The sequence below is a fragment of the Carcharhinus amblyrhynchos genome, chromosome 24 (genome assembly GCF_965287045.1).
Source record: "Carcharhinus amblyrhynchos chromosome 24, sCarAmb.v2.hapA, whole genome shotgun sequence".
Lineage (NCBI taxonomy): Eukaryota > Metazoa > Chordata > Chondrichthyes > Carcharhiniformes > Carcharhinidae > Carcharhinus > Carcharhinus amblyrhynchos.
In genome coordinates this window covers 38,768,842-39,802,174 of record NC_137347.1, presented here as the reverse complement: position 1 = coordinate 39,802,174, position 1,033,333 = coordinate 38,768,842, and the positions used below count along the sequence as shown (strand labels likewise).

Here is a 1,033,333-nt window from a genome sequence, read left to right as displayed (position 1 = left end):
ATGATGAGTGGCTTGGAGGGGAACCTGCATGTTGTGGTATTTCCTTGTATCTGCTGCCTTTGTCATGTGCACTTCATTCTTTCAGAACTTTTTTGAGATGTCTGATGATTGTGAAAGGCACTATATAAATGCAATAGGGGGAGGCAATTGCCTGGTGGTAATATTGCTAGACTATTAATCCAAAAACTTGGCTAATGTTCTGGGGACCCGGGTTCGAATCCCTCCACAGCAGGTGATGGAATTTGAATTCAATATAAAAAAATCTGGAATTAAGAATTTGCTGATGACCATGAAAGTATTGTCAATTGTCAGAAAAATCTATCCGGTTCACTAATGCCCTTTGGAGAAGGAAATTTGCCATCCTTACCCGATCTGGCCTCTATGTGACTCCAGAGCCATAGTGATGTGGTTGACTCTCGACTGCCCCAAGAAATCCCTAGCAAGTTATACCAATTGCACAAAAATACAACTAGGGGTGGGCATGAGAAGCTGGCCAGCCAGCAATGCCCATGTCCCATGAATGAATAAAAAAAAGAAGAATGCAGAGGTATTTGTAAAGCATCTCTCACACCCTCAGCCAACAGAGTGATGTTAAGAATGTTGATGAGAAACAGACAGACAACTGCACACACCTAGATGCTGCAGTCATCAGTGAGTTCAATGACCAGACAGCCTGTTTTTATTCATAGATTCATAGAGATTTGCAGCATGGAAACAGGCCCTTCGGACCAACTTGTCCATGTCACCATTTTTTTTTAACTACTAAGCTAGCCCCAATTGCCCACGTTTGCCCGTCTATACCCATCTTACTCAATGTAACTGTCTAAATGCTTTTTAAAAGATAGAATTGTACCCCACCTCTACTACTACTTCTGGCAGCTTGTTCCAGACACTCACCACGCTCTGAGTGAAAAAAATTGACCCTCTAGACCCTTTTGTATCTCTCCGCAATCACCTTAAACATATGCCCTCTAGTTTTAGACTCCCCTACCTTTGGGAAAAGATTTGGACCATCTCGCTGATCTATGCCCCTCATTACTTTATAGACCTCTATAAGATCACCCCTAAGTCTCCTACGCTCCAGGGAAAAAAGCCCCAGTCTATCCAGCCTCTCCTTATAGCTCAAACCATCAACTCCTGGCAGCATGCTAGTAAATCTTTTTTGCAATCTTTCTAGTTTAATAATATCCTTTCTATAATAGGGTGAGCAGAATTGTACACAGTCATGTCATGGCATGTCAGCTATGATTCTCACCAACTTTTACAGATGTACTATAGAAAGCATTCTTTTTGGCTGTATTACAGCTTGGTATGGCTTCTCCTCTGCCCAAGACCGTTAGGAACTACAAAAGGTTGTGAATATAGCCCAATCCATCAAGCAAATCAGACTCCCATCCATTGATCCTGTCTACATTACCCGCTGCCTCGAAAAAGCATCCAGCATAATAATTAAGGACCCCATGCACCCCAGACATTCTCTCTTCCATTTTCTTCCTTTGGGAAAAAGATACAAAGGTCTGAGGTCATGTACCCACCGACTCAAGAACAGCTTTTTCCCTGCTGCTGTCAGACTTTTGAACGGACTTACCTTGCATTAAGTTGATCTTTCTTTACACCCTAGCTATGACTGTAACACTACATTCTGCTCTCTCTTGTTTCCTTCTGTATGAATAATATGTTCTGTCTTTATAGCGTGCAAGAAACAATACTTTGCAATAAATCAAATCAAATCAAATCAGTATTCCAAGTGTGGCTTGTACAATGTCTTGTACAACTTCAACAAAATGTTCCAACTCCATATTCAACGTTGGTTGGAGGTTAAAATGTTGGCTTCAGACAGTGGGATATATTCCTTGAACTCCTATCGGCAATTGCCATTGAATCTTTTATACCTGCTGAAGGAGCTTCACTTTCATATCTTCCCTGCTGTTTACCCTGGACATTGAAGCACTCAGTCGCTGCTCGGGAGATTAAGGTCACAGGGTAACAGGCTTACTGAGGCATTATAAAGATGAACACAGATAAAAGAAGTGGATGCAGGAGTGACTTTTCCAATTGATTTAGAAATATATTATAGCTACAGATGTTTATCATGCAAAACAATTTCATGATCCACAGTAAATGTCAGAGTAGGAAACTCACTTTCCCCAGAGTTACAGGGAAATGGTAGAGATATCACTGGTCTAATAATCCAGAAGCCCTGGTGCATAAATTCAAACATTGGCACAGCAGTTATACCAAAGATCAAAGAACAGTACAGCACAGGAACAGGCCCTTCGGCCCTCTAAGCCTGCGCCGATCATGTTGTCCTACCTAGACCAACACTTGGATCTATTCCCCATTTGTTCATATGCCAATCCAGATAAGCCTTAAATGTCGCTAATGTATCTGCCTCAACCATCTCATTTGGCAATGCATTCACGGCACAACCAGCCTCTGTTAAAAAACTTCCCCCGCACATCTCCGCTGAACCTTCCCCCACTTATCTTGAACTTGTGCCTCCTTGTAATTGTGATTTCTGCCTTGGGAAAAAACTTCCAATTGTTCCTCTTAATTATACCTCTCATAATTTTATAAACTTCTATCAGGTTGCCCCTCAACCTCCACCTTTCTAGGGAGAACAATCCCAGTTTATTCAATCTCTCCTCATTGCTAATACCCTCCATATCGGGCAACATTCTGGTAAATCTTTTCTGCACTCTCTCCAAAGCCTCCAGTTGGTGGAATTTAAATTCAATTAAAAAACCTAAATTCATAAAACAAGTCTCGGTAATGGTGACCATGACAGCCTTTATTAATTGTTGTAATGAACCTTTATTTGGTTCACAGATGTGCTTTACTCGAGGTTCATGCCAATATCTTTGACGCTTAACTGCTTTCACAAAAAGCCCAGCAAGTCACAAAGTTCGAGGGTAATTAGGAATGGGCAACAAATGCCGGAGTTGCCCGTGACGCCCATATCGCATGAAAGAATAAAGGAAAAAATACTGTCAAGAAAATTTGCATTTGTGTAGCACCTTGCATGATCACAGGATGTCCCAAATTGCTTTACAATGAAGCAGTTTTGAAATGCAGTGACTGTTGTAATGCAGGAAGTGTGATAGCCAACTTGCACAGAGCAAGATCCCACACACAGCAATGTTATAGTGACCTAATAAGCTACTTTGTGCTAAAAACAAAATACTACACATGCTGGAAATCTGAAATATGAACAGAAAATGTGGAAAAGTTCAGAAAGTGGTGCAATGGTTAGCACTGCTGCCTCACAATGCCAGGAATTCTGGCTTGATTCCCGGCTGCGATCACTGTCTGAGGGGAGTTTGCACATTCTCACTGTGGCTGTATGGGTTGCCTCCGGGTGCTCCGGTGTATTGTCCATGCTAAATTGACCCTTGGTGACAGGGGAACTAGCCAGGGTAAATGGGTGGCATTACAGAAATAGGACCTGGGTAGTATTTTGGTCAGTACAGACTTGATGGGCCGAATGGCATCCTTCTATACTGTAGGATTCAATGATTCTATAAAAATCTGACAGTTTCTATGTTGAGAGAGACAAAGTTAATAGTTCAAGTCCATATATCTCTCTTCAGAATGAAAGACGGGTAGAAATGTGATGGACTTTATACTGTTAGAGAGGGGGCATCACAAAATAGAAGGTCAGTGATAGTGGGAGCTAGGAGCTACGGCACAAGAGAAATGAAGTGTTAATGGCAGTGTGGAGGGTTAGGGTTAAGATGCTGATAGGGGTACAAAGGTAAGATAGCAGAATGTGTTAACAGAGGAGAACAAAGGTGAGGGCACCCCGAAAACAACATTTAAGAATAAGTGACAGATGGCCCTGTGGGGGAGGGGTTTTGCATAGGGACAAAAAAAATCTCTTTTTTAATTTAAAAAAATGGACCAAGATGGAGGAGAAAGTTCACAGTCTGAAGTTGTTGAACTCAAAGTTGAGCCCTGAGGCTGTAACATACCTAATTGGAAGCATAATGGCACAATGGTTAGCACTACTGCCTCACAGTGCCAGAGACCTGGGTTCAATTCCGGCCTCGGGTGACTGTCTATGTGGAGTTTGCACATTCTCCCCGTGTCTGTGTGGGCTTCTTCCGGGTGCTCCAGTTTCCTCTCACATCCAAGGATGTGCGGGTTAGGTTGATTGGCCATGAAAAAATTGCCCCTGAGTGTCAAGGGGATCAGGAGGGTAAATATGTAGGGTTATGGGGATAGGACAGTACCTGAGTGGGATTATTGTTGGTGCAGGCTCAATGGGCCAAATGGCCTCCTTCTGCACCGTAGATTCTATGATTCTATGAAGTGTGTTCCTCCAGCTTATGTTGGGCATCCCTGGAACATTCCAGCAGGTCAAGGGCACAAATGTAGAGCAAAATGGAGATTTGAAATGTCAAGTGATGGGAAGGTTAGGGTGATGCCTGCAGAGTGAGCGAAGGTGTTCCACAAAATAGTCAGCCAGTCTACATCTAGTCTTCCCAGTGTAGAAGAGACTGCATTAGGAGTCTCAAACACAATAGCCAAATTGAAGGAGGTGTAAGTGAAATGATGCTTCACCTGAAAGGAGTGTTTGGGGCCTTGGAGAGCAAGCAGAGGGAAGGTAATGGGGAAGGTGCTGCACCTTCTGCAATTACATGGGAAGGTGTTGTGGGAACGGGTTGGAGGTGATGGAGGAGTGGGCCAGGGTATCAGGTAGGGAACAGTTCCTGTGAAATGCTGACAGGGAGGGTGAGAGGAGGATGCACTTAGTGATGGCGTGCTGGAGTTGGTGGCAACGGCAGAGGATAATACTTTGAATGCGGAGACTGGTGGGTTGAGAAGTGAGGACAGGGGGATCCTATCCTGGTTCTGGGGAGGAGTGGGAGGGGTGAGGGTAGAGGAGTGAGAAATGTTTCAGACGAAGTTGAGTGCCCAGTCAATGGAAGGAAACCTCAGTGAAGGAAAAAGGCAGAGATGTGAGAAGCGTCGTTTTTGAAGGCGGCATCATTGGAACAGATGTGACAGAGATGGAGAAGCTGGGAGAATGGGATGGAAACCATACAGTAAGCAGGGCGTGAGGAGCTATAGTCAAGGCAGCTGTGGGAGTTTGAGACTTTTTATGAATATTGATGGTCAGTCTCATCAAAAATAGAGACAAAGAGGTCAAGGAAGGGCAGAGAAGTGTCGGAGATGAACCACGTGAAGGTAAGAGAGGAATGGAAATCGGAAGCAAAAATCGATGAATTTTTCCAGGTCCAGATGAGGGTATGAAGTGGCATCAATACAATCACCAATGTGATGGAAAGAACTGCGGTAGCAAGTCTGAGTAAAGTTTAACATTTATTTATTAGTGTCAAAAGTAGGTTTACTTTTGAGAGTTTGCGCTCTCTCCTTTCCTTCTCTATGAATGGTATGCTTTGTCTGTCCAGCACACAAAAAACAATACTTTTCACAATACATGTGACAATGATAAATCAAATCACATCAAAGAGGAGGTTGTTAGGGTCAGGAAACTTTGCTGAGTGCAGAACGTTTCAGGGAACTAAGGTCGGAGGGTGTAGTGAATACACAGCAAGGGCTGGGATAGAGAGCCAAGAATGTCCTGGAGAGGTGTTGGTATCAGTAAGTGATTGGAGCTTGAGTCCCTTATTACCTGTATGGAACAAAAAAAGGTTCTTGCTAGGGTGTCTAAAGTAAAGCTTATTTATTAGTCACAAGTAGGCTTACATTAACACTGCAATGAAGTTACTGTGAAAGTCCCCTAGTCACCACACACCGACTGTCTCCCTCTCTGACTTACCCCATTGAAACAACTCCTCAGAGGCCAATTGAAGCTTCGTTGGGTACACTGAGGGAAGATTTAGCATGGCCAATGCATCTAACCAGCACATTTTTGGAGTGTGGGAGGAAACCGGAGCGCCCAGAGGAAACCTATGCAGACACGGGGAGAATGTGCAGGCTTCTCACAGACAGTGACCCAAGCTGGGAATTGAATCCGTATCCCTGGCACTGTGAGGCAGCCGTGCTAACCAGGTGTTGGGTAAGACAAAGGATTAGATGGAACTGGAGACAAGGACAGCAGAGAGTGAGTCGATGCTGATGGTGGACCATGGCACTGAGTGAGGATCTCAGGATGCAGCAAGAACAGCAGTCCCTGGAACACTGAATGTCCTGGAAATACCTGTAATCCTGGGTGGATCCAAACATGAGGGACGGAGCTTCAGTTGGAATCCACATGGGTGTAAAGTCCTCAACTTCATGGACCTCTTGGAGTATGAGCTCTCTGATTGAGGCAATGATCTCCTGCCCAATCAGGGAGCCTGACCTGTGTGTATATTGAGTTCAGTCGGGCAGCATGGTCAGTGCAGGCTTGGAGGGCTGAAAGGCCTGTTTTTGTGCTGTAATTTTCTTTGTTCTTTGAGTGTCAAGGCTGCTGCCAATCTGGATTCTGACTGTGTACCTCAACAGGAGTGGAATTGAGTTTGTAAATAAAAGAAATCAGATGAAGGGACACTGGCCTCTGAGGAGATGTTTCAATGGGGTAAGTCAGAGAGAGAGAGAGACAGTCACCGAGGAAGAAAATCAGGCTGTGAGAGTGAGTTTTGATAAACACCTTGTGGAGCACCTGGAGGGGAATGGAAAGCATTGAAGGGGAACATGGTAAAAGAGGCAAACAGAAATCCCGTCAGAGAGAAGAACCGTACTTCAGGGTAGGCATTCCTGGAAGACAAGCGGCAGTGAATTAAACACTAAAATAAAAGCAAAATACTGCAGACCCTTGTCCCAATGCAACCTGCCCTCTCCCACAGGGCCTCTGTCACTTATTCTGAAGTTTTGTTCTCACTGTGAACTGATTTTTCTTCACCCACTAACACATTCTGCTATCCTGCCTTTATGCCACTACCAGCATCTTCTGTAGTCTATCACACTGCTATTAATACCTCCTTTGTCCTGTTCTCGAAACATAGAAGATGATAGTGTTTAATTTACGTGACAAATTATGAGAATGCATGTAGCTGTAGAGGGAGGAGCATGCTTGTTCTTAAAGGTAGCAAGTTCTGGGAAAGGCGGGTTGAAGTTGTTCAAACCCATTAAAAACCCACGGCTTCATTTCTCAGTGGGAATACTGAAAATTACCTGCTCTTTGTAACCTTTCACAATGCCCCAATCCGTCACACTTTGTTTCTAACTAACCAACTGAATAACATCTTTGTACAACGGACAGCACGGTGGTGCAATGAGTGGCACAGTAGCACTGTGGTTAGCATTGCTGCCTCACAGCATTAGGGATCTGGGTTCAATTCTGGCCTTGGGTGACTGTATATATGGAGTTTGCACATTCTCCCTGTGTCTGCATGGGTTTCCTCTGGTGCTCTGGTTTCCTGCCACAGTCCAAAGGAGTACAAATTAGGCTGATTGGCCATAGTAACTTTCCCCTTGGTATCAGGGGGTTTAGCAGGATAAATACGTGAGGTTACAGGAATAGGCCCCAGATGGGATTATTGTTGGTGTAGGCTTGATGGGCTGAATGGCCTCCTTCTGCACTGTAGGGATTCTATGAATCTCTCTGAGCTCACACTAATCACTGACCTTCCATTTTTTCCACCTGCTCCACCCTCTCTCTATCAGCGTATCATTCATCACCTTTCTCCCTCTCTTTAGCTCTGAAGAAGTGTTTGATATATTCAAAACATTAACTCTGTTTCTCTCTCCACAGACGCGGCCAAACCTGTTGAGTTAACCTTCCTCCTGATGTTGGTCAATAAATATTGGCCATGACACTGCGGCTTGCTCCCCTGCATCCACTTCAGCGGGTGGGTGGTGCCTCGGTTTAACATCTCAGATGGCATCTCTGACAGTGCTGCACTCCCTCAGCACTGCATCGGAATGTTAGCCTGGATTTTGGTGCCCAGGTCTCTGGAGTGGATAAAAATAAAATGGTGTGTAAATGTTAAATAAAAATGATCTGCAACTTGAGAATTTTTTGCTACAGTTTTAAAGAATTGAAGTCATATAAGCATGCAGTTAGCATTGGCTGTTATTCTTATCCTCCACATTAAATTGATTTTTAACTTGAGAATATCATTCAAAGGAAAAGCTGTCAGAATGATGGCATAGTGGTTAGCACTGCTGCCTTATAGCACCAGGGACCTGGGTTCAATTCCCGGCTTGGGTCACTGTATGTGTAGAGTTTGCACATGGTATTTGCATGAGTTTCCTCTGAGTGCTCCGGTTTCCTCTGGATGCTCCAGTTTCCTTCCACAGTCCAAAAAATGTGCAGATTATGTGGATTATCCAGGTTAAATTACCCCTTGGTGTCCAAAGATGTGTAGTTTAGAGGGATTAGTTGCAGGGATAGGAGTAGAGAGGGTCTGGGTGGGATGTTCTTTTGGAGTGTCAGTGTGGGCCAGATGGCCTTTCTCTGTGCTGTAGGGATTCTAAGGTTTTATGGCCTGGGATCCATTACACACACCAATGAGTGTGTAATGACTTCATCTGCTGAAGGAGCAGCACTCCGAAAGCTTGTGATTTCAAATAAACCTGTTGGACTATAACCTGCTGTCATGTGGCCTCTCATCTTCTATACTAATGGGTGTGAGATTATCCAGACTTCAGCGCAAAATAAGGACATGGTTATAACCAAATCTCTGAACTGATGATCACACTACAAAAATGCCGTTTAATTTTCAGAATATTAAAAGTAGGAATCTGCACATCCATTGGCCAGAGAGTGAGAAACAGAACTGTGGCAGTTCCAGTTTTTGACAAATGAAGTTTGGACTCCACCTGTTGGTGAGAAGTAAAATTGTTCCTTAATTCCCTGTCCATAAATCCATGGTTTATTTGCCGTAAGGAAATTCAATTAAAATATCACCGACCAACAACAAATAGGGGATCCCGAAGGTTACTCAATTTTAATAATACTGAACGTGTTCATAAACAATCTAAGGTTTGTAATTTGCAAAGAAATTGAAGATCATTGAAGTCATGTAGTCCACACTAACTGATTCCAAACCAGTCTCCTCACATCCAATACTATCAGTATATTTTTCCATTCATTGACCTCTCATGAACCTATTTAGCTTTCTATTAAATGCACTAAATAGTGACAGTAAATCAAAATGTAGAACATAAATAAACTCAGTATTATTTTGTGATGGACCTAGCAAAATTTCTAACCAAGTTAACGCTTTATGGGCAATATGGTGCTACAGTGATTAGCGCTGTTAGCTCACAGCGCCAGAGATCTGGGTTCGATTCCCAGCTTGGGTGACTCTCTGTGTAGAATTCGCACTTTCTCCCCGTGTCTGCGTGGATTTCCTCCACATGCTCCGGCTTCTTCCCACATCTGCAGGCTATGTTGATTTTCTCCCCATGTCTGCATGGGTTTCCTCTGGAGGCTCCAATTTCCTCCCGTAGTCTGAAAGACATGCTGGTTAGGTGCATTGACCGCACTAAATTCTCCCTCAGTGTACCCAAACAGGCACCAAAGTGTGGTGACTAGTGGATTTTCACAGTAATGTCATTGCAGTGTTAATGTAAGCCCTACTTGTGACATTAATAAATAAACATAAAATTTAAATGTGGCAATAATAAATCAAATTCCAACCTTTTACTGAAAGAAGTTTTCCTTAATGTTGTCTCTGGTCCCTTTCACAATCACCTTTAAACCAAAGCGTTCTGGTTATCAGCACCCACAACATTGACATTTTTTTTATTATTTTACGTTAACTAAACACTTCGTGATTTTAAATATCGCCATCAAATCCCCTTTGAGTCTTCTGTGCTGTCAGAAACATAGAAACTAGAAGTAGGAGGAGGCCATTCAGCCCTTCGAGTCTGCTCCATCATTCATTATGATCATGGCTGATCATCAAATTCAATATCCTGATCGCCCGCCTCCCCCCATATCCCTTGACCCCGTTAGCCCCAAGAGCAAAGTATACTTTCTTCTTGAAAATCAGACAACAGTTTTGATCTCAACATCTTTCAATGGTAGTGAATTCCACATATTTACCACCCAAGAACAACTCCAGTTTCTCCGGTCAATCCACCTTGCTGGGATCTCTCATTCCTGAAGTCATTATATGAAGACTCTTCTGTATCTTTACTTCTTTCCTAAAGCATCACGTCCAGAGCAACCCAGAGCTTCAAAAACTTTCAAAGCAATTCTCCGCAGGTAGGAAGTTAATATTAGCACTGTGTTGTGAAATTTGTTTGCCTAGTATTTTATGCCTTCAAAAGAAAACCTTTTGTTTGCGCAGGTTGATGTATCTTGCCAAAATCTGATTACCTTGCAGGTTATTTGCTTTCTGGATTTCTTTGACCGAGCTTTCTTGGCAATGATATGAAGCAACGAATTATTAGTTTGAACTCCACTACCCGGCCAAATGTGAATAACTAGTAATATAAAAGAACAAAGAACAGAGGAAATTACAGCACAGAAACAGGCCCTTCAGCCCTCCAAGCCTGCACCGACCATATTGCCCGTCTGAACTAAAGCCCCCTACCTGTCTGGGGACCACATTCCTCCATTCCCATCCTATTTATGCATTTGTCAAGATGCCCCTTAAAACACATTATCGTATCTGCTTCCACCACCTCCCCCGGCAGCGAGTTCCAGGCACCCACCACCCTCTATGTAAAATATGTTTGGTACTGGGCACCTACACTTCACAGATGTCACCTTTAAAGATGCATGTAACTATCTGAAGGTGCCACAACTTGACGTGAACCAGGTACGACCTAGTGAGATCTCAGGTTTCATTTAATTCTGCATTCAGTTTAGCTGACCTCAGGCAGAGCAATTGTAATGATGGTAGAATTGACTAAGGTAGAGAGAGGGCCCCATTGTATACATATAAACATTTTCAAATGTTAGATGCTGCCTTGGAAGACATTAAATGTCACTTTGCTTTCAAGTGTTATGCAGCAGGGTGGCACAATGGTTAGCGCTGCTGTCTCATAGCACCAGGGACCCAGGTTCGATTCCCAGATGGGTCACTATCAGTGCGGAATCTGCATGTTCTCCCCATGTCTGCATGGGTTTCCTCTGGGTGCTTCAGTTTCCTCCCACAGTCCAAAAGACGTGTTTGTTAGGTGTATCTCCCTCAGTGTACTCAAACACGTGCCGGAGTGTGGCGACCAGGGGATTTTCATAGTAACTTCACTGCAGTGTTAATGTAAGCCTACTTGTGACACTAATAAATGAATTTTAAACTTAGAAGGAGCAGCCCTATCATCCTCAAATGAAGATCAGAGAATCTCTACAGTGCAGAAGGAGCCTATCAAGTCTGCACCAACCACAATCCCACCCCCAGGCCTTACTCCCACAGCCCCACACATTTATCCTACTAATCCCCTGACACTAGGGTCAATTTAGCATGGCCAATCAACCTAGCCCGCTCATCTTTGGAGGGTGGGAGGAAACCGGAGCACCCAGAGGAAACCATGCAGACACAGGAAGAGAGTGCAAACTCCACACAAATAGCGGCCGGAATCGAACCTGGGACCTTGGAGTTGTGAGACAGCAGTGCTTACCAATGTGCCACCGTGCTGCCAACAAATGCCACCATCCCCCCTTGCAATTAAGATCTGCTCTCCTCAATGGGAAGAAAATCACATTAAATAATAATTGTCATGACGCTCCATTCTTTTGTAAACCCCAATAATACATTAGTCAAATCAACGTGAATAGCATCTGCCTGGCTGCAAATCAAATCAAATATTTGTCATCAATTACATTATCGAGACGTGTTGGCCAATGGTCATGTTAAGACTAGATGGTAATTTCCAGGCATTCACATGGTTTACCGAATATTATGGGTGTAGACTCCCTCTTTTCCCTGTTTTTCACTTTTTGTGGATCTTTTCTTTCCTGAAACAAAGTTTATTTCCTGAATTTAGGCCTACAGGGTCAGTGTGATCGATGGGAGCAGATGTGGAATCCACACCTGGCCACTATCAGCTTCTAACAATTAACTGGTTAACTGGTTAATTAATTAGCTGGACAATTACCTATCGGGCCAGTGTGAAACACTCACTCAGAGAGGCTTACTGCTATTCCAGTGGGGGTGGGGCCACAGGGAGAGGGTGGATGCTGGGTTGTCGCAAGATGCAGGAGGTCCCTGAAGGTTCACAATCATTGTGCGTATCTGCTCTAGAGAGATGCCGAGGGTCAGAGTACTGCTTTGAGAGCCAGTGCTGCAAAGTGTGTTTGGAATATGTCAACCCCATCCAGAGCCCATGCCAGATGTGATGGGAATGGACATGGAGCAGCAACGAGAGGAGGCTAACATGTTCAATGAAGAAAGCACGTGGAGGTGGTAACACTGCTGAAGACAGAATCCCCAGGCGTGCAGTCAGAGGATTGCTGGGAATTAGGATGATGCTGGCCTGAGTTAGATGTGGAGCTTCTGGAGTTGTCCATCATGTGGTAGATGCTGGATGTCCAGTGGGACATGTATGAAGATCTAACAGAGATCCTGGAGAGTCTGCCTGCCATGGCAGCAGTGTTGGATGAGGAGTGTGAGTGCCATGTTAGCCCAGAGCTTGGAATGCATAACTTCCTCCATAGAGACAGTGGTGACGTTCATGGAGAGGCAGATCCAGGGACACGTTTAGGGGTTTCTGGGGTTGTGTTTAGACCTGTGAGCCCCTCAGTAGGTCACCTCTAATGTGAGTGATGGATGAGGGGCATGGTGACTCTGTCAGCTGACCATCCAACTGTGGTGAACAGACTTTCCGATGATGGAGCAGTTCAGTTGAACAAGTAAATGATGAACTCCTGTAGTCAGTAAAGTAAGCAATAAATGCACAATTATCTATGTAATTTATGAAGGGGCAGCATGGTGGCACGGTGGTTAACACTGCTGCCTCACAGCACCAGGAATCAGGGTTTGATTCCCAGCTTGGGTCACTGTATCTGTGTGGAGTTTGCACGTTCTCTCCATGTGTGCACTGGGTTTACTCCAGTTTCTTCCCACAGTCCAAAGATTTGCCGGTTAGGTGCATTGACAATGCTAAATTCTCCCTCCGTGTACTCGAACAGGCATCAGAGTGTGGCAACTAAGGGATTTTTCAGTTATTTCACTGCAGTGTGAATGTAAGCCTACTTGTGACTAATAAGTAAACTTTACTTTTAAGAAAGATTAGTTTAAGGAATAGGTTAGGCAACTTTGTCTTTTTATTGAGGTGGTAATTAATACACTTTTTATATTTGCAGTGCACATACTGCTGAAGTGTAATTGTTAATATCCTTATTCATTTGAAACAAGTGCAGTAAACAGATCACATTGCTGTAAAGTATATCAGATACAATATCCACAGAAACAAACTATGTACAATGATAGACTTACTGTGAGAAAATAGGTCGATCATTGGGGTTTTCTTTCAATTCATTTGGTACAAAGCTCCATTTCCAATCTCAGGTTGCTCTTAAGTATGAGATCTGCCACTGTTGGTGGTAAACGCAAGGACCCTCAGTGATACTGTCATTGCAGCTAAAGGCAGTAAGCTACCTTGTCTCCTGCAGCCTGCATGGTCAATCACGCGGTGCTGACCCCATTTTCGGCATTTCCCTGTCAAAATTTTCCATTCACTTTTTTATATGCTATTTTCTTGCTGGATTTACCCCTGGAAGGAGCTGTGCATTTGAGTGGGGTGGGGTGGGGTGGGGGGGGGAGGTGGGTACAGCTCCACAGGAGGCAAGCTGTGCCCAGCACCCCAGCCAAATGTGCATTCTTCAAATGGGAGCCTTGATGGTTAGAACTAGGGGGAAATGCCGCTGTAGCAGGCATCACAGTTGGTTCTGATCCTGGAGTGATCTAGAGTCAGAGTCATCTCTCATTGAGGTTTACAGCATGGAAACAGGCCCTTTGGCACGGCTTGTTCATGCTGTCCTTTTTTTTATTTCCCTAAGCGAGTCCCAATTGCCTGCATTTGGTCCATATTCCTCTAAAATATCTTCCTCATGTAACTGTCAAGTGCTTTTAAAAGACAAAATTTTACCCATCTCTACTACTGCCTCTGGCAGCTTGTTCTAGACACTCTCACCACTCTGTGGGGGGGGGAAAAAAATTGCCTCTGTGGATCTTTTTGCCTCTCTCCCCTCACCTTAAACCTACGCCTTCTAGTTTTAGACTCACCTACCTTTGGGAAAAGATATTGACCATCTAGCTGATGTATGCCCTTCACTATTTTATAGACCTCAGAGGTCAGCCCTAAGCGTCCTACGCTCCAGAGAAAAATGTCCCAGTAAGGAACCAGAAACGCTCAGGCCAATTCCTGGACATCTTAGACTTAGATCGGCCAATTTAGCAAAGATGCAGGATTGATAGTGGGTAGTTCAATTACATATAAAGTTTATTTATTAGTGTCACAAGTAGGCTTCCATTTAATAATGAAGTTACTGTGAAAATCCCCTAATCGCCACACTCCGGTGCCTGTTTGGGGACACTGAGGAAGAATTTAGCATGGCCAATGCATCTGACCAGCACGTCTTTCAGACTCCAATGTGTACTTCAATCGGCTGAACCACTCACTTCCAGTTCTCTCTTTTTAATTTGTTTATATTTTTCCCATCTCTCTTCACAATTGCCTGGCTAAGGGATATGAAACATTGATGTGACAGTTTTGATGTGCAGCTTTACCCCAGCTTTTATAATTGTAGTGAATTTCTTTGGTAACCTGATACTGATTTGAGAATTACAGGCACAATCCAAACACACACAAGACCACAACCTCTAGTGGCAAAGTGGGAGATTGCAGGGTTGAGTCTTCAACTTCAACCCACAAATGAGAGGAAAATGGAGGTAAACCTTGCAGAGGGCTGTTAAAACCCAATGTACCTGTAAAGGGAAGAAATCCTCATAGATTAGTAAAGTTTTTAATCCACTCGACATTAAGACACTGACAGAACTACCAGCATTGTGTTAAATGACTTTAAAACAGACTTGTAAGCTAATAAGTTTATATACATATGAAATGCAGCAAGAGATTTAATCAAGTCATTATGATTTTAAAAACACATGCTGATATTTTGAATGTACTCATGTATTTTTTTTAAAGAATCATTGTTCACTTTAGCCAAAGGAAGATTGCTGCAAAGCATCATGGTAAAGGGTATTAGGACAAAGTCATATTCTAAGGGAATACTGAAGCCTTGGAAATGTGCAAGTCTTAACAGCAGACCTTCTAGTGGTAAGGACATTCAGAACACTTAATCAAACTTCATGAATGGCATTTATTCACTGTGTGGAATCATGTGTTAATCTGGTTTGGCAGTGACCTGAGGAGAACTTTTGCGGAAACATACGCTTTGAACTTTGTGGCTGGCATCCGGTTACTAAGAGATGCAAGATGTTGAGTGAACCAAAATGGTAGAAAAGGTCTGGATTCTAAGGACTAATGAAATGCCATTTATGCCAGAGAGTAAGCTGCAATTGGCTAAAGTATATGACAGGTATTATTGCTGATCTATGTATAATGAAGATGATTGATTTAAAATCAATGAAAGACAGGAGGAATTGATAAAATCTATAATTGATCTTTTTAAAATTGTATACATTAGAATTCATTGGAAAGGTCTAGTTACTCCACCATAGGAGCTGCCCTGACCCTTTGACAATTTCTCCTAGCGGCCACAGGTCAAAATAAATGTTCAGTCTTTTAAACGACACACTGGCTTTGTGAATCTTGCCTTATCTGAAATCCCTGGTACCCAGCCAGTGCAAAAACTGCCCTCAACAGTGGCCTTTGACAAATATGAAATAACTTTAAAAAGAGTCAGTTTGTATTCTAATTACTAGCTGAAGGTTAGGTTAGTTTGACTTTCATCAGTAAATTATTCAATTATTCAAAGCCAGTCTTTGGGAAATGTTACTGTTCCATTTAAGAATAAAAGTGAATGTGCAATTTATCACACTAATGAAGTAATTACTGTTTGTCACAAGAGAATAATTAACGTTCGTTATTAACCTTCCATTCTCACATGGATTCGTTTTCTTCGCTGAGAAGCAGTTTAGTCTCAGGACACCTTCTTACAGGAGCAAAGGATGAAAATGTCCAGAGTTGAAATTTGGACAAACAGTGATTTATTTAAAGAAAGGTTTATGTTTATAAAACCTGTCGCATCTTCAGGATACCCTTAAGTTCTTTGTGGTTAACGTCAAACTTTAGAAGTCTAGTCAGTGTGCCTAGGAAACACAGCGGCTAACTTGGGAAATGCATGGTCTCTCAAACAGAAATGAGATAAATTGATACCCACTTGAGATGAAAGCCGCTGTGATCTATAGATATAGAAATATTGTATGTTGGGGCTTGGGGTGCAGAGTGCCCCTTTAAAACTATGGGCAGGATTTTGTAGCCTTGCTCATCCCCAAACCAGAAAATCCTGCCCAGGATCAAAGGATGTTTCCATATCTGCCCCCTTGCCTGCTCTAATTCCTGTAGTAGGTGGGCCAGTAAAATTCCAGCCTATGGTTGAAGTGAGCCCTAGGCTATTATTTCCACACAGTATGAGACACTATTGGGAAGTCTTAGGCTTGACTGTGAATGAGTGCATGTCTTCAGTAAACAACTCCCAGTATTCAAGCTTACCTCGTGATTCTTTATGCCCCTTAGTCCACAGCAGTGTACACAATAGCTAGGACCTCTTACTAACATCATAACTGGAAGACAGCACCTCTGACAATGCAACGCTCCTGGCACATCTGCATTTTCAGCCTTGGTTTTACACTCATGTTCCTGATGTGGGACTTGAACCTATAACAATTAAACTGAGGCCAGAATCCATGCTGCCTGCACTCCAGTTTAGTAAATTATTTACTGGTGAAGTCTAGGTAGAGAAAGAAAGTCTTGACAATAAAGGTGTCAGTTGGATTTTGGACCATTGAGCACCAAGTGGACTACTGATTTGATGATGTGCTATTTAATAGCCCTCCTAAAAAATTGAATTGAATTATTTTGGAAAAGGGGAGGTCTTGTGGCACTATGATAGCATCCATGCTTCTGACCCAGAAGCTCTGGGTTCAAGTCCCACCCCAGGACTTGATAGCCAAGGAGAGTGCGTTCATAATGCGGTCGTACAGGTTGAGTGTCAAGCTGCAAAATCCTTCCAATATGCCAATGGCTAGTGGTAAGAGCTGGAAAGTCTCCTAGTCAGCCATGTTTGATGTGGAGTGGCACACCTCGAGCCATAAGACCCAGCAGCAGCCTAATGACCTGTTCCAGGAATTACCAGCAATGGAAGGTGGTAGAAGTCTGCTTTCGTGCACCATTAATTGTAGGAACAGAATTGGGATTTTCAAAAAAAAATTAAGTTATCATTAGTGGGAGTAGTAATGACCTATCTGGGCAAAAGCCTCAGCAATGGCTAACTGGGACTGTTAGAGCCCTCTGCAGGCAGTCCTCAATGATGTGAGCCATCCACAATTGCAGTCCAGATTGAGTGGCATGGATCAGCATTCACACAATGCCTTTCCAGTAAAACCCGGGGAAGCCAATGATCCGACAAGTGAACCCAATTCAGCAAACTCAGGCTTCAAGAATCTTGGTGGCAGCAACAGGGATTCATTTTAACTGTGGAAATACATCGAAGAAGGCACAGTTAGTTGATCACTGACTTTAAATTCACGCACCAGCTTTAGAATTTGGGGCCCTGGCATATAAAATTGAAACATTGGTATTAGAACAGACAAAGATCAAAATACAAAAGCCTAACTTGAAAAAAGTGGCAGCCTAGGGAGTTTAAAGTTTATTTATTAATGTTACAAGTAGGCTTACATTAACACTGCAATGAAGTCACTGTGAAAATCTCCACAGAGTCACCACACTCTCGCACCTGTTCAGGTACACTGAGGGAGAATTTAGCACGGCCAATGCACCTAACCAGGACACCTGTTGGAGTGTGAGAGGAAACTGGAGCACCTGGAGGAAACCCACACAGACACGGGGAGAATATGCAGACTCCACACAGACAATGACCCAAGATGGGAAGCAACAGTGCTAACCATTGTGTCATCCACAAGTTGAAATGATCATCTTGATAGGGAGCAGTGGCACAGTGGATACGATCCCATATCCATTTCATATTCTGTGATATCGGGAGCATGGCAGATCGACGCAGGAAATTTGCGTTTAAAAGGTAAAGTTTAGACAAACAGTTAAAGAAAGGTTTGTGTTTATACAACACTTGTCACAGCTTCAGGATATCTCTAAGCTCTTTGTAGTTAATGTCAAACTTTAGAATTCTAGTCAGCGTGAATAGGAAACAGAGCGGCTAATTTGGGAAATGTCTGGTCTCTCAAAGAGAAATTAGATAAATGATGGATACCCACTTGAGATGGAAGCCACTGTGATGTATTTGTAGATATATTATGTGTTGGGTCTTGGGGTGCAGACTGCCCCTTTTAAGACTATGGGTAGGATTTTACGGCCTTGCTCAACCCAAAACTGGAAAATCCCGTCTGGAGTCATAGTCCCAGATGACCATAGGCTGCTCTTCCCTTTGAGGGATCACTCTGCCATGCTCCCTGATCTCAAAAGCACTATTTGCAAATAATTCATTATAAACTATGTTACAGAATAGGAAATGGATTTGAAGATAAATTGTAAATGCATATCGGCAACATTAAGTGCCTGAGTACATCTTTCTCAAAATGGCTGAACCAGTCTGTTCTCAACACTGGTGTCACATTTGATCGCAAGTTGAGCATCCAACCACACATTTTGCACTATCACTATGACCACTTGTTTTTACTATAAAACAACCCAACTTAGTCCCTCCTCAGCTCAACTGCTGCCCAAACCCTCATTTGTTCCTTTATTACCACTGGACTTGACTAATCCGATACACTCCTGACAGGCCTGACACATCCTACTCATCATTAACTTGAGACCATCCAAAATATCAGTGTCCTTACTCATACCAGGTCCGCCCATTACCCCTGTTCTTGTTGACCTGTAAGGAGTTTGCACGTTTTTCTTGTGCCTGTGTGGGTTTTTTCTGGATGGCAAACATGTGTAGGTTAGGGCGATTAGCCAGGCAAATTCATTGAGTTATGGAGATAGGGCCTGTGTGGGATGCTCTGTCAAAGAGCTGGTGCGGACTCAATGGGCCAAATGGCATCCTTCTGTACTATAGAGATTTTATGAATCTGTGATCTACTTTGGCACCCAGCAACATTTCAATCTTAAAATTCTCATCCTTGGTTTCGAATCCCTCCATGCTCTGGCTCCTCCCTACGTCTGGAACCTCCTCCAGTGCAACAACCCTCCCCAATCCTGTTAATCTGGCTCCTTAAGTAGCCCATTTTAATTACTTCACCATTGGCAGTTGTCTCTTCAACTGCCCAGACCTTGATTCCAGAATTTCCCCCCTAAATCACTCCACTTTTTTTTTACCCCTTTTACCCTCCCCAACTAAAGCCTACCTGTTTGACAAAGATTTCCACCATTAACCTGCCATTCACTGCGTGTGGCTAAGGTGAGAGAGGGAAAGTGCTTTTTGCGCAGAGAGTGGTAGGAACACACTGCCAGGGATGCTGGTGGATGCAGATACGATAGGGACGTTTAAGGGGCTTTTAGGTAATCACATGAATATGCGAGGAATAGAGGGATATAGTCCAAGGGCAGACAGTTTAATTTGGCATCATATTGGGTACAACACTGTGGGCCAAAGGGCCTGTTCCTTCGCTGTACTGTTCTATGCTCTATGTTCCTTATGCCGAATATCTCCTTGTGTGGCTTGGTGCCACATTATGTTCAGTGACACCCCTGTGAAGTTAAGTCATACATTTTATAATGGTAAAGGCATTTTATAAATGGAAATTATTATATGCGCCTCAACTACATTTCTATGGCTTGTTGTGATGGTGTTTGGTAACATTCCAAAAAAATATAAAGGAGAACCCAGTACATTTATCTTGTTAAATTGATATTTATTTAATCTGAATCTAAACTGTTGATCACTGATACAAGCGTGGCAACAATGCTTACAGATCCTCAACACTAGAGGTCCCTGTGTCATATCTCAATCAAACAGATAAAACTAATTACAGAAATGCTCATTTCATTTCTATTCAAATAAAACAATGAAGTCAATTATTGAGCTTGAGAATCAGCTGCAGGTCAAATCCGAATTTCTTTTTATTCATTCATGGGGGGTGAGTGTCGCTATTTAGCCCAACACAGGTTTAAGATGCAAGGGGCAAGGTTTAAAGGAGATGTAAGAGGCAAGTGGGTGCCTGGAACTCGCTGCTGGGGGAGGCAGTGGAAGCAGATAGGATGGTGACTTTTAAGGGGCGCCTTGTCAAATACATGAATAGGACGGGAATAGAGGGATCTGCTCCCTGGAAGGATAGGGGGCTTTAGTTCAGTCGGGCAGCATGGTTGGTGCAGGCTTGGAGGGCCGAAGGGCCTGTCCCTGTGCTGTAATGTTCTATGTTCACATATTGCCCATCCTTAATTGCCCTCAACAAGGTGATGGTCTTCTTGAATCTCTGCTGCTTGTGTGGTGTACGCACACCCACAGTGCTGTTAGGGAGGGAGTTCCACTCTTTTGACCCAGGACCAGTGAAGAATGGTGTCTGACTTGGCTGCATGAGTTGTAGCAGAAAACGGCCATTCAGCCCATCGAGTCTGCGCCAACAGTATCTACCACTAAAGGCACGCAAATCCCATTTTCCTGCACTTGTCCCATCTCCTTGAATGTTCTGATATTTCAAGTGCTCATCCAAATATGTTTTTTAAGGTTTCTGGCCTCAACTACCTTCCCAGGTAGCGCTTTCCAGATTCCCACCACCCTCTGAGTTCAAACAAAATTCTCAAACCCACTCTGAATCTCCTGCACCTTACCCTTGAGCTATGCCTCCTCATGATTGACCTCTCAACCAAGGGGAACAGCTGCTCCCTACTCACCTTGTCTGAACCCCTCCTAATCTTATACACCTCAGTCATATCCCCCCTCACCTTCTCTGCTCTAAAGGAAACAATCTAAGCCTATCCAGTCTCTTATTACAACTTAAATGCTCCAACCCAGACAACATCCATGAAGATCCACCTGACAAATCTCTTTGACTCTTTTCAAGAGCGTCATGGTGGCGCAGTGGTTAGCACTGCTGCCTCATAGTGCCAGGGACCCGGGTTCAATTCCGGCCTTGGGTCACTGTCTGTGTGAAGTTTGGACATTCTCCCCATGTTTGCATGGGTTTCCTCCAGGTGCTTCGGTTTCCTCCCGCAGTCCAAAGATGTGCAGGTTAGGTTGATTGGCCATGCTAAATTGACCCTAGCGTCAGGGGGATTAGCAGGTAAATAAGAGGGGTTATGGAATAGGGCCTGGGTGGGGGGTGTGGTCAGTACAGACTCTGGGCTGAATGGCCTCTTTCTGCACTGTAGACACTCTATGATTCTATGCAAACAAGTGGAGAAAACCCACAAACGGCACGTAGAATCTTCTGATCTGACTTGCATCTACTCCAGGAGTGGAAGGACTCCACTGGAAGGACTACAAGGTGAATTGGAATTGGCCAATGGTTGGTCTCCAGAGGTGGGTGTATTTAGAGAGTGTGGCCACCATGTTGGAGGAGTGAGAGCCCATGGAGCTGTTGGAGGCAGCAAGGATGAGTGTACATTGAAGATTACTTATTCAATATTTCATTTTGCATTTGCATTTCTGATTCTCCAAGTACATACCCTGCAATTTCTAAACTTCAACTTATTTGTCACTTAGATTTCTAAATGTTTTGAAAAGTCAAGTCCACTCTTACACAATTCAGTTTCCCCAATTCTTTTGTCCCACTTCCTTGACTGAAGTTGATTCTGGCTGAGATGTGGAGCTGTGGGTGCTGGCAATCTATCAATATATTTTCCATGTGGTCACTTTCTATATCCAGGTGTGAATGTTGGCAGTCTGTATGGCGCTGGAGCTGGCCCCTTTCTTTGAACTAATGCACACTTTCTCCCCTCTCCCGAAATGACTTTGCATGAGCTATTGACCTGGCTATTGATCAGTCAACAGCGCAGACCAGGTTTTGAACCTGGGAGCTTCAGGTTTGTATTGCCATGGTAAAATACTGAAGAGCACCATAACCTACTAGGATGGTTATATGTTAATAATCTAGCAAAAAAATCTTGCAGCTGTGTGTACTTCTTGTTTGCCTTCTATATTAAACTCCTGTAGCCACACTTATATAAAGGTCCTACCTTCCAAACCCAAGGCCATTTCCATCTCTAAGGACAAGGACAGCAGATACATGGAAACACCACCATCTGCAAGTCCCCCTCCAAGCCATCCTGACTTGGAAATATATCACCGCTCCTCCACAGTCACTGGGTCAAAATCCTGGAATTCCCTCCCTAATGGCATTGCGGGTCAGCTCACTGAACATGGACTGCAGCGATTCAAGGAGGCGGCTCACCACCACCTTCTCACGGGCAACTAGGGATGGGCAATAAATGGCCTGCCAGGTACATCCACATCTCACAAATGATTAAAAAAATCAGGGGAGTGGTTTCAATCACAAAATAAGTCAGCTGACCTCTGGCAGCCATCTTCTGACATTCTTTTTGTTTGGTTTTAAAGCATACAAAATAATTTAAAATTCAGACTATAATGCACTGCTTATCAGCACCACACTGCAAACATGCTGAAGGTATTTTTTTTATTCATTCGTGGGACATGGGTGTTACTGGGTGGGCCAGCATTTGTTGCCCATCCCTAATTACCCTTGAGCTGAGTGTCTCGCTTAGAAATTTCAGAGGAAGTTGAGAGTCAATGACATTGCTGTGGCTCTGGAGTCACATGGTGTTATGAAACTTCTTCATGGGCTTCATGGAAGACATTGCAAGGCATTGCCAAAGTTCAACATTTGGGCATCTCCTTCCTACTGTAAATGTACCCTTTGCCAGGCTTCTGTACCAGCATCATTACAACCTGCTCGTAGAGTGCATTGGGGTAGTGTGCACTTATTATGTATGTTGCATTCCACAATGGAAACATGTGACACCACATTCAAGCTGTCAAGTGCTGGGTACAATATTTCCGATTTGTTTTTGATTAATATATAATAACCATTGGGGCCTCAGGGTGAAACGGCTAATAAGGCGTTCTGAAGTGCTGTCTCAGAAAGATTTAATTATCTTATTCACGAAGTAATTGTGGATGAGGAAAGCTTTTCAGTCCATCTTAATTCATTCATTCAGAATTGTCTAAACACCCTTCCCTCACTTGCAAAAACCAACTGTTTTTATCAATGATTTGAGGATGTTTAACCTCCACTTTCTACCTGAGACTTTGTTCCATGTCTGTGTGCAGACAATCCTCCCAACATTAGTTCTACATTTGTCTTTAATGATCTGAATCTGTGGCTCTAAGCCCTTCTCTCACTGCCTAATTTAAAATTATTTCTGGGATTTCCCCTTTCCTTAACTACCTTCTGAAGGTCTGTTTGGTCATCTCTCAGATGCCTCCCTTCATACCTGAGAAAAGCAAGTGCCTTTGGTCTTACCCAAAACTCAAGATTTGGACACCAGAGATCAGCCATCTAGACCTGGTTTGCCTCCTACTTCAGAATGTCTCCCTTTAGCCTTGTGACCAGAAATGGATACTGGATTCAAGGTGTAGTCTGACCGGAACACGACATGGTTGGACCACAGATTCCTCTGACATATATTTTCCTGTTTGCAATATAGTTGCCATTTTATTGACTTTGTTGATTGCTGTTGTTGAATACATTGAATGTTAGATCAACGACTCCGGGATTTCTTTAAGCTTCATCCTCAACTTCATCACATTCCATTTGTTTTTTCTTTTGGAGCCTTGGAATGGAGTGTTCCACTGTGTTTGGATTTGGTAAGATTCAAGATGCTCTGCCTCATACATTTTACCCCAGTCCAACGCCGGCATCTCCACATCATACATTTAACTATGAGGGACTGATCTGCCTTGCATCTGGAATGTTATCTACATCTCAGAAACAGCTTGCTGACCACTGAAAATGTAAAGGTCTGGAATTTGTGATAAGTCCAAATCTTCCAGTCTCCAGATTGTTGGAGACTGGATGTCCGACTGAAGATACATTTCCTGACTCTGTGGAAGCCCTGACAATGTGGGAATTGCTTGCCAAGTTTCAATTTCTAATGGACAATTCCCTTACTCACTGGGACCCTCCACGAAAGTTTCTTGACTCCTAGTTAGAGTCAGAGACTTTGGATAGCTCTGATGTACTTACCTGAATAGTTAGCCAGGGAATGTTAGATACATTAGTTACCCAGGAGCTAGACTAGGCTTCAAAGGATTGACCCCAAATACTCACACTGACCCTTGTCCAGCCCCCTGATCACCTGATAAATCACCCGAATATATGACTGCTCCCCAGACACGACCCAAATAAACTTGCAACCTGACCACCTGACGATACGCTCGACCCCTCAGTCCAGACTACCACCTCATCCACCTGCCACTCTACCCACATGTCACCTCAACCACCAAGTAACTACCTCACTCACCTATCATCTGACAACTCCCCTAACACCTCACCCAACTGCCAGCCTACACATCTACCACTCCACCCAACAGCCACTTACACCTAACCACCGACCACTTAGCCCAGCCACTAACCCAACTCAACCACCCTACCCACTTTCCTCAGCATTTATCCACCCTACCCTGTATCCATTCATTCATCTACTTGCTAACATTCAAACCAAACCTTTAATTTTACTGATTTGATTTATTATAGTCACATGTATTAGTGTACAGTGAAAAATGTTGTTTCATGTGCGCTACATAGGCAAAGCATTACCATTCATAGAGGAAGAAAGTAGAGAGTGCAGAATGTAGTGTTACAGTCATAGTTAGGGTGTAGAGAAAGGTCAACTTAGTGCGAGATAGGTCCATTCAAAAATCTGATGGCAGCAGGGACAAAGCTGTTCATCAATTCTCACCCACTTTTACAGATGCACCATAGAAAGCATTCTCTCTGATTGTATCACAGCTTGGTATGGGCTCCTGCTCTGCCCAAGACCGCAAGGAACTACAAAAGGTCATGAATGTAGCCCAATCCAACACGCAAACCAGCCCCCCATCAACTGACTCTGTCTTCGCTTCCCACTGCCTCAGCAAAGCAGCCAGCGTAATTAAGGACCCCACGCACCCCGGACATTCTCTCTTCCACCTTATTCCTTCGGGAAAATGATACAAAAGTTTGAGATCATGTACCATTCAACTCAAGAACAGCTTCTTCCCTGCTGCTGTCAGACATTTGAATGGACTTGCCTTGCATTAAGGTGATCTTTCTCTACACCCCAGCGGTGACTGTAACACTACATTCTGGGCTCTCTCGTTTCCTTCTCAATGAACGGTGTGCTTTGTCTGTATAGCACGCAAGGAACAATACTTTTCACTGCATGTTAATACATGTGACAATAATAAACCAAATCAAATTAAATCGAATCAAATCTTGAGTCAGTTAACATATGATCTCAGATGTTTCTGTCCTTTTTCCATGGAAGAAGGTGGAGAAGAGTAAATGCTAAATATGTGCGAGTCAATCAGGGGAATTCTTCATTGTAAGTGGTACCTTGTCAAAGTAACATGCCAATTAGGAATATTAATGTATACAACAAAATGAGGAAGAAAGTTCAAAAGGTCTTCTGATCTGACAGCAACTGATCCATTCAAAATTCAATCTGAAGGTAAAGAAGTGTAGGGCAGGATTCTAATTAGTTCTTTTACAATGGATTAGGAGGTGGGAGAGTTTGTAAGGTAGCGGCAGAAGGAATCAGGAGAGGAGCCCAAGTCTTCCTGTAGCCACGGAGAGAACCTCAGTGGCGTGGCTGCCCTTGGATTGTCAATTATACCAATTAATTGCCCAATTATGGGCCATCTCCTACCCCCCACTGGAAATTTACTTGTGTTAGGAGATAGTGGGATAACCACTGGGTAAACCCTGGTCGCTTCCCAATAGGTTTCCAGGGGGACTTTCCTATTTTGGTACAAGTGGGGAGCCCCCATGACCTATAGCCATGGTACGACTGCTGGAAGCAGGGAGGCACCCTCTTCTTCTTCCTGGAGAGTCAGTCGTGGCCACTTATAATGGTGGCATTGTCAAGGCTGCAGTGCCAATCACCCTGTAATTGGGCCAACTCCTCTGGAACGAGGGCTGCCATTTTCAATTGGATGGCGCTTTTGATGGTGTCCCAGCAATTGGCTGCCACTGGTAAAATGTCGCCAGGGTCCCGGGGGGCACATTTACAGCGTCTGGTGCTGCTTTTGGTCCTGGCAGCGGGGCTACTTGGTAAGAAAACTCCAACCATAGGATGATAAAATTAATGGAAAGTTTAGCGCAGTAGGGAGGCCATTCCACTTGGTACGGGGGCACCAACTAAAGTCCCAGATGTCTACACTGGGAGCAAAGAAGCCTTCTGCTTGTTAAGAAGGCAAGCAGCTGGAAAACGTTTATTATTTTTTTCAAATAAACATCTTTTCCTGCCACTTATTTTGTTATGTAGTGACGTTAGTTATTCAGATAATTATGGTTTTCAATTAATTTTTATCAGGTAAACATGAATCCCTAAAATCAAACTATGATTTGACTCTGTATTTGATCTATGTCTGGTCTTGGATTTGACAAAGGATAGCTACACTGGCATCTGTCCTGTCTTACTCAACCTTAGAATCATAGAATCACAAAATCCCTACAATGCAAAAGGAAGCCATTTGGCCCATCGAGTAAGCATTGACAGAATCTTACACAGGCCCATTCCTATCCTATCCCCATAACCCCATGTGTTTAGCCTGCTAATACCCCTAACATTGAGACACTAAGGGGCAATTTAGTATGGCCAATCTACTTAATCTGTACATCTTTGGACTGTGGGAGGAAACCGGCACAACCGGAGAAAACCCGTGCAGACATGGAAAGAATGCACAAATTCTACACAGTTACCCAAGGTTGGAATTGAACTCTGGTCCCTGGTGATGTGAGACAGCAGTGCTAACCACTGTGCCACTGCACCACCCATGATTGCCTTAATTATGAGTAAGAAAATAAACAGATTGCTTCCTTCATCACTGTATTTGTATCAGAATCAATGAACTCATTACATACCATTTATCCATTATTCATCGTGCTGCTGACTGCTTTTGAAGTGACACCGAGTTCCACGCACACATCACCCACTGTGGTCACTGACTTACATTAGATCTTAGTTAAGCAACATTCTAAGGCCTCTTTAGTTCTCATTCTCCTAAGATGCATTTTGACCAAGCTGAGGGTTATCTACCATCACCTTATGCAGCTGGGTGTCACATCGTGCTTTACATTGCTATTGTGGGACATTTGATAACATTAAGGGTGTCATATCACAGAAAAATCACAGAATCACAGAAACCCTACTGTGCAGAAAGAGGCCATTTGACCCATCGAGTCTGCACCGACCACAATCCCACGCAGGCCCTACTCCCATACCCCTATATATTTTACCCGCTAATCCCTCTAACCTACACATCTCAGGACACTAATGGGCAATTTTAGCATGGCCAATCAACCTAACCCGCACATCTTTGGACTGTGGGAGGAAACCAGAGCACCCGGAGAAAACCTACGCAGCCAAGAGGAGAATGTGCAAACTCCATGAGCCGGGAATCGAACTCAGGTCCTTGGAGCTGTGAAGGCGCAGTGCTCACCACTGTGCTACCGTGCCATTTTGTTTATAAATACAAATTGTTGTACTATCCAAAATTAATTTACAGACCATTATCTTGGACACACATTTAAGATTTGTGTCCAAGATCTTAACTTATTATGAACTTCCAATATTAAAAAAGAACTTCGGAAACCACATAGCAAGAATGCGTGAGACAAAAGCTACTGCAGACTTGGCCTAATGAGGTTATTCACCAGAAGTGTTTATCATATGCTGCTAATAAATAACACAGCATATGGCCTTTGCATTATTCTGTGTATTTATTGTCTTTTAAACAGGCCTGCTCCCTTTCCAATCAGTTAACTGGAATGCATGTATTTTCTGAGCTTGGATCATCCCATCTATTAACGCTGAGGCTATTTCTGAAGGTAAATTGTGGTTAATTAGCATTAATGGTCATGTGATAAACTACAATTTAACATATTTTAATGTGCTGCCAGGTTTAAATTAAATTGGAATGTTTGATGGGACTGTGTAATTAAAGAATTTAACAACTGGAAGTGAATCACATGGTTATGACTTGGAATGATTTTCTGCTAAGAGTAAACAAGGGCAAATTGACAGTGAAACCTCACAAAGCCACATGTTCCACCTTGAGTACATCCAAGCTTTAAATTTCACTGAGAGGAGTCACAAAAAAGGAAGCAGGAAATTATGTCAACAAATGCTCTTACAGGCATTATCTTGTGGACTGACTGGTTATTCAAACTCGAACTGGTTCTGTTTCATTGACGTACCGTCAGATAGTGCTCATTGAATAAAAGTTAAAGTTTGTCTATTGTCACAAGTAAGGCTTACTTTCACACTACTGTGAAAATCCCCTAGTGGCCACACTCCGGTGCCTGTTCGGGTACACTGAGGGAGAATTTAGCATGGTCAATGTATCCAACATGCACATCTTTGGACTGTGGGAGGAAACCCACGCAGACACAGGGAGAATGTGCAAACTCCACACAGGCAGTGACCTAAGCTGGGAATCGAAGCCGGGTCCCTGGCGCTTTGAGGCAGCAATGCTAACCACTGTGCCACCATGTGTTGTTTAATGCTTATATAATAAACATTGCAGTAAAGTATTGGAATGTCTTATCTAAAGTTGTACAAGTAAATGAAAGCCCTCCTGCCCTCTTTCCCTGATACTCACATGACGCTCTACTCTTGCCTTCCCCACATCTTTAGAACGGAATGGCACAGAGGAGGATGTGGATGGTACTATCTAATATGTCAATAGCAACAGCAGTAATACGTGTGCATTACTCTTAGTGAGATGCAACTGCACATGTGCAGACAGATGACTTCATTGGACTGACTGGCAGCCAGAAGTACCAAGACTATATCAGTAATCACAGTGAAATCCAGATTGACACTTTAGTCTAATGAACTGTCTGCTCGGCTGAAACATAATACCGATGCCTCATCTTCCAAATTCGATGAATGTAAAAGATCCCATGCGCTATTTTGAAGAATAGCTGTGAGGTTTCCCCCAATATCCTGGTCAAAGTTTATCCCTCATCCAACACCCATAAAAACAGATGACCTGGTTATCATATTAGTTTTTGTAAGAGATTACTGTGGGCAGCTTGGCTGTCTTGTCTCCATATTACAATAGCGACGATACTTCAAAAGTATTTCGTTGGCTGTAAAGTGGTTTACAACATCCTGAGGCTCTGAAAGGTGCTACGTAAATGCACATTCTTTTCTTTTTTTCCCTAAATTTCTTCCTAATTTAAGTTACAATTTTAAGACTAGGCCCACATATTCTGCATTCCCCATCCAGAGGATTGTTTACCCTTACCTATCCTGCTAAAATCAACTTACCCTTTTCAAGACTAATTAACTCACTCCTCTAAATATCTAAAGTCAAGACAATAAAACCCAATTTTCGAGTAAGTTAAGGTAGGTAAAAGTAGGGGACATGAAAAAAAAGGGACTAAAGGAAGAAAATATGGTTATTTAAAGTCATTTTTAACCAGAATCATATCGATGCTACAGCAAACAAACAGATTATTCAGCCTAACTGGCCTTTGCCTTTTTTTTAATAATCTCTTTCTACTCTGATTGCCATGTCTCACCCTGCTGCCCTGGATCCTGCCTTACACTTCCCCCTTATTTATACATCCAGCCTCCCCCCATATTTAGAACAGTATCTGCTTCAGCCGTGAATTCCAAATCCTCACCACAATCAGATGTAAACGTGATTCTAACTTTGCATGTCACATTTTCACCTTCAGAAGGTGTGCTTAATGGAATAATCATGTGTTTATTAAACACACATGCTCACAGTCTCCCATGGCATTGTTTCACAATAACTGGTTTTAGACACCTCATTATCCAGATATGTCCAAGCCATATGTGACTTCATTGTCTTCTGTGGGCCCACTCGTGACTGACAAGCCCAATGTGAGATTGGCACGGATGTTCATAGAAGTGGCAGTTCATGTTGTTTTGGGTGGCGCTGTGGCAGAGCATCTGCAGCTGTGTCACCTCTGACCTTCCTGTAGGCACTTGGAATGTTGAGAGTTTGACATAGATAGTCCTTGGAGCATGCCAACTGTCAATGTTTACCTCACCGTATGTTGGTCGGCTGTAGGTTCTCCCTACAATAGACGTGGTCCGCAACGCAGAAGTTTTAAGGCTATTTTTTTAAGGGTGTTCCTGCATCATTTGTATTCACCATCTTGATGTTGTTTGCCCTGAAACAGCTCACCATAAAAGATCTGTTTGGGGATTCTGTTTAGTCATCCACGTGAGAGACAGCAGCATCCCAAATTAAGTGCATTACACCATCAGAAGCACAATGTGTTATGCTGTTACTAAAGTGCAGCTGTGTTAAAAGTGGCCAGCTCCTTTATGGCCACAAGTTTAATGTTGTTGTAGACTTCCAGGTCTGAAGAAATTAACATGAAATAATAAACTGACACTTACATTTTTGTAGGAACCTGTAGATTTCTATCCACAGGATGAAATAACTGTCTTTATTTAAGATAATGTCATTTTTCTCATTAAAAACTCTCACCAACTTTTACAGATGCAGCATAGAAAGCATTCTTTCTGGTTGTATTACAGCTTGGTATGGGCTCCTGCTCTGCCCAAGACCGCAAGAAATGACAGAAGGCCATGAATATAGCCCAATCCATCACGCAAACCAATCTCCCATCCATTGACTCTGTCTACACTTACCGCTGCCTTGGCAAAGCAGCCAGCATAATTAAGGACCCAACACATCCCAGACATTTTCCCTTCCAACTTCTTCCATCAGGAAAAAGATGTAAAAGTCTGAGATCACATACCAACTGACTCAAGAACAGCTTCTTCCCTGATTCTGTCAGACATTTGAATGGAATTATCTTGCATTAAGTTGATCTTTCTCTACACCCTAGCTAAGACTGTAACATTACATTCTGCACTCTCTCATTTCCTTCTCTATGAACGATATGCTTTGTCTGTATAGCGTGCAAGAAACAATACTTTTCACTGTAAGTTAATATATATGACAATAATAAATCAAATCAAAAAAAATTAAAGAACAACATACATCGTGGCAAATCCATGCAATATTACTTTATTTTGTGCTTACAATGGCCATTGGGAGTGATCAGAAGGATTTACTCAAAGTTGTTCTGTTATAGCCAGCCTTTATACAGATCTAATCATACGAGCATATTCAATTCTGTAAAGTCAAATCACATTTCCCAATACAATGGATTTCCTATCTTGTTTACCCATTAGGTCTTTACCATAATACAATTAGACCCATAATTAAATCACTAATGTAGTTTTAACTTTCTTCCTAGAGCATTCCATTCTTTGTGTGCCTTCATTTTATTTTTATTTGAGTCATGCTATCCTCGCTAACCATGCTAACCCATATTTTCTGAGTTAACCCTTTATTTATATTTTACTTTCTCAGTCTGACTGAATTTGAAATGAGACATCTAAAATTTGACAAGACTTTGAGAGATTTAATTTCAGCATAGAAATTTTTTTCAAAGGGTTAAGCTGAAAAGAAAACCTCCCACCTAACTTTTGCTGTGAATGTTGGTCTAAGTTAATCGAATGGAACAACCCAGGCCATGTGTTAAGATAATGCCCCATTCTTCAATTTGGTTGTGTTTCTTTATTCCTGCTATGGATAATTTGGCTTTTAGTAAGAAAAAAGCAGTGGCTGCTAGCCAGGTTTCTATTTCAATACAGTCAGGAGTCTAGTTGTCTGAAGAAGGTTGTGTTACATTTGAAAAGATCTCCCCAGCACACTGGTGCTGCAATTGGCCACAGATAAGGTCTAGATGAAACCAGGTCTTATCTGAACACAGAAAATGCACACAACAACAAAATGAAAATAAACCCCAGGCAAACAAAGAGTCTAACATTCCACCTTCCTTCTGAGCTCCACCATTAAAAGATTGAAAAATGTGAAAGATCTTGAAGAAAATAGTGTGAAATATGGCTGAATGTGCAAGTCGGGCAAAAGAAATTATTCAACTCATAAAAGGGTAAGATTTGTGACTTCACTTCTAATGAGTCAGCAAAAGGGGTGGTAGAACTTGCGGATCCATTAGCAGCAAGCGATACATTTCAATTCAGAGATCAAAGTTTCCCTCATTACGCTCCAAACAGCATCTGATATGAATTGTTTGAAGTTTTACTGTTAATCCTACGCCATGTGTATCTACATCAGTATGAAGTCCCTTATCTGACAGAGGTTAGACATTTGTAAACACAGACTGTGTACGGTGCAGGTAGTCTGCAGTCAAAATATAAGAGGACTACATTGCATGCAATGTTCCACTGTCACTGATGATAGATGATGCGTTTCCTTTCAGTAGCTCTTTAAGTTGGACAAAGTGCTTTGATTGTTTAACAAGGGGATTTTTTTAACCTTTTTTTTGCTACTTTTACCCAAATGCCATTCAAACCATTTTACAGCCAGTTTAAGCCTTTATTCTTGTACATTAATCAAGGGGACAATCAAAAGATCACAGTGAAGGAAAGTGAAATTTTGGTAAATCATTATTCAACAACCAGCAAGGGCAGAAATGATGAACAGCGATTTGGACTATTATAACTGTCTGAAAATGAGAAAGAAATGGCTGAGTGTTTGTGTCAGTTGGAGCTGATATTACATTCCAATATCTGCCCCACCCACAATCCTGCAAACTGATTTTTTTTGTTGTATTTTTGGGAAAAGTTTCACCTGGGTTATGAGTCTCATGACTATTGCCCTGCACGCTTCTTGGTGATTCCAGTTCACAATATTACAGATGGGGCCACAGTTCTGTTTGGAGGGAAATGATACTGCGTCCACTCACCTGTGGTCTGGTTACATGATGATTCTGGTATACTTGTGAGTTCAATTTCAATTGTGACAAGTTGTGAGACTGAATTCCATAAAACAAATAATTTGTTGTCTGTCTCCCGGAAGAATAACCATGAAAATAGCTGTGTTATTGTTAAAAAACTGCTTCATTTTTCTTGGGGCAACAGAAATTCTCTCCTTTCCCAAATCCAGTCTGCACAAAACTCCAGTCCTACACAATGTAAGATGGCACTGGAGTGAAGTGACTTCTTGCAAGATGTGCCCAGTATACCTTCTAATTCTATCTTTTACTCTTGTTCTATGCTTCTCTCGTTTCCTTCTCAATGAACTGTATGCTTTGTCTGTTTGGTGTGCAAGAAATAGGACTTTTCACCGCATGTTAATACATGTGACAATAATAAATCAAATCAAAAGTCACACTTCTTAAATTACATCAATGTCTTCATCTTAAAAGTACTTCAAAGTGATTTGGGACTTTCTGAGGTTAGGAAAGGCACTATCTGAATGCAAATCTCTCATCCCTTAGGTGACTAAATCCTAGCATTCTATGAAGAGGTTTGGCAAACCAGTCAGTTGTAAAACAATTACGATGAGCCAAGGATCATCTTTGCAGGGCAACTAGGCATGGACAACAGACGCACCCTTCTCAATAATACACCCATCCTGAGAATGAATATGGAAAAGAACATTTAAAGCAGAAATGAACAAGGCCTCTCCTCACAATGGAACAATGGTCCTACTTGATGTTCAACTTGTTCTGATTATACATCTGCACATATACCAAATAACAAAACCTGAATTAGAATGTAATTGATATATAAGGCACCATAAATGTAGCTAGTCCAATTAATGTAAAATTAGATCAGTGTTAATAGCAGGATAAAAAAAAATAGGCTCACAGGTTGGTAAAGTATGTTGTCAGTCAACTATCTGTTGTATGTAGCTACACCATTTTAGTTTTAATAAAGTGTAAATTCAACGCCCTTGTAAAATATATACATCCAAATGTTAAATGTAAACTTTTCTGATCAATGTACAGATTTCAGTCATAAAGAAACATTTTATTTTGACAATTTGTGAGTTTATAAGCTTACATATTTATAATTTTATTGGTGGACAGATCGAGAATGACAGGGCACAGAGTTAAGGTAATTGACAAATGAAACAATGGTGATATAAGGAGAAATGTTTCCACACAGGGTGGTGGTTAGGATCTGAAATCGAGAGTGGTGGAGGAAGATTCAATGGAGGCATTCAAGATGGAATTGGAATATTAGCTGAAAAGGAAGGATGTACAGAGTTACGGGAGAGCTAGTGCAGGCATGATGGGCCAAATGGTGTGTTTGGTGCTGTAATCATTTTGTGAATCTGTATTCTGTAAAAAGAAAATCTGCATCTTTCCTTTGCAATAATGATAAAGGAAAATGTCATTTGACCCATTAAGCCTATTCACACCAGTATAACTCTATATAGTTTACATTGCCTTTCAACTTCTTCAAATTTCCTGAGACAAATGATCATGCACAGGTATAACATCCAACATCTCACAATCTGATACGTTTTCTCCAAGTTGAAAGACAAAGGTGGGTAAACAGTTGGCCAAGTATGATGGATGCTGCATATTCAAGTAATAAAATGCCTTTTGGTATAACCTAGAGATGCAAAGTTCCCATTCTATTTCTAGTCACATTATGCTACAGTCGAATAAAATGATTAATTTGCATTGTAATAGAAACACCTTGCTTCTCTTCCAAGAGGAAGAACACAAAACATTAACAATTAATTCATGAAATAGAAATGGATGACAAGAATAACCCTAGGTAGCTAAATTCATTCTCATATTGTTGTGTTTATAATAACACACTGAATTCAGATGTCTTTCTTATTTAACACACTTGCACTGCACATTAATCTGGTAATTTGTGCTCACACTGCAGTTTAGTTAGCCTTAATAATGAAACTTTAGAAATTGCCTAATTTATAGTCTTAAAACATTTTTGTTCATTCAAATCAAACCCATGTAAATTACTTAAACCCTTTATTAGTCATGCATGTCACAAGCTTTCCTTTCCTTTTATGTAGGCAATGAAGGCTTAGGGTACTTGGTTAAAAGAGTTTCATGGCTCTATCCTATTGCTTTAATAATCCTATTATTCAAAAATAGCACCCAGCTATGCTGCCAGATCTTTACCAATATGAAATCGTTTTGGCTTTGCGATGGCATGAAGCTAGTAGAATCATAGAATTCCCTACCGTACAGAAGGAAGCCATTCGGCCCATCAAGTCTGTACTGACCATAATCCCGCCCAGGCCCTATTCCCGTAGCATAAATCAGAAGTGAAACTGCCAAACCAAGAAGGTTTAATATTCTGACTAAGTTGTGTGTCCACATCAAACAGTGTCAGGTTTTCTGCTACAGTTTATTGGACTATAATAGGATTATTACGCTTGCTCTTTCGACAACAAAAATAGAAATTGCTGGAAAATCTCAGCAGGTCTGACTGCATCTGTGGGGAGAGAATAAAGCCAAGGTTTTGAGTCTAAATGACTGTTCGTCAGAGCCACTGAACTATTCCTGTTGTGGAGGAAGGGAAGCAGAATAGAGAGAATAGGAGTAGCTAATGGGAAGATAGAAGAAGCTGGAAGTCTTTGACAACAAGCCGGCTGGGAAGGAACATTATAGTTTGTCACGGTAGTGCACAGAACAAATCTGCTTCAGTGAAGAGTGGCACGGTAGCACAGTGGTCAGCACTGCTGCCTCACAGTGCCAGAGACCTGGGTTCAATTCCTGGCTTGGGTCACTGTCTGTGTGGAGTCTGCATGTTCTCCCCGTGTCTGGGTGAGTTTCCTCCCACAGTCTGAAAGACTTGCAGATTAGGTGCATCGACCATGCTACATTCTCCCTCAGTGTACCTGAAAAGGTGCTGGAGTGTGGCGACTAGGGGATTTTCACAGTAACTTCATTGCAGTGTTAATGTAAGCCTACTTGTGGCATGGCTAAAATTTTTAAGAAAGAACATGACTGGTCCAGTGGCCAGTCATAATCGACAATATTGACAATCACCATGACTACAAACTATATTAATCAAGAAGATTAGATGTAAACCTCCGCTGAACCATTCAAGCAATCATGCAAACAGACAAGAAAGCTACGAAGAATATTGCTCCTTGAAATCCAAACAGCAGCGCATCCGAGACAAAGGTTCACCAGATGCCATGAACACCATACCTGGAGTCATTATAGATATGCAGAAACTTGTGAATGCTGATAAAATACTTGGATCTAAATTATTTGTCCAATTATCCTTCCAATATCAGTCTCCATAACATAAATATTGTAATATTAACCAGATTGAAGCAAGTTGTATGATGAAGTAATTTTTTGATCTTCATTACAGCTTTACTTTTAAGGAAGAAATTCAACTGAGCAGCCTTGTGCGCTGGTCACAAACCACTGGGTCAATTTAAATATCTGATTCAAGTTAAGGAACTAAAGGAAAATACTTGTATTTATATAGTCCAAAAACGTGTGGGTTAGGTTGATTGGCCATGCTAAATTGCTCCTTAGTATCGGGGGATTAGTAGGTTAAATATATGGAATTACGGGGATAGAGCCTGGGTGGGATTGTTGTTGTTGCAGGCTCGATGGGCTGAATGGCCTCCTTCTGCACTGCGGGGTTTCTATGATTCTGGTGCTTTCTGCTCTAGGTCAGGATGAAGGTGAAACTTCTTCATGCCAGATGGTTTGAGGCAGCATGGTGTTACTTGGGTGTAAAGCACCAAGCCGGCTGGTTGTGGGAATCCTGCAGAGCTTTGGGAAGTTGGTAATATTAGGAGATGAAAATCTTATTATTGGCACACCATGTATTCATAGACATGCTGTCACATCAAGATTGAAATATCAACGCACACTCTATTTTGGATCTGCTAGTCCACTCGCTGATAGCTCTTGCTTTTACTTATCCCTTTAATATCTTGATAAGCAAATAATGCAGAAGATTCATCAGTTAATCTGCAAAATTGAAAACCATCTCAAGCAAAACAATTATTCTTCTGGCTTTAACCTGCACTTGGGCAGATTTGTGTAATTTCCTGATCATGGTTTTGTTGTTCATTTCGACTGATCTTCCTCCCCCAGTCCCCCACCTCACCTTTTGTTTCTCCCTGGAGTCTCAAGTTTCAACTGTGCCTGACTGTGCTTTCCAATTTCCAATTAAATTTTCTACATTTGCATTCATGACAAACGTGATACAAGCTCCAGGTTGCCAATCACCCCCCCCACCCCCCCCCCCCACCCCCCCACCCCACCACCGCCCCCCCCACCCCCCCACCCCCCCCCCCCCCCCCCCCCCCGCCCTGCCCCGCTACACCCCAGAGTTCTCAGGTGTCTATCAGAATTTCATAGAATCCCTCCATGTGCAGAAAGTGATCATTCGGCCCATCGAGTCTGTACCGACAACAATCCCACCCAAGCCCTATTCCCGTAACCCCCGCATATTTACCGTGCTAATCCCCCTGACACTAGGGTCAGTTTAGCATGGCCAATCAACCAAACCCGCACATTTTTCAGACTGTGGGAGGAAACCGGAGCACCCGGCGGAAACCCATGCTGACACGGGGAGAAAGTTCAGACTCCACACAGACAGTGATCCGTGGTCAGAATTGAACCCGGGTCCCTGGCGCTGTGAGGCAGGTGTGAGGCACTGTGTTGTTTACTGAGACAACTGCTGTTCACAGTTCAAGAGATGTTCGTGCTTTCAATTATCCCTCAGAGCAGCACCCACCCCTACACTTTGCTCCCTGAGGCTATTAGCTACCTCTACAGAGAAGATACCAGCATGGTGATTTTGGAAACATAATTGTCTGGTTGATGAGAGGATAAGGGTAGGCAGATAGAGAGATAGAGCAGGGAGAGATGTGGGGCAAGGAATGGGGGCAAGAATTTGGAAATGGGGTGGGGAGAGGAAGACTTGGCAACTGGAGGTCAGGAGAGAGAGAAAGAGGGGATTGAGGGTCATGGGCACTGTGGTTTGGGCAGCAAGAGTGAGGTAACCTGGGGATTGGGTGTCAGAGGATTGGAACTCAGGTGGGAAGGGGATAGAGATGAAGACTTTGGAATGGGTGGGTGTTACCTGCAGCACTTGGAGCAGCAATAATAAGATGAGTGATTGTGGCTGCCAAGAGAGGAACAGGCCATCGAGAGGTGAGTAAAATCTGGGGATTTGATTATGGGCAACTGGTGAAAGATTATTTCTGCTGGTGGCTGAATGGGGAACAAGGAGGCCGGGATACAATTCTCATTGAAAGCTTTCTGAATCATGGACTGAGAGACCTTGAGATACTTTGGATGTACTTGAAAGGGAGGAATCTTAAAGGGCCCGGGTGGAATCTGTTTACAGGAAAGACTGTAAGAAGTCTAACACCAGGTTAGAGTCCAACCAGCTTATTTATTCCAACCAGATTATATCAAATATCAAATAAACTGGTTGGAATAAATAAACTGGTTGGACTCTAACCTGGTGTTGTGAGACTTTTTATTGTGTTTACCCCTGTCCAACGCTGGCATCTGTACTACAGGAAAGACTATCAGATCAGCATAGGCATTAGGGCTGCGTAGCCTCCTCCTGTCCTGTAATCTATAATTTGATAAATGTCTCCTTTATTGAATCTAAGATGAGGAAGGGGTTTAGGAATGTTTATTTTGAGCTGAGTTCAATGTTGATGCCTCCTAAACATCAAGCAAGCTGCCATTTGCACATTCACTGAGTTTGACCTGATTATCCACACCAGCCAATTTTGACATGTAAGTCCAAGTAAAGATTGTCTCAGGCTAATGCTTCCAGTTTAGAATTGATAGCTTCACACAGAATCAGGGTCTAAGGTGATAAGCAATGAGATGGGGGCATATCAATGTAGAAACCTGACTGTACATTGTACAGTGCAGCGGTGTTTTGACTGTAGTTATGATGGTGGGAAGCAGGGATTATATTAGCAAGTTTTATGATTACTACCGGTCACAGGTACAATATTGGGGCACTGCACCTATCACTACCAGTTAAATGGGTGGCAGAATGGGCAGCATTGCAGCCTCACAGCGCCAGGGACTCAGGTTCAATTCCGGCCTCGGGTCATTGTCTGTGTGGAGTTTGCACATTCTCCCCGTGTCAGCTTGGGTTTCCGCCAGATGCTCTTGTTTCCACCCACAGTCTGAAGGTGTGTGGGTTAGGTTGATTGGCCATGCTAAATTGTCTCTTAGAGTCAAGGGATTAGCAGGATAAATGTGTGGGGTTATGGAAATAGGGCCTGGGTGGGATTGTGGTTGGTGCAGACTTGACAGGCCACATAGCCCCTTCTGCAGTGTGGGAATTCAATGATATAATCTAAGTGTTACCAATATTACAATGGATTTCAGTGAATTTATGAATTACCATTATTTATTGGTAGAATCAAAGTTCCCATTATGTCTGGTTTTCTCCTGTGAATCCTTCTCCCAATTTTGTGTTTCTATCTTCCTCTCCTGGTTCTCTGGGGCTTTCTCACACAACAAATTTTCGGCAAACCCAGGAATAACTTACCGTGAGAAATAGGAGCAAGAGTGGGCCATTCAGCCCGTTGGGGCGACTTCACCTTCAATAAGATCAATATGATCCAGAATCAGTAGATTCTGGCTTTAACCCTTATTTTCGACCTGCCCTCCATAACCTTTGACTCTGTTGTAGCTCAAGAATCTAAGTAATTCTTAAACATATTCAATGACCCAGCCTGCACTGTTCAGTGGTGCAGAGAAAACAAAGATTAACAACCCTCAGGTGAGAAGAAATTTCTTTTCATCTCCATCTTAAATGCACCTCACCATCTTATATTCTTCTGAATCCCAATGAGTGTGGAGCCAACCTCAGAAGGCAAACTCCTCACCCCAGGGAGATAGACTAGCTGAACCTTCTCTGAACTGCTTCCAATGAAAATAGGTCTCCTTAAGTAAGGAGGTCAAAACTATACGCCATATTCTAGTTGTGTTCTCAGCAACAGTTGTAACAAGTCTTCCCTATTGATGGAGACTTAACTGCCAGCCTTCCGTCCATTGAGTCTGTCAACACTTCTTGCTGCCTTGGAAAAGCAGCCAGCAGAATCAAGGACTCCATATACCCCAGACACTCTCTCTTCCACCTTCTTCCATCAGGAAAAAGATACAAAAGTCTGAGGTAATGTACCAACGGACTCAAGAACAGTTTCTTCCCTGCTTTTGATAGGACTTTTGAATGGTCCTGTTACACATTAAGCTGACCTTTCTCCTAAACCTATCCGTGACTGCAGCACTTCTGCACACTATCCTTTCCTTTTCTCCTATCTACTCTATGAACGGTCTGTTTTGTCTGTATAGAAACATACTTTTCACTGTATCCCAATACATGCGACAACAATAAATAAATCAATTCAACTCAATTCCATGATAAGGTAAATGTTGTATCTTTGACAGAAGTCATAATCGAATCTACAGCCAGTGTTGGGCACTCTAACCACACTCTGTGTCTGGCTGATCATACTTGATTTGTCAATGAAACAATCCGAACAATTTATCATGTATTATCTTCAGAAAACGAGATTATTAATTCGTCTCCACTACCTGTTGCAGTCCTATATATATATATATTCCTGGTACGGTTATAGTATACATATTGAATCACCTGTTTTTATAAATCGCAGTATTATTTGCATCACTGTCCGTTGCGTGTACAGTAGTTCCAACTCTTGGATGTGAAGTGAGATTTCTTAGCAAAATCTTTGGAAAAACAGAACCCAAAGAATACAATGTTCCACTGATAAGGCGTCAAGTGTTATTTTTTTCCTTTAATCACTGCGAATTCTTCACATCAACAAAAGAATAAAACACCAAAAGAGAGGGGAAAGTAAAATTCAATTGCATAACGATAAAAACCGCATCATTTCTTTTCAGTCCTGCTTCTCTGGGTTAAGAGACGAGGAGTCACCTTGAGATTGTTTAAAAATCCTCCCCAGGCATAACCACATCGAGTACTCTTCTGTGTAACCTTTTATGCTGGCGTTCCTCATTCAGAATGTGAGCTAGCCTAGCCCCAAGTCCGTGGCTGACAGGGAATATGCACAAACAGCTGTGGGGATTTTTTTTTTGTGTGTGGGTGGAAGTCCTCTCGTCGTAGCCCCAAAGTCTTCCGGAGATCAGCCGAGGAGAGGCCGGCCAGGTAAACAGCAGTGTCGAGCTGTAACCGAGATCACAGTACACTATTACAGCCAGAACACTTACTACACGGGCTGCCAGCTATGTCTAAAACCAGAACACATCCTTGGCTTTGTCGTGGTCCTGAAGACCTGATAAGAAAGAAAGACGGGGGAGAGGGGGGAAAAGACAGAATGAAAGCAACCAGATAAAGGAATGAGCCTCATCCCAATGGAAGCAAACAGCCCGGGTGCCAATTTGTAATAATCAAATTAATTTGTACTCTTTTCCCAATTGCAGAAAAAGGGCCTAATTCCACAACTGTGAATCACAGAGCTTTACAGCACAAAAAGAGGCCCTTCAGCCCATCATGTCTGCACCAGACATCAAGCACCTATCTCTTCTAATCCCATTTTCCAGCACTTCGATCCATAGCTTTGTATTCTATGGTGTTTCAAGTGCTCATCAAAATGCTTCATACTGTCTCACAGTACTAGGGAGCCGAGTTTGATTCCTGGCTTGGATCACTATTTGTGCAGAGTGTGCATGTTCTCCCTGCGTTGGCTTCGTCTGGGTGCTCTGTTTCCACTCACAGTCCAAAAGACGTGCTGGTTAGATGCATTGGCCCTGCTAAATTCTTCCTCAGTGTACCCAACAGGCGCTGGAGTGTGGGGACTAGGGGATTTTCACAGTAACTTCATTGTAGTGTTAATGTCAGCCTACTTGTGACACTAATAACTAAACTTTAAACTTAAATGTTGTGAGGGTTCCCACCTCTACCACCCTTTCAAAGAACAAAGAACAGCACAGGAGCAGGCCTTTTGGCCCACTATCTAGGCTAATCGCTTATAGCCCTCTATACCCCGCCTGTTCATATGTCTATGCTGATAAGTGTTAAATGTCGCTAATGTAACTGCCTCAACCACCTCACTTGGCAATGCATTCCAGACCACCCAGCCTCCTCTGCACAAAAGAACTTCCCCTGCACATCTCTACTAAACATTTCCCTCCTTACCTTGAACTTGTGCCCCCTTGTAATTGTCATTTCTGCCCTGGGCAACTGTTCACCCTAACTATGCCCCTTATAATTTCAGGTCGCCCCTCAGCCTCCATCTTTCTAGGGAGAACAATGTCAGTTTATTCAATCTTTTCTTGTAGCTAAAACCCTCCATAACAGGCAACATCCTAGTAAACTGAGTTCCAGCTTCCCACCACCCTCTGGTTGAGAAGGTTTTTTTCCTCCAATCCTCTTTAAATCCCCTGGTTATCGACCCCTCTAAGGAGAAAAGTTCCTTCCTACCTACCCAAACCTCTGATGACCCTCATAATTTTGCACACTTGGATCAGATCTCTCTCCCACCCCCGCCCTATGGGGAACAATGCCAGCCTAACCAACATCTCTCTATAGCTGAAATGCAGAGGGATCCGTCACTTACAAACAAGCCTTTTGTCAAATGGAAACAATTCACGCACCATTATTAAGATATGTCCCGAATAAAAAAGTCTCAATTACTGGATGTCATCAGGTTATAAAGTTAATGAGCGAATGAAGAGCAGGGGAATTAATGGCTAAAAAAAGGTCCAATTTTTAAATTGAAAGCGACCTTTAACCGAAACCTGAGGAGTGTTTAGTGCTGTAATGGTGAATGGTCTTCATGATAAAGATGAGCAAACATTAGGAAGTTGAGACGGAAGCAGGCAGGGAAAGGTGGATGTGAGTTTTTACATTGCTAGTACAATTTTCAGAATCAAGTCTCTCCACCAACGGCACCGAAAAAAAAAGTGGATTCAGTGCTTTTAATTCTGTCGAATACAAGTATTATTGAGCAGAAACGTTGTCCAAATATTGTGGGCTGTTGACTGGTTCCTCCACCTTTTATTTCCAATCCGACTTCCCCCCCACTCTTGCGGAATGGGCTTTCCTCCCGGGTTAAAATCGCAAACAAAGTCTTACCTGCTTCCACGTTTAGGTTTAGAGTCTGTGCCACTTCAGCGGTCGGGAAGACCCCTGTCCAGGGGGAGGTTCCTTCCTGCCCGGGGATGGCCGGCTGCAGGCGGCCGGAGCGGAGGGCCGGCAGGAGTAAGGAGCTGTAGCGGGGGTCCAGGTTGGGGTTGACCGGGTAGAGTTCGTGTATGGTCCGGGGGTGGTGATGGTACGCCGAGCTCTGCGGGCTGAGGGGGGCAGCCAGCGGGTAGTGCCAGTGTTCGGGCGGCTGGGCCAGGTGCGGGTGCAGTGCCGCCGGGTAGGGCTCCGTGGAGCCCAGGTGGAGCTCGGAGGGTGGGGAATTGATGCTGCCACCCGCTCCTGAGGCAGAGCCTGAGGCTGGCCCCGGGGGTGCTGGTGCCTGGTAATTACAGTCCCAGAAAGATGCCGGGAAATTGCGTTGAGTCAGAGAGGAACCCTCTGGAAAAGAGAAAATAACCCAGGAGTTACTGACTGACACAACTTTACATTATAGTTTCACACAAAAACATTCACTTAAACCCAAACTGATAAAATACAACTTCATACATTATAATTTTATATAATAATATCCATTTAACTCCAAACTGATAATGAATTAACTTTATACATTATAGTTTTATATAATATCCATTAAAACCGACTTTAATATTGAGGCGAGACTGATAGCTTTATATTTTATAGTTTTACATCCATTAAAATCCAAAATGAGAAAAATGTATACGTTATAGTTTTATATAATAACATTCATTAAAACCCAAACTGAGAAATTTTAACTTCGTAGTTTTTTTTTAATATCCATTAAGATCGGCTGTAATATTGAGGCAAAACTGATTAAATATAATTTTATACATTATAGCTTCACAGAATGGTATTCATTAATATCTAAACTGGTCAAATTTAATTTTATACATTATAGTTTTACATAATTACATCCATTCAAATCGCCCTTAATACTGACACGAAACTGATAAAATTAATTTGACAAAAGAATTACCCTCCTTCCTTTAAGGATCCGTTCCAAAAAAAAAGTGTGGAATTGTTCACGCGTAGTAATCAAGTTCTTGGACACATTCCAACCTTCCTCTGATTGCACCAATATTGGAATAGGATTTAATTGTTAACATTGTAAATATTGATACAACCCCTGGACCCCACCCCCCGCCCCACTAACCCTGTCCTATATAAGGTGTCAGTTATCTACAGAAAGACACGGCACCGAGAGGGGAAATAAATCAGTCTTTATTCTTGCACAGTAGCAGGAATAACAAGCTTGTGAGTCAACAGAGAGCAAATAGAATATCGGATCCTCCAGACACTGTTCCAGGCGTTAAACAAATCCCTGACCCCAGACAGGCAGCAATGCGATGAGCTAATGACCCGTCGGGATATCTTTGTGAATCTTTCAGGGTCTGTGGGCGCAGGTTTGAAGCTCTAAATCAGGGATCCTTTAACTAGGTTTGGATAAATTTAACTGTTTTGTGGATAATTTAACTAGATTATCGTTATTTTCACAGGGTTAAGATTAGTCTGACTAGTTTGTGGATAATTTAACTAGGTTATCGTTATTTTCACAGGGTTAAGATTAATCTGACTAGTTTGTGGCTAATTTAATTAGGTTATCGTTATTTTAACAGGGTTAAGATTAGTCTGACTAGTTTGTGGATAATTTAACAAGGTTATCGTTATTTTAACAAGGTTAGGATTAGTTTGACTGGTTTGTGGATAATTTAACGAGGTTATCGCTATTTTAACAGGTTTAGGGTTAGTTTGACTGGTTTGTGGATAGTTTAACTTGGTTAACGTTATTTTAACAGGGTTAAGATTAGTTTGACTAGTTTGTGGATAATTTAACTAGGTTATCGTTATTTTAACAGGATTAAGATTGGTTTGGCTGGTTTGTGGATATTCAACTGGGTTGTTGTTATTTTAACAAGGTTAGGGTTAATTTGAATTGATTAAGGATATATTAACCTGTTTGAGATAGTCTAACTGGATTAGAGAGAATTTGACTGCATGAAAAGTAAAGTTATTTATTAGTCGCAAGCAGGCTTACATTAACACTGCAATTAATTTACTGTGAAAATCCCCTAGTCGCCACACACTAGTGCCTGTTCAGGTGCACTGAGGGAGAATTTTTATCATGGCCAATTCACCTAACCTGCAAATCTTTGGACTATGGGAGGAAACCGGAGCACCCGGACAGAACACACGCAGACACGGGGAGAACGTGCAAACTCCACACAAACCCAAGCTGGGAATTGAGCCCAGGTCCCTGGTGCTGTGAGGCAGCAGTGCTAACCACTGTGCCACTGTGCCACTCCAAGTTAAGGAGGATTTGTATAGAAACGTTGAAAATACAAGAAGGAGGAGATCATTCGAGCCTGCTCCATTATGATCATCCAATTCAATATCCTGATCCTCCCCTCCCCCCATATTTTTTCACCTCCTTCACCCCAAGTGTTAGATCTAATCTCTTCTTGAAAACATTCAATGTTTTGATCTCAGCTACTTTCTGTGCTGGTGAATTCCATAGGCTGAACACTCCCTGGATGAAGAAATTTCTTCTCTGTCTCAGTCCTAAACTATTTATCCTGCATCCTTAGACTGTGACCCCTTGTTCCAGACACCCCAACATTAAGATCATCTGCCTTGCATCTACCTTCTCTCGTCCTGTTGGACATTTAGAGGTTTGTATGAGGTTTGCCCCCTCATTCTGCTGAACTCCAGTGAATACAATCCTAAACTAGTCAAACTGTCCTCTGCAATTGCTCTAGAGCAAGAACATCCTTCTTCAGATAAGGAAACTAGGCCAGAATTCTCCCAAAACAATTGTAAGTGTTGAATTTGTGTGAAAATTGGAATAATTCATTTTTCAGTGGGAGTTTAGAGAAGACTCTCTCACACTCTGCGCACTACAGAAGTCACTAGTATGAATATCATTAAAGATCAGGGGACGGGGTCTATCCCCATCTAAGAGGCCGGCAGCATAGTGCTGAGCAGATCACTGCACATACACTGATCGTCAGCGCTGAGATCAGCACATGTGCAGTGGCCCCACACTGCTGGCATTCTGATTGCTGGCTAGCTCAATCACTTGGGCCTGTGACACCCGCATTGCCAGCTCTCTGAGCCCCTTCATGGCACGGTCACTGGCCCCCTGACCATTCCCGGGCTAGCCCTGAACACTCCCTCCCTGCCTGATCTCCAGCCCCGCTCTCCAATTTCCCACCCCCTCAGTCCCGACTACCCCCACCGCAATCCCAACCTCCTCTCACGGTTCCAAATCCCTCCGCAGTCCCGACTGCCCCTCCACAAGCTGAGCCCCAGCCTGATCACTGGCCTCCCTCCTTCCCTAACCGCTTGTCTCTGCAGAGTGGCAGCGGAACCCCCCCCCGCACCCCCTCCCACTCCCACCGATCACACCACCAGGCTCTGTACCCATAGACCCCCTGCCTTTGGCACTGCCTCATGTCAAATGGGCAGTACCAAGGTGCCTCTTAGGCATCGCCACTTTGCCCATTGCGCAATGCTGGGGGCACAGGCTGGTACTGTCAAGGTGCCAATGCCCAGGGGGCACTCCCCTGCTGCCCAACCCTTTGGAGGCCCCAATTGTCCCCATTTCACACCAGTGGGGTTAGACTGCTAGTTCCCTGAAAGTGGGCACTACAGTATTTCCTGCGGGAGTGAACCACACAGGCAGGGGGCTAGCGGGCCCAGAGACTTCAGTCCTGGGCCCACTAACCACAGTCAAATGATATTAAAATGAGCATTTAAATAGTCTTCATGCCTCCCCACTGATTTCTGGTACAGAGCATACGCCACCGGAAATCTGGCACTGGGAAATGCTAGCAGGATGCAAATGCATGCATGAACCCATGAATTGGCTGACGCGAGAACTTCCTGGCCCACTGCACTCAAAGCATTCTCTTCAGAGCTCACCCTCCCACTCAACTTTGTGTCATCTGCAAATGTAGAGATATTTCATTTAGTTCCTTCATCTAAATCATTAATGTATATAGTGAATAGCTGGGTCCCAATACTGAACCCTGCGATACTCCACTAGTCACTGCCTGCCATTTAGAAATAGACCCTTCTTTTTCCCCTACTCTTTGTTTCCTGTCTGCCAACGAGTTTTCTATCCATCTCAACACACTACACCCAATTCCATGTGCTTTAATTTTACACCCTAATTTCTGAAGTGGGACTTTGTCAAAAGCCTTTGGAAAGTTCAATAAACAACATCCATCACCTCCCCTTCATCAACCCTATGAGTTATACCCTCAAAGAATTCCAGTAGATTTGTCAAGCATGATTTCCCTTTTGTAAATCCATGCTGCCACTCTTTCCCATGTGTTTTGCTATAAAACCTTTGATAATGGATTCTGGAATTTTTCCCCCTACTGATGTCAGGCTTGGTGGTCTATAATTCCCTGTTTTCTCTCTACCTCCGTTTATGAATAGTGGGATTACATTAATTTCCTCCAATCTGTAGGAACTGTTCCGTAGTCTATAGAAACTTGGAAGATAACCACCAATGTATCCATTATCTCTCGGGCCACTTCCTTAAGTGCTCTGAGATATAAATTATCAGGCCCTGGGGATTTATTTGTCATCAATCTCATCAGTTACCCAAACACCATTTCTCTACTAATTCCGATCTCCTTCATTTCCTCCCTTTCACTAAACTCTGCGTCCCCCAACATTTCTGGTATCTTATTTGTGTTCTCCTTTGTGAAGATGAAATCAAAGCATGTATTTGTCAGCCATTTAGATGAAGATTTGATTAGGTTAGGGAGAGTCAGACTGGATTAGGGAGGAATTAACTGGGTTTGGGAGAAATTGGATTGGGGGGGATTTGACTGGTTTAGTGATGATAATTTGACCAGGTTATGGATGATTTGACTAGGTTAGGGAGAATTTATCTGGGTTAGGGAGGATGTGACTTGGTTAGGGAATATGTGACTAGGTTATGGATGATTTGATTAGGTTAGGGAGGATTTAACTGGGTTAGGGAGAAATTGATAGGGTTGGGCAGAAGGGATTTGGCTGGTTTAGTGATGGTAATTTGACTAGGTTGTGGATGATTTGACTAGGTTAGGGAGGATGTGACTAGGTTAGGGGGATCAGATGGATTAGGGATGAAGATTTGTCTGTTGCTATTACTCTTTCTCACCATGTAAAGATGAGGAATTAGTTCCTGAGTGCACATCGGCGCAAAACACAAGCCATCAGATCCAGCATCACCCGAAATGGACCAACCACCGCCACCCCATCACCCCCTCACCACCCCCACCTCCCCCCCCCCCCCCCCCGCCCCCACAGGACACCACCTCACACCAATCTGTGTAATATCAATCCAGACTCTGTCTACACTAATGCCAATGTATCTAGCTTAAAAAAAATACAGCAAACCCTCCTGTTTGCATTTTGACATTGATACCTTGGGAGCGTGGGGTCAAATCGCGGGGCAGCGGTGAAAGAGCGCAAAGGGAAGGCCATTCGGGCCATCGGATACATGCGGATTCTTTGAAGAAAATGTTTTGACAGTTCTTTCAGCGGGGAGCCCTGTTTAGCGGATGGGGTTATATTATTTTGCGAGGAGAGATTGGATAGGAAGATCTCTGATCCGCGAATTAAATGCCGCGAGTGTAATGAGTGTAGTAATAACAATACTGGGAAAGCGCTGTGCTCTCTCTGGGATCTCCTGCTATATTGGGTGGGCACTATAGGAATTCAAAATGTAGAAACGAAGCATTCATCAGTATAACGTTTAAAATAGGTTCAAGTGCACGAGGGTCCTATTATTAGTCAGTATTCAGAAGCCAATGCAAGGTCAAATGAGGGTCTATGAACATAAAATCTTTTTTGGAAACTCGCGTTATATTTAGAGGCGTTTAGCTTAAAAATGGCTAATTCGGGATGCTGTGTGGAAGCTGCTAACATTAACTCACCGTCTGTTTACCATAAAATAACACGAGAGGCCACCAAATAATGAACAGGAGGGGGAAGAGTTTGGAGTGCGTTCGGTTAATCAGTCAATCTCCGGAGCCCTTCATTCTGAAACTTGAGCTTGTTAGTGTCTTGCGTTATATTTCGCTGATTTAGATTCGGTCAGGAGGGGAGGAATATCCCGGAGCAGGGGATATTCCAGTATTTTATTCCTGCTGAGGACGGTGAGCGTGAATTTCGTGAGATATTTCCAGGAGGATCCACGGGAATCTCAGAAACATTAACATTGTGGAATATCTGTGCGGATTTGTGTTTTTCCGTAATTGGGAAATTTGGAATCCGGCGCTTTGGGGAGTTATTTCTGCCCATCCGGTATAAACATCGGTGACTGTCTTCACTCAGATCATAGAAACCATACAGTACACCCTCTCCAATATTTTCCAATGAATGCCATTGGTTTACTGCAGATTGTGTGAGGGATTTTGATTTTTGAATGCCGCATCTCAGCAAAATAAAAGTCATTAAGGTGTCAGGCTTTAGTTCCTGCTTTTAGTTCAAGCAACGTCAATAACGATTAGTAAACAATTATCTGCTGTTTGCGAAAGAGTCCTTGCGAGACATTGGCACAGTAACCCCACTTTAAAGATGTTTCATTGTGAAGCAGGTTCCAATGTTGTGAAAGATGCTATTTAGATGCTAGCACTCATTTAGCCCGGTTTCCTTGTTTAGTCTGATTCCCACTGGCAGAGGAATGGGCAGTTTTACATTAAATTTATTCGTCGCAATTACATTAACACTGCAATGAAGTTTTCTGTGAAAAATCCCTTAATTGCCACGCACCGGCGTCTATTTGGGTCAATGAACCAAGCAGCACACCTTTCAGAATGTGGGAGGAAACCTGAGCACCCGGGAACCCACACAGACACGGGGAGAATGTGCAAACTCCACACAGACAGTGACCCAAGCTGGAAATCGAACCCAGTTCCCTGGCGCTGTGAAGCAGCAGTGCTGACCACTGTGCAACAGTGCCTCCCATTCCCCAGAAGGCACTGAAATCAACAAGTTTTTTTAATTCAATCGTTATGGCTCAGCCTGCATTTATTTTCCCTCCCTAAATAGCCTTCAGAAGATGGTGGTGAGCTGCCTTCTTGAACCACTACTGTCCACCTGCTGTGGATTGATACAACTGAGTGGCTTTCTAGGCCATTTCAGAGGCTAGTTGAGAATCAACCACTTTGCTGTGGCTCTGGAGTCACAAGTTGGCCAGACCAGGTCAGGATGGCAGATTTCCTTCTCTAAATGTGATTAGTGAACCAGATACGTTTTTCCCACAATCAACCAATGGTTTCATGGTCATACTCTTAATTCTAGATGATTTATTGAATTCAAATTCCACCATCTGTTGTGGCGGGATTCAAACCCGAATCCCCAGAACATTAGTGAAGTTTCTGGATTAATAGTCTGGCAATAATACCACGAGGATATCGCATCCCTGCGAACGTTACCAGAAAGAACCGTTTAAACTTATTTAATCATCACTCATTTAATTTAAAAACCCAAAAGAACTGCCATTAGGTCATTGTGTGGCTTTAAGACAGAGATAGATAAGTTGTTGATTATAAAGGGGATCGGAGTTATGGGGAAAAGGCAGGAGAAAAATGAGAAAAATATCAGCCATGATTGAGCTGAGCAGACTCAATGGGCCGAGTGGCCTAATTCTGCTCCTATGTCTTATGGTCTTATTCTTTTAGATATCGACTGGCAATCTGCAATTTTTCATTCATATTTAGAGTATTCGTTTTTCTTAAGGGGCTTATGGCTAATAAAACCTGCCTGCGCTTGAAGCACAGAGTCCTCACAAAAAACCTGACAAATAACTCACTGCTCAGATAGACTGTCTAAGCGATAAAAACAAAAGTAAGTAAAGTTTATTTATGGGTCACAAGTAAGGCTTACATTAACACTGCAATGAAGTTACTGTGAAATTCCCCTGGTACAATTCAATATAAAAAGAGCTTTGATGAGTACTTTGGAGAAACATTAGGCACGATGTCAAGGGAACTGGCCCCTGTTACATTTTACCTGATAATCCTGAGCTAGGCTTCCTGGGTTTGCAGTTCCTGCTTTCAGGCTTGTAGTTACTGAGCGCCCGGGTAAAATGTTCATCCACCACACTGCTGATATCCCCATTGAAATAGGTGAAGAGGACACACTTGGAGTTGATGTACTCTGCCTCGGGTCTCTCCTTCTCTCCCATGGCATCTTCCTTGCTGGAGGTTGAAGAGTGGGAGACGGCGCAGGGGAGAACTTCCATCGCGACTTCCTGCACTCGCGGGTAAGCAGGGAAAGTCTGCAAGAATGGAGATTGCAGAATGTTAGGGTGACCAGAACGAAATGGCGAGGTTTGGGCGCACATCACCCCACTGCTGTCAGAGCACAGAGCGGCCTCGAACTGCATCCCCAATGTTAGAATAAATGAGGAGTTTTTCAATTAGATTTCCAATACTCCAATCGCACAAACCTGACTCTCACTGCAAGGTGTTTATTAATGAACTGGAGAGGGATTTATGTGTGCGGATATATGGCTTCATATCTGGATGAACAGACTGGTGGGTTCCAGCCTCACGCAGGGTGTTTAGCTGCTATAAGGAAGGTTTCTCCTGAACACTTCTCCCCACAGGAGAACACCCCTCCTGATTTTACTCTGTCCCGAACTCCTTTCGATAATGGAAAGAATTCTGTGTCGAATTCGAGAAATTCTTTCCGATTAGAGAACCCAGTTTCCCTTTTAAACAGCGGCGTGTCGGATCTGACATAATCTGATTCCATGAATAAAGATCTTGGCTTTAGTACAACTTCTCCCCCACCCCACACCCAGCTGCCAATGCTCCCCCTCTTGACCCCTTCATCTCCTCACTCTCACACTCCCTCACCCCCACACCTCACACCCTCTCACTCACATCCCCTCACTCCCACACTCCCTCATCCCCACACTTCACACCTCTCACCTCACACCCCCACATCCCCTCACCCCTCAACCCACACCCCTCACTCCCACACTCTCTCACTCTCACACCCCTCAGTCCCACACCCCCTCACCCCTCAAACCACACCCCTCACTCTCACACTCTCTCACTCCCACACTTTCTCACTCCCACACCCCCTTACTCTCACACTCCCTCACTCCCACATCCTCTCACTCTCACACTCCCTCACTCCCACATCCTCTCACTCTCACACCCCCTCACTCCCACACCCCCTCATTCTCACACCCCTTCACTCCCACACCCCCTCACCCTACACCTCCTCATTCCCACACCTCACACCCCTCACCCCGCACCCTTCACTCTCTCACCGTTAGCTCCTCATTCCCTCACCCCCTCACTCCCACATTCCTTAAACCCCATCCCCTCACCCCTTCACCCCCACACTCCCACACACCACACCATGCTGGATCTCAGTCTTTTCCACAACCAGATATTGACTGGGAGACAAAGCTAGAGAGATCCCACAGAAACTGTCACAGTCAATATAACACCACCCCCTCCCTCCCCCGGGTTTCCCCCACTGGGGAAAGGAGCTCCTGTGGCCCACTGTCACTGTCACCGTCACATCGCTGCTTTGGTTTGGTTTAAATGTTAACTTCAGCACAAATCGAAATCAGAGGTTGCCCAGAGCGGTGAAGAATACTCACTCACCAAGATCAAAGCGGTGAATAAAACCGAGTCAAAGCAGCAAATTCAAGTGGGAAAAAAATAAAACAACAAGCGGGAATATTATTAAAACAAGTTTAATGTAAGGGACGTTTAGAAAGCGGAGCGGTTTAGTTAACTTTCCGTCAGTTTGTTTTTTAAGCAGTGCCAGGGTTTATTCACAGCTCCCGCTGCCAGTTGCGGATTTGCTGCTGAAGGGGGCTGAAACTGAAGCAATGGTTCCTCTGACCCGCAGAGGTAGCTCTCACTTCATGAGATCACCAAGTTTAGGCGAGTTTGTGAGGGCGATTTCTCACCCCCATTGGCAGCAGAGATTACAGATTGCAGACACCAAGAGCAGTAATAGCCCTCGCAGGCCCTGTAACCAATTATATCTGTAACAAAAGCAGAAAATGCTGGAATATCTCAGCAGCTCTGACAGCATCTGTGGGAGGGTACAGAACCAGTGTTTCGAGTCTGGATAACCCTTCGTCAGAGCCCCTCCAGAGCTCCTTCAATTACCTCCATCGCCCCTCCAGTGCTCCTCCAGTTACCCTCCATCGCCCCTCCAGTTACCCTCCATCGCCCCTCCAGTGCTCCTCCAGTGCTCCTCCAGTTACCCTCCATCGCCCCTCCAGTGCTTCTCCAATTACCCTCCATCGCCCCTCCAGTGCTTCTCCAATTACCCTCCATCGCCCCTCCAGTTACCCTCCATCGCCCCTCCAGTTACCCTCCATCGCCTCTCCAGAGCTCCTCCAATTACCCTCCATCGCCACTACCTCTCACACACACACAAACACAAACAAGTCTCAAACTGCAACGCTGCAATTGCTGCAAGCTCTAGTGGAAACATTTCTTACTATTTCAAGAAATATTGCGGTAAGCATTTTTTAAAAAAGAAAAATCAAGGGACCGACTCTGCGAGAAGTGACCCATTCCTCTGTCTTACCTGAGTAGCATACGCTGGGGCGGTTGTAAAGTAAGGATGATGCGCTCCATACGTGTGGTACATAACATCCAAACAGCTCATGGTGGGACACCCAATGCATGTACTGGACAGGCTCCAGATTCAGACAGGTGACAGCTCCATGGTCTCACAGTGTCTGAGTGACAGCAGCGAGGCCAAAACAACTGTGTGTGTGTGTGTGTGTGTGTGTGTGTCCCCACCCGCCCCCCCGGCCAGGAGCTGGAGTGTGGAAACAAGTTTTTACTCCCTGTGTCCAGTCATTCACTCCTCCCCAAAGTGAGTTTACCCACAGCCCCCAACCAATAGAAGTCAGCAGAAAACACACACACACACATATGCAAATCTTTAACTGTGTGAGAGGTTGGGGTGGGCTCTTAGCAAAAAGTTCCTCCAAAGTCAGGGAACAGACGCGAACCTTTATTGAAGTGGTCGTTTTTTAACTCTGTCCCGGCATCACAAGCCCAAACAAAACGCAACTCAGGAATCTTGTTTGTTCGGAGGAAGATTTCTACTGGGAGCTTTGGAGAATCATCGCCCCCTCCACCCACCCCCTCAACAAACAGTTGTGTTTTTTTTAAAGTACTTAAAAGTTTTTAAAAGTTTATTTATGAGTTACAAGTAAGGCTTACATTATCACTGCGATGGAGTTACTGTGAAATTCGCCCCGTGTCTCTGAGCAAACGAAACATTTTATATAAGCGACCGAGCGATTATTTCCTGAACCTGTTAGAGGTTGGATAAAATTTTCACAGTAGCTTCATTGCAGTGTTAATGTAAGCCTGTTTGTGACACTAATAAATAATAATAACATTGATTAAACAGATTAATTCCAGTGGGAAAAATCAATGCATTATTTTGCTCGCAGTTTTGTAAACTGCGGGATTTCCTCCAACCTCCCTACCACCATATCCCGCTCCCCCCACAAGTCTTCTCTCTTCCCACGTCAGTTTAATACACTCAGTACTCCCAAGTCTAGATGGTTTTCACAGTATTATTTTCCTGAAATTAAATAAAATGTTGATGCGGGCAAACTCCCGAGCTCCCACTCTTACTTCGTTTGAAAGGACATTTTTCTCCGCACCTTCTAAATTTTAGCATCAAGTGGTTAAAAAATGGTGTTGATTTACGTTCAGTTTATGCAGGCAGCTCATTCTGATACCCTCGGCCGCCGGGACTCCTAATCTGGTGACAGAGTCTCTGCTTCTCAGTTCCAGTTTAGCTTCAGAATCCCAGAAACGGTGGTTTGTGTGAATCGCTGCTTCACCTCAAAGCTATTGCTGTAATGCAACTGTTAAACAATTACAAATCTTCAGGTACCCCAACTTATTGTATGCGCTCCCACGCAATTGGAAATCTGTGGGTTCCAGCCCCATTCCAGCAGTTAAATCAAGGTTGACACTCTAATATAGTTCTGGTGGCGGGGTTGTACCGTCCAGCAGGATGAGATTAAACCAAAATCCTGCCAGTTCTCTCAAAACGATCCCTTGGCACTATTTGGAAGAGGAGTAGTAGAAAAGTACCCCCAACCCCACCTCCCCCCACTCCCCACACCTGTGTTCTGGCCTTAAGGTGCTGTGGCCTGGGGTGGCACAATGGTTAGCACTGTTGCCTCACAGTGCCAGAGACCTGGGTTTGATTCCTGGCGTGGGTCACTATCTGTATGGAGTCTACACATTCTCCTCATATCTGTATGGATTCCTCTGGGTATTCCAATTTCCTCCCACAATCCAAAGATGTGCAGGTTAGCTGGATTGGCCATGCTAAATTGACCCTTCTGGGCAGGGGTAAATGCATGGTGTTATGGGGATAAGGCTTGAGTGGGATTGTGGTTGGTGCAGATTCAATGGGCTAAATGGCCTCCTGTACTGTAGAATTCTATGATAATTTTATGAATTTATCATTCAGCCAACATCTATCTCTCTTGCAAACACACAAACAAGGTTATCTGGCTGTCATGACATTGCAGTTTGATTTTGTTTTATTTGTTATTGTCACTTGTATTTTAGTATATAGTGAAAATTATAGTTTCTTGCGTGCTATGCAGACACTCATTGAGAAGGAAAGGAGAGAGTGCAGAATGTGATGTTACAGTCATAGCTAGGGTGTAAATAAAGATCAATTTAATGTGAGGTAGGTCCATTCAAAAGTGTGATGGCAGCAGGGAAGAAACTGTTCTTGCGTCGGTTGGTACGTGATCTCAGACTTTTGTACCTTTTTCCCAATGGAAGAAGGTGAACAGAGTATGTCTGGGGTGCATGGGGTCTTGATTATGATGGCTGCTTTTCCAAGGCAGCAGGAAGTGTAGACAGTGTCAATGGGTGGGACGCTGGTTTGAGTGGTGGACTAGGCTATACTCACAGCCTTTTGTAGTTTCTTGCAGTCTTGGGCAGAGCAGGAGCCATACCAAGCTGTGATTCAACCAGACAAAATGCTATCTATGGTGCATCTGTAAAAGTTTGTTTAATTGGCTGTAAAGTGCCTTGTGATATCTCCAGGGTGTGAAAGGTGTTATATAAATGCATGTCTTTTTTCACAAAATGTCCCATGGATTAAAGACAAGATAATTGAAATGTTTCTTTATTTCGTAGAGCACTTCTCTGAAAGGTTAGATTCCTTGCTTTGCAAAAAAATCATAGAATCCCTGGTGCAGAAAGAGGTCATTTGGCTCATTGAGTATGCAGTGACTCTCTGAAAGAATATCCCATCCTGGCCCTCTTCCCTGCCCTATCCCTGTAACCCCACACGTTTAGCATGGGGTTAATCCAATTCACCTGCACACCTTTGGACACTAAGTGGCAATTTAGCATGGCCAATTTATCTAATTTACATTAAGGGGCAATTTAGCGTGGTCAATTCACTTAATCTGTACATCTTTGGACACTAAGAGACAATTTAGAATGACAATCCACCTAACCGACACATCTTTGGATATGAAGGGACAACTTAGAATGGCCAATCCATCTAACCTGCACATCTTTGGACACTAAGGAGCAATTTAGCATGGCCAGTCCACCTAACCTGCACATATTTGGAAGAGTTGGCTAATCGTATAGAATCATAGGATCATAGAATCTTACAGTGCAAAAGGAGGCCATTTGGCCCATCGAGTCCCACCCAAGTCCTAGCTCCATAACCCCATGCATTTATCCTAGCTAGTCCTCCTGATACTAAGGGGCAATTTTAGCATGGCCAATCCACCTAACCCACACATCTTTGGATATCTGCAAAAGCTTGAATCATTTTGAAATTAATGAATACATTTTTGCAAAGAAAGTGGCCAGGAACTGTACTAGTACAACTGAGGCATTAGTACAAGGAGGAAAAGCAGACACCGGTAAAAGGACCAGCCATCATTTAAAAAACAAGCACAATGTGTAAGTAGGAAGGTAACAATGGCTGAGGTTTGGTGGAATTCTTGTGGTGATTATTACAGAGACATTGTAGAATAGTTCACAGAAGGAACTGATATAAGTATAGGCATCATTGTTAGGTGAATATTGCATAACTTATCTTTGAAACCAAAGTTGTAATATTATGTTTTAAAAAGGATAATATTGACCCAAAACAGCATCTCATGGATAAAAGCTCTATAAAATAAATTATCCTTTGAAGTAATTCTAGCTTTGCTGATGCTTCACATAACACTTAATGAAATAACACAATCAATTAAACATCAAACACTCTAGAAATATTGGACAATATTTATTAAATTAATAAGCATCGATTGTTATGAAACTGGAAAAAATATTTTGATGTCCAACCAAGATTACAGAAAGTATGATTTTCTGTTGGGGTTGACACAATTTATTCCACGCTTTTAAGATTTTTGTCTGACAGGTTGACACACTCAGTATTGAGTATTGTGTGTTAAGTTGTCAGGGGGATTACTGTGAACCAGAAAGGTACCTCCCTACCAAGCTGAGGAGTGTGAAATATCCAGGATTTGTTTGGAATGGTCTCAGCTTTGTATTACTCCTGATTTAAGACTCAGTGACAAGAACATCTTTGCAGCTGCATTCCTGTCAGATTATTAATAAGGGTGGGTCTTCTTAACGTCTGAATTTTACTCTCCAAATAAAGGGCTAAATGTCTGCTTCCAGTTGCTAATATTTTTAAGAAAGGGTAAACATTACTGCAGACACACCCTACATGCTTTACCACTTCATTGCAATTGCAGTTTTGAAATCAAAATGCATTCCCCTCTTTCCTGTTCCAACTCAAATTGTCTCATTTTCTCAACACTTCAAATCTCTCAATTCCTTAATTCCAGTTTTTTAAAAAAACTCTTTAAAATGTATGGGTTTTTAAAAATCAGGCTTGAAATTACTCAACGTCTTTTGATGTAGCTTGTCATCATCAAACCTTTTCCAAACTTGGGGGTGTTCCACACAGCCCATGGGACTTGAATCTTCATCTGAGTTCCTCAATTGAAAAATCATTGCATAAGCCATATCTTCCCCTGCCCATTCTGTTTATTAAACAATGCGCTCACAAGTTTCTATTCTCCACAACTTGGGCTGAGCTTTGGATCCTGGAACACTGCATCAAAAATATTGCTTACCATAACCATAGAAACCCTACAATGCAGTTGGAGACCATTTGGCCCATTGAGTCTGCACTGACAACAATCCCATCTAGACCCTATTCCTATAACCCTACTCCACTAATCCCGCTAACCTATGCACCCCAGGACACTAAGGGGCAATTTAGCATGGCCAATACACCTCACCTACACATCTTTGGACTGTGGGAGGAAACCAGAGCATCCGGAGGAAACCCATGCAGACACGGGGAGAACATGCAGGCTCCGCACAGGCAGTGATCCGAGTCGGGAATCGAACCCCGGTCCCTGGAGCTGTGAGGCAGCAGTGCTAACCACTGCGCTACCGTGTTGCCTCTTTATTCTTCCTTCCTCCATTAGTTCATATGCTACCAAAACCTTTCTTCATGCTTTTGTCACTTCCAAATTGACCATTCAAATGCTCTCGCTCTCTATGAATTTCAGTTAATATGCTTTGTCTACCCAATTCCAACATACCAATTCCTTCACCTTTGTTCCTTGGTGCATGGTTTTCCCCCCTCTCCACATCACCAACACCCCCACACCCACACAGCCACCCCCCCACCCCCCCGCCCCGCCATGCCTTAAATTTAAAATTCTCATCTATACATGTAAATTTCTTCAAGACTTTGTTTCTCCCTAATCTCTACAGGACCTCTTTCCCATGAACTCTCCATGCCAGGGAAGTCATGTTGGAGTTGGATAGAAGTTTGGTGAGGCCTCAGCTAGACTACTGTGTGCAGTTCTGATTGCCACATTATAGAAAGGATGTGATCACACTGGAGGGATTGCAGAGGGGATTCACCAGGATGCTGCCTGGGATGGAGCACTTAAGTTACGAAGAAAGGTTGGACAGGCTTGGGTTGTTTTCATTTGAGCAGAGAAGACTGAGGCCGCGACCTGGTTGGTCATGATGGGACATAGGCTCAAGGTGAGGGCAGGAGGTTTCAAGGGATGTGAGGAAAGAGCCTTTTACCCAGAGTGTGGTGGGTGACGGTCTGGAATGCACTGCCTGTGAGGGTGGTGGAGGAGGGTTACCTCGCATCCTTTAAAAAATACCTGGGTGAGCATTTGGCACATCATAATATTCAGGCCTGTGGGCCAAGTGCTGGCAGATGGGATTAGGTGGGAGTTCAGGTGTTTCTAATGTGTTGGTATGGACCTGATAGGCTGATGGGTCTTTTGTGCCCTATATGATTCTATGATCTGATTCTGTATCCTGATTCCCTTCGCCCAACATGCACAGCCAATGTTTCTGCTTCCTCTAGAACTCCCCCCCATCGCCACTCCTGATTTCTACTCCTCCTTTAGGATCTTCCTTTTCATCAAGCCTTTGGATACTAAACTTTTCATCACCTACCCTGAGATCTCCTTTAACTCAACTCCTATGGTTTTTTGTTTGCACTATGTGATGCTCCTTGAGAATTAAATGCAAGTTGTTACTGCATATAGAACCACAGGAGGAAGCTTTCCTCTGCATTATCATTTGCTAAACATGCTGATGAAAATCTCCCTGATCACTATTCTGAGTGAATTAAAATTATGTTGTATGATTTTGCTCAAAATCAGTTGTAAATTTATTATCACATTAGACAAAATTTTCCCCAGAAGAAAGAACCTGAAATTAAAAAAAAGACATTTTTATCTAATGTTTTGTATGACTACATAGAGTCTCAAAGCACTTTATAATCAGTAAATACGCCTTGAACTGTTGTTACTGTTGTAATGGAGGAATCGTGGCATCTGATATTCTACACAGCAAACTCCCACAATGTGTAAGTGTGTGTACACTGTTTTTTGTGATCTTGATTGAGAAATAAGTACTGGCCAGGACACTAGGGACAGCTCGACAGAGCTCCTTCAGAATCGTGCCCTGGAATCTTTTATATCCATCTGAGTTGGGAGATGAGGCCTCAGTTTAATATCTCATCCAAAAGACAGCACCACCAACAGTGCAGTGCTCCTTCAGTACCTCACTAGAGTGTCAGCCATGGGCCAGGAATTTCTGGCTCCACTGCGTTGAGACCCATTGCGGGTGGGACCAGAAAATGCGACAAGCCAGCCAAAATTCCATTGACTACAGTTGCAGCGATAATCCCACCCTTGATTTGTCTTTAAACTCTAGAGTGGGACTTAAGCCCAGAACTTTGTGATTCAGTGGGAAGTGGGGTTGTGGCAGGCACACGGATTGGCCACATCATAAACCAGTTTGAATTCAGCAAACATATTCCTTTATTAATGGAACTAATGGAAACATGGGACATGCTAAGCTGCCCTTTCTTTTAATTGACGAAACTATTTAATATTGGATGAGTTGTGGATAATTGGAAAGGGAGAATCTCTGCCGAAGATCGGTACTATTTTTGACAGTAGATTTTCTGGTCAGAATGTATCTGCTTTCACGGCAGTTTTGCAGAAGGTAGGCATCTGTTGACTGGTGTGAATTTGTGTGATATGACTTTTATTTGCTCATAGTGTCACATGAGTGTCAAACTCTTTGCATGTTCCAGCAGGCGGTTAGTATTCAGCTTCATGGTGGTCTCTGCACTTGTTTAGTCATTGCTGGTTCCTCTGCCTAATAGAGTTCATTTTAATTTTATCCCTCTCTGCATGCATCATTTTCATAGAATCATTTAATCACTACAGTACAAAAGGAGGACATTCGTCTCATCAAACCCTCCCTATCCCTGCAACCAAACGTATTTACCCTGCTAATCCCCCTTACACTAAGGATCAATTTACCATGGCCAACCTACCAAACCCGCACAGTTTTAGACTGTGGGTGGAAACTGGAGGAAACCTATGCAGACCCAGGGAGAGCGTGAAAACTCTACACAGAGTCAAGAAAAATTATCTGCTTCCTGTCTATTGTCATATTGAGTTGTATTATCCATGGTTCTCTGAATAATGTACTCACCACTGAATGGGAAGGTTAGGGTTCAAGTTAGGACTTGAGTACAATAATCTTGGATAGGCCGACACTTTAATGCAGCACTGAGGGAGTGCAGCACTGTCAGCACTGAGGGAGTGCAGCACAGCCAGAGGTGCTTTCTTTCAGATAAAATGTTAAACTGAGTCTCTGCCTGTTCTTTCAAGTGAATGTAAACTGAATGCAGAGGAGAAGAATCATAGAATCCATACAGTGCAGGAGGCCAGTCAGCCCATCGAGTTTGCACTGACAACAATCCCACCCAGACCTTATCCCTGTAACCCACATATTTGCTCTGCTAGTTTCCCTGATATTAAAGGCAATTGAGCATGGCCAGTCCACTTAACCTGCACATTTTTGGACTGTGATTGGATGAAGTTTTTGACCAAGAACAGATAGAAACTTCAGGTTCTTTTTGCTGACTTGGCAAATGCTCTTGACATGCCTCAAATTTCCTGACAATGATTTCAATGTCACTGTTCATACCCAGCCAGTAGACTATCTCTCCTGTTAGTCTTCCCCATCGGCTCTATGTCCATGTGTGAGTGTTGAAATTGTTGAAGAATATCCGGTCGGAAACATTCCGGTATGATGGCCTACCTGCCTTCAAAAATGACTCCCTTGGGGATGCCTGTCTCATCCTGGTGAGATCAAATGGTTTTACATGCTTGGGAACATGCTGAATTGAATCAGGTTATCCATCAATGATAATTTTCCAGTTTCTCTGGGGGTTTCTTATAGTTGTTGCCATTTGCATTGCACACAATGTACCAGATCAGTTTGGAGAACATCTTCCAGTTTGGTGTCAATTAAACCAGCTTGTAGATCCAAGGATATATCTTCTGCTTCTGCTGGGTTAGGCAACCTGCTAAGTGTATCTGATGTGATTATTAGGTTACCCCGGCTTATACCTAATCTCACATTTGTAACTTTGTATCTTTATCAAGAGACATTACAATCTTGGCAGTGCACTGGTTAATAGTTCTTGCCAAATCCTCGTTCGTGACCTGTGGTCGGTCTCCACCACAAATCTTTTGCCAAAAGTGGATGAGTCCACACACTAAAGCTAATATTTCCCACTCAGTGTTGGAGTAGTTGGATTGTGTTACAGGCAAACTTTGAAGCAAATGCAATCGATTTGCCTTTTTGTAGTATCCATGCTCCCAGGCATTTGTGCAATGCATTTATCTCCAGGGTAGTTGTCTCCTTAGGATGGTAAAATTGCAAAGTCATTGCTTCTGATATTGACTGTTTCAGTGCTTTGATGGTCTCCGGGCCATAGGAAAGATGCATCCTTGCTCAAAAATGCCCTTAGCGATGAAAGTTTTTGTCAAAATTGGGAGTGCATGAAGACAAGAAATTAAAGAGACAGAGACATTTCCAAAAGAATGACCTCATCTTGAGGAGTTGGCATGATGTTAATATCCTCTCTTTAAGTTGGATCGGGACATATGCCAGCACTGGAATAAATAGAAGATATTGATCTGATGTACATTGATGTCAGACTTCTGACTATTGAGCACCAATCCTTCATTTAGTGTGGTTTAAGTTTATTAAGGTTATTTTATCAGTATCACAAGTAGGCTTACATTAACATTGCAATAAAGTTATTGTGAAAATCCTCTAGTCGCCACACTCTGGCACCTGTTCGGGTACACTGAGGGAGAATTTAGCACGGTCGATGCACCCAATCAGCACATCTTTTGGACTGTGGTAGGAAACCAGAGAACCTGGAGGAAGCCCACGCAGACACGGGGAGAACATGCAAACTCCACATAGACAGTCACTTAAGCAGGGAGTTGTAAGGCGGGAGTGCTAACTATTTTGCTGCCGTGCCACTCACAGCTTGAATCAATAAGACAGATTGTAGTCATGTTCTTGCTTTGTTCTACCCACAGTATCAATGTCATTGGTGACTCAGATAGTTATGACCAGTCCCAGGTGAGATTCCCAAAAGTTGTTGATCTGGGCGAGACCCCTCGATTTGTCACTGCCCAGGCTGGATACCCCCAAACTGTTACAAATCTGAGTGAGGAGGGGTTACTAGATCTGTGTCTTCATTCAACTTACCCTCTGTTGGTCACAACAGAAGTTTAACCTAGCAAGGTTCCATTTCCCTTGGATACCTTTTCCAGACTCAATAGTTATGTTTAAAAAAGGAATCAATTTTGCCAGCCTTTCTTGAGTGAAAATAGTTTAATAACTATTAAAAAGGTGAGGATAAATGGTAAAACACAAGCATTTACATTCAGATGGTTAAAAGTTAGAATGGAGTCAAATAGTAAGTAAATATAAATAAAAATGATATACGGAGCAGTTCTTGAGCTAGAATCATGGAACCCCTAAAATGCAGAAGTAGGCCATTCAGCCTAAACCGACAACAATGCCACCCCTTCCCCATAACCCCACATACTTAACCTGCTAACCCCCTTGAAACTGCAGTCAATTTAGCATAGCCAATCAACCTAGCTCACATGTCTTTCAGACTGTGGGAGGAAACCGGAGCACTGGAGGAAATCCATGCAGACTTGGGGAGAATGTGCAGACTTCACACAGACAGTGACCCAAGCTGGAAATCAAACCTGGGTCCTGGGCACTGTGTAGCAACAGTGCTAACCATTATGGCACCGTGAGGAATAGATGATGAGCATTGCGACTGATAAAGGCTGATTTCAGTAGAGTTGACTTCTGTAGACTATTGGGATGGATTCCATTGTCTTGCTAGGTTTGGGTGTTCTAGTGAATGCGTCAACAATTGGGGTTGTAATTAGGATCTATAAGCTTCTTTGATTTGATGTAGAGTGTTGCTACGCGTTCATATCCATTCTTGAGTAACTCTTCAATGTCATCCTTTCAGCTTACCTCCATGGGAGTGGATGCAATCACCAATGAAACAGTTTTGTCGGATATCTGCATTTGAAAAGATCACAGCATGTACCCAATTCTCTGTACCAGATGAAGTGGGCTTTGAATTATGTAGGTTGTTGTTGAAATGGCATGAATGCTAGTCAATGAGTGCAGAGGCTGATAAAATCAAAATACTGTGGATGCTGGAATCTGAAACAAGCTCTGACGCAGGGTCATCCAGACTTGAAACATTGGGAGCAATCTTACCGCTTGTTCACGTCATGCTCCCACTGCAGCGAAGACGGAGATTTTGGCAACAAGCCAAAAAGGATTGGAAAATCCCAATGGCGTGAACGGTCAGAAAATTCCCGCCGTTACTTCTGTCCTCTCTCCACAGATGCAGGAAGACCGCTGAGATTTTCCAGTGTTTTCTGTTTTAGTACAGAAGTTGAAGCTGATTCTCAACCAGTCTGTCAATGTTGTCCAATGTTGTTTGCAGATCCTTTGGCTCTTCTTCTGTCAATCCTGACATGCTCCGCTCACCTAGGCCTTCATTCGCAATTGCTAGACAAACATTCTTGACTTGCTTGTCTGGTTCAGACCAGAAACCACAGGCAGTGTTTTAATGCCCCTTCCTGTCAGCGATTTTCCGCTCCCACTGAAGTTAATGGATTTTTGAAAGGCTTGCTGGATTTTCTGGCTCTGCCCCCCACCCCACCACCACCACCAGCCCCCACCCCCCCCGCCCCCCCCACTACCCCCGCGATGGATTCATAAAATTCCGCACCGCGTTTCCATACACTGCTTACACATTTTGAATTTAGATAGTAGATCAGCCACTTCTCAATCCAAACTGGAGGAATTTGTAGATGTTTTGACAATATCCCTTCCTTTTCCTACAGAACCTGGGATGACTGTCACTGCTTTTGAGTTCTTTTCCAGAGCTCTGCCAGTTGTAACTGCAACCTTCTCTGACCAAATTTTTATGATTTTTTTTTCACTCTGTTCCCCCTTGCTCACTATCGATCTAGCCCACACCATAGTCACACGCCTTTCCCTACTGAGCTAACCCAGTGCTGCTCCTCTCAATGTGCTGTCCTACTCACCACGAAGGATCTATCTGCTTACCAGCCCTATAATTGAACATTATCCCAGTGTAGAATCTTCAAAGCTTTTCTATGCAGTCACCACACTGTGACTCCAACGCTCCCTGATACTTGAAATTCATTGTGGTCTGATTAGAATGTTGAGGGTTGTCTTCGACTTTGTAATATGATGTATGTCTATTCACCATGCTGTTTCTGTGCTTAATCTTGCTGCCACCTGTCCCACCACCGCTGATCACTCTACCATGTTTTTCTAATGAGATAAACATCAATTACTCTTAAGATATTGGGTGAACATGTTGTGGGTTTCTTTATTACACCAGCATGGTGACACAGTGGTTAGCAAGTAGTTAATACAATTTAATTATTATTAGGGGGCCCCGGGACGGAAGTCTCTGGGTCCACCAGGAATGGTTCACTCCAGGGGGGATTTCTATTGCTCCCCTCTTGTGGGGAGCTGGTGGCCTGACCCCACTGGAGTGAAAGGGTGGGGGGCACTGAGACTCCCAGAACGTCAGGCTCCAGGGAGTGCCCCCTGGGGATTGTCACCTTGTCAGTACCAACCTGGGCCCCCCGCATTTCTCAAGGGTCAAAGTGCCAATGCCTAGAGATGCCTTGGCACTGCAAGATGCCCAAGTATATTAGCCATGGGTTCGATGCCCAGCTTGGATCACTGTCAATGCGGAGTCTGTACAATCTCCTTGTGTCTGTGTGGGTTTCCTCCAGGCGTTCCGCTTGCCCCCCACAGCACATAGATATGCGGGTTAGGTGGATTGGCAATGCTAAATTCTCCTACAGTGTACCCGAGCAGGCGCTGGAGTGTGGCGACGAGGGGATTTTCATAGTAATAGTGTTAATGTAAGCCTACTTGTGACACTAATAAATAAGCTTAAACTTAATTAGACTAGGCACGTGAGAGCATATATACATTAATAGAATGCAGAAGAGCTGTGTGTGTGTGGTGCTCTGCTCAAAGTGAAAAATGAAACAAAAACTGGATCACATGACACACTTCCCTCCTGGTGATGTCATGCTTAAAGGCAGATTATAGAATTGTCCTTTGGTGATAATTACTGGAGATTAGTAACTGATTGGAAAAAAATTATGAGTTAGATTTGCTGACCAATAATTGGCTACTGATAAAGGTATTCTGGTTGAAAATCAGTTTATAATGTTTTAAAATTTAGTTGAACAGCAGATTAGCAGAGCCACACCCATTGGGTAAATTCCTCATTCCTGACCAGTGGCAGAGAAAGTAGAATTTCAAACAATCAATTCTTAAATGCCTACTGGAATGAACAAAATATTTGGTTAAGGACGCAGTTATATTTCTCCAATTGAGTTTGCATTGATGTCTGACAATAGAAATTATGCCTAGGTGCAACTTGTATGGAAGTTATATTTATTGTGTAAAGTGTCAAAGCTCCCAACTCTCTGTGTGTGCAGGAAAGCTGTCCAACATCCGAATGCAGGGATCCAGAAGAGAGTGTCAGAGAGCCAGCAGTTAATCTTTACCTCTTATATGTGGGCTTAGCATTTGCACAGATAATTAACCTTTAAAACAATGTGACAGATTAATAATAATGCCATTTTCCCCAAATAAGATTATTAGAAAGCTCCCTTCAATTAGAAAGGCGTGGCAAGATATTAAACAAAACAGCTGCTGGATCGTACACAATTCTGAGGATGCAGAGGCTGGAGTAGCAGTGATTAGCTTGGCATTTTGACCGGATAAAGACATTACATATTGGGTTATGAGATTTGGACAATTGCCACCAAATTGCCAGAAACCAGATGGCTGCCACTTTAATTCTGTTTGTGATTGGGGTTAGAGCTGCGCTGCATTGAGGCACTGCCATACAGTATTATAATCTCTTATCATTATTAACCAGTGCAAACACTAATAATAACACAAAGAAAGGAAGAGAGAGGACAAACATTAACTCAGGAAACATAGAAACCAGAAGCAAGAGTAGGCCATTTGGCCCTTCGAGCCTGCTCTGCCATTCATTTTGATCACGGCTGCGCATCAAATCCAATACCCTGATTTCCTCCCCTTCCCCCCATATCTTTTGATTTCTTTAGCCCCAAGAGCCATATCTAATTTCTTGAAATCAGACGACGCTTTGGTCTCAACTACTTTCTGTGGTAGTGAATTCCACACATTTGCCACTCTCTGGGTGAAGAAATTTCTCCTCATTTCAGTTCTAAAAGGTTTATCCATTACCCTCAAACTATGACCCTTAACCCTCCTCATTGTGACGCCCTGCTGCTTTGGTTCCAATACATCTGGTGGACTCCATTCTATCTGGGCACCACACCTAAAAAGGATTTATTGAAAAAAGAACTGCCATTATCTCCTCTGAAAAAAACCCAACCTTGAATCTTTTGTCCTCTTCATTTCAATAGCACCTTTCTGACCACAGGACATTCAAAAGCAGTTTGCAGCCCATGAAGTACTTTTGCAATGTAATCACTGATGTAATGTAGGAAATGTGATTGCCAGTTTTCACAGAGCAAGCTCTCACAAGCAGTAATGTGAAAATGGTCAGGTAATTGATTTTTCTGGAGTTGATGGATAGATAAATATTGGCCAGGACACATGGGCTAACTCCTTTGCTCTTTTTGAAATAGTTTCATTCACCCAGGCAGAAAGCTGGGGCCTTGCTTTAGAATCTGAGCCAATATTCAGCACTCTGACAGTGCAATATATCCTCCCTACTGTTTTGGTATGCTAAACTTGATTTTTGTACGGACGCCCTGGAGTGGGACTTTTACCCAGAACCTTGCAACTCAAAGGTGACATTGTTACCCACTGAGCCACAATATAGAGCTTTGTAAGATTTTATTCATAATTTAGAAGGGCGTTGGTAGTCACGTACAACTTGATAACCTAAAAAAAGACCCTTATTAACGTTCCATCTTTCAAACTGTAGACTGTTCATCTATATTTTAGAGAAATGAGGGTCACACCTTTAGGTAATAGCACAGTAATGCATTTCAGGCAAATGGCCCTTTTTTCACCTAGTTTCTCACGTAAGGCATCTGTCCCTTTAACCTTCATGAATTCTTCCAGTTGCTTAGTGTTTGCACATTTTGAAAACCCTGATTGACTTCCAAAAGCTTCTTCTCCCTATGATGAAGTGTACCCCTCTCTATAACCGACATAATGGAAGCATATTGCCCAATCCCCAAAACTTATGCTTGACTCATCTGGACCTGCTGAAACGCCAAGCAGTCTGTGTCCATCCTGGAGGCCCACTCAACTCAAACTGACCTCTCCCCATCCACTGATCATGAATGGCACTGCCTCAAATCAACAGGACCAGCAGTACACTTGACCCACCATCTTTCCTGTACTCAGGCCGAACTATTAGATCCTCAGAAACTATAACTAAACAAGCTACCTCAACTCTTTCACTCACCTTGCATCTGACACATACAATAAAATGTCAAGAAAACTGGATGGATTGGCACACTCCTAGAGGCTCCATAGAATCAAAAATGAACAAAGAACAAAGAAAATTACAGCGCAGGGACAGACTTCTTATTCACTCTTGGGGCATGGGCATCACTGGCTGGCCAGCATTTATTGCCCATCCCTAGTTGTCCTTGAGGAGGTGGTGGTGAGCTATCTTCTTGAATGGCTGCAGTCCACGTGCTGTGGGCTGGCCCACAATGCCATTAGGGAGAGAATTCCAGAATTTTGGCCCAGCAACTGTGAAGGAGCAGCAGCATATTTCCAAGTCAGGATGGTGAGTGCCTTGGTGGTGGTGTTCCCATGTAGCTGCTTGTCCTTCCAGATGGAAGTGTTTGTGGGTTTGGAAGGTGCTGTCTAGGGATCTTTGGTAAATTGCCGCAGTGCATCTTGTGGGTAGCACACACTGCTGCTACTGAGCGTCGGTGGTGGAGGGATTGAATGTTTGTTGATGTGGTGCCAATCCAGCAGGCTGTGTTGTCCTGGATGGTGTCAACTTCTTGAATGTTGTTGGAGCTGCACTCATCCAGGCAAGTGGGGAGTGTTCCATCACATTCCTGACTTTTGCCTTTTAGATGGTGGATAGGCTTTGGGGAGTGAGGAGGTGAGTTACTTGCTGCAGTATTCCTAGCCTCTGACCTGTTCTTGTATCCACTGTGTTTATGTGGTGAGTCCAGTTGAGATTCTGGTCAATGGTAACCCCAGGAAGGTTATCAGTGGGTGATTTAGTGATGGTTATGCCATTGAATGTCAAGGGGCAGTGGTTAGAGTTATTAATGGGTCTCCCCATCACGTAATCCGCCCCCTCATTAAATATTCATACCTTGCTGATGTGGCATACAACAGCTTCATGAGAATGGGTTTCAGTCAATGGAATCTTGCTGGGGGTGCCAAGGTAAGCAGGATCCATGGGGAGGCAACAATAGTGAGAGGGACATGACCAGGCAGTGCCCTGGCAGTGACTGGTAGTTCCAACCTGGCAGTGCCAACCTGTGCTGGGGACCAGTGCTAGCTTGGGCCCCCTGGGGAGCTCCTTTCAGGGAGGGGAGTAGAGGGAAGGGAGTATGTCCCCATTCTGTTTGGTGGGGGGAAAGGGCCAATGCCTGCAAAGGGGGGGCAGGGAGGGTAGTGATATCTATGGGGGAGACAATTCTTGTGATATTGCTGCAGTGGTTGGGTGGTGGGGGGGTGGGATGGGAGGGAGGGGAGGTGGGCAGGAAGGAAGAGAGCCCCAAATACTTGTGTGGTGGGGGTTCACTCTATTTGTAGGTGCAGGAGGGGCCGGGGCGGGAGTTCATTCCAGCTCTTTAAAGATGGTGTTCTGTTGCCTTTGGAGTTGGCCTTACGGGCTTTTTCAGGCTCCACCCCACCAGACTGAGGGTGCTAACCACGCCCCAGATCTTTTATGCAGTGAGTGCCATGAAATCCGGACTGAATTGTGCATCCGGAGAGGAACACACCAGTTTGCAGTCAGAACCTGGCACCCTGACAAATGATGGTTAAAATTCCACTCAAAGGAACAGGAGAAGACCATTCAGCCCACTGACCCCCTTCCAACATACAGCAAGATCATAAAAGCAAATCACTGCGGATACTGGAATCTGAAACAAAAACAGAAAATGCTGGAAAAGCTCAGCAGATCTGGCAGCATCTGTGGAGAAAGGATAGAGCCAACGTTAATGAGTCTGGGTGACTCTTCATTGGAGCCAGTTAAATGATGGCTGACTTGCATTGTAACTGCAATTATGCACCAAGTTCCATATTCTTTAATGCTTTTGCCAAATAAAACTTATCAATCTCAGTTCTGAAAGCTTCAATTTATTCTCAGCCTCAATAACTTTGAAGAGACTTCTAGATTTCCACTCCACTTTCTATGAGGAATGTTTCCTGATACCCCCAATTGACCCATTTGTAATTTTAAGGTTACTGCTGCTTGTTCTGGACTCCCCCACCAAAGGGAATTGGTTGTCTATCAATTTGTCCATCGATCGTACCCAATGCTTTAATCATTTCCTAAACCTCAATTAGATCACTCATGGGGATATAAGTGTAGTCCATGCAAATTATCTTCAGAGTGTAACCTTTTGAGCCCTGGTATCATTCTGATATATCTCCCCCTGTCAGCAGGAATCACTGAATCATGATCTGGAATAAAAATCCTGGCAGAGACCAAACTGCAACATGACTCGAGCTCCAACCAAGTCAACACGAATTAAGGGATCCAGGAGTTTGAAAGGCTATGATCTGCTATACATTTACTTATGCAAGCTGTAAAATAAAGAAAAAATTGAGTGACCAAAGATCAAACATGCAATAGCAACATGGTATGCTCACGGAATCAGAGAAGGAGGCTATTTGACCCACTGAGTCTGCACTGACTTTCTGAAAGAGCACCTTACCCAGGCTCACCCACTATCCCTAAAGCCCCATGCATTTGCCATGGCTAATTCACTTAACCTACATATCTTTGAACACCAAGAGGCAATTGAACATGACCTAAGCTGCACATTTTTGGACACTGGGAGGAAACCGGAGCAAACCCACGCAGACACAGGGAGAAGGTACAAACTCCACACAGACAAACTCTACCCAAGGCCGGAATTGAACCAGTGTCCCTGGCACTATGAGGAAGCAGTGCTAACCACTGTGTAACACTGGAAAATTTCATGTGAAACCGAAATGTGTTGCTGCATTTATGTTCAGCCTGTCTTTTACACCATTAGAAACTGGCCTTGTGCAATGTAGGAGACCTGGAGAATGTAGCTCTATATATTTTAGTTGCGTATCCCATTTCCAAAAGCTTACAATAAAAACATAAAACTGCTTTCGAGGCACGCTATTAAATGTAGTTTATCAGTTCAACATTCTCTCGCCACTCTCTCTTTAAAAGTTTGTAAACTGGTTTCCTGCTGTGAGGTATGTCTTGAGCCATGTTAATGGTGCTTGAAATTGACATTATTACTAATTAAATGCCTCATATAACATGCACAAGGTCTTGTAATTGCGTTGCAAAATCTTAGTAAGAAAATGGTCTTTGGACTCAAAGAATAAGTATTTCAATGTTTGTTAATGCAACAAGACAAGTGTCCAAGAAACTCCTCCAGTCATTCTAATGGACTTGACAGTGTGTTTCAGAATTGTAAATAATCTCAACCTTAATTTCTAGCTGATACCAAATTTGTTCATAGAATCTCTACAATACAGAAAGAGACTATTTGGCCCATCGAGTCTGTACCAATCACAATCCCACCTAGGCCCTACCCCATATCCCTACATATTTACCCACCTACACATCTCAGGACACTAAGGGGTAATCTTAGCATGGCCAATCAACCTAACCCGCACATCTTTGGACTGTGGGAGGAAACCAGGGCACCCAGAGGAAACCCACACTGATACAAGGAGAATGTGCAAACTCCACACAGACAGTGACCCAAGCCGGGAATCGAACCCAGGACCCTGGAACTATAAAGCAGCAATGTTAACTACTGTGCTACCGTGCTGCCCAACCACTGTGCTACTGTGCCAGATATTCTGATGCAGCTTTGGCAATAACGTGGCAGAAGCCTGGACAATATGCCTATATTAACTCTATTAAATATATAAAGCAGCATCATTTGATATTTACATACTCATTTGTCAATATAATACATTGAAATATTAATTATATTGAAAATCCAGTGGCAGATCCCTATTGTCAGTTGGAACAATTGGTGCCCAGGTAGAGCTGTGTCATGCAGGTGACTTGTTACACGGTGCTGGTCAAATGACAGTGGAGGTGGATAGAGATCCTTAATTGGTTACGTAATTGGCTCAGTTGGATTCTAGGTGGCTGAACCGTCTGCCAACTTTCCTGAGTTGGCAATCTGGCAAGACCATTGGAAGACAATGGGCACATCACCCAACACTGTCCTGTGGCACTTGACAGCCTTCCCACCCACCTCTCAGCCCACTCCTGCAGAGTGGGTACAGTTCAGCTGAGTGGCTGATTTACACATTGCACAAAAGTACTGAATGAAAACACGGTTTTAGAATCCACAGGAACGATTCTCTGGCCCGCGTATCAGCGGGGTGGGAGGAGGGCCAGGGGGGAGCAAATCGCATTACTGCTGGAGAATCTAATGGGAGCGGCCGAGCATGATTTCTGCCGGGGAACCTGTTTTGAGGTTCTCCCCCATGCCGTTCAGCAGCGGAATATGGTCCACATCCTCGATTAGCTTATTTAAATATTCATGTAAATATGCAATTCTGGGCTTCAGCCGGGTTCACCTGGCTCCTGGTGCAACGGGAAGCTGGCAGATTTCCACAAAAAGGTCCAGGTATGATAGCCATACACAGGGGGGCCAGAAGCCATTGAACACCCCTGGGTGGTCAAAGACATGACTGCTAAGTGCCCAGGAAATGCCAAGGGGTGGGAGCTGAAGGAGGACATGAGAATGCCTAAAGGGAGGGGAGAGGGAGTGCCTTTGGTGACCTCGTATTGGAGTTTCAGTCACTTGGTGGGGGGCGGTGGAGGAGCGGGGGAGGTGGGGAGAGGGGTAGGTGGATTGGGCGCTGGCAGCAGCGATTGAGAGGAAGAATGCTGGGGGTATGGGGAAAGGGTCTATAGGGTTGTCTGGAAATTGGAACGCCCTTTAAGAATGGCACCCAATCAGAAGAACCAATCATGCCGGTGTCTTTGGGTCTGGCACACGTCTTTGCCGAATTGCCCCAAAGGAATGTCTAAGTGTGGATGGATTGCGATCTGGATTGTGGCAACCGACCCAACTGGACTGGCACTGCGTTACCCGCTGGGGGCAACTCTTTGAGTTTTTTTGGGAGAAAAGGCTCACAAGGCTACATAGACAGTTACAGGGACAAAATACAACTGCCGGCATAAACAATCGTTGATAAATTTAAGGATATGAGTGACAGCTGTTGACAGTCGCTCAGACTGGTGGAACCTTTGCAGAAATGTAGCAACAACAGTTGCAATGACAGTAAACTTATTAATGCTCCAACCTATAGCCAGTAACTCCAACAGCTGCCTCCAATCATTTGTCTTTGCTGTGTCATTAATTTTTCATAAGGACTGGTTACCCACAAAATGTCCAAACTAGGAAACAAGTTTAGGGTGGTGACAGACTTTTGAAAAGTGGGAATCCGATCTGAAGCAGATCAAAACTAACTCAGATTAAAAATAAACCAATAAACTAAATCAATGGATTGAAAACAAACAACACAGCTTCGTAAGACAACAGAGCCCAAGACAAGTTAGCAGTTACAAATAGCTCTTTGACAGTTTGCTAGCAACAGAACGTGTTCCCAAGGATAAATGTACACTAGCAATTTTAGTACTTCACTGATTGAAGATTTTCAATTTAACTTGAAAGTGGAAGTATTTGAAATGTGTGTGGAATTAGTTCAGATTGTTTATCAGTAATGAGCTGCACAGGGATACTCTGCACTAAGATATCTGCTGGTTATAGTGTTTACATGTCTAATGTAGTGGTTGCAATTTGTTCACTACAGCTTGGTTGGCACTGTAAAGTTCTGTTTAGGAGAGTATAATTGTTCATTTGCATTTTACATACAATGAAGATTAATTGAAGGGGAAATTCTGAATTAGTCACGTATGTGATGCATGATCAGATTAACAGTTCCCCAAAGGATCATGATTTGAACAGTTAAACAATAGACACACAATAATCATTTACAACACTGCGCTACTACAAAAACCTTTGTCTGTGGATTGCCACCCTGACACAATGGCGAGGCCTTTATATTCCGATGATCTCTTGAATGATATGTCAGGAACTCCCTGCTCCTGATATGGCCACCCATGTCAGCAAGGTCAGGGGGAGGTACCAGACAAAACGTGATCTAAAAAGTCATCAACGTCTAAATAGGTAAATGAAGGCTGTTGAATAACGAAAGGGTGAAAGATTATCAGGAATAGGGGTTAAAGTTACAATCAGATCAGCTCTGATCTAATTGAATAGTGGAGCAGGCCCAAGGGGCCAAATGGCCTAATCTTGCTCCTAATTTGTATATATTCATCTCAACAATGATGAAGGCGGAAGAAGCAGCTTTGGCAAGATGCTCCTGGTTTGACACCTCATCAAATCCGATTACCAACCCATCAAGATCACGTGGACAATCGTGTCATCCCAAGGTCCCCATGTTAGACCTTACGGCCATAAGATATAAGAGCAGAATTAGGCCCATTGAATCTACTCCACCATTCAATCATGGCTGATAAGTTTCTCAGCCCCACTCTCCTGCCTTTTCCCCAAAACTTTTGATCCCCTTAACATTCAAAACTTTAATCAGTGGTCAATAATTAACCAAATCAATTAAGCTCAGTAGAATCCCTACAGCGCAGAATCTCTATTCCTATAACTCTGCATATTTACCATGGGCCACCCCACCTTAGCTACACATTTTTGGACAGTGGCAGCAAACTGGAGCACCCAGAGGAAACCCACACAGATACAAGGAGAACATACAAACTCCACACAGTTGTCCAAAGCCGGAATTGAACTCAGGTCAAACAAAGTCACTTCTATCAGGGTCAATTTGCTAAGTTCTGTGGTGAAGAAGGATTGGTGATCGGTACAGGGCTGTGAGCTTGGCTGTCCCTACTCAAGAATCTGCACACAGGAGACCGATGCAGGAAGATTGTTGGACATCTGTGTTGGCAAAGAGATGTCCTTGGGTAGCAATACCTGTAACTAAGAAATCCTCTTCAGGATACCCTCTGCTCACACAAATGGGGAGGGGGCTGGGAAAGATGCCCTAAAGATAAGCTGCCCACTTTCTGTACACCTTGCAAGATCACCATCTTTCTGATCAAAGAAAACATTACATTTTGCAACTTGGAATGTCAGAACAATCACAAATAATCCCAAAATTGACCAGATAGATAAAAGAAAACTGTGATTGTGTCAGAGGCTAACAAGACTCCAAACTGACATCATTGTCCTTGGTGAGACTTGCCTTCCTGAGGAGAGGCAGCCAAAGGAGGAAGCAGAGCCATCCTTCCAGTGGGAAGGAAAGACTGACAAAGACCTCATATCCATGGAGTTGGTTTTTCCATCTGGAATAGGATCAGAGAATCATAGAATCCCTACAGTGCAGAAGAAGGCCATTTGGCCCATCAAGTCTGCACCGACCACAATCCCACCCAAGCCCTACTCCCGTAACCCCACATAATTACACTACTAAAGCCCCTGACACTAGGGTCAATTTATCAGGGCCAATCCACCCAACCTGCAACATCTTTGGAGTGTGGGAGAAAACAGGAGCACCCCGAGGAAACCCACGCAGACACAGGGAGAATGTGCAAACTCTACACAGTGACCCAAGGCAGGAATCGAACCCAGTTCCTTGACGCTGCGAGGTAGCAGTGCCAACCACTGTGCTACCATACTTTTAGGTAAGGAAATCTTCCAGCTTTATCTGGTATGGGTGTGACGTTAGTGTACCTTTAAGAGACGTGTTTTTTTTAAAAATCATTTTCTCTGCAGCTGTCATTGTTAGAAGTTTCACAACACCAGGTTAAAGGTTTACTTGGTAGTACACACCACTAACTTTCGGAGCACTGCTCCTTCATCAGGGAATGGAGAATTCTGATCACAAACAGGGCATATAAAGGCACACACACAGTTTACAGAATATTGATTAGAATGTGAGTCTTTACAGCTAATCAAGACTTAAAGGTGCAGACAATGTGAGTGCAGATAGCATTAAGCATAGGTTAAAGAGATGTGTATTGTCTCCAGATAGGACAGTAAGTGAGATGGTGCAAGCCCAGGCAAGTCATAGGGGTTACAAATAGTGGGACATGAACCCAAGATCCCGGTTGAAGCCGTCCTCACCTGTATGGAACTTGGCTATCAGTCTCTGCTCAGCGACTCTGCGCTGTTGTGTGTCATGAAGGCCGCCTTGGAGAACGCTTACCTGAACATCAGAGGCCCAATGCCTGTGACCGCTGAAGTGTTCACCAACAGGAAGAGAACAGTGTTGCCTGGTGATTGTTGAGCTGCGTTCATTCATCTGTTGTCGTAGCATCTGCATAACCTCCCCACTGTACCATGCCTCAGGATATCCTTTCCTGCAGCGTATCAGGTAGACAACATTGGCCGAGTTGCAAGAATATGTGCCGTGGGCCTGGTGGATGGTGTTCTCACATGAGATGATGGCATCAGTGTCGATGATCCAGCATGTTTTGCAGAGGTTGCCATGGCAGGGGTGTGTGGTGTCGTAGACACTGTTCTCCTGAAGGCTGGGTAGTTTGCTGCGGACGATGGTCTGTTTGAGTTGCGCAGTTGTTTGAAGGCAAGGAGTGGGGGTGTGGGTCTGCGAGATGATGGTCACGGGGATTTGGCCTCTGATCTTCAGGTAAGCATTCTCCAAGACGGCCTTCACGACACACGACTGCGCAGAGTCACTGAGCAGAGACTGATAGCCAAGTTCCGCACACATGGGGAGGCCTCAAATGGGATCTTGGGTTCATGTCACACTATTTGTAACCCCCATGACTTGCCTGGGCTTGCAACATCTCACATACTGTCCTGTCTGAGACAATACACATCTCTTTAACCAATGCTTAATGCTATCTCCATTCATATTGTCTCCACCTTTAAGATTTGATTAGCTGTAAAGACTCGCATTCTAATCAGTATTCTGTAAGCTGAGTGTGTGCCTTTATATGCCCTGTTTGTGTTCAGAACTCCCCATTCACCTGACAAAGGAGTAGCACTCCAAAAGCTAGAGGTGTTTTCTACCAAATAAACCTGTTGGACTTTAACCTGGTGCTGTGAGACTTCTTACCGTGTTTACCCCAGTCCAACACCAGCATCTCCACATCATGGCTCTCATTGTTGCCAGGTTGTCTACAGAAGCCCTTTTATTGTTTCTTCAATTGTTTAAATGGGGTTTTGACCTTGGATGCTTTGTCAAAACTCCCCAGGGGTATAAACAAAAAACTCCTGACACTTCACCTAAAGCCCAGCTGTAACCAATACGCCACCATCATCAGCACTTAATCCCTGACTCTGTACTCTGATGAAGGTATCAAGGGAAGATTTTCTATTCTGACTTTGATGAAGTCCCCGGCTGGAATTTTCCGACCATCAATGCCAACGGGATTTTCCAATCCTGCTGCAGTGAACAGAGATTTGGCTTGTCACCAAGTTCTCAATCTTTGCTGTAGCGGGAGTGTGGCACGAACAGACAGGAAGATGGGACCCGTGTCCGACAACCCAAAAGCAGAAAAATGTCGTCCTTCTGAGGGAGTTTAGTGCCGGGGTGGTTTGCGATTCTGACGGCTGGAATGAAGCCATTGGAAAAATGGGAATGGGGAAAGCCAATGCCTTCTGCTGACAAATTGTCCTCAGTACCGCCAACTTTATTATAAAAAACAGACTTTCCCACTGGAAGGACAAATACAAGACTGCATCAGTGGGCTGTGCACTGTGTCCAGATGGCCGAAAACTGTCTCCACTGCATTGTCCTGTTTTCTCAACTTTCAAATGGCCAAGTCCCAAGGGAAGCAGCACGGTGACACCGTGGTTAGCACTGCTGCCTCACAGTGCCAGGGACCAGGGTCCGATTCCCGACTTGGGTCATTGCCTGTATCGGGTTTGCACATTCTCCCCGTGTCTGTGTGGGTTTCCTTTGGGTGTTCTGGTTTCCTCCCACAATCCAAAGATATGCAGCTTAGGCGTATTGGCCATGCTAAATTCCCCCTCAGTGTACCCGAACAGGCGCCAAAGTGTGGCAACTAGGGAATTTTCACAGTAACTTCATTGCAGTGTTAATGTAAGCCTACTTGCAACACTAATAAAATAAACTTTAAACTTAAAAAAAACACAAGCACTTCAAAAACACTCAAATTCTTCCTTGAAGTACAACAGCATTAACATGAATGGTTGGGAGGAACTTGTCACCAATCATTCAAAATGGTGACAACTTGTCCATCAAGCTGCGTCGTGCTTTGAGCTGCAATGTCTTAGTGATGGGAAAAGGAAGCAAATCCGGAATTGAACCCAAGTGCCTGGTGCTGTGAGGCAGCAGTGCTAACCGCTGTGTCACCGTGCCACCTCCATCCCAGGCAACATTCTGGTGAACTTCCCCTGAAGCCCCTATAGCGCTACTACATCATTCCTATAGTGAGGTGACCAGAACTCCATACAGTACTCCAGCTGTGGCCTAACCAACACTCCACAGAATTCCAACATTACCTTGCTCTTATATCCTATATCACAACTGGTGAAAGCCAGTTTCTCATATGCCTTCTAAACTCTCCTATTCACGTGTTCTGCTGACTTCAGGGATCTGGAAATAGTTAGCCCCAAATCCCATTGTTCCACTGATCTTCCTGCCATCATTAAATATTCCTTTGTCTGGCTGCAATTCAAGAACATGGCTCACTATCACCTTCTTGAGGGCAATTAGGGATGGAAAACAAATGCTAGCTAATTCACTGATGCCCACACCCCATGAAAGAATTTCTTAAAAGTTCCAATAAGATTTCACATTTCAGGGTTGATAATACATTTGTAGGCATTGGGTTTGGAGACTTGAAGTTTATTTATGTGTCACAAGTGGGCTTATGTTCACATGACGATGAAGTTACCATGAAAATCCCCTAGTTGCCACATTCTGATGCCTGTTTGGGTACACTGAGGGAGAATTGAGCATGTCCAATTCACCGAACCTGCACACCTTTTGGACTGTGGGAGGAAACCAGAACACCTGGATCAAACCCATGCAGATACAGGGAGAACATGCAAACTCCACACAGACAGTGACCCAAGCTAGGAATCGAACCTGGGTCCCTGGTGCTGTGAGGCAGCAGTGCTAACCATCGTGCCACCCAAGCTTTACAGGGATCAAAGTGTTTTGTGCGGCTGAAGTTAGCCGGATTTCATGCGCTGGGAGCTTTTATTTATTCACTTGCACCTTTACACCTGCCCCATATTGTAACCAGAGCTCCTGATGCACACCATTTGCTCAAGGGAAAATATAGAAAAGGTCACAGGTCAGTCACTAGCCTGACCTCAGGTGTTCTCTATTGGCTGTCGACACCAAGCAGGGAGAGTGTGAGGTCCAATAATAATGCAAATATGAAAAAAGCCACATTCCTGTTTGTAATAATGAACAGAGAAGTGGTATCACTGAGAGGTTTATTGAATATAGAATAGTTCAGCACAGGAACAGCCCACGATGTTGTGCCGAATATAGCGCCAAGTTGAACTAATCCCTTCTGTCTGCCCTTAGTCCATACCCACCTATTCCTGGCATATTTATGTGCTTATCTTAAATGGCCCCATCATATCTGCCTGCACTACCACCACTGGCTGGGCATCCCAGACACTTTCCTGCATAAAAAACCTGCCTCTCACATCTCTTTTGAACTTTTCCCCTTTCACCTTAAGGGCATGCCCCCTAGTATTAGACATTTCAATTCTGGGAAAAAGATTCTAATGTAAACTCTGTCTATGCCTTTCATAATTTTATAGACTTCTATCAGGTCTCCCCCTATTGCATCAAGAACATTTAAGAATTCTTTTTAAAAGAGTAATACTGTCTTGCACAAGCACTGTGCAAGATGAAAAGCCCCTTAGTCAAATAGTTACACCAGCAGCTATAGATTGTTCAATCCCTGTCACTATGCTGGGAAACGTATTTGCTGCAGGAATTCTTCATCCATCCAGACGTTTTAACAAGACAATCTCATTATTTTGTGGACTGTTTTAGTACTAATAGATTCCAAGTTTGATTTCTGGTCTGCACAGAATTAGCTGATGCGAGGCGCGATCGCATTTGGGGTAACTAATTGGTCCCTGCACAAGGAAAATAAAATATCTGCCAGAGCTACTGGTCCAATTTATTATTATGGAAAGGGAGGATCTCAGTTAGAGCTAAGTTCTGCTTATACGTCCCATATATTCAAACAGCCTGGAACATTAAATACCTCGACTCAAACACAATAAGTGGCCATTTGCATAAGATACAGTGGGTCTTTGAACACCCATGTAACTACTGCAGAAATAAACGCAGCAGACAATACCGGGAAGATGAAAGCGGAGAAAAAATGACTTGTATTATGGTCACTGACCATGATTTAAGGATTCACAACAATTCAATAGACCGTCAGGATGCAATAAATACTGAGCAACTGGACACCGTTCAACAATTTCTGAAAGCAATCCCTGAAAGATGACTTCATAGTGGGCAACAGTCAATGCAGTTTGTCTGCCCAGAGACGGACTGGGCTCAGAACATTGCCATCTCCAACAAGTGAGGGCAAAGACAGCAGGTCATGAGTCCGCCACAACCTGAAGGGGGAATTGAATGCCATGCTCAGAGAGATTTCTGGCCCACACCAACTGGGTCAACCAAGGAATCCAGTATGGTGTGGCAGCATACACTGCTACATGCATGGTGATTGTGGAAGTTCAAATTGCTTTCCATCGCAAAGTTGAGCAGGAGTCTCTCCCACCCTGTCATTTGTGTGTATGTTGGATGCATTTACAAGTTGATAATCGTAAGTTCGTATGACATAGGAGAAGAATTAGGCCTTTCGGTCTGCTTGACCATTCGATCGTGGCTGATATGCTCCAACCCTTTTCAAATTTGCTACTCTTTATCCTAAGACTATGACCTCTCAACATAGAATGTCCCATAAGAGGAAGCATCCCCACCATATCTATTATATCTTCTGAAATACTTTTATACCTTTTTGCATCCTTTTATCATCTTGTATACCTCAATTTGATCACCTCTCGTTCTTCCAAATTCCAGAGAATGTAGGCCTAAACTGTTCAATCTCTCTTTATATGACAAACCCTTCATCTCTGGAATCAATCTAGCATTATGAAGAGGCAGGAACTCACTGCAACATAAGACCTTATGCAGTTACCCTCCCGTAAGATAATAAATATCATACAGAAAATGGCTTAGAATTCTGGAAGATGCAGGTGGGATTAAGTACTTTTTTTTGTAACAAAGAATTTGATTTCTAGAAAATTTGAGGAAATTAAACAACCACTTATCACAGGCTGACTTCAACACAGAGAAACTGAAAAACTCTAAAGAAGTGTCAGTTAGACCCAAAATATTAACTCTGGCCAGAATTTTCCGGCTGTTCTTGGCCAGTGGAACCTTCCAGTTTCACTGACAGCAATGCCCCCAGCTTGGGTTTCCTAGAGGTATCGAACAGAAGATCCCACTGCTGACCAACGGTGGGCTGCTTTCGCTGCCATGAAACAGTGCATGGGGGACGTGGAAAATCATGGCCAATGTTTCTCCCTGCTGGACCTGCTGAGCTTATCCAGAATTTTATGTTTTTATTTTACATTGAATCTGAAAAGCTATCCTACAAGCTATCACTTTCACTCCTCACCAATCCCAACACTTTGTGCTCATAAAGGGCATATGTTTAATGGTTTGGATAAATCTTAAGTGAGTGTGTTTACTATCTTCGAAAAGCAAGTCTCTCATTTTGGGCAAAACCAAATATACTTTTCAGCAAATCATTTCATCCAAATGTTACTTTCGTTTGAGCGTCAATTTTAAAGAATTGCACATTAACAGAAGCAGAGAATAATTCTGAGATGATGAAGAACATGGAGAAGTAACAATAGAAAATCTTAAATTTCTAACATCAATAGGCCAGTTGCTCCCTTGTGGAAAGCAAATTAAAAGATCTGAAACTAGCTGCAAAAGTACAAGATCATAGAATCCCTATGGTGCAGAAGAAGGCCATTCAGTCCATCAAGTCTGCTTCAATCCATATTTTTTAATCTTATCCAAGCCCTATTTACGTAACCCTATTTATTTACCTCACTAATCCTCCTAACCTACATGTTGGGACACTAAGGGGCAATTTAGCACAGCCAATCCACCTAACCAACACATCTTTTGGATTGTGGGAGGAAACTGGATCACCCAAAGCAAACACATGCAGATATGAGGAGATCTTGCAAACTCTGCACAGTCACCCAAAGCCAGAATAGAACCAGGAGCTGTGAGGCAGCAATGCTAACCATTGTGCCACTGTGCCATAATTTTAAGATCAAAACTAAATTGACAGACACCTTCTATTGAAGACTCTGTGACAGACACTATAATGAACAGATATCTTGTCCAATGGTATTTGCATCTTTGGCCTCACCAAACCATCACTTCGCACTCTGTATACTGGACAAGTGTAACAACTAATTGTTCCCCTCCTTGCAATGAGCAAAGTCAGAACTACAAAATATTGTGAATGTAGCCTAATCAATCACGCAAACCAGCCTCCATCCATTGATTCCATCTACACTTCCCACTGCCTCGGCAAAGCAGCCAGCATAATTAAGGACCACACACACCCTGGACACTCTATCTTCCAACTTCTTCTGTCGGGAAAAAGATACAAAAGTCTGAGATCACGTACTAATCAGCTCAGGAACAGCTTCTTCCCTGCTGCTGTCAGACTTTCGAATGGACTTGCCTTGCATTAAGTTGATCTTTCTCTACTCCCTAGCTATGACTGTAACACTGCATTCTGCACTCTCTTGTTTCCTTCTCTATGTACGGTATACTTTATCTGTATAGTGCACAAGAAACAATACTTTTCACTGTATGTTAATACATGTGACAATAATAAATTGGACTGTGGCATATGTATCACTTTTTATTTGACAGAATATCCAGATCCCTGAGAATCAAATATGTAGTGATAATCTATTAATTACTGTAGCTGATGTTAGTAAGACACAATTGTTTGTCATTCCAAATTGTTGCTGACCCATTTAAAAAAGCAACACTTTAAAACTGCAATTACCAGGGAAATAAAATAATGGATAGATTTCTTACAAGTTGAGCACTGGGTTAGCACTCTGTCTTGTACATTTATAATTGTGCGAGACAGGGAGGATTTAGGTTTGATGTCTCATTAAAAGACGGTAACGTAAATGATAAACTAATATGTGACTGAACAGCAACATCTAGAAGGGTGTTTACAGTTGTCGTGTGTTTTTCGAAATGCAGTTTTTCATGTATCCCGTTCTGGCTTGTTAAATGTGTGGTTGTACAAGAAACCAGATACATGACCTGCGGCGAAACATTTGGCTTTGGATAACAACACAATCAATTTTTTTTTGCCAGCACACAGAATGATCTTGGCCTTTGTTACAGGTTGAAATCAAGGGCCTGGGGGTAAAGAAAAACTGTGGCAGAAATAGTTCTCCCTATCCCACAGAGAGCTGGGAGCGGGACTGTTTTAGTATCCAGCCACCTAACAACAGGAATTATATGGCTCAAATAAAACTGGAAGCTAATCTTGTCCCAACACAACAAGTACAAAATATTTTCACACATAAATCAATGCAAAATAGAACATGGTGCATACAGTCTGAGAAGTTGATTGTCTTGTTAAAGCTCTACTGACAAATACTTTTATAAATAGAGGCAGAGTACAAAAGCAAAGACTTTATATGAACCTTCACTATATACTGATTCAGCCTCAACCAGATTATTGTGTCCAATTCTGGGCACCGCATCTTAGGAAGAATGTAAATGTTATAGAGAAGGTGCTGAAAAGATTTACCAGTTTGGTTCTGGGAGTGAGAACCTTCAGTTACATGGAAAAGGCTTGGTCTCCTTAGGGAAAAGTTTAGTTATTAGTCGCAAGTAGGCTTATGTTCACACTATGATGTGAAACTCCCCTAGTTGCCATATTCTGATGCCTGTTCGGGTACACTGAGGGAGAATTTAACATGGACAATTCATCTAACCGGCACCTCTTTGGGCTATGGGAGGAATCTGGAGCACCTGGAAGAAACCCACACGGGCATGGGGAGAATGTGCAAACTGCACACAGATAGCGACCCCAAACTGTGAATCAAACCCGGGTCCCTGGCACTGTCAAGCAGCAGTGCTAACCACTGTGCCATCCCAGAACATTGAGAGGAGATTTGATGGAACTGTTCTAAATCATGAAGGGTCTGGACTGAGTCGATAGAGAGAAAGTTCCCATTGACAGAAGAGTCAAGAACCAGAGGACACATATTTTAGGCGATTGCCAAAAGAATTTAAAAAATGACAAGAGGAAGAATGTTTTTAAATAGTGAGTGGCTAAAATCAGGAATGCACTGCCTGAAAGTGTGGTGGAAGCGGCTTCAATCATGGAGTACAAAAGGAAATTGGGTAAACACCTGAAAAAATAAACATTTGCAGGGAATAAGTGGGAAAATAGAACCAGCGGAATTGCTCTTGTAGAGTACTGATTGGCCAGGTTTCTGCTTAGGTGTAGCAGCTTTTCTGTGTGATTTTGAACATGATAGACAGTAACATCTTCCTTAGTCCTCTGCCTAAAGGCACAATCAACCCAAAGTGACATAGAAAGGACAAGGAGGTGGCTTCCCACAGCACCCCAACTGGAATGAGGATTGAGAATAGGAATAAATGGATCATCCTCACATGGGCAGGCTGTGGCTGGTGGGATATTGCAAGGGTCAGCACTTTGGCCCAAGCTGTTCACAATTTATATTAATTAATTTGGATGAGGGGACCAAGTTTGCAGATGATACAAAGCCAGGCCAGGGGGCGTGTTGTGAGGAAGATGTGTAGAAACCCTACAGTGCAGAAGGAGGCCATTAGGCCCATCGAGTCTGCACCAACAACAATCCCACCTGGGCCCTATCCCTGTGACCCCACATATTTACCCCACTAATCCCTCTAACCGATGCATCGCGGGACACAAAGGGGAAATGTTGCATGGCCAAAGCATCTAACTCGTGGCTTCTAGATGACTGGACAGATTTAGTGAGTGGGCAAGAACATGGCAGATGGGAATATAATGTAGGAATATGTGAAACCATCTACTTTGGTAGGAGGAATAAATGTACAGAATATTTCATAAATGGTAAGAGGTTAAGAAGTGTAGATGTACAAAGGGACCTGGGTGACCTTGAAGGCTAACATGCAGCAAGCTATTAGGAATACAGGAGTAAAAATTTCAATTGTATAGAATCTTGATTAGATTGCACCTAGAGTACTGTATACAAATTTGGTCCTGTGGCATGAGAACGGGTATTATTGTCATAAGAGGAGTGCAACAAAAGTTCACCAGGTTCACTCTTGGGATGGTAGCATTGTTTGATTTGATTTATTATTGTCACATGTCTTAGTATAGAGTGAAAAGTGTTGTTTCTTGTGCACTATACAAATAAAGCATATTGTTCATAGAGAAGGAAACGAGAGTGCAGAGTGTGACAGTCATAGCTAGGGTGTAGAGAAAGATCAACTTAATGCAAGGGCAATTTAGCATGACCAATGCACCTAACTTGCACATCTTTGGACTGTGGGAGGAAACCGGAGCACCTGGAGGAAACCCATGCAGACACGAGGAGAATGTGCAAACTCTACACAGACAGTGACCCAAGCCAGGAATCAAACTCAGGCCCCTGGAGTTTTGAGGCAGCAGTGCTAACCACTGGGCCACACATGATACATTTACCCAGGAGCAATGATGGATGTGGGTAGGAACGCATTCACATCACTGCCCAACAGCAAACAATATGGTACCTTTTCAAAAGGGGGAACATTCCAAGGTGTTCTACAAAAAAACAAACATCAAACAGGAGCTAGTTGTGGTTAGTCGAAGGCATGATTGAAATGATTGACATTTTGAGGTGAGGAAAGATGTAGTAGAATTTAGAATCATAGGGTCATAGAGGTTTATAGCATGGAAACAACCCTTCAGCCCAACCTGTCGATGCCACCCTTTTTTTATACCCCTAAGCTAATCCCAATTGCCCGCATTTGGCCCATATCCCTCTATATCCATCTTAACCATGTAATTGTTTAAATGCTTTTTAAAAGACAAAATTGTACCCGCCTCTACTATTACCTCTGGTAGCTTGTTCCAGGCACTCACCACGCTCTGTGTGAAAAAATTGCCCCTCTGGGCACTTTTGTATCTTTCCCCTCTCACCTTTAACCTATGCCCTCTAGTTTTAAACTCCCCTACCTTTGGGAAAAGATATTGACTATCCAGCTGATTTATGCCCCTCATTATTTTATAGACATCTATAAGGTCACCCCTCAGCCTTCTACGCTCCAGAGAAAAAAGTCCCAGTGTATCCAACCTCTCTTATAACTCTATCCATCAAGTCCCGGTAGCGTCCTCGTAAATCTTTTCTGCACTCTTTCTAGTTTAATAATATCCTTTCTACAATAGGGTGACCAGAACTGTACACAGTATTCCAATATTGAACAGTTCAGAAAGTGAGTGAGTTCTGGATGCAGAATGAGGTGGTGGAGATTGTGTACAATTCTAGTTGCCATGTTGTTAAAAAAATATAAAGGCACTGATGAAAGTGCAAAAGGATGTACAAGGATGATTCCCGGAATTTCGGGTGTACTGATCAGGAGAGGTTGAAGAGGCTAAGCCTCTTTTCCCTTGAGAAGAGAAGGCTGCAGTTTAATGTAATAGAGATCTTCAAAATTATGGAAGGTTTTGATGGAGCAGATACAGAGAGAAGGTTTCTGGGGAAACTAGCAAGGTTCAATATCAGATTCTCACCAAGAAATCAAATTGGGAATTCAGGAGAAATATCTTTACCCAGAGCGTGGTAAGAATGTAGAAGTCGCTTCCATAGGGAGTGGTTAAGGCTAATAGCACAGAGATGAATGTGTGGTGCCCAGAACTGCTGTCAATATTCCGGTTATGTTCTAACCTTTGAATTTAGATTTAAAAATTAGAAGCTAAGGCATAACTGTGGAGCTCTTTCCTCAATTGTAATTCTCTATCTGGGCAAGCAAATTTATTGATACTATCTTAATAATAATTTAGGTGGCTAAATGAGTAAGCAACATTCTTGTAGGATTGATTATTTTATGTTATTCCTGATGAAAGTTGCATATCACAGAAATAATTGCAGGAAAATGAGGACCATCTATAATTTTGATGGACGGAAATAAACAGCCATTTAACAAAAAATGAAAAACTATTTCCTGCCAGAAAGGTAAAATACCTCCCTAACACATAAGGTCTAAAATGGCTGTAGCTTAATATCATGTGAATGCCTTGCTGTCTATTTTAATGAAAGTGTCATCTGCCTAAAATAAATGGGTTAATTTTGTGTTAATAAGTATTAAAATAGTGGAGGAAGAAATGTTATACCAATGTTCTACACAATTAGCCCATGGTGTCATTCCAAGGCTTGAGATAGTTAGGCGCTATTTTCGACTTCTGACAGGAAATATTCTTCAGGTTTTCTTGTACTTTTTGTAATGTTTGCCAATCAAAATGGCAGCTGGTTCCAATTTTCTGACAGTTCTCTCTGTGAATCATTCCAAGGCTTCCTCATTCCAAGGTTCTGATCACATTTACCTGCCCTATTCCCACATCTCTGCAATTCCTCCATCTATTTTTCCAATCAAATGGAGTACAGGAATGAGATACAGAATCAGGTGAACTGGTGCGACAACAATACTCTCTCCCTCAATGCCAAGAAAATGAAGGAGATTGTCATCGATTTCAGGAAGCATAGCGGAGGGCATGTCCCATCAATGGAGACAAAATAGAAATGGTCGAGAACTTCAAGTTTCTTAATGTCCAGATCACCAATAACCTGTCCTGATCCCTCCATGCTGAAATTATTGTTAAGAAAGCCCACCAATGCCTCTCCTTTCTCAGGAGACGAGGAGAATTTGGCATGTCAGCTATGACTCTCACCAACTTCTATAGTTGCACCATAGAAAGCATTTTTTCTGATTGTATCACAGCTTAGTGTGGCTCCTGCTCTGCCCAAGACCGCAAAAAACTACAAAGGGTCATGAATGAAGCCCAGTCCATCACGCAAACCAGCCTCCCATCCATTGACTCTGTCTACACTTCCTGCTGTCTCGGAAAAGCAGCCAGCATAACCAAGGATCACACGCATCCCGGGCATACATTTTTCAACCATCTTCCACTGGGAAAAATATACAAAAGTCTGAAGTCACATACCAACCGACTCAAGAACAGCTTCTTCCCTGCTGCCATCGGACTTTTGAATGGACCTACCTTGTATTAAGTTGATCTTTTTCTACACCCTAGCTATGACTGTAACACTTTATTCTAAACTCTCTCCTTTCCTTCTCTGTGAATGTATCTGTATCTGTATAGTGTTCAAGAAACAATACTTTTCACTGTATACTAATACATGTGACAGTAATAAATCAAATCAATCTAATATCAAATGTTGACATATCTTCTGCTTCCACCACTAAGTTGGGAAGGTAATGCCACAATGAGACTAACTATTGGCCGGAATTCTCTGATCTCGCCTACAAACTGGGATTTTCTGGTCCCGTTGCAGTGAACGGAGATTTGGCTGAACATTAAATTCTCCGTAATCACTGCAGCGACGGCGGAGCATGAACAGCTGGACAATTTAAGACATCATTGTCTTTTTTGACCAAAACGGCTCTTTCTCCCAGCTATACCACCCTTATCTGAAAGTAACAATGAGCAGAAACAGTTCACAGATATAGCGAAGCTCACACTATCATCACAATGATCGTTAAATGCCACATTAATATTTTGGCTGATATTCTCTGGCCATTCAGGTCTTGTCATCGCTGCCATCAAGAGCGGTGAACGTGGCACTCAGCCAAATCATCATTCACTGCAGCGGGACTGGAAATTCCCAGCTGCTGGCAAGATCGGAGAAGGCAGCCCCCTGAAGCAAGTCAAGACAAATTTTCAAGACAGGTGTTTCTTCCCCCCACCCCTTCAGCAGTCTGGACTCGTTCCCACCTGGGAAATGCTTATAAATTCATCCTGAGATGAAGCCTTAGCATTTTTACTGGGCTGGGGTGGCCCTGCTGCAGTAAAAGGGAGAAGGTCAATGAGGAATTAGCAGTGGCAACAATGCTGCAAGGAAGGCTGGAATACGAGGAAATAATTTGAATTATTTTATTTGTTCGTGGGACCTGGGCGTCACTGGCTGGCCAGCATTTATTGCCTATCCCTAGCTGCCCTTGAAACTGAATGGCTTGTTAGGCCATTTCAGAGGGCAGTTAAGAGTTACCCACATTGCTGTGGCTCTGGAATCACATGTAGGCCAGACAGGGTAAGGATGGCAGATTTCCTTCCCTAAAGGGCATTAGTGAACCAGATGGGTTTTTCCTACAATCAACAATGGTTTCATGGTCATCAGTAGATTCTTAATTCCAGATATTTTTTATTGAATTCAAATTTCACCAGCTGCTGTGGCAGGAATCGAACCCGGGTCCCCAGAACATTAACTGCGTTTCTGGATTAAAAGCCTGGCAATAATACCGCGATGCCATCACGGACGGGGAGTCTGCCCTTAGCTTATGCTCCAACACAATGTTTCATGCTGTGATCTTTCATCAGAACCCATGAAAAGGTCATTGTTCTGAAACATCCCACAGATGTCGTCAGATCTGTGGGGTATTTCCAACAGCTTTTGTTTTCATTTCAAATGTCCAGAATTTTGCTTTTGAACCTTTTTTTTATCCTGGTTGGTTTGAATTTGGGTTAGAATCCCTATTAGAACAGACAACTATTCACAAAGAGAATAAAATATATTCACCTGAGATCATGCACCTCCATTGAACATATCTTGCCTTCAGAGCAAGCTTCTCAAATGTCTTGTTAGATTATTAGACTTGATGGGCCGAATGGCCTCCTTCTGCACTGTAGGATTCTAGGATAACCCATGCTAACTAACCTGTGCATCAATTTTCAGGCAAACGAGGGAGATCCGGTCTAATTTTAATTTTGACTTAATGAGTGGGCTTTGAGTGAGTTAAAATTGAGCCTTCTAAACAGCTCCCAAAATTCCAAACTGCAAGGACCCAAAGCCAAAAGCAGTTCCTTGGGAGTCAATTTCACATTTAAAGTAAAGATCCTGTTGCAAAAGCTGTAGTTTAGTGCCCAACATGAATACATTTAATACAACGTTACCAATGCAAGTGTAAGTTAATGTTATTTCTTAGCTACAGTTATGGAGCTACACCTGAAACAGCTGATACAAAAGATGTACAGTACCTTAGGCTTCCAGTATTCGCAAACAAAGATCTCAGCACCTATTTTTCAATTGCCAATGGTATCCTAGGATTCTGCAGCAGATCTTCCGTGCACAAGCAAAGGAATCCTTGAAAGCAAAGTTAACACTTTGAAAGCATAGCTAATGGTTGTATACTTTCAGTTGTAGGAGAGAAAAACAATAAAAATATGGGTGGTGATCCTAAAGGATCCACTCCATTTTTGATAAAAACTGTCTGGACAAGTGTACAGGGTTAATATGAGTTCATCCAGTACTCAAGGCACAGTAAAATGGTAAACATTAATGTGAACTCCGTTGGGTAGATATAGATTGTTTAGTAAATGTGTACTGGCATACATTAGACTGGTAATTTGTGATGCTTTAAATGTCATATTCATGGGAGAGTTACCTCCATAGATGGGTGTCACCATATGACTGTGTGCTTGAATGAGGTCACCTTCCATTTATAAGTAGAGGCTTGTTGCCAGCTCCTCAGCATCTGCCTCTGATGTGACAGCACTGTTGGTGTTCTAAATCACCCAGTCATGTGCTTGCATCCTGGTGACCTGAGGCCCAGGCGTAAACTTAGAAACTTGCCCTGTAACTCTAGTCGAGTGGCATTGGTGGGACAGCTGAAGAGAAATCACAAGGACATGATGTAAGTCAGTGCTGTGAATATGTTTGACAGCAGTTAGACAACTTGGCAGCCCAAGTTATCACCTTTTGATTTATTGCAACAATCACGTCATAATGTAAGAATGCTTATTTTCAATGTCGGGCGTTTCAGCATTCGTAAACTGATTTAAAATATCTGAACGTGTAACCAGTATAATGGGGGAAAGTATATAACATGTAAATTAAATTTCATTGTAATCCAACCACCTGTAATAGATCAACCACGCCCCCGCCACTCCACTTGCCTTCCATCTAATCATACCTTTCAGTCACAAATCCACAGTGGCACAGTGGTTAGCACTGCTGCCTCACAGTGCTGGGTTTGATTCCCAGCTTGGGTGACTGTGCATTATGAGTTTGAACATTCTCCCTGTGTCTGCTATTCCTCCGGGTGCTCCGGCTTCCTAGCACAGTCCAAAAGTCTTGTTGGTTAGGTGCATTGTCCATGCTAAGTTATCCCTCAGTGTACCCAAACAAGTGCTGGAGGTGGTGACTAGGGGATTTTCACAGTGACTTCATTGTAGTGTTAGTGTAAGCCTACTTGTGACACTAATAAATAAACTTTTCTTTCCAGAAATATGTTCGACTGTCTTTTGATTTTTACAGAAATTAGTCCACATCCTATGTATTGCAGATCAGTGAGCTGCACCGAGATGTTGCCAATCGAGGCACCGTGTTCTTAATGACACACTCCTCAGTATCAGGAAACACACTTATCATTGTACGAAATGCAACAAATGTTTTAAGCAGTCTTATAAACAGGGGAATGTGTAATGTTATGGTCCACGTACTTCACTACTAGTGTGCGGCACTTCTGACATTGATGCAGTACTCTGCCAGTGAATGGCATATCGTGCAAACAAAAGAGGTGAAATTCTACAGTTCAGATGCTGCAACCTTTGGTGGGGCCAGAGTTTGGAGGTGAAGGAAGCAATTGCTATTGACTCTTCAGCCAGCACTATTGCAAGGCAAGTTAAAAAAGAGTATTGGCTCAGAGATTGTAGCTCTTTCCTCAAGCACCTTCCTCTGGGGTCTAAAAAGCAATGTAAAAGTGTCAGAGTTGTCTCACTGATACTATCATTCTGCTGATTACAGCTACCATCATAAACATCTAAAGTCTTGCAAAACTAACACATTGCAAACATTCCTAATGACTGAGGTGTCACTCTTACAGATCACCAAAAAAAACTCTTCTTAGAGTCATAGAATCAAAGAGAACTGTAGCATGGAAACAGGCCCTTCAGCCCAACTGGTCCATACTGACTACGGTGCCCTCCCAGCTGTTTACCCATATCCCTTTAATCCTTTCCCATTCATGTACTTATCCAAATGCTTTTAAAATGTTGCTATTTTACCTCAACTGCTTTCTCTGGCAGCTCATTTCATACGTGCACCACTCTCTGAGTGATGAAGGAACCCGTCAGGTCCCTTTTAAATCTTTTACCTCTCACCTTAAACCTATGCTGTCTAATTTTTAATTCCCCTTCCCTGGGAAAAAGACTATGTGCGTGCACCCTCTCTATGCCCCTCGTGATTTTATATATCTCAATAAGGTCATCCTTTATTCTTAATAACTTATTGATATCAAGTTATCAATAATTTAAAAATGATTACATGACAATAAATGGAACAATGTTTGTTATTGACAATCATCTTCAGTAAATGTCCACACAGTTAATTAATCATTAAACAGTCACTCTCAGGATAAGCTGCTAGCATGCAGACCTTCTCCCGAATTTTCTGATTTAGGTCAGTTTTTAACATGCTGGAATTATATGAAAACATGAGAATATCAAATTAAAACTAAGACCAAATAAAATGCAAGTTGCAGAACCGATATTTAGGTCAGGAATGGCAAACCAGTCTTTACAGAGGTGTATTGATAACACAGTAATGATCCCATAGGGCAGGATTTTACACTAACCCATCCCACACTCCTGTCCCCTCTCCTCCCTGGGACCCCTGCCATTTACCTGTCCTCTGGGTCCTAGGACTTAGTGTCAGGTAGTTTCCTAGAGTGCTTGGAAGGACCAGAAAGGTGGGACTCCCTCCTGAATGAGGGGTGGAAATCGCGACTCCAACCAATCAATGCTCGTTAGAATGCAATATAGCATTGGGGCTGGTGGAGTCGGCAAGAATGTGACAACTCTTTAGACAGTGAGTTGGTTAGGGTTAAGGTTAGAGTAGAGGTTAGGGTTTGGGTTAAGGTGAGGGTACAGATTTAAATTAGGGTTAGAGTTAGGGCTAATCTCCTGCCATCCTAAAAATTCACAGAGCAAAGAATAGTATAGCACAGGAAAAGGCCCTTCGGCCCTCCAACTCTGTGCCGATCATGTTTACCTATCTAAACCAAGTGCTTATATCCCTCTGTTCCTCGTTTGTTAATATGTTTATCAAGATAATTCTTAAAAGTGACTAACATAACTGCCTCAATCACATCATTTGGCAGTGCATTCCAGGCACCCACAACCCTCTGTGTAAAAAACTTACCCCACACATCTCCACTGAACATTTCCCCTCTTACCTTGAACTTGTGCCCACTTGTAATTGTCATTTCTGCCTTGGGAAAAAGCTTCCAACTGTTCACCCTATCTATACCCCTCATAATTTTATAAATTTCTATCAGGTCGCCCCCCTCAGCCTCCACCTTTCCAGGGAGACCAATCCCAGTTTACTCAATCTCATCCTGGTAAACACCATAAAAAACCTGGAATGTGTCTTTAAAAGCAAGAACTTAAGAATTAGGAACAGGTGGTAGACTATAAGGCCCCTCAAGCTTGCTGTACAATTACACAAGATAATGGCTGATTCTAGGCCTCAACCCCACCTTCCTGTACAATCCCCACATGGGGGCAGCATGGTGCCGCAATGGTTAGCACTGCTGCCTCACTGTGCCAGGGACCCGGGTTCAATTCCCAGCTTGAGTCACTGTCTGTGTGGAGTTTGCATGTTCTCCTCATGCCTGCATGGCTTTCCTTCGGGTGCTCCGGTTTCCTCCCACAGTCTGAAAGACCTGCAGGTTAGGTGTATTGGCCCTGCTAAGTGGACCCAAAAAGGCAACAGAGTGTGGTAACTAGGGGATTTTCACAGTAACTTTATTGCAATATTAATTAAGCTGACTTGTAGCACTAATAAATAAACTTAAACTTTAAAAAAAAATACATTGATTCCAAACTCGGTTCCCTCCTCCAGATCATCTATATAAATGGTAAATAGCTGAGGCCTCAGCGCCGACCCCTGGGGCACTCCACTAGTCACCATCCGCCAATCCGAATAGCACCCATTGACCCCCACTCTCTGCCTCCTATTTGACAACCAGTCCTCTATCCACGCTAACACCCTACCCCCAACTCCATGCCCCCTGACCTTCTGTAATAACCTCTTGTGAGGTACCTTGTCAAACGCCTTCTGAAAATCCAGAAAGACCACATCCACCGGCTCTCCTCTATCCACCGCCCTAGACACATCCTCATAGAACTCCAGTAAATTTGTCAGACACGACTTCCCTTTAAGGAAACCGTGCTGCGTCTGCTCTATCAAGCAGTTCCTCTCAAGATGCCTCGCTATTTCCTCCTTGATGACGGATTCTAACATTTTACCTACAACAGAGTGTAGGGTGTCGAAATTTGCTGATGACACCAAAATTGGTGGAAAGGCAAATTGTGCGGAGGGTGGGGAGAGTCTACAGAAGGATCTAGATAGGCTGGGCGAATGGGCCAGGAAATGGCAAATGGAATTTAATGTTGGCAAGTGTGAGGTGGTCCACTTTGGTAGGAATAATGGTAGGAAGGATTATTACTTACGTGGAGAAAAACTGCAGCAGGCGACGGTGCAGAGGGACCTCGGGGTCCTTGTGCATGAGTCGCAAAAACCCAGCTTGCAGGTGCAGCAGGTGGTCAGGAAGGCGAATGGGATGCTGGCCTTCATCGTGAGGGGGATTGAATATAAAAGTAAGGAGGTCTTGCTGCGGCTGTATAGGGCATTGGTGAGGCCGCAGCTGGAGTACTGTGTGCAGTTTTGGGCGCCGTACTTACGCAAGGATATTTTGGCCTTGGAGGGAGTGCAGAGGAGGTTTACTAGGCTGATGCCGGAGTTGAGGGGGTTGAGCTATGAGGAGAGGCTGAATAGATTAGGCTTGTACTCATTAGAGTTTAGAAGAATGAGGGGAGATCTCATTGAGATGTATAAGATGATGAATGGGATGGATAGGATAGAGGTGGAGAGACTCTTCCCGCTCAGAAAGGATAGTAGGACTAGGGGGCATAGCCTCAAGATAAAGGGGGGGTGGTTTAGAACAGAGTTGAGGAGGAACTTCTTCATTCAAAGGGTGGTGAATCTCTGGAATTCTCTGCCCGTTGAAGTGGTGGAGGCTGCCTTGCTAAATATTTTTAAGACGCGGGTTGATGGGTTTTTGATGAGAGAGGGGATTAAGGGTTATGGGGAGAGGGCGGGAATGTGGAACTGAGCCACGACAGATCAGCCATGATCTTATTGAATGGCGGGGCAGCCTCGAAGGGCTAGTTGGCCTACTCCTGCTCCTATTTCTTATGTTCTTATGTTCTTAAAAATCTACCACTCAGAGTCCTGAATATACTCATTGACTGAGCGAGAACTGGAGTTTGCTCGAATCTCTCAGTGGGTAGTGGCTCAATAATCAATGGGAGAATATGCGATTCTGCATACTGGGTAGCGGGAATGGAAAACTGGTGTTTCTTGCTGAGAATGTAATACCACTAGATGGATATTAAGGTGCACAGAAGCAGACATTCTCCTAAGATATTCTAGGTAAAATATAGGAAATCAATGCTGAAGTGAGTCACTGAATCCTACAGTACAGAAGGAACCATTCGGCCCATTGAGTCTGTGTCGATCACAATCCAACCCAGATTCCATCCCCAAAACCCCGTGCATTTACCGAGCTAGGACCCATGACACCAAGAGGCAATTTAGCATGGCCAATCCACCTAACCCGCACATCTTGGGAGGAAACCGGAGCATCCAGAGGAAACTCACACGGACACGGGGAGAATGTGCAAACTCCACACAGACAGTGACCTGAGGCTGGAATTGAACCCGGGTCTCTGGCACTGTGAGGCAGCAGTGCTAACCACTGTGCCACCGTGCCATTCCAGCGTACTCTGACTGCTATGATGATTAGAATGTGAATTCCTCTCACCACAATCCAATGGAAACTTGAAGCATTACATTTATTGCCAAAAGACTATGACTGGATACAGTAGCGAACACAAATGGACAATCCCTTCAGCCCAGTTGGATTAGCGTCAAGTATTACGCTGGGTCATAAATGGTTGGACCTTGGGAAACGGGACAATAAGTGAAAAAGACTGGGTTGGCAGATTTGTTCCTGGCTGGTTTGGCTGCTGGGTGAGTTCGGTTTGAATAAAAATGTCACTTCATTCTTGGGACCCTTTTGAGAGAACTTCTCTCTTAACATGATTAGCATCAGATTTTCCTCGCTGTCCTGATCCCTGCGGAACACATGTTTTCTCAGATGCTCCCCCGTCTATTTTTAGATCCCAGCTTCATCCTGCGCAGGATCATTTTACTGTGCATGGACATTTGTTGCTTTGGCAGCCCTGAGTTGATGTTGACAGGGATTCACTGTGGTTAAGCTCTGAAAACATTTGGCTCCAGCCGCAGACAAATCTCTGTCTGACAGAAGTGACTATTCGAAAAGCCCGTCCTCACCAAATTTCACCGAGAAGCAGCTCCACAGAGTGGTCATAACATGAGACACAGTTTACATTTTCAGATCCCACCCCACTGTCAGGACAGTATCCAGGCTTGGGCTGAGAAGTAGTAGATGATATTTGCATCACATAAGTGCCAGGCAATGAACATCTCCAACAAGAGAGGACTTAACCAACCCCCTTGATAGCCAATAGTATTACTACTGCTGAATCCCCCACTATCAACATCCTTGGGGTTACCATTGACCAGAAGCTCAACTGGACCTAGCCTACAAATACTGTGGCTACAAGAGCAGGTCAAAGGTTGGGAATTCTGCAGTGACTAATTCATCTTCTGACACCCCGCCCAAAGCCTATCCACCATCTTGGAGGCACAAGTCAGAAGTGTGATGGAATACTCTCCAAATGCCTGAATGAGTGCAGCTCCAGTAACACTCAAGAGATTTGACACCATCCAGGATAAAGAAGTTCCAGGAGGCAGCTCACCAGCATCTTCTCAAGGCAATTCGGGATGGGCAAGGAGTGCTGGCCTGGTCAGTGACACTTGCTCCCCATGAAAGAATTTAAAAAAAAGAGGACAAGCAGGTCAGATTCCCACAACATGCCAACATCAGGATACAGAAGGGGTTTTTAAGGAGGTCGGTGAGGGAGTAACCACTTCCGGATCCTCAATGGATGGATTGTGAGCTCTATTGGTAGGAGGGACGAAAGGAGGCTTTCCAACACTTAAAGATCAGTATCCCCACTGTCAGAGGTGGGAGCTGTCAGTGTAAGTAGTAGAATAAGAGGGTGCCTTCAGATGGTGGTGCCCTTTGGGCACAGTTGCTGGACTGTTGTATTGGAGGCTGGAGTGTGGCTCTGTGGCAATCATGGGGGGCTAAACTCAAAGAGGCATCGCTAGCCCCCTAATTTTATTGCTGGGAACCAACCTCAATTCTTTGGCTGGTCTTTGTTCTCAGCAGGAACCCAGTTTAACTGCACTCAGTGGACAATTTAATTGGCTGAATTGGCTGCCTGCCATTTGGGGGCGGTGGGGGGGGGGCGCAGACGGACTTACAGGTGGATAATGAGAACTGGTGGACTGCCACCCTGGCACCCTGGCAGTGTCAACCTGGCAGTGTCACATTGGCTGTGTCAACCTGACAATGTCACACTGGTGATGCCTACCTGGCATTGCCAACCTGGCTGTACCAGTGCTAGGTTGGGACGGCTAGTATGTCAGTACTAGGGTGCCAGGTTGGCAGTGCTAAGTGGGGGGTGGAGGGGTAGGGAAGTGGTGAAAGGGGGAGCATGGGGGAGGGCTCCTGAAGGGGGAGGTCTGGGCGTCACTGAAGGGGCACCTTTGGTGATCACATAGTGGGGTGTTGCTCACTTGGGGAGGATGTGCTGGTATCAGCAAGTTGGGCAGGAGAGAGTGCTGATGCCAATAAGTGAGGGAGGGTCTTAGCCAGCAATTAGGAGGAGAAAGGTAAGCGGTTGTCAGGTGATTGGGATTCCCTTTGAAAAGGGCGCCCCAATCTCCGTGGATCTGGCTTTGACAGGATCTTTAGATCCTCATTGCAAAGAAATTGTAAAAGTGGGAGAATTCATAGAGTATTTCCCCAGACTCCAAAGAAAATTCCTAATTAAACCACCCAGCTAGAATCTTATCAGCTCCCCCGTAGGGGACACCAATTAGAAATGTTTGAGAGAATTCCGCCTGATGAAATGACATTTATTGGGTGCCCATTTCACATGGGCTGTAGATATTATTAGAGGATGTGTAGTGGAGATATCAATGATTTGCCCAGGTGCAAAATAACTGATTCCTGTACAGAATGAGTGAGTAATAACTTTGTGCCAAAAATGAGTCCTTATTCACTTCAGACTCTTCAGTAGGAGATCTTTGCCCCAATAATTAGCTTTTTACAGACTCTTTGGAGGTTTCTATCAAAATTACAGTGAGGAAGTGTTTACAGTGTGTGGAAAAATGATCGTAAGATGCTGTAACATGGCAGTTAACCTCATTATAAACCAATAAGTAAAGCAGGGCTGTGCACTGGGACTTGCTGTAAACCAATAGAAACAAAGTGAATGATGAAATTTGCATTTCCAGAGTAACTCCTATTTGACAACTACAGTAAAGATATTGAGGAGAATCATTTACAGGTTTCATGTACATATCACTGCCATGACCATAAATGTGAGAGGCAATTTCTTAATATTGATTTGATTTGATTTGCTTTATTATTATCACATTTATTAACATACAATGAAACATATTGTTTTTTGTGTGGTATACAGACAAAGCATACCATTCATAGAGAAGAAAAGGAAAGTACAGAATGTAGTGTTACAGTCATAGTTAGGGTGTAGAGAAAGATCAACTTAATGCAAAGTAGGTTCATTCAGAAGTTTGATGGTAGCAGGGAAGAATCTGTTCTTGAGTCAGTTGGTACCTGATTTCAGGCTTTGCATCTTTTTCCAGACAGAAGAAGATGGAAGAGCAATGTCCGAGGTGTGTGGGGCCTTAATTATGCTGGCTGCTTTTCCAAGGTAGTGGGAAGTGTAGACAGCATCAATGGATGGGAGGCTGGTTTGCGTGATGGGGTGGGCTACATTCACGATCTTTTGTAGTTTCATGTGATCTTGGGCAGAGCAGGAGTCGTACCAAGCTATGAGACAACCAGAAAAAGAGCTTTCTATGGTGCATCTGTAAACATTGATGAGAGTCGTAGCTGACATGCCAAATTTCCTTAGCCTTCTAAGAAAATAGAGGCATTGGTGAGCTTTCTTAACTATTGTGAGGGCATGGGGGACCGGGACAGGTTAATCTGGAGACCTAAAAATGACCATTTCTTTTGACCAATTCTACTTCGTTTCCGTTGTGTAGACAGTGGCATATTCTCCTTTACGCTTCCTGAAGTCAATGACAATCTCCTTCATTTTGTGGACAATGAGGGAGAGATTATTCTCGTTGCGCCAGTTCACCAGGTTCTCTATCTCTTTCCTGTACTCCGTCTTCTCATTGTTTGAGATCTGACCCCGTAAGATGGTGTCATTAGCAAACTTAAATATATCAAGTTGGAGGGGAATTTGGCCATACAGTCACAGGTGTTTAAAGTATATAGTAAGGGGTTGAGGATACAGCTCTGTGGAGCATCAGTGTAAAGGATGATGGTGGAGGAGAAGTTATTGCCTTCTCTATTAAACACATAAAAATTGGACACAAGACTGAAGGATCAATGCTTTCTGCACACTTTGCAGCTCATCTCCTGAGTTTGAACATATTCTCCAAGTGAGATTCTCCGGACTCTGTTTTTCTCAGTAGCAGAGGCAACACGCCATCTACTGGCACCCCCCCGCTGTCAATGGGATTTCCCAGTGAAGCCACCCCACACTGCTGGGACACCCATGGTAGTGGGTGAGCTACTGTGGAGTTGGAGGAGACTACAGGGATAGGGAGGGCTAAATTTCCCATTAACTGAACCCCACACTGTTGGGAAACCCGTGGCAGTGGGACCAGAAGATTCTGCCGGCATAAACTGCCAAAAAATTCCGGCCTGTCTCTCTCGCACTAAAGTTTATTTGTATCTTTTCAATCTCAACTGCATCTTGAATTAAAATTGGGCTTAACGTTAAACCCTCAGTATTTACACTGCTGAGACCTATTCAACAATGTTCCGCAGCACTCACCTTTATGTTGCTTTGCACATTTCAAGGTGTTTTTAGCTATTCCCTTCCACTAGAGCATTCTTCTTGAAGCTGGACCCTTGACCCCACTGATCTCAGGTGTCCGCTAAAAGCACAGAGATAAGGAACTTTAAGCATGTCACTAAAACTATAGCTTCCTGTAGTAACATGCTTCACAGCCCAGTTAGAAAAGATTGTCTACAGACTATATCAGATTACCTTGCAGTTTGAATAGGGGAGGAAGTCCCAGCACTGAGATTTATTCCAGCACTTTAAGCCTTAAAACACTCATCAATGCCAGACTCAGCCAGCCCACATTGGCTGATAAACAACTTCCCTGAAAGTGGATCAAATAAGTCTTAACACGACGGACTATATGTCCACATAACTCTAGCTCCTCCTTTCAAAGGAAAAATATCTAATCGGTGTTTTTTTTACTGGAAGCTCCAACACAGTCTGCCAATGAGAAGTTTAGCTCTTCATAGACAGAATCCCTAAAGTGCCAAAGCAGGCCATTCAGCCCACCAAGCCTGCACCAACCACAACCCCACTCAAGGCCTAGTCCCACAACCTCTCATATTTACCCTGCTAATCCCCTTGGTACAAGGGTTAATTTAATCTAACCTGCAGATCTTTAGACTTTGGGAGCGTACTGGAGCACCTGGAGCAAATCCACGCAGATATGGGGAGAATATGCAAGCTCCACACAAACATTGACCCGAGGCTGGAATTGAACCTGGGATCCTGGCGCTGTGAGGCAGCAGTGCTAACCATTATGTCACCGTGCCGCTCCTGAGTGTCATAGAGTAACATGCAGCTTGATCTTATTTTCAAAATATATTAAAAAAAAGTGATGGAAAGAAAATGGAATAGGGTTACATTACATAAGATATACAGCAGTAGGATGTCTGGGTGGCATGGTGGCACAGTGGTTAGCACTGCTGCCTCGCAGTGCCAGAGACCTGGGTTTGATTCCAGCCTCGGGTCACTGCCTGTGTGGAGTGCTGCCGGGGAGGGCGGGTGCTGAAGAAAGGGAGGCTGTTTCCAGTGTACTCCGTCAGGGGGATTGTCGCTGCGGTGCTGTCTCAGGGAGCTGCAGACCCATGAAAAATAAATAGCAATGGACAAACCATACAAGGAGTGTCTGGGCAATATATTCAAACACAAAGCGCAGTCCCCAGACACATTTGTTAATTTTATTTCAGCCCTGACATTTTATCCTGCTCTGGATTGAGGCGATGGCTTAAGCACAAAGACCGGTTGGTCGGTTGACCTGCAGGCCAACCGTAAAGGCAAACGGGCTACGTGAAACTGCAGTCGATTAACCCCTTAATGGGTTAAATTGCCCGCTTGATTGTCAGTGTGCACACTTCTGACTGCTGCGTGCACTCGTAGGCGGAAATATTGCATATGTGCCCGACATCTTCTGGCACGATTTCGCCTATTTCTGGATCAGACACACTGTAAAATTCTCGCTGCTATCATTTTTAGGTAACCTGAATTACATGCACTACTTCAGGTGTGGTCTGACCAATGTTTGAGACAAGTTTGGAAAAACTTCGAAGAAATGGCAGATGGAATTTAATCCGGACAGATGCGAAGTGATACATTTTGGTTGATCCAATTCAGGTGGGAGCTATAAAATGAATGGCAGAACCATCAGGAGCACAGACACACAGGGAGATCTGGGAGTACAGGTCCACAGACCCTTAAAAGTGGCAGCACAGGTGGAAAAGGTGGCGAAGAAAGCATATGGCATGCTTACCTTCATCGGACAGGGGCATCGAGGACAAAAGTTGGCAAATTATGTTACAGTTATATAAAACATTGGTTAGGCCATATTTGGAATAATGTCTCCAATTCTGGTCACCACGCTACCAGAAGGGTGTGGAGGTTTTTGAGAGAGTACAGAAAAGGTTTACCAGGATGTTGTCTGGTATGGAGAGTATTAGAAGAGAGACTGAATAAACTGGGATTGTTCTCCTTGGAAAGACGGAGGCTGAGGGGCAACTTGATAGAAGTTTATAAAATTATGAGGGGTATGGATAGGGTGAACAGTTGGAAGCTTTTTCCCAGGACAGGAATGACAATCACAAGGGGACACAAGTTCAAGGTAATTGGAGAAGGGTTCAGTGGAGATGTGCGGGGGAGGTTTTTTACACAGAGGGTGCTGGGGCCTGGAATGCACTGCCAAGTGAGGTGGTTGAGGCAGATACGCTAGCCACATTTAATACTTACCTGGATACTCACATGAACAGGCGAGGATTAGAGAGATACAGGCGGTTGGTCTAGATAGGACAATGTGACTGGTGCAGGCTTGGTGGACCTAGGGCCTGTTCCTGTGCTGTACTGTTCTTTGTTCTTTTCAATTCTACCCCTCTGGAATTAAGAATAAAATCATTAAACGTATTATAATTTATTTTGGCCAGATTATATATTTTTCTGACTGTGTCAGAAACAAAATTGTTAAACAGCTAAATAGAGTAGGCTATGCACCAATTCATCAGAAAAAGGCTTGTTACATCACTTTGGCCTGTTAGGTAACAACATAGTTAACATTGTCAGAATATATTTCATAATTTGTCAGGTTAGAACCTGACAAATTCCCAAAGTTTTGGTTTCTGTGCCATATATGTTCCAAAGTAAAAGAAGCTCATTCTAATATCCACCACTCGCCACATATATTTACAAATTTTACGAGAACCATTTGAACAGTCCCATCTGACCCAAGTCTCTGAGACATGAATTATTGCTGCATTGTACTTCGCCTGACAAGTATTTTCTGGATTTTGCTTTCGATGGGGTTCTGGGACCAAGGCCTGCGCTAATGTTGTTTTGAAATCAGCTGCCAGAAGGCAGACAATTCTCTCCACTTCTTGTGCTTGGAGGTATGCACAATGTTGAGTATGGGATGGAATTGGTAATAACTATTGGACTGACCTCAACAATCCTTCAGGCTGCAGTTACAACTTCGAAAATGTTGCAATTTTAAAGTCTGTATAAACAGACGATAGCGGCATGGTGGCACAGCGGCTAGCACCGCTGCCTCATAGTGCGAGGGACCTGAGTTCAGTTTCTGGCTTGGGTCACTGTTTGTGCGGAGTCTGCATGTTTTCCCCATGTCTGAGTGGGTTTCCTCCAGGTGGTCTGGTTTCCTCCCGCACTCCAAAAGATCTGCTGTTAAATTCTCCCTCAGTGGACCTGAAGAGATGTCGGAGTGTGGCTTTTCGCAGTAACTTCATTGCAGTGTTAATGTAAGCCTACTCATGATGCTAGCAGACAAACTGGAGTGAGAATTAAGGATTAATTATCTAACTTGAAATCCTTTTAATCAATCTTTCGCTGTCACTAAATATCGCAATGTTAGTTGAAGTTTGTAGTTCATCAGTTGGAAACCTCTGAATCTAAAGTCTGTGTTTTTAAGCTGCCTTTTATATTTGTGAGGAGTATTGCAATGCGAGAATCCTGCACTGCCAAAATTTCTGCGCTGCCTTTGAGATGTTAAGTGGAGGCCCCATCTGGTGGCTCAGAATATTGTTGCATTATTACGGTCCCTCAACCAACCAGAGATAATTTGAAAGGAGGAAATCATACTTCTCTTTTTAAATCTTTGCGAAGAAATTATACTTTCTTCATTCTTTGTGTATGTGGCAATTTACCCTCTGTCATTCCTTGAAAGTAACTTCCCCCAAAAAAGCATGAGACTAATAACCAGATTCGTAGGCCAGAATTTTACTCAACGGCTGTTAGTTCACTCAAAGTGGGAGGGAGTTCCATTATTAAACAGGAAAGAGTGCAAAAGAGATTTACAAGGATATCACTGGGTCTGGAAGATTTGAATTATAGGGAGAGGCTGGATAAAGTAGGACATTTTTCCCTGAAGCGTAGGATGATGAGGTGTGATCTTATAGAGATCTATAAAATCACGAGGGGCACAGATAAAGTGAATAGCAAAGATCTTGCAAAAATAGCAAAGAACAGCTTGTCCTGTTCCTCAGTGCCAACACTATAGTTAAGAAAGCCCACTAACGTGTCTACTTTCTCGGAAGACGAAGGAAATTTGGCATGTCAGCCAAGACTCTCACCAATTTTTACAGATGCACCACAGAAAGCATTCTTTCTGGGTGTATCACAGCTTGGTATGGCTCCTGCTCTGCCCAAGGTCACAGGGAGCTACAAAAGGTTGTGAATGTAGCTCAATCCATCACGCAAACCAGCCTCCCATCCATTGACTCTGTCTACGCTTCCTGCTGCCTCAGCAAAGCAGCCAGCATAATCAAGGATCAAGCACCCCGGACATACTCTCTTCCACTTTCTTCCTGCAGGAAAAGATACAAAAGTCTGAGGTCACGTACCAGCTGACTCAAGAATAGCTTCTTCCCTGCTGCTGTCAGACTTTTGAATGGACTTATCTTGCATTAAACTGATCTTTCGCTACACCCTAGCTATGACTGTAACACTACATTCTGCACTCTCTCCTTTCCTTCTCTATGAATGGTATGCTTTGTCCGTGTAGTGCGCAAGAAACAATACTTAACACTGTATGCTAATACACGTGACAATAATAAATCAAATCAAAAGCAAATGAAATCTTTTTTCCACGGGAGGGGGAGTCAAAAACTAAAGGGCATCGGTTTAAGGTGAGAGGGGCAAGATTTAAAAGGGACCTGAGGGGCAACCTTTTCACACAGAGGGTGGTGCGTGTATGGAATAAGCTGACAGAGGAGGCAGTAGAGGTGGGTACAATTACAGTATCTAAAAGGCATTTGGACAGGTACATGGATAGGAAAGGTTTAGAGGGATATGGGCCAAACGTCGACAAGTGGGGCTAGTTCAGATTAGAAAACCTGATCAACATGAAAGAGTTGGACCAAAGGGCCTGTATATCTCTGTGACTCTATTGAGAGATGTTACCAAGCAGACGACTGGCAGCTTTCTCATCCCACCAGCACGAGTGGGAGATTGGGCTCTGCTGGGTCTACAGGTAATCCCTGAAGTAGAGAGGCCATGGACCTAAGACTTAATTGTAAGGCTGGCATTTTGCCATGACTAGTATGGCAGGTACACAGAACCTAGAACATAGAAAAACTACAGCACAAACAGGACCTTCGGCCCACAAGTTGCACTGAACATATCCCTACCTACTGGCTATAGAAGGCGTTAGCAGTGAGGTAAGGGGGCCTGAGTCATCAGGGTTAGGGGGCAGGGGGAGGGATGGTAACATGACCATTGACTACCTTGGGAAGAAGAGCCTCTGTTTAACACAGGGTCTCCAAACAGGAGGGAGACTGCCTTTAACCTACATAAAGGCTACCAAATACCCCTGGAGATGGAAGGACCATGAGGAATACAACAAAAAACAACTGAAGAATCACACACTAGGCTTTGGGGTCAGAAATGTCCTGGAGCAGAGTGCAATGTAAGAAGTCTGACAACACCAGGTTTAAGTCCAACCGATTTATTTGATAGTAAACTCAGTAAACCAGTAAACAAGCTTGTGAGTTTACTATCAAATAAATCGGTTGGACTTAAACCAGGTGTTGTCAGACTTCTTACTGTGTTTACCCCAGTCCAACGCCGGCATCTCCACATCATGGCAGAGTGCAATGGACAGAGGGATCTTTTCTGGATAAGCTGTATTCATGCTTTTAAAATTATAAATTAAATGAATTTAACACATGGAGAAGGAACATACATTAGAAATCTGAAAGCGCAATAGAAATACTGCAAATGTACAAGTGAGGTAGCATTTGAAGGAAAATGATGTGAATATTTTGGGTGTAATCTTTGACCAGGACTACCATTTGCTTTTCCAATTATTAGTTTACAGTATGTTTTATTATCTGGATGGCTGGATTAGTTTAGGGGTTGTACGGTGGCACAGTGATTAACATTGCTGCCTCACAGTGCCAGGGACCTGGGTTCAATTCCAGTCTCGGGTGACTGGCTGTGTGCAGTTTGCACATTCTCCCCATGTCTTTGTGGGTTTTCTCCAGGTGCTCCGGTTTTCACCCACACTCCAAAGATGTGCAGGTTAGGTGGATAGACCATGCTAACTTGCCTTTTAGTGTCAGGGGGATTATCAGCGTAAATACATGGGTGATGGAGTTAGGGCCTGAGTGGGATTTTTGTCAGTGCAGGCTCAAGGGGCCAAATGGTCTCCTTCTGCACTGTAGGGGATTCTATAATTCTATGATTTTGCTTCTTATCCTAGTTTTATGCTAATTTCTCTTGTACATAAAACATTCCCAACATTAGTCCAGATCCATCAGTCAAAAGTATACTATTTTTATTTCTGTAAATTGTGTTGACAGCAGATGGAAGGAACGTAATCTATTTGAGGATTATGACAGCAATTTAATTATTCAAAAATTGCAACTCCATTGATACTCCTTAGATTAAATTGGGAATTTAATAATTCCCTCCAGTCCCCATTCGCAGACTTTAACCCTTTAAGAAAGTTCACAAATGAATCCTCACATGGGATCTGTTTTGAACCTACCTTTTGATCTGCAATAAGTTGAAAGGATTAAATTTGCTTCACTTTTTGGGGTAGGGAAATGGTTTTCTGTGGAACTGACTCTGAACTGATTTTATGAGCTGGGTATCTAACTGTTGCTTCTGCCATGTCGAACAGCTGCGCTGTTCATTGTCAGGAAGTTCCAATTGTTATGAAGTTGCATATATAGGGTTAAAAATATAGAGTTTGACAAATGTAAATATTGAAAAGAAATGCTGAAAGCAAAAGAAGAAATCATACAGCATTGTCTCTTTAAAAAGCACGTGTCTTCCTGTGGATTTTAAACTGCAGCAGCAGTTTTGCAGCATTTGTATCCAAAGCAGCAGTCAGTGTTCCAACATAGCAAAACAGGCTTTTGAATTGGACCATTGAGTTTAAAGCCAGCACGCAGAGACAGAAAACCGATGGAATTCAAATGTGAGGTTTGTTGACAGCTTCAAGCCACTCAGATTGCAGGAATACTGTATGATAATTTAAACCAAAAGAAAAAATGCTGGAAAATCTCAGCAGGTCTGGCAGCATCTGTGAGGAGAGAAAAGAGCTAATGTTTTGAGTTCAGATGACCTTTTGTTGAAGCTAAAAGACGTAGAAAGTGGGAGATATTTATACTGCAGGGTGTGGGAATGAAAGATGAGTCATAGCCACAGAAAACAGGGGAAAAAGCTGCTAATGGCAGCACAGAGAGAATAAAGGGTGTGAACGGCCAAACGACAGAGAAGCTGAAATCAGAGGGTAAGCTGTGACAGGTGAAGATATGGGGGGAGGTGGGGAGTAATGGGTGGGAGAGAGATAAACTTTAGAAAAAGGGGGAGAGGGGAAGCAAAAGGAGAGAAAAAGTAAGGAAAGGGGGATAAAGTAAAGGGAAAGAAAAATGAAAAAAGTCAATAAATCAGATTCTAGCATAACTTAAACCCGAACAAAAGAAATAACTGTCAGAGTAAGCTTGCCACCTCTTTGGTCAGAAGAAGGGAGAGGTGGGGCTCTCATATAGAATCCTACAGTTTAATATTTATATTTTTTTTTCTCAGAAAATCACCAAAGAGATCCTAACTTAGAAAATATTCCAGACGGAAGCATCAGAAGAAAGTTCATATTTCCAACAGACGCCTGGTATTATATCATTTGAGAGTGACTATATTCTATAGGGATTTATTTCACTATTCCTGAATGAGCCTTGTAATATTTGAACAGCATTGTACTGGGGAGTTAATTCAGTTTGTTAATTGCTTTAATAAGATTGTCACCAATTTTAAAATAAAGAACTGTTAATTGTCAATGATAGAGAGTGTCAGATTGTGTTTCAATTTACCGAAACCAGTAGCATCCTACTACCTCACACACATTTGTATAAGATGACAAGGTGAGATATCGCATTGGGTGGCTCCAAAATCGTGCAGAGGGAAAAAAAAATCACCTCCCTGTTGTAACGCAATTAAAAGGGAACATTACAAACCAAAGTTAGGGGCCCAAAATATTTTAACATACACGGGGAGTTATGCAGCTTCTTTCCAAATAAATTTGCATATAATTTATTTGTGCCAAATTTATACCGAAGTCTCCACAATGTATCAATTAAGTCTACCAAAATCCCACTTATCCCATTAACATTATTCTGCTTCCCAATGGTTGTGTGTCAAACAGGTCGACATAATGCAGCTAACGTGGGTGAAGAAAGTTAGAATGTGTTTCTTGCCTTTCATGCGCTGGTTCACTTCCTGTTTTTGAGCCTAGACCATTACCTAGTTGCAATGAGAAAAGAGATTCAGATATGTAAGTCTCTCCATGTCAGTATACAGTTTTTCCATATGCTGCCAGTCTACTCCCACTGGAGATCTGGCAGTATAGTGCTGAATGGACCATTGCATATGTGCTGATCTGTCAGCGTCAAGATCAGCGCATGCACAGCAGCCCTGCGTTGCCGGCCTCCTGATTGCTGGCTACCTCTGCAGCCCCGATCGCTAGCCTCCTAGATATGTCAGGGGCAGTTCCGACTGTTTCCCCCAACCCCTGACCCTGGCCCACCTCGATGTCCCTCCCCCCTTACCCTCCTCAGCTCCAATCTCCCCCCCACCAGCAGCCACAACTCCCCTGCAGTCCTGTCCGCTCGAGCAGGATGACTCCAACCACACCCCCCCCCCCCCACCCCCCCAACTTTGATGGCCAGCCCCAATCACTGGCCTCCCTCCCTCTGTCACAGATCTCAAATGCAGAGTGGCAGCAGGGCCACCCACCCCCATCAATTTCCCCCCCAGAGGCTACGTCCCCCCATTAGGCCCCACCCCATTATGCCCCATCTCTTTGGCACTGCCTGCTGCCCATTGGGCAGTGCCATGATGCCCCTGGGCATTGCCGCTTTGCTCCTTGGACAGTGCTGTGGGGTGCAGGCTGACACTGCCACGTTGTCAATGCCCAGGAGGCACTCCCCTTTACTCCCAACCTCTTGAGGAGGAGCTGCATGGCGCCAGTGTGGTCTGGCCGCCAGCTCTCTGTTAGTGGAGAGCTGTTGAAAACCCTGCTGGAATCATCCACTCCTGGCAAGGGGTGGAGAGGGGGACGCTAGGGGGCCCAAACACTTCAGTCCCAGGCCTGCTAACGATATTTAAATCATAACTTAAATAATTAATTCTGCTCCGATTTCCAGCGGGGAGCTGACGATACTGGAAATCTGACGGGAGGAGACGTGCGGAGGCCATGGTGCCCAGTGGGAAGGCCGCAACACGGCCTCCGTTTGAGGCTTCTAGCTGCATTGTTAGAGCAACTCAGCGGGCCGGGAGAATCCCCACCCCCATAATTTTTCGATATTCCTTTGGACCCAACTGGGAAGGTTGAGGGGGGACCTGACATTTGAGAAAACCAGTGCCTCCGCTGAGCTGAGGGAAGAATCTCCAGTTTAGCTGAATATGGAGTTAACCATAAAGGAGCAATCCATTGTCCCAGGAGATAGATGGCACAAAAGGAATCCTCTGTAAATAACCAGGGAAAAACAAATTTCCTGGCTTTACGCCTGTTCTCAACAGCCATAAACCCGGTCTCAAAATTTTACTTCTGCAGGACCCAGTTATTATTCTGGGGCCTGTGGAGAATTTTAGCCTCACTGAGGCTTGTATTGTACTTTCTGTATGTTTGACTGGGCTTTTCTTCCCCATCACAAATTTAACATAGAAAAAAATTTTCAGTGCCATTACATTTTCTTAAATATGCTACTCTTAACTTGTATAAATATCATTCCGATAACTTCAAACTTTGTTTTTCATAACATCTAAAAGACAAGGAGAGAGTGAAAGAGGGATGAATATGCGTTTCCTCACTTTCCTCAGACCCAGGTTTACTATTACAGTGATTTTTGCTCATTTTAACAAATTGTATATAAGTTTTTTGTTCCTGAATATAAAGTTCCTACAAGATTTTGTTGGAAAAACAATGCAAATCTGGGTGTACTACCACCTAGCTACCATCAAGAATTTTTTAGCCCAGAGTTCTGTGAATGTTTAATTTCAGAAACAAATGTTATATTTTGAAAGTTAGATTGGAACATCGCAATTGAAAGGGTTCTAATAATACCCATCATAGTTCATAGACGTATTTAACATTTGTTGACCACGGTTGTTTAGCAATTGTTCTGTAGTACTTGGCTGAACTGTAATAGAGAATTCTGTTTGATTTGTATTGGGTGTTGGAAACTGATTTGAGCAGGCAAATTTTATCAGTTCAAACAATTTTTTTCTTTCATAGAATCACTACAGTGCACAAGGAGGTCATTTGGCCCATTGAGTCTGCACCGACCACCATCCCACCCAAGCCCTATCCCTGCAACCCTACACCCCATACCCTGCTAATCTCCTGATGCTAGGGTCAACTTCGCACAGCCAATCAACATAACCATGGGAGGAAACTGGAGCACCCGGAGGAAATCCGCACAGACACGGGGACAACGTGCAAACTCCAAATAGATGGTGACCTGAGGCTGGAATTGAACCCAGGTCCCTGACGCTATGAGGCAGCAGTGCTAACCACCGTGTCACCGTGCCAAGTGCGTACAAATTAGCTGTCAAAACAATGGTGATACCTCTTTACAGGTCAACCATTCTCTAAAGGTGGTTCATTTGTAAAAGAAAAATAAGTTGAAGTTAATTTATTAGTGTCACAAGTAGGCTTACATTAACACTGCAATGTGAAAATTCCCTAGTCGCCATACTCCGGCACCTATTCGAGTACATTGAGGGAGAATTTAGCATGGCCAATGCCACTAAACAGCGCGTCTTTGGACTGTGGGAGGAAACCGGAGAACACAGAGGAAACCCACACAGACACAGGGACCCCACACAGACAGTGACCCAAACCGGGAATGGAGTACAAGACCCTGGTACTGTGAGGCAGCAATGCTAACCATCTTTACCACTGTGTCGCCCTTACTTAGGTGGGATGTGGAGGGATGTTGGAGGGTGGAATAACCTGGATTAATAAAAAGAATAAATGGGGATCTAAATTCTCCCTCTACTCCCTCAAAAGAGCAGAGGTAGAACTTCCAGCTGTTTGGATTGCACACTTTGGCTGTCCATGTGGCATCCTGTCCCCACGGCAGTGTACAAAGACAGTGTTAGGAACAAGTTTAATCAAATGCTTTTGCAGACTGTGGTTATTTTAGGGAGGTACCAAGATAAGTCAATTATCTCATCTACTGTGGAATGAATTGAGCCCATATAAAGAGCTGGGACATTGAGGGCTCCAGCAGAATTTCAGTAATAACACCAACCACTTTGAGGGCCATTAACACTTTAAAACATCAATATGTAACTTTCAAAAACTTCACATTAAGTAGAAGGCTAATAACTTTAAACTTACTTTTCACTGTCATGTAACTTCACCTTCCTCGTGTTTCGGAGTCCAAGGCAAATAAAATATTTGCATCATTAGTCAGATTACACTGGTTAATCACAGCTTGTTACCAAAATTTGTCCACACAAGGTTTTGTGATCAAGTGTCTGTTGTTTGTACAAAACGACTTTGAGTTATATGTGGACAGAGTCCTCTAGAAAGCAGCAGGGTAGAGGGACGACACTGAACCTTCTGCAAAGCAGCATGATAAGAGCAATAGAAAATCATGAAGACTCAAGCTAATTAAAACTACTTCAATAGCAAGCATATAAAATTATTACTGTGATATTTAAATATTTCAAGCAGTGGTTAGCACTGCTGCCTCACATTGCCAGGGATCTGGGTTTGATTCCCAGCTTGGATCACTGTCTGTGTGGAGTTTGTATGTTCTCCCCGTGTCTGTGTGGGTTTCCCCCGAGAGCTCCAGTTCCCTCCCGCAGTCCGAAAGACGTGCTTGTTAGATGCATTGGCCATGCTAAATTCTCTATTCGTGTACCTGAACAGGCACTGGAGTGTGGCCAGTCCGGGATTTTCACAGTAACTTCATTGCTGTGTTAATGTAAGCCTACTTGTGACACTAATAAATAAACTTCAAACTTTATTTCATTGATAGACAGTTGATTAGTTTTTGTTTTGCTTAATGACTTAATGGGATTGAGGGTTATAGATAGGCCTGGTAGGTATGGATATGATCGGTGCAACTTGAGGGGCGAAGGGCCTGTTTGTGCTGGAGTGTTCTGTGTTCTATGTTATCTGGGGTGAAGAATGGCTGCTGAGGAATGGAATATTGTCAGGATAATTACATTGTTTTCACAGGTTGGTGCAACATCGAGGGCCGAAGGGCCTGTACTGCGCTGTAATGTTCTATGTTCTATATTATGCACTTCCGTTTTCTAAGCTAGCTTTCAGAGTAAGATTGACCGGTTGGTTATGGAAACTATGAATGACTTTTTGTCGTGCATTTTCATCTACCAAACCTGTGATAGGAAATGCCAAAATCAATGAGAGTCGATCTCTTATAACTGATGGAGACAAAGGATGGAATTTTCCATTCTGGAGACTAAGGCTGGAATTCTACCAGCACGCCTGCCCTGGAATTGGGGCGGACAAGATTCGCAGAACAGCATTCCCTGTTGGGTGGGATCTTACGAGCCTCAGGTGGATATGCCAGTAAAATTCCATCTAATGGGTGGGATTTTCCCACTGTGTTCACCCCAAGGCCAGAAAATCCTGCTCGAGTTCAATGGGCCTTTGCTTGGTTCTGCCCCGTCTGATTCCCGTGGTGGGCATGATGGGAAAATCCCACCCTAAATGCGGTGGCAGGCAGGAAAGTAGGTGTAATTCCCATTGGTGGCGAGGAAGATTACTCAGCCCAATTTTCCACTATTCAGCTCATTAATCATGCATCAACCAGCAGCTCATCGAAGCCTGTGGCAGGGGTTTGTCCAGCCCGTGAGGCTGAGGTACTGGTGCCATATTTAAACAGCACCTGCCCAGACTTTCACTCACTACAATACAGGTGTGTTATTAAGGTCAGCTACACCCTGGAGCCCAAAAGGACGACACTCACTGCTCCATGGGTCAGTGTAGCCTCCCTGGGGATTCTCCTCCACGCTGCCCAGGAAAGGCAGGCGGTCCTCCCATCTGACCATGATGTGAGGAGGTCACAGGGAGGTCAGCACCTGCGGCCAGCAAAAAAGGACTGCCCTGCAGCGCAGGGAAAAGGATGAATGATCTGATGTGCTTCGCCAGGGTAAGAGAAGTTTCTACTCTCTCCGAATTCTCATTCCCATCAAGGAGTCTAAGGGTTAAAGTTCACATGGATGTCACACACAACCAGCAGATGGGATATCAGCACCCAATGTCCGTTAGCCTCTGTAAGGTCACCATCTCATATAACATTGGAACAGGAGTAGGCCATTCAGCCCATCAAACCTGTTCTGCCACTCAATACGTTAATGGCTAATTGGACATTTCAATGGCTTTACATCCCCATAACCCTTTACGATCCTGCACAAATTGACATCTTAGTCTGTTCCTGGGAGTGCTCAGCGCACACAGCAGATAGACATTTATACTTCTGAACTGTTCTATCACCTATAGGGCTCTCAATCTATCTTTCTTTATGCCGGACAAAGTCACCCACAACAGAAGAAAGAGAGTGAAGACCGTGGGGGGAGCCCTGAGACGAGGACACTCTCCTTCCGTGAGGAGCGGGCAGCAGTGCACGCTGGAGAGGCTAGAGGTTGTTCCAGCGTGTAAGTACAGATCGGCTTCCCACAACAAGCCAGGGTGGCACATTCCAGAATCTGGTGACCATCTCCCAGACCTGGGTCCACAGCAGGCAGAGACAATGGCAGCCAAGATTGAATCATGGAATCCTACCGTACAGAAGGAGGCCATTTAAGTTTGCACTGACCACAATCCCACCCAACCTCTATCCCCAAAACCCCCTGCATTTACCCCAGCTAGTCCCCCTGACACCAAGGGGCAATTGAGCATGGCCAATCAACCTAACATGCACAGCTTTGGACTCCACAGGACACTGGGCAGTATAATCTCAGTCAATTGGACATAGCAGTCAGCACGCTGCCTCCACCTCTGCTGTGGATATTGGGGCAACACATCAACTACTTCATAGTGGGATTAGTAAAATTAGGAACTTTTGAAGACACAGTGGAGGCGCAGGTGTTTTTTGACTGTATATAATTTGTACTATGGTAAATGTAGTTCACATTTATCCCTTTTTAAGTTTCAGGTCTTGAATGGCTAATTGACATGATGCAAGATCCTACATTTGTAAAAGTGTCCAAAATGAATCTCCGCCAATTATCTTCCATCTGGATCCTCAGTCCCAGTAAGTCACACTCAATCTTATCGCAGTGATTCACCTTTAGGTCCATATCTGTCTCGTGGGAAAATGAAAAATGTCTTTTTTATAATTCACTCAATACTGCTAATCCTTGCTGCTGTATTGATGAGACATACAATTTCAATAATAGTTCTTCATCATGAAGTTCATTGTGGATTGAACTACCCCAGGTCCAGCTTTTAACTACATATCACTTTTAAAAAATCATTTGTAGGACATGGGCCTTGCTGGCTAAGCCAGCACTTATTGTCCAACCCTAGTTGCCATTGTGAAGGTGGTTGCTGAGCTGCCTTCTTGAACCACTGACAAAGTGGCAGCGCGCCTAAAGCTTGTGATTTCACATAAACCTGTTGGACCATAATCTGTGCGATCTCTTATCCAGAATTAAATAGTTGCATAGGGACAGGAGTAGTTTATTTAGTTCTGAGTCTTTCTGTCATTGAATGAAATCTTGACTGTTGTGTGACTTTGCTCCCTGTCCTTTAATACCAATCGTTCATAAAAATCTATCCATTGCAGGTTTAAAATTAACAATTAATCTAGCATCAATTGTCATTTGAGGAAGAGAAGTTCATACATTTATTGCCCTGTGTGTGTAGAAGTGCTTCCTCATTTCACTGCTGAGAGGCCAGAATGACCTGTATTTTTGGAATGTGCCCATTTGTCTTTGACTCCCTGACCAGGGAAACACATTCTTTCTAACCACCAATCTGTTTCTCGTGATATATATAAAAAAAACTTCCACCCAATCCCCCCTTAAACTTCTAAATTCGGAGACAGAAACCCTAGTTAGCACTTTTTTAACTTTTAGCATAGACCCTTCTGCTTCAGGTACTGTTCTGCCACATTCCTTCTAAGACCGTTGTATCCTTCCTAAGGTGTCATCACCCAGAACTGCACATAGCACCTCTGAGTAAATTGGGAACCAATTTATCTTGTGGATTTGCTCTTTCAGCAGGTCTCTATCAATGACGGCAACAATAGCTGGCATTTATGTAACATCTATCACCTGGAAAGAAAATAATTCACAGGAGTATCATCAGATAAAATTTGACATTGATCTTAGGGAGGTCTTAGGACAGATTACTTTTCGAACATAAGAACATAAGAAATAGGAGCAGGAGTCGGCCATCTAGCCCTTCGAGCCTGCCCCGCCATTCAATAAGATCATGGCTGATCTGAAGTGGATCAGTTCCACTTTCCTGCTTTCTCCCCATAACCCTTAATTCTCCTGTCTATCAGAAATCTATCTACCCGTGACTTAAATATATTTAGCGAGGTAGCCTCCACCACTTCAACGGGCAGAGAATTCCAGAGATTCACCACCCTTTGAGTGAAGAAGTTCCTCCTCAACTCCGATCTAAACTGCCCCCTTCTTATCTTGAGGCTGTGCCCTCTAGCCCTGCTATCCTTTCTAAGCAGGAAAAATCTCTCTACCTCTACCCTATCCATCCCCTTCACTATCTTACACGTCTCTATAAGATTCCCCCATCATTCTTCTAAACTCCAACGAGTACAGGCCCAGTCTATTTAGTCCCTCTTCATAGGCCAACCCCCTCATCTCCGGTATCAGCCTAGTGAACCTCCTCTTTTGTCAAAGGGGTAGATTCTAAAGGAGTAGGGAGAGATGTGGAGAGATTTAACAAGGGATTTCCAGACCTTAGGCAGCTGAAATTATACCCAGAAACAGTGGAGCGATTAGAATCACAGTGCATGAGTCAGATAAATCATTTTGTGGAATCTCTATTCAACAAAACTGAATATCAGATTTTACTCAAACTTCTCAGTGCTATATTGCTGTTGCTTTAGTCCCGAGTGTTTATAGTGCTGTCTTGAATTACAACATCTCCTGCACTTCTATTTTCATTCTCAATCTGAAAACAGCAGGCTTTATTTTGACAGCTATGTTTGTGACATTGTATTTTCTCCCAATTAATTGTAGCTTTTACTTTGCCTTGTTATTTGTTCTCCAATATAGGTCAATTTCAGACCTATGATTTTCAACTCTTCAGTTTTGGCACAGTTCCTGAAGATTTGTAATGCCATGTTGATTTAACTGGAACATTTTTATTGGATGGCTTGTCTGGGGAATTTGATTGCTGACTATTGTTTTTTCTAGTTTAATCTGTGGAAAAAGTAAAATCCATTTAAGAAAATTGAAGAGTTTCGCTGGGCGTGGCAATAACATTTAATTTGACCTTGTGTTGCTTTCTGAAATGGAACACCTAGTACTCTAAGGGGCAAGTCAAGTGTCAAGCTTAGTTACAGAGCAAACTAAGAACAACTCTCCACAGATGTCACGAATGTTCGCCTTGAATAGTGCAATATAGCCCATATTGTAGAAAATAATGCCTTTTTGGCAACCGCAGATAATGATTCCCCATATTGAACTTTGTAAAACATCGATGGATCAAACCATGGTCTTAGTAGCTAGGGATTACTTTGAAGAGGGGATAGTGACTTCTACATGGTGGCACAGTGATTAGCACTGCTGCCTTACAGCGTCAGGGACCCAGGTTTGATTCCCGGCTTGGGTTAACTGTCTGTGTGAAATCTATATATCCTCCCCGTGTCTGTGAGGGTTTCCTCCGGGTGCTCCGATTTCCTCCCAGTCCGAAAGATGTGCTGGTTAGATGAATTGGCCATGCTAAATTCTCTCCCAGTGTACCCCAACAGCTGCTGGAGTGTGACGACTGGGGGATTTTCACAGTAACTTCATTAGTGTTAATGTAAGCCTACTTGTGACACTAATAAATAAACTTTAAAATGGAAAATAATAGCTCCATTATTTAAGAAATAAGTGTGTGTTTCATTATGTTTTTCTTTTAGATGTTATACTTTTCAATCAGCTGTTTCATTCCTTTATTGTCAAGAGAAAAGAAAACAGCACAAAGAGTACAGATTTGATCAATGAGTCCTCTTATACTAGAGACAAAGGACCAAAACGTAAGATTGCAAAGATGGAGGTGTTGGAATATGTGAAACCTAAAGAGCTCATCAGTGGATAATGGGATAATAAACCAAAAGCAATGGATGAGAGATGGATTTGCCTAGTAACAGCAGGAACATGAATGTAACAAGGAATGCTCAAATCTGCTCTGCCCAGCAACAGGTATAAACCTGTCAAGCATTCAAAGTGGATGATGAGATAAGGCCTTTCCCAGTAATGAGATTAGCAAACATCCAGACAATATTCAGGTATAAGTAGTCATATCATCAGGGAAAAGCTTACCTGGATGACTGAGAGATCAGTGGAGGTATACGGATGTTAATTTCAAAAGTCACGGAATGTGAGACATGTAGACGGTCCAAATATACAGAGCAAAAAATCAAAGAGGAACCAGGGTGTAATTGCCAGCACATGCAGAAGCGTGTAATACCAGGGCTGAGAGCCCAATTTAATATCTCAACCAAGAGCTCATTTTAACATCTGAGAGGTCTTCGGGTCAAGGTAATGCCAAAACCTTCATAAAGGCAGTTTAGGTATCTTTGTGGGACCAGGAAATGATGTTTTCTAGACTTGATCATCTGTCTTGTACGGTGTGATAACTATAACCTGGATTTGACTTAGAAATTTATGTAATTTGCATGTTGTTTGGGAATGCAAAAGTCTTAAGGAGTTCACGGACTGCAGATATATCTTAGAAAAAGGTGTAATTTCCATCTAAACTGTGTAGCTGTTTAATAATTTACATACTTAATTGTCTTAGAGTATTATAGTCCTATGTGTGTGTATTTGTCTTTTTAATTTAATAAATAGTGATTAATAATTGTTACACAATAACTGGGCTGGTTATTCTCCCTGGAGGGGTTCACGTGATTTCCTCACACCATTCCAAAAACTATACACTGCCACAAATCAACATTTCAAGTTGGGACACCTTCGCAGATAACATCAGTGAGATTCATGACAGTATACGCAAATTTGACTCTGGTGTGCTTGGGGAAGAGAAGGCGAGGGACGATCTCTGGACAATCTATTGATGATTATAGCAGAGAATCCCTACAATGCAAAAGGGACCATTTGGCCCATCAGGTCTGCGACCAACTCTCTGAAAGAGAATCCTACCCAGACCCACCCCTCTACCCTATCCCCATAACCCCGCACATTTCCCATGGATAATCCACCTAATCGACATACTAAGGCACTAAGGGAAAATTTAGCACGGCCAATCCACCTAACCTACATATCATTGGAGTATGGGAGAACACCAGGTCGTCTGAAGGAAACCCACACAGACACGGAGAGAACATGCAGACTCCGCACAGTCACATTATAAGACAGTCACACGTTAAGTTAGCAAACTGGATTTCGCTCGCCAGCACAATGGTCACATCTTCCTACAGAGCAGGAATTTGGGCTTGTGGACATTTCTTAGTCAGGGGGAATGACATTTGGCCCATTGTGCCTGTACCAGCTTTTTGGAAGAGTAATCCAAATCTAATACCACTGCTCTATCCCAATAGCCCTATATATTCATCTGCCTCAAAACTTTCTCTCTCCTTCCTGAAAGAAATAGTTTCTGTGGCAAAGAATTTCCACTTTTACCCATTTAATTCATATATCCATCCACCCCTGCTTCAATACACTGAGAATCCCTGAAGTATCTATCCTTGGTTAACTTTATTTTCTCACCCTGGCTACACCGTCCAAAGACATCAGATTCTAACGTGTTTATTAATGAGGCCTGGCTCTACAACACTACAGAGCAAAATATTTCAAATGCTGGAAATCTGAAAATGATGCAAATACTCAGCAGGTCAGGCAGCATCTGTGGAGTGAGAAACTGAGTTAACCCTCACTGAAAATATCCTCCCTTTTTTGTAAATATTGATAACAAGGATCGTGTTGCTAGGCCACAATGATTTTTAAGCAATCACAGCATACATCATCATTGGACTCGAAGAATTCAAGGGTGGCGTGGTGGCATTATGGTCAGCACTGCTACCTCACATTGTCAGGGACCCAGGTTCAATTCCCGATCTTGAGGGATTTAGGTGGGATTTGAGGAAGATCTGTTTTACCCAGAGGGTGGCGGTGGTCTGGAGTGCGCTGCCTCGGATGATGGTGGAAGCAGGATGCCTCACACCCTTTAAAAAGTACCTAGATGAGCACTTGGCACAACATTACATTCAAGGCTATGGGGCAAGTGCTGGTAAGTTGGATTAGGTGGGCAGGTTAGGGCCTTTCATGTGTTGGTGCAGACTCGATGGGCAGAAGGACCTCTTCTGCACTGCAGTATTCTGTGATGGTCAGTCTGGAGTTTACACATTGTCTCGTATCTGTGTGGGTTTCCTTCGGGTGCTCCAGTTTCCTCCCACACTCCAAATCATTGTGAGTTAGGTTGATTGGCCATGCTAAATTGCCCCTTAGTGCCAGGGGGATTAACAAGGGTAAATAGGGATTACAGTGTTAGGGCCTGGGTGGGTTTGTGGTCAGTGCAGACTTGATGAGCTGAATGGCCTCCTTCTGCATTGTAGGGATTCTATGATTATGTCCCAACTTTGAATGTGCTCAAAAATAAGTTATTGTAATTTAAGGCAGAGCAACACGCAGGCATAAGAACATAAGAACATAAGAAATAGGAGCAGGAGTAGGCCAACTAGCCCTTCGAGCCTGCCCCGCCATTCAATAAGATCATGGCTGATCTGTCATGGCTCAGTTCCACATTCCCGCCCTCTCCCCATAACCCTTAATCCCCTCTCTCATCAAAAACCCATCAACCTGCGTCTTAAAAATATTTAGCGAGGCAGCCTCCACCACTTCAACGGGCAGAGAATTCCAGAGATTCACCACCCTTTGAGTGAAGAAGTTCCTCCTCAACTCCGTTCTAAACTGCCCCCCCTTTATCTTGAGGCTATGCCCCCTAGTCCTACTATCCTTTCTGAGTGGGAAGAGTCTCTCCACCTCTATCCTATCCATCCCATTCATCATCTTATACATCTCAATGAGATCTCCCCTCATTCTTCTAAACTCTAACGAGTACAAACCTAATCTATTCAGCCTCTCCTCATAGCTCAACCCCCTCAACTCTGGCATCAGCCTAGTAAACCTCCTCTGCACTCCCTCCAAGGCTAAAATATCCTTGCGTAAGTACGGCGCCCAAAACTGCACACAGTACTCCAGCTGCGGCCTCACCAATGCCCTATACAGCCGCAGCAAGACCTCCCTACTTTAAAAAACACAATGCAATGCTCATGAATCTGATTCTTGTTACTTTGAACTTGACATCTTTACAAGGCTGTTAGTAGGGGAATTCTAACTCGGAATGGGTTTCAGAGGAATAAGGTGCCCAGGCTACCATGAAACCTACCTGACATCATCAGTGTGAATACTTCCCCATGTTAATTTTCCTATATGGAGTTGAGCTTCTATAGAAGCTTCAGTCAGTTTAAAATGACAGATCAGCCCCGACAATTTCTTGAAGAGAGTTTTAAATTAATTTATACTTGGTGTTATATTTGATGAAGTTAACAAGTCCACCATCGCAGCGAAATACGAGTGTATGTTCCTCCTTTGAAAGGTTTGGCAGCAAAAACAAATAAAAACAAACTTCAAACCGACGTGTGGATACTGCAAACAAACTGGTGTCAGAATTCACGTAACAAAATCTGCAGCCACACAGCCAGTTAAATAAACCCATTCCTGCAAAGCAGCTGCAGAGGTCTATCATTCTGTCAATTTACCAAAACAAAGTCTCAAAAGACATTGATACCATGTGGATTATTGCATGCTGACTGGGTCTTTCTGACACAGGACCTCAGCAGATGAGGCAATCCTACCCATTCATTCCTCTATGATATCGATGAGCTATCTGATACCCAGTCCAGGTGTCTGTCAATCACTAGAGAGGTGGGGATTTGTTACCAAGACCATTTGCGCACAGCGCATTGCAGACTCTGACAAACCGTTGGGGTTCCCTACTTTGGTGTATTTATGTCGTATATAATAAGCGCTGCAGGTGTTGGCAGGTGTCAAGTTGGTTCTCATGCTGAACACTCAATGCTCAGTAAACAGAGCACTCCCTCACAATTCTTAGAACTGCAGAGATGCCTGGCTTTGAAGTGGTTTTGCTAGAACCATGGGGCGGCACACTGGCACAGTGTTTAGCACTGCTATTTCACAGCACCAGTGACCAGGGTTCAATTCCGACCACGGCTGACTGCCCGTGTGGAGTCTGCACATTCTCCCCATGTCTGCGTGGGTTTCCTCCAGATGCTTCGGTTTCCTTCCATAGTCCAAAGATGTGCGTGTTAGGTTAATTGACCATGCTAAATTGGCACTAAGTGTCAGGGGGTTAGTAGAGTAAATATGTAGGGTTATGGGGATAAGGCCTCAGTGGAATTGTGGTTGGTGCAGACTCAATGGGCTGAATGGCCTCCTTCTGCACTGTAGGATTCTATCTTTATTATCTCAGTCTCTGTACAATCAGTGATAAATGAAAGAATTGGCATATAGCCACAATTCAGACTCATATCCTCCCAGCACCTTCATTGCCAACACCCATACTTAGTGTGTCACATTTTATTACATGTACTGTGGTCTTTTTGTCAAAAATTCTTGATATGGTACAGAGTAAACTTAACTGTCTTCAAATGTAGATTTTTTCCTTACTATTGGAAATTATCACATTTGTTTCTGAGTGAACTTCAATTTTGTATCATCATTTCCATTTGATTATATACAGGAATCTAACTGTCAAACCTAGCTGGGACAAACTGGCCCATATCCTATGGCATTGTTTATGATTTAGGCAGCACTGGGGAGATAATCTAACTTCCACACCTTTGATGGGTTGCTGATTTGCATTGTGCCAAATGTCAGAAGTATCCATAATGAACAGTAACACATACAGGGCTGGCATGGTGGTACAATGGTTAGCACTACTGCCTCACAGTGCCATGGATCTGGATTTGATTCCAACCTTGGGTGATTGACTGTCTGAGTGGAGCTTGCATGTCCTCCCCATGTCTGCGTGGGTTTCCTCTGAGAGCTCCAGTTTTCTCCCACAAACCAATGACATGCGGGCTATGTGCATTGGCCATGCTAAATTTTCTATAAAATCATAAGACCATAAGACATAGGAGCAGAATTAGGCCACTTGGCCCATCGAGTCTGTTCTGCCATTCAATCATGGCTGATATTTTGCTCATCCTTATTCTCCTGCCTTTTCCCCATAACCCCTGATCCCCTTATTAATCAAGAATCTATCCATTTCTGTCTTAAAGATGCTCAATGACCTGGCCTCCACAGCCTTCTGCAGTAGAGATTTCCACAGATTCCCCACTCTGGCTGAAGAAATTCCTCCTCATCTCTGTTTTAAAGGATCGTCCCTTTAGCCTGAGATTGTGCCCTGTGTTCTAGTTTTTCCTACTAATGAAAACATCCTCTCCACAACCACTCTATCCAGGCCTGTAAGTTTCAATAAGATTCCTGCTTATCCTTCTAAACTCTAATGAGTACAGACCCAGAGTCCTCAACCATTCCTCGTATGACAAGCTCTTCATTCCAGGGATTTTCCCTTAGGTATGTAGGTTAGAGGGATTAGCGAGGTAAATATGTAGGGTTATAAAGACGGGGGAAGGATGGGCCTGAGTGTGCTGCTCTGTGGCTGTGCTCAATTCCAGACACCAATCACCTTCTTTGTGGTGCAGATGGATACTTTAGATATTGGTGATAGACTCCACACTAACATTAGACAGCCTTCCATGCCAAGAAGCATAATTTCCTGGGGTGACCAATAGATCTTTATCTCTGAAATGAATCCACTTGGCAGCAATGTCTTGTACTCTTCTAAACTTCTTGACTGGCAGATGTGCCATTATTAATGACCCATTACAGCAGTGTAATAAATTACATCACTTAACTTGCAAGGTCTGTTTCAAAATAATAAAATGCCTCAGAAGTTTCTACAGTCCTTGTAAGTTCTGTGAGGGAAAGGCTCGACATGTAATCTGGCATTCTAGGAAAGGTTCCTCGCTCAATCAGTATGGCAATGCAATAGGTCTTGAAAGAAATCTCAGAAACAGTGCCTCAGCTAAACCGTTTGATACTTTGAAGGTTAAATTGCGGCAAATGAAAATCAAAGAACATAATTATATAAAAATGAAAATGAAAGTAAATGGCTCAAAGACACAAGTCTACTTGTGTGCCATTCTGATCACTACATTACAGGAAGGATGTAATTCACAGAAACTCTACAGTGCAGAAGGACGCCATTTGGCCCACTGAGTCTGCACTGACTGCAATCCCACCCAGGCCCTACCCCCTTATCCCCACATATTTACCCGCTAATCCCGCTAACCTATGCATCTCAGGGGCAATTTTAGCATAGCCAATCAACCTAACCCGCACATCTTTGGACTGTGGGAGGAAACAGGAGCACCCGGAGGACACCCACGCAGACACGAGGAGATTGTGCAAACTCCAAACAGACAGTGACCCAAGCCGGGAAGCGAACCCAGGTCCCTGGAGCTGTGAAGCAGCAGTGCTAATCGCTCTGTTACCGTGCTGCCCCAATTGCTTTGGAGAGAGTGCAAAGGAGGTTTATAAGAATGTTGCCAAGGCTAGAAAAGTGTAGGTATGACGAGAGATTGGATAGGCTATTTTCCTTAGAACAAAGAAGGCTGAGGGGGTGGCTTGATAGAAGTGTACAAATTATGAGGGAAGAGATAGAGTGGTCAGGACACAATTATCTCCCTTGGAGAATTCTAGAACCGGGGGATGTAGAATCAAGACAAGTGGCAGTAGGTGTAGTGGGGACATGAGGAAGAACATTATTACGCAGAGGGTGGTGGGTGTCTGGAATTCGCTGCCTGAGTAGATAGTGGAGACAGAGACCTAAACTCTTTTAAAAAAGTACCTGGATCTGCACTTTAAGTGCTGTAAGCTACAGGGCTATGGACCATGTGCAGAAAGGTGGGATTAGAAAGGGCACCTGGGTTTCCTCAGGCTGGCATGGATAAGATGGGCTGAATGGCCTCCACCTGTGCTGTGACTGTTCTATGTTTCTATGGTTCTATGGATTGAATTTCATGTCCTTCCAGCTCTGAGACAAAGCAGCTCTCACTGAACAAGGTTGTTTTTCTGAGCTGTTGATTGAGAAACCCAAATACTTGGCTCGATCTCTTTTCAACATCAAAGTAAGACGTGCCAATGTCTCTACAATCTGTATGGCCTTGCTGTCGTGTTTAGGTCCCACCACAGGGAAGTAAAAGTGAAGTATACGGGTGGGATTTTATAGCCTCACTTGAATGAGATCAGAAATTCCCACCCGAGGTCAAGGGGGATTTCCATTATCAGATCCTCTCCCGTTCCGATTCTGTGGCAGGCGAGGTGGTAGAGTTCTGGTCGATATCTCTTATTGGATGCAGAGTTGGAAAGAGTGTATTTTGCATTAGAGGACTGAATGATATGAAGAGCAATTTTCCAAACAGGAAATCCTGAGGATACTATTACTCATAGAATCATAGAATCCCTAAATTACAGAAGGAGGCCATTTGGCTCATCGAGCTGACATCGACAACAACCCTACTCATGCCCTATCCCTTTAAGTCCACATATTTACCCTGTTAATTTACCCTGACACTATGGGGCAATTTAGCATGGCCAATCTGTAATGGAAGCATTACTGTCTCACAGTGCCAGGGACCTGTGTTCAATTCTGGCCTTGGGTCACTATCTGTATGGAATCTACATGTTCTCCCTGGGTCTGCATGAATTTGCTCCAGGTGCTCCAGTTTCCTCCCACAGTCCAAAGATGTGCAGGTTAGGTTGATTTGGCCATGGTAAAGTGACCCTTAGTGTCAAGAGGACTAGCAGGGTAAATGGGGTTACAGAGGTATGACCTGGATGGGATAGTGGTTGGTGCAGGCTCGATGGGCCAAGTGGCCTCCTTCTGCATTGTCGGGATTCCATGATTCTAATCAACACAACCTGCACATCTTTGGACTATGGGAGGAAACTGGAGCACCCGGAGGAAACTCACGCAGACAGAAGGAGACTGTGCAAACTCCACAAGTCAGCCAAGGTCAATATTGAACCTGGGCTCTTGATGCTGTGAGGCAGCAGTGTGTGAATGATTGGTTGGATTAACATACAGAGACTCACTTAAGAAATAATCAAATGTGGTAATGGGGGAAGATTTGGATTTATTGTGGTGGGCCCTATGCCAAGCATTATGAAGACTGTAAATAAAGAGCAATTAAGGTCATATAAAAATTAGGTATTAGGATCTTCTTATAAAGGTGTCTCGTGCTGTCCTTGATATCTTGGCATGCAATACAGAGCTGTGCTGTATGGCCACTGTAATAAGCGCTGTAGCATTCAATTACAGCAGACAAGGTGGGATCTACAACTGCAGTGGTGTATAATAACAAATAAAATTAATTTGGCTAAAGGGGTCTACACTGATTGGAGGATGGTGGCCAACACAGTCAGATGATTAATGCCAAGGACACGATAAGCTTTCCTCATGATTGATGTGACAATTCCTTCAAGCCAAAAGATTGCAATAAAAAGGCTGAGAAGCCAATAAGGTACAAAAGATCTACAAATGGAAATTGAAAAGATGTGGCCGCTGGAGCTGAGATTACACCTGTTTCTGGAGCCAGAGAAACCATCAAAGAAGAGATAGAATCAGATATGACTGCAATACTTGGCAACACCTAGCCACAATTACAGTCAGAAAAAACATAGGAGGCATTTGAAGTAAATGCTGTTAGCATACAGTTGCAAGGGGAATATTTGATCTTATGCAGAAGAAATCAAACAGCAGGTGCTGCACAAACAATTTCTTAAACTCTGTTGGTAAATGTAACTTTTGCAACTGTGTTATGTAAAACATATATTTTTAAAAAATGGAGTCTAGAATGAGAATGCAAGATTTAATGCTCATACTGTCAGAGAATGTATGTTTGTCTCTTTCCTTAATTGCAAAGTTTTAGACATCGGGGGAAAGGTTACCTGGCCGCATTCATCCAAAGATTGGAAAATCCCACCAGAGGTCGATGGTCCTTTGGATGGACCTATCCCGCCTGCTGTGATTTCAGTGGCAGGTGCGACGGGAAAGTTCTGCCCCGGATATTTTTATTCCATTTCACTACCCGTGCAGTTTGGGTCTTGTAACCAATTGGCCAACATCAAGTTTGAGTGACCACACTGGGGAGAATTCCTCTGTTCATCTTTGAATCATATCTGGGAATCTTTTACCTCCATCTGAGAGGACGGATGGAACCTAGAATTTCATTTGAATTCCAGCCCCTCTGATGGTGCAGCACTCCCTCAAACACATCACTCAGACTCTAATGTAGACGGAGAGCAACAATGTCCAAAGTTATTAAAACTTTGCAAGTTTCAATTTCCTTGCTGATATTTATTTTGAAATTTTGTTTTTAAAGTTGATTTCCCAACTTTAGAAAAAAAACTGCTTAAACGTCAGTTTAATTAGGATATTCTACACATGAGCATCACATCAATTAAGGAGATTATAAATTTACCAGCATGTTGGCTGGGATTCTCTGGCCGCGCTCGCCTTAAAAACCAGAATTCCCATCTGGCTTCAATGGAGTTTTACGTGCCCACCTTCCCCCACCCCAGTGGCAGGCGGATGAGAGAATTCCAGCCATTATGTGCAAGGATGAAAAATCAGGCTTAGTGAAATAATATTACAGAATAAAATAAATTAATGTAGTTCTACAGAGAATAAAGATTAAAAAAATTACAGCACAGGAACAGGCTCTTCGACCCTCCAAGCCTGCACTGACCATGCTGCCCAACTGAACTAAAATCCCCTACCCATCCGGGGACCGTATCCCTCTATTCCCATCCTATTCACGTATTTGTCAAGATACCCCTTAAAAGTCACTATCGTATCCGCTTCCACTACCTCCCCCAACAATGAGTCCTAGGCACCCACCATCCTCTGTGGAATAGGTTTCAATCTTAGAAAAAGACAAATAATTGAGCTACAGTCGAAGCAGCCCAATAGTCAGGGAAGTAGATACTAGTGGATAATTGGTAGTCACCAAATTTTTTTTAACTATGTTAGGAGTCAGAGGTTGCATAGGGCAGTTGGAAGATTTCTCAGCATTTTGGATCAGATCCATGTTTTAAATTAGCTGTATATATCAGTCTTCACTACAGAAGAAGATGCTCGGCTATGAATAATGCATTGTACAGTTGATTGCAGCAATGTATGTGTGCAATGTGTTTGCAGATATAGTCCTTAGTAGAATAAAAGAGACCCTGGATGTTGCTCCTGATGACATGTACCATCACAAATAAATGGGTGCTGCGCTCAGCGAATATTGTTCATATATTTAATTGCTGATTAGGGCCTGGGATGGTTCCAGGGTGTGCTGGTCAACCTTTCTTCCACAACCTACATCTTTAACTAGATTCCCTAGTCATTATCACATTACAGTTTGTGAGAATTACACTGTGCGCAAATTAGCTGCTGAGTTTCCTACATTACAAAGTGACTTCACTTCAAACTACCTAATTGGTTGTGCAGTGCTTTGGGACAACCTAAGTTCAGGAAAGGCATTAATACAAATAGATGTTTTGTTCTTTCTCATCTGCTGGAGGGAGGACCAATGTTTGAAAAGGGCAACAAGTCAGAACTTGGAAGTTATGAGCCAATCAGCTTAACTTAAGTTTAAAGGTTAGTTGCTCAGTTTATTAAAGATAGCCTGTGTGAGTATGAAACACTTCAAATGGTTTTCAGGCCACATCTTACCAACATGATACAATGTTTTGGAGAGGTTTCTGGGCTGTTGGATACAGTCACCTCGCTGGCATTGCACACATGAATAGTTGCTTTTGCCACTAAGGATGTGCGGTTGTCATTTTTTTGCACAGCTTTCAGTCTGTGAGAGGAGACTAGAGCACCCAGAGACATGGGAAGAATGTGCAAACTCCACACAGACAGTGACCCAAGGCCAGAATTGAACCTGGGTCCCAAGCTTTGTGAGCAGCGGCGCTAACCACTGTGCCACCGTGCCATCTACTGAATTCAGCACTAAATTCTCCGACTTTCAGTGAAGTGGGCCCAGTGAGTAAATACTCTGTGGTATTTTGGGAAAGTGTCACCAAATCTATTTGAAAAATGGTTTTCCGCAAAACTCCATACATAGATTGGGTATGGCCCAAGGAAGAATTGCTTAGGTTTTGGCGGAAAATATGAATCTGGATCCTGGCCCTGAGCTTCTTTAAGGTACTGGGAGATAGGGCAAATTGACCACTAATCGAGAATGTTGTGAGTTGTTTTGTTTCAAATGTTATGGATCATTTTAGTATGTTGTGGACTGCCTCAGCTGCTGTGATGGAATTCATCACAGCCAATCCATCAAAACGTGAGCAGAGCTTTCAGAGCAGATTGTTGGAAGTGAATTGGCTGAAAGCCTCCTCAGTCAGAATGTCGGTACAGAGCCTCAAACAAGCAGGGAAAGCCTCAAGGAAAAGCTGCGTGAACTGAGTGCCTGTTTCACATGTCAGAAATTATTTCAGCTGCATAAGATGTTCAGTTAATAAGATTGCATCTGGTGGGAATTGAGGGCAGATCTTGGTTTGGATAAGGAAGTGATTGTGTTATCTTACATTAGATAACTTTTATCTTGAGGCTGTGCCCCCTAGTCCTACTGTCTTTTTTGAGCAGGAAGAGTCTCTCCACCTCTTTTCTATCCATCCCATTCATCATCTTATAAGTCTCAATGAGATCTCCCCTCATTCTTCCAAACTCTAACGAGTACAAGCCCAGTTTATTCAGCCTCTCCTCATAGCTCAACCCCCTCAACTCCGGTATCAGCCTAGTAAACCTCCTCTGCACTCCCTCCAAGGCCAAAATATCTTTGCGCAGGTGCGGCGCCCAAAACCGCACACAGTACTCCAGCTGCGGCCTCACCAATGCCCTATACAGCTGCAGCAAGACCTCCCTACTTTTATATTCAATTCCCCTTGCTATGAAGGCCAGCATCCCATTCGCCTTCCTGACCACCTGCTGCACCTGCAAGCTGGGTTTTTGCGACTCATGCACAAGGACCCCGAGGTCCCTCTGCACCGTCGCCTGCTGCAGTTTTTCACCACGTAAGTCATAGTCCTTCCTACCATTATTCCTACCAAAGTGGACCACCTCACACTTGCCAACATTAAATTCCATTTGCCATTTCCTGGCCCATTCGCCCAGCCTATCTAGATCCTTCTGCAGACTCTCCACACCCTCCGCACAATTTGCCATTCCCCCTATCTTGGTGTCATCAGCAAATTTCGACACCCTACACTCGGTTCCCTCCTCCAGATCATCTATATAAATGGTAAAAAGCTGAGGCCCCAGCACCGACCCCTGGGGCACTCCACTAGTCACCATCCGCCAATCCGAATAGCACCCATTGACCCCCACTCTCTGCCTCCTATTTGACAACCAATCCTCTATCCACGCTAACACCCTACCCCCAACTCCATGTCCCTCGACCTTCTGCAATAACCTCTTGTGAGGTACTTTGTCAAACGCCTTCTGAAAATCCAGAAAGACCACATCCACCGGCTCTCCTCTATCCACTGCCCTAGACACATCCTCATAGAACTCCAGTAAATTTGTCAGACACGACTTCCCTTTAATGAAACCGTGCTGCGTCTGCTCTATCAAGCAATTCCCTTCAAGATGCCTCGCAATTTCCTCCTTAATGACAGATTCTAACATTTTACCCACCACAGACGTTAAACTAACCGGCCTATAATTCCCCACCTTTTGCCTGGCACCCTTCTTAAACAACGGCGTAACATTAGCTGTTTTCCAATCATCCGGCACTTCCCCGGAATCCAGCGATGTCTGGAAAAAACCACCAAGGCATCCACTATCACCTCCGCCATTTCTTTCAGAACCCTCGGATGCATTCCATCCGGTCCTGGGGACTTGTCCACAATCAGTCCCTCCAGTCTGTCGAGCACCGCCTCTCTAGTAACAGTAATGTCATTAAGACCCTCCAGTCCTACCACCTTTCCATCGCTAACACCCGGCAAATTATTCACGTCCTCCTCCGTGAAGACAGAAACAAAGAAGTTATTCAATACCTTAGCCATATCCTCATCCCCTACCACTAGGTCCCCTTTCTCATCCTCTAAAGGACCAACATTCACCCTAGCCAGCCTCTTCCTTTTTATATATTTATAAAAACTCTTGCTATCCTTTTTTATATTAAGTGCTAGCCCAGCTTCATAGTTTCTCCTACCCTTCTTTATCAACTTCTTTGTCAATCTTTGTTGACATTTAAACCTCTCCCAATCCTCATCTCGCCCACTACTCTTAGCTACTCTAAATTCCTCCGCTTTTAATTTAACACTTTCCTTCACCTCCTTCGTTATCCACGGCTTATTACCTCTCTTCCTACTATCCTTTTTGACCATCGGAATAAATTTCCGCTGAGCACCAAGAAAGATCTCCTTAAAGATCCTCCACTGCTCCTCAGCAGACCCTCCCTCCAACGCGCTCCCCCAGTCCACATTCGCCAATTCTTCTCTCATCCTACCGTACTCCCCTCTATTGAATCTCCGCTATCTGTGTAATGCGGAGGTGATAATTGTGAATATCATTAAAAACCTGGGCCTATTTGCGCCAGAGTCTGACGCCTTCAGAACTCTGCTTGATTGCTGGCCACTCGGGACTCCCACAGTGCTGCCCCTCCAACACCCATCCCCACAGGCCAATAGTGGCCCCCATGACAATTTTCGGGCCAGCCCTTCCAGCCCCTCCCCCAATCCTGGATGGCCCTGAGAGTCAGCTCCCTGCACCTAGCAGTGACGTTCCCTCCACCCCCCTCACCCCAACAGACCTTCCTCCCCCGCTGTCTCCCCTCCCTCTCCAGGGTCAGAGCCTCCCTTGGGAGACAGGCCACCCCTGGCAGACCAATCCCGCCCCAGCCTGCCCCTATCACTGGGCTCCCTCCAGCCCAGACTGATCCCAATGCAGGGTGACCAGCAGGATTCCCCCTACCCCCCTGACCGCCCCCTAGGCACCACCCACAATAGGACCCATCCCTTGGCACTGCCCCATGCCCAGTGGGCAGGTCCAATGTGCCCCCTGGGCATGAGCACTTTGCCCTTTGGGCAGTGCCAAGGGACACAGGCTGGCACTGCCAGGGTGAACATGCCAAGGGGCACCATCCCCCACCACCTGATCCTTGGGAGTGTCCTGATTGTCCCCACTTGACTCCGGCGGGGTCTCCTAGTTGTTCCCCGAATGTGGGGAGCTACTCTAAACCCTGCTGGAGTGAAGTACCCAAGTTCCGTGCTGGGCTCAATAATCACATGTAAAATACATCTAAAATATATTTAAAACAGATTGAATTCACTTACCTCTCTTCCTGCCAATTTCCAGCATGCTCCCGATTGTGACTGTTCCCTGTCTCTGGGAGATACGCATGTGTCAGGAATGCATGCACAAATCCCACAAAATGGCCAACACACAATTCTCTGGGCCGAACCTGCCAGAAAATTTGCGGGTCGCGATGGGAGAATCGCCCCCTTAGTTTTTGAAGGAGAGTCATATTGTTTTCAGAGGCTTTTTCCCAGAGTGGAAGGGTCAACTACAAGAGGGCAGAGGTTTGGGGTGAGATGTGCTAAGTTTAGGGGAAATGTGTGAGGAATGAATTCCACAGATTCACCACCCTCTGGCCGAAGAAATTCCTCTTCATCTCGGTTCTAAAGGTCGCCCCTTTGCTCTGAGGATCCCAGTCTCTCCAACTCATGGAAAAATCTTCCCCATTGGAACAAATGCTTACTTGTGTATTGGACTCATTGATAATTGTTCAAAAAAATGTGTCCGAAGGGAAAGGAAACAATTTACATGTATGTTGAGCTTTTTGCAATCTTAAGAATATTCCAAAGCGATTTACGGTCAAATTTGTAGTGATGTAGCGTAGGAAAGCTGGTATCCAATCTGTGCTCAGCAAGGTGCCTCAAATAACAAGATGGCAGATAGCAAGATCGCTATATTAAAGCAAAATATGGCGGATGCTCTGAAGACTTGAAACGTTAACTCTGCGTTGAGATTTTCCAATTCCAGCACCCTCCTCCCACCCATTCCCCCACCACCCACCCTTGCCCCCGACTCACCCTGTGGTGGAGACAGACAGCTCACCACTGGCCAGTGGCAGGATCTTCCAGTCTTGCTGCTGTCAATGGGTTTTCCCACCATTGGAGACCCCATGGTGGGGGGTGGGGGGGAGGAGTGGGAGGTATGGGGGGGTGGGGTACCATTGGTGGGATAAGAAGATCCTGCCAGCGAAAACTGCTGTCAAACTTCAGCCTCTGCTTCTCTCTCTTCACAAATGCTGCCACAGCTGCTGAGGTCCACAATGTGGCCCTCTTAGAATATGAGCTCCCTGATTGAGGCAATAATGGCTTGTCCAAGCAGGGAGCTCTGCAGGTGTACATAATGTGGAGCCGGGGTTACTGGCACTCTGGGTTTGTACTCCATACAAGGAAGCGTCTGTCTCAGTGTTGCTGACTACATAAATAAACCTAAGTTTGGCGAAGGCAGGTAAATGCCTTGGGGGAGTTAGATCACTGAGTTTATCTAGCATTTTCTGATTTTATTTATTGCTTAGTGATTACTATTTAGTGATGATGGTTGTCAGGACTCTTTGTTATGTTGTTCTTTGACAGGATGGGTCAGAGATGATGGACACAGTGGGCCTCTCCTCGCTATTATCGATGGATTCTCAGAGGCTTTTTCCCAGGGCTGAAATGGCTGCCACAAGAGGATAAAGGTTTAGGGTGCAGGGGAGTAGGTAGGGAGGAGATGTCAGGGGTAAGTTTTTCACTCAGCGGGTGGTGGATGTGTGGAATCGGCTGCCAGTAGTGGTGGTGGAGGCAGATTCGATAGGGTCTTTTAAGAGGCTTTTGGATAAGTACATGGGACTTGGTAAGATAGAGGGTTATAGGTAAGCCTTGTAGGTAGGGACATGTTCAGCGCAACTTGTGGGCTGAAGGGCCTGTTTGTGCTGTAGTTTTTCTATGTTCTACTTTGTTTGCCGTCACATTTGCAGAGGCTTTTAGTGAATATAATTAGGTTTCTCACATCACAACGGAAGAGGGAAAGAAATGCAAATTTATGGCAATAACTTATCAACACCTTTGCTTTGCCAATTTCCCATTAATGAGGTTTCAACAACAACCTTTTCCCCGACCAAAGGGAAGGGCAGGTGAATTCAGACTTTTTGTGGTGTTTATTACACCCTGTTAAATAGGTAAAGGTTTCAGTGCTGCTGTTCGTTGTTTCCCTATAACATGTTACTAAATCACATTTCAGAAAATGCTTTTAGCATGTAATTAGCAGCTGAATCCGTTTTCAGGACTAACAGCAGGGAAGTTCTACTCAAACATGCAATTTTTGCTTCGTCCCTCAGTTACATAATCATTCCTCACGCGCAGATACCGACCAATTTCATATCAGGTGAACTGTATGAAAGCACTGACTGCTAAAGATGGTTCAAGCGCACCCCACCCCCACCTAACAGCACCCCCGCCCCGCCCCCCACCCCCACCACCACCCGGAGACATTCTTCCTGTAATTTATTGAATCGCTGCCACTGCCTTTTACTCTGCGCTGTTTGATTTACTGTTGCGAAGGTTGCCAGGAGGACAAGTGAAAATCTAGAACAACAAAATCATTAGCAACTCAGAGTCCGTGAGTGACACAGAAATACATTCCTGTCTTGAATGACTGCAAGGAAGAAAAGATCATTTGTGAAGGGTTGTATTTTGAGTCAGATAAGTACCTGTGTTAATTACTGATCACTTCATCAATCAATTATTCAGATTACAGTGGGGAAAGAGGTGCCGCAGTGCAGAAAGTAATTTTCTTGAAAGAAAATTGATGCCCGTTCCTTGCCAGGCATAGCTAGTTGGTAGCACTCTCCACCATTGCCACCACCCTCTCGTCTGTCAGCTTATTGCAAAGAATTCAATCCAAAGATGTGCGGGTTAGGTTGATTGGCCATGCCCCTTAGTGTCCTGAGATGCGTAGGTTAGAGGGATTAGCGGGTAAGTATGGAGGGATAAGGGGGGTAGGCCCTGTGTGGGATTGTGGCCGGTGCAGCCTCAATGGGCCAAATGGCCTCTTTCTACATTGTAGGGACTCTATGATTTCACAAAACTGTTTTTAAAAAGAGCAGGGAGTTTCCCCCCTCCCTGACCAATATCTATCCTCAATCAACATCCTGATGCAGATAATCCGGTCACTACCAGTTTGCAGTTTATGGGATCTTGCTGTGCATAAGTTAGCTGTTGCATTTCCTATTTTTCCAATGGCAACCACATGTCAAAAGTACACAATCGGCTGTAAAGTTCTTTGGGGCATTGGGAGATCTTACAGGTTCCCATACAAAGGTGAGTCTTTGTCTATTCTGAACTCTCTTGATCTTTCCCAAGGTTAAACGATGATTAAGATCTCTCGCTAACCCCGCAATCCCCCAATCAAACAAAATTCTTTTCAGCACAAAGGAATCCCATTAAACTGACAGGGAACCATACTCTATAAATAAATCAGGTACAAGTCTGTTGATGCACATCTTCAAACTTCACTAAGTGCCTTTGTGGTTTTTTTTGTGATGGATGTGAGCAGATAACATTGCATTATTATAAAATACCCTTCTCACTGATACTGAGCTTGTGTCCTGCCAGGGGTACTTAACTCCAGACCTCCAGCCTTGGTCCAAACATTGACAAAAGAGTTGAACTCAAGAGGGGGCTCAGGGTTCTATCAAACCAGCAAATACTGGAGTCAATGGGTGCAATACTCCCAAAAAATTTCTCTAAAAATTTATTTAATAAATGGCAGCTAAAGCGACCCAGATCATAATCCACCCACACTTAGACATTTCTCTGGAGCTTGTGGTGAATCCTGCCGGAAAACAGATATGTGGGACTGAAAGACACCAGCAAGGCCAGGCGCCCCAATCTCCAGACAACCCTGCAGACCACCAATAGCTCCCCCCTGCCCCACCCCAGCCACTACACGCCACCAAAGACCAACCTCTGTCCGCTGGCATCAGGCCCCTGCCAAATTGCTGCACCTTCCCCCCTCAAGTGAACAGAACCCCACAATGGGGTCACCAAAGGTCCTCCCCTTCAGCAGCACCCCACCTCTGCCTTGGTAGTGCCAACCAAAAGGTTGAGGCCAAAACATTGTCTGATTTCAACAATAAATTCGATAAAGCTTTAGGGGTAAGTGGGTCAAGAGATATGGGGGAAAGGGTGGGGGGGGGTTCAGGATATTGAATTCAATAATAAGCCATGGTCAGAATGAATGGCAGAGCAGGCTTGAAGGACTGAATGGCCTACTCCTGCTTCTAGTTTCTATGTTTCTATGCTTCTCTGATCATTGTACTCTAACTCCGAAATTGCTGAAAAATATGATCATCTTCAGACAGCCATCCATCAGCAACCCTGTCTTTGTATTGGAATCTGCATTTAATATTTTGGCAGTTTCTAAATTTGGCCACCATGGAGCTCTTCATCCTTTGTTTTACCACAGAATTGCTCGCGTGATACAAAATAGCTGGAACAGCCAGCTGTCACGTGCTCTGGGGGAGAGTGTTTCCCATGGAATTGAACTCCCTTCAGTATCGAGTCTTGTAAGTTGTGTAAATAAATCGTTTATAGACATTCTACATACTGAGTATCTCAAGTCCATCATAGAATAAACAAGATGCTATCAAGTTATGGTAAGACTACAAGAAATAATAACAGATTGAACAAGATGCCATGTAAAACCTTTTTGAAACACAGTGGCAGTGCAGGAAGCCACAGCTTAGGAAACTGAGGTCTCAGGTTGGAAATCTATCTCCACAACCTCAGAACAGGTCAACGTCATAATGACGAATAATTATACCAAAAGGTAACTCCGTGAGCACACAGCGTGACTTTCAACAGCTGCTGAACAGCCACTACCCCTTCCACACCCATTCTAACACACAGAGCGTCCGCCGCAATGGGAGTTCTGGAAGAGACAGTTTGTGGGGTACTGAAGGACTTCCTGTTTATAGCGAAAAACACAAACATCAGGTCTGTATATGTAGTTGGGACTGTTGCTGATGATGTCTCAGTGTGACAAGACATCAGACGACCAAGTTATGGGAGCCATCAGTAAGAACTTCAGACAGTAGGACTAGGGGGCACAGCCTCAAGATAAAGGGGGGGCAGTTCAGAACGGAGTTGAGGAGGAACTTCTTCACTCAAAGGGTGGTGAATCTCTGGAATTCTCTGCCCGTTGAAGTGGTGGAGGCTGCCTCGCTAAATATTTTTAAGAAGCGGGTTGATGGGTTTTTGATAAGAGAGGGGATTAAGGGTTATGGGGAGAGGGCGGGAAAGTGGAACTGAGCCACGACAGATCAGCCATGATCTTATTGAATGGCGGGGCAGGCTCGAAGGGCCAGATGGCCTACTCCTGCTCCTATTTCTTATGTTCTTATGTTCTTATGTTCATAATAAAAATTGAGTCATGAAACAAGATTCACCCAGAGGGGCCGAGGAACAGGGTCCCGAGGAGGTTCACAAGAATGATCCTGGGAATGAAAAGCTTGAGGTAGGAGCATTTGAGGACTCTGGTCTATACTTGATGGAGTTTAGAAGGATGAGGGGGCATCTCATTGAAATTTACAGAATACCGAAAGGCCTTGATTGAGTGGACATGAGGAAAATGTTTCCGTGCGAGCGAGAGACTAGGAACTAAGGGCACAGCCTCAGGAGAAAGGGATGACCCTTTAGAACTGAGATGAGGAATTTCTTTAGTCAGAGGGCGGTGAATCTGTGGAATTCATTGCCACAGAAGGCTCTGGAGGCCAGGTTATTGAATGCATTTGAGACAGAAAGATAGGTTCTTGATTGGTCAGGGGATCAAAGGATACAGGGAAAGAGTGGGAGAATGGGGTTGGGAAACTTATCAGCCATGATTGAATGGTGTAACAGAGTCGATGGGCCGAATGATCTAATTCTGCTGCTATATCTTATCATCTTATATTCAATTGATTCCTTTATTAATGATGTATATTGATTGGCTAGTCCCAAGATATATAGGTTTGGGGGATTAGGGGGGGTAAATACATTTGGTTATGGGGTAAGCTTGGGTAAGCATCGGTGCAGACTCGATGGACCAAATGGCCTCTTTCTGCACTGTAAGGATTTTATGATTGTCGCGATCAAAGAAATTAAACTCATGAAGCATTAAACCATCACAGATTATCACTGGATCCAAGTGACAACTGCATTAAAGACACCGACTAAAAACTGAACTCGAGACTCAACCCACATTTTGCATTTCCTGTTCTATGTTTAGTGCAGCAATAGGTTACGGAGAACAACATCAACACACAAATCTCAGTTCTCCATACTGCATCGAGGTTGCGTTTCAATGAAATCCCACGCTTTAAGTGTCAAAAAACGTGAACCGAAACTTTCAACAGAACCAGAAATACGTCTTTCAACATTAGCAGCAGCTGAAAAATAACATTAAAAATGCGGTTATGTCAGTTTGCAATGTAAAGTGGGACAGGAATTCTCACTCGATAACCAAGGTGATGGTGCCCTCTGGTGTAAAGAAACTGATTTTCTAAACTTGTAAACCAAAATGCCTTTATCAATTTCTGGGATCCTGCATTGTATAAATTAACTGGCATCTTCGTCAAAGTGATATTGCTCATGGTTCTGGATTGTTCATGAGGAGAAGTTTGATTGCCTTTGAAAATGATTAGCTGTCATGTGACAGCCTGAAAATCAAATCAGCCCAATGAACCTCTCACAAAGTGATAATCTTGTTTGTCTTCATTGGATCCCTACAGTACAGAAGGAGGCCATTCAGCCCATTGAGTCTGTACCTACAACAATCCTACCCAGGCCCTATTCCCGCAACCCCTTTTTAACCCTGCTAACCCCCCTAACACTAGGTTCAGTTTAGCATAGCCAATCAACCTAACCTGCACATCTTTGGGTCACTATTGCCATATTGGTTTGTGCATGACCCAAATATTCGCAGTCTTGTTAAATTTACAGTGTGCACCTTATGAAAAAGGCACCAATTTGAACAGGCGTACAGGCCTAAAGCAGTCTGGAAATGCTGCCTATCACCACTTCAAAGCTCATAATTCTTCAGTGAAGTGCTGACTCCTTGCCTTTTCCCTAAGGCATTATATTCTTTCTTTCCTTATCTTAGTCATCCATAAGCAATGCACCATTCTCAGCAGCAGCCAAATATGATTCTATAATTGTGCAAAATGGACTTGGAGAACAGCTTAAGGTGCATATTTCAATTTCTCTCCAGGGAAAACCAGGTCCCACTCTGTATCTCCTCATAACGGCTAGTTGGAGTCAGTGAACCACAGAGTAAGAAACTTGAAGATTATAATGACGTTGGGCCAATCAAGCAGAGGTAGTTCCAATTTATGAGACAAAAAATGAAAATTAATTAAAATAAGACCCCAACTACTCATTTCCATTTAGTTTACATTTGCTGGTGAATTTCCTGCTCGTCAAGCTGAACATGTTGATGTTGGGAAATGGAATTCTTCACACTTTCGACAACCTGTCATGAAGCAGCCCAAGTAAATTGTTATCTACTTCTCAATAAAATGTCTTATTCTCAACATCAAGAGTCTAACTATTGCATCCATGTCACACTTTACCATCTCCTCCATCAGGCCAAGTGAAATTACCCAAGAAATGGTAATAATATCTAATGTGGAATTTGTAAGACAATGTTCACAGGAGTTTTTAACAGTTAAGGAGTCAGATGAGGTCACTCAGATTTATTTCTGAAAAGCACAATGCCTTGTTTTTGGAAGAGATTAAACACAGTCAAACATACAACAAAAGTGGATATAGGAGACTTGTAAACTGCAGTAAATTTGGATGTTACGGTGGATCTGATTAGGTCCTTTTGCCTCTGCAATTTGAATGCAAATCCAGATGGACATCTCTCAGTGTCACATGAGAGAGAAATGAGTCCAAAGGCTGAATTTTACCCTCCCCCAAGACACATTATTGAGACAGGGTGGGGAGTGTAAAATTGAATGGATTGGGCTCCCCTGGGAACCTGCCTGCCCAAATTCAGATGTGATTTCACGCTTTGGGGAGCATGGTCTCGGGACAGGAAACCCACCCATTCACCTAGTAAGACCCTTAAGTGACACATAAAGGTCTGATCCCGCCCAGCCTCAAGGGATGGTGGGAAAGTGACATTTTCACTTTTCCTCATCTGGAGTGGGAAGGGAGGGGGTGCCTCACTCAGTAGGTCCCCCTCAGAGTTGAGGTGCCCCCCCACCCAAGACATTGGAACCCAAGGACCCCTTTCCCCAGCACTCCCCACTCCCTCACCAGCCTACCCTCAACACTGCAAATGCCCCTTTTCTGGCAACACCCCCACATCACCCCCAGGGCATCTCCTCATCCTCCCTTCCCCAGGAATTATCTCTTCGAAGATCTCAGGACTTAGTCCCAAGCAGAGTGCTGCAGTACCGCTTCTGGCCACTGCAGCGCTGCATGTGGCTGAGTTGAAGAGCTGTTGGCCAATCAGGTTGGCCAATGGCTCCCAGGGGTGGAACTTCCTTCCAGAGGCAGAGGGAAGTCCCACCCACGCAAACCAACGCTCAAGTGAGTGTTAAATGGCGGTGGCATTTGAGGTGGCGAATGTGTGTTAGGCGCCCACTCTCAGAATGGGTAGTGCCAGTCACTCAGCATCCTTAAAATTCTATCCCAAGAGTCTATACGTTATCTTATGCAATAGGTCAGGATTTAATTGCATTATATGCATGTAGGGAGGCATAGGATCACTTATGGTGGTACATTTGGAGCTGAGAAAGTCGGCAATAAATTGGCAATATTTCTGGATTCCTTATATATTCCAATAAACTTCAGCACATTGTGAAACTAGGAAGCTCTCCTTCATGCAAAGGATGACCAAAGTATGCAATTCTCTCACAAAAAAGAACAGTAGTTACTAGCTCAATGGATATTCTGAATTGGAATGGATTAATCTTTTCCATTATAGTAAGAGTAACTGACCCAAGATGGGTGGAGTTCTGATTCAGACCAGCCATAATTTCATTGATCAGATCCAAAGGGCTGAATAGTCAATTTGAGTTACCATGTTCCTTCTTTAGCTAGCAGCCCCACAACGAATGAAATAGTTCCACTCCCCATTCATTGAAATGTCACGACAATATTTGCCAAAATCAAGGAGCCATTTTGTTGAGTCAACCACAAAACAAACATCCATGACGGAAGGAACAGCATTTCCCCCTAAACAGGGAATCTCTTCCAGCTGGTTTGCTGACAGCACATTGAGCTAACTGGTGATTGCTCTAAATATCTCACAGTACATGAGCTGATGAAAGGAGTATTTTCATATTAGCACCTGGAATCCTGTGGTCTCCTTACCTAAGCAAGAATATACTGGCATTGGAGCCAACCCAGAGAAGGTTCAATAGGTTGATCCTGGGTATTGAGGGATTTTAGTATAGTCAGAGCTTGACTGGGTTGTGCCCAGACTCATTGGAGCTTTTAAGAATGAGAGGTGACCTTAGGTGGTTAGGTGGATTAGCCATGCTAAATTGCCCCTTAATGTCCTAAGATGTGTAGGTTAGGGGGAATGACAGGGTAAATACGTAGGATTACGGGAATAGGGCCTTGTTGGGATGCTCTGTCAGAAATTTGGTGCAGACTTGATGGGCTGAATGGTCTCCTTCTGCAGGAATTCTATGATTCTATCATCTTATTGAGATTCTCAGGGGGCTTGATATGATAGATGTTGAGATGTTGTTTCCCCTTGTGGGACAGTCTAGGACCAGAGGACACGATCGCAGAGTAAGAGGTCACCCATTTAAGACAGAGATGACGAAGACTTTCTTCTCTCAGAGAGGAGTGAATTTGTGGAATTCTTTACCACAGAGGGCTGTAGAGGTTGGATCATTTAGCATGTTCAAGGCTGAGATGGACAGCTTTTTAATCACTAAAAGAATCGATGTTTATGGGGATAAGGAGAGAAAGTAAAGTTGAGGATTATATCGGGTCACTAATGATCACATTAAATGATGGAGCAGGCTTGATGGGCCGGATGGCCTACTTCTGCTTCTGTGCCTAATAGTCTCATCGCAGGTCAGGCTGCCACATGAGAAGGGAATGGTTCTTTTTAAAGGAAATTTGCAGCAAGAAGAAATAAATAGAGAAATGAAAGCAGTTGTGAAATTGAAATGAGCCTTTCTTTGGGGATTCTCCACATTAAACCTAAAACAAAACTGAAAGTTGAAGAATGAAAACAACATCTGACTGAAAAGCAGAGAGAGAATCTTAGCTGCTTTGGATCTAGTCTTCTTGTCTTATCACTTTGCAAATTATTACTTTGCGGTAGTTTATCAACAAAATAGTTTAGCTAATCTGTAGAAGATAAAATTGCTGATATTGTTGATTGAAGCAGTGCAGTACAGAGAGGGCATGGTAATCTAAATTAAGTTATCTAGCACTGCAATGATTTATTGATCAATTGGGCCAGTGAGCTGATGAATGGTAGATGGAGTTTAATTTAGACAAATATAAGATGACGCATTTTGGTAGATCAAACCAGGGCAGAACTTTCTCAGTTAATGGTAGGTCTTTGGGGAGTTATAGAACAAAGAGATTGCGAGGTACAGGTTCACAGCTCCTTGCAAATGGAATCACAGGTGGACAGAGTGATGAAGAAGATATTCAGCTTGCTTGGCATGCTTGGTCAAAACATTGAATACTGGAATTGGGGTGTCTTGTTGAAGTTGTACAAGACATCAGTAAGGCCACACTTGGCCGACTGTGTAAAGTTCTGGTCACTCTATTGTAGAAAGCATATTATTAAACTGGGAAGAATTCAGAAAAAGTTGACTAGGATGCTACTCGGTCTTGATTGTTTGAGTTATGAGGAGAGGCTGGATAGAGTGGGGCTTTTTCCCTGGAGTGTAGGAGACTTCGGGGCAATCTTGTAGAGATCTATAAAGTAATGAAAGGCATTGATCAGCTAGATAGTCTACATCTTTTCCCAAAGGTAGGGGAGTCTAAAGCTAGAGGACAATAAGTTTAAGATGAGAGGGGAGAAATACAAAAGGGTCCAGAGGGGCAATTATTTTCACTCAGAGGGTGGTGAGGCAGTAGTCGAAGTGGGTACAATTTTGTCTTTTAAAAAGCATTTGGACAGTGACATGGGTAAGATAGGTACAGAGTGATATGGGCCAAATGTGGGCAATTGGGACTAGCTTAGTAGTTAAAAAAAAGGCAACATGGACAAGTTGGGCCGAAGGGCCTGTTTCCATGCTGTAAACCTCTATGAATCCGCGATACAGGTTCCTAATCAGATGCAGTACAGGCCTCAAGGTCCATTCTTTGTTTCCAGGACAGCTGCAACTTGGATAAAACCTGGCAGCTGTGTCTGTTTGCCCCTGTGGTTTAAAGTTTATGTGGGGGAGAGAGTACGCAACTTGAAACTATAAATCCATAATTCTTGATGTTCTTTGACCTTGAGGAGGTTTTGAGAACAACTGCTGGAGTTGGGGTGTTACAATTAGTTTTGGCACTGGAGGTGGTCCTGTTTTTGGCAAAGCTATAATTCTATCATACCGCAATGGGCTGCTAGAGCACGGGGAGTGCTTTGATGCCAGCCATTACTCTGGACAGGGTTTGGTCAACACTATTGTACAAGGTTAAAGCCACAGCTGCCTGATACAAGGCCTGACAGCACTGGATGAACAGATCCCCCATATATTGCTTTGTGACCTTCCATAGGATCCTGAAGAAATAAATTTGGTATTTTGCTAGGGTAACAAGTTAAGCCGAGTTCCTATTCTTGGTCAGTGCTCAGTGGTCTCTCCTAGGCTGTGTGGGTGTTTGGATGTTGGTTGGAAACAGGTCCATGCTCAGCTTGGCACCCACAAATAACCTGTCAACTCGCAGTAGCGAGATTCAGACACAAAAAACAGTCACTTGGAGCAGCAGTGAAAGAGACCCCAGAATCAAACCCAAGAACCAACTGGCTGGGTTCTATAGCTGGATAGATGGAGGACAGGGTTTGGATGGTTGATGGATGGACGGGGGCAGTGGAGGTGGGGTTGCTGCTCGATAATGCACCCTTGGTGGTCTTAACAAGCTGAAGGTTGGTCTCCCACTCCATGATGGAAGGCCACCCCTACCCTCAATACTTGCAGTCCCAGCAGCGCCAGAAGAGAGTAGTGGGCACTGTTGGAATTGCAGAAAAGTCCCAGGTAGAAAACTTAGAAACCGTGGGTGGGATTCTCCAGCCTTTCACCCTGGTGATTTCTCCCGTCCCGCTGCAGTGAACGGAGATTTGGTTGAGCGCCAAACTCCCCCTCCCTGCAGGCAACAGCAGTGGGGCGTGAACAGCCAGAGAATTCTGGTGATAGGAAATAGAAGTAGGAGGAGACCGTGGATGTCAGAGACAGGTGAGTTGAACCTTAATGGTTGAGGAAAGATGGACCACCTGCCAACGGGGTAGGGATTGGGCTTTAGAGGCCAGGTGGTGAGGAGGCACAAGCGGGAGGGTTATGAGCTTAGGGGGTTCCCAAAGACGCTACACTCCCAAACAGAATGATGGATGTATTAGTGGGCACCATTTTATGGGAGCAGGTCAGAGGCTGGCTGGAAGGCAGTTGTCTAGTGATCTGTCTCATTTATATTCCCCCTGCTCCGGACAACCCACCCACTGTCTGTGGTGGGGGGGGTGTGTTGGGGGGCAGGGGTTGGGGGGGTGGTTGGTGGGTGTAAAATCCCGTTCAACATTTCCAGGACACGAGTGGGAATTTTATTTAATATCTCGAAGCTTGAAGTGAAACCAATATAGGAGAATTAGAAACCATAAAACCTTGTGAAACTTGATAAATGGTTTAAAGAAGCCCCTTTTTTTAGAAAAAGAATAGCTGAATTTAGAGTTTTTAGGTCAGCCTGGAAATAATTTATTTTACCCAATTGTGGTGACTTCAGCCAGGCTAATGAGGTTGCCTTGCTAGCGAACGAACTGCCTGATGAGTCCTTGCTTTTGCCAAGTGGCGCAGCGGGAGCGTGCTAGGCTCATAACCCAGAGATCAATGAATCAAAACCATCCTCTGCCATTCCTATTAACACTGATAATAAAAAAAATGATGACCGCTATGAAATATTTGTGACTTTTCCCTATGTTAATTTGAGTTAGTTTATTTTGGTTAGTATGAAAAGAGATGCCTGATGTGTCCTAATTGATGGTTAAATCAGAGAGCCTCTTGCAGGGAGCCACTGGAGAGCTGGCTGTCTACAGATGTATGGTGTAAATAAAGCAACTTGGTGACGAGACTTTCACCTCCGTGGAATTATTACATCAATCTAACGATGTTTCTTGTAATTACTGTTCCACAAGTGCAGGGAACCAAAGTGAGATGGAAATCATTGCGTTTAATTTCACTGCCTGGGAAACTGACATTTAAACAGCAACTATCTGACATCAGTAACAGCAGAAACTTCACCCAGGAAACAATAACTCCTCCACAACGTCGTCGCTCACTGCTTCGAAATGATTATATTCAGTGCACAAGATCTTAATGAAGCAATCGATTGTGATGTAAGTAACAATTCCCGAACACACAATTCAAGAACCAAAAAATGGGGGAAATGCGGGGTCACTTTTAACACTTAAGAAAAGCTTGGACGGGTTCATGGATGAGAGGGGTGTGGGGGGATATGGTTCAAGTGCAGGTCAGTGGGACTAGGCAAAAAATGGTTCGCACAGACAAGAACAGCCAAAAAGGCCTGTTTCTGAGCTGTAATTTTCTATGGTTTAATTTATGCATACGAGACAGAGTACAGGAATGAGATAGAGAATCTGGTGAACCGGTGCGACAATAATAATCTCTCCATAATGTCAACAAAACGAAGGAGATTGTCATCGACTTTTGGAAGCGTAAAGGAGAACATGCCCCAATCTACAACATCAGGACAAAGTAGAAATGCTTGAGAACCTCAGGTTTTTAGATGTCCAAATCACCAACAACCTGTCCTTGTCCCCCTATGCTGGCATTATAGTTAAGAAAGCCCACCAGCACCTCTATTTCTCAGAAGACTAAGGAAATTTGGCATGTCAGTTACAACTCGCACCAACTTTTACAGATGCACCATAGAAAGCATTCTTCATGATGTATCACAACTTGGTATGGCTCCTGCTTTGCCCAAGGCCACATGAAACTACAAAAGGTCATGAATGTAGCCCAATCCATCAAACAAACCAACCTCCTATCCATTGACACTGTCTACACTTCCTGCTGCCTCAGAAAAGCAGTCAGTATAATTAAGGACCCCACGCACCCCGACGTACTCTCTTCCAGCCTCTTCCATTGAGAAAAAGAAGTCTGAGGTCGCATACCAACCTGCTGCTGTCAGACTTTTGAATGGACCTACCTTGCATTAAGTAGATCTTTCTCTACACCTTAGCTATGACTGTAACATTACATTCTGCACTCTCTCTTTTCCTTCTTGACGAGCGGTATGTTTTGTCTGTATAGCGCGCAAGAAACAATACTTTGCACTGTTTCCTAATACATGTGACAATAATAAATCAAATCACATATAAACATTTAATATATCCAACATAACAAAAAACTTTTGTATACAACTTAAAACAAAACTGACAACATAATGATAAGAACAGGGTAGGCCATTCAGCCCTTTGAATACCAATCTATGAAATCATACAGATATGATTATGGCCTTAACTCCTCTTTTCTGACTGCCCTCCATAACCCTTGACTCCCTCGTGAATCGAAAATCTGTTGAATTCAATGTTGAATGTATTTAATGACCCAGCCTCCACTATTTGTTGGAGACATGGGTGGCATGGAGGCCCAGTGGTTAGCATTGCTGCCTCACAAAACCAAGGACCCAGGTTCAATTCCTGGCTTGGGTCACTGCCTGTGCGGAGTCTGCACATTCTCCCCGTGTCTGTGTGGTTTTCCTCCACGTTCTCCGGTTTCCTCCCACAGTCCGAAAGATGCGCTTGTTAGATGCATTGGCTGTGCGAAGTTCTCCCTCAGTGTACCCAAACAGAGTGTGGCGACTAGGGGATTTTCCATTATAACTCCATTGCAGTGTTAATGTAAGCTATTGTGATTAAAAAAAAAATTCAAAGCACAAACAACCCTCTGACAGAGAAATTCCTTGACATCTCTGTCTTAAATGGAAGAGTAAGAAGTCTCACAACACCAGGTTAAATGAAAGGCTCCTTATTTTGAGCTGTTAAGTAATCATATCTTTTATCTCTAAAATTGTACAGAAACAAGGCAATAGCCAATCAGGCTGTTCAAACAAAGTCTACGCTACCTATTCTTAGATTCAAAATAGTAAAACCTTATCTATCTTCCTGTTTGCTGTTCTAGAATTTTTAGATACAGTCATCAAGTCTTGTATAATCAAAATGAAACTGTTATCCAAACAACCTCATTCAGATCATCTGCACTAAATGTAACCAATTACAAGAAATAAAGTGTAGGCAGCAGACAGAGAGAATGTGGATCTGCTTAAGCAGCTGTGTTAAAGGAACAGGGACAGAGATGGGAAGTCAGTATCCAGAGTTCCTCGCTCACTGACACAGGCACATTGATGAATAATGTTCAGGAGAAATCAGGGATTTGTTACGGGACAAGATTCGGTCAATTGGAAGGAGTTAAAGTTGGTTCAGGCAAGCTGTTCTCCACAGTGAAGGGTTCGAAAACCAGGTGACCCAGTTTAAAATGAAGTCTTTGGTAACAAGGGCAGAATTTTACACTCCCCCACCCCCCCGGCAGTTTCTGAGCGGTTGGGGGGGGAAGCGGTGAGGGTGGAGGAGTGTGAAATTGCACGTACAGGACGCTCTCCCTGTTCCCACCCTCCTTTCAACTTCAACGCGATTTTACACTGGGGTGGACAAGACCTTGGATAGGAAAAAAGTAAAGTTTATTTATTAGTCACAAGTAGGCTTACATTAATGCTGCAATGAAGCTATTGTGAAAATCCCCTAGTTACCACACTCCGGCACCTGGTTGTGTACACTGAGGGAGAATTTATCATGGCTAATCCACCTAACCAGCACATCTTCGGACTGTAGGAGAAAGCCAGAGCACCCAGAGGAAACCCACACAGGCACGGGGAGAATGTGCAAACTCCTTACAGACAGTGATCCAAGCTGGGAATCGAATCCGGGGTCCTTGGCACTGTGAGGCAGCAGTACTAACCACTGTGCCACAGTGCTGCCCCACTCTTACCACTTCTGCCCCAATTGAGGCCCTTGACTAGTTGCTTAATGGCCACTTAAGAGCCATGACAGATGATAGCCTAAGGGGGAAGGCCAACAATGAAGGGAGTTCGATCTTGGTTGAAAAGGGTGGGGGCCAGCTCCATCAGAAGCCCCATTCTGACTGGGGGTACCTTCCTCTTAAGGCCCGGTGACTTGTAGATGTCCCTGCCCCCTTCACTCTCCTCCCCCCCGGTTGTCACCTGAGACCCCGATGAATCCCACAGACAATCCACAGGTTTCTTCTACCCCCACTGCCTGGACCCCTGACAAATTTCTCTGGTTCCCTGGACTTAAGGTGGAGTTTTCCCATCGAGGACTCAGTCCCATGGCAGGGACAGGATTGCAACATGTTTTCCATTGGGGAGGCTGTCAGAAAATCAAGCCAGATTTATTGCCCATCACCAACTTTCCTTGAGGAGGTGGTGGTGAGCTGCCTTCCTAGACTCCTGCAGTCCCTTAAGTATGGGACACCCACAGGGCTGTTCGGGAGAGAGTTCCTGGATTATGACCCAGCGACAGTGAAGGAATGGCCGATACATTTCCAAGTCAGGATGCTGAGTGAATTGGAGGAGAACTTTCAGATGGTGGTGTACCCATGTATCTGCTGGTGATGAGTCAGATTTATTCTTCATTTTTTAAAGTTTCCGGCATTATATCATTGCTGAACAAATAAATTACCGTAACCAACTGTAAATTATTCCTTATATGAAGCTATAAACATTCACTGGAGGCAGAGAAAAACTGGGGATTTTTAGATTTAAAACATGGCTACCACCAGACTTATAAAAGGCAGAAAGACAACAAAATTACATGATCAACAAACATTTGTACAAAAGTCCCAGTGCTCGTGTCGAGATGGACTCAACTTCAAACCATTGTGCCACCATGGAGCAGCACGGTGGCACAGTGGTTAGCACTGCTGCCTCACAGTGACAGGGACCTGGATTCGATTCCCAGCTTGGGTCACTGCCTGTGTGGAATTTGCACGTTCTTCCCGTGCCTGTGTGGGTTTTCTTCGGGTGCTCCGGTTTCCTCCCACAGTCCAAAGATGTGCAGGCGAGGTTGATTGGCCATATTAAATTGCCCCTTAGTGTCAGGGGGACTTGCATGGGGTTGTGGGGGTGAGGCCTGGGTGGAACTGTGGTTGATGAAGACATGATGGGTCGAATGGCTTCCTTCTGCACTGTAGGAATTCTATGTAAATCGACGTAAACTTGAATAAATGGTAACAAAATCATTAAGGGACTGGACTGACAATCCAGGAATAGTGAGTTTATGCCCTACCATCGCATGCTACAAAAAGGAATTTGATAAACCCAGTAAGTTTTAGACTAAATTTGGAAAACTAAGGTGGAAAGTTTTGAATAATTTTTAAAAACTCATTGATTGATGTCCTTCAGGGCACATATCACTCTACCTAGCCTGGTCTGTATGTGATTCCAGCCTCACGGTTCCCTCCTCCCCACCGCCACTTGGTTAACTAAAACATAGAGCGCACAACATTTTGGACAGTCATGTTGGACTCCAAACGTTAATTCTGTTTCCTCCTCCACAGATGCTGCCAGACCTGCTGAGATTCTCCAGCACATTAGTTTTTTATTTCAGTTCTCTGGTATCCTCAGTATTTTGCTATTGTTATTTTCCCTGAGCTTGCTGTCACTTGTTACTTCAGTTCTTCACCTCATTCCCACGCTGACCTCTCTGTCCTTGACTCTGCAATGTTTCAATGAAGCCCAAAACAAGTGCAAAGAACAAATCCCCACCTCCTGACTCAGCACTCTCCAGCCTTAGAGACTCAACATTGAGTTCCATCGTTTTAGACCAGAATCTCTGCCTCCATTTTGTTTTGTATTTTTTTGCTTGTTATGTTTTTCTAATTTCCTTGGCTTTGCTTTTGGATGACTGCTACCCAATCATTCTCACCTCATCTGGACATATATTTTGTTTCTTTGCTTTATTCATTGTCTTTTGTATCAGCAAACTTTTTATCAAAACCTTTTACTACAAGCCCACTGACCCTCACAACTAACTTGACTACAGCTCGTCACACTCCACACCCTGTAAGGACTCCATCCCATTCTCTCAGTTTTTTCGCCTCCATCACAACTTAAACTTTATACTTTAAAATGTCTGCTTAGATGAGGCCACTTTCCAAAATAGCACTGCCAATATGTCTTCTTTCTTCCTCAATTGTGGTTTTCCACCCACTGTGATTGACAGGACTCTTGATTGCGATTCACCCATCCCCTGGAGGAGGTAAAGCGGCAAGTGTGGCACCTTCTACAATTGCATGGGAAGGTGCTGGGGGCAGGCGATGAGATGTTAAGTGTGATGGAGAAGTGGACCAGGATGTCCCAGAGAGAGTGGTCCCTGCGAAATGCTGACAGGCGGGGTGAGGGGGAAGATGAGTTGAGTAGTGGCAACATGCTGGAGTTAGCGGGAGTGGCAGGGCATGATCCTTTGAGCGTGGAGACTCATGGGGTGAAAAGTGAAGACAAGGGAGATGCCATCCTGGATCTGGAAGGGGGTGAGAGCAATGGGCTGGGCATCAGGGACACGGATTCGATTCTGGCCTTGGGTGACTGTCTGTGTGGAATTCGTACATTCTCCCCGTGTCTGTGTGGGTTTCCTCTGGATGCTCTGGTTTGCTCTCATAGTCCAAAGATGTGCGGGTTAGGTGGATTGGCCATGATAACTTGCCCCTCAGAGTCCAAAGATGTGCTGCTTAGACGGATTGGCGATGGTAAATGAGCAATGGGGTGGGGGGGTAAGCTGAGTGGGTGTGGACCTGATGGGCTGAATGTTACCTTTCTCCTCTGTAGGGATTCTGTGGCTCTGCTATGGTTTTATGGCGTGTTTAGATTGGATCTAAAAACGTGCATCACTCAGTGACCTCAGCTCGAACGTAAATCATTTATCTTGTGTCATAGAGGGAATTACAGAGGGCAGTTCCCTTCACTTGTTGAATGGAAAAATCTCAGTGATGTTGCTGGTCAGGCTGTGGGGGAGAATCACTAACTGGAAACACAGACCACCACTTTGGAGACAGCTTCCCATTTTATTAAAATATGTTTTATTTAAAATAAGTACGTCTACTTCATAATAGATATTCCACAACCTTATTTTCACCTTCACTGCGCATCACCTCACACAGGTTCACATAAAAACCTCAGCCTCACGACACCTACCTCACCTGTTCGTGGCTGATCCCACACCTCTGAGAACGTTGCAGTGTTTCTTAAAATGGCACAACCAGCGTAAGCAGCTGGTCAAATACTTCTGCCTCACAGTACCAGGGACCCGGGTTCGATTCCAGCCTCAGGTGACTGTGTGCAGTCTGCACATTCTCCCCATGTTTGCGTGAGCTTCCTCTGGGGCACCGGTTTCCTCCCACAGTCCGAAAGACAGGCAGGTTAGGTGTGTTGGCCATGCTAAATTCTCCCTCTGTGTCCCCGAATAGGAACCAGAGTGTGGTATCGAGGGGATTTTCTCAGTAACTTCATTGCAGCGTTAATGTAAGCTGACTTGTGACGCTAATAACTAAATTTTAAAACATGTTTTTTTTCAAATGGTCTTATCCACCTTAAGCGGATAAGGAGAGACACAAAAAAACTGTATTTAGTTCCTCTTACCGCACACACACACAATTACACCCAATTACACACACACACCCACAAACACACTCATATATACACACACACACATACACTCACACTCACACACACACCCACAAACACACTCATATATACACACACACACAATTATACCCAATTACACACACACACCCACAAACACACTCATATATATACACACACACATACACTCACACTCACACACACACCCACAAACACACTCATATATACACACACACACAATTATACCCAATTACACACACACACCCACAAACACACTCATATATACACACACACACATACACTCACACTCACACACACACCCACAAACACACTCATATATACACACACACACAATTATACCCAATTACACACACACACCCACAAACACACTCATATACACACACACACACACACACACACACTCACACACACACACACACACACAATTATACATACATACACACACAGAGTAAAACAGGCAATAGAAAAATGTGTTTTGCAATTATGTACCTATGGACAGTAACAGTGCAAGAACCACAGAAATGAATACCAATTCAAGTGAATTCTAGAATCCAAAGTCAGAGTTCAGTGAAGAATTCTTTTGTATGAGTTTGAGTTCAACTGCCTGAAGATCAGATTGTAGAATTCGGGTACAGTTGGTACTGAAACCATAGAATGAAACAGGTACACTCACTTGGTCAGTCTCACAGGTAATGGTATCATAGAATCCCTACAGTGCCGAAGGAGGCCTTTTGGCCCATCAAGTCCGCAGTGAAAACAATCCTATCCAGATCCTATCCCCATAATCCTCTCCTTCCATATTTACCCTGCTAATCCTCCTAACACTAAAGGATAATTTAGCGTGGCCAATCCACCTAACCTACACATCTTTGGAATGTGGGAGGAAACCTACACAGACATGGAAAGAACGTGCAACTCCAGACAGACAGGCACCGAAGGCCAGAATCGAGCCCAGGTCCCTGGCGCTGTGAGGCAGCAGTGCTAACCACTGCAGGAATTCTTCCAGCAGAGACTGGTTTGAAGGACAGGCTGTTGTTCTGCATAGAGGTCTGCTTCTTGGTGCTTTACTAGTTGGATATTAAATAGCAAACTGCTCCTGAGGCTCAAGGTGTAATGTTAAAATTGTCCAAAGAGGCCAGAGGCATTGGTCCTGTGACATGGTCCATTAATAATTCATTGCAGCTTAACAACCAGTTTCTGCACTTTTGGCCAGAATTCCATTGTTGCTGCTTAGGACAGAGACAAAGTGGTTAACACTTCTTCCAGTCAAATGGGTTTCAATCTTTCCCTTTTGTGATAGTTCAGGTTTGATTGCACTTTCTCCACTTACAATTACACGATTTGTTCAATGAGGTGTGAAACTTCACAGGGTGAATGAAGAATTATTTTGCTCTTGTCCTGGTGAATCTTCGCTGTATCCCTTCTAGTGCAATCACATCCTCCCTACAGTAAGGTGACCATCACTTTGCCCTCACCCTCACATCTAGGTTACTAGATGTTCAGGTCACCATCAATCTGTCCTGGTTGCCTCCCACCACCACCACCACCACACACACACACACACACAAACACACACACACACACACACACACACACACACCCCACCCCCCCCCTCCCGGCTGATGACATAGTTAGGAAAGTCCACTACCACCTCTAGTTCCTCAGGAGACTGAGGAAATTTGGCATGCTTGTTACGACTCACCAGCCTTTACAGATGCTCCATTCTTTCTGGTTGTATCACAGCTTGGTATGGCTCCTGCTCTGATCAAGACTGCAAGGAACTATGAACGGTTGTGAATGTAGCCCAATTCATCATGCAAACCAGCCTCCCATCCATTGACTCTGCCTATACTTCTCGCTGTTTTGGAAAAGCAGCCAGCGTAGTTAAGGACCCCAGGCACCCCAGACATTTTCTCTTCCACCTTCTTCCATTGGGTATCACTTACAAAAATCTGAAATTATGTAACAGCTGACTCAAGAACAGCTTATTCCTTGCAACCATCAGTCATTCGAATGGGCCTACCATATATTAAGCTGATCTTTCCCTACACCCTAGCTATAACTGTAACACTACATTTTGCACTCTCTCCCCTATGTACTCTAACAGTATCTTTAGTCTGTATAGCATGCAACATCAATACCTTGCACTTTATCCCAATACACATGACAATAATAAATCAAATCAACATCTCTCTCCTTGGCCTGCTGCACTATTCCCAGTGGAGCTCAATGCAAGCTGGAGAAATAGCATGTCATCTTCAGATTGGGCACTTTACAGCCCTTTACTGAGTTCAACAATTTCAGACCATGAACTCTATTTGCCCCAATTTGATTCTATTGCTTTGCCATGTTCATGCTTTTCATGTTTTTGTTCTTGGAGTGAGCTGTTTGTTACGCTGGCGTTCAGGCTCACCCTGCCCAAATATTTGTTTATTTTCTCCAACCATTACTACTCCTTTGTCATTTTCTCCATGACAACTTCCCTCTTAACCTCTTCTGCTCTCTACCCTATCCCAGACCTTCCCTTTAGTTCTTCCACCCTTTCCCTTTTCAAAGGCAGGAAACCTATAACATTTCAATAATTGATTCAAAATGTTAACTCTGTTTCTCTCTCCACAGATGCTGCCAGACCTGCTGAGTATTTCCAGCACTTAGTGTAACTAATAAAACGTGTTGTGTTTGTAGGGTGATAATAGGTCAACTATACATGTGATAAGTAGCAATCCCTCCAGTGTTGTGAGAATACATATTCAGCAGATTTTTCAATAAGTTCCAACAGAGAGACACTTTGAACAGTTCCTCATCTTCCTGGGGTTCAGCTGGAAAGTTCTGCTTTGGAAATTGCAATTCTGGACTGGAAATTTCTGGGTTTTGCTGTTGACTCATTTCCAACTACTGACTGGCAATGGTCTGAAGTTACCAAATGTTTTACATATAGTGGTATCATACCTGGTTGCTAGACTGGAAAAATTGGCTCTATTCTCTCCCCACAGAAGCTGTCAGACCTGCTGAGATTTTCCAGCATTTTCTATTCCAATGTAGTTTATCACGTGAGATATATCACGGATTTATCTTGGTTGCTTTTGGCTGAATCAACTCCTATATATCCATGCTCCTTTGAAGATAAACTCAAAAGTACTGTACAGGTGCATGCCGGAACAGAATTAGCACTTATCTTATAAAAACCTACCAACTGATTGTTTAACATCATGGTCATTAATTATTTCCATATCTGTCCTTTATCAAAAATCAATTACATTAATCAAGCACAATCTGCTTTTTACAAATCTTTCCTCGCATGGTGACACAGTGGTTAGCACTGCTACATCCTGGTGCCAGGGATCTGGGTTTGATTCCCAGCCTTGGTCACTGTCCGTGCAGAGTTTGCATGTTCTCCTGGTGTTAGCGTGGGTTTCCTCTGAGTGCTCTGATCTCCTTCCACAGTCCGAAAGATGTGCTGGTTAGGTGCGTTGACCGTGCTTAATTCTCTCTCTCAGTCTATCTGAACAGGTGCCGGAGTATGGTGACTAGGGGATTTTCACAGTAACTTCATTGCAGTGTTAATGTAAGCCTACTTGTGACACTACTATATAAACTCAACCATTCCACAAAATGCGGCAATGGATCTCACTTCATGTTTTTAATTTGAAATGGGGTCACTTCACCCCATAAATATTTCATTTTTCTGTTCCTGTTGACTTTATGTCACATTCATATGTGATCTTAATCCAAAGATAAGTCAAAGATAGGTTAAAGATAAGCGAAGGGGATTGGAGAATATGGGGGGAAAAGCAGGATCAGGCTATTGAGTTGGATGATCTGCCATGATGATAATGAATATCGGAGCAGGCTGTAAGGGCTAAACGGCCTACTCCTGCTCTAATTTCCTATGTTTCTATCTCCTTTTATTCCTGTTTTAGTAGTGATGAGATGAAAAGGATCGTGTATCAGAAATCATGATTTCGAACCTTACCCAACATCCAGAGAAATATTTGAAATTTAGTGTTCTGTATTAACCTTCAGTTTCTTGATAACAATCTTGATGCAAGAGGATGTCTCAGTCAGGCAAATTTTGACACTCTGCCACACTTAACAATAACATGTAAACAGGTAATGCTTAAATCAGCAAATTGTGTTTCCTGAATGGTAAGAAATCACATTGTTTTGATGAACTACATTGGAACAGATTTTGTTCTTGTGACTTTGTTTTTTGATTCATATATAGTTTCAACATGACTCACGTAGGGCTCTGTAGACTTTTATTGCATGGAATATATTCGACTGCAAGACACGTAAATATCTTTTACAGAAGTGTTTTTCTTGGAATAAATTTGTGTTTTTAGTAATAACTTTTTTTTGTGTGGTTTCATCAAAGAATTAAGGGGCAGCATGGTGGCACAGTAGTTAGCACTGCTGCCTCATAGTGCCAGGAACCCAGGTTCAATTCCAGCCTTGGGTGTCTGTGTGGAGTTTGCACATTCGCCCCATGTCTGCATGGGTTCCCTCGGGGTGCTCCGGTTTCCTCTCACAGTCCAAAGATATGGTAGGTTAGGTGGATGGGCCATGCTAAATTGCCCCTTTGTGTCCCAAGATGTGCTGACTGGTGGATTGACTATGCTAAATTGCCCTTTAGTGTCCCAAGATGATAAGTTACGGCAATCAGCCATGATACAAAATGCGTGAGGTTATCAGGATAGGGCAAGGGAGGGAGTCTGGATAAGACATTCTGACAGAGAGTCAGTGCAGACTTGATGGGCCAAATAGCCTCCTTCTGCACTGTCAGTATTCTGTGTGATTTTTCTTCTTCCAAAGAGTGCTTACCGGATTTTGCAAATAGTGCTGTCAATTCTTGGAACATTTGGTTTGTAAATTTACAGAACATCACATCATAGTTTGAATTAAACTGAGAGGAAACAACTATTTCCTCCTTTTTTGGCCAGTAAGCACAAACCTCATGATGAGTCGGTGACAAGGGAACATGTATAAATTCTCTGCATTTTCTCAATGCTGATTTTATTTTACTGGAACCTCGATAGATCTTTGGTGAGAAGGAAAGCCCAGGTGAGAATTATATTTGCACGGTTCAGTGCAAACACCCAAGTCTCAATGTTTATGCTTTTCTAAACTTTTGAGATCATTAACTGACCTTCGGAACTTCAGTTTAGGATGAAGTTTCTGATATTAGTTGGTGCTGTGGCGTTGGCAAGTGCTGCCAGCTTCTCTCCTGAAGATTTGGAATGGCTCAATTGGAGAAAGAAGTTCGGTAAGTTATTTGGCTTACTTTGTTTAGTAAGTGTTGTGAAACATGTGCTGTGCCTGCTGCATTTGCAATGCATGTATCTAGTGAGCTGGAACTGCACTACAGCTGGGAATATTGTATTAAATATTTGAGCTTTTTTTATAGTTGTTAGTATATAATTACAAAATATTTTGGTGTTTTCTAACTTGGAGATGAAATTTGAGGGCTGTTTGGAGACAGAGGAATGTTTGAAGTTCAATTAGTCAGCTAAATATTTAAAGAAGCAAAATTGTGTTTGAAAAACAAGAAGGGATTTCAGAAAGAGGTTTCCACAAGATTAACATTCATGCCAGACAATGACTATTTTCAATGAGAGAGTCTAATCACATATATTTGACATTCAATGGCATTACCATCATAACAGCATGGGCAGCACAGTGGCACAGTGGTTAGGACGGCTGCTTCCCAGCGCCAGGGACCCAGGTTCGATTCTGACTTGGGCCATTTTTTTGCTGAGTCTGCACATTCTCCCTGTGTCTGCGTGGGTTTCTTCCGGGTACTCCGGTTTCCTCCCACAGTCTGAAAGACGCGCTGGTTAGGTGCATTGGCCATGCTAAGTTCTCCCTCAGTGTACCTGAACAGGTGTTGGAATGTGGCGACTAGGGGATTTTTGCAGTAACTTCATTGCAGTGTTAATATAAGCCTACTGTGACACTAATAAACAAACTTAATTGTTAGTCACCATTAACCATGAGCTTAATTAAACCAGCCACATAAATACTATAGATACAACTAGAGCAAGTTTACTGGATTTCAACACCCAACACAACCCAAAGCTTTCCATTTATTGAAGCATAAATTCAGCTCAGTGTGGATTACAAACATCACAGTGTTATTGTGATGCCAAGTAGTTACAAGATTATGAGTGGCATGAACAGAATGGATGGTCAGATACTCTTTCCTAGGGTAGAAAAGTCAAGTACTCGGGGACATAGGTTTAATGTGCATGGGGTAAAGTTTAGAGGAGATGTGCGAGGGAGGTTTTTTACACAGAGGTGGTGAATATCTGGAACTCACTGCCCAGGGAGGTGGTGGGAATAGGTATGAAAGTGGCATTTAAGGGGTAACTAGTCAAATACATGAATGGGATGGGAATGGAAGGATATGGATTCCGTAAGTGCATATTGTTTTAGTTTAGGCAGGCATCATGATCGGCACAGGCTTGGAGGGTCGAACGGCCTGTTCCTGTGCTGTACTATGCTTTGTTCTTTGTTCAGGTTCTCAGTCAGCCAATAACTGATAATGCTGGAAAATCTCATCAGGTGTAGGAAATCAGGGGTTATGGGGAAAAAGCAGGAGAATGGGGATGAGAAAAATATCAGCCATGATTGAATGGTGGAGCAGACTCGATGGGCCAAGTGGCCTCATTCTGCTCCTATGTCCTATGGTCTTTTGGTCTTATATTTCCTGATACTTAAATCTCACTGGTGAAGCAGATGCCCCGGCGATTGTGCTGTCCACTCAGGTCCCAGATGCCTTGGTTCTCTCACTGCACTGAGATCAGCAACCTTGTAGATAAGAGTGGACAGAGCCGCAGAGTGCATGGACAAATCCTATACCAGATGCTCTTAGATGCCCCATTGAGGCAAAACCTGTCTCATTAATTTATTTCATTCTGATTTTTCTGTGAATATTATTTTCAATTAATAAATAGTAACCATTTATAATGTGGTGAAATTTGTTATTCTGTTTTATTTTGGAGATATTTGATGTGTAGTATATTTCATATTGCTACACTTTTCACGTCCACGTGTCTATATTTCACATTGAAATTTAAACGTGTTTAATGCATTGGAGAAATGTTAATTGGCCGTGGATCAAAACTGGATCATTCTTCTAATTCAATTCAAAGTATCTCACCGAATTAGGCTTTACTCAGGAATTGAGAATGTTGTTCTTTAATTCAAGGTAAATCATATTTTTCTTCTGAGGAGGTAGCCCATCGTAAGGAGATCTGGCTGGCTAACCGGAAGATTGTTATGAAGCATAATGTACTGGCAGACCAGGGGCTCTTTACCTATAGATTGGGGATGAACATGTTTGCTGACCTGGTAATTCATTGTTTACTAGCTTCTTTATAGATACAATGCAACTTTAATGTTGGGGCGAAGTGATTTCTGTTTTGAAATCATAACTGGGGTGGCACGGTGACACTGCTGCCTCACAACGCCAGGGACTGGGTTCGATTCCTGGCTGGGGTCTGTGGGGAGTTTGCACATTCTCCTCCTGTCCACGTGGGTTTCCTCCTGGTGCTCCAGTTTCCTCTCACGATCCAAAGATATGCGAGTTAGGTGGATTGGCCATGCTAAACTGCTGCTTGGTATCAAGGGGACTAGCAAGGGTAAATGCATGGGGTTATGGGGGTAGGGCCTGGATAGGATTGTGGTCAGTGCAGACTTGATGGGTCAAACAGCCTGTAGGAATCTATGATTCTAAGCTTGGATTTGGGCCCTGACTTGTCTTCAAAGAGAAGGGTATAATACACATATGTAGTGATTCCAGTGCTCCATTGCCATGAGGAGGTGGTGGTGTAAAGGTGTTGCCACTGAACTAGCGATACAGTGACCAAGGCTAAAGCTCTGGAGACCAAGTTCCAAATCCCAGATGGTGAAATTTGAATTCAATAAAACAAAAAAAAATCTGGAATTAAAAGTCCAATGTCAACCGTAAAACCATGGTGACTAAAAACCCATCTGGTTCACTAATGTCCTTCAGGGACGGAAGTCTGCCATCCTTACCCAGTCTACCCTACATGTGACTCCAGATCCATAGCAAAGTGTTGTAGTCTCTTAAATGCCTCTGAAATGGTCTTGCAAGCCACACAGTTCAAGGGCAACTAGGGATGGTCAATAAATGCTAGCCCATCCAGTGATGCCCACATCCCATAATAAATTATTTTTTAAATTTAAAAGCCGTGGGATTTTTTTGAACCCCTTTGATATTTTACACTTGCATATACTGTCCTCACCAAATGTTTTACAGTCTCATTGGTGGGAGAGGCATGTTAACTCTCAATTCAAGTTCCATTCTGGTAATATGCATAAAATGTAATCTGGTGGTTACACCGTTCCTTCCACTTTGGTGGTGGCAAGTTACAGTTCACTCACTGAGCCCAGGCTGCTGTGGCAAAGTGTAGTCTGCAGCTACAGAGAGTGATGGGAGAGACACCAATGTTCTTTCTATCACGCAGCTGACCAGGAATCTCTCCCACCCTTATTGCCTGCCATTGGCCTTTAATGGAAAGATTCACTGGCCAATACCCAACCTGTTTGGCCACGTTATGAACATGCCTTCGTTGGCCATCAGTTCCTGAACCCAGAACTTCTGGCTCAGATGCAGAGATGTGACCCATTGCCAGACAAGATCTTCAAAGCTGCATACAAGGTTCTAATCAAATGTTCTTGCAATGAATTTTAGAAATCCCTTTTAAAAGCAAAATCCCTTTTGCTTTTCTATACCACTGTGCCAGAGTGGCACAGTGACACAGTGGTTAGCACTGCTGCCTCACAGCACTAGGGACCCGGGTTCAATTCCCAACTTGATAGTGTGAGCTTTTGCTGCAGCGCTCCAAAAGCTCGTACTACCAAATAAACCTGTTGGACTTTAACCTGGTGTTGTGAGACTGCTTACTGTGTCTACCCCAGTCCAACATGGCAACTCCGCATCATGTGTGGAGCTTGCACATTCTCCCCATGTCTGTGTGGGTTTCCTCCAGGTGCTCATTTCTTCCCACAGTCCGAAAGACATGCTGGTTAGGTGCATTGGCCATGCTAAATTTTCCCGCAGTGTACCCGAACAGGCACCAGGAATGTGGCAACTCGGGGATTTTTACAGTATCTTCATTGCAGTGTGAATGCAACCTACTTGTGACGAATAAATAAACATTACTTCATATGGAGTCACTCAATAAGAAAAACATTTTTATGGAGATGGTCACGAATCAATAGAATTTGTCTCTCACTCATGTTAAGTGATCTGACGAGTCTTAATTGTGAAGCTATTGCCTCATGCCCTAACCTATGAATACTAAAAGAGTTCACAGGTTAATCATTTTAATGACTTTTGTTTGCAGAAAAATGAAGAATATAAAAAAATGGTACTTGGCAACTGCTTGCGAAACACCACTGCCACAAAGTTTACACCAGACACTTCTCTGTCCTTGAAGAACATTAGCTTCCCAGATCGTGTGGACTGGCGGGATAAAGGCTATGTAACCCCTGTGAAAGACCAGCAGCAATGTGGTTCCTGTTGGGCATTCAGTGCTGTAAGTCTGATGTATAAGTTGTACAGTCATATATAAAGGTGAAAATTGCTTGGCCAGAGTAAAGCACTACATCCTGGTCCATTGAACATGACTAATGTAAATCTTTGGCTTAACTGAAGGAGGAAGTAGTAACTAAACTTTGGCTAAAATTATTTAAACTTTGTCATCAAATTCTGCAGCTGCGAAATCAGTGTTGGGTGTGGTTGTGTAAAAATTCCAAATTTGCGTATTGCAAGGCTCTGCAGTTAAGCATCTTGAAGTGCTTTCAGCATTAAAGAAAAGATAATAGTTAGGATTAGGACGAGGCCATTTGGCCCCTCAAGCCAGCTTCACTATTCAATAAGGTAATGGTCAGAATTTTATCTTTGTCCAGCTCCCCCTGGGTGTTATGCGAAGGGTGGGGTGAAATTACATGGAGGGAATTGCCTTCAGGTTCCTGCCTTGACCTGGTGCAATTTTGCACTGGGTCGGATAGGCCTCGGTTGGGAAGCCTGCCCTTGACCTAGTTAATTTTCTTATGGGGCCACTAAAAGGTCATTTCCTGCCCAGCCTGATGGGTGAATATGGTTTGCGGTAGAGAAGGCCAAAAAAGAATAAAGTTCAACCTCAGGAGGGAAGGGGGATGCGGGGCAGCTCTTCAGAAGACCATTCCTGAGTCGAGGAGCCCATCCCTTAATGTGATCTCTAAACCTCCCTGCCCCACCCTCTCATAAGAACATAAGAAATAGGAGCAGGAGTAGGCCAACTAGCCCTTCGAGCCTGCCCCGCCATTCAATAAGATCATGGCTGATCTGTCGTGGCTCAGTTCCACATTCCCGCCCTCTCCCCATAACCCTTAATCCCCTCTCTCATCAAAAACCCATCAACCCGCGTCTTAAAAATATTCAGCGAGGCAGCCTCCACCACTTCAACGGGCAGAGAATTCCAGAGATTCACCACCCTTTGAGTGAAGAAGTTCCTCCTCAACTCTGTTCTAAACCACCCCCCCTTTATCTTGAGGCTGTGCCCCCTAGTCCTACTATCCTTTCTGAGCGGGAAGAGTCTCTCCACCTCTATCCTATCCATCCCATTCATCATCTTATACGTCTCAATGAGATCTCCCCTCATTCTTCTAAACTCTAACGAGTACAAGCCTAATCTATTCAGCCTCTCCTCATAGCTCAACCCCCTCAACTCCGGTATGAGCCTAGTAAACCTCCTCTGCACTCCCTCCAAGGCTAAAATATCCTTGCGTAAGTACGGCGCCCAAAACTGCACACAGTACTCCAGCTGCGGCCTCACCAATGCCCTATACAGCCGCAGCAAGACCTCCCTACTTTTATATTCAATCCCCCTCGCGATGAAGGCCAGCATCCCATTCGCCTTCCTGACCACCTGCTGCACCTGCAAGCTGGGTTTTTGCGACTCATGCACAAGGACCCCGAGGTCCCTCTGCACCGTCGCCTGCTGCAGTTTTTCTCCACGTAAGTAATAATCCTTCCTACCATTATTCCTACCAAAGTGGACCACCTTGCACTTGCCAACATTAAATTCCATTTGCCATTTCCTGGCCCATTCGCCCAGCCTATCTAGATCCTTCTGTAGACTCTCCACACCCTCCGCACAATTTGCCTTTCCACCAATTTTGGTGTCATCAGCAAATTTCGACACCCTACACTTGGTTCCCTCCTCCAGATCATCTATATAAATGGTAAAAAGCTGAGGCCCCAGCACCGACCCCTGGGGCACTCCACTAGTCACCATCCGCCAATCCGAATAGCACCCATTGACCCCCACTCTCTGCCTCCTATTTGACAACCAGTCCTCTATCCACGCTAACACCCTACCCTCAATTCCATGCCCCCTGACCTTCTGTAATAACCTCTTGTGAGGTACCTTGTCAAACGCCTTCTGAAAATCCAGAAAGACCACATCCACCGGCTCTCCTCTATCCACTGCCCTAGACACATCCTCATAGAATTCCAGTAAATTTGTCAGACACGACTTTCCTTTAATGAAACCGTGCTGTGTCTGCTCTAGCAAGCAGTTCCCCTCAAGATACCTCGCTATTTCCTCCTTGATGACAGATTCTAACATTTTACCTACAACAGACGTTAAACTAACAGGCCTATAATTCCCCGCCTTTTGCCTGGCACCCTTCTTAAACAACGGCGTAACATTAGCCGTTTTCCAATCTTCCAGCACTTCCCCGGAATCCAGCGACGTCTGGAAAATAACCACCAAGGCATCCACTATCACCTCCGCCATTTCTTCCAGGACCCTCAGATGTATTCCATCCGGTCCTGGTGACTTGTCCACAATCAGCCCCTCCAGTCTGTCGAGCACCACCTCTCTAGTAACAGTAATGTCATCGAGACCCTCCAGTCCTACCACCTTTCCATCTCTAACGTCCGGCAAATTATTCACGTCCTCCTCCGTGAAGACCGAAACAAAAAAGTTATTCAAGACCTCCGCCATATCCCCATCCCCTACCACTAAGTCCCCCTTCTCATCCTCTAAGGGACCAACGTTCACCCTAGCCAGCCTCTTCCTTTTTATATATTTATAAAAACTCTTGCTATCCTTTTTTATATTAAGCGCTAGCCCAGCTTCATAGTTTCTCCTACCCTCCTTTATCAACTTCTTTGTCAATCTTTGTTGACATTTAAACCTCTCCCAATCCTCTTCTCGCCCAGTACTCTTAGCTACTCTAAACGCCTCCGCTTTTAATTTAACACTTTCCTTCACCTCCTTCGTTATCCACGGCTTATTACCTCTCCTCCTATGGTCCTTTTTGACCATCGGAATAAATTTCCGCTGAGCACCAAGAAAGATCTTCTTAAAGATCCTCCACTGCTCCTCAGCAGACCTACCTTCCAAAGCGCTTCCCCAGTCCACATTCGCCAATTCTTCTCTCATCCTACCGTACTCCCCTCTGTTCAAACAAAGGACGCGTGTCCAGGAACCCACTGTCTCCTCCTCCATCTGCACCAGAAACTCCACCATACAATGATCACTCTCCCCAAGAGGATCCTTCACCACAAGTTCCCTAATTCTACCCGCCTCACCTCATTACATAGCACCAGATCCAAGATAGCTCGCTCCCTCGTCGGCTCCAACATACACTGTTCGAGGAAACTATCCTGGCAGCATTCCAAGGACTCCTCCTTGAGCCCACCACGTCCAACATGGGTCGACCAATCAATATGCAGATTGAAATCCCCCATAACCACGGCCGTCCCATTCCTGCACGCCGCACTTATTTGTGCGTTAACAGCCCGCCCCACCTCCAGATCATTATTGGGGGGCCTATAGACGACACCCACCAGCGTCTTCCTCCCTTTGCTGTTCCTAATCTCTACCCACAACGATTCCACCTTCTGCTCCTTGGCTCCAATATCATCCCTCGCTACCATCCTGATGCTATCCTTAATCAGCAGAGCTACGCCCCCCCCCTTTTCCCTCCTGTCTATCCTTCCTAAACACTTGATCTCTCCCCCAGCCTAACCCGCAAGACCCCAATCACCCCTTTCCCCCCTCCACGCTCCCAAAGATTTGCTGGGACCCCTGCTGCTTACCTGTCTTCTGGGTCCCAGGAATTAGTTATGGTTAGGATCGAGATTAACCAATTGTTAGCTAACCAATTCTATATCCATGCTAATATGTTACCCCCATGCCATGAATTCTTATTTTGTGAAAGAATTTTTGATCTGACATCTTGTCAAATACCTTTTGGAAATCCAAGTACACCACATCTACAGATTCTCCTTTATCCAGATTAATTTTACTTCCTTAGTAAAAACAATTGCCCTCTCACAAAGCTATGTAGACTCTGACTGATTTGCTTTTGATTCTCTAAATGTCCTGCTATTACCACCTTAATAATGGATTCTAGTGTCTTCCCAATTACAGACATTAAGCTAACTGGCCTATAGTTTTCCTGTTTTGTGTCCTCCTTCTTTCTTTAATGGAGGTTTAAAGGTTAAAGTTTATTTATTGGTGTCACAAGTCAGCTTACATCAACTCTGCAATGAAGTTACTGTCTTTTACATAGTAATTTTTCAATCTGCTGTGACCTTTCCAGAATCTAGGAAGTGTTGTAAAATCACAACCACTGCATCTATTAACCTTGCAGCCACTTCTAAGATTTTAGAATGGAAGCTGTCCAGTCTAGGGACTATGTCCACTTTAATTCTAATGATTTTCATAATACCTTTTCCCTAGTGATTATGATTGTTTTAGAATCTTCTTTCTTGTTTACCACTTTGTTTTGTGTCTTCCATAGTAAAGACAAACAAAAAACATCCATTCAAAGCTCCTACCATTTCCTTGTTCCCCATTATTAAATCTTCAATCTCACCATCTGAGGGACCAGCATTTATTTTAGTTACTCCCCTCCTTTCTAAATACTTAATAGAAGCTCTTCCTAGTCTATTACGAGCTAAATTGCACTCACACTCCAATTTCTCCCTCCTTTTTGTCTTTTTAATCGTTCTTTTGCTAATTTCTGTCCAATCTTCTGACTTAAAAGTTAAAATTTATTTATTAGCAAGGCTTACATTAACACTGCAATGAAATTACTGTGAAATTCTCCTAGTCGCCACACTCTGGTCCCTTTTTGAGTCAATGCACCTAACCAGCACACCTTTCAGACTGTGGAAGGGAAATGGAGCACCCGGAGGGAACCCACACAGACACAGGAAGAACCTGCAAACTCCACACAGACAGTGACCCAAGCCTGGAATTGAACCCAGGTCCCTAGTGCTGTGAGGCAGCAGTGCTAACCACTGTGCCATCGTGCCACCTTACTGACCTTCCCAGTACTGTACACTTTGTTTTTCAGTTTGATACTACCTATAATTTTCTTAGTTAGCTATAGCTGCTCAATCTTTCTTCTTCTTTCTTTCTCAATGAGGAATATCTTTGCTGGGAATTATGGAATATTTACTTAACTTTTCTCTACTGTCCTACTATTTGACCTAGTTTCCCATTTCACTTTTTCCAACTCTATTCTCATATCCTTGTATTTGTCCTTATTTAAGTTTGAGTTACTAGTCTTTGTCCCACACTTCTCGCCCTTCATTTGTTCAAACTGAATGCAGAATTCAATTATATTATGATCACTGCTACTGGATTCTTCTTTATGTTAAAGCAATTAATTAATCTTCCACTTTGCACTATCAGGTGGAGAAAAGTCAATCCTCTTGTTGGCACTAGAACATGCTGCTCTAAGAAATTGTCCTAAAAAACATCAATGAACATATCTTCCAGGCTACATTTACTGATGTGATTCAGTCAACCTATGTGTAGAATAAAATTACCCATGATTACTGCTGTGCCTTTCTTGCTTGCTCCTGTTACTTCTTGCTTTATACCTCGTCCTACAGTGTAGCTACTGACAGGAGACATATTAGCCACTCCCACAAGAGAATTCTCACCTTTGCTAATTCTTATCGCTACCAAATTTGATTTTATATTTTGATCTTTTGAACTAAGGTCATCCCTCACTAACAGAGCTAATCCTAGGTTCTTGTCCTTCCAAAATTTTAAATACCCATGTACATTAAGGTATTAGTCTTGGTCACCTTGCAACTGCATATCTATGATGGCTATTAGATCATGCATATTTATATTTGAGCTGACAATTCATCTATCATGAACAAGTGTCTATAGTGGTCTTGCATAAAGCAGCTTATAGCATGTTTTATTTTGTACAAATAAGCCTATAGCATGTTTAGCAGTGATATTAACTTCTTGATGCTTCTATAGTTTTAATGGTTAGAATTTTGCCATCCCGTCCACCAGGGAAATTAGAGCAAGTGAGGGGCGGACATTGAAAGATCCATTGACCTCAGGTGGGATTTTCCAGTTTTGGGGCAAGCGAGACTGGAAATTCGCCCAGTGTCTCTCCTGAGGGAGGAACTGATTGTTCATTCTTAGATGAATTTTGATTCTTAGCTGAAGCTTTCTGTGTTATTTTTGATGTTTTGATCTTTTGCCTGTATTTAATTGGGTGGTTGATTTCTAACAGACAGGGTCTTTGGAAGGACAGCACTTTCGGAAGACTGGAAAATTAGTCTCTCTGAGTGAACAGCAGCTTGTCGACTGCTCAACTGGTTATGGAAATGAAGGCTGTGACGGAGGACTCATGGATTATGCATTTAAATATATAATTGCCAATGGAGGAGTTGACACTGAAGAATCATATCCATATACAGCACAGGTTAGCCAAGATAACCTTGATAAAGTATTCCATGTTAAGTTAGTGCTTTAACGCAAATAGGCACAACCTCTCAAATACATATAAAATCTCAAATGAGAGCCAAATATTAATGTAAAAATGGCATGGTGGCACAGTAGTTAGGGCATTGCGGTGGCACAGTGGTTAGCCCTGCTGCCTTCCAGTGCTAGGGACCCGGGTTCCATTCCAGCCTCAGGTCACTGTCTGTGTGGAGTTTGCACGTTCTCCGCATGTCTGCATGGGTATCCTCCGGGTCCTCCGGTTTCCTCCCACAGTCCAAAGATGTGCAACTTAGATAGAGTGACCATGCTAAATTGCTCTTTAGTATCCAAAGATGTGCAGGTTAGGTGGATCGGCCATGGTTGACTAAAAAATTCCCCTTTAGCGTCCCAAGATGTGTAGGTTAGATGGATTAGCCATGGCAAATATGTGGGTCATAGTTTTAGGGTCATTGGGAATGCCTGGGTAAGATACTTTGGCAGAGAGTTGTTGCAGACACAATGGGCTGAATGGCCTTCTTCTGCACTGTAGGGGTTTCTATGAAGAAAAGACACTGTCTGATATCATCTTATCTGTGTTTTTTGTTACCATGTTCTCAAATACTAAGCGCAATAACCAGCACAGCAACAGTGAAAAATTAGTATTATTGGAATGAAGTGCACATAACACCTTAAAACAAAGAATAAATTAAGTAGATTTTTAATGGTCTTTTACATCAGCATATTGGATTTGAAACATTTACAATGAGCTAATCACTTTACATCACCCAACATGGGTGCCACAGTAGTACAGTGTTTAGCATTGCTACCTCACAACATCAGGGATGCAGATTCAATATCACTCTTGGGTCACTGTCTGTGTTGAGTTTGCACATTCCTCCCATGAATGCGCGGGTTTCCTCCGGGTGCGCCAGGTTCCTCCCACACTCTGAAAACGTGTGGGTTAGTTTGATTGGCCATACTAAATCGCCCCTTGGTGTCAAAAGGAACCAGAGGAAATATGTAGGGTTATGGGGATAGGCCCTATATGGGATTGTTCTTGGTGTGGTCTCGATGGACTGAATGGCCTCTTTCTGCACTGTGGGGATTCTATGATTCTATGAACACGTTTAAAGAATTGATCTTCTTTGAGGGTGAGGCAAAAGAACATTTTTTTTCTGTGAATTGCAACTGATTTGCTCCCCAGTCCATTCTGTTCCTGTCAGTCACAGGAATATCAAATTGCTTGATGCAAGGATATCAAGATCCTTCTATGATCCAGGTCATTGTTTGTACAATGACATTGAAGATGTGACTAATCACAGCCATTAAGTGCTCCAGTGACAATGATGGAGCGATTGACCTCAGCATTCTTGGATTATAAGGGGTTATCATTTTCCTAAACAAGTGACTGTGGCTGAATGAACTGGTATCCAATAACTTGCCATTTAAGCAGCGCATCATTTTCTTTGAATTTTTATTTCACACAAGCAGTTTTATCACTGAGGTAGGGAAACATTGGGTTCACGTTCCACTCCAGGACTTATTGGCCATGCAAGGAGCATTTCTGATAAGGTGCTAAATAAAGGGTTAACAAATGGAAATGCCAAATTATGACATAAATTATGACATACCTCCAACATCAATGAGGCATGTGTCACACTCTCAAGAAAGAGAGAGGTTCAGATCATGTGTAGGAGCAATGTGCCTACTCTGTATCCTGTTTAGATGTGGGACTAAAAAAACAAGTGTTACCAGATACCAGATTCTGTCTACAATCTGTCCCGTGCATCAAATCCAAGGTAGAAGAACGTAAGAACAGATTCAAAAGGTAGCCTGCCAATCTGTCCAACATTTCCCCATTATTTGCCAAAGGAAGAGAAAGTTTGTGCAGAGATACCAAACAAATTACTGTCTTACACTTTTCCCCAATTCTCATTTTTTCCTCACCCTCGAAGTTAGTTTAATTTGATCTCAGGCTGCAGGTGATGCTGAAAACACTCCATTTATTGGTTACTCTAGTTGCACTGGGAAAGGTAGGCCTTCTTCTGGACTTGCTCGGCCAAATGGCCTGATTCTATCCTGTAAATGTTTATACAGCTGCTGCAGTCCTCATGGAGTCGGTGCTCCCACAATAATAATGGACACGCTGTAGGTGTGTAAATACAAAGTATATTTAATCAGAAACATCTAGGTAAATGTATTTTTTTATCATGCGGCACGGTGGCAGAGTGGTTAGCACTACTGCCTCACAGCGCCAGGGACTTGGGTTCAATTCTGGCCACGTTCTTCCTGTGTCTGCATGGGTTCCCTCCAGGTGCTCCGGTTTCCTCCCACAGCCCAAAGATGTGCCGGTTAGGTTGTTTGTCCACCTTAAATTGACCCTAGTGTCAGGGGAACTAGCAGTGGGCTACCAGGACATGGGGTTACGGGAATAGGGTATGGGTGGGATTGTAGTTGGTGCCTCCTTCCACACTATAGGGATTCTATGATTCTACCTCTAAAGAAGATATTGGAATTTCTAAATTTGTTAATACCAAATTTGGAGATGTGGCACACAGTAAGGATGATACCAGTCTCCTGCAACGGGACATAGGGAGGCGAAAAGAATGGGCAGACAAGTGGCAGATAGAATTTAATACAGAGAAATGTAAGGTAATGCATTTTGGCAAAAGGATAGGGAGAGGAAATATAGATTAATGATAAGGGACAGAGGGACCCGGAGGTTCATGTACATTGATCTTTGGAGGTGGCAAGAGTGTATTGAGACAATTATTAGCAAAGAACATAAGAACATAAGAAATAGGAGCAGGAGTAGGCCAACTAGCCCTTCGAGCCTGCCCCGCCATTCAATAAGATCATAGCTGATCTGTCGTGGCTCAGTTCCACATTCCTGCCCTCTCCCCATAACCCTTAATCCCCTCTCTTATCAAAAACCCATCAACCCGCGTCTTAAAAATATTTAGCGTGGCAGCCTCCACCACTTCAACGGGCAGAGAATTCCAGAGATTCACCACCCTTTGAGTGAAGAAGTTCCTCCTCAACTCCGTTCTAAACCGCCCCCCCTTTATCTTGAGGCTATGCCCCCTAGTCCTACTGTCCTTTCTGAGCGGGAAGAGTCTCTCCACCTCTAACCTATCCATCCCATTCATCATCTTATATGTCTCAATGAGATCTCCCCTCATTCTTCTAAACTCTAACGAGTATAAGCCTAGTTTATTCAGCCTCTCCTCATAGCTCAACCCCCTCAACTCCGGCATCAGCTTAGTAAACCTCCGATGCACTCCCTCCAAGGCCAAAATATCCTTGCGTAAGTATGGCGCCCAAAACTGCACACAGTACTCCAGCTGCGGCCTCACCAATACCCTATATAGCCGCAGCAAGACCTCCCTACTTTTATATTCAATCCCCCTCGCTATGAAGGCCAGCATCCCATTCGCCTTCCTGACCACCTGCTGCACCTGCAAGCTGGGTTTTTGCGACTCATGCACAAGGACCCCGAGGTCCCTCTGCACCGTCGCCTGCTGCAGTTTTTCGCCACGTAAGTAATAATCCTTCATACCATTATTCCTACCAAAGTGAACCACCTCGCACTTGCCAACATTAAATTCCATTTGCCAGTTCCTGGCCCATTCGCCCAGCCTATCTAGATCCTTCTGTAGACTCTCCCCACCCTCCGCGCAATTTGCCGTTCCACCAATCTTGGTGTCATCAGCAAATTTCAACACCATACACTCGGTTCCCTCCTCCAGATCATCTATATAAATGGTAAATAGCTGAGGCCCCAGCACCGACCCCTGGGGCACTCCACTAGTCACCAACCGCCAATCCGAATAGCACCCATTGACCCCCACTCTCTGCCTCCTATTTGACAACCAGTCCTCTATCCACGCTAACACCCTACCCCCAACTCCATGCCCCCTGACCTTCTGTAATAACCTCTTGTGAGATACCTTGTCAAACGCCTTCTGAAAATCAAGAAAGACCACATCCACCGGCTCTCCTCTATCTACCGCCATAGACACATCCTCATAGAACTCCAGTAAATTTGTCAGACACGACTTCCCTTTAACGAAACTGTGCTGCTTCTGCTCTATCAAGCAATTCCCCTCAAGATGCCTCGTTATTTCCTCCTTGATGATGGATTCTAACATTTTACCTACAACAGACGTTAAACTAACCGGCCTATAATTCTCTGCCTTTTGCCTGGCACCCTTCTTAAACAATGGCGTAACATTAGCCGCTTTCCAATCTTCCGGCACTTCCCCGGAATCCAGCGACATCTGGAAAATAACCACCAAGCACACGGGATATTTAGCTTCATAAAGAGACGTTGAACACAAAAACAGGACATGTTGTGCTGAATCTGGTCACAACTAGAGTAATGCATCTCATTCTGGTCACCAGACTGTAGGGAGGATGTTGAAAAGTTGCAGAGGTTTACCAGAATGGTTTTGGGGGGAAGAGATTTTAACTGCAAGATTAGGTTGGAGAAACCGGTGTTGTCCGCCTTGGGGATATGGAAATTAAAAGATTTGGTAGAGGTTATGGCAGATTTGGAAAGGATAGACAAAGAAAAGGTCTCCCCATTAGTTAATAGAGCAAGAATTGGATGACACATTCATGGTTTTGGGCCAGAGATGTGGGCAAGATGTTGGGAAGAATTTCTTAAACAACCGGTAATGATGAGGGCTTTAGAAGCAGGCACAATGATTGATTTTAAGAGAAAACCTAGATGTTAACTTGAGAATGAAGTTGTCTGTCTTCAAAGGTGGTATGCAGAAATAGGGGTGACTGGCTTGCTCTCGAAAGAGCCAGCATGGAGTCAATGGGCCTAACGGCCTCCTTTTGTATCATTATGACTCGACCCTAAGAAAGCAGAATGGCATAGTTGCAAGTGATGTCTGTCAAAAGGGGCACATCTGGTCTAAATAGCTAACCTATTACAACAGTAAACTTCATTTCAAAGGCTCAATGTAAAAGAAAATAATTTGAATAATTGAAGAGTGGTTCTTCTCACAGGCAGTGGTTAAGAATTCCCCTTATGAATAAATATGTATTTTACTTTTTCACTGAGGCTTCAGCCAGCAAAGAATCATATCACATTCTGAAAGATCTTCTATGTATAAAATTGTGATTAAATTCAATCTTTCAGCTAAATGTAGTCACTAGTTGTTTCTGTTCCAGAATGTAAAACTGCATCTAATTAACACCCACATAATGGGGCTTTTCTGCATTCTATCAGAGCATAATACTGGCCACACTAATCCACACTGTTCTCTTTCCAAAGTACCAGATGTGACCAATGTGCCAAGTACTGTTAAAATGTGTAATATCATCACTTTCAATTCACAACACTAATGGAACTAACCAAGATGATATAATTTGGCGAGAATATTATTAAATATGTAAAATTCAATTTTATTTCATAACACAAACTGTGCCGGACTTCAGCACAATTACCCCTGTCATTTTTATCCCATTTATTCAGGATGGACCCTGCAGCTTCAATCCAGAAACTGTTGGCGCAACTTGTAATGGATATATTGACCTTCCCAAGGGAAGTGAGGATTATTTACAGATGGCAGTGGCCAAGAATGGGCCAATCTCTGTTGGCATTGATGCTGGTCTACCATCATTCCAGCTGTATTCCTCAGGTAGATATCTGTGATAATCCCCGGGACCTGCATGGGGAAATTACTAATTGACCTCCCCTGAGGACTCATTGAATATGAGCTCCCTGGTAGTTGGTGATTACCTTGCCAGGTGGAGCTCATATATTGAGCCCTGTATAAAGCAGGGCCTGGAGTGGGTCCATTGTTGTATTGTTCTGTTTGGGACCTGTTTGTGTTCATCACAGGGTTGTGGTTTCGCTTTGCTTTATTTTTGCAGTAAGGTACCACTCCTTACAACCACCTCCTGGAGTTATTGGCCAGAGTTTTACCGCCCTGCCCGCCACAGGAATCGATGTAGGAAAGGGGCAGACAGTGGAAAGGTCCATTGACCTCAGGCAGGATTTTACGGTCTTGGGATGAGTGAGGTCATAAAATCCCATCCATTATATCTAAATGGAATATATTTCTGTACCTATTTGTATGGTTCAATTTTATGATTTACCACCCATGGCAAAAACTTTTGCTCCATATATATTTGGAATGTGGGTGCAGTCAGAGATCAGTGCATTGGATTTTTGACCTATACACAATATAATGGACAAAAATTCTCAGCAGTCACTCCTGCCGAACAAAACTACATCCTGAGGCAATGGAGTGAATATTTTTGCCCTATTATCAAAGGAACATAGTCATCACTAGATGTAAGAGGAGCAAGGTTTATAAACTGTCGCTTAGTAGCCCAGATATTTAGTATTGCTGATAGAAAGACATGTTGCCAAAGCTTTTCATCTTGTACTCATCAGAACAAATGCAAGAACATCAAATTTCACACCATCATCACATGTTGTACTACAGAAGGAAAGGGTGTTGATTGGCCAAGAGGTTGCAATTGTGAAAGCAAATGGGGAACTATAGACTCCCCAAGTTCCTTCATAATTCACCAAAGACACAAGGCTTGAAACTATTCCTTTTGTTTGCTGAGTATGGGTCCCTGTGTATGAATGTATGTTGCTTGTAACAAGTGTAAAGAGAATAAACGAGCTGTATCCATTTTTTGCTCAGATCAGATTATTACAGATCACTTTTTAACAATGTAAGTGTTTGTTGAATAACGTGAATTACTTATCTCAGGTTTTCAGACATCTTAAACAGGGAATTTGTAAGTTTACAAATCCTTTGTGATTTCTAAGCTCTATTATTGGGAAAAACATTGGTATCTTTGTTTCAACTAAATGCAGGAGTCTATGATGAACCATCGTGCAGCAGTGAAGATCTTGATCATGGTGTTCTAGTTGTTGGATATGGAACATTATATGGAAGTGATTATTGGTTGGTTAAAAACAGGTAAGACCATAGACCAACGTCTTGCAAATATTATATAAAATCCATAAAATTTATTCAACCCTGCTGCTGTTAGTCCATGTAGTGTTAGGGTGGAATAGTCCCAAGTGTCAGACTGGAAACCGGTGTGTTTCTCCCCAGAGAAACAGGCAAGTTTTGCCTCCCGATCCTCCCACACTTTGCTATTTTAAAGGAGGGAGGGCATGTTTTGGGCCATCATCTTGAGGAGTGGGGCTAAATATGCTGGCAAGCCCAAGTCCACAGAGGTACTGCCGCTAATTTAAATAAGCCTTGATCTCAAATCAGTGTTAAAAACCACCCCCCCCCCGCCCCCAATCTAGCATCAGGCTCTCTATTAGCCCCTCCACACGTGAAGCAAATCCCCACTATGGGGTAATCTACAGTCCCCCTGCAGTAGATGCAGCCAGGGTACCAAGCACTGTCCAGCCATGTCCCTGACCACCCAGGGGTTACACCGGCCTGCAAACCCCCAGCGTGACCATCTCAACTGCTCTCCGTTTTTGCGGATCAGCTCTGGCCAGCGTGATGTAATGCCAGCAGGTGGGAACATAAGGGCCAGCCACTCACGTTCCGTCACTACTGCAAGCAAAGATGGAGAATGTGGCGCTCAGCCAGATCTCTGTTCGTTGTAATGAGACCAGAGAATCTCACTGGTGCGAATGGCTGGAAAATTCTGGCCATGATGTTTCTGGAAGATACGGCGCTAGGCCAGTTTTGAATGTGTAAGCATATTTAAAGGAACGGCAACCAGACTCACGACCTCACTGGGTGTGAATCTGATGATGTTGTCAGTCAGGGGCAGGGGAAATCTCATTCTGGGATCTTCCTGGCGCAAATCCCATCATGGTCTTCTCATGAGAGTTCCCATCCATAACGGGATTAGTGCCTGCATCGACCAGAGCTGGAAAAACAGGGGCCGGAGCTGGCCCCTAAAACCGGAGAGCAGTTGAGATGGTCACACCGGGGTCTTGCAGGCCGGTGTAACCCCTGGGTGGTCAGTGACATGGCTGGATAGTGCTGGCACCCTGGCTGCACCTACTAGAGGGGCCCGTAGATGACCCTATAGTGGGGATTTGCTTCACGTGTGGAGGGGCTAGTAGAGAGGCCTCTGTTCTCTTACTCTTCACACAATGTTGGCATTTGGCAATGATTCTTCTTCATTATAAATGAAGAGACCATTTGTATTGTTCATTTATATTGGCAGAATGAAGTAGATAACTAAAATTAGTGGGATTAATCACTGAGGTGACATTTTCCACTCTTTATTCCAATAAGGTAATGACAAGAAATCCTTTATCTACCAGTTTGAGTTTTGTACACTAAATGTAGAAATAAGGGTAAAACTATTCTCTCTGATGTCACCCACCAATAAAGATCTGCTTGGCAACAAACAGACACTTGGAAACAGTTTCAAATAATAAATTCTAAGAGTTCATTTTCTCCCCTTTCATTTCTTTAAATATTTCCTCTTCCAGGATCAGTGTTTGTATTATTTTTGACATTGCTACTATGCACTGCACCATCTGTCTGCTTTCTCCCACCCACTGACTTCTGTAGTAGCAATCACAGTGGAATTCCAGGGGATATTTCATCATTTGGGATCCCTCTTCGCAGTCACTGTTGACAGAATTTGTTTGGCTCACTTCTGCAAAATATTTTGCGGCTCTGAGCCGATTGAGCCACGTTCAAGCAGGCCGTGATTCACTGGCTCCTGATGGGAAAGCTTTCTCTGGGGCCATTAGACAATGTGTGTGCCTTTGCCTGTCGATTGGGACCGAGTGGTCACATGATTACGTGATGACGCGGCTACAAAAGAGGTCACGTGTTTGGAGTGCAGGGCAGAATGTTGAAGTGGCTGCTAAACTAGTGAATAAACTACTGTTCATTATAAGTCCTTGTTGCCCGTGATTCAAGGACCCAACACATTTACATTTTGACTAATTTTGACTAATTGACTGGGGATTCCAGTCAATGGGTTAGATAAAGTTTAAGAAGCTACCTCTTGACTTGAGTCTCTTAGTTGCTGGCTTTATATTTCCAGAATATTGAAAGGCCTAGATAGATTCGATGTGGGGAAGATGTTTCCATGAGTAGGCAAGACTAGGCTCCGAGGGTACAGCCTGAGAATAAAGGGACAAACTTTTAGAACTGAGATGAGGAGGAATTTCTCCAGATGGTGGTGAATCTTTGGAATTCATTGCCACAGAAGGCTGTGGAGGCCAGATCACCAAGTGTATTTAAGACAGAGATAGATACATCCTTGATTGACAAGAGGGTCAAAGATTACAGCTAAAAGGTGGGAGAATGGGGTTGAGAAACTTATTAGCCATGAATGAATGGTGGAACAGGCTCAGTGGGCCGAATGGCTTAATTCTGCTCCTATATCTTTTGTTTTTAAGCCACAAGTGTTCATGTTGCAGTCCCTGTCAGGCTTAATTTAAACGTGAATCTTTCTATATTGTTACATCCAACTTTCTGCCACCCAGATTTCTCAGTCTTATGTCAAATGGACTCCAGCGGTTCAAGAAGGTAGCTCAACACCACCTTCTGAAGGGCAATTAGGGGTGGGTAATAATAATGCTGGCCTAGCCAGTGACACCCCCATCCCATGATAATTAAAAAAAGAAATTGGAGATGAAAATCAAAGTTAATCATGTAATCATAGAGAATCCCTACAGTGCAGAAGGAGGCCATTCTGCCCATCAAGGCTGCACTGATAACAATCCCACCTGGGCCCTATTCCCGTATCTCCATGTATTTACTCTGTTAACCCTCCTTGACACTAAGGGGAAATTTAGTATAGCCAATCAACACAACCTGCACGTCTTTGGACTGTGGGAGGAAACCTGAGCATCTGGAGGAAACCCACGCAGACACGGGGAGAATGTGCAGCCTCCACAGGGACAGTCACGCAAGGAATCGAACCCGGGCCCCTGCCATTGTGAGGCAGCAGTGCTAACCACTGTGCCAAGGCAAGAAAATCACCTCCATGGACTAGAAGAGGAAAGAGAAGAATATTTAAAGGAAAACAAGTTTATTTCGTGGTTCAGTTTAATGTGCTTCTCAGTCACTCATTTGACAGTACACAGTGCAACATCAACAAAATAATGTTAACACAAGCTTCTGCTCAATGGACTGTGGAAGTCGGAATCTAGTGCAATAAAAGGTTTAACACGATGGCATGAAATTTCTTTGTCTTCTATCTTAACATAGGTATTTATATAATTCGAATCATAGAATAATTCTGTTACATGTGTTAAATATTCATTGGCTAATAATGCCCTGTATAATTTGAGGTCTTTTTATGTAAAAACAGGAGAAATTTGAGCTGGAATCAGCTATTTGTTGATGCTGATTTTAACATTTCTAAATATTCATTTCATGATTATTTTTGTCAGCTGGGGTACATCCTGGGGTGACAAAGGATATATTTACATGTCAAGGAACAAGGATAATCAATGTGGAATTGCATCGCTTGCCAGCTTCCCTTTGGTGTAAGTCTAATTATTTGTTTTGCCTTGTCAAATTTATTTCAAAGTGAATTGTGTGCTGAATTCATGCACCAGACAACATGAGATAAATCAGTGATGTGTGGTGATGTGGGGTTGGAGCCTGGTAGAAATTGTTTGGTGTTTGCTTCTTCTTCAGATGTAAAATTAGCACAATGATCTGTACATTAGCAGTGGAAAGTCCACAATAAATCCATGGTGGCACAGTGGTTAGCACTGCTGCCTCACAGTGTCAGGGACCTGGGTTCAATTCCTGCCTTGGGTCACTGTCTGTGGGGAGTTTGCACATTCTTCCTCTGTACGAGTGGGTTTCTTCCCACAGTACAAAGATATGCAGGTTAGGTGGATTGGACATGCTAAATTGACCCTTAGTGTCAGGGAACTAGCAGGATAAATATGTGGGGTTATGGGAATAAGGCCTGGGTGAGATTGTGATTGGTGCACACTTGATGGGCTGAAAGGCCTCCTTCTGCACTGTAGGGATTCAATCTGCTTTTGGGCAACTGCTAAATTTGTCCTGTACATTTTTTAGGTGATGCAGGTGACTGCCTAAATCAAAAAAACTAAGCCCTTTTTTTATTCATTCAAGGGATATGAGCATTATTGCCCATTTGTTGCTCATCTCTAATGACCATTGAGAAGGTAATTGGGAGCCTTCTTCCTGAACATGTTGGTATGTCCATAGTGCTCTTGTGGGGGAAGTTCTAGGATTTTGACCTGTGACACTGTAGTCCCTTTTTGACAAGTAAATCTGTCCTGAAGTGAGGAGGTCAAAGGTATACCCAGGCTTGGTCTCAATCTGGCTCTATATAATTGCAGTAAGACACTTTCACTGCTGCACTCAAATTCTCTTACAATGAAGGCCAACGTACTATTTGCGTTCCTCATTGCTTGCTGTACCTACATGTTGGATTTCAACGACTTATGAACAAGGACACCTAGGTCCTTTGTGACATAAACATTTTCCAATCTTTCACCATAAATACTCAGTGAGATTGAAGATTTGAAAATTTACATAACAAAACTAAAAAGGCTATTTGCTTCTCAAAAAATCTGCATAGAATGTTTGAAAAACAGAGATCATGCAGGGTCAGATGACAGCAGGCATCAAGAGCTGGTACACTTTTCAGTTTGAAATGCAGTTTATTTTAAGGCAGTTATCAGAAGTCACATAGAAGGTATATTTTATTGACTGATATTATTTCCTGCTCATTCAGGTTTCAATGCCCTTTGACAGACTCATATTTGTGACCAAGAATTCACATTTTAGTATTTGAACATTATTAATGCAATTTTAAAAAAATGTTCATTTCGGACAGCACGGTGGCACAGTGGTTAGCACTGCTGCCTCACAGCGTTCGATTCCTGGCTCAGGTCACTGCCTCTGTGGAGTTTTTCACATTCTCCCTGCTTCTGCGTGGGTTTCCTCCAGGTGCTCCGGTTTCCTCCCACACTCCAAAGCTGTGCAGGTCAGGTTGATTGGCCACTCTAAATTGTCCCTTAGTGTCAGGGGGATTAGCAGTATAATATGTGGGGCTAAGGGGGTAGGGCCTGGGTAGAATTGTTGCCGGTGCAGGCTTGATGGGCCAAATGGCCTCCTTTTGCACTGTAGAGATTCAATGATCTATTCAATGTAGAGCCTTTCATGAGCTGAGCATGTCTTTATACCTTTTCTGAAATACTACTGCAATGTAAGAAATGCGGCAGCCAATTTGCGCACAGCAAACTCCCACAAAGAGCAACGTGATAATGACCTGATCATCTGTTTCAAATTGATTGAAGGAGAACATAGACCCAGGGATAGTCCAAAGGTCATGCTGGTTAGGTGCATTGGCTATGCTAAATCCCCTCTTAGTGTACCCGGACAGGTGTTGGAGTGTGGCGACTAGCGGATTTTTACAATAACTTCATTGTAGTGTTAATGTAACCCTACTTGTGACAATAATCAATAAGCTTAAACTTAAATAACTCTCATGCTCTTCAAAATAGCGCCATGGGATCTTTTATGTCCATCTGTGAGGGCAGACTGGGCCTCAGTTTAATGTCTTACTTGAAAAACAGCACCTTTAACTGTGTAGCATTCTCTCAGCACTCGGGTGGAGAGACAGCCTCGATTTATGCGCTCAAGTTCTGGACTGGGACTTGAACCCACATTAAATGTTAATGAGAAAATTGAATGTCAAGAGAAAAAGTTAGATATTTGTTTATTAGTCCGAAATAAGGCTTACATTCACACTGCAATGAAGTTACTGTGAAATTCCCCTAGTCGCCACACTCCAGCACATCTTTCTGAATGTGGGAGGAAACCGGAGCACCCAGTGGAAACCCACGCAGACATGGGGAGAACATGCAAACTCCACACAGACAGTGACCCAAGCCAGGAATTGAACACAGGTCTCTGGTGCTGTGAAGCAGCAGTGCTAACCACTATAGATGTGATATATCAAACAATAAAGGGTAAAAGTAAAAATATTATGGCCAGAATCACCATGCAAGGCTCTTTGTGTATCCTACTTCTGAGTTGCTGTTACTCTGCACCAATCTTAAACTTCTCTATTTTCATTCACAGATACTGAAATTCTCACCATCCCGAAACAAGTGGCTCTGGTGGGCACCAGAGAATATGAATAAAAAGCATTAGGTTACATATATTTTTGAACCCAATCACTTTCAATGAGTAATATAATGAATTACATTTATGGATAGATTTCCTTTTGTAAATTTAATTTTTCACTAACAGTGACACTGAAAAGACTAAACGGTGTAATTTGTAACATGTATAGAACATAGAACATAGAACATAGAACATTACAGCGCAGAACAGGCCCTTCGGCCCACGATGTTGCGCCGACCAGTTACAAAAACAATGACCCACTAGCCTATACCAATCCCTTTTCGTCCATAAACCTATCCAGAGATCTCTTAAACGCCCCCAAACTAGACGCATCTACAACTGCAGCAGGCAGGGCATTCCAATCCCTCACCACCCGCTGGGTAAAGAACCTACCCCTGACATCCGTCCTGTAGCTACCCCCCCTTAATTTAAAGTCATGCCCCCTCGTGCTAGCTTTCTCCATCCGAGGAAAAAGGCTATCACTATCCACCCTATCTAAACCCCTAATCATCTTATATGTTTCAATAAGATCCCCTCTTAGCCGCCTTCTTCCCAACGAAAACAACCCTAGATCCCTCAGTCTCTCCTCATAGGACCTCCCCACCATACCAGGCAACATCCTAGTAAACCTCCTCTGCACCCTCTCCAACGCCTCCACATCCTTCTTGTAATGCGGGGACCAGAACTGCACACAGTACTCCAAGTGCGGCCGCACTAGAGTAGTGTACAGTTGCAACATTACACTGCGACTCCTAAATTCAATCCCCCTACCAATAAACGCCAAGACACCGTACGCCTTCTTGACAACCTTATCTACTTGATTCCCAACTTTCAGGGATCTATGTACACACACACCTAGATCCCTCTGTTCATCCACACTATTCAAAGTCCTCCCGTTAGCCCTATACTCGACACATCTGTTGCTCCTACCAAAGTGAATTACCTCACACTTCTCCGCATTAAATTCCATCCGCCACCTCTCGGCCCAGCTCTGCAACCTATCTAAGTCTCCCTGCAGACTATGACACCCTTCCTCACAATCTACCACACCTCCAACTTTGGTGTCATCAGCAAATTTACTAATCCACCCAACTATACCCTCATCCAGATCATTAATAAAAATTACAAACAACAGTGGCCCCAAAACAGATCCCTGAGGCACACCACTCGTAACTGCACTCCATGATGAATATTTACCATCCACCACCACCCTCTGTCTCCTATCTGATAGCCAATTCCTGATCCAACTTCCTAGATTACCCACAATCCCATACATCTGCATTTTCTGCAGAAGCCTACCATGGTGAACCTTATCGAACGCCTTACTAAAATCCATGTATACCACGTCAACTGCCTTACCCCCATCCACCTCTTTGGTCACCTTCTCAAAAAACTCAATAAGGTTAGTAAGGCACGACCTACCTGCTACAAAACCATGCTGACTATTTCTAATCAATTCATTACACTCCAAATAACTATAAATCCTATCCCTAATAATTTTTTCTAAAACCTTGCCCACAACAGAAGTAAGACTCACCGGTCTATAATTCCCGGCAAAGTCTCTGTTCCCCTTCTTAAACAATGGGACAACATTCGCTATCCTCCAATCCTCCGGGACTACACCAGAGACCAATGACGACCTGAAGATCTGAGCCAGAGGCTCTGCAATCACCTCTCTAGCCTCCCAGAGAATCCTAGGGTAGATCCCATCCGGACCAGGGGACTTATCTATTTTCAGCCCCTCAAGAATTTCCAGCACATCCTCTTTATCAACCGTAATACTTTCTATTTTACACCCCTGCGACCCAATGTCCTCCTCAGCTATATTCATGTCCCCCTGCGTGAACACCGAAGAGAAATATTGGTTCAATACTTCTCCAATCTCCTCCGGTTCCACACACAACTTCCCCCTGCTGTCTGTAACTGGCCCTAATCTTGCCCTGACCAACCTTCTGTTCTTGACATACTTATAGAACGCCTTAGGATTCTCCTTAATCCTATCAGCCAAAGTCTTCTCATGTCCTCTTTTAGCCCTTCTCAACTCACTCTTCAACTCCCTCCTAGCCAATCTAAAGCTTTCTAGTGCACTATCTGAGCCCTCCAATCTCATCCGAACATAAGCCTCCTTTTTCTTTTTAACCATCGACTCAACTCTTTTAGTGCACCACGGTTCCCTAGCCCTACCAAATCCACCATGCCTGACAGGGACATACCTATCAAGGACTCGCAGTAGCTGCTCCTTGAAAAAATTCCACATTTCAGATGTTCCCAGTCCCTGCAATCCCCTAATCCAATCCATGCTTCCTAATTCACTCCTGATAGCCTCATAATCGCCCTTACCCCAGCTAAAATTGCTGACCCGAGGTTCACGCCTATCTCTTCCCATCACTAAGGTGAACGTAACCGAATTGTGGTCACTATCACCAAAATGCACACCAACTTCCAAGTCTAGCACCTGGTCTGGCTCATTTCCCAGCACCAAATCCAATATAGCCTCACCTCTAGTTGGCCTGTCTACATACTGAGACAAAAAACCTTCCTGCACGCTTTGTACAAACACTGACCCCTCAAGCGAGCTAGAACTATAGCAACTCCAATCAATATTCGTAAAGTTAAAGTCCCCCATAACAATTACCCTATTACTTTCACTCCTAACCAGGATTGTCTCCGCAATCCTTTCCTCAACCTCTCTAGAACTTTTAGGAGGTCTATAAAAGACTCCCAACAGGGTGACCTCTCCTCTCCTATTTCTAATCTCCGCCCATACTACCTCAACTGACAAGTCCTCATCAAACTTTCTCTCCGACACTGTGATACAGTCCTTGACTAGCAATGCTACCCCACCCCCCCTTCTACCTTCTTCTCTACTCCGACTAAAGCATTTGTACCCCGGAACCTGCAACATCCATTCCTGACCCTGCTCTATCCAAGTCTCAGAAATGGCCACAACATCAAAGTCCCAGGTACTGATCCACGCTGCAAGTTCATCCACTTTATTGCGAATACTCCTCGCATTAAAGTACACGCATTTCAAACCCTGCTCCGCCCCACCCCCACTATGCCGTGCCTTGCATTCCCCAACTATGCCCCCCTCACTTTCACCCCCTTTCCTCACTATCCCTCCCCCCCTCCGAATCAGTTTAAACCTTCCTGCATCGCTTTTGCAAATTTACCCCCCAGGATATTGATTCCCCTCTGGTTCAGGTGTAGACCATCCCTCTTATAGAGGTCCCACCTTCCCCAGAATGAGCCCCAATTGCTCAAGTACCTGAACCCCTCCCTCCTGCACCATCCCCTCAGCCACGAGTTCAAACTTTCCCTCTCCCTATTCCTCTCTAATCTATCCCGTGGTACAGGCAAGAGTCCAGATATAACTACTCTTTCTGACTTCGCCTTAAGTTTCCACCCCAACTCCATAAATCTTTGCTTAATATCCCCTTCCCTTAATCTCCCTATGTCATGTGTCCCCACATGAACTATAACTTGGGGTTGATCTCCCTCTCCCCTAAGAGTCCTGAATACTCTGTCCGAAACATCCTGGACCCCAGCCCCTGGTAGGCAACACACCAGCCCAGAGTCCCTACCCTTACCTCCAACTCTCCTATCCGTCCCCATAACCGTGGAGTCCCCAATCACAAGGCCCAATCTCTTACCCCTAACCACCTGAGGCTTGCCAATAGGCTCACCCCCAGAGACCTGCTCCCTTTGGCTATCCCCAGTTGATTTCTCCTCAACTGTAGCCTCCAGGACCGAGAACCTATTTTGGAGGGGAACAGCCCCAGGGGATTGTCCCCCCAACTGCTTTTTGCCCCTCTTCCTGGCAGTGACCCAAGACTTATTCCTAGGAGTGACTATCTCCTTATAACTCCTTTCTATGTCCTGCTCCACTTCCCGAATTATACGGAGCTCCTCTAATTCCCCTTCCAGCTCCTTTACACGCTCCTCCAGAAACTGCAATCTAACACACTTCCCACAATTAAAATCACCTGAAACACTGTGGGAGTCCCTCACTACATACATCCCACAGGAGATGCAGCTTACAGCCTGAACTGCCATCCCTGAATCAATTACCAGCAGAAAAGTAAAAATATAAAAAAAAACTTCCCTCACACTTATAATTAGGTTAGAGGAGGTGGAAGGGTGGGATTCTCTACCAGTGTAGAGAATCGGGAATCCTCTCTGCACTAATTTATAGTGTTAGGGGCACGAGAAAAAAAAAACTACAACTACCGGTAAGCGTCCTAGTGACGACTTCCGGTTTCTAACTAATTTAAAAAAAACGCCGAAACTCGCGACTTAACACTAAAAATAAAAAGTTAAACGGAATAAACAGAAAATTATACCTTATTTTTGCCTCCTCGCACGCCCAAAAATCGCTGCCTCTCGACTCAGCTCCACAGGAACAATGAGGCCGAGACACGGAGGTAGGTGTTTTTAAACCCGAAAAAAAAAACTACAACTACCGGTAAGCGTCCTAGTGACGACTTCCGGTTTCTAACTAATTTAAAAAAAACGCCGAAACTCGCGACTTAACACTAAAAATAAAAAGTTAAACGGAATAAACAGAAAATTATACCTTATTTTTGCCTCCTCGCACGCCCAAAAATCGCTGCCTCTCGACTCAGCTCCACAGGAACAATGAGGCCGAGACACGGAGGTAGGTGTTTTTAAACCCGAAAAAAAAAACTACAACTACCGGTAAGCGTCCTAGTGACGACTTCCGGTTTCTAACTAATTTAAAAAAAACGCCGAAACTCGCGACTTAACACTAAAAATAAAAAGTTAAACGGAATAAACAGAAAATTATACCTTATTTTTGCCTCCTCGCACGCCCAAAAATCGCTGCCTCTCGACTCAGCTCCACAGGAACAATGAGGCCGAGACACGGAGGTAGGTGTTTTTAAACCCGAAAAAAAAAACTACAACTACCGGTAAGCGTCCTAGTGACGACTTCCGGTTTCTAACTAATTTAAAAAAAACGCCGAAACTCGCGACTTAACACTAAAAATAAAAAGTTAAACGGAATAAACAGAAAATTATACCTTATTTTTGCCTCCTCGCACGCCCAAAAATCGCTGCCTCTCGACTCAGCTCCACAGGAACAATGAGGCCGAGACACGGAGGTAGGTGTTTTTAAACCCGAAAAAAAAACTACAACTACCGGTAAGCGTCCTAGTGACGACTTCCGGTTTCTAACTAATTTAAAAAAAAACCGCCGAAACTCGCGACTTAACACTAAAAATAAAAAGTTAAACGGAATAAACAGAAAATTATACCTTATTTTTGCCTCCTCGCACGCCCAAAAATCGCTGCCTCTCGACTCAGCTCCACAGGAACAATGAGGCCGAGACACGGAGGTAGGTGTTTTTAAACCCGAAAAAAAAAACTACAACTACCGGTAAGCGTCCTAGTGACGACTTCCGGTTTCTAACTAATTTAAAAAAAAACCGCCGAAACTCGCGACTTAACACTAAAAATAAAAAGTTAAACGGAATAAACAGAAAATTATACCTTATTTTTGCCTCCTCGCACGCCCAAAAATCGCTGCCTCTCGACTCAGCTCCACAGGAACAATGAGGCCGAGACACGGAGGTAGGTGTTTTTAAACCCGAAAAAAAACTACAACTACCGGTAAGCGTCCTAGTGACGACTTCCGGTTTCTAACTAATTTAAAAAAAAACCGCCGAAACTCGCGACTTAACACTAAAAATAAAAAGTTAAACGGAATAAACAGAAAATTATACCTTATTTTTGCCTCCTCGCACGCCCAAAAATCGCTGCCTCTCGACTCAGCTCCACAGGAACAATGAGGCCGAGACACGGAGGTAGGTGTTTTTAAACCCGAAAAAAAAAACTACAACTACCGGTAAGCGTCCTAGTGACGACTTCCGGTTTCTAACTAATTTAAAAAAAAACCGCCGAAACTCGCGACTTAACACTAAAAATAAAAAGTTAAACGGAATAAACAGAAAATTATACCTTATTTTTGCCTCCTCGCACGCCCAAAAATCGCTGCCTCTCGACTCAGCTCCACAGGAACAATGAGGCCGAGACACGGAGGTAGGTGTTTTTAAACCCGAAAAAAAAACTACAACTACCGGTAAGCGTCCTAGTGACGACTTCCGGTTTCTAACTAATTTAAAAAAAAACCGCCGAAACTCGCGACTTAACACTAAAAATAAAAAGTTAAACGGAATAAACAGAAAATTATACCTTATTTTTGCCTCCTCGCACGCCCAAAAATCGCTGCCTCTCGACTCAGCTCCACAGGAACAATGAGGCCGAGACACGGAGGTAGGTGTTTTTAAACCCGAAAAAAAAAACTACAACTACCGGTAAGCGTCCTAGTGACGACTTCCGGTTTCTAACTAATTTAAAAAAAAACCGCCGAAACTCGCGACTTAACACTAAAAATAAAAAGTTAAACGGAATAAACAGAAAATTATACCTTATTTTTGCCTCCTCGCACGCCCAAAAATCGCTGCCTCTCGACTCAGCTCCACAGGAACAATGAGAATGTATGGAACACTCACGTTTTCAGAACTCATTTCCTTCAACAGGTTTTTAATGTATATGTGTTGCAATCTGTGTTCAAGGCAGCGTATCCATTTAATAGCCTTGTATGCCATTGTGCAGTACACAGTGCGCTAAACCCGCCAATATCTTCTGGAAAGATGGTCAGGGCTTGTCTGTCCTACCATTAGACTACAAGGCAATAAATGTCACCTTTCCCTTCAACATTTGGTGCTTCTCATTTGTTGTGAATCACTTGCCTGCATATTCAGTGTCCTCCAGCCATTTTAAGGTTATCAGATATTGAACAGAAGAAGCAGGAACAGGTCATTTGATCCCTCAAGACATGGCTGGTCTGATGTGGCCTTAACTCCACTTTCCTGTCTGTCCCCCATCACTCCTGACAACCAAAAATCTGTCTAATTCAGTCCGGAATATATCCAATGAGCCTCCACTGCTTGCTGGGAATTCCAAACGCAGCAAGAATTGTCACAACACCAGGTTAAAATCCAACATGTTTCTTTGGTAGCGCAAGCTTTCAGAGAAGAAGGAGCAACACCCCGAAAGCTTGTGCTACCGAATAAACCTGTTGGACTTTAACCTGGTATTGTGACACTGCTTCCTGTGCTTACTCCAATCCAACGCCGGCATCTCCACATCATTCCAAACACAAATAGCCTTCTGAGAAAATAAATTCCTCCACATCTCAGCAGCAGCGTGGCACGCTGATTAGCACTGCTGCCTCAAAGCACCAAGGAGCCGAGTGGTTCGATTTCCAGCTTGTGTGGACTTTGCACGTTCTACCTGTGTCTGGGTTTCCTCCGGGTGCTCCGGTTTTCTCCCAGAGTCCAAAAAAGCGTGGGCTCGGTTGGCCATGGCAAATTGACCTTAGTTTCAAGTGGACTAGCAGGGTAGTCTGCGCAAGTTTTCTTCAGGTGCTCCAGTTTCCTTACGCAGTCCAAAAATGTGTGGGTTAGGTGGATTGGCCATGCTAAATTTCCCCCTAGTGTCCAAAGATGTGTAAGTTGGAGGAATTGGCCATGGTAAATTGCCCCTTAGTGCCAAAGATGTGCAGGTTGGAGGGATTGGCAGGGTAAACGCTTGGGTTTAAGTAAATGGGGTGCAGTTAGGCCTAGGTCAGATGCTCTGTTGGAGAGTCAATGTAGACTTGAAGGGCCAAATGGCCTCTTCCAGCACTGTTGGGATTCCATGATTGGAAATCCGATTAAACAAAGTGTAATTTAGTTAAGAGTTTCTAACAGCAATATGGAGAAGGAAGGTTGAAATTCTCACTGAGATTGCCAACTCTGGCTGGTGGGTTTACAATGCAGCCTCTGATGGAGGGCTGCGTGATGGACCACAGATTCTATATTTCCACACAAATCAACCCCCCTCCCATCCATCTGTCCCAATCCATCCAACACCCAGGAAATCCAACTCATTATGTTCTCAGTTCCCCTAACATTTTACAGGAGATCATGGAATTCTGGCTTCAGAGAGGGATGGGGGGTGGGGGGGGTGGAGGGGAGATGAGGGCGAGCGGATTGAAGAAGTACAATGGACAGGGAGGATGAAAGCAAGGGTCAGGGAGAGGGTAGGCAGGGGGAAGTGGAGTGGTCAGGGAGAGCGGTGAGGGGAGAGGTAGACAGAGAGAGAAAGAGAGAAAAGAGAGGGAGTGGGGAAAAAGAGGGTGGGAATGGGTTGTGGTGGGGATGTGGATGGAAGTATGTGAGGCTGTGGGGGAATGGCAGTGATGGGTACTGGGGGGGTGTTGTTGGGGTGAGTAGTAAAGGTGGGTAAAGGGAGGGAGAGAGAGAATGGGGAAGCGTGATGATTATCCAGTAAGTTTATTTTTAAAACACATTTTGTATATATGTTCTGCTTAAACTGTCCTGGGCCTGTGGCTGTGATTAAAAGAACCAGGCAGAATGGTGTAAAACTCTGGGCAAGTACACCGCATCAAGCTCAAGTCTCTAGAAGCAGTACCAATGTTGGAACAATCCAGAGTGGGATGTGGGCAACTATCTCTTCCCCCCCGGAAGTTGAAGCTTGTGCACAAATTCCTTGCTTTGGGACTTCCTCCTGGTCCTGTTCCCACTGTCTCAGTGTTCACCACCGCCTCCATTGGAAGCCTGGGGCCATTGTCTGTCTGGATTATGAGCTGCTGCAACACATTTAAAGAAAGTAAATTCTTTTCTCAATATGGTATGACGTATGGAGAACATCTTCTTTCTTGAGCACTCTTTCGATGTCCCAGCACTATTTCAGAACCTTCAAAAATCCTTCTGAGCTTCAGGTCCGAGATACAGAGGGATCTGGGTGTCCCAGTGCATGAATCACAAAAGCTGGTATACAGACACAAGTAATGAGGAAAGCTCATCGAAAGTTATTGTTTATAGTGAGGGGAATTGAATACAAAAGTACGGGGATAAAAACTTTGACAAAAGGCCATCTGGACTCGAAATGGCAGCTCTTTTCTCTCCCTACAGATGCTGCCAGACCTGCTGAGATTTTCCAGCATTTTCTCTTTCAGTTACAAAAGTAGGGAGATTATGCTCGAGTTATATAGAGCATTGGTGAGACCACATTTGGAGTCTCCCCAAACTTTTCCAGCCACAGAACCATTTTGACTTTTCAAGAGTACCGACAGAACCCCGGAGCAACATTCTTAATGTCAAACCACAAAGAATGAATGTTTTTGTGCAGTAAGTATACATACGCAAAATCCCCAATGTATAGATATTTTTCCTATTTTTTAGATGTATAAGTTTGCTATAATTAAGTTATTGTTTTAAAAAATGTGCTTTTTGTCATTTTTAATGAGAGGATTATTGTTATGCCTTTGGTTCTCATGCAGTCACTCTCACCTCTCTCCAAAGTCCAACTGCTGCACTCTTGATCCGAGACCTGACTACACCACTCTCCTCACTCTCAGAGGCTCTGTTTTCCCCCTCATAGTGGCCCATTCTCCCTCCCCCCGCAAGCTCTATTCTCCCCACTTTCAGAAGTCTGTTCTTCCCCCCTCACAGGCCTGACTTTCGCCCCCTCGCAGTCTCTGTTCTTCCCACTCTGAGGCTTTGCTCTCCGCTCCCCTCTCTCTTGTTCTTCCCTCTTTTGCAGGCCCCACTCTCAGAGTCCCTGCTCTCTCCTCTCTGACAGGCCCTGCTCCCCTCTCACGGGCTCTGCTGTCCCACATTCTCACAGGCCCCATTCTCCTCCTTCTTACAGGGCCCGCTCTCAGGGATCCTGTTTGGTTGAGGGTTAAATAATAACCATAATACTGGAGAGAACTTCTTTTCTTTCAAGTAAAGCCATAGGATCTTTTAAGTTAATTTGAGAGGGTAAAAGAGGCCTTTAATTAATGCCAAATTAAAAAAAAAGCACCTCCAACAGTGCAGCTCCCACTCAGTCCTGTACTGGCATGTAAGCTTATTGTGTAGGGTTCTACCCACAACTTTAACCTAAGTGCATATACGTTTGTGTGTGTGTTTGTGTACATGTGTGTGTACATACGTGTGTCTGTACATGTGTGTACGTGTCTGTGTGTACGTGTACGTGTCTGTGTGTGTACGTATACGCGCGTGTGTGCACGTATACGCGCGTGTGTGTATGTATACGTGCATGTGTGTACATATGCATCCAAAAGGGCTCTGGTACACATATATGATGCAAATCAGAACCAAAACCTGTCTCGGTTCTTAACTACCATGCCTACACGCATTTAAAAATATTGTGTGCAAGTGCAAAACTTCCCCAGTGTTAGTAACCTGCACTACAGAAAATAACAATGAAGCTTTGTCGCGTTAACTAAATGATTTATTGCTTTGGAAAGGCGAACCAGAGCTATGGAAACTTTGCTAGCAATATACGGATGAATAAAATTATGGTTGCCCCTAGGAGTGCAAAAAGCGCAATAACTATACAACTCATCAAACCTACAGTCACGAGCAATTCTTCCACATCAACAGAATTGTTTACATTATCCTTACGGGCGTATAAACACCTGCAACCCATCAGCAGAACAGAGACAACAAGTGCCAAGTGAGCGGCCAATAACACAATAATATCGCGTTCCAGGTGGCTTTGAGGCAGCTCTGGTATTGGCTCCTCTACTGGCTCAACTTCCTGGATCACTGTAAAACAAAGCAAAGATCAGTAATATCTTCAAATAAATCCAATTACAGTGAATGAACGCAACATACTCTGCAGAGCTAGCAACCAACAAATCCAAGCTGCAGCTGAAGGGTGACTTTCGTTATTATCTGAGGCCCCAATGTGAACGGTACAGAGAATTACTGAGCAACTGTTGTAAAATGGACCAGGAAGTTCAGCAAGCGTTTTGTAGACAAGGGCTTGCCACAAAAGGCAATCATACTCATAAACAGCCATTTTCAATGACTTCAGGGGAAGGAGGTTCATTAAGAAAGTACCCATTGCTGCCTGAGTTCAAGTGCATGTTAAAAATCCCAGGATGGAACAATTCCACTGTCCATCACTAAAAAAATTCTGTCACTTTAAAGACAAATTTCTAATCGAACCTCTAAGGTACAGCCTTCTGATTGGACTTGTAAAGAACAGTAGTGTTGGGACAGCTAACGTCACAATTTTTCACATCCCTGCCACTATCAAACAGTTTAGAAATGAAATTAATGGACGATGTAAAATCTACAGGAGAGACGCAGACCATTTTGTCCGGTTGGCCAACGTCAGTTTCTAATCAACTCTCATTGCTTCATCCCTCTATCTCCCTCTTCTTCATGAAGCCTTCACTCAGTTGTTGCATCTTCTTCAATCATTCTGGGAGTTCCACATTTTCACAGCTCACTGGATTAAAAACACGCTCTTAAATGTGTATTTGATCTGTTTGTCACTGTCTGGTATTTCTGTCTCTTTGTTCTGGGGTCCACAATGACCCTACTGGACTGCCCCCAAATTCCAGGGGACATCCCCTGCTTCCCAAAGACTGCCCCACCCCAGGGAATTCCCCTGACCCAACACCTCCCCACTGCCCCCACCCATGGGACTCCCCCAGATTAACTCACCCCACTGAACTACCCCCACTCATGAAATTTTCCCCATTCCCAGTTGCCCCTCCCACCCATGGAACTTCACTCACTCCCACAGGACTTCTCCCACCCTACCTACTCCATGGGGACTCATTCCCTAATCCGAACTCTAACTCAAACCTTAACCCTAACCCCAACCCTGATCCATGGGGTTTTCCTCAACCTCATTGAACTCTCCCTCTGTTTGGGGACTCTCTCCTTACTGTCTCCTCCCCACCCCCCCTTGAGGGCTGACTCCATCCACACCCTAAGAACTGTTCCGACTCCTCCCCCCCTCCGTCCACCCCACACTGAAAACGCCCACCACCATCCCCCCGCCCACAAATTCTACCCTCCCCCCTGACGTGTCAAATATCTTTAAATTTGATGGACCTTTAGCCTACCTGGGTGATGTCACAAAAAAAGGGGGCGCAGCCTCTTATAGCCCTCTACACTAGGCCCCAGGGATGCACTGCACAGATCCCACCCAGCTGGAGTTGGAAAGTTACCAAGATAGGATAGAAACACTATCCAGGTCAGAAAGTGTGAGTGCAGCGGCAATCTGACTCTGAGTGTCACTCAGCGAACGTACAGTCCAATATTCACCTCAAGGAAAGCCATAATCAGCTCTTCAAGCCAAGTGGGATTTGCTACATGTTCTGGCTTGCATTAGAATCATAGAATCCTACAGTGCAAAAGGAGGCCATTTGGCCCATTGAGTCTGCACAAACAACAATCCCATCCCAGTCCTATCACTGTAACCTCCATGTATAAGAACATAAGAACATAAGAAATAGGAGCAGGAGTAGGCCATCCAGCCCTTCGAGCCTGCCCCGCCACTCAATAAGATCATGGCTGATCTGTCGTGGCTCAGTTCCACTTTCCCGCCCTCTCCCCATAACCCGTAATCCCCTCTCTTATCAAAAACTCATCAACCCGCGTCTTAAAAATATTTAGCGAGGCAGCCTCCACCACTTCAACGGGCAGAGAATTCCAGAGATTCACCACCCTTTGAGTGAAGAAGTTCCTCCTCAACTCCATTCTAAACCGCCCCCCCTTTATCTTGAGGCTATGCCCCCTAGTCCTACTGTCTTTTTTGAGCGGGAAGAGTCTCTCCACCTCTATCCTATCCATCCCATTCATCATCTTATATGTCTCAATGAGATCTCCCCTCATTCTTCTAAACTCTAACGAGTACAAGCCTAGTTTACTCAGCCTCTCCTCATAGCTCAACCCCCTCAACTCCGGAATCAGCCTAGTAAACCTCCTCTGCACTCCCTCCAAGGCCAAAATATCTTTGCGCAGGTGCGGCGCCCAAAACTGCACACAGTACTCCAGCTGCGGCCTCACCAATGCCCTATACAGCCGCAGCAAGACCTCCCTACTTTTATATTCAATCCCCCTCGCTATGAAGGCCAGCATCCCATTCGCCTTCCTGACCACCTGCTGCACCTGCAAGCTGGGTTTTTGCGACTCATGCACAAGGACCCCGAGGTCCCTCTGCACCGTCGCCTGCTGCAGTTTTTCGCCACGTAAGTAATAATCCTTCCTGCCATTATTCCTACCAAAGTGGACCACCTCACACTTGCCAACATTAAATTCCATTTGCCATTTCCTGGCCCATTCGCCCAGCCTATCTAGATCCTTCTGCAGACTCTCCACACCCTCCGCACAATTTGCCGTTCCCCCAATCTTGGTGTCATCAGCAAATTTCAACACCCTACACTCGGTTCCCTCCTCCAGATCATCTATATAAATGGTAAAAAGCTGAGGCCCCAGCACCGACCCCTGGGGCGCTCCACTAGTCACCATCCGCCAATCCGAATAGCACCCGTTGACCCCCACTCTCTGCCTCCTATTTGACAACCAGTCCTCTATCCACGCTAACACCCTACCCCCAACTCCATGTCCCTCGACCTTCTGCAATAACCTCTTGTGAGGTACTTTGTCAAACGCCTTCTGAAAATCCAGAAAGACCACATCCACCGGCTCTCCTCTATCCACCGCCCTAGACACATCCTCATAGAACTCCAGTAAATTTGTCAGACACGACTTCCCTTTAATGAAACCGTGCTGCGTCTGCTCTATCAAGCAATTCCTTTCAAGATGCCTCGCAATTTCCTCCTTAATGACGGATTCTAACATTTTACCTACCACAGACGTTAAACTAACCGGTCTATAATTCCCCGCCTTTTGCCTGGCACCCTTCTTAAACAACGGCGTAACATTAGCCTTTTTCCAATCTTCCGGCACTTCCCTGGAATCCAGCGACGTCTGGAAAATAACCACCAAGGCATCCACTATCACCTCCGCCATTTCTTTCAGAACCCTCGGATGCATTCCATCCGGTCCTGGGGACTTGTCCACAATCAGCCCCTCCAGTCTGTCGAGCACCGCCTCTCTAGTAACAGTAATGTCATTGAGACCCTCCAGTCCGACCACCTTTCCATCGCTAACACCCGGCAAATTATTCACGTCCTCCTCCGTGAAGACAGAAACAAAAAAGTTATTCAAGACCTTAGCCATATCCCCATCCCCTACCACTAGGTTCCCTTTATCATCCTCTAAAGGACAAACGTTCACCCTAGCCAGCCTCTTCCTTTTTATATATTTATAAAAACTCTTGCTATCCTTTTTTATATTAAGCGCTAGCCCAGCTTCATAGTTTCTCCTACCCTTCTTTATCAACTTCTTTGTCAGTCTTTGTTGACATTTAAACCTCTCCCAATCCTCTTCTCGCCCACTACTCTTAGCTACTCTAAACGCCTCCGCTTTTAATTTAACACTTTATCTATCCTCCTAATCTCCCTGACACTAAGGGGCAATTTAGCATGGCCAAACAACTTAACCCACACATATTTGGACTGTGGGAGGAAACAGGAGCATCCAGCGGAAACCCACGCAGATACGGGGAGAACATGCAGACTCCAGTCAGACAGTTGCTTATGACCAGAATTGAACTGGATCCCTGGGGCTGTGAGGCAGCAGTGCCACCATGCCACCACTGTAGCTGCTGACCCTGAGCGCATTAACAGCAATATTACCCTCTAAAACCTAGAGTCACATATGCAACAGGAGATCAGCTCAAATGTATGTGGTCTTCTTCATTCATTCATGGGTCATGGTCACTGGCTGGGCCACATTTATTGCCCATCCCTTGTTTCCCTTGGAGGACAATTGAGAGTCAACCACATCACTGTGGCTCTGGGGCCACATGTAGGCCAAACTGGGTAAGGACAGCAGATTTCCTTCCTGAAAGGACATTAGTGAACCAGATGGGTTTTTCCGACAATGGTTTCATGGTCATCAGTAGATTCTTAACTCCAGATTTTTTAAAATTGAATGCAAATTCCATCATCTGCCGTGGCGGAATTCGAACCCAGGTCCCCAGAATATTAGCTGAGTTTCTGAATTAATAGTCTAGTGATAATACCACCAGGCTATCGCCTCCCCAAGTTGTCACTTATTACATCTGTTTGTGGAAATAAAATGAACAACTTTACATAGAGCATTTATCGCAAATATACACACATTAATTCAAATACAAAGATACAAATTAGGGGCCATTCGATCCTTGAACCTCTCTGCTACTTGATAATGAACTGATTTGATTGCGGCCTCTACTTTCCGGTCTACCCCTGATGCTCTTTGACTCCCTTATCACTCAATAATCTATCTAATCGCATCTTAAAAATATCCAGAGACCCTGCCTCCACCACAGAGAAAGCAATCTGCTCATGGTGAACTGTCACAGCCTTGGCATCAACGGAGGGGCGTGTGTATAAAATTACCTTCCTCTGTTAAATTGACAGTTTCGTTTGTTGTAGAAATATTTTCAGGTACCCCCAGGCTGATGACTTCAGTGACCTAAAAGACAAAAGTGTTTGAGATTAACGGACGTCATCAATAATAAAAAGAGGTGATTGCAAGGGTAGGATTCAGGAATCCGTGTTTCAGCTGCAGACCCTCAGACAATGGGAGCACAGACTAAGAGTTAGTGCTGGAAATGTGGATTGTTAGTCTTGCCCACGTTAAATTTACGAGACAGAAAATTGTGTTGGGTTAATCATTTGAATGACCATGTCCACTTCCACTTTGCAAAGCTGTGTAGCGGGAGCAATAATTTCTGAAATCTTCTCCCTTGCATGTAGCAGCTCTCAGACGTTCTGTTACCCATCCCAATCAACAATTCCACCACCTTCATTGTAGTAAGCAACACACTGTTTTTGTACTCCAATGCTCAATGTTAGAAAGATGTTGGAATCAGCAGGGTGAGGGTCATTGTTCTCCTTACAATAAATTCTAGGTTTGGCCTCCAGGGACAAGGTGCTGCACAATAGCAAGGACCGCAAGGGGAGAAAATGCCAATGAGCAAGTCACAGTGACACACTTGTTGGCATCCGTTTCATATATTCCTCACCCTGCTGTAAAGTTCTTGGGACAGAAACGGATTCAGTCAGAGACATTTAGAATCAGTGCTGCAAGAGTTGTAAAACACAGATCATGTATTATTTATTCCTAGCAAACTCCCTCTGCTGGTACATGTGTGTGTGATCGCCTCAAGTAGATGAAATGTACAATGCGACTTTTAAAATACTACACCTTAGCATAAGGTAAACCAACTTTTCACCCTCCCACTTCAAGGATTGAAGTGTTGCCCTCTTGTACAATCTGCCGCTACCTTAAACAAATTTCCATTGTATTCACATGTCTGGTCTAAGAGCTACATGGTGAAATAACGTTGAAATCTGCTTACTGCAATAGGAAAATGCAACAAGCAATTTGCACACAGCATGGACTCACAAGCAACAATGAGATAATGACCGGATAATTTATTTGAGTGATGTTGGATGAGGGATAAATATTGGCAGTACATTGCGGCTTCCACCTCCTATGCTCCAGATAGCACTATGCAATCTTTTGTGATAATCTGAGATTTTAAACAGAGCTTTATTTTATCATCTCATCCAGCTGTGCAGCAGCTTTTCACCACTGCACTGAAATGCCATAATAGCTTGGCTTGCTGTGTGGCCAATGTTGTGATGTGGAGATGCCGGTGTTGGACTGGGGTTTACCGCAGTCCAACACCGGCATCTCCACTTCATGACTACCATTGACACCGCAAACTGTCGGCTCCAAGGGGAGAGGATCTCCAAGAAGATCGCGCATATCGATACAGACATCAAGTTTTTACAAACCTGTTGGACTTTAACCTGGTGTTGTGAGACTTCTTACTGTGGCCAATGTTATAACAGCGTGCACACTTCAAAAATATAAAATTGGTGCAAACCTTCACTGGGGTATCCTAAGTTTGTGAAACGATGTACATAAATACAGGCCTCCTTTCTTTTTTATGTTTTCAAGTCACTGGATTAGGACCTGAACACACCATCCCAGAGGCAAGAACATTGCCACTGAGCCAAGGCTGGCAACTACTGAAGGAACTATCTAATGATAATGAGGGAGACAGTCTAGCAATTCAAAAGCACTTTTGATGTTACATTCAACGAATATAATGAGCGTGTTCTGAGAAACAGGAATGGGTCATCCAGCTCTTCAAACATATTCTACTTGTAATATAATTCATTAGCTCACCCAGGAATGAAAAGTAGAGTAAGACTATAGGATCTAGGTGAATTTAGCTTGCTCTAATCTGATAGCAGGTTTCAAAAAGGCCAATTAAAGTCCCCCTGTTGCTACACTAACTCACACCCATTAGTGTAGATTATTACGGGGATGTGCTGACAAGGGATCGTATCCGAGACCATTTTCACCTGCCTGTCTCAGTGCCTCCCTAACATGCCTAATTGCCAATTGAGCTATTGTATGAGTGACTTCCAACAGTAGCTTTCATTCTGTGCAGCACTTCAGTTTTAGAATACGGCTGGAGTTAATCAGAATCATTCAGCTAATCTACCTTTAGAGTTCATTGTCAGCTTGGCGCTATACTTGCAAATCTGTCAGCATAGTTGTAATTTTAGTGCAGGAGCCATCATTGGGAATACACATGGTTTAGCTTTGTTTTGATGCAGGAACTGATTTGTGAACTCAAAATTCATGAATTTATATTGGGGCAGTACTGGTTTCGGATACAGCATTAAAGTTTGTTTATTAGTGTCACAAGTAGGCTTACTGCGGTGAAGTTACTGCGAAAATCCCCCAGTCACCACATTCCGGCACCTGTTCGGGTTGACTGAGGGAGAATTTAGCATGGCCAATGCACCGAACCAGTACGTCTTTTGGACTGTGGGAAGAAACACCAACACCCGAAGGAAACCTACGCAGATACAGGGAGAAGGTGCAGACTCTGCACAGTCAGCAACCCAAGCTGGGAATCGAACCCGGGTCCCTGGCACTGAGAGGCAGCAGTGTAACTACTGTACCACCGTGCCACCCTCATTACAATCACTTTGTGAAAATCTGGGCAAAATTATAGTGATTAAATCATTTGAAGGTAATATAAACCCTGGGGTTAAAGGGTATTGGAGCTGTTTCAGCAACAGGAGCCCCAAGGACTCTGTGCAATGCTTATGGAACCCAACACAATCTATCTATATTCAGTAGAAGGCACTTTACCTTTATCTGTACAAAGACACAGTGTGCTTGGGTCCAGAATGGATTGTGAAATCTGTGCTGCTTGTTTTAAAATAGCTTTGAACATATGAACAAGGAGCAGGTGTAGGCCATTCAGTCCCTTGAGCCTATTCCGTCATTTAATAAAACCATGACTAGTCCAATAGTGACCTCAAATCTGCATCCCACCTACATCTGATAACCTCTCACCCCCTTGCTTCCCAAGAATCGATCCACCTCTGCCTTAAAAATATTCAAAGCTTCTGCTTCCACTGCCTTTTCAGGAAGAGAGTTCCAGAGACTCACCACCCTGAGGGAAAACACTCTGACTCATCTCCGTTTTAAATCATAGAATCCCCACAGTGCAGAAGGAGGCCATTTGACCCATCAAGTCTGCATCAACCACAATCCCATCCAGGTTCTATCCCCGTATTCCCACACACTTACCCTGCTAGTCCCCTGTCACTAGGGTTAATTTATCATGGCCAATCAACCTAACCCTCACAACTTTGGACAACTCCTTATTTTTTAAACAGTGACCCTCCCTTGATCTCCATTCTCCCACAAGAGGAAATATCCTCTCCACATCAACCCTGTCAATATCCCTCAGGATCATGTACTTCTCACTTATCCAAATTCCAGTTGATACAATCCTAGCCTGATTAACCTTTCCTCATAAGACAATCCCCACCCATTCCAGGTATGAGTCTGGTAAATCTATGAGATAAAAGCACACGTCCCAGTAAGGATTTATTGACCTCTAAGATGATACATTGTGTTCTTCTCAATATATCTGGTTAAATGATATGGGGCTCTGCTTGTCACCAGGCCATCCCATCCCCAACAGCTAAAAGGTTCACCAGTGGGGAAAGCTGTCTTCCAGTCAATTAAAGGCCAATCGGTAAGAGGTAAGAAGTTCTGACGTTTAAGGACAGGATGTCCTACCAGAGAACTGCTGGCCAATCAGAGGCCAACCATTCTCTCCAGTGCTGACAGCACCATTGGAGGTAGTGGCCACAATCAGTATTGCACCTGCCTGGTGGGGAGGCAAAGTGCAATGGATTGGAATTTTGTAAGTATTTGGACACTTACGAAGGTGGTGAGGGCTGGGGCTTCAGAGATCACAGGGAAGGGGATCCTGGAGCAGGAGGAACAACAGCTTTGGTGACAGCCTTCGATGGGCCAGTTCTGGAAAAATGCCACCCCACTCCTGCCAACCACCAGCCCACAAATTCTGGCACATGAAGCTCAACTTCCATCATAACACTTGTACAAGTGATGCAAATGTCCAATGAGATTAATGTGGTACAACCAAACCACAAGAGTATGAATTCCAGAAACTGGCAAAGCCCAATCCGACAGTGCCTATACTTCCCCAGCCTCGCTCCAACATGGCAGTCCCACGATTGGTTTCTGAAGACTACCCTCTTGCCCTTCACCTCAATCCTCTGATTCCTTTTCCAAACCCATATTTCCACAGCAAGCACATTTGAACCTTCTTCCAGACCCCCTCTAGCCTCCTGAACTCCCATCTTTGGTCTCTTACTTTCCTTGGCTGAGTGACCCTTGTCCACAATACTCAACGACGTTCTCCAGCCCCAAAGTTTATCACTCAATAACTTCCAATACCACCTGGCCCCTTCCTGCTTTATGAAAGAAATGATTGCCTTAATAAAATAGATCTAAATTTAATCACCATTCATGTTAAGGTACGGTGGGTGGCAGGGTGACACAGTGGTTAGCATTGCTGCCTCACAGTGCCAGGGACCCATGTTCGAATCCTGGCTTGGGTCACTATCTGTGTGGAGTCTGCATGTTCTCCCCATGTCTGTGTGGGTTTCCTCTGGGTGCCCACATTCCAAAGATGTGTGGGTTAGGTGGATTGTACATGCTAAATTGCCTCTTAGTATCTGGGGGATTAGCAGGGTAAATGCATGGGGTTATGGAGATAGGGCCTGAGTGGGATTGTGGTTGATTAGGACTCAATGGGCTGAATGGCCTCCTTCTGCACTGTAAGGATTCTATGATTCTAAAAAGAAAAATCAAAATTTGGTCACCATTTATGTTAAGGCACAAAAGTAAAGTACATTTATTAATCACAAATAAGGTTTACATTAACAGTGCAATGAAATTGCTGTGAAATTTCCCTAGTCGCTCCAGTCCAGTGCCTGTTTGGGTCAATGCACCTAACCAGCACATCTTTCAGAACGTGGGAGGAAACCGGAGCGTCCAGAAGAAACCCACACAGACATGGAGAGAACATGCAAGCTTCACACAGACAGTGACCCAAGCCGGGAGTCGAACCATGGTCCCTGGCACCGTGAAGCAGCAGTGCTAACCACTGTGCTGCCCAAGCGCGCATTTGAAAATAAGATACAACAGTTTGTTAAATACACAAAGTGCGATATATTCGGCGGTCAACATTTTTTTCCTTCAAGAATTACTTATATTAAACTGCGGATTGTAAGCCAAATAGAGAAGGAACACATTTTAAAAATGTCTGGGAAGACAATGAAAATAATTAGGGGATAAAATAATTGATGATAATCAATACTGTTTCTAATAGTTTAAAATTAGAATTCCTTTTGTCTGTGAGCACTGCTGCATGAGATCAGCTAGTTATTATTTGTTCATTTATGTTTCATTTAACACAAATATAATGTTTAGGAAGCACAGCGATTGAGGAACAATTATCTTCCTCCCAGTGGCTGCCTCATTACTATTTGCAAAGGAGAATAGCAATTTAACAGTTATAAATGCAAAAAGGAAATCAGGTCAATTGCACAAGTGTTGTACTTGATTTAAAAAATATATTAAATCTAAAAAACCCAGTTAAGTTTCATGTTCCATTTACACTGAATACTAAAAAACCATTAACTAGCCCATGAAGAAATGAATGCAGTTGATGGTAATTGTTTTAAATGTATTTGTTCAATGTTTTTTCTAACTTGGAAATCCAGAGATAAATCCACTTCACAAAAGAGGTTTTTTTTAAGTGAGGTTTAAAGACGCAATAAGCCTAAAGCACAAAACCGGTTATGAGAAATGACAGCAATGTCACACAAGTGCATTAGAAGATGTTTCCTCCCAGGTTGGAGACGAAGCATGTTGTTGAAGCAGAAGGAGTTTTATTCTGTGATTAACAGGACTGTACCTGGTTTGGAGCAACATTGCAATCAAGCAATCAAGATTGCTTGATTTTTCTGCAGAAAGCTGTGGAGGCCACCTCATTGAGTGTCTTTAAAACCGAGATAGGTGGGTTCTTGATTAACAAGGGGATCAGGGGTCATGGGGAAAAGGGGATGAGAAAAATATCAGCCATGATTGAATGGCAGGGCAGATTTGATGGGCTGAGTGGCCTAATGCTGTCCTATGTCTTATGGTCTGATTTTGACAGTGCATGCCTGAAAGGGGAACATGTTCGATATTTCACAACACAAAGAGCCTGATCAGGGAAAATAACATCATTAAATATTTGACAATAGTAAATTGGGAGACAACATTCAAACCTGGGGGTGGTTGGGGGACCACCATAAGTAAACTTATGTTTACTTAAACATAAGTAAGCCTTAAATTGCAGCTTGCAACAGATGGATAAGCCAGCAGATGCTGTCTATTTGGATCTAAAATAGTCTGAAGACTTGAAATAGTCTGAAGATTTTGACTATCTGCTCAGCATGTTTGATTCTCTGTGACAGGTACATCAGCACCCAGAGGAAACTGCGAATCGCTCTCTCTCAATTAATATGGTAATGGGAAAAATTGAAAGAACAGTCAAGAGAAAAATCTCAGATTGGCACTTGTCAGTGATTGACTCCTTAGTCTGTGATGCCAGTTTATGACATGAGAGTTTCTATACCCGATATTTTGCTTCTGTATTTTATTGAACATTCTGCTGCTGCTTCACTACTCACAGTGAAGGCATCCAGTGTCAGTAACCAATTAGATATTTCTCCAGCGTCTTTGTGAACTTATCAATCAAACATCTTCACTGTCACCTTCTCCTTGTGCACATTCCTCAGGTGATTTTGTTTTTAGAAACTCGTCCCCAGTTTGAGATGGGGTGATATGAGTCTGAATCAGTGTACTCCTAATGGTGATGAGTAAAATAATTCACTTAAATCAGTGAAGGCCTGATCTTTATTCTTCTTCAATTAATACTTTATTCACACCAAGTTTGATCTTCAGTATCTTCACATAACATAGCGCCTAAAAACTCAATGGGCAGGGTTTTCCCATTGGTGGGGTGATTCCGATCCTGCCCTGCCCCGGGTTTCCTGGTAATATGGGGCGGACTCAATTGAAAATTCCATTGACAGTAGCAGGACCAGAAGATCCTGCCACCAGCCAAAGGCAGCTGCTGCCTCCTGTCACTGATGATCCTGCCCTAAAGCCTCTGTTACCATGTCTATTGTTTGTGTCCATAAGACCATAAGACATAGGAGCAGACTCGGCCCATCGAGTCTGCTCTGCTATTCAATGATGGCTGATATTTTTCTCATCCCCATTCTCCTGACTTTTCCCCATAACGCCTGATCCCCTTATTAATGAAGAACCTATCTATCTCTGTCTTCAGAACACTCAATGTCCTGGCCTCCACAGGCTTTTGCGGCAAAACGTTCCACAGATTCACCACTTTCTGGCTGAAGAATTCCTCCTCATCTCTGTTTTAGCATGAGGTTGTGCCCTCCGGTTCTAGTTTTTCCAACTAGTGGAAACAATCTCTCCACGTTCACTCTACTCAGGCCTTGCAGTATCCTGTAAGTTTCAATAAGATCCCCCTCTACTTCTAAACTCCAACGCGTACAGATCCAGAGTCCTCAAACGCTCCTTGTATGACAAACTCTTCACTCCAGTGATCATTCTTGTGAACCTCCTCTGGACCCTTTCCAAGGCCAGCACATCCTTCCTTGGATATGGGGCCCACAACTGCTCACAATACTCCACATGGGATCTGACCAGGGCCTTATACAGCCTCAGAAGTACACATCTGCTCTTGTATTCTAGCCCTCTCGACATGAATGCTAACATTGCATTTGCCTTCCTAACTGCCGACTGAACCTTAAGAAAATCTTGAAAAATGACTCCCAAGTCCCTTTGTGTTTCTGATTTCCTCAGCATTTTCCCATTTAGAAAATAGTCTGTGCCTCTATTCCTCCTTCCAAAGTGCATAAACTCACACTTTTCCACATCGTATTCCATCTGCCACTTCTTCACCCACTCTCCTAACCTGTCCAACTTGAGTGTCCTAACTCATGCTGATCCATCATCTATGCTGCAGACCTACTCTCTGTATGCCAATACCTTTAAATTTCACTCATGGCCTTACCCCTCCCTATATCTGCAACCTCCTAGATTCCTTCAATTCCTTCCGCACAGCTGCCTCGCAGCGCCAGGGTCCTGGGTTCGTTTCATGGCTTGGGTCATTGTCTGTGGAGTCTGCATGTTCTCCCCATGTCTGCATGGGTTTCCTCCAGGTGCTCCTGTTTCCTCCCACAGTCCAAAATATGTGCTGGTTAGATTCATTGGCCATGTTAAATTCTCCCTCAGTGTAGCCGAATAGGTGCCGGAGTGGGGGATTTTCACAGTGACTTCATTGCAGTGTAATGTAGACCTACTTGTGACTCATAGAATCCTTACAGAGCAAAAGGAGACCATTCAGCCCATCAAGTCTACACCAACTACAATCCCACCCAGGGCCTATCCCCATAGCCCCATGCATTTACCCTAGCTTGTCCCCCAACACTAAGAGGCAATTTAGCACGTCGAATCCACCTAACCGGCACATCTTTGGAGTATGGGAAGAAACTGGATCACACGGAGGAAACAGGGAGAACGTGCAACCTCCATGCAGACTGTGACCCAAGCCAGGAATTGAATCCCGCACTAATAAATAAATAACTCTTAAAAAGAAATGTTTTAAATTGTTCCCACTGCCTAAGCCCAAGTTCTAGAATTCCCTCTCGAAACCTCCTTGCTTCTCTCTAACCTCCTTCAATTTGGTTCGTCTTTGACAAAGCGTTTTGACATCTACTACAATATCTCATCTTTTAGTTCCGCATTAAATGTTATCCGCTTACTGTCCTTGGAGTGTGTACTTTGCAGACAAGGCCAGTATTTATTGCCTATTCCTATTTGCCCTTGAGCAGGTGGTAGTGAACCATCAGCAACAAACTAGCTTTGCTGCTAGTTAATAATCACCTGACATGGGGGCCTGGAGTTACATGTAGCCAGACCGGATATAAGGAAAGTAGATTTCCTTCCCTGAAGGAGAATAGTGAACTAGATGGATTTACACAACAATCCGGTAGATTCCCAATCATCATTAATGATACATGAATGTTATTGTGGATGTAGTAATTAAATTCCCAAACTGTCATGGAATTTGAACCCATACCTCCAGAACGTTACTCCAGGCCTCTAAGTTACCAGCCCAGTAATATTAGCAAAATGCTACTGTCCTTGCTGAGTTGCTAGATTTAAAGGCGTTTTAAAAAGGCAAGTTATTATTTCCTTGAGAGACTTATTTAAAAATCTTTGTCCTTTTGAAGTTAGAGTGCTCAAAATTTCATAGATTGCTCCTAACTATAATCTCCTCACTGACATACAATGTCATATATATTCAGATGCCCTTGGACTACTTTCTAATATTTAATTGATTAAATTGCTCATTAATATCTTGATTAACAGGCAAGCCTTTGTTTAACCGGCAGTTAGAATCCTCCAGTAACAAGCAAAACTAAACAAAAAAAACTTCACAAAGTAAGGGTTTAAAAAAGAAACTTCATCACACAACCACTAGGGCCACACCTTGGGCTACAAATACTCTCTCCCCAATCCCCATCTGCTTTCTATTTCTACTGAGTCAGCTGTCCACCACAGCATGTGGCTATTGGTTAAAGTGTAACAGGTCAGTTGGTCAGCTGACCCCACAGCATGTTGCGAAGTCTCACAACATCAGGTTAATGTCCAATAGGTTTATTTGGAATCACAAACTTTCAGAGTGCTGCTCTTTCATCTGGTGTGTGGAGAGTCATAGAGGTTTACAGCATGGAAACAGGCCCTTTGGCCCAACTTGTCCATGCCACCCCTTTTTTTAAACCACTAAGCTAGTCCCAATTGCCCACATTTGGCCCATATCCCTCTATACCCATCTTACCCATGTAACTGTCTAAACACTTTTTAAAAAAGTTTACTTACTTGATGTAGGAGCAGCGCTCCAAAAGTTGGCACTTCCAAATAAACCTGTTGGACTTTAACCTGGTGTTGTGAGATTTCTAACTGTGCCCACCCCAATCTGACACCGGCATCTCCACATCATGACCACAGCATTGGTTACAGTGTAACAGGTCAGCTGACCACCACAACATGTTGTCATTGGCTACGCTAACAACCTCCCCTTTTTTCCAACTTTGCTAGTGGGAAGCCATAATTCCCACTCACCCGGTACGTTTATAACTCTCCACTGTTCGCTCTGAAAATTGTTTCTCACAGCTTTCTGAATTCATCGAGCTGAAGGAGAAAGTTTTGGGGTTTTTTTTGTAGAGTGTACAAGAAGAAGGGAAAATGTACTCCCTCAAATGGGGGAACACTTGAAGCAGTGCGGATGAGGAGGTCAGGTCCTAACCCTGATGGAAATCTGATGAAAGAAATAAGGAATCTGGATTTCAAATGGTGGCAGGTTAATTCTTGGCAGTGGATATCTCTGTGATGCCCAAACTCACATCTAAAAACCAGATACTTGCCCAATTCATGCATCACATTTTTTCCCAATTGGCATCATTTGCTCAGGTTGTTGTTGACGGCAGGTATCTTGATTATTGGTACAGTAAATGTCATGTTATGCCATTTTCTACCACTGTGTCTTTTTTACAGCTGCAAGCTCATGTATTTCCAAAACACAGATTCCCGAAATCATAGAAACCCTGCATTTGGCCATTTTGAGTCCAGATGACCCTTTGTCAAATGAGTTTTGACAAAGGGCCATCTGGTCTCGAAACATCAGCTCTTTTCTCTCCTTACAAATGATGCCAGCTCTGTTGAGATTTTCCAGCATTTTCTCTTTTGGTTTCAGATTCCAGCATCTGTAGTAATTTGCTTTTTTTTTTACCCAAATTAAAGTAATCCCTTCTGCCTGCCCTTGGTCCATACCCCTCTATTCCTTGCATCCTCATGTGCTTATCTAAGAGGTCCTTAAATGCCCCTATCGTATCTGCCTGCACCACCACCACCCCTGGCAGTGCATTCCACACACTTACCTGTTTCTCTGTGTAAAAGAACTCACCCCTCTCACTTTAAGTACATGCCTCCTGGTAATAGTGTACAATAATCCAGTAAGATTTCTTGCCTGGGCTTAGGTTTTTCAATTTCATATCTTGACATAATAGGTTCGAACACTCAATGTTAGAGACACCAAGTCCGGTGCCTTCAGCAGTACACCAGCATGACTAATTACTTATCATCCTCAGGAGAAAGAGAACATTATCCCTGAATGCAATCAGCTAGTTCTTAGTTTCTATGATGGAATACCTCATGACATGGGGCATTTACTTAGTAAGCAATCTATTTTCCTCTACATTTACATGAAAACCGTGTCACCACCTCATCATCAATTAAATGAGAGTTAAGCCAGTAAAGGAATATTATCAATTAGAAACACTTACTGGTTCTGGAATTTCTTCTTCAACCTTTATTTCAACTGATGCAACAGCCTTTGCTGGACACGTTTGGAGTTTTAGTTCTGATAGATCCTCATCTATGACTGCCTGACTCAAAAAGAGGAAAGGAAAGATTGTTAAACTTAAATGGTCTCAAATGCCAGAGCAGTGGTAAGCACTGCTGCCTCACAGCACCAGGGACCCGGGTTCAATTCCGGACTTGGGTGACTGTCTGTGTGGACCTTGCACATTCTCCCTGTGTCTATGTGGATTTCCACTGGGTGCTCCGGTTTCCTCCCACAGTCCAAAGATGTACGGGTTAGGTGGATTGGTGATGCTAAGTTGACCCTAGTGTCAGGGGCATTAGCAAGAGTAAAATGAATGGATGTGTGGGGATAGGGCCTAGGTGGAATTGTGGTTGGTACAGACCCGATGGGCTGAATGGCCTCTTTCTGTACTGTAAAGATTCTGTGACCTGGTGTCACTTTTCATTTCTATTCTTATCTTTGAGCTTTAATGTTTCAAAAGATGACCCTTAGACAAAATAGTGAATTAATGAAACTTAGCTACAATCTTTTTGTTGTTCCACGTAGCAATGAATATGTACGTCATCATAAGGGATTTGTGCTGCTATCAGTGACTGGAATTGTTTTGTTGTAATGTCTACTCAGCACATTTTTCTCTAATCGTGGTTTAATCGGGAGATGCTGCCAAAGTTTCAATCACAAGCCCTGTATGTTGATACTGTTATCGGACAACAAATTTTATGAAATTGGGCACACAGAATGGAAGCAAACTAAAGCTATCCTCAGAGCCCTCCACTAAAATCACAAAGTAACAGACACTGATCAGCAGGCAAGAGCATACTTTTAGAATGCAAATGAGGGCTAGCACATAAGGGAAATTGGACAGGATAGCACCTATACGAACTAAATTAAAGAACACATCCCCACCCCATCAAAATCAGCACTTCTAAACCAGTCAAACAACCCACGGAGACACCTAAAATTAACATAGTTAAGGAAACGTCCCTGGCCCCTCAAGATCAATAACACACCTATGGTTCAAACCCCAGAGATTCTAGACCATTGATAACCAACCAGACAAAAACGATTAACACACACTTAAAACAATTGCTCCAACACTCGAAAACATCGAAACAGGATGGCTGAAGTCAAATACTGTAAATAAAGGATTAGCATTTGAAACGCAAAGTTCAGGTATAACGGTAGCCCTTTGTTGGGGAGTCTTTAGAGCACTTTCGGGACAGTCCAATTGTATGTCCTGACTGTGCTTCTCCGTCGACGTAAAGAAAATAAAGCTGTGCTGTTATTGAACTTCACCCTGAGTCCGTAGTGGTCGTTTCACCCACTCGTGCTAACAATACTCTCTTTAAGTAGATTCTGTAGACTGTTTGCTGCTGTGCGTTGCTTAAACAGAATCTGCCACGCTATGAGTCTCACCATTTTCCCTGCCGTACTTCCAGTTTATTAGCTGATAGAATGGCAGCTCTGCCCATTTACTGCCTGGTCTGTGGAGAGATACCAGCCACGTTGGGGCTTAACAGTGAATGGGGCTGGAATGAGCCTCAATGCTCCCCCGATATTCACCGTGCTTGAATAGCACTGGAATGGACATCAGAAGATGACCAAATCAGCCTCACTCTGATATCACACCCACCTCTTCAGATGAATGACCAATGACAGTCACTGTAAAACCCATAAGTGAAGAATAAACACCTGCAATGAAGTAGTTAATGATTTCTGTAATGACTTTAATCAAGTAATCGAAGTGGAGCAGTTAGAATAAAATAAAAACTTCTCAGCCTTTTGGCTAAGATCAAGTACAGCTTTGCTGTGTTTCACTTGGTTGAAGTCACGAGGTTACACTGAGGTTTCATTTGAAGCCATTTTTTAAAGCAGCATATAGGCCTTTCGGCTCAGAGGCAACACTAAAAAATGTCCCTGATTAAGGGCCAAATTGATGGGCCAGTCAGGAAGCCTCTTGCTTTGTACTTAACTAGGAGTGCCAGTTCCTCTGGAACTCCTCGTGTAGATTGCTAACTGAAAGCACTCTGTATGCTGTTGCCAGACTTGTAAATAAAGGGATTTTGGTGAAGGGATTTCTGCCTCTGAGGACATATTACAGTTTCTATGGCTCCATGACTGGAATTCTCTGACCTCGTCTACGATTGAGATTATCTGGTCCCGCTGCTGTGAAAGAAGATTTGGCTGAGTGTCAAATTCTCTGTTCTCGCGGCAGCAGTACGAGACCAATGTTTTCCAGCCCATGACTATGAGTTGGTTTTTTGAAAGGCTGAGGAGAAAAGTCCTGAATATTGCAGGATAAAATAAATATCTATAACGGACAGTCATCAAGAAGAAGTTTTACTACAGACTGACAGGATATATGCTTGTAGTCGGCATCCTTCGATTGGCTGCAACATTAGAAAGGAAACTTGGAGCTGAGGTTAAGTGTGTCCATAGGAACAGAGGAGAAAACTGAAGGAAGACTGATATTCCACTTCAAGGTCAAAGCCATCTGGTCCTTGACTATCTTATTGTAAGAATAAGAGCTGATGATAGGTGGGTTACTGAACCTCTAAATGAGAAACATCACGAACCTCTCAATCATGGCATGTAGCAAGGAAACCTTCTAACATCAGTGCATCATTCCCTAAAAAACATTTTAGAACAAATTTCTCTGTCAGCGCCACAATAACTATCTGCCAAATGAAACATTGAAAGCATAATGGCTCCAACGGAACAGTATTGTGGATCAAAAAGATATTGATGGATCAGGGAGAGTGGATGGGTGTGGGTGGGATTCTGAGCTGTATGTATTAAGACATTTGAAACAATTACGCTGTCGGACAGCTCTTCATTCAAACTTATTCATCACCCCAACCGCATCTCTTTCCCTGTCCCCTCCTTTGTTTTACTCTAAGTTTATTTATTATGTCGCAAGTAGTCTTACATTAACACTGCAATCTCCCACGCCATCTCTCTGGCCCTGTGCTCAACCCTGGAACATCTAAATAACAAAGCCATCTACATCATACTCCAATTTATTGACTTCAGTTCAGCCTTCAAAACCATTGTTCCTACAAAACTCAGCTCCAAACTCCATGGTCTGGGCCTCGGCTCCTCCCTTTGTAACTGGATCCTGAACTTCCTAACCAACAGACCGCAATCAGTAAGGATAGGCAACAACACCTCCTCCATGATTATCCTCAACACCGGTGCCCCACAAGGCTGTGTTCTCAGCCTCCTACTATACTCCTTATACACCAATGACTGTGCGGCCAAATTCCGCCCCCCAACTCGATTTTCAAGTTTGCTGATGACACCACTGTGGTGAGTCGGATCTCAAACAATGATGAGACAGAGTACAGGAAAGAGATAGAGAATCTGGTGAACTGGTCCAATGACAATAATCTCTCCCTCAATATCAACGAAACAAAGGAGATAGTTATTGACTTCAGGAAGCGTAGTGGAGAACATGCCTGTCTACATCGTCAGGGATGATGTAAAAATGGTTGAGAGCTTCAAGTTTTTAGGTGACCAGATCATCAACAAGCTGTCGTGGTATCCTCCTGTCAGCTATGACTCTCACCAACTTTTACAGATGCACCATAGAAAGCATTTTTTCTGGTTGTATCACAGCATGGTATGGCTCCTGCTCTGTCCCAGATTGCAAGAAACTACAAAGTGTCGTAAATGAAGCCCAGTTCATCACTCAAACCAGCTTCCCACCCCTTGACACTGTCTACACTTCCCACTGCCTTGGAAAAGCAACCAGCATAGCCAAGGACCCCCACGCACCCAGACATACTCTCTTTTACCTTCTTCCATCGGGAAAGAGATACAAAAGGTGTGAGGATATGTACCAACTGACTCAAGAACAGTTTCTTTCCTGCTGCCATCAGACTTTTGAATGGACCACACTAGCTCTACACACTAGCTATGACTGTAACACTACATTCTGCACTCTCCCCTTTCCTTATCTATGTACAGTATGCTTTATCTGTATAGAGTGCAAGAAGCAATAATTTTCACTGTATACTAATGCACGTGAGAATAATAAATCAAATCAATGATGCTGTTGTGAAAATCCCCGAGTTCCAGCACCTGTTTGGGTACACTGAAGGAGAATTAACATGGCCAAGGCACCTAACCAGCATGTCTTTTTTGGACTGCTGGAGGAAACCGGAGCATCTGGAGGAAATACATGCAGGCACAGGGAGAACATGTAAACTCCACACTGACAGTGGCCCAAGCTGGGAATCAAACTCAGGTCCCTAGTGCTGTGAGGCAGCAGTGCTAACCACTGCGCCACCCTATTTTCTATTACCACAAGATGGGTGCATTTCTTCCTGTATATTAGCTGCATTAAATAAATTCAAGTTGTTGTCCTAAAATCTTTAAATTAATGTGAACAGCTGCTGCTGGGAGTTGATCATGACATTCAACCTGAAGTTAGTTGGAATTATTCAAATTGCTTGCCTTAATGAAATATTTTCCATATGTTAATCTCTGTACATGAATGAGACATATGCATTGGTAATGATAAAGGGAGAAAGAGAGTCGGGGGAAGCAGAACTTGTCTCATTTTGTTTAATTCAGCAAGTGCAAAAGACTTTTCAGAACAAAATCAGCCCCATCTTCTTCAGGAAGCTGAGCTAATGTATGTATTATAACTGCATTTCTCCCAGTTCACAGGCCTGAATAAATTGTGTGAACAGTCTCAAGAGAGAGACAATAAGAAACAAGGCGGACTTTGGTTTACAAAGCTTGCTATACGCACTGGCGGCTGTGTTCAACTGATACAATCCTAACTGGGTTGGATCCTAATTCAGGTTGCTCATCCCCAAGAGAGAAATTTTAGCCACTAAGTAACAAAAAATTAATTGAAAAGTACTGTCTTTAAAATTGTGTCTTAAGTAAGATATGTACAAATGCCTGTAAATTTGCATACATTAACCCATTTGTAAATAATCCTTTACTCTATCTCATTTGCACAAGTGATTCACTCCCAGTTTAAGCTAGTCTCACAAGTTTAATGTTTATTTATTAGTGTCACAATTCAGATTACATTAACACTGCAATGAAGTTACTGTGAAAATCCCCTCGTCGCCACACTCCGGCGCTTCTGGTACATTGAATTTAGCATGGCCAATGCACCCTAACCAGCACATCTTTCAGACTATGGGAGGAAACCAGGGTTCCCGATGAATGCTCTGCCCTCCCCTCCCCTCCCCTCCCTAGGAAACCTATGCAAAGATGGGGAGAACGTGCAGACTCTGCACAGACTGTGACCGAACCTGGGTCCCTGGCGCTGTGAGGCAGCAGCGCTAACCACTGTGCCACCATGCCACACTGGGGTTTTCACAGTTCATGAGAGCCCTCTGCATCCTGGTAGATACTCCCCAGATTTCCTGAGGTGCAGACAAAATAGCAAAAATGTGGTCAGAACCAACACTCCTATACTCCTGGTGTACCATGGACATGTATAGGTCTGAAACATGAAGGGCTCCAATGCGTTCCCTCTGCTTTGATAATTTCAGTGGCTGAAATCAGAAGCCTAAATGTGAAAGAGGCAAATATTCTGATTAATATAAAGGGTGCACTATTTTCTCCAGGCTGATGAGGGTTGTGGCTCAGGTGCTTCCAGTCTAGACTATTACCCTGCAGAGCAGAAGAATGGGTCCAAAACTTTGCACTCTCTAAATATTAGCTCAACGACTATACAAACTTACGATATATATGTATGTGACCAAATGGAAACACTACCGCCTGCCAGTTCCACTGCAAGTTGTCCACCATCCTAGCTCGGAACTATATCGCCTTTCCTTCAACGTCACTTTCATGTCTTTGAATTATTGGGTTAAGATTTGTAATAAACATTTATTTGTGTGATGTGGGCATCACTGGCTGGGTCAGCATTTATTGTCCATCCAAACTGTCCAGTGCTGTTAGGGTAGGAGTTCCCAGATTTTGACCTAGTGATGTTGAAGGAAAGGCAATAGGGTACACAGAAAAAGGACCATTCATTCATCAAATCCATTCCACGCACACGAGAGATGGAGTACTTTATGAAAATGTTGGTTTCGGAAAACGGTCTGTTTGTTGCAAAGGAGAAAGTCAAGCAGTCCTGGAGGAAGTTTTATTAGTGGAAAAGATGTGGGAATTTCACTGTAGTCAAAGTAGAACAGGAAGTCATGAATAACAATGGAGGAAGAATGAGTAACATCAAAGGTAAGAGATTATTGCTGTACTTAAGTGGCATTAAAATGTTATGGCCCTGCAGTTTGCAGTTGGATATTAAGATTAAGGTTATTTATTAGAGTCACAAGTAGGCTTACATTAACACTGCAATTAAGTTACTGTGAAAATCCCCAGGTGCCATACTCCGACACCTGTTCGGGTAATGGAAGGAGAATTTAGCATGGTGAATGTACCTAACCGGCAAGTCTTTTGGACTGTGGGAGGAAACCGCAGCACCCGTAGGGAAACCCACGCAAACATGGGGAGAATGTGCAAACTCCTAACTGACAGTGACCCAAGCTGGGAATCAAATGCATGTGAGACAGCAGTGCTAACCACTGTGCCACCCCGACATTGGTTTTCAATCTAAGTTGCATTTGGGGGGAAGTTGGATAAGTACAAGCAGGAAGAGATAGAAGGACACACTGATGGTGTTTGACAACATGAAAAGATCCTACAGAACCTACCCACCAGCATGGACCAGCTGGGCTGAATGATCTGACTCTGCACATAAATCTGAGGTAATTCTATGTTGCTGGCATCAATCGTCTGGCTATTTATTTTGGTCAGACCCCATTTGGAGTATTGTGAGCATTTTTGGGCCCCATATCTAAGGAAAGATGTGCTGGCCTTGGAAAGAATCTAAAGGAGGTTCACAAGAATGATCCCTGGAATGAAGAGCTTGTCGTGTGAGGGACGGTTGAGGACTCTCGGTCTGGACTCGTTGGTGTTTATAAGTATTGGGGGGGGCGGGGGAGGTGGCGGGGATCTTATTGAAATTTACAGGATACTGCAGGGCCTGGATAGAGACAATGTTTCCACTAGTAGGAAAAACTAGATCCAGCGGGCACAACTTCAGGCTGAAAGGACGATCCTTTAAAACAGAGGTGAGGAGGAATTTCTTCAGCCAGAGAGTGGTGAATCTGTGGAACTCTTTGCTGCAGGAGGCTGTGGAGGCCGGGTCATTGAGTGTCTTTAAGAACGAGACAAATAGGTTCTTGATTCATAAGGGGATCAGGGACCTAGTTCTTATTCTGAGACTGTGACCCCTGGTTCTGTAGCAGCCGACCAGGAAAACACGCTCCCTGTGAAGCTCTTTCAGAAATTTGTATTCTTCAATAAGATGCCTGTGTGATGTTTGTACATTCTCCCTGTGTACGTGCAGGTTTCCTCTGGGTGCTCTGCTTTCCTCCCACACTCCAAAAATATGCGGGTTAGGCTGAATGACGATGGTAAATTGCCCCCTATTGTCAGAGGGTTAGTGAAAAGGCAGAAGAATGGTGATGAGAAAGAAAATCAGCCATGATTGAATGGTGGAGCACTTTCGATGGGCAGAGTGGCCTAATTCTGTTCCTATATCTTATGGTCTTATCTTACTGCCATATGGCTGCATTCAAATTGGCTACTACAATTCTTACATTACAACAGTGACTCCAATTCAAATGTAATTTGTTGGCTACAGAAACACATTTGTGGTGTTTGGGTGTTATAGAATAGCAAGTTCTTTCTTTTCTGTGCATAAATCATTTCAAATGATAAGAGTAGGTGTGAAGGCACTAGTGCAGTGTATCAGCACACTGCCCTTTCATCTCTAAGATTTAGGTTTGAATCTAATCCAGATTTTCAAGATCAAAGTCTCCCTTTCCCCTCTGTCATTTACACAAAGTCTCGTTGGTCAGAGTGCACCAGTTTCTCATGTGCACTTTAAAACTTCTCTGCAGCTCGGCAAAATTGTCAATTTCAATCCCAGAGCTCGCACGAGAAAAAGGAAACAGAAATCACACTCTCTCTGAAAGGTTCCGGGGACTTCAAAAGCTGAAGCCAAACCATATTGTTAGAGCAGATGGCATTTTACTCTGATACTGGCTGTGCCGATCTGAGCGTGCATGATCCTGACGCGGAATGGTAAGTGGCGAAAATGCAATCTTCCACACTTCTCAGCACTAGCATCCTTCACCCTGAGCAGAATGAAATCCGTTCATGTGCAAACTTCTTTTCTGGAACAGTCTTTGACATTTTTACTCTCTTTCCTTCCTGAATTCCCTTTGCCGAGTTTAAAAAAAGCTCAGTAATGCAAATGCAGATCTCTTCATTCCAGTTGAAATAATCTTCCATCCATTATGTGGAAATACCGACGATGTATTGGGGTGAACAGGGTAAGAAATGTCACAACACCTGGTTAAAGTCCAACAGGTTTATTTGGAATCACGAGCTTTTGGAGCACTGCCCCTTCATCAGGTGAGTGGAGAGGTAGGTTTCACAAACACGCCATGTATCTTGTAATTGTGTCTTTGTATGTATATAGCGTCTTTGTGAAACCTGCCTCTCCACTCACCTGATGAAGGAGTAGCGCTCTGAAAGCTCGTGATTGAACTTTAACTTGGTGTTTTGAGACTTCTTACTGCTCCCCCCATTAAGCAATGGTTCACCTAATTTGTTGACAAACTGTGTGAGGTCCTTCGGAAATCTTCTTCAATTTTTATTCATTTTGAAAGCAACTAATTGTAATGAAGCTCCTTAATGCCTCACTGAATGGTGAGATCATAAGAAATAGGAGCAAGAGTAAGTTGTTAGGCCTCTGGAAGCTACTCCACCACTTACTCAGATCATGAGTGATCTGATGGTGACCCAACTCCCCTTCCTTGTCTATTTCTTCCTTGTATTTACATAATTTTCCCATAAAAGCATCTAAGTTATGCGCCCCAAATACTCAGTGTGGCAATGACTTCCACATCCCTGACCCTGGGGGTGAAAAAAAAGATTTATCTTGAATTCCCTGTTGGATTTATTTAGTGACCGTCTTAAATTTATGGCCCTTAGTCAATGAATTGGATGAAACTAAAGTGTAATGACGTAGACCATTATCTTCTCCGAATGTTTCAAAGTGCTCCGTGTGCAAATTAATTACCATTTAAGAATAATCTGTTTAGTTCTGAAAGTCGATACAGCGCACAGCAAGATTTCAGACATCAACTGAACAAATGGTCAGATAAGCTATTTTTCTGTGACGCTGTTTGAGAGATGAATACTGGCAAGGACACAGTGAAATGTCCTTACTGAACATGAAATAGAGAGAGGAACATATAGTGCAATGAATAGAACAAATCTCCTCATTGTGCTCCAAGTCCCCCTTGTAGGGGCTTCTTTCATAAGAAGGCTGCTGCAGAGAAATCGGACAATTTGGTGATTGTCTGAATAAACTGTGAAGCAGTAATAGAGAAAGCTCTTTAGCCAAATTTCCCGTTAGTGGCTTCCTAATGCATGTCTTTAAGTAAGTTATTTTAAAAAAATGAGAATTTCAAAGTGATTATTTAATTTTAATCACTAAGAGTATCTGCAGAAATTTGCATTTTCTTAGCCAACGTTTTTTAAAGTCTTGAGCTGACACTTCTCCCATGTCTGCGTGGGTTCCTTCAGGTGCTCTAGTTTCCTCCCACATTCCAAAGATCATAGAATCCTGCAGTGCAGAAGGCAGCCATTCGGTCCATCAAGTCTGCATCAACCACAATCCCACCCAAGCCCTATCCACATGGCCCTACGTATTAACCCTAACTAGTTTAGCACGGCCAATCAACCTAATCCGCACATCTTTGCCACAGTGACACAATGGTTAGCACCCCTGCCTCACAGCGCCAGGGACCTGGATTGGATTCCCGCCTTGGGTCACTGTCTGTGTGGAATGTGCATATTTCCTCCAGGTGCTCCAGATTCCTCCCACAGTCCAAAGGTGTGTGGGTTAGGTGGATTGGCCATGCTAAATTGCACCTTAATGTGAGGCAGACTAGATAGGGTAAAATGTATGGAGTTATGGGGATAGGGCCTGGATGGGATTGTGGCCTTGCAGACTCAGTGGGCTGAATGGCCTCCTTCTGCACTGTAGGATTCTATGACACGTTGTTCTTGAAATAATTATATATTATATTCTGCACTGCTATTGGTATTGATGTTTCATTGTCAACAGAGTGACAGTAGCTACCATTTTATGACCATGGTATATCACCATGACTTTGGCAATCTTGCTCCTGCAGTCCCATTTGTTTCAAAATAGTTCTGAACATTTTTTTTCCAATCTGTTTTGTTTCGCCCCCCCAATTTAATTGGGATTAAATTGAAATGAGGATTTCAGACATTAACCTGAGTTTTGAGTTCCTCGTGATAAAGGATTGCCACTCGCTGCCATTACATTTCAGAAACCGACAGCAGCTTTGGGAGTTTGTACATGCGCAGAATAACGTGGAAGACCAGACATCATTGCCAGTAATTCAATGCTCCCCCAGAGGACGTGCTGTTGAAGTACCCCCTTCCCAAAATTCAGTCTTGAAGCAATCAGAGCGTTCATGGAAACTTCAACATTTCCATCAATAATATAATGGAAAGACTTTGTTGTGAGAGATGTAACTTGGATTTTAATGGTAAAAATGACCTCCATAATTACTGCTAAAAAGCTAATTATACATTTATGGAATTTAAAATTTCTCAATTATGAGAAAAAAACATTTGAATTGTTGTTTTAATAATTGTTAAATCCTAGTGGGGTGCCCCAGGGGTCGGTGCTGGGGCCTCAGCTATTTACCATTTATATAGATGATCTGGAGGAGGGAACCGAGTGTAGGGTGTCGAAATTTGCTGATGACACCAAGATTGGGGGAAAGGCAAATTGTGCGGAGGGTGTGGAGAGTCTGCAGAAGGATCTAGATAGGCTGGGCGAATGGGCCAGGAAATGGCAAATGGAATTTAATGTTGGCAAGTGTGAGGTGGTCCACTTTGGTAGGAAGAATGGTAGGAAGGACTATTACTTACGTGGCGAAAAACTGCAGCAGGCGACGGTGCAGAGGGACCTCGGGGTCCTTGTGCATGAGTCGCAAAAACCCAGCTTGCAGGTGCAGCAGGTGGTCAGGAAGGCGAATGGGATGCTGGCCTTCATAGCGAGGGGGATTGAATATAAAAGTAGGGAGGTCTTGCTGCAGCTGTATAGGGCATTGGTGAGGCCGCAGCTGGAGTACTGTGTGCAGTTTTGGGCGCCGCACCTGCGCAAGGATATTTTGGCCTTGGAGGGAGTGCAGAGGAGGTTTACTAGGCTGATACCGGAGTTGAGGGGGTTGAGATATGAGGAGAGGCTGAATAAACTAGGCTTGTACTCGTTAGAGTTTAGAAGAATGAGGGGAGATCTCATTGAGACGTATAAGATGATGAATGGGATGGATAGGATAGAGGTGGAAAGACTCTTCCCGCTCAAAAAAGACAGTAGGACTAGGGGGCACAGCCTCAAGATAAAGGGGGGGCGGTTCAGAACGGAGTTGAGGAGGAACTTCTTCACTCAAAGGGTGGTGAATCTCTGGAATTCTCTGCCCGTTGAAGTGGTGGAGGCTGCCTCGCTAAATATTTTTAAGAAGCGGGTTGATGGGTTTTTGATAAGAGAGGGGATTAAGGGTTATGGGGAGAGGGCGGGAAAGTGGAACTGAGCCACGACAGATCAGCCATGATCTTATTGAATGGCGGGGCAGGCTCGAAGGGCCAGATGGCCTACTCCTGCTCCTATTTCTTATGTTCTTATGTTCTTATGTTCTTATGTTTCTATTGCTATTTTAACCTTTATATCAGCTTACTCATTATTTATTTAATTACCTGAATATTTAGCTTGAAAGTAAAGAATAAAGTGTTTTTAACTTCTTGGTTTGTTGTCTATGAGAATACAGCAATATGATTGGCTACTAATCCTATTTGCTGACATCACTGCTGCTTCACGCCTGGAGACCACCGAGATTTGGCATCAGATTTAATCTGCTGTCAGAAAAGGGGAAGTCTGGGCCACCAAGGTTGCTAGATCTTTGCGGGAAGCTTTCTTCAAGGTCAGTAGTGAGAGCATTTGCTTCACTGTTGACTACAAAATCTAGCTCAGCAATTCAAGTAAGTTGCGTGGTTCAAAGGAAAAGCAAGAGTTGGCAATTGAGTCTGCTCTATCATTCAATACAAGCACTGTTGATCATCTAATTCCATGCTTTTTTCCCCCTCACACTATCCCCCTATCTTGCAAATGTCATTGTTTTTAGAAATCAGTATCTCCATTTTAAACGTGTTCACATCTCTCAGGGATAGAGAATTCCAAAGATTCACAACCCTCTGCGTAAAATAAATTCCCCTCAGAATGGGCAGCAAGGTGGCACATTGGCTGGCTCTGCTGCCTCACAGAGTCAGGAACTCAGGTTCGAATCCGGCCTTGGGTCATTGTGTGGAGTTTGCACATTCTCCCTGTGGCTGCGTGGGTTTCCTCCGTGTGCTCTGATTTCCTCTCACAAACCAAAGATGTGCAGCTTAGGTGGATTGGCAATGGTAAATTGCTCCTTGGGGCTACAGGGATGGGTCTGTGTGGGACGATCTATTGGAAAGTCAATGCAGACGCAACAGGCTGACTGACCTCCTTCTGTATTCTATGATGATTCCTCATCTCTGTCCCAAATAGTTCTCCCCTTATTTTGAAATTGTGTCCCCTGGTTCTATATGCCCAACTGAGGGAAACATCTTTCCTGCATCCACTCCTTTTAACTATTTTGTAGGTTTCATTGTGATTACCTATCATTCTTCAAATCTCTGGAGAATACAAGCCCAGTTTCTCAATCTCTCTTCATAAAACAATCCCACCAACCCAATAACAAGTGAACCTCTGTTGCACTTCCTCAGTGGCAATAATATCCTTCCTAAGGTAAGCAGAACCAGGATGTATGAACCAGGACTTATTACACACCATCCATCAAAATATCACAGAGTGTTTTGTAGCTATATTTTTGAAATGTGGTCGATGTTATTATGATGGCAAATGGTGCAGTTAATTTGCACATGGCAATTTCCCAGAAACAGCACTGACACAAGTAGATAATTAGTTCCACTGTTGTTGGGTGAGGGATAAAATCTTGTTCATAACAACATGGAAATCCCCTCTGCTCCTACAAATTGTCTAATATAATAGTTTTTGCCACCTGCTAGCTCTGAGTGGCTTATTAGTTAGGTTGATAGTATCAGGGGATTAGCAGGGTAAATACGTGAGGTTATGTGAATAAGGCCTGGGTGGGTTTGTGGTTGGTGCAGACTCATTAGGCCGAATAGCCTCTTTCTACACTATAGGGATTCTATGATACTATTATATGAAAGACAGCTCTTCAAAGAGTGTAACATTCCCACATTACGATATCAAGGATATCCAAAAGCATTTAGGGATATGGGCGCAAAAGTGGGCTATATGGAGTTAGGCCTCAGATCAGTCACAATCTGATGGAATGGAAAGATCAAGAGGCTGAATGAACTATTCATACTCTCATGTTTCAGCGATGTGTTAGATACTCATTGATCTGGAGAGTAGTTTGAACATATGATCTTCTGTTTGACCTCTCCATTTTATATCCCTTTAATGCTTTTATTAAACATTTTTTATTTGTAACGCCTCAGTGTCTCTCAAAAGCCTGAGCTTGGACTTGATATTCTTTCCCTAAAGCTTGGCATTGTGCCCTGAATTGAGAATGTGCACTCTGACCATATAAAGTGCACTTCATTCCTCAGGATGATTGCCTTCAGTCTCCTGTACGATGGCATGTTTTCCTTTTCCTTCCAGCACTTTCTGCTTCAGAGCTTATGTATTTAACTAATTTTGTAAAACGATAGGCCAAGTTTTAAAAGCCAAAGCTCAGCCAAAAACAAGCTTATAAAAAAAATTAAAGCGCGGATGTGCTGTGCCAATATGAGAGATAAAAATGAATATGCCCTGATAATGCATCTGATGTAGCTTTTATTAAGTTCTATGAGCTTTAGATGGTGTATTAAATGAAGGGGGACCAAGATCAGATGGGAAGTGATGTGTAAGAGGAATCAGGCTGTCATATGGCCAGAGAGACAGTGGTATCAGTACGTGCGTCTGTGTTTCTCCAGGTAATATTGCTTTCGTTCTCAGTACAGCAGTTGAACTTTGAAGCCAACTGATTATCCGCAAAGGTTAGTTCATATTAATTGTGAGGGCAACGATTCTAATTTCTTACACCCACGAGGGACTGGGAGTGTCTTTTTATGTGAAAAGAAAGATTGAAAACGAACAACCTCGGGTGAGAAACAGAAAGGGAGAAATGGTGAGAGGAATGTGAAGAAATTGATTGCAGATGAAACCACTTCTAGTCTCTCAAGTCCTTCTGAAGATGAGAGGAAAGGAAGGGTTGTGGGAAGGTGGGGGGGGGGGTGGTGTCAGTGGAGAGCTAATACAGTGGATAGAGAGTAAAGGCAAGGTGTCTGACAATAAGATGAAATGGCAGGGACACACGTACGGAGCCTTTTAAAAAGGAGAGGAAATAATAAATCTGAGTATGGAAATGAGGGGATGGGAGATTAGTATAGTATCATATAGCGGGTGAAACTAGAATTAGGGGGCACAGCCTCAAAACAAGGGGAAGCAGATTTACGACTGAGTTGAGGAGGAACTTCTTCACACAAAGGGTTGCGAATCTGTGGAATTCCCTGCCTAGTGAAGCAGTTGAGGCTACCTCATTGAATGTTTTTAAGGCAAGGATAGATACGTTTTTGAACAGTAAAGGAATTAAGTGTTATGGTGAGCAGGCGGGTAAGTGGAACTGAGTCCACAAAAAGATCAGCCATGATCTTATGGAATGGCAGGGCAGGCTGGAGGGGCCAGATGGCCGAATCCTGCTCCTAGTTCTGATGAGAGAGGGGAATGTGTAGTGAGAAGGTGAAGGAGTAAGGAACACATTTGGAATGACAGACTTTGGGGGGGGGGGGGGGGGGGGGGGAAGGATGTGTTAGGAAGAAAAAGAAGAGAAGCAACTGAAGTCCAACTTCTCCTTTGCAAACCCCACCCTAAAGGTAATCGCAAGCATCAATCATAATCCAAGCCACTCACAAACCTCTCATTGAGAGATGGGGAAAGGCACAGACCAACACTAAAGAAAAGTCATGAAAGGAGACAGGCTGTAGAGAAGGAAAGAAAGACAGAAACACAACAGAAAATCAGCAAGGCAAAGCCATCAGACAGAGGAGTTAAGGAAAGGAAGCAAACTCTTTGAATCAGTATACTCACAGTCTCTTGCTCATCTTCATCCAATTCTGACACTATTTCCACAATTTCCACGTCAATTTCCTTATCCTCTCTGGCAAATGGAGGAACCTGGATGACTGATAGACCTGTTTCCCTGACAGCCAGACTAGTCTTTTCAGGAGGTTCTCCATCTTTTTCTGTTGCCTCTTCCTGTTGTACCTAGTGACAGTGAGCAGATGGGAAAATGAGTTATTCCTGCTGTCAACTGGAGGATCGCAGCTCAAACAGTGCTTGTTTGATTTATTATTGTCACATCTATTAGTATACAGTGAAAAGTATTGTTTCTCGTGCCCTATACAGACAAAGCATACCGTTTGTTGAGAAGGAGAGTGCAGAACATAGTGTCATAGCTAGGGCATAGCAAAAGATCAACTTAATATGATGGCAGCAGGGAAAAAGCTGTTCTTGAATCGGTTAATGCGCGTCTTCAGACTTCTGTGTCTTTTACTTGATGGAAGAAGGTAGAAGAGAGAATGTCTGAAGTGTGTGGGTTCCTTAATTATGCTGGCTGCTATGCCGAGGCAGTGGAAAGCATAGACAGAGTCAATGGATGGGAAGCTGGTTTGTGTGATGGATTGAGCTACACTCATGACCTTTTGTAATTTCTTGTGACCTTGGACAGAGCAGGAGCCATATCAAGCTGTGATACATCCAGAAAGGATGCTATGATGCATCTGTCAAGATTGTGTCCTCAGACTTTTGTATCTTTTTCCCCAATGGAAGAAGGTGGGAGAGAGGACGTCTGGGGTGCATGGGGTCCTTATTTATGCTGCCTTGTGGTTGTCAAGTCTCAGTTCTGGGTTTTCGCTCCACAACTACTAATTTTTAATAGTATTTCTTCGAACTGTTGTTATGTGGATAATTATATTCATAGCATTCCATAAATGTTACAGAGATTATTAACGGCAGCAGGCACATGGAAACACCATCACCACCTGCAGATTTATCTCCATTCAAACGCCATTCTGAATAATCATTCAGTGCTACCAGGTCAAAATCCTGGAACTCCCCCCTGCCTTACCGCATTGTGGGTCTATCCACAGCATATGATTCAAGGTGGCGTCTCAGCATCACCTTCTCCAGGGCAATTGGGATGAACAGTAAGCACAGGACTTTGGAAGTGTTGATTGAGGAAGGCATGCTCACCATGAAAAGGTTAGAGCTCCCTGATATTCATCAAATAGAATCATGAAATCATTAAACATCCATCTGGGCCACTAGAATTCAGGTGATCAGTTTAATGCGTCATTCTACAATTCCAATTCCAACGCTTACACTGTGCAGTATTGTGTCTCCCTTTAGAGATTATGAAATGCTCTTCAAAGCAAAGTTAGAATGCATTGGGAGATTTGGGAGATGTGTTTCATTAGCTTTGAGAGTCAAGGTAAGTTTACAACAAAGAACAAAGAAAATTACAGCACTGGAACATGCTCTTCAATCTGCGCTGACCGTGGTGCCTGTCTGAACTAAAACCCCCTATCCTTCTGAGGACCATATCCCTCTATTCCCATCCTATTCATGTGTTTGTCAAGTCATCCCTTAAAAGTCACTATTGTATCTACTTCCACTACCTCCCCCAGCAGTGATCTCCTGGCACCCACCACCCTCTGTGTAAAGAAGTTGCCTCATACATCTCCTTTAAACCTTGCCTCTCGCACTTTAAACTTATGCCCCCTAGTAATTGACTCTTCCACCATGGGAAAAATCCACGCCCCTCAATCTTGTAGACTTCTACGAGGTCACCCCTCAACCTCCATCGTTCTAGTGAGAACAAACCAAGTTTCTCCAACCTCTGCTCATAGTTAATGCTGTTCATACCAGCAACGTTCTGGTAAATCTGTTCTGTGCCCTCTCCAATGCCTCCACATCTTTCTGGTAGCTGGGCTATCCCTGTGGAGATAAGTAGCGTAGAGTCCATCATGGGCAAACTTATACTTAGTCTGTGGAAGGAACAAGCGTTACTGAAACTCCAAGATATCTTATGAAGTTAGCCTAGACTCCAGCTTTCATGATTTTGGTATCAGAGTAAGCTTAAGGTATTCCGCTCCAGATGTGATTCCATTGACCCACTAGGAAGCTTTTATTCAAAACAAACTTTATTTTTAAGAACACAGAACATAAAAATAAGTGGTATAACTTTTACCAATTAAAATACTTAAACATGACAAAATATAATTCTTAACTGCAAGCAATCTCTATAGTTCCAGTTGTAAGCAGTACACCACAGACATATATCCCTTTTCTAAATCAGATCAAAAACATATATGCTCAGTGGACGCTAGACTTCCAGCTTTGAGCATCTCTGGACAGGTATCCAGACAGAGGACTATCTTCTGACTTTCATATAACCACCTTCAGAAAAAGATCCAGCCACAAATAGCAGAATCTCAGAAAAAGAGCCTTATTTTCTGGCAGATTTCAGTCTCCTACTCCAGGGAGAGACAGAGAGAAGTACTGCTCCCTAACAATGCCAACCAGCATCAAAACTTGATTTCTCTGTGTAAGCCTACCTCCACCCAGTCACATGATGTTCTGTCAATCAACCTAATCAAGTCATACTCTGCAAAAGCACAGGGAAACACTAAAATAACAGAAGATTAGTTCAGATTAAAAGAAACATTCTAGCAATTAGGAGCAATTATGTTGCTACAGGAAGAATACAGGGATGATGGGTTCAGAACAATGGCACCAATAAAATGGGACACAGTGCTAAAAAAATCCCACATGGAAACATGACTAAAATACATTTCTTAAAAGGCACTGTATTGTCACACAAGTTTGGTTCACCAAATATTCTTCCTTGTTCTTTATTATTACATTAAGGGGAGGTGATGGTTGTGGTATTATCACTAGACCATTAATCCAGAAACTCAGCTAATGTTCTGGGGACCCGGGTTCGAACCCTGCCATGGCAGATGATGGAATTTGAATTCAATAAAAAAATTTGAAATTAAGAATCTACTGATGATCATAAAACCATTGTCGATTGTTGTAAAAGTAATTTTCCTGTCCTTTCCGCCCCGGAAATCATAGTAGGAAGGGGGGGGGGGGGGGGGGGGGGCAGAGCATGCAAAGATCCGTTGACCTTGGGTGGGGTTTTCCAGTTTTGGGGTGAATGCGGCCAGAAAATCCTGCCCCATATCTTCATTGTCACTGGGTCAAAATACTGGAACTCCCTTCCTGACAGCACTGTGGGTGTACCTACACCACATGGACTGCAGCGGTTCCCAAGGACGAGTGGGAATGGGCAATAAATTCTGATCTAGCCAGAGTGACCCACATCTCCTGAATGAATTAGAAAACAAAATTTAGCACAGAAGGGGGTCCTGTGCCCAAAATGCCTATGCCAGCTCTTTACAAGAACCTTTAGCCCACTCGTTGCCCGTAGCCCAAAACCTTCAAAAGTCGATGCTGGAATCTGAAACAGAAACAGAAAATGCTGGAAAATCTCAACAGATCTGACAGCATCTGTGGAGAGAGAACAGAGTTGATATTAAACTGTGAGACCTGCTGAGATTTTCCAGCATTTTCTGTTTTGCTTCATAAGTAATTTACTGGCTGTGAAGCACTTTGTTACTTAGAATCATAGAATCCCTACAATGCAGGAAGAGGTCATTCTGCCCATTGGGTCTGCACCAACCACAATCCCATCCTGGCCCTATTTCTGCAACGTCACATATTTACCCTGCTAATTCCCTGACACTAGGGCCAATGGACTTATCCACACGTCTTTGGAGTGTGAGAAGAAACCAGAGCACCATGGAGGAAATCCACGTAGACACAGCGAGAATATGTAAACTCCACACAGCTGGTGACCCGAGGCTGGAATTGAACCCGAGTTCAATTCCAGCAGCAGTGGTAACTACCACATCACCCCTACTTTATGAAAGGAGGAGCATAATGCAAAATTCTGTCCTTATTCTGATAAGTGACAGAAATCTTTAATTTATGACAATTAGCATTGCTGTCTGGATTAGCTCCTAGACGTATGTGGTAATATCCAGTCTGTTGATACTTTGGATATCAATGCTGAGTTGAAGGTACAAAATAATCTGTGTTATAAATGGCACTTAGAAACATTCAGCTCCTACTCCACATTTTGCTGATTCCCTCAAATATATAAAAATGCTGCATGAAGCAGCCCACTTTGAACTTTACCACAACTCAATAACAAACTCAATGAAATTCTGGCCTAATGTTCCATTGTTACTTCATCAGGCTCCACCAAGTTCAATTCTATCGATTGACCAGTCTCCTTGGCTACTTACTGCTCACCTCATAGGCAGCAGCTGTTCAATTCTATAACTGGGCAGTGTCAAACTAATTTGCAGCTTTGGAATTGCTGATTAACTGAAGGAGCCAAATCATCATTTTAAGTAACCATGTTTATTGGCTCTCTAATAGAGTGGTTAATAGAGATTTTATTGTAGAGATTTTCTCAGGTGTTAATGATTCCTACAGACACACACGCATGATGATTTTCACTTAAATGCAAGACTGCAAAGAAATAATTCACTATGGTTCCACTTATGGAACAGCCTCAATTGCAACACTTCTTTGGTCATTAAAAAGTTTCATTCTTCAGTTGACCCACTGGCAGAAGAAATTCCTCTTCATCTCTGTTTTAAAGGATTGTCCCTTTAGCCTGAGGTTGAGCCCTCTGGTTCTAGTTTTTCCTACTAGAGGAAACATCCTCTCCATGTCCACTCTATCCAGGTCTCGCAGTATCCTGTAACATTCCCCCCTCATCCTTCTATACTCCGAGTACAGTTCTCAACTGTTCCTCACATGACCTCCTCATACATTCCTCTGTTTTATAAAGCAGATACCTGAGTAGATTCACTGTTGCATTGTCCCAACTGGGACAATGTTTGTGTTTACCGCAGGCTTGTGGGTTTGCTATTTTTCATTTTGTGCAATAAAACACAGTACAGTCAACTCCTGGAGTTATTATAGAGGTCGTGAGAATGGCTAACCCTTTTTCCACTTGCACTAGGTGATAGAGTCTCTCCACCCAGCAGCTTACCTGATTGGTTAAAATGCCATCACACCCACCTAGAGGGGGAAGGTAGCAGTCTTGAACGAACACCTTCAACAAGGAAACAAAAGCTCACTCAAATTCTGTGATCTTGCTGCGCAACAGCATTTGCCTGACACAGCTCAAAACAAAGAAAAAAATTCTCCCAGAGTGAAGGCAGCACAACTCATTTGAGAATTGTTTCTTTTTAACTTTAATTCCCCCACCCTGGGTACTTACATCAAACTGAATTTCAAATGTCTGTTTTGCAGGCAGCAAGGCAGTAAAGGGATGGTGGATCTTCAACTTGGGGGAGCTTATCAAGTCCAGACTGGTGGGGGCTGCTCCGTTTCCAGCGGCATAGTAGAGGGAGCCAATGAGTGATCCCTTGGGGACAACATTCCCAGACTCGGTGATAAAGAGGTCATGGTACAACACGTTCAGGGAGAAGGCGGTGCTCACCACGAACAGGACTCCACACCAGAAAGACATGTGGGACCCTCCGATCTCAGCTCACACTCGCGTTACTCAGCGGCCCATCTTCCTTCCTTCCTTTTATTCCTTCTCCCCTGTTGTGTGGTTAGAAGAAAAGGCCCCTTTCTCTTGAGTCACAGAATTAGATGTTCTGGAATCTCTGGACAAAAGGTAGAAGAACTTGATTGTGGAACTCTGTGCAACAGACTGATTCTGAGGATTCTCAGCATGCAGGTTCATCAGTTTCTCTCTCCCCTCCCTCGTTATTTTTTAATGAAATATATAAAAGCCCCCACACTTAAAAAAAGAGATTGACTGTCCCTTAATTTCCACATGACCTCACTTAGTAGAGGAAAAATAAATCACACCAAAACCATCAGAAAATTAATCCATTGAAACTCCTGTTCCCATTCCAATGGATGAATTTTTTGATGGTTTTTGGTGTGATTTATGAACAGGAGTTCCAATGTTGTCAGGGTCCCCGTAGGAGTCACAAGAACATAAAATGCTGGAAAATCTCCACAGGTCTGACAGCATCTGTGCAGAGAGAATAGAGCCAAAGTTTCGAGTTTGGGAGACCTTTGAAACGTTGGCTCTGTTCTCTCTCCACAGATGCTGTCCGACCTGCTGAGATTTTCCAGCATTTTGCTTTTATCCCTAAAGAGTTAATGGATTTACAATCAACACAGAGCCATCAACAGTGGGAAGGGGGTTTTATTTTGCACACCTTACAGAGTCACAATCGGAGATCCCCCCTCAGCCTTCTAAACTCCAATGAATAGGCTGGGTTTGTACTCGTTGGAGTTTAGAAGGCTGAGGGGGGATCTTATAGAGACATATAAGATAATGAAGGGGATAGATAGGGTAGAGGTAGAGAGATTCTTCCCACTTAGAAAGGACAGCAGGACTAGAGGGCACAGCCTCAAAATAAGGGGGGGGACAGTTTAGATCGGAGTTGAGGAGGAACTTCTTCACTCAAAGGGTGGTGAATCTCTGGAATTCTCTGCCCAATGAAGTGGTGGAGGCTACCTTGCTGAATATATTTAAGTCACGGCTAGATAGGTTTCTGATAGACAAGGGAATTAAGGGTTATGGGGAGAAAGCGGGAAAGTGGAACTGATCCACTTCAGATCAGCTATGATCTTATTGAATGGCGGGGCAGGCTCGAAGGGCTAGCTGGCCTACTCCTGCTCCTATTTCTTATGATCTTATCAGGGGATTTAAGACACTTGGAAAGAATCATTGAGTGTGCAGATGGGTTTTACCTTGCAGGCTGTTCCAAGTACTGGAACCCATCCTATGCAAAACAGGGAATGCCAGTGAACTGGGAACCAGGTGCATTGGCAGCTCTGGCTTGGAAAGCCCGCTTTTCAATGGAATTTGGCAGCGAAGGACGCGGAAATGGCAAGGTTGGATAGCAGACTGAAAGGCATTGAGGCTTGTCCTGCAGTGACACTCGTTAAAAGCTCCCCACGCTGCCTTAATAAACGTTAATGTCGAGTGCAAAAGTTGGAGTTGAACCTGCTCACTAGAGGTCAGCAGTTACTGCTGCAGGAATTCTCTCGCTCTCTGCATGTGAGCAACAAAAATATTCCCAGTCATCCTTAATGTCTGAACACTGAACGGGAGAGAAACCACGGATAAGTTACTCACCAGAGAGGGGGACAGGGGTGGGGGCGTTGGGAAGCCCAAAAAGAGGGAGGGAGGGAGAGTGTGTGACAAGGGAAGACAGAGAACAATAAGGGCGAACAGCGGAATTACAACAGAAAATACAATGTATCTAGAATAGAAATTAAATCAACATGTTGGGGGACTGAGAGAGAGGGGGGAGTGAGAGAGAAGGAGGGAGGGGGAACTAAATCAAACTGTTGTAAATGTCAGGGCTCAGATTTGAGCTGGGCAGATAATAAAGCAGCAATTCCAGATGTGTGAAACAGAAAGGCACATCTGATCAGGGGGACAAGTCAGAAACCACCCCCCCCATGAATGAAATTAATCGAGGGTCTTTACCCCCCCGCCACACCCAGAGAGAGAGCCACGTGGGTGTGATCTTTGACTGCAGTGTTGTATGTTTAAAAAAAGGAGGAAAAAGATAACACTGTACCATCCTTCCCCTCTCTCTCTCTCCCCATTCACACCCTGTGTACCACCCCTCCTCTCTGTCTCCACTCGGGTGGGTGGAGGAACATGTCGATGTGTTGAGTTGCGGCTTACATCAGTGTTATAAAAGATCTACTTAGCCCGGGGAGCCAAAGAGAGAGAGCGAGAAAGGAATGGAGAGTAACATCTAAAGGCTTTTTCCTCCCCCCCTGTTGGTATCTGAAGGTGTGGCAGGGGCGAGGGCTGGGTGGATGGTGGGGAGATGACCTGCTCTCTCTCTCTCCCTGCTCCTGGGCTATGAGGAGGACATGAGGTTGCGAGCGACCTGTGTAAGGGCGGCAATTCCATTGTGCTTTGCCCATTGTGTGAAGGTTTAAGCGGAATATGCTGGTCAGAAGCAGGAGTGCCGGGCGCGAGTAAGTGTGAAATAAACCTCAGCTAATTCAACCGAAACCATTCCACCTTCACCGTTTTCTTGCTGAAACTAACCAGAGGCTGGGACCATGGGGAAATGCAATGGGCGCTGCACCCTAATTGTACTCTGCAGTTTGCAACTGGTAAGTTGAGAGATTTCCTTCATTTTTGGGTGTTTTTGTTTTAAATGTTGGTACAAAGTGGATGTGTGCTGTACCGAGAATAAACGCGGCTGGTATCTGGTGTTTCGCTCCCCCTGAGGGAGGAATAACATTTATACCCGTACACTTCCACATACTGGATTCTAGCTCCCAGATGAGACTTTGTGTGTGTATGTGTTGAGATTTTCATTCAGGCTCGTCTGTCTGCAGAGCTATATCTCATTATCCCAAAGCCTTACATTTCTGACCAATAAATCGAATAGTGAACAATAGCCACGGGGTAATAGTTTGGGTTTTGGGTTGTGAATGTGTTGACTTGATTTGTGGATGTGTCGAGGTTTATTTTTCCCGGTTATGTTGCTACCGCCTCTGCCTCAAAATGAACCTGTTCCTTCTGTCAGTGTCCAGGCTGTAGAGAGTCACGGTGTTGGAAGGTTAAAAAAACCCCGAGTGATTTCAGACATTTGGTGTGAAGTGGCTGATATTATTTCCTCCCTATGCTGTTTTGGTGCAGCAGTTGTGTGCTACGGGACTTGATCAGGTTGTAGTTATAAGAAAGGGGGTAAAAATGTTTCCTAAGCGAGGGGTTAAGTGTCCGTCCCTGGCAGGCGAGAGAACAATATTATTGTAAACTGGCCATGCCATCCACCTCTCGGTTTGTCAGTGGGTTACCTGTGGTTGGGTGACTTGAATGTGTGCACAATAACCCTGTTAATTACTTAAAGAAACTGGCCAACTCGAGGTTAACGGTGTTGAGAAGGAACAAAAATAAATTCAATTATTTACTTTTATGGAAATGGTGACACGAGTCAAACCTTAGGCCGGAGTGATTTACAGGACAGCCCTTTTTAGTTGTAGCCTGGAGGTTTCACCAGCTGCACCTTGGAGGTGAATGAATATTTCATCGGTAAAAATCCACCAAAGGGTCCATCAGATACACACACATTATGCTTATCACTAATTATAACAAATAGCCAACGATTCTGTCTTAGCCTGTGGTAATATCTTTGTCCCATGAGTTAACTGTCATGAGCCAAGAGAGTTATAGATTTCACCAAGAAAGCCATCCCCACCCAGCCCTGAGGCAGGGTCATCCAGACTCAAAATGTTGGCTCTATTCTCTTTCCACACATGCTGCAAGACCTGCTGAGATTTCCCAGCAATTTCTATTTTTGTCCCATCCAGGTTAATGTGGCAAAACATTGCCAACAACCTTGTCCAAATATGTCCCCATGAGGAGGATATGTTTCACCCAGCACCAGAGACATTGCAGTGAGACATCGGATCTAACTAACTTGATGACGCACCAGTCAATTCTCATCCCTTGCTAGCATGCTCTCTAGAGATGGGCCAATTGACCGTTTCTGTGCACGCATTCTGTTCTGCCTACCATTGTCTGTGTGATTATGTCTCAGAGCAGACAGAATTCCACCAGGCCATTGTACTTGCCGTGCTACTGTACAGTAGCTGCCACATCAAAGCTCTGGAATACTTCCCTGAGGCACCTGAGATCCATCATGAGAATTCAATGTTTGTTTATTAGTGGCACAATAACATTGACACTGCAATGATGTTACTGTGAGAATTCCCTAGCCGCCATACTCCAGCATCTGTTTGCATACACCGAGGGAGAATTTAGCCAATGCACCTAACAAGAACGTCTTTTGGAGTGTGGGAGGAAACCGGTGCACCCAGAAGAAACCCCACAGACACAAGCTCCACGCAAACAGTGCCCAAGCTGGGAATCGAACCCGTGTCCCTCGTGTTGTGAGACAGCAGTGAGAACCATTGTGCCACTGCACAGTCATGGGCAAAATCCAAGCAATGGGATCCTTGCCGGGCACACCCACATTGAGTGTCTCATCCAGAAATATCAGCTTGGATGGCCAGGCCATGCTTCCCACATGAAAGAACTACATGGGAATTCTGTAGTCTATCAGGAACTGCCCCAGAGTAAACAACAACAAGGTGGTCAGAGCAAGGCCCCTTACAAACTCCTGCATTGCAGTCAACTGACCCACATGAAGGGAAGCTCTGAAATTTGAGTTGAGGGCCATCTATGCCAAACTCTGTACCCAGAGATGGCATGGCCACTGACGCTTCTCCAAGCACCAACAACATGATGACACTGCAGCTGCTGGAAATCTGAAATAAAAGCAGAACATGCTGGGTAAACTCAGCAGATCTGGAGGAATCTATGGGGAGAGAAACAAAGTTAATGTCCATGTTGATCTCACATCAGAATGAAGAGTCATGAAAGGACCCACAGAAGACAATTTTAATAATTTGCAGGCTGGTTCTGTTCAAAAATCACAACTCAGTTAGTAAAAGAAAGAGTGACTCCAGTCGGGTAGTTGAAATGTTGGCAGGCCCTGCTGGAGAATATTACTACATTCTTGAAGTGAGTGTAGATTTGACTGTTGGCCAACATGAATGTGATCAAGCATAGATCATGACAACCACTTGAAGTCATTTCTGAATTTTGTATTCACACTTAAACAATGGCAGGAATCCCAACTCCATGTGTTGTGCTGGGATGCAGAGAGAAAAAACGTTTCAGGGGAGATAACACTTGAGTTGCAGTAAGTTTGATTCAGAATAGAGAAAAAAATATTTTATGTAAATGCTTTTTTTTTAAAAAAAACACAATCATTGTATGATTTTTTTTAAATGTGGATCATGGTTGAAAGAAAATGTGATTGGTCAGAGCTGACTTTTGGATTTGGCAAAAGCTGGGGTTACACCTGGTTGAAAGTTGTCCGAAGCCCCTCAGTAGTCTTGTGTTGGAGCCCAATTGGACTACTTTAGATACAGTTAGCAAATGAACAACAAAATACCATCCAAAGATGTTGTTATTTGTACGCGATGCTTTTGAAGTATTTAGGTGTTTAAATGCAAATACTTACGTCTACCAAAAACAGTGAAGCTTTTATTTGTGTCCTTTGCTTACTCGTTATAATATTGAAACAGGATGAGGCCATTCTTTCTCCTCAGCCTGATCTTGTCATTTCATTTGACCATCAGTGATTGCACCTTTGCAATCACTGATTGCATCAGTGATTGCCTTTACTCTATAAACTTTGATACCCTTAGCCAGCAAAACGCAAATGTTTAGCGGGATATAGTACAAATCATTTCAGAACCAAATCAATCAGGACAAAAGTTGGCTCTTTGGGATAATAAAACATAAGTAGTGTTAGAATGGCAGGTCAAGTTTCCTTTGAAAGAGAACTGAAAATGTAGCATTTCTGTAAGAGTCATCAAAAATCCACCTGACATTCTAATCAGTCTTTCTCTTGCAGGTAAATTAATCACTTAATCAGGAATATAAAAGGGGTGGGAGGGAAGTCCATGTGAATCAGAAAACAATCCAAATGATAAGGTTCTTTGCTGCAATGAAGTGTAGGAAATCAAATTGACAGGTAAATGGAGGTAAAAAGGCTCTTGGAATGAAGATATATTGAAAGCAGTTCCAGGCGCAATTCTTATGTCGCTTGCTTACTTTTACATCACCACCACCGCACCGCCCCCCCCCCCTTATGAATTGCACTATACTGTCCATCACTGTTTCTCATTCATCTATCATTCCTGACCTTCACAGGCTCTCATCATATTCAATTTAAAATCTTTTAGCCTTGTCTGTGAATCTTTCCATCATCTTGCCTGATCCAACCTCTGCTAGCTTCTGGAGTCCTGGATTCTGCCCTGCAAATGCTGTTCTTCTTTAACTTCATACAAATAGTCATGACAATCTGACACTTTTTCCCCAAGAAAAGAAACTGTTGAGGATTGTGGTTGGGTGGGGGGGGGGCAATGAAAAAATGTAATTGTTTTTTATGGTTATTAATGATTATAAACCAAAATGAGTAGATGGAGTTAAGATCTAGCACGCTCGTGATTTAACTGAAGACTGAAACAGGCTTGAGGGGTGGAATGACCTCTTGTTCATCCCTTCTCTTCATTTCATCATTGTTGGCTGAAATCTGTAGTTGCATTGATTCTCTTGTCAGGGAATTCAAGTGGTTGTTTGTGCAGTGAGATACACTAACATTGTGAAATAACTTCCTAAATGCTTGATTCTTGTATGGGATACTTGTCTCCAAAGGTTCACACTGATAACCTGGTATCGATGTGTTTTCTGAATTAAGCCATGCTTGCTTATCCTTCTCCATTGAGCAAAGCGGGCTTGAATTAATCAAACAATGAAATGTTTGACAATATAACATGAAATGTCAACATGAATGTTATGTGAAATGATGCTGTTTTGCAATTAGATTAGTCATTAAGTAAAATCTTCTAATAGTGGCTTTGCTGAACTGTTTGCATTATGTATAAAATCAAAGGAAAATTTTATTTGATAAGTAATTTGCATGATTGCGTGATTAACTTGCTTAGTGCCCCACAGCTATTCTGTGTCTTTTTCAACACCATTGCTGAAAATCCATTTGAAGTCGGCAACTCAATTCTGGAATCATCTATGGTTAAGTACAATTGGGATTTGTAACTGAGCTCTGGGATCCCAGTGAGAGAGGCAATATGTGGGATCTGGCACCAACAAGAGCCATTTATCCCAGTGACTGGCATCTAAGAACAAAGAAAATTACAGCACAGGAACAGACCCTTCGGCCCTCCAAACCTGTACCGACCGTGCTGCCCGACTAAAACCCCTTACCCTTCCAGAGGCCGTATCCCTCTATTCCCATCCTATTTATATGTTTGTCAAGATGCTCCTTAGAGTCACTATTATATCTGCTTCCATTACCATCTCCAGGCACCCATCTGTGTAAAGAAGTTGCCTTGTAGATCACCTTTAAACCTTGCCCTCTGCACCTTTAAACCAATACCCCCTAGTAATTGACTTTTCCGCCCTGGGAAAAAGCTTCTGACCATCCCCTCTGTCCATGCCCCTCATAATTTTGTAGACTTCTATCAGGTTGCCTCTCAACCTCCATTGTTCCATTGAGAACAAACCAAGTTTCTCCAACCTCTCCTCATAGCTAATGCTGTCCATATCAGGCAACATCCTGATTAAACCTTTTCTGTACCCTCCCAAAGCTTCCACATCCTTCTGATAGTGTGGTGACAAGAATTGAACACTTATATTCCAAGTACGGCCTAACTAAGGTTTTATAAAGCTGCAACATGACTTGCCAACTAAATCCAATCTAAACTGGAAGATCTTTATAGCTGCTTAGCTATACTGTAGTTTGAGAGTTTTTCCTGTTGATTGGTTTAACTCTTGTTTGAAACCAAATTCCTTGGATCCAGATCCCTTTCCACTACATGGATATGTAGCCTAGGATGATAGTTGAGTGCTGTTTTGGTGGAGAAGTCAGCTTTTAACTGTGGCATTATATGCTTATTAAAATATGCTTAGGAGGACTCGTATTTAAATAAATAACAGAAGTCCTCATGGCATTGTTTCTTTAGGAAGAAAATCATGAAGTTTATCCCTCAACCAACATGACCAAAATGGGCCATTTAGTCATTCATCTCACTGAATTACTTATTGAAGTAAAAACACTGGCTAGGACATACTTTTGAAACATTTAAGAGTGTGAAAGGTTCTACATAAATGGAAGTTTCATTGGTACTGGAGCCCTTGAAAATGCAGGACTTCTTGGATCATTAAACCATATTTTTTTTTTGGCAGAAAGATCAAGAATGATAAAATCCTGCATTATTTTCATCTGCATCAGGATTCCTCGAGCCTCCAGCAAGCTTAATTAATCAGTCTTTGATTTTGGTTTCTTGTAGTGAGGCAAAGCATTTGACACTTGCAGCTGGGTATCCGAACGTAACGGTGATTTGAAGCAGTATCGTTATGCTTCGTGCATTAAATGTTTCTGATGTTGTAAAATATAATAAATCTTGTCATTTCTTCAGAGACTTGAAACTGATGGGTCCAATTAAGAACACTTAAGTTCCAGTCTTTCGGAATCCATTTGTTGTAATTACACCAATGTACTGGCTTGTAATCGGCATGGGTGGGACAATATAGGATTGGAATGTTCTGTTCACTTTTTAGTGGCTTTACCGCACACATCTCAATTTGTCACTTTTCTCCCTGATTGCAGGTCAGTGAAAATAGGCTGAAGGTAAGACCAGGGCAATGGGATTAGAATAGATTATTTCACTGTGAAGCAAGCCTCACTGCAATCCCAGTGTTTTTTTAATAGGGCCTGAAATCAAACTTTGGGCACGTAAAGCATGGTGATATTGCATTAGTTGATCATTATCCTCATCACTTTGCTTCCCTTTCCATCGGCTGATCTGCTGTAGCCTGTTTGTGTGTCCATGCTGAAGACAAACTGACTTTTAATGGGATGTGGGCATCACTTGCATTTATTGCCCACTTTCGTGCCTGACCTTCTTAACCCTTGATTCCCTTTGTATATCAAAACTCTGCCTTGAATATATTCTGTAACCCAGCCTCCATTCTTTGCTTGGAAGAAAATTGCAACGACTAATGACCCTCTGAAGAAATTTCTCCTCATCTCCATCTTAAATTTCCTTATCCTGAAACTGCATCCCCTATTTGTAGGTTCCCTGACGAGACGAAGCATCCTCTAAGCATCTATCCTGTCAAGCTCCCTCAAATCTTGCGTTTAATAACATCACCTCATAGAATCCCTACAGCGCAAAAGGTGGTTATTCAGTCCATCAAGTCTGCACTGACTACAATCGCATCCAGACCCTGTACATCCCCGTAACCACAGTAAAAAGTTTGACAACACCAGGTTTACCCCAAGTATTTACCCTGCTAGTCCCCCTGACACCAAGGAGCAATTTAGCATGAACAATCCACCTAACGTGCAAATCTTTGGGCTGTGGGAGGAAACCAGAGCACCCAGATAAACCCCCACAGGCACGGAGAGAATGTGCAAATTCTACGCAGGCAGTCACCCAAGGCCGGAATCAAACCTGGCTCCCTGGCGCTGTGAGGCAGCAGTGCTAACCAGTGTGCTGCCCATATTATTCTTCTAAAGTGCAGAGTATAAGTCCAGCTCAACCCTTCCTTTATAAGAAATCCCCCTCATCCCAGGAATCAACCCTAGTCAACCTTTGAATTGTTCCCGATGCAAGTATGACTTGAAATAAATGAGATGGCCTGTCTTAGCAGGTTTACAATGTTAGAGTACGTGTACATTGATAGGGAGATAGACAAAATGTTCCTGACAGTTTTCCCAGGGGAAATATTTTTTTTCAATTGAAAGAAATGTGTGTGCTCGCCAATTTGGCCAGTCACCTGACTGAAATCTTTTGATGCTTGGAGGCCAAGATAGATTCTGCTCACAGTACCAATTATTTTCTATGAAGTCTCTGACCTGTGAAATCTCAGACGTGCACACTTTCAGCCTTGGCACTATCTCCCTCTGCAAAGGTTGCCAGAAATTTGCTTCTGACTCTATCTTCAGCCCATATTTCTATGTTCTTGATAAGTGCGTGTTGTTTGTAGTCTGCAGGAGGTTTAGTTCCAAGAGCAGTTATGATGGGTGTAGAATGAGTTGGTGAATCTCTTCGGTTTTGCAATAGAGACTGCCAAACAATTGTTCCCTTTTTCCCCCAATTTCTTTTCAGTGCCACATTGGTGACCATGTTACCCAGGTTGCGATTCAGACCCTTCTGCCCTCATGTAAGCACAACCTTCTGATATGGCAACACACCATCCTAAAGTCAATGTTTCCCATGAAACAAAAAAAATATTGATTAGTTTCTGGGAACACACCTTGATTTGATTCATTATTGTCACATGTATTAACATACAGTGAAAAGCATTGTTTCTTGCACACTATACAAAGCACACCGTTCTTAGAAGGCAACGAGAGAGTGCAGAATGTAATGTTATGTTAATAGCTAGGGTGTAGAGCCAATTCTGTGAGAAATTGAATTGTTAGAGAGTTTAAAAGAGTTAGAATGAAGTTTTAGGAACTTAAAACGAGAATAGAAGACAGAATTAGAAGGTATGCTGGACACAGCCTACAAGAAGCCGCCTCACTCTGGCGCCATCTTGGAAAAAAAATTCTTTATCTGAATTTCGCATTCATCAATGGAAGTATAAAATTGGCTGGATTATTCTAACTGTAGCACAGGCATTGCGTGTTCCATAATGAAATACAAGTTATTTCAAACCATCTTCATTTCTTATTTTATAAGCCATCTCTGAAACTACAGCGAGCGCTAACATCTTACTGGAACCTGGTCATCCGCAAGGAAGAATCACCTCGATATGAGGAGCTGCCGCTGACGGTTTCAGCTTCCGTCCATTCCACTTTGGGCTATCCCTGTCGTTTCTGGAATCAGTTAGAACACAAGAATTTGAGGACGAGATGGGCAATAACACCAAGAAACAACTGTTTCCCTTTAATAACTAAAACCTAATACTTCTCTCTGCCACTTCCTCCATCCAGAAACTCATCCAGTTGTCACCTCAACACACTTCATTGTCAAATTCAATGACCTCCTCTGGTAACTTGCTTCATGTTCTTGTTGGCCTTTGGGTGGAAAGCTGTTTGACTTCTGGTTTCACTTCTGAATTTCTCTTTTAGCTTTTTTCCCTTTTGTATTTAAGCCCCTTTTTATCACTGGAGGCAATTTGCTTAAATTGCTTTTGTAACTGCACTTTTTGAAAACTTCAATTACACTGCCTTAAATCTCCTCTTCTCTCCAAGCTGTGGCATTTGACTTCTGTCCACTTTCCTCAGTAAATTGTGAAGGGTGATTACATCCCTGATTTCTGGGTAAAAGATTTCTGCTTATCCCAATCGAGTTGAGTCAGAACAAAATCTTTGGTCAGATCTGACCCGAAGGCGCAAACTGCTTGATTGAATTATTGAGCTCAATTTTCCGATGACCTTTTTATTACTTTTTTTAATATAAAGGAAAAATCGGCACGTAAATACCAATTAATACTTGGCTGTAAAGTTCAAATGGTTTGCTTTTTAATCCCATTTGTTCTTCAGATGAAATGATGGCAGTGGACAGTCTGAGCTTGTGTACCAAGCGAGGCAATTTGCATTGTTGGATTGAATGAACGTCAAACAGAGTAGATACCTCAATCCATTAAGAGGGCAGGACAGAAAGCCACCTAGTCTGTTTTTTTTTTTGACTCTGATTAAAAGTGTCACCAATAAATGGTGCCATGAGAGTAGTGAAGTCTTCAGGCTCTTTATGGTCTCATAGGTGCAATGTTAGCATAATCCCCATGGATGTCCAGCCAACTATGGTAAAGCAAAAATACTGTTTTGATAAAATAGCAACATATATTTGGCTGTCACCATCTCCCTGTCTTATAAAGATTTGCTTTCCATGCCCTCCAGTAGGCAGGAGGAAATAAATATTCCTGGATCGCCTGTGGTGTTGCACAAGGTGAGTCGGGCACAATTAAGCAAGAGGCAGTGAATTAATCTCTCTCTCTCTTCCTTTCCCATAACGTGTAAAAGATGCCATGAATAAGGTACTTTTTGAAAGTAACTCCAGACTTCCAATGGACAGAAATTTTACTTTTTGCATGAGGTGACTGAATAGCAGATCCTTTGTTTGAAAATCCATACTGATAAAACTGAAGTATACACCAGAACCCAAGGTGATTATGCAGTGTGCATTTTAACTTCTTGCCATGTGGAGGAACATCATGCTGACAGAAATACTATATGTTTTCTGAGATGTAACATTTTACAGCTGAACAAATTAAATAAGGACAATATCATTCCAAACTCCTGGAAATTCCCTCACATGGCCATGGCTTAGTAGTATTAGCATACAATCCTATTGTGCAGAAGGAGGCCATTCAGCCCATCAAGCCTGCTCTGACCACAGACGCTATCCCTATAATCTCATACATTTACCTAGTTGGCCCCCCTGACACCAAGGGGCTATTTAGCAGGGCCAATCCACTTAACCTGCACATCTTTCGGACTGTGGGAGGAAACCGGAGCACCCAGAGGAAACTCACGCAGACGTGGGGAGAATGTGCAGACTCCACACATCCAGGGACCCAAGCTGGGAATTGAACCTAGGTCCCTAGCACTGTGAGGCAGCGGTGCTAAGCACAGTGCCACCCACTAGACTATAAATCCAGGAGCTCAACTAATATTCTGGGGACTCGCGTTCCAATCCCGCCAAGGCAGAAAATGGAATTTGAATTCAAGATGCACAATTTTGCTTTTGTGCACGGTAAGGTTTTGCCTCGTAAACTTCCATGAGGGAGTTATCATGAGCGCTGCCCAATGAGTAAAACTGATGGTCGCTTAGAGTCCACCAGGTTTTTCTTTAGAAGGCACGGAGAATAAAGTTTGTGGAAGGTTGCTTGTTCCTGTTGGGGGAAGGAGTTGGCTGTGGAAGCACGTTGGGTTGCATCCAGTTGGAGCTATTGGTTACAATCCCTTCAGGCTCAGTCACCTTTGGGCTAACTGTACTGCTTTAGAAATATTTAATTGTTCATTCAGAATTTTATAGAGGCTCATCTATCCGTGGGCTTTTTATCTGTTCCGGAGACTGTACCAGCCTAGTGACCTGAGCAACTAGAATGTACCAAATAATTGCATGTAATGAAACAAGCTGCCTGGCACTGAACTTTCTCAAGGGGGATAACTTTAGTAGTATCTGGCTCTGTGGAAAAAATATTCTGCCTTTAATTCAGATTTATGGTATCCATTTTTATCTTTCAGTTGCTTAACATTAGTCACAGAAGTGTACTAAGTTTAATCTATTCTATGGGAGTGAGTAAACAGTAAAAAGGGTGAGTTGAGACTGCAGACCCATCAATGCTTATCCAATCCACAAGACTGTAACCTCATGGACCGTTCTCCCAGATAATGATCACTAGAGAGAGAATCGAAAAGAAGGGAATAAATAAATCAATGATCCCTTGAACTTTAGCACAGCCCTTAAGTCATTTTGAGAACACGATGTACAGCTTGCTGTATGCTTCCAGTGAATGATGATTGCCAAATGTACTTTCTCATTTAATGACTGCAAACTAAAAGCTGTGGCCCAGTGGAATCACTCTTGTATCTCTGTGTCAGAAGAATGTGGGTTCAATCCCCACTTCAGGACTCGATCACAGCTAACATAATTATCACTGCTGCCTCACAGCGCCGGGGACCCGGGTTCGATTCCCGACTTGGGTCACTGTCTGGGTGGAGTCTGCACGTTCTCCCCGTGTCTGCATGGGTTTCCTCCAGGTGCTCCAGTTTCCTTCAAAGGTGTGCAGCTTAGGTTGATGTGGCCGTGCTAAATTGACCATCAACGTACCGGCGTGTGTATGATCGAGGGATTAGCAGGGTAAAAATATCTGCGGTTTTGGGGATTGCTGTTGGTGTAGGCTCGTTGGGAAGAATGGCCACCTTCTGCACTGTAGGGATTCTATGATTCAAATGCTCTGGCGTAGTACTGGAGGAGTGCTGTGCTGTCAGAGGGGTTGTCTTTCAGATGATGCATTAAAGAGCAGCTCCGTCTGTCAGATCTCCAGTAAGTGTAAAAGATCCTATGGCACAATCTCAGCGAACAGCAAGGGAGTTATGCCAAGTGTTCTGACTAGTTATCCCTCAGTCAGTATGACAAAAATAGACGACCTGATTTTGACTTTGATTTATTATTGTCACATGTATTAGTATACAGTGAAAAGTATCGTTTCTTGCATGCTACAGTATACAGTTCATACAGAAGGAAAAGAGAGGGTGTTAAACATAATGATAGTCATAGCTAGGGCAAAGAACTTAATGAGGTAGGTTCATTCAAAAGTCTGACAGCAGCAGGGAAGAAGCTGTTCTTGAGTCGATTGGTACGTGCCCTCAGACTTTTGTATCTTTTTCGCGATGGAAGAAGGCAAAAGAGATAATGTCCGAGGTGTGTGGAGTCCTTGATTATGCAGGCTGCTTTTCTGGTCATTATCACACTGCTGTTTGTGGGAGCTGGGTTGTGTCAAATTGGCTGCTGCGCTGCCTACTTTTACAACAATGACCACACTTCAAAAATCTTTCTTTGGTTGGCTCCTACTCTGCCCAAGACCGTAAGAAACTACAAAAGGTCGTGAAGGTAGCCCAATCCATCACGCAAACCAGCCTCTCATCCATTTGGCTCTGTTTGCACTTCCCACTGCCTCGGCAAAGCAACCAGCATAATCAAGGACCCCACACACCCGGACGTTCTCTCTTCCACCTCGTTCCACTAGGGAAAAAGATACCAAAGTCTGAGGTCATGTACTAACTGACTCAAGAACAGCTTCTTCCCTGCTGCCATCAGATTTTTGAATGGACCTACCTTGCACGAAGTTGATCTTTCTCTACACCCTAGCTATGACTGTAACACTACATTCTGCACTCTCTCTCCTTTCCTTCTCTATGCTTTGTTTGTATAACACACAAGAAACAATACTTTTCACTGTGTGCGACAATAATAAATCAAATCAAAAACATGCTTTGGATTGTCCTGAGGTTGTCAAAGACATTGTATAAATGCATGTTTTTTTTCAAATAAAAACTCTCTCTTTCATGGCAACATATATTTCATAACTTTGTCCAAAGTTACAGATATTGATGTCACTTAAATTGAGATCCTCTGCAGGGCGAACTGTTGTTGTGAGTTCAAGCACTGCTCAGCTATTGGGAGCAACAAGCTGACTTTTTTTTGTGTTTCTCTAAGATCGACATTAATGCCCGCAGGCAGTGCAACAAGAAATCAACAACATTGGTCCGAGACCACCAAGGCAACTTGTTTTACTTTTCTATTCTTTTTTTTTTGGTTTGTTGTTTTATATGGGGACTCTGTAGTTTTCGACATGCTCAGATTTGTCTTAACTAGTCCATTCAGGACATTGTTGCTATGGTAGGCAGTGTAGAAGTTGTTGTGTTGCAGTAGCTAAGCCGTTTTACATAAGAACATAAGAAATAGGAGCAGGAGTAGGCCATCTAGTCCCTCGAGCCTGCCCCGCCATTCAATAAGATCATGGCTGATCTGTCGTGGCTCAGTTCCACATTCCCACCCTCTCCCCATAACCCTTAATCCCCCCCCCTTATCAAAAACCCATCAACCCGCGTCTTAAAAATATTTAGCGAGGCAGCCTCCACCACTTCAACGGGCAGAGAATTCCAGAGATTCACCACCCTTTGAGTGAAGAAGTTCCTCCTCAACTCCGTTCTAAACCGCCCCCCCTTTATCTTGAGGCTGTGCCCCCTAGTCCTACTATCCTTTCTGAGCGGGAAGAGTCTCTCCACCTCTATCCTATCCATCCCATTCATCATCTTATACGTCTCAATGAGATCTCCTCTCATTCTTCTAAACTCTAACGAGTACAAGCCTAATTTATTCAGCCTCTCCTCATAGCTCAACCCCTTCAACTCCGGCATCAGCCTAGTAAACCTCCTCTGCACTCCCTCCAAGGCCAAAATATCCTTGCACAAGTACGGTGCCCAAAACTGCACACAGTACTCCAGCTGCGGCCTCACCAATGCCCTATACAGCCGCAGCAAGACCTCCCTACTTTTATATTCAATCCCCCTCGCTATGAGGGCCAGCATCCCATTCGCCTTCCTGACCACCTGCTGCACCTGCAAGCTGGGTTTTTGCGACTCATGCACAAGGACCCCAAGGTCCCTCTGCACCGTTGCCTGCTGCAGTTTTTCGCCATGTAAGTAATAATCCTTCATACCATTATTCCTACCAAAGTGGACCACTTTGCACTTGCCAACATTAAATTCCATTTGCCATTTCCTGGCCCATTCGCCCAGCCTATCTAGATCCTTCTGTAGACTCTCCACACCCTCCGCGCAATTTGCCGTTCCACCAATCTTGGTGTCATCAGCAAATTTCGACACCCTACACTCGGTTCCCTCCTTCAGATCATCTATGTAAATGGTAAATAGCTGAGGCCCCAGCACCGACCCCTGGGGCACTCCACTAGTCACCATCTGCCAATCCGAATAGTACCCGTTGACCCCCACTCTCTGCATCGTATTTGACAACCAATCCTCTATCCACGCTAACACCCTACCCCCAACTCCATGTTCCCTGACCTTCTGCAATAACCTCTTGTGAGGTACCTTGTCAAACGCCTTCTGAAAATCAAGACCACATCCACCGGCTCTCCTCTATCCACTGCCCTAGACACATCCTCATAGAACTCCAGTAAATTTGTCAGACACGACTTCCCTTTAACGAAACCGTGCTGCGTCTGCTCTATCAAGCATTTCCTCTCAAGATTCCTCGCTATTTCCTCCTTGATGACAGATTCTAACATTTTACCTACAACAGACGTTAAACTAACCGGCCTATAATTCCCCGCCTTTTGCCTGGCACCCTTCTTAAACAACGGCGTAACATTAGCCGTTTTCCAATCTTCCGGCACTTCCCCGGAATCCAGCGACGTCTGGAAAATAACCACCAAGGCGTCCACTATCACCTCCGCCATTTCTTTCAGAACCCTTGGATGCATTCCATCCGGTCCTGGGGACTTGTCCACAATCAGCCCCTCCAGTCCGTCGAGCACTGCCTCTCCAGTAACAGCAATGTCATCAAGACCCTCCAGTCCTACTGCCCTTCCATCTCTAACACCCTGCAAATTATTCACGTCCTCCTCCGTGAAGACAGAAACAAAAAAGTTATTCAAGTTTTTGTGTTGTACTTTGATGCGTTGTGCTTTTCCTTCAGGACATCATGAGAAAATGCCTATTTTATACCTAGTGCAGTGGGGCGGCATGGTTAGCACTGCTGCTTCACAGTTCCAGGGACCTGGGTTTGATTCCCGGCTTGGGTGACTGTGTGGAGTTTCCACGTTTCCCCCTCCACAGCTGTGTGGATTTCCTCCAGGTGCTCTGGTTTCCTCCCACAGCCTGAAAGACGTGCTGGTTCGGTGAAAAGATAAAAACAAATTACTGTGGATGCTGGAATCAGCTTTGATAAAGGGTCGTTTCAACTCAATGTCAGCTCTTTTCTCTCCTTACAGATGCTGCCAGACCTGTTGAGATTTTCCAGCATTTTCACTTCTGGTGCTGGTTAGGTGCATTGGCCATGCTAAATTCTCCCTCAATGTACTTGAACATGTGCTGGAAAAGTGACTAGGGGAGTTTCACAGTAATGTCATTGCAGTGTTAATGTCAGCCCACTTGTGACAATAATAAATAAACTTAAGCTTCATCACAAACCAGAATAAGCCAAGTGGTTGGACTCCACTGAAACCCTAATAGAGAACACCAAGCTTGGTGCCCACCATACTTACCAAAAGAAGCTGGAACTGACTGTTGACCTTCGAACAGAAGTTGGTTGAGATTATTTTGGAGCCGGAGTTCGGTTGCTAAAATCTTTGGGGATGGGAGGATGTGGGAACAATCAAGGTTTGATTTCCAGGTTAGTGTCCAGCAACTCTCGCTGGAGAGTATGTGTAAACAGTGGGGTGAGAGCAGGAGCAGCCTCCCCTGGTTACTGTTGATGCTCCTGTATGAAGAATGGGCTTTTTGGGCCAAGTAATGGAAGCCATCACTGTGAAGGAGCACATTCAAGGTGTTGGGCTAAGGGGCAATAGCAGGAGAGCAAATCCCCATTCTATTTCATTGCAATGAGTTGTTAATACTTTGTGCTGAAGGTTTTAACACTGATGCGATTTGAGCAGGCAGGGTGCATAGGGTGAGATGGGAATTTCTGGGGGGGTGTTGCGCAGATTGGAGAATGAAACCAACCCCCAACATCTCCATGATGTAAAAGCAAAATGCTGGAATCTGAAACAAAACAGAAAATGTGAGAAATTTCAGTTGGTTTGACAGCATGTGTGGAGAGAGAATAGTCAGTGGCCAGAATCTTAACCACCATTCACATGGGCAGGATTTTCCCAGCCTGCCACAGTGAGCAGAGATTTGGGTGGCCACCAACTTCTCTGACTTGAATGGCAGGTAAGATAATGCCCAAGATTTGGAGTCTAGGTGACCTTTCATCAGAGTTGAAGGCAAAAAGTAGGACAAGATTTATACCATAAAAGTGGGGGGAATGTACTTGATAGGAATGACGTCGACAAAGGGAATGTAATTGGTGATGATAAAGGCTAGGAATGGTGCTAATAGCGTCCATTAAATAAATTGGAATGGAACCCCCAGCATCTCCATTAGCATTTTAACTCTAGATTTATTTAAAAGTTCAGCTCTGTCTCCTGTCTGAAACTACTGCTGGCAGTGATGTCACTGTCAGAAAGTGGGGGTGGGAATTTTGGGGTTGTGCTGGATGTCTCTGGGGGCTGAAGCAAATGGTTCATGAACAAGTGTGTCACTCAGCAATGGGTTTTGAGCTGATCATTCTCTGGGAAGGCTGTGGGTAAAGCCTAGTGCAGAAAAGGCCCAAGTTCTCCCTGTTGGACCAAGAGGAGAATTCCTGGACAATGAGGAACCAAAGTAAAATTGCCAAGTACCTGACACTTGTGCTGAAGACTGTGAATGATGTATGTGTGTTTAAAATGGTGTCAGGACTTGAATTCGCTCATCAGGCCCGGGCATTTCAATATTTATCACCTCATGTACCTGCCACAGCTGCATTCTCCCAAAACTCATGAATGAATTTATGAAGGGCCAAGATCCCATTGAATCCTACTTGGCTGTCATTCTAATCTCTGCCTTCATAGCTCAGTGCTAAAACATTGGGTATAGGAGCTTTAACTTTACAAGAAGAAAAGTAATGGCCCAATCTTCTATGAGGAAGCAGGTCATGTGACTTCCTGACACGGATGTTAACCTTAACAATCAAAGTTTTGGTACTCGCCATTCTAACGGAGACCTGACGTGTTTTGAGCTCACACTCTCAAGTTGTGTAAACACCATTTCAATGAATTTAGTTTACACGTCCTTTCCTACAGTTAAGATGGAGAGTTCACTGCGGGAAGATGGTAATTTTAGTGGAGATGATGTGTGAAAAATAAACGGAAGGAATTTCACCGGGAAGGATGGAGCAGTGAGAATAGTTGGGTGGCTGAGCTGAGAGAAGGACAGCCAATTTGGGCAGCACTGTGGCAGTGCCTCAGAGTGCTAGGGTCTTGGTTTGATTCCTGCCTTGGGTCAGTGTCTATGCAGAGTCTGCACCTTCTCCCCTATGTCTGTGTCTGCAGTGTTCTAGTTTCTTCCCACAGTCCAAAGATGTGTGGGTTAGGTTGATTGGCCGTGCTAAATTAATCTTAATTTTGGGGGGGATTAGCAGGATAAATAAAGGCATGGGGTTAAGGGGATATGGTGGGTTTGTTATTAGTTCAGGCTTGATGGACCGAATGTGCTCCTTTGGTACTGCAGGGGATTTTATGAATTGGACTCCTCAAGCCTTTTGCAAAATGGAAATGACTTGATGTTTTGACAAAACTGCTAAATGCTTCCAAATAGAGTCGGAAAAGGGAGAATCTCATTGAACTGTAGCTCCAAACCTGTCCAATCACTTCGTCTTTCTGTCTATCATACACGGCAATGAATATAAATTCCTAAAACCACTTCCTGAAGGTTACTGAATCAATGAGCAGACTAGAATGAAAAACCCTCTTGCCAACAACATAAAACTAATTCTATAACATATATTCAAATGCCACAGAGGTGCAATGGGGAAAGGTTGCTGTTTAAATCATACAGCACCGAGGAGAGGGAAATTGCATAGCACCCTCGTGGGCTATATGACTCAAACTGAATATACACAGTGAATAGTACATATATCTCAATTGTACTGAAGCATAGTATAGGGGGATATGGGCCAAATGCGGGCAACTGGGACTAGCTTAATGGTTAAAAATTGGACGGCATGGATAAGTTGGGCCGAAGGGCCTGTTTCCATACTGTAAATCTCTGACTATCTATGACATTTTAGAATGCAACTTGATCTGCATAGAAAACCTGAATATTATTGCACTTGCTGTGATGGCCACTTTTTGAATTGTTTGCAATGTTCTTTCAGATGTTTTAGGAATTAAGTATACTTTTTCACAAACAAAATTTCTAGTTCGCCGAAAATATAGCCACACGTTCTGATGATACAAATGTGACAGATGCATTTCGCTTTGTCTCAGGGGGAAAAATGACAGCTGTGTTTTTGAAGATTTGCAGCTAATTTGTACGTGGATTCTGCAGTGACGATCTAAGGCAAAAGGGCTCCGTCGTCAAGGGTAGCATTCCCCACCCTCAGGTTGCAGTAAAGTGTGCCATGAGGTGTATGAGAGCGGCTTCCACTTCGAGCCTTTGTTTCACAAAGGTGAGGTCACACGACTTTGGCAAGCTACAATATTCAAACGGCAATGGTGCACAAAGGCATTTCTCCAAACCACCTCCTCTCCGTAAAAATAAAGAATTACCATTTTTGTATGCACTACCATTTGCAGTTACAAGAGTGCAGTAAAAGTCTATGACTATTTAAGTTGTCACCTTCTTGATGACTCCCATCTTTTCAAGCTCCCCTTGCCTTGTCTTTCAGACTGGACTTGGCAGTTCAAATTTTCCTCAGAAGATTTTGATTTGATTTTATTATTGCCACATGCATTAACATACAGTGAAAAGTATTATTTCTTGCATTCCATACAAAGTATTCTATTCATAGAGAAGGAAATGACAGAGTGCAGAATGTAGTGTTACGGTCGCAGCTAGGGTGTAGAGAAAGATCAACTTAATGCAAAGTAAGTCCATTCAAAAGCCTGACAGCTGCAGGGAAGAAGCTGTTCTTGAGACAGTTGGCACATGACCTCAGTCTTTTGTATTTTTTTCCCAAAGGAAGAAGGTGGAAGAGAGAATGTCCGGAGTGCATGGGGTCCTTAATTATGCTGGCTGCTTTGCCAAGGCAGCAGGAAGTGTGGACAGAGTCAATGGATGGATGGATTGGGCTACATTCACGACCTTTTGTACTTCCTTGCGGTCTTGGGCAGAGCAGGAGCCATACCAAGCTGTGAGACAACCAGAAAGAATGCTTTCTACGGTGCATCTGTAAAACTTGGTGAGAGTTGTAGCTGACATGCCAAATTTACTTAGTCTTTTGAGAAATTAGAGGTTTTGGTCGGCTTTCTTAACTATAGTGTCAGCGTGGGAGGATCAGGACAGGTTGTTGGTGATCTGGACACCTAAAAACTTAAAGCTCGTGACCCTTTCTACTTCATCTCCATTGATGTAGACAGGGGAACGTTCTCCTTTTTATGCTTCCTGAAGTCAATGACAATCTCCTTCATTTTGTTGACATTGAGGGAGAGATTATTGTTGCCACATCGATTCACCAGATTCTCTATCTCATTCCTGTACTCTGTCTCGTCATTGTATCAGATCTGACCCACCATGGTGGTATCATCAGCAAACTTGAAAATCGAATTGGAGGGCATTTGGCCACCTAGTCATAGGTGTATAAGGAGTATAATAGGGGGCTGAGGACACAGCTTGATGGGGCACAGGGTTGAGGATGATCGCGGAAGAGGTGTTGTTGCCTGTCCTTGCTGATTGTGGTCTGTGAGTTAGGAAGTTCAGGATCTAGTCGCAGAGGGAGGTGTCTAGGCCCAGACCACGGAGTTTGGAGATGAGTTTCATGGGAATAATAGTGTTGAAGGCTGAGTTGTAGTTAAACCGGAGTCTGATCTAGGTGTTCCATGGTTGAGTGCAGGGCCAGGGAAATGGCATCTGTTGTGGATCTGTTGTGACGGTAGGCAAACTGTAGTTTGATTTGTGCCATGGATAACCTTTCGGAGATGCCAAGTTGCCCTCACATTCTCACGATGTTATCACCAGGAAGGGACATCCAAGACCTGTGAAAAGATCTTTGTCACTCGTCAAGAAATGCTGAGCAGTCAAAGGTTGTGTGAAACACTGCAAACGTCTTCTGCTACATGACAGGTTACCAATCCATGCTTTTGACTTGTTTCGGCTGAAAAGAGCAGATTTTGCTTAGTGATAACTATTTGGAACTGCAGATCTTTCTTCCTTTTCAATTGCTTTGGGCTCTCTGTTTAGTTTGTCCTCTTGGGATGAACATTCTTTCATTGTATAGTCTCAACTTTACCTTCGACTTGATTTCTGGGTTACCACCTTGAGCTCCTCCACGAAGGTCTGTGAAGTGACACAGTGGTTAGCACTGCTGCCTCACAGTTCAATTCCTGCCTTCGGTCACTGTCTGTACGGTGTCTGCACACTTCCCTCCTGTCTGCGTGGGTTTCCTCTGGATGCTCCGGATTCCTCCCACAGTCTGAAAGACGTGCTGGTTAGGTGCATTGGCCATACTAAATTCTCCCTCCCGAACAGGCGGCAGAGTATGGTGACTAGAGGATTTTCACAGTAACTTCATTGCAGTGTTAATGTAAGCCTACTTGTGACACACATTTTAAAAAAAAGAAGCACCTATTTTTGCAAATAGTACTAATGTTCCATTAGACACTTTAACATAATGCTGTCCTTTCATAGTAGGAATTCCAATAATCTGAAATTATTTTTTACCTTAAGATTTGGCGGTGTCAACCTGATCACGGGGTTAGTGATTTGTCAGAATTATCGTCTGACATTTCTTCAGTAACCATCTTGAAGGTTTGCTTTTCTACTTTCCAGCAAAACACTTTTGTGCGAAAAGTGATTCAGCTTTTTGTAATTGTTTTCCGCATACTGGGCAAACTTCCTTTTCTACGTGTGGGGTCCGCTGCAGTGTTTGCTTCCATTGCTCTGGTTTTGGTATTTCTGCTAGCTCTTTCTGTAAATAGTTCTTCCTTCACTTCATTGTCTTGTGTTTGGATGGCCTGAAGTGCCACAGCAGCGTGCAATAGCTCATCAGTTCTCTCATTAATACTCCTTAGCTGATTAACTACTTCAGAACTTCTTCACATGGCATTAAATTTCTTGGGAGTAAGTGTCTCTTCTCTCTGTAGACACACACTCACAGGATTAGACAATCTTATCTTTGATCTGATCATCCTTCAGTTGCAAAACATCCTCTCCATGTGATGTCTCAGTGTGGTGATTTACTCATCAAAATTCTCTCGGCTTCCTGTGCTCTAGCATTGAACACACAGGACGGAATTTTCTCCAAAACAAAAGACTCATGTCAATTCAGGTAAGAAAACCCATGTGATTCGCTGGCATGAATCAGATTGCAATTTTCCTACGTTGAAGTCTCTTTTTGGGAAGTGAGTTTTTTACGCCAGTTCTGGGGCCTAAACATGCCACAGTAGGAAGTCTCACAACACCAAGTTAAAGTCCAACTGGTTTATTTGGTAGCACGAGCTTTTGGAGCACTGCTCCTTCAGGGGATTGCTAGCAAACCTGGCTTCATGGCGATTGGGCACTTTTTTTTTTAAAGGGCACCCCGATCTCAAAGTGAAATTGAAGAAACCTTTCCCTCCCTCCTCCACTGCCATCAGGACCCTCTTACCCTCCCACCCCATTGAAGGCATGTTTCCTCCTCTTCCCTCATCCCCCAACATAGACTGCTGGCTTTAGGACCCTTCTAGTGAGTCCCCTTTTATGCCCCTCCACCTGTAGCTCCCACCCCTTTTATGATCCTCATTCATGCTCCTGCAGCAGTGTCCTTTTGGCTGTGTCATCTTGGTGTTGGCACTGCCAGACAGACACTTCCCCCAACTGTGCCCTAGACCACCTGGGGCTTCAAAGCCCCCCACCTCCGTTACAGTCCTTGGCATGGCTATCAGGCCTGGTCGCCACTTGTGGAAGTCAGTACTGATTCATGATAGATTCCAGCTGCAGGGAACAGGGAGAATCTGGTTTCAAGTAGACTAGACGTATCTACTTATTTAAATATACTAGTCTGATCCCCGCCCTCATTGGACTGGGCAGGAACCAGATTTATGTCTGAGTGCAATGGCTGGGAGAATCCCAAAGGGGTTTTGTGCTAGCGCTAAATGCACCAGATCCCTTGCCCATGATTCTCCGTCCCCGTGCCACCTCAACTCTATCTGCCTTGGTGTGACGCAGTGAGAAAATTGTGGCCACTGTGTTTGTAAAAAAAATGTCACAGCCATCAAAACCCATTCAATTTCAGTCACACATTCCTGACACCCATGGGTGGGATTCGCCGATCCCATTCACCCTGCCACCAGCGAGAATGGAGAATTTGGCACTCAGCCAAAATTCCACTCACTGCAGCAGGACTGGAGAAACCTGGCCGCGGGTGAGCTTGGAGAATTCTGGCCCATATTTTATGTGTTGGTTAAAATGGCTCCTGCCTCAGTCCTTTTGTTTTACCAAAATTGACCTCCAAGGTCACGAGGCTATGGGAAGCCCCCAAATTCAAAAGAACAACAACAGCGCACAAAATCATTCCTCAAGATTTATTTCCTTGATGCAAATTATAAGAATCTCAGCATATGACTGCCTTCTCTTGATGCTTATCCTCTGGTGATCAGCTATGAATTAAACTGTAAATAATTGATATATACATATATCACTTCTCTCATGTCTAAAGTTGTGGATTTCTGCCCCACTGCAGAGACATGAGCGCAGTATGGTATTGGGGGAATGCTTCACTCTTCCTCCTGTTGCCTTTTGGGTTAAATGTTAAATCCTCTCTAAGTGGATGTGCAAAATCCCACGGCAGTGGTGAAAAGCACATGGGTGTTCTCATGTGTCTTGACTGATATCAATCCTGAAAGCAGCACCACTAAAAACATATTGTATGGTTAGTTCTGATGAATGGTCACAGATCTGAAAAAATAGCATTCTTTCTTTCTCTTGTGGCGATACTGTGTTATTTTGCTATATTTTGTGTTTTAAGGTGGGGTTGCTTTTAAAAGAAGTGTTCTGTTAAGAGATGATTTGTCTGTAAACATGCAGCAGATGCTAAGGGTGCAGGCTAGGAATGTATAAATTTATAGAGTGAATGGACATCTTGTTTATTTGAGTTCTGAGATTTTAGAAGTACACAGTCACATGACTCTTTGACAGAGGTAGGCATGTGGCTAATGGGAGGAACTAACCATGCAGGAACAAAACAGTTCAATTTTCATTTTAAAATACAAATGGTTGCTGCCTGGGTTGCAAGAAGAAAGCAGTTTCTCTTATGCTCTCTTGTTCAAGGCTTTCTCTCTCTCTCTCTCGCTCTTGGTTTTTTTTTAGCCTAAGAGAAAAGTTGTTTGGGACTCATAGGTTAGCAGTTAAGAATTATGTCTTATGTTTAAGAATTATTAAATTGTTAAAGCTTAAGTTAATTCATTTGTTATAATTAAACTGTGTTACTTAATAAAGTTTGTTTTGATCAAAGCTCCTTAGGCTTTCAGTAGAATCATGCTCGGAGCTAAACATCTTATTCTCATAATGCCAAAATATAAAATTGTTGGGATCTAGTCTGGCTTTGTAATATAGCTTGGGGTTTCTGATCTGGTACCCAAACACGCACACCTGCCTGAAATATTCCAGTGTTCTTGTTTTTTATTCCCTCCTTGTTTTGCAGCAACCAAAGTGCTTTTATTATCAGGTTATTTAGCTCATTGTTGGTTGTGGGAGCTTGCTGTGCACAAATTTGCTGCCAAGTTTCTTCCATTACAATAGTGACTACTCATCAAAGGAAATTTGTTTGCTTGTAAAGCACTTTAGAATATCCTGGTGTTGAGAGTTCCTGTAATAAGTCGATCTTTTGATGTTTGATTTTTTTTTCCCCCCACTGCAGAATGGAGAGACGAGCTTGCAATAATTATCTTTTGCTGGTAGCACAGTGCTCCTCTAACCAGGCTGACAGTTGAGCAACAATACAATTTCTGATTATTTCAATGGTAATGCTTATGAGGCAGCCACGCATGCTAAAAAATGATAGCGTAAGGGCTAAGGGAAATTATTTATCCTGTCCAGTTTCAATCTATTGCAGATAGGTTCACTCCATTCTATTAGTCTCAAAATAAGGACAAGAAAAATTGCATTTGTAATGGTTTCAAAAATAGTTTGAATATGTGAAGCATGAGAAGTAATGTCTGTCTTATTAGAAATGTTGTGGATCATTTCCCTTCTAGTCAGTGATGGTGGAGCGCCAACAGACATTGAGTTTTACAGAGAAACTGCCTTTCATGGGCAGAGAGAAGGCTAGCCATTACTTTCTTCACGGTATTGCAATTTTTTTTTTTTAAGTGGTTTCACGCTATGTTTTGCATTGGCCAAACACTTAGAATCATAGAATCCCGACCAGTGTAGAAGGGGACTGTTGGGTCCATCGAGCCTTCCCTGACGACAATCCCACCCAGCCCCATTCCCGTACCCCCGACACTAAGGGGCAATTTAGCATGGCCAATCCACCTAACCCCCACATCTTTTTGGGCTTCATTTGGATACCACTTCCTCTGGTGCCTTTTTTGTTAAGGTGCTTGGGTCTGTGTGGCTGAACACACAGGTTAACAAGAATAATACAATGTTTCTGCTTAGCTGGGTTATCAGCTGCATGTCTTTCCAGCCATGTGCACTCATTGGTAAAAGCTTCAATTTACGGACTGGAACTTTCACTCTCTCAAAGTGTGGCACAATGGTTAGCGCTGCTGCCTCTCAGCACCAGGAATCCAGGTCTGATTCCTGGCTTGGGTGACTGTCTTGTCTGTGTGGAGTTTGCACATTCCCCCGTGTCTGCGTGGATTTTCTCCGATTTCGCCCCACAGTCCAAAGATGTGCAGGTTAGATGCATTGGCTATGCTAAATTCTCCCTCGGTGTAACCAAACAGGTACCAGAGTGTGGTGACTGGGAGATTTTCACTGTACCTTCATTGCAGCATTAACATAAGCTTATTTGTGACTAATAAATAAACTTTAAACTTTTGCAGAATCGACAGACCGAATGCCTTCCTTCTGTACTGTAGGGATTCTGCACTTTATGGGTCAAATGGTCTTCTGTGCTCAAATTTCTGTGATAGTTTCCATTGTTAAGAGAGGTTATATAAAACACGAGTTCTTGTATGCCATTCCTGGGTTTCTAATTCTAAATGCTGCCTTGAATGCAGTAATTATCATCTTGCAGGCTGTTTGCTTTGTCTATAACTACCTGTCTCTGAAAGCAGCCACTCACTTTTTGTGCTGTAGTACAGACTGTCCTCTCGCCAACCTCATTTACACTTCTCTCTCCACAAGAAAAGAAAGGTTAAGCTTTGAGTGATAGGTTTGCTCTTTACTACCGTGGAGTTGTATTTCAGAAGAGCAGAAGGTGAGGCTGCCGGCAGCCGTCTTGTTCCTGACCCTGAATGTTCATCTGGGCTACGTTCCACACATTCTCTTTTGGTCTAGATTGAAACCTGAGCCTTTGAGCTGAGTGAATAATATCTGAACATCCTGCGCAAACCATTTCCTTACAGTTAGGTGCCAAAACTTTCAAGCAATTAGATCCAATGCCTATTGTTTGGATGTCTTGCAAATTTAAAAAAAAACTGCATCCTTGGAATCTGGGCCTTGCTGGCATCATCAGCATTTATCTCCATGAGGGCTTGCACCCATGGCTGTGAGCATCTTAAATCAAAGAAAATTACAGCACACAAACAGGCCCTTCAGCCCTCCAAAGCCTGCACTGACCATGTTTGCCCGCCTGAACTAAAACTCCCTACCCTTCTGGGAACCATATCCCTCTATTCCCATCCTATTCATGTAATTGTCAAGATGCCCCTTAAAAAATCACTATCGTATCTGTTTCCATTACCTCCCCCGGCAGCGAGTTCCAGGCACCCACCATCCTCTGTGTAAAAAAAAAACTTGCCTCATGTGTCTCCTTTAAACTTTGCCCCTCACACCTTAAACCTATGCCCCTAGTAATTGACTCTTCCACTCTCATATAAAAAGCTTCTCACATTACTCTGTCCATGCCCCTCATAATCTTGTAATCTTCTATCAGGTTGGTCCTCAACCTCCATTGAGGAAAGGTTGCAGAAATTTGTTTGTTCTCAGTGGAACAAAGCTAATGCCCTTCATACCAGGCAACATCCTCGTAAATCTTTTCTGTACCCTCTCCAAAGCGGCCACATTCTTCTGGTCGTGTGGTGATCTGTATTAAACACTATATTCCAAGTGTGGCCTAACTAAGGTTCTATAAAGCTGCAACTTTACTTGATCATTTTTAGACTCAGTGCCTTGGCCGATGAACACAAGCATGCTGTATGTCTTCTTGACTATCTTCACTACCTGCGTTGCCACTTTCAATGACCTGTGTACTTGTACACCCAGATCCCTCTGCCTAATCTTGTGAGTTCTGCCATTGAATATTCAACATTGAATGTTGCAGTCTGTGTGGTGAAGGTACTCCAGTTTTATTACGTAGGGAATTCCAGAATTTTGAGCCAGTGATGACAAAGAAATGGCAAGATGTCTCGCAGTCAAGATGGTTTGTGACATGGAGGAGAACTTAAAGATGATGATGGGTCCATGTGCTGACTGGTTAGGTTTGGAAGGTCTGCTGAAAATTTGTAATATTACAGATAATATTTGTAATATTACAAATTTTGTTCTATTGTGATAGGGATTCTCTAGAATTCAGTCATTGTATGCTTAAACATGAAATACTGCACAGCAATGAGCTTTGTATTGGCACAACAATATCAACTGAATTAAATCTATATTAATATTGATGTAGTGAGCAAATGGACTTGAAATGGTGATTAGAGATCATTCTATCAGGTAAAAGGGGACACGCAACTTCCTGATGCACTATTTATCTGCTTATAAATTTTACCCCAGTTACAGTTTATCATTTGGCTTAATTTGCACATAAGGAAAAAGTCCTTGTGTGATGAAATGGGGAAGCAGTGGAATTATCACTGGACTAATGTCCTTTAGGGAAGGATAGCTGCCGTTCCTACCTGGTCTGGCCTACATGTGGCTCCAGAGCCACAGCAACGTGGTTGACTCTCAGCTGGCCTCAGACAACTAGGGATGGGCAATAAATGCTGGCCAGCCAGTCACATCCATGTCCCATGCCTGAATAAAAAAAACAAACTAGAAATCCAGAGACCCAAGGTAGTGGCCTGTTCGATTCCCACCATGGCAGATGGTGAAATTTGAATTCAGTCTGGCATTAAAAGTCTAAAGATGAATTGTCATTTAAAAACCCTTCTAGTTCACTTATGCCCCTTAGAGAGGGAAATCTGCCTTCCTTACCTGGTCTGTCCCACATGTGACTCCAGACCTACAGCAACGTGGTTAACTCTCAACTGCCTTCTGAGATGAAGGGATGAGCAATGAATGCTGTTCCCGCGAGCGATGCTCACAACACATAAAAATGAACTTTTAAAAAAAGAAATGGATTGAAGTGTTTACTATGACTCGGTTCGTGGCATTCTTGTTTTGAGTTGGTTAGTTGAGTGCAGGCCCATTTCATGGACATGACCTGAAACTCCAGTACAGTGCTGAGAGAGTGTTACAGTGCCAGAGGTGCTATCTTCCAGATGAAACTCCAAAGGAGGTGAAAAGGTGCTGTGTATTCGGAAGGTATTTAAATGTTTGCGTTGCTCAAGATTTCTTTGCTTAGCAGCTTTGCTTCTGTCCTTTCGGGACTATATGACATTCTGGTTAGCTTTAAATCCTGTAGGTTTTAAGGAGTTTATTGATGGAACATTTTATTGTTGCTGCTCATTTCTCATGCAGTGTGTTGTCAGGTTGTTTCCCACTTGCGTTCTTGTGCCATCTGAGGAAAGTGAAGATGATTCATCTTTTACAGATGTAGCGAGCAAAGTGCAGCATTAAAATGAATTAACTCTACTCAAATGAAGCCTGCACACTTATTAGTGGAGTGCAATGTATTGGAAACTTTTTGTGCTTTTTTTTAAGCGTATCATGTCAGATTTAGTGTTGTTAAAAAATTAGTGACATTAAGTCACCGATATGAGCAAATGGCCTTTGACGACCTTGGGACGTTCATTTGTGAAATTTAATTGTAGCCAGCTGCAATTGGAGTCAGAACTGACACTAAAAATGACAAAATGTTCCCAATAAATTTTTCAGTTAGTCTCGTTTTATTTTATGATCATAAATTTTCATCTCTAAGCGACCCACATAATTTGTCTGCTTGGAAGTAATTAATGACAAAATTTTATCTCATTTTTAAAATGTATATCTTAATTATCACACTTTCTGTAACAAATATGATTTATTTCATTTGGTGTCATACTTGCTCCTGTTGTAGACACGTGTTACGCTAATTTGCTAATGTAAAGTGAAAGCTTTGACGATGAATTGGAATTTTTTTTTATCAACACCCATTAGAGCAGGAGATGCAGCTGTGGAATGAACTGTTGGATATCACGGATGGTACATCACCTAAAAATAAGGCTTGAAAGCTGTGCTCAAGATGGATGCCAGTAATGCCTTCATGGGACAATGAAATCTTTTCAACCACACACGATGGGCCGATGATATAACAGATAATTGTGGATTTAAACATCATAGCAAAACCTGCTTCTAGTATATAGTCCTCACCAAGACCCACAATTACCTTAAATCGGACGGAGCAACTGTCTTCGATTTTTCTGGGACCGTTCTGTATTTGCGACAGTTGCCCTGGACTTTTTGCTGCTGGAAGGGCCTTTGGCCTGTATTTCAGTTCTGTCATACTCCATGCATGCATGCATGGTATGCACGTCCTTGCGAACTGTCCCCCTCCAATAGTTTTAACACACCTGTGCAACTCCCATTCCCCCCCCCACTTCGCCAACGCAAATTTACTTTCCCCCTGAGAGGTGGTCACTTTGGAACAGTGGTGGGCAACCAGTGGCCAGGAGGCCACTTGTGGCTCATCTGGGTTTGGAGAGTGGCCCAGGAGACATTTTAGTTGGCAATTGCCCACGTGCAGAGTTGCCGCATTTCTATGCCTTTTGTCCGTGTTGTTTTTTTCCCTACTGGTATGACTGAAGTGATTCACACGTAAAGCAGAGATGAGGTGCATACTGAGTCTCATAGCATCGACTGTGAGAACCGTGCTCTGTATCCAAAGTGTAAATATTTCTTCTGTTTTCAACCATTTGAATTTGATAGTTCCATCAATATATGAATGATTAAGCATTTTCTATAATTATGAAATATTTGGCATGTATTTAATTTTATTCATGGGGTCACGATTAGTGAACATTCCCGATTTCAATCTCTGAGATGAAGGGTGGGGGGGGCGGACAGTCATGCGGACCGCTCCCTAACCCACGTTGCCCATCGCCGCAATGTTGTTGTGGGCAGCCATGTATTTTTTCAGTAGGGTTAGTGTTTCAATTATTTTATGGTACGCTTTTTTTTTCCTCAGTAATAAGGCTTTGCATTCAACATGTTCTCTTGTGTGTCTGCAGTGCTTATCTCTGGCAACTTGAAGCAGGAAACCAGTCCCTGAAGAGCTTACCTATAGGTTGCTGTTGTGTCTTCTACAGCAGAACCTAATCCAGGAGTCAGCTGTACTTATCCTGATTCACATACAACTCCCCACACAACTCCAACCAGCTAACCCCTGATAGAATGAACCTCCTGTTAGTGGCATTTAGTTAAGATAAACAAATTTTCATTACTGAGGAGTTCTGCTGCAACAATAAATATCCCAGTGCTGAATTCATTGACTTAATAAGTCTGTTGTGTGTAATCTTAATAGGCAGAGCACTAGATGGCTGTGACTAAATGCATTTCCTGACAACGTGAAGCATGTTTCTGTCGGCTGCAAACAGCCGAGGGCCTTGCTGTAGATGCTTGCCTCCTTGGGATAGATGGATTCCTTTGTTATACAGTGTGAAGTGTGGTAATGCAAAATCACTCTCCTGCCTACATATTAGGTTAAGGACTGCTTGAAGGAAAAACCTCTTAAGTGTCAGAATTTGCAAAATGAACAGCTGCAAGTGACTCGTTCATCTTTATAACAGTCTGCTTGGTTTTTATTTCAGGAAATAGTGTATTTTATTGAATTACCTGCACAATCTATTAAATGTGCAAGGACTGTGTGTGTGTGTGTGTGTGTGTGTGTGTGTGTGTGTGTGTGTGTGTGTGTGTGTGTGTGTGTGTGTGTGTGTGTGGTGGGGAGGGGGGCACCTCCTGGGCTGTAACATTTTTTAGGTGCCTCACAAAATAGAAGTGCACCCTCTCTGGTATGGTGGTTACGCAGTTTGACGAGATATCATTGTGGAGTCATGTAGCACAGAAAGAGGCCATTCTTCCTGATTCCACCCCACTATTCTTCCCCCTAAACCCTGCAAATGTGCCTCTCTCTCCTTTCGAATGTACTATTGAATCTATTTCCACCATCCTTGCAGGCAGTCTGTTGCAGACCTTCATAATTGAATAAAAATCAACTCCTTTCTGATTCTGTATTTCCTGATCACCGTCTGAATGGAAACAGATTCTCCTTATTTATTTTCTTAAGCCCTTTGTGACATCAAACATCCCTTCCCGCACTAAGAACAATCTCGGCTTCTCTGATCTCTTCCCTGTAACTGAAGTCACTCCCTCACCATTCTGGTCAACCTCCTCAACCCTTGGTACCCTTCAAGTGCCGAGGTCATTTGGGTCAGCATTGAGGCTTCATCTCTCCACGTAATCTGAAGAATACGTTCACGCACTAGTGGATATAAGCTGAGGTGTGACTTTGTCATGGTTTCTGTTTGTCATTTCAACAGTGATGCTAATCTGGATGAAGTGGATTAATATGTTTATACATAAGGATGCAATTTTCAGAGAGCAGGGAAGTTGGATTAATTGGATGGTTCTTTCACAGAGCTAGTAGGGGCACAATAGGCCAAACAGCCTCCTGTTGTAAAACACTCTATGATTCTGTGAAATGCATCCAAAATGTTGTGTGCAGCAGTGTTGGGTACGTTTTGATCTGGGTAACAGTTTTGCTGTCCATTAGCATGGCACCCATGACACTCCAAATGAAAGCATTATTGATCCATTAATAGCTAAGGAAGTTTGGATGCATGTGCCTAGGATGCAAAGTGAAGGAAAGTGGTGGTAATTGTTTTAGCTAGGGGATAGCCTTGGCTCTGTCTAGCCGCCTATCTGCAATATTCCCTCAGTGCATTTCAGTGACTGTTGTTGACCAAAAGCTGTCTGGACCTTCTTGAAACTCATTGTGGGCAAAATTGGATCTCGTTTTGCTGCTTCTTGGGTGCAGAATGGGGCACAAAGCTCCAATCTCACCAAGCTGGAGTCTGGAATACCTCCTAAATCAAGCTGTTTTATTTTATTCATTCGTAGGGCATGGGCATCGCTGGCAGGCCAGCAATTACTGCCCACCCCTAGTTTCCCTTGGATGAGAGTCAACCACATTTCTGTGGCTCTGGAGTCACATGTTGGCCAGACCTGGTCAGCACGGCAGATTTCCTTCCCTAAAGATGGGGTTTTCCAACAATTGACAATGGTTTCATGGTCATCAGTAGATTCTTAGCTGCAGATTTTTTTTTGTATTGAATTCAAATTCCACCAACTGCTGTGGCAGGATTTGAACCCAGGTCCCCAGAACATTAGTTGAGTTTCTGGATGAATAGTTTAGTGATAATACCACTGGACCATCACCTCTCCAGGGTCAAGGGCAGCATTGAGATGTTGCTGGCAGCTGCCTTTGATAGGGTTTTAGGTCCCTTATGTTTGAAAAGCAGGAATTAGCCCCTTGTGTTAAGAATTTCATCCTCGAATTGGTTTAAAAATTAGGTAGAATATGCACTTTCCAAATTGACTGAATCCAGGCTTTAAAGTAGTTACTGTGAAGTTGAAGGGACCTTGTGGAGGATACCAACAAAGTTGACGAAGATATGGTAAGAGTTTTACCACCCTGCTTGCTTTATAGAGGAGAAGAGCTTCCCGTACCCGCACATGCATTCTCCTGGACAATATTTTCCCTTTTGAGTAAATCGTTTACCTTATTGGATGTGGGATGTTGCTATGCACATTTGGTTGTCATAGAAACATCAAAAATAAATGCAAGAGTAGGCCCTTCAGCCCTTCGAGTCTGCGCTGCCATTCATTTTGATCATGGCTGATCATCAAATTCAATGTCCTGATCCTGCCTCTCCAGATCCCTTGATCCTTTTAGCCCCAAGAGCTATATCTAATTTCTTCTTGAAATCAGACAATGTTTTGGCCTCAACTACTTTCCGTGGTAATGAATTCCACTGATTGACCACTCCCTGGGTGAAGACATTTCTCCTCACCTCAGTCCTAAAAGGTTTACCCATTATCCTCAAACCCTTTCACCATCAGGAACATGACCATTACATGCCCCACTATGTCGCAATAATTCAAAATTATTTCATTAGTCGAAATGTCCACGTCGTTTGGATTACTGAAGTGAACCACGCGAAATAATCTCACTCGTGCAGAGCAAGTTTTGACTTCTAATTCCAGTTTTTTTTTATTGAATTCAAGTATCACCGTCTGCCCTGGTGGGATTCGAACCCGGGTTCTCAGATCTTACCTGGGGCCTCCATGCCATTGGCTCCCCATACTGGAGCATCAGGAAGCTGGGAACAAAGCCTGATTTATAGCAGCCAATCTGTTCCAATAGGAGTGATCTTATTGAATTGATCTTATTCCATGATCTTATTGAATGGCGGGGCAGGCTCGAAGGGCTGGATGGCCTACTCCTGCTCCTATTTCTTATGTTCTTATGAGTGTCATCCTTTGGAAATGACTGCCAAATTAACACCAACAAATGAGGAGACCTGACTCCTCTGTTTTACCAGTTGTTTTTCCAGCTCCTGGTTTTTGGTCCAGTCTGTTTTAAAATGGTTAATGGTTTTGGGCCGGGAGAAAACTCGCAATGGCTGGTTCAGATGGTTTTGAACCAGTAGGAAGGCTAGCGTGGGTTGGAATTATGGCACCAGTGTGTCTGACTGAAGCCCACATTCCAGCACATTCGGTGGACTTTGATATTTCAGCTTTCTGGGATTTTTTTTTAAAAATCTGGCATCAAGTGAAAAGGTTTGTTTTTGCACCTTACTGATAACCAGTTTGATGTTCGAAATAACATTTTCACACTGACTGCAATGAAGTGAATCATGAAGGGAATGAAGCCAGCTGGAAAAATAACTAAGAGGAACGGTGATGTGATGGAAAATATAATGCATTTGTCTCATCCTACTTTCCTCTCCTTTTGTTTTTAGAAGGTCGTCAACCCCATTTTTGAAACTAAATGGTTTGAAGCTTTGCAACCACAGGGATGTCGCATCTTAAACAGTGAACAAACTGCTTTAGTTTGACAATATCAAATCCCCAGATAACTGTCAAATCAAGGCCGCAATTCCAACATTTTCTCTCTCTTTCATTTTCTTTTGTTTTTAATGGCCTTGACATCACCGGCTTTTTTTCATACGCAAGTTCCAGTTGCCAATTTTTTTTTCCCAGAGTCTGTTTTCACTTAACTGGATAAATCTGTAGCATTCTCCGGAAATAAACTTGAGATCCCACACCAATTTACTCCAACTGCTGGTGTTATCAACCCTGTCTTGTGATCTATATATTTGGCTTGGTTTTTAGCTACCTATCCAATTTATTAAACGAGTGCTTTTATTTTTAAAAAAATCAGTAGCAGTAACGGTGAATGGTGGTGGTTTCAACCTCATGGTTTATGATTGTGTAATGAGTGTGATTACTGGATTAGCGACACAGAGGTCCAGTGCTTTTAAATTATGTTACTGTCTTGCTCAAAGCCGCGTTCAACAATTTGGACTAGAATCAAAATAGTTTAAGAATTGCACCACAAATGTTCTCCAGCCAATTAAATAACTTTTGAGGAGGAGTACTTAATGGCAATTTGCACTTAGCAAGCTTCCACAAGCAGCAATGTGATAATTTTAAACCATAAAATCATAAGACATAGGAGCAGAATTAGGCTGCTTGGCCTATCAAGCCTGCTCCACCATTCAATCGTTGCTGATATTTTTCTCACCCCATTCTCCTGCCTTTTCCCCATAACCCCTGATCCCCTTATTAATCAAGTACCTATCTATCTCTGTCTCAATAACCTGGCCTCCACAACTTTCTGTGGCAAAAAGTTCCATAGATCCACCACACTCTGGCTGAAGAAATTCCTACTCCTTTTTGTTTTGAAGGATCACCCCTTTAGCCTGAGGTTGTGCCCTCTGGTTCTAGTTTTTCCTGCTGGTGGAAACACCCCCTCCACATCCACTCTATCCAGGTCTCCTGTAAGTTTCAGTAATATCCCGCCCCCCTCATCCTTCTAAACTCCAATGACTACAGACCCAGAGTCCTCGAGCATTCCTCATACAACAAGCTATCTGTTCCAGGGATCGCTCTTATGAACCTCCTCTGGACCCTTTCCAAGGCCAGCACATCCTTCCTCAGATATCAGGCCCAAAACTGCTCATAATAGTCCAAATGGGGTCTGACCAAAGCCTTATACAGTCTTAGAAGTCAATCCCTGCTCTTGTATTCTAGCCCTCTTAACATGAATGCTAACATTGCATTTGCCTTCCTAACTGCCGACTGAACCTGCATATTAACCTTAAGAGAATCTTGAACAATGACTTCCAAATCCCTTTTTGTGTTTCTGATTTCTTAAGCATTTTCTCATTTAGAAAATAGCCTATTCCTCCTTCGAAAGTGCATAATCTCTCACTTTTCCACATTGTATTCCATCTGTCACTGCTTTGCCCACTCTCCTAACCTGTCCAAGTCCTTCTGTAGCCCCCCTGCTGCCTCAATACTACCTGTCCCTCTACATATCTTTGTATTATCTGCAAACTCGGCAATAGTGCCTTCAGTTCCTTCTTCCAAATGGTTAATGTATAGAGTGAAAAGTTGTGGTCCCAGCACCAACCTCTGAAGCACATCACTAGTCACTGGCTGCCACCCTGAAAAAGACCCCTTTATTGCCACTCTCTGCCTTCTGCCAGTCAGCCAATCCTCTATCCATGCCAGGATCTTATCATTAACACCATGCACACTTAACTTATTTAACAGTCTCCTATGCAGCACCTTGTCAAAGGCCTTCTGGAAATCTAAATAAATAAATCACGTCCACTGATTCTCCTTTATCTAACTTCCTTGTTACGTCCCCAAAGAACTCTAACGGATTTGTCAGATGTGATCTCCCCTTGACAAAGCCGTGCTGACTCAGTCCTACTTTATCATGCACTTCCAAGCAATCTGAGATCTCATCTTTAATAATGGACTCTAAAATTTTGCTAATGATTGAAGTCATTAAATAGCGGTGTTACATTAGCTACTTTCCAGACCTCTGGGACCTTCCCTGCCACCACTGATTTCTGAAAGATCATCACCAATGCCTCCACAATTTCCTCAGCTACCTCTTTCAGAATCCTATGGTGCAGTCCATCCAGTCCAGGTGATTTATCCACCTTCAGACCTTTCTCCAGAACCTTCTCCTTAGTGATGGCCACTACAGTCACCTGTGCCCCCGGACTCTCCTGGAGCTCTGGCATCCCACTGGTGTCTTCCACTGTGAAGACTGATGCAAAGTAACTATTCAGTTCCTCTGCCAATGCTTTGTTGATTATTATTATTACTACTTCAGCCTCATTTTCCAGTGGTCCAATGGCTATTTTTGCCCTTCTCTTATCTTTTTATATATATTGAAAAAAAAAGCTTTCTATCTTCTTTAATATTACTAGCTACCTTACACTCATATTTCATCTTCTTCCCCCCACCCCGTCCATTGCTTTTTTTAGTTGTCCTTTACTCACTTTTAAAGTGAGTAAATCCTTTGGCTTGCCACTTTGTACACTTTTCTTTTGCTTTTATGCTGTCCATGACTCCCCTCATCAGCCATGGATGCCTTGTCCTCCCTTCAGCATGTTTCCTCCTCCTTGGGATGAATCTCTGTTGTGCCTCCTGAATAACTCTCTCAAATTCCTCCCATTCCTGTTCCACTGCCTTCCCTGCTCAGCTCCCTTTCCAATCAACTCTGACCAGCTCCTCCTTCATGTCTTTGTGGTTACCTTTTATTTAATTGTGATACTGTTACATCTGCTTCCAGCTTCTCCCCCTCAAACTGCAGGGTAAATTCTATCATATTGTGGTCACTGCTGTCTAAGGGTTCCTCCACCTTAAGGTCCCTAATCAAGCCTGCCTCATTTTGCATCACCAAATCCAGAATTGCCTGTTCTCTAGTAGGCTCTGTCACAAGCTGCTCCAAAAAACCCATCTCTTAGACATCCCACAAATTTCCTTTCTTGGGATCTACTACCTATCTGATTGTCTCTGTCTCTGTCTCTGTCTCTGTCTCTGTCTCAGTCCACTTAATTCCAAGTTAATGGGTGCAATTTTCCAGACCTCCATGCTGCTGGGATTCTCTGCAGTGAACGGAGATTTGGCTGAGCACCAATTCTCCATCCTTGCTTACAGCGGCGGCGGGGCATGAATGAACAGAAAATTCCGGAAAATATGTTTTGGTCCAAAAAACAGAGAAAATGCTGGAAAATCTCAGCAGGTCTGACAGCATCTGTGGAGCAACAACTGAACTAATGTTTCAAGCCAGGGTGTCCAGTCTCAATGCTAACTCTGTTTTCTCTCCCCAGATGCTGTCAAATCTGCTGAGATATTCCAGCATTTTCCATTTTTGTTTCAGATTCCATCATCTGCAACAATTTGCTTTAATAATATGTTTTGGTGATTTGATTGAGGGGGTAGATATTGACCAAGACAGGTTGGGTAGGTTGCCTTGGTTCTCTTTGAAAAGGTGCCATTCAAGCTTTTATATTCACCTACTAGGATTGACAGAGATTCGGTTCAATATCTAAAACAGCATCTCTGAGTATGCAGCACTCCCTCAGTACTGCACTGAGGTTCCATGGTAGATGATGCTCATGTGTCTGAAGTGACACTTGAACCCATAATCCACTGACTCAGAAACCCACTAAACACTGGCAAATTAATGCCATGTCAAAGTAGAGAATCCACCACTCTTGTTCTGATCTCTCAGAGGGTAGTGAATCTCTGGAATTCTCTGCCCATTGAAGTGGTGGAGACTACCTCGTTGAATATGTTTAAGTCATGGTTAGGTAGATTTCTGATCGATAAGGGAATTAAGGGTTATGGTGAGCAGGTGGGTAAGTGGAACTGATCCACTTCAGATCAACCATGATCTTATTGAATGGTGGAGCAGGCTCGAGGGGCTAGATGGCCTACTCCTGCTCCTATTTCTTATGTTCCTATGATCTTATTATCTATTTGTAATTTTTTTTCCTTTGTTCTTTGATGTGGGAGTCATTGGCAAAGCCAGTATTTATTACCCTTAAGGTGGTGGTTATGATGAGCTGCCTTCTTGAACCACTATAGTCCATGTGATAAAGGTGTTCCCACAGGCGGGGCAATGCCTTGTTGAACAACTTGCAGAGAAATACCAGCTGCTCTATTAACCTTGGCCCATGCCACAAGTGCTGCTGAATCGTGATTAAACATTTGCTCCCTTTTCCTTTCCATTTCCACCAGAACCAATCCAATCAGCTACCAATCTCCAGAATGGACTAACAACCCTTTTAAGTGGTTGTGTTGTGTCACGAGTATGATGGTCTTCTAAGATCCACTGGGACTGGCAAATAAATATTCCCATTGTACACATACTGTGAACACGAGCCAGATGTGATAAAGTAATGACACAAATATTCCTCATCTTGTCAGTCATGGAGTCAATCCAGTGAACTGAAGGCTTCAGGCAGTTTCACTGAATCATTAAGATACAATGCTGAGCACACTCGCAACATGTCTAGGATGATGAAGAATTTATGTAACTTTTCAATTCAACAAGAGCTGCCAATCAAAAACATTTGAATAAATTTCACAAAATGCATGCATTTCGATTGAATAGTTTGGCCCCAACTTCAGCTGTCTTCCTGCTAACACGCTGATAACTGTGGCAATGAAATGGAACATTTCTTCTGTAAGTTTAGTTGGAATTACTTTATGGGCCATTCGGCCTAACTGATCCATGCTGGTATTTATGCTCCACACGTGCCTCCTCACACATTACTTTATCCAACCCTCTCAGCATAATCTTCCATTCCATTCTCCCTGATGTACTTGCTTAACTTTCCCTTGTAAATTGTTCACCTGCACTAACCCATACGGTAGCAAATACCACATCCTAACCACTCTTCTTCCAAACTCATGACTGGATTTTATTCATGACCTAATCCACGATGATTGGATTTAGCTTATGACCATCTTCCATTCATATTCCATTTATTTTTGCCTAACTCCTGGAAGAGGAAGCATCATCTCTCTGCCCTGCCTGTCGATCGCTTGAAGCATTCCCCACCCCCGTGAAATCCTACTTTCGTTTTTTTTTGGTTTGGTCACAGCTCTGATCCTTATTGGAGATGTCTCCCAAGCTTCCTGCTTTTTATGAAGTCTCTGATTTCTAACCGGCTGTTGCTGTTCATTGTTTGAACGTCTGTTAATTACAAGTTTCAGAGCGATTTAAAATTAATTCTGAATACTATCTCCTTTGCTTTCAGTTAAAGCTGTAAGTGAACACTCCAGTCTTTGGAAGTTCGAGCTGTTAACATTGTCCGGTGCATACCTCATCACAAAGTTCAGATGTTTCCATCTGATACCTACCATTTACATTCAACCCATACAGAGAAGGTAATAGCAGATCGTCAATCATGCTCACAAACATGAAAGACCATCAATTTGAATGTTACGTGCTGCTTGCAGGTGCCCAATAATTAGAGAGTCGGAGAGGAGGAATGAACAATTTCTTTGAGCAACTGAGCAATTTTTTTGATTGAAGCAAACCAATTTGCCACATCGTTGGTCTAATATCACACTTTGCGGTGATCCTTACAGCTGGTGGAGAAGAAAGGTTTACTCACCATGGAACTTCCTTGCAGTGACTGCCATTGTCTGGGGAGATGTCTTGAGATTATCCCACGACTGCAATCATATTGACGGCACAAGACACATGCAAGTTTTGTCATTGAACCATCAGCTCACCTAGAGAGTGTTGAATCTGTGGGATTCATTCATTACCCCAAAGTAGTTGAGGCCTCTTTAAGGAGAGAGGAAATATAGCTGTTGGGTGTCAAGGGATAAGGGGAGAAGGCAGAATCAGGATATTGAATTTGATGATCAGCTATGACCAAAATGAATGGTGAATCATGGGCTGAATGCCCTACTCCTGCTTCTAGTTTCTATGACTCTCATGCCCCACTCCCTCCATTTTCCTTGTTCACTTCTGATGGATAATTCTGGTCGCAATGTACTGCCAGAAGGTTGGTCCAAGAATGTAAATGATGCCCTGATCTGTGCTTTTTGTTCCCTACAAGATTTGATGATCCCAGTGAGAGCTGGAATTTTTTGTCATTCGCTCTGCTGCCAGTGAGAATGGAGAATTTGGCGCTCAGCTAAACCTCCATTCACAGCAGCAGGGATCAGAGAATCCCAGATGAAGTCTTTGCTGGCCTCCAACTTTCCCTTTCTGCAATCTTGATCTCTATTAAATCTTTACTACCTGTATCCGAAATCATTAAAGTCCCATTCATCCCTCTGTTTGTTGACGGTCCTCATTATTTTGTTTTGCGTTTTCAAATCCCTTTATGCCTCCTCCCTAATTCCGTAACCTCCCGATGATACAAAGATATGTAGAGGGACAGACTGTATTGAGGAGGCAGAGGAGCTGCACAAGGACTTGGAGAGATTAGGAAAGTGGGCAAAGGAGTGGCAGATGGACTACAATGTGGACAAGTGTGAGGTCATGCATTTTGGAAGGAGGATTGGAGGCATAGACTATTTTCTAAATGGAAAAGTGCTTAAGAAATCAGAAACACAAAGGGACTTGGGAATCGTTGCTCAAGATTCTTTTAAGGTTAACGTGCAGGTTCAGTCAGCAGTTAGGAAGACAAATGCAATGCTAGCATGCATGTCAAGAGGGCTAGAATACAAGAGCAAGGATGTACTTCTGAGCTTGTATAAGCTCTGATCAGACTCCATTTAGAGTATTGTGAGCAGTTGTGGGCCCTATATCTAAGGAAGGATGTGCTGGCTTTGGAAAGGGTCCAGAGGAGGTTCACAAGAACCATCCCTGGAATAAAGAGCTTGTCATATGAGGAATGGTTGAGGACTCTGGGTCTGTACTCGTTGAATTTAGAAGGATGGGGGGGGTGGGGGATCTTATTGAAACTTGCAAGTTATGCAAGGCCTGGATAGAGTGGACGTGGAGAGGATGTTTCCACTTGTAGGAAAAACTAGAACCAGACTGCACAACTTCAGGCTAAAGGGACAATCCTTTAAAACAGAGACAAGGAGGAATTTCTTTAGCCAGAGCGGTGGATCTTTGGAACTCTTTGCCACAGAAGGTTGTGAAGGCCGGGTCACTGAGTGTCTTTAAGACAGAGCTAGATAAGTTCTTGATTGATAAGGAGATCAGGAGTTATGGGGAAAAGGCAGGAGGACGAGGATGAGAAAAATATAAGAACATAAGAACATAAGAAATAGGAGCAGGAGTAGGCCATCTAGCCCTTCGAGCCTGCCCCGCCATTCAATAAGATCATGGCTGATCTGTTGTGGCTCAGTTCCACTTTCCCGCCCTCTCCCCATAACCCTTTATCCCCTCTCTTATCAAAAACCCATCAACCCGCTTCTTAAAAATATTTAGCGAGGCAGCCTCCACCACTTCAACGGGCAGAGAATTCCAGAGATTCACCACCCTTTGAGTGAAGAAGTTCCTCCTCAACTCCGTTCTAAACTGCCTCCCCTTTATCTTGAGGCTGTGCCCCCTAGTCCTACTGTCTTTTTTGAGCGGGAAGAGTCTCTCCACCTCTATCCTATCCATCCCATTCATCATCTTATACGTCTCAATGAGATCTCCCCTCATTCTTCTAAACTCTAGCGAGTACAAGCCTAGTTTATTCAGCCTCTCCTCATAGCTCAACCCCCTCAACTCCGGTATCAGCCTAGTAAACCTCCTCTGCACTCCCTCCAGGGCCAAAATATCCTTGCGCAGGTGCGGCGCCCAAAACTGCACACAGTACTCCAGCTGCGGCCTCACCAATGCCCTATACAGCTGCAGCAAGACCTCCCTACTTTTATATTCAATCCCCCTCGCTATGAAGGCCAGCATCCCATTCGCCTTCCTGACCACCTGCTGCACCTGCAAGCTGGGTTTTTGCGACTCATGCACAAGGACCCCGAGGTCCCTCTGCACCGTCGCCTGCTGTGAATGAATGGCGGAGCGGAGTCGATGGACCGAGTGACCTTATTCTGCTCCTATGTCTTATGGTCCTCAAACCTTACATATTTCTATTTCTCTGTTCTTCTAAATCTGACCTCTTGTGCGTTCCCATTTTAATCATCCCATCATTGGTGACTGTGTACCTTCAACCACCTTGGTCCTCAGCTCTGGAATTCTCTCCTTTTTTTATTTTCCTCCGGTTCGCTGTCAATTGTTATGAGGATCTTTGGGAATATTTGCCTACTTCAAGGATCAGCTGTTTAATCCAACGTGGCTCATTTTATATTTTGAGAATGTTATCTGAAGGCATCCTGCTTTAAAAGAGTAAACATCCCTGAGAGAGTGCCCTTGAATGTGGAGGGAAAATTAAACAAAGCAATTTCCTGTGTAAAAACCATGTCACTGTTGATGCCTTTCTCCTCTGAGTATTGGTTGCTCTTTTCTAATGGTACACACCTAGTCACTAATGAATGATTCGCAAAGCTGCCCATTAATAATTAAGACGAGAACAATCCTTGTAAGCGTGTTTATGAGCCAAGGTTGTTCAAGGCTGTTTACTTTTTTGATAAGTGAATTTATTCTTCGATTTGCTTCCTCTTTCGTTCCACACTAGAGGCCTCAGTGGCTTGTTGGAGCACTCGCACTGCAGGCTGCAATTTGTTGATGTTAGGATGGTGTCTTTGTTTGGGTGAACTGTTCTTCAAACAGAGAAAACTGGAACCTATGTCAAATAAGATGAATGTCTGAGGGTTCTGGAGACTTGTCGGGGAATATTTTAGCTGACGTTTTACAGATGAACCAACAGAACATTCTGCTATCACCTAACTATCGTTGGAGAGTGCGGGATTGATGTTCATACTTGTTTTCAAGTCTCGACTCCTCTTATGACCTCTAGAGATCTCTGCACTCCTAATACTGACACCTTGTGCGTTGTTGTTTTGTCATAATCCCACAATGCAAATTGGAGAAAGGTGATGGCAGAGTGGATGGTCATAGAACATAGAACACTACAGCACAAACAGGCCCTTCGGCCCACGAATTGCGCCGATCACATCAATACCTACCAATCCATAGACCTATCTATAACCCCCAATCCCATTAAATCCCATATACTCATCCAGAAGTCTTTCAAAAGACCCCAGCGAGTTCGCCTCCACCACCACTGACAGCAGCCGATTCCATTCACTCACCACCCTCTGAGTGAGAAACTTACCCCTAACACCACTTCTGTACTTGCCTCCCCGCACCTTAAATCTGTGTCCTCTCGTAGCGACCATTTCAACCCGGGGAAATAGCCTCTGAGAATCCACCCTATCTATTCCTCTCGACATTTTATAAACCTCTATCAGGTCGCCTCTCAACCTTCGTCTCTCCAGGGAGAAGAGTCCCAGCTCCCTCAACCTATCTTCATAAGGCATGCCTCCCAATCCAGGCAACATCCTTGTAAATCTCCTCTGTACCCTTTCAATAGCTTCTACGTCCTTCCTATAGTGAGGCGACCAGAACTGCGCACAGTACTCCAAGTAAGGCCTGACAAGGGTCTTATAAAGTTGCAGCATTACCTCCCGATTCCTAAACTCAATCCCTCGATTAATGAAGGCCAGTACACCATACGCCGCCTTGACCACATCCTCCACCTGCGAGGCAGATTTAAGAGTCCTGTGGACCCGGACCCCAAGATCCTTCTGCTCTTCAACACTGCTAAGAGTCCTGCCCTTCATAGTGTACTCGTTCATCCCATTGGTCCCGCCAAAATGGACCACTACACATTTATCCTCGTTGAAGTCCATCTGCCACTTCTCCACCCAGTCCTGCATCCTATCTATGTCCTGCTGCAACTTCTGACATCCTTCCAGACCATCCACAACACCACCGACCTTCGTGTCATCGGCGAACTTACTAACCCATCCCTCCACTTCCTCATCTAGGTCATTTATGAAAATGACAAACAGCAAGGGTCCTAGAACAGATCCCTGGGGCACTCCACTGGTGACTGACCTCCATGCAGAAAAAGACCCATCCACAACCACTCTCTGCCTTCTGCAGGCAAGCCAGTTCTGGATCCACAAGGCCAAAGCCCCTTGGATCCCATGCCCTCTCACCTTCTCAAGAAGTCTTGCATGGGGGACCTTATCAAACGCCTTGCTGAAGTCCATGTAAACCACGTCCACTGCTCTTCCTTCGTCAATGCGTTCAGTCACATTTTCGAAGAACTCAACTAGGCTCGTAAGGCACGACCTGCCCTTGACAAAACCATGCTGACTATTTCTGAGCATGCTAAACCTCTCCAAATGCTCATAAATCTTGTCCCTCAGAAGCCTCTCCATCAACTTACCAACCACTGAGGTCAGACTCACCAGTCGGTAATTTCCCAGGCTACCTCTGTTCCCTTTCTTGAAAATAGGAACCTTTTAGTCACTGAAATTAGTCACTGGACTAATAATCCAGAAACCAGGGTAATGTTCTGGGGACCCAGGTTCGAATCTCACCACAGTAGATGATGCAATTTGAATTCAATAAAATCTGTATTAATGACCATGTAATGATTGTCAATAAAAACTCATCTGGTTCACTATTTAGGAAAGGAAATCCGTCCTCCTTATCTGGTCTGGCCTACATGTGACTTCAGATCCAGAACAAAGCGGGTGACTCTTAAATGCCTTCTGAAACTACCTAGCAAGCCACTCAATTCAAAGGCAATTAGGGATGGGCAGCAAATGATGGCCCAGCCAGTGACGCCTACATCCCATGGCTGAATTTGAAAAAGAGGCTCCCATATCTTCAACTGCTGAGATCTTAACCTCTGGAATTCCTCCCTTTGTCTCTCCACCTCTCGTTTTCCTCTATGATGGACTTCATACAAGTCCAGTTCCAATCTTCCCAATGTAGTTCAATGTCAAATTTTGTTTTAGGCACATCGCAAGAATGTTACCATAGTGTATTCTGTTAATTTCTAATAGCTCTTTATGAATTTACAGTAGCTGTGTAAGAAACCATGCAGCAGATTAAATCTTTCCACTGAATCGTGTTAAATTCTTGGGTAGAAATAGTAAGATTTGGTCATATTCCATCAGAAGCAAACTGCTGCGTGTGCTGTTAAAAGATAGATGGGAGGCTTGGTGGCAGAGTGGTTAGCATAGCTGCCTCACACTACCAGGGATCGGGTTCGATTCCTGGCTTGGGTCACTGCACGTTTCTCCCCCCGCCCCCCCCCCCCCCCCAACCCCACTTCTGTGTGGGTTTCCTCTGGGTGCTCTGGTTTCTTCCCACTGTCCGAAAGGTATGCTGGTTAGGCGCATTGGTCACGCTAAGTTCTCCCTCAGTGTACCCGAACAGATGCAGGAGTGTGGTGAGAGCATTTTCATAGTAACTTCATTGCAGTGTTAATGTCAGCCTATTTATGACACAAATAAATAAATATACATCTTTTTCAATCATTTTTCACTTCCTCTCTGGTGCACGTGCATTGTAACCTCAAGTGGACAAAGTGCACAGTACAATGTTCAATACACTACACCAGGCATGTATTTTGTTACTTTTTGAGAATTGAATCTCTGTTTTATCATTCTGTAATTTGCGTAAGATGAAAATACTTTGTGTGAATGATGTTAGTTCACTGTGTTAGATTGTTTTAATACTTTCTTTTGAACTGGAGTCATAGACTTTCTACAGTGTAGAAGGAGGTCATTAGGCTCATCGAGTCTGCACTGACCACAATCCCTGCCCCAAACCCTAATCCTGCAACCCCACACATTTACCCTGTTAATCCCCTAACACTAAGGTCAATTTGGCATAGCTAGTCAACCTAAAGCACACATTTTTGGCCTGTTGGAGGAAACTGGAGCACCTGTAGGGAGGGACTGTGGGACGAAACCCACGCAGACACGGGGGAAAACGGGCCCATGACCCGAGGCCGGAATTAGACTGGGGTCCCTGGCGCTCTGAGGCAGCAATGCTAAGCACTGTGCCACCGTGCCATCCAACGCTAAATGTGGAACAGACCACAGCAGTTACTGGTGTCTTGGGAGACCTGCATGTGCAATTGCATGAAATTCTCATGATGGTTCATTATTGAATTCTGGTCTCGGTGAAAACCTTTTCAGTATTTCCAAGATTTTGATTGTTTGCTTGGGACATTTACGATGTCAGAGGCGCACTGTAAATGCAGGTGATGGCTGCAGAGATTCAGCTGCAAATTCCCTAAATGAGCAAGTCCCATATCTAGCAAAATGATTATCATTAGGCAAACTTGCTCATACTTATTTGATTTATTATTGCCACAAGTATACAGTGAGAAGTATTGCTTCTTGTGTGCTATACACACAAAGCATACCGTTCATAGAGAAGGAAAGCAGAGGGTACAGAATTATAAACTTGTAAATATATGGATTAATTGAGGTTAGATTGCCTTTTTTTTTTGAGCACTCCTGATCCTAGTAAATAAATACCCAAGAGAACCTTGCCTAACCTAAAATCGATGCTTTCAATGCATATGTTCAATGTTGCCAAGGAAACAGAGGGGCCTTGGCCAGATGGCTCTCTAAGAAAAACTGATATGAAGAACCGCTGAAGAAACAAAATCAACAGCAAAAAAATTGTGGATGCCGGATAACTGAAATCAACAGCGGGAAGTGTTGGAAACGTGCAGCAGGTCCGGCAGCATTTGTGGCGAGAGGAACAAGAGTTAACGAGTCGTTGTTGATGACTTGTTGTCACTAGAACGACAGTGCAGGCTTGGACAACCACCCACCAGACTGCCTACTGCTGATAATCCACTGGATCACAAAGTAGTTCCTATCTTTATACTGTGGGTGGATTACTAATCTCAGTCAGTCTCATCCGAGCACGCACTGCAGAAATGTGCAAACACTTGGTACCATTTCAAACTTGTTGGTTTCATTTGTGATCCAAACACAGTTTGATATCTGCTTATGTTGATGTTCTTGCCGCACAAGTATGCAGTTTGTTCCACGTAGCCCTGCGTGTTAAACTTAATCCCATCGCAAATAGAATGAAATTGCATTTCTGCAACATCCTATTGCGTTTCTTAACCATCTGAAATCCTACGATTCGACCTATTTTTCACTCGCAGCATTACTCCACGTTCAGCAATGAGATGAATGAGCGGCCAATCTATGCAGTGATGGACGGTGCAGGACCCCGTACTCCTCCTGTGAATGCTACTCAGAATCATTAACAAGGACATGAACTATGGAGACTTCATCCAACAATCGGCTCCTGGAAATCCTGCTCTCCTGAGTGGATGGACCATCACAGTTGCATGGGAAACCTGTGTTAAGGCCTAGCTGAGAAACTCCAGGGTCTTTTATGCAGTTAGCCTGGACCTGCATTTGATAGGGTGAACATAAGATGTTTCACTCCGTGTATGATTCAAGTGACCCACTAGGAAGCTTTTATCAAAACAAACTTTGTTATATTCTAACTGTGCTTTTAAATAATTAGCATAAGTGTTACCCAATCAAAATACTTCGACATAGCAAAGTATAATCCTTACAGATAGCTATCTCTGTTGTTCAAATTTAAAATGCTGCCTCATAGACATAAATCCGTTTAGTTGAACCAGTCAGCATAGAAACCAAAGATGCCCACATGATGCCAGACCTTCAGCTCCTCAGCACTTCTTGACAGAGATCCAGACAGCAACCTTCAGAGAAGGATATGTCCTCAAAATAACAAAATGTCAGAGATGTAAACCCAGCCTCCAGCAGCTCCCAGTCTCCAGACCCCAGAGACAGAGTCTCTCTTTCTCTGCAGTTTCCAAAGCAGCAACTCTCAGAGAAGGATCCATTCGCGTAACAACAGAATCTCCTAAAAAGAGACTTCTCTTCTGGTGGTTTTCAGTCTCCAACTTCAATGAGGGGGGAAAAGACAGACACTGCTGTCTCTCCACCCCAAAAGCAGTATAGCAAAAAACGCTAAGCTAAAGATTTAAAGTTCATTTATTCATGTCAAAAGTAGGCTTACGTTTGCACTGAAAACCCCCTGGAATTCTCTGCATAAGCTTAGATGTACACAGTCATATCAGCATTCATGTCAATCATCCCAATTAAATACCACTCTGGAAAACAACAGAACAGCATTAGTTCAGATTAAAACCAATATTCTAGCCATTAGAAGCAATTAATCTGCTGCAGCAACAGTACAGGATGGCAGTAGACAGAACGGCTCCAAGTGTATAGAACTGCTCCAACTGAACCTGCACACGGCTCAGATACATTTCTTATTGGCACAGCAGTTTCTCATCTGTTATCTGTCATTTACTGCCCACCAAAAAACAGATTAATTCATTCTCAACTAGTCCAGACTTAAGAATTAAACTTTCATATTTTCATGAATGTGAAACATCAGAAGCTGCAACATTAATGCCCCCATTTTCTCTCTCTCTCTCTCTCTCTCTCTCTCTCTCTCTTCCCCGCCCCACATATACACACACACAGGCGTGCTATCAGGAAACTGGCATCTTTGTCATTTCTCCTGTGTCATCCTAATCCATTCTCCTGCCAGTAGGTTTATGTACACCACACAGTTGACTGAGATCTTAATGAGCTAATTTCAAATGGACGTCCACACTCTGGTCAGGAAGTTGCTGCTAACAACATTTGAAAATTGGCTCCGTGGCTTGAATGTAGATTTTTTTTTTCTTTCAGCCCAAGGTCCTAATTTACTGTGACACCCAATCCCCTGGACTCTGCTATTGTAATAAGGTAAGATTTCCTTGAGGCTGATAAGAAGAACTGACACTAATATTTGACCCTGTGCAGTTCGTATAAATCCAGGCTGGTCTTTGCATTCAGTTCAGATTTATTTCCTTCCCACCTACACTTCAGGACAATGAGTGCTAATTTTCTGCAGGGTAGTACATGTATGCTAAACTCAGACATTTAATTATCAGAATTATGAACTAGGAATCCTATTTGCAAGGCAGAAGTGTACATTCCAAATTTACCATCTCAATACCTTATTAATCTGTGTGTCTGCCCACAATTGAGTTGCATCTCTCAACACCTCTGGAAGGTAGATGGGGATGTTAGATAGGGTGGGCTGATTTCTGTAAGTTGGCTGCCTGAACTTCACGGGGCAAATCTCCCAAAAAAATTTGAAGTGTCGAATTTGTGTGAAAAGTGGAGTAAATCACACTTTTTTTCAGTGGGACTTTAGAGAAGAATCTCCCATACTCTGTGCATTACTGAATGCCCCAGTGTGAATCACGTAAAAAATCAGGGGTGGGGACTAGCCCCACCCAAGAAGCCGGCAGCATAGTGCAGAGTGGGCCACGATGCGTGTGTTCATCTGTCAGCGCCAAGATCGGCGCATCCGCAATGGCCACTGCCAGCCTCCTGATTCCTGGCCAGCTTGAATGCTTGCCTACCACCACCCCCCTCCCTGCCAAGCCATGCCAGGGCCAAAGCTTGAGCCCCTACAGGTCTGATCACCGCCCCCCTCTCCCTCTCCCACTGATCCCAACTGCAGAGTGACAGCTGGACCCCCTGCCCTCCCCCCTTGACACTTTCCCATGGCTGATGAGCAGTGCCAAGGTGCTCACTTGGCATTGGCACTTTGTCTCTTGGGCAGGGCCAGGGGTCCCAGGCCGGCACTGCCAAGGTGTCAATGCCTGGAGGACACCCCCTGCCGCCCGATCCTCTTGGGGAACCCCAGTTGCCCTCCTTTCGTTCCAGCGGAATCGGGCTGCTAGCTCCCCATAAGTAGGGAGTTACAGTAATCCCTGTCCCAGTGAAATGGGGGGAGAGGGGCGGAAAGGGTGATGGAAAGGCCAGCAGGCCCAGATAATTCAGTCCCGGGTCCATTAATGCCATTTGAAACAGATGCAGTTGAAGGGCTGCATAAAATGCAGCTCCGCAACTAATTTCTGATGCAGAGCTGACAGTGAACAAAGAACAAAAACAGCCCGGGAAACAGGCCCTTTGGCCCAACGAGCCTGCACCGCCATCTCAACACCACCAGTCCCTCTTTCCACCCACGACCCTTGTCTAATGTTTTATGGCCATCCACATTGAGGGAAAACTGATTTAGGGACAATTTATTCCTGCCAGTCAGCCTAACAGCACATCTTTGGGGTGTGGGAGGAAACCGGAGCACCCGGAGAAAACCCACACAAGCGCGGGGAGAATGCGCAAACCCCCACAGACACCGGCCCAAATCCATGTGTCTGCACAGCAATCAGCGATAGTCACTGAGCTGTCGTCTTGCCCAGTATCTGGTCCAGTTTAGGCACACACTAACGACATGGAGCACTAGGCCAATCTCGAACAACCAAGAGCAGCCCCAGTACGACCCATCGCGTGTATGCCCCTCGTTGGACACAAGGCGGACCGACTTATAACCTGTGAATGAAAAGGGAAAAAAAAACATTATTATTGTACCGTAATCCGGCACTGGAAGACATCCTCAGGTCCGGACATCCAGCTCGGATCGCGCGAATCATCCAGACATCCAGCACGGATTGCGCTAATCCAGTGCTGCCCAAATCTTCTGGTCTGTTGTGCTAAAAAATCAACATCTACAAAAATGCTTAAGTTGTTTCTACTACTCCAATCTTTGTTTGAACACATCAGTTTTTGTTGACAATACACTGTAATGAATAGATTATTTAAATAAAAACACCATTTTTGATCCTCATCTGCCCAATCCATCACGCAAACCAGCCTCTCGTCCATTGACTCTGTCTACACTTCCCACTGCCTTGGCAAAGCAGCCAGTACAATTAAGGATCCAATGTACCCTGAACATTCCCTGTCCCACCTTTCTCCACCGGGAAAAAGATATAAAGGTCTGAGATCGTGTCCCAACCGACTCAAGAACAGCTTTTTCCCTGCTGCCATCAAACTTTTGATTTTGATTTACTATTGTCACATGTATTAGCATACAGTGAAAAGTATTATTTCTTGTGTGCTATACAGTCAAAGCATACTGTTCATAGACAAGGAAACGAGAGATCACAGAATGTAGTGTTACAGTCATAGCTAGGATGTAGAGAAAGATCAACTTTAATGTGAGATAAGTCCATATAAAAGTCTGACAGCAGTAGGGAAGAAGCTGTGCTTCAGTTGGTTGGTACGTGACCTCAGACTTTTGTATCTTTTTCCCGGTGAAAGAGAGAATGTCCCAAGTGTGTGGGGTCCTTAATTATGCTGGCTGTTTTTCCAAGGCAGCGGTTTAAAAAAAAAGTTTTGAATGGACCTACCTCGCATTATGTTGATCTTTCTCTACACCCCAGCGATGACTGTAACACTACATTCTGCTTTCCCTCGTTTCCTTCATCCCCTTGGGTGCTTTACAGCCAATGAGTCATTTTTGGAAATGTACTTACTGTTTCATTGGCAAACGGGCTTGAGAGGCACAGTCATGTAATTAGATGTATATAAAATAGTCTTGCGTTTTATGCTCTGTCTCGTTCATAGAAACGTGACATTGTCTCGCTTGTTTTACAGACTGACAATTCGAGCAGAAATACCCCAGGGATGTGTGGGAACGCACATAACTTTATAAATACTTTTTTTTTTGTTGCTCTTGTTCACTGGAGACTAGAACAGCATTAGAACAAGTGGCATCATCCCTCTGCCAAGTCTTCCCCAGAATCACAATACATTCTTGTTGAGCGGTTGTTTGGAGGTCATTGGACTTGGCTTGGCCTCAATAATTTGTTTATTGGAGAGAGTTCCTGGCTGCGTTCAGAGATCAACCTCTAGCTGCTAAATGGGATGACTTGATCAGAATGCTTCTTTATTTGTGAAGAGAGAATTGCAAGGATCTTTTATTCAATTGAAATGTACCAGTTGTGCCACCATTGCCCCTCTAAGGGGTGGATCCTATGCAGGCCATATGCTTGGGTCAGGCTCTCTGGAGCGGAGGCAGGGGTAGCCAGGCTAATTGGGAGCAGGGGTGCACATCCTGGCACTAGGAGGGCCTCAGCTGAAGTCAGGTAGGAGAAGAGTATGGAGCTGTGCAGAAGTTTTTCAGATCTTTTGTCTGTAAATGGTTATTATAGTTTAATAAACCTTTTGGGTTGTTGGAGTTACATTGCGTCGCCTCTTTGTTTTTAACACAAGTGATGACCATGTTAAGTAACTCCAGTCCCAAAGATATGATGGCCTAGTCTGCTGGAGGTTTTTGAAGAGGTGATAAGGAGCGTTGATGAGGGTAATGCTATTGATGTGGTATACGTGGACTTCCAAAAGGCATTCGATACAATGCCGCACAATAGACTTGAGAAAAGTTACAGCTCATGCAGTGAAAGGAACAGTGGCAAAGAGAACATAAGAACTAGGAGTGGGCAATTCAGCTTCTTGAGCCTACCTCACTCATGGCTGATGTAGTCTTGGCCTCAACTCCACTTTCCTGCCCGTTCTCCACAAACCTTCAACCCATTACTAATTAAAAGTCTATTTTCTCAAATCTACTCAACGACCCGACATCCACATCATTTTGCGGTGGTGAATTCCAGAGTCACGGCCCTTTTGAGAGAAATAGTTTCACCTCATCGCTCTTTTAATTCTATGACCTCTTGTTCTAGATTGTCCCACATGGGGAAACGTCCTCTTTGTGTCTACTTTGATGGACTGAGGACAAAAAGAAGAACTTGTTGTGATTTATGTAATAGGGTCTGGTACTGAAGGGGTTAACATAGGACTAACATAGCATGGTGATGTAAGAAGGCACATGACCCAGAGCTAAATTTCGTCTAAAAATTGGTAGTAACAGTGAAGAACCTAGTATGGGGTCCTCTCCATCCCCTTATCCCCTATTGTGAATATATACACAGTTCAGTGCTGTTAATACAAGCTTCTTTGTAACTTCAACAAGGCTGCTTCATGGAGTCCAAGCAGGACACCTCATGGGTCGTGATCACAGATCAGCTCAGATTAAAGATGCAAATCGCATTTGCTGTCAGCTTGAGGGAGCAGACGTTTACTTTACAACAGTCACGCCAAAGGGAAATTTGGTTTATGTCAGATGGGCTTGAATCATCGAGGATTTGAACTAGTCACCTGCCAACTGCAGGCTAGTTCCCAATTGGAAAGGGACACCTTCTCATTGAAAATCCTGCACTGGAATGTGAAATATTACCAGTAAGATGTGATTAATCATAAATCGCATGAAGCTTGTGCTGGATTAATCAATAACATTGATTCTGTAGACAGGGCTTTTCAAACCTCCATTAATAGCTTACAGTAAGTTGCCAGGTTCCGATTACTTGCAAATTAACCATCTTGTCATTCATTTTTCTTTGTTTTGGGGGAAAATTATAAAGTGTTCTCAGCGCAGCTTTGGATAAATTAATCACCTGCTTCCTCTGTTAAACTGGCTGATGAATGGTGATGAATTAGTAAGGAGGGGGGGGTGGGGGTTGGTGGTACACATGATACCAGTAAATATTCTTCATAGTTAGACTGAGTTGGCATCCAGCACAGTCACATCTTCAGTTTATTCAATTATGTTCATGATGCACAGGCTTTATATAATTTCAGCAAGGTAACCAGGAATTTTATGTTGCTATTTAGCCTTGTTATTGTTGCACTGGCTTTGTGAGAAAGCAATGGATAAAAAGCCTGCTGTCCAAGACCCAAACAAAAATCCATTGAATCAAAATTGGAACCAAACTCCAAATTCTAATTTCTGCATTCACACCATTGCCATGGCACAGAATGTAATACCCACTCAGAGAAACCGTGTTATTACAATTACCTCACTATATCTGGAAAAGCATACACTAATTAGCTCTCATCTAACAAGTCTTCCCAAAAATAATCTGACCTTCGCAAACACTCAACAGCTTGGCATCATCATCATCTACTACATTCTTCTTCAGGGCCTTGTTAATATTTCAGACTTCCTTTCTGCACCATTCTCCAAACTCCTGAACGATAGCATTTCTCTTTCTGCATCCTCCGGGAATCAGGGATTGATTCCAGTGTAACGCTGAAGGAGTACTGCATTGCCGGATGTGCCGTCTTTCCAATGAAACTGCGGCTCTGCTGTGTCCCCTTCAAGTGAATGTTGAAGATCCCGTGGCACTATTTTGGAAAAGAGCATGGGATTTAACCTGGTGTCCAAGCCAATATTTATCCTCAACCCATATCACTAAAAGGGATTATCAGGGTCGTTTTCACATTGGCTGTGGAACTTGCTGCCCACAAATTGGCTGCTGAGTTTCCTGTAACAATAATGGCACTTTGGCTGTAAGGTTCTTTGAGACACCTAGTGGTTGTGAAAGGTGCTACAAAAATGCACTGTCTTTAACTCCATGACTTTTTGATTAGGCTTTTGTTACGCACTAGAGCGGGATTAATCAAAACACTCCTGATTTCTTCTCTCTATAAACAAAAATGCGTACTGATTTTTGATTTCTCCCTCAATAGGAGATGGTGTGTTTTTCCCTAACCCTTCAGTTTTGGAGTGATCCAATCCTGTATTAGAAGCAGCAAACTTGAAATAAGTATCCTGGTTTATTTTACGCATGCAATGTAAGAAGTGGTTTTGTAACATCCACCCTTTTTCCACTTGTGCAAGAGGGAGAGAAAGGAGTAGGGGGCAAGTCCTCAATAAAAATAAGAGTTATGGTTTCACATGAGTACAAAGTCAAATAATCAAAAGTCCAATGGTGAATTCCTTAAGCTGTTAGTAGACAGAAGCGAGGCTCTCCATGATAGAAGAAGGTACACAGAGATTAATTAGCCTTCTAGGCAATGATGCAGGAATTCCAATGTCTTTTGGCTAAAATCAAGCCCAAGATGGGGTGCGAAACCTTACCTTGTCAATTTGGACCTTGCTTATCTCTCTTGTAGGGATCATGAATTGGATTCAATTTGAATTTGCTTCTTGGAGCAAGCAAGAAGTTGGATTTGGGTTTGCCCGCCCCACTCTGAGCATTGGTTTTACATAGAACATAGATCATTGGACATTACAGCGCAGTACAGGCTCTTCAGCCCTCGATGTTGCGCCAACCGGTGGAACCAATCTAATGACCCTCTAACCTAAACTGTTCCACTATCCATATGCCTATCCAATGACTATTTGAATGCCCTTAAAGTTGGCGAGTCCACAACTGCTGCAGGCAGGGCATTCCATGCCCTTACTACCTTCTGAGTAAAGAACTTACCTCTGTCATCTGTTTTTATCACCTGGTGACATCGGACATCTATATTTATCGCCCCTCAATTTAAAGTTTTGTAACTTTAAGAATGGCTGTCAGGAAATTAATCTGGACAGAGCTCTTTCTGATGCTACCTGTTAGGTGTTAAAATGTTAGAGCTCAGTTCTATTCGACAATATTACAGGTTCTACCAGGCTACATGACATGTCTCTCACTATTACTCTGAGCTTCACACAAAGGGTGTATTTGCCCAGGTCTGAAATCTTGAAGTTCAATCGAGGAGTCGGGATTCCTTTTATCTTGTAGACACACGCTAACTCCATGCCCTGAACTCTGCCTTAGTGACATAGAAGATGTTGGTGTATTTCTTTGGAGTTGATGTTCTGCAGTCACACGGGGCATTAACGTATCTTTACAGATAATGAGGTCCCTGCAAGTTTCTGAAGGTTAGAACTTCCCCCAGTATGAGTCAGAACTATTCAGACATGCCTTTCAGTTTTAAAAATAAAATAATTTTATGAAGTAGCCAGGTTAACGTAAATATATATTTCCCTTCCTGTCTTCTATATGATGTGGAAATGCCAGCATTGGACTGGAGTGGGCACCTTAAGAAGTCTCTCAACACCAGATTAAAGCCCAACAGGTTTATTTGGAATCATCAGGCGAGTGGTGAATACAACGATACAGGAGTTCCGATGAAGGAGCAGTGCTCCGAAAGCTCATGATTCCAAATAAACCTATTGGACTTTATCCTGGTGCTGCAAGACTTTTCACAGTGTCTTCTATGTGGGACACTTTGTTGTTCCATAGAATCTATAATCTTTGAAATCAATTAGCTGACTGGAAACACACATCCAGAGATATTTTTCTCATCCAAAGCTTTTAAACTTCGTAGAATGACCCATGGATACAAATCTAATTACTAGTCATAGACTCCGCAACTTGACACCAAGATGGGAGTGCAGATTGATCACCTGACTTTTCACCTCCATTGAGACCATTAGCAATCCCATTGGGATTGCAAGCTACTCCTTCCCCTTCTCCCCCACACCCTAATCGCCGCCCCCGCCTCAAAACTTACCATGCCTGTTGCTTTGGTACCACTTTCTCCTCCCGTGAGATATTTCAGTTCCTTGGAAGCTGGTTCATAAAATCTTCTCCCACTTGACTGCAATACCCTAGCTTCTGCGAGCACGCTGATAGTTGCTGTGAGAAAGGATTAGTGAAATTGGTCGCTTTATTGTTTGTTTTTACAAGATTTAAGCACGAGGTGCATCATAATTGCAAGCTGGCTTTAAAAACGTATCTGAATAAAAAAGTTCCTGTTTGCTCTCGGCAGTGTGTCACATCTGCTGCAGAATAATCCCTTCCTGGTGGTCAAATTCATGATGATCAAAATGGAGTTTATAGGGCTGACGAATGACTCACACTATGTGAAATGTTCCACATCTTTTCATCACCTAGAATTCAACGCAAAGCTCCTGTTCTTTTAGCTCCATCTGCCAATTTATTTTGGGGGTTTTATTCTACCTTGGTGAGTGCTAATTGGATTAAAATGACTTGTCGAAGGCTGGGCCTAGTAATTAATTTGCATACACAGCTGAAACTGTAATTTCTGATGCAGCTTTTTATGATTATTGACTGTATCGTATTTTGCTTGAATTCAGCTTGCTCCTGCCAACTGACTCCGAACTGAAGTGGTAAAATCAACAGATAGAAGGCGCAATGAGAGGGTTGGGGAGGAACCTTGATTGGAGTGTAATGGCCAGCAGGGGTCTACTTGGTCAGAAGAGCCTGTTTCTCTGCTGCATATTGTATCTAACATTAAGATAATCCTCTCCAGTTAGTGCAACATCTATCATTGTATCACTAAGAAACTTGCTTGTGGGTTCAAACCCCACTGCAGTTTAAGTACATATTCTTGTGCAGTACTGAGAGAGTGCTGCATTGCCAGAGGACATCATTTGGATGAGATGTCCTGCTGGTTAAGGTCATGCAGCAACTGCTGTGCTAGAAAAACTGGGATTCTGGATATTCTCTTCAGTGATTTTCCCCCTTTGACCGTTTCTAAAAACAGACTAAACTATTCAATCGTCTCACTGCTCTGAGATAATCCTTTGATTTTGGACTCTAGGTAGGGAACTTGGTTCTCAGACAGACTATAGACATACCCTGGTACTGTAATGATACTAGTGCAATTGATATGGATTTTATTTATGTTTAAGGGGAATGTTTAAAAAGTCAGCTTCATTCGACAGGTAGTTGGTATGTCTGGAAAGAAAACAACTCAGATTCTAGGAGAGCAGGATAATTACTCATTTCAATTTTGCAAGTGGTTCAGTAGAATTAGTGGACTTTTGTTTACTTTGGTTCCTTGTGGTTTCAGTTTAGAGTAATTGGCAGGGTCATGTGGTGATGTGGTTGATGTGTAGAGAGAAAAAGCTTTTTCGGAAACCTTTTTAATTTGCAGCTGAAGCCTAGTTGAAGTTAAATGGATTTTTCAGGCTTCTGGAGCTCTAAAATCGGAAAGCTTCAAAACTATCTCCACTCATTATAGCAAGTATATTTAAGATTACTAACTGTATTTAAAGTGGCATTTAAGTCTGTAAGAGGAATGTTGCTTATTTGGAACTGAAACTGTAAGTTGATTTTCTTCTTCATTTTTAAATTTTGTTCAACTATCAATAGTTAAGTTGTTTTATTTGTTAAAGTTATGTTTAAACTGTTATTAAATAAAGTTTGTTTTACTATAAAAGGTTTCTATTCTATGAGTTGAATCATTCCTATAAGGAAGTATCCTTTCCTCACACTTATGCCAAAATAGAAAAATTGTTAGGGTCCAGTCTGGCTTCATAACATACCTTGTGATTTTAGTCTGGGACTCTAATGGTATCTGCTAAACACTTGTTCATTAATACTACCTTGAAGCTGGTTAGGCACATTGTTCCTGGCTATGGTGTCCCAGCAAGAACCTAGCGTACACCTGACTGACTGTCAGTGATACCTCATCATTTATACCATATATTGGCATATCCCATCTGTTAATTCTTTATACTATATCTCCCTCCTAATGTCCTCTTCTTCTACTTTCAACAACAACACAAAACTATGTCTTTAATGAATTAGATTGCACTCCTGTCACTCCTTTTTTACAACAGGTTCCATCCAACTCCAATTCCTACTCTTTACTCTGCCCCAAGTCAATCCCTAGAGTGTGGCGACTAGGGGGGTTTCACAGTAACTTCATTGCAATGTTAATGTGAGCTTACTTATAACTCTAACAAAATAAGTAAAAGGTGGAAGATTGTTGTGTGAAAGATGGTGAAGCGTTCAGTGAGTGGCACCACCTTGTTTTTGGAGGATTCCTAAGAGTCGGTTATCATCATAAGGATGTAAGTAGATTGTGAAGAACGGGGGAGAATAACAATCTGTTGCCCTTTCTCGTGGAGAGGAGCAATAATTCTGCCTTTAATTGGAAGGTCGATGTTGACTGGACCTTGTAATTTGATGTCTGATAGATGAAGAGTCATTGGTTGAAGCCAGTTGATATTATCTAATATGGTAACAAAAGCTCCAGTAGTAATTTTAGTAATTGTATCAAGCCTTTAATAACTACTGTACTGACCAATAGTCTGAACTAAAATGAGCAATTTTCCCTTGGAACACTGTAATTTCGGCCTGATCTTGATTTTCCCATTTCTGATGTTTCGTAATTATTTTCTTGTCTTCTACAAGTTGTTGGATTTGCAAAAATACTTAAATGCCCTGGAAGCTATTTGTGTCCCCAGCTGGGCACAAAGTCCCTGCATCCATATTGGCTTTTCATGCCACAACGCAACAGTCTCAAAATGGCTACAGGTGTGGCATTTTGCATCCATTTGTCCCGTGTAGTGGTCTTCCTTATGGCTAATACCCTTGGACCTACACAGTGGCACGGTGGTTAGCACTGCTGCTTCACAGCGCCAGGGATCCGGATTCGGTTCCTGGCTTGGGTCATTGCCGGTGTGGAGCGTGCACATTCTCCCCATGTCTGCGTGGTCTTCCTCCGAGTGCTCTAGTTTCCTCCCACAGTCCAAAAGATTTGCAAGTTAGGTGCATTAACCCAACTAGGCGCCAGAGTGTGGCAACTAGGGGAATTTCACAGTAACTTCGTTGCAGTGTTAATGTAAGCCTTACTTGTGACTCATGAATAAACTTTAAACTTTACCCAGTCAAAGGAGTCATATGGAGCCTCAAAGCTACATTATATAGTAGTCTGATTTGGAGGTGCTTTGAGTTTGGCCTGTGTTGTATACTGAACCACCCATTCAATAATGGAGAGGGTAAAATTTGTGTCAACGGCTTTGAGGATGGTGTCAGAGTATGCTGTGGACCCGTTCACCCTCCACCTCAAGAGAACACTACTACTGGACCCAGAACACAGGGAAATTAACTGACCTGAGGCTATTTCTCTCTATCTTACAATCTCAATGCTGCCTGTCACACGAGGAAATGTTTCCCTCAAACCTCCCAACTCTGGTCTCTCTGTAAATCTTTAAAATCTTTGCTTGCGGGATTGCTTAAGTGGTATTGCCATCATCACCATACTTCAGCTTGTAACCACTGCCTGTCAGTTTGTAAGTATGGTCTTCTGTTCAGTTTTCCTTCACTCTGTGGCTCCTTCACCAACATCAATATAGTTTATAAATTCATTACTGATATGTGGGCATCGCTGGCGAGGGCCAGCAGTTATTGCCAATTCCTAATTGCCATAGAAAGTGCTGGCGAGCTGTCTTCTTGAGCCTCTGAAATCCATGTGGTGTAGGCATATCCATAGTGCTGTTAGGGGAAGGGAGTTCCAGGATTTTGACCCAGCAACAGTGAAGGAACAGTGATATATTTCCAAATCAAAATGATGAATAACTTGAAGAGGGACCTCCAGGTGGTGGTGTTCCGAGATATCTGTTGCTCTTGTCCTCCTAGATGGTCGTGGTCATGGGTTTGGAGGGTTCTGCCAAGGGAGTCTTGGTTACTTCTGCAGTGCATCTTGTAGGTGGTACACACGGCTGCCACTTTTTATTGGTGGTAGAGGGACTGAATGTTTGTGGAAGGAGCACCAATCAAACAGGCTGCTCTATCCTGAATGGTGTCAAGCTTCTTAAGTGTTGCTGGACCGCACTCAACCAGGCAAATGGAGAGTATTCCATTACACTCCTGACTTGCAGTTTGTAGATGGTGGACATGCTTTGGGGAATCAGGAGATGAGTTTCTCACTGCGGAATTCCAAGACTCTGACCTGCTTGAGTGGCCACAGTATTGAAATGGCTAGTCCAATTCAGTTTCTGGTCAATGATAACCCTCAGGATATTCATGTATGAATATCTCCACTGCTGCCATAGTGTTCTGAGGCAGGGTCCTTCTATCCTGGATTTTAATTGTGGAACTTAGTTCTCAAAATACACTGTATACAGACTCTGGTTTATACGCTAGCAGTTGTTTATTAGAACAAAAAACGGAGTAGCATCTTGCTCCTAGGCATGATTCTAACCTCTCTCTCCAGTCTAACATGTGACTGATCAATGTGAGTGGTACATCATCATCTACACAATACATTAGCATGTCCCACTGTTAGTCCTTCTATACTGCACTGCTGACTTTAGGATCCTACTGTAATCAAAGTGGTTGCTGTAAAGCAGCGATATTTGTTTTTCATTCATTCGTGGACATGGGCCTCGCTGGTTGGCCAGCATTTATTGCCCATCCCTAGTTGCCCTTGAGGACGTGGTGGTGAGCTGCCCTCTTGAACCTCTGCAGTCCTCGCGCTGTGGGTTTACCCCCATTGCTGTTAGGGAGTGAATTCCAGGTTTTTGACCCAGCGACTGTGAAGGAACGGTGATATATTTCCAAGTCAGGACAGTGAGTGGCTTGGAGGGGAACCTGCAGATGGTGGTGTTCATGTGAATCTTGGTGAATCTTGAGGTAATTTAATGTATCCAATGAGCTTTGAGTTGGTTGAGGTTTGATGAGGAGCTCATAGTGCCCCAGGGGTCAGTGCTGGGGCCTCAGCTACTTACCATTTATATAGATGATCTGGAGGAGGGAACGGAGTGCAGGGTGTCGAAATTTGCTGGTGACACCAAAATTGGTGGAAAGGCAAATTGTGCGGAGGGTGGGGAGAGTCTACAGAAGGATCTAGATAGGCTGGGCGAATGGGCCAGGAAATGGCAAATGGAATTTAATGTTGGCAAGTGCGAGGTGGTCTACTTTGGTAGGAATAATGGTAAGAAGGATTATTACTTACGTGGAGAAAAACTGCAGCAGGTGACGGTGCAGAGGGACCTCGGGGTCCTTGTGCATGAGTCGCAAAAACCCAGCTTGCAGGTGCAGCAGGTGGTCAGGAAGGCGAATGGATGCTGGCCTTCATCGCGAGGGGGATTGAATATAAAAGTAGGGAGGTCTTGCTGCGGCTGTATAGGGCATTGGTGAGGCCGCAGCTGGAGTACTGTGTGCAGTTTTGGGCGCCGTACTTACGCAAGGCTATTTTAGCCTTGGAGGGAGTGCAGAGGAGGTTTACTAGGCTGATGCCGGAGTTGAGGGGGTTGAGCTATGAGGAGAGGCTGAATAGATTAGGCTTGTACTCGTTAGAGTTTAGAAGAATGAGGGGAGATCTCATTGAGACGTATAAGATGATGAATGGGATGGATAGGATAGAGGTGGAGAGACTCTTCCTGCTCAGAAAGGATAGTAGGACTAGGGGGCATAGCCTCAAGATAAAGGGGGGCGGTTTAGAACGGAGTTGAGGAGGAACTTCTTCACTCAAAGGGTGGTGAATCTCTGGAATTCTCTGTCCATTGAAGTGGTGGAGGCTGCCTCGCTAAATATTTTTAAGACGCGGGTTGATGGGTTTTTGATGAGAGAGGGGATTAAGGGTTATGGGGAGAGGGTGGGAATGTGGAACTGAGCCACAACAGATCAGCCATGATCTTATTGAATGGCGGGGCAGGCTCGAAGGGCTAGTTGGCCTACTCCTGCTCCTATTTCTTATGTTCTTATGCTCTTATGTTCATATTCTATCTGGTTTGACATTAACATCCCACCAGCTGCTGATGCAGATGTTCATTTGCAATAAAACACCAACTCTGCACAAGGAGTGGAGAATTTAAAGACCAGGATTTTGTTCTGGGATTGAGATAATGACTGCAAATGGCTTTGATCTTTTGTATATAAAATTGCCATCAATTGCAGCATCCTTGAATCTTCTTCCTTCCTCTCTCTCTCTCTCTCTCTCTTCCCCTCTCTCTCTCTCTCCCCCTGAGGGATCCATAAGGTTAATCTTTAAACCAAAAGTTATTTTTCATCTCATTGCGATGGGGTCCTTGGACTAAATTCTTTTCTACTGGAGGTCATTTCGAGATGTCCATATTTGTAATTCCAAATTCCTGTTTTCTTGTACGCCCCATCTACCCAATCTTCGACAATTTTGTCTGTGTCCCAATCACAGCCCACGTTCTGTTCAGTTAATGGATGCTAACTGCGCTACCTTTTATCTCAAATCATTTCTGGGTTTAAAAAAAAGAAAATTTTAAGAGGTTACTATTTTTGCTACATATACTTTATGACAGACTATAGTCCCAATGTGCTTCATTTAAAGTACTTTTGAGGAACCTTCAGGTGATGAACTACACTTCATTAACGTATGTACTTTCCTGCATTTCCATTCTGATTATCTTTTTTTTACCAATTTAAGAAATGAGCATGCCCTCCCCACCACCGCCCCCGAGACACATTCCCAATTGCCCACCTACCCAACTTCAAGATACAATCTCTTCTCCCCATCTACTACACTTGCTTCACAATCACACACTCGCACCAACACCACATTCACTCTTTCTGTCCCCAACAACTACATACTCTCTCCATCCGCATTACCACACCTTCACATTATCTTTCTTCCCCTCTCCACCAAGCACACTCTCTCCATCTCCAACTACCTCAGACACGTGTTCTCTCTCTCTCTCTCTTTCTCTACTACCCCATACACATTCACTCTGTCTCTCTTCCTCCACTCCCCACTATCACAAACATTCTTTCCTCCCCTCACTACCAGACAACACTGCACATCTCCACTCCATCCTCCAAAAAAAACATCTGCGCAGTAAATGATGGGAACATGAAGCATGAGATTAAGATAGAAGCTGAAATATCAAACTTCCTGGTGAATTTCGACAAATGTAAAAGTTTGGGCGGCACAGTGGTTAGCACTACTACCTCAGAGTGCCAGGCACCTGGGTTCAATTCCGGCCTTGGGTCACTGTTTGTATGATGTCTGTATGTTCTCCCCATGTCTACATGGGTTTCTTTTGGGTGTTGCAGTTCCCTGCCACAGTCCAAAGATGTGTGGGTTAGGAGGATTGGTAAATGTGCATGGTTAGGGGGATAGAGTAGTGGGTGGGATACTCTATTTTTGGAGATTTGGTGCAGAACTGATGGGCTGTATGGATTCTTTGATTCTATGGTACTCCTCCAGAGTTAGTGAGGCTGTTTATAAATAATTGTGAACTTAGTTTGCTGCTTAAAAACTCCCTTACGTGGGGTGTAATTTTTCAAGGGTTTATACAGTGAGACTGATGAAAGTGAACATTCTCATCAGTTTGTTCATTTTTCTTTGATTGCTTTCTAGAGGATGCCTCAATAGCGCACCCTCTGGATTAGCTTAGAATCACTAAGCTTCTGCTTTTCCAAATTGAACACAATCTTTTGCCAGAATTTTAAGAGCATTTCAGAATGTAGCAACAGTATTGGGCTATTTCCAGGCTCTGTTACGTTTTCCGTTTTTGTTTGATTCTAGCATTCGCTTTTATCTATTATACATTATTGTATTATCTGTAAATATGGTGCAGCACTACTGCCTCACAGGGAAAAGATCGGACGCTTCGAGTCCAGGTGACCCTTTGACAAAGGATCCAAAACATCGGCTCTTTTCTCTCCTTAAAAGTGCTGCCAGACCTGCTGAGATTTTCCAGCATTTTCCCTTTTGGTGATGTTGGCACTGCTGCCTCACAACGCCAGGGACCCGGGTTCAATTCTCAGCTTGGGTCACTGTCTGTGTGGAGTCTGCACCTTCTCCCCGTATCCGCATGGGTTTCCTCCGGGTGTTCCGGTTTCCTCCCCCATTCTGAAAGATGTGCTGGTTAGGTGCATAGGCTGTGCTAAATTCTCCCTCCCAAACAGGCACCGGAATGTGGCGACTAGGGGATTTTCACAGTAACATCATTGCAGTGTTAATGTAAGCCGACTTGTGAGACTAATAAATAAGTATGTGCAAGTGTTCTGGGGGACTGCAACTCATAACTGGACGAGAAATTCAGTGGTGCGTAACAGAATTAGTTCAATCTGGCCCTCCTTTGTGCCAGTCAGCATGGTGGAACTAAACATAAAGGGGTTTCTGATCTTTCCGAGCTTGAAGCGTCCTTATTAACGATATCTGGGAACCAAAAGACAACAAGAGCACCTTGTACTCTGGAAGTTGCTGTCAGTTTCTGAGGACTAATAATTGTGAAGGCTGCCACTTTCGCTATCATTCTTAGCACAAAATCCGGGCCAATGTGTGTATGGGTCGGCTTATGAAACTGTCTGATTCCAGTGAGTTGCACAAGTGTAACGCTAGCTCCAAGCACTTTATTGACAGCCTTTCAACTCATATTTCCGATTGCTGGAGTGAGTCTCAGACATGGGGATAAATCAGAGCCAGGCCCTTCAGAAGGGAAAGTAGGAAATGCAGTCTCATACAAAGGAAATGTGAACCATTCTCCCACGTAATGTACTAGCCCAAATGACTAACTTTTCAAAATCTGAGGCTGGTTAGTTCCTTTTTAAGCCAAGGGCGTTAAGGGACATTCGATTCCATTCAACTTTATTGTCACTGTGTAATGTGCAAATACCTGGAAAAGTGAGCTTGCAGGCTCCCAAGGTACAAAGAAAAAGCAAACGCAGTAGTAATTATAAAATAGTGTCAGTAGTCATTAAGTGTATACATGCATGTTGCACAATGTTCTTCGCCTGGGAATATGGACAGAATTCAGCTGGGTAACAGCTCTGGGAAAGAAGAATGTTCCCTGAGCCTGGTTGTAAGGGCTCGAATGCATCTGTAATGTGTCCCAGATGGCAGGGGGGGCAAACAGTCTGTGGCTGAGATGGGTGCTGTCTCTGGTGACGCTAAGAGATCATCGCAGACAGCGTTTGTGAGAAATGTCCTGGATGGCTGGTAGCTGGGTGCCGATGATGTAGTGGGCAGTTTTGACCACCCGCTGCAGAGCTTTCCAATCAGAAATGAAGCAGCTGCCATACCACACCGTACTGCAGTTCAGCAAGGTGGTCTCTGTTGTGCACTGGATTGAGAAAAGCTAGGGGCATAGGTTGGTTCTGTTTAACCTCCTCAGGAAGTTTAGGCACTGCTGAGCCACCTTCAACAGGGGAGGGGAAGAGTTGGGGGACCATAAGAGGTCCTCTGGGAGGTGGACACTCAGGAATTAGAAACTACAGACCCTTTCTGCCTGTGTCCCATTGATGTAAATGAGGCGGTGTGTGTGCTGCCTCTGGACTTCCTGAAGTCCACAATATAGAGCCAAAGTGGGCGGTTAGAGTTGAGGTCAGCCACAAGATAATGTATTGGCTTGAGAGGCTGAATGGTCCAATCCTGTTCCTACATTTAGAAAGATTCTGGCTTTTCATTCTTACGACAAGGGGTAAGAAAGCTCTGCTTCCTTTAAAAAAAAAAAAATATTTGGCACGATTAAAGCTGAAACTAGCACTGCTGCAGAAATTGAATAGGGAATTTAATCCTTTCTGCGACAGCTAACGTATTGCACAGAGCGAGTCATTTAACATTCTGTTTTGGGAGGGGGGGTCACCTATTTGTTATTGGTGATTTGAGCCTGAGGGGACGGGGTGGGGGAAGGGTAACTGGACTACAGCCGCCATCTTCACTAATGTCATCTACTTCAGGATTCCAGCAGTTTCAAGGACATCCAGGTTATGAGAAAAGAAGACGGGGAAGAAATATGAGCTTGAAAAAAGAGCAGAGGAAGATTGCCTGAAGGGTTCGTTGATTTGTTTTGTTCCCTGAAAATGTCCCCCCAATCAGCCAGTTTGAAGTCTACACCTCGAGGCTTGTGCACCATGAACGTGGCTCTGTATAGCCCAGTGCTATTACAATGCTGACTTTGAAAATGGATGAGATATTCATCATGTACCTGATTTTTGAGATAAAATAGTGCGCATGCAACCAAAGTTCCAGTGCAAAGTGATTCATTTGCGTGTCTCCTTGGCAACAAGACGGATTCTGTGTACTTTACGCAATGCTCCTCATCCATTCTGATTGTCTGTGATGGCCAAGTATATATGAGGAGGCATAATGAAGAAACTTGAAGTGTTTGTGAAGATATTGCTCTGGGAATCTTTTCATTCTGCAGTCAAACGGACAGTTTAAAGGGATTGTTTCCAATCAGTGAATCCACAGATCAGCGAGGAGTATATTTAATTTGTCATGTTTGTTCATCCTCCAAGGTATAAATGCTTGTGTGGAACAGTTTGGAAGGTTTTTTTATATATTGTTCAAATGCTGATTGACTCCAGCACAGAAGGCAGCAATCATAGCAGGAAGCATAACTGTCCAAAATATACAGGAGCTTTCTTTAGCTTTTAAAGAAGGTAGCTGTGAGTTGCTATTACAGAGTATAATGGATATCTGGGAGTGAGTGTACAAGATGATTTCCATCAAAAGGTTCAGATGGCTTCTATAGTGTGAAGAATGAAGTTTCAATCATTTATAACAACAACTGCAAGCTCTGATGAAAGAATACAGCTCGCAAATTGCTTCTCTATATTTCTTCCACACTCCACTCACTTTCTCTGGCTCGTGTTCTGCTTTTTCACACCACTGCTCACATTCACATGTTCCCCGCTCTCTGTCCTGCTTTTGCGCGCCCCCACTCATGGTCCTGCTTTGCACGCCCCTGCTCGCGTTTCTGATTTTGCACGCCCTCTTTTGCGTTCCTGCTTTTGCGCACCCCAGCTCGACGTACTGGTCATGAATCATTTGTGACTTGAAAATAATGTGGTGAAATTGTTAAATTAGTTGCTAAACATCGGCTGTAACAAACGCTGGTGATTTGTGTGCAGCCCAAGGACAGGGTGAAATACTGTTTTGCTTAAATGGTGGCTCAGTGGGGTGCGCGTGCGCACTCCTCAAGGCAGGTGTGTGAAGCTGCACTCTAGAAATGTGACTCTAACATATAAACTGCTGCAGTGCAGTATTGAGAAATTATTGCACTAATAAAGATGCTGTCTTGAATGAGACTTAGGACGGGATTGTCCGGTCACCCTCACCCCTAAACCAGAATCCTGCCCAAGGTCAACAATCCTTCGAATGGTCCATCCTCTGGTCAAGACAATTCCCATGGTGTGCAGGATGGGAAAATTCCCCCCTTAGTCTCCCACCCTCCCCCTTTTCCAGCCTCCGCATCTTCTTTCTCCACACCCGCCAAGCACCCTGTCTGCCATTCCTTCCCTGTCACTGGGTTAAAACCCTGGAACTCCCCAACAACTCTGTGGATTTACCTATACCAACATGAACTGCAGCGGTTCAAGAAGGCAGCTCACCGCCACCTTCTCAACTGGCATTTAGGATGGGCAATAAATTCTGGCCGAGCCAGTGATGCCCATGTCCCAGAAATTAATGAATAAATCAAAATGTAGAATTGTAGAATCCCTACAGTGCTGAAAGAGGCCATTCTGTCTATCGAGCCTTGACAATAATCCCACCTGGCCTTATCCCTGTAACCCCACCCATTTACCCTGTTAGTCCTCCTGACACCACAGAGCAACTTAACATGGCCAATTTGGTATGGCCAAACAACCTAACCTGCACGTCTTTGGAACAAACCAGAGCACCTGGAAGAAACCCACGCAGACACGGGGAGAATGTGCAAACTCCACACAGTCACCGCAGCCGGGAATCGAACCCAGATCCCCGGTGCTGTGAGGCAGCGGTGCTAACCGCTGCACCATCCTGCCATGCCTCCTCCTGTGAAAGAATTGATAAAAGTGAGATGAATTGCTCCTTCAGGGACCCATCACAGACACAAGACACTGAGCTTCCTCCGCTGTGCTGTGTAACATTCCGATGATTTGAATGAATATCATTTTTTACTTTTTTTAAAAAAGACTCCATCCTCTGATTATCACATTGCTGCGGAACTTTATGCACTGGCAGTTGGCTTGTAACCCCCGAATTAACTACAGAGCACAGGAGATATTTTCTCGGCAAGTTAATGGGCTTTGGGATGTCCCGGAGATGTGCTATTTAAATGTAAATCTATTACTTGGGGTCAATCTTGTTAGTAACCGGCATTGAGTGAACAAGATGGGGGACAGTCAGGAAGGTAACCTTGGAACTAACAAGTTTACACCATGTCAGGATACATGAGTAAGATGTTTTATTATTAGCGACGTATCTTAAGAGACATCAATTGTGTCACAACATTATTGCTTCCTGCGTTCTGTACAAACTTGACATTGAATGATTCCTGTAATGGATTGTCACAGATTCAATCGCCTGGTCTAATGTAGAAATAATCCGTTTGTGTGATACTTTTTAGATTTTATAGTAAGCTCTTTTCTGGAGCTTGGAGCATTCAGTTCCCTTTCTAGGCAGTAGAGATCGATATGTTAAGTGAGTACTTACCATGTGAGCTTGGACCAATGGAAGTTGGTACAGGAAGAAATTATCAATACCCTATTGGCCATGTCTACGATATACCTTCAAGGACTCTGCCTTGCAAAACTCCAGACCACCAACAGCAGATGTTTTACAACAGGAAGGCAAGAAGCCTTGCTTTCAACTAAACAGCAGAATTTCCAAAACCAGGTAGAGAGAGAGAGACTCAGTTCTTTTCAGCTTTATGTCCCTTCTAAACTCAAACTGCTGCCAGCCAAAAACAGAAAATGAAACTTTGATTTCACCGTGAAGAAAAAAAACTGTCCAAAACATTACATGTCACCAGTCTTTCTCCTAACAATCATAAAAGATGCCAAAGTAAAAATAAAGAAACCCCATTAAGCCCCATTTGAGGAGCAACAAAACTTAGAACATTACAGCACAGTACAGGCCCTTTGGCCCTCAATGGTTTCACAGGTTGATGCATCAATCTAAAGTCCATCCAACTTACACTATTCCAATATCATCCGTACGTTTATCCAATGACCATTTAAATGTCCTTAATGTTGGCGAGTCCACTACTGTTGCAGGCAGGGCACTCCACTCCCTTAATATTCTCTAACTTACGAACCTACCTCTAACATCTGCCCTAAATCCATCACAAGGACTTCTCCAACCGACTCTGCAACATTGACATTAGCTGAGGCTGGGAGAGCTGCAGAGAACATAATTTTTAAAAAGCATCTCTTGAAGGTACACTAATGTCACAAGTCTGTGTAGTGCAGGTACATCCACAGTGCTGTTCGGAAGGGAGTTCCAGAATTTTGATCCAGTGACAGTGAAGGAACGGCAATATATTCCAAGTGAAGATGGTGAGTGCGTTGGAGGGGAACTTGCAGGCGATGGTGTTCCCATGTAGCCATGGGTGCTGGAACAGTAGTCAGCACTGCTGTCTCACAGCGCCAGGGACCAGATTCAATTCCTGGCTTGGGTCACTGTCTGTGTGGAGTCTGCACATTCTCCCCCATGTCTGTGTGGGTTTCCTCCAGGTGCTCTGGTTTCCTCCCCCAGTTTGGAAGACATGCTGGTTAGGCACATTGGCCCGAACAAGCGCTGGAGTGTGGTGACTAGGGGAATTTCACAGTAACTTCATTGCAGTGTTAGTGTAAACCTACTTGTGACAGTAATAAATAAACTTTATCAGTTTAGTGTATATACTGCCCTTGCTATTCTAGATGGTGGTGGCTGTGTGTGTTGGAAGGTGCTGTTGAAGGAGGTTTGAGTTCCTGCAGTGCACCTTGGAGAAGGTGTGCACGGGTGGTGGAGGGAATGAATGTTTGTGGATGAGCTGAGTGTTAAGCAGGCTGCTTTGTACAGGATGGTGCTGAGCTTCTCGAGTGTTGTCAGACATACGTCCAGGGCAAGTGCAGAGTCTTCCATTACACTTGCAGATTGTGGGCGGGAGGTGTCTTCCCTGCCTTCCTCAGAACAGTGCTGAACGAGCTCTAGTGACCGTGTTCAGAGGGTAGCGAGGATCTTGGTTTGCCATCCCATCCTATGCCTGTTGCTGCAGCGTTCCCCCGTGTTGCACTGAGGTATCAGTCTAAATTACCTGCTGCAGTCTGAAATAGTACTTCAACCCCATGCCTGAGGGGAAGAATTCTATCCACTGAGACCTACCACAAACAAGTAAGCCTTTCACGGAGCAACATTGGAACCATTTCAGCATCTGAAAGGATTAGCTACTGTTGTGCTTTGGTACATTGGCCAGAATTTTCTGTCAGTTCTCACTGTTGGAATCTTCTGTCCCTGCTGATGGTGAAACCCCTCCGCAGATTTCCTGGTGGCGGGGATTGAATAGAACAGGAAACCCCATTAACAGAGGCGGGGGCCTTCTGATACCACTGCCAGTCAGTGGTAGGCCACCTCTCTCTGCTGCAAAACACACCACCCAGGGGGTGTGGAAAATCTCACCAACGTCTTATGTTAACCAACAGTGTGTGTCATCGATCAATATTTGAGAAATAGAAAATGTCAATAAACATCTGACAACGCCTCTACTTTCTCAGAAGACTAAGGAAATTTGGCATGTCCGCTACGACTCTCTCCAACTTTGACAGATGCACCATAGAAAGCATCCTTTTTGATTGTATCACAGCTCGGCATGGGCTCCTGCTCTGCCCAAGACCACAAGAAACTACAAAGGGTTGTGAATGTAGCCCAATCCATCACGCAAACCAGCCTCCCATCCATTAACTCTGTCTACACTTCCTGCTGCCTCAGCAAAGCAGCCAGCATAATTAAGGACCTCATGCACCCCGGACATTCTCTCTTCACCTTCTCCTGCCAGGAAAAAGATACAAAAGTCTGAGGTCACGTACCAAATAACTCAAGAACAGCTCCTTCCCTGCTGCCATCAGACTTTTGAATGGACCTATCTTGCATTAAGTTGATCTTTCTCTACACCCTAGCTGTGACTGTAACACTACATTCTGCACCCTCTCCTTTCCTTCTCTATGAACGGCATGCTATATCTGTATAGTGCGCAAGAAACAACACTTTTCACTGTATGTTAAAACGTGACAAAATTCAAATCAAAATTTGGAGCAATGACCTGAAGTGGGACGTTTTGGACAAAAAAAGTGAAATTTGTTTTGTTTCTGCGCACATGTTTCAATTCAAATGAAGCACAAATCTAGCCAATTCTTTCAGACACTACAATTATTCCAGTTTTTTGGCTCCTTGCACGGTTTGCATGTTTGAGATGGAAGCTGCCTGCACGTAGAACAGCTCTCAAAAAAGAAACTCTGCCTTGTGTAGATAGAGTAATGTCAGCTTCAATAATGGATTGATTAACACTTCAAATGATGTCCATTAATTTACATTTAAAGACTTTTTTTTCAGCCTGTGTGCAGTTACGGGTTCAAGGCTCTTGTCTTCCTTGATGGATGTGGAGCTGACTTCACACAAGATGCCTGAGGCAGCAACTCCAAATTGTACTTTTTTTTAATCCCATGCTTTTCCTCGGAGCGAATATTTAATTTCACACACAGGTTCATGTCTTGGCTTCTCTCCATCTGAACCACTTCCACACCCCCCCCCCCACCGACCCTCAACCCCGCTGCCCCCAAAACACATCCATCTTCCATGCCATATGACTTCCAGAAATGTCAAAGTTGATGAATAGATATGAATAACCTGTCTGGGTCCCTTTTCAAAAAAAATGATGGGGGGGTGCAGGGAAGGAAAGGGTAATGGCTTCTTTGTGCAACAGCTGAACAACAACTTCTTTCTTCAGTTCTCCGCCCGAAGGCAGGTCTGACCCACAGTGCCACAGGCTGCACCCTGGACCATTCAAGAAGTAAAAAGTCTGACAACACCAGGTTTTAGTCCAACCTATTTATTTGATAATATACTCACAAGCTTTCGGGGTTAGCCCCTTCGTCGGGTGAATGGAGAGTTCTAACCTGGTGTTGTCAGACTTTTTACTGTGTTTACGCCAGTCCAACGCCGGCATACCCACACCATTCAAGAAGGCCAGTCTCGAGCTGGAAATGGAGCTTAAACCCCCTTGCTGCCACAGAGAGAGCCAGAGATCCACATCGGCTCTCCAGACGATCAAATAATTCACATCCACCTCCCCTGCACCCTCCTCCAAAGGAGATGTGGTGGTCAGCAGCTTGATGGTTCCTTTACAACTGAATGTCTCTATCCCTGTGCTATGCCTGTTATTAGTCTCTGTCCCCCTCTCTCTCTCTGTCCCTCACTGTCTCTATCTGTCTTTCTCTGCCCCTCTGTGTGTTTGTGTCCACGTCTTTCTCTCTCTCTCTATCTCTGTGTGCCCTCACCACCACCCCCCGCCCCATACACAATTTCTTCACAGAATCATAGAATCCTAGAAAGCGGCCATTCAGCCTATCGAGTCTGCACCGAAAATAACATTCTTCCCCCCAGGCCCTATCCCTCTAACCCCACATATTTTTCCTGCCAATCCCCTGACACTAAGGGGCAATTTAGCTTGGCCTAACCTAACGGTTAACACATACATTTGGACTGTGGGAGGAAACTGGAGCACCTGGAGGAAACCCACGCAGACACAGGAAGAACGTGCAGACTCCACACAGGCAGTGACCCGAGGCTGGAATTGAACCCGTGTCTCTGGTACTGTGAGACAGCAATGCTAACCACTGTGCCACCATGCGGCCCTGCAGTCTCCTGAAGACAATGATTCACACTGGGCATGGTGCCCTGTTTTACCAGCTGCCCTGCACTTCTGTGCACAGTTAAAGCTGGCATACCAGGTTAGAGGTTGGAGGATTAGGCATATTCTGATTCACTTGTACCTGCTTTTGTTCAAGAGGACTGAATATCTGCACAAGCTTGCTTAACACCACTGAAGATTGCAGTTACTATGCTCGGCCCAAATTAATCATCCCAAAAACAGGAGTTCAGATTCCACTATGTCAACCTGAGAATTTGAAATCGGCTGTTAAAATCTGGAAATGAAGTGACTGAAAAGCTGTTGGATTGGTGTGAAGATTGAACTAGACCAACATTGTGAGGGACTCAAAGTCCCTATTGTATCTGCTTCCACTAACTCCCCCCAGCAACGAGTTCCAGGCACCCACCGTGCTTTGTGTAAAAAAAAACTTACCTTGTACATCTCCTTTAAACCTTGCCCCTCGCACCTTAAACCTATGTCCCCTAGTAATTGACTCTTCCACCCTGGGGAGAAAGCTTTTGACTATCCACTCTGTCCGTGCCCCTCCATAATCTTGTAGATTTCTATTAAGTCGCCCCTCAATCTCCATCATTCCAGTGAGAACAAACCAAGTTTCTCCAACCTCTTCTCACAGCTAATGCCCTCCATACATCATCCTGGTAAATCTTTTCAGTACCTTCTCCAAAACCTCCACATCCTTCTGATGGTGTGGTGACCAGAATTGAACACTATATTCCAAGTGCAGCCTAACTCAGGTTCTATAAAGCTGCAACATGACTTGCCAATTTTTAAACTCATTGCCCAGGCAGATGAAGGCAAGCATGCCATATGCCTTCTTGGCTGCCTTCTCCACTTGTGTTGCCACTTTCAGTGACCTGTGTACCTGTACACCCAGATCCCTCTGCCTATTAATACTTTTAAGTATACCAGTAAAACTTTTAATTGATGTGTAATAGAAGTGAGATATTGGTGTCCTTAATATTTCATTTTTTTTTGTGATTGGATTTATATGTTCATTCATTTGAGAATATATTCCACTAAACTAGTGAAAAAGCAGGGTCAGTTTAATAGTGGACAGTGCTTCATTTTAACCTGCACATTGGACGCTGTTCCTGATTCTATTTTCATGCAGATATAATCTCACTTATGCTAAAAGGTTAGTGTAGACTTTTCTCCAAAAAAATAAGGAAATTGCTTTAGTAAATAGACCTGTCATGGTGGCATTATGGTTAGCACTGCTGTCTCACAGCGCCAGGGACCTGGGTTTAATCCCAGCCTTGGGTCACCGTCTGTGTAGAATCTGCACATTCTCCACGAGTCTGCGTGGGTTTCCTCAGGGTGCTCCAGTTTACTCTCTCAGCCCAACGATGTGCAGGTTAGGTTGATTAGCCATGCTAAATTGACCCCTATTGTCAGGGAATCAGCAGTGTAAACATGTGGGGTTGTGGGAATAGGATCTGGGTAGGACTGGTCAGTGCAGACTTGATGGGCTGAATGGCCTCCTTCTGCACTGTAGGGATTCTATAATTCTATGACAATGGCGGGATCTTCTCCCAAGGACGGGCTGCCTCTGTCACCATGGATCACACTGTGGGGAAAGGTTGGGGAAACCCTACCTTATGTGTTCAACTCCAAGAGCAAGAGCTTGCCTTTCGCTTCACAAACTAGAGTACAACCAACTGAACCAAGGCTGCTCGGCTGCTGACCTTTTGGATGGTAATGATCGCACAGAGACTGACATCTTCCTCGTGGTTAATAGCTGTTGTTTCATGGAGGATTTTAAAAGTTAACAATTTTACATGGCTTCACTAAATCCAGTTTAGCTGGCAGTCATAATAGTTGACCGACCAGAAGGTCAATTGAACAAGGAAGCAATCCATGGTGTGTGACTGTAAATTTGCATCATGCTATACCTTCATGTTGCAAATGAAGAGCAATCATTCAGCCTAGGATCATAGACACCTACAGTGCAGAAGGGGGCCGAACTGACCACAATCCCACACAGGCCCTACGCCCATAACTCCATGCATTAACCTTAGCTCGTCCTCCTGAGGGGCAATGTCGCATGGCCAAGAAGAATAGTTGGTACTTGTGGTCTCAAAATTGGAACCTTGATGTCTATGAGTCCAACATTAAAAGATAATTTGATACTTTAATAGTTGGTCGTTTTAAGTTTGGGAACCTGCTAACTAATGCTGTAAAACTGAGAATAGAATAAGATTTCGTGCCACGGAGCTTTGGTCATATGTACGACCTGTCCACAATCAACCTCGTGTTACTCTGGCAACCTCACTGAGTGTGAAGCGAGACTGCTTAAAATCGGAGTCGCTACTTTGAGAGTGAAAGAAGTTGGAATGGAAAATCTCTTAAAATATTTTAGGTTAGTGCCTCATCTCTATTTTCTTATTATAAATAAAATTGGTTACTGGCAGGCTGATCCATGGAATTTGTTTTAATAAAAAATCGATTTGTCAGCTTTTCTATCGATTTTTCTAGTGTTGGCTCAAAAATGATCACATCGTGGTGAGATTTGAGTTCATAACTACTCGGTTTATAATCCAGTGCTGTAACCATTCATTCCCCAAAGCCTGCCTACTTTCTGCAAGGTACAAGTCAGGTATATGATGGAATACTTGATAGCCATTTCAAAGAACATCATCAAATCCCTACAGTGCAGAAGGAGGTCATTTGACAATTGAGCCTGCACTGAAAACAATCACACCCAGGGCCAATCCCCGTAACCCCACATATTTACCCCTCTAGTCCACCAACACTAAGGGGCAATTTAACATGGCCAATCAACCTAAACCACGTATCGTTGGACTGTGGGAAGAAACCCGTGCGGATACAGGGAGAATGTGCAAATTCCACGCAGTCACCCGAGGCTGGAATTGAACCCAGGTTCCTGGTGCTGTGAGGCAGCAGTGCTGTGCCAGCATGCCACCTCCAGATGTGAACTGGAATTCTCCAGCTGTTCATGTTTTGTCACCACTGCCAGTGAAGATGCAGAATTTGACACTCAGCCAAATTTCTGTTCACTACAGTGGGTATAGAGAATCCTACCTGTGATTACAAATGACCTAAATATTCAAGGCTATTTCTCATTTTAAATACAGGAAACTAGGAAAAAGTGGTGGGGTTGCTCTGCTAAATTAGAATGACATTAAAGTAGTGAGATGATAATTCAGAAAATCAAGGAATAGAAGGAGAGTTAAGAAGTCACTTATGGGAGCATTTTACGAGCCCCATAACAGTGGCTACGCTGCAGGACAGAGTATATGGAAGAAATAATAGGAGCTTTTATGAGTGGTACTGCAATAATCAAGGGTGGTTTAACTCTTATAGATTGGATAAATCCAATTGGCAAAGATAATCTGAAAGTTCAGTTTGTATTTGGGACAATTTCTTGGAGCACTGCATTCTAATACCAACCAGGAAGCAGACATTTTTAGACCTGCAAAGAAACAGGTTTAATTAGTAATCCCACAATTAAGGACCCTCTTGGCAACAGTGATCATAAAATGATAGAATTTCCCATCCAGTATGATGGAGAGAAGAATGGGTTAAGACTAGCATCTTAAATTGAAATAGAGCCAATGAGGACTGAGTTGGCCTAAATGAACTGGGAAAGTGGGTTAAAAGGTAGGACAGTAGGGAGCCATGGCAGGCATTTAAGGAGAAAATCCACAACTGTATCCGATTGAGAAAGAAAGACAAAGGATCTTCCTGGTTAACTAAGGAATTTAAGGATGGTATCAAATTGAAAAGAAAATGCTGTACAATTCTGCTCAGGTTAGTGGTAAGTCAGGAGATTGGACAGATTTTAAGAACTAGCAAAGGTGTGTGGGAGACATTGGTAATGCTAGTTAATATAAAAACAGATGGTAATAGTTTCTTGTTATGTGTGGAATGCCAGGTGGCGTCAAGAGATTTCTGCCTTCTTTAGAAACTAAAGGTAATTTTGATTAGAGAAACTAGGTACAAGAATTGTAGTTCTCAGCTGCCCTGGAGTTGTGCACCAGCCTTTGTGATGTTAACTACACGGCTGCTTAATGATTCTGCCCGAGAGAGGACTTCATGCTGTGGGTGAACACTCACTCTCAGATCCATTGGTTCTCAAGTCAGGTGACTCTGTGCTGTCTTAGAGGCAGACACCAAATGCGCAACATCTCCACAAGTATTTAGAAAGGAAAAGAGTAACTCAAGTGAGTGTTGGTCCTTAGATGGTGAGACTGAGAATTCATAATGGGAGACATGGTGAACAAGTATTTTCTATCTGTTCTTACTGAGAAGGCACCAAATAAACTCTTGAAAATAGAGGAAACCTAGAAAGACAAACTTGTAACACCTATATTCAAGAAAGAAAAGAGACAAAGCAGGAAACTGAAGTTAGCTTAATACCTGTCATAAGGTACATATCATAATCCATTATTAAGGAGGTAATAGCATGACATTTGGAAGCTCAAACAGGTGCACGGTGGCACTATGGTTAGCACTGCTGCCTAACAGTGCCAAGAACCAGGGTTCGATTCCCAGCATGGGTCACTGTCTGTGTGGAGTTTGCACATTCTCCCCATGTCTGTGTGGGTTTCCTCCCACAATCTGAAAGATGTGCTGGTTATGTGCGTTGACCCGAACAGCTGCCGGAGTGTGGTGACGAGGGAAATTTCACAGTAACTTCATTGCAGTGTTAATGTAAGCCTACTTGTGACTAGTAAATAAATTTTAAACTTTTAATGGGAGCAGGCATAGTCAGCATGAATGGAGAATAGTGTTGGACTAATTTATTACAGCTCATTGAGGAAGTGACAAGCAAGGTGGATAAAAAGGAACCTGATAGGTGTGGTATATTTGCATTTCCAAATGGTCAAGTGAAAGCTTACAATGCAAGGTAAGAGCTCAGGGTGGAGGGGATAGCATCTTAGCAAGGATAAAGGACTGGCTGGCTGACAGGAACCAGAATAGGGATAAATGGGTTGGCAAGTTGTAGAATGCCACAGTGCTGGGGCCTCAACTATCTACAGTCTGTATCGATAACTTGGATAAAAGGGCTGAAATTATGGTGGTTAGGTTTGCTGATGACACAATGATAGGTAAGACCAAAGCTGTGAAGAGGAGATAACAAATCTACAGAGGGATTTGGATTGGTTAAGTGAGCGAGTGATCATTTGGAGGTGCAGCATACTATGGGAAAATGGGAATTTCTGCACTTGGGCGGGAAGAATGGGAAAGCAGCATATTACCTGAGTGGACAGAGACTGCAGAAGTTAACAGCACCGAGGAACCTGGCTGTGCTGGGAAATGTGAGGAAGTGGTAGTGTAGTGCCATTGTCACTGGACTAGTAATCCAGGAGTCTGAGGTAATGCTCTGGGGACGCAGGTTCAAATCCCACCTAAGCAAATTGTGATATTTGAATTCACTAAAAACCTGGAATTAAAAGTCTAAAAAATGCCTGTGAAGCAATTGTTGTAAGAACCCACCTGGGTCACTAATATATTTCAGGGAAGGAAATCTGCCATCCTTAGTCTTGCATACATGTGGCTCCAGACCCACAGGAATGTGGTTGGCTCTTAACTGACTTCTGAAATGACCATTCGGTTCAAATATAATTAGGGATGGGCAATAAACATTGGTTCAGCCAGTGGTCCCCATCCTCCTTCCATGCTGTTGGGATTCTATGAAGCAGCTCCAACAACTGTCCAAAAGTGTGTGGGTTAGGTGCATTGGCTCTTAGTGTCTCAGGATGTGTAGGTTAGGGGGATTATTGGGATAAATATGTGGGGTTATAGAGCGGGGGCCTGGGTGGGAAGGTGGTTGGTGCAGACTCGATGGGCTGAATGGCCTCCTTCTGCTCGGTAGGGTTTCATTGTAACAGTCCAATAGCTTGACACCTTCCAGGACGAAGCCATCCATTTGATTGGCACTCCTTCCACCAAATTAAACTGACAGAACAGACACGAGGGGCTGAGCAGCTTGAGTTTCCTACAATTGGTGCAACTGACTCCATAACTGGAAACCTGATAACCATCTTGAGGAAGGTGGAAACTTGTGGAGGCATACACATCTTCCATTTTTGACAGGCTTTCTTGGGTTGAGAACACACAACATGTGCCTCTGAAATGTCCCAGGGTATTTATGATAAAGTGAAAGACCAGAACAAAGAAAGCAGCATAATTAATGAGTCTGAAATCTCCATCTGGCAAGTCCTTATTGTCAATGTGTTCAGAAACAGGGTACTAATTATCAGTGCAAAGCTACCTTGGTCATTATATCATTTCGCACAGGCGCTATATGACAAATCACTGGAATGTTCCATTCCCATTTATAGTACTCCATATTTGTGCTGTCCTGCAGATACCCACATCCTCCTTGGCTGTTTCTCTGACTGGTGCTTCTCTTCTAAAGCTGTCGTCTCAGCCTGTTCTTTCCCCGTGGCATTGTTCTGCAGGACAAAGAGTTTCTTATGCGACAGATACTGAAAACAAGAGACTGCTGTCCAAAACTAATCAGCAGAATCTTGGCAAAATGTATTCCTGAAGCAGAAAGCGAAAAGCTCGGTTTGCATTAATGAAAAATTCATAGCAAAAAAAAACTGAACTCCTGCAGTGGCAATGGTGACATCTGGTGAAATGTTTAGTTCCCAATTCATTTGACAAATGGGAATGTTTCTACAATTGATTGAAATGATTCTGCAATTGTCTGGAAACAATGGGCACAGCATGCATAATGTTGTTCCTCTTTTACCTGATTCCTGCTTTTTATTTTAATCTGCACCTCCTCTCCCTGACTATAGAGGTCATCGCCTGTCCTGTGAGTGCTTCAGGCTCCTTGGTCCTGACCACTTCTGCTTCGAGGTTTTAAGAAACATTATTCACTTTTTACAGGCTGTCTTTTTTTTTAAAGTTTATTTATTAGTGTCACAAGTTGGCATACATCAATGAAGTTGCTGTGAAAATCCACCACCCCCCCGTCGCTTGTTCGGGTTACACCTGAGGGAGAATTGTGCATGGCCAATGCATGCTAACCGGCGTGTTTTTCCGACTGTGGAAGAAAACCGGAGCACCCAGAGGAATCCCACACAGACATGGGGAGAAGGTGCAGCCTCTACACAGATAGTGACCCAAGCCGGGAATCAAACTCAGGGGCCTAGCACTATGAGGCAGCATTGCCACCATGGGAATCGGTGTGGGCGGCTAGGTCAACATCTATTGCTCATCCTTAATTGCCCTTGAGGAAGTGGTGGTGAGCTGCTTTCTTGAACTGCTGCAGTCCATGTGGTGTAGGTACACCCACAGTGGTGGGGACTCCAGGATTTTGCTCCACCAACAATGAAGGAATGGGATTATATTTCCAAATCAGGATGGTGCCTGACTTGGAGTTGATTCAAATTATTGCAGCTTAGAACTTGGAGATGGGCAGAGATGATATACCAGCTTCTATGTATGTAACGAGAGTTTAATTCCATGTTTTAAAAATGTCTGTACTCTCATGGTCATAGTAACTTGTCCACAATATAGTTTCTGTATCTAAGTGAACCCAAGTCTAACCAATCATCCACAGAGCACCGAAACAGACACATACACACAATCAAATGCTGAATCATAGACCACTATAGTGGGTTTGCTAATTGTTTGTCTCCTAGAAATCTAATACCACAACTGAAACTCACTGCACTGTCTTGAATTCTTAATTTCTGTGTTTGAAGAATTGTGCGAAATTGTGCTATTCTCATGGTCTCTTCTTCTGCGTGCTCACTCGCACTTTATGGACTTTTTCTACAGAATTACCCTTGTTCAAGCTGTTCCAATACAGCTATAAAACTGGCATCTGTGCCACAAAGTGGAAAATTGCCCAGTTTATAATCTGACTGCAAAAAAGGCATAAACCTAATCCAGCCAACTACCACTCCATCATTTTACTCTCGGCAATTAGCAAAGTGATGGAACTGAATTGTCAACGGTGCTATCAGATAGCACTTACCAATCACTTGCTTAACAATGCTCTGTTCAGGTTTTGCCAGGACATTCAGCACCAGATCTCGCTGCATTCTTGGTCAAGACATGGGCAAAAATCAGCTGAATTCCAAAGAGGTGGTGAGATTTGATTTTGATTTATTATTACCACATGTATTAGTGTGCATGGGGCATAGTTTGGAGCGGCACAGCGGCACACTAGTTAGCACTGCTACCTCACAGAGTCAGGGAGCTTGGTTCAATTCTGCCTTGGGTTGCTGTCTGTGTAGAGCTTGCACGTCTTGCCCATGTCTGCTTGGGTTTCCTCCGGGTGCTCCGATTTGCTCCCACAGTCCAAAGATGTGCAGGTTAGGTGGATTGCCCATGATAAAATTGACCCTAGTGTCAGGGGGATTAGCAGGATAAATATGTGGGGTTATAGGAATAGGGCCTGGTGAGATTATGGTCGGTACAGGCTCGAAGGGCCAAATGGCCGCCTCCTGCATTCTATGATTCTATACAGTGAAAAGTGTTGTTTCTTGCATGCTGTACAGACAAAGTATACCATTTCTCCTGATGGAAAAAGGTGGAAGAGAGCATTTCTGGGGCGTGTGTGTCCTTGATTATGCTGGCTGTTTTCCTGGGGCAGTGGGAAGTGTAGACAGAGTCAGTGGATAGGGAGGCTGGTTTGTGTGATGGACTGGACTTTATTCATGACCCTTTGTAGTCTCTTGCGGTCTTGGACAGAGCAGAAGCCATACCAAGCTGTGATACAGCCAGAATGAATGCTTTCTATGGTGCATTTGTAAAAGTTTGTGAAAGTCATAGCAGACATGCCAAATTTCCTTAGTCTTCTGAGAAAGAAGAGGTGTTGGTGGGCTTTCTTAATTATAAAGCGACTGCTCTGGATATCAAGGCAGTATTTGATGAAACGTGGCATCAAGGATCCCTCACCAAAATTGGAGTTAATGGGAATCGGGGACAAAATTCTCTACTAGCTGGTGTCATACCTAGCTGAAAAAAGAATGATTGTAGTCGCTGAAAGTCATTCATCTCAGTCCCAGGACATCACTGCGGGAGTTCTTCAAGAGAGTGTCCTCGGCCCAACCATCTTCGGCTGCTTCCTCCCATCATAAAGGTCAGAAGTGGGGATATTCACTGATGATTGCATAATGTTCTGCTCCATTCCATTCACAGCTCTGCAGATAATGAAGTAGCCCATGCCCACATGCAGCAAAGATTTGGACAACGCTCAGGCTTAGGCTGGTAAATGCCTTGTGAAATTCATGACATGCAAGTGTCAGTCCATGATCATATTGAACAAGAGACACTGCCATCTCCCCTCACCACCATTACTGTTGCTAAATCCTCAATCACTGACTAATTCATTTGATTTATTATTGTCACATATATTAACATACAGTGAAAATTATTGTTTCTTGCGCGCTATATAGACAAAAACATACCATTCATAGAGAAGGAAACAGGACAGTGCAGAATGTTGTGTTACAGTCATAGCTAGGGTGTAGAGAAATATCAACTTAATGCAAGGCAAGTCCATTCAAAAGTCTGACAGCAGCAGGGAAGAAGCTGTCCTTGAGTCAGACTTTTGTAGCTTTTTCCCAAAGGAAGAAGCTGAAAGAGAGAATGTGTGGGGTCCTTAATTATGCCGGTTGCTTTGCTAGAAGTAGAATTATTTTCACTAGAACTATGACCAGACCAGCCTTCTAAATATTGTGGCTACCAGAGCAGGCCAGAGGCTGGGAACTTGGTCGTAAATTGTGCAGTAAAGTCCTTTAACACCAAATACACGGTGAAATTAGTGTGATGAAATACTCTCCATTTGCCTAGATGAGGGCATCTTCAACAAAACTCATGAAACTTGACACCATCCAGGGCAAAGCAGCCTGCTTAGTAAGCAGCCCATCCACCAGCTTAAACTACCCATGCAGAGTGGGAGCAGTGTGTACCATCTGCAGGATGCGCTGCAGCAACTTGCCAAGGCTTTTTCAACAAGACCATTCCAAATTTGAGACTTTTGAGTTATAGAGGTTTACAACATGGAAATGGGCCCTTTGGCCCAACTTGTCCATGCCGCCCAGTTTTTACCACTAAACACCCTGGACGTTCCCTCTTCCACCTCCTTCCGTTGGGAAAAGATTCAAAAATCTGAGGACACGTACCAACCGACTCGAGAACAGCTTCTTTCCTGCTACTGTCAAACTTTTGAATGGACTTACTTTGCATTAAGTTGACCTTTTTCTACATCCTAGCTATGACTGTAACACCACATTCTGCACTCTCTCTCGTTTCCTTCTCAATGAAAGGTATATTTTTGTCTGTATAGCGCACAAGAAACAATACTTTTCACTGTGTGTTAATACATGTGGCAATAATAAATCAAACCAAATCAGTTGCCCACACTTTGGCCCATATCCCTCTATGCTCACCTTACCCATGTAACTGTCTAAATGCTTTTTGAAAGACAAAATTGTACCCTCTTCTACTACTACTGTTCCAGACACTCACCAGCCTCTGAGTGAAAATATTGCCCATGTGGATCCTTTAGTATCTCTCATCTTAAACTTATGGCTTCTAGTTTTAGACTCTCTTACCTTTGGGAAAAGATGTTGACTATCTACCTTATCTATACCCCATATTACTTTTATAGACCTCCTATAAGATCACCCCTAAGCCGCCTATGCTCCAGGAAAGAAGTCCCAGTCTATTCAACCTCTTCTTGTAACTCAATCCATCAAGCCCCGCTAGCGTCCTAGTAAATCTTTTTTGCACTCTTTCTAGTTTAATAATATCCTTCCTATAACAGAGTGGCCTTCTACCATCCAGAGATGCAGGGACAGCAGACATGTAAGAAAACCATCAACTGCATGTCCCCTTTTTATCACGGATCATCTCAGCTTGGAAATATACCAGCATTCCTTCATCACTAGAATCCTGGAACTATCTAACAGCACTGTAGGAGCATCTATACCATATTGACTGCAGTGATTCAAGGGGCTGACTTAGGACTGCCACCTCTGTGGCAATTCAGAATGGACAATAAATGCTGATTTTACCAATAATGCCCATATCCCTTGAATTTGTTTTTCTTTAACCATCTCCCTGCAGCTCTCCACCTGCCCTCACCCACCTTCCCCTACTCTCCCTGTGGATCTTCCCTACTCCAAACTCCATCCACAGCTCCTCCCCAAGGTTGTGAAAGCTCCCCTGTTGTTCCCTGAAACATGAACTGTTGATTCACTGATTCTATCCATGAATTCTCACTTTTCACATCTCACACCTTTCCCAATTGGTATCCTCCTTGACTATGGGCCGTGACTTTTCATGTGGTCCTCTTAATTTAAAAGCCAGCGACCTTTAAGAGGGGTTGGTGGTTGTGAAAAAGATCTTCCATCCCAACAGCCTTCGGTTCCCTGCAAAAGTAAAGGGAGTCACGCAGCAGACGTGACTGTGTGTTATCGAGGCGTCCGTGCTACAAACATTTGTGAAGTTCTCGGCTTCCCTCTTGATGTTTCCTCATTAAAAGGTAATCCACAGATCTGACCATGACTGTGGCTGCACCAATGGATCAACCTGTCACCAGGAGAGCAGACTAGTTAATTTCTGTCCAGACCAAACATCAGTTGTTAAAGTTTTGATGGATGGGTATGTGACCCGGCTGTCTCATTCATCAGCAGCAGTCTCTGGGGGAGAAAAAAACTCCCCTTACCATAGGAATCTCAAAGAAGCTTTCTGAGAATGCTGTGTGGCATTCAGAGTCAGTGTTATTATTTCTTTGCCATGTTTAACATGGGCTCCTACTACTGAAAAGGTAGAACTATTAAATCATGTTTAAAGTTTTATTTATCTGGTCACCCTATTATAGAAAGGATATTATTAAACCAGAAAGAGTGCAGAAAAGATTTACTAGGATGCTACCAGGACTTGATGGATTCATTATAAGGAGAGGCTGAATAGACTGGGACTTTTTACTCTGGAGCGTAGAAGGCCGAGGGCCGATCTTATTGAGGTCTATAAAATAATGAGGGGCACAGATCAGCTGGATCGTCAATATATTTTTCCAAAGGTAGGGGAGTCTAAAACAAGAGGGCATAGGTTTAAGGTGAGAGGGGAGAGGTACAAAAGTGTCCTGAGGGGCAATTTTTTCACACACAGCGTGGTGAGTGTCTGGAACAAGCTGCCAGAGGTAGTGGTAGGGATGGATACAATTTTGTCTTTTAAAAAGCATTTAGGCAGTTACCTGGGTACGATGGGTATAGAGGGATATGGGCCAAATGCGGGCAATTGGGATTAGCTTAGGGGTTTAAAAAAATCGTCATATTAAAATCTATTATTATCAATTTCTTAATTGTTTGCAAAAATCAAAATTTAGAACTGCACAATTAGAGATTTTAAAACACTACATAGCCATATAAATCTTTTAAAAAAATGTTTAGGCCCCAAAATAGCATCATCACAAAACAGTGAATTCTCTCTTTGCTGTTAAAATAAAACTGGTTAATGTTGCAATTGAAATGATAGTATTTCATAATGCACTCTCGTGTCATCAGAGATTGCTATGGTACGGGCCATGCCCATATATATATAAATCATAAATCATGTGACTGCCACACATCATTATATAACTTGAAATTCAGATGCATTGTAGGCTTACATTAAGACTGCAGTTAAGTTACTATGAAAATCCCCTTGTCTCCACACTCCGGTGCCTGTTCGGGTTTGCTGAGGGAGAATTTAGCATGGTCAATGCACCCTACCCAGCACATCTTTCAGAGGAAAACAGAGCACCTGGAGAAAAGTGACACAAACGCGGAGAGAACGTGCAAACTCTGCACAGATAATCGCCCAAGCCGGGAATCGAATCGGGGTCCCTGGCGCTGAGAGGCAGCAGTGCTAACCACTTTGCCACGCATGATTCTAAACTTGGAGTTTGAGGGACTGCGCAGCACCTGCGCTCCCCCACTCCGACACTGATGCTAAGCTTCAAGTAGGAGAGGTCCTCGTCTCGTTGTGATAAGTATTTCTACTTTGTTGCCATTATGTAAAACACAAAGAGCTGTTCATCTCCCCACTGAGGAGCCCAACCTTGTTAGCGAAATCTGTAGCCCCTGTCAAGCAAGCCAAGTGAAAATGAAAGGTTGAAGCATGAAATCGTTGTGCATCACTGTACGACCAGCCAGCAGATAAGCAAATTACACTTCAGCTGGAAAACAAAAAATTGCAATCAATTGTTTCTCCTATTTTCCAGACTAGTTTTGAATCGGTAATTTTAATTTATCGCTAGCTGAAATAGGTTTGATAGCAAATCAGGCACTTGTTTTACACGGAAATGGATGACAAAACAGGATAGATGATAACATTAATAATGTAGGAAGCCAAACTGGGACATGACAACTTGCCGAGATTTCTAATGTATGCAGCAACAGTTGAGGTGTATAAGATTATGAGGGGTATGGGCAGGGAACAGCTGTTCCCCTTGGTTGAGGGTCAGTCATGAGGACGCGTAGTTTTAGGGGAAGGAGCAGGAGATTCGGAAGGGATATGAGAAAAAAAAACTTCTGCACTCGGAGGGTGGTGGGAATCTGGAATACGCTGCCTGGGAAGATAGTGGAGGCCAGAAACCTTACAAACTTTAAAAAATATTTGGACGAGAACTTGAAGTTTCATTACATTCAAGGATGTTCAAATATCTCCACAGTCCAAAGATGTGCAAGTTAGGTGGATTGGCCATGCTGAATTGTCCCTTTAGTGTCGGGGAGCCAGTTAGGATAAATACGTGGCACTATGGAGATAGGGCCTGGGTGAGATTGTGGTCAGTGTAGACTCAATGGGCTGAATGGCCTCTTTGTGCACTGTGGGGATTCTATGTTTCTATGAAATGGGACAAGTGCAGGAAAATGGGATTAGCACTACTTTATGGTAGCTATTGGTGCAGACTTGATGGGCCGAAGGGCCTTTTCTGTGCTGCATAATGCTATGATTTTACTGCAATGTAACTGAAGCAAGGTATTATTTGCTAACAAAAATATTACAAGGGTTGAAGAGTATTTCTAAGTGAAAACTGAAACAAAGAAACTCTCACCATTATGGAAAAGATCTGATAATAAGTAAAAGTTATTGATTCACTTTCACCTTTTTTTTTCTGTGTTGGTTAAAATGAGCCCATCCTTTTCATAGCCATTTCGTGGTTTATTTTTATTTACTTTTGAAGGATGATCATTTGGCTGTAAAAATAGAATCAGATCATAAACAATAGAAAGAAGTGAATCTTTTCGAGATTGGCAGTTTTTCCTCACCTGGAGAAATGTGTCCCATTTTAGGCACCATGCTCTGGGAAGAATAGAGAGGAGGTTGACGAGACTGACAGCAGAGAGCTGTGGTGGGAGTCTGGAGTGCACTGCCTGGGAGGGTGGTAGAGTCATAGAGGTTTACAGCATGGAAACAGGCCCTTCGGCCCAACTTGTCCATGCCGCCCATTTTGTTAAAAATCCCTTGGCTAATCCCAGTTGCCTGCATTTGGCCCACATCCCTCGATACCCATTGTACCCATGTAACTATCCAAATGCTTTTTAAAAGATAAAATTGTACCCGCCTCTACTACTACCTCTGGCAGCTTATTCCCAGACTCACCATCCTTTGTGTGAAGAAACTGCCCCTCTGGACACTTCTGTATCTCTCCCCTCTCACCTTAAATCTATGCCCTCTAGTTTTAGACTCATCTACCTTTGGAAAAATATATTGACTATACAGCTGATCTGTGCCCCTCATTATTTTATCGACCTTTATAAGATCTCAGCCTTAGCCTCCTACGCTCCAGAGAGAAAAGTCACAGTCTATTCAGCGTCACCTTACAATCAATCCATCAAATCCCAGTAACATCCTCGTAAATCTTTTCTGCACTCTTTCTGTTTAGTAATATCCTTTCTATAATAGGGTGACCAGAACTGCACACAGTATTCCAGGTGTGGTCTTACCAATGTCTTGTACAACTTCAACAAGACGTCCCAATTCCTTTATTTAATGTTCTGACCGATGAAACCAAGCATGCCGAATGCTTCTTCACCACTCTGTCCACCTGTAACTCCACTTTCAAGGAGCTATGAACATGTACCCCTAGATCTCTTTGTTCTGTAACTCTCCCCCATGCCCTACCATTAACTGAGTAAGTCTACCAAAATGCATTTCCCCGCATTTGTCTAAATTAAACTCCATCTGCCATTCATCAGCCCACAGGCCCAATTGATCAAGAAGCAATTGGAGATAACTTTCTTCATTGTCCACTATGTCACCCGCTTTGGTGTCATTTGCAAACTTACTAACCATGCCCCCTATGTTCTCATCCAAATCATGAATATAAATGACAAATAACAGTGGGTCCAACACTGCTCCCTGAGACGTACTGCTAGTCACAGGCCTCCAATTTGAAAAACAATTCTCTACAATCACTGTCTGGCTTCTGTCAAGAAGCCAATTTTGTATCCTTTTAGATATTTCGCCCTGTATCCCATGAGATTTAACTTTATGCAACAACCTACCATGTCAAAGGCCTTGCTAAAGTCCATGTAGACAACATCAACTGCATTGCCCTCGTCTACTTTCTTTGATGACCCCTTCAGAAAACTCAGTCAAATTTGTGAGACATGATTTTCCACTCACAAAGCCATGCTGACTGTCACTTATCAGTCCTTGCATTCTAAATGTCTGTAGATCCTGTCTCTCAAAATACCTTCCAACAATTTACCCACCACAGATGTGAGGCTCACTGGCCTGTAGTTCCCACGTGGGAGGCGGCAGACTTCACAATCTTTTGAAAAGTAGAAAAATTTGAAAAATCTTTTTGAAAAGCACTTTAAATGTCATAACATTCCAGGCTGTGGGCCAAGTATTGGAAAGTGGGATTAGACTTTTGTTGGTGCAAAAGGAGGTCAAAAGGCCTCCTTTGTAGAGTATGAACTCTATGGGCGGAATTTACCCATCCTGCCCACCTCAGGAATCCTCACAGGCAGGACAGAAAATTTGGCGGACCGTGCATTTCCAGCCTTGGGGCAAATGTGGCTGGCAAATCCAACCTTATGGCTCCAAACTGTTTCCATTGGCAGGAGGGTGAGTAATAAGATTTAAAATAAGTGTCAAAGTAAATCCGGGGGTGGGGGGAAATGAGGCTTTTTTTTAACTCTGCGAGTTATGGTCTGGAATGCACTGCCTGAAATGGCAATAGAGAGAGACTCAAAAGGAATAGATTAAATATATACATATTTTAAATTGCAGCAAAGAAAATTGCAGGGGAATTGGACAGAATAATATCTCAGAGGGCTAGCATAGGCATGATGGGTTGAATGGTCTCCTCCTGCACTGTATGATATGCTAATTGATCGAATGTGGCATTGTTAGCTAGTCAGTGTTATTATATCATGCAAAACACATTGGGTGGGTTTTTTTGACCATGATTACCCCAAGACCGGAAAATCCCATCCGTGGTCAATGCGCAGTCCTGATTCCGTCTGCTACGCTTCCCGTGGGCTGGGAAAATTCCACCCAATGTGTTACATTCTGTTGCTAAGCTCAGAGTCTGTCTTATTTAAGACCATGGGGTTAGTACTGAATTGAAGTGTTTGAGAGAAACGTCCTGGGTGCGATCAAGCAAAGCTTCTTTGATTTCCAAACTAGGTCAGAATCAGTCAGATGGACTTGCATTCTCTCCGTGTGTGAATTCTCTGGCTACAGTTACAGTCACTCCTGTATTCAACCACCTCTTCTTATTGGGTAGTTCCACTGTCAAGTCATTCTCGGTCTGACTGGTTTTCCTCATCGATCTCAATTTAGTTGCCTCGTTTTTTTTTACAGAGGTTAACCTAGCAATTTTCACCAGACCTATATAAGTCTTGTTTATTTTCAGTGAGTGACAAAATGCAATTTAAAGTTTATTTATTAGTGTCACAAGTAGACTCACATTAACACTGCAATGAATTCACAGTGAAAATCTCCAAGTCTCCACGCTCTGGTGCCTGTTCGGGTTCACTGAGGGAGAATTTTAGCGTGGCCAATGCACCTAACCAGCACGTCTTTTGGGCTGTGGGAGGAAACTGGTGCACCTGTAGGAAAATCGTGCAGACGTGGAGAGAATGTGCAGACTCCACACAGTCAGTGACCAAGCCAGGAATCGAACCTGGTCTCCTGCAGTGAGGCAGCAGTGCGCCACTGTGCCACCCATAATTCATTATTATAGAATGGTAGAGCACAGAGGAAGCCATTTGATCCATAGGGTAAATTGGACTCTTTTGGAAGTGTTATCCATTAGTCCCACACTTTCCCCATCACCTGCAAAAATTATTCCAAATATAATATTTGTGGGCAGCACAGTGGTTACCAGTGCTGCGTCACAGTATTAGGGACCTGGGTTCAATTCTGGTCTTGGGTCACTGTCTCTGGAGTTTGCACAATCCTCCAGTGTCTGCATGGGTTTCCTTCAGATGCTTTGGTTTCCTCCCACAGTCCAACGATGTGTGGGTTAGGTGGACTGGCCATGCTAAATTGCCCCTTAATGTCAAAGGCACTAACTGGGGTAAATGCATGGGGTATAGGGATAGGGCCTGGGTGGGATTGTGGTCGGTGCAGACATGATAGGCTGAATGGCCTACTTCTACACTGTTGGGTTTCTGTGATTTTATTGCATGGTTCTACATATATCAATTTCCACTTTCTTGCTCTGGATTTGCTCGAGATGGGGTGGTACAGAGGCACAATGATTAGTACTGCTGCCTAAGAGCTCCAGGGACTCGGGTCCAAATATGGCCTTGTTCTCCCTGTGTCAGCGTGGGTTTCCTCCAAGTGCTCCAGTTTCCTCCCACAGTCCAAAGCTGTGCAGGTTAGGTGGATTAGGAGCCCCTTAGTGTCCCAAGATGTTTAGGTTAGATGGATTATCCATGGGACATGTGTGGGGTTATGGGGAGAGGAGAGGGCTTGGATAAGATGCTCTGTCAGAGAGTGAGTGCAGGCTTCATGAGCCGAGTCTGCACTGTTGGGATTCTGTGATTTGCCAGTAATGTTGTAGTGCAGCTGAACAGATGTTGGCATGAAAACCACTCAAGGAATATGGTGAATTTTGGCTGGCACTGAATTGACAAACAGACTTAATGCATTTGCGATGATTCAATGGTTAAATAGAAGGTGATACACCATCTGCCTCTTGGTGTAATAAAGTATTAGCCTGGCTCTTCCAAAAGCTCAATAGGATTCCTTGCGGGCGAAAGGAAATGTATTAATCCCTTGATTGACAGCAAGAGGTGTTGGCCTGTCTCCTGTTAATGAGTTATTTTTTTTGCTAAAGGCTATCTCATTCCAATTCCAGTTCACAGACATGATCATAATCTGCTCACAGTCCCAGTTCCTCTTTCTAGCTTTTCAAAGCTTCTAAGTTGCCTTCAGTCATCTTTTGTGCCTTAAGCTATGATGTCAGAACTAAGGGTCATAGATTAAGGATAATGGGTAAATCTTTTTAAAACTGAGGTGAGGAGAAATTTCTTCATAGAATCCCTACAGTGCAGAAGGAGACTATTCGGCGCATCAAGTCTATACTGACTACGATCCCACTCGGGCCCTATTCCCGTAACTCCATACATTTACCCTGCTAATCCCCCTGACAGGAGGGTCAATTTTAGCCTAAACTGCACGTCTTTGGACTGTGGGAGGAAACTGGAGCACCCGAAGGAAACTCACGCAAACATGGGGAGAACGTGCAAACCCCACACAGTGAAGTGACCCAAGGCTGGAATTGAACCTGGGTCCCTGTCCCTGTGAGGCAGCATTGCTAACCACTGTGCCACCGTGCTGCCCCAGAGGGTGGTGAATGTGTGGAATTCACTACCACCAAATGTAGTTGAGGCCAAAGCATTTCCTGACTTCAAGAAGAATTCAATATGGGCCCAACGCAGGCAATTGGGATTAGCTTAGCGGTTTAAAAAGAAGAGTGGCATGGACAAGTTGGGCCGAAGGACCTGTTTCCATGCTGTAAACCTCTGTGGCTCTAAGAACTTAGATATAGTTCTTGGGGCTGAAGGGATCAAGGGGTATAGGGGCAAGGGGGGGAATCAGGATATTGAACTTGATGATCAGCCATGATCAAGATGAAAGGCGGAGCAGCCTCGAAGGTCCGAATGCTTATAGTTTCTATGTTTCTAAGAAAAATGGACTTTTCTAACAATTTGTTCAGCGGGCTAAGAGTTGTGAGAAAAGCAATAATTCAGAGGCAAACTGAAGTAATATAGTTAACCGTTAATGAAAATATCTGTTTGGGATGAGACAGTTCAAGAAGTGACCATTTGGTTGATAAATTCTGAGAACGTAATTTATTGAAAATTTGGCTTCTAATTCTGCAGACAGATTTGGAACCTGGGAGTAGGAATGTGCTGAGAAGCCCCAACAACTTCAGACCATGAACTCTCTCCTCCATCTCACTTCCATCAATTTATATTATTTTTTTGAAAATTTATTTTCATTTCTTCCATTGCCTCATGCTTCAATTTTTTTAAAACCTCTCTTTCCATCTTTTTTCCCCTTCCAATGTTTCCCCTCCCCTCCATCCCACTTGGTCACGGAATCATAGAAGCCTACAGTGCAAAAGGAGACCATTTGGCCCATTGGGTTTGCACCAACTGCCATCCCACCCAGGCCCGATCCCCCTAACCCCATGCATTTCCTTTAGCAGGCCCTCCGACACTAAGGAGCATGGCCAATCCACCTAACCCACACATCTTTAGAATGTGGGAGGAAACCCACGCAGACACTGGGAGAACGGGGTCTGTCTATTTGTGTTTCAGGTTGTCCTTTGACACTCTGCTTACCTTTGGTCTGCCACTTACACGTTCTGATCTCTTAATATTCTGGTATTAGCACACTTCTTAGCCACGATCAGCACCATTTACATTCCCTTTGTCTTTTTGTCTGTGACATCTGTGTCAATCTCTCCCATCTCCTCTAACCGCTGGCTCTCTGCAGCCCCTACAGCTCTCTCCCCACCGCCCCACCACAATAGTGTAACTCTCATCCTATTTTCTATTCCATTCAGCTCTGACAAAGGGTCATCCAGACTCTAAATGTTAGCTCTGTTCTCCCTCTACAGATATTGTCAGATCTGCTGAGATTTTCCAATACTTTCTGTGTTTGTTATGATCAGAAGTTGCAGGTTTGTGGTGTGTCCTGGTTTTGAAGGTTTTTCTTTTTCTTCGTTCCTATTTGAGAGTGTGCCTCAGGAGTAATGTTGTCATCATTGATTGTTGGGAGGACAGCAAGAGCATCAAAGGTGAGGAGAATTTGCTGGAAGTGGAATCCAATTTGCTCCTTGTTCCTGTTATTGTTGTTTCCCGGTTTGAGATGAGGTGGACAGAAAAGTTGGCACGTGTACAAAAATGAATTCGCATTTTGAAATTTGATTACTGGGATATAATAGCAGAGAGGTTACGTTACTTAAGTAATGAGTGGTAAAAACGCTAAACTTAGGACGGTTGTGGGAAATAGTATTGATGCATTTAAGAGACTACCACAGGGAGAAAGGGATAGAACATTGTGCTGATAATGAGATGAAGAATGGTATGAGGAGGCTTGTGTAAATTATCAACACTGGGACTGATTGGCTTATTTCTGTGCTATATGTTTTATGTATCATAGAAACCGTAGAACCATAGAAACCCTACCGTGCAGAAAGAGGCCATTTGGCCCATTGAGTCTGCACCGACCACAATCCCATCCAGGCCACACCCCCATATCCCTACATATTTAATCCCTCTAATCCCTCTAACCTATGCATCTCAGGACACTAAGGGGCAATTTTAGCATGGCCATTCAACCTAACCTGCACATCTTTGGACTGTAGGAGAAAACCCTGGAGCACCCGGAGAAACCCACGTGAGGACAACGTGCCAACTCCACACAGACAGTGACCCAAGCCGGGAATTGAACCCAGGTCCCTGGAGCTGTGAACCGCTGTGCTACCGTGTCACCCACAATTCTAGTTTAACTCCTATAATGTTGGCAAAAGCAAAATACTGCAGATGTTGGAACCTGAAACAAAAATAGAAAATGCTGGAAAATCTCAGCAAGTCTGACAGCATCTATAGGGAGAGAATAGAGCCAACGTTTTGAATCTTGATGACCCTTCGTAAGAGCCCTGGTGGTTTCACCTTAGTAAATCCAACATTGTGAGGTACAGTAGATTTGTTTGACTGTGAAAACTGTTTCTGTGTTTACAGTGAGAAGGCAGGTGGTACTTTCAATCGTGTACTCAAGCTATCAAGCTTGGTGATCGCTGCAAGTTGATTGCGAGACCTGGGCAAATTAATTGCGGGTGGCACACAATGGCAGCATCATTGTAATGTGAACAGATGACTACATGTGGAAACATCTAGTCTAAGTGAAACCATCATCAATAAAGGTAGTCCAACTCTGAACTTGTTGTAAGATTGTTAAATTGTAAATCCCAGCTGGTTATCCTGCTTTTTCAAAGGCCGGTGGAGAGCGTACTGGAAGACGATAGCACAACTTACAAAACTTTGCCCCGAGTAATATCAAAGGGAGGAACCAAATCATGTTTGAAAGCAAACTTATTTATATACATCACTTCTAATAACAAGGAGAGTAACAATCAATCTCTCTCGCAAAAGAGCATGTTGACATTCAATTCGATCATCAAATTAGTGCCCCACTGTTATGCATGGGGAAAATTGGGGTGAGTGTAATTGGGTCTCTGAACAGTCTGATGTGAAAACTAGTCATTGCAAAAGTGATCTATCTGGCCTCATCATCCCTCCATTCATTTTCTTAAAGGGGAGATGATGGCCCAGTGGTATTATCACCAGACAATAAATCCAGAAGCATCCACTGATGTTCTGGGGACTTGGGTTTGAATCCCGCCATGACAGATGGTGGAATTTGAATTCATTAAAAAATATCTCGAATTAAGAATTTATTGATGGCCGTGAAACCATTGTCGGAAAAACCTATCTGGTTCACCGATGTCCGGGATTTAGACTTGCTGAGGCCCTAAGCTGTATAAAGCTTGGAGGTCTCTTGTTAAAAAGTTACACCAAAAGGTCTCACAAAGGTGTGTACCAAAACAGGACCTTGGGTCGCCATAAAAAAATTGAAAACAAAGTTATGCCTTTTAATTATTTAATAGCAAGGTATTTAAAGTGAAAAATACAAAGCATTTTCAAATGAATGCATTTACTGATTATATATTTATCATTTGGCTGGCTTGCTGTCTCTCATAGATTATAATATAGTATACCCTGGAAACAATACTTAAATGTAGTTTTTAAAATAATTTTAAGATACATTAAAGGAAAGTAACTGTCAACTTTTGGTAATTTTTTGAGTTGCTCTTCAAGCTGGTGCTTGCTTTCTCTTTTCTGGTATCTGCTCTTAAATATTCTGTTCATTATAAACCTTCTGAAATTTTGTGAGGCCCCTGCGGATTGTGAGGCCCTAAGCTGTAGCTTGTTTAGCTTATGCCTAAATCCGGCACTGGATGTTCTTTTTAGGGAAGGAAATCTGCCGTCCTTACCTGGTCTGGCCTACGTGTGACTCCAGAGCCACAACAGTGTGGCTGACTCTCAACTGCCCTCCAAGGGCAATAAATGCTGGCTAGCCAGCGACACCCATGTCCTCCAAATGAGTAAAAAGAACCATCATGTAAAAGAAACAGAGACATGGTAAATATCTCTACATGAGCCAATCAGTTTTTTAAAGTTTTTTTTCCATTTGGATAAGTTGTCAGAAAATCAATACAGTATTACAAAATTCTGGATATATTCTAAACTGTCTTGTAGACTGGCATAGACACTAACAGTAATAATGTGACTTAAGAAGCTCAAGATGTTCTGGGTCTTTATTTTAAGAATAGCAACAAGTATGAGGGCTGTTGCCCTCCCAGCTAAGTTTCTATTGATATTATCTGCAAATGTAAACTTCTGCAAAGGATCAGTAACTTACCGAGTGTAGGTAAGCAGTGAAACTGGCAGACTGGTACTGAATCCAATCAGAATGCTGATGTAGCATGGTCCTTTGGACAAGTTGAGGAAGGTGACTGTTGCCCACAAGCCCCTGGAAGGAGGAGGGCAACAGCCAATGAAAGAAGCCTCTTGCCTTGCACTGGGGAGTGAGTTAGAATGGATGGGAAATATTTGACGTTGAAAGTATTTTGTCCTCCTTACTCCTTTATCCCTACCTTTCAGGATGATAGTCACTTTTGATCAAAGGTTGAGATTTCTCACGGTTGTCAGTTGCAAATTGGGTGAGGCTAATCTGCTGGTGTTCGTTTCTGGATCCGTGATTTAGATCTTCAAAGAGATGTACAAACATTGATCCCAGATGATGTTCAATATCCACACAAGCTCTAGGATAAAGGACATGAGTTTGGTTCCAATGACAAAATTAAACTCAAGACACAAGTTCTTCACGCAGGTAATTGTGAGACAGATCTAACCTAGGGAAGCAATGGAAACAGAGTTTTAAAAAAATTATAGGAAGCTAAGAGGCAAGTTCTTGACCAGTAGAGATGAAGTGGCGTAAAATGGCTATGAACTTCGGCCAATGTGTAACAATGATCATTGGTCAATTGTTTTTCATTTTGTACAGTCCAGAGTTCATAGAATTATTGGGATAAAACTGAAAGCAGCAGGGTAGGGAAGGATATGATGGCTATTGATTGGATTAAGACCTGTCAGTTCAAACACTTTACTTTAAGTGGAAGAACATTGACTTCTGAATTGCTGATTGATTGATGCAGATCTTTAAAACTGGTTTGCTCTTTTACAAATGAACTGTTCACTTGTATGTTAGTGATTGCTGTACTTAATTTGAAATTAACATTTACAGTGTTCCTATGTGGTTGCACCCTGGAGGATGTGACAGTTGATACGAACAGCATGGAAAATGAAATGAAACCTCAACCTTTGATCAAAAGTGACTGTCATCCTCAGAGTAAAGGGACGAACCTTTAGTACCAAGATGAGGAGGAATTTCTTCAGCCAGAGGGAACTCAGAAAGGCAGGTAGTGGCGTAGTGGAATTGTAATTGCACTATTAATCCAGAGACCAAGGGTAATGCTCTGGCAGCCTGGGTTCAAATCCCACCACAACAGATGGTGAAATTTCAATAAAGGTCTGGAATTAAGAATCTACTGATGACCATGAAACCACTGTTGATTGTCGTAAAAACACATCTGGTTCACTAATGTCCTTTGGGGAAGGAAATCTGCCGTCCTTACCCCATCTGGCCTACATGTGACTCCAGACCCACAACAAGGTGGATGACTCTTAACTGCCACTCAGTTTGAGGGCAATTAAGGATGGGCAACAAATGTTGGCCTTGCCAGCACTGCCCATGTCCCATGAAAGAATAAAATAGAAAGAAGGCTGGGGAGGCCAGATCAATGAGTGTATTTAAGAAAGAGAGAGATAGGTTCTTGATTGGTAAAGGGATCAAAGATTACGGGGAAAAGCTGGGAGAATGGAGTTGAGAAACTTAACGACCGTGATTGAATGGCAGAGCAGATTTGATGGGCCGAATGGCCTAATTCTGCTCCTATATCTTATTGTAAAAGGTAAAGGAAATGAGAAGGAGCGCAGAGTATTTCCACCCATTCCACATTGCTCTGCAGTAAAAGGCATAAACTCCTTTGTTATGCTTTCCTACATTATTGTATACAAGGTTTAGAGACTTAGCGCAATTTCTAGCTGGTACTCAAACACAGTACTGAGGGAGTATTGTACTGTTGGATAGACTGTTAAGCTAAGGCCTTGTGTGCTCTGTCAGGATGGTGACACTATTCAGTGAATAATAGGGAGGTTTTCCTTGATGTTTCAGACAAGATTTCTTTCTCAACCAATGTCACTCCTCATTATTACATTTCTGGGATCAAAATTTTCTGCTGCATTTCTGACGTGACACCACAGTTCAAAAGCAAAAGGCTGAATTGGCTATAAAGCACTCTGGGGTCACTCTGCGATGGCAAACAAAGCAATGTGAATGCATTTCTATATTTGTGTTTTACTTTCTTACTCATGCATGTCACAATACTCTCCTTGTCTGTCACCTTGCTGTCCACGTTTATTCAAAACTGTTCAATGGAATGTGCCACAATGACTGAAACAGTTGTGATTGCAAAATCTGGAATGGAATCGGAGAATCTCTACAGTGCAGATGGAGACCATTCAGCCCATCAAGTCTGCACTGACGACAATCCCACCCAGGCCCTATCCCCACAACCCCATGCATTTACCCTGCTAATCCCCTGACATTAAGGGGCAATTTAGTAGGCCAGTCAACCTAACCTGCACATCTTTGGAGTGTCGGAGGAAACCAGAGCATTCGGAGCAAACCCATGCAGACAGAGAACATGCAAATTCCTCACAGACAGTGACCCAAGCTGGGAATCGAACCCAGTTTCCCGGTACTGTGAGGCAGCAGTGATAACCACGGTGCCACCGTGCCATGTGTGACCACCCCAGAAAAGAAGTGCGTGTGATCTCAGAACAAAGCACAGCCCACGATGGGATACCCTTAAAAGCTGCGTGAGTGTTTGGTGAGGTAGATCTGAAGCTTGTAAGTCTCGACAAAAAGTAATGAAATAAAGAGCAGATCATCCATTTTAGTGACTTTTGTTAAGGAATAAATATTGCCCAGGATGTCATAAGTGCTATGAATTCCTTTGCGTTCACCTGAGAGAACAGGGCGGGGTGTGGGGTGGGGGGGGGGGGGGGGGGGTGCGGGCTCCTCTGAACATGGCACTGTTAGCAATCCAATACTGCACTGGTGTGTTTACGTCACAAATCTGTGGTATCCATAACCTCCTGCCTTAGGCTCAGTGCAGAGTATTCTTGCCTGTGAGGTGACATACAATCCTTGATGGGAAATGATGCGTACCTGAATCGTTGATGCATGAGGCAAAACGACAGCTGAGGATTTGACTTCCTGTCAGCAAGCTTCAGCTTTCAATCCCGAAAGTTAATGTGTGGTAGCATCAGGAGGATAACTGGTTGCTCAAACCTGACCGTGATTCTAACCGAACTGAGACAACGGGATAAGTTTAAAGAAGGATAAAGAGAACGTGCTCATCCTTACACCATTCAGATGATTCAGAGCGATGAGAAAGTTGAAGTTGCTGACAATTATCACCTTGTTCTCCGAGTTACGAAACTCGTACTTCGAGGACGTGTTTGCTGCCACAATATGCAGGGAAAATAAATTGCTATTTATAATTGAGAAACAATTCAATCCATTACAAACAGGCTACATCAATACAGGCTGAGGCCCTATCCAGTCAGCCTTGATGCATTGTTGTATTACAGCTAATTCATTGACAGTCCTTTATGGTAAAATAATGTAATTTTTCTACATGCTAACACAATGTGACTCACCTAAAGCATCTGTGTCAGAAGTGGCCATGTAGCCATTTCTGCCTGAACACACCCACTCTCCATATCCAGCAAGATGCTCTTTCTCTACACCCTAACTATGACTGTAACATTATATTCTGCACCCTCTCCTTTCCTTCTCCCCTGTGTTTTTGTTTTGATTTGATTTATTATCGTCATATGTATTAACATACAGTGAAAAGTATTGTTTCACGCGCGCCATACAGACAAAATATATCGTTCACAGAGAAGGAAACGAGAGAGTGCAGAATGTAGTGTTACAGTCATAGCTAGGGTGTAGAGAAAGATCAACTTAATGCGAGGTAAATCCATTCAAGAGTCTGAAGGCAGCAGGGAAGAAGTTGTTCTTGTCTCAGTTGGTACGTGATCTCAGACTTTTGCATCTTTTTCCCAACGGGAGAAGGTGGAAGAGAGAATGTCCAGGGTGCATGATGTCCTTAATTATGCTGGCTGCTTTGCTGAGGCAGCAGGAAGTGTAGACAGAGTCAATGGATGGGAGGCTGGTTTGCATAATGGATTGGGCTACATTCACGACCTTTTGTAGTTTCTTGCAGTCTTGGGCAGAGTATGTACTCTATGAATGATATGTTTTGTCTGTATAGGGTGCAAGAAACAACACTTTTCACTGTATCCCAATACAGATGACACCAAAAATCAAGTTGATTACAAATCTTTAAGCAATTGTGACTTAACAGCCCTCAAATGAATCATGAATAAGGTTGGTTATTTTATTGAGTTAGTTTGGTCACTGCTCTGTACATAGTGGGGCGAATTTTCCCATTCTAACTGCCACAGGAATCATAGCAGGCAAGGGACGGACCATGGAAAAGTACATTGACCTCAGGCGGGATTTTCCAGTTTTGGGGAGAATACGACCAGAAAATCCCACCCAGTGCGTTCATCATTCCAGCCACAGGAGGTTAATTAGTCGTCCCTTGTGCAGTTGGTTGGTTATGTTTCTGAATGTCACCCACTTTATACACAAAGAAGCACAGAGTCAAATTCTTTTGTAAATTCTTTAAGATGGAGTGCATCAAACGTTTACAACACTGAGGGTTATGGAATGATTATACACAAGGGACCATTCGGCCCATCGTGTTAGCACTGTATCCCTGCAAGAGCAACTCAGCTAGTCCCACTACCCATCCCTTTTTTTTTGGAGCTTTCTTTTGGTTTTCAGGTTTTGAAAGTCAGATCATAAGTTATCTCTGAATGGACAGCCATTGCCTTCAACCATCTAGGACAAGGGCAACAGACACATGAGAATGCCCACCACCTTGGAAGTTCTTCTTCAAGTTACATGCCATCCTGACGTGGAAATGTATCACTGTGCCTTCGCAGTCGCTGGGTCAAAATCATGGAACTCCCTCCCCAACCACATGGATTGCAGTGGTTCAAGAAGGTATCTTACCACCACCTTCTGGAGGGCATTTAGGGATGGACAACAAATGCTGACCAGCGACGCCCACACCCCATGAATGAATAAAGGAAAAATCTCCATTGATACTATGCCCAGTTATTGGTGATGTCTCACTTAGTGTCAGCGAAATGTTTACTCAGAGTGAGTGGGCAAAAATAACTAGCTGTTTTTGATTATGATTATTAAAAAAATGTCTGGAGTCGTGCCAATATTTGACCAATACTCTCACCTTGGGCGAGATATTTTGGCTATGCTTGCCCCAAAACCTGAAAATCCCACCCCAAGGTCAATGGACCTTTGCATGGTTGGTCACCACCCCAACCAACGTCCCCCCCATCTCCTCCACCACCTGCTGCATTTCTCACAGCTGGCAGGATGGGAAAATTTGCCCCTTTGTATTTTGATCTGGGACAGGATTTGAAAATTTAAGCTAAGAGTAGGATAATGTTCAGTTGATTCTGGCAGGAACACAGCTGTGTGTTGGCTGCAAACTTAAACTCGGGTTTGTTTTAGTGGAGAAGATCTAAGTTGAACGAAACAGCTGGAGGAAGGGCTGGGGAACGTTTTCACCCCCAGTCTGAGAGACTTGCTGCTCGTAAGGGTCAGGTACTGGAGTGTAGTTTGTATCTGTGTAAGAAGCTGCTGAAATCAGCATTAATGTACACAAAATTCACACGAGTGTAGATTTCAGTTACTTATAATGACGGGACTGAGTGTTTTCCTGATGCCATTAACTGGTTAACTCTGGTGTTGGGATTTAACAGGGTTATAAAAAGAAACCTGCCTTAATCTTTATGTTTGAATAAAAGACTTACATTTTGTGTTGGGACCTCCCAACCCCATCCTTTTTTTTAATTCTTGGAGGAGATGGTAACTTTATTTGTCCTCCAGGATCAAATTAGAGGTGATTGGAAACCTATTGTGACACCATTCATGTTACTATGAGTATGGATATGGTAGTGTTCAATTGCCCTGTGTTTGATTGTGAGTCTGTTTATTATTGATGCCCACTGTGCTTGTCTGATCAAGCCTAGATGTGAACCAAACAAAGCCGTGAAATGAGCTGGAAGACAGAGTTTGAAGCACGGAGCAGAAATTTCAAAGCTCTGTGAATTAAACCTTTACATGCAGAGACGCATCAATTATTTGGGGATGTTATAGATATATTAAAGGTTATAACTAACAAATGTATCAGCAGGGATTATAACGAACATCTCAGAAGTTAAATACTCAAGTGGACAGTAAGCTTTACAACAATTAACCTTGTTCACCTCCAGGGCCCATATCGAGAGGATAAGTTGTCCAAACGAACCTTGCACTCCTCGGGTGTTTAGTCAGTGGAAGGATAGGCATAGAGTCAGCGAGATTAGGTCAGCCTCTGGAGATGAGAGGAAAGACATGTAGTGCTAGCTGGGTGGATTCCATACCTGGATCACAGACATTGGCTAAATTCCCCAGGCTGGTACATCCTCTACCAGTGAGAATGGAGAATTTTGCACTCAGCCAAATCTCAATTCAATGCAGTGGGACTGGAGAATCCCAGCTGTGGGAGAGGTCAAAGGATTCTGGCAATCTAGTTAATGTAAGAACGTGTTTGGAATTCAAAGAACGTGCTGTGTACGTGACTTGAAATGTGTAAATGTCATGGGAATCTGTGGTTTAGCAGAGTACTATTTTGGAGGTTTCTCTCGGATAGGGCTCCTCTGCTATTCAGAAGAATAAATTGATTGAAATCTGCACCTGTCTCCTGAGTTCAATTCACGGAATTCCATCACAATGGAAGGGTTGAACTGTAGAGACTCTGCCACAGAATCATTGAGGTACTCGGGAGGAGAGGAAAGCAAACGTTATTCTAACAAGTTAGTTAATGTGACTCAGGAAAAGTATTGACCAATGATATTGGCATCCATTGTGGGTAAATCCTGGACATCTTTGTTAAGGATCATTGGATTATCTGGATATGGGGAACCAATATCGGTCCGATCAATCCAAATCATTAGTTTTCTTTGAGAGTTTGACAGAGGAGTTTGATAGGAATAAAATGGTAGACATGGTGTAGTTGGATCTCAGAAAGGTCTTTTAATATAGTTGCTATGGTATTAACACTAAATCATAGAATTGCAGAAATGTTACAGTGTAGAAAGAGGTCATTTGGCCCATTGGGTGGGGCCTCGCAGGTCCCAGAATTGTAAAATCCCACCCAAGGTGAATGGACCTTTCCAAGGTCTGCTCCTCGCCACTCCGATTCCTGTGGCAGGTGGGATAGGAAACTTCGGCCATTGTAACTGCAGAGGCGCTCCAAATGAGCTTTATGACTTTGTGCCGTTCTCCTGCCTTTTCCCCATAGCCTTGTCATTAAAAATCACCGGGGAATCCCAGTCATGAGCGAGATCGGAGGATATTTATTCAAATAGGAGGCACAAACTAAGGTGTGAAAACAAACTCTGAACAGGGTGAGCTATAAGAGGGGTTGAATATACTTGGGGAGTTGGGCAGACAGGTGACAGATGACATTCAATGTGAAGAAATGCAGACTGCCACATGTATGGGGCCAAAAATATCCAGGAAGGAACTTTTAATTATATGGATAAAAAGTATGTATTTGGACAATGAAATGGGCCTGAGGTCCTTGACTGATGTATCAAATGTGTTGCAACAGTGCTTAGCAACGGTGAATAAAGCGAATCAGACGTTGGAATGTATTAAAATGTGAGACAACCCTGACACTGTTGTGACTGCACTAGCAATACTGTGTGTGTTTCTGGTTGTCACAGCACTAAGAGAATATTATGACAATTGAAAGAATCATAGCATCTCCTCTGTGTCCTTTCTTCATAGAATCATACAATGCAGAAGAGGCCTTTCGGCCCATCGAGTCTGCACTGATATGCGGGAAACACCTGACCTCCCACCTAATTCCATGTGCCAGCACTTGGCCCATAGCCTTGAATGTGATGACGTGCCAAGTGGTCATTCAGGCACTTTATAAAGGATGTGAGGCAACCCGCCTCCACTGCTCTTCCAGGCAGTGCATTCCAGACCATCACCAGCCTCTGAATGAAAAAAGGATAATGAAGAAAGCAAACAGAATGATTGAGGAGTTGGATTTTGAGCAGTAAATGTGCAAGTTTCTTGGGGAGAAATTTTCCCATCCTGCCTGTCACAGGGCGTGGGGGGGAGGCGGGGGGGAGAGTGCAGACCATGCAAAGGTCCATTGCCCGGACAGGATGTTCCGGTTTGGGGCGAGGGTGGCCAGAAAATCCTGCCCCGTTTGTTTTCTCTGGGAAAGGTGAGAGTTGGTGGGTGTTTTTTAGGATTCTAATAACTCACAACGTGGCACCATGTGCGTCACGATAGAAACTGAGGGCGCAGCAACATTCGAAGAAGTTAAGTGTAAAGTTAATCAAGGGAAATGTCATTTTGGCCAGTAAAGGGTTTATCTGTGGAACAGAGACTTTGGGGAGATGGTGACAGCAGGTAGTATTAATTTATTAAAATGTATGTTTAGATTTCCTTTGAACATAAGAACATAAGAAATAGGAGCAGGAGTAGGCCATCTAGCCCCTCGAGCCTGCCCCGCCATTCAATAAGATCATGGCTGATCTGTCGTGGCTCAGTTCCACATTCCCGCCCTCTCCCCATAACCCTTAATCCCCTCGCTTATCAAAAACCCATCAACCCGTGTCTTAAAAATATTTAGCGAGGCAGCCTCCACCACTTCAACGGGCAGAGAATTCCAGAGATTCACCACCCTTTGAGTGAAGAAGTTCCTCCTCAACTCCGTTCTAAACCACCCCCCCCTTTATCTTGAGGCTGTGCCCCCTAGTCCTACTGTCCTTTCTGAGCGGGAAGAGTCTCTCCACCTCTATCCTATCCATCCCATTCATCATCTTATACGTCTCAATGAGATCTCCCCTCATTCTTCTAAACTCTAACGAGTACAAGCCTAGTTTACAAAGAACAACCCAGCCTCTCCTCATAGCTCAACCCCCTCAACTCTGGCATCAGCCTAGTAAACCTCCTCTGCACTCCCTCCAAGGCCAAAATATCCTTGCGTAAGTACGGCGCCCAAAACTGCACACAGTACTCCAGCTGCGGCCTCACCAATGCCCTATACAGCCGCAGCAAGACCTCCCTACTTTTATATTCAATCCTACTCGCTGCCATTCCCGCAGGCGGAGAATGCGGCCTCAAAATTCCCCACGTTATTCCAAAACATAAAGAATTTATAAACCTCGTATTTGTAACAGCAGCACTTTGAATCCATGTACCTACACGACCTGTGAAAAACTAGATCAGAACTGAGCCTTAGTTTCAAAAATAGAAAGCACTGAGTTCTCTGTATAAATAAAGTTTTAACGCACCCTTCCGCTCCGATATACCAGCTCAGTCTGACTATGCTTCTGCATAACAACTAACGATTGGTTTACAAATTGAAATTTTACTTCCGATCTCAGCTAAATTTAGACAAAGATTCGAAAGTGGCCCAATTTGTCTCTTTAGCCAATTGCCCCTTCCCTTGAGGGCAGTGGCCGTGTTGTTGGCCCTTTCACAACCGCCTCACCTTCTCTGTAACATCAGTGACAATTGGCAGATTAATTTGAACTCTGGGGTTAACCCTGCACACTGCCGGATAGCTACGGACATGCGTTTTGAATTTGGTGAGTGTGGGGGAGGCTGTGCGGGGACCTTACCATTTATATAGATGATCTGGAGGAGGGAACCGAGTGTAGGGTGTCGAAATTTGCTGATGACACCAAGATTGGGGGAAAGGCAAATTGTGTGGAGGGTGTGGAGAGTCTGCAGAAGGATCTAGATAGGCTGGGCGAATGGGCCAGGAAATGGCAAATGGAATTTAATGTTGGCAAGTGTGAGGTGGTCCACTTTGGTAGGAAGAATGGTAGGAAGGACTATTACTTACGTGGCGAAAAACTGCAGCAGGCGACGGTGCAGAGGGACCTCGGGGTCCTTGTGCATGAGTCGCAAAAACCCAGCCTGCAGGTGCAGCAGGTGGTCAGGAAGGCGAATGGGATGCTGGCCTTCATAGCGAGGGGGATTGAATATAAAAGTAGGGAGGTCTTGCTGCAGCTGTATAGGGCATTGGTGAGGCCGCAGCTGGAGTACTGTGTGCAGTTTTGGGCGCCGCACCTGCGCAAGGATATTTTGGCCTTGGAGGGAGTGCAGAGGAGGTTTACTAGGCTGATACCGGAGTTGAGGGGGTTGAGCTATGAGGAGAGGCTGAATAAACTAGGCTTGCACTCGTTAGAGTTTAGAAGAATGAGGGGAGATCTCATTGAGACGTATAAGATGATGAATGGGATGGATAGGATAGAGGTGGAAAGACTCTTCCCGCTCAAAAAAGACAGTAGGACTAGGGGGCACAGCCTCAAGATAAAGGGGGGGCGGTTCAGAACGGAGTTGAGGAGGAACTTCTTCACTCAAAGGGTGGTGAATCTCTGGAATTCTCTGCCCGTTGAAGTGGTGGAGGCTGCCTCGCTAAATATTTTTAAGAAGCGGGTTGATGGGTTTTTGATAAGAGAGGGGATTAAGGGTTATGGGGAGAGGGCGGGAAAGTGGAACTGAGCCACGACAGATCAGCCATGATCTTATTGAATGGCGGGGCAGGCTCGAAGGGCCAGATGGCCTACTCCTGCTCCTATTTCTTATGTTCTTATGTTCTTATGTTCTTGTTCAATCTTTCCATTCCCCAAGTCATTGGAAAATTATATTTGTGAGATGCTTTACGAGTAACTGGGGATATCATGAGGTGTGTGTGGAATAATGGGAGAAACGGGGAACTTTCAACTTAGAATCATTAGAATCCCTACAGTGCAGGAGGAGGCCATTTGGTCCATCGAGTCTGCACCAACAACATTCCCACTTAGGACCTAACCCTGTAACTCCTCACATTTACGATGCCAATCCCTCTAAGCTACGCTTCCCGGGACACCAAGGGGCAATTTAGCATGGGCAATGCACACCTAACCCGCACATCTTTGAACTGTGGGAGGAAGCCCACACAGACACGGGATGAACCGCACAATGACCTAAGCCGGGAATCGAACCCCGTTCCCTGGACCTGTGAGGCAGCAGTGCTAACCACTGTCCCATAGTTCCCTACCACTTTGGTTTTCCTAATCCTAAATCTGGGTCTGTTGTTGACTGATTGGCTCATTGAGCATTAATCTCTCTCAATCATTCCATTATATGTCACTGGCAGACAGTGACATTATGAGAACACCACTGAACTCACCATCCAGAGGCCCACATCAAAGTTCTGGGACAAAATCTGGAATATAGAGCTAACCTCAGTAACAGTGACAATGAGAATTGTCATCAATTGTTGCATAAACCCATCTGATTCACTAATGTTCTTTCCAACTCCTTGGCCATCAAGTCCTGGGGTGGGACATGAACCTGGAGCTCCTGGCTCATAGGCTAGGATGCGCCACACTGCACTGCAAGGTCTCTGACCTAATGCCCTTGAGGGAAGGAAATCGGCCGCCCTTGCCTGATCTGGCCTAATTGTGACTCCAGATCCACGTAATGTGGATGACACGGAATTGTTTTCTGAAGCAGTTGAGCAAGCCACTCAGTTCGAGAGCAATTAGGGATGGGCAACAAATCCTGGCCTTGCCAGTGATGACTGCACTCCAGGAAAGAATAAAGAAATGTATTGTTTCGTGCAAGTATTTTGTTGCTGGCAGGTGAATAAGATGGACCTTGGTTTGTCTTCATCTCAAATTTGCCTTGCTCCAGTATTTCCATTTTCACCGATCACTAGGGCCTCTGGCGCTGAACTGTGAGCGAGCATTACAGTTAAAGATTTCTGGTATGTTTTCTAATGCCTGTCTCGCTCCCTCCCGCTCTGTTTTCCCTCCTGCCCGGTCACTCTTTGTCTCTGTCTATCTCTCCCCCTCCGTTGCCTGTCTCTCTCTGCCTGCCTGTGCCAATATGTCAGGATGTACATGCCTTGCTGAGTTTCTTTCCCTGAGGCTAATAATTGTTGCCATGACAACCAAGTTGGACCTAGTGGAAAAGGCCTTTTTTGCCTTGTTAAATTTACCTCTGTCGTGTAATTTCTCCCCTTTTCCAAACTGTAGGGGAGGGGAGTGCTGGGAGTAATAGTGTGGAAACATTTTGATTTTGTTGTGAACTACACCTTTTGCAAAATGGACACATCAGCAGCATTTTGTACGCGCAAGCAAGTGGACAGATTCCAATGAATCCCAACACTTTTGGAAACTCGGCATTCCCAAGGAGCAGCTGAGACCAGCAGCTCACATTTCAAAGGTTTCAGGCTCAATGGGCATGTAGACCTTGCTGCTGTGTAATTCTGCAAGTATAACCTGAAACCTAATAATACGGCCACTTAAAAAAAAAATGCATGAAAAATGATCATAAACCACCAGCCGCAGAAATCAATCATGGGTTCTTTGTCCTCTTCCCTCCAATCAAATTGTGGCTTAAATTGATGCGTCCTGCTCCCCTCACACCCACAGTAATTACATTTAACTCTCTTGTGAAACAAAATCCATCGTTGATACACTTGATGTTTAAAGAACTACCTCTCCACTTATCTGGAACGTCTGTTTTATTGAACTGGCCATTTTGTGTGATGGTATCAGGTATGCCGCAGTGTTACAGTGAACATTGTTTCTTCGGAAGAAACTCTTCAAAACACGGCAAACGACAATTCAACAAAGCTTACTCCAACTTATAAATCAAAGAAAGGGTTTAGTAAAGAAACTTCATTACTCCAAACTTGGGGCCTCGCCCTGGGCCACTCCAAGCTCTCAGCAATTCTACATGGTTTCTTCTTTATAGTGAGTCAGCTGACTATTACATTCCTCTGTAATTGGTTCCATGGTTTACTGGGTCAGCTGACCTTTAAATCTTGTTCCCATTGGTCACATTACATCCAGTACAAAGTTATCACCAATTATATTCTAACAAACATTGCACTTGTAAATAAACAGAGGACACAAGCTTACTGCTCGTTCACGCCATTCTCTCACTGTAGCAAGGTGGGAGAATTTAGTGGCCAGCCAAATCTCCAGCTGCTGCGGCGGGATGGGAAAATCCTGCAGGCATAACAGTGGTAAGATTCCAGCCAGAATGTCTGAAGACCATCATATGATCCAATATGTTTGCAGCCGTGCTTATAAATCTCTGTGTCTATGCCCCTCCCTATCTACAATCTCCTCCAACCCCACACCCTCCAAGATCTATTTCCTTCTTAAGTATATTCAGTGACTTGGCCTCCACAACCTTCTGTGGCAGAGAATGTGACAGGTACACCACCCTCCTGAGTGAAAAGGTTTCTCCTCATCTCAGTACTAAGTGGTCTATCTGTCTCCTGAGGCTGTGACCCCTTGCTCTAGAGCACCCCCCACCAAACCAACACATCCCTGCATCCAATCAGAATTTTATGTTTCAATAAGACCCTCCACATTCTTCTAAATTCCAGTGAATACAGGTCTAATGGGTTCAAGCTCTCCTTGCGCGACAATCCCGTTATGCCAGGAGTCAGTCTGGCAAATCTTCTCCTGTACTTCCTCTAGAGCAAGAACATCCTTTCTTAGATAAGGAGACCAAAATTCTTCTAGGTTCTAATGACTGCAGGACAAGTCAACCCTATCTTTTCTCGGAGGCCATTCTGCCTGTTGTGACTGTGCCAGCTCTCTAAATGATGCATCCAACTTCTCCCTTTCCCTGAAACTCTTCGATTCAAGCTTTGATCACATTGCCTTCTGGAAATGATTGAATCTGGTTCCACCATCGTTTCCGGATCAGTGTAACTTGCTGCATAAAATAAATTCTTGTGTCATTTTTGGTTCTTTAGCCAATGAAACAAAAACAGAAAAATGCTGGAAATCTCAGCAGGACTGACAGCACCCGTGCAAGATCTGTAACGTCTGCAGCTCTAACAAAGGGTCATCTAAACTTCAAGCACTGGCTCTATTCTCTCTCCACAGATGCTGTCAGACCTGCCGAGATTTTTCAGTTTTTCTTTCATTTATCTTTTTAAATTGGAGACCAAAACTGTTCATGGATGCGGCCTCACCTGTGGGCGGCACAGTGGTTAGCACTGCTGCTCCACAGCACCAGGGACCCAGGTTCGATTCCTGGCTTGGGCCACTGTCTGAGTGGAGTTTGTACACTCTCCCTGTGTCTATGTGGGTTTCCTCTGGGTGCTCCTGTTTCCTCCCACAATCCAAAGATATGCAAGTTAGACTGATTGGCCATGGTAAATTGCCCCTTAGTGCCAAGGGTTTAGTAGGGTAACCTCTAGATTTATAGGGTAACCTAGGATAATGGGGATAGAGCCTGGGTGTGATTGTGGTCGGTGCAGACATGATGGGCCAAATGGCCTCCTACTGCACTGTAGGGATTCTATGAACTCTATAAATCTATGACCTCACCAAAGCAGCAAGACTTCCATCCTCTTATACACTCCAAGTCCTTTGCAAAAAAGGCAAGAATACAATTTGCCTTCCTAATTATTCACTCTATTTGCTAGTTAGCATGTAGTGATTTTTTTTGTACAAGGGTTCCTCACATCTTTCTGAATATAAACATTTACTAGTTTCTTACCTTTTAAGATACATATCCACTGTCTATCCCGATGAAACTTGCCACTCAGACCTTCTAGAAAAACCCTCTCTTTATTTATCAAACACAATTTATTTTTCATATTGACTTTGCCTAATTATGTAACTTTCTAAGTGGCCTGAAACTATGCCTGTAGGTGGAGGCGGTGGCATAATGCTATTGTTACTAAACTAGTAATCCAGAGACTCAGAGCAATGCTTTGGGCTCTTGAGTTTGAATTCCCCAATGGCAGATGGTGAATTTTGAATTCAAGGAAAATCTGGAATTATAAGTCTTATAGTGAACATGAAGCCATTGTCAACAGTCATTTAAAAAAAACCTTTGGTTCATTAGTGTTCTTTAGGAAAGGAAATCTGCCGCCTCTTACCTGGTCTGGCCTACATGTGACTTCAGAGCCATAGCAATGAGAACAAAGATCAGTACAGTACAGGAACAGGCCCTTCGGCCCTCCAAGCCTGCGCTGGTCACATTGTCCTATCTAGACCAACTGCCTGTATCCCTCTGTTCCCCGTCTGTTCAGAAAAGTCTTAAATATTGCCAACATTAAATTCCATTTGCCATTTCCTGGCCCATTCGCCCAGCCTATCTAGATCCTTCTGCAGACTCTCCACACCCTCCGCACAATTTGCCTTTCCCCCAATCTTGGTGTCGTCAGCAAATTTCGACACCCTGCACTCGGTTCCCTCCTCCAGATCATCTATATAAAGCCTCCACATGGGATTGATTCTTAAGAACAAAAATGCCTTCTGAAATGGCCTAGAAAGTTATTCAGTTGCAGGACGCTTAGAGATGGGCAATAAATGTTGGCTCAGTGATGCCCACATTGCATGAATGAATAAAAAGTAAATCTTACCTTTTCCCTCACTACCAATGTCGGGCTAACTGGTGTATAATTCCCTGTTTTCTCTTCCTCCCGCCTTTCTGGAAGATGTGGGATTACATTGCTACCTTTCAATGCTTAGGAATTCTTGCTTCTCAGAAGCTGATTAGATTTTTAAACCTCAAGAAACCTTTGAGTGGATTTATGAGATGAGTCAGTACTGCAGATCAGAATTACAAATGCTGAAAGCAGGTAGCAGAATTGATGTGAAATTAAAGATTGAATTTATTGCCAATTTGCTTGCCCAGTAATTGCCTAAACAATCAACCTCTCTAGTAAAAGGAAAGCTAAGATGGAATACCCTTGTGATCTTCACAGTCCTTAAGAATAACATTGCCAATTTTGCTATTGAAGGGAATCTAGGATAGGTAAATGAGATTCGCTGCAAGATTGATTCTATTTCTTCCCAGCAGTTGGCAGATGTGATTGACAAAGGATCCTTTTAAAGTAAGCTGCACTTTCTCTCCTTCATTTATTTGTTCAAACAATCCCTTAATATGGTTCAGTTCCTCTGGAGCTCCCTCATCGGTGGGTAGGATTGAGTCCAGCCCATCCTATTGGGAAATGTAGCCAATTGCGTAGGAGTGAGTATGCCGGTGGCTGGAGATCCTGCTGCAAATAAGTCTGAGGTAGGAAGGGGTTGATCGGCACAACTCGCGCACTCATGGTGGGATATTACTTGGCTTATTAATGATCCAATTGATACCAATATCCCAGCAGCCCACCGCAACTTAGTAATGGCTCAGAACAAATGGAATTTATAGAATTATAGAATCCTACAGTGCAGAGGAGACCATTCAGCCCATCGAATCTGCACCGACCACAATCGCAATCAGGCCCTATCCCCATAACAACATGCATTTATCCAAGCCAGTCCCCCGACACTAAGGGGCAATTTAGCATAGCCAATCCACCTAACCCACACATTTATGGGCTGTGGGAGGAAAATCGCAGCACCTGGAGGAAACCCACGCAGACATGGGGACGATGTGCAAACTCCACACAGACTGTGACCCAAGCCGGGAATCAAACCCTGGCGCTGTGAAGCAGCTGTGGTAACCACTGTCCACCGTGCTGCCCTTGGGATTAAAGGGATCAAGAGGTACGGGACGAAGAGAGGAATTAGATATTGAATTCAATGATCAGCCACGATCAAGATAAATGGCAGCAGTGCTAACCACTGTGTAGCCTGACTCTCCCCCCACCCCCTCCGAAAGTCACCAAGTGATGCTTGTCAGTTTGTGGCTGGACCCTCTTGCGGGGGCTGCCCCTTGGGACAGGCACTCGGGGCCAAATTATCAGCCTAGTGACTGTGTCTCTCTCACACCCAGTATATGGAAAGGCAGAAAGCAATGTCCAAAAGATAAAACTATAGCGCAGATTGCTGAAGCAACTTTGTACCTCAAAGTTAACACGATAGGATTGTAGAAATTGCAAGATAGAAAAATAGCAGGGTCCACCTCGTTCTGCCTTTTACCTTCCTGATAGTTAAACGATCCAATGATAATGGAATTGTTGACTTATCAGTGGACCAGTTTGCCTACAGCAGATCCACGCATGAAGTGAAGAAAATGCAGTGTTGGAGAGGGCTGTAGGTTCGAAATCACTTGTTTTTCCAAAGGCCGTGTCACTTACCACATGACATTTCTCAAATTATTGAAGGTACTGAATTCTGAAATGTCACATCACAAGGGAATTTGATTAAACAATGATCTGTGTAAGATGTATATATCTAGCTGAAGAGGTGAAGGTGACAGGAACGGCTGTGTGATTTGTTTAGAAAATCTTGGTGTTAAATAAACTGGGGTAATAATTTTGTAAAGCCTTGAATACTGAGGTTGGAGGAAGGGATTGAAATGTCGGAAGTCTAAGTGAACTCCAACAAGTATTTTGCTGCAAGTTTCGAACAAGGTAAATAAATCCAGTGTGCAGCTGCGGGAGCTGTTGAGGAGGCTTTTCTGAACCAGATGAAAATTTCCTGAAACATTTGCACGAACCTTGGGGACAATTTAGCCTTTATTCGTCTGCAGTTTGGTCTGACATTTGAAATATTAATAAGCATTTCTTGCCAATGTTTGCTTTCCAGTACATTCATAAAAAAAATTCCCTTTGGTGATTGTCGCTTTAAGGGAAACACAGGCAAAGAGGGTCACCTGGATTGAGAGACCAATTGGGACTAAGAGTTGGTAATCACCCCAGGGGGTGGAATGATCTCTTAGGCAGAAGACATCCAGAGGACGTGTGGTAGACATGTAGGGACTGGGACAACCAAGGGAGGAAGGGAGTTTCTAATTAATAAATATCTTTTGTGTCCCTGATGAAATTTGTCAACATGCGTTATTACAATCCCTTTGAGCGCAAAATGGTCAGTTGCCCCCCACTCTAAGCGTTGGACTGTTCAGTACGGTGGTCAGGTTCACAGTTCAATCTCCATTCCTGTGGCTTGGGGAATGGAAAGATTGAACAAGGTCCCCGCACAGCCTCCCCCACACTCACCAAATTCAAAACGCATGCCCGTAGCTATCCGGCAGTGTGCAGGGTTAACCCCAGAGTTCAAATTAATCTGCCAATTGTCACTGATGTTACAGAGAAGGTGAGGCGGTTGTGAAAGGGCCAACGACACGGCCACTGCCCTCAAGGGAAGGGGCAATTGGCTAAAGAGACAAATTGGGCCACTTTCGAATCTTGGTCTAAATTTAGCTGAGACCGGAAGTAAAATTTCTATTTGTAAACCAATCGTTAGTTATGCAGAAGCATAGTCAGAGTGAGCTGGTATATCGGAACGGAAGGGTGCGTTAAAACTTTATTTATACAGAGAACTCAGTGCTTTCTATTTTTGAAACTAAGGCTCAGTTCTGATCTAGTTTTTCACAGGTCGTGTAGGTACATGGATTCAAAGTGTTGCTGTTACAAATACGAGGTTTATAAATTCTTTATGTTTTGGAATAACGTGGGGAATTTTGAGGCCGCATTCTCCGCCTGCGGGAATGGCAGCGAGTAGGATTGAATATAAAAGTAGGGAGGTCTTGCTGCGGCTGTATAGGGCATTGGTGAGGCCGCAGCTGGAGTACTGTGTGCAGTTTTGGGCGCCGTACTTGCGCAAGGATATTTTGGCTTTGGAGGGAGTGCAGAGGAGGTTTACTAGGCTGATGCCGGAGTTGAGGGTGTTGAGCTATGAGGAGAGGCTGAATAAACTAGGCTTGTACTCGTTAGAGTTTAGAAGAATGAGGGGAGATCTCATTGAGACGTATAAGATGATGAATGGGATGGATAGGATAGAGGTGGAGAGACTCTTCCCGCTCAGAAAGGACAGTAGGACTAGGGGGCACAGCCTCAAGATAAAGGGGGGGGTGGTTTAGAACGGAGTTGAGGAGGAACTTCTTCACTCAAAGGGTGGTGAATCTCTGGAATTCTCTGCCCGTTGAAGTGGTGAAGGCTGCCTCGCTAAATATTTTTAAGACGCGGGTTGATGGGTTTTTGATAAGCGAGGGGATTAAGGGTTATGGGGAGAGGGCGGGAATGTGGAACTGAGCCACGACAGATCAGCCATGATCTTATTGAATGGCGGGGCAGGCTCGAGGGGCTAGATGGCCTACTCCTGCTCCTATTTCTTCTGTTCTTATGTTCTTATGTACTCAAACTCCAGAGGGCACAATTCGCCAATTTCCAATCTTCCCAGCCCCTCACTGATGGAGTGACCTGAAACACGCTATGGGACCACAGAATGTTTCTTTGAATACATTAGCGTGTCAATAGCAAGTACAGTGGAGATGTATGGGGAGATTTCTTACACAGGGTGTTGGGGGCCTGGAATGCACTGCCACGTGAGGTGGTTGAGACAGATACGTTAACCACATTTCATAGAACCATAGAAAGCCTAAAGTGCAGAAGGAGGCCATTCAGCCCATCAAGCCATCAAGCAGTCCCACGAAGGCCCTATCCCTGTGACCTCACATATTTACCCTGTTAATCCCCCTGATACTAAAGGGCAATTTGGCATGGCCAGTCCATCTTACCCACACATCTTTGGACTGTGGGAGGAAACCGAAATACCCAGAGGAAACTCACATGGGAGAACACACAAACTCCACACAGACAGTTCAGCCAAGGCTGGAATTGAACCCAGGTCCCTCGTGTGGCGAGGTAGCAATGCTAACTACTGTGCCACCCCAAGACTTACCTGGATAGGCACATGTACAGGCGGGGTATAGAGGGTTACAGGTGGTTGGTCTAGATAGGCCAACGTGATCAGTGCAGGCTTGGTGGGCTGAAGTACCTGCTCCTATGCTGCACTGTTCTTTGTTCTTTTGTACTGTCTTCAGATATTGAACTTGCCAATTACAACAGGTCCACATAAGTGCTTAGTGGGGGCTGGCGAGAGAATGGGAGGGACACAGCACTGCCATTCTCTCACTCATGATGTGGAGATGCTGGCATTGGACTGGGGTAAGCACAGTAAGCGAGTCGCATTCCAACCATTATCTTGCAAATTGTGTTTGTACCTGTACGTGCCCTGCTTGTGAACACAAGTCCTCACTTACCTGATGAAGGAGCAGTGCTCTGAAAGCTTGTGCTGCCAAATAAGCCCTCTATACCCCACCTGTACATGTGCCTATCCAGATGAGTCTTGGGGTGGCACAGTGGTTAGCATTGCTGCCTCACAGCACGAGGGACCTGGGTTCAATTCCGGCCTCGGCTGAACTGTCTGTGTGGAGTTTGCATGTTCTCCCATGTGGGTTTCCTCTGGGTATTCCGGTTTCCTCCCACAGTCCAAAGATGTGTGGGTAAGATGGACTTTAACCTGGTGATGTGAGACTTCTCACTATTCCACAGGGATGAGGCGCCTGGTGGGTGCAGTGATTCCTCAAAGTTTGTTGGCATGGAGACAGAGTGGAGGCACTGTGGATAAACAAAAGGAAATGTATTGATGAGCACTCAGAACAAAGTATCGCAGATGCTGGAATCTGAAACAAAACCAGAAAATGCTACAAAATCTCAACAGAATAGGATGGGGACCTTCCTGCAATAGAACTGATATTCACCCAGGCCCACTAAAAGCCTACAGTTTTTTAAGCTTTCTCATCCTCCCACCAAGTCGAGGTATCTCTCTGGGATCCACAGTTGAGGTTGAGGCAGCCAATTCACACTTATGTCCTTTTGCCTGAGATTTCCAGGGAGGCGGAGATCTTGAGTGTCCAGACCTACTTTCGGGCTGGATGAATGTTGGCCTGCTGCTCTCCTCAGGTTTCAGAGTCTAGAGGCCTATCGCTTACAGGGTGTCAGATGAACAGAAGATACCCAGTGTCCCTGGTCTGGAGGAGCCTTCTCTGTTATAAAAGCTTCTGATGAACAATCAGCCAGATTCAAAACGTTAGTTCTCTTCAAGTGGCACAGTGGCTAGCACTGCTGCCCCACAGTGCCAGGGTCCCGGGTTCAATTCCTGGCTCAGGTCACTGTGTGGAGTTTGCACGTTCTCGCTGTGTCTGCGTGGGTTTCCTTCAGGTTCTCTGGTTTCCTATCACACTCCAAAGATAGTGGATTTGCCAGGCTAAATTGCCCCTTAGTGTCAGGGGAACTAACTAGGGTAAATGCATGGGATTATGGGGTTAGGGTCTGAATGGGATTGTGATGGTGCAGACAGTGGAGCGGGTGACAGCTGGCCATTGGGAAGATCAGTGATCTGGGGCAGGATTTTACAGTTTTGGGATGAATGAGTCCATAAAATCTCATCCAGTTTCTAAATTTTCAATGTCTCTAATTCAGGAGGGATGGTCAATACCAAGGACACCAGTAACATTACAGGAAGGCATTAAGACATTAATAATCGAATGGCCTCCTTCCTCCTTCTGCACTGTAGGGATTCTGTGATTCTCTCTCCACAGGTGCTGTCAGGTCTGCTGAGATTTTCTGTTTTACTTTATTTCGGATTCCAGCACCTGCAGTAATTTGCTTTGTTGGTGTGAATGTCCAGGTATATCCGCTCTGAGAAAAAACTGTTCTGTACATCAGCAGCGGGTCTCTCTGTGTCATGGACTGGCTGTACTAGCTAACTCTATTGTTTTGTAGGATCTGTAAATTTACATTGCATCACAGCAACCTGACAGTTTAAATGGAATCTCCCACTGGAAGGGGATCAAGTTGCCCATTTCATTGCCAGCAACTGCAGATAATTTTTGGGGGGAGAATTGAACATCTACACTAAGCAAGCGATATTCATGTTGAGTGAGTTGCCAATTCTCCAATCTGGATGATGGGAAGAGTGACTTCAGTCTGTGTGTACATGGGAGGTCAGAGACTGCACTGTAACACGGTATAGACACACTACGCACACACACACACACACACACACACACACACCCCTAATGGAAGAACTAAGCAATGCCCTCTGGAAAACATTGGCAAATGGTCACGAATGAGAAGCATTTGCTGCCTAGTAGGATTTGCACTTTTAAACACTTTTCACAGGATAATGAGTATTGTTTAAATCAGCAAACTGGCACATTTGAGAATACTGCAATGCTGCCTCTGTACCCAATGACTCTGGAACGGCCCTGATCTACCCATGGGAATCTGCTCCAAATGAAATGTTGGAATCAGTTTAATTTGAGCCAACTCAGGCAGGTAAGGGGAAAGATGTACTTTTAAAAGACGTCTGACCGAGTGACAGAAAGCAGAAGTGAGTGTGGCGATTCAGGGTGGCAGAAGGTGCGGATGCAAAAGGTTCGATGATAGAATTATTGGTCATACTTTATTATCTGATTTTGATTTCAGATGTAAAAACATGGTGGCCGGAACTTTACCGCCTCGCCCTCCACAGAATCGGAGCGGGTGAGGGTCCGATGCCAGAAATCTCTGTTGACCTCAGGTGGGAATTTCCAGTCTCGCCCAAACGAGGCCATAAAATCCCACCCATTGGCTGGAATTTTACCACCCCGCCCACCACGGGAATTGGATTGGGCGACAGGTGGTCAATGGGAAGGTCTGTCGATCTGGGATGAGATTTTAGGGTTTTGGAATGAATGAGGCTGTAAAATCCCATCCAGTTTCTAAATGTCGAATCCAGGAGGAATGGCCAATACCGAGGACAACATTATTTGGCAAATGATTTTCAACAGTGATAAATGTGAAGTGTTGGATTTGGTAAAATAAGAAAGTCACATTATTGGGAAAATAATCTAATTGAGATAGAAGAACAAAAGGTTTTTGATGTCCAAATCATAAAGTAGTGTTTCCACAAGGATAGAATTGAAAATTAGGGAAGTTATACAAACCTACATGAAACCTTGCTGGCAGTATGACGTGAATACTGCTGCTTTGTCATCTCTTAAAAGAAAATAATGGCAATGGCCTTGTGGTATTGTCACTAGACTATTAATCCAGAAACTCAGCTAAAGTTCTGGGGACCTGTGTTCAAATCCCATCACCGCATATGGTGAAATTTGAATTCAGTAAAAAAAAAAATCTGGAATTAAGAATCTACTGATGACCATGAAAACATTGTCGATTGTCAGAAAAACCCATCTGGTTCACTAATGTCCTTTAGGGAAGGAAATCTGCTGTCCTTACCCTATCTGGCCTACATGTGACTCCAGAGCCAAAGCAATGTGGTTCACTCTCAGTTGCCCTTGAAGGGCAACTAGGGATGGGCAATAAGTGCTGGCCAGCCAGCATTGCCCATGTCCCATGAATGAATTAAAAAAAGTCATCAATGCTGGCAATAAAATGGGCACTTTGAATTCCCTTTTGCAGGAGACTCCATGGCAGTGGGTGGCAAGGTGGCACAGTGGTTAGCACTGCTGCCTCACGTCACCAGAAACCCTGGTTCAAATTTGATCTCGGGTGTGTCTGTCTGGAGTTTGCACATTCTCCCTGTGTCTACGCGGGTTTCGTCCGGGTGCTCCGGTTTCTTCCCACAGACCAAAGATGTGTGGGTTGGGTGGATTTACCATAGTGTTATGGGTATAGGACATCAGGGTGGGCCTGAGTACGGTGCAGTTTCAGGGAGTCCATACAGACTTGATGGACCAGATTGCCTCTCCCTGCACTGTAGGAATTCCATGGATTCTAATTCTAGACCTGCAGCTGGGGGAAACAACCTCTCAGCGATGACCCTGTCAAAGATGCAATAGGAGTTTCATCCATTAAGCTTCTCTTGAGTTCTGCTGCAAAATAAGATGTCTATTTAACAAGCTGTTTCAGGACACCAAAACTGATAACAGTGCATCCCAGCAATATGTGATGGCTCACTTTCCCGCCTTGGACATTTCTTTTCAATGATATTCTCATGTCCTGATATTTGGCAGCAGCTTCAGAGTCACATCAATTGAACAAAGCAGTGATTATAACTCTGAGTCCTGCAACCACTGCTCACCCCAAGACAACCTACTCTCCTGTCACTACAAGCAAGAAGTTGCGCGCTGACAGTCACACAGAGAAAAATAGCTTCAATTGAAGCATTCAAGAAGCACTTGGGTTGTTATCTGAAAAGGAAGAGTGTGCAAGGTTATGGGAAGGAGGTTTGGATTAGCACTCGGTGAATTGCTCCTATGGAGAGCTGGCATGAGTATGATGGGCCTCCTTCTGTGCAGTGGTCATTCTATGGTTCTTCAGAACCCATTCAGGCTGGTTTTTTCTGCCAATCTCTTATTTAAATTCACCCTTTGACATTTCTGCATTTTAGCTGAAAGGGTTATAGTAATTAAAAAAAAATAGATATAACTATTGGAGAACACAATTATCTGTGGCCAGTTTCATTTGTTTCAAGGTGAATGGAGATGGGGGTGGTGAACAGAGTGCTCTTCTCCTTGCAACCTCTCATCGAGAACTAGTAGACTCACAATGAGAGATTTGGGACTGAGATTAGGAGAAATTTCATCTCCAGCTGGGATGTGAATCTTTTTAATACTGTAACTCTTTAGGAATTGTATTTATTCATGTCACAAGTAGTCTGAAAGACGTGCCAGTTTGGTACATTGACCCAAACAGGCGGTGGACTGTGGTGACCGGGGGAATTTCACAGTAACTTCATCGCAGTGTTAATGTAAGCCTTACTTGTGACTCATAAATAAACTTTCACTTAATTTAAAGTTGGCTCACATTAACACTGCAATGAAGTTACCATGCGAATATTCACTTGTTGAGTATATTCGAGATGAGATCAATAGGTTCTGGGCTCCAAGTATATTAAGGGATGTGGGGTTTCAGAGGAGAATGTGAAGTAGATTTGAAAGATCAGCCAGGGCCCTTATTGAATAGCAGAACAAGCTTGAAGGGCAGAGTGTTGGCACTCCTATTTTTTAAGTTTTTACTACATCAATGGTCTTTTCTCCTTGGCGAGAAGAGGGATGAGAGGTGACCTGATGGAGGTGTATAAGATGTTGAGAGGTATTGATCAGATGGATTCTCAGAGGCTTTTTCCCAGGGCTGAAATGGCTGCCACAAGAGGACACAGGTTTAAGGTGCTGGGGAGTAGGTACAGAGGAGATGTCAGGGGTAAGTTTTTCAATCAGAGGGTGGGGGGGCATGGAATCGGCTGCCATCGGTGGTGGTGGAGGTGGATTTGATAGGGTCTTTTAAGAGACTTCTGGATGAGTACGTGGGACTTAGTAGGTTTGAGGGTTATAGGTAAGCCTAGTAGGTAGAGATGTTCAGCGCAACTTGTGGGCCGAAGGGCGTGTTTGTGCTGTTGTTTTTCTATGTTCTATGTTATAAACAGTCTTGGTTTGATGTAAGGGTGAGCTTGCTTGTAAGTGTGAGGTCTTGCTCAAAGACCATGAGATGGAGATGTCGGCATTGGACTGGGTTGGGCACAGTAAGAAGTCTCACAACGCCAGGTTAAAATCCAACTGGCTTATTTGGAATCACGAGCTTTTGGAGCACCGCTCCTTCATCACTCACCTGATGAAGGAGCAGCGTTCTGAAAGCTCATGATTCCAAATGAACCTGTTGGACTTTAACCTGGTGTTGTGAGACTTTTTATTTCTCAAAGGCAGCATGGACCAGAGAACTGGGAACCTGTTGTCTGCCTGATTTGTGAGCTTTGTTGTAGATAGTTGATCTACAATTAGTCGATGATGTTTGAGGAATTGGTGCGCTAATCTCTGCACCTCATCTCAAAGTAGTTAGGCCAACCCTCCAGGATGGTCCAGGAAATAAAGACTCAGCTGAATAATCCTGCAAGCAACCGCAGAAAAAAAAAATGAGGATTAAAAGAGAACAGTTCCCACCACACTATCCACCTCCACCACCACACTACCCACCTCCACCACCGCCCCCTCCCCTTCCCCCCTCCAACCCTGCTCACTTTTGTTGATCACTTTGTTTTGGCTATAAGAATATTGGGTGTTGGAAATAAAGCTGGGTGGTGTTAGAGGTGAGAGGCCACAGAATGAAACCTTCAGGAATGCTTTCAATTGAGGGTGACAACTCTAGATCTGCACTGCTTGAAACTAGAGGTTGTTTTTCATCAAGCATTTGCAGGCGGCAAAGTGGCACATTGGTTAGCACTGCTGCCTCACAGTGCCAGAGACCCAGCTTGGGTCACTGTCTGTGTACAGCATACACATTCTCCCCATGTCTGCATGGGATTCCTCTGGATGCTCTGGTTTTCTCCCACAGTCCAAAGATGTGTGGGTTAGGTGGATTGCCCATGCTAAGTTCCCCCTTAGTGTCAAGGGACTAGCTAGGATAAATGCCTGATGTTAAAGGAACACAAAGACCTAGAAGATAGGAGCAGGAGGAAGCCATTTGGCCCATTGAGCCTGCTCCGCCAGTCATTACGATTATGGCTGATCATCCAACTCAATAGCCTAATCCTGCTTTTTCCCCATACCTTTGATCTCATTCGCCCCAAGTGCTATATCCAGCCGCCTCTTGAATATACTCAATGTCTTGGCATCAGTTCTTGTGGTAATGACTTCCGCAGGCTCATTATTCTTTAGGTGAAGAAATGTCTCCTCACCTCCATCCTAAATGGTCTACCCTGTATCCTCAGACTGTGACCCCTGGTTCTGGACTCCCCCACCATCGGGAACATCCTCTCTGCATCTACCCTGTCTAGTCCTGTTAGAATTTTATAAGTCTCTATAAGATTTCCCCTCTCATTCGTCTAAACCTCAGCGAAAACAATCCTAACCCAGTCAATCTCCTCATACTTCAGTCCCACGATCCCCAGAATCAGTCTGGTAAACCTGCACTCCCTCGAGGGTAAAATCATCCTTCCTCCGAAAAGGAGACCAAAACTGCACACAGTACTCTAGGTGTGGCCTCACCAGGGCCCTGTGTAATTGCAACAACACATCCCTGCTCCTGTACTCACAACGAAGGCCAAAATACCATCTGCCTTCTTTACTGCCTGCTGCACCTGCATAGTTACCTTCAGCAGCTGGCGCACAAGGACACCCAGATCCCTCTGCACACTCCCCTCTCCCAATTTACAGCATTCAGGTAGAAATCTGCCTTCTTGTTTTTGCTCCCAAACTATGGGGATAAGGCCTGGATGGGATTGTGGTCGGTGTAGATTTGATAGGTCAAATGGCCTGTAGGGCTTCTATGATTCTTCACTAATTCACTTCAGCTTGTATCTGCCGTTTTGTTTAATAAGAAAGGAATAAATACATTTTCATATCTAGCGAGTACAGGACCAGGCGAAGTTATCTTTTCACCCACTGGAGCTGTTGAGCTGTTCTCTGGGGTAGAGAGGGCGCGGGAGGTGGGAAAATGTAAAAGAAAAGCCTTCCATCAGTTTTCTGTTCTTTTTGAAACATTACGTGCCTTTAGGAATACCTCAAAAGTTATCGAACATTATGCTCGCTAATGAAGAAATCCAGTGCTTGTGGACACTGAGAAACCCACATTGGAAGCTTGTTAGTGAGAAGCCATCCTTTTGTCAGATCTGAGCTGCCACTCTGACAGAGAGAAAACTCTTTCTTCTCCTCAACCAGATTTCTTCACTGAAAAATCATTCCCTTTTTTCTCCTGTCTGTAATGGTGGGGGTGGTGGTGGGGGTTGGGGGTGCTCTCCTCGGAATATCAAAGCGAAACAGCTGAATCAGAATGCCTTTTCTGGCTTCCACATTATCCTAATTATTAAATGTCTCGCCAGATATTCTACAGGGAATGCAACCTTGACAGGCCCAAGTGCCTCAACAATTTCCATAGTAACCAAATGACATCTAAGGCTCAGCACAATGACGGCCAACAGAGGCATCCCAGATCACTGCAGGACCTGATCTGTTGATTACAGAAATATGTTATGGTGAAAATGAAGCAGATGAATAAAAGCTGATGAATAAAACATGAGCTTGTTTATTGCAGCAGGGGTTTACTTCCAGCGGCGAGATGGACTCGTTCTGAATAGATTTGCTGGTTTGTGCAAGTAATTCAAAGACATGGGTCGTCAGAAGTACCCTGTTGTCTGCTCTGTAGTAAAATATAATTACTTTTTGTTACTGCACTGTGTGTACCTGTGTGTTACTGCACTGTGTACCTGCATGTTACTGTGCTGTGTGTACCAGCAAGTTACTGCGCTGTACGTACCTGTGTTACTGCACTGTGTGTGTACCTGTGTGTTATTGCACTGCGTGTGTACCTATGTGTTACTGCAATGTGTGTATACCTGTGTGTTGCTGTGCTGTGCATGTATGTGTGTGTTACTGCACTATGTGTGTACATAAGTATTACTGCACTGTGCGTGTACGTGTGCGTTACTGCACTGTGTGTGTGCGTGTATGTGTGCGTTACTGCACTGTGCGTGTACGTGTGCGTTACTGCACTGTGTGTGTGCGTGTACGTGAGCGTTACTGCACTGTGCGTGTACGTGAGCGTTACTGCACTGTGCGTGTACGTGAGCGTTACTGCACTGTGCGTGTACGTGTGCGTTACTGCACTGTGCGTGTACACGGGTGTGGAGTTCAACTACCATGGCTCATCAAGGAGCCATTAAGGTAACTTGTATTTACATCGAATTTCAACATGTAGGTGCTTCACTGGAGCATTTTCGGGCAAATTTTAGTATTAAGGTAATATTAGGTCAGCTGACTAAAATGTTTGCTCCAAGAGGTTGGTGTTAAGAAACATCTTGGTGTAGAAAGAGGAGCTGGTATGGCTCTGGTCTCCGCGTCTAAGCTGGAAGTCCAATTGCTGAACTTCCCGTCTATAAGAGATCTTAGCTCACTGCTGCCAGCAAGGCAGTATGCAGCCATGCCAGTCCCCAGCTCAGGCAAACAGTGAGAGTTAGATAACAGTTCAGATAATTACTCTCAATATCTCACTGCTACCTCCCAACAGAATTAGGTGAAAGGTCACCTTGCCTGAACCTATTCTTTGCTAGTTATGAGACTTTTGACAAATTTGGCAATCTCATTCTCCGATGAGGAAGGACATTTTGTCCTAATATTCCGATGGCCTGTTATTAATGTGGGCTGAAGGGAAGTATATATTTTCCTGGCTTAAAAACAACGATTTAACTATGGGAAGTTGAGAGGTGTGGAAGAGCACAGAGAAGCATTATCTCAGGTGAATAAATCCAATAGAGGATGTATAGAAAACAGAAGTTTCATGGCAAGCGTTTTAGCAATGTAAAAATTGAGATGTAACAATGAAGCTTTAAAGATGTGTGGGGTTAGGTGGATTGGCCATGCTAAAATATATTGCCCCTTGGTGTCAGGGGAATTAGGAGGGAACATGCACAGTGGTTAGCACTGCTGCCTCACAGCTCCAGGGACCTGAGTTCGATTCCTGGCTTGTGTCACTGTGTATGTGGAGTCTGCACACTCTCTCTGTGTCTGAGTGGGTTTCCCCCGGGTGCTGCAGTTTCCTCCCACAGATGTACAGGTTAGCTGCATTGGCAATGCCAAATTGACGCTTACTGTCCCAGGATGCACAGGTTAGAGGGATTGGTGGGATAAATATGTGTAGTTACAGAGATAGGGCCTGCGTGTGATTTTTGGTGCAGACTCGATGGGCCGAATGGCCTCCTTCTGCACTGTTGGGATTCTATGATTCTAAGATACATGAGGTTAGAGGGATAGGGCCTGGGTGAGGGTGTTGTCGGTGTAGGCTCGATGGGCTGAATGGCCTCCTCCTTCTCTGTAGGGATTATATGATTCTATATGATTCTAAATTCCCCTCTAACTCCACTTCCAAGTTTGCTGACTACACCTCCATAGTGGTTCAGATCGCAAACAATGACGAGACAGAGCACAGGAACGAGGTAGAGAATCTGGTGAACTGGTGCGGCGACAATAACCTCTCCATCAATGTTTACAAAACAAAGGAGGTTGTCACCAACTTCAGGAAGCATAGCAGAGGACATGCCCCTGTCTACATTAACGGGGATGAAGTAGATGGTCAAGAGCTTCAAGTTTTTAGGTGTCCAGATCACCAACAACCTGTACCGGTCCCCCTCATGCTGACAAGATAGTTAAGAAAGCCCCACCAATGCCCCTATACTATCTCAGAAGACAAAGGAAATTTGGCATGTTAGCTACGACTCTCACAAACTCAAACGGATGCACTTTGGAAAGCATTCTAAGGAGCACTAAGAGGCAACTTAGCATGGCCAATTCACCGAATCTGCACATCTTTGGAGTGTGGGCAGAAACTGGAGTACCCAAAGGATCCTCCACAGACAAACTCTGCACAATCACTCGAGGCCAGATTTGAACCTGGCTCCCTGGCGCTGTGAGGTAGCAGTGCCAACCACTGTGCCACCATGCTGCACAGGTAGCATTCACTCAGCTGGGATGGCAAACTGTAAGTGCCCAGACTGTTTGGCAAATCCATGTCATTTCAATATTTTAAAGACTTATTTCTTAAGGTTTGTAATATTGGAGCGTCACAAGCATGAACATTTTCACATCATGTATTTAAACAACAGACGTGTGTTGCGTTCTGTGCACATACAGAGCTGTCATAAGAAACATAAAGCACAGGCAGCAGTATACCCAGCATCTGCTGAATGTGCACTATATTCCAGATTCTCTAACTGCAGCTAGTTATGTTGCCCTGGGAGATAAGTTGAAATATCTACCTCACTGTCTTCAGATATTTGTGCTTGTGCGTGGATGTAAGAATCTAACCCAGCAATCTGGTGCTTGATGAGGAATTTAGTGTCCAATATCTACACTGACTAGAGTCTAGAAAGTAACTGATTAAAGCAGAACAGTACCCAAGGGGGAAGCTGTGCCACCGGCAAGTAATTGCCTTTGTTGTGCCCCACAGAGGTTTGATTGTTAATAGACCTACTGCAGAATATTGAGTTGAATGTGGAGCCCTGGAGATAAGCGTATGAACGCAGCAAAACTCAGTGGGGACTTTGTTGAAGGAACACACTTGCCATTAAAATGTCACTGATGAATCCTCCATTTGTGGGCTGGTTTGTGGCATAATGATTCAACAGCGGAGTCTCTGCTCGGTGACCAGATGATCTATTGTTGCTGTCGACCCTCTGTCTATTCTGAATAAAGATGTAGAGGTGCCGGCATTGGGCTGGGGTGAACACAGTAAGAAGTCTCACAACACCAGGTCAGAGTCCAACCAGTTTATTTGATAGTAATCTTACAAGCTTTTGGAAACAGTGTTCCTTTGTCAGGTGTGTGGAAGGTTCTGATCAGAGAAGGGTGTATAAAGTCTGTATTCTGTAAACTGTGTGTGCCTCTATATACCCTTCTCTGATCAGAACCTTCCACACACCTGACAAAGGAACTCCATTTCCGAAAGCTTGTAAGGTTACTACCAAATAAACTGGTTGGACTCTAACCTGGTGTTGTGAGACTTCTTACTGTATTCTGAATAAAAACAGAGATTCTTTACAAGGGGGACCTAATGCTGCCTTGCTCCCTGCAGGAAACCATGCTCAAAGGGAGAGCTGGGTGTGTTTACTCTGGCACACACTCCCGTGTACTATACTTCCTATCAGTGTGTCTCTCGGTTGAGAATGAGAGATGGCAGAATCTTGCCTTTTGTAGATGCGCTGCTCCTTCATCAGGTGAGGAAGAGGAGGAGCAGTGCTCTGAAAGCTCGTGATTCCAAATAAACCTGTTGGACTTTAACCTGGTGCTGTGAGACTCCTTACTATATCTTAGACAAACATACAAAACTCTCAGTCAGGAAGAGATCTGACTGACCTGTCACAATCATGGTGGTTAGAACATCCCAGAAACACATTTACTCCAACCACTCCCCCAGCAGCCAATAAACCATTTTCTATTGAGGAGTTGAGATGAATAGCAGACTGAAGCAAACATACCATTCATGGAAGCAAGTGACAATGGGAAGGTCAACTCTTGTTGAGTTGATCAGGTTCTGCGAGGCCACCTTGAGCCACTGAGGCTTATGTGGTGAAGCTACAAAGAACAGTACAGCACAGGAACAGGCCCTTTGGCCCTCCAAGCCTGCACCGACCGCGTTGTCCTATCTAGACCATTCACTTATATCCCTCTATTCCCCGTTTGTTCATAGGTCTATAAAGATAAGTCTAAAATGTGGCTAATGTAACTGCCTCACATGCTAATGCATTCCAAACCCCCAGCACCCTCTGTGTAAAAAAAAAACTTCCCCTGCACATCTCCACTGAACCTTTCCCCGTTGCCTTGAACTTGTGCCCCCTTGTAATTGTCAACGCTGCACTGGGAAAAAAGCTTCCAACTGTTCACCCTATCTATACCCCTCTTAATCTTATAAACTTCTATCAGGTTGCCCCTCAGCCCCTGTCATTCCAGGAAGAACAATCCCAATTTATTCAACCTCTCCTCATAGCTAATGCACTCCATACCAGACAACATTCTGGTCAACCTTTTCTGTACTCCCTTCAAAGCCTCCACGTCCTTCTGGTAGTGTGGCAACCAGACTTGGACACAGTATTCCAAATGTGGCTGAACCAACATTTTCTACAACAGTAACATAATCCCTACAATGCTGTTATTAAGGAGTTCCGTGACAATGAAGAAATAACAATAATTTTCCGGCCGTTTTCCAACAGGATTCTCTGGTTCTGTTGCAGTGAATGAAGATTTGGCTGAGTGCCAAATTCTCTGTTCTGGCTTGCTGTGGTGGGAGGGTGTGAATGGCCAGAAGGCTCCAGCCAATATGTCTCCAAGACAGGATGGTGTGAGGTTTTAATGGTGGTGCTATTTTAGATGCCTGCTGTTTTTATTGTTCTTGTTGGTAGAGGTTGCAGGTTTGAGTGGCATCCATAGGGAGCATTGCCATTTGAAATGAATCAAAGACAAGAAAAAAATAGACATAGGATTTGAAAGAGAGGCTGAAAAGGATTGGGGTAACCACCTTGAGCTACTAACCCCAGTCGACAGCATCATCACTCCTCAGCTAATATTTTAACCAAATCAGTGTCGTCATCTCATGACTAATTTTTACTGATTTCTCCAGTAGTTTGAACAGAAGCACACACATGTGGAGGTTAATATCCTTTAGTACAGAGTGCCACAAACCCATTGCTATAACTCTGGTTTTCTGATTCAACAAACGGGTGTGGGAAATAATTCACATCCAAGAAGATTTAATAGAATCGTACAGCTTTACCGCACAGAAAGAGGCCATTTGGCCCATTGTGTCCGTGCTGGCCTCCTATTCTATATTCTATTCCATTTTGAGGTGGCACGGTGGTTAGCACTGCTGCCTCACAGTGTCAGGGACCTGGGTTCAGTTCCGGCCTCAGGTCACTGTCTGTGTGGAGTCTGCACATTCTTCCTGTGTCTGGGTGGGTTTCTTTCCAAGTGCTCCGGTTTCCTTGCACAGTCCAAAGATATACAGGTTAGGCTAAATTGACCATAGTATCAGGGGGTTATGGGGGTAAATATGTGATTTTATGGGAATAGGGCGTGGGTGGGATTCTGATCAGTGCAAACTCGATGAGCCACACGGCCGCCTTCTGCACTGTAGGGATTCTACTCTATTCTAATCACATTTTCCAGTACTTGGTCCGTAGCCTTGTGTGTTTCAAGTGTATTTCAAGTGCTGGACTGAATGATTCTTAAATATTGTCAGGGTTCATCCCTCTCCCATCCAGCGAGTTCCACATTCCCAACACCCTCCAGATGAAAAAGATTTTGGCTGGAATTCTCCGACCATTCACTGCAGTGGGACCACAGAATCCCGTCGGTGTGAGTGGCTGGAGAATCCCACCCATGGCTTCGAATTCCTCTCTAAATTGCCTGCCCTTATAAATCTATAATCCCTGGTTATTGGCTCCTCTACTAAGTGGAAAATTTCTTTCCCATCTACCTTATCCATGTCCCTCATTATTTTGTACTTCTCGGTTGGTCCCCATCAGCCTTCTCTGCTCCAAGGAAAATGAACCCAGCCTCTCTTCATAGCTGAAACGCTCCAGCCCAGGCAATATGCTGCTTCTCCCCTCTGCACCCTCTCTCGTGCGATCACATTCCTACAGCGTGGCAACTGGAACTGTACTCTAACTGTGGTTGAATGAGTGTTTAATACAGTTCCATCATTAACCCCCCTGCTTTACATTCTGTATGTTTTGTGTAATAAAGCTATTATGACTATTTTAATGTGCAGAATGGCATTGTAATAGCAGCAGCGGATATGGTTATGGAACATAATGAAATGTGTACCTGAAGAACCCACGTGAACCCATAATAATCAGTATCTAGGAGGATTTACTCTTGCATTAGACTAGCATTAAATTGCATAGATTATTGTATACCATCGTCTTCAGTGGCAGAAATTGCAATATCAACCTCTAAAGCTTAATTTCTTATCATTTGGGAATCACAATAAGAAGAAACTTGAGTGTTTGCTTAGGACGTTAAACTGATAAGACATGGATATTGAGGTTGGTACATTAACATAATTGCTGAAGGATTCCTGATTTCGAATCACTTTCCAACTCAATTGGCTGTGTATATTCTTCTGTGGCCCCAGTCAATTGCGATTCTTCATTCTTCACTTGTGGCATTTAGTTTATTGGCATTTAGTTTATCGCTACTCCATGTAGCCATTGTCAGTCTGTGCGGTGCTGACTGAGATTCAATGCTGTTTGCCTGGAGGGAGTCCCAGACAGGTGGGAAGTGCTCTCTCAGGTGAGGTGTTTAACCGAGGGCCCCATCTACCCACTTAATGTGGATGCAAATGATCCCCTAAGGTGACATGAAGGACCAGACGTTGTGAGGAAGGCTGCGGTGTAAATCATTCTGCAACCCTGAGTGCAGGTTCTTTCAAAACAATTGAAGAACTGCAGCTGTTGTGAAGTTCTCTCTCTGAAACATATGGGGGCCATGTTACTGACACTGATCTTTATGTGGCAACTGGGAACTTTGTTATTGCTTAAATTAATTTACAAGCTTCCTACACATTGCCCTTCCTTGGATGCTAGGCGTATTATTTTCCTCTGTGAACATAGACAGAAAGGGCTTAGTCTCTGTGTCGTTTCCTTATTCCTCATTATAAATTCTCCTGTCTCTCCCTGTAATGGGCCTACATTTGTCTTTGCCTATCTTTTACCTGTGGAAACATTTCCAGTCTGTTTGTGTTTCTGCCAGTTTACTGTTATATTCCATTTTCACTTTTGTGGTCAGTTTCTTGACCCTCCTTTACAGAATGTTAAAAAGCTCTCAATCCTCAGGCATTGCTTCCTCTTTTAGGAACTTTCTAAGCCTCTTCCTTTGATCTAACACAATCTTTAACTTCTGTCGTTATTCGCGGTTGGATCATTTTTCTTGCTGGATCTTTGTGATTCAAAGAAATGTAAATTTGTTATAAACAAGTGTATTAAATATTTAAATTAAACCAATCCAATGCAGTTTCCTAAATTTCCTAAACTTTTCCCATTCATAGTTTCTTTTGTTTACACTTGAGAGTTTCAGATTGAACAACATCACTTTCAAATTTAATGTAAAATTCAACATATTCTGATCATTCTTCCCAAGATTCTTTTACAATGGGATTATTAATTAGTCCCTTCTCACTGCACAGTACAGTGTGGGTGGCACTGCTGCCTCACAGTGCCAGAGACCCAGGTTCAATTCCCGGACTGGGTCATTTGTCTGTGTGGAGTCTTGACATTCTCCCCGTGTTTGTGTGTGTTTCCTTCAGGTGCTCCAGTTTCCTTCCACAGTCCAAAAGACATACTGGAGTCTGGTGACTCAGGGATTTTCACAGTAACTTGATTGCAATGTTAATGTAAGCCTACTAATAAATAAACTTTATTTAAATTGGTCCAATCTCTAGTTGGTTCCTCAGCATACCGTCCTAAATACCACCTTGTGTAATTCCAGGAATTCATCCTCCTCACTATTAGTGCTAATGTGATTTACCCGGTCTATATGTAGATTGAAGTCCCCTGCTGTCATTGAATTATCCTTGTTACATACACCTCAAACTTTCTGATTTATACGTGCTCTACATTACCATTAGAGTTTGGTGGCCTATAAACAATTCCTACCAATATTTGCTACTCTTACTATTTCTGACCTCCACCCAAACTGATTCTACGTTTTGATCTTCTGAATGAAGATCATTTCTCACTAATGTACTGATGTCCTCCTTTAACAGAACAACCTCGCCTCCTTTTCCATTTCTTCCTCAATGCCAAATACCCTTGAATGTTTGGTTCTGAGCCTTGGTCAGTCAGCAGCCGTGTGCCCGTAATGGCAATTTGATTATACCTGTTTACTTCAACTTATGCTGTCAATTTATGTACCTTATTCCTCCCATTGAAAGCTCCTCTCCAGCCTAGAGCAGAAGTCCTGGACTCTGGCACTGGGCAGACAACACATTTTCCTGAACTGACACACCGGGCTGTAGAAAACAGTATACTGTGTTCAACTGTATCTAATCTTTGCATATGTGAAACAAATGAGTGAACCATTGCATCAAATTTGGTTGTAATAATAAATTACCTTCTTTATTTTTAAACTAACAAAAGCTTGCTGCTGGAATTATTTAATTGGGACACTCATTTTGAGAAAAAAGAAAATAGCCACCTCTTACATACACACACTGATCAGAAACAGTAAAATCAAACACATACATTTTGTCCTTGATACTCTATGGGCGGGACTTTCTGGCTACGCTCACCCTAAGTCCAAAAAATCCTGCCTAAGATCAATGGATCTTTTCATCATCCATGCCCCGCCCTACAAATTTCAGTTAAGTTCTTAACCTTCGAGGACAAAAAGAATGAGGAACAGAAAGGACACATTCTTGTCGGAGTTACTGAGGAGTAGAGTTGAGGAATTATGGAGTGAAACTCCGACTCCTGAAATGTGATGGCTGACCTGGAATATTGGATTTTTACAGCCCTCAATTTAACCTGTGCTGAAGTGAGCTAATCCTTCTTAATGTCTGCAACCAGGGTTGTGAAGGATGAAAACAAGAATCTTCAAAGATTCCAATTTGTCACAGTTCTGAACCTGCTTTGCTCATTTGAGGCTGTAATTCAATATCATACCATGGTTAAATAGGCGAATAGCGATGCTACTTACTCCCTTATTTACAAATAACTTTTGTGTGTTATTGAAAGGCTGTTCATTCCATTTCAGTGTATGCTGAATGCAGCATTGACACTCTGTGTTTGGGTGTCTGTCCGTCACACTGAGTTGTCAGTTTGGAAATTAAAACTATCTGGATTGACAAAATCTGGAAATAATCCCAAATGACCACATGGGACTCAATCTGTATCTTCACCAGAATTCTCTCCATGTGACACGCTGGCACAATGGTTAGCACTGCTGCCTCACTGCGCCAGGGACCCAGGTTTGATTCCTGGCTATGGTCACCGTTTGTGTAGAGTTGGCATGTTCTCCCAGTGTCTGTGTGGGTTTCCTCTGGGTGTTGCTGTTTTTTTCCCACAGTCCAAAGATGTGAATTAGGTGAATTGGCCATGCTAAAACCCCCACTTAGTGTGAGGGGGGATTAGCGGAGTATATATGTGGGGTAACGGGGATAGGGCCTGGGTGGGATTATTTTCAATACAGGCTCGATGGGCCAAATAGCCTCCTTCTGCACTAGGGATTCTATGATCTTACGATCTGCTGATTCACATACATACGTACACCATCCATACAGACACACATCCACACACACTTGTGTAGGGAAAGTACTGATGAGGAAAGACTGGAGATGATGGGATTGTTTCCACTTGAGTAGAGAAGGCAATAAGGAGATTTAATAGAGGGATTAAAAATGATGACAGGTTTGGATAGAGCGAATAAGAAAAGACAATTCTGTCTGGTTGGGGAGTCAGCGACGAGGGCCATTAATCTAAAAATGTCATTAAGTGAGGTGAGGGGAGAAGTCGAGAAATATTTCTTTCTGTAGACAGTTTTCCAAGCATAGAATATTCTGCCACTGGGCATAGTTAAATCAGAAACCATTGCATCCTTTAAAGGAAAAGAGGGTAAACATTGAAAGCAATGGAATATTTATATTTTCCCACACATTATTACTTTCAAATAATCAGGCATAAAAAAGCCCATGTGCAGTGAACAAGATTAATTGCGGACTTCTCAAACAAACAGTTAGCCCTGATACGGTGTACTGTTTTCTGTGATTTTGCAGTTCTACGTAGCATTAACAAATGCAGTGACAGCAATTTTGCACACAGCAAGATCCCAAAAGTAGGACCGAGATAAATTACAGATTAATTTTTCTGGTGATTGTGGGAGGACTTGTAACGTTTTTCATTTGTGTTGTTCATTTCTCCTGCACTTCCAAGTTGGGGTAAGAGGAAAGGTTTTAGGCCTGTGTAATAAGTCTTCAAAGGCAGAAGTCCCTTCAGCAGAATCCCTTTATAATCAAACTCTAACAGCAGTACACAGAGCGCTCACAGTCAGCAGTCTGCCTCCGGGGATGGCAGAGGAACTAACACTCCCTGTTAAATACAAGGCAAAGACTCCCTGACTGGTCCATCAATTGGATCCTTAATCAGTGAGTTCATACTCCAATAAGCCAACCTCAATGGCCTGATTGAAGTCATTACAGCCTGCTCCTAAGGCATTGCTGATATCAGTCTGCATGATGTGGAGATGCCAGCGTTGGACTGGGGTAAACACAGTAAGAAGTCTCACAACACCAGGTTAAAGTCCAACAGGTTTATTTGGTAGCAGAAGCTTTCGGAGCTCTGGCTGCCCCTTCGTCAGGTGAGTGGGAGTTCTAATCATAAACAGGGCATATAAAGACACAAACTCAATTTTAATTTCACAATTTTTTTCTTCCCTTCCCCTTCCTTTTTCTAAGATCCCTGTCTCCTGGAAAACAGCTCGTGTTTATACAGAGTCTCTAACCAAGTAATACATCCCAGGGTGCCTTGCAGGAGAATTATCAAACAAATCCTGAGCCACACAAGTGGGAGAACATAAGAACATAAGAAATAGGAGCAGGAGTAGGCCATCCAGCCCTTCGAGCCTGCCCCGCCATTCAATAAGATCATGGCTGATCTGTTTTTTGATAGATCAGTTCGGAGGAGGAGAGAGAGACAGAGAGGTACAGGGAGGGAATTTAGGAGCTTGGGCATCACCTGACTAAACACCTGGAACAATTACTAAATAAAATTTGGCACTAAGCTACGTAAGGAGACATTAGGGCTGATGATCAAAAGAGAATGGTTTTAAGCAGCATCTTAAAAGTGTGAGGGAACTATTGTCTCACACTCTTTATTTTTATAAAATAAATACAGATATCCCCGTGGCTAATTTCTAAAATTTCAGAAATTGGTCAGACCTTTTTGAAATGGCTGAATCAACATCTGTCTGTGACCCCTGAAGCCAAAGGAGCTACCATGGCCACATTGCAGAAACTTGCACCTTGTTATCTCTGAAGCCATGTGAATGACCGCCTGTGGGCTGCAGAGACCAAATTTAAAGAGACCTATACAAAGGTCATCTGCATTTCTCAAGCCAGTCTAGATCCAGGGCCTAGATGTCTGCTAGGACAAAGGACCAAACAACCTGCCTTCAGGTTTTAATGGTTGGAACATTTAACCATCTCAGGGAAACTAGATGGGAAATACACATCCTTTGTCAAAGCCAGAGTGAAGAGGTGGAAGTCATGTAACATAGAATCCCCACTGTGCAGAAGGAGGCATTCGGCCCATCGAGTCTGTACCAACTCTCCAACAGAGCATCTTACCCAGGCCCTAGCCGCACAAACCCACATACTTACCCCACTAATCCTCCTAACCTACACATCTTGGGACACTCAGAGGCAGTTTAGCATGGCCAGTCCACCGATCCTGCACATCTTTGGACTGGGAAGAAATCCATGCAGACACGGGGTGAATGTACAAACTCCACACAGACGGTCACCCAAGGGTGAAATTGAACCTGGGTCCCTGGTGCTGTGAGGCAGGAATGCTAACCACTGTGCCACCTTAGCTTGTGGAACCAGTGCAATTGCCTTGTGCTAGTCTGCCATTTTATCATCTATAAGCAGTAGCACAGAAATGGGGCTAGTCCCACATTGAATACCTGCCCCCGCCCCCCCAACATCTACTCTTGTTTTTTGGAACTTCTGTATTACTGCCTGATCCATCTCTGTGAGGGAAATCTCATGTGAAGTCAACGCTATTGGAAAAGTAAATTAGACAGCATAGGTTTTCAATCTGCTGATATCCATGAAGGAGTATCTCACTGGATTCTAATTCTGGGCACTGGACTTGCATGGAATAATTTTATTTACCTGTAAATGTATTCTTTATCCTATAAAATGTTTCTTTCTCTCTATTCCTCTTTTACAATGAGTATTGGTGGAGGGGGGGTGGTGGGGGCGGTTTACATGATGGCCCCACATCCACAACACGCCCCCCCTCACTGGTGTGTGAAAATATCCTGACCCTTTGCCAGCACCCTGTCATGAGTTATTGGCTCCCACCAAAACTGAGGGGCTGGAAAAGCGGCACCTCTAACAAAAGAGGGAAATTATCTTTCCGTTTAAGGCTGTTTAATTTAACCTCCCTCTGTCTGCAGCAAAATGCTGGCGAGAAAAAGTGAGGCAACACAGCTCAGACCATCGCCCTGCAATCTGTGGCTCTGGAGTTGCATGCGGCTCTATGGAATCTTGTTCGCAGATCCTGACATGTGGCATGGTGGCAGAGTGGTCAGCATTGCTGCTTCACACTGCTAGAGACCTGGGTTCAATTCCCAGCTTGGGTCACTGTCTGTGCGGAATTGGATGTTTTCTCCGTGTCTGCTTGGGTTTCCTCCGGGTGCTCTGGTTTCCTCCTACAGTCTGAAAGATGTGCTGGTTGGGTGCATTGACCCGAACAGGACGCTGGAATGTGGCAGCTAGGAGATTTTCACTGTAACTTCATTGCAGGGTTAATATAAGCCCTACTTGTGACTAATAAGTTTACTATATTTTTTACATTGGCCTTTTTATGTTGGATCGCATTAACATGAAAATGGACTAAAAGAATTATGTAAAAAAACCTAAGAGATGTGTTTTCATTATGAGAATAAAAGGCTATTTGTTATTCTGCAATTTTCTATGATTATTTTAACAAAACAATACAATTTTGTTCTAACTAAACCTGCTTGAGCAGTATCACCACAGTGTGATAAAATATGATTATAAATTATGCCATTGGTTTGAGGCATAGATTACTAATTGCAACCATTATTGTTTCTAATATACAATCATACAATGCAGAACATGGCCATTCAGCCCATCAAGTCTGCACCAACTCTGAAACTCTAGCCTTGAGGGTGGCACAGTGGTTAGCATTGCTGCCTCACGGTGCTAGGGACCTGGGTTCAATTCAGGCCTTGGGTCACTATCTGTGTGTAGTTTGCATGTTGTGTGCGTGGGTTTCCTCCGGGGGCTCCAGTTTTCTCCCACAGTCCAAAAATGTGTGGGTTAGGCTGATTGGCCATGCTAAATTGACCATAATGTTGGGGATTAGCAAACTAAATGAGGGTTGTGGGAATAGGGCCTGGGTGGTATTGTGGTTGGTACAGACTCGATGGGCCAAATGTCCTCCTCCTGTACTATACGGATTTTATGAATTATAGCTGAGATGATAATTTGAAACAACACATTATTCTGAATGTGCTATTAGAAGTTTTTTTATTATCAGAGTTTTTCTTAACTTGCATCATAAGTTTGTTTTAAAAATGAGTTTACTGACAAAATTATAATATAAAAGAGGTCCAAACATATGTTTATTCATCTAGGAGCATTTTAATTTGTTTTTTTCAGGAAATGTATCTTTTTTATATATACAGACTTTGTATTCCAAGAGAGACATTTGAAAATCTGCCAAGTGTTTTGTTTAGAGACTCCACATTTTTCTTTTCAAGTTCCCAATAATATTTACTTTTGGCAAATTTACAAATGAAAATGTTCTTTTGGATGAAGACGGATGTTAACCTCTAGCTTAGCACCTAGGCACAACTGGCGATGGTGGAGTGATTGCAATCTGGACTGCACCAGGGGCTAGAATCGGAGGAGCTCAGAGATCTGGAGGTTGCAGGAGGTGACTGGAGACAGGGAGGGGAGAGGGGTTGCAGAAAGAATGGAAAATGAGGATTAAAATGTTGAAATCCAGGTGTTACTAGACGTTTGATACAACTGAAATTGTTGATTAAATAGTATAGGGAAGGCTAGTTCTCTCACAATGCTGTTGACAAAGGCTTGTGGCTGGAGACATCGGTAGCAGTATTCACTAATTGTGTTTCCTTGCACGCAATTGCAGGCTTCTGCGCTCACCTCCTGCACATCTAGTTAAATTCACTCGACCACTGAATAAACTGGATACTCATTATACACACATGCAGGCACCTATTTTCCACGGCAGTTTGTGTTGATTGAAGAAGCTCACGTCTCTATAATTAACCCGAGTCCCAATTTACTGAAAATGTGCCTGAAAATAGCCCTTTCCCCCATATCCTGCTGGTGTACAATAGCTTTCCACTCTGTGTAAGTAGACTCTATCTATGGGAGCACTGATAAATCACGCTGTATTGTTTTTACACTGCATTGATTATGCAAATTGCTAAGACGGGTGTTTCAAACACCTGTTTGTGTTTCTTAAAGACAATTGGGCAGGATTATCTGAGGAGCAGAAAATTTTTTTTAACCGACGATCATTTCTTGGAATAACTCCTTAACCCTTTCAGTGCTGCTGCTGAATGCCCATTCTCACTGTGGTAAACTGATAGGTCAGGGTGCAAATGGGTAGAAGTATTTTTTTATTTGCCTGTATTGTTTGCGGTTTAACAAGCTCAGGGAGTCACTGATAAAGGAAGATGATCGACAAGAATGTTGGATTGAGGTTAGCATGAGCAGGACAGAATGTCATTTGTAACCAGTCACCACTATTAGAAGTAGAGATTAGGGCTTCTTGTATATATACCAGAAGGAAGATTGGTAAAGTTACCACACTGTCACCATGAGCAGGATGTTACATAAGAACATAAGAAATAGGAGCAGGAGTAGGCCATCTAGCCCTTTGAGCCTGCCCCACCATTCAATAAGATCATGGCTGATCTGAAATTTAGCATGGCCAATGCACCTAACCAGTACATTTTTTGGACTGTGGGAGGAAACCGGAGCACATGGAGGAAACCGGTGTGGACACAGGGAGAATGTGCAAACTCTGCACAGACAGTGAACCAAGCCCGGAATCAAACTCTGGTCCCTGGCACTGTGAGGCAGCAGTGCCAACCACTGTGCCACCGTGCCCAGTGTTAGTGAAAACTTTGGTCCAAACAAATTAGCCATGATCTTATTGAATGGCGGAGCAGTCTTGAAGGACCCAATGGCCTACTCCTGCTCCTAGTAAACCTTGTTTTTCCCCTTGTTTCTGTATCTATCCAGTTTTTATATTATTTGTTTATGGGATGGTGGCGTCACTGGCTGGGCCAGCATTTATTGTCCACCTCTGAGGGCAGTTAAGAGTCAACCACATTGATGTCGATCTGGAATCACATGTAGGCCAGATCAGATATCCTTCCCTAAAGAACATTACTCAACGAGCTGGGTTGTTACAACAATCGACAATGGTTTTATGGTCGTCATTAGATTTTTAATTCCAGATTTATTTTAACTGAATTCAACTTTGGATTCGAACCCAGGTCCCTGGGTCTACCCTGGGTCTCTGGATTACTGGTGCAGCAACAATACCACTACACCACTGTCTCCCCTAAGTTCAATTTGAGATTGGAAATGATTCAGTGGTTCAGAATCCTCAAACTCTGGTCAGACAGTTTTATTTGCAATTTTAATACGGTTTCATGATGAAAATGAACAGAATTTGGTTTTGACATGTTAAGTACACAAATTATAGTTCGCATTGTCATTTCCAGGCATTATATTTTCCGTCAATTTACCTGCCATGAACTTCTCAAGATTATTTAGCAATTCTCATTCCTCTTTTCCAAAATTTCCTGTAAAGGTTAAATATAATCTACAGTGCCTGAGTAATGCACATTTTGAGTTACGTACATCTCCAAACTTTCTGCTTCTTGGGAATGAGCATAATATAGTCTTCAGAAGGAAGCATTTACATTGGGGTATTTTGAAATTGTGGAAGTCAATGGCCGGAACTCTACCACCTCGCCTGCCATGGAATCAGAGCGGGTGAGAGTCTGACAATGGAAATCGCCGTTAACCTCGGGCAGGAATTTCCAGTCTCGCCCGACCGAGACCGTAAAATCCTGCCCAATGAGTGCTTCGTACTTTTGTGATAGTCACTGTTACAATGTTGGAATTGGAAATACAGCATCCAATGTAGGCACAGTAAGCTCCTAAAAAATAAATGACATATAATTTGTTTTAGATATTGACTGAGGGATAGATGTTGGCCAAAATGTCAAAAGAGCTTACTGCTCCTCTTTGAATAATGCCATGGGATCTTCTACAACCACTTAAGTGCAAGAGGGAATGGGGGTGCGATGGATCTTTGGTTTTAAAATCTCCCCTCTAACAAATCTTACCTCTTGGTGTACACATTTCCCTAAGGGCAGCGGTTCAAGTAGACAAGGTTGTAGAGAAGGCACACTGAATATTCTCCTTCACTGGATATAAAAATAATGTTAGAATTGAACAAAATACAGGTGTGGCCACAACTGGAGGACTGTGTGCAGTTCTGGTCACCATATTACAGGAAGGACGTGATGGTTCTGGAGAGAGTGCAGAGGAGGTTTACAAGAATGTTGCCAGGGCTAGAAGAGTGTAGCTATGTGACTTGGTTGAATTGTACAAATTTACGAGGAGAAGAGGTAAGAGTGGTCAGGATAAAATAGTTTCTTTTGGCGGTGAATTCTAGAACCAGGGGACATAGATCAGGATAAGTAGCAGTAACAGGGACATGACAAAGAACTTTCTTAAGCAGAGGGTGTTGGATGTCTGGAATTTGCTTCTTGAGTTGGTGGTGGAGGCAGAGACCCTAAACTGTTTCAAAAGATACCTGGATCTGCACCTTACGTGCTGTAGGCTACAGGGCTGTGGGCTGGGTGCAGCAAGGTGGGATTTGAAAGGGCAGCTGGGTGTCCTCAGGCTGGCATGGACAAGATGGGCCAAATGGCCTCCACCTGTGCTGTAACTTTTCTATGGTTCTAATGCAGAGCTCCCTCAGTACAGTCATGATTGAGTCAGCCTGTATGTCAAAATCTCTGGAGTAAGGCTCGATCCACACCTTCTCACTTGGCGAGAGTGCCAGCATTCAGCTGTCTGAAAGAAGCTTCAGTCTTTGTAACAAGTAGCCCATCTTCACTCTCAATCGATACTTGGAATCATTTTTGTTCAAAGTAGTAATGTACAGAAATGAGTTCTGAAGCTTCTACGTGGTCAGGGGCAGATGATGAGCTGTCGATTTTGTAACAGAATAGGCAATAACTTCCAGGTTGCCCCGTGTCAGATCACTGGAGAATCCTCCTCGGATGCTCCCAGGTAAACACGTGCCCAGCTATTGTACTGATGTACCTACTTTCCCATGGCAACTGTGCAGTGAACCATCTGAAAACACAACTTAAATCACTAACTTTGGAGGTTCTGCCAGTGCCACACTAACAGATACCCCTTCTAACTTCTGCACCACTATTTTAAACATCCAGACCAATCCCACATATCCCGACACCCCTGGGGGGCTCCCCCCAACCCTCTGACTAATCGTTAACCTCCTCACGGTATTTCTGACCCCAAAACATAACCCCCCCCGCCCCACCTGCAAGGGAGTACCCCCAACCCAGGGACCTGTTCAAGACCGAGTGAAACCCCAAATCCAATTCAACCCAACTCAGTACCCTCACCTGGATGGGTCACCTCTCCTCCCTCCAACATCCTAATCCTCTCCACCACCACCACCACCACCACCACCACCACCACCACCACCCTGCCCCCCAACCCCCCAACCAATCCTATCCACTGTCCTTGGAGAACCTTCGTCCTGGCCTCTCATTTTCAGTGGGACCTTTAAACTGACCAGCTTTATGGCAGCCAGCACAATTTAAAAAAAAAGGCATGTCTTTCTTCACTCCAACTCTGTTAAACTTCAACACTGGGCCTTGGTCAAAGTTGTGCTGCCTGGATTCTGCCTGCCTTGAGTCAGGAAGGTCGGCACGGGTAATTGGGCACTTAATGAGACTGATCCCTGGAAGTAATGGTCCAATGTCTTTCAATTTATTATTTTTCTCAGCAGGTCTTTTTATTTCCCATAGAATTCCTGCCGTTCAGAAGGAGGCCATTCAGCCCATCGAGTCTGTACTCACCACAATCCCACCGAGGCCCTATTTCCATAACCCCACATATTTATCCTGCTAATCCCTAAATTAACATGACCAAGCAACCTAACCCGTACATCTTTAGACTATAGGTGGAAACCGGAGCACCCGGAGGAAACCCACACAGACATGGGGAGTAAGGGCAAACTCCACACACAGTGACCATGGCTGGATTCTAACCTGGTGCCTAGCACTGTGCCAACATGGAGGGGAAGAAATTCTGGGCACCAACTGAAAATCTATTGAGATTACAAAGCGATGAGGAATAATAAGTGGGAAAACGAACAGTAAAATATTACAGCTGCCTACAATCATCGGGGATCTCTGGTTCTGCCAAAGTCAATGCACTTTTGATTGGCTCATCACATTCTTCCTCCCACTGCTCCAGGACAACATTCTGCCCTCTTATTTGAATTATGGTCACAAAAGTGACACAGAGAATAGTAGTGAAAATGCTGGGTAAAATCTAATGTTTGTGTGGAGCTTCGCACCTGGATCCTTGGAGTCTCTGATCTACAACAGCAGCCAATATTACCGCAAGGAACACTTAATCCCCCAAGACTTGAGCTGAGCAGAAATGACCTGGTAATGCCAAGAATGTCACAGTATTGTGGCTCATTAAGGACCAAGAAGCAAATGCTTGGAGCAGTCCTTATTTCCCAGTCCAGCTCAGTTCCCAGTACGGGGCTGCCAACACATTTGATACTAATTGATGCTCTTGCTTAACCTGATAAAGGATGCAAGAAATAAATTGTACCGAGGCTTTAAATTATGACTACTCAAATGAGTTATTCCAGTCTGCCTCAGGGGTGAAATCACAAAGCATTTAGCTCTTCAAAATGCAATATTCTGTTAATATATTTAATGTTTATTTGAATTTTGTCTAGTTCTCAGTCATTTACTCTGCGCACCAAGGTGGATGATTTTGCAATGATGATACAAATGAAAAGTGATACAGATTACAGCGGCAACATAGTCCAATTAGTTACACTTAGGAGTTTTGCTCCATTATTATTTTCTCAGATAAACAGCCTTGCTACACTTCCAGAAGTAGACCTTTTTCATCTACATTGAACCTTCCACTCTCTACGACAAGTGGCCCCAAAGCAGCTCAATAAGGCTGGCACACTCTGTCTTGGGGTTGGAAGGTTAGGGATTCATGTTCCACTGCAGAGATTACACAAAGTCTGGGCTAGCGCTCCAAGTGCCAGATTGAGGGAATGTGGCTGCCTCAGGAGAGATTGTCTTTAAGGTGAGATGTTAAATCGTGTCTGCCCCTTTGGTGAAATGTAAACCTAATAAATTCTGCAATCCTCTTCCAAAGATGTGGAGGTGCCAGCGTTAGACTGGGGTAGGCATAGTAAGATGTCTTACAACACCAGGTTAAAGTCCAACAGGTTTCTCATGGTGTTGTGAGACATCTTACTGTGCCATTCCAAAGAGGACAAGGGGGACTCCCCCGTGGCCTGTTCATGCCAAGGGACTTGGGTGTCCTCGTGCAAGCATCTCAAGGAGTTGGTTTGCAGCTGCAGCAGGTAATTAAGAAAGCAAATGGAATTTTACCCTTCATTGCTAGAGGGATGGAGTTTAAAACCAGTGAGGTTATGTTGCAGCTGTGTAAGGTGTTGGTGAGGCCACCTCCTGGAGTGCTGTGGACAGTTGTGGTCTCCTTACTTGAGAAAGGATATACAGGGACTGGAGGAGGTTCACTAGGTTGATCGCGGAGTCGAAAAGGTTGGCTCATGAGGAGAGATTGAATGGACTGGAGCTATACTCACTGGAATTCAGAAGAATGAGGGGAGATCTTTTAGAAACGTATAAGATTATGAAGGGAATAGGTAAGATAGAAGCAGGTAAGTTGTTTCCAGTGGCAGGTGAAACTAGAACTAAGAGGCCTGGCCTCAAAATAAGGGGGAGCAGATTTAGACTGAGTTGAGGAGGAACTTCTTCATACAAAGGAGTGGAATTCCCTGCCCAATGAAGCAGCTGAGGCTACTTCATTGAATGTTTTTAAGGCAAGGATAGATAAATTTTTGAACAGTAAAGGAATTAAGGGTACAAGGGTGAGCGGGCGGGTAAGTGGAGTTGAGTCCACGAAAAGATCAGCCATGAATGGTGAATGGTGGAGCAGACTCGAGGGGCCTAGTTCTCATATTCTTATTGTTAACATCCTGGGGGTTACCATTAACCAGAAACTGAATTGGACTAGCCGCATAAATACTGTGGCTACAGGAGCAATTCAAAGGGTAGGAATCCTGCAGTGAGTAACTGACTTCCTGAGCTCCCAAAGCCTGTCCACCATTTACAAAGGCACAAGTCAGGGGTGTGTTGGAATACTTTCCACTTGCCTGGAGGAATGCAGCTCCAACAACACTTAAGAAGTTTAACACTATCCTGGACAAAGCAGCCAACTTGATTGGTACCTGTTCCACAAACACTCAAACCCTCCACCGACAAAGCACAATGGCAGCGGTGTGTGCCATCTATAAGAAGTCCTGCAGGAACTCAGCATAGTCCCTTAGGAAGCACCTTCCAAACCCATGATCATCTAGAAGGACAAGGGCAGCAGTTACCTGGGAACATCACACCCGGGCTTTCTCCTCCAAGCCACACATCATCCTGACTTGGAAATATATTACGTTCTTTTACTGTCGCTGGGTCAAAATCCTCACACTCCCTCCCTAACAGCACTGAGTGTTTCTACACGATGTGTAGATGCCAGCGTCGGACTGGGGTAAACACAGTAAGAAGTCTCACAGCACTAGGTTAAAGTCCAACAGGTTTATTTGGTAGCACAAGCCACTAGCTTTTGGAGCACTGCTCCTTCATCAGGTGAGCGGGAGTTCTATTCACAAACAGGGATATAATGACACAAACTCAATTTACAGAATAATGATTGGAATGCGAGTCTTTACAGCTGATCAAGTCTTAAAGTACAGACAATGTGAGTGGAGAGAGCATTAAGCACAGGTTACAGAGGTGTGTATTGTCTCCAGACAGGACAGTGAGTGAGATTTTGCAAGTCCAGGCAAGTCATGTGGGTTACAGATAGTGTGACATGAACCTAAGATCCCGGTTGAGGCCATCCTCGTGTGCGCAACTTGGCTATCAGTCTCTGCTCTGCGACTCTGCATTGTCGTGTGTTGTGAAGGCCGCCTTGGAGAATGTTTACAATAAGCGGGTAAGTGTTCTGCAAGGCAGCCTTCACGATACACGACAGTGTAGAGTCGATGAGCAGGGATTGATAGCCAAGTTCCACACACATGAGGATGGTTTCAACCAGGATCTTTGAGTCTTTTAAGAGACTTCTGGATGAGTACATGGGATTTAATGGGATTGAGGGTTATAAGTAGGCCTGGTAGGTAGGGATATGATCAGCGCAACTTGTGGGCCAAAAGGCCTGTTTGTGCTGTAGTTTTCTGTGTTCTGTATATTCTAAATGGTTCCCTACCTCCACCGCGCAGTCAATTTCAGGTGCGTTGAATGCTGACTGCTGAAGGTCACAGTATCCTGGGCAAATGTTATGACAAGATGAGAAGGAATGAACTGGCTCCCCCCCACCTCCATCCAATCTCGTCAGATGGTTATTACAAAGGCATTACAAAGTTTCTTTTATGTGAGGACATGCCTTTTCCAAATTGAAATGTATTGAGCTCTTTAAGCAATTACAAGTCAAGCAAACAAGATCTTTTTGAGTTAAAGAAAGGACAAGTTTATCAACTACTAAACCAGTAAAATAATAATCAGGTGAGGTCAAGCATTTTGCCCTCCTGCAATCATTCGGTATCTCACACACACCTCAGAGATCAGAGAAGTTAGAATCCAATTTAAAAGAAAGTTTTAAAAAGATACAGTTACATGTCCTTTGATTCTCCTTGTGGCATATATTGTTAAATATTGTGGCCGACTGGATCAGCTGATTTCATGAATACAGTCCAATGTATCATCACGGTAGTTAGCACTGCTGCCTCACAGCAGCAGGGACCTGGGTTCAAGTCCAGCCTTGGGTCACTGTCTGTACAGAATCCGCACATTTTCCATAAGTCTGCATGGGTTTCCTCCTACAGTCCAAAGATGTGGTGGTTAAGGGGATCAGGAAGGGCAAACAACCTAGGTAAGACATTCTGTCAGAGGGGCAGTGCAGACTCAGTGGGCTGAATGGCCTTCTGCACTGTAGTGATTCTATTTGATTCTACGTTGCAATTATTATTTGATCTCGGTTCACTGGTGGGTAACTGGTAAAGTGGACTTCTGAACCGAGTGATACGCTTGTATCAAAAGAGAGAGAGGGAGAGAGAGAACTCAGTGTTCAGTCTCTTCCTCTGCTAAAACCTTTCTTGCAATCTCTCTTCAGTAGCTGCAGCCTGGCCTCTCATAGTTCACCTATTGATCCAAAGCTTCCTGGCTTCAGTTAATGGGTATGTAGAAGAAACCTCAAGGTACATTATGAAGTTAGACTAGACCCCAACTATGTTCTATTTTGGCATTAGTATGGGGATAAGCTTTCCCTGCCAGGTACAAACTGGGAAGCTTTTATCAAAACAAACTTTTTTTAACAACACAGTTTAGCTATAACAAACAAATTAGCCCACCCTTTACCAATTGAATAATACTTAAACATGACAAGATAAAATTCTTAACTGCTAATCTAATTCCAATTCAAACAACGTTCCTCTTATAGACTCAAAACCCTCTTCAAAATCAGTTAGCAGAGACAGGCTTGCATGCTTGTGCTCAGGTTGCCAGACCTAGAGTTCTTGGAGCACTTTTGGAAAGAGAGACAGAGAGAACTACCTTTCTTCTTTTAGAATCAGGCAGCAAACTGCTTGCTTTTTTTTTGAAAAATGAAAGAGAAACTGTATTTTCCCTGCAAGTGTAGCTCTTTCCGTTAGCACATGCCTTTGACTCTGTTAATTAACCTAATCGAAACTCTACTCTGAAACCCCAAGGGGAAAAGCAAGTAAACAAAAGTGCATTAACTCTGCTAAGGCAAACACGCCATCAGCTAAAATGGGTCATTATCCTGCAGTCTCAGCATGGGGCAGCATGCTTTTTTCAGGCAAATCATCTCCTTGCAACAAAACACTGCTTTGCACAAGAGACATGATAAAAATATATTTCTTAAAGGCACAGAAACATCACACTTCCCAGTGTCAATCTTGAGGGGTCCCCTGGGGGAATCCCTCTCAGAAATTCCCAGGTAAGGCTTTACACAGTCATTGGACAATAGCACTGTGCTGGGAAAGCAATCTAAATTGACAATTTTAGATGGTCTGCCAGTGTTACATTAATAGTTACTCTGAAAGAGTAACTTTGTTCTCACTGGGACGACGGAGGCATTGAAAGGCGACCTGTTAGAAATGTACAAGATTAGGAGGGGCATGGACAGAGTGGATAGTCCAAAGCTTTTTCCCAGGGTGGAAGAATCAATTACTAAGGGGCGTAGTTTTAAGGTGCGAGGGGCAAGGTTTAAAGGTGACATATGAAGCAGGTTTTTTTACACAGAGGGTGGCGGGTGCCTGGAACTCACTCCGGGGGAGGTAGGGTTAGCAGATACAATAGTGACTTTTAAGGGGCATCTGGACAAATACATGAATAGAATGGGAATAAAGGGATATGGTACCCAGAATGGTAGGGGTTTTAGTTTATTAAGGCAGGATGGTGCAGGTTTGGAGGGGCGAAGGGCCGATTCCTGTGCTGTAATTTTCTCTTCTTTGTTCTTTGGCTAGTTGGAAAAAATAAAAGCACTTCTAATTTCAGTGTAACTATTTTAAGTACCCAGACTCAGCCCAGCACAGGACATCCCCACATTCTTGAACCCCCAAAGGACACATCATCCCAATCCTGCATAGAATTCCCCAGACCTTCCCTGATCTGACCGCCCCAAACCTCCCCCCCCCACAACCATGTCTGACTTCTTGCACCACACCACTATCCAAATATCCATCATTCACATCCCTTCCACTCACCTTAGACACATCATCTCCCTGGCCTACTATTTTCAATGGGACCTTTAAATGTACTTGCTTTCTTGCAGTTAGTGCTGTAGAAATGGGGGCTTGTCTTCATTTACTCCATTTCTTTTGGACTTTGGCACTGGAATGGGGGATGGGCTGCACTATCTAGATCTCACCCAACCTGAATCCGGAAGGTCAGGAGAGACAGACACTTAATTTTAGCACAGGCATTGGGCACGGACTTGCAACCTCATACTGATTGCCACTTTGAGAAGGTTATGGCACATTTGTGTTTCCATAGTTTAGTTATCCTTCACTTTGCATTTTAATGTCACTTCCTTAGACAGTGATGAGTTTTGATGGGTTGCTGAATTATAGGAAATGCCTCTCTCTTCCCTCTTGTTTTGTTTGTTTATCACCTTTACCTTGGAAGGTGGCCTTGTTCAATCGATGATCTTGTCTGATTTAAAATTACAACATCTCCAATCAGTAGGTAGTTGAAAAATGATATTTTCAAAAACAAAGAGCTACAACCTCGTGGCAGAGTTTTGTTATTCTGTCCCCATGGACACAGTGACATTTTAGTCTCTGGCATTATACAGGATGTGAGAAACCAGAAACCATTGCATGTCCAGAGAGGCTTATGATCACTGTCGAATAAGAGTGTTCAGCAGAGTAAGATGGGACTGGAGACCAAATGTTGTAGAGTCACATGGTGGTGGACTGACGAGTGGAGTTTGGGGGGAGGCAGCATGAGGGATGTACATAATTGCAGATTTCCAATGAATGGTTTATGTTCAACCATACAAGAGTCTAGATCTCTCCCTGAAACACCAAACAACCTTTACAACAAGTCAATGGGGCAATGTTGTCAAGGAGATGGCGTCCAGTCTCAGCTGGCAAGTTCTGCTCGATTGTTAGAAACTGAAAAGAGAAGCGAGAGCTGGGATGGTGGGAACACTATCGGCTTCATTAGTCCTTTATCAGTTCCTGTGATACACTTCTGCAGATGCAGTTGATGAAAGTAACCTGCAAGCTAAACTGGTTTCGCAAAGTAAAGAAAACATAGGTTTAATTGGGTAACTAATTCTAAACAGGAAAAGTATTTGTTTTGCACGTGATCCTATAATTTTTATGGCACTGGATGGGGTGTGGTGGATCCTCGAAACAAAATGATACACAATCCCTGTCCTATTCTGCAATGAATTCTGCATGGCTCGATTAGCTAGGGACTGATTATATTTGGAATATAAATGACATCTCTGCTGTTTATGTGCTTGTTTCTCCTCATGTGCATGTCTCTTCTGTGCATTTCTATCTGCTACAGGGATGGACCTAAATGAATATTCCACAGGGAATGTGTAAAAGCTCGATACAATGTTAAACAGTGCAGAAGAAGACAAAAAAAATCACGTCAGTCGATCTTTCAGTCTGTTCTCAAATAAGTTTGGCAATTTGTAAAGCACAACTCCATTTATTGCGTTGGACAGTTTTTTTTACAGCCAATTAATCCTGCTGCTATCATTATTCCGGCACCCCATACACACACACACACACACAACGACTTCTCCACAACCCGCAGCCTCACCCATTTGTTTGTGTGGTCAGACCAAAATTATTGCAGGGTGTTCTATCATCATTGTATCTCAATCAAGCTCAGATAGCCTTCAGCCAACTTGCTTTCAACCATAATCTCCAGAGTGATTGAATTTGCTAAAGAGTTTGAAACCTTGTATTTCAGTGCAAATACATGATTAGTCAATACTTCTAATGAGGCAAAACGATATTATGACACACAGATTATTGATTGAAGTGTTTTGATTGTAGGAAAGCTTGTGATCTTTCCCTCTTTGCTAGATTCAGTCACCACTTGCATTTTCTTTCATTTCAACTGACATTTATATGTATCTATATATGTGTGTATATGGCACTTGAACAGTGAAGAAACATTGTAAGCAAAGTGAGAATAAATTGTTTCAGGTCCTATGACAAGTATATTTTCCTTCCTTGTTTTTACTTTTGAGAATAATCCACATTTATTTATTTGGAGGACGTTCCTCCATGTGACTTGTGGAATAATAGACGGAAGAGAGTGAGTTGTGCGGGGTTGGGAGTGTCTACATTTTCAGTGAGGAGTCAAGCTGGAAACATAGCAAATTCAGACCCAGGTGTCTTCCTGATGGGAGTACAACCTGACAAAACCATTTTCCTTTTAGCAATATGTCAAGGATCTGCCTAGTAACAGCAGGCGTAAGAATTTAACAAGGAATGATTGGATATAATCTGTTCAGCAATCTGCCTAGCAACAGCAGTAGCCAGTATTCAAAGGGGATGATGTGATGCAACCTTTCCCAGTAATGAGATTAGCAGGCACCCAGACAGAATCAGGTATAAATTGTCCTAGCAACAAGAAACAGCTTACCTAGATGACTGAGAAATCGGTGATATACAGCTGCTAATTGTGAAAGCCATGGAATGTGAGAGCTGCAAACAGCCCAAATACGCAGGGAGGAAAATCAAAGAGAAACTAGGGTACAATTGCCAGCAGCAGAAGCAGACAGGACATTGCCACCCCTAAGAGCTGAGAGGCCAGTTTACAACTCAAAGCCTGAGGGACCATGTCAACACCTGAAAGGTCTTAGTAGTAGTGAGAAACCTTTGTAAAGGCAGTTTAAATATCTCCGGACCAGGAAAAGATGTTTCCCGGTCTTGATCACCTGCTTTGTACAGTGAGTTAACGATAAGCTGGATGTAACGTGTTGATTTATTTAATTTAAATGTTGTTTGGGAATGTAAAATTTTAAGGAGCTTGGGGACCACAGATATATTTTGGAACAAGGGGTAATTTCTATATAAAGTGTGTGCGTGTTTAGTAATTCATAATTGCCTTAGAGTATTATAGTTCTATTTGAGTGTATTTGACTTTGATTTAATAAATAATGATTATTAATCGTTACATGATGACTGGGCTGGTTATTCTCTCTGGAGGTTTCACACCTCACACTATTCCAAAATCAAAACACTCCATTTCAGTGTTTTAAGTTGAGATGCCCTTGCAGATAACATCAGCATGGCTTGTGACAAAGCATACGTATACTTTTTAATGTTTGTTCATGGCTGGGCCAGCATTATTGGCATCCCTCAGAGCATTTTAAGAGTCAATCACATTGCTGTGGGTCTGGAGTCACATGAAGGCCAGACCAGGTAAGGACAGCAGATTTTCTTCCCTAAAGGACATTAGTGAAGCAGATGGGTTTTTCCAACAATCGACAATGACTGTGTGGTCATCATTCGACTTTTAATTCCAGATTTTTATTGAATTCAAATTTCACTACCCACCATGATGGGATTTGAACCTGGGTCCCCAGAACATTACTTTGGACCAGTCCAGCGACATTACCACCATGCCACTGCCCTCCCCAATATAGTTTTATAAACATGGGTATATCAAAGTACAAACCTCATGGAACCATTGATGAGATTACAGTTAGAATATTGCACCTACTTTTAGTTATTGTAATTTAAGAGGGATAAACATGCCAACAAGTCATAAGACCACTTTAAATTTGAACAAAACTGGCATTCCTAAACACTGGAGCCACTGTTTTAGGAGTTTAACATTGCAATGAAGTTACTGTGAAAATCCGCTAGTTACCACACTCTGGCGCCTGTTCGGGTACACTGTTAGCACAGTCAATGCACCTAACCAGCACATCTTTCAGACTGTGGGAGGAAACCAGGGCACTCAGAGTAATTCAGACAGATGTGGAGAGAATGTGCAGACTTCGCACAGACAGTCACCCAAGCCAGAGTTCGAACCTGGGTCCCTGGTGCTGTGAGACAGCAGTGCTAACCACTGCGCCACCGTGTTTATGAATTTATGATACCATCAGATTCATTGAGTTGCTGTCTTGTAACATTCGCTGTCTCTATTTATTTAACATTGGCTCGCACTGTTTCTGACGTGCTCGTGTGTTGTACATTTTGTTCTCGCTGTTCTTTTGGCTACAAGGGAAGAACTTGTGGAAATTGCTTTTAACTCAGAAAATTGTGTCCTTCCAGCTTTGGAAAACCAGTTACAATGATTAATTAATTCATGGACACAGCCAGCAATTTCATAGCCTAGAGACTCCTTCCAACAAACTCCTTTCTGACTAACAATTTCCAATTGAGAAAAAACAATTCAGATTTCTTATCAGAAAAAATGTACCAAAATGTGCCTTGATCTTTTCAATGACTCTGCTTTTTAACAAGATGTCCAGTTTACTTTGGAACAAATGTAAATGATCAGGGATGATTGATCCCACTATTTTCAGAGGAAGCAGGATTTGGATGATGATCCTTTCCCACATGTCCTCTCCTGCCGACACCATCCAGGACAAAGCAGTTCTCTTGATTTGGCACCACATCCATTCCCTCCATCACTGATGCACAATGGCAACAGTGTGTACCATCTACAGGGTGAACCGCAAGAACTCACCAAGACTCCTTCAACAGCACCTTCCAGACCTATGTCCACTGCCATCTAGAAGAAGGGTAGCAGACACATGGGAACACCACCTCTGAGCCGCTCACCATCTGATGTGGAAATATATCACCGTTGCTTCACTGTTGCTGGGTCAAAATCCTGGAGTTCTATCCCCGACAGCACTGTGGGTGTACCTACACCACGCAGACTACAGCTGTTCAGGAAGGCAGCTCACATCATCTTCTCAAGGGGCAATTAAGAATGGGCAATAAATGCTGGCCAAGCCAGAAATGCCAACACTCTATAAATTAATTTAATTAAAAGCAGAGCTTTGGATGCAAATTCTCTCCCAGCCCAAACATTGCCAGGGTAAGTGGGGATCTCATAAAAACCCTTTCAGTTTGTATCAAATTTTTCCTTCAGTTCATTGACTCCTTTGTTCTCATTTTACCTCAGACAATGAGCTCCCGTGTAACTTCTACGTCGTTGGAGAAATGGAAGACGATCTTCTTCCAATGATGACAATATTCAAGGGAGCATAGTCACTATCACAGTATGACAAAGTCCTACAGTGCAGAAGAGGCCCTTCAGCCCATCCAGTCTGCACTGAACAGTCCTGACTGCCCCCCGAATCTCACTTGCCAATGCTTGGCCCATAGCCTTGAATGTTATGGCATGCCAAGTATTCATCCATTAAAGGATGTGAGGCATCCCGCCTCCACCACCCTCTGAGGCAGCGCATTCCAGACCATCACCACCCGCTGGGTAAAAACGTTTTTCCTCAACATCCCCCCTAAACCTCCCACCCCTCAGTTTTAACTTGTGTCTCCTTGTACTGACCCTTCAACTAGGGAGAACAGCTGCTCACTATTCACCCTGTCCATGCCCCTCATAATCTTGAACATCTCAGTCAGGTCACCCCTCAGTCTTCGCTGCTCCAGAGAAAACAAGCCTATCCAACCTCTGCTTATAACCTAAATGTTCCATCCCAGGCAACATTCTGGTGAATCTTCTCTGCATCCTCTCCAGTGCAATCACAAATTTCCTATAATGTGGTGACTAGAACTGCATACAGTACTCCAGCTGTGGCCTCACCAAAGTTCTATACAATTCCATCATGACCTCTCTGCTTTTGTAATCTATGTAAAAAGTCTGACAACACCAGGTTTTAGTCCAACCTATTTATTTGATAATATTCTCACTAGCTTTCGAGGGGACAGCCTCTTCGTCAGGTGAATGGAGAATGACCTTCGGGTAAGCATTCTCCAAGGCGGCCTTCACGACACACGACAGCGCAGAGTCGCTGAGCAGAGACTGATAGCCAAGTTCCGCACACATGAGGACGGTCTCAACAGGGATCTTGGGTTCATGTCGCACTATCTGTAACCCCCGTGACTTGCCTGGGTTTGCAAAACCTCACTTACTGTACTGTCTGGAGACAATACACATCTCTTTAAACTGTGATCAGTGCTCCTACCACTCACATTGTCAGCCACTTCAGGTCTTGGACAGCAGGTTAGGTGTAAGGATTCGCATTTTAATCAGTAATCTCTAAACTGTCTGTGCTTTATATGCTCTGTCTGAGGCCAGAACTCTCCATTCACCTGACGAAGAGGCTGTCCCCTCGAAAGCTAGTGAGAATATTATCAAATAAATAGGTTGGACTAAAACCTGGTGTTGTCAGACTTTTTACTGTGTTTACTGCACAATGGCACAGTTATACATAGGGAAACAGCTTCATAAGAGTTTCCTCCCACTATCTCCATGTTCTTCAATTCTGTGTCCTCATGTCCTTATCTTGCTTTCCTTTAAATGTGACTGTGCTATTTGCCTCAACTATTCTCGCAAGAATTAAGATATTCGCAAATAGAATTAGGAAGACACTCAGGAATGTAGCTGTGTCTTTCTTTGTTTGGAGCAGAGACTGAGTGCTTTGAAAAGGCTATTCAGACAGATAGCTGCTGAAAATGCAGAGCATTCAAAGATAAGATAATAGGAGAATATACAAGCAGCCTTGGGGATGTGAGTGACTCATTTTTGTGCTGGACCATGATATTATTTTAGAGTCATTTTGTCACTCATTACTAGTGGCACTTCCGAACAGAAATGCAATGTCTTTTCAGATATATACCAAGGATTAAATGACTGGAGAACAACAGAAATATTAGTGCCTTGGCACGTTGTTCTAACTGAAAGGTATAATATAAATGCAGGTTGTTCCTTGTTCTGGCTCTTGAATGTAAGATGGAACAGTGACAATGCAAGTTCTTTCAGGGCATTGTGAGACATTGAAGAGCTCAAACATATCAGGTCCTCCACATTGGGTCAAAATTCAGGCTTTTGGTTTCCTAGAGACAAGTAAATTTTCACATTTCAGGTGGATATGAGTTTCCAGGTTTCTGTAACATTCTCCTCTCAGTAGTCTGCCTAAAATGAAAAGGAAGGAACAAGGGAGCATATGTCAAAGAATTGTAATATATAGAAAATAATCAATATCAAGGCATGAGGTGGTTTGCATGATTCTATCTCTGCTTTAATGTCATCATCTGAAGCAGTTTCTGACAATCATCGTTTATGTGTTGTTTTTGGTCAATTTGATTAGTAAGTGATGCTGAACATATCCTACTTCTCTTCAAAGAATGTCAGGCTGTTCTACAGCCATAATTTTCACACTGTTGCTCGTTCATTCGTCACAAAGTGATGAATACAGAAATTAATTTTTGATTGGGTTTTGTTGTTCAGTGGGTTTGTCTCCGCAATGAGATCTTGATTCTTGGATGTTTATGAACATCTTAGGTGGGATTTTCCAGCTGCACTTGCCCCAAAGTCCAGGAAATCCCGCCCGAGTACAATGGACCTTTGCATGGTCCCGCACCGCCTGCTACGATCCCATGGTGGGGCGGGAAGGGAAAATTCCGCCCTTTATGGCTAACCCAGAACTATGTACAGATCCCAGTTACTGTCATGCGTGGCGTTTCTGTCTCCGTGCAAACTCCTTCTTGAGTGTTGTATGAGTCTATTACCATGTGAACCAATACATCATACCCTGGGCAATGCTATTCTCCAATCTCACATTAACCCTTGTTCTGCCAAGCACCTTTATATTACAATGGCCCACGGGCACATACAACATTCCCCTTCCTTCTCAAAAGAAAACTCTCCTCCCTTCAAACAGAGTTTGACTATTTATAATACAATCTTTAATCAATAGCCCTTCTCCACACCTCAAAATCTCTGATTTCATGAATTCAGAGGGTCTGGAGGCTTGATAATGTTTCCACATCTCGGCCTGTCACATTCGCAGGAAGGATAGAAGTTCTCTGTGTTTCTGGTACTGGACCATCTCTATTTGATTCACCTTTTGCACTCTTTGAAGTTGTGTTTCTCTTTATGTGCAACACACCTGCTTTTTTTTTTCAGACACTGTTGGTTTGCCTTGTTCCTTCTGAGAGAAATGTGCACTGATTTCATTCCGAGAGTGGACTCAACTTTTATTTATCCGTAATATCTGCCGTGTTCTTGCTGGACACACACGTATCACAAATAGAACCTTCATTGGTAGCACAGTGGTTAGCACTGCTGCCTCACAACACCAGGGACCCGGGTTCGATTCCCAGCTTGGGTCACTGTCTGTGTGGAGTTTGCACATCCTCCCCGTGTCCGTGTGGGTTTCCTCCCACAGTCTGAAAGACGTTCCGGTTAGGTGCATTGACCCGGACAGGTGCCAGAGTGTGGCAAATTTCACAGTAACTTCATTGCAGTGTTAATGTAAGCCGTACTTGTGACTAATAAATAAACTTTAACTTTATTTCCTCTTGTTTCACAAGTTCAGCCAAAACTTTGTTTGCTGTTTCACTCCCAATTGTTTTGCAAGCTCACGAATCTTCTTGACAAGCATTAAACTTTTTTCACCTGATGAAGGAGCGGCGCTCTGAAAGCTCGTGCTACCAAATAAACCCATTGGAATTTAACCCAGAGCTGTGAGACTTCTTACTGTAAATCTTCTCATTCACTTCAGCTTCGTCATCTTCTAGTTCCTTGAGCTTCAGTGACAAATTTACATTTTCTAATCTTATTTCTGCCTTGTCTTTGTCTGCAGCATAACGTTGTGCATCATTTAGCATTCACTGAGAGCCAGGTCTCTCTCTGGCAAAGTCTTCACTTGGTTTAATTCTATAATTGTGCTACTCTTGGCTTCATTATCTACTCGCTGCTTGTGGGGAGTGGGGTGGGGGTTCTACGGACAGGGGTTTTATGCTCCCATTCGTGATGGGTGTGAATGGCGATGGGAGCGCAAAGTATCACACGAGGCCCAATCTGAACCAACAGGATTTCCCATTGTAATTGCCAATGAATGTTGGGAATCCCAACATTCAACATCAGGATAAAAGCGAATTACTGTGGATGCTGGAATCTGAAACCAAAAGAGAAAACACTGGAAAATCTCAGCAGGTCTGGCAGCATCTGTGGGGAGAGAAAAGAGCTGATGTTTCGAGTCCCGATGACCCTTTGTCAAAGCTGACAGCAGGAAGCTCTTTATAATAAACTCGCATCTCCCCCAGCGTTACATAATCCACTCACGTCAACATGAGGGAGAGGGCCATACCTGGGCATACCAGGGAGAAGTGCCAGTGGGTGGGCGGTGGTGTGGTAGACTTGCATTGGGCTGGTGGTGTTGCATGGGCTGGTATTTGGTGAGGAGCTTCTGTTTTTAATCTTTTGCATGGGGGCACCAATTTAAAAATACATTCCAATCTTTTAAAAGAGAAGTGGCTGGCGGGGTGGGCCCAATCAGAAATCCCTCCATCACATTGGATTGTAGAAATCGTTCCTTTAATATTTTTTGGCTATGAGCCAGATGATATGGTGAAGAAAGCCGCCATTGGGGTCAATGGCTTTCCCGTCACGTTTCCTGACCACTGCGTTACTCTGCCTAGAAATAGGAAAATTCCACCCATTGGCCAGAATTGTACGGGCTCGCCCGCCCTGATTCCAGGGGCAGACGAGGCTTAGAGAATAGCCTTCTCCACTGGCCTTAGGCAGGATCGTACGAACCTCGGGCAGACATGCCGGTAAAATTCCGCCCATGGTTTTCTCTTTGAATTCCTCCACATTTTCCTTCAACTCCTTCTTCATCTCCTTAGTTTTTTTTTTGTTGTAGCTTCTGTCTTCCTCCTAGAATATTGAATCTTCTCTGCTAACCGGCCCTTCAGTTTGCTCAGAGTGATGTCAAATTCAATTTGCTTCTCTCTGTAGTTTTCCAGAGGGACAGTCTTTGTCCTTGGGGATTCGAGTAACATGTAAAGATTGTTTTTCCTTTTCTTTGTGAGGATCACTTGCTTCATCTCAACTTCTCAAGTTAGTTATGAGGGGCATGGACAGAATGGATAGTCAGCAGCTTTTTCCCAGGGTGGGAAGGCAAAGTTTAAAGGAGATGTACAAGGCATGTTTTTTACGCTGAGTGCGGTGGGTGCCTGGAACTCCGGGGGAGGTAGTGGAAGCAGATATGATAGTGAGTTTTAAGGGGCGTCTAGAAAAATATATGAATAGGATGAGAATAGAGGGATATGGTCCCCAGAAGGATAGGAGGTTTTAGTTCAGGCAGGCAGCATGGTCAGTGCAGGCTTGGAGATGCCTATTCCTGTGCTGTAATTTTCTTTGTTCTTTGTTTTTTTCTTTATTCTATATTTCTTTTGATATTCTTTCATTCTGCTCTTCAAGACAATCTTCATGAATTAAAATCGTTGGTTTCTAGACTTTTGTTTTGCTGAGGTTTTTTTAGAAATATATCCTTGCCTCCTTTCCCATTAATAATATTCTTCAGTAAAAAATGTTGATACTTGGTAATAAATGAATCAAGGAGCATCATTGTTTTAAATTTTGCAGCAACCTTGATCACACAACCACTCTCAGGAATTATTAACATACATCTGGCTGTGACAGCCTTGCAGGGATATAGAATAGATTTACAAGAGTGGTTCCAGTGATGATGGGTTTTAGTTGCGTGGCCAGACTGGAGAAGCTGGGACTCTGTTTAAGTTCTTTTTTAAATGTTTATTTATTAGTCACAAGTAGACTTCCACTAACACTACAATGAAAATCCCCTAGTCGCCATACTTCAGCGCCTGTTTGGGTATACCGAGGGAGAATTTAACATGGCCAATCCACCTAACCAGCACATCTTTCGGATTGTGGGAGGAAACTGGAGCACCCGGAGGAAACCCACGCAGACACGGGGAGGTTGTGCAAACTCCACACAGACAGTGACCCAAGCCGGAAATGGAACCCAGGTCCTTGGCGCTGTGAGGCAGCTGTGCTAACCACTGTGCCACCCCACAACCACTGGAGCAGAAACTTGTCACAGTCAGTTTGTTCAGCTAGGAGCAGTGAATGCCAAGAGGAGATAAGACAGAGTTCTTTAAAATTATAAAAGATTTAGATGGAAAAAGGGAAGAGAAACTGTTTCCAATCGCTAAAGGGTTGATAAGCTGATTGTATAGGTGGGGGATGATTGCCAAGGGAGCTAGAAGCACCATGAAGATGACATTTTTAATATAGTATCTACTTAAGATGTAAGGTCTGATGGGGTTTAAGTCATAGGAACATAGGACTTATGAACAAGAATGGGCCATTCGCCCATTCGAACCTGCTTCAATATTTGATAAGGTCATGGCTGATTTGATTGTATTCTCAACCCCATCATCCTTCCCTCCTCCCTCCTTTCCTGCCACTTCTGACTCCCTATTCAGCTCCACCTTGAATAAATTCAATGGCCCAGCCTCCACAAAGTTAAACTAATCTGAGTTCCTCAGGGGAGTGTCCTCGGCCTAAACATTTTCAGTTGCTTCATCAAGGTCCCTTCATAAGGTCAGATGTGGGGGTGTTTGCTCATGATGGCTCAATGTTCAGCAGTATGCACAACTCCTGAAGCAGTCCATGTCCCATTGTAGCAAGATCTGTTCAATATTCACTCTTGGGATGACAAGTAGTACTCATTGTCAGACAAGTGCCAGCCATCTCCAACAAGAGAGAATCTAACCATCGTCCTTTGACATTTTACCCATCGCTGAATCACTCATCATCAACATCCTGGAGATTACCATTGACCAGAAACCGAGCTGCATCAGCCAAACAAACGCAGGTCAGAGGCTAGCAATCCCGTCCTCCATCTACAAGGAGAAGGCCTGCGTAAGACACTCTTTTGGAGAGTCTGTGCCGTCTCGATGGGCTGAATGGGTTCTCTTTCTGAACTGCAGGAGTTCTATGCTGTGGGGAACTATCCCTGTAGGATTGGAACTTTTGTGGTGAGGCTGGGTCTGGAGGAAGGGGACAAGGAGGAAGCTGGCTGGTGGGGGGTAGGCTTGCGGTGGGGGGTGGTAGCAGAGGGAGGGGGGAGCAGGAAGGAAGGCTGGCAGGGTGGGGGAGGGGGGAGCAGGAAGGAAGGCTGGCGGGGTGGGGGAGGTTGGCTGAGGGGTGGGATTAGGAGGAGCCAAGCTGGGGAGAGTGGAGAGTGGGGGGGAGGGTGCGAGGGGGCGGGGAAAGGCTGGCTGTGGGGTGCTTGAGGGAGGATGGTGGGTGAGCAGGGCGGTGTGGTTTGGCTGAGGGGAGCTGCACTGGAGGATTGAAGGATGAGATATAAAGCAAAACTGGATTTCCATCTGCAGACAATGTCCTGTACACGGTGTTTATTGATTTTTTTTTCATTGTTCAGCCACAAAATAAGATTAAGCATCAAAATATCATTAGAGATACATGCTGTCCTTTCCACTCAGTTATTTTCTTATGATCAGAAAATTCTGTATTCTAAATAGATTTATTTGAATTCAACACAAGAGGTAGGGGATACAAATGCAATAATAGCCTCCAAAAGGGAATTGGATAGATACTTGAAGGAGAAAGGAATTATAAGACTGTCATTTCACACCCTAAGCACTCGCTGTGTGAAAAAGTTTCTCCTCACGGCATCGTTCTAGATTCTTCTACCAATGGGAATGGTTCTTTTCTATCTAATCCACCCAGATACCTCGCGACTTTGAACATCTTGATCAAATCTCTTCTCAACCTCCTCTCCTCCGCAGAAAACAGTTCCAATACTCCCAAGCTATCTACATGATTGAAATTCCTCATTCCCAGAAGCATTTTCTTGAATCTTTTCTGTACTCACAAGAGCCAAGTTGCGTTTTGCATCAATGTAAAGGCACGACACAATTGTCCATTCTTCCTGTCAGTGACGGGACATGTTTCGTGACGTCCAGCCTCGGGAACATCATTCACAGTCAGTGACATATCATTACCGGGGCCCCTACACCTGAATCATCCCCCCCCCTTTCAACCCCTGCCCCCCACTGTCAGAAAATCCACTCATGTTAGCGCGGTCACGTGAAACCTGCTTGGTCTTCTAAAGTGTGCACCTGGTGAGCAAATACCCCGGGGAGCTCAGGTGAGACCATCGCTGAAGGGAGAGGGTCATATCTGGGCATTGCCTCCGACACTCTTTGTGTATCAATGGGTGCAATCTGGCAGCCTCGTTAGCCGCAAATTCCATAATGGCGGCTAAATCGTACGCGTGACCAGACGTGGGATTTCCACTGTCCAGATCTCAGTTTGAGATCTTCCCCTACCCCCACCAGTGACATAATCAGGCTCACATCCAGAATGGGTGTAAAGCTCATTTCCATATATTTTAATAAATTTACATGTATTTACTGGGCTTCTTGCCATAATGTCTGCCAATGACATTTCTTTCCCCACCCCCACGGTATAACATTATGCCAGCACAAATCACTAGTGGTTTTCTAAAGAGAAGAAGCCTGGAGCCTGAAGCCCCTGGGGTCCAGAGACGTGTCTTACCAGTGCCCCCTGTTTAGGTCCTGCCCATCCAGCTGGCTGTCTGATCTCAGTCGGACTCTGAAATTGCACAGAGTGCCATTAAATTAGGCAAGAAAATCCGTCAGTGAAGCCAGCGAGTCTCTCCCAGCTTTTCTCACGTGCTCCAATACTGTGTACAGTTTTGGAATGCTTGCACCCAATAGGCAGGATTTTACGATTGTAAAATCCCACCCTAGACCAATGGAGATTTCTATTTTGCGAGCATCGCCCACCCTGGAATCGGGGCAGACGAGGTGGTAAAATTCTGGCCCATGTCTCTCACTGGGACAAATGCAGGAATGCCAAATTTCAGATGATTACAACATTTCAGGAGAAAAAGTTACTGATTGGTTGGCAAGTCAACTCTGGGTGAGCTCTTGCTTGCTCCATAGCCAATCAGAGTTGATTTGCCAACCAATCCACACCCTTCTCTCCCGTAGTAAGTGGTGATTGTTTGAATTTTGGTATACTTGCATTTGTCCTGATGAGTACAAGATGAAAAGCTTCAGCAACATTTCAGCAATATTCAAGTTCTGTACAAACGAGCGAATATATCTGTATATTTATCTTTCTCGAAATATTTACCTGACTATCTCTAATAAAAACAATCCACAAGCTATCACTGCAGCAAGGGCTTATTGATATTTCACTAGGTGCAAGTGCAGTATTGTACGTGGAGAAATATTAAGTGTCTATCAAATACACTACAAAACAGCAAATTCTGAATCTAAATGGCAGCAATCCTGTGTGTGAGAAAACCATGTAATCACTTTCATGATTAGATGGGTACTTGGCAGTGTGGGTTAAAGTTCTTTTTTCAGTTTTATTTAATAGGCTTGTATAAAATGCTTACAACACAGGAGCTGGCTCGGAAATAGCTCATGCCTGCCAAGGGCTGCCAGTTGCCCACAATTGCTTGGTAGGACCCAGGAGTAAAAGGTGTATCTCAAAGACAGTTCTGTGAGCAACATTCAAGGGAACACAAACTCACGGGGGTGTGTGCCATCATTCTATGAATGGTTGAGAGGTTTATGCTTTGTTTTTAATAACATTGAAAGGAAGGGGAAATTGAATTCTTCAGCGATGGGAGAACAAAGTTCCCAAAACTGAGGTGACTAGAAATATCTGAAATTAAGCATATAGCATAAGATCAAAATACTGTGGCAGCTGGATGAAGTAACTCCGTGGAGGCCGGTGTGCTTCCACCAGATTCCCTTGGTTTACAAATACAGTTCGACTCCTCAGAGCGATGTGAAGGTGCCAGTGTTGGACTGGGGTGGGCACAGTAAGAAGTCTGACAACACTAGGTTAAAGTCCAATGGGTTTATTGGGAATCACGAGCTCTCGGAGCACTGCTCTACCTGTTGGACTTTCATCTAATGTTGTGCGACTTTGTAAGGTTGCATCAGGGATAAAGTCAGAATCAGGAGTGCGAGTGGACCTAACACTCCCATATTTATAGGGGTGAAGCTCCCTGATTGGGCAGGCAATTATGCCCTCAACCAGGGAGCTCGTACTCCAAGAGGTCCACCTCCTGGGCCTTGTTGAGGTCATTACATTGGAGATTTGGAATGAAAACAGTAAGTGTTGGAAGAACTTAGCAGGTCTGGCAACATCTGTGGGGAAATATTCAATATGAGTATCTTTGGCACTCCAAAATAAAGAGTCATATTGGACCCTAGATGTTAATGCTGCCTTCATATATGGTGCTGAGCCTGCTAAGTTTTTCCAACACTTTCTGCTTTTATTTACTCATAATAAGAGCCCAGCTGAAATGGAATGAACATGTATGACTGATGATAAAATCCCTGAGGCAGTTGTGTATTCACAGCTGAAACTTGGACACTGGCTGTGAAATAGGCCAAGGTTAAAGTTCAAGGACTCTTTGAAGGTGAACCTCAGGAACTGCAATGGGTCCACCACAGAATGTGAGAAAGGAACTAGCTGCACAGGGGGCTATTTCCTTCAAACAACAAGGAATACTGGCAAATTGACAAAAGGAAAGCTAGAGAGACCAGACACTCCCATAAAGTTGGACAATTCATCCTTTCCTGTACAGTAGGAAGCCAAGCAGATCTGCAATTAGCCCCCATGTGAGAATGCACAACAGGTTATTCTACACATGCAAGAGACCTATATACTTATCTGTACACTAACCAGCTGATGCACCACAATGTTGCACATGGCAAGACATGATTAGGGTGTTTTGCCAAGTGCTATTATCCCAACTTAATAAAGGGCTGACTCTAGATCCTGTCAATACAGGCTGAGGATGATTGTATTGGGACAGCGGCACACAATCTGGGAACAATCGAAGAACTCAACTGACTTCAGAGTGTTCTGGGTCACCCTGAAGTTGTGAAAGGCACTATATAAATGCAGATTATCTCCTTCTGGAATGTAGTCTAGCTGCCTGTTTTTTTTAATAGCATCACAAGTAGGCTTGAAGTTACTGTTCAGGTACACTGAAGGAGAATTTAGCACTGCCAGTGCACCTAACCAGCACATCATTCGGACAATGGGAGGAAAGTGGAACACCCTAAGGGAATCCACACAGACACAGGAAGAATGTGCCAACTCTGCACCGACAGTGATCCAAGCCAGGAATCGAACCCAGGTCCCTGGTGCTGTGAAGCAGGAGTGCTAACCACCGGGCCACCGTGTCACCCGTGGAGAGGTTGGGGATAAAACAAATCTGATCCTTGGCTTTTTTTGAACTATTCAATGTATCCATTGTCTGGTACACTTTGTGAAGCCACTTCTATGGCAATATGAATTGGATATTGATCAGTGTTGCCAATAAGAGGGTCTCGCTAATTTGTACACACTAATCTCCCTTCCATTCCCTTTCAGTCATCTTAAAGCATGGAGAGAGGGATGGTGGAAAAATTGATTAGAGAAGTCCAAATGTAAATACAGATAGTTTTTAAAAAATCCATTCAATAAATCTTAAGCTTTTTCCAGATGGCTGTCAAGAGATGGAAGTGAAATGACATCTTTGGATATGAACAGTTGACCAATTACTCTGGTCAAATAGAAAATGGAATTGGGTGAGTTTAAAAGGAAGTACTGACCCATGAGGAGCATCTGATTTATGGATCTGAAGATCAGCGTTGAACGGTCAAATGGATTGAAGTGTCATTTGTTCACTCTATTCAAGATCAGTTTATTAAATAAGCTGTTAGGCCTCATACAGATGATGCAGGGCCAGCCTCGAGTCAATAGATGCTCAGTGACTCTCCACGGACCTGTAAAATCAAGTCAATAGCACTGGGGAATTATGTACCAACAGGCAAAATCCTAAGTTACATCCAGCTTAGCTACCAGGTCCGGTCTTCCAGCAAGAAGCATTCATCATTTCCTTCTAAAAATGAATGCCGAAATGGAACAAAATTTAAGTCCAGTGCAGGAAAGTGCATGCATTGCTGGACCTTGGATAAGGATAAAACCAGACCTGGTTGGAATGCCTCCAGACTGATATTCAGTCAGCTTAACCTGCACTGGAAGAATGATCAGTGGATATTGGGATCCATGACCCATGGCCACCGATATCCATGTGCCAACAGGAAAAGTTTTTTTAAAGTTAAAGTTTATTTATTACTGTCACAAGGAGGCTTACATTAACACTGCAATGAAGTTACTGTGAAACTCCCCTAATCACCACACTCCAGCACCTGTTCAGGTACACTGAGGGAGAATTTAGCATGACCAATGCATCTTAACAGCACGCCTTTTGAACTGTGAGAGGAAGTCATGGCACCAGGGAGAAGTCCATGCTGACACAGGAAGGACATGCAAACAGTGGGCAGCAGCTCCAGGGGCCTGGGTTCGATTCCCGGCTCGGGTCACTGTCAGTATGGAGTTTGCACATTCTCCCCGTGCCTATGTGGGTTTCCTCTGGGTGCTCCAGTTTCCTCTTACAGTCCAAAGATTTGCAGGTTAGGTGTATTGGCCATGCTAAATTGCCCTTTAGTGTCCCAGGATGCGTACATTGGAAGGGTAAATATGTGAGGTTACGGTGATAGGGCCTAGGTGGGATTCTTGTCAGTGCAGACTCGATGGGCTGAATGGCCTCTTTCTGCACTGTCGTGATTCTATGATTCGTATACTCCACATAGACAATGACCCAAGCCAGGAATTGAACCCGGGGTCCTGGCTCTGTGAGACAGGAGCAACCATATCAAAAATAAATTGGTGCATAAAAGAGAAGCTTATAAAAACACTCTGTGGAAAGGATTATGATGACAGTTAGTTTAACTTCTATAGTAGGGAAAATGCTTGATTCTATCATCAAGGAAGAAATAGTGAGACATTTGGATATAAATTGTCCCATTGATAAGACGCATCATGGGTTCATGAATGGAAGATTATGTTTGACTAATTTGGTGGAATTCTTTGAGAAAATTACACGTGCAGTGACAATGGGGGACCTGTGGATGTGGTGTATCTGGACTTCCAGAAGGCATTTGACAAGGTGCCACACTAAAGACTGCTACGTAAGATAAAGGTGCACAGTGTTACGGATAATGTATTAGTATGGATAGAGGATTGGTTAACCAACAGAAAGCAAAGAGCGGGGATAAATGGGTGTTTTTCTAGTTGACAATCAGTGACTCGTGGTGTGTCTCAGGGATCAGTATTGGGACCGCAATTGTTTACGATTTACATAGATGATTCGGAGTTGGGGACCAAGTGTAATGTGTCAAAATTCAGAGACGACACGAAGATGGGTGGCAGATCAAATGTGCAGAGGACACTGAAATCTGCAAAGGGATATGGATAGTCTAAGGGAGCGGGTGAGTGTGTGGCAGATGGAGTACAATGTTGGTAAATCTGAGGTCATCCATTTTGGTAGGAATAACAGCAAAATGGACCATTATTTAAATGGTAAAAAAATTGCAGCATGCTGTTGTGCAGAGGAACCTGGATGTCCTTGTGCAAGAATCTCAAGGAGTTGGTTTGCAGGTCAGCAAGTAATTAAAAAGGCAAATAGAATTTTGTCCTTCACTGCGAGAGGGATGGAGTTTAAAAACAGCGAGGTTATGTTGCAGCTGTATAAGGTGCTGGTGAGGCCACACCTGGAGTACTGTGTACAGTTTTGGTCTCCTTACTTGAGAAAGGATATACTGGCACTGGAGGGGGTGCAGAGGAGATTCACTAGGTTGATTCCGGACTTGAGAGGGTTGGCTTATGATGACAGACTGAGTAGACTGGAGCTATACTCATTGGACTTCAGAAGAATGAGGGGAGATCTTAGAAACGTATAAGATTATGAAGGGAATAGATAAGATCAAAGCAGAGAGGTTGTTTCCACTGGCAGGTGAAACTAGAACCAGGGGCAGAGTCTCAAAATAAGAGGAGCAGATTTAGGACTGAGTTGAGGAGGAACTTCTTCACATAAAGGGTTATGAGTCTGTGGAATTCCCTGCCCAGTGAAGCAGTTGAGGCGCATTGAATGTTTTTAAGGTAAGGATAGATACATTTTTGAAAGTAAAGGAATTGAAGGTTAATGTGAGCAGGCGGGTAAGTGAGTCCATGAAAAGATCAGCCATGATTTTATTGAATGGCAGAGCAGGCTCGAGGAGCCAGGTGACCTACTCCTGCTCCTAGTTCTTATGTTTTTGTGACAGTAATTGGGTTAGATAAATGGGAGGAGTCTCAGTGGAGGATTTACAGAGGCAGTTTAACTGAATAGTCTGTTTCTTTCTTGTACACCCAGTGTAAGCGTACTCCAAAATCATGGGATGTACCCTGTACTTGTGGAGTACATGACGCAAAACAACATCAAACAGTACACTAACTCGTGCAGCTCACAGCGGTGCTCCAGTGTTTAGTTCCAATGAGTGCAAGTGCAGAATCTATTTCCGTAGTGTGTACAGCACACATTCAGGCATGTGGTCCAACTAGCCTCTGTTAGTGTTTAAATTCCACCCCAGCTTCCTCCTAACCTCTTTGTCTAACCCAATCAACATCATCATCTACTCCTTAATCCCTCGTGTTTATTTAGCTTCCCTTTAAAAGTAGCATTTTTGTTTTCTCGTTACAAAGCCAAGCCGAAGGCCTAGGCCAATCGTGGAGGAAACACCGAGTTTGTGAAGGGAATTTAACGCAACTCAGCTTTTTTTTTAATTCATTTGTGGGACGTGGGGTGTCGCTGGCTGGCCAGTATTTATTGCCCATCTCTAGTTGGGAGCAATTGAGAGTCAACCCCATTGCTGTGGTTCTGGAGTCACATGTGGACAGATATGTTGAGTAAGGACAGCAGATTTCCTTCCCTAAAGGACATTAGTGAGCCAGATGGGTTTTTCCGACAATTGACAATGGTTTCACAGTCATCAGTAGATTCTCAATTCCAGATATTATACATTGAATTCAATTTCTACCATCTGCTGCAACGGTATTCGAACCTGGGTTGCCAGTTGAGTTTCTGGGTTAATAGACTGTTGATAATACCACTCGGCCATCATATCTTGTCCCATCGCTAGTCTCAGCTGGTATATCAGTTCAGGATTGACAGGTCCTTGACTGTAGAAAATGCTGTGTTGCCAATGACACGGGTGGCATTAAGTTGAGGTCTTTGGTGGTTCAGGTGAATGTGAATGTTACAATGTCTGAATACATTCATGAACTCTCCTGGTGAATTTATTAATGATTTCATGGGGACAGCACATAGTACAATGTGAGTGGAGCGGTAATCCAGAGGTGAAGGCAAAACAACTGCAGATGTTAGAATCTGAAACAAAAATGGAGTCATCCTGACTTGAAACACTGGCTCTATTCTCTCTCCACAGATGCTGTCAAACTTGCTGAGACTTTCCAGCAATCTCTGTTCTTATGTTAATAATCCAGAAACCTGGACTACTGCCTTAGAGACATGGGTTCAAATCCCCCTACGGCTGTTGGGGAATTTAAATTCAATTAATTAGTAAACCTGGAATAAAATGTTAGTCTAATTAATAGTAATCATTAAAACTACCAGAATGTCATTAAGACACGTTTGATTCACTGTGTAGTTCAGGAGAGGAAGTTTGCCATTATTACACGCTCCGGCTTACGTGAAATCGTTGTCAATTGTCGGAAAAACCCATCTGGTAAACTAATGTCCTTTGGGGAAGGAAATATGGTGTTCCTACCCAGTCCGGCCTACATGTGGCTCTAGAACCACAGCAATGTGGTTGACTCTCAACTGCCCTCCAAGGGCAACTAGAGATGGGCAATAAATGCTGGTCAGTCAGTAATGCCTATGCCCCACAAATGAACAAAATAAAATCAAAACTAGTTAGGGTCGAGGCTAACTTCATAGCATACCCTTGGAGTTTCTCTAACATGGTCCCTTACATTTCTCCCTTTGCCTTATGTTAAGCGTTACTGTGACCCAAATACTGTTGTGTTTGCCTGCATAATAACCATCACACTAATTCAAAATGATCCATATGAGATGCTTTTTAAGATGTTTCAGAGGGTGATAGGAAGGCATTTTATCAATCCACGTACAGCGTATGCTCTCAACTCTACAACAATGAGAACTTTGCATTTATACAATACCATTAAAACGGAAAACCTCCCAAGTTCTTTCACGAGTGAAAAATAAGATGCTGGGCTATAGCAATAACGTCCGTGAGAGGTGACTGAATGCTTGCTTACAAAAGGATTGCAAGCAGATTTGTGAAGTAGAATTGAGATGCTATTCTGAGGTACAAGGTTTAAAGTTGCCAGGTCCAGATCTGAAGAATGCTGATGCAAGGTTATTGGAGGAGATTTGATAATGATTGCTGTTGGAAAACATTTGAAAGTCAACCACGTTGCTGTGGCTCTGGAGTCACATGTAAGCCAGACCAGGTAAGGATGGCAGATTTCCTTCCCTAAAGGACATTAGTGAACCAGATGGGTTTTTCTGACAATCCACAATGGTTTCATGGTCATCAGTAGATTCTTAATTCCAGATATTTTCTATTGAATTCAAATTCCACCGTATTCCGTGGCAGGAATTGAACCCGTGTCCTCAGAATATTAGCTGAGTTGCTAGAATAATAGTCAAGCGATAATACCACTAAGCCATCACCTTCCCTAGTCGCCTATCCAAAAATGTGGCTTGATGTGGAATCCTGTTACTGTTTTACTTTATATAATGAGTTATATAAATGCAAGATGTTGTAGAGTCAGTGTCAATCTCCATCAGACCTGGACTAGCGGAAACTGGATATGGATTAAATCTCCTATTTCACTGCCACAGCCATGCACAGAGGAAAAGAAAACCATGGAGCAGTTAAGAGTTCAATGTTTCCTTTCACACAAGAGGCAATTGCATCAAAAAATTTTTTGAGCACTGCCAGTTTGTGTGGAATTTTCCTGGCAGCTTTGTGCTGTGGACTTCAGCCCAGCAGGAGTTGATGAGATTGTCAAGACTCATTTGAATTAGAACTCTTTCACCTGAAACCCACAAGCCTAAGCCTTGGGCTGATTGGGTTGTCTGATGTTCGTAGAAGTTTTGTTTTTGCTTCTGCTGCACTTCTCTATTCCCACTCCCTCCTGTCCTACACCCCCACCCTCCCTCCCCACCTCCCCCCACCCTTTACCCAGCCATCCTCTCCAGCCTGACCTTGGTTGCTTAACATTCAATTTCTGTCCAGGCTAATAGAAGTTTGAATATACTACAGAGGAGCACCCATCAACTGCTGACCGAAACATCACCATTACCCTGTTATCTGGTTAGGGTTTTTTGAAAGTTGAAACTGGTGGCAGAATTCCTTCTGTAGGTTCTTGGATCAGGAGAGCAGTATGTACTGCTGGGCTCCATCCGATGGAATTAAACTTAAAATAAAGCCAGTAATGTTCAACTTTACATCTCTTGAAAGAGTTTGCAAGGAATTTTGATTGGATGCTTTCATTAACCTGTACAGTATGAGGCCTTTTGGCCCATCATGTGCACACCAGCTATCTTGCACCTATCCATCCTAATCCCATTTTTCAGCACTTGGTCCATAGCCTTGTATGGCATTCCATTGAATCCATGGAATCTCGACATTGCAAAAAGAGGCCATTCAGCCCATTGAATCTATACCAACTCTTCAAATGAGCATTCTCCCTTGGCCCACTTACCCATCTTATCCCCATGACCCCGTGCATTTACCATGACCAATCCAACTAACCTGCAAACCACTGGACACTAAGGAAAGAATTTTCCTGTCCCACTCAACGTGGGAATTGTAACAGATGGGACATGGACCATGCAAAGGTCTATTAACCTTGGGTGGGATTTTCCAACCTTGGGGTGAATGTGGCTGGAGAATCCCACACTAGGGGACAATCCACTTAATTTGCACATCTTTTGACTGTGGAAGGAAACTGTGACACCTGAAGGAAATCCACACAGACACAGAGAGAACGTGCAAACTCCACACAGACAATCACCCAAGGCTGGAATCGCACCCAGATCCTTGGCACTGTGAGGCAGCAATGCTAATCACTGTGCCACCTTCCACCTTTCCAGTGCACACCTAAATGCTTCTTAAATGTTGCATCATACAACATCCAACAAGAGGGAGGAAGAGAGAGAACCTCCATTCTGCTCTTATATTTTAAATTCAAAGCCTCCATCTTGTACGTTGTTTCACTGAAGAGAAAACAAAATTGGCTACACCTTGTGCTGATGATTAAACAGTCCAATTGCTTTCACTTCTGTTTTCTTTTACTAATCTTGTCTAAATGGAAGAATACCCTTTGGGGTCTCCAAGCGTTGATAATTCAGAAAGCAGCCACATAGATAACAATCAACAGACTCAGTATATCTTTCAATTTTACGCATGAATTTGTTCATGCTGGTTTTCGATTTTTTTTCTCTGTATCCTATAAATATGTGAAAGAAATTAACTTTAAAAAACAATGATCTAGCTTATTTGTCTGAATTTTTCTCACTTGATAAATTCATTAGATGCAAACAGATTTGCTGCCTCAAAGGGAAAAGGATTTTTCAGACCTTACTTTTGGTTCATATTGTAGGGTCCAGATCCCTGATTTGCAAATGGAAAGGAGTTTAACGGTTAATTGGGGGGTGGGGGGAGGGTGAATTGTCAAGTTGCTTCAGGCAATCAAAGTGACAGTGGATGGAGTGCTGGCACTTAAATTATAGAATCCCTACAGTGCAGAAGGAGGCCATTCAGCCCATTGAGTCTGCACCAACAACAATCCCACCCAGACTCTATGCCCGTGACTCCACATTTTTACCCTGCTAATCCCACTAAGGGGCAATTTAGCATGTCCCAATCCACTTAACCCACACTATGGGAAGAAACGGAAGAACCCAGAGGAAACCCACGCAGACATGGAGAGAACAGACTTGCAGACTCCACACAGACAGACAGTCACCCAAGAGCAAAATTAAACCCAGGTCCCTGGCACTGTGAGGCAGCAGTGCTAACCACTGTGCCATCCAGGTGGGATAATAGATTTACAATCCAGATTTTGAAGCTAGTTTTAACAGGTTAATGGTTGTATAGGGTATAGTTTTAAGCATGTTTAATTTCATGTTTCTGTGACTGGAAAGGTGAAATCTATTGTTAGATTTATGTTGGACAAAGGTGTGAGGGTTGCTTTCAATTCCAGCTGTGATTCTATTGTGCTTAGAGAGGGTTTCGACGTGAAGAATTACGTGAGTTACTTAGCAAGCAGAGGCCCTTTTAAGGGAGAAAGCCTTTTTTTTCTGAGTTAACAAAGAACAAAGAACTCTTAAATCGGCCTCGCAGGTGGAGGATGTGGTCAAGAAGGCGTATGGTGTACTGGCCTTCATTAATCGAGGGATTGAGTTTAGGAGTCAGGAGGTAATGCTGCAACTTTATAAGACCCTTGTCAGGCCTCACTTGGAGTACAGTGCGCAGTTCTGGTCACCTCACTATAGGAAGGACGTAGAAGCTATTGAAAGGGTACAGAGGAGATTTACAAGGATGTTGCCTGGACTGGGAGGCATGCCTTATGAAGTTAGGTTGAGGGAGCTGGGACTCTTCTCCCTGGAGAGACGAAGGTTGAGAGGCGACCTGATAGAAGTTTATAAAATGTTGAGAGGAATAGATAGGGTGGATTCTCAGAGGCTATTTCCCCGGGTTGAAATGGTCACTACGAGAGGACACAGATTTAAGGTGCGGGGAGGCAAGTACAGAAGCGATGTTAGGGGTAAGTTTTTCACTCAGAGGGTGGCGAGTGAATGGAATCGGCTGCCGTCAGTGGTGGTGGAGGCGAACTCGCTGGGATCTTTTAAAAGACTTCTGGATGAGTATATGGGATTTAATGGGATTGGGGGTTATAGATAGGTCTATGGATTGGTAGGTGTTGATGTGATCAGCGCAACTCGTGGGCCGAAGGGCCTGTTTGTGCTGTAGTGTTCTATGTTCTATGTTCTAACACAGCATGGGAAACAGGCCCTTCAGCCCAATGAGCCCGCACCGCCATTTTAACATTATGAGTCCCCTCTCCATCTATAACCCTTGTCTCTGCTTATGGCATTCCACATTGAGGGAAGACTAATTTAGGGACAATTTGTTACACCAATCAGCCTAACAGCACATCTTTGGGGTGTGGGAGGAAACTGGAGCTCCCAGAGAAAACCCACGCAAGCACGGGGAGAATGCAAGAGTTTAGCTGAATTTGATTGCAGAGGGAGGTAAGATACTGGGGAGTCAACATCTGTCAATTCTGTCAGGAGAAACTGGACAGGACAAGAGAGTTACAAAGATACAGGCTTCTACAGAACAAGTTACAGTCCAGATAACCAGGGAATTGAGACAGAAAGACTGTTTAAATAACCGGAGTTATGAAAACAGAGAACAAGCTATTGTTCAGAAGAAATCAAGGAAGAGTAAACAAAATGCTCTGAGTAAAAGATATAATTGCAGTAACCAGTGGGACAGCAGACTTCAGAGGTAAATGAAATGCTTGATACCATTTTTTTTGAGTCTGGGGATTGAGAGTTAAAGGAATTGTGGATAATTTGTACTGCCGTCAATAGAAAGGAAACCTAAAGGAGTTGGAGTAAAACCTGGACTGGATTTGTTGTTAAAAGTGGAGCCGCAGGTTTGTTTAAAAGGGATATTTAGAAAACTCAGCCTGAATTTCGGAATGCAAACTGCTGAGGGTAAGCATTATTATGAGAGGAGATTGTAAAGCGTGTTTTTCGGAGCAGAACTTGGAAACTTTCATTTTGACAATCATCTGGGGGTGGGGGGGGGTTGGTGGTGGGATTCTGATGAGAAATCCACAGACATTCACTTAGAGTTCAGAGTAGGGAGTGTTTTGGCCACATCCACCCTGTGTGCTTAAAAAGGACTTTGTGCTAATGAGACCATTGTAGTTTAAGATTTCTAATCTATGTGATCTTAAAATCTGTGTATATTTGTTAAGCTAAGGAGCGGGGGGTCTAAAGGAGTACTGTATTAAAATCCAATACTTCCATGTTTAATAAATGTTTTTCCTTGTTAAAGCTAATTTGCGGTCCCATGACTCTGTTTCTCCACGTTTTATAAAGAAATATGGCTTTTGAGCCAGGGTTTCATTCTGAGACCTTCCCATCCAATTGTAATATTTGCATTGAATCTCAGAATGTGTTATCTCCTGAATTCCATTGTACCCTATTTAAATTAACTTTCTTTGCAAATGTTTGCTCATTTTTTTAAAAAAGTGATATCAATTCTGTTCCAATGTTTTTGATGGAGCTTTCTCCCTTAAAAGGGCCTCTGCTTGCTAAGTAACTCACGTAATTCTTCACGCCGTAACCCTCTCTAAGCACAATAGCATGGTGCTAATTCTCCCCTTCCACTTCTGGGAGTCATGTTTACAATTCAAACCAGACTTCACAGTGCCAAGGACCCGGGTTCGATTCCCGGCCTCAGTTCACTGTCTGTGTGGAGTGTACATGTTCTCTGCGCATCTGCTTGGGTTTCCTCCAGTGCTCCGGTTTCCCCCCACAGTTAAAAGATGTGTTGGTTAGATGAATTGGTCATAAGAACATAAGAACTAGGAGCAGGATTTGGCCATCTGGCCCCTCGAGCCTGCTGCGCCATTCAATAAGATCGTGGCTGATCTTTTCATGGACTCCTCTTACCCGCCTGCTCACCATAACCCTTAATTCCTTTACTGTTCAAAAATTTATCTATCCTTGCCTTAAAAACATTCAATGAGGTAGCCTCAACTGCTTCACTAGGCAGAGAATTCCACAGATTCACAACCCTTTGTGTGAAGAAGTTCCTCCTCGAGTTAGTCTTAAATATGCTTCCCCTTGTTTTGAGGCCATGCCCCCTAGTTCTAGTTTCACCTGTCAATGGAAACAACTTCCCTGCTTCTATTTTATCTATTCCCTTCATAATCTTATATGTTTCAAAAGATCTCTACTCATTCTTTTGAATTCCAATGAGTATAACCCCAGTCTACTCAGTCTCTCCTCATAAGCCAACCCTCTCAACTTTGGAATTAACCTAATGAATCTCCTCTGCACCTCCTCCAGTGCCAGTATATCCTTTCTCAAGTAAGGAGATCAAAACTGTACTCAGTATTCCAGATGTGGCCTCACCAGCACCTTATACAGCTGCAACATAACCTAGCTGTTTTTGAACTCCATTCCTCTAGCAATGAAGGACAAAATTCCATTTGCTTTCTTAATTATCTGCTGCACCTGCAAACTAACTCCTTATGATTCTTTTGTAAGGATACCCAGGTCCCTCTGCACAGCAGCATGTTGCAACTTTTTCCCATTTAAATAATAGTCCATTTTGCTGTTATCCCTACCAAAATGGATGACCTCACATTTAACAAAATTGTATGGCATCTGCCATACCGTCGCCCACCCCCTTAGATTATCTATATCCTTTTGCAGACTTTCAGCATCCTCTGCACAATTTGCTCTGCCACTCATCTTAGTGTCATCTTTGAATTTTGACACACTACACTTGGTCCCCAACTCCAAATCATTGATGTAAATTGTAAACAATTGAGGTCTTAACACTGATCCCTGAGGCACACTACTAGTCACTGATCACAAATCAGAATAATATCCATTTACCCCCACTCTTTGCTTTCTGTTAGTTAACAAATCCTTTATCCATGTTAATACATTACCCGTAACACCGTGTATCTTTATTTTATGTAGCAGTCTTTAATGCAGCACCTTGTCAAATGCCTTCTGAAAATCCAGATACGCCACATCCATAGGGAACACTGTCCACTGCATATGTAATATTCTCAAAGAATGCCACCAACTTAGTCAAACATGACCTCACCTTCATGAACCTATGCTGCATTTTAGCAATGGGACGATTTATATCCAGATGTTTCGCTATTTCTTCCTTGATGATAGATCCAAGCATTTTCCCTACTACAAAAGTTAAGCTGACCAGCCTGCAGTTACATGCCTTTTCTCCATTTCCTTTTTTAAACAGTGGCATCACATTTGCTGTTTTCTAATCTGCTGGAATCACCCCAGAATCCAGCGAATTTTGGTAAATTACCACTAGTGCATTTGCTATTTCCCCCGCCATCTTTTTCAGTATCCTGGGATGCATTCCATCAGGGCTAGAAGACTTGTCCACCTTTAGCCCCATTAGCTTGCCCAGCACTACCTCTTTCCTGATAATGATAGTTTTTAGGTCCTCACCTGCCATAGCCTTCCTGGCATCAACTTTTAGCATGTTATTTGCCTCTTCCACTGTGAAGACCAACTCAAAATACCTGTTCAATGCCTCAACCATTTTCTCATTTCCAGTTATAACATCCCCCTTCTCACCCTCTAAAGGACCAATGTTTACTTTAGCCACTCGTTTTCATTTTATATATTTGTAGAAACATTTGCTATCTGTTTTTATATTCTGAGCTAGTTTACTCTCACAATCCATCTTCCTTTTCTTTATAGCTTTTTTCGTGGCTTTCTGTTGACCGTTAAAAATTTCCCAATCCTCTAGTTTCCCACTAATCTTTGCCAGTTTGTACGCATTTTCTTTCAATGTGATACCCCCTTTATTTCCTTAGATATCCATGGCTGATTATCTCTTTTTCTACAATTCTTCCTTATCACTGGTTTATACTTTTGCTGAGCGCTGTAGAAGATCACTTTGAAAGTCTTCCACTGTTCCTCAATTGTCCCATGATAAAGCTTTTGTTCCCAGTCTATCTTAGCCAATGCCTCCTTCATCCCTTCGTAGTCTCCTTTGTTAAGCACAAGACACTGGTATTGGATTTTACCTTCTCACCCTCCATCTGTATTTTAAATTCAACCATACTGTGATCGCTCTTTCCGAGAGGATCCCTAACTGTAAGATCATTAATTTTTCCTGTCTCGTTACACAGGGCCAGATCTATGATGGCTTGCTCCCTCAATGGTTCCATTACATACTGTTCAAGGAAGCTATCACGGATACATTCTATCAACTCCCCCTCAAGGCTGCCTTGACCGATCTGGTTTAACCAATCAACATGTAGATTAAAATCCCCCATAATTGCTGTACCATTTTTACATGCATCAGCTATTTCTTTGTTTATTTCTCGTCTCACCGTGATGTCATTATTTGGTGATCTATAGACTACGCCTATCAGTGACTTTTTCTCCTTACTATTTCTAATTTCCATCCAAATGGATTCAACCTTTTTTTCTATTGAGCCTATATCATCTCTCACTACCGCCCTGATTTCATCTTTAAATATCAGAGCTACACCACCTCCCTTACCTTCCTATAAGTCATGATAAATTCTCCCTCAGCCTCAGAAATATATCCCTGCTCTTGTATTCTAGCCCTCTCGACGTGAATGCTAACATTGCATTTGCCTTCCTAACTGCCGACTGAACCTGTACGTTAACCTATCCTCACATTGATGCCAAAATAGAAAAATTGTTGGCGTCTAAACTGGCTTCCTAATGTAACTTGGGATTCTGGTCCAGGACCCTAACAAAGCCTATACTTTAAAATCAGTTAATGAAAATTCTGAGAAATAAACTGAGGGTCTAACGAGTAAACGGAATGAGTTGAAGAAGCAATCAGTAACCATGGAAGAAAAACTCTGAAAGGAACTGAATGCCCAGGTGAGATTGTTAAGTTTATCCAAGGATTCCACAGACAACTTGTGTTTAACTTGCATGGGTACTCCAGTTTCCTCCCACAGTCCAAATGTGTGCAGGTTAGGTGCATTGGCCATGCTAAATTGCCCCTTAGTGTCAAGGGGGCAAGTTAGGGTATATGCATGGGGCTATGGGGATAGGGACTGGGTGGGATTGTGGTCGGTACAGACTTGATCAGCCAAATGGCCTCATTCAGCACTGTAAGGATTCTATGATGAACTCTTAAAGTTTATTTATTAGTCACAAGTGAGACGTACATTAACACTGCAATAAAGTTACTCTGAAATTCCCCTAACCTCCACAGTCCGGTGCCTGTTCGGGTCAGTGCACCTAACCAGCATGTCTTTCAGACTGTAGGAGAAGACCAGAGCACCTGGAGGAAACCCACGCAGATATGGGGAGAACGTGCAAATTCCACACAGACAAGGCAGGAATCGAACCCAGGACCCTGGCGCTGGGAAGCAGCAGTGCTAACCACTGAAACAAAAATAACTGAGCTCACCAGAGTTGTGGCTGAGCTGAATGAAAGGATTAATAAGCTTGTAAACAGATTGGAAAATCAGTGAGCAAAACCAATTTGTGTGAAATTGTGAAACAAATGGAAATGTAGGTTCCATTTTTAATATGTCAACTTCCAGAAAGAACATGGTGGATCCAATGGGAAAAGGAAACCTGGGTCCTTTTTATAAATGAAAAGAGTGAACATTCCCTCCAGAAGGAATGAGATAAGCTAATCGCATCCAATTAAAGAAAGCAGATTGGTGACTAAGAAAATAATAACACTAACGAGGGCTAGAAGTGAACCAGATGTTGAAAGCGGAGTGTTTGACACACCAAATACGACTATTTCAACTCTGAACCAATGTAGTCAACCCGAAGTAACTGAGACTACCACTGAGGAGGAGAATGAGATTTGGAAGATGGTAAAGCCTCCAGAACATTTGAATTTATAAAGTTAGAAACTTGAGTAGAGGGGAGAAGGGATAACATGTGAAGAAAGATTGTACCATTACGCTGGGTAATGACTAGGTGGGGGGAGGTGTTGTATAAGGGTGTTCAGCATAGCACAGGTTGCTGTGGGACTGGGGAGCAGTAACACCCACAGTATGATGTAAAGAGACACATGACATAGACATGGGGGAATAGCAGGGCAGAGAGGATCTGTGGAAAATATGCATAAAGACATTGAAACATAGAAGATAAGAACAGGAGGAGGCCATTTGGCCCTTTGAGCCTGCGCTGCCATTCATTATGATCACGGCTGATCATCCAGCTCAATAACCTAATCCTACCTTTTCCCCATAACCTTTGATCCCATTCACCCCCAGTGCTATATCCAGCTGCCTCTTGAATGTATTCAATGTTCTGGCATCAGCTATTTCCTGTGGTAATGAATTCCACAGGCTCACCACTCTTTGGGTGCAGGAATGTCTACTCATCTCTGTCCTAAATGGTCTACCCTGATCCTCAGACTATGCACGATGATAGCAGCTGGATAAAGCTATACCTGGGAGATGCATATTGTTAGGGTAACTAACAAATGGTTTGTAATCAACCACACAGGCTATTCTGCTCCAAACTTGAAAAATAACTTGTCTGCTGATGCAGATGATGTCTTGTTGTAGTCAGAGATGGACTTACAGGAGAACCCTCATTCTCTAATTTTACCATCTCGTCATGTCACAATTTATCTTTTCCAAAAGAGATGGTTTTGTTTGTTCTGATTAGGCCTTGAGATGTGATGGACCCACTGTACTTTCAGTTTTGGTATTAAGTTGTGTGTGTGACATGGATGTGATGTTGGGTAAAACTTCCACACTCAGGCAGCTGGTGCCACACACTGTCACGTTGTAATGTTTTGCATCACTCGTTCTCTTGTGTATCCAAACTTGTGACAAAATCCGGCCTGTTTGTCTCAGCGAGTGGTTGTTCCAACCAGGACCCATTTCCGCAATGATATCCTTCTTCTTATGGGACCATTAGCTGAATCCCAAGATTGGATTGCTATGGCTATCCATGTAAGTGATATCGCCTTTAGCATCTATGTGTCATTTAATAAATGTTTTTAAAAAAAGAATTAAATACCAAGAAAAATTTATTTATTTCCAAAGCAGGACACGCTCTTAGCTATGGCAGTGAGGTGTGCAATATCCATCTGGATTTTGAACATCACTGATGGATTTAATATTCATGAGCTTTCACACATAGAACACAAGAAATTGCTTTATGCTGCGATTTTTACAGTAACTTCGTTGCAGTGTTAAAGTGATAATACTTGTGACGACAAATGGGAGTGAGAAAGAGATACAGAAGCAATGGAGAAATGGAAGATGTTGGAAATAGTCTGTTCAGTATGGGAAAGGGTAAATGTAGGGCAGCACTGCTGTCTCGCAGCGCCAGAGACCTGGGTTCAATTCCCGGCTTGGGTCACTGTCTGTGTGGAGTTTGCACATTCTCCCTGTGTCTGTGTGGGTTTCCTCCAGGTACTCCAGTTTCTTTCCACTGTCCAAAGATATGCAGGTTAGGTGGATTGGCCATGCTAAATTGCCCCTTTGTATTGGGGGGACTAACAAGGGTAAATGTGTGGGGATAGGGCCTGGGTGGGATTGTGATCGGTGCAGACTTGATGGATTGAGTGGCCTCTTTCTGCACTGAAGGGATTCTAGTTTAATAACTTCAGATTTAACCCTTTACCAGAACACATGGAATTCCATGGATTTGATGCAGTTTTTCAATCAACAATTCCAATGATATCCATCAGTGCCTGCATAATTTGTCCCCCAGACAACATCAGTGAAACAGATTACCTGATTATTTATCTAATTGATGTTCGTTGGACCTTGGTGTGTGAAAATTGACATTTGAATTTCCCTGCATTACCACGGCAACTCCAAAAAGTACTTCAGTGGCTGTAAAGAATTTAAGGGTGGTGTGAATGGCTATTAAAGCTCTTTCTACTTTCTTTCTTGCGCTTCTTCCCAGAGACACTGAGACCGATAGCATCAAATAGGTTTTGTGTAGAATATGGAACCCATGGTCGGTGTGTGTCTTACATGAAGTTTAATATCTGGATAAGATGCACTGTAGGTAAAGGAGGCGCTGTAAGTTATATTGATGGGGGTCGGACATTACAAAATGAGTGGGTGAAACTGTTACAGCTGGAGTTCAATGTGGGAATGTGCAAGATCACCAACTTTGAACTTTAAGAAAAAAAGATTCCAAATTGGAATTTGTTTCCCTAACAGTGAGAGACTAGGAACTGGAAGAGTAAATAAACTTGGATGCCTGGATGCACAAATCGCTGAAAGCTAAAATACATGTACCAAAAGTAATGAAAAATGTTGATGAAATACTGGCCTTTTGCTGGGAAACAAAAGACAGGAATTATACTTCAGTTGTAAAGAATCTCTTTCTCACCCTGGGCGCCATCTTATAGCTCTTCATGCCAGCGAGATCTTCTGCCCTTGCCAATGGTGCACCCCCGTTGCTTGTCTCCTGGTGGTTTGGAAGTGATGGGAAATCCCATTGAAAGCAGTGGGACCGGATGATCCCATTTCCCGCCTCCATGGGGAGGCCAGAGAATCCCAGCGCCTGTCTGGATTACAGCAGTTTTGGGCACCATATCTCAAATTAGTCTTTGCAAGGGACACAACACTAGACTGATGCCAGAGCATAAAGAGCTAAATCATGAGTAAGAAGTCTCACAACACCTGGTTGAAGGCCAACAGGTTTTTTTTGGAAAGACAAGCTTTCGGAGTGCTGCTCTGTCATCAGGAGCCACTCAACTGATGAAGGGGCAGTGTTCTGAAAGCTCGTGATTATTTACTTTGGTGAAGGAATCCAGAGCAAAGGCACGTGGTCTTAAAAATTGAATTAAGCCATTCAGGAGTTGAATCAAGAAGTATTATTACACACAAAAGGGAGATAGACAACGGGTAGATAGATTTCTGATCGATAAGGGGATTAAGGGTTATGGGGAGCAGGCGGGAAAGTGGAACTGATCCACTTCAGATGAGCCATGATCTTATTGAATGGCGGGGCAGGCTCGAAGGGCTAGATGGCCTACTCCTGCTCCTATTTCTTACGTTCTTATGAGTTGAAAATCTGGAATTCTCCTCTTCAAAAGACATTGGATGCTGTCCCAATTGAAGTGTTCAAGTTTCAGATTGTCAGATCTTTAATTAAAGGTGTTTGGTGTAAATGGATTAGGGATAATGATCAATCATGATCTGGCTAAATGATGAACCAGATTAAAGGGGCTGAATGGCCTATTCCTGTTCCCTATAAAAACATGTTAATGCACAGGTTTCCAAGTATATTTAATAAAACCATAAGAATCCCATGTGTACGTTAATTGCACAATGCGGAATAGTCAAACCAGTAGCATTAATTAATTCCAACCTTGAGAGTTTTGCAAACTTCAGACTGAATACATACAGAATTAAAGAAGAACCAATATTATACTCATAGAATCATAGGATCCCTACAGTGCAGAAGGCCATTCCACCCATCAAGTCTGCATTGACCACAATCCCACCCTTCTCCTATCCCCTTAGCTCCACATTTACCCTGCTAATCTCCCTGACACTAAGTGACAACTTACCATGGCCAACCAACCTAACCAGCACATCTTTTGGACTGTGGGAGGAAACTGGAGCGCCCAGAGGAAACCCATGCAGACGCAGGGAGAGCGGGCAAACTCCACACAGACAAACTGGGAATTGAACCCGGGTATCTGACGCTGAGAGGCAGCAGTGCTAACCACTGTGCCACTCATCATCCTGTTATGAAGTTATTGCCCTTCTATTTATTGTTACAATCAGAAGCTACAGTGAGCGAGCTCTTTTGATTGTTCCTGCCAGTTGGATCTTCTGGTTGCACTGACAATGCACCCCTGCCGCAGGTTTCCCAGTGGCGTGGATTCAATGGGAAATCCCATTGACAGCAGCAGGACTGGAAGACCCCACCACTAGCAAAAGATATGCTCATCCCACTGCTGGAAAATACACCACAGGGTACATGGAGAATCCTTCTAGGATATCTCTCTCCCTCATCCTCTTGTCCTCAAATACAGACGTTCTCTCCTCTACTTTTGTATTTTCTCCCATTTCTCTCCACATCCTTTCATCTCTCCACATGCTCACTCTTTCTCTTGCACACTTCTTTTCGCTCGCTTTCTTCATCTCTCTCTCCCTCCCACTCTCTCTTTCTTTCTCTCTCTCTCTCTTTCTCTCTCATCTTCTCTCACTCTCCCTCACAAATCTTTTCACATCCAGACCGATTAGGGCAGGAATCTAGCTGGGTGAGCAGGTGACTTGCCCGGGCATAGGGCATTTCCCTTCAACGTTCAAACCTTTCTGTTCACGGGATAGACACGTTCACAAGCCTCAACAAAACACTGCGGAGCTGTTACACAGAGATACTGGACAGAGAGTGGCTCAGAGGGAAGCCCATAGCACAGGAGATAATGTTAGAATTCAAGTTAAGCTCAGTAAAAATTAATCCCAGCAGGACTTGCTCAAGCAAAGAGATCTGAGAATGTGGAATGCACTTCCCTATCAACTTGTGACTCTCACACTGTGGGTTAAAGATCTTGTGGGGAAGACATGGTAGCACAGTGGTTAGCCCTACTGCTCCACAGCACCAGGGACCCGGGTTCAATTCCTGGCTTGGGTCACTGTCCGTGTGGAGTTTGCACGTTCTCCCCGTGTCTGCGTGGGTTTCCTCCAGGTGCTCCGGTTTCCTCCCACATTCTGAAAGATGTGCTGGTTAGGTGCATTGACCTGAAGAGGCGCCGGACTGTGGCAACTAGGGGAGTTTCACAGTAACTTCATTGCAGTGTTACTTGTGACTAACACTTTTGACCTTTGCCGAGCTAGGCACAGTCAGCATAAAGTAATGCAGTTGATAATTGGAGGCAGTTTTTATCCAATACCAAATAGATTTTGTGGAATTATGAATGCCTGACAGTAGATTAATAAATCCTGAGGAAAAGTACATAATTCATTTCTGAGATAACTTGGATTACCTGAGATAATCCCAAACATAGATTCAAAGATATCGATAACGTCTAAATCTGTTTAAACTTTTTAAACTTTTTTTTGGACCAGTCAAAATGGGATCTGTTCCAACTCAGTGCTAATTTTTATCCCATCCAACTTGAATCTAATTCATGGTCCCCATGAGGGAGATAAGCAAGATCCAAGCTGATAAGACAAGGCATTGCACCTCATATGGGGCCAGATCTGATGCTTCTTCTCAACTAAAAGGCTGAGATGGCTTTGAAAAATTGCCTTGGTTAAACCTCATCAGTACTCCCTGATCATTGACTCTCCAGGGAGATTAACCTGCCTGGTCACTGACTCTCCCCTGAGATCAGTATTCTTCCAGGTGGGAATCATGAGCTGCCCCTTTCCCACTACCAGCCCAAAATGGGATCTGTCGGGAAAAATGGCGGCATTCCCACATTTGGATTACATCGTGATAATCTGGCCTGTGATTTGAGATGGAAAGGGAGACCCAGTACTTCCTCATCAAACATTCAGGGATTATGGAAGAAAAAGTAGGAAACTGAGAGTAAAATGGTAAGCCTACCGTGGCTATCCAAAGGTGTGGAAGTAGATTCGATGGGCTGAATGGCCTACCTAGTCCTTTTTCTTTGGAACAATGAAGGCTAATCAGTGGCCAAATCGAAAATAGAAGAGCCCATAAAATGTAGGAAAATGTAGAGAAAATGGGATGTTGGAGAGAAGTTAAATGAAGACTGCAGAATTAGAAAGCTAAGAATAACCCATCTCATCAGGTATGTGACATCTTGCCCTGTCTTCCCACCTGGCTATTACTGAGAGCTAAAATACTGCTGAGATTACACAAAATGATGGTAACTGGGGGCAACTATAATATAGTAATCTCTTTTTTCTGTGTTCAGAATCAGATACAATGTGGAATTGCTTTACATGCAGAACTGAAGATCTGTCTCAGAACAATAAAGTTGGGACTAGACAATTACAATCTGTGAATTTCTCCCCAGTCGTTCATTAATTCTGTTTTTTTTCTGCCGGATCACTTTTTAAAATTGGTTTGGTGATTGGGAATAGACAAAAGGCACTCACTGATTTCATTTAGGCTGCAGAATCTGCATCAGTGTTTTTCTCAAGCTCAAATTGAGAAGGAAGTGTGCTTTTATTTGTTTGAATTGAGAGATCAGGGTGAAGGGCCAAGGCACATGATGTCAGGGAACACTAGGGGGTTAAAGAGCTGCAAATGAATGAAGAAATAGTAGCAAAGAGAGTTCGAAGATGTCAATGGAGGGAGAGAATGAACAAATAAGGGAGGTTAGTAACCACCAGGTGCCTGAAACAGATTTAGACGTTATCGATATCTTTGAATCTATGTTTGGGATTATCTCAGGTAATCCAAGTTATCTCAGAAATGAATTATGTACTTTTCCTCAGGATTTATTAATCTATTGTCAGGCATTCATAATTCCACAAAATCTATTTGGTATTGGATAAAAACTGCCTCCAATTATCAACTGCATTACTCTATCCTGACTGTGCCTAGCTCATCAAAGGTCAAAGGTGTTTTCTGATGACATTTGGTACAAAGGTAAATAGTTCTTGGTGGCCACAAGTAGTTGTGAAACTGACAAATTTGTCCAGCTGGGGTTAAACCATGCAGGATTTCTGTAATAACTCCATGGAGATGAAAATCCTGTCACCAAGTTACTTTATTTACACCATACATCTATACTCAGCCAGCTCTCCAGTTGCCCCCTGTTGAATGCAGACTGGGAGTCTGACACACCTGCTTTAAACAGGGAGCATGAGGCTCCCTGACTTAATCATCAATTAGGACACATCCGGTATTCATATTCTAGCAAGCCAACCTCATTAGCCTGGCTGAAGTCGTCACAACTTCAGGGAAATGTGAGATTGTTGCTGAGCTGCCATGAAAAATATTGTAGTCAGTAGGATTCCGACCTTTCAGATTGGTCCCTCGATTTTCCATTTGGTGACTTTGATAGTACCATAGAATCCATACCGTGCAGGAAGAAGACTTTAGGTGCGTTGAGTCTGCACCATCCCATTGAAAGAACATTTTGCACACGCCTGTCTCTTCTGCTTTATTTCCACAGCCCCTCACATTTACCATGGCCAATTCACCTAACCTACACATTTTTGGACTGTGGGGAAAAAACAAGCATTCGGAGGAAACTCAAGCAGACATGGGGAGAATGTGCAAACATCGCAGTGACTCAAGGTGTAATTGAATGCGGGTCCCTGATGCTGTAAAGCAGGAGTGCTAACCCACCATGCAGCATGCAAATACATATCACACATGTATTTCCTGTAATCTTTTTCCATCTTTCCTACTTGCTTTCTCTCTCTCTCTCTCTCCAATTAGGGAGACTAAGAGATCACATAAAGGTGGAATTAACTTTTCATCCTTCTTACTTATTGGCGCTTGTAAGTATCTTTGTGCTTTGGACAGATTCAAAGAATGAGGAAAAGTAATCTGCCAAATCACTCAATTCGTTTATTGTTACGAAACATTAATCTAAAAACCCCTACAAAGCAACACACATCATCCTTGCGCCTAACTCCAATGTGTTGGATTTTGCTGTGGGATTGTGATATTGGTCCTGCTGTTGAGGACAGCAAAATCATTGCATCTCTTTGTCTTTTTCTTTCTGATTTGTGCTCTGTCACATGCAGCATTATCTGATGTTTTACATCTCTTTTCATCTTTCTTTATTCATTTGTGGGGCACGGGCGTCGCTGGCTGGCCAGCATTTATTACCCATCCTTCGTAGCCCTTGAACTGAATGTCCTGCTAGGTCATTTCAGAGGGCATTGAGAGTCAACCATGTGACTCTGGGGTCACGTGTAGGTCAGACCAGGTGAGGACGGCAGATTTCTTTCCCTAAAAGACATTAGTAAACCAGATGGGTTTTGCCAACAATGGTTTCATAGTTACTAGTAAATTCTTAACTCCAGATATGTTTTGTTGAATTCAAATTCTACCATCTGATACAGTGGGACTCAAACCTGGGTCACCAGACAATAAGCCGAGTTTCTGGATTAATATTTTAAGCAATAATACAAATGGGCCATGGCCTCGCCACACTGTCATTTGAATGAGATTATCAAATGGGGCTAAGGAACTTCGTATCTCTCTAGGCCATGTGACTTCCTACCATTACCCTGCCTGAGCCAGGTACAGAAGCTTTGTACGCACTATAACCACTTGTTGTTTAGTCTTGCAGCAATTATTTCTCTTGCATTCTCCCTGCTGTGGTCAAAAGCTTGTGAGAGTTGAAATTTTAATCTAAACAATCTTTTTTAACTGAACTATCCATCTAACTTATCTATTTAATACTCTATCCACCTATCCTAATCATCTAACTATTGGCCTCACAGCGCCAAGGATTCTATGATACTTTGAGAAAGCAGAAAGAGGGAGGCAGAGACAGAGAGAAAGTAAAGAAAGACAGGGGACATGCTGTCAGCTATTGTTGATTGACGTTCTGTGCGGAATGCTAGCTGCTCCTTATGAGGTGAACTCATTGAAATGCATAAAGTTCTTGGATGGTTGGACCAGCTCGATGCTGAGAGGCTGTTTCGCCTGGCTGAAGAGCCTCGAATGAGGGGTCAGAGTTCAGGAGAAGGGGTCAGGCATTTAGAGTTGAGCTGAGAAGAATTTCTTTTTGCTGAGTGTGGATTGGCTGTGAATGTTTAGCACCACAGCCGATTGTGGATGCTCAGTTTGAGTTCATTCAAGACTGAGATTGATAGACATTTGGTCACCAAAGGAATGGAGGAGTATTTTGGGATAGGGTGAGAAAGTATTTGCTGCAGGAAAGCAGCCGCACTCCCTTCGAATCGCAGCCTAAGTTTGAAAGACCCTCTGGCCCGCTCCTGTTCCTACTGCTTATGTCCTTATATTTTGTGTGTGAGATTACATCGGGCATGTAAACAGTGCTGAAAATCCCACCTGAACCTGCTGCTGATGGCTGTGGGATCACAGTGCAGGGACGGCAACGCAATTTCTCAAGCACTCAGTGAGCGAGAAGGGAGAGTGTCGGGCTCGGCAAGAAGTATCATGATTTGCCCCCATGGTTCGACTCATGGGAAAGCAACTCACGTAGCAACCGACTTAACAGCACGACAGTGACATCTTGAACCTGGCTCCATACGGCTTTCGCAGAGCTATTTATACAGCACAGGCAAACCAGCAGACAGTGAGCGGCAGCCAATTGAGATTTTGATTTAAATATAATCTGTCAGTCAAACAGATCTGTCTGCCACGTTATCAGCCTTTAAAGTTCATTTTCTTTACTTAAAAAAATACTTATCCACAAGTACTCGGTTTTCAACCTTTACCCACTGTGTGAAAGGACCTCATTCTGCAGTATTTCCACCAGTGTGAAGCTTGAATGTTTAATCCCATTTCTCGGTTCTTCCCCCGCTGTATTTTGCGAGGGACGGTGAAAATACATAAACTGATTTGGTTGCAACTGAAATGATTCTTCTTTTGAAGTTAATTGTGCTTGGTTTCCCATGGTGTGTTTCAAAGGTGATTCATTTAATCAAATTTTATTTCAGGGGTGGGTCGGACCATACAGATGAGAAGTAATTGGCAATAAAGCCAGGGGGACTTGAAGAGAATTTTCTTTTACAGAGGAGTTGTTATGATCTGGAATGAAAGGGCAGTGGAAACCAATTTTAAGGTCTCTTAGAATAAAGATAGATTTGCAGGACCACGAAAAATTGTACTGGAGTGAGAGTAATTGGTTCGTTCTTTCTAAGTCTTGGCTGGCACAGGCACAGAATGGGTCTCAATGACTTCCTCCAGCTCTGTATGATTCTAAATGGCCTCTTATTTTAGCTTTTCTTTCTCTTCTTGACTTAGGGCTACATGGGCAGCACGATGGCACAGTGGCTAGCACTGCTGCCTTATAATTTGTGTATGAGATTACATCGGGCAAGTAAACAGTGCTGAAAATCTCACCTGGTGGAAACTGCTGGCTGATAGAGGTTTATAAAATGTTGAGAGGAATAGATAGGGTGGATTCTCGGAGGCTATTTCCCAGGGCTGAAATGGTCACTACGAGAGGACACAGGTTTAAGGTGCTGGGGAGCAAGTACAGAGGAGATATCAGGGATAAGTTTTTCATTCAGAGGGTGGTGAGTGAGTGGAATCGGCTGTCGTCGGTGGTGGTAGAGGCGAACTTGCCAGGGTCTTTTGAAAGACTTATGGATGAGTATATGGGATTTAATGGGATTGGGAGTTACAGATAGTTCTATGGCCTGGTAGGTATGGATATGATTGGCGCAACTTGTGGGCCGAAGGCCTGTTTGTGCTGTAGTGTTCTATGTGCTACAGTGCCAGAGGCCTGGGTTTGATTCCCGGCTTGGGTCACTGTCTGTGCAGAGTCCGCATGTTCTCCCCATGTCTGCATGAGTTTCCTCCGGATGCTTCAGTTTCTTCCCACAGTCCAAAGACGCACTGGTTAGGTAGATTGGTCGTGCTAAATTGCCCCTTAGTGTCGGAGGAATTAATTAGAGTTTTGGGGATAGGGCCTGGGTGGGATTGTGGTTGATGCAGACTCGATGGGCTGAATGGCCACCTTCTGTACTGTAGAGATTCTATGCTCAACCTGGGGTGAAGATCCAGGAGTCTGATCCACCAAGTGGTTAATATTCATATATGAACTTAGAATAGAGGTTTGACGGCAGTAGTTTTCAAAGCCAAGGTTGTTCTCACAAGGAGGGGGAGATGTGGCCCAATAGCTCTGAGTTCAACCTCTCTACAATCACTGCAGTGGAGAGAGTACTTGTTGTCCTCCTGTTTCCCTCAAAGGAAGCCAATGAACTTGGAATTTGCAATCATTCAAATAAATCATACTTGCAGTTCAGTGTGTTTGCAGCTGTCCACAGACCTCTTGTGAGATTTTAATCCGTTCAGTGTGGTGTCTTCAACAGGATATGTGACAGCCAGATCGGCAAGAGCAGGTCCTTCAGCCAATTGGATTGGACATCCCTCACTGAGGTGGGCAGAGTCTAAACCAGGAAGAATGAGGAGCAGCTTGTTGGCACAGTGGTTGGCACTGCTGTCTTACAGCACCAGGGACCTGAGTTCAATTCCCGGCTTGAGTGACTGTGTGGAGTTTGCATGTTCTCTCCATGTCTGCGGGGCTTTCCTTTGGGCACTCTGGTTTCCTCCTATAGTCTAGAGATGTGCTGGTTAGGTAGATTGGCCATGCTAAATTGACCCTTAGATGTAGGGCCTGACCCACCCTTGAAATGAAATTTGATTAAATTAAACACCTTTGAAATGCCTCATGGTTAGGCAGATTGGCCATGTTCAATGCGCAGGGTTAGGGGTTAAGACGGAGGATGGGGTGCTCTTTTGGATGGTTGGCGCAGATGCGATGGGCCGAATGGTCTCTTCTGCACTGCAGAGATTCTGTGAATGAATTTGAAAGTTTAATCAATGTAAAGTCATGTACAGAAAGCAAAACAAAAATGAGAGAAGTTAAAAAAGCCAAAGAAAATGTTAAAAGGAATGTTGTATTTATCTTTCAAAAAATCTCCAACAATAATTGAAGAAGAATAAGACTTGTAAAAATCAATTTTCAGTGCCAAAAAGGTTATATGGCAATGCTTATCACACCATTAAAAAATCACTTACACTTGAATATATTAATTTTTTGCTGTGATTAGTATTTGAAGACAGCAACTTCATGCCCTTTCTTTATTTGAATGCTGAGTTTCTGACAGTGTACCAGTATAGCAAAGCTTCTGGAGGAGCAGAGGAAAGCAGGCAGCAACCTAACAGATTTCTGCCTTGAACAGCGCACGTGAAGTGGCCAGAAGTTGCTGTCAACCACTTTTCCTGTGAGCCCTGTAAGCCTCGCCATTGCATTAAATCTATGTTAGTGTCCGTACAAGCTGTGGGACACCCAGCTGAGTGGTACGTTTGAGGAACGCGGCCTGCAAGACCCAAGGTGGGGTTGAACCTATCTCATAGGTGAAGGTAAAAGCTGATGAAAGTAACAACAACTGACATTTATGTAGTACCTTTTCATGCGGGAAAACCATCAAGTAAAACGAAAAATAGAAAATGTTGGAAATACTCAGCAGAGCTGGCAGACTCCTTAGAGAGAGAAGAAAAACAAAGTTGATGTTTTAGCTCCTTCATCTGCTTCTCCCTGTCTACAGACACTGCCTGACCTGTTGATTAATCCCAGCATTTTCTCTGTTTATTCCAGACCTCAGGGCACTTTGCCTTTCACTTTGCCAGAGACACGATTTGACAGGGAGAGACCCACAAGGGGATATTAAGACGGATGTCCAAAAGCCTGGTCAAACAGGCAGGTTTAAGGAGATGGGGGTTAGGGAGGGAATTCCAGAGCGTGGAGCCCAGGGACTCGAAGGCATGGCTGCTAATGAGAGGATGCCTGAGGGCGGAATTGGAGGAGCACAAAGATTTCATGGACAGTGCAGCAGAGAGGATATTAATCAGATCAGACAGGAAGTGGCCCAAGAGCTATGAAAGTGAGTGACACAGCTGTGTTCATATTGATTTTAATGCAGTTTATTTTGGCACCCTCAGCAGCGTGCTGTGCCAGAGTGTAAAATGACTTATTCAGTCTCGAGCGCGACATAAGTACAGATTTGCTTGGATTTCTTGTGTGGAGATAGTCCTGTTATTCCTGAAAGCCTCGTGGGAGAGTTAAATTGCAAATATCAGAGTATTGTCAAATTATGGGCACTGCCTATGGTGGCTGACGAAGTCAGATTCCAAATTTCTGGAATGCTCATTGCCCTCCCTGTGGAATGACAGGATAAGATGTTTTTATTAAATGAAGGCCTTCACTGGTAAGAAAAGTATTTATAGCCCATCCCTAATTGTCCTTGAACAAGTGCAAAGATGTGCGGGTTCGGTTGATTGGCCTTGTTAAATTAACCCTAGCATCGGGGGATTAGCAGGGTAAATATGTGGGGTTAGGGGAATAGGGCCTGGGTGAGATTGTGGTCGGTGCAGACTCAATGGGCCGAATGGCCTCCTCCTGCACTGCAAGGATTGTATGAACTCAATGGCTTGTGGCGGCTTTTCAGAAGGCAGATAAGAGTCAACTATATTGCTATGGATCTGGAATAACATGGAGGCCAGATTGAATGAGGATGGCAGATTTTCTTTGCGAAAGGACATTAATGAACCAGATGAGTTTTTTTAACAATCAATAATAGTTTTGTGGTTCATTACAGAAGCTAGCTTTATATTGCAGGTTCTATTAATTGAATTGAAATTCCACAAGTTGCTATAGTTGGGATTTGAAGCCACATCTCCTGGGCATGAACCTGATCCAGTGACATTACCACCATGTCCATCTCCCCTGTTTCTTCCTTATAGTGCATTAAGGGAGGTTACAAGTACTGTTACAACCAGGTTAGTAGAGGTTATCTGACTCCTCTTGTCCCCAACTAGGTTAGTTATACTAGTGTTTGCTTATTTATAAAAATGTGATATTGTCAATTCAATACATCCCTAATTATGGCCCATGCAGAGCAACTTGGGAGTCAGTGTTCAAGATTCTCTTAACATTAATGTGCAGGCTCAGCCTGCAGTTAGGAAGGCAAATGCATGTGGAGAGAACGTTTCCACTAGTAGGAAAAACTAGAACCAGAGGGCACAACCTCAGGCTAAAGGGATGATCCTTTAAAACAGAGATGAGGAGGAATTTTTTCAGCCAGAGAGTAGTGAATCTGTGGAACTCTTTGCCACAAATGCCTGTGGAGGCCAGGTCATTGAATATCTTTAATATAGAGATAGATAGATTCTTGATTAATAAGGGGATCAGGGGTTAAGGGGAAAAGGCAGGAGAATGGGAAGGAAAAGAATATCAGTTATGACCGAATGGCAGATCAGACTCAATGGGCCGAGTGGCCTAATTCTGCACCTATGTCCTATGGTCTTATGGTTAAGGGGGGCTGCCCATGGTTGAGAGCTGCATTCTGTTGGAGCGTGGGTGGATGGAGTGGTTGCAGTAATGACCTCCCCAAGCCCTGGCTGACAGGAACCCCCCCTTCGCAGACCCCTCTCTCCCCAACCCAGCAACCCCCCCCCAACTGACTAGCCCCCCCCACAGCCCGTACTGATCGCTGGCCTCCTCCCAGCCCCGACCAGATCCCAATGTAGAGTAGCAGCGGGACCCCCCCCCCCCCCACATCCCCACCAATCGCCTCCTATTGACTGCTCCCCACAGGCTCCACCCCATATGCCCTGTCCCCAATAGGCTCCACCCCCTTCGCACTGCCCCATGACTGGTGCGCAGTGCCAAGATGCTCCCTAGGCATAAGCACTTTGCCTCTTGGGCAGTGCTGGGGGTACAGGTTGGCACTGCCAGGGTGTCAATGCCCAAGGGGTACCACCACCCCTGCCTTACCCATCTGGGGGCTCCAGTTGCCCCCCTTTCATTCTAGCGGGGTTGTCCCATTACTTCCCCAAAAATGGAGAGCTATAGTAATCCCTGCTGGGGTGGGAGATGCTAGTGGACCCAGAGAATTCTGTCAAAAATACTATTTAAATGAAACCCAATCTCTCAGCTGATTTCCAGCACTATGCAGACGTCACCAGAAATCTGGGCTTGGGGGATGCTGGCGCGGCATGAATGCTCACGGGAATCCCATGAATTAGCTAATACCTGATGCTGCTGGCTCACTGTATTAATTTTTTTAGTGCAGCAGAATGGGAGAATCACGCGTCAGATGTCCAAGGCCTTGAAAGAAAAAATAAAATCAGGCCTCCACTCCCCCACCAATTATTTCCCATCATGCCAACGTATGCCTCCAACGTCCCCATGGCTTTTTATAGCCTCTATTTAGCACCAATTCATGCCACCACCAACCGCCCTTTGCCCTTACCCCTTCCGTGCCAACTTATAGTTCCATGCAACTTGACAGCTTTTGGCAATGTTGACAGTTCCTTGACAGCTTTTGCAGTTCCTTGATATCTTTGACCATTCCAGGATAGTTTTGACGATTCCTTGATGGGGATGTTGTATTATTTGGTAACAACATCAGTATGCTACTGAGCTCTTCCCTATCTTTGCACAATTACTCGGTTTGATGAAAGTGACTCGTTCACCTAAATATCCTCAGTTGAATGGAGAAACAGGAAGAGGAGTTTGAACAATCAAAGAATTGATGAAAAAGAATAAATATATTAACTTAGCCCTTCTTAATGACAGGACTTCCCTGCTAAAATAAGCAAACTGTCTCCATTAGAAGTATTGATGGGAAGACGGCTGTGAACACAACTCCCAGCTCTACAAAAAACACCAAACATTATTTTGGATGATTGTGCAAAATGTACAAAGTGTGTGGGGGCAACAAAGAGGTAGTCAAACTCGTAATTTCAACCTTAGGCACAGAGTATGAGACTTGAAAGTGCTACGGTCTGGGAGAGTGCGTGGTTATAAGATCAACAGAAGGCAATCACAGTAATAGGAAGTGCTCCTCAACTGAGATCTTACAGAATTGAGACAGACCACAGAAACATTAAGAGGGAACAAAGAACCTTGATGTCATTGGGAAGGAAACCAATGGAACCTTAGGTATACTATTCAGATCTTGGAAGGAGACGGGGAATCGGAAACAAATAGAAACTCTACAACCCAAGTGGAAGACACTCCCATCGAATGATGACAGAGTACGGTTGATCCTTCATCTCAAGATCAAGACCAGACAGAAGAGCTTGGTCAAGGCACCATAAAGATTCATCTTATGAAATCTGAGACTTTGGAGGGAGACCTAGGAGAATGTATCGAATTAGGATAAAGATTTGGGGAGGTGGGGGAGATGTAAAGGGTTAATGTCAAGAGCACTTGATCTTGATCTAGCTGCTGATGTCACATGACTAAGAGACAGGTCCGGTGGGAAACAGAAATACAACCTCGTGTAGAGTTACTGAGATGTGCGCAGGTTTGAAAGTAAGCAAGTTTTACTAAGAATGCGCTGTGGCATCAGTCTTAGTGTAATGGGCAAACTGTAAAGAAGCCCCAACGGGGCCCAAAACCCAAGAGAAAACACACAGTCTCACCCTGCAAAAATAGGAACTGCTGCGTTTGTGGATAGAACACCGAGTTTTGGGCCATTTCTGGGATTTTTGCCATCAGTGTGTGCCTCTATACATAACATTCTCCAGCAGATGGTATTACAAATTTGCAAATTAATAGTCCATATAGTATATCTTTGCAACCGTGTGGGGATATGCAGCCTCTCTCTCACTGTTAATTATTTGTTCATGGGCTGTGCATTTATTGGTCAGGCAGTCTTTTATTGATCACCCTCTGATGCCTTAGAGAACCCAGTGATGAGCTGCCACCTTGAACCTTTGCAGTCCGTGTGAGGGTGCTCCCCTAGTGGTGTGAGCAGGGAGCTGCAGTATTTAACCTCAGTGATGATGAAGGAACAAATGGTTTATTCCCAAATCTGGGTGGTTTGTGTGATCCTGAGATGGTAATTTGGAGGTAGGGATGTTCCCATTCATCTGCTGCTCTTATCCTTCCTGGTAAAGGTTGTAAACTTGGGAGGCACTGTCGAAGAACTCTTGACGAATTGCTGTAGATGGTGCCCACACTCTGCCAGAGTGTGTTGGTGATGGAGGGAGGGGGTGTTTATGGTGGCAGAGGGTATGATGATCAATTTGACCACATGGTGTTGAGCTTCTTGGAGATGCCTTCACACTTCTGACCTGTGCCTTTGAGATGGAAAAGCTTTGGGAAATGATGAGGTGAGCTAGAAGTATCCCCAACCTGTAACCTGTTGTTGCAGCTACAGTGTACATGTGGCTGATCCCAGTAATGTTTCTGGCCAATGGTGAAGGATGGGAGAATTTGATGATGGCTACACCATCAGATGTCGAGGGGAAGATGTTGACACTTGTTGAAGGTGACACAACACCTCGTTTTAGGAAGGTGTGAGTGTACTGAGGCCACACTTGTATTACTCCTGCATGCCCCAGATATTTGCTCCCATCTGGCAACTGCTGCTAAACATTTCCCATTCGCATCGCGCCAATTACAAAGAAGCTGCTCAAAAGATCTGCGGATTAGGTTGATTAGCCATGCTAAATTGCCTGTTAGTGTACTGGGATGCGTAGGTTAGAGGGATTAGCAGGACAAATATGTGTCATTGAGGGGATAGGACCGGGGTGGAATTGTCATCGGTGCAGACTCAGTGGGCCAAATGGCCTCCTTCCGCACTGTCAGGTTTTGATAATTTTGATGAAACCATCACACACGCCTTACTGTTCAAGAAGGCACCCCTTCATCACCTACTCAAGGCCAATTAAAGATGGGCAGTGCAAATGTTGATCTAGTCGGTGTTGCCCATATCTGTCAAAGGAATAAAATAATATAAAACACACCGGCTATTTCAAGCAATCCTGATCCAGGTCACTTTCCATCTGCTCCCACTCATTGCCAGATTTTGTGTTTTCAAGTCAAACCCTTCCCCCAGTTAATAAATGTTAATTACTAAAAAACACTCACAACCTTTACAGCAGAGTTCAGGAGTTTTCAAATTGACCAAACAGATCAGTTTAATTCTTTTATTTAGGGTAGTCCGGCTGAGTGAAATTAAGAGAGTGTGGTGGACTCTATTGGCAATATACCGTGTGACTGGCTGATGGCTAAGGATAGGGAAACTACAACAGCTCAATCTCTCTGTTTAGGAACTTTAAAGGATGTTATTTTTGAACAGTGTGATTTGCAAATTTATTAACCGTTACCAGCCATTGTGCAGAGCAGGCAAATCATGTTTGTACCAACGCAGTCACTCTGATGAAGGGTCATCCAGACTCAAACCATTGGCTCTATTTTCTGTCCACAGATGTGCCAGACCTGCTGAGATTTTCCATTATTTTCTGTTTTTTGCTGCTGTCAGTGACCAAATGAACAAAATACCAAACCTCCCAGTACAACACCTCACTGTGGCCAGAATGTTATTCTGCCCACACTTCGCCAGGAGCATGCTGACAGGCGGCCGATCAAATGGCATGGTAGGAGGCTCTGTACCCATCATGTACCATCTCCACTATCTGGAGTAGGTGTTGGGCACCCCATCCACTATTGAGCCAATTGAATCCACTTAAGGGCTCCTTGGGTCGCTGTTGGCAGGGGGAGTGGGGCAGTTCCTTTTCAGGCAATCTGTGCTCAATTAAGGATCTCTTAGCAGCAAAGGGTGATCCTGTTTGCTTCCCCCACTCTCCTCCACACCGCCTGGTCTCCTGATTCCCCTCCCAAACCTTGCATTGAAGTGTACCTGCCATACTTTGATGAAGCTGTCCCATTTACCTGGTTATCTGAACCCCCTCATGTTCCGCGCTGGGGATTGGCTGCAGTCCTAACAGGGGCCACCATACCCATGATGTTGCTGGGGCTGGGCAACAGCTAGCCACCTGATTGGTTGGCAACTCTTGAAGGTAGGACGTCCTCCCACGAGATGTCAGAGGTCATAAGCTCAGACAGTTAACTGCAAAATCTAGTCATGGCTTCCTGGGCGGGTACACCCCAACTTATCAGTCTACGCACTGGGGCTCCTGCATCCGTGAAAAAGTATGGCCAAGGAGTCAAGATTGAATATAGAGACATCAGACATTTACAGCAGAGAAGGAGGCCATACAGCCTACTGCCTGTGGTAGAACATTTCTCAAGATGATGGGGAGCAGTTGATGGGATGAATGATGAGTTTAGTTGGATCAGGGTGCACAGGTGTAATGCAGACCCCACTGTGAAGCTACACGTGGAGCTCTGGCAGTTTTACAGCCTTTCCTGGGTACACTAATTTATAACATTGCCCATTGACATGTGATGATGAAAGGTCAGTTACATGCCAAACAGGTAAAGGGCTGGAACTTCTTTGAATCAAGGTCTCTGGTTTATTATGAATGCAAAGCAAATTCTGTCTTTACTGTTTTGCTTATCAGGAATTTTACTGAACTTTTTCTTTTAGAAACACAAACTATTGGCCTTAGTGACATCATCAGAGAGCACACATTTTTATTTCTTGCAAGCTTCAGAGGTTTTTTCCTTACTCTTTAAAGTGGACGTTTGCTGAATCTCTTGATTAGGTTTAGGTTCTAAATGTCTAAAGTGCTTCATTCACCTTTATTTGACTTTTCCTTTGAGCGACTGACGCATCAATTCCCAAACTTGGAAGGTTGAGAAAGACCTCCTTCATCGACAGAATTCCATTAGTATGTTTTTGTTGGCCATGTATCTGTCTCTATTTTATCAATAGCAATATGATCAGGGCAGCAGTGTGCTTTCTGCTCTTCTGGGACGTAACCTCAGGAGAAACATGTTCCTGTTCTTTCCTGGTGTCCTCAATGTGTCCAAGCTCGATATGCTCCACCTCATTCTTCTGAGGATCTCATAACCACAGAAATTCCTTCCTCACTCAGTGATCCATTCCTCCATAACTTCAAGAACTCACATCCATATATCATACAGAATGTAGTAAAACACTGGAGGCACATCATAAGAACATAAGAAATAAGAGCAGGAGTAGGCCATCTAGCCCTTCGAGCCTGCCCCGCCATTCAATAAGATCATGGCTGATCTGTCGTGGCTCAGTTCCACATTCCCGCCCTCTCCCCATAACCCTTAATCCCCTCTCTTATCAAAAACCCATCAACCCGCGTCTTAAAAATATTTAGCGAGGTAGCCTCCACCACTTCAACGGGCAGAGAATTCCAGAGATTCACCACCCTTTAAGTGAAGAAGTTCTTCCTCAACTCCGTTCTAAACCGCCTCCCCTTTATCTTGAGGCTGTGCCCCCTAGTCCTACTGTCCTTTCTAAGCAGGAAGAGTCTCTCCACCTCTATCCTATCCATCCCATTCATCATCTTATACGTCTCAATGAGATCTCCCCTCATTCTTCTAAACTCTAACGAGTACAAGCCTAGTTTATTCAGCCTCTCCTCATAGCTCAACCCCCTCAACTCCGGCATCAGCCTAGTAAACCTCCTCTGTACTCCCTCCAAGGCCAAAATATCCTTGCGTAAGTACGGCGTCCAAAACTGCACACAGTACTCCAGCTGCGGCCTCACCAATGCCCTATACAGCTGCAGCAAGACCTACCTACTTTTATATTCAATCCCCCTCGCTATGAAGGCCAGCATCCCATTCACTTTCCTGACCACCTGCTGCACCTGCAAGCTGGGTTTTTGCGACTCATGCACAAGGACCCCGAGGTCCCTCTGCACCGTCGCCTGCTGCAGTTTTTCGCCACGTAAGTAATAATCCTTCCTACCATTATTCCTACCAAAGTGGACCACCTCGCACTTGCCAACATTAAATTCCATTTGCCAGTTCCTGGCCCATTCGCCCAGCCTATCTAGATCCTTCTGTAGACTCTCACCACCCTCTGTGCAATTTGCCGTTCCACCAATCTTGGTGTCATCAGCAAATTTCGACACCATACACATGTTATCAAACAAGATTTGACACTATGGAGTTGCAGATAGTGATTAAGATTGCCAGAGAATACAGCAGGATTTAGATAGGCTGGAAAATTGGCCAGAGAAATGGCAGATGGAATTTAATCCGGACAAAAGCGAGGTGATGCATTTTGGTAGATCCAGTTCAGGTGGAGCTATAAAATAAATGGTAGAACCATCAGGAGCGTAGACACACAGAGTTTTCTGGGAGTACAGGCCCATAGATCCTTAAAAATGGCAGCACAGGTGGAAAAGGTGGTGAAGTAAAGCATATGGCATGCTTACCTTCATTGGCTGAGGTATCGAGTATAAAAGTTGGCGAAGCACGTTACAGTTACATAAAACGTTGGCTAGGCCACATTTGGAATACTGTGTCCAGTTCTGGTCACCACACTACCAGGAGGACATGGAGGCTTTGGAGACAGTGCAGAAAAGGTTTACCAGAATGTTAAGCCCTTCTGGTAAATACAGCAGGAGTGTATTAGCAATGAGGAGAGATTGAATAAACTGCGATTGTTCTCCCTGGAAAGGTGGAGGCTGAGGAGTGACCTGATAGAAGTTTATAAAATTGTGAGGAATATAGGTTGGATGAACAGCTGGAAGCTTTTTCCTAGGGCAGAAATGACAATTGCAAGGGGTAAAAGATTCAGTCAGGAGAAGTTTTTACACAGAGGATGTTGGGGGCCTGGAATGCAATGCTTAGTGAGGTGTTTGAGGCAGAAACATTAATGACATTTAAGACTTATCTGGATAGAGACATGAACAGACGGGAAACAGAGGGGCACAAGTGATTGCTCTAGTTGGAATAGTGTAATCAGTGTGGGCTTGGAGGGCCAAAGGGCCTGTTCCTGCGATGTACTGTTCTTTGTTCTTTTTGTTCTAACTACAAAAGGTGATATTAGACAAAAAAATAACTTTTAAATAATATGTTAGAGGAAAGGGAGGATTTTGAATAATTAGGAACATGAGTCATTTAATAAGACTATGGCTGTTCTCCCTCGAATCCACATTCTGACTATCCTCATATTCCTCCATTCTCTTTGGGAAGACGTACAGGGAATGTTTTTCACACAGCGGGTGCTGGGTGCCTGGAACGCACTGCCTGTGGAGGTGGTGGAAGCAGGAATGACAGCAACGTTCAAAGTGTATCTTGATAGACACATGAATGGCAGACAGAGGGATAGAAACCTCGTATCAGCACAGGCTTGGTGGGGGCGAAGAGCCTGTCCCTGTGCTGTATTGTTCTTTGTTCTAGCATCCCAAAGTCTATCAATCTCAGTTGTGAATACACTTAATGATTGAACATCTGTACCTTCTCTGGAGTATAGAATTTTAAAGATTCACAAACTCGAAAAATCTAAGGGCATGGCTTCGAACCTGTACTTACAAGTTTATTATGATGTCCTGTTCATTGAATAGTAATTAATTAAATGCAAGTGACAATTGACTACAAGGTCAAACATCTGGATAGTTTCCCAAAATGGATTAGTCACAATTTTTAGTACCTGGGCAAGGATTCTATATATGGCTTTTTATTTATTAGTGTCACAAGTTGGCTTACATTAACACTGCAATGAAGCTAGTATGAAAATCCCCTGGTCGCCACACTCTAGCGCCTGTTCGGGTACACTGAGGGAGAATTTAGCATGGCCAGTGCATGTAAGCAGCAGGTCTTTGCACACAGTGGCACTGCTGCCTCTCAGTACCAGGGACCCAGGTCTGATTCCTGTTGTGGGTCACTGTCTGTGTAGAGTCTACACATCCTCCCAGTGTCTGCATGGGTTTCCTCCAGGTGCTCCAGTTTCCTCCCACAGTCCGAAAAATGTACTGTTTAGGAGCATTGGCCATGCTAAATCCTCCCCCAGTGTACCCGAAAGCGTGCCAGGGTGCGGCAACTAGGGGATTTTCAGAGTAACTTCATTGCAGTATTAGTGTATTGTATTTGTGACACTAATAAATAAACTTTAAACTTCAGATTATGGGAAGAAACCCACACAGACACAGGGAGGATGTGCAGACTCCACACAGGCAGTGACCCAAGCCAGGAATTGAATCCAGGTCCCTGGCACTGAAGCAGCAGTGCTAACCACTGTGCTACCGCACTGCCCCATTCCAGATTCTTTCGCATAAACAGGATGGCCTTACATCCCAGGCAAAAATAGCTAGTCCCTTGTGCAAATGTGAATGTCACCATCTTTTATTGTGGTTTTATCTCGGGATGCAATGGCTTCTTACTCTAGAAGAGGTTCTGTTGGTTTCATTGGTCTTTTGTTCAAAAACCTTTATTTACATGTTAATAATTTACAAAGGTTAAATAAGACCAAGACACATCAGCAGCTGCCCATGCTGTTAATAGTTTTCTGTCCATTGAAATTAATCCTGTTCCTTCAAATAATGCCTGACTGAGCCTGACCAGATATGATCTTGCTTCTCAATTACTGTTCCTTCACAGTTCTGGTCGCTAATCCATACTCTTTCTCTTTCCAAGAATCAAAAGGTCTTGACCCCTTTGCCTCTGGTTAAATGTGCATAGTTAAATTGCTCAGTAGACTTCTTCCTAGCTTAATCATGGTCTTCCACTTTGACATTGGTAGCAAGGTGTCAAACAGGAAAGAAAATTGGGAGACAGTATATAGTGGTAAAGTCACTAGGCTAGTAATCTGGGACCTGGGATCAAATCCCACCACAGCAGTGGTAAAATTTGAATTCAATAAAATAGATCTGGACTTAAGAATCCGCTGATGACCATGGAACCGTTGTCGATTGTCAGAAAAATCCATTTGATTCACTAATGTCCTTTAGGGAAGGAAATCTGTGGTCCTTATCTGGTCTGGCCTACATGTGACTCCAGATCCACAACAATATGGTTGACTCTCTACTACCCTCCAAGGGCAACTAGGATGGGCAATAAATGCTGTCCCAGTCAGTGATGCCCACATCCCGTGGCCCATCAGAAGCTCACATGGGACAAACTCATTATGTAATGGACTGGGGTGATAACTAAGCAGGGCAAGTTCACTGTTGTCATTCTTCTTCAGTTGTGTATACTCCTAGTTTCCCTTTCTCGTTAGACTGAGGGTAGTTTGAGGGAGCCTGTAGCATGCACAAATCCATACAACATTGCAAAGGATTAGGAGAACTCATCGGCAAGCTATGGTTCACTATCAGAGATGACAAAGCCATGTCTTTCTTCAAGGAGGTAAAAGTAGCATCAGAGGTGAGGCCATGTAGCTTTTCCACCTCTATCAAGTGGGAATAATAGACTATCTCTCTAAGGAATATTTTCTCTTTACAGTCAATCAAATCTATGCCAGGCTGTCAAAGAGTTGTTAGTGTTGAAATATTTTACTACGGCTACTGGTAAACAACTGTGGGAATCCCTTCCAGTTGGAGTCAACACATCCAACAAGAACTATTGGACACCTTTAGTGTGATAAAGATATTAACCAGGTGATGGTGTGTTGGTGGAGTTTTCGAGGTGGTCGGGTACTGTCAGAAATTTCAGACAATACAAGACTCATGAAGCCAGTGTCTCAGTTTAAAGGCACAACTTTTATTTTGACTAGCGGAGGCTAGGAGAAGTCAACAATGTGTTGAGGGTAACTCCCAAGATGGAGCAGCTAGACTTCCCCATGAATTCTAACATACACAATTCAAAACAGACCAATTATAGATCTTTTTAATCAATTATTCCTTCTGTCATTGGCTTTAAATCAATCACCTTCAATATACATAAATCAACAATAATACCTACCATGTTCTTTAGCCAATCACATTTTACCCTCTAGTATAATGCATTTCATTAGTCCTTAGAATCCGGATGCTTTCTACCATTTTGGTTAACTCAATATCCTGTATCCCTTAGTAACTAGACGCCAGCCACAAAGTTCAAAGTGTACATTCCCATAAGTTCCCCCATAGGTCACTGCCAAACTAGATTAACACATGATTCTATGTCTGAGCATGCATCCACCTTATCTGGACAGTGAATAAACTCTATTCATGAAGTTTGATTAAGTGTTCCAAATGTTCTTACCACAAGAATCTTTGCTGATAAAACTTGCACATTTCCGAGGCTTCAAATATTCCCTTGGAATATGGTTTTGTCCTAATGCCCTTTAACGTGATGCTTTGCACCAATCTGCCTTTGGCTAAAGAGAACAATGATTCTTAAAAAATACATGAATACATTCAAAATATCAGCATATGTGTTTTTAAATCATAATCACTTGTGTAAAGCTCTTGTTGCATTTTATAAACTGCTTTCCTGTTAGCGTATAAATCCGCTTTGGAGTCATTTAACTCAACACTGGTAGTTCTGTTAGTGTCTTAATGAATAATGTTTAAAAATCTTTACTAACCCTGTGTTGAGTATAGGGCTAACGGGAGGACTTTGAATAGAGTGGAGGAGCAGAGGGATCTAGGTGTATGTGTACATAGATCCCTGAAAGTTGGGAATCAAGTAGATAAGGTTGTTAAGAAGGCGTACGGTGTCTTGGCGTTTATTGGTAGGGGGATTGAATTTAGGAGTCGCAGCGTCATGTTGCAACTGTACACAACTCTGGTGCGGCCGCACTTGGAGTACTGTGTGCAGTTCTGGTCCCCACATTACAGGAAGGATGTGGAGGCTTTGGAGAGGGTGCAGAGGAGGTTTACCAGGATGTTGCCTGGTATGCAGGGGAGGTCCTATGAGGAGAGACTGAGGGATTTGGGGTTGTTTTCACTGGAAAGAAGGCGGCTAAGAGGGGATCTTATAGAAACATATAAGATGATTAGAGGTTTAGATAGGGTGGATGGTGATAGCCTGTTTCCTCGGATGGAGAAATCTAGCACGAGGGGGCATGGCTTTAAATTAAGGGGGGGTAGTTATAGGACGGATGTCAGGGGCAGGTTCTTTACCCAGAGGGTGGTGAGGGACTGGAATGCCCTGCCTGCTGCAGTTGTAAATGCGCCTAGTTTGGGGGTGTTTAAGAGATTGGTGGATAGGTTTATGGACGAAAAGGGATTGGTTTAGATTAGAGGGTCAATTTTTTTTTAAAAATAAGACTGGTCGGCGCAACATTGTGGGCCGAAGGGCCTGTTCCGCGCTGTAATGTTCTATGTTCTATGTTCTTTCAGATTTCTTCCTTTACAGGGTTTTATCAATCAGAAACCATGTAGAGATATTAGAACAGGTAATCACAAGCTTATTCAGAGAGGTAAATTTTTACCGCCAATTTAAAGGTGAGAGACTCAGGGTCCAGGTAGCTGAAACCATGGCCACCAATGGTGGAATGATGGAAAAAGAAATCTGTGGGAAAGCACATCCAGCAACTGGGGAATGAGGCCTTGAGTTTTTTTATGAGCTTCTGGCGGCATTTTCTGAAGGTTAATTGGGTAGCAGTTAAATCAAATGAAAAGAGCACCAGTGAATCAAACTACAGCTCATGTCACAAAAATTGTCAAAATGTCGAGTGTCCTACCTAGCAAGAGCCTGATGTCAGTGGGATATCAGGAGTAAAACAGTTATTCATGTGGCACTTAAAGAAGAAGCAGGTGGTTTTTGCAAATGGACCACGTATTCTTATCAAATGTCAAGGATCTTCCCTGCTGGTTTCATTGATAATGCACTGGCTGATTAACTCGTGTCTCGGTGCAGTTATGTCATGAAAGGATTTTAACAAGCTTGTGCCACCTGTGAAAAATTACATCCACCACAGATGCCAGGCTGAACGTTTCCGTTCTGATTGCCATCGTTCTTCCTCAGGTAGTCAACACTCATAGACTCATACAATGCAGAAGAGGACCCCCCCCTCCCCCGGCCCATCAGATCTGCACCGACACATGACCTGTCACCTAATCCCATTTGCCAGCAGTTGGCCCACAGCCTTGAATGTTATCGTGTGCCAAGTGTTCATCCAGGTACTTTTTAAAGGCACCCCGTCTCCACCACCCTCCCAGGCAGCGCATTCCAGACCATCCTCTGGTTAAAAAGGTTTTTCCTCACACCCCCTCCAAAACCTCATGCCCCTCACCTTGAACCTATGTCCCCTCGTGACTGACCCTTCAGCTAAGGGCTACTCCTTATCCACTCTGGCCATGTCCATCATAATCTTGTACAACTCAATCACTTCATCCCTCAGTCTTCTCTGCTCCAATGAAAACAACCTTAGTCTATCCAGCTCTTAGACCACGTGCTGCCAGAAATTCTGTCTGCAGACTTTAAGAACCCAAGTCAGAAGTCAAATCACTTGATGACAGCTGCTTCATTTCACCTCCCAGATTCTCCCAGCATGGCTTGGAAACTCTTGTTTCTAGGGATGAACAGCTGTGGGTTTTGAACCCCTTGTGAAGATTTTGAACTAGCAACCTTTTGTAATACTCCAGCACAGCACTAAGGGAGTTCCATTGTCAGAGGCTCCATTGTTCAGGTAAGATATGGTCCTGAGTGCCTTTTCACATCATGGATGCCACTGCCCATTGAAGATCCCTCGCTATTGTTCGAAGGGATTTCTCAAGTTGTGGCAGTTATCTCTATACCACCAGAGATAGGTCAGCTTTCACTCCTGAATTACTGTTTGTGGGGTTTTATTGAGCAGCTCCTGTTTTTTCTCTAGTTTAAAGCAAGTCATTGTGTGCTAAGTGTTTTGAGAGGTTTCTGGAGGATATTATGAAGGTGCTAGATATATCTGCTTGTGATCCATATTGATTTTACTCTGCAAAGTTAACAGCGGAACCTGGCACACACTAAAGGCCGAGCTTTAATTTATCTACTTGTGCTGGCATCCCTAGTTCCATCAGAATTCGCACCTGGGTGTGTGAATCATTAATGTACGTAAGATTAGACATGAAAATTGATTGTTTGGAATCCTGGCTGATCTTAAAGCTCAACAAACAAAACAAGAATTGAAGGAAAAATGTGTCACCAGAACTTTTCTGAAAGTCTGCATCTGTGGTTCATTCAACATTCCAATGCTTACGTGACTTTAATCCTGGGGTCAATTCTTAAAATCTTAACCCTCGAAATCATCAGCCAATCAAGTGTTTAAGAACGTCACAGAACTGTAGTTATACTTAATACATGATTTATTATTGTCACATGTATTGGGATACAGTGAAAGGTATTGTTTCTTGCTCTCTATACAGACAAAGCTTACAATTCATAGAGTACATAGCAGAGAAGGAAAGGAGAAGGTGTAGAATATGGTGTTACCATCACAGAAAGATCAGCTTAATATAAGGTAGGTCCATTCAAAAGTCTGATGGCAGCAGGGAAGGAGCTTTTGATTTGATTTGATTTATTATTGTTACATGTATTAAAATACAGTGAAAAGCATTGTTTCTAAAGGAGAGAGTGCAGAATGTAGTGTTTCAGATGTAGCTAGGGTGTAGAGAAAGATCCATTTAATGCAAGGTAAGTCCATTCAAAAGTCTGACAGCAGCGGGGAAGAAGCTGCTCTTGAGTCAGTCATCAGATTTTTGTATCTTGTTCCCGACAGAAGAAGGTGGAAGAGAGAATGTCCAGGGTGCGTGGGGTCCACAATTACGCTGGCTGCTTTGCCAAGGCAGCATCAATGGATGGGAGGCTGACTTACATGATGGGTTGGGCTATAATCAAGACATTTTGTAGTTCCTTGCAGTCTTGGGCAGAGCAGGAGCCATACCAAGTTGTGATACAACCAGAAAGAACGCTTTGTATAGTGCATCTGTAAAAGTTGGTGAGAATCGTAGCTGACATGCCAAATTTCCTTAGTCTTCTGAGAAAGTAGAGCCGTTGGTGAGCTTTCTTAACTATAGCGTTGGCATGGGATGGCCAGGATGGGTTGTTGGTGATCTGGACACCTAAAAACCTGAGGCTCTCGATCTTTTCTACTTCATCCCTGTTGATGTAGACAGGGGCATGTTCTCCTTTACACTTCCTGAAGTTGATGACAATCTCCTTTGTTTTGCTAACATTGAGGGAGAGATTATTGTTGCTGTACTAGTTCATCAGATTCTCTGTTATTGAGTCAGTTGATACGTGATCTCAGACTTTTGAATCTTTCCTCCCAAGGAAAGAAAATGGAAGAGAGGATGTCTGGGGTGTGTGGGGTCCATGATTATGCTGGCTGCTTTTCCAAGGCAGCGGGAAGTGTAGACGGAGTCAATGGGTGGAAGGCTGGTTTGCATGATAAACTGGGTTATGTTCGCAACCCTTTGTAGTTTCTTGTAGTTATGGTCTGTGTGGATGCCTTTTGTTCAAAAAAGGCTACAGATCAAGACCTAATGACATACATGGCAACACGGGAACAGAGGAGGCCATTCAGCCCCTCAAGCCTACCACATCATTCATTTAGATCATTATTGATCTGTATTTCATTCTATCTATCTGCCTTGATCTTTGCAACCTGTGTAACTCTGTCTAACGTGTTAGGGTTCAAGTCATTCAACCCTTCAAGTGTATTCTGCCATTCAATTAGACTGTGACTGACCTGTGGGATAATGTAAATAATAAAAATAATTTAGATGAACAAATTGTTTTAGATCATTTTCTCTCTTGTCAGGCATTTACATACCTTTAATTTATCTGCTTATTCTTGGAGCATTGCATCTGAGTTTATGGAACTGAGTGTTGCAAGGATTAACAATGATTTCAATAATCTGTTTACTAAATCTTGTATCTCCTAATCCCAGTTTGGAACAACAAATATTAAATATGGAGCAGATTTGACTAGCCCAGTCAAAATATTAAAAAAGTGCATTTTAAATATCTGCAGTGGTCTCCTCTGAAAGAGTGTATTCAGATATATAAAAAAATCTACAATATTTGCTGTGCCAGGAATATTGCTACTTTTAAACCACTTTTTCTGTTGGTTGAACATCTCGAATTGCGATATAATATGGTGAACAGGGACCCCACACGTAAAACTGAACAGACTGGTGTTTGAATAGACACCAGGACCTGGAAGATTCTGGTGAAATGAACAAAAACATAATTTTTAGCTGCCAATCTTTTTGACGCCAATATTGCAATACTACAATATGTAAATAGATATGTGAGTATGGCATTTGATAACATTCCTGTGACCTAATCAGCAGGAAGTAATTTTAGCGTACGCTTACTCCCATACCCCATTAACAAGTTTCCAGACGCTGACAATTTAATCCTAATGTGTTCCTTTCAGATTATAGAAAGCACCTGCTGTATACATTGATGGAACCAGTAGCAATTTAAATCAGTTAACAAGTTGCCTACGCAGAACAATTTTGTTTGTTAGAAAAAAATCACAAGTCAAGATTTGATTTATGTACAGAGCAAAATAGCAACAGGATGAGGCAATTCAGCCCTCCAATACTGCTTCACCTTTCATTGAGATCCTGGTTGATCTGTATCTAACTCAGTCTATCTGTTTTGATTTTTATAACCCTGAATCACTGCCCAACATGCATTTGTAAGGAAGATAAGAAGATGTACTGGCCATTCAGCCCTTTAAGTGTATTCCACCGCCATTCAATTAGATCATGACTTTGAATAACCTCAGAGCAGTGATGATTTGCAATGAGAGAGCTTGCTTCCTGTTGCTGTCACTTCCCCAAGATGACATTGTGCCCTTGGAAGAAAGTGAAAGGGTTAGCTATCTCTGCTCGTTCATTGTCACTTAAAAGAAATCGAAAGTTCAAAGTTGTTCAGAAAATACTTGGCAAATGTAGGCATGCGCAATGAAGGAGGCAATCGGTGATGTGCTCGCAGAACAGATGGTAATTACCACCAGAATACCAAAGCTGTGGTTTATGATTCTTCTTAATGCAAGAGTCTCCAAAAATGCTTCATGCATCGATCAATGTGATTGTTAAAACCTGGGTGTTAGTAATATAGGCACAAAAACCTGTGGCCTTACCTGTGGAAGCTGTCAGTTTTAAAGTTTATTTATTAGTGTCACAACTAGACTTATGTTAACACTGCAATGAGGTTATTGGGAAAATCCCCTAATCGCCACACTCTGATGCCTGAGGGAGAATTTAGAATGGCCAATGCACCTAACCAGCCCATCTTTCAGACTTGGGGGGCGGAACCGGAGCACCCGGAGGAAATCCATGCAGACATGGGGAGAACATGCAAACTTCATACAGACAGTGATCCAAGCTGGGAATCAAACCCAGGTCCCGGACGCTGTAAAGTAGCGGTGCTAACCACTGTGCCACATACCACCCCATAGCAAAAGGAAAACTCTAGATAAGGAAGATGAATGGACAGAAAATGTATTGATGTGATGCTTCAGTGACAAGATGTACTTGCTGCACTTGGGTCAGTGTGGAAGGGGTTATGTGTGGGTGTTCCATGGTGTTGGCCAACACAAGACAATGGAGGAGGTTGCCAGGGTCTACTGTATCAATCTGATGTGATTCACCCAATGTAAAGACTATGAATGTGATAGGCAGCCAAGACAGCAATCAATTTTACAAGCCAATGTGTTAAGTTGCCAATTCTGTGCTGCTGGATTTATTTCAGCCCATCTCACTCCAGCTTTCTGTGAATGATTTGGACTAGGATTTAACTCGAAAATGATGTCCGTAATAATTATATAATGTCACTCTTAATTTAAAAAACTAGCATTCGTTCATTAAGAATCAAAAATTGGGGCAGGCTGGATGGAGCAAAGGGTCTTTGCTTATCCATTATTGTTTGCCTATGATGACAATCGTTGCTAAGATATTGTCCCCCTCACCATCTTCCCTCATTTCACTGATCCTCACTCATCACATTGGGGATAGTATTCTCTCACTTTAAGGTTTCTCCTGTATAATGTATGCAGTCATGTGGGTTCTTCAATTCAGTTATTTATTAGTTTGAGTATATAATTGAGAAGCATTTTCTAAAATTGAGCTTTAACATCACATCAGTTAAATAACAGATAGAGGCAGAATAGACCAACCAGAACGCACGCATGGAGCAGTTGCAAGCAGAAATTTTGCTGCTAGTTTTTTTCAATCTTGTTAAATATTGGATTATACAAATCTCTAAAATGAATTCAAAATGAAAACTTTTCTGGAGGATTGCATTAGGGGAAAGGAGGAATTTGACCTAACTCAACCTAACTGATGACTGAATTTATCCTCCAGTGCAGTTTTTGGCCTGTTTTCCCATTACTGAAGTCACAATACTACATCAAGAACACATTTCTGGTGCTATTACTTCAAATAGTGACCTGCAGCTTCAAAGTTCTTTTGTAAGTGTTGAGCTGAGGATTACCATTTCTTCGTGGAGTGAGGGCAGAGATGCAGGATACAGAAGGCACTGCAGCCAGTGATGGTCTTTTCCTTGAGGCATTGCAGTGGCTGCTGACCTTTCCCTTGAGGCATTGCAGTGGCTGCTGACCTTTCCCTTGAGGCATTGCAGTGGCTGCTGACCTTTCCCTTGAGGCATTGCAGTGGCTGCTGACCTTTCCCTTGAGGCATTGCAGTGGCTGCTGACCTTTCCCTTGAGGCATTGCAGTGGCTGCTGACCTTTCCCTTGAGGCATTGCAGTAGATGCTGACCTTTCCCTTGAGGCATTGCAGTAGATGCTGACCTTTCCCTTGAGGCATTGCAGTAGATGCTGACCTTTCCCTTGAGGCATTGCAGTCGATGCTGACCTTTCCCTTGAGGCATTGCAGTAGATGCTGACCTTTTCCTTGAGGCATTGCAGTGGCTGCTGACCTTTCCCTTGAGGCATTGCAGTAGATGCTGACCTTTCCCTTGAGGCATTGCAGTAGATGCTGACCTTTCCCTTGAGGCATTGCGGTAGGTGCTGACCTTTCCCTTGAGGCATTGCAGTAGATGCTGACCTTTCCCTTGAGGCATTGCAGTGGCTGCTGACCTTTCCCTTGAGGCATTGCAGTAGATGCTGACCTTTCCCTTGAGGCATTGCAGTAGATGCTGACCTTTCCCTTGAGGCATTGCAGTGGCTGCTGACCTTTCCCTTGAGGCATTGCAGTAGATGCTGACCTTTCCCTTGAGGCATTGCAGTAGATGCTGACCTTTCCCTTGAGGCATTGCAGTGGCTGCTGACCTTTCCCTTGAGGCATTGCAGTAGATGCTGACCTTTCCCTTGAGGCATTGCAGTGGCTGCTGACCTTTCCCTTGAGGCATTGCAGTGGCTGCTGACCTTTCCCTTGAGGCATTGCAGTGGCTGCTGACCTTTCCCTTGAGGCATTGCAGTAGATGCTGACCTTTCCCTTGAGGCATTGCAGTAGATGCTGACCTTTCCCTTGAGGCATTGCAGTAGATGCTGACCTTTCCCTTGAGGCATTGCAGTAGATGCTGACCTTTCCCTTGAGGCATTGCAGTAGATGCTGACCTTTCCCTTGAGGCATTGCGGTAGATGCTGACCTTTCCCTTGAGGCATTGCGGTAGATGCTGACCTTTCCCTTGAGGCATTGCAGTAGATGCTGACCTTTCCCTTGAGGCATTGCGGTAGATGCTGACCTTTCCCTTGAGGCATTGCGGTAGATGCTGACCTTTCCCTTCAGGCACTGTGGCAAATGATGAATTTCCCTTGAGACATTGCAGCAAATGGTGACCATTCTCTTCATGACCTGCTGGATCTGAAGTAGCTCTTCTTGGAGGGTGATGAGGAAGAATGCATGCAGTACCGTGTGATCTCTTAAATGTTGAGGACCCAGCGAATGATCCATTATCTCATTTTTAGGTGCACTGAGTGAAGTCTCTTCCGTCTTTTAAGAAGAATTATTTGTGCTTTCGGTGGCTAAGCAGCATTTGAATCTTTGTCTCACTGAATCCATCAATGTATTACCCACTTTATCTGCTGTTGCTCTTGAAGAGTTTTCCACAGAGGACACAGCGCCTGAGACCTGGCCAGAGTCCATAGAGAACCACACTGTTCGAAAGCTGGTGAAGGTTAATTGCTAGCCAAATTTTATTCCAAGATGAAAGTCATCTCCCTCCTGAGGTAGGGGTCAGTCTCAAAGCTGTGGCAGAATCTTTAGCACTTCTGAAGTTGCAGAATCCTTACAGCAACCTTGTCCCAGAGCTGATTGTCTAGAGGAATTTACTCGTTAGAGTTTAGAAGGCTGAGGGGGGATCTTATAGAGACTTACAAGAGAATGAAAGGGCTAGATAAGGTAGAGATAGAGAGATTCTTCCAGCTTAGAAAGGAAAACAGAACTAGAGGGCGCAGCCTCAAAATAAGGTGGGGGGGGGGGCAGTTTAGAATGGAGTTGAGGAGGAACTTCTTCACTCAAAGGGTGCTGAATTTCTGGAATTCTCTGCCCATTGAAGTGGGGGGGCTGCCTCTTTGAATATATTTAAGTCACGGGTAGGTAGATTTCTGATAGACAGGGGAATGAAGGGTTATGGGGTGAAAGCGGGAAAGTGGAACTGAGCAGCGACAGATCAGCCATGATCTTATTGAATGGCGGGGCAGGCTCGAAGGGCTAGATGGCCTACTCCTGCTCCTATTTCTTATGTTTATGTTCTTATTCTTATTTCCTCTCGATTTAGAAGATGAAGCTCTCTTGTCTCTATATTATCATCAATCCTTCCCCTTGCCCATCGTGGAGCAACCTCACACACAGAGAGAAGCATGACCCTTTTACCAGTGTCTTCCTGAAGTATCACTGGGAAACCATCTCTTACATTTTCCTGAAAGGCTCACTAGAATTCTTTTGCTTTTTACCTTTGTCATCTAAGTTCATTGCAACCTCAAACCTTCAGTACCTTCTCGGAGTTTGACACAGAGGTCAATGAATCAGCTGTCATTGTCGTCCTGGAGTTGAAGATCATTTCACTCCAGAAACAACTTCTCAGAGTTCTTGGAAGGAGCGACTAGTTCTTCCAAGTATCTTGAGTCCATTTTAGTTCCAGATGGTCCAAAGGTTGATTCTCTTCAGTCTTCTCTTTGGGATCAGTTTTCATTGAAAAGTCTTCATTGTCTTTGTAATTCCATCATCCTAAAACCGACATCCAGTTTCCCAGCAATACTCATAACATGTTGTCCTGTCCTGCAGATGATGTTCTGCCAGATGCAAAATAAGCTCCTGTGTCTCCAAGAAGTTTTCTCTCAGGACGGTGAATACTCAGGGAGACTGAATCCCCCAGGACTGGGGGAGGTGATGTTAGGCAATTTAAAATCCTCAACTCAGTCCTAAATCTGCTCCCCCTTATTTTGAGGCTATGCCCCTAGTTCTAGTTTCACCCACCAGTGGAAACAACTTCCCTGCTTCTATCTTATCTATTCCCTTCATAATCTTATGTTTCTATAAGATCTCCCCTCATTCTCCTGAATTCTAATGAGTATAGCCCCATCCTACACAGTCTTTCCTGATAAGCCAACCCTCTCAATTCCGGAATCAACCTAGTGAATCTCCTCTGCACCCCCTCCAGTGCCAGTATATCCTTTCTCAAGTAAGGAGACCAAAACTGTACACAGTACTCCAGGTGTGGCCTCCCCAAAACCTTATACAGCTGCAAAAAACCTCACTGTTTTTAAACTCCATCCCTCTAGCAATGAAGGATAAAATTCAATTTGCCTTCTTAATTTCCTGCTGCACCTACACACCAACTCCTTGAGATTCTTGCACAAGGACACCCAGGTCCCTCTGCATAGCAGCATGTTGCAACATTTTACCATTTAAATAATGGTCCATTTTGCTGTTATTCCTACCAAAATGGATGACCTCACATTTACCAACATTGTACGGCATCTGCCATACCCTTGCCCACTCACTTAGACTATCTGTATCCCTTTGCAGACATTCAGCATCCTCTGCTCAATTTGCTCTGCCTCTCATCTTAGTGTCATCTGCGAATTTTGACACATTACATTTGGTCCTCAACTCCAAATCATCTATGCAAATCGTAAACAGTTGTGATCCCAACACTCATCCCTGAGGCATTTCCATTTGCTGTGGTGGGATTTGAACACAGGGCTCCCAGAACATTAGCTCAGTTTGTGAATTAATAATCTAGCGATAATACCTCTAAACCATCGTGTGCCCGTCAATTTCTGCAGTGCACCTTGTAGATGGCGCGCACCACAGTTGCAAGTAATTGGATTGTTATAGAATCAAATAAAGGGAGACAAATAGACCATATTAATATCAATATCAGTGGGCATCTCTTTGAGTCTAAAGACCACTGCACTTCTCACAGGGACAGAAAATCTGCATCAAAATTGCTTCAAGTAATTAAAACTACCATAAATGTTCCTGCCAGCTTATTCTTGCCATCCCCACAAGCATTAACTTCAATAAGCTCTGGACTTGCTTTCATCAAAGTTAATTATTAAATCTGGTGACTTGTTAACTTGCATTCATTCTCCAGTTTTTGCAGATATGAGAGTGCCATGTTTCCTGTTTCAAAGCTTCTTTGGTTTCCATTTATCCTTTTGATCGAATGATGTGGGAGTTTTCTTGTGGGGTTTGCTCTGTGATACTGAAATTGATCAAAAGCATGCTCCATTATAAAATGTCCTCTACAATCCTCACGATCCCCTAAGCGCCTCTTCCTGGTTGCATTCTGTCTCCCCTTTGATCTCGTTTGTTCAGTTTCTCTTATATTTTTTTCCATTTAATATATTTTAGCTGAGAAACCATGACTGTGACAGAATTCTGTCATGCGCTGGTTTTAATAAAATGCTTTAAAGATGTTAGGCAATTTAAAATCCTGCACTTTTCACAAGATTGGTGCGGATAGATAAAACCATTCTGGCTATCTTGCTCATCCTTGCTGACTCCTGTCACCTCAGTCACCGCCTGTTGAAAGATTTCCTAAGTTTCCATATCGTTTGAATAAGTTTTTCCAAGTCTGGAGGCGTGCTTCCTGGAATCAGTCCCAATCCATTCCCACATTCAGCAGTTGATGCGAAGACCCTAAGTCACCAATAAAGACAAACGTCCCCGTGTCTCGGTCAACATTCATCCACGAGCTAGTATCATTAAAACCTGGTTGTTATTTGGGGAGGTGATGGCCGAGGGGTATTATCGCTTGGCTACTAACCCAAAAACTCAGCTCATGTTCTGGGGACACGGGTTCGAATCCCGCCATGGGCAGATGGTGCAATTTGAAGTCAATAGAAGATATCTAGAATTAAGAATCCACAGAGGACCACGAAACCATTGTCGGAAAAACCTTTCTAGTTCACTAATGTCCTTTCAGGAAGGAAATCTACCATCTTTACCTGGTCTGTCCTACATGTGACTCCAGAGCCACAGCAATGTGGTTGACTCTCAACTGCCATTGAGCAACTAGGGATGGGCAATAAATGCTGGCCAGCCAGCGATGCCCATGTCCCATGAATGAATTTTTAAAGATTACATTGCTGCCTGAAATTGGCTGCCACATCTTACCATGTTACAAATGTGATTATGCTTTTGAAAAAAATGAATCTCATACTTTGGGCACTTTGAGGATTTCGGAAATGTTAGGTGGGATTCGCAGGTCCCCACCGTGAATAGTTACCCAGGAATTAGATATGGTCTTTTTTCCTGGGTAATTAAATAAGTCAGAACCGTCTGAAATCTTCAATTCTAACTCAGAATTTGGAGACCTTTTTTAGACAGCTCTGGGGAAGGGGGGAATTACCCATCAGAAGCTAAAACCTCCCTGGCAAATCATAAATTGATAAGACCATAAGAACAGAATTTGGCCATTCGACCCATCGAGTCTGCTCCGACATTTTGAGTCAGCGGAAGGTGGCACACCATTGGCAGCCAGAGGGATCTTCCGGTCTCACCGCCATCAATGGGATTTCCCACTGAATCCATTCCACGCGGCCAGGAAACCCGTGGGCAAAGGTGCACTGTCAGTCAGGAAATTCCAACAGCGAGAAGGGCAGGAACACCCTGCCCGTTATACAAGTACAAATGTATTTGTTCTTTCCTGCCCGTTATACAAGTACAAATGTATTTGTTCTTTCCTGATAGGAAGTTCAGGCATTGAGACTGGGAATAAAGTGATGAGAAAACATTCTTTTCTTCAATTGTCAAAACATTGGCAGAATTGTCCCTTTGGGTTTTTCTATTTTAAACGAAAAATGTTACAGAAAAGGATGACAGAAAATTGTGATCGGGAGATTTGTGGATGGAAATGTGCAAGATTTTAACTCTTCCTTTCCCCACTCCCCCCAAACCCCCACCCACCCCGGCACATAGATATATATATTTGCGCTGTTGGATCATATGACAAAGGAGCTCAAGCTTTTTCTCTAGACAGAGGTTCCGACAGTCTTAAGTGCTGTGTTTCCTCTGTGACTGAAAGCGTGAATAACCAGTTGCATCTGGCGTGAGATTTATATCAAATTCCAATCACTGCTGAAAAGCCCTAGAGGGAAAAAATAACTTTGAGCAACAGCAGGTCAAGTAATTGATTCCAATGTGGTTGCTGATTCAGAGTGGAACTGAAGGTGGAACTGTCCTGGTTCTAGCTGCGTTACAAGGCAGGCGTGTGTGAATTGTGCTGAGATTGGTTATTGCACAGCGTGATTACAGGAAAACGGACAATGGCAGAGGTCTTCCAGCCTTGGGATGGTTGAACCCCAAGCTCACCCTAGATGGTGCAGCACAGGACCCCTTGGAAGTCCCAGTATAAGCATCCATATCTAAGGAAGGATGTGCTGGTCTTGGAAAGGGTCCAGAGGAGGTTCCCAAGAATGATCCCTGGAATGAAGAGCTTGTCATATGAGGAATGGTTGGGGACTCTGGGTCTGAACTCATTGGAGTTTAGAAGGATGAGGGGAAATCTTATTGAAACTTACAGGATACTGCGAGGCCTGGATAGAGTGGACATGGAGAGGATGTTTCCACTAGTTGGAAAAACTAGAACCAGAGAGCAAGCTAAAGGAATGATCCTTTAAAACAGAGATGAGGAGGAATTTCTTCAGCCAGGGAGTGGTGAATCTGTGGAATTCTTTGCCGCAGAAGGCTGTGGAGGTCAAGTCATTGATTGTCTTTAAGACAGAGATAGATAGGTTCTTGATTAATAAGGGGATCAGAGGTTATGGAGGAAAGGCAGGAGAATGGGGGTGAGAAAAATATCAGCCATGATTGAATGGCGGAGCAGACTCGATGGACCGAGTGGCCTAAATCTGCTCTTATGTCTTATGGTCTTACGGACTTATGAGTTGCCAGGGAAGTTTTAGCTTCTGATGGGCAATTCTCCTCTTCCCCAGAGCTCTCTAAAAAAGGCCTCCAAATTCTGAGCTAGATGGTTCTGACTTACTTAGTTACCCAGGAAAAAGACCATATCTAATTCCTGGGTAACTATTCAACTGACACCTCACCCCCACCCCAGATCAAATTCCCCTTTTGACTCTCCATCTCCATTCCCCAAATTTGACCCAACCTCACGGACCTACCACCCACCTCAACATGCACTCTGCCTTACCTTATCATGCACTGTGCCTTAAGGAGGCATTGTCAAGCTTGGTAAAGTATTGTAATGGTTTGCCGTTGTCTTCTGCAGTAATGGCTGACCAGGAAACTCTCCCACTCTTACCGCCAGCCATCAGTAATAATGGATGGATTTGCAGGCTGATAATTAACCTGTTCAGCTACATTACGAATGCACCTTCCATGACCATAAAGTTCCAGAGTTGGACTTGAACCCAGAGATAAGATTTGATTTTATTTGATTTAGTATTATTACATGTATTAGTATACAGCGAAAAGTATTGTTTTTTGCACTATGCAGACAAAGGAAACAAGAAAGTGCAAAATGTAGTGTTACAGTCATAGCTAGGGTGTAGAGAAAGATCAACTTAATGCAAGGTAAGTCCATTCAAAAGTCTGACAGCAGCAGGAAAGAGGCTGTTCTTGAGTCAGTTGGTACGTGACCTCAGACTTTTGTATCTTTTTCCCATCCATCCATCCTTTTTTCCCAGGGACGTCACCCAAAGTTAAAGTTTATTTATTAGTCACAAATAGGCTTACATTAACACTGCAATGAAGTTACTGGGAAAATCCCTAGTCGCCACACTCCGGTGCCTGTTTAGGTACTTTGAGGGAGATTTTAGCATGGCCAGTGCACCTAACCAGCACATTTTTCGGATTGTGGGAGGAAACCAGAGCACCCGGAGGAAACCCACGCAGACATGAGGAGAATGTGCAGACTCCACACAGACAGTGACCCAAGCCGGGAATTGAACCCGGGTCCCTGGTGCTGTGAGGCAGCAGTGCTAACCACTGTGCCACCACTGCCACCCATTGCACAGCTAGACCTCCTTACTCATTTCAGGAACACATCAAAAGCCTTTTCAATGCCCCTTAGCTTTAGGATGTGTTAGCGAATGAAGACTTATCAAAATATGATGGCCGGTGCCCTAAAAAGCAGGATGTAGCTTGGCATCTCTCAATGACACTGCCTTACAAGGAAGGACACCCAGAGCAGGAATGCTCTGCATTCCTGAAAAAGGCGAGTTTGGATGTCTGGGCAAGAAATACCGAGCTCTGTCGCTGTATAAAACACAGGAAGAAGCCTCACAACACTAGATTAAAATCCAACAGGCTTATTGATAACACGAGCTTTTGGAGCGCTGCCCCTTCAACAGGTGGGTAACTTCTTACTCTGCCTACCTCAGTCCAACCCTGGCATCTCCACCTCATGGCGATGTAAGATGAAAGGAAACTGAATGGCAATGCAGTGGTGAGTGCCAATCCTCAGGAGGCACAATGTACTTGTACTATTCAACAGTAAAGTGAGAGTTTGTATCTTAATCTGCAAATATTACTTTATCGCTTGACTAATGCATAAGTCAGCAGTACCAGTGTGTATTTTTGCTGCTGATAACTCGATTTAAACTTATGTTCGTATTTTTTGAGATTTAATATAATCCTGTGCCAGGTTTAGCAGCTTTATAAATTAGAAGAATTTCCAATTTGATTCGTCAACATCACCTGCATCATGAAACTTTGGGCCAATGATTTGGACGTGGATTATTTGTCAGAATGGTTTCAACATTACAAAATCCGACTGATCTGACCTACTTACTAAAATTGTTTCTTGGGTTGTTGCTGGCCAGTTGGATATTCTTGTCCACCTCCCTAGTTGTCCTCAGAAGATGATGGTGGGCCATCTTCTTGAGCCTGTTTGATACAGCTGAATGGCTCACAAGGGCACTTTGTGGGGGCTGGGGTCAAATCTAAATCACCGGGATAAGGATAGCCGGTCTCCTCCTCTAAAGGGCATCAGTGAGCTGGTTGGCAAGGTTTCAAAATCACTTTAACCATGCACTGCTTAAATTTGTTGCTTTTGTTTAATTTCTAATATTTGCTATTTGTTTTAGCTATACAATAGGAAAGATACAAAATGAGATATTGGAACAATTATTTTGTCAGTTTCAGAGGCATTATAAACAAGAGAACAGGTCTCCAAACTCAGAAATCCGTTCATTGTTTGGGCGACACAATGGCACAGTGATTAGCACAGTACCAGGGACCCAGGCTCAATTCCGGTCTTGGGTCACTGTCTGTGTGGATTTCCTCCGGGTGCTCCGGTTTCCTCCCACAGACTTAACGACCTGTTGGTTAAGTGCATTGGTCATGTTAAATTGTCCCTCAGGCCATTCCTTGGCCGCATCCCTCTCCTGGGGGCTATACTCATCTTTATGCCCCACCAGCACCCCCTCTACCTTGCAGGACCCCCATGACGGGCTTATGTCTGAGTGAATATCCACTGAATTACTGGGGGCGGTGGGGTGGTGGGGTGGCGGGAGGAGAGAGAATCCCAGAGAGACTGCCCACTAATGAGCTTTCTGCAGTCCTGAGGCGTGTTTCACATCACTCCACCAGCGAGAAACCTGCAAGGTCAGGAACTTGGAAACTCGGTGGCGTGAATTGCACTTTTCAGATTTTGAACGCACACTGCCGTTCCCGCAGACAGAGAGAGTGGGATCAAAGTTGCCCCCCTCATCTTGAAGACAAAGTCACGACAGAGACTGGAACATTTATGCTTCCATTTCCCTATTATTGTAATTTACCATCCGATTAAGCTTCTGACAACTAACAGGTTTTCCAGCTCGTTCATCACATGTTTTACGATGAAATATGTATACGGTTAATTTATTGAACTGCCAACACCTACTTTCATGCTTCTGACTAATAGATTAGTGAACATTTATTGCCCTTGAGTCACATTTGCCATGGTTGTGTGAGTAATGGTTACGTTGGTGATGGTCTCAAAACTGAACACCAAATGTTGTGATGATTTTTCTCATTCTCTATGTAGGTGAGGAATGAAGGTGTGAGGGAAGGAGCAATCATTCATACACCAGCTGTAGTGTGTGACGCGATCATTTAACGTCCCTTCCACACACTTGACTCTTACCTTCCTGAGTTTTATTTCTTGGCTAGAACGATTGCTGTGCTGAGTACAGACTCAGTTTGAAAGATCGTCAAACACCGTGGCACAGTGGTTAGCACTGCTGCCTCACAGCGCCAGGGACCTGGATTCAATTCCGGCCTTGGGTGACTATCTGTGCAGAGTTTGCACATTCTCTCCGTGTCTGTGTGGGTTTCCTCCGGGTGTTCTTGTTTCCTCCCACACTCCAAAAAAGTGCGGGTTAGGCCATACTAAATTGACCCTTAATGTCAGGGAGATTAGTAGAGTAAATATGTGGCATTATGGGGATGGGGCCTGGGTGGGATTGTTGTTGGTGCAGGCTCAATGGGCCAAATGGCCTCCTGCACTGTGGGGATTCTGTGATTCTAAGTATGTTGCACATTGATTGCAGGTAGCTTTAAAATATTGATTCAATTGCCTTTTCCCTCCAAATATTGACTCATTCAACGCACACAGTCCTCACTTTACATCTTCCTACTTAGGCTGGGGAGGGTTACACTAAGAATAACCACATTGTGGGCAGAGTGGGCAAAAGGAGGTCATTGGCCCATTGGGTGGGATTTTGAACTGTCAGAGTAAATGGTGATGTGGACAAAAAATCTTGTGAGAGTCAGGAAATGAGAATCTCGCCGGTGAAATCTCATTTTCTACATCCTTGCCAGTGACATAACTCAGCACATAACATTTCAATAAATGTTTAAATATAATTAAAGGACTTTCCCACAATATGTTCCCCTGCCCCCGCCCACTTAATACTCATACCTCACTGACACAATGTCCCGTCACCAGTATGCTAGAATACAAGAGCAGGGATGTAATTCTGAGGCTGTGTGAGGTTCTGGTCAGACCCCATTTGGAGTATTATCTAAGGAAGGATGTGCACGCCTTGGAAAGGGTCCAGAGAAGATTCACAGGAATGATCTCTAGAATGAAGAGCTTCTCGGTATGAGGAACAGTTAAGGGCTCTGAGTCTGTACTCGGAGTTTAGAAAGATGAGGGGGGGGACCTTATTGAAACCTGTAGGTTATTGCGAGGCCTGAATCGAATGGACGTGGAGAGGATGTTTCCACTAGTCAGAAAAACTAGAACCAGAGAGGACAACCTCAGGCTAAAGGGACGATCCTTTGAAACAGAGATGAGGAGGAATTTCTTCAGCCAGAGTGTGGTGAGTCTGTGGAATTCTTTGCCTCAGAAGGCTGTGGAGGCCAGGTCATTGAGTGTCTTTAAGACAGAGATAGATAGATTAATAAGGGGATCAGGGGTTATGGGAAAAAGGCAGGAGAATGGGGGTGAGAAAAATACCAGAGATGATTGAATGGGCGGAGTGGCCTAATTCTGCTCCTATGTCTTATGGTCTTATGTTCTTATGGCATCCCCTTTGTTAGAGCAACTCCACTGTTGTGCAGCAAGTTATTGTCTGCTTCAACTATTTAGCCAACGTTCCTTTAAAAGACAGAGTTGTCATTACCTCAACTGTACCTTGTGCAATGACGTTAATGAGCCCATGATGTGGACCTCTTAGAATACAAGCTCCCTGATTAAGGCAATAATGGCTTGTCCAGTCAGGGAGCCCTGCATGTGTATATAATGTGGAATGTCGGGGTTACTGGGACTCTGGGTTTATACTCTGTACGAGGAAGTGCCTGTCTGAGTGTTGCTGACTGTGTAAGTAAACCTAAGTTTGATGAAGGAAACTTGGAGAAGTTATTCCACCTTAAATTTCATTGTCCGTCTCCCAGCTACATAAATAACTTTTCCCCATCTTCCTTGTTACTCATTAAGTGGCCATTTTAACCTGATGGTGATTTGTCAGTGATAGCCCACCCAGATAATAGAGTTTATGATGATAACCACATAGTGCATTGCTTTCAGAAGGACTTTATTAAGTAAGGTTAATAAGGCCATACATTAGCCCACCCTAATCCCCTACAAATAGCTTCATTAAAATCCTTCTTCCCAATAACAATTCAATTGGCTTCTTACGCCTGTTGATGGTTGCAAGGATTTTCTTTTGTCTTCATTGTGCCATTTAAGAGTCTGTTTTGGAAATAAATTTGTAAATGCCACAATCTTTAAAACAACTTCACTGTAGGATGTCTCTTCTCTCAGAGGTTTAAAATGTGTGTGACAGTTTCTGTTGTCACCACTAAGAATGGTGCGATCATACAGTTCTGTTCAGCTTCAACATCTTGGAGTTGATCTCGCTATTACTTTCTCGTTGTTCACCTATTGTGAAAACAAGATTGGTTGAGATCGAGTTGTCAGCAATGAGATAATGGCCTCGCCTAAGCATTCTTCTCAAATTTATAGCACTGGGGCTTTAAGAGGCAGGGTGAAAGCTTACCAAAAAATAGCAGGGTGTTGTTTCTAATGAGAAGACTGGTGTGTTTCTCTCCACATGCTACCACACAACGCCAAAAAAAATCAAGGGAGTGTGATTCATACGATCGTTTGGGCAGGTGGGCCTTATATACGCTGGCAAAACCCAGCTGCACAGAGATGAGGGTGCCATTTTTAAAGGACGCCCAAATCAGAACGCCAATAAACCTTCATGGCGCCAACCTGCCATTGCCTAGCTGTGCCAAGGGGCATTGCCAGAGCACTGCCTGGCCATGTCCTCTAGGGGGTTATACTTACCTTTACGCCCCCAGGGAGCCCCCCCCCACACATGGTTACGTCTGTGTGAACCTGTTACATGCTGGCACTGTGTCAATATCTGGCTGGGGAAGTGAGGAGGGTGGGTCAAGGTACGGCGAGAGGGCTGGCTAATGGTATTAAAATATATGCTAATGCATGCTAACGCATGCAAAGCAAGTTCATACCCACTGAGTGTGTGAATCTGATGACATTGTGGGCAAAGGGACAGGGAAGATTCGAAATCGTCTTCTTGCCGGTGAGAACTGCAACTGCCGGTGAGAAGCTGCAGCTGTATAGGGCATTGGTGAGGCTGCAGCTGGAGTACTGTGTGCAGTTTTGGGCGCCGCACTTACGCAGGGATATTTTGGCCTTGGAGGGAGTGCAGAGGAGGTTTACTAGGCTGGTACCGGAGTTGAGGGGGTTGAGCTATGAGGAGAGGCTGAATAAACTAGACTTGTACTCGTTAGAGTTTAGAAGAATGAGGGGAGATCTCATTGAGACGTATAAGATGATGAATGGGATGGATAGGATAGGGGTGGAGAGACTCTTCCTGCTCAGAAAGGACAGTAGGACTAGGGGGCACAGCCTCGAGATAAGGAGGGGGGGGCAGTTTAGAACGGAGTTGAGGAGGAACTTCTTCACTCAAAGGGTGGTGAATCTCTGGAATTCTCTGCCCGTTGAAGTGGTGGAGGCTACCTCGCTCAATATTTTTAAGACGCGGGTTGATAGGTTTTTGATAGGCAAGGGGATTAAGGGTTATAGGGAGAGGGCGGGAATGTGGAACTGAGACACGACAGATCAGCCATGATCTTATTGAATGGCGGGGCAGGCTCGAAGGGCCAGATGGCCTACTCCTGCTCCTATTTCTTATGTTCTTATGTAACTTCCAGATCTTGAGCTCCCGCCGGCAACCTCACAGACAGAGAACATAGGCTCAAGATTATGCCCGTAATGTTAATTAGCTCTTAGAGGTCACAAAGCTTGGTTTCTGCTCACGTCCAACACACACTGTTACAAAGAGAGTGTACAGAAAAAGACAGATCATCTACCCGACTTACTGATGACGCCATTAATGTCCCATTCCAGCTGCGATAGAGTCCTCTTCATTTAACCCTTGCCAGCGTACCTTTTTCTAACTTTCTGCCATGTATACTTACCTAGCCTCCCTCTAAATGTATCTGTGGTACTCACCTCAACTACCTGTGATGGTGAATTTCACATTCCTGCCACTCTTAAATTAAACGTAGATTCCCTGTTGGATATTTTGGTGACTATAATATATTAATGGCATCTAGTTTATGTTTCTATATATGGGGTGGGGATCAGGATATTGAATTTGGTGATCAGCCATCATCAAAATGAATGGTGGAGCAGGGCCGAATGGCCTATTCCTGGTTCTAGTTTCAATGAAACAGCTCCCCCCCGCCCCCCCCACCTCACACCATTTTCTTTACCTCTTCCTGATTGAACTATCTTAACGGCCTCGACCCATAGAATTACTGCATTGCAGAAGGAGGCCATTTGGCCCATCAAGTCTGCAATCCCACCTAGACCCTATTCCTGTAACCCCACATATTTATCCTGCTAATCCCCCTGACACGAGGGTCGATTTAGCACGGCCAAGCAACCTAACCTCTGTCAGTTAACCTCCTCAGCCCCTCTTTTCATGAGACAAGAGCCCCACTTGTTTGTGTACGATGAGTATAACCTCACAGTACCGGTACCATTCTTGCGAATAATCTTCTTTGCAATTTCTCCGATGCCTTTTTATAATGCAGAGAGCACAACTGCTCACAGTATTCCAAGTGTGGTCTCATCAAGGTTTTTTATACGTGTTAAACACAACGTTTCTGTTTTGTGATCTACCCCTTTAGAAACGAACAATGTTTAATTTTCTGTTTATGGCCTTATTAACCTGAGCTGCTACTTTTGGTGATCTCTGCGTCTGTACTCCATGATCTCAGTGCTCAATCTTCCCATTTCCACTCTTATTATCTCAGCAGTGTGCGCCTGCCTCGTTCTATCAAAATGCACTACCTGACACTTATCTCCATTGAAATGCACTTGGCAGGTGGTAAGATTGCCATTAGAATTTAAATTAAGGCTGAACTCAACGAGCTAAGGTTAAGCTAAAGATTCAGATCACAGGAATGAAGCTTAAATCAAAAAAGCAATGTTGTTTAAATCAGTTAACCTCATGCGTGCAATTCTATTTAGTTAACTGTAAGTGGATATCGCAGACTATGGTAAACAGGTATTCTCAAAGGCAATCATGTAAAGTCAAGATGCTGTAGGAGAATAACTTCAGAAATCAAACCTCAGTCACTTTAAAGTCTAGTTCAATTTAACAACAACATATTAGGATAATTAAATAGCACCTGTAATGTTTGGAAATACTCCAAGGAGCTTTACAGGGGCACACTTTAACAAAATTAGACGTCAAATTGCAATGGGGCTGGTGATCAGAAGGTGGGTGGAAGAGGCCAGTTTTACGGAGGAGGGAGAGGCAGAGAGGGTTTTATGGAGGAGGGAGAGGCAGAGAGGGAATATGGAGGGTAGGGCACAGATAGCTGAAAGCACAGATAGCTGAAAGCACGATAGCTAACAGTTGACGGATTAAAATTGAAGCTGCCCAAGTGGTCAGAATTGGAGAAGTGCAGGGTTCCTAGAGAGCTGGAGCACTGGGAAAGGTTACTGATAGAGGGAAAAGTGAGGCCATTGATGGCTCTGAAACGGATGAAAATTTTAACTTTGAGGTGTTGCCACACTGGGACCAAAATGGGTCAGGAAGCATACTGAAGGAAAGGGGATTTGGTGAAGGGTAGGGTATTGTACACCGAGCTTCGGATGAGTTCATAGAAATTCCACAGCGCAGAAGGAGGCCATTCGACCCATCAAGTCTGCACAATCACAATCCCACCTAGGCCCTATCCCCGTAACCCCACATAGTGCCCTGCTAATCCCCCTGACACTAGGGTCAATTTAGCATGGCCAAATCAACCTAACCCGCACATCTTTGGAGTGTGGGAGGAAACCGGAGCACCCAGAAGAAACCCACACAGACACAAGGAGAATGTGCAAACTCCACACAGACAGTGACCCAAGGCTGGGATTGAACCCGGGTGCCTGGTGCTGTGAGGCAGCAGTGCTAACCACTGTGTCACCGTGCCACTCACTCCAGAGTTCTTCAGAGGAAATAAGGCGGGCGTGGGCCTGGGCGAGATGCTGAGTTATTACAGACTCGATGGGCTGAATGGTCTGTTTCTGCACTGTAGGGATTCATATTTTCTATGAAGAATGAAAATAAAGATGCCAATTTATTGGTTCTGTTATGAGACTCTCTTGAGCAGAAATCTCTGACTAAGAGAGGAATAGCTTGAAATTGATGTGTTTGCCGAGTTGGACATCATGTTGTCATGCTCTATGTTAAAACATTGCGGCTTGCTGCTGGATGGAGACTGTAAGCCTGTCCTTACTGTGAGCACAGTTGAGATATTCTCAATGTGCTGAAGTAGAGTGATATTCCCTCCTGCACGTTCTCTTTCTTATTCTGCTGAGGTGTTAAAAGCGCACTGATTATCAAATTGGTAGAAGCAAACCTGCAGGATTTTTTGCACTGAGGCAAAAAGGATTAATTCAGTTCAATTTCCCCCTCTCTCGTTTCTACCATAAAAATGAAGATTAATATACAGTGGTAGTTGCTGGGAGACACTCTTGCGACAAAGGTTAAAATCTCCATAAAAATTGCATAGCTAATAAAATGACCCATCACGATTGGTGTCATATGTGGTGCTGCATGGAGCAGGACTAACATTTCAGAACTATTACTGACCACTTAATGGCATGTGCCATTGCTATGTGGGAGGGGAGGGCAATGGCATAGTGGTATTGTTGCTGGACTAGCAATCCAGAGACCCAGGATAATGCTGTAGGGACCCGGGTTCGAATCCCATCATGGCAAATGGTGAAATTTGAATTCAATAAAAATCTGGAATTAGAAGTCTATTGATGAAACCGTTGCTGATTGTTGTAGAAACAAATCGGGTTCAGTAGTGGCCTTTTGGGGAGGGAAATCTGCTGTCCTTATCGGGTCTGACCTACACATGATTCCAGAGCCACAGCAATATAGTTGACTCTCAACTGCCCTCGGGCGACTAGAGATGGGCCATAAATGCTGGTCAGTCAGTTATGCCCATGTCCCATGAATTAAAATCCATCTGGTTCATTAATGTTCTTTGGGGAAGGAAACCTGCTTTTTTAACCTGGTCTGACCTACATGGAACACCTGTGTACCCCACAACTTCCTAACGCACAGACCACAGTCAGTAAGTATAGGCAACAACACTCCTTCCACGATCATTCTCAACACCAGTGCCCCACAAGGCAGTGTTCTCAGACCCCTACTATACTTATACACCTATGGCTATGTGGCCAAATTCCCCTCCAGTTTGATTTTCAAGGTTGCTGACAACACCACCATAGTGGGTCAGGTCGCAAACAATGACGAGACAGAGCACTGGAAGGAAATAGAAAATCTGGTGAATTGGTGCGGCGACAATAATCTCTCCCTCATTATCAACAAAATGAAGAAGATAGTCATCGACTTCAGGAAGCATAGAGGAGAACGTGCCCCTGTCTACATCAAAGGGGACGAAGTAGAAAGGGTCGAGAACTTCAAGTTTTTAGGTGTCCAGATCACCAACAACTTATGCTGATCTCCCCATGCCGACACTATAGTTAAGAAAGCCCACCAATGCCTCTACTTTCTCAGAAGACTAAGGAAATCTGGCATGTCAGCTACAACTCTCACCAATTTTTATAGATGCAGCATAGAAAGCATTTTTCTGGTTTTCAGCTTGGTGTGGGCTCCTGTTCTGCCCAAGACCACAAGAAACTACAAAACATTGTGAATGTAGCCCAATCCATCACACAAACCAGCCTCCCATCCATTGACTCTGTCTACATTTCCCGCTGCCTCGGCAAAGCAGCCAGCATAACCAAAGACCCCTCGCACCCCAGACATCTCTCTTCCACCTTCTTCCGTTGGGAAGAAGTTACAAAAGTCTGAGGTCACGTACCAACTGACTCAAGAACAGCTTCTTCCCTGCTGCTGTCAGACTTTTGATTTGGACTTACCTTGTATTAAGTTGATCTTTCTCTACACCCTCGCTATGACTGTGACACTACACTCTGTGCTCTCTCATTTCCTTCTCTATGAATGGTATGCTTTTTCTATCTAGCGTGTAAGAAACAATACTTTTCACTGTGTGTTAATACGTGCGTCAACAATAAATCAAATCAAAATGTGACTCCAGACCCACAGCAATGTGGTTGACCCTTAACTGCCCCCTGAAATGGTCTGGTATGTCACTCACTTCAATTAGGGATGGGCAATGAATGTTGACTCAGCAGCGATATCTACATCCTGTGAATGACTAAACATATACATGGATTTATGCTTCTTGGATTATGAATCAAAGAACAAAGAACAACCCAGCACGGGAAACAGGCCCTTCGGCCCAACAAGCCCGCACCGCCGCATCACCCTACACCTATTCTACCCTGCGTGTCTACGAATACAACCCCTGACTTAGCCAGATTCAAGGGAGAATAGTGTCAATTTGGTAAAACCAATCAGCCTAAGAGCACATCTTTGGGGTGTGGGAGGAAACCGGAGCGCCCGCAGGAAACCCACGCATCCACAGGGAGAATGCACAAACTCCCACAGACACAGGCCCAAATCCATGTATCTGCGCAGCTAGCAGTGCTAGTCACCGAGCTGTGGCGGCGAATCATAGAACCCTACAGTGCAGGGAGAGGCCCTTCGAGTCTGCACCGAACACAATCCCACCCAAGCCCTACCCCCATACCCCCTACATATTATACCCACTAATCCCTCTAACCTACACATCCCTGGACACTAAGGGGCAATTTCTTAGCATGACCAATCAACTTAACCCGCACACTTTGGACTGTGGGAGGAAACCAGAGTACCCAGAGGAAACCCACGTAGACACAAGGAGAATGTGCAGCTCCACACAGACAGTGACCGAGCTGGGAATCGAACCCAGGACCCTGGAGATGTGAAGCAACAGTGCTAACCACTGTGCTACCGTGCCGCCCATATGGTGGGATTTCACCAAGCTACCCAGTAATATTGCGTGATTAGATTATTCGATTTATTTTGGGTTGGCTGAGTGGCTGTATTCATATCCCTTTCACTCGGAGCTTAATAGAACTTCATGTCTAAATCAAATAGTTAAATGACAATGTAGGGTCAGTTTAGTTCTTTTGGCTGGATCACTGATGCAGAGTGATGCCAGTGCGGGTTCAATTCCCATATGGCCGAGATTATTCATTCTCGATGTTGCCCTTAGCTTGAGGTGTGGTGATCCTCAGACTAAACCACAATCAGTCACAGCCGATGGTAATTTGGGGCTATGATGACTTCACCTTTAGACTATATATTGAAAAGAATGGCCGCCCCTTGCTGTCCTGTATTTGTGGAAAATTAATCAGGTAGAATGATTGTTGCTTTGATATTCACAGTTCCTCAGCTTATTTCTCATGCTTTAACAGCAGAAGGCACAGGAGCAGAAGTCAGCCATTTGGCCCATTAAGTCTGCTCCGCCGTTCAATGAGATCATGGCTGGTGCCATATAATCCTCAACTCCAATTTCCTACCTTATCTCCATAACCCTTGATTCCCTTACTGATTAAAAATCTGTCTGTCTCTGCTTTGAACATACTCAGTGACCCAGCCTTTGCAGCCCTCTGCGGTAAATAATTCCACAGATTCACTCCCCTTTGAGAGAAGAAATCCCTCCTCATCTCTGTTGTAAACGGCCAACACTTTACTCTGAGGCTATGCCCTCTGGTCCGAAACTCTCCCACAAGAGCAGAAACAATCTCTCAGCATTTACCCTGTCAAGCCCCCTGAGAATCCCCTATGTCTTAACAAGTCTGACAACACCAGGTTTAAGTCCAACCGACTTATTTGATAGTAAACTCTCAAGCTTTTGGGGTTTGCCCCTTTGTCGGGTGAATGAAGAGTTCTAGCCTCAGCTTGCGAGTTTACTATCAAATAAATCGGTTGGACTTAAATCTGATGTTGTCAGACTTCTTACTGTGGTTACCCCAGTCCAACACCGGCATCTCCACATCATGTCTTAATAAGGCCACACCTCTCATCCTACTAAATTCCAATGAATTCAGGCCCAACCTACTCAATCTCTCCCCATAAAATCCCTCCATACCTGGGATGAACCTCGTGAAGTTTCTCTGGACTGCTTCCAATGCCAATATATTTTTCCTTAGAAAAGGGGTCCGAAACTATTCACAGTATTCTGGTGTGCTCTAACTAGTGCCATGTGTAGACTTTCTTATTCACTTTATTTCCTTTGAATAAATGCCAACGTTCCATTTGCCTTCCCTATTATCTGCACGCTAACTTTTGTGATTGATGTACAAGGACCACCATATCTCTCTATGCTTCTTTCTACCAAAGTACATAACTTCATAGTTTCCTATATTATATTACATCTGCCAAGATTTTGCTGAATCACCTAACCTGTCTATATCCCTCTCCAGACAGGAAGTCATGTAGTAGATTGCCAAAGTCTTCAGGAAATAAAATTTAATATCATGGACACGGCAGTGAGAAGAAGCATTTTGGAAAGTGAATGTTTTTCTTATTTTTTCGCCCTTTCGTTTATCAATTGTAAAATAGAAAATAGAGATAAGAAAGATTCAATTGTCTGGGGTGGTTAAAGTCGAGAGGGCATCCAGGCATATAAGCAATCAGAGTTAGTAACTCTTTACCCTACAGGCTCTCACTCATAGGATTATATTCACAGGAGTTTAGAAGAGTGAGAGGGGAACTCATAGAAACTTATAAAATTCTAACAGGGTTAGACAGGGTAGATTCAGAAAGAGTGTTCCCAGTGGTGGGGGAGTCCAAAACTCAGGGTCATCGTTTGAGGATAAGGGGTAAACCTTTTAGAACTGAGGCGAGGAGAAATTTCTTCACCCAGAGGGTGGTGAATGTGGAATTCACTACCACTGAATGTAGTTGAAGCCAAAATGTTGCGTGATTTCAAGAAGAGATTAGATATAACTCTTGGGGCTAGAGGGATCAAGAGATGTGGGGAGGAGGGGGATATCAGGATATTGAATTCGATGATTAGCCATGATCAAAATGAATGCTGGACTAGGCTCAAAGGGCCAAATGGCCCACACCTGCTTCTAGTTTCACTGTTTCTATGTTTTATGCTGTGAGTATGATCACCTGGTGGTTCTGGTACTGCATTGGCTGCCCTGAGGCCCTGAGTTTAAATGACAGGTTACAAAGTTGATTTGAACAAATCTGTTAATTTGCTGGTGAATGTGGGAAAATTTCCACAGCTATGGTTTAAAAAGAAACAGTAACTGCTTTATTAATGTGCTGCAGAGGAAAAAATCTTGGCAAACCTCGCTGGCATGACCTTCAAATGGCTCTGGCCCCTAAATATGTAATGGTACTGATAATTAAGCATAGTTCACAGATCACCATAGGCATTTCTCTGCACTAGAGGGAGAGACAATTGTTTATGTGGCTTGCGGGGCACCACTCCTCAGCAAGTGAGGGGGCAAGGCAAAGTGGGCAGCCTCCATGAACTTGGTATTTGACTTGGTATATAGTGACCTCAGACCAACAAGGGTGAGCAATAGACGACAGTGTGCCTGTGACACCAACGTCCCAAGAACTATTAAAGGAACCAGATGTAGCCCAAGCTATTTTGTGCGGAAGAGGAAGAACAGCGGCAGTATTACAGGATCAAATTAATCTGTGTTAACACATAAAACCCTTTGATTTTCTCTTATGGAAGAAAAAACAAAGGATGGATAATGGTAAGGAAGACCATGACATCTTAGACCATAAGACATAGGAGAGAATTAGGCCATTCAGCCCATTGTCTGCCCCGCCATTCAATCATGGCTGATATTTTTCTCATCGCCATTCTCTGTCCTTTCCCCACAATTCCTGATCCCCATATTAATCAAGGACCTATTTATCTCTGCCTTAAAGACACTCAGTGACCTGGCTTCCACAGCCTTCTGTTGCCAAGAGTTCCACAGATTCATCACCTTCTGGCTGAAGTCATTAAATCTTAGAATCTTAAAGTCCTAATGGCTAATAGATACTGAGCTAAAGCAGGAGATTTTGGAAGGGGCGAGGGAACCACTAAAGGCTTGGTCAAAGTGATACATTTTCAGGGCGAGGTGAAAAGGGTGGACAGGTTCAAGGAGAGGTTTCCAGGGTTTAGGATTTTGACAGCGGAGACATGGCAGACAATGATGTGGACAAAGGGCATGGAGGGATTACCCAAGAGGGTCAAAATTGGACGAACCTGAATTCTTGGAGGGTTGTATGGCTGGAGAAAGTTACAGAGATGGGGAGGGGTGAGCCCATGGAACAATTTGAACGCAGGAATGGAAATTTGAAACTGGGCACCAATGCAGGTCACCAATTACAAGGGTAATGGGTGAGTGAAAGTTGGTACAAGTTAGAATGTTTTGCAGCAGAGGTTTGGATGAATTCTCAGTTCAGGAGGGTGGAGACTGGGAGACGGCCAGGAGTTTGTTGGAATGGAGATAACATTCCTTTTAACTCAACCTTCCGATGCCTGACATCAATCTCTTGGCTTTTCTCCAACTGCCGTCAGGCTCGTACATCTCCGAGATTCAGGTTGGTAAGGTCACAAGTACATGCAGATTTTCAGGCCTGAATGACTCAGTCGATCACGTAATGCATTTGCTAAATGAGCCGCTTATGCTAATTTGAAGTAATTGGAGCTTTTACTGAGTTTATCACATATTCTCGAAAACTGTGAACGTACTTCAATTAAACGATGCTGAATCTTAAAGAGTTAAATGAGATTGCCATGTTGCGCAACCTTGATTTGTACACCCTTTCATTTGGAAGGTAGAGGGGTGATCTAATCAGGGTGCTAGGATTTGATGCAGCATAGAGAGAAATAGCTTCCTCTGCTGTGTGAATCCAGAACAAGGGGACGCAACCTTAAAATTAGAGCTAGGCTACTGAAATGTGAAATTAGGAAATGATTGTTGACATAAAGAAAAGTGACTAAATTGAAATTTTACAGAATGACAGCTCTATAGACCTTTTTGAGAGTGAGAGTTTCAAACAATATGGAGCAAAGTGGGTAAATGGGGTTGAGGTACAGATCAGCTTTGAGCATTTGAGGATTGAATGGCTTATTTATGCTCCTGTTTTTTGATCTGGTATCTGACATCGACAGAAAACTCACCCTATAGTAAGAACATGCGCCAGACTGTGGCGACGAGGGGAATTTCACAGTAACTTCATTGCATTATTAATGTAAGCCTTACTTGTGAGTAATAAATAAACTTTAAAAACTTTTTAAAAGTCTCTGAGAAGCTTGCACATTTATAATGTCTGATTAAAAGCAAATTACTGCGGAAGCTGGAATCTGGCTTTGAGCTTTGGCAGGGGGCCATCAGGACCCGAAATGTCAGCCCTTTCCTGCCTGTCAGATGCTGCTGGACAAGCTGTGATCTTCCAGCATTTTCACTTTTGGTTTATGATTTCTGGTTGTCCGGGACCGAGTGTATTCTTTACTGATTTTGATTTGATTTATTATTGTCATGTGTATTAGCACACAATGAAAAGTATTATTTCTCGAGTACTATACAGACAATGCACACTGTACATAGAGAAGGAAAGGAGAGAGTGCAGAATGTAGTGTTACAGCCATGGCTCGGGTGTAGAGAAAAATGTAGATCCATTCAAAAATCTGATGGCAGCAGGGAAGAAGCTGTTCTTGAGTCAATTGGTATGTGACCTCAGAATTTTGTATCTTTTTCCTGACGGAAGAAGGTGGAAGAGAGATGTCTGGGATGGCTGGGGTCCTTAATTATGCTGGCTGCTTTGCCGAGACAGCAGGAAGTGTAGACAGAGTTAATGGATGGGAGGCTGGTTTGCATGATGGATTGGGCTACATTCACAACCTTTTGTAGTTCCCTGCGGTCTTGGGCAGAGCAGGAGCCCATACTAAGCTGCGTTACAACCAGAAAGAATGCTTTCTATGGTACATCTGTCGAAGTCGGTGAGAGCCGTAGCTGATATGTCAAATTTCCTCAGTCTTCTGAGAAAGTCGAGGTGTTGGTGGGCTTTCTTAACTATAATGTCGGCATGGGGGATCAGGACAGGGTGTCTGATCGGGATACGGTCCACTTACCCAGGTTCTGCAAGCTTAGACAGGCTTTATGTGCCTCAATGTGCCAGCATATTGCCAGAGTTTACCCAACTAAAGCCACTCAGTTTATATAAACAGAACCCTGATAAGTTTCGCAATGTTTGCCCGCCTAAGGGCAACTGATTGTTCAGACTGCTTTCTTGTTCTAATTTGTCTTATTAATTTAAATATCAGAGAACAGACATAGGCAGTTGAAACAATCAGGTCTTTAATGAGACATCAAACATTATAATCCAAGATGTTCTCAAGTCTTTAATGAGCTGTCATCTGACACAATCCTGTATGTTCATTCAGGTCTCACACTTCATGATTCCAGTTAGAGTATAAGGATCTTTATTGGGATCATATAACACAATCCAGTATGTTCACACAGATATACTCTGGAGTATTTAATGATTCCAGTGTAAGTACAGAATGGTTCACTTATAACTATGAATTCCACTTTTAAACACTGCATTTTCTGCATTCTACCAATGGTTCATACTTTATCAAAGGTGCATAAAGGTGTACACCAGAATAAAAACACAGAGCTAATAGAATACACTTATCTCTTCACCTATTCAAATCATTCTGTTATCACGCTTATCATCATAGAATAGAATCACTGAATCCCTACAGTGTAGAAGGAGGCCATTCCACCCATCGAATGAGAACTGACTCTCCAACAGAATATCATATCCAGGCCCTCTCCCCTGCCCTATCCTCGTAACCCCACATATTTACCATGGTTAATCCATCTAATCTACACATCTTGGCACACCAAGGGGCAATTTAGAGTGGCCGATCCACCTAACCCGGACATCTTTTGGACTGTGGGAGGAAACTGGAACACCTGGAGAAAACCCACGCAGACATGGGGAGAATGTGCAGACTCTGCACAGACTGTAACCCAAGCTGGGAATTGAACCCAGGCCTCTGGCGCTGTGAGGCAGCAGTGCTAACTGCTGTGCCACCGTGCAGTGAAAATGTAAGATAATCTCCAGTAAAATATTTGGGAGAAACTTATTTACAGTAAGAAGTCTCACAACACCAGGTTAAAGTCCAACCAGTTTATTTGATAGTAATCCCACAAGCTTTCGGAAATGGTGTTCCTTCGACGAATGATGTGAGATGTGAGACTTCTTACTGTGTTTACCCCAGTCCAACGCCGGCATCTCTACATCAGAAACTTATTTACCCAGACAGAGGTGAGATGTGGTTAGCACTTCTGCCTCACAGCACCAAGGATCCAGGTTCAATACTGACCTTGAGTGACTGTGTGGAGTTTGCACATTCTCCCATTGTCAGTGTGAGTTTCCTCCGGGTGTTCCAGTTTCCTCCCACATTCCAAAGATGTGTGGTTTCGGTGGATTGGGCATGGTAAATCACCACTTAGTGTCCGAAGATGTGTGGGTTAAGTGAATTTGTGGGGTAAATACATGGGGATAGGGCCTGAGTATAATAAAACAAGATGGGTCTGTGCAGATTCGATGGGCCAAATGGCCCTCTATGATTCAATGAATGTGGAACTTCCTACAATTACCGTTAGTTTGGTGACCCGCCTGGCTTCAGGATGAATGCAATGGCTTTGATGCTATCAGTTCAAAGATGTAGATGACCGAGATGGTTATCCTTCAGGAGTCGATGCAACTGGGTTGGATTCCTGGATGATCACAGTTCAATAAACAGAGCTCACAGCTCACCACCTGGATTGGAAAGAAAAGGAAGCTGGAGGGACTCCACTTGAACCTTTCTCCTGAAGACGTTTGTCCTCAGCTCTGCTGAGAATAATATGTGCTTAAAGCAGAAGATCCCGCCAGCATGGACCGCCAAAGAATTCCGGCCTATAAACTCATTTACTTTTTTTATTTATAGACTCTAATTTGACCAACCAAATGTTCCCCACTCTGTAATCTCTAATAGTGTGTGTGTGTGTTGGAAAATCAGAACGTATTTTACTATTTTACTTAGATTAGTTCAAGTATAATAACCACTCACCTGATGAAGGAGCATTGCTCCGAGAGCTTGTGATTCCAAATAAACCTGTTGGACTTTAACCTGCTGTTGTGAGATTACTTACTGTACCCAACCCAGTCCAACATCGGCATCTCCACATCATAAGTATAATAAAGCTAACCTCTCACCTTCTTAAAATCAAGTAAACCTGTTCTTTGGTTTGATTTATTATTGTCATATGTTGGGAGCAGTGAAAAGTGTTGTTTCCTGCGCACTATGCAGACAAAGTATACCTTTCATAGAGTACACAGGGGAAAAAGAAAGGAAAGGGTGCAGAATATAGTGTTATAGCTAGGGCGTAGATAAAGATCAGCTTAATATAGAATAAGTCCATTCAAAAGTCTGATGGCAGTAGGGAAGAAGCTATTCTTAAGTTGGCTGGTAAGTGATCTCAGATTTTTGTATCTTTTTCTCAATGGAAGAAGGTGGAAGAGAGTATGTGGGGTTTTTGATTATGTTGCAGCTTTTCCAAGGCAGCAGGAAGTATAGAAAGTCAATGGATGGGAGGCTGGCTTGTGTGATGGACTGGGCTGCATTCACAACTTTTTGTAGTTTCTTGAAGTCTTGGTTCTGTTGGTTCTTTTATAATCAGTGAATAAGTGCACACTGAATTAACAAATATATCTTTATCAAACATGAAAACCTTTTACGGCCAAATGAGGAGAGAGTGCAAACAAGGCAGCCATGTGACCCCTCCACACCTTGTCATAACAATATGCTGAAAAGATGAGATGAGGTAAAGGGGAAAGAGTTACAGTAGGGAATAGGCCAATCAGGCTGAAAGGCCTACACCTCTGCTTTGCATTCTATCTAATTCTGCTTATAGGCCTTACCTATGGAACCTCTGTGTTCACCTAAATAAAGTGTACGTTACAGAGAAGAAAAAAGAACAGTACAGCATAGAACAGGCCATTTGGCCCACCAAGCCTGTGTTGACACATGACTCCTTTCTAAACTAAAGACCGCTTGCCTCCACATAGCCCTCTATTTCCTGTCTATTCATATATCTGCCAAGATACCTCTTAAACGTTGCTATTGTATCTGCTTCTACTGCCTCCTGGCAGCACATTCCAGGCGCTTATCATCCTTTGTATAAAAAGCTGGTCCTTCACATCTCCTTTAAACGTTCCCCCTTGTACCTTAAACCCATGTCCCCTAGTAACTGACGTTTCTGTCTGGGAATATTGCTAATATATATTCTGTAACATTGGTGAGAGTGGGATTTCGCTCGGGGGGCTTTTTTACCTTGCACTCTCAGGTCTCTATCTGATATCTTTGTGAAAACACTTGTCTGAGAAGAAGAAGACCATTTTGACATCAATGTTGTGATGCGGATGGAAGAACCGTGTAACTAAGGTTATTTAAAAAAGAAGAGTTGTGAGATACAGTTACGTTATGTTTCTTTATTAAATATTTTCAGAGGATGTCTGGTGTACAATGTCTGACCTTATCATGGCTGACTTAAATACTGAAAAGGGAAAAGCTGAATTATCAGTCAGCACTGGCCTGTTCCTTGATGTTTCTCTCAAATTCTGACAGCTACTTCCTAATGCTGAGAGATGGGGAGCATTGTGAAACTGGTAAAATGAATAAATTGGGCTAATTGCAGTTGAAAAAAAAAGGTTTATTTCCCTGTTACGTATTAGAGAGAAGCAACGTAGCTCAAAGTCTTAAAACTAAGGGTGGGATTTTCCAATTGCACTCACCCCAAAACAGGAAAATCCTGTCCAAGACAAACAGAACTTTGGATGGCCTGCCCCTCACCCACTACAATTCCCATGGCAGGTGGGATGGGAAAATTCACCGCTCAGTATCCATAGAAACTTATTAAATACCAGGATAATATCATGCATTGTTCTGTAACACTGTGGGATTTCTTCCCTAACTTCTAAAGGAGCAAAGAAAATTACAGCACAAGAACAGGCCCTTCAGCTCTCCAAGCCTGCACTGACTACGCAATATGTGTCTCTGCCTCTCTTTCCTCCTTCAACTCTCCCGTTAAAACCTATCTCTTTGACCATGTGCTTGGTGCCCTATCTTAGTATATTCCTATGTGGTTCTGCATCAAATTCCATTTGAAAATGCTCCCATGAAGAGGCAGGGGATGTCTTTGTTACACTGAGGGCACTATATAAATGCAACTTGTAATTGTTGTTCATTGAGCTGGAGTCTATTGTAAATTCACATTTCTCTTGATGAGGAACAATGTTGTTATTTGGTTAAACACTTTGTCTAACAGGATTTTCAATGTACATTCACCACATGGACTGAACCAGGTAAGGTCCATTAGGGATGGACAATATCTGCAGTGCATGTCTGTAACTTCCACACCCCAAGAATTAATCAGAATAGCAGACCAAGAATGAGTTATACCTGTTGTCACTTACTGACTTTCACCCTGCCACTGCTTGTGTTTTATACCTCAGAGAAGTGTCGAGATGATACACCAGCTTGTGTTTGTCTAAACAGGAGCTACGTTTACAGTGCTGCGAAAATGTCCACAGCACAAGCGTCCGGCTTAGTCTGAGTTTATTTTTCTCTATCCACAGCCACAGATTTGACTAACAGCACAGGAGAACAGTCAACAGACACACACAATCCAACACTGAACAATTAAACACTGTGGGTGAGGGAAGGAGGGGGGGGAATGATCTCGAGCCTGCGCTTGCCATCTGTGAGGTTGCCGGCGGGGGTTCAAGTCGCAGATCTCACTGGCGAATTCTCAATTTCGCATCTTGAGCATCCCTCGACATCATCAAGTTCATACCCCGAATAAGCGCAAACCAGCTTTACAGGAATTTGAATGTATTAATGTTATTAATACGTCCCCTCATCAGGTACTGACCCCGCCCCCCCCCTCCCCAAACCATGCATCCTCCCCCACCACAGTATATTGATACCATCCAGACATCATGTCATGTTGGCGCAGTTTACAGCAGGTTGACACAGATGTAAATTTGTCTTGGGGACTCCCTAGGAGGCAAGTGTAGCCCCTTGGTTGTGGGGGGGGGGGGGGGGGGGGGGGGGGAGGAGGTACATGGGCAGACAAGTGGCCTGGCAATGCCCACTGGCGCTGCCTGTTGGCACACATTGGCACTGCCAGATTGACACCAACCTGTGACAAGGAGTGGGAGCTTCATGGGGAGTGGGAGGGATGGTTTAATTTAGGTGTGGCGCTGACTGGGGGACGAGGGAGAAGCTGTGGAAGCCTGTGTGGCCATCGGAGGAGGGCGGGTTGAGGGAAGGAGAGGGTGCTTGGAGAAGAGTGTGGGAGGGGAAGCGGTCAATGATTGGGTGGGTGGTGGGTGGGTGTGCATGGAGGAAGAAGGCGCCGAAGATGGAGGGGGAGGGTGACGGGTGAGGGGCAAATGATCAAGAGGGTAGAGAAGTGCTGACTCTGATCTGAGGCAGGGAGGTGGCCCCTGAGATCTCTGTGATGGACTAGGGGGCAGGTTATGATGGCACCCCAACCTCTGTGCAGCTGGCATGTTAAGGTCCCCCCACCCCACCTCCCCCCTTGTATAACGACATGAAACAAGCCCCCTTGATTTTATTTTGACAGTGTCATAAGATCTGGAGAGAAACATACTGATTTTTTCTTGCCAGAAACAACACAGCCATTTCCTTGGTAAGATTTAGCCCTGCATTGTAGTTACTGAACTACTTTCTGAACAGGAATAAGGGGGAAATTAGGAGCATTTTGGTGGCTACATGTTCTTTTGAGTAATTTCTTCTCGAGGGACTGATTAAATGGCACCAGAGCCCCTCACCCCCCACCCCCCCAATTGTTTCCATGCTTCCATATTGTATCTCAGATCTAACCCCAGTTTATCCTCAGGATGCTGTTTATCCCATGATTGGTGTGACATGTCTCACAGCTTTGGAGATCTGGACTGTCAAATGAACATTCAAAATCTTTATCCAGTTCCCATTGGATAGAAGAACACAGACGTCAACTTGCTGTATTTGGTCGATAGAGGTAGGCACTGCCAGGAGGCTGTTTGATACCACTTACTGCTGTAACAGAATTAAACATCCTCCCACAATCACTGAAGGATTTGAGCTGAATTATTGTTTGGTTGTGGGGTTGCTGATTCAATGGAATGTGATTCTGTTCATCTGGTGAAGAAAAATAAGCATAAACTAGATCCAGCAGCAATCATTGAATCCCCACAGTGCAGAAGGAGGCCATTTGGCCCATTGTGTCTGGACCTGCCACAATCCCATCCAAGCCTCATTCCCGTAACCCCACACATTTACCCTGCTAATCTTCCAGACACTAAGGGACAATTTAGCATGGCCAATCAACCTAACCCACACAGCTTTTTCCCAAGGTGGAAGAGTCAATTATTAGGGGGCATAAGTTTAAGGTGCGAGGGGCAAGGTTTAAAGGAGGTGTATGAGGTTTTTTTACACAGAGGGTGGTGGGTGCCTGGGACTCACTGCCAAGAGAGGTAGTGGAAGCAGATATGATAATGAGTTTTAAGGGGTGTCGTGACAAATACATGAATAGGATGGGAGTAGAGGGATACGATCCCCGGAAGGATAGGGGGCTTTTGTTCAGTTGGACAGCATGGTCGGTGCAGGCTTGGAGGCCGAAGGGCCTGTACCTGTGCTGTAATTTTCTTTGTCCTTTGTGTTTTATCTTTGGAGTGTGGGAGGAAATCGGAGCAGCTGGAGGAAACCCACGCAGACATGGGGAGAACGTGCTATCTCCACACAGACAGTGACCCGAGGCTGGAATTGAACCCGGGTCCCTGGCACTGCGAGGCAGCAGTGCTAACCACTGTGCCACCATGCAGCCCGGTGATGAGGCAGAGAGAAATACTGAACGTGGCATGAAACATTAGTACAAGAATTGAGCAAAAATATTGAAGGATATAAGGTAACAATGGAGTGAGTGCATTTGGATTGTATTTGCTGTTTCAGGAAGTCTATCAATAGCTTTCTTGGCAGACTGAAGCTATAATTGTAACAGCACTAAATTAAACTAATTCACCTTAACTTATTGATTTACTACTTAATAAGTGGCCATATACAACTGGTGGATAAGACTAAACATGTGCAGATGTTCCATTCTGTTTCTATTCCTCCTGTGCTGTGATATTGGGATCACTTGGATCTCCAGATAGATTTTACTCTTTTTTGCTGATAGTGACGGTACCTTCTACTTGACTCTGGCCCTCCCCACTTTTGCCTCACTCCTACCATCGTGAAGCTTCTGGACCCCTGTACTTGCATCTACATTGACTCAAAAGACAACATGTCAGAGTTGATGTTATCCGGGGATAGTCACCATTTACAATTTCATAGCAATGTGGAGAGGGATCACAGGGTGAGGGGCAGGAGTTTCAGAGGCGATTTGAGAAAAATAATTTTCACTCAGAAGACTTTTGGAATCTGGGAAGGTAGAAGAGGTCGGCAGCCATACAACCTTGAAAAGATATTTGGATGAGCATTTGAAATATCCTAACATTCAAGTACATGGGACAAGTGCAGGAAAATGGGATTAGCATGACTTTAGTGGAGTTATTGTATATTAATGGGCCAAAGGGCCTTTCCTGCACTGTACAGCTCTATCACTGGAACTCTACTACCCTGCTGCCACGGAACCGGAGTGGGCAAGGGGCGGACAGCGGAAATATCTGTTGACCTCCTATGGGAATTTCTGTCTCACTCAAGCGAGGCCCACACAATCTCGTCCTATGACTCCATCAATGTTTCGTGACAGAGTTGACTAGTTCAGTTGGCTGGACACTGGTTAGTAATGCAGAGCAATGCCAACAGTGTGGGTTCAATTCCTGTATTGGCTGAGGTTATTTGTGAAGGCCTCACCCTCTCAAACTTGCCTCTCGCCTAATGTATGGTGACCCTCAGGTTCAATCACCACCAGTTAGCTCTCTCCCTCAAAGGGGAGAGCAGCCTATGGTCACCTGCGACTATGGAAACTTTACTCACTTTACAGTGGCAGCAGTGTGTACTGTCTACAAGATGCAGCGCAGCAACTTACCAAAGTACTTTTGAAAACACCTTCAAAAACCCTTCACCTTGACCATCTGGAAGGACAAGCAGGCAGATAGATGGGAACATCACCAGTGACAGGTTTACCCTCCAGGTCATTCACCACCTTGACTTGGAAATGTTCCCTCACTGGGTCAAAATCCTGGAACTCCCTCCCTAACTTCGGATGTACCTACACCTCAGGGACTGCAGTGCTTCAAAAAACGGGTGCAGGTGCAGCAGGTGGTCAGGAAGGCGAATGGGATGCTGGCCTTCATCGCGAGGGGGATTGAATATAAAAGTAGGGAGGTCTTGCTGCGGCTGTATAGGGCATTGGTGAGGCCGCAGCTGGAGTACTGTGTGCAGTTTTGGGCGCCGTACTTACGCAAGGATATTTTGGCCTTGGAGGGAGTGCAGAGGAGGTTTACTAGGCTGATGCCGGAGTTGAGGGGGTTGAGCTATGAGGAGAGGCTGAATAAACTAGGCTTGTACTCGTTAGAGTTTAGAAGAAAGAGGGGAGATCTCATTGAGACATATAAGATGATGAATGGGATGGATAGGATAGAGGTGGAGAGACTCTTCCCGCTCAGAAAGGATAGTAGGACAAGGGGGCACAGCCTCAAGATAAAGGGGGGGCGGTTTAGAACGGAGTTGAGGAGGAACTTCTTCACTCAAAGGGTGGTGAATCTCTGGAATTCTCTGCCCGTTGAAGTGGTGGAGGCTACCTCGATAAATGTTTTTAAGACGCGGGTTGATGGATTTTTGATGAGAGAGGGGATTAAGGGTTATGGGGAGAGGGTGGGAATTTGGAACTGAGCCACAACAGATCAGCCATGATCTTATTGAGTGGCGGGGCAGGCTCGAAGGGCTAGTTGGCCTACTCCTGCTCCTATTTCTTATGTTCTTATGTTCTTAAGAAGGAAGCTCATCACTACATTCTTGAGGCAATTAGGGATGGACAAGAAATGCTGGCCTAGCCAGCGACACCTGCAACCTGTGAAAGAATATATTTTTAAATCTGCATGCTGAGGTTTGCCATTGTGTGAGCAGCTCATGGACACGGGTGCTGGGGTTAAAGAAGTGGTTTCCATTTCTCCCAGATGTTTATACCTCCATATCACCCTGTCCTGCCTTGTCCCATTCCCCCTGCGCAGTGAAGGCTGCGACCAGCCCTGTGACCGCAACACCGAATTCCTCCCCTCTGCCCAACCTATACCAACATCCTGAATCGATTCCAGAGTCTTCCTCTCAATCGAGTGCCTCCCAAAGGTTAATACCAGCAACGCTGTTACTGCCCCGTTGTGGGATTCATGACCAGAAAAAAGTAAGTTTTTTTTAAACTTTATTTATCAGTCACAAGTAAGGCTTACGTTAACGCTGTGAAATTCTCCTCGCCGCCACACCCCAGCGCCTGTTTAGGTCAATGCACCTAACCATCACATCTTTCAGAATGTGGGAGGAAACCAGAGCACCCGCAGGAGACCCACGCAGACACGGGGAGAACGTGCAAGCTCCACACAGCCAGTGACCCAAGCCGGGAATCGAACCCAGGTCCCTGGCACTGTGAGGCAGCAGTGCTAACCACTCCCACTACATAATCCCACACGATAGAGTAAACCGACAGTGGGTGTAATGGTTGGCCCCTTTAAGAGGCGTGCATTGGAAGGGTCGTGTAACCCGTTCACCCAATGGGGATCGGGCGTGGTGATCGCTGGTTTGTTTAGTGGATAGATTGATCCCAGGGTTGAGAATGAACTCAGCGATTGTAGAGCTCTCTGCAAAACCGTAAATAATAATTTTGAAAGGGCTTATAATATTTGGGCAGTTTTCGCAATTAGAATGGCAAACAGATGATTATGATAATTGGTTGTAATTGGATGTAATATTGTCACGTTTCCATGGTGTAGACTGAATGCCAGCCAGATGAATAAGCTCAGATCAATTATTTAATTGTTAATGAGGACCGGTGTATGGATTTAATTGAGATTTTGCCTTTGTTCCGTATTCCAAAAGAACATGAAATATGAAAATGTTACATACTTCCTTTTGCTTATTTTATTTTTGCAATTATTAATCTAAATTTGTGTTTTGCCAGGGTTTTTCTCATTGTAAACATCTGCCACATTTTGATACAGTGAGGGGTGTTTTAAATCTGTTTCCTCTAAAGCATTTGGTGTTTGTGGGAAGCTCAGTTTTTAAGATTTACACCTTTTGTTTCTGCAATTTATGCTGTAAATGTTCTGCAAATTACCCTCTGCAGAAAGGGAACTGCTGGGAGTGTTATTTTAGAAGAACAATAAAACCTTTTGAGATGAGGTTGGTGGAGTTTGATCACAGTGCTACACTCGGTTAGGATACGTCAGATACAGAACAAAAGACAGACTGGCAAGCCCACACATTGCCAAGCACTCTCTGTGCATTGCTTATCACCCAGTTGTATTGAAGTTACTCAGGGAATATCATTTTAAATGAAAGTAACTCTCGAGTATCTGTAAATATACGATTGGTATGTTCTGAATTGCAGTTTGATTGGGCTGTGTGAACTGAATGAAATTACCAATCACATGACAAACAGGGCCTGATCCAGTGTGACTCCCCAACAAGCACACAGCATATCCAATACACTTCCAAGACTGAAAATTTAAATCATAGACTCGCTACAGTGCAGAAGGAGGCCATTCAGCCCATCAAGCCTGCACCAAAACAATCCCATCCAGGCCCTATCCCCGTAGCCCCATGTATTTACCCTGTTGGTCTCTTTGACATCAAGAGGCAATTTTGCATGGCCAATCCACCTAACCTGCACATCTTTGAACTGTGGGAGGAAACCAGAGCTCCCGGAGGAAACCCATGCAGACATGGAGAGAACGTGCAAACTCTACTCAGACAGTGACCCAAAGCTGTTCCTGGCGCTGTGAGGTAGCAGTGCTAACCACTGTGCCACCCTCAAGTGGATGAATTGAGGCAATTATGAATGTTTTCGAGGCTACGTGGAATCTCATCTAAGATCGCAGGTCAGGTTATGCTTTGGGCCCCTAGGGCTAATTTCACAAACCAGCCCAATCAGATCTGAGGTCAATTCATTTACAAAGAAATATTTCCTGGAACTTTTGCCTGTGGACAGCAGGACTGGATAATGTTTTACAAAATGTCCACCCAGATCGGTGTGAGGTGAAATTGTTCCTTGTGACCTTCAATTTTCATACAATCATAGGTTACGTACAGTGGAGAAAAAAAGCCATTCGGCCCATCAAATCTGTGCAGGCTGTCCAACAGGGCATCCAGCACCCAGGCCATCCCCTCCACCCTCTAACCTACACATCTTTGGACATGAAGGGGAAATTCAGCATGGCCACTCCACCTAGCCTGCACATTTTTGCACTGTGGGAGGAAACTTGCAGCACCCAAAGGAAACCCACACAGACATAGGGAGAACATACAAACTCCACACAGACGGTCACTCAAGGCCAGAACTGAACCTGGGACTGCGAGGCAGCAGTACTAACCACTGTGCCACCCTTGGGTGGGGGCTGAACAGATTGGGACCATAAATATAAGAAGGTCAAGTAACAGTAAGTCTAATAAAGAATTTGAAGAAATTTCTTTATCCAGGCAATGGAACTCATTTAGAGAGTAATTGATATATCTGTCTCTCTCGCTCTTTAAGGGGAAACTAAGTACGTGAGGGAGAAAGGAATGAAATGTGAGATGGAACATGAAGAAATTCATACAGAGAAGCCCAGCATGGACCAGTTGGGATAAATTGGGCAGGAATTTGCGCCCTTGCTCATCCCAAAACTGTAAAATCCCACCCGAGGTCAATGGACCTCCCCATTGTCCATCCCTCACCCATTCCAATTCCCATGGCAGTAAAATTCCAGGGATTGTTTTTCTTTGTGCTGGGCATTCTGTGCAATCTCAACGCGGCACGGTGATTAGCACTGCTGCCTCACAGTTTCAGGGACCGGGGTTCGATTCCCAGCTTGGGTCACTGTCTGCGTGGAGTCTGAATATTCTCCCCATGTCTGCATGGGTTTCCCCTGGGTGCTCCAGTTTCCTCCAAAGATGTGCAGATTAGATTGATCGGCCTTGCTAAATTGCCCAAACTGTCCCAGGATGTTTAGGAGAGAGGGATCAGTGGGGCAAATGTGTGGGGTTGTGGGGATAGGGCCTGAGTGTGATTGTTGTCGGTGCAGACTCGATGGGCCGAATGGCTTCCTTCTGCACTGTAGGGATTCTCTGAAATCCAAAATACGATACATTAGGTGAAGATATAAGGTGGATGCAAGATGATTAGAATGTAGTTACCCTGAGAAACTTGGAACGAGAACGTGAAGAGATAATGGACATGTTCAACACTGTCGATATCTTGATATCAAACCCGACAGTGATCCAGATTTGCTGGAATTATACAATGCACATTTCAAATACCATGTGAAATGCTGGTTGTTCTGCAGGCAACTTTAAATGGACTTAAAATATTCAACTGCTTGCATTTTATGAATTCAGAATGTTACTTTAAAGTCAGGAGGACCAGAAGTCGTAGATTTTAACCAGAGAAAAGTAAATTTAAATTACACGTCAGTAAATACATCACCAACAGGTGTTATGATGAAAGATGAAACCACTCAACTGTGTAAATCACAGTAATTTTTTATTCACGAGCATGCTCCTACAGGAAATAGAACATATTTATTCAGTGCAACATATTAATTGATATTTTTAGGTTATCACCCTTAATATCCTAAGCAAAATAATGCAGAGTGCAGTTGTCCCCTTTATCTGACTCAAGGCTGTGCTGCTTCCCTCATTTTTGCTTACCCATCCTATGATGGCCATTAAGTTTCACATTGTTACTTTCCCACACCATCATTTTTCTTTTATTCATTCGCGGGGCCTGGGGGTCGCTGGCTGGCCAGCATTTATTGTCCATCCCTAGTTACCCTTTAACTGAGTGGCTCACTAGGCCATTTCAAAGGATACTTGAGAGTCAACCACATTGCTGTGGCTCTGGAGTCACACGTAGGCCAGACCAGGTAAGGACGGCAGATTTCCTTCCCTGAAGGACATGAGTGAGCCAGGTGGATTTTTCTGACAATCGGCAATGGTTTTGTGGTCATCATTAGATTCTTAATTCCAGATATTTTTTATTGAATTCAAATTCCACCATCTGCTGTGGCAGGATTCGAACCCAGGTTCCCAGAACATGAGCTGAGTTTTTGGATTAGTAGCCTAGTGATAATACCACTAGGCTATCACCTCCCACATCATGTTCTAAGGGGTTCTAATAACCATTCTTTGAAAGCTGTTCATGCTTATAACTGCTTCAAAGCTATTAATGTTTAATGTTGAATTATTTCAATAACCGTACTTCACCAAGCGAGGAATAATTGGCGGAGTGTTCTCTGGAGCAGGGTTGGGACCCAGCTAATGAAGATGCTAGGCTGAGTGCACTTAGGTACTGGAGAGCCTAGCTCTCCTGGCTGAAGGGTTAGTGTTTTTCTGTCCTCATGGTCCGGGTGTACCTCCTTGGCTGAGTAAGTGTATTTAAATGAAGCATCTGCCCTTTCTGGACATAAACCTCATCACAATAACAACAAGAGGCATTTCTGATGCTCATGAAATTTTCCACCCCCACTGCCATTCTGGCTAATATGGACTGGAAATTGCCCCCAGTGTTGCAAGATTCCAGTTAAGGGATGAAATTAATACTTTGAAAAGGCCACAGCAGACTCGACAGCTTCGCTCGTCTTGAAATCGTAAAATCCCGCCCAAAGTCAATGGACCTTCCCATTGTCCGTCCCTCTCCCGTTCCAGTTCCCATGGTGGGCAGGACAATCAAATTCTGGGCGATGGGTCAAATGGCCTCCTTCTGAGCTGTACTTTTCTATGATTCTATCTCCACTCCACTCCACTATCAACCCATTTTGGTCCTGTATCTGTGAATACTCCCAGCACGGTGGCACAGTGGTTAGCACTGCTGCCTTACAGCTCCAGGGACCTGAGTTCGATTCTGGCCTTGGGTGACTGCCAGTGTGGCGTCTGCACATCCTCCCCATGTCTGTGTGGGTTTCCTCTGGGTGTTCCGGTTTCTACCCACAGTCCAAAGATGCGTAGGTCAGGTGAATTGGCCACGGAAAATGTATGGGGTTATGGGTACAGAGCGGGAGGGAGAGCCTGGGGAAGATACTCTGTCAGAGAGTTGTGCAGACTTGATAGGCTGAATAGAAGAATGAGGGGAGATCTTATAGAAACATATAAAATTGTGAAGAGATATGAGAATCAAATGATATAGAAGCCGGGAAGTTTTTTTCTACTGGCAGGTGAAACTACAACTGGGGGGCCTGGCCTCAAAATAAGGAGGAGCAGATTTAGGACTGAGTTGAGGAGGAACTTCTTCACACAAAGGGTTGTAAATCTGTGGAATTCCCTGCCTAGTGAAGCAGTTGAGGCTGCCTCATTGAATGTTTTTAAGGCAAGGATAGGTAAATTTTGAACAGTAAAGGAATTAAGGGTTATGGTGAGCAGGCGGGTAAGTGGAGCTGAGTTCACAAAAAGATCTGCCATGAATGGTGGAGCAGGCTTGAGGGGCCAGATGGCCTACTCCGTCTCCTCGTTCTTATGGCCTCCCCCGCACTGTAGGGATACTATGATTCTAACCCAACAAAATCCTCAACAGCTTTTCATTGGAGCTAAAACTCCAATATTCTTTATATAAAGCAACGCTTACAGATATATACTTGTGAACAGCCTAGCTCTAATTTGAAGGTTAGAACTCCTTATTTTGGATCCTCCACCCCGCAGTGCCCACTCCTATGTCTTACAAAATCATTTGATCCTCATAAACATCTTGTATGTTTCACTGCAACCTTCAACTGAGTAGAACATTGGACTTGATTGCCTACAGGATGGAAGAGGCTATCAGTGTTCACCCTCTCCATACTGACCCTCACTGAGTCCCGTGGGAAGGAGCACAGTAACAAAATTTATTTATGAGTGTCACAAGTAGGCTGACATTAACACTGCAATGAAGTTACTGTGAAAACCCCCTAGACGCCACACTCTGGTGCCTGTTTGGGTGCACTCACGGAGAATTTAGTATGGCCAATGCACCGAACCAGCACGTCTTTCAGACTGTGGGAGGAAACCGGAGCACCTGGAGGAAACCCATGCAAACATGGGGAGAACATGCAGACTCCACACAGACAGTGGCCCAAGCCAGGAGTCAAACCTGGGTCCCTGGCGCTGTGAGGCAGCAACACTAACCACTGTGCCACCCACACATCGGCCTCAGATGTGTGATTACAGGTTACCGTCCTGTCTCCATTGCTGATGGAGCATGAAGCAGAGTGCGGGCAAAGCAACCTGTAGCCAGCAAGACTCCGAACCCTCAGGAGAGGAGGAGGAGGTAAGAATTGACAGATTGCTTTGTTTTGATCTCTGCACTGCAGGAGATTCAGACAGGCTATTTACAGAATCAGGGGAGCCTGTGTTGTTCAATGTTGTCTGCAATTATATCAGAAGCTGTGCCTCAAATTAAAAGCTCTTTGTTTGCAATGTTTCTCTTAACAGTTGTGCCAGTGACGATATCTGTGCACTAATTAACTAAGATTCAATAGCGAGCACCAAGTTGACCTGGTAATTAGTCCAAGTTCAGATGGGTCAATGCAGGGATGGAGGTTATTAAGCCACGTGCGCTCCCTGAGTCATGCCAAGTGCTACCTCTGCAAGCACTGACAGAAAGGAGCCTGTAGTATAAATCCCTGCTGTGAGATTGCACATGAGGAAGGATAGTTCTTGAAACCTGTGTCCACAATCTCACACCATTTTCCTGCCTCCATTGCTAACACAGCTTGATGTGGAAATCAAAAGTCAATGAAAAGGGAAGGAGTTGATCAGTCACTTTATTGCTGCTTTTGACACAGTGGAAGTGCTACCTGCACTAGTGGGGAGATGTATAGTGTCAGGAGTAACGCACGAGCCGCAACCCCAGGTGCGATTTCCAGGCTGTGCTCTCAGCCGGTGTGGCAAAACAACTGGTTTCAGTTCCCTCCGGCTAAGGAAAGAAAATGCTTGTATTTATTCACATTTTTTTCAAATCCTCAAGATGTCCCTCTTGCAGTTTGCAGTCAGATTCCTCTGACATGCCACCACCGTTGCAATCCAGCAGACATGCAGCCAATTATGCACAGCAAGATGCCACGAAGCTCAATGAGATGAATGACTAGGCAGTCTTTCTTTGCAGCTGGCAATTGATGAGTGATTGTTTGCAAGAGCATAAAAATATAGAAAATAGGATCGGGGCAGGCCATTCAGCCCTTTGAGTCTGCTACGCCATTCAATCTGATCTCTCCCCCCTCCGGGTGTCCCACAGTCTCATCCTCCTCCCCACCCTCTCCATTCTTTCTACTTCCTCTCTTAATAAAGAATAGCACTCCATTAGCCTTCTTGATACTGCGCACCTGCGGACTAACATTGTTTGAGATCATCTCAATCCCTCTGTGCCTCCACGTTCTGCAGGCGTTCTCCATTTCAGTAACACTCTGCTTTAATATTCTTCCTGTCAAAATGAACAGCTTCACACTTTCCTACATTATACTCTATCTGCCAGATTTTTTACCCACTCTCAATCTATCAATCTCCATCTGCAAGATCCATATGTCTTCTTCAAAGAACAAAGAACAAAGAGCAAAGAACAACCCAGCACGGGAAACAGGCCCTTCGGCCCAACGAGCGCGCGCCGCCGCATCACCCTACACCTATTCTACCCTGCGTGTCTACGAATGGAACCCCTGACTTAGCCAGATTCAGGGGAGAATAGTGTCAATTTGGTAAAACCAATCAGCCTAAGAGCACATCTTTGGGGTGTGGGAGGAAACCGGAGCGCCCGGAGGAAACCCACGCAACCACAGGGAGAATGCACAAACTCCCACAGACACTGGCCCAAATCCATGTATCTGCACAGCTAGCAGTGCTAGTCACCGAGCTGTTGCGGCGCCCGTCTACCGGTCCAGGATCAAGCACACACACCGACACGAAGTACTAGGCCACTCCCGGAACTTCCAAGAGCAGCCCACGCACAACCCACCATGTGCATGCCCCTCGTTTGACACGAGGTGGACCTCCACCTGCGGAATAAAAAGACAAAAACGTTAATCTTACAAGCCTGCTTTTCTGGTGTCTCCCGAGGTTCTAACCTTATTTAATAGCCCCTACCATAACCCTCCATCCTCGTTTCACTCATGTGTCTATCTAACTGAACCTTAAACGAGTCCAACGTTCCTGCCTCCACCACCCTACTCGGTAGCGTGTTCCATACCCCCACAACTCTCTGCGTAAAGAACCTTCCTCTCACTTCACAACATACTCTTCAACCTATCTTTGTGTTATTTGTAAATTTAGCTACCACGCCTTTGCTCCCCTCATCTATAGAGTTAATGCAAATTGTAAAAGCTCACGGTCATGGCACAGGTGGGTAGCACAGTGGTTAGCACTGCTGCTTCACAGTTCCAGGGACCTGGGTTCGATTCCCGGCTCAGGTCACTGTCTGTGTGGAGTTTGCACATTCTCCTCGTGTCTGCATGGGTTTCCCCTGGGTGCTCCAGCTTCCTCCCACAGTCCAAAGATGTGCGGGTTAGGTTGATTGGCCATGAAGAAATTGCCCCTTAGTGTCCAGGGATGCGTAGGTTAGAGGGATTAGTGGGTATAATATGTAGGGATGTGGGGGTAGGACCTGGGTGGGATTGTGGTCGGTGTAGACTCGATGGGCCGAAGGGCCTGTTTCTTCACTGTAGGGTTCTGTGTTCTAGGTCTCCACTTGTCACAACTTGCCATTCAGAAATGACCAATTTATACAAACTCTCTGTTTTCTGCCAACCAGCCTATCATCTATCCGGACTAATATGTTATCCCCTACACAATGAAACTTTGTTTTTTTACACACCATATCAAATGCTTTCTGGAAATCCAAGTACAGTACGACTACAGGCACCCCTCTATTCACAGCAAATGTTACTCCTTTAAAGAATTCTAGTAAAATGGTTAAACATGATTTCCTTGAGCTTCATTAAGTGCCCAGCTGTAACCTTGATTCTAACACCTTCTCCATGACAGAAGTCAAGCTAATGAGCCTATAGTTTATCTTCCTTTTGAACAGAGAAATTACATTTGCTAATTTTTAGTCTGATGGAACCTTTCAAGAATCTTGCCAGTTTTAGAAACTTAACACTAATCCATCCATTCATTCACCATCTCTTTTAAGCCCCTAGAATGAAGTCCATCAGGACCTGGAGACTTGTCAGCCTACAGCTCCATCAGTTTGCTCAGTACCGCTTCCCGAGTGATTGTAATTTCATCAAGTTCCCCTCTCCTGATTTACGAATATCACTGGAATGTTTTTTGTATCCTCTATAGTGAAAACAGAAGCAAAATATTTGTACTTTTCATCCACCATTTGGCTATTATCTATTATTATTTCCCCATGTGGGGAAGCGATATCCCAGTGGTATTATCGCGAGACTTTAATCCAGAAACTCAGCTAATATTCTGGGGACCTGAGTTCAAATCCTGCTGCAGCAGATGGTGGAATTTAAATTCAATAAAAAAAGGTGGAATTAAGAATCTACCGATGACCATGAAACCATTGTTGATTATCGAAAAAATCCTATCTGGTTCACTAATGCCCTTTAGGGAAGGAAATTTGCCTTACTTGGTCTGGCCTACATGTGACCCCAGAGCCACAGAAATGTGGTTGACTCTGAACTGCCTTCAGGCGATTAGGACAATAAATGCTGGCCATCCAGTGATGCCCATGTCTCACGAATGATTATATTTTTAAAAATTCTCACTTTCCAGACCAACACGCTGCTTACTCGTTTTCTCTTTACCTGTAGAAAATTTTGCTATCCATTTCTACTCTTCTAGCCATCTTCCTCTCTTACACTAATTTCTTTCTCCTGATTAACCTTTTAATCATGCTCTGCTGTCCTTTTTATTCTGAGCAATCATCTGACCTGTCACTCATCTTTGTGCAGTTATGTATATTTTTCCTTAAGTTTGATGCTTTCTTCAACACTTTCTTTAGTTAAACATGGATGGTGGCTCCTTCCTTGAGAATTTTTCTTTACAGCAGGAATATACTTGTTTAATTTGATTTAATGTTGTGGGATACAGTGAAAAGTTTTGTTTCTCATGCACCTTACAGACAAAGCATACCGTACATAGAGTATATGGGGAGAATATTAATTCTGACATATTTTCTTAATTTTCTATCACTGCTTCTCTATTGGCTTATCCTGTAGCCTGGTGTCCCAGTTCACTGCAGCTAGCTTAGCTTTCATGTTCACGCGATTGCCCTTATTTAAGTTTAAGATACTAGTCTCAGGACCATTCTTCTCCCTTTCAAACTGGATGTCAAATTCAATCGTATTGTGGTTGCTGATGCCTAGGAGTGTCTTTACTCTGAGATTGTTAATTAATCCAATCACATTATACAATACTGAATCTAATATAACCTACTCTCTAGTTGGTTTCAAAATAGTAAGAAACTATCTTGAAAGCATTCAGTTAACTCCTCATCCAGGCTATTACTGCCAAACTAATTTTTCCAGTCTATATGTAAGTTAAAGGGTCTGATTTTACCATTTTCATTCGAAGTGCTGAATCTGAGTGCAATTCAGATCTGACTTAGAAATCTGCTTTCAGGCTCCCCCATACGCACTCAGCCTGAAAACAAAACCACGGGTCCCATTTGCACTGTAGGCAGGACTTAGCAGGGCCGAAACGATCGGAGCTCTGAACTGCGCATGCGCAGTTAGAAAAAAAATTAGAAAGCGGAGAAAGTGGCACAGGAGTGAAAAGCGGGAGCGACGGCCCCACAGCCATCATTGTCCCCCTTATCAATCCCTCTCCCCAGTATCCAGGCCAATCACGACTCCCTGCCCCCTTCCCCCCCCACAACTGATCACCCACCGAGTGGCAGCGGGTCCCCCTGCTCCCACCCCCCACCTCCCCCTCAACACAGATCCATCTGCCCCCCCACTTCAGGTGAGCGATCTGGCCTCGCCTCCCCCCCCCCCCAACCCACCAGCAATCCATCTGCCCCCCCCCCCCACTTCAGTGAGCGATCAGGCATCCCACCCCCTCACCCCCTCCCCGCCCCACCAGCAATACATTTTTCCTGCCTTGCTCCTCCCACTCCCCCAGAGAATGGTGTGGCCTCACACCACTCCGCCCCTCCCACAAGACCGATCTGACCTCACTCTTCCCCCCGCCCCCCCCCCCACCGGAGAATGGTCTGGCCTCACTCCCCCCCTCCCGCCCCCAGAGAACGATCTGGCCTCACTCCCTTGAGGAACATCTGACCCGCCTCCTCTTCCCTCCCCACCAGACAATGATCAGCCATCTCCCATCCCCCCACAAGCAGATAACGATCGGCCCTCCCCCTCTCACCAATGATCGGCCCTCCCCTCCCCTCCCTCCCCCCCCCACCACCCCTCCCCCCCCCCACCACCCCTCCCCCCCCCCTTCCCTGCCACCCCTCCCCCCCCCCCTCCCTGCCACCCCTCCCCCCCCCCTCCCTGCCACCCCTCCCCCCACCAGACAGCGATCAGGCCTCCTCCCTCCCCTCCCCTACCAAGATACATCTGACCTGCCGCCGCCTCCTACCCTTCCCAAACCAGACAACAATCTGGCCTCCCTCCTCCCCCATCACCATCGACCTGAGTCACAGAGCCATTGGAAGCTCTTTACCAGCTGGAGTGCCCGATCCAGACTTTTATTCAGCAGGTCCATTTCGGCGCGATTCCGGATTGGTGAACGTGGCGTTAAAGGGGGAAATGTTGATAGAGTTGGGTGGGCAGTTCATTAATTCAATTGAAATGCGTGCAAATACATTCAAGTCACAGTTGCACCCATTACGGGAGCAGAATGGATCGCGACCATTCCCGGGTTTTGGGTTAAGTGGCCATCTGTGCGGACATAGGCACGGATCACATTAATGGCCTCACACCCGAATTTACCACGTTTTCGCACCCGAAAACGGACACAACGCAATGGTAAAATAGCGCCCCAAGTCTCCCATGGCTATTGTTGCTCCTTTACCATAGGCATCCACAAAGTATACTTTGTCCCACATTATGTCTGCTTTTGAAGACCATTCCTATTAGTGATTGCTTTCCATTACTATTCTTCATCTCCACCCAAACTTGTTCTACATCCTGATCTCCTAAACTATTGCACAAGTGCCATCCTCAATTAACAATGCTGTCCCTTCACTTTCACCAGCTTCCTATTCTTCTGGAATGTCACATACCCCTCGATATTCAGCACCCACTCCTGGTCATCCTTCAGCCAAGTCTCCCTAATGGCTATCAGATCATATTTATTTACTTCAAGATGTGCTATCAATTTGTTCATTTAGTTGTGGATATTATCTGTGTTTAGATGCAGAACCTTTAGTTTAATATTTTTTCTGTCTTCGTACCATCTAATTTTGATTGTGCAGTTTTAATATTTTTCACTCCGACCCTTCCTGCCATTCTTCGACCCTCATTTCCCATTTCACTAATTTCCTCTCTTTTCTCATCTCAACTCTTTGATTTGCCACATCTTTCCACATTTGATCACTTGCCCCCCACTATTTAGTTTTAAACCCTCTCTACTTCCCCAGCTGTGTTTTTCATAAGAACACTGGGCCCAGCACCATTCAGACGTGGACTATCCCAATGGTACAGCCCCCTCTTTCCCCAATGCTGTTGATAATGCCCCATAAATTGGCACTCACTTCCCCCACGCTTCTGTTATCCTGACAGTGGTTTATATCCCACCCCATGTGGACGTGAAGACCACACTGGATGAAATATGCATAAATAGCCTTGAGATGAACCATCCCGAGGCCTTATTCATCGTGGCTGGGGATTTCAATCAGGCTAAGCTTACGAGCGTACTACCAAGGTACCACCAACACATCTGAGGCCTTTCTAGGCTGCTGTTACACAAATATCAAACATACCTACCGCTCTATCGCCCACCCATATTTTGGCAAATCAGGCCACAAAGCTGTGCTCCTGCCCCCAGCTTACAAGCAAAAGCTAAAATGGGAGAATCCATCAAAGAGAGTTGTGCAGTGTTGGTCTGAGGAATCAGATGATGTCCTACAGGACTGCTTCGAGTCAGTGAATTGGTCAATATTTAAAAATTCAGTGACCAGCCTGAACAAGTACGCCACTACAATAACTGAATTAATTTGTAAGTGTGCACAAGACTGTGCCACAGAAGCAAATCTGTGTGTTCCCAACCAGAAACCATGGATAAACAGGGATATCCATTGTTTGCTGAAGTCCAGGTCTGAGGCGTTCAATATACAAGAAAGGCAGATATCATCTATGGAGAATCATCAAAGATGCCAAACAACGGTACCAGACCAAGCTAGAGTGCCAGGCTAGACACACCAATCTCCACTGACAATGGCAAGGTCTGCAAAACATAACAGGCTACAAGATAAAGGTACATAAAATCGTCAGGACCAATGCACCCCTCTCCATTGAGCTCAATACTTTCTATGCCCGTTTTAAGCAAGAGGTCAGCAAGAGTACACTCTCCACCCCAGAAGCCTTGGCTGAACCCATATTCAAGCTCACCGTCATCAGAGCAGCCTTCTCGAAAGTCAACCCACGGAAAGTGATTGGCCCAGGTGGGGCACCCAGATGAGTACTCAGATCCTGCATGGACCAATTGGTGAGGGTACTTGCAGAAATCCTTAACCTCTCTTTACATCAACCCGAGGTCCCTATCTGCTTCAAGAAGATGATCGTCACCGTGGTACCAAAGAAAAACCAGGAAACATGCCTTAATGGCTCTCATCCAGTGGGCATCCATCATTATTGAAGTGTTTCGAAAGGTTAGTCATGGCACAAATCAATTCCAGTCTCCTGGACTACCTGAATCCGTTACAGTCTGCCTATCACCGCAACAGATCTACAACAGATGTCATCTCCCTGGCCCTGCACTCAACCCTGGAACAGTTAGATAACAAAGCAGGAATAATAGAAGCAGAGAACAGTGTAAATCCCCTCCTGGATATTTACCCCTCATTCAGTCATGCCTTCAGGAGAAGAGGGAAATAAACTGCAAGAGGCAAAATAATCAGGAAACAAAACTTTGCAAAGCATGAAAATGGGTAAAAGAATGAATTCTTTAGGCAGGAACTGGAGAAGATTACTGGCACTAACTGAACACACTATATAAGGAAGTTTAACTGCAGGTTTGAGCATGATACATTAAACCGACCCAGCATTCACGCCTCTTGTTTCACAGAGGGATATCAGCCAGCAAGCCACTCTATTGGGAACTGCACTGACTGAATAATGAATTGTCGTGCTGTCACCGTACGTCATCCTAGGAAGAATTCTGGAAGCAGATTTGTTTTTTACAAAAGGACAGCTGTCTGGGCTGTTCCTTCCTGAAACGACTGAACCATAATTAAGAATAAATAGCAGAGATAAAACTTGCACTACACTCCCGGACCTCAATTTGAGGTGTGACCCTTCATGTTTCTTTTTAATGGAGAAACTTGGATAAAGTCCCCTCCAGTAGGAAATTGTAGATTGCAAAATTAAAGACATCATAGTTAAAGGCATCATTCTTGAGCATTGAAAGCCTGTAGATTTAAGAAGAAGAGATTATCATAGAATCACATTACAAGAATCTTTTCAGACCTGGGACCTTTGAGCTTAACCGCTCTCAGTTATATGTAAATTACTGCGATTGCTGGAATCTGAAACCAAAAGAGAAAACGCTGTAAAATCTCAGCAGGCCTGTCGGCATCTAAAGAAAGAAAAACTCACAGTCATCTGGACTCGAAACATCAGCTGTTTTCTCTCCTTACAGATGCTGCCAGACCTGCTGAGATTTTCCAGCGTTTTTCTCTTTTGGTCTCAGTTGTATGTATTGTGTTCATTCTGGACCAGGATGAAGAGTTGCATCCGTCTATCTCTCAACTTGCATCAAATACCATTTCAACCTCTTCCTCACTGACCGACACTGGCTTCTGATCTGGTAACACCTTGACTTGGAAATTTAAAAGATCCCTGTTTTCGCTCTATGACCCCACCATTGCCCCCTCCCCCATTCCACCCCCATCTCTATAGTTTTCTATAGCTCTAAAACATCTTATCTCCATGTCTCTGTGACCCCCCAGTCCTGAGCTCTGATGCGCCCCTGATTTTTATCACGCTATTGAAGGCCCTGCCTTCAGCTGCCAAGGATTCCCTCCATAAACATATTGTTCCTCTTTTTAAAACATTCCTTCAAGTCTCCCGCTTTGAGAAATGTTTGGTCACCTGACAAGGCTCAACGTCAAGTCTTTCCTATCATTCCTGTAAAGCACCTGAACACGTTACAACATGAAAGGTGCTATATAAATGAAAGCAAGTTGTTGCTTTGGAAGAGAATGCTCCATTCTTGAGCAAGAGAGCTGCAGGAAGTCCCATCTCAACCTGTCTCTCAGCAGCTGACTTTACATTAACGTGACAGATGAGGAGGACTTTAATCTGGACCAGCGGCACTGTCATTTCAGGCTGGGGTTAGAAACCCAGTCAATTAGTTGTTAGAATGTAACCAGTGATAACACTGGACCTGTTGTAGTGCGACCAACAGTAACATGCCAGAAGAGTCAGCTGACCCAGAAAACAATGTAACCAGTGACAAAATGATGTGGTGGTCAGCTGACTCAGTGTAAATAAGAAGCTGCTGGGGTTTGTGAGAACTTGGAGTGGCCCAGGGTGAGGCCTCAAGTGTTGGAGTAATGAAGTTTCCTTATTAAACCTTTCTCTTTGATTTATAATTTGGAACAAGTTTTGTTTTATTTTATTGCCTACAATCAAAGAGTTCCTTCTCGTGGATCAGCATTAGTGATGTGTCTGTGGTCCACTCTCAGAAACGCTGCAATATTCTATACTATAGAGTGCGTCTCAGTCAGCTCCTGATTTCAATCAATCCCATTTTGAGTACAAGGACACGCACTTTCCCACAGGGAAAAAATAGAAAAACTACAGCAAAGTGATGATATGTTAATAAGAACCTTTCATGCACTGTGTGGAAGTTGATAATCCTACGTCACAATAGGGGCATCACAGTGACACAGTGGTTAGCACTGCTGCCTCACAATGCCAAGGACTTGAGTTTTGATTCCCAGCTTGGATCACTGTACAGAGTTTGCACATTCTCCCCGTGTCTGCGTGGATTTCCTTCCAAAGATGTGCAGGTTAGGTGGATTGGCCGTGCTAAATTCCCCCTTAGCATCACAAGATGTGTAGCTCTGAGTGCTTTTCAAGGTAAATACAAGGGGTTACAGGGATGGGACCTGGAAAGAGAAAGTGGAACTGAATGTTAGCTCAGCTAATAACCTACACATGAACAAACTCTGACTGAAAGAACAAAGAAAATTACAGCACAGGAACAGGCCCTTCGGCCTTCCATCTTGCACCGACCATGCTGCTCATCTGAACTAAAACCCCCTACCCTCACGGGGACCATATCCCTCTATTCCCATCCTATTCATGTCTTTGTCAAGATGCCCCTTAAAAGTCACTTTCGTATCTGCTTCCACTAATTCCCTCAGCAGAGTTCCAGGCACCCACCACCTTCTGTGTAAAAAAACCTGCCTACTACATCTCTTTTAACCTTGCCTCTCACACCCTAAACCTATGCTCCCTAGTAATTGACTCTTCCGCCCTGGGAAAAATCTTCTGACTATCCTTTCTGTCCATGCATCTCATAATTTTGTAAACTTCTATCAGATCGCTCCTCAACCTCCGTCGTTCCAGTGAGAACAAACCAAATTTCTCCAACCTCTCCTCATAGCTAATGCCCTCCATATCAGACAAGATTCTGGTAAATCTTTTCTGTACCCTCTCTAAAGCCTCCACATCCTTTTGGTAGTGTGGCGACCAGAATTGAACACTATATTCCAAGCGCGCCCTAACTAAGGTTCTAAAAGGCTCCAACATGACTTGCCAATTTTTAAACTCAGTGCCCTGGTCAATGAAGGCAAGCATGCCGTATGCTTTTTTGACTACCTTCTCCACGTGTGTTGCCCCTTTCAGTGACCTGTGTATCTGTACACCCAGATCCCTCTGTCTATCAGAACTCTTAAGGGCTCTGCCATTTGCTATATATTTCCTATCTGTATTAGACCTTCCAAAATGCATTATCTCACATTTGTTCACAGGAATTCACAGATCACCATGTCCACTGAGGGTGTCAGGAACAGGGCTTCCCATATCTCTCCAATATCCTTTTCTTTTATTATTCCTGTAAAATGGGCTTCTTTTCTTTTGCAAAGTCTGCCTGTGTGCTTCACAAAAGTGTTATCAAACAAAATTCAGCACCAAACTACAGAATGATCTGTTGTGTCTGTCAGGAGGAGGGAATGGAGAAATAACCTGAAATCCCAAATCCCTCCCCTTACTGTCAGCAATCATTGTGGTTGTTTGTAGAAAGGTAGATATATGCCTTTCTAAGCCCCATTTAGAGTAAGGTCAGTTTAAAAGAATCAGCAGCAGACTTTTGTGAGTTTAAGCACAAGAAAGCTTATTTATTCAGACAGTCTAAATGCTACACCAGGCACAAACTAAGCACTCCAGAAAGGTAAAGTTAATGAAAATAGTGCACTTCTGCAGTATTAAACCAAAAGAGGGAGGTCATGCCTCACAAATTTGGTTGAGTTTTTTGAAGAGGTGACAAAAACGATGGACGAGGGAAGGGCCGTGGATATCGTCTGTATGGATTTTAATAAAGCATTTGACAAGGTCCCTCATGGCAGGTTGGTGCAAAAGGTTAAAGCTCGCGGGATAAAAGGTGAGCTAGCTAGATGGGTAGAGAACTGGCTTGGCCTTGGAAGACAGAGGGTAGCAGTGGAGGGGTCTTTTTCCGGTTGGATGTCTGTGGCACAGGGCTCTGTATTGGGACCTCTGCTGTTTGTGATATATATAAATGATTTGGAAGAAGATGTAGCTGGTGTGATCAGTGAGTTTGCGGACAACACAAAGATTGCAGGAGTTGCAGATAGTGATGAACATTGTCAGAGAATATAGCAGGATACAGATAGGCTGGAAAATTGGGCAGAGAAATGGCAGATGGAGTTTAATCCAAGTAAATGCAAAGTGATGCATTTTGGTAGATCTAATATAGGGGGGAGCTATACAATAAATGGCAGAACCATCATGAGTATAGACACACAGAGGGATGTGGGTGTGCAAGTTCTCAGATCCTTAAAGGTGGCAGCACAGGTGGAGAGGATGGTGAAGAAGGCATATGGCATGCTTGCCTTTATTGGACAGGGCAAAGAGTATAAAAGTTGGCATGTGATATTACAGGTATATAGAGCGTTGGTTAGGCCACATTTGGAATACTGCATCCAGTTCTGGTTGCCACACCACCAGAAGGATGTGGAGGCTTTGGAGAGAGTACAGAAATGGTTTACCAGGATGTTGCCTGGTATGGAGGGTACTAGCCATGAGGAGAGATTGGGTAAACTGGGGTTGTTCTTCCTAGAAAGACGGAGGATGAGGGGTGACCTAATAGAGGTATATAAAATTATGAAGGGCATAGATAGGGTGAACAATGGGAAGCTTTTTTCCCAGGTCGGAGGTGATGAACACAAGGGGTCACAAGTTCAAGGTGAGGGGGGCAAGGTTTCAACACAGATGTTAGGGGGATGTAAGAGAAGGTGTAAGTGGCAGCAAAAGATTATTGAACAGTGCTCACTAAGCTATTTGTTGAATATCAAGTTTTTTCATCATGATAAATCTGCTTTTGATTTTATTTTAAGTTGAACCAATGGTTTAGCTTCTACCTGAGTCTTGTGTGTATGGCCCAATCATTTATTTTGTTACTGATGTAAGGTAATAAAAGTAAAGGGATTCTGTATGCGAGAATGCTTCAACACAATTGGCTGCTAGATAGCAACACCATTGCTGGGCATCTGGTGATCCCGTTGATTTGACATCATTTTTGAACTGATATCAAGAAAAGGGAAGTGTACACCACAGGGATTGTTGATTCTTGGATTCCGCAGAAAATTCTATTTCTGCACCTCTGACCCAAGAAACACAGCCCAGTGTAATGCAGTCGTTCCACTTGTGGGTACAGCCTTTAATCTAATACCTAATGGAATGGCACCGTGGCACAATGGTTAGCCCTGCCACCTCACAACACCAGGGACTGGGGTTCAGTTCCAGCCTTGGGTCACTGTCTCTGTGGGGTTTGCACATTCTCCCCATTTCTATGTGGGTTTCCTCCGGGTGCTCCGGTTTCCTCCCACAGTCCAAAGATGTGCAGGTTAGATTTATTAGCCATGCTAAATTGACTTAGTGTCAGGGGGATTAGCAGGATAAATATGTGGAGTTATGGGAATCGGGCTTGGGTGGGACTGTAGTCGGTATAGACCGAAAAGCTTCCTTCTGTACTATGGGGATTCTATGATTCAAATCTACAAAATTTAGCATAAACACTTTTCTTTTAACTTCTACTCTTCTTGATTTTTAACTGCACCCCTAGCTAATTTCCAGCTAATGTTTCTTCCATCATTCCCGTACTCCTGTTCTCCCTTTCTTATTCTGTATATTTTAGGCCATCTTGTAATGATAACTGGCATCTGATTGGTTCAAAACTGGCTCACTCTACAGCCAGTTAAGTGATGGCACTCCAAGACATTTGATTTGATTTGATTTGATTTATTATTGTCAAGTGTATTAACATACAGTGAAAAGTATTGTTTCTTGTGCGCTGTACAGACAAAGCATACCGTTAATAGAGAAGGAAACGAGAGAGTGCAGAATGTAGTGTTACAGTCATAGCTAGGGTGTAGAGAAAGATCAAGTTAATGCAAGGTAATTCCATTCAGAAGTCGAACAGCAGCAGGGAAGAAGCTGTTCTTGAGTGAGTTGGTACGTGACCTCAGACTTTTGTACCTTTTTCCCGACAGAAGAAGGTGAAGAGAGAATGTCCGGGATGCGTGGGGTCCTTAATTACGCTGACTGCTTTGCTGAGGCAGCGAGAAGTGTAGACAGAGTCAATGGATGGGAGGCTGGTTTGTGTGATAGCTTCGCTGATGAGATGCAGACAAATATTGTGGTGTCCCGAATCCGTACTGTCTGCTGAATAACAAATCAACCCATCTGTGTCACAGCTGGACCAACAGCACCTGGATAAGATAATTCAACAGAGGAAAAGGATTATTATTGATTCCACACTCGACCTCAATTCATCATCTAACTCATTAGAACAGGTATAAATCCTCCCATTTTAATAATTGATTCCATTAATTAGTTGCATCAATATTTCCATGCAGATGTTATACTTGCCTCAGTAATTAAATTACAGTTTCTTATGGTGAATTAGCATTTTATCTGTCACGTATGTTGGGGAGAAGAGGGTAAAATGCATTTATCTGATGTCTTTCGTGATTTCAGCACATCCCGAAACGTTTTCCAGCCAATTAAATTCTTTTTGAGGTATAGTCACTGCCCTAATGTAGAAAATGCAGCAATAGGTATACACACAGCAAGCTCCCATGCACGTCAGTGTGGCAATGACCAGATAGTGTATTTTTTTTCAGTACTTTAATTCAAATCAAAAATACCCATTCAAATTGCATCGAATCATGATCCCCATGTGAGAGACAAATCTGATTTGATTTGATTTATTATTGTCGCATGTATTAACATACAGTGACAAATATTGTTTCTTGCGCACTATACAGGCAAAACATACCTTTCATAGAGAAGGAAACGAGAGTGCAGAATACAGTGTTACAGTCATAGCGAGGGCATAGAGAAAGATCAACTTAATGCAAGGCAGATCCATTCAAAAGTCTGACAGCAACAGGGAAGAAGCTGTTCTTGATTCGGTTCGTATGTGACCTCAGACTTTTTCTTCCCTGAAGGAAGAAGGTGGAAGAGAGAATGTCCGGGATGCTTGGGGTCCTTAATTAAGCTGGCTGCTTTGCCGAGGCAGTGGGAAGTGTAAACAGAATCAATGGATGGGAGGCTGGTTTGCGTGATGGATTGGGCTACATTCACAATCTTTTGTAGTTTTTTGCAGTCTTGGGCAGAGCAGGAGCTGTACCACGCTGTGATACAACAACCAGAAAGAATGCTTTATACGGTGCTATAAATCAGATCCAAGGTGACAAGACAAGACCTTGCACCCCATCTTGGGCTCGATCAAACAAGCTCCAAGCTGACAGGATGAGGCATTGCACCCCCTCCCGTGCTGGATCTAACGACTTTGAAAAACTGCATTCGATAAAGCATCAGTTTAACCTCATTGGCTATCTTGCTGCCTTACTCTACCCTAGCTTAGGCAAACCATTATCGCAGGTGTCAGCACACCCCAATGGGCTAGCCTCATCCCCTGACAGAATGGTCCCCCTTGATCTTTGAATAGCATCATGTAATCTTTTATATCTACCAGGACAGATAGCTTTGCCTTAATGTCTTATCCAAAGACAACATGTCTGACAGTGCCACAGTCCCTCTACGCTGCATCGCACTGTCAGCCTATACACCTTGTGTTCAATATCTAGAGTGGAACTTAAGCACGGCAGCTTCTGAATCAGAGGTGAGGCTGTCATTCACAGAGCGAAGGCTGATGCCTAAACAAGCAGAAAAGACTATGGGCTTTACGATTCAATTGGAGAAAATGCCTCTGATGGTACAGATTTCTGTTAATCCTGTAGGGAATTGTCAATAATAAGAAGTCTCACAACTGCAGGTTGAAGTCCAACAGGTTTATTTGGTAGCACAAGTCCACTAGCTTTCAGAGTGCTGTGCTACGAAACTAGTGACGTTTGCTACCAGATAAGCCTGTTGGACTTTAACCTGGTGTTGTGAGACTTCTTACTGTGTTTACCCCAGTCCAATGTTGGCACCTCCACATTATGGAATTGTCAACCCAGCCTCGGAGCGAGTCATGGACTGAGTGACAGAGAGGGTGTGATCTTTACTCACTGTACCATTGCTTCCGTATTTACTATTTTGAAAGGATTGCCCTCATAATGAATCATTTTTGAACCGCAATTACCCACATCACCAGATGATTCACGTGTGGTATCCAGTAGGTGCCTGGAGTACAAGATTAGCTGTCAGCATGAGCTGTTTACACAGCAATTGGCTTCGCTATTTCTAGTACCTTCGATGCATCCTTCAACTGATCAACATTCCTCATCTTTAGAATTCTGACAGGTTCACAAAGCTCCAGCCCTCATAGGCTGGCTGCTTTGCATAACTGTCGATCTTTCAACAGCACCTCACTGAAACAAACATTTATGTTCTATAAAGGCAAAATGCTATAGACAAGAAATGCTGGAAACACTCAACAGATCTGGCAGCATCTTTGGAGAGAGAAACAGAGTACATGGATATGATTTGATTTGATTTATTATTGTCACATGTATTAGTATACAGTGAAAAATATTGTTTCTTGCCTGCTGTACAGACAAAGCATACTGTTCATAGAAGTGGAAAGGAGAGAATGCAGAATGGAATGTTACAGTCAGAGCTAGGGTGTAGAGAAAGATCAATTTATGAGGTAGGTCCATTCAAAAGTCTGATGGCAGCAGGAAAGAAGCTGTTTCTGAGTCAGTTGGTACGTGACCTCAGACTTTTGTATCTTTTTCCCAATGGAAGAAGGTAGAAGAGAGAATGTTCGGCATGCGTGGGGTCCTTGATTATGCTGGCTGCTTTTCCAAAGCTGCGGGAAGTGTAGACAGTGTCAATGGATGGGAGGCTGGTTTGAGTGATAGACTTTACTTCGTTCACGACCCTTTGTAGTTTATTGCGGTCTTGGGCAGAGCAGGAGCCATACCAAGCTGTGATACAACCAGAAAGGATGCTTCCTATGGTGCATCTCTAGAAGTTAGTGAGAGTTGTAGCAGACACGCCAAATTTTCTTCGTCTCCTGAGAACATAGAGGTGTTGAATGTTTCGGTGACAGGGGGTGGTGGGTGGGGATCATTGCATTCTTCGAAAGAAAATTATATCGCTGTTTGAAGTTGTGAAAAATAGTGAACTATAGAAAAGCAGAGGACCATTTTGGATTGTTCTAGCAAAGCATACACAGTTACCTAAATTATCTTTTCCTTATGTTCATATTTCTATGATTTACATGTCAAATTGGTTAAGTTTATTTTATTCATTCATGGGACATGGGCATTGTTAACTGGCCAGCATTTATTGCCCATCCCTAGTTGCCCAAGGGCAGTTGATAGTCAACTATCTTGCTGTGGGTGTAAAGTCACATGTAGGCCAGACCAGGTAAGGATGGCAGATTTCCTTCCCTAAAGGGCATTAATGAACCAGATGGGTTTTTCCTGCAATTGACAAGGGTTTTATGGTCATCAACAGATTCTTAATTCCAGAATTTTTTTATTGAATTCAAATTCCACCACCTGCAGGATTCAAACCCAGGTCCCTGGAGCAGTAGCTGAGATTAGTAGCCGACTGACAATACCACTGGGCCATCACCTCCCACAAGTTGAGGGCACTTTTGTCTCTTGAGTTGTGTATAGTCAAGCTTTGTTACCAGACTTGAACGCATAATCCAGACAGGTGCATCAGTGCAATGTTGAGAGAATGTCACCTTGTCGGAGGTGCTGTTTTTTGGGATTTGATGTTAAACCAAATACTTGTTTGTTACTTTTAAATTAACCTATGGTATTATTCAAAAGCAAGTAGGTTCTCCAACATATCCTGGCCAACATTCTTCATCAACTGATATCACTGAAGGCAGGTCAAAGGATATTTTTCTCTTTTACTATCTGCGCGATGCAATTATTATTTGTGCCCACACAACAGTGCCAACTATTGGGATGCTTAGGGATATTCTGAGGACCCAAGCTGGTTTGTTTACTTGAAGTAACACCTTCAGCAGCTTTAAGACATCCCAAAGTGCTTTGAGGTAATCACTGTTGTAATCTAAGCAAACAAGTTCCCAAAACAGCAGTGTGATAATGACTAGATAATTTCCTCTTGGTTGAAGGATACAGGACACCAGGAAGAATTCCTGCACTTCTTGGAAACAGTGCCCACCTGAGAGGGCAGACGGGGCTCTTGCATGAAGAGTTCATCTGAAAGATCTCATCCGTGCCCGCCCCACCGCGAGTGAGAATGGAGAACTTGGCATTCCAGCCAAAATTCCAATCACTTTCAGCAACACCAGAGAACCCCCAACCACGAACGGGATCGGAGATTTTCGGCAAGCAGCTTTGAATGTGCAGGACTCTCTCTGCATCAGCATAACTTTTGTTCTCATATCTCCAGAGTGGGACTGGAACCCACAACCACCTGAACTCAGAGGTAAGTATGCTACTAACCGAGACATGGATCACATTCCCTTTATGTTGCACCTCCGAATCCCAATTTCACGCTCCACCATTCAACCTGTTCGTATTGTTCATTTTGACGACAAGCGCTGTTAACCAAGCTCAATTGTCCTGAATGATTGAGGTTGTGCTGTGTGCTGTTTGTAGCAAATTAGCCAGCATGTGGAAATTGTTTCCTGCAGCAGATGGACCAGAAATCAGAGATTTAGAGTAATTGCCAAAAAAATTCAGAAGGAGTTGAGAGGATTTTTGTTTTCAGGTGTGTAATCGGGAATGTGCTGCCTGAAATGGTGATGGAGGGGGGTTTGAAAGTGAACAATTTTACTGATTTGTGTGGTAAGGGAAGCGAGAGTCCAACTAATCGGATAGCTCTCTCAAAGGGATAGCATAAGTAGAGTGAGCCAAATTGCATTCTTCTGTGACTCATAGGCTCATAAGAAATCCTTTTATCTGCCACTTCAACAAAGCCAAGAAGCAGTTATGCTGTACGTAGAAGCATAGAATCCCTCCAATACAAAAGGAGGCCATGAGGTCCATCCAGTCTGCACTGAGCACAATCCCGCCCAAGCCCTATTTCTGTAACCCCACATATTTACCCTACTAATCCCCCTGACACTAGAGTCAATTTAGCATGTCCAATCAACCTAACTCGCACATATTTGGACGGTGGGAGGAAACCGGAGCACCCGGAGGAAACCCACGCAGACAGGGGAGAATAAAATAATAGATATCAAAATAACACATGGGAGTTTTTGCCAAAATAATTAACAATATACTCGCCATGTCATCATAGAATGCAGAAGAAGACCATTCCATCCATTGCACCTGCACCAGCCACTCAGGCCCTCTTCCTTAACCCTATGTATTTAAGTCCTCTTCTCATTCAGGTGTAATTCAGCAGGGGCAATCCATCTAACCTGCACATTTTTGGAGTGTGGGTGGAAACCGGAGGAAACCCTTGCAGACACGGGGAGAACAGATGTGTAGAGTATAGGGCTAACGGTAGGACTCTGAATAATGTTGACGAACAGAGGGATCTAGGTGTATATGTGCATAGATCCCTGAAAGTTGGAAATCAAGTCGATAAGGTTGTTAGGAAGGCATACGGTGTCTTGGCGTTTATTGGTAGGGGTATTGAATTTAGGAGCCCCAACGTCATGTTGCAGCTGTACAAAACTCTGGTGCGGCCGCACTTGGAATATTGTGTACAGTTCTGGTCCCCACATTATAGGAAGGATGTGGAGGCATTGGAGAGGGTGCAGAGGAGGTTTACCAGGATGTTGCCTGGTATGGAGGGAAGGTCCTATGAGGAGAGACTGAGGGATTTGAGGTTGATTTCGTTAGAAAGGAGGCGGCTAAGAGGAGACCTTATTGAAGCGTACAAGATGATTAGAGGTTTAGTTAGGGTGGACAGTGATAGCCTTTTTCCTCTGATGGAGAGAGCTAGCACGAGGGGGCATAGCTTTAAATTAAGGGGTGGTGGTTATAGGACAGATGTCAGAGGTAGGTTCTTTACCCAGAGGGTGGTGGGGGAATGGAATGCCCTGCCTGCTGCAGTTGTGGATGCGCCAAGTTTGGGGGCGTTTAAGAGATCCGTGGATAGGTTTATGGATGGAAAGGGATTGGTTTAGGTTAGAGGGTCATTGCTTTTTTCTTAATTGGTCGGCGCAACATCGAGGGCCGAAGGGCCTGTTCTGCACTGTTATGTTCTATGTTCTAACATGCAGACTCCACATGGACTGTCACCTAAGACCGGAATCGAACCCAGATCCCTGGCGCTGTGAGGCAGCAGTGCTAACCATTGTGCCATCTTGCTGCCCCTCAAGGTGGGCTTCTGTACCAACCGATGAAAAGTTGCTGAAAATTTTACAGCAAAGCCATGAGTGACACAAGCAATTTATGGTCAAATTTCAAGCTGTCTTTGTTTTGCTCTGGATTTGAAATGACTGCAAGGAAGTGTCATTGAAGATTACTACAAATCTAACAAATAGAATCAAAGAGGAAGGGAGTGTCACCGAGCGCAAACATAAAGCTTCAAATTCAAATGAAGCGAGACCCAACCTTCCCCACTACAGTTAGAAGAGTTACTTCATCATTCATGTCATGACTGCCCACAGAGAGAGAACTTGTCAATAGCACCAAGACCTGATGACATTTAAAATTCATCGTGATCTGACAGGACAAATTTGTGCTTGCTGCTCCAATTCATTGAGCATCTGGTGATATATTCCAAGACTTATTCCTTCCTCCCTTCTGTTTAATAGGGTTGCATTCATCTTCAAATATCTTCCTCCACAGTGAGTCTCACTGTGCAGTGAAACAAAACTGCTTGTAAATTAGTTCCAAACTGGTAGCGCTGCATATGAATCTGTGCTTCTCCTTTGTTGCTTTATGCTGGTTTACCCATTAGTGCAGTCTACTATTTTGTCTATGTGATGTTCACAGTGTGATATAGGCAACACTAAGCAGTAATGTTGGTAGTGGCCTCTGGTTGGTAGAGGTTTCTGATAGACAGGGGAATTAAGGGAGAAAGCGGGAAAGTGGAACTGATCTACTTCAGATCAGCCATGATCTTGTTGAATGGCAGGGCAGGCTTGAAGGGTAGATGGCCTACTCCGGCTCCTATCTCTTATGTTCTTATGGCCTCAAAGGGTGTTTTGGTGACAGTGAGCACTTTAAATAGAGTCATAGAGGTTCACAGCATGGAAATGGGCCCTTCAGCCCAACTTGCCCATATTGCCCTTTTTAAACCCTGGAGCTAATCCCAATTGCCCACATTTGGCCCATATCCCTCTATACCCATCTTTCCCATGTAACTGTCTAAGTGCGTTTTGAAAGACAAAATTTTACCCGCCTCTACTACTACCTCTGGCAAATTGTTCCAGACACTCACCATCCTCTGAGTGAAAGAATTGCCCCTCTGGACCCTTTTGTATCTCTCCGTTCTCACCTTAAACCTATGCTCTCTAGTTTTAGACTCTCCTACCATTGGGAAAAGATATTTATAAAGCACCTTTCACAAGCTAAAATTGCCAAAGACAGGAGCATGGTGAAACAAAATTTGGCCACACCAGGAGATGATGGCGCAGTGGTATTATCGCCAGACTGTTAATTCAGAAGCTCACTTAATATTCTGGGGACATGGGTTCGAATCCTGCCATGGCAGATGGTGGAATTTGAATTCAATTTTTTAAAAATCTTGAATTAAGAATCTGCTGATGACCAAGAAACCATTGTCAATTGTCGGAAAAGCCCATCTGGTTCACTAATTTCCTTTAGAGAAGGAAATCTGCGGTCCTTACCCAGTGTGACTTACATGTGACTCCAGAGCCACAGCAATGTTGTTAACTTTCAACTGCCCTTTGAAATAGGCACTCAGTTCAAGAGTGACTAGTGATGGGCAATAAATGCTGGCCAGCCAGAGATGCCAACATCACACAAATGAATAAAAAAAATTTAGGATGGGTCAGACATGGTTTGAATTTTGATTTTCAACAGCCAATATATATCATTTTTGTGAGAACATGGGTTGGTTTAAAAAACCCCACATTAAAAATAATCCTTTATTTATCTGGGCCATTTCTCTGCAGAAATCCAGCTGGCATGACTTGCAGGACATTGATTAATGCTTTTGACAATGACCTGTGACAGACAGCAGGGTTTAGAGTTACACGCTCCCCATTCCCTGCTATGTTCTTATAATTTTATGACACCATTTCTGTTTAAAACCCACAACCAAAAGTAAAGTTTATTTATTAGTCACAAGTAAGGCTTACATTAACACTGCAATAAAGTTACTGTGAAAATTCTTCTAGTTGCCAAACTCCAGCGCCTTTTGGGTACACTGAGGGAGAATTTAGCATGGCCAATGCACCTAACGAGCTCGTCTTTCAGACTGTGGGAGGAAACCGAAGCACCTGATGGAAACCCACGCAGACACGGGGAGAACATGCAGACACAGGGAGAATGTGCAGACTGCACAAACAGTGACCCAAACTGGGAGTCGAACCTGGGCCCCTGGCGCTAACCACTGTGCCACCGTGCTTCCCCTACATGGTGAGGGCATTATAGAGAACATCTTTACATTTGACGTCAATAAACTCATCTGGTAGCTCTAAGAATATATGTATTGTTTTTGCTGTATTACACAATCCACTTGGTGTATCTGATGTGCCCAAACCCATTTTGCCACTATTCACATCCTTCATTTCTTAATGGCACCATTAACACTTCTCTTTGTCTTGTGTCCATGACAAGTTTTTCCTTTACCCAACCTATCTTTGGTCTTCTATTCTGACCCATCTCCTTTGCCCTCTTTCCATCATATAATTCCGTACATGTCTACCTTGCTTCAGATCTGTGGATGGGTCATTTAGATCCGAAACGTTAACTCTGTTCTTCTTCAGAGACGCTGCCTGACCTGCTGAGTTTATTCAGCATTTTCTGTTTAAAGTCATAGTCATAGAGGTTTACAGCAAGGAAACAGGCTCTTCAGTCCAACCTGTCCATGCCACCCTTTTTTTTAAACCCAAAGCTATTCCCAATTGTCCGCATTTGGCCCGTATCCCTCGATACCCATCTTACCGATGTAACTGTCTAAACGCTTTTTAAAAGACAAAATTGTACCTACCTCTACTACTACCACCTCTGGTAGCTTGTTCCAGCCACTCACCATCCTCTGTGTGGAAAAAATTGCCCCTCTGGACCCTTTTGTATCTCTCCCCTCTCACTTTAAACCGATGCACTTTAGTTTTAGACTCCCTACATTTGGGAAAAGATATTGACTATCCAGCTGATTTATGCCCCTCATTATTTTATAGATCTCTATAAGATCACCCCTCAGCCTCAGTTTGTATGACCAGCAAGTTACCCTGGCTTATACCGAATATAGCAGTTGTAACCTTGAATCTTCATCAAAAGACATTGTAATATTTGCAATGCACTGGTCAATTGTCTTCACCAAATCATCCCCAGTGACTTGTGGTCATCTCTACCACAAATCTTTTACCAAATAGATGGATTCCACAAATAGGAAAATAGTGATTAGGAGCAGAGGTATACAAATTCAGCCCTTCAAATATGCTCCGTTGTTCAATCAGATCATGGCTGATCTCTCCCTGGTCTCAAATCCACCTCCCATCTGTTCCTCATATCCCTCCTTCCCTTTTTATTAGAAACATTTCTATCTCCCTCTTGAAACCATTCAACGATTCAGTCTCCTCTGTGCTACGGGGCAGCGAGTTCCATAAATTCACCATCCTCTGCAAGAAAGAGTTCCTCCTCATCTTAGTTTTAAATTTACTACCTCTCAACCTATACCCGTGACCTTTTGTTCTAGATTGCCCCATAAGAGGAAACCTTTGTCCACATTTACTTTATCAATCTCTTTTTAGTACTTTATATACCTTAATCAGATCCCGTTTCATTCTTCTAAACTCCAGCGAGTACAAGGCCAGACTGTTCAATCTCTCCTCATACATCAACCCCTTCGTCCCCAGAAACACACTGAAGTTAATGCTTTACACTCAATGTAGGAGTAGTTGGATTGCATTACAGGACAGAGATTTCGAAGCAAATGCAATCAGTTGGCCTTTGTGCAGTATGCAAGTTTCCAAACCTTTCTGCAGGGCATCTATCTCTGGGGTAGTTATCACAGTAGGTTCGTAAAATTGTAATGTTGATGCTTCTGTGTCACAGGAAAAGCCCATCCTTACTGAACAATTCCCTTAGTGAGGAAGACCTTTGAACCAAGTTGGGACTGTATGGAGACAAGAAATTAAAGAGAACTAGACATCTCTGAAGATTGACCTTATCCTGAGCAGTTGGCATGGTGTTAATATTGTCTCCTTTACTTGAATTGGGACATATGCCAGCGCTGGAATAAATAGAAGCAAAAATATTGATCTCTTATAGAATCATAGAAATCCTGCAGCGCAGAAGGAGACCATTTGGCCCATCAAGTCAGCACCGACCACAATCCCACCTAGGATCTTCCCTGTAACCCACATATATACCTTACTAATCTCCCTGACACTAAGGGGCAATTTAGCATGTCCAATCCACCTAACCCACACATCTTTGGACTGTGGGAGGAAACCGGAGCACCCAGAGGAAACCCACGCAGACACGGGGAGAACGTGTAGACTCCACACAGACAGTGACCCAGGCCAGAAATCAAACCCGCAGTGCTAACTGCTGTGCCACCATGACGCCCTGTTGCACGTTGATGTCGCATTTCAGATTGTTGAACACCAATCCTTTATAACAGACCACTTGCATCAATAAGTGACGATTGTGGTCTTATTCTTGATTCATTGTCCCCACAAGAGCAATATCATCTGCAAAATAGATATAGCCCATGGGAGCCTGAAAGAGACTCTGACTAACAGCCCAAAGGAAGTCAATGAGTGGGGTACAAAATATAGTAAGCTCTTCGGACTTCTCCAAACCAGTAACTCCGTTCGGCACCAAGCTTCCAGAAGAATTTTGCACCTGCAAATCTTGGATTTAACTCTTCTAACCCAGTGCTGATCCTCTCAATGAGATGCCCCACTCACAGAAATGATAGGTTATGGACTGCAATCCGACAATGGGGGTATCTGATTACTAACCAGCTCTTTATTTGAGCTTTACTTCAGCACGGTGTCTCCAAAGCTTTTCACCTTGATGTGCTCACCAAAAACAAGAGCTCAATATCATTGCTGCTTAATAGATTGAATGCTGAAATAACTCCTCAGAGGCCAGTATCCCTTCAGCAGATTCCCTTTATTAACACACTCCACTCCATTCCTCCAGTGCCTCAGGTACACAGTCAGAATCCAGAATGTCAGTGGATGTGGCACCCTTCAATATATAGAGATGAGGTTTCCTGATTGGCCAGGCAGGTATGACGTCAATCAGGGAGTCATACTCCAAGAGGCCAACCTCATGGGCCATTTTGAAGTTATTACACGCCCCTCGCCCCCCCAAGTCGTTCTTATGCTGTATCAGTGCTGGGCCCCAAACCTCCAACTCGGCACCCAACGTGGGAGGGGTGTATCCAACAGGCATCTTACGATGAGCACTGGCATTCTAGTTCATTCCCTTCCTTGCCACCAAACAACTCCTAAAAAAACAATTACGACCTCAGTCAGGGAGCTCATACTCCTGAGGCCAAACTCATGGACCTCGTTGAAGTTATTGTAGATGCAGATTCAGGGGAGATAGTAGATTAATCTACCTTCAAGACATAATACAGGAAGTAGGCATAAAGGATGGCTAGTGAAGTGGCAAAAGTGGAGTCCCAGAAGGATCACTGCTGAGAACAGTGTCATTCACAATTTATATGAACAATTTGGATTCTGGAATCTAAGGAGTGGGGATAGGCACCCTGTGAGAGGAGATGTAGGGTATGAATGAGACAGTTACAGCAGAGGGGAAGGTTGTGTATTCCACAGATTTTTTTTCCACATATTTTAAATGATATGACCTTTTGCATCGCTTTTCTGGAGCAGGAGTCAGGCCTTGAGCCATTTCGGGCACATCCACCATTTTTAAAAATGAGAATTAAAGGTGGTTTAGCAGCTGTTAACCTCTAGTTGGATCTCCAAGGTAGCCATTGCTACTGGCGAGTTCTTGAACCCAGAATGCCATCTTGCAATCTCACTGGGACCTCACGATTCCCAATTTGGGAAACTCTGGAATGGAGGGTTCTGCTGCAAGAGTTAAAGGATAGATTTCAAAACTTTGGGGTCAGTACATGGATGGGAAAGGACAAGAGGAACAGGGGCCAAATGTGAGAAATTGGGACTGGCTGGGAGGGCACCACGTTAGCATGGACCGATTGGGCTGAAGGGCCTGTGTTCTGTGCTGTTTTGCTCTATGACTGTGTGACTCTAAGAAGGGGGAGTCTCAAGGGGGGCACGTAGAAACATAGAAACTAGAAGCAGGAGTAGGCCAGTCGGCTCTTCAAGCCTGGTCTGCCATCCATTTTGATCATGGCAGATCATCGAGTTCAGTATCCTGATTTCCTGTTCTCCCCATATCCCTTGGCCCTTTTAGCCCCAAAAGTGATATCTAACTTCTCCATGAAATCAGACGACATTTTGGCCTCAAACGCCAGCATGAACAGGTTGGATTGAACGGCCTATTTCTCCATTTCCAGTGTAATTCTCTGAAATCGGTTAAGTGCTCTCTCATCGTCTCTGATTCTTGGAACTTGCTCACAACATTCAGAGCGACGTTGTGGCACATTTACTGCAAAACACTCCTTCCAAAGGACAGCCTCATCAAGAGCAAGAGCATCCTGAGAAAAGCAGAGAGCCTGTGGAAAAATCAGAGTGCGTTTCTGTTTGGACCCGTGACCTGAATAAAATGTATTAGTTTAATTTAGCAAAGAAAGAGTTAGTAGCTTCTGATTTGACCGTATGTCAGTGTGTGTGAGAGGTACACAGTGAGTGGGAGAATGGAAAGGCCATTAGCTACTTTAAGGGCTCGAGTTCTAATGCTTTTTTTCATTAAATTTTTGTGCACACTAATGTCAGAAGATTTGTCTGGCTGAGAGTATTAAATATATGTGGTGCTTTGGATATGGTGGGCATGAGCAGGTGGCAGTGCGATGATTTCAGCATCCGATCCCTCGCACAGCAGTTACTTAATGAGGACAGGTCTCTTCTTCTCAGTCACTGAGCAACCTGTTCAAGTGATAAATGCCCTCATTTGAGGCACTCGGAAAAGCTCCAACACGCCACTGCATGTACAGCACGGTGACGATAATGAATGGGGAGATACATCCATCATCTGTTACTGCGTTACAGAAGACAAATGCCCCTGCTGTGAGCAGTCATTCTGGAGAGGAAATAGACAACACCGCTCTCACCCCCTGATAAGAAACTATTGGATCCGATCTGAGCCTCTCTGCATTATCTTCAATATAGATGGTAGTAGGATGCAATATTTCCCTCTATTAAACTGTCCAACACAAATACGGTTTCTGCTGCCTCCGTTTAGCTGCTAACGAAGTTCCCAAAAACAGACACGGAGTAACAAATAGATTAGGAAGGAGTCACAAAGCAGGAAGTGTATTTATTGGGGTCACAAGTAGAATCGTAGAATCCCTACAGTGCAGAAGGAGGACATTCAGCCCATCGAGTCTGCACCCACCACAATCCCACCCTGTAACCCCACATATTTACCCTGCCAATCTCCTAACACTGAGGGGCAATTTAGCCTGGCCAATCAACCTAACCTGCACATTCTTGGACTGTGGAAGGAAGCCAGAGCACCCAGAGGAAACCCACGCTGACACGGGGAGAATGTGCAAACTCCACACAGACAGGGCGAGACCTCCACTTCAGTAACAACTCGACTTACAAAACAACCAGGCGTGTGCTGAAAAAGAGATTGTTTTCAGTGGAGGAACTGGGCTTAAAAAGGTAGATTCAAACTGTAAGTTCTGGGGTATCCTTTAATTAATTCTAAGACTTAAGTCAATTACAATGATAGGCTAAGGTTGAGAAAGCTAATCAAAAGGGACTTCCTACAGGCTAGCTACAAAACGGGGGTCTTTTCACAAGATTCACAGACTCCGTTTTCCACAGTAAGTACAAAGTTGCGACACGTAACAAAACCCAGTGGTCATCAGTCACATTCACGATGGAAAACCAATCCTTAATTTCTGCTTGACTTGGCTGTTGACTTTGACAGGGTTCGAACTCATAGAATCATAGAATCCCTACAGTGCAGAAAGAGACTATTCGGCCCATCAACACTGTCCCGACGACAATCCTGCCCAGGCCCTATCCCCGTAACCCCACATGTTTATCCTAGCTAGTCCCCCTGATACTAAGGGTCAATTTAGCATGGCCAATCCACCTAACCCGCACATCTTTGGACTGTGAGAGGAAACAGGAGCACCTGGAGGAAACCCACGCAGACACGGGGAGAATGTGTAGACTCGATACAGACAGTGGCTTGAGTCCGGAATTAAACCCAGGTCCCTGGCGCTGTGAGTCAGCAGTGCTAACCACCGTGCACCATGCTGCCCTCTTGATTTAAGAGCATCAATCTGTTGATTTAAGCTTTTCTACTTGATGATGCACACTCTTATCTTACAAATCTTTATTGTTCCAGCTTGCCTGTGTGCTGTATTTAGGTAAAACCACATTTCTGTCCATCTGATTAGTCAGTCATTCCTTAACTGCCCTTCCACGATGGCACCTTGAGCCTGCTTCAGGTCGTGGCCATTCAGGGGAATCCAGATTCATGCTACATTGCTATTTATTCATCAACAATGACCATATAGCGAGACTAATATGCACTTGTCCCATTTCACAGCTGTTTAAGCTCGACATGTTTACAGTTGTTCCTGGTTAAAAGGCTATTAGCTTCTCTGGGCTTATCCACATTCCAGCAACTTTTAAACAAAAGATCTTTGTATCATGGATAATCAGAAGCCTTTTCCCAGGGTGGAAGAGTCAATTACAAGGGGGCATAGGTTTAAGATGTGAGGGACAAGGTTTAAAACAGATGTACAAGACAATTTTTTATACAGAGGGTGATGGGTGCCTGGAACCCGTTGCCGGGGGAGGTAGTGGAAGCAGATACGATATTGACTTTTAACGGGTGGCATGACAAATACATGAATGGGATGGAAATAGAGGGACACGGTCCCCGGAGGGGTAGGTGGTTTTAGTTCAGATGGTCAGCATGCTCGGTGCAGGCTTGGGAGGGCAGAAGGGCCTGTTAATGTGTTGCAATTCTCTCTTCATAGCGAGGGGGATTGAATATAAAAGTAGGGAGGTCTTGCTGCAGCTGTATAGGGCATTGGTGAGGCCGCAGCTGGAGTACTGTGTGCAGTTTTGGGCGCCGTACTTACGCAAGGATATTTTGGCCCTGGAGGGAGTGCAGAGGAGGTTTACTAGGCTGATACCGGAGTTGAGGGGGTTGAGCTATGAGGAGAGGCTGAATAAACTAGGCTTGTACTCGTTAGAGTTTAGAAGAATGAGGGGAGATCTCATTGAGACGTATAAGATGATGAATGGGATGGATAGGATAGAGGTGGAGAGACTCTTCCCGCTCAAAAAAGACAGTAGGACTAGGGGGCACAGCCTCAAGATAAAGGGGAGGCGGTTTAGAACGGAGTTGAGGAGGAACTTCTTCACTCAAAGGGTGGTGAATCTCTGGAATTCTCTGCCCGTTGAAGTGGTGGAGGCTGCCTCGCTAAATATTTTTAAGAAGCGGGTTGATGGGTTCTTGATAAGAGAGGGGATTAAGGGTTATGGGGAGAGGGCGGGAAAGTGGAACTGAGCCACAACAGATCAGCCATGATCTTATTGAATGGCGGGGCAGGCTCGAAGGGCTAGATGGCCTACTCCTGCTCCTATTTCTTATGTTCTTATGTTCTTATGTTCTTATGAATCGGTGCTTTCCATCGCTTCTTGACACATCATGGGTGGTCCTGCTCACCCCAACAGCGAAAAATCCTGCCTTAGGTCAACGGACTTTTGCAAGCCCCCTCACCCCCAACAACAACACCCCACTCCCCTGCCCCACCCCACCTCCCCTGCCCACTACTATTCTCATGGTGGGCAAGATAGAAAAATTCCAGTCCATAACTTGATTTTCCATGTCGTGATTTGATCTGATTTATTGTTGGCACATGTATTGAGATACGGTGAAAAGTATTGTCTCTTGCACACTATACAGACGAAGCATACCGTACTCAGAGTATATAAAGGAGAAAGAAAGGAGAGGGTGCAGAATACAGTGTTAGAGATTGAAATGGGACATTATTAGAGAGTTGAAAAGTATTAGAGTAGAGTTTCAAAAGCATAGAACAAGAGTAAAAGATAGAATTCGAGGGTATGCTGGGGACAGCTCGCAAGATGTCGCCTCACTTTGGCGCCAATTTAGTAAAATCTTGTACAGAACGGTAGCTTACATTCAAATGGGCTTATCCACCATACTTTGCGGACATGTTGCATATAGAATACAATTTTAACCAACGTGGTTTCAGGGGCAATCGAACCAAATGATCTTACAGCGCAGGTGGGGAACATTTAAATGGTGCTAAATTCCCTAATCCCAGTTTTCTAACTGGATTGGGGAGGGTGTAGATATTTATTAGAATGGTACTGAGGGTGAGAGATTCCAGTTCTTTGAAGAGACTGGAGAAGATTGAACTGTCCTCCATCGAGCAGGGAAGGATAAGAGGGAATTTGATGGAGGTGTTGAAAATGATATGGGGTTTTGATAGAATTAAATTGTGCGAAACTATTTCCACTGGCAAGAGGGTTAGTAACCAGCCACTGATGTAAAATAATTGGGAAAAATTCATGGGGGAAATCATGAGAAATTGATTTTCACAGAGTATTATTATAATCTGAAATGCACTGCCTGGAAAGTGGTAGAAACTGATTCAGTGGTAAGTTTCAAAAAGGAATTCGATATTTAAAAAAAGAAAAGTTTGCAGGGAAAGATGAGGGGAATGGAGTGATACAAATAACTCTTTCAAAGAGCCAGCACAGTTGCAATGGGCCTAATGGCCTTCTTCTGTGCTCATATTAGTATCTAAGTAGCAGCAGCAAGCTGTGTAGGTCACTGGGTTTTGGTGTGTATCCAAATCAGGGAGATAACACAAGGGTAAAAGCAAATTACTGCAGATGCTGGAACCTGAAAGCAAAGGAGAAAATGCTGGAAAATCTCAGCAGCGTCTGCGAGGAGAGGAAACAGCTGATGTTTCAAGTCCGGATGGCCCTTTGTCAAAGCACACAATAAAACACAAGGAACCGGGACACCGTGGGCAGAATGTTATGTCCCCCCGCAGGCGGGTTTGTAAGTGGACAGTGGCCATAGAGACTTTCACATGGTTGGCTCTCTCATTGTGCCCCTGGCCACTCCAACCTCTCCGCAATTTTACACTGGGATGGGCAAAGCCTACCCGTGCCCGCTTCTCTTGCCCCAGTTGAGGCACTTTGACAGTCAATTATTGACCACTGAAGCGGCCATTTTCTGCCCAACCACAGTTTCCAGGCTGGCCGGAAGAGTTCAGAGGTAGGTGAGAAAGACGGAGAGTGATCCTACTCAGGCCAATGGGTGAGAGGATGGATAAGGACGCCTCCATCAACAGCCTCCGTTTACCATCAGCTGCTCCCCTAAAAAGGTCTGGCCCCTGGAGGTTCTCCCCCCACCACCCTCGACTACCCATGCAGTGCCAAGGGGGGAGTGCCAAGGAACAGTGCGTGGAGAGGGAAGTTCCATGGTGAACTCCTCAGCACCGAGGCAAACTTTAAAAAAGCTGCTCTAATCCTCGAGGGGCTAAGTTGTTGGAGGGGTGAGTGGATCAGAGGACCCGCTCCTTGCTGTTCTTGGTTCTAAGTGTGGGATTGTAACTGTTGCTTTTGGTGGCTTTAATGCCAAGTTTCCTGCCCAATTTCCAGGAAAATTCAGGCCAGTGTTTCTCAGTGAGACATGAGATAATGGACCCTCTGTTGATTCAGAGGAAATTTAGGATTTTTAGAAGTTGTAAAGGACTTTGACAGAGGAAAGGTTATTTCCCCTGGTTGGGATCAATGATTTGGGGTTCATAGAATCATAGAATTCCTACAGTGCAGAAGGAGGCCATTTGGCCACTGAGTCTATGCTGACTCTCCAATAAAGCATCTTACCCAGGCCTGATCACCGAAATTCTACACATTTACCCCACTAATCCCCCAAACTATACAGGAAACACCAGGAGACAATTTAGCATGACCAATCCACCTAACCTGCACATCTTTGGGAGGAAACCCTACAGACATGGGGAGAACGTGCAAACTCCACACAGACAGTCACCCAAGGCCGGACTTGAATCCAGGTCCCTGGCACTGTGAGACAGCAGTGATAACCCACTGTACCAGGTGCTCAATTTAAAATTGTTGCTAAGAAATATTGAGGGAGAACAATGTAGTAACAGGTGCAGATAGGATCTTTGAGTTAAGAATCTACAAATGACCATTAAACCATTGCTGAATGTCAGAAAAAAACAACATCTAGTTCACTAATATCCTTTACAGAAAGGAATATGCTATCTTTACCTGGTCTGGCCTACATGTGACTCCAGACCCACAACAATGTGGTTGACTCTTAACTACCCTCTGAACAAGAGTAACTAGGGATGGGCATTAAATGCTGGCCAGCCAGTAACCCCAGTGTTCCATTAAAGGAATTTTTAAAAATCCATCCTATCCACAATCCGCAATATTTTCATCAAACATTTAACAATTCCATATTGTGACAAAATCCTGTCTGCTGCCTTCTCAAGAGCCATTGTGATTGCTTGTTCCGCTAACTGCACTGATAATCTGTTCAGAAGTTTGGAAACATTTCTCTATCAAGGAGAACTGTCTTCACCCAGAGCCTGGTGAATGTGTGGGATTCATTACCACCGAATGTAGTTGAGGCCAAAACATTGTATGACTTCAAGAAGAATTTAGATGTGTGAGGCTAAAGGGATTAAGGGATATGGGAGGGAAGCGGGGATCAGGATATTGAATTTGATGATCAGTTGCGATCAAAATGAATGGTGGACCAGGCTTGAGAGGCCCAATGGCCTACTCCTGCTTCTAGTTTCTATATTTCTAAGAGTTTTTGGAGGAATTAAAGAATACTCTGCAGCTGTGAATGTTTAAAGTAGAAACCTTAATATTTATATTATAAAAGAATCAGCAAACTGGATACATATTAGAAACAGAGTGAGTTACAATACGGTTCTAGTTTTTATTGTTCTGGCAAAGAGTCAGCACAGATGTGATGGACCGAAGGATGTACTTTTGGCTGCAAAGTTCTCAGCCTTTATACTGCAAGGTCAGTGTCTTTACCCAAGGTCAGTGGGAAGCTAATTAGGAAATTTTAAAGTAAATTATTTGCTTTCCTCCGAAGTGGAGACATCGATATGATTTTTTTTCTCTCTCGTCGTGTCAAAGACCACGGCCATCCATATTAACACGCAGACTCTCATTATGGACCAAGGCATCACTGCAATTAGGATTCCAAACAATGCTGATGGAAAAAATTGCATCTTGGCACTTTATCTGTCTTGACTTTTTAATATGGGTTGGCGCAGTGCCCACTAAATGCCACCAAATGTTTGTAGCGAGTTTGAAAATGCTGTACGACAGGAATCCTCAATTATTCTGCTTATAAGGACCAGCTGGCCCATTGGCAGAGCTACCAAGTGTCTGGATAAGGCTCGAGCTGCCAAAGATTGGACAACATGTTGAGGGGAGGTTCTGGAACACTCCTGATGCAGCATAAAATCCTTCTGCTCTTTTACACTGAAGCCATTTTTGCAAAATCCATTCATGAAAATGAAGCACATCTGACAATATAAGGAGTTATTGTAACTGTACAAAGTCTGTCAGGAGCAGTACGTTACTTTACCATGGTGAACTAGATATATATATATATGTTTAAAGTTTAATTATTTGTCACAAGTAGGCTTACATTAACATTGCAATGAAATTACTGTGAAAAATCCCCACCAGCGTCTGTCTGGGTACACTGAGGGAGAATTTAGGATGTCCAGTGCACCTAACCAGCACGTCTTTTGGGCTGTGGGTGGAAACCGGACAATCCGGAGAAAACCCATGCAGACACGGGGAGAATGTGCAAACGCCACACAGACTGTGACTACAAGCCAGGAATCGAACCTGGTCCCTGGCACTGTGAGGCAGCGGTGCTAACCACCGTGCCACCCCAATTGATTACTGAGAGGGACAACAGCTCTTAGCTTCAAGGCAATCAGTAAACTGGTTGTGCAAAAAGAGCCAGTCCACATCTGAAGGCGGCAAGCTCGTGTGTCAATTGAAACATTCCGCAGAATAAAGACAAACAAAGCCAATTCATCCGGGATTGTTTCACCCGATCCGACTGGATTCCTTGCTTTCTTTGAATCTTTTTCTGATTTTTGTTCCTTGGCTTTCTCTCTGAATTTTCTGGTGGCCGTATTTATTCCATTAATGCAGGGATCTCCAAACTCCGGCCCGCGGGCCACATCCGGCCTGTAGCAACTTAACAAAATAAACTAAATAAAATTAATTAAAAAATGAATAGCCTGCTTTTCTCATCTGCAGTTAAGTAATTGATTATTTTGTCAGAGCATTTCCTAATGTTTGATACTTTTACTCATTATATATCATTTCTCAGTGTAAGTACGGTATTGTTTCTTTATATTGTCACATTTCTCTTTTGTTCTGAATCATATCCTGCTGGTTACAAAAAAAGATCCAAATAAAACTTATTCATTCATTTAAATTTTATTCATTCATTTATAAAACTAATTTTTTCCTTTGGGCCACGAAAATGTGTAAAATGTACAATGGGGCCCTCGTACTGTAAAGTTTGGACACCGCTGCATTCGAGTTTCGTTGCCTCACTGCCTTTATTTCCTCTCAGATGGCACAGTGGTTAGCACTGCTGCTCCACAGCTCCAGGGACCCAGGTTCAATTCCAACCTTGGGTCACTGTTTGGGTGGAGTTTGCACGTTCTCCTTGTGTCTGCATGGGTTTCCTCCGCATGCTCTGGTTTCCTCCCACAGTCCAAAGATGTGCCAGTTCGGTGGATTAGCCAGGCTAAATTGCCCCTTCATGTCAGGGGGATTATCAGGGTAAGTGTGTGAGGTTATGGGGATCTGGCTTGGGTGGGATTGTGGTGGGTGCAGACTCAATGAGCCAGTGGCGTCCTCCTGCACTGTTGGGATCCTATAAGTGACCAAAGGCACTGGAGTAGAAGAAGATTTCTGACCTGGATTATAACACATGTCTTATGATGTCTGACTGGATCATAAGTTTTCTAATTTGAATTTGGCTAGTGTAAGCATGAGATGTTTCACTTCAGGTATAGTTCAAATGATCCACTAGGGAGCTTTTATCGAACAAAGTTCATATAAGAATACAATTAAAAAAGCAATGACTTTTACTACTTACAAACAAGATAAAAAACAACCATGACATTGTATAAACCTTAACAACTAAATGCAATGTTCCTACCAAACAAACTTCCCTATAATATACATCTGCCACAGGTTTAAAACATAAAACGAGAATCTTTATGTGATGCTGGAACTTAGTATTTGGTTGGAGAATTGAAACTATGACTTTCAGCCTTGTAACTTCCAGCAGCCCTTGAGAGATAGAACCATTGATGGCATTTAGCTTTTAGCCAGTGAATCACTCCAAAAGACAGAGTTTTCACTCTAGGAAGGCGAGAATATCTGCTTCCAGCTAGCAGCAGAATCTATAATACAAGGGAGAGAGAGAAAGAGAGGAAACCTGCCTGCAACTTGAAAACCAGTTCAGCCGCTGACACTGAACCAAAAGTGAATCTTTGGATTCCTCTGTGGAGGAACCACCTAATTTTGATTTGTCAATCAATCTTCCCCCAACCATTCAAAAAATTGTAACATCCCAGACACTGCATTAGGCCCAGGGTAATAATAAACAAAACCCCATTTAAAACATTAAAGCTGGAATTAAAAGAACAGCTAAGCAGGCAGCTCGGGGCCTGCTTATAACTGCAGAGAGCATGATTTTAAAAATATATTTCTTAAAGGCATATTAGCATCACATCTACCATTCAATCCAATCACGACTGATTTCATACGATAATCCTCAACTCCATTTTCCTGCCTTATCCCCAACAACCTTGATTCCCTTACTATTAAAAATCTGTTGTTGCGTGTGAGCCTAGACTATGAATTGGCAACATTTTTTTACCCGAAGAGCCTTTCAAAAAACAAAATTGCTGCAATATAAAATATTAGGAGCGACAAGGCAACAATTTGGTCAATTTTTAAAACAAAGAAACTTAAGGAGGGTGATTTTCTGAGAAAAATTCATAGTGACTAGCTCACGTGAAAACTGAAGAGATTCAGATCCGTTTTTTGGGCAAGTCTAAATTCAAGTATCTTATGCACTTAGAGAAGGAAACAAATGGATTAGACAGTTTCTAGCCATTAGGGCAGGGCTTAACTTACCAGGAAGATTACTGCAGCAGCAGAGGGCACTATTGCGCATGTGTAGACCTTTGGCTGCACGTGCACAATGGCAACCAGCTGAGAGCTCTGAGAGGTCTGTCAGTTCTCTGCTGCTGCAGCCAGCCTCAACAAAGCAAATGGTAGAATTAAGAACTTTGTTTTGGCTCCTGATTCTCGAAATAAAAGTCGGCCTCTAAATAGCACACTGAGAATAATTTATCATGTCAGCTATATTGGAAACAATAATGGTCACAACCATAAACCTATTCCATGGACCAAAGGTATAATTTATAACCCTGTTGTAACGCAGTGTAAATATACCACTCAGGTTTAATTCAGGTACAATGACTTTTTTTTTGTTAAAATAATCATTCAAAACTGCAAAGTGCAGCGTAATGATTAGCCTCACAATGAAAACATTACAGCACTTTGTTCAGGTTTGTTTTTAACATGTTAATATGATTCCAGTGGGGAAGGTAAAAGAGAATGTTGAACAGCCACATCTGACCCCAAAGCCACAGACTTCAGCCAGGCTAATGAGGTTGGCTTGCTAGAGTATGAACTGTCTGATTGGTCTTAACTGATGGTTAAATCAGGGAGCCTTACGCTCCCTATTTAAAGCAGGTGTGTCAGACTCCCAGCCTGCAGGGAGCAACTGGAGAGCTGGCTGTGTACAGATGTACGGTGTAAATAAAGTAACTTGGTGACGGGACTTTCGCCTGCATGGAATTATTACACACATGTTGCCATCTCCTGGCCCAGAGATTCAGTGCTGACTTATTTAACTGTGAACGGTGCCAAGTTGGAGCACAATAGTGGCCCAGAGGTTTATGGAATAGGGCACTGCGCGACCCTCTTCCTCACTCTTCAGCCCAAAATATTTTCTTAGAACCATAGAATCCCTTTAGGGCAGAAGGAGGCCATTTGGATGCTCGAGTTGCGATGACTCTCTGATAGAGTATCTTACCCAAGCCCTCTTATCCCACCCAATCCCTGTAATCTCACACATTTACCCCACTAATCTATCTAACCTACACATCTTGGAACACTAAGCCACCTCACCTGTACATTTTTGGACAGTGGGAGGAAACCGGAGCATCCAGAGGAAACACACACAGACAAGGGGAGAACATGCAAACTCCCAAGGCTGGCATTGAACCCTGGCACAGCGAGGCAGAATTTCTGGCCAATTTGTGCTGCAAACTGGTGGAAGTGCCATTGATAACGATGTGACAAAGATAATGGGACCAAGATGAACTATTGGACCAATAGTCTGTCTCCTCAACTAAAGAGCTCAAAGAAATGGAGGAAATAGGTTGAATTAAAATCCAATTAGACAGAAAAAGAGAAATAAAGAGAAGTGCAGAAAGATTGAATTGAGGGAGAAAAAAAGGAGACAAAGGAAAAATAAATTGTTTTCTTAAATGTGCAAATTTAAATAAGCTCCAACAACAATTTACTACATGTAGGAATGAGTCTTGGATAGTTTCAGTTTCCTTTCTTTGGTTCGAAGGTTGTGTGGCATCATGGGAGCATAAGTCATGTCCTAAATTGGGTCTTTACTCTGTCACATAGCAGCTGAAACTTCCTGAAGCAAGTTTTATTCTTCTACACATCCTGAATCCAGCGGTTTCTTGATATTCTTTGGAAGTTTGAAGGTGAGACTCATTTTTGTGCGGTTGAAGAACAGAGCAGTGTAAACCATCCAAGAATTTGTGCCAATTAGTAATGAATGTCATGTCTCACGCTGGGACACGATATTTTTAATACGAGCTATCGATAGCGTGCACTGTGAGCTCAACATCATCCGTCCAAGCAAATTCTGGACCACTTTAATCTTCACTTGACACTTGCTGCAACCCCGTGTACCAGCAGAAGGTACTGGGTAGTGGCCAGGACCATTAACGCTAGCTGATATCTGCCGCTGTCCTCTCTGAGCCCAGATGTTAGTCCTCGCTTGCGAAATGTACTGCTTACAGATTAACTGCACTTGGGTCTGTAATTGTGCCTTGAAAGGGCCCAGGCACCCCTTGAGTATCTTTAATGGTCTATTGCTTTGGCCCCTGATAATTGATTAAAGACAGGACCAATACATCACCATTTAATTATGTGAATGGGGCATTGACATTGTAAACCAGTCAACCTCCCGAGAGTTCCTGCTGACTGAGATATACGTGCTGCTTTATGTAAAAATGGGACTACCCAACAATTAGCATAAAGGCCCAGAATCAGACCGTATAAAACAGCCTAAACACAGCTTCCAGTGACTGAGGACACAAAGTCTCAGTGAAATGGAGAAATATGATTTCTAATTAGAACCAGCACGCGATTTGAGGTTTGTATTTCTTTATTTCAAAGCTTGGCATGACAGCCACTTCAGAAACTAAAGAGGTAATACACGCAAAAAGAAACAAGCACTGGGGCTGAAAGTGTTCCTCTGAAATTCCTCTGGCACATTTAGAATAAATGATTCGACTGGGGCTTTGGGCAAACGCATTAATTTTTCATTTTCTCCTGTTTCAGCGTGCCATTGAGTGGCAGTCACTGACCAATAACCTGCTCGTTAGCGACGAGTTTCGGTTCTGGCAGAGCCACGCGGCGCCTGGCCTCATTATCCGAGCTGAGGCGAGCGTGACTGCCCCTGACACCAAGGCCGTGAGAGGGGTAGCAACTCGCCCCAGTCAAAGTGAAGTTAATGAGGATTGGGGGGGGGGGGGGGGGGGGGGTGTGGGCGTCAAGCATTCCGATGGCCGTAATTGCAGCTGGCAAAAAGCAGGATGGTTAGGCCTGTTGGAGGTCAGACATTTCGGCCTCAGGACATCGCTGCCAGAGCTCCTCAGGCAAGCATCCTAGCCCACCTGCTTCATCAATGACCTTCTCATCATTAACTGATGTCCAATTAAACGTTAGTGTGGTCATAACTACTTGCCTTTAAGCTGAAGCCTTTCAGAATATTTCTTTAAGAATAACCAAGGTATGCATCTAAGGGTAACATTGCAATGTCAATACTATAATGTGCTTATTCACAAATACAGTTGTTCAGTTAGCAATGTGAGTACTCTGCATACATATGGATTTTATCCTCCGTCATCACCCTCCCCTCCTTCCTCAAACTCTCACCATCTGTTTCTTCCACCTTTTGTCCTACCCCTCTCTCACCTTTTATCTCCCTGACCTCACTTTATACCCTCCTTCCCTCCCTCCCTCCCGATGTGTTGTCTCTCATACATATGATATGTGCCTTTTCTTTCTGTTTCTCCCTTCAATATGCAGGTTAATTTTGTGTGCAAAGTACAATAGTCCTGAAATATAGGTCAGAAAATTCGCTGACACTGTTCCTGTCACACCACTGTGACTGTCATAGGGTCAAAGTGTAGAGAAGTCACATAGTACGGGAGAGGCCCTTCAGCCCATCGAGAATACACTGAGTAAACTGCACTCAGTCTGCATTAATCCCGTTTTCCAGCACTTGGTCCATTGTCTTGAATTTTGACATTTCAAGTGTTCATCCACGTACCTTTTTAAAGTTGTGAGGTTTCCCACCTCGACAACCCTCCCACACAGTGCATTCCATCACCTTTTGGGGGCATGTTGGCACGGTGGTTAGTATGCTGCCCCGCAGTGCCGGGGACCCGGGTTCAATTCCAGCTTTGGGTGACTCTGTCGATTTTGTACGTTCTCCTTGTGTTTGCGTAAGTTTCCTCCCATGCTCCAAAGATGTGCAGCTTAGGTTGATTGGCCAAACTAAATTGCTCCTTAGTGTCCCAAGGTTAGGGGGATTAGTGGTATAAATACACGGGGTTACAGGATAAACCTGAGTAATAATCGGTGCAGACACAATGGGCTGCATGGCCTCCTTTGCACTGTAGGGATTCTCTGGAAAAACCTTTCCTCAGATCCTCCCTAACCATCCTGCCCCTCATTAGTCTCCCTTCAGCTGACCCTGCAATGTGCTGGAAGCTCAGTTTAACCGTAAGAATGGTTTCCACTGAAGCAATGTGAAGTTGCTGTAATAGAAAGGAGCAGCCCAGGGTTTGGTTATGTCAGAGCTTTGGACCATAAAGCGTTGTCTCAGTGAAACCAATATTTCAAATGGTTGACACTACTTAATGCCTAGAACACCAAGATTCTATGTGGCGGTTTGTCAGCAGCAGCACGGTGGCACAGCACCTCACAGCGCCAGGGACCCAGGTTCAATACCAGCCTCGGGTCACTGTCTGTGTGGAGTTTGCATATTCTCCCCGTGTCTGCGTGGGTTTTCTCTGGGTGCTCCAGTTTCCTCCCAAAGTCCAAAGATGTGCGGGTTAGGTGGATAGGCCATGCTAAATTGTCCCTCAGTGTCAGAGGGACTAACTAGGGTAATGGGATTATGGAAATAGGGCCAGGTGGGATTGTGGTCACTGGCTAGACCCAATGGGCTAAATAGCCTCCTAATGCACTGTAGGATTTTGTTCTAATTTGCTTATGGAACTATTTGTATTCAGGGCAGTTCCTTTCATGACACCCCAATGCATTCCTTAGGAGTGTTGCACTGTCTGAAGCGCTGTCTTTTGGATAGGAAATTAAACTAAGGTTCCAGTTCAGCCTTCAGGTCGATGTGAATGGTTCCATGGCTGCGTGGTCAGCGCGGTGGCACAGTGGTTAGCATTGCTGTCTCACAGTACCAGGGACCAGGGTTCGATTCCTGGCCTGGGTCACTGTCTGTGTGGAGTCTGCACATTCTCCCCGTGTCTGTGTGGGTTTCCTCCAGCTGCTCCGGTTTCCTCCCACAATCTGAACGACTGATTAAGTGCATTGACTGTGCTAAATTCTCCCTCGGTGTACCCGAACAGGTGCCGGAGTGTGGCGACCAGGGGATTTTCACAATAACTTCATTGCAGTGTTAATGTAAGCCTATTTGTGACACTGATAAATAAACTAAAAAAGAAACTTAGGAGCTGGAAACAAACATTCATTCCTTAGCCAAGATTAGTAAAACGAGAGATTATCATTATTTATTCCTGTTGCTACACAAGGGCCTTGCTGCACAGAAATTGGCTACCACTTTGCCCTAGAGTGACTACTGTTCAAACCCAATCCATCAGCTGTGAAGTGATTGGAGCCCTCCTGAGGCTGTTGTATAAAGGCAGGATTTATCTTTCATATGAAGAGGGCCATTTGATGCCCTCCACGTGACTGAATTCCAGGAGGTCTCCCTACAAATTGCACCGCTGAATCCACCCAGCATCAAATAAGCCTGTTAATTGTAGCATAACTTGTCAGGAGAGCTTTTCATTATTTTCAAGGCTTGAAAAGATTTTGTTTCAGTCATGGTTGGTGCATCCATCACTTTCTGACAGAAACGCGCCAGGAATTATGCCGCAACAATAAAAATTTGACATTTAATCCATTGGCATAAACATTTCAAGACCCTGTAATTTCTTTACAGCGACTCCAAGGTTTCTATCAACCCATTAACCGAAGAATATTTGGCCCCACGCTATTTAACAAGCTCCTGTGTACTGAATTTAGTTATTCGCATGACAGGGGCATGCTAAGGATCATGGCAAAATGGTGAAACTGAGGCCTCGGTTAATCAATGCAGGCAGTTAATTGGAGCTGCACTAGTCCAGTAACAGAAGTAACAGCAATTAGATAAATAGTTTTACCTAATAATTATAACTATATCGAACAACAGAAGGAGACCATTCAGCCCATCGAGTCTGCAACATCAACAATCCCACCCAGGCCCTAACCCCATAACTCCAAGTATTTACCCTGCTAATCCCCCTGACAAGAAGGGGCAATTTAGAGAAAATCTCAGCAAGTCTGGCAGCACCTGTAAAGAGCTGACGTTTTGATTCCAGATAACCCTTTATCAAAGCTGATTTCACTCAACTGAAGAATGTTTAGCCCCGCGCTATTTATCTGCAGTGATTTATTAAGGGGCAATTTAGAATGGCCAATCAAACTAACCACACATCTATGGACTGTGGGAGGAAATCAGAGTACTCGGAGGAAATCCGCACAGACACGGGGAGAACGTGCAAACTCCACATTGACAAGACCTGAGGCTGGAATTGAACCCGGTTCCCTGGTGCTGTGAGGCAGCAGTGCTAACCACTATGCCACCGTACTGGCCACAAAAGTGGTGTGCACCTTTGACCTCAAGATATTTCAGTTGTCCAGCCAGACTGTGGAAAAACACTCACGGTGTAAGAATGTTGTTGTTTGAGTTTTTTTTTTAATTGTAAACCTTATCTCATTTAAAATGACAAAATTCCAATCTGTTACACAACAGATTTCCTCTGTCAAGTGTTCTGAAACATGACAGCTTTCTGTAGCGACATCGCGAGTGAAATAAGTCCTTTCGAGGTGTAATACGGTTGTAAACTACAAACACTAATGGACTAGAGAAAGGATTAGAGATCAAGTGCTTTGAATAATGAGTCCTGGGAGCCCGGCTGCTCCTGACTCATTGCTTTCTTTCTGCAACTGAAGGAAGGAATCAGCTCTGTAACCAAGGATAGAGAACACAGGATTGATGACTACACAGCAGCAAATGACTTAGAAATTTCACTGATTGACTCATTGAAAGCAATCTTTTTGACTAAAATGATGTCTATCTTGCATCTCTGCAAGACCCCTCTGGTATCTTGCTGAAGAGAGAAGCTGAACAATATTGGGTGGCATTAAGCTCACATGGGGCACTAAAACCTGCACGGACCAGCTGGGCCATAAGGTTGCTCTGCGATTCCTATGTAACGCAGCCTCTTTCATGAGATCCCAAAGTGCTTCACAGCTAAAGAGGTATTTTTGCAGCAGAGTCTCTCTTGTAACGTGGGGAAAACAGAATGGCCAATTTGCACGCAGCAAAGTCCCACAGGCAACAACACAATAATGACTGGTTACCCAGCCTTGGGAATGTGGATTGAGAGATAAATGTTGTCCATGATACTGTGGATATCTCACCTTCTCTTCAATATAGTGTCATGGTTATGTTCTACACCCACCTGAGAGGGCAGATAGAATCATAAAATCCCTACAGGACCAAAGGAAGCCATTCGACCCATCGCGCCCACACTCACAACACTCCCACAAATGACCTATCCCTGTGTAACCCTGCGTTTTTACCCTGCTAGTCCCCTGACACTAAGGGGCAACTTAGGATGGCCAATCCACCTAACCCGCACATCTTTGGACTGTGGGGGGGAAACCGGAGCACCCTGAGGAAACTCACACAGACACAGGGAGAATGTGTGAACTCCATGCACACCGAGATTCAGACTGAGGCCAGAATTAAACCCGGGCCCCTGGCGCCGTGAAGCAGCAGTGCTAACCACTGTGCCATCGTACCAGACTCTGCGGGCTTTGGTTCTGTGCCTCGTCTGACCAGCATTGCAATGGAGTGGCAGCCCAGATTTTGTGCTCAAGTCTCTGGGGTGGGCCTTGAACTCTCCAACTACCTGACTCAAAGGTGAGTGTGATATGATTGCACAAGTAAAAGTGGAACCAAGGAAGACCACTTCCACTCACCTGGGCAACAGAGGAGAAGCACTTGGTCAGTCATCCAGATCAGTTCAGATTATTATCTCTGGAATGCAATTTGAACCCAACTGACATGGAAACAGCTGTGCTTAGATCAAGGGTTGGAAACCTTTTGCTCCAATACTACATGTGACTCTTTAGCAATGATAGAGTGGACAGATTTGGGCAGTATAGTTGATGTTGTCCATGTGGTTTTTCCAAACACATTTGATAACTACCCCTTATATAGACTGTCAGCAAAATTGAAACCCATGAGATGAAAGGTACAGCCTGGATACAAAACTGGCTGAGAAATAGAAAACAGAGATTTGTGGTGAATGGTTATCTGTCAGACAGGAGTATGAGACATAGTGGTATTGAGGAACTGCAGTTACGTTAAGACACAAGATAAGCTGAAATGTTCTCCTTCGAGTAGGGAAAGTTAAGAGGATATTTGATTGAGGTTTTTGAAGTCATGAATAGTTAAGCTGGAATAAACAAAGATGCACAGTGGTTAGCACTGCTGCCTCACAGTGCCAAAACCCCGGGTTCAACTCCCGGCTTGGGTCACTGTCTGTGTGGAGTCTGCACGTTCTCCCCGTGTCTGCGTGGGTTTCCTCTGGGTGTTCCAGTTTCCTTCCACAGTCCGAAGGTGTGCAGGTTAGATGGATTGGCCGTGGTAAATGTATGGGGTTACTGGGATTGGGCAGGGGAGAGTGCCTGGGTAAGTGACACGACCAGAGAATTGGTGCAGACTCAATGGATCGATTGGCCTCCTTCTGCACCAAAGAGATTCTATGACTCTTTGAAAATGTGGTGAATTTACACAGCAAGAAAGTTGGAAAAACAATATTTGATCCAACGAGTTACGTGAATGTATTTCCAGCCTGTATCCAGCTGCCTAGTTACACTGTGCCTGTTTTAACAGTGGCCTTGCATCACCCTTACGCCCTGTTCTTTATACTTATATTGATCAAGAGTTGTCTGATTGCACTGACTGCTGTAGAACAGACCAGGAGGATCCCAATTCTCAGAATTTTAAGGGTAGAACAGTGGCACAGTGGTTGGCACTGCTGTCTCACATCGCCAGGAACCCGGTTCGATTCCTAGTTTGGGTTATTGACTGTGTGGAGTCTGCATGTGTCAGCGTGGGTTTCCTCCGGGTGCTCCAGTTTCCTCCCACAGTCTGAAACATGTGCTGGTTAGGTGCATTGGCCATGCTACATTCTCCCTTAGTGTACTCGAACAGAAGCGTGGCGACTGGGGGATCTTCACAGTAATTTCATTGCAGTGTTAATGTAAGCCTACTTGTGACACTAATAAATGATTAAAATTCCCTTAAAGATAGTTATCGTTGAGGTCCTAATTTCCCTGGCAGCAATGATGCTATAATTGACTTCAGTAGAGTAGAGAAGGAGATGCAATGCACAACGTGTTGCTGGCTCCCTGTGATCAACACAATGGTATGGTCTTCCAGATAGTGGAGAGAAAGTAAGAAACCAATTGGCTATGGCAACTTAGAGCTACAGGGTGTTTATGGATGGATGATGTCAGATCATCCTCATTCGCCTCATCCGTAATTAGGTTCTGATCTTCGACTTCTGACAAGGGCCACAAGGGTTAAAAAATTCCTCAGAGGCAACTTAGATGATTTGTTAGGTAGCTGCTAATGGAAAAAAACATGCAAAATGGTTCTGCGAGATGCAGTGTATCTCAAAGACTGACTGTCAAACGCAGTGACAGGCTGTGATGCCAGCTAATTAAAACAACTTAATTAATCAGTACAAATTACATCAACTGGGCCCTCGCTGCCCTGAAAATTAATGCAGTGTTCACTCCAATTGATCCTTCTATTCATACAAAAATCTTGACAGATGAAAGCCTAAAATATAGAATGTATTTAAGTGTTGCATATATGTCAACCCTCGGTCTTTTACAAAACTTAAACTTTGTTGACTGTTGTGTTGCGTTTTTGCATTTGTGACTTTTATTGCGTGTATGCAATACAACCTCTGGAAGGCTCTCACTGCAGTGTAGTATTGAAGGAAAGCATCTTTAAAATGAGATGTTTTTCTAAGACTTTTTCTGCCTCTCAGGTGACCATAAAAGATCCCAAGGTGCCATTTGGGGAAGAGCAGAGGATTTCATTTCAAAATCCTGAACAATATTTATTTCTCGAACAACATCACTAAGAAACATATTGGTTTGATGGGGGAGACGGGGAGGGCAAGTTTGGAAACCTACTGACCAGCAGACCCCTTTAGAGGGCCTCCCACCTTCTCCGGATAGGCAGAGTCAGGATGGAGTGGGCCTTGCCACCTCTCAAGGCAGTTCAGAGGCAGCCATGGAGGGGTGCCAGTGCTGAGGCTCTCTAGGTTCTCTGAGACCGACCAGTTGTATTGAAGTCCTCATCTGTGACTCCCCTCACCCTCCCTGCTCCCTCGTATGCTGCATGTCCCCTCCAGTTATTGGAGGAAGTGTAGTGGAGTGTTATATTAATGCTGAAACTGAAAGGAAAAACCTACAAGATAGTTGTGAAGCTGGCCTTGTTGTATAGTACAAAAATCTAGGCAACATCAAGAAGGCAGGAATAATAACTGAACGCTAAGATATAGATGCTAAGATGGATGTGTGGAGTAATGAGGAATGACAAGATCAGGAGCCAGCAAACCAGTGAAGATTGAGGGAAGATCTCAGAAAGTGGCTGAGAGGTGATTGAAATGGCCTGGTCATTTGTTGGGGAGAGAGGAAGGAAATGAAGTGAGGCACGTGATGGAGTTGGGAAAAGAGAAGAGTTTATTTATTAGTGTCACAAGTCGGCTTATATTAACATGCAATGAATTTACTGTGAAAATCCCCTAATGGCCACAATCCAGCACCTGTTCGGGAACACTGAGGGAGAATTTAGCGTGGCCAAGGCACTTAACACACCTTTCAGACCATGGGAGGAAACCAGAGCACCTGGAGGAAACCCACACAGACACGGGGAGAATGTACAGCCTCTGTGACAGACAGTAACCCAGTCAGGAATTGAACCTGGGTTCCCTGGCGCTGTGAGGCAGCAGTGCTAGGCCATCGTGCTACAGGAAGACTTGAGACCAGATGGAAAGATGGGATGGTGAGAGACTGGAAGACAGTGGGATGGGAAGAGAAGTGAGTGAGTGAGTGACAGGAGGAGATGGAGAAGTGTGCTGACTCCCAGAGTTAAATAGGAGAAGCTGAAAGAAGAGTCATGCTATCCTCATGGGAATAGCTGTACAATGCAATGTCCGTGATCAATGGTGCAATGATGTGCAGTACTAATTGGTAATAATATTCTTTGTTTCTTTCTTATCCTGTCTCATTCTTTCTTCTCTCAAGAATCTTGAAACAATTTTGAAGTAAAAAATTTGTGTCATGTATTAAAATATTGAAGCTTTACAAAAAGCCTTTTGACAATAATTCAGCTTTGAGAGTCGCTGCTCCAGTTTTTAATGAGGCCTTTATATTTTCCAGCCAAACATATCAAACATCTGATGCTGGAATATATTAATAAAAACATTGCTAATCACATGATGGATTTCAGCAATAAAAGAATCGTATCTTAACCAAGAGTGGTCTCTTTCGACAGCAAATGTAAAACAATTCTATAGAGTATCATTAGGCCGTGAATAGGAAGAAATTTGATTTTTCCGATAGAATATCAGTCTAAGCCGCCTTTTCAAGAGCACTTGAAATTTTAATGAAAATATAGGCCTTCTTTGTAATGAAAGCACCAAACTGTGACCCCTGTAATGATTTTTAATTTCTTCCTTGAAACGCAAGGATAAGAAGGATGCTGTTTGAACTTAGACAAAACCACACGTAGGTAACTCACGTACAGCTAGCTCTCAGCCTTCTGAGTGAGTAAGACATGTTTAACACACAGTACAGTGGCTGGAAGATTTTTCTTTTAATTTCTCTCAAATTTGTACATCTTTTCTCTGCTCCTGTCCTGAATGTGTTATAGCTCATGCAAGGTAAACTATTCCAGAGCAACCATCCTCTCATTACTTCTCCCAAAAGGCTATTTTTCTTACGTGTCCAAAGTCATAAAACTTTGCTCCATTTATACTGATTCCATCAGTGCCCTGTCAGGGTCGATATCATATTCTAAATCGGCAAGTATCTGTTACAGGCAAGTCATGTTGCAACTCAATAAGGCATCAATCCTTTGCTAAATGTCAAGATTTCGTACTGTTCCGTCTGAAGCTTGTTTCCAAGGTCACCTACCTTCAATCCTGTCCCATCTCTTCCTACCACTGTTTTCTCCAGCACTTCTCAGTGGAGTCAGTAAGAAGTTTCACACACCAAGCTACAGTCCAACAGGTTTATTTGGAATCATGAGTTTCGGAGCGCTGCCCCTTCATCAGGTGAATGGAGTTTAGCTCACAAACACGGCATATATAGAAAAAGACACAATTGCAAGATAATTAGAATGTGAAGAATGGTTGGAATGCAAGTCATTACTGATAATCAGGTCTTTGCAGGTACGAATCGTGTGGATGGAGAGAGGGATAATCGCAGATTAAAGAGGTATGAATTGAGCTTGGACTGATTGAAGTCCCTGTCCACAGTGAACAAGGCCTCGGGATGTTTCATCTCAAGGCTATTTGTAGTGGTGTATATTTTGCCCATTGCGATCTTCACGTCGACATGGGATGGGATGTAAACTGCCATCAGGACAATGGAGGACAATGCAGAAGGTAATAGGTGCGGCATTTTAGCATTAGGTATTCCAGGTCCAGGGAGCAGAAACTCGTCAATTGTCTCAAGCCAACTGAAACAATATATGCCTGTATAAGCTGTGATTATCCCTTTCTCGATGCACACTGTCCACACCAGTAAAGGCTTGATTCTTCACATTCTAATCTGTAATTATCTTGCAATTGTGTCTTTGCCTATATATGCCGTTTGTGAATCTACCTTTTCACTCACCTGGTGGAGGAGCAGCGCTCCAAAAGCTCGCGATTCCAAATAAACCTGCTGGACTTTAACCTGGTGTTGTGAAACATCTTACTGTGTCCGACCCATTTCAACACCGACAGTTCCACATCCCAGTGGAATGGCACTAAAATGAAATTCTCCTCTTCTTTAGAAAGTGAGGCAGGTTGTCTTCAACAAGGGAGATCAGACCAGTGAACTAAATGACCAGGGAATCCACTCAAGCGGATCTGAAAATTGGACTCCCATGTTTCTACACCAAATTCTCTAAATTTAACACACTTCTTTCATAATGCGACTCCAGTTGCGTACTCCCAAGGAGGAGCATCGCAGACAGGGAAAGAATAAATTTGTCTTCATGTAAAACCTTTCACATCGGTAGGACATTCCATATGTTTCAGAACCTCTTAATTTGCTCAAAGCTGTAGTCAATGTTGTCATGTGGTCAAATGTGGCAGCCAACTCTCACACAACAAGTTCTCCCAACAGCCATGAGATAATTAACAGGTATACAATACTGATTCTAAATAAAGCCGACACTTCAGTGTAGTACAGAGAGATAACTATGTCGCTGTCACTCTCATCCTTTGGGTGCGATGTCAATTCAAATTACAGGTGAACATTGAAGTAGCATACGGAATAGTTAACTCCTTGCCTCTCGCTGTCCTGGCCAACATCCTTCCTTCCAGCGTATCAGGTAGATGATGGTATCCGTGTCGATGATCCAGCATGTCTTGCAGAGGTTGCTGTGGCAGGATTGTGTGGTGTTGTGGCGCCATCATCTCACATGAGAACACCGTCCACCAGGTACGCAGTACATACTCTTGCAACTCGGCCAATGTTGTCTACCTGATACGCCACAGGAAAGGATGTCCTGTGGCATTGTACATTTGGGAGACCATGCAGACACTACGACAACGGATGAATGAACACCACTCGACAATCACCAGGCAAAAGTGTTCTCCTCCTGTTGGCGAACACTTCAGCAGTCACAGGCATTCGGTCTCTGATCTTTGGGTAAGCGTTCTCCAAGGCAGCCTTCATGACACACAACTGCTCAGAGTCGCTGAGCAGAGACTGATAGCCAAGTTCTGCACACATGAGGATGGCCTCAACTGGGATCTTGGGTTCATGTCACACTGCCTGGGCTTGCAAAATCTCACTAACTGTCCTGACTGGAGACAATACCCATCTCTTTAACCTGTGCTTAATGCTCTCTCTACTCACATTGTCTGTACCTTTAAGACTTGATTACCTGTAAAGACTCGCATTCCAATCATTATTTTGTAAATTGAGTTTGTGTCTTTGTATGCCCTGTTTGTGAACAGAACTCCCACTCATCTGATGAAGGGGCAGTGCTCCAAAAGCTAGTGGCTTTTGCTACCAAGTAAACCTCTTGGACTTTAACCTGGTGTTGTGAGACTTCTTACTGTTGTCACTGGCTAGTCAGCATTACTGCTCATCTCTAGTTGCTCTTGAACTGAGACACTTGCTAGGCCATTTCAGAGTGAAGTTGAGAGTCAACTACCTTGATATGGCTCTGGAGTCACATGGAGGCCAGACCAGGTAAGGAAAGCAGATTTCCTTCCCTGATGGTTTTTTCCAACAATCAACAATGATTTCATGAATATCAGTAGATTCTTGATTAAAAGTAGTTGGGACAAATAAATATCTCAGCAAGAGACATTTAAGAAAACAAAGGACAAAATGTTGAACAAGGTTGTGTCTGATGAAATTAAAGTAAAAATAGGGAAAGTGCTCTGAGTTAAAGAGACAACAGCAAGAACCAGATTTATTGTGGGAAGCCAGACATCAGAGGTAAATCAAAAGTTCGGTGACATCATAATAATGTTCTATTGGCATGACTGGGTTCCTGCGAGATTGTGCAGAAGCCTGAATCTGCTTGACAATCCAAGGTTGAGGAATACTAAAAGGAGAAATTGAAACCCTAGAAGTAGATTCTTGGTGAAGGCATCTGAAGGAAAATGTTGCTTGAGAGAATATTCCAAGGTGCGTTTCTTTGAGAGTGAAGTTTGGAAAAATTTGTGTAGAAGTCAGATACCATGTGGGACTAGTTGGCTCACAGTGTGATAAACATCCGGGAGGATTTGATGACAAATCCACAGAGGTTGGATGGGACTTTCTGGCCATTCATGCCAGTGGAATTGTCTGGTCCCCAATGGCGCATACCAGTCATGGGTTCCACGGCAACAAGGGGTGTATTGAATGGGAAACAGAAGGATCAGAAGATCCTGTCACGGGCCAATGAAACATGTGGCGGGTTGCATGGTGAGTCCCGCCCATTGTTTTGGTGGAATCTGCCACTTGGTTTCAGAATGTGGTGCATCTGAACACAGTTGTTCTGTTAGTTTACATGGACTATGTACTGACTGAGAGCATTAGAGTATGAAGTAGATTTTGTAACCTGTCTTTCCTTAATAATCTGTGCACATCTGTGAAGATATAGGTGGGGGTGAAGGAGTATTGTATTATAATTAATCTTTTCATGTTTAATAGATGTTTTATTCTTTTGTTAAGAGTTAATCGGCTGACTTGCGATTTTGTTCATCCACATTTCTAAGCAAACAACAGGAGTTACAGTCTACGAGCAGGACTCTGCTTGAGGGTCTGTTTGTCTAGTCGCAACATCAGCTGGGTTCATAACACAAGAAGAGTTTTCAATTTAGTTGGTGACATTTATCCTTTAACCTGTCAAAGAGGAGCCACAAATTAAAGGTTAATTTTTAAATCATTTTAAGGGATATGGGTGTCACTGGCAAAGCTAATATTTATTGCCCGTCACTAATTAGAATCATAGAATCCCCACAGTGCTGAAGGAGACCATTTGGCCCATTGCACTGACAACAATCCCACCCAGGCTCTATTCCCGAAATCCCATATATTCATCCTGCTAATCCCCCTGACACTAGGATCGGTTTAACATGGCCAATCAACCTGACCCGCACATCTTTGGACTGTGCACATCCTCACATCTTTGGAAACTGGAGCACCCGGAGGAAACCCACACAGACACGGGGAGAACATGCAGACTCCACACAGACAGTGATCTGAGGCCGGAATTGAACCCCGGTCCATGGCGCGGTGAGGCAGCAGTGCTACACAGTGTGCCACCGTGCTGCCCTAGGGCTCTTAATTGCTCTTGAGAAGACGGTGGTGAGCCAGTCTCTTGAGCCGCTGCAGCCCATGTGATGTAGGTACACTCATCATGCTGTTAGGGAGGGCATTCCAGGATTTTGACCCAGAGACTGAGAAGGAGCGGTGATATATTTTCAAGTCAGGGTGGTGAATGACTTGACGGCTGGGGGTGGATTGTTCGGGTCAAGGTGTTCCCATGTGTCTGCTACCCTTGTTCTTCTAGATGGTGGAGGTCACAGGTTTGGAAGGTGGAGCCTTGGTGAGTGACTGCAGTCCATCCTGTAGATGGTATACACAACAGTCACTGTGCATCTGTGGTGGAGGGACTGAATGTTTGTTGTGGATGGGTGTTGATCAAATGGACTGCTTTGTTCTGGATGGTGTTGAGTTTCTTTAACGTTGTTGGAGCCACTTTTGTCCAGACTGCTGCAACTAAATTGCGAATAAGTTTCACTTTTGCTCCCCATTTCAAATCTTAACGGGGAAGAGCTGACAAGAGGCGATTGTGATACAAGACATTCACGCACAAGTGCAGATGATTATACAGAATATTCATCTGTGCAGCTCAATTTTGTCCATGCCAGAATAGGTAAGTGATGAGTGTAGGTTAGCTGTTTTTCCACAGGAATTGAATATAGACTGTTCTTAACTCCTTCATAGCTGCTTCAGCACGCCATTGAAGTCCTGGGCCACACACACAAGAAAGATTCACATTTGGATCCCTGCAGTGTTGAAATGCTACAGTTGCCCACATTTTGTTCAGGGAGATGCAATGTGTTGGTGTTGCCACTGCCTGTTGCTACATCACTCCTGCACAGAATGCACACCTGTGGACCACAGGTGAGAGCTATGTTTGCCTGGTGATTGCCTCCATTGTCACCGGCTCACTCTTCAAACACTCAATGGAGGGTGAGGTCCAGGGAGCCACCCACTACGCATGTGAAGTGCAACTCCCTTGAAAGAGACAATGGCCGGGATTTTATGACCTTGTTTGGGTGAGACTTGGAAAATCCCACCTGAGGCCAATGGGGAATTCCATTTTGCTAGCCTCGCTTGCCTCGATTCCACGGCAGGCAAGGAGCTAAAATTCTGGATAATGCCTTCAGGAAATCAGGGAAGTATGGAAAGACTGGAAGAAGAAAAAGAATGACACAAACATGAAGGAAAATCGTCAGCTTCTCCAATCAAAGTTTTGTACATAGAACGCACCACAAAGAAATGAGCCCATGCCAATGATTATGCTCCACACAAATCTCTTGTTCTCCTTCACTTAACACTATCAACATAATCCTTTGGCCCTCAAGTGTTTATCTAGCTACCCTTTGAAAGCATATAAAAGTAGGGAGGTCTTGCTGCGGCTGTATAGGGCATTGGTGAGGCCGCAGCTGGAGTACTGTGTGCAGTTTTGGGCGCCGTACTTACGCAAGGATATTTTGGCCTTGGAGGGAGTGCAGAGGAGGTTTACTAGGCTGATACCAGAGTTGAGGGGGTTGAGCTATGAGGAGAGGCTGAATAAACTAGGCTTGTACTCGTTAGAGTTTAGAAGAAAGAGGGGAGATCTCATTGAGACGTATAAGATGATGAATGGGATGGATAGGATAGAGGTGGAGAGACTCTTCCCGCTCAGAAAGGATAATAGGACTAGGGGGCACAGCCTCAAGATAGAGGGGGGGCGGTTTAGAACGGAGTTGAGGAGGAACTTCTTCACTCAAAGGGTGGTGAATCTCTGGAATTCTCTGCCCGTTGAAGTGGTGGAGGCTGCCTCGCTAAATATATTTAAGACGCGGGTTGATAGGTTTTTGATAGGCAAGGGGATTAAGGGTTATGGGGAGAGGGCGGGAATGTGGAACTGAGCCACGACAGATCAGCCGTGATCTTATTGAATGGCGGGGCAGGCTCGAAGGGCTAGATGGCCTACTCCTGCTCCTATTTCTTATGTTCTTATATATTCTTATATTGCTATATCCTTTGCCACAATTATTCCTTGTGGTAGCAATTTTCTCATTCTACCTATCACTGAGTTGCAATGAAAAAAAATTGGTAATCTATTGTTATTATTTCTTCCATTTCTTCAAAAGTATGGGCAAAAAAAATCATAAATATTTATATTCTGTTGAGTTGTCTTTTGCATTTCAGTTTTGTATTAAAATGACTGTCACCACATCAACATTAAACTCTTGTCATCCAAATCAGTTACATCTATCTTGGAAATAAAGCTCTTTCACTTAAGTCCTGGTCAATATTTATCCTTCAACCATCACGGCTGAAACAGTTGATCTTTCAGCCCCATCTTGATGGGGTCTGCCACGAAGGATGTGATGGCCCAGCCAAATGTTCATCAGCCTTCGGACTGGAAGATCCCACCCAAACTCTTGGGTGATCTGCCTCATTGCTGTTAATGGGAGTTTTCTCTGAGATTTGGAAAGTCCTGAGGTTGTGAAAAGTCCCACATAAATGCAAGTATTTCTTTGTTTCTTAATTCAAAGTCATCATATTTTGTTTTTATACCATTTTTGTTTAGCAGTATTGTATGGCAATATTAGCCCCTTCTGGTTAAAGTCATCAATATAATCCCCTGAGACTGTGATCACAGTGGATTTCCTTCAGTTAGCTGCCTTCCTATCCATTGGGTCAGCATGGATGACATAGTCCAATCCTTTGGAATTGTCCTTGCGTTCCATTCCTCCTTATCCAAATGCCAACTGCAAATATTAATTAATGACTTCTTCCTCCCTGAAGTTCCCTAAGGATCTGTCCTTGCCCTTCCCATGTTTCCATTGTCCATATTCTGCCACTGATGTTATCTGCGGTACGACAGCACAGTGGTGAGCATTGCTGCCTCACAGTGCCAGGGACCTGGGTTCAATTCCCGGCTTGGGTCTCTGTGCGGAGTCTGTACATTCTCGCTGTCTCTCCTCTGGGTACTCCGGTTTCCTCCTGCAGTCCGAAATACATGCTGGTTAGGTGCATTAGCCATGCTAAATTCTCCCTCAGTGTGCTGACTGAGGGATTTTCACAGTAACTTCAGTGCGGTGTTAATGTAAGCCTACTTGTGACACTAATAAATAAATTATAAACACAAAATTAGCTTTCATGTGGGCGCTGGTGACAACTAGCTCTCCGTCACTTCCCTTGAATTCATGACCCCCACTCACTGGTAGATTGGGGATCTGCTATCAGTTCATGGGTGATCCAGGATTATCTCCAAATGACCATTTTGAGGTGATCACTTTAGGCATTCTGCAAAATCCATGCATAGTTCTCACCAACTCCATCTTCTCCTGCTATGAACTAAGCTGTTTATAAACTCCAAATTATCCAAAATTCGACTACCCACATCCTGATCTACTATCAGCCTGTCAGTCATTGAATTATATCTCTTCCGATGAATCAAATTCAGTGTTCTCCGCACCCGCATACCATCTCAAAGCAGAAAGTAGAATGATAAACACCTCGTAAAAGCAAAAGGCGTTTAGAAAGGCGTCATGTGTTGGCACAGGCTTGATGGGCCAAAGGGCCTATCCTGTACTATACTGTTCTTTGTTCCCTATATCTTTATCAAACCTATATCGCTACTGCCCGACCCACCTTTCCCCCACACCCCTGCACCCCACATTTGAAAGCATTCTGAGAATCCATGCTTCTTCTCTTCAATTCTCAAAGACTTGGTGCAGTTTCTTTCTACCTCTGTGCAGTGTCCTGGAGTGAATTTTACATCAAAGGCGCTCTATATTAATACAATCAGTTTTGAACTATGTATAGTTTAACTTCAAGCAGATTATTCTTACTGTGAATAATCCATTGGTAATTCTTCCTTTGCAGCGCTGAATGCAATTGTCATAGCTTCATGGAGTCGTACAGCACAGAGAAATGTCCTTCGACCCACCTTCTGATGCATTCTCCTTATCGATCTTAACTTGCCCTGGAACTTCATGGTCCCGACTGAAATCTCCAGCTACAATGTCTTTCTCCTTTGTAAATACAGCCCTGACCCCACCTCCCACTCCCCCCCACCACCATCTTGGAGTAACACAATGCACAGCCCACCTGCCTCCCAGCAGTGGCGATCCTCCACCCCCTCACCTCGGCAGACCACCCACCCCCCCCCCACGCTGACCGCCCCCAGGGTCAGACCCCCTTCCGGAACTGAGGGCAGTCATTTGTCTATGTTTTACATAACATTTTAAATGCGACTACTGGGCCTGGCATTGAACTTGCTGGTCTCAACTGACTCTCCCACCTCGCCAGGAATACTACATTTCAGCAGGGTTTCGAGTAGCTTCCCATGTTCAGGGAGCTAGCAAAAGACCCCGCCAGAATGAGGCAGTGGGCAGTTGGGGCCCCCCCCAAGGGATTGGGTGGCGGGGCGTAGTGACCCCCAGGCATGGGCTCTCTGGCAGTGCCAGCCTCTGTCCTCTGGCACTGCCCAAAGGGCATTGAACAATGCCAAGGCGACAGAGCCTATTGTGGGTGGGGCCTAGGGGCAATCGGTGGGGTTGGGAGTCCCACTGTCATTCTGCATTGGGATCGGTCTGGACTGGAGGGAGGCCAGTGATTGGGGCAGACTTGGGGGAGGGGGGGGGAGGCTATGAGGAGAGGCTGAATAAACTAGGCTTGTACTCGTTAGAGTTTAGAAGAATGAGGGGAGATCTCATTGAGACGTATAAGATGATGAATGGGATGGATAGGATAGAGGTGGAGAGACTCTTCCCGCTCAAAAAAGACAGTAGGACTAGGGGGCACAGCCTCAAGATAAAGGGGAGGCGGTTTAGAACGGAGTTGAGGAGGAACTTCTTCACTCAAAGGGTGGTGAATCTCTGGAATTCTCTGCCCGTTGAAGTGGTGGAGGCTGCCTCGCTAAATATTTTTAAGACACGGGTTGATGGGTTCTTGATAAGAGAGGGGATTAAGGGTTATGGGGAGAGGGCGGGAATGTGGAACTGAGCCACGACAGATCAGCCATGATCTTATTGAATGGCGGGGCAGGCTCGAAGGGCTAGATGGCCTACTCCTGCTCTTATTTCTTATGTCCTTATGTTCTTATGAGGCGGATGATGGTCTGCTGGGGGTCTGCCAGGGTGAGTGAGGTGGGGGGATCGACACTGCTGGGGAGGGTGGGCTGTAGATCGGGGTGGTCTGGGGCGGGAGTGGGGGGGCATCGCAGCTGGCCCGGGAATTGTGAGCATTGTGAGGGTCCCGGGCTGGCCAGCAAACGAGGAGTCTGACAGATCAGAGCCACTGTGCACGCGCAAAGGTCTGGAGTTGACAGACTCGGGAGCGAACAGACCCCCACCTCCCCCCGGGTTTTTAATGATATTTGCGGTTGTGACCTCTGCAGTGCACAGCGTGTGGGTGACTCAGGCCTGAAGTTGTACTGAACAAACAGCCGTGGTCCAGAACAGTTTTCTCATCAATTCAGCACTTTTGGGAGAATCGCTCCCCACGTTTTAACCTGAAACATTGAATACAAGGAAAAGAAAACAGGAAATGCTGGAAATGTCCAGCAAGTCAGACAGCACCTGTGGAAAGAAATAGAAATTGCAGATTGATGATTCTGCCCCTAAACTAGAAGGAACTGCTTAAAATATATTTATTTTTGGTATGCTATTAAAACACACGAGGTATCTTTGTTGGATACAATTTTATTTAACCGGTACATTTTCTGGACTTTAGCTCATATCCTTTAGACTCTTGTCAGCCACAGTGAGTGATCCAGTTGTCTTTAGAAAAACATTCTTTGACCTTTTTGTTCAAAGTGTCACATTTCTTCCTCGAATATTGAAATTCAATCCCTCATGATGTAGCTTGGAAAGCTCACTCTTGTCCTTTAATAATTTGTTAGCGGGGACTGCCAAAGCATGAAAGTGAAGATTGTTGGCTTGACTGAGGTCCCAAAATGCTATCATTGCAGTAATAACCCCGCAAGGAGTTTGCAATGATTTCAATGAGGCCCATGAGGTTACTCTGTTAGAGTATGAGCTCCCTGATTGAGATCATAATTGCCTACCCATTCAGGGAGCCTTATCTGCATATATATATATTGAGGAGTGTCAGGTTAACTGGTGCTCCTGATTCTGACTATGTACCTGAAGCCACTCTAGGGGTGGAATAGAGATTGTAAACAAAGGGAACCTGGTGAGGAGTTATTTCAGATTCACCTTGAAGAGAAATCCTCCACCTTAACCAAGTGCAGGGAGGCGAAACCAGGCATTTTAAAAATGGATGTTCTTTAGGATGTTGGCAACATGAGCAAGTCTGCATCACCCAGATTTAGTTGCCCTCTTGAGGTGGGCCTTCCTCCTGAACCACTATTCGCGATTATTTTCACAAATGATTGGCTCACTGGGACACTTCAGAAGGCAACCATGCAGTGTGGGATTGGAGTCAAATGTAAGTCAGACAACAGGCTCCCGTCCCTGAAGAGTTCTTGGAACAATCTAACAGCTTTCTGAATTTATTTTCTGCCGCACTGGTTCACGAATTATCAAATTCATGGAATTCAATTTTGCAATTTGCCACAGTGGATGTAAGTCATTAAACTCGCTTGCACTGAAGTAGAAATATCTAGACAGTGGTTGAAATAAAGTAGGAAACTCTCATCAAAACATTGGACATTGTTCCCTTTGTCATATTTCTCTACTCCTCAGGAGCAGGATGTATGCCCAGGGTGCCAGTTTCACGGAGTCCGGGACCTTGGCCAAGTGCACATTTCTGATGCAGAGTCCAGAAATTAAATGTTGTCAAAAACCTAGTGTTTCTCACTTCCAATATTTTTGGTGTTGGTGTTGGTGTTTACAGGGCGATAACTCTAATAAAATCCAATAGACAGATAAACATACTAGTCCCAGTGTATACATCACGCCTATATCAATGCATCAGCTTAAAGAGATTAGAACAGAAAGTCGATACAAAGCCTTTCCATCAGCTTCCTACTGCAAGACTCTAATTACCAATAATTTAGTGATGTGCAATTTCTCATAAATATTTCAATGGTGCTTACTTTGCCCCAAGTTGAAGCAGGATTTTTAAACCAATAGGTTTGCTTAAGAGCCTTTAGCAGTTTGAGGGAGAATTCATCAATAGCAACTGCCTAACTGCATCCTTCAAAGCCTCATAAAGCGTGACTAATTGGATAGAACTTCCAAAGAGCTGCCACAGGCATGATGGACCAAATGGCTTCTTCATGTGCTGTATAATTCTAATTGTTTTGAGTGCAATTATGTAGGAAGCTCAGCTGTCATTGGGCAAGAACTCACACATGACAAATATGAGGACTGAGCAAGTGATCTGTTTCTGGGGGCACTGATTGGTGGAATAATATTGTTCAGGAGAAGTCCTGACTCTTGATTTCATTTATTATTATCAGATGTATTGGGATGCAGTGAAAAGTATTGTTTCTTGTGCGCTATACAGACAAAACATACCGTTCATAGAGTACATAGAGTGGAAGGAAAGGAGACGGTGCAGAATATAGTGTTACAGTCTTAGCTCGGGTGTAGAGAAAGATCGGCTTAATGTATAGTAGGTCCATTCAAAAGTCTAATGGCAGCAGGGGAGAAGTTCTTGGATAATCAGAAACTTTCTCCCCAGGATAGAAGAAAAAATTACCAGGGGACATAGGTTTAAAGGAGATGTATGAGGGAAGATTTTTACACAAAGGGTGGTGGGTGCCTGGAACTCACTGCTGGGAAAGGTAGTGGAAGCAGATACGATAGTGACTTTTAAGGGCATCTTGACAAATACGTGAATAGGATGGGAATAGAGGGATATGGTCCCTGGAAGGGTAGGAGATTTTAGTTCAATCAGGCAACATGATCGGTGCAGGCTTGGAGGGCCGAAGAGCTTGTTCCTGTGCTATAATTTTCTTCGTTTTTTGTTAAATTGGCTGGCACGTGTACTTAGACTTCTGTATAATTTTCCCAACGGAAGAAGATGGAGGAGAGAATGCCTGGGGTGCCTGGGGTCTTTGATTATGCCGGCTGCTTTTGCAAGGCAGTGGGAAGTGTATACAAAGTCAATGGATGGGAGGTTGGTTTGGGTGATCGACTGAACTACAATTTTTTGTAGTTTCTTGCGGTCTTGGTCAGAGAGCAGGAGCCATGCTAAGCTGTGATATATCCGGATAGGATGTTTTTTGTGGTTCATCTGTAAAAATTGATGAGAGTCATAGTGGACATGCTGAGTTTTCTAAGCTTCCTTAGAAAGTAGTGGCATTGTTGGGCTTTCTTAAATATAATTTTGGCATGAGGGACCAGGACAGATTGTTGGTGTACTATTCACTTGAATCATCAAAAGAGAAAGCCTGGACTTTTACATCCTACCTTAATTAAGGGGAGACAGCTCTGTTGATGCATTGTTCCCTATGTGTTTCACTGGAATGCTGGCCTAGCTAATGGGCCTAACCCCTGGAGCACAACTCCATCCTATGAGCTTTGGATCAAAGGGGAAGAATTGGATGAAGTTAAAGCAAGCTCATTATTTTTAATGTATTACCGTATAGATAAAGAATCTTGTCATTTAAGAAATGTTCTGTAAGCCTCTCGGAGTACTCTAGAAGGTGAAGGATCTGCTTCCTTTGATCAATTTTATCAAGCCACATCCTTTCCATGCTGCAACTCAGGTAACCCAGCAGGTAGTCATTGTGATCCGCCCAAAGGCAGCTCCTCTGTTATTTTCTCCTGGCAATCTTGTGTTTTTCTCTTCTGCGCTGGTGAGAGCTTTTCACTTTCAATTTCACTAAAAAGGGAGCAGTGAGAGAGAAGGACACATGAGGTGATACGTGTCTTTTAAGGAAAGATAAGTTCACTTTCTGAAGGTTCCTCTGTCTGTTAACGACCATTGTTCCCATAGGATTTTCCTCTCCCGCCTTCACTACCGAAAATTCTCTGTTCCTGAAATGATTCCTCCGAGGCCAGTGTCCCTTCACCTAACTTAGATTTATTTACATCATCAGCAACATTTAGACAGGTACTTCCTCATATGGAAAAGAAACCCTGAGTGCTAGTAATCCCGACACTCCACATTATATACACAGGCAGAGTCTCCTAATTGGAAAAGCCATTACTGCATTAATCAGGGAGCTCATATTCTAAGATGTCCACGTCATGGGCCTCATTAAAGTCGTTACAACTCCAGTGGTCCTGGTTTGTAACTCTGAGCATGAGACCCTGGACCTGGGACAACTCACAGAGGGCAGGAAGGAGGAACCTCTGAGGTCCCAAGTTTATTTATTAGTGTCATAGGTAGGCTCACATTAACACTGCAATGAATTTACTGTGGAAATCCCCTAGTTGCCACACGCAGGTGCCTGGGTTCAGGTACACTGAGGGAGAATTTAGCCTGGCCAATGCATCAAACCAGCACATCATTTGGATTCTGGGAGGAAACCGGAGCACCCGAGGAAACCCACACAGACATGGGAAGAACATGCAGACTTCACACTGACAGTGACCCAAGCCAGGAGTCGAACCTGGGTCTCTAGCGCTGTGAGACAGCAATGCTAACCACTGTGCCACCATGGTACCCTAGTGACCCCTTTATCCTGTTACCATCAGGAACCACTGCTTAAGGATTGCTAGGTGTTTTTTCTTTGCTCCCTGCTCCAGGCTGACTCATTCAATTCTAGCCCTGTGTCTCCGTTTTGAGTAAGACCAGGTTTCATAACAAAGTCTAAAGATCCCATGTTCAACTGCATGTAGCTGAGGTGTAAATGAATTAATTTAAGGTTTGGGAAATGGCAATCAACCAGGAATCCTGATCTATCCAATGGCCCATGGGAAGTAAAGGACACACTTTTGTCTTTGTGGGGAGACGGGGGGGTGTGTGGAGTCGGGGCTGGGAAGGCAATGATGGGAGGTGGACAGGAAAGTTGAGACCACAGTCCGATCAGCCATGGTTTTATTGCTTGGTGGAGCCAGTTCGAAGGGCTGAATGGTCTACCCCTATCCCAGAGTCCTGTGTTCCCATGTTTGATATCTGAACAACGAGCGTAACTGAAGTGCAAACAGGATGACCAATATTCCAGTTACAAATATTGAGAATACAGAAATGGGACATTTGGCTCGATATGGGTGAGAATTTTACGTTGCTCAGGTGGACAGGTGCCCAATCCAGAGGAGTGTAAAATCGCACAAGGTGATATTGTTCCAACATCATTGCGTCCAATCACGACATTTCAGTCAGTGGGCCCAGCTGTGTAATGGAGGCACACTTGCCAAAAAGCCAATTTGAATGAATTAAGCAGCGATTGAATCTCAAAGAATCTCATAGAATCCCTACAGTGCAAAAGGAGGCCATTTGGCCCATTGAGTCTGCACTAACCACAATCCCACTCAGGCCCTATCCTAGTATCCCCACATATTTATCCCGCTAATCCCCTGACACTAAACAGTAATTTAGCATGGACAATCAACTTAATCTGCATGTTATGTCTTCGGAGTGCAGTAAATCCACACAGACATGGGGAGAACGTGCAAACTCTACACAGATAGATGCCCAAGGCCAGAATTGAACCCAGATCCCTGGAACTGTAAGGCAGCAATGTTAACCACTGTGCCATCGTGCTGACCCACAGTGCAATTGGATGCAATTTTATGCGGCCAATCTACTTTTACGGTTGGCGTGTGGGCCAGTTGGCCAGACGGTCTTTACGTTTTAGTTGCAACCTGGATCCAGGCAGGACTGAAATAAAATTAATAAGTGTGTCTGGGGACTGAGGTCTGTCCATGAACGTGCTGCGCACACACTCATGGCATCGCTTTGACATGAATGTTTATTTTGTTACAAGTCAGCAATTCCCTGAGACCGCTCTGCAGTGGACTGACCCCCTGGGGGGTGTTAAGGGGGGGCACATATTGGGAATGCCAGCCCCCACTCTTTTTCTCAGTATCTACCCTCCTCCCTCCTTCTCCCTCAGCACTCAGCCTTTCCCAGAGCATGTTTCACTCCGCAAGGCTGTTAATTCGCCACCCAGTGTAACAGCTCCATCTCAGGCCAGGGTGAGTTTCACATAGCCACACCCATTGGCACCATCCACAGGCGCTTTCTGAGTGTGAAAGTCAGGCCCACCGCTGTTTAAATTGCACACCAGTCTCTTCCCGTACCCACCCCACCCCCCCATCACCCATCCCCATCTCACCATTCAATATAACTTCCTGTTCCTTTCTCATTTACGAACTCACCTAGTTCCCCTTCAGTGCATCGCTGCTATTTGCTTCCTATAGACCCGATGTTAGCAGATTCCACATGCTAACTAAATGCTAACCATTCTCTGGGTAAAGATTTTTTCCCTGAATTTCATCTTAGATTTATCAGTGAGTATCTTGTATTCATGGCTCCTAGTTCTGGTCTCACCTGTAAGTGATCTTCTCCACATCTTCCTGTTTCACCCTTCATAATTTTAAAGAGCTCTATCAGGTTACCCCTCCATCTTCTCTTTTATTTAATGGTGAAGTTAGTGTACCTTTAAGAAGTGTTTTTTTTAAATCATGTACTCTGCGACCTATAAACAAACTTATTCAGTTTGTTTTTCTCCTTGTTGGTGGGCTATCTACCAGATGTCCTTTTATTGCTGCTTAAATGAGGTTTATTTATTTTTATTCTGGGATGTTTATAAATGGACTGTTGGCCCTGGTTGGCAGGTCAGCTGATAAGGAGTTTCTTTAGCTTCGGTTTAGAGTTATAGTTTGAGTTTTAGTTTTAGAAGGGACATCAACCTGAAAAGGAGTCTCCCTCTTCCTGGTTTTGGAAATTCTGCTGGTCACCTGAAAGCAAGGCGTTGCCTTTCTGAAGAGGGGGGGGAGTCTGCTGTTGGTAGTTTGCCTTGAGTCCCTGGTGTTTTGAGAAGCTATTCTGACTTCAAGTTGTTCTGAGTTCTATCCAGAGTACTGCAAACTTCATTCAAAGGACTCAACTTCAGTATCACATGAGCATTAATCTATGCTGCATTAAACCTATTTGAAGGATCTTGTTTATGGGATTGGTTTGATTGGAATAATTCCTATATTCATTAAGGATTATACGTTACTGTGGTTGTTTTTGTGTTGTTTGTAATTGATAGAAGTTATTGCTAATTTTCGTACTACACGTTAACTATATTCTTAAATAAACTTTGTTTGATAAAAGCTCCCTAGTGGGTCATTTGAATCATACCTGAAGTGAAACATCTCATGCTTATCCTAGCCAAATTCAAGATGCAAAATTTATGATCCAGGTGGGCTCCATAAAACACTTTAGAGTTTCTGACCGGAACCATAATATTAGCAAACAGGGACAGTGTGCATTTGTTTCAATTTTGTTGTCACCATTTTCTCTGAAAATGGATGTTTATTGGTTAATATTGATACTTAGTGGAGGATAGTGGGAAGATTGCATAATCCGTACAAGGTTACCAATTCCATCTGATTGTGAAGCATTTTATAGAAACTTCATAGAATCCCTACAGTACAGAAGGAGGCCATTTGGCCCACTGAGCCTGCCCCAGTAACAATCCCACCCTATCCCAGTAACTCCGCGTATTTACCCTGCTAACCAACAGCCCCCCCTGCTCCGACACTAAGGGGCAATTTAGTATGGTCAATCAATCTAATCTGCACATCTTTAGAATATGGGAGGAAACTGGAGTGCCCGGAGGAAACCCTTGGGGAGAATGCGCAGACTCCACACAGGCTATCACCCAAGGCCGGAATCAAACCCGGGCCCCTGATGCTGTGAGGCAGCAGTGCTAACCACTGTGCCACCCATGCAATCGAACTGATTGATATTACCTTTAAAACTGATAACTGACCAAATTGCAAAACACGTCACGTTCCTCCTTCACAGAGAAGGCTCAAACCAAGCAGAACACCAACCTCTTGAGCCACTGGAGAGTTTCCCATGAAAAACCTTTCCTGATGAAATGAATAAAGCTCCCCTCTGTGCTGAAGACATGCAGGCAGAGAAAATGGAAATGTCCAGATGAGGCAACATAGCTGATTGGAGTATTATCAAAATCTAAACCACATGACACCCTCCTTCACAAAGCTGAATAATTAACAAACTCACCAACAAAGGCAGTGAGATGATAAAGGTTAAGAGACGCAACTGCCTTCTTGTGGGATATTTTCTTCCAGCTTTAATACATTTTGGTAAAATTTTGAAACGCATCTTAAGGGACACATTTTGGGACAACTTGATGGTTCCTGATTGGTTGACATTGAGGCATGTTCCTATGGTTTTGAACCGGTGAGGTTTTAGTCAACATCGATGCTCCAAATAATAAAAGCAGCTTCAGGCTGCCATGGTGTTCGGCTGATCTTGAGAGGACCCTTCTCCTGGACCTCCTTCAATTATCTTCCTGTTTTACTTCCGCGCTCTGCAAGTTGTCCATTTTTTTTCCTGAACGATTAAACACACTGGGCTTATTTTGGCGAGGTCTTACAATCATGATAAGGTGGACATTGAGAAAATGTTTCCACCGGAGCCATCAATATAAGATAGAGAGTAATACACCCAGTAGGGAATTCAGACGAAACTCCTTTATCCAGAGAGCGGTGGAACCCACTACCATATTGACAGATCGAGGTGAATAACATCAATGCACTTGAGGGGAAATTAGAGAAATATGTGAGGGAGAAAGGACCAGGAGGATGTGTCAGTTGGGTTAAATGATGAGAGGAAGTTCATGTGGGCTGTAAGCACTGCTGTAAATAGGGTTGAAAGCCTGTGTCTGTGCTGTACATTCTATATAATTTTATATATGATGCTATTTCTTGCTAGACGAAGATTCTGTGGGCTTGGCTCAGCCTGTCTCTGATACCTTGTCACTTCCTCATCTATCAGCCTGGAGAATGAATGTTACCAGGCTACACAATCATGAGAGCTATCAATTGAAATCCTGGTGCACAATCTTGAAGGGCAAAGAAAGTTATTGAATCTTGCGATATCCCAAATGTAAGACGGGTTAGCTCTGCTGGTTCGAGTGAGGTGTTTAATACTGCCAGCAGCGTGGTTTCGATTTCTCTGTGCCACGGAGTCTTGAGGCCTACTGCTTCTACTTGGTCCATTGTGTAGTATGACACCATGGAAAGACTGCTCGAGATAGACATGCATTCAGAGTTATGATTAGTACAAAGAAGATTTACGAGGATATAACCAGGACAAGTGGGCCTGGATTATAGGGAGAGGTTGGTCAGATTAGGACTTTATTCCTTGGAACATAGGAGAATGAGGGCAATCTTACTGAGGTGTATAAAATCATGACGGGTTTAGATAGGATGAACACACAGAGTATTTTTCCAAGGGAAGGAGAGTTGAAAACTGGAGGGCGTAGGTTTAAGGTGAGATGGGAAAGATTTGAAGGGCCAACTTCTTCAAACAGAGGTTGGTGCATATATGGAATGAGCTGCTGGAGAAAGTTCAATAGCAACATTTAAAAAGCATTTGGTTAAATTTATGGACGGGAAAGCATGGGCAACCAGGACTAGCTGGCAGGGCACCATAGTCAGTGTGGACTGGTTGGGTAAAGGGCTTGTTTCCATGCTGTATTGCTCTGTGACTCTATTAGCAACTGTTAGACATCTGAGGATGCTACATGGAGAGATAGAGAGAGAGATAACCACATAGTTATTCCATAGCTCTTAGTCTGAATGAATCCAATGGAAACAATTATAAATATTTACCTAGTTTTAAAAAAATCACTTCAGCTGATGGTCAGTATGGCTTTAGTGCATCATGCAAGACTTTGGACTGGTCTCTCCATAATAAGTACCATCATCATAAGAAAACCAAAAAGATGGTGGCATCCATAAACTAACTTCAGCAAGTAAAATGATTTATTTTTATCAAGTAAATGTCCATTATTCTTGTAATAAAAAGTTAACAGCAGCGAGGCATTCATGTGGGATAATGCTTATTTCTTCTCTCCCACCCTATAAATCCAAGACAGCAGGTTTTCTACATTAAATTCAGTCATAAAGGCTTCAGAAGAGTCAGCTTAGAAGCAGATCTATCACTACACAGGTGTACTCGGGGAGAGTTGACACTGCATCTGCTCAGTGTTTCACTCTGGGCTTATTTCCCACTTACACAGGCCCCAGGTGGGACATATTATGCAAGAGTAATGTATTAGAAAATGCTGTTGGAGTCAAGTGCTTTGCGGATAATATGTACCGCTTGGGACTCCTTTCACCAGAAAAAACTGTCTGTGCAGGAGTCTGCAACTACTTAGACAGACGGCCAGCCTGGAGTGTTGTGTTTACAATTCAAACTGTTTATTTTTTTTTACCAGTTTCAGGTTTGTCTGTAAAAACCCGTTTCCTCTTTGCAAGGGGCTTGTGCAGAATGATGGGTGCTTTCACGGAGAGGCAATAGGAGTCTCAACCCCAGACTGGAAAGCTGGTGAGAGGCCTCTGCCATCTAATTTCGTGATGTCTGCCAAATTTTGTTCTAATCCAGGCACTTAACTGGGCAGTAACCACCCCCAAACCCCACAACACCACACTCACGCAGGATCACCAAGGGACACAGGGCCAATGCGAATGATGGCGGCAGCATCATGGTTTGGGGGGATTAGGGGAAAGAGTGGAGAGGGGGATCAGTAGAGGGGTGACTCTCAGTGGTCCACTTCCCTCTTGATTAGGCACCGAGCACTTTGGAACAAGGACACCCCCCGGTCCCTCCCCCTGCCCCACTTCCCCACTCCACCCCACTTCCCCACTCCACCCCAAAGCCCGCTAGCAACCCTGACCAAGTTTGCTTCTTGGGCTTTCCGCATGGCAAGTCCACCCCTACCCCTGCTGGCTACTGGGTGATTACCAGCAGCAATGGGATGATTTCTCAAGCGGGGCATTTATTGCTCAGTTAAAGCCTCAGTTGGCAGTGGGATGGGAAGGCTGCCCATGAACGTTCCTGCTATGAGTGTAATTGGTGTGGCAGTGTGAAGGTGAAAGGGCGGGGTGGGGGGTGTTGGTGGTGGTGGTGTGGGGGGACTAAAACATACACTGAGCTAGATTTTACATTATATTACAATCTAACAATAAGCGAACACATTTAATAACATTTTGGCGGTGTTCCAAAACAGTAAGAACATAAGACATAGGGGCAGAATTAGGCCACTCAGCCCATCGAGACTGCTCCAGCATTCAATCACGGCTGATATTTTTCTCATCTCCATTCCCCTGCCTTTTGCCCATAACCCCTGAAACGCTTACGAATCAAGAACCTGTCCAGCTCTGAGCCGGCTTCTCCCGTCCCACGTCAGTGAGCGGAGATTTGGCTGAGCGTCAGATTCTCCGTCCCCGCTGGCAGCGACGGAAGGGCGCGAATGGCCAGAGAATTCCAGCCCGTGTGAGGCAGTCAACAATAGAGTCAATAAGGAATTCGTGGGACTCCTGTGGAAGCTGCTAACACAAAGAGAATTCAGGGTTGGATGCATTTATGACGAAGCAAAAGAAGTGCAGGAGGAAAGGAAAAGATTCATCTGGATTTGTTGATGGGTTTCGATGAGGTGGAGTGGAAGGAAGGTCCATGTGGAACATGGACACCAGCATGGGTCAGTTGGGTAGAACCATCTGTTTCCGTTCTGTACAGTTAAAACAATTTTGCATTCAGCCGCTCAAACACCACTTACAAACTCGACCTTGCAGCCTCTTGGATAATGCAGCCTGAGAAAATGAATGAGCTACATGTAATATAATCAAACATTGCCAAAAGAATATCTTTAAATTGCATACTCAAAGCGACCTGGGGTATTTGCCAAGCTAAGAGAGTATTTATAAATGTTCACACTCCATCAGTACAAAGCTCGTTGAAGACACCAGGTAATGAAATAGCATCACACGGTGGCACAGTGGTTCGCGCCAGGGAATCTGGTTCAATTCCCGGCTTGGATTACGGTCTGTGTGGAGTCTGCACGTTCTCCTCGAGTCTGTGAGGGTTTCCTCTTACAGTCCGAAAGATGTGCTGGTTAGGTGCATTGGCCATGCTAAATCTTCCCTCTGTGTACCCAATCAGCACTAGGAGAATTTTATAGTAACTTCATTGCAGTGTTAATGTAAGCCTACTTGTGACACAAATTAATAAATTAAACCTAAATATCGTGGATGTTGAATGTTTGAAATTAGAACAGAAAATGCTGGAAATAGTTGGCCAGTCTGACAACATCTGTGGAGAGAGAAACAGAGTTAACACCCTCAGATTAATTGTCTTGATCAAGGTCCTGAGTGCAGATTATAACTTAGTAAAGGCATAAATTTACATTTATTAATTTTGGAAGAAGCATCAATTTTCAACCTGGCCTTGTTCAGTTGATTAGTTTGATATTGATCTGCTTCTTGTACTTAGATTCATGGACCTTTTACATAAGGAATGGATGGTGAATTCTAAAACAGACGTCTCGCGACAATTGGACACTGTTAAACATGCTTTACCTATCTGTTTGCAAAGTTCTGTTTTGCCTGAAGAATTAACGGTGCAATTAATACTGTCTTACTCAGTGCTTCCCCCTTGCTTTTGACATCAAAGTATCACAATTACAGATTTAAAGAGCTAAATTTCCCTCCAATCTTCAGTCACTTACGTTTTAAGTTTATTTATTAGCGTCACAGGTAAGTCTATATTAACATTGCAACGAAGTTACTGTGAAAATCCCCTAGTTGCCACACTCCAGCACCTGTTCGGGTACACTGAGGGAGAATTTAGCATGGCTAATGCCTCTAACCAGCATATCTTTCGGCCTATAGGGGGAAACTGGAGTACCCAGAGGAAACCCATGCAGACATGGGGAGAATGTGTAGGCTCTGCACAGACGGTGACCCAAGCCAGGAATCAACCCCAGGTCCCTGGCACTATGAGGCAACAGCACTAACCACCCTGTGTCACCGAGCCGCCCCAACCACTGTGCTCTTTAGCCTCTGAGGGCACCATTCAGTGAAGGCTCAAAAGGACCAGCTGTTCTGAAGCTTTGGCAACCCCCCCCTCTCTCTCTCTACCCCACACCCCCGCCCCCCCCAAGGACGGGTAGGAGATCAAGGGAAGGCACCTTTGGAGAGGCAAGGTTAAAATAAGTGACAGGCCATTTCAAACTGAGATGAAGAGGAATTTCTTCACTCAAAGTGTGCTGGCGAATCTTTGGAATTCTCTACCACAGAGCACTGTGGAAGTTCAACCATTGAACATATTCAAAATGGAAATCAATAGATTTCCCAATACTGAGGGATACGGGGATAGTGAGAATTCATTGCGTAGAGATTGTTGATCAGCCATGATGTGTTTGAATGTCACAGCGACCTCGACAGGCCACTGCTACATTTCCAAATGATCACTCTGAGAGGCCTAGCAACCGAGAGTCTGAATGGAGGGAGACCCCTCTTGAGGGCTGTTTTTGGGCTCCCTTGCAGCAGCCCCCTTTTTGTGCCATAGAACCTCCAACTCCCATGGCTGCCCAGAATGTCACAGCGATGCCATTCAGTGGGCAGCTGATCCGGGTCGCTGCCCATCACTGGGGAAGTTCCTCGGCAGTTGGACCACATCTGAGAGGTATCCCGATGTGACCCTCTGCTTTCCCCAAAGCCCTTTCAGATCCAACAACCCGATATTTTGACTCTCGAAGGTGGGGAACCTAAACCAGTTGGAGCAGGTTGTGAGCCAGAGACCGAGAGCAGGAATGTGATCCCAGTGCACAGTTAGAGTAAGTTCAACATCAATTGAAACATACCACAGGAGCCTGCTTAGAAACTAGTATGCATTGGTGAGTTGAATTGTTCGCCTGAAAAATGTTTATTACACTATGGGAGATTATTGAATAGCATTTACAGGGATTGGAGACATACTTGGAAAGGAAAGTTTGGCAGGGTTATGGAGAAAGAATAAAGCAATGGGAGTAATGGAATTTTTCAAAAGGCTGGCAGAGGTATGATGGATCTCCTTTCTACAACTAATGATTCTATAAAACACACATTGACTGATCACAGGTTTTGGTGAATAGTCTGCTTGATGGATTGGATTTTACTTTACAGAAGCAGGTCCCACTACCATTACACTGAACAATTGAATCAAAATTTTATTGCAAAGATCAAATTGGAAGGGAATTATTTTTGATATTTCCCAGGCAGGAGTCAATTCCCAACTCGGGAGAGGAGAATGGCAATGAAAAGCGAGCAGTGCGTGACTGAGCAGCTCCTGGATATCAGAGCATTACCCTGCTCACTGCTCTCACTCAGCACTAAGCTTTGCTGCTTTCAAATGCCTGGGAGGAATTCACTTCTTTGCTACTCTTACAGGCAGGTTTGAGAGTAAAGGAAATGCTTGTATTTACACAGCGTTATTCATAACCTCAGAATGTGCACAGATGCTTTAAAAGCCCCTTGGATACGTTCTGAAGCGGGGTCATTGTACCGTATGAGGCACGGCAGCCAATTTGTACACAGCAAGCTCCCACAAACAGGACAATCGGGGCAGGATTTTCCAGCCACGCTTGCCCAAGGCTGGAAAATCCTGCCCAAGGTCAATGAACCCTTGCATGAACTGGGTCCGGCTGGCTGAATTCCCATGGTGGGCAGGACTTGAAAATTTCGTCCTCTGTATTTTAGTTATGTTGTCTGTCATGGTTTTATAATGTGGAGATGCCAGCGTTGGACAGGCGTAGGCACAGTAAGGAGTCTCACATCATCAGGTTAAAGTCCAACCGGTTTATTTGGCAGCACAAGCTTTCGGAGTGTTGCTCCTTCATCAGATGAGGAGCAGTGCTCCGAAAGCTCGTGCTACCAAATAAACCTGTTGGACTTTAACCTGGTGTTGTGAGACTTCTTACAATGGTTTTATAATGATATAAAAGCATTAGTCACTCATTAGCCACATTGTGAGATTACTTATTTAGACTAGGCACATAAAAACATGTACAAATGGATAGAGAGCAGCAGAGCTGTGTGTGCTGTGTTCTGCTGTTGGGCCACAGTGAAGCTGAGACTGGATCACATGATATAAATGAACATTCACATCTTGATGCTATCCCTGAAAGGCATATTACAACATCGGCTGAGGAATAAATATTAACATAAAAACATAAGAACTAGGAGCAGATGTAGGCCATCTTGCCCCTCAAGCCTGCTCTGCCATTCAAAAAGATCATGGCTGATCTTTTCGTGGACTCAGCTCCACTTACCCATTCACCAGAACCCTTACTTCCCTTACAGTTCAAAATTCTATCTATCTTTGTCTGAAAAATATTGAATGAGGCAGCCTCAATTGCTTCACTGGGCAGAGAATTCCACAGATTCACAACCATGTAGGTGAAGAAGTTCCTCCTCAAATCAGTCCTAAATCTGCTCCCCTTTATTTTGAGCTATGTCCTTAGTTCTAGTTTCACCCACCAATGGAAACAACCTCCCTGCCTCTATCTTATCTATTCCCTTCATAATCTTATACGCTCCTATATGATTCCCCCTCTCTGTGGAGACCCCTCAGGTTCCTCATCCAAATCTATTATCTACACAGGAAAGGGCAAACAAAGTCTTAATTTTATATCTCATCCGAAAGATGGCGTTCCCCAATGAGCAGCATCCCTTCGGCAAAAACAGACTGGCCTGGAACGGGCTGGTGGGAATTGACGGAAACAAGGACCCAGTGCCCTTAGGGATTGGGACAACACGAGGAAACCATCCTCACAAACTACGGAGACCATTTGTTTCCAAGATGGTGGAGCAACAATCCTTCTGCTCCAGGATAATCCTACAGCGGAACAAGCTACTGAAGGAAATAGTCACAGTCTCCTTCACTCAAAGTCTTCAAATCCCATTTTCAGATTATTCCCATTTCTACTTTTATGGTAATGACTTCAGTGAGGTCCATGAGTTGGAACTGCTGGAATATGAGCTCCCTGATTGAGGTCTAACCTGCTCCTGGGCCTGGCAAGGTGTGCCATCTATAGATCCTGGCAGTGGGAGATCGAGGGAGTCGTCCAACCTGACTGTCTGCCCCTCTACAATGGTTATATTCGTGGCTGGCTGTCCCTGGAAAGGGAGCATGCGGTGAATGAGGGCACAGTTGATGCCTTTCATGCCTGCTGGGCACCACAGAGACTAGGGTGCATTATTGACCCCATTAATCACATTTTAATTTGATGTTTTAAGTTTCCCTTTGGCTTTGTTTTTTGTTTCGGGCAGTTACTCTCCTTTTGGGGAGCTGCCCCTTTTGAGTTCTCCCTAAGTGAATTTGACTTTGTTTATTTGGTTGGAACACTAAAAGGGTTCCCTAATCGAGGCCTGTTAAAGTTGCCCAAACAGGGAGTTCAACAGAGGTATATAATGTGGAGTATCGGGGTCACTGGGTAAATACTCTGTCCTGGGAAGTACCTGCCTGAGTATTTCAAACCATTGTAAATATATCAGTTTTGGTGAAGGAACACCAAAACGGCATCACAGAGGCACAGTGGTTAACAATGCTGCCTCACAGTGCCAGGGACCCCTATTTGTGCAGAGTCTGCACGTTCTCTCCGTGTCTGCATGGATTTCCTCCGGCTGTTCTGGTTTCCTCCCACAGTCCAAAAGATGTGCTGGTTGGGTACATTGGCTGTGCTAAATTCTCCTTCAACATACCCGAACAGGCACCGGAGTGTGGCGATGGGGGGATTTTCACAGTAACTTTATTGTAGTGTTGTTGTAAGCTGACTTGTGACACTGATAAACAGAACTTTTAAAAAGGAGGGACTCTCAGGACTTATTTAATTATTATAATCTCTGGTGCTCCGGCCTGGTTTAGCTGACGCTACCTGGGTAAATGTTGTTGGAATATGGACTTTAGCCAATGCAACTGCAGCAAGGGCTTCCAGACAGTGTGAATGTCAGCTTAGATTTTGGGTGTGAGTCCCTGGCGTGGGACTGGAACACACAGCCTTCTGATCCTGGACTGTCAGTGCTGCCCACTGAGCCTCAGCTGACAATAAAACCAGCTGAATAGAAGCAGCAAAACAATTCAACTACCTGCGGAACATGATGGAAAATAAGGATGAATGATTGATTGCCTAACTAGAACCCAGGTCACAAATGCAGATCGAATGGTGCAGGGAGCAGCTGCTGGGCATTGTCCCATTAAATTAGACCTTGTCCACTATCTATTATTAGCACAGTGCATAAAATAGCGACAACTTGCATTTATATAGCATCTGGAACATAGTAAAATTCCCCAACGCACTTCATGAGAGTGATATTAAACCAGATTTGATACTAAACGGCATAAGGATTTATTAGGACTGATGATCAAAAGCATCCGTCAAGGAGGTAGGTTTTAAGGAGCATGTTAGAATATAAGAGAAAGAGTGTCAAAATAATTTAGGCAGCTTAGGACCCAGGTAACTGAAGACACAGGCACCAATGCTGGTGTGATTAAAATTGGTGGATGCATAAGAGGCTCGGATTGGAAGCGTGCAGAGATCGCAAAGGACAGCAGCGCTGCAGCATGTTACAGAGAGAGGGAGAAGGCAGGTACTTGAATGCATTGATCAAATGCATATGACCAATAAAAGAGGGGGGACCCAAACTGATCGTCAGAACTAAAGGCTGATGTAAATATATTGCAGTTTAGATTAGTTACCAGAATCTGTCTGTATTGGTTACAGAACAAAGAAAATTACAGTGGAGGAACAGGCCCTTTAGCCCTCCAAGTCTGCACCGACCATGCCACCTATCTGAAATAAAACCCCTATCGTTCCGGAGACCATATCCCTCTATTCCCATCCTATTTATGTATTTGTCCAGACGCCCCTTAAAAGTCACCATCATACCTGCTTCCACTACCTCCCCCAGCAGCAAGTTCCAGGCACCCATCACCTTCAAGTATTTAAAAACTAGCCTCGTATATCTCCTTGAAACCTTCCCCCTCGCATCTTAAGCCTTTTCCCCCTAGTAATTGACTTATCCATCCTGGGAAAAAGTTTCTGACTATCCACTCTATCCATGCCCCTCATCATCTTATGGACTTCTATCAGGTTATCTGTCAACCTCTGTCATTCGGTGAAAACAAACCAAGTTTCTGCAACCTCTCCTCATAGCTAATGCCCTCTATACCAGACAACATCCTGGTAAATTTTTTCCATACCCTCTCCAAAGCCTCCACCTCCTTCTGGTAGTGTGGTAACCAGAATTGAACACTAAATTCCAAGTGCGGCTGAATGAAGATTTTATAAAGCTGTAACATGACTTGCCAATTTTTAAACTCAAAGAGCAAATCCTTTCTCGAAGAATCCTCTTTGTATTAGCTTGGAAAATTCACGGTAATATACTTGCATTATCCAGCCAAGATCAGTCAGATTCTTAATGAAATGATCCCCTTGAATCCTTGTTTGCCCAGAGTTTGTCACCCAAATTATTAACCCACGTTGACAACTTCATGGGCGAGATTCTCCGGCCTCTCAGCCATGTGTTTTCTGCCAACGGGAGATGGCATATTGTTTGCCAATGGCGAGATTCTCTGGTCTTCCCGTTGACATTACCCCACGCTGGCAGGGAACCCATGGGCGCACTGCCACTGGAACCGGAGAATTCCTCTGGGGTGAATATCTGGAGAATTCTGCTCCTTATATTTTGTTTGTGTTATTTCCTTTCCAGGGGCAAGTATTTATCTGGATCTTTGTGTCCTTACAGCTAGCATATTGCAGCTACAGATGGAAAATTCCAGAAATGCTCACCCGATGTGGCAGCATTGGTGGCAGGAGGAACAGAGTTAAAGCTTCAGGTCGAGGAGCTTTCTTTGGAACCTGACCTGAGACGTAGCTTTTAGTGGAGTGTATCGGATAGCTCTGTCTAACAAAACAGTCTAATTGCTCACACAAAGTAACTTAATCAATCAACAGAAAAATCATAATCAATTTCTGCTCCTGACAAAGAAACCATTTAATTCCCAAGCTGTAACATTGACGTGCATTGGCTGTGAAAACCAAACTACAAAGGTTCCAAGCACACCGAAGACAGGAACAATCTCGCTATTACAATGCCACCTTTATTCTGAAATATTCGGAGCACTTCAGATGAATTAGTTATAAAATACAGCTACTCCTTATATTGGCAAACGCAGCAACCAGTTGGCATCTACGTTACAACAAGATTTCAAAGGAAACCCTGACCTCCCCATGATGTTTTTTTGTGTGATGTTGGTTGAGGGATGAATATTGACCAAGACACTAGAAGACCTCTTGTGCTTTGTTATAAAGTGGCACTGGGGGCGAGATGTACCCACCCTGCCTGCTGCAGGAATAGTAGCGGGTGAGACAGAGGGCAGAATGTTCTGGCTGCACTGATCTAAAAGCAGGAAATTCCAACCCGACTGTCAACGGTGTTTCACATTGCCCGCAACCCATTTGCTAAAATTCCATTGGCGGGCGGGATGGGAGAATTCCAACCTGAACTTTTGGCAGACTATTTAAAGGTCCATTGACCTCAGGCAGGAATTTCTGGTCTGGGGGTGCACACACGGCTGGAATATCCCACCCTGGATCTCTAATGTCCACCTAAAGCGAAAAGTAAGAATTGCATCCAGACATAATTCTATTCTTTATTTTTTTCGTGACCTCAGGGCATCCCAGGCTGCTGCGTAATAGACAACAAAGTACTTTTGAAGCATTGTAATGTGGAAATAGAGCAGTCAATTTGTAAGATCCCACATCACAATGACCAGATAAGCTGATTTGGTGACATTGAGGTGGCACGGTAGCACAACAGTTAGCATTGCTGCCTCACAGTGCTAGAGACCTGGGTTTGCTTGCTGACTGGGGTTACTGTCTGTGTGGAGTTTGCACATTCTCCTCATGTCTGTGTGGGTTTCCTCCAGGTACTCCGGTTTTCTTCCACAGTCCAAAGATGTACAGGTTAGGTGGCTTGGCCATGCTCAATTGCCCCTTAGTATCAGAAGGACTAGCTAGGGTAAATGCATAGGGTGATGGGGAGAGGGCCTGGGTGGGATTGTGGTCAGTGCAGACTTGATGGGCCGAATGACGGCCGTCTGCACTGTAGGATTTTATGATTCTATGGTTGAGGGCTACATTTTGGTCGCGACATCCGAGGAATTGCCCTGTTCGTCTTCAAAATAATGCCATGGGATCTGAGAGGGTAAACAATGCCTCCTTGTAGTCATTCATCCAGAAGGCAGCACCCAACAATGCAGTGCTCCCTCAAGATTGCACTAAAGTACCAGCCTAGATTTGTGCTTAGGTTCCAAGAGGGACTTAAACCTGTGACGTGACCTTATGAGTTTCTATGAGATCCCCCTCATTCTTCTAAACTCCAGTGAACATAATGCTAGCTATCTTAGTCTCTCCTCAGGTGATCGACCTGCCATCCCAGGAATCAGCCTGTAAACCTTTGTTGCACTCCCTCTATATCAAGGACATCTTTCCTCAGATAAGGACACGAAAACTGTACACATTACTCCAGATATGGCCTCACCAAAGCTCTATACAATTGCAGTAAAATATCCCTATCCCTATATTCAAATCCTCTCGCTGTGAAGGCCAATATACTATTTACTTTCTTTAATGCCTGCTGTACCTGGTGCTTACTTTCAGCGACTGATGCACGAGGACACCAAGGTGTCATTGCTGGCACTGAACCACAATGGACATTTAAACAGGCAAACAAGGCCTTAGTTTAACATTTCAACTGAGAAGTACTTCCCAAAATGTAGAATTCTGCAGGATTGTCAGATAATGAGTCAAAGCCTCCAATAAGAATTGAACAGGCCATCACTTGCCATCCTTGAGCTTCAGTTAAAATCCAGGTGAGCTGCATTATCTTTTCTCTTTTTAAAAACTTATTCTTGGGATGCAGGTATTGCTGGCTAGGCTAGCATTTATTGCCCATACCTAATTCCCCTTGATCAGTTGGTGGTGAGGTGCCTTCTTGAACTGCTGCAGTCCATATGGGTGTAGGGACATCCACAATGCTGTTAGGGAGGGAGTTCCAGGATTTTGACCCAGCGACAGTGAAGGAATGGCGGTATATTTCCTCGTCACGATGGGGATTGGCTTGTAGGTGAACTTGCAGGTGGTGGCATCCCCGTGTATCTGCTGCTCTCGCTCTGTGAGATGGTAGTGGTCGTAGGTTTAAAGGGTGCCATCTAAGGAGGTGAGTTCCTACAGTGCATCTTGTAAAGGGTACATACACTGCTGTTACTGTGTGTCAGTGGTGGAGGGAGTAACTGTTGGCGGAATAGGTAGCAGTCAAGCAGGATGCTTTGTCCTGGATGGTGTCAAGTCTCTTGAGTGTTGTTGGGGCTGCGCCCATCCAGGCAAGTGGAGAGTACTCCATCACACTCCTGACTTGTGCCTTGTAGATGATGGACAGGCTTTGGGGAGTCAGGAAGTGGGTTACTCACCAGGGGATTCCAGCCTCGGACCCACTCCTGCAGCCACAGTATTTATATGGCTAGTCCAGTTTAGCTTCTGATCAGTGGCAGCACCCAGGATGTTGATAGTGGGGATTCAGCAATGGTAATACCATTAAATGTCAAGGGGAGCTGATTAAAATCTCACTTGTTGGAGATGGTGATTGCCTGGCACTTGTGTGGCACAAATGTTACTTGTGACTTGTCAACCCAAGCTTGGATATTGTCCAGGCCCTGCCTCATGTGACCATAGACAGTTTCAGTATCTGAGGAGTCGCAAATGGTGCTGAGCATTGTACAGTCATCAGTGAATGTCCCCACTTCTGATTTTATGATGGATTGAAGGCCATTGGTGAAGCAGGTGAAGATGGTTGGGCCTAGGACACTAACCTGAGGAAATCCTGCAGTGATGTCCTGGAGCTGAGATGATTAACTCCAACCACCACAACCGTCTTCCTTTGTACTGGGTGTGGCTCCAACCAGCAGAAGGTTTTCCTCCTGATTTACCATTGATTCCAGTTTTGCAATTTCTGCTTAAGCATAGAAACTAGAAGCAAGAGTAGGCCGCTTGATGCTTTGAGCCTGCTCCACCATTCATTTTGATCGTGGCTGATCCCCCCTTTTCCCCTTAACCCTTGAATCCTTTAGCTCCAAGAGATCATATCTAATTCTTCTTGAAATCAGACAACATTTTGCCCTCAACTACATTCCGTGGTAGCGAATTCCACACATTCACCACCTTCTCAGTGAGGAAATTTCTTCTCGGCTCAGTTCTAAAGGTTTTATCCCTTATCCTCCAAACTATGACCCCTAGTTCTGGTCTCCCCCACCATCAGGAACATTCTTTCTGAATCTACCCTGTCTAACGCTGTTAGAATTTTATGAGTTTCTATGAGATCCCCTCTCACTCTTCTAAACTCCAGTGAACATAATCCTAACCATCTTAAGAACATAAGAAATAGGAGCAGGAGTAGGCCATCCAGCCCTTCGAGCCTGCCCCGCCATTCAATAAGATCATGGCTGATCTGTCGTGGCTCAGTTCCACTTTCCCGCCCTCTCCCCATAACCCTTAATCCCCTCTCTTATCAAGAACCCATCAACCCGCTTCTTAAAAATATTTAGCGAGGCAGCCTCCACCACTTCAACAGGCAGAGAATTCCAGAGATTCACCACCCTTTGAGTGAAGAAGTTCCTCCTCAACTCCGTTCTAAACCGCCTCCCCTTTATCTTGAGGCTGTGCCCCCTAGTCCTACTGTCTTTTTTGAGCGGGAAGAGTCTCTCCACCTCTATCCTATCCATCCCATTCATCATCTTATACGTCTCAATGAGATCTCCCCTCATTCTTCTAAACTCTAACGAGTACAAGCCTAGTTTATTCAGCCTCTCCTCATAGCTCAATCCCCTCAACTCCGGTATCAGCCTAGTAAACCTCCTCTGCACTCCCTCCAGGGCCAAAATATCCTTGCGCAGGTGCGGCGCCCAAAACTGCACACAGTACTCCAGCTGCGGCCTCACCAATGCCCTATACAGCTGCAGCAAGACCTCCCTACTTTTATATTCAATCCCCCTCGCTATGAAGGCCAGCATCCCATTCGCCTTCCTGACCACCTGCTGCACCTGCAAGCTGGGTTTTTGCGACTCATGCACAAGGACCCCGAGGTCCCTCTGCACCGTCTCTCCTCAGGTGATAGACCTGCCATCCCAGGAATCAGCCAGTAAACCTTTGTTGCAGTCCCTCTATATCAAGGACATCTTTAGAGAAGGACACTAAAACTGTACACATTTCTCCAGATATGGCCTCACCAAAGCTCTATACAATTGCAGTAAAATGTCCTATCCCTATATTCAAATCCTCTCGCTGTGAAGGCCAATATACCATCTACTTTCTTTAATGCCTGCTGTACCTGGTGCTTACTTTCAGCGACTGATGCACGATGACACCAAGGTCTCAGTGAGTATCCACTTCTCTCAATTTACACCCATTCAAGTAATAATCTGTTTTCCTATTATTGCTTGATACCACACAGCTACATGCTCCCTTAACGTTAAGGGCAGTCACTCTCACCTCATCTCTGGCATTCAGGCCCTTTTTCCATGTTTGAACAAAAGCTGCAATGAGGTTATGAGCTGAATGGCCCTGGCAGAATGGCAGCATGGTGCTTAGCACTGCCATCTCGCAGCGCCAGGGACCTGGGTTCAATTCCCGGCTTGGATGACTGTCTGTGTGGAGCTTGCACATTCTTCCCATTGTCAGCGTGTGTTTCCTCCCACATTCCAAAGATGTGTAGGCTATGTCGATTGTGTAAGATTATGGGGATAAGACAGGGGAGCAGGCCTAGGTAGAGTGCTCTTTCGCAGGTTTGATGGGCCAAATGGCTACTTTCTGCACTGTAGGGATTCGATAGATTCTCTGGAGCCCAAACTCAGCATTCATGAGTCGGTTATTGCTAAACAAATGCTTGTTAGTACTGTTGATGACCTCTTCCATCTACTTACTGATTATTCGGAGTAGGCCAATGAGGTGGCAATTGGCTGGATTGGATTTGTACTGATTTTGTGTACAATTTTCCACATTGTCGGGTAGATGCCAGTGTTGTAGCTGTACTGGAACAGCTTAGCTTGGGGAACGACAAGTCCTGGAGCACAAGTCTTCATTACCATCGCCCATAACCTTTGCATTATCCAGCAATTTCTTGACATCACATTGAGTGAATCAAGGTGGCTGAAGACTGACATCTGTGATGATGGGGACCTCTGAAGACGACCGAGATGGATCATTCACTTAGCACTTCTGGCTGAAGATGGTGGCAAATGTTTCAGCCTTATCTTTAGCACGATGTATTGACTTCCTTCATCATTGAGGATGAGGATATTCGTTGAGCCCCCACCTCCAATGAAATGTTTAATTCATGACTGGATGGTGTCAGGAGATCTATTCCAATAGTTATGGAATTACCTAGCTCTATCTATCACTTGCTTGTTACATTCTTTGGCATGCAAGTAGTCAGTCTAATGTTGCAGCTTTACCAGGTTGACATTTCATTTTAGGTCACTTTTAGGTCTGTCTAATGGTGCCCCTGGCATGCCCTCCTACACTCTTGCAGTAAGATGATGATTGAACTTTGACTTTGCTCCTGTGAATTTTGTCAGTAGAAAATCACAGAACGCAGATTTAAGGCTAATTAGTGCTTAATTGGACAATTTTACTCTATGAGGTGCAGCTTGGAGAGAATATGGAAAAATCAGATCTGGAGTGAATTTTTTGGGATTTGGGTTGCTTTGCCCAGAGGCAGTTAGTCTGCCTCTACAGACACAAGTTAACTGGAGTCGTTGGAGACCTGTTTGAGTTTACATTGGCATGGAATACTTTACAAGGACTAGACAAACATAACTGATTTTTTTTTATCCCTACAGTGCAGCAGGAGGCTATTTAGCTTATCAAGTCTGCACTGACTACATCCCACCCAGACCCTATCCCTTAACCCCACATATTTACTCTGCTAGTCCACCTGACACTAAGGGGTAATTTAGCACCTAACCTGCACATCTTTGGACTGTGGGAGGAAACCAGAGCACCCGGAGGAAACCCATGCAGACACAGGAAAAACATCCAAACTCCACACAGACAGTGACCCAAAACCGGAATTGAACCTGGGTCCCTGGCGCTGTGAGGCAGCAGTGCTAACCATTGTGCCGATATGCAGCCTTCGTGTGATAGGGGTTGCTAACCATTCCTGAAACCAATGCAAGTGTTTTCTTTTTAGTGTGGAAAATGATTCTTTAAATGATAAGAAGAATTTTGACAAGCTTACCTTTGCCTTATTTTATTTCAGGGATGAGAGGGAAAATCTTTATAGATTTGCCCACATTCCACACTGATTTCTGCTGGTCTTACCTTCTGTTTCGATTGTCAGATACTTCACTATTTGGAGGGTGTATATTTCATCCCAGCGCCAGAGGAGGGACACAATTGTATATTTTATTTTTGTTTGGCTCTGGAGGGGGAAACAAAATGGCTCATGTGGAAAATAGCACCGTTATTTGCGCTGTTGGTAATGGCTCCCAGTAAATACCATCTCACACATCCTTTGCAAACCCTTTTGAGAAACTGAAGTTGTTTCATGGTGAGTCAGTGCCATGTGTTGTGATCTGACTGCATGCACGTGGGAGATATCTTGAACCACTGTCAATCACTAGACTCACCAATAGGATGTAATTTATTCTTTTATGGGATGTGGACATCGCTAGCAAGTCCAGCATTTGTTGTCCATTCCCTAATTGTCCTCGAACTGGCTTACTAGGTCATTTCAGAGGACAGTTAAGACTCAACCACATTGTTATCACATGTAGGCCGGACTGGGGAAGGATGGAAGATTTCCTTCCCCAAAGGACATTATTGAACTAGCTGGTCTTTTACAACAGTCATTGGGTCTCTGGATTACTAGCCCACTGACAGTATCACAACACCACTGTCTCCCTGTAACTATAATAGTCCCATGACTAGTATTCAGCCTATCAGCAGCAGGACTAGGAGTAAGGTGTTTTGGTAATTATCTCCCATATCAAAGAGTCACTAATTTTTGTGTGCAACTGGTGTGTTTACGTCAAAGAAGAATGTAACACCATTCAGACAAATAAACTGCAACATCTTGTAAGGCACTTCAAACAAGTTATAACCAGAAAGTGGTGGAAATATTCAGCTGGTCTGGCAGCATCTATGGAAAGATATATTTCACGTTGAACCTGACACTTCCTCAGAACGAAATTGCCACATATTTAGTGGGTGTTTATTTCACCCCAGGACCAGACGAGGGAGACAATTGTACATTTTTTTTTGTATGGCCCCGGAGGGGGAAACAAAATTGTCCCTGTGTAAAATAGCACCGTCAATGACGCTGTGGGTAATGGCTCTCAGTAAGTACCATCTCAGAATGGAATACACAGGAACCTCTGGTCCATGGACAGCATCAGATACGAACAGGACCGGATGGAGCTATGATACATCTATTTGAAACAGAGTGGGTGGGATTTTCCATGCAGCCCCCATTGCCCAGTGGTGGGATCTTCTGTTCCCCCCTTTGCCAGCAGAGTTTCCCATTGGACACACTCTTCACTGCTGGGAAACTGGAATAACAAATGTGATTGGAGTATTCAGCGTTCATCTCTTTCTCAGTCCCAACCTTCAGCCTTTTTACCCCATTAAACATCACATCATAGAAGAGATTCATGCAAATTAGCCTTTCAAATTGATGGATTTAAATCCATGCACATGTTTACTGTCCAGCAGAATGATGAGTTAACACGAGGGCAATTGATGGAATATGTTCCTTTAGATAGGATTTAACAAGTTTATTTATTCATCACCAGTAAGGTTTACACCAACACTGCAATGAAGTTATTGTGAAATCCCCCTAGTTGCCACACTCTGGCACCTGTTCAGGTCAATGCACCAAACCAGCACGTCTTTTGGATTATGGGAGGAAACCGGAGCACCCGGTGAAACCCACGCAGACAGAGAGAGAACGTGCAAACTCCACACAGACAGTCACCCAAGCTGGGAATCGAACAAGGACGTTGGTGCTGTGAGGCAGCAGTGCTAACCACTGTGCTGCCCCTAATTTGAATGCTTGGGAATGATTGTTTCTCTCTATTTCATCCTCGCCCTTCCAAAGAATCAATCATTGTCTTCATTTCAGTTACTCAGTGCTGTCCCACTTACTATCCTGTCAATATTTCTTTGACAATTTCATAGATTGCCACACCGTGAGTCGACTGTGGTTTTCTTTGAAGAATAAATTGGACTTTAAGAGCTTTCTTTGTCCGGAAGCTTCTATTGTCCATTTCAATCCCACTCATCAGACATGCCCAAATGAAAATTGTTTCAATAACCCTGGAGGGAACCAGTCCATTGTATCTCTAAGATTCCCTGGTCATTGCTGACCTCCAGCACCTCATCTCTAACCAGCCCCAGGGTACAATGGAGAGGCAAGTCAGGAGAGGATTGGAATAGTCTGTAACCAGGTGACTATTTTGCAGAGCAGCACCAACAAGGGACCTCCCGATCCAGAGGGAATTAAGTGGGGTTTTCCTTTCTGCTCGTGTGATTATAAAAGCAGTTGTGAGATGAGGAATTTGAAGTACATGCATTTGCAGTTCCAAATAATCAGAAAATTAATCTATGATCAATGCTATTGAATCTACTGTTTCTTACCTGCACGCTGCCTCTCCATTGGTATCAAGCATTATCATTACCACCTGTCTCAGTGCCTCTTCTGAACTTGGTTGCATGCCTGGCATCAAGTCTTGGAACAGCTGCAAATTAAACATTCGCGAAGGTAATGGAGTCTAAAACTAGAAGCCATAGGTTAAAGATGAGAGTGAGGATCCAGAGGGGCAATTTTTTCACTCAGAGGATGGTGAGTGTCTGGAACGAGCTGCCAGAGGTAACAGTAGAGGCGGGTACAATTTTGTCTTTTAAAAAGCATTTAGATGGTTACATGGGTAAGATGGGTATTGAGGGATATGGGCCAAATGCGGGCAACAGGGACTAGATTAGCAGTTAAAAAAAGGGATCGCATGGACAAGTTGGGCCGAAGGGCCTGTTTCCATGCTGTAAACCTCTATGACTACATGATTCTAAGCCGATAGCCATTATCCTCATCCCCAGTCACAGCTTCCACTCTCTGATCCCTGTCTCAAGGACGGAACTGAGGTAACTGAAATGAAGCCCGCTCGACTGTTTCCGACCATAACATCTTCCACCACCGACTTCCACCTCCATAATATCACCCTTCTTCACTTCTTGATGCTCCTGACTTCTGTAGATGATGGACTGGCCTTGGGGAGTAGGAAGGTGGGTTACTCACTGCAGAATTCCCAGCCTCAGACCTGATCTTTTGTGCCATGGCTGGAATTTTACTGCCACACCTGCCCCAGAATTGGGGTGACCTCGGCTCACAGAATGGAATTCTCCATTGACCTTGGGTAGGATTTTACGAGCCTCATCCAAGTGATGTCATAAAATACTGGCCCATGGGCTGAAATTTCCTACTGAAGAGCTGGGAAGCAGGAGGGCTGGCAAAAGGATGAGGGGAGGTGGACATTCAACTTGGTGTAGATTGTCATTCACTACATGGATCACAAAATGATAATTGAAGATTGTACAACCTGAAGGATTTAGCTAGATGAAGTTTCTTTGAGAAAGTCGACCATTTGCAGAAGATTTAATTAAAGCTAAGCAACATATGTTAAGAAGAGTAGAAAGTTGTATTGCAATCCCAGTTGCTGTTACTATGGGACAGGGAGACTCCAGAATAGAATCTTGACTTCAAGGACCATAACGTTTACTTTATTTTAGAAAATGTGGATGAACAGAATCACATGACTGCCAATTATCTTTTAACAACAAAAAACGCATTTATTAAACATAAGAATATTCCTTCGCTCTTACTTTTCTTCATAAACATACACAGATTTTAAGAATAACACAGGTCACAAGTTTATCCTATGCTGTAATGTTATCAATAACCACACAGCCCCTGTAACCCAACAGGCTAATTGTGGTCAGACAACACCCCATTCTGAAACTGGATGCCAGGTGCCACCCAGTCGATCTTCAATGCATTTTTTCTCAAATCTCCCTAGATGACTATTACGCGATGAGCCAACTGATCCACTGGACCCCAGTTTCCACGTTCATTCTTGAACATATATGCGTTAGAAACGTCTTTCAAACCATGAACACTGAAATGTTTTCAGCAAGGATCCGCCTCCAGCTTTTCCAATTCTCCTTCCAGTATTCTTTTGTCTTGAATAGCCAGGGGCTTTGAAACTTTCATACAGACTCTCAGGGATCCATCAATTCCTTCACAATTGCTTCAACCTTTTACTTGACAACCTGTGGTAATATATCACCAACCTTTGGATATCATTGGCTCGTCTTAAACTCTTAACGTAAATTGGAAGCAACAGTGGTTTCGGCACCAATCTTTGTGAGATTTCCTCCAGTTTCCTATCTCTTCCCTCTGAAAAGCAACCATTTATCTTAATTTTCTGCTTTCTGCCTTGCCAGCAATCCATTCTACCATTGTCCTCTCACATACACACATTGAATTTATTCATTTGTCTTTTAACTCCAGTCTTAACTATTCTCCTAACTGGCCTCCCATCTTCTTTCCTCGTAAACATTATCCAGAACCTTATTTCCCATGTCCTGTTGTACAAAATCTCATTCGTCCATCATCCCTATGCCTGCTGGCCCTCATTGACTCCAAACCCACCACTAAGTCCATTTTAAATTCTCATCCGCCTGTCTAAGTGTTTCCATGGCATTGTTGTATTGCCAAATTAGGAGCAACCGACAAACAGTGAGACAGAACAACTAACCAATACCTAATTGACCATGGAATAAAATGGAGCCATTGAATTCCAAGTGTACCAGAGCTGTGAAGGAGCTGTAAAAAATATTAACGCAAAGCCATAGAAATTTTGTGATGCTGAGTTAATGCAGAGGTGATATTTGAAGGCAGAAAAATGAATAATATGCTTCAGTCTTGTAAAAGGCCCAGAAGCACCAGTCTGGAAATTATAGGCTTGTTAGCCTGACACTTACAGTAGAGAAGAACATTGAAGTCAATTATCTTTTTTTAAAGCAATTCAACAACATCTGGTTGCAATATAAGTTATAAAGTCAAGTGAATGTGGTTTTCTGAAAGGTATTTGTACTTAATTGATCTACTAGGTTCTCTGTGGGAGGAAACAGAGTGAATGGATGAAGATAATAGAATTGGTTTTGTATATCTTGGGCACCCAGTATGTTTTGATTAGCTATCTCACAAAAGACACGGGACTAATGCGGAATCTTGTGGCATTGTAGAGGTTGTTTTAATCTGAATAATTGAGGCAGCACAGTAGCACAATGATTAACACTGCTGCTTCACAGTGCTAGGGATTTGGGTTTGATTCCTGGTTTGGGTCACTGTCTGTGTGGAATTTGCACGTTCTCCCCATGTCTGCATGGGCTTTCTCCGACTGTTCCAATTTTCTCCCCCATTCTGAAAAACATGCTGGTGCATTGACCCGAACAGATGCTGGACTGTGGTAATTAGGGGAATTTCACAGTAAATTCATTGCAGTGTTATTATAAGTCTTACTTGTGACTAATTAATAAACTTTAACTGGGCTAACATGGTGAGGTGGGAGAGTTATCAATGACAACCATTCTCACTGAGCAATTTAGTCAGTGGCCAATGATGGTCCTGGAACTGTTTGATGTTGATGTTTGTCAATGAGATTGAGACTTTTATTTGACTGGGTTATTGCATGAAGAAATGGCAGTTAGTGAAAGGAAGTTTCTAATTTTAAAGTCCAAAGATGTGCAGGTTGGGTGGATTGGCCATGCTAAATTATCTTTTAGTGTCCCAAAATGTACAGATTAGGGGGATTATTGGAATAAATACATGGGGTTACGGGGATAGGGCCTGGATAGGGTGCTCTGCCAGAGTCAGTGCAGACTTGATAGGTTGAATGGCCTTCTTCTGCACTGTAGGAATGCTATAATTCGATTTTAAATTTGAGTACGGGAGGTTAAATGTACCAACCTCAAGTGAACATTTATTTGAAGGCAGTTTATTTGTGTAGAGCGCTTTGAGGTAGATCTGTCCCAGCATAAAACTACTGAAGGGAACAACTGGAGACACTTATGGAATGAAAGGACTGAAAGCTTTACTGAGAGATTGGGTAGGTGAGTGCGACCTATCAGAGAGATGCTGGTGGTTGGATTGATTGCTATTTTCCTATTCCTCGATACTCTCTCAAACCTGAAGCAATCTGAACTCTGCCCTCCCCATGCCCCCCCCCCCTCTCTCCTTCTTCAGGTACCATGTCCTCAGAGGGCATTGGGAATCATTGGATTGGTTGATGATTACCCTCAGCAAGGTGCTGTAGTGGTTTACCTTCTGCAGTAATGGCTGACCAGGAATTCCTACGAGGCCCATTGAAAGGATTTACACGCACAGTGGTTAACATTGCTGCCTCACAGCGCCAGAGACCTGGGTTCTGTTCCAGCCTTGGGTGACTGTGTGGAACATATTCTCCCCGTGCGTGGGTTTCCTCCATGTGCTCCTGTTCGCTCCCACAGTCCAAAGGTGTGCAGGTTACCTGGATTTGCTGTGCTAAATTGTCCCTCAGTGTCCCAAGATGTGTAGAGGAATCAAATACATAGGGTTACGGGGATAGGGTAAGGGATGGGCCTGGGTGAGATAGCCAGTTGGAGAGTCGATACAGACTCGATGGGCCAAATGCCCTCATTCTGCACTGTAGGAATTATATCATTCTATAAGTATCAACTTGTTTGGACACATTATGACCAGTCAGTCCAGAAGTGGGACTTGTCCTCAGAGCCTCTGTCCAGAGGTTGAGACACTAGCACTGTCCCACAAAACCTGGACATTACCCCCTGCTATTTAAAAATAATTTAACCTGCCTTATATAGCACATTAAAAAAAACAACAAAATAAAGAACAACTTTTGTTTCTATAGACCTTCTCATGACCACCAGATGTCTCAAAGCATGTTCAGCCATTGAAATACTTTTACATACGAACATAACAAATAGGAGTATAAGTGCTCCATTCAGCCTCTTGATCCTGCTCCGCTGTGCAATAAGATCATGGCTGATCTGTTTGAGCTTTGAATTCAATACTCATAGAATCCCTACAGTGCAGAAGGAAACCATTTGGCACTTTGAACTGGCACCAACAACTGTCCCACCCAGGCCCTTTCCCCATGCGGTGGGGAGCAGCAGAGTAGCACAATGGGAAATGGCACACAGGCACAGTGGGGAGCACAGTAATGACGAATTTAACTGAGAATAATTCCAATGTATACCACACCTCCCCTCCACCCCCAACCAACGCATTCACCTGAAGAATTTACCATAACTTACAACGTGAACCAAATTCATAACTCACTTAGCCTCCATCCCCCTCCAGCATAACTGGCTGTCTCTTTGCGCCCTCCTTATGGAAGTATAGGCAGTGTAGTGATGTAGGAATCATAGCAAGTTCCCACAAACAACTGTGACAGTGACGAGATAATCAGTTTATTTACAGAGCATCTTTAAACAGAATGCAGAGATGGATAAGTTTGGGGAAGGAAGTTACAGAGCACAGGACCTAGACAATGAAGGCACAAGTGTAATGGTAAAGCAAGGGATGTCAGGGGTGCACACGTGGCCAGAATTGGAGGAGTGTAAAGTTGTTGGAAGGTTGTAAGGCTGGAGGAGGTGACAGAGATCGGGAGGAGAAAGTTCATGGTGGAATTTGAATATGAGATTGAGAATCTTGAAGCCAAGATTTTGATGGACTGAAAAATGAAGATCAATAAGTTTGACAGGTGTAAGTTAGGAAAGAGACAGCAAGGGTGGAATTTTCCTATCCCGTCCACCACGGAAATCGTAGCAGGCAGAACACGGACCACGCAAAGGTTCATTGGCTTCAGGCAGGATTTTCTGTCTTGGGGCGAGCGCTGCTGGAAAATCCCACCCCAAAATTTTGCATGCGCTCAGTTTTGTGAAGACCAGTTATTCGTTAGTTCCTCTCGCCAGTAAAACAAGAAGACAGTCATGTGCTTGACTTGAACTTGGCTAGTTTGGCTTTGGTATTGCTCCAAGTTCAAGCTTTCAATAGTTCCAAATGGAGAACAAACATTTCTTTCCATCTGGAATCAAAACAACGTTTTCCCTGCAACAAATATAACTCTTGTTCTCAATGCAGTCTAGTGCAGTAAACAAGGACATCCCTGTCATTAGTATTCTTAATTCAGGGACAAGCTGGAAAAGAAGGTGCTTTGTCTAAGATGCTACCACAGTCAGGTACATAAACAATGAGGCACGAAAGAGATTGCAATTAAGCAGAGCTGTTTGCTCAAAGAATTACAAATTAGTGTACCATGGAGCAAACTAATTAGGCAGTAATGAAGGAGTAAGTGTGCATTGCTGCGCTGAAGGTTTTAGTTGGGTATAATCAGCACCAATTAGCGAGGGAATTGGCTTGCAAAATGCCATCATTTTACCTTAGAATTGGCAATACAGGATAGGCTCTTTATTCACAGAGATGCTGCATAGCAATTTAAATGCATTTACAGCAAGAAAAGGCGGTTTAAAAAAAAAGCAAACTGATTACCAGGTCCAGCTCTGCATTTCATTAACGTTTGGAGTGTGACCTTTACTTTAGTAGTCCAATTGGCTGAATCTCATTTAACAGTTAAAGCTACAGTGCCATTATAGTCAAGGTCGCTGCAGTAAAAGGATTGTATATTCGAATGGTTATCTCGTGAAAAGAAAAAAAAAATCATCTCCAAAACTCTGAGCCCATAATCTCATTTGACTCTTCCTCAGTGCGACAGTGAAATGTTGGAAGTTCTGCTTCTCGGATGTAACATTAAACCAAGGAGGGGGTAAAAAATCCCAAAACACTTTTTCAGAGTGGAAAAGGTCTGTGTATTCTGGCCAATATTTACCCCTCAACCAACACTCTTAACAACATGATGTGGCGATGCCGGTGTTGGACTGGGGTGGGCACAGTAAGAAGTCTCACAACACCAGGTTAAAGTCCAACAGGTTTATTTGGAGCTTTCAGAGCGCTGCTCCTACATCAGATGATGAAGTTTGTGGATCACAAGCGCAGCATATATAGACAAAGTCACAATTGCAAGATAATGGTTAGAACGTAAGTCTTTTCAGGTAATCAAGTCTTCACAGATATAGACAGTACGAGTGGAGGAGGGGGATAATCACAGATTAAAGAGGTGTGAATTGTCTCACGCCAGGATAGTTAGTGAGATTTGCAAGCCCAGGCCAAATGTTGGGCATTACATGTGGTGTGACATGAACCCAAGGTCCCGGTTGAGGCTGTCCTCATGTATGCGGGACTTGGCTATCAGTTTCTGTTCGGCAATTCTGCATTGTCGTGTGTCTTGAAGGCTGCCTTGGAGAATATTTACCTGAAGATCAGAGGCTGAATGCCCTTGGCTGCTGAAGTGTTCCCCGACAGATTACTTAGTCACTTTCACGTTGCTATTTGAGGGGGCCTTATGGAGTGAAAATTAGTTACAAAGAACAACCCAGCACGGGAAACAGGCCCTTCGGGGCTGTATTTCCTACATTACAACAGGGACTACATTGAAAAAAATATTTCATTGGCTGTAGCATGCTTTGGGATAGCCTGACATTGTTAGAAATGCCATAAACCTCAAGCTAACCAATATCCCCTTTTGTTCTTCTTATGATCCCCCTCAGACAATTCCATAAACAAAATGGAAGCCTTGAACGTTACTGGGAGCGTCCCACAGAAATATGTAAGCTGTACCTAATTGACAACACAAAATTGGGGTCCAGCCGAATTTTAAAAAATCATAATATCACTCAAACAGCTCAAGAATCATGATGTGGAGTTGCCAGAATTGGACAGGGATAGGCACAGTAAGAAGTTTCATAACACCAGGTTAAATTCCAACAGGTTTATTTGGAGTCACAAGCTTTCGGAGCAACAACCACCTTATGAAGGAACAGCATTCCAAAAACTCCAAACAAACCTGTTGGATTTTAATCTGGTGTTGTGAGACTTCTTACTGTACCTCAACAATCATCATCTCTCTGATAACTTTCTCTTCAGTCAAGTTCAATGCAAAGTTCTCATGAAGTAATTCCGTTCTGGTTTTGAATTGGGGTTCTTTTCTCTTCCCGATGCTTTTTTGGCTCATAATTTCTCCTTTCCGATCCAAGTCTGGTCCCTCCGAACCTGAGAGACAATCATCACTGAGCTGGTTTTTTTTAGACAAAGACCACAGCGGGCAGCTGGGTTATAATAACTCTGTATGTCAACACTCTGCAACAGGCAACTGATTCCGAATCCAGCGCATAGTGCACGTATTATTGGCTTTTGTCATTTCCTTGACCTTGTCTGGATTCCCACTGCCATTCCCATTAAATTCCAGAATCCCTATAGATAGGGGGATGTTACTTTCAGTTTGATTCTCCCATGATATCAATTTTCCCTTCTATTTCATTTCATTTTGCTCTTGTTTGTCCTCTTGTCTCTCTGTCTGATCACTGTATAGATCTTATTTCCTTTTTGAACTGAATCAGTAACAATAAAATCTTCAGCATAACCTGACACCCTGTCATTGCCTCATACAAACGACATGCCCTGGAAGGAAATTGGTTCAAGATAAATATTGCATTGTTCACAGTTCACTGGCTAGCCTGGAGTCTGAGTCTTTACCTTGTCTTGGGAGGGATTTTGCAAAAAATTAAACACCATTAAATACTCCCTTGCATGGGTAACAATAATCCCTTATTGCTTTCCAAAGAGGGAGTTGTCCATAAAGTACTGGCCAATATTAATCTATCAACCAACATCACTAAAACAGAAGCTCTTATTCTTATTAGGTTGCTGTTTGTGTGATCTTGCTGTGCATAAATTAGCTGCTGCATTTTCTTATATTAGAGCCTCAAAAAAGCCTTGACACATAATATTACATTTAAAGTGACATTGGCCAGAATTCTCTAGCCATTTACACCAGCAGGATTCTCCAGTCCTGGCAGCGCATTCCCGCCTGCAGGTTTCCCAGCAGTGTGGGGTGATGTCTTGGGAATTTCCATTGACAGCAGCGGGACCAGAGAATCCCGTCACTAACAAACAACACATCACCCCCCCCCCCCCCACCGATGGGAAACAGACGGCTGGGAGGCCGGAGAATCTCTCCCATGATCCTTTTTCCTCCCACAGTCCAAAGATGTGCAGATTAGATGGATTGTCCAATGCTAAATTTCCCCTTAGTATCCAGAGATGTTCAGGTTAGATGGATTGGCCAATCTAAACTTCCCCTTAATGTCCAAAGATGCCCATGACGAGATGAGGAGGAATTTCTTCAACCAGAAAGTGGTGAATCAGTGGAACTCTTTACTGCAGAAGGCTGTGGAGGCCACGTCATTGAGGGTCTTTAAGACAGAGATAGATAGGTTCTGGATTAATAAGGGTTCAGGGGTTATGGGGAGAAGGGAGGAGAATGGGAAGAGAAAAGTATCAGCCATGATTGAATGACAGAGCAGACTCAATGGGCCGAGTGGCCTAATTCTGCTCCTGTGTCTTATGGTCCTATGGTTTAAGGTCAACCATAGTTGATTCAACAGCAGAGCAGACCCAAGGAGTCGAATGGTTCACTGCTGCTTCTACTTCCTTTGGAAGAGAATTGGATAATGACCTGAGGTGAAGAAATTTGCAGAGCTACGAGGAACAGGCAGGAGAGTGTGGCTGGGTTTGTCTCTCTTGCAAGGGCCTGGCATGGACAGAACAGTTCAAATAGCCACTTTCCATGGCTGTAACCAGTTTATGATTTAAAGATCTTCTTGAGACAAGAACAATTCAAAGGACAACCCCAACCCACAAAACTGCACTGAGATATAAATATAGAATTCTCCTGTCCCGCCCACCATGGGAATCGTAGTGGGCAGGAGCCGGGCCCTGCAAAGATCCATTGGCCTTGGGCAGGATTTTCCGGTTTTGGGGTGAGTACGGCTGGAAAATCCTGCCCATAAATGTCCGATAACACACCATTCGAGTATAGGTGCAAGACTGTTTCAAACTACTGCTGAAATTTTGTTTAAATTTTGTCTATTAGTGTCACAAGTAAGCTTACAGTAACACTGCAATGAAGTTACTGTGAAAATCCCCTAGTCAGCACACTCCAGTGCCTGTTTGGGTACACTGAGGGAGAATTTAGCACGGCCAATGCATCTAACCAGAGCGTCTTTCAGACTATGGAAGGGAATCGGAGCAGTGAGAGGAAGCCCACACAGATACTGAGAGAACATGCAGACTCTGCACAGTGACCCAAGCCAGGAATCGAACCCAAGTCCCCAGTGCTGTGAGGTAGCAGTGCTAATTTGCTGTGCCACCATGCTGCCCGTGGAAGTCCAGAGCTGGACCAAACTAATTCCAGATTGAAAAAGTCCTGTGCCGTATTCTACTGCCCTGCCCACCCTGGGAATCGGAGTGAGCAAGGGTCACAGACAATGGGAAGGTCCATTGACCTCTGACAGAATTTTCCAGTCTCAGGTCAAGCGAGGCTGTAAAATCCCACCCTTGAAGTTCACTTTACTCCAGATTTACACTCCAAAGTTATCGCATTGCTGGCTCTGTGGTGTAAAAACACCCGAAACGCTGTGACGTTAAGCGCAGTAAATGTCCAATTGGTTTATGATCCAATGCAACATCCTGTGCATTTGAATACTGCAGAAAGAAATAGTGCAGGACATCATTTATTCCGCCAAGCTCATGCTTCTACAAGTGAAATCAGTGCTTATACATTTGTTGTCAAAGGTTTACATTAACGAGAAATAATTGTGTTGATTTACTTTCAGATAAAGAGCATGTTGTGTATTGTGCGGATCAATACAACAGTAACCTTTTAATAGAAAACAGAAGCTGCAGCTTTCGTTTAGAATCAATACAGGATTGCTTCCATTGGCGACAAACATTTATTTGACATGAAGTTCTGGAGACGTTGATGGCTTGGGGTTTGTCTTGCACGAGAACTTGTGAAGCTAAACTTGGTGCTTTCATCGATGAGTAGGACCCAAGGTTCTAAGTGCTTCAATCTGCAGTGTTATAAATTGACCTGTTGTGACGCCCTTTCCAAAGACGCAACTCAACGAAAACAGAACTGGAAGTATCAGAGTACACCTGAGATGATTTTCTGCAGTATGTTGTGTAATTGTTTGTCTGGACTATAGCCATTCACTACTGAGATACTTGGTTGCTCATAGAATCCAAGACACAGGCCCTTTAGCCCAAACTAGTCCAAGCCGACTGAAAGGCCCATCTAAGCTTTCCCTATTTGTCTACATTTGGCCCATATCCCTCTAAACCTAATAGAACCTCAGAATCAAAACATTCATGTTTGGAATGTAGATTCACAGACTGAATAACATTGAAACAAATGCCTTCTTTGGATGATTTGAGGCAGGGGTCTGGACTTGTATATAACTTTGTTCTTTAGTTGACATTCTTATCGCGGCGATTCAGTTGTGACTTTCAAAAGGGAATTGGAAAAGCATCTGAAAATAAAGTAAAATTGCAGGATTACGGGCAAAGGCAAGTGTTAGAACCCCTGTAGAGCCCGATAAATTTTAAGAAGGTTGAATCCACAGGCAAGAACTGAAGGACAAAATTTCATGCTACAAGACTTTTAGAATCATAGAATCCTACAGTGCAGAAGGAGGCCATTCGGCCCACCAAATCTGCACTGCCACAATCTCACCCAGGTCCTACCCCCTGCATTTACCCTAGTGAGTCCCCTGACACTAAAGGGCAATTTAGCACAGCCAATCCACTTAAACTGCACATCTTTGGAGTCTGGGAGGAAACCAAAGTGCCCAGAGGAAACCCACGCAGACACTGGGAAAGTGTGCAAACTCCAGTGACCCAATCCGGGAATCGAACCCGGGCTGCACGGTGGTTAGCACTGCTGCCTCACGGCACCAGGGACTTGGTTTTGATTCCTGGCTTGCGTCACTATGCGGAGTTTGCACGTTCTCCCCATATCTGCGTGCGTTTTCTCCAGGTGCTCCGGTTTCCTCCCAAACTCCAAAAATGCATGGGTTAGGTGGATTAACCATGCTAAATTGCACCGTATGTCAAGGGGACTAACTAGAGTAAATGAATGGGGGTAGGACCTGGGCGGGATTGTGGCCAGTGCAGACTTGATGGGCCGAATGGTTTCCTTTTGCACTGTAGGGATTCTATGATTCTAAGTCTTAAAGCATGAAATCTTGTCCTTCAGTTCTTTCCTGCGGATTCATCCCTTTTTAAAATTTATCGGACTCTACAGGGATTCTAACACCTGCCTTTGCAACCCTACAATTTTACTTTAACAAAGAAACTAAAATGAACATTATTTAATAACCACTGATACAATGAACTGAAGAAAAGCTACTTTCACATCGTCAAACTAATGCAACCAAAACATGTCTAAAGAAGCACTTTTACATAATGATCTGCTTCAAACAATTAGCTGTGCAGGGACTGTCCCACAGTAACTCCCAGTGGGTTAACCTCTCCCGACCACACCATGTCAGAATTCCCAGTGTTCTTCGGCAATCTTTTCACTCACTGTTTGAGTTATAGAGTCATAGAATCATAGGGGTTTGCAGCATGGAAACAGGCCCTTCGGCCCAATTTGACCATGCTGCCCTTTGCTAACCCCAATTACCCGCATTTGAACCATATCCCTCTATACCCATCTTATCCACGTAATTGTTTAAATGCTTTTTAAAAGACAAAATTGTACCCACCTCTACTACTACCTCTGGTAGCTTGTCTCAGCCACTCACCACCCTCTGTGTGAAAAGAATTGCCCCTCTGGACCCTTTTGTATCTCTCCTCTCTCATCTTAAACTCCCCTACCTTTGGATAAAGATATTGACTATCCAGCTGATCTATGCCCCTCATTATTTTACAGACTTCTATAAGTTCACCTCTCAGCCTCCTACGCTCCAGATAAAAAAGACCCAGTCTACCCAGTCTTTCCTGATAACTCAAACCATCAAGTCCCAGTAGCATCCTAGTAAATCTTTTCTGCACTCCTTCTGGTTTAATGATATTCTTTCTATATTAGAGTTTTCTGGGTTCAATTAATCCCGAGCAAGGCACAACTTCATGACTCCCCATCCCTTTTGCCTTTGTTTTCCTTTCTTCTGAACAGAAATTGATCTCTAACCAGCATCCTGCTTGGCAGCAGCAACAGCAAAATAACCCCCTCCTCCCCCTGCACCAACACCCTCACGCTTCTCCCCAACAACAGCTTCTTAATCTCTGTATCTCAAACAGCTATAGTCCCTATTCTGTGAAACGGATGTTATAACTGGAATCTGTGACTTCAATGGGTTCTCTGTTTGAATTTCTCTCCCCATAGCAACTGGATCACATGGGCATGTCTCTGAGCTAGAGTGTTTATCATCACTTCACCACCACACCTTACAGAATGTCAAGTTTCACCTTTAGTTAAGGACTACATTTTAAAATATCACTTTAAACATAAAAACATCAAGACAGGGGAGAAAGTGAGGTTAGCTGAATTGTTCTTGGAGAGAACCAGTGTGACACTGACAAGACAAATGGCTTCCTCCTGTGCTGCAGCTATTTTATGATACTTACTCTAATTTGTGGCCACATTATTGATGTCCTTCATAATTTCAAAACTGTGAATGATCCTGCACTCCCTCCCACATCCTTGATCATTATCATCTAGGATGAAACATCTTTACTAAATCCTTAGTAATGCATTACAGACAATCTGGCTCCTGTGTTAAAGTAGATTGTATTGGCATAAAAGATTCTCTCTGCGTTCCAAAAGACTGGCTTTCTTCTCCTGCTTTCTTTCTTAAAGAAAGACTAGTTGGAAGGCATGTTCATCACTTCAATTATCTGTAAGAAATTTGCTCCGTAGTAAATGGACTGAAAAGCAAAGCATAGAAAAGTTACGCGTCAGAAATATAATGCACCACAGTTACTGTTTTTCATCTTGAAGAGAGGTGGGAGGAAATAGCAATCCAGTCAGAGGTGTGAAAACGGAGCATCTAATTCAGTAGATAATTTGACACCATGTAGGAAAGGCAGATGCCAGGGGTGAGGTGCAAATATGCAAAGAGGTCAGTCGAGACTTGGTAAGCGCACTGATGAATCATAAATCAAACTTAGCATTCCACCTAGCAACGCTGGAAAAGCAGCCAGTGAGGCAAAAAGATGAAGGGCGTAAGAAAGAGACTTGAATTCAGTGGTTGGCTAAACTTAAACATTATTATCAGGACCGCAGGACAATCAAAGAAAAAGATGCGTTGATAGGTCTTTCTTCAAAGTCAGTGAAGTGGAATGTGGAATCGTTTGTTTTATTGCCCTGCACTGAACTCTTTCTGCAGTTTATATCTTCAGATGGATTAAACGGCCACAATTAGATTCCATGCTCCCTATGTGGTCTCGCAAATACTTTATTGGTTATTGGTATCAGCTTATGGCCAGATTTCCTGCCCTCTCCCCCCAACGCCGCCCCCCCCAACATAAACACACACACACACACACACCCCTGCACGTGCACACACGCATAGACACACACACACACACGCACACACACACACCCCTGCACATGCACACATGCATACACACACACACACACACACACACACACACACATGGATTCTGAGGCTGGAGAGGGGCATAAAATTACAATTCCCTCTGGAATCCCACCCACCCTGACCCAGGCACCATTTCATGGTGGAGCGAGCAGACCCTCTGGTGAGAAACTTGCCCTTTCCCCTCTTAAGGCCCTCATGGTTCACGGCAGGAAACTGGAAACCGAATGATTCTCCACCTCGGGCAGGAAGCGTTCAACACTCATCATTCTGAAAATTCAATATATTTCCAATACCTTAACGTGGGGAGACCGTGGCCTAGTAGCATTATCGCTCCACTATTAATCCAGAAACTTAGCTGATATTCTGGGGACCAGGGTTTGAATCCTGCAACAGCAGCTGATGGAATTTGAAATCAATAAGAAATATTTAGAATTAAGAATCTACTGATGGCCATGAAACCATTGTCAGTTGTTGGAAAAACCCATCTGGTTCACTAATGCCCTTTAGGGAAGGAAATCTGCCATCCTTACCTGGTCTGGCCTACATGTGATCCTAGATCCACGGCAATATGGTTGACTCTGAACTATCTCACAATTGGTCTAGCAAGCCATTCATTTCAAGGGCAACTTAGGTTGGGCAATAAATGCTGGCCAGTCAGTGATGCCCATGTGATACGAATGAATAAAAGAAAAATTACACAGAGCTTACACATAGATATAAGCCACTGTTTGTGTTCTAGTTGAATCTCCTCCTATGCTGCTTCATCTAAAATTACCTTTCTGTTTCTTATTCACTTATCTAACTTTCTCTGAAATATATCTATCTCTACCATCCATCTTAACTATACCCTGTGCTAACCGTTCTCTGGCTAAACAGGTTTCTCCTTCATTATCGATTTGGTTTATTGGTGATTTTCTTATATTTATGCTCCCTAGTTTTGGGCTTCCCTTTGTGTGGGAGCAACTTCTCTCGAACTGCCCTATTAAATACTTGCATTGCCACAAAGACTCAATCAAATCAACCCTAGCCTGTTGAAGGTTTCCTGAGAAATGTAGCCTCTCAGTTTCACATTGTCTCTGGGAGTCATTTTTGCACAATCTCAGCGCCTCTATGTTCTTTTTATAATAAGGATGCCAGAATTGTACACAGTAGTTTAAGCATATCCAAGCCACTTTTCTTTGTGAGTTTGACACGACTTTTCTGCTTTGCAATTCTATTCCTCTAGAAATGGATCACAGTGTTTTGTTTGCTTGTTAAGCCTTTATTAAGCTCCTTTTAGTGATTTGTATATTTGTCCCTCCCAATCCTTTGCTGCTTTACACCATTTCGATTCCTATTTTCCAAGGAAAAAGTGTTCTGTATATTCGTCTGATCAAAATGTACCACCCCACATCATCTACGTTGAAATTAATTTTCCAGTTATGTACAATTCTACAACTTCATTCATTCTTCTTCTGTTTTATTTTGCTATAATCTTCTTTTGTTCTCTCATTGGTGTCATCTTCTCAGAAACTTAATTTGCATGGGTCTCCATCTCTGTCTGTCCTGTGTTGACCTTACATGTTCCACATTGGTCCATTGCACCCAGTTCCTTATATCCATCATCCATTTTCTCCTCTTCTTCCCTCTCCTACAGTTTCCATCAATCATCCTCCCTGATAACGTTTTCGCTTGTCAGTTCAAATGATGAGACTGAAGGATTGTATCTTTCATGTTGTGCCCAAACTTCCACTTTTCTTCAGCCATTCATAGCACCTCCTCATTAGTCTCTGCATAGGATATGCAGAACATCCTCCTAGACGTCCACCTCTTGAATGCATTCAGCTTCTAAATTGTCTCTTTATTAGTTGTCAATGTCTCTGAGATGCGTAAAGTCTAACAACTTCCTTCCTATTAACTCAGAAAGCCCAATTTGGTGTAATCCCTTAAATTTCACAGTGGTTAGCACTGTTGCCTCACAGCACCAGGGACCTAGTTCAATTCCTGGCTTGGGTCACTGTCTGTGTGGAGTTTGCATGTTCTCCCCGTGCCTGCATGGGTTTCCTCTGGGTGCTTAGGTTTCCTCCTACAGTCTGATAGATATACAGGTTAGGTGCATTGGCCATGCTAAATTCTCCCTCAGTGTACCCAAACAGTGTGGCAACTAGGGAATTTTCACAGTAACTTCATTGCAGTGTTAATGTAAGCCTATTTGTGACACTAATAAATAAATGGCCTCCTTCTGCACTACAGAGATTCTATGATTCTACCCGAACTGGCCTTGGAATGTGGTGACTAGGATATTTTCAGAGTAACTTCATTGCAGTGTTAATGTAAGCCTATTTGTAACACTAATAAATAAACTGTAAACTTGGATTGAATTCACAATTATTTATATTTTAATTGTCCTGTCCATCTGTTGTTGCTGTTCAAATCATGTAATGGTTCAAATGGTGGGAATGGTTCTCAGAAGGCCCATGGAAGCTGATTCCAGATTTTAGCTCATTGATATCAAACAGTTTTGTGGATGGATGCAGACCCCTGTCATATAGCCAGACTTCATCTACCAATCTTGAACAGAAGAAAACACATGATTAATTATTGACCTTCCTTGCGAATGTTTCTCTGCTTCCAGCAAGCAATATTGTGTACATTCCCCAAGTGGTCCAGGATCACAGCCCTCTGAAAATATAGAATTTGATAAGAATGATTGCCATTAATTCCAGAACACTTCACAGTTGGTGGGTTTTAATGTGAGAAAGGTTTTTGAGACGATATATGTGGGGCTGATCGGAATGGCATTTTAATTCAGACAGTGTGTATTAAAAGGGCAGAGAATAAGCTTGTCAATGAGTTTACAAAATCCTGGTAGCACAGACAATTATTAATACAGGAAGTAGGTTTACATCATACTTGATTTTTATTTGTGGGGTGACACAGTGGTTAGCACTGTTGCCTCACAGCACCAGGGGTCTGGGTTCGATTCCTGGCTTGGATCATTGTCTGTGCGGAATCTGCATGTTCTCCTGGTGTCTGCATGGGTTTCCTCCGGGTGCATTTTAATGAGGTTTTAGAGCCCTTGAAGTTAAAGGGTTGGGTTATAAAGGGGTTAGATGTTTTGTGATTTTTGGAAAAAAGCAAAATAGAAAACAAATCTGAGTTATCGCAACAGTCGTGAAGTGACAGAGAGGCACAGAGAAATATATAGGAGAGTTCAGTGTATAACAGAGAGTGAAGATGGGGATTTTTCATCTCTCTTAGATAAAACAATAGTACAAGGCTCACTTTAGGGAAGTGGTGTTTGCTTTGGAGTTGAAACAATAATATATTTTAAAAGTGCAGTTTTAGATGGATCAGGGAAAGATAAGAATTAGATAATTAGATGAGAAGCAACAAATGAGAAAATCATTTGCACGTTTGCTGGTCCCAAACAAAGAGCCTTTGTATCAAGTTAGTGGTAACTCTTCACTGGTTTATGCATCTGTAAAGATATTGCTGAGTTAAGGAACATTGGGAGATTGAAGCATCTCCTTGTATTTGTATTGAGATCTCTCCTGTTTTCTTTGTCTACTATAATGTGGTTCATTTTTCTTGTTTGAACAAATATTTCATTATTTGAGTTTAAAGTTCATCAGCAAACTCTTGTGAATTTTTTCAGTAACTTTCCTCTGGGTTGTAAAAAGAAGTTAAAATCTATCAGGATAGGTTTCATTCTGAGATCTGACTTGTCTGGTACCAACATCAGATGTGATCATAACAGCACCCATATGACCATCAAGTCAGCTAGTGGCTGGCCAGTGAGGTGGATTAATATGAAGGGCTTCCATTGCCTCAAAGTCCGACTGGCCTGTGACCACAACACAAGCTTCCTGCATATTTATACTCATTTTCCAGGCTGCTTCTGTGATTCCTTCATCCTTTGTCTGAGCAGACTGCCCCAGTTCTTTGCTCCAACCCCAAAATGTGTGGATGAATAGGACAAGGGTCATGCCTTGAAAAGATCATTAGTGACCTGTCGGCTTGAGCTCCAGAGCTGATAAGTACCTACAGGGCTATTCTGATGCCCTTGAATACCTCCTGCAAGGATCTCAGTCATTGGGGTGATCTGCTGAGCAATGGAAGTTGTTGGCTTCTGATTGGCTATCAGATCAGTGGGTGGTGTTTCTGGTCCTGGGGGGTCCTTGATCCTGTGGGAATGCCCTCCACGGCCCTGATGAGTGCCTGATTGGCACTTAATTTGGTGGACCTTCCTGAAAAGAGGTGATGTAGGGTCACTTCCAGGTCGCTAAATGTTTCAAGCAGTGTTAGGCTGGCAATATTTTAAAACTCTGCTCCTTTATTGATTCAGTCCCGATTTATCACCTGACCTCCATCACCCACAATAAATTCTGCCCAAGTTCTAAGCAAAGGCTTGTCACTGAGTTTTCTTTTTCAAACCTAAAATTAACCAACAATATATACAAAGTGACCCATTGGAAATGAGCATAAAATGGTTGCGTTCTCTGTGAGCTCAGTGAATGCATTTCAGAGTCAAATCAATCTACATGAGGTAATTTGGATATTGCTGAGCAAGATGACAACAGATCCACATCAATTCTTTCTCTTCTTCCCTCCTTCCATTTTTCTTTCATTGTTTCTCCTTCTTTGATTTTTGATCTGATTTATTATTGTCACATATTTAATACACAGTGAAAAGTATTGTTTCTTGTGCTCTATACAGACAAAGCATACCGCTCATAGAGAAGGAAAGGAGAGAGTGCAGAATAGCTCTGAATACAGTCATAGCTAGGGTGTAGAGAAAGATCAACTTAATGTGAGGTAGGTCCATTCAAAAGTCTGATGGCAGCAGGGAAGAAGCTTTTCTTGAGTCGGCTGGTCTGTGTCCTCAGACTTTTGTGTCATTTTCCTGATGGAAGAATGTGGAAGAGAGAATGTCTGGGATGTGTGGGGCCCTTAATTATGTTTTTTTTTTGAGGCTATAAGAAGTGTAGACAGAGTCAATGGATGGGAGGCTGGTTTGAGTGATGGACTGGGCTTCATTCATGACCCTTTGTAGTTTCTCACCTTGTATCCAACATTGAATGTGAAAGGAGAGGGGCCATGAATTGTCTGCGAGATTACATTTTTCATCCTGTCTTGGACCAGTTGGGCCAGATGTCCCTTTTCTATACTGTAGATTTGATGCTGTTCTATATTAAAGTATGTGAGGATGTTTAAAGCCGAAACCAACAACCCATAAAGTGTTTGAGAGACCCCACGCAGAGTGTTAAATCCTGCTTGGCCGGTTCAACGCTTGTCTAGATATAGATAGAGGGAAAAAAAATCAGAGAAAAGGGCTATAAAAAGAGATTCAGGCTTTAGCTCACTGACCTCGAAAAAGGTTCAGAAAGCTCCATTAATTTGTCTTTTCTCATCTGTTCTAGGCCTTGACAATAATTTTAAAGTCTCGTCAACTGCTGAACTGTGTCTCTTTCCTTAATTCACCTCGTGTCCTTCATATTTGTGTCCTGTTGGCCATATAGATTGGAACTGGTGTGTGGAATCAGTTCTATCGGTGCTTCGGATTCCTGGCTACTGAGTCTCAGCTGAAGTGAATGGCATAGATAGGTATGTTTAAAGGGTAGCTAAATGAGTACACGAGGGGAAAGCGACAGAAGGATATGTTAAAAGTGTTAGATGAAGGGGAAAAAAAGGAGGAATTTTCTGGTCTACACTTGCGATATGTTTATAGGCAGCAGAGGCAGTTCGCCATTGGAAGAATGGCATGACGGCACGGTGGCAGTGGTTAGTAGTTGACAACACCAGGGACGGGGATTCAATTCCGGCCTTGTGTCACCATGCAGAGTCTGCATGTCCTCCCCGTTTCTGCATGGGGTTTCCTCCATGTGCTCCGGTTTCCTCCCACAGTCCAAAGATGTGCAGGTTTGTCGCATTCGCCATGCTAAATTGCCCCTCAGTGTCCCAAGATGTATAGGTTAGGATGATAAATGGGGTGCATAGGTTTGGTTATGGGGGTAGATTGGGCCTGGGTAAGATACTCTGTCAGAGAGTCAGTGCAGATTGGATGGGCCAAATGAACTCCTACCGCACTGTAGGCATTTATGCTGTCTATGGAGTGTTGCGTCGCTCGCCCACACTGCGCTGGAGAATCTTCCACGTTTGTTTGGGGTGGGGGCGTTGGTGGGAATCACCTTCGGAGGATTCAGAAGAATCATAGAATCCTTACAGCGCAGAAGGATGCCATTCAGCCCATCCAGTCTGTACCGACAATAATCCCACCTAGGCCTTATCCCCGTGAAGGGAAGTTAAATCCTGCCTACGGTGTGAGAATGTGGTTCAGCCTGAGCTGGACCCTTTTTCCTTGTTGTAAAACTCAAAGTAATTCCTTGACCTGGCTTGTTCGATGAAAGTACTGGATGCCTACAATTTCCTGACCCGAGCCTCTGTCACTTTGACCTGCACAGAGGTGAAGAGGGAAGAACGCCCTCAGGAACCCTGTGTGAGCCAATTACTGAATAATTATTTGCAAACCATCCAAAACTCTGGGGAGCAAGCATCAGAAAGAGGAATAAATGGGCCTGATATCCTTTACTTTTGGAGGATAAATAATAAATGTTTCAAGCGATGTTAGGCTGTTTTTTTTTAAAGACACTGCTTCTTTATTGATTTGGTCCAGATTTATTGCCAGTGCTGGTAAACAGCTGAGCAGATTTGTTGCCATGAGGCAAACAGGACTCCAAATGGCTCAATGAGTTGCTTTTAACTAAATGAGGCGTGTTTATCATGTTAAATTTCCTGCGGCTCATTACAATGCAGAAGGACAACATCTTCAATCAGTGGTCTCGTCGCCTCCTCCTCCTCCTCCTTTCACAGTCGGCTGATATTGTTGGCTGAAGGTTCAACTCCTGAAGACAGGAGCAGCAAATAAATTTGTATTCATTCAGGAACGGACGCTGGAGCTATCCTCTTAATGAGGACAAGTTACGCTACGAGCACATGCATTCCCAAAGTCAATTTGCTCATTCAATTTTTTTTTTTGAAAATCTTGCAGCAGGTGCCAGTGTGAGTTAAACACCGTTTACCCTTCTGCTTAAGCAGCATTCTTTGACTGAGAGAGGAAAGAGGCTGGAACGTTTTTGCACTGAGGCCTCAGCTAATGGGCAGTCCTGGGGTATGGAATCTACCCTGAGCCACGTTTGCTTGCTTTTACAGTATCCGCGCAATGGTCTGTAGGAGGGGCTCACGCAGGTTCACCAAGGGGGTCTTCCCATTAAGAGCTTTCTGTTGTACTCAGCAATCACATTGGAGTATTTTACAACACAGGAGATCATGATCCAAGATAGCAGTTATGAAACATCCTTGGGCGATTATAATTCCATCAACTTTGAGAATGAAAGGAGCATTCTGCTGGAGTAGAGACACGGTTGGATGATTGAACGCAGGGTGGCAGGGTCAATATCGAGGTAATAGCGCACTGTGGATTGGAATGACATTGTCAAACCACAAAACCAAAGCTAACAAGTCATCCAAAGGTCACCTCAAGGTCATCGAGGTCTTCTGAACCATGAGGTACATTGCTCACTGACATGCAATAAATCACCAAATGTATTATTATAACATTTCTGAATGTAACAACTTTGAACAAAGAACAAAGAAAATTACAGCGCAGGAACAGGCCCTTTGGCCCTCCAAGCCTGCACCGACTGATCTAAAACCCCCTACCCTTCCGGGGACCATACCCCTCTATTCTCATCCTTTTCATATATTTGTCCAGATGCCCCCTAAAAGTCACTATTGTATCTGCACCCACTGTCCCACCCAGCAGCGAGTTCCAGGCACCCACCACCCTCTGTGTAAAGACGTTGCCTCGTACATCTCCTTGTCCCTTGCACCTGAAACCTTTGGGCACCACTCTTATTTTTATGATGGATTCTTTATTAGTGAGACTGCCTTTGGAATTAGCACTAATGATAAAAAGCCGTACGACCCAATAGGGCAGAATATATCGCAGCATTGTGTGTGAGGGATGAGTCACATAACAATACAATACCAACGGACATATGTGACAATAATAAATCAAATCAAAAATCTTTCAGACTGTGGGAGCACCCAGAGGAAATCCACACAGACACGGGAATCAAACCTGGATCCTGACGCTGTAAAACAACAGCGTTAACCACTGTGCCACCGTGCTGCCAGTAATTCTGGCCTGTCACCAGAACCTGGATATTAATTACTGCCAGAACTTGATTGGGTGGCAAAGTGGTTAGCACGGCTGCTTCACAGCGCCAGGAACCTGGGTTCGACTCCAGGCTTGGGTGCGGAGTTTGCACATTCTCCCCGCGTCTGCGTGGGTTACTTCCGGGTGCTCCGGTTTCCTTCCACAGTCCGAAAGACATGCTGGTTAAGTGCATTAGCCACGCTAAATTCTCCCTCAGTGAACCCAAACAGGCACCAAAGTGCAGTGACTGAGGGATTTTCACAATAACTTCATGGCAGTGGTAACGTAAGCCTGCTTGTGACACTAAAAAATAAACTTTAAACATAATAGTGCCCAAGTTATTTAAACAGATTACCCCAGTTGGAACTACATGGTCCTCATTAACACTGATTGCGAGTCATTATTGTGCTTTTGTTCACATGTTACTTCTAACCAATTTCTCTTGTGGGTGCAAGTTTCACATTCTAACCACACTTTGGGTAACAAGGCTTCCCTGGGTTCTTGATTGGATTTATTACTGACAGAAGTCACTGCTGACTATTCTGTTTGCGATGTGTTACAGTTGGCTGATTGCTTGGGAGATTGCAAACCCTACCATCAACTCTGATAACACAGCTGTCAGCTGCAATCTCTTGCCAGCATTCGGGCTGCCTGTCAAGCTTTACTGACCAGCACGCAGAACTGAGTCTCCCATCCCACTGAATGAATGACATTCATTCATTCTGCTGAATCCAGGGAGGGAGTTCAACTATCGAGAGGCACTGAGTCATGTCTCTAACAGGGCTGTCGGAATGTGCAAGGGTTGACTCAGGATCTTACCACTCGCACTGCGCCTCACGCAAGCTTCAGACCCATCATCGCCCAACCTTGCTGCAATCTGGAGGGCTGCTGGAGAGGCCAAAGTCAGAAGGACGGCGTGGTTATCACTGCTACCTCGTAGCACCAGGGACCCAGGTCCGATTCCCGGCCTTGGTTCACTGTCCGTGTGGAGGTTGCCCCTGCCTGCGTGGATTTCCTCTGGGGGCTCCGGTTTCCTCCCACAGCCCAAAGATGTGCAGGTTAGGTGGATTGGCCATGGTAAATTAAACAGATCCTGAGTCGACCCTTGCACATTCAGACAGTCCTGTCAGAAACATGACTCTTTTGTCAGGAGGACTAACTAGGGTAAATGGTTATGAGGATAGGACCTGGGTGGGATTGTGTTCAGTGTAGAGTTGATGGGCTGAATGGTCTCCTTCTGCACTGTAAGATTCTCTGACTTGATATATCACATCCTTGCTGCACTGCTATTGATTCCACTCCTGCACTTAGCCATTCTCAACACCAGTCTAAGGAGATTGCAAGGCCTTCTGAGCTAAATAAAGTACTCAGAACTCTGGAGCCTCCTCTTGGAAATTCTTACCTTTTATCCACTAATTTTCACCATTTTCTAATTGTTGTCAGCAGTTGTTTGTTGAACATTCACCCCATTAACTGCTCCCAGTTAAAGGAGTGCCAGCATCCCTGAGACTACCTGTTCTTCTCCATCTCTCTACACTGTTTTGGTGGGAGATTGCCTTTCCAGCTCTGGTGATAGGCTAAATCAGAATTCTCTTTTTCCTTTTCTAGTTATAGATGTTGATAAATCAGCTGTCATTTTTTTCCAGCAATTATATTTTTAAATATCCAATTTGTAGTTTTTTCATAGAAGCAAAAGCTTTTATCATTAGCAAGTGGGGACAATTAATGAGAGATTAGTATGGCTGACCAACAGGTGGGGGGGGGCGCAGAGTGTGATGGCCTCATGGTATCATCGATAGACTATTAATCCAATAACTCAGCTAATGTGCTGGGGACCCAGGTTCAAATCCTGCATGGCAGATGGTGCAATTTGAATTCAATGTCAAAAAAAATCTGGAATGAAGAATACACTGATGGCCATTGTCAATTGTCGGAAAAACCCATCTGGTTCACTAATGCCCTTTAGAGAAGGAAATCTGCCATCCTTACCTGCTGTGGCCTACATGTGACTCCAGAGCCACAGTGATGTGGTTGACAATCAGCTGCCCTCGGACAACTAGGAATAGGCCAGTGTCCCACGAATGAATAAAAATAAATTGTCCTTCAATTCTCCCACAACACTGCTGTAGTTACTGCTTGTCCATCACCCCTGTCCGTATCCATCTGTAAGCTGCTTCCATAATTCCTTTGATATATAATTCCCTTCCTCCAGTTTAGACCCCTTCAAGGACTTGCCCCCCCCCCCCATCTCAATAATCAGCCCCAAACTAACAATTATTGACCTTCAGACTCTCCGTCCCTCTGACTCTAGCTTTTGATTCCATCTCATTTCAAACAAGATGTATTTCATTGGCAGCGAATTGCTACTTGGAGACATTCTAAGGTTCTCAAAGTTGCTATATCAATGCACATTTATGCTGTGTTGTAAAATGTTATGATTCGACCCTGTAGCAGGACAGAACTTTGAATGGCAGCATCACAAATCGAAGGAGTGTCCTGACATTGAGGTTCATGGAAAAGTGTCTTTCAAAATTCAGAGAGAATGAGCTCGATTGTTAGGCCCCACTGAGACCAGGAGCAGAGGTGAGCTGATGGGCAGGCTCTCAGAGTCAGGCTGCTGGTCGGTGTGTTAGTTCCCCAGCTCCACATTTGCACTAGCCACATTTGCAGGGGACGATTAGGGAGTGATACCCCTCTACACAGTGGGTAGCCAATTAAGCCATTGACAGTCACTTAATACTAACTTAAAGCGGCTGACTGAGATTTTCCATTGGGTCCCTAGGTCGCCTTATGTTTAACTGCCCTGGGTACTGCAGCCAAGCCACAGACCGTCATATGGTGGGGTGTGGGGAGGGGGAAATCCCCTCATGCACACAATGGTAGCCTGGTCTCCAAAGCCATTATTAATTATCCTTTATCCTCCTATCCGACAATCAAAAATGCTTTCAAGCTGTGGAGAGGCAGTGGCGTAGTGGTATTGTCACTGGACTAATAATCCAGAGACCCAAGAAGACGCTCTGGGGTCCCAGGTTTAAATCTCACCACGGCAGAATAATCCAGTAGAATGCTGGAATTAAAAGTCTAATGATGACCATGGAACCATTGATAATTATCGTAATAAGGGAAGGAAATCTGCTGTCCTCACCTGGCCTGGCCTATACCTGACTCCAGATCCACATCAATGTGGTTGATTCTTAAATGCCCTCTGAAATGGCCCAGCAAGCCACTCAGTTCAAGGGCAATTAGGAATGGATATGGGCAATAATTACCAGCCAAGCAATGCCCACAACCATTTGATAGCCAACTCAACTGGATGGTGAACCCACTCTCCAGCCATTGACTGGAATCTGGGGAAATTACAATGAATGACTGTTTCCCACACATTGCAGTTTCTGAGTGTGGTGGCAAGTTTCAGGAGTGGAGTTACAGGAGCCCCTGGGGAAACTCCTGCACAATTTATAATTCTTTCATTCATTTCTACAATCAGACCTGTACCTTGCTTATATTTGCTGTAAGGAATTATTCATTTGCAAAGCATTGTTCAGGTGAAAATGAAGCTCTGATAAATTGGTGCCTATTAGAGCATTATAACGGCGTAGATTCTCTGAGGAATGACTTCCGCTGAGTCAGAACATTTCTTGGTAGTTCTAATGAGATTTATGTGACTGTTGCGAAGATGTGCTTACACCAACTATTACTTTTAACTCATCGGCTAGACTTTGGACTTTTAGAAAAAGACAGTTTTTGTGGAAAGAAGAAAGTGACTCCCATCGAGATGTTTGAATCTAATTTGCATCACCGTGCAATCCATAGTGGGTCAGTCCACAAAAACCAATGAAAATAACGAGACCCCCAGGAATTGTAAACTATCCTCTTCCTGCCTTATCAAAGACACCAATGGCAGCTAGCTACAGAGTTCAACAATTGTAAACAAACCATTCAGATGTTAATCGGTTGAATAAACTTTCTATGCCAGCTCTTCTGACAACCTAATTGAGTTATCGTTGGGATACGCGATTATTGTTTGAACTACCAGCAGGTGGAGAAATAAGTCACATGGCAAACCAAGCTCTTTGTGGGTGTTAAACGCATGGGCTGTCAGAAGAAGGACAGTAACAGTCCAACTAAAGGCTGAACCCTGACTATTAATGTGTCTGCAAATTCATTCTGCAATTAGTGAAAATCTCCGCAGGTCTGGCAGCATCTGTAAGGGGAGAAAAGAGCTGACATTTTATGTCCAGATGAGCCTTTGTCAAAGCTGAAAGACATAGACAGTGGGAGATATTTATACTGCAGGGGGAGGGAATGAAACATGAGTCATGGCCAGAGAAACCAGGGCAAAAGACTAACAGCTGTCCACAGAGAGAATAAACGGTGTGAATGGCCAAACGGCAGAGAAGCTGTAAGCTTCTTGGACTCAAAATGTCAGCTCTCAAAGAATTCCACCAAATTAGTCAAACATGATCTTCCCTTCATGAACCCCTTTGTGGCAAAGGGTAGCCTGGACTCGAAACATTAGCTCTTTTCTCTCTTTACAGATGCTGCCAGACCTTCTGAGATTTTCCAGCGTTTTCTCTTTTGGTTTCAGATTCCAGCATCCGCAGTAATTTGCTCTCATTCATTCTGTAGTTGACAAAGATTTAAAAAAAAAGATTTGAACTCCACAGCTGTGTCTCTAGAGAAACAATCAACACTGACACCGACATCTTAAAACCAGGAACATCAAGACTATCAGACCCTATCTGCAACTGGAAAATTAGCAGCAAGCTAATTGTGACCTTTTATTTCTTATGACCTCAAAGTTAGCCAGATCTATCTTCTCCCCCCTCTAATCTGTGTGGTTATTTAGTGTATTTGATTTATTATTGCCACATGTAATAGTATAAATTAAAAGTATTGTTTCTTGCATGCTATGCAGACAAAGCATCCAATTCATAGAGAAGGAAAGGAGAGAGTGCAGAGTGTAGTGTTACATCGTAGCTAGGGTGTAAGAATAGAGTTTTAGAAGCATAGAACAAGATATAAAATATAGAATTAGAGGAATGTTGGGCACAGCTTGCAAGAAGTTCCCACTTTCTGACATCATCTTGACATATGTGAGTGTGTGCATTGGCAGAAGCTGAGACATTTATCATTTTTGAACCCAGTCCATTATTTTTAGTGTAGTAAAACTAACCTTTTACTTTGCTTAATTCAAGAATACCTACTATGCCACTTCTTTATAATCACAGCATATAAACGATTTAGTGCACGAGAAAATCTGCAAGGATATCCTCACCTAAAACAAAAAAAAGTGTTGCAGCCAAACAAGGAGATGGAGAGAGAAGGAAGTCACTTATCCCTCTGCACTCGGTCGTAACAGTGACCAAACCTCATTCCTTTGTTCTCAAGAAATATTTATTCCTTGCTGCTGAAGGAGAAGAATGATGGGAAAGGCTGAGCTGATGTACCAAAGGGTGGGTTTTGAGCAGGTTTTTGAAGGTGAGAGAGTTGGAAAGGGGGAGAATTTAAGGGATGGTGCTTCACAATTTTAGGCTAAGGAAATTAAAATCTCTGCCATGATTGAGAGGAGGACAGAATGCACAAGAAGTTAAAGTTGGAAGAATGAAGCAAGCTTTGAGAGCTGGAGGTGATGGATGACGCATTGGGTGAATGCCAGACACTAGAATACAAGAGATCAATAAAGGAAACTTACAGAGCTGATTGATTCTTTGGGAAACTCTTAGCGTGATATCACTGTGCTGTTTTAATTCTAATTGTGTGGATTTTGAGTGGGTCTCTGGTGGGAACAGACTGGTGCCTGGAGTCCAGGCACTGTCAACATTGTGTCTGATTCAGGCTACAAGTCAAATTTCTTCCCTGACATATCTTTACCTCATTGGCTCTAAATCTGCAGAGAGCCACATCATTAGATTCGCCACAGGAGGTGGGGAGGGAAATAATTCATTTGGTTTCCTTCGAATTTCATTCAGTGGATCAGGAGTATGCTGTTGCTGGATTTTCCAACTGTGCTCACTCCAAAACCGGAAAATCCCACCTGAGGCCAAAGGACCTTGGCATAGTCTGCCCCGCTGCCTGCTTCCCATGGCAGGTGGGATGGGAAAACTCCCCCCAGTGTGTGGAGATTATAATGTACAGTCTGTCGAAGGTGTAACATAAAGGAAGACAGGTCTATAACGCATATTGCTGTAGCACGCTGTATGTTCACACTGTAATATACACTGCAATGGAACTATCTGAAAAGACAACATGTTTCCATTTTCTTTTCAGGCAGCTACTTTGGAGAGACAGATCTTCGATTTCCTGGGCTATCAATGGGTTCCTATCCTGGCCAACTTTTTATACATTATGGCAATCATCCTGGGCATCTTTGGAACCATCCAGTACAGACCCAAATACTTAGTTATGGTAAGTGCATCATTTGACTTGTATTAGAATTGAAATTAAAAACCCAATGATGCCGCTTGAATGGTAATTGAGTGTATACGCCACCACCACCACCTCCCCGCACCACCCCTCTTCCCCGAATACAGATCAAAATCTTGTGACCAGACTTTGTGTCTGGAGTGCGTTGAGTTAAATGGAAAATTGTGAAGAGTACAACATTGGTCTAAACATTTCTGGGTTAGTTGGTCAGAGTCCCACATCTAATCACCATCCACTGAACCTCAGACCTCACCCCCCTTCTAAAAAGTGCTTGTCCATGTGGATTCAATTAAACTGTGCAGCCCCCACTGCCGACAAGCCTCTGAACACCGACTCTCTGGGGCTGGAATGTGCTGGTCACTTAAAGGAGGGATGTAGGGAGCTTGCGGGAACAGTACTACTGCATGAAAGCAAATTGGAAAGACACAGGGTTGGGAGAATTGAAGAGCAAAAGCCAGCACAAAATTATTGCACCTGGCATTAAAATTCAGCAGCTCTGAGCCTGGACTTTCCGCATAACATATTATTCAGGTCATCACTCAAGCAACAAGCGTCTAGGGAAACACTGATCTCTCTGCCCAGAGTTTAGGCCTGTATGTTTTGTTAATCTAATGCAACAAATTGAATCCTATAGACACCAGCATGTATTTATTTCATTCAGTCAAAGAATCCCCACAGTGTAGAAGAGGCCATTTGGCCCATTGAGCCTGCACTGACTCTCTGACTGAGCATCTTTGTCTCTCCCCTGCCCTATTCCTGTAACCCTGCACATTTATCATGGCTAATCCATCTAACCTACACATCTTGGGACACTAAAGGGGAATTTAGAGTGGCCAATCCACCTGACCGGCACATCTTTGGACTGTGGGAGGAAACCGGAGCACCTGGAGGAAACCCACGCAGACACAGGGACAATGTGCAAACTCTACACAGACAGTCACCCAAGGCTGGAATTGTTCCCGAGTCCCTGGTGCTGTGAGGCAGCAGTGCTAACCACTGTGCCACCCAGGGTTCAATATTGAATTTCCCAAGTATATCCAGGTGTGCTATCTGTGTATCAACACTGATATCAATTATTTGATCAAAAGCTTGTCTGTAAACTCAATGAAGCCACCAACTATATGTTGGTGCTTACATTTTATTTTATCAGGAATGTAAATCAGTTGGTTTGAAAACTGTTAAAAATGTTTGCTTTGAAATGTGTATTCAGAGTACCTCACACAGCATCTGTGGAGAATGAGAGAAATAGAGATAGAACAGAGCTAACATTTTGAGTCTGGGTGACCCTTCGTCACAGATGCTGTCAGACCTGCTGAGATTTTCCAGCATTTTCTGTTCTTGTTGCTGTTTGATGGACCTCTATTCAGGCCACCCACCTGCGGGGCAACACTGGGATTCAATATGGCACGGTGGTACAGTAAGTTAGCACTGTTGCCTCAGGGCGCTAGGGTTCTGGATTCAATTCCAGCCTCAGGTGACTGTATGGAGTTTGCATGTTCTCCCCATGTCTGCGTGGGTTTTCTCCAGGTGCTCCGGTTTACTCCCACAGCCCAAAGATGTGCCGGTTAAGTGGATCGGCCAGCTAGATTGATCCTAGTGTCAGGGAATTATCGGGGATAGGACTGGGTGGGATTGTGGTCAGTGCAGACTCGATGGACTGAATGGCCTCCTTCTGCACTGTAAGAATTTTATTCTATAATGTTGTCACTGCTATTGTTCTTACTCTTGAAGCAAAGGAATGAAAGGAATGTTATTGGGAAATGGAGATTTAGAAAGGCTCTAATTGATTTCATAATATCAGCAATAGAATGTTTAGTCCTGTAAAACCAAAATACCATTGATACTGAAAATCTGAAATAAAGTCAGAAAAAGCTGGAAATTTACAGCAACGTAATAAGAAGTCTCACAACACCAGGTTAAAGTCCAACGGGTTTATTTGGTGGCACAAGCCACTGGAGGTGTTGTGAGACTTCTTACTGTGTTTACCCCAGTCCAACTCCGGCATCTCCGCATCATAATTTGCAGCAAGCCAGAGGGTCAGAGAGATTCTGTGGAGAGCGAAACAGAGTGCACATTTCAGTGACAAAACATTCTATCTTCTAAACGGGGAGAGAATTCTAAAATCAGAAGTGCAAAGGGACTGAGGAGCCCTAGTTCAGTATTCTCTTAAGGCTAAGTTGCAGGTTAAGAAGGCAAAAGCCTTTAGGATTCAGACTAGAATTCAAAAGCAGGGATGTACTTTTGAGGCTTTATAAGGCTCTGCTCAGCCACATTTGGAGAATTGTGAGCAATTCTGGGCCCAGTTTCTAAGGAAGGATGAGCTGGCTCTGGAGAGGGTCCAAAGGAGATTCGTGAGGAAGATCCCAAGAATGAAAAGCTTGACTTATTGATTTGAGGACTCTGGGCCTACACTTGATGGAGTTTAGAAGGATAAGGGGGGATTTCATTGAAGCTTACAGAATACTGAAAGGCCTGGAAAGAGTGGACACGGGGAGATGTTTCCATTAGGAGGACAGACAAGGATCCAAGGGCACACATCAGAGTAAAGGAACGACCCTTTAAACTGAGATGAGGAGGAATTTCTTCAGCCAGAGGGTGGTGACTCTGTGGAATTCATTGCCACAGAAGGTTGTGGGGGCCAGGCCATTGAGTAGATTTAAGACAGCTAGATAGGGTCTTGATTGGCAAGGGGATCCAAGGTTGCGGGGAAAAGATGGGAGAATGGGGTTGAGAAACTTATCAGTCATGATTGAATGGTGGAGCAGACTCAATGGGCCGAATGGCCTAATTCTGTTCCGATATCTTATGGTCTTACGATTCTGCTGTAAACTCGTGGAAATGTTAAATCTGACCTGGATTTTATGGTGCCGTGGGTGAACTTGCGGTTGATCTGAAAGAAAACTGCTCAAAGATTTACCAATCTCTGTGGAGTGGACTTCCCTTTCCAAAGGCAGTTTAAATTGGGTGCCAAGTCAAGGGGACCCCCCAGGCACAAGCAACAACACTGACAGCAAGATGATAAGGAACCAATCTCATCCAGTACACTAGAACGCTAAAAACACTTAAAATCCTTCACTTATAATTTAAAATTTTAAATGGCAAAATGTGTGACTGCATCAAGGTAGAAACTAAAATGAAGATAAACAGAATTTCTAAGAAATGGTTTTAAAAATGCGTGGAACATTTTATCATTTTGGAGAAATTTGACATTCTACAAATATAGGGCCGAATTTTTCAGCCATTCACATCAGCAGGATTCTCCAGTCCCGCTGCAGTGAACAGAGATTTGGCTGAGTGCCAGTTTCTCCAGCCTCGCCGGCAGTGACGGTAGGGTGTGAACGAACGGAAAATTCTTGCCATAAAGTTAGCTTTGCAGGAGCAGTGAGAGTGTTCATTAGTAATTCTGAACCTTTTACTCCAGTTAAACCCAGTTGCACTCTATTCAATTATTCAACAATGTGTGACTTTTGCATTCAAATCAGCCACTGACATAACATTCGCCAACATTGTTCCACTGGAGCTTTGACATCACACACACCAGGGTCTGATTTATACAATACCGCAAATTGGCAGCTCATTTTATATCTCACCTTTTGCATTGAAATCAACAAGTAATAAAAATGAGAAAGGAATGTAAAACAGGCTGCAAATTGTCTACCAATCCACTTTATAGTCAAGATCTACCCTCCCAGGAATGTAAAGTTTTAAAGTTTAAAGTTTATTTATTAGTGTAACAAGTAGATTTACATTAATGGTAAGGCCACACTTGGAATATTGAGTACAGTTCTGGTCACCCTATTATAGAAAAGATATTATTAAACTAGAAAGAGTGCAGAAAAGATTTACTAGGACGCTACCAGGACTTGATGATTTGAGTTATAAGGAGAGGTTGGATAGACCGGGACTCATTTCTCTGGAGCGTAGAAGGCTGAGGAATGATTTTATAAAGGTCTATAAAATAATGAGGGGCATAGATAAGGTAGATAGTCAGTATCTTCTCCCAAAGATAGGGGAGTCTAAAACTGGAGGGTGTCGGTTTAAAGTGAGAGGGGAGAGATACAAAAAGGTCCGGAGAGGCAATTCTTTCACACAGAGGGTGGTGAGTGTCTGGAACAAGCTGCCAGAGATAGTAGTAGAGGTAGGTACAATTTTGTCTTTTAAAAAGCATTTAAGCAGTTACATAGGTAAAATGGGTATAGAAGGATATGGGCCAAATGTGGGCAATTAGGATTAGCTTAGGGCATTAAAAAAAGAGGGCAGCATGGACAAGTTGGGCTGAAGGGCCTGTTTCCATGTTGGAAACCTCAATGAAGTTACAGTGAAAATCTCCCAGTCGTCACACTCAGGCTACTGTTTGGGTACACGGATGGAGAATTTAGCATGGTCAATTCACCTAACCAGCACATCTTTCGGCTTGGTGGAGGAAACCAGAGCACCTGGAGGAAACCCACGCTGATACAGGGAGAACGTGCAGACTCTGCACAGTCAGTGACCCAAGCTGGGAATTGAACCCGGTTTGCTGGCGTTATGAGGCAGCAGTGCTAACCACTGTGCCACCCTGTACAGAAAATACACAATTAAAAAATCTCAAAATTGGGGAAAGAACAAAAGTTGAATGGGTAAGAATAGAAGTGGAAATTGAGATCAGACATGTTAAACTTGTCTGTGCAAATATTGAAAATAGGCTATTGTTCAGACTTATGCCAAATAGATGCCTACCATTCTTCGCTGTTGCTGCATGTTCAAATGTGCTGGAGTGATCAATCTATTCAAAGAGCGTCTTTAGTACTGAGAAGCCAGCTGCCTTGTTCTTCTGAATAGAAGCCTGTGTTTTCGTTCTTAGAAATGACACAGTAACCAACGGTGCTGATGATTCGAAAATTCTGCTGGACCGAGTGCAATCAAAGACTTGCTCAACGTCAATCAAAAAGCTTCTAAAAATATATTCTGAATGGAAAGGACCATTGTGGCTGCGCACTTTTGTAAAAGTGCATGTCCAAACATTTCAGCTATCCCTTTGCTCCACATGGATGCTGACAAACCTCCTGACTGGAATTCTCTGGCTTTTTACATCAGCAGGATACTCTGGTCCTACTGGCAACACATCCTTGCCGCAGGTTTCTCAGCGGCATGGGGTGGCACCACTGGCAGTTCCCATTGACCAGAAGATGCCACCCACCAGTGATGCACACCACTGGCACCTACCCAACAACGTAGAAAATTGCCCAGGTATGTCCTGCACACAAAAAGCAGGACAAATCCAACCCAGCCAATTCCCGCCCAGTTTACCCTCGATCATCAGTAAAGTGATGGAACGGGTCATCGACAGTGTTATCAACACCTGCTCAGCAATAACCTGCTCGGTGATGCCCAGTTTGGGTTTCGCCAGGGTCACTCAGCTCATAACCTCATTACAGCCTTGGTTCAAACATGGACAAAAGATCTGAATTCCAGAGGTGAGGTGAGAGTGACAGCCCTGACATCAAGGCCGCATTTGAAAGAGTGTGGCTTCAAGGACCCTAGTGAAACTGGAATCAATGGGTACTGGGGGAAAATACTCCGCTGGTTCAGGATATACCTGGTACATAGGAAGATGGTTGTGGTTATGGAGGGTCAGTCATCTCTGCTCCAGGATACCTCTGCAGGAGTCCCTAAGGAGAGTGTCATAGGTCCAACAATCTTCAACAGTATCATCAATGACCTTCCCTCCATCATAAGGTCAGAAGTGGGGATGTTCGCTGATGATTGCAGAATGTTCAGCACCATTCGTCACTCAGATACTGAAACAATCCATGTTCAAATGTAACAAGATCCGGACAAAATCCAGGCTTGGGCTGACAAGTGGCAAGTAATGTTCGCGCCACACAAATGCCAGGCAATGACCATCACCAGTAAGAGAAACTCTAACCACTGCCCCTTGACATTCAACAGTGTTACCATCACTGAATCCCCCACTGTCAACATCCTTGGGGTTACCATTCACCAGAAACTCAACTGGTCTTACCAGGTAAACACAGTGGCTACAAGAGCAGGTCAAAGGCTAGGAATACTGCATGAGTAACTCACCTCCTGACTCCCCAAAGGCTGTCCATCACCTACAAGACACAAGTCAGGAGTGTGATGGAATACTCTCCGCTTGCCTGGATGGGTGCAGCTCCAACAGAAGTCAACACCATTCAGGACAAAGCAGCCCACTTGATTGGCGCCACGTCTACAAACATTTAATCCCCCCACCACTGATGCCCTGTTGCAGCTGTGTGTACTATCTACAGGATGCACTTCCAAACCTATGACCACATCCATCTAGAAGAACAAGGGCAGTGGATAAATGGGAACACCACCACCTGCAAGTTCCCCTTCAAGCTACTCACTGTCTTGACGTGGAAATATATCGCCATTCCTTCTCAGTCATGAGGTAAAAATCGTGGAATTCACTCCCTAACAGCATTGTGGGTCAACCCACAGCATGTGGACTGCAACAATTCGAGAAGGCAGCTCACCACCGCCTTCTCTAGGGCAAATAGGGATGGGCAATAAATGCTGACCAGGCAACGATGCTCATGTCCCACAAATAAAGTATGTTCTTCCTCAGAGGTTTCACCCTCCCTATTTTGAATAATAGTGGATTATCTATTTGGATAGGTCCAGCCCACCAAAACCATTAATAGACTCCTGTGGAGATTGACAGCTGCTAAGTGGTACCCATTGAGATTGTTTTGCATTGAGCTGATTTACTTATAGTTATCGGTTCTCCATAATTGTCTTGGCTGGATGACTGGAGGGGAGCTATGTTACCTTCATGTTTCCTTGTAGGTCTTTCTGCTAACAGTTCAGCAACAACAATTTATATACATATAGCACCTTTGACCTCATGAACTGTCCCAAGATCCTTCACAGGAGCACAGAACAGCAAATTTTGACTCGAGCTACATAAGGTGACTTCACAGCAAACAGTCTGAAGCTTGGACAATGGAGGAGGTTTTAAAGAGCACCTTAAGAGAGGAAGTTGAGATAAAAAGGCGGAAAGATTTCGGGAGGGAATTTGAGACCCTAAGACTTCAGCAGCTGAAGGTACAGCCACAAATGATGCAGCGACTATGTTCAAGAGGCCAGAATTAGAGAGTATAGCTGTGGTAGAGGATTATGAGACTGTGCTGGACAAGTTTACTGACAAAGGGAAGTTTGAGGCTCTGGAGGGATTTGAATACAAGGGTGAAAATTTTTAAATTGAGTCATTGCTTAACTATGAGGTAATGTACCTCAGTGAATATGGAAGTGATGGGTGAATGGGAACTTGCTGTGAATAACAACATGTTATAGGCAGCAAAGTTTTGGATGACCTCACATTTAAGGAGGGTAGTATGTGGAGGTCAGCTAGCAGTGTGTTCAAATAGTCAAGTCTGGAGGTAATAACAGCACTGGATGAATGTTTCGGCAGCAAAGTGAGCTGAGGCAGGGGTGAAGTTAGGTTGAGGTGAAAATAGTATATGATTGGAAGTTCACCTTGCGTTTTCCTTGCCTTAGCTTGTTTTATTCGTCCTTGAGATATAAGCAACACTAATTAGATCAGCATTTATTGGCTATTCCTAGATTTGTCCCAGTGGTGGTCGTGGTTGCCTTCTTGACCGTCTTATGATGAGGTGAGAAGAGGTGAACTGGCTGTCCTTTATGGGGGTGGCACGGTGGCACAGTGGGTAGCACTGCTGCCTGCCAGCGCCAGGGACCTGGGTTCGATTTCCGGCTTGGGTTTCCTCTGGGTGCTCCGGTTTCCTCCTACAGTCCAAAGATACACAGGTTAGGTAGATTGGTCATGCTAAATTGCCCCTTAGAGTCCAAAAATGCATAGATTAGGTGGATTGGCCAGTCTAAATTGCTCTTTAGTGCCCAAAGATGTGTAGATTAAGGGGGATTAGCTGGGTAAATACATGGAGTTATGGTGATAAAGTTAGGTAAGATACTCTGTCTGAGTGTTGTGCTGACTCAGTGGGCTGAATGGCCTCCCACAATGTGGGATTCTATTCTGTTTAACCTCCTCAGTGTGTCACAATAAATGTTTCAGTTTCTTTCTCATGAGAATCAGCAGTGAACAATAAGCAGCCAATCAAAAACATTGCCCTGAGTTAAAGAAAGAGCAGATTTATTAATCAATAAACCTGAGAAAATAATAATAATGCGATGTCATGCACACACGTACACTGACACGCACACGCGTCTGAAATAAGGGAAGCTGAAATCCAGTAACAGAAGTTTAAAGAGTGTTATGGCTAAGTTTCCTTTGCTTGACCTTGTAGTGTAGATTTTTCAACATTGGGTCTGATTTGGATGAGTTAGCTTCATGGGTACAGTCAGATATAGAGGATGTTGCAGTTACTGAGAAATTTCTGTTCATTGGTAGGTTTCTCGATCCAGGTAACACACACATTTTCCAAATGGGAGAGAGCTCCTGTTTTCAGCCTGCTTCCTTCGCCAGAAACTTTTCTGCAATTCCTGTGCAGTGCTTGCATCCAGGCTTGTCATACTTCACCCATTGTGTATTTCCCGGGGATTTTGGGTGTGGCAGCTGGGATGCCATTTCTGTACAATCTTACGTAGAATTGACAATACAGAACGATATTCGGCCTGATTGATAAGTCTGCATGCTTCAAATGAGACTACTGCCACCTTACTTCATGTCACCCTCTCACCATGTCCTTTTTCTCCTTCCACCCTCATGTCCTCGTAGAAATTAATAGCTTCCTCATAGGATCCCTACAGTACAGAGGAGGCCATTCACCCCATCAAGTCTGCACCAACCACAATCCCACGCAGGCCCTCTTCCCACTATCCCACACATTTACCCCACAGACAGTAAAACATTTAATAACGCCCAGCACTTTGCATTTTCCAAACTTGCCTGTAGCTGCGACTCTCCAGTCCCGCTGTTTTGAACAGAGATTTGGCTGAGCGTCAAGTTCTCCGTTCTTGCTGGCCGCAGGGTGGACAAGACCAGAAAATTCCGGCCAGCGTCTATTCCTTCAACAGTGACAGGTTTTGATGGATCTTTGAATTGCAGGAAAGTTTCTCTCTTCACACTCCCCTGAGGGAGTCTTTTTTGCTCCTTTACCTTCACCTTGGAAGGCCGCCTTGCTTTTTGAAGTAGTTTGTTTGATCTCATTTCAAATTTCGAAACCTCCAGTCAGTTGAAAAGCGGAAAGTCCTTTTGTACCAAAGTTAGCCGCATGACAACCCCTGCAGCCCACATGGTGGTACTGCAACCCCACAGTGTCAGGTGGGAACCTCCAGGATTTTGACCCAGCAACAATAAGGGAACTATTTGACTCAGTCTTAATAGTGTCTGGCTCCTTATTTGCACCATGTCCATCACTCCTCTGCCTACTAACCTTTACTGACTCCAAAGTTTATTTATTAGTCACAAGTAGGCTTATGTTAACACGACAACAAAGTTACTGTGAAAATCCCCAAATCACCACACTCTGGCACCTGTTCGGGAGAATTTAGCATGACCAATCTAACCAGCATGTCTTTCGGACCATGGGAGGAAACCAGAGCACCCTGAGGAAACCCACACAGATACAAGGAGAGTGTGCAGACTCTGCACAGACAGTGACCCAAGCAGGGAATCGAATTCGGTTCCCTGGCGCAGTGAGGCAGGAGTGCTAACCACAGTGCCACGATCCTGCCCGCAAAATTCTCAGCCTTCTTTTCAAATAACTCCATGGCCTCTGCTCTCCCTATCTCCACCAATCCCAAGGGATATCTCTGCTCATCTAATTCTGGCCTCTTGGACAACATTGATCACTCCACTGTTGGTGACTGTGACTACAGCTGGGGTCCATTGTGTGCAAGTCCCTCCCTGTGTCTCTCCACCTCTCTTTCATCACTTAAGACACATCTGAGAGCATTCTTCTCTTTTAGACAACTCACTCAATATCTATACAGATTCGTGTCTAATTGCAACCTCATAAAAAAGCACCTTAGGATGTTCTATTACCGCTTTATAAATACAAGTATCGTGTTGTTGGTGGTGGTGCTCTCTAACAGTTGCTGCCCTTGTTATTTGAGGCTTAAAGTTAAAATTTATTGTTAGTGTCACAAGTAGGTTTACGTTAACACTGCAATGAAGTTACTGTGAAAATCCCCTTGTCGCCACACTCTGGCGCCTGTTCGCGTACACTGAGGGAGAATTTAGCACGGCCAATCCACCTAACCAGCATGTCTTTCGGACTGTGGGAGGAAACCGGAGCATCCGGAGGAAACCCACGCAGACACGGGGAGAATGTGCAAACCCCACACAGACACTGACCCAAGTGGAGAATTGAACCCAGATCCCTGCAAGGCAGCAGTGCTAACCACTTTGCCACCATGCCATGGAGTTCATGGGTTTACGATGTTCTGCTGAAAAAAGACTTTGCAGGGAATAATGCTTCTGATCTTGGTTAAATAATAGTGTTTACCTGGAATAAATAAGGCACCTGCTCGAAAGAAATTTTCGAATATCTGTGAACTGCTGATGTGACTGTGTGAGACCTGAAATGACTTCTATTTTAAGTTACTTTTTTTATTGACTGAAAGACCAGTCACATTAACATCCAATTACACATGAACAGGCACAATTTGTGGTAATCACACATACTGTAACAGCTCAGCGGTGTCTTAGCGACACAAAGAGAGAATGTATCCTGTAGGAGTCATAATAATTTATGTCTGGGAAGTGAATCAGGACTCGGCTAAGTGAGTAAGGAGAGCTTTGACGTCAAAAACCTGACCAAAGGTGATGACAATCACAACCTCTGTCAAGTTCTGTTCTTTTCAAAGATTTATTTGCTTGAAATGCAAATGTATGAATAATAGCAGAGATACATTTAGCCGGAAGCTCAATGAGGGATGGCACAGCGGCACAGTGGTTAGCACTGCTGCCTCACAACGCCAGGGACCCAGGTTCAAGCCTGGCCTCGGGTCACTGTCTGTGCGGAGTTTGCACTTTCTTCCCGAGTCTGCATGGGTTTCCTCCGGGTGCTCCAGTTTCCTCTCAGTGCAAAGATGTGCAGGTTATGTTGATTGGCCATGCTAAATTGACCTGAGTGTCAGTGGGGCAAATGTGTGGGGTAATGGGAAGAGGGCCTGCGTGGGATTGTGGTTGGTGCAGACTCGACGGGGCGAATGGCCTCCTGTACTGTGGTGATTCCATGAGGAAGCTATCATTAATTCCTACAAGGACATCAGGATGGAAGGAGGACTAGGACATGATGAGAGTGTGACATGAAGGTGGCATTAGGCTCATTTGGAGCATGCACACTTATCAATCAGGCTGAATATCGTTCTGTGTTGTCAATTCTATGTAAAGTTGTATAGAAATGGAACTTGACAGAAAAATTGAGTGCTTGGAAAGAAGCCTATTTTTGATCTTCATGCACAGGAAGGAGGTATACTTATTGCTACCGTTTGGAGTTCAAGAAAGAGGGAGCATCTTAGAAGAGTGTTAAATGGAAAGGCGGAGGAGCATGGTCAGCGTTCAGTAGAACATAGGAAAGGCCAGCATTGAATAAAGGAGTGAGAGACCAGCATACGTGTAATGGAATATTCATTCCTTGCCCGGATGAGTGCAACTCCAACAACACTCAAGAAGTTCAACTCCGTTCAGGACACCACCATCTAGAGGTTCCCCTCCAAGTCACTCACCATCCTGAGTTGGGAATAAATTGCCATCCAGTCACTGTCACTGGGTGGCACGCACAGTGGCACTGTTGCCTCTCAGCTCCAGGAACCTGGGTTCGATTCCCATTTCAGGTTATTGTCTGTGTGGAATCTGCATGTTCTCCCCAGATCTGCGTGGGTTTCCTCCGGGTGCTCTGGTTTCCTCTCACAGTCCGAAAGACGTGCTGGTTAGGCGCATTGGCCATGCTAAATTCCCTGTCAGTGTACCCGAGCGAGCACTGGAGTGTTGCGACTAGGAGATTTTCACAGTAACTTCATTGCAGTGTTAATATAAATCTATTTGTCTCACTAATAAATAAACTTTTAAATCCTGGAATTCCCTCCTTAATAGCACAATAGACGTACCTACACCTGAGGGACTGTAGCAATTCAAGAACACAACTCATCACTATCTTCAAGGACAATTAGGGGTTGGCAATAAATGCTGGCCTAGCCAGCGACGCCCACATCCTGTAAATGAATTTAAATATTACAATAGCACTTGGTTATATATGACAGTTAAAAGAGTTGCCAGGATGTACCAGAAAGGGATGGGAAAGAATTGGAAAGGTTTCCAGGGATTTGGCCTGTCCCAGAAGGAAAGACAGATGGAATGAAGACAATGTGTGAAGGCAATTCATTTTCAGGTGAGATGAATGACTAATGTGTTAACTTGTCAGAAGGCGCTTCACAAGGTCATCGCCAAGCAAAATCTGTCATTGAGGCGAAATTGGGCAGAACAAGAGCTTGGTCAAAGACCTAGGGTTTAAGGAACATCCTAAAGGACAAAAAAGACATGGAGCGGTTTAAGGTGGGAATTCCAGAGTTGACTCCCTAAGAAGCAGCACTAAAACTAGAAACGTGAATTGGGTGAACACAGCAATCTTCTAGATTTTAAAGTTGAATATTTTTAAAGTTTATTTATTAATTAGAATCATAGAATCCCTGAAGTACAACAGGAGGCCATTCGGCCAATCAAGTCTGTACTGACCACAATCCCACCTAGGCCCTATTCCCATAATCCCATGTTTTTACCCTGCTAGTCCCACTGACACTAGGGTCAATCTAGCATGGTCAATCCACCTGACCTGCACATCTTTGGACTGTGGGAGGAAATCGGAGCACCTGGAGGAAACCCACGCAGACACAGGGAGAATGTGCAAACTCCACACAGACTTGAGGCTAGAATGGAACCTGGGACCCTGGTGCTGTGAGGCATGATGTGGGTATGCCGGCGTTGGACTGGCGTAAACACAGTAAAAAGTCTGACAACACCAGGTTTTAGTCCAACCTATTTATTTCTGTGAGGCAACAGTGCCACTCACTGTGTAAGTAGGCTTACATTAACACTGTAATGAAGTTACTATGAAAACCCCCTTGGTCGCCACACTCCGACACCTGTTCGGGTACACTGAGGGAGAATTTAGCATCGCCAACGCACCCAACCAGTAACTCTTTCAGACTGTGGAAGGAAATGGGAGCACCTGGAGGAAACCCACACAGACACAGGGAGAACATGCAGGCTTGGTGAGTTGGAAGGTTGAAGGAGGTTGTAGAGATGGGAAGGGGGTAAGGTCATGGAGATATTGAAAAGAAGGTTGGTAATTTTATTGTCAAAGCCTCGCTTAGCAAGGACTGACCCAATTGGGCATCTGACAGCAAGGACAATAACAGCTCAGCCCCAGGAAAGGTGCACCCAGCATCGAAAATAGACTCGATTCTTATAAACATTCCTTCCTAAAGGTGATACTAAACAGGCAGCTGAATTGTCACTGTGCTTACAGAGAACCTGGCTTCCTCTGAAACATGGGCTAAACTGCTGATTGAAGCATGAAATGAAGCCAAATGTTTTAATGAGCAGAAGGTCTCTGTCCGAGTGTAAACTGTGCTCGGGAAGCCCTTCATGACCATTAGTGAAACATTAGCATATTGAGCTCAGGCAGTTGTTAAAATGTAAGCTTTTATTGAGTAGTTAATACCCGCTGTCTAAGGCAAGTGAATAGAATAACCCTGATACTCATTTGATAGCGCAGTAATTTGTAACAGGTTGCGCTCCTGTTCCTGAATCTTTTGCTGAAGTAATCAGGTCAAATTTTCACTGAATATAAACATGTGTCTCCATTTTCTGTCATATTTTTCTTAGCTCATCTCAGGTCTAACAGTTAAGTCTAATCACAGTAAATTATTCCCTGGACAGTAACTTCGAGCTCTCTACTCTATCATTGCGGAAGCCAGGAGCTTTAATAGTTACAAATCATTTGGTACAGGTTTAACTGCTGTTCAGATTTATTTAGAAGTGAAGTTGTATTAAGAAGCAAAATCAAATGGTTATGTTTACCTTATAAATGAGTTAGATTTAGTGCATTGAATTAGTCTGGAGTCCTTCCAGTTTCTCACAGAGAGCCACAATGGTACATTGTTATATCCCTGAAGCTCTACTCATTCTGTCCTGTGAAGTAATACAAACTTACAGAAAGGGGAGGTAGAAAAAGACCAGGTGCCCATCTCACGGGTATAAAACAGGGGCAACTAAGGCCAATTTTAACTACTAACACTTTGCACCCCAAGAATGCCTAATTAATATCTGACTACGATTGGGGTTGAGCCAGTTTTCAGTCAGCGACTGCAAGAACCAAAATAGATGTTGGCTCATTACAAATATTTCCCACTGGGGCATTGTCCTGCCCTGAGCAGACTGGCTCTGTTCCTACAAGTGGATGAAGCCTAGCAAACAGCCCACACCCAAAAGATTAAGAATTTTTTTTTAATATGGAACCAAGGTGATCAGGATGGTTCCTTCTGACACCATGGCAACTCCCAGGTCCCCTGGCATGGGCGGGCAGCTTTTTGATTTGTGATGGGCACTGGCAACTTACCTAAAACATTAAGAGGCAGTCTGAGGACCAATTTATCATGATTCTTGAACCAGCGCCTAATGGTAAGTATGATAAATATGTCACCCAGATTCTTAAAATTAAAGTTTATTAGACCATAAGACCAAAAGATATAGGAGCAGAATTAGGCCATTCAGCCCATCATGTTTGCTCCCCCATTCAATCATGGCTGGTATGATTCTCATCCCCATTCTCCTGCCTTCTCCCCATAACCCTTGATCCCCTTATTGATCAAGAACCTATCTCTGTCTTAAAGACACTCAATGACCTGGCCTCCATGGCAACGAGTTCCACAGATTCAGTTTTAAAGGAAAGTCCCTTCACTCTGGGGTTGTGCCCTTGAGTCCTAGTCTGTCCCACTAGTGGAAACATCCTCTCCATGTTCACTCTATGTAGGCCTCTTAGTATTCTGTAGGTTTAAATTAGAGTCCCCCTCAGCTGTCTAAACTCCATCACATATAGGCCCAGACTCCTTAACTGCTCCTCATATGACAAACCCTTCATTCCTGGGATCATTCTTGTGAATCTCTGAACCCCCTCCAAGGCCAGCACATCCTTCCTTAGATATGGGGCCCAGAACTGTCCACAATACTCCAGATGAGGTCTGACTAGCCTCAGCTGTATATCCTGTTCTTGTAGTGTCACAAGTAGGCTGATTTTGGCCCAAAACAAACAATTTACCCCCTGCTGATTTATGAGGCTGCATCTCCATTGCGGCTGAAGCAAGTTAAAAGTTTATTTATTCGTGTCACAAGTAGGTTTACATTAACACAGCAATGAAGTTACTGTGAAAATCCCCAGGGCCTGTTCAGGTAATGTGAGGGAGAATTTAGCATGGCCAGAACACGTCTTTTAGACTGTGGGAGGAAACCGGAGCGTCTGGAGGAAACCCACGTAGACACAGGGAGAACATGCAGACTCCGCATAGACAGTGACCCAAACTGGGAATCGAACCCGAGTTCCTGGAGCAGTGATGCAGCAGTGCTAACCACTGTGCCGCCCATTGTTTGCCCAGTTAGTTATGCCAAGCACAAAAACAGCAACGACATCTCAACCCATAACAATGCCATTAGTTCTTCACTGCATGTTACAATGGATCTCTTGATGATTGTTTAAGGGCGATGGGAGCCCAGGGTTATACGGATCCAGTAGGATCACCCAAACCTGTTCACAATATTGACAAAGCCAAATGTGAAAACATACTGATAGGGGGATTAACATTTAAAACACTTCTTCTCCTTTCAAAGATCATCTTTAACCTGATCAGTTCTTGACCAAAACTTTCTGGGGAAGACGGACCATCACTGAGCAGTCATGGTCATTGTTGAAGAAATTGCTCAAAGTCCACCATACTCCACTCATGAGATAAACAGATTTGACAGGAGAAGCATTTCGCAAACTGCCTCAACCAAGTCTGAAAATTGAGGAGCGGTTGAGGAGTCTGGATCTATGCTCGATGGAGTTTAGAAGGATGAGGGGGATCTAGTTAAAGCTTACTGAATACTGAGAGACCTGGATAGAGTGGGTGTGGAGAGGATGTTTCCACTAGTGGGAGAGACTAGAACTCAATCGCACAACCTCAGTGAAGAGACGCTCCTTTAAAACTGAGATGAGGAGGAATTTCTTCAGCCAGAGGGCAATGAATAACATTTAGGTCCAAAATGTTGTCAGAGACAAGATAATTTATCACTGGTTGTGGGAGCAGTCTTTCTGTCCCGCGCGATACTGCACCACATCCGATTGGGGAGATCCCAGATTTGAGCTGGTTGGTGCTGAGTCAGTTGAAGCCAATCAGAGTTGGTGGTTGGGTTTTGGCTGATCTGGCTGAGCGGGTAGGGAAAACACAAAGCAGCAGCTTGTCCCTGATCACTAACCAGCAAAGTTCTGCTCGCATGTGCAACCTGGGTGTGTAGAGGATTGGTGAAAGCTCTGATGCCTCAATGAAAAGTAGCCTTTGGGCCAAATGGGGGCGATTTAAACTCAATCGGCTTCACACGAAGCATGCAGGGTCAGGCGAATGTTGTTTGGCAGGTAAATCAAACTGCAGAAACATTCAGCACGGAAACAGGCCCTTCGGCCCAACCAGGTTTGTTAAACTGAACTAGTCCCACTTGCCTGTGTTTGGACCATATCCCTCTAAAGATTTTCCTATCCATGTACCCGTCCAAGTGTCATTTAAATGTAACTGTACCCGCCTCTACCATCTCCTCTGGCAGCTCACTCCATACACACTCCACTCTCTGTGAAAAAGTTGTCCTTCAGGTCCCCTTTCCCCTCTCATCTTCGACCTATGTCTTCTACTTTTGGATTCCCCTACCCTAGGGAACGAGCTTTGACTATTCGCCTTATCTGTGCCCCTCATCCTCCTACGCTCCAGGGAAAGAAGTCCCAGCCTATCCAGCTTCTGTCCAGTCTCGGTACCTTCAAGTCCCAGTAAGTCTTTTCCTTGTACCTTTTTCAGTTTAATAACATCCTCCCTTCCTGTGACAGGGTGACCAGAATTTTCGCAGTGCTGCAGACGTGGCCTCACCACTGATTGAACCCAATCGTGCTGATTTTGCCGCAGTGTGTGTCTCACCACCCGTTCCCCCGCCAAGTTCTCCAGCAGCAGTACATAACCAATGCAATCAGTGATCACTTGTTACACACTCGTCGAGAAACACATTGTTCTGAGGAAGGGTGGGAAATAAATTGAAACAGAAATTCTCTTTGGTTTGCGCAGCATCCAAGGGCAAGCAAAAACCTGAAAGAATCACTTAGTGCAGGAGGCTGTAGGTTCATTAATTTGTTCAAACTCCCCTGACAGAATCTGTGTATATTCGGCATGCACGTGGTTTTAGAGGAACCACAGTTACACCTAGTTCCATTCTGCACCGTAATGTTAATGGAGAGAGGGAGCAGCGTTTAGAAGTAATCACCTCTTCACTCGGTGGTGTGAATCTATTTGGAAACAGATTTTAATTGCATTTCTGATCTTCTAAATGAATCACTTTACACAAAGTTTTGTCACTGACGCTACAGCAGCTTATTTGACACAACCTTAGCTGATGCAGTCACGGAGGGTGAGATCTGCGGCCCCCCCACCCCCCGCAACAACGTTGGCAAGTTTGCTCATTAGCACCAAGGCAAAATACTGCGGATGCTGGAAATCGGAAATAAAAACAGAACATTCTGGAAATGCTCAACAGTCCTGGCAACAGAGCGAGAGAAACAGGGTTAAATTTAATTTCAAGTCCTGACTTTTCATCTGAGCACATTAGCATGTTTGGTTAACATTTCTGTCTGCTATTTTAACCAAGACATTAATGCATCTCTGTATCCTGAGAGATTTAATTTTTTTTGATTTTGAGTTCGGATGTCACATGTTTGGGGCTCCAACTGCGAAATTGTATTTTAATGATGGGTTTTATTCAAATGTTGTTTCTGATTGGTAAAAAAGTTGCCAGGGATAACTGCAGTCTGGAACATGAAAAGATTTAGCTCACCCTCGTAGATTCTGTGCACTCTGTGTTCTGAAGCTAGACCTTCAAGGGAGATTGAGTGGTGGCTGCAGTAAAAATCTCTGCCTTCAGCTTCCAGGCTCTTTTCTCTGCGGTGTTTCCTGCTGACTTTTTTCTGTTCGGAACTGTTCTCAGGTCAAAATTTCAACAAAAGTTTTTTTTTCTCTTAGTCTTCCAGCATTATGTTGAAGTTGTGAGCCTTGATTCCCTTCTGTCACCATGTTGAGAGGGTGTTGAATACAGAACAGTATCTATTGAATAAGACTTTGTAATCTTCAGCAAGTGAATAGCAAGTATTTAACAACTTATAATTTGTAATTAAACCAGTCTTCCTTTTTTAGGGTTGAATTTCTCCATTGTTTAAAATTTCACAAGTTGACTATTAGGTTAGGGTGCATTGGCCATGCTAAATTCTCCCTCATTGTACCTGAACGGGCGCCAGTGTGTAGGGGATTTTCACAGTAACTTCATTGCAGTGTTAATGTAAGCCGACTTGTGACAATAATAAAATAAACTAAAACTTAATCACACGGAGCAAGCTTCGTTGCTGACAGGTAGACTTGTAATTTTACCAAGCCTAAAAGTGGGCGGTGATAAAATTGGCATCATAGTCTGAGGTTGGTGGGTGCAGTGTGATCTGTTTGCTACTTGGAGCCAATCCCTGTACCCCCAACCTTCCTCTTGCTAATCAGCCTCTGTTGGGGAGGTGTAAGTAGAGTTAGATCAATAATGGTGCCCTGTTGAGCCTTTTTCTTCAATACAATGGACAGCAGAAAGACAATAACCAGGCTGGGATGCAATTCCCCATACATTTCACTTGAGAAATGAGTGATTAAAGAACATTTTGACACATTTACCTAGAATTTTACTGCCTTGCCTGCCCGAGGCTCATAAGATCTCTCCTGAGGCCAACGAAGAATGCCATTCTGCAAGTCTCGCCCATCCAAATTCCAGGCCAGGCATGCCGGTAAAATTCCGGCAATTGGGCGGGATTCTCCAGTCGCTCTTGCCTCAAGGCTGGAAATTCCCGCTCGAGGTCAATGGACCTTTGTATGGTCCGTGTCCTGCCCGCTACAATTCCCATGGCATGTGGAGCAGAAAGATTCCGCCCATTGTCTGAACTTCTAAAGTTGACTTTGTAGAAGTGTGAGCAATTTGAAAGATCGCTTTGTGTTCACATTGTATTCAGGTGCACAATGTGGCACCAACTCAGTCAATGAAAAAGCGGCACTGAAGACTTATTTGGGGTCAATGGAGAAATTCAACGCTAAAAAAGGAAGGCTGATTTAAATACAAATTATAAGTTGTTAATAAATACTTGCTATTCACTTGCTGAAGATTACAAAGTCTTATTCAAGAGACACTTCTGTAACCAACACCTTCCCAACAAGCTGACAGAAGGGAATCAAAGCTCACAACTTCAATATAATGCTGGAAGACTAAGGGAAAAAATAACTTTAGTGGAAATTCTGACCTGAGAACAGTCCTGAACAGAGAAAAATCAGCAGGAAACACCCCAGAGAAAAGAGCCTGGAAGCTGAAGGCAGAGATTTTTACTGCAGCCGAAGACTCCACTCAATCTCCCTTGAAGGTCTAGCTTCAGAAAACAGAGTGCACAGAACCTACGAGGGTGAGCTAAATCTTTTAATGTTCCAGACTGCAGCTATCCCTGACAATTCCTTTACCAATCAGAAACAACATTTGAACAAAACCCATCACTAAAATACAATTTCACAGTTGGAGCCCTAAACATGTGACATCTGAACTCCAAATCAAAAAAAAATCTCTCAGGATACAGAGATGGTTCATTATAATTTAAATAACTAGGGTGAGTGAGCAAGTGCATGTCAGATGCAATATAATATGGATAAATATGATGTTATCCACTTTAGTAGCAAAAACAGGAAGACAGATTACTATCTGAAAGGCTATAGATTCAGAGAGGGAATGTGCAGCGAAACCTGGGTGCCCTTGTCACTTAAAGTAAGCGTGCAGGTGCAGCAGGCTGTAAAGAAGGTAATTGGTATGTTGGCTTCATAGCGAGAGGATTTGAGTACAGGAGCAGAAATGTCTTGCTTCAATTATACAGGATCTTGGTAAGACCATGCATGGAGTATTGTGCGCAATTTTGGTCTCCTTATCTGAGGAAGGAAGTTCTTGCTATAGACGGAGTAGAGCACAGGTTTACCAGACTGATTCCTGGGATGGCAGGACTGACGTATGAGGAAAGACTGAGCTAGTTAGGGTTATATTTGCTGGATTTTAAGAGAATAATGGGGGGATCTCATAGAAACCTATAAAATTCTAACATATTGGGCAGAGTAGACGCAGAAAGGATATTTCTGATGGTGAGAACCATGGGTCTGAGGATACAGGGTAAACCATTTAGGACTGAGATGAGGCTATCTTCACCCAGAGCATGGTGAGTCTGTGGAATTCATTACCACAGAAAGCAATTGAAGCTAAAGATTGTATGTTTTCGAGAAGGAATTAGATATAGCACTTGTGCCTCGAGAGATCAAAGGTTATGGGGGAGCAGGGAGAGATCGGGATAGGTTACTGAATTGAATGATCAGCCATTATCACAATGAATAGCAGAGCAGGTTGGAAGGGCTGAATGGCCTACTTCTGCTCCTATTTTCTATGTTTCTATTGGCAACGTTGTGACTGTCCAACTTGGAAAACAAAGAGCTTACATTTAAATTTAAATGCCTCATTACTCAGAAAAACAACCCGTTGGAAAAAGAAAGTTGTCAGTCAGCCAATCCACGCTGCCATTGTTAAGAAAAGTTTTTTCAGAAAGTAGACCATTGCAGAGAGGACTGGAATTGGCAAGCGTGGGAAATCCTTTCTGGCACAATCAATAGCACTGCCATCTTGCAAGCCTGTAAACTCTTAAAAATGTACCCACACTTTAAAAACCTTTGACATTCATCAGAATTCAAGATTTTCAACCAAGTGTGGATCAACTTGAGGGATAAATCCAACAGAAAATGTGACAAAGGCAAAATACTGTGGATGCTGGAATCTGAAACAAAAAAAAGAAAATGCTGGAAAATCTCAGCAGGTCTGATAGCATCTGGCTTGGCACCTGGGTCATGTCCAGCAGGCAGTTCCAGGGGCACGGCCTAAAGGGACACAGCATGATGGAGTGGGGCATGAAGGGGCAATCCGATCGGGGAGGGGAGGGGGTGCCAGAGGAGGGGAACCGACAGCCGCTTTGCAATGCAATCACATCGGAGTGAAGGGGGGTGCGGGGGCTAGATGTCTGTGTGTTGTGGAACTCACGATCAGCTGCAGGCCCCAGTGATTGCATGGGGAGGGGCTGGTTCAGGCTGGCTGCAGCAGCAGGAGCCTGACAGCTCTCTCTCTGAGTGTCAAATCTCTGCTGCTAAAATTGAGCACATGCAGCATCAAAGGTCTGCTCATGTGCAATAGTTCCCTCTACAGGCTGGCTGATGAATTAAGATATAGAGATGCTGGCGTTGGATAGCAGGTTAGCTGTAAAGACTTGCATTCTAATCAGTGTTCTGTAAACTGTGTGTCTCTTTATATGCCCTTCTCTGATCAGAACCTTCCACACACCTGACAAAGGAACAGTGTTTCCGAAAGCTTGTGGGATTACTGTCAAATAAACTGGTTGGACTTTAACCTCGTGTTGTGAGACTTCTTACTGGTGAATTAAGCCCAGCCCACTGCCTGCAGCAGCTAGGAACAGTCTACACCACTTTTTCAATTACTACGTAAGATCGGGATTGAGAACTCACCCAAAAAGCAGATCAGGAACTCTCCCATTTTCATGCTAGCTGGACATTAGAACCACTCTCGTAAAATTTCATCCCACATTTCCAAAGGGATATGCAAACGGATGAAAATTAAATTTTTAGTATAGCAAACAAAAGGAGAAGTCCTCACTGAAAAGCACGAGAAGTTACAAGAACAATTGGCAGATGGCAATTACAGAATGTGAACGTGAAGGATAGCACAGAGGATTTATATTCTGCCAAGGATCGACTGATCACTATTGAGAATCAATTTCACTTTTACAGAAGTAGAGCCTGATAAGGAAAAACGGAGAACTCTTTGTGTTCACGTTTTGAACACGAGAGAACTTGAAATGCTTAAATATTGAACTTGTACAAACAATGACTAACCTTCAACTATAATTTTGTGAGGTGTTCTGAACAAGCTGTTCCAGTACAGCTACAACACTACCCGGCAATGTGAAAACTTGACCAGATATCCTTTCCATAAAAGGCAGGACAAACACAACTCAGCCCATTGCTGCCCTATCAGTCTACTCTCCATCATCAACCTAATGATAGAAGGACTCATCATTAGTTTTACCAAGTGACTCTTGACATTGAGGCAGCAGTTGACCAAGTGTGGCGTCGTGCAACCCGAACCAAACTGGAGCTAACAGCAATCAGAGGGAAAAACCATCCGCTGGTTGGAGTCGTACCTGCACAAAGGAAAATGATCGCAGTTGCTGGAATGTCAGTTATCTCAGTCCTGGGATATCACTACAAGCATTCCTCCGGGTGGTGTCCTAGGCCCAATCATCTTCAGCTGTTTCATCAATGACCTTCCCTCCATCCAAAGGTCAGATGTGGGGCTGTTCATTCATGATTTTCAGCACCATTTGTAATTCCTCAGATACTGAAGCAGTCCATGTTCACAAGCAGTAAGACCTGGACAACATTTGGGTTTTAGCTGTTAAGTGACAAATAGCATTTGTGCCTCACAAGTGCCAGGCAACGACCAACTCCAATAAGAGAGAATTTAAATATCTAGGTCAACATTCATTGCCCATCTTTAAACGCCCTTGAGAAGGTGGTGGTAAGCTGCCTTCTTGAACCATTGGAGTCCATGTGGTTTAAGTGCTCCCACAGTGCTGTTAGGGAGAGAATTCTAGGATTTTGACCTTTGAAGGAACAGCAATATATTTCCATGTCAAGTTGGTGAGAGCTTGGAGGAAAACTTCCTGGTGATGGTGTTCCCATGTGTCTGCTGCCCTTGTCCTTCTAGTTGGCAACGTTCATGGGTTTGGAAGGTGCTATCTGAGGAACCTTGGTGAGCTGCTGCTGTGCAGCTTGCAGATGGTACACACGGCTGCTACTATGCGTCAGTGGTGGGAGGAGTCAGTGCTGATGGTGATGGATGTGGTGCCAATCAAGTGGGGCTGCTTTGTCCTGGATGGTATTGAGTTTGACTGTTGTTGGAGCTGTACTCATCCAGGCAAGTGTCGAGTATTCCATCATACTCCTGACTTGTCCCTTGTAGATGGTGGACAGGCTTTGAGTGGTCAAGAGTGGAGTTACTTGCCACAAGATTCCTAGCCTCTGACCTCTTTTAGCCATAGTATTTATATGGTGAGATCAGTTCAGTTTCTGGTCAATGGGATCCCCAGGATGTTGATAGTGAGAAATTCAATGAATGTCAAGAGACTGGGATAAGTATTATTTAGTGAATGAAAGTATCCAAAACCATACTGTAGCCTTCTCATTTGCTGAGATTAAATCTGCCATTGGTCTGTCGAGGAGATATTCATTGGTAATGGGCAGCATTGTTTGTGCCTTTCCACATTCACCAGGGGTTTGTACCAAGGGCCCAGTGGTGCTGGTTGGCTGCAGAGGGATCCTGGCCTGCCCTGAACCTGTTAGGCAAGGACCACAGTCGCCATGGCAATTCATAGCCTGCCAATCGACACGTGGAGTTTGTTGCAAGAGACTCCTGTTTGCCATTCCTTCCACCAAAGGATGGCTGTGGATAGATCTTGCTCAGGAGGTTTCTTTAAGATGTCCTGAAGTCATTAAAATCAGTATAAATGTAGATCCTACTTCCTGCTTTGACTATCAAACCACAGAGAGAAAATGTTCAGGTACCAAAAGGTGCACAAGAACATAATCCTCATCGATTCTTAGCTCAATCGAATTTTCAGTTTTCAGGCTTTTTAGAGAGTGGAACATTAAATCTTGAGGCTCTGTAGTTGGTAAGACAATATTGTATTTCTCCCACAAGAAGCTCTTGATTGTATTACTAGCTTATTTGTTCTCCTCAGTCTAGCCAAGATCAGTAATGATGAACTTGCTCGGTCATAGGAAGTATTTTTTTTACACGGAGAGTTATGAACAGCTAGAATTGGATTGTCAGGAAACTGGTTGAAGACAAGACCTTGAACTGATTTATGAAGCAGTTAAGTCTTGCATGGGAGGTTGTTATTTTCCAAGGATGAGATCATGTGTTGAGAACATCTGTTACGTAATCACTCAGAGGTTACACTCAGAGACGGAACAAACTTTCATTGATAAAGCGTCTTTAATAACGCTAGGATTTCCCAAAGCCCTTTATAGCCAATGAAGTACTTTTGAAGCACAGTCAATCTTGCAATGTGGCAGCTATTCTGTGCACAGCAAGCTCCCATGAAACAACATAGAAACATAGGAGGTAGAAGCAGAATGAGGCCAGTTGGCTGCGTGGGGAGGGGTTGGTTCAGGCTGGCAGCAGCAGCAGGGGCCTGTCAGACCGCTGCTGCTGAAATTGAGAACGTTCTGCATCAAAGGTCTGCACGTGCGCAGTAGCTCCCTCTACAGGTTGGCTGGTCTGCCATTCATCATGATCAGGGCTGATCGTCCAACTCAATAGTCTAATCCTGCTTTCCCCTCATAACCTTTGATCCCATTTGCCCCAGATGTTGTATCTAGCCACTTCTTAAATACATTCAATTTGATAATAACCAAATCAGCTGTTTTTTGAGGGATAAATGTTGTTCAGAACTCCTTTGCTCTTTTATTAAAATACCCTGTGATCTTTTGCATCAAGCTTGGCTTGTTTTCACTCAAACATTAGAGGCTGAGTGGTGACCTGATAGAAGATTACAAAACTATGAGATGCAGGGATAGAATGGATAGTCAAAGTTCTTTTTTCCAAGAGTAGAAACCTCAATTACTAGGGGACATAAGTTTAATGTAAAAGGGGGGAAATTTAAAGAAAATGAGAGAGGCAGGTTTGTTTTTTACAATGAGAGTCATAAGTGTCTGGAATGTGTCTCCAGAAGAAATGGTAGAAACTGATACAGTAGCAACATTTAAGAGGCACCTTGACAGATACATGAATAGACAGGGAATAGAGGGATACGCACTGCATAGAAGCAAAAGGTCTTTAGTTTAGAAAGGCTTCATGTGTCAGCACGGGTTTGGTGGGCCGAAGGGCCTGTTCCTGTGCTGTACTGTTCTTTGTTGTTTTTCCATTTGCAAGGGCAGCTGGAGCCTCAGTGCAAAGTTTCATCCAAAAGTTATCACTTCTGACTGTACTCCATATGGAAAGTCAGCCCAGGTTTTATTCTCAAGTCTCCGGAGTGGATTGTGAACCTACAACCATCTGGCCCAGGGGTAGAAAGGCTAGGATTGGAAAGCTGAGAGTCAAGCCAAGTATGAGAAGTGCCATATAATAAGGCAATTGGAGAAAGATATGCAGGCATTTGGAAAGATTAGGTTTGATTCGGAATACGCAGCACAGCTTTGTGCATGGGACATCATGCCTTACAAATTTGTTAGAGTTCATTGATGAAGTGACCAGGAAGATTGGTGAGGGCAGGGCAGTAGATGTAGTCTATATGGACTTCAGTTAGGCCTTTGATAAAGTTCCACATGGTAGGCTGCTCTGGAAGGTTAGATCACATGGAATACAGGGAGAGCTGGCAAATTGGCTATACAATTGGCTTGATGGTAGAAAGCAGCGGGTATTGGTGGAAAGATGCTTTTCGGACTGGAGGCCTGTACTAGTGGTGTGCCTCAGGGGTCAGTGCTGGGCTCAGTTCTGTTTGTTATATTTACCAATGACTTGGATGAGAATGTACAAGGCATGATGAGTAAGTTTGCAGATGACACTAAAATAGGTGGTTGACAATGAGGAAGGTATCAAGAATTGTAGCAGGATCTTGATCAGCTGGGGAAGTGGGCTGAGAAATGGGAAATGGAGTTCAGTACAGATAAGTGTGAGGTGTTGCATTTTGGAAGGTCAAATCATGGTAGGATTTTCACAGTGAATGGTAGGACCTTAGGGAGTATCGTGGAACAGAGGGACCTTGGAGTTCAGGTGTACGGTTCTCGAAAAGTGGAGTCACAGGTAGATAGGGTAGTGAGAAGGCTTTTGGGATGCTGGCCTTCATCAGTCAGGGCATTGAGTATAGAAGTTAGGAAGTTAGTTGTACAGGACATTGGTGAGGCCGTACCTGGAGTATTGCATTCAGTTTTGGTCATCTTGCAGTAGGAAATATGTTATTAAACTGGAGAGAGTGCAGAAGAGATTGACAAGGATGTTGCCAGGACTCAAGGGATTGAGTTATAGGGAGAGACTGGACAGGCTAGGACTTTTTTCTTTGGAGCATAGGGGACTGAGGGGTGATCTTATAGAGATGTATAAGATCATGAGAGGCATGGATTGGGTGAATGCACTCAGTCTTTTTCCCAGGGTTGGGGAATTGGGAACTAGAGGGAGAAAGTTAAGAGGGGAAAGAATTAATGGAAACCCGAGGAACAGCATTTTTTCATAGAGGATGGTACGCATGTGGAATGAACTACTGGAGGGAGTGATTGAGGCAGGGACATTAACAATATTTAAAAGGCATTTGGACAGATACATGGTTAGGAAAGGTTTAGAGGGGTATAGACCAAATGCAGGCAAATAGGATTAGCTTAGATGGGCATTTTGGTCAGCATGGACCAGTTTGTGCTGAAGGGCCTGTCTCCGTGCCATAGATTCTATGAGAGCCCGGGAGGAGGATGGTGTGATCAACCTTCTCAAGGGCAGCAGAAAATGTGCCGCAGCTTGATCAACAAAGCCAAATTGCATAAAGAAAAACTGAATTTATATGGCACTATCACACAACATGAACTGACAATGAAACGTTCGAGAGGAATGACCAAAATGATCTGGTTGTTGGAACGAAACAGTTAAATCGGAATCAGGAACATAATCACGGAACATCTCTCAATGAGAGAGGCGGGAAAAAATTGGGGGAGTGCATGGGGTGTACGTATGTGACACATACACACACTAATTACTATTTTGTACTCATGCCTGTCTGGAGGTGACTCAATTCATTTCGTGATGTGTTTTTAAATTCTTTAAATTGTTTAATTTACATATAAAAATACTGGGAAACCTGAAAAGCTGTGATTTGCAATGGAAACGCTGCACTAAATGTTGTCACAAAGCATTTAATATTCTTTGATATTGTGGTGAAAGTTAAGTATACACATTAATGTCATTGGAGGAACCGGAATATTTCAATAGCAAAATACAGCATCTGCCTGAAAACTGAAATAGAAACAGCAAATATTGGAAATCTTTCATAAGAACATGAGAACTAGGAGCCGGAGTAGGCCATCTGGCCCCTCGAGCCTGCTCCGCCATTCAATAAGATCATGGCTGATCTTTTTGTGGACTCAGCTCCACTTACCCGCCTGCTCACCATAACCCTTAATTTCTTTACTGTTCAAAAATGTATCTATCCTTGCCTTAAAAACATTCAATGAGGTAGCCTCAATTGCTTCACTGGGCAGGGAATTCCACAGATTCATAACTCTTTGTGTGAAGTTCCTCCTCAACTGAGTCCTAGACCTGCTTCCCCTTATTTTGAGGCTATGCCCCCTAGTTCTAGTTTCATCCACTCATGGAAACAACTTCCCTGCTTCTATCTTGCCTATTCCCTTCGTAATCTTATATGTTTCTATAAGACCTCCCCTCATTCTTCTGAATTCCAATGAGTATAGCCCCAACCTACTCAGTCTCTCCTTTTAAGCCAACCCTCTCAACTCCGGAATCAACCTCGTGAATCTCTTCTGCGCTCTTTCCAGTACCAGCATATCCCTTCTCAAGTAAGGAGACCAAAACTGTGCTTCAGGTGTGGCCTCACCGGCACCTCATACAGCTGCAACGTAATCTCACTGTTTTAAAACTCTATCCCTCTAGCGGTGAAGGAGAAAATTCCATTTGTCTTCTTAATTACCTGCTGCACCAGCAAACCAACTCCTTGAGACTCTTGCACAAGGACACCCAGGTCCCTCTGCACAGCAGCATGCTGCAAATTTTACCATTTAAATAATAGTCCAGTTTGTTGTTTTCCTACCAAAATGGATGACCTCACATTTCCCAACATTGAACTCCATCTGCCAGACCCTTGCCCACTCACTGAGACTATCCATATCCCTTTACAGACTTTCAGCATCCTCTGCACACTTTGCTCTACAATCCATATTTGTGTCATCTGCAAATTTTGACATATTATATTTGGTCTTCAACTCCAAATCATCTAAGTAAATCATAAACAATTGCAGTCCCAACACTGATCCCTGAGGCCTAGTCACTGATGGCCAACCAGAAAAACACTTACTTACCCCTACTCTTTGCTTCCTATTAGTTAACCAATTCTCTATCCACACTAATACATCACCCATAGCACCATGCACCTTTATCTTATGTAGCAGTCTTTGGTGTGGCAACTTCTCAAATGCCTTCTGGAAATCCAGATACACCACATCCACAGGCTCCCCATTGTCCACTGCACATGTAATGTTCTCAAAGAATTCTACCAAATTAGTCATTCATGGCCTTCCCTTCAAGAACCCCTTAGTGGCAAAGGGTTGTCTGGACTCGAAACATCAGCTCTTTTCTTTCCTTACAGATGCTGCCAAACCTTCTGAGATTTTCCAGCATTTTCTCTTTTGGTTTCAGATTCCAGCATCTGCAGTAATTTGCTTTTACCATTACTCCACACTTGGGGCCCCATGCTGGGCTATTCCAAGCACCTTAGTTCTGCACAGGTTCTTATTTATAGTGAGCCAGCTGGTCAGCTGACTATTACATCATTCTGTATTTGGTTCCATGGTTTATTGGGTCAGCCTGACCCTTACATCTTGTTGCCATTGGTCACTTTACATCCAATACAAAATTGTCACTGGTTACATTCTAACAGATTCCCTTTATTTTTGTTTCAAAATAATTTAAGACAACCATCCTCCAGTATTCTTAATAACTTTCCAGTACCTGCACCCCTTTTTTGTAAAACAGTTGGATACCTGTAGATTTGCACTGGCCCAGTTAAATTTGGAAACTTCCTTGTTTTCCAGCATTTGTTTAATGCTGGCTTAGTCATTTTTCTGTTACACGTTTTGTTGAGTAAACATTGACCCATAAAGACTGATTGTCCACATAACACTCAGTTGGTACTTTCTCATCTAATGTGCGCCTAAAAAATAATTCTGTTAATGTGTCAAACAAATATATCCCCATATCCAACACCTCCACTAACGCTAGGGTTTCAGCTGCCAATGTACTTTTGACTATCCTTTTTATTTTCTTTGCCTCCCATGCCAAGTGGCAACATTTTCCTTCCTTACCTACTAGGAATATTAAGAATCCAGCGTAGTTTAAATGTCCATCTAGTAGATTGGCATGTGAAGCATCACTAAACACAACCAATTTCATATCTTCCAGTTCACCTGGTGCTGGGAATTTAATTAAACGTTCCTCTAATTTAAGCTTATTTAAATGTTTGATTAGACTGCAAGATCCCTGACTGTAGCGTTCCTCAATACATTACTGAGCTTTAGGACATTATAGCTCCCATCCGATCTTATCTGTGTGTAAAGCCAATTCAACCGTCCTATCATACTCCTCAACAATTCTGTTTCTTTCTCGTTGGCCCGTTCCTGTTTTCCCATTGGCCTTCCTGTGGTGATGGGAATGGGATCAATGCTGGTTAGATACCCCTGTTGACCCATCATTACACCAGAGATACTTTGTCAGCTATCAAGACCAAGATATCGCAAAGCACCAGCTGCTTGACTCCCTCCTTTAAATTCTGTTTTCAGCTTCTCAATTATCCCTTTTTCACATTCTTCTGTGCCACCCCATAGGAAATCATCCACGTACATCACTAAAATTCCAACTAATTTTCCTCCAGCCTTCCAGTAAAACATTGCTGGATCTGCTTTTAACTGGACACAGCCAGTCCTTAGCAATACAGATCATACAGAGAAATACCAAACCGTTGATTCATCACTTAACCCATATACGCATTTGTTCAATTTCCACAAATGTCCATGTGTATCATCTGCTTCTTTGGGTGGCCTTAAAAATACTTCTCTGAAATGTTTCGTCCTGCAGAAATGCTGCTTTAATATCTATTGATTTACAATCCAATTATTAAATGCTGGAACAGCAAAAAAAATTTCGGTGTCACTTTCCCTGCTGTGGGTGAATCAACCCTAATGTCTCTCACACTCAGATGTTCCTCATACCCAAAGCTACTAATCTGGCTTTAGCTTCATACGTTCCATCGAGAAAACTTTTTCTGTGCCAAACCAGCTACAAGACAAGGCAGGCTGCCCTTCATCTGGTACCTTGGTGTGCACCCCGAGCTCCTTCCAACTGTCCAGCTTCCCTTTGTTTGGCCTCTCTAACTTCTGTGAGCTCCATTCTGTTCGCAGCTATCAATAGTTCCATATCATGGAGGTTTCTACTCCTATTCCTATCATTGGTTTGATTCCTGGCCTTCCTCATTAAACTCCGGCCTCTACTGCTACGTCTGTTTCTGTCAGGGCTGCTACTCTTAGACCGCTGTTCTCTGTTGACACATCTTTGGCCACTGAATCGTGACATTTTCCTGGGTTCATGAATGCTTACTGTCTTATCCTCAGGACTTAAGTCCCGCTCTTTTTGCTTCCATCCGTCTATCCCATTTTCCCAATCTATAGCTTTGGTTTCTAGCCCTCGCTCTTGAGCGTTGAGCCAGTGTTTGTAATTTTCTGAGGCCTTTTCTGCTTTCCCGATTATAGTGGCCTCCCTCCGCTCGTTTGACCTTTCGGATATACATGATGCCACTGTGCCCACTTTGGGTAGCTGAGCATATGAAGTAGCAGCGTCATCCCCTGCTTCACTGGTAATTTGTTGATCATCAGATTCTCTCTCATCTATTGTTGACTGATCCTCATAACAACTCAGGGTATGTGCGTGCGAGGTCCTGCATTTCTGCCTCTTGCTCAGATGCTCCAAATTCATACTCAAGTCCCACTACTCTCGAAGAGTGGACTCGCACTGTCTGGTTACCATGTTGTACTATAACTACCTTGTCGTCTGTGCCTACCTCTTTCCTGGGCCCTTTCCACTCTTTTAGAACATAAGAACATAAGAAATAGGAGCAGGAGTAGGCCATCCAGCCCTTCGAGCCTGCCCCGCCATTCAATAAGATCATGGCTGATCTGTCGCTGCTCAGTTCCACTTTCCCGCCCTCTCCCCATAACCCTTAATCCCCTCTCCTATCAAAAACTCATCAACCCGCGTCTTAAAAATATTTAGCGAGGCAGCCTCCACCACTTCAACGGGCAGAGAATTCCAGAGATTCACCACCCTTTGAGTGAAGAAGTTCCTCCTCAACTCCGTTCTAAACCGCCCCCCTTTTATCTTGAGGCTGTGCCCCCTAGTCCTATTGTCTTTTTTGAGCGGGAAGAGTCTTTCCACCTCTATCCTATCCATCCCATTCATCATCTTATACGTCTCAATGAGATCTCCTCTCATTCTTCTAAACTCTAACGAGTACAAGCCCAGTTTATTCAGCCTCTCCTCATAGCTCAACCCCCTCAACTCCGGTATCAGCCTAGTAAACCTCCTCTGCACTCCCTCCAAGGCCAAAATATCTTTGCGCAGGTGCGGCGCCCAAAAATGCACACAGTACTCCAGTTGCGGCCTCACCAATGCCCTATACAGCTGCAGCAAGACCTCCCTACTTTTATATTCAATCCCCTTCGCTATGAAGGCCAGCATCCCATTCGCCTTCCTGACCACCTGCTGCACCTGCAAGCTGGGTTTTTGCGACTCATGCACAAGGACCCCGAGGTCCCTCTGCACCGTCGCCTGCTGCAGTTTTTCGCCCCGTAAGTAATAGTCCTTCCTACCATTCTTCCTACCAAAGTGGACCACCTCACACTTGCCAACATTAAATTCCATTTGCCATTTCCTGGCCCATTCGCCCAGCCTATCTAGATCCTTCTGCAGACTCTCCACACCCTCCTCACAATTTGCTGTTCCCCCAATCTTGGTGTCATCAGCAAATTTCGACACTCTACACTCGGTTCCCTCCTCCAGATCATCTATATAAATGGTAAAAAGCTGAGGCCCCAGCACCGACCCCTGGGGCACTCCACTAGTCACCATCCGCCAATCCGAATAGCACCCGTTGACCCCCACTCTCTGCCTCCTATTTGACAACCAATCCACTATCCACTATCCTCTATTTTATAGTGGACCCTACCCCCTTTCTCGAAGTATACTCCCGATGGTCTTATATGGTATCTTAAGGCCCTTTTTATCCATTCTGAAGCCTCTGTCTTAATGAAGACCTTTCTCCCTGCATGCATAGTGTGCAGAAAACATGGAGCTAATGCTTGTGCCTTCCAGCGCCGATGGAGCATCTGTTAATACTGACGGCAACTTTGGATTCCTCCCATATACCAACTGGTGTGGACTATAGCCCCCCCCACCATTTGTAACGAATTTTTCACACGCACTGCCCATGCTAATGCAACCTGCAATTCACAGCCTGGTTCATCTGCTAAAATTTTATGCAACGTGTCTTCTATAACTGTGTGATTCTTTTCACAGAGGCTATTGCTGACTGGGTTCTCTGCTGCTGTGCGCATTATTACAATATTTAAATTTTCACACATATCTTGAAACTCATCATTTGCGAATTTGCCCCCATTGTCCATCACAAATTTAGACGGTGTCCCCAATCCTGTTCCAATCCAATGGGTCATAGTTTTATCTATAATGGCCTTTTTATCTTTGCTGTAAATCACCATGGATATGCTGAACTAGGTGACCATGTCCACAAAGTGCAGTAGATAGATGCCTTTTTCCTTGTTCCATGTCGTTAGATCCATCACCGCTACATCATTGAAATCTCATGGTAATGTTAGACCCATAGTTGCATGTGAGGGTGTCCTACTATATTTTATGCAAATTTCACTCTGGGCTGATATTTATTCTATGAGATCATTATATCCTTTGTCTAGCACACCCTGCATCCTGCAGCAGTTCTATGCTGGATGTGGTGTTTCTTGATTTTCAGAAGGCATTTGATTAAGTGCCGCACAAAAGGTTGCTTCAGAAGGTTAGGGGGCATGGAGTTGGGGGTAAGGTGTTAGCGTGGATAGAGGATTGGTTGTCTAATAGGAGGCAGAGTGTTGTATCAGTGGGTGCTATTCTGATTGGCGGTTGGTGACTAGTGGAGTGCCCCAGGGACCAAACTGCTTATGGAGTTTCAGAACTTCAGCATGTCCACCATGCTGCTGTCTGTTAGTGACATGAATGCCTCATGAATCCTTCGGTCTGATAATTTTGGTTCACTTAAAGGAAGACGGTAATGGCCAAATCTTGTAAAATGTCGATCTGCAGTTTTCCCAAATGCCACAGCTTTATTCTGTTTCAAATCGATGGCCATCTGAGCTTTCTTCATCGCAGACCTGCTTAACAACAAAGGTATATCACCGGAAACGACATCTGTACTTATAAATAAACTGATATCTGCAATTCTACAGGGAAGTATCATCCCTTTGAAGGTCGTTAGAGTGTTCATCTCCAAATCTAAAGCAGGTGGAACTATCATGTTCATTTACTTTCTTTCAGTCTTTATGATCAAGAGACCCTCAATAACAATTTAGCCAATCTTGGCCGCAGACAGTGGACGTATATCTACTGTCTAAAACAACACAGTTGAAAGAGTTTATCATCAGGATGCTCATTATTGGACTCAACTTTTCTGCCACCAAAACAATGCCATCCTGGTCCTTATCCTCGTCACTGTCGGTTTCCATGTATCCTGTGTCACGTGGTTTCAAAGACGTGATTTCTTCTTTTCGGGCAGTTTATAATGTAGCAATATGGCGAATCTCATTGGAGACAATGATTCACAATCCCTCTAGTATTCCTTCGATTTGAACGTCTTGTATCAACATCCCGGTATACAGAGGGGAACCGGTGGATGTGGTGTTTCTCGATTTTCAGAAGGCGTTTGATAAAGTGCCGCACAAAAGGTTGCTTCAGAAGGTTAGGGGGCATGGAGTTGGGGGTAAGGTGTTAGCGTGGATAGAGGATTGGCTGTCTAATAGGAGGCAGAGAGTTGGTATCAATGGGTGCTATTCTGATTGGCGGTTGGTGACTAGTGGAGTGCTGCAGGGATCGGTGCTGAGGCCTCAACTATTTACCATTTATATAGATGATCTGGAGGAGGGGGCTGATTGTAGGGTGTCGAAATTTGCTGATGACATGAAGATAAGTGGAAAAGCAAATTGTGCGGAGGGTGTGGAAAGTCTGCAGAGGGATCTGGATAGGCTGAGCGAGTGGGCGAGGACCTGGCAGATGGAGTACAATGTTAGCAAGTGTGAGGTTATCCACTTTGGCAGGAATAAAAGTAGGAGGGATTACTATTTAAAGGGCAAAAAGCTGCAGCATGCTACGGTGCAGAGGGACCTCGGGGTCCTTGTGCATGAGTCGCAAAAACCCAGTCTGCAGGTGCAGCAGGTGATCAGGAAGGCGAATGGGATGCTGGCCTTTATAGCGAGGGGGATAGAATATAAAAGCAGGGAGGTCTTGCTGCAACTGTACAGGGCACTGGTGAGGCCGCAGCTGGAGTACTGTGTGCAGTTTTGGTCGCCGCACTTGCGCAAGGATATTTTGGCCTTGGAGGGAGTGCAGAGAAGGTTCACTAGGCTGATACCGGAGATGAGGGGGTTGAGCTATGAAGAGAGGTTGAATAGACTGGGCTTGTACTCGTTAGAGTTTAGAAGGATGGGGGGGGATCTTATTGAGACGTATAAGATGATGAAAGGGATGGATAGGGTAGAGGTGGAGAGGTTCTTCCCGCTCAGAAAGGACAGCAGGAGGGCACAGCCTCAAGATAAGGGGGGGGGCAGTTTCGAACAGAGTTGAGGAGGAACTTCTTCACTCAAAGGGTGGTGAATCTCTGGCCCCAAGGATTCATTAAGCCATCCCCAAAACTATGTTGGAGCACCTTCAACTTGTTCTTCACAGCCGTGTTAATGTTATCCCGCAATACACACTACCAATCTAACCAACTGAGCTAACTGGCCAACTCGTGTCGATAATGCACCTGGATATATTGCTGTGTCAGCGACAAGTCACCTCTATGAGCAATGCAGATTTATACAACAGAGCTCCGCTGTGACCATTTTAATTATAAAAACACCACCATGACAAAACCAGTTTACGATATATAATTGCTCCTGATAACCTGGATTCCAAAAATGTTTTGATAATGTTGTGCCTCAAATACAAGAAAATCCGTGAGCACTTTTATGTCTGGCTCCTTCCTGTGATAATGATATTTCTGAAAAAATGCATACCAAGGAGTTTGACTCTAATATGTGTGTTTGTAATATAAGGTCGACCGGACCCACTGCGATTCACTGAATAGTTTAAGAGCCTTGAGGACTGATTAGAACTGAGCTCCCTGTGATGGGGAATGTGTAATGATATACTAACCAGTTATGGCAAAGTACATTAAGGGGTCATTGCAGGAGATAAATAGCCTTATTTCATGATCCATATCTCCAACCCTGATATTGAATAAAATGGAATGCATTTTGGACATGAATAAATTATTAAGTAAAATGACAATTATAATTATTCTTACTGATAACAGCAGTCAATTGTGTCGCATGTGGGTCTAATAATGATTATAAACTGTCTAAGCTGGATCCCCACAAGTAATTTTAATTCATGCACACTCTGATGAATAGTGCTTCACTATGAAATATTACACATATATTTCAAATGCTTATTGAAGGGATTTCTCCAATTCTTATAAATCTGCAAGGAAGTGCCTGTGCCACAGAGTCTTAATCAGCAATTAAATCAGAGCTTCCCAAACTGTCTTTGTTTGGCTAACTTATGACCCACAGTAGTGTATATGAATATGGTCTTTCTTATTTGATTTTATTCCTCAGTCACTCTTGACAGAGTTATAAGTCTCCTGAGATGTATTTCATAAGAGAATGTATTTCCATTCTAATCTAGATTTAAATCATGTCTCAGTAAATAGTGAGGGAATTCTAAATGACGTGTGAGGTTGATTTGACACAAATCCAATTTTGCTTCATATAAACAGAGCTGGCTAATATCAACCTTAAATTGCAGCATCACTTCACACCATACTTCACAAAACCAGTAAAATGTCCCTCTGTCACTGGTGACACAGCTTGGCTCTGCGCTTCAAAATCCTGTTAACTTCTCCGATCATCACCTTTATCGTTTCCACCCTTGTATGTGACATTTTATAAGCACAGTGGTTAGCACTGGTGCCTCACAGCGCCAGGGATCCAGGTTCAATTCTGGCCTTGGGTGACTGTGTGTGGACTTTGTACATTCTCCCCGTATCAACCTGGGTTTCCTCTGGATGCCTCGGTTTCCTCCCACACTCCAAGGAAGTGCAGGTTAGGTGGATTGGCCATACTAAGTGTCCCAAGTTGTGTAGGTTATGGAGATTAGCCAGTTAGGGGGATAGGGCCAGGCTAAGATACTCTGTTGAAGAGTCAGTGCAGATTTGATGGGCCTCATTCTGCACTTAGGGACTCGATGATAATATCAATATGCCTCACAACAATGAATTGCCTCTTAATTGTGCTTGGCCAGAAAGTTTAGAAGGTGGTGGGTAAACTTCGTCTGTTTATTCAGTCACAGTTGTTCCACCACCAACCTGTCCCTGTAACCTCCTCCAGCCCTTTTGAACCAAAACATACATTTATATTGTACCCATGACATGGCAAAATGCTTCAAACACTTCACAGGAGTGTTATCAAACAAAATCTGACACTGAGCCACAGAGTATGAGAGCAGGTGATGAAAGTCTTGGTCAAAGGGATAGATTTTAAGGTATGTCTTACAGGAGGACAGAAAACTAAAGATACACAAAGGTTTAGGGTAGAAACTCCAGAGCATAGGGTCTGAGCAGCTGAAAGTGAGGTCACCACTGTTGGAACAATTAAACTCGGGAATGCACAGAGGGTACAGAATTGGAGTGCAGATATCTCTGAAGGTTGTAGGGTGGTAAAGATTACACAGAAGGGGCAGGGAGACGCCATGGAGGGATTTGAAACCAAGGATGAAAAGCTTAAACATATGGCAATGATCGAATAAGAACAACTGGATGTTAGGGAAAACAGCAGGTGGTGAATGAACAGTAATTGTTGTGAGTCAGGATGCTGACAGAGGAGCTTTGTTTGAGTCTATGAGGTGGAAGACAAGAGGCAGCCAAGACAGCCCTGTGGGTAACAAAGGCAGAGATGAGGCTTTCTGTGACGGCATGGTGGTACAGTGGTTAGCACTGCTGCCTGGAGCGCCAGGGACCCGGGTTCAACTCCGGCCGAGGGTGACTTTCCGTATGGAGTTTGCACATTCTTCCCGTGTCTTCATGGGTTTCCTTAAAAGGTAAGAGAGAGGCAAAAATAGCCATTGGATCATTGAAAAGTGAGGCTGATGAAGTAATAATAGGAAACAAAGCAAGGCAGAGGAACTGAATAGTTACTTTGCATCAGTCTTCACGGTGGAAGACACCAGTGGGATGCCAGAACTCCAGGAGAGTCAGTGAGTACAGGTGAATGTAGTACCCATCACTAAGGAGAAGGTTCTGGGAAATCTGAAAGGTCTGAAGATGGATAAATCACCTGGACCAGATGGACTACAAGCCAGGGTTCTAAAAGGGATTGCTGAGGAAATTCTGGAGGCATTGATGATGATCTTTCAGGAATCACTGGGGGCATGGAGGGTACCAGAGAACTGAAAAGTAGCTAATGTAACACCGCTGTTTAAGAAGGGAGGGAGACAGCAAAATGGAAATTATAGGCCGGTAAGCCTGACTTTGATCACTGGAAAGATTTTAGAGTCCATTATTAAAGATGAGGTTGCAGAAAAATTGGAAGTGCATGATAAAATAGGACTGAGTCAACATGGCTTTGTCAAGGGGAGATTATGTCTGACAAATCTGTTAGAGTTCTTTGAGGAGGTAACAAGGAAGTTAGCTAAAGGAGAACTAGTGGATATAATTTATTTAGATTTCCAGAAGGCCTTTGAAAGGTGCTGCATAGGAGACTGTTAAATAAATTAAGTGCCCATGGTGTTAATGATAAGATCCTGGCAAGGATAGAGGATTGGCTGACTGGCAGAAGGCAGAGAGTGGGGGTAAATGGGTCTTTTTCAGGATGGCAGCCAGTGATTAGTGGTGTGCCTCAGGGGTCAGTGCTGGGACCACAACTTTTCACAATATGCATTAATGATTTGGAAGAAGGAACTGAAGGCACTGTTGCTAAGTTTGCAGACGATACAAAGATGCGTAGAGAGACAGGTCGTGTTGAGGAAGCAGAGGGGCTGCAGAAGGACTTGGACAGGTGAGGAGAGTGGGCAAAGAAGTGGCAGATAAAATACAATGTGAAGTTATGCACTTTGGAAGGAGGAATGGAGGCATAGACTATTTTTAAATGGGAAAATGCTTAGGAAATCAGAAACACAAAGGTACTTGGGAATCCTTGTTCAAGATTCTCTTAAGGTTAACATGTTCATTCGATGGTTAGGAAGGCAAATGCAATGTTAGCATTCATGTCAAGAGGGCTAGAATACAAGAACAGGGATGTACTTCTGAGACTGTATAAGGCTCTGGCCAGACTCCATTTGGAGTATTGTGAGCAGTTTTAGACCCCATATCTAAGGAAGGATGTGTTGGCCTTGGAAAGGGTCCAGAAGAGGTTTACAAGTATGATCCCTGGAATGAAGAGCTTTTCGTATGAGGAACGGTTGAGGACTCCGGATTTGTACTTGTTGGAGCTTAGAAGGATGACGGGGGATCTTATTGAAATTTACAGGATACTGCGAGGCCTGGATAGAGTGAACTTGGAGAGGATCTTTCTACTAATAGGGAAAACTAGAACCAGAGAGCACAACCTCAGGCTAAAGGGACAATCCTTTAAAACAGAGATGGGGAGGAATTTCTTCAGCCAGAGAGTGGTGAATCTGTGGAACTCTTTGTTGCAGAAGGCTGTGGAGGCCTGGTCATTAAGTGTCTTTAAGACAGAGATAGATAGGTTCTTGATTAACAAGGGGTTCAGGGGTTATAGGGAAGAGGCAGGAGAAATGGGATGAGAAAAATATCAACCGTGAGTGAATAGTGGAGAACACCCGATGGGCCAAGTGGCCTAATTCTGCTCCTATGTCTTATGGTCTTCTGGTCTTCAGGTGCGGCAGTTTCCTCCCACACTCCAAAATTGTGCGGGTCAGGTGGATAGGCTATTCTAAATTGCCCTCAGCGTGAGGCGGATTATCGGGATAAATACGTGGGGTTACAGGAATAGAGCCTGTGTGGGATTGTTGTTGGTGCAGGCTTGATGGACCAAATGGCCTCTTTTTGCATTGTAGGATTCTATGATCTTTCAGAGTGAAGAAGTGCCATCAGTGAATATCTTGAAAGACACTTTTCCATGAACCTCAATGAGAGGACACTCCTTCGATTTGTGATGTTGCCTTTCAAAGTTCTGCCCTGCTACAGGGTCAAATCGTAACATTCTACAACACAGCATAAATGTGCATTGATGTAGCATCTTTCACAACCAAAGGAGCCACTCACTGCCAATGAAGTCCGTCTTGTTTGAAGTGCTGATGGAACCAAAAGCTAGAGGCAGAGAATGTGAAGGTCGGTGGTGGTGATTATTGAGATAGGGAGAGGCAAGTCAGTGAAGGGATTTAAACTTGAGGAAGGGAATTATATACTGAAGGAATTGTGGAAGCAGTGTATAAATGCATAAGGATAGGGGTGATGGACAAGCAGTAGCTACAGCAATGTTTTGGAAGAATTGAAGGATAGTCAGTCAGCTGCTCTGAACTCTCATTGATTGATAATGGTTTTGTGGTCATCATTAGACTTTTAATTCCAGATGCTTATTGAATTCAAATTCCACCATCCCCGGAGTACCCACAATATTCCCCTGGGTCTCTGGATTGCTCATCCAGGGCAATATCATTATGCCATTGCCTTCCATTACTGCTATAATTCCTGTTACTAAATAAGATGCCCAATAAACAGCCAGGGTTTTACGTTGCTAAGATCTGTAGTCTTGCCTCTGAACAGCTTGTGATAATTCACATGCTGTAACAGACATTAAAAGTAGAAATGGTCGAAAGCTTCAAGTTTTTTGGTGTCTAGTTCACAAACAACATGTCCTGGTCCCCCCATGCCAATACTATAGTAAAGAAAGCTTACCAACACCTCTACTTTCACAGAAGACTAAGGAAGTTTGGTATGTCAGCTACAGCTCTCACCAACTTTTACAAATGTACCATGAAAGCATTCTTTCTGGTTGTATCACAGCTTGATATCGCTCCTGCTCTGCCCAAGACCACGAGGAACTACACAAGATTGTGAATCCATCATAGCCCAATCCATCACGCAAACCACCCTCCCATTCATTGATTCTGTCTACATTTCCCATTGCCTCGGCAAAGCAGCCAGCATAATTAAGGACACCAAACACCCCAGACTTATTCTCTTCCACCTTCTTCCGTTGGGAAAAAGATACAAAAGTCTGAGGTCACGTACAAACCGACTCAAAAACAGCTTCCCTGCTGCTGTCAGACTTTTGAATGGAGCTACGTTGCATTAAAGTTGATCTTTCTCTACACCCTAGCTATGACTGGAACACTACATTCTGCACTCTCACGTTTCCTTCTCTATGGACGGTATGCTTTGTCTGTATAGTGCGTAAGAAACAATACTTTTCACTGTATGTTAATACATGTGACAATAATAAATCTAACCAAATCAGATATTAGATAATCCCTGAAGTCCATCATCACGATTTACCTGAGAGATATGTCTCAGAGAAAACAAAAGCTTGCAATTACACAGCTACTTTCTCAATTTCCTGGTGTCCAAAACAATTTCCAGCCAACGGGCTGTAGTTGTTCTTGTAATGTAGGAAATTCAGCAGCCAATTTGTGCACAGCAAGCTCCCACAAACAGCTATGTGATAAAGACCACATGGTCTGTGCTTGTGATGCTGAATGAGGGATAAGTATTGGGCAGGACCCCGGGGATAACTCGCATGCTCACTTCATCACAGTATATCATGGGATCTTTTACATTCATCTGAGAGCGCGGGCACGGTCTCCGTTTAACATTTCAACTGAAAGATGGTACCCCTGACAGCGCAGCACCATCAACAGCGCAGCACCTTCGACAGTGCAGCACTTCTGACAGTGCTGCACCTCTGACAGAGCAGCACCTCTGACAGTGCAGCACCTTCGACAGTGCAGCACCTCTGACAGAGCAGCACCTCCCGTCAGTGCAGCACCTCTGACAGTGCCGCACCTCTGACAGAGCAGCATCTCCAGCAGTGCAGCACCTCTGACAGTGCAGCACCTCCCACAGAGCAGCACCTCTGACAGAGCAGCACCTCCGACAGTGCAGCACCTTCGACAGTGCAGCAGCTTCGACAGTGCAGCACCTCCCGACAGAGCAGCACCTCCCGACAGTGCAGCACCTCCAACAGTGCAGCACCTCCCGACAGTGCAGCACCTCCGACAGTGCAGCACCTCCCGACAGTGCAGCACCTCCCGACAGTGCAGCACCACTGACAGAGCAGCACCTCCAACAGTGCAGCACCTCCCGACAGTGCAGCACCACTGACAGTGCAGCACCTGCAGCAGTGCAGCACCTCTGACAGTGCAGCACCTCCGACAGTTCAGCACCTCCCAACAATGCAGCACCAGTGACAGTGCAGCACCTCCAGCAGTGCAGCACCTCTGACAGAGCAGCACCTCTGACAGTGCAGCACCTCCCACAGTGCAGCATCTCCAACAGTGCAGCATCTCCGACAGTGCAGCACCTCTGACAGTGCAGCACCTCTGACAGTGCAACACCACTGACAGTGCAGCATGCTCTTAGCATTGGCAAAGTTTCAATCTGGATGCAAATCTCCAGGATGCTGACTGCTGACTCAGAGGCAAGAGTGCTACCGATTAGGAGGTCCAGCTGACACTGTATTGAAATGTGTAACATCGTAATGCAAAGTCTAAAAAATAATCAGATTTATTGTGACTAGAGCTTTCAGTGTCTAAAATGATCTTTTTTCTCCTTTGTTTTATACAGTACGCAGGATGGCTGGTGCTGTGGGTGGCATGGAACGCATTCATCATTTGCTTCTATCTAGAAGTTGGGCAGTTGTCACGGGTAATTATCCACTTTATGATGCAGAGAGACGATTCTTACAGCGTACTTAATCAAAGCATGCAACTCAAAACTCATTTACCGGCTTCTTTCTTCCTCAGTTTTCTATCCAGATATTAAATGTCACTGAATTCACTGCAGAAAACTTTCATCTCTTTTGCATAACTCTAATTGGAATCATAGAGCAATACAGCATGGAAACAGGCCCTTCGGCCCAACCAGTCCATGCTGACCATGGTGCCCTCCTAGCAAATCCCAATTGCCCGCATTTGGCCCACATCCCTCTAATCCTTTCCCATCCATCTACTTATCCAAATACTGTTTAAATGTTGCTGTTGTACCTGCCTCAACCCCTTTCTCCAGCAGCTCATTCCATACATGCACCACTCTCTGCGTGAAGATGTTGTCCCTCAGGTCTCTTTTAAATCCTTCTCTCACATTAAACCTATGCCATTTCGATTGAAAACCCCTTCCCTGGGAAAATAGCGTTCATACTATTTATGCCCCTCATGATTTCACACATCTCGACAAGGTCACCCTTCATTCTCCGACGTTCCAAGGAATAAAGCAGTAGCCAGGCCAACCTCTCCCTCCAACTCAGACCCACTAGTCCTGGTAACTTCCTCGTCATTCTCTGATGTGGATTGAGAGAATAATTAGCGACAGAATAACTTTGCTGAAGTCAGGCTGGGGAAGGTGTTTCAGTGATAGACGACTCAGCTTCTGAGATGTGGGTCCTCAGGAAATTGCCAAGGGTTAGAGGTGATGTGCAGGCTGTTAGAAACTGTGAGAAAAATTTTTGAGGAGGGCAATCATGACAAGAAATTGCATTTATACAGCACCTATATCATGATAAAACATCACAAGCTATGCCATGAGAGTATTGTCAAACAAAATTTCACATTGAGTCATGTAAGGGGATATTAGAATTTATGACCAAATACTTGGACAAAGAGATTGGCCCTTAGGAGAACAGTTCAAGCGAGGCCATTCGGGGATGGTATCAAGAAACAGAGGTTCACACAAAGGCTGGTAGGGTCCAGGATGATGTAGCCAATTGGATACAAAATTGGCTTGATGACAGAGGTTGGAGTGTGGTTGTAGAGGGTTGTTTTTCAACTGGAGGCCTGTGACCAGCAGTGCACTTCACAGATCAGTGCTGGGTCCACTGTTACTTGTCATTTATATTAATGATTTGGATGAGAATATAGGAGGCATGGTTAGTAAGTTTGCAGATGACACCAAGATTAGTGACATGGTGGACAGTGAAGAAGATTATCAGGGATTGCAACGGGATCTTTTGGGCCAGTGGGCTGATGAATGGCAGATGGAGTTTAATTTAGATAAATGCGAGGTGATGCATTTTGGTAGATCGAACCAGGGCAGGATTTACTCAGTTAATGGCTGGGGAGAGTTATAGAACAAAGAGACTGAGGAGTACAGATTCGTAGCCCCTTGAAAGTGGAGTCACAGGTGGATAGAGTGGTGAAGAAGGCATTCGGCACACTTGGTTTCATTGGTCAGAACATTGAATACAGGAATTGGGACATCTTGTTGAAGTTGTACAAGATATTAGTCAGGCCACATTTGGAATACAGTCCTGGTCACCCTATTATAGAAAGGATATTAATAAACTTGAAAGACTGCAGAAAAGATTTACTCGGATGCTACTAGGACTTGTCAGTTTGAGTTATAAGGAGAGGCTGGATAGACTGGGACTTTTTTCCCAGGAGCATGGGAGGATTAGGGGTGATCTTAAAGAGGTCTATAAAATAATGAGGGGCACAGATAAAGTAGATAGTCAACATCTTTTCCCAAAGGCAGTGGAATCTAAAATTAGGGGGCATAGGTTTAAGGTGAGAGAAAAGGGATACAAAAGGATCCAATGGGGCAATTTGTTCACACAGAGGATGATGAGTATCTGGAACGAGCTGCCAGAGGTAGTCGTAGAGGTGGGAACAATTTTGTCTTTAAACATTTAGACAGTTACATAGATAAGATGGGGATAGTGTGATACAGGCCAGACATGGGCAATTGGGAATAGTTTAGTGGTAAAAGCTGGGCAGCATGGACAAGTTGGACCAAAGGCCTGTTTCCGTGCTCTAAGTCTCTATGGCTCCCGGAAATTTCTCACACAAAGCTGTTGAGGTTGGGCAAGGGTCAATTAAAACTGTTATGACTGAGATTGTAATAATAAGGTAATTGTATTAAAGAGCCAAGGCCAATAGACGCGGAGTTAAAGCACAGAATTAAATGGTAGAATTGGGGTTGAATTGTCTATTCCTCTTCCTAGTAACCTGCAACAAGGAAATTGATGTAACTCCTCAGAGGCAGTGTCCCTTCACCAGATTCCCTTTATCTACAAGATTATCTCCACTCCTGAGAGTGCTTCAGGTACGGAGTCAGAATCCAGAGTGGCAGTAGCCCTGATACTCCTCAATATATACACAGGTGAGGCTCCCTGATTGGGCAGGCAATCCTTACTGCTCTTTTTGGCCAACGAAGTAAACTAAATCAAATTAACGAGGAGAAAAATTAAAAGGGAGCAGCTCCCAAAAGGAGGGAGAACTGCAAAACCGCCAAACAGGTGAGAGGTTTTTGAACTCATTATCCTGGCAGCCCCAGTACGCATGGCGTTCATTGCAAAGCCCAATGTACAGACAGCACATTCATTCCACATGCAGATAATTGCTTGCTTATGTTGCTGCATCAATGTCAGCAAGGTTTTCCATGCTCAAATAAGTATGATGCTCACTGCTATTTATCACCTTGCTGCTTTTGTTACAGCTTTATATGACAGGCACGCGAGCCCAAACTCGATCCCTTATTATAGAGAAAGGTTGACTGGAAGGATTTAATGTTCTCCATCTGAAACTGGTGCCCATTTCCTGCCAATAGGTGGCCCTAATTCTCCCACCTCTCTCCATTTCAGCCTATCAACACAGCCATCTATTCCCTCATTCCATCATGAACTTACCTCACTTCCCCCTTTGCAAACTGACTCAGATAAGTTCCACATTCTCACCACTGTTTGGGAAAAGCAGAATCCCATGGTAGCACTTTGAAGAAAAGTGGTTCACTGCTCAAGCAATGTAATTTTGTCTTGAAATGGTGTGTTTTTATGCTTATGTGTGTGTCTGTGCATGTGTGTAAGTGTGTGCATGCATGTGTGTGTGTGTGCATATGGGTATATGTGTGCGCGTGTGTGTGTGTGTGCGCGCGCATGTGTGTGTGTGCATGTGTGTAAGTGTGTGCATGCATGTGTGTGTGTGCATATGGGTATATGTGTGCGTGCATGTGTGTGTGTGCGCGCATGTGTGTGTGTGTGTGCATGCATGTGGGTGTGTGTGCACACATGTGGCTGTGTGTGCATGCATGCATGTGTGTGTGAATGCATCAATGTGTGTACCTGTGTGGGTGCTTACAGACCAGGCTGTCACATGACTATGTGCTAATGCAGTCGCATCCAGCCTCGCATGGAGGGAATGCACCAGATTTCCCCTGGACTTTGGATGGAGGGCAAGTGTTTTCTTACAGCTGCAGAGTTAGTTATATGAACTTACTGTCCTGTTCAGCTATTTTGAATGGCAGTTCCGAGTTAATCATATAGATGTGGGCCTGGAAGGGGAGGGTTTTCCAGTCTTTCCCGTTATATTGATATTCCAGTCCTGCTAGAGGTGACCCCCCTATGGTGGGTTCCCCAGTAGCGGGACAGGTGACCCACATAGAATGGGGTAGAAATCGGCAGAACAGGAAGATCCCGCTGGCGACCAATGGTGAGTTGCCTCCTCTGCTGGAGGGACTGGAAAATCCCACCCAAACTGGTTGAGGATGAGATTTAAATTTACTCTCCCTGGATTACTAGTTTTGTAAAGCTTGATCTAAACAGAATATGATGCTTTATTTACCTGCCAGGTTGCTGATGTACTGACATTCTCAATGCAAACACTCAGTTTACCAACTGGTTTTCAGGATGTGTTGACATTGATAAATTCCAGAAGGCTAATTAGGTTGTGAGTAAGCCACCCACTGCCATCACATCACATTATCCAACAAACTTGTCATTTGCGTAAATACATAGTTGGCAAGGTCTGTCTTCCTCAAGTCAGGTATCCCTGTTGTGAAGGCCTCTCATCTGAGTCAGATTCAGGAAACTTTTGAACGTAATCTAAACCGGATCGTTGCTGAGGGAAGTGTGTCTGTTGCAGATGCTAAATGGAGTTTCAGATCAGAGGCTGAAATGGAGATCCCAGGTATACACAACGGCATTATCTCATAAGAGAGCTTTTATCACTGTTTATTCTTCAATTAGCAACTAAAGCAGGTTACATTATCATATTGCTGTTAGTGGGAGTTTGCTGTGTGTAAATTGGTAGCTGTGTTCTATCGCTACCACAGGAACTAATAATTTTATGAGGGTGATTTTGAATCCATCTGTCTGCTCAAAATCCAGAAATACTCAGAAAGCACAATTCGCACTAGCAAGTTTCCAGGTTATAAACTTCCAGTCTCTTCGCTGGCGGAGTGGCAGGACCCCGAGGGGAGGAACTGATGCTGGGGGGGGGGGGTGGTGGTGGTGGGGGGTGGGGGGGGTGGTGGTGGTGGGGGGTGGGGGGGGGTGGTGGTGGTGGGGGGTGGGGGGGGTGGTGGTGGTGGTGGGGGATGGGGGGGGGTGGGGGGGGGGTGGTGGGGGGGGGGTGGTGGGGGGGGGGGTGGGGAGGTCAACGACCGAGGGAAGGGGTAGGGAAGGGGCTGGTGATCGGAGGAAAAGGGCTGGTGATCAGGAGAGGGGAGAGAAGTGCCAACTCTGATCAGGTGGGGAACCGCTATGACTTCCATGATGGGTGTGGTCAGTGGGGGTTGTGGGGGTGGGGGGTTTCACTCAGGTTATGATCGGGGTCCCCTTTAAGGATGGCTCCCCATTCTCAGTACGGCAGAGTTTTGCCGGTGTTTTGAAGCCCGGCCCCTCTGTATGATAGGGTGAAACAAGCCTCCTTGATTTTTTTTTAAGCAGACTGTCATAAAATCTGGAGAGAAACACATTTGGTTTCTCACCAGGAGCACACTGCCTTTTCTTGGTAAGATTCCCCCCATTATATTTCGTGTAGGACACCAAAATCATCAACACCAACATTTCATAGTTTCTTGAAACAAAAACAGAAAATGCTGGAAAATCTCAGCAGGTCTGACTGCATCTGTGGCGAGAGAATAGAGCAAATGTTTCGAGTCTGGATGATCCTTTGTTAGACCTAGTTGGAATTATATTAAGCTGAGACCCTTGTAACACCCCCAGTGATAACAGCCTGCCAATGTAAAAACTGGCTATGACAAAGAGTCTTCCAAATCCAAAACATTGGCTCTGTTCTCTCGCCACAGATGCTGTCAGAGCTGATGTTTTTCCAGCATTTTTCTGTTTTTGATTCAGATTCCAGCATCCACAGTATTTTGCGTTGCTTTTTCACAGTTTCCCACCATTTTAGAAATGTTCTATTCTTCTAGCTTTCCTACCAAAGTGAATAACCTCACATTTCCCCAGATTATAGTCCATCTGCCACCATCTTGCCCACTTAACCTATTCGTATCTCATTGTTGTCTCTGTGTTTTTCTAAAAGCCTAATTTCCTACCAAGCTTTATCCCATTGAATACATGTCCCCTCTTTCCGTCTGACCCCAAAAACCTAACCCAACATCATACCTTTCAATCTGATGTCCTAATCTATCTTCATCAATGCACCTTTCATTTGTATGAATATGACTTCATTTGATTTGATTTGATTTATTATTGTTACGTGTATTAACATATAGTGAACAGTGTTGTTTCTTGCGTGCTATACAGACAAAACATACCGTTCATAGAGAAGGAAACCAGACAATGCGGAATGTGTTGATATATTCATAGCTAGCATGTAGGGAAAGATTGACTTAATATAAGGTAGGTCCATTCAAAAGTCTGACAGCAGCAGGGGAGAAGCTATTCTTGAGTTGGTTGATATGTGACCTCAGACTTTTGTATCTTTTTCCCAATGGAAGAAAGTGAAAGAGAGAATGTCCGGGTGTGTGGGGTCCTTAATTATGCTGACTGCTTTGTTAAGGCAGCGGGCAGTATAGACAGAGTCAATGGATTGGAGGCTGGTTTGCGTGATGGATTAGACTACATTCACAACCTTTTGTAGTTCCTTGTGGTCTTGGGCAGAGCAGGAGCCCATACCAAGCTGTGATACAACCAGAAAGAATGCTTTCTATGGGGCATCTGTAAAAGTTGGTGAGAGTCGTAGCTGACATGCCAAATTTCCTTAGTCTTCTGAGAAAGTAGAGGCATTGGTGGGCTTCCTTAATTATAGTATCAGTAACGGGGAACCAGGACAGGTTGTTGGTGATCTAGATGTCTAAAAACTTGAAGCTCTCAACCCTTTCCACTTTGTCCCTGTTGATGTAGAACATTTGAATTGAACACTTCTGTTTTGGCTGTAAATAATTCTGTGTAATATTTTTCAATTCAGGCAAACATTAGAGGCATTTAAAATGCAGCTGACGCAGTACAGCAGATGAGCTTCAGTGGACCACATCATATTTTCTTGTCCTTGTTCATGGCCTTGACAGAAAACACGAGGAACTATTAGGGAAAGGAAAGGCAGAAAACAAGGAGAAGAGCCAGGACACACAGCCTGAGCAAGAGTTAGGGAACAACAGGACTGGAAGCATTACGGACCCCAGTGCAGCAGGAGGAGACATCAAACCACCATTCTATTGGCAGCACAGTAGCACAGTGGTTAGCACTGCTGCTTCACAGCTCCAGGGTCTTGGGTTCGATTCCCGGCTCGGGTCACTGTCTTTGTGGAGTTTGCACATTCTCCTCGTGCCTGCGTGGGTTTCCTCCGGATACTCCGGTTTCCTCCCACAGTCCAAAGATGTGCGGGTTAGGTTGATTGGCCATGCTAAGAAATTGCCCTTAGTGTCCAGGGATGTGTAGGTTAGAGGGATTAGTGGGTATAATATGTAGGGATATGGGGGTAGGGCCTGGGTGGGATTGTGTTCGGTGCAGACTCGATGGGCCGAAGAGCCTCTTTCTGCACTGTAGGGTTTCTATGATTCTATGATTCTATACCATCTTTGTCTGAGTTCGGAGCTGAACTCATCAGTACATGATGTGTTAGGGAGTCAGACATGATTTCTCCCCCACTCCCCTCGAACGCACCACTGCCATTCTGATTGTGGTATTGATCCAGCTCTATATTTCCCATGTTGTGAGTGGCACGGTGGCACAGTGGTTAGCACTGCTGCCTCACAGTGCCAGGGGCCCAGATTCAATTAAGGGCTTGGATGACCATCTTGTGTGGAGTTTGCACATTCTCCCCGAGTCTGCGTGGGTTCTGTCCGGTTGCTCTGGTTTCCTCCCACAGTCCAAAAGTGTGCAGGTTAGGTGGATTAGCCATGGAAAATGAGAGAGGTTATGGGGATAGGGCTGGGGAGAGGGCTTGGGTAAGATACTCTGTCAGAGAGTTTCCTCCCATGGTCCCATGTTGGTGGATTGATATGCTAAATTGCCCCTTTGTGTCAGAGGGACTGGTTAGGGTTATGGGGAGAGGGCTTGGGTGGGATTGCAGTCAATGCAGACTTGATGGGCTGAATAACCTCTTTCTGCATTGTAGGGATTCTATGTTAAATTGACTCAAAAAATTATCCTTTTCTTCCAGTGATTGATGATTGTGGACCTCTGAGGATATCCCTGTACATTTTCTCTCCATCATTCTCTCTCTCTAAAATAAATCATTTCCATTTGGTTGGGCTGGAACAAAGACTCATCGTCTCAAAATCAGCACCAAAGTTATTCAGGATGAAATTGGAAAACATTCTTACATGTAAATGGCAATGGAAATTTGGAACTCTCTCCCCAAATCATTATGGGCCCTGGAGGGTCACTAAAAACTTTCAGGCCTGAAACTGATTGACATTGTGTTAGCTTTGGATATCAGGGGATGCGTTAAAGATGGCCATGTGAAGTTGCTGTACAGGTCAAGTATGATCAGGTTGAATGGTGGAACATGTTAGAGGGGCTGAGTGGCCTTCTCCTGCTCTTATATATGGTTATGTGAATAGAGAAGCATCAGTAAGTAGGTGATAAGCAGCAGGTGATGGTGCGAGCATCGGTTAAAACAAACATTCAATCCAAAAAAAATACTTTGGCAAAGAGAATATTCCACAGAGCCAAATAGTCATTGGTCTAAAGATGAAAGAGGTATTTGAATGTTGGAAGCCTTTAGACTGGAAATGTGTTTGTGTTGCATTTCTTATACTTCATTGCCTTAGTGATTCACTGATGCTTTTCCTTTCCTTTTTTGTATTCTGTTCCATAACATCTTGTGCAACGATGTCTGTTCCAGTGTCTCTTGGCTTTTTACCCCTCCCTCTGCAGCCCAGTGATTCTTTCAAGCTATCTGTTCCAATGGCAGCGTGCACCTGATCCTGTACCTCTGACCCAATGTCATGCATTAGTACTTCAAGGCACTTCAGCACTGCGTCACTCCAGGTTTTGACAAGAATAACTAAGGAAAAACCCTTTCTATCTGGTGGGCAGCTTGGTACAGCTCCTGCCCTGCCCACTACCGCAAGGAACTACAAAAGATCGTGAACGTAGCCCAATCGATCACTCAAACCAGTCTCCCCTCCATTGGTTCTGTCTATACTTCCCACTGCCTCAGCAAAACAGCCAGCATAACTAAGGACCCCACGTACCCCGGACATTCTCTCTTCTACCTTCTTTGGGAGAAAGATACAAAAGTCTGAGATCACACACAACAGACTCAGGAACAGTTTCTTCCCTGCTGCTATCAGAATGGACCTACCTTGCATTAAGTTGATCTTTCTCTACACCCTAGCTATGACTGTAACACTACATTGCGCACTCTCTCATTTCCTTCTCCATGAACGGTATGCATTGTCTGTACAGCACAAGAAACAATACTGTGTGTTAGCACATGTGACAGTACTAAAGCAAATCAAATCAAATCAAATGGTAACTCAAGGGCAGAGATTTAAGTTAATTGGCAGAAGAACCAGAAGGAGAAATGATTGTGCAGCGAATTCATAGAATCACAAAATCCCTACAGTACAGAAGGAGGCCATTCAGCCCATCAAGCCTGCATCAACCACAATCCCACGTGTATTTACCCTGATAATCTCCCTGACACTAAGGGGCACTTTAGCACAGCCAATCAGCCTAACCTGCACATCTTTGGATTTTGGGAGGAAACCGGAGCACCCTGAGGAAACCCACACAGACACGGGGAGAATGTGCAAACTCGGCATAAGGCTGGAATTGAACCTGGTCCCTGGTGCTGTGAAGCAGCAGTGCCAATCTCTGTGCCACCTGCGATTTGGAAATAATAACATTCAATAGTAACAATTGGATATACACTTAAAATGGAAAGAAATGCAGGGCTATGGAGAAAGAACAGTGGGGGAGTAGACTAATTGGATTAATTTTATAAAGAGTCAGCATAAGCGCAATGAAGCAAATCTCTCCCTCCACTTTCTCTTGCAGTTCTTCCTTATCTTCAGCTTTATATTCCCAAATTACTCCATTGCAATCTACCGTGCTTTCACTGCCCCCTACTGCATTATCCCTGCCCTGTTGCCCTCTCTTCAACGCTAATACCTTTGTCACCTTTCTCAAGACTTCGAATCTTGTGTCTCCAAGGGTGGCACAGTGGTTACACTGCTGCCTCACAGTGTGGAGATGCCGGCGTTGGCCTGGGTAAGCACAGTAATAAGTCTCACAACACTAGGTTAAAGTCCAACAGGTTTATTTGAACAATAAACCTGTTGGACTTTAACCTAGTGTTGTGAGACTTCTTACTGTGCATCATGGTGCCAGGGACCCGGGTTCAATACCTGGCTTGGGTCACTGTCTGTGCGGAGTCTGCACCTTCTCACCGTGTCCACGTGGGTTTCCTCCAGGTGCTCTGGTTTCCTTCCACAGTCTGAAAGACGTGCAGGTTGGGTGCATTGGCCATGCTAAACTCTTCTTCAGCGTACCCAAACAGGCGCTGGTGGGTGGCGACTAGAGGATTTCCACAAAAACTTCATTGTAGCATTGGGACATGGGAACCTAATAAAAAAAACTTAAATGTTTCTATTTCATCCCATGTTTTGCTATTTCCTTAATCATATCATTTCAGGTTTTTTGCAGCTTAAAGTAGGAAGCCCAGAAGTAGAGACCACCGTGTCACCAGGCCACATGTATAGAGTACCGGAGACTGATCTCACAATAGGGAATCAGCTACTCTCAGTGGAGTGCTCTACTGCTGCTCCTCAACATGGTCTCATGAAGCCAAAAGCAACCCAACGCAAATCAGTGGATGTGTCTTGGGTGAAAATTTATGGACATTCCTGCTGACGGCACCTCCAGCCCCACCAATGGCAACCCCACTGCTGCAGGTTTCCCAGCCATGGAGGCTGCAAAAAACCCCATTGACAGTGGAGGGACTGGAAGATCCTCAGCTGCCACAAAACACGCTGCGTAGTTGGAGCGGGGGAGGAAAATCCCATCCGTTATTTTGGTCTGAAGAGGACTTTTTTTAACCTATCCTGTTGTCTTCTTTTTTTACCTCAATTTCTATTTTACCTGACTGTGTTCCTGTCCAGCAAATTAGAACATTGTACTGTTATATAAAATATAAGTTGCAGTTTGGCAAGTGGGGCAGCACGGTGGCACAGTCGTTAGCACTGCTGCCTCACAGCATCAGGGAGCCAGGTTCAATTCCAGCCTTGGGTATCTGTCTGTGTAGAGTTTGCATGTTCTCCCCATGTCTGCGTGGGTTTCCTTTGGGTGCTCTGGCTTCCTTCCACAGCCCAAAAATGTGAAGGTTAGGTGGATTGGACATGCTAAATTGCCCCTTAGTATCCAAAGATGTGCAGGTTAAGTGGATTGGCCATGGTAAAGTACTCCTTAACACCCCAAGATGTGTAGGTTAGGTGGATTAGCTGGATAAATATGTGAGATTACGAGGGTAGGGCCTGGATAAGAAACTCTGTCGGAGAATTGGTGCAGACCTGATGAGCCAAATGGCCTCTTTCTGCACTGTAGGGAATCTGTGATTCTATGAATTTTCCTGGCTGCAATAAAACTTGCAAATTTGAACTGGTTTGGTCATCTTTTGCATGACATCTGAGTTTCACAAACAGCTGACTGGAAATAATGTCAAAGCAGTTTGATATTGTGCCGTGAGCTTCTTATGTGTTTTACATCAGTGAAAATACCAAGGGCTCAATATATCAACAAACTCTGTTCCTTAGACCCCCCTCAGATGTCTGAGACTGAACCAGACACATGGACAGTAGGACTAGGGGGCACAGCCTCAAGATAAGGGGGAGGCGGTTTAGAACGGAGTTGAGGAGGAACTTCTTCACTCAAAGGGTGGTGAATCTCTGGAATTCTCTGCCCGTTGAAGTGGTGGAGGCTGCCTCGCTAAATATTTTTAAGAAGCGGGTTGATGGGTTCTTGATAAGAGAGGGGATTAAGGGTTATGGGGAGAGGGCGGGAAAGTGGAACTGAGCCACAATAGATCAGCCATGATCTTATTGAATGGCGGGGCAGGCTCGAAGGGCTAGATGGCCTACTCCTGCTCCTATTTCTTATGTTCTTATGTTCTTATGTTCAACCATGATGCTGAGTACCTGACAGACGTCAGCCTCGACACCAGGGTCATTCTCTTTCAACTTTGTAATGTTGCCTGACTCCTCGTGCATCACCACTGACGACCCCCCACCCCCCCACCCCCCATCCCCCCAACCTCAGCTCACCTCGTGCAAGAGGACAAAGTTGAAATCAATGTTCTGATGTGTTTATACCTCACCCAAAGGGTTAAAGAAACTCATTGCTGCCAGACTCATGACATTGAGTTTAAGTCAGACGTAGTTTGCCGAGGGATATTTTGACTCACCTGCAGTCTGATCCCAAGCGAGCGCAACCTTAGGGTACGCCATTAATATTGGAAGATTTTTGATTAAAGTGCGACTGTCGTGCCCCTGGGGAAGGTAAGAAGGTCACTGATTATCATAATTGTTCCATGCGTCAGAGTGACTTCAAATGGCAACAGCATGATACGGGATAATTATCTTTCTAATATTTTTCTTCAGAATATTTGAAGGCAATATGATTTTGATAAGGCAGCATTTTAGTTGTACCAGAAATGCTGGACTGTGAGTGTTTTATAGTCTTAACAACAACACCAACTTTCATTCATCCAATCTCTTTAATGCAGTCAAATGTCCCAAGCAAAACTGACAACAAGCTGCAGAAGGAAATATTTGGACAGCTTGGTCATACAATTAGGTTTGAAGGATTGAGTTCAAGGAAGAGTGAGAGGCAAAAGTGTCACAAGTAGGCTTACATTAACACTGCAATGAAATTACTGTGAAAATCCCCTGGTCGCCACACTCCAGCGCCTGTTGGGGTACACGGAGGGAGAATTTAGCATGGCCAATGCACCTAATCTGCGCGCCTTTTGGTCTGTGGGAGGAAACTGGAGCACCCGCAGGAAAACACACGCAGACATGCGGTGAATGTGCAAACTCCGCACAGGCGGTGACCCAAGCCAGGAATCAAACCCGAGCCCCAGGAGCTGTGAGGCAGCAGCACTAACCACTGTACCCCTGTGCAGAGGTTTCAGAATTCCAGGGCTGAGATCACTGCCGGCATGGCCACCTACGATGGGGAAAAAGAAATCTAATTTTGGTCTTGTGCATACTTGATTTCTTCAGGAGGAGCAGAGAGATCTCCAAGGGATGGGGGAACTGGAGGAGGTTACAGAGACCAGGAACACTGATTCTGATAGGAAACTAAATCTGAACATGAAATATGAATTCAATATTAGCTTGGATATTTTGGTAGCACTTTTTAGTCAGTCAAACCAATTGTGGGCTTATGGACTTGGGTGTATAATCTAGACAGACTCCTCAGTGCAGAGGGGCTATGATATCATCAATGTATTGTATTTCCACAGAGATGTGAAGCTAAGACTGGTTTAAGATTCTCCTCTCCAACAGAATCAGGTTATTTGGCCATTCATTAATTTGCTATTTATGGAACATTGATGTGTGCAAGCTGACTGCTGTGCTTGTTTATATATCAACAATTACTGCATTTCAACAGTAACTCATTGACTGGAAAGCTACATAAATGCCAGTTCTTTCTTTGACAGCAGCCTCTGCCCCACCACACTGAAAACTAGCAATGCTGGCTCCAGCATTGTGAGACTGTGCAGCACCAATAGAGGCAATTCTCACCTGTGCCTCCAGTGCTAACAACATCTCCGCTACCATTATAAACCCCAAAGGGGTTGACATTGGATGTGAGCATATTGTTTAGATAGCACCTTACAAACCAGACAATAGGCTTAGATGGCGATAAAAGCAAATTACTGCGGATGTTCGAATCTGAAACAATGTTGGAAAATCTCAGCAGGTATGTCAGCATCTCTGGGGAAAGAATAGAGCCAACGTGTTGAGTCTGGGTGACCCTTCGTCAGAGCTGAAGACAAAGAAATTAGGGCGAGATTGATATGGTGAGGGTGGGGGGGTGGGGGTGGGGTGAAATTGACAAAGATGTCACAGACAAAGAGACGAAGGGAATGGAAATGGTGATGATCAGGGCTAATAACGGTGCAGATAGTGGCCATTAAGAGATCGGAATGTGTCAATGGCAGAGTAAAAGTGTCAAAGGACAACCTGAGACATGTGACAGCCTCTGGTGGGGCTGGGGGAGGGGGGAGACCTCTGGAGGGGCACAAAACAAGATGGAAAGTGAGATTTTTAACAAGAGGGAAAAGGGGTGGCATGGTGGCACAGTGGCTAGCACTGCTGCCTCACAATGTCAGGGATCCAGGTTCAATTTCAGCCTTGGGTCACTGTTGGTGCAGAGTTTGCACGTTCTCCCTGTGTCTGCATGGGTTTCCTCCAGGTGCTCCAGTTTCCTCCCACAGTCCAAAGATGTGCAGATTAGGTTGATTAGCCAAGCTTAATTGACCTTAGTGTCAGGGGCATTAGCCCAGTAAATATGTGGTGTTACAGGAATTGGGCCTGTGTGGAATTGTGGTTGGTATAAACTCAATGGGCCAAATGGCCTCCTTCTGCGCTGTGTGGATTCTATGATTCTGTGAAACAATGCAAAATTTTTTTTTTTTAAATTGAGTGAGGTGAAACACTCTGGATCACCCGTTGTCAGAGCTGAAGACAGACTCGAAACATTGGCTCTATTCTTTCTCCATTGATGCTGACAGACCTGCTGAAATTTTCCAGCATTTCCTGTTTAGGTTTAAATGGTGGTTCAATGGAAGAAAGATCAAGGAGGTAGGAACTTGCTGGACATACAGGATTAAAACTTCTGCTCCTGTGGCAAGTAAACAGCATAAGAAGTCTCACAACATCAGGTTAAAGTCCAACAGGTTTATTTGGTAGCAAAAGCCACTAGCTTTTGGAGCACTGCTCCAAGACTTTCATTCCAACCATTATTTTGTAAATCGAGTTTGTGCCTTTATAAGCCCTGTTTGTAAACAGAACTCCCACTTACCTGACGAAGGAGCAGCGCTCCGAAAGCTAGTGGCTTTTGCTACCAAATAAACCTGTTGGCCTTTAACCTGGTGTTGTGAGACTTCTTACTGTGTTTACCCCTGTCCAACGCCGGCATCTCCACATCAAGTAAACAGCAACACTGACTGGTCGAATGACTCAATTGTAGTTTTAATTAAGTGAGCTAGTTTTATAATAATTGTATTGTGGCTTTGAGTAAATGCTGCCACTAGCTAAACAACCACGTGCAATGTACCAAAAACTGCACAGCTCACATCTGCACATTGATACAGCTTTGAAAAAGATCAGTTGCTGTAGAAATTGCCATGAAAGGTAGAGGGAAAGTTGCAGCGCTAGAGGGTTTCACTGCTCCTGTTATTATCCCACCCCAGCCCCTCACTCCCCTTGGCTTACTGACAGAATTGAGTTTTACTACTAAAGACCCTAACCTGGGTTAGCGATGTTAGCTACCATAGAAAGCATCCTTTCTGGTTGTATCACAGCTTGGTATGGCTCTTGCTCTGCCCAAGACCACAAGGAACTACAAACGGGTTATGAAAAAACTCCAGTCCATCATGCAAGCCAGCCTCCCATCCACTGACTCTGTCTACACTTCCCACTTGCCTTGGAAAAGCAGCCAGCATAATTAAGGACCCCATGCACCCCGGACATTCTCTCTTCCACCTTCTTCCATCAGAAAAAAGGTACAAACATCTGAGGTCATGTATCAACCGACTCAAGAACAGCTTCTTCCCTGCTGCCATCAGACTTTTGAATAGACCTACCTCGCATTAAGTTGATCTTCTTCCACACCCCAGCTATGACTGTAACATTACATTCTGCACTCTCTCCTTTCCTTCTCCCCTGTGTAGCTATCCACCAGCTCAGCAGGGGCGATGGGGCTGGATGAATTCACGGTAATGCTGTCAGTTCTGAACCATCTCGTGTTCCTTTCTTCAAGGAGCCATTCTTTGTCCTGTCTCCTCAGCGATTGATTGGTCACCCTGAGCTTCTCATCGTGTGAAGGTCCACGGAAAGAATTCTAGCCATTTCCATCCTTGAAACCTGCTGGATCGATTGCTGTAGTTTTCCCCAGATCTCCTGTGGGACTTCTGTCTCTTATCCAAGCCACAAGTCCACAGGATTTTAGAATTGACTCAGGAAACATAAAGTCACTCGGAATGAACGAGCAACAAGAAATAAAATTAAAGGTTGTTTCAGAGTGAGAAGTTCTGAAACAGGACCTCGCTCCAGAATTTGGGGTGACACAGTGGCACAGTGGTTAGCACTGCTGCCTCACAACACCCAATTCCGGCCTTGGGTCATTGTCTGCATGGAATTTGCATGTTCTCTCCGTGTCTGTGTGGGTTTCCTCCGGGTTTCTTCCTACAATCCAAAGATGCGCAGATTAGGTGGATTGGTGATGCGAAAAGTAAGCTATTACAGGAATTGGACTGGGTGAGATGTTTTGTCAGAGAGTTTTCTCCCACAGTCTAAAGATGCGCAGGTTAGGTGGATTGGCTAAATTGGCACTTAGTTTCAGAGGGTCTAGCAGGGTTAATACGTGGGGTTATGGGGATAGGGTGTGGGTGGGATTGTGTTGGTGCAGGCTCGATAAGCCAAATGGCCTCCTTCTGCATTGGTAGGGATTTTATGATTGCAGCACAAAAGGAGGCCATTTGGCCCATTATGTCCATGCTGGTCAACAGAGATCTGATTGCACCAAATCCTATTTCGAGCACTTAGCCCATAGCCCTGGGGGTTCTGGAAGTGCAAGTGAATATCTGAATGTTTCTTAAATGTTACAATATCAATCATACAATTCCAACAGTGCAAAAGGAGACCATTCGGCTCATTAAGTTTGTATTGACCCTCCGACAGAGCATCATATCCAGGCTCACCCTCTGCCCTATCCCTGTAACTCCATATATTTACCCCATTATTCTCTCTAACTACACATCTTGGACACTGAGGAGCATTTCAATATGGCCAATCCATGTAACCTAGACATCTTTGGGCTATGGGAAGAAACCAGAGCACCCAGATGAACTCACAGAGACACAGGGAAAACCATCCTTTCAGGCAGTGAGTTCCAGACTCACGCCATCTACTGAATAAAACTGTTTTTGTTGAACTCCTCTCTTAGCCTTCCACTTCTTCCTTTGAATCTTCTGATTACTGAACCCTTTTTTAATACAAAAAATGTCTTCCTGTCCATCCTAACTTTGCACCTCATAATCTTATTCACCACTGTCAGCTCCCCTCTCCAATTTCACTGCTCTAAGGAGGAAAAGCCCCAGCCTGTTTCTAGGAGCTGATTATTTACCATATGTCAATCGCAGGTTTGATTACATCTGAGCCGGCACGGTGGTTAGCACTGCTCCCTCACAGCGCCAGGGACCCGGGCTCAATTCCGGCTTCAGGTCACTCTCTGTGTGGAGTTTGCGCTTTCTCTTCATGTCTCTGTGTGTTTCCTCCAGGTGCTCTGCTTTCCTCCCAAAGTCCAAAGATGTGCGGGTTAGGTGGATTGGCCATGCTAAATTGCCCAGAGGGACTGGCAGAATAAATACATGACATTATGGGGATAGGGGCTGGGTGGGATTGTGGTTGGTGCAGACTTGATGGGCCGAATGGTCTCCTTCTGCACTGTTGGGATTCTATAGTCAATGACCACAGAACAGGTAATCTCGGTCTCACCTCCCATTACTATGGCTGAGGTCATTTTTAGCTTAACTTCTGCCGGGCATCTTTATGGATAAGAGGGCACAAAATGCCACCCTATCTACTCAAAAATGGCAGCTCATTGTGAGACCTCTGGTGAGACCAATCAATTGGTCATTCTCTTTGTTTACCCCTGACTCTGGTTGCGAAGAATTATTTTTCCAAAGAGAGAGGGAGAAAGGCAGCACACAACCCACATCCAGGAGTTCAAAATACAATGCCTGTTAGTTCTATAGTATTATTAAAGACACTGTTTCTTACAATAATGGAGATGTGAGTTCGCGTGATGAATAGCTTCAAATAAGCAGTCGATATGTCACTAAATGGGAAATTAGTGGAATGATTGTTGGTGGAAAAATCACTAATCCAAAACCAACCAATCTCTGTAGCTATTGCAAGATGCGAATAGCACCTATTAAGGGCAGCATTGATGCTGTATTGGATTAAGGAGCTACTTAGAAAGGGTAATCATGAAAATATTTTACATCTGACAGTAAACTCTCCCTTTGTCAGCTATTCTCTGACTTAGCTTCAGCTGATAGCATTATGAGCTCATGCCTTCTGCTGCATTGATTACTCTATATATTGGGTTTCATAATAAATCAATACATTATAGAATTTTCAAAGAAAAAGTGGAGGCTAGAAATTTGATGTCACGTAAATGCTGCTGATTCTTGCAAGTTCGGGGATTCAGTGCCTACCCTGCCCAAAAAAGGCCCAAGCACCTTCTTTTACATGTGGAATTTATCATCCCAAACTCAGAACTGGGATCCCCCAAGGGATTTTGTTTTCTGATAATCTTGCCATTAATTCTGAAAACTCTACATCGACGCCTGAGAATTCAATCATTCTCTTTTGCTCTGTTCAATCCTAAATTTTGGCTTTGCTGCCAAGGCTTGCTCTTGTTTCCCCTAATTGCCTCTTGAGGAGTTGGTGATGGCCTCTGCAAACAAAAGGGATATGTTCAATCCTTGGGTCATTTTTGACTTACCCTAGAGCTTGGGGGACCAATCATTCTCTGTTGCTTTCCCCTGGCAAAGCCTTGATCTGTTGACGAATCAGCACCCTTTACTCCTGTAGTATAAATTGTGACAGTTGCAAATTGGCTCTGATGAGTGCAAGACTAAAAGGTTCAGTGACATGTCTCTATTTTCAGCAATATTTATGTTCTGTTCAAGTTGGCCCTGTTCCCAAACAGCTGCACTTCATGTGGTGTGAGTATTCCCACAATGCTGTTCAGTACAGACACCAAGATAAAAACCAGTTACAATAGGGAATGGCAGTATGTGTCCAAAGAAGGTGTATGACTTGAAGGGAAATTTGGAGGTTATAATCTTGCCTTGCCCCTCAGTGATGAAGATTGTAAACCGCAAAGGTACTTTTGAAAAGGTCTTTGTGAGTTGTTGTATCCTGTAATGGTATACATTGCAGTCATGATAGAACAGAACAGGATTCCTACATTGCAGAAGGAGGCCAATTGGCCCTTCAAGTCTGCACTGACTGTCCCCTACAGGGTATTCACTCAGGCTCTATCCCTGTAACCCCACATATTTACCCTGCTTATCCCCCTAAACTACACATCTTGGAACACAAAGGGGCAATGTAGCATGGCCAATGCACCTAACGTCAACATCTTTTGACTGTGGGAGGAAACCAGAACACATGGAGGAAACCCATGCAGACACAGGGAGAACGTGCAGACCCCACACAGACAGTCACCCAAGCCGGGAATCGAACCCAGGTCCTTGGCACTGTGAGGCAGCAGCGCTAACCACAGTGCTACCGTGATACACCAGCAGTGGGGAGTGTGGATATTTATGACTGTGAATGAGGGAGCAATTGTAATCAGACTGCTTTAATCCAGGATGGAACTGAGATTTTTGGGCTATTGTTGAAATTACAATCATTCAGGCAAGTGGTGAGCTTTCCATCAGACTCTGAAATGCTCTTTGAGGCCAGGAGCTGAGCTACTGTTGGATTAAATCATAGGAGCAGGCCATTTGGCCCATTGAGTTCACGTCAGCCCTCTTCCAGACCCATTAGTCAATCCCACTCCCCTGCCCTTTCCCCATATGCTCCGATGGAATTTTATTTTCACCTGCTGGAACCGCTTTCTTTCTGAAAGCCACATTTGAACCTGCCTCCTGTAAAGACAACAACCAATGTTTGCTTAATCATTCCTGATAGCTAACCCTTGGAGTCATGATTTCAATCTACACCACACTCTGTCCCAGGCCAATGTATCTTTCATAAGGTGTGAACATAAGAACATAAGAAATAGGAGCAGGAGTAGGCCATCTGGCCCTTCGAGCCTGCCCCGCCATTCAATAAGATCATGGCTGATCTGTCGTGGCTCAGTTCCACTTTCCCGCCCTCTCCACAGCACAGAGACTACTCACAGTACTCCAGACATGCACTAACCAGGGCTTTGTGTAAGTTGAAGCATGATTTCTATCCCCTTGTAGTCTAACACTGAGCTCAAGTAATTTGTCCATTGATGTGCAATAATATTATTGTGTTGAAGAGTTGCTGTTTCTCTGTGCATTTCCTATCAATTGTGTTGCCCCACCCTAAGGTGCTCGATGATGTCACCATTTCTAATGCGAAGTGAGAGGACATTCGACCTTCATTGTTGGCTTAAGGAAACAATCCTCACACGCAGAGAACTATTTCCTGATATATTCACAGCGAGCATTTTGCTGCCATATTGGGCAGACTCTGCAATGTTTTGTACGAAAGGGACCTATGGTTCAAATGGTCTCTGGTTGCCTAGGATAAATTCATTAACATTTATAAAAGCACAAATTATAAACATGTGAGAAGGTCCAGCTTTTGAATTATTTATATATTCAGAAACCACAATCAAAAGATATATTAATCAGTCAGAAGCGCACTTTGCCAGTCACCTATCACCTCTTCCTCTGCAATTTTTTTGTTGTACTTCAAGTCATATAAATCTACAACAGGTAGCGTGTAACAGAAAACAGTGGGATTCTTTCTAATTGCATCTTGTGTGGTCACATTTCGCTACATTGGGAAGCTCATTATATTCAGTGTTGGCTAATTATTGCATTTCTAAGAATAATCCATTGGATTGGTCTTCGAATAGTGAAAGATGTTGCAAGGTTTTTCCTTATTGAATTGCCCAGAAAATACATGTAACGACTGAGAAAGACAGAGAATAAAGGCAGACGCAGAGGGTGGGAATCAATCAATATTCATGAAACAAAGATTTGCTATTAGTCAAATCGTCACTGCCGGTCCTCTTGGTCAAATGTGTCCTCATTACGGTGGATAATGTTTGAACTGGGAGATGTGACACATTTCAGTAACTCAGTGTCAACATCATGCACTCCCCTGCAACATTTCCCACACAGCTCCAACTCAACACTTTCCAACACTAAGATCTCTCTAAAGAATGTTACCCATTCAGGGGGCAGTTTTGGGTGGGATTCTCCGATCCTGTCCGTGGCCGCCTACTGTAAGTGAGAACGGAGAAATTAGCATTCCAGCCAAAACCCCATTCACTTCCCGCAGTACCGGTGAATCCCAGCCACCAGTGAGGACCCGAGATTTTTGGCGTTTGTGTCCGCTTGGATATTGAAATTACCCAAGTGGTTTCACCAAATTGGAGATGATCGGGCCAGCGGTTTAATTGGACTTGTAAACAGATCCCAGAAGCTGAAAGTCAGAGCGAGGAATTTTCCTATTCCTGCCTGCCATGGGAGTTGTAGCGAGTGGGATAAGAACCATGCAAAGATCTTATTGACCTTTGGTGGGATTTTCCGGTCTTGGATCGAGCACAGCTGGAAAATCCCACCCAGTGTCTAACACCAATATTTTCCAAATACAATGTGCACTTGAGAAACAAAATCATCCAATTTTTAATTACTGAAGGAAACTAGCGAGGTTTTTGGAAGTCCTTGGCTTTGAAGTTTCTTTTGAGTGGTGACACAAAGCAAGTGGTATTGGATCGCCCGCTCCTTTTACCCTGTGCCTGGTATTCGTAGACATAGAAAAGTAGAAGATAGGAGCAGGAAGAGGCCACTTGGCCCTTCGAGCCTGCTCCGCCATTCATTACGATCATGGATGATCATCCAACTCATGGCCTAATCCTGCTTTCTCCTCATAACCTTTGATCCCATTCACCCCAAGTGTTACATCCAGCTGCCTCATGAATACATTCAATGTTTTGACATTAACTACTTCCTGTGGTAATGAATTCCACAGGCTCACCACTCTTTGGGTGAAGAAATGTCTCCTCACCTCTGTCCTAAATGGTCTACCCTGAATCGTCAGACTATGACCCCTGGTTCTGGACTCCCCCACCATCGGGAAAATCCTCCCTGTATCTACTATATCTAGTCCTGTTAGCATTTTATAAATCTCAATGAGATTCCCCCTCATTCATGTAAACTCTGGTGAAAACAGCCCTAACTTTGCACTCAATGATACTAATTATCAGACATAGGGGTGGGTGGGGTTCAATTTTCCAGCTGTTCATGCCCTACCACTGCTGCAAGCGAGACCTGAGAATTTGGCACACAGACAAATCTCCGTTCACTGCAGAGATTCCCACTGGCGTGAATAGCTGGAAAGTTCCCACCATTATGTAGCGTGTGTAGCCAATCCAATACTGCCCATTCTGCACCATCTCTCAGGATAAACTTCAACCCCAGTTATGTTGTCCAGCCATTGATGTGAAGTGCGGGCTAATTTGCTGTCATTCCGTCCTGCTGTGCAAAGGCTCAAGGTTGTAATGTCTTCCTTAATCATAACTGAATGCTAAATGTATGAAGAAGCCAGTGTTTGATGAGCGAAGATTCTTCTTTCTCAGATTAGGGGAAGATTTAAGAAGCAATGTTTACCACGTGTGTTTTCTTTTGAAAGATCAGTGGAAAGCAAACTTGATGTCGGCTGCTCTTTGTCACGGGAATCTGGTCTTTAAACAACAACCAAAGTCCTGAAAGTGAAGACTGTCAATGCTATCTTCTGAGATCATCTGTTACAGAAAATGAGCAGAAGCACTTGAAAACTGCTCACTTACTGAGGTTCATGTGATGTCTTAAAATGTCTTTGTCGACTGCTGCGACGAACAATTAAATTTGGCATGTCAGCTACAACTCTCACCAGCTTTTACAGATGCACCATAGAACACATTCTTTCTGGTTGTATCACAGCTTGGTATGGCCTCCTGCTCTGCCCAAGACCACAAGAAACTACAAAAGGTCGTGAATGTAACGCAATCCATCAGGCAAACCAGCCTCCCATCCATTGACTCTGTCTACACTTCCCGCTGCCTCGGAAGAGCAGCCAGTATAATTAAGCACCCCACGCACCTTGGACATTCTCTCTTACACCTTCTTCTGTCAGGAAAAAGATACAAAAGTCTGAGGTCATGTACCAACCGACTCAAGAATAGTTTCTTCTCTGCTGCTGTCAGACTTTTGAATGGACTTACCTCACATTAAGTCAAGCTTTCTCTACACCCTAGCTATGACTGTAACACTACATTCTACACTCTCTCGTTTCCTTTTCTATGAATGCTATGCTTTGTCTTATAGCCCACAAGAAACAATATTTTCCACTGTATGTTAATACATGTGACAATAATAAATCAAATCAAATCAAATGAAATTCCCTCACCAGTGCACAATCCATGGAGATTGGCTCTTGTTGTCACAGTTCAGCATGAGGCCTTATGTTCATCTCCCATCATCTGACCTTGAGGGGGCAGTGCTGAGCAGAGGCCAGGCTTCCTCATCAGCCGAGGATATTTCACCTTGGACCCACGCTCACATTCAAGACCAGTGCTGGCAATTTCTGCTGGCAAATTGTCATTTGGAAAGTAGCAGGTGGTGTTACCTTCACTGTTGGTTTTCATAGCGAGAGGTTTTGAGTACAGGAGCAGGGATGTGTTGTTGCAATTATACAGGGCCTTGGTGAGGCCACATCTAGAATGTTGTGTGCAGTTTTGGTCTCCTTTTCTGAGGAAGGATGTTCTTGCTCTTGAAGGAGTGTAACGCAGGTTTACCGGGCTGATTCAGGGGATGGCGGGACTGATGTATGACGAGATATTGATTAGGTTAGGATTGTTTTCGCTGGAGATCAGACAAATGAGGGGGAATCTCATAAAAACTTATAAAATTCTAACAAAACTAGACAGGGTAGATGCAGGGAGGATATTCCTGATGGTGGGAGAGTCCAGAAATAGGGGTCACTGTCTGAGGATTTGGGGTAGACCATTTAGGACAGAGGTGAGGAGACAATCCTTCACCCAAAGAGTGGTGAGCCTGTGGAATTCATTACCGCAGGAAGTAGTTCATGCCAAAACATTGAATGTGTTCAAGAGGTGTTTAGATATAGCATTTGGAATGAATGGGATCAAAGGTTATGGGGAGAAAGCAGGATTAGACAACTGAGTTGGATGATCAGCCATGGTCGTGATGCATGGCAGAGCAGCCTCAGAGGGCCAAATGGCCTCTCCCTGCTTCTATCTTCCATGTTTCTATGTTACCCCCAAACTCAACTATTCCATTGTACTCCTGGCAGGTTTCCACATTCTTCCCTCTATAAACTTGAGATCACCCAAAACTCTGCTGGCCGTATCTTAACTTGCAACAAGTCCCACTTCTCTCTCACCTCTATGCTTACTGACCCACACTGGCTCCCATCTAAGCAACATCTTGATTTTATCATTTTTATCCTTCTTTTCAAATCCCAGCATGACCTCGCTGCTTCCTATCGCTGCATCCTCCTCTAGACTGCATCATTCCAAGATACCTACACTCCCCTAATTCTGCCAGTTTGTGCAACCCCTATTTTAATTGCTGCACCATTGGTGGCTGTGCCTTCAGTTATACCAGAGAATCCTTACAGTGTAGAAGAAGGCCATTCGGCCCATCAAGTCTGCATCGACTCTCTGACCCAGCTTCAACCCCCTGCACTATCTTCATAGCCCCGTGTATTTATCCTGCTAACCCCTCTAACCTACACACCTTGGGACACTAGGGGAAATTTAGCATGGCCAACCCACCTAACCTGCACATCTTTGGAGTGGGGAGGAAACCCAAGCATCCAGAGGAAAGCCACGTAGACACATGGAGTACATGCAAGCTCCACACAGACAGTGACCCAAGACTGGAATTGAACCCAGGTCCCTTGTACTGTGAGGCAGCAGAGCAAGCCACTGTGCCACCCTTAAGGAAGTTAGGGATTTTCCACCCTATCCCCTCCACTTCCTCCATAAAGACACTCCTTAAAATCTACATCTTTAACTGAACTTTTGCTCACCTGATGAAGTATCTCTTTAAATGGCTTGGTGTCATATTTTGTTTTAGAATACTCTACTGAAACACCTTTGGCCTTTTCTTTATGCTAAAGATGCTATAATAAAGTTGTTGTTGCGTGAAGACCGAAAACAAGGACATCCACCTTTGACTCACCCAGTTACTATGACAACCGAGCCCACTCGTCACAGGCCAATCATGGGTTCAGTCTCTGGCATGTGCTTATTTAGCCACTGTTGGCCAATCAGTGGTCGAAACTGTCTGTGGGGTCAGCCAGGGAAAGCATCACCAGGATTGACCATCCTCATGACGCTGACTGTTGAGTGTACATGTGTGAACATGTTGGGTGAGGGTACGGCTTGGCTTAGTTTTCACTTCTACCATGGTTGGATATCACACCCTGTGCATATAGAACCTCTTCCCGGAACTCCATTCTTTAGATTTGATTTGATTTGATTAATTATTGTCACGTACAAGGAAAAGTATTGTTTTTTGTGTGCTATACAGACAAAGCATACCATTCATAGAGAAGGAAATGAGAGAGTGCAGAATGTAATGTTATAGTCATAGCTAGGGTGTGGAGAAAGATCAACTTAATGTCAGGTAAGTTTATTCAAAAATCTGACAGCAGCAGGGAAGAAGCTGTTCTTGAGTCGATCGGTACGTGACCTCGGACTTTTGTATCTTTCTCCCGAAGGAAGATGGTGGAAGAGAGAATATCCGGGGTGTGTGGGGTCCCTAGTTATGCTGGCTGCTTTGCCGATGCAGCAGGAAGTGTAGACAGAGTCAGTGGATGGGAGGCTAGTTTGCGTGATGAATTGGGCTACATTCACGACCCTTTGTAGTTCTTTGCAGTCTTGGGCAGAGCAGGAACCATACCAAGCTGTGATACAACAACCAGAAAGATTGCTTTCTACGATGCATCTGTAAAAGTTGATGAGAGTCGTAGCTGACATGCCAAATTCTTTTAGTTTTCTGAGAAAGTAGAGGCGTTGGTGGGCTTTCTTAACTATAGTGTTGGCATGGGGGGACCAGGACAGGTTGTTGGTGATCTGGACACCTAAAAACTTGAAGCTCTCGACCCTTTCTACTTCATCCCTGTTGATGTGGACAGGGGCATGTCCTCCTTTACGCTTCCTGAAGTTGATGACAACGTCCTTATGGAGAAGGTAAGAGAAAACTGGGTGGGAGGGAAAAAGAAACAATTGAACCAAGATGTACAAACTTGTCAACTCTTTCACAAGACAGCACTGGAAGCTAGCAACCAAGTTCCAAAATTTATATCTTCAAGCTGTACTGACAGTGGCAGAATTTCCGTCAACAACTTATTACTCCCTGTTCTTTGCTCAAGTTAGGAGTTGCACTAGGCTACAGAAGCTGACTAAAAGAAGCATTCAACCTACCAGTCACGCAATACATGCACTCTCATCACTACCATTAATGGATGTTATTACTATAGCTGCTGACCCTCGCTGGGCAATGAAGACAAATAAGGACTCTGCTACAAATTTTGTTCAGCGACAAAGCTAGGTGATGGGTCAAAGCCCAGATGGTGCAGGACATCAGCAAGGTTAAAAAACAGCACGAGAGAAGGTGTAGTGAACCAGCAAGGAATAATTAATAATTTCTGTAACAAATCGCAATTTTAAAGATGATATTTAATGGATGTTAACATTTCGAGCAATGTGTCAAAATGAATGCAAGGTGTTACGCGGTGGATGGTTTGTTGTTGCTGATTTTTGTGTCACAAAGGAAGCTTGCTTATGGCGGGCAGAGAAAATACTTGGAACTTTTATAGCAGAGTGCGGTAAGCATAAATAACCTAATACCCACCAACCACAGAGGTATGAGGCAGGCAAGGAGGTTGTGAGGGGCTGTGAGTGTAAATGCTTCATTCCCATGGCGAATGCATTGCACAGACTTTGGAACACCAATTATTGCAAAATCCAGCCCTGACTTGACTGACTTCATAGAATCACTTCAGTGCAGAAGGAGGCCATTTGGCCCATCGAGTCTGCACCGACCACAATCCCACTCACTCCCATCCCCATAGCCCCACATATTTACCCTGCTAATCCCCCAAAACTAAGGGGCAATTTAGCATGGCCAATCAAACCTGCGCATCTTTGGAGTGTGGACGGAAACTAAAGTACCTGGAGGAAACCCACGCAGACACGGGGAGAACATGCAAACTCCACACAGACAGTGACCCAACCAGGAATCAAACCCCAGGTCCTTGGCACTGTAAAGCAACAATGGTAACGGCTGTGCCACCCAGCTTCCCCAACTAAACCTCCATCTCCACCTTGCCTTTCCCCTTTCAGGAGATCTCCCTGCCTGTTCATCTCTCTCTTTGTTCAACTCCCTCCTCACAGCCCCAAAATGAATCTGCACAAAGGTACGAATGAGGATATTCTATGAATGGCAATTGTCATCATAACGATCATGTTAATGATGCATTATTTTGGCTCATCTTTCTGTCTGAGTCAATACAATTGGCTCTGCAAAATTTTTCTCCCTCAACGAATCATCCAATTGCCTTTTGAAGGTTACTATTAAATCTGTGTCCACTACGGTCTTCAGAGACGCATTCCAAATCTTAACCATGATTTCAGTTTGCTTTATTGGGAGATGAAAATTAATTAGAAGGCCACATTTGGAATATTGTGTGCAGTTCTGGTGACCACACTACCAGAAGGATGTGAACGCTTTGAAAAGTTTACCAGGACATTGCCTGGTCTAGAGGATTTTAGGTAACATAGAATCCCTGCTGTGCAGAAGGAGGCCATTTGGCCAACCGAGTCTGCACCAACAATAATCCCATCCAAGGCCGATCCCACAACCTTCACATCCTGGGACAGTAAGGGGCAATTGAGCGTGGCCAATCAACCTAACCTGCACATCTTTGGAGAGGTTGGATGAACTCGGATTGCTTTCTCTGGAAAGACGGGGCGGCCTAATGGAAGTCCATAAAATTATGAGAGGCATTGATAAAGTGGGTAGTCAGAGGCTTTTTCCCAGAGCGGAAGGGTCAACTACAGGTGGGCACAGGTTTAAGGTGAGAGGTAGTAGGTTTAAGGGAGATGTGCAGGAGAAGTTTTTCACACAGAGGGTGATGGGTGCCTGGGATGCAGTGGAAGCAGGCACATTGGCAATGTTCAAGATGTAACTTGATAGATACATGAATCGGAGATAAATAGAGGGATAGAAACCACGTATCAGTGTAGGCTTGATGGGCCAAAGTGCCTGTTCCTGTGCTGTATTATTCTTTGTAGAAATTTTAATAATGTAAGATATATTTGACTAGCCGATATAACATATTGTTAGACAAATCCATGTATGGTGGGATTAAACAGTGGGTCAAGCAGCATTTTTTCCCACCTACTTCTCCTCCCACCTTATCCCCATTTCCTTGTTTGAGGTAAACTTACGCAAAATCGTAGCACAGGCTGAGATGTAAAGCTCTTTAAAAACAAATCTCTCACCAGGAGCTCAGGTGTATTGTTGCATATGACATCTTCTGTAATCCCAATGCCTGCCAGGTCCTGAGGTAGGTGAGGAGATTGGGAAGGAGCCCGTGATTCCATATACCTGTTTTGTTTCTGTGATAAGCACTTTGGACTTTCAACTGCCCCCAACTTTGGACTTACTTTTCTTGAAGCCAGCCTTCACCCAACTTTCTGCGATTACCTTTCTTTTCTGTCTCAATGTCTGTGACCGGACCTGTTATAGCTGGTGGAAAATGGGGTCAACTTAAAACAAGTGGAATAGATAGGACCGTCATATAGAATGAGTCAAAGGAGGAGGCCATTCAGCCCATCGTGTCTGCATGAACCACAATCCCACCCAGGCTCTATTCCTGTAACACCACATATTTTCCCTGCTAATTCCCCTGACACTAGGATCAATTTAGCATGGCCAATCTACCTAATCCGCACATCTTTGGGGCTGTGGGAGGAAACTGGAGCACCCGGAGGAAATCTACGCGGATGCAGGGAGAATGTGCAGACTCCACACAGACAGTGACTCGAGGCCAGAATTGAACCCGGGTCCTTGGCGCTGTGAGGCAGCAGTGCCAACCACTGTGCCACCGTGCTGCCCCCAAAAACAAAAGGACGGATAGAAATCAAAATGAGGGCCAATTTAAAAAATGTTGGAGCATAGAAATTTAATAACAAACAGAGGACAGAATGGTTTAGGGAAGGGAGAATTAAGCCAGAAGTCATCCTAGACTGGCTACAGACAGTGATGAACTGCATACAACTACCAGAAGAGCAGCCATGTGCTGTAAGGTATTCTATCAGAGGGATGCTGATATAGGTACTAATTATGTAGTTATGGACAAAGCTTGCTGTTTAAATACAATCCCATTGATTTCATTTCATTGCTTCTCACATTGCAAAAAGTGATCTACAATTAGGCAAAGTCTTTTTCAGGTCCGGAAGTTCTCTCCACTCATGTGGTTGGTTGTTTTAACACACGCACACATAGAATATTAGTTGAATGATTTATGGTTTATGTACCGTTGTACAGAGAAAGAAATCTTCATAATTTGAACCGTCAGCTTGTCTCAGTGGAAGGCACATTCAGCACGGAGTCAGGGGGTTGTGTTTCAAGCTTCACTCCAGACACATCATCCAGACTGACACTTCAGTGCAGTGCTGAGGGAGCCCCGCGCTCTCTGGAGTTGCCCCCATCAGATATGGGAGGTCCTGGATGTCATGTTGAGTTGCACATAAAATATCATGTTATCGTTATTCAGAAAAGAGCAAAGGAATTTCTTTGGTGACCTCACTTGTCTTGAACTAATATTTATACCCTTGATTGGCGCTTGCTGCTGAATTGGCAGTTCCTGCTGAATAGTAACTTCAGTTCCTTCACACAGAATCATAGAATCAATACAGAACAGAAGGAGGCCATTTGGCCCATCGGGTCTTTTCCAACCACAATCCCACCCTGGCCCGATTCCCATAACTCTCATTTACCCTGCTAATCCCTCTGACACTAGGGTCAATTTAGCATGGCTAATCAACCTAACCTGCACATCTTTGGACTGTGGGAGGAAACCCTGAGCACCTGGAGAAACCCAGGCTTCTAGGAGGCAGCAGTGCTAACCACTGTGCCATCATGCTGCCCCAATCTTTGTATGTGAAGCCCTTTGGGACATCCTGAGAGTGCAATAGGCACTATATAATTGCAAGTTCTTATTTGCTACATTTCCTGTATGCTGTCCTGCCTCTACTACTGTAGATAAATCTCCTAACGCTCTGGGCCATCTAGTAATTATCTTGATGGTTACCACTTTGGAATCGTAATTGTAATATCTTTGAAACCATTTAGTGAGTGATTGCTGGGTTTTATTTATGGCTTATCACCACGTCCAGATTTTGATTTGTCTGGAATTTGAACTTAAATCACATTCAAGGTGAATACTTCTGTGCAATTGGGCAAGAAACGGGACCTGGTTTACATGATAAGTCCAAAGCAAGACTCACATTTATATAGTACCTTTCAAAACCTCAGGACATTTCCCAAAGCAGTTTGCTGTCAATTAAGAATGTTTGAAATGAACAAGAGAATGCTAGAAAAACTCAGCAGGCCTTATGTTTATTACCCATTTGTGGGACCTGGGCATCGCCGGCTGAGCCAGCATTTATTGCCCATCCCTAGTTGCCCTTGAGAAAGTGGTGGTGAGCTGCCTTCTAGAATCGCTGCAGCCCACGTGCTATAGTTTAACCCATAATGCCGTTAGGGAGAGAATTCCAGGATTTTGACCCAGCGACTGTGCAGGAACAGCGATATATTTCCAAGTCAGGATGGCGAGTGGCTTGGAGGGGAACTTACAGGTGGTGGTGTTCCCATTTATCTGCTGCCCTTGTTCTTCTAGATGCAAGTGGTGTGGGTTTAGAAGATGCTGTCTGTGGGTCTTTGGTGAATAGCCGCAGTGCATCTTGTAGATAATACTCAGTGCTGAGTATCGGTGGTGAAGGGAGTTGATGTTTGTGGATGTGATGCCAATCAAGTGGGCTACTTTGTCTTGGATGGTATCAAGCTTCTTGATTGTTGTTGGAACTTCACAACTTGATAGTTGTTGGTATTCCATCACACTCCCAACTTGTGCCTTGTAAATGGTGGATAGGTTTTGGGGAGTCAGGAGGTGAGTTAGGCCCCTCAGTATACCCAGCCTCTGACCTGTTCTTGGAGCCAGCAATGGCAGCAATGGAGGGAGAAACAGAATTGACATTATGACTCATCTTTGTACTTCTGAAGTGTTGATATGTCGGAAATGCAGCAGCAGATTTGCACATAGTGAGACCCCACAGACACCAGGTAAATAAACTACACGTTGGTTGAGGAACAACAGTTGCCCACGACAATGGGAGAAACTGCCCTACTCTTCGTTGACCACAGGACCTATTATGTCCTTCTGGATAGGTGCAGCCCCAGTTTGACATCCCTTCCATCAGGCAGCTAGTTATCCTTAGTGTAGCAGCCCTCTCAAATGCAGTACTGAATTGTCATTCTGGATTGTGTGGGACATGAGATGAGAGTGTTTCTCTGCGCCCAGGCTGCCAGAAGTGATTGTGATCAGCCACGAAAATGAATCAGATACAGTTCAAAATACCTGTCTTTAAAAACTTTGATCAAGCTTGAGTTATATATTGAACATTCTAACATCAAAAAGCTGAATTGCTTTCAACTCTGGCCAAAATTGACTCTAAAAAAAAACTGAACTGTCATACGAGGATTAGATCAACCTGATCATTTCAGGTATAAAAGTACCTGGAACCAAATTTTCAGCAGGCTGACAGGGTATATTTAGGTCAGCTTTGAGGTCGGTGCATTAAATTTGCTTTAAGATTCATTATTTATCCCCCAAATGTTTTTAAGTTTATTTATTAGTGTCACAAGTAGGCTTACATTAATGAAATTACTGTGAAAATCCCCTTGTTGCCGTATTGCAGTGTCTGTTCGGGTAGACTGAGGGAGAATTTAGCATGGCCAATGCATCTAATCAGCATGTCTTTCAGACTGTGGGAGGAAACCGGAGCACCAGGAGGAAACCTAGGGAGAACGTGCAGGTTCCTCACAGATAGTGACCCAAACCGGGAATCGAACCCAGCTCCCTGGCGCTGTGAGGCAGCAGTGCTAACCGCTGTGCCACCATGTATACGTTCATATTGGAAACTGTTCTGTGGATCTTACATCCTTACAGTTATCTGGAAGGGTCGGGTCGCCTTCTGGAGATTATGAAGTGTGTTACGACCACAGCAGCTGTTAATTGCTGAACTAAACAAATCCCAGAGAGAAATTTGGCTGACAGGCCATACCTTTTTTTCTATTCTGAAAATTAGAATCTCAATTTCAAGAAGCCCAGCAACAATTTGGGAATTTACAAACTTGAAATTGAAAGGTTTATTAATAAGAAAAAAAAACTTAAGTATGCAAGATTACAGTTATACAGTTAAAATTAGTCTTACTAAACCCTCCCCCCAAAAGATTCCCGGTTGGTTAGACACTTACAAAGTAACATTTGTTTATAGACATTTAACTATAAAAATCCAGTAATATTATCTCAGGCAAAACTGCTGTTGCTTTAATAAAGATATACCACATAACTTCTCAAACTAATTTCCACTCAGCTGTGGAAATCCAAGAATTTCAGAACAAGCCTCCTTTTTGCAGCTCAAGACCTTTTTGGCCTGACTGGTGGCTGATTCAAACTTCTTCTTCTCCAGTCCAGAGGCATTTTCCAGCAGATCCTCCTCATAAAAGTAGTAGTCTTCCCTTGTTAACTTGTGAAACCCTTACAAGTCATAAAAGTTCTTTATTAGCCTTTGAAAATAACAACTGAAAAAAACAGTTCCCCGTGTATCTCCTAATGCAAATTTGTAAACTTAGCCTCTTTACTTATAAAACACCACAGCAGTAAAGTCTCATTATAAATATATGAATCTAGGAACTTTATGCTTTGATGCCTTAAACTCCCAGATAACCTGTTTATAGTAACATTTCCTCAGCTTAATTAAACAATTTATACATACACACACACGCGCGCACACACACATGCACACAAATACGCATGCGCGCACTAATACGCATGCGCACACTCACACGCACACACACATGCACACACACGCACACACACGCACCCTTCTTTACAGAATAACACATTCGAGGTGTTTCTCCCAAAATAATTCTAATTGTTAAATGTGCATGAAAACTGGAGTAACTCCCACCAATTTTTTGGGGGCTTTTTTTCAAAATGAATCTCCCACGCTGAGCACTGCAGAGTGCCTTGGAGAGATTCATGCTGAAAATCAGTAGGGTGGGATGTATTCCCGCTAGAGAGGCTGGCAGCATAGGGCTGAGCAGTGCGCCAATTTGTTAGAGCAGAGGCCAGCCGATTGCTGTCCAGCTCGATCGCTTGCCAGCCCTGCAACCACACCCCTCCCAATTGCTACCACTCCAACCCCCCCCCCCCCACCTCCCCCCAGGCCAGCCCCAATGTCTCCCCACCCCTGCCAGCCCCGATCTCCCTGACTCCCCACTCTGGCAGTCCTGACTGTTCTGGAGTCACATGTAGGCCAGACCAGGTAAAGATGGCAGATTTCCTTCCCTAAAGGGCATCAGTGAGCAAGATAGGTTTTCATAACAATCGGTAATGGTTTCATGGCCACTTTTAATTCCAAATTCTTATTGAATTCAAATTTCTGTCATGGTGGGATTCGAACCCCTGTCTCCAGAAATAAAGGTCAAATGTTTGATCTTTCAATTTCTGGGCCCGCTGGAAAATTCATACCCACCAACCCAGTCCAGCCTGGAAAGCTTTCACGGCTCCCTGGTATCTGGCTAAAAAGAATGGCCAGGAGGTCAGAGGAAGTGCTGTCACTGGGTTGGAAAAATTACTTTGATTAGAAAGGCCTAAAAACTAAACTTAGAGTTGCTTTGTTATGGTTCAGGTCAGAAACTCTAAAGTATTCTATGGAGCCCACCTGGATCATAAGTTTTGCCTCTTGAATTTGGCTAGGATAAGCTTGAGATGTTTCACTTCAGGTATGATTCAAATGAACCACGAGGGAGCTTTTATCAAACAAAGTTTATTTAAGAATATCGTTAAAATGTATAGTATGAAAACTGGCAAAAAGTTTGACTAGTGACAGTAAGTCTGTCCACACTGATGCTTTGCTCCAAACATATCAATATGGAATATCTTCAATGGCCTAAAACTAAGATGAGTTGGTCCCTGTGTATGGACCATATATGTGTAGTTCTTGTGTGCGTAGGGTAGCATGGTGGCACAGTGGTTAGCGCTGCTGCCTCACAGCTCCAGGGACCCAGGTTCAATTCTTGGCTTGGTCACTGTGCGGAGTTTGCACTTTCTCCCTGTGTCTGCATGGGTTTCCTCTGGGTGCTCCGGTTTCCTCCCACAGTCTGAAAAGACATGCTGGTTAGGTGCATTGGCCATGCTAAATTCTCCCTCAGTGTACCCGACCAGATGATGGTGTGGCAATAGGTGATTTTCACTGTAACTTAGTTGCGTATTAATGTAAGCCTACCCAAAAGAGAAAATGCTGGAAAATCTCGGCAGGTCTGGCAGCATCTGTAAGGAGAGAAGAGAGCTGACGTTTCAAGTACAGATGTCCTTTTGTCACCCTTTGTTAATGTAAGCCTACTTGTGACTAGTAAATAAACTTTACCTTGTATATTCTAGGTCTTGTATATGCATTTTTCTAAGTGTCAAATGTCTGTGTTGAGCTGTGTGCGCAGTGCAGATATGCATATAACTGAGCGATGTTTATTAAAATAGCTTACATGGCGCGAATGCTTTTCATTGCTTTTTGCCCGCGATGTTGTTATTACAAGTTTTCTTTAACAGTTCTTGCGATCGTTAATCATTCAGTGGTGATTTCTATGTCTTTCAAGTTCACATCATGTTTCATTTCTCTGTGTTTGGAGCTTCTGGCTGATGTTTCGCAGTTCAGTCTCGCTGGTAGAAGAAAAAGGACAGCTAACCTCATTAGTGTCTTTCTGGCTTCCTCACTCACCAGTGTTTCTCTTTGTTCCCTCTCTGTTGGTGTTTTTAAGGCGGTTTGCTTTCTCTCGCTGCTTGTATTCCTGCTGCCTTCCTCTCTCCTTTTATTCCTCCATTGCCTCACTCATTCTGAGAACCTGAGTTAATCAGCCCGACTCCTGATTCATCCCTTTCCGTTTCATGTTTATCGTTAACATTCATTGGGAGGGGTGAGGACAAATGATTGTTTCTGAAATTAGCAGATGGATAATTAGCATCCTTGCATGGAATGCCTCACCCAGGCGCCAACTCACTTCACATGAAGCTAAATGCCTTCATTAAAGTAGGATGCAAAGAAATGTCTTGCATACATATGATGAGCTTGTCCATTAACTCGTATCTCTAGGCTGTGAAAACGGATGGAGATTACTGGTGGAGATTGATTGTGGCGACAAATGAGTGAGGGAGTGAACTAATTGCAGTAAAGAGATGGGACTTGGAGACAGCAGGAAATTTCAAACAATTCTCTCAGTCTCGCTCTCAACCTGTGCCGGCTGAGCATCGCTACATCATTCAAAAAATAAATTCCAATCTCCACATCCTTCTGACAGACAGAACGCTGCAGAAGCAGTGCCCCTTAATATTCATCAGTGCCTTTAATAAAAGCTGAATCCCAATGTCCCACCTCAGCCAATCCTTCAATTTCCAGTGTTATTAGATTATCTGACCTTTCGGTAGCAAAGCCTTGCAGGCATTCCTGAAATGTGACGGGCGCCTCAGTAACCTTTCACAGTGCCGAAACATTAAGGAGCATTGCTGATACTGCAACATTTCGTTCAGGAGCAGGAGTAACTGCAAGATGTCTCAAAATGATCGTCCACAACACACAGATTTCAGACAACTAACCACTAATTAACTAACAGTTTGTGACTTTTAACAGAAAAATGCATGAACTCATGGATAGGATGTCACAGCCCTGTTTAAAAATGCTTCTTCTTCATTCATTATTTTAAACCTGTGGCTCGCCCATAGGTATGCGCGGAGTTAATACAGCACAGGAGGTGCCCATTCAGCCCATTGAGTCAATGCTGGTTCTCTGTGGAGCAATCCAATCAGTTCCATTATCTCGCTCAACTGAAAGTTTATTATCACAAGCAGGCTTACATTAACACTGCAATAAAGAAAATCCCCTAGTCACCACACTCTGGCGCCTGTTCGGGTACACTGAGGGAGAATTTAGCATAGCCAATGCACCTAACCCCACATCAATGGAGTGTGGGAGGGAACCGGAGCACCCAGAAAAAATCCACGCAAACACAGGGAAAATGTGCAGACTCCGCACAGACAGTGACCCAAGTCAATAATTGAACCCAGGTCCCTGGCACTGTGAGGCAGCAGTGCTAACCACTGTGCCATCGTGCCACCCTAAACTTGTAAGTTTAATTCACTCAAATGTCCACCATGAAATCTTTTTATGGCTTTCAGACATTCTGTGTCCAATTTTATTTTCCCGGTTGCTCATCATTGTTGGTGTACCAGCGTTATTTGTTGTCTCTAATGTCAAGGGTGACTTTGAAAGGTCTGTTCCTATGACTACCTAGACTCTCAGGCCTTCTGTTGCATCTGCCGTTACTATAGTGGCCATTAATTGAGAGGGGCTCTCTCATCTCACTTAGTACTGACACTGATGAATTCCCCGGATCAGTCTCACTAATACCTGTCAGGCAAACTCCTGACCACATCAGTCAACCTCCCCACCACCTCCTCTAACCCCTCAGAGCCAGGGATGAAAGGTGAGGGACTGCAAGGAGTAACTGCAAGATGTCTCAAAATGATCATCCACAACACACGGATTTCAGACAACTAACCACTAATTAACTAACAGTTTGTAACTTTTAACAGAAAAATGCATGAACTCAGGGATAGGATGTCACAGCCCTGATTAAAAATGCCTGTAGGCAAGTCTTTTTGTGGGGTTAGAGTTAGGGGTGAAGTACGAGGGGCCTGTAATGTCCTGTCTATGTCAGAGGTTGTGGGTTTTAAACAAAAAGTTTGGCTTGCACATGTAGGGCAGAATTTTACTGGTACGTCCGCCTGGGATCCATACGATCCCACCCAAGGCCAATGGAGAATAAACGTTTTCCAAGCCTCGGCTGCACCTGGAATCGGGGCGGGTGTGCCGGTAAAATCCCAGCTGTAGATTCAGTTTATTGAAGGAACTGTTGTCTGTAAAGATAAAAAAACGAAATTAAAACAGGAGTCTGTGCAACACCCCAATGAAGCACCATCAAATCATGTGACTGGCTCTTAAAGCAACCATGCAACCACTTAAATATATATCAGGGCTGTGGAGTAGGCCTGTAGGCCAGTCTGCTTGTGGGGTTAGGATTAGAGGTGAAGTCTGGAATAGACCTTGTGAGGTGGTGCATTCATGTGGAGGATCCTAACGGAGGTCAAATTTCAAATTCACAAGTGAAAGAAATTATTCAATAGTTCCTTGATTGAAAGAGCTTTCCACCCAAACCTGGAAACACTGGATACCTGAGACTTGTCCACGTTACCGGCACTAGCATTACTATAGCAGTAATGACAGGAGATGTGATGTGGCATCACTCTTGTATCAGTGTTTGCTGTCATCTCTATCCTAGACGTGGTGATAATGAACAGGCAGACAGGAGATTGGCCTGTCAGACAACTTGCTGGCCCTTCTTCCCTGTTACTGTCTGGCATCTAGTGCTAATGAGGAGGAAAATCCATCATCATAGTATCTGGGGTTGGACACAGTGTGGGACAGAGTTGATGGATCACTTCAAATTCTGTATCAATGTATATGTATATTTATGTGTTCATGTACACGCACATGTGTTTGTGTGTGTATCTGCATCCATTTATGTTTGTATATATTTTAGACACACGGGTATGTGTGGATGCCACATACACATGTATCCGAATCTATGGCCGGAATTTTACAGCCCTGCCTGCCACGGGAATCGCAGCGTGTGAGGGGCAGACAATGGAAAGGTCTGTTGACCTCAGGTGAGAATTTCCGGTTTCTGGACGAGCGAGGCTGTAAGATTCTTCCCTATTTCTATTTAATGCCATCTAGCCGTCTGGAGTGGATTGAAAAAAATTCCTTCATGTGTGACTTCGTCTTCAAGTTGTGAAGCCACTTCAGTGAACCACCGAGATTCTCACTGTGGGATGCCTCAGGTTGAAAAGAGTAACAGAGAAGAGAATGTAAAGGGGGAACCCATGATTAAAAGGCACAAAGTTTGGAGTCAAAATGACTGAAGGAGGGAGGGAAAGGGATGCGCAGCTTATGAATGCCTGTGGAAGCATAGAAGTTGGGAAAAACAATGAGTGAAAAGGCACCACAGGACATTGTATTGGGAACTGGAAAGGGGCCAGAGAGATCATTTCAGAGTAGCAGTGGTCCCCATGGGATCAACAAAAGGAAGATTCTGACCAAGAGAAACTCCATCAACAGCTCAGGTGAGTTTTAAGTCCATTATAATGGACGCTCACTTTTGTAGAGCTGGTTTGACTCACTACTACACAGTGCAGGTTCAGTATTGCTTCACTGATGTGGTATTTAGTTGCATGAGTCTCTGACCTGCCAACTTCAGATTCAGTGGTTAAGTGGTTACAGAGAAGAAATGTCCTGTGTCAATCTGACTCAGATTCATAGCTTGAGAGGGCTGTGAGGCTGCATTATCAATCTCCCAGTGAACGGTCATTCCTCCAACAATGAATTAATCATCTTACTAAAGGGCACTGCATCTTTCTGATCTGTCACAGCTGGAGCCTTGCCTGTCAATTGATGCTGTTCTTGTGACTTGTGCAGTCCTAGCTGGGATCAAAAAGACATTTGAAATTAGTTTGATGGGGGACCGAGGCTGGGAGCTGCTGGTGGTTCGATCACTGCTACAATGCAGGCTTGAAAATTTCCCTCTCTCTGTAACAGCAAGGGTCCTGTGTGAAGTGACCTGAGGCAAGAGACAGAAACTCAAAGATGTCATTCTACTGAGACCAAGTAACAATTAACTCTGAGTTGTCACAACCGGTGGAGGTAATGGAAAAGTTTTGTGGTTGCAATAGAGTACATTCAGAGACACACTGCTGGCACAAAGTAGAGCGAATTTCGCTCTCTAGTTGGCTGTCCTAACTCTTGGAATACGGAAAGTCAAGATTGGCTGCCTGAACCAGAAGAAGATTTCATTCTCAGCTCATTTGTTTTGATTTTATTTTTTCTATATGTATTGGGATACAGTGAAAAGTATTATTTCTTGTGGGCTACACAGACAATGTATACCATTCATAAGGAAGGAAAGGAGAGGGTGCAGAATGTACTGTCACTACCATAGCCAGAGTGTAGAGAAAGATCAAATTAGTATAAGGTATGTCCAGTTAAAAGTCTAATGGCAGGAGGAAAGAAGCTGATTTTGTCTTGATTGGTACGTGACCTTTTGTATCTTTATCCTGACAGAAGAAGGTGAAAGAGAGTATGTCTGGGGTGTGTGGGGCCCTTGATAATGCCGACTGCTTTTCTGAGACAGCGGGAAGTGTAGTTAGAGTCTACATCCTGTGTTGAATGATCAGAAAGGAGCTCACCAAGTAAATCAGTGTCAACCTGTGTAGCGGTAGGTTCAGGTGATCAAATCTACCTGACCCCATCCACCCCCACAGTGTTGTCCAAATGTTTTGTTTGGCTTTTGAAGAGGGAGGCTGATGTTTCACCCCTGTAAGGGCACTCTCTGGTCTTTGCTGCATGGCTGGGACCTGGCAATCAAAATCCTCTGGGGTTGAGTCCCAATCCTGTGCTCAATGGCCAAGGAAGGTGTGTTCATAACGTGGCCAGATAGGTTGAGTATAAACCTGTAAATCCTTCCAAACCCATGCCAATGGCTGATGGTAAGAGTGGGAGAGATTCCTGTTGTGCCATCTGATGGAAAGAATGTTGGAGCCTTAACCAACACTGTCCATAGTTCCAGGCCGCAACATGCCTGCAAAAGTGTATCAGACCTCCCAAAGATGTGCAGATTAGATGGATTGGCCATAATAAATTGCCTCTTAGTGTTTGGGGGATTTTTAGGATAAACATGTGGGGTTATGGAGATAGGGCTTGGATGGGATTGTTGTTGGTGCTGGCTTGATGGGTCGAATGGCCTCTTTCTGTACTGTCGGGATTCTATGATACCTGAGTGAATTGTAACACACGCTGCCACAGACTTCGTTGGACAGTGTTAAAGCAGCAATTTAGTTTCCTGTTTTAATATGGTGTTGAATCAGTGAACTGCTGCAAACCTTTGCATAAAACTGATTTACACATTTAGTTGCAAAATACAGCATCCATCATACTAATTAAACCAGAAATAAACTGCCAACTTAAACTTTAAACAGCTTTGTGCACAATTGGAGCATAAACAGCAGGGAAGTAAATCAGTGTTATCACGATGGGAGCAGTAATGTATCTGTTCTATAAAGCACCCTGATTTAACGGGCGGGATTTTATGGCCTCATTCGAGCGAGACCGGAAATTCCCGCCCAAAGTCAGTGGACATTTCCGTTGTCTGCCCCTTGCCCATTCCGATTCCATGGCTGCGAGGCGGTAGAGTTCCAGTGGATAAGACTGAAGGCAGTTCCGGCTTTCCAATACGAGCCTTTCTCTGGTGCTTTTGAACGAGCGCTGAAAGTTGTGCCGGTACCTCTATCGAAAAGTGGGCATGAGCACCAAACTGAGCTTCTGTCTGAGCTAACATAGAAGCTAATAATAATCCGGCTAATAATTGAAGTTCTGGAGTTACTTGTGACATCCCCAAGACTTTACAGAGCCTGAAGGTGTAGTTTCCCAAAATAGTGACAAAATAGTTACCTGGACGAACTCTGGGATTATTCTTCAGTGAGGGGAAATTTAAGTTAATTTAAGGGGAGAGTTAATAGAGGTGCTCAAAACCATGCAGAGAGTAAATAGGCCCAATGTGTCCATGCCAGTTGCTGGAGTGAGTTCATGGGATCTTAAAATCCCTACAGGGCAGAAGGAGGCCATTCAGCCCATTGAATCTGCACCGACTCATGAGAAAGCATCTTCCCAGGCCTACCCCCTACCCTATCCCGGTACCTCCAGGCATGCACTAATCTCCCTAACCTACTCATCATGGGACACTAAGGGGCAATTTAGCATGACCAATCCACCCAACCTGCACACCTTTGGAGTGTGGGAGGAAACCCAGGCAGACACGGGGAGAATGTGCAGACTCCACACGGACAATCACCCGAGACTGGAATTGGACCAGCGTCCCTGCCGCTGTGAAGCAACAGTGCTAATCACTGTGCCACCACATTCTCCCATTATCCCATCCCTCCGCTCTTTTCCACTCAGTCTGCTTTTTGCTTCCGTTGGAAGTATTTATCCAGTTCCCTTTTGAAAGTTATCACTGAATTCGCTTTCACTGCCCCTTCAGCTTCCTGTAACAATGTGCTGAGTAAAACAATCCTTATTCATTCCCCTCTTCATTTGCAATTTACCTTCAATCTCCCCCTGTCCCTCTGATTACCAAGCCCTCTGCAATGGAAGCAGTTTCTCTTCATGCATCAAAACCTCTTGTGGTTTTGAGTTCCTCCAGTGAATTACCCTTTAACCTCCTCTGCTCGAAAGAGAACTCTCACCATTTGGCCTTTTCATGTTTTCTTGAAAGTGGGCGCAATTTTTTTTTTCAGACACAGAGCTTGCAACCAGAATGAAAAATGACAGCCTGATATAGTCTCGGAGACAAAAGAAATGCACTCAATTTACACTGAAATCACACACATATATCAGTTCCTCCCTTGCAAAACTCAGCAAATCCGCAGTGGAAATGTTGTCACATTCACTTTGATTTGCTGCTCATGAGAAAAATGACAAGATGCCTGGGAAAATGCCAGCAATGCTGACCTGGGAGCCCCAAGTACTAATCTGCTGTAATGCTGTGTGTAATGTAGTGTCAAAGGTATACGCTCCTGATGCTTCAGGTTTGGGTAGCCTAGGGTAACCCAGATTTCCTCATCCCAAACTTCACTGCCCCTTCCTAACCTCGCGTCAGTCCCATTCATCCATCGCCCCACTGATCCACACTGGTTCCGGGTCCACAACGCTACATTTCTTGTTTTCAAATTCCTCCATGGTCTCACCCTTCCCTACCTCTGTGACCTCCTCCAACCCCATAACCGTGCAAGGTCTCTGCATGCCAACTTCAGTCTCTTTCCTAAATATCTCCTGGAGCCAGCCATAAAGGAAAGAATCATAGAATTTCTACAGTGCAGAAGGAGGCCATTTGGCCCATCAAGTCTGTACCAACCAAAATCCCACCCAGGCCCTATTCCCATAACTCCACATCTTTACCCTGCCAATCCCCTGACACCAAGGGCAATTTAACATAGCCAATCAGCCAAACACACACACCTTTGGACTGTGGGAAGAAACCAAAGCATCTGGAGGAAACCCACGCAGACACGGAGAGAACATGCAAACTCCACACAGGCAGTGACCTGAGGCTGGAATTGAACCTGGGTCCCTGGCGCTGTGAGATGCTAACCACTGTGCCGCCACTGAAGGAACAGTGCTTCATTACACAGAACAAAGTAAAGGCCACAATCCTGTGGTGAACACAACAGGTCCCAGCCAATAAGTGCAACAATGGACCCACTCAGGGGCCTGCTTTATGCAGGGCTTTGTACACAAGCTCCACTTGGTTCGTTAACTACCAATCCCCAGGGAGCTCATATTCAATGAGTCCTACAGGAAGGTCAACCTGTGATTCCCCATGCAAGCCATGGGGGCTATCACATTTCGCCAATTTTAACTACTCCATCATTGGTGGCCATGCCTTCAGCTACCGGGGCCAGATGCTCTGAAGTTCCTTTCTTTCTCTCCTTTCTTAAGAAACTAAAACCCACCTCATTGCCCAATCTCTTTTTTTTTGGATTTGGCGTCAATTTCTAACTGTTAACACTCCTGCGAGTTTGAATTCAATAAAAAGTATCTCTAATTAAGAATCTACTGATGATCAATGAAACAATTGTCAATTATCGGAAAAATCCATCTGGTTCACAAATGTCCTTTAGGGAAGGAAATCTGCCGTCCTTACCTGCTCTGGCCTATATGTGACTCCAGAGCCACAGCAAAGTGGTTGACTCTCAGCTATCTTCCGAGGGCCACTAGGGATGGGCAATAAATGGCCAGCCAGTGACAAATGAACTAAAAAAAAACCTTGGCATTTTGAGGTTAGCTAGTATGATTTATATTGCATATTTTCAAGCTAGACACAGCAATTTAATAAATCAATTTGAAAATTTATTCTAAGTAGCACAGTGTGCAAAATTGCTTTTTGGCTTTAAATATTTTCTAAACGCTTTCACAAATCACTGTGTGAAGGAAGCAAATTCTAGCATTCAAAAGACTTGGTGGCACAGTTCCTGCCTCCTGTCGAAAGATTGGTGTCTGCAGGGAAAGGAGAAAGTTCAGATGATCTGAAGCTCATTTGCATTCATGAGGCGTCATTAGTGACTGGGTGGCAGAGGGAAGCAAAGATTCATCCTTCAAATCTGGGGCCAGGTTTCAAGCCCAATCCTCGATTGGTATGGTGGCACAGTGGTCAGCACAGTGTGCCTCACAGTGCCAGGGACCCAGATTCAATTCTGGCCTCGGGTGACTGTCTGCGTGGAGTTTGCATGTTCTCCCCTGTGTCTGCGTGGGTTTCCTCCCACACTCCAAAGATGCGTAGGTTAGGTGGATTGGCCATGTTAAGTTAACCCTTTGAGTCCAAGATATGTAGGTTGGGTGGATTGACCATGATCAGTGTGTGGGGCCATAGGGTTAGAGCAGGGAATTGGGCCTCGGTGCACATTCGGTGGGTCAAATGATGTCTTCTGCACTGTAGGGATTCTATGATTCTTCTATGATTCAATCTGCTGGCCATCACCAAGCCAATGGTTCTCTCAGATTCAGCAATCACTGGTGATCTCACTCAGAAATCTAACCTGGGAAATGGAAAATAAATATACCTGCTTGAATATTATATTTCTCATATTAAGTGTTGTCTGGTGAAAAAGGTAACTTTTGTTTTGTTTGTAGATCATTACATCTAACCTTTGGGTGAGTTTCTCAGGTCGCATTTGCCCAACCACCACCTCCAGTGAGAATAGAGAATTTGGCACTCAGCCAAAACTCCATTCACTGCAGTGGGACTGGAGAATCCCGGCCACGGATGAGGTCGGAGATTTTTGACCTTTAACTCTATTATTAAACCAAAGCTGATTTGCTGATCCCTTCTTTCACAGTGGTTCCACTTTAACCATTTGCTGATGAGACTTTACACAGGATCACACAGCAGTAAGTGATGCTAAATATTCAGAGCAAAATGCCCGCTCACTGCCTGCTCCTGATGCCAGCCAGTATTAATACGCTGGAGAACAATAAGCTAGGCTCCTGCTTTTTATTGCGCCTGATTGATTCGGGTGTGAGATGAGACTGGCAAATAGTGGCTGTGGTATCTTTCTGCCCTTGGGCACCATCTCACACCGTACACGCTGTCCTGTTGTCTGCCACACTGGCTGTCTAAGCCCAAATGAAACTAATTACCATTTTGGTGAGCTAGCTTAGCAGAGGGCATTGCGGTGGCACAGTGGTTAGCACTGCTGCCTCACAGCGCCAGGGACCCGAGTTCGATTCCCAGCTCGGGTCACTGTCTGTGTGGAGTTTACGCATTCCCCCTGTGTCTGTGTGGGTTTTCTCCGAGCGCTCCAGTTGCCTCCCACAGTCCAAAGATGTGCGGGCTAGGTTTATTGGCCATGCTAAATTGACGCTTAGTGTCAGGGGATTAGCAGGGTAAATATGTGGGGTTACAGGAATAGGGCCTGTGGGATTGTGGTCAGTGCAGACTCAATGGGCTGAATGGCCGCTTTCTGCGTTCTGATTCTATGATTCGAAACAGGATTCGTCGAACTGGGCTGCAGCCAAAGGCAGCAGTTGTGAAATACGTTGCGATGTTGTGAAAGGTGCTATATAAACAGTTGTTCTTTTCTCTCTTCCTTCTTTGTCCCTTTCTTTGTTTGTAGTCCACTCTTTTCTTTCTGACTTGCCCTTTACTTCTCTTTTTTCTCGTCTCATTATTTCTCTTTGTTTATTTTCTCTTCATTTCCCTCATTCTGTTTCTCCTCCACTCCTTCTCTTTCCCTTTTCCTTTCTCTTCCGTTATCTCATCCTTTTATCCTTACTCTCATCATTTCTCTCTTTACCCGATGCGGTCAGCTGAGCCTGGCCAGGCTGTCAATGCGGTGAGTGACCAGGAGACCAGGATTAGTGGGCCGTTTGTAGCACAATGGACACACAACCTTGCCTAGGTCAGATGGGGAATGGAACCTGGGTGGGAGAGGGTGCTGATGACTTTTACTTCAAGCAACTTCAAGAAGAAGGTTTAAATCCGGTCGCTACTTCTCAATTCCATTCCACTCCCTCCCCTGTGGCTTACCTCTACTGACATCAATGGAACCAGTTAAAAGCAGAGCAGTTGTAATGTCCAGTACAATGAGGTTACACTTTGTTAGAATATAATCAGTGTTAACTTTACATTGGCTGTAATGTAATGGCAACAAGCTGTAAAGATCAGCTGACCCAGTAAACCATGGAACCAATGATGTGATGGTCAGCTGACCAGCTGATTCACTATAAATAAGAACCTGTTGGGAATTGTGGGGCACTTGGATTGGCCCAGGGCAAGGCCTCACGTTCAGAGTAATGAAATTTCTTTATTAAATCCTTTCTTTGATTTCTAAGATTTATATAGTTTTATTGTCTGCATTTGAAGAGCTCCTTCTGAAGAAACATACTTCGCCAGATGCAGTTTAGAATTACTGATAGCAGACTTGCCCCATCATTCAAATACGCCACAGAAAAAATAACCATAAGTGAGAATTAAAGCAGTCCATACACACGCACATCTGCAGCGTAAGTCTCACTTTATCCTCAGGAATTCAGAGAAAAGATTGATTGACAATCAGTTGTGCTTAGCTGGATAAGCTCAGTGGCTGAGAACTGGCAGATAGGTGCTGTCGATATGATTCATGATTCACTTTGGTCGGTGTATGTTGGCAATGCTCAGAACTAATTAAGTGTAACAAAAGAAATCTATTTCTAAACTCTGGTCATCACTATCTTGAAGGCAAAGTTGATTTATTCCAACGTCAAGTGCCTGTAACGAAAATCCAATCTGCTTGCCAGTCAGTGACGTTCTCGCCATAATCTGTATTGCTGTAGCTTATCTTTCCAAAAAAAAAACAAAAAGGAATCTGCCTTTTTGTGAAAAATCCAGTCAGTGTTTCAGCATTGATTATCCATGTCTAAGATAATATCCAGACAATAGCAGGTATTCGGGAATGAGTCTGAGAATTAATCCGATCAAAGGGATTTACATGATATTATCAATAGTGACAAGTGATACTTGGTCAGTTTATATCATGTTGTTTCAATCCAGGATTACATTAGTACATTCCAACATAGCAAATAGCTGAGCGTATACTTGGACCTTTTTGCTTAAAAATGAACATTCGTTAGACCGTAGGTTACTGTCAATATAATATCTTGTTCTTCCCAAGAAGATCAGTCATGACTGACCACAGTCAGTCATGCCCTCACTATGAGGGTGGTTTAATTACAACTAATATAGCTATATAAATCTCCATAACAGTATATAATGTTCCTTTCTATGAGATGGTTTTATTGTTTGAGGTCAGTTGTTAGTGTCAGCTACATTTACCGCTGTACTCCCTCCGCCAACTCTTAAAGTAAGAAACTACAAAAGGTTGTGAATGTAGCCCAACCATCACGCAAACTGGCCTCCCAGCTTTGACAAAAACTCTTTGTCAAAGATAACTTTGACAAAGGGTCATCCGGACTCCAAACGTCAGCTCTTTTCTCTCCTTTTCGATGCTGCCAGACCTGCTGAGATTTTAACATAAGATAAGAACATAAAAACTAGGAGCAGGGGTCGGCCATCTGGCCCCTCGAGCCTGCTCCGCCATTCAATAAGATCATGGCTGATCTTTTTGTGGACTCAGCTCCACTTACCTGCCTGCTCACCATAACCCTTAATTCTTTTCCTGTTCAAAAATTTATCTATCCTTGCCTTAAAAACATTCAATGAGGTAGCCTCAACAGCTTCACTGGGCAGGGAATACCACAGATTCACAACCCTTTGTGTGAAGAAGTCGCTCCTCAACTCAGTCCTAAACCTGCTCCCCCTTATTTTGAGGCCATGACCCCCTAGTTCTAGTTTCACCCACCAGTGGAAACAACTTCTCTGCTTCTATCTTATCTATTCCCTTCATAATCTTATATGTTTCTATAAGATCTCCCCTCATTCTTCTGAATTGCAATAAGTATAGTGCCAATCTACTCAGTCTCTCCTCATAAGCCAAAGCTCTCAACTCCAGAATCAACCTAGTGAATCTCCTCTGCACCCCCTCCAATGCCAGTATATCCTTTCTCAAATAAGGAGACCAAAACTGTGCACAGTAGTCCAGATGTGACCTCACCAGCACCTTATACAGTTACAACATAATCTCACTGTTTTTAAATTCCATCCCTCTAGCAGTGAAGGAGAAAATTCCAGTTGCCTTTTTAATTACCTGTTGCACCTACAAACCTACTCCTTGAGATTCCTGCACAAGGACATCCAGGTCCCTCTGCACAGAAGCATGTTACAATTTTTTACCATTTAAATAATAGTCATTTTGCTGTTATTCCTATCAAAATGGATGACCTCACATTTATCAACATTGTACTCCATCTGCCAGACCCTCACCCACTCACTTAGGTTATTTTCCAGCGTGCTTTTTCTTTTAGCCTCCTACCCATTGACTCGCTCTATACTTTGCACTGACTCAGGAAAGCAGCCAGCATAATTAAGGACCCACACACCCCAACCATTCTCTCTTCTACCTTCTTCCGTCAGGCAAAAGATATAAACATCTGATGTCACATAGCAACTGACATAAGAACAGCTTCTTCCCTGCTGCCATCAGACTTTTGAATGGACCCACCTCACATTAAATTGATCTTCCTCTACACCCTCACTATGACGGTAACACTACATCCTGCACTCTTATTTCTTTCTCTATGAACGGTATGCTTTGTCTGCATAGCACACAAGGAACAATACTTTTCACTGTATATTAATACATGTGACAATAATAAATCAAATCAAAAACCAACTCTTAACAATCAGATGCTCACTCTCAACATCCAGGGATGTTCCTTCTCATGAAACCTCCTGGACAGACCCCAGTGAAAGAGGAATAACTGATCATTCTGTCACCTTCAAAATTCCTATCTTCTATTTATCAAAATTCCTCTCCATCATAACCTTCCCCTCACCCATCTTTCCTAAGTTATTTAAGTTATTAAAAAGACTTCTTCCTTGCAAGCATTTTTTGATTTGATTTGATTTATCATTCTCACATATACTGGGATACAGTGAAAAGTATTGTTTCTTGTGCACTATACAGACAAAACTCACTGTTCATACAAAGGAAATGAGACACTGCAGAATGTAGTGTTACAGTCATAGCTAGGGTGTAGAGAAAAATCAACTTAATATATGGTAGGTCCATTCAAAAGCCTAACATCAGCAGGGAAGAAGCTGTTCTTGAGTCAGTTGGTATGTGACCTCACACTTTTGAATTTTTCTCCCAACAGAAGAAGGTGGAAGAGATTACGTCTGGAGTGCGTAGGGTCCTTGATTACGCTGGCTGCTTTTCAGAGGTAGTGGGAAGTGTAGATGGATCAGTAGATGAGAAGCTGGTATGTGTGATGGACTGGGCTTCATGCACGACTTTTTGTAGTTTCTTGAGAGCTCGGTCAGAGTAGGAGCTATACCAAGCTGTGGTACACCTGGAAAGGATGCTTTCTATGGTGCAAGCCACAGTCCCTCATCCCAGGCGCCCTTCCTGCTCCTTAACCTTCCACCACCTGACTGTCATTAAATCAATAAGTCTCCCCTGTGCAAGAGCGTATTAGGGATAGGTGATAAATGTGGCCTAGCCAGCGATAGCCACATTCCATAAACGAATTTTTTAAAATTTGGGAACTCTCAAGCCACTTCCTCAGAGACCATGACAACACAGTTTGTACTAGATTGGTCCTCTTAGTGAATACAGCATGGGAATTAAACAATTCACTCTCATTTATAAAATATCTGCATACTGTACACAATGAGCAGAAAAATTCATCCATGAATATTAATTTTTAATTATATATTCAGGCATTGTAAAATCATGGAAACTGCTGTATTTGGCTACAAGGGGATACAAACCACATTCTAGATCAACAAACCATTAAAACAAAAACTGCACAAACCTGTATTTTCTTTCTCCTAAAGCAGCCATTACCAAGCAATTGATTTTTTTGTTTAATTTAGCGAATGCAAAATCCCTAAGCCAAGCCAGTCCGTTCCAAAACCAAAAGGGAAAATGCTGGAAAATCTCAGCAGGTCTGGCAGCACCTGTGGGGAGAGAAAAGAGCTGATGTTTCGAGTCCAGATGACCATTATTATGGTCCATGATCATCTGGACTTGAAATATCAGCTCTTTTTTCTCCCCACAGACCTGCTGAGATTTTCCAGCATTTTCTCTTTTGGTTTCAGATTCCAGCATCCGCAGTAATTTGCTTTTTATCCAGTCTCTACCGATACTGCTGTGTTGAGTGGGGATGGGTCTCTGCTGAGCCTGTGGATTGGATCAAACATTTAAACTACTCTCTACCTCACCAAAACAGGTTAACCGTTGACAAAAGCAATTACTGCAGACACCGGAGATCTGTGATTAAAAACAGAAAGTGATGGAAAAGAATTCTGCAGTTGTGACAAGAGTCTGTGTTTTGAAAACGGGTCATATTGAACTCAAAATATTCATTCTGTTCCTCTCGCCACAGGCGCTGCCGGGTTTGCTGAGTTGTTCCAGTATTTTCTGGCTGGAATTCTCCGATCTTGACCCCCTCCTCCCCCATCACTGCCAGTGAGAATTTGGCACTCAGCCAAATCTCCATTCACTGCAGCGGGACTGGAAAATCCCAGCTACGGGCGAGGTCGGAGAATTCCAGCCTCTTTTTTATGAGGGTAACTGTTAGCACCCATTGGCAAAATTAATAATCACTGATACCATTAGTGAGCAAAACGACATGGTCAAGTATCGGTAACACTCCCTGCAATCAGTTCCAAGGTTGGCCATCAACCTGATCCCTCGGTAAAGATCACTCATTCACAGAATTAATCCACGCCGTACCAAGTACACTGTGAACGTTTAGAAAACATTGCAATCAAACAGCAATTGCAAGAGTAAAGAAATCTTAGTGAGTGCAGGTCATGTCTTCAGTAAATGTTTTGCTGTGTTGTAATAACCTTCGAACAATCTCACCAATTTCTGTAAGGATGGGATTGTTTAAGTTATTCATTAGCATCATAAGTACACCTATATTAACGCTGCAATGAAGTGACTGTGAAAATCCCACACTCTGGTGCCTGTTCAGGTGCACTGAGGGAGAATTCAGCGCAGCCAATACATCTTTCAGACTGTCGGAGGAAACCGGAGCGCCCAGAGGGAGTTCACTGGGATACTGGGAGAACTTGCAAACTCCACACAGACACTAAACCGGGAACTGAACCGAGGACCCTGGCGCTTTGAGGTTAGCAGTGTTAACCACTGTGGCAATTGGGACAGAATAGCATCTCCCTCATCATGGACTAATCTGGAATGTAGAACATACACTATCCAGCAGCAGCTCATCAACGCCCACTGAACTGTCCTTCAGCAAGATTTGATTTGATTTGCTTTATTGTTGTCACATGTATTAACACACAGTGGAAAGTATTGTTTCTTGCGCGCTATACCAACAAAGCATACGGTTCACAGAGAAGGAAAGGAGAGAGTGCAGAATGTAGTGTTAAAAGAGTTAGAATGAAGTTTTAGAAGCATAGAACGAGAGTAAAAGATAGAATTAGGAGGTATGCTGGGCACAGCTAGCAGGAAGTCGCTTTGCTCTGGCGCCACCTTGAGACCAAAAGAAAGAGACGCTGCCAATAGGATAAATGGTGGTCTTGTGTTATTAGTACTGGCATTAGCAAGCAAGAGGTTGTGAGTTCAAATCCCCAAAAGTGTCACATTTCTCAATATAAAATTCAATAATGTCTAAGCTTTTATCGGCAACCGGTCATGAAATGGCAGATTGTTATAAAAGCTCAACTAATTCACAAATATCCTTCAGGGAAGGAACTTCCTGTGACAGGTTCTGCTGTTTTTGGCCACGGGCATTTGATATTGTAAAAGTTATGCCTTAGATTCTGCTGGAAATTGCTCCCATCCAAATGCCCAAGTTGTGTTGTTTCAGATTGCTGCACGACCTTGGTAACGCACATCTTAGAGAGACTGGTTCCCACACGGGAGGCCAGTCTCACGCAATGCGGTTGACTTTTAATGGCATGTGGGAAGTTGAAGGGGCACTGGGTTCTTCCTCATTTTGGGTCGCTCATGTCCAAAGAATGAATGATGAAAAGAAAAGCTCCGACTTGTTTGCTTTCACAGTGTTATCAGGCGTGCAGTTGACAACTTGGTTTGGAAATATTCCTGAAGGCTTTGTCACATTTTATCCCTGCCTACATCAATGGTGATGAAGTGGAAATAAAACAAAGCAGAGGACAGCATAAGAATAGACCCTTCTCAGCTCTCTAAACCTGTGCCGATCATGATGCCCTAACTAAACTAAAGAAAAAACCTTCAACCCTTTTGCTCAGTCCATATCTCTCTATTCCCTCCCTATTCATTTGCCATCCAAATGCTTCTTAAATGTTGTTAATATGCCTGCGTCCATTGCCTCCTCTGGCATTCCAGGCACCATCACTCTTTGCATGAGCTTTCTCCGTCTCACCTTGAACCTACGCCTTCTGTATTTGACACTTCCACCATGGGAAAAAGCCTCTGACTATCCACCCTATCTATGCCTCTCATAATTTTGTAGCCTTTATCTGGTGTCCCCTCAGCCTCTGACTTTCCAGGGAAAACAATCCTCATTTATTCACTCTGTCTTCATAGCCAACACCGTCAAAACCAGGCAACATCCCCTGAATCTGGCTAAGTTAGGGGTTCCATTCGTAGACATGCAGGGTAGAATAGGTGTAGGGTGATGCGGCGGCGCGGGCTCGTTGGGCCGAAGGGCCTGTTTCCCGTGCTGGGTTGTTCTTTGTTCTTTGTTCTTTAACATCCTAGTGAACCTTCTTTGGCACTCTATCCAAAGTTTCCACATTTTTCTGATAGTGTGGTGACCAGAACTGCACACAATATTGCAACCTAACCAAGGTTTATATAGCTGCAACATGGTCAAGAGCTTCACATTTCTGGGTGTGCAGATCACCAACAATCTACCCTGATCCCTCCATGCCTTTGCCATAATTAAGAAAACTCAGCAATGCCTCTGCTTTCTCAAGGGGCTAAGGAAATCCAGCATGTCTGCTATGACTCTCACCAACTTTTACTGATGCACGATAGAAACCATCCTTCCTGGATGTACCACAGCTTGTTTTGGCTCTTGCTCTATCCATGACCACAAGAAACTACAAAGGGTTGTGAACGAGGCCCAGTCCATCATGCAAACCAGCCTCCCAACCATTGATACTGTCTACACTTTCCGCTGCCTTAGAAAAGCAGCCAGTATAATCAAGACCCCACATATCCTGGATATATTCTCTTCTACCTTCTTCTGTCGGGAAATAGATACAAAGTCTGAGGTCTCATACCAGTTGATTCAAGAACAGCTTCTTCTCTGCTGCCACCAGACTTTTGAATAGACCTACCTTATATTTGATTAATCTTTCTCTGCACCCTAGCTTTGACTGTGACACTACATTCTGCACTCTCTTCTTATCTTCTCCCCTATGTATGCTATGAATGGTAAGTTCTGTTTTTACAGCGCCCAAGAGACAATACTTTTCACTGTATACTAATACACGTGACAATAATAAATCAAATCGAAATGACCTCCAATCACTTCAGCCAATCAAAAGTCTTTGTCCCATTGTTAATATTTTTATAATTGATACATAAAAATGCTTAAAAAATAAAGAATGAGAAACACAACTTCACTGTAATCTTTCACTTGCGTATTGCTAGTAGCAACAGGAGATTAATCTTTCATTCCTGCCGATTCCAGACAACCAAGGAAAATTGACAACCGGAATAAACATTCCAGCAATCGACAAAAGTTTTTTTGACTTGGTGATGATAAATGATTTTGACCCTGCAAGGTAGAAGCTGACTCTCCTGATCTCCAGATGTTCTTGGACTTGTTATCTGAGAGCAAAGAGGCCAAAAAGGAAAGATTTAAGAATGCTAATGTTGTTAAGAACAGACTAATGCAGCATGAGCAAATGTGTCCCTGGCCTCATGGGATCTTGAGGCTGACAGAGAAAGATAAGCATTATCAGTTTAAGCAGATCATTTGTGAAATCCCCCAGCTCACTTTAAAGTGGTTTACAGAAAGAGAAAAAAAAAGCAGATTTTACAATGTCAACATAAGCTTATTATCCAGAAAACTCCCAAAAGCTCAAATGTAACTGCTTTCCGTAATCGCAACAAACCCTTTTCCAGCCAGTAATCAAGACGATTGTTATGTTTTTACAGCACTGTCTCATCACGTGAGACTTCCTGCCCACAGTATTGTAAAGTCTGCTGTTGGATTTGTGACAGCGTTTTGGTTTTACATTGAGAACCCGAGATAAAAGAATCAAGTCTCCAGTGCAGAATGCTACCAAACCTCTGATTGCTTCAGTCAGGAATGATCCCAGAGTCAGATGTCATGGGTGGGGGTTAAAACCTGGCTGTAGTGAGTGCACGGTTAGGCATTGTAGAGTATGAAGTGTAAAGGAACACTGAGGCTAAGGCAGGTGGTCGGAGTTAAGATCTGTTTCAGCTGTGATCTCACTGAAAGGCAGAACAGGACTTGGAGTCACAGAGATTTACAGCATGGAAACAGGCCCTTTGGCCCAACTTGTCTGTGCTGCCCTTTTTTTAAAACCCATAAGCTAGTCGCAATTGCCCACATTTGGCCCCATATCCCTCTATACCCATCTTATCCATGTGATTGACTAAATACTTTTTAAAAGACAAAATTGTACCTGCTCAGTTAAGAGTCAACCACACTGCTGTGGCTCTGGAATCATACGTAGGCCGGACCAGGTAAGGATTTCCTTCCTTGAAGGACATTAGTGAATAAGATGGGTTTTTATAACAATCAACTATAGTTTAGGAACGGAATGGTGGCACAATGATTAGCACTGCTGTCTCACAGCGCCAGGAGCCCGGGTTCAATTCTGTCCTTGGGTCACTGTTTGTGTGGAGTTTGCACATTCCCCCCGGGTCTGTGTGGGTTTTCTCTGGGTGCTCCAGTTTCCTCCCACAATCCATGATATGCAGGTTACGTTAATTGGCCATGCTGAATTGACCCTAGTATCTGGGGGATTAGTAGGTAAATATGTGGGGTTACGGAAATAGGGCCTGGGTGGGATTGTGGTCAGTGCAGACTCAATGGGCTGAATGGCACTGCACTGTAGGGATTCAATGACTCACTTTGTGCACCTTCAGAATTTAGATTTCAGCCCTGTCCTCCCATAGATTCCAGGTCTCCAGCGTGTAACGTAGACCAGGGTGTGTTGCCGAGAGAGCGTTGCATTGTGTGATGCTCCAACCAATGAACAAACTTATTTTGTTCTGAGTTCCAGTAAATAGTTAAATTACAAGGACACCATCTGAAGAAACATATTGGTAATGGCTGCTCACTCATCTTATTGCTGCTTCTGGGACCTGGCGTGGTGTCTGCAATATTTGCCCCCAGTGGGAGTTATTGCAGCACCAAGTGAGACTATTCAACCATCGGGTCTAGACCTGAGCAATCCAGTCAGTCCCCGTTCGATCCCTGTAGCCTTAATGACACTTCATATAAAGTACAAGGAGTGCTGTTCCTGAAAGATGTGATGAGTCATTGTTTAACCGTCCAACCTTTTATGAAAAGGTTGAAAGCATTAAGAGCAGAGACAAGCTAAATGATGAACCAGCGATTAGGTTTGGTCCTCCCATTTCCTAATAACTTGATTGCACAGACTCACAAATGAAGAAAAACCACTTGTAAAGGTACAGGAGTTGCAATATCCTAATTATGTTAGGGGTTGTGGGCTTTAAACAAAAAAGAAAAAGATGTAGTTTGCACACATAGGTCGGAATTTTACTGGCACGCCCACCCCAATTCAGGGGGGTGGGTGAGGCCCAGAGAACAATATTCTCCATTGGCCTCAGGTGGCATTGTATTATCCTGAGGGGATGTGCCGGTAAAATTCAGCCCATAAGACCATAAGACATAGGAGCAGCATTAGGCCACTCAGCCCATCGCGTCTGCTCCGCCATTCAATCATAACTGATATTTTTCTAATCCCCACTCTCCTGCCTTTTTCTTATATTCCCTGCTCCCCTTATCAATCAAAAACCTATCTATCTCTGTCTTAAAAACATTCAATGACCGGGCCTTGACAGCCTTCTGCAGTAAAGAGTTCGACAGATTCATCACTCCCTTTTCTTCATAGAAAATGAAACTGAACAGGTACCTGTGAAACACCCCAATGACATCACCTTCAAATCACATGACCACTCTTAAAGCAATCACGCAACCACTTAAGTATATAGCAGGAGTGATGATGATGACGATGATACGTATGGTTCTGTATCCCAGGATAATTGAGAGCTCCAGGAAAAACAGGGGAAGATAAATAATAATTACCTGCAGCCAAACAGGCCTTGCTTCAGAGTCAGTCATACATGAAAAGTTGCCTTTTGTTCTTTCCAGTTTCGATAGGCAAAGTTCATAAAATCACCCTGAGTTTGGTACAAATATGCAGGTTACAGCTCCTGTAGTAATATGCAGCTAATCTGGGAATTTTGAGCAGCATGTTGAGTGTTTGGTGAGAGTTTTCTCCTAGTGGAAAAGGATGAGGCTGGAGGTGGAGAAATCGGAACACTGAGTGATAGTAAAATTGTATGGAAGATTATTGTTAGAGTTGTACCTATAACAAGAGCAACTTGCAACTTGAATTCTATGGATTAACACAGGGTGTTATCAGCCACCTAGTTACATAAGAAGACATTAGGACATGAGCTTGGCTGAAGAGATAGGTTTCTTAAGAGGAGGCAGGTACACAAGAGGTAGAGAAGTTTAGTTAACGAATTCCAGAGCTTAAGGACTCATGACCACAGCAGAAATTGGAGACACTCAAGGGAATTGGAAGAGCACAGAAGTCTCAGGGAAGAGGCCAGGCCATGGAGGGATTTGAACTCAAAGACAGGAATTTTAAAATGGAGGCATCGCCAGACCAATCAGCCTCCCAGCACCTTCACCTTGGCTTACACTTACCCACCACTATGGCTCTCATGGTCAGGTTTTGGTGCCACAGCCATGGGGAAATCCTGGTGATTCAGGCAATGATCTCTGAGGAATCCAAACACTGGGCTGAGCGTGTGTGACCTCTCCCACTCCAAACATGCACCAAAACTCCCGCGGCAGCCTCCAAACAGTAAACATCCCAGGGACACAGCCATTTCTTTATTTATGCATATTTGCAGGATGTGGACATTTCTGGCTGACTCAGCAATTATTGTCCATCTTTAACTGTCCTCTGGCATTTAAGAGTCAACCACATTGCTGTGGATTTGGAGTTACATGTAGGCCAGACCAAATAGGAATGGCAGATTTCCTTCCCAAGAGGACATTAGTGAACCAAATGGATTTATATGGCAATTAAAAATGGTTTCATGATCATTTAAATCCAGATTTTTTTTAAATTGAATTCAAATTTCAATATCTGCCAGAGTGGGATTTGAACTGGGTCCACCAGAGAATTACCCTGGGCTTTTGGATTGCTAGTCCCCTGATAATTCCACTGTGCCACTACCTCCCTACTCAATTGTCCCATTTCATGTCATATTCAAACTTTGACACATCCAACCTGAAATCTTTCCTCTGTCTCATTTTCTTGATCAAGTGAGAAATGAACCCATTTTTTTCTTGAGACTTTGAGCCTCAGTCTGCTGACTCACGAAGTCTCTGGAATTTGGAGGAATGAGGGGTGATCTCAATGAAACATAAAATTGTTCCGGGAGTTGATAGGATAGATGCTGGAAGGACGGGTCACAATCTCAGAATAAGGGGATGACTATGTAGGAGAAGTTTATTCATCCAAAGATTGTGGAAACTTGGAATGCTCTACCCCAGAGGCCTGTGGATATTCATGTTGCAATTTTCCCCGAGAATTGTAACAGACGAGACAAAAAATTCGGCCAACTATTTAAACGTCTGTTAAGCACTGGCAGGAATTTCCAGTCTTGGGGCATGCCGTCCTCAGTCACTGAACATATTTCTGTCAGAAATTGATCAAGGCAATTGTGTTCTTGTTCATTCCTTTAAAGACCTACCAGATTAATCCCAGGGCGGGATTTTCCGGACTCACTCCTAGACCAGATAACCCCACCTAAGGCCAACAGACCTTTGCATGATCTGTGTCCCACCCATTACAATTCCCGTGGCAGGTGGATGGGAAAATTCTGCCCCCCCCAAGTCTCCAGCTCTTTCCCAAAACCCTGGAGATGTTTCTTTTCAAGACGATATCACAATTTCCTTTTGAAAATTACTGTAGCTTCTACTTCAATCACGTTTCAGTGCAAGCACTCCAGGCCATAACAACTCACTGTGTAAAGAGATGTGTTCCCACCTAAGTCTGGTTCTTTGGTCAATTGTCTGAATCTGTGTCCTGCCACTGCTAATATCCTTCTTCACTTTAAATTTCATTTGCCATGGATCTGCCCATTCTACCAATCTCTCTTTGTCCTTCTGAAGAATATCCTCCTCACTGTTTAGTATGTTTCTAGGCTTTGTGTCATCTGCAAACTATGAAATCATTCCCCCTTTCTTCGAGTGCATGTTGTTAATGTATAACAGAAAAAGCAATGGAGACGATACACAGCCCGAGGGAAAAACCATCCTCTGGTCTGACAAATTACCATCCGCCACAACTCCACTTCTTGTCTGTGAACTAATTTCACAATCACAGTGCTCTGACCTAAAGGGCTGCAGTGGCTTGAGGGGAAATAGGGAAACGGATGGAATATGTATCTCCAGAATTCACTGCATCTCACACAATGAACACTTTTAAGTTTATTTATTAGTATCACAAGTACACCAACACTGCAATGAAGTTACTGTAAAAATCCTCTTGTCGCCACACTCTGGGTACACTGAGGGAGAATTTAGCATGGCCAATGCACCTAACCAGCACGTCTTTCAGACTATGGGAGGAAACCGGAACACCCGGAGGAAACCCATGCACACGTGGGGAGAACATACAGACTTCGCACAGACAGTGACCCAAGCCAGGAATCGAACCTGAGTCCCCGGCACGCTGAAGTAGCAGTGCTAGCCACCATGCCACCCTAATTGAAGTGCAGAGTAAAGAGAGTGTGAGGGCTTCTTTAGCTCAAGCACATCACACTGGTAGCTGTTGTTAATGCCGTGGCACAGATCTCTGAGCAAATATCATTGTCTCACCAAAATGTACAGAACCTGGAACTTTACAGAACAACAGTAGCTGGGGTGAAATAAGCAAATCTGGATGCTTGGTTGCGATGTTAATGGCACTGTTACTGTGCTTATGTCTCAGTTACAAGCTTGTGATGACTGATTTGTTAAGGTGGAGGTGAGTTGGTAATACCTGGATGAGTTCCCGCATTCTGGTCTTTTTTTTTGCTGTATGTATTAAGATTAGCTTTCAGCCTGCACGCTCCATTATCGCAGACATACAGACTCTGTTCCAGTGGGATTAAAGAGGCTTTCTTTTCCCCCGTCCCTTGTGTGAGATGTGGGTGACAGCAGAACTCTGTGTCTGTGCTGGGCAGATAGTGTGGCACTGACTGTATCGAAAGGGACTTACAGTGTCCACATTCACTATTAATGCGAGTTAATAGACTTTCAGCAACAGTAAAAGATAAAAGCATGTGGTGTGGATTGCCATTACTTAATGCACTATACTGCATCCAAAATAAAGCTGTTTTTGGTCACACACACACAATTATTTTCTTATTCTCCTTCAATGTGAGAGACTTTATATTCAATAAACACCAGCACAGTGGGAGCACTCACACTTACTGCATTTAATAAACACATTACTTCAATAGCATATACTGGTGCAGAATATGTCGTTCACAGAGACCAGATTATTTCTGGCACAGTGGTAAGCACTGCTGCCTCACCACCACCAGAGACCTGGTTTCGATTCCCACCTCAGGTCACTATCTGTTTGGAGTTTTCCCTATGTCTGCGTGGGTTCCCTCCCCCAGTCTGAAAGACGTGTAGGTTAGATGCATGGCCATGCTAATTTCTCCCTCAGTGTCTCCGAACAGGCACCGGACTATGGCAATTAGGGGATTTTCACACTAACTTTACTGCAGTGTTAAGGTAGAACATAGAACATTACAGCGCAGTACAGGCCCTTCGGCCCTCAATGTTGCGCCAACCAGTGGAACCAATCTAATGACCCTCTAACCTAAACTATTCCAATGTTATCCATATGCCTATCCACTGACCATCTGAGCGCCCTAAAAGTTGGCGAGTCCATAACTGCTGCAGGCAGGGCATTCCACGCCCTTACTACCCTCTGAGTAAAGAACCTACCTCTGACATCCGTCCTATAATTACCAACCCTTAATTTGAAGCTATGTCCCCTTGTGTTAGCCGTCACCATCTGAGGAAAAAGGCTCTCACTATCCACCTTATCTAACCCTCTGATCATCTTGTATGCCTCAATTAGGTCACCTCTCAACCTTCTTCTTTCTAACAAAACCAACCTCAAGTCCCTCAGCCTTTCCTCATAAGAACTTCCCACCATACCAGGCAACATCCTGGTAAACCTCCTCTGCACCCTCTCCAATGCCTCCACATCCTTCTTATTATGCAGTGACCAGAACTGTACGCAATACTCCAAGTGCAACCGCACCAGAGTTTTGTACAATTGCGACATGACCTCACAGCTCTGAAATTCAATCCCTCTACCAATAAAAGCTAACACACCGTACGCCTTCTTAACAACCTTATCAACCTGGGTGCCAACTTTCAGGGATCTATGCACATGTACACCGAGATCTCTCTGCTCGTCGACACTACCAAGAGTCCTTCCATTAGCCCTATATTCTGTACTCCTGTTACTCCTACCAAAGTGAATCACATCACACTTTTCCGCATTAAACTCCATTTGCCACCTCTCAGCCCAGCTCTGCAGTTTATCAATGTCCCTCTGCAAACTGTAACATCCATCCTCACTGTCTACAACTCCTCCGACTTTGGTGTCGTCAGCAAATTTACTAACCCATCCTTCTACACCCTCATCTAGGTCATTTATAAAAATGACAAACAGCAGCGGCCCCAAAACAGATCCCTGAGGTACACCACTTGTAACTGAACTCTAGGTTGAATATTTCCCATCAACCACCACCCTCTGTCTTCTATCAGCTGGCCAATTCCTGATCCAAACTGCTAAATCACCCTCAATCCCATGCATCTGCATTTTCTGCAGTAGCCTACCATGGGGAACCTTATCAAACACTTTGCTAAAATCCATATACACCACGTCACTGCCTTACCCATATCCACCTCTTTGGTCACCTTTTCAAAAAACTCCATAAGGTTTGTGAGGCATGACCTACCCTTCACAAAACCATGTTGACTATCCCTAATCAATTTATTTCTAGGCTTACTTGTGACAATAATAAATAAACTTAAACTTCCCTTAGCATTCCTCAAGCAGTCATTCTTCATCTGTGTGATGAAGTGAAGTAGAGAAAAGAGTTTATCTGCAGGAATCTGTTTATATGCATCTGTCATTGTATGAAAATAATGCTGTTGATGTTGTCTACATGGACTTTAGCAAGGCCTTTGACAGGGTACTGCGTAAGGTTAAAGCTCACAGAATTCAGGGTAAGGTAGTCAATTGGATAAAAAAATTAGCTTGATAGAAATTAATTTAGATGAATGTGAGGTGATGCACTTTGGTAGATCGAATCGGGACAGGACTTTCTCAGTTAATGATAGGGTGTTGGGGAGAGTTATAGAATAAAGAGGCCTAGGAGTACAGGTTCATAGCTCCTTGAACGTGAAGTCACAGGTGGACAGAGTGGTGAACAAGGCATTCAGCATGCTAAGTTTCATTGGTCAGAGCATTGAATGCAGGAGTTGGGATATCCTGTTGAAGTTGTACAAGACATTGGTAAAGCCACACTTGAAATACTGTGAACAATTCTGGTCACCCTATTAATGAAAGGATATTATTAAACTAGAAAGAGTGCGAAAGAAATTTACTAGGATGCTACTGGGACTTGATGGTTTGAGTTATAAGGAGAAGCTGGATAGACTGGGACTTTTTTCTCTGGAGCTTGGGAAGCTAAAGGGTGGTGTGGGGGTCCATAAAATAATGTGGGGCATAAATAGGATAAATAGTCAACAAAGGTAAGGGAGACTAAAGCTAAAAGATACAGCTGTAATGTAAGAAGAGGGAGATACAAAAGGATCCAGAGGGGCAACTTTTTCACTCAGAGGGTGGTGAGTGTCTGGAACGAGCTGCCAGAGGCAGTAGTAGAAGCAGGTACAATTTTTTCTTTTAAAAAGCATTTGGACAATTACTTGGTAAAATTGGTACAGAGGGATATGGGCCAAATGCTGGCAATTGGGACCAGCTGAATGGTAAAAACTGGGAGGCACGGACAAGTTGGGTCAAAGCACCTGTTTCCATGCTGTAAACTTCTACGACGCTACTTTGATTATAGAGTGCATGACAATCTCTTGCCTCCTTCATCATTCCCACTCCACTCCACTCTCCCCAAGTCCAGATGCATACGCACTCCAAGAAGAGTCAGTGGGTGAATCAGAAGCAGGAATTCTGGCTGATTTCCTCACCCACTCCAGGCCCCTCACTACCCCGATTCCACACATAGTCACAAGTGTAGCAATCACACAGCCAAGAAACATTGAGTCCCTACAATGCAGAGAGGAGCCCATTGAGTCTGCACCGACTGCGTCTTTCAGTTGAAAAGGCCCAAAAGTACTTCAGGGAGGAGAAATGAACACTGAGCAGGAATAGGGAAGTCTGTCAAGGAGGTGATCCTGAAACTGGAAAGAAACATTTGTAAGGAATCTTACAAAGGTGGATCAAGAGATAAGAGGGGTTTAGCGAGGGAGCTCTGAGGGAATGGGGAAGACAGAGCTAAATACAGTGGGAAGGAGATGAGAGTGCTCAGAAGGCCATAGTTGGAAGACTGAAGAGGATAAACTGGGATGTAAATTTGGAAAACATTGCAGATGGAGAATGGGGGAATTAGTGAGGAGATTTGTAAATTGAGGTATGGAATTCCAGAGGGCAGGAGCGATGAATGAGAGAGGCCTGAGGCAGAATAATATGTGGATGAGAAAGTATTGGCCTGTGTTCTCTGACACAGGCAGAATTGAGCAGGTGAGAAGGTAAGCGTGCTGTGATGAGGTGATGCAGAAAGTCCAAGGATCAATCCTGGTATCATATATAGAAAAAGAAAGGCTGCATTTATATAGCAACTCAGGATGTCCTTACATTACGGCCAATGAAGTAATTTTAAAGTATAGTCAGATGCCAGCTGATTGGTGCAAGCAAGCTTCCTTAAATAAGCATTGGAATAATGCCCGGATAATTAGAGGTGGCACAGTGGTTCGCACTGCTGACTCCAGAACCACAGCAATGTGGTTGACTCTCAACTGCCCTTCGAAGTGGTCGAGTGTAATAACTCCACGGAGGCAAAAGTCCCATCGCAAAGTTACTTTACTTACGCCATACGCCTGTAGACAGCCAGCTCTCCAGTGGCTCCTTGCTGAATGCAGGCTGGGAGTCTGACACACCTGCTTTAAATAGGGAGCAGGAGGCTCCCTGATTTAAGACAGTTCATACTCCAGCAAGCCAACCTCATTAGCCTGGCTAAAGTCATCACACCTGGCAAGCCAATAAGTTTCAAGGACAACTAGGGATGGGCAATAAATGCTGGCCAGCCATGTTCTATGAATAAGTAAAAATAAATCACTCAGCTTCCCATTTTCACTGTAGATTTGGCTAGACGCAGCTTAAAAAAAATAACAAGAACTCGGCCCTCAGATGAATCAAAAAATTTAAGGCTTAAAGGATGCGAAGGAGAGGAGAGAAATTCAAACAGGGATCGAGAAGTATTTAAATACACAGCACACTGGGCTTAAGCTCGAAAAGGAAAGTCACTTTTAACGGCGTAGACAGCAACTAAGACATGGAAGCGATTTCTTGTTATCAACGCACAGATTAAAGTCTAATCATTCTGTCACTGACATGGAATCTGTTTTACAGCTTGTCATTTTGCAGCCTGCAATCTTCGCGTCTGAGTTAGGTTTTTAGCCTTGAGGGATTAGACGGTGGAGGTGCTGATGTGGCTACAGGATGAGAAAGATTCCTCCAGCCACATCAGGATACACTGAGTCGTGGTTCTCACTGCCTTGGAATTTCACAGCAGTCAGCAGTGTCACAGGCTGTCCTTAACGATGCCCCCAGTGAATTACCCAGTCACAAATTGGTCCCTTGCAACTGGAACATGAATCCCCTTCAGACTTTTTATCACATTTCTCACTCAGCTATTCACCGAGACAGCAAGGCTTCCATCAACAATGAGCAAATTCAACCCGTTTTCAGAAATCGTGGTTCATCCAAGCTTCAGTCAATTCTCCTTTCATTTTCCGTGGATAAAAGCTTTAGTGTAAATGTCAAAATCTGTTCCCTCTAAATCTGGAGGGAAGCACAGTTCATCTATTAATCCAAGTTTGCTTAATTAAGACATTTAATTAAGGTTTATGGTGTCAGGGTGACACTGTGGCACAGTGGTTAGCACTGCTGCCCCACAGCATCAGGGACCCGGCTTCACTTCCAGTCTGAGGTAACTTGGGTCCAAAGATATATGGGTTAGGCAGATTGGCTATGCTAAATTGCCCCTTAATGTCGGGGGGACTAACTAGGGTAAATGCATGGAGTTGTGGGGCTGGAGCCTGGGTGGGGTTGTGGTGGGCGTGGACTCAATCGGCAGCATGACTTCCTTCTGCGCTGTAGGATTCTATGGTTTTTATGAAGTGTCTGTGGAAGCCTGCACGTCCTCCCCATATCAGCGTAGGTTTCCTCGGGGTTTTCCAGTTTCCTCCCACACTCCAAAGTTGTGTGGGTTAGGTGGATTGGCCATGCTAAATTGTCCCGTGGTGCCAGGGGAAATAGCAGAGTAAATACATAGGCTTATGGGGATAGGGCCTAGGTGGGATTCTTGTCAGTGTGGGTTCGATGGACTGAATGGCTTCCTTCTGCACTTATCTTTCCCATCCTGTAGCCACATCAGAAATCTTATGATTGTATGACTCTATGAGGGCCAATTGGATTTTATTGATTCTAGATGTCAAAGTCACCAGTTGGAATTAGTCTAGTCACACATCGGAGACTGACCTTAATTCACCACCTTTGCTTGATGAACTGCAGCTGTACGGGCACTGCAACTGGCCTCCATGTTCTTCAAACAAAGAAGGAGGGGCAAAATGCCAGAAGTCTTGCTTAACACTGTTCAGTGATCTTTACTGGAAGTGGCCAGGATCGCCACATTATCATTAATGCTCCCGTGGCCCCGACTGTCAGCACCAATGGACTCAAGTCCCACACCAGACACATGATCACATGTTCTTGGCTGACTCTCCATTGCCAGAACTGAGGAAGTACTGCGCCTTTAGCGGTGCCATCTTCCAAATGAAATGTTAAGCGGAGACCCTGTCTGCTCTCCTGGAAAGACGTAAAAAAAATCCCATGGTGCTTTTCAAAAAAGAGCGGGAGACTTCTGTCAGTAATCTGGCTAATATTTATTCCTCAACCAACACCTAAAACAGATGACCCGGTAACATCTCTTTATTGTTTGTGGGATTATGCTGTTGACATATTGGTTTCTACATTTTCTCCATTACTCAGTGAATATGGCCAGAACCTTCTGCTGTGGAGTCTAAGTTCAGTGGCAGACACAGAAGTGCGGGGCAGAGGATGTTGCTGTCCCTGCTGTCACCTCATGGGGCTCTAGGCCCAGGTGCCATATTTAAAAGGCACCCAAGCAGCCTGCACTGTCCCTTCTGCTTTGACCTGGTCACTGCTCCAGCCTTTCCCCTCCTCCCTTCCTTGGCCATCCTTCACTCAGGATGCAAGGCCACTATTGGGGCTGGGGTTTTCCAGCTGCATGCACCCCAAGGCCAGAAATTCCCACCCGATGGCAGCATGGTCCACCAAATTTTCCATCCCACACGATTCCCATGGCAGGCAGGACTGGAAAATTCAATCTCAGAATGGGTTGGCATTTATAGACATTCCTTACAGGGGGCAAAGCAGCAGGAACTCACTGTTAATCATGGAAGAAGTCACCATGCCAGGTACCTCCTATATGCTGTTGTAAATGTGAACATTCTACTTCCTCACTGGTGGGGATATTAGTGGGGGTGGGAGCTTAATTCTGGTGGGTTGGCCTTTTAATGAGCTTGCAGATACGTTAATGCATGCAAAGGGACTTCCCAATAGACATTGTCAGGAAGGCCAACCTACCTCTAACCCCCTTTAAAGTCCTGAAAAGAGAATCACTGAAGTTCATTCCACAAACAGGAAACTGGTTTTTGACCTCACGTCAAATTAGGTTCTCTCGCCGTCAAACGCCCACTGCTGGTGGGTCCGGAAGATTCCGTAATACACTTCCAAAGTATTGACTGTGAAAGGCTTTGAGAAGGGCAGCACGGTGGCACAGTGGTTAGCACTGCTGCCTCACAGCCCTAGGGACCCGGGTTTGATTCTGGCCTCGGGTCACTGTCTGTGCAGAGTCTGCATGTTCTCCCCATGACTGCACGGGTTTCCTCTGGGTGCTCCTCTTTCCTCCCACAGTCCAAAGATGTGCAGATGATAAATTGGCTGTGATAAGTTGTCCCTTAGTGTCAGGGGAACTAAGTAGGGTAAATGCATGGTGTTATGGAGATAGGGCCTGGGTGGGATTGTGGTTGGTGCAGACTTGATGGGCCAAATGGCCTCCTTCTGCACTGTAGCATTTTGAGGTTGTCAAAGGTGTGATAAAACTATAAGTCGATCTTTCTTTTGCCTACTAAAAAAAACACAGGAATTCAACAAATAGAATCTATAGCGCAGAATGGAGACTGTTCGGCCCATGATGCCCACACTGTCTCTTTGAATCCAATAATCTCACTCTCCCTGCTCTTCTCCAGAATCCTGAGAATACTTTAATTTCATGGTGGGCAGAGAATTTAGTCTTTTAATTCCTGTACGTGATTTGTGTATGTTCACATTACCTGACCTTAAGTTCAATCAACTTTGAGAAAGTGCAGCCTTTGTGGATAGATTAATAATGAGCTACATCATGCTGTAAACTAGCAAAGTACAAGAAGTGCTTCAAGTCTGAGGAAGATCTATCGAGTTCAACAGGTCTCTGCTTTGTAGTTGACTGGGTTAAATAATTGCCCGCTGTATAATAATTTATTCACGGGGACAAATGAAATATTAAATGACGAACCAGCCAAACTTTGAGATCAGAACTGCTAGCATTGGCCCTCTGTTTTTTTGGAAAGAGGGAATTATATTCTTATCATTAATTAAACCAATTTAATTGGAGCTTCTCCCTTAATGGAACCCCCAACATTTCTCCGTCAGAGTTTTCAAAATCCAAACTTGTCACCAGTAAGTCTCCCTTGCTTGATTTACTTCATTCTTTATTTCTACAACCTTCTACATTCCAAAAAAATGGAGAGCCAATGCTAGCAGCTCTGATCTCAAGCTTTGGCTGGTTTATCATTTAATATTTCATTTTTCCCCTTGAATAAGTTATTATACAGCAGGCAATTATTTAGCCCAGTCAACTACAAAGCAGAAATCTGTTGAACTCGATAGATCTACAACTTCTGTGTCCTGCACAGAATATTTCAATTTTTTATCAGTAATTGAAGATACTTTTTTTAATTTCATGAACAGCAATCTATGGTGATTTTAACACAGTAACAAAATATCCCAAAGTGCTCTGCAGACGGGTTATCAAGTAGAACTCGACACTGAGTCATCGGGAAGCAGTGACTAGTAAATCAGAGTACCAGGGTAGTGCTCTGGGGACCCAGTTCGAATCTCATAGTGAAATCTGAATTCAATAAAAATCGAGAATTAAAAGTTTAATCGTGAAACCATTGTCAACTGTCATTAAAAAAAATCCATCTGATTCACTAACGTCCTTTAAAGATAGAAATCTGCCACCCTTACCTGGTCTGGCCTACTTGTGGCTCCAAATCCACAGCAATGTGGTTGATTCTTAAAGTGCCCTCAGTGATGGGCAATAGATGTTGGCGGTGCCCACATTCCATGAGCAAATAAAAATAAAATAGATGTCAGATAAAAGGTAAAGTCACCATTGTCCCAAATGGTCATGGGCTGCTCTCTCCTTTGACTGGTGGTGAGCACACAAGCAAGGTGCAAGGAGATGGGGCCTTCATGAATAACCTCAGCTGGTACGGGAATTAAACTTGCACTGTTAGCATCACTCCGCATCACTAACTAGCCGTCCAGCCAACTGAGCTAAACCAACTCCCCGGTAAATCCTGAACAGGTAAAGCCTTTGTCAAAAAGATAGGTTTTCAGGGATAGATAAAGGTGGGAGGGCAAGAGAGAAAGAGAGTTTGAGAGGGAATTCCAGAACTGAAGGAGGAATTTGAGTACAGTTTCCCACGTTCCTTCTCACCAAGCAGACCTTGAACTCTGTTGACCTTCCTCGAAACAGAAGTTAAACGCACTGGTTTCTGCATCACCTGACTTGTTATTAAGCTGTCCACAAAGGCTGTTCACAATGCTGTGTCAAAGTTGATTGAGCAGCTGATTGAGAAAGGTGCAGGGTTGCAAGCGTTTCTGACAGGTCCCCTGATGGCTTTGCTCTGCCGCGCCGTGGATCGAAGGAGTGTTCAAGGCCTCGATGTTACAACATCATTAGCCGTTTCGAAGCACGCTCTTGTGTAAAAATACAAAATGCTTGTTCTTTAGCTTCAAAGTGTTTCTTTTTTTTTGTTTTGATTTGCTTCAAGGGCTTTGTATTATGAGGGGATCTCCGTTCCTTCAGTATCAATGAGTCTTTACAAACAGAATGGTCAAAAGGAATATCAAGCATGGGAGAGAGAAATGGGAATGGGATGCATCCATTCTTCAGTGACAGTCATGTTAAGAACAGGAAACTAGGAACAGGGGGGGTAGGCCCATTTGGTCCCCATGTTGGCCCTGCCATTCACCATGGTTGACCTTCCACATAAATTCTTCTTTCCCATCCTGTCTCCATATCTCTTGATTCCTTTAGATTCAAAAATCTCTGAGGGAAATTTTCCTATCTCACCCGCCACGGGAATCATACAGGATTTTCCAGTTTTGGCGGCGAGTGCAGCCAGAAAATTCCACCCTTTGCCTCGAGTATACTCAAGAACTAACCATCCAGAATCCCAAACACTCAAAACTTCCCGAGTGAAGAAACCTTCTCCTCGTCTCAATCCAAAATGGCTGACCCCCTCACCCTGCGAGGGGGAGACGGCTTCAAAACATTTGGACGGTTTCAGAAGTAAATGTCATTTCAATTTCAGTGGAAGAATCACAGTTTTGGGATGAATCCCTAAAGTGGTCTGAACCTGGGGTCACCTCGAGGGCAGGTTCAGGAGGGAGCAGGGCCTGCAGGCTGGGTCCTGAGATTTTCTTTGCTGCAAGAATTCAGCAGGGGAAAAAAAACATCTAAATATTTTAGAAGTCTTTGAGCAGTCGGTTTATATTTTCGAAACGGCTTGATAGTTGGACGTGAGGATGTTCGGTTGCTATGGAAACAATGCTTCGGCTGTCTTGAGCGTTAAGCCCAGAACATGCAGACCTTTCATCTGCCCGTGGGATGGTTTGACACATCCAGTAAAATAACTTAACCTGTCAGTATTAGCATTACAGAGAAGCACAGGCCCCGTTCTCACAGAGTAGTCTTACTGTGAGTTCTACATCAAGCGCGCAAAGCAGAAACAGGCCATTTGGCCCAGCTGGTTCCCTCAGCATTTACGCTCCATAAGCACCTCCTCCCACCCTACTTCATCTTAGCCCGATCGGTATAGAATCATAGAATCCTTACAGTGCAGAAGAAGGCCATTCAACCCATCGCACCTACACCAATCACAATCCCACCCAGGCGTTATTCCCATAACCCCATGGATTTACTCTACTGATCACCCTGACACTTAGGGGCAATTTAACATGGCCAATCAACCTAACCTGCATATCTTTGGGGTGTGGGAGAAAACCGGAGCATCCGGAGGAAACCCACACAGACACGGGGAGAATGTGCATACTCCACAGCAGTGCTAACCGCCATGCCATCGTGTCACCCTTAACCTTCTGTCCCTCATATGCTCATCTAACTTTGCCTTAAAAGCTATTCAAATAGTCTTCTGGGAATACAGAACTTGTACAATCAATGAAAAAAGGAGGCACATTGCCAAAATTGTTTTGGTTTAATTTATTATTGTCACACGTATTAGCATACAGTGAAAAGTATTGCTTCTTGAGCATGATACAGACAAACCTTGCAGGTAGATAGAGAAGGAAAGGAGAAAGTGCAGAATGTAACATTACAGTCACAACTAGGGTGTAGAGAAAGATCAACTTAATATATGGTAGGTCCATTCAAAAGTCTGATGGCAGCAGGGAAGAAGCTGTTCTTGAATCAGTTGGTACGTCATCTCAGACTTCTGTCTTTTTTCGCCAATGGAAGAAGATGGAAGAGAGTATGTTCGGGGTGCATGGAACCCTTAATTATGCCTAAAGTTTAAAGTTTATTCATTGGTGTCACAAGTAGGCTTACGTGAACACTACAGTGAAGTTACTGTGAAAATCCGCTAGTCACCACACTCTGGCGCCTGTTCGGGTACACTGAGAGAGAATTTAGCACGACCTATGCACCTAACCAGCACGTCTTTAATGCAAGGTAGGTCCATTCAAAAGTCTGACAGCAGTTGGGAAGAAGCAGTTCTTGAGTCGGTCGGTACATACATCAGACTTTAGTATCTTTTACACCAACCTATTGATGTACAAGCAAGGAAGTAGAGATAATTAAACACCAAGGGAAAGAAAGTAAAGGAGATGCTTTCATAGACAAAAATGGAAATAAATAACTGCGACAATATGTGAAGAAAGAAATCAAACAGCTAAGAGACTTGAGAATAGGAAAATAATGATTGGAAAATAGAGTGCAGAGAAAAGTGAAGTGGGATGATGAATTAGATGTGGTGACTGGTTGAAAGTCTGTACCCAATTGTCTTCGATGGGCCATTTCCCTCTGAAGTTCAAAGGATTTTTGCGCTACCTCCATCATCAACGCTGCCACTCCCATCCCCCTACCCTGACAAGCCCCCTACTTCCAACCACATTGACTGTACATTCTTCTCCCCGCTCCCTGACCTGACTGTCTCACTGTTGTACATCTCTGTCCATTGTCTTGCAGCCCAATCACTCTCTGAGATTTCTGCATTCTTAGAATTCTGGCCTTTTTGCACACCGCTGATTCTCATTGTTCCACCATTGGGTCACATCTCAGAGAAATATCCAGTCATTGCGTAAATACAAGCCTGTTTCTTCCTTGGGGTTGGTGGTGGGAGTCAAATTAAATGGCCAGTTCTGTACGTGGCCTCAGCTTCGCCAGGTCTGGCCTTGGCTGAAGGTCTCTGCTGCCAACAGAGCTGCTTCTGAAGGTGAACATAACTGGGAAGAACTCTCCAGGAGCAGTAAGTGACAGAAATTCCCAAAGAGTCCGTTTTAACTAAACACGCCCCACTGGAAAACTAATGAGATTGGGTGCAGCACAAATTTTACTCTGTTGAAATCAGCGGTGAGGAATGTTGGACAAGGTGGTCAAACTGGAGATTTACTCAATCCCCTCCACAGTGGGGAGTTCGGTTGAATTGACTTTGTCTGTAATGTCATGAGAGCTACAAAAGGGGAAAAACATCACGTACAATTTGTGGATGGCCTGAGAGCGTATTGATTTTTTTACATAATTACGTTTAAACTGCTGGGATCACAATGATTTACAATGGTGGCCTTCAGTTGACTAACGATTGATTCAATTTTACTGGTAACTAAGTGGTCCAGAGTTAAAAGTCTTGGGTGACCATGGGCAATATCACAGAGCATCCTGTCCAAGCTAGCATAATAAATATTATTCCAAATTGGAATATACAACCGAGGATCCAGGCACAAGGCCCGTCTTCATTGGACGTTTACATCTTCATTACTCCAGCATTTAGAACAAGCTGTCTTGTGCAGCTCTGTGAGATTTTTGGGGTTAATTTCAAAGTTATGTAAGGACAACACTGCCCTGCATTGATTTCTATTTGTTTATTATTCGATTGCCTCTAATGAGCCCATAATTGCCTCTCGCACAGTAACAACAAATGTTGGATCGATAGCTAAATATTGAAATCTATTTGCCAATCAAATTACACTTTTCTTCTTAAGATCAGAGCATTGACTGTTTTACTCTGGAGATGAGTTTATATTCTCCATGTCATTTTGCTTCCCTATTATAACTAGAGATTCGCAAGCTCTGATTTTCCTTTCCTCCCTTGAAAACATCACCTCTCCGGCAGCCCCTGGGGTCGACACTACCCCCATGGTGTCCAACTTCGGGGCCCTTGTTACTCATCCCTAATTGCCTTTGAACTGAACATTTCAAGAATAGTCAAGAGTCAACCACATTGCTGTAGGTCTGGAGGCCAGACCAGGTAAGGGCTGCAGATTTCCTTCCCTAAAGGACATTAGTGAGCCAAATGCATCTTTCTGACAATATTTGTAGGGCCACCATTATTGAAACCAACTTTTTTGAGTTCAGGATTTATTGAGTGAACTTAAATTCCATCAGCTGCCATGGTGAGATTTGGAAACACTTCTCCAGAGCAGTAAGCTGTGGGCCAGTTACCCATCTAATGACATTACTAGTTTGCCATCATCTGCCCCACATGTCAGCCTCCATTATGATGCTAGGTTACAGCAACCATACAGGACAGGGCTAGAGAGAACATTGGGTCCTTTTCTATCTATATTGTGGTATATTCACAGATTTGTTACTCATATCAAACATCTCTCCTACCCAATTCCGTTACATGGGGCAACAGTCAAATCAAATTGTAATATAAGCAACACCCTAATGTTTGCATGTGGTTAAAAACCTAAAGAAAGGAAGGCATTTCATGGGAGTGGTTGTTATTCTTTGTTAGCCAATGGTTATGATGCACGCTATTTATTGTCTAAGTCAGACAGTGGTGCATGGTTTAAACAGGATAATGGTGAGTCAGCTTTATTGAGAGATTTGGGCTCCAAATGCCTTCAGAGAGCTACTTTGCCAAGTGGCAGAACCCCCGACAACACATTGACATAAAAATAAAATACTGCAGATGCTGGAATCTGAAACAAAAACAGAAAATGCTGGAAAATCTCAGCAAGTCTGACAGCGTCTGTGGGGAGAGAATAGAGATAACATTGCAAGTCTCGATGACCCTTTGTCAGAACTCTGATGAGGTCATCTAGACTCGAAACGTTGGTTCTGTTCTTTCCCCACAGATGCTGTCAGACTTGCTGAGATTTTCCAGCATTCCCTGATTTGGTTTGATAACCCGCTGATCAGTGGATAAAAGCAAATTACTGCGGATGCTGAAATCTGAAACCAAAAGAGAAAATGCTGTAAAATCTCAGCGGGTCTCGCAGCATCTGTAAACTTTGACAAAGGGTCATCTGGACTCAAAACATCAGCCCTTTTCTCTCTTTACAGATGCTGCCAGACCTGCTGAGATTTTCCAGCGTTTTCTCCTTTGGTTCCACTGACAAGTACATTGCCCCAAAAATATGTATTCACAATATTTAATTTCAAGTAGTTTTATCTTGTAATCCGCCATTGAGGTAAGGCAAAGCCACTTTAGCCCCAGATGACCGTAGGCTTTTCATCGGAGTAGTTAAAATGGTGATTTAACCCAAGAGTTGCCACACCTCAGGCGAGGGGCAAGACTGAGAAGGCGGGGCCCCCGTGAATAACCTCAGCTAGTACAGGAATTGAACCCACACTGTTCATGTCACTCTGCATTGTGAACTAGCCATCCAGCCAACTGAGCTAACTAACTCCCACATTTACAGTTGCTGCTGGTCCTCTGGCCACTGAAGGCCGAACCTATAGTCACTTCACACTTTTTCATGAAACTTGTGTCAGGGAAGAGCATGCGATGTGGACAGTGGGCAGCGGACCTTACATATTTGATGTTTTCTGTGTGACAAACATGTAGATGCGCGTTTAGTCAGTTTACACTAGCACGTTGTAAACTGTCATCAGCGAACCTAACGCTAAGATACCATGGCTTCATTAAGAGAAGGGGATGGAAAAAAAACAATATTGAATGGACATGATTTGAATTTTAAAGTGCATCAGGGGCCAGTTAAGTCTAGAGTGAGTATCAGGCTGTATACCTGGCTTCAGTTGTGAGCTGAGCTCTCTAACAAACCCTTTTTAAAATTTCTCTCAGATAAACTGGGGAAATAGGGCAGGATACTGTCTGAAGATTAGCCATGATCTCATTGAACAGGCTGGAGAGGCAATATAGTCGACCCCTGATCCTCCTTCTTAACTAAATGTTATTGTTCTGCTTTTCCTGGTCTTAAGCCTTTAAGAATTTATTTTTAAATCAAAAGTTTTTTAGTTAAGTACGAAACAACCATTATAAATACATTCTAACTCCAGGAATGAACTCAGCAAGCAACACATAGTGCAGAGAGGCTCTTTGGCCCATCGAGTCTGCACTGACACGTGAAACACCTGAACTCCTATCTAATCCCATAGTCTTGAATGTTATGACGTACCAAGGTCTCATCCAAATACTTTTAAAAGATGTGAGGCAATCTGTCTCAACCACCCTCTCAGGCAGCGCATTCCAGACCCCCCATGGGTAAAAAGCTTATCCCCACATCCCCCCTAAACCTCCAGCGCCTCACCTAGAGCCTATGTCCCCTCGTGACTGACCCTTCAGCTAAGGGAAACAGCTGCTCCTTATCCACTCTGTCCATGTCTGTCATAATCTTACACATCTCAATCAGGCTGCCCCTCAGTCTTCTCTGCTCAAACGAAAACAACCCAAGCCTGTCCAACCTTTCCTCATAACTTAAAAGTTCCATCCCAGGCAGCATCCTGGTGAATCTCCTCTGCAATCCCTCCAGTGCAATCACATCCTTCCTATAATGTGGTGACCAGAACTGCACACAATACCTGAGCTGTGCCCTTGCCAAAGTTCTACACAACTCCAACATGATCTCCCTGCTTTTGTGATCTGTGCCTCGATTGGTAAAGGCGCGAGTGCCATATGCCTTTTTCACCACCCCACAAACATGTCTTTCGGCCTTCAGAGATCTATGGACAAACACAACATGATCCCTTAATTCCTTGAAAAATGTCACAGAGGCAATAAAAAATGTTTTTGAATAACTTATTTTTGTATTTTTGTTTATTAGTTCTTAAAATATTGAACATTGCAACACAGTTTGTTTGACTGACAGTTAAAAATCATACAATTGGAAATCTTTTAGCTTCAACCATTTTGTTTGGGGGCCACAGCAGCTCTGAAAGGTTATCCTTCTCCATATCCGCCTGTCAACTGCCCATTCCTCTTCCCAATCCCGTTGTGTTTAAGTCTCTTGACCCCGCATCTATCCATCTTCTCCTTCTTCCTGATAATCCCAAATTCACCACTTATTCGCCTCCATTTTTTTCTCTCTCTGCAAGGGGTGACCAGACCATTTCAACCTCTTCTCAGCTTGCTTCTTCAATGGTCCCACAGTCATAGAATCACAGGATTCTACAGTACAGAAAGAGGCCATTCAACCCATCGAGTCTGCACCAACCATAAACCCACCGAAGCCCTATCCCCATAACCGCACGCATTTACCCTAAATAGTCCTCTGAACTGAGGGGCAATTTAACATGGCAAATCCATCGAACCCACACATCTTTGGATTGTGGGAGGAAACCGGAGCACCCAGAGGAACCCAAGCAGACACAGGGAGAATGTGCAAACTCCACATAGACAGTGACCCAAACCGGGAATTGAACCCCGGTCCCTGGCGCTGGGAGGCAGCAGTGCTAACCACTGTGACACCGTGCCATGCTTGAATCTTCACTGACCCCCTGATGTGTTGACTCCTGATTTTGTCCTTACTCCATAAGTCCTATCAAGTAATTGGGCAGCAAAGACTCTGTTCAGGTGGAGATGCCAATCCAGAAAATCCCAGCCCGGATGGTGGCCGTGCACCCTGAGTGGAGGATGACCAAGGAAGGGAGGAGGGGAAAGGCTGGAGCAGTGACCAGGTCAAAGCAGAATGGACAGTGCAGGCTGCTTGGGTTCCTTTTAAATATGGCACCTGGGCCTAGAGCCCCATGAGGTGACAGCAGGGTGGAGTGCCTTGAGGATGGACATGCTTATCGACCAAAAGCACCAAGGTGGAAGCTGAGCTTGAAAGCAAGAGGCCACGTGATGAAACCTCCAGAAATATGGCCAACCAGGGCTGGCAATCCTAATCCGTAGCCATCTGGAGAGATATGCTGCATATCAATGACTAGCTGAGCTGACGTGATCAGGCTAAATCCTTTCAAGATAATACACCCTCTTTTTCACTCGGAGGGTGGTGGGTGAGTGGAATCGGCTGCCGTCAGTGGTGGTGGAGGTGAACTCGTTGGGGTCTTTTAAGAGACTTCTGGATGAGTATGTAGGATTTAATGGGATTGAGGGTTATAGATAGGCCTAGTAGGTAGGGATATGATCGGCGCAACTTGGGGCTGAAGGGCCTGTTTGTGCTGTGGTGTTCTATGTTCTATGTATATGACGTTGCAGTGTGTATGGCGCTGGTATTAAATGTATAACATCAGATGGCCGTCACGAGTAGGATTCATTAGGTTCAGCTGGTTGGGCTCAAGATAGCAGCAGAATGTGAGAAAATAAAACTGATTTATCAAATGTATGCAAAATAACTGCCTGTGACTACAACAACTTTGTAGTTTACATTGTGCAAATATTCAATAAGACTACAGTTTATTAAATTCTCCAAAACCACGTATAGCATATTCCCAGTGCATGACATGTAAGGTTGCTCTAAGTTCTACCATATGCATGGTGTAATGACCTCAACAAGGCCCAGGAGCTGGGCACCTTGTGTCTGGGCTCCCTGACTGAGGTAATGATTGCCTGTGTGTGTGTACATAGCGAGGACTACTGAGACTCTGGATTTGTACCTGAAGCACTCTTAGGAGTAAATAAAGGGAATCTGGTGAAGGGACAGTGGCCTCTGATGAGTTATTTCACATTCACTTCCTGAGCTTGTATTTTTTAAAGTTCATTTGTAGGACATGAGCGTCACTGGCTGGCCAGCATTTATTGCCCATTCCCAGTTACCCGAGGGTAGCTAAGAGTCAACTACATTGCTGTGGCTCTGGGGTCTCACATAAGCCAGACCAAGTACAGACGGCAGATTTCCTTCTTAAAGGACATTAGTGAACCAGATGGGTTTTTACAACAATCAACAATGGTTTCATGGTCATCAGTAGATTCTTACTTCCAGATAGTTTTTATTGAATTCAAATTCCCCCATCTGCTGTGGTGGGATTCGAACCCAGATCCCCAGAACATTAGCTGACTTTCTGGATTAATAGTCCAGCAGTAATTCCACTAGGCCATGACTGACCCTTTTCATAAAGCTGTTGTTTTATGAAACAGCAGTTAATGTTGCGTTTATCATTGTTATATGAGCAGTTGGCTATTAGGTTTGACTCAGGAAGTGTGCATCATTGGCGAGCGAACCCCCATCTCTAGTTTCCCTTGAGAGAGCGACAGTGAGTCTTCTTGAACCATGAAGGTATTCCCATCGTGCCATTAGGTAGTGAGTTCTAGGGTCCTAACCTCAAAATCTAGGTTGCTTTATTTAAATTATTAAATTCTTTAGCATATGAAAAACATTGAACTTTCAGAGGATAGGTGTTGGATGAGTTTAAAATCCATCATGTGCCTGTGCATCACTGGAAGTGTTTTGAAGTCATTTAGAATCCAAGTCTGACTGTGCCTGTAGGCATTGTCAGGTTTGAGTACAACACAGCCCTTCGATTGCACCTGGTAAGGGGGTTTCGTAACTGCTTGAGTTCCTATTAAGTTTCAGACCTTGAGCATCGCTGGTGCACAGATAGCAATGGAATATTGTGGAAACATTTTCACATTCCACATAAACACAGAATGGACTCTGCAATCCATCGTTTTCCTGATATAGTTGACGCAATCCATTTGCCCATAGCGTGTGTCTATTTATAATGTTTGACTCCTGGGTGCTGTGTCACAATATGGCTTGACAAAGCCTGAGCCAATTTGCAGAGAAAACTACACACTGCAGCAGTTTACCTCAGTACATTTGGACAGTTCCTGCCAGACTTTTGGGAACCAATTAGCATTTTTTTTGCAGATGTATCTGTGGATTACGCTCTGACAGATGGATCAAGAAACAAACTGAGATAAGTCACCTTATCCACCTTTTCATCTCCCTCTCCAGATGACATTACCTCTGATTTAATTAAGAACCAATGTCTGTTTATACTCTGAACACTGGGCAAAATCTTCCTGCCTCAGCGGGTGTCAACTCGCTGCCTGAGAAAGCAGCAAGGCACCCGTACTGACTCTGAGGATGAAGGGCCACCGTATCTCCTGCCCATCAGGCTGTTAGGTGGACAGCAGCAGGCCTCACTCCAACCCGAAGACCCCAGGAAATGTCTTCCCGCTGGGCCTAGAGCTGCCCACCAACCAGAGACCAGGAGCTCTCGCACTCAGCAGCGCCACAGAGTAGGCTGTGGCTGCTGCTGGAACAACATCCCAGGTTCAACCCAAGGAAAAGCTGAGTGCTGTAGAGGGACACCCCAAGTGTGGAGATCCCGGAGAGTCAGAGTGGATTGAGGGGGCAAGGGAGGTCTGTAGCTTGGCAGAGATACAGCTGTTAGCAGCTATCCCGCTACCCATGTCAATGTCCTCACTCATGCACACATTAGTGCAGATTGAGGGACAACCCCCCCAGAAGACAATATGTAATCCAGTGCAGTTTATCAGACGTGCTGTCCGCATGTTGGCAGGTATGCTTGGAGCTCAGATGATTGCAGGCACCCCTGCTGTGAAGAGACCATTAATTGGTCGTTAATTGACCACTTAAGAGACTCACAGACGAAAATCACAGACCCTCCAACCTCCTTTCTCATCTCCAGGGGATAAGATTCCGGCCACTGATTCTAGGGGAAAGAAATAAACATAAAAACATAAGTAATCGAAGCAAAAGCAGACCATTCTGTAGTTTAAGAGTCTGGCATAGGAAGAACAAAGAGAATTTTAAAAAGTACAGCACAGGAACAGGCCCTTTGGCCCTCCAAGCCTGTGCCAATCGTGATGTCTGCCTGAATTAAAACTGTCTGCACTTACGGAGTCCGTATCCTTCCATTTCCATCCTATTCCTGTATTTGTCTAGTTGCCCCTTACATGCTGCTGTTGTACCTGTTCTCACCACATCCCCAGGCAGCACATTCCAGACACTCACCATCCTTTGTGTAAAAGAAGCACATCTCCTCTAAACTTTTCCGCACGCACCTTAAACCCATGTCCACTAGTAATTGCCTCTTCCACCTGGGAAAAATCTTCTGACGATCCACCCTGTCCATGCTACTCATAATCTTGTAAACATCTATCAGGTCACCCCTCAACCTCCATTGTTCCAACAACCGCATTTATCCAACCTCTCCTCATATCTAATACCCTCCAGACTAGGCAACATCCTGGTAAACCTCTTCTGTACTCTCTCCAAAGCATCACATCCTTGTAGTGGTGTGGTGACCAGAATTGTACACAATATTCTAAATGAGGCCTAACCAATGTTCTGTATAGCTGCAGCATGATCTGCTAATTTTTATATTCAGTGCTCTGACCAATGAAGGCAAACATGACTAACTTATTCACCTGCGTTGCCACTTTCAGTGATTGGCAGACATGTATGCTCAGATTTCTCTGTCTGTCAATACTAGAAAGGGTTGATGTGGGGCTGGGTATAGTGCTGCACACAATGTGGTGAAAAGGAGTACATAGCTTGAGTTTTGGACTGCACAGAGACATGTGTAGAAGCAAGTGTGGAGACAGCTCCTAGCTTGGACCACACTCTGTATATATGTGTCTGGTTATGTGTTACCAGGGTGGAACTCTTTGGCCTCCCAGCCACATGTTTCTCAGTAGTGGGAGATGACATGCTGTTCACTAGCAGCGGGATTCTCTGGTCCCATCATTGTCAATGGAAATTCCCATTGCAGCCACCCTATTCCGCTGGAAAACCAGCGGGAAGGGGTATGTTGTTGATGGAACACAATAATCCTGCTGGCATCAACGGCCAGGTAATTCCGGCCTTAATATTAAACTATACAAGACTCAGGATCTCTTTGTGAGGCATAAAACATCTTACAATGGTTTGGTCTGCCAATTCTGCTCCCACGTTCAATACGATCATAGTTGATCCCGGGTTCAACCCCACTTTCCCGCCCATTCCCCTATCCTTTGGTTCCCCAAGAGAGAAGAGATCTGTCTGTGCGAGCCTTAAATATATTCAGTGATAGGGAATGCACAGTCCACTAGGGTGGAGAATTCCAAAGATTTACAACCCAGGAAGTGAAGAAATTCCTCATCCTCTCAGTCCTCAATGATTGGCCCCTTCTCCTGAAACTGTGCTAAATGTTCTAGATTCCTCAGCCAGAATCTGCTGCAACTGTTAATTACGTGCACACAGCTAGGGAGCAAACCTTTCTTTATACAGAAATTAAAATGCTTCTGCAAAATCAGGTTGTTTCCCTTTAATGCCTGCCAAATTTAGTGGTTAGCTCTGCTGCCTCACAGCATCAGGACCCAGATTCGATTCCTAGCTTGGGTCACTGTCTGTGTGGAGTCTGCATGTTCTCCCCATATCTGCGTGGGTTTCCCCAGACGCTCTGGTTTCCTCCCACAGTCCGAAAGATGTGCTGCTTAGGTGCATTGGCTAAATTCTCCCTTAGTATACCCGAATAAGCGCTGGAGTATGGCGAATAGGGGATTTTCACAGTATCTTCATTGCAGCGTTAATACAAGCTGACTTGTGACACTAATAAATAAACTTTAAACATTAAACTTTGCTTATTGTGAATGAACTCCCAGAGTTAAGCAGAATTCAACTGAGCTTAAATTTGAATATGTAGCACAGAGTAAATAATGACACAGCTGCATCAGTCAATGGGTTGAAGGCAGGATAAGACTTACAATAGGATTTACAGCAATCACTAACTTAAAGCAAACAGAGTCTATTTAAACAATCTCCAAATCACTGAAAACAGAACTTATAGTAGCACCACAGCAGTGCCCCATAAAAGCAAGATCATTTCATAGACTCACAGAATCCCTACAGTGCAGAAGGAGGCCATTCAGCCCATTGGGCCAGCACCAACAACAATCCCACCCAGGCCCTATTCCCCCTAGCCCCATGTATTTACCCGGCTAATCTCCTAGTCTCCTGGTACTGAGGGGTAATTTATCATGGCCAATCCACCTAACCTGCATATCTTTGGAATGTGGGAGGAAACCAGAACACCCGGAGGAAACCCATGCAGACATGGGGAGAGTGTGCAGACTCCACACAGACAGTGACCCAATGCCAGAATCGAACCCAGATCTCCAGTGCTGTGAGTGCTAACTACTGTGCCATCGTGCATCCAGCAAATGACAGTGCTTGAAGAATAATTGCAAATTCTGTGTACAAAACTAATCCTCACCTATTTTAAAAATGTAGCCTCCAGGGGATGTGAACCAGTCATTTCCATTCTGGCCTGGACATGCAGTGTCTTCATATGTAACCTTTTGATTAACTGCCTAGCGTAAAACAACAACAACAGCACCATCAGGGATCACTAAAACTCAACAACACAAAGGCTATGGACTGCCTGGGGATGGGCAGGGATTGGAAAAGTGGAGATAATAATCCATTTCAAGTAAATGAAGTTAATATCTTTTTAGAAAAAAGGGAAGATGGTTATGTTAAGTGCTCACACTCTCAGACCCGAGGCAGCACTTCCTCGACTAAAACAATTTATTGGTTCATGAAATTGACACATTCAGAAGTGAAATTCCACCGCCCATCAATTTAGTGAAAGCGAGTAGGAATAATTCAAGCTTCTTCATTATCGATGGGATTTATTTTTTGGCGCTTAATATTCCCCCAGACATTTTAATGGCTAATGAACTTGGTTGTATTTTATTTGTAGGACAGAGACTTTGTCATGACCTTCAACACATCTCTGCATCGCTCGTGGTGGATGCAGAATGGACCAGGCTGTGTGGCGACCCAGGTGACTTCTGCTGACCAGGCTCCTGAAGACCACCATGTTATCACAGTGACAGGGTGCCTACTCGACTACCAGTACATTGAAGTCACCAGCAGTTCCTTACAGATCCTCCTTGCAGTTAAGTGTTGATTTAGTTTCCCTTCACAATTCAAGGCAAAATATGTTGCCAAGTGTGGGCACATTCATCTCAACTTTTGAGAAGCTTATGGGACTTAGTTCGTAGTAGACAATTGAGAACCATTGGGCCAGAGGCTTGCAAGGTAAAGAAGTGTTGCAAGTGTAAAGGATGTTGGCGAGGCCACATATGTGGTATTGTGTCCAGTTTTGGCCTTCTTATCTGAGGAAGGATGTGGTGGCATTGGAGGCAGTTCAGAGGAGGTTCACCAGATTGATGATGAAAGGTTCAATGTATGAGGAGAGATTAAACAGTTTGGGCTTGTACTCGCTGGACTTTAGAGGGACGAAAGGGGATCTGATCGAGGTATATAAAATTTTAAAAGGGGTTGATAAAGTAAATGTAGACCAAATGTTTCCTTTTGTGGGGTAATCTCGAAAAAGAGGTCACAGTCATCAGTTGAGAGGCGGTAAATTTAAAAGTGAGAGAAGGAAGAAAGATAGTGCGGTGGAGTCTGAATCATTGAATGGTTTCAAGAAGGAGATGGATAAATTTCTAATATGAAAATAAGGGGATATGGGAACAGGTGGGGAGGTGGATTTGAGACCAGGGAGAGATCAGCCATGATCTGATTGAGTGGCAGAGCAGGCTCAAAGGGCCTATGTTGACTCCTCATTCCTATGTTGAGAACAAGGGAGATAATTACATAAATAAGGAATCAGTGTTTAGGGTGATGCCAAACTTCATGTTTTGAAATATTGACAGGCATCAAGAGTTCTAGTTTGGAGATCTTGGGAAAGTGTGAGTGAAGTAAGATTTAGCATGAGGAGTCTTGACTATTGTCGCAGGAATATGCCAAGAACATGCATTCCATTCCCACTGGGAAAGAGAATGAATCACTCGTCCTACTCTCCCCCATTCTTTATCAATCAACAACAAAACAGCATTGGCCAAACTGATTATAGAAAGATGTTAAAACAATCCTTTTAATGGAGACTCTTGAAAAGAGAAGAAAGTATAAAAACATCTTAAATGGTCACATTTTAAAATGAATAAATTGGAGTTATGAAGACAATTTGGTTTTGGGTGTAAAAGCCATCAGGTCAAAAAACAAAAGAATCTTCACTCACTTAATCACTATTTATAGAAACGCCATTTGTGTCTAAATGAGACAAAGCTGGTGAGATATGGTTATCTGTAATTTTGTGTGATTCAAGATGATAGTAACACGAGCATTGTAATGGTCCAGTCTAGACTATCAAGGCCACAAATGTATGGTTGCTATAGCCATGAAGAAGCAATAAAGAGGATCTGTGTTCAAATCTCACTTAGAAAGTTTGAAGATGAATTCAATAAATATTCAACAATTCAATAATTTGGGTGAATTAGAAAAAAAAAACAAAAAAGCTGCAGAATATTTTTCTATTCATTCATAAGACATGGGCGTCGCTGGCTAGCCAGCATTTATTGCCCATCCTTAGTTGCCCTTGAACTGAGTGCCATTTTAAAGGGCAGCTAGAGTCCATCACATTGAAAAAGTAAAGTAAAATTTATTAGTCACAAGGCTTACATTAACAGTGCAATGAAGTTACCATGAAAATTCCCTAGTCACCACAATCCGGCACCTGTTCAGGTCAGTTCCCTAACCAGCACGTCTTTCAGACTGTGGGAGGAAACTGGAGCACCCGGGGGAAACCCATGCAGACACGGGGAGAATGTGCAGATTCCGCACAGACAGTGACTCAAGCCAGAATTGAACCCACGTCCCTGGCGCTGTGAAGCAGCAATGCCAGTCACTGTGCCGCCACATTTCTGTGGCTCTGGAGTCACATGTAGACCAGACCAGGTAAGGGCAGCGTATTTCCTTTCCTAGAGGACATTAGTGAACCAGATGGGTTTTTCCGACAATCGACAATGGTTTCATGATCATCAGCAGAATTCGAACCCAGGTCATCTGAACATTAGCTGAGTTTCTGAATTAATAGTCTAGTGATAGTACCACCAGGCCATCGCCTCCCCCGATCATTTAAAAGGTACAACTGATTCATGAATATCCATTGGTGAAGGAGATTAGAAATCTTTCCTTTCTCTGGTCAGAATGGAACTCCAGTCCCAGACTAATTGGTCAACTCTTAATGCCCCCTAAAGCGTCCTAACAAGTCCCTTTGTGATGTGAACAATAGCTAATAAAGAAGTCTGACTACTTTCCTGAAATGCCACACAAATCCTAAGAAAAAACAGAAGTAACGGCTACTATTGAACCACTAATCAGATGTGGAACATCAATAATTGTAATGGGCCATGCAATTTGATTTATGCAAAATAAGAATAATTGTAATTACAATAATTACAATTAAGAATAGTGTAATATTACATTATTGTATTACAATAATACAATTGTTGTATTATTATTTGGGCCAAAAGCACAAAAAAAACTTTGCCGAAGAAATCCGTGTTAAACACAGTAGGTTCTGGGTAGACATGAAACATTACTTAGACGTTCAAAATCAGGACAGGATGCATTTCAAAGCAGGAACAAGGATAAAGACTTAGCAATATTTATGTAAAGCCTGCTTCTCGAGACAAACACATCAAAGTGTCATTTGCATTTTGCCATGTTCAGAATGGGAGAATTGCTCAGAATTGATTTCCAGCTACCCTTTATCACCAGCTTTGTGTGGCTTTGTATAACTCAAATCTAATACACCTCAGAGATTAAGATCGCTTTTGGGTCAATGTAGTATCTGGCATGGCCGAAACTATACAAACCAGAAATATCTATGGATCAGGAGTTGGATATTCCTTTGCACCTTTTGAATCTTGCTTCCGGGCTCAAATGTAAGGCTGGCACCGTATGGAAAATGGCTGGAGTTGGGAGAGAATAGAGCCTGCAGTTTGAAATGAGCAGCAGGTAAGTGAGGGGGAGAGAACTTTATAACAGAGGGAGCTATGCAGGTACCCACTCTCCAACTTTTGCTTCAATACAAAAAGGCATTTGCCAGCAGGTAAAATCACCGGCTCCGATGCATCCCTCTCTGATGAGCTCAACACATTCTATGACTGTTTTGGGCAAGAGGTCAGCGAGAGCATCCCCTCCACTCCAGAAGCCTCGGACAAACCTGTATCTGAGCTCACCATTGCAGATGGCAGCCTTCCCAAAAGCCAACCCAAGGGAAGCAACTGTCCTAGATGGGGTACTCAGACAAGGACTCAGATCCTGTGCAGACCAGCTGGTGAGGGTATTCGCAGACATCCTCAACCTCTCTTTGCATCAATCTCAGGTCCCTACCTGCTTCAAGAAGATGATCATCACCCCAGTACCGAAGAAAAGCCAGGCAGTGTACCTTAGTGACTATCGTCTGGTGGCTCTGACATCCATCATTGTGAAGTGCTTCAAAAGGTTAGTCATGGCACAAATCAGTTCCACCTTCCCCGAAAATCTGGAACTACAGTTCACCTATTGCTGCAAACAGTCCACAGCAGACGCCATCTCCCTGGCCCTGCACTCAACCCTGGAACACCTAGATAACAAAGACACCTATGTCAGACTCCTATTCATAGACAAAATACTACAGTTGCTGGAATCTGAAATAAAAACAGAAAAATGCTGGAAAATCTCAGCAGATCTGACAGCATCTGTGGAGAGAGAATAGAGCCAGCGTTTCAAGCCAGAGCTCCAGCAGGGTCATGCATGATGGTAAGGTCACAGGAGGGCAGACAAAGCTCAATCTAAAACAAGTCCTCAACGGTGAACCAGGTGGAAGATACCTACGTGGTATCAGTGGCTGCGATGGTGGATGAAGACTGCAGCAGCAAGGAGGCACCCAGTCAGTGAGGTTCCCTTGCCAGAGGCACTGGACCGACCCTCTGTCAATGTTTGTGTATCTGTGATGTGCAACAGCATGCCCACGTTAAAAGAAGTCTGGAACCAGACGCCTACCGAGAGGAAACCAGCACACCCCCCACACAGACAAGCTCTGTGGTGATCGGCAAGAGATGACGGGGACAGGACCATGAGATCTAGAAAACCTTCACGTCAGACCAGGGTATGTAGGTGGTGGAGTTTGATTCAGTCTCAATCTTGGTATAGAAACAGAGAATGATTTGGCAGCTTTCCTCACAGCTGAACAACACTTCAGCATCCACTCTGCTCACCCCACATGGGGAGAAGGCTGGAAGCAAGGCCCTAAAAATAGTCTGTTCCATCTGCAACCTGGCTGAAAAACCAGATCCAGCAGGACCACCTACCAGCAGTCAGAAAATCAAAGTTAAGCTCATTCTCGGAAGCTGGAATGTACAAATCCTTGCGCATAATGAGCAAAACAATCTACAGGGATGGAGAACTGCCCTTGTTCCCTGTGAATTCAGACGCTTTAACACGGAAGCGCTGTTCCCTGCATGAGGCCCAAAGAACAGGCGAAGGGCAGCTGAGGGAAGATGGCGGTGGTTACACCTTCTTCTGGGGTGAAAAACCCAAGAATCAGCCCAGGTGGTTCGTTCACCATAAAGAACAAACTTGTCAACCGATTCTTGGAGAATCCTGTCAGCGTCAGCCAGCATCTCATGACCCTCCGTCTACAACTTGCCAAGATCCAACAGGCAACTGTCGTATCTATGCCCCAACCCTTGATGCCGATGATGAGTTCAAACAAAGCTTCTACTCCATCCTGAGCACAATACTCTCATTTCTAAGGAAGACAAGACCATCCTCCTTGGGAACTTTAACGTCAGGGTTGGAAAGGATTCCCAACTCTGGAAAGGAAGGAATTGGGAATTGCAACTCCATTGGAGTTCTCCTGCTCACCAAATGTGCAGTACACCATCTTGTCATCACTAACACGCTGTTCTGCCAAAAAGACAAGTTCCAGACTTCCTGGAGACATCCACAATCAAAGAATTGGCACATGATTAAATTAGTCATCATCCGATCCTGAGATCATAAGACATCCTCCTCGTCGCCTAATCAATCTGTTTGGACAGACCACTGGCTCACCCTCAATGTCCATCGAATTCCATCAGAAACAGGGGAGGATGGAGAAACAATTCAGAAAATAAATCAACAATGAGTGGCTTCAAGAGCTAAGAGTGCTGGTGAATTCCCAACAACACCTTCACCAAAATCTCCAAAGTGCTCATCCCGATGGAGTGGAGGGAAACTGGGAAGGGCTGAAGACAGCAATCACCTCGAACTGTGACCATTGGCAACAAGACCAGGAAACACCGAGACTGGTTCAACAAAAACAGTCACATCATCCAAGACCTCATCGACAAGAAGAGGAAAGCTCTCCGCACCTGGCAAAATGATCACATGAAAACCAAAGGGTTGGGAAATGTGCCGCTGCTTATAAAGGGGGAAGACAAATCAAATCAAAACACCTTTCGGTTTCGGGGTGAGAGAAGCAATTGGGGTTGTTTAAGTGAACCTCTCTCCTGTCGCTAACACAGTGCTAAGGGAAAGGGTGGGAAGTGCGGCTAGCTGATTTGCAAAGAATCAACAACAATGGGTCAAATGGCCTTTCCTTCTGCTGTCACTGTTTTAGGATTCTGTAAATCACTGTGCTCATAATAAGTCCATTTGGGATGTGAGCCTCGCTGGCAAGGCCAGCAGTTGTTGCCTATCCCTAACAGTGCTCGAACTGAGTGGCTTGCTCATAATGTTATTTCTCTCCAGTTTATCTGTAACTGCAAGTCTAAATTCTGCACCCTCTCCTTTCCTTCTCCCCTATGTATTCTATGAATGGTATGGTTTGTCTGCAAATCAGGCAAGAAACAAAATTTTTCACTGTATCCCAATACTCGTGACAATAATAAATCAAATCAAATTAAACCCTTTGAAAAATTGTTTAAAAATTGGCCTGCCCAATCCCGCCCAACTGCCCAAGTTTTATGGTTTGGGCAATGTGTTATCAGAGTCAATTGGCTTCATCACTGGTCTAATTGGCCTTTGGTTACCTATTTAAACGTGGTGGGCAAGTTGCCAATTTCAGCTCCCATCCACCCGCTGTTGAGTTGAGCTCAGGGATGAGTGGGAAAGTTAGATACTCAACCTGCACAAATATTTGAGTACGTGTTACGATTTGCAAACAATTATTCAACAAATATATTGTAAATCTGTTGCGGAACGAACCTGTGTTATCAGTTGACAATCTGGGTGGGAGATTGCTGCCTTGATATCAGCGGTAGCCATGGGGAAGTTCTGATATTCACTGCACATATTCTTCCATTTTCTGTCTATATTTTTCCATCACTCAAGGCAGACATTGACCTTTACAGATAACCATGACAAGTAGGCAATCTCTTTCATTCTTTTGTAAATGGAACATTTAAACAGTGAGGGAATGAAGCATGATATGCCATCCACACATCTCTACCCTCTCAGGAGCCTGCAGATTATGTCTTAGTGTGACCTTGGACTGCATTTTGTGTTTCTCGTGCCCACCCCCCCCCCCCCCCCCCCCACTAGGTGTGCTTTTGGCAGGGGGCACATAAAATAGGGTGGGTATCCAGCCCATAACTTTCTCACTCACCCCTGAGCTCAACTCAACAGCGGGTGGGTGGGAGCTGAAATTGGCAACTTGCCCACCATGTTTAAATAGGTAACCAATAGGTCAATTAGACCAGTGACCAAGCCAATTGACTCTGATAACACACTGCCCAAACCATAAAACTTTTGTCTTGGGCAGTTGGGCGGGATTGGGCAGGCCAATTTTTAAATAATTTTTCAAAGGGTTGAATTTGATTTGATTTATTATTGTCACGAGTATTGGGATACAGTGAAAAATTTTGTTTCTTGCTTGATTTGCAGACAAACCATACCATTCATAGAATACATAGGGGAGAAGGAAAGGAGAGGGTGCAGAATATTGAGTTGCAGTTACAGATCAGGTGGAGAGAAATAACGTTATTAGAGAGTTTATGAGAGCGAGAGTTAAGTTTTAAGAGCACAGAGTGAGGGTAAAAGGTGGTTTTAAAGGGGATGTCTCAACATTCCCTCTCACTCTGGTGCCATATTTTTATTTTGAAGGAAGGATTGGGGTGGAGAGAGAGTAGGGATAGGTGGCAGTGGGGGAGGGTGGTTCCGTGGCCTTTCTTTGTCAATTTGGATGGGGTGGGGGGGGGAGGTGGAGTGGGGTGGGCGGGGGCGCAGAGGGGGAGGCGGGGGAGATGGGTGGTGAGAGATGTTCTGGTTTACATTTACCAACGAAGTAACAAGCCTTTTATAAAGTCTCTATCAACAGAATTCAAACTGGACACATCCACATATTCTAAATCCAAATGAAAATATTGTAGAGTTTCCAGTGCTTCGAATACCAGGTTGCCAGGGCTGGAAGGCTGTGTGCCCAGGGCTGGATAATTCTGTTACAGAAATGCCAAGTTGCAAAGCTAGCAACAACTGGCCAACACCTTCAACGTCCAGTCAAAATCCATACCTTGTAAGACCAAGTAACTGCACTGAAAGTGCAGTGGGACCGCGTAGACAGTGCGTAGGCAGTGGGATTGCATAGACCTTTGTAGGTACTCATGTGATGGGTAGAAAATTCTACTCTTTGTGCTGTATTATCCTATGATAAGCTCATTCCTTCATTTTTAGTGCAAAGTTTAAAGTGTTAAAGAGATAAGATTGACCTTCTGAGACCTTGGACTTGGGAGTTGGGAAGCAAATATTCATTCTGGGAATTTTGTTTGGTGAAGCTTCTAATATTTCTCCGTGGGGAGGTGTGTAGTTAGATGGAGTCACCATAGTCCCAGATGAACATAGGCTGCTCTCTCTCTTTGAAGGGGAAAGCTGACTGGTGATGATTTAACCCGAGGGTCACCACACCTCAGGCGAGGGGTAAGGATGAGAAGTCAGGGCCTTCATGAATAACCTCAGCCGGTACGGGAATTGAATCCACACTGTTGGCGTCACTCTGCGTCACAAACCAGCCGTCCAGCCAACTGAGCTAAACTGACCCCCAGTTTATCAATGGAAGGGAAGGAGCTGGCAGTACTTCATATTGGAAAAGGACAGAAGAAGAAGTGTCCATAGTCCATGCCAGAAGAGGAAGGGCTCCTAACTTTGTGAGGTCCCCTGTGCCAAACTGAGCTGCCTTGGATAACTAAGTACCAGCCCAGCTGTATTCAGAAACCTTGTGTAATGATGAATATCCATAGACTTCGCCAGAAAAACTTAAAGTATTTATTAATTAGGAAAAACTGTACAGAGGCTTGTAGCAGGCTCTGACTGCACCAGTCTCCACATATCTTCTAGATGCCTTCTGCCTAAGGGAGGACTCCGCCCCCTGGGGTGATCACCCACTCTCAGTCCCAATTGGTCCCTAAAGCCAAGTGACCCTCTTCTGTTGTGTTGTCCTTAAAGGGACAACCACTATACCATGTTATACAGGGTCCTGCCTCCAATAGTGACAGCCATGGCTCAGTGATCTGAGTTCTGACTCAGAGGACAGTGGGTTCATGTCCCATTCCAGAGACTCAAAAACAAAATCTGAGCTGACTGACAGAGCACTACCCTCTCACTCCCACTATCCTCTCACTCCCACTACCCTCCCATTACCTTCTCACTACTCTCTCACTACTCTCTCACTACCCTCACACTATCCTCTAACTACCCTCTCACTCCCACTACCCTTTCCCTACTCTGTCACTACTCTCTCACTCCCACTACCCTCTCACTCCCACTACACTCTCACTAGTACTACCCTACCTTTAAAGCTACCAAAGGTGTGAATTTATTAACCTGACTGTCGAACTGGAAATTGCAATTCTTCTAGTTCCGAAGACTCCCCCTTTGATCTCCTCCTCCCTCCCTTCCCTCACCAATGGCCTTGCACTGAGCTGATGTCGAAATCCTTCTCCAGAATGAGGTGCCAAGAATGCCCAATATCTGGGCTCAATAACCAGTCTGCCTCAGGCCTAGCAATCATTCCCATGGAAACAGGCAGGCCCAAAGATTGCAATGTCAGAATGTCCATGGAGACTCAGGAACAATGAATACATGATTAACTTCATTTCCCCAAAGCTTCATTTCATAAGAACCCGACCAATGAATTGCCTTGAAAGATTTAGGGAGGATTTGAACCTTCTTGTTAATTTGATTTCATAGCATCCTTACAGTGCAGAAGGAGGCCATTCAGCCCATCGAATCTGCACCAACAACAATCCCACCTAGGCCCTATCCCCAAAACCTCACATATTTTCCCCACTAATCCCTCTAACCTATGCATCCCGGACACTAAGGGGCAATTGAGCATGGCCAATGCACCTAAGCTGCACACCTTTGGACTGTGGAGGAAACTGGAGCACCCGAAGGAAATCCATGCAGACCCATGGAGAACATGCAAACTCCACATAGACAGTGATCCAAGCTGGGAATCAAACGCAAGCCCCTGGAGTTGTGAGGCAGCAGTGCTAACCACTATGGGAATCAAGTAGATAAGGTTGTTAAGAAGGCATACGGCGTCTTGGCGTTTATTGGTAGGGGGATTGAATTTAGGAGTCGCAGCGTCATGTTGCAACTGTACACAACTCTGGTGCAGCCACACTTGGAGTACTGTGTGCAGTTCTGGTCCCCACATTACAGGAAGGATGTGGAGGCTTTGGAGAGGGTGCAGAGGAGGTTTACCAGGATGTTGCTTGGTATGGAGGGGAAGTCCTATGAGGAGAGACTGAGGGATTTGGGGTTGTTTTCGCTAGAAAGAAGGCGGCTAAGAGGGGATCTTATTGAAACATATAAGATGATTAGAGGTTTAGATAGGGTGGATAGTGATAGCCTTTTTCCTTGGATGGAGAAAGCTAGCACGAGGGGGCATGGCTTTAAATTAAGGGGGGGTAGTTATAGGACGGATGTCAGGGGTAGGTTCTTTACCCAGAGGGTGGTGAGGGATTGGAATGCCCTGCCTGCTGCAGTTGTAAATGCGCCTAGTTTGGGGGCGTTTAAGAGATCCGTGGATAGGTTTATGGACGAAAAGGGATTGGTTTAGATTAGTGGGTCATTGTTTTTTAACTGGTCGGCGCAACATCGTGGGCCGAAGGGCCTGTTCTGCGCTGTAATGTTCTATGTTCTATGTTCTATGCCTCCCATTTCTGTTGATTTACTGAGATATCAAAGTGTGGTACTGACCAACACTAGTGGTGCTGAATTAAATATATTGGCCAAGCGGGCTACTCACTCCCAACACTTTTGTGACTATTTCTTTACAACTTCAGTTTGCTTATACGATGCAGCTTGTCACTTACTCAATGTCACTTCCTCGCTGGTCCCACCAGCAGTGTGTTTTTGTCATAAAAAGAATCAACAGAATTGATGACAAGTGAGCAAGGCAGGAGAAGGAGAAAAGCATAAAAAGCAGACAATTATTCTCAGTTTGATTTGTTTAAAAGCAGCATACATTTTACTAAAAGGAAAATTGGCCCTGGATTCTGAAGTTTGCAGTCAGAATACTTTAACAATGAAATATGTCATCAATTCACCAACTGATATCATAAACGCTAACAAGTTTTACAGCGAGCATGTAGTACCTCCAAGAAACTGCTGTTAAATACACAAATAAATTATTCCCTCTGAAATGGAAGCTGTTTAGATGCGTACACACTTTGAACAGGATCTTCCAGCCATGCTCGCCCCAAAACTGGAAAATCCCACCCGAGGTCAACGGATGTTTCCATGGCCCAGTCCCTGCCCACTACGATTCCCATGGCAGGCAGGATGGGAAAACTCCCTCCCCATAGATTCCCCACATTGCAGAAGGAGGCCATTCGGACCATCAAGTTTACACCAACAACAATCCCACCTGTAACTCCATGTATTTACCCCACTAATCCCCTGACACTAAGGGGCAATTTGGCATGGCCAATCAACTGAGCCCGCACACCTTTGGATTGTGGGAGGAAACCAGAGGAAATCCACGCAGACACGTGGAGAACATGCAAACTCCACACAGACAGCAACCCAAGGCTGGAATTGAACCCAGGACCCTGGTGTTGTGAGGCAGCAGTGCTAACCACTGTGCCACTATGCCATCCTTGCTCTAGCACTCCCAATTGAGACAATGTGCTCCCTTTTCATCAATATCGATCTCTCTCTCTCTCCCCTGTTTGGTCTCCCTACTCTCAACTGTATCACTTTTCAATTCTCCCACTCCTGGGCTGAAGGTGCTGTCCCTTGCTAGGTTTTGGGCACCTCATACTGGAACTGTCCTCCGCGGCAGCGACTTATAACCTCTGGTTGAGTTAACAGCATACTTGCGTCTCAGACACAAGACTTTGGGTTGAGGCTGAGTTTACTCTGACACAGAGAAATCCCACAATGCCAGCTTAAAGTCCAAACAGGTTTATTTGTAGCAAAAGCCGCAAGCTTTCGGGACAGCCTGTCCCTTCATCAGGTAGCTGATCATAAACAGGGCACCCAGCCACCTGACAAAGGGACAGGCTGTCCCGAAAGCTTGTGGCTTTCGCTACAGATAAACCTGTTTGGACTTTAAGCTGGTGTTGTGGGATTTCTTTCTGTTTTAGCCCAGTCCAATGCCGGCATCTCCCTGCCCCAGGTTCAGAAACTCTGCGTTCAAGTCCCGCTCCAAGGCTTGGTGACCAAGGAAGGTGCACTCCTGGTCAGATAGGATGATGGTCAGGCTGTAAATTCTTCCAACTTACCTGATAACAAGGACAGGAGAGTCTCCTGATCAGACACACTGCAAAGGGCAATAGCAAATCACTGCAGTACCTGACAAAGCATCATCACGGACCAGCATAAATCAAATGGAAGGCCATGGTTACCAACACCCTCTTAGGACATGCTATCTGAAAAGTGAGGGAGAGAGGACAGTTCTGTCCAGTTTCCTGATTAATGTGGAGGAATCACATTGAGACTAGACCACATTGGGTAAATTGCCAGTTGTAATAACCTCGCCGAGGTCAGTCCTTCATCACCAACACCCTTTATTTACAATGTGCCTATAGTACTGTTTCTGTGGCTACAATGTACAGACCAAGTCCCAGAATCCTTTGATTATTGGCCTGAATGGAGCGCTCCCCCTCACCTATCCCTCTCCCACTCCCACCCAACACTGCTCTTTCCCTATTGTGTGAACCTCCACTCACTCCATAGGGGAGCCCATACTGTACTAGTCCCATGGGGAGAGCTATTGACGATCCTCTGTGGCCATCATAACACCAGCTTAAAGAGTGATTGCAAACATTTCTTCTGACCAGTTATTGCGTGAGCTTTGGTGAGAATAGATAGTCACAGGACAGATGTTGCCCATACCCAGTGGAGTTTAGAAGATGAGAGATGATGTTATTGAAACATATAAGATTCTGAGGGCGGAGGGGAGGGGGGCTTGACTGGGTATATGTTGAGAGGATGTTTTGTTGCAGTATCATTTTTATTATTTATTGAAAGGATGTGAGCCTTTATGGCTCGGCCAGCATTTATTGCCCACCCTTTATTTGATTTGATTTGATTTAATTTATTATTGTCACATGTATTAACATGCAATAAAAAATATTGTTTCTTGTGCGCTATACAGACAAAGCGTACCGTTCACAGAGAAGGAAACGAGAGAGTGCAGAATGTATTGTTACAGTCATAACTAGAGTGTAGAGAAAGATCAACTTAATGCAAAATAAGTCCATTCAAAAGTCTGATGGCAGCAGGGAAGAAGCTGTTCTTGAATTAGTTGGTACATGACCTCAGACTTTTGTATCTTTTCCCCAATGGAAGAAAGTGGAAGAGAGAATGTCCGGGGTGTGTGGGGTCCTTAATTATGCTGGCTGCTTTGATGAGGCAGCAAGAAGTGTAGATGGAGTCAACGGATGGGAGGCTGGTTTGCATGATAGATTGGGCTACATTTGTAACCTTTTGTACTTCCTTGCAGTTTTGGGCAGAGCAGGAGCCATACCAAGCTGTGATACAACCAGAAAGAATGCTTTCTATGGTGAGAGTTGGAGCTGACATGCCAAATTTCCTTAGTCTTCTAATTGTTCTTGAGAAGGTAGATACACGCACAATGCCGTTAGAGGGGGATTTTGACCCAGTGACAGTGAAGGAATGACGATATATTTCCAAAGCAGGGTGCTCAGTAGAACAAAGATGGGCAGCTCCATAATAAGAGGTCACCCATTGAAGATGGAAATGAGGAGAAATTTCTTCTTTCAGAGGGTCCTGAGTCTTTGGAACTCTCTTCCACAGAGACCATGGAGGCTGGGCCACTGAATATAGTAAAAAGTCTGACAACACCAGGTTTTAGTCCAACCTATTTATTTGATAATATACTCACTAGCTTTCGGGGTTACCCCCTTCATCAGGTGAATGGAGAGTTCTGGCCTCAGACAGAGCATATAAAGCACAGACAGTTTAGAGATTACTGATTAAAATGCGAATCCTTACACCTAACCTGCTGTTCAAGACCTGAAGTGGCTGACAATGTGAGTGGAAGGAGCACTGATCACAGTTTAAAGAGATGTGTATTGTCTACCTGATACGTTGCAAGAAAGGATGTCCCGAAGCATGGTACATTGGGGAGACCATGCAGACGCTACGACAACGGATGAATGAACATCGCTCGACAGTCACCAGGCAAGACTGTTCCCTTCCTGTTGGCGAACACTTCAGTGGTCACGGGCATTCAGCCTCTGACCTTCGGGTAAGCATTCTCCAAGGCGGCCTTCACGACACACAACAGCGCAGAGTCGCTGAGCAGAGACTGATAGCCAAGTTCCGCACACATGAGGACGGTCTCAACAGGGATCTTGGGTTCATGTCGCACTATCTGTAACCCCCATGACTTGCCTGGGTTTGCAAAACCTCACTTACTGTACTGTCTGGAGACAATACACATCTCTTTAAACTGTGATCAGTGCTCCTTCCACTCACATTATCAGCCACTTCAGGTCTTGAACAGCAGGTTAGGTGTAAGGATTCGCATTTTAATCAGTAATCTCTAAACTGTCTGTGCTTTATATGCTCTGTCTGAGGCCAGAACTCTCCATTCACCTGACGAAGGGGGTAACCCCGAAAGCTAGTGAGTATATTATCAAATAAATAGGTTGGACTAAAACCTGGTGTTGTCAGACTTTTTACTGTGTTTACGCCAGTCCAACGCCGGCATACCCACATCATGACCACTGAATATATTCAAGGTCAAGTTAGACAGATTTTTCAATGATTATGGGGATTGTTAGAAAAGCAGAATTCTGATTGCAATCAGATCAGCTATGACATTATCTAGTGATAGAACAGATTCAATGGGCCCAATGGCCTATTCGTGTTCCTATTTCTTATTTTCTTCTATATTCTGTTAGAGCTAAAATAAATAAGTCATAATTCCACCTCTCTCACTCAAGTTCTCTCTTCTTGCTTTCCAAGCACAGTTCCTGTGAGTAATCCACCTTACCATGTCTTTACGATACAGCATGCTCAGTCCCTTTCCTCAGTTAGATTGACACAACAAATATTGGCTGGCTGATCTCCTTACTCAGTCATTTCCACCTGACATTTTTAATCATTTCAATAGGTTTTGGAAAGCTGTAGAACTGGAGTGGTGAAAGATTCTAATCGTTCATATCCACACTGGGCAATCTGTTAGCTCTTTCATATTTAACTTAATATTACTGTCATTCCCACTCGCATCAGTGTTGGATGAACTGACACTTCCAGAGAAGTGAGTGAAATACAAAATATCAAAGTTATGTTCCAGGCGCACGCAGTTGGCATCTTGTGCTGATTCGATAGGATCGCCTCAAGAAGTCCACTTATCTCCCCCTTCCCCTCCCTCCACTAAGCAAACCCATTTTTCTTCCATAGCTTGCTGAAGCAGTGAGTTGTGGTTCCTTAGGTGCTGCCAGTCATCTGGTAGCTTCCATTATCCCATTCCAAATCAGCATTCAGATAGCGAGTGCCACTCCATCAGTGAAGACAGGCTGATTGCACCCTCGTGTCTGATGACCATGACCAAGGTCCCTCCCCTTTCTAATCCAGGAGCCTGGAGTCAACTATGTCCCTGATAAGACAACTAACACTGACCAAGAACCTCGCCATTCTTGTGGTCAGCCCGCCATGTACCAGATACTTTTCATTGGAACCCCTCAGAATGCAAGTTCCTCAAGGGAATGTTCGAAGGTGGATGAGATAATCTAAAGTGGGAGATCTACCAGCAGAATTTTCCTGCCTGGGAAGTTTGCGTTGGTGTAATACCTATTGTTCTGATGAGACTAACACATGCACAGCTGCAGGCATTGACTTTCAGAGGTTTTTCCAATATGTTCTGATGTTGGGATTATGTTGCAGAGTGAATGCTGTCCACTCACTGAAAGCAGCCACTAGCTGCTTTGGAAAGGTTTTCTGCAGCCTTATCTGATCTGACAATGTCTTGCCTCATGACCGGAGTCTGAAAGCGCACAGTAAAACCTCAGTTAATGAGCAGGATTTTCCTCCCTCACCCCAATGTGTTTCAATGTGACAGGAGGCAGCTGGTGGTGGCATCTAATGTTCCCATTGCTGTCAACGCGGTTTCACGTTGGACGCACCCCTTGCTGCCGGGAAACCTACTGTGGGGATGCAATATCAGCGTGACAGTAAGATCCCACAGGAGAAAACGACAACAAGATTTTGGCAATTGACTTCAATCATTTTGGTTCTTGTATGGATCAAGCTTATGAGAAAGTGTGTGTGTGCTTTGTGATTGCCTGTGTGTTTATATGTTTGAGCAGAATCAAATCTGGAGTACTCTGGAACTAGCCCAGGTGTGCTTTCCAACCCATTCTGCAGTGCCATCATTAATGGTCTTCTTTATTCATTCATTGGCAGTGGACATTGTTGTTGCCAATCTCTAACTTCCTTTGAGAAGGTGGCATTGAGCCACTTTTTTGAATGGTTGAATTCCATGTGGTCGTAGAATTCAATCATAGATCATAGAATCCCACAGTGCAGAAGGAGGCCAATCGGCCCATTGAGTCTGCATTGACCACAATCCCATCCTATCCACATAACCTCATACATTTACCCTAGCTAGCCCCCTTGACACTAAGCGGCAATTTAACATGGCCAATCCACCTGACCGGCACATCTTTGAACAGTGGGAGGAAACGGAGCACCCGGAGTAAACCCATGCAGACACAGGGAGAACGTGCAAACTCCACACAGGCAATGACCCAAGCTGGGAATTGAATCCAGGTCTGTGGAGCGGTGAGGCAGCTGTGCTAACCACTGTGCCACCGTGCTGCTACATCGTGAGAAACATAGGCCCGGAACTTCCACAGTTATGGGCTGACCTGGTCTAAAGCTGGCTTCATCCTTTTCCTGCCTAACCACAATATTGTCCTAGGGGTTGGAATGATGGAATGACACAAGAGGGAAATTGTTCTCACAGCAAGCAGGGTCTGCTATTGCATTGTGCTACCACTTTCCTACAGGTGTCAAGCATTAGGGTCTTTCTCTTTCCTTTCTGCCTGTCCCATCTTAGTTCTTTGCCATTTCATCCTCGGTAAAAGGCAGATGATTGATTGAGATATTCTCCAGTAACTGTAAAATTGTTTCCACAGCTTCAACTCAGACTTGTAGGAAATTCTCCTCTGCCAATTGTTATTTCTCTTGAAACTTTCCGGATGAGTTAACAGTGGAGAATTTGGAAAGAAGACCACACTGAGCTGTCAGTTTTTAGTCGAATCTACAGCAGAAGCAGCGAGTTGTTGAGCTCACTGTCAGAAATTGCTTGTGACTAATGAGCATTTGAAGAAGAGACCGGGGATAAGCAGTGCGTGTGGAGCTGCACCCCAACAGTAAGTCAAAACACTCAGGAAACGGACAGAAATATGGAATTAATTTGAGCTGCACTGCATCCCTAGGATTTGAGGATATTGCTGCCAGCAGTGAGCGTGATACCACAACCCGATAACTAAAGACTTCTGATAACCTCCGAACACCTCTCGTTGACTGCTCTCAGGAAATAGAAGAAAAACACTTTCAGACTGTGGCTTAAATTATAAAAATTAGTTGGTACTTGAAACAGATTGCACAGAGTGTTGCTGAGTGTGTTAAATAAAAGGTTGTTAAGGTGCGGGATTTTCAATCAAAGATGTGTTTGCACGTGTGGGTGTGTACGCATGCATGTATATGTGTTTGTGTGTGTGTCTGTGTGTGCATGTGTGCACATGTATGTGTACACGTGTGTGTGTATGTGTGTGCATGTGTTTTGATGCAATTTGATTTATTATTGTCACATGTATTAGTATACAGTGAAAAGTATTGTTTCTTGCGTGTTGTACAGACAAAGCTTGTGTGTATGCATGTGTGTGTACGTGCATGTGTGTGCGCACGTGTGTATGTGTGTTTGTGTGTGAATGTGTTTGCATGTGCATGCATGTGTGTGTGCTTGTGCTTGTATGTGTGTGAGTGCACGTGCATGCATGTGTGTTTGCATGTTTATGTGTTTGTGTGTGTGTGTGCATGCATGTGCATGTGTTTTCATAAGAACATAAGAACATAAGAAATAGGAGCAGGAGTAGGCCATCTAGCCCTTCGAGCCTGCCCCGCCATTCAATAAGATCATGGCTGATCTGTCGCTGCTCAGTTCCACTTTCCCGTCCTCTCCCCATAACCCTTAATCCCCTCTCTTATCAAAAACCCATCAACCCGTGTAGTGAAAAGTATTGTTTCTATACAGGCAAAGCATACTGTACATACAGAAGGAAAGGAGAGTGTGCAGACTGTCGTGTTAGAGTCATAATTAGAGTCTAGAGAAAGACCAACTTGATGCAAGGTAGGTCCATTCAAAAGTCTGACGGCAGCAGGGAAGAAACTGTTCTTGAGTCGGTTGCTGCGCGACCTCAGACTTTTGTATCTTTTTCCCGAAGGAGGGAGGTGAAGGAGAGAACGTCCGGGCTGTGTGGGGTCCTTAATTATGCTGGTTGCTTTTCCGAGACAGCAGGAAGTGTAGACAGTGTCAGTGAATGGAAGGCTGGTTTGAGTGATGAACTGTGCCTCATTCACGACCCTTTGTAGTTCCTTGCGATCTTGGGCAGAGCAGGAGCCGTACCAAGTTTGATACAACCAGAAAGAATGCTTTCTATGGTACATCTGTAAATGTTGGTGAGAGTCATAGCTGACATGTCAAATATCCTTAGCCTCTGACCAGGTAGAGGTGTTGGTGGGCTTTCTTAATTAAATTGTCAGCATGGGGGGAACAACACAGGTTGTTGGTGATCTGGACACTTAAAAACTTGAAGCTCTCGACCATTTCTACTTCATCCCCATTGATGTAGGCAGGGACATGCCCTCCATCCACTACACTTCCTGAAGTCAATGGCTATCTCCTTCATTTTGTTGACATTGAGAGAGAGAGTGTGGTCATTCCACCAATGACAAAGTGCACAGAAGGGTGTGTTGTCTGCCTGGTGCTCGGGTCTGGGGTGTCGCATCTGGGCTGCAGAGGAACCTGGAGTGGGAGGGTGCGAATCCGGTCGTTGTGGTACATGTGGGTGCCGACGACGTAGGCAAAATGCAAACTGAGGATCTGGGGAGGGAGTATAAGAAGCTGGGAATGGAATTAAAGGTACTCTTCCCACTCAGAAAGGACAGTAGGACTAGGGGGCACAGCCTCAAGATAAAAGGGGGGCGGTTTAGAACAGAGTTGAGGAGGAACTTCTTCACTCAAAGGGTGGTGAATCTCTGGAATTCTCTGCCCGTTGAAGTGGTGGAGGCTGCCTCGCTAAATATTTTTAAGATGCAGGTTGGTGGGTTTTTGATAAGAGAGGGGATTAAGGGTTATGGGGAGAGGGCGGGAAAGTGGAACTGAGCAGCGACAGATCAGCCATGATCTTATTGAATGGCGGGGCAGGCTCGAAGGGCTAGGTGGCCTACTCCTGCTCCTATTTCTTATGTTCTTATGTTATGTTCTTATGTTCTATCTCATTCCTGTAATCTGTCTTGTCATTGAGATCTGACTCACTACAACGGTGTCATCAGCAAACTTGTAAATCAAGTTGGAGGGGAATTTGGCTGCACAGTCATAGGTGTATAAGAAGTATAGTTGGGGGCTGAGGACACAGCCTTGTGGGGTACCGGTGTTGAGGATGATCGTGGAGGAGGTGTCATTGCCTATCCTTACTGATTGTGGTCTGTAGGTTCGGAAGTTCAGGACCCAGTCACAGAGGGAGGAGCCGAGGCCCAGGCCAAGGGGTCTGGACATGAGTTTCTTCGGGATAATGATGTTGAAGGCTGAGCTGTATCCTCTAGTCTTTGTTATCTAGGTGTTCCAGGGTTGAGTGCAGGGCCAGGGAGATGGTGTCTGCTGTGTGGACTTGTTGCAGTGATAGGCGAACTGCAGTGGACCCAGGCAGTCCGGGAGGCTGGAATTGATTTGTACCATGACGAGCCTTTCGAAGCATTTCCAAATGATGGATGTCAGAGCCACTGGACGATAGTCATTAAGGCACACTGCCTGGCTTTTCTTTGGAACCGGGATAATGGTCATCTTCCTGATGCAGATAGGGACCTCAGTTTATTGTAAGGAGAGGTTAAAGATTTCTGCAAATCCCCCCGCCAGCTATCCATTCAGGATCTGAGTGCTGGTCCACGTATCTCAAGCAGGCCAGTCGCTTTCCGTGAGTTGACCTTCGAGAAAGCTGCTCCAACGTCTGTGATGGTGCCTCGGATACAGGTTTGGCCGAGGCTTCCGGGGTGGAGGGCATGGTCTCACCGAGCACTTGCTCAAAACAGGTGTAGAATGCATTGAGCTCATCAGAGAGGGGTGCATTAGAGCCAGCAATTTTACATGCCTTCATCTTGTAGACCTTCATTTTGTTGACATTAAGAGATTGTGGTCATTCCACCAGTTCACCAGATTCTCTATCTCATTCCTGTACTCTGTCTCGTCAGAGTCAATGGGGGTCAGTGTGGCTAGCCTGGGACTCTAGCTTGGTCCTGTATTGTCTTTTGGTATCTTTGATGGATCTCCTTCGATAGTATCTTGTTTTCTTGTATAGATGTAGAGATGCTGGTGTTGGACTGGGGTAAACACAGTAAGAAGTCTCACAACACCAGGTTTAAGTCCAACTAGTTTATTTGATAGTAATTCCACAAGCTTTCGGAAACGGTATTCCTGCGTCAGGTGTGTGGAAGGTTCTGGTCAGAGAAAGGCGTATAAAGATACACACAGTTTACAGAATACTAATTAGAATGTAAGTCTTTGCAGCTAACCTGCTATTCAAGTCTTAAAGACGCAGATAATGTGAGTGGAGGGGGTTGTTGGGGGAGGGGGGTAGATGGGGAATTTGGAACTGAACACAAACAGGTTGGATGCGATCTTATTGAGTGGCAGAGCAGACTTGACGGGCTGAATGGCCCAGTTCTGCTCCGATTTGGTATGTTCACGCAAGCAATGATTGAGGCAGAAAGTAGAAAAATATTGCAAAAGTAAGCATTTGAAAATGCAAGGATTAATCCCAGACAGGCAAAACTGATTCGCTGAAAGCCGGTTGTTTAAGAAGTTTAATCGTGCACTAAAATAGACAAGAGATGCTAAGAGATGGGGAGAGAACAGGACATGCACTCTGGCAAGAAAGACACAGCAGAGGCACAATGGGCTCTCCATTGCCAGTGGATCAGTGTCATTAATGTCTGTGGATCAGAAGCTTAAAAGAGGAATTAGATGTGTAATTGGAAGAAAGGATGAAAAGATGTGTGAAAATGACAGGGAAGTGGAATTAGAGTGGGCAGAATCATATTTTCATAGGAGGAGGCTATATCTAGTCTCACATATCCATGACTGCTCTTTGAACGAATTATCTAATTAATCCCGCTGCCCTACTCCTTCCCCAGAGCACCGTTTTTTTCCATTCAAGTATTTATTCAATTCTCTTTTGAAAGTTATGATGGAATGTGTTTCTGCCACCCAACCAGCCAGCACATTCCAGATCACAACAGCTCTGCAATGGCTATTGGAAAAAGAATGTTTCTGTTGCGAAAAAAAGTTTCCTCGTGCCATCTCTAGTACTTTTGCTGATTTCCTTAAATCTGGGGCAGATTATTTTGCCCATTCACACCAGCAGGATTCTCCAGTCCCGCTGCAGTGAAGGGAGATTTGGTTGAGTGCCAGAACTCTCCAGTGTCGCTTGTCGTGAATGCCAGAAAATTCCAGCCCTGATGTTTTCCAGAACTGGAATAAGTTACTGGAATCATTAATTACTATACAAATACATTTGAGATTTGAACACCTCTGTTAGATCTTACTTTAATGTTTTCTGTTCTGAGGGGAAAGCCTCCCAACTTCCTTTAAAGTTTATTTATTAATGTCACAAGCAGGGTTACATTAACACTGCAGTGTGACTGGGCTTGTACTCGTTAGGGTTTAGAAGGATGAGGGGGGATCTCATTGAGACGTATAAGATGATGAAAGGGATGGATAGGGTAGAGGTGGAGAGGTTCTTCCCGCTCAGAAAGGACAGCAGGACTAGAGGGCACAGCCTCAAGATAAGGGGGGGTGCAGTTTAGAACGGAGTTGAGGAGGAACTTCTTCACTCAAAGGGTGGTGAATCTCTGGAATTCTCTGCCCGTTGAAGTGGTGGAGGCTACCTCGCTAAATATATTTAAGACGCGGGTAGATGGGTTTTTGGTAGGCAAGGGGATTAAGGGTTATGGGGAGAAAGCAGGAAAGTGGAACTGAGCCACTTCAGATCAGCCATGATCTTATTGAATGGCGGGGCAGGCTCGAAGGGCTAGATGGCCTACTCCTGCTCCTATTTCTTATGTTCTTAATGAAAATCCCCAAGTCGCTACACTCCGGCGCCTCTTCAGTTACACTGAAGGAGAATTTCACGTGGCCAATGCACTTAATCGGCACATCTTTTGGAGTGTGGGAGGAAATCGGAGCCCCCAGAGGAAACCCCCACAGACACGGGGAGAACGTGCAAAGAGTGACCCAATCAAACCCGAGTCCCTGGCACTGTGAGGCAGCAGTGCGAGCCACTGTGCCACCGTGCTGCCCTCTCTTTTACCAGCAAAGTGGATGAACTTGTCATAACCATTCCTGATTCTTTGTGTTTCCCAAATCTCTATGGAGTTTCTGTCTGCGCTGTTCTTCTCTCTGATGGTGAACGCCTGTTAAAAATTGGCCCAGATACTCCTTTGCTAAAGAGCAATTCAGAGAAAGTAGGATGTGTGTGTGTCAATGATTTTTTTACAGGGATGTGCTGTAGTTTATAAATGGTTCAGAACCACAGCCACAGGCAGCGGCGATGAGCTCATTGACTACTTTTAAAAAAGTTATAGGTTATCTATTAATGTCACAAGTCGGCTCACATTAACACTGCAGTGAAGTTACTGTGAAAATCCCCTAGTCGCCACACTCCAGCATCTGTTTGGGTACACTGGGGGAGAATTTAGCACAGCCAGCGTACCTAACCAGCACATCCTGCTAACTGTGGGAGGAAACCGGAGCACCTGGAGGAAACCCACGCAGACATGGGGGGAACGTGCAAACTCCACACAGTGACCCAAGCTGGGAATTGAGCCCAGGTCCCTGGTGCTGTGAGACAGCAGTGCTAACCATGTCACCGTGCTGCCCTAAGAAACCTCATTAATGAGTGAATCCCACCACCAGGATTCGCTGATGGAAGGATTATTGGCCAGGAAAGAACTACTTGACCTCCTTTGAATCTTGCGGTAATGGAAACTACATTTGTAGAACGCATTTCACCAACACAGGATGCGTCAAAACGCATTTCAGATATTTTCGAAATGCAGTCACTGTTGCCACGGCATTTTCGCAAAGATAACATTTCTGTTTTGGTGAAATGGGAACATTCACTTCAGGCAATCAGATAAATATTGGAGAGCGCAGTGGGAATAATTCTCTAATACTTACTCGAAATATTGCCATAGGAGCTTTAACATGCACTTCAGAGGGCAACCGGGAGTTCAGTCTCATTTGATAAGTGACACCTCTGTCAGTGCAGCGCTCCCTCAGTGCGGCACTGGAACCACCGCCCTGATTTTGTGCTTGAGTTCTGGAGTGAGACCTGAACGCACGACCTTCTGACTCAGAGACGAGAGAGTTACCCACTGAGCCACAGCTGACGCTGGTTGGGGAATTTTGTGTCCATGTTCGCCATGAATGTAAATAGCGAGGTGGACGCAAGTCACTGGAGAACGCGAATCTCACCAGCATGATTTGATTTCCGATTTTGCCCACCCTCGCCCGCCCCTCACTCCCGCCCTCCCCCATTCCCCCATCCTCGAGAGTGATGTAACCTTTGAATTATCATAGACCCTTGGAGTGCAGAAGGAGACCATTCAGCCCATCGGGTCTGCACCAACTCTCTGACAGAGTGGCTGGAATTGTACTACCCTGCCGCCTACCACGGGAATCGGAGTGGACATTGGGAAGGTCCGTTGAGTTTGGGCAGGAAGTTATGGATTCGGAAGGCTGGGAAACTCACTTCAATATTTTAACATGCTACTAACATCCCACTGCGAGGAGGCAGTGTCAGAGGGACAGAGCCAGGAGTGGAGGGTGGGAGGGGAGGGTTTGGCGGTGGTGAGTCCTGATTTTGTGGGGAGGAGGGGGAGCATGGGGTGGGATTATCCATGTGCGCGTGGAGGGATTTTCACAAGTGTGGCCTCTGTCTTTGTTATCAGAGATTCCCGATCTCAAGATTCCAGACGTTTATCTGGCCTTGCCCTACCAGCGTGACGTCATGGACCACGCTTCCATTTGACATTGCACCAGGTGTTGGATTGTATGGCGAGAAATGCAAGCATCTGGCATCAGGCGTGAAGAGGGCCCTCGAATGAGGGATGGTGGCACAGTTGTTGCCTCTCACAGTGTCAAGGACCCGGGTTCAATTCCAGCCTTGGGTCGCTGTCTGTGTGGAATTTGCGCATTCTCCCTGTGTCTGCGTGAGTTTCCTCCCACAGTCCAAAGATGTGCAGGATAGATGGACTGGCCACACTAAATTGCGCTTTAATTGCGGGGGGGCTAGTTACGGTAAATACATGGGATTGTGGCCAGTGCGGACTCGATAGGCCGAATGGCCTCCTTCTGCACTGCAGGATTCCAGGAACGGCATCCGTGGCGATGCAGGGATTGAGCTGGAGTTGTAAGGTGGGATTTGAACTAAGAGCCTGCGTGCCTCAGTGATAAGTATGCCACAAAGTGAGCCATGTGTTGTGTGTCACCTACTCAGATGAGATATTTGCTCTGATGATGGAGGCATTATTGAGCTGTAGAATTCCCGACTGTTATTACACTGCCAGCCCAAAACATTGGCAGTACCATCAATGCAAATCCAGCACAATTCTCCCAGTGCGTGTCTGCAAATATTAAACAATGGATACATTGACTCCTAATCTGCTAAAAATGTAAATAAATAAAGGAAGAAACCAGTATTTTCTCGTGCGTGGAAAGAAATGAATAAAACAAAGAAAAGAAGATTAGTTAATATTCAGGATATTAAGATTTGTCTTCGAGTTTTTGGGTTTATTATACATGCCAGAGGCAAACCTTAAGAATCATCCCATTCTACTTTGTGATGGTTAATGACATTTTCTGTAACAAAAAGTTTTTGTAATGTGCTGCTGGTCTGTAGATATGACTTTAGTTGCATAAATAACTGTTCAGGAATCATCATTTAGCTGATTTGAAATTCAGTTTATAACTCGCCGTGCAAATGTAAACACATTACTTTGGATTGAAACATATTTAAAATTTTTCTCCCTCGGGTGACGTGGTTTCTTTGCTGCTCTCTGCTGGTCTTCGCAATGATTAGAGACCGTTACACCGAGCAGAAAAGGGCCAAAAGCTGCCAGAATCTTCATCGTAAGGGGGCGTCACGGTGGCACAATGGTTAGCATGGCTGCCTCACAGCACTAATTCTGACCTTGGGTGTCTGTCTGTCTGTCTGGAGTTTGCACACTCTCCCCATGTCTGCGTGGATTCCCTCCAGGTGCTCCGGTTTCTTCCCACCGTCCAAAAATGGATCCCTCAATGTCCTTTAGGGAAGGAAAGCTGCCATCCTTACTTTGTCTGGGCTGTATCTGACCCCAGAACCACAGTAATGTGGTTGACTTTCAACCGCCCTCCAAGGTCAACTAGGAATGGGCAATAAATGCTGGCCAGCCAGCGACACCCGTGTCCTACAAATGAATAAAGGCTAGGTGGATTGGCCATGCTAAATTGTCCCTGAGTGTCCCAAGATGTGTAGTTTAGGGAAATTAGCCATGGTAAATGTGTGGGTTATGGGGATAGGGCAGGGAGAGGGCATGGGTAAGATATTGGGCCTCACTCATCCCAAAACCGTAAATATCCTGCCCAAGGTCAATGGACCTTCCCATTTTCCGCTCCGATTCTCGTGGTGGGTGGGGTGGTAAAATTCCGGCCACTCTGTCAGAGAGTCAGTGTAGACTCGATGGACCAAATGGCCTCATTCTGCACTGTAAGGGTTCTATGATAATTCATTGAGGCCACAACCCCATACCCAATGCCCACCACCAACTATTGGGAAGTTCAGATAGCTTGCCAAAACTCTCAGCCTAGCTCACTGCAGAATGGCCACTGAGGGGAGATGGGATTTGTACCCCAGTCTTGTATCGAGGGGAGAAGTTGAATTAGTGAATAATGAATTCTGCTCTTTTTGTTCTTTTGCAGCTCAGCGGGTTTGTCTACGCGTGTTACGTCAGCAAAGTCTTTATGGAGGAGGAAGACAGCTGTAAGTATCTGGAATATTTCTCACTGGATGAACCATAGCCTTTAGTAACACTGAGGGGGGGGACACCACGGGGACAATCGTAAATTCACTCTCTTGTCAGGAAGCCTATTGGATCGGGGGGGGGAGGGCATCAGTTATACCACCACCCTCACCAACTAATAATGCTCGCCACAGATGGTGCACGGAGGTGATGCCTAGTGGCATTGTCGCTAGACTATTAATTCAGAAAGTCAGCTAATGTTCTGGGGACCCAGGTTCGAATCCCACCACGGCAGATAGTGGAATTTGAATTCCATTAAATATATCTGGAATTAAGGATTTGATAATCATGAAACATTGTTGATTGTTGGAAAAACCCATCTGCTTCACTTATGTACCTGAGGGAAGGGAATCTGCCATCCTTACCTGTTCTGACCTATGTGTGACTCCAGAGCTACAGCAATGTGGTTGACCCTCAACTGCTCTCGGGCAACTCAGGATGGGCAATAACTGCTGGCCAGCCAGCAATGCCCATGTCCCATGAATGAATAAAAAAAGGCAGTATTCTCAGACAAGGCCAGTTCAAAATCCTATCAGTTTCTCAATGCATGGGTGAGGTTCAAATTCCTCCCCAATTTCTAATACACAAGCAACACTTTGAGGCAGCAATTCCCTCAAAGGTAATGAATGATTAAAGGTGTTATGCAACATACAAACATTTGAACAAGAAGTAGGCTTCTCAAGCCTGCTCTGCCCTTCAATGAGATATTTGCTGATCTGATTGTAATCTCATCTCCACATTGCCACCCATCCTTCACCCCTTTGTTAATCAAGAATCTATTTATCTCTGCCTTAAGAATATTCTAAGGCTCTGCCTCCACCACCTTTTCAGGAAGAGAGTTCTAAGATGTGCATTCCTCTGAGAGAAGAGAATTCTCCTCATCTCTGTTTTGAATGGATGATCCCTTATTTTTAAACTGTGACCCCCACAGTTTTAGATTTTCCCACCAGGAAAAACATTCTTTCCACATCCACCCTGTCAGGACCCCTCAAGATCTTACATATTCCATTCATGTCACCTCTGACTCTTCTAAGCTCCAGTGGATACGAGCCAGCCTGTCCAACTTTTCCTCAGAAGGCAGCCCACCCATTCCAGATATTAGTCTAGTAAATGTAGAAGTATTGGGTTGCAATAACTGGCAACCAGGGACTAACAGCAATAGGGGTTTCTTGAGAATGCTGCGCAGCTCTTAACACGCTATGTGTCTGCCCACACCCAGAGGAGAACTCCCACGCTCCCAACATGTGGCCCCACCATCCCAGCATCCACATGACCACTCAGTCTACAGTAAATTTTCTCTGAACTGCATCCAACACATCTACATCTTGCCTGAAGCTGTGATGTAGTGGTATTGTCACTGGTCTAGTAATCCAGAGAGCCAGGATAATGTCCTGGGCACCTGGGTTCAAATCCCACCATGTCAGATAGTGGAATTTGAATTCAATAAAAATCTGGAATTAAGAATCTACTGATGACCATGAAACCATTGTTGATTGTCAGAGAAACCTATCTGGTTCACTGATGTCCTTTAGGAAATCCAGCATCCTCACCGGCCTGGCCTACATGTGACTCCAGAGCCACAGCAATTCTCTTGATTCTTAAATGCCCTCAGACATGGGCAATAAATGTCAGCCCAGCCAGCCAACATCCCATGAACAAATAATTAACAACTCCACATGTGCCTCTTACCTATGCCCTGTATAACTTCATACTTTTGTGATCAATTCCCTTCACAATAAATGATAGCATTCCATTAGCTTTCCTAATTACTTTATTTACTAACCTTTTGCGCTTCGTGCTCAGACACCCAGATCCCTCTGCAATCTCGTATAATGGCTGGAGTTCTCCTACATTCACATGTCGCCACCACTGCAAGCAAGGACAGAGAATTTGGCGCGCCACCAAATCTCCATTCACTGCAGTGGGATCGGAGAATCCCATCGGCATGAGTGGTCAGAGAATTCCAGCCTTATGTTTCTTTTTTCGAATGCAGATTGTTGCTTTTATCAGACTTTCAGAGTCTGTCAACGCAGCCTGACCTTCTCACACAATGACTCCAATTACATCAACTGAAATATTTCCACAAGATAGAAACGTGAAAATATAAGCAGCAACTGTGTTGTGTATTACACCGAGTATGGCTAATACACGCTTAACTGTTCGTAGCTATTATTAAACCAACTTAATTTACACCTTCCCAATAGAGGGGGCAGCAGAGAGGGCAATATAACAAAATGCTTGACTATTACAATAATACAATAAGAAGTCTCAGAACACCAACAGCAGTCTCACAACAAGGTGGCACGGTAGCACACTGTTTAGCACTGCTGCTTCACAGCTGCAGGGACCTGGGTTTGATTCCCGGCTGTGTGGAGTTTGCACATTCTCCCTGTGTCTGCGTGGGTTTCCTCTGGGTGCTCCGGTTTCCTCCCACAGTCCAAAGGTACGCGGGTTAGGTTAATTGGCCATGCTAAATTGCCCCTTAGTGTCCCAGGTTATGTAGGTTAGAGGGATTAGCAGGTAATATATGGGGATAGGGCCTGGGTGGGATTGTGGTCGGTGCAGACTTGATGGGCCGAATGGCCTCTTTCTGCACTGTAGGGTTTCTATGATTTCTATGACCAGGTTAAAGTCCACCAGGTTTATTTGGTAGCAATAGCCACAAACATTTGGAGCGCTGTCCCTTCATCAGGTGAGTGAGAGTTCTGCTCACAAACAGGGCAGGTAAAGACACAAACTCAATTTGTAAAATAATGGTTGGAATGCAAGTCCTTACAGACAATCAAATCTTAAGTACCTGCAAAGACTTGCACCCCAAACACCATGCTGCAATCACATTGGCATCTCCACACCATATTACAATAATCACAGGCTTGTTTCGGTGCTGAAGGAGGCCATTCAGCTGCTCCAGTACCTGCTGTCCGGTTCACTTAGCGCTATTCCCCACGTTCTCCCGCAACCTGGCACATTCCTCCTTTTCAGGTAACAGTTTAATTCCCTCTCGAGTGCTTCAATTGAACCACCTCACTCTCAGGGAGACTATTCCACACCCCAAACACACGCTGCGTGAAAATATTCTCCCTCGTGTCACCTTTGCTTCTTTTGTCAATTACTTTCAATCTTTGCCCTCTCATTCGTGATTCTTTTGTGAGTGAGAACAGTTTCCCCACATCTACTCTGTTCAGAGCTCTCTGTCCCATCTCCACTCAGCCTTCTCGACTCCTAACTAACTGCATGTTTGAAAGAAGCAAGGCGTACATTAAACCTTCAAATGATTCACACCCATAATTTCCCAGAATACAACATGACCCAACATCAGCAATACCTCTAGTTCAAAAGGTTGTGTTGTAAATTTGTATACAAATGGCACAGTGGTTAGCACTGCTGCCTCACAGTGCCAGGGACCCAGGTTCGATTCCTGGCTTGAGTCACTGTCTGTGCGGAGTCTGCGCATTCTCCCTGTGTCTGCGTGGGTTTCCTCCCACAGTCTGAAAGATGTGCTGGTTAAGTGTGTTGACCATGTTAAATTCTCCCTCATAGTACCTGAATTTGCTTTTACTGTAAATCTCTGCCTTAAAGATATTCAATGACCCAGCCTCCACTGCCCTCTGGGGAAGAAAATTCCACTGACCATCAACCCTCTGAGTGAAAAAAAAGTCTCCTCATCTCCTTTTTAAATGGAAGGCCCCATGTTTTTAAACTGTGTCCCCTGGTTGTAGTCTCTCCTACAAGGGGAAACAGCATCCTCCCTGTGAAGCCCCCTTAGGATGTTATTTGCTTCAATAAGATAGGGGCAGCACGGTGGCACACTGGTTAGCATTGCTGCTTCACAGAGCCCTGGACCCGAGTTCAATTCTGACCTCGGGTCACTATCTATGTGGAGTTTGTCTCCATTCTCCCCATATCTGTGTGGGTTTCCTCCAGGTGCTCTGTTTCCTCCCATAGTCCAAAAATGCATGGGTTAGGTTGATTGGCCATGCTAAATTGACTCTAGTGTCAGGGGACTGGCAGGGTAAATATGCAGGGTGATGGAAATAGGGCCTGGGTGAGATTGTGGTTGGTGTGGACTCAGTGGGCCAAATGGCCTCCTTCTGCACTGAAGGGATTCTCTGATTCTAAGATCACCTCTAAACTCCAATGGTTCTGGTCCAGTCTGTCCAACCTTTTCTTTGTAAGATAATCCCACCCCCAACCCCCATCCCCCCAGCATCTCAGGCATCAGCGGAATGAACCTTCTGTGAACTCACATTTAAACCCTTTCTTAAATAAAAAGACTAAAACTACACACAGTACTCCAGATGGGGTCCCACCAACCATAACAAAACATCCCCAATTTTATATTCCATTCCCCTTGCAATAAACAATAGCATTCCGTTTCCCTTTCCGATCCCTTGCTGTGCCTGCAGACTAGCATTTCCTGATTTATGTACCAGGACACTCGGACCTCGCTATCTCAGAGTTTTTGTTATGCAGCCATTTTGTGCACAGCGTGATCCCACCAACAGAGCGCTGCCTAAGACACTGTGAGAAATCCCTGCTTTTTTCCGTTTGGAAGAATGCTCAGCCATCCATCGGGTCTAATCGAATATTCAGCCTGAATAACAGTGTAGCACTCGCTCAGCGCTTGGCAGAGAAAGCCTGGACTATTTACTCAAATACCAGAATCAGGCAAACCTTCCGACACGGAGATAACTGAGCCACACTAACATTTAAGTGGTGTCAATTAATGTCAGTTGAGGCAGGATTCTGGGTCCAGTGTTACGAATGAAATCCATTGATATGGGAACACGTTGGGAGATTTATTCCAGCGTGTATCATTCAGTACGGTAGGACCTTTATAAATACAAGCTCTGGAGGTTGTCACCTGTTTCAGCAGTTAAGTGGCAGGCTATTTATTGAATTCTCGACAGTATTCCTGAGAGGTGTCACTAAGTTCCACCATTCCATTTTTAGCTTGTAGAACTGCTGCCTAGACCCAACTCCACTGCCTCACCACAAACAGTCCAATTAACGAGATAAATTAATTGCTTTACTCTCCCTCTGCCACACAGTGCGCAGACGTTAATTACTGGGGTTCTGGAGGCTTCCCATCACTAACAAGCCAAGTATCCTGAGCACCTTACCCCACCCTTATGGCTTTGCTGCATCTGTCTCTGAAATTAGCATTTGTAAGTTGCAAGGAAATCATCCCTGACATTTCCACTCAACAACATCCTGCATTTTTGTAGCAACTTTTAATGTTCCATGGGGACAATTGACAAAGGTTGAACTGAGCCGCATAAGGAGATGTTAGGACAGGAGATGCAAAGGTTTGTTCAAAGAGCTTGGTTTGGAGGGGAGTGAGGGTGGGGGGTGGCGGTGGTGTTGGGCTGGTGGTGGTGATGTTTAAGGAAGGAATTCCAAGGAATGAAACCCAGCCCACTGAGCCGGTGGAGTAGTGGTATTGTCACTGGATTCCTAATCCAGTGATCCTGGGGCAAGGTCTGGGGACCCGGGTTCTAATCCCACCATGGCAGATGGTGATATTTGAATCCAATAAAAATTTGGAATTAAGAATCCACTGAGGACCATGAAACCATTATCAATTGTCGTAAAAACCCATCTGGTTCTCTAATGCTCTTGAGGGAAGGAAATCTGGTCTGGCCTACATGTGACTCCAGACCCACAGCACTGTGGTTGACTCTCAAACGCCTTCTGAAGTGGAGGACAGTAAGGGATGGGAATAAATACTGGCCCAACCAGCGATGCCCACATCCCATAAATGAATTTTTAAAATTGCCACAGAACTGTGTGCTTTCTCTGTCAAAGGGCTGGTATAGGCACAAAAGAGAAAATAATCATCTTCTGTGCTGGATTATACTTTGCTTCGTGCTGTGTGACCTGTCATAGAATCATAAAATCTATAGTGCTAAAGGAAGCCATTTGACCCACCAAGTCTGCATCGACAACAATCCCACCCAAGCCCTGTCCTGGTATCTCCATGTATTTACCCCAATAATCCATATATTTACCTTGATAATTCCCCTGACACTAAGGGTCAATATAGCATGGCCAATCCACCTCACCCACACACCCTTGGAGTGTGGGAGGAAACCGGAGCACTCAGAAGAAGTCCTGTCATGGAAGGATAAAGAGATTGTAAAACTCCAGCACCAAGAGGGTAGCACAATTAATCTGGTAGCTCTCCTCAGTATCTCCCTCATCCTTTGACTCTCCCCCATGTGCATTTCTGTACACTTGATATCTACTGATTAACCACTTACTCTGACAGCTGGTTACACACAAGTGTGGGAGGAAGTCAAGAGCAGGTCACAGCCTTGCCCTCTGATTGAGGAATGGTCCAGATGGGGAAGGGGATGAAACCACTTGATGAAGAATTTAAAAAATCAGTACCACAAACCCGTGGGTGTGTCAAATATTTGTTAGGTCTGAATACAGATTTTAAAAAATTCTGACCTAGTTATGCCTGCAGTCATGTGAGATTGTGAATGGTTTTGAACAGTTGTACAATGCTGCATTCTTTTTGTAATTAATTATACCGTAACTTCAAAAAGAAAAGATTTGCATAACCTTTCACAGCCTCAGGTGAGGTTGGTGGCACAATGGCCCAGTGGTGTAGCAGTGTTGCCTCACAGTGCCAGGGACCTGGGTTCAATTCCTGGTTCAGGTCACTGTCTGTGTAGAGTTTGCACACTCTCCCTGTGTCTGCGTTGGTTTCCTCTGGGTGCTCCAGTTTCCTCCCACTATCCAAAAATTTGCAGAATAGGTTGATTGGCTGTTCTAAATTTCCCCTTACTGTTCAGGGGATTAAGAGGGTCAATGGGTGGGGTTACAGGAATAGGACAGGACCTGGGTGGGATTGTTGTTGGTGCAGGCTCGAGGGGCCAAATGGCCTCTTTCTGCACTGCAAGTTCTACAATTCTACGATCTCAAAGCATTTTACAGCCAATGAAGTACGTTTTCTGGTGCAATTAGTGAAGGAAATTCGACAAACATTTTGTGCGCAGCAAGCTCCCAAAACCCGCGAAATGAAAGTCAAATCGTCTTTTTTAATAGTGCTGTCTGAAGAATAAATATTCAGTCAAACATTATTCAGTGTGATTTCTAATTCTGTGATTACAGTATTTATGGAATAGTGAGAGGTGTCTGCTCTCACAGGCAGTTGGTAACGATGCTGTAAGGCTGGGAACTCGGGCTTGTCAATTGAGCTCATTACTGTCAACAGGCCATCAAGGAAAAGTCAAATGTTTTGTCTGTGTGTGTGTGTGTGTGTGTGTGTGTGTGTGTGTGTGTGTGTGTGTGTGTGCGCGTGTGTGTGTGTCTGTGTGTGTGAGTGTGTGTGTGTCTGTGTGTGTGTGAGTGTGTGTGTGTCTGTGTGTGTGTGAGTGTGTGTGTGTATGTGTGAGAGGGTGTGTGTGTGTGTGTGAGAGAGTGTGTGTGTGTATGTGTGTGTGTGTGTGAGTGTGTGTGGGTGTGTGTGTGTGAGGGTGTGTGTGTGTGTCTTTGTCTGTGTGTGAGTGTGTGTGTGTGTGAGTGTGTGAGGGTGTGTGTGTGTGTGTTTCTGTGTGTGTGTGTGAGAGGGTGTGTGTGTCTGTGTGTGAGTGTGTGTGTGAGTGTGTGTATGTGAGGGTGTGTGTGTGTGTGTGTGTGTGTGTGTGTGTGGGTGGGTGTGTGTGTGTGTGTGGGTGGGTGTGTGTGTGAGAGGGTGTGTGTGTGTGTGTGTGGGTGTGTGTGTGAGGGTGTGTGTCTGTGTGTGTGTGTGTGTCTGTCTGTCTGTGTCTGTCTGTGTGTGTGTGTGTGTGTCTGTGTCTGTGTCTGTGTGTGTCTGTGTGTGTGAGAGGGGGTGCATCAAAGTCAGCTGAGGAAAATGGTGACACTCCCTCCACAGTGGAAATGCTCACACTTCTGTCTTGTGCTTCACTCCTGAAGTTCAGACACCAAGTGACGTTTTTGTGACCTTTACCCAGTATAAATCAGATCAAAACGGTGGCAGGAGGATGTCGAAAGAGTGCACTGGCCTTGTTTCAATACTCTTGACAGATTATTCCCAAATGATTGCCAGAACATTCCATAACCCACCCTGTTATTTCCTGTATTGGAAAGTAAAGTTTATTTATTAATGTCATAAGTAGGCTTATATTAACACTGCAGTGAAGTTACTGTGAAAATCTGCTAGTTGCCAGACTCCTGCACCTGTTCGGGCACACTGAGGGAGAATTCAGCATGGCCAATGCACCTAACCAGCACGTCTGTGGACTGTGGGAGGAAACCGGAGCACCTGGAGGAAACCCACGCAATCATGTGGAGAATGTGCAAACTCCACACAGACAGTGACCCAAGCCGGGAATTGAACTCAGGTCTCTGGCACTGTGAGACAGCAGTGCTAACCACTGTGCCACTGCGTCATCATTTTCTGTATAAAATGCAGATTATTGACCTGTAATGTTGGTCCAAAATCCTCACCATCGTCTCTCCTCTCTCAAGCTGCAAACATGTCACTCTTCATCATTAATTGGCTACTCAACTCCTCACTTGTATTGTCGACACCTCCTCACTCTGTAACTGTACCAATCTGACAGGTATGATGTGGAGTTGCTGGCGTTGGACTAGGATAGACACAGCAAGCAGTCTCACAACACCAGATTAAAGTCCAATAGGTTTATTAGGTAGCACAAGCTTTCAGATGTTACCCCGACTGATGAAGGGGCAACACTCTGAAAGCTCATGATGCCTAATAAACCTGTTGGACTTTAACCTGATGTTGTGAGATACTAGTCTTAAAAGTAGTTAGGACCCTGTTGAATGTTCTGTTTTCTGGGCATGCTTGTGTTTTTTAATTCATTCCTGGGACATGGGTGTCACTGGCTGGCCAACATTTATTGCCCATCCCTAGTTGTCCTTGGAGGGCAGTTGAGAGTCAACCACATTGCTGTGGCTCTGGAGTCACATGTAGGCCAGGCCAGGTAAGAACAGCAGATTTCCTTCCTTAAAGGACATTAGTAAACCGGATGGATTTTTCCGACAATCAACAATGGTTTCATGGTCATCAGTAGATTCTTAAGTCTGGATGTATTTATTGAATTTAAATTCCACCATCTGCCGTGGCAGGATTCGAATCCGGGTCCCCAGAACATTCGCTGAGTTTCTGGACTAATAGTCTAGCGGTAATACCAGTTGGTCATCACTTCTCCATAATGTTTGTCCGTAGTGTGCATTTTTCTGTTTGTGTGCACACATGGTTATGCTCTTGTTTATTTGGGTACATCTGTGTGTATGTTTGTGTCTATGTGCAACGTGTATTTGTACATATATCTTTGTGTCTGCACACAAATGACGTCAAACACACGGATTCTAGACTTCAGTCAATTTGGAGAGATATTGTTGGATTTCAACTTGAGAATTTGTTCATTCATTTTCATTGGTGGAAATTATAAATTTCATTGAAGTATGAAAATAATGAGGGAAAGGAATGATGTTCAAATAGTATCCCGTCCCACCTCAAAAATATTCCCAGGTTCTTCACGTTTGGTGAATTGACTTTTGAAATAACCATCGATGGCCAAGAAAATGGGTCAGAAATGTCAGATTCTAAAGCCTCTTGTCACACAACCTTCTCTTCAGTCCTGGTCAAAGGTCGGGGACAGAATGAAGGATTCGCTCTCTTCACAACGTCTAAGGACCTCATACAAACAAAATAGGAGCAGGGGTGGGCCTTTCAGCTCTTTGATCCTGCTTCACCATTCAATCAGGTCATGGCTGATTTGTTTATGTTCTGGGTTCCACACTCCCATCTAACCCCACTAATCTTTGATTTTGTTGCCAAGCAAGAATCTATCAAAAGCAGAATACTGCAGATGCTGGAATCTGAAACAAAAACAGAAAATTCTGGAAAGTCTCAGCAGCTTCTGTGGGGGGAGGATAGAGCCAATGTTTCAATGTCTGGATGACCCTTCATCAGACCTTTGTCAGAGATTCTATCTACCTCCACCATAAAAATATTCAGTAACCCCACTTCCATCACTTTCTGAGGCAGTGAGTTCTGAAGTTGCACTATCCCCTGAGGGAAGAATTTTCTCCTCATTTTTGTCCTACACAGGTAACTCCTAATTTTAAAACAGTGCCCCTTAACTCTGGACTCACCCTCAAGAGGAAGCATCCTTTCCACATCCACCTTACCGCTAACATTCAGGATCTTATATACTTCAATAATGTCACCCCTCATTCTTCTGAACTCCAATGGGAACAAGCCCAGCCTGTCTAACCTTTCCTCATAAGATAATCTGCTTATTCCAGGTATCAACCTAGTAAACCTCCTCTGAACCACCTCCAACACATTTAATTCCTTCCTTAAATAAAGAGACAAAAACTGCACACTGTATTCAAGACCAATGCCCTGTTTAATCTCAGAATAAGGGATCACTCATACAACGCAGAGATGAGGAGAAATTTCTACGCTCAGAGGGGAGCAAATCTGTGGCATTCTTTGCAGTAGAGTGCTGTAGATGCTAGGCTGTTAAGTATGTTTAAGGCTGAGATAGACAGATTTTTAATCAGTAAGGGAATCAAGGGTTATGGGGATGAGGAGAGAAAGTGGAGTTGAGGATTATCATATCAGATCAGCCATGATCTTAATGAATGAGGGCGGAGCAGTTTCGATGGGCTGAATGTCCTACTTCTGTTCCTATGTCCTATGGTCTTACAACTGAAGGCTAACATCCTTACCTTTATTATAAAATCCCTACAATTCAGAAGGAGGCCATTTGGCTCAACAACCTGTACTAACCTAATCACAACCAGGCCCTATCCTTGTAACCCTACGTAATCCCCTTGAGACTAAGGGGCAATCCCACCCAGACCTGTTCCCTGTAATTCCCAGCATTTACCCTGCTAATCCCCCTAACCTACACACCTTGGGACACTAAGGGCCAATTTACCATGGCCAATCCAGCAACCTGCTGTGTGGAGTGTGGGAGGAAACCGGAGCACTCGGAAGAAAGTGGGTTCAGTTCCTCTCTTCATAAAGGATAGCTTTCCATTAGCCTTCTTGATTACATACTATACCTGCATACCAACTTTTTGTGACTCACACATCAGAACACTTCTCTACAACTCAAAATTCTGCTGTCGATTTCCTTTTAGCTAATACGCTGCTTTTTTATTCTTCCTCTCAAAGTCAACTTGAAGCAGAACTTAAGCTCTCAAAGTGGGATGGTGGGATTTGAACTCACTGGATTATTAATTGATTAACACAGCCACAACAGAGATTAACAGTTGCCACGGTGATGACAACACCAATACTCGTTAGATTGTCTCACATTTTTCATGAGGCTGAACGATGCAGAACCACCTCCAGCCTTTGTTAACAGAGAGATTATGGAATAAAATCTTTATTGAACGGATATTGATTAGTGCACCCCAGGGAGATCTCTGAATCACGTCTGCTCCCTGCCCTGTGCCTCTCAGATGTCTTATTTTGATCTCGAATCAATATGACCTGCATCAGTAGGATCCCCTTCCAGAGAAAATCCAAGAATCCTCATATTTCTAATGACAGTTGCTCCAGGATAAGTATCATTGAGTTTTCACATGGAAGAAACATGGGCCTGAAACAGATTTTTATTTTAGTTTCTCCATTTACCAGCTTTCCTCACTTCTCAATGATGAAATCACAAAGTTTTCACACGGAGCATAATGTCAACCCTAGCCTAGCCAATCAGAAAGGAGCTCCATGAAATCATTGACATCGTGGCCACTAAGAGTCACTCAATACATTTACATAATGTCTGTTGATGAAGTGTGAGTCATGATGTGGAGATGCCGGCATTGGATTGGAGTGAACACAATAAGAAGTCTCACAACACCAGATTAAAGTCCAACAGGTTTATTTGGTAGCAAACACCACTAGCTTTCGGCGCGCTACTCCTTCGTCAGGTAAGTGGGAGTTCTGCCCATAAACAGGGCATATAAAGACACAAATTCAATTTATAAAATAATGGTTGGAATGCAAGTCTTTGAGGGTAATCAAGTCTTAAAGGTACAAACAATGTGAGTGGAGTAAGGATTAAGCACAGGTTAAAGAGATATGTATTGTCTCCAGCCAGGACAGTTAGTGAGATTTTGCAACCCAGGCAAGTCATGGGGGTTACAGATAGTGTGACATGAATCCAAGTTCCCAGTTGAGGCCGTCCTCATGTGTGCAGAACTTGGCTTTCAGTTTCTGCTCAGTGAGTCTGCATTGTCATGTGCCATGAAAGCCACCTTGGAGAACGCTTACCCAAAGATCAGAGGCTGATGCCCATGACCACTGAAGATGTTGGCATATTGAGGTGCGAATTTGGTCCCCATGGCTGTTCCGTGTGTCTGGATGAAGAACTGGTTGTTGAAGGTGAAGACATTGTGGCCCAGAATGAAGCGGATGAGTTGTAAAATTGCATCTGGAGACTGGCAGTTGTCGGCGTTGAGTACTGAGGCAGTGGCAGCAATGCCATCGCCGTGGGGGATGCTGGTGTAGAGTGCTGAGACGTCCATTGTGACGGGGAGTGCTCCTGGTTCAACTGCTCCATGTGTGCTGATTATCCATGCACAAGTTCGAACAAGACCTCTGCACCGCACAGGACCTACAGCTGACGCTATACACTAGATACATCGATGGTGTTTTCTTCCTTTCGACTCGTGGTGAGCAAATATCGAAACAACTATATGATGACATCAACAAGTTCCATCCCACCATCAGACTCACCATGGACTACTCTGGAATTGGTTGCATTCATGGACACACGCATCTCCATCAAGGACAGTTATCTCAGCACTTCACTGTACCGCAAGCCCACGGGTAACCTCACCTTGCTCCACTTCTCCAGCTTCCACCCCAAATACGTTAAAGAAGCCATCCCCTATGGACAAGCCCTCCGTATACACTGGATCTACTCAGATGAGTAAGATCGCAACAGACACCTCCAGATGCTGAAAGATGCCCTCATAAGAACAGGATATGGCGCTCGACAGTTCCAATGCGCCACAGCGAAAAACCGCACCGATTTCCTCAGAAGAGCCCTGGCTGATGTTTCCTTGCTCAGTTCAGGGATTCCGACACAACCGTTCTTGTCCCAATGAATCCAACAGCGACTATAAACCAGACACTACTGGGGGCAGGATTTTCACATGGGGGGAGCTCAAGTTAAGAAATTTTCTAACTCAGCAGACCCGTGCCATCGGGTGGTACAGTGGCACAATGATTAATACTGCTGCCTCACAGCGTCAGATACCTGGGTTCGATTCCCAGCAGAGTCTGCACGTTCTTACCATGTCTGCATGGGTTTCCTCCGGGTGCTCTGGTTTCCTCCCACAGTCCAAAAGACATGCTGGTTAGGAGCATTGGCTGTGCTAAATTCTCCCTCAGTGTACCCAAACAGGCACCGAAATGTGGCGACTAGGGGATTTTCGCAATAACTTCATTGCAGTGTTAATGTAAGTCTTATTTGTGACACTAATAAATAAAACAAAAATTTTAAAAACTGCCCTGGTTTGAAAGGTAGATTCAATGTTTGTTCCAGCAATATGGAGGCAGGATTGATTTGGGCTCGCTGATCCTGGAAGCATACCCTAGGCATCCACAGATGTGGGTGAGTGTTGAGGCAGGATTGTTTCAGCAGCTGTTGGACCCTCTAACCCTCCATCGCACTCACTGCCCTCCTTCTCAACTCCTGCACCTAACCCCCATACTCCCTAATACCCAATGCCATCCTCATCGTTAATCGGTCAGTTTCCATCATGGGAAGACCCCAGGAGACATGTGGAGATCTAAAAAAAACTTTTAACAATCTCATACAGCCCTTATACACACACGATAGTGTAAGCACTCCCATTGATGAAATTAATCAAAGCTTTTAAATCTCCTCGGGTAGTTAATCTCTTATAAAAGCAAACAGGCTTCAGACTCCACATCAAAGGCAGATAATCCTTTAATAACCTCCTTAAACTGTTGGTCAAATTATACACTCAGAACAACCTGCTGAGATAATTTTGGCTTTTGAAACTCTGACAAGCATCCATAATGGTATAGTGATAATACTTGGGAAATTTCAAAAAAGACCTATAGTGAAACTACACAAATTGATGGTTTTTTTATGGCCTACACCAGATGGTCTGTCAATCAGAACAATCCAGCAGAGGATTTTTTGTAATTCTCGTTCTCAGCTTCAGAATCTGTGTTTTTTTCATTTTTGAGGGAGCCGGGTTTTTTGATAGATCATTACACTTAAACCGATCTTATCAACCCTTCATGAGAGTTTCCCTCTGTTCCATGAATTCATGACTCCCCCATTGTGGGCCCCTGGACCATCCAAAATGGTTTCTGTTTGAACTCAGCAGTAAATTCAAGTGGTCCCTCTGAGTCTGCATCACCCTACTATGTGAATCATACCCCACTCGCTTAACCTTCCAGGTAAAAATTGGACCTGGGGAATTCCTGATGCTGTGAAAATCTGACCTGAGAATCAAAGTGTATGAGATGTTGAGAGGTGTAGATTGAGTGGATTCCCAGACACTTTCTCCCAGGGCTGAAATGGTTGCTACGAGAGGACACAGGTTTAAGGTGCTGGGGAGTAGGTACAGAGGAGATGTCAGGGGTAAGTTTTTCACTCAGAGGTTGGTGGGTGAGTGGAATCGGCTGCCGATCAGTGGTGGTGGAGGCAAATTCGATAGGGTCTTTTAAGAGACTTCTGGATGAGTACATGGGACTGAATAGGATTGAGGGTTATAGGGTAAGCCTAGTAGGTAGGGATACGATCGGTGCAACTTGTGGGCCGAAGGGCCTGTTTGTGCTGTAGTTTTTCGATGTTCTATGTTAAAGTTGCATCTTTCCATGATATATTTGAATCTCATTTTCCTTCGAAAAATGCAGTAATTACATTAAACAGTTGGAAGGCAGAAGCTGATCTTTCAGAAGTTTAAACGTGAATGCCATCTTGACATAAATAGATGTTAATGATTATCTTTAAGTCATGCAGATGGTCCAGGTACATGCCAGATCCATAGCAGATTAGCTGCCTATTTGGAATTATGTATGTAGAAAGGCAAAGCTCTGTTCCTTTTGCTGTGAGATGCAGCAGCTGCCTTCTGTGAGTTCTGAGGTTTTGAACATTCTTCAAACAGAAACATCGAACTTCCAGCTGAACCACTTTCTGTGCGTCTGCTTTGCTGTGTTATGAATATTCGTCCTGAATAATTAATGCATTCTGCTTGCGTGGGTGAGCATGAAAGATTTCATGGGTCCCCATTGGAGAAAGAGAAGGGAAATCTCTCACTGTCCTGGCTGACATCTATCTCATGACCAACATCGCTAATATAGGTCAAATGGGCCTCTTCCCTAATTACTGGTTGTGTGAAATCTCTATACTAACTGGCTGCCTTGCTTGTGCACTTTGTTAATAAAATGTATCCGGGCTTTTAGGGAGACAAAGGCACTCTTGTAAAATAAACTGTATCTCTCTATCTCTTTTCTTCTATCTCTATCTCTCTCTCAAATCACAAGAAGCTCTCTGTGGGTCTGGGATTCAGTTCCATTCCACAAGCACCTCTCACAGCACAGTGACATAGTGGGTTAGAACTTCTGCCTCACAGTGTCAGGCACTGAGGCTCGATTCCAGACCTGGGTGACTGTCTGACACGTTCTCCCCGTGGGTTTGCCTCCAGATGCTCCGGTTCTTTCTACAGTCTAAAGATGTGTGGGTAAAGATGTGCCAAATTGTCCTTTAGTGTCCAAATATTTGCGGCTTAGGTGGATTGGCCGTGGTAAGTTGCCCATTAGTATCTCAAGATGTGTAGATTAGGGGGATTAGCCATGGTAAATGCATGGAGTTACAGGGGTAGGATCAGGGTGAGATATATCATCGGAGAGTCAGTGCAAACTCAGTGGCCTCCTTCTACATGTAGGGTTCTGTACTGAATGAAGGCAGCATCTGATGTCCTGAAGTATTGTTATCTAACAGGAGGGAGACTCTGTGCCAGTGGTGAGATATATCTGTATGATAAATGACAAGATTTTGCAAGTACTTCAGTGACTGAATAAACGCTTTAGGAAATCTGAAGGCCAGAAAAGGCACTATGTAAATGAAACCTCTTCAGTTTTCTTTCCACCCAGAGGAACAAGAGCAGGCAGTTGGGCTCCTTGAGCCTGCTTCACTATTCAATCCCATCCTGGCCCATCCGCACTTCAGCCCACTATCCCTTATCCATACAAAAATCCGCTGAAATAAAAAAGAAAAATCTGGAAATCCTCAGCGGGTCAGGTAGTGTCTGTGGTGAGAAGAGCAGAGATAATGGGGGTGGTTGTCCCAAAAGTGCTGAATTGATGGGAAAACTGTTCTAAATCCCGACTGTTTTGTCAGTTCAGTTTCTCACCTGAATCTTCACACCCTGTGCATTGAAAAGGTCCCAGTTGTGAATATCATTAAAAACCAGGTGGAGCCGGGTGGGGGGGAGGTTCCAGAACTCTGGCACGTGCAGTGGCCCTGACTTGTCAACCTCCCGATCGCTGGCCAGCCCAGGACCCCCCCATCCGCAGCGCCCATCAATTAGCGCAAAAGAAACTCGCGTGGGTATTATGTTTCTTGCCTTTTAACCGCTCCTGATAGTGACACCGAGAGAGACATCCGTCTCCTGACTTCTACACAGCAGTCTCCAGTGAATGATCCATCTTCAAACAGCAGAACTTCAGAGAAAGTGACTTATTTTCTAGCAGATCCCCGTCTCCAAATCCAGATAGAGAAACAGCTACTTCTCGCTAACAATTCTCAGCTGCCTCTGTCCTGGTTTCTCTGTGTAAACCTAATCCTGTCCTGCCACATGATTTTTCCTGCCTATCAACCTAATGAAACTCCACTTTGGAAAAACTCGGGGGTGGGGGCGGGTGCGGGGGTGGGGGGTGGGGGGGGGGGGGTGTGGGGTGGGGGGAGGTGGGTTGGGGGGGAGCGGGGGGGACACTGCATCAGCCAGATTGAAACAGACACCCTAGCAATATACTTCTGCAGCAACAACATGGACTGCCGGTTACAGACAAAGCGGCGCCAGGTGAATAGATCAGATTGCTAAAAGAAAATCCTGCACAAGAAACATGACACAAATAACTCTCTTAAAGGCACAGCATCATCAGACTTTGGTTCTCACTCCATAGATGCTACCAGACTGCTGAATATTTCCAACTTCTGTTTTCATCTTAATATTTCCAGTGTCTGCAGTAATTTGCTTTTATACAAATCTGTCAACCTCGGGATTGAAAGTTTTAATACATCCTCAACGGCCACAGCCTTTTGCTGGAGCCATTCGCAGATTTCCATGATCAAATGATGAGAACTGCTTCCCAGTTTCCTTTCTCAATGATCTAATTCTCCCATCATTTCTATCTGCTCCATCTGAATCGATTCATTACCTTGGTTAGATTACTGGCTCACAGGGTGGTGTTTAACAGTGGGAAGCTGGAATAATGTCTTTTCCTTTCGCAGGATTTGAGGCCAGACATAAGGTGGGACTTACAGTCCATCAGGGTGGTGAGGCTGTGAGCGCGTCAGTGACTGGGCAGAACTTTGCACCACATTTACCCCGAAACCGGAAAATCCCAGCTGAGGTCAACAGACCTTTCAACCCGTCCCTCACCTGCTATGGTTCCTGTGACAAACATGAAAATTCGCCTGTGTGCATGTGTGTGTGTGTGTGTGTGTGACAGTGTACGTGTAAGTGTATGCGTGTGTGTGTATGTGAGTATATGTACAAGTGTGTGTGTGTGGGTACGTATGTGTGTGCATGTGTGTGTGTGCATGTGTGTGCAAATGTCTGTGTGTATGTGTGTATGTGAGTGTATGTGCGTGAATGTGACTGTGTGTGTGTGTGTGTGTGTGTGCGCGCGCGCGCACGCGTGTGTGTGCGTGTGTGTATATATGTGTGTGTATGTGAGTGTATGTGTGTGAGTGTGACTGTGTGTGTGTGTGTGTGTGTGTGTGTGTGTGTGTGTGCATGTGTATATGTGAGTGTGACTGTGAGTGTGTGTTTGCCATTCCTCCATATTACCAGTGTTCAGAAAACAGGGGCAAAATTTAAATCTCATCTTTCCCAAAACTCTGGTGAGATTGAGTACAGACATCTCTCAGGCTAAAAGAAACATCCAAGACTGGCTGACAGCATCATTTGAAATTTTAATTTTAATATTGACAAGGATGTAGCGGAAGATTGAGATTAATTGGATAACCTCTAACGAGCTGGCATAGGCAGAGTGAGCTGAATGGCCTATGGCACTGTCCTATGACCCTACTGACCGCCAATATAGAATGCTTATTTTTAAATCTTTCTATTGAGCTGGCCAGAGAGGAAAGGGGAGGCACAGTGGTTAGCCAGGGACCTGGGTTCAATTCTGGCTTCAGGTCACTGTCTGTGTGGAGTTTGAATATTCTTCCCGCGTCTGAATGGGTTTCATCCGGATGCTCCGGTTTCCTCCCATACTCCAAAGATGGGCAGGTTAGTGGATTGGCCATGCTAAATTACCCTTTAGTGTCCAACAGATTTGTAGGTTAGCTATTGAAATGCACGGGGTTACAGGGATAGGGTTAGATGTTTGGGTAAAATGGTCTTTCGGAAAATTGGCATAGACTCGATGGGCCAAATGCTCTCAACTGCACTGTAGGGATTCTATGGTTCTATGGTATTTTAAAAAATGCTACATAAATGCAAGTTGTTGTTGTCACAAAACCAGTCTCTCAGAAAGACAACCGACCCAGATATCAGGAGACACAGCCCAACAAGGAAGTAACATTGTTCAGCCCAGGAAAACCAGGCAGCACTAATTTACAGTGCCCTGTGAAATATTTGACTCCTACGGAACGCCAATTCCCCGGGCACTTTCCACATGGTGGGACAGCTCCTGAAATAAATAAGTGAGAATGTCAAAGTGTCTGAGTGATTCGCTGCCAGCCACCTTCAACATAACAAGATCCTGGCAACATTTCTTGTCAATTCTCGTTCCAGACAACCTGGTCTGAATAAGCAGGTGTGTGAGACACTCTGCCATATTTGATAACTAGGGATGCAGGATCTGTGAGTATAAAACATATAAAACTTGGAGATTAAAACCCACGCAGTGCATATCCATCACCCAAATAAAAACATGTCAAATACACAAGATTTGGAACTCTAATCAAAAAGAAAACTTTTGTACAAAACTCTGGTGCAGCCGCACTTGGAGTATTGTGTCCAGTTCTGGTTGCCGCATTATAAGGAGGATGTGGAAGCATTGGAAAGGGTGCAGAGGAGATTTACCAGGACGTTGCCTGGTATGGTGGGAAGGTCTTATGAGGAAATGCTGAAGGACTTGAGGCTGTTTTCGTTAGAGAGAAGAAGGTAAAATGGTGACTTAATTGAGGCATATAAGATGATCAGAGGATTAGACCGGGTGGACAGTGTGAACCTTTTTCCTCAGATGGATAAGCAGCAATGATGAGGTGATCAGAGTGTTTGATTTTCAAGTGTTGGTTGAAGAAGGAGATTGTTTGAAGGGAGAAGGGTCTGAAAATAGTTAAAAAGTCCCAAGGTGCAACCGGAAGAATACTTCGCAACACTCTGAAAACTATTAATGAAACCATTACCAAATACTCATCCTTATCTCCTGTGTTTCCAGTTGACTTCATTGGAGGATTTGATTCCTATGGCTATCAAGCCCCACAGAAGACCTCTCACTTACAGTTGCAGCCTCTCTACACGTAAGTACTTTGCTCACAGAATAACGAAATGTCCAACAGTTCCCTACTAATCCAAGCAAACCTGCTCCCTTACTGTCTGCCCCACCATTTCATTTCAGCACGAAAGCCTCTCACTGGTGCTCTGGGGAGTGCTGCCCGCGGATAATAATCCATATTTTATTTTTAATTCTTGTCTGTGAGAATATCTTTAATTTTATTCACATCTCCATGGTGGTAGCTACCTGCTAATTGGCATTCACCAGGGAGAGGAGAAGGAGCAGAGCTGGTGGAATTTGATGATTGTAAACACACGTGGAAGTGGGAAATAACGTTTGTAGCTATTCTGCTCACGTCTGCTGTGGCTGATTAAGTCAGTATTTTAATGAGTTGCATTATCAAACGTTACATTCACATCGCCCAGTAACCGATCTCAACACTGGGGTTGCCAACCATCCGGGCTTCAGGGTTACCAACTGTGATTAAATGGAGGTGACTTCTCTCCATACTTCAGCCATTTATCAGCCAACACATCCGTCCTCTTTACTTATTCATTCATAGAATTATAGAATCTCTAAAGTGCAGAAGGAGGCCATTCAGCCCATCGAGTCTACACCAACCATAATCCCACCCAGGTCCTATCCCCATGCATTTACCCTAGTTAGACCACCTGACAGTAAGGTTAATTTACCATGGTCAATCCATTTAACCCGCGCATCTTTGGACTGCGGGAGGAAACCAGAGCACCCAGAGGAAACCCACACAGACATGGGGAGAATGTGCAAATCCCACGCAGACAGTGACCCAAGCCGGGAATCGAACCCTGGTCCACGGGGCAATGAGGCAGCAGTGCTAACCACAGTGCCTCCCATCCATACGTGCGATGCGGACATCACTGGCTGGGCCAACATTTATTACCCATTGCCCTTGAACTGAGTGTCTCGCACGGCCATTTCAAAGGGCACTTAGGAGTCAACAAAATTGCTGCTGCTGTGGTCTGAAGTGATATGTCGGCCAGGCCCCCTAGGGAGGGCCAGTTTCCTTCAGGAATTAGTGAACAAGTGACAATCAACAATAATTTCATGTTCATCATTAGACTTTTAATTCCAGGTCATTTTATTGGATTCAAATTTCACCATCTGCCATGGTGGGATTCGAACCCTGGAGTATTACTTTAAGTTCCTGGATTGCTAGTCCAATGGCAATACCACTACGTCACCACCTCTCTTGTGGTGCACCTCCACCTCCAATAACCCCAATCATCTTCCTTTGTACCAGGTATGACTCCAACCAATGGAGAGTTTGCCCCCTGATACCATTGACTGCAGTTTTGCAAGGGCTCCTTGATGCCACACTCGGTCAAATGCTGTCACCCTCACCTCACCTCTGGAGTTCAACTCTTCTGTCCATCTTTGAACCAAGTCTGTAAGGAGCTGAGTGACCCTAGTGGAACCCAAACTGCGTGTCACTGAGCAGATTATTGCTGAGTAAGTGCTGTTTAACAGCACTAAACTAAAAAGAGTGCAGAAGAGATTTACTAGGATGCCACCAGGACTTGATGGTTTAAGTTATAAGGAGAGGCTGGATAGACTGGGACTTTTTTTCTCTGGAGCATAGAAGGCTGAGAGGTGATCTTATAGAGGTCTATAAAATAATGAGGGGCATAGATCAGCTAGATAGTCAATGTCTTTTCCCAAGGGTAGGGGAGTCTAAAATTAGAGGGCATAGGTTTAAGGTGAGAGGGGAGAGATACAAAAGTGGACAGAGGGGCAATTATTTTACACAGAGGGGGTAAGTATCTGGAACAAGATGTCAGTGGTAGGAGTAGAGGCAGATACAATTTTGTCTTTTAAAAAGCATTTAAGTAGTTATATGGGTCAGTTGGGTATTGAGGGATATGGGCCAAATGCGGGCAATTGGGACTAGCTTAGGGATTTAAAACAAAGGGCGGCATGGACAAGTTGGGCTGAAAGTCTTATTTCTGTGCTGTAAGACTCTATGACTCTATGATGACCTCTTCCATCACTAGTGATGATCAAGACTAGATTGACGGGGCAGCAATTGGCTGGGTTGGATTTATCCTGTTTCTTGTGTACAGGGCATGCCTGGGAAAGTTTTCACAGTGCTGGGTAAGCGCCAGTGTTGTAGCTGAACTGAAACAGCTTGGCAAGTGGCATAGCAAGTTCTGGAACACAAGTCTTTAGTACTACTGCCAAACCATTGTCAAGGCTCACAGCCTTTGTAGAATCGGGTGCCTTCAGTTGTTTCTTGACATCACGTGGAGTGAATTGTGTTGGCTGGAGATGGACATCTGTGATGCTGGGGACCTCCGGAGGAGGCCAGGATGGATCATCCACTCTGCACTTCTGGCTGAAGATTGTTGTGAATGTTTCAGCCTTATCTCTGACATTGACCTGCTAGATGTTTCCACCTGTGGAACCAGGAGATAAAGTGTAAGAATAGAAGGTCTACAGTTGACACGGATGATGAGGAATTGCTTCTCTCAAAGGGTTGTTGTTATGTAGAATTCTCTTCCCCAGAACGCAGTGGAGACTGGGTCCTTGAACTGATTCACAGCTGGCTCAGGCTGATATATGATAGGTGAGGGAGTCGAATGTTATGGGCACAGACCACAACCAGATCAGCCTTGATTACTGAGTGCTGGGGCAGGCTCAAAGGACTGAATACCCTGAAGGGCAGGAAGTCCTACTCCAGCTCCTAACTCCTTTATTCCATAAACATTTTAATTGATGACATTGGCCGGAATTTTATCACCCCGCCCACCATGGGAAATGGAGCAGCTGAGGAGCTGAACATTGAAAGGTCCATTAACCTCGAGCGGGCAAGTACATAAAATCCTGTCCACTGAGTCTACGGCACAGAAATAGGCCCAGCTGGTCCCTGCTGGTATTTATGCCCCGCTGAGTCTCCTGCCATCCTAATTCATCGGCCGCTAGCAGCAGACTGTTCAGTTCCTCTCCTCCTCATCTTCTTACTAAGCTTCTCTTTAAATGCATTCACTGCTCTTTCCCAGGTCACCCAGCATTTATTTTTCCCTTTCGCTCCCTTTTGCCATGGGAAATTCAGGCAGAAATTCTTCTTTACTTACACAAAAATACAAAATAAACAGGATAGCATGGACACACAACCAGGGAGCAGCTATGCACAGGTCCCTTACAGCCCCCACAAACTCACGCTATAACGTCACTCTCACATGCTGACACCTACTAAAGATATCAGTGTATATATTCAAATAGGGAGATGCTTAGTGTACCCACTACAATATGAGTGTAGTGTACCCTGATAACACTAGTATAGTGTACCCACTATAACACTAGCAAACACTAGTATAGTGTACCCACTATAACACTAGCAAACACTAGTATAGTGTGCCCACTATAACACTAGCATAGTGTACCCACTGTAACACTAGTATAGTGTGCCCACTATAACACTAGTATAGTGTACCCACTATAACACTAGCATAGTGTACCCACTGTAACACTAGTATAGTGTACCCACTATAACACTAGTATAGTGTACCCACTATAACACTAGCAAACGCTAGTATAGTGTACCCACTATAACACTAGCAAACACTAGTATAGTGTACCCACTATAACACTAGCAAACACTAGTATAGTGTACCCACTATAACACTAGCAAACACTAGTATAGTGTGCCCACTATAACACTAGCATAGTGTACCCACTGTAACACTAGTATAGTGTGCCCACTATAACACTAGCATAGTGTACCCACTGTAACACTAGTATAGTGTGCCCACTATAACACTAGTATAGTGTACCCACTATAACACTAGCATAGTGTACCCACTGTAACATTAGTATAGTGTACCCACTGTAACACTAGTATAGTGTACCCACTATAACACTAGTATAGTGTACCCACTATAACACTAGCAAACACTAGTATAGTGTACCCACTATAACACTAGCAAACACTAGTATAGTGTACCCACTATAACACTAGCAAACACTAGTATAGTGTGCCCACTATAACACTAGCATAGTGTACCCACTGTAACACTAGTATAGTGTGCCCACTATAACACTAGTATAGTGTACCACTATAACACTAGCAAACACTAGTATAGTGTACCCACTATAACACTAGCAAACACTAGTATAGTGTGCCCACTATAACACTAGCATAGTGTACCCACTGTAACACTAGTATAGTGTGCCCACTATAACACTAGTATAGTGTACCCACTATAACACTAGCATAGTGTACCCACTGTAACATTAGTATAGTGTACCCAGTATAACACTAGTATAGTGTACCCACTATAACACTAGCAAACACTAGTATAGTGTACCCACTATAACACTAGCAAACACTAGTATAGTGTGCCCACTATAACACTAGTATAGTGTGCCCACTATAACACTAGTATAGTGTACCGACTTTAACACTAGTATAGTGTATCCACTATAACACTAGTATAGTGTATCCACTATAACACTAGTATAGTGCACACACTATAACACTAGTACAGTGTATCCACTATAACACTAGTATAGTGCACACACTATAACACTAGTATAGTGTATCCACTATAACACTAGTATAGTGCACACACTATAACACTAGTACAGTGTATCCACTATAACACTAGTATAGTGCACACACTATAACACTAGTATAGTGTATCCACTATAACACTAGTATAGTGCACACACTATAACACTAGTACAGTGTATCCACTATAACACTAGTATAGTGCACACACTATAACACTAGTATAGTGTATCCACTATAACACTAGTATAGTGCACACACTATAACACTAGTACAGTGTATCCACTATAACACTAGTATAGTGCACACACTATAACACTAGTATAGTGTATCCACTATAACCCTAGTATAGTGCACACACTATAACACTAGTATAGTGTACCGACTTTAACACTAGTATAGTGTATCCACTATAACACTAGTATAGTGCACACACTATAACACTAGTACAGTGTATCCACTATAACACTAGTATAGTGCACACACTATAACACTAGTATAGTGTATCCACTATAACCCTGGTGCTCTGAGGCAGCAGTGCTAACCACTTTGCCAGTTACAGAATAAGAATTAGGCCCTTCAGCCCCTCAAGACTGTTCTCCTGCTAAACAGGATTGAGGTGGCAAGTCATTTTGGAGCAATTTAAATTGCAGTCATTCACTCCCCTCATCAGTTAAGTTGACCATGGAAGGTTAACCGAGCACACTGTGTTCGGAGGACTGGTCACAGCTGGGAAAACAGTTGCCGGAAGGGGAGGGGGTGGTGAGCGTGACCCATCCTTTGACTCAGTCTGAGATTAGATTCAATGTTATCGAAAGTTCCTGAGATCTTTTGGAAAGTATATGTGCGAGGGTGTGCACTGAGGGCCTGGCTACCTTTACTCCATAGAATAGCAACACTCAGGCCAGCAAATCCAAGGGAGCATTGAATATTTTTGTGCAACCATACCCCAGTGTCCGTCAGGAGAAGGAAGGAAAGTTGACATCAAAAAAAAAGCTTACATTTCTCCCGAAACTTTCCCCATCTTATGATGTCCCACATCATAAGATGTGGGACATCAATTAAGTGCCTATTGAAGTGTCACCACTTAGAAAACGCAACAGAAAAATTGAACACAGCAAGATCCCACAATCTACAGTGAGATAACGTTCAAAGGTGCTTTTGAGAGATAAATATTGGCCAGGAGGGTTCTCCCACTAATGTTCACAAAGCGCCATGGGATCTTTCCATAGCCTCCTGAGAGAAGGGAGGGGGTCTCAGCTTAACGCCATAATAAAAAGACAGCACCTCCAACAGTGCACAGTCCTCCAATGCTGTCACTCAGACTGTCTGCCAACATTGTCCGCTTAAATCTCTGGAGTACAAAAACTTAACCAGTCCTCGCAGGCACCAGTTGGGGCACATCTGGACAGAGTACTTTGCCACCGGTGCCTATTGTATAACAGAAACAGCTGTCTCAGGGAGGGGATCACTGGGAGTTCCTTGTTACTTGTCCTTGGCACTAGGACCAGTTCTTCACACAACCCCCTCCATTCTTATGTTGTCTGCCTCCTTTTCTTCATATGTTCATTCAACCGTCGAGTCTTGTAATGACTCAGGAGGCCATTCAGCCCAACTCTTTTATGATGTCTCTTCGAAAGAATGATCCCCACTTAGTTCCGTATATCTGTTCCTTGCCAATATTCCTTCAATTTTTCCCTGTTTCAATAGAGACTCAAGTCTTCATGCACTTCCACTACTCTTACACGCAGAACATTTTGTGGCATAAAAAACATCTACTCGTCTGTCCATGTGTTTTTTTGACAATCTTTTCCAATCTTTATGCTTGGGTTACCAATATTCATGGAAGCAGTTTCTTACCTACCCAAACAAAGTGTGTCATAATTTTGAACACCTCAGTTAAGTTCAGGGGTGGCACGGCAGTATGGTGGTTAGCACCGCTGCCTCACAGTGCCAAATCCAGCCTGGGTGTGGAGTTTGCATGTTATCTCCACATCCATGTGGATTTCCTCCGAGTGCTCCTGTTTCCTCCCACACCCCAAAGATGTAGAGATTAGATTGAGTAGCAATGATAAATTGACTCTTAATGTCTGGGAAACTAGCAGGATAAGTACAGGGATAGGGCCTGGCTGGGATTGTTGTCAGTGCAGGCTCGATGGGCCGAATGGCCTCCTTCATATTGTCTGGATTCTATTCTATTCTAAATTTTTCCTTAGTCTTCGTAGCTTTAAGGAGAACAATCCCAGAACTGAATTCCCTCGTCGCTGTCCCCAGAAGTGTACAATGAGGCAACTCAATTAGGTGTGTGAGTCAGAGGCCCAGCACACCATTACTAACATGCATCGCACCCAATCACTTAATGAATGTAACATTTATTAAAAATATTATGTCCATTCAGTACTTACTAAATTCCCATCTGTTTCCACATTCTGATTAATTAATATTCCCTTCACAATGTTAATCCTTTTTGAGCTTTGAAAGGCCCTTTTCTATGTGTAAGATCTGCAAATCTTTTCTTTCATATCACAGCTGTGAAAAAAATACAATTTTGCTGCATATTTTTTAATGAAACGTTACAAAGCCTTTTCTGAAAAGAAAATGTCCTGGCCAGATGAGGAAGGAAACTTGAGAAATGTGTAATCTATTGAAGAATCAAAAACAGTGCCAGGGTTTATATCGCTGTTTCTGCATAAATTAGCATGTTTGAACTAAAACTGGAATAATACATATCATTTCAAACTAACAGGAAGATGAAATCCACTCTTGAATATGAATATGAAATCAATTTGCCTTGTTTCCCAAACTATACTTTTCACAGTGTAGGTCACTGTCTGTGTGGAGTCTGCACATTCTCCCCGTGTCTGCGTGGGTTTCCTCTGGATGCTCCGGTTTCCCCCCGCAGTCCAAAGATGTGCGGATTAGGTGGATTGGCCATGCTAAAATTGTCCCTTGGTATCACATGTTGTGTAGATTAGGGGGTAATGGGGTTAATGCATGGGGTTACGGGGATATATTTGTAAGATGCTCTATTGGAAAGTCAGTGCAGAATTGATGGGCCAAATGGCCTCCTTCTACACTGTAGGGATTCTGTGATTTTAAGTATAGATGGAAGGTGATTCTTCTGAATCAAAAGCATCAGCATAAATTGGTTGGGTCGAATGGTCTGCTTCTGTGCTGTAAATTCAGTGTAATTCCATGTGGGCAGAACAGTGGCACAGTGGTTAACACTGCTGCCTCACAGCGCTAGAGAACTGGGTTCAATTCCAGCCTGTCTGTGTGGAGTTTGCACATTCTCCCTGTATCTGCATGGGTTTTCTCTGGTGCTCCGGTTTCCTCCCACGGTCCAAAGATGTGCGGCTTAGGTGGATTGGCTGTGCTAAATTGACCCTTAGTGTCAGGAGGGCTAGCAAGGTAAACACGTGGATGGGATTGTTGTCAGTGCAGGCTTGATGGGCCGAATGGTCTCCTTCTGTACTGACAGGATTCTATGATCTTTGACCTTCTGCCAAGCCCCGTTCACTTGGCTGAGTTTCCAAAAGGCAGTTTGGTGACACCGTGGTAAGTACTGCTGCTTCACAGCGTCTAGGACCCAGGTTCAATTCCGGCCTCAGGTTTCTGTCTGCGGAATCTGCATGTTCTCCCCGTGTCTGCGTGGGTTTCCCAAACAGGCGCCAGAGTGGGGGATTTTCACAGTAACTTCATTGCATTGTTAATGTAAGCCTAATGTGACACTAATAAATAAACCTTAAAAAGAAATTCAACTCCACCCACTGAACTGTTCTGATTGCCAAATTGTTAATTGTAGAAACTTGAAGAAATATTCGAAGAGGCAGTTTTTTTCTGTAACCCACACCACTTTTGATGCAAATTGACTAATCAGAGAGGGATTCGGAGGGACAATTTGTCATTCCAGGAGAGGGAGGATTCCCTGGATTGGAACGCTGGATTGTAAATCCAAACTGGGGAAGTGTGAGCTGACAGCTCTGATTAATTATGCAGGAGAGCAGAACATGCAATAAAATACAATCTCACTAATTACATTTTAATTAATATCTTCAGTGTTATTTACTAACACAATATTTTACAGAGAGAAGGTTCATTTATCACATGGCTCACTTCTTTGGAAATACCATGTCATTAATTTGTAACCTGCAGAGTATTTAAAATCAAATCAAAACATTATGGGAAAATGTTGGGAAGATGATATGGCTGCAAAACACACGACCTTTTTTAATGTACAATTGTCTCTTTTGTTTTTATGATAGTCAAACTAATATCATGTGTGAAAAGTTGCAAAGCTGCCATTTGACCTACGAGATTTTCCACTCTCTGTTGCATCTCAGCCAGGATATTAATGTATTTAAGACAGAGATAAATAGGTTCTTGATTGGTGAGGGGATCAAAGATTACGGGGAGAAGGTGGGAGAATGAGGTGGAGAAACTTATTTGTCATGACTGAGTGGTGGAGCAGACTTGATGGGCCGAATGGCCCAAATCCATTCCTAATGGTCTTACGGAAACGGGGGATATATTTGAAAATTTTAAAAAGTACAGACAAGGGATAGTTCACCTCCGAGCACAGGAAGTTAAGGAGATATGTAATTGAAGGGTTCAAGTTCACGAAGGGTTTTGTCAGAGAAATTGAGAAACTGTTTCCACTGACAGAAGGGTCTGTACCACATCCTCCCCCCCCCAACCCCTCCAATCACCACCACCCCCACAGATTTAAGAGAATTGGCAAAATGGTGAGATGTCGATAGGGAGGGGGGTGAGGGGGAAGGGGAATTATACAGTGAGTTATGATGATCTGGAATACTCTGGCTGAGAGAACTGGTGAGTGGAAGCCACTCAACAATAATTCCCAAGCATACTGAAAGGCCTGGTTAGAATGGATGTGGGGAAGATGCTTCCATTAGTCGGAGGGACTACGATCCAAGGGCAGAACCTCAGAGTAAGGGGACAACCCTTTAGAACCGAGATGAGGAGGAATTTCTTCAGTCAGAGGGTGGTGAATCTGTTGAATTCGTTGACACAGAAGACTGTGGAAGCCAGGTCATTGAGTGTATTTAAGATAGAGAAAGGCAAGGGGGCTATAGGTTATGAGGAAAAGGTGGGAGAATGGGGCTGAGAAACTTATCAGCCATGACTGATTGGTGGAGCTCACTTGATGGGCTGAATTAGCTAATTCTGCTCCTTATGGTCTTAAGGAAACTGGAGATACGTTTGAAAATTTAAAAAACAAGGCTATTGGGAAAAGTGCAGGGTGGGCTTAATTGGATAGTCCTTTCAAAGAGCTAGTATGGATGCATTGGGCAGAATGGCCTCCTGTTGTTCTGCATGTTTCTGTATTTTTGCTGTTTTGGTGGATATCAGTCACTGATCTTCCCTCTCTCTGAAGAAGGAAGAAACAAGTGAAGAGGATACTCAGTAGAGTGCACACCCAAACCACATGATGTTCACTCACTGTATTACAGTCATACAGACCTTCCCTGAGGTTTATTTTTTTTTTCTGCTTGGTTAGTGCTCTGTAACTACTTTGTGAAAAGCAATCCGTTTATTCAGAGCATCCATCTCACTAGGGAGGCTTCAGGCCAAACCACATCCAATAATCTGCTCTGAAAACTCTGCTCACAGATTAACAGCTGTGACAAGAGCAGCTGCGATAACCCACAACATTTGAAAACAGTTATTAGTATTCAGAATATAACAATCCAGGACAAATTTTTTTTATAGTCAATTCACCCCCAACTTCCAGTGTTAACAGATGCTTTAAAGAAACTTGCATGGATCCAAATTCAATACTGGATTCCAGATCCCACTGCGTTGGGAGATGTCCTGCCCCAAAACTGGGTATCAAGCTGACAGCCTCCCCTTCCCAGAGCCATTCAGTATGGGGGCACATGGTTAACACAGGTTCGATTCCCGGCTTGGCTCACTGTATGTACGGAGTCTGCACATTCTCTCCCCCTCGTCCACGTGGGTTTCCTCCGGGTGCTCCACTTTCCTGCCACACCCCAAAGATGTGCGAGTTAGATGGATTGGCTGTGCTAAATTGTCCCTCAGTATGAAGGGGACTAGCTATGGTTAATGCATGTGGTTATGGGGTAGGGCCTCGGTGGGATTGTGATCGGTGCAGACCCAATGGCCTCCTTCTGCACTGTAGGGTTCTATGATTCTAACTGGGCACAGAGTTTGCCCCTTGGCTCCTTAGGCTTTTTAATTACAAATAACATCGCCATAGCAACTCTGCAAGGGCAGTGTTACGATCTGGAATTTGGCCTAGCTTTAGGTTCCCGATGCCACCATGAAAATCATTTTGCCCAACAGAGAGAGAGAGAGTGAGAGAACGAGGTGAGACACAATAATTTAACATCCACATTTCACCTCTGTGGTTTGGTTTAGCCAGTTGCTCAGACTGGGGAAATTCAAGTCTACTTTCACTGTCAAGTTTCGAAGTGAATTAAGCTCAACCAGTCTTAACCCCAGTCGTGTGCTGACACAAAAAGATCTCCAACTTGGCACTGGTTGGCGACTTGGAGAGAGTGCCAGCTTGATGCCGATGGGCAAGGGTTGCTTTGAGGCTTTTTTTTGAGAAGTTGTTCCTTTATTCGGCGTTTAATTACCTGACCTGGGAGAATTCGACTCCAATATTGTGCCTTTGAAGTACAAGAGTTCCGTCCCTTGAAGGGCCTGTCAACAGACTGACAACACTAAAGTAAATAAAACTAAATTGGTGTCAACTTAGAAGAAGCAACAATTTTCTTAGTTTTATCATATAATATTACCCCTACAATGCAGAAGGAGACCCTTCGGACCATCGACTCTGCACCGACTCTCTGCCCTATCCCTGTAACCCCACACATTTATCCCGTTACTCCCCCAAATCTGGACATCTTTGGACTGTGGGATGAAACCCATGCAGACATAGTGAGAGCGTGTAAAGTCCACACAGACACAATGGGGTTGACTCTCAACTGCCCTCCAAGGGCATTAAGGGATGGGCAATAAACATTGACCAGCCAGCGACGTCCATGTCCCATGAATGAATTAAAAAAAGCCACCCGAGTCTGGAATCGAACCTGGGTCCTTGACGCTGTGAGACAGCAGTGCTGCCCACTGTGCCAATGTGCTGGCCTTTTACAATATTTCCTGCCATGTTCATTTTGCTACCACCAATAAAATGAATGAAATATTGTCATAGTGGGTCGAAATTTCCCCTCCCGCTCACCACAGTATTTGGCTGGGACACCGACCGAGGAAAGGTCCGTGACCTCGGGCAGCAACTTCCAGCTTTTGGGTGAGGGGTGCCAGAAAATCCCACCCGTTGTTTTCAATGCTGTGTCTCTCATTAAAGCCTGTCGAAGACTTGTTCAAACCATCTGGCACAGAAGGGATTTTTTCTTCCCCTTCAAGTATTTATCCAATTCCCTTTGTTAATGAGCTTGGAGAGGGAGATGTGTCAGTTTTCCACTGTGGAGAATTAAACCAGCTGGTGGGTTAAAAGACCCTCTGAACAGCCGCACCCACTCAGTATTCTCAATTATTGGATCAACCGGTTGGTACTGATATTGGCTGGAAGAGACAGACTGTTCATGTGCGCTCCCTGAAGATTAAACCAGCCAGCCTGCAACTACCCTGCAAGACTTTAAAGGACTTTGATGAGAATTCAGAGATGAACAGTTCTGTGGTTGAAGCCCAAATGAGCTACCTGGCAGCACTCATCGCACCACCGTCCTCCTCCCCCCACTCCCCCCCCGCCATGGGTGAATTTTAAATCTCGCTGCTTCGATGTTTTCTTAAATCACCTGGGCCAGGAGCCAAGGCCCCGCCACGGTATCTCACCACTTCCAACTCTGCCCCCCCTGCCCCCTGGCAGCTGTGGTGGGCAACTTAATTCACCGTTCACTTCAACAGAACTGTAATACCTTGCCAGGCAGGAGGGCTCTAAATCCTGGCCCACAAGGTACAAACCAAGCCCAATCTAGCCATGTAATCAATTTCATTCCAATTTTCAGTGTTAAATTATTCAATAGAAATACCGCATAGGGATGAAGTTTCCCCTTCCGCCTGCCACGGGAATCGTAGCAGCCACGGGTTCGGATCATGGGAAAGGTCCATTGACCTCAGATGGGATTTTCCAGTTTTGGGACAAGCACAGCTGAAAATCCCACCCACAGTTCTTGATTGCTGCAGGGTAATTTTAACCTCAGTGCAAAACTTTGGAATGGTAATAGTGGTTCAAGTCAAGTTTTGGACTTCACAAGCCGGAGACTGATTACATTGAGGTGGATAGGGAGAAGATGCCCAGAACAAGGGGGCTTTGATGATAAGATGACAATTCCAAGAGAGAATTCAGGTGAAGCTTCTTTACACAGAGGCCACAATTTGCCCGAATTGGCTCTAAGTGCCCACGTCCAGCAAGAAAACCAGACTGTTCCCAGACTGGCGCTGGCAGCCCCCGATAAACTTTAATGGTGATGCCTCGCCTCCATTGACAAGGAGAGTACCACCAGCTCCTCACCAAAGAGGGACATCCTCTGCCCCACCACTGAAATTAAGGGTCACCACCCACCCCCCCACCCCACACCACCCAGGCATGAGGATATCACACAGAACCATAGAAATTTACAGCTCAGAAGGAGGCCATTCGGCCAATCTTGTCCATGCCAGCCTGAGAACACCAAGGTGCCCTTTCTAATCCCATCTTCCTGCACCTAGCCCAAGATTTCAGAGGGAGAATCCCCACAAGGTTTTTAAGAGTTATGTAGGTGGGGCTGTGGTCACCCCTCCACTCCCCGAGGAACAGGGTCTCATGGTTGGAATGCCCCTTAGTTTCAGGATGGTGAAGTGAGACACCATCCTGGGGTAAAATACTCATTATTGTCTCTCTCCTCTAAAATCTTGGAAGTTCCCTGGTCACCTTAATCTCCATGCATCCAGACAACTGGAAGTCTTCCAAATCACTGCAGCACTCTGTTCAACAGAAGGGATTCCCCTTTCTCTGTCTAGGGAGCCGCAGGTGTGCGAAGATCCCTTTCAAGTATCCTGACTGACAGAAGTCACTGACTTTCACTAGGATGGGAAACTCCCTTCTCCATAACTGTTCACTCAGCCCCATTGTTTTAACACAGCATTAATTTCAAGTGTCTCTGAGCCAAGAGCCTTTGTATTCCTTCAAACCTTCTCAAAATCTTTGTTTCCGTTCAATTTCAGTCCAGTCCTTTTAACTCCCATTTGATTGACAACGTAATCATTTTCACTCTGCATGCAGTCAGCTGTGTTCATTTACCTTTCACTTCATGCTTGAATGTATCTCAAGTACTCAGGCGGCACGGTAGCACAGTGGTTAGAGCTGCTGCTTCACAGCTGCAGGGACCTGGGTTCGATTCCTGGCTAAGGTCACTGTCTGTGTGGAGTTTGCACATTCTCCTCGTGTCTGCGTGGGTTTCCTCCAGGTGCTTCGGTTTCCTCCCGCAGTCCAAAGATGTGCGGGTTAGGTTGATTGGCCATGCTAAAATTGCCCTTTAGTGTGCTAGGATTCTTAGGTTAGAGGGATTAGCGGGTAAAATATGTAGGGATATGGGGGTAGGGCCTGAGTGGGATTGTGGTCGGTGCAGACTCACTGGGCCAAAGGGCCTCTTTCTGCACTGTAGGGTTCTATGATTCTATGATACTGATATTATTCCTAACCACAATGCTGACACGAGACTAAAAAGCATTTCGTTGGCTTTAAACCAGTTAAGGATGAACGTTGACCTGTCAACTACAATAATCCTCACTATAAATAGCATGTAGCTAAAAAGATTTCCAAATGCGTTCACACCCAGAGGGAATCCTATTTTAGGCCTGATGTCCCATTCAGTGGGTGATCAGGATTCCAACCAGCAGAAAACTGGGCTGGTGAATTCCCCCAGAGAGCGATTAGAATGTGAGACTTGCTACCACATGGAGTAGTTGAGGGGAATAACATCGATTCACATAAAAGAAGCTGGAATTTCCAGAAGGGAAAGATGGAATTGCAGATTTTGATGATAGGGTGAGATGGAAAGATAAACAATGAGGTTTATGTGAAGCATAAACGCCAGCATTGATCAGTTATGCTGAATGAACTCTTTTAGTATACGCCTTGTCTGAAATTCAAAAGAGTGAATGGACCAGAACTTCCTCGGAGTGGCAATCAACATCAGATGGCCACTCCACTCCCAGCTTCTTAGCTCAGTTTTTTTCCCAGCCTGTCTCACCGATATTCCGACTCTGGCTGGCTGAGATCCAGGCAGTGCAGTGCGTACCTGGGGGTTAGCATTGAAGTACATCTGAATCAAAGGGAAGGAGACTGTGACCCCTTTTTTACAGCGCTAGCTGCCATAAACTAGATAAGTTTTAAGTTCCACTGAAGTTTAAGGGTCAGGGGTTAGGGTGATTGCCCTCAACATGACGGCATGAAAAACCATTCCCTGTTTTTTTTAACAAAGTGTCCTAAAATCTGGTGAGAAAACCTGCCTGTGTTTCTGGAGAGAAATGTATCAGTTTTCTCAGATTCTGACACTTAGTCATTTTTTGGTAAGATTGTGTCCTTTAAGTCATTCTTTGTGCAATTTCTGGACTTTTATTGATAAGTGTGTATAGTGACTAATTTGGTTTGATTTGATTTATTATTGCCATATGTATAGACATACAGTGAAAAGTATTATTTCTTGTGTGCTATACAAAACATACCGTTCATAGAGAAGGAAAGAAGAATCTCTATGAAAGGTATGTTCATACAGAATGTAGTGTTACAGTCATAACCAGGGTGTAGAGAAAGATCAACTTAATGCAAGGTAAGTCCATTCAAAAGCCTGACAGCAACAGGGAAGAAGCTGTTCTTGAGTCAGTTGGCACGTGACCTCAGACTTTTGTACATTTTTCCCAACAGATGAAGGTGGAAGAAAGAATGTCCAGAGTGCATGTGGTCCTTGATTATCCTGGCTGCTTTGCCAAGGCAGTGGGAAGTGTAGACAGAACCAATGAATGGGAGGCTGCATGTTCATTGCAATGTTTATGAAAGTGAAGCATTGAATCATAAATTCCTCATAAAGTCCATGAAATCCTCTGAAAATGGATTCTACCATCATGAATATTTATTGAGCTAACTTTTTTTATCACAGAGCCACAATGGGACAGCAGTTCCTCATAATATTGTCATGTGTCAATGATTTTGCAATGGATATGAAAGTATTTGTATTATTCCAAGACACTTACAAACGGGAGGCCAGAATGTTCCATCATTCACGTCTGCAGGATTTTGGTCACCAACCTCGCTGCAGCGAGAACGTGGCATGAACGGCCAGTAAGATCATACCCAAAGAGTTTTCCCAAAGAAAGTGACCCTTCAAAGAATTGGAAGACTGGGAACATTATTTTTCCCTAATCTAAGTCTTCCATGGTAACCAAGAGAAATGACCTAGGTGTTACTAGAAAGGCGGTGCTCGACAGACTGGAGGGGCTGATTGTGGACAAGTCCCCAGGACCGGATGGAATGCATCCGAGGGTTCTGAAATAAATGGCGGAGGTGATAGTGGATGCCTTGGTGGTTATTTTCCAAACGTCGCTGGATTCCGGGGAAGTGCCGGATGATTGGAAAACGGCTAATGTTACGCCGTTGTTTAAGAAGGGTGCCAGGCAAAAGGCAAAAGGGTGGTGAATCTCTGGAATTCTCTGCCCGTTGAAGTGGTGGAGGCTGCCTCGCTAAATATTTTTAAGACGCGGGTTGATGGGTTTTTGATAGGAGAGGGGATTAAGGGTTATGGGGAGAGGGCGGGAAAGTGGAACTGAGCAGCGACAGATCAGCCATGATCTTATTGAATGGCGGGGCAGGCTCGAAGGGCTGGATGGCCTACTCCTGCTCCTATTTCTTATGTTCTTATGTTAACAATTAGAATGTTTAGAGTGGCTGAACTGAATGATTTATAATGTTACTGAACAATTGTCTTTCTCTTTCAGGATTCCATCCAGGAACACAGGTAAATCTCACCTATCCATTCAAGGCTTCTCTCTTTCCTGACATTGATTGGTTGCACAGTTGCTAAGCTGTCCTGTAGATCCATCAGTAAACAGGAGCTGCATGTCACTCCATAGAAACCCCACAGTGCAGAAGGAGGCCAGGTACATGGATGAGAGGGGTGTGGACGGATATGGTCCAAGGACAGGTCAGTGGGACTAGGCAGAAAAATGGTTCGGCACAGCCAAGAAGGGCCCAATGGCCTGTTTCTGTGCTGTAATGTTCTATGGTTCTATGAGGCCATTCGGCCCATCGAGTGTGCACTGATTCTCCAAAGGAGTATCTTACACTGGCCCTATCGCTGTAAGCCCACAAATTTACCCCGCTAATCGCGTATCATCTGCACAATCTGATAGGAGAAGTTGTATGGGCCTTATTCAATTGCAGAAATAACTCATTCATTAAAGTGTGTTAGTGAGTGTCCCTCCGATGGTTCTTTCACCCATTTCCTCATGTTTTGAGTATGAAGAAAGTCTTTGGGTTTGAGTATCACAGTTTAATCCTTGACGTTGGTTTCAGTGGGTGGAATTTCTCAGCCCTCCAAGCCGGCAGGATTTCCTGGTCCCGCTGCAGTGAAGGGAGATTTGGCTGAGTGGCAAACTTTCCTTCCTCGCTTGTGGCAACGGCAGTGTGTGAACGGCCGGAGAATCCCGGCCAGAGTTACAGTTCAACTTGCAGAATTGGCTCCAGTGCTTAGAAAACCGGAAAGGCTAGGGCTTAACGTGGGTGAGACTGGGAGCGGGACGGGGACTGGGATCGCCATTTATCACACTCAGTTGGAAAGGTTTTGTCATTGTTACCTGTCCCTGGATTCAAGGCTGATGTCCACTCTGGATCATGTGTTTCTACCATGGGTCATTGTGCAATTGTACAGTTTGATTCTCCACCCACAGATGTTTAGGAACATGGGACAGGATGTCCCAGGAGGCAGTGCAGTTCCAAGTGCAGGATTTCCTCCCCCTTCTTTCCTTTGTTGCCACCGTTCTCCCTCATCGTTGAGACGTTGTGACTCAAAGTGTGATGGAACTCGATGGACAAGCTGTCGCCTTTCTTTGTTGTTGGGCTAATCCATGTTGAGAACAACACTGGAAACTCCCCATTGACTTGAACAAAGCTTTCGACTCAGTAAATCTCTGTGCATTGTGCCCCAAGGATACTTCATCACAATCCTTTGATTGTTTAATGATGAAGTAACTACCATTGTCGTGAGCAGTAGGTTAGAAATATACACCTTGAAAATCCAAACCAGTGTGAAGAATGTCTGTGTAATCGCCCCCATACTATCTACATTCTACCTGACAGTGACTATTCACTGAAACATAGAAACTAGAAGCAGGAGGAGGCCAATTAGGCCTTCAAGCCTGCTCTGCCATTCATTTTGACCATGGTTGATCATCAGATTCAATATCCTGACCCCACCTTCCCCCTTGATCCCTTTAGCCCCCTGGAGCTATTTCTATTTCCTTCTTGAAATCACGCAATGTTTAGGCCTCAACTACTTTCTGTGGGAGTGAATTCCACACATTCACCACCCTCTGGGTGAAGGAATTTCTCCTCACCTCAGTTCTGAAAGGTTTACCCCCTTATCCTCAAACTATGATCCCCAGTTCTGGACTCCCCCACCATCCGGAAACTTGTTTCTGAATCTAACCCTGTTAGAATTTTATAGGTTTCTATGAGATCCCCTCTCATTGTTCTAAACTCCAGTGAATATAATCCTAACCAACTTAATCACTCCTCAAATAGCAGACCTGCCATCCCAGGAATCAGCCTGGTAAACCTTCACTGCACTCGCTCTATAACAAGAACATTCTTCCTCAGGTAAGGACACCAAGACTGCACACAATAATCCAGGTATGGCCTCACCAATGTCCTAGACAATTGCAGTAAAGTCACAGATCAACTGAAGTATTAAATACCGCCTCAATATTGAAAAGTGCACGTGGATCAAACATCGCTGATGACAGGATCAAACAAAGCTACGATGTCCCACAGTCGAGCTGCCTGCCCCACACTTGCTTGAGTTCTAGTGGGCAAGAGAAGAACCTGAAGCCTGGCACCTGTTAGTACCATCACCTGAAGAGAGGACAAGCACTTAGGAAAAAGGAACTTGCTGTAAAATGTATCTGTGATTGCTCATGAAGTAACAGGCTATAGAAAATAATTGGAATCACTTTAGAATTAAGTGGGTTCCATTATTGTATTCAAGAGTAAACAAAATGGATTAATTTCTGCTTCCTGTTGTGCTGCTGATGGTTTTGTTCCAAGAATTATTAGCATGGCTTATGGTGAAACTGTAGTGAAACTTTACTGTTACGATGTGTTTAGACTTCCCTGATGCTGTTTTCTGATTCGATGACGGGACTCACTTTGACTTGGTACTATAGGATGGTATAGGTCAGCTCCCCATTTTGCACTTTTTGGCCAAATTCTCTGGTCTTGCACATCCCACTACCATCGCCAGCCAGGACAGAGAATTTGGCACTTAGCCAAATCGCCATTTACTGCAGCGGGACTGGAGAATCCCAGCCACGGGTGAGACAAGAACATTCTGGCCTTTATTTCTGTTTGCACTGTCCCCTGATAGCTGGTGAATGGGAAATAGATTCCTAACATCAATGAGGAAGGGTTCTAATAAATCACCCTGCCAGAAACAACGACCTCCCCCACTGCCCCAACCCACACACCCCACCACCCTCCGCCCCTCCCCAAACATCCTCCTTTGAGCTCTCTGGAGAGGGTGACAAAAAGTATTTATAATGCATTTATAATTTCATTTGAACATTATTAGTGAGAATTGTCCGGGCTCTCTTGCCTTAACGACCTCGCAGGTGGAGGTTCTCACCAGTGAGGATCACGTGTGATCTCCAGCAATGGGGACCAGATGTGATGGCCTCGCTGGTGGGACTGGAGGCCACTGAAGTCACCAGGAGGTCAGCGGCAGGGGGGGAGCAGTGTCCCTTGTGCAGTGCCTGTCTGGTGCAAGTCGATGCCTAGGGAAGTGGGGAAGTGAAATCTCCCAATGCATTGAAACCAGAAGCTGGATTAGGCCATTCAGCCCTGTCAAGTAAAAAAAAATAAAGTTTATTTATTTGTCACAACTAGGGCTTATATTAACATTGTAATGAAGTTATGGTGAAATTCCCCCAGTCGCCATACTCCAGCCCCTGTTCAGGTAAATGCACCTAACCAGACTGTGGGAGAAAGCCAGAGCACCCAGAGGAAACCCACACAGACAAGGCGAGAACGTGCAGACTCCACACAGTCCCAAGCTGGGAATCGAACCTGGGGTCCCTAGTGCTGTGAGGCAGCAGTACTAACCACTGTGCCACCCATGCTCCACCATTCAGATTGACCATGACTGACCAATGAGTTCAATAGCCTGATTCCCCCTCCTTCCCCCCCGCCCATATCCCTCAAACCCTTTAGTCCTAAGAGCTATGTCTAATTTCTTCTTGAAATCAGACAATGTTTTGGCCTCAACTAGTTTCTGTTGTGGTGAATTCCACACATTCACCACCCTCTGGATGAAGAAATTTCTCCTCACCTCAGTTCTAAAAGCTTTATCCCTTTACCCTCAAACTATGACCCCTAGTTTTGGATTCCCCCACCATTGGGAACATTCTTTCTGAATCTACCCTGTGCAATAATGCCCCAGGAGCTCAGCAGCCGGCTTCCTGGTGTGAATAGGCTCTGTCCACTCCCCCTACTGGCGAGAATCATATTTTACCTGATTGCATTTTAGTGCCATACAATTGTGTCGTCCAAAAAAATGGGTGCAATTCTCTCTCGATTTCATGCTCTTTCAGCACTTCGAAAGTTTTGGTAAGATCACCTCCTGAGTGATGAGTTTCCTCTCCTCCGTGAAAATGCTCCACCAACAATTGCCACTGACTTGACTGAGAATGCAACACAAATGGGCAATTGGCCCAGTAAATTCTGTGTTTCGTGGCTCAATTTCGCCTTCTCCCTACCTTCTGGGATTGCCATCCCACCAGGATTGCCCTGGAGTTTCCACAAAGTAATGACTGCTCTCCTGTACACTCCAGTAAGCAACAACCAGGAAATGAATCACTTGGTCATTTAAATAAAGTGGTCATTTTTTAAAAATTTTCTTTGAAAACTTTGGAGATGGAGAGGGAAAGGACATTGAACGAGGCGTGATGAGACTTCCAAGAATAATGTCCAACCAGCGTTGGTAACCTCTAACGCCCAATGTCCCTCCCCCGGGAGCCTTTGGGAGTTTGAAGGAAACGATTCAGGTTTGAATTCATCTTTTTTGTTTTTATGGGTTTAACTCACTGCCATCTCTTTGGATTTGCAGGTCAGGGTAAACAGGGGACGTCCTGGTCTTAGCGAGGCAGGAGCTGAGAAGATGAGACACAGAGAGAGTCTGCACCAACTGTCAAAAGCAGACACCGTCCGGGGATTTGTTAAAGAATGGGAAAGCTCCAGGGAGCACGTGGGGAAAGACGGAGAGTGGAAGAGCGGGAAGGATTGTAGGAAATTCAGACAAAAAAAAAGTTCAGTGGTAACCGGTTGTAAATTTCATAGATACTTCACAGAACCCAGAGAATTTGCTATTTTATAGATTAGACAGAAAGTACACTGGCACCCTCTGATGTTCAATGTCCATAATGACTGGCTGTATTCACAAAGCAGTTCTTCCACTGCAAGAGCTCGGCAACTGTCTAAATTAGACCTGCTTCCATGGAGATGAGTAGGTTTGTGGGGGGTCAGGGGTGGGGAGGGGGAAGCGAAGGTTGCAGAGTGCCATTATTTCCACAATCTGTCCTCTCGTGTCAAGTAGGCAGATCGTATCCAGCAGTTTGAGGGGAGATTGTCAAGTTGGGAAGAAGCATTTGTGATTTAAATCTCTGTCGAGAGGCTTTTATCCACCGTGGAACATCACCGTTGATTTGCAAAGACTTTTCCAATTATAACTGGTATCTCGCAGTGTTAATGCAGTGAGCCGCATCACAGGGCCGGAAGAGCTCGTTGCCTGCTCGGAGTCAGGAGATTGCCGAACAGCATTCGAACCGTTTAGGCTGGTTATGTTAATGGTTGGAGTTCTGTACTTGCTTGTGCTGACTGTGAATTGCTATTACATTGGGTATTTTGAAGGGTGAGTTGATTCAGTCGTGAGTCGAATTGTAGAGCCAGGCGGGGAGTGGAGTCTCAGCCATCACACGGTGTTGGAACCAGCAGTCCTAGGGAATGTTTGCTTATGTTGGTCGCAAAACCCATTGCTGTGGTTTAATATGGGTGTTGTGAGATTGATAGATGTAGGGGGTAATGGGGGTTCTAGAGGTAGATGTGAGTGTTATATCTTCAGACCACAGGTGAAAAAGTGACAGGAGGAACTCTTTAGGCGATGCTGTGATGGACTGATGTGAAAGATACTCTCGTCCTTGTTACAATGTGTGTTAAAGAAACCACAATCAAACTACACAAATTTGTCCTCATTTTGACAATGTGGGTGTGCCGCAGGCGTCAGGCTGAAAATTCATTTTACAGGCCACAATTCTCCAACCTCGCCCACAGCTGGGATTCTCCAGCCCCGCTGCAGTGAACGGAAGTTTGGCTGAGCGCCAAATCCTCTGTTCTCGCTGGCAGCGGTAAGAGGGGCGTGCGAGACCAGAGCGTTCTGTCCCATTTCTCTCCACCTTCCTTAGCCCTGAAAACACAGGGCCATGGTAACACAGTGGTAATGTTACTGGGCCAGTAGTAGAGATGTGGACCAATGATCCAGTAATAGGAGATCAAACCCCACGTGGTGGCATCAATTAATTTATACATTTGGAATTGAAAGCCAGCCTCAGTAATGAGACGATGTAAAAACCTATCAGGTTCACTAAGGTGCTGTCCCAAAGCAATGTGGTTGACTCAATTTTAGCTGCCCCTTGAAATGATCTGGAAGGCCACATTGTTAGACAGTGGTTTCACCACCACCTTTAAGAGATGAGCAACAAATTCTGGGCTTGCCAGTGAAACTCATATCTTTCCTGTGAAAGAACAGGAAAGTATCTTCTCCAATCTCAGTGCTCATCCAATGCTGAGGCTTTGCAAATCCTTGATTTTTATTGCGCCACCATTGGTGGCCACGCCTACAGCTGTCCAGATCCTAAACTCTGGAATTCCGTCCCTAAAGTTCATGTTCCATTTCATTGGGATTGAGTTCTTCACCAGGCGATGCTTTCTCAAACCTCATGAGTTAATTCCCTGTCGGGGGGGCAACGGCATCTTTGCTGGTGTACTGAGAGGCCTTACTTACTAAGAACGGTGAGCTGGTGCTCCTGGCTTCTTGGGGTGAACCTTCTGGGAAACGCAATTCGATTGAGTTTCGCAATGGTGTCAGCAACGTGCCCTCCAACACAGAAACCGTAACAATGTAACAGTGCGCGTTACATTGTGGTAGTACACATAGCTTGGGAAGGAGAGAGTGATTGAACATTAGCAGACAGGGAAGGATGGATGCCAACTGGAACCATAAGAGAAAATGCCAAAAAATCTCAGCAGGTCTGGCAGCATCTGTAAGGGGAGAAAAGAGCTGATGTTTCGAGTCCAGATGACCCTTGGTCAAAGCCATCAGTGATGGTTATACAGGATGTTGTTTCTTTTCTCCATGGGGCAATTGCATTCGCCCAGTTAGAAGTAATGATATGGAGTTGCTGGCTTTGGACTGGGGTGGGCACAGTAAGTAGTCTCACAACACCAGGTTAAAGTCCAACAGGTTTATTTGGTAGCACGAGCTTTGGGAGTGTTGCCCCTTCATCACCTGATAAGGGTCAATGCTCCGAAAGTTTGTGCTACCAGATAAACCTGTTGAACTTTAACCTGTTGTTGTGAGACTACTTACAATTGACAGTAATCCTATCTATCGGAGACATTGGTCTTCAGCTTTTTCTTATTTGGTGTTGGGATGTGGACTAAGGCTGTATTTATTGCTGTCACTGAGTGGTCCTAAGAAGGTGCTGGTGGATCCCAAACCATGGCATTGAGGAGGGTTTGGTGATTGTCCTTCCAGCTCATTGGTTTACGTTAATGCGGGGAATCTCCTGGGGGATTCTCATGATGGGCCATTGTCCATTCAGTTGAAAATCAGCAGAATCCCCATGGACGCACAAAATTCAAAGATATGATGGCCAATCAGAAGCTTCACAGGGAAATTCCCAGTACCCAACCCAGACAGGAAACAAGGTATGGTTACGATAATGAATGGAGTTTGAGTGTAAATAGGAAGCCCCATTCACACCAATTTGTTTGTGGCCAGAAGATTTACCATTGAATTCATGGGGAAACCTGTGACTTTTTACAATATGTTAGTAGATTGTTAGCTGATAGATTTTAGTTTTAGGGATTTCACAGCAGGATCGGTGAGGAGCGGGGCAGAGTCTGTTTTGGTTGGCTAGTGTGAAATTGGGACGAAGGTGGAGCCCGAGATAAAAGATCGTGTGCGGTACGACGGGCGAATAACAAAAGTAGCAAGTAGCCAATCAGAAAGAGGAGAAGCACAGATAATGAAATAGTCTCTATTGGAGCCTAACCTTATTGGAGACCGTGATAGGAGGGTAGATGGAGAGAAACTGTTTCCTCTGGATGGGGAGTCCGGAACAGGGGGGGGCATACATTTACAATCAGAGTGAGGCCATTCAGGTTTGATATCAGGAAGCATTATTTTATGGAAAGGGTAATGAGGAGGAACTGCGTCTCGCAGAGGGTGGTGAGTTTGTGGAACTTGCTGCCCCAGAGGGCAGTGGAAGTTAAATCACTGAATGGTTTCAAGAAGGAGACAGATACATTTTGAATAGAAAAAGTGACAAAGGGATCTGGGGAACAGGTGGGTTCGAGACCAGGGAACGATCAGCCATGATCTGATTGAATGGCGGAGCAGGTTGGAAGGACTGAATTTGCCAACTTCTGCTCCAAATCCCAATATTCCTATGTACTGGAACTCTTCCCCCTAAACAGCTGTTGAGGCTGCAGGTGAATTGAAAATGTTAAAATTGACATTGATGGATTTTTGTCAGACAACAAGGGCTCCTGAATCCAGGTGAGCCATTGGAGTTAAGGTAAAGGGCACTTGGCGGAACAGCTTAGAGGAGCTGAATGACCTGCTGCTGTTCTTTCAGCAGTCGGGCAGAAGGAAAATGTGTCTTGGCAATTAGAGGCTCAGAGATGAACCCAATAGCTTACTGGTCAGGACTATCATCCACTGAGGAGCACAGAGAGAGAGGTTCGCAGCCTCATTGCCTCTGGGGTGGGCGGGGAGATTATGGTCAGACATTTTTTGGGTAAGTGTTTGAAAAGGAGAAAAAGAAAGTCTCCTTTCTGTATCAAACCCTTGGCCATTGCTTTCTGCTTGGTGGTGATGCTACAGTTGGAGGTGATGTGATGGTCAGTGGTGATGGTGTCCTGGTTCCATGACTTTAGCAATAACTTGCTGCTTATTGCTTTATATTTCATAGATTATTTGTTGCCACCAATGCAGATACCACAGAACCCGCTTCAAGTGGCAAAAGTGACCTTCTGCATAGGCTTCGATATCTGGGGAGACCCAATCTTGTTGACTTTGGTTTGACTCTTGCTCCCTGTTGCATCATCATGTCTCGGTTGTGATTGGTAGCTGTAAGTTTACATAAAAAGTAGAGATTTATGTTTAAGGACAAACACCCTCCCTGTTCAGAGGTACACGTTGTCTGAAGAGGAAGGACATTACAGTTCTTTTTGGCACCCTCGGCACTGTTTACTCTGCATCGCACAACTTTCTTGGTGCCTGCCTTCCCTCACTATTTTGTATTTGGGCAAACAACTGTAAGCAGTGCCAGGAGTGAGGGTGACCGTGTTGGTTCTCTGCACTGCTGTGTGCGGGGGGTGTTGTTTAGTTTATTTGATCTGTGTCTGTCCAGTGGCAATAAGATGGTGGGGTGGCTTCACAGTTTTGATATTTCGGCAGTGGTCTGTATCCAATTCTTTGGGTCTAGTGGTCGTTGTGCTGTTTGACATTTATAGATATTGCGGGGGAGGGTTGGGGGGGGCATGCAGTGGGAGTGAGTGGGAGTAACCATGGTGGTCCACTGGCTGGTCTACTTATCCGTCTATCCCTGCGGATCAGAGCGGCTCGGAAACCTCTCTCCGATTGTTTCCCAGCGAGTGAACTTCCCTATTCTTGCAGGAGGGTGACTGGGATCTGTGTTGGTGCCGAGACGTTGGTGTTTCAGCGTTTAGTTGTCAGCATTGTGCTGTAACTTGTTTGAATTTTAGTGCTACTGAAGTTGAATTCTCCTTTATTCCACACCCCTCCAATGGAAGCTTGGTCAAGTTAAGGAGGGAAAGAAAACCTGACCTTTGCCCTGTGTTGGTATTGAGGCAACACTGGAAATTTGTTGTAGTGTGCCCTTAGAGATTGCTAATGGACTCTGACGCAAAAAGAGGACTTTCAGTTCGTTAAATGGTTACAGACTGACTTGTGAGGTGTACGAACCATTCCCCGCGGCTTAATGTGCACCATGCAGCTGAGGGGAGAAATATGGGTGACTTACATTGATCAACTGGGGCTTCAAACCTCACAGGAGACACACTGGTGACCAGAATCCTCTCAATGATGTCCACTCCATGCGTTCCCAGAGTGGGACAACTCCAGTCTGTGTTTGTACAAGAGTATAGGGGCTAACATGGCCCAGAACCATTCTTGGGGCTGGGCTGGGGGAGCTGGAGTTGGGTGGGGTACGTCCGTAGAAGAGAGAGAGCTGAGCAAGCTGCAATTTGAGCACGTCCTCGCTTCTTAGACCTGTTGTGTGAATACAGCCACTGGTCCAGACGCCTTAAAACTTTTTTTGAGAACCTACTGAATGTGTATCACAGCTTTTCTGCCACACATTATCTTTGAAAAATGTTGCTGTACAAGATTATCATTCTGAATTTTGTAAAGCAGATGGAAAATAATAATTAAAAAAAGGCGGCAGCCAGTTTTAATAGTAGACTGTGCTGATTTGAGAAAATGTTACCGTGTATTTCTTTTCTGCCTATGAAAGCTATCTTGCATTTATATAGCCACATCCCAGATATCCCAGAGCTCAGGAACATTTTTAATGTCTTGTGACTATTGTAATGATGGCAGGCAACCTGTACACAAACAGCAGTGTGATAATGAGGGGATAATCTTTTTTGTGATTTTGATCGAGGGGCGAGTATTGGTCAGAACATCGGGGATAATCCCCTTGCTCTTCCCCAAAATAGTGCCATCTCATTGGAGAGTTCAGACGGAACCCCAACATCTCACCTGAAAGGTGGCATCTCTGAGGAAGTGCAGCCCTTCCTCAGTACTGTCACTGGGAGTGGCTGCCTAGGTTTGTGCTAAAGTGGATTGGCATTGGAACACACAAACCTTCCAATGGAGTTCATTGCCACAGAGGGTTGTGGAGGCCAGATTATTGAGTGTATTTAAGACAGATAGATAGGTTCTTGATAGGCAAGGGGATCAAAGGTAATGGGGGAGAGATGGGAGAATGGGGTTGAGAAACTTATCAGCCATGATTGAATGGCAGAGCAGAATCAATGGGCCGAATGGTCTAATTCTACTCCTATATCTTATGGACTCGAGTGTGAATAGTACCCCTTGAGCCACAGCCCAAATGTCTTTTAGTTCTACCATTAGATGCCCAGGTCTAACCTTGTCGTATACTCAATGCTACACATTTATGACGTTATTGACAGATGAATTTTTGAGAAAGATAATAGTTTTGTACCATCTGGTGTACCAACTGTTAATAGCCTGCATCAGTGCTTTTAATGTGTTCCTGCATCTTGGGCAAAGTCTTCATAAATAATAATAAAAAAATGCCAAAATAATATCACATTAAAAATCTTCATGGGGAAAGGCAGACGTTGATGTAAGGCATCCACAGTTAACCTCTGCAATCATTGTCCTTGGAAAGGCTGAATTTTAATTTTCATACAGGACTATTAACTAATGCACCAGATGCTTGTATATTTAAGTATTGTAATACCAGTGTGACTGAACGAAATAATTATTCCCGAACCACTCCTGCCTGACTATTTAAAGAGTAAGTGCCCTTTAATTAAGAGCAGAGACATTGTCAGTCTGCCTGTCCATCTTCCTTGATGCCCAAGTTGCTAAATGCACTAAATATGGTCCAGACAAGTCCATGGTTTAATTACTGACCCACGAGGTAAGATACCTGATTACCTGAGATGCTGCAATTGGCCATGGCAGCAGCTAAGTTAGGAAAAGGAATCACATTTCCATTCACCTTTCATGACCTCAGGACATCCCAGAGCATCATACAGCCAATGAAGTACTTTGTTGAAATTTGAACAGAAGGAGATTGAACTAGGAGCAGGACTAGGCATCTGGCCCCCCTCAAGCCTGCTCCACCTTTCAATAAGATCATAGCTGATCTTTTCACGGACTCAGCTCCACTTACCCGCCTGCTCACCATAACCCTTCATTTCTTTACTGTTCAAAAATGTATCTATCTTTGCCTCAAAAACATTCAATGGGGTAGCCTCAACTGCTTCACTGGGCAGGGAATTCCACAGATTCACAACCCTTTCGGTGAAGAATCATAGAATTGTACAGAAGGAGGTCTTTCGGCCATCGAGTCTGCACCAACTATTATCCCACCCAGGTCTTATCCCCATAATCCCATGTATTTACCCCAGCTATTCTCCCTGACACCAAGGAGCAATTTGGCATGGCCAATCAACCTAATTTGTGTGTCTTTGGACTGTGGGAGGAAACTGGAGCACCTGGAGGAAACCCACGCAGACATGGGGAGAATGTGCAAACTCCACACAGACAATGACCAAAGCAAGGAATCGAACCTGGGTCACTGGCGCTATGAGGCAGCAATGCTAACCACTAAAAAGTTCCTCCTCAACTCAGTCCTAAATCTGCTCCCCCTTATTTTACGGCCATGCCCCTCAGTTCTAGTTTCACCTACCAATGAAAACATCCTCCCTGCTTCAATTTTATCTATTCCCTTCATAATCTTATATGTTTCAATAACATCTCTCCTCATTCTCCCAAATTCCAAAGAGTATTACTCCACTCCACTCAATCTCTCCTCATAAGCCAATCCTCTCAACTCTGGAATCAACCTCATGAATCTCCTTGGAGTTCTAATGTGGGAGCCAATTTACGCACAGCAAGCTCTTACAAACAGCAATGCAATAGCGCCCACTGGGGACCCTGGCTTCAGTTACATGGAACCTAAACTCTGGAATTTTCTCCACCTCACTCTTTTAAGACACATCTTAAAACTATTTACACAACCAAACATTTGGTCACCTTCTCTGATACCTTCTTATATAGCTTGGTGTCCAATTTAGCTTGACAATGGGGAGGCGATATCCTAGTGGTGTTATCACTAGACTATTAATCCAGAAACTCAGCCAATGTTCTGGGAGATATGGGTTCAAATCCCACCATGGCGGATGGTGGAATTTGAATTCAATAAAAAATATCTGGAATTAAGAATCTACTGATGAAACCATTGTCAATTGTCGGAAAAACCCGTATGGTTCACTAATGTTCTTGAGGGAAGGAAATTTGCCATCTTTACCTGATCTGGCCTACACGTGACTCCAGAGCCACAGAAATGTGGACTCAAAACATCAGCTTTTTTCTCTCCTTACAGATGCTGCCAGACCTGCTGAGATTTTCCAGTATTCTCTCTTTTGGCCACAGCAACGTGGTTGACTTTCAACTACCCTTGGGAAACTAGGGATGGGCAATAAATGCTGGCCAGCCAGTGACTCCCATGTCCCACGAGTGAATTAAAAAAAATGCCCCTGTGAAGTCACAAGTCAGGAGTGCGATGGAATATTCTTGACTTGCCTGGATGTCTGCAGCTCCAACAACACTCAACAAGTTCAACACATTCCAGGACAAAACAGGCTCCCCTCCACCACTGACGCAGTGACAGCAGTGTGCCATCCAGAAAATGAACTGCGACAACTCACTTAGAATAGAATCCATAGAATCCCTACTGTGTAGAAGGAGGCCATTTGGCCCATCGAGCCTGCACCAACCACAATCCCACCCAGGCCCTATTTCCATAACCCTATATATTTACCCTCCTAATCCCTTGTCACTAGGGTCAATTTAGCATGGTCAATCAACCTAATCTGCACATCTTTGGAGTGTGGGAGGAAACCAGGGCACCTGGAGGAAACCCACGCAGACACAAGTAGAACGTGCAGACTCCACACAGACAATGAGCTGAGGCCAGAACTGAACCTGGGTCCCTGACACTGTGAGGCAGCAGTGCCAACCATTGTGCTGCTGTGCTGCCCCAAACTTATGTTCCCTCGGCAGCACCTTTCAAAGCCGTAAGCTTTACCACCCAGAGGGAGAAGGGCTGTAGACACATGGGAACATCATCACCTACCTACAAGTTCCCCTCAAAGCCACACACCATCCTGATTTGGAAATATATCACTCTCCAAGAGCAACTGGGGTTGGGCAATAAGTGCTGGCCAGCCAGAGACACCCATGTCCCATGAATGAATTTTTAAAAATGCCACTTTATCATACCTGCTCCCACCACATTTCTTTTGCCCTGTCCAGGGACATGGTGGGCACAGATGTGATAGTAGACACAGTGACGTGGTGGACACAGATGTGATAGTAGACACAGGGACGTGCTGGGCACAGATGTGATAGTAGCATTTAAGGGGCATCTAGACAAATACATGAATAGGAAGGGAATGGAGTGATGCGAACTCTGTAAATGCATTTAGTTTTAGTTTAGGCAGGCATCATGATCAGTGTAGGCTTGGAGGGCTGAAAGATCTCTTCCTGTGTTGTACTTTTCTTTGTTCATTCCTTCACTGTTGCTGGGCCAAAATCCTGGAACTCCCTTCCTAAGAACACTGTGGGTGTATCTACACCACAGGGACTGCAGCGTTTAAAGGCAATGGTTCACCTCAACCTCCCTAATCGCAATTTGGGATGATCAATAAATGCTGGTTTGGTCAGTGATGCCCGCATCCCATGAATAAATATGAAATATGTGTTCCTGGGGATGTCTTACAATTTGAAAGAAGCTGTATAAATGTATTGTACTGTTATTCTGAATTTAACTTTCAGCTTTTGCCAGTTTGAACATGAGGTTTGTCAACATGCCAAGGTTTAACTGGTGACGACGGAGGAAATTGGGAGGGAAGGTAAAATCTTTTTATCTGAAGGGAGTATGTGTCTGGACCGGTTAGTTTTATGAGTCAATGTTATAGGGAGTCACAGGATCAGCACTTGCTGTTTTCACTGGCACAGTTTTCTAACCCTTTATACAGTTGGGCTAACATTCTGAACAATGAATTTACGAGCTGATATGCTGGTGCAGCGAGCCAACACAGACAATGGGCCGATTGGCTTCCTTCTGTGCTGTAACCATTCCATACTTAGGCTAACTTGATTCAGGATGGGCAAAGCCGTACAGCTAGAAGAACAGTGAGCTATTTCAGCCCCTCAGGCTTGCTGTGTTATTCTATCATCTCATAGCTAATCTTTACCTCAACTCAATTTAACAACATTCGTACCAAACAAACAGAAATATCTGGTTGTTTGCAAAGAAAACCACTTTGAACTTTGGACAGAAAGTTCAATAAACAGTCCCAAGGTGGTGATTAGTGTTGATTCAATAAGTGACGTATTTATGTTTCAAGACACTCCTGTGATTATAGAATCCCTACAGTACATCAGCCCATCAAATGTGCACCAACTCTCCGACAGCGCATCTTACCAAGGCCCACCCCCTACCCAATAACTCCATGTATTTACTATTTCCCCAACCCTACACATCTTTGGACACTAAGGGGCAATTTAGCATGGCCAATTCAACTAACTGTATATCATTGGACTGTGGGAGGAAATTGGAGCACCTGGAGGAAACCCACGCAGACACGGGGAGATTGTGCAAACTCCACACAGACAGTCACCCAAAGCTGGAATCAAACTGGGCTGATTGTCTCATTGGTAAGGGCACCATCCAACGGGCCACACAACCAAGACTCGGACACCACCCTGAGGAGTTCTGAACACGGTTACCTCTCAACTCAGCAAAGCTTCTACTCAGCAAGGTGTCGTTGACAGTGCTGTCAAGCGGCACTGACTCAGCAATAACCTGCTCAGTTTGGGACCTGCCCTCATTACAGCCTTGGTTCAAACATGGACAAACAAGCTGAACTCAAGAGTTGAGGTGAGAATGATTGCCCTTGACATCAAGACCGCATTTGACTGAGTGAGGCATCAAGGAGCCCTAGCGGAACTGGAGTTAATGTGAATCAGAGAAAACTCTCCATTTGTTGGAGTCATACTGGGCACAAAGGAAGATGGTTGTAGTGGAAGGAGGTCAATCATCTCAGCTGTCACTGCAGGAGTTCCTCAGGGTAATGTCCTGGGTCCAACTATCTTCAGCTGCTTCATTAATGACCTTCCTTCCATCATAACGTCAGAAGTGGGGATGTTCACCGACGATTGCACAATGTTCAGCATCATTCACAACTCCTCACAAACGGAGGCACCCCAGACATTCTCCCTTCCACCTTCTTCCATCGGGGAAAAGGCACAAAAGCCTGCGGTCACGTACCAATCGATTCAAGAACAGCTTCTTTCTTGCTGCCATCAGACTTTTGAATGGATTTACCTTGCATTAAGTTGATCTTTCTCTACACCCTAGCCATGACTGTAACACCACATTCTGCAGTCTCTCATTTCCTTCTCTATGAACAGTATGCTTTGTCTGTATAGCGCGCAAGGAACAATACTTTTCACTGTTTGTTAATACATGTGACAATAATAAATCAAATCAAATCAAAATCAAACAATTGGCTCCAAAGCTCTGTGTGTATGAGTCAAACCCTGCTCCAATATCCACATGCAGAAGCTTTCTGATAATCCCCTGGCAAAATAATTCATATTGCATTGTATCCCGCAAATAGCTCTGCCTGAGTGAAATACTTAATCTATAATCAACAGGGTTGCCAACTCAGGTTGGAGCTATCTCTGGAAGTTTTCATCGTATGATTTCCAAAGTCGCCACGTTATCAGTCTTTTTATTCCCAATTTCCTGTACTTGTATAACTGACAATCCAAAAATGCTCACAGACTTTGAAAAGCAATATTTTTTTGCCCCATGCCCCATTGATATTTCCACCTGGTTTTTGCTGACAACAGTACAATTAATCTTCAATTTCCAGAGATTCAGGTCCTGGAGATTGGCCATCTGTACCTGCAGGAAGGGACAAGAGATCAAATCCTTCATTGTGACGGGAAGACCTCTTTTCCCCACTCTGTTCCCGGGGGGGATGTGAAGATCCTTCAGGATCAGTGAGTTCTCTGTGTGTAATGCTTGGTGAAGCCTGGGAGTTATCAGCCAGTTCATTCTGAATCAACTCGCTTTTGAAACATGAATAGATTTTCGCCAAGACTAAACATTGTGGATGTCGTTTGTTGTGGGGATGTTGCTGGTTTGTGATGAAGTTACTTTACTCCCTCTAACATTCAGCTTTTAAAAACCAGAGACCAAACATTTCCTGTTAAAGCTCTTTGTAATGTTGAGATTTCCATTCATGGGGGTTTTGGATCAGACACTTTGAGTTGCCTTGGAGGCTTTGAGGACACTTCAAATGTCATCCAAAGGGCAGGATTTTAACAGGAACGTCCATTTTTCAAACTTACTCCAATCTCTCATGATTCATCGAGACATTTTCTTCCTTGACAATCTGCTTGCTTTTGTAATGTGTCTCAACAAGTTCCTATCTGCCATCTTCACAAATACCCTTCCCAACCCTGCCTCTGATTGCAGGGTAGATGGGCCCAATGGTTTCCGTCTGTGCCATATCGTCATCTGATTGTGAGGTCGGCCATAATCAGAAATAAATGATAGAACAGCTCAAGGGGCTGAATGGCCTACTGCTCTTCTTTTGTCTATTTACATTTCTATTTTCTCTCGCTGTGGTTTACTTCTATCCAGTAGGTGTTGCCTGCCTGACTGTGGGGGTCATGGTTCCATGTACTATTTCTGAATAATAATTATCATTCTGGCCCCTTCAGTGCCAGGATGTGTAGGTTAGGGGGAATTAATGGGGTAAATGCTGGAATGGGGCCTGAGTGAGATGCTCTGTTGGAGATCCAGCACAGTAAGAAGTCTCACAACACCAAGATAAAGTCCAATAGGTTTATTTGGAATCACGAGCTTTCGGAGCACTGCCCCTTCATTGGCAGAGTCAGTGCAGATTTGATAGGCCGAATGACCTCCTTCTACACTTTAGGGATTCCATGATTCTAAGAATGTCTGTTGGCTGGAGGATTTTACTGAACCTCATGGAGGAATTACATTTAAAAGCTAAAATCGATGTCATACTTCTGGCTCTCTCTCTCAGCTCTGTAGTTCCAAATATAAATTTCCTGACTAACTTTGTTCCACCAAACATGGCGAATCTGCTTCCGCCTGGAATGTGCAGGGAGCTGATGGACTGTGAAGATGGTGAATCCCATCAATGACCCCCTCAAACAGGCAGCGTGATCGCTTCAGGCCACTTGATTCTGCTGCTTGTCTTCAATCGCGTCCCATCAGGCCAAAGCCCATGAGTCAGCAGCCAGGATTTACATCACAATGTATGGTTCCAACCTCCCAATGCTGATCACCAGAGGGAGCTCCACTCACAAGGAGGAAGTCTCAGAGCATTGTAGCTACTTTGGAACTGTTGACAATGATGTCCATCTAATTTGCCTTTGCACTAATCATACGATTACGTAATGGAATAGCTGACCAACAATGGCAATCAACCTCTGTCAAATTGCCCAGACATGGGCTGTGAAAATCCCCAATCAACTTTGGGAACCAGTGCTCCAAAGTCATCTTCCTCCCCTCAACTTTGCTGTACTTCCCACAAGTCACATCTTAAACTGCTCACATATTGGATCCCAAAACATCGCGTTCTAATTTGTATCTGAATGAATCAATACAAGCTCCTTCCACCCTCAGGGAGCCAGCTCCGCAGACTGATCACTCGCACTTTACAGTATGGGGTGGCATTTAGTTCCTGGGATGACTTCCCCCCTCCACTCCCTCCACTGGTTGGAGTACCCCATGTCACTCCAGTCTGCAAGGCCCAATGCTATTTAAATGCAATCAGGCACCTAGCTGGACAGCATCTGACCCTGCCACACTAGTAGAAAACCCATCCGAGGGCCCCACGAAGGCAAAACTTTCACCCTCACGAGTTGCCAGCCAGTCAGAAGCTGCCTGCTGTCCATTGTTTGGCAGTGTCTGTGGCCAGTAATGCACTGCGGCCTACACCAGGCTTCATCACGGGATTCCTGGAGACAAGTGAGTGTGGCAAGATGGGGGTCAAGGTGGGGGGTTGTTGAGGGGTGGGTAAGGGGGTTGGATATTGGGTAGGGAGGTGGTTTTAAGTGGCCCCTGTTTTCCAGATGCCAGATCCATCAACTGAATTTCTGTCAATGAGGGATCTCTTGTTAAACCAATGGAAAACCCAACGGGATTTGCTGGGAAGTCTTCAAGAGGTGCAGGAGATCGGTATGAGCCTCATTTAATCTGTGAGCCACAATTACATCCTAGCGAGCTCAGGAATAATTGACTTTAAGTGGGTCATAATGACATTGAGGCTTTTGTACCTCACACTAAGTTGGGGTTTTCCTCATGCTGGGAGTAAAATATTCCCTCTGGGATACCCTGTCCCACTCCTCCATCACACCCAACACCTCACCCACCACCCACAGCAACTTCCCATGCAATCACAGAATCCATTTCATTGAAGCACCTACACCTCCACCTCCTCCTTGCTCACCATTGAAGGGCCCAAACACTCTATTCAGTTGAAGCAGTGATGCACGTGCACCTTATTCAGTCCGATTTATTGCATTGGGAAGGGGAGGCGATGGCCTCGTGATATTATTGCTAGACTATTAATCCAGAAACTTAGCTAATGTTCTGGGGATTCAGGTTTGAATCCACTGCAGATGGTGGAATTTGAATTCAATAGAAAATATCTGGAACTAAGAACCTTCTGATGATCATGAAACCATTGGCGATTGTCAGAAAACCCCATCTGATTCACTAATGTCCTTTAGAGAAGGAAATCTGCTGCCCTTACCTGGCCTAGCCTACATGTGACTCCAGACTCACAGCAATGTGGTTGATTCTCAGCTGCCCTCAGGAAACTAGGAATGGGCAATAAATGCTGGCCCAGCCAGCTACACCCATGTCCCACAAATGAATAAAGATAATTGACTGCTCCCAGTTCAGTCCATGCTACATCGAAGATATCAAAAGCAGATTGGGTGACCTCTTTGCAGAACACCTTCAGTCCGTCTACAAGAATGACCCTAACCTTCCTGTTGCTGTCGTTTCAGCACCCCACCCTACACTCCACGGCCTGTTGTAATGTTCCAAGTGTAGCCCCACACAAACTGGAGAAACAGCACCTCCTCTTCTGATTGGGCACTTTATAGCCTTCCAGACTGAACATTGAGTTCAATAACTTCAGAGCATCAACTCTCTCCTCCATCTCTCCTCCATCTCCATTTATTTTATTTTATTTATTTTTATTATTTTTGATATAAGTATGTTTTCACTGGTTTAAATTTTGATTTCTTCCTTTTTTTTAAATCTCATTTTCTATCTTGGCTTCCCCCCCTCTCCCTTCCCCCTCCCTCCCTCAGCATCCCCAACACACACACACACACACACTCACACTCACACAGACACAGACACACACACACTCACACTCACACAGACACACACACACACACACACACACACACTCACACAGACACAGACACACTCACACACTCACACTCACACAGACACACACACACACACTCACACTCACACACACACTCACACACACACACTCACACACACACTCACACTCACACAGACACAGACACACACACACACACGCAAACACACACACTCACACTCACACAGACACACACACACACACACACACACTCACACTCACACAGACACACACACACACACAAACACTCACTCACACAGACACACACACACACTCACACTCACACAGACACACACACACACACACACACACACTCACACTCACACACACAAACACACACACACACACACAAACACACACACACTCACACTCACACAGACACAGACACACACACACACACACAAACACACACACACAAACACACACACATACTCACACACACACTCACAATCACACAGACACAGACACACACACACACACACAAACACACACACACAAACACACACACATACTCACACACACACTCACACTCACACAGACACAGACACACACGCACACACACACAAACACACACACACAAACACACACACATACTCACACACACACTCACAATCACACAGACACACACACACACACACAAACACTCACACTCACACAGACACACACACACACACACTCACACACACACACACACAAACACACACAAACACACACACACACTCACACACACACACACACACACACAAACACACACACACACACACACACAAACACACACACACGTATATTGGGACCATCTATTACATGCCTCAGGTTGATCTTTGACACTTTGCTTACCTGTGCTCTGGCATTGACACATTCTGATCCCTTAATGTGCCGCTATTAGCACCATTCTTACCCACAACCATCAACATTTATATTCACTTTGTTTTTTTGTCAATCACATCTTAGTCAATTCCCTTCAACTCTAACAGTATAAATCTTGTCCTATTTTCTTTGTATTCAGCTCTGACTAAGGGTCATTCAGACTCGAAAAGTTGGCTCTTACTCTCTCTCCACAGATGCTGTTGGACCTCCTGAGATTTTCCAGCCTTTTCTGTCTTGATTGTTGAATAACGTGCTCCTGCCTGACTGCCCCGGCCCCCACCAACGTGCCCACTCCTGCAAACTCCATTAATCCACCGATTGTTTCCGCAGATTGCTTTTGTATTTATCCACCTTTAAATGCAGACAATGCCATTGGTTCAACTGTTGAAGACAAAATACGCAGCCCATGTGAGCCCACCCATTAACTTCAACCCACAGAACAGAAGAACACAGGGATGGGCATGAGGTAAAGTCTCTGCAAAAACATGGAGCAATGGGTCTTTGATTCACTCCCCACAGGCAGGATGGCACATAGCACAGTGGTTAGCGCTGCTGTCTCATAGGGCCAGAAATCCAGGTTCGATTCCGGCCTCAGGTCACTGTCTGTGCAAAGTCTGCACATTGTCCCTGTGTCTCCATGGGTTTCCTCTGCTTGATCTGGTTTCCTCCCACAGTCTGAAAAACACGCTGCTTAAGTGCGCTGGCCATGCTAAATTCTCCCTCAGTGCACCCGAACAGACGCCAGAGTGTGGCGGCCAGGGGATTTTCACAATAACTTCATTACAGTGTTAATGTAAGCCTTACTTGTGACACTAATAAATAAACTTTAAAAAAATGGATAGGTTAGTGGATAATGGAGCTGGAACGAGTTCTGCCAACACTGGGAACCTACTCAGAAGATGCCAACCCTGTTATAGTGCAAACTAAAACAGAAGTATCGAGATGTTAATTGTGTGAAAAGAACAGTCAAATCAGATTAAAGGTATAAAGCAGAAAAACAGATTGGATTTATACAATGCCTCATTGTACTAAAGCATTCAAGAGTGCGTAAGCACTGAGTCACACGAGGAAACATCAGGATCGGTGATTAAAAACTTGGTCAAACAGGTCCGTTTTTCGAGCAGAGAGGGAATTAAAGTGTGCAGAGCCAAGGGTGAAGTAAACTGAAAGTATGGGTGAGAGCGGATTCGCTAGAGAACTGGGATCTCAGAGGGTTAGAGATTACAGAGGTTGTGAAACCGTGCTTCACAGCAACTCTTTACAAAGCCAGCATAAGGTTATCAGGCGATTTATTGTAAACTCCTGCGTAGTTCCAAGAAATCTTGAAGCGTGTCAGTGTTATTGGAAGTTTTGTCTGTGGGTGGAGTGTGCGCACCGATTCATGTGAGCTGGGAATTAGTACGGAGGTTATCGTAAGCCCATAGCCAGCCAGGCAACATATGAATGGGGAACTGGTAGGTTGACATTTTACCTGAAGTTCCACACAAAGTTTTCAGCCCCGGCCTGTGGGAATTTGCCTTTCAGGATCATCTGCAAATTGTTTTTCAATATTGACATGAAGATGGAATTGTATTGTCATCTTTCTTTTGTCTCTCTTCCTTTAACCAAACATTTCACTAAGGCGAAAAAGAATGAGGAGGCACGTCAGAAAGTATGTTGCAGCCAGTATGTTGTCGTCACGGTTGTAATGTAGGAATGTAAGAGGATGTTGGCAGCACGGTGGCATAGCGGTTAGCACTGCTGCCTCACAGCGCCAGGGACAGGGGTTCGATTCCAGTCTCAGGTCACTGCCTGTGTGGTGTTTGCACATTCTCCCCGTTTCTATGTGGGGTTTCCTCATGATGCTCTGGTTTCTTCCCACAGTCCAAAAATGTGCAGGTTGGGTTGATTGGCCGTGCTAACTTGACCCGAGTGTCAGGGGTGTTAGCAGGGTATATGAGGGTTATGGGAATAGCACCTGGGCGGGATTGTGGTCAGTACAGACTCGATGGGCTGGATGGCCTCTTTCTATACTGTAGGGATTCTATGATTCTATAATAGAGTCACAGAGGTTTACAGCATGGAAAAAGGCCGTTCAGCTCAACTGGTCCTTGCCACCCAGTTTTTACCACTAAGCCAGTCCCAATTGCCCACATTTGGCCATATCCCACTATATAAACGCTTTTTAAAAGACAAAATTGTACCCGTCTCTACTACTGCCTCTGGCAACTCGCTCCAGACATCATACAATAGGTTTATATAATACCTCATCACGCTCTCAGAAATGTCACAAAATAGCTTGCACAAAGAAGTCCAAAAGAAATGAAACTCAACTTAGTTGACTGGGGGATGATCCAAGTATTTAAAATGTTGAGAAGGCTTTGATCGGCTCCATGCAGAGGAACTATTTCCTCAGTAGGGGTAGAACGAAGAACAAAGAAAAGTACAGCACAGGAACATGCCCTTTGACCTGCCAAGTCTGTGCCAATCGTGATGCTCAAACTAAACTGAAAAAAACCTTCTGCCCTTACTCGGTCCGTATCCCTCTATTCCCTCCCTATTCATGTACCCATCCAGATGCCTCTTAACTGTTGCTGATGTGCCTGCTTCCACCGCCTCCTCTGGCAGTGTGTTCCAGGCACCCACTACTCTCTGTGTGAAAAACTTAGCCTGCACATCACCCTTAAACTTTCTCCCTCTCACCTTGAAACTGTGCCACCTTGTAACTGCCGTTTCCACCCTGGGAAAAAGCCTCTGACTATCCACCCTGTCCATGCCTCTCATAATTCTGTCATGCCTACCCTCAGCCTCCATCTTTCCGGTGAAAACAATCCTAGTTTATTCAACCTCTCCCCAGAGTCAACACCCTCAAGACCAGGCAACATCCTGGTGAACCTTCTTTGCACTCTCTCCAAAGTTCCCGTGTCCTTCTGGTAGTGTGCTGACCAGAACTGCACACAATACTCCAAATGCAGCCTAATCAAGGTTTTATATAGCTGCAACGTGATTTTCCAACTCATGTACTCAACGCCCCAGCTAATGAAGGCACGCATGTTATATACTTTCTTAATCACCTTGGCCATTTGTGTTGCCACTTTTAGGGAACTATGGACCTGCACACCCAGATCCCTCTGTATGTAAATGTTCCTAAGGGTTCGGCCATTTACAGCATAGTTCACACCTACATTCGAGCGTCCAAAATGCATCACCCCTCATTTGTCTGAATTAAGCTCCATCTGCCTTTCTGTGCGCAAGTCTCCAATCTATCTGTATCCTGTTGGATCCTTTGACAATCCCCGGAACTATCAGCAACTCCACCAAACTTAGTGTCATCTGCAAACTTACTAATCAGACCACCCACATTTTCTTCCAGATCATTTATATATACTATAAACAACAGAGTTAACAGCACTGATCCCTGAGGAACACCACTAGTTACAGATCTCCATTCTGAAAAACACCTTTGAACCGTTACCATCTGTCTTCAATCACCAAGCCAGTTCTGTATCCATCCAGCCAGGCCACCCTGAATCCCATGTGATAGAGCAAGAGCAAGGTGCCATTTAAATTCAGATGTTCACATGTGAAGTCAGGAAGCACACAGAGGATATTGAGATCAGAACTGTCCAACTCCATCCCTCTCATCATGGCCACCTGCCCTACCACCCTCCCCACCCCCCCCCACCCCCAGCCCCCACCTCGTCACACCCCTCCAAACACCACACCCCCACCAAAAAGCTATGGATTCTGAGGGACAATTGGAGATTGAAGAGTGAGATGTTAGCTAGGTAACAGTATGAAGGGGGATATCAGCATAAATCTAACTGAATGCCCAAGGAGGCTCAAGGGGCTGAATGGCCTCCTCACGTTTCTATTTCTCCCGTGTTCCTGAGATCTCTCAGGAGCACAAGGTAAACATACCCTAAACGGTGAGGATAGCGAAAGCCGTTGTGGGAATGATCGCTGGTACCGCATTCTAAAGATTATTTTTGATGTGTTTGTCCAGACAGACAATGACAATGAAATATTTGGTCATGGGCTAAAGGGGCTGGCACATCAGCTTCTGTTTTTCTAACTCAGCATTTGAAGAATGCAAGGGACGTTTTGGGGACTGTGCAAGCCAAAGCAGTAATTTGATTGGGATCAACAGTGTCTTTCACCCACAGTTGACCTTTAACAATAAACCACATTGGCATTTTCACTGGAAGCCACACTGAGGTGAATTGTTCTACCTTGGAAATAACTCCTCAGAGGGCCGGTGTCTCATCACCAGATTCCTTCTAATTTACAAACTCTATCCCATTCCTAGAATGCTTCAGGTGTAGAGTCACAATCCTGAGCGCCAGTAGCCCTGAAACTCCTCAATATATACGCAGGTCAGACTCACTGATTGGGCGGGCAACCATTACCTCAATCAGGAATATCTTTTGTTGAGCTATCAGACACGGTGGAATAGGCCTCCAGAGCATTACCGTGGATTATTAATCCAGTGACGTTAACATTGTGTTGGAAGTATGGTTGAGGGCAGATTCAGTGGAAAACTGTAATCTCAGAGGGTTGTAGATTACAGAGGTTGTGAAACTGTGCTTCACATCAACTCTTTACAAAGCCAGCATAAGTGTATCAGGTGACTTATTGTAATCTCTTACATATTTCCAAGAAATCTTGAAGCGTATCTGTGTTATTGGAAGTTTTGTCTGTGGGTGGAGTGTACGCACTGACTCATATAAGCTGGGAACTAATAATGGAAGTTTACCTCAATCAGGAAGCTCATACTCCCAAGAGGCCAATCTCATGGGCCTCATTGAGATCATTATAACCTTGCAGTACTGAACAACTCATCAACAGAAGTGGGGAGCTGTAAACATGGTCGTAATGTACCTTTAAAGCTTAGCATATGATCCATGCTCAGTTTCAGTTTGACCTGGGGCAGGACACAGCACATGCAGCTCCTTCTCCCCAGTGTCTTAGGGCAGAGGTTAGTTTTTTTTCTATCAAAGGGTTGTACAACTTTGGAACTCTGCCTCAGACGGTAAGGGAATCACTCAATGTTTTTAAGGTGCAAGTAGATCGATTCTTGTTGGGAAAGTGAATCAAAGGCCATCGAGGCTTGGTGAACATAGGATATAGAACATGACAGCGCAATACAGGCCCTTCGGCCCTCGGTGTTGCGCTGACCTGTGAAACTAATCTAAAGCCCGTCTAACCTACACTATTCCAATATCATCCATATGTTTATCCAATGACCATTTAAATGCCCTTTGAGAAATTTAAAACATAAACAGATTCACCTTGAAATTATTCAAAGAACAAAGAAAATTACAGCACAGGAAGAGCCCTTCGGCCCTCCAAGCCTGCACTAACAATGCAGCCCTTCTGGATTAAAACCCCCTATTCTTCTGGGGACCATATCCTTCTATTCCCATTCCCTTCATGTATTTGTCCAGATGCCCCTTAAAAGTCACTATCGTTTCTGCTTCCACTACCTCCCCCGGCAACAAGTTCCAGGCACCCACCACCCTCTGTGTAAAAAAACTTGCCTCGTACATCTCCTTTAAACCTTGCCCCTCGCACCTTAAACTTATTCCCTCTAGTAATTGACCCTTCCGCCCTGGGGTAAAAGCTTCTGACTATCCACTTTGTCCATGCCTCTCATATTCTTGTAGACTTCTATCAGGCCACCCCTCAACCTCCGTCATTCTAGTGAGAGCATACCAAATGTTTCCAACCTCTCCTCATAGCTAATGCCCTCCATACCAGGCAACATCCTCATAAATCTTTTCTGTGTCCTTTCCAAAGCCTCTACATCCTTCTGGTAGCGTGGCGACCAGAATTGAATGGTGGCAAATTCAATAGCAGGTCAGACTCGAGGGGCTGAATGGCCCACTTCTACTCCTATTGCATATGTTTGTACGTCTTCAAGGATTCTGCCCATGTTTGTATGTTCACTTATGCCTAGAATAAAGAAGTGAATCCACAATGTGATTGCATAATCCTTCATGAGCAGTTGGTACCTTTACATCATGATAATACCCAACGTAGTGGGCAACAGAGGGTACATGGTGTTCAGCCTGGCAGCAAGATTCAGGACTGGTATGACATGGTGAACCGTCTTAGATCATGCTACATGACATGAGATGACCCTTACCCTTTTGGATAGGCGAGTGAGCTGGGAGTGAACCAATTGACAGTGAACAGGGGAGAGGCAAGAAAAACAAAAATCCCAAAAAAAAGTCCCAGAAGTCATCAGACCAGAGAAGGTTTTGATTGTAATGGCCGGGGCTTTGGAAAATTGCAGGAAAGCGACTACAGTGACACCCATCCCAGGTAGTGTGGGAGAGGGAAAACTGAGGGGATTTTGTCAGATTGCCTACAGAATTCCCCAGTTTGAATTAAGTTGCAGCAGATCAGCCATCTAAATTCGGAATATTTAAACAGCACACAGAGCCATGGATTCTTGATTCAGGTGTGTCTGAACTAAGCAAGCAAACCATAAAAATTCAGCTATCAACTGGGAATAAAGGTTGACACAGGCAGAACACATCAGGATTGACAGAAGCAAAAACAGAAAATGTTGGAAAATCTCAGCAGGCCTGACAAAGGGTCATCGAAACTCAGAACATTGGTTCTATTCTCTCCCCATACATGCTGTCAGGCCAACTGAGATTTTCCAGCATTTTCTGTTTTTGTTTCAGATTCCAGCATCCGTGGTATTCTGCTTTTAGGATTGACAGAAGAAGAGCTAAAGAATCTCCAAAGGATCGGGATTACGTTGGAAGGCCAGTATGCGGAGAAAAGGGTACACACTGACCCATTCCAGCGGAGAAAAGGATACACACTGTAATCATTCAAATACAGACAGAGGGCAGAGTGGTTGATTTGGTGATTGCGTCCAATCCCACGAATGCAACCCAGAAAGATCTACTAGACAAGCCCAAAGCACATAGCATTGAAGAAGTGCTCAAGGATGGGTGTGAGTACAAAGCTATTCTAAGGACAAGATTCTAAAGTAGATTCTAAGGACAGCTCCAATTGAACATATACTTACTGGAAACCGAGCAAGGCAGGTGGAAGGTCCGGCCTTCTGCAAACTCCAAGGAAATATCCAGTTCTCCAACCATTCTGTGAGGCATGTGGCAGAAAGGACTATTGACAGCAACAGGGCACTCGAGCAATGACCGATGCAGCTACAGAGAGCTGATCCAAACAGACTGTATACACTGGTACATTCCAGCAATAAGAATGACCATCTGGTATCCCGTCAGAAACATATACATGAGGTTATTGACAAACCACAAAATGATGATATGTACAATGAGACAAAAAGTGATAATCACATGTTTCATAGTGTTGTTCTTGTGGGAAACATGAACACTGTCACACCATCCAAAACATTTGCCAAGATTCAAATAATCCATCTGAAGAAAATTGGTAAGATCATAAAACATAGGAGCAGAATTAAGCCATTCAGCCCATCAATTCTGCTCCACCATTCAATCATGGCTGTTTTTTTATCCACATTCCCCTGCCTTCTCCCCATAATCCTTGATCCCCTTACTGATCAAGAACATATCTATCTCTGTCTTAAAGATACTCAATGACCTGGTCTCCACAGACCTCTGTGACAATGAGCTAGACAGATTCATCACCCTCTGAAGAAATTCCTCTTCATCTCAGTTTCAAAGGAGCGTCCCTTCACTCTGAGGTTGTGCCGTTGAGTTCTAGTCTCTCCAAGTGTGGAAACATCCTCTCCATGTCCACTCTCTCCAGCCCTCTCAGTATTCTACACATTGTTGGCCAAGATTGAGTGAGGAGCCAATAGTCTGCCTCTAGGAATGTTCAAAGATATGTATCCACAGGTGTGGAAGGCCATGGTGAAACCTACCACTGTGAAACCTTCAATGTCCGCCGTTCGCTAACTCCATGCACAAGATCCATTGTCCTGGAATGCAATTACTATCCTTTGTGTATTTTTTTACTTGCAGGACATTGCAAATCCACCAGCTGAACTGGTACATTTTGCACAAAGCAAATGCCAGCAGCAGATTCCACGCTGCAGATACTGTGGAAAACAATAATTAAAGGAAGATCCAACTAAATTCAGCGTGTCCCCAAAGAGGTGTTCTATTTCAGCTTTATGGGCATGAGCCAGGCATCTCCCAGGAGTAAGGCAGGCAGGTCATCATACCGGAGTCTTCGCAACCTGAGATTCTTCAACAACTTCATCACTCGCACATGGGTCTGGAATGGATAAGAACCATCACAGGAGAGAGAGTCTATTGGCTGGGTATGAACAGTAACGTTGAAATCATTGTCAAGAAATGTGAGACATGTCAAGAGCATTTCCAAAATCAGCACAAAGAACCACTGATTCCACATGAAGTTCCTTCCCATTCTTAATCCAAAATTGCATCCAACCCCTTTCACGTCAATGGCGCTGTCTTCATCTTCATCATCAACTACTTTACCCAGAACACCTTTGTAACGAACTCTGTGAGACTCATGGGGTTGGCCTCCTGAAGTATGAGCTCCCTGATTGAGGTAATGATTGCCTGCCCAATCAGGAAGTCTCATCTGTATATTTATTGTGGAGTGTCAATGCTACTGCCACTTCAGAGTCTGCCTGAAACACTCTTAGGAGTGGAATTGAGTTTGTAAATAAAGGAAATCTGATGAAGGGTCACTGGCCTCTGAGGAGTTACTTCACCTTTATTCAACAATTGCACAATATATCACCAACGACTCTCATGCTCACTCCAGGTGCTATTTTCAGTCAATCTGGTGTCCCTGTATAGATTATTACAAATAGTTGCCTATCGTTAATTGGTAAGCTATTTCACGATATGTGTGAGAAATGGAATATCAATCACACTACTTTGTGTCCTCATTATCCTGGACCTAACAACCCAGCTCATCAAATGATTCAAATGGTGAAATCGCTAATTCTCAAATATAGACAGACCAATCAAGATCTGTACATTGCAGTGCTATATCTTCAGGCAAGAAAATTGCAGCTATTCCAATATCAACAGATCACAAGTTTGGAAGACCAGTGCGTACAAATTAATCTACTCTCACAAATTCTACTCTGTCAGAAATTAGAAAGCATCTCTTACCAAAGTGCATGATAGAAATGCAAGTAGAGAATTGCCAATTTTATAGTTTGGACAAGTTCATACCCAGGATCTCGCAGAAGGTACGTGGCAATCAGCCAAGGTGAACAAGGAGAATTCCGGCCAGTGTTAAATGGCTGTAAATAATGTGAAACTGTAGCGTCCATTCATTCCTCAGAATAGGCAAAGACAGCACTGATAAGTTGAATTTCTTTTATCGAGCAGAATTAAAAATTAACACATTAGAGAAAGTGAAAGAACTGCTGCAAGTTTTTGGCATTCCTTATATTGTTGCTCCCACGGAAGCTGAAGCACAGCGTGCTCACCTGGATCTGACCGATCAAACAGTGGAACTATCACAGATGACAGTATATATGGCTGTTTGGAACATGTCAAGTCTACAAGAAATTCTTTAATCGAGACAAGTATGTGGAGTATTACCACTATATCCCTTTCATAACCAAATGGGCCTTGATAGAACAAAGCTGAAAAAACTTGCCTATTTCCTGGGCAGTGACTACACTGAGGTGATCCCCAGTGTGTGTTATGTAACAGCAATAGAACTCCATTCATTCCTTAGAATAGGTAAAGACAGCATTGATATGTTGAATTTCTTTCATTGAGCAGAATTAAAAATTAACACATTACAGAAAGTGAAAAAACTGAGAGAGAGAAAGAGGCTTAACCAAAACTGAAAACATGAAGCTGAATACAGAATAATAAGTTTCCTGTTATCTCGTATGAAAATTATGAGGTACAGGCTGTCTCCAACTTTCATAAACAATTCGCAGCTGTGGCCATGAAAACTTTGTTTTGGCTTATGAAAAGTCCTGTTTCTGCTTGCATGGTAATTTCAAAGAATGCAGTCAATTTTTCTAGCTAATCCCAGCATGCCTGCTGAGTTTTAAAATGTGGTCAAGTTATCTTTAAAACTTAGCATTTAAATATAATTGCATGGGCAGAAATATCTTTGAAATGAATATCTTTGCATCAATGAATCAAACTATTCACGGGATCCACGACAGAAACCCTTTGGCTCGTCTCATTACCTTAAAGGCACCACATAAATTAAAGTTGTTGTTCTGTTTATAGTTGCGCTGATAATTGTATTCCACACAAACCGCAGATGAAACCACAGGTGCTGCAAATATTCATTAAAAACTTGTCCATTTTCATTTAATCCGAGATTACAATCAATCTGCAAAGACCTTCATAGCAAGTTCCTGCCAGCTAAAAGTGCAAGGAAGCAAGGACTGGGACTTCTTTTTAAACTAACAATAAACCTAATGTTGTCTGATTTAAATCAAGAAGGGGTCCACTTGGGAGAAGTTTGATTGACCAGAGAACAAAGAGCCAATTAATTAGATCTCACTCTCCTGAATGGTAAGGAACAGCATCAAACGGGAAAGATCGAAAGTAAATGATATCTTATTTCGGAATTTTCAATCTATTGATCAACCAGGGGCGTTAATTGAGGACAACAGGAAGCTTTGTTCTTCCAATTACTGCCTCCCTGCTGCATTCCACTCTCTCATTGCTTTAATTCCTCTCTCCCTCTCGTGCAATCGCTCACTGTCCCTCACCTCTCTGACTCTTTTAATGTCTCTATCCACTGGACTGCCGCATCCCCTTCTGGCCCTCACGCTTTAGGAGGGTTCTTTGAGAGGGTGCAGAGGAGATTCCTCAGAATGATTCCAGGGATGAGGGAATTTAGCTGCAAGGTTAGAAGTTGTTCTCCCTGAAGCAGAGGAGGTTGAGGGGCGATTTGTTAGCGATGTGTAAGATTATGATGGGATTATGTAGGATGACAAAAAAAATCTGTTCCAAGGATTTGAGCAAAAGATGGGGGGGTGGGGGGGTGGGGGGTGCGGGGGGGGAGCAGGGGATGGGGGAACAGGGGACTATGGGGGTGGGGGGGAGTTGTGGAGTGTGGGAAGTGGTTGTGTTACGAGATCTTATGCAGCGAGTGGTAATGACCTGGAACTTACCTATGATGGGTATGATTTGGGAAAGGAATTGGATGGGAATTCTGGGGATAGAATCTGGGATGGACCGGGGGAATGGGACTGACTGAATTATCCTAAAGAAGGCGGTACAGTGGCATAGTGGTTAGCACTGCTGCCTCACAGCACCAGTGGAACCCATGTTTAATTCTGGCCTCAGGTCACTGCCTATGTAGAATCTGTAACTTCTCCCCGTGTCTGCGTGGGTTTCCTCTGGGTTCCTACCACAGTCCAAAGATGTGCTGGTCAGGTTGACTGACCATGCTAAATTGCCCCTTAGTGTCAAAGGAATTAGCACGGCAAATATGTGGAGTTACAGGAATAGGGTCTGAGTGGGATTATGATCGACTTCAAACTCAATGGGCTGAATGGCCTCCTTCTGCACCGTAGGGATTCTATGAGAACTTACATGGACTCTTTGGGCTGAATGGACTGCTCCTGTGCCATTGGGAGTCTATGACTCACCTTCACAATCCGACTTCTAAAATTTTACACTTTCTCACAATGAGTCATAATTTCCACTGGAATAGGGTTGCCTCTCCACTCAAAATTACTTACCTCAAAACCCAGGCCATCCTACCTCACCTGACCTTCAGATTCAGGTCGAGGCTGATCTGTGCAGTGCAGTGTGCTTCCAGGGCCTCTGCTTGAGCCAGCTCAGTCTCAAGAAAGTAAGTTTCATCCCCTTTTGATGGCACTAGTTGTCACAAACCAGGTACGTTGAAAGCCAGGGAGAAGTTTCATGTAGAGGGGTATGATCTGAAGGGGAGGGCAGCAGGGAGAGGAGGCGGGGGGGGACGGGCCTGGGAGGTGGTGGGAGGTCAGGAGTCGGAAGCCAAGGGTAGGAAGTTGTGCCTCTGCGGAGGGAGTTGGTTCTGAGGTAGGGGCAATCCTTGGGAAGGGGGGGGCGTATTCAGGGGAGGGTAACGGATGGGTGGGGGAGTCTTGGGGGGAGGGGGTAGATCCAGGGTTTGGGAAGGGGGGTGGTCAGGGTGGGTCAGTGCTAGAGATACCCAGAAGCTAGAAGTGATTTTAATTCTTCTAACACTTTCTGGGTAGCTGTTTCTGTAACACAGTCGGAACTCTCTGAAGTTTGTGATTTAAATCTCATTTTCTGATGGCTCCCAGTGCAGCGTAATTGCCAAAAAGAAGCTTCAACTTCCCGGGTAATTACTCTGCAATCCTTCCGTGGGACCTTTGAGGGGGGCAAGGTTCCTCGTGCACCTTAGAGACACTCCCCAAATATACTGCCCTGGAGCTCCAAAGTTACGGCCCATAGAAATCAGAATTTCTCTCTCTTTCTTGCTTTCTCTCTCTCTCTTACTCTCTCTCTCACTTTGTCAATACCATGGTATTGAACAAGATTACATTGAGTCTTCAGGTGAAGTGGGGGGCGCTAAGTAGGCCACTAGTGTGGCCAATTCAGTATCCTTTTTAGACTGATGATCCCATTTCTCTGTCCGTTCCTACGACTGGGTGGTGTGATCACACTGTGACAAGTTTACGCTGAGAGTTTCCTTTGGGGCAGACAGCAGAGTGGGGCCACCGCAGTGGGGTGGGAGAGCTCAGGACCAAACCCTGGAGAGACAGGCCTGGCCACAGGAAGTCCACATGACAGTAGGGAGTGGCCAGAAACTTCAGCCGGGAGAGGAGCAGACTGTTTAGAATGGACCTCGAGTGTCAGTGAGGGAGTGGAGTCTGACCAGGAAACTGGGCGGGACTTGGTTGGGAAACGGAGGGAGGGTGGGGATAAAGATTAACTGAGGGCAGGGAGGAGGCAGGGGTGGAACATCAGAACAACTAAAAACAGGTTGCTTTTTTTTTAACATTGTTGCTATTTCATGAAAGAACACTCAAAGGAATATGCAATATTACACTAGAATTCCCATAGCTTTAGTAACAATGTGACATCGGTGTCCTTTTGAAGAAAGTATAATTTCTGTAGCTTACAGCCCCAGTGAGGTCATTGTTGCTGGCTTGGTGACCAGATACCCTTTCCTCATTACTTCAATGGGGCTTTATTTCCCTCTGGGTTTTTTTTTTAATGACTCTGCAACACTCGGAGAGGAAAACAGGTCGGCAGGTCTGGTGACAAGAAGATTTTTTTCACGTTTCGGTTCTGAGCTGTAGGTTTGAGTTTTAGTTTCGAAGGGAGTGGACATCAGGCTGAAAGCAGTCTCTATCTCTCTCCCCCTGGTTTTGGGAAATTCTGCTATTTAGCTAGAAGCCTTCCTAGAATAGAAAATCTGTTGGTGGGAGCTGGACCAAGAGTCTCTCTGGTGCTTCGGAAAGCTGTCTCGTCTTCGGACTGCTTGGAGTCTCAGGAGCGTTGGGCTGCAGAATTCAGCTCATGGTCTCGATCGCAGTATCAAGCGAGCATTAATCTGTGCTGCGTTAAACCTGTGAAAAAGGATTTTTGTTGTCTATGGTGGGGTTACAGCAGTTTAGAAAGTGTGCTGGGATGTCTATTGAGTGCAAAGTCCTGCTGAAAATGAAGAGGCCACATCGTAGGACTGGTTTTGTGAATGTAATCGAAGGAGGTTTATTTCTATTCAAATCAGCTTTCAAAGTCTTCGTTTTGCGTTGTTCCTTCTAAGTTTCTGGTTGTTGATGGATTACACAGGAACTTGTCACTCTTTGGTAATGAACATTGTTGCATTCTTCATGTAGACATGTCAGTGCCTGTGTCTGTATGCATATTGTTGCACTGTGAATTAGATCATAAATATGTCAAATCCTACATTAACAGCCCACGTGTCAGGGGCAGTGCTCTCATGCACACTCACACGCACACACACAAATACATAATCAAATGATATAAGCCACACATACACACTCTCATACATACACACACATTCTCACATACACACACACAGACACACACACACATAGACACACACACACACACACACACACACACACACACAAAAGTGATGTGCGCACCCTCCATTCACACACACACACACACACACACACACACATACAAGCACAAATGATATACGTCCTCCCTGGATATACACACACGCACACACACACGTACACATGCATACACCCAGTCAGAAATGATATACGTGCAACACCCCCTCACACACAAACACAAACCACACACGCACAAATAAACACTCAAATGAAATGTGTCTCCGCCATATGTATACACACACTCGCAAATCATAGAAAGCACCCTCCAACACTCACTTCACTCAGATGTGTGTAGAGTTTACACGTTCTCCCTGTATCTGCGTGGGTTTCCTCTGGGTGCTCTGGTTTCCTCCCACAGTCCAAAAGATGTGCTGGTTAGGCTGACTGGCCAGGCCGGGATTTTCCAGGCTCGCTGTTTTGTGTCCTGCCCACCACGATTCCCATGGCGGGCGGGATAGGAAAATTCTGCCCTTGGTGTCAGAGGGATTCGCAGGGTAAATATGTGGAGTTACGGGGATAGGGCCCAGGTGGGATTGTTGTCATTATAGGCTTGAAGGGCTGAATGGCCTCCTTCTGCACTGAAGGGATTGTATGATTCTAGGATTCTATTATCCTGGCTAACATTTGTCGTTCAACCAATGAGATTAAAAACAGATGAATTGATTTTTGTGGAAGCTCGCTCTGTGTAAACAGGCTGCCCAAGTTCCCTATGGCACAACAGTAAGAGTGTTCTATTGACTGAAAGAGATGTCCTGGAGGTGGAAAGGTGCTTTATAAACATGAATCTCTCTAACTCTCAAAGCCAGTGTGGTTGGAAGACGCAGAAGGAAATTGAAAGCTGATGGAATGAAAGAGCGAGCGTCAGAATTCCACAGGTGTCGGTTCAAGAATAATTCATCGCTGAGGTAATCCCTTCATAGTTGGCACTGAAACACCGAGTTGCGTCTATCGTGAAAACAATCTGCTTCATCTTACCTGGAGGGGAATGACAGCAACATTCCAGCCTTGGTGTGGTCAGAGAAAGATAGGCATAGATAGCACGAACAGTTGGAAGCTTTTTGCCAGAGGCAGAAGTGACAACTACAAGGGGGCATAAGTTCAAGGTAAGGAGGGAAAGGTTCAGTGGAGCTGTGTGGGGCACGTGTTTTACACAAAGGGTGGTGGGGGCTGGAATGCACTGCCGAGTGAGATGGTTGAGGCAGATACGTTGGCAACAGTTAAAACACACCTGGATAGACACATGAACTGATAGGGAACAGAGGGATATGGGCGATTGGTCTAGATAGGACAACATGATTGGCAAATTGAAAGCCAAAGGGGTCTGTTCCTGTGCTGCACTGCTCTTTGTTCTTTGAAGCTGCTTTTATTGTCTTGCCTCACGCTGTATCTTATCCCCGTTCAGTGGCTCCCCTGTGAACAAGTACGCCTGTCCAGCTGAGTGCAGACTTTGGTAGTCGTGTAAAGGGTCCATCTTTGTGTGGAGTCGCTGCAGCAAACACATGGAACCAGCTCCCTGCACTTACACATCATTCATCCTGGGCTCCCCGCACCAGATGTGGTGCGACCAAGGGAGGGGACGCCTGGGCTGGTCTCCCTGTTTCTCACTTCACCGAGCTGCCGTGCAGGTCCAACCGTTCAATGGCGTGAGATCCACCCTGAGGTCATGGCCTGAAGATCTTCAAAGTTCTGGCCACACTTTTCAACCACCCCCACCCCTAGCCTCTCCACCCACTCCCCTCACCACACCCCACCCCCCAAAAAAAACCCAATGAAGGAGCCATTGATTTTGAGCCCTCATCATTCCAGCATGGACGAGGGGGGGGTCAATCCCAGCATTCCCTCAAAGGCAGTGCCGTCACTACAGTTTCCAGCCTTCTCAGCCACACTACCCCAAGATGCCCCCTCAGCAACACTCATAGTTGTTCATATTATTTAAATGATATAAACTCACCCAAGCCAATCCATCTCCAGAACTTATGGCAGGAATGATGTCCTGTGGATTTTCAAAACCATGGAATTTGGAAAGACAGAATGAAGGGAATTACAAATGAGCTTGCTGAAATGTGCATACATTGTGACAGCAAGTTTTATAATTATTTATTCTTTCGCGGAATGTAGGCATCAATGGCAAGGCCAATAATTGTTGCCCATTCCTATTTTCCCTTGAGAATGGGGTGGTGAGCCAATTTCCTGATGAACTACTGCAGTCCATGTTGGATAAATACAGTGCCGATGGTTTGGTACAACTGAGTGGCTTATTAGCCCATTTCCGAGGCAGTTTAGTGACAATTACAGCACCATAGTTGTACGTATGTCCCTTGCTAAGAAAGCACAACAGATTTCCTTCCCTAAAGGAGCAGCACGGTAGTTAGCACTGCCTGCCTCACACTGCCAGGGACCCAGGTTCGACTCCAGGCTTGGGTCACTGCCTGTGCAGAGTCTGCATGTTCTCCCCGTGTCTGTGTGGGTTTCCTCTGGGTGCTCCTCCCGCAATCCAAAGATGTGCTAGTTAGATGGATTGGCCATGCTAAATTCTCCCTCAGTGTATCTGAACAGGCGCCAGAGTGTGGCGACTAGGGGATTTTCACTGTAACTTAATTGCAGTGTTAATTTGATCCTACTTGTGACTAATAAATGAATTTACTTTAGTGAATCAGATAAGTTTTTCCAACAATCAGTGATAGTTCTTTGATTCCAGACTTTTAAAATTAATTACTTGTGATTTGATTTATTGCTGTCACCTGTATTAGCCTACAATGAAAAGTATTACTTTTTGCATGTTATACAAACAAAACATACCCTTCGTAGAGAAGGAAAGGTGAGAGTGCAGGATGCGGAGCTACGTGATGGGATCTGAACCCAATTATCCTGTGCTCGGGGCTAGTGACATTATCATGATACCATCACTTCCCGATCTCCTTTATGAAAACAAAATCCTACCAGCGAAAGATCACTCACACAGCACTTTTCACCAGGGCCAGACATCAGTCAATGAAATATTTCAACGAAAAGAATACAGTCAATGAAGTATTTTTGAAGTCTTGCCAACATCATGATGTCGGGAAGAAGCAACCCAGACATCAATCTGATAACAGCCAGGGAATCCTGTTTCTCATGAAGCTAATTGAAATCGGCCGGGAAAACCTTATTTCCCTAACATAATGTTAACTTTTACCTCCATCTGAGAGCGGAGATGGGGCCTTGGTTTTACAGCTCATCCAAGAAACTGCAGCCCCGCCATTACAGCACTGTCTCAGTCTTGATCAAGTCCTGGGGTGGAACTCATACCCCGGGAGCAGGAAGTGAGAACATTCCCAACGCTGCCGTGGCGAGCAAATAAAGAAAATGCATGGCTGGCCATGTTTGTTGTGGGCAAACTAGCTCACCTTCCTCAACAGAAATAAGTCCCAGTCACTTTGGGCATGGTAAAGGCACTATATTAATGCAAATTGTTGTTGTGGTGCAGAATGTTATTGAACAAAAGTTGACACTGGGTCATGTAAGTAGATTTTGGGACAGGTGACAAAAGGTCTTAAGGAGCGATTGAAAGGTGGAGAGAGAGGTGGAGAGATTTAGGGAGGAAATTCCAAAATTTGAGCCTGAGGGTGCTGCAGACATAACCACCAATGGAAGAGCAATAAAAACTGGGATGCACAACAGGCCAGAACTAAACAGCGCAGAGAAGTTGGAGGATTGTAGATTTGGAGGAGATTACAAAGATAGGGAGGGTAAAGAACATGGAAGGAGTTAAAAACAAGGATGAGAATTATTAAATCGAGATGTTGCAAGACCAGGAGCCGATATAGGTCAGCTTTCAGCCGAGATACTGCTTGCCAAGCGGCTATTTGTCGCTGCTGAGATATTAGAGCCAAGCTAACTCCTATCTTCACTTACTGGTGCAGCGACAGTCAATGGACAGCAGTCTAGACAGGCATCCAAAATAGTTCCCCCAACCCATTAGTCCTGCATCACTACAAAGGCATGGCAGCAATTGTCCTCAAGGTCAGGAACCTCAGCACAGGATGAAGATAGAACTTAACATGGTCCTTGTCTCTGTAGAGATAGATATATTTCTAATAAAAAAGGATAAGGGGATATGGGGAACAGGTGGGGAGGTGGATTTGGGGCCAGGGAAAGATCAGCCATGATCTGATTGAATGGCAGAGCAGGCTCAAAGGGCTGAATTTGCCGACTTCTGCTCCCAATTCCTATGTTCCTACGTGCCTCAGCAACAGGCCAGGAACCACTGGGCTTGTCAGAAAACTCTGCTTTGTGATCTACCAGTAAAGCAAATAAAGAACTTTGAAAGACTCCTTGGAGCCATCACTGCTGTGGTAACGTGACCCCTTTAACAGAGTGGTCGCTGAGGGTTATGTGATTGGGGCTGGATCCGATGGAGAGATAGCACAGGAAGCCAAGCCAATCAGGAGTGCGGGTGTGGGTGCGTGTCCTGGGCCGGGGAGGAGTAAAGAGTAAATGGGTATTGTAGCTCATTCAGACCAATGCTTACGCATATATATATGTCTGTGTATTGTTGGCAATAAACCCTTGTTAACTTGAAGTCACATTGAGTCGCCCTTGATGTTATTACAGCAGCTTTAGGGAATGTCTGACCACACGTGGTGGTTTACAGTAACCATTACCAGTCTCAAGTTACTGTAGCTCATTGTTCCACTATTGTCCCAGTCTACGTTCTGGGATTGCTCCTAATCAGCTAAGATGTTTCTTAGCTTTACCTTCACTCTGCTCTCGGAGGTGATGACTCATTTGGCAGATCCGTGTTTCTCTTTCCGCCCTCTGTACAAATCCAACAGCTCCCGGCATTAACCCATTCTTGTGCAATAGTAGGAAATTTCCTTGTCTCTCTGTGGTGTAATCAATAATCCTCTCTGCAGTGTGACAGTACACTCTGTCAGATGATTATCACAACCATGCCCCTTCAAGGGAAGTATCAGCTTCCCAGTAAAGGGAGCATTTTCTGGAATAAAAAGATTGAATAAAGAAACTTGCATTTATATAGCAACTTTCACCACCACGGGACATCTCAAAATGCTTCACAGCCTTCAGAAGTGTAGTCAGTGTTGTAATGTAGCAAACGCATGGCCAATTCACGCACAGCAAGCTCCCACATTCAACAGTCCAATGATGACAAGTAATCTGTCTCGTGAAGTTGGCTGAGGGACAAATGTTGGCCCAGACGCCAGAGAGAACTCCTCTGCTCTCCGAAATAGTAAGAAGTCTGACAACACCAGGTTTTAGTCCAACCGATTTATTTGATAATAGATTCACAAGCTTTCGGGGTTAGTCCCTTCGTCAGGTGAATGGAGAGTTCTGGCCTCAGACAGAGCATATAAAGCACAGACAGTTTGTGCTTTATATGCTCTGTCTGAGGCCAGAACTCTCCATTCACCTGACGAAGGGACTAACCCCGAAAGCTTGTGAATCTATTATCAAATAAATCGGTTGGACTAAAACCTGGTGTTGTCAGACTTTTTACAGTGTTTACGCCAGTCCAACGCCAGCATACCCACATCATGACTCCGAAATAGTGCCATGAGTTCCTTAAAGTCCACCTGAGAGGGTAAATGGGGCCTCGGTATAACGCCTCAGCTAAAGGGCTATCGAATCATTTAGTGAGTTGCTCTCTTTGGGACCTTGTTTTTTATCATTTGTGATGCTCACCGGAACTCTAACGCTGCCCGCTACATCTGTAAACTTCCATCTACAGTCAGGCATTCCCTAAAGCTGTTGTAATAACTTCAAAATGATCATAAAGCAATGATCACACTTCAGTATAATCCACTGGCTGCGAAACATTTCGGGACGTAATGAGAAATGTAAGTTCTTTGAATGACTGACTGTATATAAATGAAATATAGATGTTATATGTGTTAAATTTTTTATGGACATTTCAACTATGCAACTCCCACAAATTGTGAAGGCTCTGATTGTGTTTCAGGCAGGGCTATGATCCTATAAATGTGCGGCACCCAATATCCAGGCACTAACTAGTCTACTCAACTCCCAAGATAGCAGGAGGAAAGTGCGTCACCCACCATATTGGAAAAGAAATCAAATAGACATCTAGGGCCGGGCTGGGCCGGGCCTTGACAGCTCAATGGAAATAACAGATCTCATACTTCTCAAGGCCACCATTTCAATATCACTTTTTCCTGAGGCAGACTGTGCCAACCTCTTGCCCACCATTGGCAGCCACGCTATCAGAAGCCTCATCCCTAAGAATTTCCTCACCAAGATCTCTGCCAATCCCTAAGATACTCCTAAAACTCATTTATTGAATAAGGCTTTTGATCACATGTCCTAATATCATCTTGCGTAGCTTGGTGACTGATATTGTTCAGTGAAGCTTCTTGGGATATTTTTGCCATGTTAAAGACACTATGTAAATGCGAGTTGTTTTTGGATCAAGCTTTGGACCTGAGTTTTTTTTGCTCCCTATTCAATGCAACAATTACCCACTGCCACAGGATCCAAAGGCAATTGCAAGCAGCCTAGTAAAGACAGTGGGCTGAATTATAGGTGGCTAAATCGGGTCTGTTTTACAATGTGTACCTTCCTCAAGCCTGAGTCTTCTCTTCACACGAGAACCACAATGATACGTTCACAGAGACACTGGGGCCATGAACAGTGATGGATAATGCTGTCTTGGAATACAGCAGGGCCATGTGATTGGGGCTGGATCCAATGGAGAGGCAGCGTAGGAAGCCAAGCCAACCAGGAGTGCGGGTGTGGGTGTGTGTCCTGGGCCGGGGAGGAGTAAAGAGTAAATGGATATTGTAGCTCATTCAGACCAATGCTTATGCATATATTTATGTATATGTGTATTGTTGGCAGTAAACCCTTCTTAACTTGAAGTCACACTGAGTCGCCTTTGATGTTATTACGGCAGCTTTAGGGAATGTCTGACCACACGTGGTGGTTTACAGTAACCATTACCAGTCTCATGTTACTGGCGCTCATTGTTCCACTATTGTCCTAGTCTATGTTCTGGGATTGCTCCAAATCAGCTAAGATGTTTCTTAGCTTTACCTTTACTCTGCTGTCAGAGGTGATGACTCATTTGGCAGATCCGTGTTTCTCTTTCCGCCCTCTATACAAATCCAACAGCTCCCGGCATTAACCCATTCTTGTGCAATAGTGGGAAATTTCCTTGTCTCTCTGTGGTGTAATCAATAATCCTCTCTGCAGTGTGATGGTACACTCTGTCAGATGATTATCACAACCATGCCCCTTCAAGGGAAGTATCAGCTTCCTAGTGAAGGGAGCATTTTCTGTGATAAGAAGATTGAATAAAGAAACTTGCATTTACATAGCAACTTTCATCACCACGGGACATCTCAAAATGCTTCACGGCCAATGAAATGCCTTCAGAAGTGTAGTCAGTGTTGTAATGTAGCAAATGCGTCAGTCAATTCACGCACAGCAAGCTCCCACATTCTACAATCCAATGATGACCAAGTAATCTGTTTCATGAATTTGATTGAGGGACGAATGTTGGCCCGGACACCAGAGAGAACACTGCTTTCCAAAATAGTAAGAAATTTCACAATGTCACGTTAGGTCCAACAGGTTTATTTTGTAGCAAACGCCACTAGCTTTCGGGGCTTTGCCCTTCGTCAGGTGAGTGGGGATTTCTGATCACAAACAGGGCATGTAAAAGCACACACTCAGTTTACTGATTAGAATGCGAGTCTTTACAGCTAATCAAGTCTTAAAGGTGCAGACAATATGAGTGGAGATAGCATTAAGCATAGGTTAAAGAGATGTGTGTTGTCCCAAGGCATGGTACATTGGGGAGACAGTGCAGACGTTATGACAATGGATGAATGAACAACGCTTGACAATCACCAGGCAAGACTGTTCCCTTTCTGTTGGCGAACACTCAGCGGTCACAGGCATTCGACCTCTGGTTTTCGGGTAAGCGTTCTCCAAGGCGCCCCTTACGATGTACTCCAGCTCAGAGTCGTTGAGCAGAGACTGATGGCCAAGTTCCGCACACATGAGGACGGCCTCAACCAGGATCTTGGGTTCATGTCACACTATTTGTAACCCCCATGACTTGCCTGGGCTTGCAACATCTCACTTACTGTCCTGTCTGGATACAAGGAAGCTCTGAACCCACCCCTTCAGCAGCTGGGGCGTCCAGTTCAGACTTTTATTTAGCAGGTCTATTTCGGTGCGATTCCAGATCGGTGAACACAGTGATAAAAGGGGGAAACGGTGATAAAGTTGGGTGGGCAGTTCATTAATTCAATTCAATTTAAATTGCCATTGCATCCACTTTGGGTGCGAATAGGATTGTGGCCATTCCCGGGTCTTGGGAAAGTGGACACGGGCACGGTTCACGTTAATGGCCTCACACCCAACTTTATCATTTTATTGCGCCAACGTAAAATGGGACGTGCAGAGTGAAGACTTCCTCATTCTTGTAGATTGCAAGAAGTCATTCGGCCTCTGTCTGCGTTGCCCATTTTCAAGGCACAGCACCCACCCTGCTGACCTCCATCTGTGAAAAGTCTGACAACACCAGGTTTTAGTCCAACCTATTTATTTGATAACATACTCACAAGCTTTTGGGTTAGTCCCTTCGTCAGGTGAATGGAGAGTTCTGGCCTCAGACAGAGCATATAAAGCACAGACAGTTTAGAGATTACTGATTAGAATGCGAATCCTTACACCTAACCTGCTGTTCAAGACCTGAAGTGGCTGATAATGTGAGTGGAAGGAGCACTGATCACAGGTTAAAGAGATGTGTATTGTCTCCAGACAGTACAGTAAGTGAGGTTTTGCAAACCCAGGCAAGTCACGGGGGTTACAGATAGTGCGACATGAACCCAAGATCCCTGTTGAGACCGTCCTCATGTGTGCGGAACTTGGCTATCAGTCTCTGTTCAGCGACTCTGCTCTGTCGTGTGTCGTGAAGGCCGCCTTGGAGAATTCTTACCCGCTTCGGGTAAGGACGGTCTCAACAGGGATCTTGGGTTCATGTCGCACTATCTGTAACCCCCGTGACTTGCCTGGGTTTGCAAAACCTCACTTACTGTACTGTCTGGAGACAATACACATCTCTTTAAACTGTGATCAGTGCTCCTTCCACTCACATTATCAGCCACTTCAGGTCTTGAACAGCAGGTTAGGTGTAAGGATTCGCATTCTAATCAGTAATCTCTAAACTGTCTGTGCTTTATATGCTCTGTCTGAGGCCAGAACTCTCCATTCACCTGACGAAGGGACTAACCCAAAAGCTTGTGAGTATATTATCAAATAAATAGGTTGGACTAAAACCTGGTGTTGTCAGACTTTTCACTGTGTTTACGCCAGTCCAACGCTGGCATACCCACATCATGACCTCCATCTGGGCAGGTCGAGTTATTGAGGGATGTTTCCTCTTGCCATCAGCTGACATCAGGACCTCACACCTGGAGGAGGATGCGGAGGGAGTTATCGTCAAAACATAGAATGGTCCTGACCCGGGTTCCCTGCCTCAACTCTCACCTTGGTCATCGATGGAGGAAAAGATGCTGGAACTTAGCAGCTGCTCAATTTTCACATCTGGGCATCATGTGGATAATCAGCTCTCGTGCCTTCTGTGCTCACTGCCAACAACACAGAACTCAAAGCCTCGGTAGAATTTGACGCATCTTTCACAATGATAAGACTTACCTCAAAGAATGTGTGAGAATCGTGCAAAAAAACAAACATTTCTTCCTGGCATTGTCCCTTTGAAGGGTCATAGAATTCCTACAGTGCCATTCAGCCCATCAAGCCCGCACCGACCACACTGGGTGGCACAGTGGCTAACATTGTTGCCTCACAGCACCAGGGATCTAGGTTCGATTCCCAGCTTGGGTCACTGTCTGTGTGGAGTTTGCACATTCTCACCATATCTGCATGGGTTTCCTCCAAGTGCTCTGGTTTCCTCCCACAGTCCAAAAATGTGCAGGTTAGGTGGATTGGCTATGCTAAATCGACTCTTAGTGTTGGGGGGTGCTAGGTAGGGTAAAAGCATGTGGTTATAAGGAAAGGGCCTGGGTGGGTTTGTGGTCGGTGCAGACTTGATGGGCTGAATGGTCTCCTTCTGCACTGTAGGATTCTATGACAATCCCACCCATGCTGCTAATCCCCCTGACACTAGGGTCAATGTAGTATGGCCAATCAACTTAACCCACACATCTTTGGACTGTGGGAGGAAACTGGAGCACCCGGAGGAAACCCACGCAGACATGGGGAGAATGTGCAAACTCCACATAGACAGTGACCAAGCCAGAGCTGAACCCGGATCCCTAGCACTGTGAGGTAGCAATGCTAACCACTGTGCTACTGGATTATCTGATGCTGCACAGTGCCCCTTAAAATGAGAGGTCATGATCTCCTTTCCAGGTCATGGCCACCGGTCCAGCCACCCTCCATTCCGGATTGGGCGGGTGGGTGACAGTCCAGCCAGGTCACGGAGGTAAAGCTCTGCAGCTATTAATTGGGAAAACTAGTTTATACAACGTTCCACAACAGAGGGTCTGGAGTCTGCAGTCATAGAGGTTTACAGCATGGAAACAGACCCTTTGGCCCAACTTGCCCATGTCACCCTTTTTTTCGAAAACCTTGAGCTAATTACAATTGCCAGCATTTGGCCCAGGTCCTTCTAAATCCATTTTTCCGTGTAACTATCCAAAAGCTTTTTAAATCCACCCACTTCAGGCTGTGAGTCGCACCCACCAAAACACACCGGGTGGGATTCTCCAGCCACACTTGCCCCAAAACCAGAGAATCCCACCCTAGGTCAATGGACCTTTGTGTGGTTCGCTCCCCGCCCACTGCGATTCCCATGGCGGGCGAGACGGGAGAACTCCCCCCTCTGTGTTATTCATCCCAGGTATTTCCCTTCTTTAACACAAATGGATCTGAAACTATTCTCTGGCCTGGAGGAACAAGTCATGATTACCAAATCTACACAGCAAGAGCAAAACCAAGCAAAACAATTCCCATATTTGTAATTTAGCTTCTCAGTCACTGCACGGAATAGAGTCAGCTGTGGCTCAGTGGGTTACATTCACTTCTCAGTCAGGACGTTCTGGGCTCAAAACCCCTTCCAGAAGAAGCCTTGACTGAAAAGTCTGTGCAGTACTAAGGGTGTGCTGTACTGCCAAATGTCTTTCCGATGGGATATAACACCGAGGCTCTGCCAACTCTCTCTGGTGGATGTCAAAGATCCCACGGTGCTATTTGGAAGAAATACTGAAACTCCCTCCCTCACAGCACAGTAGGTGTACCCCAACCTCAGCAACAGCAGCGCTCAAGAAGGCAACTCACCTTCTGAAGAACCACGAGGGATGGATGATAAATGCTGGCCGAGCCAGTGACACCCATATTCCGCAAGGAAGCTCTTCACAATCTTCTGGCCAAAAGCTACCCCTCAAAAACCATCACCGAAAATAAATTGTGCGGTCATTAGCACGTCACTGTCTGTGGGATCTTGCGATTCTTAAAGCACTTCCTTAGTTTCTTCCATCAAAATAGTGACTGCTCTTCCAAAGTTTTTAATTGGCTGTAAGGGGGTCTCGGGCTTCATGGGGTTGTGAAAGGTGCTATACAAATGCAAATTTGTTTCTTCATCACCTAACAGTTTTCTGCTTGTTACTCATTTTGCCTTTCCGAAGGAGATGATTTTTTTGCCGAGAAGCAATTTCAGGGGCACTCTGTAACAACTTTTTTTATTCATTTGTGGAACATGGGTGTCGCTGGCTGGCCAGCACTTATTGTCCATCCCTATTTGCCCTTGGAGGGCAGTTGAGTGTCAACCACACTGCTGTGGCTCTGGAGTCACACGTAGGCCAGACCAGGTAAGGACGGCAGATTTCCTTCCCTAAAGGGCATTAGTGAACCAGATGGGTTTTTCCAGCAATGGATTCATGATCATCGATAGATTCCAGGTATTTTTTATTGAATTCAAATTCCACCATCTGCCGTGGGCAGGATTTGAACCCGGGTACCCAGAACATTAGCTGTCTCTCTGGATTAATAGTTTAGCGATAATCCAACTAGCGAGGGGGATTGAATATAAAAGTAGAGAGGTCTTGCTGCAGCTGTATAGGGCATTGGTGAGGCCGCAGCTGGAGTACTGTGTGCAGTTTTGGTCGCCGCACTTACGCAAGGATATTTTGGCCTTGGAGGGAGTGCAGAGGAAGTTTACTAGGCTGATACCAGAGTTGAGGGGGTTGAGCTATGAGGAGAGGCTGAATAAACTAGGCTTGTACTCGTTAGAGTTTATAAGAATGAGGGGAGATCTCATTGAGACGTATAAGATAATGAATGGGATGGATAGGATAGAGGTGGAGAGGCTCTTCCCGCTCAGAAAGGATGATAGGACTAGGGGTCACAGCCTCAAGATAGAGGGGGGGCGGTTTAGAACGGAGTTGAGGAGGAACTTCTTCACTCAAAGGGTGGTGAATCTCTGGAATTCTCTGCCCGTTGAGGTGGTGGAGGCTGCCTCGCTAAATATTTTTAAGACGCGGGTTGATGGGTTTTTGATAAGCGAGGGGATTAAGGGTTATGGGGAGAGGGCGGGAACGTGGAACTGAGCCACGACAGATCAGCCATGATCTTATTGAATGGCGGGGCAGGCTCGAAGGGCTGGATGGCCTACTCCTGCTCCTATTTCTTACGTTCTTATGTTCGTATGTTCAGCTAGGCCATTGCCTCTGCAAATGAACTGGATTTATGTGAGCTGAATGTTCGCACACCCAGCCTTTCAAGGAATTAGTGTTGAACTTTGTGAAAGAATTGTAGACGAATGTCTGAGAAGGAAGATAAAAGTGCACTGTATTATCTACATACACCCCATCATCTGACAAAGCATTGTATTTGCAGATGCACTGGTGAAGTTTTCTAGATTTAAAAAAATAAGGCCAGAATCAGGAGGCTTCAATGATCAGGAAAGATTGAGCCGACTGGGGCCCCTTCCTCTGGGCAGAGCTGAGGGGCGACATGATAGCGGCCTGTAAGATTATGAAAGGATTAGAAATTTCTACCAAGGGCAAGACCTGGACTAGCAGAGAGTAATTAATAAATTAAACAAGGAATTTACCAGAAACTTGTTTCACCAGGAACATGCCAAGAGCTGATTAAAAAGTATTTACCTGGCTACCACATTGCAAATACCACAAATAGCACAGGTGCATCATTAAAAGCATTTTTTCTGATTGTATCACAGCTTGGTAAAGCTCCTGCTCTGTACGAGACCACAAGAAACTACAAAGGTTTGTGAATGAAGCCCAATCCATCACGCAAACCAACCTCCCATCCATTGACTCTGTCGACACTTCCCGCTGCCTCGGGAAAAGCAACCAGCGTACTCACAGATCCCACCCACCCTGGACATTCTCTCTTCCACTTTCTTCCGACGGGGAAGAGATACAAAAGTCTGAGGTCACATACTGACTGACTCAAGAATAGCTTCTTCCCTGCTGCTGTCAGACTTTTGAATGGACCTACCTTGCATTAAGTTGATCTTTCTCTACACCCTAGCTATGACTGTAACATTACATTCTGCACTTCCGTTTCCTTCTCTATGAACGGTATGTTTGTCTGTCTCATGCACAAGAAACAATAATTTTCACTGTATACTAATACATGTGACAATAGTAAATCAAGTCAAATTTTAAAATGAGGAACAAGACCAACATGTGAGGGGGGAAGGACCAGAAGGTTATGATGAGAGGGTGAGGTGAAGACATGTGATAGGTGACCGGTGGCAAGTATAAATACCAGCATGGACCAGTTGGGCTGAATGGCCTTTTCTATGTCATGAGCTACTCTTTGATCTTTATATCCTCAAATTCTCATCAGCTTCTAAACCTTGCAGAGCTGACAAAGATTAGAAACAAGAGGCTCCAAATATCGGGAAAGATTCCAGGCAGCACAGTGGCACAGTGGTTAGCACTGCTGCCTCACAGCACCAAGGACACAGGTTCAGTTCTGGCTTTGGGTGACTGTCTGTGCAAAGTCTGCACATTCTCACGGTGTCTGCATGGGTTTCCTTTGAGTGGTCCGGTTTCCTCCCACAGTCCAAAGATGTGCAGGTTAAGTTGATTGGCCATGATAAATTGACCTTAGTGGTAGAGGACTGGCGAGGTAAATATGTGGGTTACAGCCTGGGTGAGATTGTGGTCAGTGCAGACTTGATGGGCCAAATGGCCTCCTTCTGCACGGTAGGGATTCTATGAACTTGAGCCAAAAATGTAGAGAGGCAGTCAAAGGTCACACAACCTGCTGGGATCCCCTTTGTAACAAAACCCACTACAACTGAGTAACGCCTGACTGGGTGAGTCTATTGTCAATTCATTGGGCAATGCTCACAGCTCAATAATATTTCAACTATGCCAGTTTGCACCTGCTGAATGCTGAGCTCAAACAGAACATGAAATAGGAGCAAATTGAAGGAGTTACTGCGATTGTGATGGGAATATGGGTGGATGAGGTGAATAATTAATCAGACATCTAACTGATGAGGCATTGCCTGCTGCAGCACTAAGCTATACAGAGGCACATATTTAATTGCATTGCACAGTGTTACCAACCCTCCAGGATTGGACTGGAGACTCCAGGAATTAAAGGTCAATTTCCAGGATATTGCTGTGTGCCTGGAGAAAGAATATCGGGACATTAACAAAGATTAGGTTATTTTGTCATTTTTGTAATGACTTCAATCCAGCCATTGAGGTTGGCCTATTGGAATATGAACTCTCTGATTAAGGATCCAATTGATGGGCCAATCAGGGAGTCTTTGCCTTGTATTTAACCGGCAGCGTTAGCTCCTCTGGCACCCTGGGAGGTAGACTGCTGACTGTGAGTACTCTGTGTACTGCTGTTAGAGTTTGTAAATAAAGGGATTCTGCTGAAGAGACTTCTGCCACTGAAGACTTGCTACAATTTTCTTCCAACTTTTCTCTTTCCAAGACATAGAAATATTGACTGGAATTCTCCAGTTTCATTTGTTCCACCACTGCAGCCAATGAGAAGGCAGAATCCCAGCCATGGGCAAGGTCAGAGAATTCCAGTGAGGGAAATGAAGACTGGCTGACAGTCAAATCTAATCTGAATGAGTAATAGAATATGTGATGAATGACAGGACCCTGGGAAGCTCCAAGAATCAAAGGGACCTTGGTGTTCATGTACACTGGTCCCAAAAGAACAAAAAAAAATTACAGCACAGGAACAGGCCCTTTGGCCCTCGAACGCTGCACCAGCCATGTTGCCTGACTTAACTAAATCCCCAATGCATCTAAGGACCATATCCCTCTATTCCCATCTCATTCATGTACTTGTCAAGACATCCCTTAAAAGTGTATCTGCTTCCAGTACCTCCCCTGGCAATGAATTCCACAACTTGGTGTGTAAAAAAAAATCTGCCTTGTACGTCTCTTTTAAAACTTCCCCATTGCACCCTAAACCTATGCTCAAGCTTTGACAAAGGATCATCTGGACTTGAAACATCAGCTCTTTTCTCTCCTTACAGATGCTGCCAGATCTGCTGAGATCTTCCAACATTTTCTCTTTTGGATAGACTGCGATTGTTTTCCTTGGAGCAGAGGAGATCGAGGGGAGACCTTATTGAGGTGGATAAAATTATGAGGGGCGTAGAGAGGGGAAAAACTTTCCCTGCAGTAGACAGATCAATGAGCAAGGGGCATAGATTTAAGGTTACGGGCAGGAGGTTTAGAAGGAACGTGAGCAAAGATTTTTTCACTAATGGGTGCTGGGAGTTTGGAACTCACTGATTAAAAGGATGCTGAAACCTCCAGGAATATATTTAATCAGAGTGATAAACAGAGTACGGACTAATTTAGCAGTGGGATATCTGCGTGAGTATTCAGTTGATTGCTGGCAGTGTCAGGCCCACTTCTTGAGCATCTTGAGGGACCCCCTGAAAAAGGCATCAGGGCCTTTTCAGCACTGAAATATGGGCCTAACACCTATTGGTGGACCTATCCTGCTCTGGGTTCTTCAGTCACACCTCTGGCTGCCAACTGTAAGGAAAGTTATGAAGTATGGTCTTTGTATAAGACCTTCCTGTGGAGTTCTGTGACCAACATCATTTTCAAACCATTATCGCAAGGCAAGTCACAGAATTGCTAGGGTGCAGAGTGAGCCCATTTGGCCCATCATATCTGCAATGGTTCTCCAAATCAGCATCATGACTTGGTGCCATCCCATTGCCTTTTCCCCTGTACCCCTGCACAATGTTTCAAGTAACTATCTACTGCCCTCTTGAATGCCTCAATTGAATCTGCCTCCACCACCCTCCCAGGCAGTTCATTCCAGACCCTAATCACTCACTGGATGAAAATGGTTTTTCTCACATCATATTGGTTTCTTTGATGAATTATTTTCAATCTGTGCCCTCTCATTCTCGATCCTTAAATCTACTCTTTCCAGCGTACCCTACCCCTCATGATTTTGACCATTTTGAACCAATGACCCAATACTCGTGTCCCACAATGTGTGTGATCCCTGGAGGTGCTTACAGTCCCCAGTGGCTTTTGCATAAAACGTTAATAGTCTGAGACCCCTCACATCAGACTCTGGGCCTCTGGGTTTGCGCAGAATATTGTCTCCACAGCACTAATTCTGGGCCCCAAAATTGGACCTGTTGGGTTTAGTTTACATTCTGCACTTATTGGTCACGACAGCAGTACCACAACTGGCCTCAGTGCCCCTCAGTTAGGGAAGACGGGGATTGGTTACAAAAATGGTCAGGCCTCCCACTGTCTTCCAAAAAATATCCGAATTCGAATATCAAGCAAGGACAGAAATCAAAAGAGAAGGTGATGGATGGACACAGCGTGTCTGGCAGCACCAGTGGAGAGAGAAACAGAGTTCAGGATGCTGACCTTTCATCAAAGTGCAGGAAATGAGAGCAGATTTGTAGTGGCCCCCAGAGCCAAATAGCCTGTGTGCCTCATCTTGCACATTACAGGGCCTGTGCAGCTTTATCCAAGCACTGAGACACTCTGGAATTCAGGAAGGAAGTTGTCAAGTTGAATCCACACTGATACTTTCTATATGCAAATATAACATGTGCAGGTTATTGCAGGGGATTTGTCAATGGCTGCGTGAGAGCAATCTGAGGCACCTCAAACTCTTGATTTGTTTTTCTGTGGATCTTTTCCCCGTGGGATGTATTTGATGAATGCCTGGGCTCTGTGACTCATGCCTAATAAATAGCACAAAACCACTTTTTGCAAACAGCTGTTGGCTTCCAAGCTTCCACACGCTCTGCCCCTCCCCAACCTGTGGTCAAACCATTCCGCTTTTCGAGTGGGTGGTTTCTCTTCATGTTTATTGTGTGAGTGTGATTCAGACAGTTCACCACACCAGTGTCCTGCTGAGCCCTGAGCTCAGATACCATATCCCCATATCCTTACCACCACAAGGCTGTCTGCCCCCACTCCTGTAATATTTGCTCTGTTTCCACTCTCACCTCAGCTCCTCTGCAGCTGAAGACCCTTCACTTTCTTTCTTATCCACAGGTTTGCTGATCGCACTGATTTCTTCGCTGGTCTCTGAATTTGCAGGGTACTATAATCATAGAACCCCTACAGCGTGGCAGGATGCCGATCGGCCCATCGAGTCTTCACCGGCCACAATTCCACCCAGTCCCTATTCTGGTAACCCCTCATATTTACCCCACTGAACCCCCTGACACTGAGGAAATTTATCATGGCTAATCAACCTAATCTGCAAATCTTTGGGGTGTGGGAGGGAACCAGAGCACCAGGAGTAAACCCACACAGACACAGGGAGAATGTGCAAATTCCACATAGACAGTGCAATGAGGCCAGAATTGAACCCTGGTCCCTGGCGCTGTGAGGCAGCAATGCCACCCCACTAAGGTAGTGAACAATTCAGCTCAGAGGACATGAAGGGAAATGACCCACTCTACAAATGGAGCAATTTAATCAAAAGTTGTACCCTCAGCTCAACCTAACCTTGGCTCCCCACATTATAACTCACACCATCCTTTCCCATCACAGGCCCACACCGGTTTCCAGTTCAACAACACCTCCATATTAAAATTCTCCTCTTCCTTCTCAAAGTGATGGCCACATCCCTCCCTATCTCTATAACCTCCTCCGGCCCTCCAACCCACCAAGGTTTCTGTGCTGTTCCCAAACTAGCCACTCGCAAACCGCGCCCCCCCCCATCGCTCAGCCAATGGCAGCTTTCCTTCCAGCTTCAACCTGAAACTCTGGTTCAGAAGAATGAGATCTTAGCGAAAGCTATCAAATTCTAACAGGACCAGACAGGGTAGAGGCAAGAAGGAGGTTCCCAATGGTGAGGGAGTCCAGAGCCAGGAGTCACAGTCTGAGGATACAGGGTTTAGGACTGAGACGTGGAGAAATTTCTTCACCCAGAGAGTGGTCAGCCTGTGGAATGCGCTTTTCTCTCAGCTACAGGATGTAGCTGAGAGAAAAGCATTGTATGTTTTCAAGAAGCAGTTGGATGTAGCATAGGGGTGAAGGGGATCAAAGGATATGAGGGGATTAAGCTATTGAATTGGATGATCGGCCATTATCATAATGAATGGAGGAGCAGGTTTGAAGGGCCAAATGGTCTACTCCTACTCCTATTTTTCTATGTTTCTATGAATTCATTTCTTAAACCTCTCGACCTCTCTCACTGTCTTCTCATTCTCTCTCTCTCTCTAAATCTGTACTTCCTGAAGAGTGACATCTGCCTTTCTCCATTCCCCAGGCACACACTGTTTTGGGAATATGGCAAGCCAAGACAACTCCCTGAGTTACTGGGTGATGTCAGCTGTTGATGTGTACATCGACCAAATGAGTCTTGTTGACACAGATCATCGGGGCTCTGGTTTCACATTCAGGATATGAGTCATTGGCCAAAGCATAGAAAACACTTCAGGAATATCAGGGCTTGTGGCAGGCTGCGAAGGCTTGAGCAAGACAGTGGCTAATGAAAGAAAGCTGCAAAATGGACCACGCAGAGTGCTTTCTGCATTGTCATAGTTAGCCTTAAGCCAGTGTATAGATAAGCTGGGTAGGCCAGGAGTTTGAAGCCTTGTTCCTGCTGTTTACACAACGGTGGTTCAGCCACTGATACCCGTGGGCCTGTATTGGAGAAAGAGGAAAATGTATAGCCGTTCTACTTCCTGATTGTTCAACACAAGTCTACAGGGTGTGAAATTTTAAGTGGCTTCAATGATGGGTAGCATGGCATCCCCGCTGCTGGCTGGTGAGCCAGATTGCTGGCCTGACCTTACCTCTGAGTCATTTCCCAGGGGACTAGAGTCATTGAGGTTTACAACATGGAAACAGGCCCTTTGGCCCAACTTGTCTGTGCCACCCAGTTTTTACCATTAAGCTGGTCCCAATTTCCTGTGTTTGGCCCATATCCCTCTATACCCATCTTACCCATGTAACTGTCTAAACGCTTTTTAAAAGACACAATTGTACCTGCCTCTTCTACTGCCTCTGGCAACTTGTCCCAAACACTCACCACCCTCTGAGTGAAAAAATTTCCCCTCTGGACTCTTTTGTATCTCTCCCCTTTCACCTTAATCCTATGCCCTCTAGTTTTAGATTCCCCTATCTTTGGGAAAAGATATTGACTGTCCAACTGATCTGTGCCCCTCGTTATTTGATAGACCTCTATAAGGTCAACCCTCAGCCTCCTACGTTCCAGGGGAAAAAGTCCCAGTCTATTCAGCCTCTCCTTATAATCCAACCATCAAATCCCGGTAGCCCCCGGGGTAAGGATGAGGTTGGAGAAGCGATGGGTAACACAGCCCCTCTCCCATGCTGCATGTTGGCAAGTGGACCCCTGCAGTGATGGAACTGGAGAAATTAGGCAGCTTCCTTGTGGGGGTGGGGGTGGTGGAGGGTGAGGAGTCCAGTGGGTGAAGGGTCACCACCCTCACTGCTAAAGTTACCCCTGTAGGCAATTTTCAAATAGCAACAGGCCAGCCCGCACAGAGGAGCCCCGCCAAATGAGAACAATCTAAAAACGGTGGCCATTTTTTGAATAGCAAGATTGTCTGCGTGGGTTTCCTCTGGGGAAAATGCCAAAACCTTTTCCTTGCTATCACTTCTCTGAGGTGCCTTGGAATGTTTTACGCTGTTAGAAACGTGAACGCGAATTGTTGTTGTGAGGTGTGGTACGTGGAGGAGGCTTGGGAGGATCAGATGACTTTGAGCGTATGTTTCCCAAAGTTTTCCAGCACTGGGGACTTTCCTCATCTTACACCTGGCTCAGGTGTAGATTCGCTAATCGGGAATGATTCCCATGATTAGTCAGCACATCTTTGCTGGTTTGTCCAGTGGCCCCTCTGCCACTGCCAGGCTGCAGATGAGGGAACACTCTGGGGTCCTGGGGGTTGGGTTGGTTCTGAAAGAGAGGAGATGGCAAGTTAATCTGGGGGGGGGGGGGGCTGGTTCCATTCTGCACAGTGTTTGCACAAAGCTCTGATTCAAAGCTGTTGAAGCTTCCAGCAAGTTTGAAACCCTCTGTCAATTTCAAAATTCAGCACGTTAGGTTTAGTAGGGGGCATGGATTTAATAGGAGGGCACAGGTTTAGTGGGTGGGGCACAGGTTTAGTGGGTGGGGAAATGGGTTCAGTGAGAGGGGAACAGGTTTAGTGGGGGGGCCAAAGTTTTAGTGAGAGGGGCCTAGATTTAGGGAGGGGCATAGGTTGAGTGGGAAGGACATGGGTTTAGGGAGGAAATTCCAGAGCTTAAGGTGCAGGCAGCTGAAGGGATAACCACTGATGCAGTGGTTAAAGTCAGGGCCATACAACAGGATGGACTGAAATCGAGTCCACCTCTATTTCTGAGGTGGAAGGAGCCTCAGAGAGACATTGGCCAATTAGGCCTGGGCAGCTCTGCCATCCCAGCAGTGCCAAGTGTGGTCAGTGGCCACCTTTGGGACTTCAGGCAACCCCAACAAAATAGAGCCCAGACTGAAGGTCAAAAGGCTTGGAGCCAAAGCATTGTGATTTCATGAAAAAATTAGATGTAGCTCTGGAGGCTAAAGAGGTCAATGGATATGGGAGGAAGGGGGGATAAAGAATTTGATGATCAACCGTGATCAAAATGAATAGCAGCGCAGGCTCAAAGGGCCAAATGGCCTACTCCTGCTTCTGGTTTCTCATAGAATCCTATAGTGCAGAAAGAGGCCCTTTGGCCCATCCAGTGAACACAATCCCACCCAGGCCCTACCCTCATATATTATACCCACTAATCCCTCTAACCTACACATCCCTGAACACTAAGGGGCAATTTCTTGGCATGGCCAATCAACCTAACCCGCACATCTTTGGACTGTGGGAGGAGTCCAGAGCACCCAGAGGAAACCCACGCAGACACGAGGAGAATGTGCAAACTCCACACAGACAGTGACCCAAGCTGGGAATTGAACTCAGGACCCTGGGGCTGTGAAGCAGCAGTGCTAACCACTGTGCTACCGTGCCATTTCAATGTTATTGTATTACTGGGATTAGGCTAGCAGATCCTGGTGAAGGAGGTTAAGGCCAGCTTTGAGAGGCCAGACACGGAGGGTAAAGGGGGAAGTATGATAGCCTGGGGGTGGTGCCTCTCATGGACACAGGAGACCTAGGAAGGAGGTTCCCCACTCCACTGTCCAACAACTGGCTGTCCAGTAAAAGCTGCTGGGGGAACCCCCTTGGCATGGGCCTCTCCCTGCCACCGGAGGGAAGAGACTCTAAATTGACAATTAATTGGCTGTATAAGGGCTTCAGTACTCCCAAAAATGTATAGGCCGCCTAGCGCCTCTACTGCCCACTCCCCCACATGACATTTCAGAGAGGATCGAGCAGACTGGTAGGTGGTAGGCAGCTTAGCCATTAGACTCCATAACCATCAGTGGGGGGAGGCATAACATCCAGCTCCAGACTTCCAGAAACTTCCCAATGCCATCCTCACTATAATTAAGAGTCAGAGCCAGAGTTTGAGAATGGCTCTAGGCCAGAGTTATGTAAATATTGCGTCGCAAAAAAGGTGCAAAAAAAGTCACCTTCAATGTGTTGTGTTATTGACATTGTCACCCTTGAGTAAGCTACCCGGTCCACAGAATATTCCTCGTGTCAGAACAACAACAAAACCTTCTTGAACCACATCAGAAAATATAACAGCTAAGTTGGATCACCAAGATACCTCTTCACTTTGCCTTAAGAATGAAAAATCTCTGCTGTGGTCTATTGCCAAATACTGGAAATGTGGAGAGGAATAATGATGATGAAATATTTGGAGCGGGACTTTCCAGCCTCGCTCGCTCCAAAATCAGAAAATTGGCGCCCGAGGTCAGTGGGCCATTGCCAGTGGGTGCCCCACCTATTATGATTCCCATGGTGTACGGGACAGGAAAATCCCCGCCCCCCCCACTGAGTGCATGTAGATTTTTGAATCCTGAAGATTTTGAGAGTGACGCTGAGGATAGTAAAAATGATTAGGAGAAATCATTGCTGGAATTTTCTGGCCGTTCACATCCCGCCTCTGGTGCCAGCAGGACTGGAGAATTTCGCTCTCGCTGCAGCGGGACTGGAGAATCCCACCAATGTGAATGGCCTAAAAATTCCATTCCTTATATTAATCCAACCAGACTAGAGCCAAGCCAGGTAAAACAAACGAAACTAAGTTAATGTGAAAGTAAATATTTTTTGTTAACGAATGGTTTTGAGTGTAATCGTTCCGTGTGTATTTAGGCATTTGTGTTTCACTTACATGGTATTAGAATTGTTAATTAAAATAATTAAAGGAACTGTTCAAGAAACTCTGTTGGATATTCAGTCCACTTGGCCACAGGGCAAATATCTCAGCTTAGTATTTCAGACGGTGGTACATTGGTTGGCACTGCTGCCTCACAGTGCCAGGGACCAGGGTTCAATTCCCGGCTTGTCTGTGTGGAGTCTGCATGTTCTCCCTGTGTCTGCATGGGTTTCCTCCAGGTGCTCCGTTTCAATTACGACTAGTTCATCCATTTTGCTGGGGAAAGAGAGAGGGCAGCACAGTGCCTCACCGTGCCAGGGACCTGGGTTTGATGGATTTACTCCAGATGGTCCAGTTTCCTCCCACAGTCTGAAAGGCGTGCTGGTTGGGTGCATTGGCCATGTTAAATTCTCCCTCGGTGTACCCGAACAGGAGCGTGGCGACTAGGGGTTTTCACAGTAACTTCATTGCAGTAAGCCTACCTGTGACACTAATAAATAAGCAAACATAAAACATTTCTGACTTTATTTTTAAAATGTTATTTTTAACCTCCATCCTTTAATTTCCACAGCTTGTCTGAAATACAAACTAAAGTTCTGGAAAGTAACAAATAAGGACTTCACATTAATATAGCATCATTCAAAACTTCAGGACATCTCAAAGAACTTTACACCCAATAAGGTAAATGAGATGGAATTGTTGTCGCTGCGGGAATGCTGCGAACATGACAGCCACTGAGCACACAGCAAGATCCCACAAACAGAGATAATGCCAGCCTGGATTATATGCTGAAATGGCTGGAGACCAACAACACCCCAGAACAATGAAAAACCCTGAATACTTAAATGGCGCTCATATGGGATCACTATGACTGGATCACCTAAGATGGGCCAAATGGCCTTCCAACATAGGGACACAGGAACAGGAGGAAGCCATTCACCTCCTTGAATCTTCTCCACCATTCCTACCAATGATCTGCAATCAAATACCATATATTTTGATTTGATTTAATTTAATTTTATTTAACTTATTATTGCCACATGTGTTATCATGCAGTGAAAAGTATTGTTTCTTGCGCACTATACAGACAAAGCATACCATTCATAGAGAGGGAAATGAGAGAGTGCAGAATGTAGTGTTAGAGTCATAGGTAAGATGTAGAGAAAGATCAACTTAATGCAAGATGATTCCATTCAAAAATCTGACAGCAGCAGGGAAGAAGCTGTTCTTGAGTGAGTTGATACGTGACCTCAGACTTTAGTATCTTTTCTCGACTGAAGAAAGTAAAGGAGAGAATGTCCAGGATGTGTGGCGTCCTTAATTATGCTGGCTGCTTTTCTGAGGCAGCAGGAAGTGTAGACAGAGTCAATGGATGGGAGGCTGGTTTGTGTGATGGACTGGGATACATACACGAGCTTTTGTAATTTCTTGCAGTCTTGGGTAGAGCAGGAGTCATACCAAGCAGTGATACAATCAGAAAGGAGGAAAGTTTAATTGACGGTGTTCTCTGGATGTTCCAAAGTAGTTTGTAACTGATAAGATATTTTCAAAGTACCGTCACTCATGGTGATTTGGGCAAATGGGCCATCTGATTTGTGCAAAGCAAGATCCCACAGCCACCAAATGAGGTGCACATCGGGTTTCAGTGGAGTTGGACGGATGTTGCCTTGGACTTTGAGGCACATTGAATCAATCAAAAAAAAAATCAGGTGGATTCCATGAAGTTTGTGGGTGATTTATCTCGGCAGATTAATGGTACAGACGTTGACAACACAAAGGTGTCTCCTTTGGTCCATCTTATGCTTTCTGCTGCACCAAGAGCTTCTTATCACTTTGTCGACTGGGAAGAGTTGTTGAGGAATGAAACGTGTCCACTGCCAGAGAGCTAATCACACGGCAGCACATTGCAGCACCCGGTTCTAAGGTTCAATCATCCCCCTGGCAACAAAGACAGAAACAGTACCTTCCTGTATAAACAAAGGAGGGTGGGTCCTGTAACTGAGCCAAAGGTGAATTATTTCCAGGGGCTGAATGCCATTTGCAGCTGGTATCATTTCCGTAAACAAATCAGAAGCAAAAAGATGCATTAATGTACGATTAACAACAGGGGTATGATATTACAGGTAGGAAAGTCAGCATTGCACTGGGCTGGTGACCCAAGTGACCCTCATTGATGCTGCATCATTGCACAACACTCCTACTCAAAATAGGAGCAGGATTAGACCACACGGCACGTCAAACCTGTTCCACCTTTCAATATGATCAAGGCTGATCTCAGACTCCAACTGTAGTTTAAGACTGGGGAGAGGTACAAAAGGGTCCAGAGGGGCAGTTTTTTCACACAGAGGGTGGTGAGTGTCTGGAACAAGCTGCCAGAGGCTGTAGTAGAGACGGGTACAATTTTGTCTTTTAAAAAGCATTTAGACAGTTACGTGGGTAAGATGGATATAGAGGGATACGGGCCAATCGTGGGCAATTGGGACTACCTTAGGGGTTAAAAAAGGGGCAGAATGGACAAGTTGGGCCGAAGAGTCTCTATGATTCTATAACTCCACTGCCCTCAATTTCCTGAGAGACCAACAGTCTGTCTGATCCAATCTAAGTTAATCCATTCTTAATCCCCCTCCTCTCCTGAAAGTATTGGTAGTACTGCTGCCTCACAGCACCAGGGACCTGGGTTCAGTTCCAGCCTCAGGTCACTGCCTGTGTGGAGTGTGCACATTCTCCCCTTATCTGCATTGGTTTCCTCCAGGTGGTCTGGTTTCTTTCCATAGGCAAACTGGTTAGGTGGATTGGCCATGCTAAATTTAGCCTCAGTGTCAGGGGAATCAACAGAGTAAATGAGATTTATGAGAATAGGGCATGGATGGGATTGTGGTCAGTACAGGCTCAATGGGTCAAATGGCCTCCTTCTGCATTGTAGTGATTGTATGGTCCCTTTGTTGGGATTCAGTTCCTTGGCTGCCCATACACTGCCCATACGGGGATGGAGCCTGGGTAAGGTGCACTGTCAGAGGCTTGGTGCAGGTTCAATGGACTGAATGGCCTCTTTCTGCACTGTGGGGATACTATGATCCCTTTGGGTCTCTCACAGGACTCACCATTTCCTCTTGTGGTCAGTGAACTGTAGCAGCTCTGGTTCCATTGGTAAGCCTCGCACCCCTGAGTCCGAGGGTTATTTGTTCAAGTCTCTTGCCAGGGATTTTTATATGAAAATCCAGTGTGGTACTGAGGGAGATGCTGCCAATCAGGTGAGATGTTAAACTGAGTACATCCTGTCAAACATCTCATTTAGATTCAGGACAGATGCATAGAGTCCCATAGATTCACCACCCTCTGGGTGAAGAAATTTTTCCTGACCTCATGTGAACCTTTTCAACAACACCTTGTATCCATGTACACAGCAGCTCTACCGAGTGAAAGCACTCAACTCTCAGAAGAGTCATCAGGCGAAATCCAACATGGAAGAATGGCCATTTAGTGAGGTACCTGAGGCAGATTTGGGGGTGGGGGCAAAAGATGGGGGCAACTGGCATCTGTGGAATCGCGTTGAGCAAGGAATTCAAAGAACTGTCAGAAACGGTGAGCAGTTTACACGCTGTTTTCTCTCACTTTGCACGATAAAATATCCACCTGCATTCTTTTGCCGTCTTGTAACAATTCCTCCAGGTATCAGGTGAGTTGGAAAGCCCCTTACCTAAAAGTGCTGGGTCATTGCCAGATATTTTTCAACCAATATTTAACCCTCCTGTATCCATACTGACAAACTTCTCAACCGTAGTTTGTTGACTGGTGAACCTCACCAGAAACTTGCCAGCTTTCCCACAAAAGAGAAGGGGCAGTGAGTTAAACACCAAAGATTGAAGCAAAACACTGCAGGTGCTGGAATCTGGAACAAAAACAGAAAATGCTGGAAAATCTCAGCAGGTCTGACAGCATCTGTGGAGAGAGAATGGAGGTAACGTTTTGAGTCTCAGAACTCTGTCCATTCTTAATAAATGGTTCAGTTACAATCCCTCTCTGAGGATCTGCTCGTGAAACATTTCAGCTTTCACTGGTTGCAAGATGTATACAGTTATGTACAGTCCCTGACATCTCACTCAAAGCTGCAAGCTTGCTTGCCTGTTCAATTTTACAACTGGCTTTCCTGAGAATATTGGCCTCTTACTGTGCAATGGTTGGATTGGAGACATTGATCTCTTTTTTTCAATTCGTTCAGGGAATGTGGGCATCACGGACAAGGCCAACATTTATTGCCCGTCCCTACTTACCCTTGAATTCAGTGGCTTGCTGGGCCATTTTTGGAATCACGTGTAGGGACCCGGGTTCGATTCCCAACTCGGGTCAATGACTGTGTGAAGTTTACACGTTCCCCCACCCCACCATGACTGGGTTTCCTCTGGGTGCTCTAGTTTCTTCCCACAATCTGAAACTCGCGCTGGTTAGATGCATTGACCCGAACAGGCGCCATACTGTGACAACTAGGGGAAATTCACAGGAACTTCATTAACGTAAACCTTACTTGTGACTGATAAATAAACTTTAGTGAATTAGTTGGGTTTTTATGACGATCAACAATGGTTTCATGGTCATCGGTAGACTTTTAATTCCAAGATTTTTTATTGAACTCAGCAAGCATGATTGGTCAAGGGACATTAGCCTTGTGCTGTGCAATGATTGGTTTAGCAACATTAAATACTCACCACATTCCTCAGTTAAGTGACCATTTCTCAGGGTCTGACGCTAGTTTGCAATAAGACAGGATGTTCAAATGGATTCAAGATTGGCCCATTTCCACAGAGTCACTGGGTAGTTGTTAGGAGTTAGTTAGAACAAAGAACAGTACAGCCCAGGAAACAGGCCCTTCGGCCCTCCAAGCCTGTGCCGCACATTGGTCCAACTAGACCATTCGTTCATATCCCTCCATTCGCAGTCTGCTCATGTGACTATCCAGATAATTCTTAAATGATGCCAGCGTGTCTGCCTCCACCACCCTGCTTGGCAGCGCATTCTAGGTCCCCACCACCCTCTGTGTAAAAAACATCCCTCTGATATCGGAGTTATACCTCGCCCCTCTCACCTTGAGCCTGTGATCCCTCATGATCGTCACCTCTAGGAATGCGGATTCTCATATTCTCTCTTTTCCTACGGGGGGGGGAGGTTTCCCTTCATTCTTTCATGGGACGTGGGTGTTGCTGACTAGGCTCGAATTTATATTCCCCATCCTTAATTTTCTTCCAGTTATTTCACGGGCTGTGGGCATCACTGGCGAGGTCACCATTTCTTGCCCGTCCCTAATTGCCCTCGAACTGAGTGGCTTGCAAGGTCCTTGAGAAAGTGGTGGTGAGGAACCTTCTTGAACAAGAAGTGCTGTTAGGAAAAGAGTTCCAGGAGATTGATCCAGGTTGTCTGTCACGTCTCAGTTGGAGACTTGAGCGGAGAGATGGCAGATAGAGTTTCGTCTGGGTAAATGTGAAGTAATGCATTTTGGAAGGTCTAATACAGATGGGAGATGAACAGTAAATGGCAGAACCCTTAAGAGTACTGATAGGCAGAGGGATCTGGGTGTACAGGCACACGGGTCACTGAAAGTGCTAACGCAGGTGGGGAAGATAGTCAAGAAGGCATAAAGCATGCTTGCCTTCATTGGCCGGGGCATTGAGTTTCAAAATTGGCAAATCATGTTGCAGCTTTATAGAACCTTAGTTAGGCCACACTTGGAATATAGTGTTCAATTCTGGATGCCACATTACCAGAAGGATGTGGAGGCTTTGAAGAGGGTACAGAAAAGATTCACCAGGATGTTGCCTGGTATGGAGGGCATTAAGTATGAGGAGAGGACGGAGAAACTTGGTTTGTTCTCACTGGAATGGCAGAGGTTGAGGGGCGAACCTGATAGAGGTTTAGAAGATTATGAGGACCACGGACAGAGTGGATAGTCAGAAGCTTTTTCCCAGGGTGGAAGAGTCAATTACCAGGGGGCAATGTTTAAGGTGCGAGGGGCAAGGTTTAAAGGAGATGTACGAGACGAGATTTTACACAGAGGGATGGTGGGTGCCTGAAACTCGCTGCCGGGGGAGTTGATGGAATCAGATAAGATAGTGACGTTTAAGGGCATCTTGACAAATACATGAATAAGATGGGAGTAGAGGGATATGATCCCCAGAAGGGTAGGGGGTTTTAGTTAAGTTGGGCAGCGTGGTCAGTGCAGGCTTGGAGGGCTGAAGGGCCTGTTCCTGTGCTGTAATTTTCTTTGTTCTTTGTAATTACGCACAAACTACAGTGAGAGATTTCCAATCATTTTCCTTTTAGTCATTACATTAGTGATCTCCCATTTGAAAGTGATTCTCTCAGATTTCACCACACTGGACTAGGAATTTTACAAATAGTTTGCACATTTATTACTTCTTATTTAAACAAGAATTTCAAACTTAGTGTACAAATAACTGCACCAAATAAATCTTCACATTCCTTTGCAGCAGCTTTTGAAGAACATTCAAATTGATCCTTTTTATTCAATGTAAAATAACAGTCTACACATTTTTACAAGCAAGTAACCTTTAAATAACATTTTGAAATAAATATTCCTGAAGCATTTGTGCTGGAGTAAACGTGTTTGATAAGTGTCCCCCCAGCACCTGAGATCCAGTCCCACGGACACCGGACACTCGGCAATGTAAAACAAACTTGCATTTTTATAGTGCATTAGGACGTTCCAAAACACTTCCCAGCCAATGGCGTACTCTTTCATTTTTTGATGTGCAGTCACTGCTGTCATGTTTGGACAGGAGGGCCTGCAGGTTATTTAACTGCAGGAGGCAGCATCTCAGCCCATTCCAAAGTATATCTGCACACACAGACGCAGGGATGAGTGGAGAATGATCGGGATTGGGGCCTCAATCCCATTCCCCTCTCCTCTTGCTGGCCCGGATGACTAAAACCATTTGGCGTTTGCAGTGCTGCTCCACTTAACTGGGGAGTTGGTGCAGTAAAAATCATGGGCAGAGTTTTCCCATATCGCCTGTCATAAGAATCGTAGCGGGAGAGACAGAAACTTTGTCAGTGGACCATGCAAAGGTGCGTTGACCTTGGACGGGGATTTCCAGTCTTGAGAAAATGATTTTTACACTGGGGTTTGTGATTGGTTGTCTCAAAGTTTCAGACTCAAATTAAATCCAGGGTGGGGCCTGAAACCATCCTGGCCTGTGTGTCTCTGAGTCTCCACCCTAACTGCACAACAAAGAAACTCACTTCCCAGGAAGTGCTCGGCGCATCTGAAGGGATATGATAAAGGACCCAAGTGTTGTCCTGTACCACACTGTGCCTCTCCTCCCTGAGATATAAGGCTTGTGTTTAGGGGCAATTCTTAACCCTGCACTCCTGTGATGTAAGAGTGAAGTTTAACAGTGACAGCAGGAGGGAGACTTATCAATAACCAAAATAAAATCCATGTCAGGAAACCCTTTTGTTCAGCCAGAAGGCAGGAACATTAACCAGAACACCCTTCCCTTTCCTGGCAAAGAAATCCAGACTAAACCCATCCATAAAAGGTAAACCAGATCTCAGATAAGGCATATCCAGATTCTGCCTGAACACGCCCGAAACCTGGGCCCTGAGCGTTTTCACACATTCATCCAAATTACGAGAGGTTTTTTTTAACTCTCTCCTGTAACTGTACATTCCAGCCAATGCCCTCAGCAACTTTCTCAAACTGTTTGGTCCCTTGCAGGGGCTTGCGTGGGCCTTTCACCAAGACAGTTACTGGCCCTGCCATTCACTGGGCTGTAGGTGAGCAGAGGGAAGGAAGGGGTTAAATAGCTCTGATTGGTTAAGGATAGTTTGAATGTAGGCACTCACAAAACTAAAAGTGAAACTGTGTCATTTAATTACATCTTGCCAACAAACATTCTCTGCGGATCTGTTAAGGCCTCAATCAATAAATATAATTTCATCTTCACACACACACACACACACACACTCTTCCTCACACTCACTCTCACACACACACACTCTCTCTCTCATTCACTCACATTCACTCTCTCAGACACACACACACCCTCTCTCTCGCACACTTCTCACACACATGCACACTTTCTCTCTCACACAAATTCTCTCTCTCACAATCTCTCTCGCACACTCTCTCTCTCACACACACATTCTTCTCTCACACTCTCTCACATACTTTCTCTCACACTCACTCTCTTGCATTCTGTCTCTCACAGTCTCTCACACACACACTGTCTCTCACACACACACTCTTTCATACACACTCTCTCTCTTTCTCATATACACACACACACACTCTCTCTCTAGCACTCTCTTTCTCACACTCTCTCTCACAAACACACACTCTCTCTCACACACACAGACACATACTCTATCTCTCACACAGTCTCGCACTCACAATAATTTGTGCTGCTCTTTCACAGGAAAATTGTCCATGGAAAGGTCATTCCCCTGCCAGCAGGTTGGGTATTATGTTGGTTGTGTTCTTCAGAATCCTCTTCATTGTAATGAAGTCATAGTTTCGGAAATTGACTGACAGGATCTGAGAAACTGGGTAAAACAGCCTGATCCCCAAAAGCTAGGAGGATTTTCAGAGGGTCAGCAGAGACTGTGCACTGACCCTTGCTTGACCATTCACCCTCCTTTCCCCCATGTCCATCCATATCCATTCAGAATGACATCCGATCCGGGGAGATAGAGAATCACTGGTTTGATCAATTTTTGTAACAGGATTGTGCCCCAGAACTCAGGAACATGAACAGTTCACTCAAAAACACCAGTGCAGTTTCCAAGTGTTCCTTTCTCCAGGAGGTTTTAAACTCATCAGTTTCACTGACACTCGCAATTTGAAGAACACTTAATGTCAAATCCACTTCAGCAGAACTGTGCCAATCCCAGTTCATCTCAAGTTGAGCTTCCCAAAGGATTTCCACAGCCTGACCCAAGCTTCTACCTCCCTGTTATGTTGGTTTCTTTTCTCCCAAGAGGGTGGAATGGCCTCACTGAGTAACCCCAGTGAATGCCCCCCAGTGAATGCCCCCCAGTGAATGGCCCCCCAGTGAATGGCCCCCAGTGAATGCCCCCCAGTGAATGGCCCCCAGTGAATGCCCCCCAGTGAATGGCCCCCCAGTGAATGGCCCCCAGTGAATGCCCCCCAGTGAATGGCCCCCAGTGAATGCCCCCCAGTGAATGGCCCCCCAGTGAATGCCCCCCAGTGAATGGCCCCCCAGTGAATGGCCCCCAGTGAATGGCCCCCCAGTGAATGGCCCCCAGTGAATGCCCCCCAGTGAATGGCCCCCAGTGAATGCCCCCCAGTGAATGGCCCCCAGTGGATGCCCCTCGTTGAATGGTTCTCAGTGGATGTGAGTGCTATTTCTCTGCTCCCCTTGACACCATTGTCCCCAGGTGGTTACAGCAAGCTGCACTTACAGCCAAAGCGTCCAGGCCGTGAGGGTTTCAAGGTGGCCCTGGTGGCGGTTTCAAAAACCTCCCAGACGCCGTCCTTGTGTTTGGCCGAGCACTCCAGATAAGCGCACGCTCCGATCCTCTGGGCCATGGCCCGGCCCTCTTCCCAGCGCACCGGCTCCTCCTGGTTCTTGGCTAGTTCCTTGCGGACCTGCTGGTCGCTCCTCAGGTCTCTCTTGTTGCCCACCAGCACCAGGGGCACGTGAGGGCAGAAGTGTCTGACCTCGGGCATCCACTTGTTGGGGATGTTGCTCAGCGAGTCGGGGGTGTCCACCGAGAAGCAGATCAGGATGACGTCGGTGTCGGGGTAGGAGAGGGGCCTCAGGCGGTCGTAATCCTCCTGCCCGGCTGTGTCCCAGAGCGCCAGTTCCACCTGCCTCTGGTCCACCTCTATGTCGGCCACGTAAGTCTCAAAGACGGTGGGGACGTAATCTTCAGGGAATTTGTCCTTGCTTAGCACAAACAACAGGCTTGTTTTACCACAGCCGCCATCACCCACCACCACCAGCTTCCTCCGCAGCCCAGCCATCTTCCAGCCCGAGCCCTGGCTCCAATTCCCAGTGCGATCACACTGCCTCAGTCACTGCACTGTTACAACAGCACTCTCTGCTTTCCACCTCTTGTAAGAAGCCTCGCAGCACCAGGTTAAAGTCCAAACAGGTTTGTTAGGAATCACCAGCTCTCAGAGAGGTGCCCCTGTATCAGTTAGGTATGATATGCAGTGTCCATCAACGGTACGCTTCGTCTGTCCAGCACGCGAGGGACAACACACTTCACTGTATCTCAGTCCGTGCGAGAATAAGAAATCAAATCAACCCTCAGCTGCACAAACAGCCACTTTTATGAATCAGCACCGAGCTGGACTGCCCAATCAGGTTCATCTGCTTCTCTCCTTCAACCCCCCCCCCGGTGAAACGGTTGGACTGCTTCCCAGTCACTGATCGACAGCTGCACGGATCCGCCCTCCTCAGCCAGCCCTGCAACTGCATTTCAAACAAGGCACGTTGCTTTGTCACTGACCTGGAACGGCACGGCGGCACAGTGGTTAGCACCGCTGCCTCACACCGCCAAGCGAGCCTGGGTTCGAATCCCGGCCTCGGGTCACTGTCTGTGTGGAGACTGCACTTTCTCCCCGTGTCTGTGTGGGTTTCCTCTCGCAGCCCAAAGATGTACAGGGTAGATAGACTGACAATGATAAGTTGCCCCTTAGCGGCTCAGGGTGTGTACGTTAGAGGGATTAGCAGGGTAATTATGTGGGGTCATGGGAATAGGGCCAAGGTGGGATTGTTGTCAGTGCAAACTTAATGGGCCGAATGGCCTCCTTCTGGATTGTAGGGTTTCTATGGTTCTATGAACTGACTTGTAACAGCTTACAGCACAGAAGGAGGCCATTCGGTCCAACGTACCCATGTTAACTCTCATTCTGAAAGTGGTCCAGCCATTTTGCGAATTACCCTGCAAATGTTATCCTATTACAATCAAGATCATTTCTCCAACTTCCTTTTGAAAGATATCATTGAGTTTGTTTACATCGACAGTGAATTCAAGACAATTACATCTCGTTGTGTAAACTAAACTTCTTCTGCCGTATATCTTATCCTCAGTATCCTGCTGTCCAAGTGATATCTCTGATTTACTCAGGGCAATCCTCTCCTCCCTTGTTAAGGCTGCTGATTCTCAGTGTACCGGGAATAGCTCACAATAACAGCCTTCCGCAAACCCTGAGGCGAGGCAGTGACTCTCACGCACGCTGTGAGAGCAAACAATACGAAAGCAAGATAGAGTCTGTACAGTCACAGGAGCCCTACAGTGCAGGAGGAGAGGAGGCCACTTGGCCCATGATTCTGCAACAACTCTCTGACAGAGCATCCCACCTAGGCTCCTTCCCTCCGCGTCCATCCCCCGCACCACCCCCCCCCCCCACCCCCCATCCCTTCAAACCCATACATTTTACCACGGCTAATCAGCTAACCTACACATCTTTGGACACTAAGGCGCAATTTAGTATGACCAATCGACCTAACCTTTCTCCTTTCTCAGTCTCCAATCATGCCAAAGCATTTAACAGCCAATGAAATAGTTTTGTTAAGTGTAGTCATTGTTGTAATGAAGGAATCAGAGTTGCTAATTTACACATAGTAAAAAGTCTGACAACACCAGGTTTAAGTCCAACCGATTTATTTGATAGTAAACTCACAAGCTTTCGGTGTTGTCAGACTTTTTACTGTGTTTACCCCAGTCCAACGCCGGTATATCCACATCAATTTACACACAGCCAGCTCCCGCAAACAGATAATAACCAGGCAGCCTGCTTATCAAGAACGATCGGGATCCAGCACTGCGGCCACTTCACAGTGGGGTTAAGTGGTACAGTCTGGAGTTCGAGCCCTGGCCTAGCTCATGGCTCAGTTCCAGACTCAATGAGGCATTGAAGGAAAATGTTTGCTCTCAGTGACTGGCGCTGGTTTCCTATTTGACTCGACACTAAAGGCCGTTGCAGAGTGGGGACGTTTCCGCTGTTTGAAAACGGTTAACCCTTAACTGTCCAGAGTGACACTGAATCTCTAAGAGTAGTATGAGAAGGTGGCCCGGGATTACCACCTGAAGGGCAGTGAGGAATAGGCAGTAAATATCGGGGGTGCTGAGAATGGGTTTAAAAAACAGCAGGCAGGGGATATAACAAGCGGATGGTTCAATAACACCCAGAGGTCTCTTAGCACTGCTGCCTCGCACACAAGGGACTCAGGTTCAGTTCCAGCCTTGGGTCACTGTCTGTGCAGAGCCTGCCCATTCTCCCCGTGTCTGCGTGGGTTTCCTCGGGCTGCTCTGCTTCCCTCCCACTGTCCGAAAGATGTGCTGTTTAGGTGCACTGGCCATGCTAAATTCTCCCTCAAACAGGTGCCGGAGTGTGGAAATGAGGGGATTTTTCACAGTAACTTCATTGCAGTGTTAATGGAAGCCTACTAGTGACACAAATAAATTTTTTAAAAAGTTGTCGACGACTGTCCAAGGTTAATGCCAACCGTCAATTTTCTGGATTATAGCAGAAACTTCTGGAACCTTTCAACATCCATGCAGAGAGAGAAACAGGGAGATAATGGCTGCAGTGTTGACTGGAGTAGGGTTTAGTCAAAGGGGGTGGGAGTGGTCACCATGGTCGAGGGACCCGGAACTGTATGTTTCCTGTTAAGCCTGCCCTGTCTATTTAATTATTTTTTTAAACAGCTGGTTTCCTCACCCAAAAGCCAACCTGACTGACAGCCTCGCCAACCTGCCAGGTGGGGAATGTTCCGGAAAAGCTAGCAGCACCAGGAAGAGAAGTGTTTCCTGGGTGTTGGGCTTAGAGCTGGCAGAGTTCCTGAGGGAGTGGTTGGAGCGTGGCCGAGGGCATCGGGGAGACTGTGGCGCATGGAAGCTTTGTGAAGATTCCAGTGGGTCTGGGGGTGGGGGGGTGAGTGCTGGGGGGGGATGGGGAGTAGCGGGGGTAACTGGTGGAGAGATCGGGAGGGGGCAATCGAAGGAGAGTTGGAAATCAGGGGAGGTTGAGGGAGAGCTGGAGATTGCAAGAGAAGGATGGGATAAGGGAGGGAGTTTGCAGGGTCAGTTTGTTGCAACTGAGGGGCATTCTCGTGCCCCAACTAGCCCACAAGCAGTGCTGCAAAGACCCTCACCCGACAGATCCCTCCCATCACCCATCACCTTTGTACTGCCCGATTTCCCGAGGCCAAGAAAACCAATCCAAAGTGAGTAAAAAATAGAAACCTTCCTTAAATGAAGGCTTTCAGTGTCTCATCCGTTGACTCTGTCTACACTTCCTGCTACCTCAGAAAAGCAACAAGCATAATCAAGACGCGCTCCAGACATATTCTCTTCCATCTACTTACAACGGGAAAAAGATACAAAAGATATGGGCCAACCAACTCAAGAACAGCTTCCTCCCTGCTGATATCAGACTTCTGAATCGAGCTACCTTATATTAAGTTGATCTTTCTCTCCACCCTAGCTGTACTGTAAATGGCAGAACCCTTAAGAGTATTGATAGGCAGAGGGATCTGGGTGTACAGGTACACGGGTCACTGAAAGTGGTAACGCAGGTGGAGAAGATAGTCAAGAAGGTGTACGGCATGCTTGCCTTCATCGGCCGGGGCATTGCGTTTAAAAATTGGCAAGTTATGTTGCAGCTTTATAGAACCTTAGTTAGACCGCACTTGGAATATAGTGTTCAATTCTGGTCGCCACACTACCAGAAGGAAGTGGAGGCTTTGGAGAGGGGACAGAAAAGATTTACCAGGATGTTGCCCTGATATGGAGCACATTAGCTATGAGGAGAGGTTGGAGAAACTTGGTTTGTTCTCACTGGAATGACAGAGGTTGAGGTCTACAAGATTATGATGGGCATGGACAGAGTGGACAGTTAGAAGCTTTTCCACAGGATGGAAGAGTCAATTACTAGGGGGCACAGGTTTAAGGTGCGAAGGACAAGGTTTAAAGGAGATGTACGAGGCAAGATTTTACGCAGGGTGGTGGTACCTGGAACTCGTTGCTGGGGGAGGTAGTGGAAGCAGATGACTTTTAAGGGGTGTGTTGACAAATACATGAATAGGATGGGAATAGAGGGATCTGATCCCCGGGAGGGTAGGGGGTTTTAATTCAGGCGGGCAGCATGGTCGGTGCAGGCTTGGAGGGGCCGAAGGGCCTGTTCATGTGCTGTAATTTTCTTTGCTGTTTGTTATTTTATTCAGCTAGCCTACACTACATTCAGCACTTTCTCCATTCCCTGTGTACTCTATGAACCATATACTTTGGCCGTATAGCGCACAAGAAACAATATTTTTCACTATATACTAATATATATGTGACAATAATAAATCAAATCAAAAATCAGTGACCGAGCCATTTTGTGAGAGGGGGGTTAGTTGCCCTCTCCTCATCACAATTTGCTCAAACGTTGAGGGAGGGAGTTACGTTGAGATTTTCACCATTTTACCCTCCCACTCATCAGCCCTACCATTTCTGGGAGGTAAAATAACGCCCGATTTTAAGCCCTGTGACTTCTCATCGGACTGGACGAGTTTTTTTGGATGTCCACAGCATGCCCACCATAGCCGAATAGTGGATTGGCCCTGAGGGTGAGGAGGGTGAGGAGCCCGTCCAGTATTTCCTGGTGAGAAGTGGAGATGAAACAGCGAGAAACACAACAAAAAGCGTTTTCCACAAACAGCTTCTTGCCTGCCACAGGTGTTGGGATACGAAGCTTCGAGAAATCCCTCCAGATATGGGGTCACAGGGACATAGAAACTAGAGGCAGGAGGCCATTTGGCCCTTCGAGCCTGCTCCACCATTCATTTTGATCGTGGCTGATCATTGAATCCAATATTCTGACCTTGCCTTCCCCCCCATTATCCCTTGATCCCTTTATCCCGAAGAGCTACATCTAATTTCTCCATAAAATCCCTACAGTGCAGAAGGAGGCCATTCAGCCCATTGAGTCTGCACCAAACACCATCCCACCCAGACCCCATTTCCATAACCCCACATATTTACCCTGCTAATCCCCCTGACACCAGGGTCAATTTAGCACGGTCAATCAACCTAACCTGCACATCTTTGGACTGTGGGAGGAAACCAGAGCACCCGGAGAAAACTCACACCGACACAGGGAGAATGTGCAAACTCCACACAGACAGTGACCTGAGGCCAGATTTGAACCTGGGTCCCTGGCGCTGTGAGGCAGCAGCGCTAACCACTGTGCCACCGTGCCAACCCATCACCTTGAAATCAGACGTTTTGGCCTCAGCTACGTTCTGTGGTAGTCAATTCCACACATTTTATCATTCTCTGGATGAAGAAATTTCTGCTCACCTCAGTTCTGAAAAGCTCACCCCCTTATCCTCAAACTATGACCCCCCCCTAGTTCTGGACTGCCCCCACCATCAAGAACATTCTTTCTGAATCCACTCTGCCTAACCCTGCTAGAATTTTATAAGTTCCTATGAGATCCCCTCTCACTCATTTTTGGGTTAACTTATACACCGGATATATAAGAGAATGCCAGAGTCGCCACCTTGAAGTATCATTGGCATCCAACACAAAGGGTGAACATGTCTTAAATTCCCGCTCATCTTCACAATGCTCTCTGCTCCCAGCTCCTCTATCCCTCACTCTCAGTTAAAACCCAGTTAGCTGGAAAAGGTGCTGGGTGGAGTGGCGGGAGGGGGGGTGGAATGGGGGAGAGGGGCAATCGACTTGTACGTTGAGCTTATGCAGAAACGTCACCTGCCATTCATACCACGCTCCTGCTGCAGCGAGGTCAGAGAACTTGGCGGCCAGCCGAAATTCCATTCACTGCGGCGGGACAGGAAAATCCCATCGGCGTGCATGGTGATAAGATTTCAGCCGTGATTTCCAGAGCTGGAAATGGGGTCACTTTATACACTAGTCAGCTGTGACTAATGGTAATGGGATGGCTGTAACAGATTTGATGGCAGCACGCAGTGACAGCGAGCAAGAAAGACATTGCGGTGCTCTCTCTTTAACCAACACCACCGATCCAATAGCCCCGACAACCCTGCTGTTTGCGGGACCGTGCTGTGCTCACAGAGAGCAACAGTGATTACACTTTGAATGAGAGAAATTAATTCCTCTGCACTTTGTGATGTTCTGAAGGTGTGATAAAACGATAGATAAACTCCGTCTTTCTATTGTGTCAGTGAAGTGATGTTTGATTTGATTTGATTTATTGTTGTCACATGTATTAACATACAGTGAAAAGCATTGTTTCTTGTGCGCTATACAGACAAAGCACACCATTCATAGAGAAGGAAATGAGGGAATGCAGAATGTAGTGTTACAGTCATAGCTAGGGTGAAGACAAAGATCAACTTAATACAAGGTAAGTCCTTTCAAAAGTCTGACAGCAGCAGGGAAGAAGCTGTTCTTGAATCGGTTGGTACGTGACCTCAGACTTTTGTATCATTTTTACAATGGAAGATGGTGGAAGAGAGAATGTCTGGGGTGTGTGGGGTCCTTAATTATGCTGGCTGCTTTGCCAAGGCAGCGGGAAGTGTAGACAGAGTCAATGGATGGGAAACTGGTTTGCGTGATGGATTGGGCTATGTTCATGACCTTTTATAGTTTCTTGCAGTCTTGGGCAGTGCAGGAGCCCATACCAAGCTGTAGTACAACCAGAAAGAATGCTTTCTATGGTGCATCTGTAAAAGTTGGTGAGAGTCATAACTGACATGCCAAATTTCCTTAGTCTTCTGAGAAAGTAGAGGTGTTAGTGAGCTTTCTTAACTATAGTGTTGGCATGGGGGGACCAGGACAGGCTGTTGGTGATCTGGACACCTAAAAACTTGAAGCTCTTGACCCTTTCTACTTGTGAGGGATTGCAGGTGGAAATGGTTTGAACTGAGCCCCTTATCCGTCCTTTAAGCAGCCTCTCACACAGAAGGTGCAGCATCAGGATTTCAAGAACAATAAAAGTCTCTGCTGATCTCTGGATTTTGCCATAGTCCATTCATATTTTGTCAAATCCCACAGTTATTATGTCTCTTGGTGTGTAATTTTTTTTCAATCTTCTTTGTTTCATTGAACTATCAGTGAGAATGTGGCACAAAGAGATGTTTAATGCAGCACCCTGGGTCATACTGACTTTACACCATGAGGTGGCAGGCTTGAGTCATTTTCCATTTGAGGTTGCAAAATCTCACTCCAAATCTGACAGCATTTAATCTTTGGCTTTTTAACTGTTTTGTGTGTAATTAGCTGCAACATTTTAAATGATTCAGAAGCTATGAGCCAGTTTGATGTGTTTATTTTATACATAATACACCAGACTGCCTAATACAGATATCCCCGTTTAAAACAGATTCTAAATGCACTCTGCTGATTCATAACGTTCCGTAAATCAAGGAATTTATTTAAAAAACACTGTCTTCTGTTTTGTTTTAGTGCAGGTCCTGTGTAGCAGTAAGAACCACATCCTTACGAAATAAACCACTGCTTCACTCACTCCCTCCCTGCCACTCCCCATCTTCTCCCTCTATCTCTCATTCCCTCCCTCCCTTCGCTCGCTGCCTCTCGTTCCCTATCTCCCTCCCCCCACTCACCTACCGTCCTTCATCCCCTCCCTCCCACTCATTGCCTCTCCCTCGCCCCCTCTGTCCCTCCCTCCCACACCACCTCTCCCCGCCCCTTCCCTCCCTTTCCACTCACTGCCGCTCCCCATCCTCTCCCCCATCTCTCATTCCTTCCCTTCCTCTCTCCCTCCCACTCACTGCCTCTCCCTCACCCTCTCCCTCGCTCCCTCCCCTCACCGCCTCCCCCACCCGCTCTCCATCCTTCCCGCCCTCTCTCCCTCTCTTCCTCCTTCCCTCACCCCCTCCCACTCATTGCCTCTCCCTTGTTCCCTCCATCTCTCCCTCCCACATCACCTCTTTCCACCCCTTCCCTCACTCGTCTCACTGCCTGTCCCTCCCTCCCTTCTTCCCTCTGCTCACCACTTCCCCGACCACTTCCACCCCTCCCCCCCTCCCTCCCACATTGCCCTCTTGCAACTTTGCTTCCTCATTCCCACTGGGCACTGACTCTGGGTCCTTCCTCATTAAGGGCTCGGGAATGGGCTGGAGGGTGAGCCAGTGCACAGGACTCAGCAGGAGAGCTGGGAGGGAGCAAGGCTGTTGGAGTGGTCAAGGTGAAAGAGGAGTGTTGCCCAGTGGAGCTGTAGATTTTTAGTGTCTGGATAGCAGGTCGGGGATGTAACCCATCTGGTTTCTCATGGGAAAGTGGTTTTGGTTTAATCAGGAATGCATTGGGTGCAATCTTATGAAAATAATTCTAAATACCAAATGGATGAGAAAGTGGGAGAGGATTGCGCTGGATATCTTAGCGAGTCACAATCTTATGGCTCTTAGTGCAAAAAATAACTCAGATTCGATTCCCGCCAGTGGGGCCGGAGCCTAAGCTTGCCGGTGAACCTAACTGCAGATCGCACAGGGCGCCATTGCGCAGGTGCCCTGATCTCTCAGTGTACAGGAGATCTCCTTCCAACTACCCCCCCAACCACTCACCCCACAGATATCACACCACCCCCCCTCCACCAATCAGTACACCTGAGAAGCTCCACCCTTGCCTGCCCCCTTGTCATTCCCTCACCCCCACTCAGGCCCCACCCCCATCATGCCGCACTCCTGTCACACTGCCTGGTGCCAAATGGGCAGTGTCAGGGTGCCAAGCTGGCAAAGCCCTGTTAAGCCCCTGACCACCCAGGGCTTGAATGGCCCCCGATTCCCTCAGCATTGGGGGGCTATGAGTGATTCTCATTGGTTAATGGGGTAAACATGTAGGAAGCCGGAAAGGATGTAATTAAACATGTAATTAATATTTTTTATTCATGGGGCATGGATATCACTGGCTGGCCAGCATTTATTGTCCATTCCTAGTTGCCATTGTTCAGAGGATAGTTCAGAGTCAACCAGCACTAGGGACCCGAGTTCAATTCCCAGCTTGGGTCACTGTCTGTGCAGACTCTGCACATTCTCCCTGTGTTTGTGTGGGTTTCCTCTGGGTGCTCCAGTTTCCTCCCACACTCTGAAAGACATGCTCATTAGGTGCATTGGCAGCGCTAAATTTTCCCTCAGTGTACCCGACCAGGTGCCAGATCTTCACAGTAACTTCATTGCAGTATTAATGTAAGCCTACTTGTAACTAATAAATAAAGTTTATATTATTGTGGCTCTGAGTCACATGTAAGCCAGACAAGGAAAGGATGCAGATTTCCTTTCCTAAAGGGCATTCGTGATCCAGATGGGTCTTTCCGATAATTGACGTCAGCAGATTCAGAATTCCAGATGTTTTTTATTGAATATAAATTCCGCCTTCTGCCGTGACAGGATTTGAACCCGGGCCCCCAGAACATTAGGTGAGTTTCTGGATTAATAATCCACTGACAATACCATTAGGCCATCACCTCTCCACAGTTCTGTGCTTAAACTGATGGTGCTGGCAACACACAGCTGGGAAAATGGTTTGGTGTGATATGCAGACAGGAAAGCTTTGGGTGTGATCTTCCCAGTTGGCAGTGTGGATCCAGTGGCACAGTGAGTCAGAGAGACTGTGCCTATTTGCTGTGCTAAATGTTCCGGGTGCTGTATCAATACGAGTTAATGTTCTTAACTGATAGAAATGTTGCTCTGATAACCCAACTACTTTAAACCAGCGGTTTCCCAACCTGTGATCCGCAGGCCATTGGTGATTGGTGAGGGCACCGCGGGTGGTCTGTGAATGTGATGTGGGTGGTCTGTGAGCTCAGTGCGGGTGGTCCGTGGGACAACAAACACTGTAATGTGTACCTGTACCTGGTATGTATCATAATCAATGTTATCATAGAATCCCTACAGTGCAGAAGGAGGCCATTAGACCCACAGAGTCTATACTGATCGCAATCCCACCCAGGCCCTTTCCCCATAACCACACATATTTACCCTCCTAATGCCCCTGACACTAAGAGGCAATTTAGCATGGCCAATCCACCTAGCCTGCACATCTATGGACTGTGGGAGCAAACCAGGACACGGAGAGGAAACACATGCAGACAGGGGGAGAACATGAAAACTCCACTCAGACAGCGACCCAAGGCTGGAATTGCACATGGGTTCCTGACGCTGTGAGGCAGTAGGGCTAACCGCCACCATGCCGTCCAGAATAACTCACAATATAATTTGCTTCACAAACATTCCTGTGTAATACAATCCACAATGTGAGTAGTAGAAATTGCTGCATTTTTAATACCCATTGATATATCAGTTTGACTCACGTTAGCCAGAGGCTCTGTCAAAAAAAAATCAAAATGGCTTGTGTATGCTGTGGCCAAAGAAGCTTTTGATGGCGATCTATGGTAAAGATAAGGGAAAAGATTGGGAACTGCTGCTTGAAAGAGTTGACCTTCCAACAGCGGATGTGTCACTGGAGGAAGCAGTACAATATTCCGAGTCCAGAGTCAACACCTGGCATTGGTGAGTATACGGTGTGGGTAGACTTTGTGTTCGAGGTGTTACCTTCACTCTGGCTTGCTGTGCCTTCGTCATTTCTCCTGAAACTGGACAGTAAAGTTAAAGTTAAAAGTTTACTTACAAGTAGGCTTATGTTAACACTGCAATGAGGTTACTATGAAAATCCCTTAGTCACCACACTCTGGCACCTGTATGGGTCAGTGCACTTATGATGTGGATGTGCCGGCGTTGGACTGGGGTAAACACAGTAAAAAGTCTGACAACACCAGGTTTTAGTCCAACCGATTTATCTCTAAACTGTCTGTGCTTTATATGCTCTGTCCGAGGCCAGAACTCTCCATTCACCTGACAAAGAGGGAGTCCCCTCTAAAGCTTGTGAGTTTACTATCAAATAAATCGGTTGGACTAAAACCTGGTGTTGTCAGACTTTTTTCAGTGCACTTAACCAGCAAGTGGGAGGAAACTAGAGCAAACCCACACAGACACGGGGAGAATGTGCAACCTCCACACAGACAGTGACCCACATCAGGAATCAAACCCAAGTCTCTAGCACTGTGAGGCAGCAGTGCTAACCACTGTGCCACCGTGCTGCCCTGGGGACACTCCCCAGTGCAACGACAGACCACAAACACAAAGGGGGAAATTTTCCCATCCCACCCACTATGGGAATCGGAGTGGGGGGGAGGGGGGGAGTCCTGCAGAAGTTCCTTGACCTCGGTCAGGATATTCCAGTCTTGGGGGAAAATCCTGCCCAATGTTGTACCAACAGCCATGTTATTCTGCTCCTTGTGTAATCCCCACAATCACAAGATAAACAGGGGAGATGTGGCCCGAACTGGAGACACTATAACTGAGATGTGCTCTTAGGCTACATGTCACTGAACTATCTCCTTTCTCTCTGTCGCCAAATCAACACATAGGGTGGCAGAGTGGCAGAGTAATTAACACTGCTGCCTCTCAGTGCCAGCAGCCCGGGTTCGATTCCTGTCTTGGGTCACTGTCTTTGTGGAGTCTGCATGTTCTCCCAGTGTCTGCGTGGGTTTCCTCCGGGCACTTCTGAAAGACGTGCTGGTTAGCTGCATTGGCCATGTTAAATTTTCCCCCAGTGTACCCGAACAGGCGCCGGAGCGTGGCGACTGGGGGATTTTCACAGTAACTTCATTGCAGTGTTAATGTAAGCCTACTTGTGACAGAAATAAATATTGAGTCAGTCAAAGTCATGTGAGTGTGCTGAAATCAGGAGATGAGGCAACTCACAATAATCAGTTTATGGTTATACAGGCAGCTATCATTGATCTTATCAGCTATTCTCATCATGCTGAACTCATTCTACGTAATGGGAAAAGTAAAGTAAAGTTTATTTATTAGTCATGAGTAAGGTTTACTTTAACACGGCAATGAAGTTACTGTGCCACATTCCAGCGCCTGTTCGGGTCGATGCACCTAACCAGCACTTCTTTCAGACTGTGGGAGGAAACCAGAGCTGGCTTCTCCCAGCTTTCCAAACTGTCCCAATGCATTAACAGTACACAGAGTAATGCTGCGCAGGTCCTGCCATAATGTGGGAAGAGGGGATCAGACAGTGGGATAAGTTAGTAGGAAGCTTCTGTGAAATGGTTGGAGGATATCGTGAGGAGGCTGGCAGGTGGGTTAGTCTCTTTAACTTCAACCAAACCTTCCCTTTTTAAGAATAAGGCGCAAGCTTTTATGTTAAACATGGACAAGGAAACCTCTGACTGACTCTCCCCTACAGCCCTCCCTCAGCTGAGGAATCAGTACTCCTCCAGGTTGAATACCACTTGGGGGAGTAGTAAGAAATCTCACAACACTAGGTTAAAGCCCAGCACGTTTATTTGGTAGCACGGGCTTTTGGAGCATTGCCCCTTCATCACCTTGTGCTACCAAATAAACCTATTGGACTTTAACCTGGTGTTGTGAAACTATTTACTGTGCCCACCCCAGTCCAACACCAGCATCTCCACATCATGACCACCATTTGGGGGAAGCACTGAGGGTTACAATGTACTCTGGGTGGGGGCCTTCAACATCCATCACCTAGAGCGGCCCTGGAGACCACTATTCGCCGCACTGGCTGAATCCTGAGGGACAGAGACGCCAGACTAGATCTCCAGTTGGGGTGAGAGAAGCAACAAGAGGGAAAGGTCAACTAGATCTAGTCCTCATCAATCTGCCTGCCATAGATGGATCTGTCCATGACAGTATTGACAGGAGTGACCAGCGCACAGTCCTTGTGAAGGTCAAGTCCCATTCTCAGTCTGAACAGACTCCACAGCCTGTGGTGCACGGCTGCTGTGTTAAATGGGATGGAACATATCAAAAACCTCAAAATTCAGCATCTGTGAAGCGAAGCCCATCGCGTTGACAACACACAGCCAGGAAGACGCCTTTGGCACGAGATCGGTTCGTGCCTGACGCGAAAACCTATTTCCCCACTCGTATTTTATTTAATTAGTTTATTTACTCGTTACAACCATGCTTACATTAACACCGCAATGCAGTTACTGTGAGAATCCCCTCGTCGCCACACTCTGTTCAGGCACACTGAGGGAGAATTTAGCGCAGCCAATGCAATTAACCAGCAGATCTTTTAGACTGTGGGAGGAAACTGGAGTACCCAGGGGAAACCCACGCAGACACAGGGAGAATGTGCAGACTCCACACAGACAGTGACCCAAGCCAGGAATCGAACCCGGGTCCCTGGCACTGTAAGGCAGTGGTGTTAACCACTGTGCTACTGTGTCGATTGACTGGAGCAGTGGGACATTCTATGTTTTTATTCCTGAGAGGACATTAACCAACCAGTTGGATTTCCAGGACAATCTGGCAGTTTGTGTGATAAATTTGGGTAAAGTCGCCACTTTGCCTAAATGGAATTGGTGCCCACATTCTCACTCGGATTATTGATCCCACATTCTCACTCGGATTATTGATCCCACATTCTCACTCGGATTATTGATCCCACATTCTCACTCGGATTATTGATCCAAACCTCACTCGGATTATTGATCCCACATTCTCACTCGGATTATTGATCCCACATTCTCACTCGGATTATTGATCCCACATTCTCACTCGGATTATTGATCCCACATTCTCACTCGGATTATTGATCCCACATTCTCACTCGGATTATTGATCCCACATTCTCACTCGGATTATTGATCCCACATTCTCACTCGGATTATTGATCCCACATTCTCACTCGGATTATTGATCCCACATTCTCACTCGGATTATTGATCCCACATTCTCACTCGGATTATTGATCCCACATTCTCACTCGGATTATTGATCCCACATTCTCACTCGGATTATTGATCCAAACCTCACTCGGATTATTGATCCCACATTCTCACTCGGATTATTGATCCCACATTCTCACTCGGATTATTGATCCAAACCTCACTCGGATTATTGATCCCACATTCTCACTCGGATTATTGATCCAAACCTCACTCGGATTATTGATCCCACATTCTCACTCGGATTATTGATCCAAACCTCACTCGGATTATTGATCCCACATTCTCACTCGGATTATTGATCCAAACCTGCGGACTGTCGGTGAAGTTTCATACCCACTGCATCACTCTATCCTCAGGCTTCTAAACACAAAACAAATGGACAGCAAAATAAACACCCTCACAGCTATTGGAGGGTCAACATTCTGCTTTAAACTAATTGTGATCATTTTTCAAATGGGTGTCACAGTTGCACAGTGGTTAGTGCTGCTGCCTCACAGCACCAGGGACCCAGGTTCGATTCCCAGCTGGGGTCACTGTCTGTGTGGAATTTGTACATTCTCCCCATGTCTGCGTGGGTTCCCTCCAGGTGCTCCGGTTTCTTCCCACAGTCCAAAGCTGTGCGGGTTAGGTGGATCGGCCATGCTAAATTTCCCCTTAGTGTCAGGGGGACTAGCTAGGGTAAATGCAAGTGGTTATGGGAATAGGGTCTGGGTGGGATTGTTGTTGGTGCAGATTTGATGGGCCGAATGGCCTCATTCTGCACTGTAGGATTCTATGATCCTATGAAAAGGCAGATTTACCTGCCTCGATTGTATGCGTTCCATACACAGGATTCTATTCTATGAATCTATGATTCTAATTGTGAAAATGCATGTTCAAGCATTCTGAATCCTGAACTTCAGAATTGAACCCTGTGCCCAGTATGAGAATTCTACGCAATATCCAATTTATCGGTCATGGTGATATTGTGCTGATGTCACTGAGTCTGGGCCCAACGCTCTGGGGATTTGGTTTCCAAACCGCACCACGGCAGCTGGTGGAACTCGAATTCAGTTATTGAATCTGAAATGAGAAGTTAGTCTCAGTAATGGTGACTGCAAAACCTTCAAAACCCGTCCATTTCCACTCAGGCAGAAATCTGCCATCTTACCTGGTCTGGCTCCAGACTGTGACTGGACCCACAGCAATGTGGGTTAGTGGCCTAGCCAGCACGCGTTGACCATCCCTAATTGCCCTCTAAAAATGGTCGAGCAAGCCACTCAGCTCCATGTCAGTAATGGCCACACCAATGAAACAATTAAGGACTCCCCATACTGCTTTCCAGTCAATCATAGAATTCTACAGTGCAGAAGGAGGCCAATCGGCCCATCGAGTCTGCATGACCACAATCCCATCCACGCCCTATACCCATAATTCCATGCATTTACCCGAGCTAGTCCTCATTGACACTAACGGTCAATTTAGCATGGCAATTCAACCTAACCCGCACATCTTTGGACTGTGGGAGGAAACTGGAGCACCTGGAGGAAACCCACGCAGATACAGGGAGAATGTGCAGGCTCCACACAGACAGTGACCCAAGGTGGGAATCGAACCTGGGTCCCTGGTGCTAGGAGGCAGCAGTGCTAACCACTGTGCTACTGTGCCAACCACAATGAGGAGTAGACATTGTAATGTAGGACATGCTGCAGCCACAGCCAATATGTGCCCCAACGATCCTCCACAAAAGATACAAATACCTGAGGTCACATACCATCCGACTCAAGAACAGCTTCTTCCCTGCTGCTGACAGACTTTTGAATGGACCTACCTTGCATTAAGTTGATCTTTCTCCACACCTTAGCTATGACTGTTACACTACATTCTGCACCCTCTCCTTTCCTTCTCTATGAACAGTATGCTTTGTCAGCGCACAAGAAACTGTACTTCTCACTGTATGCTAATACATGTGACAGCAATAAATCAAATTAAAACAAATAAAAATCTATTCTGAGTGTTGGCTGAGGGATAGATGATGGCCTGGTTATGAAGGATAACACGCCTGAAACTAAATGCTGCCATGAGATGTCTGACAGGGTGGACTCAGTTTAACATCTCATCTGATTGGCAGCATCTCCCTCAGTACCACATTTGACTATAGCCTGGATTTTCATGTAAAAATCCCTGGCAAGAGACTTGAACAAATAACCCTCGGACTCAGGAGGCACGAGGCTCACCAACCGAACCAGAGCTGCTACAGTTCACTGACCACAAGAGGAAATGGTGAGTCCTGTGAGAGACCCAAAGGGATCACAGAATCCCTACAGTGCAAAAAGAGGCCATACAACCTGCACCAAGCCTCCGAAAGGCCCCTGACACTGAGGGTAAATTTAGCATGGCCAATTCACCTAACCAGCATGTCTTTCGAACTGTGGGAGGAAACTGGAGCACTCAGAGGAAACCCACGCCGACATGGGGAGAATGTGCAGACTCCACACAGACAGTGACCTGAGGCCAGAATTGAACCCACGTCCCTCTCGCTGTGAGGCTGCAGTGCTAACCACTGAGCCATCCTGCCAACAATACCTTCAGGACAGGAGGGGAATTAAGATTGGATTAATTTAGATTGGATCCAACAGATTGTCAGTCTCTCGGGAAATCGAGGGCAGTGAAGTTAGGGAGACATAGAGTCATAGAGGTTTACAGCATGGATACAGGCCCTTTGGCCCAACTTGCCCATTCTGCCCTTTTTTAACCCCTAAGCTAGTCCCAGTTGCCCGCGATTGGCCCATATCCCTCTATATCCATCTTATCCATGTAACCGTCTAGACACTTTTTAAAAGACCAAATTGTACCCGTCTCTACTACAGCCTCTGGCAGCTTGTTCCAGACACTCACCACCCTCTGTGTGAAAAAACTGCCCCTCTGGACCCTTTTGTACCTCTCCCCAGTCTTAAACTACAGTTGGAGTCTGAGATCAGCCTTGATCATATTGAAAGGTGGAACAGGTTTGACGTGCCGTGTGGTCTAATCCTGCTCCTATTTTGAGTAGGAGTGTTGTGCAATGATGCAGCATCAATGAGGGTCACTTGGGTCACCAGCCCAGTGCAATGCTGACTTTCCTACCTGTAATATCATACCCCTGTTGTTAATCGTACATTAATGCATCTTTTTGCTTCTGATTTGTTTACGGAAATGATACCAGCTGCAAATGGCATTCAGCCCCTGGAAATAATTCACCTTTGGCTCAGTTACAGGACCCACCCTCCTTTGTTTATACAGGAAGGTACTGTTTCTGTCTTTGTTGCCAGGGGGATGATTGAACCTTAGAACCGGGTGCTGCAATGTGCTGCCGTGTGATTAGCTCTCTGGCAGTGGACGCGTTTCATTCCTCAACAACTCTTCCCAGTCGACAAAGTGATAAGAAGCTCTTGGTGCAGCAGAAAGCATAAGATGGACCAAAGGAGACACCTTTGTGTTTTCAATGTCTGTACCATTAATCTGCCGAGATAAATCACCCACAAACTTCATGGAATCCACCTGATTTTTTTTGATTGATTCAATGTGCCTCAAAGTCCAAGGCAACATCCATCCAACTCCACTGAAACCCGATGTGCACCTCATTTGGTGGCTGTGGGATCTTGCTTTGCACAAATCAGTTGGCCCATTTGCCTAAATCAACATAAGTGACGGTACTTTGAAAATAACTGTCAGTTACAAAGTACTTTGGGACCTCCAGAGAACATCGTAAGGCTCTGTGTAAATCAAACTTTCCTTCGTTCTGATTGTATGACAGCTTGGTATGGCTCCTACTCTGCCCAAGACTGCAATGAACTACAAAAGTCATGAATGTAGCCCAATCCAACACACAAACCAGCCTCCCATCCATTGACTCTATCTCCACTTCCCACTGTCTCAGCCAGCATAATTAAGTGCCCCACGCATTTCGGACATTCTCTCTTCCACCTACTTACATTGGGAAAAAGATACAAAAGTCTGAGGTCATGTCCAATCAACTCAAGGACATCTTCCTCCCTACTGCTGTCACACTTTTGAATGGACCTTCCTTGCATTAAGTAGATCTTTCTCTACACCCTAGCTATGACTGTAACACTACATTCAGTACTCGCTTCTTTCTTTCTCAATGAATGATGTGCTTTGTCTGTATAGCGTGCAAGAGACAATACTTTTCACTATATGCTAATACATGCGACAATAATAAATCAAATCAAATCAAAGACAAGCTTCAGAATTTAACATTGTGAAACGATGGCAATAAAATCCACATCTCCACCGCACCCTCTCTTCGACCTTCATCCAGATACAGTTTCGATCGGACTTTGTGCTCTGGCAAATATTTATCCCTCATCCAACGCCACTCAAAGTTTTGTTGACTTAGAATTGCCCACCTAACTGCGAGCAAGCTGTCTTCTCAACGGGCACAGCAAGCCACTCAGTTGCCAGGAAAATGGCTCACCACCGCTACTCAAGGGCAATTAGGGATGATCTTGCCAGTAAAGACTAAAAGCAGATGATATGATCATTATTGCATTGCTGTTTATGGGGTGTTGCTGTGCCACCTTACAAAAGGTGGAGGCAATGGTCTGGTGGTATTATTGCTGGACTGTTAATCCAGAAGCTCAGCTGAAGTTTTACATTTACCAGGATGTTGCCTGGTATGGAGGGTCTTAGCAATGAGGAGAGATTGAATAAACCGGGATTGTTTTCCCTGGAAAGACGGAGGCTGAGGGGCAACCTGATAGAAGTTTATAAAATTATGAGGGGTATAGATAGGGTGAACAGTTGGAAGCTTTTTCCCAGAGCAGAAATGACAATTACAAGGGGGCACAAGTTCAAGATAAGGGGGGAAAAGGTTCAGTGGAGATGTGCAGGGGGAAATATTTTACTCAGAGGGTGGTGGGGACCAGGAATGCATTGCCAAGTGAGACGGTTGAGGCAGTTACATCAGCCAATTTAAGACTTATCTTGATAAACAGATGAACAGACGGGGAATAGAAGCAGTTGATCTAGGTAGGACAACATGATCGGTGCAGGCTTGGAGGGCCAAAGGGCCTGTTCCTGTGCTGTACTGTTCTTCATTCTTTGTCCTTTGTTTTGAGAACCTGGGTTCGAATCCCGCCACTGCAGATGGTGGAGTTTGAATTCAATAAAAAATATCTGGAATTAAGAATCCACTGATGACCATGAAGCCATTGTCAATTGTCGAAGAAACCATCTGGTTCACTAACATCCTTAGAGATGGAAATCTGCCTGTCTTTTCTGGTCTGGCCTACATGTGACTCCACAGCCACAGCAATGTGGTTGACTCTCAACTGGTCTCCAAAGGAAACTAGAGATGGGTAATAAATATTGGCCAGTCAATGACACCTATGCCCCGTGAATGAATAAAAACATTTTGGAAGTTCTTTATCAGCTGTAAGGCACTTGGTGACACTATATAAATGCAGATTCTTTCTTTATTTCTGTTGGAAGTGAGTCACAGACAATCACAAAGCTCCCCTTACCCAATACTCGCATATAGATAGGTGCAAAGTGGGATGAGCAGTGGGCAGAGAACACTGCACGATAGTTGGGATGCAGTCATAAATCCTCAAACCCAACAGTGTATGGACCTTTCATCTGTTCCTCTATTCAGTCTTTTTGGGTTATTACATTACCAAACAAGCCCCCTGCACAGATCAGATCAAATTCACGTTGAAAATGGAATGGGCCATTCAGCCCCTCAAGCCTATTCCATATCTGAAATGAAGATTTGCATTCCTATAGAACCTTTCACAACCTCTACACATTTCAGCACATTTTACATTTTATTAACTGCACTTCCAAGTGAAACATTGTCAAAAAAGCATTTTCACCTAGTCGGAATCTGCAATGCGCTATCTGATAGTGTGGTGGGAGTGGGTTTAATCAAGGCATTCAAGAGGACATAGGATGATTATTTGAATAGATACAATGTGCAGCGATACGGGGAATAGGCAAAGGAATGGCACTAAGTCCTGATGTTCCTTTGGAGAGCTGGTGCAGACATGATGGGCCAAATGGCCTCCCTCTGCGCCGTAACAATATTGTAATTCTGAAACTCAGCAAGGAACCTGCGCACAGCCAGCTGTCACAAAGTGATAAAAAAACCAGATAACCTGGTTCAGCGAGGTCAGTGGGAGGAGTAATGTCAGAAAGAGGCATCTCAGATTTCCTGGCAAACACTTAGGGTACCGGTCAGCCTGAGAGCAAAGGAAATAAAAACTGACAAAGGGGGAAAAAAAATTACAAAACGGCAGAAATAAAAATAGAAAATTCTGGAAAATCTCAGCAGGTCTGGCAGTGTCTGCGGAGAGAGAAACAGAGTACACACAGGGTGGGATTTTCCAGCTACACTCTCCCCAAAACTGGAAAATCCTACCCAAGGTCAATGGACCTTTGCACGATCCAACTCCCAACCGGGTAGGATTCCCATGGTAGGCGGGACGGGTAAATTCCACCCTTTAAGTCCATGTCATGTGGACTCTACATGTTAACTCTGTTTCTCTCTCCACGGATGCTGCCAGACCTGCTGCGTTTATCCAGCATTTCCCATTTTTTACCCCAGGATTTACCAATTTTAGACATCCCCTCCGTGTGATTTGCCCTTTTTTTCAGAACGGTCTTTTTTCTGAGGTCTAAACTGATTATTTTCATTGAGGCAAGTTGCCAGTGACATTTGAGCAGTGTGACCGTGACACTGCACTGTCTCTCACCTCTTGCAAACAGAGATCTGCCTTGTTTTGGAGTAAAGGCCTGGTCCGGTGAGGAAAGAAATCAGCTGCTCTTTTTCAACTCGAAACCGACGGACTAAATATAGCAGTCAATCGAGAGAAGGAAAGCTTTTACTGTAACTCACCATATCCTGTTTGTACAATGTAATGTCATCATAGAGGAAAGTACGCAGGTTACCCTCACCCCCATGAGCAGGAAACAGCTGCCAGAGCTATTCACCTGTAATATTCTTGATACCCCATGCTAGGGCGACAGGGTAGCACAGTGGTTAGCACTGCTGCCTCACAGCGGCAGGGAGCCGGGTTCAGTTCCCGGCTTGGGTCACTGTCTGTGTGGAGCCTGCACGTTGTCCCCATGTCTGCGTGGGTTTCCTCTGGTTGTTCAGGTTTCCTTCCACAGTCCGAAAGACACGCTGGTTAGGTGCATTGGTCATACTAAATTCTCCCTCAGTGTAACCCAAACAGGCGCCAAAGTATGGCAACGAGGGGAATTTCACAGTAACTTCATTGTAGTGTGAATGCAAGTCTTACTTGTCTGTGTGGAGTTTGCATATTCTCCCCATGTCTGCATGGGTTTCCTCTGGTTGCTCAGGTTTCCTTCCACAGTCCGAAAGACATGCTGGTTAGGTGCATTGGTCATACTAAATTCTCCCTCAGTGTAACCCGAACAGGCGCCAAAGTGTGGCGACGAGGGGAATTTCACAGTAACTTCATTGCAGTGTTAATGTAAGTCTTACTTGTGACTAACAAAACTTCTACTTCATTGGCCATGGTAAGTTCTCCCTCAGTGTACCTGAACAGGTAGTGGGGTGTGGCAACTAGGTGATTTTCACAGTAACTTCATTGCAGCGTTAATGTAAGCCTACTTGTGACACTAATAAATAAACTTTAACTTTAAAAAACTTTAAACTTAGCTAGCAGCAAATGGGAGCCGGGTTATATGAAGAAGAGCAGGCCATTCAGCCCCTCGAGCCTGCTCCATTATTCAATTGATTCACAGCTAATCCATATCTTGATTTTATCAATGTGTCCTAGTTCTGTAGCCCTTAATACCTCTGCTTAACAAAAAATAAATTACATCTCACCCCCGCATCTCGCCAACACCCAGCAACGTTTCGTGAGGAGCTAGTTGTTAGAGTACCAGATTTCTACTTCCTTCTTGGCCTGAATGGCCAGGCTCCCAGTTTAAGATGATGCCACCTTGTTCAGCAATACCCCAACCTCGATCACTCATGGGGCACAGGCTTCCTTGTTATCCTCGAGCAGGTGGTGGTGAGCTGCCTTTCTTAAAACGTGCTGTGGATTGACCCACAATGCCATTAGGGAGAGAATTCCAAGATTTTGATCCAGCAACTGTGAAGGAACGGCGATATATTTCCAAGTCAGGATGGTGGGTGGTTTGGGGGGGAACTTGCAGGTGGTGGTGTTCCCTTCTATCTGCTGCCCTTGATGTGGAGATGCCAGCATTGGACTGGGGTGCACACAGCAAGAAGTCTCACAACACCAGGTTAAAATCCAACAGGTTTATTTGGTTGCACAAGCTTTCAGAGCACTGCTCCTTCATCAGGTGAGTGGGAGTTGTGTTCACAAACAAGACATATATAGACAAAAACTCAATTTCATGGTTGGACTCAGATAATGGTTGGAATGCGAGTCTTTACAGGTAAAGAAGTCTTAAAGGTATAGGCAATGTGAGTGGAGAGAGGGCCAAGTACAGGCTAAAGAGATGTGTATTGTCTCCAGCCAGGACAGTTAGTGAGATTTTGCAAGCCCAGGCAAGTCTGCTGCCCTTGTCATAGAATCATGGAATTACTACAGTGCAGAAAGAGGCCATTCGACCCATTGAGTCTGCACTGACAACAATCCTACCCAGCCCTATCCCCATAACCCCTGCTAATCCACCAACACTAAGGAGAAATTTCGCCTGGCCAATCAACCTAACCCGCACATCTTTAGTGTGGGAGGAAACCGAAGCAGAGAAACCCACACAGATACAGGGAGTCTGTGCAAACTCCGCACAGACAGTCACCTGAGGCCAGAATTGAACTCGGCCCCTGGCGCTGTGAGGCAGCAGTACTAACTACTGTGCCACCGTGTCGCCCAGGGTACCACCTTCTCGATGGAAGTGGTCATGGTTTGGAAAGTGCTATTTTCTCCATCAAATCCTTTGATCATCCTAAACACCTCGATTGGATCGCTCCTTAATCTTCTAAATGCCAATGGATCAAGATGTGATTCCTCTCTTCCTCACTCACTGTGAACAATGGGATTTAGGCAGACCCCAAATTTGAGGTGTTTCTGCCAGTGTGGGAGGCATCCCAAACTCTCCTGTGTTTTCACAGATTAACGGAGAAAAGGATCCTAGTGGAGGACACCGCTACTTCTTTTAGTCAATTCAAAAGTTTATTTATTAGACATAAGTAGGTTTACATTAACACTGCAATGAAGTTACTGTGAAAATCCCCCAGTAACACACTCTGGCACTTGTGTGGGTACATTGAGGGAGAATTTAGCACGACCATTGCAACTAACCAGCACATCTGGTAATTAAGGACCCCACGCACCCTGGACATTCTCTCTTCCACTTTCTTCAGGAAGAAGATACAAAAGTCTGAGGTCATGTAACAACCGGGTCAAGAACAGCTTCTTCCCTGCTGCTGTCAGACTTTTGAATGGACCTCCCTCGCACTAATTTGATCTTTCTCTACACCCTAGCTATGACTGCAACACTACATTCTGCACTCTCTCCTTTCCTTCTCTGTGAATGGTATGCTTTGTCTGTGTAGCGTGCAAGAAACAATCATTTTCACTGTATACCAATACGTGACAATAATAAATCAAATCAAAGTCTTTTGGACTGTGGGAGGAAATCCACGCAGACACGGGGAGAATGTGCAGACTCTGCACAAACAGTGACACCAAGGGGCAAACTGGAAATCGAATCCCGGTCCCTGGTACTATGAGGCAGCAATGCTAACCACTGTGCCACCAAGCTGCCCGAGGCATTTCTCTTGTTGAAACGGGGAGCCGGAGATGTTGATCACGAGCAATGTACAGTGTGTGCTCACATGTTTTTTGATGCTGGAGTGAGTTCCAAATGACTCCCAATATCAGATTTAAAAAAAAACAACTAAATTATTCCCCCGAACAACAGCAAACTAGGAACTTAGTGCTTAGGGAAAAAAATTGAATTGCGTAAACATTGGAGTGAATGACTTTGTTTGAATGTTTTCATTCTCCTGAGAAGCTCTTTTGTTGCCTTTTTCCAGCTTTCTGAGGTTTCTTTTCAGTTACGCTTACTTGCAGGATGCTTGTCCAAAAGGGAAATCTTTCTTAAAAAAAAAGTGAAAAAAATTACCAACAGTTGTGTGAAACAAGCAGTCACTGTCCTTCCTCGACAGGAAGCTGTATTATCTAACCGCCTCTCTCATCTTCTCTCTCAATGTTTCTTTCAGGGCCTAATTTGTGCTCATTTCCTGATCTCTTATTTCTGTTATTTACTCTTTCATTCAGGGTAAGTGCTGGGCACAACGATAATGGGCATGATTCTCTCGCAGCTGCGACTCTGAGGGCAATGTGTGCTGCTGTCATTGGCCGCAGGAGGAATGCCAGTGGAACTGGGTCTGCTGCTGCCTACTTCCTTTGCCTTCTGCCAAGTGGCGCCTAATTATAACCCAGCCTCTTGCCTTCGTCATGCCTTTCCAGCGTGAGATTTTCAATGTTACAACTGGCCTCAGGGGCTTGCCCTCGACAAAGGAGCCTCCGCTTGCTGGGAAGAGGCTCAGAAAGTCAAGTTCCCACCGAACGCAATTAAGTTCCAGGCTGACACATGCAACCCCCATCCCTACCGAAGGGTAGCTGTCCTCAGTCAGACATGCTTTTAAAATTTGTCAGATCGTCCAATGTCACTACAACAGATGATGTGGCCATTTATTTTGTTGCTGTCTGCGGGATCTTGCTGTGCGCAAATTGGGCTGCTGCGTTCGCTGCAAAAGTGGCCGCCCTTCACCAAGTCTTCATTGGCTGCAGAAAGCACTTGGGCACATCCTGAGGGTCTCTAAACTTGCAAATGGAATGTGTACGCGTGTCGGAAAGAGGAAGGAGAGAGTTTTGGATCTGCGCATGATGCCTTCTGTAGTTCACCAGCCTGTTGATCCTGCAAGTGAAGGACTGACCCAAGGGTTTTGCTTCACACAGGGTGGCTAGTGCTCATCCAACAACACTCCTGTATCAGTCTGCATGAGTTGGAGGGAAAGGCAAAAATGACTCAGAATTAATAAACCAATATTAATATCTGTGTATGGGTCTATAGAATCATAGAAACCCTACAGTGCAGAAGGAGACCCTTTGGCCCATCGAGTCTGCATTGACCACAATCCCATCCAGGCCTTATCCCCGTAACCCCACATATTTACCCTGTTAATCCCTCTAACCTACGCATCCCTGGGCACTAATGGGCAATCTAGCATGACCAATGCGCCTAACCCACACATCTTTCAGAATGTGGGAGGAAGCCACAGCACCCAGAGGAAACACACGCAGACACAGAGAGAATGTGCAGACTCCACACAGGCAGTGATCCAAGTGGAGAGTTGAAACTGGCTCCCTGGAGCTGTGAGGCAGCAATGCTAATCACTGTGCCACCGTGCTGCCCCATAGAGTCTGGGTATATGTTGGTAGTATGTTATCTGTATGTAAAAGGTCAGTTTTGCATCTGGCAAAGTGTTCAACATGTGCAGAAAGCGTAGCATATTCCAACAAACTCAGCCTCACATTCATTCAGGACAATCAAACGCTCAAAAATATTTAAATAATTACATCATTAGTTCTCCAAAAGAAAATGCCATTCACTGAAAATGGTGACCAATTATTGCCCCTTAAGTGGCCTGTAGGAAAATAGAAATCGGCTCCCTCGGGCTGGGGAGAGGAGAAGGTCAAAGGGCAGACGATTACAAAGAGCTGCTTGAAACGAGGAGAAGCAGGGCGACCTCGTTGAGTGGGGGGTTGGGAGGGAGAGGGAGCCCGTTTATTCAGGAGTGGGGTAGAGAGCGACGAGCTCTGGTGCCCTGGCACAAACACAGTTTGAGACTTGAAGGGCCCACATTAAGCAACACAGTCCGTCCACATTGTGTGCAGGAGGTTGACTAATAATAAGGCAAAGATGAAGGTATAGACAAGCAGGGTGGTGCAGCAACACGCTACAGAGAGAACCTCGGTGTGGGCTAACAATGCCAGATTTCTGGTGTGCAACAACCTTGGCACCAATCACCGGTGCCCCAGTGGAGTGAGTCAGGGCAGGACACACAAAGCAACAAAAAAAGGCGCAGAGTTGTAGAAATGGGCAGGAACGTGAGCGAGAGGCCAGTTTATTCAGATCGTGTCCAATTAATGAATCACAACCCGCCGGCATAAAGCAAGATTAATCGCAAAAAGAAACACCTGCATTGTTCCAACAACAGAAAACAAAATCTGCGGGGAGAACGGAGGGAAGTCCAGAGAGTTCCTGGTTTCTGATTTCATTTCACCCAAGCAATTAAAGCTGACAGGGATAAGTTACTGAGTGGAGTTTGTGTGCAGAATCCAAATTTATATCCCCTTGTAGTTTGCTTTGTGATTCTCCCTTGTAGCTGCATCAAGTTATTCAATCTTGTATTTCTTTATCCCTTTTCTCACTGATGCTATTGCCTCCTGTCCTGGTGATTTGGAATTCCCTCTGTAATTCCCCTCCAAAAGCAATTAATGTTGGTTTGCAAACCCAGGAAACCTGTGACTTATTCGACTGCTGAGGCAGCACGTCAACATGGATTCAGCGCTGGAGGTTCCACAGCTGATCTCGTGATTCTGAGGTCTCGGAGCTCAGTCGACGTTGCCTCCTAATTTTGTCACAAGCCCCGAAATGTTAGTCAGGAGGGCTTTGCAGAGTTAGTAGGGCTTAGGTTGATGCCGGGTTGTCAATCAGGTCAAACATGGGCAAAGAAACCCCCTGCTGAGTACCATGTATCATTCCCCCTCCCCTCCCACCCCACCCCAGTACTCTTCCATAATGAGCACCACTTGGAACATGATGTGGAGATGGCACAGAATGTAGTCTGGTTGGGGGACCTCATTCCTTTTTACAGGCTTTGTTGCAGTTTTTCTTTACCAGGCCCTTTCAATGTACAGTTACAAGCCAACTCTTGCTGTGGGTCTGGAGTCACACGTAGGCCAGACCAGGTGGACGGCAGATTTCCTTCCCTAAAGGGCGTTAGTGAAGTAGTTTTGTTTTTTTTTTACTGCAATTATCAATAGTATTATCAGCTCGTTCTTGCCACTTTCAAAAAATACCATGTACCCTCACGTAGCTCCCTCAACTAGCGTTGCTCATGGTCGAAAGAAATAGTGAGTGGGGCCAAGCTGATTGACCATGTGGGTCCTCACAGCTGAGGCTGATTCCTTCCTGCTTTCTTGCTGTCTGTGGTTCAGTGCTGCATCTTGCAAGATCTTGCCTTTCGCAGTCTCTGAGCTCTAAGATCCACGATAGATAATGCTCTGTTCTGAGATTACATCGTTAACTAAAGCTGCAAAGACATGAATTCTGCTGAAGGGACACCCCAAGATAACAAGAAAACCAACATCAGAGCAACTGACACCATCCTGAAAGAACAACCTGAAGCTTTTTTCTAACAAGTAAAGCTGATCAGAGTTAATCAGACGCTTTAACAGGATGACTTTAGTAAACGGTAAGGTTAACTATATTCTCCGGTGCAGACCTTCTTTCAGTTGAGTCTCTGTGAGCTAATCATTCATATCTTTGTGATAACTGCACAGGGGCAATCAGAGATAGACAGAAGGTTGTTACAAGACTAATACAATCACAAGTTGGAGTGACAAGGTAGGCCCAGGATTTTCTAGAGGACAATTGGTACAGTGGTTAACACTCTCACAGCACCAGGCATCTGGGTTTGATTCCCAGCTTGGATCACTGTCTGTGCGGAGTCTGCATATTCTCCCCATGTCTGCGTGGGTTTCCTCAGGGTGCTCTGGTTTCCTCCCATAGTCCAAAGATGTGCCGGTTAGGTTGATAGGCCATGCTAAATTGCCCCTTAGTGTCAGGGGCACTAGCTAAGGTAAATGCATAGGATTATGGGGATAGGGCCTGGATGGGATTGTGATTGATGCAGACTCGATGGGCCAAATGGCCTCCTTTTGCACTGTAGGAATCTATGATTCTATGAAACAGACTGGCCATGTCATATAAAATATGGAATGGGCTGGTGGGAATTGACAAAAACAAGGAGTTGGTGCCCTTAGGGAATGAGAGAACACGAGGAAACCACCCTCAAAATTACTGAGACCATTTGTTTCCAAGATGGCGGAACAGTAATCTTTCTTCCTCAGGACAATCTCACAGTGGAACGAACCGATTTTTAAAAATTTTCCTCCCACACTCCAAAGGTGTGCAGGCTGGGTGGATTGGCCATGCTAAATTGCCCCTTAGTGTCAAGGGGACCAGCAGAGCACAACTGTGGGGTTACAGAGATACGGCCTGGATGGGATTGTTGTCGGTGCAGGCTTGATGGGCTGAATGGCCTCTTTCTACACTGTAGGGATTCTACGGTTCTGAAAGTGGGTCATGCCTAGTTCAGCTAGTGCGAACCATGTTGATAAATGTTGATGGAATTCGGGTGTTAGTTTGTGATGACAGCACAACCAAAGCTGAAGTTAGCTCATAAAATCCTCCAATTTCTCCCACAACCCTCGCTGACGTTTTTTGATTTATTTGTGCTCCTTTTGGATCTCCGTTCCATGTTCTATTTCTTTACGCTGGGGAGTGCTGCTGCACAGCCACATCAGAACTGATCACAATATCCCAGCAATGTGGAAAACGCTGAGATTCCCACTTGGACGTTTGTTGGACTATGTTCCCCTGTCCTTGTATACACTGCCAGCACCAATATGAGGATGAGTGTGTTGGTGCACTGTCTTCTGTCAGAGATGTTTCATTTCTTTATTACTGTGTTTGTTGTGTCGAATTCCATTTTAGTTGTGTCTTTGAAGCTCTTTATCTCTCATTTACTAAGAACAGTTACTTTGTCAGCTGTGGCTCAATGGGTAGCACTCTCACTCTGAGTTAGAAGGTTCAAGTCCCAACCCAGAGACTTCTGCACAAAAGCCAGGCTGATGCTGCCAGTGCAGAACTGAGGGAGTGCTACACTGTCAAAGGTGCAATCATTTGGGTGAGACCTTAAAAGGGCAACATGGGTGGCACAGTCATTATCATACTGCCTCACAGTGCCAGGGAACCAGGTTCGATTCCTGGCTTGGGTGACTGTCTGTACGGAGTTTGCACATTCTCCCCATGTCTGCGTGGGTTTCCTCCACGTGCCCTGGTTTCCTCCCACAGTCTGAAAGATGTGCTGGTTAGGTGCATTGACCCGAACAGGCGCCGGAGTGTGGTGACTAGGGGAATTTCACAGTAGCCTAATTGCAGTGTTAATGTAAACCTTACTTATGACTAATGAATAAATTAACTTTAAAGGAAGGCCCTGTCTGCCCTCTCTGGGAATGTAAAACATTCCATTGCGCTATTTTTAAGAAGAAGCAAGGGAATTCTCCCTGATGTCCTGGTGAATATTTATCACTCAGACAACATCACTAAAATAGATATCGGCTACGGCCTAAAGCAATTCCCTGTAGGCTATTAATCCAGGAACTCAGCTAATGCTGTGGGACCCAGGTCCAAACCCCGCCGTGGCAGATGGTGGAATTTGGGTTAAGAAATATCAGGAATTAAGAATCTACTGATGACTATGAAACCATTGTCGGGAAAAACTCATCCAGTTCAGTCATGTCCTTAAGGGAAGAAACTCTGCCGTCCTTACCTGGTCTGGCCTACATGTGACTCCAGTGACACGGCAATGTAGTTAACTCTCAACTGCAGGCAAATGGGGATGGGCAATAAATGCTGGCCAGCCAGTGACGCACATGTTCCATGAATGAATAAAAAAAATTTGTTGTTTGTGAGATCTTGCTGCACCCAATTCGGTTTCTGCATCACAACAAAAACCACTCCTTTTGTTGTAAAGTATTTTGGGGTATTAAAGGTGCTACAGAAATGCAAGTCCTTTTTTTTCCTGATTCTGTATGCACGTGCAATGGAAATAGTCGAATACTCAAAGTGATGACTGAGTTGCCTCTTCTGGAGGCTGTGGTCACTAAGAGAAGGAGCAACTAATAAATGGGACAAAGACGCTAGATAAACTGGAATGAAATAACTCCTCAGAGGCTGGTGTTCCTTCACCAGATTCCCTTTATTTACAAATTCTATTCCACTCCTTGAATGCTTCAGGTACAAAGTCAGAATCCGGAGTGTCAGTGGACCTGACAACCCTGTATTTATACACAGCAGAGGCTCCCTGCTTGGGCAGGCAATTAGGACCTGAATCAGAGAGCTCATACTCCAAGAGATCAGATTCGAGGGTCTTGTTGAGGTCATTATGGGGAAGTATCTTCTGGTTAAACACTCCTGAGAAGAAAAACAGGCAGAAGGAAGGGGCGGGGGAGTGGGGGGGGTGTGGTGGGGGGGGGGGGGTGCGGGTACAAGACCATTGCACCTGATCCTGTAAAGGGATTCAGGACAGGGAACTAAACATGAAGAAATTTAAGTTCTTTCAAAACCACATCATCTGCCCAACCTTCTGGGTGGGAACTTGGTGCATGTAAATTGAGTGTCATGGTTTCTACACTACAACAGTCGATACAGGAAAAGGCTTTGGGTTATGGGGAGAAAGTGGGAAAGTGGAACTGAGCCACTTCAGATCAGCCATGATCTTATTGAATGGTGGGGCAGGCTCGAGGGGCTAGATGGCCTACTCCTGCTCCTATTTCTTATGTTCTTATGTCCTTATGAACTTTTGGGTCCTGAGGTTACGAAAGGTGCTATGTGAATGCAGGTTCTATCTTTCTTCCAGTCTGAGTGTTAGTCATATGGTAGGAAATCCATGAGTTTGTACATCAGCCAAGTACCTGTGTCACAGCCTCATAAAATGAGGCCAGGTGAAGAGGGCAGAAAGATGCATATTCTTCTCTTTTGCAGTAATGCTGAGCTCATGATAAATAAAACAAGTCCAGTGGCTTGTTTTAACCTGTCTCCCTCTGGGGTTGAGTCACCTGCTTTCTTGCAATGGCTGTTTTGGAAACTTTTGTGTACATTATTACTGATCCCCTCAAGCAATCTGGTATTTAGCATGGGCACGTGTTGGCTCAGGGGTGACTCTATTCCCTAAAATAACACAGTAAGTCTTTGCTGTTCTCCCACGGGTGGGTCTGGGTTGTGGACTTTGTGCTGGAGACAGGCTCGAGGGGAGATTCTGTGCTTGGGGAATGGAGTGGCTGACGCTCAGGGAAAGGGAAACATTGATTGCTTAGTTAATGCTTATCAGGGCATGAGAAACTCCGGGAAAGCAAACAGTGACCAACCGCACCCCCCACTCCCCCCACCGCCCCCCCAACTGCCCCCAGCCAGAAACACACCTCCGACTGGCCCAGTGCTGTCCTGGGGTTTGTGACCATTAATTGAACTTCCGTGGGACCAGGCAGCAAAACAAAAGGGGAGGGGATCGAGGGGAATTTGAGAAAAAAAAGAGCAGGGATAGTTCAGTGGGTATGTGCAATGCTCTGTGTGGACCTGATCCATTTTGGCTCTGTCAGCCCCAGGTTACAAGCGAGCCGAACATAACCTGGCTGCTAATTGGGGATGACACTATTGGCCACAGTGACTCCTGCTGGGAAATCTATGAACGTACAGACGTCAAACAAGTACGCGGTTGGCATCTCGCAGTCCAGTAGCTCTCCAACTCTCAACATACAGGCCGAGCAACTTGGAGCAAGCCTTTCAAAAGTGGGAATTTCTTTTACATTCTTGTGTGAGATGTGGCTGTCAAAGGGCAAGACCAGCATTCATTGCCCATCCCTACTTGCCTTTGAACTGAGTGCTTGCTCGGCCATTTCAGATGAGGTCAGGGGTCATTATTGCAGCTCTGGAGTCACATGTAGGCCAGACTGGGTAAAGTCGGCAGATTTCCTCCTCTAAAAGACATCAGTGAACCAGACGGATTTTTGCGACGGCTGATGAGGGCTTCATGGTCACCGTTACTGAGACTAGTTTTCAATTACAGAGTTAAGAAATGAACTGAATTCCAATTTTACCAGCTGCCATGTTGGGATTTGAACTCCAGCACATCAGAAATCTCAAACTTGTATATAATTTGGCCTCCTTTTCCCCAAAACCATTTGAATTCTTTACTACCTTGTTCCATTCGTATTAAAAATTAATTCCCTTTGAGCCATTATCACTCAATTTTCCGATAAGAAATAACTTTGGCCATGAAATTGTACCATGAGTGGTACTGGTTAGCACTGCCCACTCGCAGTGCCAGGGACCTGGGCTCAATTCTAGCTTTGGGTGGCTGTCTGTGTGGAGTTTGCATGTTATTTCTTTGTCACAAGTGGTGTACATTAACATTGCAATGAAGTTACTGTGAAAATCCCCTAGTTGCCACGCTCTGGCACCTGTTTGGGTACATTAAGGGAGAATTTAGCACGGCCAATCCGCCTCACCAGACTTTCAGTCTGTGGGAGGAATCCAGAGCACCTGGAGGAAACCCACGCAGACACAGGGAAAGCATGCAAAATCCACACTGACAGTGATCCAAACAAGGAATCGAACGCTGGTCCCTGGTACTATGAGGCAGCAGTGCTAACCACTGTGCAACCATGCTGTCCATGTTCTCCCCATGTCTGTGTGAGTTTCATCCAGGTGATCAAGTTTCCTCCCACAGTCCAAAGGTGTGCAGGTTAGGTGGACTGGCCATGCTAAAGTTGCCTCTTAGCGTCCCAACATGTGTTGGTTAGATGGATTAGTCATGGTAAACGTGTAACGAGGACAGGGCAGGGGAGAAAGCCTGGGTAAAATACTATGTCAGAGAGTCAGTGCAGACTCAATAGGCCGAATGGCCTCTTCTGCACTGTATGATTCCAATATGTGCATGAATATATTTACATATTTATCCCTGTGCTCACTCTCACCTCCAATTTAGAAGGTTGTGGGTTCAACTTTTACTCCAGAGATTTCAGCATCACAGCCAGACAGATGCACCAGTGCAGTAGAGAGGGAATGCTACACTGTCGGAGGAGCTATTACCTTTTGGATAAAAAGATGAAGTGAGGTCCCATCGGCTCTCTTGGATGGATGGGAAAGATGCCAGAGCACTTGGTGAAGAAGAGCTGGGAGCTCTCGTCGATCACCTGGTCCTTTTATTAAATTCACATAAACCATGTGAAAGGTCCTTATCTCTGACTCCCTCCACACAGCTTGCTGGGTGTGCCGAGAATTTCCAGCATTTTCCGTTCCTATTTCATAACAAAACAGATTATTTGCTCATCATCATATTGCTGTCTGCGCAAAGTGATTGCTGAGGTGACTACATCTCCAACGTACTGCATTAAGACCATAAGAAATAGGAACAGGAGTAGGCCATTCGGCCAGTCAAGCCTGCTCCGCCATTCAAGAAGATCGTGGCTGATCCAAAATTCCTTGCATCCACTTTCCTGCCCTTTCCCTGTAACCCTTGATTCCCTCACTGATCAAGAATCTATCTCATCCTGACATATAGACAAGGATTCTGTCCCACAGCTCTGTGGCAAGGTGTTCCAAAGACTCACAAACCCACTGTGAGAAGGAATTTCTCCTATCTCAGTCTTAAATTGGCACCCCTTTATTCTGAGACTGTGCCCCCGGGTTCTAGACTCTCCCAGGAGAGTCCTCTCAGTGTTTACCCTGTCAAGCTAATTGTTTGGAAAGCACTTTGGGACATTTAAAAGGTCATGAATGACGCAAGTTTACCTTTCCAAATTGCTCTTTAGAAAGACATTCACGTCAGACTCCTTTTTATCGACTATAGCTCAACCTTCAGCAGCGTTTATCCCTACAAAATGCATCTTCAAACTCTGTGGTCTGAGCCCCGGCTCCTCCCTCTACCAGTGGATCCTGAACTTCCTAATCCACAGACCACAATCGGTGAGGATAGGCAAATGCACCTCCTCCACGATCATTCTCATCACCAGTGCCCCACACGGCTGTGTTCTCAGCCCCTTACTATACTCCTTATACACCTATAACTGTGTGACCAAATTCCCTTCCAACTCAATTTTCAAGTTTGCTGACGACACCACCATACTCGGTCGGATCTCAAACAATGACAAGACAGAGTGCAGGAAAGAGATACAGAATCTGGTGAACTGGTCTGACAACAATAATCTCTCCCTCAATGTCAACAAAATGAAGGAGATAGTCATTGACTTCAGGAAGCTTAGTGGAGGACATGCCTCTGTCTATATCAACGGGGATGAAGTAGAAATGGTCAAGAGTTTCAAGTTTTTGGTGTCCAGAGCACCAATAATCTGTCCTGGTCCCCACATGCTGACACTATAGTTAAGAAAGCCCATCAACTCCTCCACTTTCTCAGAAGACTAAGGAAATTTGGCATGTCAGCCACGATTCTCACCAACTTTTACAGATGCACGATAGAAAACATTCTTTCTGGTTGTATCATAGCTTGGTATGATTGCTGCTTTGTCCGAGACTACAAGAAACTACACAGGGTTGTGAATGAAGACCAATCCATCACTCAAACCATCCTCCCATCCATCGATTGTATTTACAGTTCCCGCTATCTCGGAAAACAGCCGGTATAATCAAGGACATCACGCACCCCAGGCATTCTCTCTTCCACTTTCTTCCATTAGGAAAAAGATACAAAAATCTGATGACACGTACCAACCGACTCAAGAACAGCTTTTTCCCTGCTGCCATCAGACTTTTGAATAGACCTATCTTGCATTAAGCTGATCTTTCTCTACACCCTGACTGTATGACTGTAACAGTCATCATCACATTGCTGTCTGTGCAAAGTGATTGCTGAGGTGACGACATCTCCAACGTACTGCGTTAAGACCATAAGAAATAGGAACAGGAGTAGGCCATTCGGCCCATCAAGCCTGCTCCGCCATTCAAGAAGACTTGACTGTAACAGTATATTCTGCCACTCATTCCTTTCCTTCTCTATGAATGGTATGCTTTGTCTGTATAGCGTGCAAGAAGCAATATTTTTCACTGTATGTTAATACATGTGACAATAATAAATCAAATCAATTCAAATCAAAATCAACTCAACTCAAATGTTTCTACTATTATGGAGAAACACATTAAGGACATTTACACTGATATCCTGCAGAACAATGAAAATCAAATAATAATCCTTCCAGTTTAAAGAATGAACACAATAGTGCAGTGAGGTGATTGGTTACAACATTGCTCTTTGAGTCACAGGACTGATGGACTGAATGGCCTCTTTCTGCTCCGTAACCTCTATGGGTGGGATTCTCCGGGTGCGCACGCCACAAGACCAGAAATTCCCACCTGAACTCAACTGACCTTTGAACAGTCCGTTGGATTTCTGTCTTGCCCACTACGATTCCTGGGTGAGACAGGAGAATTTCGGCCTATGTTTCTATGGGACCTGAGCTTGGTCTAGGCTACTTGCTATTCAATGAGATCTTCAGAGAATCATAGAATGGGTGCATCAGAGGAGGAGACCATTTGATCCATCGTTTTGTGTTGGCTTCTTACAAGAGTGAATCAGCAAGTCCTACTCCCCTCTCTTTTCCCTGTAGTCCTGAAATTTCTTTGCTCTTCAGATAATTATCCATCTCCCTTTTGAAAGCCACAACTGAATCCGCCTCCATCACATCCTGGGTGAATTTCCAGATCCTAACCACTCGCTGTGTAAAAACCTCTTTGCCCTGACTCGACATCCCAAAGCAGCCACTTGCTGAGTCAATAAGTGGAAAGAGAAAGATGTTTGCCACTCAGCTCTTTCCTTCCAAGGGCAGCAGTGTAGTTCTGTTTCACTCAGCCTTGCTCCCTCTGCCTTTCCCGAGAGCCTTGTCTCTCTTCGAGAATGTGGTATGCCGTCCAATTGGCTGTTTCTCATGCACATGTCTTGATTGTGAGTGCTGTGGGGCTATTCAACTGCAGGAGTGATGTGCTGGAGTCAGGGAAGAGAGACTGTCTGACCCTGGCTTTGCCTTATACCCCCACGCGGAGGATTTGCTAAGTAACAGTCAGGAACAAGGAACCTGGGAATTTCATCAATTCTAAGCCAGGGATCTGTGGTTCAAACACCTCTTCCAGTTTCCCAGACAAGGCTTTTTATTCGCTGATGAAAGGGCAGAAGACTGAAACTTTAAACTGTTTTTCCCCCTCTCTATGTCTCCCTCTCCGCAGGTGTCAGCCTTGCTGAGAATTTCCAACACTTTCTGTTTTTATTTGACAGCACGGTGGTACAGCGATTAGCACTGCTACCTCACAGATTTTGATTTGATTTGATTTATTATTGTCACATGTATTAACATACAGTGAAAAGTATTGTTTCTTGCACGCCATACAGACAAAGCATACCGTTCATAGAGAAGGAAACGAGAGCGTGCAGGATGTAGTGTTATAGTCATAGCTAGGGTGTAGAGAAAGATCAGCTTAATGCAAGATAAGTCCATTCAAAAGTCTGATGGCAGCAGGGAAGAAGCTGTTCTTGAGTTGGTTGGTATGTGACCTCAGACTTTTGTATCTTTTTCCCGATGGAAGAAAGTGGACGAGAGTGCGTGGGGTCCTTGATTATGCTGGCTGCTTTGCTGAGGCAGCAGGAAGTGTAGACAGAGTCAGTGGATGGGATGCTGGTTTGTGTGATGGATTGGGCTACATTCACCACCTTATTTAGTTTCTTGCGGTCTTGGGCAGGGCTTTTGAGTGAACCTAAGCTTTTACGTTTGCATAACTCGACTGGACTCACTGAATGGACCTTCTCGAACTTGAGACATCCTGCCAATTCCAGTAAAAATTCCCCGCTGTCAACTGATTTCCTCCCAGGTTGCACACCCTGCCTGTGTCGATGAAGGCCACTCACAGGTGAGATCCCAGTGACAGAGTCAAATCTGGGTTTGTCACTTCTGTGGTTAAAGTAGAGAATCATTAAATCCTTACAATGCAGAAGAAGGCCATTCGGCCCATTGGGTCTGCACCGACCACAATCCCACCCAGGCCTTACCCCATTCATTTACCCTAGCTAGGCCCCCTGATACCAAAGGGCAACTTAGCATGGCCAATCCACCTAACCCGCACTTATTTGGAGTGTGGGAGGAAACCGGAGCACCCGGAGGAAACCCACGCAGACACAGGGAGAATGTGCAAACTCCACACAGACAGTCACCCAATCCAGGAATTGAAGCCGGGTCCCTGGCGCTGTGAGGCAGCAGTGCTAATCATTATGCCACCACACCGCCCCGAGGAAGATATCAGCTGGTGGCAGGGATTGGGATTGGAGTTGGGGGGGGGGTTCTGCTCCTGATCTCCACCTGGTGGCCTTGGCTGCCACATGCAACTTGCGGCTGTTGAGGGCAGAATTGAGGTGGGCTGTGATAGTCCAGACAGATGCATTCAAATAGCTTGGCAAGATTAACACAGGGGAACAATTGCCAATTGGGAGAGACAACAGGGCTTAGTTTAGGATGATTCCCCAACAAGAGGGACAATCCCTGCATGAGAATAGAGGATAAATGGAAGAGACATGAAGAGGAGAAAGGAAAACTGCATGACATCACTGCATTCCAAGTAAGAGATGCACCACCATTATTGAATGTATTGATTTTAAAATTATAAACTATCAGTCAAGAGTCATGTGTGCCTTTAAGGCTGTAAGAACTGCCTTCCCTGTAACATCATTTCCTGTGAGCTCATTTCCTCTTCCTTTCTCTGATTGTATTGTTCTGACTGTTTCCCCACTTGTTGTCCTTGCTGCATTGTGTCCCCCTGCCCCTTTCTCTCTGTGCCCCTGTCAAAATAAAGCCTGTGTGCTGTGGGATGCAAAGAGGTTCTAGGCCCAGTGTGCTCTAAGCTCTGCAATGTCCCTCCACCAGTCACATGGTTGATATCATACACTTCCCTATGCCACAATGGCTTGCAACACTCACTGATGACATTCTACCCGGATCTAAGGCAGCTTTAAACACAGGTAAGTGGAGAATGAACAGAACAAGCTTTTGTTGAGTGTGTGTCGGGAGGAGGAGGAGGAGGAGGAGGGGGAGGCGGAGGGGGAGTGGGCAGACGAGAGCTGGAGATATCCAGGCGAACATGTGCCAACATCGCCATGAATGCTCGTTGCCCCCACCACCATCTCCCCCAACCCCTCCCACCTCCCCCCCCACCCCCCCACCTTCCATCCCCACCCATTGGTTGGTAGCACCTTGGGAGTCAGAAAGTTGTGGGTTCAAGTCCCACTCCAGTGACGAAATTCAGATTAATGTTTCCCCATGCAGTACTGAGGGAGTGCTGCACTGCCAGAGGTGCCATCGTTTGGATGTGATGTGAAACCAAGGCTGCGTGTGACCACTCAGATAGAGATAAAGGGTCTTGTGTTTAGATGACAGGCAGAGGAGAGATCCCTGGCGTCCGGCCCAATACTGATTCTTCAATCGACATCATAAAAACAGGTTTGCTGCTCATTTCCACGTTTCAGTTTGTGGGAGCTTGCTGTGCACAAATTGACATGGTATTTTCAATGTCACAACAACTACACTTTGAAAGTACTTAATTGGCTGTAAAGTGCTTGGGATGTCAGGAAAACTTGAAAGGTGCTATGTAAATGTAAGTCTGTTTATTCCTCAACCACTTAATGATTGCTCCCCTCTCCATTACTTCAATCTAAAATTGAGTGATTTTAGGAAAAAAGAAGTAAAGTTTATTTATCGGTCACAAGTAAGGCTTATATTAACACTGCAATGAAGTTACTGTGAAAATTCCCCATTTGCCACATTCCGTCACCTGTTCAGGTGCACTGTGGGAGAATTTAGCCTGGCCAATGTACCTAACCAGCACATCTTTCAAACTGTGGGAGGAAACCCACACAGACACGAGGAGAATGTGCAAACTCCACACACACACATACACACACACACACACACAGTGACCCAAACTGGAATCGAACCTAGGCCCCCGATGCTGTGAAGCAGCAGTGCTAACCACTGTGCCGCCCACACAATGTATTAGAGTTATAGAGATTTATCACATGGAAACAGGCCCTTCGGCCCAACTTGGCATGCGCCCTTTATTTTAAACCCCTAAGCAAGTCCCAATTGCCCGCATTTGGCCTGTATCCCCCTATATGCAACTTACTTATATAACTTTCTAAACATTAAACACTTTTTAAAAGACTAAATTATAGAGTATTAGTTTGGGTTTTGTTAGTTTCATTCAATTGTCCCTTGAATATTTCCATCTCTTTCCATTTTATTTCTGCTCACCTAAAGATAACAACCCTGCTTGTGAGGGTTAGGCTTCATGGGCACAAGATTCTCTGCTAGGCTTCGCCCAAGTTGTTGTTGGCATGACAAATGTTTGCAAGTATTTGACTGTAGACAACTTCAGATTCCATCTTTCCATCAGCCCCAATCTACCCCAAACCTCTCAGGCCCTCAGGTCGCCTTTAAACATTCATGTCTGTATGACATGGTGTGGAGATGCGGCGTTGGACTGGCGTGGGCACAGTAAGAAGCCTCACAATACCAAGTTAAAGTCCAATGGGTTTATTGGAATCACGAGCTTTCAGAGCGCTGTTCCTTCCTCAGGTGAGTGACCTGATGAAGGAGCAGGACCCCGAAAGCTCGTGACTCCAAGTAAACCCATCAGCCTTTATTTCTGTGATAGTCTAGGAAGCAACTTGATGATAAAATTATTAAGAAGGTGTCAAAGCTTTTGTCTTTGTGACAATGAATATCATGATCCGTGTGTGAAAATAACATCGGTTATTTTCAGCCTAACAGCGGGCTAGGTTGATTGGCCATGCTAAGAAATTGCCCCTTAGTGTCAAGGGATGCGTAGGTTAGAGGGATTAGTGGGTATAATATATAGGGATATAGGGAGTATGGGCCTGGGTGGGATTGTGTTCGGTGCAGACTCGATGGGCCAAAGGGCCTCTTTCTGCTCTGTAGGGTTCTGTGATCTATGATCTACGGTCTACGATCAATTTCCGCTCCCACTAAATCGCAGGCCTTGTAGCTGGAAGACACACAAATCTATCTGGGTTTTCTTTAATCATTTAGCTACCAAGTGTGAAAACAGTTCCATCCAAAACACCAATCCCACAAAGATTTATATGGAATGAGCAGGATTCCGTGGGCTGTGGTCCAGTGGGTAGCACTCTGGCCTTGGAGTCCGACAAAGCATCTTACCCAGGCCCACACCCCACCCTATCTCCATAACCCTGGCATATACCCAACTATTTACCCAGCTAATCCCCCTAACCTACACGTCTTGGGATACTAAGGGACAATTTAGCATGGCCTATCCACGTTTAAGATTTCATGGTGCTGTTTCGAAGAGAAGGCAGTTGTCCAGACCAGTATTCCTAACCTAGCCCGACTGATTAAAAACAGATTCTCATTACCCTTTGCGAGAGATTACTGTGCATGTGTTTTTGACAGTATAAAAGTCTTGACTTTAAATCACAGAATCTTACAGTGCTGAAGGAGGCCATTCGGCCCATTGAGTCTGCGCCGACCACAATTCCATCCACGCCCTATCCCCATAACCCCATTTATTTACCCTAACTTATCCCCTTGACACTAAGGGGCAATTTAACATGGCCAATCCAGCTGCCCTGCACATCTTTGGACTGCGGGAGGAAAGTGGAGCACCTGGGGGAAACTCACACAGACACAGGGAGAATGGGCAAACTCCAGACAGACAGTGACCTGAACCCGGCGTCTCTGGTGCAATGAGGCAGCAGTACCAACCACTGTGCCACCGTGAAGTATATCATTAGCTGTAAGATGCTGAAAGACGCTATATGAATGAGAGTTTGTTCTCAATCGCCGGGCTCTGAGACCACAGAGGTTGCACACCTCACTAAACATGGAATTACAAATTTGTTTCACGTGCGAGACCACTCGGTCCATTTTGTGCAGTTTTGGCCTCCTTGTCTGAGGAAGGATGTTCTTGCTGTGGCGAAAGTGCAGCGAACATTTACCAGACTGATTCCTGGGATGGTGGACTGACATATGAGGAGAGATTGAGTCGGTTAGAATTGTATTCACTGGAGTTCTGAAGAATGAGGTGGGGGAAAAGCATAGAAATCTATAAAATTCTAACAGGATTAGCTGGAGTAGATGCAGAAAGGATGGTCCCCATTGTGGGGGTGTCCAGCACAAGGGATCACACTCTGAGGATATTGGGCTGAAGCATTTGGAACTGAGGTGAGGAGAAATTTCTTCACCCAGAGAGTGGTAAATGTGTGGAATTCACTCCCACAAAAAGAAGTTGAGGCCAAAACATTGTTTTCAAGAAGCAGTTACAGAGCACTTGGGGTGAAGTGTATTAAAGGACACAGGGAGGGAAAAGTGGAAACAGGCTATTGAGTTGGACGATCAGCCTTGCTTATAATGAATGGTGGAGCAGGTTCGAAGGGACAAATGGCCTCTTCCTTTGATTTGATTTAATTCATTATTGTCACATGTATTAACATACGGTGAAAAGTATTGTTTCTTGCGCGCTATACAGACAAAACATACCATTCATAGAGAAAGAAAGGCAAGGGTCCAGGATGTAGTGTTACAGTCATACCTAGGGTGTAGAGAAAGATCAACTTCGTGCAAGGTTGGCCCATTCAAAAATCTGATGGCAGCAGGGAAGAAGCCGTTCATGAGTTAGTTGGTATGTGACCTCAGACTTTTGTATCTTTTTCCCGGTGGAAGAGAGAATGTCCAGGGTGCATGGGGTCCTTAATTATGCTGGCCACTTTGTCGAGGCAACGAGACGTGTAGACAGAGTCAATGGATGGGAGGCTGGTTTGCATGATAGATTGGGCTACGTTCACGACCTTTTGTAGTTCCTTGTGCTCTTGAGCAGAGCATGAGTCATACCAAGCTGGGATATAACCAGAAAGAATACTTTCTATGGTACATCTATAAACGTCAGTGAGGGTCGTAGCTGACATGCCAAATGTCCTTGGTCTTCTGAGAAAATAGAGGCAATGGTGGGTTTTCTTAACTATAGTGTCGGCATTGGGGGGACCAGGACAAGGTGTTGGTGATCTGGATACCTAAAAACGTGAAGCTCTCGACCCTTTCTAGTTCGTCGTTTACGCTTCCTGAAATCGATGACAATCTCCTTTGTTGACATTGAGGGAGAGATTATTGTTGCCGCACCAGTTCACCAGATTCTCGATCTCATTCCTGTACTCTGTGCTCCTCCTTTCCCTATTGTACCTGTGTTGTCTCAGTGAATGAGATATCACCTAAGCGCATTTCCTGCTTTTTTGCTGAAACCGTCTCAATACTTTTTAAACCTTTTTAAAATCTATTACAGGTTCTGCTCCCGCCAGTTTATTTTTGGTCATTCCATGGTGCCTCAGTCTTCCACATAAAAAGCAATCGCGCTCTCTTCGTCCTGGGGGAGCCTGTGTTATTAGTATTTTTTTTAAGACAATTACTACTTAGAAGGAGTAGTGTCTTTGCAGTTAATGTTTTGAATGAGTTCACTGTTTTGGGAGAAAGTTGGCAAAGCTTTGGAATACCCTTCTTGCACCTCTTCTCCTCCCTCTCTCTCTCTGTCCTTCCTTTAAGACGCTCCTTAAAACCTAACCCTTTGATCCGACTCCAGGTCTCTCACCCTCCTGTGATTTGATGCCACAATTTGTTTGAATGTGCTCCTGGGAATATTTTACTATATTTTTTATTTGTGCGTGGAATGTGGGCTTCACTGGCTGGGCCAGCATTTATTGCCCATCTGAGAGCATACAAGAGTGTGGCTCTGGAGTCGCATGTAGGCCAGACCAGGTAAGGACGGCAGATTTCCTTCCCTAAAGGACAGTAATGAACCAGATGGGTTTTTCCAACAATTGACAGTGGTTTCGTGGTCATCACTATATTCTTAATTTTTATGAATTCACATTCCTTTAATTGCTGTGATGGGATTCGAACCTGGGTCTCTGGATTACTAGTCCAGTGACACTCCTACATACGCCACTGCCTCCCTGTTATTTAGGGGCAAATTGTTGATTTTTGGAACTCTGCAAGATCCCTGCTCTCCTCCAATTCTGGCCCAGTGTGCCCCCTGGACTTTAATCCTTGGTGATCGTCCATTCAGCTGTTTAGGCCCTGAATTCTCAAATCCGTTTTTATGTCTCTTTGTCATTCTCTCTCTGCCTTTAAGGCAATACCGACCTCTGTGACCGCGCTTCTCTTCCTTTCTCTGACTGTGTGTTGTTCTGACTGTTTCCCACTTGTTGTCCTTGTTGCATTGTGTCTCCCTTTCTATCGCTGTACTCCTGTCAAAATGAACCCTGTATGTTGGGGGATGCAAACAGATTCCAGGCTGTGTATGCTTTAAGCCCCTAATACCCAGTCACATGGTAGAAATCGTACACTGTCTTATATTGCTAAAGCTTGCAACACTCACTGAAGACATTCCACCTGATCTGAGGCAGCTTTGAATACAGGAAAAATTTGAAAAAGTCTTTGGAATGGAATTTGTGGGACTAGTGTAATTGGTGCAGCAAATATTTCCTGAGTGGAAAATGGTTGCTTCCAAGTCTGAAGGTTGTGGAACACTCGCAATAAGAGCAAGAGTTGGCAGTCCAACCCCTCGAACTGTTCCATTATTCAACAAGATCATGCCTGATCTTCAAATCAATGCCAATTTCTCGCACTTTCCCCTATCCCATAACACCTTTATTATCTAGAAATCTATCCATCTCCATCTTGAATATACTCAACGTCTGTCTCGCCATAGCCTTCTGGGTAGTGAATTCCAAAGATTCATCACCATCTGAGTGAAGAAATTTCTCCTCATCATTGAGTCCCTACAGGGCAGAAGGAGGCCACTCAGTCCATCGAGCGTGCACTGACAACAAAATCCCATCCAGGCACTATTCTGTAACCCCTTACATTTACCCTACTAATCCTCTGCCTCCAGGAGGCACTTTAGCATGGCCAATATACTAACCCACACATCTTTGGACTCTGGGAGAAAACCCAGGCAGACACGGGGAGAAAGTGCAGACTCCACACAGAGAGTGATGCAAGGCTGGAATTGAACCCGAGTCCCTGGTGCTGTGAGGCAGCGGTGTTCAGCTCTGTGCCACCCCTTAAAAATCAGGAGTGGGATCTAAGTCCTAATTGGCCTGCCCCTTGTTCTGAGTCTGGTGTCCCCGGGTTCTAAACCCTTCGCCAGGGGAAACATTCCTCCTGCAATTCTGTTGAACCCTGTAAGAATTTTGTGTACTTGAATGAGATCACTTCTCATTCTTCTGAAGTAGAGAGAATACAGGCCCTGTTTCCTCAATCCTTCCTCATATGGCCATCCTGCATCCAGTGAACTATCAGCTGAACCTTTGTTGCATTCTCTCTATGGCAAATATATCCTTTCTAGGAAAGGAGACCAAAACTGTACACAATACCCCCGGTGTGGTCTCACCAAGGTTCTGTACAATTGCAGCAAGATTTATTTACTCCAATTATAAAGGTTATTTGCCATACTAATTGCTTGTTCCTCCTGTATGTTAGCTTTCAGTGAGTCATGAACAAAGACACCAAGGTCCCTTTGGACATCAACAGTTTCCAACCTCTCACCATTTAAGAAACATTCTGTTTTTCGTACCAAAGTGGATAACTTTGCATATTCCATCTGCCGTGTTCTTGCCCACTCGCTCAGCCTGTCCAAATTCCCTTGAAGCCTCTTTGCATCCTCCTCACAATTCCTGCCAAGTTTTGTGTCAACAACAAACTTGGAAATGTTACATTTGGTCCCCACATCCAAATCATTGATCATAAATAGTGAATAACTGAGGGCTGAGCACTGATCCTGGCAGGTGCACCGCCAGTTATGGCCAACCGAAGGATGATCTATTTATTCCTGCTCTCTGTTTTCTGTCTGTTAACCAATTCTCAATCCCTGCCTGTATATTCCCCACAATGCCATGCGTTCTAATTTTGTTTACTAACCTCCTGTGTGGGAAACCTTATCAAAAGCCGTTTGAAAAATCCAAGTGCACCACATCTACAAGTTTCCCCTTTTCTATTCTGCTAGTTACATCTTCAAAAAAACTCCAGCCAGTTTGTCAAATGTGATTTCTCTTTCGTGAATCCATCTCAATTCTGCCCAATCCTACCATCGTTATCCAAGTGTCCAGTTATTGCTTCCTTTATAATAGATTCTAGCAATTTCCCTGCTACTAAAATCAGACCAGCAGGTCCGTAGTTCCCTGTTTTCTCTCCTTCCTTTTTCTTAACTAGTGGGGTGACGTTTGCTACCTTCCAATCTTCGAGAACTGCTCCAGAGCCTATAGAATTTTAAAGAATGGTCAACAAATGTGTTGCTATCCCTACAGCCGCCTCCTTCAATACTGTAGCATGTATGTCATCAGGTTCAGGGGACTACCAACTTTTAGCCCATTCATTCTTCCGGCATTACTCTTTTGCTAATGATTTCTTTCAGTTCCCCATTCTGCGAGTTTTTTTTGCCTCAAGCACTTGTTTAGTTTCTCTACCTTTTCCGTATTCCTCATTACAAATTCTCCAGTTTTTGCCGGCAGTGGGGCCCACATTTGACTTTGCTAATCTTTTCCTTTTTACATCCCCATGGGACTTTTCCAGACTGTTCTTTTTGTGCTTCTCCCCAATTTGCTTTCATCTTCTATTTTCTCTGCATCCATTTCTTTGTCCTCTTTCGCTGACTTCTAAAATTCTCCCAGTCCTCTACGATTCTCTGATTGCCTTCGAACTTAAAGGAAATCTCCATCACATTATGGTCACTCTTCCCCAGAGGCTCCTTTGCATAGACCATAAGATCCTAAGACGTAGGAGCAGAATTAGGTCACTCGGCCCATCGATTCTGCTCCACCATTCAATCATGGCCAATTTCTTTTTTGTTCTCTCATCCCCATTTCTCCTGCCTTTTCCCCATAACCCCGATCCCCTTATTAATCAAGAACCTATCTATCTCTGTCTTAAAGACACTCAATGACCTGGCCTCCACAGCCTTCTGCTGCAAAGAGTTCTACAGATTCACCACTCTCTGGTTGAAGAAATTTCTCCTCATCTCAGTTTTAAATGATTGTCCCTTTAGCCTGAGGTTGTGCCCTCTGGTTCTAGTTTTTCCTACTAGTAGAAACATCCTCTCCACGTCCACTCTATCCAGGCCTCGCAGTATCCTGTACATTTCAATAAAATCACCCTTCATCCTTCTAAACTCCAACAAATACGGACCCAGAGTCCTCAGCGTTCCTCATGAGACCAAGCTCTTCATTCCAGGGATCATTCTTGTTCTCGAGTTCGTTCTTCAACATGGTTCTCAAGAAAGCCCATCTTGAATTCATCATCCACAGAATTAGTGCTACTTAGGTTTACCCTGTCTATGTGTAGATTGACCCCCTGATCTCTCACACTTGGGTCCATGGTGTGATTGCTTCCTGGTAACTAACTTTACCCCCTCTGTGTATCAGAGTGTTTATAGCTCAGCCTTCAGCGTAATGACTCTAAATCAAAGTTCCTGTAACCACAGACACCACTACTGATGGGTCCAAGACCCGCCCATCAAAATGTCTCTTCAATTCAGTACTGTGGGAGTGCTACAGTGTCAGAGCTGAGCTGTTAAACTGAGGATTGTCAGTGAATATTCTGTGGCCAGTATTTCAAAGGACAAAGGGGAGAGATCTCTGCTGCCCTGCCCAAAACTCACCCTGCAACCAACTTCACAGAAGTCACATGGCTGTGTGTTGGATCTTGCTGTGTTCAAATTGGCTGCTGCTTCTCCTACACCACAACAGTCACCACACTTCATTGGGTGCAATATGAGATTGTGAAAGGTGTTTATAAAGGCCATTCCTTCTTCATGTGGTGCGGGTGAGAACTCTGTTAGCTACCGTCTGTGCTGTTCTGTGGGGGAGAGTTTCAACCTGACCCCTGCCCACCCCCCAAACCACCACCACCAGCACCCCACTGTCCCTCCGCCCCCATGTTGCTTTGATGCTTTAAAGTTCGGGACAAAGAGTGAACGTTATCAATTCTGTGATCCTGCACTCAGCCCGCCAGCAAAGAAGACCCCTGGAAGTGGGAGCGGGAGAAAGCAGGCCAGACCTGGCTCCCTTTATCAAACTGGGTGAAAACAATTTAAATCAGCGATGGGTAACCTAGACTGGCGAATAGACCGTGTGAACGGACCTCCTTCATCTCAGTGGGCCGCAAGATCAAAATCGGGAATGTCACCAACTATAACCCCATGAATAAGATTGCATACATTTAATGCATGCCAAATATTTCGTAACAAGTTCTAACAAGTACTTAGTCATTCATATATCAATAGAACTGTCATCAATTTCAAGTGGTAAAAACAAAAGAAATATTTACATTTGGTTCGGTGAATAGGCAGTACACAACTCTCACAGTCAGTACTTTAATTTATTGGTGTCACAAGTAGGCTTGCATTAACACTGTAATGAAGTTACTGTGAGAAGATCCCAGTCGCCACACTCTGGTGCCTGTTGGGGTACACTGAGGGAGAATTTAGCATAGCCAATGCACCTAGCCAGCACATCTTTTGGACTGTGGGAGGAAACCGGAGACTCGGAGGAAACCCACGCAGACATGGGGACAATGTGCAGACTCACACAGACAATGACCCAAACCAGGAATCGAACTGGGTCCCTGGTTGTGGGGCAGCAGTGCTAATCACTGTGCAGTCAGCACACATGCCTCACTTCATGTGTGTATCATTTCAGTTCTACCAGTAGGGAAATGCCGCACAGATGGAAATCACTGGGATTTGGTAGCCCTGCACGTGGGCAAAAATCAACAAGATGTTTTGTGTGGGTACTCAGTACCCTGATGGACCTCATTTGGCTCTGAGCTGCAGGTTGTCCACCGCTGGTTAAAGCCATGAGAAGATAAAACGAATTACATTGTTGGAATTAAGCCATGACTATAATTGGGGTGAAATTGTTTTGATAATATCTCCCCTTCCCCCTTCTCCTTCTCTTCCTCATCTCTCGCTTGAGTACAGTTCCAAGTCCACTGAGTGGCTTTTAGTGTGGGAGGCTGGGTGATGAGTATTTTACTGTGGAGGTTATAGAATCTCTATAGTGCAGAAGGAGGCCATTCAGCCCATTGAGTCTGTACCAACCACATCCCACCCAGGCCCTATTCCTGTAACCCCATGTATTTTACCCCAGCTAGTCCCCCTGACACTAGAGTCAATTTAGCATGGCCAATCCACCTAACCCGCACATCTTTGGAGCGTCAGAGGAAACCCACACAGACACGGAGAGAACATGCAAACTCAAGACAGACAGTGACCCGAGGCCGGGATTGAACTTGGGTCTCTGGCGCTGCGAGGCAGCAGTGCTAACCACCATGCCAGCCTTGTGTCATCAGACAGACCAGATTATCACTTGACAATATTTACTCCTGAACATTTTCAAGAGAGTCACTGGATAACAAGAGGCAAGCGAATACTGATTTATTTGTATGTGTTTCTTTTCTCCTCCCCAGAGGTTCAATAGTATTCCTGATTGTGCTGAGCTGAGCTAACTTCACAGAAACTGGAAGTCGAAGCCAGAATCTCCTGGCGTGTGCAACGCTGATTGTCGCTGGTGGGATAGTGACCTTATCGGCTACCAGGGAGCGTGAGTTCTTTTTTACTTCCTGTAACTTTGCTTTGCTGTGACTGTTCTCTCTCAGCCCATCAAATAAAACCCATTGTTGATGACAAAGCGTCATCCAGACTCGAAACGCTGGCTCTATTCTCTCTCCACAGATGCTGTCAGACTTGCTGAGATTTTCCAGCATTTTTCTGTTTTTGTTGGTGCACCTTTGTATTCATAGAATCTACAGTGCAGAAGGTGGCCATTTGGCCCATGCACCGACAACAATCCCAGCCAGACCCTAGTCCACAACCCCACAGATTTACCTTCCTAATCCTTTGACACCAGGGGCAATTTAGCATGGCCTATCAACCTAACCTGCACACCTTTGGATTATGGGAGGAAAATGGAGCACCCAGAGGAAACTCACGCAGACACGGGGAGAATGTGCAAACGCCATATGCCAGTGACCCGAGGCTGAAATCGAATCTGGGTCCCAGAAGAGAACAACCTTGCCTGGTGATTGTCGAGCAGAGTTCATTCATCCATTGTCATAGCGCCTGCATGTTCTCCCCTATGTACCATGCCCTGGAACATCCTTTCCTGCAGCGTTTCAGGTAGCCAACATTGGCCAACTTGCAAGAGTATGTACTGTGTACCTGGTGGATGGTGATCTCTCGTGAGATGATGGCATCTGTGTTGATGATCCAGCGCGTCTTGCAGAGGTTGCTTTCACAGGGTTGTGTAGTGTTGTGGTCGCTGTTCTCCTGAAGGCTGGGTAGTTTGCTGCAGACAACAGTCTGTTTGAGGTTATGCGGTTGTTTGAAGGCAAGAAGTGGGGGCATGGGAATGGCCTTGGCGAGATGTTCGTCTTCATCAATGACATGTTGAAGGAGGAGGAGATGTCATAGCTTCTCCACTCTGGGGAAGTACTGGATGACAAAGGCTTCTCTGTGTGCCGTGTCCCGTGTTTGTCTTCTGAGAAGGTCGGTGCGGTTTTTTGCTGTGGCGCATTGGAACTGTCGATCGATAAGTCAAGCGCCGTATCCTGTTCTTATGAGGGCATCTTTCAGTGTCTGGAGGTGTCTGTTGCCATCTTCCTCATTTGAGCAGATCCTTTGTATATGGAGCGCTTGTCTGTAGGGGATGGCTTCTTTGACGTGTTTAGAGTGTAAGCTGGAGAAGTGGAGCATTGTGAGGTTATCTGTGGGTTTGCGGTACAGTGAAGTGCTGAGGTGACTGTCCTTGATGGAAATGCGTGTGTCCAAGAATGCAACTGATTCCGGAGAGTAGTCCGTGGTGAGTCTGATGATGGGCTGAAACTTGTTGATGTCGTCATTATAGTTGTTTCAGTGATTGTTCACCATGAGTCCAAAGGAGGAAAATGTCTTTGATGTATCTAGCGTACAGCATCGGTTGAAGATTCCGTGCGGCGAAGAAGTCTTGTTTGAACCTGTGCATGAAGATGTTGGCATATTGAGGTGCAAATTTGGTCCCCATGGCTGTTCTATGTATCTGGATGAAGACCTGGCTGTTGAAGGTGAAGACGTTGTGGTCCAGAATGAAGCGGATGAATTGTAAAATTGCATCTGGCGATTGACAGTTGTCGGAGTTGAGTACTGAGGCAGCGGCAGCAATGCCATCGTCGTGGGGGATGTTGGTGTAGAGTGCCGAGACATGTATTGTGACGAGGAGTGCTCTGGTTCAACTGTTCCACGTGTGCTGAGTTTCTGTAGCAAGTCCGTAGTGTCACGACAAAAGCTGGGAGTTCTCTGTACAATAGGTTTCAGGATGCCCTTGATGTAGCCGGAGAGGTTCTCGCACAGAGTCCCATTGCCCCCTATGATGGGTCGGTCCGGTGTGTTTGCCTTGTGTATCTTTGGGAGGTGGAGATCTCCAATGCGGTGAGTACGTGGGATGAGAGTACGGAGGGTCCTCTGAAGGTCCGAATCAAAGTCTTGATCAGTCTGTTGAGTTGATGGACTGTTCTTTGCTCGGATCTGTGGTAACTGTCTGTAGTGGTCCTGGTTGTTCAGTTGTCGGTGCACTTCTTTGCAATAATCCGTTCTGTTCAGTATGACGATGGCTCAGTAACCAGAGACACAGATGTAGGCAGATCAGCCATGATCTTATTGAATGGCGGGGCAGGCTCGAGGGGCTAGATGGCCTACTCCTGCTCCTGTTTCTTATGTTCTTAGAATAATGGTGCAAAAAATGGAGGAATTGCGAGTTTTTCTTTAGACTGCAAGTTGTTACTATCTGGAATGATATGCCTGAAAAAGTTGGTGATAATAGATTCAAAAAGAACTTGGATAAATAAAAAAGGGAAAATAATAGTGTAGCCTAGGAGAAAGGTCAAGGAAGTGCTACTCATCAAAGAGCTGGCACAGATGCAGTGGGCTGAGTGGCTTCTCTCCATGTTGTACAATTCTATGAAACGTATATGTGCGGGCCTTGTAGTTAAGTATGGGTCAAGCCTTGGCTTCAAGTGCCCCCCATAGCCCTGGCACTCAGCGCCAAGGCTTACATAGGACAAGGTAACCCGCTGCCCCTGGTACTGTACCCCAGCCAGAAACAGTGCCCAGGATGACTCTGGATGAATCAAAAACAGAGTTGAAGGGAGGAAAGAAAGGATGTCCATTATCTTTATTGAAAAAGCTCACGGAAATGACAGACCAATGTTGATCCTTAAAGAATAGATGGGCTCTCGCGAGACTGGAACCGGCCCGGGTCCTGTGGGTGGACCAGCAGCTGATTAGTGGATCCGTCACCCCCGAGATGAAGTGGAAAACCAGTAACAACGGCAGCGTCTGCTCTACTGTAACACATTCAAACACCTTAACGTAGCACTTGAATGAGGGGTTTGAAAATGGAAATGGATGGAACAGATTTCTCTTCCTCCACTGCCTGTTACCTCTTGCATCAGGTCTCAGCGTCATGACACCCCATGGTTTCTGAAGCCACACTTGAGGATGTTACTATCTTGGTAATGGATTAGTAATCCAGAGGCCTGCCTAGAATGGGGATCCAAGATCTATCCTATCCATTTGAAGTGCTCTACTGGCTGGGATCAGCTAAATGCAGTACAGACCAAGGATTGAACTTTGGATTTTATGATGAGTGTAGATTGATCTAGAAGGAGCGTGGAGAGAGGATCTAGTATTTTGCAGCCATCAGATCATTTTATCGCTCCTCTCTCTCTCTCTCTGTACCCTGTCTTGTGTTCTAACGTGATTGATTCCAATGAGGAACAAGTTAACTGTCCTCATCAACCATAAAGAACACTGAGAGCTTCAAACATGCACTTTGTAAGGAACAAACTGCTGTTCCACTAGAGTACACACTGATCCTGGTGTGATTCGTTATTCTGATAATTTGCAAGTCCAATTTAATAGGCAGCCAGTAGATGTACAGATCTGCTGTGTGTGTCACGCCTGCTGGACTTGGCCATCCTGATGCTGCCAGTTTAGAAAGAAATAAACAGTTGAGTTCATATAGCATCTTCCGCAATCTTTGGACGTCCCAAAGTGCTTTGTAGTCAAAAGAATAGAATGTAGCACAGGAAGAGGCCCTTCGGCCCACAATGTTGTGCTAAACATGATGCCATTTTAAACTAATCTCTTCTGCCTGCCCTGGGTCTATCCCTCTACTCTTTCCTTACACTTTGGAAGCATAAACACAATAGCGGTGTTCGAAAGATGGCAGCCAATTTCTACACAGCAATACAAGCAGTCTGATTTTATTGTGGTGATGTTGGTTAAGGGATACTCTGGAAAACTGTTTTTTTTTACATTGATCTAAAAGGCTGGATAGAGCCTTGGTTCTCACATCTCACCAGAAAGGTGGCACCTCCTAGGTTTTAGCAGTTGCTGGGTACTGCGCCAGCAGTGTCGGCCTAGATTATGTGCTTGAGCCTAAGGAGGGACTCGAGCCCTCAATGTCCTGGCATACTTGAGCTGTGCTCATATGCTGCAGTGTCTGAGATCTTGATAAGATGGAGACACAAAGCTGAGGTTGATTGGCCATGCTGAATTGCCCGAGTGTCGGGGGATTAGTCGGGTAAGTACGTGGGGTAATGGGGATAGGGCCTGGGATTGTTGTTGGTGCAGGTTCAATGGGCTGAATGGCCTTCTTCTGCACTGTAGGGTAAGCCTTACTTATGACACTAATAAATAAACTTTAAACTTTTACTTTTGGTGTAAAGCTGCTTCGGGGTTTAAAAATGGGTCACAGTTTGACCATAATTGTATCGCCATTAAGGGAGCCCACAGTGGTTAGCAGTGCTGCCTTGCAGCACCAGGATCCCCGGTTCAAGTCTAGCCTTCGGTGACTCTCTGTGTGGTGTTTGCACATCCTCCCCGTGTCTGCATGGGTTTTCTCCGGGTACTCCGGTTTCCTCCCACAGTCCAAAGATGTGCGGGTTAGGTTGATTGGCCATGCTAAATTGCCCTGTAGTGTCAGGGGGATTGGCAGGGTAAGTACGCGGGGTGGTGGGGATAGGGCCTGGGTGGGATTGTTGTCCGTGCAGGCTGGATGGGCTGAATGGCCTCCTTCTGCACTGTAGGCATTGGGTGACTTCAATCCCATCAGTTTTGAGCTGAATTCCAAGCTCGACCTCCGCCTCAGAGATTCAATCACCAGCATCTATTAAATCTTCACGAGACTGGCCTGCACATTAGAGCTTTGTCACAGAATGTGTAGTTAAAAAAAAACGCGTTTGAAGAAAAAAGCCACTTAACCTTTTTGCTTTGACGGAGCAGTTAGTTTACTTGAAGCCCACACGCCCACTGATCTGAACAATCTCCTCCGCACAATAACGAGAATGGGAAAAGTCTAGGACGCGTCATTGAAAATCCAGATGAAATCCCGTTGAAACTTCCCGGGAAACCTGTGGAGGCATGCATCCCGATCATGGAATTTCATCTGTGTTAATATCCACGGAACGTTGCTGGCGAGTGACCCAGTGCAAATAAGGAGGTTAATGTTTAACTCTGGCCTTCACTCGTCTCAAAGAAAATATGGTAAAAGCCTACAGATCTTGACTAGAGTATTTTAATCCCCCTGCCCCTCCCTAACTACCCTCTGTTCCTACCCCAAGTTTACCTTTTCTGTTTCCCTGTTTCTTGCCCATTGGTCAGCTTGCTGCACGTGGACGGCAAAACGGTTAGTTTTTTGTTTGGAAGTTATGTAAAGCTAACACTGCAAAGAAGCTACTGTGAAAATCTCCTGGTCGCCACACTCCAGCACCTGTTCGGGTACACTGAGGGAGAATTTAGCGTGGCCAATGCACCTAACCAGCATGTCTTTTGGACTGTGGGAGGTAACCGGAGCGCCTGGAAGAAACCCATGCAGACATGGGGAGAATGTCCAGATGGAATAGAAGAGAACCCCTATAGTGCAGAAGGAGACCATTCGGCCCATTGACTTCAATCCTACCCAGCCCCTATCCCCGTAGCCCCATGTATTTACCCTGCTTGTCTCCTTGACACTAAGGGTAATTGGTAATTTAGCATGGCCAATCAACCTAACCCATACATCTTTGGACTGTGGGAGAAAACCATATACTCTGACCATGACCCAAGGTGGGAATGGAACCCAGGTCCCTAGCGCTGTGGAGCAGCCGTGCTAACCACTGTGCCACCTTGTCTGACTGACCGCAGAGACTCTGGTTCCAAAACTGCCGGAACCACGTAACATTTTTCCCAGGCCTGCAAGATTGAGCTGATCTCCACCCTGTTCCTCCCAATCCTACGTCTGATGGGACGCCCACATCTCACCTGCTGGGTCTCTCAGCTTCACCGCCCCCTCCAACCACCACCACCACGCTGGCGTTTGACTCGGGTAAGCACAGTAAGAAGTCTCACAACACACCAGGTTAAAGTCCAACTGGTTTATTTGGTAGAACAAGCTACAAGCTTTCACAGCACTGCTCCTTCATCAGATGAATGGAAGTTCTGTTCACAAACAGGGCATACAAGAGCACAAACTCAATTTATAAAATAAAGGTACAGTCAATGTGAGTAGAGAGAACAGGTTAAAGAGATGTTTATTGTCTCTAGCCAGGACAGTTAGAGATTTTGCGAGCCTAGGCAAGTCATGGGGGTTACAAATAATGTGACATGAACCCAAGATCCCGGTTGAGGCCGTCCTCGTGTGTGGAACTTGGCTATCGGTCTCTTCTCAGCAACTCTGCGTTGTCGTGTGTCATGAAGGCCGCCTTGGAGAACGCTTACCTGAAGAGGCTGAATGCCCTTGACCGCTGAAATGTTCCCCAATAGGAAGAGGACATTCCTGCCTGGTGATTGCCGAGTGGTGTTCGTTCATCCAAGACCTGCATGGTCTCCCCAATGTACCATGTCTCGGGACATCCTTTCTTGCAGCGTATCAGGTAGACAATGTTGGCTGAGTTGCAAGAGTATGCACCGTGTACCTGGTGGATGGTGTTCTCGTGTGAGATGATGGCTTCCATGTCGATGATCCGGCATGTCTTTCAGATGTTGCTGTGGCAGGATTGTGTAGTCACTGTTCTCCTGAAGGCTGGGTAGTTTGCTGCGGACAGTGGTCTGTTTGAGGTTGTGTGGTTGTTTGAAGGCAAGAAGTGGGGGCGTGGCGATGGCCTTGGCGAGATGTTTGTCTTCATAGATGACATGTTGAAGGCTCAGGAGAAGATGTTGTAGCTTCTCTGCTCCAGGAAGTACTGGATGACGAAGGGTACTCTGCCGTGTCCCAGGACTGCTCTCAGGTGCTGTGTGTTCATTGGTGGGAACTGGGATTGCCCTTTCTATTTGTTTTCTCATCCGCCACTTTCCCAGGTGGACATCCTGCGTGCGGGAGGCGGCTGCTGGTTTCAGCAAAGGTGCTCCGTGTGTGACACTCAACACCATGGAAAATCTTGACTGATTTTAATCCAACCACCCTCCCCATTCCATTCCCCCTCCTGCACACTGCCCAATCTAATAGGCCTGAGGCCAGTTTTGTTGCTTCATAGGATCCCTACAGTGCGGAAGGAGGCCATTCAGCCCATCGTGTCTGCACCAACCACAATTCCATCAACGCCACTTTCCCGTAACCCCACATATTTACCCTGCTAATCCCCTTGACACTGGGGCAATTTGGCCTTGCCAATCAACTTAACGGCAATGCTTAGCGACTTGTCCAGTTGAAATCTGTTAACTCTGCAGCAGCAGCTGGGGCAAAGCATAATGTGCTCTGAGTTCACCCCAACGCTGACCTCCACCCTTTACCCCAGTGTGCGGTGAGAGAGTTCAAATGTGATTTTCAAATAAGTGAACTGAGCAAGCGACCTAATCGTGACCCTTTCATAAACAGGGGACGGGGGAGTTCCCAGTCAAACACGGGGGAATATTTTCCACTTTTCAGACACCAGCAGGAAGGAACTTCTGAGTATAGAATACAGCCGGCCTAACCATTGAATGGAAAATATAGGTCACAAATACATTTGTACAGCAACTGAACTCTAACATTGTCATCTGGTGTCCCACAGGATACATTGCTTTACTTTTTAACAGAAAATGTATGTATGTGTGTAAAACTGTTTACAACATTTGTTAAGAGGAAAGGTTTGTGTTTATATTTGCATCTGCTGTCATCACAGGACTTTCCAAAGTACTTTACAGCCAATGAAGTATTGTGAAATATAGTCAGCGCTGTAGTGAAGGAAACGTGGCAGAGGGTTCTGCTCACGTTAGTGCCTTAAGCAGCAATGAGCGAAATGAATTTGTCCCGCTCTTCGTCAAAATGATGCCGGGGCAGTTGAGACGCTTCCCTTTCCTAAATTACTGGCACTGCAATGTCAGCCTGGACTTTGTCCTCAAGTCTCTAGGGTGAGACTTGAACCCACAACCTTATGACTCAGAGGTAAGAGTGCGAACCACTGAACCATGTCTTGTTCGACAATGTCATAGTTTTTGCATATGATTTTTATGATTTCCCCAGCCCACTTGGTAGAATAATGTTCCTCTTCTGGCAGCTATTTGCCGTTGTGGGAAACTTGGTATTTTCCCCGTTACATCAGCAGACACGTGCAACCGAAGCATCCAGTCGGTGAGTGTTTCAAGGTGGCCCTGGTGGCGGTTTCAAAAACCTCCCAGACGCCGTCCTTGTGTTTGGCCGAGCACTCCAGGTAAGCGCACGCTCCGATCCTCTCCGCCATGGCCCGGCCCTCTTCCCAACGCACCGGCTCCTTCTGGTTCTTGGCTAGTTCCTTGCGGACCTGCTGGTCGCTCCTCAGGTCTCTCTTGTTGCCCACCAGCACCAGGGGCACGTGAGGGCAGAAGTGTCTGACCTCGGGCATCCACTTGTCGGGGATGTTGCTCAGCGAGTCGGGGGTGTCCACCGAGAAGCAGATCAGGATGACGTCGGTGTCGGGGTAGGAGAGGGGCCTCAGGCGGTCGTAATCCTCCTGCCCGGCCGTGTCCCAGAGCGCCAGTTCCACTGGCTTCCCGTCGATCACAATGTCGGCCACGTAAGTGTCAAAGACGGTGGGGACGTAACCTTCAGGGAATTCATCCTTGCTTAGCACAAATAACAGGCTTGTTTTACCACAGCCGCCATCACCCACCACCACCAGCTTCCTCCTCACCGTCGTCATGATCTTCTTCCTGGATCCAAAATATCACCCTGCTCCCCTTCCTGTTTGCTAAGGAGCAAAGGTTGTGAGTGGTGGAGTTGCTATTCAGTAAGAGAGTCCAGTACGCCAGCAGAGAGACGTTGATCGACTGTAGTTCCTTTCCTTTACTTGACTGTAGCTCCTTTCCTTACTCGACTCTCTCCAGGTATGTTTCTGCGTTCTGACGCCAGGTGGAATGAACTGGGTTTCGTGTGCGCGTTGGAATGTTGACCTCCTAATCAGGTTGAACGAGTCAAGGGAGGGAGCCACCACTCCCGGTGCGATAAACATTGTCAGGTAAAATGATTGGCCAGGGACAGAGAAAGGAGTGACCCAGCTGGGTACAAGCCTGCAGTCTGGAATTGAACTTTGTGCCTGCGGACTCTGCTCTTGAGATGACTTGCGCAGTGAATGGTTTTAATTTACTGTTACGCAATAGCAAAGTGTTCTCCTGTGTTCTGCTGGACTGGAATGGTTTACAATATAAAAGGTGTGCGCCTTCTCCCTTTGACTGTCCTCCCCTATAATTAGAGCTGCACACGCTCTGAAGTCTCTGTTGCCAGGCAAGCTTCTGTTTTTAACTAGGCCAGAATTGACCAAATTCCTTTTTTATTTGAAGCATTGGGATTCTGGGAATACCGGTGCTGGAATTTTTTTTTGAGCGATTTTGTTTATAATTCGTCACGCTGGTTTATGGGGTTGGCGTTGCGGCCTGGGTGTTAGAGTGAGGCTCATTCCCTCCCACCTAGGCCTTGGAGCAAGAGAATTCGTGGGGTCGGACTATCCGTGTTGACTCTCCCTCTCCTGCTCTACTCAACCCCCCCATTCCCCTTCCTCATAAAGTATTGTCCGCTTCCCATTCCCGTTCCTTGTCCAGTTTTCACGTCCCTCCCCCCCCAGCTCCTTTCTCCTTGCTAGATTTTGCCGCAGAAAATCGAGCGAGAATCCCTGATTCGGTCAAGCAGAATCAAGCTGCCTTGATTCCTAAGAGTCGGGATCAAGAACACCTGAAAGATATTCATCACTGTTGGTTCTGCGCTGCTTCACCTATTTACAAAGTCTGAAAAATTGTCCCTTTGTGTCCCAAAATCATAGAGCCCTACAGTGTAGAAAATGGCCATTTGGCCCATCGAGTCTGCACCAACCACAATCCCACCCAGACCCTATCCCCATAACCCTATACATTTATCCTAACCAATCCCCCTGACACTAAGGGGCAATTTAATATGGATAATCCACCTAACCCGCCCATCTTTGGACTGTGGGAGGAAACCGGAGCATCCGGAGGAAACCCACGCAGACACGGGGAGAATGTGCAAACTCCACACAGACAGTGACCCAAGCCAGGAATCGATCCTGGGTCCCTGGCACTTTGAAGCAGCAGTGCTAACCACTGTGCCACTGGGCAAAGAAGTGGCAGATGGAATACAATGCGGAGAAGTGCGAGGTTATGTACTTTGGAAGGAGGAATAGAGGCATAGACTATTTTCTAAATGGGAAAATGCTCAGGAAATCAGAAACATAATGGGACTTGGGAGTCATTTTTCAAGGTTCTCTTAAGATTAATTTGCAGGTTCAGTTGGCAGTTAGGAAGGCAAATGCAATGTTAGCATTCATGTTGAGTGGGCTAGAATACAAGAGCAGGGATGTACTTCTGAGGCTGTAGAAGGCTCTGGTCAAACCCCATTTGGATTGTTGTGAGCAGTTTTGGACCCCATATCTAAGGAAGGACGTGCTGTCCTTGGAGTGGGGTCCAGAGGAGGTTCACAAGAATGATCCCTGGAATGAAGAGCTTGTTGTATGAGGAATGGTTGAGGACTCTGGATCTGTCCTCGTTGGAGTTTAGAAGGATGAGGGGGGACCTTATTGAAACTTACAAAATACTGTGAGGCCTGGATAGAATGGACATGGAGAGAATGTTTCCACTAGTAGGAAAAACTAGAACCAGAGTGCACAACCTCAGGCTAAAAGGATGATCCTTTAAAACTGAGATGAGGAGGAATTTCTTCAGCCAGAGAGTGGTGAATCTGTGGAACTCTTTGTCGCGGAAGGCTGCTGAGGCCAGGTCATTGAGTGTCTTTAAGACAGATAGGTTATTGATCAATAAGGGGATCAGGGGTTATGGGGAAAAGGCAGGAGAATGAGGATGAGAAAAATATCAGCCATGATTGAATGGAGGAGCAGACTCGATGGGCTGAGTGGCCTCATTATGCTCCTATGTCTTGTGGTGCCAGTTAGGTGGATTGGCCATGCTAAGATATCCCTTAGTGTCCAAAGATTTGCAACTTAAGTGGGTTAGCCATGATAAATGTGTGGAGTTGCAGGGATAGGGTTGTGTGTGGGCCTCTCTCTAAGATGCTGTTTCAGAGAGTGGGTGCAGAGTTAATGGGCTGAATGGCCTCTTTCTGCACCATAATGGGGGGCTCTCCGGTCCTATCTGGACCAGGAATCCAGGTTGTTGAATCCCTCTCCCTAACACGAGGTGCTGAAGCCCAGTCATTGCTGTCTTTGGAACAGTACGTTAAACTGAGGCCCACTCATATGGATCCCACCACACCCTTGAGAGATAAAGCAGGGAATTCTTCTCAATCTTCTGATCAATATTTAATGCCTCAACCAACATCAATGAAAAAAAAGGACCAGAAACGTGCAGCAGGTCAGGCAGCGTCTGTGGAGGAAGAAGCAACGGTAATGTTTTAGGTCAATGGCTTCTCATCTTGCCATTCTGATGAGAGGCGATCCTGAAACACTAACTCTCTCTCTCTTTCTCCGCTGGGGCTGCCTGACCTGCTGAACATGTTTCTGTTTCAGGTTTCTGGCATCCGCGGTAGTTTGCTTTTTTAACCTATCACAGAATCCCGACAGTGCAGAAGGAGGCCATTTGGCCCGTCAAGTCTGCACCGACAACAATCCCATTCATCTCCCTAACCCCGCCTGTACACCTTGCCAATCCCTCTGACCCTAAGGGGCAATTTAGCCCGGCCAGTGCACCTCACCTGCACGTCCCTTGGACCGTGGGAGGAAACCGGAGCACCCGGAGGAAACCCTGGCGGACACGGGTTTATAAAAACTGATTATTTGGGTGGAATCTCATTACTCTTTTTTGGAGCTTGCCGTGCAAATTGGTTTCCACGTTTCCTGTGTAACATAAGGGCGTACTCATTAGGAGCAAGTGTAGGCCGCTCAGCCCCTCTAGTCTGCTGTGTCATTCAGTAAGATCATTGATTGTAATCTCAAGTCCACGTTCCCACCGACCTCCAGATAACCTTTCGCTCCTCCCCCACCCCCCCCGCCTTGTTAATCAAGAATCTATCTCGCTCTGCCTTAAAAAAAATATTCAAAGAATCTGCTTCCATCGCCTTTTGAGGAAGAGAATTCCAGAGTCTCATTGCCCTCTGAGGAGAAAAAAATTCCTCCCCACCTCTGACTTAAATGGGCAACCTCTTTCTTTAAAACAGTGACCCCTGGTTTTAGATTCTCCCACAAGGGGGAACGTCCCCCCCCCCCCCCCCCCATCAATACCCCTCAGTCAGGTCACAGTGACCTGCACTTTGTTGGTGGTAAAGAGCTTGGGGACATGCTGAGATTGTGAAAGGCGCTACAGAAATGTAATTTCTTCCCTGTGTATCTTAATCCTGTGTGAGGCAGTGAAAGTTTTGAGGCAAACTCCAGGGTGTGTTTGGGTAACCGAACCAGCCTGAGGAAATTATACTTGCTACACGTGCAGACACACGCGTGCATGCTCACACGCATGCGCACACGCATGCACATATAAAAACACATCTTCAGCAAGTGTTTTGTCAGCTATCCTAATATCGCTTTATGTGGCTCGGTGTCAGATTTCTGTTTGATTCTCACTTCTGTGAATTGACTGGGGACGTTTGACTGTTAAAGGTGCTACCAAAATGCAAAACGTTTGCCCAGTTTCCCCAACCCCAGCCCAAGTGACCGAGGGAGAGGAGACGGCGCTGACCTTTCTATCCGTTAAAAGGAACACCCATGTGACACCTTGTAACGTAACGCTCTTTGATAATAACTTAGCAGCAGCTTGGGTATGAGTTTGCACTTCTGCATTTGCCAATTGTCAACAACAGTCACAGAAGTGTCGGGGCTCCAACAGGCAGCTAATAACTGCTTCCATTGTGCACTTCCTTTTATTTTCATTTCCCTTTTCACCATCCAGCCACACGACTGTGAAGCCTCCAACTGCAGCCTCTTGTTTTTGGATTTTCAGACCAGGCAAGATTACGACTTGCTGGGGTCCTTGTCCCCCTCCCACAGCAATAAAACAAAAACACAGCACAACCTGTGAGACACAGAAAACAAACCATCAAGAACAACCTGTCTGATCTGGGTCCGAACCCTGACTTCCCCCCACTCCCCCCCACTGACCTCCCATCCCCTCCTTTGCCCCTGGCCCTCCCTCTTTGCCCCTGGCCCTGCCCTCCTCCCCCCACTTTGCCCCTGGCCCTCTCCCCCTTTGCCCCTGGCCCCCACCCTTGTTCTGAGTTTGTCTCGAGCTGCTGCCTGTCAGTGTGAGCCGCTGTCCTGTGTCGACCTGGTGTTATCCCCCCCCCCCCCCACCTTGCCCCTCACCTGCTGCTGGCTTTCGATCCACTGGGACCTCAGAAACGGGACGTGTTGCGAAAGGAGCAGAGCTGTGTCAGTATCGGGAAGGCAGGTTAATAACGGGGGCCCTTCATATTTATCAATATTGTTTTTCCAGTGTGGTGGCGGGGGTGGTGGAGCTGGTGGAGGGGACAGGAAGAGAGCAGGAAGGAGCCAAACCCGGCAGATTGGCCTTTCAGTCAGGGATGGTAAAAATCCTATGATGCGGCGAGGGTGTATTCCTTTTCTTGACATCCAGAAGCCTCAGCTGAAGAGTTTTGTCAGGGATTTTGCAAAGAAGTGTCCGAATTTCAGATCCTGCATTACAATGCAAAATCATAAACGTTTCCTCTCCTCCGGTCCTTTTCACCGCTGACTGAGGCAGGCACCTCCCCCCCATTTTCCTTTATTTTGTTATTGGGGTCAGGAGGTGGGGCAGAGAGGAGTGGAAAATGAAGAAGGCATGGTAAGATAATTACTGGTTACTAGCCTACTGGCTTGTGGGCCCCCCCCCGCATTTCTTCCCCCCCCCCCCCCCAGCCAAAATGGCCTCAATTTAAAACATGCAATTTCCACCCCCCCACAAACAAAAAAACATTAGGGATATTCCTTTGAATTATAACAAAGGAATTTGCGTTTCTAAGTTTGAATGGGGTGACCTTTTACTAAGATGTGCAAGGGACCTGTTTATTAAAAGGTTCAGCTTGCGATTTATGTCAGAATTCTGCAAAATTGTTATATTCCCAATATGAATCCAAAATGAATTGTAAACAAACTCCCTCGATCCTGGGTTTAGAGGAAGAGAGAGACGGCGGGGGGGGGGGGGGGGGGGGGGGGAGAAAGAGAGAGAGAAAGGGGGAAGGAGGGAAAGAGAGGAGGAAGGAAAGAAAGAGAGGGGGAGGAAAAAAAGAGAGGGGGAAGAGAGAGAAGTGGGAAGAAAGGGAAAAGGGGGAAGGAAAGAGAGGAGGAAGAAAGGAGGGGAGATGAAAGGGAGAGAGAGTTGGGAGAGGGAGTGACAATGGGAGAGAGAGGGAGAAAGAGGACTTTTTGTGAATTGAAGATTTATTTTCTGCTTGAAAATCCTTCAAATTAAATCACAACTTGTTCACTCTGGAGAGGTTATTTGTGTTAAATAAAGATTAACGACTTGTGGAAATTCTAAATGTGTTCCCGCCCCTCAGTAAACTGCCAATTAATATTTAATGTTAAAAGAAACACGTTTGTCGAGAGAAGATTTTCAGCACGTCTCCTTCCCTCCCCCAACTTACTCGCCTGAGTGACGGTGAGAAAGAAAGCGTTATGAGCCGCAGATCAGTGTCTGCCTCTGCCCCTCCTCCCCGAAACACATTACTCCAGTGTTGATCAGTGTTTGGAGAGGAGTGGCGGCGGGGGGAGAGGTGGGGTGGGGGAGTGGCGAGGGGGGCTGGAGAGCAGCAGGAGGGTCTGGGGGTGGGTGACTTGGGGGGGGTGGGGATTCTGTGAACTGATGTTACAGAGAGTACTGTTTGTGGCCAGTGCTTTGTCGGTCGGTTGTGGTCTCCTCGTACTCTCGATCGATGAGTCTGGCCAGGCAGACTGCACAGCGCGAGTGTTGTATTTTTCTTTCTTCAGGCCTCTCCTTGGTGAGCGAGGGGTTAAATGGTCCGGCCGTATTTCTTTGTTTCGGTTGTCACTCGCCTTCTGTTGCCAAGAAAGCCGTGCCAGGCAGCGCCACACAAAGGCAAGACACTATACTGCAGGCTGCCGCCAGCATCTCAGAACGGGATAGGCACTGGAACACCCTACCGGGTAAAAGGCAAAAAGAATTAGTGTATGATTTAAGCTCATTGGATAAATTTGAGATAGATTTGATTTCATTTATCATTGTCACATGTGTTAACATACAATGAAAGGTATTGTTTCTTGCGCGCTACACAGACAAAACATACTGTACATAGAGAAGGAAAGAAGGGAGTGCAGAATGTAGTGTTACAGTCGTAGCTAGGGTGTAGAGAAAGATCAATTTAAAACAAGGTAAGTTCATTCAAAAGTTTGATGACAGCGGGGAAGAAGCTGCTCTTGAGTCTGTTGGTACGTGATCTCAGACTTTTGTATCTTTTTCCTGACGGAATAAAGTGGAAGCGAGAATGTCCAGGGTGCATGAGGTCCTTGATTATGCTGGCCGCTTTGCTGAGACAGGGGGAAGTGTCGACAGAGTCAGTGGGTGGGAGGCTGGTTTGAGTGATGGATTTGGCTACGTTTTCAACCCTTTGGAGTTTCTTGCGGTCTTGGTCGGAGCAGAAGCCATACCAAGCTGTGATACAACCAGAAAGAATGCTTTCTGTAATGCATGTGTAAAAGTTGGTGAGAGTTGTAGTGGGCATGCCAAATTTCCTTAGCCTCCTGAGAAAATGGAGGGGTCAGTAGACTTTGGAATGATTGGGTAATGTCTATAAAAAGAGTATGCACCACAATAAAACAGTTCTGGCAAGATTGAGGCCAATTGGCCCTATTGTGTCATTGCTGACCATTAAAGAATTGTTCACCCAATTCCACTTTGTAGCTCTTGGCCTTTTGGCTGCAGGCTTCATGCGCTCGTTCGATGCCTCTCGGACCCCCACCATTATCTAGATATAAAAGTCTCTCTCCTCAACTCCTTCGAATCATTCTGGCAATTACTTTAAATCTATGCTGCCCTCTTTGTTAAGGGAAAACTACCTTTTCCATTTACTTTATCCCCTCGCCCCACCCATTGTTGATCAAGCCTTTCGCTTCGTAGGCCCTAAACCCTGGGATTTCCTCCCTAAATCTCTCCACCTCTTTCTCCTCCTCTAAGGTGTTTTCAAAACCAATCTCTGTCTTGTCCTAATGTCCCTCCTGTCAATTTTACCCAGTAATATTCCTGTGAAGCAATTTCCAATGTTACAGGCACTATATCAATTGGAAATTATTGTCATAGGTTTACAGAATTGTTTTGGTACAGAAGGGGGGAGGCTATTCGGCCCATCATGTTTGTACCAGCTCTCTGAGTGAGCATCGTGACTTAATGCCATGTCCCCCACCTTTTCCCCTTAACACTGCACGTTGATCCTATTCAAATGTAGTCTTGATTGCCCTCATTGAACCTGCTTCCACCGCACTTCCAGCCAGTACATTCCAGATCCTAGATCTCTCACTGTGTGAAGAAGTTTTTTCTCGTATCACATCTACTTCTTTTGTAAATCACTTTAAATTTAAGCCTCCTGTCCTTGATCCTTGTACGAGCGGGAAGCAGTTCCTCCCTATAATCTGAGCAACCACCACCCCCCACCCCATGATTTTGAATACCTATGATAAATCTCCTCTTAGCGTTCTCCTTTCCACGCAGAATAGTCCCAACCCCTCCAATCTCTCCTCAAAACTGAGGTTTCTCATCCCTGGAACCACTCTTGTAAATTTCTTCTGTACTCTCTCCAATGCGTCACATCCTTTCTGTAGTGTGGAGACAGAACTGTACACACTATTCCGGCATCTTCTATAAGTTTAGCATAACTTCCTTGTTCTTGTGCTCTTATCGGGGAAAAGTGAAAATATTAGTTTCAGAGCTGAACAGAAAACCGACATTGGGAACTTGGAGCCACTGAGATGTTGAAAGAGATGTTTTGAGAGAAAGGGGACAACCAGTCTCTCCCATCTGATTACACAGACCTAGAGAGACATATGAAATCAGAACTTCACAAATAAATAGCAAAGGGCAGAGCCTGATACTACCTCACCCTCCCCATGAGGCTGGCACAGTGATTAGCACTGCTGCCTCACAGTGCCAGGGACCTGGGTTCGATTCCAGCCTCTCCCTGACTAGTTTATAAACCTCTTGGTCATCTCTGCCTTTGGCTGCAAAGTCAAAGTTTGCTGGACTGTTCTGATTCTTCAGAATCACGACACGACAGATCAACCACGTAGCTTGTCTCAACAACAAAGGTTTGCATTTATGTAGCACCTTTAATGTGGCAAGGCATTTCGCTGGTATGTTATCCCCAAACACTTGACACATCTGGACGGATGACCAAATCCTTGGTTAAAGAGGTCAAAATTCGAGCATCTTAAAAACAAAACTGAGGGGCAGAGAGGTTTAGGGAGGGAATTTCAGATGTGGCCAATCTTTTGAAACACTTAAAATAGCGGTCACGGAAAAGATGGGAATCAGAGGAGTACAGATATTCCAGAGAGCTGGAGGAAATTATGGAAATATAACGAGGTGGGGCAATGGAAACCCACCAGACAAGGATGAGGATTTTAAAATGAAAACATTGCTTGACCAGAAACCAGTGTAGCTCCAAGAGTGAACGATGTCGGGTGAGCGGGATTCTGTGTGAGGCTGGATGCGGGCTGAAGGGTGCAAGGTTTGATGTTGGCCATGTGTGCGATGGAGTAGCCTCAAAATAACAAAATACAGCTAGCTGCACTCTCAGTGATCAGAAACAGTGTACGGTTCGATTACAACGTCCTCAGACTTGTGTTCTGCTGTCTTGGCTTTCAGAGGAGAGAAGGAAATATCAATGTGAGACTCTTGTTGGGGTTCCCTTCCATAGCTCTCCCTGATTCCCTCCCCATTCAATATCTTTGAGGCCCAACAGAGAGTAACGCCAGGAGTCGAAACTTGACTGAGACAGGCTGTGCCCGTCGCACAGTTTGGAGTCCACACTGTGGGAAGAAGGCTCACATCAATAGAGAGGGCAGCGTGCTGATTGGCTAGGCTTCTGCCTGACGTGAGAAATTACTTGAAACATTGGGGCAGTTTTCAGCGTAAGTGGGGAATGCGGGGCGAGCGGTTTAAAATAACGAAGGGTTGGCACAGAATAGATAAAGTTTGTTTGCTGGATCAGTGGGAGAAATAGTTTTTACACAAGAGGGTTTGGAGATTGTGGAATCTCTCTTGCGATTAGTGACTGAGGCCAAAAACCATGTCAACAATTAAGAATAGATTAAAGAATAGGAGAATACAAAACGATGAGATGAGGGCGGCATGGTGGCACAGTGATGGGTGGCTCGTTGGCACAGTGGTTGGCATTGCTGTGTCGCAGCGGCCGGGACCCGAGTTCAGTTCCAGCCTTGGGTCACTGTGTGGAGTTTGCACATTTTCCCTATGTCTGCGTGGATCTCCTGCGGGTGCTCCAGTTTCCTCCTACACTCCAAAGATGCGCGGGTTAGGTGGAGTGGCCATGCTAAATTGTCCCTTATTGCCGGAGGAATCAGAAGGATAAATATATGGGGTTTTGGGGATAGGGGCTGGGTGGCATTGTTGTTGGTGCAGGCTCAATGGGCCGAATGGCTGCCTCCTGTAGGGATTCTCTGATTACTGTCATGGGGGAGATATGACTGCACTGAAGGAGATCTTTTGGTTCTTTCTGGCAATCTCTAGTCTCATTGAATGTCTTGTTTCCAGGCTGTAATATCCACACAAGAGCAAGTTCCAGCAAGGGTCACTGGATTGTGACCACCTGGAGGAATTCTGGCTGCGTTTTATTTATTTAAGTGGGGAGTCCAGGCCAATTCTGAGACCACTCGGACCATCCAACTGAGTCCAAAGTTAAGACCAGGAATGAGACCCAGGATGACCGCTGTCTGATTTGGGTCAGTACCAATGTTATCAATGATTGGAACTGCTTTTTACAAACAATTGTGGAAACATACAATGATGCAATGGGGTAAATCTTGTTAGATGATGTCACGGTTATTTATTAGCATACAAAATGGGCAGCATGGTGACACAGAGGTTGCTGTGGTCACTGTTGCCTCACAGCGACAGGGACCCAGGTTCGATTCCTGGCTTGGGTGAATATCTGTACGGAGTTTGCACGTAATCACTGTGCCTGCGTGGGTTTCTTCCCACAGTCCAAATATGTCCGGGTTAGATGGATTGCCTATGCTAAATTGCCCCTTAGTGTGTCAAGATGTGTAGATTAGGAGGATTCGCGAAGCAAACGCGTGGTGTTATGGAGTTAGGGCCTGGGTGGGATGCTGTTTCGGAGTGTCACTGCAGACTCAAGTTGAATCTCCAGATGTGACTTGTTGGTTTACCTGGTTCCACCATTTGCCTCTCTCAAATGGCATCTCTCCTTGAACTATCACATAATCTTTAAGGATCTGCTAGATTTTCACCTTCATTGCCCATCAAACCTGCCACATAAATTGAGAGCTCATAATCAATAGAATATGGATCTTTTTCAAAGTGTGATCATTATTAATGCAATGCCAAACAATCTCCCCCTTGTCTACAAAGGGACAATTTAAACTGTTACATAGAACATAGAATCCCAACGGTGCAGCAGGAGGCTATTTGGCCCATCGGGTCTGCACCGACCACAATCCCACCCTAACTCCGTAACTCCAGGCATTTACCCTAGCTAATCTCCCTGACGCTAAGGGGCAATTTAGTATGGCCAAGCCACCTATCCTGCACATCTTTGGACTGTGGGAGGAAACCAGAGCACCCGGAGGAAACCCACGCAGACACAGGGAGAACGTGCAAACTCCACACAGACAGTGACCCAAGCCAGGAATGGAATCCAGGTCTGCGGCGCTGTGAGGCAGCAGTGCTAACCACTGTCACTCATTGAGTCTCATTCGTTAAGTCTCATTCCTGTCTGCAGCAAATAGTTCTTTGAGATTTTAGAATAGTCAAATTTTATTTCTTTTTATTTTTCCTTCTCTCTCTCTGGGTGGAATTTTCCCATCCCACCAGTCATGGGAATGGTAGCGGGCTGGGCAAGGACCGTGCAGAGGTCCTTTAACCTCAGACCTTTTGTCTTTTAGTCCCACCTTTCTTTCCTTCTCTGTTATTTTTTGTTCTATACCTGACGTGACTCCAAAACAACTTCTTCCCCCACTGTTCATTTCTCAATCCTTAAACCCCATTGTTTGAGGAGATAAAGTGTGGATGTCGTCACTCACTGAGTTCTCGGATGTCCCATTGCTTTGCCATTATAAACTCGGACTATCAGCAAATTACAACACAAACATTTTTTTGAATTGTAGGCTCCAGGAAAAGAGTCAGACTTGTAGGCCACGCTGTGAGGTGTGCCTCTTTCCAGCAAGATCTGGCCCAATATTGTAGCTCGCAACGACTTTGTTACTTCTGCAAAAAAAAACAGCTGCCAGTTTAAGAAAATATTTTCCTTGTTCTCAAATTTCCCACGTCCCCACCAGTAAATTCCTCTCAGACAGTAGAGTTCCATTTTTCATTTAACGAGAAATTTTACGATAAACTGTTGGAATAAAGACCTCATTTATGAAATAATTTCCCATCCTAAATTCTCATCGTTCATTCCTGAATTGACACAAATCAAGTGCTTCCATTTTGTGTGCACACATGTTTCATTTCATTAGGAAAATGGAAATTGAAGCGATGCTGCTTCCTGCGTTTAGTTTGTGTTTTATGGGAAGTTGCAAAATTCTAACCATAATTATTAGCCAACCCTGGGCATGACAAACTCACCATCATCACTCTATATGGGCCATCTTTACAAATCCCTTTGTCCCTGCCTGACTGTGACCTCTGACCTGTACATTGCCAGCACCTGAAGAAAGTAAGCATGGAAGTTGCTGGATTGTCAAAAAAGCCCAACTGATTCACTTCCCACTGCGTTGCATCACTCATCAGTGCTGAGGGACATGGCTCCTCCCTCTGAACTTCCTAACTCACAGACGCAATCAGTAAGGATAGGCAACAAAACCTCCTCCACGATCATCCTCAATACCGATGCCCCACAAGGCTGTGTCCTCAGCCCCCTACTATACTCCTTATACACCTATGCCTGTGTGGCCAAATTCCCCTCCAACCCGATTTTCAAGTTTGCTGATGACACCACTGTGGCCAAACAATGATGAGACACAGTATAGGAAAGAGATAGAGAATCTGATGAATTGGTGCGATGATAATCCCTCCCTCAATGTCAACGAAACAAAAGAGATAGTCATCAACTTCAAGAAGCATAGTGAAGGACATCCCCTGTCTACCTCAATGGGGACAAAGTAGAAATGATTGAGAGCTTCAAGTTCTTACGTCTCCAATCACCAACTTGTCCTAGTCCCTGCCTGTGAAAGCTATCATTAAGAAAGCTCACAAACGCCTCTACATTCTCAGGAGACTAATGAAAATTGGCATGTCAGCTATAACTCCCACCCACTTCTATAGAAAGCATTCTTTCAGGTCATATCAGGACTTAGTATGGCTCCTGCTCTGACCAAGACATCAATAAACTACAAAGTCTGACAGTAGCAGGGAAGAAGCTGTTCTTGAGTCAGTTGGTATGTGACCTCATGCTTTTGTATCTTTTTCCCGACGGAAGAAGGTAGAAGAGGGAATGTCCGGGATGCCTGAGGTCCGTAATTAATCATGCTGGTTCCTTTTCCGAGGCAGCGGGAAGTGTAGACAGAGTCAATGGATGGGAGGCTGGTTTGCGTCATGGACTGGGCTACATTCACTACCCTTTGTCCTGAAGCACGTAATGAGATATTAGGACAGGTGACCACAAACCTGGTCAGAAAGGTAGGTTTGCAGGAGTGCCTTAAAGGGGAAGGAGAAATAGAGGTTCAGAGAGGAAATTCCAGAGACTGCAGCTGAAGGCATGACTGCCAATGGTGGACTGATTAAAATTGGGGATCGATAAGAGAGAATTAGAGGGATGTGGCATTGGAGGGAGGATTCATGGACAGCAAGGAAGGCAGTTTAAAAATTGAAGCATTGTTCCGGGTCTGGCCGTGTCAACCAGCAAGGGCAAAGATCTGAAGGATAAATGGGATGTGGTATGTGTTAGGATACAAACATCATAGTTTTATATGAGTTCTGGTTTATGTGGGGTGGAAAATGAGAGGCTGCTCAGAAAAACATTAGAATGAACAAGTCCAGAATTAACAAACCGTAAATTTAAGAGAAGCAGAATTTTCATGTGACACAGCTGTGTGTAAGGGAAGCAATTTTGTAATATAAAATAATGAGCGCCATAGATCAGCTGGATAGTCAATATCATTTCCCAAAGTTAGGGGAGTCTAAAAGGAGAGGGCATAGGTTTAAGGTGAGAGGGAAGAGATACAAAAGGGTCCAGAGGGGGATATTTTTCACATGGAGGGTGGTGAGTGTCTGGAACAAGCTACCAGAGGTAGTAATAGAGGCAGGTACAATTTGGTCTTTTAAAAAGCATTTAGACAGTTACATGGGTCGGATGGGTATCGAGGGATATGGGCCAAATGCGGGCAATTGGGAATAGTTTAGGGGTTTTTAAAAAAGAGGCGGCATGGACAAGTTGGGCTGAAGGGCCTGTTTCCATGTGGTAAACACCTATGACTCTAATATATAAATGCCCAAATTCTTCAGATTGGTTTTGGGCCTAGCTTACCTTTCACCGAATTAATTTAATGTGGTGTATGTCATCTTACTTGGGTAAGTTGTACAACAGTGTAGGAAAAGGTAGTACGTTTGCCTCTGGTCTGAGATCAGTAATGCTGAGGCCTAGATTAATGATCCAAACAATGAGAGTTCAACTCCCACCACGGATTGTAATTCAGTTTTTAAAATATGGACAATGAAGACTCTCTGTGCCTTTTTCATCCTCAGTGCTTTCCTAAAGTGGTGTTCAGCATGCAAAGATTTTGTTTAATCAGATGAGGGGTACGTGGTAATCGGCAGAAGGTGCCTTGCTCATGTTTGAACTGGTGCCATGAGACTTCATGGGGCCCAGAGTCGATGTAGACGACTCCCAGGGCAACTGTCTCCCAACTATATAACACTGCTCCGCCACCTCTGCTGTGTCTGCCCTGCTGATGAGACAGGACCTACCCAGGGATGGCGAAGGCCGTGTCTGGAACGTTACCCGTAAGATATGATTCTGAGAGTATGATTATGTCAGATGACTGCTTGATCATCCACTAATCCCCAGATATTAGTGAGGAGAACTTTGCAGGGTTGGAAGGGCTGAAGCCTGGTTTCCCATTGTGGTTTCCATTGCCTAGGTCAATGCCAAGTGGTCTATCCAGTTTCACTTGCTTATTGACTTGTTTTTAGTGGTTTGGTACAACGGAGTGGCTTGCTAGGCCATTTCAGAGGGCATTTGAGAGTCAACCACATTACTGAGGTTCTGGAATATAAATCTCTGCCAACTGGTTTCACTGGCTAGTTGTCCTTGAGAATTAATTAAAAACAGTTTTTGGAACCCTCACTGATAAGCTTCTTAAAACCATTTGGATACAGAAGGTGACAATTTAGCCCATTGTGCTCCTTGTTTCTTTGAAAAGGCTATCCAATTGGTCCGATACCTGCTCTTCCCCACACCCCTGTGAATTTCTACCTTTTAAGTATATATCTGTGGTAACCCCCATCAGTTCCCTGGAGAATCTCTAATTGATCTCCCTATGGGGCTCATTGAATATGAGTTCCCTTGGTAACAGTCAATTGCCTACCCAAGTGGAACTTGTCACCTGAGTCCTTTTATAAGGCAGACATCAGGCAGGGTCTGCCAAACTCTTGTCCCGGATGGAACTTCTGTGCCGTGGAGGTAGTGGCTTTACTTTATGATTTGCAGGAAACGCTGGTCCTTTCCAGTTGGCTTCCTGAGTTATTACAATATCCAATTGTCCTTTGTATGTTGAATCTGCTTCCACCACCCCTTCCCTGGAACGTAGACTACATTCTGCACTCTCTCCTTGCCTTTTCCCTGATGTACTCAATGAACGGTATGTTTTGTCTGTACAGCGTGCAAGAAACAACTTTTCACTGTATCCCAATACACGTGACAATAATAAATCAATTGACGTCAACTTCACCCCTAACAGTGCTGTAGGGGTACCAAAGACAGATGGACTGCAGTATTTCTAGAGGGCAGCTCATTACCATCTCACATCAAGGGCAATAAAAGTCGGCTTAGCCAGTGATGCCCACATCTCGTGAACAAATAATTTGAAATGCCTCTGTCAAAGTCCTTTATGGTCAATTAAATCTCCCCTTAACCTTTCCTGTACTAAGGAGAATAATCACAGCTTCCCGTGTGATTGAAGTTCCTCAGCCATGTTAGCATTCTGGTAAATCCCCTCTGCACTCTTCCCCAAGGCCTGAAGTGTGCTGCCAAGAGCTGCAGCCAGTACTCCAGCTGAGGCCGAATCAGTGGCTTATAAAGATTTACTTGATGATCTGATCGTAATTTAGGAATCATGGTGATGCAGCGATGGGGAGAGTGTTGTTGGATTATTCAAGATCGTCCACAAGTATCTTGTGATCCTAAGTTGATCTCTGCCATTAGGCACCTAGTGGTTCTGAATGAGTCCAAAGTCTGCCACCTTCAGGAGCAAGACTGTGCCGAATTTCAGATCTCCCTGGATTTTGGATATCAGGACTTGCTGAGCTAATGTCAAGCAACAACAATATCGTATAGTTTTCATCAAGTCCAACTTACTTGCAATGAGTGTGAGTCAGACGCAGCACGGTTTCGTTAAGGGGAAGTCATGTCTGACAAATTTATTGGAGGTCTATGAGGATGTGTCTAGGGCGGTGGGTAGAGGAGAGCCAGTGGATGTGGTCTTTCTTGATTTTCAGAAGGCGTTTGACAAGGTACCTCACAAGAGGTTATTGCAGAAGGTAAGGGGGCATGGAGTTGGGGGTAGGGTGTTAGCGTGGATAGAGGATTGGTTGTCAAATAGGAGACAGAGAGTGGGGGTTAATGGGTGCTATTCGGATTGGCGGATGGTGACTAGTGGAGTGCCCCAGGGGTCGGTGCTGGGGCCTCACCTATTTACCATTTATATAGATGATCTGGAGGAGGGAACCGAGTGTATGGTGTCGAAATTTGCTGATGACACCAAGATTGGTGGAACGGCAAATTGCGCGGAGGGTGTGGAGAGTCTACAGAAGGATCTAGATAGGCTGGGCGAATGGGCCAGGAAATGGCAAATGGAATTTAATGTTGGCAAGTGCGAGGTGGTCCACTTTGGTAGGAATAATGGTAGGAAGGACTATTACTTACGTGGCGAAAAACTGCAGCAGGCGACGGTGCAGAGGGACCTCGGGGTCCTTGTGCATGAGTCGCAAAAACCCAGCCAGCAGGTGCAGCAGGTGGTCAGGAAGGCAAATGGGATGCTGGCCTTCATAGCGAAGGGGATTGAATATAAAAGTAGGGAGGTCTTGCTGCAGCTGTATAGGGCATTGGTGAGGCCGCAGCTGGAGTACTGTGTGCAGTTTTGGTTGCCGCACTTACGCAAGGATATTTTGGCCTTGGAGGGAGTGCAGAGGAGGTTTACTAGGCTGATGCCAGAGTTAAGGGGATTGAGCTATGAGGAGAGGCTGAATAAACTAGGCTTGTACTCGTTAGAGTTTAGAAGAATGAGGGGAGATCTCATTGAGACATATAAGATGATGAATGGGATGGATAGGATAGAGGTGGAGAGACTCTTCCCGCTCAAAAAAGACAGTAGGACTAGGGGGCACAGCCTCAAGATAAAGGGGGGGTGGTTTAGAACAGAGTTGAGGAGGAACTTCTTCACTCAAAGGGTGGTGAATCTCTGGAATTCTCTGCCCGTTGAAGAGGTGGAGGCTGCCACGCTAAATATTTTTAAGACGCGGGTTGATGGGTTTTTGATAAGCGAGGGGATTAAGGGTTATGGGGAGAGGGCGGGAATGTGGAACTGAGCCACGACAGATCAGCCATGATCTTATTGAATGGCGGGGCAGGCTCGAAGGGCTAGATGGCCTACTCCTGCTCCTATTTCTTATGTTCTTATGAGTCTTGGGGACAAAGTGCTTCTCAAATCAGGCTGAGGAAATTTGCTTGGTAATCCATGCTCACTTGTTAGAATAATTATGGACTGAGATGTTCTTACCCTCTTGAAACATCCTGGACGCATGCCTTTTTGACGTGATTGCAATGGCAAAATACACAGGAGACCACGATAAACACCAGAGCATCCAAACGATGCAAGTACCAACGACAACAGCACCACACGTGTGGAGAGAAGCTGGGCAGTTTGGGTTGGGTAGGATTGTCGAGTCAACTTTGCAAGCCGGGAAGAGACACGCTGCCTCTCTCACAACTGAGTCATGTGGTATATGACTTTCAGTGCCAGTGTGATGCTAGGTATATAGGCTGGATGGCGGATCATATCAAACAGTATGTCCCTTCCGCTGCAGGCAAAATACAGACTGTTCACAACCAGCCATGCTTACAACACAGTGCCCAACGTTAGATACGATTCTGTGATTACACAACATTTGTTAAATAATCCCCGAGATGTTGAACGTTATGCTGACAACCAATTTAAGATTGTCAATCGAGTTCACAGTGTGGTGCAGTTACATATACTAGAAGCTATATATATTAATACATAGGGCAATGTTCTTTGCAGACAGGGGAATGTGTAAACACATTGTGCCTGTTTCAGCTAAACAAAATAGTGATAGCCATTCGCTGATTCATTCCATTAGGCAATGTCTTGACTAATCAGAAACAAGTTGCCTGGATTAAATTTCAAACTACGCTCGGCAGTTAACTGTCGTCGTTATTAACATCTCCACCAATCAAAGTACATTTGCCAACTAATCAGAACTTTTTGTCATGTACAATATAAACTGTTGTTTCCTCTGACATTGGTATTTTTGTGATTGTCCTGTTGAGTGCAAGATGAAAAAGTTTCGACAACAAAAAGTCTATTTTCCATGAGGTGGCATGGTGGCGCAGTGGTTAGCGCTGCTGCCTCTCAATGCCAGGGACCCAGGTTCAATTCCCACTGTCTATGAGGAGTTTGCACTTTCTCCCCATGTCGGTGTGGGTTTCCTCCGGGTGTCATAGAGGTTTACAGCATGGAAACAGGCCCTCCGGCCCAACTTGTCCATACTGCCCGTTTTTTTAAAAAAGCCCTAAACCCCAATTTAGCCCATATCCTGCTATACCCATCTTATTCATGTAACTGTTGAAATGCCTTTTTAGAAGACAAAATTGTACCCGCCTCTACAACTATCTCTGGCAGCTTGTTCCAGACACTCACCACCCTCTGTGTGGGGAAAAAAATTGTCCCCCAGACCCTTTTATATCTCTCCCCTCAAACCTGAGGCCTCTAATTTTAGACTACCCTACCTTTGGGAAAAGATATTGACTATTTTCTCTACCTTATTATGCCCCTCATTATTTTATAGACCTTTACAAAATCACCCCTCAGCCTTCAACGCTCCAGAGAAAAGAATCCCAGTCCATTCGGCCTCCCCTTATAACTCAAACCGTCAAGTCCCAGTAACATCCTGCTCTGGTTTCCTCCCACAGCCCAAAAGACAGGCTGGTTAGGTGGATTGGCCATGCTCAGTTCTCCCTCAGTGTACCCAAACATGCGCTGGAGTATGGCAACTAGGGGATTTTCACAGTAACTTCATTGCAGTGTTAATGTAAATCTACTTGTGACATTACTAAACAAACTTTATTTTTAGCGAGACTCAGGTTCTGACAGCCAAACCACAATTTGGGCTCCGCTTTTAAAAAGTAATTGACCTGAACCACTAACTCTGTTTTTCTCTCTTCACTCAAGCTGCCTCGCCTGCAGAGTATTTCCAGCATTTTGTACTTTTATTAACACTTTATTCATTTCTCAGAGTGTGCAGGACATTGGTGAGAGTGTGTTAGTTGCCCATTGTGTGTTGGTACTGTGTTTTTTGCCATTGTGGCATGCAGTCAGGATGTTTCAAGGGGATAAGAATATTTCAGTTCACTATTATAATAAAAAGCACAGATAAATGAGCAAAATTCTTCAGGCTGGTTTGAGAAGCACTTTGCTCCGACTCACACTCGTTGTGAGTTCGTTGGGCTTGATAAAAACTGTAAGATATCGTTGGCACTCAACTTTAGTTCCAGCCTTGTGACTGCTGTTACAATTAGACTACAGTACAAGGCATTAAGAATCAAGAACATAACAGGACTGGAGTCACCTGTGACCAAGAATGGCAGGTTCCCTCCCTCCCTGAAGAAGATGATAAAACCAGTTGGGTTTATTTTTGTAACAGTCTCACATTTCTCAAATTGGCAGCTTTGTTGAATTTAGTTTTACGAGTTGCCATGGTGTGTGATTGCCCGGTATCCAAGAGCTGTGGCTGACCAGACGAGTGCTGCATCCCAGTGTTGACGTAGGAGGATATCCTCCTCAGTGAAGAATAAATGAAAGTGAGAGGAGTTGGGGACAAGGAAGATTTATTGAGCCCATTGATGGTTCATCCTTCCAGTTCAAGGTTGTCCAAGCTTTTTGTTCCCTTGGGTCCTAGAGATTGAAACCATTGACGTTCTGAAGGTGTGGGGAGTGGTACCTGCCATAACATTTAATTTGCATATCATAGAATCCTTATAGTGCAGAAGGAGGCCATTCAGTCTATCGAGCTAGCACCGGCAACAATCCCACAGTATCCCCGTAACCCCATGTATTTACCTGGCTAATTTCCCTGACACCAAGGGGCAATTTTGCATGGCCAATCAACCTAATCTGCACATCTTTCGATTGTGGGAGGAAACTGGATCATCTGAAGGAAACCCATGCAGACACGAGGAGAACATGCAAACTCCACACAGACCTTGTGTCTTAACTATTGATGCAGACAGACTTTGAAACGTGTCGAGATTATCCACGGAACAGCCTCTCCAAATTAACAGGCCCTTTGTTTTTAATTAATTTACTTACTTAATTTGGGGTGGCACAGTGGTTCGCACTATTGCCTCACAGCACCGGGGACCCGGATTCAACCCCAGCCTCAGGTCACTGTGTGGAGTTTGTACGTTTTCCATGTGTCTGTGTGGGTTTCCTCCAGGTCTCAAGTTTCCTGCCACACTCCAAAGATGTGCGGGTTAGTTTGATTGGACATACTAAATTAACCGCAGTGTCAGGGGGATTAGCAGGGTAAATATGAGGGGTTAGATGGATAGGACGTAGATGGGATTGTGTTCGGTGCAGACTCGATGGGCCAAATGGCCTCCTTCTGCACTGTAGGGATTCTATGAGGATGTACGTGTCACAGGCAGGGCCAGTATTTATTGCCCTTTCCTACTTGTGCCTGAGAAGGTGGTGATGAGCCATTGCTTTGAATCCAGAGGGCAATGAAGAGTCAAAACCGATTGATTTTTAAAAGAAGTTGGGTTTCCTTGGCTTTAAGGGGCTGATTGCTGGGGTGGGGATGGAGAGGGAACATCACTGAAGTCCCAATTTATCTGACAGATTATTTCAAATGGGTGTTATTAGAATCTAAGGGAGCGACGGGCAGGGGTCACTGCTAAGATGTGGCTCCAAGATAGAGTTTCAGTCTCAAGAGGTAGAGTTGGCAGTCTGATACCCATACATAAGAACATAAGAAATAGGAGCAGGAGTAGGCCATCTGGCCCTTCGAGCCTGCCCCGCCATTCAATAAGATCATGGCTGATCTGTCGTGGCTCAGTTCCACATTCCCGCCCTCTCCCCATAACCCTTAATCCCCTCTCTTATCAAAAACCCATCAACCCGCGTCTTAAAAATATTTAGCGAGGTAGCCTCCACCACTTCAACGGGCAGAGAATTCCAGAGATTCACCACCCTTTGAGTGAAGAAGTTCTTCCTCAACTCCGTTCTAAACCGCCCCCCCTTTATCTTGAGGCTGTGCCCCCTAGTCCTACTGTCTTTTTTGAGTGGGAAGAGTCTCTCCACCTCTATCCTATCCATCCCATTCATCATCTTATACGTCTCAATGAGATCTCCCCTCATTCTTCTAAACTCTAACGAGTACAAGCCTAGTTTATTCAGCCTCTCCTCATAGCTCAATCCCCTCAACTCCGGTATCAGCCTAGTAAACCTCCTCTGCACTCCCTCCAAGGCCAAAATTGCAAGGCCAACTTGGCTCACCAGTGGAAGATGGAGGGTAGACCTGTCACTGTGAGCTGGGATCCTTTCTGCTTAACCTTAAATCATCTTGCAGGCCAATATTCGAGCGTATTTAATGTGATTTCAAGATGCCAGCAATATCTTCAGTATTTGAATGGCTTTGGATGAAGTTGTACAGTTTTGATCTTGCTGCCATCACTGTAGGAACGTTGATGATGTAACCAAAGAGTCGGCCCCCATTGTGACCAATGGAATGCAATGGTCTGAGATTCCTTCAGGTACAATAAGGCACCACTGGTGCTTGACATTGTAAGTTCCAGATTTACCGTGATCTACACTGAGTGGCAAAACAGGCTTGAGGAGCTGACTGGCTTCCTCCTGACCCTGTGAGTGTAAAATCAGTCAAGCGCCCAGTTCGGTTGGAAAAGTACTCGGGCGTGGTTTGAGCAAGGGTTTTTATCCGACATGATGTCAGTGGAGGAACTCGTGCCTCTGAGTCAAAGGCTTGTGGGTTCATGCCCAACATCAGGTACGTGAAGCACATAATGTGGACAGACACTTTCTGTGTAGCACTGAGGAAATTCTACATCGTTCTAAGTGTTGGCGTTTGCATGAGGTGTTTAAACGAGGTCTTGTTCACGCTTGCAGGTAGGCACAGAAGAGCCCGTGATACTGTTCTTTGAAGAGCAGAACAGTCATCCTGGTGTTCTGACCTGTGTTCATGCCACTTAAAAATTCCTCTTTCTGGGACCTACTTGTTCACAAATTGGCTCCTGCAATTCCCTCTATTACAATACAAACAATTCTCAAAAGTTCATAATTGGTAGTGAGGCACTTTGGAACATCCTGATGTTATGAAAGGTGTTAAATAACTAAGTTCTTTCTATCTTTTTATTAACAAGTGAACGGTAAGTTTGGTTTCCTGTGTCCAGCCTATCAAAAGATTGGAAAGTAAAAGGCTAAGTATGCTCTAACTCTGAATTCACTTTCTTGAGTTTTTTTTCCCTGTCTCCCCACAATCCCTTTCAAAGTCCATAAGACCCATCTGCAGTGGTTAACACTGTTGCCTCATAGCTCCAGGGATCCAGGTTCAATTCCGGCCTTGGGTGACTGTTTGGAGTTCGTACCTCCTCCCCATGTCTGCATGGGTTTCCTCCGGGTGCTTCGGTTTCCTCCCATGATCCGAAGATGTGCAGGTTAAGTGAATTGTCTAAAGCCCCTTACGTGTACAAAGATGTGCAGTTAGGGGGATCAGCAAGGTACATAGATTCACGTGGATAGGATCTTGATGTGATGCTGTTGGAAAGTCAGTGAGCTGAATGGCCTGCTTCTGCACTGTGATCCTATGATTTTGACCCAGTTTCCCAAAAACAACTGACTGAAGTTTCCTTCCAGGGCCCTGATGTTGCAAATGGTGCCCTCTCCTTGGGTATGGTCACCTACCCTTTGGATATTTCCTTATGTTAAAGGCATTGTATATATTGTTTGTATAAATGTACATCTTTGGAACTCCCACCTGGCCAAGATTGTCAAGGTGCAACAGTTGGGGCAAATGAGAAGGAAAAGAAATTTGCATTTAACTATCACCCTTCACAACTAAAGAATGTCCCAAAGAGCTTCACAACCAATAAAGTACTTTTGCAGCTTAATCACTGTTCCAGGCAGCCAATTAGTGCACAACACTAATGTCAGTGTGCCAACTAGTATCTTTTAATTGTCAGTTACCATCAACTAGTGCATTTGCCATGGCAACAGCGTTATCAATCAGAATCCACCTGCCAATCAATCAGCACTGTCATTACAATTTTGTTGATTTCCTCCGATGTTGTACGCTTGCGAATGTCCTGACGAGTCCAAAGTGAAAAACTTTGACAATAAATGTCTTTTTTTTTCCAGCCACACTCATGTTTTTATGATGCCCATTTGAGGGATAAATACTAGCCAGGACACTGATATGTGCCCTCTTCCTGCCACTCTCGCCTTTCTATAAGTCTTCATTTCCCCTATATTGCTGTTGCCGTTCCAAATTCTAGAATCATGCCTTACATTCTCCCTTACATTTCTCCCCTCCCTTCCCCTGTCTCCGTTCCTGTCTACTGCTCTTTTGTCCTGGTTATTGTCCAATTCGCATCTAAGTGCTGCCCACCGCAAAAAATATCACACTGCGCTGCTTTCTGTACTCAACTCCTGTGCCCCTTGTATGATTTGCTCTCGAGGAGTGTGAACGCAACACTGTCGTCGGCCTACGACGAAAATCCGCCTTCAGCTGCCGGTTACACAAACTTGCACATACAAATTCACCATGCTTAAATAAAAACCAAGCAGCACTTTGTTTTTTGCAGCTTCCAGCTGACGAGAGTCTGTCCAGGGCTTGCGACGTTACCCTTAATTTATTTTCCTGCTTGTTTTTTTAAGTTAACGAGGGCAAAATAACTTCTTGAGTGGGCAAGGGGGGGTGTGCAAGAGAAATGTGTGGACCATAATGTAAATATATGATAAGATAAATAAGGCCACATTCTGTGGTATGTAATTGCATTGTCAGTGTGCATTGCAAGAAAGTTTATTTTTAAGTTAATGAGCGCTAAATAACTTGATGGGGGGGAAGAAACGTGTGGACTATAATGTAAATATACAATAAGAGAAATGAGGCCACACTTTGTGGTTTGCAACTGCATTGTCAGTGCTTCGAAAGAATTTTTTTTCCTTCTAATATAAGGAGGGCTAAATAATTTGGTGGGGGTGGGTTTGGGAAATGTATACACCGTAATGTAAATATACAGCAAGAGAAATTAAGCCATAGTTTATAGTTTACAATTGCACCGTTAGTGCTTTGAAAGAAAGTTTTCCTGCTTTCTTTATAATTTAACGAGGCCTAAATAATTTGAAGTTGGGGGGGGGAGAGGATATGTGGACCATAATGTAAATATTACAATAAGAGAATTTAGGCCACATTTTGTGATTTGCAATTGCATTGTCAGTGTTTTGAAAAAAAGTTTATTTTTAATTGAAGGAGGGCTAAATAACTTGACTGGGGGGGGGGGGGGTGAGAACTGTGTGGATCTTCATGTAAATATACAATAAGAGAAATTAAGCCACATTTTATGGTTTACAGTGGCGCTGTTGGTGCTTTGAAAGAGAGTCTCCTGCTTTTTAAAAAAATGAACAAGAGTTGAGTAACTTGGGGAGGGGGAATATGTGGACCATAATGTAAATATATAAAAGAAATTAGGCCACATTTTGTGATTTGCAATTGCATTGTCAGTGTGCTTTGCAATAAAGTTTATTTTTAACTGAAGGGGAGCTAAATAACTTGGTGTTTGGGGGGGAGGGGGCGAAGAAATGCGTAGATCTTAATGTAAATATACAATAAGAGAAATTAGGTCACATTTTGTGGTTTGCAATTGCATTGTCAGTGTGCTTTGCAATAAAGTTTATTTTTAATTGAAGAAGGGCTCAATAACTTGGTGTGGGTTGATGGGGGGAAGAAATGTGTGGACCTTAATGTAAGTATACAGTAAGAGGAATTAGTCCTCATTTTATGGTTTACAATTGCGTTGTTAGTGCTTCGAAGGAAAGTTTCCTGCTTTTTTAAAAATTTAATGAGGGCTGAATAACTTGGGGGGGTGGGGGAATATGGCCATTCTCTTCTATAATGTAAATATGTAAGAGAAATTAGGCCACATTTTGTGGTTTGCAATTGCATTGTCAGTGTGCTTTGCAATAAAGTTTATTTTCAATTGAAGGAGGGCTAAATAACTTGAGGTGGGGTGATTGGGGGGGGGGGTGGTGGAGAGAAATGTGTGGATCTTAATGTAAATAAACAATAAGAGAAATTGGGCCACATTTTGTGATCTGCCATGGCATTGTCGGTGTTTTGAACCGAAGGTCTGGTGTCTTTTTTCCTCCTCCTTCCCCAGCCCTTGTATTTTGCACTGCTGAATTGAGTTTTAAGTTGTGGGAATGAAGGAGATTAATAAAGTGTGGAAGGGTTAGATGGTGGTGAGGGTGGGTTTTGAGGAGGGGAGGTGAAGCTGGCACCTGTTTGCAAGATGCAGTGAGGGAGACAAAGGCAGAGAGGGAAGTGGGTGGGGGAGGGGAGGGAGGCTGCCCTCGCCCAGCATGCCTTGCGCCTGAGTGTCCCAGCGTAGCGCCATGTTGTAGACAGAGCAGCCTCGGAGAAAGGGGAGGGGGCCGCAATCCGCTGCAATCCGCCCTCTCTGCCCGTGAGTACCGCCGCCCGACCCCGCCAGTCGACACCCGAGACGCCCGGCCAGCCGGCGGGCCCGATATTGAGGGGCGGCGGGGCGCCGGAGGGGGAGAAACGGTGCGATTACTTTTCCTCCCGCGCCCCCTTTCTGCCCAGTGTTTTGAGCTCGGGGGCCATTGTTGTAATGTGTGTGTGTGTGTATTGGGGGGGGGGGGAGGGGAGGCACAGGCAGCATTGTCACTAATGGGGGGCACTTTAGGAGGGGTAAAGGGGGTCCATTTAAAGGCTGACCCACTTCTGCACAAAGCCAGATGCTTAAAGTTTGCGGGGAAGGCCAAAGAAAATGTGCTGCTTTCAATTATTTCAGGAAACCGAGGCTTTTTTTTACAATGGGGAAGGGAGGCGAGTTTCAGTGCATGAGACAACTGGGGCTATTTTCACCATTGCAACATCAATTGAAATATTTGTTTACTGGCTCTGAAATAAGCTTGAAATCGCCTGAATCAAAAGGGTTGTGAAATGGGGGGTGGTGTGTGGAGGGCATTGCACTTGGGTGAAACTAAGATTTTGTTGTGCAAAAAAAAGGGGGTCAGCTTTGCTGTGAAATTATCTGTGGGCACTTAAGTATACTTGCAAAAAAAAATTATTTTTTTCTCTCCTCTCGGTGAGAATGGGTTATTTTGCTCCTCATTAAGGTACAACAAAAAACAAGGTTGCCTAAGGGGGAGGGGGGGATGGGGGAGAGAATAAACACTCTTCAGTAAGTTATAATTCCCATATTATTAAACGACGATGGGGCGAATAGTAAAATTTGAGAGAGCTAGTTCGTGTGCAGGATCAGTTTGCGTTGAGAGCTGGTATTGTCTAAAATTCAGATGTTAGGGTGTTTATTCTTTTCTTTGTAGGTGTTGGTGCAGCCCTGCCAGGCCTGTAATTAGGAAAGTTGTATGGTTTCTGCATACGTCCCAACTGTGGCTGTTCCTGAAGCATACATTTGAGTTCAAAATGAGGATTTTTTTTGGTGTTAATTTTCAGACTCGTGTGCTTTTGGATGATGCACATTTTACATTAACTAGGGAAGGAATTTTTCTTTTGGAGTGTATGTTCTTTTTTACATGATTTCAGCTGAGGGTAATAGTTGTACACACAGACACATTTTGATTACTCAGTTTACTTGGCTTTTTTTTGTTTAATTTATCTTTAGTGTAATAGTGCAAAGTGTATTTTAACCAGCGCAATGTTTTATTGAAAGATGTGTGAAATGCATGGGCTTGCTTAGTTGACTGATAAAATTCCCCTCACTCCTCTTTTTCATTTTTCTTTGGATGTGTGTGTGCTGGGCTTCATGTTCCTTTTTTAATGAGGCTGCGTGTATAAAAAGCATGGTTGACTAGGGGTGTGAATTACACAGAATTAAGAGGAAAGCTTGTTTCTAACTAAGCTGCAATTTAACGCCTTCCGGTCACTTCTGTTCAGACTTTGTATATTTTTAATAAATGCATGTTCAGACACACACATATAGCGATGCGATGGCAGGCTCATTCACTATTCAAAAACCTAATTGAAATAATATAATTTCCATTTAGTACCAAGGAATTAGGAGACCATGAAAATTTGCAGTGTGCGTGGAATATCCCCTGCCCAGCACTTCTAGTATTTCTGCACAATGTGTATTTTGGTTTCTGTTTGTCTTTGAATCTCTATATTCTGCAGTGCCAAGACACATGCGTGGTTGGGGGAGGGGTGAGGGGGTTGTTGCTTGTTCAGTGCTCGTCAAATATCATTGCTATATTTTGAATTTCCGTGTTAATTTGTAAACTTGCATTTAAGCACATGGAAAATAAGAGGCAGGGGGTTACATGGTCATGTGCTATTCAAAGAAGTAATTAATATTAAAAAAAGTCTTTATGGCATGTGCCCCTGAATTTTATGATTTGATTTTTACTTTGTTGTAAAGTATGTGGCAACACATGGGATGTATTGAGAGATTCATGTACTGTTCAAAACCATTTTAATGAACCCCCGTCCTGTTCAATTTTGTTTTCTGTTTGCTCAATGTGTATGTGGATTTAATTCCTGAAATATCTTGGGATGTTCACGTCCTTATTTCTGAAGTCTTATTTTTAAAGGAGGTGGGGGAAGCTCCCTCTGTTCACATTTGCACGTGATCATTTTTAAATTAACAGCATATTCCAACACGTGGAGAACTTGGGGCAGGGTTTGCATGTTGAAGTACTATCAAAGCCCTCTTTCAGTAAGGAAATGTTTCAAACTAATTGCCATTTTATATGGCTCGGGGGGGGTGGGGGAAGCATATTTTTAAATATTTTTAAAAAAAAAGAAACAACATTCTACTTTCAAAGTACACACTTTTAATGTTTGCAAAAATATCTAAAACTGCTTTATTGTTTGTGTTTTGGTTTGCAGGTGTAGGTGGAATGGTTGTTCCCTGTGTTTTTAAGGTATGAATGAAGTGCTCTGGCAGGACTCCCTCCCCCAGCAGCCGTATCAGCAGCAGCAGCCGCCGCCTCAGGACAGTTTCGGTAACAGCGTCGCTCACAACATGCCCGTGGTGTTAACAGGACCTTCCGCTGCCGGCCCCCAGCAACAGCAGCAACAGCACGCCGCCTCCCAGGCGCTGGCCGCCGCCTCGGTTTCCACACAAGGCCCTGGCTCGATGGGGCCGCCAGTGCCAGTAGTTGTGCCGGCGCTTGCGCTAGCCGCGGGCCGCTCGCAGGACGATGCCATGGTGGATTATTTCTTCCAGCGGCAGCCCGGGGAGCATCTGGGGGGAGGCGGTGGCAGTGGAGTAGCTGGGGGTGGTGGTAGTGGAGGTGGCGGAGGAGGTGGTGGAGGCAGCGGTTACAACGGGAAGCACCGCTGGCCTACAGGAGACAGCATCCATGTTGAACATCACCAGGTCAGTGGCTTTCCTTATTGTACCAAACACTCAGATGTTTCCTAATCGCTCACCCTTAATTACATACAGCCAAAAACACATTGCAGCCAACAAACATCTCAACTTGCATTTCACTGTTACAACAATACTTATATAAATATTACAAATATTTCTTATGTAATCTCTTGAGTCAGAAGTTCAGGAATTGGAGCCTCGCTGTAGGACTAGTAGAGATATGTCAAGTCAACAACAGACCATTTGGCCCAACTGTTTCTGCTACACATGAGCCTTCGCCAACCCTTCCTCTAAACATGACTACTTTCTCTCTCCATGTATTTATCTAGCTTCCTCTGAAATGTATTTATGTTATTTACCTCAGCTCTTCAGTATTAATGGTTTCACATTCTGGCACCTTTATGGATTCCACACACAACTTATTGTTGCTATCTTCTTTGATGGTCCCTAGTTTTTATTTGTCCCACAAATGAAAATCACTTCTCTCTATCCATTTTGTCAAACCCTTAATTTTAAAGACCTCTTAACAGGTCATCTTTCAGCCTTTCTTTCCTTGAGTCAGAACCCTAATCTGTTTTGCCTTTTCTGATAAGTAGACTTTCAGCCTGGAATTATCTGTGTCAATTTACTGTACACCTCCCCTGGTGCCTCACTGTCCTTTTTATAATATGGGGTCCAGAACTGTGAACCAAAAATGGTCCTAAGCAAGGTTGACCAACTTGGAGTCATTGAGTCCAGAGTCATGGCCACCACTTCAACAGCTTGCATTTATTTTCCACGTGGCATGTTTTGAATGAGATGTTAAAATGAGGCCTAGCCTGTTCAGGTGGGCATAAAATATCTTGCAGTACTGTTTAATGAAGAGCAGCGGAGTTCTGGTATCCAGGCCAGCATGTACTCTTTAATCAAAAGCAGTATATCTGAGATTTTATTGCTTTTTCAGTGAGACGCTGCAATGTTCAAGTTGGTTGTTGCATTTGCCCACTTAACATGCCGACATTCAAAAGTAATTCATTGTATACAAAGCATTCCCGAAGGCACTGAATCTTCTATCATGCTTAGGAAATGGTGTCATAGGCACCATCCAGTACTTTATCAAAGCAACCGTTCTTAATGTGCAACAGTGATGATTGACAGTGGGAAGTTGCAGTCCACATTTGTCTTGTCTTCACCCGACGAGCTCACTTTATGGCAGAATTCATTAGGTGGAGATCAGGAGTGAAAAATTATTGCTTTTTTTTTAAATCTGCCTATTGTCACCTGGTTAGAATCTTGAAATGTCTGTACACTAACACAAAAGACTGTACTCGCCAGAGAGAAGGCTGACCACACCTCAGCAATTAGGGATTGGTAATAAACGCTTGGCGGTGCCCACATGCCGAGAACAAATTTAAAAATAAACACACATGGAAGCTGCGGCCAATTGAGTTGCCTCATCAATTAGCAAATTGATTAGAATTAGTGACGTTTTGCCTTGATTAGCACTAGCTCAACCATTTATAGAGAGGACATTTCTTTTGAACACAAGCTTAATTTTTCTTTGCCTGATAAATAAATGTATGTGCAAAAATTACCTTTTAGTGGGAGAGTGGCTGCTGGTGTTGCAAACTTTACCATAAGTAACACATAAGAGTATTTGCCATATTAAAAAAAATGTACAGTGTACTGCTTTCCTCTTTGCCACATGAGTTTTGGTTAATGACAGATTGAGTGGCCAGAAGTGTTGAGTAGAAAGCAGACCACTCAACATGTGCATCTGTTTGATAGGTAGCATAAGGGAAATAGTTTTTTAGTTGTGTCTACTGTGGAATTGCTTACATTTGTGCAAAAAAATGTTCACTTACAATCTGTTTGATAACTGTGAAACAAATCCTGCAGTCCCGTTGCTGCATGCATTCACATTGCTCCTTGTGGAAAGCAAAAATAATTTAAACTCTGAATATAACCATTGCTGGCAGCGTAGATTGAGAGAGAATCAAACTTGACGGCAATTGTGACAATGCATGTTAACTGATTTCACGCAGAGAAAGAAAGAAATAATTCTGATGTTCTGCTAATACAATTACTCTCGTGGGATATGGACATCATTGGCAAGGCTAGCAATTCTTACCTCTCCCTCAATTGCCCTTGAACTGGGTGACTTGCAGGACCATTTCACAGTATCTTTAAGAGTCAGCCATGTTACTATGGATCTTGAGTCATTTGTAGGCCAGACCAGGTAAGGATGGAAGATTTCCTTCCGTAAAAGACAAGAACCTCAGTTTGTTTTAGTTCAAATATCTGTGGCTGGAAACATTCTATTGCATGCTGCATTGGTTTACAACCTTTGCAGGTAATAGAGTGTATTCTGTTTTTCATGTGACAAGTTCCTCATCTTCAGTTCACTCCTGGAGGGATGTTGGGAGACAATGCTGTATTTGTCCTAAAATTTGCTCCGTTTGTTCGTCAGCATTATTAAAGTATAATGAGCAATATCATTGAACAATAGTCAAGCCATTATTTGTAGCATGAATTAGCAAACTGCCAAGTCAACATTGAGTTCATAATTTACTAGTTTGTTTCAGTAATGAGTTTCTCTCCTGTCTTGCACTTTAAGCTTTGTGCGTGTGTCCTGTAACCCATAAGATCTTTATTCAAGTGGCTGCACTTTGGGCTTGAGCCTTAACCAGTGACTATTGATGGGCAAGTTGGGACAGTAGAGGATTTTGCATTCACACCTGACAGCTGCAGATATGCTCCTTTCTGTATTGCTCATTTAGTAGTGGTTAAATGTAAGGATCATAACTTTTCTGCGGTCAGTTGTCGTACTCAGCTGTGATTTAAACACGTGCATTTACCTGTGTCACCAGGTGGTATGTAGGGGTCTGCCTTTGTGGAATCACAATTGTTACAGCCCAGGTGGGGGCCATTCAGCCCGTCGTGCCTGCACTGACTCTACAAATGAGCAATGCACCTGGTGCCATTTCCATGCCTTCTCCCCATAACTGTTCATGTTCTTCCTTTTCAGATAATCCAATTCTCTCTTGAATATCTTAGAATTCCTTCAGTGCAGAAGGAGGCCATTCTGCCCATCGAGTCTGCACCACCCACAATCCTACCCAGGCCCTATCCCTATAATCCCATTCAATTTATCCTGGCTAATCCTCCTGACACTAAGGGAACCAATTCAGCATGGCCAAGCCACGTAATCTGCACATCTTTGAACTGTGGGAGGAAACTGAAGCACAGGGAGGAAACCCACACAGACATGGGGAGAAAGTGCAAACTCCACAAGCTGAGAATTGAATCCGGGTCTCTGTCGCTGTGAGGCAGCAGTACTAACCACTGTGCCATTGTGCTATCAATTCAGCTGGCTTCCATTTCAAGATATTGGCAGTGTAGTCCAAATCTGAACTGCTGGCTGCATGAAAAAATCACTCCTCTTTATTGCTTCTTTTGACAATTACCTTAAAGCTGTGCGCTCTCTGTTCTCAATCTTTCCACCAATGGGATTGTTTTTTTCCCTATTATCCAGATCCTGCATAATTCTGAACAGCTCTATCAAATCCCCACCTTTCCCATCTATCTCTACAAACTGATTAAACTGTGGATGCTGGAAATCTGAAATAAAAGCAGAAAATGATGGAGAAACTCAGCCAGTCTGGCAGCATCTGTGGAGAGAGAATCAGGGTAAATGTTTCGAGTCTGTGAAGAAGTCATATGGATTCCAAACATTAACTCTGTCTCTCTCTTCACACAGATACTGCCAGACCTGCTGAGGTTTTCCAGCATTTTCTGTTTCTACGAGCTAATTTTTGGAGGAGGCCTTTAGAAAACAAAATAACTTTTCACTTCTGTATTTGCTGCCTTAAAATTTGATCCTGGGGAACACAGAAGTGGAAAACCCTGAGTACAGTGTCTACAGTTGGACTTTATTTTGGCTCAGTAAAGACCTGGCACATACCTTGTTTGGTTTCTGATCTGGACGGGGGGAGCCCAGCATTGGGGGAAGGGAAGGAGGCAGCTCATTCAGGATTCCATGAGACAGAGCTGCAGTGTCTGCTGTGAGCTGCCATCTGATGGCAGCTCCTAAATTTACACATGCCCATTGAACAATAAAGCTGTTGAGGCCCATTGGACAATAAAGTTGTTGGCCTTGCTGGGGCTAAGTAGTTGTGGCCTCCAGAGGAGGAAGTGACAGAGAATTTCAAACAGAAAAGTGGAAGTTGGTGGTTTACCTTTCACGTTCTGAGACCCCTAGCATTTTGGTTAAAAATTTCAAATGTAATTTATACCATTTTAGTGGGAAAGCAAAGTAATTTACAGGACTGTTGCAACTAATGTATACAAGTTTTTGCACTTCACTACTTTCATAGAATCGTAGACCCCTTACAGTGCAAAATGAGGCCATTCGGCCCATCAACTCTGTACCGACTATAATCCCACTCAGGCCCTATTTCTGTTACCCTCATTTACCCTGCTGATCCCCGACACTTGGGTCAATTTTGCATGGCCAATTGACCTAACCCACACATCTTTGGACTGTGGGAGCAAACCGGAGCACCTGGAGGAAACCAACACAGACACGGGGAGAACGTGCAGAGTCCGCACGGTCAGTGACTTAAGGCTGGAATTGAACCTGGGTCCCTGGTGCTGTGAGGCAGCAGTGCTAACCACTGTGCCACCCACTATTGTTTAAATAGTGTTGAGGCATTTTAATTTCCAAGTCACTCACTGAAGTTCAACTGAGCATTTTTGATGTTTTATACTTAAAAAAATGCTTAACTGTGGAAAGCACCAGATGGCAAGGATATCACTGAATATTTTGGAAGATATGTTTATATTAGCATTGTCGAAGGTTCAGTGTGTTAGTGTTTTCATGCTGTAACGTGGTAGTGGGAGGCAGCTGTGAATTAAAATACATATGCATGGAGTGTCTTCAAACACTGAAGTACTAAATTATTTTGTTTCATTTTAAACTGGTCATCTGTCACTTCAGTTTTAACTCACCTGAGACTTGTACTCATCTATTTTTCTCAACTTACCTTAAAACACTTTGGTTGCACATTGCCTGTCATCTCAGTTTCAAGGTATGTAGAGAATTCCTTAAGGAAAGGTTTTGTTTTCCTTCTAGTTTCTCTAAGCAGTTTTCTTTCTGCTCCCATTCTTCCCGAAAGGCCTTGGTTATAAAATTGGGATATGATTCAATGTTTGGGGCTTGGGTTTGAGTTGGCTTTCACTTGACGTTCAAGCATGTGCATTTCTTCCGTACGTTTCATGCTCCAGAACGGAGGCAGGTATCCTGCCAATTCCCACCACCTCATCCCAATCCATTGGCACTGAACCACTTGTGCTCCATGCTGGGACTGGCAAAATCCCGGACTTGGGATCAAACCCAGGGCTTCCCGGGTCTAGGTATTCATCAATATTGTTATCATCGTTTGAAATTAACATAGTTGGTGTCCAAAATTAATACTTTTTGTTCACAACAATAAAATGAGCAGTAAATTTCAAACGTTTGGGGTGAAAATAATAAAAAGCATAGACAAAGGGCAGGAGAATGGAACTAAGTGGGTGACCATTGTCACCTCCGGGCATCACTATCCCATCGCTTCCTCTTTTAGTCATTCATGTGACATGGCGTCACTGGCTGGCCAGTGTTGATTGCTCATTCGTAATTGCCCTTGAAGCTGAGTGGCTTGCTAGGCCATTTCAGAGGGCAGCTGAGAGTCAGCCACATTGCTGTGGCTCTGGAATCATATGCAAGCCAAACCAGGTAAGGACGGCAGATTTCCTTTCATCAAGGACATTAGTGAACCAGATGGGTTTTTCCAGGCTGTCGACAATGGTTTAATGGTCATCAGTAGATTCTTAACTCTAGATATTTTTTATTGACTGGCCGCCTCCCATATCCCCCATCTGGAGTCCTGAAAACATCAGTTCATTTGAAACTCTCTTTGCTGTATCATATTCTGCACATTGTTCTGGACTGTCCTGCTGGCCATCAGCTTTGTTTCTCCAGTGTCTCAAATATAAAATTCTCATCCCTGTATTTTGTTCTCTTCCAGGCCTTACTCCTCACTTGTCTCTTGTGCCCTCCCACCTTAGAACTCCATCCTTATAGACCTTCCTTAACTCCTGTTTTGCATCTGTCACTTAAGTTGTCTGCTGTACCACATTTGGGCTTCTCTTTCTAAACTCTTTGAACCTTCCATCTCCCTCTTTAAGACCCTCCTTAAAGCCCACCCTTTAACCAGCTTTTGGTCTCTTTTGGATTGGTACTCATTCTTAACATGTTGTGTCATAAGAAATGTGGTTGTTTATTTCCTTATGTCAGAGATGTTCTAAATGCGCAAGTTATAGATATTTCAGATGTATTGTACTGTAAAATTATTCAAATTTATGAAAACTAATTTTTGAGGCGCTGAGACCAGAATTAAAATTATATCCATGCTGAAAGCAACTGTGACCAATGTCTGCAATTAGATTGCGCATCCAGCTTGGTTACTGGACTAGACCATGAAAGCAGCAGGGTTGTAAGAAATCCCACTGGTTCACTGATGTCCTGTGGGAAAGGAAATCTGGTTTACCCATTGTCTTTTAATGCCTTCTGAAATGTATTTGCAGGTGACTTGGTTAAAAAGCAATTGCTGCCTTGGAATTCCCTAGCTAGCATCATTATGGGAGGAGTACTTTCACCATTGGGACTGCAGTGATTTGGGAGTGCTCATTGTCACCACCTCTGGAAGACTAGGGATGGGCAAATGCAGTATCACCAATTTTGTAGTAACATTTTAAAAAAAATCTTGGCACAAATGTTAGAAATGTATCCTTATCCTTTGACTAGAATTAAGGACAAGAGATCATATTAAATTGATCATTTTTGTTCAGAAGGCTATATAAAAAAACTAACTAAACCATGGAAAAGACTAAAAAGAAAAATTATTTCTAAGAATTAAACTGTTACTCACTGGATAAGCATGTCCAGCCATTGAGACACCAAAGCTTTTTACTTCATGGCTCATGTGTATTCCAGTACAGTTCAGGTGGAGGCCCTTGGTCCTGTTACCTGTATTGCCAGAGCAATGCAAGAAGTAATCGCAGTGTCTCACTCTCCATTTTCTTGTATTTTCCTCTGCTTCTGATATTTATTTTTCCTGTAAAGGATGCAATGGCTTCTGCCTTAACCACTTCCTGTTTCAAAATATTCCGTCTTCTTCAGCCTTCTGTGTAAATAAATGTCTCAGTAGAAACTCATAATCATTAGTGACAACTTTTTAAAAGAGAAACGGGACTTTAAAAAAAATTCTTTTACTGGAGCAGCGCTTTTGCATTCTGTTTTCATGTGTATTTTCCAGAGAGCACTACAAGCAGACTTGTAGAGCTGACTATCAAAGGAGTAAACTCAGCTGAGTAGCCAAAAACTCCATAACCCCAGGGAAAAATGTGTATTGAACTGAGTCATTTCACAGAACTGAATGATTGGTTGATCCACCGGACTCTGCACACGGTTGATGCTCGAGAAACAAACATTACTGGAGTAGCTCCCAGGCTGTAAAGCCTGGGCTTATTTTCTTCGGCTAGATGTGAAATGAATAAACAGTCATTTAAAGTACTGTTCCCTTTTGTTAGGAACGGGGATCTTTTGGATCAGAATTTTGCAGTATATTGTTGTCTATTTGCTTATCAAAAGTGAATTAGGACTCAGTTTGGTGATAATTTTGTTGCATGAGGTAGCAAGGGTCTAAATGGTGTACTGGTCCTATGTTTCCTCTGTTGTTCCACACTAACAGATTTTCAGCACAGCTGATATATGTGCATTGCTTTTGATCTTTTCCCTGGAATCTTGGTTATGTCTTCCCTATCTCTGCAGCAAATCTTATTCAACCTCATGCACCTTCATTTCTGAATTCCCATCCTCATTTTCTCCTTTGCTCCTTCATCTGGTTTGTGCGTTGGCCTTTTTTGTTAAGTCTGACGTTAAATAATTTAGTTGACTTGGGTGTCCCAAGGTGAAGGCAGGGAAAAATGCCAGGATTCTTGCCACTAATTGATATTGAGTAACTTGTGCAGAAAGTGTGTACTTTGCCTCAGTTGAGAACAGGATTGGGCTCACCTGTGATGCCTTAATAAGCCACTGACTTCCATTGCCTAGGTTGACAGAAGAATTTGTCCTCTAAATCTCTCCAGCTTGCTTTGTTCTTTGACCACGTTTTTAGTAACGCTTACAGGGAGAGATTTTTCCTCTGTCCCCCGTGACAGAGGAAAACAATACATGAGGATGAGAGGTTGCCATAATTTTATTTCCTTTGCTCTCAGTCCAAGACTGCCATCTTTTACAGAAAGTTGTATATGAACACTGCTCATTGGTGTCTGGATGCAGCCGTTTGTTTATTACTTATCTGTATCATGAAACCTAGGCCAACTCTTTGGGGGATTTACTCTTTGGACTGGTGTTTGGGATCTTTTCAGTGATATTAACTGCTGCTAATCATATATAGTCTCAATGAGGATGGTGGTCTTGGACTGTGTGGAAATAAACAAAATTGTGCTTTTTACACATTAGTTGAAAGGCAAACAACCTCTCTTCCTCATGTATGGTTTTCCTCTGTCATGGGGGTCTCCCTGTCAAACCACTGATGGATGTGAATATATATAATATTGTGTATTTAACTCACTTGACAGCTTACTACCTTTAGCAGCATAAAGTCAGAGGTGTCAATTTCCATTCTTGACATGCTGTGTTATGTAAGCGTGAGGCCCAATTGATTGATAATTGATCTTGGCTATCCTAAGTTAGGGTGGAGAAATTGGCTTGAATTCCTGCATTTGGTTTGTTGTTTGCGGATCACTGTTGGGAACTGCAGTTTGAAGTTGTTAAATGAAACTCATTGCCAGACCACACTGACCCAAAGTGGCCACTCAACTGAGATGCTGGAGGATATCCTCTAGCAAGTGTGGCCGCCTCATCAGAAATCAGTACATTCAGGGGATTTGGCATAAGAGATTGGGTTTATAAAATAGATACACTAATTTTGTGTAGATATTGAGTAGGAAAAGTCCAATTAACAATCAAGATATTCCAACTTAGTTGAAAACAAATTTCTCCCATAAACAATTTGGATATATGGTTCACTTATTCTGGCGGACGTTATTTATGAACAGAGATTTAATACTTTTTCATTTGCCACCAAAAATATTGGTGACTTCCTAATTTTTTAAGAGGGATTTATGGAGTGAACATTAATATAGCTGTATATTCAGCTGGATCAGAACTGTAGAGACAGGAGCACTTTTTAAAAAAAAAGATGCAATGGTTATTTGAACTTGCTGTCTGATGGACCTGTGAAATAAACTTGAGCAAATCAGTAAGTTTTAAGATGGTTTATTTGAGATGAGGGGAAAAACTTGACTTTTTTTTCTGGTATTGATTTAATATATGCAGTAAGGCATGCAATGTATGTAACGTTTAATTAGATAGACTTGTTGAACTTGTGTAAATACTGGCAAGTTTGTTTGCTTAATGGTTTTTTACCTCATTGAGAAAAGCAAGGAACGTTGTTCTGATCTGACATTGTCCTAAGATTTATCAGACAGGTTACACAAAGGGTGGTGGGTGTCTGGAATTTGCTGCTCAAGTTGGTGGTTGAGGCAGAGACTCTAAACTCTTTTCATAAGTGCCTGGATCTGCTGCAAGCTACAGAGCTATGGGCTGGATGCAGGAAGGTGGGATTAGAAAGGGCCTGTAGGTTCTTGGGCTGACATGGAATGGCGGCCTCCTGAGCTGTAAGTTGCCACTGGTTGTGCCGAGTGAGGGCTGGTTGCAGCAAATAGCTGAAGAGACAGCAATCACAAGTTTAACTGAACTGCAAGTGCAAGCAGCAAGTAGATTGTGCCTGGAACTGGCTTTGGGGATTGAAATGCCACTGCTTTGATAACCAAATGAATGATGGTCAAGTGTCTCATCCTCATCCTCCTTCCCCCACACACCACCCAGTTATGGTGTTTAATTTCTTGATATAAGTAGTTGCTTTTCATTGAAATTAAGTTGTGAATCTTAAGATGTTGCTTGTGATTCCAAGCAGGCATATTTCAAATTCAGTATAATAATATCTTGTGTACTGTGAGGTCTTGCAGCAACAGTAAGATCTGAGCCAGATAAAACAGATCTAATGTTAATGAAGGAAGCCACTCATTTATGTTTGGGCAGCATTCAGCATCACTTTGAAAATGTATTTTTATTTTGGCCAAGTTTTTGCTTATCCTCCTGTGGGGAGTTAGATATATTACTGCTTGATGTGGTATGTCAGGTAGATGCTCGTGTCTCTCAAGTGGCCCCCCTGTGTGGGTGGTTCCTTATGGCAAATGTCTCTAGGTGTTTCTAGAGATGTAGAGGTAGGATTTGCACTGAAATTAAGTCAAATCTAATAGACACACCTGAAGTACTGAGTCAGTAAGCTCTAGTAGGGAATGGATAGTGATTGTTATTGACAGGTTTGACAAACCTTTTGTTATCCCACTCCCAGAAATCAAACAAAGTTCACTGAGCCCAGTTGGGAGTATTATCTCTGGCTTTGCCAACTGAACTATCAGGGAAATCATGATTTCTTCACCTGTATGTTAACAACAGCGCTTTTATATCTGGCTTTTGCACCGATAAATTGGAGTCTGTAAAATCGATGATTCCGATGGGTGAAAATTGAATGCAAGCATTTGTTAATAACCATGTAAACTGTTGCATTTGTTTCTTTAATTCCATTTGCAAGTAAATCCAATCAGACTAGTTCTTTGAATCAAGTGGCCCCTTAATCATTGGGGAATATTGAGGAAGTATCAGAGAAACAGGGAGGCTGCAGAAGGACTTGGACAGGTTAGGCGAGTGGGCAAAGAAGTGGCAGATGGAATACAATGTGGAAAAGTATGAGCTTATGCACTTTAGAAGGGGGGATGGAGGCATAGACTATTTTCTAAATGGGAAAATCCTTTGAAAATCTTAAACACAAAGGGACTTGAGAGTCCTTATTCAAGACTCTCTTAAGGTTAATGTGCAGGCTCAGTCGGCAGTTAGGAAGGCAAATGCAGTGTTAGCATTCATGTCAAGAGGGTCAGAATACAAGAGCAGATGTGTACTTCTGAGGCTATATAAGGCTCTGGTCAGACCCCATTTGAAGTACTGAGGGCAGTTTTGGACTCCTTATCTAAGGAAGGATGCGCTGCCTTAGGAGGGGGTCCAGAAGAGGTTCACAAGAATGATCACTGGAATGAAGAGCTTGTCGCATGAGGAACGGTTGAGGACTCTGGGTTTGTACTCGTCAGAGTTCAGAAAGATGGGGGAGACCTTATTGAAACTTAAAGGATACTACGAGGCCTGGATAGAGTGGACGTGGAGAGGATGTTTCTACTAGTAGGAAAAACTAGAACCAGAGGGCACAACCTCAGGCTAAAAGGACGATCCTTTAAAACAGGGATAAGGAGGAATTTCTTCAGCCAGAGTGTGGTGAATCTGTGGAACTCCTTGCTGCAGAAGGCTGTGGATGCCAGGTCTGTAAGACAGATAAATAGCTTCTTGCTTAATAAGGGAATCGGGGGTTATGGGGAAAAGGCGGGAGAATGGGGATGAGAAAACAATCAGCCATGATTGAATGGCAAAGCAGACTCGATGGGCTGAATGGCCTAATTCTGTTCATATGTTTTATAATCTTATGGTCTTAAATGCCCGATTAGGAACTTGGGCTTCTTTTCTGATAGTTGAGAATTCATGAAAGAAACGTGGTACATTGTGATGATTGACTTATCTAGCTATGCGTTTTCTCTGCACTGGTCTTCAAAGAAGACAACTACTGGATGGTCCTGGATTAATTACACTATGAAATTCCTGCTATACATGTTACCAATACATTGATACAAAGAGAAATTTAGCTTGCGTTGTGGTCGTCAATTGTAGGAGCCAGTGACTGAAGAACATGATGAAAATGCCCACCATTTTATCAGTCTATTTACTCCAGTCAGAATGTTGCTCATGGTGCCAGTTCCCTCAGAGTACATTTTTCAGGTATTGGAGTGCATTGGCACTTCAGGACAAAAAAATTCTCTTTTGTTCACTCGGCACTTATTCCCAATCTTCTAGGGTTGAAGAAGAATTGAGAGGGCAGTCTACTGTTTACTGACAGGAAGTCACCAATCATGCTTTCCTTTTTGGAAAAGCTCTTGAGTCTTAAATTCAATCCCTGATCTGTGCTGAGTTGACCAAGTCTAGTGGTAGAGCCACCACAATTAGCCTCTGCTCTTTTGAGGTAGGAAGAAGAAGATGGGAAATTGACCAAGGCCCTGCTGTGGCTGCTGCCCCCTGTCCAGTGACCACTGTTGGAAGTGTGTGTGCGTTGGTGTAGGTGCTGGATGCTATCTAGTTCTTGAGTTTGCTGTGGCATATGATGCCTTGTCATTAAATAGCCTGCCTGCACAGTATAAACTTGCACCTGAAGTAGAAGAGGGAATTTGACTCCCATAACACTGCCCCATCTAAAGGTATTAACGCAATGAGGAGGGTGTGGATTAACTTGTCAGAAAAGGGTGAGCTATCGCAAACATCGGAACACCAGTGAGCAAGCGATTGCATGCAAAGGACTCCACTTTGCTTAGACCCTTGTTACCTACTCTCTGCTGCTTGTGGAGGTACTAGTGTCAAGCCAGTAAAGCATGAGAGAGATATTGCTTGAAAATAAGTGGTATATGGCTGCTACTAAATTTCACTAATTTTTAAAAAATCTTTAGACCTAATGCTGGCAAGATTTGTGCAAATCCCCCTTCCTCTTTATCCTTTGCTTCAGAGGTCATGAAATTGTCTCATTTAAATGTAATTGGCCCATAAAATGTTCTTGCTAATTCCCCAATTGGACAATTCATGTTTAGATCCCTGTTTACTATGAAGTGTTGTGGCTATAAGCTGTTTGGAATTGGATTGCTATTTGGATCAAATAATTTATTTCCAGAATTATGTCTAAAAAACTCTTGACAAATCCTAATGCTTTCCTGATCATAAATGAGATCTATATATTTGCTGTTTCTTTGTTAATGCTTCTGGAGAGATATTGACTGTCGAGCAGGATACCGGTGGAATCAGATAAGGGCATTGCTACAGATACCTTGCCAAAAATAACTTGAGTGCACTTGGTACACTAGCAGAAACTGCATTCAGTTTGGATCAGAATGCCAGAAAATAGTAGGATGAGAAATTTTCATGGACTAAAATTTATACTAGCTTGATCACCCTTTGCTGAGGTTGGCAAGGTGGATTTTATTCTGAATATTCAGAGTAATTCATTGTCCTCGTTCTGTTTTGGATCATGTATGCCACGTGTGAATGTCCAGTCTGTTCTGGGTTAAAATTTGGTGAATAAAGCAATGCAGCTTGGTGACAATGACAGCCAGCTGTGATACCCTTTTTCAAGGCTAGCTAGCCAGTGTAAATTGGGTGTGCCACTGTGAAAGCATTGCAGCCAGGTCCAAACTTGCCCCTACTCCAATTTGACTCTTCCCAGCTGAATCTGGTCAGGATGCATTAAAGAAGATTGGGATTCGGGATCTGCCTCTGGTTCCTGTTTCTGGTCCCCAGCTGCTGATGAGAGTTGTAGTGAGATCAGATAAGGCCAGGAATTGAACCTGGCCCCTTTTCAATCTGTGGGCACAGGCAGTTCTTTCATAAGACAAATTATCGAGGTTTTATTAATGGTGAGAGCAAAATCCAGATGGGTGTCTTCAGTTTTGTCTGCTGACATATCAGAAAAGACAGCAAGTCCAAAAAACTGCAGTGCAGTTTTCAACACATAGAGTTCACAATCTTGTATATAGATGAGAGAAAACTTTCTGTGCACTCAGTGCTGTTACTAGCATATCCAAGGATACGGGTGGGGATACAAAACCTAGTATCTACATCTGTTTGGTGGGGGGTAATCCATTGTAACTTTTGTTCTCCAAAATTGGGTAGTATAACTACTGGAGATCTCCAGTGTTGTTAGGTGATGGTTGGACTACTTGAGTGGCTGCGTTGAGAATGATTCACCAAGAAGCATCTTGACTTAACTGTGTCTGTGCGAAATCTGGACATTTAAGTTCTTAGTTATTGTAAATTGTAATATTGATTCTGCTCTGCATCTTAACCTTCCGAGCATTCTAGACTTTGTGCTGGTGACCTAATTGCAGGAGCTACTTTGGAGACTTATGAATGAAGCAGTGGGAGGGAGTAAAAATGATCGTAACAGCATAACTGGCCTGTTAATTTTTAGGTTCAGCTTTGCATGTTGCACTTCAGTTCTCACCTTCTGTTTTAAATTGGCAAACCGTAGTGCCAGGCCAAAGTTCCCATTGCGGGGAATAAAGGATGAAAAAAGGATGGGCGGCATGGTAGCACAGTGGTTAGCACTGGTGCTTCACAGCGCCAGGGACGTAAGTTCGATTCTTGGCTTGGGTCACTGTCTGTGTACATTTGCACATTCTCCTCGTGTCTGTGGGTTTCGTCCGGGTGCTCCGGTTTCCTCCCACAGTCCAGAGATGTGCGGGTTAGGTTGATTGGCCATGCTAAATTGACCATTGATGCATAGGTTAGAAGATTAGTGGATAAAATATGTACGGATATGGGGTTAGGGCCTGGGTGGATTTGTGGTTGGTGCAGACTCGATGGGCTGAATGGCCTCTTTCTGTAATGTAGGGTTTCTGTGATTTCTGTGAGTAAAGTAAATCAGAAAATAGCCATTAAATGTCTTGAAGCTTGGGGTTTAAAAGCCTCTAGAGGTTTTAATGTTTAACCATTTTACAATTGTGTTTGAACATAATTGATGTTGATTTTTTTTAAGAATACAGACAGAAGGAAAATAGTGATAAAAGGGAACTATCATTTGGAATTCTAAACATTCAAGATAAAAGTAAAATCCTCTTGCCAATATATGTTAAATATGAAACTCGTGGCAAGCAGGGTGCTAGTGGCTAGTGAACTTGGTTGCTGGAAATGCATGTCTGTCTCTCTGATTTCTGCTTTGAAGTTGCTGAAGAATCCACTATTTTTAATGAGCATTATATACCTGGCAGTTCTGGCCAGAATCTAGCTATTTTCTAAGCACCCTCCCCAGTTGAAAATCCCTTTCCTCTGGACTCTGTCTCAGCATTGTGAAATGGAGCTGGAAAGCATCTTTGTCAGTGCAGTTACTGGTATGCTTGTGCATGTATCTCTCATGTCTTGAACTTATGTAATTTTAGAAAATGGCTTTTATTAAAAACATTTTTCCAGTTTCCAGTCTGGTGTCCAGAGGAGCCCAGTTGAAGACCAATATCATAAACTGAGCACCTAGGGCTTGTTTTGAGAAGATAGTTTCTCTCACAGCCATATTTGTTTTCCTCCTTGCATTCCCTTGGTAAATCTGACCTTGCATTTTGCATAACTTAAATGGGTAAGTTTCACAGAGAGGTAGTGCTTGGAGTTCAGAGCACTAATGTGCTTTGTATCCTGCTGCTGCTCTCCCTCCCCCAGATACAGCGGGAATTTGTGTGAATCTGAATAGTATGTTGGAATTATTGCAGTTCTGCATCATTACTGACCGTACTCTGACAATGCTGACCCCTAGAGTCTTGCTTTGTGGCAGAACATTTACTGGTTATTTTTGCTTTTTGTAAACAGGGAAAATGAACAGGACAAAGGTAGTGAAAGGGGTCGGATGGGGACGCAATGGAGTGAAAATAGACATAGCAACAGGCTCAGACAGATGGAGGAGTGTGGGGTATGCAGTCTGGCCTGGGTTTACTGTGTGATGGCATTGCCATGGTCACGGCATTAATCTTGTAGCAATTGGATTTCGTAGCTTCCAAAGGCTAGAAATCTGATATAAAAACAGAACATGTTAGTCATACACAGCAGATCAGTTTGCATCACAGAGAAGGAAAGGTGGGTTGTTAACATTTGTGTGTTACCTCTTGTCAGGCAAGGTAACACCTGGATCACAAATGTAAATTTCTCTTTCTCAGATGCTGATCAGCCTGCACCAGTCTTTGGTTTTCATTTCAAAGCTTCTGAACTTTATTCTAGTCGCTTTACTGCTGAGTGTAGTGGAACAAGATTATAGACAGTACAAACAAAAGTAAAATGGTACAGAAATGTTGGCACTGAAGCTTTTGTGGGTTTGTAACAATTTTTATTGTAAGGCAGAATGTGTTGAAACAATCTCTTCAAGTTACAAATGTGGCTTCTGTGATGCCATTAATTCTCACAGAAACTGTCTAAAGGAGCTTTTTGTTGTTTTCTGAGTTTGCTGAGTGAAAGAGTTTGGAATTATGGTTGAGAAATCTTAAACGAGTTTGAGCTGTTGGGCTTTGATTTGGAAAAATCAACATCATGAAGATGGAGACCTGTATTCAGTGGCTTAATTGGAAAGATATTTACTGTAAGTAATAATCTGACGATAAGCCTCAAATTAATCATTGGCCACGAGGAATTGACCGTTAGCTGCCAAACTTCAGGATAAAAAAAGGCATGGTTGCACAGTGGTTAGCACTGCTGCCTCTCAGCACCAGGGACCCAGTTGTGTCACTGTCTATGTGGAGTTTGCATGTTCTCCCATGTCTGCCTTGGTTTCCTCCCACAGTCTGAAAGACATTTTGGTTGGGTGCATTGACCCAAACAGGTGCCGGACAGTAACTTCATTGCAATGTTAATGTAAGCCTTACTTGTGACTAATAAATAAACTCTTGGTAGTTTATTAAAAGATGTCAGGTAAGCTGGAAATTAGGCTTAAAATACATTTTTTTTCCCATAACTTGAATCCACCAATTAAAGCAAGTTTTAAAGCTTAATTTGCAAATAAAACCTCTGATTAAAAAATATATTTTTAAAAAAGATCAAGCAGATATATGCTTTATGCGACAGATTTCATTTATTTACCCACAACACTGTAAACCTTGCAAAAATGATGTAAAACTACAAGTTCCTTCCACCCAGCAGGCCTCCATTAACTCCTGCATTACTTCAAATGCCATTTTGTGATACTTCTGGCCCCAGGGTGATGCCAGATGGTGTAAGTGCTCAGTATTTCTGAGGTGATACTGAATGACATCAGTAAAAATGTTGCACATTTGAAAAGGCTGCTGATGTAAATATGTGCAAGTCTCTCATAAAATAACTGTGTTTGTAGCTTAATTCTAATGCCATGAGAAAATAGTTTTTAATCATAATTTTTATCTTTGTATTGTCCTGGATGGCTTCATGCATATATGTACATTGCACACAGTCTAATCAAACCTGATTGCAAATTTTGTGCTGTGGTGTTTTATGGGCCAGGCTGGTTGTATGTAACCATGTTGCCCAGCAGGTTTCAGTAAACTCCACCTATTCATATGAACACATTATGGTTTGTTTTAACTCCATTTATCCCTGGTTTCTCAGATGGTGCTCAAAAAAATCCACTAGCCTGGAAAAAGCAGTAGAGAGCCACTTGAAGCTGAGTTTTCCTGCTGCTAATCTCTGAATTACAGATTAGGAAATGTTCAAATTCGGTGAAAATACCCACCCATAAAAAATGAGTCCGATCTCCCGCACCTTGGTGGGAGAATGGCTGCCTCATTATAATTTAAGGGAATGGTTTTGTGTGTCGAGTAATATAGGTAGTCAGAGATGCCAGTGCTCCATTATTTGTTGCATGCGAACTGCATTTTGGGAAGTAGTGTAGTACTGATTGTGTGGTGCTGAAGATTCCTTTTGTTCACTTTAGTGCTTGGTGTGTTCTCAAGTCCGCTATTAAGTGGCAGGTGGCCTGTTCAAGGACTTCCTTGGTTGTCTGTTTTGACCAGCTGCTTGAACAAGAGTAAGCAGCCTCTATGTAGCCCGTGAGCCAATTGTGACTAAGTGAGCCCTAGCAATCAACCCACAAGGACAAGGCAAATTGTTATTCTTTGTGCTTCTGTTAATTGCTGCTTTTCCCTGGTTCAGTCGAATGAACCTGCAAATTTGGAAACGGGGTTTTTCTTCACGCTGATGTTGTAATGGCTAAGTGAAATCAGAACACCAATAGCATCTGAAACTTGAGATGCATGCAGATCAATGGGACCATTGAGTTCCCCAGTAAGATGTTAACTTCCAAGTCTCCATGATTTGCAATATAAGTTGTTGAAGTAGAGGAACTAGGGTATTCTTGTATGGGCTATTAACAGGGCAGGGGCACCTGATCTTCTCTCATCCCCCTCCCCATTCGTGATGTCACAGTTCACTTGCTGTCATTTCAGAAATTGAATGGAACGAGCAGAGAACCTGGCTAATGTATGTGCTGTAAAGCATAGGAGCATCAGTGCACTAGATTATGGAGACTTGTTATTTTTATGGTTATATTTACAGATTCTTAGTGGCGTAATTCATAATCAGCAATTAACCCATGGAAAAGTTTAAGGTGCTGTGAAAACAATTAAGGTGCTTTATGATATCATGAGGAAGTTACTGTGACACTTTAATGTATACTGTGATATCATAATCAATTGAGTATTTTTACTCCAGAATAAGAATTATGTAAGTTATGAAATCCATGTGGAAGTCTGAGTTACATATAACACTTGAAAACTGAAAGATGAGAGTAAGTTCAACAGAATGCCTGTATACTTGTTTTGAGTTGATCACATTGCAGGAGATGGCATAATATTGGCTCGTATTGAATTCACAAGCGCCATAGTTCAAAGTGAACTCGGTAAGAAAGTTAGAACTGTTGAGTTGTTTGTGTGTTTTCAGAAGTAAAAAGCTTCAAACACTAAAAATGAATGTTCTCTCCCTTTGGAAATGATGACACTCTCATCAAAAATTTGCATGATTGTTAGCGTTTGCTAAACCGGGTTTTCATTTCCATCCGTATAAACAGGGAGTGAAAAAGCCTTTCAACATGCCTGTTATTTTAAGTTCGTGAAGGATTTTTAGGAACAGGAAAGAGCTGTGTGCTAGACAAGCATGTCCCTTTTACAGTGATTAGTCGACTCTGCCTGCATCTGTCAATCCCTTCTCCAGTTTTCTCTGGAATCCAACTACTTCCATTAGGTTTTCTGGATAACTTCGCTCAACTTCCCCATTACTCTCCCATGTTCAACTTTTGCCCTTTGATGTCTGTAACTTTCATTAACAGTACATCATTGAATCCATACATCATTCTGAACAAGACAGATACATGACAGTGACATTTTGGTACTATAATTGCTTATTTGCTTGCAGCACAATCTGTGTTACATCTGTATACCTTATAAGAACATAAGAAATAGGAGCAGGAGTAGGCCATCTGGCCCTTCGAGCCTGCCCCGCCATTCAATAAGATCATGGCTGATCTGTCGTGGCTCAGTTCCACTTTCCCGCCCTCTCCCCATAACCCTTAATCCCCTCTCTTATCAAAAACCCATCAACCCGCTTCTTGAAAATATTTAGCAAGGCAGCCTCCACCACTTCAACGGGTAGAGAATTCCAGAGATTCACCACCCTTTGAGTGAAGAAGTTCCTCCTCAACTCCGTTCTAAAACGCCCCCCCTTTATCTTGAGGCTGTGCCCCCTAGTCCTACTGTCTTTTTTGAGCGGGAAGAGTCTCTCCACCTCTATCCTATCCATCCCATTCATCATCTTATACGTCTCAATGAGATCTCCCCTCATTCTTCTAAACTCCAACGAGTACAAGCCTAGTTTATTCAGCCTCTCCTCATAGCTCAACCCCCTCAACTCCGGTATCAGCCTAGTAAACCTCCTCTGCACTCCCTCCAAGGCCAAAATATCTTTGTGCAGGTGCGGCGCCCAAAACTGCACACAGTACTCCAGCTGTGGCCTCTCCAATGCCCTATACAGCTGCAGCAAGACCTCCCTACTTTTATATTCAATCCCCTTCGCTATGAAGGCCAGCATCCCATTCGCCTTCCTGACCACCTGCTGCACCTGCAAGCTGGGTTTTTGCGACTCATGCACAAGGACCCCGAGGTCCCTCTGCACCGTCGCCTGCTGCAGTTTTTCGCCACGTAAGTAATAGTCCTTCCTACCATTCTTCCTACCAAAGTGGACCACCTCACACTTGCCAACATTAAATTCCATTTGCCATTTCCTGGCCCATTCGCCCAGCCTATCTAGATCCTTCTGCAGACTCTCCACACCCTCCGCACATTTTGCCGTTCCCCCAATCTTGGTGCCATCAGCAAATTTCGACACCCTACACTTGGTTCCCTCCTCCAGATCATCTATATAAATGGTAAATAGCTGAGGCCCCAGCACCGACCCCTGGGGCACTCCACTAGTCACCATCCGCCAATCCGAATAGCACCCGTTGACCCCCACTCTCTGCCTCCTATTTGACAACCAATCCTCTATCCACGCTAACACCTTACCCCCAACTCCAAGTCCCCTGACCTTCTGCAATAACCTCTTATGAGGTACTTTGTCAAACGCCTTCTGAAAATCCAGAAAGACCACATCCACCGGCTCTCCTCTATCCACCGCCCTAGACACATCCTCATAGAACTCCAGTAAATTTGTCAGACACGACTTCCCTTTAATGAAACCGTGCTGCGTCTGCCCTATCAAGCAATTCCCTTCAAGATGCCTCGCAATTTCCTCCTTAATGACGGATTCTAACATTTTACCTACCACAGACGTTAAACTAACCGGCCTATAATTCCCTGCCTTTTGCCTGGCACCCTTCTTAAACAACGGCGTAACATTAACCGTTTTCCAATCTTCCGGCACTTCCCCGGAATCCAGCGATGTCTGGAAAATAACCACAAATGCATCCACTGTAACCTCCGCCATTTCTTTCAGAACCCTCGGATGCATTCCATCCGGTCCTGGGGACTTGTCCACAATCAGCCCCTCCAGTCTGTCGAGCACCGCCTCTCTAGTAACAGTAATGTCATTAAGACCCTCCAGTCCTACCACCTTTCCATCGCTAACACCCGGCAAATTATTATAATGTATGTAGTGTTGTAGCACTGTTCACTTTTCAATTATAAAACTGCTTCCATATCCTGGAAGTTCAGCCTGCACAACTCAGGAAATTTTATCCTGTTTGCAATTAAATTATTTGATTGTTTGTCTCTGCATTTTTGATGTGGAGGTGCCAGCATTGGAATAGAGTGGGCACAGTAAGAAGTCTCATAATACCAGTTTAAAGTCCAACAGGTTTATCTGGAATCTCGAGCTTTTGGAGCGCTGCTCCTTCATCCGATGAGTTGATTCAGGAGCAGAGCTCCGAAAGCTCGTGATTCCAAATAAACCTGTTGGACATGAAACTAGTGTTGTGAGGCTTCTGACTCTGCGTTTTCTGGATCTGGAGAATTGTTTTTCTGCTATAGTTTCATTTGCGCATTAATTCTAACTCTGAACAATAGCAAAGAGTATCTATGGGGGAGGGCGGGTGGTTGGGGGGGGGGGTGGCGGTTGGTGGTGGGTGGTGCAGCCAAGAATGAACACATTAGCAGGGTGGAGTGAAAGAGGAGTAGAAAACATGGCCATGGAATTTTGTGAACTTATTTGACTTACACAATTGTGTCTCTTGGGAAATGAAAAAAAGCTTCATGTCATGGCCTCTCTGTGTGTGTGTCTCTCTCTCTCGTTCCAACCCCAATCCTGATTGGTCTATAATCACCACTGTTCTTTCTCTACGCATTCTCTGGCTATTTTGGGTGGATCTCTTGAACATTTTTCACGGATCTGAAATGGGACATGTGTCCTCTGTAGAGAACCTTGGTATAGTGTACATGGTGTGGCAACACGTGAACTTAGTCAGTTGGCAAGGTTATATTAAGAATGGAGCGGCTGTTACTGTGTAACATGGTCAATTGACCAGTTAGGAGCCTGGGAGGAAACATGAGAGGCTCTCCATGTAGCAATTAAGAGGTGACTTTTGAAAAGTGCGAGACATGAAAATATCTTGAATAACATCAAGCTACTCTACTGTTTCATGAAGCTGACCACTTTTACAGCTTTATAATTCGCTTCATGGGATGTGCACATCACTGGTTATGTCAACATCCATTGCCCATCCCTAATTACCCTTGAGAATCTGAACTCTACAGTACAGAAAGAGGCCCTTTGGCCCATCGAGTCTGCACTGAACACAATCATACCCAGGCCCTACGCCCATATCCCTGCACATTATACCCACTAATCCCTCTAACTTATGCATCCCTGGACACTAAAGGGCAATTCCTTAGCATGGCCAATCAACCTAACCCGCACATCTTTGGACTATGGGAGGAAACCGGAGCACCCAGAGGAAACCCATGCAGACTCGAGAATGTGCAAACTCCACACAGACAGTGACCTGAGCTGGGATTCAAACCCAGGACCCTGGAGCTGTGAAGCAGCAGTGCTAACCACTGTGCTGCCCACTACCTGAGAAAGTGGTGGTGAGCTGCTTTCTTGAATTGCTGCAGCCCATGTGGTCCAGTGTCACTTTTCCTATTAAGAATCCTGTTTAATTTATGGGGAACAGGCAGGAGAATGGGGTTGAGGCTGAGACTACATCAGCCATGTTCTTACTGAATGGAGGAGCAGACTGGAGGTGCCTTATTCCTACTCCTGTTGATTATGTTAAATTAACAATATAATGTGTGTACAGACAGCAATGGTTGTCTTGTGTTTTATTGCAAGTTAGAATTTTGCGATAGAATCACATTGTTTAAGTTGAATGTAAAATAACTCTTGTCTCAGGACAGCGGTTACAGGAACTACTTTACCAGAGCTGATGATGAGATAACTTACCTGAGCAAATATAGAGTTGTACAGCAATGTTAGCTTACTGGCTGCTATTTGTATGTAATCCTTAAACCCCTCTAATTACTGTTAATCAGTTGGCACACTGAGTGTGATCACAATGATCTAAGTGAGAAGGTAATGAAGACAGTGATGCAAGAACTGAAAGAATGGCTTCCACGTAACTGGCCCTGAAGTAATGGTTTATTTCTTTGCTGAGTTTACTGTACTCGTGTCTGCTTAAAGCTTAGAGGAAGATATTGCGCAGAAGTGCAAAGGAACCTGCATACGTACTGGCTGAAGCAGGGACACGTTTGGGTTTTGATTCAATAACATACGCTATTCACTGGTAATCTGCAGTGAAATCAAATAAATTTTACTTTGAATCTACTAATCTAGAGATGTAATTAGAGAGAAATCTTTTCAGTGTCATCAGGGCTTGAGTGAATTGAGGGATGGAAGCTATAACTCATTGAGCTTTTATTCTTGATATTTTCTCAACTTCAGAAGGTGAAAGCTAGTCGCAGTATTTCTGTCTGCTTAATGTTTAAACTTCTTGTGGGATATCTTAAATTTATTGTGAATATTTGGAAAACTTATATTCAGGTTGCTAGGAATTGTTTTACCATTCTTGTGTATTGGATTGTTTTCCTTTCCCTTATTGTTGCAGTTTCAGGTCTTTGTCTTGTAACTGTTCACATGAGTGATGAAGTGCATCCTGATTGCTGAAACACTGGTTCATGAACCTGACTTTGTCTACTTTATTTTTTCTGTATTTCCTTAGGATGAATGTTACGTCCTTCCCAATCACACTGGTTTGAGATAAAGTTGTGATGTTATCATTTTACTTCTTATTTTGCACCCCACTAGCGCGAGTCTTCATATCCAGTTTAACTGTCTCTCATTCTAAGTGCTTGGACTTTGTACTTTGCCTTGCTGGCTTAATGGAGGGTGTAGCTAATAATACTTCTGTTTGGATTTTAATGGATTTGATGTTATTATTGTCGCATGTAATGGGATACAGTGCAAAGTATTGTTTATTGCATGCTATACGGGTAAAACATACCGTTCATAAAGTACATAGGGGAAAAGGAAAGGATAGCATGCAGAATATAGTGCTGCAGTTACAGGTAAGGGGAAGAGAAAGATCAGCTTAATGTATGATAGGACCATTCAAAAATCTGATCGCAGCAGGGAAGAAGCTGTTCTTGGTATGTATGTTCAAACTATTGTATCTTTTCCCTGGAGGGAGAGAGTCCTGTGTGCGTGGGGTCCTTGATTATGCTGGCTGCTTTTCTGAGGCAGCAAGAAGTCAGTGGATGGGAGGCTGGTTTGCATGATGGATTAGGCTATGTTCACAATCCTTTGTAGTTGATGTATTTAGTTAAATGAACATGTTTTGTCCATTCCAGCTTGATTTGTATCTTATGGTATATTTCTCATTCTCTTGTGTGGGTAATACTGGCAAGGCAGCATTTATTGCCTAGGAAGGCGATGTTTGTGTTTTCTCTCCATGAACTACAATAGTCCTTATGCTGATGGCACTCCCACAATTCTGGTAGGTGAAGAATTCCAGGATACTGAGTCAGCTTTGACTAAGGAACAGGAGATTTTTGTCTCGAGTCAGCATTCTGCTGGACTTTGGGGAACTTTGAAATTATTTCTTTCACATGGTATTGGTGATCTTTCCTTATTGGCAGAAGCGATCAGTGGGGTGGAGGGTGCCATCAAAATTGCATCAATGATTGTTGGCCTCTCAATCTCTGTCTAATCTTTATCATTATATCATGGAACGCTACAATGCAGAAGGAGGCTATTCAGCCCATCGAGTCTGCGCAGAATCTGACAGAGCATCTTAGCCATGCCCTATCGTATCGCTGTTAATCCCCCTAACCTACACGTCTTTGCACTTAAGGGATAATTTAGCACGGCCAATCAGCCTGACCGGCACATCTTTGGACGTGGGAGAAAACCAGAGCACCCGAGGAAACCCACGCAGGCATGGAGAGAACTTGCAAACTCCATAAATTTACCCAAGTCGAAATTAGCCCAGCTCCCTGACTTTGAGGCAGCAGTTCTAACCATTGTACCACCATGCCGCCCTCATCCTTCTGTTCCTTTCTCCAGCACTCGGCTGGTGCAGATTTTACCTATCCACGTGTAAGCCCCTCCTGTATGTTGTCTATGTTCTACTGTACACTGGCACCGGCTGCTTCATTATTGTGAATGAAGCTGAATACTGGAACTATCAGTGAATAGCCCGTTCCAGGCCTTGTGACTTCATGTCGTCAGTGTAGCAGCTGAAAGTGGTTTGGATGAAAAGATTTACCTGGGAAGCTCTAGCAGTTACGTACTGGGGATTATAATAATTGGCCTCCAAGAGCCAGAATCTATTATAGCAATTCCTCTCTCAGTGGTACTCAAAACCTTGGCTGTTGTATCTGCGTCAACCTCTGGTATTCCCAGATTGAGTGCTTTGCACGTGAATTTTTTTTATTCTTTGATGGGATGTGGGCACCATTGGCTATGGCAGGACTTGTATTATCGATCTCTATGATGAGCCACCTTGTTGGACTGTTGCAGTCCATGTCATACACGGTCTTTGGGATCCTTAGTGCCAAAAATGCTGCCACCAGCATCATTCAGTGTCTATTTTCTGGTGTGCGAAGTAATTTCTGACATGCTCAAAGGCATTGTGGCCATTATTAGCTGATGTGTATTGAGTGGCTCTGCTTTTATTTTCTTAGTGGGAAGTGCTTCTTTTTCTGGTATGTGGCTGAAGTGAAACTTTGTCATTTTGCCCTTTCTACACTTGGTTGGCCAAGTGGCCAGTGTTGCGCACACTGCAGATAAATAGTAAACTGACAGTTGCATAAGATCTCATGGATATATTTGGTCCAAAAACTATAGTAACATCCAAGGCTACAGAGCGGAAGCTGAATGCGTTCTCCTGCTTAGCGAGAACCTGAAGGTTACTTGTGCATGGAGATGCCCAAACCCGAAATATTCTAGTTCATGTAGTAGACCACATGAAAATAATATACAAACAGTTTTTCCATGTATAGTCTAATTACCATAGTTCCCTCGTCGGTGAAGCAACAACAGCTTAAAAAGTGGAATGGGACATCTCTTGTACACAAACATAAAATTCTTCTTTTGTAATTCATGTTGGGACTTGTTTTTTTCTGCACTGTAGATTCAGAACCATCGAAGGTGGCTTATAATATAGTCTGCAATTTGAAGTGGCTGATGAAAAGAGTTTGGTTGCTTTTGAGACATCAGAAATTGCCTTGTGTTTTGAGTGTGTTGGTTCGCAGCCTGAGTTGTGATGATTAGTTCCTCTTGGGGTCAGCACGCATGAAGTTATATTCAAAGTTATTGAATATAACTTAGTCATATTCAATCATCTATATAGCCATCAACTGCCCACCTACCCCAACAAAATAATTTTGCAGCTAGCAAGCTTTTACAAACGATATTTAGCTTCAGTTTAAAAAAAATTTTCAAACTTTTTAATCTGCCTAAAATTTAAAAGGGCTGTTGATACAATTTTTTTCTAAATGATAATTTCTCATTATTAATATAGAATAGCTTTTATTGTATAAAAGCAAAATAGTGCGGATGCTGGAATCGTAAACAAAAAAATGCTGGGAAAGTCTCAGCAGGTCTGACAGCATCTTTGGAAAGAGAATTGAGCCATCGTTTCGAATCTAGATACCCCTTTGTCAACTCTGACGAAGGGCCATCCAGACTCTCAACATTGGTTATATTCTCTCCACAGATGCTGTGAGATTTGCTGAGATTTTCCAGCATTTTCTGAACTTGTATTTCACCTGGTTCATATAATTTCTGTTGTGTACAGATTGTAGATTAAATGAAATGGATTTCTATCTTTTCTGATAGCACTTGTGTGTTTGTCTCACAAGAAGATTATGAGGTTTTCATGAAAATATCAAAAGTAGAATTTACTTTCCAAAATGTGGTCCAACAAACATTTGTTTTCACCATTAATCATTGGCCTTGATCGGTGTTTTTGTGCATATTTTGTCACATTGTTCCTCTTGTCAAAATTGCATGACGGACCCAGCTTATCCAAGCCTGATGTTAAAAAATAAAACCAGAAAATGCTGGAAAGGTCAGGCAACATTTGTGGCAAAAAAAGTTTGTTTCAGCTTGATGACCTTCTTTCAGAACATTAGCGAGAGAACAACTCTAAAGCTAGTACAGAGCCACGGGAGAAAGGGAGAAAATGAACAAGGGAGAAATTTATGATAAGATGGAAGGCCCAGAGTGATACAAGTGATGATGGTGAAGGACAAAAAGAAGTGATAAAGAGAGAAATATAGAAACAAAAGGTGAGGACAGAGGAAATGTAATTGGTTCCAGCGGAATAGCAGCAACGGGAAAGAAGCTGGGGAAAATCTGGCACCAGGGAAGATGCCTGGGAATGAGGCAAGGGAAGATGCCTGGGAATGAGGCAAAGAAAGACAGGTAGACCTCTGAAGTAAGAGAAAACACACCTCTGTCACAATCCAATCCCATAGGATATCCCCAGACATCAGTCTACCGCCCCTGCACTTCCAGAGTCACTGGTGCAGCTTTCCTCACAGACACCAGATAAAATGTTGGTTTTGAAGAACACAAGAAATACGCACGGAAGTAGGCTACTTAACCTATTGAGCCATCTCAACCATTCAGCCAGATCATGGCTGACCTCCAACCTTGAATCCATTTTCCTGCCCTTTCCCCTGATTCTTGATTCTCTGATGGCTTAAAAATCTATTTGATCTCAACTTTGAGTATACTCATAGAATGAGCCTCTGCTGCCCTTTGGAAAAGAGAATTCCAAAGGTTTACAATCCTCTGTGCAACGAAATTTTTCCTTGTCTCAGTCCTAAATATCTGAACTCTTATCCTAAAACTACCTTATCAAGACATGCAAGTTCTCTGTCAACCCTGTTAAGTCCTCTAATGAAGAATTTTGGTCTCAGTGAGTTCACCTCTCATTCTTCCAAGTTCCAGAGGACATTTGTCTATTCTCATCTTTCATAATGCAAGTATATTCATTTCAGAAATTAATCTGGTGAATCTTTTTTTGCACACCCTGTTAAGATAAGTATATCCTCCCTTGGATAAGAGGATTAGAACTGCGTAGTATTCTTGCCAAAGCCTTGCATAATTGAAGCAAGACTCCCTTACTCTTGTACTCCAGCCCCCTTGTAATAAAAGCTCATGCCATTTGTCTTCCTAATTGTTTGTTATACCTGTATGTTAACTTGCTCTGACGTGTGTGTGTGTGTGAGAGTTCCCAAAATCCCTCTGATTGCTAATGTTTATTCACTGTTCACTTTTCAAATTATTCTGGTTTTTCCTTCTTTCTACCAAAGTAGATGATTTTAAACTTCTCCCAGACTGTTGTCCACCTCCTATCTTGTTCCTCAATCAAGCAATGGGTCTGTACTTTGCAATCTCAGTTTACCTTCTTACCTAACTTGGTACCATCAGCCTTCCTAATCTGCGTCATTGATATCAATTGTGAGTAGTTGAGGCCAAAATATTGATCTACAGGTTGCACCCTGTCATCCCAAAAATGAACTGTTTGTCCCTATGCTGTTACCAATCCTTAGTTCATGCCATTATATTACTCCTGATACCTCCTCTTAATACCTTCATGTTAAGGTTGTAAAGCAGCCAGAAGAAAGTTGAGCTGCTACTGCTTGCATTATTGGAATCAGGTAGGAGACTTAGATAGACAGTGGGATGGACAAATCATTAGTGAGCAGGTAGAAACTCTAGTCGCACTTGCGGACTGAAAGGAGGTGATCAGGAAAGCACTTAGCCAGTCTATGTTTGGTCTCCCTGAAATTGAGGAAACTGCCTCTTCAAACACTAATTTGTATTAACGTGTATTACGGGTAGATTTCCGGGACTGGCCCTTTACAATGGTGGTTGATTATAGTGTGTGGTTTTTTAGCTGTTAACTGGATTACAGTGCAGGTGTTTTTGATCTCTAAGAAGTTATGTAGCCTTTTCTGTATCAAGCAAGCATTTTAGTGTTGGAATAGAGGAAGTGGAAAAGAAGGTGTCAGCACCCCTGTCCCGGAATCTGCATCTTCCCAAAATAATGATTTAATATGAAGTGTAGGTCTTTGGTACTAGTTGCTCTCCAGTGCCTTTATCGTTCACACCAGACAGACTGCTCAGCATTGGTGTAACATCATACTGATAATTCTTCATTCAGGCATTCACGTTTGTAGCCATGATTAATTAGGTTTATCGAGACTAAGTTGTTTGCATTATGCCATTATATGGCTATGATTAATCGGCTCAGGACAAACTGGGGAATTACACCTGGAATCTTCCAGCTCGTGCCACTCAGTTACCAAATAAACTCACCGAGGGTCTCTGATTGACTAGCAATTATTCCTGTGCCTGGGCCGACCACCATGAAATTGAAAATGTGTAGAAAATAGAAATATGTGACAACAGTCAGGAAGAATGGGAAAAATAGGTATTTGCTGGATAAAACTGAGGGAGACAAAACCATAAAACTTGATACTAATGGCGCACAATGCAACAGAGCAATTCCCATTTGTATAGAACAAACTTGCATTTATATAAGAACTCCTTTGACCTCAGGATAACCAAACGTGCATTACAGAAGAGTGTTGCATGTAATTTGTCCCACAAACAGCAGCGAGATTAGTGGATGAATTGAAATAAGCAATCCGATTTATGTGACACTGTTTAATGTACAAGATATCCCAGAATGCTTTATAGAATGTAGAAGCCCAATAAAAAGGTGGTGGTTAACTGCAGTGGAAGAGATTACACTAAATTATTTGATTTGATTTATTATTGTCACGTATAAAAGATGTATAGTGAAAAGTATTGATTCTTGTGCGCTATACAGACAAATCATTCCATTCATAAAGAAGGAAATGAGAGCGCAGAGAGTGTAGTGTTACAATCATTACTAGGGAATAGAGAAAGATCAACTTGATGCAAGGTAAGTCCAGTCAAAAGCCTGACAGCAGCAGGGAAGAAGCTGTTTTTGAGTCAGTTGGTACGTGACCTCAGACATTTGTGCCTTTTTCCCGATGGAAGAAGATGGAAAAGAGAATGTCTGGGATGCGTGAGGTCCTTAGTTATGCTGGCTGCTTTGCCGAGACAGTGGGAAGTGTAGACAGAGTCAGTGGATGGGAGGCTAGCTTGCGTGATGGACTGGGCAGCATTCACAACCTTTTGTCTTTCCTTGTAGTCTTGGGCAGAGCAGGAGCCATACCAAGTTGTGATGAAACCAGAAAAAATGCTTTCTATGGTGCATCTGTAAAAGTTGGTGAGAGTCGTAGCTGAGATGCCAAATTTCTTTAGTCTTCTGAGAAAGTAGAGGCATTGGTGGGTTTCTTAATTATAGTGTCAGCAAGGGGGGACCAGGACAAATTTAAAAGAAAGATCCAAGTCAATGTGTTTTCAGCTCTCCACCTCTCCTGAATGAAATCTATCTTAATTTTAATGAAATTCCTTTTCTGCAATAGAAAATAGAATAGTTTCCAGATCAAAGATATGTTGTCAGTTGGGAAATTTTTTTGTATTGAAAAAAATTCAAACATGCCCAATTTTATGACACAGTTACAGCACCTGGCTTTTTTATATCTGTTTTTTCTGCTTTGTTATGGATGTTTGTTATAGCGCCCTTCGTGGACTGGCAGGCATTATTTGGCTCTGGAAGTGGGTGCATTTATTTCCATAGTTGAATTCAAGTGCTGTGCACCAGTATAAAAATATAGTCCTTTCTGCTGTATTCTGATTGCATGTCACACCTGCTGCTGCTGCTAATACATGTATTCTTTATTATCATCTACACAGGCCTTTCATTTCATGCTTTTCTTCTCAACTAACTTTAAGAACATATGAATAGCCAGAGATGAAAAGATGCCATTTGGCTCTTTGAAATTGGACTCCTGATGTACAGATCAATTTCATTTCTGGATGAGACATCAGAAATATAATTTGTTTCTATTAAGAACCTGATCCCAGATAAAATGTACTAAGCTGCTCAGGAGCCTCATTCTAAACTACCTCAGCTTAGCTGTAGCAGAGTATTGATTAAGCTATTCCTGCAACCATGTGGAGTGGAGGCACTCACAATGCTTTCATGTCAGCTTTGGCTCAGGTGGTAGTGCTCATTGCATACTCAGTCAATGTTATAGATTAAGTCCCATTCCAGAAATGTGAGCATGATTTAGGCTGACACTCTGATAAAGTACTGAGAGACTATTGCAGTATTGAAGGTGCCATCTTACAGATAAACCATTAAAATGAAGCCCATTCTGCCTTACCCGGTAGATGCTTAAGTTGCAATGGCATTAGTTTGAAGAAGGCCACTTGGTTTCCGCTGCTGTTCTGAGCAATATTTGAGGCAACCGGTTGATCATGCCTACTTGTGGATGCTTGCTGCATTCAACTGGGCTGCGATGTTTCCCACGTTCGAAAATGACTGCTCTCCAAAGCTATGTCATTGGCTGTAAAGCATTTGCAATTGTCTGAAATCATGAAATGGGTTTTCTAAATGCAACATTTGCTTAATACACGCACACAGTTAGTAATCAGTATCAGTCTTGTCTGTTTTACACTCATCAAGCAACTGAAATATGATTAGTTATTCTCGAATTGAATTTTCGGAGTTTTGATCGTAAGCTCTTTGTGGTGTAACCTCAAGGTGGCACAGTTGTGATGAAAACAAATTTTAAATAACAATTGCACAGCCAATCTATGTTGGATTACATTTCTGCCTTAATGCAGTGATCAGTTTTTATATACTATCTGTGCCAGCAGCTCCATAATAAGAAACAGATGTGCCAGCTATGACGAAGAGTCATCCAGACTTGAAATGTTAACTGTGTCCTCGCTCCACAGGTGCCTTCAGACCTGCTGAGATTTTCCAGCATTTTCTGTTTTGGTTGCTTGTTTTGTGTGCCAACCTCCTGGTTTTGGGATTAATTTGTGGAGGCACCAGAGACTACATAGCTCTCCAGAATTGAGGAACAAATCAGACATATAGGTTGTGGCATAACTACACTTATGAGCTCAGAGTGGCAGAGGTCTGGCGATGGATTGACTGTCTCCCTCCAGCTGCAGGGCAAGCAAGATGGCTGCTAGGAGCAAATTTCTATAACTGCTTGTTTGCCTAAATGTCCATTGTAACTTTGGGCTGTCTGAAAGCCTCCCTGACTGACTCAGGATACTGAAGTAATTAATCTTCAGTAGAGGAGTGCCTTTTTCCTAGTGATTTTTATTTTTAAATGCACTAGAAATTACAACTTTATGAATTCCCATTTTGAATGTCTCATTAATCCAGTAGCTGTATCGTTTTTAGATGATGTTGCTAGTCGATTTTTTTTAAATAGGAGTTTCCTTTGTAAAATTTCTCATGTATAAAGTCTGTGTTTGCCTCGATTCCATCATTATATGGTTTTATTTCTCTTCAGGTACGGTCAATGGATGAACTGAACCATGACTTTCAGGCTCTGGCATTAGAAGGACGCAGTATGGGAGAGGTGAGTTGGTGCTGAAAATGGGCGGTTGGGGGGATGGGGGAGGTGCTGGGGCAGGTTTGGAAGCAATGGCATACTGTATGGGCTTTGCAAAAGACGCTACTGCTAAATCTCTGCCCAGAGAAAATATTGTCCCACAGAAAGATCATGAGCAGCAATTTTCTTATTGATCCTAGTAAGTTAGTCAGCTGGATCAGCTTGTATTTTGTGACTTTATTACAGTCTTTGATTTTTCTGCTGCTGTAATGCCTATTTTACTGTAAAATTCATTTTGCGAATTACATGGTGCACATAAAATGATTTTTTTTCAGTTAGCTGAAAGAGTTGGCATGCTTTTTGTCTTCTGACATGGTGGTTGGACCTTTAATAAAACTCTTCACCTCTGCTACCAGTGGCTCATTTTTCAAATAAATGTGATTTCAAAAAGTTGGCTTTTTGTAACTTCTCAGTGTTTCATTTAGTGCAAGTTGCCACCAGGTGTGGCATTGAACCACACAGATAAGGTAGGTCTGTGCCCATGTGCTGAGCTGGTTAATTGTAGAAGAGGAGAAACTGGTAGTAAGCTGGAGAGTGGGCAAAACATCAACAGAGTTGCCCTATTTGTTTGACCACACCACCACCACCCCACCCCCCCCCCCCCCCCCCCCCCCCCCCCCACTAGAAAATTTAATGAAGCCTAATTCTCAACTGCGTACTCCTCCTCTGCACCAACACCCACAAAGACAGTTTCAGGTGTCACATGTATGTTAAATAACAATTGGCTCTCTCGACCCTCCACACTCTGATTTGTCAGGCTGCTTTGCTGATGTGCAGTATTGGATGAGTAAAGCTTTCCTCCAGTTACATGTTGGGAAGACCGTCTTTGCCCCCATCAGTGAACGCCATTCCCGAAACCACCAACTCCCTCAATCTCCTGACCATTGTCTGTAGCTGCAATGTACTGCTCACAAAAACAACATTCTGCAGATGCTCAACTGGAAATATAAACCATGCGCTGGATATATCAGTCGGATTAGCAGTGTCTGGAAGAGAGAAGCAGAATTACCATCTCAGATTGATCATTAACTATTTCTCTCTACTGAAGCTACCAGACTTTGTGCTTTCAGCATTTTTGTTTTGATTTCAGACTCTTCACAACTCTGGCATCCTATTTGAACGTGAGCTGACATCCAACCCCATGTCCTTTCCATCACCAAGGCCACCTACTTCCACCTCTGTCATGCCACTTATCTGCCTCTCTCTTCCACTGCTGAAACCTTCATATCTTACTACTTTTCAATTCAATTGTCCCAATTCTCTCAAAGCTATCACTGGGCACCCTTCATAGACTTAAGTTAATTAAAATCGGTGCTGCCTGTATCCAAACTTAGATCAAGTTGCATTCAACCATTGCCACTATGTTCTCTGACCTAGTCTGGCTCCCAGCCTGGCAATCCCTTGATTTGAAAATTCTTATCCTTCCTTTCAAATTCATCCCATCGTGGCCTCACCCATCCCTATCTCTAATTTCCTCAATTCCCACAACCTTCCAAGGTCTGTGAGCTCCTCCAATTCTGACCTATTGTGCACCCTTGCCTTTCTTTAGCTTTTGGACCTTTTGCTTCTTTGTCCCTCATCTTTGGAATTCCTTCCCTGAATCCCTCGCTCCATCCTATTCTCCATTTTTAGACACTCTATAGGTATGTCAGGAATAAAAGAATGACTAGGGTAAGATTAGGGCCAGTCAAGGACAATAGTGGGAAGTTGTGCGTGGAGTCCGAAGAGATAGGAGAGGCGCTAAATGAATATTTTTCTTCAGTATTCACACAGGAAAAAGACAACGTTGTCGAGGAGAATACTGAGATATAAGCTATTAGACTAGACGGGATTGAGGTTCTTAAGGAAGGAGGTGTTAGCAATTCTGGAAAGTATGAAAATAGATAAGTCCCCTGGGCCGGATAGAATTTATCCTAGGATTCTCTGGGAGGCTGGAGAGGAGTTTGCGGAGCCTGTGGCTTTGATTTTTAGATCGTCATTGTCTATAGGAATAGTGCCAGAAGATTGGAGGACAGCAAATGTTGTCCCCTTATTCAAGAAGGGGAGTAGAGACAATCCTGGTAATTATAGACCAGTGAGCCTTACTTCTGTTGCGGGCAAAGTTTTGGAAAGGATTATAAGAGATAGGATTTATAATCATCTAGAAAGGAATAATTTGATTAGGGATAGTCTTCACAGTTTTGTGAAGGGTAGGTCGTGCCTCACAAACCTTATTGATTCTTTGAGAAGGTGACCAAAGAGGTGGATGAGGGTAAAGCAGTTGATGTGGTGTATATGGATTTCAGTAAAGCATTTGATAAGGTTCCCCACGGTAAGCTATTGCAGAAGATAAGGGGGCATGGGATTGAGAGTGATTTAGCGGTTTGGATCAGAAATTGGCTAGCTCAAGAAAACAGAGGGCCGTGGTGGATGGGAAATGTTCATCCTGGAGTTCAGTTACTAATGGTGTACCACAAGGATCTGTTTTGAGGCCCTGCTGTTTGTAATTTTTATAAATGACCTGGATGAGGGTGTAGAAGGATAGGTTAGTAAATTTGCGGATGACACTAAAGTCGGTGGAGTTGTGGACAGTGCGGAAGGATTTTGCAGGTTACAGAGGGACATAAATAAACTGCAGAGCTGGGCTTAGAGGTGGCAAATGGCGGAAAAGTGATTCACTTTGGAAGGAGTAACAGGAATGCAGAGTATTGGGCTAATAGTAAGTTACTTGGTAGTGTGGTTGAGCAGAGAGATCTCGGTGTCCAAGTGCATAAATCCCTGAAAGTTGACACCCAGGTTGATAGGGTTGTTAAGAAAGTGTACAGTGTGTTGGCTTTTATTGGTAGAGGGATTGAGTTTCGGAGCCATGAGGTCATGTTGCAGCTGTACAAAACTCTGGTATGGCCGCACTTGGGAGTATTGCAATCAATTCTGGTTGCCGCATTGTAGGAAGGATGTGAAAGCATTGGAGTGCAGAGGAGATTTACCAGGATGTTGCGTGGTATGGTGGGAAGGTCTTGTGAGGAAAGGCTGAGGGACTTGAGGCTGTTGTCGTTAGAGAGAGAAAGGTTAAGAGGTGACTTAATAGAGGCATATGAGATGATCAAAGAATTAGATAGGGTGGACAGTGAGAGCACAAGGGGACAAAGCTTTAAATTGAGGGGTTATAGATATAGGACAGATGTCAGAGGTAGGCTCTTTACTCAGAGCGTAGAATGCCCTGCCTGCAACAGTCGGGGATTTGCCAACATTAAAGGCATTTAAATTGTCATTGGATAAACATACGGATGATATTGGAATAGTGTACGTTAGATGGGCTTTAGATTGTTTTCACAGGCCGGTGCAACATCGAGTGCCAAAGAGCCTGTAATGTTCTATGTCCTACTTAAGCTGTTGGTCATCTGGCTAGATGTAGAAATTTGGTTAGTGGTAATCCTTGAGCTGTTTTGCTGTAAAAGACATTTTGTCAAAGTATAATCACTGAATCACATCTAATGTTGGACACTAATTTGAATTTTGCTAGTGCTGGCTGGTTGGGTACAGCTATACCTTGCCAGTTGCAAACAGTGGAAGAGAAGCTGTTTGATGCGATCCACCAGTCTTTGGGACATTTGACCTACATACCTAGCATCACACTAGCACATTTGTGTGGTAGACAGGATGTCTTTTTAGCTTGATGGCAGCATCCTGTTTGGCGAAGACCACTTGTTTTGCTACTGCATAGTAGTGTGAAACATAGGTTCACCTTTGCTCACATTTTTGAGAGACCTTGCCCTTCCCCAGTAATCTGAGGTAGATTGGGCACTTTTCAGGACCAGAAGTGATGGCCTTAGGCTTGTACATGAGTTTAATGAAATGACATGATCAAGGTAGCCATTATCCCACTGGATATCTTCGATTCATCCTATTTCAGCATCAAACTTACATGGTGAGCAAATGGCCAGGGTCCTATTTACAAGGTTGCTGCTAAGGCCAGTCTTGTAGTGCATAGAACTGCAAGAATCCCGATATGGATATTGACAAGTGAAGGTAGGTTAGCAGTAGACCGTGGTAAAGAACCCCTGGCAGTTTTTTTCAAGGAAGAGGAATTTCATTTGATTGCTTCATTTCAAAGTTGAATTTGAAGGCAGGCTGGAGCCATTAAGGCATGCAAGGAAATTATTACATGCTGTTACGATCTAAATATAGCAAAGAAATCATCCACATGTTGGAAATATGCAATATGTAGGCAGTTAGGTGTCATTCTATTGGAGACATTTCTCATGGAACCCAACAAAGATGTTTGCGAGATGTTGCACGGCCTAAAAGGAATTCCATGGCAACACCAATTTGGGCATACATGGTGTCATTAAAGCTGATCTCAAGTGCATGAGTTGCTGAGTTCATAAGCTCAATGAGTTGTAATTTGCGTGGTGATGGTGGTCTGGATTACCATGATATAGCGCTCAGCGCAAATATCTGGCTCCCTTTAGTGGGATACTAATGCATAGACTTGCAATACCAACTGAGCACATGCAAGCCCAGTGTGGTCTTCGTAAATGTGAAAGAATCCTTTATTGTATATCTGGAAAACTTTCTCAAAACTGGTTATAACAATTCGCTGAACCATTTGACCAATTCATGCTGTGCAGAACTAGCCATAGATAAGATAGGGCAGAAAGGGACACCAGTTTTGTATGTCTTGGGCAGCCCATACGTATGTGGATGCAGCCAGCTGTGGGGATGAATCCTGTGATATATATCATGCAGCAACTGATTGCTGTTGCGCGAGTCCAGCAGCATTTGTTTTAAGCTTCCTTTCAAGCAGGGCTGTCTAGGAATGTTGAGCAGCAGATACAAATTTGGGCCTGACTTGGCATGCATTTTGTTCATATAGTTACCCTCGTTAAAATGAATATTCCCATCCCTTTTGACAAGTTTACCAATGTGTATGTTCGGGTTGGTCTTAAGGTCCCATAACTCTGGAAGACATTTGTGTTGTATGTAAAAATCATTCACGAGGTTATTCAGGATCCCTCAGTGTGTGAGCTAAATCAGCTAGGACTCAGCATCTTCAGTGGTTGCTGGTTCATGGTGGATTCATTGGGAATAATTGTTGTTTCTCCTGATATTGGTATTATTATGATTGTCCTGATGAGTGTAAAATGAAAAAGCTTCAAAATTTTACCAACAGTACGCAACCAAATGACAATTTGAATATTTTATTTTGTTACAGAAGGTGCTTACATAAATGTAGGTGGTTGTGTGCAGACTTTGGGGGAACAATACTCATTTCCTGCAGGGATCTAGAAAGGGTTGCTTTAGAGATCAGGTATCTGATTTTGAAATTTTAGATCCATTGTAACATACTGCAGTCACTAACCCTGTGGAGGAAGAGAATCTGACCACTACACTGAGGAGTGGAACATTCTCAGCATGGTGGAATGTTACAGCACCGTGACAGACGTTTCAGGGTCAACTATGCCTTTTCAGGATTTTGTTTTAAAGATTGTAGCTTTTGTAGAGGAGGTGATGGCCCAGTGGTATTATCGCTAGACTATTAATCCAGAAACTTAGCTAATGTTCTGGGCACTTGGGTTCAAATCCCACCACTGCAGAAGGTGGAATTTGAATTCAATTAAAAAAAAATCTGGAATTAAGAATTTACTGATTGTCGATTGTTGGAGAAACCAATCTGGTTCACTAATGTCATTTAGGGAAGGAAGTTTGCTGTCCTTACCCGGTTTGGCCTACATGTGACACAGTGTCAGGTTAAAGTCCAAGTGGTTTATTTGGTAACACAAGCTTTTGGAGTGTTGCTTCTTCTCGGGTCTCCTTCCTCACCTGAAGGAGTAATGCTCCGAAAGCTTGTGCTACCAAATAAAACTGTTGGACTTTAACCTGGTGTTGTGAGACTTCTTACTGTGCTTACCCCATTCCAACACAGGCATCCCCACATCATGGCTACGTGTGACTTCAGAGCGACAGCAATGTGGTTGACTCTCAAATGCCCTCAGAATAATGGCAGCTAGGGATGGGCAATAAATGCTGTTCAGCCAGCGATGCCCAAGTCCCACAAGTCAATAAAAATTATAGCTGTGGAGTTTGAATTGTAGTATGCTCTATACATGTGTACCAATGGCTTTGTATTTCTATGCCTTGTTTTCTCCTGATCAGTCAGAATTTGACTGACAGTTAAGGCCAGTGTTTTTAACGTTTTGGGAGCTCTTCTGCTGATTACAGGATTGGCAATGTAAATAAAGTAGCAAAGACCAGGGCAACCAATCAAATGAGGAAACAGATTTTCCTTCATGGTCTGATTTTGGTGCTCATTCATTTGGTGCTTACTGGGACTGATGTATCCCAGTAGCCTGATGCAATCCTGATTTAAAGTTGGTTTAATTCCTAGTGCAGCATCTGTTTATTTCCCAGGTTGGATCACTGTATTTACTTGGCCCTTCCACAAAATATTTTTCTACAACGTTGCAAGTTGTGTTTGAACACTGAGGCCAAATAATTGAAATGTTTGGGTGAGACAATTGCACTGTAAAAGTCAATTGTTGTGCTACTGGAAGTATTTCAGTGGTTTGAGAAAATGGGATTGGGTTGTTGCAGTAGTTTTCAAGGCTGACATAGTTATCCAGGTCTTTGTTGCCATTGTGGTAATGGCCTGAATTTTTAATGGGAGCAACAGTTTGTATGTGGTGTTTTGGATGCCAGTGTAATGAGAGTAACCTTGGGACTAGGAGATAAGTCTCATGTTTTCTGCCCACCCAATTTCTTAGCCTGCTTTTCATAAAAATATCATCAAGTACTGCGTGACTTTTCATTCAGCTCCCACCCTGAACTTCCTTTTTTTATTGTTCATAGTTCTAGCCAGTTGCCCAATTTCCACTCCATTGTTGGATCATTCTTCAAAGGTTTTAATTGCATGAAAGAATTGAACAAACTTGTCTTGATAATTTAGGCTTCAAAGCAGTTGTTCGATAGTATTCAGACAATTATTTGAGAGGGAAGAGTCTAGGATATGTTTTGAAAGGATTATTCATAAGCAGGCACTAGTCTCAAAAGTTGTGTGTCACTTTTAAATACAAATTGTGAATATGTTTCTTTTAGAGATTCATGTGTTTACAATGCATGTGCTGACCTGAGCTGATTCATCTGCCTGATTTCATATCTTTCTTTCAATTCTGTGGTTTGTCTTTTTGTCAGATCTATTTTTCCCAACCTGGTAGTAGACCTGTGTAACCAGTTATACCTGTCTTTTATGCGCTTATCTACAAAAGTCTGATTTAACAATGGAATTTTCAATTGTTGATTCATGGGCAATTCAGTAATGAATACTCTTAATATTTGAGTCTGTAAGTTAAGAATTCTGCTTCCACTTCAAGATTTAAGATTGCAGTCTAGGCCTACCTTTCAGTCTGGGCATGGTACGTTGTTTGAAATGCCATCTTTCAAGTGCAACATTTAAATTATTCGGATAAAAGTGAATAAACCTGCTCAGGAGCTGTGGGAGTGTGTTACGCTGCATCCTGTCCAACAATCCTGCCTCAACACCATCATAATAAATAAACTGGTCACTCCACCCTTTGCTGCTTGTACAATCATACTATACCTACCTAACAACAGTGTCTGCACTTCACAAATAAGTTCATCAGCCATGAGGTGCTTTGTCATATCCAAGAACATGAAAGGTACTGTGTAATAAATGACACGCCTTGTACTAAAAAAGCAATAATATAAAATAGCTTCAGCTGGCTGGAGCTGCTCTCTTTAACATTAATTTGTTCCACATCAGTATAGGAGGTCCTAGTTAACACCTGATTTGACGTCACAGTGAACTCTCATTACCAAACTGGGGCAGAATTGCACACTAATGCAGTGAAACCCATAATAGTGCTGTGGAGTGAAGTCAGTCTTTATGGTGTGCCTATACCTTAAAAGAAGGAATTGACCATCTGGCGCTTGCTTTGTCATTTAGTAGATTGTGGCTGATCAGCTTCACCATCCTGCCCTTTCCTGAAATCCTTGATTGCTTTCATGTCCAAAAATCAATTAGCCACAATCTTGAATATCCTTTCAACTGAGTATCTGCAGCCATTCAGGGTAGAGAATTCCAAAGATTCTCAACTTCCTTGGCAACCCTGGGCTATGGAAAGGAATATTATTTCCGAGCAGTATGTAATGATCCCTGCTGGATGAATAGACAACTCAGTCTGGTAGTTTATTTTTGCTGGCTGTTCGTGTGGAATATGATTATTAGAGGGAGGTAGAAGAGTGCCACTACTTCCATTACCCATGGGACTGCACCAAAGCAAAACCAACTGCCTACAGAAGAGGAGGTATGATAAACTTCCCAAACCCAAAGGGAAATTTTATTCATGTCTGGTGCAGAATATATTTGGAAATGTCTTGCTTTGTGATATTTTTGGGGAGTGATTTTTCACTGCTAAAGCACCTCCCACAGACATGTTCAAAACAGACATCAAGAAACTGTTGGTAGCTGCACATATTTCTGATGGCTCTGTTATATTCCTTTTGGGGTTAATTTTTTTTAGTGAGGAATTTAAAATGTGTGTAAAAATCAAATATCCTTGTGCTCCATAGTTGACTTACTCCAGTTGTGAAGATGACCATTGACATCGTTATCAACATCAGAAGTGGTGGTTTCTCAGTGCTGTTTGCATACTGATATGAGCAGTTTGCCCGTGGGAGAGGACAGCGTGTCCTTCACTCCTGGAGGGAGACAATTCTTCCTTCAGTGATTAGACAAATTAAATATCTCCAATGCCTTTTTGGTTGCTCATCTGTAGGAACTTCACTTTTGTTCATCACAAATTAAAACAGCTGACTTTGTATGACTGGCAGTTATGGCATTTGTCTGCAGTATAGATATGGTGGTGTGGGTGCTTTTATAATTCTGCAGTGTATTCTCAGTAAGATATCTAGTGCTGCTCGGGGAGCTTAGATGCCGTTGAGATTGTGTGAAATGAATGATTGTGTTGAGCAGTGTACTTATTTTTGAAGACCCATTTTGGTATCCTTGGATTCTGGAGCTGCATTGACCAAATGCCTTGTATTTTTCCTTCAGTCACCTATCACAAATTATTGAATGATCTTGTAGAATGTTAGCTCTTCAAAAACTTGCAATTAACAGTCAAGCTTAAATGTTCTGACCTTGTTGATAAACAATGGAAAGTTTACACACTTGTTAAATTGCCACAGGCTCCTTTTGGGACCACATTTCTTCTTTTAAACTCTGACGGGGTGATTGTGGTAATTGGTTCAAGTGATGTACAAATATTCAGTCTTATTTTTAAGCATTCAATCAGGAATTTTTGAACTTATAAGTAAAACATGGTACAGAAAAAAGTGAAATGTAAGATGTATGGGAAATATATTCATTGATGTGGTGCATTAATCAGTCCCAAGGAAGTTCTTGAGGTGTAAATGTGCAGAAAATCTTGCAGGGGTTTAAATTCACGCTTTTTACTTGCTCTATGTCTAGCCTTATGCATTAGAAAATATGATTTTCTCTTAAAATTGCATTTCCACATTTGGGTCAGAACCCTGTAGTATTTTTTGTTAGAGTGACATGCTATGTCACTACAAGATAATATCTCAAATCTTCAATTCAGATGTGCTCTGGGTTCCAAATCTCTCTCATACAATATGAAGCAATACACTAGGTACATTATTTAGGTCATTGATATGTACAGTAGGAGTTGTAAAAGTTATCCTTGAACTTTGAGCTGATTGCAGTTCTGTGTAATCACCTGGGCAAAGCATTGTTAATCTTTGATCGGCAGCATTGAATTTTACTTTGTATTTGGATGTGGTGTTTGGTAAACTAAAGATTAAATGTGAAGTGAACCATTTGTTTCTATTCAGTATCAGCAATTGGGTAAAGTTTTGCTGAAAGGTGCTTTAAAGCTTTTGCTTAAGGAGCCGAATGAAATAGTGTGTGGTTATAGCAGAGTCCTAGGCTTCACTATGAAATGACAAAGCTATATGAATTGTGTTCTCTTCCATATCTGATTAGTGTATATAGATGAGCAAGAAGTTAGTTTTATTCATTCACGGGGTTGGGGGGGGGGGGCGGTCGGTTTCCTGGCTAAACCAGCATTTATTCCCTATAACCTACTTGCCCTTGAAAAGGTGGTGATGAGCTGCCTTCTTGAAGCACAACAATCCACGTGGTGTCAGTGCATTCATATTGCTATTCGGGGAGTCAGTTTGGAGGAGGGGAGGAGTTTGTCTAGAGTCACGGTCTCTAAGACATTTCTGTGCTTGTGTATTTGTCTAGTGGAGAACGGCATAAGATTGATGGAGACCTTGAGGATTCCCATTCCTCCTTATCTGCCTTCTGCCTGTCTATGTGCTATACTTAAATGTCTTGTCATTAAGGAGGAAATTGCGAGGCATCTTGAAGGGAATTGCTTGATAGGGCAGACGCAACACGGTTTCATTAAAGGGAAGTCGTGTCTGACAAATTTACTGGAGTTCTATGAGGATGTGTCTAGGGCGGTGGATAGAGGAGAGCCGGTGGATGTGGTCTTTCTGGATTTTCAGAAGGCGTTTGATAAGGTACCTCACAAGAGGTTACTGCAGAAGGTCAGAGGACATGGAGTTGGGGGTAGGGTGTTAGCGTGGATAGAGGATTGGTTGTCAAATAGGAGGCAGAGAGTGGGGGTCAATGGGTGCTATTCGGATTGGCGGTTGGTGACTAGTGGGGTGCCCCAGGGGTCGGTGCTGGGGCCTCAGCTATTTACCATTTATATAGATGATCTGGAGGAGGGAACCGAGTGTAGGGTGTCGAAATTTGCTGATGACACCAAGATTGGGGGAAAGGCAAATTGTGCGGAGGGTGTGGAGAGTCTGCAGAAGGATCTAGATAGGCTGGGCGAATGGGCCAGGAAATGGCAAATGGAATTTAATGTTGGCAAGTGTGAGGTGGTCCACTTTGGTAGGAAGAATGGTAGGAAGGACTATTACTTACGTGGCGAAAAACTGCAGCAGGCGACGGTGCAGAGGGACCTCGGGGTCCTTGTGCATGAGTCGCAAAAACCCAGCCTGCAGGTGCAGCAGGTGGTCAGGAAGGCGAATGGGATGCTGGCCTTCATAGCGAGGGGGATTGAATATAAAAGTAGGGAGGTCTTGCTGCAGCTGTATTGGGCATTGGTGAGGCCGCAGCTGGAGTACTGTGTGCAGTTTTGGGCGCCGCACCTGCGCAAGGATATTTTGGCCTTGGAGGGAGTGCAGAGGAGGTTTACTAGGCTGATACCGGAGTTGAGGGGGTTGAGCTATGAGGAGAGGCTGAATAAACTAGGCTTGTACTCGTTAGAGTTTAGAAGAATGAGGGGAGATCTCATTGAGACGTATAAGATGATGAATGGGATGGATAGGATAGAGGTGGAAAGACTCTTCCCGCTCAAAAAAGACAGTAGGACTAGGGGGCACAGCCTCAAGATAAAGGGGGGGCGGTTCAGAACGGAGTTGAGGAGGAACTTCTTCACTCAAAGGGTGGTGAATCTCTGGAATTCTCTGCCCGTTGAAGTGGTGGAGGCTGCCTCGCTAAATATTTTTAAGAAGCGGGTTGATGGGTTTTTGATAAGAGAAGGGATTAAGGGTTATGGGGAGAGGGCGGGAAAGTGGAACTGAGCCACGACAGATCAGCCATGATCTTATTGAATGGCGGGGCAGGCTCGAGGGGCCAGATGGCCTACTTCTGCTCCCATTTCTTATGTTCTTATGTTCTTTTCATCTTCTCAGCACCAGTTGCCCATGTACCCAAGAAAGTTGTAGCACTATTAAAATTACTGGAGTGATATTGCTGCACGGTCTTGAAATTTCCCATTGTTTGCAGCCAAAGTGAAGTGTGTATTCTTATCACAATTGTCTCCATGATTGTTGCAGTAAACACACACCCCCAACAAATCATGAAGGAGAAATGGTCAGGCAGTTTTGATGTCAGGTGTCTAAGATGGACAAGCCAACACCAATTATGATTTAAACCTGGAACCTTTTCATCTATGTGACTTTTTTCAGCGAACTGATTGCGATTCTTTCATTAGTTGGGAATTAGTCTGTGACATCTTTGTTTTTCCTTTTAAGATTTTTGATGAGCTGGGCCAGTGAAAAATTGTGGCTGCTTTTTTTAAAATCGCAGGTCCGTAAAAATACCAGTTTGTAAAATTAAGTTGGCTCATTGCCCGTTCCAGCTGCAGCTCCAAGTCAATATTGTTGTTTCATTCAGGTATCAGATTCTACTTTGGATTACACTGGGCATTCCTGACCTTGCATTGGTTGTCCCAGATCCGTGATTCATGGCTGCGATGAGCAATCGTGTGCCTGCTGCCCAAGAGATGCTCGGGCGTCTGATACGCGCTGGGCTGGAGATCAATGGGAGTATGAGGGAGGTGGCAGAAAGTACAGCTGCACTGAGATTAGGACATTTTGAGATACTTAGCAGAAGAATATTTAACTAGCAAATATCAGATAAACCCACAGTCTATTCACCAAGATGGAGTAATAGTTTTTGTTGCAATCTTAAGCTGTTTTCCAATGGTTCTGTTGTTGATGTATTTAACAAGTGTAGGGTCATGCAGTGTTATGTAACAATATAAATAAGTTTCTTTTCAGTTATAATTTGTCATATGCTTTTGGTTTTTATTTTCAAAAAAATCTTTCTTCTTTATTACGCAGCAGCTTCTGCCTGGTAAGAAATTCTGGGAGTCCGATGATACGAACAAGGATGGACCTAAAGGGATATTTCTTGGGGATCAGTGGCGGGACAGTGCTTGGGGAGCTTCAGGTAAGGGGTTTTAGCAAAAAAGCAACAGTAGGTTAATATTTTTTAATTGTCAAGGATTAATATTAAAGTAAATTGAATTATTGTTAACCGTCCATTCTGGTGTACTTCTGGATACAGATGCTTTTTAAAGCACCCTGTTGCTCAATGTGTAGATTTACTGACAGGACCTCTTGAAATGCCATTCAGTTGGATCGTGTTGCAAATTCTAACAATAAATATATTCAACATGTGGTGGGAGAACTAAATGAATCACTTTAAAATGACAAGTTTTTATCAGAGATGAAGCTGTACTTGACCCTTTTCTGCCCCCAAGATTCTTGTTCATATAAATGGAAAATCCATTATGCTTACCTCTGTAATGTTCAAAATGTCTCATCTAACATCTTGAGACTCCCTTCAAGTTCTTGGTTGATAATTCATTCTCTTTCTGTGTGAAGAAATTTGAAGTTTGGTTTTACATTTATTTTTCACGCTCAATTTCAGGCCTCTTGTCCTTGCAGCCTGAATAAAACTGAAGCAATATACTAAGTGGCATGGTAGCACAGTAGTTAGCACTGCTGCTTCACAGCGCCAGAGACCTGGATTAGATTCCTGGCTTGGGTCACTGTGCAGAATCTGCATATTCTCCCCATGTCTGCATGGGTTTCCTTTGGGTGCTCCGGTTTTGCTCCCACGTTATGAAAGATGTGCTGGTTAAGTGTGTTGACCCGAACAGGCGCCGGGCTGTGGCGACTAGGAGAATTTCACTGCAACTTCGTTGCAGTGTTAATGTAAGCCTTACTTGTGACTAATAAATAAATTTTAAAATTTTAACTTAAGTACTTTGTACACCTTAATGAATTACTGTGCCTCTCTCAACCTTTCCCCCACTCTGTAGATTGAATGCTTAAGCGACCCAAATCTTTCCTTATCTACCAAGATTGTTAAGAGTTGATGGAAAATGATGGTATGTCCAGCAGAGTGCATGTTGGATCACCTCCAGCAAAGGTTGTGTTTGATGAACAAACTCATTTAAACCACTGGCTGCTCGGTGATGATTCCCTGTTTGTTCTGGTATATTCTGATTTTGAGTTAATAATCTTCTGGCTTTTCTGAGAATATAATCGGAACTCTACCTAGAGCTGACGTTGAATGCTCTTTCTTCATGTTGCTGTCCACTGATTGCCATCTTCTTAAAATTGCGCCATCATTGCTTGAATAACTATCTGTGTATGCACGTGAGTGCATAGAAAAAAAAAGTGGCTCATCATTTAGCAAACCTTGTGGTGCAGAATATTGTCTGCGTTTTAAGCAAAAGCGATAGTTAGATTGGGTCTGATTGAGGATTGTTGACCTCCAGGCTGGTTCGCACCTTGACTTTGAATTTTATGGAATCTTAAAAGCAAAATTTGATTAAGCCGCAGCTGTTAAAAGTTGAAATGTTTTATGGTGTAGTTGGATGATTTATAATACGGGATAAATGAGAAAGCATCACATTACAACATAATGCTTTTTTTTGTTGCTTTTTTTGAGGGTGACTTTGCGCAGTGTTGGTTTTAATGCCGTTTTTCTCCAGTGTAATACTGGGTTACCAGATTTTTATAGTTCAGGCATTTGAAACTGTATTTTTTAAATTTAGACCAAGAATTTTTAGAATGTGGAAAACGCCAGTAGACTCCTCAGCATAACATGTTCTTCATGTCAGTTTTGCTCAGTGGTGGTGCCTGAGTCAGAAGCTTGTATATTCAAGCCAGTCCAGAGTCTGAGTGCATAGTATAATCTTGACTCTTTTGTGCAATACTGAGCAAGTGCTGTTTGGTGAAGAAGGTATGTTAAGCCAATATGCCCTGTGCCTACAAGTTAAAGCTCCCATGGTACTATTTGAAAAAGGGAAGGGCAAGGATCTTGGTATCATAACCAACATAACCATCTCAGCTAACACCACCAAAACGTATGTTAATGGATCAGTTACAAAGAACAAAAAAAACAGTTAACTCATGCCAGGAAGAACTGCCATCTTTGCCCACATTGCAACATTGGTATTATTGCAGAAGTAATTGATTGGCTGTGAAATGTTTTATGACGATGTTTAGATATTACAAACTGTGGTTCGTAATTCTCTGTTGAACCAGTTTGTTTCGGTGGCTTTCACAGTCACTTACTGCGTTTATCTGTTGTTCAGATGTGAAACTGTTATCTGGCCCCTTCTCTTGGCTTTAGCCCAGTAGTCAGTAGAGAGATAGCTTAGGGATAGTGGAAATGTGCCCATATGCACACATAATTTGAGATGTCCTGCAAGAACCTGTGTCGGGGCTTTAATTAATGATCTAGATGATGGTATAGAAAACCACATGCAAATTTGTTGATGACACAGCGAGAGTGGTAAGCAGTGTAAATGGGAGCATGCAATTAAAGACATGGTGATAGACTAAGTAAATGTGCCAAACTCTAGTATATCAATTTTGATGTAGCAAATGTAAAGTCATTGAAATTTGAATCTAAAAGGATAAAACAAGGATCTATCTAAGTGTTTAAAAAAAACTAGAAACAGTGGAGAGTGAGAGAACCTTGTGGGCCCAGGTACACAATCCTTAAAAAGACAGGAATATGCTCAGAAAATATTCAGAAAAAAGCTGAAGGAATGCTGACCTTTCTATCTGAAATATACAAAGTCATGTTTCAATTGCATAAAATGCTAATTAGGCCACATCTGAAGTGCTGTGCAGAGGTCTGAGCATCACATTTTGAGAAGAATATATTGGAGGGAGGGAGTCCATCAGAATGGAAGTCCAGGTATAAGGGTAAATTACATTCATAGTAACGTCATCGCAGTGTTAATGTAAGCCTACTTGTGACACAAATATTTAAAAATAAATAAACAAGATGAGATTAATCAAACTAGCAATCTCTTTCTTGGCATTTCAGGGCAGTTTGATCAAAGTTTATAAAACGTTATGGCGAGCATATAGGGTAGATAACTATTTTTGCTTGTTGGGGAGACTGCGTAAGTTAGAGCCAGATTTTTCAGAATGAAGTTGGGAAAGACTTCTGCAGGGAGTAGAAATTTTGAATTTTTTTTGCAAGTCAATGCCAAATGAATTGTTAGTTTTAAATCTATGAATTTGTTAGCCAAAGATGTTAAGGGAAATGGAGCAAAGGTGTGCATGTGGAGTTAGGCTGCATATCAGCCATGATTTCATTAAATGGTAGAACAAGTTTGAGGGCTAAAAGACCCTACTCCTGTTCCAATGTTCACTTTGCAAATGCCTTATTTTCCAAAATAAATGAACCCAGCATCTTGTTTTCCTGGGATGTAAGCATCACTGGCAAGGCCAGCATTTGTTATTCACCTCCAATTGCCCTCAAAGGTGGGGGTGTGTCATCCATCTGAAATATTGCAATCTGTCTAGTGCAGGTACGCCCACAGGTGCTGTTTGGAAAAGAGAATTCCTTATCTCTTTCTCATAAATTTAGTGAAATGAATACGGTGTCAAACCGCTAGTGCATATTTTATGCACATGTTGTGGATGGGAAAGAGCCAAGCAATTTACTAGCGTTACCAATTTCATTAAATGTTGAAGATACAGCTTATAAGTTGGCCCCAGGCACTGCTCTGATCTTGATCTTGTGGCATACATTTACAGAAAGACTCTGCTTTAGGGTGACCTATCATACTTAGAGTATTCTATCTATCTGTGCTATTGCTATTTTCAGGAGAGTCTCAGTATGTGAGACCGCCTTAAAATAGCACAAGCAAACCTTCTAATGTGTGTGCAGGCAACCAACTATATGTATAATCTATTTGCTGTTAGCTCTCAAATACTGGGATTTGGAAAGGATTGAATATAAAACATGAATTGATTTGAAAATGTTGTTTTGGAATTAGTTTTGAATAAAGTGTGCCATATTAAATAGAAGTGCAGTACCAGAAAATGTTGTTGTTTGGGGCAACTGACATCCAGTATTGTGATTTTCTATTTAAGGAAAACGAGTTACATTTTGATGCACATGGGCAGATTTTACCATCTGTGCAGCTGTCTTTTAATAAATTGTAACTGGGCTGTGTGATGCTCTAAAATGTCCTTAGTTCCGTGTCAGCTTAACTGGTATGCAATATGTTATTTTAGTAACAGGAAACGAATGCCTCTTTAATTCGCTGTCCCTCCCTCTCTCAGATCACTCTGTATCACAGCCAATCATGGTGCAGAGACGCCCTGGTCAAGGCTTTCATGGCAGTAATGAGGTCAACTCTGTCCTCTCTCCACGGTCTGAAAGTGGAGGGCTAGGTGTCAGCATGGTGGAGTATGTGCTGAGCTCTTCCCCTGGGGAAAAACTGGAGTCCTGCCTCAGGAAAGGACCATTTGTAAGTATTGGAAGCATTTGATTTGCAAAAAATACCGATGGAGGAAAAACCACACACTTAACCAGTAACTTTAATGTTCTACAATGTGATTTTTCATTATTTCGAATTGATCCCAGCACTATTGTTAGTACTTCACCCTGGTGTTATTCAGTTCAAATTGGTCTCTAAGTACAACCCAAGTTTGAAAGGGCAGACTGTGACATATTCTGCAAAATGTAAATGATGCCTGCAGTTCAAGTATATGTAATTGAGACTCTGCGTATAATCACAAGTACAGCGCCCCACCCCTGGCAAATCTTAGCTGACGGCTAAATTATATTTTCATGGACACTCAAGTGACCATTGTTCATATGTGAACATTGACAACAAATGTCGTCAGGCTATTTTGGAAACAGAAGTAGGAACAGGCCATTCAGCCCTTTGAGTATTCTCTCCCATTCATTTTGATCATCACAGTTGATCAAATTCAGTGTCCTAATTGAATGTTACAATTAAAGCAGATTAGAGCTGCATCTAATTTCTTTTTGAAATCACAGCGTTTTGGCCTCAACCACTTTGTGGTAGTGAATCCTGCAGATCTGCCACTCTCTGGGCGAAGAATTTTCTCTTCACTCAGTCACAAAAGACTTACCTCTTACCTTCAAACCGTGACTCCCTAGTTCTGGCCTCCCCCATCATTGGGAACATATTTACTACAGAGTGAATTACAGCCATGTGCAGCTTTACCCTTGCATGATGTCCATCACATGCATTGATACATATTAACAGGTAGGAATGGGAACACTAGATGATTCCCTGGCCACGGTCCAACACAGGGCCCTTTCACCCAAGTTAAGACCATCTTAAACCTTCCTTGCCTGACTGCCTTGATAACTGAATGGAGAAACTCTGAACTATTCGGGCACTTATCCAAGTTGATGATTTCTACAACATATCATCCATTTAATAAAAATTGAATTAATGTGTAAAGAGTAGCCCTTTTTTCTCTGACGCTGAGACGCCAATATTCTTTCACTTCTTTAGTTCACGAATCTTGTTGTTCTGCAAATTTTTAGCTTTGTTTTAACCAATGCTCTTTCTTGGTTGTACTTTTAGCCTCTTGACAGCATCAATATTAATTACAATATCTTCAAAAATGTATTGTTTAACTTTGTTATGGGGCTCGTCATTCAGAGGAACGATAATGATACTGTGATCTGTGCACTTATTCAGCTAAAGGCATAACATTGTTTAAACCTGTGACTCTTATAGTATGGCACCTCACCTTTTAATAAAGGTGCTTTTCCTGTCTCTCCTCACTTCCTCCTCTTTGCCCATATGATTTAGGGTTCGGGAGATGCCGAGGCTCATAATGAAAAGGGAGACAAGAAAGGAAAATCTTCGTTCGATGGAGATAAAATGGGAGACCTGAAAGAAGTGGAGGATGATGGGATTGATAAAACAAACGGCCTGGTGGTACAAAACGGCATAGATTCTGATGTTAAGGACTTCAGGTATGCTGTGAGAACTTACAGTACCCTTGTTTCACAATTTTTGTTTAATGTAAAAAGTGAACAAGGCAAAGTCTTCCAGTTGGTTTATTGAAATATTTGCCCCACTGTGATATGACATCTTTTCACTTGCACCAATATCAGAATTTGCTTCATGCTCTGGAACTGTTACAATGGCACATTCTGAACATGTATAATTTTCCATACCTTGCAAATTGCACAGTTCATCACCCTTATGGCAAAAAGTAAAATTTCTTGGCAAGTTTGTAAATGTTAATAGGGCCAGGTCTTGTCTCTCCCACCTCTCAAAAAAAAAAGTCCTTTAAAAATCAAAAAAATGACTTTGAAAGTGCTACTGACAGTTTTATCAACACAGAGGATGTGACTAAGGAAAAGAAAACAACACATCATTACATGTAGTAGCAGTCACATAATATTGTATTATTGTATGCTATTTAAATACACTGAAGGAGGAAAAAGGTGCAGTTTATCGCACAGACGTTAGGTGCAATGACAGCTGGACCAGAACTAGTGCCTTTGTGAGACAGGAGTTTGGAAACAGCACTGTTCTTCTTTGCTTGGTTCAACTTTGAGAACTTTTTTCCATTTAAAAAACAAATACAACCACTGCCAGTTACATTAAATTCACTTGTGAAAAATAGATAAAATATGAACTTGACTGAGATCATAGTTTGAACCCTTTGTGCAGTTTTTGCTGCGCACCTCAGGAAAGATGGCAAGGAAATCAAGTGAGTCCAAAGTAGATTCACTAGTGTACTCCTGGTTTCAGTAGAATTCCGAAGCCTGGTTGTGAAGAAGACACTGAGACAAGGATGCTTGGGTGGATCACTTTTATTACATGTCACAACACTTATTTCTCCATTCTATATAACAACAAATACCCAGTGCTGGCTGTCTCTTTATATACACATTGAGTACAAATCAACGCCTGTTCACTTTATTACTTAAACTATTGGGTATTAAATATCCATTAACAGAATACTATTTGATGCTAACACCTGATAGGAAGAAATGTAATAACGGCGACCAGAGACCTGGGAAAAATGGGACTGGTTCCATTTGAACAGAAGATATTATGGAATGATTCAACACATTTTTAAAATTCTGAGGGGTGACAGAGAGCAGGTAAAAACACCTTTTTCCTCAGTGACTGGTGTCCAGAATGAATGGATGTGGGGAAAGGTTAGGCACCTCGTATTAGGGCTACTGCTCAGGTGGTGACTAAATCAGTGTGGACTGGTTGGATTGAATTGCCCGTCTCCATGTTTCTGTGTGGAAGAATGTAAGTTCAGAATGTGCCATTGTAACAACTCCAGAGCGTGAAGCAAGCTTTTAAACAGAATACGGTATAGATATCTATAATATTTTGTTTTGGGAAAAATTCTTATCTCAGCTCAACTGAAAAGAAGTTATTGCCCTTCCATTTCTTTGCTGCTTAATCTTCCAGATATAGATCTAGATATAGTCATCTTGACAGCTGCTAAATATTTTGATTTTATTCTGAGCTCCGTTCAGATGGATATCCCTGTATGTGACCAAAATCTCACTGGTGCAAGTCATTAAGTTATTAACAAGAGTAACAGGAAGTTGGAATGTGTCATAAATGAATAGAGTGTTGATGCTTCCTGAATTCAGTATTTTTCCATTTATTTGTTCACTTGCGAAACAAAACCGTTTATGCAAGTATGTATTTCTTCAGCACAGTGTTGCGATTAATCAGCCAGTGTGGAAGATTTATTTCACTCCTGAATTATTGACCTTTCAAGTTAGAGGGAGGGAAAGTGATGCAAGTGATATCTGCTAAGTAGTTAAGATCTTCTGAACCCTTGTGCACACCAACACTGATATACTTTCTTGGAAAGATGTAGAGAAATAAAACAATGGTATTAAGAATGCAATTACTGCTGTGTATGCAGTAGTCTCATAAGTGACTCATTCTGCAGGTCATTCGGGAGAAGTTAGGAAACATTTATTCGCCTAAAGGATTGTAAAAATGTGGAACTTTTCTCTCATAAAAAGCAACAGATGGTGCACTTCATATTTTTAAATTTTAGATTGATAGAATTTTGCTAACCACAGGTATAAAGGGATTTGGAGCCAAGGTGGGTTTAGGTTAGAAATCAGCCATGCTCTTATTGAATGACAGAGCAGCCTTGAAAGGCTGTTTAGCTTACTCTGCTATTTCTGTGGTCTTTATTCATTCGGGGCATGTGGACACCAGCATCCCTGATTGCTTTCAGGAGAATGGTGGTGAGCCTCCTGTTTAAGCCACAGTCATCCATGTATAGGTATACCCACAACCATTTGGTCGAGCAGAAGTTCCAGAATTTTAACGCAGTGACAGTGAGGGAGCAATGGCATAGTTCCAAGTCAAGCTGTTGTATTACTTAGAGGAGAAAATGCATGTGAGGTGTTGTTCCCATGTGTCAGCTGCTCTTCCTGACTGAGATTGTGGATTTTGAAGGCGCTGTCAGAGTAATCATGGCGAGTTGCTGCAGTGCATCTTGTAGGTGGGACACACTGCTGTTACTGTGTGCCAGTGGTAGAGGAAATGAGTACTGGTGATGGATTGGAAGCCAGTTAAGTGAACTGCATTACTTGGGTGGTGTTGAGCTGCTTGAGTATTGTTGGAGGTGTAATCAACCAGGCAAGTGGAGAGTATTCCATCATGCTTCTGAATTGAGCCTTGTAGATGGTGGACAGGCTTTGGGAGTCAGAAAGCTGGTCATTTGTCACAAGTCCTATCTTCTGGAAATTAGAATTATGAACAGAATTTTTGGAGTCTAACAAATTTAATATTGTCATATGAACATAAGGATTGGGCACAGAAGTAAGCAACTTGGTCCCTGGAGTCCGTTGCTCCACTATTCAGTGAGATCATGGCTGATTGTAACCTCAACTCCATATTCCCACCAACTGCAATAACCATTCACCCCTTTGTTCAGAATCTGTTGAACTCTGCCTTAAAAATATTCAAAGACTCAACTTCCATTGACTTTTGTGAAAGGGAGTTCCAGAGACTCTCAACATAAGAACTAGAAGCAGGAGTGGACAATTCAGCTCCATGAACCTGCTCCACCATTCAGTATGATCATGGTGACACAGTGGTTAGCATTGCTGCTTCAGCGCCAGGACTTAGGTTCAATTCCGGTCTCCGGTCGCTGTCTGTGTGGAGTCTGCATGTTCTCCCTGTATCAGTGTGGGTTTCCACTGGGTGCTCTAGTTTCCTCCTACAGTGTGAAAGACGTGCTGGTTAAGTGCATTGATCTGAATAGACACCACAGTGTGACGACATGGGGAATTTCACAGTACCTTCATTGCAGTGTATATGTAAGCCTTACTTGTGACTGATAAATAAACTTTTAAAGTTCAAACAAGGGGAAACATCTGTCCTACATTTACCCTGTCAATCCCCTTTAGCATTATGTTTACCTCCAATTAGATCTCACCACATTTTTCAAATGCCCAGCGAGCATAAGCCTCAGCTGCTCAATATCTCTTGGTAAGAGGTCTCCTTCAGTTCTGGAATTAAAGTAATGAACTTTCTCTGAACCGCCTATACTGCGTTTATGTCCTTCCCTAAGTTAAGAGACCAAAACTATGTTCAGTATTCCAGATGCTGTCTTACCAATGCTCTATTCAGTTGTAGCAGCACTTCCCTACTTTACTCCACTAAGGCACGGTGGCACAGTGGTTAGCACTGCTGCCTCATAGATGGCAATGTCATCTGCATACTGAAGTTCCATAGGTGATGTCAGGATCATTTTCTTCTTGGATTTCACCTGGTTGAAGTTGAAAAGTTTTCTGGTCAATGTCCATTCCACTGGGAAGCTGGTTCTTCACAAGATGAACGATGGTAACAATGAAAACGGAGGAAAGGTTGGATTGCGATAGCATATCCCTGCTTGACTTCAGTATTGGTTTTAAAGGATTCTGCCATATTTCCATTGGGGAGGACTGCCATTGACATCTTCTCATGGAGGAATGGGTGGATGTTGATGAATTTCTCTGTTCAGCTGGCCTTTGATAGGGTCTTCCATAGCACTTCCTGATTGAGTTAAAAACTTTGGTCAGATCACTAAAAGCTACGTAGAGTGCTTGATGTTGCTCCTGGCACTACTTGAAGTTGTTGAACAGTGAAAATCATGTCCTTTGTTCCATGGTTTATTCAGAAGGCACATTTCGCTTTCAGGAACAATTTCTTCATAAACTGGAAGAAGGCAGCTAGCGAGGATTCAGATGATGATTTTCCCAGCGATGGAGAGTAGAGAGATTCCTTAGTAATATCCACAGTCTGCTTTGTCTCCTTTGAAGATGGTGGCACTGGTGACACCTTGTGGCTTGTGCTGCCAAATAAACCTGTTGGACTTTAACCTGGTGTTGTGAGACTTCTAACTTTGCTTACCCAATCCAACGTTGGCATCTCCACATCTTGGAGACAATAAACACTTCTTTAACCTGTGCTTAAAGACTCGCATTCCAACCATTATCTTGTAAATTGAGCTTGTGTCTATATATGTCCTGTTTGTGAACATAACTCCTCACTCGCCTGAAGAAATAGCAGCACTCCGAAAGCTCGTGGCCTGTCCTTCCAAATAAACCTGTTGGACTTTAATTTGGTGTTGTGAGACTTCTTTACTTACCCATGAGGCCGGCAGGGCTTTCTTCTCCATCCTAGATTTTTTGGAGCAGTTGATGGAGATGAGAGGTGATCTCTTCACATTTCAAAATGTCAACTGAAGTTCCGCCCACTCCTGTGGCTTTTAGTAAACCTTCTCTGAATTGCTTCTAACACATTTACATCTTCCCTTAAATAAGGAGGCTAATACTTTGCACAATACTCGTGTGGTCTCACAAGAGAGGCACAGTGGTTAGCACCGCTGTCTCACATCTCCAGGCACCTGAGTTCAGTTCCTGGCTTGGGTGACTGCCTGTGCATGTTCTGCCCGTGTCTGCGTGGGTTTCCTCCGGGTGCTCCGGTTTCCCACCACAGTCCAAAGATGTGCAGGTTAGCCTTGCTAAATTGCCTTTTGGCCCTGGGATGCATAGGTTAGAGGGATTAGCACGGTAAATATGTGGGGTTATGGGATTAAGGCCTAGGTGGCATTGATGTTGGTGCAGTCTTGATGGGCCGAATGGCCTCCTTCTGCACTGTAGGGATATTTGACCAATGCCCTGTAGAAATCAAATCCCCTCACCATAAATGCTAGTGTTCCATTAGCTTTCCCAATTACTTCCTGTACTTGAATGCTCACCTTCTTTTGTGATTCATGCACTGGGACACCCAGATCCCTCTGGACCCCAGAGCTCTCTAATCTCCCATCGTTTAGATAATATTTTTTATTTTTCCTGCCAAAATGCACAATTTCACACTTGTTTATATTATACTCCATTCTTTGTCCACTCACTTAACCTTTCTTGTCTCTTTGTAGCCTTCTTGCGTCTACTTCGCAATTTACTGCCCTACCTAACTTTATGTCGTCACTAAATTTAGCAACCATACCTTCAGCCCCTTCATCCAAATCATTAATATGAATTGTAAAAAGTTGACACCCCTGTGGTGCACCGCTTCTCCCTACTTTTCTATTCTATTCCTCTAGAAATGAACCTCCAGTATTTTGTTTGTACTCAGGTTTGTTAAGACCATACCAATGTTGCTACTTTGAGTGATTAATATATTTGTATCTCTTTATTTTTATACCCCGTTTAATCTTGGACCTTTCGAGGAATAAGTGGCCACATTCCAGTTTTGTTGATAGAAACAGAAAATTGGCCATTTTTCCTTTCATACTCCGCATCCAACCAGGGAACACTTGCATTTTTATGTAATTTCAAGCATGTGCTCCTCCTTAAAATGTTTTACATAATGTTGCATTTAAGGAACATTCTGTGGTCTGTTTTCCCTTTGTCAGCAGCTCATGGCTTACTGTGAAACTTTTTTGATTAGTGTTAAATAGCTCAGCGACTCCTTAAGCTATGTATCTTTTGTTCATTTAGCAAAATTTTATCTTTAGGATTTTCGACTTTGCTAACAGTGGAAACTCGATTATTGATTCATAGGGAAGGCACTCATCTTTAAAAATCTCAATATTTAATGCTGCAAGTTGACTTGTCAATCAGACTGTTTTTAACATGCCTAAGCAATCAATTTCTGCAAAATCTTGAATTTAAGACCTTTTATGTAAACTCCAGATAATGCACATTTGTTTTGTATTTTCCTTTTCTCCAGTGACAGATGTAAATTTATATGGTTCTGTTAAGTATGTGTCTTTTGGTGATGTGATGTGTTTCAGAATGACATGTAATGTTTCTTTGTGCAGTCGTACACCCGGGAGCTGCCAGACCTCCCCAAACGAAGTAGTGGATCTTCTTGGACCCAACCAGAACAATTCTGATGGCCTCGGTCAGCTGGCCAACAGCAACAATGTAAAACCTACAGAAGACTTCAACAGTGTTGAGTCCCAGAATGTGCCCTTGGATTCTATGGAACCTGTCGGTCTGGACTCTCTACAATTTGATTACTCCAACAGCCAGGTGCAAATGGATTCTGCAACAGCTGCTGTAAGCCTGTTCGACTACAGCTCGCAACAGCAGGTCAGTTTGTCCCCACCAGTTGCAGCGCTGAGAGTTTAGCTTGGAGAATTAAAGCACTCGTCAATTCATTTTTGATTGGTCTGAACTGAAGTGCCTCACATCCTTGTCCAAGTCTTCTGCCCAATTTTGCATGACTTCTACTCTACTGGAGTACAGTTCCAAAGTTCCTAACTGTGGCTGATGGAAGTCAATGCCAGTATAGTGTGATAGTGCATTTGAGCGACTTTTTCCTGATTATGCTTGCTGAAGGATAGTTTTCAACACTGGAAAGGAGAAATTGTGTCGTGATTTAATAAATTATTTTAAAAATTCCAAAAAGATGCTTAATTCTTGAAATAGATAGAAACTAGCCTTTTGCAGTAGTTGAGGACAGAATATCTTGGACAGATGAAGAATGTGAAGAATTTCCCCACTTGGGCAGGGAGAGGAACTTCCATTTTATCCAGATATTGATTACTCTTCCAAGTTACTGAGGTTGCAGTCAGTCAACGTATGAGAAGTGTGAATTCTAAAGATTAGCCATGTTGGACTTGAAACATTAACTCTGTTTTTATTTCCACAGATGCTGCCAGACCTGAGTTTTTCCAGCATTTTGAGTTTTTAAGAAATAGGGAAGGGTGGTTGGTTGATGGAAAGAGAGGGAGATAAGGTTATATAAGTAGAGGAGGAACAGTTGGATTAAGACTATTGCTTATGTGCAGGATAAACACCACATGAACTTGGGCTAAAGGACCTGTTTCCTGTGATTATGTCTACATTATCTATGAAGTCCCTTGCCCAAATGGTGGGTAGCAAGTATGAGCAGGAGAGCTGGCTGGATTTTCAAAGTTATTTCTGATTTCCCAAATGCTGCCTGAACTTGGATCAGCTTTATTATTAATTAGTTCTTGGCATATGAATGTAGCTCGTGCCCATCCCAAAACTCCCTTGAGAAGGTGGTGAGCCACCATCTTGAACTGCAGTCCATGTGGTGTAGGTTCACCCACTGTTATTTCCTTTAACAGTTTGATGCAATTGACTACCTTGTTGTAACATTTCAGAAGACAATTATGAATCAATCTATTAATTGGATTAAAATTCCCCCAGCTACCCTAGTGAGATTTGAACTCTTGTATCCAGAGCTTTAGTCAAAGCCTCTGGATTGCTAGTCCATTAACATTACCTGTTAATTACACTCTATTAGTTGAGCTCAACTGGGCATCAAATTGACAGTGTTCTGTTCTATATGACTTCATACCATATTGAGTAATGCTTTGACCCATTGGGCCAGATCAGGAGTCCTGAACCTGCCTTTATAATTCAATTGTACTCTTAGAGTAGATTATTCTATATCACTACACAGGCTTTTACTTGCTGTACCCTCCTTTGTGATTGTTGTGCCATCGTACCAGACTCAGTGTCTGCATGATGAGTCTGTCATGACTTTGCTGCGGATTTCTGTAAATTCACTGCTAGAGTTAAAAGGTTTGGCATTACTGCGTCATCCAAATAGCTTAATTAACCAAAAGTAAAATTCTTGGTATCAATAATCTTTTTTGGGAAAAAAAGCAAGCATTTAAAATTGGAAGTTTTAAAAAAAATCTACCAAGAACCACAGAAAAGTTACAGTGCAGAAAAAGGCCATTCAGCACATTGCACTTGTACTGGCCAAACGTGAACAAAATAAATTAGCCGCTCGTTTATAATCCCACTTTCCAGCACCTGGTCTATAGTTTTGCAGATTACAGTACTTCAGGTGTGGATCCTTTTAACCTCAATCGCCAGTTCCAGCACTAAATTCCAGCTGCTTACAATTCTGGATGAAAATGTTTTTCCGCATGTTCCCTGTAAACTTTTTATCAATGACCTTAAATCTATACTCCCTGGTAATTGACCCCTCAGCTAGAGGAAGTTTCCTATCTACCCTCATAATTTTGTACACCTCAATTAGGGTCACCCCTTAGCTTCCTCTCTGTTCTGACAAAAACAACCCAAGCTTATCCAGTCTCTCCTCGTTGTTACAGTTTTGAAACCCTGGCAACATTCTTCTGAATCTTCTTTATTCTCTCCAGAGCAATTATGTCCTTCCGGTAATATCCAGACTGGAACTGTACTCAAACTTTTGGCTGTGGCCTTAGCAATACGTTATACAGTTCCAGCATTACATCTCTGCTTTTGCATTCTATACCTTATCCAATAAGGTAAAGCATTTGTAATGTTTACCACCATATCCACCTGTTCTGCCATCTTCTCGGACCTATGAACATGCACTTGCAAGGCCTCTTGCTTCTTCAGTCCCCTCCCATTCATTGAGTATTCTCTTGCTTTGCCCTTCCCCAAGTGCATAACCTTACACTTTTCCAGATTGAATTCCATTTGCCACTTCTCTACCCACTTAACCAAATCATTAATATAATTCTTGAGACAATGGCTATCCTCTTCACTATCAACTGCCTGTCCAATTTTTGTGGAATTGTAAATTTCCCAATCATGCCTCCAACATTTAAATACCATACCACAAATATCAAGGACCCAACATTCAGCCCTGTGGATTGTTATTGGAGACCGCTTTCCATTTGCGAAAGCATTCCTCGATCATTCCTTCTCTTTCCTGTTGCTCAGCCAGTTTTGAATCCAACTCGCCGCCTTCCTTTGTATCCAATGGGATCTCACTTTTCTGACCAGTCTGCCATTTTGGACCTTGTCAAAAACCTGACTAAAATCCATGTAGACAACAACCAGTGTCTTATCTTCATCATATTATTTCCTCAAAATATTCTGTTCGGTTAGCAAGGCAGGATCTTTCCCTGACAAAGGCATGCTGACTATCCTTGATCAGTCCATGACTTTCTAAGTGATAGTCTAACCTGTCTTTCGGGATTGATGCCAATAATTTGCCCATCACCGAAATCAAGCATCCAGGCCTATAATTTCCTGGCCTAACCCTTGCAACCTATTTAAAAAGGCATGCGTCTTTAACATTTGAAAAATATAACACAGCTTATTAAAATGATTGATCCATTATAACTAAATCAATAACATTACATTAAACCTCAGAAACTGTAGATCTGCCAGTAATTAATCTAGTCAGTTACAAGTCAGTCACAGAGGAAAGTAGGTTCCATTTAGCATCTGAACAATGTATTCTATATAGACAGGGAAAATAGTGTCCTGCAAACTGTTGAGAGTCTAACCTGTATAACACAAATTTCTTTAAGTAGTGGGCTTTATTGAATAATGAAAAAGGAGAAGAAAAACAGCTAACATTAGAACTGCAAAACTACATAGCAACAAATAATTACAAGTCAATCACGATGTGTTAAATTGAAAAATTTGAGTGTGTCCTTTCTTCAATTAAACTCAAAATTAACTCTTTTTTACAGATCCTGGCCTATCTGCATTTCCAGCGGAGGTCCCTCCCCATCACCCCACTGTGGGTGTGCTTCATACTCCCACTGGGCTGGGAGGGCTACATACCCAGCAGTGTATTACAGTATTACAAAGGAAATTCACTGCCTTGCACTTTTAGGGTTGAATTTCCTCCCCCTCTCAGTGCCCCTCTTGGTCACCTGATGGCTGGGATTTTCCAGTCTCACCGTGGTGATGCAGCGAGCCATTCAAAAGTCCGTTGACTTCGGCAGGACTGGAAGGTCCCGCTGGCTGGAGGGGTCAGAAAATCCCACCCAAATGATTGCTACTGGGAAACAGCGTTATTCTTTCTGTGTGTTGTTAACTGCTGTATCCTTGCTCTGAATATGGTGAATAATGTTTATATGTGTGTCATGATAGCTGTCCCAAGAGCGCATTTTTAAAAAAATACTTTCACAGTTCCTTCATTCTGAAGGGACGAGTAACCCTGAAAATTGTTCCCTGCTGGATGAAACCACTAGGTTTCCCTTGGAAATTTGTGTTGAGAACTAATGGTTTTGAAATAAATGGAAATGAGGAAGCGACAGCAGAGCTTGCTAGTGGAATAGGAATATAATGCAGTCGGGCTGTGAGCACAGTAAATGGACCAGCATCCCATGTGTTATAACACTCCTCTTTGTTTTGTTTAGTTATTCCAGAGACAAAATGCATTGACAGTTCAGCAGCTGACAGCTGCACAACAGCAGCAATATGCCCTCGCAGCTGCCCAACAGCCACACATAGGTAAGTCATTTCCAAGGGTGTCGTGTTATCAAACCAGTTCGTGTATCTATCATGTACCCACCTAAGTATCAGATGGGAGCTTATCTGGTCATTCAGGTATTTGTGCAATCTCAGTATTTGGCTTTACTAAAATGTGGAGCAAATGAGCTGAAGATTTGACACAAATAAACATGAAATCCAAAATATTCAGGAGAAGTTAACCTTGGTAGCAATTATTTGTAATTAGGTGGCTATCTAATGTGTTGGGTGGAGGAAGTACTTACTGATGGCAAGGATGACATCTGTGTTACTTGGGCAAGAACCCAATATAATTGAGATCTAGGCTTAATGGTCCTATTTATGTGCTTCATTGCCTTCTAGAACCATTGGGTATCTATAGAGATGTTAAAGGGTATTAAGCATGGGCATGGAGGCTCAAGATAGCCATTTAAGTTAAATGAGTTTGCTTGACTAGGTCAGTACATTGTTAAAGGATTTCAAAATTAACTTGTAACATGAGCTTTCCAACTGCTACTCAAGTCCTTAATGTTCTAATCATGCTTGAACAAACTGGATATTAGAATTAAATTATGTTTAATTACAGTTTGGTAACTGGTTGGAAGGGGTAAATGGTTTCTGAGACACAATGTGCTGCTTCAGTTTGAAAACTGCACGTTTCCCCTTGAGGAATTTTCAGCAGTTAAGCTGTAACGCCTTCCTTTATTAGATGTGTTAAAGTCCCTAAAGTTATCATTTTATCACTGTCCAGCTCTGCTGGGCAGTCAAAAGGCACCAATAACACTGCAGTGCTTTGCTGCGAGATTAAATATTCAATTTCTATACTGCTTAATGACTGAAGAATTTGGGGCTAACAGGAGAATACTTGTATTGCTGCACTGATGATTTACATGTGCAGTGGCTGTTTGCTTATAGACAGAATAAAAAATCTTTTTACTCGATTTAGAGACACAAAATATACCAGTGTGGTACCACTTAAGCTTTGCATTGATATGATTGTATGATTCTTTTTGTTGTAAATGGGAGCATCGCATTCATTGTAAAGGTCTGGGCCCTGAGTCGGAAACTGCTCAGTGATGAGGACATTTAATGTATTTAATGATCTGAGCACCATGCAACTGTCTGAGGGTTGGGTGGGGCAGTGAGAGAAAGCCTTATCAGTGTTTGCAAGCTAGTTGTATAGGGTGGCTCTTTAGTCTGTCATGGCAAGACGTCACTTGGTGTACTTATCAACTGAAGCAGCAGGAAGTTTGTTGTCCTCCTTTATTTCAAATTCTAACTAGTTTATGGTTACGTTTCTTAGTTGCTTGGAATCTTGCAAGCAATACGTGTGTGTGTGTGTGTACATGTGTGCGTACATGTGTGCATCTGTGAGTACGTGCGCATGCATGCGTTTTGTTATATTGTGTGCACCTGTGAAGTAGTTGACCCTGAGTTTTCAAGTAACAATGAATTATTAGTGCTAGCTCAAATCACCTTCCTATTGGGAAGAGAATCTGATTTTTTTCCTTGCAACACATAGTAAGTTTGAGTGCCATAATTGCAGAAATAATTTTGTTGGAAACAAACAGTGACATCTAACTGTGTGCATACTATTGATTTGTAATTGCAGTTAATTTACAAAGCTACCAATGTATGTTTCTGGTTTGTGCTTGAACAGTGACGATTGTAACTGTCATTCCAAATACTTTATGTAGGTTTTTTATATGTTGCACAGGTATGTTTTCAGCAGGCCTTGCTCCAGCAACCTTTGTTCCTAATCCATACATCATTAGTGCTGCTCCTCCAGGTACAGACCCCTACACTGCAGGGCTTGCTGCAGCTGCAACTCTAGCAGGTAAAATGCAATGATCTGTATGAAGACACTTAACACTACTTGATCATTTCTTTCCTTCTCGGCATCCCCGGTAGAAGGTAAAGACAGAAATTTAGTGAATCTTGACGTAGTGGGGGTAAGGGAAAGGAGAAGTTCCACATTACAATGATGAATTATTGTGGATGGAGAAAGCTGCTCGAGCTGAATGGGTGTTTTTCATTCTGGACTTAAATTTTATCTCAATTAATGTGTAGTGTAGTGAAGATTGAGGTTTCATGTAACTTCGTGGGACTGGGTCCATTGGCAATTGCCTGCAAATGATGGCACTTTTGGATCTCTCAGCCTGTTCTTGAGCATCAAAGGGGCGTAAATTCAAAACTTAGCTGGAGAAACATTGATCCAAGTAATAAATCCATGGAACGGGCTTCCTTAGGAAATGGAGAGGGAGTTGAAAGCACAGTCGTTCAAAAAGCAGATTAGATTAGATTTTTTAAAAACGTTTTGTGGAACAACTTGAGTAATTTGAGACAGCCCATATATAGCATGCCTGGGAGGAACAAGTGACTTTGGGCCTATTGTTCCCTTCCTTTTCCAGCACTGAGTTTTCCTCTACCCGTGTCTGGGTATAAGATGGATTGAATTGACAAGAGTTAGGCTGCCTTGATTACTGAACAAATCCCTTGTGTGGACTGTCAGGGCAGTGGAAAACAGACTAGATGGTGTGTGCACTATTTTCATTTGGCAATTTCTTTGCTTCAGCCAAAAGGAGGCTTGTGACAGGCTGGGAGTAGAAGGTTATGCAACCCCAAAACACCCAAAGTGTTTTTTTTTAAAGACTGGAGTTTGGGAATGCAATTTTTATCATTCTGAATGCGTGTATTTTATCTTATGTAGAATAATAAGATCATAAGAACATAAGAAATAGGAGCAGGAGTAGGCCATCCAGCCCTTCGAGCCTGCCCCGCCATTCAATAAGATCATGGCTGATCTGTCGCTGCTCAGTTCCACTTTCCCGCCCTCTCCCCATAACCCTTAATCCCCTCTCCTATCAAAAACCCATCAACCCGCGTCTTAAAAATATTTAGCGAGGCAGCCTCCACCACTTCAACGGGCAGAGAATTCCAGAGATTCACCACCCTTTGAGTGAAGAAGTTCCTCCTCAACTCCGTTCTAAACCACCCCCCTTTTATCTTGAGGCTGTGCCCCCTAGTCCTATTGTCTTTTTTGAGCGGGAAGAGTCTTTCCACCTCTATCCTATCCATCCCATTCATCATCTTATACGTCTCAATGAGATCTCCTCTCATTCGTCTAAACTCTAACGAGTACAAGCCCAGTTTATTCAGCCTCTCCTCATAGCTCAACCCCTTCAACTCCGGTATCAGCCTAGTAAACCTCCTCTGCACTCCCTCCAAGGCCAAAATATCTTTGCGCAGGTGCGGCGCCCAAAAATGCACACAGTACTCCAGTTGCGGCCTCACCAATGCCCTATACAGCTGCAGCAAGACCTCCCTACTTTTATATTCAATCCCCTTCGCTATGAAGGCCAGCATCCCATTCGCCTTCCTGACCACCTGCTGCACCTGCAAGCTGGGTTTTTGCGACTCATGCACAAGGACCCCGAGGTCCCTCTGCACCGTCGCCTGCTGCAGTTTTTCGCCTCGTAAGTAATAGTCCTTCCTACCATTCTTCCTACCAAAGTGGACCACCTCACACTTGCCAACATTAAATTCCATTTGCCATTTCCTGGCCCATTCGCCCAGCCTATCTAGATCCTTCTGCAGACTCTCCACACCCTCCGCACAATTTGCCGTTCCCCCAATCTTGGTGTCATCAGCAAATTTCGACACTCTACACTCGGTTCCCTCCTCCAGATCATCTATATAAATGGTAAAAAGCTGAGGCCCCAGCACCGACCCCTGGGGCACAAATCATAAGAGTCCTACAGCGCAGAAAGAGGCACCGACCACAATCCCACCCTTAACCCCATGTATTTAGTACTCCTGACACTAAGGGGCAATTTAGCAAGGCCAATCCGCCTAACCCGCATATCTTTGGACTGTGGGGGGGAAATCATAGCACCCGGAGGAAACTCACGCACACACGAGGAAAATGTGCAAACACCACATATACAGCAACTCAGGAATCGAATCTGGGTCTCTGGCGCTGTGAGGCAGCAGTGCTAACCATTGTGCCACCTTATGGTATGTAGGTTTGTAACAAAAACAAGCAGAGAAATCCAAGATTAGAATCTCTTCATGATACGCATAGCATGAGATGAGTGTGCAGCCTTGTAATATTTGTAAAAGTACCATTTGACACAGTAGCCCACAAGATGGTTCTGAAGCAATCGTGTACCACACTTTAAAGTTAGATTATTGAGAAGACTGCTGCATTTTGCAGGTATTGAGCAACCTCTGAATAGATGATGGTTTGTGATTAGGAATGGTTTTGATATGGTCTGTTCACAATATTTTGTAAATTCAGCAACTAGACATAATGCTAAAAGTTGAAATGTTCAGAGAGGCTGCAACACAAGTTCTCATTTACTGATCTCTTCAAAGACTTGCTGCTCATGTTCACACTCATCATTTTCGGTTAATATAATTGTGTTGGACTCTTGTTTGAATGTTGTCGCCAAAGGAAGTTATGTCCCAAGGTCAGTGAAAGAGCTCCTTTCATTGGATGCTTTTGTTGTCGTAATAAGCATTATTTCAATTCTAGCTCATGTTGCGTGTGATAAGGTCATTGGCTGCCAAAGATTTTCCTCAAGTGTGGGGTCAGAAGGGAGAAAATTACACTCTGGTGTTTATAAGAAGCTGCTGTAACTGCCAAAAGAGAAAATAAATTGAAGGGATAATTCGTCTTCGGTGGGCACATTTTCAAGTCCTTCATACCACTGATTTTTTTTAAAAACCCATACACAAAAAATGACAATTGTGATTTGTTTAATGGTTATTGTTTCATATTGTTTGAATGATATTTAAGCGTTTATGAAGTGCCACCATTCACTCAGCATGTAGATTTTTCAAGCAAATTTATGTTGTCCTGACCCAAATTCATATACCTATGCTGTTAAAGTGGAGTCCATGAACCTGAGAGTTGTAGCAATTTGTATGAAAATTACTCGATCTATTTAATTTTTCTAAAAATCCAATTAAATTGAGCCTCTTATGATGGAGAACATCTTTAAGATGTGCCTTACACAGTGTGCATCATTTCATTTCAGCAAAGTTCTTGAGTGTTTTCCAAACACAATGAAACTCTGACCCAATATTTCAGCCTTTCAAGAATGAAGTGGCCTTGAAAATAATTATAAAATAGCAGCATTGCAGGGCATGTTTTAAGGCTTTTCCCTTTGTTGTGACTGGATGCTGGTTGGCATTTCTCACATCCTTGTGACAAATCTTATTCAATGAGCAGTATTTAGTGTCCTTTCCAGCTGTAAAACTGATAGAGTTTGAGACAATCTGTTGAACCTAATCTAGTCCAATTCCAACAAGTTTCAAATGCAAGAAGCAAAAGCACACTTGCCAAGTGGTACAAAACTATTTGCTGAAGTTAAGAACTAGACCGCTGTCAAAGAAAAACATTCTATTCATATGGCAAAAGGTTTAGCATCTCAATCTGGTAATGGTGACACACTTGCCCTCACTGAGAACCATGTTCAGTACTGAGAGTTTCAATATTGTACTCAAAACAACCTGAGCCAGACTTGTTGCTTATGAACCCCCAACTCAATTCCTGTTGTTGCCATTTTTTAATGTAACTTATCAAAGCTATTCTTGGGGGAGGGGGTTGTGAATTTGTAGTTAAGTGAAGTGTATGCTTCTTGGGTGCAATCAGTGATCAGTTTTTAATACGCTTAATTGATTTGTGTTGATACTAGATTGAGTGTTTTTTTTTTAAAAGGCATCTTTATTCCGTCGTTCATTTCAAGCCCACTTTCAATGCCCCCTAATGTATTAAAAGATGTATACTGTAACTGCAACGTGTTCAGTGGGTCGTATGTAACTTAGGTTTGGGTTTTACTTTGTCAATTTTAATGTATCTGGAAGCAAAGAGATACACAAGTCGTTGACTTAATTGTCAAAGCAACTTTTCTTTCCATCCTCCCTGTGTAGGCAAGCGGCCGGCCCTGGATGGCATAGGTGAGATGAATTCACCTTGAAGGAGGTCTCGTTCAGCTGTGTTTTGAAGTGTGCCTGTGTAATCTCGTTTTTGTTTAATTGACAAGCATACTGTTACGTCATCCTGACCCAGGTTTAATTTTAACTGATGTACCTGAACCTTTCTTGGTTTCATTAAGGAATATCTACTATAACCAGCCATACTTAATTGTGCCTTTTTTTCTTTCTGCAAAAGTAAAGCTCCAGACTTTATTAAATCATAGCCAACATATATAATTTTACTAACCTACAGGGAAAAAAATTAGGATTATAAAATATGATGACTTCTTGTGCTACACTGTACTGCAAAAAAAATGGCAAGTCCATTAGACAATAAATACATTATTGGAATATCTAATATAATGGAAGCCTTGTTGTGATATGTTTTTGCCAAGATAAGTTTCATGCATTAATAATGTAAATATTGCAAAGTGTGTTTTTTATTAATCCCTGAATTTTACTGTGTTAGGCCCTGCAGTGGTTCCACCTCAGTATTACGGTGTTCCATGGGGTGTTTATCCAGCAAATCTCTTCCAGCAGCAAGCTGCAGCAGCAGCTGCTAACAACTCGGCAAATCAGCAAGCTGCATCACAGGCACAGCAAGGGCAGCAGCAGGTAAGTAATTTGCTGTTTATAACTTGGTACAGGAGTGAATTAACACTGAACCAGGAATCTGAGCTAATATGTTTTGGTTTGGGACACAGGCATGGATTTTGCCCACTTCAAAATATGTTTCATGGATCGCACAGGTTGAATGTGAAGCAATTGTAAAATGCATGTTTATTTAAAAGTGCCGTCAATAAATTCATGTCAAGGAATGCCATTATTAGTTACTGTCAATTCATGTTAGTCATAGTTTATTCAGTTGTAGATTGTATAGTTGAATTTAATTCCGACTGTTCTTAATTCCACAATTGGAATTAAGTGGGGGGGGGGGGCAATCTTATGAAAACTTTATTAAGTTCAGAATGAGCATGAAACTGGAGAGTTTCGGCTCTGTTTTTTCAGTAAGTCCAAATCTGGTGTCTTATGCATTCAGTGCGTGAAAAAGTGCTGAGATCAGATTTCTGCCTGTAGGCAGTGGGCAGAGCTTAATGACCCAAAAGCCAGCTGAGGGCGCCATTGCACATGGTTAGAACAGAGAGACCTGTTTACTCAGCCTCTGCCACTTGGGCACTGTCCAAGGAGCAAACCCTCTGCCCCCAACCTTCCGGATGGGCCTCAGTCTCCTTTTGGTTTACCAGCAAGCCCATCAGATCTGATCCTATTGCTGAGTACCATCATTCCCTCTGGAGAGATTCCCCCCCACTCCCTGAGAATTCAGGCGGTGTAAACTCACTCCCTAAGTGTTAATTAAATATTCCTGATCATTTTAAAAAGTCAGTTTGGCAATGATGACATCCTCATTAAGAACAGTGTTTGCTAATGAGAATTTCAGTTTTGTAAGCCAGTCTCTCTATTGTTGCAGGTAAAACTAATCATGTAAGGTGCTCAGATGTTAAGTGGGTCATAGAGTCACAGTGGTTTACAGCATGAAAACAGGCTCTTCAGTCCAACTTATCCATGCCGCCTTTTTTTAACCACAGTATAATTTTGAGTAGCTGATCTATCCTTGGGTTGCATCTTTAACTTGCTTGCCTATAGCAGTGTTCACCTCTTCTGTGGTCAGCCAGAATGATGGATTATTTCAGTAATCTAATGTTGATTTCCTGATGCTCCACCTTTGTTTGTCTGGTATATTGCTGAGCCAGAGCAGAAAAGTCAGTGAGTTCATGGTTGCTATTGTGGGACTTGAGTTCTGTGTTAGGAACTGCAAGGTCCTGATTCCAATACCTCAGCTGTGGACGGACAGGAGAGGGTGCAACGTGGCTGGGTTGTGATGTCCTTCCCCCACCATCCCCTCACAAGAACTTCACTGTCAAGGCATGTGTGTGAATAATAATATTCAGTAGGATGAAGCCCAGAAGTTGCTTGGCAATTATGCAATAATATTTCAGTGATGAATCAGCACAGTTAAGGAATGAAGGTAAGAGAAACAGTTAACAAGATAAGTTCACCACCCTTCTTTCTCAATTTAATAATTATGCCGTGAGGTAACACTACTTTCCGTCCAGAGAAATCGTCCATAACATAACTGTTTAACAGTATCCTCCTGTTTGTGACTACAGCGAAAGCACACTGTTCAACAATGCGCCGTACTTCAGTATCAATATTTCTGTGTATTGTGCCCCAGGTTTTGCGTGCTGGAGCCAGTCAGCGACCTTTGACCCCAAATCAGAGCCAACAGGGACAACAAGCGGACAGTCTGGTAGCAGCTGCTGCTGTAAACTCTGCCCTCGCCTTTAGCCAAGGATTGGCCACTGGAATGCCAGGTAAAATATTGATTCCACCTGCTGCATACGGGTGCAGGGATTGGGGAGGGGTGGGTGATGGTGAGTGGTTTGAAAGCTACTTGTCGCATTACAAACCAGTTAATTGCTGAACTTTCTAAAGTTCAAAATGCTGCATTCTGGAATGCAATTGATCTGAGTTTCACACTTTCTGAAGGATTCCCGATGGGAACAGTGAGGAATGTTGTGGAGCAAAATTTTGCAGTGAACGCATAAAACTATAACCAATCTAGCTTGGAACAGAATGCCTTTAACGGTAGACGTCTATCATAAAAGTAACTTAAAGAAAACAGACTAAATTTTAAACTGGTATGCTGCAATTTGGGAAGGCCTTGTAAACCTGATTGCAGTATTGCCTCGGAATGAATTTCAAGTGCTCACTGTTAGGTTGTTGTATAAACTATTTCTGTTATTGGTGAATTTGCTGTCACTGTTGAAACGCAAGGTCAAAAAAAGAAATGTAATCGTAATTTGCAGCTTTAGAGGCACAGAAACTTTGGTTGAAATTAACCAGTTCAGTACAGGCTACTTGGGAGCACAAAGTAAGATACTAACAGTGATTAATCATGCATTTAAAGACAGTTTTCATATAACACCCAAAGCATTTTTTTGTCCTTTTCAGAAGGTAGAAGGTTTTAGTTAGTCGGGCAGCATGGTCGGTGCAGGCTTGGAGGGCTGAAGGGCTTGTTCCTGTGATGTAATTTTCTTTGTCCTTAAAGGAAAGCAGTTATGTTCGTCTATTGAAATTGTCTGGCAATGTTGACATACTTGCCCTCACTGAGGATGTTTTCCAGTTATGAAAACTTTACTCGTACTCAAAATAATCTGAGCCAGACATTGTTATCAGTTTGATGTTTTGAATAGCACCGTGTGTCTAAATGCTAATTTGCTTAAAGCGCAACACATTACAGGTTCACAGGAGCGGCATGTTTTTGCGACAGGCCTGTTGCATATTCCAAAATTATCATATTGTAGTCAGCATTCCTGTCCTGATGTAGATTTGTGGGAGGGGTGATCTTCAGGCTTATTGGAAGAGCTTGCAAGCATGTAGTGCATGTAACTTCGTAAAATTTCAGCCAGCATTTCACTGAAGTGTAGTGAAGCATTGGGCAAAAAAATGTAGCTTGATCAAAGAAGTGGTTGTAAAAACAGATCATAGAAACGGGGAGGGAGGTGAGAAATTCTGGAGAATGGGGCCAACTTGCTGAAGGCACATTGGTAGAGGGCGAGGGTTCCCCCAAAGACCAGCATTAGTGAAATGGGGAGTTGTGTGGGAGAGTGAGGAGCTAAAAGGAATAAGCAGAGACAGGGCCACAGAACAAAAAAAAGCACTAGGAATCGGAAGTTTTGAGGTTTTGGAGCCACTAGGAATCAATGAGGATAGTGGCAGCCACGTTTCAGATTAATATGACATATTGGAGCTTGGCAAGGAGAGCGTTAGAATGCTTGTAATTTGATCTGGAAACGATGACCACACGGACAGGGCTTTGACAAGAGGTAGCTGGAGGTGAATCATGCTGGGAAGTGGAAAGAGAAGTGCAGGGGGTGGGGGCGAAGTTCAGCTTGGAGTCAAATAGTTCAAGATTGGCCTCAGTTAACCTTCCTTTTCCACCCCTCCAGTCATAATGATTCCTTTTGTAAGAAGGCTAGTGATTGTCAGTTTGACCACAGACTTCCAAGAGGGGAACTTTCTAAATTGTTCCCCTTGTTGCAGTCCCTTTGCCACAAGCTTAGAAAATATCAACAATTTACCACAGCATGGGATTGATCCCGTGATGTTTCTGGTATGTACGGTTGTCATACTCTGCACTTTAAATTTACCAGCTGAGATACTGAAGATAAGTAGACCTTAAATGAATGCTGAACTGTAAAGTGTTGCTTACAACTTCTAAATGCCAGGCTGTTTCACATTACCGTATTTCCGCTTGGGCATTTCTTTGTGAGTACTTCGGTCAATATGTAGTATTATATACAAATAAGTATACATAGAGCACTTTTTTTTTGTTTCAGGTTATCAAGTCCTAGCTCCAGCTGCTTATTATGATCAGACTGGTGCCCTAGTCGTGAATACTGGAGCTCGCAATGGTCTCGGAGCCCCTGTAAGACTTGTTGCTCCAGCACCTGTGATCATAAGCCCATCTGCAGCGCAGGCAGGTAAGGTTTATCTGCTCCAAAAAGGGGAGGAAAATACTTTTTAAGCCTATTATTTTTGCTGCCCGTTTAAAAACAGAACCTTGGTAGATCAGTGCATCATTTTAGATGAGTCTGATAAACCTGCAATAGCTGCTTCCTTTCCACAAATATTTTGTTAGCTGTCTTTGTATTAGATTTCTTTTACCGTGATACTTCTACAAGTAAAATCTTAAAATGGCTACATTGCAGAAGGAGGCAATTCAACTTGGCAAGTTTGTGCTGACTTTCTACAACATCTAGTTTGCTAGTCCCGGTCCCCAACCCTCTCCTCAAAGCTCTGCAGTTTTCTTTCTTTTAGGTGTTTATCCAATTTCTTTTGAAAGCCACGAGTCTGTCTTAAACACAGCATTCCAGATTATAGCGACTCAGTACATAGAGATTTTCCTCCTATCGTCTCTAGTCCTTTTGCCAATCACCTTGTATTGATATTCTCATGGCTCTTTATCCTTCTGTCAATAGGAACAGTTCTCCCTATCCGTTTTGCCTCAGCCCCTCAAGACTTTGAACAAATCTCCTCTCAACCTCCTGTTCTCTGAGAACAACTGTCAGTTTCTGCAACAGCCCCCAACAATCCAAATAGCCAACCCCTCCTGCCTGAATAATTTTCATAAATATTTTCTGCACTCTGTCTAATGCCTTCTCAACCTTCCCAAAATGTCATCCAGAATTGGACACACTATTCCAATTGTGGTCAAATTAGTGTCTTATAAACTTCTATCATAACTTCCTTGCTTTTGTACTGTGTGCTTATAATTTTAAAGTTGTGGGTTTTAACCACTTTTTCAACCTGCCCTGCCACTTTGTCTGTGCCCATAAAGCCCCAGGTGTTTCTGATCCTGTATCCCCATTTAGAATTGCGCCCTTTAGTCTGCATTGCCTCTTGTTTTGCCCACTAGAACTTATCACTTCACACTTCCTTGCATTAAATTGCATGTGTCACATGCCTGCCCATTCCACCAGCTCTTGAAATTTATCACAATCTTCCTCTTAGTTCATTATTTGTCTCATCCACAAATTTCAGAATTTGCACCCTGTACATTAATATAGATCAAGGAAAATCAGTGGTCCCTGGGGAACACCACTGTGCACCTTCCTGCAGTTCAAAAGATTCACCGCCATGGTTTCCTGTCACTTAGCCTGTCTCAGACTATCCTGTGCTGTCAAATTGAGGAAAGTTTTATTCTTTGAGTGCACATCCATTAGAAACTGGGCAAACTCACCCCAAATTGTCAAACTTGCTGCTTTTTCCCCTCCTGTTTTTTAGTGGGGCAGGTTTGTGTATATCTGGAATAATGAATGCCAGATTATTATAAAAATCAACTGGTTAAGATGTCCCAACTAACCATAAAATCATTGAAGGATTCTTGAATATCTTTTTATATACTTTGTATACTTACGTGCATGTTGTGTTTTTGCAACACAATACATGCTGTAGTACCTTGTGTGTTATTTTGCTGAACAATGTTTACAACCGCCGATTTCCCCTGGACCTTATGGGAGCGGAGTTGATCACGTGGGTGTCATTGATGTGACGTAATCATACCCATAAGTAGTTTCAAAGGGAGGTTGTAGCTTGATGTTGAGTGAGGCCTGGTCTCACCTGCCCGCACAGCAATGTCTTTAAAGATGTAGATAACCTTGACAAAGTTGGCGATCTTTCCACTCTTATCTTATTCATAATTCTGCATGTGGGATAGCTGGCACCTCAGTGCGTTTTGTTTTCTGTTCCAACAGTTGCCGCTGCAGCAGCATCAGCAAACGGTACAGCCAGTGGCCTTGCAGGGACAGCAAATGGCTCCTTTCGTCCAATGGGTAGCCAGCAGCCACAGCAGCAGCCGCAGCAGCAGCCCACCAATAGCTTGGCTTCCAACTCATTCTATGGTAACAATTCCCTGTCGAGCACTTCACAAAGCAACTCGCTGTTCTCTCAGGGGTCTGGCCAGCCTGGCAGCACTTCCCTGGGCTTTGGAAGCACTAGTTCACTTGGGGCTACACTTGGATCTGCACTTGGAGGATTTGGATCAGCAGGTACATTTGTAATTGTAGGATTGCAATGCTGGCTGCACCACATTAATGGTGAAACACTGAATGAGCTGTTTTGAACTGAATCATCACGTTTTTGTGCCAGGCATGTCTTCACATTTTAGTTGGCTGACATTCCCAAGACATTGTTTAAAGACTAATTGTGCTCTGCAAATGTACTTGGGAGCCAAAAGCTTCATTTTTTTTTTGCTCTGCTAAACGTCTTAAAAGTACTATACCAGACAAGAATCTGACTTTTGATTTTAATGCACTGAAGAAATAAAAGGTAATGATATATGCCTAGCTGGTTGCAACGTGATACTTCAGTCATGCCACGAGGATGCATAATACCTACGCTTCCAGAAAAATCACACTCAAGCTAATACTCATCAGTTTACCCCAACGTATACCTTGTGTGATAACTAAAGCATGTGTGTTTCTGCAGAGTGTTTGTTCAAAAATATCCTCTCTGGGCGCAAGATAATTTGGGAAAATTAATATCTGTAACTACTGAGTGTCTTGCACCATTTAGAGTAGGTACGGCATGGAAATTTGGCACACCCTTCTTTATGGTCCACTGAAATCCTAATGACAGAAATTGTGTTGCAGCAGTGTTAGAATAATTACAGAGAATGTGTCATTTTTGCTTCACAAAAGTGTGTGCGGTTTGTTACTTCAGAGTGTACAAGAACCGTTATTGGTAGGTAATGAAGTGTCCTGCTCTACAGTCTCTGATACTGAAGCAATATTTAATTCCCAGTGCAGAGCGGCCCATAGGAAATTGATTGAGACTTTGGATCAAAGGAAAGAAGCAGTTTATGCATCCAATAGCTGACATGTATTAAAATGTTATCAAATGAAAATGAGTTGATTCTTATTCCAAAAGCTTGGGAAGGTCTGCGTATTTGTATGCAAGTTTGATTATTGTAGATGGTCAGAAGTAAACATTAAAATTTTGTTTTTAAGTTGGAAGCTCGAACACCAGCAGCGGCTCGCGGAGAGACTCCCTCACTAGTAGCTCTGACCTCTACAAACGAACGACCAGCAGCCTTGCTCCCATTGGCCACAACTTTTACAATGGGCTGGGGTTCTCAAGCTCCCCTGGCCCGGTAGGGATGCCTCTTCCGAACCAGGGTCCCAGCCACTCGCTAACACCGCCGCCGTCATTATCGTCACATGGATCATCATCGAGCCTTAACCTGGGTAAGAGGGGTGGGTAACTCTTCTTATTACAGAGATTTTTTTATCTGTCACAAATCTCTAGTTATGCTAGGCATCAAACCCGTCTTTTTAAGTTAAAGTTTATTTATTAGTCACGAGTAAGGCTTACGTTAACACTGCAATGAAGTTACTGTGAAATTCCCTGAGTCGCCACACTCTGGCGCCTGTTCGGGTCAGTGCACCTAACCAGCACGTCTTTCAGACCGTGGGAAGAAACAGGAGCATCCGGAGGAAACCCATGCAGATGTGGGGAGAATGTGCAAGCTCTACGCAGTCGGTGACCCAAGCTGGAAATCAAACCTGGGTCTCTGGCAATGTGAGGCAGCAGTGCTAACCATTGTGGCACTGTGCCATCCCCCATCTTGAAACAACGTAAAATGTCTGAAATATTACAGTGTGGTTTTTGAAGTTGTTGAACATAATTTGAATCTCTTGACTATTGAGGGAAAGCTTTTTAACAGATATCAAGTTGGAGCTCATTAATGCATAGTTTGTGGTTGGAAAATTTTTAATGGTTTTGAGGTTGCAGTGCCTTGGCGATGATGACACACTTGCCCTCACTGAGAGTTGTTACACACTACTCGTTTATGAGATTCATTTCTGTACTCATTGTGTGCTGAGCCAAGAATGCACCTGATTATTTTAGCCTTGTATCTGTGTATGTGTCAGTCACAGTGTTAGCATCAAATTGCATTAAATCCCCTTGATTGGGATGAAATACATCTGCTGCTAATATTGCACACAAATTAAGTGTTTGTCATACTTATCTGTAAATTAAATTACTGAGGTTAGCTGCATCTTCAAATGGAAAATCACCTGTTTAAAAATCCAGCTGCACAGAGGAATGTACAAGCTCTTTGAAAATAGTTTTATTTTGTTACCTTTTTGAACAAATATTAAAACAAATGTGCATTTTCAATGTCCTCATTGAATAGTTCAGGTAATTGAAACCCTCTGATGCATTTATAATGACAGGTGGGCTGACAAATGGAAGTGGAAGATTTATATCTGCTGCCCCGGGTGCTGAAGCCAAGTACCGCAGTGTCAACAGTGCCTCCAGTCTCTTCAGTTCCAGCAGTCAGTTGTTTCCACCATCCCGTCTGCGGTATAGCATGTCAGATGTGATGCCGTCCGGGCGCAGCAGATTACTAGAAGACTTCCGTAACAATCGATATCCAAACCTTCAGCTGCGTGAAATAGCCGGCCACATCATGGAATTCTCTCAGGATCAACACGGTTCAAGGTGTGATGAAAACACAAATATAGATAAGAACTTTAAGTAGGGGAACTTAGTTGATTCATCTATTCTGTCAGTGCAGAGGTGATGCATTAGGATTAAATGTCGACTTGCCATTGACTTGGTTAAGTTGAGATTGTTGAGCTTGGGCACACAAATCACTAGCGGTCAGTTTTGATTCCTAGTCCCATGATATTAGCCCAGGAAACAAGTTGGGCACTGCAGTTGGTCACAGGATTAGGGTAGAGCAGAATCAGCTGAGATTCCCATACATCCTGGTTGCGCAATGTTTCTTGTTTGGGTGAACGTTTGTAGATGTTGGCTGAGAATAGGATTGGAGTTAGACCTTGCATCACCTCCCAAAATGTCCAGCAAACTGCTAATGCTTACTGAGCTCAAACACACGGCTTGCTTATTTGCCCAAGATATCTGAGGACTCCTTACACTTGGACCCCAGCAAGGATTAGCACATGAGGAGAGGTGGGGAGGAAACTTTTTAAAACAGGTGTATCCATCTCAGAACAGATAGTTTTGGGGGGAGGCACATTTTGGATGTTTTTCTTTGTTTGGACGTTTTTTCTGTCTTTATTTTCTTTGACCTTTGTGATTGGACTTTTAAGTATTTGTTTCAAGATTGTTCGGACCGTGGCTATTACTACCTTCTCGAGTTTTCTTTTTATATCCCAGGTTAACTTCTATGAAAATTCATACTGTAATAGTTTAAACTAATCAATGTGTGTAAAACTGATTGTTAAATGAAAACGTTTAAATTGAGATGTCCAGCAAAATATGGAAAACTTAAATATTTATTTGGCAGCTTTGATCCGGTCTGTGAAAGTTTGATTCGTTTTGGTAGGAAAGTGCAGAATCTTTATCATATCTGTTAAATTGACCTAATGTCAGAGGATTGGCAGGGTAAATGTGTGGGGCTGCGGGAATAGGGCCTGGGTGGGCTTTTGGTCGAGCAGTCTCGAAGGGCCAAATGACCTCTTTCTGCACAGTAAGGATTCTGTGATTTGTGGGGTGCAACCTGCTGCAAATAAGCAAACAGGGCAAAACAGTCATGACGCTGCCCCAAAGCCTTTGAGCAAAGTGAAATTTTGCCAAGACATTGAGGCACCTGCAGCAAAGCACGTAGCCACCTAACAAAACATTTGCTGTTGAACCGCATTTCCCAGCTCACCCAGCACTGTAAGAAGAGATGGAGCCAGTATCTTAAATACCATAGCAGCTGCTGAGTTTGTAACTCGTTCAGAATGATGAGGTAGGCTCATATAGAGAGAAACAAGGAGGGAAGTGGTTAAAATTCATGATGCAAACAGCATATATTAACAGAATGTGGCACACTGGCAGGAGATCTTCTCATCTGCAAAGCAAGTAGTTATTTGTGACAGAACATTAAATTTGCCTGAATACACGGAATTTCCTGCTTTCACTATAAAATTTATGCAGCCACGTACTGAAACTGCTGTTACCCACTTGATACATATATTCCTGGGGTGAGGATAGGTTCAGCAGGGCCTACATCTACTTAGATGTTTACTGTTGCTGAACTGGGGAGATATTTCTGAGATGTCTTTTTGTGGAGCGACTTCACTTTCAGATTTGGACTACTATAAGTTGGCAGAACCAGGATTGCAGGAAAGAGCTATATCTAGCAGTTGCTAGAGAGGAGGCATGTTGGAGGTGCCTCGGGTGTACCTGATTTCCGTGCTTCAGATGACTACTAGCTTCTGAAACAACAGTTCAGTATAGTCTGGCTGGTCTGAGCCTTTCATGCCACAACTTGAAAATAATACTTGAGCAAAAAGGTGTTTTTTTATTACTACCATTGTACATGCCTTAAAATACATGTTACCCGCAGGTTTATTCAGCTTAAATTGGAACGAGCTACCCCTGCTGAAAGACAGCTGGTTTTTAATGAAATCCTACAGGCAGCCTATCAACTGATGGTGGATGTTTTCGGAAACTATGTAATTCAGAAATTCTTTGAGGTAAGTAACAAATTTCCTTACACTCAAGTGGTAACATTTTGTCAAAAGCAGGCAGGCCATGTGCGACAGAAACAAAGCAAGAGGTGGGATCATGGCTTGAGTTTGCTGTGCTAATTAACAACTAAGTAAACAAAATATATCCTAGATTTGGTGCATTGGATGCCCCCTCTGACACATCAAATGAACGTATTGGGAACTCCGATCTTTAGAATATATGATGTAGCATGTCAGTGCTCTCCTACCCACCTCCATTTTCTTGCCTGTTTTTTCTCCTTTCGTTTTCTTGTTTTGTGGGATATTTTTTACCCCAATCCAACTTGGATCCTATCTGTGTAAAGATAGTCACCATGTGATTATTAAGGACACATCACCATTAAGGACATCACCTCAGCACTTCACTGTACCGCAAGCCCATAGATAGCCTCAGGATGCTCCTCTTCTCCAGTTTCCACCCTAAATATGTTAAAGAAGCCATTCCCTACCGACAAGCCCTCTGTATACACAGGATCTGCTCAGATGAGGAGAATCTCAACAGACTTCTCCAGACGCTGAAAGATGCCCTCATAAGAACAGGAAATGGTGCTTGACTCATCGATCGACAGTTCCGACGCGCCACTGCGATAAATGGCACCGATCTCCTCAGAAGGGAAACACGGGGCATGGTGGACAGAGTACCCTTCGCTTCCAGTACTCCCCCAGAGCGGAAAAGCTACGACATCTTCTCCGGAGTCTTCAACATGTCATTGATGAAGACAAACATCTCGCCAAGGCCATCCCGACACCCCACTTCTTGCCTTCAAACAACCACACAACCTCAAACAGACCATTGTCCGCAGTAAACTACCCAGCCTTCAGGAGAACAGTGACCACAACACCACACAACCCTGCCACAGCACCTCTGCAAGACATGCAGGATCATCGACACGGATGCCATCATCTCACGTGAGAACACCATCCACCAGGTACACCACACACGCTGTTGTAACTCGGCCAATGTTGTCTACCCGATATGCTGCAGGAAAGGATGTCCCAAGGCATGCTACATTGGGGAGATCATGCAGGTGCTACGACAAGAGATGAATGAACACCGCCCAACAATCCCCAGGCAAGATTGTTCCCTTCCTGTTGATGACCACTTCAGCGGTCACAGGCATTTGGCTTCTGATCTTTGGGTAAACGTTCTCCAAGGCAGTCTTCACAACACACGACAGCATAGAGTCGCTGAGCAGAGACTGATAGCCAAGTTCCACACACGAGGACAGCCTCAGTTGGGATCTTGGGTTCATGTCACACTGTCTGTAACCCTCATGACTTGCCTGGGCTTGCAACATCTCACTTACTGTCCTGTCTGGAGACAATACACATCTCTTTAACATATGCTTAATGCTATCTCCACTCACATGGGCTGCACCTTTAAGACTTGATTAGCTGTAAAGACTCGTATTCTGATCAGTATTCTGTAAACTGTGTGTCTTTATATGCCCTGTTTGTGATCAGAACTCCCCACTTGCCCGACGAAGGAGCAGCGCTCCGAAAACTAGTGGCGTTTACTACGAAAGAAACCTGTTGGTCTTGAACCTGGTGTTGAGAGATTCCTTACTAAAGATAGTCACCAGCAGGAAAGCTGCCCTGTGATCAACGGGATCTGTTTTTCTTTCCTCCCCCAGTTTGGGTTTTTGGGAGGAAAGGTTGTAACATTCCTTCTGAGAAAGACCCTGTGACAAAAATCAGCAACTCATCACTGATTAGAAGTGGAACTCGGGATTTTGCCGATCTTTGTGTCTTAGTTAATGAATGGTTATCATGAGTGCATGGCAAGTCTAACCATTTAAACAAAAAAAATTATCAGTAATGAGTTTTCTCAGTGATTGGCTCATTGGCCTGAAGCACAAGCTGCTTAAAAAAAGAAAATCACACTTGGGAGTGCTTCACTCCATCTTCTGAGGAAGATTTCAAGAAGTCAGGCAGAACCTCTCACCCTGAGAACAGTAAGATGATGGAACTTGCTTACTAAATGGTGCCTTTACAGAGAAGGAATGGAAGGAGAAGCGAGGTGGGATGAGATGAAATATGGTGGAAGGAGGCTTGTGTGATGCACTAGAATGGTCTATTTGTGCTCTGTTAAACTCTGTAGCTCTAACTAAGTGTTAGCATGATGTTGATAGTCATGGCTAAATTTGTTCTTGTAAAACTTTGTGTGCTCCCTTTTCTCTAGTTTGGAAGCTTGGATCAGAAGCTGGCCTTAGCTCAGCGTATCCGTGGGCACGTTCTCTCTTTGGCGCTGCAGATGTATGGCTGTCGTGTGATACAGAAGGCTCTGGAATCTATTCCCCCAGACCAACAGATCATTGTAAGATTGAATTTGTTGCTTGATTCAAGTATATGTTTTGTGCATATTACAGGACCATTAATTTGTCGGGGTGAAAAGTCACACAGGGGGTTCAATCTCTGGAGGACCAAAGTACAGTTTACTAAACCGATTAATTAATTTTGTAATTCAAACACTCACTAGTTAGTGAGATTAATATGTTCGTTTCATATCAGCTATCAAAATATTTTCTGTTCGGGTATCTCCACTCTGTAATTCAAGCAGGAAATCAGAGGGAGCAGTATCCCAGAAACTTAATCTGTCTCGAATCCCCATAACCTTATTCTTGAGTGGCCTGCCTCACTATTGCCCCTATTTCCTCATAGCACCCGTCACCTTGGGCCACTGCTGATTCTCTCCCTTTTAATTTGTCTGTGCTAAGTGTTGCGTTTCTTGTAATTGTAGAATGCTACAGCGCAGAAGGAGGCCATTTGGCCCATCAAGTGTGAATTGAAGCGCAATCCAATTAGTCCCACTCTTCTTCCGCAAGCATTCTTGTTTCAAAAACTTACCCAATTTCCATTTGAAGGCTACTGTTGAATCTTATCCCTTATTCTGAGGCTGTGCATTCCAAATCTAACCACTTATTGCATTTAAAAAAATTTTCTTCATGTCGTTCTGCCTCTTTTACCAAGCACCTTAATGCCTGCGCTCCCTGGTTATCAACCCTTCAACCATCGGAAATGGTTGCTCTTTATTTATTCTATTTAAAACTTTGGTGATTTTCCACACCTGCTTTAAGGAGAACAATCCCATGTAACTATAATCCTTCACCCCTGGAACCAATCTGTCAACTCTGCACGCTTTCCAAAGCCTTCACATCCTTAATTGGCATTGAGTTGGAGAGTTTCTCCTGCGTGTTGCTGCATTCATTTGAATCCAATGTATATCTATGTAAGCACAGTCTTGATTGTCTACATACAGCATTCTTTAATCTCATTGTCCAGCTCCCTTGAGTCTGAACACAGTAGCTAAACTTTCCCCCCTTCTGAGCAGCTGTTTTGCAGAAGTTACTGCCTCACTAGCTCTTGTAGTTGTTTGTCCTTTACTTGCCCAGTAGGCATATGAGTCAGCAGTAAGCCTTTTTTTAAAAAGTAAGAATGAGATCAGTATTATCTGTGCAGAATGTAAACATATTTCTGAGCTGTTATTATTTGTAAGTAATCTTTTCAGTTCAATGTGATGATCTCGTGCATTCCCTAAGGTTGTGTTGAGAATGTTAACCTCCATTCTTTGTAATTCCTGGTTATCCACTTTGCTTCCCATGCTGGGTGCAAGAATTTGGCTTCTCTCAGTGCTGCAACAGCTTTCATTTATATAGTGTCTTTAATGTGGTGCAGTGCCCCAGAGCACTTCACAGGAGTGAATTAGGACAGGTGACCAAAAGCTTGGTCAAAAAGGGAGGCTTAAAGTGCCTAAAAGAAGGAAAAAAAGGTGTGGAAAGACTTAGGCAGTGAATTCTAGAGTACAAGGCTTGGCAACCGAAATCACAGCTGCCAGTATAGTAATTCCATATTTCAGATCACTCGGCTCCGACAGGTTTTCCTTGTAATCCTTTTTTGCTCTGGGCTTTTAGTACCAAAGTATGTTTATACTTCACAATGCCTGGGATAAATCGCTTTTGTATTTGCGTCATATGGACTGGCAAAAGGTCTTACTTCTGGCCATTTTATACTTTGATTCTTCCTCTTAACTCTTGAAAGCTGGAATTCTTGACCTGTGTGTACACAGCCACTGTACCGTTACCAATTCCACAAGCCTCAGTAATCTGACCCTCCCAGTACAGATGAGAATGCAATGCAGTGAACATTTTTCAAATTGCAATTTGAATTTATTATACAATTGTCTATTTTTAAATGAGCCTTGAAGATTTAAGATTCTATCATGCCTCCTTCTTTATGTAATTTTATCATTAATTTCATCTGAGCCTTCATTCAGAAAAGAAGGACTTGCTTTCGTGTATTGTCTTTCTTCAACCACCAGACAGCCAAAAGCACTTCGCCACAGCGACTACATTTAAAAATACTTCATTGGGTGTATTGTAGGAGGAACAGCAAGCTCACAAAACAGTCATCTATTTTTGTGTTGCTGATTGATGGATAAGTATTGGTCAGGACACCAGGGGTAACCATCTGCATCCACCTGAGGAGCCTCTGTTTAAAATCTCAGCTGATCTCTGATATTGCAGTATGCCCTGAGTTCTGAACTTCAGTGTCAGCCTAGATTTTTTTTTATGTTCTGGTCCTGGAGAGGGGCTTAACCCATAAGCTTTTGACTTGAAGGCAAGAATGCTACCAACTAAGCCACATTCTAACTACTTTTTAATCTATTTGACAATTAACCAGCATTCACATTTATCTGTCCTCAGCCTGTACTTTATTCTGTGGAATAGCAAAAATATAGCCCCAGAACAATCTGTTCTGTTTTTTAACATTGAATTTCTCCTCCTTCCACCTGATTGTTTCCTTTGACACTGCCAGCTTTGGGGGGAGGCGTGAGAATGTTGTATTTAATATTTGGAAATATTGATCGCAGTATGTTCCTGTCTATACATAATTAAAATTTTCATTCACCTGCATTATACATATTTCACAACCCTGTTTGCTTCATATATTGATAGAGGGAGCTAATTTTGAGTTTAAAATAATCAATTATTGAAGGCAAGCTCCAATCCAGGATTTGAATGGGTAAAATATCTATAAAATAGCTCAAAAACTGAGGGAAGAATACATGTATAATTTCTGGGACTGTGTGATAATAAGTCATTGACTGAATTCAGCAGAGAATGTTTCCAGCTTAAAGCCTAACTTTTATCAATGTTGCTTTCTATATCTCCCCTATTGTATACAGAATGAAATGGTGAAGGAACTTGATGGGCATGTCCTGAAATGTGTCAAAGATCAGAATGGAAACCATGTGGTACAGAAGTGCATTGAATGTGTGCAGCCACAATCTCTGCAATTTATTATTGATGCTTTCCAAGGACAGGTATGACCTGATGAGGCTGGCTGATTTTTGCACTTTGTAGCTAATTTTATCCCCCTCTCACACTAATTCTTGTTGGTTATGGTGCTGCTGGCACATCAGTCTAGCAGCCATTCTTTTTAAAGTTACAGTTTATTTATTAGTGTTGCAAGTAGGCTTCCATTAACACTGCAATTTCATGTCATCGTTAGGGGTAGCACAGTGTTTAGCACTGTGCCTCACAAGGCCAGGGACCCCAGATTCAATTCCCAGCTTGGGTCACTGTCTGTGTGGAGTTTGCACATTCTCCCAGTGTCTGCGTGGGTTTCCTGCCAGTGCTTCGGTTTCCTCCCATAGTCCAAATATGTGTGGGTTTGGTGGATTGGCCATGTTAAATTGCCCTGTAGTGTCGGGGGACTAGCTAGGGTAAATGGGAATAGAGACGTGTGGGATTGAGGTCGGTGCAGACTCGATGGGCTGAATGACTCCTGCATTGTAGGGATTCTGTGATTCGAATTAAGGCACTGTGAAAATCTTTGCGTGTGAAGAGACTTTTTTCTGTTCAGCTTTGGGGAGGATCACAGGTGAGCCTGATACTGTCCTCATCCAACACTGGCAGTTGGGTACAAGAACCCTCGGGTGATGAAGCTAAGGCGTAAAACCTTTACTCCCAGCACAGCAGTGGCCAGTCAGCACACATCAGGAATCAAATCATCCAGGCTGGCTCAGTTACAGACTGGTTTTACCAAGCGTAACATCAGTGGAACTCAGCTTCCATTTTCTAACCAGCGATAGTGTGCATGGAAAGGTTTCAAATTAGATGTTGTCACTTATCATGCAATGCAAAAACAAATAATTAGGTACAAATTCAAATGATGCATGCTCAGAATAGCTATGTTTTGTTTGCCAACCGTTCATAAGCTTTGAGACACTGATTTCATAATGTCCGAAAACAAGGGACTTCTTGTATAAACCCAGAGTAATGATGCTATCCGTAATGAACTTGATAAAATTGTGCATTGTCACCACACTCTGCTAATGAGGTTTTTATTCTGAATTGGCATCTTTATGCGTCGCAGTGCACATCGAGTGATATTTATATATAACTTATTGGAGGAATTATAGTACGTTAGTTATAAGAAATCATGAATGAGGGGTTTTATTATAATATTCAATGCCACCATAGCTTTATATTTTAAATTACAAGATTAGTTGAGACAATATAGAATTAGATACTAGTAAAATAGATGAGTGAACTGTTAATAGGTCGCAAACAATGTGTGGTCCAAATGTGGTCTTTGAAGAAATGTGAGCCCTTGAGCTTTGGAGATGACCTGGGGAAGAGCCTCATTGGTCCCCAGTGCCAGAGGCAGCAATCATCAACAAAAACTGGAGGAATTGGGGCAAGAGGTGACTGAGATGTGATCTCAGTTATATTAGAGACTGTTAATAGTATAAAATAGCAGAGCCAGTTTCAACGTGCCATCTAGGTAAATTGGTATTTGTTCTTCAAAGAGAATATTCAGCACGTGGAGTGGATTGGGGTGAGCAGTTGAGAAAACCCATTGGAATTACTTAACGGTTTGATCAGTGTTGAATATTTATGGTCTTTCTGGATAGATTTTCATCCATTGCACAAGATTAATATCAATAGTTTACTTTGCGTGATGCTTTAAAAATTCTCCACTCCACTTCGATTGAAACCTGTTGTTGAGCTGTTTGCTTTCATTCAATAGGTGTTTGCCCTGTCGACTCATCCATATGGCTGTCGTGTTATCCAACGGATCTTAGAGCATTGTATGCCTGAGCAGACCCTGCCTATTCTGGAGGAACTTCATCAGCATACAGAGCAGTTAGTTCAGGTATGTGTCCCCACTCTCGCTATGATTAAGGCAGCTGGCTATACATGAAATGTCTCAGACAGGCAGTGATACCTGACCTCATCAGCCCTGTTGGCCAGTGGCTTCAAATCCCGATTTGTGCTAACACTGTCATCAGCATTTGACGAAATGCTGACTAGCAGTGTGATAGATAATATCCTGTAATATTGTATAAGGGCAAGGATACTGGAAGAACATAGTGTCATTAGATGTTTTACATTCAGCTGAGGGGGGTGGGGGGATGTTAGGGGGGCCCTATGGCGGCATCAGTTGTTCCTGAGTTTCCGTTTCGAGAATGTGCTCAGGTTTTTGGGGTGGAACTTCTACCCATAAACTTCTGAAAGAGTGATCGCAATTGAGCCAAGGCTAACACTGTTGAAGACAGCAAATTGGGCACTCAGTGCAAAACGTTTCAGTCCAGTGAATTTAAATGTAGAGGATACTCTCATTCTTGAACTTGCATCTGATTTTATGCAATGTGAATATTTTTGGGAGCATTTTAATTGCAATTTGGTATATGTTATTTTAGAAATAATGTTACATTTAGTGCCGATTGTTTTTGAGGATGTAGATAAATAACTTCAGGAGTAGAAGAAAGGTCTTGGGTGCAATCTTACCAGCTATGCATACTACCTTTCCACTGCAGAGCAGTTGGAGAATTTGGCACCCAGCCAAATCTCCAATCAGTGCAGTGAGAGCATTGGTAATATTCTTGTCTGTGTCTAGTGAAATTAATATATTCTCATGCCAAACACACCTTCAACTCAACTCCTTAATCCTTGCACTCTCTCGTACACGCTCTCTCCCCCTTTCTCTTACTACATGCACTATATTTGAACCTGTGATACATTGATTGTAGTATCATAGGCCAAGCAGCAATGCTATAGTAAATGCTTGTTATAACAGGAGCTTCTCAGCTTTAAACACTGAACTTTTTTTTTAAAGCGCAAGTGACATAATGGTAGCATTGTATGCAGCAACTCTTCAGAGCTTCAATTAGCAGTAAATGTTTGAGGATTATTGACTTCATTAGGCACTGTTTTTTTTTCTGTTTGGGTTCTGTCAGGCTCACTTGGCCCTTGACCTTTTTACAGTCTTAATTCAAACATGGGCCAAAGAGTGAATGCTAGTGGAGGTGAGAATGACTGCCCTTCTGATATCATGACAGCATTTGACTGCGTACCATCAAGAAGCCCTGGCAAAATTGAAGTCATTGGGAATCGGGGAAAGCTACGGGTTGGAGACACGAGATGTTTGACCTCCAACAACGCAACCATTTTTCTTCTGCTAATACCTGGCACAGAGAAAGATGGTTGTGTTATTGGAGATCAAGCATCTCAGTCCCAGGACATTGCCTCAAGATTTCCTCCGGGTAGTATCCTAGGCCCAGTCACTTCAGCTGCTTCATCAATGATTTTTTTCCCTCCATAAGATTAGAAGTTGGGATATTCTCTGATGATTGCACAACCATTGGCAACTCCATAAATACAATCCATGTCTAAATGCAGGAAGACCTGGACAGCATCAGACATGGGCTGATGAGTAGCAAGTGACATTTTGCCATACAAGTGCCAGACAATGACCATCTCCAGCAAGGGAGAATCTTACCATCTTCCCATGATATTCGTCACTTAAACCCCACTATCAGGGCCCAAGAGGTGGGGAGGGGTGTTATGTAGAATATTACAGCACAGTACAGGCCCTGAGGCCCTCGATGTTGCGCCGACCAGTGGAACCAATCTAATGACCCTCTAACCTAAAATATTCCAATGTTATCCATACGCCTATCCGCTGACCATTTGAATGCCCTTAAAGTTGGCGAGTCCACAACTGCTGCAGGCATTCCACACCCTTACTACCCTCTGAGTAAAGAACCTACCTCTACCTATAATGACCACCCTTCAATTTAAAGCATGTCCCCTCGTGTTAGCCATCACCATCTGAGGAAAAAGGCTCTCACTGTCCACCCTATCTAACCCTCATCATCTTGTACGCCTCAATTAGGTCACCTCTTAACCTCTCTAACGAAAATAACCTCAAGTCTCTCAGCCTTTCCTCATAAGACCTTCCCACCATACCAGGCAACATCCTGGTAAACCTCCGCTGCACCCTTTCCAATGCTTCCACACCTTTCTTACAATGCAGCGACCAGAACTGTACGCAATACTCCAAGTGCGGCCGCACCAGAGTTTTGTACAGTTGCAACATGCTCTCTCGGCTCTGAAATTCAATCCCTCTACCAATAAAAGCTAACACACCGTACGCCTCCTTAACAACCTTATCAACCTGGGTGCCAATTTTCAGGGATCTGTGCAGTGTACACCGAGATCTCTCCGCTTGTCGACACTACCAAGAGTCCTTCCATTGGCTCTATATTCTGTACTCCTGTTACTCTGACCAAAGTGAATCACCTCACACTTTTCCGCATTAAACTCCATTTGCCATCTCTCACCCCAGCTCTGCAGCTTATCTATGTCCCTCTGCAAACTGTAACATCCATCCTCGCTGTCTGCAACTTCTCCGACTTTGGTGTCGTCGGCAAACTTACTAACCCATCCTTCTACACCCTCATCTAGGTCATTTATAAAAATGACAAACAGCAGTGGCCCCAAAACAGATCCCTGAGGTACACCACTTGTAACTGAACTCCAGGTTGAATATTTCCCATCAACCACCACCCTCTCTCTTCTATCAGCTGGCCAATTCCTGATCCAAACTGCTAAATCACCCTCAGTCCCATGCATCTGCATTTTCTGCAGTAGCCTACCATGGGGAACCTTATCAAACACTTTGCTAAAATCCATGTACTCCACGTCAACTGCCTTACCCATATCCACCTCTTTGGTCACCTTTTCAAAAAACTCGATAAGGTTTGTGAGACATGACCTACCCTTCACAAAACCATATTGACTATCCCTATTCAGTTTATTTCTCTCTAGATGATTATAAATCCTGTCCCTTATAATTCTTTCCAAAACTTTGCCCACAACAGAAGTAAGGCTCACCGGTCTATAATTCCCAGGATGGTCTCTCTACTCCCCTTCTTGAACAAGGGGACAACATTTGCTATCCTATTTACCATTAACTAGAAGTTGAACTGTACCAGCCATCATGTTTTTATATATATTACTATGGCTGAAAGAGCAGGTCAGAGATGGTAATTCTGAGACAAGTAACTCACTTCCTGACTCACCAAAGCATATCCAACATCTATAAGGCACAAGTCAAGTGTGGCTCCAACAACCAAGAATCTCATCAACATCCAGGATAAAGCTGACCACTTGATCGGTACCCCACCTGCCAACTAAAAAATTCATTCCCCTGACCACAGTCATGCTGTGGCAGCAGTGTATCATCTATAAGATGCACTGCACCAACTCATCAATGATCCTTCTACTTCGCCTTCCAAACTCCTGTCCTCTATCACCTTAAAGACAAAACCGACTTTAAAACACCACCACCTGCAGGTTCCTCTCTGTGTCGCACTCTTTCCTAATATATCACCATTCCTTCATTGTCACTGGATCAAAATAACATAATTCACAATAACATTGTGGGTGTATCTGCACCATGTCAACTGCAACTGTTCAAGAAAGAGGCTCACAACCACCTGCTCCAGGACAATTGGAGATGTGCCACAAATGTTGGCTGTGACAGAAATGCCCACATCCTATTAAAGAATTAAAAAAAGACATTTTGGTTGTTCTTGCTCATGCAAGATAAGGGTTTTCTTTAAAAAAGCATAATTCCCTGAAGTTTGGAGATCTGAGAAACAGGAAATGCTGGAAATAGTCAATGATGTGGTGCTGAATTTTGAGGTTCAAAGCTCAAAGAAAGTGAGTTGGCCACATCATTTGAAAGTCTACCATTATGTTGGTTTCCTATTTTTGAGTCCCAAAAATCAATAAAGGAATGCTTTTAAGTGAAAAATATTAGTAACTGTAAGCATTTTCTTTTGAGCCATGTGGTAATTTGAATCACTTTTTTATTCATTCATGGGACATGGGCATCACTGGCTGGCCTGTATTTACTGCCCTTCCCTATTTGCCCTTGAAGGGCAGTTGAGAGTCAACCACATTGCTGTGGCTCCGGAATCACATGTAGGTCAGACCAGGTAAGGACAGCAGATTTCCTTCCCTGAAGGGCATTAGTGAACCTGATGGGTTTTTCTGACAATTGACAGTGGTTTCATAGTCATCAGTAGATATTTTTTATTGAATTCAAATTTCACCATCTGCTGTGGTGGGATTCGAACCCAGGTCACCAAAACATTAGCTGAGTTTCTATTAATAGCCTAGCGATAATACCACTAGGCCATCATCTCCTCAGTATAGCTAGAATTTCATTATTTATGCAACAGCTTAATTATTTAATTCCAGCCTATTAAAAACATGAATTACAGTAAACTGTACTTGATTTTGATGGTATATAGAAAGGAAACTGCTGATCTTGATTTAAACCAGTAACCTAGACCCGAGTGTACAGGGCCCAATTTATCATAGAATAAGAAGAATCCTGCAGTGCAGAAGGAGGCCATTTGGCCCATCAAGTATGCATTAGCCACAATCCCACATAAACCTCGTCCCCATAACCCCATGCATTTACTCTAGCTAGTCCCCCTGATGCTGGGGCCAATTTAGCATGGCTACTGCACCTAACCAGCACACCTTTGGACTGTGGGAGGAAACCAGAGCACCTGGAGGAAACCCACGCAGACATGGGGAGAGTGCGTAAACTCTGCACAGACTGACCCAAGCCAGAAATTGAACCCCCGGGCCCCTGGAGCTTTGAGGCAGCAGTGCTCGCCACTGCTGCCGGACCATTAACTGGCATTTAACTTAATTTCAAAATTGGAAGATGAGACCAAGCATTTTAAACTGAGGAGGATAGTGATAGACTTCCAGGAGGATAGTAATAGACATCCAAGAGGATATGAACACACATGGTGGCACAGTGATTAGCACTGATGCCTCACTGCGCCAGGGACCTGGGTTCGATTCCAGCCTCAGGTCACTGTCTGGAATTTGCACACTTTCTCTGCGTGGGTTTTCTTCGGGTGTTCCGGTTTCCTCCCACAGTCCAATGATGTGCTGCTTGGGTTGATTGCATGGTAAAATTGACCCTTGTCAGGAGGCTTAGCAAGGTGGAGTTGTGGGAATAGGGCTTGGGTGCGATTGTGGTTGGTATAGACTTGATGGGCTGAATGGCCTCCTCCTGCACTGTAGGGATTCTATGACACATGGCAGATGAAATTTAATATAGACCAGTGTGAAATGATGCATTTGGGTCAGAATAATGAGGAGAGGTGACATAAAATAATGGGTGCAATTCGCAAGGAAGTGCAGGAATGGAGGGGCCTGGGTATATATGTGAATAACTCATTGAAAGTGGCAGGCAAGTTGAGAAAACAGCTGATAAATTACATTGAATCCTTCTTTAGTAAATAGGGGCACAGAGCACAAAAGGAAGTGATTCATGAACTTTCATAAAACATCGCTTCACCCTCAGTGTGAAAGATGTGAAGAGTTTAAAGAAGGTGCAGAAAAGATTTACGAGAATGATTCTCAGGCCGAAACTCTTTGGTTATGTGGATAGATTGGTGAAGCCGAGATAGTTCTCCTGGCCGTCAAAAGATGTTTTAGACGTGTTCAAAGTTAGGAGGAGTCTGGGCACAGTAAATGAAGAGCTGTTCCCATCATCAGAAGGTGGACAAAAGAACCAGCGATGACAGATGAGGAAAAAATCTATTGTCTAACAAGTGATTTGGGTGTGTGCCTCCTTCCCCCCCCTCGTCCGTTCCCTTTCCCCTCTGTTCTTTGTTTTTATGATTGTGATAGCGGCTGCCAGTGTTTGCTGCTGCTCTTATGCCTCCGAACATTTTGCACTTGAACAGATCCTTTTCTCTACGACAGAAATATCCGTTTAGGCTTTTAGCATTGAGGTGAGGCTTTCATTAAATACTGCTTTGCTTTTTATGTACGTGATTGGGAAAACATCTTTTGTTTGCCTATGAGTTACAACAGTTGTCCTGAGTAATCTTTTTGGAAGTTCTTGCCTCCTTTGTGTTTATGCTGTATCCAGTCCTAGGGATTTGGGATGATGTTTCCAAATCTTCACCATGGGCTGTGCAGCAGTAAAGGGCAAACTGTTTAAATCTATCTCCTTGTCCCCACTGCAGCAGTCACCCTTTTGCTCATTGTTTCCTTTCAGTGACCCAGCATGAGCCTGAATGTTCAGCGGGCGTTGAGACTGCGTCAGGTTTCGTACCGGGAAGGGGAGTGTGGTGGTATTGGTGTGAAACGATTACTGGTTCCTGGCTGAGATTTCCCCACATCTCTAGGGCATGTTAAAGAAATCGAAAAGCAAATCAGCTTAGCTTGCACTGTCCAGTGATTTATTTCTAAGGGCTCAGAGGATTTTCCTGCCTCGCGTCCCAAGCCCAGTCAGTCAGTAATTGGAAAACAGCAATAAGTGAGCATTTATCTTAACTAAGCCTCTGATTAACTTTGTCTTTTAAACAGGATTGTGTAATTAGCATGGAATAATGCCAGTTTAATTTCTTCAGCAAAATGAGCACATTTTTAAAAAAATGTCCTTGTGACAAATACCTTTGCGCTGAAAGAAAGCATTAACATTCCTGGGGTTGTGACGATTACTGGCATGTTAACTCAACCTCTTCACTCCATGCCCTTACAGGATCAGTATGGGAATTATGTCATTCAGCATGTCCTGGAACATGGCCGTCCTGAGGATAAAAGCAAGATTGTGTCTGAAATCAGAGGAAATGTCTTGGCTTTGAGCCAGCACAAGTTTGCCAGGTATAATTTCTGACCTTTTTTGCTGTCTTTCCTAATATGGGGTTAGCTGAACTTTGAACCAGATCCAGTGACTTTCCAGTGATCAGCCCTTTTGTAGATTGGGTCTGCCTTCCCAGTTAATCAGGGCCACTGGTTTACATTGGCATGAGTAAATCAGGTACTGGATTTCAGATTTTTACCCAGTTTTAGAGATTGTAATCCATCTGCTTTTCACTGAATATGAGAATCCATGTTGTATTTAATCCTTTGTGTTTGTATTGGGACTGGGTAGTTACTGGCACCCTGGAGTTCAGTATTGTTGATTTGAAATTCTAATCCACTTTCTCTTCACTTTTCTTGTACATGTACATTGTTATTCAGGTTAATAATTGACTTTGGGTTGTAATTTTTTTCTGGAGCATCAAGTCCACAAAGCCTAAGACCCAGCCTGTAGTTCTCTGACCATAGTTTTCTATCAGTTTCCTGTTTCTGTTCCAATATTAACTGCATGGACCATTTTATCTCCCACATCCAAAGATGTGCAGGTTAGATTGATTGGTCATGCTAAATTGACCCTAGTGTCAGGGGATTAGCAAGGCATATAAGTGGCAGCACAATGGTTAGCACCACTGCCTCACAGCTCCAGGCACTTGAGTTAGATTCCTGGTCTGGGTCACTGTATGTGTGGAGTTTGCACGTTCTTCCCATGTCTGCATGGGTTTCGTTCCAGTTTCTTCCCACAGTCCGTGGGGTGGATTGGCCATGCTAAATTGCCCCTTAGTGTCAGGGGTGGCTAGCTAGGGTAAATGCATGGGGTTATGGGGATAGGGCCTGGGGTAGCAGATTCAAAGGGCTGAATGGCAGCCTCCTGCACTGCAGCAGTTCTATTTTTATCTAACCCAGCTTCCATTACCCTTGATATTCATCCTTAGGAACTTCGTTTTTGATGCAAAGTATTTGAAGTTCCAGCTGCAGTGCTTCAGTATTAGACTTAGCTTGGGAGGCACTGTTGTGTAATTTGTGAAATGTCAACTCTTGAAAATTGTAATGTTCTCTCTTCCTCCTTTCTCCTTTCAGCCAATCTTAATATGGCAGACGATCCGAAAAAAGCCCAGTTGAGGGCTGTCTTCCCAATTTAATATTGGCCCAAATTTACTTTAGGTGTTGTGTTGCTGAGATTTTTTTAAACTTTGAAGTGAGAGGGCAATTTTGGTTTGGACAGGATTTTACAGTGGCACAGTGATTAGCACTGCTGTCTCACAACTCCAGGGACCCAAATTCAATTCTGGCCTTGGGTAACTGTGTGGAGCCTGCATTTTCTCCCCGTGTCTGCATGGGTTTCTTCTGGGAGCTTCAGTTTCATAGAATCATTGACTCCTACATGCAGAAGTCTACATCGAGTCTACACCATTCACAATCCCACTCGGGCCTTGTTCCTGTAACCCCACATATTTACTCTGCTAATCTCCTTGACACTAGGGTCAGTTTAGCATGGCCAGTCAACTAACCTGTACATCTTTGGACTGTGGAGGGGGAAACCGGAGAACCCAGAAGAAATCCACGCAGACACGGGGAGAGTATGCAAACTCCACACCTTTGGACTGGGAGATAAAACAGACCATACAATTAATATTGGTATGGAAAGGGGGATTTCGAGGTGATACGGTTGCTCTTTCTAAGAGGCTGAGTAAATTGAGTTATATTCTCTGGAGTTTCGAAGAATGAAAGGCACATTTATTAAAACCTACAAAACTCTGAAGGGGTTTGATAGGATGGATGCTGGGAGATTGTTCTGGCTGGTCGGGGAATATAAATCACAGGGGCACAGTCTCAGGATAAAGGGCCGATCATTTAGGACTGAGATGAGGCAAAATTTTTTCACTCAAAGGGTTATGAATCTTTGGAATCTCTACCCTAGAGGATTGTGAATGCTCTATCATTGAATATATTTAAGGCTGAGATGGATAGATTTTTAATCTCTGGGAATGGAAGAATATAGGAAGCAGATGGAAAAATAGATCATATTGAATGGCGGAGCAGGTTCAGTGAGCCCTGTGGTCTATCTATTGTTCCTCTGTCTTATGTACATGGAGTCTTGCCACGCAGAGTCTTAGAAACCCTACAGTGCAGAAAGAGGCCATTTGGCCCATCGAGTCTGCACTGACCACAATCCCACCCAAGCCTGTCTCCATATCCTGATATATTTACCCACTAATCCCTTTCACCTATGCATCTTTGGACAGTAAGGGGCAACTTTAGCATGGCAAATCAACCTAACCGGCATATCTTTGGACTGTGGGAGGAAACCGAAGCATCTGGAGAAAACCCAGCAAACACAGGGAGAATATACAGACTCCACACAACAGTGACCCAAGCTAGGAATTGAATCCAGGTCCCTGGAACTATGAAGCAGAGTGCTAACCACTGCTACTGTGCTGCCCATTGGACCTGCCATACGTGTTTGTCAGCTCTGTGAAACTGATGCTCAATTTAGTCCCACACCACAGCTTCCCCACCATAGTCCTGCAGTTTAGTCTTTGCAATGATGTCAGCAGAAAGTGCTGGAAAATCTCAGCAGGTTTGACAGCATCTGTGGAGAGAGAATAGAGCCAGTGTTTCGAGTCTGGATGATCCTTGGTCAGAGCACTCTACCTGTTCTGTAAAACGCATCGCAATTTTAAAAAGCTCAGATCTCTACATAGTTTGTGAGAGATGGGACTAGTCAGATATCACCATCATATGATGCTTTTTTGATTTTGCAGCAATGTCGTTGAGAAATGTGTGACCCATGCGTCTCGAGCTGAGCGAGCTCTGCTGATTGATGAAGTGTGCAGTATTAATGATGGTCCTCACAGTGCCTTATACACTATGATGAAGGATCAGTATGCAAACTATGTGGTACAGAAGATGATTGATGTAGCAGAGCCGGCCCAACGCAAGATTGTGATGCACAAGGTAGGTTTAATTCCAGTTTAGTATGTTTGTTTGCATTGTTGAATTGTACATCTCTAGATTAGAGAGACAATTTTTTCTCTCACAGGTGGTGTCTGTAATAAGCTCTCAGTGGTAGTAGTAGAAGTGGATACAATTTTGCCTTTTAAATAAGAATTTAGATAGTTAAATGGGTAGGATGGGATATTGGCCAAATGTAGGCAATTGGGACTAGCTTAGTGACTTTAAAACAAAAGGGTGGCATGGACAAGTTGGGCCATGCTGTAAACCTCTATGCCTCTATTATAAAGGAGAACTAACTGTGAAGCCTTCCTTCTATGAGACATGCTTATTAATGGATTTCTAGCCTCTGTATGTAATATGTGAAACAAAATATACAAGCAGGAACTTGTCTATTATGACCAATTAAAAGAAACTAGTTAGTAATTTTCCAAAATCTCCAGTAAATGTGCGCATTGATATTCCTCTACTGCTGCTTTATGCAATAAATATTGTCAAAGGAATGCAGTGTAGCTGTGAGTGAATCTTTCTGCCTGCTTCAAGGATATGTTATTCCCAGTCACTTGTGGTTTTAGTGTCATTGTTGTAAAAACTGCAGCTCTTGAATTCTGCATTGTGAAACTGGGTAAGTGATGTGCCTTAAGACAGTCTTTCTTCAGCTGAACTTGGATGTCATCCTAATTCACATACTGCAGTGCAATCATCTTCAAAGTGTGAATTTGAATTGTTTTTTGAATGAGGGGAAATGGAAACACCACAATAAAACAGTGGCAATTTCTTAATCTTCTAATATAATGTATTAAATTGTTGAGCGGATTTTCCTTCAAAGAGAGGCAGGATTTGTACTTGATGCCTTTCACATCATGAGTTAAATGCCCAGTTTATCTGTTGTGGGTAGTTGATTGTGGGGTGAATTTTGGCAGGAAAACTTGCTTGCCCTTCTTGGATCAGCAAGTCCGGAGGATGGAGCATCCAAGAACACAGTATCCCTCTGTGTTAGGTTGATATGTCAGCTAATGTTACTTGCACGAGTCACTGGGGCAGGGCTTGAATCCATTGCCATTGATGTAGAGTGAGACCTCTAAGCCAAGCTGATGGAACAAAGAAAATTACAGCACAGGAACAGGCCTTTCCGACCTCCAAACCTGCACCGACCATGCTGCCCTCTACCCTTCCGGGGACCATATCCCTCTATTCTCATCCTAGTTTTGTATTTGTCAAGACGCCCCTTGAAGGTCACTACCATATCTACTTCCACACCTCCCCCAGTAACGTGTTCCAGGCATCCACTATGTGTAAAAAATCTGCCTTGTACATCTCCTTTAAATCTTGCCCCTCGCACCTTAAACCTGTGCTCCCTAGTAATTGACTCTTCCACCCTGGGAAAAAGAATCATAGAAACTCTACAGTGCAGAAAGAGGCCATTCGGCCCATCGAGTCTGCATCAACCACAATCCCACCCAGGCCCTACCCCCTTATCCCTACATATTTACCTGCTAATCCCTCTAACCTATGCATCTCAGGAAATGAAGGGGTAATTTTAGCATGGCCAATCAACCTAATCCGCACATCTTTGGACTGTGGGAGGAAACTGGAGCACCCGGAGGAAACCCACGCAGACATGAGGAGAATGTGCAAACTCCAAACTGACAGTGACCCAAGCCGGGAATCGAACCTAGCTCCCTGGAGCTGTGAAGCAGCAGTGCTAACCACTGTGCTACCATGCCAACCAACAAATCTTTTGGCTATCCATGCCTCTCATAATCTTGTAGACTTCTTTCAGGTCTCCCCTCAACCTCCATTGTTCCAGTGAGAACAAATGACTACTACTTACAGGGCGAAAAGCTGCAGCATGCTACGGTGCAGAGGGACCTGGGGATCCTTGTGCATGAGTTGCAAAAACCCAGCCTACAGGTGCAGCAGGTGGTCAGGAAGGCAAATGGGATGCTGGCCTTCATAGCGAGGGGAATTGAATATACAAGTAGGGAGGTCTTGCTGCAACTGTACAGGGCACTGGTGAGGCCGCAGCTGGAGTATTGTGTGCAGTTTTGGTCGCCGTACCTGCGCAAGGATATTTTGGCCTTGGAGGGAGTGCAGACAAGGTTCACTAGGCTGATACCGGAGTTGAGGGGGTTGAGCTATGAGGAGAGGCTGAATAGACTGGGCTTGTACTCGTTAGAGTTTAGAAGAATGAGGGGAGATCTCATTGAGACGTATATGATGATGAAAGGGGTGGATAGGGTAGAGGTGGAGAGGTTCTCCCCGCTCAAAGGACAGCAGGACTAGAGGGCGCAGCCTCAAGATAAGGGGGAGGGGGGGCGGGCGGGGGGCAGTTTGGAACGGAGTTGAGGAGGAACTTCACTCGAAGGGTGGTGAATCTCTGGAATTCTCTGCCAGTTGAAATGGTTGAGGCTACCTTGCTAAATATATTTAAGACACGGGTAGATGGGTTTTTGTTAGACAAGGGGATTAAGGGTTATGGGGAGAAAGCGGGAAAGTGGAACTGAGCCACTTCAGATCAGCCATGGTCTTATTGAATGGCGGGGCAGGCTCGAAGGGCTAGATGGCCTGCTCCTGCTCCTATTTTTTATGTTCTTATGTTTTTCAGTGTTTTCCTGTCCTTTATTTTAGCCAAGCTATTTAAGCTAGACATACCATTTTGTGTTTACTGAGGAAGGCAATTGATGTAAGATTTTGAAAATTTGGTGCATTATTGAGAACTTCATTATTGTGACTATCAAAGAAGAAAGAAAATTACAGCACAGGAACAGACCCTTCGGCCCTCCAAGCCTACACCGACCATGCTGCCCGACTGAACTAAAACCCCCTACCCTTCCGGGGACCATATCTCTCTATTCCCATCCTATTCATGTATTTGTCCAGTCGCCCCTTAAAACTCAGTATCGTGTTTGCTTCCACTACCTCTCCCGGCAGTGAGTTTCAGGCACCCACCACCCTCTGTAAAAAAAAACTTCAGTTGATGGGTTAAGTTTATTCATGCACTTGTAATTAAAGTGAAAAGCACAGTTTAGGAATTCACTCCCCCTAAGGGTTAGATCCTGCCACCACACTGTGACAATACACTCAACACATTGTGTACATTGCCGTAAGCGTGTGCATCTTTGAATGGCTGGAAGCTGCGACAACAAAGTAGCGACGTTGGTTGACAGGAGCTGAGCCTTGAAGATGATGTTTCGAAACTGACAGGATTAACTGGGGCCAGTCAACGGCACTAGCGTCTCGAGGGGAGGAACAACCTCTTATCCCAGCGACATTAGTAATTTGCTCTTCGAAATCTCTCTTCCAGATCAGACCTCACATTGCAACCCTTCGCAAGTACACCTACGGAAAGCACATCTTGGCCAAACTTGAAAAATATTACATGAAGAACGGAGTGGACCTGGGCCCAATCGGTGGGCCCCCAAATGGAATGCTGTAAATGTGAATTTCTTAAAGCTGAATAACTCCCTCCCACCTTTCCTTTCTTGAGGGAACTAAAACGTGATTGACTGACGTAACAACCAGCAGCCTAATCCTCTACCCCTGCAGGCTCTTAACTAAAAAAACACCTTGGTTTTAGGTTGCCATAACACGCTAGCAAAAGCAAACCAATTTAGTTTCTTTGGTGAAAACATTTATAAATTTTATTTTAAGCCTGTTATGTATGTATATATATATATGATGCTTAGCAATTCCCAAAGTCCTATTTTTCCCAGGAGATGTTCACACTCTTTTTTGGTTAATTTTTTTAGAAATGATCACTGCCCTGCTTTTCTACTGTGTCTCAGTGATGTATAGAAATAGTTGTACATAAGGTTTAAGATTAAAAAAAAAGTACATGTGATACACCAAAATTGTGATATTTTTGTCACCCCCCCTTAAGTGTACAAAGAGTAGAAAAGTTCAGGGTGTTTTTTTGGTGAAATCTGGCTTTGTTAGGTGCAGATTCAGTTCTAATATACTCCTGCTGTGACAGATATGCAAGAAATTGAAAACTTACTTGTAATTATCTTTTTCATTATGGACATGAGCTTTTCTTGGCAATTATTTGGCAAATTTATATTTAAATCAATTACACAGGTTTTCAAACATTTAACAAGTAACTTTAAAATGAAAGTTATTTTGTAAAAAATAAATTAATTAAATTGGCACTTCAAGTGTCTTTTTTTTTCGTAATTTCCCTTATGCCTGTAGGTGTTTTTAAATTTGAATACCGGGTCTGTGTTTTTATGATTTTTGCGTGAGTGCCCCATTCCCCTAGCTTCCCTGCCTTCTGACCTTTTCTTTTTGAATTCAAGATGTGCTGTTTGGTTTCTCTTTCATGTTGAACTTGACCATGGAACAGAATTTCTGTTTGTGCGCGCACCCGAAGGGGGAAACCCTTTGCGCACTAGGACTCGCTGCTCGCCTCCTATTCCCTCAACTGGTAGGTGCGCAGAGGTTTAAAAAAAACTTTTTTTTAATAAGGCGAACACGCCAAAGCGGCCGAATTGTTTGCAGATGTTCAGCATGAGGAAGGTGAAAAAAAAATGAAATCCAACCAAACTTTTGGCCATGCTTATAAATATGTAGTGTATAATTGTTGTAGACTTTGCATATATATTTGTAGTTTTTTTTCCTTTTTTGGCAATTTGATGTTTATCTGTAACTAAAATGTACCCTAGTAGTGAAGCATAATTTGACTGTACAATTGTACATTTGTAAACCTCTATAATGTAAATGTGGAAAGTTTGAACCAACTTTAACCCTTTGAAAAACAAAAATAAGACAAAATGTGCATTTCAGTGTATATTCACATTTTTTCCTTTTGTCGTTAGCATATAGTATTGTACAATGTAAATTTCAATCGGAAGTAAATTTTTGAAGGAAAATGTTCTATCTTTATACAGCTTAGGGAATGTAAAACACTTGCTTTCTTTTTAACCTGTCACTCGATGGAACAGTAGTCTCTCTCCTTTATAAATGTTGTGGAAAATTAATATTCTGTTCACATAGAACTTTTACAAATATTGTAATGTTTTTTTTGTTGTGACAGTAGAACAAATTGTGCATAGCGACAGAATCCTTAGTTACCATAGAAATGAAACTTCCTGTTCATCTTGTAAAGTGTGGACTACCCTTTTTGTACAGAAGATACCTGTATTTTGCATTTTTTGTCTACTTGTAAGTGAATGTATGATACTGTCAATTTTCTTGGTTTGAATATAGAAATGTAACACTACATTCATGATGTACATTTACAGAAAGCCTTGTGTATATTTCCAGAAGAACTTTTGCAAGTACACCTGTAACCATATGTGTATAATTAACAAACCTGTGTATGCTTGGCCTCTGCAAATATTTTTTGTAACTTTTTTCTTGTGTAGATTGTCTCTAAAAACAATGCGTGCTCTTTATTTTGAAAAAAAAACAGTACTTTAAAATCTGTACTTGTGTTTTAAAAAACGACTCTGGGTGGTTTGGTTAGACATTTTTGGAAAACATCATTAAAAGAGCTAGTAATTCAATCGTTTCCATAGTAGCTATTTTATATGTAACTTTTTAGGGAGTTGGGATTTTCTATGTTATCGTGCTCTATTTATTTAAAGTTTCTCCCATTTACCCTGGGGTATAGTTGCAAATGGGGCCTGCATTTCTCTGGTTCAGCACCATCCCCATACAAGTTGGGCAGCTATTGATAAGAGGGCACAAGCGTCATACGCAGTTTCCCCAGGTGTGGTTTCTGGATTCCAGTGGGCTGCCACAACCCCGTTCTGTTCTTGCCTCTCAAAGGGGAGTGTAGTCCAGTTATCCTGCTCAGCTACCCGGAACCAGCCGACATTGCACAGATCAAAGGTCGAATCGGAGAGTTAATTCTGTATGCTGTGTGATGCTTTCACTGGAGTTCAGTTATATGTGGGCAGTTCTGTAAGGGGGAAAGAATTAGAAATTAAGTTCCTGTTTTTAAGCTTATGTCCTCCGATCATACAGTTTTGATAACTGAAATGTGTTTCAAGATGTGGAATGTAAAATGTTGGGTGTGAGATAATTTTTGCTGCTGTTGTGTTTTTACATTTTGTGAAAACACTATCAATGAAACCAGGTTTCCCTTAACACATTTTAATATTGAAAAGAGAATTGAACTATTTTTAAGGAAGCCAGACCTTTCCTGTACAAAAATCTGACCATTCCCATTTGATCTTGGAATGGTAGCAAGACCGAGTTGCTCAGTTGGGAGCCACGCCTGTCCCTGAGCCCCAGGTTCATGTCCCATTCTGGAACGTATCGCTCACTGGAGGAGCTATTTATGGAAGCAGCTTGTGAAACCGGTCTGCAAAATCTTCCCAGACACTTCGCAGCATTCTCCAAGTGACAGGAGTGTCAAGATCACACAAACAAAAACCCTGAATATGGAGTTAGTTCTTTATCATCAACCTTAGCCCTCCCCCCTGCACCCAGTGCATATAATAGGGTT

At 44.0% G+C, this 1,033,333-nt stretch overlaps 6 protein-coding genes and 3 non-coding genes across 18 annotated transcripts; 6 read left to right on the top strand and 3 right to left on the bottom strand.

The window, feature by feature from the left end:
* Positions 1-40,835: 40,835 nt before the first annotated feature.
* Positions 40,836-91,026, bottom strand: LOC145357954 (transcription cofactor vestigial-like protein 2). Of its 5 annotated transcripts, none has more exons than XM_080211578.1 (4): positions 90,739-91,026; positions 51,199-51,466; positions 43,156-43,605; positions 40,836-41,353 (listed from the first exon to the last, which is right to left on the bottom strand). In XM_080211578.1, exons 2-4 carry the CDS (start codon positions 51,428-51,430, stop codon positions 41,310-41,312), a joined length of 726 nt encoding a protein of 241 aa, XP_080067704.1. In that variant the 5' UTR covers positions 51,431-51,466; positions 90,739-91,026; the 3' UTR covers positions 40,836-41,309. The 5 variants fall into 5 exon arrangements, with proteins under 5 accessions (XP_080067704.1, XP_080067701.1, XP_080067702.1 ...); XM_080211575.1 differs by lacking the exon at positions 90,739-91,026 and adding an exon at positions 53,758-53,956; XM_080211576.1 differs by lacking the exon at positions 90,739-91,026 and adding an exon at positions 53,758-53,956 and having other exon boundaries at positions 40,836-41,244.
* A 65,978-nt stretch (positions 91,027-157,004) lies between these two features.
* Positions 157,005-181,065, top strand: ctsl.1 (cathepsin L.1). Its single transcript, XM_080211729.1, has 9 exons — positions 157,005-157,098; positions 157,198-157,300; positions 159,245-159,387; positions 161,409-161,600; positions 167,611-167,802; positions 173,290-173,455; positions 174,652-174,757; positions 178,174-178,269; positions 180,854-181,065. The coding sequence occupies exons 1-9, from the start codon at positions 157,042-157,044 to the stop codon at positions 180,858-180,860; spliced, it is 1,062 nt and encodes a 353-aa protein (XP_080067855.1). The 5' UTR covers positions 157,005-157,041; the 3' UTR covers positions 180,861-181,065.
* Positions 181,066-230,729: 49,664 nt separating this feature from the next.
* Positions 230,730-783,088, top strand: nkain1 (sodium/potassium transporting ATPase interacting 1). Its single transcript, XM_080211300.1, has 8 exons — positions 230,730-231,188; positions 592,430-592,567; positions 634,888-634,968; positions 716,143-716,340; positions 741,976-742,036; positions 761,740-761,821; positions 778,325-778,344; positions 782,707-783,088. The coding sequence occupies exons 1-8, from the start codon at positions 231,135-231,137 to the stop codon at positions 782,736-782,738; spliced, it is 666 nt and encodes a 221-aa protein (XP_080067426.1). The 5' UTR covers positions 230,730-231,134; the 3' UTR covers positions 782,739-783,088.
* A 62,053-nt stretch (positions 783,089-845,141) lies between these two features.
* LOC145357726 (ras-like GTP-binding protein RHO) lies at positions 845,142-846,110 on the bottom strand. Its single transcript, XM_080211152.1, has one exon. It carries the CDS (start codon positions 845,815-845,817, stop codon positions 845,233-845,235), a length of 585 nt encoding a protein of 194 aa, XP_080067278.1. The 5' UTR covers positions 845,818-846,110; the 3' UTR covers positions 845,142-845,232.
* A 37,073-nt stretch (positions 846,111-883,183) lies between these two features.
* Positions 883,184-1,032,386, top strand: pum1 (pumilio RNA-binding family member 1). Of its 6 annotated transcripts, XM_080211293.1 has the most exons (23): positions 883,184-883,423; positions 893,952-894,085; positions 930,736-931,228; positions 963,428-963,496; positions 976,196-976,304; positions 980,459-980,646; positions 981,973-982,139; positions 988,478-988,751; positions 992,789-992,882; positions 994,597-994,716; positions 999,331-999,476; positions 1,001,095-1,001,233; positions 1,003,262-1,003,405; positions 1,005,179-1,005,472; positions 1,006,433-1,006,678; positions 1,007,663-1,007,930; positions 1,009,789-1,009,918; positions 1,012,134-1,012,268; positions 1,015,137-1,015,274; positions 1,016,987-1,017,112; positions 1,023,827-1,023,948; positions 1,026,690-1,026,882; positions 1,030,187-1,032,386. In XM_080211293.1, the coding sequence occupies exons 3-23, from the start codon at positions 930,773-930,775 to the stop codon at positions 1,030,316-1,030,318; spliced, it is 3,690 nt and encodes a 1,229-aa protein (XP_080067419.1). In that variant the 5' UTR covers positions 883,184-883,423; positions 893,952-894,085; positions 930,736-930,772; the 3' UTR covers positions 1,030,319-1,032,386. The 6 variants fall into 6 exon arrangements, with proteins under 6 accessions (XP_080067419.1, XP_080067417.1, XP_080067422.1 ...); XM_080211291.1 differs by lacking the exons at positions 883,184-883,423; positions 893,952-894,085 and adding an exon at positions 928,243-928,324; XM_080211296.1 differs by lacking the exons at positions 883,184-883,423; positions 893,952-894,085 and adding an exon at positions 928,249-928,425 and having other exon boundaries at positions 976,199-976,304; positions 1,006,433-1,006,669.
* Positions 899,919-902,838, bottom strand: LOC145357791 (ras-like GTP-binding protein RHO). The gene has a single exon (XM_080211297.1). It carries the CDS (start codon positions 902,652-902,654, stop codon positions 902,070-902,072), a length of 585 nt encoding a protein of 194 aa, XP_080067423.1. The 5' UTR covers positions 902,655-902,838; the 3' UTR covers positions 899,919-902,069.
* Positions 998,319-998,406, top strand: LOC145358073 (small nucleolar RNA SNORD103/SNORD85). The gene has a single exon (XR_013889440.1). It is a non-coding gene; the product is annotated as a small nucleolar RNA SNORD103/SNORD85 (small nucleolar RNA).
* Positions 1,002,001-1,002,086, top strand: LOC145358074 (small nucleolar RNA SNORD103/SNORD85). The gene has a single exon (XR_013889441.1). It is a non-coding gene; the product is annotated as a small nucleolar RNA SNORD103/SNORD85 (small nucleolar RNA).
* LOC145358075 (small nucleolar RNA SNORD103/SNORD85) lies at positions 1,007,220-1,007,313 on the top strand. The gene has a single exon (XR_013889442.1). It is a non-coding gene; the product is annotated as a small nucleolar RNA SNORD103/SNORD85 (small nucleolar RNA).
* Positions 1,032,387-1,033,333: the final 947 nt, after the last annotated feature.

Bases quoted from the DNA above. Each gene is read 5' to 3' on its own strand.
- LOC145357954 (XM_080211575.1), bottom strand. From the start codon at position 53,838: ATGAGCTGTTTGGATGTTATGTACCACACGTATGGAGCGCATCATCCT. The intron at 43,606-51,198 runs GTAAAATGTAAC...TCTCTTTTCCAG, and splicing joins GCCTAGCTCAGGATTATCAG to AGGGTTCCTCTCTGACTCAA. The intron at 41,354-43,155 runs GTAAGACTTTGT...CTTTCTTATCAG, and splicing joins AAACCTAAACGTGGAAGCAG to GTCTTCAGGACCACGACAAA.
- ctsl.1 (XM_080211729.1), top strand. From the start codon at position 157,042: ATGCTGATTTTATTTTACTGGAACCTCGATAGATCTTTGGTGAGAAGG. The intron at 173,456-174,651 runs GTAGATATCTGT...AACTAAATGCAG, and splicing joins ATTCCAGCTGTATTCCTCAG to GAGTCTATGATGAACCATCG. The intron at 174,758-178,173 runs GTAAGACCATAG...TATTTTTGTCAG, and splicing joins TATTGGTTGGTTAAAAACAG to CTGGGGTACATCCTGGGGTG.
- nkain1 (XM_080211300.1), top strand. From the start codon at position 231,135: ATGGGGAAATGCAATGGGCGCTGCACCCTAATTGTACTCTGCAGTTTG. The intron at 231,189-592,429 runs GTAAGTTGAGAG...TTTTCTTTTCAG, and splicing joins TACTCTGCAGTTTGCAACTG to GCAGCTACTTTGGAGAGACA. The intron at 778,345-782,706 runs GTAAATCTCACC...TTGGATTTGCAG, and splicing joins GATTCCATCCAGGAACACAG to GTCAGGGTAAACAGGGGACG.
- LOC145357726 (XM_080211152.1), bottom strand. From the start codon at position 845,817: ATGGCTGGGCTGCGGAGGAAGCTGGTGGTGGTGGGTGATGGCGGCTGT.
- LOC145357791 (XM_080211297.1), bottom strand. From the start codon at position 902,654: ATGACGACGGTGAGGAGGAAGCTGGTGGTGGTGGGTGATGGCGGCTGT.
- pum1 (XM_080211293.1), top strand. From the start codon at position 930,773: ATGAATGAAGTGCTCTGGCAGGACTCCCTCCCCCAGCAGCCGTATCAG. The intron at 976,305-980,458 runs GTAAGGGGTTTT...TCCCTCTCTCAG, and splicing joins CAGTGCTTGGGGAGCTTCAG to ATCACTCTGTATCACAGCCA. The intron at 992,883-994,596 runs GTAAGTCATTTC...TATGTTGCACAG, and splicing joins TGCCCAACAGCCACACATAG to GTATGTTTTCAGCAGGCCTT.